The 1,153,433-nt window shown below is 45.4% G+C and overlaps 2 protein-coding genes, 1 non-coding gene and 1 pseudogene across 9 annotated transcripts; 1 reads left to right on the top strand and 3 right to left on the bottom strand.

Annotated features, from left to right (window-relative positions):
• Positions 1–111,123: 111,123 nt before the first annotated feature.
• Positions 111,124–111,679, bottom strand: LOC121149805 (annotated as a pseudogene).
• Positions 111,680–353,703: 242,024 nt separating this feature from the next.
• GRID1 (glutamate ionotropic receptor delta type subunit 1) lies at positions 353,704–1,004,309 on the bottom strand. Its single transcript, XM_040970332.1, has 16 exons — positions 1,004,136–1,004,309; positions 1,001,845–1,002,000; positions 880,429–880,713; positions 816,286–816,491; positions 626,457–626,510; positions 585,610–585,780; positions 573,535–573,696; positions 572,124–572,243; positions 470,360–470,461; positions 468,896–469,093; positions 465,406–465,730; positions 464,112–464,250; positions 398,837–399,032; positions 367,622–367,788; positions 364,772–365,012; positions 353,704–354,415 (listed from the first exon to the last, which is right to left on the bottom strand). The coding sequence occupies exons 1-16, from the start codon at positions 1,004,212–1,004,214 to the stop codon at positions 353,987–353,989; spliced, it is 3,030 nt and encodes a 1,009-aa protein (XP_040826266.1). The 5' UTR covers positions 1,004,215–1,004,309; the 3' UTR covers positions 353,704–353,986.
• Positions 1,004,310–1,019,471: 15,162 nt separating this feature from the next.
• Positions 1,019,472–1,019,621, top strand: LOC121149881. Its single transcript, XR_005882870.1, has one exon. It is a non-coding gene; the product is annotated as a U12 minor spliceosomal RNA (small nuclear RNA).
• A 16,859-nt stretch (positions 1,019,622–1,036,480) lies between these two features.
• Positions 1,036,481–1,115,537, bottom strand: WAPL (WAPL cohesin release factor). 7 transcript variants are annotated; one of them, XM_040970459.1, is made up of 20 exons: positions 1,115,102–1,115,356; positions 1,110,308–1,110,828; positions 1,091,311–1,091,479; positions 1,090,439–1,090,587; positions 1,088,226–1,088,344; positions 1,066,314–1,066,409; positions 1,063,681–1,063,833; positions 1,063,304–1,063,440; positions 1,062,653–1,062,764; positions 1,060,441–1,060,668; positions 1,058,256–1,058,367; positions 1,057,841–1,057,938; positions 1,054,783–1,054,859; positions 1,052,130–1,052,305; positions 1,050,519–1,050,634; positions 1,050,011–1,050,172; positions 1,046,155–1,046,362; positions 1,042,647–1,042,735; positions 1,039,127–1,039,222; positions 1,036,481–1,038,859 (listed from the first exon to the last, which is right to left on the bottom strand). In XM_040970459.1, exons 2-20 carry the CDS (start codon positions 1,110,804–1,110,806, stop codon positions 1,038,794–1,038,796), a joined length of 2,862 nt encoding a protein of 953 aa, XP_040826393.1. In that variant the 5' UTR covers positions 1,110,807–1,110,828; positions 1,115,102–1,115,356; the 3' UTR covers positions 1,036,481–1,038,793. The 7 variants fall into 7 exon arrangements, with proteins under 7 accessions (XP_040826393.1, XP_040826391.1, XP_040826392.1 ...); XM_040970457.1 differs by having other exon boundaries at positions 1,088,226–1,088,326; positions 1,090,439–1,091,479; positions 1,115,102–1,115,537; XM_040970458.1 differs by lacking the exon at positions 1,063,681–1,063,833 and having other exon boundaries at positions 1,090,439–1,091,479; positions 1,115,102–1,115,359.
• Positions 1,115,538–1,153,433: the final 37,896 nt, after the last annotated feature.

Raw genomic sequence — 1,153,433 nt, 5'->3', positions numbered from 1 at the left:
TCACCTGATACCAACCCAAGGTCTCAATGTGGTACATGTGCCAAGCATTCTGCCCAGGTGATTGCGATAGTTCTTTAATGCTGTCCATCTTGCTGACTCATGGATACAGAAACCCTTCCAATGTCCATTGGCTGACACAGTTGACCTCAGAGTCTCCATTTAACCAGATGTTTGCTGTCTTCATTTGGCTTGGTAGTTGTCCAATTTGTTCTGTTCTCCTTCCTCTGCTATGGTACCAGATATCCTCTGCAGGACCCAAAGAGCTGCCATATCCTGTATGTGCACCAAGGCCTGCTGAGGAGGACCACTTCTCATAGGTGGGTTCAAGAACCCAAGTTAGGCTACCTGGGCCCTGACAGTCTCCCAACTCTCAGGGCTCAGGGATCTAGCACCCACCTTGTAGGCAGGCTGAAGGGCACAGGCCAGGGGACCTGGTCCCTGCCAGACCCCCTGCCATTTTCTGCTATTTTCCTAGGTGTGTTATCAGGGAGCTGAACTGGAAATGAAACACCTGGGACTAGAACCGGCACTCCATACTGAGAGGTCAGCAAGGCAAGCAATGATTTAAATTACTGCACCACAATACTGGCTAAATCCATGATATTTTACAAATACCTGCATGTAGGTATATGTCTATATGTGTGGGTCATATATATATGCATACATGGGTATCTGCACACACATAAATGCACGCACATACATACACACATGTACACATGTACATGCATGTACCCACATAACACACGTGCGCACACAATTTTTTTATTCGTTCTGTTTCTCTGGACAAACCTAACTGATGCAGGACCTGAATCTATAGTTTTAAATGAGATAATTCACCTACTTGTATATTTTTCAAAAAAAAAAGCAATAAACATTCAAATTAACAAACAAAACCAATGCTAGAAAACCAATTCAAGCTCATCACCAACTTTATGTCTGTGGTCCCAGCACCCCTGGTTTCTTAAATGCCTTTGTGCCTTGTCACATGCTGAGCTCTCACCTTGGAATATTCTTCATTTTTCTTGCTGATCTTTTCTCAGCTCCTCCAGGTGGTCCAGATGTGAACTTCTCTATGTCTCATAATCTGGAGTTTGTTTTAGTTGGCATCTTCCATATTAAGTGACAACAATTTACATTTACCTTCCTCAAAAGATTTATTGATTTACTTATTAAATATTTATTTTATCTTTGCTTGAGAGGCGAAGCCACAGAGAGGAGAGAGAAGACAAGATCTTCCATCCACTGCTTCGTTCCCCAAATGGTCGCAATGGCTCAGCTGATCTGAAACCAAGAGGCAGGAACTTCTTCCAATTTCCCACGTGGGTACTGAGACCAAAGTTGCTGAGCCATCCTCTATTGCTTTTTCAGGTCATAAACAGAGAGCAGGATAAGAAGAATAGCCAGGACAAGAATCAGTGCCATACGGGTAGCCAGCACCACCACTGGTGGCTTGAAACTTCTCAAAAACTGCAGCTCACAACCCTTACCACTTATAGGTCCTAATCAATCTTTGTGGAATAAAACATCTTGATCCTACAGCCCATGTCTCCTTACTTAAGACTCCCTGTTCTCAGAAGGCATCATCAGTCCCTCAAGAGGAAATCAAAGCCAGTATCCTCTTGCCTGAATCTCTGACATTCCCACACAGGTTCATCCACCGTTCCTTTTGTTTGAGATAGGCAGGAGGCGACAAGAGAGGACTGTGTTGCTTCTTCCTCCATGCTAGTAAGCAGCATGGAGGTTGTCCCACTAAAATCACCCTCATTGTGGGGATGGGGAGGGGTAAACCTTGCAGAAATGGAACCCCCTTCATCAGAGGCTAGGGTTCTCCTTGGGAGAGGTGGTACTCTTTCTGGAATTGAGCTGGTGTGAGGGAAAGAGTGTCAGTCTTGAAGGTCGGCTTATTTGAAGAGAAATAGATGTGTCGAGTGCTGCACTTAATCACACACATAAAGACAGATGACACAATTTAGCATGAGATGTCCTCACCTCTGCTTTGATTTCAGCCTTTACTATAGGATCTTGGGCAATGATTTCACCTCTCCACTTGCAATTTCCTCATCGGTAAATCAGACTGTGTCAACCACTTCTTCACCGCATTGTAGGGAGGCGTCGATGAATTAAAATCTGCCCAAGAGCCCGTCGCCAAAAGTCGTTCAATAAAGTGCTTGTTGAATCGGTGCCCTCCACACCCTCTTTATTACAGGCAATCACAGCTCTCTTCTCCCCCACTCTGTACTGTCAGCTCTGCCAAAACACTCAGACTGTATTAACCTTGCGGTACTGAAGAAAAACAGCAAGCTAATTTGGGACGCTTCCAGGAGCAAAACCATGTATTAAAATTTGAAAATGGTATAAAAACTATATGACCACAATAGCAACTCTATGTTTTGCTTGGGAACTGGAGGTGAACCGCATATTTTTTTCCAAGTTCTCAGCTTTCACTGTTTGCTTCCAGAGAAGACAATTTAAGTGCCGGTTATTAGTGCTGTCAAGTCTCAGAAGTCAAGCAAATCTCGTTCCAGTGACTGACAGCTACAAATTAATTTTGCTTTTTGAAAACAACTAACCAGCCTGATGTTCATGCTGTTGACAAGTCTCATGGTGTGCCCTCTTGGCCCAGTGCAGCACATTCTGCTCACAGGTAGTACAAATTATTGTGTCTTCACGCAGCTTCTGCCTTTATTATTTTCTTTTTTTTAAAGATTTATTTTTATTATTATTTTTTTATTGGAAAGGCGGATATACAGAGAGGAGAGACAGAAAGGATGATCTTCCGTCCGATAATTCACTCCCCAAGTGAGCGCATCGGCCGATGCTGTGCCGATCCAAAGCCAGGAGATACTTACTGGGGCATTTTTGTCTCCCCAAAAAAGTTTCTTTGTGATCTTTCTCGTGAAGCTTCCTCACTTGCCAGGGAAAAGCAATATTTTATTACCATGGGCTAATATTGCCTATTTTCACATTTTATATTTAACGAACTCTTATGACATACTCTGATTTGCAAATGTCTTCTTCAGCTAAAATTGACCCGCCAGTGCCATCCGTATACATTTTACTCCTGTGACTCCTTTCATTTCCACGAGGCATTGCACTACTGATATCAGTATCAGAAAGATGAGTCCATGTCTTTCTCAGGTAAGGAGAGGCATAGATGAACTTGACGTGTAGTGCACTGGGGGAGAAAGAGTAAGCTGTGATTGTAGTTGAGGGATTTGGGAAAGAACTCAGGTGACTGAACTGAAGGAAAAAATTGGAGTTACAGAGAGGATGAGTTGGAACACAGTGTAAGAAGTTTGAGCTCTTTTTAATAGATTATTCCCCATACAAATATATTAATCTGGAGTAAAGGGGTGTTTAATCTAGTGACTAAGATGCACCTGTTCACTTGCTGCTTGTCAGAATGCCTGGGTTCGAGTCTTGAGCTCCCAACTGTTAATCCAGACCCTGGGAGGCAGTGCTAATGACCTAAGTAGTAGGGTTCCTAACACCCGTGTAAAAGGCCAAGATTGAGTCCACAATTTTCAGCTCTGGCCTCAGCTCTGCCCCAACCCTTGTAGTTATTTAGAGAAGTGAGTCTGTTGGACAGGAGATCTTTCTCCATCTGTGTCTCTCTTTGTCTTTCTGTGTAATAATCACAAAGTCGAGCTATAGATTATAACGCAGAAGCAGTTGAGTGGCTGAGAAATCAGTCCCCACTGTTGAAGTTCATTTGACAGTGGGACGTGGAAGGGAGGGTGAGTGCCCAGATTCTGCAGATCCCCCCAACCACTAAACCATGCTTACATTAGCATCTGAGCCCCTAGGAGATGGACCAAAACACCTCAAGGAATTATGTGCATTTAATTTACATCTGGGTCTGAATTCCCCTGCTTGCCTTCCTGTCATTTTGCCATTTCAAAGAATAGCATACCAGGGCTTTTTATTCCAGCCCTGTGGTGGTGCCCTTTTTGAGAGAATAAATCCCAAGCAGTGTTGCCAAGAGCCAGTGACATTTGCCATGTTTGAAAAGGCCTCATTTTGAAGAATGATTATTGATTCTTTTTCACATTTCAGATCACTGCTTTGATGCTGCCTTTTACTGGCCCTGGTGAGCCACCCTCAGCTGTGTTCCTGGCTCCTTGACACAGCAGTTCACCCACAAAGAACACAGCATTCTTCTAAGTGGCTCTCACCCTGAGCCTGTCCCCAGGAGCAGTCACTGCTGCTCTGAATGGTTCATTACACAGAGGAACTCCTTCTAGCCTCACCTGTGTTGCTGAAAACATGCAGATCCATTCACCAGTGAACACAATTGATGATTCCGTGTGAGGGGAGCAGAAGGAGGAAACAGCAATTCAGTAAAATGGCTGTTAGCTTATGGGATTTCTCCTTATGAAATGTGGTTTTGCAAGTTGCAGATGGTAGACTTGGAAGGTGGGGGTAGCCGAAGGGTGTAGGAAGGCAGGAGAAACCGGTGACATCTTGTGATTGCACAAAACTGAAACCTAAGCAATAAATGTTGAAGGGAATTGTGGGGTAAGGTAGCATCCCTGCCGGTTCTAGAATTTTGGTGTCACCTGTGTTAGAAGTGAAACCTCACATCCCATGACTCTGAGTCCTATGGAAGTCCTATGGAAAGACTATAAGGAAGAAATATATGATTGGTTCTGACATAAGTTCCACATATTGGGCCTGGGTTATTTATTCTCTGGCGCTTGTGTCTTTTGCTGTGACATTGCCTTCAGGGCATGGGACGAGAGCATAGAGAGAGTGCTACACATCATTGAGCTTAGACCTCTAGAAAAGAATTTCTATCAAATATTAATTTAAGTCCTTCTTGGAAGGGTAGGACTGGCATTGAAATATATGAGACAATGCACAGTGCATACCATGCACACATGTAAAATATATAGAATTACATATAGTTGAGTACTTAACATTTGGAATGCAAGGTCTAAAATTGTGACTGAAGTAGCTCTGTTGATGAACAGAGCAAGGTGATCAACCTGTTTTTTCTTTTAGACCAACACTTTGGAAGAAAGGTAGATGCTTTTGTTTCAGACCTAAAGACGCAAACTTACACTCTCCAGGACACTGCTGCCCTGCCAGCAGTGGGATCCCTAAGTGGAGAGGTTTTGAGACCAACTGGACGCCAGGTGGTTGGAATGTGTCCACAAAGCATGGACAGTCTTACGCATTGCCTTTCCTGCCTTCTCTGGATATACTCTCTTCAGGCCCTTCATGAAATTGACAACTCTTCAGAGTTTAGTGTCTGCTTTGCAAAAGTTTACATACTCTACTAAGGACTGCCTCCTCCTGGATGAGGTAGCCGGGTAAGACTAAGGCAGAAGAACAAGACTTGCAGTTTAGGTAGCTTTAGTCAAATATAAGGATGTGTGTATTTTTATTGTTTGCAAAGTTGCATCGTTCCATATTTCATATTTAACATTAAAAATAGTTTCACTTTTTCTTTTCCATCAGCCACTATGAAACCTTTACACTGATTCTGCCTCAGTTTTTGGATGCTTCTGAGTGGTGTCAATATCTTCTTGCAACATACTGGTCAGCTCCTTTGTTTTCAGTGTTTTGTGTTGTGAGAGCCAGTTTTCTAGCCCTCTACTCCATTAAGAGTAGACTTTGGTGTGTATCAGACTCCGCATGCAAAAGGAAGAACTAAGGAACTTACAGGCAGGGACTCCAGGGTCCCAAATCTGCTTTACAAGGACATGAAGCTAAGAGATAAGTATTTTAGGAATTCAACAAGAATAAATGTCAAAAACAAGTGAGTATCTCATGTTGTTAATTTGTACTGCTTCAGAAACATCACATTTTGAAAGGGTTCGAGATGAATGCACAGAGAAATCCCTTTGGCAAATAGGCGAGTAAACACTTGCCCATGAAAACTTGTGTTGGGCACAGGGCTGCTGCTTCACAGTGTCCGGGTCTCACCCAGTCAATACTGAGCTTTCTACTTCTTGAGTGACTTCAAGATTCAAGAACCTTCTGAAAAATCTTAGAGGATCCTTTCTTTTATAAAAACTGTATGTGGGCAGGTGTTCAGTCTGGTAGTTAAACTATCAGTTGGGGTGTTCACGTCCCACGTTGGAGCACCTTGGGATTCCATACCTACCTCCAGATCTTAACTCCAGCCTACTGGCAATGCAGACCCTGGAAGGTGATAATGATTGACCCAACGAACTGAGTTCTTGTCACCCATGTGGGAGAGCTGGATTGAGTTCCTGGTTCTTGGCCTCATCTTTTTCTGGCTCATCGTGAGCAGTTGGTATGTGAACCGTCACATGGGAGTCTGTATTAACTGTTCTAATAAAGTAATGCATCTCAGTGCTTTAAGATGGTAGAAAAATATTTCTTGCTCAAGCAACAGCATGATGTGCTTGTTCCTAGTCATCAAATACCTTTCTCCCAGCAATGGTAACAGAACCCTCACTGGTTCTAAATTGTACTTTCACCTTCCCTTGCATTTGCAACCTTCTGGTAGACAATGAACAGTGAGAGAAACAAGCATCTCCTATTCTTAACTGCCTCACATCAAAAGAAATAAGTAGCACTGTGTTCATGTACTGTTTTTTTGTTTGTTTGTTACGGACAGGCAGAGAGATCTCCTATCTGCTGATTCACTCCTCGAATGCCTGCAGTGGCACAGCTGGAAACCAAGAACCAAGGACTTGATCCAGCTATCCCACATTGGTGGGAAGACTACAACTACTTGAACTGTCCCGATTGCCTATCAGGATGTATATGGAGCAAGAAGATGGGGCGAAAACTAGAGCCAGAACTGGAACCCAGGTACTCTGATATGGAAAGTCTAACCCCAGGAGACCACCCTGGGTGCTGTGTATGTTAACACTTGCCTCTCATTTACTTTAGACAAGGGCTGGTCCCACAGCCTCATCTCAACCCAAGGAGTAAAGAATGGGTGGATGTTAAGCTGCCACTGCCAACCACAGAGCAAAGCTGGTGTTTATTCCTTATACTGTGAACTGAAAGTTTGTGCTCTTCTAAAATTGATGCCTTGAAACTAGATCCTTAGGGTGGTAGCATCAGAAGGTAGGATATCTGAGGTTGGGGAGGGAACAAGGTTCTTAGCAAAGAGCTGTGAGAGGTTTATTTGCCTTCCATGTCATTTGCGGACATAGTGAGGATGACCCACCCCCTTGGCTTCAGTGACAGAGCCCTCAACAGAGACACAATCTGTTAGCACCTAGATTTTGGACATTCCAGCCTCTTGAGACATTAGTGACACATTCACAATGATTGAAAACCACCCAATGGATGTTTTGGACATAACAGCCCAGATGGACCCAGACACCTTGCTAGATGATTTCTTGGTGTGAAATTAAATTACATTCTAAAGGGTCCAGTACTCCTCCCTTGATTTCAATGTAATTTTCAACAATGTGTAGACAGAAATGAGAGGCAGCTAAATGATTTTTTGGAACATGGCTTTATTTCACAAGCATAAAGCAGAAGCCACCTCTGAGATGAGTGGTGTATTCTGTGAGTCTGGATATTAGAACAGCCTAGCCGGCTGTAAAGTTTTGGGTAAGCCATGGGTGTGCATGTCTCACACTTAGAGGTGAAGTCAGGGCACTGTCCAGACCAGGATGTGACTAGGATGTTCTCTTTCCATCTCTGTTGGTGACCAACGTTGCTAGGATGATGACTGTGAAAACCTGTCGAGCATCCCTCAGTGAGAGTAGACATCCATTCTTGCAAATGATGTGATTGGGAGATCAGAGATGGGGTCTCCCTGAGAAGCCAACAGCTCTCTTGGGAGCAGCTCTGTGATGCTGCCACTTGATGGACAACTCAGCTCTCGGACTGCTTTCATGAAACAGTCAATGGTCCTAACGTGCCACGTGAAAGTCTGTGACACTCTTGCTTGGCTGAGGGGAAGAGTTAACCTAGCATTGATCTTGACATAGCATCAACTGTGGGTTTTTGAGACTTGTCTATTGCATCTTTTGTGGACATGATCAGATCCAAATTATATAACTGTGTGCATGGCTGTGGACTAAGAGCACTGACAATTATCTATTGAGTGCTTAACAGGTGCCTGGTGTTGTATTAGGTATGAGTCCTTCAAAGGGTTTATAAGAAAATAAAGTTCACTTTGGTGCCAACAAAAATTAAATCCTATGCATCAATTATTCCTAAAATATATTTCCCATAGACTTTTTGACTTCATGGATGTCAGTTTTTTCAATATTCATTCATTTAAAAGGCAAAGTGACAGTAAGAGAGAGCAAGCATGAGAGCAACAGCAAGAGAGAGAGAGAGAATGAGAGAATGCTTCTATCTGCTGATTCCACAAATGGCTGCAGCAGCAAGGTCTGGGCAAGGCTGAAGTCAGGAGCCAAGAACTCCATCCAAGAAACCCATGTGAGTGGTATGGAGTCAAGTACTTGGGCCAATATCCACTACTTAGGCACATTATCAGGGAGCTGAGTTAGAAGCAGAGTTGCTGGGCTGACATGATGACTCAGTGACTAAATCCTTGCCTTGCAGGCACTAGGATCCCATATGGACACCAGTCCGTATTGCAGCTGCTCCACTTCCCAGCCAGCTCCCTTACTGTAGCCTAGGAAAGCAGCAGAAGATGGCCCAAAGCCTTGAAACCCTATACCAACATGGGAGACCCAGAAGAAGCTCCTGGCTTTGCATTGGCTCAGCTCTACTCGTTATGGCCACTTGGGATGTGACCCAGGGGATGGAACATCTTTCTCTCTGTAAATCTGCCTTTCCATTAAAAATGAATAAATTTTAAGAAAAAAAAATACAGTTGCTGACACTCAAGCAGACATCCCAATATGCATTGCAGACATCAAAGGAATGACTTGATCTGATGCACCATAATGCCTACCCCTGGATTTTGATTTTTTGCAATGAAGCAAAAAAAAAATTACTCCATTTTATTTATGAGCACAATGCAATCTAATGCTTATTTCACGATAAGTTTATGTGGAAGTCATATATTATATCCATATTATAGCCTAGAAAATATGGAGGCATAAAGATGATATTTAGCTGGTTCAGTCCGAAAGTCTGAGGACCACCTTTTAGGTGAAAAAACATTGGCATCTCATATCTAGATTCTCAGTTATTCACCCAACTCATAAATATTTATGGAATAGGTATTGGGCTAAATGTTGAAAACAGAGTAGTAAACCAAAAAGACATGTTTTTCCCCTCTGTATAAAAAGGAAATGTTAAGAGACGTGAGTGGAATTCACTTAAAATTACATACACACCTGTTTCGATGCACTTATGATCAGGCCTGTGGTGCTGTGGCCGGATTTAGCAGAAAGCCATAGTGCAATTCAACCAGGACTCCAGAGCAATCTGAAAAGAAGGCTTTGAAGCTGGGACCCAGCGCTGGGTGCACATTAGTCTCCCAGGGAAAGAAAGAAGCAATATTCCAGAGAGGAAGCCATGTGAGTGAGGGGTCCCCAGAGACGACTGCACCCAGCAACGGGAAAGCTCCATATTGCTGGATCACCAAAAGCCAGGCAGAGTAACCAGGTGGAGGCTGGTGAGGCAAGCCAGGCTGGCCCTGGCAGAGCCCCAGAACCTGTGACAGACAGAAGAGTCAAGCGCAGGCTGGGTCCAGCTGCCGCATAGCAACAGGGATCCTTCAAGGCTCAAGGATGCCGAGGGCTGTGGCTTTGCTTGTTTGTTTCAGGATCACTTTAAACATTAGCAATGAGTCCATTAACACAAACAGTGGATTTTCTTTTAACTTGATTTAGCCTCTCTTACAGAACATAAGGGAGAACAAGGTGCCTGGAGTATCCTCCATCATCAGGAAATCAAGTGGATTTTCTAGAATATAGCTCAAAAATAGAATATTCTAGCATATGAAATAGATGGACTTTTTAAAAGCTGTATTTAACTACAAATCAGTGTTACAGAGGGAAAGGAGATACAGAGAGCTTCCATTCTCTGGCCCCTTCCCCAGATGGCCTCAATAGCCAGAGCCGAGCCAAGCTGAAGCCAAGAGTCAAGAGCTCCATTTGGGTCTCCCACATGGTTGGCAGGGGCTTAAGTGTTTGGTCAATGTTTTGCTATTTTTTCCCAGGAGTGTTAACTGGGAGCTGGATCAGCTGGATCCAAGGTGGAACAGTCATACTGGCTTCTATGGGCAGTGACGGTTTAACTTCTTGTACCATGACACTGTTCCCCGATTGTATATTTTAAGAAAGCTTTTTTTTTTTTTTGATTAACGTTTAAAAATAATTTTTCAGGGTGTTAGCAAATTTATTATCCATATTGTTCATTGGAATTATGCTTGCTGACATGAAAGGCAATCTGTAGGTGTATCTCTGGCTGAGAAATACACCATGCCCCGTCTAACAGCATGAGATCACATATGTCTGTGCCATGTCAATATTGTGTAATGCTCAATTCAATAAAGATACTTTTCTTTTCACATAGTTCACATGTCTTTGTAACATTGATATCCAAAAATCTTACCTTCTAATTTTTTTTTACGTAGAACATTAACATTGTCTGCAATCATGCTGAATGTGCAATAGAACATGGGAACGTTTCAGCTGCAGCTGAGTACCCGTCAATCAACTCTTCCTCTGTCTGTCCCACCTCCCTCTCTCCCCAAATCCCATAACCACCATTACATACTTAATTTCTATGTGATCACCTATGCTTTAAATTCCACATGAGTGAGAACATACAATATTTGTTTTTAAGATTTTTTGATTTGAATGACAGAGTTGCAGAGAAAGAAGGACAGAGAAGGATCTTCTATCTGCTGGCCATTTCCCAAATAGCTGCAAACGGCCAAAGCTGAAAAGGGGCGGATCTGAAGCCAGGACCATCTTCCTGATCACCCACATGGGTGCAGGAGCCCAAGGACTTGATCTTTTGCCACTGCTTTCCCAGGCCATCAGCAGGCAACTGGATCAGAAGTGGAATAACTGGGATTCGAACTGGTGACAATAAAGAATGCCAGCTCCAATAGGTAGAGGATTAGCATGCTATGCCACAGCATAAGACCAAAGGATTTTTTTTTTTCTTCAGAAGTTTTAGCGAACAGGACCAGCTGTTTATTGAGTGAGAGCACACTTGGGAAAGGAAGTCCTCAGAAAACGCTCAGAGCAGGCACAAACGACAGGAATGAGTTCAGGAATTTGGTAACCAGCGAACAGATGGATTGGCACACAGCCCATGATTAGAGTAGAGAGTTCACAAAATGAATAGGTCACATCACATAAAAGACGACTCTTATTGTTATTCCACAAAGGAGCAAAGCGAAGCGAGCCATTCAGACTGAATTAGTGTTACTCGTCTTGGAGAAGGACAGCAGATTGCAAAACCATAAGCTGCCGTTTAGTGCTCGTGATCATCTGCGTTGTTCATTGGAATTACGGCTGCTGACATGAAAGGCAATGGTGAGGGCTGTTTAGGCTAAGAAACACACCGCGCTCCATCTCACAGCACGGAATCCCAACGGGCCACTTAATCTGAATGGCGCATGGGTACCTGCACTGTAGTTTCACTTGTGTGATTGCCTTTAATCCTCCCAGAATTACATTAGTTACAAAAGATGAACTTTCTTCATCAAAGAAAAATGGGAGCTCAGAGAGATTCGGGCAACCCCTAAACTTCAGGCGGTAGGCAGTGGTACAGGATTCCAATGATGATCTTGCTCTGCCCTAAACACGGTCGTGTTTCTCTTTAGTCATGGGCGTCTCACCCTCTTCAGATATCTGATCTTTCTCTGACTTTTAAGACAGCCATAACTCTACTGTTTCAGAATCATGCTTTCCCTGCTTGTTCAAGAAAGTTTAAAGTACAAGGTTATAAGACAGGTCCTCACTTGGAATGATGATTTGCAGCATATATAGTACAAGAAAGCATTCGTGTTTACACTCTGCAATGCGTAACTTTATACCAATAAGGTAAAAGCCAAACAAAGCAACAGAAAAGAATGTGAATGAGAGCAAGAGGCAGTAGGAAGAAGTAGAAGCATAAACCTCCAGAAATACATCAAAATAGTCCTCATATAAATCATTAAGAAGGTACAAGTCAAAAATGTCATGTTGCATCATTTCTTGCCTATAAAATTTTTATTTTTTCAAAAAGGATTTATTTATTTTTATTGGAAAGGCAGGTATACAGAGAGGAGGAGAGATAGAGAAGAAAATCTTCTGTCTGCTGTTTCACTCCCCAAGCAGCCACGATGGCCAGTGCTTTGCTGATCTGAAGCCAGGAGCTTCCTCTGGGTCTCCCACGTGGGTGCACGATCCCAAGGCTTTGGGCCATCCTTGACTGCTTTCCCAGGCCACAAGCAGGGGAACTGGATGGGAGGTGAGGCTGCTGGGTTTAGAATCAATGCCCATATGGGTTCCTGGCAAATTCAAGGAGAGGACTTCAGCCACTAGGCTATTGCACCAGGTCCATTGCCTATCAAATTCTTAAAGACCAGGATATTTGGCAATATGAAATGTTAGATTTTTACAGAATATTTAAATTTGATGTGATGCTCCATTTTGCTAACTAGCATGTGAAAGAAACAACAATTAGTTTTCCATTGATGTGAAAGTGGTCCAAGCAATGGTTTCTATTAGCCAAGATGAAGAACTTGGAGACCACAGTACTGGCAAACAAAGAACAGTGCTTCGCAGCTTTACTCCCAAAGAAGAGAACACCCCAAGAAAACTGCTCAATAAACCCAACCATGGAGTACTAGACTCTCTGCCATTGCTTATACCCACAGTGTCATGACACATGTGAAGCGCAGAGCTGGAGTTGAGCTCACAGCTGAAGGACTATATTACTGTGAGAAGCAGGGGATCATAGGGAGGGGAGAAGAAGAAGGGGAGAAAGGAAGGGAAAGGGGGAAGCCCTGTACCTACAAAACAGAAAAATGGAGAATAAGAATCAAAGATGATCACTCCCCTCCAGGATGGCCAGGCTACTTCCCACTTCTTCTTGTATCTCTTCACAAAGCGTTCATACGGGCGTATTGTTGTCAACCACACAACATTTATATAGCAGCAAAAGAGGTCATTAAAAACAAAAAAACTCCACCTGTTCTACTAAGGAGGAGGAGGGGAGAGGAAGCAGAAGCAAAACAAGACATAGCATGCAATAAAGGTGTTAGAAATCCCTGTTGCTTGGGAAAGAGTGCAGGCTCTGTGGGAAGCTATTTGCGATGTAAATCTCCTTTTGCTCTGACTAGCTATGTGGCCACATATAATCTGCATAATGTATAATTTGCATAATCTATATACACAATGTTTTGGAGGTCTATGAAACACTTAGTCTCCTACCTGCCCCCCTCCAAAAAAAAGGAAAGAAAAAGCCTACGTGAATTCCATATAGCCTCTCCTGTTTGTTCAGTATCCATCATTTTTTTTTTTTTTTTGCCAGAGAGGAGTTTAATTGACTTCCTATGGTCTCTGCCTCGCTCCCTGAGATCTGATGGTGGTACTGACACTGAGCCCTTCCAATTGGCTCATGCTGCTGTCACTCAGTGTGTCCATATCCTTTGTTTGCTATCTCTAGAAGCAAGAGGTGAGGGGTGAGAGGAGTTTTACAGCGAGAAAGAGGCCCACGTTTCAAACACTGGCACCCACTATATGCTCTCCTCTCTTTGCCACGTGTTTCGTTCCCTCCTTCATTGTCTTGCCTGATTCTCTAGTTTCTGGAGTTTATATCTGACATCTTGCGTAGCCAGTGGGAAACTCTTCCTTGGATCCACCCCCAAATTCCTGGGGGTGAGGGGCAGCAAGAATCAAACTTCCCACCGTTGGAAGCATGAGCTTCGGTGGGAGCTGTACAGAAATATTACACTATAGTGTCCACTACTCCCACAGAGAGGGTGGCCATGCAAGGAAAGCAGACAGGCAGGTGCCCATCAGGGAGACACTCCAGAGTGCTTCGAAAGGCAGAAAGAGAACATAGGTCACTTCAGAGAATAATGGAGAGTGGTTAGCAGTGACAAGGGCTACAGTGCCATTGATTCTATGAGGGTTGACAGGAGTCAGTAACACTGACATGAGCGGTTTATGTGAGCTAAGAAGAGACCAGAATGACCACATCCAATGACACAAGAATGCCAGTAACTGAAGCAGAAGCATTGTATATGTGAAGATTGGACAAGAAAACCATCGCATTTCTCTTGATCATTGGTCCAAAGTGTCTTGACCTTTTAATTCCTTGCCTCCATGCTGGCAAGAGAATAAGCCATGGGCTGGCATGGCAGGAGGTGAAACTGCATTTCATGTGCCTTTGTGACTCTGGGACTTCTGTATGTTCTTAATATTAAAGTCACATTGTGGTGCAGCAAGTTAAGTAGCTGCCTGTAAACGCCAGTATCCCATTTGAATGCCAATTTCAGCCCTGGATGTTCTCCTTCCAATCTGACTCCTTTCTGATGCCCTTGGAAAAGCCATCAAAGATAGCCCCAGTTTCTTGAGAATAGCTTCACCCCAAATGATCCATAGATTCTTCCACGCCCTTTGCTGTTGGGTAGCATTGTGAAAAACAGTGGAGCGGGCTTGTGGGTGCCCCCGAGGGAACATGTGGCATGGATGGGGAATGTCTGGCTGCTGAGATTATTTGATCTGGTTCTGCCAAGGCTATCATAGGCAGGACTTGAAATTCAATGGATGAATTTACAGCAAGCTAACTCTTTTGAAGTTGATAATGTTGTATGGCCCATGAATGACATGAAGAATATCCAAATGACCCTCAGCAGAAGGATGGGTCCCCAGCCCTGAACCTCACTATTCACAATGTGAACCTTGCAGCTGTCAATTCTTTGGGGTTTCCTTTAGGCTGTGAGCTTACCTATAGGCAGGTGCATAGTGGTGTATTTTTAGGAAGGGATGAATGTACGAAGATGAGATTATTCTACAGGAACTGTTCTTCCTTCTTTGCAACTAAAAGCATTCTTAGGGTCTTTCTCATGGGCAGACCAGACCCATACATATTTTAATGATTTTACAATAGTCCAGTTTATGACTATCAAATAAATAAGTGAAGCAATTTGCTGCACAACATTTCTAATTGGGGCTATTCTAATCAGTGAAGCAGGAAACCTTCTTGCACACAAATTTTAATTCCTATGGTGTAATTGCCTTTACATTTTGATAAATGGACACATTCTTTCTCAAACCTGTCACCAACCCGCGTGTCTTCCAATAGCCTGTTCGAGGACCCATTATTCTAAACCCTCACTGGCACTTCTTGTCATCCTACATTTATTTAGGCTTCCACTCTGACAACCTAACAATGCAACATTTAATCTTTATTTAAAAATGTGTTTGCTTGTCTACTTGTGAAGATAAGCACTCATATATTTATTTGTCATCTTCTAACCTCATCTTGGACGTTTGAACATTCTGTGATTTATCTTTTCTTGCTGTTTTTCCATACTTTGCTTCACTCAAACAATGCATTATACACACACAAGCGTGCACACACGCATATGTATAAACTTGTAAGATTTATTTTTTAAAATTAAAGTTATTTTGTCATATGAAATTGTTAGTTGAATGTAGCCATTTTTTTGCCTTAGTTTTTCATATTTTGCAATTCACTCAAGTGTTTCTTCACTCTTTACATTATGAAGGCATTTGTCTACGTTCTCTTAAAATTTTCATTTCCGTGTGCAGATGTTTAATTCATATGCAGTTTATTTGAAAGCATGCTATTTTTATTTCTTTTGTATAATCACAACATTTAAAACTGTTTACCCTTTGCATATGCTTCTGTGTGTTTCTTAGGTCTCCTCCATGCAAAGACCATGCTTCTGTGTCCTTTAGCAGTTCCCAAATGTTAGGGTACCTTGAAAAGTTTATGGAAAAGGAAATTGAGAAACTGACGCCACTATATCCAGTGATCAGGGTGGTATAAGCCGGCGGGGAGGGAGTCCTCAGAGAGGCACTTAGGGAGTCATCAGGGACAATTTGGTGGCCCCAGTGTGAGCCCCAGTGAGAGCCCAAAGCCATCCCACCACAGGGCTCTCTGGCAGAATCCCTGTAGTCTGTAGCAAGAAGGCCTGCAGTCTTTACCTCATTGGAAAATGTAACCAACAGAAGGGCTGAACACAAGGAGCTGCAGCAACCCTCCTGTAATCTTCTAATTAATGACACAGTAAAACTGTCCTCCACTGCGATCCTGGCTGCTATTTCCTGTGACTTTTTTAAAAGGGATTCTTTTGGACAAACAGCACTGTAGATGCCTCCCCTTTTGTTGTGCTAGGCGTCAAGGTGGCTCGGCTGTATCAGGTACAGGGATCAATACTATTCCGTTAGCTTATTGTCTTCCAGACACTCTCTCCTTCATATTGAGATCAGTTGCTAGTATTCTAATAATTATTCTGTGTTGGAGTAATTGGGTCATGTTCATGAGATTTTCATTTTGAATGAGGACTCACGTTTCTTTTTCTTTTCATTTTTTAAATTCAGATATTCCCCATCGCCAGCCAGGTTACGAGTGTGTCAAGAGAAACACTTTTGATATGAACACTTAACCCTCAGTTCAATAGTTTGTTTTCATTCTTTACTGTTTTTCCTTAAAAAAAAAAAAAAAAAAAGCTTTGAGTGTGCGCCTTTAAGGAGAAGTGCACAGTAAGGACTCTGTCTCCTTAGGTTCTGTGCATTACCTGAGGTTTATCTCCATATTGCTTTCATCTAACATGTTAGATTTTTTTTTTCCAAGCCAGGAGCTGTATTCGCTCCTGCCTGCGTTGACTTCCTATGCTTTTACTCGAAGGCAGTGTTTGACGACTATTAATTTTTTCTTCATATACATTTAAAGTCAGATCTTGATATGTATGTAAAATGGTTCCCAAATGTTTTGTTTCTCAGTTCTTAGGATAAATTTGTTTTAGGGACCAGTGCCATGACTCAGTAGGCTAAGCCTTTGGCTAAAGCACCAGTATCCAATATGGGCAATAGTTCATGTCACAGTTGTTTGATTTCTGATCTAGCTCACTGCTTGTGGCCTAGGAAGCAGCAAAGAGGATGACCCAAGTCCTTGAGTCCCTGCACCCACACGGCAGACCTGAAAGAGGCTCCTTGCTCACAGCTTTGCATCGGGTCGGCTCAAGCTGTTGTAGCCATTTGCGGAGTGACTCAGTGGAGAGAATACCTCTCCCTCACTGTCTCTCATTCCCTGACGGTAACTCTGCTTTTCAAATAAAAAGAAAATAATTCTTAAAAATAAGATAAAAAGAATCTATTTGTTTTTTTTTTTGTTAAAAAAGGAAGCATTTTATCTTTTTCCTACTTTTCTCATAATTATGTGATGTACTGATTTTCTATTTGTTTTCATCAAACGGTCACTTGCTATGGTGTGAATGTGGCTTGCTTGTAGCAAACCTCATGTCAAGGCTCAATTCCTGAATGGGATGATATTGAGTTCATGGGGTCTTGAAGAGAGAAGACAAGGTCTTTGAGAAAGACTAATTTAGGGCTGGTGTGTTGGTTTATTAGGCTAATCCTCTGCCTATAGCACCAGCATCCCATTTGGGCACTGATTTTAATCCTGGTAGTTCCACTTCTGACTCAGCTCCCAGCTGATGGCCTGGAAAAAGCAGCATAGGATGGCTCAAAGCCTTGTATCCCCGCACCAATGTAAGAAGCCTGGAAGAAACTCCTACCTCCTAGCTTCAGACCTGCCTTGCTCTGGTTATCGCAGCTTACTTAAGGAATGAACCAGCAATTGAAAAAATAAAAATATTAATGTAAACTTGAGGTGTTCTAACCCTTGTGATTCTAACCCAGGGCTTATCACAGTGGGTTGTTATTGCAGCTTGTCTTCCATGGTTCACGCACTCACTTCCTCTCTCACCATTTCCAGTGTGGCTTTATTCTCATTTACCAGGTGAGAGAGAGGAACACATTGAGATTTGCACCTATAGTGTGTGGTCTGAGCAAGTGAGAGTGTTTTGTGTGGTTAGAACCAATTCCCCGAATCATTGATATAAAGCAAATAAGCTTATTTAGCTCACAGTTCTGACCCAAAGATCAAGATTAGGCAGCATACCTGATGAGAACCCCATACTGGGTTATTACCTGACAGAGGTCATCTCATGGGCAGGCGCATGTGCAAGAAATTGCATGGTAAGAGAGGAAGCGATAGAGACAGCTACAGAACCCCAGCTCTCACATAGTCACTCACACTGACAAGCACTAAGCCAGAACTACAAACAGTAGAACTTCGCAAAACTGCACGGCTCCTTCTGTACCTAACCATCTCAATGTCTTATCATGGAATTTAGCCTCAGATGAGTTTTATTGAGGAACCCAAAGCAAGAGGTACCATCTCTGCACAGGCTGGTGCAGCCAGGAGCTTTGCCTCTCTGCCAAAGGTCTGCCCTGGCTTCTCTTCATCTTCATTTGGGTGTATGATAGCTAAGATATATCTGCAACAGAACCTGCTTTGTAAAAAGACAGGTCCTTTTGATATTGTAGCTTCCAGGAGGACATGTGTGCTGTGCTGGTCACCACCGGGCCAGGGAAGGCTGCATTTGTTGGTCGCCGATTACCTGCCAGCACAAAGTTGCCTTGGACTCTGCTTCCCAGAAGGCAGCATTGAAACTGGGATTCTTCTGGAGGCCATCAGACACCGACATGCTCAGGCAGTTCTGTAGACTGCACTTTCCCTCCAGCTCTGGGGTCTTGGGTCCAGCTCCTCAACCACCATCATAATCCCATTGATCTCTGTTGACCCTTCACAGTAGACTGCGCTTTATCTCCAGCCTTTGGAGTCTTGGAATTGTTACTTTACTTCAGGCATCATGCTTCCTTAGTTTGGAGTGGTGGTACATGTTCCTCCCAGTTTTATATTTCATGATTCATTATAGTGGACTTATGAAAAGGGTTAGTTGATTGTGGGGCTTTAAACTTGCCGTATGAACCAAAAGCCCTCTGATTCCACATGTAGCCACGGAATCTGTGCCTTGCTTTCTTACCTGGATTCTAATTTGTTTCTGTGTTGTTTGGATGCCTTGAAAATCCTTCTCTCAACAGCCACCTCCCTGTAAATCTCACCCTCTCCCTCCCTGATGTCAATGTATTGCATTTTTATTTCTGCCTGTGATTTGCTTTCATGGAGGCTAAGTCTTCTGTTTTATTGAGAATGAAACTCCTTGTGATCTTTCCTTCTCACACTGCTGTTGACAATTCCCACATTCCCAGAGTTTTGCTACTTTTCACAGTCCTTGTCTCACTTGATGATATTGGTGCTTGGGTGTGGCTGTTGACATTCAGGGTCACTGTTCAATTTGTCACTCATAGTGAGACAACTTTGAAAGAGAAGGAGGGACTCTAGCTTGAAAATTATATCATTTAAACATTTGTCTATTAAGAGGAAAAATTGGGCTCATTCTGTTAGACACTGATAAAACAGTTTTAATATAGAAATACGAGACAGAACTTTCGCAAATCAAACTTGGTGACATACTGAAAAGTTGCCGTGTTATGAAAGATGTGGTTTATCTGGACCCATAATATTTAACATCGGAGTATCAATCAGTACCATCGTGATTGAATGAAAGAAGAAAAACCATGTGACAATGATGACAGATACAGAAAAGATTTAATAACACCATAGTCGCTCTCATGTTAAAAGCATAGTAAATTAGAGTATTTACAAGATATGTACAGTAAAAATTATATTTATCTTTACATTTAAAAATATTTAATTCTATTTGTTTTAAAAGCAGAAAGAGCAGCAAGGGAGGGAGAGAGAATAAGAAATTGTCTATATATCAATTCACTCCCAAGATGGTCACAATGGCTAGGACCTAAAGAGAAATAAGCATTTCCTGGGATCCAGGGGCAACTTGGTACTGTTTGGTGGCCTTCTCGGGAACACAGAGAAACGAGGTCATGGAAGACAAATCAAGTGATCATGGGCACCTCCCGAGACAAGGAGATGGCTGAAGACAAGAGTAAAAGTGTGTGTGATACAATCATAAGCAACCTTTGCCACGGCCAGAGACCCCACAGCTATCTCATGTCAGTGCCTGCTAGCTTTTGATCTCTTTCCTTCCTGGAATAATAAAGAGAATCATTTAATCTTCTGCCTCTGCAAATAGCAAATGTTAGTCTTTGAAAACAATTATTATCATTTTTTAAATTTCAGAGGTAGAAAGAGAGTGCACTTCTGTCTGCTGGTTCATTCCCTAAGTGCATATAATAACTAAGGCTAGACCAGGCTAAGGCTGGGAGCCATGAACTCATTCTGTGTGTCCATTATAGGTGATAGGGACTCAGGTCTTTGATGCATCAACCACTGTCTCCCAAAGTCTACAATGGCAGGAAACTGGAATCAGGAACAAAGCTGGAAGTTGAACTTAGGATCCCTATACGGAGTGTGAAATTCTTCACTGACATCTTAGCTGTTAGGTCAAATGGCTATCCCTATTTGTAAAAATATATATATTGATTTGGGAGACATAGAGAGAGGGAGAGAGAGAGATAATGGGGCAGAGAGAGAGAGAGAATGTTCCCATCCACTGTATCACTTTTCCAAATGCCCACAAGGGTACAGAGACCAGAACTGAGCTGGAATTGAAACTGGGATCCAGGAACTCAGTCAAGACCTCCTGTATAAGGTGCCAGGAACCCAACCACTTTTAGTGTTAATTACTGCCTCCCATAAATCAAATCAGCAGGGAGCTGGAGACAAAAGCTAGAGCCGGGAATTGAATCCAAAAACTCTGAAGTGGAATGCAAGCATTTCAACCTGCAGGCGAACTATTCAGCCCTATGAAGGTTTTTGAAACGTGACATTCTAGCTGGCATTTATGTCTGTGTTTGTGAAGTGAAGAAGCAAGAGACATCGTTGTTCTGTAGAGTGAATCAGTCAGCGGCCTAACCAGTATCAAGTTCTAATGAGAATCAAAAGCTAAGTCTTTCTTTCGGTAGAATATCACAAACTGGGCTTGTGTAATGCACTGATTTATGCACATTCACAGAGAGAAGAAGGAGCGATGGATTTTGCTCGAGACTCCTGGACAGCAGCAGAGAGAATGTGACATTTTCAGTGAGCCTAGACAAAATTTAATAATAAAGCAAGCAAGTGCTGTGAGCAAAGACATGCAGTTTTAAATTGCTTTGTGTTAGAGGCAACAGGGAGAATTGGGAAACAGACAGACAGTGCACTTTGGATGAGCAGAGAGGTGAATTTGGAAAACCGGGCCTGAAGACTCTCTAATAAAAACACTGTGAACCAAGTAGGAAAAGAGGGCGGCGAGGGGCGGCAGGGAGGGAAGCAGAGAATCCTGTCAAATTTCAACGATCAGGGACTTTTAGGAAAAGATTTGTGTTTTAGGAAAGTCATCTTGTCAACACATTGCAGGAAAAGTTGTAGAGGAAGAGTGAGAAGCACAGAGGCAGGCTTGTAGATCACTGGGTGTGCGGCAGAGATGCGGTTCTCAGCTGGAGTTTGGAACTGACAGTGCAGGTGCAGTTGTAAGCTTTGGGGACCAGCAGATAGCCAAGGTGTCACTGTGAGCAATGCTCAGACTGTCTGGTTGAGATCTTCAACTGAATCCTGAGACTACTACACGAAACTGGCTGAAGGAGGAACTTCAGGTCTGTGGGGACAGCAAATGAGCTGATTTTGATGTGGGTGTCCACTCACCTGTTAGCTCTCCGAAGGCCAACAGAGATTTTTATTGACTCCGTAGCTAAAAGTGATAGGGGGAAAACCAGCATTTTCAAGCAAAGTCTTTAGAGACAGGCACAGAGAAGCAGGGAAAACTTTTTCAGTCCGTGACAGGAGAGACTTGAGAAACTAAAAAGAAGTGGCCCTGTAAGGAGATGCAGAAGAGAATGGCATAGGAATCAAGGAAGGACAAAGAAATTCACAAAACAAGGACATCCACCCTTCCAGCCTAGCGTCAAATGTCCAAAACAAACCACATGGGATAACAGAAAGAAGTTCAGTGATGCCTGGCCTCTGGGCTGTGCCATGGTAGCAGGTGGTGGAGGGAGAGAGGAAGAAATCAGGAGACAGGATGCTGTGAGAACGAATGAGAGGCAGCAAACTGACCTCAGCGACTCCGATTTGGCTGCCTAGGCCAGCATTGCACAGGGGAGGGGAAGAGCTGGATGGTTACACAGATGTCAGTTTCCAACGGAGAAGCAAGAAGAATGGGAGACAGCGGAGAGACACCGTGAATCTAAACTAGCAGGTAACAGACGGAGGGTAGAAATAAGTTGGAGGTGCCTTCTGCAGCGTCTGTGGTGATTAAGAGTGGTGCTGATGGGAAACAGCAGCGAACACATTCTTACGAAGTCAGCTTCCTTGTCTTTGTACCCTTCAGCTAACTTTAATTAATTTAGATCTGAAGATAACACTTGACAATTGTGTAAGAAAAATCGGATAGATGAAATGAAATGCAAATAATCAAGCTCTGACTCATCCGGAAGGGAGCCACAACTGCTTTCTCTGACGCTGTGCTATTTTGCTTCTAAAGCATTTCCATGTGTTTTTTTCCCCCCTTTAATGCACAGGTAGTTAACAACTGGCCCATCACAGGGAACTTCAGCCCTGCTTTCCTGCTCTTTGTTGACTGTTCTAGTTTACACTTGGTTGTCTGGTGACGTGTGATGCTGTGGAGGAAAGAGCAGAGGGTTGGAGATCAAACATGGGAGTACCAGTTTGCTTCTTAGAGGCATGACCCTGGTTAAGAATGAACTGCTCAGTGACTCAGTTTCCTCAGCTGTAATGTGTGCCTTGGGGCATAGTACCACCTCACCTTTAAGAAAAATAGTTCTTATTTATTTCACACATGCACATATAGATACACATGCACACATACACACAGAAAGATAGGAGGAGACAGAGAAATCTTCCTGCTGGTTGTCTCCCCAAATGATCACGACATTTGGGACTGGTTATTGGCACTTGCATCGCACGCACACGCGTGTGTGTATGTGTGACTAAGAGAGAAAGAGAGAAGGGAACATTGGTGAAAATTCTTGTTATCTAAAACTATTTCTCCCACTCATTTATTTGTTTTTTTTTGAGATTTATTTATTTTTATCGGAAAGTCAGATATACAGAGAGGAGGAGAGACAGAGAGGAAGATCTTCCATCCGATGGTTCACTCTTCAACCGACCACAATGGCCAGTGTTGCACCAATTCGAAGCCAGGAGCCAGGAATTTCCTCTAGGTCTCCCACGTGGGTGCAGGGTGTCAAGGTTTTGGGCCATCCTCAACTGCCTTCCCAGGTCACAAGTAGGGAGCTGGATGGGAAGCAGAGCTACTGGGATTAGAACCAGCGACCATATGGGATCCCGGTGCATTCAAGGCGAGGATTTAGCTGCTAGGCCACCACACCAGGCCTTCTCCCACTCATGTTAAAAGTCACTTTCTTTTCTCTGTAAGATCTGCCTTTCTAATAAAAAGTCATAGCTTTTAAGAAGGCACTTTCATATCATCTCATTGTTGTTAGATGAGTCAATCATTTTTTGGTCAAATTCAAGATTCAAATTCCAGACCAGGGTAGATCTTTCCTTTGTTAAAGAGTTTCTTTGAGCTTCAAGGGACTTGGGGAGGGACTTTGTCTTCCCATGAAGATCCCTGTGTTGCTGGCAGATTCCTGAGACCTTCACCTTGCCTGGACATGGGGCATCCAGCTACTATGAACCACTCAAGTCATTGGCTAATGTAATCGAAGGCCTATTTTTATATCACAACTCCCTACTGCTAATGCATCTTCACAATGGGTCTTGCTATCCTTTAGAGATTTCTAGCGTTTTTTAGATTTCTAGTATTTAGTTTAAATCTTCTACCCAAAAGATGCTTGTTCTAATAGAAATCCTTTAATTCTTCCTGTTGATCCCAGTGAAGATCTAGGAATCTTAATTCTTGGCTACTTCTGTCTCCTGTGGCACACAGACCTAGGGTTTCCTAGCTGCCACGTGAGAGCAGACACAGAACAAGGTCACCACAGCTGGCTCTCTACTCCTACACTGACTGTTGGGCTGCTCCATGGCACTTCCATGTCACTCTCAGCATTTGTTAGGATGTCTCCTCCCCAGATTCCCAAAAGTGTAACTACAGCTTCCATTTTGATCTCTTCAGAATTTCTGCACTTTTTCTTTTCTTCTTCTAGATTTTAGCCAGAGCCAAGAGGGCAGCTGTCTCCCTTCTTTTTTTTTTTAAAGATTTATTTATTTATTGGAAAGTCAGATATACAGATAGGAGGAGAGACAGAGAGGAAGAGCTTCCATCCGATAATTCACTCCCCAAGTGAGCACAACGGCCGATGCTATGCCAATCCAAAGCCAGGATCCAGGAACTTCTTCTGGGTATCCCACATGGGTGCAGGGTCCCAAAGCTTTGGGCCATCCTCAACTGCTTTCCCAGGCCACAGGCAGGGAGCTGGATGGGAAGTGGAGCTGCTGGGATTAGAACCGGCGCCCATATGGGATCCCAGCACGTTCAAGGCGAGGACCTTAGCTGCTAAGCCATGCTGCTGGGCCCAGCTGTCTCCCTTCCTATCTAATGATACTAATGCTCGTCTAATACTAACCTGTCGTTATGATATCCTTCTTCCTTCTCGTATGGTACATCTGGGTTCCAGCATGACAGTGATGTTATCCCTTAAGCTACTATTTCAATGGCAGAAAGCCATAGGAAACATGTTTTTGGGAAACTGGGCACTGTGTGTGTGTGTGTTTTTTTTTTTAAAGATTTCATTTATTTTTATTGGAAGGGCAGATTTATAGTGAGAAGGGGAGACATCTCCTGGTTCACTCTCCAAGTGGCCACAACAGCCAGAGCTGAACCAATCTGAAGGCAGGAGCCAGGAACCTCTTTCTGGTCTCCCATGTGAATACAGGATCCCAAGGCTTTGGGCCATCTTCTACTGCTTTTCCAAGCCACGAGCAGGGAGCTGGATGCGAAGTGGAGCAGCCAGGACATAAACTGGTGCTATATGGGATTGTGGTACTTCCAAGGAAAGATTAGCCAATTGAGCCATTATGTTTGGTCCTATAGAGTTTTATTTTGAATTTTTAGTCATTATTAAATCAGCATTCCCCAAATCTATTTCTTTGGGAAGCATCTTGCCACACACACATCCATGTTGCATCAGATACAATGGCATCTGTTAGCTCCAAACTCGACTTTCTGCACTGGGTTTTATAGCTTGAGACTGGCCCTTGCACTCAACACACATCCTTTAAAAAGTTTATGGTAGGGACTAGTGCAGCAGCCTATCAGCATACGTCCTAGCCTTACACAAGCTGGGATTGCATATGGGCGCCAGTTCTAATTCTGGCAGCCCCACGTCCTATCCAGCTTTCTGCTTGTAGCCTGGGAAAGCAGTTGAGGACAGCCCACAACTTGGGACCCTGCACCTGTGTAGCAGACCCAAAAGAGGTTCTGGGTTCCTGGCTTCAGCTCAGCTCAGCTCTGGCTGCTGTGGTGCCTTGGGGAGTGAATCAACAGATGGAAGGGCTTCCTTTCTGTCTCTCCTCCTCTCTGTATATCTGACTTTTCAATAAAAATATATCTTTTTACAAAGTTTGCGGTAGATATGTATTATGAAAATACTGCAGCTAGATTTTATTTTTGCAGCTCCCCCCTCACAATCCTTTATCTTTTGATTCCATTTTCCTATGAATCTTGTGACATTTCCTTGTATTTTTGTCTGTACCAGAGGGAGACTCACCAGGAGGACCTGAAACCTGTTTCTTCCTGTTTACTTCCTCTTCCTGAGGGCAATACCCCCAGCAGCATGTTCTCATTGGCCAGAGCAGGTCTTTCTTGAAGCAGCAGCTGGAGATGCTCTGTACTTTCTCCTAGGCTTACAGAGTCAGCTTTCTTCTGTGTCTCTCAGAAGCACCTGCACACACTGTGCTCTTTCTCCTTTGGAGAATCAAAGGGCCCCGGGTCTCTTCCTTTGAGGTCAAACAGCAGCATCAACTGAGCTTCAACTTTACTCGAACATTTCCCCCGAACTTATAAATTTGACTAACCCTAATGTCTTTGTCTCCTCGATCCAGTGTGAGAGCTGCCTCCTCATGTTCTACCTCAAAGACACATCATTAGAAATGTTGTACTTGCATGAGGATATTGCAAGAAGTTCATGGAAAATGAAATTGAAAGCTAGGCTTAGAGATGGTCATTTGATACTTTGCACAGTTAAGACTGTGCATCTGCATCCCCCATATCAGAACAACTACATATAAATTCTCACTTCAGAAACAGCCATGATGGCTCAAGCAACTGGGTTCTTGTCAGTCAGGTCAGACAGATAGATTGAGTTCTCAACTCCAGGACATGACCTTGGCAATTGTACGCATTTGGGGAGTGAAGCAATAGACATAAGCACAGCCCCGCTCTCCCTTCACCACTCTCTGTTAACTCAATAAATACAATTGTAACAAAAGGTAAATTTTTTTTAGTGCAAAAGATTCTTGAACTCCATGCATACCATAGGAGTCTTCCAAAAATACATGGAAAATGTACATAATGAAAGAAATGTATCTAGATAACTTCTCCTGATTGTTCTAAGCCCCACCAGAACCAGCATTGCTACAATGGGATGTTCTAAACCATTTGTTGAAGGGACAGCAACATGCTGATGGATGTGGTGACAGCGGTCCTTCACGGCTGTCTGAACACATTTATGCTTGTGTGTGCTTGCAGTGCACACATGTGCTCACAGGACCACTCTCTAGCCTTGAGAAAAGGATAGAAGTGCACCACTAAAGACCCTCGTATATAGGTGTGAGTTGGGGCAGAGGAGTACATTTTAAGGCCAGAGCAATTTCACACACCCTCTCCACCAAACTTGTTTCTAAAACCTAATATTTGCTGCCAACTCAGTCTATGGTCCATGAACCAAAACCATCAGCATCACTTGGGAGCTTGTTAGAAACACAAATTCAAACCCTAGGCAGTACCTCTGGTCCTTTGTGTTAACTAGAGGTGATTTCATGCACATCGCAATTTGACCAGGACTTCACTGGAAATGATGTAACGCCAGGATGAAACAAGTGCAGAAGCTGTACTCATATACTCTATCCACGTCCATTTCCAGTCCCACTATTTCCAGGTTCCTGTGCCCTCTGACATAACCACCCACTTCTCATAGATTGATTCATTTTTATTTATAAAAAGAAGAAGAGTTGAATAAAGCTCTTTTATCTGCTGGTTAACTCCCTAAAAGTCCACAATGGTTGGAGCTGAGCCGATCCGAAGCCAGAAGCCAAGAGATTCCTCTGGGTCTTCTACATGGTGCAGGGTCCTGAGGCTTCGGGATAGCTCCCATGATCCGTATGATACAGTAGTTCTGCATACGACAAGTGGAAACCAGTGTTTGGGAGTTTGGATTTTTGAGTTCACTGTGTGTGTGTGTGTGTGTGTGTGTGTGCTAGACAAGGTAGGATAACAGGGACAATTGAGCAGCACACACTTGAGAGTTTTCAAAAAGTCCATGGAAAGTAGTAATTACGAAGAAACAGTGCATGGAGTTCAAAACATTTTGCATCCAAGTAAAGTCATCTAACTTCATTTCCATAGGCTTTTTGAACACTGGATGTCATTTTTCAAGTTTTCACTTGATTCAATTAAATACAACATACAGAAGACTGTGTGTGTGTCTACAAAATCATCATGGAAAAACGAATTTACAAGATATGCTTCGACCCAGCATGATGTTCTAGTGGCTAAATCCTCACCTTGCAAATGCTGGGATCCCATATACGGATGCCAGTTTGGGTCCTAGCTGATCCGGTTTTTGTGTAGCTCCCTGATTGTGGCCTACGAAAGAATTAAAGGATGGCCCAAAGCCTTGGGACCCTGTACCCACGTGGGAGACAGCAAGAAGCTCCTGGCTCCTGCCTTTGGATTTGTTCAAGTCTGGCCATTGTGGTCACTTGGCTAGTGAATCAGCAGATGGAGGATCTTTCTGCCTTTCCTTCTCTATAAATCTGCCTTTCCAATAAAAATAAATAAATCTTTCAAAATGTTTACTTTTGTGCAAAAATAGCTAGAATCCATAATGTATAATTTTTGTGAACTTTTGGCAGGTTTGTTTGTGTGTAGATTTCAAAATTTTGTGCAGCAAATAAATTCATTTTTTAGCTCAATTTTCATAAACTTTTTAGAAAAAGAATCTGTTTTATTTTTTATTTGGAAGACAGAATTACAGAGAGAAGGCAAACCAGGGAAGAAGATCTTCAATCCTCTGGTTCATGCCCCAGTTGACTGCCACAGCCACAGTTGAACTGATCCAAAGCCAAAATTCAACAGCTTCTTTCAGGTCTTCTGTGTGGATACAGGGGCCCAACCACTTGAGCAGTCCCTAGCAATAAGCAGGGAGCTGAATCAGAAATGGAGCATCTGGGCCACAAGCTGGTACAAACATGGGACACTGATCTTGAAGGTGGAAGATTAGCCTGTTCCAACCTAGCACTAACCCCTCCATGAACTTTTTGAAGTGTCTTCAAATTCTTTGTGTTTTATGTTTTCATTTTCTTCCAGGGGAAATTAGGTGGTGACAATGAGGTATCATTGCATGTTCAGTTGATGGAGTGACCTACAATAGATGTGGGTGAGGAGATGGATGGATATGCTCTTACTAGCTAGATCTCAGGATCCAGATGGGCATATGGCCATGCAGGTGACTATCACTGAGCCTGACTTCCTGCTGATCTACTGATAGGCTCAAGGTGTCTCCACCAAGGAGACTTAGACATGGGGACCTCAACTGTGGAGGGAAAATAGGATTAGCTTCTGGCTTATTTTAGGGTGAGTGCTGGGACAGGAGGATTACTGCCGATTTGGACCTCTCTTATACTTCAGTGAGGCTGCAGATCTTAGAGCTGAGAACACTTCTGACCTGGGGGTGGAAGGAGTGGCTAACAGCTACTCAGATGCAGAGTGTATCTGGGCTGTTTCTCGAAGCCCCTTCAGAGGAAACAGACTCAAAGAAAAGGAAGAGCAAATTTGGGCTCCTGCCCAGTAGTTCAGGGTCCTCCTATGCATAAATTTGTGGCCTACGAAAAGTCTACATCTCAGCAGAAAAAGTGCATCTTTGACAATAATGGAGAACATAGATTATGTTTTAAAATATCACGGGATTTATGTTTTCAGTAAGACAGAAAGGAACAGGAAATAAAAACAAAAGTCAGAAAAGGAAAGAACCGATGAGGTAAAACAAAATGAAAACCCCAAAGTTCTAAGGTATAATAGAATAAGCTGAATTTTTAAAGTTTTTCGTGAAGCTCTCCCCAAAAGCAATGTGACAGTTAAAATAGGCATGTGGCCAAAAAAGAATAAAACTGATGGTGCAGAAAATTAAATTAATGTTAAAGGAAATGTTTGAGAAATTATTAAAGAACTCAAAGTAAAAGGCCAAAGATGATAGTAAGAAGGCAAAGATTCATTGTGGGGTGAGAGAAAGGGCATGAGGGGGGCAAAGAGAGAAGAAGAGAAAGAGAGAGATAATACGAATAAATTGAAAGAGTAAGCAAAGGAAATCACTTATAAATTGAAGCTGTAGGCATTTCTAGAAAAAATTCCCCCTCTTTACAAAAAAATCAGAATTTGAAGAGAAATTGGTTATAATTAATATCCCAGTCTAAAAGAACTAGATGTAAAAATAAGACAAAGTTGTTTAATGCCTGATATTGGAGATTTTGGAATTAATTATATCCCTACCTCATACAAACTCTATGAATATTCGTGTACATTAAAAAGCAATGCAAGACTATTTAGTCACATGGAAGAAGTATTTACTAAATTTGTGCACACAGGAGAATGTCCTAAACTTAGGGGCCATGAAGGGTCTCTCCATGCAAAAAGGGGACAAATATTACTAATTTCCAGCAGAACAGGGAACCAATCACACTGTGTCCAGCCTTAAGAAGGGGAAGTTCCCTGCTGAAACAATGCTTTAATAAACACTACAACAAGACAGCAAGTATTTTTCCAAGGGAATTTTGTCAACTGCAGAGGAGCGTGAGTACTAAGACACAACTTCGAAGCTTTAGCTGGCTGAGTATATGATAGAGTATATGATGAGATGGATCCTGGACAGACTTACACTTCCAAAGGTCACTTGAGGTCCTGCAGCGAACGCAAGATAAAACTGCAGTACAATCGATCACCTGCTTCTTTTTTTTTCCACAAGGAAGTGACTCACTCAGCCCTTGATGCGTTTATTATCTTGGCATGAAAGTCAAGTGGTTTTGGCACCATGATGCTAATTTCATGAGACCTATTGGGACACAAAATTGCCCAAACTCAAATTATCCTCCCCCTTACAAAGGAAATGAAGGACCACATTGGAAGGGGTATGGAGGTGGACCAGCCTGAAAGAAAAAAGCAGGAAGAGTTAGCTAGCAGATAGATCTGTTGACCATCCTGTTCACTTGAAATGTCCTTCAAATATAGAAGATGAAGAAATGGTCCATGGGTCAAGATGGGTCTTGTTTGTCTTTGCTGGAATAATTTGTATTTCTCTTTGCATTTCTTTTCCCAGTTCTCTCCTTTGTTTCTTGCCTACTTTTGTTCTGTTCTTTTTTGAGTAGAACTCATAGGCCATGGCTTTGGACTGAGGCAGGACCCTTGAGTGCTGTCAGCTTGACTACTTACTGGCTTTGAAACTTTCAAGTGTTTATGAGTCACAGTTTTCTCTCCTGTAAATTAGAGATAAGAATATTTAGCTTTTTGTTTTTCTTTCCTTTTTTTTTGTTTGAGATTGAAATGAGACAAAGCATATAATGTTTCAGTGCTGCTGGTAGGAGCTGAGAAAGTTTTAGCTTCTTTTGCACTCCTGTCTCTACTCTCTGCCAAGCTGAGCAATTTCTGCGGCAGTCCCCAGATAGACAAACCGTAAAACTCTCCTTGACTTGTGAAATGTCCAAGTGACATTTTGGTAGCAAGGAATAAGAACAGGACAAATTCTGTACTGGTCTCAAGCCCCACAAACACCACTAACATCCCCCGATCCTGATCTAAATCCCAACCTCCCACCTCCTCATTCCCAGTTTTCTGTCATGTTTTCATGACACATCCTTGTAGTGGAAGTCATCAGAGTGTGAGGTTCTCAGATTCTAGTGACTTTCAGCAGAGACTGTCAGAGGAAGAGGCTGCATTTATCAGCTCTGCTGTAACTTTGAACCCAGAGATCCACTGGAACGTCTACGAACAGCAACCATTTCTTCCTTCATGACCCTCTAGTCTGTGCTTCCTGCATTTCTTTTAAAGTGGTCTGTGAGTAACTCACCCACCTTCCTGATATCTTTGGGGACAGACTTGCTGCATGTTTAAATGGAATCTCTCAGTTTCCTTTCACAGCAAATACCTCATCCACATCAGTTGAAAGCTGGCTCTGTTGATGCCCATTGGCACAGGGATCAGGGAACCTCAAGGTATCTAAAGGAAGTAAGAGGTTTTCCTCACTACCAACCCACCTGGGACATGGAGTATGGGGGAGGTGGGCAAAGACAAGTCATGAAACAAACAAACAAACAAAAAAATTTCTGTGAGTCATTGGAAACAGTCGAGTACTCTTTCATTAGGTACTTGCTGAGTCCTGCTAAGTTCTGTGAATATAAAAAAAGAAGACACAGTTGTAGAAGGAGGTGTGCTCTCTCTGGGTTGAGAGCTAGTGGTGCAACAATGCAGAGCACTTAGCGTGCATTGCTGTTGCAGGGAAAGTTGAAGGGCATCTTGATGGTACATGGGCAAGGCGTCAGTTGGTCTAGGGTAGGAGGTGGCACAGGAGCTCATGCTGAGTGGCTTTGCTGCATTCACCTGTGTGTTCTGAGCGGTGCATCTGAAACACCACCATCAGGGCTTTCTCTCTGATGTTGATATACCTTCCTAGATGCATTTGGCTTTTTCAAAGTCATGAAAGGTTTTTCATACATTCTCATACATTCTCATATTCAACCAGAGAAAAGCTCCGATTTCAATTATGGTTTCTGAGAAAGTCATATTGGACCAATTTAGGAGAAACGCAAAAGTGGCTTCATAGGGTCATCTATGCCTCACTCCTGTGCTGAAATTATTTACAGAGCACTCAGTGTGTATACAATCTACACATCATTCAAGGAAATGCAACAGGGCGATCAGGAGATGTTGATATCCCAGGAATAGCTCACCTTGCATAGCAGGTCCATCTTATCAAATGACCATAAAAATATATGGTGGGACTCAAAGGGGAGTTGGAGCTGACCCACAGGTTTTGTCTGCCCCACATCCATGCCATTATCCTTTGAGGGTCATTTTTTTTAACTTTTTTGTCTTACCTATGAATTTTCAACAGAACGCTTAAAAAATTAATTCTTCCTGTGCAGCAACACATCTCACAAATGGGTGAAATGTTTTGGAGTTAATTCCCCTATAGGAAGGGCTTTAGTGCCTTCAGCCTTGTCATGGTCAATTACACTTGAATTAAAACTGTGGAATAAAAATCTGCAAAGAGTCGGACCAGTTAATGTGCACAGTTTGGCATTTTGTGCTTCAAAACACTTGCACACAAACACACTACAGTGCACACAATAGTTCCCTTAGTAACCGTTTGAAGACTTTGGAGCCACATTTAGATAGAGAGGAGTTACTTGATCTCCAAGATTGAATGTTAGACAACAAATTTCCATATTGCCATGCAAACTGATACAGGCTGGGAGAAGCCCTCTCTCGTGTTGATGAAGGTTTTATGTTTGTCTCTGGCCCCTCCAATCAGCATCTGGAAGCTGACTTAACGAACAGCCTTCTTAAGTTTGTGATCAGAGGGTGGGTTAAAAAGACTCTGTATATGATTGCTTGTCAACAAGATGGCACTTTCACAAAACCGGAGTTCAAGGAAGAAGTCACTATCATCCCCGGGTAACCCTGCTAAACCTGCGTAGCTGCTCAAAGGTAATTAGCATGCAAATTGAATTCCGAAGAAGAGAACACAAATAATCATGTCACTAAGGACCTATCTACAGTGGCTTTTTTGGTGGCAGAGTTTGACCTGCAATCCTCTCTAACGAGGTGATAATGAGCTGCGAAGGCCCTGAGGAACTGTTGGGCACAATGCTTATAAGGTGAGGTGAGTACCTTTCTACACGCACAGGCAGTCCTGGAACGTGGAAACAAAGTCACCTGCATCAGCTGCCATTCTTTCTTTTAGAGAGAAAATGCTTGACCAGAACCAACACGGGCTGAGACTTCTGAGCTTTGGAAGATACCCGTGATTCTCAGCGAATGAGATGAATGTTAAGGAAAAGGAACAGATCTATAAGCAATAATAAGAATATTCACCTGCCTATAAGATGTCTGACTTCAAATACCAGACCCAAACCCATTCCCCATTCGCTAGGTTAATCCTAAATGTTTGCAAAAGGGAACCAGGAGTTGTCCCACTTCCTAAATGCATCCTCAGGACTCTTGGGGTCCAGTGACTCTGAAACTTTGGTTATTGCATTCAGAAGGTAAATATGTCACAGAAGAGAAGTAAAACTTGTTCTAAAGGTTCATCTTTTCCATAACTGATTTGAATCCTTTCCCTAGAACCACAGAAAAGCAGTAAGACTTGGCCACTTCTATTCAAGCTTGCAGTGAGAACGATGGGTAGGTGCAGACAAGACACAATGGAGGCCAGAATTCAGGAGACCACAGGGAAATGAAGCCAAAAGGAGAGAAGCTGAGTTAACCAGAGAGGACATATACGCTCACAACAGAGGCAAAGAGGAAATGGTTCTAAAGGCAGAATATGTGAGAGAACATCAACTATGTTGTGGAAAATGATGAAGTTAAAAGATAAGTTCATTTGGGTGCAACTTTTCTTTTAAAAAAGCTTTATTTGAAAGTCATAGATAGATGGCAATGGAGTTGGAGAGAGATCTATTCGTTCATTCACTTCTCAAATGCTACCCCAGAACAAAACTGGGGAATGATGAACTAAGCCAAATCTTCCTTGTGGGAGGCAGGAACACAAGAATTTCAGCCATCATCTGCTGCCTGCCAGGGTGTACAGTGAAAAGCAGAGGAGTCAGGACTTGAATCAGGCACTCCAGTTTGAGATGTGGGCATCCCGATCAGTGTCTTAAACACCATGTGCTAAATGCACATAGCCCCAACACTTGAAATCCACACATACAAGGGACTTTCAAGAATATAGACAATTGCGTATTATGAAAAATTCATAACTGTATTTCAAATTTGCTTTGCGCCAAAATTAACTTACCTTTTAAGCCCATCTTTCCATGAACTGCCTGAAGTAGTCTCCTAGGTATTCTTGCAAACCCCTCAAAGCATGGCTGAGGATGTGACATGATCATGGAATAGTCTTGGGGTCCTTGGAGTATGAGAACTTGCAATGAGTAGGAGAGCAGAAAAGAGCTAGTCCAAAAGCCTATCGCAGCTGCTTTTAGCTGGAAGCTGTCCTCAGTGTGGCTTGTTTTGGCCTAGATGTTTTGGGGAAGACGGAATCATTGCTCATATTGACTGGATGTGGCTTGGATGTCTTGGGCTTCCAAGTTCTGTGTTGGAAACCCCATGTTCTGGCTCTTTGATTATGCGCTGTGTCTGCCTCATGGTAGATACAAAAGAGGAATATAGGATAGAGTGAGGACCAATAACCAGGGACAGGGCCTGGTCTATAAGAAGCACATGGAAGCCAACTGTCTAAAGTAGTAGCATTGCACAATATGCATGGATGAAGGGGGTGGTTTGGCCAGGAGAAAGATGGTAAGTGAGGACAGTTTCCCAGTTAAGAGACATGGCCTCTGCCAAGATCATGAGCAACGCTGGCTCATAATCTTCTGGCAAGAGGCCCCAGCTTGCTACAGTTCTGTCCAAGAAAAGGCTACTAAAATAGAAGGAACAAAGAAATGGCTTCGTGTGCTTGAAGAGATATCCACCCTGCTGCGGGAGTCAGAGGGGAGAACAAGTTCATCTTTGAAGGACCCAGTGTCCTCTTCCGCATCAACTCAGGCTCAACTTTCTGAGTTGGAAATGAAAGAGAATATTTGGCAATGCTGGAATTTCACAGAAATCGGAAATCAAGCTGACTTCCAATCCCAGCTAGAAAGCATGGCCAACCTCAGTGTCAACAGAATTGTTCTAAGAAAAAGTTATAGATGGAACCGGGGAGAGGGTGGAGAAAGAGAGTAGAAAGTCCCATTTCCTTTGCATTGAATGACTTGAAACTCTATATATTTACTCAGCTGTGCATAGCAATTACCAAACTGCTAAATGGTCAAGCATTTCCATAAAGTAAAACACAAATACCTGATAGTTATGCTTAAAAGTCTCCCCTTTCAAACCATCGTAATTTAACCCTCAGCGTGGGGATTGCCTGCTGACACCAGGTTTTGACTGACGGAAGGGATCAGCCACTGTATTTTGTTCCCATCAGAATCACATTATCAACCTGTAATTTCTGCATATTGGAAAATAACACTTGATTTCCAAATAATGAGCACTTGAGGTATGGCTTTTCCTCCTGCCACACAGGGCAACTGCCCTTTAGAACCCTCCTTAGAGAGAGAACAGAGGCCAGAACTTCGTTCCTCAGAGAGGATCCTGGGCCTCTGCCATGCTTGCCCAGGAGGGCTTGCCCACCCTCATAGACTCCTGTCTGATCAGGTGCATTTCTGAGAGTCCTTTACAGGATTGAAGCCTTCCCTGAAGAAAGTTCTATTTCTCTTTGTATGTTTCAGAACACAAATGATTGCATATAGGTTATCTTTAGAGGAATCTGATCAAACTCTTCAGAGAAGTTTTACCCCCATGGAGCAATCTCATTCAAGAGCCCATAGCTACTTCTAATCAGTAATGGCATGTGCAGTAGAAATGAAGTCATCTTTGGTGGCCTCCATTCCCTAGCAGCAAGTGCATTCAAGAGAGGTTTGCTACACATACACAATCTATTGGAAAGGAAGGGCACAGACCAAGAAGGGAGGACCAGCACCTACAGCTCTTTGTGGCCAGAGGGACCGCCAGATCACAACACAGGAAGACCAGTGGTTGTGAAGAAGCTGATTCTGTTGCTTGATGCACACCATTTCTCATTGAGGTTGGTATGAGCAACCTCAAACACCATGGGCAGACATGCAGAGTTAAGTTGTATGCAGAGATTTCCACTTTCAACAGGGTAAAGAAAAAGAGGGTTCATTCTGGAAAGATGAGCAGATCTTCCAGCAAACAAGGCTGATCTAATCTCTCTTAATTTCTATGTTTATTTTCATATTTCTTTCTCTCCCTTCCCACTTCTAATTCCCATTGATATCCCTAGAAATACTTGGGAAAGCCTATCTCTCTTCATTTACTTTCTTCGCTCCTGCGTGAGTGAGACCAAGAACCCCGGGGCTGGGACACCCTTGTTGTCTTTGCCTCAAGCTATCTGGCCTGTGATGAGTGCAAAATATTGTGAACTTTCTTTAGGGACCCCCTAGCGGTTCTTTTCTGAAATGCCCTGACAGAGCCTTAATAATCTTAGAGCCTTTGCCAAAAGTGACTGCGTCCCAAGGTGACCTTCTTCCTGCATTTATCATTTACTAAAATCTTCATAATGGATTTTCATAATGGACACTTTTGTTCCTGGAGTGGTGCTGGGTTGAGGATGTCATTCAAGGACCCACCTCGATATTGTTTGGATTTGCTGTCCCTTACTAACAAGATCACATAAAGATTTGATGTGCCTTTTGCCTATGCTATGGAATATGGAAGGAGAGAGTTTACAGTAACTGACAGCAAAGGCTGTGTGTGTCCAGAGGAGGGGCCACAGCATACTGCCTCTGCAGAAGCAAGGTTGCCCGTGGCGATGTGAAGAGACCAGCCCATATACAGATGAACAGATTGAGGCCCAAAGGGATTATTCAACTCATCTACGTCGCTGATTCGTGAGTGATTAAATGCTATTGGGCAATGCAAGGCTGATGGTTTGTTTTTCCTATTGCAGCCTGATGTCCTATCCCCATCTTCCTCTTGAGAAAGCCTGAGGGTTTGTTGAGTTGGCATTTCATGATTTCTTCTGCCCTGTGCTATCTGTAAATTGCACACACACACACACACACACACACAAACCCTCAACTGGCTTTGTCATGTTGACAGCTGGTGCTGCAAAGGTCCCAAGGACCAAAGATCCTGGAAGATGATCTTTTACAACTTGGTCTGGTGTCCTGGGAGATGCCTGAGTGATTGATCCCTCCACTGGGCCTGGGTCAGGGGGCTTGGTTCAGAGTGTGAAGGTGGAGTTCCCTGAGGGGCATGAGGCCAGGAGCGTGCCCTCCCGAGATGTGAGACACCAACCCTGTGCAAAAGGAGCAGTGTAATTAACTGGAACCAGAAGATTAAACTAAAATTGGCACACAACCCACATTTTATAGTAAAGTTTTCTCCTCATCTCCAACAGAGCTTTAAGATTTCTTTGTTTCATCATATTCACCAGGAAAAAAACAATAGAGCTACAGCTTATCCTGGTTCTGTAGCTTATATTAGCCTTTAAAAAAACTGTGCTCACACTCAATAAAATATCAGGTTACTTTAATTAGCTTTTTTATAAAAATGCATTTGCAAGCCTAGTCTGGCATAAAAATCTAATGGAATCAGAGTTTGTAAATGCTCAGTTAAAGATTTAGGTGAATATGATTGTCCCGCCAATGAGTGCCGTGGAAATTCGCTCATGGAAATTAGATTTTTGATGCTGCTTCATTTCCCAGGTGCCACGTTACCATCTCTTCAGCTACATTTTTTCCATTGGCTTATTGCTGCAGATGTAGCTTCCATGTCAAAACATTGGGGGAAAGCAGTATCATATTGCAAACTCCAAGCATCCTTTGCTGCCACTTGGGGAGGGGGCTACAATTATGCACGCTTCAACCACATCACACCTAGGCAGCGTATGGACTGGCTGTCCCCTACCTAAGTCATGGTTGTTTTAGAAACCATGTAGAGCCCAGGCTCCAAAGCTGGCTGTTGCTGGGGAGGATGGGCTGGCAGAGGCAGCTTTGAAATCGTCAGTACGTAATTGCATGTCTGCCAGGTTATCATTATACACTCAGGGCTGCGCAAGATAGCATTAATACACTGACAGTAGACTCCTCAGGGGAGCAGCTGGGTGCAAAGTCAGCCTTGTCTAGGAAAGAATCAATATTCAGTCAGGTTGGGGAACAAAAGCAAATTTCCCCAAATATAATCTCCTTTCTTTTTCTGTGCTTCTGGTGAGCACACTGACAATACCAGCAATGGTACAGGGCAATTTCCTTTCTGGAAATGCATTCAGAAAGGGGCTCTGATATACTCAGCTACTCAGCCATGTCAAGGTGGCATGCTAAAATGGTGAGCGGGAGAGAGAGACTGTCACTTTGGAGTTAAACGAAGAGTCAGTGCCCCTTAGTGGGGTACTGCAGCAGCCCAAGAGTCAGTTTTGGATGTGACGCTGTAAAAGCAGGTGTTCTCCTTAAACCAGTCCTGCAGCAACTCTGCCTGGAGTTTGCTGACAGGAGTAGTAAGACAAAAGAGCAAAGCAGTGACACCAGTAGGATTGCTCTTACAATGGAGTAAGCGTGGAGGGGAAAAAGAATGTGACTTGGGATATTGGCAAGGACAAAGTTGCTTTTATCCTCAGTTAGAAAATTCTAGACTGAAAAGTGAGGTGAAGAGGGCTCAGAATGAAAGGCAGCAGGGCTGCCAGCAAAGCACATGACTTCCAGATAAAACTCAGGGTGCACCCGCTGCTGCAAGAAAAATAATAGATAAGATGGCTAGACTGGGGTTTCCTTGGCCCTCACCAATAGAGCTGTCCTGACCACCAAGATACTTGTAAGGAAGTGCCGTGTAGCGGTCAGGAAGTCATGGGACTCGGTAAGCAAGTGAGGGGGAAGGACCTATTACACCAAGTCGACAGTCCATTGCAGTTAGTTATGGAAAAGCCATGGGTCACACAGCTGGGGCCGTATGATCAGTCTGGCTCTCACTGATTTGCGGACTGGGCATTTATTCATTGTCTGGACAGAGGGAACCTGAGATTCTGGAAGGAGGACTCAGAGGCCTTGTAGATGTCTGCAGCTTTGGCTTCCGGGGAGCACACCAGGAGTTTAAGAACAGGCTGAGGAGCACCATGATGAGGTACTCCACGTGCTGATATTCATCAGGGGTCCTCATTTGTTTTCTAGACATGCAGGATGACATAGCTGCAAAGGGCTGGGATCCTATGACAGCTCTGCAATTTGAGATAGTGAGAATCACGAGCCAGCCACGGTGCCAAGAAGGACCTCGGAGACTGCAGTGCTGTGTGAGGGACACTGGGAAAAGCTCCTGTCCCTAGAGACTGCCAGTCCCCCGCAGTAATCATGGGGATGGAAACAGAGGAAGGAGCCCTAGATAACTGAGCCAAGCCACTGGGACCAATTTGGACTCAAGCCCTCTGGAATAATCCATACCTCATGGAGGATGTGGATGCAAGCCGTCTTCCTTTCTGTCCTTGTGCTGCTTCTTTCCCACTTCCACTGCTCCCCTGCTCTTCTGCTTTCCTTCTTCTGTGGCCGTCTGTATTTAAGAAGCCATGCCCATCTCTTGCTACTATCTGGAGTTATACAGAGAAATAAGATACAGTCTGTGCTGTCCATGGTTGACCCTCTAAAAATGACTGACAAAAATGTAAAAAGAAGGGGGCCCAGCATGATGATTCAGTGGCTAAATCCTTACGTTGCACATGCCAGGATAACATGTGGGTGCCATGTAGCTGTTCACTTCTCATCCAGCCTCCTGCTTAAGGCCTGAGAAAGCAGCAGAGAATAGCCCAAAGCCTTGGAACCCTGTACCTACATGCAAGACCCAGAAGAAGCCCCTAGCTTCAGATTGGCTCAGCTACAGCCGTTGCAGCCACTTGGGAAGTGGACCAGCAGGTGGAAGATATTTCTCTCTGTGTCTCTTCCTCTTTGTAAACCTGCCTTTACAATAAAGGTAAATAATAAATTTTAAATATATATATTAAATAATCTATAATATATTAAATAATATATGTATTTTAAATTATATATGTATATATATACACACACACTTACATATGAACTTATATATAGCATGTTGTATTGCATGCTAAACCTCTACCTGTGATGCTGACATCCCATAGAGGCTCCAGTTTGTGTCCTGGCTGTTCAACTTATTATCCAGTTACATGATTATGGCCTGGGAAAGCAGCAAGGATGGTTCAAGATGGTTCAAATTCTCAGGAACCTGCACCCATGTGGAAGAAGAAGCTCCTGGCTCTGGCTCTTGGCATCTTGGCTTCAGATTGGCTCAGTTCTATTTGTGGCCATTTGGGAAGTGACCCAGCAGATTGAAGACTCCTCTCTCTGTCTCTCTCTTTCTCCCTCTGAGTGTGTGTTTCTCCTGCTCTCTCTCTGTACTTCTGCCTTCCAAATAAAAATAAAGCAAAAATATAAACTATATATATGAAAAACTGAAACACAATACAGAACCATTAGAGAAGATGTCACAGTGTGTTAACGGGCTGAGTCTTCCAGGCAAGCGTGGAGGCGAGTGATGGCAGTGTTAGTGGTGCAAGGGCGACTCCACTCGGAAACAAAGCGAACAGCTGCTGTGATCTGAACGTGTCTCCCAAGAGTTCATGGGTTGGAAGCATATTCCTCATGTCAAAGCTATTTGGCATTGGAGCCTTCGGAAGGTTACCAGAGTGCTGTGAGGTCATGAGTGTGGAGCCCCCGTGATGGCATTAGCAGTTTCCTAAAGGAATACAGACGCTGGCTTGCTCACAAGCTCTATGTCTTCATGGGCTGCCAATCTTCTGCCACGTGATGGCACAGCAAGGAGGTGCCCACCTGGTGCTTGTACCCTGACATTGGACTTCCTCGTCTCAGGGCTGTGCAAAGCAAACCTTCTCTTTCTCTCTCTCTCTCTCTTCTCTCTCTCTCGTTATGTATTTATTTGAAAGGCAGACTTACGGAGAGGCAGAGTGAAAGATGGAGAGGTCTTCCATCCCCAAAAGGCTGCAACAGCCAGAGCTGAGTTTGCTTAAGCCAGATGCTTCTTCCAGCTCTCCCACATGGGTGCAGGATCCCAAGGACTTGGTTATCTTCTGCTGCTTTCCCAAGCACATCAACAGGGAACTGGGTCACAAGTGGAACAGCCAGGACTTGAACCGGCACCCATAAGGGATGTCAGCACTGCAGGTGGTGGCTTTATCAGCTACTCCACAGTGTGGACCCCAAACTTCTATTCTTTATAAAGTACTCAGTCTTAAGTATTTGGCCAAGAAGATATTCTAAGATAGGCCAGAATGGGGTCACTAGCCGTAGGTGTTGGAGCAAAGTGAACGGCGCAGTGAGTGTGAAACCTCATGAACTTGGGACCACCTGACCCAGTGCTGACAGGTTCTAGAGACCCAGCAATCTCTGCGAAGAGTCTGTCTTTCCCTCAGAGCTGTCCTGCAGTGGCACTGGCTCTGCTATACCTGAAAGTTTGTGAGGTGTAAAGTTCTTCACTATTATCTCCATGGTGTCCAGGCAGGTGGGACAAGTGGCTTGAGCCACGAGCATCTTTGCTTTACTCCTGGGACCTGTGTTTGCATGTTGTGGTTTGTCAGCTTTATGTGTTGTATTATTTCTAAAGGGAACCAGACTCAAGAGTTTTTCTGCCCTACTTCTCTTCTTAATAGATACACAAATTAGAACTAATGAGCAGTGTTTGATTAACTATGACTCAGAAATTTGTCATTTGGAGGAGGGATAGACAGGGAAGACTTCTTGGAGGAGGTGACTGTTGGGATCATGGTGTATTATTCCTAATAATATCCTAGGCTGTGAGGATGAGAAATTGCAAGGGGACAGGAAGCAGGTAGGGAAAGAAGAAGAGTGAAATCAGAAGACACAACATTGCTGGAAATCTAGCTACTAATTTTCATATCCAGGATTTGTAAAAAAGAAAAAATTGTTTTGGAGCTAGAAGCTCACTTTGTTTTACTTTGTGAAAAGTCAGAAGAGGGATTTAAGCTTTGCTTTGAGCATAAAGCCTAAAATATTTTTCATATTGCCAGAGACCCATAAGCCTATAAGTCTGAACAGAAAAGCAGCATGCTGTAAGAGGTCAGTGTCTTGGTGCAGTACTCCAAGCCTCCACCTGCAGCACCACATCCCATGTGGCTGTCAGCTTGTGTCCCAGCAGATCCACTTCTGATCCAGCTCCCTACTTACAGCCTAGGAAAGTAGCGGGGGATGTCTGAAGTCCTGAGCCCCTGTAGCCATGCGGAAGATCTGAAAGAAGCTCCTGGTGTCTGGCTTTGGATCAACCCAGCTCTGACTGATTGTGACCATTTGGAGAGTACATTAGCATGTGGAAAATCTCACTCTGTGTCTCTCCTTCTCTCTGTATTTCCGTCTTTCAAATAAAAATAAATCTTTTAAAAAATCTGTTATCTCCAAACAATAACTTTTTAAAAGTCTGGTGTTCATAAAAAATGAATGCACTGTTTCGGGTCTGGGGTCTCTGACACACCAAGTTCTGGTTAGGGTCACTTCTGGTTTTTTTACTCAGAGCAGCAATTGGATCATCTCTGCCTGGAGTCCTGTGACATGAGGGTCCACATGGAGGAGGCAGACGACTCATCAAATGCGAGTCCAGCCTTCAGGAAGCAAATGGGCCTAGCAGGGAGGAGGAGAACAGAAACGGGCTAGACTAACTCCAGGTCTTGGTCTCTAGGACTCCAATATCAAAGATGGAGTTGGAGAGCTGGGTTCATGTCACAGCCTTAAAACCCAACAAGGAAAGTAAAATATCGAATGCAAGGTCGAGTTTGACATAGGGGATCAACTGTCATTACCCTCTTGGCTGTAACCCTCTTTCTTTGCTAAGACTCTGGTAGTCAGTGCCAGATGCCAGTGGCTACTAGTAATATTTACTTCCTTTCTAGTCCTTCTTCTCTTTTCCTAATCTGACCTTTATCTATACAGCAAGAGCCTCTACTTGCTTTTGGCTGAGATTCCATGGGACAACCAATACATGCATCTTAATGTTTCTCCCTCCTATCTTTCCTTGCTCCTTTCCACATTAAATAAACCTACTGCAGCTGCCTACATTCTAAGGACTTAGGCGCATTCAAAATGAATGCAAGGAATTAACATTCAAGGGATTATCTCATTTCAATCCTCAAAATAGCTCCATGAAGTGGATAATAGCACACTACTCCCATTTTACAAGTTTAGAAACATTGAGGCGTATGATCTTGTCCAAGGCCACTCAGCTGGTGAGTGTTGGTGGAAACTGGTCTGTCCACGTTGATCCTGGACCAGGCTGCCTCAGTGGGGCTGTCAATATGTACCAGTGGCTCAGTAGACACCGCAGGATGCCATGTCCTCAGTTGCCCCAGTGGCAGTCGGTGGCTGGATCACCACACACAGAAATAGACTATGATGATGTTGGGAACAGTTCTGAGATGGTAAAGTGTTGCCAGCTAGGGTATAAGCTGACCCAACCTGGTAAGTCTGTGACCTGAGGCCCGAATAGCTGAGTACTGCTTACCTGATGTGGCCATGTGTCCCTTTGAGAGCTGGAATTGTGCCATGAGGTCAAGGCAGGACTCAGATCCAGGGAAGGCACACGAATCACAGCTGCAGAATCATTTCATTCGGTTGGCTACCAGCAAGCGAGTTAGCCTGAAAGCAAATTATGCTTCTGAAAGGGCTGGATGAGTTTACTGTGGGCAGCCCTGGAGTGTAGCAGGTTATTTCTTGTCCCTAATTACTCTGTCCTCAGTTGGGGACAGAAAATAACGTTCGTCCATTACAGTCTGCCCTGGAGTAGAGACCCACTGGGTTATTTCCACTTTTAAAATCCTTGTTTTATTTAAATGAATGTGATTATTGTTTTAAATTTGTAAATGAATATAATTAACAAACAAATTCCAACTTAAGTGCGGGATTACATTTATTTGGTATCTACTCCATTAATGTCTAGTGTTGGAAAAGCATTGTTAATCGTGTGCACACTGTTCATTAACTCAACATGTTTAATTGTTGTTTTCTTAAATAACTAGTAGGCCACATGTAAATGATCTTTCAAGCATTAACACTTTGTTTTGTGAAAGAGTAAATCGCTGAGCAAAGTACCCCTGATACATAAGGTTAAAAAACATGGTCTTGGGCTGCCTTAGATCTTCTGAAGCAAATGAAAAACCTACAGAATGGATCTTCTTCACCTCTTCAACCTAACAGCCCATTCAACCCAGAGAGGCCAATATCCCTACACGTGGAAACAGGACCAAACTCTCCAAAGAGCAGCAGAGCTGCCGTGTAAATCGTGAAACCTGGATTAAGGTTCCAATTTCCCTTGTGGCTGTCAACTTGGCGATTTTTGCTTAATCAAGCTAGGATAGTTTCCTAGTTGAGTCATGACATCGAGCATTGGGAGAATGCTTGGCATCTTCATCCCTGTGCAGGGACTGGGTGCATTTCTTTTTTGTATTTTCACTGGTTATTATCCCATTTTACAAACCCACAGGGGGAATGTTAATTAAACGTCCCAGAGTCACATACCCAGTGTGGTGACCACTACGAACATTGGGGTAAAGTTACCTGTTTCCTAATCCAGTGGGAGTGGCCAGCGGCCTCCTTTGGTGGAGTATCCTAAAACAAAAATGGCCTCCATTCTCTGCTTGTGGAGCATCTGGTTCAGCACCTGTAAGAGACAGAAGATTCGCTCTCCAGCACACCTAGGTCAACCTCAACTGTAATCATGGTAAGCATCCAATGTGCTGAAACAGACGTGTCAGTATTTCCACAAGGCAGGAGGAGTACATGTTTTTTACCTTTTCTTCTTCTTCTTCTTTTTTTGTTTTTTTGGTTGTTTAAGCTAGATGTGCAATGTGGCACTATGGAGAACATACAGATAGGATATGCGTGCGCATGCATGTGTGTCTGTGTGGAGAGAGAGAGAGAGAGAGAGAGAAAGAGATGAACATGTGACTAAGCAAAATTGAATCAGAGCCAGAGATGCATGGAAGGCTTTCCGGAAAGTTCCTGGAAAAATCAATCTTCTTAGAAAACTATGTATGGAAATCAAAGGGTTGTTCGGCAGCAAAACGCAATTACCTTTGTTTCAACTTTTCCATGAACCTTCTGAAGCAACCTTGTACTTAAATTTAGGACCCTAAGTGCAGGATATTTTTCTTTTTCCTTGATACACTCTGGAAAGGAATCAAGTAGTGGTGGTCTACACTGACAAATGACACTTTGTAATAGGGTGTGGGAAATCTCTCCAGCATTCAAGGAGGACCCTGCAGCCTGGTAACCCTGGCCAGTTGGAGAGAGGTGACAATGAGCCTAGCTGGGAGAACTGTCCTTGGGAACAGCAACAGGAAGAAGCTATGTGTGCAGTGGTAGCAGTGAATGAAGCAATACTGAATAGCCCAGTTAAAATACTACACCAATTTAGAACATCGCTGAGTTTGAAAGAGCTGGAGAACTTAGCAAGGAAGTGAGTATGGTGGTAAGTGGATATGCAATATCAGGGGCCATCTGAACTTCAAGGAGGAAGGAAAGAATGGTGGAGCTGTGAGCACCCCAAGGCACTGCTAAAGATGCTGTTTGGAGCACAAGTTCCCTGAAATACCGGCAATGCAATAGTTGCATGTGTGCTTTTAACTATCTAGTTTACATTTTCTGTTCTTGGCAGTCCCTGCTCTTTTTTTGTTTGTTTACTTTTCCAAATTTCTGTCTCATTTGACCACATTTCTGAGGAGGGACATATTAATTTCAGAACTTTCCACTGATGTCTTCCCTCTGAGCCTTGAAGTATCTCTCAGAGTCTCTGCTCCCCCTAGGTTGGAGGCAAGCTGATTTCTCTATCTTGATCTCTCTGCTCTAATTCCCTTTTAACCAAACTCAGAATAAACTCAAGTCACCATAAAAAATGGCTGAGGTGCCATGGCCACCACACAGCTTCAACCAAGCAGGCAGTACATTGTTGGAGGATCCCCAGCACATCTGCATTAGGATGGGCAGAGATGAGGCTTCTTAGTATGTCCCACATACACTCTGGGCAAGGAGTGAGATCTGTTTAGAGCAGCCAGTTAACCCACCTCTCATTACCGAATTCATCTGCATCCCCAGGCCCGGGGAGGAAGGTCAGCAATTAGCCTGTGATTTGATTGATGTGTGAGCTCATCTTGACAAGGCAGAGGCAAGGAACCACCTGTTCATCAGCAGCCTTTTCTTTGGCTCTCATTACAGTCACTGTCTAAATGGAAATTTTCCTTTTGTTTTTCTGTTCTGCTTCTCAGCATTAAACCCTGCTGTGGAACAGTACTTCTCAGACCCCCATGTGTCTCCAAAGCAACTGGGGATGTTGTTAAAATGAGATTTCTTGCACAGGAAATCTGAAGCAGACCCTGGGATTAAGGGGATGCTGTAGTCTAGGTTAAGTGCTGGTGCTGCTGGTCCAGGAAGGACACTGGGAACAAGCAAGGAAGGAGGTAGCACTCAGTCTCAGCTGTGCACTTGAATCATCTCCAAGAATTTTGGTAAGTGCCCATTATCAAGCCTCACCTTAGGCAATCAGCATCAAAACCAGGATGAGACCAAGTACAGTTTTTATATACTAATGGGAAGCTATCGTTCAAAACCACTGGCTTGGATCACGACATTTTCTTCAAATGTAAATACTGGAAGTGTGGTTTCAGCCTCACTTGGATGCTTGTCTCTAGTGCAAATTTTCAGTAAACAGACACAGGCATTGTGGGCGAGGGAATGGAGTGGAATATGATTCAGTAAAAAAAAAAATAGAAAGGATGGACGCATGGCTACATGCTACAATACGAATGTACCTCCAACATTATTACCATGACTAGATGAGGACCTAGTGTACACATATTGATATGCACATTTTGCGCATATTTGCAAATATGCATACATATATGTAAATACTTCATTTTTCCCAAACATATGTACAATTGTTATATATCAAAAAATTTTGAACATCTAAGAAAGTGAAATAATTATCCTGATTTGATTATTACACATTATACTGGAGCATTGCATTGAACCCAACAAAAAGGAGGGGCAGGTGCTGAAGAATACCAGATAAAACTTCTGCCTGCAGTGCCAACTTTTCATGTGGGTTCAAGTCCCAGTTGCTTTACTTGCAATTCAGCTCCCTGCTAATATGCAGGATAGAGCAGGATAGAGAATGTTCTAAGACCTTGTGTGCTTGCACCCACTTGGGAGACTCAGTGGAAGCTCCTGACTGCTGGCTTTGGACCAGCCCAGCTCTGGCTGTTGTGCCTGTTTGGTGGTGGGTGGGGAGGAATGGGGGAAGTAATGGACGAAAGATTTCTTATCTTCTGTCACTCCCTCTCTATAACTCTGCCTCTCAAATAAACACATAAATCAATGCTTTAAAAATGCATAAGACAGATGAAAAGCATACAGGTTAGATATTATGACTTGGTAAATGAAGCAACCAACCTAAAATTGTTGAACTTTATGGCATGGGAAGTAACAATAGGATGTTAACTGCATATACAACTCAGTGAAAAAGCTTGCAAACTCTGCTTTCACACAGCCCTACTAAATCTGGAACAGAATCCAGCAGTGAGTATTTACCAAGCCTTGCAGGTGACCCTGAGCTACACTCCTGTCTGGAAGCTCTTGGTCTGGGTGGGAACATCTCAAGAAGTGTCTGTTACTGTGACAGGAGCATGGTGGGAGTTTTGGAGTAGAACCACAAGAAAATGGTTCTCCGTCATTGTAAAATAAAAACAAAATAACATTTCTGCATTTTACTCCATTGCTGTGGCATAAAATACTTCTGACTGATTTGCAGGAAAACCTGCCATTCTGTATTTCATTCTTCCCTTTTGAAGCTAGGAAAAGGCTGTGTCTTTTCCCAATCTAGTCTGTAAGTGGAAACAGAAACATAGACCTACCAAGCTCACTGTGCTGATAGAATCAGAGATTGAACATGAAAACTCATGGAAGTAAACTCACAATAGTCACCTGTATCACACACATGGAGAAAAACCAGCTTGGGTCCATTTCTCTTGTAAATTGATGTAAGGCAGCCTTTCCTGAGTAGGTCATTCTGGAATTTTCTCTTTTACCAGGACATCTTCTAGCTGCTATATTTAGAGACTTATTATTTTAGCAAAAGCACATTCTTCTGAATCTTTCCTTGCCTCAGGGTCTTACTTAATATTGCTTATTTTCAACGTCATACATATCTGTTAAGTTGGGAAAAGCCTCAGCACAGTGCCCTGGATTCAGTTCCATCCTTTTGTTACTGCAAGAGCACACACTGTGTTTTGCTGAAGAAAATTTCCACCCCTGAGAAGTTTGCTTCCATCCTTACCTTGGATGCAAGAGGTACTCAACCAGTGAGTAGAAGACATGTCACAGAAAGGAACACAAGCATGTCCCCCATGAGCTTGCTGTTACAGTCTGATGTCTGCCTTGCTGAGGCATATGAAGCAATTAGTATCAACCTTCTGTGGGATTTATCTTCAGGTGACATATAGCACTTTCTAGCAATTGAAGCTCAAGTCAAGATGTAATCAACTAATCGTTGGTAATGATTGGTAATTGAGATGTGAATCAAGCTAATTTCCAGACAAACAGCCCCTCCAAAGTTTCTCCTGAATCATAGGCTTGGGTGTGTCTGAAGAACACCTGGACCCAGGGAAGCAGGCATCGCTGTAAGGTGGAGGCAGTGAGACAAGCCAAGTGATGCTAAGTTCTCAGAGGTCTTCTGGTGCCTCTGCCTCTCATCCCCTCCCCAGGACACAAGCACAGACAAAACCTCTTTCTCCTTGCCTGAAGCCTTTCACACCCTTGAAAATCACACGTTTCAATCAGCTTTGTCTTCCAGCTGATCGCTTCATGGACCATGATTCAAATGGAAAAATGCTTCAACCAAGCATGTGACATGACACTCTTCTCCAAGTAATAGTGTCTGTGTCTTGTCCACCAATGAGTGCTACGCAGACAGGACTGTGCATTGCACAACACACTGTGCATTTAACATGTTCTGTTAACAACTAATACTCACGCTGCCTCTGTGGGTCGGCCATTCCAGCATTTACCACGCACCGTGCATTTCAAGTGCCAAAGAGTACATTTGGTGCTCCTCTGCATCATCTTGGTTTGTGTCTATAGAAACAAATTCGCTATACTTGAACTTGACCTGAAGTTTCTAGGTCATTTGAGACAATAGAAGTCCTTAAGCCTTGTAGATCCAGGTAGTGACAAGAGAACAAATCTACGCTCCCCTCTTGCTGTTTTCTGAGGCAGCCCTGATTGTTTGAGCCAAATCCATCTCTGCTGAAACCTCTGAGTCCAGTTCTGCCAGTAAGCTCTTTAAACAGCTTGCTCATCCTGTCTGTAACAGTAAAAATCCCTGGTACAACAAGCGAGGAATTGCTTGAAATTCCAATTAAGGCAAGTCTTACCAAAGCCTTTTCCATTATCTCAGTAAGCTGCTTTCTACATTAAAAGGCTCCTCTTAATTAATTCTTCTTGCTGATCTGTGGACATGCAATGCTTTATTATGACCTGCAAATTCAAAAGCAAGACAATAAAGTGTAGATAAGCAGTGTGTTGAACTTCCACCATCAAACCAGAGCAGGGTCACATTGCCCCGTCATTGGTCATGGCTCTTAATCACTTCAAAAAAGAAGCACAACTCAACAGAGACCTGTTGAAGGTTCAGTTCTTCAGGGTCTTTGATATGAATAATGGCAACTCCAGGGGCTGGCTTGGACACCTGAGGCGGAAAGTGGAAACAGACGATGGATGATTGTCTACTTCCCATAGTTCTTGCCAAACGGTGCATGCACATGGCATGAACTGTGTGGTGAAATGCATGGTGACAACAACTTCTGCATGGTGGCAGGTAGCTAGGCTGTAACATCTGACCTTTAGAAGGCTTTCTGCCAAGGGTCCTCTTGAATACAGCCCATGTGGTTCTTTTCTTTCGTCCTCTGTGCTCTGCCAGTCCTAAAGCCATAGAGACTTGATCTCCCTTTAGTGCACGCTACAGTAGAGACTCTGAGTTGGTGAACTCCCTTCCCAGCTTACCCCAATGCCTTGGATGCCAAGTTAAGTGCTGAGAAAATGAAGTTCTCTGTGCTTGGCACATATTTCTTCCCCTGATTCTCTTCAGACTTGATGTTTACTTCTCTTTCATGAGTGAGATCATCTCAACACAGGCCTGAGTTCATCCCAACCCCCCATCCTTGGGTTGAAAAAAAAAATCCTTCTCTAACTGTGCAATAATCCCTCTCCATCCAGTTCTTGCTTCAGGATTAGATTTGGCTATTTCTCTGCATGGGACTGAAAGTTCCTCTAACTTATTTTCTATGAACAGGGATATAAAGGCAGATCATTTTGGACTTTAAACAAAATAAGATCCTTGAAAACCAGAGGACTGATTGCAGAAGAGCGCCAGTACCATCACGAAATGGACAACGATTCTATTGTAGGAGAAACTGGAGTTTCAAAATAGTCTGATCACAAGTCTAGGTTTTAGCAAGGCTGGGATAAAGCTTGAGTAAACCGACACCACCCACACGTGAATACTGTCATAAAATATTTCCAAAGTATGTCTTTCCTTCTCTTTGACTCGGGGCACCCAGCTGTGAGAGACAGACACTTGCATGCACATTGGAAGGTGGTTAGAGTCCCATTCATTTCTCCAGAATGACAACCTTGGCTGTGATGCAGACAGCATTCCGAAGGCAGTTCTAATTGCTTTCACTGCATGGAATGAAAAGCAGCAACTCTGGCAGATAAAGGTGAACTGGCTTCTCGGGCTGCAAACTGCCTGCCAAGAGCATATTTGATTTGTGGTTTTACATTAGTGAACTTTAGGGTTCCACCACCCCTCTTTCTAAAAAGCCCCTTTGTTTTCTCCATCCCTGCCAATTTATGACTTAAAGTTCAATCACGTGTTTTCTCAAAGAGAACATTATAGTAGCTTCTTTTTCGTCCACTGATCTACCAACTCCATGAGCCATCTATAAAGTACAAAGGTAAGCATGTCAGCTGCTTGAGTAAATCCCAAGCTGATCGCCCATCTCCCCTCTGAGATGAATTCCACATGTCCTTGTCATGGAGCTGTGAAGGGTAAGGCACTGCACTCGGGGCAGGAACTCACTAAGCTGTTCTTCTTCCATTGTCTATCTGCTCCGTAGGCCCATGGCTTGTTCTTGACACCTGTTAGCTTTCCTAGCATCTCTTCTGGCTTCTGCCTCCACATTTTAGAATGTGGTCAGTGGAATCATCTTGCTTTAGGTCAAGCAATGCTCTCAGCACTGACATTGCAACCATTTATGGGAGCACTGGCCTTCACATGGAGCTCAGCTGGACAACGGGGGAGCGCTCCCTGTAAAACAGACATGAAAAGATGAGGACGTAACCAGGCAGAAGGAAGAGCCAGGGTCTTTTCTGAAGGTAAGCCTTACTATATGAGGGAGCTGTGGAGAGAGAGGAATGCGGTCGGCCAGGGGAGGAGCGCATAAGCAGGTAGGCTCATGTCAGGGGTGTGCACTTTACCTCCAGGGAGATAAAATGTAGGGAGAGTGTATAGAAAGTAACATGACCCAAGTTGGGTTTTTGAAGGATTGTGTAGATTGCACTATGAAGAATCACAAGGGGGCATGCATGCAAAAGGGAAAATCTCTGAGATTTCAGAGGGAGGGTGGTAGGAATGCAGACGGCAAGGGATATATTTTCAGTAAAGACAACTGGATTTGCTGATAGAATGGAAGGGTGGTGTTTATAGGTAGAAAGAGAGAAATTAGGAAACAAGGAAGGATGGCCCCACAGGTCCTGACCTGGATAACAGCAAACTGGGATGGTGAGTACTCCTGGAGTAGCAAAGGGGAAGAGGCCAGACACTCAATGCTGTTGGATGATAAGATTTCTTCTTTACCCAATGTCTTCCTCACTATTGCCATCTCTTTAATTTACTCTAGGAGAAAGTTCTTCAATATCTAAAGCTGAAATCTGATTCCTGAATCTTCCCTCTCTCCCCCTGTGCCCCACTGCAACCCCCCAGGTCCCAATTTCAGCTCAGCTAGAGAACAGGTGCACTCATGGGACTGCTATCAGGAGCTACTCAGGCATCATCAGCCTTATGACTCCATTTCTGACCTCTACTCCACTGCATCCCAACCAGGAGACTTCTGCATAAACCAGGTCTCGTATTCACCCCATCAGAAATATTTCAAAGAGTTATTTTTGGTTAAAAGTTATTTAAGAGTCAGAAAGACACAAATAGAAAGAGGAATGACACAGAGATACGCACCCTCCCTCCCAAATGCCTGCAACGGCAAACACAAATCCAGGAGCAGGCTCAGTTAAGGTTTAACATGTGTGGCAGGTGCTCAGCCCCTTGAACCTCACAGACTGGACATTAGCAGGAAGCTGGAATTGGGGGCAGAGTCAGGAACCAAACCCCAGGCATTGGGGAAAAGGCATCCCATTTCGTGCCTTAACTGTCGTGGTAGATGTTCTGCTTCAGAGAGCATATCTTAATAAATTTATCCAGCTTCTGATTTCTAATTGCTTCCATAGGTCATACCCTTAACATTCAGCTGGCAGGGTTATTTTGTGTTGTTCACTTACTTATTCGTTGCAAGAAGGTATTTTTCCCCTCTGATTTCAATGTTGCAGACAGATCCTCTTCCCTTGTTTGTCTTCTCTTTTCTGCTTATTTCTAGAGTTAATTTACCGTGAGTTTCTTCCTACCCAACTTAAATTTTAATGTCATTAATTTTTAAGTTTTCTTTGCAGTTTGTACTTTTAATGTCATCATAGTCGTGTTTTTACAGCCCCCAAATTAGCATATATTTAACATTACTTGATTTTATTCATGATTTTATTTGCCACTTAAATGTATGATACATCAGGCTTTTTTTGTCTAAATCATGGAGTAAGTACCTAAATTATATATTTATGTTGAAAATAAGCAATCCTTTCTACTTTTGATTTGCATTTTTATTATATACATTACCTGTATACATATTTGATTTTTTTTGTTTTTCCTTTATTGCTTGTTGTTTTGTTTTCTTACATCAGTTACTAGCTATTTTATAAATGAATGGTTCTCAAAGCTTTAAAAATCAGCTATTTACTACAGAGTTAACTTAGAAATTTGCATTCGTTTCTTCTCCAGTTTTTTTGTTTGTTTCTCTCATGTGAGTGGCAGGGGCCCAAGTGCTTGGGCCAGCTTCCACTTCTTTCCAAGCAGCAGTCACAGAGAGCTGGAGCAGAGGTACAGCAGCCAGGGTTGGAGCTGGTGTTCAGATGGGATGCTGGCATCACAGGTATCAGCCTAACTACTCGTACCACAGTGCTAGTACCTGGTTCTTGCATTTGGACAGTTGAAGTAGCACTAAACAAGTCAAAGAATGATTTGCTGTGAAAGCTTATTTTTCAGGAATTTCTGGACAGCTTTAATCATATTCCATCATAACTAATGGCCTATTTTGGTAATTTAAGTTTTCCTAAATAATCACAAATACATCAATAGACTGTAATGATGCTAATTAATTAATTCCTACCTGTGCAAATATCCTATTTTACACATATAACATTGGACAGCTTAATCCTCTTAATTTTAATTTTTAGTACTGTCACAGATGAAATCATATTGCCTGGCATGGTGGCTCAATTGACTAATCTCCCACTTGCAAGTACCAGGATCTATATGGGCGCTGGTTCATGTCTCAGCTGCTCTGCTCCCCATCCAGCTGTCTGTTTATGACCTGGGGAAATAGTGGAGGACAGCCCAAAGCCTTGGGACCCTGCATCTGTATGGGAGACTCGGAAGAAGCTCTTGATTCCTGGCTTCGGTCAGCTCGATGGTGGCTGTTGCAGCTATTTGGGGAGTGAACCAAGAAATTAAAGATCTTTCTTTGTCTTTTTTTCTCTCTTGTAAATCTATCCTTCCAATAAAAATAAATAAGTCTTCTTAAGAAAAAAAGAAAAAACCTTAATAAATACCTGAATTTCTTATGAGTATAGCTTTAGGTGAGATAATCTTGAAAATATCTTAAATATTTTAAAAATTGGAATGATCATTTTGGCACTTTTCAGATCAAAATTAAAAGTTAGTAAAGAAATATTTGAAGCTTTTTTGATTAGTTTTTTGAAATTTGCTTTTGTATTGGTTAATCATTTTTAAATTATTAAGTGATAATTTAATAAAGAATATAATTATTTAGTATTTTGTGTTATTATTGAGCATATGATTTGTTTATTTTAATTAACCTACTGTGACTTATGAACTTCTGTTCTTGGAATCAACAAGATTTTTTCTGGTATTAATTATGACCTACCTATGCAAATGTGCCATTGGGACTGTGGAAAGTATATTTTCTATACATGTCTATGTGACATAGGAATATTAATGGAACATGAATGAATGAAGTCCCCCATGTAAAAGGATATTCTGAAAGTGCCTGGAAAAACTGAGTTAAAACATACGTTTATTTTGGTACAAAAGGTTTCAGCATCTGACACTAACTTACTCTTCCAAAAGCTCCTGAAAATTCACGTTATTAAGAAACTTTGCACAGATTAAGAAAAAAATTGTACAAGGATAACTCATCTTTCAATTCGGGCTTTCCTTGAACTTCTTGAAGTGCCCTTCTCACTCTAACAATTTTTGTCTTCTCAATGGACCCAATACTGCAATTTGTATTTCGGACTCTCTATAATTATGCAGTTGTCGGTTTCTCCTTGAGCTTCTCGCAGGGGATTTTGTTTTTCCTTGTATATTGTTCAGTGACTTAGTATTCGGTTCGTGCATGTTGTCTTCACTGCAGATTACTTTTAAAATATAAAGTGCAGTTGGTAGACTTTTATGCTTTTGCCCTTCCATCCTCTTTTGTCTGATATTACTCCCCTTTCAGCATCTTTATTTTTCTGCTGCTGTTCCTCCTCTCTGGTACTTAGTGTTCCAGACATATTTGTTTGCAAATAGCTGATGTTTCCTTTTTCTGTTGCTGTCTGACCTTAAGGGAGACATCACCCTTCCATAAACTGAGTTCTTTGGCGAATGAACATGGGGCATCTCACTTTATCCCTCACAATTTCCTGCTGCATCATTGTTTTCCTTCATGGGTGGTGTTTCTCCAAATGATTGGCAAGTTGCAGCTTTCATTGGTCAGTTAAAAGCTCTGCGGAGGCATTCTACCCAATTGAATGGAAACCCATTTTATCCAGTCTGTGTGAGAGTGCTACAGGTTGAGGGCAATGGGAGCATGATATTGACATCAGTTCTTCCTTGTAGAAGCTCCTTTTTGTTCTGCCATGGTCACTACCAAATGTGCTGTACAATATCCAGAGGTTGAAGGTCTCCAAACTCAACCTCACTGAGTTGAGTTTCCTCTACCCTTTCTATTCTATCTCATGAGCTTACTGATATTGGGTCATGAGTATTTTCAAATTATTGAGAAGAAATTTAAGCCCACCCAAAGCTTGGGGCAGTGGCTAATTGCATTCCATGTTGTAGGGCCTGAGTTCAAGCTTTTTCTCCATCCCAGCTGCCAGGGAATAGTTGACGACCCAGATCTTTGGACCCCTGACACCCATGTGGGAGGCCTGGATTAAGCTCCAGTCTGTGATGTTGATCTAGCCCAGTCATGTCTGTTGGTGGAGACTTGGGAGTAAGTCAGTAAATGGAAGATCTCTGTATCTCTCCCTCTATCTTTTTGGCTTTCAAATGAATAAGGTCAATTGTAAAATTTGAGGGGGAAAAAAAAGGACTGGTGTTGTGGCGCAGCACGTTAAACCACTGCTTGCAATGCCTAGATCCCAAATGAACACCAGATAGAGTTCCAGCTGCTTCACTTCTTCTATTTTTTTTTTTAGATTTATTTACTTTTTTATTGGAAAGGCAGATATACAAAGAGGAGGAGAGACACAGAGAAAAATCTTCTGTCAACTGATTCCCTTCCCAAGTGGCCCCAATAGCTTAGAGCTGCGTCAATCCGAAGCCAGGAGCCAGGAGCTTCTTCTGGATCTCCAGCGGGGGTTCAGGGTCTCAAGATTTCAGGCAGCTGGAATTAGAACCGGTGCCCATAGGGGATCCCAGCGCATGCAAGGTGAGAACTTTAGCCTCTAGGCTACTGAGCTGGGCCCAAGCTGCTTCACTTCTTATATAGCTGTTGAGTCTAGGATGGCCCAAGCACCTGGGGCCCTGCTACATATGTGAGAGACACAGATATAGTTCAGCCCAGCCATTGCAATCATTTGGGAAGTAAACCAGCAAATAGATTTCTTTTTCAGCTCTCCTTCTCTCACTCTCTCCATAGCTTTGCCTTTCAAAATAAGAAGTCTTTCTAAAAATTGGAAAAAAGATGCAATACAAATCTTAATGCCTTTTAGCTAAATTGTTCCACTGATAATACTTCTACATCTGCTGTCCAAAATATGTTACTTAAATCCAATCTAAAGGAAGCATCAAGCAGACCCGAATTGAATGAAATTCTACAAAAATACAATCTTAAAAAAATGCCAATGTAAGGGAACACAATAAAGCACCGTAATCTAGTTTAAGGAAGAGTTAAAGGACCTAGAAATGGGGGTCAAACTAAATATGACTGGAGTACAGCAGTACAAAAGCGGAGGTAGACCAGCTGTTCTGAAGGATCCACCTGGTAAATACTGTAGACTGTGGGGCTATGTGGTCTCTTTGGCAAGGCAGACACTCTAGATTTCTGGGACCATGCAGCCTCTGTGGCAAGAGACATGGGTAGGCAGCCAGTCATGGCTTGGTTTTGTAAGAAAGCTCTTTGTACAAGCACGTGGTGAGTTGTCTATGGTTTATAAACTCCTATCCTAAGCTTCATTGGACCAACTTAAAAAAAATCAGAATGTTCACAGGTTGCATATTCGTTTAAGCATTTCATGCAAGCAAAGGCATATCCTTTGGTGATCATACATTCCCGTGTCCATGCGTGTGTGAGCCTGCACGTGCATACACATACAGAGAGCTGCAGTGGACCCTCCTCAGGAAAGAGATTGACTCCAGGATCCCTACAGATCTCCAACCCTGTGAGTGTCTCTTATGCAAAGTAGAATGGTTTTTGCATCTAACTGCCTGTATGCCTTAAGTCATTATCTAGATTACTTACTATCGTAATAATAATATAATGTAAATACTATATGAATGGTTGACGAAAGATGCTATTTCAGGAATAATAAAAAAGAAAAAGGCAGAAGTTCCAATTTCTTTTTCCTTTGGATATGTTTTTTGTTTGTTTGCTCGTTTTTAAGATTTATTTATTTTTATTGGAAAGGCAGATTTGCAGAAAGAGAAACAAAGATCTTTCATTCATTGGTTCATTCCCCAAATGACTGCAATAGCTGGAGCTGAGCCAATCTATAGCTGGGTGCTAGGAGCTTCTTCAAGGTCTACCATGAGGGTGCAGGAAGGTCCCAAGGCTCTGGGTTATCCTCACTGCTTTCCCAGGCCACAGCCAGGAGTTGGACGGGAAGTGAAGCAGCCGGAACAACAACAGTGCCCGTACTGGATTCTAACACTTACAAGGTGAGGGAGCCATCGTGTCATGCCAGGCCGTCTTTGAATATGCTTGACCAGCAGTTGTGGAACCTGCAGATAGAAGCATGAGTGTGTGGGGAGCAATGCACAGGAATACAGGTAACTGGACTGCCAGATGTCTTTTTAGTATCTTCATCTATTCTGTATCTTTCCTGTGGCTGCTTCAGGCTGCATTCCAGAGACAGAATTTCATTCCATCTGCTTGAAACGGGGACCATTTCTCTCCTTTCTCTTCTGTGACATTTTTGATATTTGTGTAAGAAGCAAAATACATTCTCTGCATCATTCCCTTCAGTTTGTAATTGCCCTGGGATGAACTCCAGGCCGAGCACTAGGACTGCTGCAGAAGCGATTTTCTGACCCATTCAGCCCATCCCATCGGGAGGCAAATGACACCCATGATTCCCTCATCAGTGAAGTTGGCATTGATTACATGGTAAACCTTGGTTCCTCACGGTACAGGAGACTTGGTTTTTTCTTCTTGAGTTATTGTTTCCAAACGGATTGAGTGTTCCTGGTGAAATCTGACATCTTTCTCTGTTTCCAGGAACCACGGTCTCTTGCGTTTCACAGCCTTACAGAACAAAGCCACTGGCATTATATCGATGACCTTCGAGCACAATAGGTCGTAGTGAAATCTCCTTCCAAGAGTCAGCATTTGTTTCTGCCGCATTAAAATTCTTTCAATTATATTTGCACCTAGCTGTGCAACACAGAGGCTTAGTCTCTGAATCATGTGGGCGGGCCCCTTGCAGAGGCCCAGTATGCTTAAGAACATGCTCTTCTATTTAAAGGTTATTATGCAAATACCAAGGTGGTAGCTTTGATTCATGGACCTTTCAGGGCTTCTATGATTTGCATTGCTGTAGTTGGAAGGTTTTATTAAATGCTATCCATTTTAATAACCTATATTTAAAAAAAAAGGTGTGAGTTTTAAGATATTGATGTACCAGCTATACGGCTAATTAAGAATTCAGACAATCAAAAATATTAAGCTTAAGGCTTCAAATGTTGCAAACAATTTTTAAAGCTGAATAAGGTACATTTGGTTATGAATGAAGCCAGCAAATTATTTCTTTTTGCTGAAATGCACACCAGCAGGGGGGCCCTGATCAGAAAGCCTGAATCCCAGGGACTGACATTTTTGTAACTCTCCTTCCATACATACTAAAATAGCTCATCAGATACATGTGAGCAACATGTTAGCAGCTGAATACCCTAGCAGAGAAGTGGACATATGATGGTTTGGTTACTAGCGAAACAAGCAAGCGAATAATGGAACGAAAAGAAGGGGACAGTGTCTTGGATCCATGCATAGTGATGGGATTAGCGGTGCAGGCACATCCTTCGCCAAGAAATAGGCAGCATGACATGCCCACCTCTGAAGGAAAATGTCAGGCACCTTACAAAGCCAGTGGATTAAGAGAATCCTCTAGCTTGACACACTGGAACCAAAATAGGAAATCATTTAGGCTTCCTTCAGCTTGATGGATGGAGCTATGTGGTATATTTTGGTTTTGAAAACAAATATACCTAGAAGAATGAAAGGGAGGCAACTGCTAAAAGGGAGTAACTGAGAAGCCACTGTCCTTCCAATTATCTTCAGAAGAGATAAAGAATTATTGAAGGATGTTTGTTCAGGATGATCAATGGTTTCCTGTCCGTCTCTGGGTACTCAGCCGAAACTTTTTATTTTATACGGTGAGTGGAGAACACCAATTTATCTCTCGTTTCAAACGCCATGCTCCACTGGAGGGGCAAAGAACAGGCACACCTAGGTTGGGCTCTTCCATCACCACATCCCTAGAGAGATTCCATCAATTCAGGGGAGGAAAATGCCCTGTAAGCACCTGCTGCCCATGGACAGTGCTGGAGGCCAGTAATCAGGCTGGTAAAGCTGATTTATTCGGAAATAATTGGGGTGGAATGGTGCTGAGGAAGAGCCAAGAGTGCATGGGTGTGGTGCATGTCCACGTAGGAACTCCATGGGGCAGAGTCATTGCTGAGTGACAGTCCCCCTAGCAGGAGCCCAGAGGGGAACAACACTTAAAGTTGAGTGTCCATAGCCAGCCCAGGCAGAGGGAGGATGAACCTTGCTTCGTTTGGCCCAGTGGAAACTGAGTGCTATTCATCCAAACGGTTCTGCTCTCCTGTCCCCAGAGGGGTCCAACTCCAGTTTGGCCAGCGTTCCCAACTATGGGTCTGGGAAGAGTCAGCAGATGATTCGGGTCAGAATGAATGATGAAAATAGAAAAGAGATTACAGCACTAAGCCTGCTGACTTTAGATTTTTTTCCCCTCCCCAGGGAGCCTGGCCCACCCCACCCATCCCTGTCTGCCCACCCTCCTTAACCATCCATTGCTCAGCAATCTTACAGCCCTGTAAAAGCTGGCCTGGGGAGCTGCAGCCATTTCCCTGTGTATATGATCTGTTGCTAACCTAATTTTCCATCTGAGTTAACAAGACCAAGTGAGGTGAAGCAATTTGACCTTGATTCCCAGTGAGCCTGTAACTGAGTCTACCTTTAGAAGAGAACTCACCTCTCTTCTATCCGGGCCATTCATGACTGCCACTCTGTCCCTGAGCCTTTCAGCCGCACTTAGATGTGGTCTAGATTAATATCCACTTACAAGCCAGATGGATGTCTGCTGGCCCCTCCCAGCTACCAGGCCATGTTCAAGAGTCCTTCACCCCTCCTCAACTAGGCGCCAGCCCTCCTCCCACTAGTCAATCAAGCAATCAATTAACTTTGGCAAGTGAGTACAGGAAAAATTTCAAAACACATGCTTGTCCCCAGTTGTTCCTCTTATCACTGTGGACCATCTGACATCTGAAAAAGAGAAAGAGGGAGCCGTGAGAAAGAGGAATAAGAACATTCAGCAGGGCTTTCTTATTCTTTGCGGGAGATGGATGACTTTCCAGCCTTAGTCTGTTCTTTTTAAAAATGCATTTCTTTCTAAAAAGGAGCAACACTATCTGTAACCTGAGATGTTGAAGTTTTCCCATTACTAACGCAACCGATTTTTAGCACTAACATTCAACTTGGCTCTTCTAATTATGGATGTATTTCCAAAGCTGATCAGAGTATGCTGGGATATATTGGGCTATGGATCTCTGCTTTATTCCAGGAGGACAAATGTCTGCTCTCGCTGGCCAGAAGTGCCTGCTTAGCATCATGACAGTCAAGAGCACTGGCTCAGTGAAGGGCATGGATAACTCAGACAGATTGGGACTCTGCTTCAAAGGATTCCCAAGGCTCAGACAGGCACAGGCATGGCTGCTGCCCAGCCATGACTGAAAGCAGCTGGGGTGTCGTGGAGTGAGAACAGTGAGCATTCTGCAGGGAAGGAGGAAGAAGGGGGAGCCAGAGGCATAGGGAGGACAGAAACCAAAAAGCAGTGCTCCGTGGGGATTTCATTTTCAACTCCAGGTGTGGTAACACTGGCAGGGATGAGGAGTTTGTAGCTTTTTCCACCTGAACTTGGTCTGCATCAACTGATAGGTACTCCATTAGTTCTCAAAGCAGAATCCATTTAGTCTCTAGAAAGTTTGTGGAAAGTGTGTTTTAGAAAAAAAACCTTTTGCATGGATTTCAATAAAGTTTCTCAACTAAAAGAACTTACTATCTAATTCCATTTTCTACAAACTTGTTGTAGTCCATGCTATGGACCCAGCTTCCCACCTATGGGAAATGCCCAACCCAAGTTACTGTGCACAAGCGACAAGGAATGCAGAGCCCTGAGACCAAAGGCATGCATGGAACAGAGTCTTAATCCACGTTTAATGTATAAACAAAATAATGAATGCATGGACACACGATTACACCATTTCCACATTCTGATTTCTGTGGCCACTGTGAGTTGAGACTAAGGGAAGACCCAGAGTGATCATGTGACCCAGACCAATCACCCAAGAGTTGATTGTAGATTTGAACTGTCACCTCTAGGTAGCCAGCACAAACCAATAGAGGAAGACTGGGAGCAGAGATAGCAGCTAACATGGATTCAAAGTGCACTGTATGAATGTTGTTAACATTTGTACCTCCACAAAAACATACACATAAGCTCCACAAAGAAAGTTACAGGAAGCTCCAGAATCTTAGATACCTAGTACAAAGATATCTTCCAGATACAAATCAGAGCCAGGGTTTAAACCCAGACAATTTAATTCAGCATCTAGGTTCCTAGCGTTATGTGATACTGCTTCTCCAAGTGGGATGAGCTCCCAAGAATCCATCGACTGGAACAAGCAGGACATACCCCAGCTGTAACAGCCATGGTCTAAGTTCTAAAGCAGACAGAGGCTTGTCTTGGAGATAACAGGAGCACAGGAACCCCCAGATGATGCTTGAATCACTCTCTGAGTGTAGCATTCCAGTTATTGAAGCAGGAAACTGCTGGCTGAGACTAGATTGAATGGACAAGGATGTGGTTGAGGAAGAGCAATGTGGCAGTGCCTGGACAGAATGGTAGGACTTTGAAAGTGTAAGGAGTCAGAGAACAAAGAAAGAAATGAGGCAGAAAGGCTACTGTCTTTTAATAGCAGACATGCAGTAGGACTTGAGCAAGTCTGTCACCTCTCTAGGATAATCTGCCATCCAGCAGCACGGTGGCAAAATTAATCCAGTTCTCCTTGCAAATGGTCTTGCCTGTTGAAGCACAGCCAGATTTTCCCAGTCCCAGCATGGTCTGAGTGAGAAACTTCCAGACCTCAAGGACTCAAGGGGAATATGATTGCTTCAGTTATAAACCAACACAGTGGGCAAGGTAGTCACCAAAACAAGCCATCTGTCCCAGAGAGGGGCAGACAGGTAGCAGGCAAGTGGTCTTGGCAAGAAGCTGAGCTAGAGTCCGGTATCTGAAGAGACCAGTAGGAGGCTGAGCAGACATCAGGTGTCTTGAGCACTCCCAGTGGGCAGACAAATGGTATCTATTGAATACCAGAGGTACAGGTAGAATTACAGCCGGTAACAGATGACTGTGGTCTACATGGGGTCCAACAGATGACCACTGAGATCAGACATGAGCAGAGGCACTGGCAGAAAGAAGCAAAGCATCACTACAACGCTGTGATGACTGACACTCAGATAACACTTTGGGATTCCACCAAGTGCAGTTTTCCTTTGTTATCCAAGTTCAGGTATTGAATAGTGCTGGACAGGTAGCAATTCTTGCATCAAGAATCGAGGCCCATGGATATTGAGTTCTATGAAACAGATATTCCTGAAATTGGAGGCACTTAGAAGAGTCCTGCCTCCAAGCTAGTTAAAATAGTGCTCTGCAAATAGGCAATATATGATGTTTGCTTATAGGTTCTCGGACCACTAGGCAGTTCAGGTAGGCTTCAGTGTGTGGCTCCATGATCACTACGGCCATCTATAGCTGTAGTTCTCTGGGCGCTTGTCCTTCATATCACCAGAGATCTCACACACCCAAGAATGAGCGGCAATCTGGTGGAAAGTCATTGCACAATGGACTTGGGAGACTTCTGGCAAGACCCCACCCAGCAGTTTCAGATCATAAGACCCATCATTCAGCCCAGCACGGTAGCCTAGCAGCTCAAGTCCTCACCTTGCAGGTGCCAGGATCCCATATGGCTGCTAGTTCTAGTCCTGATATTCCTGCTCCCCATCCAGCTCCCTGCTTGTGGCCTGGAAAAGCAGTCGAGGATGACCCAAAGTTTTGGGACCCTGCACCCGTGTGGAAAACCCAGAAGAGACTCTAGGTTCCTGGCTTCTGATTGGCTCATCTCCAGCCATTGTGGCTGCTTGGGAAGCGAATCAACAGACAGAAGATTCTCCTCTCTGTATATCTGATTGTCCAATAAAAAAAGAAAAAGACCCACCATTCAACACAGAACTCAGAGAAACCCCTGTATACAAGTGTGGGCAACCCAAAGGGGACTTTCTGGTCTTCTCATTTTGCCATTTCCAATAATACAAGGAATCAAACCAGGAACCCTCCCCTGACTCTACCACATATATATCCACATTCTACACCCTTAAGAATTCAACCTTCTTGCCATAATTGTCTCCATTAGACGAACACAGTGAGTGCTTCTCTGGCTCTGCTAAGCCTGTGCCAGGCTTTTCTTTCAGGTTTAAGTAAGCCAGCCCTTCCCCAATGTGTCCACAAGGCCAGCCTTGGCTAGTACTGTGCTCATTCCTCAGCCTCCCTTTCGCCTCTGGAGTTGTAGACAACCGTGGAGAAGGCTGCAGTCCTGTGAGGGACAACAGCACAAAGAAAGTGCTGGATGCAGTGAATCCAGAGTCCTTAGCTAATTGCATGTTTTCACTTGGGTTGACTCCCTCCTGTTTAATCTCTTTGGCTGCTCTTGGTCCCATGACCCACTGTCACTTCTTCACTCTCTTTATTTATCTTTCAGTTCCAAATGGACCACACACCCTCCTCCAACATGGTCTTTGCAATTTGTTTTTCCATCTTCTTTTGGAGATTCCTTTGCATAATTTCCATTTCAGACTGATCACTACTTCCTCAGGAAAGCCTTTTCTAAGCCCTAGTTAGGCAGATGCTCATTCTGAGAGCATCATGAACTGCACTTGGTATGTTTATAATCATATGTTCATCTATGTGGCTGTTTGTTTAGAATTCAATGCCTTCCTGAAGCTATTTTATGCACTCTAGCTCTTAATAAAAAGATATGGTCTTTAGAGTATTTGTTGAATGAAGGAATGAATGAAAGAGTGTTAAATGGGTGACTTTGGTGCGAACATTTACATCTCCAAGCAGAGGCCCTATTTCCATCAATGCAGAAAGGCAGTAATGAGAGCAACCTGCCGGAACTGTTTTGCTGAGAACTCAATATACTCTATAGCTGCCCTTACCTAAAGCCTGTAACACAGGGTGGCACTCCTCATCTTTGAGTTTTCTTGTAGTCTCATTCCCAATGCCCAAGAATGGTGAAGTTTCCCTTCTCCTATCCCAGGCTATCATCTGCAATTCTCCCCGTGGGAGAGGGAACACACACAGTGCTGAGAACATTGAACTCGAAGCCAGATCAATGTGTAGAGTGGTCATGACCACTCTTTATCTCACTTTCCTCACTGGTAAAGTGGGGCTTTTGAAAAATATGTGCCTCATAAAGTTGTCATTGATAATGCATTGAAAAAGATGCTTTTTGAACCATCCTTTGCACAATCTTTAGGAATTCACGTTGTTGTGACTATGTTGGTCTCTGAAACAGTGGCCCAATTAGACACACATGGAAAAGCAATGCATGGAAGCTAATCTCAAGTTTGCCATAGCTTAAATATTCTGGGAGGATTCTCTGTAGCTTAACCAGCCAGACAGCTGACCCTCTGTCTGGGGGCACGGTTTCGCAAAGCCAAGAGAACATTATCACGCTGTTTTGGGTAGAGGATTGCCTTTTGTAAATTGGCTTCTCAGCCTTGTCAATTCAGCAAAATGCATTTCACTGGGACTTGAAAATGCTCTCTTGATCATATTTCCACTTATCCTTTCTGAATGCAGCTCTCTTTGAACAATGTTAAGATTGGCAGTTGCATTTCTCAATTCTCAAAGGACATCCTGGCAGATAAAGGAAAATTCTATCTGCTGTAGTTGGATGTGTATCAGTCAGAAAAGAGTTCATAGGAGACCAGCTTGAGTTCTAGATGGACACGGGAAAAATTGCAAAGGATGAACCAGATAGAAGTGCTAAGAAAAAGCAAAAAGAAACCAACTTGGCCATCAAGCACAGATTTTTTTTTTTTTTTAATAGAGGCAGGGGCCTCTTGCTAGGGACAAGAGAATTAGGAAGCAGCCCAACCTAATTCAGGTGTCCTGGGAAGTTTTTCCAAATAGGACATTTTAAAGAGAAAGCCGGGACTTCATTTAGGGACACAGAGCAACATCATATCCTCAGGCAGAGTATCTGCTGAGTCAGCGTGCAAGTCAGCCAATGCCTATACATCCAACCAGAACAGTAAAAACTGCTGAGAGAAACTGATAAAAATGTAGGGCAGAGAATTGAGGGGCCAAGTAGGTCGCTGAAATATTTCGGAATGACTCCTTTCTGTAGCTCTGCCCCCCGTGTGAATTTAATTTCAGACAATCGCTACAGGTCTGGAATGAGAGTTTGGACAATGAAGGGGCAGTACAGGTTCAGGCTATGGCCTGTGATAGCTTGGTGAGGCCCTATCTTGTTCTGTACAGTGGTAACCTGCTTCGCAAAAAATGCTTGGGTGTGTGACGGCAGCTCTGACACTGTGGTAAGCCAAGACCTCGGTGATTCTTCAGTATCACTTGGGATGGACAAGGAGTGTTTGAGAGTAGCTGAACCCATGTTACAGAATGAATAATTGGCAGTGATGTGCACTTGATTGTGATGCACACAGATGCATGCATGGAGCTGGAAGCACTGTGGAGTCATTAACACTATGTAATTGTGAGAAGAATCAAGATGCTGAAATAGGGTAAGGACACGTTAAAATATTAGCCAGTGTGAAGCAGAGAATACACTCCAGGCAATATGAGAGGACAGAAAGACAATAGAGGGGCACCTGGAGACTGACAGACACAGGAAAGCAGCAGACACAACAGTGTGGTGTTATAGTGACCAATAACCCGGTGGCATTCAGCAGGTAGGGATCTGAACTGTACCAGCAGCTGGAAATCCACCAACAACAGGGTGGGAAGGGATATTCGCTGGAAGCTCAGTAAGTAAACCCAAAGAACTGCCAGTCTTGCTGGTCTATTTGATTTGGCCAAGAGCAGGGACAGAGCAGCAGGTCCCAGACTGGCTGTGTGGAAATGGTGGATTTCACAACCCAGTCTGCTCCTAGAGCTTTTTTTTTTTCTTTTCTTGTATAGGAGGCAAAGGCTATGGCACAGAACTGAGCATGCACTGAAGTAGGAGTGAATTCATTTCTGGCTCAGTGAAATGCAACAACGTAACATCCTACAAGTTGTACCCAATATGTCCAAGCAGCCCTCAGACCTGACAGTCAGTAGATCAAGAATTCTAGTAGTGGCACATTAGCCACGATTATGTACAGTGTGGCAAAGGCTTTTAAGACTGCAGGGACAACAGTGAGCTGTGCATGTGCTGAGCTGGGAGCAAACTCACTGAGTTCATTGCATTGCACTGGCCCCACAGGAAAATAATACTGACTGTGGCATTGTACAGGTCAAAATAGGTCTGTGTGGCCCTCAGATCTAATGGCCAACAGGTTCTGGCAAGATCAGCACCACCAACAACCTAGCTATATAGGACACCTGGTGTCTCTCTAGTCCTGGGAACTGCTCTAACAGGAAGTGGGAGAAAGTTTGTACAGACAATGGTGCAGCCTCAGCACGGTATCACAGGAGTTGGAGAGTGGTGAGCCAGGAGCCGGGGCTATGGAGACCACGGTGGAAACCAAACGTAAGAACCCAGACCTGGAACTCACTGGAGGGAGTAGTACAACTGATTGCAAACAAAGAGCCATGTGCCAACTGCAATAAGTAAAACTGAACTGTAGAACTGTGGGTGACACAGCTTAGAAGCCTGCCCTAAGGAGAAGAACCTGGCAACATAGGAGACAAGTTCGAACTGTAATCCAAAATCTTTTTGTTTAAGATTAATGTTCTCACTTATTTGGAAAGCACACACAGAGAGGTGGAGAGACAGAGAAGGAGATCTTCTATTTGCTGGTTCACTACCCAGATGGCCACAGTATGTGGAGCTGGGAGCCGAGCTAAAGCCAGGAGTCAGGGACTCCATCTAAAATTCTCACAAAGTGGCAGCAATCTAAACACTTGGCCCATCTTCCACTGTTCTTCCACGGTGCCTTAGCAGAGCACTTGATTTAGAGGTCTCCTCACTCGTGCATGAAGCTCTAGCTACTGCTGTGCCCCAACCCACTACGCCACAAATATGTTTTCTGCTTGAATGTATGGAAGCTCCCCTCTCTCGACTCTGAGTTGGTTGTTAGAAGCAGGTTTCACTTCTTTTTTACTATGAACCTCACTTTGGAAGGAGGCACTTTTAGACTGCAGTGGCTTATCACAGCAAGAGACACACATCCAAATGAAAGGCATTTACAAAATTTTCTCTTGTTGATAGTTCTTGATTCTGTTACAGTTCTAGACATGAACTTGGATAATGTAGCCACTTCTTGCACTGCCACAAAGAGACCAAGCCAAAAGTTACTTCAATTTATGTGAATTTTAGGCAAGAACCATCTCGGAAGAGATCCGTATGCTTGAAATGAAGTGTCAGGGATTTTGGAAATTTGGTGTTGCAGTTGGCAGGGGAGTGGATCCCTGGGCCATCCAGGCAATGCGTTCACATGATGGTGAGTAATTACGTTGACAAAAAGGAAAGTGTTAGGGAACAGTGTAATTACCAACAGATGTGCCTGGATAATGGTGACCCATCTTTCGGGAGCTTAGAGACTCCTATTCCCCGGGGGAGGGAGAATCATTTCAATCCCTGATGTCTTAAACATGGCAAAGTTACAGTGACAGAGGATATGACATGCAATGATCTCAGATGGGGTCTACCATAGCAATAAAAACTATTGCTTTACAGCCAGAGAGTGTGATTTAAATAGTCGCCCAAGTATTGGCCCTGTTCTGCTCTGTTCTTTGGATTATCTATTTTCTTGAGGAGTTCTTTAAAACACAGATCAGAATGAGCAATCGCTCAAAACCGGCAGCCTCATATTACCTTTTGACTAAAATCCAGGTTTCTTATCCTACATGATCAAGCCTCAAACCTTGCAAATGTCAGACCTTGTCTTCCTACATATGCCATCTTTCTACTGCTTGCCCTCTGAGAGTTCTTCTGTGTTCTGTGAGCATGTCAAGCTTACTGTACCAGAGGCTTGCATGCATGGCATGTTTGTTCACTCATTTTTCCAGTTTATATTCCATAACTCATAAAAGGCCTTCCTTCACTGTTGCCTTAGATGGAGCCTCCTAGAAAATGGGACCTAAAGGAGAGCTTTGGAAGACATGACTTATTCAAACTGTGAGTTTAGGAAAAAGAAAAAAAACCTATACAGGAGAGGAAGCAAGAAACAGCCGAGATAAATACTGCAAGGATGTGATCTCAGCAGTATCAGACCTTGAACCAATCCATGGGTTGTGGTCGAGTGTAACCCACACATTTCAGGAGTCCTGCCTTGCAGTGAGCTGTATCAGCCCAGCACTGGCTTCCTTGCAGATTCCCCATATCAACCAATGCCTGAGAAGATGGCAGGCTTCGGGCACTGACCCTGGATGTCCATGAACATTGTTTTGTAACTGGAATGAAGGCAGCTTTCTGCTCACCTTTGCAAGCACCTGTTGTAGCATTTCCAGCTGCACAGTCCATCACATAAACCTATCTCAATTCCTTTGTCCCTTTGTTTGCATTTCTTCCAGCTTGGTGTTTTTCTGGCTTAATTGTACTTTGATTTTTTTGTCTCCTTGGATAGAGCTTACAGTCTGCAAAGCAGAGACCTTATCTGCTTTGTTCATGGATACATCTCTAGACTCTAGAACAAATGCTGGTTCAGTGAGCACATGTGGACTGCTGTGCAGAAGCAAAGTGTATCCTTCACTAAGGAGGTATCACTGGAAAGGCTAAGACTGATTTTCTCCTTGCACCATCACCCGCCACCTCAAATCTATTTCCTGTGCCATTTGTCTTTTCCATCAGTGGAAAAATCAGCTGCCATTTGGTTAAAAAACAAGCACACAGACTCTTTTAAACTGTTTTTTTCTAAAACAATGATATCCATCACCAGGGGAGAGAAAAATGGCTCCTGAAATATTTACAGGACAGATTTGGAGAAAGGGAAGAGACAAGCTGTGCCCAGAAGCTTATCTTAACAGCTAATTCACTACAATCTCCCACCCAATGATTTTCCCCAACCAATTTATTGCTACAAGGATTAGACCCCAAGAAGCAAATATTTGGTACAGATGAAGTCGTTTGGCTCTCCCATCCCCAGATCTTTCCAGTGCACCAAGGCGCAGGCTGTTCCCTGTGCTGCTGCTATTGTCTCTTTCTCCCTCCTTGTCTTTGGGGGAAGGCGATTATGGCCAAATAGCAACATGGTACAGGATTAAGAGACTAATGAGATGTACACCTCTACACAATGTCTTCACAAATAATCCATGCACAACCCACTGAACAGTGAGGGATGCCAGCAGGTCTGGCTGCTGCCTTTTGGAGAATCTCAGCTTCTCCAGGGCCTTCTGGCCCTCAGCAGTTTTAACGATTGTCTGAGAGTCGATGGGCCACTTAAATGTGGAGCCAGAGGTAAGAGGAAAAGAAGCTAATCTAGTTTTCAGCAGGGGAGCTGTAAGAAGAGAGTCTTGAGGCCCGGGGCATTCTAATATAAAATAATAATGTGCTATCTGAAGCTCTTACCAATGACGAAGCATTGTGCTAAATGATTTCAAACACGAACTCATAGAATCTTTCAAAAGTGCTGTGAGAAATGCTTGTTGGTGAGATACATGATACCAAAGCTCATACAAAAAGGGGGTCTGGACCCAGCATGGTAGGCTATTGGCTGTCTCATATGAATGCCTGATCTAATCGTGAAGACCCCACTTCCCATCCAGCTCCCTGCATGTGCCCTAGGAAAGCAGTCAAGGATGTACCAAAAGCTTGAGACCCTGAACCCATGTGGGTGACCCGGAAGAGGCTCCGGGCTCCTGGCTTTGGATCGGCTCAATTCCGGCCATTGCAGTCATTTGGGGAGAGAATCAACAAATGGAAGCTCTTCCTTTCTGTCTCTCTTCCTCTCTGTATATTTGACTTTGCAATAAAAATAAATACGTCTTTACCAAAAAAAAAAAAAAAAAGAAAGAAAGAAAAGAAAGAAAGAAAGAATAAGAAAGGGAATCTGGGCTCACTGCAGGTGGATGGGTTACCATTTTTGTTTTTAGTTATTCAGTTTCTGGTTACCATACTTCTAACTGTAATACCTTGGTTGCTTCTGAGACTCGCCTCCCTCAGTTTCAATGCCTGGATTTGTGTGAAGTCAGCTGTATTCCCTAAACTATGTCAGGCCAACGATAGTATTGCACTGCTTTGACCATGGTGTACATTCAAGGATGAGCAGACCTGTGGCTCAAGTGAGACTCAGCAGCAGGATTTTATTACAAATGTTTTATTGCTGCTGGGGTTGTTCAAGTAAGATACATGTAATTGCTTGTGATAAATTTTCCCAGAGCAAAGGGAGATTTTGGTGATGCAAGGCTAACAGGAAGGACAATACAGACATGATACAGAGATACATGGATGTCATTTGAGCACCTGTGTTCCACTGTTGCTTTAATGGGTGCAAACCGTTGGCTTTTCAGGGAGCCCTTACATTATCCGTACTCCTTAAAACAATTCAAAGTGGATTGCTGCCTCCAGCAAGTGGATGAGTCTTATTATAGAATTAAATAAGTAACAGTTAACCCTGGATGTTAGCTGAAGACTTGCTGAACCTTATCCCTGCCCTACCACGTGTGTGCATACAGCCAGAGAGGAGACACATTCCCAAGGCCAAGCAAGGAGAAGGAACTGAGTAATTAATCTATTTTACCTTCTGAACTTTTGGCTATTTGAAACGCAGCTTTCATCTGGCTGACCCACAAAATCATCCTAGAAAAGGAACAATGAGAACCAGTGATATACATTAAAAATTCCAAAAGATTGGGCCCGGTGCGTTAGCATAATTTTAAGGTCCTTGCCTTGAATGCACCGGGATCCCATATGGGTGCTGGATCTAATCCCAGCGGCTCCACTTCCCATGCAGCTCCCTGCTTGTGGCCTGGGAAAGCAGTCAAGGATGGCCCAAAGCCTTGGGACCCTGCATCCACATGGGAGACCTGGAAAGAAGTTTCTGACTCTTGGCTTCAGATCGGCATAGCACCAGCCGTTACAGCCACTTGGGGAGTGAATCATCGGACAGAAAATCTTCCTCTCTGTCTCTCCTCCTCTCTGTATATCTGCCTTTCCAACAAAATAAATAAATCTTTAAAAAAAAAAAAAGCTCCAAAAGATCAGGGCTTGAAATCAGACAGTGTGTGAGTCAAATCTCAGATCTAACATTAAGTATTAAACAGTTCTGTCGAATATCTGAACTTTTGCTCCCTTGGTTTTCTCATCCATAGCTGGTGATGATAAAACTTATCTTAGAGAGCTATTCAGAGAAATAAGGAACAGCATTCTTGTAAAATGCTCAGTCAGGGGAACCACTCCTTAAACAAGCTCCCAGACCCAAGGAGATTGCTGTATATCTCTACCTATGAGAATGAGATCTAATCAACTTGGTGCAAGAACACGGTTAGGTGGTCCAGCGCTGTGGCCTAATGGCTAAATCCTAGCCTTGCAAGCACTGAGATAGATCCCATATGGGCACCAGTTCATGCTTGTGGCCTGGGAAAAACAGTAGAGGATGACCGTGCACCTGCGTGGGAGTCCCAGAATAAGCTCTTGGCTTCTGGCTTCGGAGCAGCTCAGCTCTAGTTGTTGTGGCCACTTGGGCAGTGAATCTCTTGATCTTAGCCAAAAAGGCCGAGAAGCAATTGGGGAGTGAATCAGCAGACAGCTCTTTGTCTCTGCTCTCCATCAATCTGCCTTTCCAATAACAAACAAATAAATCTTGGGGAAAAATAAAAAGGTTGTGGCTAGGAGTTTGCTTTGTTTGCTTGTTTGTTTGTTTTACCTAGTCTATCTTCAAATAGGAATGTCTGATTTGAAGATAACCAAAAACTTTCAAAACTGGGCTTATATGTACTTGGCAGAGACTTAGAAAGGATGAAAGTTTCTGAGCAAAACCGAGCCACCTGATAGAAAAATTTCATCTCAGTCCTTTATCTGCTCACCTCTTTGACACCTTGCTAAGTAACTGATTGCACTGATCTTTCTCTTCCCTCTAAATAAAGGTTGCCTGGATTGATCAATACAAGGGTTTTTTTTTTTTTTTTGACAACCTCTAATCATAACTGGGCCATTCTTCATCTCCTTGGTGACCAACTGTCAGAGAGAAGAATGCAGCCCTTGATTGGGGAACAGGTGCATCCAAGGTCACCTGCATGTATGGAGCCCCTTAGCATCAATGACACGTAGTAACAGAAAATCATAAATAATGATCTGAGAAAAGCCTAGTGAGATTTGTTTTCTGAATAAAGGGATCATACTTTCCTCACCTTACTGCTTTGTGTGGCCCTTCAGGCCATTCGCAAGACCAAGTGCCCCACAGTGAGTCGATGGGCACACCAAAGCCAACACCCTCCACAATCATGACCTCCCAGTTTTCCAGTCTTCCTAAGCCACCCAGTGTCAGGTATTTTGTTGTGTCTGAAGGAAACGGACCAGAACGGATTGTAACTTGAAAAATAAAAAAAGGTACTGACCGAGGGCCACAGTGAAACATTGATGGGAGAAAATGAAGAAAACTGCGGTGGATTTCTGGGACAAGTATGTCGTTTCTCTGAATCAGAGGTGTCGCAGGCCTGCTTAAGGACAGATGGGAGCGATTAAGTGGCGAGGTCAGAGGGCGGAGGCAGGCCGGCAGGAAGGTCAGAGAGTGATGGAATCAGGTGGAGGCCAAAATGCCAAAGAGCCTCCTAGAGAGAAGGAAAACCACTAGAAAATTCTGAGCAGCTTGATAAGATCTATCTATCTATCTGTCTGTCTGAAATCAAGAGTGACAGAGAAAGAGGGAGGTACAGAAATCTATTCGTTCCCTCCCCAAAGGGCTGCAAGAACCAAGCCTGAGTCATGCCTTAACAGCAGGATCAGAAGCTGAGTGCCCAACACTCTAACCAGTGCTCCAGCATAGGACGCCAGTGTGGCACTCGATGCTTTCACTTGTGACACCGCAATGCCAGTACTTGATGAGTTCCTCTGCCGCTGCCATTCTGAGCCTGGCAGTAACATCAGGCAACACACACCAGGTGAGTGATGACGACAGTACAGGTGACCCATGAGGGTGGTTTATACCAGACACGCAGCAATAAAGGACATGAAATGGCCATGTGATGGGCAGCCAATGGTGCGGATTATACTAGGGCTTTCCTGAAAGACTGGGCAAATCACCATCTTAATTCTGGGATGACATGGATATGTCCTCAAGTCAAGGGAGACAGGAATCAGAGACACGGATACAAGTTTGTAGCTCCCCAACACTGAAGGCGAAGCAGGAAGTGAATGAGTCAGGTGACAGAAACGTGGTAGCACTGGTGAGCCTGATGAGGGTGGACATGTCCCTGAGCCTCCTGGGAGCCAGTTGTGCAGTATGATGGGACACAGAACACATCCAGAAGCCCAGCAGGTGAGCAAGGGAGCCAGAAAGCAAAGGCAGCTTTCCAGAAACAAGGCAGAGAGTCTAAGAGAGAACCCAGTCTATGGGCTGCCTGCCCTATGTAGTGTAATAGGTGGTGGTCCTGGAAAACTCAGGTGGGGACAATGTGTAATGGTGATGATGGATGTGTGAGGACAGCCTCATCAAGGCTTCCCTTTTGTGCAAAATCAGGCTGAATACATAAAGTGGCTCCTTCTCTTCCTGGGGATGACACTGATTGAAGATGATCCTTTCAAATTTCACTGTGGAAAATGAGGAACGGCTCCCAGTGAGGGTGATTTTCTGCCTCCCTGACCTCACTCTCTGACAGGGCAGAGGAACAAGTCAGCTCGTGTTCTTCAGGCTGCCTCTTCCCTGCCTGGAAGTGCCATTCACCTGGGGGCGATGGATGCTTCACATTCCCCTTGGGGTCTGCGATTCAACCACAGCCAGGACTCCTTTTGCTAACCTATCCAGATCTTTGCAGAGGTCTGAAAGAGGACCTGGAAAGTGGGTTAATAGGCTTGGAGGCATTAACTCTTTCTTATCCAGCCAGTGCCAACTATTCTTATGTTAAGTAGACTGTCCTCTAAAGCTTTCAGAATTTTCATGAAGTCTGAATCTTGAATGTGATTAAATGTCTGGAGGTCCACCCTGTTTCTGATCCATTATCATGGTGCCCTATAATCACTGCCCCCCCACCCACTGACTTCCATAGAGGTAGGAGTTTTTCAGATAACGGGTTTGATCATCATCTGTTCATTGTATTGAGGCACATCAACTCGGGCATTGCTACGGTTGCACCTGTTGGATGGGGACATTGTTTGCTGTGGTTGTGAAGCAGCAACTTCTAATGGCAGAAGCAGTGGGAACACCCAGGCAGATGACTCCCCTGAGCCAGGAAGCCACCCTCGTGTGGTCCCCAGGGAGAAGTTTCAGGTCACATCACTGAAAGCCTTCCACATAGGGTTGTTGCCATATGGCCTGGCGCAAGGCTGCAAGGATGATGGGAAGGACCCTGTTGGTGGGGAAAGAACTTCTTGATTCTAGGCTTGACCATGGGAAAGATTTTGTATCCAGTCTTTCCCACACAAGGACTCGAGAGGAAGAAAGCACTTCCATGAGAAAATGGGAGCTCAAAGGGCTCACCCAGCCAGAGGGGTGATTCTTGTAGCAGGTGGTACAATGCCTAAGTTCCCTGCAGTATGAGACTTGGGGTGTCTCACTCTGGCGAGACTCCCTGATTCTTTCTATTAGCAGTGACAGAAGTGAAATCACAGTCACCAGACTTACTGAGGTCAGAGAAGCAGCTGGGATTTGCAGCTCTAGTCGACAAAGTGTGCGCTAGGGAGGAAGAGCACTGCAACCTTGCATGCCACCCAACCTTTCCATTCCCTCCCCTAGGAAATGTGTGTAACAACCCACTTCCTCCCAGGTGTCTTAGAATAAAAACAGGCACCATTTTTCTTTTTTCTTTTAAGGTCTATACTTTTTACTTGAAAGGCAGAGAGAGGAAAGGAGGGACAAAGTAAGAGAGCTTCCATCTGCTGGTTCACTCCCTAAATGGCTGCGATGACCAGAGCTGAGTTGAGCTGATTTGAAGCCAGGAACAAGGAGCTTCTTCCTGGTTTCCCACAAGGACTTGAACTATCTTCTGCTGCTTTCCAAGGCCATAAGCAGGGATCTGGAATGGTAATGGAGCAGCTAGGGTGCCAGTCAGTGCCCGTAGGAGATGCTGGCACTGCAGGTAGAGCATTAGCATGCTTTGCCACCGTGCCAGGCTGCAGACACTTTATTTTTTCCTCACAGATGTTATTTACTTATTTGAAAGACAGCGAAACACAGATGGTATATGAGAAATTTTCTGTCTCCTTATTCTCTCCTTGAAATTGGTCACAGCTCCCAGGACTGGGCTACACTGACACCAGTAGCCAAGAAATGCATCCTGGTCTCCAACATGGTTGGCATGAGCCCAGGCACTGAGCCACCTTCTGCTGCATTTCAGGGTACTAACAGGAAGCTAGAGCAGAAGCCAAGCAGCTAGGACTCAAGTCTGCATTCCAGTGTGAGATGCCAGTGTTCCAGACAGTGGCTTAACTACAACACTAGCCCCAATCAGACATCATTTACAAGCATTTAGTATCATATCCTGTGTGGGCTGGGTTAAGTTTCAGTGTTGCGACTTACAGAGTAACTGGTCATGGTCGTGGTAGTCATCCTACGTAGTAACTAGCAGCATATTCTACAGTATCATATTTATTTGGAATTGTTCAAAGTCCCTATCAGAGGGAAGAGAAGGGAAAGAAGAAAATGGCGAGAAAGTAAAGAGTGAGAGGGGCATGTGTGTGTGAGAGGGGGTATTTGAGAAACTTGTGAGAGCCACCTTGACAGATCATGAAGGACTGTGGAAACGCTAAAGGAAGAAAGTGGTTCTAGGATTCATTCCTGCAAGCTCAGGTGCACATTACCCTGACTTTAGGAGAATATTGGGACTGTGTGAGCTGTTTAGATCATAGGCTCTGGCCTCATGTGTAGACTTTTGGTTATGGCCAGAGTGAGTTTGCCATCACAGCAGTGGGTTTGTCATTTCCCCCTTTGCCTCCCTTGTCTCTCGCTCTGTGATTCACTCTCTGTCTGCTCTTTCTCCCTATGAGACAGAAGACCCTCACTAGAGGCCAGCCCAAGGTTCTTACAGCCCTCATCCTCCAGACTTGAGAGCTAAACCATTTCTGCCCGTTACAACATGTCTGGTTGCTTAGCATTCCATTTTTGCAGCACAAGATGATCAACAAGGTTATTCTCTCACTTCAAGTGCTGCCTGCCCTGGGGGTCAACTCAAGCATGGAGTAGGTAGACGTGGTAGAAGGGTTCCTTCAACATTTGGCTTTCATCAAGATTCCACACCACCCCCTGTCTGCCATCCAGCTTCCATTCTGGTGTGTGAAGTAGGGATAACCTGGCTGATGTACCATTGGGTAGATGAACTGCAGATTTTCTGCCTGGATTCCCCTTCCCTCACCATTCCTTCTAGGCAAGCCTTTCTTGCTCCAATGGCTGTAAGATTCATTATTTCTCTTGTGCTTTGTCCTGAAAAAGACCAGGAGAGAAGTCTAATCCTAGGTTATGCTTGCAGCTACTAGTAACTCATTACAACTATTTGGGGTCCTTAGTGATGGTCCTGGGACTATGCTTCTCATTGTTGATGTCATTTTCCAGAGAAATAAAAATAGCTGCTGGCAAATGCATGGCTAAGGAACCTTGTTTTCAATGTCTGTCTGTATATTTATCCCAAAGTCCTTCTCACAAACAGCCTCAGCTTTTTTTGAGGTTTGTGGGAGAACGTGCTGTTTACTTTCCACAATGCAGGCCCATTTAAAATGCCACAGGCTGCGAAAACAGGCCGACTTGCAGAAGCCAAGCTCGTTCTAAATATAAAATAATACTTTTTTATAAGGTGCCTTTGTTGCTCTGCTGAAGGCAGCTCACCTGCTCATTTGTCAAATGTGCCAACGAAATGAAACGGGCAGAGGAGCAAGCAACGCAAGTGTTTGTTTCAATGGGGAAAACAAGGGTCTTTGCCTAACATGATTTCCAGCACTCCCTCTCCGGGACAGCTCCCAGCACACTGTGATCTGAATCATTCTAGGGTGGCTGCTTTGGAAGTGTCATACTTTGAAGCTGATATCAATAGAGGAGGGTTTTTAAGACGTGAAAATGAGCAGTTGTCTGGGGGCCAGGCGTCGAGGTGAACATTTGGATACCCACGTCTTATATCAGTGCCCAGGACTGAGTTTTGTCCCCACTTTTGAACCAATTTCCTGCTAATGCATACCCCAGGATGCAGCAAGCGAGGGTTCCAATGCTTGGGCCCCTGTCCCCCCACATGGGAGACCATAATGGAATTTCTGGCTTTAGCATTTGGCCTGGCTCAGTCATAGCATTTGTGGTCATTTGGGGAGAGGGCCAGCAGATGGAAGCTCTCTTCTTCTTCTTTTTTCCTTCTTCAGTTACTCCTGTCAGGTGCTTTAATTAAAGCAATGAAAAGTTAGTACATCCAGGGACACTCAGGCTGTCACTCACATCTTAGCCTGCCCTCTAACCTCATCATGATCTCAACCTCTGTTTGTGCTGTATTTGTGAGAGACAGCCTCACCCACACTTTTGAAGGATGGGACGGACTCAGGAATTGAAGCAAAAGTGAGTTTTTATTAAGGACCTTGCATGACCAGGTGCCTGATGGGCCAGCACGCCTGGGGTGATTTTCAGCAATTTGTTTATTTCCTAATATTCTGGTCCCTCCCCAATGTCCTCATTGATTGGGTAACTGTGGGTCACAATTTTCCAGGATTAGCTTCAACTGAGATTTTTTTAAAAATTGATTTTTGTTTGTGAGACAGACTTAGAGAAGCAGAGATAGAGAAGAGAGAGCTCTTCTACCCACTGGTTCATTCCCCAAATGACCACAACAGCCAGAGCTAAGCCAATCTGAAGCCAGGGACCAGGATCTTTCTCTGGGTATTTCCAATTATGTGGGTGCAGGGTTCAAAGGTTTTGGGCTGTCCTCTAATGCTTCCCCAGGCCACAAACAGAGAGCTGGATTGGGACATCTGGGACATAAACTGGTACCCACCTGGGATGCTGGTATCAGAGATGGAGGTTTAGCCCACTACGCCATGGCAGCATCCCTGCTTCAGCTGTTTTGGTCACTAAATTCCTGCCTGTCCAGGAACATTCAGGTGTGTGTAATGTAATGTAGCTGTTATGGCAGCTGGCTACTTGTCTGCAAGCTGTCTGAATAGCTCATTTTCTGCTTACTGCTGAACACTGTACTTTAAGATAAACTAAATGTTTAGTGCTCATGGCTTACTTTCAATTTCTCAGTCTCCTGTCCCTCTAAATTTGTGTTGTCGTCATTTTGGCTCACATATTTAGCTTCCCCAAACCATCTCACTCCCCAACCTTGCTGCCCATTGTGAAATCTCAATACAAGTTATACCTTTGTTCAACATTTCTTGACTCCCACAAGCTACCATATATTCTTGCTGTTTCTTCTTGGTCTCATTGACTGTTAACCCTTGTTGCTCAATGCCAACCAGTGGGGGAAATGGCAAGCCTCCAGCTTTAGGTATCCCTAATTTCGAATACTCCCAGCTTATAGAATCCTCAGGATTTCTTGTTGTAAATATGGAGACATTGAAGCACTGCCATGCGCTTCTGGGAATTCAAGCCCACATCCCAGCATGCTGTGCGGCACTTGCTGGAGGAATCAGCTGTGCTGTGGGAGCTCAGATCGGACTTTAGGAGATACTGCTGGACTGGATCTAAATCGACATAAAAGTAGTGACTCTAGTTCCTTCCTCACTGACTTACTCATCCCATATTGGGAGCCAGGAAGTGCAGATGCAGAATTGAGGATGCACCAAGAGCTGCAAGAGGTGGACTGGCCATTAAGGAGCTAGACATCTCTGGAAGCTGTGGATAAGGTGATGATATATAACATTTGGGGAAAATGCTATTATCGGGGGACTTTTGTTCAAACCTGTGTCTTTTGCATGTAGACCCCATCTGTTATCCTTAGTTGTGACTCCTCGTGGGACTCATCAAAAGCTCAGAAGTCTTTTTCCTACAATAATCTAACAGAGTTTCTGAACAGTCTCAGGAAACTCTTCTTTTGCCCTTTTCTTATGAAGCTTCTGAGCCTTTTACTACTTTTCTTCTTGTCTTTCTAAAATGACGGTGTTGGCATCCTCTATATTCTCTCCTGGACTCCTCCTGTCTTACTCTTGGGGTATTCTGGCATGTTCTAAGCTCAGTGCAGGACTGTGCTCTGAACCACACAGAGGTAGGCCTTAACCACCACCTTCCTCTTAGATGTTGACCACAGCCATCATCTGTCTCCTGGTGGCCCTGGAGATCTTGGGCCCAGAGATCTTGGGCCCTGGTCCAGCATGTTAGATACCCCTCTGTCAGATGCCTTTTTGTATTCTTCCTGTGTAGCAACTTGTTAAGAATGCCATCATCGCCATGATGAGAACTATAAACATTTGAATACAATGTATAATATAGGCAGCCTTTTCTCACACAATGACTTCTTTCCTGGAGTTGTGAACCAAGGAGAGAAGCTAGACATTAATCAAATGGTGCCAATGTTGTGTTTTTTCAAGCCATTATTATTATTGTTAATTATTATTAAAGAAAGATAGGAGTCAGCACTTGTGGCATAGCACATAAAGCTGCCAACTGTGTTGCTGGCATCCAATGTGGACACTAGTTCCTATCCCTCCTGTCCCAGTTCCAAAACAGCTTTGCGCTCATCTGCCTTAGAAAAGCAGCAGAGGATGACCAAATGTTTGTGCTTCCTGCTGCCCTGATGGGAGACCTGGATGGAGTTCCTGGCTCCTGGCTGTGGCCTGGACCATCCCTGGCCATTGTGGCTGTCGAGAGTGAATCAGACATAGGCGATCTCTCTATATCTCTCTCCTCCCTCTGTAACTCTTTCAAATAAATACATGCCTTTTTAAAGATTTATTTTTATTGGGAAGGCATATTTTCACAGAGAAGAGAGACAAAATTCTTCCATTTGTTATTTCATTCCCCAAATGGCCACAATGGCCAGAACTAAGCTAATTCCTCTGAGTCTCCCAGGTGGGTACTAGGTCCCAAAGATTTGGGTTATCTTCAATGGCTTTCTCAGGCACAGGCAGTGAGCTGGGGCAGAAATGAAGCAGCTGGAACATGAACCAGCGCCCATATGCAATGCTAGTACTTGCCAGTGAAGGATTATCCAGTTGAGCTATCATGCCAGCCCCATAAATATATACATATTTAAAAAGAAAGATAAGTAAAGAGAGATAGAAACTCATGCAGTCATAGACTGTGTATTCAATGGCAGTCCTGTGATATTACAATGGAGCTGAAAATTTTCTATTGCTTAGCCACCATTGTAGCCCAAGGTGTTCTCCATCTATTTGCATAACAATGATGTAGCTCACTGTAAACAAACTTACAAATTTACAAGCTGTATAAAAATACAGTGCTTAAAATATGTGTTGTACATAAGACATCTCCTGTGCTTTTGTGGCTTTATTATATATTCTATTTCTACTTTGATATGTAAAAAAGCTTGCTGTAAAGCCTTGCACCATGACATGCCAGTTTTCACCCTCGCATCTTGTGTTTCCTGTGTCTCTAGGTGGCATCAAGACCAACACTATCAAGATTCATGCAAGCATACTCCATTATGCTCACTCAATAGCACAACTGGAAAATGATGCATTCCTTACAATGCATTTTCATTCTTACTCATCATGAGACTGATCCACCATCAACTTATTTTATAAAAGAAAAGTTGTTGAGAAAAATATTACGAAAGATGTCATCTCAAAATAAAGAGCAGTGTTTCCAAGATTATCTCACTTATCTGGTTCTATGATGAGTTTACCATGTTTCATTATTTTACCGTAGGCTGGTGTGAGCACTCCATGCATCAATTACTGCCTCTGGATTCCCAGCATGGACCACTCTCTCTTTCCTAGCAGTCTCCTGCCTCCGGCACTATCAATATGCTATTTATCCTGGGGCCATAACACGCATTTAACCAATATTTGTGAATAAATGAATGTAAAGGTAAATATGATTTATAAGGAATAAGCTCTACTGGGTTAAAAATTATCTCCAACAATTCTTTAGCTCAGTGACTATTGATCTGGTGAGAGCAGCTTCATTTTTCAGGAGCACACAGCCAAGGGAAGAGCTGCCTGCCCTTGTGTGACAAAGGATGTGTCTTGCATGATGCACTGTCTTGAGACCTATATAACCGCTGCCCTTCAGCAGCCCCTAAATCCCAGAATCCTGGCTCTGCAAGATCTTGGATGCCCCAACACAACTGTTCAGGACAGCATGACTACACATCAGCACCAAGCTTACCCCTCTGCAGGTTTAGCAGTACCTGTAGTCAGTCTAGGGCCACGCACACCACAGTTCCAAGGTTTCCTTAGTAAATGACTCATCTATAGCCCTCCCTTCTTCAATTGCTAATTGATCAGCCTAACTCCAGTCAGCCCATTTTCTAATGCTTTCTTTCATTTCTTGGTAAAATTCCCTAAAGTTCAACTCTTTGTAGCCTTCCCCAGCTCAGAAATCTTAAATGACTTTGCATTAAGCCCAGAAAAGAAGAGACCCAAATCTTTAGACAAGCATTAAAAGGCCTCTTGTAATCAGACTTTAATCTATCTTTTCATTTGTATTTCTTTACAGTGGTTTGTCTTCAACTCCCCTATGTCCTTTTAAGTACCAACTCAGTCATCAATGTTTGTGTGTTAATTCCTACACCAGCACAAAGTCCTGCAAATACTACCAAAAATGACAACCGTTAAAGACAATAAGTAAGGTAGACAAAGGTAAGTGAAGATTCAAGCGTATCCAATTACTTTTAATTCCCTCAGTACTTAGCATTAGTAGTCACCAGTGGTGGGACCACATAGGCATTAGATAAAGAAAAGATAGACATTAAGAGCACAAATGGAAGGGAAGAAGAAAAGAACAAGAAGCGGAGGAGTAGAGTCTGGCAACATGTCAGGGTCGGCTAAACCTCTACTGCAGTGCCAGCATCCAATGTGGGTACCCGTTTATGTTCCAGCTGCTCCAATTCTGATGAAGCTCTCTGTTTATGACCTGGGAGAACACCCTGCATTCATTTGAGAGAAAAGAAAGAAGTTCTTTCCCCAGGCTTCGGATCAATTCAGTTTGGGCCATTGTACCCACTTGGGGAATAAACCAGCAGATGGAAGATCTTTCTGTGTGTGTTTCCTTCTCTCTGTAACCCTGCCTTTCCAATAAAAATAAAATAAATATTTTTGAAGGTAGGAATGAGCTCACAGGGACTCCAGATTTAAATTATGTGTCTATTTTATCTAGTAAATTTTCTGTTGGATCACAGGGCAATGGAAAAAGTGGCTAATGTGCTTGAGTAACAGTGATTTAGGTTCTGTGACTCACTTGTGTTCATTAGAGGTCAAGAAAAGTAGGAATAGATTCAGAGCCCTTAGCCTCAGCAGAAGACAGATGAACAGAGTAAGTAGGGCCCAGCACAACGGTTCAATTGGCTAAATCCTCACCTTGCATGCAACAGGATCCTATTTGGTCACCACTTCCTGTCCCAGGAGCTCCACTTCTCGTACAGCTTGTGGCCTGGGGAAACAGTCAAGGATGGTCCAAAGCCTTGGGACCCTGCACCCATGTTGGAGACCCAGAACAATTTCCTGGCTTTGAATCAGCTCAGCTCTGACTGTTGCAGCCAGTTTGGGAGTGAATCAGTTGGTGGAGGACCTTTCTCTCTGTCTCTTCTCACTGTCAATGTACCTTTCTAATAAGAAAATTTAAAAATAAATCTGGTGCCAGTCACATGTGAAAGTGCTGGTGGCATCCTCCATCCTCCTGGTCCCCAGGTTCCTCAGCTCTGTGTCCAGCTCGTCCTCTGAGGCCCGCCATCCTAAACAGTGCTGATTCTAGGACCTCATTAGACTTGATCACAGTCCTGTAAACAACAGCTTTCTGTGGACATCTCCCAAGGTCCCCTTCTTGGTCCCCTCTGGTGTGTTCTCAACAGACATCAACTATCTTAACCTGCTTCCAATTCTCCAGAAATCCCAGTATATAACTCTCCTCTGACCACCAAACCTCCCCTACAGAATTTCACATGCCTTCTTCTGGTCCTTGCTCTCACAGCTGGAGACACTCTACTTTCCATTGTGGCGCCCTGCTTCCCCAGTGTTTGTTGTGGCTCTTTCTCCCTGACTGGACTCTAACAAGACATGAGCAGAGCCTATCTTCAACCTCCCTTAGGCAGGCCACAGCTTTACAAGACTGTTCTACTGGGCACATGGCCTGTTTCTTATGTGAAAACGGATGATTCCAAATGGATTCAAGATGAATCAGATGGGGAAATGGTAGAACTTATAGCTCTTCTCTCAGCTCTTTAGAAACAAAGCCACAATGAAAATGCCGAGACACACAAGAGGCAGAGAGAGGGAGATGAGAGCACATGGCTTAGAAGTTTTGTTGGGTTTTTACAGCAAGGAATTGGTGTGGTGGATACATGGAGTCACTTTAGGATTGGATAATTGTAATCACTCCAGGTCTGGACTATGGACTAGAGTGGAGTAGTCCACAGTTGTCTTCAATCTGAATCTAGGATGATTTACAGCAAGGGGAATATTGGTTTGGGATGTGTAAGCTTGCTAACGTGTTGGCTGTTGGGCTTGCATGTCAAAGACCCGCTTCCAGTGGAGTAATTTTCTTACTCTAACCTCACCATGGGAGAGGGAATCTTTCCAGGATCCCAAATGTCTGATCATTACAAAATGATCAATACAAAAATATAGTCATCACAAAACATAGTCAATACAGGAGAGATGGTTGAGAGGTTGAAATCAAGATGTTCAGGCAGCAAAGCTAAGATCTGGGAATTGGCTCCAGGAAATGAAACTAGGCCCTAATCACTATATGTCCCTGTGCCAAGCGTGGAGCTAGCCATGAAACATGCCCAGAATTGTTAGAATCACAGGTGATATTTGTGTGTGCTCATCTCTCCATTTTTTGAAGATGAATCACTGTTGCAGCTGCCCCATTGTTTACTGTGGAGTGTGTCTCTTCAAGTCACAGCTCATTGGGCCAAGAGGAAACATACTGAAGAACCTATTGCAAGGAAAAGTGCCACTAAAGAAAATATCCTACAAGCTCCTGTGATTGTGATTAAATGGCGGAAGCTTGGAACTCAAGCCTAGGACAGACATAATTGTTGGATAGGATTTTTCTGGGTTTTGGCATAGGGAGGAGTGTTATTTGACACATAGGGGAGATGTAAGCATTGTGTGACCACTAAGACAACTACAAACATTGAAAAATTGTGGTGGTGTTTTCTCTTCTTCTCTGGTGGTTATATCTAGTTTCCTGTCTTTGAATGGGACTGGTTTTTTTACCTGCTTCAACCAATAGAATGCGGTAGAGGTGCCCCTGTGTAACTTGCACAAACCTGTCCCTTTAATGCCTCAGAACATTCTCTCTTGGAGCCTGGTTGCTGCTGTGAGAAGGTCAGGCACTCTGGAGAGGCTGAGAGTAAGACAAGCCCTCGCTCAGGCAAACAAAGCTATCAAACCCCCACCAGGTGAATAAAGCATCACTTGTTCAGCCTGGTTGAACATGCACAGGATGGCAGGCCCAGGCAACAAAATGAGGAGTGGAGGCATCCCTGGTTAAGCCCCAGTGAGCTTCAAAATTATGAGAGATAGATGGTAATTGTGCTTTTTAAGCCATTTCGGGACAGGGAGGAGAGTTGTTATATAACAACAGAGAACTCAAATAACAAGAAGACAGCAAGCAATGAAGTGTGTGTGTGTGTGTGTGTGTGATCTGAACTGTAGTCTCAGATTTCCCCTGCTGACTATCCTTGCAGGTGTCTCATGGTCTTTGTCTCTGTCCAAAGAGCTGTCTTCCTCTCCACGTAGGGCACTGACAAACCAGATGTCAAGAAGGACACACTGATTCTTCTGTTTAGACAACTCACATGTGTCCTTTGGGAAACTGGCTTCTCCGCTTTCTTAGGTGAGCAGAGATAAAGAAATGTTCTCAAAGCAAACAAAAAATATGAACAGTTTCTTTGGAGATGCCTGCTTCTGGATAGAGAAGCAACAAGGCTTCAATGAGATCTCGCCACACTGATTTCATTTCGCGTTTATATTGCTGCTGACACATCTTCATATCATAAAAATATATCTCCACATTTTTATAACGAAACTTTTAAATTTCCTTTATATATTGATGCCTCTGAATGAAGAGGTAGCATGGTTTATTTATCTGGTTCTAGCTGCTCTTTTTTCATTTTGCTATTGTATTGCTTTTGGCAAATCTACATATCATAAGAGGATATTTGTATCTGCTTGCCTGAAGCTTGCTAATATCTTTTTGAAGTTGCCTAAAACGTGATTAAGGTTACATAGGCAGTCATCATGATTTTGACTCCAAATTAAAGATCTAAACCTAATTTGCCAGGTGACCTTGAGCTTAACCAGGTAAAGCCACTTAGGTACTGAGATACGTATACACATGGATAGCCACACTTAGTAAAGAAAAATACAAAACAAACAAACAAACAAAAACCTTGGAATTCAGGTAAATAACAAATTGTTTTTTTAAGTGTAAATTTCTCCTATTGGACATACTTACCAAAAACCAAATTTAACTGGATATCTTGTATTTTATCTGAGGATCCTTATCTACTCATGGCTAATATCTCATGTGTACTATTTCATGCAGTTGACACAGCAGTGTGGAAATGTGTCAATGTTGCCATCTGGTTAATGATGAAATGGGTGCCATGATGAAGGACAGAGCTGTGAGTGGGGGCTGAGATCTCTGATCCACAAGTCCTTGGTTCTGAAGCCCAAATCCTGGGAGCTCCACCACATGCTGATCCCTGGGAAACAAGTTGAGTGGGGGTGGAGGGTGACATGCTTGCTATTTTTCTGCTGCTAATGTGCCTTTAGTGTGTCCCCTTGTTGCACGACATTTTAGAGGCCTGTTGATAGCTAATATACTTTATCGAGGACAAATGAAGGTAAGAGAGCAACACGGACCATGTGGAAAACACATAAAATGTGCTTCCTTTTTTAATCTCCGAAGGCTAAATAAATCCTGACACAGTGACTTTACATAGGCCCCTAGGCACTTGGCTCTTGTCATTTACAGATGGTAGCAGATTCTTGGGTATAGGAAATACAGGGATTTTTGTGGCAGCAAAAACACAGTTGCAGTCTCCTTTTTCCATCACTCAGTGTGCAAGTGGCATCAAGTCCATGGTCACGTGGAATAGGTCTCCGATGCGAACTGGCAACAATTGGGCTCCTCTTTGCAGAGTAAGAACAGGTGCTGGATCTGTGCAGCAAGCAATAGGGGCAGAGGAAAACAAAATCAAGTAAGTGCTCTGCAGGCCTGACCTGTGCCACTTGGCAGCCAACAGGAGCCCTGGGAGGTGCACAGAGGAATTTGCAGATAAGGAATGGAATGTATTTCTACTCCCAGGCAGAGGTTTGTCATAGAAGGAACTGACTAGGATTTAGAGCTCTGGTGTTGGCAAACCGACTTCCGTATCTGGAAAAGTTGGTACCTCTTGGCCACACTGTGGGTCTTAGTCCACGTTTGAGCTGTTATAATGAGATGCCATAAACAGAGTGGGATATTAACAACAGGAGGATGCTGCTCACAGTACTGGATACTGGAGAGCCTGAGAACAAGGGACCAGCCAGTGCATTGTCTGCTGAAGGTCTCTTCTACCCACAATGTCTACTCAAGGTGCCAAACCCTTACACTGTGGAAAGCAGAGGTACAATGGGGAAAAATACTGTGTTCTCGCCTGGCAGAAGAACTGAAGTAAACCGTGCCCCAGAGCCCTTGAGGATAGAGCCCTTCTATAGTCCCTGCCTCTTAGCTGCATCACATTAGGATGCAGTTTTGATGCATGGATTTCGGAGCAGGCACCTTCCAATCAGTGCCCTTTCCAAAGACCACACTTCCTTGTACCATTACCTTGGGACTGACAATTCCAATATATGAATTTTGGGAGGGCACAGACATTCAGACCACAGTACTGAAAAATTTCCCAAGCTAGTTTCTAATTTTCCTTCCTTCTCTTCTTGTAGTGAGAACTGAGAATGGAACAGTCAGCATTTATCCTTGAATTTGACCTAAATCATTTTCTAGAAGGATGCTGACACGAAGAGAAACCAACAGTCCAAAGCTGAACTAAGCAAATGATTTACAAAATTGCTCTTGTCCCTGTTGAAACATGTAGCCAAGCTGCTACTGGGAAACAGGATTGAGGAAAGGGTTCTGCTAGGCTCCCAGCTACCCATAGGTGCCTCAGAGGGTGGCTCCCTTCCAAGGGTCCACATCCACATCACTCTAGGGTTATGGCTCCTGAGAAAGGATCAACAGAAGGAAAAGCATAGCAAAGTCACCAAAAGTGTCTCTGTTTAAATATTGATTTCCTCCCCATAATTATGAGAAAGTTCTTCTTTTTCTGGAATCATGAATAAATGCTTTACAAAGCATTTATAAATGTGTGTGTGTGTGTGTGAAGGTAGCAAATAGGTTTCAGTCAGTTTTCAAAGGAATCCACAAGCATGAAACATTCCACTTTACTGCCTACAAGGTTACATATAAAGAAGTATCTGATGTGTTAGCTATAACAGGATGATTTGCTACTCGCAGGTGGATCCATGCATCTTTAGTAGCAACTACATATTGGGTAAAGGTTACACTGGAAGCTAACAGACATTATCTCCTGGAGTCTTCAAGTTCTATGCTATTTTTCCACCCACCAAAAGATTCAATTCCCTGGCTTCAGTGTGAGAGGATGAACCAGTTGGGTCCAGCCAGCCAGAGTTAACCACAGCCAGTTCACCTAGCTAGATCTACCTGATTCCACAGTTGCAATTCCTGTTACCTCCTCTTTCCTTCGCAGTCCATAGAAGACCCCTTCATTTTTTTTTTAGCTATTTTACTGGTGCCCTACTATGTCCTTACCACTTGAATTCTTCTGTAGGGGACCATCTTTTGTATTGGATCCATTTTCCTATCTTTTCCCTATTCTGGATGGAGAATTCATCCATCGCCATCCAGGATAGCTTATGGTGATAAAGTTGGTGGCTGAATTACCTATCTGCTTCCCCTTGGTGCAGTCATGCTGATGTGTGTGACCCCAGATGTCTGATTGTGCCATTGGCAGCTGATTGGATAACTTGCCCTTTTTTCATTGGCTTCCTTTTCTGAGGTCATTTCTCTGTTTCTTTGCCTGTTCTTTTTCAATCTGTCTCTTATCATTGTCTCAATATTGACTTTTAAAAGAACACAAATATGGGTGACTTCATCTACTTGGAAATAGAGACGGAAGGTGTGTGTATGTGTTGCACGGGGGGCAGTGTGTGGTTGTGTGGGTGTGTAGGGTGAGAATCTAATCTAACATAAGAGCCATCACTGCCCAAATACTATTTTTTCATTTGTAAATGTGACAAAAAACATGAAACGCAGCTATCGAATGTATTACCTAGAAGACGGAAGGCTCATAGGAGGTGTTGCATAGCTGCTGAGTTGCTGTAAGAGAGGCAACAGAACACAGACTTTGGAAAATAAAATGAAAATTCTGGTCTGTAACATGCCCGCTCCATGAGTGCAGAGAAATGCTTTCATCTTTGCACTAGATGGAAAGTTATGCCCCACACAGCAGAAGGGAAGACTGGAACAAACAATGCGTGTGAAACAGCTGCAGGCCGGATATTGTAAGCTCCAAGAATAAGCGGGCATCTTTTGGGTCTGTTCCTCCCACTTCTTCAAGGTCACAATCAGAACCTCTGGGCAGGGTGAGGTCCCCAGCTTCCTTAGTCTTTGTCTAGGAGGAATTAAAATCCACTTGCAATTTCTCTGAGTGATTGATAGGCGTTTCATGAAGATTTTATCTGTTGGTGGAGGATGAAAGCCACTCAATGATTAGCTTGGATCCTGTGTTAAAACCCACTGGCCAAGACATTCTCTAATTACCCAAATTCCTGTTGGCCTTTATAGTGTAATTGCTATTCATGGTCCAATTAAGGGGCAATTGCAAGCTGAGGGGAAAATGTGCTTTATTGCTTCAATTTTGAGAGCCGTGCAACTCAGAACCTCCATGACCCTGGCCTACAGAGTTCCACATTGAGTGCTGCCCACACTGCTGCAATGAGGCTTGGGGGACTGCCCTCCACTGCTAGAACTCGAACCAGTCCCCGAAACTGCTCACACTAAGATGACAGAAGGACCCACAAGAAGACCTGCTCTTTCTCTGAAATTGGGCAAGTGCTCTAGACTTTGGAAGAAAATAATGAGATCCATCCAGCACTGAGTCATCTTGACGGTTGTGGCTCTGCAAGAGTGAAAGCCAGGCCTCCCCAGGGGGAAAGGCTGCCTGCAAACACTTTAGAGAAAGCAGACACCATCCAGGCAGCAAGAAACCAGGCCAGTATGGGTTTAAAGCCCTGTTGAACCATTTCCTTAGTCATATGACCTTGAGCAAGACTGTTGACCATACCTGGTGTGCTTATCTAACAAATGGTGCTAACGATAGCTCCCATATTTTAGAATACTTGTAGGGATTGGTGCGGTAGCACAGCACATTAATTATCTACCCTGTAGCACCGGCATCCTGCAAGGGCACTAGTTCATGTCTTGGCTGTTCCACTTCTGATCCAACTCTCTGCTGACATTCTGGTAAAGCATCAGAGGATGGCCCAAGGCCTTGGAACCCTTCACCTATGTGAGAGTCTCAGGAGAAACTCCTGGCTCCCAGCTGCACCTTCAGATCAGCTCAGCTCTGGCCATTGCAGCATTTAGGGAGTGAGTCAACAGATAGAAGACCTTACTATTTCTCCTTCTCTCTGTGAAATCTGCCGCTCAAATAAAAAAATCTTTAAAAACGGATGTATTTTTTATTATTCCATGATACAGTTCTATAAGCTCTGGGATTTTCCTTCTCCTTCTCCCCATGTCTTCTCCCTCCTCCAATACTCCCTCCCCATGCTATTATAATAGTATAGTCCTTAACAATCAGTCATACATTTTTCTTTCTGTTATTTAAGCATATCCTGACATTGTAGGTATGCGTATTGGCAAAAGGTACAGGATCTTATTGTTAAAATACAGTCAATAGTTTCATTGGGAGTCCATCTTTGATTTGGAAGTAGATATGTACACTGCATTGCATCTTCACATCTGTATATGACAGTCTCTTCTATACAGTTACTATTCAATCCTATTAATGAAAAGCCATAAAACAGAATCAACAACAGTGAGAAAAGTAGAAAATTTACAACAGCATGAAGTTAAATAACAAGCTACTGCATGACCAATTTGTCGGTGAAAAAGTGAAGAAGAAAATTATACCTTCTTCAAGTAAATGATGTTATTGTGTGGCCTATGAGCCATTGAGGAAATTAACAAAGAAAGCAAACTTTTTGTTGAATGAATGAAAATAAAAACAAGAATAGCAAACCCCTGAGATACAGCAAAAAGAGTATTGAAAGACAAATTGATACTGTATTTTGCATGAAAGTTGCTTTATATCAGAGAGAACATATAAAATTTATAAAGAGTGTCAGAATCTCAGTGATGCCAAAACAAGCAACCATGTGAAGAAATGGGCAAAGGAAATGAATAGACATTTTTCAAAAGAACAAATTCGAATGGCTAATACACATATGAAAACATGCACATGCATTGAAATGAAAACCACATTAAGTTTCCACTTAACTCCAGTGAACTTGGCCTACATTCAGAATTCCACCAACAATACCTGGATGTGGTGTAAGTGTAGGCTAATAAATGACCATGTAAGTCAGTATGGAGAGTGCTAAGGGAACTGAAAATTGACCTATGACACAACTATCTCACTTCTGAGAATATATTCAAAGGAAATGAAATCCGCATATAAAGAAAGGATCTGTAATGCTGTATTCACAGCAGCACAATCTACAATAGCAAAGACATGAAAAAAATGCCCATCCAAAGAGGAGTAGATACAGAAACTGTGGCACATCTACTCCATGGAATATTCAGCCATTAAAAAGAATGAAATTCTACCATTTGCAATCAAATGATATCAATTAGAGATTCTTTTGCTCAGTAAAATAAGTCAATCCCAAAAGGACAAAAATTGAATATTTTTAAGCAGCTGCAAGGATCATAAGAAATCAAAGATGAAAGGAGAGCAGCACCAGTAGTCTCCCAGTACATGTCATTGCCGTCTTCATCATTATCACTAACGCCTAAAACATCTCTATTACTGCTACTGATCATACTGTTTTGAACAAGTGCATCAGGAAGGAACAGGTCTGTTGACTGGTGCAATACTACCTGGTAGAGCTTATTAAAGGACAAAGCACTATTCAATACGTTGCTCTACTGAGTACTTCTGGGAGCATTTGCTTCTCTAATTTGCACTGTAAATCTCAACCAGGTGCTGTGGTCTACAGGCGCATGATGACAACGAGCCCAGGCGTTGAAGGCAGAGACACCTGCAGGTAAGTATCTGATTCAGCTCGACATGGCCTTATGACTCCTACCTCATCATCTATAACATGACTGCAATAATGCTTCCTTCATAGATTTATGTGATGGACTAAATGAGACAATGTATAAAAACTGCTTACTGGAGTATGTGCACTTAAACATTCAATAAGAGTTAACCTACCATTATTCTTTTTTATTTTCAAAAAGAAATGGGGTCATTCCATTCCACAGAAGCTATTCAGAGCCTCTCTTCTGAAAAATTGCAGAATCCTATGTAGAGGACCAACACCTCTCCAAACTATTCCTTCTGGAAACCCTGCAGGTGCTAATGTATGGACTGAGGGTGGATGCTGGCACCAAAGACCAAATCCCACTGTGCTTTGCATGCAACTCACATTTCTCCACGGACATATGAGGACACTGATGGCGATGTTTTTGGTTTGCCATGAATATACCAATAAAATGTGTCTTAGGAAGATGATTTTCTGGGAGAAGCAGAAAAAAAAAATAAACCTAAGCAGGTTGGGGTTTGGATGAAATCATGCATGTGCCCAAGTAGAGGAAGAAGATAAACCCTGAGCACCCGTTAGGGGTCAGAATACACCCATGGTGAACCAGGAGATATTACTTTGTCAGATAGAAAAATCATTGCTCTAAGGGGCACTGAAGTAGATGCTGTGTCCACAGTCCTGAGGGTGCCCCCAGTTCCCACCTTCAGCAAGAACTCAGGGAGGTAGAACAAGCAGTAATCTCCAAGCACTGCCAAGTTTCAGGACATGGCTGAAGGACTTCCGTTCAACCACCTGCTGAAGAACTCCTCCAGCCTATTCCTCAGGAGGAATATATTTGTCATTCTTTTATCTTTCAGACTAAAATACCCACATCCATAGATCTTAGAGGCGAGAGACAGATGGTTAAGCCACCTTCCTCTTTCATCAGAGAATCCATTAGCTGCCAACTAGAATGGATCGTGTTTCCTCTGAACTTGGTCCCTTGGTTACCAGATTCCACTAGCGTAGCATCATCCATGCACAAACTGGCTCGTTTGTTTCTCCTGCAAATGTTCCCAGAGATGCACAGAGGGGGATGTTCATAGATTTTCCCATTTGTATTGTTTCCCCACGCATAACAGTGATCTGTCAGCTTTCATTTCCTTTAATGATCTTCTGGATGGGAAATATTCCCTTGTGGAGCTTCGTGTCTCATGCAGGCCTGACTTTAGACATCTGACTAGTCTTGAATGGGGATGATCTGAAAAGAACCACTTCCCTCTCTTCTGCAGGCGATCAGGAACTTCTGATACAAAGGGGCAAGGTGTGAGGGAGAAAGCCACTGGGCAGGGAAAAGAATCGGACTTTTGGAGTCAGAGAGACAAAGAGTTTACTTCTAGATCTGCTGCCTTCTAAATGTTTAGCATTGGATGTGTCACGTAAATGCATTATTCCCCAGTCCCCTCCTCTGTAAAATGAAGGTATCATCCATATACACTGGTGGCCATGGTAAGGATTATGTTATAATAATAATAGAGCTCTCCAAAAAGCCTGTGGAGATGCATATTATTAAAACACCTAGTTTGCACTGGTAAAAAAATCTCCTTATTCCATTTTTCAACCAAGTTTTTGAACTAAATACCAGAAGGTCTCTTTCACTCTGACTTCTCCAGAGATGGGCAAATACCATGAAGCACAAACAACCCCAAGGATTAAGGACATGTCTCTTGTGCCTATTTCTCTGCATTTCTCTCTCACTTCTTGATTATGGGTTTTTTTATGGCCAAGAGTTATGGCATGTTTTATTTGAATCTATGGTAATCAGAAATGTGCAAACATTTATGGAACCAATGTAAATGCCAGCTGTGTACAGAGCCTGGATCAAGGTCAATGGCTCCTTGTACAGGAGCCATCCAGCCTACAGTGGATGGAGCCTGCTGGGGAAAGAACACAAGCTGAGTTCCAAAGGAACTGGGCCAGGATAGGTAAGAGACTGACAAGGCTCATCAGGAGCTATGGGTAAAGGTGGGTCAAACATTGAACAGGTCCAGGAATAGGAATGGGAGTGCGTGTGTTTGTATGTGTGTGTGTGTGGCTTTGGCGGGCATCTTGACATAAAGTTCATCACAGCAAATGAGTTTGTCCAAGGTTTATCTTCTCTTTTAGAATGTCAAAGAAATCACAGTATATAGGAAGCTTACCCTATAAACAAGTGTTACAGTTGCTAGACTGAGGTGCAAGACAAGAAGCCTGGCTGGGCCACAGACACACACACACATGCATTCACATACAGACTCACTTACACATGTTCCATTCATTGTTACGATGGGAGGAGCCAGATATCCCCTATCAGCCTTCCGAATCACAGTCCCAGGAGCAGAGGTGGATGGAAATGGGACTACAGGTTTCTCGCTGCTCTCATCTGCAAGGTGCTGTTTGATGCTGCACAGACATCCTCCTGTGGTTGAGTGCTGCTCTTCTAATGTATCAGAGACTCCTTTCTTACTCTATAGGGGTATCCTGGGATGTGGGAGGCAGAGAAAGAGGGTGGAAATTGGAAATGGGAGTGAGGAGCAAGGGGGACAAGAAAGAAGATCCACTATAAGTCACACGGCTTCCACCATGATGCCTTGCCCAACTTTGGGCTAAATAACTCGCAGTTTCCCAAGGGTTTCCAAATCCCGAAGAAGAGGAAGTTCCTGTTCAGTCCTGCCCAGGGAATGCTCCTCTAGGTGGTGCTGGTATACATTATGAGACAGAGCCCCGAGCAGCTTAATCATGGGAGGCAGGATGGCAATCAAGTCATAGCTGCTATCTTTGCTCCCCTTAGATTTGATGGGGATTACTTTTTCTCTAGCTACTGAATCATCCAAGGTAACTGCTTTTCCTCTGATGATGTATGCAGCTTTGTCTAGCAAATCACCTTAAATGAGCAACGCATTAAGGGCATTGTTGGAATGACAGCTCCCCTGAGAGGCTTGCACAGACCTTCTGCAGAGCCCTGGGCAGGTGTAGCTAAGGGCCTATGACTCCTCCTTTGCCAGTCACTCTGGAGCAGGTAGGTGCTGTCATCCAGTTATTGGGTCACATTCTATATGGGGAAATCAAGGGTAATAAAAAAATATCAGTTTTTATTTGAGAAATGTTTTACAGTTTCCTAAGTGCTTTTCATACCTGTCATCTGAGTTGATCCTCAGAACCTGGGTTGATCCCAAATTGTGCATTGGTTTAATATTCCATTTAACCGAATACCCTACTACATGCTTGAGTCTGTTGTCTAATATCCCACAGGAGGTTCCCCAAAACATGACTCAATGATTTTTCTCCCTAGGGACATAGAGTTCCATGAGAAAGGGAGGGAGGCACACATTTGCTTTGTTGCCCTCCATAGGCAGTGGCCAGTGGCCAGCTGCATTCTGCTTAGGTTAATTCTAGACCTCTTGGTCACCTCCAGCCTCATTCTTCTGCTCTGATAACCTCTCCCTGGCTCATATCCACCTGCTTCCTGGCAGCACCTGCAGAAGACAGCAAGACAACTAGCAGGTATTTTCCTTAAAGCACAAAATCAAACATGTTCCATTACTAGTCATGTCTCCTGAAGACAACATCCAAGATCTGACCTGGCCTGTGGCATCTGTTACTGGAACCTCAAGTGTCATCAGCAATGTGACCCAAATACTCTGCGTATCTGACTTGTCCTTGTAGGAATCAGAAAGCCCCTCCCTCCTGGGCCCTGCTCAGGGGCTTGCTTTCCTGACATCATTAAGACTGTAATCATCGCAATAATGATAACAACAGTGAGGATAATAAGGAATGTGACAATGTGCAGAGTTATTTGAGTCATGCATCTATTCAACCACCCATAGCATAAGCACTAAATGTACATAAAATACAAGAGCTACCTTATGGGACAGATCTCAGTTCCAACATCACTTTTTAAGTAGCTCTTCATCACAAGCCTTTCTAAAGCCAGTCCCCTTCCCTCCACCACTGCTCATCACGACTCATCCTATCACTTTACTTTGTCACAGCTCATTTTCTGTACATGTCTGCCTGGGAATGTCCTGTCTGCAGTGGCCCCTGCCATTGACAGAATGCAGGCTATTTGAGAACAATGACAGCATGTCAGATGCGATGGTAATTTCATGTGTCAATTCGACTGGGTTCAGGGATTCTCGGAGAGCTGGTAAAACATTATTATCTGAGTGTGTCTTTCTGTGGGGATGTTTCTGGAAGGCATTGCCCTTTGAATGAGGGTAGGTAAAGAAAACAGGCCTCACTTATGTGGATGGGCTTCATCTTACCTGTCTAGGGCCCAAACTGTACCATAAGAAAGGAGAAAGAACTTTTTCTTTCCTTGAGCTGGGATATTCATTTTCTCCTGATGTTGGACATCTGTTCTCAGTATTTTTTAGGCTTCCCAATTGTGCTGCCAATCTTGTGCAAGGAATATCTATCTATCTATCTATCTATCTATCTATCTATCTATCTATCTATCATTTACCAATTATCAATCACCCATCTATTATTAATCTATCCCCTGTCTGTTCATAATCTATGTGTCTATCTACCATCTACCAATCATCTGTCACATATATATATATTCTAGTCAGCTCTATTTCTCTGGAGAACTGACTCATATGTCATCGTGTGTACTCAGTGACTCCATGTCTACAGTCTGCTTTTGGCCATGATCTTGACCAAAGCAGGGACAATGAAGAATCAAAAACCTCTTACTGGATGTCAATAAGATGTAGATATAAGTTTATTCAGTGTTTCCTGACCCTAAAGCTAGCATTTAATCACCAGGGACATCTAGGTCTGTCTGTAACCACCTTCCACACTTCTATATCTCTAAACTATACACTTATCATAGGAAGGATCTATAACAGTTCATTGTGTGGCAATTACTCTCAGGAAGGCACTGTCATTGTAGTGTAAGTGTGAATGAAAGCAAGTTCCCCTGGCTTAGAGTCACGTCAGGTCAGTGCTGCATAAAGTGAGGCTATCAGATCAGTGCAACAGCAACCTTACGAGTGTGTTATAAATGCAAATTCTCTGCCCATCCAGAAATACTGAGACAAAAAGTCTAGGGGTAGGTTCCAAGCCCTTTGTGTACTGTGATTCTGACACACACTAAGCGTTGAGAATCACAGCTTTAGATCTAGGACTGGCATCACTAAATGGATTTAGCCAAATCCTGGGTAATCTTCAGAATCCCTCCGGCTGTTGTATTAGAATTGGAGCTGCTGCAATAAGGTGCAGTCTTCAAGCCCCTGCTTGCCCTTCCGACTTGGTACACCCATGCAAGCCCTGCCCTATGTGGTGTCTTTCTGATTTCCCACAGGAACATTGGCTGAGTCTGCTAGGAAAATGAAGCTGCTCCTACATCTTCGAGTACTCGTAAATGCCTTACTTTACTTCATTTGGTCTTCTGCCCCTGCTATGTCAGGTTGATATCTAGACTCCCGATGGAAAATCCTCATACTCCTTCCACACCAGGCTCAAGTGGCATTCTTGGGATGAACACTGGTGGTTAACTCGCTTCACAGTTATTTTCCAAGACTGCCTCACCCTGTGTCTAACTATATTCCCAAAATACCAGGACTGACCCTACCATCTCAGCCTGTGGGAAGGATCAGATTTCAGGGTGCAGGTCACTCTTAACCATGCATCTCCAATCTCACTCCCTAGTGGCAAGAGATTCTTTTCCTCCCAAAGCCATCCATTTTACTCTTGAGCAGCTTTGTTAAGATGTCCTCTTAGTACACCACAGCCCATCACTCCATGGGGTTTGTCCACGGCTTCTGCTCCTACAATCCCATTTAGCTTCCCTTCTCTACCCCTAGGAAGGCAATGATGGCTCCCAAGGCACCATTGGTACTCTGGGAATGCTGCAACTAGCACTAACTACTTTGTTCACCAATCATTATGAATTTTAAGTATGCTTAAGGAAATGAAGACTAAAGGCATGATTCACAGTTCTACTATCCAAGCTGAAGCATTTCCAGATTGGGGAAGCAGATCCTGGTGCTAATAAGATATGGGACAGATCTCTGCATATGTGTTGGGGATTGCCTGGAGCAACTCAAAAGCTTAGGTCTGAGCACACAAAAGTTCCTGCTTCAGATCACTTCATTTTATTTTTAGAGAATGCCCTGTGGAGTGACAAGCTTGGAAGGCCAGGGAAAATGTGTGAACCTTCTCGAATTACTGTAGATGGGTTATAAGGGTACAAGACAGAAAGCTGGCAATAGGGAGCAACAGAAAGCAGGAATATGGAACAGAGAGCAGGAATAGCAGGAACAGAAAGCGGAAATAGTGAGGTTGAAGGTTATTTTACTTAGGCTACAACAGCTAGGCCGAGGCCAAGGTCTCTGCTGCAGTTCTTTGCCCACACTTGTGAGTTCCTAGAGGTACCAGCCCGTCTCTTTTGGCTAAACGAAGGTCATTCTCCTCAGGTGATACTGTGGATATGAAACCTTACTGGGCAGTGCTTTAGCCACACCCTGCCCTTGCATTTGGAACTTGTCTCCATTCTGTGTCTTATACTGGACTGTAGTCCCTTGAATAACTCTGAAGCATGAATTCTGAAATGGGCAGACGTATGTTTAAATTTGTCACATAACTCTAGAGCTTTGCGGGAAAACACTGTATCTCCACGAAGTCCAACTTTTCCCAGCTTTAAAATGAGTAGGGACAGGGGAGGCCTGGATTGAGCTCCTGAATTCTGACTTCACCCTCAACCCACAATTTTTGTAGGCATTTATGGTTTAAACAGTGGATGGTAGCTCTTTCCCTCTTTTTCTTTCTCTGTCCCCAAGGTTAAATGAATGAATAAATTTATCTTTTTGAAATATAATAGGCATAGGAATGAAAGTCACAGAGACCACATAAAAAGATGAAAATAAGTAAACCATGTAAGGTGGCAACAAATATTGTTATTAGTGTTAAACAACTTTCCTAGTCTAGTCTCACACCTGTATCGATAGGGTTCTCCATTACTACCTCCAAGATTCACAATGCGCTTAACTTGATTCTCCTCTCACATGATTTAGTTTCACCTTCCTTCTTAAAGAAAATATTTATTAGGAAAGCAAGCTAGAGAGAGAGAGAGAGGAAGAAAGAGAAAGGCAGGAGCGGGGGGAAAACAGAGAAATCTTCCATCTCATGGTTCACTTTAGCAAAATGGCTCCTGGGTTTAGGCCAGCCACATTTGATGGAAGCGTGGAACTCCTTCAGAGTTTTTCATGTGGATGTAATGGCCCCTGTACTTAAGTTATCTTCCACAGTCTTTCAAAGCACATTAGCTGGAAGCTGGGTTGGAAATAGGCAGCTAGAACTCAAATCGCGACTCATATGGGATGTGAGTGCTGCAGGCAAGACTTGAATTTGCTAAGCCATGATAGCAGCTCCTGGTTTTACATTCTTTTTTTTTTTTTTTTAAAGATTTATTTTTTATTATTTTTTGATTGGAAAGGCAGATATACAGAGAGGAGAGACAGAGAGGAAGATCTTCCATCCGATGATTCACTCCCCAAGTGAGCGCAACGGGCCGATACTATGCCGATCCGAAGCCAGGAGCCTCTTCCGGGTCTCCCACGCGGGTGCAGGTTCCCAAAGCTTTGGGCCATCCTCAACTGCTTTCCCGGGCCACAGGCAGGGAGCTGGAAGGGAAGCGGGGCTGCCGGGATTAGAACCGGAGCCCATATGGGATCCCGGGCGTGCTAGGCGAGGACCTTAACCACTTGCGCCACCGCGCCGGGCCCGGTTTTACATTCTTGTATCGTTTTGTATTAGACCAATTCTTGATGGTTGTTCCCAGGTGAAGATTTTATGCCTTTTTAAAGATTTGTTTATTTCTATTGGAAAGACAGATTTACAAAAAGAAAAAACAAAGAAAAAGATCTTTCATCCACTAGTTCACTCCTGAAATGGCTGCAACATTGGGAACTGAGCCCACCCAAAGTCAGACGTGAGGAGCTTATTCTGGGTCTTCCAGTCAGGTTCAGGCTCCCAAGGCTTTGGGACATCCTCTACTGCTTTATCAAGTCTCGGGCATAATGGGAAATGGAGCAACCAGGACATGAACTTGCACTCATATGGGATGCCAATGCTTCTAGAAGAAGGATTAGCCAATTAACCCATCATGCCAGCCCTCTTCTGCCTTCTTTTTATTATTATTTTATTTTGTAATTTTGATATAATTCCATAGGCTCTAGGATTTCCCTTACTCCCTCCCCAAACTCCCTCCTCCCACTGATTTCCCCCATATTGTTACAATAGTATGGTTATTCATAAGTGGTCATTAAGTCCATCATTCTGCTGTCTAAGTGTATCCTGACATTGTACGTCCAGACAAAGCCTGAGTCCAGCGTCCTATTGTGAAGATATATTAAAAGTTTCATTGGGAATCCACTTTGACTTGGAAGTACAGTCATATATAATGCATTGTATCTTCACACCTGGATATGATAGTCTCTAGTACCCAGTACTATACATCCCTTAAAAGAAAAGCCAGGAAACAACATCAACAACAGGAAGAAAGTTTGCCTTCTTTTTAACCCTTGCACCATTGGACTGTGATTGCAATGGCATAATCCAGTGTGGAGAAAGGGTAAGGGCTTAAGGTAGAAAAAAGCCAATGGACAGGGATCTAAAATGCTTTCCTTCTATGGAACAGGCATGCTGTCACATTTGCAGTCGCAAGAGTGAGGCAAGTAGAGAAAGCACTGTGGCACAGCAGAGTAAGGCACCACTTGGGATGCCCACATCCTATATCAGTGGGCAATCAATCTATCCATATATCTGCTTCTCGCTCCATCTCCATATCCATTTCTTTTTCTATCTCCCTGACTCTGCCTTTCAGATAAACAATAATCAATAAATAAACACTAAAGAAAGAATAAGGCTGATGCCACTTTGCAAAAACAAAACAACAACAACAACAACAAAACAGATTCTAATTCTCTTGACATCCCACAACAGCTTTGGGTTTGGCTGGACTATCTGGCTAGGTGGAAGATGAGACATAAGAGGACAAAAGTTACAGCAAAACATTTACAAAAAGTATAGGCTAGACCTTGGGTCCTCTGAAGAAGATTCAAAATAGGGAGAGGGTGGAGGATGCGTTGACATCCCTGTGCTCCGGGTCAGGTAATATGTCCACACAGATGGGGGCTGGTGTTCTAGGGCTGGATAGGAATACAGTCAGCCTTCTCCCACGCTTGCTTTTCTGAATGTTTGTATCTCATTCCCAGAGCAGTGCATGCCTTCATGCTGAAGTCTGGATTCTTGCTGCCTTTTCACGGCTTACCCTGGTCTTTTCATCCTTTCAGGACTACAACAGATTGAGAAACAGATGTCCTTGGAGCTGGGTACTCCATAGATAGATGATTGTGATGGCTCAATCAGGTCAGTGAGATGGCTCCCCCTGAGGACAAGTCCCACTGCTTCCCAGCTGAATATCTGATGATGAGTTCTTACAATCCACAAGCGTGTTTCTTCATTCACAAAACAAGGCAGGACTCCTCCTTATGCTCAGTGAAAAACACCTAATACAGACTATTATGTGATAGGCTTACCAAAAGGCAGGAGACATGGATTATAGTGTTCTGAATGTGGAAACAGAAGCCCAGCTTCTGTTATTGGTAATGGGTATAAATAGCAAAGGTTGGGTTGGAAAAAGTTCATCTAGCATCTCTGAGAATTATAATGATGAAACATCCTAAGATTTATTAGTAATTACCCAGAACACCCTCCTGAGAAAAGGAGCTATGGATACTTCCTAAATTGCAGCTTTGGAAAATAGAGCATGAATAGCAATAACAACAGAGAAGAAATATAAATAATTTTTTAAAAATTCAGAAATGAAACACACAACATGATTGGCAAGCATAATAATTGCATCCTTGTAGATAGGAGAAAGTGATTAACATTCACTTGGAGGTTACTGTGCCATAAATTTTGTGTGGCGCATTCGTACCATTGGAATGGAGTCTTTTGTGGGAAAATGGAGTCTTTTGTGGGCAAATATTTAGAGAGCTCACAATGGATCCACAGGAATGAATGTGGTACCCAGAATGCGGAGAGAAATGGTCATAATTACAGAACTTGCATAGAAAGGTGGCTCGTAAGAAGGCTGCAGAATCAAGGACAGGTTGCAGGAAGACCAAGTGCTAAAAATGTCTAGCACCTGAAGTCAAGATTTTATGTTTGTCTACATCACTACATTTTGTCTTAGTTTAAGTTAGCTTGACCCAAAGTGTTCTTGACTTAAAACTACTACAAAAACAAGCTCTGTTCTATCTTTGGCAGGAAAAAAATTGTTAGGCTCACAATAGATGTCAAAAATTACTATTGCGATGATTGAATGATACGCTTCATGCTTATAAGTAATTATTTGCAATAATTCAGAAACAGAAGTGGAACTCATGTCTTTTGATCTCTAACTCATTGTCCATTTAATTACTTTATATGACCTTCCCTAATAATATAATGAAAGCCTTGTACTTCTAGTATACAAGCAAGTATGTCTCCCTAGCTCTTTTAATTATCTTTCTAATTTTCATTATTTAAAACATTTTACCAGTAACAGATGTGTACTTTTTCATTCAAACAGATCCACCCACCACCCTCCTATTTCATTCTCAGTTTGATAAGCAATCTAATAGACATTCTAGAATTGATGTAAAGTTAATTATCAGGTTGATCATCTTCGACTAGAGCATCCTTTGCTCTTTTGGTTTCTTCATCCTACTCCCAGGATATTGTTTTTGGGGGGAGGAGAGGGAGGAAGGGGAGGTAGAAAGATTTGTCTGCTGATTGACTCCACAAGTGGCTACAATGGCCATAGCTGAGCCAATTCAAACCCAGGAGCTAAGATCATCTTCCAGGTCTCCCATGGGGTGCAGGGTCCCAAGGCTTTGGACCATCCTCTACTGCCTTTCAGACCAGAAATAGAGCGCTGGATAGGAAGTTGAGCAATCAGGATACGAACTAGCGCCCATATGGGATCTTGGCCTGTGCAAGGCAAGGATTTAACCGCTGAGCCAATGAACAAGTAATTACCCAGAATTACTCTGTTTGTTTGTTTGCTTGCTTGTTTGTTTTCAAAAGAAGGAATCTGGGGGTGATTACAAAGCTCGATTCATTTTTCCTCTCTTCACTCAGACATCACAGCCCTCCCTTGTCTTGATGAAATAATTCTTTCATATGTTGTGTCCAGATTTCTACTTGATTATGAAGAAGAGTAAATTCAGTGTTTGTTCAACTTTTGACACCAATTTTGTTTTTAAGCGCCCACCCTTCACATGGATTTAATGGGTAATTTTAATAGCAGAGCTAATTGACTTCTTTTTCTTCTGCTGCATATCTATGAATCAGATTTCACAGTCACTACAACTTAGATCATTCTGTGTCAGAATGCTTTCATGGGGAGGGAGTGCCCTGGGAAGTGACTGATTCCCACTTGAGCATGCAACAAGCAGCTCTGATCAAGCCCTGTGGCACAGACACCTTGGATTTCAGGTATCCATATGGGTTTCAGAGTCGCCTGTTCTTGCTTAGAGAGTAAGTGCAGAAATCAGAAATAATTTCTAAAAGTTTACCAAGGAGAACAGAAATGTTCACTACTGAAATTGCTATAGCTCTCTTGCTGACAATCCAAAGCCATAGCTATAGGCTTATAGAACATTGCTTCTTTAAGTATGCATCTCTTTCTCGCAGGTGCATAATGGGAGGGTACGCTGATCCAGAAACCATTCAGTGTCTACATGAGGACAGAGCCACACATTGTTTCTCTCTGACTGTCCAGCCTCTTGCCTTGCCCTGGTTTAAGCGAAATGCTCGGTTGATCTTCACATTGATTGATTGGCTGCAAAGGACAAAGCACGACATGAATGCCCATATTCTCAAATGCTATCACTTAGTGGTTTCTATCATGTTAAGAGCCACTTTTTAAACAAACCCTGAAATAGAGGAAGAAGGAGGTGTATATGCAGTCAGGGCCAAAGGAAAATGACTTTCATTGCAATCAGTAGTTGGATTCTTTCCGCTGGGAGTTATTGCCCACAAGACCAACAATAGTAAGACTTAATCCAAGGAGACCAAAGGTCAGAGGTCATTTTCTTCTCTGTAAGCAAAAGGGAGCGTTCCAGAACTAACATCCTTACTCACATCCAGCTTCAGGTGGCTTCCACCTCTGCTCCAACAGAGTAGAAACATGAATTGATTACACCCTCAAGCTATAAGACAACATTATGGTGTATTGAACGTATTTGCTGGAGATGGAGCTACGGGAGTCTGTTCATCCAGAAAAATTAAGTGATAAGCTGCAAAGAAAACCTTGTCAAAATTGAAATTTGCAGAACCTTGAAATAGTTCGAAAATGTACCATGACCATGGCAAGTTTTAAAAAGAAGAAAAAGGGTGCGTGAGAGCAAGAAAGCATTGCACCATTTTCAATCTTTTCCCTACCATCCTGGACTCCCTACACTACCAAAAGTTATGTAAACGACACCCTGAACTCCCAGTTCAAGTTGCCAAGTGCCATAAGGACTTTCTCAAATGGCTATATTTGTGTGTTTGAGCCTGTCTGCGGCTTGTCCCAAGACTTACAGGAGGGCTAGCACTGATTTTCCTAACTCAAACGTCCATGGGGTAGAGGTGGCCCTTGGAGGAGCTTTTACTAAAACCTTTATAGGAAATGCATTAACTCACAGTAGCCTACGGCAGGGAGAAAAGACAGAACATGCAGCAGACACCGCAAAAAAATACTAGAAAATAAAAGGCTGGGAAATGAAATATGTAGGCGAAAAAGTGCTTTCAAATGTGTTTGTATACACTGGAGAGTTCAGAACGGCAAGTCCTTTCTCATGAAAGAATGCATGTTCATTAAATAACTGAGAAAACATTCAGCTTTTACCTCTGAGTCCCCCTCAGGCTCCACATAAGCATAAAGTGTAAGCTAAAATGGAGTTGTAAATGTCCTGGTTGGGCCTTGAATAAGGATCCTAGCCCAGAGAAAATCTGCCAAGATCAGGAGGGATGTTTTCCTCCTTACCTCGGCTCCAGGTATATTATGCTTTGTCAAAACACATAGCTGACTACTGAGAGAATGTAACAGAAACAAGTATGCCTGAATACAACATGAAATAGGCTTTATGAAAATGACTCAGAAGAACCATTAACACGTAATACAATCATCAAACAGGAACACAAAGCTGGGTGATAGAAGAATGTCACTTCGATAGTTGCCATAGTAAAAGTACAGAAGCCCTTCTTTATCAGCAAATTGTTTTCAATGTGAGGGGCTTTGACCCTTCGATTAAAAATTGAGCATTGGCAGAATGCAAGAGAAAGCATCCAACTTTGTCTTCTCTACAGTGAATACATTTTAGACCTGAAGACAGAACCATGAAATAATGAGGGGAAAGAAAAAGGTTGAAATAGTAAACAAAAGAGAGCTAGGGTGGCTAGATTATCAAAATTTTGAGGGCCTGGTGCTGCATTTAACAATCTGAATTCTAACTGAGGGTCTGGCGTAGTAACATAGTGGCTAAAGTCCTTGCCTTGCTTGTGCCAGGATCCCATATGAGCAACGGTTCGAATCCCGGCAGCCCCTCTTCCCATCCAGCTTCCTGCTTGTGGCTTGGTAAAGTAGTTGAGGATGGCCCAAAGCCTTGGGACCCTGCACCCATGTGGGAGACCAGGAAGATGCTCTGGGCTTCTAGCTCCTGGCTTTGGATCAGCACAGTTGCAGCCACTTGGGGGAGTGAAACAACAGAAAGAAGATCTTTCTCTCTGTCTCTCTTCCTCTCTCTGTATCTGGCTTTCCAATAAAAAAACAAAATAAAACTTGAAAAACTTTGAAAACTTGTGTTCATCAACAAATAACAAGTAAAAACAAACAAACAAAAAACCTAAAATTTGAGAGAACCCATTCAGAAACTTTATGTTTAAGGTATTTTGGACCAGCATATGCAAAAAAGTAAAACCAAAAAACTGTTTCAATTCACCAACAGAAAGATAAGCAACCCAATTTAAATAAAAATGGGGAACTACTTCAATAGACAATTCTTCAAAAATGATTTACAATTCTTCTCATGCCGGGACATGAAAAGATGTTCAATATCATTGATCATTAAGGAAATGCAAATCAAATTCGCAATATAATACCACTTTACACCCCCCTAACTAGCTATAAATTTCAAAAAAGAAAATGGAAAACAACGAATGTTGGAAGGAATATAGAGAAATTAAAACTCACATAAGAGAGTAGCTTAAAAAACTGTGAAAAAAATAAATTAAAAGATAAAGTTCATCTTGATACAAAAACAGTTTAAAATCTAAGTGTGGTTTTTTTCATAATAAGAATTTTTTCCATGAGCTTCTGGAAGATCCCTCATGTGTTGCTGCTAGGAAGGCTAAATGATGCATTACAGTGAATTTATGAGTTTGTCATTTTCTTGAAAAGTTAAAAGTAGGGTCACCATATTACCTGGCATTTACCCAAACATTTATTTAAATGTTTACTTTTTCCAGTAAAACTTTGTAGGTGAATAGTCACAATAAGCAAAAAATACATGAAACCCAAATGTACACTTGATCTGACATTTTTTAAAAGATGTGATACATACCCACAAGGCATGGTTGTGCAACCAGGATTGCACTGGCAGGTGATAAGGCATAGATGAACTTGGACACATGCTGAGTACATGAAGTTAAACATGAAATTTTATCTATTTCATGTAATCATATGTGCCGATCTTATTTCAGGCTGCTGTAAGAAAATATTCCAGGATCTAGTGCCATGGCTCAATGGCTAAATCTTCAGCTTCCAAGTACTAGGAACCCATTTGGGTGTTCCAACAACTCCGGTTCCCATCCAGCTTCCTACTTGTGGCCTTTGAAAGCGGTAGAGGATGGGCCAAAGCCTTGGGATCCTGCACTCACAAGGGACACCTGAAAGAAGCTCTTGACTGCAGGATTCAAATGGGCTCAGCTTCGGCAACTGTGGCTATTTCGGGAGGGAACCAGCAGATGGACAATCTTTTTCTCTGTCTCTCCTGTCGGTAAATCTGTATTTCCAATAACAATAAATGAGAAATAAAGGAAGGAAGGAAGGAAGGAAGGAAGGAAGGAAGGAAGGAAGGAAGGAAGGAAGGAAGGAACACTTTAAAATAATGGTTTAAACCAAACATGCTTAAATAAATCCCACCAGTTCTGACAAGTCCAAAGTGCAAAATATATGTATACATATATACATACATATATTAGCAGGTCCCTGATTGGCACATGATTGCTTTTTATTGTGCCTTTACAAAGTGAAGACGGGCCAGAGATTGCCATCTCTCCTATCTCTTGGAAGGGCATTAATCCCATTTATGAGGAATTCAGCTCATAGCCAGCCAAAGGCCCCACTTTTTAGTATATTTCCGTCAAACATACTAAAATTCAGAAGTCCCCACCCTGGGTGTTAAGTACTCAACATAAGAAACGTGAGAGATAAGACCATTTAATCCATAACAATGTTAGAGATCCTGAATAAGCTGATTGCCAGGCTTGATGAGTATGGAATTTCACTCTGGTGAGATGAGCATGTTTGGAACTGAATATATTTGGCCATTACACAGCATCATGGACAGAATAAATGCTATCAGATTATTTGCAGTGAAGTGATGATATTTGTGTCAATTAAATTGCACTGCAACTGAAAGCATAAAGTCTCGCTGCCTTTCCCCCAACTCATGGGCTCCAACTCTTCATCAACAATTCTTTCGTGTCTGCAGCCATTTGGATTAAAACATATGGAAAAACAGAAAATATTCTGCATTCGTAATGTAATTGCATCAGCATATGAATATTTATATAAAGCCTATACCGTAAAGTGGCTTCCTTAAGCATATTCACAAATGACTTACTAGGAAAGAAGACTGATTGCATATTCTCTTCAAGTAAAAAGGCACAGGTATTTTTCTAATGTCATTTTTCCCCATGATTCCCCAATATTTGTAAGATCCCATTTGGGTTTCTTCCCATACTCCTTATTATCCAGGCAATGCCTTCCTTGATTTTCATCCAGCATCTGTTTGCCATTGACATGCATCAGCCACATGGCACCTGTGTGGGTACCAATGCATCATGCACTGGGAGTGGCAATCCCTAAGTCAAACTGAAGAAATCTCACTGTTGCCAGGGTTGGATAAAGCCTCACATCCTTTAGGAAGCCTGTCGTGTTCACATCCCATCACCTGAGATAGACTTCCAAGTTCTCTTGTTTCCAGGTCCTTCGTACCCAAAGGGCAATGCCTGAACCAACAGCCTCAGCCCCATGTGAGAGCTTTTTAAATACTCAGGCTCTCAGGACACATTTCAGATCCACTGAATGAGGACCTGCATTTGATCCAGTACCCCTCAGAGCACCAGAGTGTGCATGGCACTGTGGAAGGCACATGGTGCAGACTGTATTCGTTGGTGGGCTCTTTTTCCTCACTTAAGTGTGTGAATCCCTTAGACTGAGAGGTTCCTTGAAGGCAGGCAACCCCACACATATAGTTCTGTCCTTACATCCTTTTTTTTTTTTTTTGACTCTCTTTTTAGAACTAATGGAGGAAAACAGAGATTTTTATACCCACTCCCAGCCTGATCCTTTCTCTAACTTATGAGCAAATTACCTGGAAGACTTCTCAAACTATGCTCTCTGTAGATTTTGCACATCAGGATTTAGACAGCATCATGAAGCCAATAAAACTAACAGAGAAATGAGAAGCAAATGGCAAGAGAAGCCAAGCCTCTCCCAGTCTCCCAGAGCAAAGGATAATTTGACAGATCAACATCCTGTTTGCCAGAACACTTCCATGGCCCATTTCTCATTATGAAAAGTCACTGGATTTCATGGGTTACAACCCAAACATGTTGGTACTCAGTATATTATTCTTTGCTACATGTAATCTTGAGGTTTCCTAATACATAATATGCTTATTGTATGTTTTCAAATACAGTGTTGATTTGGATGAGGCAAAACGAATCGTTGCAAACATTTATATACTAAATCAGGACATATTTACCATTTGCTTGCCATTTTTTATAATGGTAGCTATAGTGAATGATCAGTGCTTAGCTATATCAATTCATTAAATAATCCCAAAGATGCTTAGTGGATGCATTTCTTCTTTTATTAGTTACAATATCTTTATAAATTGAAATGTTGCTTCACCTAGTTTTGGGTGACCTGGTGGCAGGAAAAGTCGTGATAAAATACTCGGTTATTTCACTTTCTTTTCAAGTTGTCAATAATGATTCAGGTATTTTCTTTGTCTTTCAAGCCAGTATTGCATCCTACAGTTTCATACATGTTTCTTGTGTTGAAATTCATTGCTGGAATACGTTTTAGCAATGCTCAAATTTCACCATTTCAGTCACTAAAAAAAATCTTTCTTGGATTGACTTGAAGGTTGGTCAAGCAAAGTCCTGCTATTCTTGGATGAGTTCTAATTTTCTGCTGTAACACTATACCCAGAAGTTATCTGATATATTTTCTTCCTCTGTTTTGAAATAAGCCATGCTGAAGAGCATTCTGCCTCCTTTTAGTGAAAAATGATATTTCAAGACTGCATCTGTGTCCCGTGGAAATTCTTTTCTACTGGTTTATCATATTGGATTATCATATTTTCGAAGAACAAAGCCAGAGCACACACATACTTTAGAAGTTTATGGAAAGATGGAATTAAAAGATAACGTATACTTCCCATCATCTTGAAGAATTTATAGTCTTCAACAGAGCAACAGAGAGCGAGGAAAAAACAGAGGAAACAGAGAGAGAGATTTTTCCATCTATTGGTTCCTTTTCAAAATGGTTATAATAGTTGGCACTGGACCAAGGCGAAGCCAGGAGATTGGAATACCATCTTGATCTCCTCTCAGGCATGGCTGGGTCCAAGTAATGAGCCACGTTCTACTGCTTTCCCAGATGCATTATCAGGGAGCTGAATTGGAAGTGGAACAGCCAGGCTTTGAACTGGGTCTCCAGCAGATGATGCCAGCATTACAAGCAGCAGGCTACTTGGAACACCACAATACTAGCCTGTCCGTGAACTTTTGGAAGCATCTCATAGATACAATTTAACATTCAGTACGCTGGGATACAGGGAAGGATGATAAAACTAGGATAGTGCATAATTATTCATTTGAATCCCAAAATATACAAACTCACTAATAAAAAATTACAACTAAATAGCAATACTATTGCCAATAACATGTTCACCATAAAAGTTTTACCATTTTTGAGACAATCCATGATTCTGAGTATGTCCCATGAAAGTTTGACGTATTAGCATTTTATAGTCAATTATAATATATATTATAGCTCCCTTCTAAATACACTACCAATTAAAAATCACTCAGGTTTATTTCTCCCATATAACTTGAATTCTTTGAGGACCCAATTCTTTTTTTTTTTTAACTGTCTATCATAACTTACTTTTACTGAAAGTTACCTCCCATTCCTAAAGGACATTTTCTGGATTCTGCCATATATTTTAATGTTAAATATTATTTTTCACATGAAGGAGAGTGAAGAGTGTTCCCCACATTGGAAGAGATTATAAAAAGATGACATCCCTTCTCCCCCACCCCCCAAAAGCCCCAAATATCAGGTAGTGACGGAGACAACATGTTCAAAGCCGGGAGGATTCAAGAGCAAGTCGCCAGATGCAACTGAGGGAGCCCAGCTCCATACAGCCTCGGGAGCACAGACCGACCACGCAGCTGGAAGACACCCTGACAGCCCCACTCAGGACACAGACTGCAAACAGCCTCTTTTCCGTATCCAACTCATGAATAAAGATGTTTTCTTCAATCTTTTTCAAAAAACTTCTTGAAAGTTGTTTTATTTACAATGCCAACTTTTAAAAGTTCACTCCAGTCAACTGACAATAAACTAGACAGAAATGGCTTTAGAAGAGAGAAAGCCCAAAATGTCACTTTCTACCAAGAACCCACTGTTGTCTTATTCAGAGCGAAGAAAACAGGCACTTTGGATCATGCTAGAGGAAACTCAGGTTTGTAACCTGCACTCAAACTACACATGCAGTGGGGATGACATCCTGCTAGGACCAATGATTTGCTGCCTCGTTTGTCTACTGTTCGCCTAATAGTAACAATTATAAACAGAGCAGTGCAACTAGTATTTGGAACAATCCTTACAGTGTTACAGTGTCAGGCACAATGTCTCAGTTCTCTTCACAGCACTGGTTCTCTGAGCACCTGGGCTGCTGCTTCTTCAGAGGAGTCATTCTTTATATTGGAGGTCTTGTGGATCTCCTCAGGGGTCTTTCCCTTGATCGTGTTGGCAACGGTCTTGCACTTAAAATCAAGCAACCCTTTGATGTCTAAGTAGTTTGCAGCCAGAATAAGCTCAAAACGTGTTCCTTGGTCAGCTTTCAGAAATTCTTGGTCCCATCTGTTCGCTTTTCTTTGCTCTTATCATCTTCAGGAGGAGAGGGGTCATCCTTGTGGTGGGTGCACCACTGAATGACCTGTTTTAAATACTGCTGCATTCACATTTGGTAGAGAAACTGGGTTGTCATCTCCTTCATCATCCATTCCCAAATCTTCCAACATGGTCTTGATAGTCACAGATTGCTTGGCAATTTCCACATCAACTTCAAAAATCTCACCATCAGAACTCAGTAACTTAACTGAAGGCATGGTGTTCCAAGCTTGTGGACATGGTGGCCCGAGGGGCAGGCGGCATTGGCACACAGAAAGAAAGGTGGAGGACAAGACCACTCTGAGGACCTAACTCTAAAATTAAATTAATAAAACAGAAGATGGTGACGGATGCCTGGCTTCTCATTTTTTTATCCACCTATTCTTATTTCCTCCATCAATCTTAGTTAAATGCACACAATTTTATAGTCTCACTTCCTCTAGATCAATGGTAGCAAAATACACAAATTTTAGACAATGAAAGATTCCAGAAAACTCACCAAACTATGAGATATAAATACTATTCATTACTTTTTGGGGTCTGCATGATGAGAGGGAGAAATGCAGTCTTCATTTCACTTGGTCTCCTCCCGATGGCCATGTGGGTTATGTCAAACATAGAACATTTGACTTTTCATCTTTTTGTCTGTTAATTTTTTTGGCACCAGTTTCTAGAAGAGGAACTGTTGGGTCAAAGGAGAAGTGAATAAGTGAATTTCCTAAAAAATACCATCTAGGCCTACACTGGATTTTAATTAATTTACAGCCTCCTCCCCTCCCCCCTCCCCATGGTACATGAGAATGACTAATCCTCTCCATGGTTTTGACAGTAAGCAATATTGTAAAATATTTTGTTGCTATTGTCAATTTAACAAGTGATAAAAATCATGCCTTATTAAAATGATAATGTTTTTACCTTTTCTTATGAGTGTAAGTGAACGCACAAACAGATCATGAGTCATATGCACTGAATTCACATCTTCTATGACCTTTATGTTCATGTTTTTATGAACTTTTTATTGATATTCTCAGTCCATTAACCTTCAGAGACACTCTGATTTGTTCTCTCTTTTATAAGCCTTTGGTCTATTCCAATTGTTTCCTTTTATGCTTCAAGCCACAAATAAATTTCCAATTTGTCAAATTTCTTTTTTAGTTTCCTTTTTTATTTCATCATCACACAAACACCACATTCCTCTCTCTTTCACTTAACATCTTCAGATTAATAACAAAATTGTTCATAATCCCTGATGGTGGGAGAATTATTAATTGCTATATTAATAATTAATATTATATATTAATATAATTATAATATTATATATTATATTATATTAATATAATAGAATTTATTATATTAATATAATTAAAATATTAATTTATTATATTAATATTAATTATTATTATATTAATTATTATTATATATTAATTATTATATTATTAATTACATTTTCAGCTTTTACTTTTAAGTAATTACGGATTCATAGAAGACTGCCCAATATGTACAAAGCGGTCCTGATTGCCCTTCTCCTAATTTCTCCTAATGATGACATCTCACATAAGTGCAGTACAACAACCAAACAATGCAATCAATGTCAGATTTCTTTAGCAACAACACAATTAAGCAACAGATTTGTTTTAGCCCATTGAAAAGCCCACTCATCAACCCTTTTATTTATTTTTTGGTAAGTTTTATCATTTTTGAAAGTTACAGAGAGAGAAAGAGAATGTCTTCTAGACTCTGGATCACATCCAAACTGCCACAGTGCTGGGGCTGGGCTGAACCAAAGCCAGGAGTCAGCAAAGCCTCTGATAAGGATGCAAAGGCTCAAGTACTCGGGTCATCAGCTGCTGCTTTCTCAGATGCCTTTGTGGGTAACTGGATTGGGAATGGAGCAGCCGGGGCTTGACCTAGTGATGCTTGACCTACCTGATGCTGGTATCACAGGCACTGGTCAACCCACTGTGCCACAACTCTGGCCCCTCTTCTACCAATGCAGAATCATTCCTGGTCTTATGTCACACGCTCTGTCTCTATCTACTAATACTTACTAGCCTATTCTCCATCTCTAAGACACCATTTCAAGATTGTTGTAGTAACAGAATCCCACAGTTTATGACCTTTTCAGATTGTATCTTTTCTTTCAACATATTGCCCTTGAGATCCGTACACAATCTACCCCCTTTCAATTAATGCATACTATTTCACGGTGTGTGTGTGTAGCATGGTTTAACTGTTCACTCTCCAAAAGGCATCTGGATTCTTTCCAATATGTGGTTCTCACAAATAAACTGCTTCTAACTTTGCTTGGCTAGAGAAAGTGAACTCTACGGTATGAGTTTAAGGCTAATGATGCTGGGGACTATGGGATATCACCTGTGATGTCAGCATCCCACATTAGATGAGTGCTAGTTCTAGTCCTGGTTGTTCGGCTTCTAATCAGGCTCTCTACTAATCTGCCTAGGAGGCAACATGTGATAGCCAAATTCTCTGACCCTTTCACCTACATGGGAGACATGGGTGAAATTCCCACCTCTTGGTTTCAGCTTAGTCTCTTAGTACTAGCTTTTGTTGTCATGTGGCAAGAAAACCAGTAGAAGGAAGAGACATTTCTCTCTTCCTTTCAAATAAATAGGTAAAATTTGTTTTTAAAATGATTAAAGGATATTTTCCTTCTAATTCATTTATAATCACATGAGTTCTCAGAAGCAGAGACTTTATGGGAGGGAGGCTTGGAACAAACGAAGGGTTGGAGAAATCTGACATTATTAGCAATGAAGATGCATGAATAGAGTCACAACTGGAGGAAAACAGGCACCTCCACCAGCCGGGGAAAGTCTAGGAAACGGCTTCTGTTTTGGAGCCTCTAAAAGAAATGAAGCCCTGTGCCATCACAGTCCTCCTCCATATTCATTCCAATACTTTTCTGGTTTCTCTGTAATTTCTAGTTTTGGGGATGTTGTATTTTCAACAGGAAGATTTTCAGTTTCAATGTCTTTTTCACTTTGAAGTTTATTCTCGCAGTGTTCAACTGTACAAGGATCATCTGAGGCCAAAATGTCAAAACGAAAATCCATGTGCAGAGTCAGATGGCAACGGTTCCCTTCTTGGATTCACGCATGGCTCAGGGCAAAAATATGGGGGGAATTGCAAATTTCACTCATCAGCAGATCAGGTATCTGGAGAAGGACATGAAGCATAAGTCTAAGTACCTGGACATGTGTAGACAAATAAAAATGAAAAACAAACATATCTTCCTTACCAAAGAAGAAGAAAAATCAGTTTTCAAGAAAAGCAAAACTCTGAGTAAGGTGGAACAGTTCGTAAAATGGATTAACGAGCCAGTGGATGATGACGCATCCCAGGAGTCGTGTTCTCACAACAACGCATGGGACACTTGTAGGAGCACTGATCCAAGGAGCAGGATGTGTCTGTTTAGACAGCAGGTGACCTGCTGGGAGCTAGTAAGGCAGAACCTGAGAAGGGTCAGCCGGCTTCTGCAGCTGTGGAACTTGGAAAAAGTGAAAGTGACAGTTTGGTAGCAACTGTTGCAACAGGCAGGATTGTGTTACTCAAGATAGTATAGATTCCCTCCAGGTAGAAACTGAAGCTGAAACCGAAAAGAAGAAGAAGAAATTAAGCCCTATGGCCATTTCTTGTTATCCCAAGTGACGATTCTGGACCTTTTCCACTAGGGCTACGGGACTTGGTAGCATTTGTGAGTCACTAAAGTTTGTTAGAGCAACAATAGAAAACTGATGGAATTTATTTATAAACTAAACATAAACCTAGTACGTGACCTAGTAATCATTTCCTTGTGTTTTCACAACTCATCATACCTATCAAACATCCATTTGTGTCCATTACTTGAGATATTCAATAATTAATAATAAAAAAAAGAATTGATGATACTGTTCAACTGCAAGCTGATATAAGAATTCCGAGGACATTTGGCAGACACTACGCTGAGCGAGGCTGTTCCATAGGGTAGATACGTTAAAAGCATTTTCAACGTGGTGTTTCCAACTCATGGTGGGTCTATCTGGACTTAGCATCAGAACCCAAAGAGAGTCTGTATTCCAAGTACAAGTCCTTCCTGACATATGTTCATTGCCAGTTGCCTCTCCCATTGCGTAGCTTGTCTTCCCATCCTTTAAACAGGGGCATTTGTAGAACAAATAGTTCATTCTAATGAATAACGGTATTTTCTCTTACGATCACACTTTTGGGGGTTTAAGACATCTTTCCTTTGCTAGGTATCTGAAAGAGTTTCTCTTACATGTTTTTCTTTAGAAGACTTCTGATTTTAGCTTTTCTAAATTTCTGAGCTGTTTCATTTGATTGTATACAGGACATGACTAGGTTAAGATTTCTTTCTTTCTTTCTCCTTTTTTCACAAATGAACGTCCAATCGTCTCACCACCATTTGTTGAAATCATTGTTTCTTTCCAAAAAGATCTGCCAGCAATGCTTGTGTAACTATTCTTGAATCCTTTCAGCTGAGTGCCTACCTTTACCAATACTGTTAAGTATGGTCTTGGTTTCTGCGGCTAAGCAACAGACACTAAAGTCATGTAGATGATGCTTTCTGTTTTCTTCTCTTTGAAAGGATCAATGTAGGGCAGGCATTTGGCCTAGCCATTAAGTCCGCCGCTGGGATGCTCTCAGCCTGATAGGCAATCCTGGGATTGAGTCCCAGTACCTGTCTTGATTACAGCTTTCCACTAATGCACACCATGGGTGGCACCAGGTAATGGCCCCATTGTTGAATCTGGCCAATTATGTGAGAAACCTTGGCTGAATTCCTGACTCCTGATTTTGCTGTAGGTGGCTCCTTGCGCATTTAGACTATTGAGGAGTGAACCAGCAATATGCCAGAGCCTTTCTCTCACTCCCTCTCAAAATTTTAATAAATACAAAAGGAGCAATGAGCTAATTTCAGCCTAATTAGACAGTGAAACACTTCCTGAAACTTCTGTGACTAAAATAGTAAGGTTATGATTGCCAGGCCAATGACACAAGAGAAGCTCAGTAAGTGGAAACAGTTGCACATGGAAATGAAGTACATGATCCAGGAAACATTTTCAAAGTCCAGAGAAAAGCTGAACATTTAAATGAGCAGCTTGGGTACAGCTGGAGACTGATGAGACAGGACTGTTCTTTGCAACAATTATCAGATGGATTCCAATCTTTAAATGAAGTCATTCACTTACCAGAAGAATCCATAGATGAATCTTTCATAATCCGTGCAGGGAGAAATCTTAATCTGTCACTCAAAACCCAGAAGTAGCAAATAAAAAACAAAAATAGATACATTTTTACTATATGTTTTTTTAGATTGTGTGACAAGAAACAAACACTACATGTGCAAATTAAAGGGCACGTTTCAAATGGAAAACAGAGAATCCAACTAATAAGGCAAATTCTACATTTTCTCAACCTAGAGCTTCAAAAATAGAAAAGAAAAAAAAAAAGCTATCAACTTTCCAGAAACAGAGGCTAAAGAAATAAACAAAATTCACAGAGAAAGAAATGCAAATGACTTGTAATCACATGAAAAGATACTCAAGCTTGTTTATACAGTGAGGGAAATGTAAATTAAAATTATAATGAGATATTATTTTTTTCCAACCACCAAAATGGCACAAATAAAAATGCTGGTTGCCCAATATAGCCTGGGATGAATCCATGTGGAGCAGGCACACTGCGGAAGTGCCAGTTGCTAGCAAAGGACACATTCCCTTTGGAGAAGAATTCAGTGACACCTAGGAAGATTCCATAGGCCCATTTACCCTTGGACCCAGCAACTCCACTGCCACAATCTCTCCTGAAGGTCCTCATTACAGTAATTACAAATTCCTCAAAATATCATTTATGTTCATCTTTCCTTTCACATTTTTGTAGCTTGAAGACTTGATTGCGTTACTGAATGGCCAAATAAAAAAAGGTAATATGCTATCATCTTGCAAATTAGCTTTTTAAAGATATTTTAATAGCATCATTTCAGCTTATTTTAAATTCAAAGTAAAATAAATATCACTCCTAATGGTGTGGCTGTAGTAATTCTTAATGTCTTGCCCCCTCAGCAACATACACACATAGAGATTCTGAGATTTCTTAGACTGCATGTGGGAATATTTCATCATAGGGCAAGACAAGGCATGGCTTAGGTTAAATATCAAAGAAAAGCACTGAAGGCATTGGGCTGAGGACTGTGGATACAGCGGAGGTCTTAGGGTGACTGAACGACATTCACACAGCCTCTCTGAAGTGCAAAGAAAAGGAAATATGCCCTTCTGTTAAAGGCAAAAAGTGCATTTTTCGTTTTTATTTTTTAGCAAGGCTCTTACCCAAAATCAATGGACTAAGTTTAAATCTTCCTTTGATTGTGCATTGTCCTAAGCGTTAGTCTGGGACATTATAAAATTAATACCAGAAAAGAGTACGGAGCCTGCCTCTGTCCTATGGAGAGAATCACAACTTGAACTTGTGTTGAGCAACTGAAGCATCTGGGGGTCTAAAATTTGAGGAACTGTTTCTCACGGGGTCATGGCAGCCCCTAAGTGAGTGCCTTCTGGGGTTCTATGCTTTGACAGCTTCATGCATCTTGCCTTAGTACGACCTCTAACATGGGTGCAACAGAGGCAAAAGATTTCTGCAACTCACAGGGCCAGATGGTGACAACAGGAAAATTAATACAGGATCTCTAAATGTCTGCAGTTTTCCACCCCACTGTAATGTCTTCATCCTTGCCAGTTTTCCAAGAAAATTACCTTAAGTGGTCAGCACCTCAGTCTCGATAAGACCCACAGCACCCGTTTGGTCCTGGCAGGTGCAACCAACAGCAGCAAAGCAAGACTTCATCCACGGCAAGACAGTTCCTCTATTCAAGGAGTAGAAAAACATTCATGAAGTGAGTCAAGGAAGCAAAAAGAATTGAATTCATACTAATAACCAAGACACTTTCTGAAAGCACTAATAAAATTATTACAAATAGTGACTTTGCTAGTGTCACATTTCTCTCATTGGTTGAAACACATGGAAAATCTCCCAGCAAGAAAATAGTTTCATCTTTGAATAGTCTTTGTTAGGAATTTAAAAGAAATAGCTCTGCCTTTTTCAAGAATATGCTAAACCTTGAGGGTTTTCAAGCAAATAGATGCAGCAATCATTATTTACCCATGAGAAATGAAAACTCATGCTCGCACGCACAAAAAAATCTGTATATGAATATTTATAAGGTCTTTATTCTTAATCACAAAAACTCTGGAAGTAACTGAAATGCCCTTCAGGGAATGGATGGATAAACAAGTTTTGGCACGTTGATATACTGGAATACTACACAGAAATAAAAAGGAATGAACCAGGGATGTATGGGACCGCTTAGATAATTCTCAAGCACATTATGGGGACCAGATGACAGACCCAAAAGATGATGCTATAGAGAAGCAAAAAGTCAAAGGAAAGATTTACCTGTGACTACAAGGGCTCTCGGGTAAGAGAAAAATTGACTACAAAGAGACTGGGAATATTCTTGTTTATAGAACTGTTTCTTAGCTTGTCCATAATGGTAGTCATGAGGCTGAATATATTTGTCAAAAGTCATAGAAAAAAAAACAAAAAATACCTTTAACTGTAGAGCACATGTTGACAACTTCTTTAGTATAATTGGTTTCTTTTGTAGCTCTGCATATGTCACCGCAGGCATCTAAAAAAGTTACAGTGAGAGGCAGGCATTTGGCACAGTGTTGAAGAAACTGCTTGGAAGTCATACATTCCATCTTGAAGTGTGGGGGTTCCAATCCTGGCTCTACTTGCAATTCCTGGTATTCCGGACTCTTGGAGGCAGCAGTGATGGCTCAAGTACTTGGGTCTCAGCCACTCGTGTGGGAGATCTGGACTGGGTTCCTAGCTCCTGGCTTCAGCTTAGCCCAGTACTGGCTGCTGGGGATATTTGCAGAGGGAAGCAATGGGTGGAATATCTCTGTCTTTTGAAACAAGCAATTAAATAAACATTTTAAAAAATCAAAACTGACCCCGAGAAGAGGTCTGTAAACTTCACTAAACTTTCAAAGGGCCCACGAGAAAAACAAATTAAAAAACTTCTAAAATGGGGCATTGTCCTTGGCTTCGACCTTCAGAGGGGCTGAGCTGTACTCCTGTCAACTCTGCTGAAGTTCAGCTGCTTCTCAGAAATCACAGGAGAGGAATAGGGTGTGCATGTGTGTATGTGTTTGTGCATGTGTATCTGCGTGTATGTCAGATCTGTCTTGCCCCTGACTCAACACTCTTACTCATTCCTTGTGCTTCTGTAGCTGTATATCCCAGCTGCCGCCCTTCTGATTTCTAAGAAGAGGTCTGTGCTCACAGAGCATCTTGTGGGGGTATTCTAAGATAAGTCACACGTTCCGGTTTTTTGACTAGTAATTTAATGCATTTACAGTATCTCAATTGTTCATTGATAGTATGCAGACAAATCTTTCTGTATTTCCTAGTCTTCTGAGTTGTTGCTAGTGAGTTTGAAACACCTGATCTATCATTGCATAAACATGTTATAATGCTGTGCGAGCCTTCTAGTATTTTGCTTTTCAGCATTCACATTAATATTTTATTTGAGACTTTTTCAGAGATAGGCTATGCCATGCTTACTTCCAAGTGAACAGACTCCAATGAAAGCAAATGCAATAGTCTCCATGATCAATTAAATCTCCCCTGTGGCTATTTAATTTTGAATATGTACCCAACTTTCTTCTTTCAGTCCTCACTAGACACTATGGCCGTACAGAATTAAAATGATTTAGCAAACCACCACTGCAAATTTAACAGTGAGCACTTGTATTTTATGTAGTCATTATTTCCATATTGATACTCAGTTCTGTTCATTTATGGGATTCTTAATTACATTTCCAGTCTTTTCAGACAAGAATTAAAGGTAATTCTATGACTCACAGAGTTTTGTGAGCTGGAGAAGTACATTTTTATGCTGTGCAGTGAGGTTGAAAGATTGAGAGAAGGATCCTTTATCCAAACTATCCTAAGATAGAGTCACAACAATGAAGATTTAAACACCGAGAACAGACGTGTGCATCTATAGTAATGTGTTGAACCTGAAATAGGCTAAGGAAGCCAGAATAGGGGGAATTGGGTTGTTAGGAGAAGGAAGTCCAGAGACAATTGGGAATCTAGAGGAGACTGAAGATCTTTCAAACCATACAGAAATCCAGAGGTTTAATGATCTCTGCTGTGGCTGGCTCTGTGCTTATCACCAGCTGAGCACTCCAGCACAAGCTATGCAGATACTTCCCAGGGCGTCTGACAGCTGAATCAGTCTTGCATGCCACACTGGAACAACAACCTCAGGAGATCTGCTCAATTCTCAGAATCTCTGATCCTCAGGAGCTTGACTTCTGTTTGTGTACCTTGTCTAAAATCATGTAATTAATATTAGATGATTTCAGATTCCCTTTATCCCGCTCTAAGGAAACAAGAGCTTAATTAACCATTCTGTTCAGTTTTAGGTGCAGTGACTCTATAGGTCTAAACAAAGCTCTTATTGTTTAATTAACTCAATTTTAGCTCCTCTTTTTTATACCTACAGTCTGTTCTCATTTCTTTCTCCCATATTAGACAACATCCATACATGAATTATAGATGTGTGTTCGCATATGTATATTTCTTTTAAATGAAAAATATGTATCCTTGCAAGATGGGCACTCACCTTGTAAAATATATCCTATTGTTTTCATACATTCCTTTTCATTTTACACTAATAATATGGCATAGTGTATTGCATTTTGCTTCTGACTTTCTCAATTCAGCATTTGATTTTTGGTACCCACTCATTTTGTTGCATTTGGCTTTTTGTTTCCAACTACAGCCCAGCCATCCTTGTTGTGAATTGATCACATTTTATCTAGCTAGCATCTACCTTCCCACATGCAAGGAAGGTCCCTAGAATGACATTGGCATGTCCACTAGTGAATGTTCTCCTGAGAACAGAATCGTGTGTGTGTGTGTGTGTGTGTGTGTGTGTGTGTGTGTGTGTGTGTGTGTGTGGAGAGAGAAAGAGAGAGAGAGAGAGAGGAACTGGTCCTTGCAATTGTAGGGTGAGTGATCCAGCAGAGCCAACGGTGTACTTGCAGGCTAAAGGCAGGCAGGTTCCAGACCCTGGAGGATATTTAAATTATAATTAAAGATTAAAAATCCCTAAATCCTGCTTCAAAGGTCATCAGATGGGGAAAATGCTCTTTTACTCAATGATAGGTCAACCCATTATTCATTCTACTGAAGGATACGTCTGACTGAGTGGGACCTACTGCACTGGGAAGGACCATGTGCAATAGTTAGCCCTTGGATTCAGATGTTAATCTCATCCAAAAACACCCACACAGAAACACCCAGGATAATTTTATCTGGGAAAACAAAATTAAACATCACTCAGTAAAGTTGACACTGGAACAAACTATCTCACAGCATTGAATAGGGACTCTGGATCACAGGGTATGTATGAATATTTAACAAATCATGCACAGCTTCTGAGTGGTATACTCAATTTATTTTGTACTCACAATGAATCAGGGTTCTGAATTCTCACTGTCTGGAAACACTTGACATCCTCTAGCTTACTAACTTTTCCAATACACAACATTTAGGAAGACATCTCATTGTTGTTATATTGTGTGCTTTTCAAATTACTGAGGAGTTTGAGCAGCTTTTCAAACGCCTACTATCTGATTTCCTCTTTTATAATTGGTGTTTTCATAGGTTTCCATCTTTCATGGACCCAAGGTTATTCTCAATTTTCATTTTTTATTTCCTGCATTTTCTTGTTCAGTCTTTTATTGAGGTATATCTTGCTACACTTTTCAAACAATCAACACTAAGCTTTGTTAATATTCATTATCACATTTATGTTTTATCATCAAATTTTGCTCTCCGACGAGCTTTTTTCTCACACTCCTTGGCTTAGTTTACCTTGCGTTTCACTGAAGCACGGCACAGAGCCTGACACATAGGAAATTCACAATGTCAAACTGGTCAAATGACACAACGAGAAAACCTATCATCTTGAGGGGTAGAATTTGTATCTTAAATTGATGGCTTTTTTTTTGCGAAATAATGAGGGTGGAATGACTTCTAGATGTGCAAAGGAGAGAAATAGGACACGCTGAATGATTAAATACATGGTGCTTAACCAGTTTCCCTGCAAAGGTTTGACCATTTCTGTAGACTGCCAACTTGCTCACAGCTATGAGGGGTAAGGTTGGGAGATCTTTATTCCAAACGAATACCAAAGGGAAGCATATAGGGTTTTATAAACATAGTTACAGAGGCTGCTCACAAGTTATGTAATCACCAACAAGGCTGTGAAGGGCTGTGTGTGGAAATCTATCAAATGACCAGCATGTAAAATTTGCATGGCACAAATTATGAGGGTCACCAATCCAGATGATTAGAATTAGAAACAAAATAGCCTAACCTAGTGACATTAACTATTCAAGTCAGCCTGCCTGTGCAGTAAAAATGCCTCCATGAAGTGGATATGAAAAACGAGCCAACAGCTATGACCACAGCTTCTCTCATTGGAGTAACAGCATGGCAGATTAGTGATATATTTATTTAGTGGTCATACTTATTTTAATGATGATTTCTCAACAGCATAAAGCCAAAAAAGTATGTCTCTTTCCAGCAAAATACCGAAAAAGCAGATCAACAAGCCAAAGAATATGAAAGTTGAAATTGTGTTGACTTCTTTGTGTAAAGGCTTCAACAAAAACAATAAACAAACAAATAAGCAAACCTGATACCCTATTTTTAAAAATACACATTAAGAATACCCCAAAGCGAATCATACAGGTTTATCCAGGAAACAAGAATATTACATAATTAATTTCTCAATAGTGGCATTTAGTCTGTTGTTCTCAGTTTTATGGCCTTTGTGATCTTATATATAAGGACAGCATATTTTGTCTAAGCAGATGAAAAATGTCTGGAAAAGCCTCACGTGACTCAAACTTTGTAAGCCTAATAGTTGATCTATACCTTTCAGCACTCAACAGAACACTTGTCACACTAAAAAGCATTTCTGTTTGGCCACTTTGAAACGATAGTCAATCAATTTAACAAATTTGTATGAACAGCTTACTCTGTACTAAAAACAATGCATTCAGCAGGAACTGCTGCTTTGCCAGGGGAAACATCTCCTGTATCATTTTTAAGGCAACAAATTTCTCCAGAAACACTGTGGAAGACATTTCTGGTTCCATGTTTACATTATCCAAACTTGCATTGCTTCAACAACAACAGCAAAAAAGGAGATTTTTTAAAAATGTGATTCATCAAATTCATCACTCTCCAGTACCAGCTGATCACATCAAAGACCTGTCCTTTGCCAGAGTCTCAGCATCCAAGTGGACACTCACACACAGAAGCAGGTGTCAGCCCTGGGAAACCAGCAGTCATGCCTACAGTAAGAACATTAGGCTTGTAAAACTCTAAGCTATGACTTTATTTTTTAAAAGTTTGGAAATCAAGTCATATTTGGGAGCATTTTGACACTTTAATCCAATTACTGCAATGCTGCACCAGTTCTTAAGAATGAATGCATACCTCCCTTCGCTAAATAATGCATTAACAGGGTCTTTTAAAAAATTCATGAGGAAATGCATACAATGAAAAATCGTGCATGCATCTAAGAAAACTGCAGCAAAATAGATCTACCACTTAATTGCAACTTTCCATGGACTTTTTGGAAGTACCTTCATCCAACTTGAAATTTTTTGTTGTTGTTGTTCTAAGTTAATAGAATGGCTTATGCTGTCAAGTCAGAATCTAAAGAGAAAACTGAAATGCAATAAGAGACCCCAAAAAAGCGAATTGCTTCCCTATGATATAGCAGTACAACAAGGAATTACCTCCCAGGTAACACATCATTTGTCATAGCACCAGCTAATGTGAGTGGCCATTTCGGATTCCATAAGCAGAATAAAAATATTGCTAATATCCTGATTCTTCATCTGATGATAATAGGAAGAAAATATTTACCAACATGCCTCTTTCCCCCAACACACACACAACAACTACAGTGAGTGGTGTCAGCCCTGAGTTGTAGGCAATAAATAATTAATTGTGGAAACTGAAATATCCATGACCTTGGGAGCAGATTTTTTGAACTCCCACTGACCACATCTTCAATGAAACCCAGGTTCTGATTGCCTTAGCGTGACTGTGTTCTTCAAACCAGTAAGACTGCATAACATCTATGCAGAAGAAGGCAGAAGAAAAAAAGGTCTTCTGGGATCTCAGATGTGAGACTGCCCAGTGGTATGGCCTAGACCCGACACCACAAGAAACAAAAATGCACTTTGTCAGTAGCGATGCATTTCTTTCAAGTGCTGTGTATTTGGAACTGTGGTGTCTTATTTTTGCAGACCCATAAAGAGAAAATACAAACTCACTTGTCACAGGTGGGAAAGGTCAAACAGACTGAGTAAGACGTTGTCTAATCGAAATAGAACAGGAGCTGTGTCTATAATTTTGTGCTTAGAAAATTCCGGATTCTCCCAGAGGGGAGAGCTGTTAAATTTCACCTTCAAAGAACCACGTAGGACAGGGCATTTTGCATACATGTAGGACAGGCAGACCACAGGGCAGGTGAGATCCCCTGTCCCACATCAGACCACCTTGTGCACAGTCCTGACCCTGGCTGTTGACTCCAACTGCTTACCAACATAGGCTCTTGCAGATAGTGGAAATGGCTCAAGTGACTGAATTCTCGTCATCCTGAGGGAAATGTGGATTTCATTCCCACCTCCTTCCCAGCTTTGGTCTTCTGTCCAGCATTAGCCATTACAAGTATATGGGAGTTGGGACCGGTGCAGTGGCTTACCAGCTAATGTTCTCACCTTGAATGCACTGGGATCCCCTATGGGTGCCGGTTCTAATCCCGGCAGCTCCACTTCCCATCCAGCTCCCTGCTTGTGGGCTGGGAAAGGCCTTGGGACCCTGCACCATGTGGGAGACCTGGAGGAAGTTCCTGGCTCTTGGCTTCAGATTGGTGTGGCACCAGTCGTTGTGGTCACTTGGGGAGTGAATCATTGGACTGAGATCTCCCTCTGTCTCTCCATCTCTCTGTATATCTGGCTTTGCAATAAAAATACATATGTCTTTAAAAAAAACAAGTATATAGGAGTGAACCAGTGGATGGTATATATGTAATGTCTGTATGTGTATGTGTGTGCGTGTGTGTATATATATATAATATGCAACCTATTTTTATATATGTGTATATATGTCCCTCTTTCTATCTCTATCCCTCTTTTTGTTTATATGCCTCTGAAATGGAAAAAAAATAGTCATTTAAAATCAAGAGCAACAAAGGCAAGCCATGCAAAGGGAATGTTACATTGAAATTTTCATCTTTGAAAATGAAGATGTGACACAAGTCAGCACATTTGCATAGCTACTGGAATGTGGAAATGTGGCAGCTAATTGGCCTCTACCACATGATTGTGTGGTCTGTGTTGCATGCCTAACTGTGGATCCTGAAGCTTAAGGATGTCTCAATCTGTATGCAAACTACACGTCCACCCATTAATTCACACTTGATGTCAGTGAAAGAGAGCAGGAGTCGCCACGTCAGAGGCCATCATCACACTGATAAGAAAGTAAAGATGAAAACCATTCCGAGTACAGCATCTGTGGAGCAACTTGACGGTGGTCCTGGAAGACTCTTCTGTTTTGGCCAGCTGCATTTGGTACAAGGAATTCCTTTGCAGAATAGGTTGTCTGAGTAACAAGTAAACAGGGGCCATCTGTTGGCATACTACTGCACAGCTAAGGATTTGTTCAACTGTGAAGTGGAGATGAGCTTGTGTCCAAGACATTTGACCTGTTCTTCCCTCCCAGGGAGCGAGAAGGACAGAGTCAGTGAGTCGTACCCCAGCACGGAAACATGAGCAACTCGCGTGCATTTCTCTTCGGTCTGATGATCCCTTTTGCTCACAATCTTACAGACTCACATTTGTCTCGATTTACAGATGTTTCTAGGAGTTAGCATGATTATCACACAGCTGTCTGAACTAGGGTCCTAAGTAAGAAGTATTTTTTTACCCAAGTGTTAATTCTAAAAATGCATAGATCTTAAGAATCAAAAAAAAATTTATTAAAGTTGAATTTCAAAAGTAGAAGCAGCAGGTGATAGAAACACAGATGATTAAGAACCTAAGTACATGTATTCTGGTACAAAATGCTAGAAGATTTTACCAGATTGTGTCCCAGAATCCAAGGACTCACCAGAATGTGTTTCTCTCTCTCTCTCTCTCTCTCTCTCTCCCTTCCTCTTTTTCTTAGGTGGGGGAATTTACTGGGATACAGTGTACATATCAAGGAATGCATGGATGGAGAAATGAGCTGGAGGCCCTCAGTTCACAGTCTTAACCAACATCCAAATAGCCCTTATACCTTATCCCCATCTCCATTTCTTTCTTTTTTTAAAGCAGGGAAAGCAATGCATATTTTCATTTCCATTGTATGATTCAGTGAAGTGATATTTGCAATTAAATCCTGAATGACATGCCGTACACACAAGTCTTTACACTCTCTTGATATTAACAAACACACCTAAGAAAAAAGCCCGTGGTATCTGTCTTCTTGGACCTGGCTCATTTCACTTCGGATAAAGAACCCATTCTGTTACAAGTGTCAGGATTTCATTCTTTTTATGGCTGAGTAATACTCCCTCATCCAGATACATTTTCTGAAAGAAGTACTGTTACTGTTAACTTCTCTCAGAAAAAAAACACAAAAGACAGGTTATGAAGAGATGGAATACGACATTAAATGCCCATGGGGAGTAGGCCAGCTCTGGAGGACTCAGGAAAACAACCACAAACAAATCCATTGAGCACTGGAAATTTTTTGAAATTTGGGACTTCCTCTCATTTGTTTTGTTTGTTTTATGTTGTCAATACCCTTTAGGCTCTGAGCAATTTCCTCAGTTCCTTTAGATGTTGGATCTGCTTTAATTGATGAAATGGGAACAATGTTTTGTTATTGGCAAATGGAAACAGTACGAAACGCAGCGTGGAAAGGCTCAATGTCACATATTTTCTTCTCTTACAGTTCTTAAAAATATTATCTTTATTATCTAAGCATGTCATTTGTTCTGGGGAGCTAATGTCACTCCTAATGTATTTTTAATTTGAGATTTCACTTGTTCATTTCAATTTCATTGCTTTCTGGAGAAACTTAAATTATTTCTTGTACTCACATTGCATTTAATTTTCTCTTTTCCTTCTGCTAGCTTCCCAAGGTAGAAGTTTAGATGATTGGTTTTAGCTATTCCTTCATTTCTAATATTCGCATTCAATGCTATAAATTCCTTTCTAAGCACTTTTTTTTGAGGAACACCACAGATTTTGACAAGCAGTTTTTCTCTCCCATTTGTTTAGAAATGCATAAATTTTTTTCTCTTGAAAGTTCATCTTTGATCCATGCGTTATTTCTTAGTGTGTAGTTTACTTTCCAACAGCTGTTTTTTTTTTCATGTGTTTCCTGCTATGGTTTCTATTTTAATTTCATTGTGATCTAAAAGCAGACAGATTCTTACAGTTATTTTTAGTGCATTCTAACCTTTTAAATTGTAGGTGCATTTTTTTGGTTCAGATGATTGTCTTGGCGAATGTCCCAAACAAGATTAAGAATTCAGCTACCAGAGGACGCAGCTTACACATATCAATTACATCTGGTCAACCAAAGATGCTATTGATGTTGGTATTTTCTTCACTGATTTTCTGACAGACAACTTTTAAAGGACCAGTTTGTTTGTTTGTTTGTTTGTGTTTAAAGAGAAATCTCTCTTTCTCCTTTCAGTTCTGTTTTGCTCCAGGGATTTTAACTCAATGTGTTATACACATTAAAGACTCAAGACTTCCCAGAGAACCAACCACTCTATCATTATGGCCCTCTTTATCATGCTAACTTCCCTGACTCTGAAGTTGACTAAGTCTGAAAATAACCTGGCGAATGCAACTTTATTTTACTTCGTGACAATATCGTACACTTTTTGTTCACCCATTTACATTTTACCCATATGTGTCTTCATATTTAAATATGGCTTTGTGCAGAAAATATACAATAGGACTGCATTTTTCATCTCATTGTAGAATTCCCTGTCTTTTAGTTGATGCATTTAAAATTCATGTTTAAAGTAATTACTGATATGTGTAGATTAATACTACTGTATTTGTTTCTGTGTTATATTTGCTTGCTATTTTCTCTGTTCCGTTATCTTCTATTTTTCTGCCTTTCACTTTTAATAGAAAAATACTTTGAACTGCTCCCTCCTATTGCTTATATTATTATTGCTATTTAGCTCATTTACAAATGAGCAAAAACAGATAAAAAGATACATAGATACGTATAATTGATAATTGCTGCCTATAACCATATATCTATATCTATTTGTATATATATGATGTATATATATGTATGTGTATATATATATATATACATAGAGAGAGAGAGAGAGAAAACCCCTGAGTACATGATTGTGTACAAGCACTTAAAACTTCCTTGAAGTTGGTAATAAAGGTTAAATTCATTTCGGTACAAAACATGTGAAAAAACTGGTAAAAACTGTTCATTTTCCATGAACCTTGGAAGACACGTTGAATTTTACTCAAAGATTATGTCATTAATATTATTTTGGACCTGGTGTGATAGCATAATAGTTAAAGTCCTCACCTTGAACGTGCTGGGATCCCACATGGGCACCGGTTCTAATCCCCGCAGCCCCACTTCCCATCCAGCTCCCTGCTTGTGGCCTGAATGCAGTCAAGGATGGCCCAAAGCCTTGGGACCCTGCACGCACATGGGAGATTTGGCCAGCTTCAGCCATTGCAGCCACTTGGGGAGTGAATCATCGAACGAAAGATCTACCTCTCTGTTTCTGCTCCTCTCTGTATATCTGCCTTTCCAATAAAAATAAAATATATCTTAAAGAAAGTATTTCGAACAAATTGTCCTTTGTCACATCAATTCAGAATAAAAGCCATTTTAGATCCTTTTCTATATTCACAAGTGATTTCCCTTTCTTTATGTACATCTGGATATTTGCTCTATCCAGCTTTCTTTTTCCATGAAGAACTTCTTTTAATGTGTCTTGCAAGGCAGGTCTAAGTATGTCTCACTTCTGCAGGGCCATATTTCAGGGTATAAAAATCTAGCCCTATGAGTTCTCTCTTTCTCCTATGTTTCCTGACACAGTTACATATTTTACTCAATACTCTTTTTGCGTACATGATTGCCACGAGTTCACACGTAAGTTTTAGATGCTTCTATTATAATTTTTTTTTAGTCTGATCATAATATCTGTGTTTACTTGGCGTTTAATATCCGTGTTTACTTGGCGTTTATAGGGTTTGATGTTCTCTCAGATTCCTGGCTTGGTGATTTGGTGTCTGATGCTTATTGGGGGAAATTCTTACTCCTTATTTCTTAAAACACGTCTTGTGTTTCTTTCCTTCTGTCCCTCTTATTCCGATTGTATGTATGTATGTGACACTTTATGCAGCAGATCCTTGAGTTTCTTTTTCTTCATTTTTTTTTCCTTTTGATTTTCCCCCTTGGGGATTTCTAATAGGATCTTTTCAACCTCAGAGTGCTTTTTTCTTAGTCATATCTGGTTTACAAATCACTTGGTAAAACCCAGTCTTCATTTCTGTCCCCTTGTTTTCCACTTCCAGCATTTCTTTGCGATTCTTGCAGAAACTTTCCATGTCTCTGCTGGCGTTACCTATTTGTAGTTTTACGTGGTCTCCTGCTTGCATTACCACCTCCAGGGGACTGACTAGAGCTACTTTAAGTTCACAGTCTCAGGGTGAACATTTGGCCTACAGGTCAAGATGCTGGAATTAAAAGTTATCAGACCACCTGGGTTTCATTTCAGGCTCTGCCTCTCTAGATTTTGCTGGGAGGCAGTGTTGATGGTTCAAGTGACTGGGTTCCTGTTACCCAGTTGGGAGACCTAGGCTGACTTCCATCTCTCCAGTTTCAGTCTGGTGCATCGGAAGCCCCTGCCAGCATTAGGGGAGTTCACCAGGACATGGGAGCTCTCACTCTCTCTGCCTTTAGAAAAAGTAAATAAAACTTCAGAAATTTCTCAGTATCATCTATATAGTATTTTGCCATATTTGTGTTGAGTACTGATGCCTGTTCTGTGTCTTCAATCTGCATTTTTTAATGATTTATTTTTGCTTAAAAGGCACATTTTTTTACAGAGAAAGAGAGGCCTACACTGTCTCAGTGGCCACTACAGCAACATCTGAATCTGAGCAGATCCCAAGCCAAGAGCCAGGAGCCTCTTCCAGGTCTCCCACATAGGCGCAGGAGCCCAAGGGCTGGAGCCATCCTCTGCTGCTTTCCCAGGCCATTTAGGAGGGAGCTGGATCAGAACCTGGACACGAATCGGCACCCATATGGGGTCCCCGTGCTACAAGCACAGGAATAGCATGCTTTGTCACTGTACCAGCCCTCTCAAACAGTCTTTTTTTTTTTTATAATTGCTTGTGTGTGTGTGTGTGTGTGTGTGTGTGTGTGTGTGTGTGTGTGTGTATGCCTTATAAGTTTTAACTGAGAGCTGGGCATGGTGTTCTGGATAAAAGGAATTGTGGTAAAAGAATGATAGGATTAGAGCTGTGTTTGCCTGAGTCTGTGATCCTAATCCTAACCCTAATTGTTTTAGTGTTTTCCAGGAATCTGGAATTTGAGGGTTTCTTTTTCCACCCCTTGGCCATGCAGCATGCCAAAAGGGATAGCAATTGAACATGCCCTTCTCCATGTAGAAGCCTCAACAAGGCTGCAGCTTAGCTGGGCTCCATGAAAACCGCAGGAGGCTATTTTCTGATCACAGCTTCCCTTCACTGCAGGCATTTTTTAGAAAAAGAGAATGCCTATTTCTCAGAGGTTCTCTTATCCCTAGCTCCCGTCCCCTCACCCCCATGAAGCACGAGGGTGTATTTCTGTGATTCTTAGATCCTGGCGCCAGCTCCTAGAGGCAAAGCTGATGCACGGACGGGACACTCCCTATAACAGAGTTCCTCTTCAGGTTGCAGCTCTAGGGCTTGAGCCTCCAGTAGCTCCTCCATGAGCGCTCCTGCAGGACCTCCTGTCTCTAAGGAATCTAACAGGGACTGTAGATTTTTTTGTTTGTTGTGCCTTTTTTTTTTTTGCCCGTTAGGCCAAGAAGGTCGTCTTCAAGGTTCTTACATACCAGACCAGAAATGGGAAGTAAATAATTGTTGTGCTTCTACCCAGAGCTCTGTTTCTTCAAGAATCCAGGTTTGGCATCGGTTTTGTGTTCCTTGGCAAGCCTCCTTGGAGATTTTTCTGGCCCCTCACAAACAGTTTGCATCTGGAGGGAGCAGCGAATCTGAGCTGTTCAGACAATAAGGCACAGCAAATAGTCCCTGTAAACAACACACTGCTCCCAGGCCTGACCCTCTTCCATCCCAGTCTATTTGCACGTTCTGGATGGCTTATTTGCATGCCCTAGGATCTGTCATTTTATTTAGGTATGTGCTCAAATGTCAGTATCTCCAAGGGGACTGTCTGGCTGATATGATGGTTATAGGGCTCTGTCTGCTTAATCCATTTTCTTTGATAATATAATGTGTGCATATGTGTATTATTGATTGCAGGTTCTTTTTTCGACTTAATCGTGATGCCAATATGATGTGCATTTAACACAAAACTTATTTTGGATTTTGCTCTATGCTTGAGTTACAGAGAGGAATCGTCAAGCTCTCTGGTAAGCCTTGGCAGCAGGGCTGAGCAGAGACCCAGTCAGCCAGAAGCACTGATATTCCAGTGTGTCCTGTTGCTTATGCTGTGGATGAAACGTGCTTCGTCATTGGACAGTTTCCATTAACAATGGGATCTGGGGCTGCCGTCCCCTTGTAAGGTGAGCTGTATCTGTGGGACACTCAATCACCAATCTCCCATATCCAATAATACAACACCTGTATTTGTTTTGGGGGGAAGCATACATCAAGGCCATACTTTTTTTCCCCATATGGTAAAACTGAGATTTACACAAGTTAGGTCCTTAATGGAATCAAGATTCAGACATTCAAGTGTTTCTAACTGAAGCCATTCTAGGGGCAATCTGCATGGTGTGTGGCCCAACAGGAACACACACACATAGTGTTAATATTATATGTGCTTATTCCGCTACATAAATGTCACGCATGGCACATTTATCATGATTCCATAGAACATGGACAGAATATCCATGCATATGCCACATCATGTGTATAATAAACAGATACATATATATCTGTTTATTGTGTGCTCCTCAGTGAAGTGTAAGCTCCATGGAGCAGGGTCTTTATTTTATTAAGCCCCTGATCCCAGCCCTTAGTGGATCACCAGGATCAGTCTTCAAGGGCTCCTCATACTTTTTCTATAATTCTCTTCGGTTCCCAGATGCCCTCCAGAACTCTTCCAGTCCTTTCAGAAAATACTTGTAAAATAAATAAGTGAACCCAGGAATGAATACATTCATGAAACTAAAACAACACTTTGGACCCGGCACAGTAGCCTAATGACTAAATCCTTGCCTTGCATGCGTCGGGATCCCATACGGGCACTGGTTCATGTCCCAGTGCTCCACTTCTCATCCAGCTCCCTGCTTGTGACCTGGGAGAGCAGTGAAGGAAGGCTCAACGCCTTGGAACCCTGAACTCACATGGGAAACCCAGAGGAGGCTCTTGGTTCCTGGCTTCGGATCAGCTCAGCTCTGGCTGTTGCAGCCACTTTGGGAGTGAGCCAGTGGATGAAAGATCTTTCTTTCTGTCTCTCCTCTGCCAATCTTACTTTCTAATAAAATAAGTAAATCTTTTTTTTTTAATTGACACTTTGTGGAATATAGTTGCAAGAATAATTGAGCTGATAGTTGTATGAATATTACGGCTTCAACATGGCAGGGTTGATACAGTGAACTGCTCATCAATTCCCAAATGGTGCAATCAGGTACTGATGACACCAAGGGGCACTGACTCATAACGAGGCCCGGGCTTCATAAGTGAGTAAGTGCATGATGGCAAAGGAAAGGAGAAGGGACTGGTTCTAAGCCCAAATTCACCAAACTTCTCCAGAGATCGTCCAGTTAGTTTCTGTTTTAAATATCGCTAGTGGATCTCCAAAAGCAATATTTAAGATTTTTTCTCCCTAAGAAGAAGCAAAAGGTATATTTATTTTTAGTTATTTTTATCGGAAAGGCAGATTTACAAAGAAAAGGAGAGACAGAAAGATCTTTCAATCATTGCTTCACTCTCCAAGTGGGCACGATGGCCAGAGGTAAGCTGATCTGAAGCCAGGAGCTCCTTCCTAGTCTCCCATGCAGGTGCAGAGTTCCCAGGCTTTGGGCCGTCCTCTACTGCTTTTTCAGGCCATAAGCAGGGAGCTGGATGGGAAATGGAGCAGTTGGGCCATGAACCAGTGTCCATATGGAATCCCAGCACTTGCAAGGCGAGGATTTAGTCCATGGACCATCATACCTGGCTCTGATTAACGTCACTTTCAAAGATCACTTTGATGTATGTGACAGAATGTATGTCTCAAATGCTGCTGTTTGTGATAACTTTAAAGGAAGACTTAACAAGGATTTATAGACAGCAGACTGTGTAATCAGCATTTATTTCTAGCTGACATAAAAAAATGGAACATGTCAAAAAGGGGCTTAAGGTTAATTGTTATTTGGCAAAATGAAAACTCTACTTAATATATCTTTCTTGCCACAAATTGGAATATATTCCTATCAGCAGACTTTCGCCTATTACCTCATCTTTTCACACATCTCAGTTAATGCTTCCAATTCTAATGGGAGAGCCAACATGAATTTGCATGCTGAAAGGGTCACGGAACTTGGGATTTATTTTTAATGTAAAATACTTAAAAATTGTGTAAAACAGAAAACTGAAAGTGAAAAGGGAAGAAGTACCTTAGAAATCAAAGTTATCAGGTGCAACATCTGCAAGCATTCATTTTTTTAAAGATTCATTTACTTACTTGAAAAGCAGAATTAACAGTGAGAGGGTGAGGGAAAGACAGAGAGATCTCCCACTCGCTGATTCACTCCCCGAATGGCTGCAACAGCCGTGGCAGGGCCAAGCCTGAGACAGGAGCTAGAACTCCATCCAGACATCCCAGCTGGGTGACAGGCACTAAGCACATGATCCATCCTGTGCTGCTTTTCCAAAACAGGGAGCTGTAAAGGAGGTGAAGTGCAGGAAAAACAAAGAAATCTTCCATCAGCTGATTCACTACCTAAATGTCCACAACAGCCAGAGCTGATCTGATCTGAAGCCAGGAGCTTCCTCCTGGTCTCCCACATGGGTGCAGGGCCCCAAGGCTTTGGGCTGTCCCCTACTGCTTTGCCAAGCCACAAGTAGAAAGCTAGAAGGGAAGAGGAGTAGCTGGAATATTAACCAGCGCCCATATGGAATCCCGGCACATGTAAGTTAAGGACGTTAGCCACTAAGCTACTGTGCCAGGCCCCTGTGTGGTACATTTTTTGCTTCTTATTTATTGAATTAACTCAAGCAAAAGTTATCACACTTGCACATTTAGTGGTTTATAAAACATCAAAAGCAAATTATATTAAGTGATGATTTAATTGATCTTTATTGCTGAGAATGCAGAATTTATCTTTCTTTTGCACTCTTACTATTGCTACACTGAATATTTTGGAGACAGTTTGCTTATGAATTGAATGTAAGATTCTTATTTCATAATCCAGCCAACAGAATAAGATCCAAGATCAGGGTGATTTTTAAAACCATTTTTTTAAATGTTCACTTTTAAGTGGTTGGCCCACACAACTTCTACCTGCTACATTACTAATACAAATTAGGCCTGCCTGAATCATAAATAAAACAGATTCTTCCCCACACCTTGACTTCACACCTGTCCTCAGCAGGTAAGACTGGGCCGACGCAGGGAAACTTCTTCGCTGTGTAATGGCAAGTTCATTCAGCTTCTCTGCATGTCGAGTCAGAACCAGAGCTGCCACATTGGCTGGAGTCAGATCACACGCAAGCTAAAAGCACGGGGGAAAGAACACAGCAATAGAACAGTCAGGAACCTTGCAATGGAAGCGACTTTTCCCGGAGACAAGAGGTGATGGAGTCCCAGGAGCAGGGAGGGCTGGACCACGTACAGACCCAGTGAAATCTGGCCGCCTCTCCAGCTGCTCTCACACTAAACTTCCTGCTTCGCGAGGTGTCTGAGCGCATTTCTGCTCCTTGCTACAGAAGATCCCTGGCAAAGCATACATCATTGTCAAAAGTGACAGTTTTTAATATCTAACTCTTTCCAAATTCAAGAGTTCCAGAGAAGCCCCAGGCAGTGCATACATAATGACTGCTTAGGAGGTGGCACGAACTACAGAGCCTTCTATTGCTTCAACATATAAACACATACACACATATGCACATATATGGAAGCATAAGGGTATATCCGTATATACAATTACAGTGACTAGACTACAGGCATGCCTTAGTGTTTTCTGAAAATGTCCACATAGCATCCCACGGGAAAATAAATCTATAACTGGACCTTGAAAACTAGTGTGAAATATTGTAGAAGACGCTCAGCACAGATCTGCAACTTGATCTAGAGAAGCTGACATAGAGAAACTTCCTGGGCAGTGGTCAGGCAGGCCAATGCCATGACATTCAACAACAAAGCATTTAATTGTGAATCACCACTAATGGGCCACACAGTAGTATTTCTGCCTCTGACTTAGGCGATCATGGGGAAAGGGGACTTACCTACTGTAACTGCCCCAGCTCAGGATGGGGCAGCCCCTCTCTCAACAATCCACATGGTTAGGATAGATCCTAAGACATGCTCTTTCCACGTTTCTGTCTGATTTATCCAGCTGTCAATTTCCATCAAACCCTGAGAGCAGTAAGTATTCCTGTACATACAGCGCTGAGTTGCCCTGAGCCAGACACGACTTTCTGCGCTAAAGGACTGACACTTCTTCTTCAGCCAGTTTGCTGTTATCCATTCAACTCACGATCTCCCAAATTCCTTAGCTTTTGAAATGGCCAAGTTTGGGGCCTACAACCCGTAAATCACTAAGATGAATAGCTGAAGATCAACGGACTCTTGAAATAGAAATGACGTGGACCCTGTATACTTTTAGGCCAGGCTCCAGATAAAAGGACCAGAGGAAGTAAAGTTTAAGGAGGATAGACAAGAGTCATTCAAATAGCATTCCCTTCTTCAGGCTTCCTCTTTCTATTCCCAGCTCTGCCAACCGCTGGTCAAAACCCTTCCCTCGCTTCCCAGAAGCCGTCAAATGCTGCTCACCTAACCCTGCTTAGATCCTGCCATTCATCTGCCTCTGAATTCAAGGAGAGATTCACATTACTGATTTTTCTTACCATGAAACTTTTATTTTCCGGCTCAAGTAAATTGATGTTCATCTTCAATTCCCCCGTGTAATCTCCCAGGCACACTCGTTCTTGTCGATGTGCTCTAGGAGACATACAGCTAGCTCCACTGTGGGCGAGAAGAGATGTAGTTACCAAAATGAAATATAAAGACCAGGAAATGGAGAATCAGTGCGACATGGCCTCACCTCCTCTCTAATGAGTCAGGCTAGAATTTATCCTCCGAAGTGTCTCCTCGGTTTGATCTCACCTAGGGGCAAGTCTTCGAGGGTGCTGTTGCGACAGAGCAGAATTAATTTTCTATCAATAACATTCTACTTTATTCTATTTATGTATTAATTTCTTCACCCGCTGAACAAACATTTATGGAGTGACCTTTTTGTACTGGGCACTGTGCCCAGTTGCTTAAGGGGAAAGATACTAAGTTAGTAAAATACAGATGCTGTCTCTTTGGGAGAAGGAAAACAGCTACAATGAGCCTGTTCTTTTCAGAGAGGTGGCATGCTGGGTTTGGTGCTTGCAGATGGAATGAGAAGGACCTAGGCAAAGCCAGTGTTTCCACCAGAACAAGGGAGATGGATACCCTTCAATCTTTCAATGTGACAAAACCTAGTGCTGGAGACTGGGTGGGTTTTGGGGGAGCAGCAGGGTGATTATGGGAAGCCAATCGAACCCAAGGAGGCGAGATGCCTGAGCCTTATCACAGAGCACAGCTTGGGACTTGGCAAGGACTTCAGCTTTCTCCACCTGTACGGACAGGAGGCTGTAGGGCACTTCAGCGGAGTTTTTCCTGGGTCAATGTTCATTGTCAGTGGTAAATGTTTAAGGTCAGACCTTGCAGACTCTATGAGGGGGCCCTTGATTCCTGATTTGAAGGTAACAATAAAGATTAGGAGAAATGCTAGTCCCTGCTGGGCTTTTCATGATAAATTTACCCTCTTCTTTCACGTCTACTTATTTGCACCTGGAGTGTGAACTTGGCTTCCTTGACTAGGTAAACATCTTAATGAGTGAATTCTCTTGTTTACTGCCCTCCCTGATGATAAAGCACCCAGTGATGCTTGCCAAGTTCTTTGCCCAGGCATGGCACATTCACCATTAGCTTTGTGATGTGGCCCAGTGATCTATGACTGTCCACACTATGCCCAGCTGTTGGTGTGTGGTTATAACGAATGCAGGCAGTTTGGGGGACATCAGGGAGATGAGAAGATGAGCTGAGTAGCAAAACGTCAGTGGTTTAACAGAGAGCTGATTGGTTCCTACAGTCAGGGTTCCCAGATTGGGCTACATGGGGAACCACACACTCTCTCCAGCCCCACCTGTGTCAGTCCCGGTGACCCACATCTCTCAGCTAATAGCTTTCTTCTGTCTTCAAAGCCCACTGTGCAGTTATCAAATCTCTTCCAAGACCATGGCATTTTCCTTTCTGCCCCTGTTGCCAAAACTCCTGTTGCCTTCCTCTTCTAAGGGTGTTTGTGGTGACACTTGGAAGTTACCCAGATAAACCTGTTTCAGTATTCAACTTAACCAACATAATTAAATTGCAGGAATTGGGACCTGTGCATCTTTGGAACCATCATTCAACCCATGGCAGCATCTTCATTGGGTAGAGTCAAAGCAAAGCCTCACAGAACAGCCAGGCACCCATGGCCCATAATTTTAAGAGACCCTCACCTGCCAGGTCCTGCAAGCAGAGGATCTGCAGAGACTGAGAGCTTCTTCAGACTGTGTGCAGCACGTGCCTAACTCGCCCCTACTTTAGGCTGGGCCCTGGCAGTGGTACCTCCACATGGTGAATCAGTGTTGGAACAAACATGGGAGATTCTGGACAACAGGCCATCCCATGGAGGTCCTGCAGGTTCCAGCTGCTTTTTCATGTCTGTGTCCTGGGATGCAGTGGCTGTGAACATACTGCAGCAGACAGGGAGGCTGGCTTAGATGAGTAGAATGGCTTCCCACAAGTCCAGGAATCATGTCCTATTCTAGTAACACCCTGGAGGACAGTGGGTTTCTCCCAGACAGGGGCAGGCTGGTAGAGGCTTTGTTTTCCTCTGGGAATGTGGTTGGGCCCAAGAGTAGAAGGAGAAGGTCTTAAGAATTTTCCAGCAGGGTTGCCACGAAGGAGTGAAAGAGTAGTCCTCAAAGAAAGTACATGCATTTGGGAATAAAGGATGGGAAACCCATGAGGGCTGTACCAGGAGACTTACTGGGGGCCAGTGCCTTGGAAATGGGAAGAGAATGCAGGCATGGTGCACCTTGCACCCACATCCACAGCACCTGGTCTCGGGGACCCTTTGAACCGTGATGCTCCTTTCCCACTGACAACTGTTGGTGTGTCATGTCTCCTGTGCTTGCTGTTGGTGGTGGGAAATTGGTGATAAAGCACATTCTTCAAACCCCAGGCTTAATTCCTTTTCCTTGTGAAAGACACACCCCCATGTCTTCCTCCACCCTCCAACTTCTCCCCCTCACACACTCTCAGCCAAGAGGACAGTGACTCAGGCTAATTATACAGTAGCAGTAGAGGGGAAAAAAATACATACATTTTTTTTCCCAACAGCAGCTGGGCTTTTCTATTTATTTGCCCGCTATTTATAACTCCCTTAGACTTGGAGGCCTTATCTCTTCTTCCCACCCCACTCCCCCAAATGAATTTCTCTAGGGCGGATCCAGTTTTATCTAAATTGACTGGACAGAAGAGCACAGCCTATATAATCCATACCGTGCCAGATAAGGCTTTCTCCTTGTACTCGATATAAAAATAACCAACAAGCAAAATGAGCATGGATAGGGAAAAATTAATTTACTTCCCCGCCTAATTAGTAGATGCAAGATAAATGTATCTTAGCTTAGCTCCCTAATTATAATAATACTTAGCGGTTATGTGAATCTCTTCATCATCAAAAAAATATCATCCTTTGCTGTTGTAAATAATTAATCTCCAGGCCTGGTGTGAGCCTTCTTCTCTGAGCAGAGGAAGGACTGTGAGGTTGGCGGAAAGCAGAAGATGAGGAGGTCGTTGGGCAAAAGCTGCTCCACATGTCCCACGCACCTGCTTCCAGATCCTGAGGGTTCAGGGAGCATCTTATTTGCAAGGCTCACTCAGGGCTCTGCCAGCGGTAAGGTGAGGGATAACTGCCTGTTGGTCTTAGGAGTTCCAGCACCTGCCAATTATGTTGCTGGAACTCCTACTTCAGCACTGAACAAGACCAGTGCTGGCACAGAGTAGGTGGAATCTGGGGGGCATGTTGGAGCAAATGAGCACCTAAGGGCATCCTCAACCTGTTCATGAGTTTGCTGATCAGTTCTTGATTTGGCATGCAGGGACCCAGCCCTGCCATTTCCTCTTTTCTGCAATGGGAACCAACTCCCAGCATCATCTCAGAGCAACTGACAGGTCCTGATACGAGCTGTGACTCCCTCGCTCATCAGATAGCATTGGATACCGGAATGTTTGAAGCAGGAACAATTTCCGCTTTGGGTAGAGTCAGGCTTGACTTCTGCTTACTCCTTCGAGCAGCCTGTGGTTTCTCCAGCTGGAAGCTCTCAGCTAAAGAGGAATCTGACCTAGGCCAGCACCCTGGCTCCAGACAAAGGGGCAAAACCAGGTTTATTGCTCTGCTGCCCTCTGCGCTTCACACAGTCCTTCTGCTCTTGAGGCCCCCTCCTGCGCACATATTGGAACCACAGTAGTACACAGAAAAGGAGAAAGACCAAGAAGAGCAGGAGGAGGAGGAGCAGGAGCGGGAGTGGGAGGAGAAGAAGAAGAAGAAGGAGGAGGAGAAGAAGAAGAAGCAGAGGAAGAAGAAGACAAGGAGGATGAGCAGGAGGAAGAGAAGGAAGAACAACAGTAACTTAGTGCAGCATCCTTTAACAGATCCTCTACAAAGCTTGTTTATTTTTTTTTTTTTAGAATTACTTATTTTTGTTGGAAAGTCAGATATATACAGAGAAGAAGAAAGGAAGATCTTCCATCTGATGACTCACTCCCCAAGTGGTCACAATGGCCAGAACTGTGCCAATCTGAAGCCGGGAGCCAGGAGCCTCTTCCAGGTCTCCCACATGGGTGCAGGGTCCCAGCATGTGCAAGGCAAGGACTTTAGCCACTAGGCTACTGCACTAGGCCCAACAAAGCTTGTCTAAAGAATTAAAATGTTGAAATCATTGCCTAAAGATTTGGCTTTTGTGACTTTGGGAACACATAATCAAACAATAGAGTATCCACAACTAAGAAATTTTGCTTTATCCTTGTAATTAAGAGTGTGAAGAGAGAACATCCCATGAAATAAGTGCTACTTAAATTGTAGCTCTATTGTGTGTGTATACATATATATATATTTAATTTTTCTCTTCTTTCATAGACGTAAGATACACACATATATATATAGTTTCAATTTAAAAATTGTGCAAGCTTCAAGCTACTAGAAAGGGATAAAAATTATAACTTCTAATTATATAGCTTTGAGGCAATGTAATTATCAACTTTTTTTTTAAAAAAAAAAGCAATGCATCTCTTACTCTTTCATCATTTTCTTAATATTGAGCTTTATACTCAAACACGCAAAAGCCTAATGCTAAAGTTCTACCAGTCATCTCTCTCTAATAGCTCAGTTAAAAATTCATTTCTTCAGGACAGCTTTCAGAAGACACTGGTTGGGACATCTGCATGCCTTGGGGATGCCTGAGTTTTTGTCCTGGCTTTGCTCCAGATTTCAACTTCTTGCCCATGCTCACTGCAGGAGGCTGGGGCAGTGGCTCAGAAAGTTCCTGCCAAGCACTTGAGAAATCTCCACTGAGATTCTAGCTTCTGCCTTTGACCTGGCTCTGGCCTCAGGGGAATGAACCAAGAGATGGCAGTTCTCTCTTTCCTTCCCTTTCTCTCTCTCTCTCTCTTTCTCTCTTTGCCTCCCTCCCTTCCACCTTTTAAGATAAATAAATATTTAGCTGAGGCACTCAAGGATTCTGTCTGGTGCAGCTCTAATTGTCTCACACTGAGCCAGTTCCGAGTCAGCCCAGAGCAGGGCAGATAACAGAACAATATCGCGTCCTCAAGTTGCAGGCCAGTTTCTCTGAGGTCCCAGGCAGTGTGCACTCTGTCCTTGGCTCTAGCATTAAAAGTTAAAGACAAGCACACCCCCGGTTTTTCAGAAAATTAATTCAGCTTTTCACTGACATATGCTATATTGACAAAAGGCCGCAGGCCTTTCTCTTCTCAAACTTTCCAAACAGAAGGTCTCTGTCCAAAATAGAAGATCTTACACTGTTCCCGTAAAAGAAGGATACAAAAGGAATGTCAGAGACACCCAACATTCTTTTTCCAAGTTCAGAGCAAACAAAAAAATATGTCAGCCCAGAGGGGATGCATTTAGAGAGATGGGGGAAGAGAGACACGCAAATTTTATTCTATGTTTAAATCCAGACATATGGGCTGTTCCTATTTTAGGATGACAAATACTGACTCTATATTTTGATGATTAATGATATACGGAGATTAGCTAAGCTACATTTGAAGGTCTCACTGGGCTGTCCCAAGATGAATTGTGTGTAGGAACCACCTGCCTATGCTATGTGCTAGCAGTTAACCTCAACAGGGTCACTGTTACGTAAAAGTGGAGAATTCAAGAGGGTTGACCACGTCATGTTTCTCCTGATGAATGTCCTTTTATGAGATCGACTTGTAACAACTCAGAACAGACCTGGGGAAAAGGCTGCTCAGATCCAGGCTTGGTGGGGCAGTCCTTTGCAGGAACTGGGTTGATGTTTCTCAAGGCTGGTGATGAGAGCGTAATACCCAATACCCAGGTTAGAGAATAATGCTCTATGGGAGCCAAACTCAGGTGTCAATGGATACTGGACCATTTCTATTGGTCAGGCTAATGGGAATCATGCTTGCAAAGACACTCATCTTCAACCTTTCCCATGAATGATGATGGGCTATCCTCAGTGTCTATAGTTCATGATTCATTGTTCGTAGTTCAGTGTCCATAGTCTAACAGTTCACTATTAACACCAGAGTTTATCTTCCAAGATCCCAGCCTGTAGCCTTTTTTTTGTCCCTCAACTTTATCTCTACAACTTGTGTCCCAGCTAAATTTCAGATTATAGGGCTAGGGTAGAAACCTCCACCCAGCAGTTAAGATGTCCATTGGGATGCCTGAATTCCAGGTCAGAATGTTTGGTTTTGCATCCTAACTCTGCTTCCAGTTCCAACTTCCTGCGAAGGCACACCCTAGGAGGCAGAAGGCAGGTGATGGTTTCAGCACTGGAGTCACTGCCACTCGGATGGGAGACATAGTTGCTTTGAGTTGCTGGCTCCCATACAGTTTCGCCCTGGCATGGTACAGATGACTGAAGTCCTTTGGTGATGGACTCGGTTAATTGGAGTTCTCTATCTCTCAAAGACAGGGATTCCTGGCTGGTCTGAAATCCAATCTCATTATTAAATGTGAGAGTCTATTGCATTTATCTTGTTGATAATATATATTTATAAAAGACATACACATGTATATATTATAGATTTTATATCAAAGATGCTAACCTTATGGTTCACATACTTGTCTTTTCTTGAAGTTCTCCCTAACTACTGATGACACATCAGAAGCTTAGACCTGAGAAAGTAATACCTAATGCAGGACTACCCAACCCCCATTGTGCAGGGGCCTGTCTGGGTTTCTGAATTCCCCTGTAGGTAACAATTTCAGCCTGGAGAGGGAAGCAAGGTCCAGGTGACTATCCAAGCTGCCACACCAGCTCAGGATGTCTAATAATGGGTCCACAAAAAGCCACGGTCTGTTTCCATTCCCCCAGCTGTCTGCGCTGCCCTTGCCTAGTTCAGCAGATGCCTGGACTGGAGCTAATCACCCAGGTGTATGGAAACCCAGGCTTTGGCCACAGCCTTGTAATTCTGGATGTAGAGAGCCAGGTCCTGGGCTAGAGGACCTCTAGGGGCTGAGCACTGAGGTGGCTGGCACAGCCATAACCACAGTCACTTCTGTCCTGTATTCTTGGTTTCCCTGGACTCCATCAAGGGAAACAAATGGATGCATCAAGAATCTTCTTTTTCATCCTATCCAAAGTGGCACTTAACCACCCAAAAAAACTGAATTTAAAATATCCCAAGCATCTTCTTGACTCTGACAAGTGGATTATTTTCCTACGTGGTCTCCTAAGTCATCCCACCGAAGCTAAAAATCTAAACCTTTTCACCCAATAGGATTTTGAAAATTCACTACATGAAATCCATACCTTATGGGTTGTGTGTGTGTGCCTGCATATACATTTACTACTATGTAAGAGGTTTTCCCGACATTCCTGGCGTTTATTTCATCAAGAAACATTGGTATATTTTGCCTATCTGAATGAAGTTGTTCTAAGGTCTTTAGTAAGCTTGAGATTATTGATTGTGCTCCTTCATGCAAGGAATTTATTTCAGTGGGTTCTCAAAGTTGCTCACAGAAAACTATATGTAGTGCCTTCCTATTATATTTTTTCAAGATGTCTATGGACTCTATTGTGAAGGTTTTCATCTAATGTGAAAGTTTTAGCTGGATATCATCTTTTACTCATTTATGCCCTTCATGAGTAGTATTTTCAGATAATTGCTATCCTGAATTTCTGTATAATGGGTATATATTCAATTCTAACATTTTTCTTTTATCTTCATTGTATCCTTCCTTCTGCCTTCTTCCCTCTATAATTTTATGTTTTCTTTTGTTGTTATTTTTTGAACCTGTCATTGATACTGTCTCAACCCAGATGTTTCGAAGAAGGGAACTTGCATTATTTTTAACATATTGTTTACCCAATACTATGTCAATTAATTCCATAATGTTGTATATTGATACTGAGGCCTTGTTGGGGCTTTTAACTGACCGGATATTTACTCTGTTAGACCTATCTTCAGACCATAGAAGGTCTCCCCAAGAGGCCACTGAACTTATCTGGACAATAAGACGCTGAACTTTATGCTAGGCATGTGTTTGCAAGCAATGAATCTCAACTGAACTTGAACTATGGTTATGCAACAAGGTGGAGGAATCCACCATGGGGGGAGGGGTATGGGAGGGGTGGGGGGAATCCCCAGCGCCTATAAAACTGTACTACATAATACAATGTAAGCAACAATAAAAAAAAAAGTTCTTGAAATAAAGCCTTCCTTATATTTTACACTCTTAAGGTTATAATCTGTTCTTTAACTATATATTTCAACATGTCATATTTTTAAAAGGGAGGGAAAATTCTTCCTGTGCCTTCTGAGGGTCTCCAGCTGGTCTTAGGAATTAACTCCACACACAAAAATAATTAGCAGGAAAAATGCACACATGTCTGATTTTTTTTTCATTTGCATGCAAATGGAAATATTCTCGAGAAAATGAAGACCCAAGAAAGCAGTTTCAAGCTGAATGTTTTTAGAGTACATTAGATAGAGTTGAAAACCATGAAAATGTGACAAGGAATGAGACTTAGCAAGGATAGTTAGCCATGGGGGGTTGGCTGATAGTATAAAAGTCAGTTTAACAGAATTTGTTTATAAAGATTTTTGTTGAACTTGACTTCGATTCTTGAGATAAAATATGCTTTTTTTCTCTCTCTATTTGGTATCCTTTGGTACATGGAGGGGATTTCAGCTTCTGCTTTCAAAAGCAGAAGGCGAGTCACCGTGATTTTCTTGCATATGTTGTTTTTTTGGTATCTTTAACTCAAAAAAGTTAATATACCAGAGTAACATATTTTAAAGTACTGTGTTCTGATCTCCTTCATTGTCATTCAGTTTATTTTTTATTCTAATTTCCATTTTTCTGCAGCTTCTTTTATACCAGGGCATTAAAAGTGATAATACTAAAAAATAAAGTGATACTACTGATACTACTCATTTTTCAAACATACAGGATGTTACAGTTGTCCCTTGTTACTTGAATTCTACCACAATTCCAGAGAAATATTTTGCATCCCTCTTTCTTGATATTTATACTTGCAGGTTTTTTTTTTCTACTCTGTGTTTAAAATGGCTACTTCCAAAGACATTCCAATTCTCTAAGCCTTGCTGTTATTAAGAGCTTTGAAAATGTCATTCAGAACTTTCCTTTATTTTAAGGACTGATTCATTCTATAAATATATGAGTTCTAGTCCCACCTGCTCAGCTTATGAATTAGCTCTCTGCTGATGTGCCTGAAAAACACCAGGAAAGGCTCAAATGCTTGAGTCCCTGCCATCCACATGGGAGAATCAGTTCAAGTTCTTGGCTCTTGGCTTCAACTTGGTCCAAATTTGGCTGATGGAATGAACCAACAAATAGGTTTCTTTCTCTCTCTCTCTTTCTCTCTCTCTCTCTCCAAATAAACACATCTAGTTGTAACAAAAAGAAAATTTAAAGTTTACATAATTTCCTGGTGACTTAAAACTGCTATTATTATCACATGTTCGTGTTCCCTACAATTTGTTCCTATAAAAATACTTATGTGTGTAAGATGCTAAACTAGATAGTAATGCCAACACCCATTCTTTTAGTTTCTTTGTTTTTTTTTTTCCACTTGTGTGGTGTATCTTTTTGCATTTTCATTCTTATGTTTCTTATGTCTTATACTTTTTTAAACAAAATAAGACCAATAATCTGTCATTAATTGGAATATTTTATTTCCCAGCATCCAATAAAAACTTTTGTGCCTGTAGTTAACCTTTTTTTTTTATTGCATTTGCTTACTATTTCTCTCCCTGTATTTCTTTTCTTTTAGGAATCAGTGTTATTACTGACTGTTTCACTCCTTAGCTTGTTATTAGCTTGTTCCTCAAGAAAATCTGACATGAATTCTTGGCTAATTGAAGTGTGAAGTAAGTCAGCGCTTTTGTCATGTGTTAGGCAGGCAAGGACACTGGAGTGTTACGCGTGTGTTTAATTATCTCCTATCACACTCTCCTCAACTGAGTTCCAGATAGTTTAACCCCTACGAAACACTAGTATAGTATCTACACTTAGCATATACTTAAATGCATATACACAGTCACTGTTTCCATTAGCTTTTTTTTTTTTAAATTTCTTTATACTTCTATTTAATTTAGTGTGGCGCTGCTTGCAATAAAGTCCCTCAGTTTGTGTGTGTGTGGTGTGTGAGTGTGTGTGTGTGAGTGTGTGAGTGTGTGTGTGAGTGTGTGTGAGTGTGTGTGTGTATTTCTGTTTCATAACTGAACACTACTTGTATTAGAAATAGAATCCTACTTTTTAAAAATTTTACCTAAGATATAAAAGTTTATGGAGAGTCCTGTGTTACATTGGTACATGTTTACCTATTGAAATGTCCAATCAGAGTAAATATAGCTTTCTCCTCAAGTACTTCATATTGCTTTAGGGGGAAAGTATTCAAAGACCATTTTCTAGCTTTGTTTTTTTTTTGAGAGAAACACTCAATACATTATCATTAGCTGTAGTCACCCCACTGTGCAAAGAAACATGAAGGATTTCTTTCTCCTATCTAACAATATATATACAGCACATGTTCCTCAACCCCTGCTCATCCCTACCTCTCCAATCCCCCAGGCTCTGATCATCACCGTGGTACAGAAAACCTCGGCAATTTGAAGATTTTAGATTTACATGGATGAGACCATGCAGTGTTTGTCTTTTTGTGTTGACCTTATTCCATTGGACATGACTGTTAATTTTACATATATTGTTGTAAATGACAACATTTCAACATTTGTAGTGGCTGAGCAGTATGCAAGTATGTATTTGTATTCTAGAATGTATATTCATTATCCATTCATCAGGTGGTAGATATTTAGTTATGTCTGTTTCTTGGCTGCTGTGAACAGTGTTGCAATGTTCAAGCTAAGACAGAAATCACTGGGGGTGATTTTGTTCCGTTGTATATATACCCAGCAGTGGGCTACTAAATAATATGATAATCCTCTTTTAAGGTGTCTGAGAAACCTGGTCATTGCTTGTCATAAGGGGATGTACTAATCCGTATGCTGCCGCCACCTCTGCAACAGTGCACAAGTGTCTCTCTGCCCTCCACATCTTCCCCAGAACTTCTTATTTAAATAATCAATCAAACTTGAGTGACCAGACATCTCGTGGTGGTTTTGATTTGCAATTTCCTGATGGTTTGGAAAGTAGAACATTTATCATTTACCTATTAGCCATTCGTGTGTCTTCCTTTAAATAATGTCTGCTTAAAACTACTGCTCAATTCTCAATTGGATTACTTGGTTTTTGATGTTGAATTGTTTGAGTTCGTTATATATTCTGGCTAGTAACTGTTGTCAGATTTATAACTTTTATACATTTTCTCCCATTCTGTCGGCTATCTGTTCATTTGGTTGATTTTTTTCTTTGCTATTCAGAAGCTCTTGATTTTGTTGAAATGCCATTTGTCTATTTTTTTCTTTTGTCCCTGTGCTTTTCAGAGATGATGCAAAATATTCTTCATAATATGCTGTCCTAAAGCATTTTCCTCAAGTTTTCCTCTAGTATGTTCAATGTTTTAGGTCATATATTTGTTGTTTAAAATACATTTTGAATTTAATTTTGCACCTGGTGAGAAATATGGGCCTGATTTTATTCTTACAGATATGGAGACTCAACTTTTCTGGTAGTATTTGTTGAAAAGTCTATTCTTTCTCCAGTTTATATTCTTAGAACTCTTGTAAAGGAGTGGTTGGCTTTGGCATTGCATTTTCATTCCTTGTTTATTATTTTTAATAAATCCATTCATTTACCATAAAGCTTATTAAAAATCTTTTGCTTATAATAAATGATTTTTTAAGAAATATGTGTTTATTTTATTTGATGGGAAGAATTCCAAAATGAGGGATCAAGACAAAATGAAAGAGAGGGAAGGAGAGAGGTTTTCCATTTTCACTCCAGTCCCCAAATGATTGCAACATCCAGGAATTAGCCAGAAAGCAGCCAAGGCCAGGAGTTGCATTCAGGTCTCCTACTGGGGCATCAGAAGCCCACGTAGTTAGGACGGCTTCTTCTGTTTGACCAGGTGCATTAACAGGGAGCTGAATTGAAAGGAGAGTGGCTCAGACCTGAACTTGTACTCATATGGAATGCAAGTTGAACAATCAGCGGCACAGCCAACTTGCCACAACAGCAGCCCGGAAACTTTCCTGTAGCTAAGGCAACCTGACATTGATTTTTAAGAAATACAAAGGGAGATAAAAAAAAATAATAAAACTCCACGCTAGTACTCCAATTTTTCACACGTTTTTGATGTTCCATTTTATACCTTTCTATCTTTTCTGTGTTTGAACCTATTAATCAGTCTTTGGTTTAAGCCTTTTTACTAAAGGTCAAAGTACTGCACATAGTAAGTAAAGCATTCTGAATTGGATTAGTAAGCTGCCGTTATCAGTAAATTTACTCCCCGTGCCATGATTTCTAATACAGGTCTGGAGGTGAGACATTCTGTGAGCTTTCATTCTGGAAACGTGTTTCTTGCTCCTTCCTATGCAAAGCCCAGTTTTCTTGGGCACAGTATTGCAGGCTAGCTTTTTCACTGCAGTACTTTGAAGGTTCCAACCCTCCCTCCTGGACTGTAAGGTTTCTGATCAGAAGCCTGTAATCGGGTGAACTCTCTTTTACCTTTTCCCCTAGAGTTTCTGAAATAATCCGCCATTGACCTTAAAGAGCTTGATTGTAATAGATCCTGGGGTTGTAATATACTTCGGTTGAGGTCAAATCTGACAGGAGACATCGGACCTTTCTGTGCCTGAATAGTGGTATTTTCTACAGACTTGGAAACTTTCTGTTATTATCTCTTTGGATAAGCATTCTATTCTTTAGCATACTCAAATAGCCCGTGAACCATAATAACTTGAATCATTCCTTTGATGCTATCCCAAAGTTTCACATAAGAATTCTTTATTCCTCTTGATTACTTTTTTAGGCTGTTTATTTGCAAATAACCAGTCTTCAATGTCATTGATTCTTCTGCATATCTTATTCTGTTATTGAGGTCTCCTATCCTGATTTAATGCCCTTAACGTTAATTTCAGCCAAAAGATTTGCTTTGTTTGTAAAAAGAGGATTTCATCTCTTGCTACAAAGTCTTTCTGCTATGATATTAAATCACTTTCTGTGCCCTCTTGAAGTTCATCAAGTTTCCCTAAAATAAGTATTTTAAATTCTTCATCTGGCATTTGAAAATGTCAGGTGCTAGGTGGTTGGTTTTTGGTGTTGCAGTTTGCTCATCAGGTGGAGTCACGGTTCCCTGAGATTTCTTCTGGCATGTTGGCATATATTGTCATCTGCATAGTGAAGGCTTGGCTATTTTAAAACATTTTTGTAGTTTTCCCAGTTGGGCTTTATTTGTGGCTATCCTTCCAGAAATTCTAAGCAATGTGTTTATTGTCTTTAAGCCTGTGGGACCTACCCCTCTCTAGCACTAGATGGCATGCTAATACAAAAGTTTACTGGAAGTCCAGCTGCCTATCCACTATTACTGTCCCAGTCTCACAGCTTTCTGAGTTTGGACTTCAATCAGATCGGCAGTTGATGTGCTGATAAAATAAATTGAGAAGCAGACTTTCCCTGTGGCAGGGACTAAGCCCAGACACCCAATCCTGTGGCTGCTAAATGCCACAATGTTAGTTCATATCATACATCCACAGCCAATGGAGACCCGGGTACGTGGGGGGACAGAACCAAACGCTGTCATCGTTTGCTGCTGAGATTGATTCCCTTCCTGGTGCTATTGAAAACAGCCATAAGAGATACCGTCAGGCAGGTGCATCCTATCACCGGAGTGTTGAAGACTCCACCCAACACTGGGGCAGGTCCGGAGGCTCCACTCAGGAACACCTGCCTGAGGATGGTGAAACTGAGTTTTGTATTAGTCCAGAATGGATACCCAAGACCTAGATTGTGATCCCTTGCTGCCTGCCCAAGAGTGCGGGAAGAACGATGAAAGCTGCCTGTGGCTACCCAGCAGGGCATGGAGCTGGTCATGTTTGAACCTCTCCAGGCCGTGTGCAACCTCCAAGGTGTACACCAGGCACAGATGAAGCTGAAGATGACACGCCCAGCACAGGTCTCCACCTGATGTCAAGGCAGGCCTAAAGCCTCCGCCCACAGGCACTGGCTTGGCTTCCAAGGCTCTTGGAGGGGATCTGGTACATGAATAACTATTCAAACTGCTGTCCGTATGACAAAATTCTTGCTCAAGCAACTGTACAGCCACCACCTTACTCCACCTCCTTAAAATTCTAAGTTAACTGTTTTTTTTTTCTATTTTCTGTCAATAACTGGCATTTTGATTCTGAAATATTTTGTTTTCCACTATTTATGCTGAGAAATTATGTTTTAGCCTTGTTGTTGCTCTTTTAAATTAATGTAGCTTTGCCTCTAATTTCTGATGTCTTTTTAAATTTTTTTTAAAGATTCATTCATTTTTATTGGAAAGGCAGCTTTACAGAATGAAGGAGAGATGGATGCATCTTCCATCTTCTGGTTTACTCCCCAAATAGCTGCAAAGACCAGAGCTGAACTGATCCAAAGCCAGGAGCCAGGAGCTTCTTCTGAATCACCCACACAGGTGTAGGGTCCCAAGACCTCAGGCCATCCTTGTGCTTTCCCAGACCACAAGGAGGGAACTGGATGGGAAGTGAAGCAGCCGGGACATGAACTGGAACCCACATGGGATCCAGTTGGGTGCAAAGTGAAGACTTTAACCACCAGGCTATTGTACTAGGCCCCACTTTGAAAATATTTTTTTAATGTATTTTTAAAATATAACTCAACTCAGTCTGGGTCTCTCACATGGGTAACAAAGATTTGAGCCATCATGTGCTGCCTCCCAGAGTGTACAATGGCAGAAGCTGGAATGAGATGAGCCGGGAAGACAGCACTCTAATACGGCAGGTGGGCATCCCAAGCAGTGTGCCCAGTGCTCGCCCCAGTGCAGTCCCTTGAAAGGATGTTAATCTCTGCCTTTGGACTGCAGTTTTACTAGGATGTACCTAGAGATGTAAACACTAGGCTTCTTGCACTTGAGATTCAGCCCCTTAAAGCTGTTGCTCTGCATTACCTGCACAAAGCTTGAAGCAGTTATTCCTTCAAATATTGCTTTCCCACATTTCTCTTTTTCCACTCATTCTTGGAGTCCAATTATACCTATGCTATTTTCATCCATATTTCACATGACCTTTACCCTGTTTGTGTATTTCCCTTCTTTGGGTATCTCCATTCTTCATTGTGAATATTCTCATCTTCTGATGAAATATGTTTTTCACTTATTCTATCTTCACTTATAAAACAATTACTTGATAAACCCACATAAGAATTTTGATTGCTTAAGTTTTAAATTTTTCATTTAAAAGGATGTGCTTGCTCTCTGTGCTAGTAAGAATAAAAACTTGCTCCAGCTACCTTAAAAGACAGGTGGCCAATTTCCGCCACTGTGCTCCTAGAGCTTTACCAAAACGAAGTGAAAACAGACCCACAAGAACCTGTACACCATGTTTACATCGCTGGCGTTAGTAGTTCCCGAAATCTTGAAACAATCAAGATGTCATTTACGAGATGGGTAAAGGAACAATAGCACATCCGTACCATGAAAGAGCAGTCAGTAATAAACAGTGGTGAGAAGGCATGGAGGAAGCTGAAACGTTTCCTTGTAAGCGGATGAAGCTGGTATAAAACGATTATGTGCAATGGGACTCTGACTATGCGACATTCTCAAAAAGAGAACATTAGGTAGTGAAAAGAACAACCGTTCTTGTGTTATTAGGGTGGGCATCGCTGAACAGGGATGAAAGCATAGGAGTTGCCCAGGGCACTGAACATCTGTGTTATACTAAATGGTGCTTATGAACATTATGTGTTTGTCAAAGACACAGACCTACACAAAGTGCAAATTCCAATGTAACTATGGACTTTAGTTAATAAAAATCTGTCAGTAGCTATCCATTACTGTAACACATGTTCCAAACCAAAGCTAAATGTTAACCATTAGGGGCCAAAATGGTGGCCTGGCATGCTAATCCTTTACCTCTGGCTCCAATAGCCCATGTGGATGCTGGTTCTAGTCCTGGCTGCTCCACTTCCAATACAACTTCCTGCTTATGATCTTGGAAAGACATGGAAAAATGACTCAAACCCTTAGACCCCTGAACCCACGTGGGGACCTAGAAGAAGTTCCTGACTCCAGGTTCATAATGACCTAGTTCTGGCCATTGCTGCCATTTGGCAAATTAACTAGCAAACAGAAGATCTCTCTCTCTCTCTCTCTCTCTCTCTCTCTCTCTCTCTCTCTAACTGGGACTTACAAGTAAAATAAATAAAACTTAAATTAAAAATGTTAATCATAGGGCCTAGCGTGGTAGCCTAGTGGCTAAAGTCCTTGCCTTGAACTCTCTGAGATCCCATATGGCTGCTGGTTCTAAGCCCAGTGGCCCCTCTTCCCATCCAGCTCCCAGCTTGTGGCCTGGGACAGCAGTTGAGGACAGCCCAAAGCCTTGGTATCCTGCACCTGCATGGGAGACCTGGCTCCTGGCTTTGGATCAGTGCAGCTCCAGCCGTTGCAGTCACTTGGGTAGTGAATCAGCAGACAAAGGACCTTCCTTTCTGTCTCTCCTCCTATCTGACTTTCCAAGAAAAATAAATAAATATTAAAAATGTTAATCAATGAGAAAATTAAAGGAGAGAAGTAGTTGTCTATGCATAATTTTTTCTCTCTAAGCAAATTTGCTATGGAAAAGTATTTTTGAAAAGCACAAAAGCCTTGAACAGGTACTCCACTAAAGACAATATAGCGATGTTAAGTAAATAGATGAAAACATGTTCATAGATAAATTAGGTGAACATGAAACAAAGCAAGAGGATGCCAATACACACATATAAAAATGTCTTCAGGAAAAAGTGACTGGTAATGGCAAGGGCTACAGGGATGCAGAGCAGCTGCTAGTCTCATACAATGCTGATGAACAGACAAATGCAAAATGCGTCAGCCACACTGAACACAATTGGGCAGTATTTATATAGATAAGCACACACAGTATGTTCTAATGGCTCCACTTATAACTATTAACTCCATGACAATCTCTAAATGTGTTTTTTTTTCCTTTGCCACACCAGTAACATGACTCTTCACAATGTTTTCTTGATTATTCCCCAACAAAATCTAACACTGTAGAGGTCAACTTTGTAGGCTAAACCTCTGCCTGCAGTGCCAAGAACCCATATGAATACCAGCCTATGTCTTGGCTGCTCCCCTTCTGATCTAGTTCCCTGCTGATGGCCTAGGAAGCAGCAAAAGCATGACCCAACTCCTTGGGACCCTGCAGTCACATGGGACAACCAGAAGCTCTTGGCTCCTGGCTCCCAATAGGCTCAGTTCCAGCCATTGCAGTCATCTGGGAGTGAACCAGCAAATGGAAGATCTCTGTGTGTGTGTGTCCCTGTCTTTGTCCCTCAGGCTCTCCTTTCTGCATAACTCTGCATTTAAAGTAAAATAAAATAAATCTTATAAAAAGTAAGTTAAACGCTGCTGGCGTACTGTGTATCTGCTTATGCTCCCATACCTCTGTTTTACATAGTCTTTGTTTCCTAAAACTCACTCTTCCCCTTGGAGTTATTCTTTTCTTTGCAATTTTTCTATAGAGACACAAACTCCTGTGGACACACACAAAAAAATTGTGGAGTTATAGCAGTCCTATTTACAACTCCAAGATAGTCAAAACAAAGCAAGTGTTCTTTATTGAATTAAAAGGAAACTGTGGCATATCCATACAATAGAATATATTCAACAATAAAAATGAACAAGCGCTGGTATCTAGGAATGTATATTGGATTATTCTGGGTGAATTAAATCAGAAACAAAGGGCTGTATCATGAATGCATCTCTTCACCAATCTCAAAAGGATAGAATGGCAGTGATGGAGAATAAACCATGAAGTGACTGCACTTAGAGGTAGGGCTAAAAGTATGTCCAAAGCGGACTAACACAGCTTGGAGTTAAAGTTACTCTGCTTCCTTACTGTGTTGGTGGCTTCAGGAATGCATATATCAAGAAATACACCAAGAAGGACCATTTCATCATGTTACCAAGAAAACATTTCAAAATGAACATAAAATTAAAAAGATCTCACATAAATAAACCTGAGTTAAAGCATTGTTAATATGTCTAATCATGTGCCTCAGATGATGGCCCAGCTGCTAAATCCTCACCCATTTTGCAAGCACCAGTTTCGCATATGGGTGCCAGTTCGTGTTCCTCTGCTACATTTCCGATCCAGCTCCATGCTTATGGTCTGGGAAAGCAGCAGAGGCTGTCTCAAATGCTTTGGGCCCTGTACCCAAATGAGAGACCCAGAAGAAGCTCTTGGCTCCTGGCTTTGGATCAAGCACAGCCTGGCCATTGCAGCATTTGGGGAGTGAACCAAATGGAAAATCTTTAACTTAAGTAGCATAATCCATTCGTCAACAGAGGATGTGAAATCCTCAAATAACCAAAAGCAGTCAGAAAAAAATAGTGAAAAAAAGAGCAAATGGAAAAGATAACATCCAGGGAGTAGATATTACGCCAACCATTTCAGTAATCAAGTTGGTGCTGATAAGGACACACAAATTATTTAAAAATGACTTATCATTTGCTTTGTACATGGCAAGTCATGTACAAGGAAAATCCAAGTATTACTGTCATGAACAAGTCCATTTTAAGTTACATGCACACAAATTAAAAGTTAAAGAATGAAAAATAAAACACACCATGTCAACATAAACTGCAAGATAAAATATCTGTAGGGATTCGAAGAAAACATATTTCAAGCCTAGGGATATTATCAAGGACAAAGATGAACATTAATTACTGACTAAAAGAACCATTAATTCTCTGAGAAGACACGTTAACAGCGAAGATTTGCGTACCTGACAGACATCCAAAAACTGGGAGAACTGAAATGAGAAAACAACCGAGCGGGAAAATTGTGAAGATCTATTTTCCCCACTACTAAAAATAAGAATTTCATAGTTTTGATTATGGCACCATGAGGGTATGAAACAGCAGCATTGCAGCATTCGGAAACGTGAAGTGAAAGTTATGCACAAAGAATATTTGCAACTCTTCTGTAAATCTGAAATGATATAAAATAAATTATAGAAAAAAAAATCAATATAGAACCTAATAACATTCTATCCTGCAAATAAAGAGCCCCTGGGTTGAAGGCCTGTTTTGAATGATCTCCAATAATTCATGAACCTACTGGCTTCAGTTTTTGAAGAATGCAGAAGTTCTTTCCTCGCTCTAAGTTCCCCTGTAGTAACTTCCCAGTTGGGGTAAATCCATTTGTCATCCCTTTTACCCAGCTGAATAGAGTTGGGTTCCTGCAAATGTGAACCATAAGTCTCACCAATTTAAAAATAAAAAGTCAGTCTTGCAATCATTTGTTACATTTTTTTTCCTGGCACTTTGGTGTCTTGCAAAACAGAGAGACTTTTTTCCTCCTAAATCTTCTAATAGCCGTTCTCTTTGTAATCCATCACACACGCAGCCTGTGAGACACAAGTCTCGCTAAAGCAATTTTGTTTTGTCTTACTGCAGGACACTGTACGATTTACGGTTTAAATGGTGTATATATATATATTCACATATTGTCTTGTATGCTTTAATGCATGTGTATGGTTTTTTTTGTTTTACTTATGACTTATCCTAAAGTTAACATTTTGCAACCCCATGCAGACAAACGTAGTGACCTTTTACTGAGTCTCCTACTTTCAAGTCTACCGTGGTGCTTAATTCCAGAGATACATGACTGTACAAGAGAAATCTTCCCAAAGTCTGCAGCAACAAACCTTACTCTCCCAAGAAGGTGCCAGATTGAAGGAACCCATGATCAAATGAGTATGAAAAAATACTCCATTTTCATATTCCTTTCGTGGACAGTTCAAAGCACATTGAGATCCATGAAAAACTAGCAGAAAAAAAAAATCATTAGCAGAGAGATATTTAACTTCTTTTTCTATTATTTGGGCAAAGCCACTTTGGAGAACACGCCAAAGGAACCAAACTGCACAGGTACTCCATAGCACTTGGCAGCCAGTCCAGGTACGGAACAAGATTTATGAGCCTGAGCTACACAGAAGACAGAAAGATGATCACACACATATGCTATGATAGAAGAAGAGAAGAAAGGGGCAGGCATTCGGTGCAGCAGTTAAGATGTTGGCTGATGTGAATCCTGGGAGGCAGCAGGTAACAGCTCACGGAGTTGGGATCCTATCGCTTGAGTGGTTTGGCCTTGCACAGCCCTGGCCACAGGAGGCGTTTGGGAGGATGAATCAGTGGATCAAAGGTTCTCTCTCTCTCTCTCTCTCTCAAAAATAATGAATTATAATAAAAAGGAAGGAGTGTGACAGGAGAGTAGAAGAGAGAAACGAAGAATTTTAAGTAGTCTTAAAGATGACACTGGGCAAACAGAAAGACAAAGGCAGTATTTATGTAGTATTATGTGGTACTTCATACACATGCTTTCCTTTTTCTACTTCTATAGGATCCTATAGTTATTATTACAAGGCTGCCCATAATACTTTAGTATTATTATCAATATATATTTTTTTCTTCTAAGAACTCCAAATGGCAGTAACAATATCGCATCGGTAGTTCTGCCATGGATGGCTAGTAACAGTTTGGTACAGACCTGGCCATCAATCAGTAAGACTTAAATCAATGAAAGTTATCCAAGTGCTTTGTCTAGGATTCGCTCTTATGACAAAGGAGTATAAAGTTTGCTCTGTGGTTTGTTGCTTGCTTGGTTGATTTGGCAGAGAGACACAAAGGGAACTCCCAAGCACTGGTTCACTTCTCAGATGCCAACAACAGCTAGGGCTGGGCTGGGACCAAAGCCAGGCACCAGGGAGCCAATGAGCGTTTCCCACATGGGTGGCAGGAGCAGATACCCTGAGCCAACCAGGCTGCTTCACAAGATTCACATTGTTTTATTGAGTCATCAGCTTCGGGGAAGATAGTGAGAGTTTCTCATTTTGTATCCACTGACAGATTTTTTTGCTTGTATTATCCTGATGTGTTTTGACATCAGATTTGTTTTCTTTATAAATTATATTGATTTTCTCTATTTGTTCCGAGACTTGGATCACTTTCTGTTGTGTCAACATTTTCTGCTCCTAAATATTTACATGGACTTCTTATTACAATCAATGAGATCTGAGCCATCACAGGCATCATTTTTAAATTAATTGTTCTACCTCACTTTTTATAATTTTGAAAATTTGAATGCTTTATAGGAATTACTATGCAAGTTTCAGATTAACTACTACATATCATGTGTTTTATTTTATTATTGAATCAGAATTTCATTTAAAATTACTGTCTATCTCTTTGTATTTTTTTAAGATTTATTTATTTTTATTACAAAGTCAAATATACAGAGAGGATGAGAGACAAAGGAAAATCTTCCATCTAATGATTCACTCCCCAAGAAGCCACAGCGGCTGGAGTTGTAACAGTGCAAAACCAGGAACCAGCCTTTTTCAGGTCTCCCACACCGGTGCAGGGTCCCAAAGCTTTGGGCCATGCTTGAGTGCTTTCCCAGGCCACCAGCAGGGAGCTGGATGGGAAGCAGGGCTTCTGGGACTAGAATCAACACCCATATGGAATCCCATCACATTCAAGGCAAGGACTTTTAGCTGCTAGGCCATGGCACCTGGCCATTCTTTCTTCTTTTTAAAAATATTTATATATTTATTCATTTGTGTAAAAGGTCAGCAGAGAGAAAGAGAGAGAGAGAGAGGGAAAGACACAGAAAGACAGAAAACATGCAGTCAGTGGCTCACTGCTCAAATGCTCCCAACGGGTAGGGTTGTGCCAAGCCAAAGCCAGGAACCTGGGACTCCATCCCAGCTTCCTGCACAGTGGCAGGGATGCAGGCCCTTGGAACATCTTCTGCTGTTTCCCAGATGCATTAGCAGTAAGCTGGATCCAAAGCAGAACAGCCAGGACTGAAACCAATGTGCTCTTATGGGATGCTGACATCCCAAATGGCAGCTTAAGCCACTGCACTGCAGCTTTGGCCCCACAATGGTTCGATGCTAACCCATTTTATTATAAGAAAACACTGAACAAGTTGATCAAAACAGAAAAATAAAGCAAGACTCCTTTCAATAGAAACAAAATTTTGCTGACTATATTTGTTGAATTAGGAAGTCTTTTCCAATAAGTGTTACCTGCACAGAACCAATATTCAACATGAAAGCTAACAATAAAACAACAAAAGGCCTTCCTGCAAATATTAGGAGCCAAAAAAGTGACTGTTGGCATCACTGCTACAGAATATTATACAATAACAACCACCACAACAAATAACAATTATGTTCTTTTCAGAAATTAATTATTTATTTGAAAAGCACAGTGACAAAGAGTGAGAGATAGGAAGAGATTCAGGGAGAAAAATCTTCCATTTGCTGGTTAACGCCCCAAATACCTGTAACAGCCAGGCTGGACCAAGCAGAAGCAAGGAACCAGGACTGCTGTCTGAGCCTCCCACATGAGTGGCAGTGACCCAAGATCCTGGGTCATCATCTGCTGGTCTAGCTGCCTGGCATGTTCTTGGGGAACTATATCAGAAGTGAACACTTGAACGGAGGCTCTGATATGGGATTTTGACACCATAAGCTGTGGCTTAACCTGTGCGCCAAGTCCACTGTAGTAATATTCTTAATAGGATTGTTTCTGCATATTCTCTACTTCCAAATTTTAGTTCTCATATCATACCACATCTACATGCATTGCTTACATGAGAAAATAAATGGCACAATTTGCTCTAAGCCTGGCAATCTTGGCTTCAAACATGAGTTTCATAGAGAACTATTTCTGTAACTTTTGGCCAGAGTGAATAAGCAAAAATACAAATAAAAATAGATAATCCATAAGAATCACAGTCACTAGCAAATAATATTACCAATGACGAGTAAAACCAATAATCAAAGTAGGTCATCAACATTATGTTATTCATGTATAGAACTGGCGAAATATAGCTAAGATAAACACTCGATCCTAGGAACAATAAGCACAACATTTTTCCCTTCACAAGGCAGGTAGCAATGAAGATGAGAAAAGAACAGTTCAGGAAGTAGAAAGGGCAGTATCTGTGGGCAAGCATAAGAACTGTCATTTTTGGTTCTGGATGGGATTTTTAGAACTGTGCATTATTTTGGAAAACAACTCTTCTGCAAGGCAGGTCCCTGTGTATATGACGTTTATAATTGTGAGTGCTAGGAAGTCATCTGTTGTTTTGATAATAGTGGAGAGGATGGTTAAGTTATGGTTGATTGTCTAAATTGTCTGTTGTAGACAATAATTATTTTTTTTACCCTAAAATGATGCAGGAACATTGATATCCATTCATTTTTACAGAAAAAAAAAACCCCACACACAGGTGCAAAATGGAATGAACATTATGATTATAACGAAACTGGCGCCTGAAACCTATCATGACACAGAACGTGAAACAATAAGCAGGGATGCTGTTGGAGCTTGGATGTTCTAAATAGTGGGACAGAACAGCTGCCAATGCCCTGTACAACGGGAATCTGTTTTCCTACCAGTTTCAGCCCATTAATGTGGAAGAGCACTGGCTCCACTGCCAACACTGATGATGCCAGCACTACACAGAGGCAGTGTCTTCTCTTTAAATATCGGGAGGTCCTCAGTCACACCCAGCCATTACCCAGGAGACCAGGAAAACAGTAGGTGACAGAGCATGCTAACGAGAGAGTGCAGCGACAGAAATGTGAGCAACGATGGACAACTGGAGAAACAAGACTTGAAGCACAGGTTTATAGTTCAGAGAAAAAGAAGAGTACCAACACAAGGCCCAAAAGGGAATCACCATTATGAAAAAAAAATAAAATACATGCAGATAGAATTAAGGCTTTGCATCCCTGACTCTGCTTAAGCTCCTTAGTGACAAGAGGCCTGGGACTTACAAGCAAAATCAACAATTTGATATAACTAGAGAAAGTTTTGGAGACTATGTTTCTTTGTGTCCAAGGCTTTCCTGATTGTATGTGTGATCTGAATCACGCTAGCAGGGAAGGATGGTTGACTGTGTGTGTGTTTGTATGTGCAGACACATGCACATTTGCATGTGATTTTTTTTTAAGGAGTAAAACATGAAAAGCCAGCATGGGGGTGGATGAAGATGGAGATTCTGCTTGAGCGTGTAGTGGGCTAGAACTGCAAAGTGCTTACATAGATGCACCTGTGACACCATTTTTAGTTGTAAACTGGTAACATATGGGCATGCTCATGGCAAAAGTTTTTACGTAAACATTCCCACATATTTATCTCCAGTTGTCTGGTGCTTTATATTAAATATTCCACCATGTAGTGACTTATAATAATTTTCTAACAATTTTCAGCTTGATTAGGAGCTAGGAAAGGTTGCCCTTTTCCCTATAAGTATCACCTAACATGACTCCAAGCCTGAAGACTGTAAGGGTGGGTCCTATGGTGTAGTGGGTTAAGCTGCCAGTTGGGACACTTGCATCCTACATTGCATCTTTCTTTAAAATTCAGTATGTACAGTTCAAACATTTGTGAAGTAAAAGGGAAGTTACACATGACAAGAGCATTGGTTAACCCCTGCAGATCATTCTGTCCAATAAGAACAGGGGGCACACACTAGTTACTGCTCTATTACAGGTCTGAAATGGAGATAAATGATGATGCTACTCACTACCCTGGAATTCTTCTCTGCCATCCTATTTTCCAGCCATTCGTCACTTGGTTTTCCCCATGGATTCAGTCACCCCTGATGTATAACAAGTGGCAACATGAGTGGCTGTGTCCTTTCTTGCCACTGCTCTCTTGTGGCTTTGATTCGCATAGTCAGAGACCTGCTTTCACTTTGTGCTACCTGTATTTCTTTCTGTCTATACTGGTGTAATTCTTCTGAAACCTGGTAGCCACTTCAGAAGTTAATTTATCATCAACTACACCAATTAAAGAGCCATATCCGCGCATCTGTTCGAGAACAGCTCCTCTTCATATTACACTTTCTAAGTCGGCTCTTCATATGTGTGTATAGGTATCCCTCTCTCTCAGATTCTCTTCATCTCTCTCGGCTTAGACAGGAACATATGAAAGATATGAGGATCAGGAACATAAAGCTGACTGTCAGGGAGTAACTCTAGTACTACACAGATTTTTTTTTTTCAGGTTTCATTGCGTTTAATCCTTATACTAATCTTATTATATTGACATTGATATCGTCAAACTATTTATCAAACTAACAAAATTTAAGGACTTTGCTTAAGGTCACTAAAGGAATTCATACACAGAGATTATATACATATTTAAAAAAATAGTTTTATATGTGTATATGTGCACTTGTAGAAAATGGATAAAATTACTATACAATTATAACAAATTGATAAAATATTACTGTGATTAGAAAAAACACATATGTCTGGGATACTGTTATGATTGGAAGGCTACAGAGTTAGCAAGTTCCTGCTCAAGGAATGATCTTGCTGTAACTTTGCTTATCACATCACACAAAAATGGCTGACATTGATCCATGCTCTAATTATCAGTGAAGAATCAGAGGTTGTTGCACTGTGTACTTTCCTTGACAAATCCATTCATTCCTCAGGGAAAGAGTTCTTTGTCTTTTCTCAGCCACATTTCAAAAATAAGGGCCGTTCCACTCTTATGTGAATAAATACCATCACCTGCTCTGATTTTACTCTATGGCCATGGGCATTGCAAGGTCCAAGTGCCTATTTTCCAGGGTCACCTTTTAAAGGGAATGTAATATTGCAACTAACTTATTTCACTTTTAACTTGACATAATTAAACACCACCCAAAGGAGCATGAACTATGGAATTAGATCAGGGTTACAGGGTAGAATTCTGTGACCACAGAGAAAGTGCTTAAATTGTATAAACTTGGTATAAAATTTGACAATGTCAATATAAAAAAGTTTAGTGAATGAATTAATTGAAAGAATGAGTGTTTTGTTTGTTTGTTTGCTTGTTTTGTTTTGTTTTTTTTTAAGATCCAGCTACTGCTTTTCACAGAGTTGTTACTCCCTCATAGTTGGCTCCATATGCTCCTCATTTCTTCCGTTTTCTTAGCATATCCTACACAGGTCAACAGGATTGGGTCTTTCACCTGTCGGAGTACCTGGTGACTTAGCATTTGCTTCCACAAGGAAGGCAGCATGCAGGTTGATAGACAATATTATCCAAGAAATGATGTCATGGATAAATGGAGGGGGGTGTGAAGGAGCTCGCACAGGGAAGAATGAGACTGCGTGAAGACTCTGGCTGTTCCCTAGCTTGAATCCTTGCATCCATCACAGATATGAGGAGACTTAACTACCTGGCTTTCATCTTCACACAAAGATAAACCTTGCTTTTGCTAACAAAGTGAAAAGAAAAGACTAGGGTCCAGTAATCCAGTAGTTAAATCTATTCATATGCTAGCATACATTTCATGAGTAAATCACATAATTTACACACTTCTCTGTTTCTACTCTGAGAAGACAGATTGTCATCGTGTCTTTAAATTCACAGGGCCCACAAAGGGTTTTGTTTATAAAAATCAATACGCTCAGAGCTCCTTATTTTTTAAGCTAATCTGTTTCATCTGTCACCTGTGTGCTGGAAAAAAACAAAAAAACAAAAAAAAAACAAAAAAAAACAAAGTCCCTTGTCTTCCAGCAAGAAGCTGGATTTTCTCAATTCTTTGTGGTCTGCTATTAACCGGCTAAAAGCCAAGGTCATCCATATGAAGAACACGGAGAGGGAGGCAGATGTCTCTCATGCTGATGGAGGTCCTTGACAGTAAGTAAGTGGACAAGGACTCTATAGGGTTGTATGACGTGTAATCTGTCACACTGCCCAGTGTGCCTCACCTAGTCTTGCTTTGCTTCAATCATGTGGCATTGCCAGCAGGTGGATGGAGCTTTGATGAAGAACCTGACGCTCACTGCCCCTCCTCTACCAGGACTCCCGTGGTTCAAGGTCTTAGGCCCACGAGGTCAGGTTGGATGGAGTATTAGACTTATTTGCCATAAAGTGTTCAACATCTGCCATGGACTGGTAATAAATGACTTCTCTGTAAATATCATAGTACAACTCAAATAGATTCCCTAATTCAACTACACTGACTTCCATTGTATAAATAAATACCTAAGAGTTCTCTAGGGCTTTTGACTAATTCCATGTTTCACATTTTTAGATAATTATTCCAGGCTATTAACTTAATTCATTTCTTCTGTCTGTTTTTTTTTTTCACAAACCATTGACTTGTCTTGCTCTTTTTATTTTTAATTTAAAAAAATTCTGTTACTATAAAGAGAATAGATTTTATGTATCCCATATGTATAGTTCTAAGAAATTGGACCCACTTCTCTTATTTCTTTTGTCTCAACCAATCTCCTTTCTCCCCTTCCTTCTCTTCATTGTTTCTTACTAAGTGATAATTTTTTTAATTTTTTATTATTATTATTTTTTTATTGGAAAGGCAGATATACAGAGAGGAGAGACAGAGAGGAACATCTTCCGTCTGATGATTCACTCCCTAAGTGAGCACAACGGCCGATGCTATGCCAGTCCGAAGCCAGGAGCCTCTTCCGGGTCTCCCACGCGGGTGCAGGTTCCCAAAGCTTTGGGCCGTCCTCGACTGCTTTCCCAGGCCACAGGTAGGGAGCTGGATGGGAAGCGGGGCTGCCAGGATGGAACCGGCGCCCATATGGGTTCCCAGGCGTGCAAGGCGAGGACCTTAACCACTGCGCCACCGCGCCGGGCCCACTAAGTCATGATTTTAACCCACTCTATATTTACATCCTTGATTTGTCACAGACTTTAACTTAACCAATATAAGAAGACCCCAGTTCTGTGAGATTATAAACAAAAGCTACATTTTTTTAAATTTGTTTGTTTGTTTATTTGAAAAGCAGAGTGTCAGAGAGGGAGAGAGTGTGTCTTTCCATCTGCTGGTTCACTTCCCAAGTCCTCACAAATGTTCTGAAACCATGAGGCAGGAACTGTTTGGTCTCCCACATTGGTAGCAGGGGCCCAGCTTAAGTCATCATCTCCTTGCTTTTCCAGCCAGGTGCATTAGCAGGAAGCTGCATCAGAAGTGGGGGAGCTAAGACCCAAACCTATACCCCAATGTGGGATGTGGCATCCCAACAGTGCCTTATTTCATAGTATCACAATGCCTGCTCCTTTTCTACTTCTATAAATCCAAAGCTCATTTAAAAGTGTGTTCTGTTGCTCATAATTTAAAGCCATCCATTATTCATTGTTTAATGTTGTACTGGGGTTCTCCTCAAAAACAGAATCAATAGGAGATTGGAAATAGATAACGCCAGAAGTGATTTAGAAGTTGTGGCTTAAGTTCAGTGGAAGCTGGAAACTGTCTCTGCCCGCTTCTAGTAAACTAGAGACCCAGGAGCTCCAACCATGCAGTTCAAAGCCCTGGCAATGGGATTCTGGACTGACTCTGAAGCCCCAAGAATACAGCACACTAAGGGCTCCTGCCCTGACCTATGGCTGACATGCAAAAGGAACCATCACAACTGATTTTGATATCTGTTAGCTTTGCTATATGTTTTAAGTAGTGGATGCCATTTTAATGTTTTCACCGGTTCCACAATTCTCGGTAAGTAAGCGTATTTAATGAGTGGATTTTTCCACTTGTATGTTGGTGTTGTTTTCTCATTGGATTTTGCTCTGTATGTTTGGTCGCTATAGACTAGCTGAAAGCAGCTTTTTGTTAAGAGTTCCTTTGCGTGTTCATTCAAAATCAATATTTGTGATGGTCTCATTTGTTTTATTTTATAAGTACAACTTCGTGAAACTCAAAGTAATGCATAGTTATTTCTGCAAATAAATTTATTTCTCACAGATTCACAAAATACTTTGCCAATTCCATTTGTTCCAGTATCTTATTATTCAGTATACATACCCTTGTGCTCCACTTATCTGCTCTGTCACCTCTAAGAGGGGCGCAGTAAACCCTCTTTCTGATTTTGTAGCTTAGTCAAAATGTCTTCCACAGCTAGTCATTTTTCTTTGCATATTTCAAGGTACATTTTTGGGTGCTTAAATATCATCGAATCTAATATTTTCTGGTAGGTTATTATTTTCATCAGTATGAAAAATTGTGTTAAACAAAGTTTTTCATCATGAGTTCTACTTAATCTGACTTCATTTTGATTGCAAGAAAATCTATTTTAATAGCTGACTGCTAGTCATTCATGAGAATGGTTATTAATATATTTTGTTGACAGCTCATATGTTATTGGGTGATTTTTATTTATCCTGAGTCTTATTTATGCGCCCAAATACAATTTGAAAAATTTTGTATCATTGATTATAAATGGTAATTCCTTCTTGAATATTCTGTTTTGTTTCTCTAATGATCAAATGTGTATTTACTTTATTTCCACTTGGAAATAAAGCTTACCTTTAAGAAGTTAACACATGTACTTAAAGTTATGCTAGTCATTTGTGTTGCTGGCTTTTACCCCATGTCTACTGCCTCTTACCAGCCCTTTCAATTCCTTATTCAACAAGATGAAAAGATAATGCTATTTGTTTCTTTTTTTCTACCTGCTATGAAGTGCGACATTGGTGGCATGCAGCTTCAGATCATGCAGGATTTTAGATTGAGGTTCCTTCTGCAGTTAGCTGTTCTGCCTGAGCTCTCTGAGCATACACACTCAGTTGCAGAGGTCACCGGGATGTCGCAAGGGCTTGCTTTGTGGACTTCTGGCATGATCCCACCCAAGGTTCCCAAACCGGACTCCTGCTTGGAGCCAGTTCACTTTGTGGCTTTGTGTACACTTCCCAGAAGGGATGAGTTTTTGGACAGGACCACATGCTCCCTGGTTGTGAGTCCTAACACATCACACAACTTGGGGGCACTGGGACCTGTGCATTTTCACCATCTTCTATTTTTAGGCTTAGAGAATCTCTGCAAAAATTGTGGCAGCTTATTTCTCCTCTTATTTTGGCTTGTGCTGTCATTTTCTGCTATCTAATTTATTCGTTCTATGGCTTTCAAATATCGCATAGTTCACGTTCTACTAGAAATACCGTTTTATTTTTCTAGCAGCTTTCTGTATTTAATGTATCTCTTTTCTTCACTTCTTTATTGAAAGCATGTTGTGCTATTAGTGTCACTGTTTTGGTTTGGTTTAGTGTAGTTGTACACAACGTAAGGGATAAATTTATTTTTGCATGAATGTGTCACATAGAACTACTTATTGTATATTCCAGGTAATGCTTACATATACATTTATTATCTGTTTAATTTATCCATTTTGAAATACTGTCATCAAGTGCTTAAAGTACTTGCTTGCATCCATCTTATACCTGTACAAATGATTCATGCTTCTTTACATGTAACAGCATGCTTTTTCTTCCGTTATACATTCCCATTTGTGTTAAGTCTTTGTCTTAGTGATTCATCTTATTTTCCCTGTATTACATTGCTTGATCTATTTGCTAGATTATGCATTTCAAAAGTTTTCACCAGGCACACTACCTGAAAAACATATGCATTTGCATATGTATTTATGCACAACATTCTGAAAATGAGTGTCACTAGAGAGAATTTTAATTCATTCTTATGTATAATATGGGCTAAAACATTTGGTTTCATTGCTTCTGTCATAATCTTCTTTGGCTTTTCATTAAATTCTGGACTCTTTATTATTACAGTTTGATTTTTGCATTATCCTAATTTTTGCTAGCTCAGATGATTTTCTCTTCAAGTCCCCATTAATTTAAAAATTCTGTGTTTTTACATTACCGCAAATGTTATCCTTTGAACATAAAATGTTAATTTCCCTGTTTTATGTGTTAATGTAATATTAAGCAATAATTACACACTTTTAACATAAAGTTTGCTCAGGCTTTCCTATTTCCAGTGGAAGTGAATGGAGGATTTTAAACCTCAGATTTCTGATCGTTAGACTTGAACCTTCTCCTGAGTAATTTGGAATTTTTAATTCCCAAGCTGGTGCTTAATGTCTCCTGTCTTCATAACTTACGGTTACATTATTTGAGTAAAAACTACCTGCACTATTGCCATTATTTATGCATATCACAAGTATGTATTTATAAATGTGTTTATATAAACGTGTAGATATATGAGTTTCTTTGCTCTTTGTCATGCCATATTTAATATGGTCAGTTTAATTAAGCTGCCATTTGAGAAGAGTAAATCCATATGTCCTTATCATTTTAATTAGATAATTACACTGTATAATATGTCCTGTAATTCCTTGAATGAAAGTAAATCTATCACATATACACATATGCACACCTCCTTGTCTCAGGAGGTGAATGACATCTTCCTGGGCACACGGTTTGAGCAGCTCATGTATTTCCTTCTCTAGTTTTGCATGTTATTGCACAGCATCCCGGTAGTCTGGGAGTGTCTGACTCTTTCCTTGGAAATCTGTTCACTCTGCCTTAAAGAGTGTGGTCATCATTCTTCTTCTGCCCGATGCTGATTCTCTGTTCCATCTGTTCCATTAACCATTTTAATAATTCTGATGATTTCTACGTTAGTTTTTTCCAAACCTCACTTTCTTCTCTCTTTCTTCCCCCTCAAAAAGTTTGTTCCTTTTGGGCAATTGAAGTCAGAATGCCTGACCTTCCAAAGCACAAGTCTAATATGTTTCTCTGCACTTTGCTCTTTAGTTTGTATTCTGAAATTATAAAACTGTCTAATCTGTTTTGAGTGACTAAATAGCCAGTTTAACCAACCACAAAAACTGTAGCTGAGCAAGAGAGAATTCTTCCAAGAAGATGATAAATAAAACAATATGCAAAGAGGTTATGCAGCTCCTTCTCTGGTTTGATTGGTTTGTTTAGGGACCTTCTCAAAGCATCTTCTCTGCCCTGTCAAGTCCCCTCAAGCTCCTGGGTCAGCTCTCTGCACCTGATACTACTCAGGTGAAGCATGGTGCTGTGGTGGGAGAACCATGTGTCTGTGTGCATCTGCATGTCCTTCAACTTATTCAAGCCTCTCAGGGCTTAGATTTGCTACTCCAAATCTGTTGTTCCAAGAACTGAACCCTCCTGGTGGACTATGGACAGAGGTAGGATGTGTAAAATATCTTACTCAGTAGAGAGGAAACAGAATTCCTTTTCATTCAGTAAGAAAGTCATGGAAAATCCAGCTTTGTATCACATAGAATCTCAGTCTCCCTGTACTATTGTGATCAGAGAGATAGTGGGATTGGTGGTCTGAATAGTGCAGGGGTCAGAAAAATGCTTGGCATGCTACCGGAATGACTCAACACTGATGACCAAGAGATGTGCATATACCAGCCCCTAGAAGCTTTGACTGTTTGGGTACACATGGGAGGAAAAATTAAGGTCTCAGATGGGATTTAAGTTGCTAATCAGCTGCCCTTGAGATAACGAAGTTCCACTGCAATGTCCAGACAATTATAGTGATAAATGAGAAAGGAAGACACAGAGAGAGAGAGTCAGGACAGAAATGTGACTGACAACATGAGCAGAAGTCAGAGCTTTTTGTGTGAGAAAGATCTTATCTACTGTTGCTGGCTTTGACACTACTGGACATGGCCAAGAGCCAAGCACTACAGGCAACCTCTACAATGTTAAAAGTCAAAGGAAACAAGTCCTCCCCAAGAGATTCCAGAAACTAGCTTAACATTGAAGAAACTTTGGCTATAGCCTGTGGAGACCAATCCTCAATCCCCTGACCTCACAAATTGTATTTGTGTTGTTTAACTCAGTGAGTTTGTGCATCCGTGTAGTCCTGTTGTATACTTTTCTTTTAGGAAGAAATTTCTCAAACCATACAATATACTGCTTTTCTTGAAAAATCAGTGAGTATAAGTAACATCACAGCAAAGATCTATAGAAGGTAAGAGAAAGCTTGACTCATTGTTGCCCAGCCATATGAAAGCATGAGTTCTGTTCCAACTGGCTTCCATCTACCAATTCTTAACCATACTGGAATGTGCTCCTCCAGGATGGGCATTTAGCTCAATGGGGCAGACTCTGTTTGGCATGTCCATACTAATATGCCTGTGTCCAAATGCTTGCTCTGCTTTCAGTTCCAGCTCCCTGCTAATGCAGAGTGGAAAGCATCAGTTGATGGCTGGGGCACTAGGGTCCTGGTTACCCAAGAGGGAGATGTAGATGAAGTTCCAGGCTCTTGGCACTCATCAGGCCCAGCTCCAGCTATTGCAGCACAAGGAAGATCTCTGTTGCTCCATCCGTGACTGTCTTGCTCTCTCTATTGAAATAAATAACAGTAAATAGTTTTGTATATACTCTAAGCACTGCTCCGTAAGTGGGTTATACAGAATTGAATTCCTAAAATGCCAAGATTTCTATCCAAAGGTGTAAATCTGTTTAGAACAACTGAGTACAGGGATGGAAATTCTGTTAAGATTCTTTTAATTTAAAAAGCATTCAACATGGAAATTCCACAAGAAGCTAAACATGGGAGATAAAAAAAGAAAAATGTGCTACAATTGAAGTTTATTATTGAGAAATTGAAGTCAAGCTTAGTTTTAACTCTGATTTATCATGAAAATGGAAAACAACATTGGAATTTGGGCAAGGGTCTACCAAGGCAGAAGAGGTAGGAGAAGCATTTAGTCCCCGTCCTCTGCCACTGTGAAGTTGCTAACTCCCAGCACATTGAGCATCACACTTTTCATGTTTATCAGAGTATCTAAGCAAGGCACTTGATGTGGAACATTCCCTAATTACAACTGGAAAGGTAAAATAACAGAAACGACTGAAATGTTAGCTCTTACTTTGTGACCCAAGCTCTAGGTAGAGAAACAAACATAAAGAAACATATGGCAGATCTTGGCCATGAGCAGAAAGACAGTGTGAAACTTGTTTCACAGGAAATCACGAGGAGCTGGGCAAGGCAGGGAATGGGAGCTGATGAATGCCAAGGGCCAATGGACAGTAGGGACTGTTGCTGCTTGAAGGTCTCCCTGCCTCTGTGATTCATCAGTCACATTATGTTATGGTGGCACTGGGGAATCCCACAGGGAGGGTTCAAAGGACTAATGAGAATGTGGACCAAACAGAACCAGAAATCTAGAAGAACAAGGCATGAGGACTTACTGGTCATTGACTTTAGCCTTTGAACATGAGGTCATAAACACGCAGCGTCATCTGCTCTCACAGTGAGATCTACTCTTCTTACCACAATCCTATCCCATGTACTCCTCCACCCTCAACCGACACTGTTCAGACCCTGTTTAATGTTTCAATACTGCCAACCCCCTTTGTATCACCAGAGTTTGACCATCATAAATCACATCTTAATTCATTTGTGTGTGCAATCAGTAGAATATAAGATCTCTGAAGGCAGACATCTTGCCTATCTTGGTCACATCTATGCAACCATGTTCGCTGCAGTAACCGACTTAAGTATTTAAATCATATTTGTTGAATGAATGCATGATCAAAGCCCCACCATATGGAATTTACATGGCCAAGAGCTAAGAACAAATCACAAGGTATATACTCAGTCTGGAATACAGGATTTTATTGCAACAACTTAGAAAAATATATTATGAATTTTCTTTAAAATTCAGCAATAAAGTCTGTGAATATAACATTTTCTCTTCACAATAATGTAAACATTCTGCTACAGTCCCTCTTCTCATTTTCCCAATGAATCTCTTTGATGATTCCCACAGATGTTCATGAGTTTCCATGCTTCCTTCTCTGCTTGCTTCTTTGCACTTTGCTGAAATTATGGTGTGGCAACTTGAGCACCATAAGGGGCTCATGCAAATCTCTATTTATCAAGGCACCGAGTAAGCCATGCTATCGAGTATCAAGCAGTCACGTGTCAAATTCAAATCAGAGAGCAAGTTCTTCGGGGGTTGGAAGACTGTGGAGATGGACTGTAGGTAATGCATGTCCCAGGTAACATTAGCAATCATTTCTACACTTTTCAAGTTCAGCTGTGTAGAAAGGCTCTAGTATAACATAATTCAAAAGAGTTCCATCTAACATAGCTTGGGGCAGTATAGTGCTGAGGTCACCATTTTATGGGATTTAGCCACAACACTTGGACCATGGTCAATCTTTAAGTATTGGAGTGTCCAGATCTAAAATTGTATCTTTCCACAAACAGCAGTTCTCAACGGTCCAGAGGTAAAGTCCACTGTGCGCCTAGACACTGTCTGTGCATTAAGGACTACGGAAATAAAGATTAAGAAGGACGAGAAGGACATAAAGAAGGCAATAAGCAAATGAAGGTCTATGGCAAAACACGAAAGTGAAACAAAAAGACACAGAGAATGAAAGGAGAGAGAACAACATAAAATGAATGAATGTAAAACACAAGCCAAGGGAAAGAGATCTTTACAAGAAAGCAATGTAAATGAATGCAGGGGGTGCACCTGTCTGAGGAGCCCCAGCTCACATACTCTGCTGCCAGTTCACGTCCACAGTCGCTTTCTGTCCCTTCTTTTCCATGAATCTAAGGATCATCCTCAGACTCAAGATTTACTTATTAGATAAATCCTGACTGTGAGCTTCCCTAGTGTGAGATGCTAGTGTTGGCAAAACTTGCTGGGGAGCAAGGGGACTTTTGAGGGAAGCCTTAAGGGGGCTTTTCCTATTGATGATACTTTCCCTGGGGTATCGTGAGATACTTGTTGAGTTAGTAATGGGTACATAGGCCATGTTTCTGATGTCTTAAGAGTACATTGCACGGGTCCAGCATGGTGGCCTAGCAGCTAAAATCCTCACCTTGAATGAGCCAGGATCCCATATGGGCACCAGCTTTAATCCCACAGCTCCACTTCCCATCCAGCTCCCAGTTTGTGGCCTGGAAAAGCATTCGAAGACAGCTCAAAGCTTTGGGACCATACATCCACATGGGAGACCTGGAAGAAGTTTCTGGATCCGGGCTTCGGATCGGTGCAACACTGGCCATTGCGGTCACTTGGGGAGTGAATCAATGGATGGAAGATCTTCCTCTCTGTCCCTCCTTCTCTCTATATATCTGACTTTATGACAAAAATAAAATAATCTTAAAAAAAAGAGTACATTGCACATGGACCTGGCAGAGGTAATAGTGTAGGCAGTCATGCTTCTCAGATGGTTCACCCACTTCTTGGTCATTCTCTTTCTTACCACCTTCTTCTCTGCTTATGTCAATTAATTGCTAGTAGCTGATTGCCAAGTACATGGGGGGGCAAGGAATATGCTTTTTGTTTTCCATTATGAATGGACAGATGGTGTGATTTATTATCCAAACTAAGGCATTTCTGTGATAGAGAGAGTGACACTACTGGTGGACTTAGCACATCAAATGTAAACATGACCATTCCAGGAAGGCCAGGACGACAAGGCAATCAGTTTATGGTGGTTCATGCACTCTACACGGGGGAGTGGACCAAGGGTTGGTTACTACCAGATTTAGTACATATCAGCTAACGTCTTTTTCTAGAGACCTTAGAACTGGTAGTAAATAGATCTGCCCTATTTATTGAGGCTATAGCTGTTAAATGCCAATCGGCCCATGACCAGGCTTTCTAGAATGTGTCCTGGAGAGACTGAAGGCCAGGCCCTGGGGATGGAGCAAACCAGTCAGGAGCAGCAAATGACCTGAATGTACGACTGCAAAGTTCCTGAGTGCCACCTCCATGACACCCTGGATGTTCCTTTCTCAGGGATGCCAAGTTGACCTTTAGGAAGAGGAAGAGGTGGTGGAAGATATTAGAAAGACTGACGCTGTATCTCAATGAGGCCAACATTGCATTCATCTACACTCACTCTAATCTAGAGTCTGGACATCAGTAACTTCTCCCAACACTGAACCGCAATGGGCTGAGACCACATGATGCTCCCATTCCTGGGAGGAAGTCATGAACGGAGGAAGAGCAGCAAGATTATCCCCATGCAGTTTGAGTTCCAATTGGGAAGGCAATCACTCGCATTGCTGGTCACCTGGTATTTTTGACACAACTGTAAATGCTTAGCAAATGTTCATGGAAGAGCAGGAGGCATGTGCTACTTTATTTCTAAAAATAAAGATTAAGACAATCATTTTGGAGATCTGTGATCTCAAAAAATCAATGGCTGGAGAAGCACTAATCATTAAGATCTAATAGAATCCAAATGATTAGTCATGAACCATGCCCAGAGAAGTCTGGAAAAACTTCACTTGTACAGCGCCTTTGCATATAGACAGGGACAATGCCTGTACATTTTCCAGCAAAATTTGAAATCGAAGAAATGTGGCTCAAAGCTTGGCATAATTAGACTGTGTTAATAAACACACAGATACATGTAGACACACACCACATCTAACCCTAATTTATTCTGGAACTTTTTAATATTAATGTTAAAATGATCCCTCTATTACCCAAATCAATTCAAAATAGATTAAAAAATACAAGTTAATTGAGAGACATCCTGTTAGACACAGAATGTAGCTTTGTCAAATATGATGCCAAATGCCAAAAAATACCCAAGTAATAAAATTCTAATCTGATTTACAGCAATCAATGTAGGATTACTTGTAAGTTTATCTTGATTGAGTTGCCATCTATTTATCTACAATGATCAAATCATTTGTTTCAAGTTGAAATCACTTTTGACCCAACCATACTTATTCTAGTGATAAATTTGAACTCCCAAATGCCAGTTTGCTCATTACAAAGTAAAATATAAAAACGGAGAGCAATTTTCTTTATTTTTAATATTAAGATTGAATGAGTTAATATAGAGTCCTATAAAATAGTGCCTGAAATAACTAAATGCTAAGTATGTTAACAATCATTACCAGTAGCTGTTATTTTAGTGAGAGTCATAGGAACTAATATGTCTCGTACAATATTCTAATGATTTTACATATATTAATTAATTAATTTAAGTCTTTGAACTGCATAAGCCTCTTTATATAAAAGGGACATTATGGCTAAAACATCTTAATTTTCCTAAAATCTCACAGTCATAAAATGTTGAAACTGCATTCAATTCATGCAATTCTCTTTATGCAAGTTCATGGTTGAACAGCCAGAGCAGAAAAGATTAAGCTTTATTTGTTTTACTCTTCAGCAACTAATGCAATACTAGCCTCTTCAATTAGCAATCTGTAACACTATAAAGCCTATACATATTACACATTTATGTCTGCTTATATAGTTTATAGGCTTAGGTCTTTCTATATAAAACATAATCACAATAAATAACACAATAGCATACATTATAGTTTCAAAAATTATGCAAATAAATATTACATTATGTACATTATAGACCATTTAAGACAAAAAGTGGGAAATGACGTGAAGATGAAATAAACAATGTTTACATTTTTAAATTATTTTCTGTATTTACTTTCCCCAAAGCAAATATCCCACGAATAATAATTTCCATCAGAAAAAATGTGTTCAAACATGCAACACTCTTGTCAATATTATTTTCACTCTGATGATGCAGGGATTCAAAACCACGTTTCTACTTCGGTCTCCTTTGCTCCTTGGTCCTATGCCTGCAGTGTCAGAGAAGCACAGCTTCCCAGAGAATCACGAATCCCTAGGAAGAAGGTCATCACTGGCTGTGCATAATTAACCACAACACAGTTTTTCATCTCAATTATGCAGTGGTATTTGCAGAAATTGGAGTTGTACATTTCCATGATTCCTGAAGTCAATCAGCAGTTCCCACGCACTAATGAGAAGATGTTTCGGTTTGATATTTTAACAAATTGGCTCTACACCCATTGAAATACTATATTTAGAAATGTTCTAAACACATACGAATTCCAATTCCAGGTGGTATGTGTGTGCCCATAGAACTGACAGCTGTTTTTTCATTCATTTAATTAATCTATTAATGGTGCTTTGGGTAAAAAGTGTTAGTAACTACCTTAGAAAAGTCTAACTTCAAGTAACATGCCAGGTCTTACACTAAGAATCTTACAGCAAGGCTCAGCATGGTAGCCTGGTGGCTAACATCCTCGTCTTGACCGCGCCAGGACCCCATATGGATGCCAGTTCTAAATTCAGCATCCCAGCTTCCCATCCAGCTCCCTGCTTGTGGCCTGGGAAGGCAGTAGAGGATGACCCAAAGCCTTCGGACCCTGCAACCGCATGGGAGACCCAGAAGTTCCTGACTCCTGGCTCCATATTGGCACAGTTGCAGCCACTGCAGCCGCTTGCTTGTGGCCTGGGAATGCAGTTGCGAACGGCCAAAGCTTTGGGATCCTGCACCAGTGTGGGAAACCTGGAAGAAGTTCCTGGCTCCTGGCTTCAGATAGACACAGCTCCAGCTGTTGCAGTCACTTGGAGAGTGGATCATCAGACGGAAGATCTTTCTCTCTGTCTCTTCTCTCTGTATATCTGACTTTGCAATAAAAATAAACAATTCTTTTGTAAAAAAAAAATGTTACAGCAATATATTTCTACTTTACTTTCTGTTGTTATTAATTATACAGGTTTTACATATTTCTATACTTTAAATAAGAAATTGTCTTATGAAGATATTTCACAAGAAAAAACGGCAAAAACATTTTCTATTATCCATATATTTGCTCACTTCTAGCTATTTCCATGTTTTACCTAGATGTGATTTTCAACATACATATTTCATGTGTCATTTCCTATAGTACAAATCTGATGATGATAAATTTCTTTCAGCTTCCATATGGCTGAAAAAAGTATTTTACCTTTATTTTGCAAATATCATTAAATATGTATTAGTTTGATGGTTTTGATTTTGATTTGTTTTCAACCGTAAAAGTATTGTTTCACTGTCCATTATGTCTAGGAAGTCTGAAGTATTTTTTTTAATTAATTAATTTATTTTTTTTTGTGAAGTCAGATACAGAGAGAGGAGGAGAGACAGATAGGAAGATTGTCTGCCCGATGGTTCATTCCCCAAGCGGCCCTGACAGCTGGAGCTGCGCCAATCCGAAGCCAGGAGCCAGGAGCTTCTTCCAGGTCTCCCATGTCGGTACAGCATCCCAGGGTTTGGGCCATCCTTAACTGCCTTCCCAGGCCACAAGCAAGAGGCTGCAATGGTTGGAGCTGTGCCAATATGAAGCCAGGAGCCAGGAGCCTCTTCTGGATCTCCCACGTGAGTGCAGGGTCCCAAGGCTTTGGGCCGTCCTTGACTGTTTTCTCAGGCCACAAGCAGCAAGCTCCATCCAGTGGAGCTGCCGGGGCTTAAACTGGCATCCATATGGGATCCTGGCACATTCAAGGCGAGGACTTCAGCCACTAGGCCAAGCACTAACATATTTTTTAATTTGTAATCAGTGTTTTTATGTATTCTCTAGGAAATCTTTGCCTAATGTAAATCATCAATTCTAAATGTAAATGTGAAACTCAAGTCTATAAATCTTCAAAAAACATGTATGAACAAATCTTTAAATTCAGGGTTTTTTTCTTCCTCTCCCCCTTCTGTCCATCCCGCTCTTTGTCCTTTCATGTCACACTGATCAAAACAAGACACAGACAAAGGGGAAATATTAGTGACGCAAACGCCTTTACACAAATGTCCTTAACACAAATGTCTACACAAAAACAAGTTGAAACGCAACTTAAAAAAATAGTCAAAATATTTGAGTAGAAATGTCACTAAAGATAAATGCAGCCAAATAAGCAAGAGAGAAGGTTAACAACATCAGTTACCATTAGGGAAATGCTAACGACGACCGCAGAGAAAGACGGGACCACCAGAAATGCTAAGATTGAAAGGACATAACAGCACTGGCTATTGGCAATGAGGTAGAGTAACCAGTACTGTCAGATGCTGTTAGCTAGAATGCAATTTGGTAATTTCTTAGAAAGTTAAGATGTACTTGCAAAATTACACATGGCAATTATACCGCCAAGTGTTGATGCAGGGTCATGAAAATTTATTTCCACAGAAAAGCCTGAATGCAAAGCTTTATATAGAAGCTTTATTCAAAATTATCCCAAACTGGAAATAACTCGGATTTCTGCTCAACTGGTAGAATAGTAACTCACTTGTGACCTATATATATATTTAAAAAGAAATGGGCTAATGACACATGAACCATAAGAATCACCCTCTAGGCGGTTCTTTCTTGTGAAAGAAATTGAAGACGTAAGAGTATATTTGCACGATTACTTCTCACATACAGTTACTGCAAATGTAAAATAAGGTGATGGAAAGTAGTTCAGGGGTTGACTGAGTCTGGGATGGGGCAGGGTATTGACTGCCAAGAAGCATGACAAAGATGGGAGGACAATGACAATGTTCAATATACTGGCTTTACCAATGAGTACATCCTGTTTTTACTGTGAAAGCTTACTAAATCATACAATTAAAATGGGATATATTTTATTGTTCGGCCAAGATAAAACTTAAAACATGAAACTCAAAAATAAGATAGGCAAATACACAAAACCACATATACACAAAGGTAAGAACCAACCTTGTAATGAAATGCTGAATTCTTAGCACAAACACCATCATCCAATGGGATCCTACAGATTTTCAATTATAACAGCAAACCATGCCTAAGTTTTAGAGTGCTCTGGCGATGATGTGAACTAAGGGAAACTGTTACAGAGTCTCATTTCCCAAGAAATCCAGGAAAGTATACCAAAAACATCCTCACTGCATTTTGAAATCAATAAGATGTAACTCAATTGAAACAGTTACATGTGCTTCCGTTAAACTCAGGAATAAGATAAAAAAAAAAATAATTCTCTTCAACATTATGCTGAGAGTCCTTGTTGATATAACAAAAATAAAGTGAAAGGAAGTATTATTAGAATGTTGCAAATGTGATTATTTAGAGGTAATTTGCATAGCATGAAAGTTGTGATAATCAACAAATTAACACAACCACAGTGGAAGATTCTAAAAGGTGCTGGGCAGAATTTCAACATTTCAACACACATAAATTGAGAGTTTTCTCATATTCTGGAAGTAGCAAGCTGGAAAAAATAAGAGTAACAATATTACTCATGATGCCCTAAAGAAAAATGACAGAAATTATTACTCTTATTGAAATATATCAAAAAAGTATCGCACATGACAGATGCAAAATGCTTCCTGATTGACAGACTTACCATTTCAAAAAAATAAATAAACCTATTTGTTTTTGAATAGTTTTAGATTTATTGAAATGCTACAATCATAAAGAGAATTCCATGCATACTACACCCAGCTTTCCCCATTGTTAATATCTGACATTTGTATAGTACATTGAAAATTAGTGTTCTAAAGCTGTCAGCTTCCTACTTGCTACATGACAAACCATTAAGTCATAATAAAAATTTCAAAAGAATCTTTCTTTGGGAGATCCAATGACTGATCACGAAATGTATTTAGAAGAGAACTGGTGCAAACTACCTGAGAGCAACAAGCGTGGATTATAAAAACATTTCGTAAATTTCAAAAGTACCTACAGGAAAGCATTATAATGACTTACCATTATAGATTTCATATCTGTGAATAACGGTTCAATTTAAAAGAATTCAGAAAACAAGACTCACTAAAATTAATATATTATTAATGCAATTTCTGACACATTTAAGTCTTGGTTATAATTAAAATTAATTAAAAGGCACCAATTTGTTACTCTGAAAAATCTTCTGTCCTATTATTGTATTTCCACTGAAAACTCCGAGAACAAGCAGGGAGCTGGATGGGAAGAGGAGCAGCACCCGTCTGGGATCTGGATCTATCCAAGGCGAGGATTTAGCCACTAGCCTATTGTGCCACGCCCACCAAGAACCGATTCAGACAATGAGTGTCTGTTCCAGCAGTTACGGTGCTCCTGTCCGACATCAGTATCTACATATACTTCCCAGCTCTGTATCCTGCTTTCAGCTTCCATCTATAATTTGGACCCTGGGAGGCAACAGTGATGGCTCAAGCACGGCACCCAAGTAGGAGATACGGACCCTTGCTGGGGTCATTGCACGCAACAAGATCATGGTAATCCTTTCTGCCAATTGACATATTCTTTCTGAATTTCAAGTAAATCTTTGTGATTTTACAAATTTAAAACAATCCAACAGTATGAATTCTATATAAACATAACATATAAATACTATTGATAATCAACAGTATTTAGAACAATTTCCAGAATATATGCTTGCACATTTCAAACTAAGAAATTGTTTTTAGAAATCATTTTAGGGCCCAGTGCAATGGCGCAAGTGGTTAAGGTCCTCGCCTTGCACGCCCGGGATCCCATATGGACACCGGTTCTAATCCCGGCAGCCCCGCTTCCCATCCAGCTCCCTGCCTGTGGCCCGGGAAAGCAGTCAAGGACGGCCCAAGGCTTTTGGACCCTGCACCCATGTGGGAGACCCAGAAGAGGCTCCTGGCTTCGGATCGGCATAGCATCGGCCGTTGTGCTCATTTGGGGAGTGAATCATCGGAAGGAAGATGTTCCTCTCTGTCTCTCCTCTCTGTATATCCGCCTTTCCAATGAAAAAATAATAAAAATAAATCTTTAAAAAAAAAGGAAATCATTTTAGAATCACTTAAAAACTTTACAAATCATTTGAAAAGGCAACTTATCAAAAGATATTCATCAGGAGGATGTAGGCATTGGGTAAATTTTATCAGATTAAATTTTGATGTTATCTAGAGATATTTTTCAAATTACATAATTGCATATAAGCCAAATACCTCACTTAAGATAAAAGAAATATAAATAACTTTGAATCTACTGAAAGATCTAAAATATCTGCCAATTGAAAAGGCAGAATAATAGCAAGAAGAAATTGATGGGCCTTAAAGATACATGCAGGAAATACAGTATAGTGGATGAGAATAATTTAAGATCATGAACCCAGTTGTATAATTTAATTTTTATCTCAAAATCAAATTAAGAATATCTAAGAAATGTGAATGGCAAGCTTTTAGAATTCAGGAAGGAAAATTAGGAGGCATTATCCTCATAGTAATGAAGACAAAATTATATGACATCCCAAAGAGAGGGAAGCTAACAGCAGTGGTGTTACAGCGATAAGCATAACTGCCTTCCAAGAGAGAATACATTTGTGCATTGCAAAGAGCATTGAAGGATTGTGTGAATACAAACATCTAATAACAGGAAATTTTTAAAAACTAAAAAAAAAAAGCTGAGAAAGAAATAGATAGAGAAGGTAGACAAAATCATAAATATGAGGAATGAAAGAGCTATTCAAATTAGTATTAGGATGTAGATAAGTAGGAGATGGAAGATGATGGGGAGATGTATAGCTAAAGATATTAAGAGATTGACGACAGATAAGTAGAGAGATAATAAGTAGGAATTAGGTTGTGTATAGCAAATAGCTTTTGGGGAAAGGGCAGGGGCAAAGGACTCTTGTTCACCACAGATGGGAGGTCAGCTGGTGAGAACGCGGCAGGTGGAAAAACAGAGCACACTCACACCCTGTGCCCACCACAGATGATAGTTTTAGGAGGGAGATTCCTAGGAGATAGCTAAGATGATAGATAGCCATAGATTCTTAAAAGATAGTATATGATAGACAGGTAAATATCACAGTAAAAAAAAAAGTCATCAAGAACAAAATTCCTGAAAGTAGCCAGATAAAGATAATAGGATATGGTTAGGCTAAGGTCAGATACAAGAATTGAGAGGATGACAACAAATTTCTCACTTTCTCTAAAAATCTCAAAAGAATAAGAAAGAAAAAAAAATCCTTTGCAGGAGAATTCCATACCTTTAAAAAATATCCTTCAAAAAAATAGTCTGTTTAAACATGCAGACCTATATCATAAAAATGTTCAAAGAAATCCTTCAGAGAAAAGGTAAATGATATCAGATGAAAATAAAGATTTACATACAAAAGAAGACCAGTAACAGTTGCTACGTAGATAAACACCTCAGAAATACTTCTTGTAGTTTAAGTATTTATAAAGTAACTTACTGGGCCTGGCGCAGTAGCTTAGTGTGAAGTTAAAGTTCTCATACCTTGCATGTGCCGGGATCCCACGTGGTGCCATTTCCTGTTCCGGCTGCTCCGCTTCCCTTCCAGCTCCCTGCTTGTGGCCTGGGAAAGCAGTAGAGAATGCCCAAAAGCTTTGGGACCTTGCACCCTCATGGAGGACCTGGAAAAAGCTCCAGGCTCCTGGCTTGGATCAGCTCAGCTTCAGCCATTGTTACCATTTGGGCAGTGAGCCAGTAAAAGGAAGATCTTTCTGTCTCTCCTTCTCTCTGTAAATCTGATTTTCCCATAAAAATAAATAAATCTTGAAAATGCTAATAGAAAGACTTACTGCCTAATCAAATATTATAACATGGTAGTATGATGCAAATTACATGTGTAGAAACAGATTGAATAAAAAAGGGAAAATAGCAAATGGTCAAAGTATAGAATTGGAAGAATATTGCAATACGATTCTTCAAAGGTTTACTTATTAAAAGGCAGAGTCTCCGAGAATTGGGATGTGAGGAAAGGAGAGTAAGAGAGAAACTTTCTTCTGTTGGTTCACCTCCGTTTCGGCCAGAGCCAGTGACCAGGTACTCACCCAGGCGTCCCATGCAGGTACCAGGGCTCAAGCATTTAGGCCATTTTGCAGCGCCTTCTAGGCCCCTTAGCAGGAAACTGGATGGGAAGTGGCGTGGCCGTGGCATGAGCTGGTGCTCTAACATGAAGAGCTTAACTTACGAAGTCACAGTGCTGGCCCGTCAATTAAAGATTGACAGATAAAGATGTAGGCTATAACAGAGAAGCCAATGAAACATCAAAACAAAGATTTAGAAGTAAGCCAACAAGGAGATAAATAGAAGCATAAATAACATTTCATTTGTCACAAAATAAAGAGAAAGAGGAAACAGAGTAGGAAGAAAACGTCAACAGTCAGATAAAACATTGGAAAATATAAGATACAGGAAGTAAATTTAAACTGAAATATCTCAATAAACACATTTGATATTAATGGCCAAGACCTACCGTTCTCCCTCACAAACAGAAAGCAGGAGTTAACAGATTGAACGGAAAACTTTGATAAAAAAAAAAAATAGGCTGACTAAAAAGAACTTTTTTAAAGTATTTTTTTTAAGATTCTAACTCAAATACATGAAAATAAAGGGAAAAAACATATTTCATGCTAAGTAGAAGAAATAAAAGAAAGCTGGAGTAGCTATACTAATTTTACGTGGATTTCAGAGAAAATAATTTTATCAGGGATAAATACAATTACTTCAACAAGTTTAAGGAGTGAATTCACCAGGAAAAAAAATGTTTAATTCCAAATACCTAAGCAGCTAATAAAGGTTCTTGAAAATATATGAAGCACAAAAGCTAGTTTAAATGTAAAGATGGATAAATTCACAATGATACACAGAAATACCCTTTCAATAATTGATAGAACAGGTGGACCAAAATTACATTGAAATCTGGAAGACTTGGGTAGTCCGAACAACGGCTTGACCTAATGGACATTTGTCTAACAGTGCACCCACAATAGCAAAACATGTGTTTTTTTTCATGTATGTATGGAACACTTACAAAGGCAGAATATAACTCTTGCCTCAATACATGTAAAATGACTGAAGTCTTGCCAGATCCATTCTCGGAGCATGATGAAAATAAATTTGAAAACAATAACAACCTCTCCCTCCCCCCACAAAAAGATTCTCATACGGTTAAAAATCAGAGTCTGATTGCCCTCTAAGCAGTGAATGGGTAGAAACGGAAATCTACTAGCGATCATTCCAAAGTTACTCAGCAGGAAAATTTGACAAGTTAAAATCGTAGTGTATGGGATACTGCAGGAGCTGGCATCACTAGCACAGGTAAACCACTGTGTGCAGTGCTAACACAGCACATGATGCCGCTGTCAGCCCTGAGTGTTCTGCTTCGGATCTGGCTCCGCATTAATGCAACTGGGAAAGTGGTGGAAGATGATCCAAGGGCTTGGGCCCCTGAAGCCACGTGGAAGGTCTGGATGGAGTTTCCTTCACTTAAAGACAGAGCAATAGGAACTGTCAACTATGGTCAGGGAGGAAAAGTATACAGGAGAGACAGATGGAGACACCAGTACACACACACACACACACACACACACACACACACACACCCCTCGGGTAGGAGCACAAAGCTTGGAATAGAAACAGTAAGTTGAAGATACAGTTTTCTAAATGTTTCCAGCTTTAGTGACATCTGATTATTTCATTCCATTTGTAATGTGTAGCTGTGATTACTTCTAAATCTTCTTCCTTCCCTCCAGGACCTACATCCGGAGAAGCAAATAAGCAAGCTCAGACGTACTCTTCTTTCACATTGGGGAATAAGTTTAATGCCACACTGACCCGCATGCAGGGTCTCTTATCCTGGTCTTGCTCTCTCAGCACCATAAAACATGCAAGCCATTCTCTTTCCTGGTTTTTTTTATGCCATTTTACATCTACAAAGGAACCTACTCCACTTGTTTCAGAAAGTTGTGTTACGAGTACTAAATATGTTTCTACTCTATTGGTTTCTGTTAGGCATTATCAAATTTGACAAATGTACTTCTCTGGGGTGATCCAAGCATGGGACGTACGGAAATAAAAAGTTCATTAAGCCTCACACAAGTTAACACACACAACTATGAATACCAGTTATTGTGTTGAAACAAAAAAGAGAGAATCTTACAGGCTTTCAGAGAAAAACAACACATTGCATATAGAGAACACTGATTTTTGAATGACCTCTATATCCTCATAAATAATAAAATTATAGAGTTTACAAAACAGGGAAAACACATGTTCAAATTAATGAGAGAAAAATTGTCTCCCTACCAAGTCCTACACTTTTAAGAGTGAAAAAAAAAGTACATTTTCAAATTAAAAAAAATAGTTAAGACAACCCATTGGCTCAGTCCAAATTCTGTCCGGTACTCCAACTTGGAGGGGGTGGGTGCTCTCAATCTTTAGAGTTCAGGGATGGTGCCAAACATCCACTAAAACAAAGAATCCCAAGGAATTCCAGTCCGAAATATCAGCAGCAGAAACACTCGGTATCACTAAGCCAGAATATTTGTGCTGGTATGGTAGTGGTATGATATTGACAAATTAAGTTATATCACAGCCCTTAATGTCGCACTACATAGATATTCGGCGTCATCCAGTTAAAAACACTTTCTGGTGTGTTCAAAACACAAGTGGCTTCTGTGGAAACCGTTACTGCGCACAGCACACTCTGATAAAGACCACATGTGGTTCCCATAAGCTCTACAACACGTGGATACTGGTTCTCGCCATTCACATTCTGCATTAGCCTAGAAACCATATCTAATGCAGTCACATTAAAATAAAATCTATTCACGTTGGAAGAGAGATGTAAGGCTGTGTTTACTGGCATGCATGAACTCAAATATAGGACATTCTAAGAAATAACTGATTTGCTGAACTAAAAAGACCAATGCTAGCTTTGCATCCCAAATCAACACACAAAAATCAAGGTTAACTCTATATGTAAGCCGTGAAAAAACCTGAGTGTGAAAAAATGAACACAATTTACTCACAACAGCATCTATAAGAGAAAAAGGACAAAAAATTCCTATGCAGACGTACTCTAGCAACCATGAGGAATTGATTCCAAGATTTTCTGAAAACACTAAAATCTCTGGGAGCTGAAATCCCTTCTACAAAATGCATGGGCTTTGAATAAGAGTTTGCTCTTGCATACTTAAAACCACCTCTAGCTCTTGTATCACCTAATACAATGCCAATGCTAGGTAAATAGCTGTTCTGTGTAGTTTAAGGAATAATAACAAGGAAAAGCATCATTGCATGTTCAATAAAGGTACAAAATTGTTTCATCAAATATTTTTGAGGCTTGATTGACTAAATTCATGACTGCAGAATTCACTGATGCAGGAAGATGCAGACATGAAAAATGAGAAACATGACCAAAGGAACATAAGAAAGGTATGATTAAACCTAGCCAGTTAATCCATGTTTATGAATGGAAAGATTCCATATTGTCTATATGCCACTGCACCAAGATTGATTAAAGAACTCAAATAATTGCTTTGCAAATCTAGCAAGTTTCTTTCTTTTTGAAGGAAACACGTTAAGTTCATCATTAAGTCCATATAGAAATGGAAAGAATCTAAATAGACAAAACAGCTTACAAAAGCAGAACATTTTTGTGCATATAATAGATCCTACTACAATATGGTCTAAATTGATACTGAATTTGGAGGCAACCATACAAGTACTCTTTTGTAACAAAGAACTAAAAATAAAAATAAATCCACATAATAATTCTTTGATTCCGTAAATGTTTTCCGAGAGTCTGCTACATGCCAGTTCTCCCAGGTGCTGGAGCTACAGCTGTGCACCAAACAGACTAGGGGATGGCTAGTAAACAAATGAATATCCACTATTCTAGAGTGTAACAGCAATGGAGAAAATATGACAGTGTCAAAGAGACTGGATGTTATTTTGAAATAATCACCTGGGAAAGTTTCTTTTACAGGGAGATATTTGAGCAGACATTGACAAAAGGAGTTGTTCAAACATAAGTACAATAAACATTAAAAAAAAAATTCAGAGGAAGTGCGCATTATAAACATGCATGGCTTTCAAAGAACTTTTTGCACCGCCATCAACTTATCTTCTCATTCCATTTTTCCAAAGATGTCTTGAGGTAGTTTTGTCTGAGTTGTGGGAAGAAGCATCATCTCAGGCCAAGAAAGCAGCGAATAACCCAACAGCAGAGGTGAACGTGGTTGCTGGTGAGTGAAGAATGTGGAAGTTCACCCTGACTTGCAAAGGAAGCAGGAAAGAATGCTAGAAAGTAGATCACAATGTGTACTTTCCAAACTATGACTGAATCATGCCCTGAGAATGGATGTTAGGTGAAATTCAATGTGATCCAGAAACAAGGCTGGCTCTGTCACCTAGATTCAATACTTAAAAGCCAAAACCCAAGTACTGCCATTGTGTTTGGTTTTATAGAAAACACATTACTGATAAAGGAAGTTCAACTTGGTATTTATCATTGGGAATTAAATATCTTCCAGTTATTATCCATAGGAAAGTAAAACTCAAGCCGGGAGTCATTATTTTTAATCCTTTTGGGAGCTCTGATCTGTCACAGAGAAAGAAAGGTGAATTCTACATCCTAATGACATAGAATATTAAAATATCCAAATGGCTTTATTGCTCTGGTCTCAAATTTTTATTTACTTGATAGGGCAGAGAAAGAGAGTCCCACTTTCTGATTCGCTCTACAAATAACCATGCCTGGGCCAGGACTAAAGCCAAGAGCCAGGAACTCAATGCAAGTCTTCTCTGAAAATGGCAGAGACCCAAATCTCAGAGCCATCACTAATGTTTCCCAGAATCTGCAATGGCAGGAAACCGAAGTGTGGAGGAAAAGCTGGGAACTGAATCCATGAACTCCAATATGGGACATAGGTATTTTATCCACTTGGTTTATGCCTAGTTCTATTATTCTCTTTTTAAGTGGTTGAAGTCATTTGGGCAGGCATGCTGCTAATATGCTTAATGATGGAAATGCATGTTTAACTATGTGTGGTTAGGGATTTTATAATTTTGTGAGTGTCACACAGTGTATTTACATGAAAGTTGATGGGATCAACCAGTTACATAATGTAACATCTTGATTTGGTCAGGAGACTTGGTAAACGCAAGATGTATGAGACTGCAGCAAGATTAACAGCACATTTTAGACTGTCTGGGCTCAACTCCCAGTTCTGCTCCTAATTCCAGCTTCCTGTTAATGTGTTAGCTGATGGCTCAAGTGGTTGGGTTTCTGCCACCCACATGGGACAGCAAGTATGAGTTGCAAGCTGTTTCTTTTGGACCCACATACCGAGTTATTGTACACATTTGGAGAATGAAATCAAGGAAAGGATCTCTTCTTTCCTTGCAAATATAATGTTGAAAGTACAATTCAAGGTACACAATTGTGTGTGAACTTCTGTACAGCCAGCAGTGCAGTGAGTTTGTGCATCCTGGCATCTTCACACAAACAATAACATGGGTTATGTATTGTACTACTGTGTTGCAATAGTTAAGACACCATAGAGTACCTTTAGGCTCCGTTATAACCTCATGAAATACTGTTACATCATGTGGGTCTGCAATTGCTTCAGAGAGACTGCAGTCAGTCCAATGCAACTTATCCCAGGTAGTATAACTGGCACAGGGGAGCAGTTTTCTTTGCTTGACTGAATTGACAGAAGGAAAGAGAGAGCTAGATCACCCATCTTCTGGATCATCTCCCAAATGTCTGCAACAGTCAAGGCTCACCTAGGTGCAAGGCAGAAGCCAGGAACTCATGGGTGACAGGAACCTAAGTATTTGGGCCATCACCAAAGTGTGCACTAGCAAGATGTTATAATGGAGAGCAAAGATGGAGCTCCAACCTAGGCGCTTTGGTATGGGAAACTGGCATCTCAACCAACACAATGCCTTTCCTAGGAACAGTTACTTGTGAGCAATCTCTTCAGCCTTCAGATAAGAGTCACAAGAAATTGAGGCCCAGTGTTCAGCAGAGAGGTATCCTACATACCTGTGGCTTGTAACTGTTTCTGTGGGCTTCCTCTGGTATTTAAATTCAAGTGGTTGACAAGAGGAAAGCAAAGTGAAAAGAATGGTGTAAATATAGTCCCACCCCCAGAGGAGCAGATCAGTCCCCTGGCCTCAGGCACTTGACTTCATGGTGAGCCAATCTCATTTGGAGTTTCTGTAACATCAAACATTGCAACCCACCCAGGTTCAACTGTGGAACTGAGAGCCTGACTCTGGAATGCAATGACTTGGTTACGTGACAGCTCCATGGTGTAGTTTTCCAGGGCACTGCCCAACACATTCAATTAATCAAACAAGGTACAAGTGAGGAACCATGCTCAAGGCCAATGTTGACAAAACCTTGGGGAAATCAGAACAACTGCTCATTGTTTCTGGCACAGCAAATTGGTCCAATCTTTCTAAGGAGAAATCTGCTGCTATGTAATAGAACCTCTCAAACTATTCACAGTTTTGACCCAGAAATTGTACTTCCATAATTATGTCTCAAAGAAAACCTCCTGAATAAAATAAAATGTTAGATATTCCAAGAAATACTATTGAAGATAGGCAAAGGACACTGATAAATCATCCAATTACCAAGCAAATGGAGAAGCAAATAAATCAACACAAAAGAATAGCGTGTTGACTTTCAAATGAAAACAAATATTAGAACCCGGCCCACTTTGGAATGCATATAAAAGAAAGCTAAATGAAAACAATGGAACATAAAATGATAAGAACATGGTGTTCCCTGGGACATCAGCCTCTCTCTATGTGTTCATAAATTACCAAATTAAATCATCTTGCACGGATATGGGGGCAGTTAATTTTCTAAAACCACACAAGTACTAGCAGAAGGCACAGGAAGAGTAATTTGCAGCAATTCCTGCAAGACTAAGAGAAGCAGACCCAAAGGGAGAAAAAGGACAAATATGCTTTCATAAATTCACCATGGAGCATAGGGTAAAAGAGGGTGATAAGCGGGCACATGAATGGATAAGGTGTTCACCGGTGGTGACAAGATTGATGACAATGGGGCGTGTGTCACTGAATGGACACAGCGTTGTCTTATGGACTGAATACTGACATGACCCTAAAATTTCATAAATTGAAACTGTATCCCTCTCCACGTGCCAAGGTATTTGAAAGTGAAGCTTTGGAGAGGAAATAAGGTTTACATAAGGTTAACAAACATGGCCCCCGTAATGGAATTTGTGCCCTTTGGAAGAAGACGAAAAGACCAAACCTTTCTCACTCTCTCTACCCTCCTTATGGGCACAGTAAGAAAAGAAGAGAGCTCCTAGGGAAAGGAGAGAGCTCTCTTGGTACCGTTCTCTAGACGCTTCAGTCTCCAGAACTATAAGAAGTGAATTTCCATATTTCAGGGCACCTCATCTATGGGATTGTGTGATAGGATCCAAAGCACTAAAATAGGTTATAACTAGGATAATTAAAAGAAGGCATTTGAAGAGGTAGAAGCAGAGATTTTATGTAGAAATGCCAATACATGTGGATAAACCAAGGGCAGGAAGGAATAGCAGGGTCCAGGAAGACAAAAAGGATCAAAGATGCTGACACCTGTGCCGTGATGGGGTCAGATGGGCACACATCACTTCCAAAACCAGATAGGAATCAAACTACTCTAGAACACCCAAATCAATGTGGGAAAAAATGGGATTTAGATTAAACGAAGCAGACGTCACTAAGTAGATTTCATCAGAGAAGGGAAATTTTCTCAGGTTGAATTGTTAAGGGTCTGTCTTACTACTGTGTTAAGCAGTGAATGAATCCAATGGGCCCAAGCACAGAGAACAATGAGGACTGCACTGTAACATTTGAGCTGTGAGTGGTGGCTTAAATCAGTGCAGTAGCCATGGTGCTCAGGGTAGGAAAGCTTGCTTGTAGTTGGCATCTCTGCGGAACACAGACAGATTCATGGAAACAGAGAAATGCCAAGAAGAATCCCAGAAGTGGGAGGCAGACTTCTTGTTCCCTCACTGCAGGTGCAGGGCATGGGGTCTGGGAGGACATCACTAGCGAAAGAGTTAATGTGATCTCCAAGTGGAATCCACTGGCAGACAAGCTGTACCTAGGGAGTTAGACCGAAAAGGCCTAAGGTGAGAACTGCAAAGCTAGTGGCATCTGAAGTCAGCAGTCCCAGGCCAGAATGGACAGGAGGATCATGGATTGTTCAAACCATGAAGAAAGATTGCACTCGTGAGCTTAGGTCAGGCGCATGTCCTTGCTGTGACTCCACTTTGAGAGCCTCCAAATCTCTACCTCGAGCCCAGAACGCTGCATAAAGACTTGAATAAAGAGACATCAATTCTCCTGGATCTTTACCTGACTGCCCTGCTGGCATCTGATAATCTCCATGCACAGTCAAGAGTGAACATGTTTGATCCCCTTGCCTCCAACAGCTACATCTTAGCAAGCTCCTGAGTTTGTGCGCGGCTGGATTTTTCTTTTGTTTCTAAGAATGTGAGTGTCTCATGATCTCGCTGTTTGAAGCTCAGCCGTGCGGATGTCCTTGTGATGTCTTCTGATCTCAGATCCCATCTGAGAAGTAGTCCTCTCTCTCTTTTTCCCTCTTTCTCTCACTCTCACGCTCGCCCTCCCTCTTCTCCTTGCTCTTGCTCACTGTCTCTCTCATTTCCTATCAGAACCTGTACCTGCTGGTTACCCCCCCCCTGCTGCATTTTTAACAATGGTCTGTGGACTCTTTCCACCCATCACATTCATGTTTGCATTTCCACACTCTGAAAAGTGATTGATTTATGGTAGACATTAGATGTTCAGTGCCTAACTGTCTGAATGAAGGGATGCTGACAAATCTGTTCACTTGCAGGCAAGGGCTCCAGTCAGAGATGAAATGTCATATCTGGAACCTCTCATGTAGTGGGAATTGAACATTCTGGGAATGGAGTTGTGTTAGGATGACTTAGAAGAGGCTCTCATTGAAACAGTTTTGCTTAGAACCCTCATTCTGTGTTTTGCAGATCTCCATCTGCCTGTTGGGAACGTACTCAGAGATCTGAGATCTTCATGGTATGAATGCCCTGAAAAAACTTGGCTCCTCGTTAGGAAACACACCCACTGGGGCCAGGTGGAAGATCCAGAAGTAAGGCAGTCTCCACTCTTACAAGGGAGTCAGCTTATTAGCAACAAGGTATGAGCCACAGCAACATCCCTGCTTTCGCTCCTTATCACCAAAGCTCCTGAGAATCTCCCTGGAAACATAAAGCTGACAAGAATTCTGGGAAATGTAGTTCAGCCTAGCCAAGTTGCCAAAGCCACCACAACCAGCAGTGTCAATGCTTGGATCACGGAAGGAGTTCCAGATGTTCTGAGTCTTGATTTTGTTGGAACTGGATCTGAGTCATCAAAATGATGTTGTCCTTGGGATAGTACCATGAATACATGGTTTGCTCACTCTGTGATCCTCTGTGACTCTCAAAAAGACTCAAATTTTGAGAACCAGCTGGCACCATCTCTATTAAGGTACTTGAGCAACAGAGAAGAAGGATGAAGATCAAGAATGATAGAGACCTTTCTCCAAAATGAGAAATTGAGAGCCTCCTGTTGGCCCTTGCTTGGAGGGTCACCCACTTCTCCAAACACGGTGGTACCCAGGAATAATCTAATAAAAATTCCATCAACTGATGGCAGGTGAGCAGCTGACTAGATAGCTGTCTATCTAAGGATTGAATGGCTGACAATGCCAACACAAATGATGCCTAGCACACAAACAAAATAATTGCTTGAAATTATGCCTATTCTTAGTGTTCCTATTTCTTCCTGGGTATTGTCACAGACAGGACCCCATGTGACAAGCAGGGTCCTTAGCAACATTCTGACAATACTCACAATAATGATTTCCACGGGACTATTCCCTATAGTGTCCTTCACTTAATCAAGTGGCATCGCACAAAAGCACAGTTTAATAAAGTGGCTTATAATAGCCCAGGATGAGGAACCAGAACTGGGACAACACAGTAATATACTGAACCATGAGTTTCAACTTTCTTGATGCTGCATTTTATTCTCCATCCTTCCCCTGGGAAGTCCTCAGCAAAGGGTTATTAGCATCTTTTAAAGTTTTAAAAGCTGAGTTCTTGGAGGATATGGAACATCAATCTGCCTATCACTGGTACAGAAAACACTTCCCTCCAGCCAGTGCCATCCAGGATGCTCCAGGCTGTAGACAGGAAAGCCTGGTGGGTCAAAATATAGGGTAGATGTTGGTAAAGTCAGGTTGGAGGTGATTGAGCCTGCTGGGGACAAATGAAAATCTGAACTCACTCTGAACGATGTAGACCATTGTGCAGTAATGAGCAACCCACCCTTCTGAGATGCTTCACACAGTGAAATCTCCACCTTACATTTTGTGCATACAGGTAAGTATCCTCTCTAAGAACCCTCAGGGATACCAGGCATTCAGAGGCTTGGGATGACAGAGTTACCTACTGGAATATTTGCCCATTACCGTGTCAGAGGAGGAGACCTTGCTGTGCTCACACTGACAATTGAATGCTTCAGCCCAGATGCTGTGCATCCCATCAGCTCCAACGTACACCAATCAGAGCTGTCCATAGAGCCCCAGCCAACCTCAGGTTCAGAGGTGCAACCCACATGTGCTTAGAGAGAGCAGTGACTAACCCTGGACAGCAAAGAGATCAGCCCAGTCGGGAAGTCCCAGGGACCCAGGAGATGGAAGCACCTACTGAGCCCATGTGGCCTCAGCTTCCTCTTGGTACATGGAGCTCCACCTGTTGATTCAGTTTTTCTCCTCATGTTAATCCCCCCCAGGACCACTGAGGCTAAGTAGCTGGCAATATTGAAAAGAATTTATTAAATTGTGATCATATCTACTGTGAGAAGGGACATGGGAGGAAGTTCAAACAGAATGAAAGAAAAAAAATGGGAAAATAATTAGAGAAATTTGGGTTAGGCTGGGAGGCATGAAGGAGGGCATTTCCTGACTCTTAGTGCCTCACCGAAAGATATGAGTTTTAAAAAACTATCACACAACAGCCAGGATATAATAGGCATTTAATCATTGCTTTGTTGTTTCTTTATTCTTTCTGAATTGGCTTTGTTATCCTATGAGTGTATCATCAATAGAAATTATGCCACTTAATTTCCTCAATGACTTTACAAACAGTAATATAAAAACATCCTACATTAGGTGGAAAATCTTTACTGGTATTAGTTCTTGTTCTATGACTCCGCATCTGTAAAGCCACCTTTAAAATTAATCATTGGGGTAGTTAAAGATTTACTGTCATGATGTTTATCACAGCCACAAAGTTGTGTAGCCACTAAGTATCCTCTAACCCAAGTGTGTGCGTTGGTGGGAAGGGATTACACACTTTCAAGAAAACATTGTGCAGGTTTTATGTTGGAAGATTTGGGCTAGTCACAGGAAGCACAGATCTTTGGATTCTTACTGCCTCTATTAAATCCTGTTCTCATTCTCTTCCTGATCTCACTGACCTTTTTTTTTCTGACCCTTCATTGACTTTTCCTTCTCTGGCCATCTGCAGAACTCTTCCTGAATCTCCTCTGATTTTGTCTGCATACTGGCCTCAAAAATCCAGGGCCAACACCAAGTCATCGCACTTCTACATGCTTCACTCTTCACTGTCTCGTTCTCAAACCCTCAGGTCCCAGGCTTCATGTCACATAATTCTACAAGAATCAGCCTGGTCACACCTTAGTGCATGGTCTTGCAGCTTGTTGCCACGCAACATTTGGTTTCAGACTCTAATTGTGTGCCTGTTGGCTGTCTTTCCCTGTCTTTCCAGTGAGTTCAAGAAAGGCAATGGCCCTACTTCCCCTGACCCAGGAAGAGCCTGCAGCTCAGGGACTGCAGAAAACAGGTGCTAACATATACTCTTTGAATGAACAGATCATGAACAAATGCTAAAAACCGGGTTTCTAAACAATCTCATCCCATTTCATTGGAAAAACAAGAAGTGTGGTGTGGGTAAATGTTTGAGTGTTTAAAAAGATTGGAAAGCTTCATGCCAAAATCTTAGCATCATTAATTGATCAGTCAGGTATACCTATGGGTGGGTTTTTTGTTTCCATTTTCCAGAGAGTTTGCTATGCTTATATAAAAGAACTTTGAAAATGTTGTGGAAGATTAAATATAAAAATTAATTAATTAGGAACACAAATCCATGCATTCAGGGAGCATTCCAAAAGCTCAAAGAAAATGTGTACTATGAAAAAAAAATCTATGCACAGATTTCAATTCTTGCACCAAAACAAGTTTGTCCCTCAATCTATTGCGCACAAAATTTTAGTACCCTCATGTAATCGGAATAACAAGAAAATCATAATTTTAAACAAGAAACCAATTTCAAGTGAACACTTCCACTTGTCGGGGACAGCCCAGAAGATCTCTGGAGGTAAACATCCTGGTCCCTGGGAGTTTTGCTTCCAGCAGACATAATGAGCACATCTGAGACCCTGGCCAATCTGTTGATTTTCATTTGTTCAGGAGTGAATCCACTTCCCCATATTTCCTTCAAAGGAGGGTGAAGAGTCCCTAGCTTCCTTCTCTCTCTCTCTCTCTCTCTCTCTCTCTCTCTCTCTCTCTCTCTCTCTCTCTGTTTCTCATTTGGGCTTTCTCTTACCTCTTACAGTAATTGGAAAAAGTTAACCCGGGATCAGAGGACATAAAGAGATAATGCCTTGAGCTTAATTCAACCTGCATTTTAACAAGCTGCCTTCTGGTTTCACAGCATACACCCCACAGAGGCCATTACAGAAGCCTGCTTCCCAGCCTCTCCTCGTTCCTGCTGAGCCTCTCATCTGTGCACCTGCAGGAGCTGTCCTGCCCCAGTTCCTGGGGCAGTCAGGTGGCAGGGTGCTGCCTCTCCCTCCCTGAAGACTGACCTAGAACGCTGAGTTCCAAGGCTGCTTGACACGGAGCTTAGAATGTTGCTCAAGGGCTGGCCTTTAATACACAGCTTGGTATTTCCATTTCCATCCATGGACACTTACCCCACCCTAATTACACCTAGAATCTTTGGAGTTCTCTGCAAACTAGCTCAGGTTATTCACATGCCCATGTGACTTCTCAGAATTACTTCTTTCTGACTTCTTTCTGGAATCTGCCTAACTCCCCGGGCCCTGTCCCCCAACGCTCTTGCCTAAATTAAAATGCATTCCAGCTGTCTTTTCCTGCCTAACACAGGAGTTAGTCCACTGGAAAACTGCCCCTGAGCTGATTGCTGTGTCCTCCCTGTCATATGCCGTGGATGTTTTCAGGAACAGCTAGTCTTCTCACACCACAAAAGCTCTTGCACCAACACTACCCCCTGTGTGGCACAACATGCCTGACAGCACCCACTCTCTTCCCTTCATTTCCAACATCAGGCTAGGTCAGTGCATCTGAAGATGACTTTGGACTTGATGGATGCAACATTCATGTCTACACTCACTGAACACATCTCTCCTGAGTTTGGGATTTACTTCCCTGGTGACAGAGGGTCTCTGTCCAAATCACACACACTCTCCTGGGGAGAGAGATTTGGCTGATACTTTCACTGTTTAGATGTCAGACTCCCACACAACACTGAGTTCCTGAGGGCACACATCTGTCCCCAGACTGTGTATGGGAGCCAGGCTTAGCAGAGCATACCACAACAGGAGAGCAGAAGGGTCCTGTATGCTTGAGAAGCAAAAGGAAGTTTCTAGTCCCTGGGGTGGCTCTCAGGATTATACCTGTCCTGCAGGAAGAGACCCTTGGCTTCACTGTGATTTGGGGGAGGGGGTAATGGGGCCTTTTATCTTCCAGGTTTCTGTGCCTGGGACCATGATGTCTATCTCTGACTGGCATGTCTCCTTCGATGGGTGTGTGTGAAAGATGGAGAGAGGGAGGGAGAGAGAGAGAGAGAGAGAGAGAGAGAGAAATGCCACCTGACCACAGATTCCCAGGTTTCCTGATTAAATCCCGGTTATTGGCTGACTCTACTTCATCCTGTAGCCACCCATGGCCTCTGTCCTCATCATGTTCCACAAGGTCTCCAATGAAAACTGCCTCTCAGATGTCGAATGCAAATGTTTAAGCAGTGACATTGAAAAGGAAATTCTGTTTCCTATATAACAAAATTATTTTTGAGTACTAATCATGACAACAATAATGGCCAGAATTTTTAAAAACATGAAAAGTTTATATCAAATTGGAATTAACTGTAAATTAAGGGACATAAATACAAAATAACCGTACCACTACTTTAAATTTCAAACAGAAATGAAAATAGAAGCAATGCAACCGTTCAGGACAGGAGCTGTGACACCAGGGGACCTTCAGACATCCGTGGGTATTTCCAGAAACACACTTACACACTGGTCTGGAGATCAAAAAGACCCTGTGGTGGGGACCCCTAAAGTCAGGAAAAGGCATCCCAAGGTCAGAGAAAGGAGAAGAAAACTCAGAGAGCAGGTTTAGCAGAACCTTTGTCCAGATACCTGTCTTATGTCCCTTGGTTTAGCATCTGGCTCATCTGCCTGAACTGGACCCTTGGATGCACTGGTTTAAGGTTGCTGTCCTCATGCCTTTGGGTGGAGATTGTAAGATGATGTGCAGCTGAGGTCATTTCATAAGGCATGGAATTTTGTAGAGGAACGGAAAAGCTCAGGGGAAAGAGACAGAGATTCCCCCCGCAGCCTCCAGTACTCATCTTAGCTTCCTTTTTTTGGCAAGTTCTTCTAGACTCCAGATTAGGTCAGAGCTGCTGGCCCAAGGGAGTCCTGAGTGGGGTGAAAGGAACTGGGCAGATAGGAAAAGGCAGCTTGTTCACCAGGTGCTAGTTGCTGGGGAAGGGCTCATGGCTAAGCAGCCATCCACACTCCACCTCCACACTCAACACCTTCCCCAGAACCCAATTTGGAGCTCCCCTCTTATTCTGTTCTTCTGCTTTCCTGGGATGCACTGGGAATCTAGTATTTACAGTCTGGATCATTATGCAGCCCTCCTGGGGCTTTCACTGTTGAGTTCAGCTCATTCTGGCTGGGAATTGCTGGGGAGAGGCAAACACCCTAAAGGGGTGCCCAGACAGCATTCAATTATAGATCAGTAGAAGCCCTCCTGTTGTGTGCACTCCTCCAGATCATCTGTGGGCTAGCTGGGAGCGAGGTGGGCAGATGCAAGAGAGAGGGTAGCAGGCTCAGTGAGTGCGATGTGTCGATCCCACTCTCCATGACCTCTTTGTGAATGTGCAGCAGCCCACAGAGGCGGGGTGGCAGAGAGAGCAGTGATCTCTATGGGGAGAAAGATTCCGTTGCTGACATTGTGTTTAGACCACCTTGGCAAACAGATACTGGTATATTCTTTTTTTTTTTTTTTTGCTTGTTTGTTTGTTTCCTTGTTTGTTTTTGTTTTTAAATTTTGAGTATTGTGTTTAAATTCCTTGCAAAAAAGCCCTGCTGCTATGTACCCACAGAGGACTTTGTCACTGCCCCCTCCATCCTTGGTATACTTGCTGCTGCCCACCCGGGCCTGAAATGCACATCAGCAAACATAGCAAAACCCTGTTCTTAGCTCAGACACATTCTTAGATCAAACAGGTTTACTCTACTAAAGTGTGAACCAATGGGAGAGCTGCAAAGAGACAGGCATCCTAGGGCTGGTGTTATGTTTCAATGGAGTTAAGCCTCACCTGCTTGTCACACCAGCCTTCCGCACATCAGAGTGCCTACTGCTCTGCTTCCAATCCAGCTGCCTGCTAATGCCCCTGGGGAAGCACCAGAAGATGACAAATATGCTTATGTCCCCGCCACCTATGTGGGAGATCAGGCTGGAGTTCCAGGCTGCTGACTTTGGCCTCTGCAATCATTTGGGGACTGAGTCAGAGATGGGACACCTCTTCTCACTCTGTCTTTCCAGTAGATAAAACAAATATTTAAAAGGAAAGAGATAGAGAGAGAGAAGCCCCTTGAGCACCAAGGGTGCGAAGAGCTGCCCTCCCCTCTGGTTCACAGAAATCCTGCAGGGGAACAAAAACAAATTAGAACCAAGAGAGAGGCCTGCTGAGACTGGAGTTCTTGCCGTGACAGCGAGTGTGGCTTCTCAGTTAATACTGTGATTTTCAAACCTTGGAACATGTCCGTCTATTTATTTGTGGATGATTTCACATGACTTTTCCCTATCCAGAAACATCAAGGCTTCTGTTATTGTGGTTCCTTTCCGTTTCTTTCTCCTCTGCAGGGGTGTCTGAGCTTGGCCAAAGAGAAATAAAAGCATTAAAACAAAGCAGTAAAGGAGGTTGAGAGGGCTCTGAGATAAAGAAAGGTGGTCCAGTTTGTAACTCTGATTCTCCCTTTTGCTAACCAGGAGACTATGGGTACTACTCAGCCTTGTGTGCTGTAACAAAAGCCGACCAGGTCCCTAAACACCTGACATTGCCTTTGCTTCATGATGGAAGTACTGCCACCACACCAGCTGGGCTCCTGCTGAGGACTCACTTGTTGACTTGTATTTGGCCAGCCTCCTTCTCCCTCTGAGAGGTTGTGCACAGGTAGTTAAGGGAGATGAAGACAATCCACTTTTCACACAAACACTGTCTAACTTTCCATCTGTGTGACTCCATTTAGCCTGAATTAATTCCCAAGAAAGCCCATCTCTAAATATGGCCTTCCTAGGGCTCAGGACGTTGACACACTTTTGGGGGTGATACAGACATGGAATTGATAACATATCATGGTCATTGTTTCCATCTCTTCTTGCTTCAAAGAAATGGGTAAAACAATACTTGCCTTACTTAAATCACCAAAAGATGAGAAAAAAAAATCATCGAAAGGAACATAGAAATGCTTACAGTCTAACACCCACCAGAGAAATAGTGATGACAGTTTTAGAATATTGAATTTAAAGTACTTTGAGGAATCAAGCTTTAGATTTCTGTATCCAATCACCAGAAGGTAGCCAGGAAGCAAAACTGAGTATGAGAAATTAGGATCAGGAATTTAGACTTTGAAGACAGACAGACTGGACTGAGACACTATCTGCTGGCTCCATACAATTCCCATGACTGAATTTGGCATCAGGAAATTATATTTCTGATCATGATACAGAAGTGAAGTCATTAAGTTACCTCTAGTTGTAGCACATTGGTTGTTCTGATTCATGTAGTGTAGGTGGGACTGTTTCCAGCCTCAGCACTGGAAGTGATCAAATAGACCAAGGTAAAATGCATATGTCCCCTCATCTCCTAAGTGTGATGATTGAATCGCATGTGAACACCGCCTAACTTGACCCAACACGCAATGGTGAAGGCACACTCATTGGTCCTTGTAAGCATCTGGGGCCAGGGGAATTGATCCCAACATCTTCTATGGGGATATCAAATATCCAGATGTTCACATCGTTTATATGAAGTTGCTTAGTATTTGCAACGAAGTTATGCTCGCCTCCCCACATACAATGTGTGCCTGGCTGTAGGTTCCACAACTGGGGATTCAACCAACTGCACATGAAAAAATATTTGGAGACAAGTCCTATCTATGCTGGACATACGCATACTTTCTTTCTTGTTGTTTCTCCCTGAACAATGTAGCATAATAACTTTTTACGTAGCATTTACATTTTATTAGGTATTATAAATAACCCAGAGATGATTTAAAGTATATGGGAAGAGTATCTAGGTCATAGGCAAATCCAATAGGCTTGAGGTTCTGCCCAATTTTAGTGTCTGAAGGGGGTTCCAGGACCGATTCCCGAGGGAGAATGAGGGATGAGGGTACTTTTAAAAAACCTGAAGATGATTTGCAGTACCTAATGCAGCATTAATGCCATGTAAATACTTGGGATGCTGTATTGTTTTGTTAATAGTGACTGGGGAAGGAACTTCATACTTACTTACTGCATGCACTATTTTCCCTCCGAATATTCCCAGTCATCAGCTGATGGAATCGCAGATGTGAAATCTATAGCAACAGGGGCTGTGCTCTCAAAACTATGGTGGCTGCCTCATCACTTTCAGTGAAGAACCTGCAGCACAAAGGAAGTAGAGCTGGGAGGCAACTAGGAATTTCTCCCCAATAACCGCATAAGGAGCTCATGGAATATCCATTCTGAGTCACTGCTTTCCTAGTATTTTCAGTGACACCAACCAACACACTGCTTCCTATCCTTTTTCTTTTTTTTTCTTTTTGCTTTCCAGCATGTTTGAGTTGGACATCTCTTAATTGCAACAGGAAAAGAAACAATGAACTTGGACCCAGGAGTAGGCGGTTCAAAGTGACAGCTCCTCCTATGGAGCCTCCCATGCCACTGGACGGGCCATGGGGAACCCCTTCATTGCTGGCTAGGAGGCTGTCTGTTCAGATCATGCTTTTGTCAGATTCTGTGCCCAAGAGGCTAATGCGTTAAGGCATTCTCGGGAAAAATACAAATAAACAAGACACTAGCCTCTGGCACTCTCAAATCCCTTTAGAGAAGCAACCGAAACAGAAGCTGTTCAAATCAGGTATGAGAACCTTAACCCACAGGAAGCAGAAAACCCTGGTGAAACCTTTGTATTCAAGTTGTTCCATCAGAGAGAATTGGGAGTAGCATGCACTGTGGTTAAATTCTCAGTTCCTAAAAGGACTTGTATACTCCATGCCCAGCAGGCTTCAAGGTCCCTACACCTTCCAAGCAACAGTCATTTGCCAAAGTGGTGCTTGTCTAATACAGCTTTCTCAAATCCCAGCTGTGAACAATATGTGTTCATCATCACTGCTGTAGCCATCCCTGAAAGACAGGTACCCATCCCTATGCGGCCCACTCCGAGCCCACTGAAGATAGTACAGGACAAATGCAGAGAGCTCAGTCTTAGGAATCCAACCAGGAGACCGCTAGAAATGATAGTGTGAAGACCTTCCAGATCTAGTCTGTACCGTGGACATTCCAACTAAATCACACCTAGGCTATCAGAGATATTGAAACAAGTTTACTGTAGCACCTAATAGGAGGAGAAAACTGCAGGGAAAAAAAAAACACAAAAAACCCACATAATTCCACGTCCACTTAAAGTCAAGCACAAAAAAGTATGTATTTTATGTATTTGAAAGGCAGACAAATGTAGAAAGGTAGAGACAGAGAAAAAGAGATCTTTTATCTGTTGGCTCAGACCCCAAATGGCTACAGTGGCCAGGGTCAGACCAGATCCAAACCAGGAGCCAGGAACTCCATCCAGTCCTGCCTCATTGGAGGAGGGGTCCAAATACTTGGGCCAACTTCTACTGAATTTCAAAGCACATTAGCAGAGAATCGGATCAAAAGTGAAGTAGCTGGGACAACAACTGACTTTCTGCTATGGAGTCACAGGCAGAAGTTTAACCTACTGCATCACAACACTGGCCAAAGTCCATCCTTTAAACTGTTTATTCAGGGCTAAATCCTCACCTTGCACGTGCCAGGATTTCATATGTACACTGGTTCATATCCCGGCTGTTCTACTCTCCATGCAGCTCCCTGTTTAAGGCCTGGTAATACAGTAGAGCATGGTCCAAAGTCTTGGGACCCTGCACCCACACAGGAGACCCAGAAGAAGCTCCTAGCTCCTGGCTTCAGACTGGCTCAGCTCCAGCTGTTGTGGTCATTTGGGCAGTGAACCAGCAGATGCAAAATCTTTCTGTCTCTCATTTTCTCTGTAAATCTGCTTTCCAATAAAAATAAATAAATATTTAAGAAAAATGTCTATTTATTTATCCCTTATTTGAGATGAATAGAAAGAGACAGAGACAGCGTTTTGGAGGACTGAACCAGCTTCCCCAAAGCTGCAGAGCAAGCCTGAACTCTGGGTGCTTTCATTGGCTGGGTGCAGTTTGCACAGTGCTGTCCCTGCATCCTTGCAACTGACTTTACTAACCATACTCAGGTACCACTAATCATCTGAAAAGGACATGTCCCTTCCCTCCTAGGCAATGTCCTCTCCAAGGTGACACCCTGTGCTGAGAACTCTGGGTTGAAGCCCACTCAGCTGCTGCATCTGTTGCTGAGTGGGAGTGATCTGAGGGAGGCTCTGTGGTAGAGAAGGGATGTATCCCAACAGAGTCCTTTGGAAGGGGTCGGCAAAAAGAAGCCTTGCAGGCTGAGAATAGCTCCAGAGAAATGAAACAGGGGTCAGAGCATCCTTGGATGCTCCAGGGAAAGCCTTGGGTCCAAGGTGGGCAGGGTCACCAGGAGAAAGCAGACATTCCAGTCCATCCACCCGCCAGAGACCCCTTCCGTTACCATAGAAACAACCCTGGGAAGCTTCAAAGTAGATGGCACCCTCTAACTCCAGTTTAAATGCAAATTTTGCCAGTAATTAAGAGGCAAACCACAGTAAGAACATTACAGGAGATGGATAGTCAGTGGAAAGGTAATAAGTGCCTGCCTTGAAATGGATATAATGAAAAATTTGACAGTTTGTCTCAGCAAGATAATTCCATCTTGAGAAAATCTCAACAGTTTCTATCTTCCCCTTTCGTTTTGAAAATTCTCATTCCAAGTTTTTTTTCCCCCAGCACAAAAAACCCAAAGAACCAGGCTTGCAATGGTTCTAAAGCACTTCCCATTAGCGGGTGTCTCCTCTCTTCCTTGGCGCTCTCACCAAAGCTTTTCATGGGTCTGAGTTCCATCAACATTTCAGCTTCAATTTTCTTGTTGTTGAAGAGTCAATTAGTTTTTGGGGGGGGGCGGGGGGCGGGAGTTTCTTCTGTACATTTCCCTCAAACCTGAATCTTGCAAGAAACATGTATGTGGGCTTCTCAATTAATCAGCCCTGTTCTAAGGATGCCTCCCCGCCACTCCACTCCACCTTGCCTCCACAGGCCTCCAGTACTTTGCCAACTAATTGGAAGTCTTCATCTCAATAATCTTCAATAATCGCAAGCGAATGTGGTGAGGGAGAGGGCCCAATCAGGGCACATTTAGGTTGAGAATTAAAACTTCCATGATGACTTGCATCCCGCCAGCTGCATGGTGGGAATTAGGTCTGAAATGGCAGCAGCCTAGGCCCACTTGAACAAGTCAGCAGCTCCTTAATTAAGGTTTCATTGCTTTTTGACTCCTACGCACCTAATGAGGGGCACTTGAGTGGAAGGGACTGTGATTGCAGGGGGAACAGCTCTTCACAGAGAGACGCCCACCCCCTGCCAATCCACTGCTAGCTCTGCACAGGTGCAACCCTGCCTCCCCTTCAGCCCTTCCCAATGGAGGCCTCGTCTGAATGGGCCTCCTATGATTAAACCCACATTTTCTATTTCATATTTTGAAATTGGGCACTCAAGTCTTAGAGTCCACTTGAAGAAGGCTTGTAGAGGCGAGCAAAACAGCCAAGATGGGAAGAAGAGCTTGTTGTTTAATTCCACCTTAGAAAGCTCATGGCATATCTGCATAATAAAAATTAAGGCTAAGCACTTAGCTTCCAGGTTACAGGTTAAGCTGTGGCTTAACACACACACACACACACACACACACACACACACACACACACACACACACACACACACACACACACACACACACACACCCCAGATGAGCATGTATGAGTTCAGATCGTGGCTGTGCTTCTCTTTCCAGCTTCCTGTTGGTACACACTCTTGTAGGCAGCAAAACACAGATCAAGTCATTGACTTCTTGCTGCCCTCTTGGAAGACTCGGCTTAAGTTCTCCCAAAACCCAGCTATAGATAACGTGGGTATTAGGGAAGGGAGCTATTGAACAAGAGCTCTCTGTCACTTCATCTGCCTCTGTCTCTTTGCCTTTCAAATAAATAAATATTTAAACACTCAAAAACAGAATTGCAAATTAAACATAAGAACCAAAAATTAGAAGGGATGTTAACGTTTATCTAACTCATCGTATGTTAGGTTTAGGCCCAAATATCAGTTCCAAGGTCATAAAGATTATCAAAAGTAGAGTGGTGCATATTCCTGACATCAGATCCTGTGGATCCATAGCATTAAAACTGTAACATGAATGACTGCCACATGGTGACATCAAGTGCAAACAGGGAGCCTCATTGTTGAACTGCTGAATGAGTGAAGGACTTCAGCTGCGTGATTAAGGCTGCTCCAGTCTTCTGTAGACACTTCTCCCTCTATCACTTCAAGTCTACTTTCCTCCACTGGGCAAAATAACAATTATTAAATGAAAGGAGGGAAGGCAAGCATAATGGCAGCTGAGCAATACTGGCGACAAGACACTTGTTTGGGTGGCTCATCAATGCTCATGAAAATACTCCTGCTCACAATACTGCACCTGCTGCCACATGGACCCCCAACTTACCTTCTACTTCACTGTCACCATCTATCAAATGAAGATGTTTTCACTTCACCTGCTGGCTTGTTTGGGGCACCAAGTGAAATACCATAAATAGAAGCTTGAAACTTGCAGAGACTAAGTACTCACTGTGAGGCAGTTCACCTATCTCTCGACCTTGCTATCCTAGAATCACCCCCAAACGTCATTAGAAACCACAGTTTCTGATGGATTGCTACTTGGACTAGGCAAACCCTCTAGTGGCTCCATTTATAAGAGGATTTAAACTTTCAAGACAAAAATTAATTTTCAATTACCTCTATGTGAAGATAAACTAGTGAAAAGGATTCCAGAGAGATGGCAGAATAAGATGAATGACAATGAATCTGCGTCCCTAATGCTTGCTATTGTTACCATTAAATCATGTAATTCAAGGAGTTTCAAACACAATAGCTGCCCAGTAATTACCAGGAATAACAAGAGGCTCCCAGGAACAGGAGGCACAGGACATTGCTTGCTTGCTTGCTTGATTTTTTTACATTTATTACTATTATTTTCTATTACACAGTTTTATAGGTATTCCACCCTTTCCTCCCTTTCCTTTCTCCCCCCACCCTGCGCCACATTGTCCCCTGTATTTCACAGTAATACAGTCCTTCAGCCGTCCTGTTGACTCCAGCGTTCTGCTGTTCACACGTGTCATGACATTGCAGGTATAAGCAATGGTAGCAAGTCTGGTATTTTGTTGTCAAGAATTATTTGACAGTTTTATTGGGGACCTTCTTTCATTTGGGAGCAGAGGTGCACACTTGCAGTTCTTTGTTCGCCAGTACTCTAGTCTCCATTAAACCATTCATTTACGAAAATGTAAGTGTATACTTGTTTAACTATATAGATTTTTGTTTTGTATTTTGCATGAGGGTTGTCTTATATCAGAGAGAACATATGATATTTGTCCTTTGGGGATTGGTTTATTTCAATGAACATGATGCTGTCCAGTTGAGACCACTTTCTTGCTGTCTCTGTGTTCAGCCATGCTTCCTCTCTGGGAACAGTGTCTGGCTACTCACCTGACAGGTGACACAGGAGGTGGAAATTTAAGAGACCATCCCTAGGAAAGGTGTCACCTAGGGTAAGGTGTCAGGAGCACCTGTGAATCAGGCGGAGCCCCTTGGTATGGCCAAACACTAATGACATCTCCAGGGGCACACTCAGAGCCCAAGAAGACTCCATACATTAGAAGCAAAAGGATTCAAACTTTTCTACTTTCTGGTTTTGGGGCCAGAGTGGAAATATTGTCAGTCCTAAAAAAACATAACCTTGCCGTTGACTTCTCTTTTGGAGCTGGCCATACCACCTGGGAATGTGCTTTACAGGTGACTCCCTGACAACCAGGGAAGAATGAAGATGAGCACATTTCACAAAGCACTGAATCCTGCTGCCTATGAACAGAATGTGAAAGAGCAAAACCATGGCACAGCAAGTGAAACCAAGGTTGGGTAAACAAAATGCAACACTGCAGAGAACTGAAGTGATGGCACAGGAGATTAACTTCAGAAAAATGACCCACAGAGAGTCCCTGTTATGCTGAAACACACCTGGTTTGGGTTCCCGAGTGACATGTACAGGTCTTCATTGGAGTCCAGTGCGTGTGTGCACCTCTTTTTGTGGAGATCTTGAGTGTCCAGGGCTTTAAATTTCCAGTGTCTGAGGCCAGTGCTGTGGCATGGTAGGTTAAATTTCCACCTGAAGCACTGGCATCTCCTCTGTGCACTAGTTCGAATACCAGCTGATGCACTTTTGATCCCTGCTTATGACCTGGGAAAGCAGTGGAGGATGACCCAAGTGTTTGGGTTCCTGCACCACCCCCACTGGAGACCTAGAGAAGCTCCATGGTGTTGTCTTCATATCACATAGTTCTAAGCATTGCAAACATTTGGGGAGTGAAGCAACGGATAGAAGACTTCTCTCTGTCTCTCCTTATCTCTCTGTAAATCTGGCTTTCAAATAAAATAAAGAACTAATTTTTTAAAAGACTTATTCTATTTTTATCACAAAGTAGATATACAGAGAGGAGGAGAGACAGACAGGAAGATCTTCTGTCCGATGATTCCCTGCTCAAGTGACCGCAGCAACTGGGGCTGCACCGATCCGAAGCCAGGATCCAGGAATATCTTCCTGGTCTCCAACAAAGGTGTAGGGACCCAAAGATTTAGGAGGTCCTCAACTGCTTTCCCAGGCCACAAGCAGGGAGCTAGATGGGAAGAGAGCTGCCGGGATTACAACTGGCATCCATATGGGATCCTGACGCACTCAAGGTGTGGACTTAAGCCACTAGGCCATTATGCTGGGCCCTAAAGAAATATTTTTAACATAAATAAATCACCAGTTTCTGGTGACACTTTACTGAATTATTTACTGAATGAATGAACAAATTCATTTTTTATTTGAGGTTTATTTACTGAATAAATGAACAAATTTCCAACTAAATAAGTAATCAGTATTTCTGAGTGGGTATCCATCATTACAGACCTAGGAGAAGTCAGTCTTGCAGAACTGAGAAGAAAATATTAAAAGAATCTGAGACAAGAAGCTGAGAGTTACAGAGTGAAATAATACAATATGCCAAGGTATAGAAAGCATGGCGGGGGGAAGAGAGGGAGGAGGGAGTGTTTCAATTTCAAAGATAAAAAAGGAGACTCCTGAAAGCTTTCAAACCAAAAAAGAAAAAAAAGGCTTACATGCCATTTTTCAAAAAGATCCTTTGACTTATGAGAATAAAACCCTAAGTGTTCTTGATTCAAAGGAAGGTGCAAGGGAGCAGCTGATGTTCAAGACCGCTTTTGTTTTGACATGACATGACTTATCCTTGGGGGTGGGGACAGTGGTACTGCCCCACTGGACCATGTCTCCCAAGGTGCTCCAGCCAACATGGACAAGACCAGCTGTTTCTGGCTCTGTGGGAGAGTGTGGGTCGCAGGGCCCCTTGAAAAAGTGATGGAGCTCTGGGGCCCCCACCATGTTACCAACTGTCCTGGGGCGCTCCAGATCCCACAGCCCTGCAGAGAGGAGCTAACAGCACAGAGCACAGGTGTGCAGTGCTCTCTTGGGGAAGATGAGCTGGTGTGAATGATGTCAAAGAATGTAGATTTCAGAGGGTTCCTGTTGTTCCCCCTGGGTGTGGCTCCCTGTGTCTAAGCTGTTTATTCCAACATTATGCGTGGTGCTAAACCCCTAGGTTCCCCCCGGAGTCTGGAATTTTAGCAAATGCTGAGCAGAGGCTATCTGTGCCATTCCTGATTAGAAATCCTGGGTATTGAGTCTCTAATGAGATTTCCTGGGTCACCAACATCTCATACCTGAGACCAGAGCAATAAAGCATGTCTTGTGCGGGTCCAATGGGAGGAGATTCTGGGAGCTTGAGGTTAGTCTCCTCTAAACTTCAAGCTTCTTTCCTTTGCTGATGATGTTGGGCACCCTTTCATGGGAATAAATTTCGGGCACAAGTAGGATGATGCTGAATCCTGTTAGACTGCCTACTGAATTCAACCCAATAGTCTCTACTCTTCATATTCTGTCACCATGCCATATGGACTGTCCTAATCACCTCCATCCAAGCAACTATAACAACCCTTCAGAGTAATTGTCTCCATGAAATTCTACAGGCAGACAAGCTGGAGTGCAACACGGTAAAAGCTGGTGGAACCAGAAACAGGCAACCTCTAGGTCCCAGGACAGCTGTACAGGCATCTTTGGCAAGGAAGAGGTCCAGAGATGATTTTCAAAAGCTTCAGCTACGTGTCAAGCAGGTTCTCAACATTCTTCCTGAGTACCCCAGTTTCCTGCCAGGTTCTTGCCCATTGCTGCAGGGATGACAAAGAACTTTATAGACTCTGTAAAACACACGCTTTTTTTTCCAGCTGTGCCATCTGCTAGTTTTCTTTTTTCTTTCTTTCTTTTTTTTTTTTTTTACAGGCAGTCAGCAGATTCATTGGTTGAGATATCAAAAGAGCCATGTATTAAGCATCTCTTTATGTGTCGGGCAAGGGAGTTTCAAGGTGAGGGTGGAATGAGAAGAGTTTTGAAAACATGCAGAGAAGCACAGGAAAGATTAAGGTTAGGCCTCAAGAAGCTCCATTTGTGCCACCTCACCAAGGCTGGGACCTCTGTGGTGGGCTAGCTTGCTCTTGTTCTGAAAGCAAACCAAATGGCTTCCATGTAATGGGCAACAACATGACACAGTGTGCCTCATGCCTCTAAAAATCAAAAACAAATGATCTGCTGATGCTGTGGCCAATGGGATGAGGATAAGATATCCAACAAGTGCAATCAACTGTCTCTTGCATGTTACCCAGTGAGTCTAGCTAGCTGCTGGCGATATGTGCTTAAGAAGGGGGACTGAAGAGCCATGTTTTTCTTACAAATATAATCCTATAGATTCAAGAGACTGCCTTTTTAATGCCCTGGCTCTGCCACAATATCTGAACTACTTCTGACATGTTCAAAATATTTATCAGGACATATAATAGGAGATACTTAATGAGACTATTTTTCTATAGCTTTCCCAGGAAGACAGTTCTTCCAAAATTGTTCAGTTGATGTCAAGTATTATTGAACCTTTCCCGCATCTGCCAGCACTCCGTTGATTCTTAGTAGGTAGATCCCCAAAGAATGGAGATTCAGGCAAGCTTGCAGTGATCAAGTGGACTAAGCATGGTTTGGCCCCAGGTCCACTGGATTGCAAACCGAAAAAGAATTTCTCAACCTTGGTACCCCTGACTTCGTAAGCCAGATCATTCACTGAGGTGGAGACTGTCATGTGCATTTGTAAGATACATTCCTAATCTTTATTGCCTAGATACCAGTAATATCTCTCTAGTTACATCACAAAAAGAGAAACTTAAAAATCAACAGGTACCCCAGGAAGAGATGGTAAATTCCCTCTCTCCACCTGCTATTTTATGTTGTGAATCTCCACCCCAGAGAGGATGTGCCAGTCACCATTCGGTGCAGGGACCAACAACCTTAATATTAGCATCACCCTAGTGCTTGCAGAATCGTATTGTATATCTTAGTTTTACTGAACTCCATTTTCAAGGTGGCTTATGTGTGTGAAAGAGTTTGAGACGTACTCTTCCACTACGTTTGTATCTTAACATTTGTGGCTATTCTGTACAGATGTTCCTAGACCAATTCACCTTCTGGAAGCAAGATTCCTAACTGTCCACAGATTGAATCCCATTAAAAACAAGATTCTTTTTATTTTTCTTGGCAAAAGATCATTATTTTTTAACCCATCTTTGTTGTCACGAGATTTCCTTGTAAGTCTCCTCCCTGGGATAGAATTAAGAGTAGTCTGGACTTCCACAATTTATCTATCATATCTTCCCCAAGAAAGTGCACTGTGCAAATTACTAGAGATCTGGAGTGCACCACAGACTGTTGTGATGTGGATATCCATGTGTGGTTCTGCAGCCTGCAATGCTCACATGCAACCACGTCAGTTACTGGACAAAGATGCTTGTCTGTTTTTCCTTGCCATAGCCAATGTCTGGTGTGCACACCTTTCTGAGAACACAGCATGGCCTCTTTCTTTCTACGCAGAATCAGTTCTGAAGGAACCCACTACTGTGTGGGAATGGGATCGCAACTTAAAAATCTCTCCGTGGATCTGCTTGGAATGCACATGGGCAAGCCAGTAACCTTAAGGTTAATGACTGTCTGCTCTGCAATGAGAAAAGCTTAGTCCATCAAGGAGGGTATAGGTTTGAAATGCGGGTGATTCTCTTATCCCTGAAACAATTTAAGCATGGTATATTCACTGTGCATTAATGTGAAACTCTCTTTTTAAAAGCTCTTTCTATTTACTTATTTGAAAGAGAGGGAGAGAGAGAGAGTGATGTAGAGGCAGAGGCAAAGAGCAAGCACAGTCCACTCACCAGATGGCTACCAAAGCTGGAGTTACACCAGGACACCAGGAGCTAGAAACTTTTTCCAAGTCTCCCACATGGGTGCAGGGATTCAAGCACTTGGGTCACCTTCCATTGTTTTTCCCTGACCATGATCAGGGAGCTGAATTGTACATGGTGCAACTGGGATTTGAGCCAGTGCCCACATGGGATTCCCAAAATCACTAGTATAGGATTTACCCACTACATCACACATCAACCCCAAGAATGACTTGTTTTGTTTTGTTTCCTTTTGTTTGTTTTTAAAATAAAGCCTAGGACTCCACACAGTGGCTCAGTGGCTAATCCTTACTTTGCAAGTGCCAGCATTCCATATGGGTGCCAATTTGTGCCCCAGATATGTATGTACGTAAATATGTTTGTATGTATGTATGTATGTATTGAACCCATAGGGTGATACAGGAAGACTCTTTCCAAAGTTCACACAGGTATGTGTAATTGGTATAATGGTTAAGATATCCAAGTGCCTGGGTTCAGAGCTCACTAGCTCCACTGCCATCTGGTTCTCTGCTAATATGCACCCTGGGAAGCAAAAATGATGCCCCAAGTGTTTGGGCCCCTGCACCCACATGTGAGACCCAGAAGAATCATCTGGACTCCTGGCTCTGGCCTATCCCATCCCCAGCGGTTGCAAGCATTTGAGGAGTGAGCCCGTGATTGGAAACTCTTTCTTATTTTTCTTTCTTTATCTTTTTTTTTTTTGAAAGTCAAAGTTACACAAAGAGTGGGAGAGACAGAGCAAAACAGAGAGAGATCTTCCATATGCTGATAACCCTCCCCGCCCCCAAAATAGCCACAATGTCCATGGCTGGGCCAGGAGTCAGGAGCTCCTTCCAGGTCTCCCATGTCAATGCAGGGGCCCAGTCACTTGGACCATCTTCCACTGCTTAGCAATGTATGTGTGGAAGTGGAGCAGCCAGATTGGAAATGGTGCCCACAGGGGATGCTGACACTGCAGATAACAGCTTAATCAACTGTGCCACAGCACTGGCCCCAGAAAATTTTATCTGTCACCATCACTGGATCTATTTCCCCTTTCAAGTTAAAAAAAAGGGTATATTCATGAAAAAAGTACATTATAAAAAACTTATGAATTTTCAATTTTTGTACCAAGTCAGTTTATCATGTGATTGTATTTACCAAGTTCTGACATCACAATGTACACACACACACTCAAATATTCTTACATATTTACTTGTATACACTTCCATTATATTTTATTTTATCACCTACAACTCATGAGTATACACACAGGAGACAACTACAGAAACTGGATGAAAACAATGTAATTGATTAGAAAGTTTATGTTTCTGCAAAATTTTTTTAAATCCATGCATAGTTTTCAACATACACATTATCTATTTCTCTCTTTCTCTCTCTCTCTCACACACACACACGCACACACACACATATACAGACATATACACAATTTTCATAAAGTTTTTGAGAATCCTTCACTTGCAGGATTCCAAGTTCCTTTGCACCCAAATAAAACTTACTGTTTAATTTCTTTTCCATGAACTTGCTGATGTGTTCTCCTATTATCATCACCCTTTCCCACAATGTATGTCTCTTCCTGACTTTCCTTCTTTGTTAGTTTTAAGCTTTTGTTTTGTGAAAGGCAGAATGACACAGAAGCGGAATTCCATCTATTGCTTCATGCTCCAAAGGCCCTGACAACCAGGGCTGGGGCATGTCCGTGTCAGGAGTCAGGGACCTGTCCCAGTTTCTCACAGTGGTGACAGGCATTAAAGCTCTTCAGCCACCATTCACTGCTTTCCCTGGTGCATTCGCAGGCAGCTTGGATTGTCAGCAAAGTAGCCAGGTCTGGAACCAAAACTTTGATAGAAGATGCTGGCATCACAGCAAAATCCTCTGCATGACAGTGCCAGCCCTCTCCTATTATTTTCATGCCCATATCCTGTGACAGACTATTGGGACACTAACAAGATTGGTGGGAGAGGGTAAACTTCATTCCTCCCGTACACACGAGCTCGTGTGAGATCTCACTTCAACGTGAGAGCTTTAGGCGGTTTTGAAATGCACCAAGTGGCCGTAAGAAGACCTGTGGCTTTTTGGGTTAAATACAGGCTTTCTGGTTGCAGATCTCTAAAAAAACTTCCCTAAGTGAGAAATCGGTTATTGAGAGGGTGAAGGACTTCATCACAGTGCCTAGAGGAGCTGTGGAGTCAGTGCCTTCTCTTGCTTTGGTGACTGCAACTGCAGGAGCTGAGCTAATCTGAAACCAGGGACCAAGAATGTCCTCCAGGTGTGCCATGTAGATGCAACGTCCCGAGGCTTTGAGCCATCTTTCACTGCTTTTGCAGGCCATACACAAGGAGCTGGATGGGAGGTGGAGCAGTTGGGACATGAACCAATGCCCACTGGATCCCAGTGCTTGAAAGGTGAGGATTAACCAATTGAGCCATTGCACAGGGCCCTGATAAGCACTCCCTAACGAACAAGCAGATGCAGATCCTGTGGGGGCTGGGATACGTGTTCGCCAGGCATTCAAGAAGAAGGAAAAGCCACAGTGTGGGTTCAGGGGAGGACATAGGAAGGATACAAGTCCTGAAGAGGCCTGCACTTGTGCCTCCAAAAAGATGACATTTACAGCTTGGGACTGCGATCCTTTTAACTGACTACCCTGATAAAAGCAAAGGCAGACTTCATGCTCCCTGGGCCAGAGAAAAATGATAAAGGCAGAGTGCTGAGCTGCTGTCAGTAACCCAGCTCTCAGCAGTCCAGCTCTGGGGTCCTCAGATGGCCTACTCCCTCCCTGATGGCAGTCAGCCTCCATCCTTCAACTTTTCCCAGTTTCAGCCCATTCTGCTTGCTGCCCCAGCCATCCCTCCAGGATCTGCCAGTTTTTCACCCACCATCAACTCACCACCCTCCTCCATCCCTCCTTAGGGTGATGCTTCTCACATTTGCCCTTTGCACCAAACTCCCAAAGCCATTATATAGAAACTAAATTTCGTTTTCAGCTCTTGAGCTGAAAAAGTATCACCCATAACTGTGGGCCTAGATCAGGCTGGCTTCCTATTCAGGGGTAGGTTTTCTGAGACTGTCAAGACTCCAATGGACAAGTAGAGATGTGGTTGGAGAGGAAAGGCCTCCGGGTAGAGGAAGCAGCTTGCACAACATCACAGAGCCACACAGAGGGTCGGCGGGAGGGACACTAGAGAGACACAGCATGAAATTCATGGGAAAATAAATAGCAAGCAAGGCAACTGCGATGCGTGATGATGACCTCGTAAGAAAAGTCAGTCTGGGAACAAAGCAAGCTGGAGATGGAATGGACATTTGGGAGTGAAGCAGCTAAATCTGTGATAGAATGCTTATCAATGGCTAAAGAGAAAAAGAACTGAAAAATACCAATGTGAACATTAACCTGATGTACATGAAATTCATCAAAACCAGGAACCTCAACTACAATGCAGTCTCAAGCTTTAAGACTGTTCTGTGGGGGGCTAGTGCTGTTGTGCAGCAAATTAAGCCGCTGCCTACAGGGCTGACATCAACTTTGGGAACTGGTTCAAGTCCAGGTTGCTCCATTTCTGAGCCAGATCCCTGCTAACAGCCTTGGAACACGATGGAGAATTGCCTAAGTGCTTGGGCTTCTGCCACGCATGTAGGAGACGCAGAAGACAATTCCTAGCAACTGCATTATCTTGGTTATGACTGCCATCTGAGAAAGGAACCAGTGGATGGAAGATTCTCTCTCTGTGTGTGTGTGTGTGTGTGTGTGTGTGTGTGTGTGTGTGTGTCTGTGTGTGTGTCCTCTCTCTGTAATGCTACCTTTCCAATAAGTAAGCAAAATCTTCAAAAATAAAATATAATAAATGCTCACATTAGAAATGCTATTCTATGGCAAAGAAAGTCTCTGTGATTTTGTTTCAGGTTATGCACAGTCTGTTTATCTTCTACAGTCTAGAATGCTCTGCTTAGTCCTAGAAGATGCTGTGATTTTGGACAAACTGGCAGAAAAAGGATCCAATTCCTCACGGAACAGTCCTGGACTCTGATGTGCTCTGTGCTATTCTATCAGATCTGGGCAAAGTCCAAGTAAAATCGTTCTTTAACTTGAAAACTGTCATGCCTTGTCTAATGTCAGCTAAGCCCCCTTGTGATGCTGAGGCCGTCTGGCAGGCCTGTCCTGGACTCCATGCATAGCGGTTATGTGTGAAGTGGGGCCAAGTTGTCCAGCTGCATTGGCGATGACCTGCAGGCAGAGCCAGGCTGAATTCTGCTGTCCTGGGGTCCTCATGCCAGGGCCATCATTCTGTCTGCAGGGGTGGGAGAGGGTGGGGGAGAAGCTGGAAAGAAGCATACACAGTTGCAAGGTTGTAAATTTCCTCCCGGCTATTCAATATTCATGTAATTACCCCAGAAAGCACATTTGACATTTCATAAAGACGGTAGAGTATTTAGCATTTGTCTCTCTCTCTCTGCTACCAAAGCATACATAGGGAAAAAAATAATAATAATCCCCAGAGACCCCTGCTGTCTGAAATGGCAACCGTTATTGAATCCATAAATTTGATGGATCAAAGTCTTCCCTCTTCATACCTTCCGAGATTTAGAAATGGAAGTGACACCGAATAAATGAGCTGGCCTGCTGTCCTTCCTCATGGAATGCAGCAATTCCCAGTGCCAGAAAATGCCTGCCTCCTGCCAGCTCTGCCTGTGGCTTCAGTCCTTCATGTTTGGACGCAGTCCCCAAAATGAGCTGCATGAACCCCCAAACCCTGCCTAGACCTTGGGCACAAAGCCCACAGTAGGCAAATGCAGACTGCAGCTTCAAACTCATACCAGCACTGCTGAGCAGGATTTCCATTTTTCATGGACCCTGCAGGCTCTGCAGAAAAACTGTGAGGACCCTAGAGCCTAGCAAGCAAGCCTCCTCACCTTGCGCTGCCACACAGGCTCAGGAAGAACATCTGCAATTCACCAGTCAGCAGATCAGTCCAACAAAAGATACCTGGCACTGGCCATACAGGCCTTCTGGGAGCAGATGTCCAGCTCATGGTTACTCAGTAGAGTCAGAATCTGGCAGCCCCTGTCCCTCTGCCCAAGAGGAAGCAGTGCCTGTCCTCCATGCCTCACCTGAACCCAGGATCCCCTCTGTCACCACCAGGCTCAGGAAGATTACAAGCGCCATGACCACAGCCTAAGAGTTTCACCCTATTGCAAGCATAAAAGTAGTTTTCCAAGCGTAAGACCATCCAGTGGCCTATCAGAGACTTATTTCCAGAACTGTATAATGGGTTGTCTTAGTTTCAGGCATGAATTCTTTACCAGCTAAAATATGTAATATCGATATAGACATATAGGTGTCTAATTATGTGATATGTTTTAGAATAATTTGTGTTCACATATGTGTAATTTTAAGTACAGACAAGGATAATAGAAGTCCATGGAAAATGGAATTAAAGAAGTTTCTGCTGATGTAAAAAAAACTTCCAACTCCATGCATAGTTTTTCATGACGTGCGTTTTGCAGGAAACCCCCTTGTATAGATGCATTTCGAAGTGTTTTGACACCAAAACAAACTTATCTTTTAATTCCATTTCCCTGTATGTCATGTTTTTGTGATTGAATATGAACATTATTGTTACCCATGAATGCACATAAAATCACTGTGTACATAGTTATTTGTGACGGTGTTTGTGCCTGTGTGTATGCAAAGATATAGATGTGTATGTGCATGCCTTCCCAGGATCAAACTTAAATCTGTCCATGACTGTAGACACGTGCAGCAAGCACTGTGTTTTTACTGTGACTATCACAATCTATTTGCACATCAGCTTTGAAAGTCTAGAATTCCTTTCATTAGCCTGGTGCAGAAGGTAGGTATTAGTGAGAGGAAATGACGCATCCAGGAGAGCACAGGCAGCAAAAGCAAAGGTGAGATTAAACTCCTGACTAGACACAGTGTGTCAGTGCTTCTAATGAGTGTGTGCGTGTGTGTGTGTGTGTGTGTTCACATATGCATGTGTGTGTGTACCCAAGGTAAGGGGTATATATGCCTACCACAAGCTTGCACACGCATATGTCACAAGTGCATGTTGAAAAGGGGTCTCCTGCACAGAAACAGAGCATTCTTAGCAACTGCATGCAATCAGGATTCACCTGCATAGCTACACAATCTAAATCATCCTCTAAATGACCCATATTCCTACCCCAAAACTCTTCCCCAAAACTCTTCCTGAACCAAGCAGTGTTCTCCTGAGCTGTCTCTCTGAGACCCCTTGTCCATTCTAAGTCCCGTTTTTGCAGTTGCAGAACCAATACTCCCATGTGTGACTAGCTACTTTGGTGAGGTTACCCCAATTAATTCCAAACATCCTAGACATTCCAGAGGCTCAGAGAGGCAGGGTTAGGCAGATAAGGTGTGCCAAGGAGCAAGCTCTGGTGACAAAGTAAGTCTGTCAGTTATAGCTACTCATAAATAATAGGGATGCCTGCAGCTTGAGCCACTGTTGCAAGACTGCACAAATCGCTTACCATAAACTGGGAACTGCCATGTCTCCTGCCCTAAAGTGGCTGCCAGAAGAAAGCAAGATAAAATAAAAGTGTCTGGCATGAGGCCAGACAGACACAGTGTTCTCAGAGCGATGTCCTCCTTTTGCTTCTAAGACCCTGAAAGCTGCAGCAATGCTGCTCAATGGGTGGGCAGCTATTTTGCTATTCATCTTCTTCCTTTGAAACTGGTACATTTTGTACATGCTAGTCCATTTCCAACTTGCATCTCCCTCTCTGGCCAGGTTTCTGCAGCCACACTGACACCATAAGAACTGCCTTAAGTTAGAGATAAAGAAAGATGCTCTGATGGAAGTTTCTTGACACAGCAGTCAAACTGCAATGGCCAACTAGGAAGATTTACATGTCCAGGGATCTCAGCTGAGCTGAAGAGAATCTCATTGGTCTTTGGGAGTGTTTCAATGATGAGCTCAGCTCGAGCAAGGTTAAGCAGGTTGTGGTGGAGGAAACTGTAAAGGAAGACAAGCCTTTCTCTGGGTAGGTGTTATCTGGCACAGAGTTTCAGCCACTCTTTGGGATTTCACATCTATTGGAGTACCTGGATCCAGATCTTGGTCCTGCTTCCAACTCCAAACTCCTATTAATGCACTCCTTGGGAGGCAGCAGGGGATGGCTCCGATACTTGGGTCTGTGCCAACCATAGGAAAGATCTTGGCGTGCTCTGGGATCCTTGGCTTCAGCCTGGCCGGACCTGGATGTTGTGGTCGTTTGTGGAGTAAACCAACACATGGAAGATCTCCTCTTTCTATCTGTCTCTCTCTCTCTCTTTCAAATTAATTAAATAACATTACATTTGCAATAATCCTATTAGTATAAAAGCCTGCAGCTGGGAGAAACAGAATCAGGGGACTATTGAGCCTTCGGAGAACCAGCAATAGTCCTGACTCTTGACTTCTTATTTATGTATCCATTGTCTCTTGGGCTCCCCTATCCCCTCTCACCTCTGATTATTCTTGGCAACTACTATTCCAACAAAGCCTCCCTTTTTATCATGAAGTTCTAGATTTTCTCTGCTCCTTGTTATGCAATGATGCCACGATTAAGAAAAAAAAAAAAACTCAGCTTCTGATTTCAGTGCAGATACATCAGTCCTGGCATCCCTGTAGTCTGGTCCTGTCTAGCATCTACTCTTAATGAAAAACAGTTCTAGAAAAATTTGAAAGGTCAGCATAGATGTCTAACAGCACTGAGCAGGACACACGGCCACAGAAATTTATTTCATACTTAAGGTTCCAAATTCAAAAGAGCCTCAATATCAGCCAGCTTTGTTTCTTCTGAAGATGCAATACCTTATACCTGTCTTGTAAGAAGATATCAGACATGTCAAAAATCATGTACGAGTGCAACCAAGATTGAGCTAGCATCTATCTCTTTTTAGTTTTCATTTGAGGGATGGAAGGAGACAGGAAAGGAGAGGAGAGGAGAGGAGAGGAGAGGAGAGGAGAGGAGAGGGGAGGAGAGGAGAGGAGAGAAGAGAGGAGAGGAGAGGAGAGGAGAGGAGAGGAGAGGAGAGGAGAGGAGAGGAGAAGAGAGGAGAAGAGAGGAGAAGAGAGGAGAAGAGAGGAGAAGAGAGGAGAAGAGAGGAGAAGAGAGGAGAGGAGAGAGATCTTACTTCTGTTAGGTTACTCCTCAAATGCCTCCAACAGACTAGGGGATAGGCTAGGCTTAAGGCAGATTCTGCAACTTAACCCAAGGCTCTTACATGGGTGGCAGAGACCCAGGTACCTGAGTCACCACTGCTGCCCCCAGAGCGAACCTTAGCAGAAACCTTAGGCGTGGAGCTGGGGCTCTGAATTTGGGCATAGAGAAACATAATGCAGGCATCACCAACAGCATCTCTGCTGCTGTGCCAATTGTCCTGTTCCTTAGCGTCTAAGGCACTGGTTCCAAGTGTGTCATTTGCTCTTCTGCAGTTCACTAATCTTCCCTTCTATGCTGAGCCCACCTATATTGACCTCCATTCCTTCAATGGTGTCCTTAGCCTCATCCCAAGACCCTGCACCTGTGCCTTGAGTTCTGGCAACTGTCACGAATGAAGGCCATTCATCTGTGTGGCCACTCTTCGTGAGCTCCACACGTGAGAGCAACTGCACAGCAATCAACAGAAACCCAGGCCACAGCAGATGGCATCCTCCTCCTACCTCAGGCCTTGGAAAGCTTCCTTCCTCTCCACTGTGACAGGCTGGCTCTCCTGGGGGAGGAAATGTCCCCCCGGCATGGTCCAGCTGCTCCCCTCCTTTATCTCTTGATCTGGTTCCACTCAGCCCTCATCTCCTCCTCGCCAGGCCATACCTGCCTTGTGTCTTCACGCAGGGATATTCAACTGCCCTTGATATACCCTAGGGCCCACTTTGACCAAAGCACGGGCCTCTGATCCTATTTTTAAAAACCCATGAAGGCTTGTTCTTAAACTAGCACCACCTGGTAGCAGTCTATTCCCAATAGCCACAACTTACTTTTTCTTCTCTCTGCACAAATAACTGAAGGACAGAAATCAGTCTGGGGTTGCAAGGGTCGCTGACCAGAACAGAGTAGGCTTGGGTGGTGGCTCTGGTCACAGACTCTTCCTCCTCCTGAAATGCCTGCCTTTTCAACTGTCAAGGTCCCCTATGCCCCCCCCAAATTCCTGGAGTTATGAGGGCTGCTGTCCCAGATTCCTTTATGGCTTTTGATGTTACTACAGGAACAGTCACCCTGAGTTCCACAGGGATGCCTCTGCTGTCACCTCCCCCTTCCCATTCCAGGGCTTTGCATGCCCAGCCAGGATTTTCCTATTCCAGTGACTTTGTCGTTATGGCTGACGGTTCATGATTGCCATCTCAAAATTTGGTAGTTTAAACAGATGCACACAGGGTCAGTAGGCGACACTCATTTAGTACTTGCTGTATACCAGGTATCACTCTAAGGATCACGTTCAGACTTGCCGCAACACTGTGAGGCAGGAGTCTTAAGGCTCATGGATGTTATCAAAACTTACATGGGATGACCCAGGTAGAAAGGGCTGACCCTGAATCAAAGCCTAGGCTGTTTGAAATTATTGCTGGACTCAGAGGAAAATATGGGGGAAGTGGAGGGGAAGGTGACATAGAGGTTCTCCAGGCTCCCAGCTCACTCAGTCAGGCAGTGGGAACGAATGGGAGACTGTGTTGAAAATTATGTTAGAACCAAAACATGCACGCTCAAGTGTATCTGTGACTGTTAGGTACACTAGAGCGAAGCAGCTGCAGTGAGGATTCCTACCTTGTTTTTCAACTGGGGCAGGAGATCTGTGCCATAAATTCTCAGGATCCCATAAGGACAATCATTTTTAAACTCATTGCCATGGAAGATGATACAGGAGAAAGGCAGATGTATACACAGCAGCCATGGCAGGCCTGGTAAATGCTGTAAGCCTTGAAGGCTAGTGTGAGCCTCAAATTTTCATGGGATCTTGCAGGTCACCATGAACACCAAATATGCACCCTCATCCTTGCCCTGGGGCCAAGGAACAGAGCAAGAACCCAGAACCATGCCCGTAGGTCTCTGGCCCTGTTGGGGAGACCAGGTTTTAAAGGAGCTGCCTTCCCCACCATTTCATCTTGTGTTGTCTTTCCTTTGCACAAGACAATGTCAGCTTTTTGGATAAAATCAAAATCCAAAGTACTCAGCAAGAGATTCCGGTACCATAAGCTGATATTGACAGAGTTCAACCAGAAGCATGCATCAGGACAGTTAGTCTGAGCCCAGAGACACAGATAATCAAAGTACCTACTGTAAAAACCAACAGCAATATCCTGAATGCATTTTCTTTCATGACTGTGGGAGGAAAAGACCAGTTTCTTTCATACAGGGAGCACAAAAGGTAGGGGATGGAGCTTTTCCTAAACAGTCACAATTAATAATACTAGTATCTTGCTTTATTCATTAACTATTGCTGCCTAACTAACCACATCAAAGTTCCTAACTTAAAGAACAGCCATGCATTAATTTTCACGTATCCACAGGAAGGTGAGCTGATCCCAGCTGGACTTGCTTGCTTGCGTGGGCAGTTAGTTGGTCCACAGTGACTTCCCCTGAAATAAGTGTGTTCTCTTCTAGGCAGCTTGTCACTTTTAAGCAATTTCGTCCAGGATTATTCTCATGATGACACTTAAGAGTTCAAGAAGAAACGTTGGAAGCATACCAGTTCTCTTGAGCTTGTCACTTCTGTTGCTTTATTTTAGCTAAAACAAGCCACCAGGTAGGTTCCGGCTCCAGAGTCAGGGAGTTAAATATTAAGTCTCAATGAATAGAGCTGCAGGCATGTTGCAATCGGTACATTCAACTATTCGATGGTAATAGCGTAAAAGAGCCAACTAATAGGCATTGAACAGTCATATTACAAACTGGCTATCACCAACACTTGCATGATGAAGAAACTGAAACTTTGAGAAATAACTGACACTCAGAGAGGTTAAACCAAACCCAGAAAGGTACAAATAGAATTGAAGTTTTTCCACAACTTTCATTAGACTCTCAAGCCTCTGCCTTTTCCATTTCCCTAAAAGGTCTTGTTCACACCTTTCAGTATGGACGTGAAAATCAAATGTTGACTTGGGACTTGGGGTGTTCATGAGAGGTGTGTGCCAGGAGGGGAGGTGAGCCATTGCTTAGGAAACAAGCAGTTTTCTGGAAAAAATGGTTTGGACGGCACTAAAAACACAGCTTTGGAGTCAGATGCACTTGTATCTACGAAACTAAAAGCTAATCATCACAAGATGGGAGTAAGAGTTAAGTGAGGAGTCAAGGCACTCTTGCAGCAGCTGGCTCCAGATGCAGGCTCTGCGGTACAGTGGGGGCTACTCCGCCTCTTTGTGTCTTGGTTTGGCCACCTCTAGAATGGGTAAAACAAGTCTTTATCTTGGAGGATTAATGAGTTAGCATCTGCAGAGCATTTAAGATATCTGATGCTTAGTGACAGGTACACAAAAACCAGCATGCGGATCCTCAAGTATCCTAATAGCCGAAGAAGAGGAGGTCAACATGTCATCTGCATGGAGGAGCTGGTGAAAGGACACACGGGGATAGAGTGCCTCATCAACTGCACCTGCAGCATGAGGCATGGAGACACAAAATGGTCAGAGCAGGTGCAGGAGCACACCCAGTGTCAGACCACATCATGGAGCCAGGATTTGCTCTTCTCAGAAGCATCACTGCCATGCTCCCCGGTGGTGCACAGTTCAGAAACCTGTTCATATGTGGTTGTTGAAACTACAGGAGCATGCTAGTCCTCTGTGATGGCCAGAGCTGGCCTGAACCAAACCCAGGAGCCAGGGACTTCTTCCAGGTCTCCCACACAGTTGCAGGGCCCGAAGGCTTTGGGCTGTCCTCAATCACTTTCCCAGGCCTCAAGCAGGGAGTTGTATGGGAAGTGGGGCTGCTGAGATTAGAACCAGTGCCCACACGGGACCCCGGCTGTTTCAAGGTGAGGATTTTAGCTATTAGGCCACTGCATCAGGCCCATGATACACAATTTCAAAGAGAAAATTTACAACTTCCAAGGCCAGGCTACTTTTCCTAGGTCAAGAGAGCTGTGAATCCTTGGAGAGTGGAGCAAGGGCTTTGGTCCACAACACTATTCGGCCAACCTAAGCTAGCAACACATTCCCCATGCGCTCCCCGCTGCTCTCTGAAAGACATCCCCGGAGGATCCTGTCCAAGCCATGTTCATGCCCAGACTCTGGGTTCAGCTGTCCCTTGTCTGCTGGCTTCCCATGGGGCACCCTGTCCTTCCAGACACTTCCTCCAGCTCTTCCTTTCTGGACAATCTGGAATATGCTACTCCCTGCTGCCTGGCATGAGCATACCTTCCTATTTCACAGCTGGAAAGGAAAACCTGAAAACAGAGGACTACGTGCATGACTGTAATATCTGCTCGCCCTGCGGGATGCCGTGGCACGTAACTCACTTCACATTAGCATGAGTAAGTTGACATTTTTAAGGTTAATGACCCAGTAGCTTCTACGGCAGGTGGAGTTTCAAATTAAGCAAGTATGAGCAGGAAGCCTCTGAAGCAACCTCGGTCGTGGCTTTTTGTAACATCTGCAGCAACTAACTCATCCTTTGGCAGCAATACAACCAGCGAGGACCTATGTCCTCTGGCTAGTTTGCACTTTGGAAAAATATCTCCAAGTCCTCAGCAAGTGTCTCCTGGGATTTTGAAAATGATACACATCATGATTCAGCATGTTGCGTGTGCTGGAGGTGAGTCAGGACCTTGCTAGGATTGAAGAATATAAATAAATAAATCGCTGGGGAAGGAACGGACTGCAGGACAACAAAGAGAAGCCATGCTGTTTTAGGAGCGAGCATATTGATGACATTACAAGTAGCCAGTTAGCTTTCTCATTTCTTCCTCTTACTAAGATGGTATGAAATATGAGGTCTCCTCTCCATCTCTTCCCTCCCCCCCAATCTTGATCAACGATGCAGCCACCTAGATATTGAGGACAAACCCCAAACTAAATTATTCCAGACTTACTCTTTGCCTTCCTGGACTTGGGCTTATCTGTTCTTTCTTACAGCAGAGTATTATGATAAATTTTACCTCCCACTATGATTCCCCATTTTTTTCCCTTTTAATAATCACATTTGCAATTTTTAAATGATATCTAACGGGCCTTATACTTTAAAAACTAAGTTGAAACAAGACTGGTCTCTTTGAAGACCTGCACATGAAGGACAGAAAGCTAACATCTGTTGAAAGTGAACTCTAGGGACTTCTGCCCAACAGCCAGCAGGATCTTGGGTCTGGCAGGCACAGTGCCAATGGCTCTAGGTGAAGACCTTGGGCCACAGGGCAGTGAGCTCTGGGGACTTGGTATCGTGGGCCTATAGGGGATCTGGGGGATGGCACAGGTGGGGGCGAATAGGGACATGAGGGTTCATATTCAGGTGAGGAATAACTTCCAAGGGACTTCCATGGACAGGGCCACTGTACAGGCAGGTAAGCAAGGGGGCTAAGACTGACCTATTTGGAGTGAGGAACAGGAGGAGCTTTAAGGGTCAGATTGAAGTACCAAGATACATGGGAGGCCTGAGTTGGTGTAGTTAGCATTGACCATTACCATATACCACTCACAGGCACACACTGTTGCTGGGTAGAGGCTGGGCCATGACACTGGGCAGCACGTGAGTGAATCAGGACTGGGGGCAGATTCTGTGAGGGCAAATGGCTACTCACCCCTGTGGAACAACAATCTCCATTGGCACACATAAAATTTGTGGTTGGGAACAGGCACCTGTTGGATCCTGGCACATACAAGGCAAGGACTTTAGCCACTAGGCTACCACACTGGGGCCCGAGTTTTTTGAAGTATTATAGTTTGTCCTCACCTCCAACCCAACCTGTGTGCATTGATCAGATTAAAAGTTGAATCTTTGTGTGTCCATCCTCACCTTCTCTCTGATAGTATGAAGACATGAATGCATATTCGTGCAAGCATATATATATACATATAATATGTACTTGACATTGCATTGTTGTACAGAAACTGTTTACTCAATGATGCCTTCAGGGTACCTGGCTGGGATGTCCTCACACATGTACCTCATTCTTCCCGTTCATCCTTGGCACTAAAAACAGCAGCAAGAAAGCGCGGAGCCTTAACCGACTCTCCTCTCTCCCGCGAGTATTCATCATCCCTCTGTCAATGGCCTGTATTCTGTATGTCATACAAGCGGGCCTCAGGAAAACCATGAAACCAAAGCATGAAGGAAATCTGGGAGAAAGCAAGGAAGACAAAGAGAAGGGAAAGGAATGAGACAAGGAAGACAAAAAGGGAAAAAGAAGGATGTCAAGTTGAAAAGAAGAAAGGGAAGATGAGAATTTGTTAATGATCCTGCAAGTGAAAAAAAAACTGATTATTTTTTATAACTCCCAAGAAGGTGATGTAAGTCCAAGACCTCCCCCCACACACACACACACAAATTCCATGTTCGTTATGATTTGGGAAGGGGTGGTACCTCTACTGATAGTGAATATTCTCAAATCAGACATGTCTGGAATTAGAAACCTACCTCTTTCTATCACGCACTTGCTTGCCCTGGAAAACTTGTCTAAGGTTGCTGGGCTTATTCTTGCAAGCTGTACAATGGGGCTATCAACAAAGAATAGGGCTACCTGGAGGGCAATGCTGGCTGGTTGTACTTCTTGTCTCATGGGCTGGACTGAGTGCTTGCATCCCTCCTGCCTTCATGAACTATTTTCCCTCATGGCCTAAAGAAAAAAAAAAGCAGCCAGAAGGGCGTAACATGGACTGCCTCTTCCACAGTTAGGTTCGGAAAATGCGAATTGTGAAGTTTCTTGGCTCATCGCCATGTGCTGTGAGCACGGCAGGACATTACACTTTGAATCAACGCCTCAGGATCTAGTTTATGTAAACCAATGTGCCCGACACTTCATTAAGAAAGGATCATTTCTGTTAGTAGGAAGCAACAACAAAACCTAAATATTTTCTGTGGGTACAGAGACCTTTTAGAAGATGGAGAACAAAGAAGTCTACTGGAAGGAAATGCCACAGATGGAGAAGGGCATGGGAAACGACAGAACAGCACAGCGTTCTCAACACCTCTTGAAGGAAGACGAGGCAAGAGCCTGGAGAGCAGATTTCCCCCCTCGGTACCTCCAGCCAAGGGTCTGAAAATCACTTTATGTGTCTGAATTATGCACTGGCCATCTCAAACTAGCAGTTGCCCCTCTAAGTCACCTTCCAGTTCTAACAGGGTCTGCTCAGCCCAGCAGCCCTGGCTCTCCCAACATTCGGGAAGCAGTATCACCACACACTGTCTTTGGCTTCTATGGACTGTCCCAGTTCTTCCTAGACTCATGTCGTGGTCCTTCAATGCCATTACTCACATGTGCTTTGCTCTCCTGGCCTGAATTTTCTTGTGTTCTGGACCTAAGTCTCACAGCATTTTTTTTGCTTTTTGTTTTGTTTTGTTTTTCCACCTCTCTTTTTCAGCATGCTCACTTAATTTTCTCACTGTATTCTTTCTCACCTGTTCTGTCCCCCAGGTATCATTGGGAAACCATGGCAGCTGCTGCCCAGCCTGAGGTAGAAGCAACCCCCACATGAACGGCTGTGAGAAGCATCCATTCATTTTTTCCACATCTGCCAAAAAGCTCCCTCTAACCTATGCTCCATACATTAGCTAGGATGATACCACAGCGATCGTGCTTAGAAATGCAGGCTCAGAGTCAGACTAGTGACCTAGGTATTTGACTTCTGTGGTCCTCTCAATCTGAAAAAAAAAAAAAATAGGGATAATCATTGGACCTGGCTTGCAGCTGTGACTGCTTAACGATGTGGTGTGCAGGGAACCCGCTGGAGTTTTCCCAAGTTCAGGTGTTTCATACATTGTTCCTATGGCTGTCATCATCTTTCTCAGCATCACCACTGCCAACCTCCTATGCACAGAAATAGGCCTATTTCTCCTGGTAAATAGACAGAGACCACCCGTGAAGCTCTTGCTCCAAGTTCCCATCCACAGGAGCCACAGCAATGCTTCCATCCCAGAGACTGACCATTGTGTCAGACACCAACACCACAGCTGCACAGAGATGGTTGACCAACGACTGGCACAGGTTGGCACACGGGACCACTCTGGGGAAGTCAGAAATCCTGTGTCCACTAGTGAAGGTGAAATTGACAAACGGAGGAAGCAAGAAAATGTCAATATTCAAATATGAGACAACCAGATAACTTCCCAAACTTTCCTACCGTGTGCAATGTGATATATACAACTGTGACCCAAGTTACCCTCTCAGAGCTACAACTTGCTCTGCAAACCTTCCTAAGTCTTTCTCTCTAAGACAGATCAAATTCTGGGTAAAATAAGACCCAGGGGAAAGTTTTGAATGCATGGGATCTATCTCTGCATTTGCTGTTTGCTGTAAACACTTGGTTCAACAGAACTGATTTCTGTGTGCTTCCTCTTTGCCCTGGGGACAAAATGCAAACAAGAAAGAGGACAGCTTTGCTCTCATTGTCTTGCCCTTTAGCAAGAAATAAATTAGACATAGACAAAGGTACAAAGAAGTACTAACACTTTGGAGAAGAGAAAGCTCTACAGAAAAATCTATAACTGGTTAGGAAGATGGAGAAGAAAGGAAAGAGACAGAGAATAATATGGGCATTGCTCAACAGGTAGAGTGGGGACAAGCGGCCTTTGAGAAGACGAAAATGCTTGCAACACTAATCTTGTGTGTGAAAGAGAAGGACATACATAGGGCGGTGTGAATGAACAATGGACAAAGGTGATTGCTGCTGGTTCCAAGCAGGAGCTCAAAAAAGGATGGGTAGGGTCAGCATGGTGGCACATTAGGCTAATGGCATGCCTGCAGCACCAGCATCCCATAGGAGTGTTGGTTCTAGTCCCAACTACTCCACTTCTGATCCTGCTCCGTGCTAATGGCCTGGGAAAGAAGCAGAGGAAGGTTCAAGTCCTTGGGCCCCTGCACCCGCCTGGGAGATCTGGAACAAGCTCCTGCTCCCAGCTTCAGAGTAGCTCAGCTCTCTGGGCTACCATTGCAGCCACTTGAGGGCGTGAACCAGCAGATGGAAAATCTCCATCTCTCCCATTCTCTCTGAATTTGAAGCTAAACAAATATCATTGTTTTAAAAAAATAAAATATGGATGTTACTAGGCAAAAATTTACTGGATGCCATCAAGGGTGGCCCAGGGTCAAAGCATTTGCACACAGAGAGAAAAAGGGTTAGATGATAAATCAAACTGAAGCGCTTCCTCCCAAAGGGATACCCTTTGAGCAAGCTGTCAGCGACCGTCCCATGCATTCAGAACTGCTGCCGCCTGGGCTGCGAGGCTCTGCGTGCGTGCGGCTGGCTGGAAGCCAGGAGGCCCTGCCTGGCACTGGAGCACAACGGTCTACTCTGCCCCCTTGTCAGGTCATAAATAAAGGAGTATTGATCTCAGAAGATGGGCGCCGTTGGCTTTGGTGTGAGCAAAATGCCTGAGGACAGACGATTTTACCTGCACAGGGTGACTGAGAATAGAGGAGAGCGGGCCCTCGGTAGGTCAGGGAGCACGCCTAAGAGCTGCGGCTGACAGCGTCTGAAAGTGTCTGTGTGCTCCGGGAAGCTACATGAAAATGACCTGATCTGAACATCTGGGGAGGTCAGAGCCTGAGTCAGGGCACCTGCGAGCCTGTGCTCTTTCTGACTAATTGTCCCCCTGATGGTTCAGTGGATCAGAGAGGAGGTGTCAGGGCCAGGGTGCCCAGGAGCACAGGTTAACAAGGGCGCATTCACATGCTGGTGTCAGAAAAGCAATTAGGAAAGGCCAATGTGCAACCCACCTTCCTGGTGCCTTCCCAGCCTGCCACAAAGGCCTTCTGGTGTCCTGGGGGCTGGGTCACAGGCAGCTCTGAATGCAAGGATGCCTCCAGGAATGCCTGGTCAACCTGCTGGTGGGAAGTGCAGCCACGTGATCGTCTTCTGGGGAAAGGGTTCACAGATGTCATTTTATTTCTAAAATCCCAAGTCATACAGACACCTTGCTTCACAGCCTCATTGTGGGCCCCAGTGATCCATCAGCCAGGAACCACATCTCAGGGGAGGAGTTTGCTAGTAAGGGGACAGGAATGGAAGGGAGGAAAGAACAGCCTGTCCCTGGGCCTAGCACTGTGTCAGCTGCTCTAATGCAGCTGCCTGCATTGAGGGCTGGCTGACGACCAGCACTCTCAGTGGCTGAGTCAGTGGCCCAGGACGGACACAGTCTATACTGGATTTGGACCCAGAAGCATCTGATTTACAAGCTGTATTTTTTTCTTTACCACCTTATTGCAGCAATTTTTTTTCCAATAGAGGAGATGGGGCTCAGAGTAGGAAGGACCACACGAACATATCACGTTCAAAGAGGCCGCACAAAGTGGCTTTGGCGAACTCAGGGACAACTTTGTAAAACCAGCACTGTGACTTCAACTCAGCATCCTCTTCCATCAGGCCAGAATGGTTAATTCTAAGGCTTCCATGAGATGGGCTCTTGGGACACTAGAGAGCTCCCGAGTTCCTTGTTCTTGGGCGACTGAATCTCACAGCCAGGTGAGACTTGAGCTGCCCACTCCTTCAAAGGCAGAAGATGTTGCTAAAGGAAACCGTCACGGCTTGGCTCCCATGCCTTTTACATCCTGTTTCACAGAGGAGAGCACTGGGGTAGGATTGACAGCCTGTCCAATGTTAGACCCTTTTTTGGTGTCTGAATGGAGCCATGCAGAAAATGAGCTCTCACCTTGACCTACACAGTGGGATTGAGGTCTTCCTTTATGTGTACCTTGCCCTCTCAATTTGTTCTCTGGCCCTATGTCAAACCTAGAATTTTTTATCTCCCAGTTAGAGGTTATCCCTGCCGCTATATCAAAGCACTATGGAAGAAACATGGCTTTGAATCAGATTAGACTATACTGAATTGATCTCACCAACACAGAGTAGGTGACCCTGGGCGATTGTCTCAAGTTCTCTGACTCTCAGCTTCTGCTTATGGAAAATGGTGTCAATATAATATCTACTGAAGAGGACAACTGTAAGGATACGGTACCTTGAGTAGAAACAATATGCAGGAGGTGCTCAGCACCTGATATGCATCTCTTACTGTTCTTCAGCATTACCTGCAAGCGCAGCCAAGGCAGCGGGGCCAGCCTGGCAGAGTCAGACACAGTGCACTGCTGGCCCCAGGTGGAATCCTCAGCCCTTGGGCTGGTCACGTGCTTTTCCCTTGCTAGCTGCTCTTTAAGAGAAACCAATTTCACACTTCCAAATAGATCCACACTCCAAATTGTGTTTGCTTTAAAATAATGAATAGTGGCATTATTATACACCTCTGCTCTCCAGGGTGCTCCGTGCTGAACAGATTCCTTTTGCACAAGGAAAGAGTCTCATGGTGGCCAGTAGAGGAGCCAGTGTCCAAGCTGAATGTATGGAAGAAAGGAAGACCCGCCCACATTGTTTCTCATCACGCCTGGTTTTTCCCAGGAGGTTGCCACCAAGGCTTCAGTTCAGATGCCCAGGGAAGCACACAAACGTCACAGCAAGCTCCAGGAGTGCGGGGCACACATGAATGGAGGGGACAGCCAAGTCTTGATGAGCCCTCTGCTTCTCCCTGTCTCTCTGCAAACATATCGGGGTTGTGGCTGCTGTCTCCTTTGGCACAATGCTAAGAGGAAGATGGTCAGGACAGTTCCGAGCCCATAATGGAGCCAGTGATACACAACGAGCACTTAGTTAATGCCTTGATGAGGCGGCAGCCTTTAACAGACATGTTGGACATCAAACTCAAATGTGATAGACACAGACCCACACAGCTAACTAATTAGAAGCACACATATTCTAATTTTAAACATGGCATTATTACTGTTTCGGGTCTCTGCAGCATCTAAAAACATTTGAATGCAATCCATCCACTCTTCCCAGCCAAAGCGCCTGCTGGAAACTTTCTACTCAGGTCTGCTCTGGGAACTGTGGTTTTAGGAAGAAAAGGCAGCAAAGAAGCTTGAAGGGTAGTGGAGGATTGCACTGTGCACAAGGGTCCTGGCAGAAAAGAGCTGACATTCTCAATCCCACACTTCTGGGAGGGACTTAAGGATAGGATGATTTGTGAAGATGTAGACAAGTTTCAGGAAGCGTCAAATCAAGACTGATGCAATATCTAGTTCCCGTCAGTCTCAGCAGGACACACCTTAAGGCTTCCACAGGTGTAATAGACACAGAAGGCCCAGTTGAAAAGATGGTGAGTGCTCAAAGGAGTTGTGGCTCTTGGCAAAGGATGCAACCAGCCTACAATGATAGCCCTGTGAACTGCTTTCTCCTTCTCTCCAGTCTGCTACTGGGTCTCTCCATTAAACAGACTCAAGTCAAAGCTAGCCAGCCAAGGAACCTATAATACAATTCATGCAGTTCAGCTGTCTGGAGCATAGAGCAAGGTCAGGGGAAGCAGAGTCTGAGGGAGAAATTACAAGAGACTAAGCATTTCCCAAAGACTGAAACTGCAATTTGGGAGGAAGGGAACATGAAGATGTGCATTCAATCCCAGATTCCCAGACAGGGAGATAATCAAAACAATGCAAGAAATCCTAAAATACAGATGTGATTCCAAATTTAAGGACTGCAAAGCAAAAAAAAAAAAAATTATTAGGTAACTTCAGCTTTCATTAGCACAGGAGCTTTACTCCCATATCCAATACTGGAGCACAAAGGACAAGCACATCAATGAAAAAGGTAGACAAAGAAATCTCAAAAGAGTTTAAGAAGATGTTAAATATTTCTGAGTATGGAAGGAAAAGGAAAAACCTTCCATGGCAAGAGAGGCAATGCATATAGGATGCAATCTGAACAAAGGCAAACCAGGGGTAATGGAAGTGTATTCAAGGACTGATGAAATGCCAGGAACCGTGCAATGTCCAGTACACTAGGATGCGAAAGTGGCAGGGTTTGTATGTGAAAGCCAGTTGCTGCCAAAGTGAACAGACCTTTGAATAGCAGGTAAAGGACAGGCTTTGTTGTGCCTGTGCAGAACATATTTGAGAAGCACCGTGGCACCAACCTTACAGGTAACTCAGGCAGAGGACAGACTGGAGGATACCAGAAGGCTTGGTGGAGTAGGCTGGGGGAGAGATGAACACAGAAGGGGGACATGACTACAGACGGTTGCCATGGGGGCAGTGGAGACCTGAGAGAGTGTCACCAATGTGCGGGCACATCGTCACATTCATGTGGAACAGAGAGGTGGAGGTGGAAACGAAACTTTGAAATTGTGTCCTTGACTACCTAAGAGATGAGGAGTTTTGAAAAGAAATTTAAAAAAAAAAGGCAAGGAAGTTGGAGTTCATGAAAATTTAAAGATTTATTTTATTTTTATTGGAAAGGCGGATATACAGAGAGGAGAGACAGAGAGGAAGATCTTCCGTCTGATGATTCACTCCCCAAGTGAGCACAACAGCCCACCTTATGCAGGTCTGAAGCCAGGAGCCTCTTGCGGGTCTCCCACGCGGGTGCAGGGTCCCAAAGCCTTGGGCCGTCCTCGACTGCTTTCCCAGGCCACAGGCAGGGAGCTGGAAGGGAAGCGAGGCTGCCGGGATTAGAACCGGTGCCCATATGGGATCCCGGGTGTGCAAGGCGAGAACCTTAACCACTGCGCCACCGCGCCGGGCCCAGTTCATGAAAATTTAAGAAAGTGACACCACTGACCTAATGAAGCTCTATTTGAAGAATGTTCTAAAGATGGTCCCCGAGGTGCAGTGAGGAGCCTCTGGGGAGAAACTGGAGGATTCCAGTTATGAAGAGGATGCAGAACTCCATTTCGGGGTAAGGTACATGGAGGACCAGGGCTCTTTTGAGTTTGGGGTCTGCTCACCTCTCTGGAACTAGTTATCTACTTTGACTTAAGGAATTTGCCAGTTTCTTACAATTCCTGTAATAACACAAACATATGTTTTTGTCATTCCAGAGGTCAGAAGTCTGAAACAGATCTTATGGAGCCAAGGCCAAAGAGTTGGTAGGATTGTTTCCTCTGCAGGCATAGAGATAAATTCATTTCCTAGCCTTCTACAGTGTGAAGATGCCACCAGCAGCCCTGGGCTCATGGCCTCTTCCTTTCATTTTCCCAAGCCAACAGACTGATGCCATCAATTCTGTCACTGCTCATGATGTTCTATCTGCTCCATCCTCTCACCAGGATCTTGTGATTCCATTAGGCCCACCTGGAAATCCCCCAGGACTATCTTCCTGTCTCAAGATCCCTAACTGAGTTTATGTTCTAAGTCCCACTTGCCATATAGAGTAACATGTTCACAGCAAGCTCTGAGAATAGGACATGGACATTTGGGGCTGTCACGATTCTGCCTCTCACAAGGAATGCACTCTGTCTGCCTTGGAATGTCCTAGAAGAATCCCTTCCTTAAAACACAGCTCAGTAGCCCATCCTCAAGTCTCATTCATTGTCTGCATGGGCAAAATTATTCCCTCTTTCTCCCCTGCTCATACACAAGGGGATTCTGTCCTTAGGAGATCATTAGGCTAATTCTTCAGTCACCATGACTCCCCCTTTGAGAGAGAAAGCAAGCAAACTGGTCAAGCAGCAAATCTTCTCTATGTCCAACGACAAAAACTTCTGATTTTTCAGATAAACTGTTTTCTGGCATAAGAAAAACATAAAGGAGAGGGGAAACAGAGAAGAAAACAGGGAGGAGAAAGAAAAGTAGAAAGACAAGTGAAATGATGGTTCAATCCACTTGAGCCAAGGCTGTTCTGCATTCTTTTGGTTCAACTCCCAAACAATGGAGTTAACAGACAGCATAGTCTGTGCTTTGCCTTGCAGCCGGCTGAGACTCAGAGAGTGGTCAGACCCAGGTTGAACTGGAGGGCGTCATGAGCTCTGGCACTGCCAGGCTTTTCCACTTTATTGCCAACAGTTATGCCTAATGACCACTGTGCCACCCAATAAGCGCATCCTTACACTCCCATCACAGCACCTTGATCCCTGTTGTTCTCTCTGCCTAGAATATTCTTCCCCTCCATGCAACCACATCACTCGTCCATGTCTTTAGGCATGTGCTCTAATGCCACCTCTCCAGTGAAGTTTTTGTGACCATATCCTTTGTGTAACAGATGGCTCCCCTGTTCTTAAGCCCCTGTAGTCATGTATTTTCATCATGACACTTGTCCCCAGATGAAATCAATCAGAATTTCTTCCTTCTAGAAAAGTTCAAGAAGTCAGAAACTTGATCTTATTTGTGTACTTAGAATTATCTGGTGCCTTTAAAAATGTGGGATATAGAATAAATGCTTCTATTTAATAGACGTCTATTGAATGAATGAATAGGTGTATGAGAGATATAGTAATAGCACAGGAAACCGTGGAGAGGGTTCAAGGTGAACCCTGAGGTAAAGCTGGCATTAGGACTGATTTTCCAAATCAGATTTGGCAGGAACAGCTCCTTGTCATCAAGACCTTTTCGGCAAGACTAGAAATGAAGCAAACATGTAGGCACATTAAGGACACATGCTCAACATGCACAGCTACTCTGTTCCTGGATGGCCTCCTGCGTTCTCACCCAAAAGGACCCCGACTATCTCAAAAACAGAGACCTGTGGCCAAGGAATTGGTTCTGGAGCCAGGCCAGCTTGGACTTCACAGCCATGTTCTGCCACAAACCAATTTGTGCCAATTCAATTACCCTACCTGACTCGGGTGTTCTTCCTTATATAATTACAATGATAAATTCCAGTTCCAGCATTGCCCTAAATGTGCAAATGAGAGAAGGCATTTAAATCACCAGGTACTTAGAAGGTGTTTAAGAAATCTCAGCTCTTCCCTTCAGTCTCAGCTTCCCTAACTGGCCTGAAACTATTTAGTCTTTTTGTTTTGTTTTGTTTTCAAAATGTGCTAACATGTTTTTATTCTAGTAATTTCTATAAACATCAGGGTTGGATCTAAAGATGGTTGTTGTCTGCTCCAGCTGCCCCAAGGGGACTGCTGTGTCTTAATTGAATCGCATTCCTCCACTGAGCCTGTCCCAGGGGGCTATAGCTGGGGGCCGCCTCAGCCATCTTTGTTCCTCATTCACCTTGGATGACAAGGACAGGCAGCTCTCCAGCACCAGCCCAGTACACAGGGAATAGATGGTGGGAGGTTGACCTGGCTTTGGCTCCTGGTCAGTGAGTCTGCCTGCAGCAAGCATCTTCCCCCAACAGACCAAATGTGTCCCAGTGGGTGGATTCCTCTGGGAACAGGCAGGTCCTTGGGCAGAAGGCTGATCCCATTACCCATCCATCTTCATTACCAAGAGAAAAATTAGAGTCCAGAAGGTCCCACCGGGGGCCCCGGAACCACCTACACTTTCTTTGAAACTCCACTTCCATCAACAGCCCAGGCAACAGATTTTTAGAGAAAAAAAAAAAATTCCTTCCTCAGGAAAACAAAACAAAGCCGATTTTAAGACATCCCCCCCGCCTGATTGTGTGTACCACTTTCTACTGTTGAACTTATTCCCCCAAAGAGGTCGGGCCTGATGTCAGCATCACTCTGACTTGTACAGACACACAGCTGACTCAGACCACAGGACAAGGAGAGGGTGACAACCAGTCACTGATGCTGCAGAGGACCCTGACTGACCCCTTGGGGAGGGTAGAGCAGTGAAGTCACCACTGGGGGCGCCAGCATCCCATTTCAGAGTGCCCGGTTGGCTTCCTGGCCCAGGCTTTCAGAGCCCTGCTCTTTGCAGTCACAGTGACCAACTTGGCATCCTGGTGAACCCTGACCCTGTATCACCCTTGTGAAGACCCTTATATCTCTGTACTGTGCTAACCAGGGAGGGTGGTGAGGGAGGCTCACTTGCATTTCCCTGTTGACTCTTTTTGTTTTGAACTCCTTCTTGTGGTCTTAGTGGGGATAAGACACTGAAGCAGGAGAGAGTGGTTAGCCTAAAGACTAAGACTGCTGCCTCCCACACTGGAATGCTGAGTTCAGTTTCTGTATCTAGCTACTTATTCAAGCTTACTACTTGTACACCGTGGATAGCTCAGGTGACCCACGGGGGAAGACCTGGAGTGCATCTCTGTCTCTTGGCTTCAGTCTTAACCCAGCTTCCACCACTGTGAGCATTTGGAAACTCAACCCACTCCTCGACCTCTCTCTTCTTGTCTCATTCTGCCTCTCAAATAACTAAAAAGCAAATTAAAAAAAAAATAAAAACACTTAAATCTGTTAATTTAATAAATCAATGGCTTTTTCACCTGTTCAGTCTATACCTTCTCTTATTTCCTTTCTAAGAATAAGGGGCAAAATGTAGTGTTTATTTACCACCCACTACACATTTGGTACCTTGCTAAGATATGTAAAGTCCAAACAACGATTAGGAAAATATCGTTATTGTTACTTTGATGATGATGATAACTACTATTTTATAATAATTATTATTTTAAGTGAAGCAACTGAAGCTCCAAAAATAAAGTATTCCAGTGAAGAGATTGCCTGGTAAGGGAATGGGCTGTGTGTAATTCTGCCAGCAACAACTTCCCTCTCCAAGTCGGTCTTCTAAGCATTGCTTCCTTTTTTGGTATTGGAAAATTGACTGTGTCCACACAGGTAAATAAATAAATCACTTAAGTCCATTGTATGAGACAGGAAAGGCTAGTTTACATTACAGTAACAAATGCCAACATCTCAGTAGCTTAACACATACATTAAAAGTTTCACCCCTGAAGTCCACAGCAGGTGCAGAGTTCTCCAGTGCACCCCCACTGCAGCAGCGACACAGGGGATCCAGACAGTCTCCATTTTCTGGTTCAGACAACACAAGAGGGCAAGGATAGGGTATACTGCCCCAGCCCAGGGTGGGGTACACATCACCTTCCTTCACAATTCAATGGTTGGAGCTGGCTATAGCTCCTTGCAATGACAAAGAGGCTGGGAAATGTGGTGTCTGTATAAACTGGAAGAGGAAAGTCTCTGGTGACCAAATCCCCAAATGAGGCAGGTCCATAGCCCAAGGCATACAGAGACATTGAACTTTTCAAAAGAAAATGGATTTATTGGTATCAGCAACCAATGTAGAGTCCGAGGCATCACACTTCATTCTGATTCTCTGTTAAAGGGGCTGGGGAATTTTTATGAACAGCGTGGGAAGAGCTACCGTGGAGAAGCAATCCAGGCAAGTTTTTATCAGAGGATGTGCAATTGAAACATCTATGGGAAACCATGGTCAGGCAAGGCTTGGTTCCCCAATGTCCCTGGTCGGTGGGCTCCTCCCTTCTGAAGGGGCTCTCATGGCTGCTACACAGGCTTCCGTGGGTCTCTTGGCTCTGCAGGTTAGGATTGCAGAGTCTCATTGTTGTCATTGCTCTTGTTGCTTGTTTTTTTCTGTGTGTGCTCAGTATATCTAACTTGCAGTCTCCGTCCTGCATTCCTTTCTGTGCCTGTACGGCTATGCATCAAGCAGCTCTCCCCAGCAAACAGAAACTTGACACACATAATCAGATCCCCTACAGAAACAACACATATGTAATTATCAGGCAAAGAGTGGGGGAAATATAAAACAAGGGATTGATCAATTAGGGGCATCAACAAGAAACCCAGCCAAAGGGCCAGTCTGATATCAAACACAGAGCAAATCATAAAGTAAAATAATAAAATGCACACTCAAACAGCTATCATCAGCTTTAACAACAGATTTACACAGCATGTATGCATGTTCCCACTCCATCACCCTCTCTCGGTGGAATTCTATCTTCACCTTGTGCTAACCATTCTCCATTTTCATATAGACTCTGACATGCGTCTGTGTTTTCTTAAAAATGTGCTTAGATTTTCTGTCCTTGAACTTTATGTAAACCGAATCACGATATACATACTGTTCCTATTTCTTTAGTTCAATATTACATTTTTGAGGTTTACTCACAATGCGGTACGTGATGTTAATCTATTTTCCCTAATGCCAGCATTATACTGCATGAATACACCAATATTTATTTATCCATTCTACTGTTTACACTCATATGATTGTTTGATCTGTTTGCTAACATGAATGGTACTGTTAGGAACAATTGTGCGTGTGTGTATCTTCTCACAAACTTCCTCCAGAGCATTTTGGAGTCTCTGCTGATGGAATGAGTGGCTAAGCTGTAGGTGTTTTCATTTTCTCTTTCACTAGATATTCCATAAATTGAACAGAACAATAGCCAGCCCTGGCAAGGAGGTATAGCAATGGAGATTCTCATCCACTTCCAGCAGGAATATATATCAATAAAAAGAACCTTAACCACCTTGGAAAACAGTATATAAATGAGTGCTGTAGTAAGAAATGGTAGTATTGGGGATAAACGCATAGTGAATAGGCTGTTTCATAAACCTTAGGCAGGGGATGCTGGCAGAAGCAGTAGAATGTTAAGGTGAATCCATGCACAAGGCGAAAAGCTCTCTAGTGAGTACAAACACGTTCCTGATGGAAGAGCCAGTGGTGATGGATGAGGTCACTGTAATTAACCTGCTACTAAGGAGCTGGCAGATTCCCCTGTAGACTGTGGCTGTGTTGGAGGCCCGGCGTTGACGCCTGTCACTGGCAGACAGATGACAGGAAAACACAGTCAAGTTAGAGTTGATCCGGTGAAACTTATGCTGCATCATCCCCGGGCATCCCTTATCCTGACTGCTCTGAGATATGTAAACAAGCACTCTCGTGCCTAGGGAAACGTGTCCGCTGTATCCACAATATTATCATCTTGCCGGCCTGATGGATGGAAGATCCTGAACATTCACCCAAAGGAAAAAACTGCAATGTAATCAGTGCTGGCTTTGAGAGAGCTACATGCGGCATCTCCTTTCCAGAACTTCTAATCACTCATTCTGAAATCTTGCAATTTCAGGTTACTCACCATTAGACATAATCAGTTCCTCCTGTTACAGAAGTAGCGATGACTCAACATTACAGATGTATTAAAATGCCATCAAATTTTCACTAGAAAATGGCGAATTCTGTTATTTGAAATTCACCTTCACAGTATAAAAAGAGAAAACATCTGCAGAAGATGTATAACTTTGTCCCAAAATCCAAGTGGTTTGTGCTGAGTTCTTTTAACATTGATATGCCACGACATCCATACAGCATCTTAAAGCTCACAGACCCTTCAAGTTCCACCCCATTTGCTGTGTGGTAAGTCACAAGTGCTGAATCAGCACCCCAGACCTGCCAGCGAATTTCTTCTGCTCCCTGTTCTTCTTGAAACCAGGAGACGTGGGGAACTACTGGGTTAATGGTTTCAGACACTCAGGTGCTGTGCATGTAGCCTGCATAACCCAAGTGCCCCATACTAGGCGACCAGCATCTCTGCCTATGGATATGAGCAGCAGGCCCTTCGTTTTGGAGAGGGTAACCCAGCAAAGACCTACCTCTTCCATCATGTGTCAGGTCTTTATGTTGGCACTGCACTGGATCTGTTTCCCACTGGTTGGCTCTCATTCCACAATGGCCACGTGAAACTGAAATGCAAGACAAAAGCCTGAGTAAGCTTCGGCAGCAACATCAGAAGTCAGTGATTTTCCTTTTTTTCTTTAAAAAAAAAAAAAGAGAGTAATGCCTGGAGATGATGACTTAATGTGTTCACTGTAAAAATTACCGTTATATAATGAAACGAAGCTTTTCATTTAGATCAAGTGACTCATTTTGTAAATTAACTTTCCTTATGTTCGATTCCAAATTTTCCTATACATATGCAAAGAGTCAAGATAAGTTGCTAATAGTTGTCTTATTAGCGATAGCTGAAAGATATTGCAACTAGTTAAATGAAGTGAGACTTTTATGAGGATTATGAGTTACTTCAAACAGAAAATTATTCAAGTTAATTGCAATAATGGGTCACATTTTCGTCCATTTAAAGAGTCTATACCTAGTGGTTAGAAGTTCATTCTCCTGAAGGTGAGACATTGAGTTTTATCCTGAAAGCAATCTTAAATTCAGTTTAAGAATTCAATTATGAGATTTAAGTTATTATGCAGGAAAAAATAACAATTTTAGGGAGACACAGGCTCCTATTTTTAGAAAAATGAACATTTTTATTGAATTGAAATTGTTTGCAGCACACCTATAATTTCCTAGTTGCTTTTAAATAATCATTGCTTTTCACACAATGGAGATAAAAACTGTAGTGAAAAGATCTGGCATTGACAGCCTAGTGGCAAAACTCCTCACCTTGCAAGTGCCAGGATCCCATATGGGTGCCACTGCATATCCCAGCTACCCCACTTCCCTTCCAGCTGCCTGTTTGTGTCCTGGAAAAGCAGCCAAGGATGGCCCAAAGCTTTGGGAGCCTGCACTCACATGGGAGACCCAGAAGAAGCTTCTGGCTCCTGGCTTCAGATTGGTTCAGCTCAGGCCATTAGAGCCACATGGGGAGTAAACCAGTCGATGGAAGATCTTCCTCTCTGTTTCTCCTTCTCTCTGTAAATCTGACTTTCCAATATAAATAAATAAATCTTAACAAAAAACTGTAGTGAAACATATTTATGTTGGGCCTGGCATTATGGTGTATTGTGTGGTAAAGCTACCAACTGCAATGCCAGTTTTCCACGTGTTTGCCAGATGGAGTGTTAGCTGCTCTACTTCCTATTCAGCTCCCTACTGATGGTGTGGGAAAGGGTACAGAAGATGGCCCAACAGTGGGCCCGAGACCCCTGGGAGACTATTTGGATGAAGCTCCCTGCTGCAGCCTGGCTCAACGCTGACTATTACAGCCTTTTGGGGAGTGAACTGTCTGATGAAGGATCTCCTTTTGTGTCTTTCCATCTCTCTGTGTACTGTAACTTTCAAGTAAGTGGCTAAATCACATAAATGCTTAAACATACACAGAGTAACTGAATGATAGTGTTAGAATGACGAAAAAGTTGGCTTCTAAAATTCAACTTGGCAGCACAGGCTTTCATCAAGCTGTTCGATGTCAATCAAATTTCAGAAACATTTGAGCCTTTTTTGAAGAAGTTCTCTATAAATCAACTTCAATGTCCTACAAGGATATTGAACATTGTTTAAGTAAATCTTCTAAATCTGGCATGATTTTATTCAACTCAACCGTATACCTTTAATCAGAATTCTCCACCAAAGGGATGCAAAATAATCCAGTTTCCAAGAATTTAGCCAACTTAGACGTTTCGAACAAGATATTTAAATTAATCCAGCAAAAACAAAAATGAAAATAAACACACTAACAAGAGCTCCACAGATGCTCAAGGTTTGATTTTTAAATTCTACCATTATTTTTGCAGATATATCAACTTTGAGGAAGGCCTTTTTGATAGGAATCCTATTTTTATTTCAATAAATGAACATGCAGGAACAGAAAAGAACAGAATCTAGGTGACCTCTGGTTTTTCAGCATACACATCTGGTAAAACAGCCAAAATAATTATGAAAACCATTCATTTGATGAGACTTCAGATGTGAAAATATTTTTCAGAAAAAAGGTACACTTGATTGAGGCCAAATAACAGTTCTCTGAAAATGTATAGTCCAAAATAGACATCAATTGTAACACATAAGCAGAATTATGAATATCCTCCATTTAGCAGTATTTTCTCTCAATTTATCAAGAATCTCAGCACTAGCAGAGAGAACAATTTTTCATTTAGAAAAATTACAGTTTACAGAGAAAGACTAATTGGAAGTGTTAATAACTTGAAATTTATTACCCATAAATACAACTTCGGAAACAAGTGACACAATTTTTTAAAATAATGAATAAATCCATGTTAAGAGATGTTCAGAAAAGTACCAGATACTTGGCTATGAAGATAGATGAGTGAGTGTTGAGTATTTCATTTTGATGAATGTTTTTCTTTTTATTTCAGATAATCAATATAAAGTTTGTTTCATTATGCTTTAATGTTCATGAGATGATTTTTTGGTTTTAAGATATTTATAAAATTATTCTTCAATATAACCATTTTGTACACCTGCCAATAAAAGAAATCCAAGTTGTCAATCAATAAATGGATACTTAAAAGTGATGCAATTTTAACTTCCATAATGATATGATCAACCTAGGTGCTACCCTGCTTAGTTGCTGACCTGGGATTGGCAGTGATGGCTGCTGAGGATGAACACTGTGTTATCCCCAGGCCCTCCAAACATACAAATACGCACACAGTATGGAGAAGGATAAGATTTGAGGCTAAGAGACTGGATTCTGGAGCCATGCCAGCTTTGTGGTGTCAGAACTGGCCCTCCCTAGCTGAGTGACCTTACCGCTATTTCCTTGTCTGTAATGTAAATGACAAGAACAGCCCTAGCTTGCCTTAGTGGGCAGTCAGATGGTCAGTACAAGGAAAGAACTTAAAGGAGCGCTTAGGTCACAGTAAGAACAGAACGAGTCCTGACAGTCTCGCTTTTGCAGTCTTAGTAAAATCGTTCCTCCGTGGTGTTGATGAATTGGTTCTAGGACTTGCCATAAACACCACCATCTACAGATGTTCGATGCATTATGTTGTATATGTGTTTAATTCACCCACATCCTCCCACATACTCTATTTTAAAGTGCATTGATTTTCTTTAATGCTTATTGAAAAGCAGACTTAAAGAGAAAGAGATTTGTTGATGGAGAGACAGAAAGAGAAATTCTTCCATTTGTTGTTTTTTTTCCCCAAATGTCCACATGCCCCCCAAAGCCAAGACTGTGCTCAGCAGAAGTCAAAAGCCAGGAATTTTCTTTGGGTCTCCTGGGGGAATGGTGGAGACCCATGTATTTGAGTTGTCCATTGTTGGATTGAAAGCAAATCAGATCCAGGCACTCCAATATAGAATGTGAGCATCCCAAGCTTTATCTGCTGCACCACAATGTCTACCTACTGCAGTATACTTTAAACCATGTCTTGATTGCATATGATCTTAATAAATGTAAAGCAACAGGGCAAAAGGAAACGTCTTACCTGCTTAGTATTGGGTCTTTTTCGTTGTTTGCATATTCTCCACTTATGATTGCTTGAATTCACAAAACCACAGAGGCAAAAACTACAGATAAGGAAGGCCAATTACAACTGCATTATTATGACTTTACTAGAGTTCTCTGTGATCCGTAGCCCCTTTCCACCTTCACCAGTATCGGCACATCCCTTGTTTTGAGCCATTTGTGACCCATCACTGTCTAGCAGTTTGAATTCTACCGACACCTTCCCTTCCCTCTTCCCCAGGCTGTCTTCTCGCTTTGTCTGATTCCTCCCATATTTCAGCATTTGGTGGCAAAACAACCTCTATTCTTGACTTTCTCTATGATTTGCCAAATTTGTGAATAAGTGTGGCAGACGTAGTAAGGGCACTCCTGAACGCAATCTGCCAAAGATTAGATGATCCTGATGAAGCACAGTCTCCTGATAGGATTGTTGAAAACGCAAGGAAAATGGGTGATTTTATATTGTCTCTGATCCCCAAAGCAGAAAACCACATATTTATGGACGGTATCATCTTCAACATGTCCCCCAGGTTACAGTCCAACACTCCCCTCCTTTGGCTTGTAGCCGATGGTTGTAGCAACTACTGAGAGATGGCTCCACGTATGACTGTGCCAAACAAAATCTTTGTTTGGATTTAGAATTCTAGGGAAAGAGAAGCACAAATGGCTTCTAGCCCAGGGATGCATTTGCCAGAAAAGACAAGGTGAATAAAAGGAGCAGGAAAATGGCTGGCCAGAAGTTCTCAACAAATGCTTCCTTTTAGTAACAATGATTGGTAGGGGGGGAAAAAAAAAGACACAATAGGATGACTGTGCCTGATTCTCAAAGTGGAAAGAGACAAGTGTTTTTTGCTAAATTCACATCAAACGTAACAGAATTGCTGATGGCATTATAACATTATACAATAAACCTCTAACACTAGAAAGCAGATTTTGGCCTCCAGCTAGAGAATTGTGGAGAACCCAGTAACAAGTACTTCCTTTCTTTCCACAGATTCCTGCCATGTTTGTTATCTGTATTCACAGCTGTTCACCTTGTGGCTCAGAATTGGTTCCTTCTCTGTTTCTCCTTGTGGCAGATTCCTTCTCCAATCATGTTGGAGAGGATGTTGCTAATTTCTCCTCCGCTTACTTGACTAGATGCTCACGTTCTGTGTCTTCTTCTAATCCCAGACACAAGCCATGTCATTTTGCAGTTCCAAGGTAAGATGCCCCAGATGTTTTTCTCACATGTTAATACATCCAACCCTCCCCAGGACACAAAAGTACATAGTCACTTCTCTCATCACTCTAAATCCTCCAACAGTCACAAGCACCATTACTATGCCCCTTAAAGCTAACTCTTAGAGTTCAATTTGCATTACACTCAACCAATTTCTCTCTAATAATCAGTCCTGGTCCCAGAACCAAGCTTGGAGGAAATATCTCTCTTGTTGATTATTCATTCCATAGTCATTTGTGGAGAATTTGCTTTGTACCACACTTCCTGTTACTAGAAACAAAATGCCTGAATATTATCATTGAGGCTGCTGATGGAGGCAGGTTGTGTGTCACCAGTTGGGCGGGTTAAAACACAGAAATTTGAGTCTGGCAGTGTTAGAGGTCACCGACATAACTTCAAGGTACTAGCACTGTTAGTTTCTGCTTCAAACCCCGAGGAAGAGTCTGCTCTGTGCCTCTCTCCTGGCTTCTGGTGATTGCTGGTCTCTGGCATTTCTTCATTTGTAAATGTATCGCACCAGTCTGCACCTGCCTTATCAGATGCCCTTCTTCCCCACATGTTTCTGTGTGTGTTCAGAAGGTCTGCTTCTACAACATTGGTCACGAGCTTGAGAGCCTGCCTCAATCCAGTACAACCCAACTTAGGTGAACTGATTATATGTGCAAAGATCCCACTTTCCAGTAAGATCAAATTCTGAGATCTGGATAGCTTGAATGAGTAATCAACACAGGGTACTCTTCTAAAAGGAATCATCTGCTAGCAAATAGATAATTAATGATACGCATTATCACTCAGTTTGACATTAGCTTTGAGAAAGATAAGTTAGGATGCTATAGAAACATATAGAAGAAATAACAAACTAGCTTGGAATTAGGGAAAATCACTGAATACTGCTATTTGCTTTAAGATTTATTATTTTTGTTAGAAAAGCAGATTTACGGAGAAGGAGAGACAGAGAGAACGATTTTCCAAACACTGGTTCACTCCCCAAGTGGCTGCAAAGGCCAAAGGCGAACACATCAGAAATCAGGAGTCTCCCTAGGTCTCCCATGTGGAACCAGGTTTCCAAGGACCTGGGTCATCCTCTGCTGCTTTCCCAAGCCAAAAGCAGGGAGAGAATGGGAAGTGGAGTAGCTGAGATGTCAGACTTAGAAGGTACAGAATTAGCCTGTTGAGCCAGAGTGCTGATCACTGAACACTTGATATTCTTATACAAAAAGGGAAACATGAATAGAAATTAGATAAGGCAAAGGCTTCAGATGAAAGCTTTCCAGGAAATATTAACACTAGATATTGGTAACCATGAATCTAAAGTAGCATCAGTTTTTAGAGATGTGTAATATCCTTTAGGGATACAAAGCTTATGCACTACAGGAAAAAAAAATTAAGACAGATCATCATATTTATCTAGATCTTGGAGTCATGAAGGAACAGAAAAAGAACAAGAAGGATACTGGCATGAATACTCTGCAGAAAAAGAGATAAATCTCAAGAAGACATTGATGAATGGGAACATGTAGGAAAGTAAGGAATCACTGCATCAAAAACTGGAAGGAGTCGGATGAGCCATTTAGCTGGCTTGAGGCCTGGAACGCAAAGTTGGTAACATCCGGAAGTTGGAAGTATCTAGGTGTCCAGGCAGGAGGTAAGTGTCTCTATGTGTGACCTTCAGTAAAATCAAGTGTTGACTAGAGCAGAAAACCAGACCAAAAGTCCAAGGCACTTCAATTGTGATGAGTCACCACAGGTGGTAGGCAAAAGTAGAAATTTGTGTAGTACGATGCCAGGAACTTCAATAACTACCGTAATTGCTAACATGTACTCAGTGCTTTTTCGGATGCCTGCAATGTTAAATGTATTAATTTAATCCTCAAATTTTCCCTATGAGAATTTGTGCCATTTTGCCTTATTTACAGCACTAAAGAGATAGGACAAAGAACTGCTGAAGAAGCCAGCGTTTAGCCTACTGACTAATGGGCCCGCATCATCTCATGGTGGAGTGCCAGAGTGAATTCCTGGCTCCTGCTCCTGGCTTCAGCTTCTACTCACTGCTCACTCACCCCGGGAAACCGTGATGGCTCAGGTGACTGGCTTCCAGCTACCCACATGGGAACCCTGGCATGTATCCCAGGCTCTGGACCCAATCCAGCCCTGGCCATCGTGGGCACTTGAAGGGTAAACCAGTGAAAGAGAGCTTCTTCTACCTACCTTTTTATCTCTCCCCTCCCATCTCTTTGTCTAAATAATAATAGCTATAATAATAATCACTGTTTAGGAAGTGATGGAGTTGCATTTGCAGCCAAGCAGTATGACTCTTGGTTGTATAGACTTCAACATTGCCTTAAATGAGGGACGTGGTTAATTTGAGTGTAGAGAAACAATTTGGACAGAGATGGTAAAACAATAAAAGGAGGCTGAAGCTGCTTTTCTACCTTGAAGTTAACATCTGCAAAAGATGACTACCAGAAATCAGCACCAATAGGTTCTATCAAATCTTGATTTTATCAGCTGGATGGATCCACTGAGGATTTTGAAGGTGAGTAAGTGTTGACTTAACAAATAACAGTATCTTCAAGGCTTTAGTGTTAGAACAAGTTCAGCAAAGCTACTGTAAGTTTTAGAGAAAGAAGTACTCCAGAACAGCATGCAGTTCAGAGGTGTGCATTTTACAATAAAATAAAGAATGGCAGGACTATGAAGCATAAAGCTTTGCATAAGGCTGTGTGCCACCTGTATTGAATCATGCCTAGTGAGCCATTACATGTTTGGTGTTGCCACCAGACAAGGCATCAGGTTGTGAAGAGAGACATCACAAGGAACGACCCAGCTAGTACTTGATTTTGACTTTCAGCCATCAGAACATGAGCATCTTTATCATGCTGGCTTCATTATGATTTATTTATATTCATAATAAATATCATCTTAACTTCTCTCTGGACTACAGTTTAAAGGACAGAAAAGGCAAGACTGTATGCTATGCCAACGTGACTTGCTGACTTGCCTGGTTCTTTTTGGTCTGAGGCTGTGGAAAGTTATACGAGGCTTACAAGTAGCAGAGCATAACTTAAATATGAGTAAAGTTGCTAGAGCCAGGGGTCATCATTCAAACCGCCATTTATGAAAATTCAGACCTTGTCCATTAAACAGATGAGCAAAGGCAGGTATTATTGTCTGAAGTCAAAGAAAAAGGGGACTCAAACAAGATACATGACAAACTAGTGGAATTTCAAATACTGAGTACATCCTTGAATAAATGGAGAATGTTTTTTAATGCCACATCCTCCCGAATGGTTTCATGACAACCCTAAGAAACCTAAACTCCCAAAGCTTTTCTGAAGGCAAACACATACATAAGGAAAGTGATTAATCTGGCCTTTAATCTAGAGGTAGACTTTCCACTCTGGCAGGACTAGTTACCTCTGGCTACCATTCAATAGAGGAAAATGACAAGCATGACTAAGAAAGTGAATTTTTGAGATACCAGCTCTTATAAGGCTAGAAGCAGGATGGAAATGGAAGGAGCAAGGTCATCAAGAACCACTATAAGGATCATTAACTAAACTTGAACCAGTATAAGGATCATTAACTAAACTTGCTAATGCCCCCAACAAGTACATGATAGTTCCTATCTCGCCTATGACACCTGCTTTGCACACCGATCCCAGTTCATGAGAAGATACTGAAAAATCCCACTACCTTGAGGGCTTATATTTTTAATTCATGAATATTAGGCCCACTTACTGCATTGCAAGGGATTGTGCAGGTAAAATCCAACCAAATTCTTAGTGACTAAGCTCACCCACACCATACTGTAGCAGGAATCACTTGGGCAAATAGCAACATTGTATTGCCATGCAGCAAGCCTGCTACTGTCTCCACAAAGACTTCCAGATAAATTCCAGCTTCTCTGGCAAAGCCAAAGGATATTTCTGCTGGAGAATCTTTCCCAAAAATCTTTCCTTTCTGTCTGGATCTTCATCCACATTATGCACTGACACTTGGGTTCTTTTGCATATTCTGCACTCTGTTCCCCATACTTGGATGGGTTAAGTTCTTCAAGGAGATTTCCAGACCCACTGTCAACCTGTAATCTGTGAAAAATAATCTAATCTGTTCTGCAGAACTCCAACATACATGACTGTTTTGCCGCTCTCTTGGCAAGAAATGGATTTTTATATGAAGTTGTATGTTACTGAAGAACATACTGCTTACCTTCTTCACATTTCTAACCTCAGTCCTTAGATTGGATATTGAACTGGGACAGCAATTATAAGAAAGATGTTATAAGGCAAGTCACTTAGTCATTCTGTGTCCCATTTTCCTAAGCCAATCACAGGGAGTGAACCTATTCATCTCAATAGTCACTGGTACATGGCCTCCATGTCTTTGTAAAGCATGGAGCATAGCTCTCAGGTACTCAGCGTCTGACACCTGCTCATTGATAGTTCCTTTACTCTAGCTCTCTCACTATCTTTCTCCACTTTATAATTCATTCGTACTTTCTGGCTGATTTTGATTTACATCTTGCATGCTAATTGTTAATTTTAGTAGCTTTCATCTCACTTTCACCCCCTGTCTTACCCATGTCGGCTTTCCTGTGGTGTCTGTCTGAACCAACTCGCCTGACATTATCTAAATTTGCTCTCCAATGTCACTTCCTCAGTACCTGACTGCATTTAAAATGACTATCAAGTATTACCGAGCAATTTATCACCTCCTTTTCTTCATCTGTCCTCATAGCCCTTCTATTTTAATATGATATATGTATTTACATGATTATTTGGACATTGTTGACCTTCAGTTCCCTGGAATGAAACTCGCATCAAGACAGGCTATTCGGGCTGTGTGTCTCACTGCTCCCTCTCCATCATGCAGCTATCTAGAGGCGCCTGACACTTCACAGGTGATCCAAAAATACCTACGAGTGAATTAAATGTACTCATTTGCTCCATGAGCAGGTGTACTTGCGCTTCCTTTGATGAGGCCCTCATAGCACAAACACAGCAACCACTGTGAAATACAGGGGCTGTTAAATGGAACTCTCTCAAGCAAGGGTCCACAAGCGAAAACTCCAGAATACATCAATTACGGTAGAGTTAAAATCTTAATGGAAATGAAGAATTCTGGAAATACAGTATCTCCTAAAAATATAAGGATAGAAATTTAGGACAATCAGAAACAAAAAAAGTTAAAACTCAGCCAGGGAATTTCTTGGCAAAAAAAAAAAAGTGATTTGTCTTGTTAGATGAAGAAATGGGAGAACTGGGCTGAATCCTCATCCAGATGTCAAGGATAAAAGGGAAATAAAAGTAACGTGACTTTTTTTAAAGTAACTGTGAGGTACAAGTAAATCAGTAAATTTACTGACTTAGGTGTTACCTCAATAATGTTCTATGCATCTCAGAAGTACACTTTTAAAGAAAAGTATGAACATGCTCATTTTTTTTCACACTAAGAAACCTTCATTTATGATTTCAACATTAACTTAACTTGAGATTTGCCCAGTTAACAGGATGTGGAGTATGCAAGATCATCGATTACAGCAGCAGCAGTGAAGTAGAGTCATCTCTACAGTTTGCTCATATACCAGGATGACGTGACAACTATATATATATATATATATATATATATACACATATGTGTGTGTAAAATGTGACACAACATATCATGTGTTATATATAACATATTGTATATATACAATATACATAGATATATACAAAAAATCTATGTGTATATATATATAAAATATACATATGTATGTATGAAAGGCACACTGTTAGAACCAAAGGAAGGAAACAGAAATACCCAATTGTGCTGTGTCAGAACACTGTCTTCAATAATAACCAGAAGATCAACAGGGAAATAGACCTTAGTAACGCGATAGGCCCCATGACTTACAGACACAGAGAGAATATGCCAAATATGCACACTCTCCTCAAAATTGCTTGCAGATCTTCCTCCAGGAGAGAACCTGTTACATCATACAGCATTTCCAAACACACTTAAGCAGACTGCAAAATACCAAGTATTTTTTTCTGACCACAATGGAGAGAAGCTACAAATCAACAGCAGACAGATAATGGGAAAATATACATGGAGATTCAACAATGTCCTCTTGGGGGAAAAAAAAAAGTGTGGCGGGAGAAGAAGTTGAAAAGTAAATTAGAAAATACTTTGCAATAAATGAAACAGAACACACCAAATTTTATGAGATGCAGTAAAAGCAGCACTAAGTGGGAAGTTCATAGCAATAAATGCTCATATTGGAAGAGTGGAAATATTTCAAGTAAACAACCTAACTATATCTCATAGAGGTACTAAAAGGAGAAAAATCTAAGTGATGATTAAACTATTCTTGGCCAATCTATTCCAATAAAGGGAAATTCATGGACCAAACATAACCTGCATTGGCTCAGAAGAAGTGGAATTCTGATGATGCCCCCTCAAAATATTCTCTCATCTTCCAAATAGGATCAAGTCTCCACATGGTCTTTGATTGACGATGGTAACACCAATCTAGATTGTACTATATCCATGGAGCACAATTATATTGAGAAAATAATAGACATTCTTTTGGTTTAATAAGTTTTGTGTTTGTTAGACAAAGACAGTGATTCTCAAGTTATCCTGTGTGTTATGCACACTGTGGATTAAATAACAAGCTGAAGGATGCTGATTCGGCTTGGGAGCTAATAGCATCATTCCCCGTTCATTGCAGCACTTTTTCTCTTAGTCTCTTTTGAGCATGTAGATGATTTTCATGTGGAATGAAAAATAGAACCATGGGTAGATTGTGTAAAGGGTAAAATCTGACCTCAGGACTTAATTAAATTGATGGCCCATTCTGTTCCGTGACAAGTATTTTTTCGTATCTGAGTGTTGGACCATATCTGAGAAGTTGACTTGCTAACAATCAGAACAGAGCTGCTGCCAAAGTGGTAAACCTTTGGCTCCTTAAAGGCAATTTCAATTCTGGTTCATCTCAAATTCAGTCTCATCAGTTGAAATACCTTGGGATTTGCAGGAAGGAGCAGCGTGTCCCAGTGCTCACTCTGTCCACTGGAAGAGGTCTTTGATTTCATTTGCCTACAGGAGAGAACACTGTAGTGCACGTTGGCACTCTGGCATTTTCCCCTGGGTCTTAGCATCCAGGATGCTCACAGGACTTGAAGAAACTATGAATCTGCTTCAAAAGTGGAATCAGAATATACCCTCACCTTATCATTTCCTGACATCCAAATCTATTACAGAGCATCGGGCTCCTCACTTTCTCATCACATACATGGAAAACAACACTTGGCTCTGTCCCTTTATCCCCCAACTCGTAAGAGAAACATGGTTCAAGTTTGGTTTCCAGTAACTGGAAGCTCCTCTATGTCAAGGTTAAGGGCACATCCTCTGGAAACACATTAATCATGTGGATACCCGTTGCTCTCGGAATCTTTTCTGTCAGAACTCAAGAAGGGAGGAGGTACCCTAATCTCTGTCCCAATTTCATCAGAAACAATTTTATAGTTTATACTTTCAGATATTCCAGATAAGCTAAGCATGCAATTGTGTTTTATTATTCCTATAGATCAGTTTTGTCTTCGTTGAAGACAAGGGGACAGGGTAAAGCAAGGGAAGATGTAAGACAGAGCGAGTAGAAACAACAGATGGGTTAGAAAAATCTTGTTTATTGGAGGGATTAGTGCTGGCTAGTCCCGCCTCGACCAGCCCTAGAAGGAGGTGTGTGGGTTGGCAACAGAATTAATTGAATTTCACAACTTGCCTTACATTCCTGCTGACACTAAGTGGCTTGTAAAAAGGGCGGCATCACAGGAGGCCAACACAATGGCAAGGCCAAGACTGCCCGCTGCTGTGAATCTTTCTTTATACAACTCCTGGCTCAAAATAGCTGGCCTGTTAGTGCCCCAGCAGAGTCCCAACAGGCAAAGGCGGAAGAAGTGTGCTGTCTCTAAGATACAGGCTGGTCTTGGGCTTCAAGAGGAAACCCTGGAACCAGCAGCCCTCCCTCAGATCCCTAGAGGCATCACCTCTAATGAAGGTGTTCTGAATGCATGAATTCCAAGATTTTTTTTCCAACTAGAACACTGTATGTATCAGCTCTACATTCCCTGGAGAACCAGTCCCCCAGCCTCATTAGTGTGTAGAGTCTGTACACATTTAGGTCTCAGGATGCCTGCTTCATTTTCCACATAGAGAGCAACTGTGGGAACAACACGCCTCTGTCCTGGACAACTTCAGAAGGGCTGGATGACCACCTTCCATGAGTGCATCTTTTTTAATAAGGACATAACAATTGGGAGAATTTAGGAAACTTGACCAATATCTTCAAGTTTGCAAAAGAATTAGAATTTAAACTTAAACACTATGACACCAAAACCACGAGCTATTTTCACATAATTATTCTAACCACATGAACCCTGAACGGCTTCTGTGACTGTGCCATCTCCAATGGCTCGCTCTTTCTCAGCACCTGGCATAAGATCCTCACTAATCACATATTTATTAATGAGTAGTTGCATAAGTGCATGTATGATTTATCAAGCTAAAAATAGACCATTTGCTCAATGAAACAAAGCATTACTGCTAGTCACAATTCATGCGAACAAACTCTGATGTCTTCAAATAATATTTCTAAGAATGCTTCTGCACAGCCTTCATTTATTCATGCATTCAAAAAATGGCATCTACAGAATGCCAGGCACTATGCCAGGGGTTGGTCCAAGAAGAAATACTCTCGTAATACATAGCATAGAATGTCTTGGGGAAGGACAGCCTAAATGAAATGAATATGCAATTACATTACATGTCTGCAGGCTGTGAAGGAGAGTGGCACTGGGGGGCCCACATTGATACCTGAGGAGTCAAAGCATGTGCTTCTCCAGATGTGGTGGTTCCAATGGGACTGGAGGGATGTGCAGGCATTAGCCAAGCGAGACAGGCTGAGTGTAATCATCTGGAATGAAGACAGTACTGGCAGAGGTACCTGGGTGGGAGGCAGCAGGATTCATCACAAGGAGAGAGAGAAGGTTGCAGAAGCTGAGATGAGCAGCTAAAGTGAGCTTTGATATCCATGCCCCACAGAGACAGACAGAGCTTCCAATGTCCAGACCTGCAAACTCCTCACAGGTTCCCTGTCTGGACCTCCTTCAGCACACTTTCCCTGGGGAGCTCCTTTCTGTAAGCCCATTGCTGTGTCCTGGTGTATAGCCCACTCCTGCCATCTTCAAGGATTCTTCATTGTTGTAGCTTTCTCTATGCCCACATTTCCTTAATATTTGTCATACTGCTTGCTTTCCTTTTATAGATAGAGTTCTTTATAAAGTAGTCTTTGTAAGCAATTTCTTCGTTCCTGCAAAAAATTGGTAGGACACACAGATATATGAAGAGAGACTTGCTAGTGTAATTGACTCATGTGAGTGGGACCAGCTGCAAAGCCTCATGACAAGCTACCTTTAGGCTGGAGATCCTCGGACGCCTGTGATCGACCCTGTCCTAGTTCAGTGGCCTCAGAACTAGAGAGATCACGCAAAGAACTTTCGATTTAAGCCAAAACAAAGGCGCACTGTTGTAAGCTCTGTTGTCCACAAACGCCAGTGTCTGATTCCTAAAGCAGAAACTGAGAGTGTCATAGCTCTCAAGGAGAAAGATGAGATTGCCTTCGGTATTTAATCTTTTTGGACCACCATGTAATTGACGTGGTCATCCACATGGAGATGGGAGTTTCTTCCTAATCTGTTCAGACTCATGTGCTAACCTTCTTTAAAAAAGAGATAGAGAAGAGAGAAAGAAGAAAGAAGAAAGAAGAAAGAAGCCCTCAAAGACACACAACACCTTTCTGAGTTTCTACATATCCCTTAATCAGTCAAGTTGACATCATAAATTTAGTCATCACAGTATGATATTTGCCAAAGGATTCTTTTTTAGTTATCTTTTGTCAGATCATAGCGTTTTTCTTCTATTCCCAGTTTGTTAAGATGAACACATGTTAAATTTTATCAATATCTTTGCAGCATTTTCAATGACGGTGTAATTTTTCTTCCTTATTGTGTTAGTGTGATAAATCACATCATTTGACTTTCTAATGTTTAACTCAATCCTGCTACTTGGAATGAACCTAACATGGTTATGAAGCTTCTGTATTTTATGCGTTGTGTGTGAGACTCTGGATATTTCTTCGGAGAGGCAGGACCCAGTGTTTTTCTTTTACTGGAAGAACTTGTAAGGTTGTGATAATGAAGGCATCATTTTGGTACCGCCGATAAGATAGCACCTGGGGTGATCTAATGCGCCAGGAGTGCCCGTTCAAGTGCTGGCTGCTTCACTTCTGATCCAACTCCCTGCTTTTGTTCCTGGGTAAAGCAGCAGAAGATGATTCAAGCACATGGGCCTCTGCCACCCAGTGGGAGATCTGACTGGAGTTATAGACCCAGCCTTTGTGGCCTTTAAGGAATGAATCAGCCAATGAAAGAACTCTTTCTGTGTTTTTTTCCTCTACTTTTCAAATAAATAAATCTTTTTACAATATTATCATGCTAAGGTTATTCTGGACATGCAAAAATACAGTAGTGATATTTATGTTCTGATTTTGAAGACAATTTGTTTTATTCCAAATCTTTTTAAATTTAAGTTTATTTATTTATTTCATTATCCCATGATATAGTTCCATAGGTTCCAGAATCTCCCTTCCCGCATCTCAAAATCTCCACCACCCTGTCAATATCCCCATGTCATTACAATAGTATAGTCCTTCACAATCAGCCATAAGTCCATCATTCTGCTATTTAAGTGTATCCTGACATCGTAGGCATGGACACTGGCAGAGTCCAGGATCCTATTGTCAAGACATATTCATTGGGATTTCATCTTTGATTGGAAGTAGAGATGTACACTGCTTTATATCTTCACATCTATATGTGATAGTCTCTACTACACAATTATTATACTTCCCCTTGAATGAAAAGTCACAGAACAAAATCAACAACAGAGAGAAATCCTAAAAACAAAGCTTTCAACATTCACCACTGTTTTCCCTAAATGCTGTGGAATTTTGCAAAGACATTCCATGTGGGGCCCAGCAGTGTGGCCTAGCAGCTAAAGTCTTTGCCTTGAACGCGCCGAGATCCCATATGGGCACCGGTTCTAATCCCGGCAGCTCCACTTCCCATGTGGTTATGAACTTTCTGTTGTTAACAAGTTTTAGATTGCAGATTCATCTTGCTTAACATTCAGAGGACTCTTCCAATTTAGTTCTTCTACTCATTTCAGTATTTTATCTTCCAGGATATTTCTTTATACTGTCATGGTGTATCATCATATATTCTCATTTCCTCAAGTATCTCTAGCACCTATATTAGTACTTCCCTTCATCTTCAAGTGAATATTTGAGTGACTGTTTTTCTTGCCTGATCCTAATAATTTTATTAGACTCTTCAAGGAACAACTTTTAATGTTTTAATTCCATCCCTGCCTGGCTTCCATTTCACCCATCCTCACTCTTCTACAAATTCCTTCTCCAATTTTTTTTTAGGTTGTTGAATCTATTTTACTTTATCTAACCTTCTTAGATTGATGTTTCACTCCCTATTTTTTCAGCTTTTATTATTTTATGATATTCACAGTTGAGATTATAACATTCCCTTTGATTACATGTTGATTTACCTTCCAAAAGTGTTGGTGCATAATAATTTCATTATCATTCACTCCAAATAATCTCTTATTTTTATTGATGAATCAGATTTACAGAGAGAGGGAGAGACAGAGAGAAAGATCTTCCATCCACTGGTTCACTCTCTAAGAGGTTACAATGGCCGTAGCAGAACCGATCCAAAGCCAAAAGCCAGGAGCTTCTTCTAGGTTTCCCACGTGGGTGCAGGATCCCAAAGCCTTGAACAATCCTCTATTTTTTTCCCAAGCCACAAGCAAGAACCCAGATGGGAAGTGGAGCAGCCAAGACAAAAAACAGTGCACATGTGGGATCTTGGCATGTTAGAGGTGAGGATTTAGCCCCTGAGCCACCACAATGGGCTTACTCCAAATAATTTCTAATTACATTTTATGTTGACGTTACTTTATTAAGTTATTGATTTGAAATGCAAAATTACAGACATAGAAACCATGAGGGAAATGAGTTGTTGGAGTCACAAGTGGCCTCACAGTGCTAGCCCAAATACCTGCTTTAACACATAGCATTTTAGAGCTTCTGACCCTTTGGCAAATTGGGATTTCCTAGTTATTATTTGATAATTGAGTTGTAGCCTCATACAATTTTAACCAATGAGTTCCTCTGTAAAATTTCAATCCTTTGAAATGTGTTGAGATTTTCTTTATGGTCTAGCATATATTGTTGTTGATAAATGTCCCATGTGTGCTTAAAGATTATGACTATTATGTATTTATCAGATGTAATGTTTTCTATGTGATTTCGCTTGTTTCACCAAATATTCTAATCATTACGTTGGAGTCTTTTATATCCTTAGTGATTAATTTCCCCCATGTCTTTCATTAATTATCAGATAAGAATATTAAAACCTCCCAAAAGGTTTTGCATTAGTTTATTTACCCCTTCTTTTAATATTTGCATTTAATCCCAACCTCTGATAAAGGCACTTTTTTCCTAAACTTTCAGTGGCGTGAACAGGGCAAGAAGTCAACAGATATCTCTAAGCGAAGTAATCAGCTAGTGGGTTAGAGCCAATTTAAAACTTTTTTGTTGTTGTAATAGTGGAGATTCTAGAGGAAGCAAAATGGAAAAGGATTTGATATGGTTTGTTCACATTTAAAAGGATTATTCTGGTTTTTGTGAAGAACAGTTCAAAGAAAAGCAAGAATGCATGCGTGAAGGCCTATCTCTTAAAAACTTGATGCCAACTTGACTTAGGTACAAGATCGTGAAAATGAAGACAAACAGGTGTAGAGAATGGCCATAACATTTCTTTGCACAAATGAATATTTATGACGGTTACTGACGTGAGGAAGTGAGAAACAGCTTCTAGTCATGGAAAGCTGTGAGTCCAAACTCTGGAGAAACTTAAGGTATCTACAAGGTGTTCAAGTGCAGAAATTAAGAAGCGGGTCAATTATACCTTGGGTGAACACAAGTTCAAATTTGCCTCAATCAAGTTTAGACAAGTTTTCTTAGTGCTACGATTCATGATGCCTTCTTTCACCTTCATATTATTTTTTTTTTTTTGAGGATTGAGAGTTTGGTCAGGGTTGAGACACACTGAAAGTCTTCTATTTCAGTAACTTAATACAAGTACTGCGAATGGACATGGTTGCTTAGGGAAAGAGCATAGCTAAGTACAGGGCCAATGACAACATTGAGATTGTGGAGTCTAAAGAGGCAACAAATATGTTTAGTTCTGGAGAATACAAGGAAAAGGGACAATTCCTATGTTTTTACGTAAGAATATCAACAGCTGCAAGTTGATAGAGCAGTTCATGTCAATGAACATTAGTAACATATTTGACTCTAAATGCCCCCAATGTCATCTGTCCCAAAACATCACTCCAACATACTACAGAATATCATTTTAAAAAGAGAGATCAGAGCAGAAGGAAAAAGAAGAAAAAATACGTTGAGAACAACCTTCAACCAGGAGAAGGATCTATTTGTTGGGTTAGTGAAACAGTGTGAGGGAAAGTTTGGATAGGCGTAAATTTGAAATTATGTGGATTTCAGACCCTCTTCCTGAGACCCGGGACCTTCACCGCACACACAACAGTGCCATACATGCAATAGAGCCCCTAGGAATGTGAGTTCATGAAGAAAGCAATTTCTTTCCTTGTCTCTTAATTAAGTCTGGATTTTCACGTCCTCTGTGACAAGCAGAGTAATGAAGCCTCCAAAATGCCCACCTTCTAATTCCCCAACTTATGAATATTTACCTTACACGGTCAAAGGAACTCTGCATATGTGATTGATTTTCAGATCTTGAGATGGGATTATCTGGATAAGCCCATGATAATCACAAAGATCTTTATAAGGTAGAGGCAGGGTTGTCAGAGTAGCAACGAGGTGTGCGTATGCTCGTCCATTGCCTTTGAGCCTAGAGAAAGAGATCAAGGGTCATGGAATCATCTAAAAACTGGAAAAGACAAGGAATGAGACTTCAGTGGAGCTCCCAGAAAGAATATAACCTGGTTATGACCGCCGGCCTTCAGAAATACAGAATAAACACATGCTGTTGTAAGTCATTAGTGTGATACTATATTACAACATATTCACGCAGCCAGAATGTAAACTGGTATGCAAATTCTGTGATCACAAATGATTATTCCTGTTTGGAAAGCATCTTCCAAGTGGCCACGCTGCTGGATACTAACTGGGGCTGTGACTGAGTTGACAGCACATACAAACCTAGAGCCTGATCCGAATCACAGCTTCAGGCACTGACAAATCGAGGAGAGAGCCCAAGTCCTCTTGAATTCCTCTCCGTGCTCACTTTCTTTCCAATAGATTTTCATTTAAGGAAGCCATACACATTACACTAAACCAACTAAGTATCACTTTGAAGTGCTTCATTGCTTTTAAGTACTAATGCTTTATAAAACTTAAAAATTTTAAAAGTACACAGAGTGGAGAGACTTCTACTCATTTATTCCATCATTAATCCAATTCCAGATTAATTTATTCACTCATTCTTTCATTGATTTATCAAGCAATTATTAAGCCACTGCTGTAGAGATGGGTGATGTTGCTGACTAGGACAGAGAAGAGTTCTAATTTCAAAGAAGTTTCATTCTAGACAGAGAAGCCAAATAAATAATAAGCTGCAATGTAGTCAGAACCACCTGACTGGGACACAATGCTACAGCTAAAGTGGCGTTAAGGAGCCCCTGGAGCAGGGGCTAACTGAGTTGCTACATTGGATTACATTTGGTCCAAAGCTATCTCCAAACATATTTGGTATAAATATTGCTTCATAGGTAGCAAACTCTAATCTAATTTGATGTGTAATCAGGCTGTAACCTACTTTGTAAGAAGTAGCTGAGTCCCAGATAATCACAAGGGGCTGGCTGTCCAAGCCATGTTCAGAAAGAGAAGCAAGCAATAATAATGTGTCTGCATCTCTTTTCCTTTCCTTTCCTTGTGTTTGGCTTTGTTCTTACTTGCTTGAAAAGCCAGGAAATAGAGACAGAGAGAGATGTTACAACTGTTGATTCATTCCCCAGATGCATATGACAAGGGCTGGGCCAGACCAAAGCCAGGAGCCCAGAATTCCATCCTACCTGGGTAACCAGGACATAAGTGTTTGAGCCATCAAGTCATGTTTTTAAGGGTGTGCATTAGCAGGAATCTGGAATTGGGAATGGAGTCAGAACTTGAATCCATGCTGTGCAATAATAGGTGTTCCACTTCCATTTTCTTTTTTAAATGAATTTTAAATTTTATTTATTGGAAATACAGGGTGACAGAGAAAAGCAGGAGGGCAATAAAAACAGAAAGATTTTCCATGAATTATTTATTCTTCAAATCTCTGTGGCAGCCAGGATTAAACAAGGTGGAAGCCAGGAGCCAGGGTAACAACCTGGATCTCCACTTGAGTCACAGGAACCCAAGTGTTTGAGCTATCACGAGCAGCCTTGCAAGTGCATTAGCAGGAAGTTGGATGAGAATCTGGAGTGGGACTTGATCCCAGGCACATTCATCTGAGACAGAAGCATCCCAAATAGCAACTTAATCCACTATGCCACAATATTCATCCTTTGACTTCCATTTTCTACCGTTTACTCCTTTTGCATAGTTTTTTTTAAAGCTCATGGAAGATGGATTTAAAAGATGCTGCATGTTTCCCCGTGAGCCTCTTGAAGTATCCTCTTCTAACCTGCTCATGTGGTACAGCAGAATAGTCTAAGCCCTTTGCTGCCAGGCTCTAGAATTGAAAGAGAGCCAATTTAAATCTGCAAGACAAGGTTTCCTGTAATATTGTCTTCTAACAAAATGTGTGCCTGAATGTAAGGGAGAATTCAGCCATAGGAAAGACCACTGCAGGCAGAGGGAATAACAAGCACTACAGGGAGCTGTATGATCACATGGATTTAATTTGCTGCATTGTGGATTGCAATGCACCAAGACAGGCATGAATATAAATTATGGCTTTATTGCAAATTGGAAATGTCATTATAAGCAAGTTACTTAGCTGAGACTCAATTTCTTTATCTTGAAAATGGAGTAATTAAACATATTCCATTGAGTCGTGAGAAAGACTAAATTAGATAATATTTGTGGAAGTGCGTTGCATACAGGGCAGAGATCAATGCATTTCAGTTCCCTTTCCTTTCAAAGAGAAAGCATGTAGGAGCCCAGTGCAATAGCCTAGCTGCTGAATCCTCGTCTTGCATGCACCGGGATACCATATGGGTGCCAGTTCGTGTCCTGGCTTCTCCATTATCCATTCCAGCTCCTTGTTTGTGACCTGGGAAAGCAGCTAAGCATGGTCCAAAGCCTTGGGACACTGCACACACATGGGAAACCTCGAAGAAGCTCCTGGCTCCTGGCTTTGGATCAGCTCATTTGCAACCATTGTGACCATTTGGGGAGCGGACCAGCAGATGAAAGGGCTTTGTCTCCTCATTGTAAATCTGATTTTCCAATGAAAATAAATAAAGCTTTAGAGAAAGAAAAGACAAGACTCATGCTGAAGCAGCTCTTTATTTCAAACACCGCCTGAAAGACTCAAAGGAATATAGGGGAATGGAGTCACAGAAGACTCCAGGTTGTTATAGTCTTGTCCAATGCAGATGAAACCGACAGGGTGCTGATGTCAGGTGGTCATTGATCATGGAATGGCTGAGGCCGCATCTCCATTCAAGAAGAAAGAGGACTTTGACAAGAAGAATGTAAAACAGAAAACAGTGGGTTGTGCTGATCAGGTGGTCTGCCTCAGAGGGGGAAAAATGTATAATTTGGACATCATCCAATTCTAACTCATCGGTTGGAGAACAATGTCCTTCCTTTGATTATTTTTCCCAAACCAGCTAATTAGAAATGTCTTTGCCCAGTGAGAATCTGTGATTGACAGCAACATCTCTTAAGCCTACAGCTGTTGAACAGTGTGTTTCCTTGATTCCAACATTTGCACTTACAATGGATGAATTGCCATCCTTCTGAGAGATTATCTTCTGAGCCTCCCTGGGAGGGAAGGCATCAAGCCCTCACTGGTGAGCAGGCTGGGGTTAGGCAGAACAGAACTGGGGCTAATGGCTTAGTTTCTAGAGTTCCCCATGTTGCATACCAAGAACCATTGGGAAGCATGGTCACGAGGCTTGCTGTAGCAAATTGAACAGCCATTCCTAAGAGGAGTGCCCAAGGCAGCCTCCTGGAGGAAGCAGAGAAAGTCAGACCCCGTGGGGGCAAGTGGAACTATCATCCAGCATCTGCTGTGTGCCATCTTCTCTGCTGGGAATGATCAGGGATGCAACATTCAACATGAAAGCCCACCTTCCCTTCAAGCTCAGACTTTTTATCTTGTGGCCACTACACACCTAGCACAATCTGTCTGCCGCTTACCATGACGCATCAAAACGGACTTGCTGCTGAATAGTGTCCACATTGTCTCTTATTAGATCAGTCCCTGACCTTCCAGCCATTTTTTTTTCCTCAAGAAAGAAGAATGCTACAATCTTCCCATGGATTCTCTGCTCTGTGCTGGTTTCCATTTTTAGGTCTTGGTCTTTGAACCTGAGGCATACTGGTCTCCAGAGACTAATTTTGAGTTTCTTCCTTTCTCTCTTCACAAGCTCCTCCTGACCATGGGACCAGCTGCCGACCAAATGCTGAACACTCTTTCTAATAAAAAAATCTTTGTGCTACCTCAGTCCTCTCACCTGTGCATGGGTTATGAACAGATAAAATGAGAATGGGCTTTATTCTCTTGAGAGTTCAGGACATCATAGGGGCAACCTACCTCAGCTGTTCACCTTGTAACCAAAACATCATCACGACAGAGGTGATTACAATGATCCAGAGCAATTTTATCTGAGTTTCCAGCTTATTTCAAAAAACACTTTGATGAATTTATCCTTTGAGTAAACACGAGTCCTGACACCATGATAAGGAAAAGCACAGGTAACTCGTGTGTCATCTGACACCACAGCATCTGCTACCTTGTCAACATCAATGAGAATACTTGTTCTACATTTTGGAGATGTAGTGCCCTTCTTGGAGTGAATTTTAAAAACATAAAAGACAAAGATGCACATAATGATCTTTGACTTTGGTTCAGTTACCACTGATGTTATACCCTTCTGAGTCCTTTTTTTCTACAAATGTTATTCCTAGATCCTAGCCTATTGCCATGGAAAAAAATTCACTTAGATCATGGAATTGTGCTGTCTCTCTCTCTCTCTCTCTCTCTCTCTCTCTCTCTCTCTCCTGTTCTTAGGAGTAGACTTCTCTGAAAATTGTGTCTGACTATGTGAAAGGCTTTTTGGAATTTGGTTGTACATTGCAATGTGGGGATTCCGAAAATATTCCTTAATTAGCTCATTTATTTTTCATTTTATTTGTTATACAAAGAAATGGACAGATGGAAAGAGATCATTCATTGGCTGTTTACTTATCCCGATGCTCGCAATTTCAGCCAGAACATGACTGAACAAAGCCTGGAGCCCATAATTCAATCCAAGTCTCCCACATGGTGGTAGGGCCCAAGCACTTGAGCTGTCAGCTGCCACTTCCTGGAGTGTACAGTAGCAGAACTTGGATTGGAATTGGAACATTCAGGATTTCAAGCACAAGCTCAATATGGAATGTGGGCATTCCAAGCAGTGTCATAACTCTCTACCAAATACACATATCTTGGAAAGGTTTTATCATGGCAATCATACCAAACCATCAACGTATTTTTTTTTAATAAATTTTCTTCTGTTGGGAATTTTTATCAAGAGGAAATGCCACTGACCAAAGTTGTTCTGATTCTGCTTATTAAGAACAACTGTAACTGCAGAAATAGTGTAAGTGTGGTCAACAAGGATACCAAAGACACAAGTACAAAGCTACCCTGTCTGGGGAACAGAGGACAATCATGATGTCAGAGCATCATAGGTCTTCCACCCAACCCAGCAAAGCAAGGCAGTCCAGGTCCTGTATTTCACAGCTCCTAGTCTAAACAAACAGCCCACATGGGGATCATTCCTCTGATGGATTGAATGGGAGTCCTCGCACTGCCAGTCAAGCTTGAAAGCACTGACTAGCACTACTGGCTTACTTAGCTTTGTGAAAGAATGGTCCCTAATATGAACTTCATGAATTGAGCAATATGCCAATGATAGTTATGTGCACAAATTGCACTAAAAGGACCGGCGTGTTAGCCTAGTGGCTAAAGTCCTCGCCTTGCATGCACTGGGATCCCATATGGGTGCCAGTTTTAATCCTTGCTTCCCATCCAGCTCCCTGCTATGGCCTGGGAAAGCAGTTGAAGATGGCCCAAAGCATTGGGACCCTGTACCCATGTGGGAACCCTGGAAGAACTGTGGTGGTATTGAAGGAAGCTAAGCACAGAAATAACCACGTGGATTTAACCTTTGCCAAAGTCGACATGACTGTTCTGTATTCTGAGTATTCACCTTGTCAACAGTATTTCCTATTGCTGGGTCCCTGATCTGCACCTTTCATTGTCTGTGGGAAGCTCAAGTTACCTGGATCCCTTCTATTATACAAGAAACAGTGATTTACCTTCAAAAGAATAGATATTTATTCCATATAGATTTTTGCCTTTCCTATTTGAAACAAATGTGTCTTCCAATACCATCTTTTGCCACGTCTTCTGATCCCTCCACAACATAATTTTTTACCAAGAATTTTTTAACAGAAATATAGGTTTGCCAATGAACTCATACCCATGAACTTCTCTGATTGTATGATACACTTCACCATCTAGAAGCCTCTAGTACAATAGAAAAGTGAAGGCTTAACTACTGAGTACTTAGTTAGGGTGGCAATACCTGTGAGTTAGGGCTGCTGACTGTAGGACATGATATATACTTTGGACCAGCAGCAAACATACATAGCTATTTCCCAGCCTCAGTGCGTAGGCTGACAATCCCCACCTCACAATCCAACCCCAACTCCTTCACATTCTGTATTTATGACCCGAAGTCCTCTGGATTCCCATGTGTTGGTTCCCAAAGGAAAAACATTTGCACAGGTCACTCACTAATAATGCTACTAGACTGGAAGTTGGGTAACCTGGACATTCTCTATTCCTTGGGCCACTGAACTATAAGCAGACAGTAAGGTACTGTTCTAATACTTTGCATCACATACAAAGGAAAGGGAAATTATGACTGGCACAGTCAAGGAACATTGCTAGAGCCCAGGATTTCAGCTGGAGCATCTGTCTCTAAAATACAAGTCAGAGGCAGGCTGCTTAGAATTCAGCCCTTCCCTGATACAGATTCCCGTATCCCACCCAACAGTGTGCTAACTAGACACGGTGTCAGCCAACAGCAAAGAGAAGCTGAAATGGACTAGGCACAGAATTCATACTCTAGGAAATAAGCACCTTTTTAGTCAATGCATCAATAAGTACCCAGCATCAATAAGTACCCAACACTTTCTTCCTTTCTGCTTCCTCCCTTCCCCTCACAGTTTCATTAAGGCATATCAACAGTGCTTATATTTGTATTTCAGCTCAATGGCCAAAAGATTGCACAGAACCACCTCCTTGAGTTAATGATGATCTATCACCTAAAGATATCAGTGCAAGATGGGATGTTTTTGTTTCTTTTATCGCAAACAGTGGCTCTTGGAAAACAGAACTTCAACAATCTAACAGAAAGTAAAATTGGGATATAAAGCACATTTTTTTTCATAAATGTTTTGGAAGTCCCTTCATACAGAAGTTAAAGCAGCCAAGTGAGGGTCGTTGCACAGTACTCCTGGGGTACTGTTCCAGGCTTCAAATCTGGTTGCTTACAGACTTGTTCCTTGGCTTGAGTCCTGAAAGAGAGCAAAGGATAGACAGCAGGGAATGTTTCAAATGCAGGCTATAGATTGAAGAGAAAGAGCCAGGGCTGTAATGTCAATGAAATTGTCAGACAGAATCAGATTACTGACAACTGAGCAATCAGTGAATATGTCAGGGTAGGTAAAAGATTTAGACCCTTGTTACACAACAACTATGACTGACATTCTAAGCAAGATATACAGGACACACCAGAAAGAAACACAGTGCCTGGCATGGTGAGACAAAGATGAATGGGCAATGTGTGTGGTGGCTGTAGAGAGGGTGTCATTGTGGCTGGGCTGGAGAACGAATGGACTTGGGAGTCACGTAGGTCTAGAGTAGAGTTACAGTCGATCACTATAGCGCAGTTGCCTGGCCTAGTTTGAGATATTTGCTTCACATCCTGGGTGCCTGGATTTAAGTCTCAGCTTTGCTCCTGATCCCAGCTTTCTGTTCATGTGCACACTGGGAAGCAGCAGGTGATGGCAGAGTCACTTGGGTCCCTGTCACTCAGAGGGAAGACCTGCATTAGGTTCCCTACTGCTGGCTTCCCTCCTGGCCCAACTCCAGCTGCTGTGGGCATTTGCAGAATGAATCTGTATATGAGAGGTCTCTCTGTCTCGATATCTTTCTCTCTCTCTACTTGTTTCTTTTCAAATCTGTATTTTTTTAAAAAACCCACAAAACAACTGCCCTGTAAGTGCTCACTCACCTGCCTGCATTTCAACTTATCCGTGTTCCTATGAGTTCAAAGTTGTGTGAGTTCAAACAATGTAGTGGATGTGAGGACCCTGTCACTGCTGGCTCCTGAAATGAAAATACACGTGAGAGTCTTCTGGCAGAAGGATGGTAACGAGAGGACTGCCTGCCCCAAGACAAAGGACTCTTCTTCTTCAAACTCAGACACTTAAGAACAAAGGGAGAGTGATGAGCCGCCAGAGGTGAGCGAGAGAACAGAGGAGCACTAACAGACCAGGATCAAACTAGCAAAAACTCACAGACCGAATTTCAGAGGCAGAGTTGGTTTCACTGAAAGACATACTCTAGCCCCAGGATACGCCCCGATAGAGTGCTACCAAAGGGTATCAAATTGACAGAAAACTCCAAATCAAACCCTGAGAATGAAAATAAACAAGGAGATTATTCTGCTGCTGTGGAGATTTCTTCACACCGCTACTGGTAGAAGCGAGCAAAATAGATTAGGGGTAAGACAGACAGACCCAACAAGGAAGTGGGGAGACCAGCACTCGGAATCGGCCAGAAAGGAAGATGAAGCGCGCTGAATGAGCCAGAAGCCAGAAGCATGTGGGTGTAGGGCCTGCCCTGCTCTGTGGCAGAGGCTCCGATCTGTCAGAAGAAACCCTGGACATTGGGGCTCTGTTTGTAGGGAATGTTATCAGCTCTTAAAAATAGGAAAAGCTCCCTGGAGCAAAGACCCAGTCTTCAGGAATGGTCAGGTGGACGGGAGCTGTTTCAGGCTCTTTCTCACATTGACATGACTCAAGTGCACTTTATTCTTGGTACGGAGCCTGCTCCAAAGCATTGGTGGGGTGATGGGAGGCACACTCTTCGTCCTGTAAGAAAAAGTCCTCAGCTCCTGTTCTTTTCCCAGGGTCCATGCTCCTGTAGGCAGGGTTGGGGTGGGGGAGACAAAGAAAACCACTGTCCTCAATGTGAAAACACTTTCATGATGGGAAACATGACAACTGCTCAAATACGTATCAAGAATAGTTGGAAGGGACAGAGCAGCAGCAGATAAGAAGACATGGTATTTCTTTTTGTGACTCGTCAGGCTGCCTCAAGTTGCCCTTGGCAGACTCAGATGGAGAGGCAGTTTTCTTTGTTATGCATTTATTTGTCTTTGCTTTATGATCATCCCTTGCAGGCTAGCATCTTTGGCACAATGTCCAGCCAATTCATAATCAGTTCTCACACTGAGGCTTCAGGCTGCATCCTGTAGGGATGTTGTAAATATGGCCAACAGCCCTGGTGCTATATTAACAGGGGTCCATTCCTGAGTGAGTCTTTTAAATATTACTACAGCTATGGAATGTACAGGTTTTGAGGACTCACAAGCTAGGACAGAGCATCTTTCTCAGCTTTCTTGCCTAGGTGCAGGATCCATGGCCTTTCCCCTGGTTTTGTGCACTATCCTGGCTCAGGGCCCCCCTTCCCTCCTCGATCCCCCTCGCCCAACCCCAGGATCAGGTAGGAGGTATGGGTTCCAAACCCCACACATGTCACACTCCACGCTGCCTTTGCCTGCTTCCAGAGGCAAAACTGAGTAGCCCTATGCTTTCTGCTGCTTTCCACGGAGATCTTTAGTTCTGCTCTGGTCCCTACGAGGTCCCTCCCACTTGTAAGCACAGCCTCTCTGTGGTCATCATTTGTGCTTAGGACAGAGGGAGGTTCACAGCCTGAACCACAGTGTCACTCTGACTAGGCGTCTTTGTCATCTCCTTTTATCTCCACAAAACTGAACAGGCAGGAAAGCCACAATCTAATCACAGACTAGAGTTTTCGGATGAAAACAAAATCAAAGGCAGGTGGTTGTATTGAAAGAAGGAGTTAATACCTGTGTTTTACTGATGAAGAAAGTAGCTCAAAAACTATGCTTCTTGTAAAATTAAAACAGAATTTAATTCCCTACCCGCGGGCATCCAGAGCCCACAGATGATATTGCTTCAGCACTCCGTAAATACTAGAATCCACCCTAGCTGTGCACACCAGGATCTTACCAGTTCTTGAAAACTGAGTTAGGGGAACCATGAAAGGACAGAAGATGGAACAAGTTAATCAACCACCTCAGCTATAGGTTGGCAACAAAATACCAGGCAAATAGAGACGCTATGATGAACAGTGTCAATCAGTGGATTTTTCAATGACCTCATCGTGTTTGGAGAGGCGAGATTGGCAGCAATTCATAACTGGTGAACTATCGAAACCACTTGAGCGAATATCTCAGAGCATGCCCCACATGCGGGGCTTGGGGTGGGTGGGAAACCGGGTGGGGCTTCTCCCTCAATATACCCCTTTACCTCAGATACATGAAGGAAACAATATGGAAATAATAGTCTTACCCACTTTCCTATAGCCCTTGACCCTTTTCACCCAAATTAACTATGTAAAGATTGTCAAAATAAAAAAAGAATTTGAAAAAAATAAAAAAGAAAACCGAGTAGGGGAAGGCAGCTTTATTGATGGTATGAAGCACTATGGACCAAGTTTTGGATATCAGAAGCACCAGCTGTATTTCCCAAATGCCCAGTCCACCAAACATATGCATCCATACCTCCCATTATCAGACAATTGTTGCCAACTATCTTGTCAGTTTCAGTAAATTCACAACCTCTATGGGGTATGCGCTGAGTATCAATCACAGGTCCTGACGTTGTAAAGATGAATCAAATTTTGTCCTATCTTTAAGGAACTCGCCGTCCGATAAAACAAAAGGACAGTTTAACAAAAACATTCACTATTACCCATATGACAAAAATACTGAGACATTAAATAGCCAGGTTATATTGGATGAGAAGATATGTTGAGGAAAAGGAGCTTGTTTCTGAAAGATGGACAGAATTGCAAGAGGTGCAATGGTTTGGAACATCCAGGATAGAGGAATGAACACATATAAAGTGAAGGTATGCGATAGACTATACTGTGAAACATCCATGACATGCAAGTGATTCCATTGGAAAAGTCCTTGTCCTGCCCGGCTATAAACAACTGAGCAGGAGAGGAGAGGAGAAGAAAAAGGCTAGAGAAATAACTGGAGACTCATCTTCCCTTCAGCTGAGCCCCAGATGAAGCAATGGCTCCAGGCACATTAGGAATCCACGAGGCAAAAGTCAGTGACTGCTGTGGCTGCTGCTGTTACATTGCACTCTCTCTGTGGTTGGTCCAGATTTGATGCTGACTGCATCCTCCAAGAGTATTCTCAGAACCGTGGGCATGGGGTGTATGACAAAGAAACGAGAAGTTTCATCTTTATCCTCCCCATCTCTTCAGAGCTTCCAGCAAAAGTCAAGTTTGTCAGGTAGAACCCTGGGAAGAGGTGGCTTGTAAGGAATTCATTTCACACCCCAGAGCTATCAGAACAGAGCGTTTTATTCTGGAGAGGTACCTTACACACAAGCCATCTTACTCTGCCCAACCCAGGGCAAAAGGCATGGGGGAAAGACCTGCAGGAAAGACACTCAGTCGCCGACTCAGCTTGAAGGATATGCCTAGCAGAGAAACGTGTAGGAGGGGCATTGAGGTTGGGTAAGATGAGGTGAATTGAAAGATGCATCTTTAATTTTCTGCTTCTTTTCAGATCCTTCACATTTTTCATCTTCAGAGCCAGCGAATTTTTCAAGGCTTGCTGTAGTTATTTGTAAATGACTCTTTGATATTTTCATCATTTTCCTCTCAATCCAGTTCAACAAGCATTGATTCATTCCTTCCCCAAGTAAAGGAATTATGCTGAGACGTGCAACTCAGAAGAAAATAAGGCACAGGATCCACTCTCATGCAATTCGCAAATAGTGAGAAAAAGCCCATTCAATGCATTGTATTCATAAAATTGTGTATATGAAATAAAAGAATTAAGATGGGGATCCAAAAGGACATAAAAAAGGATACTAATGGGCCGTGTCCAGGTTTCTTAAGAGCGGTGTTTCCCAAACTGGATATTTACAGATAAGTGGAAAGCGTATTTAGTATTAATAGCATTGTTAATAATGATAATTGCCTCAGTAGACACATCATGAAATGTTTATGCTTAATAACACATCATCAATGCACATACAACAACTAACATAATAAAAAACAAGTAATGCTACCATAATTAAGTTAGGAAACTAAGTCAATTTTCTAAATCTTTAACAGATGAAATAGAAAATAATAAATGCTTTTGTGGAAACTGAGTGATGTAATAAATAAAGTTAATGCATCTATGCTATACTCCACAATCTTTTAAAATAGCATGGGGTATTGAAAAGAAAATAAAAAGTGAGGCTGACTTGTAGACACACAGAGACCCTTAATTCAGTGAAAACTGGAATTGTAATGAAACATAAATCAGAGTTAATACTTTATGTGTCTTTTTAAACGTCAATAAAACAAACCCAGTCAATTTAATTAAGGCTGAAAAAAGAGAAAACGCATCAATGTTGGAAATGAGAAAGGAAGTCCCACTATAACTACTCTGGATTCATATTTTTTCTATAAATGTGTTCATGATAGCATAATACTGGATTTTTTGCCTTTGCCTATATCTACAATGCCGTGATACACTTTAATAGCAGAGTGTTAAATGTGTAAATGTCCTGAAAGGACTATTCCATGATAATACGGGAGAGAATGGTGGGTAAGTGGGTGAAATGAGGAGTAAAGGAGAGGGGATAAGAAGAAGAATCCCTATACCTACAAAACTGTATCTCGGAGAATAATAAAAATTTGAAAAGAAAAATAAATAAACACATTCAAGAGAAACCTTGGTCAGTAGTTTTCTTTTTCAATAAATATATTGAAGATACTTCCAAAGGTTATGGAAAATGGAATTAAATGATGTACACTTGGGTGCATAAACTTAGAAAAATATTTTTGCATTAATATAAACTTAACTCCCATTGACTTTCTGAAGCACCCTCTGATGAACAGCAGTATAAAGCATTTGTGCGGATTGGAACGTTTCATAGAATGCTTGACAGAATTCATTGTTGAAGCCACCTGCGTCTGTAATGTCTTTTTGTCTTTGAAATGAGTAGAGTCGGTTTGGTTCTAGATTTTTTTTTTCAGATCTAAAGCTATGACATTTCATTCGAATAATCAGTTCATTTGCAAGAATATGCCAAAAAGTCTATGAGCAAATGGCACTGAAAATAAGTTTCATTTGGTTCCCCCCAAATTGAAACTATCATACAGTTCACTCATGACTTAAAATTTCCATGAACCTTGTGAAGATTCATACATCTGTAAGGAAATGTCTGGTGGTCCATTCTCAACACAGGACAGCAAATTCCTGCTAACTGACTTTCAGGTGTAGCAAAAGCCACTGGGCAAACAAGATGTTTTGGAGTATGCAACACAAGAGGAAATGACAGTACAGAGAAGGAAAGAGGAAGGTAATTCTGTGACTTAGGCAATGTCAGGGAAAACTGTACATTCCACTGCACTCGGCCAATGAGGAACTGAGAGAGGCACCTGTGTTCTAGGGTCTATGTCACTTGCTGTAGCTGCTCAGAGAGTGTCTGCTCACTAGACATCCTATTTATAAGACTGATAATAAAGTCTCACTTTCACTGGACTTTGAGAGTCTATCTCTTGAGCAGTGATGGTATTTCCCACATGTTCTATGTGACTATTCCTATGAATAGGTTTATAGCCACAATTTTGTGATTGCTTTCCGTATTGTTGTCTTCCGGCTTTGTACTTTTAATGCCATCTTCTTATCATTTATCTTTTGGAGAGACATTAACCAGTTGCAGCAAGCAACTCCATTTTTCCTATTCTTAGCAATGTCTCTTTTCTTACAGAGATGACTCTGGAGTTCTTTTAACTTGCCACATATGGACAGACGATTGTACCACTTGATGCTTTCTTCCTCCAACATCACATTTTTCCCTTTTCTCTGCACCTACCTCCCACTGACTACTTAAAACTATACTTGTGGTATAGTAGTGCAGTGGCCTAGCAGCTAAACTCCTCACCTTGCATGTGCAGGGATCCCATATGGGCACTGGTTCTAATCCCGGCAGCCCCACTTCCCATACAGCTCTTTGCTTGTGGCCTGAGAAAATAGTTGAGGACAACCCAAAGTCTTGGAGCCCTGCAAAGTGTCGGAGATCTGGAAGAAGTCCCTGGCTCCTGGGTTTGGATCAGGCCAACACTGGTTGTCATAGCCACTAGGGGAGTGAATCAGTGGATGGAAGATCTTTGCCTCTGTCTCTCCTTCTCCCTGTATATCTGACTTTCCAATAAAAATAAATAAATCTTTAAAAAAACGTATCATTGTTAAGGGGTAGCATAATTGTATGCACACATACCCTTTCTCTAGCATTTCTGCACCATTTATTTTAATTTCTTCTGACATGATAAATCCAACCTTATGATGTTAACTTTGTTTTAAATAGTTGCTATTTGTAAAAATTATGGGCAGATAAATGCAGTCCTTTGTGTGTGATTTCTTCTTCTCAAATTCTATTGCCTTCCTTACTTCCTGTATATCTGAGTTCTTTATGATAATATGTGCTTTGGGTTTCAAAAACATTAATGCATCTTCTATTGCATATTTCCCAGCAACAAATTTTGTCAGTTTTGATTGTCAGTAAGTGTCTTTGTTAAGCCTTTATTTTTGAATGATGTTTTGATTTTATCATGGAATTTTGAATTGGAGGGCCTTAATTATGTTCACCTTTGGTCCCAGCCACACACTGTAACTGTTTTTCACTCAATACTTTTAAGATTTTTGCTTCATTTTTCAGTGGTCTATTATAGGACTAGAAGTATTTCCTTTGAATTTAGACTGCATGAATTTTATTGAGTTTCTTATATCTGTAAGTCAATGTTTTTCATTGAATTCTGTAACTTTTTAGTTAGTATATTTCAAATATTTGTGGGGTTTTTCTTCTGTATCTTTGGTCTATTTTTCTTCTGGAAACCATATTTACACTTATATTAGACTAAATTGTATTGGTCCATGTAGCCCTGAGTCTGCTTGAATGTTTAGATTGCTATTTCATCTCTTCTTCAAATTAGATGAGTTCTTTGGATCTTTGGTGCAATTCAATGCTTCTTTTTATTTTTCTGTCTTCAGTATGCTGATACAATCAATGGCTTTTTCAATTCCTTAACTACCTAATGTTATTTCAATTTAAAAAGCAGAGAGACAGCAAAAGGCACAAAAAGGGAGAGAAAAGAGGGGACTCATCAGCTGGTCCACACCCTAAACACCCACAAAGATCAAAACTGAGCCAGAAACAGAAACTAGATTCTGGGGATGCAATCCCAAGCTCCCTCACGAGTAGGAGTCATCACTGCTGCCTCCCAGGATAGAAGCAAGAAGGAAGCTGAAGTCACAAGTCAGAGCCAGGAATCTGCTTACTTGAATACAAAATGCAGGTGTCAGCAGGGGCACAATGATCCACCGTGCTTCCTGGCATTGGTATCTGGTTCAAGTCTTAGCTACCCCTCTTCCAACCCAGGTCCCCATCAATGGACTGGGCAAACAACGGAGGATGGCCCAAATCCTTGAGACTCTGTACCTATACGGCAGATCTAGAAGAAACTATGGTTCCTAACTCACTCTGCAACTCCAACTTTCAAGTAAAGTAAAGTTAAAAAGAAATGTGTCTTTTTTAAAGATTTATTTTTATTTTACTTGAAATCCAGAGTTACAGGGAGGGAAGAGAGGTAGGAGAAATAGAATAGTATCTTCTGTTTGTTAGTTCACTCCCCCAAGTGGCTGGAGGTGAGCTGGTTCAAAACTGGGAACCAGGAGCTTCTTCTGGATCTCCCACATGGGTGCAGAGGACCCGAATTTGGGCCATCCTCTGTTTTCTCCGGCCATTAGGAAGGAGTTGGACTGGAAGTGAAACAGCCAGGACTAGAATCAACACTCACATGGGAGGCTGGCAACACAGGCAGATTAGCCTGAAATGTCACCATATTCAACACCGAAACCATCTGACTTAACTGGAGTCTCAACTGCTGAGTTTAATGTATATCCCTCATTGGATGTTTTGCCAGTTTCTAGTTCTTTGTGTTGAGTCCTCGTATGTTCATTCATCAAGATGATATTTAATTCTTTAAATTCATTTCTTGACTTCTTAAAACATTTTGATAGAATTGTGTCACAATTTCGTGAGAATTTTTTTGTGCAATACCAGGGCTTTCTTAAAGAGTTTTAAAAAGTTTTTGAAAGAGTTACAGAGAGAGAGAGAGAGAATCTTCCATCTTATAATTCATTCCCCAAATGACCTAAAAGTTTTGGGCTAGACCAGACAAGACTGAAGTCAGGAGCTGCTTCTGGTTCTCCCGTGTGGGTGCAAGTAGCCAAACACATAGGCCATCCTCCACTGCTTTCTCAGGCATGTTAGCAGGGAGTTGGGTCAGAAGTGCAGCAGCTGGCACTCAAACTAGTGCCCGTAGAGGACCCTGGTATCATAGGCAGAGGCTCGACCTGCTATGCCAGCATGCCAGCCCCAGGGTTACCTTGTGGTTAGTTCCTGTTTACATTTTTCCTCCTCCTCCTAACATGAGTCACGTGTTCGCAGTGTCATCTATGTGTTGAATGGTATTGTATTTTATATTGAACATTGCTGAGTTCAATTGCATCATTTTAGCTTCTGTTATCTTCCTGTGAATAGTGCTGTGCCTTTTGTTCCTGTACATGGAGTGCTCTACTGCCTCCTCACCATTTAATTTTTCTGTTATCATGGCACAGAATGAAACTATTTCCTCAGCCTGTGCATCTTGGGAAGACCCAATCTCCTTCATTCTGCCCCTACTCAGAATCTTCCTAGAGTTTGGTTTCAAACTTGATGAAACAGGTCCCAACCAGGTTTTCTGTTAAAGAGTTCAACACTTTGCTGAGAAGGAAGATCTGAAAGTCTCTGCTGGGTGCCCCGGATAGCCCCTGAGCAGTGCTTGAGCTCAGGGGCATTGTTTAAGTCTCACTTTGAGCTTGTCCAGCCTAGTTTTCCATGAAGGATTCAAGGACACTTGAGAAGAAGTCTTTACTCAGCTCCTTCCCCACTAGCGCCTGCCTCTTCAATTCCAGCACCTGTAGTTCCCTCCATCCCTGACATCACCTCCTCTGGCTGCTGATACTGCTCTTGTCCCCCTAGTGGAAGCCGCAGGCTTTGATGGGGTTCACCTGAGGACTTAGCCTCCTTTTCTGGTAACCACTAAACTGTTTTCAGTAGCAGTTGAACCATTTCACGTTCCCATTAGCAGTGAACAAGCTTCCAATTTCCCCATATGCCTTGCCAAGACTTCGTTTCTATTTCTATAACAGCCTTCCTAGTGGGTTTGAAGTGGTAGGTGTCTCACTGTGGTTTTGATTTGTACTTCCTTAATGGTCGGTGATGCTGAGTATCTTTTCATGTGCTTATTGGTGATTGCTATATCTTCTTTAGATAAATGTCTATTCAAGTCCTTTGCTCATTTTTTAATTAAGGTGTTTGGAGTTTTATCGTGAAATTGTAGGAGTTCCTTGCATGTCCTAGCTATTAATCTTTCATAAGCAGTTCCAGCTTGGCACAACTACATTAACATTCTAAATGTGCCAATCATGTCCTTAAAATACCCATTTTAAGAAGATTTTTTTTTCAGAGGCTTCCAACTATACACAGCATGAGGACCTGCCATCACCTGCCAGGGCATGGGTAGGATCCCTCTCTGCTAAGGAACTTTGTGATACTTCTTAGAGTCCTGAAACTTTAAAATTATATTTGCTTATTTTCAATTTATTTGAAAAGCAGGGGAAAAAAAGAATTTTCCATCCACTGATTTTCTCCCCAAATTCCTATAATACCTGGAGCTAGGACAGTCCAAAGCCAGAAGCCTGGTACTCAATCTGCTCCAAACCCCTTCCAATTTCAATAGCAACCAAATGTGGGCTTCACATTTGCCCAGAGCCTAGCAACCAAGTAGAAACCTAGTAAATGTAAGCTATTATCTTCCTTAATAATATTTCTGGGATGAACCTTTATTTTGAGAATAAGAAGAAAGCTTATTAGAAGTGAATATTACCAAAGCAAGATTGTACGCTAGTGGTTAAGACACTGGATGTTATGCAACAAGAGAGAAAGCCTGTGCCTCCCCTTATCCAGAGCAAGTTAAGACGCTGGATGTCATGTTTCCATCCAGCCTTAGAGCGACTAGGCTTGATACTTGGCTCTGGCATCTAACTCCTGCTAATGCAGATCCTGGCGGGCAACGGCGATGGCTCAGTTAGCTGGATCCCTGCCACCCCCATGGGCTCTCCATTGAGTTTCTAGTGGGGAACCTTCTACTGAGTGCCTTTTGGATATTTAAAACATCATTCACAGGCCATACAAAACAGTTAACTTGGAAATGAGCTTGATGCAGGGCTATTGAATTGTGAGGCCTTCCTGTGGTTGCTTCGGTAAGGTGAGTCCAAATGACTCCCTGGGCCTTAGATAGTCCATGGGCTGTACTTTCCCCCATCCCGGCGCTATCCTTGTGCTACTGCTGTGTACATATGAGGAGTTAACTGACAGATGGACGCATCCTCTGTCATCCTCCTTCCTCTCTCTTTTTATCCTTCTCCAACTCTCTTTTTCTCTCGAATTCTCAAATAGAGTTTAAAGGTTTTTTCTGTGTGTGTGTTTGTTTTAGTCGTGAAAACAGGACTGAAGACTGAAGAATCTTAGAATTCAGAACTGGCTACAGTTTTGCCTGCTGCAATCTTCTGCTTCCCACTTGGTTCTAGTTTTCTCATCACGGCTGTACTGTTTCAGGAGCACTGGATCCAAAGAAAACACAGCAGCCATTAGAGCAGAGAAAGGTGAGACCGGGCGTGGAGAGGGCCCTAGCAAGCTCCCTTGTTGACAAAGTTTGAATCTGAGATGAGGTCTTCTGGGTGCTTTCTCTCCTGCCTGTGACCTGGATGCGGCATTGATGCTGGGCCTCTCCTATCCAGAACACCAGGTCCCTACCTAGCACGCTGCCCTCAGTTCTTGGGCTTGGGAGGAAAGACAGGCAAAATGTTGAGGAAACAGGAGAGGGAGGAACGGCAAGCAGAAGTTTTCACAGGCCTCTTCCAATGTGTTACTAATGTTATTACTTTATTGAATTCCCTGCTTATTCTTCTTTGGCAGCAGTTCTTAAAATAACCTAAACCCATGATCCATGAAATGGAGCAAAAATGAAATCAGACGTAATCTGATTTTGCCCTTTTCTATTGTCTTTGAGGCAGTTGGGAACAGCAGAGAGAGAGAGTCCCAGCCAGGGCAAATTAAGTGTGTCTTGTCAGATGTTTCATGTGAAGCTTCAGGACAAGCCTGTGTCCAGAGCAAGCCTTATGGAAGTTTCTGGAAGATATTTAAGCTTACTGTTCCTCTGGATGTTCCACTCTCAGGAGAGCTGTACCTCGGGGTGTGAATTGCCTTTGTTTCTCATTCTTCACCACATGGGCCTTTCACAGCTGAAGACAATCCTTCCCATCAGAGATAAGAGTGCTAAGTAATTAGCTGATGTCTTTGAGTAGCCACTCAATGACAAAATTAGCCTGAATTGTTTAGATAAATTAGGACATGAGCAAAATTTGAGTTTATAATAGTCGTGACAACCAAAAAAAAACAGGGACGTGACTTTGCTTTGGTCAAATGGTTCCAGTCTGTGCTCTGTGTAAGTAAGCTGTGTGAGGTGTGTGTGTGAGGTGTGTGTGTGTGTGTGTGTGTGTGTGTGTGTGTGTGTGTGTGTGTGTGTGAGTTCTTCCACATGTGATGTTAGGGAGATGAACAAAAACAGGACTCAAGCAGCAGAAGATACTCTGTGCTTCTCTTTCACATTGTGTCCTATTCTAGGAAGTTCTGGTCTTAGAACAACCAAAGGGAAGGATGTGCTCGTGTTGGCTCCTAAACTGAGAACTGAACTCAGTTCTGCTTGACCTCGGAATGAGCTCTGCCTCTGAGGACCTGACAATGCCACCTTCTGCTGGCACCCACCAGGCACGGTGTTGGGCAATATGTGAGACATCAATGACAACACGTGCTCTGAGCTGGAAGAAAAGGGGGATTACAGGTAGGATTGGGGTCATAGGCTTCTCTAGGGAGGAACAGACATTGTGGGGAGCAGAGGGCAGGCAATAGGGAAGGAGGCCCACACAAGGAGAGAGGTTGAAACGGAGGACAGAGTGGCACTTGGTCTGGGTTTCAAGCTTTTAGGTTTTATGCTCACTCTGCAAGTTAGAACCTCCTTTCCTTTAAACCTCAGTGGCACAGCGACAGATGCTGCAGAAACATGCTTTTCATTTAATTCCCTCCGTGGCCCCTGATGGAAGGTAGTATGACTCCCATTTTGCAAATAAGGGAACACAGAGGTTTGAAGGTGGTTAAGAAGTGGGTCTACAGTCTACTGCAAAACCTGTGCTTTTTTCCTCAGTTTTTTCTCTTGTGACCTTGCCTCCATCCTGGACGGTCTCTCCTGCTGATTATCTGCTTGCCATAGCACAGCCTGACCTTGGTCTCCCAAGCTGGGGGGCCCCACATTCATCTAGGGTGTCTGTCTGATCTCATCTTGCTCTGAAGTTTCAGCCAAGGCAAGGAGCAAGAACCTATTTACAAGGCATCACTTGCACACAAAAGGGGAAGCTCACCCTTGTACTCCACACTCATCTATAATTTTCTGTCTGCTGCAGTGTGGTCATTGGGAGGCAGAATTTGTCCCTACAGTTCACAGCTGTGTCGGTAACTGTGCGAGCTGGAGTCATTTCTTGAACATCTTTGAGCTTCAGTTTCTTAAGCAGGCAAATGAGAATAATTCGGTTGACTTAATGCAGCCGTATTAAGGAGCAAAGGTGTTTCCACTCCTTTATGGAAAGAAGACAATAACTCTTTGCTCACAATGATCTGTGAATCTGGGTCAGCTTGTTGCCAACATCAAAGGGGCCCCTTTCAAATGGCACATCCCGCTGGCCGAGTTCTCTATGAGGTGCAGACCAATGTATCCGTGTCTGCTGTTCCCTACAGGTGCACTCCTAGTGAGATCTGATGAGCAGGAGCTTATTTGCACTTCACAGTGACCTTTGCACAACTGTCACCCTGTCTGAAGGTTGGTGCTGCTGAAAGCATGCACATTGGTGGAGAGCATACACAGCAGAAATGTTCAGCGTGTCCGGGTGTTTCCCCTGCAAAGAGAAAGTGATGTCCTCAGACACCACTTGGAGTCTGGCATGGGCTCAATCATCAGTGATTCAGCAATGGTCATTTGGAGTCCCCGGCAGATGACCACTTCCACCCACGTTCTGCTTCCAATCTGGGGATACGGAGCATTGCCCAGCATCAGAGGAGGGCACTGTTGTTTTGGAGACAGGCAAGTGAACACCCAGTTCTGGACCCAAGAAGGATTATCCTCTGTATGTTCAGAATGGCTGAATGGAGAGGAGGTACTATTGTATGTGGAAGGAGACTAAGCCAGAAAGGCCACTTCCAGAGGTCTTCTGCTTTGGAGGTGATTACCTGTAGACAGAAGGCTGAGAAGAGCTGGGGCTGGGTGAAGAGCAAGCAGAAAACTCATGCTGGCTACGTTAGCTTGAAGACCAGGAGAGCTATGTGTGCCAAGGCCAGTAGACGGAAGCCATGATGAGACCCTGGCACAGTATAATAGGAGCCGTGTCTAGACTGAGAAAATCACTGCCCCCACTCCTAGCCAGGACAGGGGACAACAGAGTGTGGTGAGGACACCTATGGTCATAGATATGTATGGGAGCTAACCCACCATGTGCTGTCCCATTCAATTTCTTTAAAAAAAAAAAAAAGATTTATTTTTATTATTTTTTTTTATTGGAAAGGCAGATATACAGAGAGGAGAGACAGAGAGGAAGATCTTCCATCCGATGATTCACTCCCCAAGTGAGCGCAACGGCCGATACTATGCCGATCCAAAGCCAGGAGCCTCTTCCGGGTCTCCCACGCGGGTGCAGGGTCCCAAAGCATTGGGCCGTCCTCGACTGCTTTCCCGGGCCACAGGCAGGGAGCTGGATGGGAAGCGGGGCTGCCAGGATAGAACCAGAGCCCATATGGGATCCCGGGCGTGCAAGGTGAGGACCTTAACCGCTTCGCCACCGCGCTGGGCCCCCATTCAATTTCATACTGCTAATGAGAAGACATGTAGAAGATCCACCGTCAAACATTGACCTGGAATCACACATTCTGTAGGCACAGAATGCATATTCATTTTTGAACAGATACACAGGCTTTTTTGTTTTGTTTTGTTTTGTTTGTTTTTCTTGCATGAACTTCAGCCTCTTACAGCTACTAGCCAGGTAACCTCTTATTCTGTGGCCAGAGTCAGAGTTCACCTTGGTGATCTCAGGATTTATGGAGCTCGGGCAAGTCCAATGAACACATAGCCTCAGGCCTGGCTGTGACTGAAGCAAGGCTCAGCTCACACACCAGGTTTACCAGCTCGGTGCTTCAGTATCTTCCTCCCACCACCACCCTGTGACCTGGAGCTCATCTCTCTCACTGTCCCTCCTCCCCTCTCCTCCCTGAGTTGGCAGTCCATCACTAGGTCCACTGTCTCCGTCATGTGTCCTTGTGAATGGCAGAACACAAGCAGTCCAGGGGTCCCCAGTGCTGCACCCTGGCTTATCCCAAGGACAGATGGGATAATAGAGGATGCTGTCAGGGGAGACAAGATGTTGCCTCTTGGACAACTCATAGCAATGTCATATCATGCACAAGTCATGAGAGGTGACTTTGAGTCACAGCGTAATATAACCTGCAGGGTGAGGAGGCACTCACAATGGAATCAGAGGTACTTTTGCTGCAGGTCAACTAAACTGGACATCACAAAGCTGGCACTGTGGCACTGTGGGAAAAGCCCCTGTCTGCAGTATTGGCATCCCACATGGACACTAGTTGGAGTCCCAACTGCTCCACTTCCAACCCAGCTTGCTACTAATGTACCTGGGAAAACAGTGGAGGATGAACCAAGTATGTGGGTACCCACACTCAAATGGGAGACCTGGATGAAGCTCCTGGGTCCTGGATTTAGCCTGGCCCAGACATGTCTATTACAGCCATTTGGGGAGAAAATCAGTATATGAAAGACCCCTATTCTGTCTCCCCCTTCTCCCAAAAAAGCACTACCTCTTAAGTAAATAAATCATTTTTTAAAATGGAACATCAGGCAATATCAAGTGGGTCTCTGCCCCTATATCCTTGTGTATATCTCCAAGAAGCCCACAGAGATGCACAGGGGTGCAACTGAAGGCATGGGGAGTCAGGTTTCCCATATGACAGTCTGTTCCATTGGTTCATTTCCATTCTCCTCCCCAAAGACACACAAACAGTAACCAAAACTACTGTGACCCAAATGTGGAACATACGGTGCAATTAGTAAAAGTGCATTAAGAACCAAATTGGTCCTCCACTGCCACTTTCCCAATAATGAGAGGGAGGAATGACTAGGAAAACAATTGCAAAGCAAATAGCAGGGACACGCTTTAAAGTCCCCCTTGGAGCGAGGCCCAGAGCACGGGCTGTGTCTCAGGATCCCAGGCCACATATTAAAGAGCAGGCCTGTCCTTTCTGGAGAAGAGTTGTTCTGAAAAGCAACTTGGAGCAAAATTCTCAAGCACGTCTGAAATCAACGCTCCCCTAACTTCACCACTAAAGATGTCTTAAAAGGAAGCCACAAGACTTGTATCTGAGATGGTCTTCAACATTGATCACAGTGAAAACTTTAAAAAACAGTAACTAAAAAGGGCAGCACAGTGGGAATAGTTACGGAATAAATGACTGAAATAAATGATTTAAAAATTATGGCACCATCAAAAATGACATTTACAAACAATCTCAACAACACAGAAAGATGTTCCTGATAGAATTTTAAACAAATCAAAGGACATAAATGTAACAGCACAGGGCGAGCTCAACTCTTATGCCCCAGATGATGTCTTCATCTTGCTTTAAAACTCATTGTAAATACATAAAAGTTGTAAATAGTGGTTCTTGTGAGATTTTGAACTTTTGGTGAGCTGAGAAATTATTTTGTCATTTTAAATAACTTGCAAATAACCTGTCCAGGATGTGCCATGCTGTTATAACCCGAGGAGAAGTGTGCACCCTTTGGAATATTCTCCCACAACACGTGGGCTCCTCCTCTGCAGCCAATGCTTTCCTTGCCCCTCAGGGAAAAAAAAAATCCAGATGCACCATGAGGCAGATTCTCTGAAGTTCTCCAGCCCCTGGCCCAGGGATTGCTCTCTGCTCTCAATGTGGCCAGCTCACCTGCTGATTCAAAGCAGTAGCTTGCACAGTTGTCAAAGATAGCAAGATGAGGCAGTGGCCTAAACCCTCTACTCAAAGTGGTCTTTCATCTCAAAATGGACTATGACAAGATGAGGGTTGTAACTCTGAGGGAAGTCCTACCTGATACCTTCCTGCATAAGTGTCACGCCTGGGTCTTCGGCATCAGTACCAGCAAGGAGCTTGCTGTACTGAAAGTTTCTGGACCTCACCCCAGAACTACTGCATGATTGTACATTTCACAAGATTCACAGTGAATCTGTACCCATGAAAACTTAAGAAACATCAGGGCTGGTATTGATGCGCAGCCACCTTTATTATCAGCATCTTGTATGAGTGCCAGTTAGAATATTATTGCTCTGCTCCTAATCCAGCCCCGTGCTAATCTGCCTGGGAAAGCAATACCTGACAGCCCTAGGGCTTGGGCATCTCCTGGCTTTAGCCTGGCTCAGTCCAGAGTGTTGCAGCCAGTTGGGGAGTAAACCAGCAGAATAAAAATCCATTTTTCTCTTCAATCCCTCTTGGTCACTCTTTCTTTCAAATTAACAAATCTTTTAAAGAGCACATTCTCAGAAACACTGCTCAGCAAGAGAAGACAAACATTGAGCTGATAATACAGCACACCTGATCTTGAATACCAGCTCTGTTATCAAATGCTACATCAACTGGGAAGGACAACCGTCATTGTCTGGGGGGGAGAAAACACTCCCAGATTTTAAGCTTTGGCCTCTGAGAAATGGGGACAATATAATCTCACCATCCTAGGATTTGTAGGGATCAAATCAGGACACTAAATCCTTTAGGATCCTTGGTGGAACAGTCAGATGATTTTCATGATGGTGGTGATGAGGCCGCCTGACAGGATCCAATGAGCTAGTGAATACTCAAGGCAGCTGCAGATGCAAGAGATGCTGGCACAGCTGTGAAGTGGCTCTGTCTTGCACATGTGAAGAATTCTTTCCCCATAGTGCCAATTCTGAAATGACAGTTGGGATAAAGAGGGAAAATATAGACTTGTGAGTGGATTTGGGTTCCTTCAGCCCAATTTCATGGTATCGGCCAGGGAGGAGCAGAGAGTGGGGAAAAGTTTCCATTTCTCACTTTCCCTTTCTATTGCTCAAACCCAGAGAGAATGGAAAAGGAGCTCCTTATTAAAAGAGTTGAGGGAAGTTTAGTGGAGCCAGTCTCTCACTTCCCCCAGGCATTGTTCCCAAGCAATCCCTCACCCCTAGGAAATGTCACTGGGGTTAGTCCATTGTTATACTAAACCAACTGAGGTTGTGTATAACCTCACTAAGGAAAGAACTTAATTTAGCTCACAATTCTGCAGTTCAAGGCCATGGTGTCAGCACTGGTTTTGCCCTGGGGAAACACTTGTTTCAGAGGGTGCCACAGTGGTAGGGATGATTATCAGAGGGGGCAACCACATTCCAAGTCAGAAAGTCAGAGAGTCAGACAGATCAGGTTCTGGCATTCAGAACAGTTCATCTTCACAATGACTCACTCCAGGAAACCAGTATCCTTCCATGGAACCTGTTAAGGTTTCTATCGCACCCTACAAGCTAGGCTTCTCACACCTGAGCCCTTTGGGGAAGGCACAATCAAATCGTGGTAGAAGGCTCTTCTGGTACAGCCCCCGGAGAGGTCCCAGTATGGTCTTGTTTAATGCTGCACATGATAGCAGTTCACATCCTGGCAGCCCCACTGTCAACCCAGCTCCCTGCTAATATGCCTGGAAAGCAGCAAAAGATAACTCAAGAACTTCAGTCCCTGCAACCTACATGGGAGACTCAGAATTCCTGATCCTTGGCTTCAGTCTGCCCCAGCCCTGGCATTTGTGACCATTTGGGGAGTGAACCAACAGATGGAAGAAACACCTCCCCACTTTCCCCACTTCTTTTTTCCTTTTTTTTTTTTTTTTGCTTTTCCCTATCTCTGTTCTCTTGTTTCTCTCCCCTTCTCTCTCTCTCTCTTTCATTCTTGCTTTAAAAAACAATCAAACAAACAAAAAACTGCCCAAAACCCTTTCAAGAGACTGAGGGAAGTGAATATATAACTGCAACAAAGCTGATTATGATCATTTTAATTATTTAATGAATCAGAGAGTTGTAAATACATGACTATTGATTTCATGGAGCCCATGGGGTATAGGGAACGGCTGGAGCTATCTAGAGACCAATAGTATTAATTTCAGATAAACTTATAGGATTTCTAGTTAGTGTCAGGTGAAATGTGAAATAAGACTGATTTTACATGATGAATAACTCAGTATTCACCCAGCAGTAATTACTTTGATAGTAAGTGAATATTTACTTAGTTTGAACATATTTTACAACTTTTGGCCTCCCAAAATTAAAATTTGAGTTCAGAGCTGTAGGAAATTCTAGCAACAAACGGTCCCCACTTTCATCTCAAGTTTGGATTGAACACAGGCTGCCTAAGCCTGTCAGCTCTCTGCTTCAGGTGAATCTTAAGTCAGGCTACTAAGGATAAACATGACAGCTAACTATTAGGACTGAAGCTAATTTTGTTTGTGCATATGGAAGGAATATGGGATAAAACACTTGGTAACCTATTAAACCAGATCACAGATTTGTTAACGACCTGGTCTGAGCCTTAAGGTCTCCATTACAAAGGTAGATCTCCTGTTTCTCTAGCTTTGATTGCATTAAACTCTCTATGATTTGGCAAAAGTGGGCAGGAAGGTTGCCTTGAAATACAGGATTGTTAGAATGGCTGCCAGTGTTGCTCTGTAAGCCTATCCCCTTCCCTGTCAAACCAATACAATACAACACTTTCCCATAATGCACTTGCGTCTCATCCAGGAGCAAGAAGAGGAAAACACCATGAAGATCAGGTGGAAGCTAAACTCTACCCACGGTGCCAAGAAACTGCCAGAGAGCCTTACTCAGGCTAAACTCCACCCTGTTTATACATTCAGTGAGAGTACCACCCTCATCTCATAAAAACAGTCCTGTGCCGGTGGGACCATCATTCGCTGTTGACTCTTTGACTGTGTGTACGCATTCTTCTCTAACTCCTGACTCCCCTTCTCCTCCTACACAGCTCCTAGGCCCAGGGATGTCAGTTGCCTCACCCTGTAGGATTATCCACGGTCACATATGAATGCACATGAATCTTCTCTGTCAAATAAACCTGCCCTCAACTAACATACTGTATTTTCGACTCTTTATGACTCTTGAATTCTCATCTCTAAGACATATTAGGATACCTAGGCCCACGCCGTCTTCATCACCTGCCCACTTCTGCCCATGTCTGGAGTGGAAAGTATTAAGAGTAGAAGGATAAGATAGGGGGGAGACAGAAGCAGGCAAGGAGGAGAACAGACCATGAACTCCACAGCTAGCACAGGCTTATTCAGACTCACCTGAGAGGAATCCACTGCTGGGGAGGATGGAAGGAGCATGCTAGAGAGAATGTTCTCACATAGACTAGGGGCTTAGGTGGCATGAGCTACTAGCTGAACTCTTAATAGCAGTGTGGCTTGGGAGGATCTGGACTGATGGCTGAACTGCTGATATGGCTGTGTAGCTGTGTCTTCACCTCTGCTCACAATCCTGCAGAAAGTCACAGGTTTGGGGACCAAACTGAGTCTGACCATCATGGGTGTGTTTTGCCAACTTGAACACATTAGTTTTCTTCTTTGCAATTTAGATTTATTTGCCTGACACATAGGGAGGAAACTGGTCATCCCACAGACTTGGATGAAGGAGCAAACTGGCCTGGTTAGGATCTTAGCAATGAGGGCCTAAAAATCCCTCCTTCTGCCTCCCTGAAATTAGGATCTCTGTGGATGGGATCCCTCCCAGGAACCGTTGAGACTCCTGCTATTTCTGCTCCTTTCCTGCTTCTTTGGCCCAAAAGTCCAATGTTTGGAAGAATTACCGGCAAAACAGTTGGCAGTCAAGATTCCAAAGACAAGAACTTCTTGCCCCTTCTTTGTGTTTCCCAGGTCTCAAGAGCCAGTTTCTTGCTTGAGCTGAATGTGATTTGAATAAAGAGGCTGGATGTCCTGGAGAGAACTGAAGATTCTGGAATTTTTCTTTTCAGTTATATAAAATGAGATTTTTTTTTAGATGGATGTGTAAGTGTCCATTTGTTATTATAATCTCACACTTTATCTTCATTTCTGATTGCTGTTTAATCAGCAATAGCTTGGAACACTTGAGCTTTTAGTTTCTTCCTCTGTTAAGCAAGTAATGATGTGTAAACAAATACTTAAATAAGTGCTACTTCAAGGGACCTTTCCATCCCTTTCTAATGTTAAGAATCTTTTTCTGGTGTAAATGAGTCCACCCTCTAATTTGCCAGTTGGATATTCAGGGACTCCATTTACCTATCCTGTTTACAGCTTAATTACACATGAAGGTTTAAGAATTAGTTTTCTACCGCAATGTAATAAATTACTAGACTTAGCAGTACAAAGCTTGACTTTTTTTTTTATTAGCTCATGCTCAAGTTCCCTAAGGGGAAATGCCCTCCAAGGTGACTCTACTTAAGGTGTCATGGGACAAAATCAAGGTGTGGCCAGTCTAGGTCCTGTTTGGAGGCTCTGGGGAAGAACCAAGTCCAAGTCTCATTCAAGCTGTTGTGGGGAGTCAGATCCTGTGCTTCCATTCATTCCCTGCTGGCTGAGAGCTGGGCATCCCTTTGTGCTGCTGGAAACTGAAACAACCTGCATTCCTTTCAAGGTCTTCTAGGGCTTCAAACCAACAACAGTACAAGGAGACCCTTCTTTACCCAACTGAATTTTTGTTTTCTTTTTTTTCCCTACCACCTGTTGAAAACAAAAAGGTTATTTGAGGGTACTTGTTACAGCATGTGACTATCAAGATGATAACAGCCAGGCAGAAAGCCATCTCATGAACAGGAGAGGCTGCCGGCAGTGTTGTGCCTCAGCCATACACGGTTGAAGCACCATTCCTTCCAAGCCTGCTGTGTACATCCACTTTCCCATGGTGCATCTTGGTCTCTCTCTTCCATCATGCATGAGACATCCATGTTGACATTCACACAGACACAATGTAAAACCTTCCTAGGGATCATCTCATGCACTAAGCCCCACCCAAATTCCACCCCCATCTTGTACATTCAATTAGGATACCACTCTGCCTGATAAAGAGGGTGACAAAACTGGCATGGGCTCAATTCCCCTCATGAGGCTGCTGCCTGCACCCCTGATGTGCACTGTTGCTTCAAACTGTTCCAATAAGTACTGCTCCCATTCTTGTACTTTATCTATATCTCTGCTTTGAATTTATCTTTCACAACCAGGCAGGCGAACTGGTGCAATGAGTCTGGGTTGGTGCTCTGGTGTTGCTACCAGACTGGACAAAACGGCGAGAAGAGAAAAAGCACAATTTTATTTGAGTAGAAGGCAGAGTAGCTTCAAGCAAACAGAGGGGCTGTTCTAGAGATCAAGGTACTCCATGAGGCATTCCAGTCTAAGAGTATTTGCAAGTCTTTAACACACCATCTGCAAGAAGCAAACTTGGTGATTATTCATTAGCTACTGTCTTGGGCTCCCTTGAGAACTTGAAATAAATCTAATTGAGACCATACACAACAGCAATGAAGGGTGAAGAGAGCATGGGACTTTGTAGTAAAGAAAAGATTGGGCTCAGCTTCAAAAACAGCAAGACTAAGCAGGATTATACAGTGGAGGGAGGAGGGGCATGTGAACCAGAACATGATACATTGAGGCAACAGCAGGAGTGGAAGGGACTTTGACCACACCATCCTCTCAGGATCCTGTGAAGACAAGGCAAGGTGACCAGACATCAGCTAGACATGATGAAGAATGAGGAACTTGCTCAGACACCGAGGCTGGTCAGATGTGGAGGGTGTGCTTTTCCATTAAACTGATTTAACAAGTTCTTTGCCAAAACTGGACTTTTTTAAATTTTTATTTTCAATTTTTGAATTATGTGGTACAATTTCATAAACACTGGGATTCCTCCCCCCGCCCAAATTCCACTCCCCGACAGATTACCCCAGTTTGCTACAATGGAATAGTCCTTCATAAGTAACCACAATTCCACCAGTCTGTTATTTAAGTGTACCCCAACATTGCTGATACAGACAATGTCAGACAGTCCAGCGTCCCATTGTCTACATATTTCCAACAGTTTCATTAGCAATCTATTTTTCATCTGGAAGCAGCAGTGAATGTTCATTATACCCCCACGTCTAGATATGGTGGACTCCAGTACTCCATCACTATATAAATTTCCATAATTGAGAGGCCATGAAACAAGGTCCACAATGGGTATGAGTTAGAACAACTGTAACAGCAGCAACAACAACGATGACAACAACAAATTACAGCAATATGAAAAAATGCGCCACTGAGTAGCCAACATTTGGGTGACAAAAACGAAACACCAAAGTCTCTTGGGAAAAATGATGCCACCATGTAATCCATGAGCCAGCAATGAATTCAACGAGAGAAAAGAAAATATTTGGAATAAATAAAACTGAAATAAAAAAACATTGAGACATACGGGATGCAGCCAAAAAAAAAAAAAAACCAGCATGGATCGGATTATTGAAGTTACACTGTCTATGATGGTTTCCTTATTTTAGAGAGAACATACTGTATTTATCCTTTTGATATTAACTCATTTCATGAGCATAATGGTCTCTAGTTGGGACCAGCTAGTTTTAAATAGTACAATTTCATTCTTCTTAATTGCTGAATAATATTCCATGAAGTAGATTTACCACAGTTTCTTTAACTACTCTTCTTTGGTTGAACATCTGGATTGTTTTCATGTCTTTGCTATTGTAAATTGTGCTGCTGCAAATATAGGATGACAGATCCCCTTCTCATGTGCAGATTTCATTTCTACTGAGTATATTCCGAGGAGCAGAATAGCTGGGTCATATGGCAAATTTATTTGTGATTCTCCAAGCACTCTCCATACTGATTTCCACAGTGGTTATACTAGCCTACATTCCCACCAGCAGTGAAGGAGGGTGCCAACAAGTCTGAGTGCCTCCTGTAGTTATTTTGGGTGGAGTTTGTAGTTTTCCTTGATGGAGCTATTTTTTCTGTGCAGTGCTCTAAGATGGAGATGATTTTGTTCCCAACTTAGCTCTTGGGCAGTTCAAGTATCCTCCTTCAGTCTGACAGTGTCTGGTCCCGCTACACTGATATCTGAATACTACTGATTTAGCGCATGCGCAGTTTACCACTGCTCCTCCTGCAATTTACCAGTGATTTTAGCCTGGCCATTGCAGTCAATTGGAGAATAAAGCAACCAAAGGAAGATCTCTCTGTTTCTACCTCTTTCTCTGTAACTCTTCCTCTCAAACAAATTAACAGTTGTAAAAATTGGCAAGATACTAAATTTTGCTATGCCTTAATCTTGAAACAAGTAACCTGAAATAGACTGATTTCTCTATTTTTTGTCTCCCTTTCCCCACTTAGGAGAAAAGTCACTATAAAAGGACAAATTGCTTTTGTTCATTTGTCATCATCTTATATTTATCTACATTTTGTCTTCTTTAATCTATGTTTTGGTTTTCATTCCTATGGTCTTCACATCCTCTTGGTCTGTAAGACCGATCTCTTCAGCTCAGCTCCTGGGATCTTGTACTCTATCTTAAGTGCAGAAAGATTGCCCTGGAGTCTAACAGCGGTGCTAACTAAGTCTCTTACCACTTTGATATGGGTTAGGGAGGTAGCTAGCTTTGTCTCCTAAGAGACTTTCCCTTCCAACCTATCTGTTGCTGTCAATCAAATGACCCTCCAGCAAGCACTTCCTCTCACCTGTGACCACTCCCCTTTCCAGGCTCCTAAGAAACCTGGGAAGCAGGAAGTGCACTCTCTCCCTTCCTCCAGGCAATGCAAATGAAAGGTAAATACCCTTTTTTTTTTTTTAAACATTCTTGCTTCCTTGATTAGGATACAAAGGGCCAAGGGCTACAGCAAAGTGGGTAATGCCATTGTTTCCACACTGATATCATCGTTTTTTCCCCGTATATACAGGATCAGGGGAGAAGCAAAGGAAAAAAGCCCACCCAGCCTCCCACCCATTCCAGGTCCCCCGTGTGAGGTATGCTCCGAGGGTCCTGTTCAAACAGTTTTGATAGTTCAACAGTTCTGAATTGCTGCCAATCTCGCCATTCCAATTGCAGTGAAATCTATTCAAAATCCACTGGCTGACATAGTCTGTTCGTGGTTGGGGTTCTGAGATCAGCAGTTCAGTTGAAGGGATCTCCAAAGAAATGTTGCCTGAGGTGATCCCAGACCTGATTTTTTTTAAAAAAAATTTTGTATTTAATCTTATTGGAAAGGCAGATATACAGAGAGGAGGAGAGACAGAGAGGAAGATCTTCCGTTGGATGGTTCCCAAGCGGCCGCAATGATGGAAGCTGAGCCAATCCAAAGCAGGGATGCCGGGATTAGAACCGGCACCCATATGGGATCCTGGCACGTGCAAGGTGAGGACTTTAACCACTACGCTATCAAGCCAGGCCCCCCAGACCTGATTCTTGTGTGTGCTGCCAAGATAGGGTCTGGCACAGTCTGTCGCCCCAATCAGCTTGACACATGCTGATCGTTTCAATTGCTGGGTCAGTTCTGTTTCCAGCCCTATCTGTCAAGTTAAACTCCAGAACCACTTGGAAAGTGCATAATCTGGGAGTGGGAGTGACCTAGTAGGGAGATAGTGAGCACCTCCCTCTTGGGTTACTACTCTCACTGGAATGGCTAGACAGGGCAGGAATGGCTAGACAGAAAGGCATTCACCAGTATGTATATGGGCTTAACAAGTCTGTCCCACATACTGGCAAGCATGGGATCCAGGGTAGGTGGCAGGTCTGGTTGGGGTAATGGGGAGTCGCCCCAACTAGGCTGCAGCTCCCACTGGTTTGCATGAGGGCCGAGTATGAAGTCAGTAGGATTGGGCTGAACTACAACACCCATCAGTTCACGTGGTAAATACCCTTTTATCCCCCGTCTTTGTCTTCCTGGGCACTCTGTTTCCCCAAGTTTGTCTGTGAATTCCTCATCATGTAAATAAATCTTATCACTTTGTATGATGTATTGATGCCTGTACTTAAAATAAATATTGGGCCCAAACCTAGACTATAACAACTTCATTTTTGTAGACAATCTCTACCAAAAAAAAAAAAGAAGAAGAAGAAAGAAAGAAAAAAGATTGCCTGTGTCTTCTTTTGGCTCCTCAGAACTCTCCAGAACTTTCTGAAGGATAATCCCATTCCCTAGTGAGAAAGACTGGGCAACCCCATGAAAGCGAACAAGCACCACAGCACAGTGAGAAATCAAACAGGCATGGGGATTTCTCAACACTTTTCTGGAGTTAACATCATTGAAAAATGGAACCTTCAGAGGTTGAACTGAACTCAGGTTCTGAAGTAGCTGGCTGAGACTGAGGAAGAATAAACCCCAAGTCAGCACTTCCCAGTGTTACAATGATCTCAGCGAGGTGCCACTCTATGTATACAAGGTCTGTGAAAGTGTCTGAGACTATCACCCCAAAACATGGTGCCCTGGCTTGCTGATTATTTTAAATGATAGGGACCCAGAAGCAAAGCAGATGTTGGAACAGACTTCTTGCATGTCTCTTTCTGTGCTAAATTCTGGACAGCCAAAGAATCTCATTACCTCTGATATCTCCCTTTAGTTTAGCAACAGAACTCATGACCAGAACAAAGAGTGAAGTTCATCGACACATGTGGAAACACTTTTGTCACACTTCATCGTCTTCTACTTGGGTCCCATTCAGGCTCACAACGAGAATCTTGTGCAATCCATTTTCTTGTTCTGTGGTGTGAAGAGATCACTCCAGACAAGTCTAGGATGTATTAGGGAGTTTTTATTAACCAACAGTGGCAATGGCAGTCCCCATTAGAAATTAACAAATGATATCACCATGGCAATCCAGTCTGAATTGAAAGCCTGAGAAGAGCAAATGGTCATTACTATGAAACCTTTCCAGTAAACTGAAGATCTATGTTCCAGCTTCCCCAGCCATATAAATGATCCTGACAGACATCCAGTGAACAACCTGCACACACTTACAAAGCTGCAAACATTCACCTTTTCCTGGCTTATCTGTCCATATTCCATTACTGCTGGGATTTATCTTTCCTAGAACTCTTGAAAATACTCAAATTAGAAATACAAAGCATCTTAGTATTTGTGTCTTTACTGACTCACCCAAGCAGTGGACAGAGGATGAGGAATATAGACATACAGGGCCATGTTCAGGGGCTACCTTATGCACAGAAAGTCAGAGAGCAAGCAGGTACTGGGGAGGCCAAAAGTTGGAGTGCAAGACTGACAGAAGCACACAACCAAGAGAGTGAGCCCTTTCTTATCATGGGGCTTTAGGGGATCTTGAGAGGGGAATGGTTAAACAACAATGCAATACCAAGCCCTCCCAGGCTCCAGGTGATGATTGGTGAGTGTCACAGGTAGGCTGAAAAGACCACATATGTGGGGGAGGAGTGGCTTCCAGGCTCATAACCCTGAACTAGCTGCCTAAGACCACAACAGTCTGTTCAGCTGGCCCAGTGGATTTCTGTCCCAAAATGTTGCATGTGTCTTTGAACCCTCTGGGTTTTCTAAAACTCATCTATTATTCCTCCTCAAAACTGTCTTATTTTCTCCAAACTTCTCTCCTGGAGAGAAGGAATATATATAAGCTTCTGAAATGCAGGGATTTGATAGGACACTACTCCCCCACAGTCATGCCCTAATATTATACATCAATGGGTTAACAGTGAAAACTGGATCCCACTATGGTGTTTGAGATGTGAGCCTACAACTTTAAGTTATTGTGAACATGCATGACATGTTTGCTTCTAAAAGCCAAGTTGGGCAAAGAACACTTAGAATGTCAAGAAAGTATAGACAAAAAAAAAAAATCATGAAAGTATAGACCCATGCTGGTGAGGTTTCAGAAGGAAGAATAATTACATTCAGAAAGGAATGTAATGAGAATTGTACCAACAACCTGGCTGTGTCCCTGTCCAGACACCATGTGGGAGGCTGTCCTCACAGAGTGGATCAGTTGGTTTACTGAACTTTGAAGGCAACAAAATGTTTAAGCTATGGAATGTGTGTTAACTGTCAGCTGGGCCTAACTCAATATGTGATCTGTCTTACACACATGCACACTCCCCCTGACAGCCAAAGCTATGGGGGTTCATGTGTGGACTGTGAACCTCCAAAACCATGAGACAAATAAGCCTCCTTCCTTCACAAGAAGCTTCTCTTTGGTATTTTGTGGCTGTCATAAAAAAGCTGACAAGCATAACTCATGTGGGGGCAGTGAGCAATGACACTGTGACTCCCTCCATGCACATGAGAACTCGTTGATCCGTCCATTTTCAGTTCCTTCCAGTGAATCCTTTTACCATTACTCCTGAGAATCTTCTCTGATGTAAGCTGGCACTGGAGTTCTTTACCCTGTAACTATTCCAGGAATAAGAACTAGAGGCAATAATAGGCAACTTCTTAATTAACAAAAATAATAATAATGATTTATTTGAAGGCCCAAGTTATTAAAGACAGAAAGAGAGAAAGAAGGAGGAAGAGAGAGAGGGTTCTTCCATCCATTGGTTCATTTTCCAAAATGGCTGTACCAGACCAAAGCCAGGAATCTGAATCTGCATTGGGGTCTTTCATGAATGTGAAGTGGCCCAATTACTTGGTCCATCTTCCACTGCTAACCCAGGTACATTAGCAGAGAACTAGGCAAAAAGTAGAACATCCAGATCTTGAATCAGCATCCACATGGCAATGGCTTAACCCATTGCACCACAATGTCAGCCCCAGGGAATTCTTAAAATTTATTGATAGATGTATCTTACTATCTACTTTTAAATGCATGCTACAGTGTGTGGTAATTGTGAGCAGACAAAGCTTCCATAAGAAGGTGAGAAGTCTCCATGTCACCATTCGTCAACACAAGCATTCACTGTTCAAGAAATACTGAGGGCTCACCATATGCCCAGCACCAATGTGGCCACTTGTTGAGTGGAGAGTTTACTTTTCGCATTAGTTGTGGGACCAGAGCTATTTAAGCCGAACTGGTTGAGGTTCATTGGTACACCAATGTGCATTGGTACACTAATGTACCAATGTGTTGGGCCCTGAGATGTGAAAAACTGCACAGTTACAGGTGTTCCCTGTATGTGTGACCCAGCAGGAGCAATGCTCTGCAGGAGATCATGGGACAGAGCCAGGGTTAGGTCATGCGGGGAAGGTGAACACTGAGGTGTCAGCCCTGTTACACACAAGCACGCTATTGCTTTCCTCGAGTTCCAGACTTCACCTGCGCCTACTCTGGGAATGCAGATGCATTTAAGCAGGAAGATTTAACCCAGAGACATCAAGGTTTATCTAGGGGACATAGGAGCGCCATAGCATTTAAAATGCATAACAAAATTCTGTCCTGCATAGGGCTATGAGTCGGATATCGATTTGAGCACAGGGATCTAATGCCTTTCTCTCCATTAATTCCATTAGAGGGATTGATAGGTCATAAAAATAGAGAAAATTGTCATCATCCCTGGGTTGCAATCAAACGTGAAAAATAAACTGGAGGGATTTATTAGTTGCACCTTATTTTCGTTGAGGGGAAAATAAAGAGGCATGCCTGCATCTCAAGAGGGACATCATCAAGGTTGATGAAAGCATAGTCAAAGACAGCATTAGTCCATAAACAAACTTCAGAGAGGGATCTGAAAATATCCTGGCTGCCTGGGATCTGCAGATACCAGGAGAAAAAACAGCAACGGGGGAGCAGTTGTGAAATGCTGTCCTGAGACTAGCCCTGGAGGGAGAAGGGTAACAAAAACCCTTCTCCCTCAAGAAAGGAAGTGGCAGTGCCTCCTGGGGCTGGAGTATGTGTCTGTTCACCACGCTGGAGTGGGCCACGCCTGGGAGGTGGGACCATCCAGAGGCACCTTTCCTGCTCCGTCTTTAGACTGTGGACAGCCAGTACTTAGCAGCTTTCCTGGGGACCTCCAGGCCATGAGCTTAAAGGAAGCAGTCAGGACACCCAGCCTGGGTGTTTCCCTGACCTAGTGAACAGCAGTGATAGCTGTGAGGACCTCTACCCAGCACACCTGACATTGGTCCCATCGCTGTTCCAGGTCACAGATGGGTAAGCTAAGGTGCGTGCATAAATCACTGCCCAGTAGTAATATAGTGAGACATTCAAATGGTCTTGTAAACTTTCAGGGAAAATATATATTAAAGGGAAATCTATGAAGGGATTTTACATCAAAATAAATTCATACTAACTTGCAATAGTGTGTCTGAATGTGTTCTAGGTTGAGGTCCTAGGAAAAGGAAGATAACCCTTTGAAAATGAGCTATCATCCCCTTACAGAGCAGCATGGATTCTGCTCGAATTCAAGCAAGAAACAACACTATTTTATCATGAAAACTGGACAAGCATGGTGCAACCGTTGATTAAGAAAATGGTCCAACGAAATAGGCAATTTACAAATGGATAACTTGGTATAGGAAGGGACAGAGGATATTAAAAATGAAGCCCACAGCAACAGGCTATACACATCAATTTGCAAAGAAGTAATTAAACTTGTTTACATCCTAATTGAAAAAGACAGACAATTAACAGCACAAACAATAACTGGCACCACAGACACCTCAACCAGTTCAGCTTAAATAGCTCGGGTCCCACAATTAAAGCAAAGTAAACTCTCCACTCAACAGGTGGCCATCAGCTGCACACCAGAGCAGAACTTTCAATGGACATTTTAGATAAGTGACATTATGATACTGAAGTGCTTCTTTGAGGAACTGTAACAGGAGATTAAACCTGTGTTTACCAGAAAGAGCAGGCGCAGCCAGAACAGTGGCCGCCAAGGGTGGAAGTGGCCTGTCAAAGCGCAAGGGGGCTGATCCCTTCTCCAATCATCAGTTGATGGACATCTAGGTTGATCCTTTGCTATTGTGAATACAATTCACATGGGAGTCCCAGCATCTCTTTTTGCTTGCTGACTTCTCAATGGAGCTGGGGATTATTACGCTAAGGGAAATAAGACAGATGTAGGAGGACAAATGCCATGTTTCCTCTGATCCACAGACATTAATGCATACACAATTACAAATGTATATAAATTTACATTTATACAGAGGGAGAGAATTAAAAATACATGGGTTGCTCATGCTGTTTCATAGGGTTATAAATATTGTCCTTCATTAATTTCATCTTCTACATATAAGTCATTCTTTCCTTACTTTGTGATCATTATCATGAATCCCCCCTTTTGTGATACGAATATCTCATTTTCATGTGTATGCATATCATATCTACATATAAATGAGCATAGCCAATTACTGAAACTTGAGTTTTACAAAGAAAAAAATTCCGTACCACAGATTGATGTCCTGAAACAAAGCAGCTTTAATAAAGTAAAACCCCCAATGAGTCTTCCTGATAACCCACATGCGGCATAAAAGTCCAAGGGCTGTGTGGTGTCCTCGCACTCACAGGTGATGAAGGGGTCCTTCACACGACATGACAACCATAGGACATCTACATGCATCTGCTGTGGATACAGCCGATTATACGGGTGCAATAACATCTCAGGGGATGCATCTGAATGACAGCAGGATAAAAGAATCACAACTCCTTTATGTCCCACACAAGAACTAGCATAAGATTACTTGTTTCCTTTATTTACGTTCACCAAAATTACATAAACACTTTAAAAATTGTACGTCATTTTTAAGCCTGTATCGGCCAAGAAAGGAGGGGTTGTGATGGCGAAGGCAGTGCTTCATAATTTTTTCTATTCATGTATGTCTAGCTATTAGCCATAAATGAGAATATTAGTCAATTTACTGAAATAAATAGTCATGGATCATAAGGAGTCTTCTTCAACCCTTCCATGACATTGATATAAAACTTTAAATTGTGACTTTTGAAAGTAAAAATGGAAACATGTCAAATCAATTTGGCAATCCATAGCAGTTCTGCACTAACGGAATGTTAACTCCTCTGGAAATAAGACTAAAAAGTAAATATTAAAAACATGAGAATCAGAAAAATATGTGGACCAATCATGGCAGTAGTTTTGGGCAAGCGCTGGGCATTTTGCTTGTTGACTTTCTCAAGAAGAGAAAAGGAGTAACATCTGCTTGTGGTGAGGCTCTTTTGAGAGATTCAGCCAAAGTGTTAGCAGCAAAGTGCTCAGGAAGCCTTCCAAAGGGAGTCTTTTTCCACCGCGATAGTGTTTCTGCCTGTGTCCCTCATTAGACATGGGCAGTTCCATGAGAGTTCCAGCGGAAAATCATCGGTCTTCACCTTAGAGCCCTCACCTGGCTCCTTCTGCCCTCCTTCCGTTTCCTAATCTTGAAAAAGATATTTAAAGGACACCATTTTTTCTTTGGTTAGTAATGTGAAAAAAAAAACACATTAATATGGTTACTTAAAGAACTCTCAGTTCTTTGGAAATGAATTAAATAAGCATGCTTTGCAAAAAATGTCTTGAACTTTCTTTAGCCCATGTTTAAAAAAGCAGGCGCACAGGTATCTTTTGATGTCATTTTTCCACGTATTCTTGCGATGATTCTAAACTTGACAATCTTCTTCCAAATACTAGAGTCTTACAGACTATATTGTGCTGTTTCTTTCAAGAACAATAATGACACAGCCACGACTTGCAGTTGGAGTCAAGAAGAAACTACTGCAGAGAGGTGGTCCTGGATGAAGGCAATGAACCCAGAAATATTGCACATTGGCAAACAGTTTTCAGCACAAGCCACCTAGGAGCTAAAAGCTGCAGCAAGGAGCCTTTCAGAGCCTTTCTATGGCCAAAAGCAAAAGTTTCTGAGAGTTGAGGACCACCATAAATCTTCTTTTCAGGGGAGTTTTATGGCCCCAGGGAAAATGAAAGTCATCTCTTTGGTGAGTTTGTACAAGCAAACCCTTATCTTGTATTAGTTTCCCCATATATTTACCTTCACATAATTTACTGCCTGTAGAAGGCCCAACTCCCTTTCTTTTGTCTAGTCACTCTCCCACAATTTAGTGCCCTTTGTTAAAATGGTATATAACCTTCCAACAATAGCCACATTCCTTTCTCTTCTCTGTGAAAGCTCCCGTTATGCATAACAATATTAACATAAATAAAATCTGTAGACCTTTTTTTCTCTTGTTAATTTGCCTTTTGTCTGTGTTTAGCATTTATTTATTTATTTATTTGTTTGTTTATTTATTTATTGGTGGGGAAGAGAGAAAGAGAGAGAGATAAATCTTTCATCCATGGATTCACTTCCCAAATGGCAGCAACAGTCAGGATTACATCAGGAAACTCCATCTAGGTTCCCAGTGCAGATGGCCGGTACCCAAGCCATCAGGCCATCTTTTACTGCTTCCCCAGCTCCATTCCCAAGCAGTTTTGTTAGAAGCAAAGCAGTTGGGAATCAAAGAGATGCACTAGTATAGGATGCCAGCATCACAGGCAGCAGTTTAACTTAAGAGGGAGCTGATTGTAGGAGGGACAAAGTGGCTGGAAACTTAACCCTCAAATACAATCCAACCTCTTCTGGTTGAATCACTCAAGAAAGGACATCACAGGGGCAGAGATAAGGAACCTAAAGATCACGGCCCTTCATGGATGTGAAGTCTGCGTGAATTGCAGAAGTCTTGAACAGGATTAAGCACTTTCTGATGTCAGCCCTTCAATGGCTCACTGTCTTCTTGGAACTGGGATACCACTCTGTCTAGTCTACATTTCATGTCCAGTTTGCTGCTCCCACCTCATCTCCTTGTCTTTCCCACTGTCCTCTCTGTCCACAGGGTTGGATGGAATCACTGCCCCTCCACTAATGCAGCATGGGCCTACCTGGGCTGGTCCTTTAGACCAGCTGCCTCCTTAAAGATTGATAGGGCACATACCTCCAGTCCATGTAGGTCTCTGCTCCAAAGTCTCAGAACACTCTTTCCCAAACATCCTCCCAAAGGTATCTATCCCCTTATGCTTGCACCCCTCACCCAAATTTAGTCTCCCTATTAGACATCACCTGATACATTTATTGATTCATCTATGGACTGTTTCTTGTAACAATCAGTAGGGTCCTGTCCTCTCATCCCCAAGGCCCAGGTTGACACTGATACAAAATCAAAGGATATAAACCACCCATGCCCCTTCTTTCATCATCTCCCATCCTCTCTCATAATGACAAAAGGTACGGGAATCAGAGTTAATCTTGCATAACTGAAGGAGTCATGGCACCCCATGCCACCTGCACTCACTAACCAGGCAGCAAGCGGGACCTTTCTGTCCATTTTGTTCTCCATTTCCTTACTGCCTGTACCTTCCCTGAGCACTGCATCCATGCTAGAAAGGAGCTGCTCTCCCAAACTGCTATTCTGTCTTTGCATCTCCAGGTTTCCACACCATGCCTCCCTCCCCAACCCCCAGGAAGTGTTTAAGAGTGGCTGTGTGCAATACAGCTAATAGTTGGGATTCTTGAAGCCACCTGATGAGTTTTATGAGCTTTTATGACACTCGATACATAATAAATAATAACATACTCATACTGCCAGATGATTGCTATATGGCTGCCGCTATGATGAACCACTCAGAAGCAAGTAATAACCATGAGCACACAGAAACACAAACAAAGAAACAATCTGTTGTGCTACACCTAAAAATAAATCTAGGCACAGAGAGATTCATCCAAGGTGGAGATAGTTTGTTGACAAAGCTGCAGGGATAATAGGTGTGTTTAGGCATGTCTTCCCCTGCCCAGCTTTACTGTGTGGTGCCATCTGGTTGTTCTGCCAATCTTCCTCATCTCACGGAGGCAGAGGGATTGCACGGGGGCTAAGCAGCAGGCACCCTGTTCCCTTGCCATAGGTGTGACCTGAAGCTGTGATTGGGACACATGATGTCCAGAGGAAGTTGGTTCATTCTGGATGCAGCAGGCAAGCACTCTATTAAAAGTGGACAATAGCGGAGTGGGTGCGACTTCAGCAGGGTCACTTGGGGCAATAATTCCTCTTTTTTACAACTTATGCACTTGTTAGAGGAATTGCAGGGGAGGGGCGATGTTTCAGTTTTTGTTCCAGCAAAAGAATGTGGCTAGGTGTATGAATGCCTTATAAAAAATAAGACATGCAGGGGGAAAAATAAATATATTATGTTAAAAACGAATGGATCTACAGAATTATTCCATATAGAGAGCAACTTTGAAATGACAAAATTATAGCGATGGAGAGCGGATCAGTGGTTGTGAGAAGGTAGGGTCACTGGGTACGTGTGGTTATATAGAGGTAGCATGAAGAAGTTTCTTTGTGGTGACGGGAGAGGTTTATATCTTGGCTGTGGTGGGGCAACACCGATTTATACATATGCAGAAAGTACACACAGCAGCAACAACAAGACAAAATCAGGGCTACAGCTTAGCTAATAGGATTGTAGCACTGCCAATTTCCTGACTGAAAATATACCCCTGGCACATAACATGATTTTGTTGGGAAAAGCTGCGTGTGGCACACACATCAATTTCCTATACAATTTTTGCAACTTTTATGATCTTTAAAAAGTAATGAAAATAAGTTTTTTTTTTAATGCAAAAAGCAGTGCACCGTTGACAGAATGGAGAAGATGCTACTTGGAATGTTGACGTGCTTTAGCAGGGGTCCTGGGTTTGAATCCAAGCTCTGTCAATTCCAGTCTCTTGTTAATACACACTCGGGAGGGAGCACAGGATGGCTCAAGCGGTCCTTGTGACACACCTGGACTGAGTTCCCAGCTCCCAACTTCCGGCTGGCCCAGCCCTGGCTGCGAAAGGGATCTGACGCAGCAGATGGGAGGATCTGCTCTGGATCTCTGCCTGTTTCCTCTCTCATTTTCTCTTAAATTAATACAATAAAAGGATTTTTTAAAAACCCATGTTTATATTTTATCTGGGAGATCATGAATTGGTAGGATATGAAGAAAACTCCTCTGTAAAGTTGTTCCAGGACTCACGGACCTACATTCGGCTGTTCATGCAGGAATCTGATTCTACTGAGCATACAAAAGCTTTAGAGAACCAAACCAGCAAGTTGATCACTGGCCAAGTCCCAGCTTAACCACAAGGTGGCGCGCATGTGGGCCAAATCTGAACCACAGGCTAGAGAGGAATCGAAGCTGGTGGTATAAATACAACCAGCTCACCTGTCTTCAAAAAAGCCCCACAGTACAAAATACAACGCTCGTAACATGCAGGACACAATCTGAAATTACTCACCAAGTGAAAAACCAGGCACCTCTCAACTCGATGAGGAAAAGACAGTACACAGACACAGAGGGCAAGATAATACAGATGTGGAAATGACCTGGAACAATCAGCAACCCAGCTATGGTGCCAACGGACCAGCAAGCAATAGTAACCGCTCTGGAAAAAAGTGACAAAACAAAAAGGCAGCAAATGATGAGCATGTATAAAGAAGAGCTAGACAGAAATTGTAGAACTGGAAAAAAAAATAACTACCAGAATTTAAGATGCATTAGATGAGACAGAGAATGGCAATGAAGAGAAAAATGATGTGGGGAAGACAGAGAGAGCTTCAGAAACCATGTGACCAGGTCCCAGAAGTGCAGGGAACAGAGGAAAGGCATAGTGGATTTGGGACTCCTCTGGTTTTGATTAAAAGCCTTCAAAGATGAAAACAAATGGTTGTAACATTCATCTGATGGTTTCTCTAGTGTAGATTGTGGGAACATGCAAGGGAATTAGAGCATAAACCATCTATGCGATGGCAAGCTTTGTCCTTGATGTGGTAACACTGTTAGAAGTCAATCAAAGTGTGCACGTTGCGATTGTGAGGGTAGTCGCTGACAATCCGCAGAAACTTACGATGTAAACACCTCGAAGGATAAACAAACATAGGACAAACCACACCAGTCACCTGGCAGTAAGAGAGAGGAGAAACCAAAATGGGAGTTCAATGTCAGAAGACACATGATGACAGAGGGTTCACTGCAAAGTGTCAACAACCACGTTACATGCGGCTGGTCCAAACACACGAGGGAAGGAGAGAAAATGCAAAAAGCTCTTCATTTCCAACAACTCACTGCTATGCTGCCTTATACAAATTCCCTTCAAATAGAGCCAGGTAGTCAAATGAAAAGGCATAAACAATCACATTCTTTGCAAACATTAATCCAGAACAACTGAAATGACAACAAAAATTACTAGGGGTTAAGAAAAAAATTGCATGTTGATCAAAGCTCAGTGCACCCAATACACATACACCACACACACACACACACACACACACACACCAGCCAAAATAATTCTATGTGCATATTAGCAACAAAATTTCACTATGGAAAAGCTGACTGAAATTGGAAGAGGAAGAGAAACTCCTACAATTTTATTTGGAGCAATCAACACTTTACTTAGTAATAGAACTAGAAAACAGACCATCAGCAATGGACATGAAAAAAATAGACAAAATTATCCACCTGGATGTAACTGACATAGAATACTATACCCCCAAAAACCCAATACCGAGTCTTTTAAAGTCCACAAAAAAATGTGAACCTACATACTCCATTTCTATACCATAAAACAGACTTTCAAATGTTTAAAACAATTAAATACCACAAAGTACGACACTTCTTAACCCATGAGTCAAAGAGGAAGTTTCAAGGTAAGTTAGAAAAGAATACAACTTAAAATTAAAGTGCAGAGCTGTGGGAGAATTATAGGGTTGCTGACTGCTGGCAGTATTTAGAGTAAATGCCAAGGCAATGAATGCATTTGTTAAGGAAAAAAAAAAAACTTCTCTGTTCCATTATATATGTTCTGAATGTTAAGAAAGAAGAGCCAAATAATCCAAACTTGAGAAAGGAATTAAAATAGAATATAATTGAAAGACAAAACAAAAATAATGAGTACAAGCAGTGATTCAGCAAAAATGACATATTTTATAAACACTGAGAGAGAAAACGCGAATCACCAAGATGCCACACACTATAAATAGATAGTAAACGAAAACTCTACTCAGCTTTAGTACTCAACAACTGATCTAGAATGAAGCAATTCCCCAAAAGCTATTTGCTGTGAAGTCAAACAAGATGGGAAAAAAAAAAACTTAACTGTTCTTGCAAATCATAAAACATGGAATTTTTTAGCTTAGCAAAATAAAAAATAACTCTCTGTTGCTCGATGGGTTGGGACTGAATTAGATCAAATAGTTAAAGGAATGACGTTAGTTATACAAAATGTCTTTCAGATTTGAAAAGAAAAAGAAACACCATTGGCCTCGCGCATTGGTTCAGTGGCTAAAGTCCTTGCCCTTCATGAGCTGGGATTCCATATGGGTGCCGATTTGTGTCCTGGCTGCTCTACTCCCCATCTGGCTTCCTGCTTGCATTCTGGGAAAGCAGTGGAGGATGGCACAAAGCCTTGGGACCCTGCACGTTTGTGGAAGACCCGGAAGAGGCTCTCGGTTCCTGGCTTCAGATAGGATCAGCTCTGGCTGTTACGTCCACTTTGGGAGTGAACCATAGGATGGAAGATCTTTCTGTCTTTCCTTCTATCTATATATCTGGCTTTCCAATAAAAATACATAAATCTTTCAAAAGGGAAAAAAAGAGAAAGAAACATTATCTAAATCATCTTCTAAAGCCCCTACTACTCTGTCAAAATTATAGGACAACAAAAAAAAATGTGAAAACAACAAATCTCTACCCTTTACTAAGAGTTACAACAACCAGCAACAGGACGTTAAATTGCATGGAGAGATAGAGTCTTAATGATCCCGAGAATGCACTACCAGATGGGACATCTCAACAGTTAGTATTTATATATATAAAAAATCAATGTGAAATACCATTGGAGAAAGAATACTTTATAAAGTCAATAGGTGGAGGAAAATAATTTTGCCAAATGCAATGAAAAAAGACCTCTTTACCAATAAGAAAAAAAAAGCCTCCTCAATATCATAGCAGACATCTATAAATGCAATCCACAACTAATGCTATATATAATAGTGCAAGCTTCAATACTTTCTTCTAAAGATTAGAATAAATAAGAACTTTATTCTCAATGCTTCTGTTAAGGTAATACTGAAAGCTTTCAGCCAATGCCATAAGCAAGAAACAGAAATAACTTTTTAAAAAAGATTTATTTGTTATTTTTATTAGAAAGGCAGATATACACAGAAGGAGATTCAGAGAAAAAGATTTTCCATTCGCTGATTCACACCCCAGGTGGTCGCAATGGCCAGAGCTAAGCCGACCCAAAGCCAGAAGCCAGGAGCCTCTTCTGGGTCTCCATGCGTGTACAGGATCCAAAGGATTTGGGGGAATCCTCTGTTGCTATCCCGGGCCACAAGCAGGGAGCTAGATGGGAAGTGAGGCAAATGGGAGATGAACCAGCACCCATATGAGATCCTCATGCATTGAGGGTGAGGATTTAGCCACCAGGCTATCACTCCAGGTCAGACATTATTTTTCAAAAATAGATGAGTTGTAAATAATAAAACTGCCGGTATTCATAAGAAATTCCCCACAATTAAAAAAAACAAAAATGCAATAAACATTAAGGACTTCTAAAAACTAAATATAGCAAGACTATATATACAAGTCAGTGCAGAAAAGTAGGTTGTTTTCTATGTAAAATTATAAATTACAGCAATTATTGCCTGGTACCATAGTGTAGTGGTTAAAGTCCTCACCTTGAATGCGCCAGGATCCCATATGAATGCTGGTTCTAATCCCGGCAGCTCTCTTCCCATCCAGCTCCCTGCTTGTGGCCTGGGAAAGCAGATGAGGACGGCTCAAAGCCTTGGGACCCTGCACCCGCGTGGGAGACCCAGAAGAGCTCCTGGCTCCTGGCTTCAGATTGGCTCAGCTCCAGCTGTTGTGGTCACTTGGGGAGTGAATCATTGAACAGAAGATCTTCCTCTCTGTCTCTCCTCCTCTCTGTATATCTGCCTTTCCAATAAAAATAAATTATAAATTAGAGCAATTATTAACACACATTTACAGTAGTTCCAGTAGAAGACTTTAGCAATAAGTTTATAAGCTAAAAACCACAGCTTTTGCTGATGAAGCAAAATCAGGATACCCAGTTGTTGAACCAATCTTAAACAGTTACAAATCATAGAATTTCACTCATGGCATTCTCTTAAGGCAAAGAGGAGTCCTGGATGGATAGAGGAAGTGCAGATCATTTTAAGGCTTGTTCTGCATGATACTGCTATAATAGTAGATATGTAATCTTTGTATTTGTCAAAATCCCTCACACTATATAATATAGATTGAATCATTTAGGTATTGATCATGACTTATCAATATTGAGTCATTGGCATAGCAAATGTTGACTGTATGCAGAGTTTTTAAGAAAAAGATGATACATGTAAGCATTCTACTTTCTGCTCAATTTTTCTGTAAGCCAATTCTGCTCTCAAACATAGCCTATTATTTCAATTTCAAAAAATCATAGAACTGCATACTTTAACTAAAAAAAAACTTACTGCATTGATAATTTCAAAATCAAAAAAGAAAAATCCACGCACGCAACTACAAGGGAAAATTTATGTGCACTTATGGGTAAGTCGTCATAAAACACATATGCTTAGATCAACCTGCTCTCTATGACATGCTAAAATCAATGTCTGGGGTTGATGTTCTGGGCTCATTAAAACCAGTATTCCCACATCAGGGTGCCCATTGCAGTTCCAGCTGCTCCATTTCTGGTTCAGATCCCTGATAATGCACCTGGGAAGGTAGCGGTGATGGTTCAAGTCCTTGGGCCCCTGCCAATTACAAGAGAGTTCCTGGCTTCAACCTCACCTAGACCAGGCTGCAGTGGCTATTTGGAGAGTGAACCAGTGGGTACAAGATTTATAACTTGTTCTCCATCTGTTTCTGCTTCCTTCTCTGTTACTCTGCCTTCCAAAGAAACAAACTAAACCTTTAGAAAATAACAAAGTAAAATGCTCACTCACCAAGAAGCAACCATTTTTCTTCTTTCTTCACTGGTTATCACTTCATCTCCACAAACTGCATTCCTGCAGAGCTGTTTTTCTTCTCCCATAGCCATCTGGCTGTTGCAGCCCATGATTTTCTCCACTCCCTTCCCTGCCTTGCCCCTTTTTTGCACAGTCATCTGACAGGCATCAACCCCTGAACTCTTCCTGTTGCGCCATCACAGGCAGCACCAAGCAGATGAGCAGGGTGGCCATCATTGCATCCTACCTGCTCCTTTCAGGATTCTTGACCACATAACAGTTTATCTTTCCAGAACAGGGAGCCCATCATACCTCTCCTCTCCTGAAAATCCTGTTTACGGCTCCTCTTGTGTTGAAGCCAACATTCTCTCTCCTTGACAGAGCTGACAGGGTCTCACAACTCGATCTTAGAATTCTCTGACAATATGCAGCACGTCCCATCCACACTCTGTGTTCCCAACAGATATGAGCTAAGGATCCACGTGCAGAGCTTGCGGTTCAGTCCCCTGCCTCTGGCCTTGGAGAAGGGGGACCTGCTTTCCACTGAATGCTCTCGAACTTTCCTTTGAAACTACACTAGCTTCTGTTTATCCCTTGATGCTCAGTTCAGATACAACCTTCTCTGGGCATCTTTGTCAGATACCTGCTGCTTCAACACAGGACTTAATTTCTCTCACAACCCTGGTCATGCTATGTTTAATGGCTGGCTCATCACCTTCACTCACATTAGTGGGCCTTTCTGAGGGCCACTTCAAATGACTTACTGATCTCTTGTTTTTTCGTTGTTTATCCCAGCAGATGAGCAAGAAATGTTTGAAGAAGGAAGTAATAAAATTGCGAAAGAAGGAAGCACACAGGGAAGAAAGGGACACTATTACATTACAAAGCTTTGTATATTTTCCACAGATTACCTGCTCAATTTGCTTATATTCTTAAACTGAACATTTAAAACCCATCTTTTCCTTATCTACCTTTTTTGGAAATTCTTAAAAATTCCCCAGTATCAAATCCATAGGATATTTTGTTATATTTTCTGCTGAGCATGCTAAAATTTACTTTTCACAGTCAAATCTTTAATTGAGTGGAACTGATCTGTTTTAATAGCTGAACAAGGGATCCAATATATCTTTTTTTTTCATATGGGTAGACTATTAGTCTAGAATTATTTGTGGAGTTACTCTTTGCCCCAACTGTTTTGTGATATAAATGCTGTCACATATCAATTTTCTGCTTACTCAACGTGTTTTAACATATAGTCAATCCTGTTCTAAGAACTAGTAGTTTATCGATGATAAAATAATAATTCCTGAGTCTCATTTGGGATTCCCCTAGTGTTTCCCTTATTTAATTTGACACCTCTTTGACTAGCAAACTTACAATGTCATGTTCAATTTGTCATGCTATCAAAGAAGATTCTCTGTGGGCATTTGGCCTGGAAGTTAAGATACCCGCATCCAACATAGAAAGGACCTGGGTTCAAGCCCTGGTTCTGGCTCCTGATGCAAGCTTTCTGCCAATATGGATGGTGTGAAGGCAACATGGATGGTTCAAGTTGGTTTCTGGCCCACGTAGGAGACCTGGATTGACCTGGGTTGTTGTAGTCATTTGAAGAATAAAGCAGCACATAGGAGCTCCCTACCTAATCTCCCATCTCTCCACTAGCTAATTAACTAAGTATGTATTTTTTAAAAGTTCCCCCTCCCTTAATCTTCTTTTAAAAACAAAGATTCCTTGGCTATTTTTTGTCTTTTATTATTCATACATATGAATCAAGCTATGGATTTCTATTAACAAGCCTTTAAGGCATTGGTTACATTCTCTGAAAGGACAGCTTGACTGAAAGTTTCTTGAGAAAGTGTTTTCTTGCAAAAATCATGAGAGAAGGGCCTGGTGGTGTGGCCTAGTGGTTAAAGTCCTCACCTTGAATGCACCAGGATCCCATATGGGCGCCAGTTCTAATCCCGGCAGCTCCACTTCCCCCCCAGCTCCCTGCTTGTGCCCTGGAACAGCAGTCAAGGACAGCCCAAAGCCTTGGGACCCTGCACCTGTGTGGGAGACCCGGAAGAGGTTCCTGGTTCTTGGCTTTGGATTGGCACAGCACCGGCCATTGCGGTCACTTGGGGAGTGAATTAGTGGAAGGAAGATCTTCCTCTCTGTCTCTCCTCCTCTCTGTATATCTGCCTTTTCAATAAAAATAAATAAATCTTAAAAAAAAATTATGAGAGAAGCTACAAGCATGGTAAGGCAGGAGAAGGGCTCCATGAAAGGCAAAGAATTCGTGCAGAGAAGGGAGAAAGCCACAGTCCCTGGCCGCTCTGCAAGGCAGCGAAGCAGAGGACAGGACATCAACATTACCCACCATGCTGTATGAAATTCTTAGAGTATCTAGACATCCAAACCATTTAGATTTTACACATTAGGACTAAAAAGGACCTTGTACTATTTAGCTGAATGGCAAGATTCTGTTATTGTACATCTCTGCATCTATGATGTGATAAAGGCTGATATAAATAAACACACAGTGTTAATCGATAAATGTACACACTCATCTCCAAACACACACTTACCCTTTATAGACATTGACTTGTCAATCCAGAGAAAAGTCTATGAACAGCTGAGCTCTGTAATTGAAGTGGTTTGGGTTGAGCTTTTTCACTGCCTACCGGTGAGTCAGTATTCAGCCACTGTTCAGTTGTATTTTATAGCTGCATTTTTGGGACACTCTAAATTGGAGGCAGGTGAAACCAAATTCATGAAAATCCAGGAAGGGTTGATGGCTTTGATTTCCTCCGCATCCCCCAAGTGTGGACTTATTTTTGATCTTTACTCTTAGGATTTTGCATTACAAAGAAGAATTTCAAACTGCAACTTATTTCTGCTCAATTCCACAGGCACTTTTTTTTTTGTGAAGACTTATTTGATATCCATGCCGTCTCAAGAGCAGTATTTTTCTATGCTAGCCATTTGCAAAGAGAATAAAACTTATGTGTGCAGATCATCCATTTTGTCTTATTTCCTCATCACCCAAAAGCATAGTTACATTCCTGTAACAACCATATTTACCCTGTCACTGTCACCTCTTTTGAAATGTACAAATCAGATTCCAATTTGACTTTTAGAAAGGAAGCCTGGAATCAGGACTTCGAAACAGACGGAGCAAGCAGGCACCGGAAACCCGTATCCCAGTGTGGTTATCTCTTCTGCTACACCTTGAATGTGGTTTGGATCCCCACACTCATGCTGGAGTGTGCTCCCCAGGGACTTAGGTAAAGGAAATCTCGAACCAGGAAACTCAGTCTGTCAGATGAACAGAACAAGGTCTCAAAGGGAACTCAGAGCTGTCTCAGACACGGCATTTGACTTTGAATCCTACTTAGGAAGGGTGGACTGCAGCCCTGAACTGAACCAGAGTCCCAGTGGAAGTGGACTCGAGAGACCCTGTCCTCATGACACTGGGAGGGGAAAAGCCACAAGGCTTGCTAGGGCTTTGTGTGTGCAGCTCTGGCTTCTTAAACTGCAAAGATTGTCACTTTCCTTTCAGCTGCATGCTTCTGGCCTGGGAAAGCAGTAGAGGGGGGATTGGAAGACGCTCCTGATTCCTGGTTTCGGTTCAGCTCCTGTGAGATTGCTTGTGTTACAGTTTTCTGGTTTCTTAGCCTTAGCCTGTGACTAAACTTAACAAAAGATGTGGAAGACCTCTATGACGAAAACTACAAAACATTAAGACAAGAAATAGAAGACTTTAAAAAGTGGAGAAACATACCATGTTCCTGGATGGGCAGATCCAAAGTCAAAATGGTCATTCTACCAAAAGCAATATATACATTCAATGTGATTCCAATCAAAATACCAAGAACATTCGTCACAGAGCTGGAAAAAATGATACAAAGTTTCATCTGGAAACACAAAAAAGTCACAAATAGGCAGAACCATCCTGAAGAATAAGAATCTAGCTGGAGGGATCACCATACGAGACCTTTCGACATAAGATAAGGCAATAGTTATTAGAACAGCCTGGTCCTGGCACAGAAACAGATGAGAAGACCAATGGAGTGGAATAGATACACCAGAAGGGAGCACACACACAGGCATGGCCATCTAATCTTCAACAAGAAAACAGAAAACAATTCAGGGGAAACAGAAGATCTCTTCAGTAAATTCTGTTGGGATAATAAGCCTGTAAAAATAAGAAGGAAGAGGCACCTCTTTCACCATACACAAAGATCAAATCTAAATGGAGAAAAGATCTAAACCTACACGCAGAAACCATCAACATTTTGGAAGCAAAAGTTGGAAATACTCTGCAAGATATAGGAATGGGCACAGATTTCCTAGAAAAATCATCAAAAGCAAAGGAATTCAAGACCAAAATAAACAAATGGGACTACATCAAACTAAGAGGCGTCTGCAGAGCAAAGCAAATGGTCAACAAAGTAAAAAAGCAACCGACAGAATGGGAGATCTTTGCACATTACGTAGGAGACAAGGGGCTAATTTCCAGAATCACAACAAATATACAAAGAACTCCAGAATAACCATAACAACAAAACAAATAAACCACTTAAGAAATGGGCAAGGGAAATGGGCAGACACTTTTCAAAGGAACAAATCCAAATGGCTAGCAAGCATATGAAAAAATGCTCAAGTTCCCTGGCAATAAGGGAAATTCAAATAAAGGCAGCACTGAGATTCCTGTGAACTCCAGTAAGAGTGGTCCGCATACAGAAAACTACCGACACTTGCTGGCAAGATGGTGGGGAGAGAGGTACCCTACTCCACTGCTGGTGGGATTATAGGCTGGTACAACCACTATGGAAGTCAGTATGGGGGAATACTTAGGCATTGAAAATCTACCTACTATGTGACCCAGCAATACAACTCCTAGGAATATATCCAAAAGACTTGTCACGTGAGAAAGCAATGTGCACCTCTATGTTCACTGTAGCACAATCAATAATAGCAAAAACGTGGAAGCAACCTAAATGCCATCAATAGAACTGGATAAAGAAACTGCAGCTCATCTACTCTACGGAATACTATTCAGCTATTTTAAAAAATGAAATACAATTATTTGTAGCTAAATGGGCCAAACTGGAGACAATTATGCTAAGAGAAATGAGCCAATCACAAAAAGTCAGATACCATATGTTTGCTCTAATATAAGATAATATGATGTCAAATCTAAGGATTTTTTTTCCCATGAATTCTGCCTTATTGCACTTCCTGGTTATTTGTACCTTTTGTAATAAGATTTTGTGATGCAATCCATTAATCAATCAATTGTTTGTAGATGATATGAGTTTAAAAGTACAGTTCCAATGGCAACTACGCATGAAAGGTTGAATTGGAAAATAAATTCCTTAATAGTCACTTATTGTAGGATTAGATAGCCATAACCAACAAATAACATAAGACATTCCATTAAAAAGTAGTTGGTTATCAGCGGATTCTTGAGTCAATAAAACCAGGCACAGAAGCAGGTTCGTGTAATTTCACCTGTAAAATTCCAAAAGTTGGCAAGACTCATGGTGACACACATTATGCTTATAGCTGAGGAGAAAGATGAATATTGTCATTGGGAGCAGATATGAGGATGATGGGTTTCTAGTTACATCTCATTTCATGGAAAATGCCGTGATCATACCGAGTGCTCACTTGAAATTACACACGAGACTAGATACTTATCGTCTGTGCACTTCCTGCATGATAGAATCCATTTATAATCAGACGAGTCACAAAACAATTGTTAGAATAGTGTTGCCTATATTACGTGTCTACCCACACACTCATATACACTCACGTTTGTAAAGCAAAGCGTTGAAAAAATAAGAAATCATGCATGACTGTTATTTTTAGAAGAATTACAATAGATTTCCCACAGAATACTTGTTACAAGCACTTGATTTTAAAGCACATTTCACACATTCAAAAACAGACTTCAAAAAGTAAGTCTTAAAACAAAAAAATAAGCCAGTCTTCCCTTCTTAATATTTAGAAAGTTGGACAAAACAATTATTAATGGACTATCAATCAAAAACATGCTGGTTAAGCAAAAAGGAAAAAAAGGAAGAAAGAAATAAGAAGATATTAAACAGTGATATGTGTCACTATGTGATTTTTTTTTCTTAAAAAAAAAAAAGACAAAGTAAACTTTACCCAGGCCCAACATGATGGCTCAGTGGCTAAATCCTCATCTTGCAAGCACCAGGATCCTACAAGAGCGCTGGTTCATTTCTCAGCTGTTCCACTTCTCATCCAGCTTCCTGCTTGTAACATAGGAAAGTGGTTGAGGATGGTCCAAGCTTTGGGACCTGGCAAGTGCATCAAATGTGCCCAGAAGAGACTCCTGGCTCCTGGGTTCAGATCAGCTCAGCTCTAGCTGTTGCATCCACTTAGGGAGCAAATCAATGGATGGAAGATTTTCCTCTCTGTATCCCCTTCTCTCTGTAAATCTGACTTTCTAATAGAAATAAATAAGTCTTTTTTTTTAAAAAAAGGTAATAAATAAGAATTAGGAAAGTATCAGCTCAGAAATCAGCACTATATGTTATCGTTTCCCTTTAGACTCTCCTGGATTCAGTGGGGTGCTAGGGGACAAGGCCAACAAGGCTGAACTTTTGCTCATCCAAGGCAAGATGGAAGAGTAGATGTACATGGAAGTGTCGGGGTTCAATGCCCAGTTCCTGACTAAGGCAGACATCAGTGATGGCTCAATTAACTGGGTTCCTGACACATACATTGGAAGCCTGGATTGAGGTCCTGGTTCCCCCAATGGAAGGTCAAACCAATGATTAGGTATTGAAACATGAAAACAAAAAAAGGAAGGAAGAGGGTGGGTGGGTGTGGAATACAGGTAGGAGGAGCGAGGTTAAGGTGAATACTGAATACTGTTATGCTCCTAAATTTGTGTTTTGAAGTTTGTTTTCTTTATACTATGTGTGTGTGTGTGTGTGTGTGTTTAAAAAAGAAATAATTACTTTTCCTAAGGGACATGTGGGCTTCTGGATCATGGTGGATTCTAAAGTGTCTATCTCCACTGGGCTAAGTGCTTGCCAACTGGTTTCTGACAACCTAGATACCATCCCCTTAAGGACTAACACACTAGCAGACCATGGATATGGTCTTTACATGCTCTACTGTATGGATCCTCATCACTCAATGTACTTTTATTTTTATTTTTTAGCTATTTATTTGAAAGACAGAAGGAGTGAGCAACCATCAGCTGGCCCACTCCTCAAAATGCCTAGAGCAGCCAGAGATGACAGGTCTTCTACATGGATGACAGTGACTGAATACAAGAGGCATCACTACTTCCCCCTGTGCCTACCTGTGCCCACATTAGCATGCAGCTGGAGTTGGGAGCCAGAGCCAGCTATGGAACCCTGACATATGGGACACAGGCATACTGAACAGCGTCTGAACCACTAGGCCAAATGCCCACTGCTTGGTGTGATTTTAGAGGTTTACTTCTTTGAGTCATTTCTCTTTGCCATGAGAGGCAGTCATAGAGGATGACTTACTCACAGAAACAGCTTAGAAACTGCACTGCCTGTTACATGTAAGCAGGTGCTTAGGGACTGTCAGCATCCTTTCTTCTCTGAAGCTCTGAACCATCACTTTTCATCCTTAGGCATTTTGGGCTGAATGGCACCCAGATTCAGGGGCTTTAATGGGTTTCCAAGTGGTTAGGGGCCCTGCAGGTGTGGGCGTGGTAGGTGCCCAAGTGACATCTGGCAGCCACCAGTCTCTCAAAAACCTGTGCAGGATACTAGTTGAGCCAGCATCTCTTGGCGTCACCCCCAAGCCCACTTGAGTCGTCACTGACTTCACAGTGCTGAACGCACATGTGGGTCTAATTGAATAAAGCTTCTTAGAATCAATATGGCTTGACTCCAAATAAGCCAACAATTTAAATAAGCGAAGGGAAATGCCACTGACTGGCCTCTGCTGTTTGCCTCTTAATTGTAAAGCATATTTGGCTGACTCCGAACCAATTTATGCACAGAAACTAAACAATTAAATAGGTCTCGTTACTAAAATCTGAACATCCTTCTATGTTAATAGACAAGGATTTACTCTGAGTAAACAAAGCAGAACATGGGTGCCCATGTACATGCAGTCAAAGGAAAGCCACAACTTTGGCAGCCTAAGACAAGCGCTAGTGTTGGGGATAGAGAGGCCACAGCACCATTTCCAGCCAACAATTATAACACCTGAATGGGTTACCCAGACAAACAATTGATATTATGGTCTGCCAAAAATAGTCACAGATACAGTGTTTCTCATATATTGGCTTCAGTTCCAAACCGTCTCTGTTCCCAAATTCTGCACTTGTACACATTTTTAGCCACCAACACCCTGACATCATAAACTGCTGACCAAAAAAATGAGAGTATCAATATACCCACCCACCCACTCCCAGCCACTGGAAGCCATTCTATACCAGGCTAAATAATTCCTTTGTGCATGTTCACATTTAATTCTCACCACAAGCTTTTGACACGGGAGCTGTTATTATCTCTGCTTTACCGATTAAGCAATTGAGTCCCAAGTTCACACAGCTAATAACTAAAAGAGACAGGACTCGTACACAGGTGTGCCTGACATCAGAGTGTGTATTTTTATCGATAACCCATTACCATTCCTTCTCTACCTTCTGTAAGTTAACCTTTCATTGCCCAACTAAGGTTTCTTCCTTCACCCTCTCTGACAAAGCAGCCTGAGTGTCTTGTGGATCACCACAGCCTCACAGATCTGCCCTTTTCCCTCCAGCCCTTCAGCCTCTCTCAGCTTTTCTCACTCCCAGTGCACCTGGTTGCTACTGTCAATCATCTTAACGACGTGTTTACCAACTCCCTCAACTCCCATGGTCCCTTCGTCTCCTTCTACACAGGCTCTGATGTGGCCAGGCCTACATGAGCGCAATCACCTGCTTTTTCCCTTTGCTGCCCCAGGAATGCAGAGGCTTCTGGATAAAATCCACTACACGTGCTTGAATTCAGCTGCCTTTGGGCTCTCAGGCTCAGAAAGCCTTTATCTTGTTCAGCTGTTCTACTTTTCCTACGCTTCCCTAACAGGGATGATTCTCAGCTCTGTGTGTTTCAGTCTCCGTACCAGGGCCCTGACCTTGTTCTTCACCTCATGGTTGGCGGGCACATGGTTTATGCCACCGGGAAAATTAGGATCCCTAAGCTTGAGCTCCTTCTGCCTCCCTCAGAAAATCGCTTCCCTCCCCTTTTTTCCACCTGTTGCCCAGAGTTCACATATCCTCATCTTTAGCAGGATCATAAATGTCCCTTTGGTGGTGATGTGGATGCTGCCTTTAAGTGTCCACTGTGTCATGTTCATCATCAACCATATCAGGATCTCTTGGATGTTTCCAAATCTCTTTGAATCCTCCTGGAAAACAGTTCCTACTCTACTCCCCATCTTGAAGTTTCTAATGGTGTATATCATGATCTCCCTTAAAAATCAATGATTTTATTATTTGAGACAGAGAGATATCTGTTCTACTAATGCTCTCACCCAAATGCTTGTCACAGCCAGGCCAGATCTGGGGAGCAGAACCCAATATTTAGTCACATTAGCAAGAAGTTAGAATCAGCAACACAGGTAGAATTTCAGCAACTCGAGTACTCTGAAATGGGGTCCACGATGGCAAGCAGCACCCTTTTTTTTTTTAAGGATTTATTTATTTTTATTAGAAAGGCAGATATACAGAGAAGGAAAGACAGAGATAAAGATCTTCTTTCCACTAGTTCACTTCCTAAGTAGCTGCAATGGCCGGAACTGAGCTGACCCGAAGCCTGGAGCCAAGTACTTCCTCCAGGTCTCCCATGTGGGTACTGGGTCCCAAGGCTATGGGCCATCCTCTACTGCTTTCCCAGGCCACAAGCAGGGAGCTGGACAGGAAATGTAGCAGCCGGGACATGAACCAGTGCCTATATGAGATCCCGGCTCATACAAGGTGAGAATTTAGCCACTCAGTTGTAGTGCAGGACCCTGGCAAGCAGCATCTTAATACACCAGTACTCATATCTGCATCCTATTTCCTAAGCTGCCCCCTCCCTTGACTTCTGTAAGGATACACCCTTAATCTTCGGGTAGCTTTTCAGGTCTTCTCTTTGGCTCTCTTCTCTCCCCACCTACTGAGTAGATTTTATCCACATAAGAGTATATGAATTCAAGCTCCAACCACATAAGCCAAGCCATCTCCTTTTCAATCTAATTGCTTTAAAAAATATATTTCCTGCTTTAGGTAGTGTTAGGTTAATCTCCTGAGTCAAATCTCCCAAGGTAGAAACAAAAGAATAATTTTACTCCTCCATCTCATGCATTATTTCTATATATTTGCTGATCGATATGAAGTCCCGCTGACCTGATCTCATTCACTTGTTCATTCCAGAATACTGATTTAAACTTCCTCCATGTGAAGTAAATAATCCCAGTTGTAGCAGTGCACAGCTTCAGGAACAAGATGTATTATTTGAGCCCTGGTGCTACACGTGGGAGATGCCCAAATAAGTAAATAAGGACCTTGTTTGCCCTTATAGCTATTAAAAATTTAATAGAAGATCATGGACCAGAATAAGATAAACACCAAGTAAATGGAAAGTGGCCAGGAAATATCAGGAAAAGGTGATTAAGTCAAGAACTACAGGGTGAGACAAGTTGAATACAGGAAGATAACTGGGCTCACACAGAGAACCCTGCCCTGGAACGGGAGAATCAGAGGGCACAAAGGCTACTGAAAGGCCAGAGTGACTGCAGCAGAAATTGCAGAGATATTGGACAAAATGAGACTGAGAATTCAGGGGCCCGTAGGTCATGTACAGCCTAAACCACAGACGGCAATGGTTTCTATTCTAAGAGCATAGACAAGACAATGAACACCATTAGAGATATTAAGCATGATAGACAGGAAGAGAGAGAAAAGGGGAAAGTAAGAGTCAAATTTGAGTTTTGGAAAAAACATTTTGTGTGCCAAGTGAAGATCAGCTGGATGAGAAGGTGGCAGGGATGCTGAGTCAACTGTGACAGCGTCCATGGTAGGAGCGCGATGAGGATCTCTTGAACGCATGTCAGGGCAGTAGGACTAGGGACAAGATGATAGGATGGTAAATTAGTTAGAAGAGAAAGTCAACAGCTCACAATGATGACTGTGGGAGACAATGAAGAAGAGAGATGTCACATTGGATTCCTGATGGGTTCTTCCTCCTCTTCTTAGCAATGAGCGGGGTGATGCTGCCACTCACAAACCCAGAGAGCAGGTGGAAAGGATTATGTGATGGAGAGGAAACTGAAGGATTGTTTTAGGAGATCTTGATTTTAATTCTGGACATGTTGGTTTGCAAGAACTTTCAGGCTTCCAAGAAGAGATGTTTACGTATTACAAGTCTAAAACTCTGAGGAAAGATGAGGCTGCATAGAAACATGTATGCTGTCTGCATACCAATGATAACCAAAGTCATAGGGTAGGAGAGAAAGTCCACCAATAAAAACTTGAGTGAGCTGAGATATCAAAGCCTGTGGCAACATTCTGAGAACTCCAAGGTTCACCTGTTGAGTAGAAAGAACAAGCTCAGAAAATCAACAGAGGAGCTGTATTGGAGAAGTAGAGACAAAGTCAGGAAAATAGTTTCTTGTGGAAACCCAGGGAAGAGAATTTTTTTTTTTAAGAACCTGAAGTGATCTTCAGAAAGAGTTCAAGAAAGACAGTGAAGGGGCACATTATAGGATGATTAAGTCACTTCTTGAGACACCTGTGTGATACATATGAGTGCCTGGTTCAAGTCTGACTATTTCACTTCTGGTCTAGCTTCTAGCTAATGCACACTCTGAGAGATGGCAGATGATTGGACATGTGCTTGAGCCCCTGTCACTCATATGGAAGACCCAAGTTGAGTTCTGGGTTCCAGACTTTGGCCTTACCCTGTACTGGACACTGTAGATATTGAAAAGGGAGTGAACTAGCAGATGGGAAATCTTTTTTTTTTTTTTTCATCTTAAAAAAAGAAAGGGTCCTAGTAGATACCACTCTTCAGGAGGGTTAACCAGATGTGAAATTATGTGAACCAAAGCCACATTAGAGGGGCTGAGAAATAGATGGAAGATGAATAAATAAAGGCATTTTCATTTAAGAGGTTCAAGGAAAGAGAGAAGACACAACAATAACTCGGAGGAAGTTGTAGATAGGATTTGACTGTACTTAATGGAAGAGCTTGAACACAATTTAAAAAGCCAATAGGAAAATCTAGTTAACAGGATGAAACCACGAATAAGGGAAAGTACATATTATTCATGTGTCTCAGTGCTCCCACAGAAGCAAAAGTTGCTATAATCTATTGTTCAATATGAGCTGTAGCCTTAGCTCCTGGGTGACAAACCTCCTATATTTCAGCAAGAAAAAGAGAAAGAGCGCAGAGAGAGAGACAGAGACAGAGAAAGAGACAGAGAGATTGCAGGCAGATTCAGGTCACCAACAAATTTGTATCTGGGAAGACAAATGATTTCTTACATAGTAGCTTTTATTTTCATCTCTCTTTCACTATAAAGTGAACCTGGGATAAAAACACCTGGAGCAAGGACTTACACTTCTAGAATGAAAGAATAGCTGTGCCTGTTCCTAATCCTTCCTTCACTGATGACCAAGAACACTGCACACTGCATGGAAAAAAGCAGAAGGTAATATCGAGAGCTAGAGAGATGGTAATGGACTGACTGGACCTTGGGCTATGAGAAACAATATGTCAAGTAAGTTCCCCAGGTTTTCTTTTTCTTTCACATAGACTTGGAGCTGAAGAAGCAGGCAATGCCAGTAGGCACACACAAAACAGCTTCAACTCCAATGTACTAGGAAACATGAAGCTTTGCAGGACAGAAACCTGGGTAGTAACTCACACTACCAAAAAAAAAAAAGCAGGGGGGGGGGGGGACAAAGAACCATGGCCTATGTTCACCTGCATCAAACAAAACAAAGAGGTAGGCTCAGACATCCACCTGCGTGATGCTGTAGTGAGACATGTCTCCCAACTAGGGTGCTAACAAGAACTGGATGTGGGGCGCAGAAGATGGAAGACAGCCCTCTCTATTACTACCAGGGCAGTGTCAGAGGAGTCTGACTCTCTCAGCTTCCAACAGTTGTAATGAAGCACTCCCCTCCATCATGGATTCTGTGAGGAGCAAGTATGGGGCTTCAACTTCTAAGTGTAAGCAGAAGTAACAAGGAATTCACCTATCTTGGCTATATGCTGCTGGGTTCCTGGCATCCCATAGTAGAATGTAAGTTTCTATTTTGGCATCCCCACTTCGAACCCAGTTTTTCTCTGTGCTAATGCATCTTGGGAGGCAGAGAATTATGGCTCAAATTCTTGGGCAACTATCACCCATATGAGGGACCAGGTTGGAATTCCAATTTCATAACTCTGGCCTGATGCCCCCTAGTCCTACAGGCATTTGGAAATGAACCAGTGGATAAAATTCTCTCACTCTCTTTCTCTCCCACCCCCACTTCTCTCTCCCTCACCATGTTTTTCAGATAGATGAAAATAAATATTTAGATTCCAATTGAAACTCCTTTATCATAACAAGAGCAAGGGAGGTCTAAATGTACAACATCAGATAATCAATAGATGCCAACACCGAGGTGACATCAATGTTAGAATTAATCTGACAAAGACTTTAAAACATCTGCCATTAAAATCATGGAGACCAACTAAGAAATACATGTAACAAAGGAGATAGATAGAACTCATAATGGAAATACAAGTCTCAGTAAAAAAAAAAAAACAGAAGATATGAATAATAATCAAAAGCAAATTTTAGAATTGAAAAATACAATAACGAGGATAAAAGGCTGGAAACATTGGATGACCTCAAAAGCATGTTGAAGAACACAGAGGAAAGAATCAGATAACTTATTAACAGAACAATTTAAATTAGACATATCTGAAAAATAAAGATGGAAAATCAACTTAAAAATGAAACAGATTCAGGCATTCTGTTACCACAGTCTCATGGAAGAAAAGACAAAAATAGGACTGAAAAAAGTATTCACAGAATAATAGTTTTAGAACTGTTTCTTGTTTTTAAGCTTTATTTAATTTTATTGCAAAGTCAGATATACAGAGAGGAGGAGAGACAGAGAGAAGATCTTCCATCTAATGATTCACTTCCCAAGTGACCACAACGGCCGATGCTGTGCTGATCCGAAGCCAGGACCCAGGAGCTTCTTTCGTCTCTCACGCTCGGGTGCAGGGTCCCAAGGCTTTGGGCCATCATTGTCTGCTTTTCCAGGCCACAAGCGGGGAGCTGCATTGGAAGTGGGGCTGCCGGGATTAGAACAGATGCCCATATGGGATCCTGGCATGTTCAAGGCGAGGCCTTTAGCCACTGGGCACTAGTTTTAGAATTTTTCACACACACACACACACACACACACACACACACACACACACACACACAGAAGCTGAGTGAAACCGAAACGGGATAAGGGTAAAGAAAGCCACCAATAAGAGAGTATATTCTGAAATCAAAGACATAAGAAAGAATCTTGATAACAGGGAGAGGAAAAGGTGTTCCCTACAAATAAACAAGACTTGGAATAACAGCAAATATCAGAAACCATGGAGGCTGATATCGGCACTCTCATGTTTATAGCTGCTTGAGACATAACTGTGAACATGTGGAATCAATGGGGATATCAGTCAACTGATGACTGGACAAAGCCAGTGTGCCATGCACACACAATAAAATACAGCCATTAAGAAGAACCAAGTTCTGACAGTTGCTACAAAATCAGTGGAAATTATGCTAGATACAGAATGCAGACCCAGGTAGACAAGCATCATGATGTCCTCACTGTGGAGGCTAATGTAAAGTGTTGAAGTATATGAATGTCGTATTACTTACTACACGTATAACCATAATTTTTCTGTCCTGGATTATGCTATCTACATGGCAGTCCACCCCTTCTTTCTCATTGTGTAAGCATGGTCATGAATATACATTATTTGATATTAGCATCTCTGTGTTCAAGAAAAATAGTATGTAAATGTATGTATATAAGATCTACACACAAAGTGTCAAGATGTTAAAAAAACTATCAAATCTTAAGACACATTTAAAAGTGCTTTAAAAAGTACAGAATCATACTTTTCATGTGTTGAAAGAAACGTCAGCTCAGAGAACTACATCCATCTAAATTCTTCATCAAGAATAAGTGAAATTAGGCCCCAGCACAGTAGCCTAGCCGTTAAAGTCCTCGTGTTACATATGGGCACTGATTCTAATCCCAGTGGTCCCGCTTCCCATCCAGCTCCCTGCTTGTGGCCTGAGAAAGCAGTCAAGGACAGCCCAAAGCCTTGACACCCTGCACCCGCATGAGAGATCCGGAAGAGGCTCTGGGTTCCTGGCTTCAGATCAATGCAGCTCCAGCTGTTGCAGCTGCTCGGGGAGTCAATGAACAGACGGAAGATCTTTCTCTCTGTCTCTCCTTCTCTCTGTATATCTGACTTTGCAATAAAGGTAGAATAAATTTTTAAAAAATAAGTGAAATGAGAACAGCCTGATAACAGACAGCAGAAAAAATTGTTACTAGCAAATGTGTCCTGAAAGAATTGCTAAAGGAAATTTTATAATCAGAAAGAAAATCCATACAAGGACTCTGAAAAATCAGGAAGTAATAAAAATTAAAACACAAATAAATTAATAAACTTTTCTGAATGAGCCTATTAAAATCTGCTTGATAACTGAAGCAAGAATTAAACATACTTTTACAGGATTCTAAAGATATTTAAAGAAAAGATTTAAGGTAATTATACAAAAACAGAGCGAAATGATAGAAAGAGAAGAAACTCATAATATTTTACTCCAAGTGGTAAAAGCAAAACACTAGCAGAAAAAAATGGTAAGTTATGTATGTATAATGCAGTATCTGGAGCAAACACTACCAAAGCTATGCAAAGAGATACAGCAAAAACCACAACAGAAAAGCGTATTTGGCACCGCGGTTAAGATGCCAGCTGAAACTCACACCCCAGAAAAGGATGCCTGGCGTAGAGGTACATATTTCAAAATGCTCATTCCACTGAGAAGGTGCAACATTTCTGAATGTGTATACTGGTGCACACCAAACAACAGAATTGTAAAATATGTGAAGCAGAACTGCCAAATATGTGAAAAAGAAATAGATCTAGTCAGAGACTTCAACACTCCACACCAACAACCAACAGAAGAACTAAAACACAGATCAGCAAGCATACGCGACTCAGCAGCCTCCTCACTCAACATCTCTCCCGAATGCGCCTAGAATACCTCACCTAGCGGAAAAGATACGCTGTTATCACATGCTGCCCAAGCATCTCAGACTATTAAATAATCCTCAATGGTTAAAATAGTCGAAATCCATGAAGAATACGCTCTGCCACAATGCAATCAAACTGGAAGTCACTAACAGGAATGTAAGAGGAAAAATATCCCAACACTCGGAACAGTGGGAACAGCACAGTTGTAAATAATGCACAGATGAAAGAGAAAGCTGCCAGGGAATGGTAAAAGTCATCAGATTGGGAAGTCAAAATTTGTAACACAGTGCTATATCAGTGCTAAGAAGAAAACGTATAATAATCAATGTGGGGCCCGGCGCCGTGGCGCAAGTGGTTAAAGGTCCTCGCCTTGCACGCCCGGGATCCCATATGGGCGCCGGTTCTAATCCCGGCAGCCCCGCTTCCCTTCCAGCTCCCTGCCTGTGGCCCGGGAAAGCAGTCGAGGACGGCCCAAAGCTTTGGGACCCTGCACCCGCGTGGGAGACCCGGAAGAGGCTCCTGGCTTTGGACCGGCATAGCATTGGCCGTTGCGCTCACTTGGGGAGTGAATCATCGGACGGAAGATCTTCCTCTCTGTATATCCGCCTTTCCAATGAAAAAATAATAAAAATAAATCTTTAAAAAAATAATCAATGTGTACACTAGAAAAAGACACAAAAAGACACAATACTTCAAAACAATAATATATGCCACCCCCCATCACAAGAGTATGATGAGTAAACAGAGCAATCAAAAAAAAAAAAAACCTGGAAAGCAAAAACTTCTAGCACCAGCAATCCTATTCAGTCTTGGGTTTGAATCTAAAACAAAAGATAAGAAAAGGGAATCAAAGGAATACAGATTGGAAAGGAAGAAATGAAACTGCCACTATTTTCATATGCCGTCTACATAGGACGTCTTCATATTTTCTACATAGGACATTCCAGGAAATCTATTTGCCTCCAAAATACTTTCTACACACATTACCCAGGTTTCATAAGGTTGAAGGATACAGAATCAATATCCAAAAGTCAACTGATTTTGTATGCACTATCAATAAAAATCTGGATGTCAAAATTTAAAATAAAGTATTAATTTTTTAAAATGAGAAACTTTAATATATTAAAATGCACCGACTTTTCATTGAATAAACCCAATAACATAAATGAATGATGACATGTACGATGTTCATGATCTGCTAAATATGTCAATTCTCTCCAAACTGAGATACAAGCTTGATGCAATCGCTGTTTGATTTATAAGAAGTTAACAAGAATTTTAGATTATAATGTATAGGAAAAGACAAAATAAGTATAACAACCAAAACAATTTCGAATAGAAAGGTCAATTCATAAGTCTGTGTGGTTCCAAGCTTATTCCACAGCTTAAGCAATGAAAATTGTGCAGTATTGGTGGATGGGTACACAGACAGACTCTAGGGTGGCATACACAGCCAGTCTTCTGTCTGTAGCACCGGCATCCCATGCGGATGTAGGTTCATGTCCTGGCTGCTCCACTTCCCATAAAGCTCCTTGCTTATGACCCGGGAGAGCAGCAGATGATAGCCCAGATATTTGGGACACTACACCCACTTGGGAGACCTAGAGGAAGCTCGTTGCTACGAGTTCTGAATTGGCCCAGTTCTGGCGCTGCAGCCATTTGGGGAGTGAATGCACAGATAAAGCCCCCCATCTTTATCTCTCTCTTTCATCTTTCCTTCTCTCTCTATATAAAATCTGATGTTCAAATAAAAATAAGTTAATCTTAAAAAACAGACTGTGAGAAGGAAATAGGGAACTCAGATATAAGCAAAGATGTTCAACTTCTTATGACCACACCTTGTAGAGGTAGCCCCAAATGAATTACAATCCTAAATGTAAAATTATATAATATCCTGAATACCATGAAAGAGCAAAGAATGAGATAAAATCTTTGATAAAGAGATAAAAAATATAAAATATGTTTACAAACTGCAAATATGAAAAAAGAACTATCTAGAAAATGTAAAGAATTCTCATAGCTAGCTGTGCAGTAAAATAGCAATCCATTTAGAAAACAGACATGTCACAGTTGGCAAATAAGCACATGACAAGATGTTCGGCATCAGCACCAATGAATAAATACAAATACAACGTACAATGGAACATCAGTATACACCTATATAACTGCTGCTAATTAAAAAAAATATTTAAAGCATGCAACTCTAGTAGGGACGTGGAGAAATTGAATCAACACTACACTGCTAACAAGACTATGAAAAGGGACCATTATACTGGAAAACAGACTGGTAGTCTCTTAACACAAAATTAAATAATTAAATTAAATATTAAATTAAAATTTTATCCCTGAAAAATTAATTTCTATGTTTACATGAAATACTTTATGTGTGTATCAGCTTAAGTTTAAATAAGCAAAAAAGCAGAGTCAACCACAAACGGCTTCCACGGGTAAATTGTTAAGTCAATTCTGGAACATTCATCACATCGAATGTGAATACAAAGAATTGACCACAGATACACACAACAACCTGTAGGAATCTCCAGAGAACCATATTGACTGATACAATCCAGTTCCCAAAGGTACCTTCTGCATGTGATTCCACGCAAATGACATTCAGGATATGACACTCTCACGAGATGGAGAACAGACCGGTGGTTTTCAGCAAATGAGGGACAGAGGGATTAGGTACCATTATAAAACAGTGACATCAACAGTCTGTGAGAAAACAAACAATTCTCTCTCTTGGCTATGTCAATGGCAGTTTTCTGGTTCTGGAATTGTCATGTAATTCTGTAAGATGCTGTTATTGGAAGAAACTAACAGGTGCAGAGATTCTCCGCGTGTGTGTGTGTGTGTGTGTGTGTGTGTGTGTGTGTGTTGCTTCTCATACCACCATGTGAATTTTAAGATATAGCAAAATGCATAGGAAAGTTTAACTTTAGAAATATTGAGTGAGGAAGAAGAAGCATGCTCATTAGAAATACAAATATTTTCTAGGGATAGTAAAGCAATATCACAGTAAGTTTCTGGTAGGATTCCTGGTGTTTTTGAGACTGGTAACCATGAATTTATAACACAGCAAACTAATCTATTGTGGTAGCTCTCAACACCTGTGCTATACTGTTTGGGTACAGAGAAAATAGGCGGTGGGGCTTGTTCAGGATACAGGCATAAGAAACAGGTACAAGAGCAACAAGAAACAAAGGCCAATTGTTCTCCAGTCCCCGCCTGTCCTTGTGCTCCCTGCTCTTGCCTTGGCTCGGAATGCGGTCTTCCTAGCATCAGCAAGTTTTCTGCTATGAGCTGCTCCCTCATCAGCCTTGTCGTGGAGTCAGCTTACTCTTCCAATTCCTGGGGCTAGTTAAAAGGACAGTTCTGAAAGTATGCCTCCCTGACCTCTAGAGGAATGAAACCACCTCACATAGTCTGCTTTCTTCAAAATCTGTAGATCTGAACTGTAATCTCATCTAAAAGTGACACTCTGCCAACAATCTCTAGACTGTTTCTTTATCTAGCAAACCAGGACATGAAACTCACTCATTCGAATGAGTGGGAGGTGGATTTCTTATTCTTTTACGTATGCCTAAGAAGCTGGTGTCCTGCACTTAGTGGTGCTTGATCAATGCTGACTGTATGGTATGGAGATTTATTGAAATGATGGAACCCTCTACCGGTGGGACCAAGTGGGAAGTAATTAGCTCACTGAAGGTATCACCCATGGAAGGGATGAACACAGGTGCCAAAGAGTGTGACAGCCACCATGAGAGTGTCATCAGAAAACCGTGACATCCCACACACATTTGGCTCTTTCTGCACATAGCTCCTTCCTTGTCTGCTCCTTTTTCATGCTGTGATGCAACCAAAGTGGCTCTCACCAGACATTTAGCCTCCAAAGAGGCCATGGAAGCCTCCTTGCTTGATGGGCACCTAGCTTCAGTTTGTTACAGCAATAGAGAATAGCTGACAGTCCCTTGGTCCAATGCTTGGATTTTATTTATGTCTGTGGACTGTCCTTACCTTGATGATTACTCCAGGTACTTCTTACACATCTGAAATCTCCCAGACTCACCCCCCCCCAAAAAAAACTATTAATTTACTTGTTTTGAGTTCTGTGGACACATGTAAATATCTCCAAAGGTACATCATTCAAAAAAGGAGTATGAACTACTGTCCTTAACTTAAAGATAGAAATGTCATGTCCCCAGGCCCACAGGCTGGCAGCTGCCATTAACCCAATGGTCATGGCATCAGGCACCTTTTCTACTCGGTCTGAGGATCACATCCCATCTCTTGGACACCCTATGTTCTGCCATGTCTTTGCTCCTAGGTCTGCTGATGTCCCAAGTATACTCTTTCCCAAGTTTTTATGTCCTGGCAGAAGTTCCTCCCACAGCTAAGAATTCCCATCTCTCTATTCATACGTCTCTGTATATTTCTAAAGCCACATGACACAGTGTGTTGACTGCTAGTTTTAGCCTGATCGAATTGTCTGTAAAAACAGGTGCCTATCACCCTCATGTGCCAGACTGACAAACCTCTCTAGAACATTACCCTCTGTGCGACTTTGGACTAGCTCTTGCAAACCCTCACGGTAAGTGCAGCATGCAGCTCCAAAGATTCCCACTGTCTGTTGGCACACACCGCTCTGCTGTGCTACTGTTCTATGCCAGTCTACCGGAGGGCGTTTAAGGCCAGCAGTGGCTTCCCAGTTTCCTAAGACTTTCTCTTATACAGATGGGGCATCGGTGCTGCCTGACTTGGGGTCTGTTTGCATTTCTCACATGGACCAACTGTTTGCTCAGTTCCAGCATCACCCCATGTACCTTGCCACACTGCATGTCTGCCCTCAGTAGCTGGAAACCTGCCAGTCCTTCTAGTCTGGGCCCGGTCCTTCCATTCTGCACTGCTACAGGGGGAGTTGCAGTGCAGCAGTTAAGAACAAAGATGAAAGAGGTCAGAGCGACCTGGGTTACAACACTGGACTCAGCAGGAAACACGAATCCTCCTGGTCTCTGCTATCTGACTTCATGGTGTCGTGTAACCTAAGTGATAAATACAGATGATTTAACACAAGACAACTGTTATTGGTTCAGCCCTCAGTATCTATATCACATTGCCACACCTCCCTCCTAGATAGCTGCATTTTTCTTCGTTTTCCAACCTACATCTGCATAATTTAAAACTTTGTAGATTTCCATGGCCTGTTTGTAATGTAATAGTAATGTAGCCAGAGTTTTGATCATGCCTAGGCAAGCAATAGCCTCTTGTGAGTTATTAAGAGTTAGTTTCAGCACAGCAGTGACTGGAGTTACCTTGGAACACAGATTATGCCCTACCTCTCCATGATCTGTTAGAGAGCTGCCCCCTTTATTTTCCCAGAGGTGACTCTGTATAAAGAATGCAATAGTCTCATCTCTCTAAACAAGACAATGAAAACAATTCTGATTGACAGAGAAACACAGCCTCTGTCATGGCCATCGGTCATCTCATTATTTGGATGGTCAGGACTGCCCTTCTGGGCATTCTATACCAGCTTTCTTTATCTCACAGCTGCTAGAAATACCTGTCTGTAACTTTCAGTGCTTATAATTAGCGGCCCCAGGTCTTCTGTTTCCATTAAGACCAATACTTCTAAGAATAACAGCAAGAAAAGCTGAAAACCATACAAGTATCTGTTTGCAGGTATCTGGGAGCTGTTGAAAGATCCAAGAGTTGAGGGCCATAATCCCATGGAGAACTGTGTGTGGAGACACTTCCATTGGCAGGAGCACGTTGGCATGTAGCAAGCTGAAGCCAGCCAGAAAATGGAACAGAAGCCAAAGAAAGAGCATTATCTGGGCAGAGCTTTCCATATTACCACAGAACCAGGGGAACAAAAGGCAGAGTTTGAGCCAATCAAAACACTCAGATAGTTTCAATGGCTTATATCTAGTTAGGAAAACTGGAAGACCTCCCACCCATTAGTTCGTTCTCCAGATGTCTACCGTGGCCAAAGCTGGACCTGGGAGCCAGGATCTCAATGCAGTCTCCCTTGTGAATGGAAGAAACTCAAAATTCCTTGAGTCTTTACTGCTGCCTCCAAAGGATTGCCTTGGAATCAAGCTGAAGCCAGAAGCCAGAGCCAGGAATCTAAACTAGATACCCTAAGGCAGGATGTGGGACTCTTAACCACAAGTCTGAAAGCTAATGCCCAATTCTCTCTCTTAGAGGACCAAAGTCCTAGAGAAAAGCAGGTCACAGTGAAAGCCACCACACTGTGTGCAGGCCTGGGTCGTTTTCCCATGAGGACAGTATCTGGTGGTGACATCAGACTTTAGGAAGAGTTAGTAAAACGTGATTGATTTTCAATTGTGATTTCTGCAGTTCCTCAGCCTAACAGTGAAGACAGAGACCATCTTCCAAGAGCAATGCAAACTCCAGCCAGATCCTACCCTGAACGACTGAGTTCTGACCCTTCTTCTTCTATTGGCCTGCTGTATGAATCAGTTCTGGGCGAGGAAATCATCCTTATGAGCCTGCAGAATTCCAACTTTCAATAAAATATGATCAGATAGAAAACTAAAAAAAAAAACAAAACAAAACAAAACATCTCATGGCAGCGAGTTCAATGCATAGGAGCTGGTCGATCATCAGTTTGACCTAACATCGATCCAGTAAAATACTGGATAAACCCAAAAACAAACACAGAAAGGAATTTGCTAGACCGGGTGGGGAAATGGGTTCATAGAATAAAACACTGCTCTGCAAAAACTTGTAGACAAACCAGAAGATGAAGAGAGCCACAGTCTCCCCAGAACGAGACACCTACAAACACAGCCAGCAAGAGCATCCCACACTGTGGCTGACCAGTCACCTCAAGCTCACCTTTGGAAAGGCTGCTTGTCACTGACTCTGAGAAGCAGATGGACAGGAGAAGTCCCGTACCCATGTAGGCAATGAATGTGTTCATTCTGATCCAGGCTCTTGGTTCCCACAGAGATAGAAATATCAAACAATGACCCAGCATCACGTGCAACTAGGCGGAGAGTTCATTAAACAGCCAGGAAATAAACACCCATTCACATGAGTGTGGCCCATTACATGAGGGGGCCAGAGTTGATGGTCAGCGAGACAAACAAGGGGAAAAAATGGTGTTTGCCATCGGAAAGGCCCGTTCTAGAGTGTAAGATGAGGAGAGCAGGGGAGGCCCACCCCAGACAAGACTAACTCAAGGGAAAGAGTCCAAGAGGACATTTAGTCCAAGGGCATTCCAAGGTATATTCTGAGGGCCTATAGAGCTGTCTCCCACCTTCCAAGCCATTTGACAATGAAGGAGCTGGTGTCTCCAACTGCATACATAAACAGAGTAAAACGTAAGCATGCACATGCATGCAGAGCTGGCTAGGCCGCCCCACCCGGGGAACTGGGTGTACCAGACTCATAGTTAAAGAGACTGCGTTTAGGTACCAGCACCGGGGCTTAACAAGTTAAACTTCTACTGCAGTGCAGAAACCCCGAACGGATGCCACTGGGGCACTGCTGATCCCGCAGGGTCACATGATCACTACCACATTTTCAAATTGGGTCCTCGTGAACTCCGTAATCCTGGCAATGGGAGGGAAAATAATGCAAAGTACAACAAAGCCTTGTGTTTTCACAAAACCTAAGATACTGGTTTTTCTCTTTTCTACAGCTTAGCTAAAATGGGGAGAAGGGAATTCCCAGCCAGAGCTTCAGCTTTAGGCATCTGGTTAAAATGGGGAATGGCAGGGCTTGGCGCAGTAGCCTAGTGGCTAAAGTCCACCACTTGGGAAGTGAACCAGTGGATGCAAGATCTTTTTCTCTGTCTCTCTTTCTCTCTGTAAATCTTACTTTCCAATAAAAATTAAATAAATCTTTTTTTTTTTTTTTAAACTGGCACCCATATGGGATCCCGGGTGTGCAAGGAGAGGACCTTAACCACTGTGCCACTGCGCCGGGCCCTAATCACTTTTTTTTTTTTTTTTTTTTGGCTTCTGTAATAAGTGCTCAGCTAGCTGCATAGAGAACTAAGCAAAGCCATGACAGGCCTCAGGACAGCCTAGACCTAAGTTTCAGTTTCCTAGAATTGACTGGCCACTTCCTCAAAGTGGGTTGCAACCCACGCTAGACAGAGCCGACCAATCAAAAGAGACCTGAAAAGTCCCCGGTTAACAGGTGGTCTCAGGTAATAAAGATCGACCAATCATAAATTCCACCTGCGTCTGTTTGTAGAATTTGTGACCTCTTCTTGTAGTTTAGTATTATATAACAAAAGCCCTATCTGAACCATGTAACAGGTGTGGACGGGGTCCTTGTCAAGACTCCAGTGCATTGAATGAGACTTGGACCCTAGCTCAAGCTAACAATAAAGTCTCTTTGCTTTTGCACTGTTGCATGTGGAGGTTTTCTGTCCATGGCTGGGAACAAATTCCGGGTCCCAGCAGTTACAGCCATAGAAGTGTTATTTGCAGAGGGAACAGGTGAGCAGGGAGACGAGGGAAAGAGAAAGTACTTCCTGGGAGAAGGCCGGGAGGTGGGGTGCCTTTCGAAAGGAGAAAAGGGAGAGAGACACCAAAGGTTTGAGGAAGGGTCTTGGGATTTTAAGGCTCCCTGACCCTTCCTTGTTGGTCGGGAACCTACACGTAAAAGGTTCCCCATTGGTGGTTTCCTAACCAGTTAGGAAGTGGCTGGGCACTCCTGGTGCCGCCCACCTGAAGGTGTGACCAAGATTTCAGTAAGCTTAGACTGTCTCAGACACTGAGAAAAGCCATGCTTGCAATGCCACACTCCATATAAGAGCCCTGGTCTGAGTCCTATTTTTCTCTGCTTCTTTTTCCTAGTTAATTAATTTGAACAGCAGAGAGAAAGAAAGAGGGAGAGCTCCTTAAATGGCCACAATGGCGAGGCACGGCAAGATCAAAGCCATGGAACTCCCTCTGCGGCTCCTCTGCAGGTGGCAGGGAACCAAGCACTTGGGTCATCTGCTGCTTGCTCACACTCAGCAGGGATTTGAATTAGAAGGAGAGCTTGGTACTGAAACTGGTGCTCACACAGAATGCCAAAGTCACATGTGGCAGCTTAACGTGCAGAGCCACAACGTGAATCCCTGCTGCTCTGCTTCTGATCCAGTTTCCTCTCAGCCCCCTGGAAAACTCAAATGGAGTTCCTGGCTCCTGGCTTTAGCCTTTAGCTGTAATGGGCTTTAGCCTTTAGTTGATGGCTAGCACCGGCTTTACCAGTTAGTTTAATTGACAGCAGATAGCTCAGAAATGGAGTCCCCATACCTTCCCCTTCCTACCTCCTCTCACTCCATTCAGGTTAACTGAAGGTCAGAAACCAGCTTCAGAGGCTCCTTGTGCATGCGCTGTGCCTCCTATTGTACTAGGTTAATTAACTACATGAAATCTTTGGGCTCTGGTGGCTTCACTAAGCTTGCGCAATAAAGACTCCTTCCAAAATCGTAGGTCCAGAGTGATCTCTCTCCGACTCTACAAAGTAGCCTGCTCCACCCCCTGGGCTTTGCAGCCATTTGAAGAGTGAAGCCGTGGATGAACCATCTCTCCTTTGATCTCTTTCTCTCTCCAACCCTCTATTGTCATGCTGCCTTTCAAATAAATAAGTAAATTATTTATAAATATTTATTTTTAAAGTAGATGGCACATGAGAACACAAGGGTTAAAGTAAGCAGAGGGATAGAGTTATTAAGCTAGACTCAACAAGAACTGATAAAAGAAAAATTACAGCGGCAGAAATAAAGAATACTATTGATGAGCTTAGCACACTGGATGTAGCTGATGAAAGTCTCTGAACTTGAAGATGTGGCAGCAGCAGCTGCTGAAAGTGAAAAGCAGAGAGAAAGAGAAAGAAGCTGAGAACGTGGAGAATAATATCCAGGAGCTGTCAGACAACTGCAAAAGGTGTCAGAAACCCAGACAGGGAAGGAGAGAAGAGAGGGTAAACAACAAAACAGGAGAGACACTTAAAACCACTAAAACCTCCCCCAAATAAGTGTGGGACTCCAAACCACACATCCAGGAAGTTCTGGAAGTTCAAATGCAACCACCCCCCCCCCCACCTCCTCACCTCCAAAAGTTCAAGGAAACACAGACATTCAGGAGCAGAGATAAGCAGCACCTCTAGCAGTGGCTCAGAAACCAAGCCAGACAGACAAGGGGTGAATTATTTAAAGTGTTGAGGAAACACACAAACACCCAACTAGAATTCCGTGTGCCACAAAATTACCCTTCAACAGTGAAGAAGTAAGAACTTTCTCAGCAGAAAGAAAAAAAGGGGGGGAGGCTGGTGAGGGGTTTGTTGTCAGTAAATCTGCCTTACAAGACATGTTAAAATAAGTTTTCACAGAGAAAGAAAATGTTGTCAGACCTTGAACTGCACAAAGAAGAATCACGGGAGGTGGAGCAGGCAGGGGGAAAATAAATAAAATAATTTTTCTTGTTCTCCGCTGACCTAGGAAGTAACGGCTGATTAAAAATAATGATAGCAACAATGTTTTCAGTGATTATAATTTGAATAAGTGAAATGAATGACAACAGTGATATCAATGAAAAGCCAGAATTAGGACTACTATGTTATTACAAAGTAGTATCTATGCCCTCTCTATGGAGTCTTATAATTTTATTATCATAAGTGTGCCGGATTTGTGGTAAATATATAAAACAATGATAGGTTGAAATGTATATGGCAGATACAGATAAAAGATACAAGAATCGAGAAGGATAAATAAAGTTTGCACTAATCAAAAGAACAAGGGAGAAGCTAAACTCATTTCAGATCATGTAGATTTCAGAGTAAGTAGACTTAGTAGGGATGAAGAGGTGCATTGTATCATGATTGGATAGATCTGAATTAATGAAGAACATTCCTTAAAATGTGTGTGTGTGTGTGTGTGTGTGTCTGTGTGTGTGTGTGTCTGTGTGTGTGTGTGTGTGTGTGTGTGTGTGTGTGTGTGTGTTGGGGGGAAACTGATAGAACTTCAAGGGGAAATAGATGAACCCACGAGGAATTGTCAGTAAGGGGAAGGTCCTGCAGGTGGCCAATCAGGAAGGACACAGTTAAACAGAGACCTGCTATTGTACAACTTGGTGTCACTGCCATGTACAGATTAGCTCATCTAATCAAATCACACCACACATTTCCCTCAAGTCATATGGGCCGCTCACCAAGCTGGACCACTGCTTGTGGAAACACTTTTAAAAATGGGAACCATACAACATTACATGTTACACCAAAATAAAATTAAACTATAAGTCGGTAACCAAAAGACACCTGGAAAATTCCCCCCAAATATTTGGATTTCTACTTGTATTGCATGAAGGTCACAGAATTTAATTTTTATGATGATAACTTTTGCTTTCTTTGTGTCCTAGTTCATGATCAGTTTTAGGAATGTTTCTATTTATATTTGAAAGGCATATATATAAATATATATTATATATTTATATAATATATATATATAATATTTCCTGACAAGTAAGGGTAAATTCTTATAAATCAGTCTGTTATTCTGCTTAATAAATTACACATATCTATTTATATATCAAAAATATTTGGGGATTAAACAACATACTTGTAAAGAACGTAATTAATGAAGGAATCTCATGAGAAATTTAGAAATATGCTGAACCACATGGAATGAAGATACAACTTTTCAAATTTTGCACATGACTCAAAAGCACTGCTTTGAAAGAAATGTACAGCATTGGAGGATTATCTTAGAAAAAAAAAAGGTCATAAATCAGTCACTGGTGCTTCCACCTCAGGCAACTGGAGAAGAAACAATTCAATCTAAAGCAAATAGAGGAAAATAAATAAGAAAAATTAAAGCAGAAATCAATGTAATCAAACACAAATAATTGCCGCTATCATTGTGCCTCTCCAAGTTGGATTGCCACCCATGAGGCCAACATCCCATATGGGTGCCAGTTCAAGGTCTGGATACTGCAACCCAAGCCAAATCTCCATTGGTTAGCCTAAGAAAGCAGTGGAAGATGGCCCAAGTCCTTGTGCCCCGCAGCCATGTGGGGAGCCTGAATGGTGCTCCAGTCTTCCCACCCAGCCTGGCTGTTCTCGTCATTTGGTTCAGGACCAGCTGATGGAAGATTCTCTTCCTTTCTCGCTCTATTTCTTCTGCTTTTCCTTCTTCTTATTCATGTAAATCTGCCTTTCACATAAATAAGTAAATATTAAAGAACAACAAAAAGAAAATAAAAAAACAGAAATCCGGACACAATATTCAGGAAACAAGAATTTGCTCTTTTTTTTTTTTTAAGATTTATTTTATTTTCATTACAAAGTCAGATATACAGAGAGGAGGAGAGACAGAGAGGAAGATCTTCCATCCGAAGTTTCACTCCCCAAGTGAGTGTAACGGCCAATGCTATGCCGATCCGAAGCTGGGATCCAGGAACGTCTTCCGGGTCTCCCGCATGGGTGCAGGGTCCCAAGGCTTTGGGCCATCCTCGACTGCTTTCCCAGGCCAAGCAGGGAGCTGGATGGGAAGTGGTGCTGCCGGGACTAGAACTGGTGCCCATATGGGATCGCGGGCATTCAAGGTAAGGAGTTTAGCCGCGAGGCCACACCGCCGGGCCCATGAGAATTTGCTCTTTTGAAAGATGAACAGAATCAGTAAACCTCCAGTTAAGCTACTCTGGAAAAGAAGGGAAAAGGCAGAGATGATTGATATCAGAAATTAAGAAGAAAATAAAACTAAAGATCCCATGATACTGAGAGGTAAAATAGAAGGATAAGATGACCAACTCCGTAGCCACACATCAGTTCACCCTAGATTAAATAGATTATATTCTCAAAAGACACAAATTCCTGGCCTCATACAACAAAAACTGAGTGGTTTGAATAGATCTATATCAACCGAAGAACACAAATCAATAATCTTTCAATAAAAAAATAAATGTTCCAGATGGATCCACTGGTAAATCCCCCACAAAGCTGCAAGGGAAAATTACCATAATGCCAGCAGAGAAAAGCAGGGGGAAATGCTTCGGAAGTCATTTCCACATGCCTGCACTATGCTACCACTGCAAACCAGTCATCATCAGAAGATAAAGCAATACGAACATAGATCCAATATCTTCAACAAAACCGTAAGAACATTTTAAAAGATTATTTATTTGGTAGAGTTACAGAGAAGAAAGGAAAGAGCGGAGGATGGAAGGAGAGAGACAAAAAGAGAACTCTTAAATTTGAGAGAAAAAAACCTGAGCGGGTGTTGTGGTATAGTGGGTTAAATTCTGGCTGTTCGTTCTCTGCTATTCATGCGGAATGCCAAGCTGGAGCTTCCGGTTTTCGGTTTTCAGCTTGTCCTCCTTCGGGCTATTGCAGACATTGAAGGAGTGAATCAGTAGACGGAAGATCCTTCTGTCTGTCCCTCCCTCCTGCTGTCCCCTCTCTTTGTGGCACAATGCCTTTCAAAGACATAAATCTTCCGAAAGTGACAATAGCGCTGCTACAATTCTTTTACAGTCTCGGAAACACAAACAAACCACAGCATCGAATCTTGAGAAATAGAAACCTGCGTTCACTAACGATGGCACAGCCGCTGTGGGAGACAGTCTACCCTCCCGGCAGCTCCTGGCAAAGTGAGCACAGACACGCAATCTTGTAATTTTGCTTCTGGGTGTCTACCCAAACGAGCGGAAAGCTTTACACAAACACACACTAAGTCTGCACTTGTTTCAAGCAGCTTTAGTCACCGTTTCTAAAACTTCCACGCACCAGGATGTCCTTCAGAGGATGAACGGATAAATGAACTGCAACTCATCCAGGCAATGAAATATTATTCAGTGCTATAAAGAAATGGGCTATCAAGCTTCAGGGAGATCTTAAATGCAAAGAGGAAGAAGCCAGTTCTAAAATGTATCCTGTAGCATTCCACCTTGGAGGAATTCTGCAAAAAAAGACAAAACCAAGGGGCCCAAGAAGTTCCTTGGTTTCCGGGGGTTTGGAAAACAGATGATTTTGTTTTTGTTTTTGTTTCTGGAATGCAGCTACTCTCCAAAATGTCTTAACCCTGGGAGGCATATACCTTGCTGTGCTTTCGATGTGTCCTTCCAAAATATCCTATGTTGAGACATAATGGCCAACAGGATTTAACTAAGAGAGCCTTGAAGAGGCAACGAGGACAGGAAAGTTCTCTCAGTTGTGGGTAGGTCTGAGGTCCTTTTAAAGAGGGTTTACGCAATGGCTTGAGCTATGACGTTATGGGTGAAGCTGCTACCTGCGTGCTGGCATCCAGTAAAGGCACCTGTTCAAGTCCCTGCTGCTGAGCTTCTGATCCAGCTCCCTGCTAATGTGCCTGGGGAACCAGCAGATGGCGCAAGTGCTTGAACCTCCACACCTACGTGGAGACCTGGAAGAGGCTTCTGTTCCTGGCTTCGGATGGGCTGAGCTCTGGCCATTGTGGCCATTGCTCTGGAGTCAACCAGCGATGGCAGGTCTCTCATTCTCTCTCTTTTTCTATCCCTCTTTCTTTCCTTCCTCTCTCTCCTCCCTCTACCTCTTCTCCCATCCCCCAAACTCTCCCTCTTGCTCTTTCTGTCTTTTGTGACTTTCAATTAAGTAAAAGCTCTTTATATTTTTAAACAGGGTTTATAAAGCATTTGGCACGCCTGCTGCTTTGCCTTCTGACACATTGTCTCTCCCCTCTAGGGATTGTAACGGCATGATGAAACCTTGGAAAGACAGTGTGATGGGATAGCAATGTGGCTCAGTGGATAAGGCCGCTACCTGTGATGCCAGCATCCCATATAGCTGCCAGGTTGTGTCCAATCTGCTTCACTTCTAATCCAGCTGGTTGGAATGACCCTGAGAAAAAGCAAAGGCAGATGTTGCAAGTGCTTGGTCCCCAACCACACACGCAAGAGCTCTTAGCTCCTGATTCAGCCAGGCTCAGTCCTGGCTGTTGCAACCACAGAATCAGCATACGAAAGATTTTTTTCTCTCGCTCTCTTTTCCCCTTCCCCCCTCTCTCTTCCTCTCTCCTTCTCTTTCTGCAGCTCTGATTCTCAAAAATAAATAAATAAATGTATCCTTTAAAAAAAATAAAAGGCAAAAGGTGATGTCATTCTCACCCGACCACTCAACTACAGAATATTCTCTCGCCTTGATTCCTGGACTGCCCAGCTTCTAGAAGTGTGAGGAAATAAATGGCCATTTTTATAAATGAGTCATGAAATGGAAACATTACTGAAGCGTAATGTTTGAATAGTGACATAAACTAAGACACATGTCATTATGGATTTGTGCACCCACAGCATGTGTAACTCTAGGAGAGACACTTCCTGTGAATGACCGACAGGGGGTGATAATGAGGTACCATGGTGTTGGCACCTACAGACCCTGTGTACACACGGGGCAGCAGACATAAGAGAATCTGTGATTTTGTTGTGAATCCAAAAGTGCTTCCAAATGTTTCTTACAGTCTTCTAAGGATGAATATTATGAGGCACGGACATCCAAAATTCTGTAAAAGAAAAAACGTAATCACTTTCAAAATAATAAAAAATGGTCCTACAGGTGATTTGAACATGGCACAAAGAGAAAGATAGGATCAGTGTGTAAAAAAAAAGTCAGCTGAATTAAGTAGATTTTTTTAACAATCGATGGAATGGTTGGAATTTCACCAAATCTGACAAATGACAAAATGGATTCCACAATTCTAAAAACACACGAGCGTGAGAAATTCAAACAAGGTTACAACAACCAAGCAAACTTGTCATGAAGTTGCTGTAAACCAAGGTGAAGAGAAGGCCAACAATCAGCCAGCGAGCAGCAACGCGTGGTCAGTCCAAAGGAAAAGCACTGCAGTCGCAAAGTAACTTCAGCAGAAAGTCTGGACGCCAGGTGCTGGCCGGGAAGGCTTCCACTGGTGAAAGCCCCTTGAGTGGAACAAAGCAGCGTGCACCGCTGAGGGTCCTTCCAGAAGTCCCTGGGAAAACAGAATTAAGAGACCCAGATTATTTGGCTCTTGGATCCAATTTTTTTGTTTGTTTTTAGCAATGTTTAGGTTCTTCCTAGTACATGTTTTTTTGTTTGTTTTTGAGGTTTTATTTATTTTTATTAGGAAGATAGATTGAAAGAAAAAGAAACAGAGGATCTTCCATCTGCTGGTTCACTCCTTAAATGACTACAATGGCGATACCAAGGACAGGAATGTTCCACTTTGCACCCAGCTCCCTGCTTGTGGCCTGGGGGAGCAGTAAACGATACCCCAAGTCCTTGGGCCCCTGTACCCATGTGGGAAAGCCAGGAGAAGCTCTCGCCTCCTGGCTTTGGATCAGCTCAGCTCCAGCCACTGGAGCCATCTGGGGAGTGAGCAATCAGATTGAAACACACTCCTCTCTCCTTTCTCTAAATCTGCCTTTCCAATAAAAATAAATAAATCTTTTTTTAAAACATGAGAAGAGATATAATGAAGTTAAAGTGTTTTAAGCTCCTGGATCTTGTCTGGACATGTTTAAAAATACATATATTGGGCCCAGTGCGATAGCGTAGTGGTTAAAATCCTCACCTTGAACACGCCAGGATCCCATATGGGCGCCGGTTCTAATCCCAGCAGCCCGCTTCCCATCCAGCTCCCTATTTGTGTCCTGGGAAAGCAGTTGAGGATGGCCCAAGACCCTGCACCCGTGTGGTAGCCCCGGAAGAGCTTCTGGCTCCTGGCTTCAGATTGACTCAGCTCCAGCCAATTGCGGCCGCTAGGGAAGTGAACTATCAGACAGAAGATCTTCCTCTCTGTCTCTCCTCCTCTCCATATATCCACCTTTCCAGTAAAAATAAATACATCTTAAAAAAAAAGATAGTTCTAACTCTAGGATACTTCCTCTATGAATTTAGAGACTATACAACAATGTATATAACCAACACACCAAAAAAAAAGGCTATCGAATAACAAATATTATTTTAACCACAAAAAGGAAGACAAAAACATAAGATAGGAGAAACATAAAATATATGTAGATAGATAGATGGATAGATAGATAAAAAGACATTACAGACCCAAACCCAAATATTTTAGTCATTGACCTTGAATGGCATGATTACTTTAAAGACCTTTTTAAAAACCTTTTTAATGCATATACACAGAGAACTTAAATCTGCTTACCAACACCACACCTTAAAAATAAAAGTGCAGGGGCCCGGCGCCATGGCCTAGCGGCTAAAGTCCTCACCTTGAACGTGCCAGTATCCCATATGGGCACCAGTTCTAATCCCGGCAGCTCCACTTCCCATCCAGCTCCCTGCTTGTGGCCTGGGAAAGCAGTCGAGGACGGCCCAAAGCCATGGGACCCTGCACCCGTGTGGGAGACCTGGAAGAAGTTCCTGGCTCCTGGCTTTGGCTCGGCACAGCATTGGCCGTTGTGCTCACTTGGGGAGTGAAACTTCGGACGGAAGATCTTCCCCTCCGTCTCTCCTCCTCTCTGTATATCTGATTTTGTAATAAAAATGAATAAATCTTTTAAAAATAATAAAAAGAATAAAAGCACAGAAAAAATGAACGTAAGGAGTGGAAATCTGTCCCCCAGAGTTACCTGTGAATTCAAGGTAATTTCAATCAACATCTCCAAGGGACTTCTATGGAAACTAGGGTGGTGATTGTAAAATTTGTGTGTAAATGCAAAGAATCAAGGAACATTGCCAGATATCAGAGTGATTACCAAACCTGAGCACCTGGGGCAATGCAGCATTAACATAAGAATAGACAAACAGCTCAACAGAGCTTGATACAAAAACATTACCACCAATATCAATTAATTTATGATGAATTTCACACTGAAACATAATGAGAAAGGGACATTTTTTTCCCCCCATGAATAGTCCCATAATGATCAAATGCCAATTTCTAATATGTACTACAACCTGTATCTCACATTGTACTCAAAAATTCATTGTGGGAAGCCCGCAGATGTCCATGTAAAGGCAAAATCTGCATAGCAACAATAAGGCATCTCCAGGCAGGCACGGGGAAGACAGGGAGCAAGATTTAGTATGGCTCAGATTGGTCATGCTCAGTAAATGCAATTCCCCCTCACAAGGAGGTACATCACACAAACGCAAGAATGGGGAACATTAACACAGAGGATGGCACTGTGTGTAGGAGGAACTGCTGGGCTTCTGCCACATGGCAGGGAAAGCACAGCAGTCAGGCTTACGGCTCTGGAAACCTTTTAGCAGCATCTACAGACAGCTGAGCCCGTGTTCACCTGTGTCCCAGTCATTCCACAGGAAGCAATACATAAATTGACCCAATACATGTCCAGGATGGTTTATTGGGTGCTGTGTGTAATAACCCAACATGTAAGTAGATCCAACATCTACCCACAGCATAAGGCATAAATCGTAGTGTGCCTACAGAACAAAATTCTCTCCAGCAAGAAAACGACCTTTATGTAGGAATATAGATAAATTTCTAAAGCCAATGTTGAATGAAAAAAAACCCAGATGAAAAAATACAGTTGAATCCAATTATATTCCAAAAGTAGATTAATCAATGGCTTCATTCTAACATTGATTTTCCTATTAAGAAATAGAGCTAGCCTGGCCCAGCTTGCCTCTAGACCTGTGTCTCATGAACACTAGTGGGTGCTGTAGTGTACACTGGCCTGCCCTACCTCCAGATCTGGCTCCTACTTGTACCAGTTGGTGCTGTGGCCTATAAGGGGAGACTCCAAGGAGGTGTGATGGCCTGGCCTGGAAAAGATCCTCTAAGGCCCCTCAGATGGCTCACCACCAAGTCCAGCTCTCCTGTGTATCTGTGGGTGCAGAGGCCCATTCTAGCCCGTACCCAGTCCCAGCTGCTGTACTGACTGGTTAGTGCAGTGGCCTGGACAAGCAGACCCTTCAGAACTCACATCAGACCAAGCTCTCTGATCTGGCTTTCACATGTGAGTATATCACCTTGGCTTAGGGATGCCCTTCCGGTTCCCCTCCCCTACCTATCCCCTCCCAGCTCTCTCCATCACCTATGGTTATGATGGCCTGATCTGTCCTTAGTCTGGTGTTCAGGGGTGCACCTTCCACCCAGATTAAGCTCAGCCTGGGCAGAGCAGCTGTGGTGGTAGCAATTAATGGCTAGGAGCCACTAGATGGGCTATGCAAGTGTTTGGGGGTGGGGCACTAATGGCTTTTGGCATCAGCACACAGCCCATCCTTACATCTCATGTTGGCCTTAGGTCAAGATCTCCAATTTCAGAGACCAGAGCCCAGGGGAGAGTGGTCTGGTCTCTGCTGCTTCCCCCAATGCACTAACAGGGAGCTTGATTGGAAGAGAAGAGTCAGAACTCAAATCAATGCTCCAGTATGGGATGCTGGATTGCAGGAAGTGGCATGACATGTGGTGCCACAACACCAACCTCCCCCTTCTGCCTGCCCACCTCCCTGCTCCCCAACGCTGTGTAGCTTTAAGAAATTAGGCCAAACTAAGCAAGCAGGCAGTGTATTGTTTTCAATGGTAAGCAACTTGTGGTTTTTCTGAAGTAGACCTTTGTCTTCGTGGCGATTGTTCTCCTCCTTGTAAAAAGGAAAATGTATCGGTCAGTATCAAAATGATCATGGAAGTTGAGACAACATTGTGTAATATCAGATTGCTTGGGTTTAAGTCTTGGCTCCAGCTTTCTGCTAGTGCAGAAGCTGGGAGGCGGCAGGAATGGCTGAACTGGTTGGGTCTCTGGCCACCCACATGAGAGACCCAAGTTGAGTTCCTGGCTCCTTTCGGGCCTTGGCTCGGTCTAGCACTGGCCGCAGTGGGCATTCCAGATAGTGAACCAGTAGATGGGAGCTCGTTCTTCCATCTGTCTCTTTCTTCCTCTCAAAATACATGTTTAAAAATAGCAACTCATTATCTAAGAAAAATCAAAGAGTGTATTAAGGCTTTTAAATAGGCAGTTACTTGCTGAGATTCAGTTACCTTTAGAACATATTTTAAAATCTATGATCTGATCAGTTTTGACACATGTATGCACTTGCGGAACCTTCATAATCAAGTATACATAACAGGAGCCAACACAGTGGGTCAATTGAGTAATTCTCTATCCTCAAGTGCTGGTATCCCATATGGGTACTGGTTCGTATCTTGGCTGCTCCATTTCTGATCCAGCTTTCTTCTTATGGTCACTGAATGCAGTGGAGGAGGGCCCAAAGCCCTGGGATGCTGTACCTGTGTTGGGAGACCTGGATGAAACTCCTGACTCCTGGCTTTGAATTTGTTCAGCTCCAGACATTGTGGCAGTTTGGGGACTGAATCAGCAGATAGAAGATCTTTCTATCTCTCCTTCTCTCTGTAAATCTATTTTTCTAATAAACATAAATAAATATTTTATAAATATTTTATATGTATACAGTCCTGGCATGACTTCCAATCCCAGCTTCCTACTGAAATATACTGTAAGAGGCCCAAGACCTTGGCCTCACTGACCTCCAAAACAGGAGCCCCAGATAAAGTTGGCAAACCTGCCTGTTGGCTGCCCATGGAGGAAAGAGCACATGCAAAGGCCCGGAGTTGGCTCAGGATCTGTGGCACACCTGAGGACTCGCGTGCATGGGCAGGGGTGGGGGGGGGTCTGAGTGGGAGGGGGAGAGGGAAGCAGAGGCCCCAGATGTCAAAGTAGAGGCTGATGCCTACCCTCCCGGGACAGGACCAGAAATGGGTTTGAAGCACAGCAACACTGGAATTGCACTTATGGGGATGCTGTACCTAAAGACAATCCACGCTGGGAGATAGCAAGGCCACTGTCCCCAGGCTGCTCTTGCTTCCCTAGCCTGGCTCCAGGACGTAAGATAATCTTACCTCACTGGGGATGCTCCAGGGCCATCCTTGGCCATGACTACTTTCAATGACCGCACAGGAAAGACTTTCTCACTTGCATCCATGGAAGTGACAGGTAACTGCCTTCACAAAGATCCTGCTGCCTGCCAATCTACCAATTCCCTCAGGCTGCTGTCTTTCCCCATCCATCAACCATTTGTCCCCCAGTATTTAGATAAGTGGTAAAGTCAGACCCAGCTAAACCTCCCAGAAGGACTGCTCCAAGTCGCAGTGTTCAAAAGAGAAAATATCAGCCTGGAAAGGCCCGTGACATTGGGCATGATCCAGTCAAAATCAAGTGACTGGACGCTGCTGGGGCGTCATCGAGGCCACCTCTGTGACCTCCAACTCTGTCATTTGCCTGTGGCAGCAGTTTGTGTCCTAGTTGCTCCACTTCTCATCTAGTTCCCTCTTTTTTTTTTTTTTTTAAGATTTATTTTATTTTCATTACAAAGTCAGATATACAGAGCGGAGGAGAGACAAGAGAGGAAGATCTTCCGTCTGATGGTTTACACCCCAAGGGAGCACAATGGTTGGAGCTGAGCCAATCCGAAGCCAGAAGCCAGGAACCTCCTCAGGTATCCCACACGGGTGCAGGGTCCCATGGCTTTGGGCCGTCCTCGACTGCTTTCCCAGGACACAGGCAGGGTGCTGGATGGGAAGTGGAGCTGCTGGGATTAGAACCAGCGCCCATATGGGATCCCGGCGCATTCAAGGTGAGGACTTTAGCCACTAGGCCATGGCGCCAGGCCCGTAGCTCCCTCTTTATGGCTTGGGAAAGTAGTGGAGAATGTTTCAAGTCCTGAGACTCTGCACCCACATGGGAGGCCTGAGGGAGGCTCCTTGTTCCTGGCTTCATTTTGGCTCAGCTCTGGCTGTTACGGCTATTTGAAGAGAGTTAACAAGCAGATGGAAGGTCCCTGTCTCTCCTTCTTTCTATAACTCTGCATTTAAAATGAAAACAAAACAAATTTTAAAAGAAAGCTGCATTTGAAGCACAGCAGCTGTATTTCAACTTCACTTGAACAGGCACTCAAACATGGGATGCCAGTGTCGTAAGCAGTAGTTTAACCTACTGTGTGTCATAATGCCAGCACCATGCTGGGAGTGTTCTATGCTTTGTTTTGCTGGGACTAAACAAGAACACTAGAATCGCTGCAGTGAACTGAGCTGTATGCTTATTTTTTCATCTTTTTTTGCATTCATAATATGCATAAATGTGCATATTCATAAGATTGCATTTTTTAAAGATTTATTCATTTTTATTGGAAAGCCAGATATATAGAGAAGAGGAGAGACAGAGGAAGATCTTCCAACCGATGATCCACTCTTCAACTAGCCGCAACGGCTGAAGCTGAGCCAATCTGAAGCCAGGAGCCTCTTCTGGGTCTCCCACGCTGGTGCAGGGTCCCAAGGCTTTGGGCCATCCTTGACTGCCCTTCCAGGCCACAAGCAGGGAGCTGGAAGGGAAGTGGAGCCATTGCGACACAAACCGGCACCCATACAGGATCCCAGTATGTGCAAGGTGAGGAAATTAGTCGCTAGCGTACCGTGCCGGGCCCCAGATTGCATTTTAAAGCTGTAGCCTATAGTTGGACTCTTATTTCCTATCCTGATTGGAGTCTTCACTGATTGAGCGCGTGCTTTGTGCCAATCACAAATGGTGGTACTTGATGCTTTATTCCCAGCTTTCTAAGCTTATCCTTTAAGAAAGATTCTTTTAGTGGATGTCACGGCTGGGTAACAGAGAGGGTAACTGACATACTCAGCATCTCAGAGCTATCAAGTAGCAAAGCCTGACCTCTCTGACCCCAACACTCCCCCTCCAGAGCAGCCCCATGCCTTGGAATTTCTGCGGATCTACTCAGAAGCATGTCCTCACTACCACATCAGGGTTTTACAGGATGCCATCACACTCATCCAGGCAAGAAAAGACAGACAGGTGTTTCCTCCATCAATGTCACACCCTCCACTCTGCTTGACCGCCACCTCTACCCTAGGTTTACAGTCCTCCATGGTTGAGTTCTGATCTGGGGAGGTGGCCTTGCATCTGACAATATGTCAGGTCTATACCTCCTGATCACACAGGACAGTCTGGAGAGGGAAAAACCTGGCTTTATTTATGTTATTGCTCTTGTTGGACCACCTTCAGCAGACCACTTAAATGGCTCCAGGTCTTATTTGCTCCATTTACTAAAAAGAGATTATAACAACATGTCTAGAGGGGAAGAACCAGTTAATTCTCACAACAGGCATACAGTCATGGGAATCCCCTTTCACTTCTGGACCCTGCTTTGTCACATATCTTTATGATTCTCCTGTATGCCCCAAATTAAATGCTCCTTTCCCATTCTCCATCCTTTTAACCCTACCCTGAGCCCTGGGAAAGCTGAACAGTGCGAAAGAGCCCATGAGTTCCCTAGCTCTCTGCTTTTGGACAGGCAGGAAACTAGACAATGGGGAACAGTGAAACTGGTGTGTGTGTTCTCCAGCTTGCTACTTGTGAGGTCACTGTTGGAAGGCATATCTCCAGAGCTGAACTCGGCACGCATCAGGCAGCTGGTACACACTTAGAAGCCGCACCGCTTTCCATCACAGCTGACCCTGAGGATGAGGGTAAGACAGGTGCTCTACAGTAATTGCTCCAGGCTTCTGGGCTATCCTAGACCTTGCTTTACCTGCAGGCATCTTTCCAATGAGTGTCTTTCCCCAAATCCTCAGCTACCATATGCCATTACCTATGGCAGCCACTCTATCATTTTCTCTTGGATGTAACATGTATCTTTTCCATGAGACAAAGTTCTTGTCCATATGATAAGTTGCCCAATGAGTAAGATTCAAGTATTGTGGGCTGTGGAACTAAGGTTGAGAAATTTTAAAAAGCAGATTAGGAATACAAGTCGAAATAATCTTATTGCTAATACCCCTTTCAGCTATAGGTGTGTGAATTTAAATTCCTCATCATGATGCAAGGGAGTTGAAGCCTACCCCAGGACCCAGGAAGCAACTGAAAGCCTGGTGCTTTTCAAAGCATCCAGCCATGCTCCATAGGACTCAGCAGCCCCTCTTCCCATTCGGACAAGCTGGCTCTCTGAACTTGCTTTGTCTCCTCTACATTGCATCAAGAGAACGCCAGAAAACCAACACGGGGCTGAGCAAACTTCTTCCAACCAAGGCATTCCTCCTCAGCTCAGCTGGACTCCTTTCCATTTGCTGCCTGGGAACAATCAGAATTATCGCCTGAGTGGGTCTAGGCAACAGAAGTGAGAGCTGCCAGCAGCAGCAGCTCCCGATGGAAAAGGCAGGAAGCACAAATCCAAGCTCCCTGTTCCGATGATGGAAGTGGAGATGTTGTTTCCCAGGGGGCTGACAGCTGGACCTCCTATACCAGGCAGAATGGAGGGGTCAAAGGGTGAGTGCTGCAGATGAGAGAGCTGGCCATGCTCTAAGCTGAGTAGTTAGCTTAGGAAAGGGCGGGTGTGCAGGATTGAGGACAACCATCAAACGAGTGTCCAAGGTAACACCTTAAGCCTTATGTGTCCTGTTACATATAACAAATAGGCCTTAGGTCACATTACCTTTCATTGTAATTAACTTGTGGGGAAGCAGGTGTCTGATATAGCAGTTAAGATGTTACTTGGAACCTCTGCATCCCATAGCAGAGTATCTGGTATTGAGTCCCTGTTCTGTTTGTAATTCCAGCTTCCTGCTGATGCACAGCCTGGGAGGCAGCAAGTGATGGTTTGAGTCTTGCGGTCCCTGCCAGTCACACGGGAGGTCCAGACTGAGTCCCCAGCTCCTGGCCTCAGCCTAGTCCAGCCCCAGATACTGCAAGAATTTGGGGGAGTGTGGCAATGAATAGGAAATCTCATCTTCTCTTTCTACCTCTCAAATAGTTTAGAAAACTTCTTTCAAAATAATCGGCTTCCATGGAGCAAGGGCAAACACGGACAGCTCCGACCTTTGTGGTCTGTGTCATGTCTGTAGCTGGCTCAACTATCAGAAGAGGGGAGCATATGACCTGCAAAACCCCGTTCTAACAATTAGGGGGTCACAGAGAGAGCTTTTCAGTTTCATTCCCATCACTTTCAATCCAAAATCACACAATTGGAAAATCCAGATCCCAAATGCTAAACTGGGTCTTAACCATTTGATTGGTAATCCAAATTTGTTTGACGATCATCCAGGTGTTCTTCCTGCATGACCTCACCTAAGGCTGCAGGCCTAGGAGAGCAGAGAACACTGATGCAGCCCAGGCCCTGGGCCGAGCCCCCACACACGGTCACTGATGCAGCCCACACATAGTCAGGATTCATCCATCAGTTCTGCATTCTGACTGCCTTGGCCATGTTCAAAGATTGTACCTGTAGCCTCTCGACATTCATACAGTCAGTCACCAGGGTGATGATTTTAAAGGGTAAGACCTTCCGGAAGTGGTTAGGACATGGATGGACTTCATTTCCTCATGAAAGGGAATTCATAGAATAGCCTTGCACCACGTGTCAACAGGAAAATGGGTCCTCAACAGACCCTGATCTTAGAAACTTCCCAGTCTCCAAAAGAGTGCAATGCACTTCTATTGTTGATTAAGCACCTGATCTACCATGGTTTGCTCTAGCAGCCCGGGTGGACTACAACAACAGGTAAGCTCAGTCCCTTGGCTGAGTTTCATGAGCTTGGCATCCCAGTGGCACAATAAGGAGATCCTATAGGGGAAGTGCTGGCATGCCAAAGACACTTGATAACTTGCAGTTGTAATGATCATTATGAATTATAAAATGTTCATCAGAAACACAGAGAGGTCTTACTGTCATTGATACAGGAACAAAGCAAGAAGACCTGTGGGGAAAAAAGAAAAAGAAAAAAAACACATATACTCAAGATGTCACTCCAAAACACAACAGAAGTAAGTTTTTAGCCAAGACTTGCCCAGTTCTATCCCTTTCTCTGCTGCCTTGCCTGGTAACCCTCCTGTAACAGCAGGTCTGTGGCCTCACTATCACCACATCACCCATGTATCCTGTGGTTTTTAGTGGGATTCTTGCAGCAGGGTCCAAGTCGGCAATGCCTGCCCCAAACTTCCCTCCTCTAAGTGCTGTGCTTCCCGTCCCAAGCCACCCACCACATGGGGATGACACTTGCATTCTGGGGGCAAGAGCTACAGGGCTTGCCCGAGTGGCTTACTGTTTTTTAAGAGACTTTTAAGAACATACTGGAAGATAAGGACCCCACTCCTGGTGTAAAATAGACACACAAGCACATACTCAACAACTTGGCAACCATCTTACAAGATTCTCTGTACCTCGGGGGCCTGTGTGGGGGACTTCAGCAGGAGTTGCAGGAAGCATCCTTCTAGATCTTCCCGTGATGGGAACTACTGCAAGAGGAGAGGATGCTCCCTGGGGAGGCCAGGAGACAAAAGGCCCTCAGCAGACCAGCTCATCTTCTGCAGAAACCTGGCAGACCCCGACATCCTGCTGCTGCTACAAGACAGCTTCAGGGAAGCAGGTCCCTGGCTTGGCTTGACTGTGGTTAGGAACAATGGCCCCTGCAGAGATGCACAGGCAGACTCTGACTGAGCAGACAGAATAGGAGGCGGCAGCTGTGGGACCTGGTGGAGCAGCTGGCACTGTGCTTCAGGACAGGAAGGCCAGCCCGTCTGATCGGCATGCTTCCTACCGAGGAAGAGTCTGCTACACCAGCAGGAGGATGCACTACGCAGAAACACAAGGGAGGAGAGACAAAGAGAGAGAGTTCATGCCTTGGTTCATTTTCCAAATAAACCAGAGTTGAGTAGATACACAGCCAGGAGCCTTTTCCAGATCTCTCATGTGGGTGTACAGTCCCAAGACCTTGAGCCATCTTTTGTTGTTTTCCCAGTCCATAAGTAAAGGGCTGGATCAGAAGTGCAGCAACCAGGACTCAAATTGGTGCCCATTTGGGATACTGGTGATGTAGGCAGAGGATTAGCCAATGCAGTCATCATCCTACCCCCAGTCATGGCCATTCTTATTGGAATCCAATTAAAACAATTTGGGGAATGTTGGGTTTCTTTGCACATTCAGAGATCTTGGTGGCAAGCCAAAATTACCTCTCCTTCTCCTCCTCCTTCATCTTCTAAGATTTATCTGGTTTTATTGGAAAGACAGAAGGAGATACAGAGAGGAAGCTCTTCCATCCACTGGCTCACTCTCCAAATGACCACAAAGGCAGGAGCTAAACTGATTCAAAGCCAGAAGCCAAGAGCTTCTTCCGGGTCTCCCATGCATATGCACGGTCCTTAGGTTTTGGGCCATCCTCTACTGCTTTCCCAGGCCAAAATCAGAGAGCTGGATGGGAAAGTGGAGCCTCCAGGGGCAGGAACCAGCACCCATATTGGATCCTGGGTGAGGGGTACAAAGCAAGGATTTAGCAAGTGAGCCATCGTGCTGTGCCCTGGAAAACCAGGATTTCAAGTAAGAGGCTGGGGACAGAGGAATTGGCTCTGCACTCCAGGCTGCCTGATAAGAAAGAGCACTTCTTGCAAGAGGTGCCCCTTCCACGCTGATAGCTGATTGCTGAGTGCTTCTTGGCTGATTAATTCGTTGAGGCTGTGCTCTGGCCTGGAAAGCCCTAACCCAGCCTTTCTCCTCCCTAGGACTCCACTTGCTGACTCTGACATGCAGAACCCCACCCCTGTGCCGCACCCAAGTGCATTGCTGCGTGCTTTTCAACTCTGAGAATACGAGCATGGCATGGCAAAGGTGCCTGTGTGACCTTGGCTGCGTGTACACATGTGTGCAGGTGTCTGTGCTTCTTCTCAATGTGGGGGTGATTATTTGATTTTCTTTGGTCTTGGGCTCTTAGTTACCCCAAGCAACCACATGTTTGTCATCAACTGAGCTCCCCCTGCCTCCCACTGCCTCACTCACTCTAAGTAACCACTGTCTCTCTAATGCCCCTTCTGCCAGATTGAAGATGCCAACCAGCACTCATTCCCTTGGCCAGCATTTTTTCTTACCGCATTGAGAATTCCTATTCTTCCTACATACAGCTGAGCATTAGGTATCAAGGTCAGAAGTGAGAGGATGAAAGCCAGGGAGGGAGATGAGGCACTGAGCATGGTCACCTCCTCTTGTCTTGTAGCTGGCGTGCCTGAGTCACCTGGAATACATGCACTGTTCTCATTAGTAATCTCTGCTGAATACATGCCACCATGCGGAGCAAAAAGCATGACAATAGCTGAAGTTCTCAGCTCAGGAAACTCTTATCTGAATGTTACTTGATATGAAGGGTGAAGAGAACATGAGTCAAACTTAATTTCATTTATTGAAAACGACTAATGGCATGGAATAAAAGCATGTTTGAGATATAAAAAGTGTGGCATTAGGAATAGAAAAGCTCTCCATTTCATCATATCCCTAGCAAAGAAATATTAGTAAAAAAAAAATGTGAGTTTTTATCTAATCCTGTGTTGCTAAAAGCCGAGGGCACAAAACAATGGGCGTATGTGGTAATTTGTGAGCCTGTGCTTATGTGGGTGAAGATTTTCTGCAAATGAAGGCAGAGGAATAGGGCGAAGTAACTCCTAAGCTTTGGGATCAGGAGGTCATGCAGTGAGCCAGACTGTCAGACATCGACTGTCTCAATTATTAAACTCCGCTTATCATCCAATGTAATAATTAGTAAAAAGCACAGGCCACACAAATGAGCAATTCCTCCAGGCCATTGTGGTGGTTTGTGATTAAAAAAATAAACATTGGATATGGGGTGATTTTTGCCTTGGTGTGATAAGGGAGAGGGGGATGCGGACTTTGGGAACTGGGGTGGTTGCTTTAAAACAAACAAAAAAACACAACGCAGTCCTGCAACAGCTTTCACGCAGCTGCCTCTGTCTGCCCCTTGCTCCTGCCCCCAGTTTCAGGGCCTTGCCTGTCCCCCTGTCCCCCACACTTTGGAGCCCATCAACAGTGCAAAGGAAGAAGCACAAGGCCTGGCCCTTCTCTTTTCAGCTCCTAGAAGCTGAGATTTGGTTGTGACGCCCGCCTCTGCAGCTCAGCATGACTTAGCTGAAGGTTCAGGATCCAGCTGTTTCCCATGCACAGGCACAGAAGCCAAAAGGACCTTTGGGACATGCGTGTGCAGGTCAAGAGAAGGACTCCTGACTGGGCAGATGAACGCACTTAGGGGACATTCACCACAGAGAGGCAGCCATAGACCCGAGAGGAGCCATGGAGCTGCCCCTGCAGGATTGAGTCCCTTAGCACAGGGAAGTCACCTGTCTGAGGTTCTAGTGAGTGGAGGCAGATGAGAGAAGTGATATCAGCTGGCATGCTCTAAGGTATTCATTCCACCCATTCACTCTGTCCCTTGCACTTTTCCCTGGTTGATATCAGGGGATCTAATATCCGTTAGATAAGGGTGATGTGTCTCCCACCCCCATGTAGATCCAAGATCTCTTCTTGAGCATGTCTGCTAGTGGGGTAAGACACAGTCCAGGGTCACAACATGCCTACAAACAAGCAGACAACAGGTCTCCAGCCCAGAGAATAAGAGCATAGGGTGCAAAAACACGTTTTATTATTAAACAAATTTATTCCAAATGCTGATTATTATTTGCAGTGTCTGAAGGCACAAAATATACCTAAAATGTATGGAATAGTCTAAACAGTGTTATAAATCTAAAGAACAAAGCATGAAAGAGAAATACATTCTGAGCAGACACAGAAAACTGAATTGAGAAGGTTGTTGTTATTTGTGTGTTTTTTTAATACCCATAGAGAACTTGCTTGAATGTCAATCATTTCCCCCTCATGCCAAAGGTAGGAGGAAATTAAAAAAATAACAAGCACGGTGAAAAATAACACCAGGAGGTGTTAAGGGTTTTAGAAGCAAAATACTTTCCCCTCAAAGAAGCCATTCTGCCATTCTCTCTCTCTCTCTCTCTCTCTCTCTCTCTCTCTCTCTCTCACAAACACACACACACACACACACTCACACTCATATCTACCATCTCCCTCCCTGATGCCCATTCTAAATAAAGCCATCCATGACAACATCCGTATTCGTGGCATATTCCAGAAGACCATTCTTTTGGGGGAGGCAAAACAGACTTGGATGTGAGATAAGGCAGTGAGACCAGAGTTTGATTAAAAAAATAGATTGATTATATAGATATAGCTGTAGATACATATGAAAAATGGACCCTCCAGGACGATCCCCCTGCCCTTTTTCGGGGTGAGGTGCTCACCTGGGCTTAGTCATGTACACCTGCTTCCAGCCCTGCAGAAGCAGCCCTTGGAGCACTGGTATCAGGTTCTTCTCAGCATCCACAGATAAATCACACAATTAGCAACACTTTCCTCCGCAGGGTGCTTTTTGCTAACTGTGTGATCTGGGCATTCCTGTCTGCTCAGTTGAATCACTTGGGACTATAGGAAAGAAATCAATCCTGGGCTAGTTACCGTCCTCGCAAATACATCTCTCGGAGCTCTCAGCTATAGAAGCAGCAATCAATAGGACCTAGTGTTTATCCATCAGCACAGTCCCAGACTTTGGGACTTTGGGACTGTCCCTGCTTACTGCCAGGGACAGAAGTCCTGCCCAGCCCTTGGAGCCAGGTGTGTACTAAGTGTCAAAAAACAAACAAACAAACAAAATCACCTTTCTCTGTAGACTCCTCCAATGTCCTCAATGCTGGTTCTTTCTTGGTTTCTGTAGTTAAGTGGCCAGTGGAGAGGGAATGAGGTGGAGTGGTCAGGCTGTTTCGGCCTCACCAAATGGGGTCTTGCAGTGGGTCCACCAGCTTGCAGACATACCTATGCGTCCCAGAGGAGATGAGGTGCTTTTGGCGGCAGGAGGGCCCTGCCACAGGCTGCTTCATGCTTGAGGATTCCAGGGCTGGAGGAGATGAGGAAAGCCAGGCTTGGGAGCTTGGACTGGGGTCTGGCTCTGTTGGGCAGATGATCTTGAAGGGCTCAGCCCAACGATGGGCCTGGATATCTGACTTCTCCAAGGGACATATGAGGACATGCTGTCCCCCTCTCCCAGGGATCCAGGCTCCTCCCTACTCTGTCTCTCCTCTGTGTTCCTCTGGCCTCCTCATTACCTGGAGTGCTCATCCAACCCTCTGGCCATGGCCCACCTCTCCCAACTCCTTCCAACAGAATCCTATTACCTGAACCCAAGTGTGGCTACTCCCTGAGTGTCTGACCATGCTTTGTTCTCTCACTTGAGGCCACTGGCCCATCCTCCAAAGAAATCATCTTCCTCTACCTGACATCCCATCTTTCCACCATACCTGACCCACAGAATCAAGCATGCTTAGCTCTCTCTCTCCCTCTGCCAGAGGACCATGCAGCAGGCCAAGCCCACCTCTGCTCTGTCTCCCCGATACAATGGGTGGGGGGCTTCCCTCCTTCCCCTATATCCTATCTTTGCTCAAGTCTTCCAAATAGTATGAGAAAGTAAAACTCGAGGCTGGCCAGAGAGGGTAGGACACATGGTCACTGAAGTGCCCAGAAATGACTAGGTTACCCATGCCAGCTGCACCCTGCCCACTGTGACATAGGGTAATATCCCAGCCTATCTGCTAATTGCCCAGCACTGACTTGTGTCCAGCGTACCTTCTCTGATCCCAGGCTAACATGAGAAGCTGGTCTCTATGGCCAAGACCCAACAGGCCAGGATGACAACGTTGGCTCCATGTACATTCTTTATCTATGCCAAGGGGGTGGGTGTAAATGAGGGTAAGGGGCTGCGTGTCACAGCAGGCAGCATCAGGGGCTCTGCCTCCAGCAGGAAGGTCCTTCTTCAATGGTCCCTCCTGCCCTCAGGGCAGGGGAGCTCCTTTGGCACTTCAGAATGATCACAAGGGATTTGCCTTTTTATTCATATAGAACAAAATTTACAAAGTCGTTCATACAGTTTTTGTGTTTTTTTTTTTACTGACTTCGAAAATTGGGAATATTCAAAATACACTTTTACCCCACTCCATTCTGTCATTATTTACATATATATACAAGAAAAATGAAAGAGTCCTTCTGTGTGTGCGTGTGTGTGTATGATGGTCTGTGTGTATTTTCTTGTATTAAAAAGCTCTGCTGGTCGGGTGGGTGGGCGGGCGGGCGGGAGGAGGGCAGGCGGCGTGGTCAGATGGAGGTGCCGTGGGAGGTGTCCAGGGCCTCTGGAAGCACGCCCCCAGGCACAGGCTGGAAGGACATGGGGATGGGGGTCTTCACCGGGCTCTGTCGGAACAGCCCCCCGTTGGGCGATCTGTGTTTGCACTGCATGGAGGGCATGGTGGCCGAGGTGCTCAGCGGCAGCGGCAGGTTGCTGCTGGGTCCTGAGGACAGTGTCCGGCTGGTGCCGTGGCTGCTCTGCTCTGGCAGGAAGGTGCTGACCGAGAGCTGTGTGTTCTGGTACTCCCGGGTCGGCTCCAAGGCTTGGCTGGGAGCCAGGCCCCCCATCTCTAGGGCTGAGAGCTCAATAGACGCTGGCGAGATCTGCTTGTGAGCAATGTCTTCATCCATGAGGCTGTTCATGCGCCGGTGCACCTGCTCTAGATTCACCTCTTTGTCCTAGAGGAAGAAAAGCACAGGCAGGCAGGTGAGGGCAAGACCTCACAGGGAGCTGTGGGCTGGCTTGTTCTAGACCATGGAGGTGTCAGGTCTGTCCGGCCTGGGACAGCAGCACCCAACTAATTCCTCACCTCCTTAGTCAACCCTGTGTGCTCTTGGGTGCAGGGGTTCATTGGGTGGGGAGCCAAAGCTTAGAGCATGATCTAAGTCTCATGGGACAGGCCTTGCCCATGTGGTACCTGCCACCTGCCCTCAGCAAAGAGCTGCAGTTGGACTTACAGCCAACACCTGTGACCAGACATGATGCTTTGAGGAACAAGAATAGACAGGAAGAGAAACAAGAGGTCTCATGGGAATAAAGGGACTGATCCTGGAGCCTGTATAGGTCCTGTGCATTTGCCAGTTCTTTTTTTTTTTTTTTTCAGTATGATCTTCCTGCGCCATCCTGCAGGGCTCACAGGTTGGGGAGGGTTAGTCCAATGACCAATGAACAGCTATAAGCACTGATGAAGAGTTATAAGCACTGTTAGTATCCCAGAAATCTTGCTGTCCCTGTGCAATCTTCCCAGAGGCCAGAGAGGGGAATGTCTTCTGATGGGGGCCTGGGTTTCTGGGGAGGGTGAGAAGATGGGAATGGGTTGGGGATCAGCTGACCCTGGTCTCAAGGAAATTCCCAATCCTGGTGGATGGTGTTGTAGGAAATCATTTTGTTTATGAACGTCTTAATCTATTCAAGAAAGAAAGCATGGCGTGACAGCGATCTGTCCACTTGGATGTCAGCCTACAATGTTAGCAACAGTCAAGGCCACCTTCTCTGCCCTTGGTTTTCCCACACTGAGGTGAAGCACAGGATCAGGTGCCTGGTCAGCAGGGTGGTAATGCCATAGCATCCAGCCAGGTGAGCGGCTGCACTCCTGTTTGCAGGTTTCCTGGGTGCCCAGGTAGTCGTCAAGGTGGTAACTGACAGAATGGTCACCATCTCTCTCACATCAAACTGTGAGCAAAGCCATGTCAGATCTCAGTTGTGTCCACCTTCCAGGAGAATCAGAAATACCGAAACCATCAGCAGCCATGACTACAAAATCAAGAAAAAAAAAGGAATCACACACATCCAAGGGCCACTCTGGTGACATTTTTAAGCTTGTATGGGACTGGTGGGGGGGCATTTCCTGCAGAAGGAGGTGACTCTGAGTGACAGTCATGGATAGGCCAACTACAAAGCCAATCCGGGTAAAGGTTGTAATCAGGTAAGAAGTAGGAGGCCCTGCAAGTCACTCCACATCCAAATATCCCTCAGCATAAGGAAAGGCAGGCTGTTGCTACTCTACGTACTCTTCTGAGTTCATAGATGGTATACAGGGCTTGGCTTCTAGTGGCACACCTGCTGACGCTCCCAGACCTCTTTCCAGAAGAAAAAAACTGAAAGTACCCACAGGGTCATGGAGGAGTCATTCCAAGTTGGAGGAGATCTGAGAGTAAGAGATCTACCCCAGGTATGGAAGAGACTGTGGTATGTGGTTTGTCTGCATGTAGAGGTGTCTGAGCCAGGATGGCCGTGTTGGAAGCCCCACATGAGCAGAGCTGGGTTTGTGCTATGGGCACTTGTGGGTGGCAAGTGTTAGGACTGAAATATCAGGAGAATGCCAAGCATTTCTGCCAAGGTATCATTAACTTCAAAGAGTGTGTGACAGATACTCCTGGGTAACGATGGAGTTACAGCCCAAAAAACTCCTCATAAACTAAAAATCCTGGGTAGTGGAAAAAAAGCACTGAATCCAGCTGACCTATACGGCACAGTCCAGCTCTACCACACATCAACGCTCTAAAGAGCGACACTTGTTTCCCTGGTGATCAAGGTGAACTCTGGTTCGATGTGGCTTTTTACCAGATGCCTGTCGCATTCCCTATCATCCAGCTGAAAACCCCCAAGTCAAACCAAGCTGTCAACTGGGGACTGTTTGCCTATACAACGAGCCAAATTCAATTTTTCTCTTACTGATGTGATACCACAGTTCAGTCAGCTCTGTGCAACTATGCATCTTTCTGCAGGTTTGGTTTTCCTATTGTGTGTTTACCCTAGTGTGTGAAACCATTTTCATAGCACTTTATGAATGTAATGCGAGGCGACGGGGCCTTACAGCCTCTCAGCATCTGAGGTTTGCTTGCTTTCAGGGAATTACTTTCCATGCCTAGTAATGATTTGGCAGGCAATCTGAACATTGAGCTGAGGGGGGTTTGTGGTTCACACCAGGGTAGCAGATCCAAGTCTCCATCCTGAACATGCAGATCAAGAGACAGAAAATGATTGGAGTTGTACCATGATAGCAGCGATGCTTCTCCCAACTTTCGAAACCATGGCCACCCTCTTTGTTCTTGAGCCCCAGCCTCCTGGGTAGCCTTGCCTGTTTGCCCAGCATCAAGCCTGTACTGTCAGCTTTCTCATGGCTGCTATGCGTTCCTGTGGAGCTGATGATGCCATGCAAGGCCCGTTCAACTGCATTGGTCAAAGTCATTCAGTATTGCAGTTCTCTGGGTAAATTTTTATATCCACAGTCTATTCTCTTATTCCAGCAAATGCAGGTGTACCCTAGGGTCTGGGAGTTGGAGAAACTGACACAGGATCTGCTTCTTTTGGGGATTAAGAAGATATCCTTCCATTCTCTTTGCAGCTGGGCCAAGTGTTCTTGTTGTACAACAATGATCTTCTCTCAAGAGTAGCTGATGACCAGATGGCCTTGTGGGGATGCTGAGGAGCATGAGTTTGATCTGTGACATTGTTTCTCCCTAGTTTTCCTAGAGGAATTTTAAGGTTCCCTTTGGGAATGCAAAGAAGGAAAGCTTACAAGTGCCAGAGTCTTCAGAGGAGAACAAGTGGCATGCTCCCAGTTGTGTTCATTCTTTGAATTCAGGGAGTTAGAAGGGAGGGCCTGGCATTTTCCTCTGAGGCATTAGTGCTGGGCCAGGACAGGTGTTTATAGAATGTGCTCCTCCTCCCCTGCCCTCCAGCAAGTTCAACTCTGTTTTGCTTGGGGCTGGGAGAGAAAGGAAATTTCCAACCCTGAAAAGCCCCAGGGAGGCAGGACATTGGGAGTCAAGATGAAAGAGAAAGGAGTGGTGATGACCCCAACACCAGTGCAGGAAATGGAAGAAAAGTTTAGGGGGGAAAGAGAAGCCAACCGAATTATCTGGAGAAGAATGTGAGCCAGAGAGGGTCTCGAGGAAAAAGACTTCCCCACTGGGGCACAAGGACGGAAGCTGAGGAGGGATGGGTTGCATATGTGGTGGGGCCACAAGGGTCAGTCTCACGTTCTAGAAGCTGCTGTGAGCAGGCAATCAGCTAATACCAACACATTTGGAATAAAAACCAGTCACGCAGCGGCCAATTATCTCACAGTCAGTATTACCGAAGAAGCAAAGAGCCTGAATTGTTTCTTAAACCTACATATTTTCCCTTGCCTCCAATTGAGGACAGATGGAACCGTTTCTGGGCCTGCTAAGCCGTGCAGTGCGAATCAACTCCCGGCTGTAGTTACACATTAGCCTTGGCCCTCTACTTGCCAGGACACAGGGAAGATGTCCTCGTCAATTGAATGCATTTTCCAGGTCAACTTCCTGTGCCAAAGTCGTTGTTAAGAAACTTGCCCTTCCCACACCAGTAGGACCCCATTCTGTTCAAATCCTAGATTCCCTATCATTCCAACACCAAAGCAAATCCTGGGATAAAGGGATGTCCTCATAAGTGCCCCAGAGTGGGTGTTTGAGCAAGAAAATGAGTAGAACTCAAAGCAGATGGTTCCCTGCCATCCCTGGACAATGAACGCAGCCCAGAGCAAAGGCGCGGACTGCCAATGGGAGAGGCACCTCTTGTCTGGCAACCCTGGAAGCACTGTCTCATTGCATCCTCTGGGGCTACCTACACCTTTGGTGAAGTCTTGTCAGCTTGCACCTGCTGTGTCTTTGGCCAAACAAAAAAGGGGCAGAAGTAATCAGCCTATTCAAAGAAAGAGCCAAGAGTGATTGGAATAATTATCCTGTAGACAAAACAATGCATTTTATTGGGTTATGCAAATTAAAATAATGAGCTTTTTATTATTTTTTTTTAATAATGTAAACTACACGAGTTTACATCCTCATCAGCCCAAGGTTTCAGGTTCAGCCAGGTGATGATGACAGGTGTGGGGAAGACAAGACTCGCAGACTTCTCGCCATCTTCATTGACTACAGGTAGCTGGTCTAGTCAAACAGCCCCTAATACAACATAAAATTCGCTGACTGCATTTACTCAGGAGTTGGCTGACTTTCAGCTCTGCATTTCTCGCCCCATATTAACTGTGAAGACAGATGCAGCAGCCCGCATTACTGGGGACCCTCTCTCAGGCACTGGCTTGCAGAGAGATAAAGTTCTGTAATGAAGCCGCTGTTCACCAATGTGGAAATAATACAGTGTGTTGGAAAACGGTAATTAACTAAACTATCGTCTATGTAACAGACTGGTACATGAGGGACTCGTTAAAACTGACTTTGTTCAGAGTCCAGCAGCTCCTACTTGAGGTTGGAAAGGAACAAAATTGGGGAAGAGGGACTTGTCACCTGACTAGGAAGGTTACTGGTGACACTTCTCCTGTTAACACTGAGAGTGGCCAGGTGGCAAATGAGAGCCAGCAGCTGGGAGAAAAGCCACACCAATGGGATCATGTTAAAAGTGTTGTCCAAAGATTTGCCTGACCCAAAGGGGCTGGCTAGGGTCTCTTGCCCTACAGTTGGATAAGAGGGAGGGGGCTGAACCTTAAGTGCAGTAGTTTTGGGAGATAAAGGGCAGTTTTTTCAAAGCATTAGGACAGAGCTTTAATCAGCTTGTTTGCAGATTCCCCAGAAGCAAGCAAAGACAGGAGGACTCTGTTACAGGAAATGGTAGCAGGTGAGGGGTAAATGGGAGCTGGGGGGGGTGAGGCATCTCAGTTACAGCTGCACAGCATCAGCCCTCACACCCACCCCGCTCCAAGCCCTTGGACTGCCTCCACAATGTCAGGCTACCGTGCGCCCTCTGTCTTCCCTCGGGAGGTCAGTGTGTGCCAGTGGCTTTTGTTAGGCTGCACAGTCTGATGATGGCCTAAGCAGAGCAGAAGTGACTCCATGATGAGTCTTGCTGACCACCCCCCTGGAATTACTGCTTTTCCCAAGCCAGTGTTCCCCCTTCTGAACACACCCTGTTGATGCTACAGCCACAGTCTTGTCTCCGAATGCAGACACTGGCACTTGCTGCCTTGCCAGTTGCTCCCCTTCCCCATGTGATAAATGTGCAAAACCCCAGTGCTGTATGCCCCAGACAGCCACTTCCTTCATGCTGTCACTCCGCACATGCAAGTAGCCCTGGGTCATCTCCGACAAGGGAAAGGTCTGTTAGAATCTCTCTTGCTAATAAACTCTTAGCCTTGACTAAAAACCTTTCTCTCTTTCTCAAACAAGTCCAAACGCTTTCAGATCTACTAGTTTTTAGCCTGGGTGGGATGTCAGAAGCACCACGTTTTTGGAAGTAAATCTGCCCGGAAAGAAATAGGACCCAAGTAAATGTGTTTCCATGAGGCTCCAGCATGAAACCCCCCATGAGGCAATGCCAGAACTGAGAGCCATTGATCCAGCTACAGTGATTCCACAATTAAACTTGAATAACATTTTCTTTCTAGGAGCCCAGACCGAGTTCATTGCTTCAATAAACATTTGGGGCCTCCTGCTACCCAATGAGCTGATCTTGGAAAACCATTCATCTTAGTCCCGGGCACGCACAGGCTACTCAATACTTCAGTTGTATTCATTACCCCTTAATGAGAGCTAGAGAGAGAGAAAAGAGAATGAAGGGAATGCAGTAGTGGGAACTTGAGGTAGACAATGACTGACAATGTGGGTGCACAGTTAGCAAGGAAGGCAGCTGGTGGCAGTGGTCAGGACAGGCCCTGCAAGTGAGCTGGTTCTGCACAGTGGCCCATGACCAGAAGACCCCCAGGTCAATGGCTGGAGCTCAGAAGCTCGCTCTCCTTTGCTCTCATGCAAAGCTATCTGATCTCAGTAGCGTGGCTGTCAGGCTGGCTTGATATTCACAGAAGACAAGAACTGGAGTTTAGAGAATGCAGATGGCTAGCTAGCGCTGAGGAGCCAGGCCCAAGGCAGGGCTGAGTCATACCCTTATCCTTCCCAAGGCCTTTGCTCCTACAAACACTTGATACCAAGTCTACCAACCTGACCATTCAAGAGGCCTGCCTCTGGGAAACAGCAGGTGTATAGAGTTAGACATATCCTATGCAGCCTAGCTCTGCCTCTACTGCTTTCAAGGCCCATTCCTCTAGGGATAAGGATATCTTCCTCAAATGATGCGGAAGAAAGCATGGAGAAAATGGCCTGGGATGAGATCTGCCTCCCTCATAACCCTCAGAGGCCATCACTAGGGTCTTGTTGCGGTTTGAGGGAATGACGGGGACATGGTATCACTAACCAGCACATCCCTTTCTCAGGCATCTCTCTAAGGCACTCTACACACCTTTCTAGGGTGACTACTCAGCTGACACCGAGTTGGCATACATGTAGAGGCAACCAATGCAGAAAAAAGTCCCTAGGATATGAGTTTCAATGGATAGCAGCACTGTGGGACAGGCACATAGGTGCTGACCCAAGGCCGGCAGAGAGAGAGTCCAGCTGCTACTCTCCCTGCCCTCTGCCACCTAGCCATCCTGGCTTTGGGTGGGGAGAAGAGGGCAGAAGCAACGGCAAGAATTGCAAGCTCCCAGGTTGTGCTGGATGATTCATCCCTCACTCCTTGTGTCATCTCCCATTTGTGCAGTTCTCATCTTTATTTCATGAATATTTCATTCTCTGCGCAATGGCTCCACAGCCCCCATAAATCTCGCGGGTGGCTCTTTACTGCCTCCATGGTGCACTCACCTGCATTGGGAACTACATAATCGTCCGATTTTTAGGGGGGGGGAAAAATACAAGCTCAAATCCACATGAATATTAAGGGGTCGAGTGCCCATGACTACGACTCTTCCCTGAGCAGGTGTCTGAACTCTGAAAACATCCCAGTGTAAGTCATTAAACACGACTTGGGCTCCACCCAAAGACAGGTCTCTGGCTCATAAGAAATACAGTATGAGGCCCCTAAATGAAGCGCTGCAAGAGTAGCCAGACACTTATACCTAATTGCAAATGCTACTCCATAAAACATGAGCAGCCAGGCAGCAGATGAAGCACCAGCCTGACTTTTTGAAGGTTTTAAAGGCATACTCCTAAAGCCCTTTTCCTTGCTCATCCTCCTGATGCCATGAAGTCCAGGTCCTCTGACATGGCAACTCCCTCCTGTCTCCTTCTCCCAGAATTCCATTCTTCATCTTCTCTTTGTTCACCACTCAGCCCCAAACACAACTTCCAATCTCATTGTCACTTGGAGGATTTCTGCTTGTCCTCCCCCAACTTATGTTCTGACCACCCTAAGCCTCAGAAAGTCTTCATAACCCAGTATGGCTACCATCAAGTACTCCCCATGCCCCCAAGCACTTTCATGGCACCTGCAGTTCACTTGAGCACAGCCTTGAGCCACAAGACAGAGAACACCTGGGAGTCCTTTGCCCACCTGCCTGTGACAAGGTGAGCCCCCCCCCCCCAAGAGAAGAGCTTGGTCTCTATAGGGTGCTTATTAAAGGAAGAAGTGGAGGGAAGAAGGGAGGAAGGCAAAATTTCATCTGAAGATCGGTTACTCTCATAAAGCAAGCAAAACCGCTTCTTAGTAACACCTGAAAAGGCGGGGGAGAAAGGTCGCCACTGCATCTCTTGTCCTGTTGCTCTGTTCCTCCCCAAGCAGGCTGGTGACTGAGGCAGGAACCAGCACATTTTATTCTCTTGCATCTGAGACCCTGGGTTTAGGCAGGAAGACAGGATGCTCCACTGGCCAGTCAGCAGATGCTCTAACAGCTGGCTCCTCTCTTCAGTCTGTCTTTTTCCTCAGCCTTCTTATGCATGACTGTCCAGCGTTCTCCCTCTCACTCTCCGGTTGCCTCGTTCTCTCTCCCTCTCTCTGTCTTTGTCCGCCTCTCCTTTTCTCTTTCCTCATCTCACTCCAACAACAGTTGATTCTGAATGATCCAGGATGGTACTGTCACTACAGTAGAGGTTGTGAAGGCAGACAAGGAACCTCCAACCCATAGAAGAGCCTCTCCCTACACCTGCTCCCAGGAGATGTCCTGCAGGGCTGGGCCTGAGTTTGTATCCACCCTTGCTCCCACTCTCCATGTAAGCAAGAAGCTCACCATCCTGCAGTACCCTTCCTGCTCCCCTGACCCAAGTGGGAACCAGGCTGCCAGCCTACAAAAACAAAGCCCAAACACGCATGGGTAGTGGGTACAATGAGTACCAGATGTGGAGGGGAGGAGAGCTTTCTTCTGCCTTCCCTGGTCTAACTGGGGGTAGGTTTGTGGCCTTGCCATTTGCAGATGCTTCTGTGTACAGCGACCTGAGTGGTGGCATCTGACCAAGTGCCCTGGCCACAGAATGGAAGTGCCCACATGACACATTGGCTGGAGAGGTGAGATGTGTGCCAGACCCTTTCAAAAACAAACACAGATCCTAAACAGTCATCACATGCCCTCCTGGCGATCTTCATCCACAATTTTCCAACAGCCAAAGAAACTGTGGATGGGGTTGGTTAGCTGTTGTTTCCTGTGGCTTTTATTCAAATCCTTTCCTTCCTTTTTAAAAATTGTTCTACTTTTATTGGAAAGTCAGATATACAGAGAGGAGGAGAGACAGAGAGGAAGATCATCTGTCTACTGATTCATTCCCCAAATGGCTACAATGGCCAGAGCTAAGCCAATCCAAAGCCAGGAGCGTCTTCTGGGTCTCTTGTGCAGGTATAAGGTCCTAAGGCTTTAAGCCATCTTCGACTGCTTTCCTAGGCCACAATCAGGGAGCTGGATGGGAAGTGGGGCTGCTGGGATACAAACCAGTGCCCTTACGAGATCCCAGCAGTTACAAGATGAGGACTTTAGTCACTAGGCTACCACGCTGAGCCCAATCCCTTCCTTTCTTGTTTCTTGTGGTCCTGGGGTGCTGGGAGAGCCACAGAGGGAGTGGCGAGCCCTGGCCTTCCATTCCCAGTCACAGAGGAACACAGTAGGCAAGAGATGGATGTCCCATCACTTCAGAAGCGCTGAGACAAGCAGGTGAACTCCTACTGTGGGAAGATAGCGCCCCTATTGTTGGATGTGAGGGCAGCATGCAGAGGAGCAGTGTGTGAGAGCACCACTGTCCTGTCCCAGTTCCTCAGGGACTCCCTCAGAGGGATGAATGGTGCCTGTGTTCTCTTCCTCTCCGGCCCGCTCCCCTGCAGCCCACAGACCGTGCAGACCAACAGGGAGCCGCCCCCACTTTCTCTGGCTTGTTTCTTCCCTCCCCCATCCTGTTGTATTTGAAACCACTGTACAAACTGTAGTCTGTCCCTAAGCTTCCAGGAAATAAAAAAACAAAAACAAAGCAGGCAAAAGAAAAAAAAAGTGTGTTCAGTTTGCATGCTGCTAGCTGCTTGTGCTCCCTGAAACTGCGATCTGTGGGCACCAGGGGACTCTGGATGTGCAGCTGGGGAAAAGCCTGTGGATGCACGGGCAAGGCTTGTGCTATGGAGGCCCTGGGTGCTGGTTTAGGCCACACTGGCCACCTGTCTTAGTGGGAGCTATCTCCAGGGGGACCCTGATGAGGGCTCGATTAAAAAAAAATTTTTTTTTAAATTAAAAAATACAAAATGGGGTTGAGAAAGAAAAAAAGAAAAAACATGCTTCACTAGTAGGAAGGTCAAGGTCAAGAATTGGGTTTCTGCAGACATGCCTGTGAAGAAAATACGCCCAGAACCCAGAATCTGGACAGAGCTACAATGTACCCTCTAAGCAGGGGGTGTCCTTGTGGGGTGTTGGGCAAGGCTGGAAACCCTGAAGGGTCGAGGGGGAAAGGGATGATAGGAAGGGTGGGGACCCCTCTTATATCCTTAAGGGAGACTTGCGGGGGAGGGCAGGCACAGGTTCCTGTCTTACCCTACAGGTGGTCTCTCCAGGTCAGGGTGGAGGCGCATGGGCGGGGCAGGACAGGGCAGAGCTCTCTGGTGCTGCCCTGGCTGTGCCTGCTCTAAGGATAAACACGGGACGGGGTTTTTTTTTTGTTTTGTTTTGTTTTTGTTGTTGTTGTTTATCCCTCTTGTTTTAAAGACAAAACAAAGACGCAACTCCCTCCCCCATATATGACACAGCAGTCCCTTGCATGGCCCCAGCTCCGTGGTGACCCTCCAGTTGCACGAAAGGGGTGGGAATGGCCTGGAGTACAGACCTCTTTGGGCGTCTCCTGGTGGCACCGGTTGCTGTTCCACCACAACTCCAGGGCGGCCACGAGGCAGGCGAGGAGCAGGCCAATAGCCAGGATGCAGAAGACACCGGCAAAGCTGTGCAGCTTGAGGGATTTGCCATCAGCCTGGGCGCTGGTGTGGCTGGTGAGGTCACAGCGGCCAGTGTGTGGCCACCACTTTTGCTTGAGGACGTCCAGGTCCCCTGTGTCCTGGAGCTCCAGGATCCTGCAAGATACGACACAGGTGAGCCACAGCCCCGAACCCAAGAGCCTTGATTCGCCCATGGGACCCCTGGCCTGCCCCCACCTATCCTCATCCCACCAAAGGACCATGTGGGGTGGTCACAACAGCTCACTGCTCAACATGTACCCTGTCTACCACCTGGAGGCACAAGGATCTTCTCAGAACATGCAGTGCATTTGGCCACTGCTCTCCTGCACAGGTCCACTTCCCTCACTCCCCTTCTGTCTCACTGCATGTAGCTCAAGTCCAATAGCAAAACACAGATGATCTTTCACAGCGAACCAGGATGAAACTGGTGCATAGGGGAAGGAATTTGGAGCAGTGATAAAGACACAGGCCGGGATCCCTATCTCCTACAGCGGAGTGTCAGGGTTTGGGTCTTGGCTCTGCTCCCAGCTCCAGCTTCCTGCTAATATGCACTCTGGGAAGAAAAGGACTTTAGTAGCTGGATCCCTGACATCCATGTGGGAGACCTGGAGCTGATTCCCAGTTGATGCACGGAAGCGGAGCAGGGGAGGGGGTTGAGTAAGCGAATCAAAGTTCTCTTTCTTTTTCCTATTTCTCTCGGCCTCTCAAAAAAGGAAAAAAAGAAATACAAAAGGAGGCAAACACGGACTATGTATTTAGAATGTTCCTGATGACACAGATGTCAAGCCTGTCCCAGTAGGAGTCCTCAGATCCTTCACCCAGCCATATGTCTGTCCTGAGTGGCTTCTGCCTGGTGCCAGGTATAAAGCTCAGGGTGGTGATACAGAGGTGTAGACATCAGCCTTCAACAACTAGAGCGATGGTGCACAGGCAGAAGCTGGGGAAAATGCAATGGAATGTGGGCCGTGGTATATCTGCAGTTAGCTGAGTTGAGTCTTCATGTTAAACCCTTGAGGGATTGCTATTTTTTCTATTTATTATGGAGGAGGAAACCAAGGCACAGAGAGCTGAAACAGCCTGCCTGAAGCTAACAACATTCATGCTGGCAGGATTGACATTGGATGCACCAGAGGACGAACTGCCCCCAAGGGAGAGTTATGTGTGTCTGTCCCATCATGCTCAAGTCCAGAAGCTGAGACGTGACCCAAGAGGTTGAGGAGAAAAAGGCAGTGGAGTGGGCAGCATCCAGAGCATAAGCTCTTCTTGCAATGGATGGAGATGGGGGTGGGGGCCAGGGAGAGGAGATGGGGAAGGTCCATTGCTCCTGGACTCCTAGTGCCTATTTACTTTTTTGTTGTTGATGTTACAGATGTATTTAGTTTTACTGGAAAGGAGAGAAGGAGCGACAGGAGGGATCTTCCATCTGCTGGTTCACTCGCAAATAGCTGCAGTGGCCAGAGCAGAGCCAGTTTGAAACCAGGAGCCAGGAGCTTCTTCCAGGTCTCCCACACAGGTGCAGGGTCCCAAGGCTTTGGGCCATCCTAAACTGGCTTCCCAGGCCACAAGCAGGGAGTGGGATGGGAAGTGGGGCAGTTCGAACATGAACCAGCGTACATATGGAATTCTGGTGTTCTCAAGGTGAGGATTTATCCATTGAGGCATTCGCCAGGCCCGGCTATTTACTTATACAATAGTGTTTCTTGAATTCATTCTGTAATTCAGGGGACTGAATAGTGAACCTGGGTAGGAGGTAGCCCCAGATTCCAAGTGACTCACATTTCACCATTCAGAAGTCTAGATCCGTGATGGGGCATTCAGCTAACAGCATTTGCATCAATATCTATAGCAGGGGCGGGGCAGGAGCAGGGGTGGGGGCAGGGGCGGGGGCCTGGGCAGGGGCAGCGGCGGGGGTGGGAGCAGGTGCAGGGCCTCACCATGACTGGCAGGAGCTCACTGTCAGCTGCAGGGATGAACAGTCTGTACCCTGTGCTGCAGGCTGGCTCAGACCACCCCGAGGCTGTGCTTAGTCCCTGCGTTTGCACTTACATCTGGTAGTGACAGGGAACAGCAGCCCTGAGTGTCTCTCTGGACTTGTCATAGGCCTGTAGCATGGGGAATAGCCTGGCGCAGTGAAAAGTGCAGGCTTTAGAGGCTTCAGCTGTGTATCACTGGGCAGGGGCCCTGCCCTAGCTCAAGCACAATGTCCTCATCTTTGCAAACCAGACCTCTGATCCTGCTGTCTGAGCAGATACTTTGGTAACTACCCATGTTTTCCCATGAGCAGCAGAACCCAGCCATCAACAGATGTATGCTGCAATGACAAACACATCGAGGTATTAATTGAATAGCAAAAGCTAATTTAGACTCAAACAGCTAGGAGACACTGATAATAATGTCCCTTAGGGTCCAGGGCACTTGTCAGAGGGAACCATGTTGTCCGGCCTCCTTATCCAGCATTCCCCATTCACATCAGTATCCCCTCTAGATGATGTACTTTCTTGAGAAGGTTCGACTGAGACTGTGTTTTCTCATTGTGTCATGAGATCCAGACAGGGCAGCAGGTCCTTGGTGCAGAGCTGGGGCGTAGGGAGATTTGATGAAGAAGCGAGTATGGGTGGACTCTCATCTCCCACGACCAGATGATGCTCCCTGCTCTTGTCCCAGCCACTGGGGGCCCAGAGAGTGGCAGGAGCTGCCCACGCCCCGACCCTGAAGGTCCTTACCTCTGGGAGAAGAGGTCCCTGTAGGGGCTGCCATGCTGCAGGGCAATCCCATAGCCCTTACTGCTGATGCTGTTGCCTATGACGGTCACGGAGCAGTCGTCGTCCGTCAGGGCCGCATACTCCACCACGGCCACATCCCATAGGAAGGCATAGTTGCCCTTCTTTGCCTGAAAGACCAAAATCACAATGAATCAAGTAGGCCTGGCTAGCTGTGTTAACTATGAACAGTGACAATTCAAGGTAGGTGATGCTTTGAGGGACTCATGCATCCTGGAGGGTCCCCGTGCCCGCCAGATGGTGCAAAAACCCAACCCCCATTGCATTTAATTTTGTGGCTTACAAATGGCACCATTGGATGATGCTGCTCTTTTTGGTTGGATTCAAAGCATGTGCAGGCTTCATTTGCAGCATGTTTCTTGATTTTTATTTATAAGAATTATGAATTCTTATTGGAAAGGTAGATTTACAGAGAAAAGGAGAGCAGAGAGAATGTCTTCCATCTGTTGGTTCATGCCCCAAATGGCTGCGATGATTGGAGCTGAGTTGATTTGAAGCCAGGAGCCAGGAGCCTTTTCTGGGTCTCCCACATGGGTGGAGGGTCCCAATGACTTGGCCCATCCTACTCTACTTTCCAAAGCCATAAGCAAGGAGCTGGACTTGGAAGTGGAGCAGTTGGGACATCGAACCAGTTCCCATATGGAATGCTGGTATTTGCAGGTGGAGGATTATCCTGTTATGTCACTGTGTCAGCCCCAGTACTGGCACATTTTATGGAGATGGGGCGGGATGGGCATAGGCGGGAGGAGGAGATGGGAGCAGGAGGTGGGCTCGGCCCTGCAGAAGGCAGAGTCTAACTCCAGAGGACTGAGATTTTCAGATCAGAGGTTCGTGGGGAGCACCATGGCGTGGGACTGAAAAACGTGATGCTTTCCAGAAAACATGGTCCCCCTGGGAGGGAAAGGGAAGACTGGGATAAGCTGTACCCACTTTATATTTCTGGTCACAATGTGACTTAAAAGTCCTGCCTAAGGTGAATGTGGGTAGCTCTGAGTTCGGTGCCTGTGAGCGGACTTACTCACAAGCACAAGTCTAGAATTTTCTATACATGGAAAGATCCTGTGTGTCCATGAATGCACAATGCAACACGTATCCAAGTGTAATATGTGCACATGATACATACCTGCTCCTGTGCCTATGCATAAGTAACATAGCGTGCACATATTATGCACACACATTCATAATCATCTATGTAGGGCACACAAGCACACCAGAGCTGCTTTCCTGTGTTTGTATTTCCTCATGGTGCTCTGGCAGCAGGTCATTCCATCAAGACTCTGCCTGTGGACGTAGCCAAAGTCTCATATGCCACATCCTTCTATGGCAGATGTTCAGTTCTAGCCTGAGCCACAGTCTTGACTTTTCCCAGTATCTGGGCACTCAGAAGGAATGCAAACTGCTTTTCTTTTTAGAAGACGATGCAAAGCAGGCATTGTCAACTGGCAGTCTGGAACCAGGGGATGATGTGCTTACTGCAGTAGAATGCTGTGAGTATGCAGGCAGGTGCCTTAACCCTTTCCCTCCCTCCTCGCATGGCCCACCGGCAGCCGGGAGTCACAGGACGGGCTTGGTAAGGGGCTGCAGCACTACAGACAATAAGCAGGCCGAGTGGGCAACTGAAGGCTTCTCGGCCTCATGGAGAGCAGAGTTCCCTGCCTCCCACCTCTGTGCAGTTGATTCTTCACGTCTATTGAGACTTTCCAAAGAGCTTCTGAAAGGGTAACCAAGACTTTCTGTGTTTCCATGCAAGGTGCAAGATGGCTCACCTTTTTGTCCCCAGAAAATTCATCAGTAGAAGGATTTATGGACAAGGCATGACCTCCCACTACCGGAACGGGCTGCTTCTGGCCATTCACCCTATTCTGATCGGTCACCTTGTACGAAACGACACACACCCTTGCCACTCATTGACTGGTACCTAGGGACCCAGGCAGATATGACACCAAGCCTCATTCCTCCACCAATCCAATTCCACAAGTCCTCAAGGACTTTGACCCAGGTTGCAAAATTACACACATCTCTCTCCTTCCTGTATTGGAAGATAACAGCCTTTGAAAATTTTTTTTTTCATGCCAGAAAACAGATTTTCTCATGAGAAGATATAAATTTCCAACCTCTTAGTAACTGGTTTTCTCAGCAAAATGTTGACTTATGACCTAATATTTGGCTCCAGTCAGACTCGGAAGCATTTCGCATCTATGCTCACAATTCAACATGACAATCAGACATGGTTATTTGTACAATTTCAAAAGGGCATGTCACGTTGAGGGAAGAATTAAGATCAGGTGCATTTCTACCTTTCAAGTGATGTTCCAAGGAGGAAAAAAAAACATGCTGCCTTGGGTCAAGTGGAAGATGACCCCGAGGACAGCCTGGTATGGTGGACACAGTAGGAATGGCCCCAGTCACTTAATTCCACCACCCACAACCAGGCTCTAACTTTGCCATAATACATGCTATGCCTACTTGAGAATGTGCTGGAATTTTATAGCTTGCCTGATATTCCCAGAGTAGGACAAGTTAGAGAGGGAGGTATGATATGTGTTGTATTGGGGACCAAATCAGAAACTGAACCTTCTGCAGGACAGATTACATTCTGACTCTTCCTATGAAATCCTTTCCCATTCCCACCATCCTTTCTTCCCCTCCTCAGCAGCCCAGGGCTTCCTACTCCCCCACAGGGTTCAACATACTACCAGAGCACCTCCTGTGGGAGCCCCAACTCCCATCAATTCCCAGGAGAACTCTCTAGACTTTCAAGTATGTGACATAGCACTTGCATGCGATAGAACGCTTTTAAGGCTTGACCATGTTGCCAGGGACATTTCAAACAAAGCAGGAAGAAGTCAAAACAAACACTCCCCTCTCTTGGGGGCTCCATGCCCTGATCATAACTAGACCCTCCTTCTGCACCTTTGCACAATGATGTGTAGCAACTCCCCCATAGACAGCATATACAAGATGCACTTCTTCCTCATGAGATCAGAAGCAGTCTTTCATACAGTCCCTAGTAACTGTGAATCCACCTTTTTAATCTCATTCACAGGCCTGGATGTTCCATAGGCTGGAACATTACATTTGTCCAGGGTCTGTCTCCTGCAGACAAAAACATCCCCTCTCTCCCTTGCCCAATTGTCTGCAAGCCATTCCCTCTTTTCTTGAGCCTCAGCACTACCCCCTTTCCCCACACTTCCCTCTGGGGCTCAGTTGCTTTCTTCACTCTCTAGTTTCCTTGGGACAACATGTATCTTCCCTCACCCTCCATGCTGTGGGCTTCTTCAAGTCCTTAACAGACACCTCCTATGCTGAGACACACACCCCTCATTTCCTGTTTAGGGAAACTGCCCCTTTCATGGCAGGGGCAGCGGGGGAGGTCTCCAGGGCTCTGGGAAAACATAGCAGAGGCAGAAAGCTGGTCTTCTCTCTAGCAGGTGCCACTAGGTGATGTTTGCAGAGTGAGCAGGGTGGGCCCAGTCCTGGAGTCCCTGAACCCAGTGGCCGATGAAGTATTTAGAGTCACTGTTGTTGCCACTTCCGATTTGTATCAATGTCTTCTTCCGGTGTCTCCCAGAACTATTCTTTCTCTACTTCACAGGTGACTGTGGGACAGCAGGGAGGAGGGTGTCTGCCAAGCACACAGGAGAGGCAAAGGTTGTTCACGAATAGATTGTTGACACCTTTTTCATAATGCTTGCAAGATCAAAAGGGTGCCATTAACACGAAACAAAAACAAACATGACATTGCACCTCTTCAGTGGGTTCAATTACCTCTGCCCCTGGCTGGTCCATTTCTAATGCTAAATGTGTTCTGAATTTCCAGTCACTGTCTCACCATGCCTGGATGCCTTGTCAGGTGGCTGTTGGAAAGTGAGAGGTAGAGAAGCCAGAGACGGACCCATCCTCCGTGTCCCTCGCTCCCTGCAGAGCTCACAAGGACATTCACAGCCAGATCCCCAGCCTTTGGCAATCCCAGAGAGACCTTCAGGTCCAGCTCTAGCATCTTGGGATGGCATCAACTACTCCTCCAAGTACCACAGAAGGGATTAGCAGACTATTCCAGAAAGTAGATACAAAACTTTATATAGCCTAGAAATATCATCTGGTTACATTCATCAAATGAAAATGTTTTGAAACAATAATTAGTGTTGGTGAGGTTATGGGAAAAATATGTGGGATATTTCACAGTATACGGCATTAAGAAATGATACAATGACTCGGGAAACAGTATAGTAACATGCACCGTGAACATTAAAAATTGCCCAAGGGCCATGTTGGCGCCGATTTGCATCTCGGTTGCTCCATTTTCCATCCAGTTCCCTGCTAATGCACCTGGGAAAGCAGTGGTGGATGGCCCAAGTTCTTGGGACCCTGCACTCATGTGGGAGACTCAGAAGAAGGTCCTGGCTCCTGGCCTTTGCCCAGTCCAGCCCTGGGCCTTTGAGGCCATTCGGGGGACAGAATCTGAGATTGAAGACTTCTCTCTTTTTGTCTCTCCCTCTCTTTTTGTTAATCCTGCCTTCCAAATAAAGAAAAAAATATATTTAAAAAAATAACTGCTCAGATTGCTTACCCTGGCAAATCAGAATTTGACCCAAAAAGTAACCTAAATACATCTAAATTTTTTTCACAAATATTTTAAATCTGAAGTTGACTAAAAAGTAAACATGGAACAGTTTAAATATTCAGCATTAGAGTAGTCAATTATGATTCATTTATGTTGATGCCTTGCTCAACAGATAGTCATTGTGAAGACATTACAAAACACTACAGCATGCACGCACACACATACACACACAGGGTCCTTATAAAGTTCATGAGGAAACATATTATTAAAATTGTACACTGAATTTCAACAGTTTGCAAAACAAAAAAAATTAATTCCACTTCCTACAAACTTTTTGAAATATTTTCGTATTTGATTATACGTGTATATATTAGTATTTATTTAATGAAACAGACAAAAGCAACAGGGAGGATATGGATATGCCCGCTACTTTTAGTCATTGGGGCTGTGTTACTACTGAATCGCACATGTGAGAAACAAGACAAGCCCAGAGATGATGGGAGTATTAGCTCACGGACTGGGATAATGATGCTTGCTTTTTCCTAAGATTGATTTTAATGGGAAGGCAGAGCCATACAGAGGGGTGTGGGGAGAAGGGACACACATACACACACAGCCAGGAGGCTGGGATTCCCCCTTGCTTTCCACAAGGGTAACAGGGACCCTAGTAGTTGGGTCATCCTCCACTGCCTGCTGGGTGCATTAGCAGGAAGCTGAATCCACAATAGAGCATCCAGGACTTGCAGTGCTCTGATATGGGATGCCAGAGTCACAAGTGGTGTCTTCATCTACTGCACCACTACTTCTTAGGGCAAGATGATGAAAATGTTTTTCTTTAACCCCCTTCCATTGTTTGTGCCATGACATGCTGCAGAGGCACCAGGTCTGATCAGTACCCCTCTGTGTACCCCTAGGGCCCCTCCAGACTGCTTTGGCCTATCCACAGGCACATGGGCCACACAAGCTCCTATGTTTTCTGAGGTCACTGACGTTCCTGCAGCATCCATGCTCCTGGAAAGTCCCCCTGACACCCTTGGCCTGCTTCATTCACTCTTCTTTTCCTTATAAGAAAAAAAGAGAGCTTCCTCAGTTCAGATGTAAAAATACAGAGATATGAAGGCGTTAGGGAAAGGAAGCAGAGCATTCTTCAATTAGAAAGTAAAGGATAGCTGGGCATTCACCTCCATCGTGCCAGGACGACAGTAGTTACAGGAAGCCCCTCTGGCTTATCTGAGAGCAAGTGCCACAGCAAGCAGAATCCAAATCCATCCCTGAAGCCCACGTCCCCTCCGGTTCGCATGTACATGGATGTGCTGACAATAAGTGAGTAACTGAGACCACAAGCATGGCTGCCTTCAGCACTTGGAATATCCTTCCTAACACATGCCAAGGACCATGGTCACTTTGTTATGCTGGGGATTGATAGGCAACCATGACAATGCCACAAGTGAGCTAGGGCTGTGGATGACTCACCTGCCCTCCGTCACACCACACTGGTAATATGACGGGACTGTCTGGCCTTTCCTTGCTCTACTGCTCCCATTTTCCCTGGAACTCAAACTTTCAAACTCAACTCAAACTTTATCCCGGAGCACAAACTTTCAGAGCCGTTAGTCTTCAAGGCAAGAACCTCATTTTGTTTCTTGTCTCTGTCCTAACTGCTTTGGGAAGGGGCAAGCAGTCACCGTGCTTCTCCAAAGCAGGATGCTGAGACTGTAAACATCAGTCACACATGCCAGCAGAAAGGAGTGAGTGCTGGAGGCAGGAACGCATGTGCAGTGCCAGGTGCAGACACTTGCGGTGTGCCACTGCCTTCCAACACGATGTTGCTTTCCACAATGGGATGAATCTTAAGAGTAGAACATGCACCCCTTTTACACATGAAGAAAAAATAAAAATTATTTGTCTCCAGTAAGACAAGACAAGCAGCAGCCATAGAGCCAGGTCAACCTGAGTTTCAGTTCCAAAGGAGTCTGTACTCTTCCCCTCTGCCTTGCCAGATTCATGAATGGAGAAGGGAAAAATGTCCCATGACCCCTTGTCCTTGCATCCTAGTCCAGAAGGTGTGCAGAGGACAAATCACAGGTTCAGGGCAATGTTTGTTTTCCCCCCACTTTTAAAGAGGTGGCTCACATGACTGCTTAAATTTGCAAGAAGACAGGACATGGAATCTGCTCCATCTCCCAGTGTTGGGAGACCTCCTGAAAACCAGAAGCCCATTTGTGAGCCCTCCCTGTGTCCCCCTGTCTCGAGTGCTCAGCACATCACTGCAGAATTCCACTTTCTGGAGCTTCCTGAGCCTGACTTTCCACAGTTGTGTTCATACAATGGCAAAACATCTCTGCACACAGCCTGAACCCTGGCTGCAGTGATACCTGGATTATGCACTGTGCCAAATCATAAGATGCAACAGTAAAAATCTAGACCATCTGCGGAGAAAAGAACAATTTTGCAGTCTGCTGGTAGGCGTGAGGGCTGGCACAATATCTCTGGCATGGCAATTTGGAGGGGAGAAGTAAACGTTTTTAAAATGTGCGCATACAGCAAATCTGCCTCTCAGGAGTTAGCCTAAAGAATTTATTCAGTTTCTGAAAAGATGACTACACATAGTTGTTTTTTTTTTTTCTGGGCTGATACTGTTTAAAGCTAGTGAGAAGTTGGAAGCAATTTATGTGGCCCATAATCCAGAGTCACATGGATGATAGCACTGGGAGATGGAACATTATATTGCCAGTAACATGGTGCTCTGCACTGAGTGCTAACGAGAATGCTTCTGGAAACTGAAGCATCCTTGACATGAGCCAGCCTGAGCTCAGGGGTGGGGATAGAGGAGGGTGTCTCACAGCCTGGATTTGAATCCCGTCTCTTCTGCTTGTGGCTAGGGAGGGTCAGGCAACTTGTTTAACAGCTGAGTCGCAAATCCTCTGGTATCAGATAGGTCATCCCTCGTAGTGTTCTGATGGAGATTAAACTCCCAAAAAACACAACAGGTGAACGGCCTGACCCAGCATACAGTTAAGCACCGAGTAAATTGTAACCTGCATTGTTCTGTTTAGTACAAAAGAGCCTTTCACAATCAAGTCTTCACATTGTAATGTTATTTTTTTTTTTAAATTACAGGGTAAAATCTCTCTGTTTTTGAAGAATCAAAATCAAGCACCCAGGGCCAAGCACGGGCGCGGCTATGGGATGCTGCTTCTGTGGCTGCCTTCCATGTTCACTGAGACCGGGCTGCCACCTTTGCCCCCTGCAGCTCAGCCTGTGTTTCTTCTGTGATTACAGAGGTCAGAGAGGGTAATTCCAGAGATTCAGCCTCATTGCTGGCACCCAGTGTTGCGGAAAGAGCAAGTGCTAGAGGGTGCAGGCTACCGTGCTTCCCTGGGAAACCTGCTGTCGTTGGGGCTAAGTGCTGCTCCCAAGAGGACAATGCCAGCATGAAATTCCCAGGCAAAACACTGCCTGACACTAGGGGAAGATTTCATAGAAGCTCTGTCTTCTCCTTCTCTCAGTCCCTAGCAGGGTTAGGAAATCAGTCTGTCTCCTGACATGTGATGGAAACATCTTCCCATTCCCCCAACTCTCCACCTGCCAGCCATCCCTCCACTTTTACCAAGTCAGCAGCACACTCAGGTGAGTGTGTGGAGCACACGTGGAGGTGTGCGTGCATAGTGTCTCGGTGTGCCCTTGGGTGAGTGTGTTTATGTGTCCATAGATCTGTGTCTGTACACATGTATGCATAGTGAATGTGTGTATATGTGAATATGTACATATATGAGATTTATGTACATGTACACACATGGATCGGGGAGGGGGATGTGTGGGTATGGGCATAAGCTCATGAATCTGTAATGCATGATGAGGGTGTGTGAGTGCACAGATGTACAGTCAGACACCACATGCATAAATGTGTGTGTAGGTGTGTGTGTGTATGAGAGCATGTACAAATGTGTGTGAAGATTTTTTAAGTGTGTTTAGATATACCAGCATGTGTACATATGAATTGTATGTGTGTATATGTATGCAGCCATGCATGAGACAAAACCGTGTAAGTACATATAGATTTGTGTGTGTGCATGTGTGTGATTGTGAGCACCAGAGTGCCCAGGGAGGCAACAAGGAAGCGCACTCAGGGACCTGGAGAAGCTCTAAGGACATCAGCTGGTCTTGCGGGACAGGAAAAGGTTACCCAAAATGACATGGAAAGGTAAGGGAGACCAATAGTGGGATGCTCAGAGATGTGCACAGAGGCCAGCCCAGGAGGCAAAAGGAAGCCTACTTCTCAAAGACCCAACGACAACAATCTTTTACCTGGGGTCAGGCCCTGGACCACTAAAAAGGACGCAAAACAGAACAAGCACAGCAAATGTGAGCCAGTTGGCAGCTGACTCCATCAGTCTGCCACAATTATCGGCAAAGCCGCATTACTAAAGTGTGCACTGCTACAAATTCAATTGAGCTCCTGGCTTCCAACCTGAGTGAACGGGATGGGGTTGGACAAGCTGATGATAAGCAAGGCCATGTGGGCAAGTGGCATCTTTTGTGTGTGTGGTGGGGGGTGTGGACTTGGAGCAGAGGTGTGAGACCACCTGCAGGTGGGTCATGGTGGCCACAGTGAGACCTTCCATTGCTCATTGCCCGGGCAAGGGAACTGAGAGGAAGAAAATGGCTCAAGCCAACAGCAGTAAGAAAAGCATCCCCGTGCCAGGCCCTTCCTGGTATTTCTGCTTCCTATAAGAGCCTTGTCAATAATGAGGCACACTGCCAGGGGTTGGGGGAATGAAGGTAATCTTGTCTCTCAAGAAAAGCCACCTGAGCTGTTTCTCTTGGTTTTCTCCCTTAGTTTTTACAGAATCTTGCAATTCAGTTTGCAGAGAACACAGCACACTGCATTGGTGAGAGCAAGGGTTTAGATTCAGACTGACTAGGTTTCCTGCAGACATCCTTGGCCAGTCACCTAAGTCCTGTGAGCTGAGTGACCCCACCTGGAGGGACAGGAGTAGCACACCCCGCCTCACACACCTGTCACAGGAGACATGTGTGGCAAAGTCCTGAGGCATGAAAGGGGCTCAGTGCCTCCTCATGATCATGATCATCATCACCAACATCATCTTGGAGTTCAAATGTTTTTTGGATCCTGGTCAACATGCAATTACCTTGGGATAAACAGCACTTGAGATTCACCTTCAATCAGCCTGGCAATTATAAGCACTTAGACTGGGTCACAGTCTTGGCCCATTTACCAACTCATGATCTACTTAATCCCCACAGACAAAAGGGGGAGGAACAGAGCTGGGCCATAAGGCCTTCTCTAGCTTGACATCCTCAAAGCCAAGTGTGTAGAATAATGATTCTCAAAAAGTGTCTCTAGGCTGTGGCTATCAGTCTCACTTAATAATTTATAAGAAATGCACAACTTCAGATCTCATACCAAATGCACAGCAAGGAGACTCTGGGAGTGGTGTCCAATACTCTACATCTTTATAACCTCTCTGAGTGATCCTGATGCTCAATGAGATCCAATGGCATAAACGTCTCTGTGTACTCAATTTTGACAATTCAGAAAGAAAGACAGCACTGTTAAGGCTCCAGGGTCTTGGCTAGGTGCCCTCAGTAGAGGCAAGAAAATTCCCAAGCACAGAGCCCGGGACTATGGAAGAGACACTTTAAAGCAAAGTCCAGCTCAGCATTTTGTTCCTGGAAACTCCTCTACTTGATGCTTTCACATTCAGTCTCATCTTGAAAGGTTCAGGACAAACTTTCACCATGCAAATCCATCTATTATCCACCCAAGGGAGTTGAAGCTTAGAAAGCATCATGCCCAGAGCCACAAAACCAGCTGTTGACAGAGCCGAAATCTCTCCCCGGATGTCTCTCACTGCCAACAGCCTTCCAATCAGCCGATCAAAAGCTCAGCGTTAGTTTCCACAGAGAGTTACATGGAGCTCCCATCAGCAACTGGCCATGTCTCTTGCTTCTCCGGTCACTTCTGCCACTAGATTCTGTCCAGGATTTCTCTATAGCATCTAGCTTCCAATACCTGACCCTCAGAGGTATCTGTTACTCTGGGAAAAGAATCTTATTGAGTGAGTCATGATACCTCCTAGAGAGATAAAGTCTCTCCAATATCCAAGGGACAGGGGGCTGCTTTGGCAACAACAACGAGAAGAAAAGTCCTCACTTGGAAGAATCCACTGCTCCTTGTTCAAAATGTGAACTTGTTCATCATCAGCAAAGAAGCTTCTTGGGAGGGCAAAGGTACCCATTGATTTTCACTGGTTTGTCAACATTTTAAATTATCCAAGGACCATGCAAAACATCAATCTAATCAGAGCTATTGCTTGAGAAAAATTCAGAAGAAAGAGTGAATTGGTTTTCTTGGATACAAAAACACATTTACAAAAGGGACAGACATAGGAGCATCACCTTTGCAGAGAAGTGAAATGACAAAAAGAACACGTGGGCCCAAGGAACGTAGAGGCCAAACATCCATGTCAGCAAATGTCTTCTGGAGCAAGGGACAGTGCAGATAACCCCTAGTGTCCCACATATAAGTGCACACATGCATATACAGGGAAGCATGTAGGCTCCTCAGGTACGCACGTCCTTGGCACTCCCTTAACATCATGTCTAGCATGGGGATGGTTAAGTAGGTATCAAATGATATAAAGAAAAGCTAAATGGGTTGGTATTAGAATCTGGGAGACCTGAGGCCTTGATCACGGTAAGTGGCTGGCTATGTCCTGGGTGACTCTCCAGCCCTGCCCGCCACCCTCCTCAGAGACTCCTCTAGAGATGGGCATTCCCCTCATCAGCAGTCGATGAACCAAGGGCTGGTACCTGGGCTGCAGAAACAGGTCCAAATCTTCATTCACAGTGCCTCTCCATATATCAGACCTCCAGTTGTACTGCCAAGAACATCCTGTGCAGGACAGCTACCGTGCCACCTGCCTGGGACCCATATTGGGCATGTCCTTCAGAGCACTTTCCTTTGTTGCTCTTTCAATCCCTTATTTGCCACCCTTCTCTCTGTCTCTGTGTGTGTGTCTCTCTCTCAAGTCTCTCTCTCCACACACATATACAAACACTTTGAGTTTAGATGATAGGGCCTTGCAGTGAGGCTGCCTGCACCCTACACTATTACTACACTGGTTCTTAATTCCAGCTTCTTGCTCATGTAGACGCTGGGCATTCAGCAGCAATGACTCAAGCAACTGGACTCATGCCACTCCCATGGGAGGCCTGCCCTTTCCCAGAGGTTGTTGCCTACATCTTGGGAGTGGACCAGCAAATGGGAATTCCCTTTTTCTCTTCTCTCTCCTGACAAATAAATAAAATATTAAAAGCATTTAAAATATAGGCCACAGAGCAAATGTGATGGTCCACATGCCAGAGAGTAAAGAGAATTATCATCTCTCTCTTGACACTACCCAGCCAAGCGGAAATCACTCCCCTGCACCCCAACACATCTAAGGTGGTAATGATGACAGGCTAATGATAGTGACATAATGGTGATGATGACAATAATGATGAAGTAATAGAGATAAAGCATAAGATGATGAAAAGAGACATTCAGGGGACACGTTGTTTAACGCTTTTGCATGAGCACTGTAGCAGCCATAGAAATTTATTCGTAAATGCTATTCCTATTATTCTCTTTCTTGTTTCTGGACAAACAATATTATACCAACAAAATGGAAATAAAAATAAGCTACGCAAAAATGTGGCTGATACAACCAATCAAAATGGCTTTTACCAACAATCGCTTTTTGCTTTTAATGTAACCACACACAATCCCGTTCAAAATGCAAAAACTTAAGTTGTAATACCCAAAGCCGTACTATTCAGTGGAACAAATAGGATGGAATCAACCCTCATTTCCAAGAGTTCTGAAGTGGAATGCATCAGACCTGAGTACAAAGAAAATTGCAGGGCAGAGGAAATCTGAGAAATAAAATCAGATTTCAAGGGAGCCCACATCCTCCCCATCTCTCTAATGAGGAGTTTGAAATTAATCAAAGTTAGCATGGTGGCATTGGATATTGTTTTGATTCCAGCGCTTACCCTACTGAATTACAAAAATCGCCAAAGAAAGTAATTGAAGAATTCATAACAAGACTTGCTTGGCAAGGCTCAAAGCTCAAAGCATGGTAATTTAATAAGGGAGTCGCAGAGGGGGTGTGCCATGATCCTGGGACTGCATTTTCCCAAACCAGCCATCATCACACTGAATGAAGTTCTAGGCTGATAGGAAGGGGCCAGCTCTGTCAGCTATGAGGCACCAGCTCCAGGGGCCCGGGGAGGGTCCAGCAATGCCCTTGACCCCTGTGTACTGCTGCTTGCTGCTACCACGGAGTGATGCAGCCATCCTGCTCACTGTGGTTAAGAAAGATGCATGCGACTGTGTTTCCACCACACTTGTGGACACCGTGCTTGATTTTTTGCAGAGATAAGAGGCTTTGAAGGGCCCTGGGCTTTGTCCCTGTGCCCAGACAAAGGAACAAGGGGCAGACTCGACCCAGTGAAAGCCCCTCGAGTGCACAGGGCTGTGATGGAGTAGAACACTGAAGAGGGGTTGAGCACAAAGTGGGGCCATGCTCTGAGAGGTAGAGTGGGGTGAGAAGACTCGGGGTGAGAGCATGCTTCTGCTGAGCCCTAGGAATAAGCAGGGACCAGCCTGACGGAGAAGGAACACAGCAGGGCTTCGCACAGTGAGCCCGGCAGTCCACTAGGGGTAGTTAAAGAGGGCGTCACTCAAGTAGGAGAGGGTCCAGGCTGCATGCCGATGGCCCCTCTCCTCCACGTGTGCAAACACCCCTAGATGACAGCAGGACACCTGGGCAGGAGAAAGTCCCGAGTTCAAATCTTGGGTTCCCAAGGCCATCAGGCAGGCCGCTGCCCTTTGTGGAACTTTAGTTTCTTTGTTAAGGAGCAGGTGCGCTGACACCTGGGACAAACTTTAACCCAATCCCCATTCCACCCTCATCCCACCCCTGCCAGATCCATGCCAGGCCTCTCTAATGGTTAGCAGTAGCAGAATTCAATCAACCTCCTGATGGTGCTAACCCTGGTACAAGGCTCCAGCCGAGGCAAGGAAGATTGGGGGTAAAGGCAAAACCCTCGCATATCTGAAAAGAGACCATCGTCAGATGAGCCTATGTCTGCTCCTAGGGGTGGTTCAAATGCTTCTAAGTCACTATTAGGACAGAAGTGCAGAAGTGCTCACTTTACATGTGAGCTCAGCTCAGTACTACCAAATGAGTTGGAAAGCAAAGTAACAGAGGGATTACAGATCAAGTATCTCACAGAACAAAACACTGCAGAAACACTTATTTGGGGAAACGGGTTGTATATGAGTCACTTCTGAGTACTGCACAACCAGGGAATCCTAACCAAGAAACGTCTGCACTTTTCCCCAAACCCACCTTAATGGAGCTCTGACAAATTATGACGCCTCACACGGACCTTCATACAAAGGGACTGAAAAGAAAATTTTTGTTCCATTCTAGTCTCCGAAATAACAAAGCAAATATTCACACAGACACAAGTACATATACATCTAAAGAGACAGAGAAACCCCAACAAAGGATACCAACGAAGTAGAAAAAGTAACAATTTGTAAAATGACTCCCCCTGCTAGAGACAAATTGTAAAATTTTGACTTGGGGTTGAGGGAATCCACTGAAACCTGAATATGTTTTTTTTTTTTTTCCTCCAGAATAAGAACATATTTCATTCAAAGCCCAACTTTTGGCAATACTTGCACTATTTCATCAAGAGCTTTAAATGTTTACATGTTTTTGTTTTAACTACAAAATCCCATTTTGGAGATTACGTAGGCAGAAATAAACATAGTAACAAAAAAAAACCCCTTAGGAATAAAGATGTTCATTACTACGTTATTTATTTGTGAAAGCTGGAAATAATCCAAAATGATAATCAAGGTAGAAATGTTTACACATCTTGTTTTACATCTATCAGATGAACTATAATTAGTCACTAAATGGTTTTTTATTAAGTTTTGCAATAGTGTTAGAAAAGTGCAGGATTAAAAACATCATCGTTAGATTAAAATGTTGTAGAAATTCAAAAACTCGGACAGAAATTCACGAAAGAATTGAGGCAGCCATCTTCAGATGATGGGGGAAACGTCTCATTGCCTTTCTTCTGCCTATCTTTATTTTTCTGAATGTGGTAAACATTTGTTGGGGCTGGTGTTATGGCATAACCAGCAACGCTGCTGCTTGCAACACCAGCATCCCGTAGGAGCACTGCTTTACGTCCCAGATGCTCCACTTCCCACCTAGCCTCCTACTAATGGCCTGGGAACCCGGCGGTGGCGCAAGTGGTTAAAGTCCTCGCCTTGCACGCCCCGGGATCCCATATGGGCGCCGGTTCTAATCCCGGCAGCCCCGCTTCCCTTCCAGCTCCCTGCCTGTGGCCCGGGAAAGCAGTCGAGGACGGCCCAAAGCTTTGGGACCCTGCACCCGCGTGGGAGACCCGGAAGAGGCTCCTGGCTTCGGATCGGCATAGCATCGGCCCGTTGCGCTCACTTGGGGAGTGAATCATCTGACGGAAGATCTTCCTCTCTGTCTCTCCTCTCTGTATATCTGCCTTTCCAATAAAAAAATAATAAAAATAAATCTTTAATGGCCTGGGAAAAGCAGCAGATGGTGGCCCAAATGTTTTCTGACTTACGGCTTCGACCTGGCTCAGCCCTGGCTGTTGCAGAAGTAAACCAGTAGATGGAAGATCGCACCCTCTTCCTTCTCTCTGTAACCCTTTCAAATAAAATACATATATTAAAAAAAAACCCTGCTTTTTAAGTGACAACCTGTTAATGTTGATCAGTGGCTAGGATAAACTTTCCTCTCTAAACTATGGTTTTAAGTTGAAGTAATGCAAGAAGGTGTGACTAAGTACTTGGAGGTGGGCTGTGCCACAGTGTGAAATTGTGAGCGATGATGTGGGAGTCCCCTCTAACCAAGGCCTCTGGAATTTGGCTCTTCTTAACCCTACCGAATCAATAATCCTTCTTCCCCCAATCCTGAGTAGAAATAAAAGTAGGTGGCATTTGACCATCTTTTCTGCCTCTCTGTGATTGTCACTGCCTTTTGGCCAGTGTTCTCTCACAGTCTCACACTCTCGTCTTGGTTGTAGAACAGGAGCTGAGGCACGGGCACCAGACACTGCGCCTGCGCAGGGGACTGCCCTAAGAAGCACGCCTCCAGCCTCACTTGGCAAACAAAGCCATGCTCTGGGTCCTCCAGAGTCTTCCTTGAATTAAATCAGACCCTTTTGGTGGCTTCTAGAACGTCACACAGACACAAGGGGAGAAAAAAAAAAAGAGCTGGAGCCTGAGACTTCATCCTTTGTGCTGAATGATAATGAAGACACCACAGAGTAACATCCATGGGGACAGAGTTGGGTGCTGTCCAGGGGGTAGAGATGCTGAACAGACCGTCTGGAGTGCAGTGTTGATGTCCCAGGTCTGTGCCCAGTTGGAGCATCTGCCCAGGGTGCACGCTGCAAAGCATGAGATGACGGCTGGGTGAGCCGTTCTGTCTCTGCCACCTTCCTATGAAGTCCTCTATTGAGCTCCTGGCTCCCAGTTCAGCCTGTCCTGGTCCTTGACAATATGGACGTGTGTGTGTGTGTTTAAGATGTACTTGTTTTGGCCCAGCGCTGCAGCCTAGCAGCTGAAAGTCCTTGTCCCACGTGTGCCAGGATCCCATACAGGCACCGGGTTTAATCCCAGCAGCCCCACTTCCCATCCAGCTCCCTGCTTGTGGCCTGGGAAAGCAGTCAAGGACAGCCCAAGGCCTTGGGACCCTGCCCCCGTGTGGGAGACCTGGAAGAGGCTCTGGGCACCTGGCTTCGGAGTGGCTTAGCTCCAGCTCTTACGGCTGTTTGGGGAGTGAATCAACGGACACATCTTCCTCTCTGTCTCTCCTCCTCTCTGTATATCTTAGTTTCAAATAAAAAATAAAATAAATCTTAAAAAAAAGATTTAATTGTTTATTCTAAAGGCAGAATTACACATATACTTACAGAGAGGGGACGAGAGAGAGAGATTAAGGAGAGATCTTCCCTCTGTTGGTAACTACCCATATGATCACAATGGCCAGGGCTTCAGCACATTGAAGCCAGGAGCCTGGGACTTTACCCCACCCGGGTGGCAGGGGCCCAAGTGCTTGGCTCATCAGCTGCTACTTTCCCAGGCGTATTAACAGGAAGCCGGTTCAGAATGGGAAAAATCAGGACTAGATCCAGCACTTGTAAGGAGTGCTGGAATTGCAGATCCAATCGAATCCACCATGCCACAAAGCCAGCACCCAATGTGGACATTTAAAAAGTGAATCAGAGAACAGAAGCTTTGTGTGCTGCAGTTTTTCTCTCCCTGCATCTTAAATACAATAAAGTTTAAAGGAAGTTAAAAATAATGAACATTAAAATAGAATTCAGATAGCTAAAACAGTGCTTAGTACTTTGCTCATGTTAGTAAATTAAAAAATATAAAAGGTAATGATTGAAGTGTTAACATTAAAAAGAAAGAGGAAACAATGACCAGAGGAAGTAAAAGTAACAAAGTATTTACCAAAAATCTTGAAATTAATCAAATGTAAAAGGAAAAACAATACAGTAAATTTTTTTAATGGCAAAACCACTTTCATGGTTTAGAAAATTCAGTACTCAATAAAAATCTCTCCTATATGGTATCCATAATAAACATGTTAGCTATCAACACCTAACATATTTTTAAAAAGAAATTAGCAAGAAAACGCTAAGCTTACATGGAAAGATCTACAGTTTCCCAGGGAATTTGGTAGAGAATGAACCAAGAAGGATGTCACATCACCTAATTTAAGGACGTATTGTAAAACCAAAGTGAGCATGTTTGTATTGGCATAAGAATGAAAACATACATCAATGAAACAGAATACAGAATCAAGGAGTAGAACAACGCAGGCATGAATTGATTTTCAAATAAGGGATCTCATGCATTTTCTGAGTAAATACACATTTTTTGAGCAAATGATGTTAGGCCATTTGTTAATGCGACAATATTGATGATCGATACATTCAGATGACAATATAGTCTTCCCAATTTTGGGATATTAATAGCCCCACTTTCAGGAAAAATTGTATGTATGAATATGTATATAATATCTACATGTAAAATGAATACAAAATGCTATAAATTGTTAAATCTTTGATTTGTAAATGCTTCTGAGAGTACAATAAAAAATGTTACTCAGGACCCGGCATGGCAGCCTAATGGTTAAAGTCCTCACCTTGCATACCTAGGATCACATATGGGCACAGGTTCATATCCAGGCTGTACTGTTTCCTTTCCAGCTTGTGGCCTGGGAAAGTAGTAGAGGATGGCCCAATGCTTTGGGATCCGGCACCCACGTGGGAGACCCAGAAAGGCTCCTAACTTCAGAATGGCTCAGTTCCGGCTGTTGCGGCTACTTAGGGAGCGAACCAGTGGATGGAAGATCTTTCTCTCCTGTGTCTCCTTCACTCTGTAAATCTGACTTTCCAATAAAAATAAATAAATCTTTAAAAAACATCACTCAGTACCCCATAAGTCCATATTGCTAATAAAATATTTGAATGACAAATAAAAATTCAAATAAAACATTTAGATACAAAATAAAACCACACATAAAAAGCAGTAAAAGGAAACTAGTACAACGGGTTATTCAAAACTTCCTAATTTTTATTGACTTTATTCATAAGGCAGAGACAAGGAGAAATGGCTCATCTCCTGGTTCATTCCTCAAATGCTCACAGCAGCCTACATTGAGCCAGGCTGGAGCTGGGAGCAAGGAACTCACACCAGATCTCCCACATGGGTGGCAGGAATCTAAGCTCTTGGCTCATCACTTGCAGTTTGCCAAGACGCTAAAGCAGGAAGCTGGACTGGAAAGCAGAGCCAGGACTCCAGGCCAGGAAGAAACCTCGCCTCTGTGCCAAATGCCTGCTCTGGGCAAGATGCTTCTAGGTGGAACTCAGAAAACACTAGGCATAAAAGGAAAAAAAAAGCAATATATGACATTTTATCTAAATTAAAAATGACACTAGTGAAGACAATCAGTGGTCCAGTTACTAAGTGGGAATGGTATTTGTAATTATAACATTCCATCAAGGACCTGTATCAAACTTATATAAAAAGTTCAGAGCTATCAACAACAAAAAGACAAGAAGAGTTCAATAAAAATAAAAAGTGGACTTGAACACACACTCCATCAAAGAAGATATCTGAGTAGCCAACGGGCAAATGAAAAAGCATGCAACATTTTTACTCACCATTTAACGCTGTAACATATCAGTTCACATTCATTAACACAGACTACAATTTAGCCAGTCAAAATAGACTGGCAATGCTATGCCGGTTGGAACGTTGAGGAATTCATTTACACCAGGAGTATATTATTATTATCGTGTGTAAGGCAGCACGAGCCATCACGAGGGGTGAGATTTTTTTTTTTTTTAACACACAGGCAGTAAACACACATCTACCAGGAATTACACCCTTTGTGTTTAGCAAAGCAAAATGAAAACATATGTCCACACAAGACTTGACTATGGATGCTTACGCTGTTTTATTTATAAGAGCCCTAAATTGGTTAGCAATGAAAACTTAAATCAACTGGAGAATACAGAAACAAACTGAGCTTTAGACAGTAGAATTGGACTCAAACAGAAGAAATGTATAGTACAGTACTGAAATTCACAGCCTCAGACACTTTTTTTTTTTGGTGAAAGAAGCCAAACACTGACATATACAGGAGGATTTTGAAAAGCCCTTAGAAAAATGGGATCGTGAAATATGTGTATTATGGTGCAAAAACTTCTGGAGCCTACGCATAGCTTTTTCATAACATGCCTTGTCCATGAACTTTAGGAACTTTCCTCATAGTCTACAGACCACCATTTATATGAACTACAAGAACAGGTACAAGCTGCTAAAAATCCCTATGTGATTGCCTCTGGGGCTGAAGAGAAGGTTCTAAAAGTGACAAGAAAAAAAAAAAAAGAAGTAAAGATTTATGTCATTTGGTTTGAAAGGCAGAGCTACAGAGAAAGAAATCTTCCATCTGTTCATTCATTCCTTACATGGTTGCAACAAACAGGGCAGGGCCAGGCCAAAAATAAGAGAACGGATCCATCTGAGTTTCCCACTGGGTCCAAGCACTCAGACCATCTTTTATTGCTTTCCCAGCCACATTAAGAGGAAGCCTGATCAGAAGTGGAGCTGCCAAGACTTGAAGCTACATTCCTCTATGGGATGCTGGCATTGCAGGCGGCAGCTTAGCACACTGTGCCACAACATCAGACCCAAGCAGAAACTCCTTAAGGTGATGAAAAGGTACTGCTGCTTTTGAGGAAGATTACAGAATTGCATGATCTTCTGAATTTGTGACACATATTATATGTGCATTTAATTGTATGCAAATTATACCTCATGCAAAGACTAAGTGCTCTGTGTCTCATTTTGTCTTTGCCTGCAGTACAGGAGATGATCCATACTTGTGCTACCATCCCCTTTGCAGGCTTTCAGCTCTGTGCACCAAGAGCCTCATGGTGAACCTAGGCAGGCTTGTTACGAGTCTCATGGGTGGTTCAAGAAGGTGAATTCACTTGCTGAAAGCCACAGATTAAATTAAGCTCCAAGTGGAATTTAAACTCACTTTCCCTAACTTGTAGGCAAAAGCTATTCAAACTACATTTCTTGAATGGATAGGTGAATAAATGAATAAGTAAAGAGAAGGGATCATTCGATTTAACAAAATGAATATTGTACTTTTAAGCAAGCACAAAAGGTATGGAGATGAACAGTCATTTGATGTGAGTGGCTGAGAAGGCAGGGACTTCACAGACTCCCTGGGGTGCACCGACACGCAAGCAGAGGAGACAAGCGCATTTTGTGTGGAACAGGCCTGCAAAGCTGCTGCAGGTCCAGGGCCTGTGATGCTGCTTTCAACAGGACAGAGCTGCCTCGCCATTCTGGGTCCCCTTCTCGGAGGCCACACCTGCATGCTCCCACCACCCTAATCCAACCTTCCTGATCCTGGAATCGAGTGTCTCCAAGGCCATGCAGTTGTGCCATCCCTAAGGGCTCACACACAAGGCCACTGTCTTCAATAGTGCTGGCCCTTCCATGGGACGTGGTATTCCTCCAGCGACCACCCTTCTCTGCCATGGGATGTAATTTTCTGGTGCTCAGCAGCAAGTGTGTGCATGGAGGCTGCCCTTGGTGTGGACCAGAAAGCAAGAGCAGGGAACTGATGCCAGCGGCTGAGGAGTAATGCCCACATCCTGGCTGGTGCCAGGACAAACATTATATCCATGGAAGAAATAAATAAGGTTTGTGGGCTGGTTGTCTCCATGCATTTGCACTCACACTTTATGAATTCAGTGCTGTTTACTGAATGGGAAAACTCACCTTCAGATAAGACTGCCAGCCTCCAAGGCAACTTCCCTCTGAAAAATACAAATCTGCAGCCACATAGTCTGAGTCAGCTACCCGTCTGTTTATTCAAAGAGCTCAACGAACTGTGGGAAATGGCATTTAAACTATTAACAATGTATTCCATCTGACACTGTTATTAGAGATTAGGTCTGATTTATGGTAAGACTTCATCAGTTGGTAGCTCAGATCAGTCCTGGCGTTGCACAGGAATTGAGTCAAGTTGGATGTGACTTGATGGAGTAGATCAAGTCAAAGGGAGGCAGGGAAGAAGCCCACCAGAATCATTAAAGTCTGGGCTCATGTGGCAGGGTTATTAGCATATAAATGTGAACCACTTCCAGCTCAATTCTGCCTCTCCAAGTTTCTCTTGTTGATTTTTTTTATGATAGGGAAATAAAAAATTAATAAAATCACCTACTGAAATAATCTTGGCTATGACACAAGGAAGGAAGAATAAGGTTTTGAGAGATGGGAGCCATGAACACATTTGAGTTCTCTGGTGTCAAAACAGAATGGAAACAAAAGCCCCCAGAAAGAGTCTGTGGGGGAACTGAGGAATACACATGGCAGTGCCAGCCTGTGGGCAGAGACCAGGATGGAAGGAGGTTTGGATGATTGTGCCATAACTTCCCCGTGTCTGTGTGACCTTGGGCAAGTCACCAGGCCTCTCTGAGGCTCAGGTCCCCTTGCGACATTTTGAGAATCATGATTAAGCTGTCTGTTTAGGATGCAAATCACTTGGCACGGTGCCTGGTCCATGGAGACTGCAAGGGCCACCACGGCAAGCGTAAAGCTGGTGCCCCGGCAATGAAGGACAACTACCCTGGCCACCAGAGTTAGACCAGGACTGGAAACAGAGGATAGACACACCTTTTATACTAGGGGTTGGGCACTCTTAATTGGAAATGCCAAATGCTCCCAAACCTGACACGAGATCACGAGTGGAAAATTCCACTCTGTGAAACATGTTTGATGTACAAATTTTAAAATGTTGCACAAAATTATCCTTAGGCTGTACTTATAAAGTATGAATGGAATGAAACATCAGTGAGTTACTTGTTTAGACTTGGGTCTCCGCCCCAGGATATCTCATGATGCATAAGCAAATAGTGCAAAATCTGGGAGGGGCTGAACTCCAAAACAATTCTGGTCCCAGGCAGTTTGGATAAAGGACACACCACCTGTATTTCATGGTGCAGACCTCGTTGACGTATTCCTGCAGGTGGTTTTGGGCTCTGAGCTGATGCAGCATCTGGAGAAACCCTGGAGTGTTCCTCTATTCCCCACCAAGGATCCTCAAACTTCTCTGAGGGATTAGGTCAGATGTATGCCAGATTTTGTAGCTCATATGGTCCGTGTCCTAATACTCAACTCAGAAGTGGCAAGACAGCAGCCACAATGATATGTAAATGAACGAGTGGGGCTGTGCTTCAGCAAAACTTTATTTGCAAAATCAGCAGTGGGCCGGATTTGGACCAAAGCACATGGTTTTCCAGCCCTTGGTTTAGACTTTGAACAACTCTGACAGGTGCATGTGGCTAAAAGCAATGAAGCAGCCTTTCTCTCTCTCTCTCTCTCCCTCCTTCCCTCTTTCTCTTACATATCTACATACAAAGCCCACCCTCCTTGTCTGAGTGACCACTGGCATACAGGACTGAGCCCCCATACGATGAGGCAACCATGGCATCACCTTTTGCTGATTCTGACACTGTAGGAAAAGCCATCACCTCTTCTCGCTAAGCAGCAGTCCATCTATATTACTTCCCTGTCATTAAAAGCTACATACAGCAACTCCAGGGATGATATGCCAGCAGCTTTATAAAGTTACCCTGACACCAAGCTCTGTCACTTCCATAGCAATTAAATCATTGCTCTATAACCCAGCTCTTTCTAGGATCATCAAAGAGTGACTGAAAATTAGAAGTATGGGTGCCTTTCTGTGACTAAAGAAGTTTCCAGAAAAACTCCCTTGGTGACACCTCTTCCATCGCCTTGGTCAGACCTGCCTGCCCTGCATCGATTAGGCTCTGTTTGTGATCTTGAGATGAACTTGGGTCATAACTGCCCAACTTGCAGGACTCTTTGCTGCGTTGTCTGGATTCTAGCCCCATTCCTCACTTCCAGTATGATCATGCAGTCTCCTCTGCTGAGGGGTTAGAGTCCCTAAGGTCAGTGAAGCCACAGTCTGGGGGAGAAAGAGACCCTCTACAACAGCGGAATAGGAGGAATTTCAGAGAAGCCCACCCCAACAAGCATAGACAGAGGATTTGTGATAGAATCTGAACTCTTTCTCTGGTTAAAAAAGAAAAAGCACTGCATTTCATTTTCTGACAATACTATAAACTCACTTATATGGCAATCGTTACAAATCCCTTAACATTTATCTAGTGCAACAAGTCCATTCCCCCCTCTCCCCGCAGAGATTCAAATACAAAAGAAAAACAAACAAATCAACCAAAAACCCTATGACCTTAAAGCCACTTTGGGTTCGAAAATGATGGCGGGTGAAAGTAACACACTCTATGCCCTGGTGGAAAAAAAAGGATTAGACTCTGTATCATGAATCTGCAGATAATAATGAGAAATCATTCCTTTGCTTCCACCACTATTGTTCTCATATATATATATATATATATATATATGTATATATATTATTTACATATATTTTTATTGCATTTCATTTTATAACAATGTTTCATAGGCTCTTATGTTCCCCCAGCCCCTCCCTGTACCCTCCTCCAATAAGGTGGATTATGCCACCTTATTGCAGTATTACAGTTCAAATCTAGTCTTGTTTCTTTCAATGCAAGCATGTGCCAAGCATAGAGTCCAGTATCTTATTGCCCAGCTGAATTCAACAGTTTCTTGGGGACACCAACTCTGGTCTGGAGACATAGCTGGCAGATTATTGTTCTGACCAATTAAATGCCATAACATAACATCAACAACAGTTTCCAACATTATGGGGTTACTATTTTTTTTTATTTTTGACAATCTTTACATAGTTAACTAGGGTAAAAAGGTTCAAGGGCTATAGGAAAGTGGATAAGACTATTATTTCCATATTGTTTCCTTCATGTTTAAAGGGGAATATTAAGGGAGAAGGCCCACCCAATTTCCCACCCCTCCCCAGGTCCCGGATGTAGGGTATGCTCCGAGGATCTTGCTCAAGTGGTTTTGATAGTTCACCAGTTATGAATCGCTGCCAATCTTGCCACTCCAGGCGCTATGAGGTCGCTGAAGAATCCACTGATTGACATAGTCCATCATAGAATCTCCATTTGCCCCATATTTCATTACCAACATATAGCTGAGATGGTTGATTGACCTGTTCTGTCTTCTCTCTTTTCTTGGTTAGGGTTCTGAGTCCAGCATTTCGATTGGAGATATCTCCAAAGAACCTTTGTCTGAGGTGTTCTCAGACCAGACTCTTGTATGTGCTAACAAGTACAGGGTCTGGCACCGTCCATCGCTCCAATCAGCTGGTGGTTGCAATTGCTGGGTTGGTTCTGTTCTCACTCCGACTTCCACTGGAACCAATGGGTGTTGCAGTTCAGCCTGGTTCTGCCCAGCACATACTCGGCCCACGCATAAACAAGTGGGAGCTGCAGCCTAGTTGGAGCAACCCACAATAACCCCCACCAGGCCTGCCCCGTACCCTGGTTTGCCAGTATGTGTAGCAGTAGTCCAGTCTACCCCACACCCCATTCGGCTCTCGTACATGTCAATGGGTATTAAAGCTTTGTTCCCTCTAACCAGTTCCACTATGCAACCCACACAGATGCTGTTGGGTGTCTGTCTAGCCACCCCAGCCCCTTTCCTAGTTTTCGTGTCCTCCCACGGGAGAGGTAACCCAAGATGGAAGAGCCTACTATTTCTCTCCCATACCTCTCCCACTCCCGGATTATGCACTCTCCAGGTAGTTCTGTGTTTTGACTTGACAGAATTAGACCCCAGTGCCAGCTTCTGCCAGCTGATGCTATGGCTAAGCCCAAACAACCGTCACCCACTCTAATTTTGTTTGCACCAGTAGGAATAATCAGCCCAACCTGACTTTTCCCTGATCTGGTCCACATGAGGTGCACAGGTATTGGAGCCCTGCCTAGTCCAGTCTGCCCCTACCCCAGCTCACGCTCTCCAGTGGGAGTAGCTGTCTAGTAAGGGAACCCCCCCTATACTCCCCTGCTGGCTCTGCCCCCTCCCTTCCTGATTCGCACCTGTACTGGTTGGGTGCTGCAGTCACATCTGGCTCAGGCAATCTCACCTTGGCATTCTGTATTGTCCATTGGTTTTGTCGCGACCGAACCTGGCTCGACCCACACTCTGTTCCAGTGCTTGGATTTGCCAGTGGATGATGTGAACAGATTCAGCCTGGTCTTCCCCCCGACCCATGCCAAATGTATGCCAGTGGGTAACTTTCCATGGCCTATTCTGGGCTGTTTCCTATCATGTTTCTTGCACTTTCCTACCGGGTCTGTGTCCTGCCAGAGGAGTTGCCCAGGCTTCTCCATCAGAACCTCTCCCAATGCCAGATTTTGTGCATACCAGGGGGTCCATGAGCCAGCCCTACTAGTTCACCTCCTGTCCTAGCAGGAACAGTGGCTTTTCCTGACTGGCTTTCAACCCAATCTGGTCCTTGTTGGATGTTTCAGCCCAGCCATGGCTCGTCCATACCCACATATGGCTCACACATGGCTCAGTAGGGGTTGAGACCTTGCCTAGTCCATCCCATATCTACCCTGGTCCTCCAGGACACCAGAGGGTGTTGGAGTCTGGCCCGGCTCGGTGCATCCAATTCTAGTCCACACTTGTGCCAAAGGAGACTATAACTGTGTCCCGTTCAGAACGCAGCCCCCATTCCAGTCCACACGCCCCTTGGTGGCAACCTCAACCCAGCTAGGGTTGTTCCCCTTGCTCCCCAACCGGGCCTGTTCCCAGCCGTAGATCAGGTGCATGCCAATGGTTGCTCTGACTGAGCTTGGCTCAGTCCCTCACCTGTCCGACCTCTGCCTTTGACATTGTGACTTAGTGTTCCTGGCTCACGCAGACCAGTGGGTACAACAGCCTAGCTCGGCATGACCTGTGATCCATCCTGGTCTCTAGTTTCTCTTGTGGGCTAAGGTTTGCTCAGTCCAGCCCGGTTCACCCTGCTCCATTACCAATTGACATATTAGCCAGCTGTTGGAGTTACTTTGCCCAGCTTGTCCGACCCCCAGGTCTGGACCACATGTTCACCAGTGGGAGCTATGACTCGCCAAGGGAGTTTCCCAAGTTCCTCCACTTAATCCACTCCCAGCCCCAGTTCTCACACATGCCATTGACTTTTAGGTCAGTGCCCGGCACAGTCTGGCCTTCCATTTGGCCTTGTATGAGCTGGTGAACGTTGTAGCCCAGCCTACCCCACACCCTATTCAGGATGCACATTTGGGTGCTGCTGCCTTGACCAGTCCAGACTGTTGCGGGTTCCTTTACCTGTGATTGATGGCAGGCTCCTTGGTCACACCTAACTTACTCCATCACCACCACAACTTTTGAGCTAACCAGTGGGGCTAGAATTTCCACAAGGTTTGGTCCACACCTTCCTCACAGAATCTACTCCCGGATATGATTCTCGAGTGCTAGTTAATGTGATGGCCCTGCTTAACATGACCCTTCTCCTGCTCCATCATCATGTCAGGTAACAGGATATGATTCTGCTGGACAAGCCCCGAGCCATACCTTTTGCATGGACTGGTGTTTGGCACCACCATTATTCTTTACTTTGTTTGCTTATGAGCAAGACCCTAAATATCATCAGAGCATAGATAATTTCTGTTGGGCCAGGGGCAAGTAGCAGCCTGGGGGGTGAGGTCGGGGGAGGCGGGGGATTCTGTGGGGATTGCTTAGTCACCCTCCAGATAGCTTCACTGGGCTGTGATGTTCTCCCTGGATCACATCAGTGTGGGTACACAGAGCTCAGCTAGCAGGGAGCCACACTGCCCGGCTCAGTCTGGATGCATTTGGAAGAGCTGGCAGGTGCACAGAATGGAACTCATCACAACACTTGCTTGAGAAAATGCATCCATGTGTTCAGGTAGAAAGTCCTCTCTTCACTGTTCCATATTTACTATTTGTTATAGTGACCATTGAAAATAGAGCTCTTGAGGCACTTCATTCGGCACAGAAGTTTAAACACCACATTGGATACCCACATCCCACATTTGGAGTACCTGTCTCAGCTTCCACATCCAGCTTCCTGCTAACGGACATCCTGAGAGTCCAGTAGGCGATGGCCTGGTCCCTGTCACCCCACTGCAAGACCAGGATTGAGTTTCTGGCTCCTGGTTTTGGTTTTGTACAGCCCTGGCTATTGCAATGCGACCAGAATTTGGGAAGTGAACCAGTGGATTGGATGTTACTCTCTTTAGCCTCCTCCCTTCCCCTTCCAAGAAATAAGATAAATAACTGATTTTAAAGAATTAAAAACAAACCAACTTTGGCTAATTCAAATATAGCATTGACTATGACTTATGTGAAAATGGTCAGAAATCAAATGAAGTCACATGTGTCAACCCAGCTAGGAAGAAAACAACAAAGCCAGGAGGCTTTGAATGGCAGATTTTTAAGCCTGATCCTCTGAGTTACTGTGCCAAAAGATGCTACCAGAACTCCAACATTTCACAGACGCTTAGATTCATGTAAAAAACACTAACACAAGAACATCTGCCCAGCAAACTGTTTGCTCAACCTCAGACAAATGCTGCTGCATTCATTAATCACCAGGGCCAAAGTGTGTTGTTGTTTTACAATGTCTGATGTAATCCCCCACAATTTTACCTTAAATAACTTTCCCTGGTCTCAGCCTCTTAGAAAACGCTCTTAGTTCGCTATGCCTTGCACATTTCCATTATAGTTTTCTTCTGTTCCCACTGCAGCGCTCCAGTATTCCCACTGCAGTGTTCTCACAGACCCAAATCAATATCATTGTCTTTGGAGAGTCTCTCTCTCTCTTTGATTTTGTTTCTTATTTAGGTTGACACTTAGGCTGACAATCTGCTGCTCTCCTTCCTGTTGCTCTGCCTCTCCCATCTGTAGCAAGCACAGTGCTAAATCACGTATTTTATCCTGACTTTGGATGTGTGCATGCATCGTTTTGTACATTCTCAAGATGATTTGATGGTGTATGCTATTTTCCATGAGTTGACACATACGTAATTTCTCTTAATGCCTTTTTAGTTAATGCTATTATGCTAGGATTCATCCATACTATTCTACAAAACAATATATATATATATATATATATATATATATATATATATATATATATATATATGTTAATGCCTGTTAATGGTCATTTGGATTGTTTTCAGGGTCTTGGCTCTTTGAGCAAGACTCCCATGGTCTTTCTTTTCTCCAAGGCAGCAAGTGAATGTTGATTTTGGGGTTGACAGACATGAATGGAACTGCTGGGCTATGGGGTCTGTGAATGTTCTATTTGCCAAAGGAAAAACAAACTCCTTTACAAAGTGGTCATACCGAGTGTACTCCCATCAGCAATTAGACACCTGTTACTCTGCATCCTCTCCGCCACCTCTCATTTTGTGCCTGTCTAATTGGTGTAAAATGATGTATTTGTGTTTTTGATTTGTTTTTCACAGATCATTAATGAGTCTGAACATCTCTTCACATAATTACTGCTCATGTACACTGCTTTCTTTGTGAAAGGCTTCCACGAGTCTTCTGCCTATTTCTTCTTATATGGATGTCATTGAGCTTTCCTTATTGATTCATAATAGTTCTCAATATTAACTGAATATTGGATATGTGTATTACAAATATTCACTTGCAGCGTGCGACTTGCTTTTTGATTTCTCCAGAGTGTCCTCTAATGAACAGAAGTTTAATAATGCCCAAAGCACCTCTCTTTTCTTTTACAATCACTGCTTTTTGCAGTATTGTTGCCATGCATCTTCATAATACCCTGTGTGGAGTGGAGTATAGGCTGTCTTGGAGAGGCACAGAATATTATGAGAGGAAACTCAAAGGCTATTGGGCTCTGGCCTTATAGTTGCCAAAGGCTTTAAATCAACTTTGTATTCATTATCTCCAAATGAGGTCACCTATAGCCATAAAGAGTTACTGTTATGGATGAAAGAAGACTGGAAGCTCCATTCTCTGCAGTGCACCAGGAATTAAGTGGTTTTAGTAAGGCTCCTAAGCATGGGAACAGCCTAGTTACACTGCATCCTATCACTTCTGTGAAAGCAGCACTTGACTATGCAAACATTTAAATGTTACCATCTCATGTCTTTCTTCAAAAAACAAGAAAATCTTAATTTAGTGGGAATACAGACAACAGCTGTGAACAGTAACTATATTAAAAATGACCATTTTACCCATATACAGCAAATTATAAAGCAATCACAGGTGATTAAAATTATAGTAGTATAACATTCTTAACTGTTGATTTGCCAAAGGTACAATACTTCATAATTTTATCTGTATAAATATTGATACACACAGACATTTCTTTCTTTTTAATGATTTTTGTTTGCTTATTAAAACTTTAGTTCCTACAAATAAAGGAGAAAATGACATTTGTCTTTCTGGGATGGCTTATTGTACTCAGTATAATGTCTACCAATTGGGTTCATTTTGCTTGTGAAAGGTAGAATTTCATTATTTTTATAGATGAATAATATTTCAGCAATCATGCAGACTTATTTTTAGATATCTGCAGTCTCTAAGGAGACTCCCAAACAGGAAGCTCCTCAGGCTCTCTTAACTCCAAGAGGGACCCAGGCTGGCAGGCTGGTGGACCAAATTTTACATAGTTAATGGGTGATGCAACCATGATCCACCCACATGTAAAGGTTCAGAGCCCAGGCACTTTCTGCTGTGCAGCTGAGCTAAACGGGGATGCGGAAGCCCCCTACCAAGCTAGTGGTTCTGAGAAAGCACATCCTGGTCTTGTTCCCCAGCACACAACAGTCCTACAGCCAGGAACTGTCTCCTTCTCAGTACCAAGGCTCTCTTCTACCCAGTGCCCAGGTGACTCTCTCTCTCTCTCTCTCTCTCTCTCTCTCTCTCTCTCCCTCCCTCCCTCTCTTTCCTGGGGCTCTCCTGGTTAGGGCTGGCAGGTTGTTGGAGATCCCTTCTTTTACCGAAGAACAACTGGATCCTAGTTGCCCAAAAACTCATCACAGATCATACTCACAACCATCCTCTGCCCTCAACAGGAAGACTAGGCAGGTGTGGGAGTGGATGACATAGCAGATAATAGAAGGAGACACTGATGAGGGTGGTAGTGTTGGTCCTAGGGCTGCACCTTTCACTGCACATGGAGTAGCACTATCCAGAAAAACAGGAGCCTTCATTCCCATCATCCCATCTGCACTGACCTTCAAGTGCCTCTATAGCAGCACTTGGAAAATAGATGCCAAACGCTCAGTCTGGAATCAAAGGAGTTGTGAGGTCACAAGATGACTGGGACAATGACCCCCAGTCTCTGCCTTTCAGCTATGGAAGGAGATCCTAGCACTTACTGCAGAAAACATTGGATCAATCATGACATTTACTGCATGCTTTCTCTGGCCTGGCCTTTTCCCACTTGTCCCTCCTCCCTGCCCTGGATTTTCCAAGCAAGAACTATTCCAAGCTTACTGTCCTAACTACCACTTCCAAAACATGCTGCTTCTCCATAGCAGAGCCTTCAGAAACATTCCTGGCCTACCTGGTAGCCCCTTGCCCTCTCATGGACCCCCATCCCAACCTCCAACCCCAGACTGCCACACTATGTGTTCCACCTCTGCTCAATATCCTACCTGCACCCCCCGCACTTCTGCCAAGTGTCCCCATGTAGGGTGGGCTGGTGGCTGTGCCATTATCTCCAGAACCCACGGGAAGGGAGGCCCAAGGCTGTGGTTCAGCCTTCCTGCTTTCACAACACATCCCTGCAATCTCAAGGGACACCTAAAGAGGCAGCATACATGCTGCCAAGAATAATCATCCATGGAAAGGAGGGGTGGGGATGGATTGCTCTGCAGGTGTCCTGGATGTCTAAAGGCTGGCAGCACCAGGAAGATCACACCCATGGTCCTCATCCCCAGTGCACCAAGCACCAGCTCCCACCTACCTTCCTAATGCCTTCTGAAGGACTGGCCACGCAGTTGTCAGCCCCTCCATTCTTGCTGATGGTCCTCCAGAGCTCAGCAAATGTGCTGTCCTGCTCCAGTGGGTTGGTGCCCTTGGCTCGGAAGTACTCATAGACAGCAGAGTCCCGCACAGTGCCGTAGGACATTTCCACTTGTTTGGACAGGTCCTGGAACGTCCTGCAATGCAGATGGGGAGAGGTGTGGGTGCATGCTGTAGCCTGTGTGCTGCAGGAATATAAACAAGCTGCAAGGTCTTCTTGAAGTCCGAGGCCATGGAAGCCTACCCGCCACATTCTTCACACCTGCTACTGGACAGCATGACGCACATCAGTCCCAAGCATGACCACCATATCCTCACTGGATCACAGGTGTGCTTCCTGTGTGTACACACATTCAGTAAGCTTGAGGAGCACCTCAGACAGTTTGAGGCTGAGCTCAAAGGACCAAAGAATGAATAAGACATAAATACCACCCATAAGGAGTTTAGAGTCCAGCTATGGAGACAGATGTGTGGACAGATAATCATGATATAAGGCCGTGTGTGTCTGCGTGACCTACTGTTGAAAACGCTGATTAACACACTTGCATCCCACATGGAAATATTTGCATTCAAGTCCCAGTTCCAGCTCCTGGCTCCAGTTTCCTGCTAATGATAGTAGAATATGATATCTCAAGTAATTAGGTTTCTGCCACCCAGGTGAGAAACCCACATTATGTTACTGGTTCCTGGTGTCAGCTCTGGCCCAACTTTGGCTACAGAACTAGCAGATGAGAGTATTTCTCTCTCTCTCTCTCTCTAAATATATATATATAGATATATATATATCTTTATCTATCTCTCTGCCACTCAAATAAAAACAAAATAAATAAATGCATAAGAACCAGGGCAACATAAGTGACTGAATACCAGCGACTTTCAATCTGAGCATCCACAGAGGTAGGGCAAGAAAGAGAACACAGGCCAAGATGCAAGATGGCAACAGCTGGCCTCTGACACTCAGAGCTTGTGGGGACAGACACTCTGAGAAGATGTGTTACTTCTGCTCCAGCCAATCATGGACTTTGAACTCTTCCCACCAGAAACCGATTTGCTTTTTTAAAAAAAAAATAAAGAAACTGGGTTAAAAAAATTTTTTTTTATTTGTTTAGCTGTTTGAGAGAGAGAGAGATGTTTTACCTGCTGGTCTAGTTTCCAAAGGGCTGCAAAAACTGGTGCTGGGCAAGACAGAAGCCATAATGCTCAAAGTTAACCCAGGTTTTCCGGAGACCTGGGTCCCTGAACCATCACCTACTGATTCCCAGGTGCATTTACATCAAGCTGAAATAGAAGCAATATAACCCAAGCATGAGCTGGGTCTCTGACATTGGATGCTAGTATTTTAAGCTGCAACTTAACTTGTTGTGCTCCAATAGCTACCCCAAGAAACTGGACTTTTGTGAGATATCCTGACTTTTAATTCTTATTCAAAAGGTACTGAGGTACATTTCCGAGGGCCTTGCTTTGCTTTTTTGTTATTTCTTTATTTATTTGGAGAGAAGAGTTAGGTTCCTCTGGCCTGGTGCACACTAGAGGGAAACAGGATGTCAAAGGGGTTCAGTTGCCCAAGAGCAAATACCTGCGATGGGGTGCAGAAGGAGACTTTATTTCTGAGTGGGAAATATAGACACTCCTTGACTTAAATGATTGTGTCCTGGGAAAAGCAGTGAGGCACAGCAGGTTGAGATGCCACTGGAGACACCCTCATCCCATAAAGCAATGTCTGCAACTAAGTCCCATCTCTACTTCCAATCCAGCTTCTTGCTAATCCTGGAAGGTAACAGGTGATGGCTCAAGTTCTTGGGTCCCTTCTGCCCATGGGAAATTTAGATGTAGACTCAGCCCCAGGTGGTACAGGTATTTAGGAAAACTATAAATAAGACTCTCTCTCTCTCTAAGCAAACTTAAACAGATTACATACTGTTAAGTCCATTCTAAATTGAAAATATTGTTTAAGTCAAAAGTCAAAAAAGCATTTAGAACCTAGTGTAGCTTCAACATCTGCAGAACTCCTACATTAGCCTACAGTTCAAAAAAACAACCCAACACAAAGCAATGTTATGGTAGAGTGTTGGAGTTCATGAGTATTTATTTTGAGACAGCACAGTGTACTGTAGAGGGTCAGTGGCTTCCCCTGGTGACTATGGGACTGACTGGGAGCTGTGCTCACAGGGACTGGAAACTCCCTCCTGTCTCTGAGACATCCTCCACAGCATTCTTTCTTTCTTACTAGTGCAGCCCAGAAACAGAGTTGTGTGTTTGCTTCATGGCATTACAGATGAAAGGAAACATAAAACAACAAAACTGAAGAAGAAATCTTTCTAATTATTGTTCATTATTTATATCTAATTGAAGCAAGATGTTCCTTTGCTTGAAGGGCCACAAGGGTTGTAACTCTGTCGTAATTTGCCTGTAATGAAAGGAAAGGGGATTTTTTTTCTCTCTCCCCACAGTTTTATTTATTTTTTATTTTTCTCATGCTAATACAAACAAACATGGGGTTTTGATGAATGGGGAACACCAGGAAGAATTACACAGTTGAGTCTAAATACTGAACTGCTCTGAATGACTGCAAATTCTGAGAGTACTAAATGGATGTACAACTGTTCCACTCCCCTGTTTGAAATGGAGATGTTCTCTCTCACTCTCTCTCCCCCCGCACCTTCGTATTTATTCATGTTGGTGTCTTTGTCCTGAGGCACACAGAGCATCACCTCTGGATGACAAGCTTGTGGCCCAGATGTTAGTGGCTCCAGGCATGGTGCTGTCCCAGTGGAGCTCCTTCTTCCCTCAATCGCCCCAGCCTCCTTGCTCAGACTCCATGCTCTGACCCACTATCTCCCACAAAAGCCATAAATCAGTACATCAGGACCTCTCCCATCACAAATGCCCACCACCCCTTTCTGTAAAGGTCCCTAAGCAACTGATATGCCCATCCCACAGTATGGGGCACTTGCATGTTTTAGGGTGAATAACCCCAAAAAGGGCTCATTTGGGGTGAGTGGAAAGGAGGGCCCAATTATTCATGGATAAAAGCTAATATCTCCCTGGGACACTTTCCTCTTGCTAGAGTGTCCAGAGTTGGAGGGGATACCTGGAAGAAGAATAAAGAGGTGCAAGGCAACCTTCCATCCAAGCAGTCAGGCCTGCAGACTTCAGATGTGGAAGTCAGTGATGAGACCCATCTGAACGAGAGAGACAAGCTTCACTTGAACTGCACTTGAAGCATACACAATGAAGTGCTTGTGTGAAGTCAGCAGCAACTGTTAGAGAGTGTTCAAGTAGTCCTATCACAGAGAGACCGGGGAGGTGTGCCCCTCACAGATGGAAGGGATCGTGAGAAGTTAAGGTACACATGCAACTTGCTAAAGTCATTCAACCAGGTCCAGGATATCTGCAAGGTGGACCACTGCTGCGTGGTAGGAGGAATGAAGAGACAGCATCCTCAAGGGGCTCATGGCAGAGAAGTGTGTGACTGATCAGTCATCAGCCAGCAGTAATTAAACAATGTGAATGGGGTAGAGATGCAGTGCACACAGGAGACCCCAGAAGCACAAAGGAGAAACAGCTGATCCATAGGCCAGAGCTCAGCAAAGGCTTCCTCGAGAGGAAATCCTATAAATCAGATACAGTAGGTAAAGGCAGCCAGATGGAGAACCAAGAATTAGAGCATTCCAGGAAGAGACAGCATGGCCAGAAAAGGGGCTGTGTGTGAACATACATGGCTCATTGAGAACCTGCACAATAGGATAATTGCATTAGCTAAAAAGGCACAAGTTTTAGTTGTCACAGGCTCAGGTGTAGATCCTGCCTCTGAACACATTAGCTGTCCTATGTAGACCAAGAATTCTCAAGGTGTGGTCCTGGGAGTTGCAGGATCAGATCCAACACACTGTGGATGTGTACATTCTTAGGCTCCCTGTCCCCAAAACGACTAGCTTTCTGGGGCTGGCTTTCAGGAGTATGTGTTTTTGCAGCGATGAGTGTGAGTTCCAGGACCATGGACAGAGGCACGTCATTCCTCCTCTGATGTCTTGGTTTTCAGAACTTGTATTTGCCCCACAGAACTTGTATCTGTCCCATAGTTAAAACTAGTGACCACAGCTGCAAATCCAACACACAGTCAGTAGTCAACAGACACTAGTTCTTGAGCTAGATTGCCCATAAACAGTTTAGATGGTTGGATCATTGGTCCCATTGGTTAGCAGTGACATCTGTCAGTCTATTGTCATACCTAAGGGAAGCAGGTGTACGCAGACAGCATATCTAAACCTTGCTACTCCTCTGGCCAGAGCCTGTCTCCCCATCTGCCAATCTGTTTCCCAGTAAAGATCTTGTCATCCATTTTGTTTCCCTTTTCCCACCAAGGTCCACACCAAGTCCTCCCCAACAGCTCCCAACCTGACCTTGTCACCAGCTCACATTGTAGGCACCTAGGGCACATAATCTGATGACCTGGGGAAGTCTTAACCCAAGATGAGCATGGAGAAACCAAAATCCCATGGGCAGGCCACCTGGCTCCTTGCCTCATAGACAATGGTAAGTGCCTCCCTGGGAAATGAGTAAGCACTTGGACAAGAAACTTAAGCCGAGGACACTTTAAAAGCATCACACCAGGTCACCCACGTGGGTCTGGTATGGCTGATGGACTGCTATGGTGCAGGTATGTGCACCTAAAGGTTTGCTTCTGTCTCTGTTTGCAGCTTAATTTTGATCCAATATCTTCTACTCAACTGCCCTATGGAAGCTGATTTGGGGATCACTACAGCTACTTCTCTGTATCTGCTTCCTAGGTGGCTGATGGGGTGGGGGACAGGTTAGTTTACAATGCACAGCTATGAGCACATCAGACCTTCTTGCACAAAGACTATGTAAACATCCTTTGGCTCTGAGAGCAGTTTCATCCCATCATATGTGCACTTGCTGGAAGTGGCATGACATCTCCAGTCATGGCCAAGGACATGCTACCCAGCTCAGCATACCTCCCTTATGCCAGTTCTTCCACAGTGAAGGTGCACACAGAGACAAGTGTCTACACCACCAACGATCTGTATTGCCACTCTATGAAGGGACGCAGGTGGCTACAGAGGACTTGGTCTCACGTTATGTTTTCCTAGCTTTATTTTTCCCAACACCTAAAAAAATGTTAGAAGAAAACAAACAAGCAGTCTTTGCGTGCATGCTGTAAGGAAATAAGCTACAGGTCAGCTGTGGGATATGGCTGGTAGCCCCTGATATATCACAATTTAAAAAAATGCCCTGAAAACTGAGCAAACAGAATAGGGGTCACAGGAAACCAGATGGAAGTAATGGCATAATGGCATCGAGTCACCAAGGATGAGTGTTGCAGCTGTGAAGCTGATCTCTAGGAAACATGTTTCTTGTGTTAGGAGTTGCAAGCAGTGGGATAGTGGAGGACAGGGCTGGGGCCTGAAGACACGATGCTGTCCAGGGCCAGAGGCTGGCCTGGGGATCTGTTTGCAACTCCCCTTGCCCTGGCCCTTTCCACAAGAGCCATGTGCATGGCTGATCCCACATGCAGCTTGAAACAGCTGCCGATTGGTCCTGTGTGGACGACACTCAGGAGCTTACTAGGATGAGGCTCTGCTGTGTACCTAAGCCCCAGTTCCTCTGTCACATCCTCTTCTCTCCAGATCCCTTTTCCATGATCACAGTAGCCCTTCCTAATCCATGGGTTTGCATTCTGTTGTTTTAGTTAGCCATGATCAACCTCAGTGCAAAACAAAGGACAAAAAATGACCTACACATGTAGAAAATTCTAGAAGAAATCTTTTTCTGTAGTTTCACATCATATTGTAAATATAACTTTATTGTAAATAAATGTAAGATATATTGTACTATTATAGAATGCTGAATTTTATGATGAATTATTTTATATGTACTACTATAAAGCAAAAAAAATAAGCTTTATTGTTAGTTATTGATATAAATCTCTTATTGTATTTAATCTATCAATTAATCTTTATCATTAGTATATACGAGGGCACTTCTGAAAATTATTTATAAAAAATATTCTTACACTGGTGCAAAAATCCCTGAACTTCATGCAAATACATGGTCTTCAAAAATTTTATGGAAAATACAAACTAGGAAAACTATGTCTGTATTCTAAAAGATTTTGCATCAAAGTAAATTACCTTTAAATTTCATTTTTCCTTGATTTTTTGAAGTATTCTCACATATATGGTAACCCCCAAAAGTTGTATATTTAGGGGTAAGTATGTTTAGGGTTGAGGTATATCCACTGGGGATCTTGGACCATGACTCCTGTTTTTAAGGGAAGGTGACCTCACTGAACAATTGAAACGAAATCATGCCCAAAATAAACTTGGTGAAAAATGTCAAAGCTTTTGTACACAGTGCGATTTCCCTTTGTATAAAAAGTAACAATCGATAAACATAAATAAATATGAAAACAAAAATAGGACTATGCAGGAAACAGTTGTAGAGCAATCACTTCTTACAAACGTATTTATGTCTAATTTGCATTTTCTATTGCACTGTAAATAACAAAAATATGATCTCCATGATTTTTACAGTCCTGTAGCCCACATACTGGTGGAGTTCTAGGCCTTGGACTCCTTGGTGCTCAATTCTCTCCTCTCTGTCCAGTCCAGAATTCCCTCCTTGCTCAGCCTCTTGGTCAGTCAGAGCACATCTGGAAGAAGGAGGCCTTTCTCTTGGCCCCATAAAAACCAGTGATGGTTGCAAGGCAAACGTGCCCAGACTAGTGCCCTCCTAGCCAACCAGGGTTCGTCTGGACTGAGGACTCCACGCTCCATCTTCCCTCACGCCTGCATCATCTACCTGGACTTCCCCTAGGCCTGGTATCCTGGCCCCAGGGATGACTGCACTGGCTGAACACAAGGTTCTCAAATGTGAGCATGCCTGGTGTGGGGTTTCTGACTTGTGAAGTGAACAGGAATCTGAACTAGGAATTGTGAATATGACCTTGATGAAGTACAGTGACTATGGGCCAGGGTGCCTAGCCAAAGGCCTGGACAATGCAGTAGATCAAGGACCACGCTTTCCAGGTTCAATCAAATTTGGAGGCAAGGAGCCTTCTATCTAGCAGTCTTTGCCTCCTGATGGGGTGCCCTGCCATACTCTAGGGGTGCCAGCCATGCACACCCGCTCTCTCAGACCTTCAGCAATGCTGTGTCATACCCTGCCTACTTTGGGTGACCCAAAGCTGCCCACCCAACAGGGACCAGCTCAGCTGCAGGAGGAGTGGACCAAGGCTAGTTATGGATTAACAGTCACTCCTGTGCTTTGCATGCCATCTCCCTGATCCATTGTGAGCTTGCTCAGGGCATAGACTCTTTGTCCTTCTCTGGATCCCCACCAGCATAAGTATATTCTCCTCAGGAACAATCATGCTGAGTTATTGCTTTCTGGAAGAATCAAGTCTTAAGAAAAACAACTCTGTATTTATATGCCAAGAGGCTGAACGTGGATAGTAAGAAAACCAAGGGTGGAGATAGGTCCAACTTGAGACTCATGACCACAAACTTAAGTGGACCCTGCAAGCTGCCCAGCAACCTTTTCAATGTCCCTGTGCAATTTATTCCCCTCACTCTCCTATATGCCCTTTGGAGAATGATTCTGCTTCTTATTTCTTAGCAAACAGAAGCCATCCATAGGGAACTCTATTATCCTAGAGTCCTCTCTTTCACGAACCCACCAGGCACCTCTTTTCACAATGGGGCTCTGCCCTTGTTCCCACGTGTCTCCTGGGTCTCTGCTTTCTTGCCTTTCATGGCTCTTCCAGTTGTCACCCTCCGCCCATCTACTTCTTTTCATGAACCATTTCCATCCACTTGAAAACACATACATCTTCTCTCTTAACAAAACAAACAAAAAAACACCATCTTTGAGACCACCTCTATCTCCTGCCACCCTTACTCTGCCTTTTTCAGAGTTGTTCACTGTCCCCTTTGGCCCCTTCTCATTTCTCAACACCCTGTTGTCATCAGACCTCCAACACCACCGAAGCAGCTTTAGTCTCAGTCACTGATACTCTCCTAATACAGTTGCCAATTCCCCAGTCCTCATGCTACTTTCTCCTAGAAGCACTTGACAGATCCATCACTTTGTCTTTTTCGAAGTCTTTCTTCCATTTGGCTACTAGGACTTCACTTCCCTGTAGGTATCTCTTTATGCATTGCCTTTTTTAGTTCTTTTTGTTAACTGATATTGCATCTTGGGATGCCTTGGGAATAAGGCAACAGATCTCCTATGACCTCACCAAGTCAACAGGCTGGAGTTACCTCTATAGGCAGACAACTTCCAGGGGACCACCCCAGCTCTGATTGGCCCCAGACCCCTGACAGCTGCGTTTGAGAGGCTATTAGTCCCAGTGAGCGAACATGTTCAAACTGTACTCTACAATTATAAATCTGTAGTCAACCACCAAACTCTTCCTCCATGTATGTCTCCCACCTTGCTCAAACACTGCTCTGTTCTTTGAGATGCTGAGGCCAGAAGTCTTGGCTCCTCAGTTGTACACCTCATCTAGGATTTCTGCAAAGTCAATGTCTTCCACTATCAAGACAGATCTGGGTCTGATCATTTCTTGCCTTTTCGGTGAACCACTCTGCAGCCTCCCTGGGTACTGACACCACCTCTGGAAAGTCTCCTTTATTTTGCCGCACACTCTCCAACCTATTTCCAACAGGGCAGAGTGGTGGTTTTAAAGATTTCAGGCCAGGCCATGCCATTTCATGGCACAAAACCCTCCAATGACTTCCAGGTCTCAGAGGAGCATCCAAATCCTCCTGTGACCTGTGGACTCCCACATGATATGAACCCTAATACTGTGCTCTCATCACCTACCCTTCTCATGTCCCACCTGGGGAATTTTGCAGTTTTGTTTTCTCTGTGGCTTTACATTTCCCCTTTTGGTGTCTTGGGTCTTGAATCAAATGTCATCTTCTCCATGAAACGCCTTTGCTGACAGCCCTTTATCAATTATATGACAAAAATAACCACCTCACAGCATGACCTATACCACTCTTTAATGCCAGTTCCCGCTGGGATGGGACTGAGAGGCTTTTTGGGATGCAAGACTTTGGGTTACAAAATCAGAAAAGCTACATGGGAATAATGGGTCCTCTACCTACAACAATGCCTGCACACATAGGTGCTTTCATAGGTGTGGGTTGTGTGCCTGAAAAATACAGACATGAATGAGCATCCTGGTTACGTACATAACATGCTGCTTGGAATTCAGCCAGAAAAGGGTGATAACCGATATGCTCTCTGGACAAAATGTTTGGGTTGTTCATTTCAGAGAAACAGCCCTGGGACTGGCTGGAAGTGTCTGGATTAAAGAGCTGGGGCTCTGGGCCAAGAGACTCTACCACTGAGCAATATGGATCAGAGCCAGCCCAGGGATGAATCAACAGGGATCCCAGGAATCAAGCCTGCCTCTTTGTGGGACCAGTGTCAGGGTGTTGAACATAATGAAAAATCAGCTTCTATTGGCTGACAGCATTCTCCCCAGGTGCAGCTGCCATCTGCTTCCCTGGTCACTGGGCTCTGTCTCTCCTCTTGAGCCCTGCACCAGCATCTCCAGCCAGCCAGCAGCACCTCTGTGCCTGGACCATGGCTGGCTCCCAGCTCTCAATGCTTGCAAATATTTGCTGCCACAAATCAATACAGAAACAGGATGCGTCATTAACCTTTAAGATAGCAGTACTGGAGCTCTTAATCCATTATGAGGCTGTCGGAGCTGTGGCTGAGATGCTAATCAGAGGTGCAGCTCTCTGAGAGGGGTGAAGGTGCCTTCTCCACTTCCTGGCACAGCTGGCATCCCACTCACCTCTGGAGCAGCTGCTGTGCCATGCCGCTCCTCTCCTTGCTCAGGCTCCTGCCCACACCACCTTCATGGCAGACACATGACAGAACCCCCCCTCTTCCAGCAGTCTCCTGGCAACCACTTGATTGTGCTAAAGCAAAGATATGATAGCACTAACTCCCAGATGCTGCGCTGACTCTTCGTTGGGTCTTGCTTCATTTAACCTTGGCAATAACCCTTTAGAAAGTTAATCACTCCCCCTTCCCCAATTTAAACAGGAAGAAATCAAGCCTTGGTGATCAGGGGATTTATTACAGAAAGGAGCAGAAAGGAAGTCGTGTCCACACAGAGGACGGATGGAGACAAACAGTTGGGCCATGCCTGGTTCCTCTGATTCCCACCTAGCTTCCTCCTAATGTACCTAAGAAAGCAGCAAAAGATGGGCCCTGTCAATCACATGGGAGACCCAGATGAAGTTCCAAGTTCCTGGCTTCAGCCTGGCCCAACCTGGTCACTGTGAGCATATGGTGAGTGACCCAGTAAATGGTACATCTCACTTTGTCAGTCTGTCTTTCAAATAGATCAACAAAAGTCTTAAAAAAAAAACACTCGGATATCTTAGTGCCATCCTATAATGACACTAAGTAATGCAAAGTAAATAAAGGATGATCGATAAATCCATGAACTACTAATACAGCATGCAGAGAGGCTAGAAGTAAGTCAAGTTTTGGGTACTGGAGATGGAACCCATGCCTAGCTTTGGATGAAGCAGTGGGTGCTGTGGGAAGGAAGAGAAGGTTTGTGGGCAAGGTAAGGCTGAGAAAGGGCTTGAGAACAAAGAGAAAAGTGGCATGTAGTGGGCAGGTATAAGATGCTCTGGTCCAAAGTAATTATTTTCAAACCACATAGGTGTGTCAGAAAGTGGAACATTCTAGGAACTACCAATAGTCTGTGAGAAGGAATAGACCTGTTAGAAGTGCAAGGAGAGAGCAGAAATTGCCCATCACACACTTACATAGTTACGGTAGTAGAACTTTTGTAGCAGTGCAGAGCCAATGGGAAAACAACAAACTCTCAGTGTTCCTGGGGAAATTAGAGTCAGAGGACACCTGAGATGAGCCGGTGGGTTCAGGATACATAGTAGGTGGTGGGGAAGACCCCTGCAGGAAACCTGCCACATGCTTTTGGGAATGCAGAGCCAAGGAGCTACATAAGGTCACTTGCTCGCTCTTGCACATGAATGAACATGTGTGCACACATGTCAGCATGTGTGTGTGTGTGTGTGCATGTGTGTGTTTGTGTGCTCATGCTTGTGGGAGCCAAGACAAGATGAGCAGAAAGACAGAGGGGAGGCAGGTATTGCTGGAAGGCTGGAATACTCAGACCAGCAGATGTTGTTTGCTATACACTTTAAAGCAACAGAGCAGCTGTAGGCAACTCAGAGGTGGATTGGAGACCACACAGCAGGCAGATCTGTGTGGCAGAGAAACTCTGCAAAGCAGCTGGTATGGAGCGCATGACACATGGGACATCTGCATGCCAGAGCTTGTTTACAGTTCTCAGCAGTCAGCACTCAACAGTGCAAAGAGAGACACGGCCTTTCCCTTGTGGAAAAGCTGAGGGTGGGGTGGGAATGCTAGCAGACACAAGCCTGTTACTGAATGGTGCAAAAGCAGCTGTAATTAAATATGAAGATTCAGAATGCTGGCTAGATTGCAGAAAATCACTGTAATGAGAATATGGATGGGGGGGGGGAGACATTAGGGAATGTAATTGGGAAGTGAGAAGTACCTGCTATTATTGATGAGTCTTGAGTTCTAGGGTTGGGAAGAAGCCCACTTTATGCTGCTATTCACCTTGGCTCCCCACCTTAAAGATGAAAAGAAGGTAAGCTTTGGAGAGCTCCTTCATTCCAGGGCCAGGCTGGACCAATCAAGCCTTTATAAGCCTGCATCTTCAAGATGCTGCAGAGACCAAGAAACCTTCCCAACCCAGTTCCCATCAGGAGTGATGTCTCTGCAGTAGACAATTAAGCCATGGCTGGTATTCTCTTGGTGTTGCTCTCATGGCACCACTGGCAATGCCAAGTAGAGCCTCCACCCATATGAGCCCTATAAGGTAAATGGACCTGACTATTGATATATGACAGCTGTGGTTGAGCACTGCCACTAAAATCATCCAGAGTCCACCTGTGCCCTGAACACTACTCTCCACATCTGTAATACCACCATGTTGGCAGGATGAATTATGGTCCTGGTTTTGTGTCTTCCGAGGTCCTCACCCATTAACTTCCTAGGATTGAGCCCGCAGGTCAACTCTATTAGTGTGCAACTTGAAACTATCTGATGGCATTGAAGGGGAACCAGATATCTTCAGGCTTGGAACTAGCTCCCTTTTTGTAAGGACCGCACAGCAGCCGTGGAAGGCAGCTATTATGCTTCTAGGGCTCTTAGAGCCCAGCATGAAAGCTAGTTTGCCCTGGCTGCAAGATATGTTAACAGGTGGAAATAAAAGCAATAACAAAGTCCAGGTCAAGTGTTAAATTCTAGTGGGTTCCAGGCTCTGTGCTCCAAGTGCTGACCAAGAAACAGAGATTTTCCTTGTTCTGAGGGTCACCTTTAGGGGGTGCAGGTGCAGGGCAAGGGTTCAGAACTTGGGTGTTAGAGTCAGCCTGTGCTTTGCAGTATTACTGCAGCATGTGTTAGCTCAGTGACCTGCATAGCTGTCAGTGGGCTCACTGACACAACTCAGGCAAAGTTCTGACAATCACATCTGCCCATGGAAAACACACAGGGACTGTGCTCCATTGAGAAGAGCCTTGGTTTTGAGCTTGGATTGTGGTGTAGCAGGTTAAATGGCTGCCTGTGATACTGGCATCCCACATCACAGTTGCCTGTTTGAGTTCCACTTACTCCACTTCCAATCCAGTCTAATGCACCTGAGAAGGTAGCAGATGATGGATCAAGTTCTTGGGCCCACCGCCACCCACATGGGAGACGTGGATGGAGCTCCAGGCTCCTGACTTCAGCCTGGCTCCCAATGTAGCTATTTAGGGAGAAAATTAGGGGACAGAAGGAATCTCTCTCTCTCTCTTTCAATTAAATAAAAGAGGGTCTGACACAGTAGACTAGCAGCTAAAGTCCCATATGGGCCCGGTTCTAATCCTGGCAGCCGGTTTCCCACCCAACTCCCTGCTTGTGGCCTGGGACAGTAGTTGAGGACAGCCCAAAGCCTTGGGACCCTGCACCCGTGTGGGAGACCTGGCTCCTGGCTTCAGATCAGCCAGCTCCAGCCATTGCAGCCTCTTGGGGAGTGAATTCAAGGACAGAAGATCTCCTCTCTATAATCTGACTTTCCAGTAAAAATCAAATAAATCTTTAAAATAAATAAATAAATAAATAGAAGAAATCTTGATGAGAATAAAGAATCTCAGTATCTAAAATAAATGAGAAGATGATACTATATCCATGGTCATTATAGCTGATCAGGTCCAGAGTCCAGAAACAGCTGGTCGGATTAGCCCAGTGTATTTGTTTCAACGGAATTATGTCCAGGTGTATGACTTTGGGGCCTGCATAGGACCAGCAGGTTCCCTGGCCTATATCAACAATTGGCACTCTAAGCCTGGATCTGTACACATACGCGGTGGGAACTATGAGGCAAGAGGGTCCCTCAGGTCTTCCTCTACTGTGGTGTTTCATGAGTCGGGATCTGGGCAGAAACTCAAAGCCTTGTTTAGGATTCTTTCTGCTGACCAAGCAGCACTGTGGGCTCTTTTCTCTGAAAACCAGCATCTCATTTTGCCTTGTCTTTTGGGACTCAGAGCACCACAAGGAACAGACCCTTAACAATTAAAATCCAATTTGTCCAGACGGCAAGAGCTCCAGCCCTGCAGAGTATTGGCAGCCACTTTTCCAGAAGCAAGGGCTCAGGGGTCTCGTCACCAAGTCACACCCAAGGTCATAGCCACACCACACCCAATGGGGCAATGCAAATTTGCCAGGTTTCAGAGACATCAATTGGGATGGCTGTGGGCTTCTCTGACTCAGCAAAAATAATCCTGCCCTGCAAGGTGCTGTGGGCTGCACAAACATAATATGCCACAAACCAATCACAAAGCCAAAGCAAAGCCAATACCTGCCTCGGTGGGCTAACAGGGGTGTGAGGCAAGAAGGCTGATGGTGAATTCCAGGTGGAAGTGGCTGCCAGCCTTCAAGAGAAATAAGATTTCCAAAGCAATCTTCAAAGAACCGCTCTTCACAAATGGTGCTTGTCCCTCTGGACTGCTGTGTCCGCCAGAAGCAGGAGTCTGCCTGGAGGTGCCTTTTATGCCATGTTCATGAGGCATCCGGACCAGGCAGGATGGAAGCTGCCTCCCTCCCAAGCATCCTGGGATTCAGGGCTTGGAGCACCAGGACCCGGCTGCACCTGCATCTTGCTGCCTGGATCCCATGAGCCGCTTGGCCAGGGCTGCATCCTGATCTGAGTGGATGAATGATGTATAAGTCACATCCCTACTGCTTTGACCCATATCTCTCCCCACTCCCTCTTTTGTCTGTTCTGGAGGCTTTCTAGTCAGGTATACCAATGGGGACACTTTCAGCTTTTCTATACAGAGATTTCTGAAAACATCCTTCATGGATCTGGCCAAACAGACTGGAAAATAAACTAACAGGAGCAAGCAGTGGCAGCTGACTTGAAAACAGTGTCGGACAGGAGGAGGAGGTGAGGATGGGACCCTTTAGGGCCACGTGACCCCAATGAAAGAGCCAGTGAGCCAGCAAGTGGGCGGTGGGAAAGGCTCACTTCCCTACCTCTGAGTGCTCCAGTGTTCTTTCCAGATTGTCCCCACCCATCATGGCTCCCAGCTACCAGAAACAGGTGACTTCCTTTTTTTCCTTCTTTTAAACCCAGGAAGAGGATGGGTTCATGGACAGAATTTTTTTTCATGTTGGGGTCTCGTAGGGAAATGAAGCTGCCAAGGACAGTGCTGCACCTTATTTCAGGAGGCACAGCATCCTGCCTCGTGGCTGCCACCATGTGCTCTGGGAGAGGTGCTGTTGAATTCAGATCACTGCGTTGCAAACAGGAACCCATCACGATTCTCCAGGCCATCAGCCACCACCTTCGTTCTTGATGTTGTGTGTCTAATGAAAGTTTTCTTTTTAATGACAATCGTGCTTTCTTTTTCCTTCCCATGTATGAAATGAATACGTCTTCTTAACCATGCCATCAACTCTTCACATTCTATAACATGGGTTGCAGACAATTGTCTCCAAAATCCCATTTGAAGACATGTCCCACTTGTGGGACTTAGCTGCCTCCTTCCTAAATAGAAACACTGGGCTGGGAACTTGGTGGAGTGGCTTGAGTCTCCACTTGGGTTTTGTGCTCACTACTGCATTTCCAATCCAGCTTGCTGCTCCTAATGCACATGTAATGACTCAAGTAGAGTGACTTAGAAGAAATCTGTGCCCCTGGCTTCAGTCTGACCCAGTCCTGGTTATTGTGGCAATTTAAGGAAGGAACCTAGAGATGGGAGATCTCTGTGTATCTCTCTTCTCTCCAATAAAGTGAAAATGAACACATTGTTAAGAGACACACTGGATTCCCATCCTCCAATACCTATGAACATGCCTGCAGAGGGTGTCTAAAACACAGGTAAATGAGGTCATTACGGAGGGCTATTCTCCAGCATCATGAGCATCCTTGAACAAAGCACAAACCCAAAGCACAGACAGAGTGTTGCATGGAAGTGAAGGTAGAGACCAGAGTAATGCATGGATCATCACAGAAGGCCAATGATGGCCAGTAGCCATCAGAAGCCAGACAAAAGCAAGGAACATGCTCTCCCTCAGGGTCACTGGAAGAAATTCACCAACTCCTGGCTCACCGACTTCTAGAAGTATGAGGCAATCATTTTCTGTTGTCCTGGTTGTCAGGCATGCAGTACCTTGTCACAGAGCCTGTACAACCTCCACGTGCTCTGACAATCATAGAGACCTCCCTAATTACAGCATGAATCTCATTACATCGCATACACTCACTCACCTGCTCCTTTCCTTTGTCAACTGCCACTCCAGGGAGGCTCACAGGTGCCTTCACTTTCACCCTTTGATCTTCAGAGCCTGACAGAATGCCGGACACACAGGGACCAACTGATGTTTCATTGTAGGCGAAAGGGAATAAGAAGGGAAGGAAAGAAATAGAAGACAGAGTGACAGAGTAGGAGGAAAGGAAGGGAAAGGAAAGGTAATGCAGAAAGGAAGGGGAAGGGAGGGAAGAGAGGAAGGACACGATAGGATGGAAAGTAAAGGAAGGAAGGAGACTACTGGATTATGGACAACTCTTGCAGTATACTGGTTGTGTTGGTTCTGAGCTGATGTTACAGCAGTACTGTTACCCAAGGCATTCTGAGTCTGAACATGCTCAGGGACCACCTGGTGGGTGAACAACTGAAATCAATGAGCCGTTAACCTGCAAACAGACATCTCCTGGTATGTAAGAGGCACAGTGTGCCCTCCAGTGCTCTAGCATTCCTGACGCTATGTTCCTTGGAGGAACCAATGCCATGTGTCACTCAGTCTTGATGAGCAACAGAGCTGGAATGAGGAGATGTTGAGCAGCCTGGGAAGAAGCTCGTAACGAGCAGTGTCACACGATCACAAGCTCTTTTAGCAACCAGTCTGTGTCAATATACATAAGAGCTTTCAGCAAAAAAGAGTCACGTGGTGAACGCTGACTAAGCGCTAGGTACTGCATAAAATCTTCCAAAGACCAAGACAAAGCAGATACGAATACCTCTGTCCCCCATGAGGAAGTCAAGGAATGCGGGGAAGGTAACTGGAGTGGGACCCTTTAGCAGGTAAAGGTGTGCATGACAGAGGTTCTTCTAAGAGAACTGAGACATGATTTTCATGCTGACCTCACACCTTAGTCTTTGTAGTCAATATGATATGTCTTACAAAACAGAATGAATCCTTGTCTTATGATCTCACATGGCTTGATGAGGCATTTTCTTTTTTTCTTTAAGATTTATTTATTTTTACTGGAAAGGCAGGTTTACAGAGAGAAGAAGAGACAGAGATAATGATCTTCTATCTGCTGATTCACTTCCTAGGCGGATGCCATGGCTGGTGCTGAGCCAATCCAAAGCCAGGAGCCAGGAGCTTCTTCTAGGTCTCCCATGTTCACAAGGCTTTGGGCCATCCTCTACTGCTTTCCCAGGCCACAAGCAGGGAGCTGGATGGGAAGTGGGGAAGCCAGGACATGAACTGGTGCCCACATGAGATCCTGGTGCATGCAAGGTGAGGACTTTAGCCACTAAGCTACCATGCCGGGCTCATGAGTCATTTTCAAAGTCTTAGCTAACCTAGCTGTGCAAGCTGTGAGCTCAGTCTACTTTGTGAGAACCAAGCTTGAAATTATAGCTATGAACACTTTGGAGGTGGTGACAGAGGTGGCATTAGAAGGTGAGATCTCATTTTTCCCCTGAAGGAAATGAAATTCAGGAGAGCACCACAGGAGTCCTCTCAATCTGAGACTTTACTCTGAACTTTTCAGCATCACTATTTCCTTAAGTGGTGCAGCATGCTGGTGTAAAAGCATTTGCTTTGATGTAAACAAGCTTACATTTGAAGCCAGGTTCTACTACACAGCAGTAGTGTGGATCGGTTGTCTACCTCAGTTTCCTCATCCGCAGTCAAAGATCAATAATTAAAATTCCATAAAGATCCAATGGTGTAACTTATGGAAACCGTAAAAGTAGTTCCTAGCTTGTCACTGTACCACTATACTCGCAGTACATACCACGTCACCTTAAGAAATGCATAGAAAATTGAATTAAGAGATAAATTCTTTGCATGCCAAAAGATGTTTGGAAGCCCATGCATATGTGGAGTTGTCAACAAGTTCATGGAAGACACAATACAAAAAACTATATGTGTATTTGAAAAGGTTGCATCAGAATCTCTTTTAATTCCATTTTCAAGGAACATTTTGAAGTATCATTATAGGTGCACACATATACACATGGAATATATACTATATTAGAAAACACAGTGAAGTAATAGTCCTTCCTCAACAAAAGGCATTCACTGCTCATGTCATTTTGATCATTATTACTAGTGCTGCTGGATGAATACTAGGCAATTTGCATGCCAGAACATAACTGACATGTCTCTATTGGGCCAGGGCTCTCTACTTTCCCGTCCACATAAGCAAACCACAAGGTCACCCCAAGTGGTCATCTCTGATGTCCAGGACAACTGTCCATGACACACAGACCAAGAGCCCCCTGGACTGCCACCCCAGGCAACATTTCTATGCCTCCCTTCTCTTCCTCATGACACTACAGGGTTAACACGATAATTAAAGCATGGGATCCTAATTCTTATGATATTAATTAAAGTGAAAGCTGCAGATGGTGTTTAATAACAACTTTGTCCCAGCAGGTTGCAAGGCACTTTACCTAAATCAAACATATCATAAAGTTGGCATGAAAATCACAGAAGCTGGCCCTGCTGCATCTGGCTGGGGATGCATGTTGTTCACCTGGAGTGGAAGCCACAAGCCGTTTCTATTCCTTATGCAGATGTGGCTTGAGACTGCTCCACAACGGGCTTCTACCCCACCTGCTCCAGGAACCAAAAATACAGGCGTATTGATTGCAGAAGATTAATAATGGAGCTCGAGAAGGAAAAATGGTGCAAAACACCTTTTTCGCTCCTTTAGTGATATAAATGCCTGCCACCCCTACAACCTAATTTTGTCATCCAGCACATGGGAGTATATTAATTAAAGTGACACCAAGGACGAGAAAATCTGAGTTCTTGGGGTGATGACAGGAAATACATAAATATGCGTCTTCAGGCTGTCTTGGGAAGGGAGGTGCGTTGCCAGGCAAGATCTGCATAATTCCACCAAGGGCAAGGTACAGAGGGGCCCCTTGGAGCTCTCTCCTTGGAGGTCAAGGCCAACACACACCAAATCCAAAACAATAAAACTGGACAAAACAGCAATTAGCCAATTACCTACCTCTTTGGTCAAGAACTAGACCGTCCCTTTTGTAAGTGTCCCTTGATGGGACTTGGGGAGTAGATGATATTTAATGGGAAATGTATTCTGCACACTGTTTTCAGAATATAGATGCTCCCTGACTTAGGATCTCTCTACTTCATACTGGCATGAAAATGACACCTCCTTGTTAGAAAGTGAACTTTAGATTTTGAATCTGTCTCTTTTCTAGGCTAGCAACATGCAGTCTGATTTCATGATGCTGAGCAGTCGCACTGAGTGCAGACCCTACATAGCCCCCATGGGCACAGGGGAAATGCCCTGGACACTCCACAGTGGCTTCAGGAACTTAGGGACCTTCTGTGCATTTGTGAACCAGGGTATCTGCAGTCTGCATGGGAGGCAAAGGTGTTAAGGCATACCTCTGCCATGGCAGAGAAAAGTACCATTTTATTGTGGTGGAAATTGAAGACAAATGCAGTTTGTTCATGTCTTGGCTTGGAATTAAAAACCAGGTTTGACTAAATCCACCTTCTTATACTGCTCTGATCAAATAGGAGGATTGGAAAAGTGGGATGGAACCAGCAGTGTTTCTCTGGGGGACGGGCCTGTAGGGACTTTCCTCGAGGGTCAGAGCCTCCATCTGCAGACCCTAGCCTGCTGCTTCCAGTAGCAGGTGATATGCTCTTGCGGGGCACCTGTCTCTCTAGCCTACAGAGTCCTTTCCTGGAATGGGGGACCAGGTAACCCCCAGTGAAGAGTTTTTTTTTTAACTGGCTTTAAGGATGAGGGGAGAGTGAACCAATTTTAGAGATGTTCATGTTTGCCTTGCTGTATGTAGGTCAATTTCACTGTAATCAATAAATCAGTCTCAGCAACTAGCTGTGCTACTATGTGTCCTGATTTCAGCTAACACAAGGGATGAGATTTTAGCTCGCTGAGCCATCTTCACAGTCGTTACCTGTTGGCATCTCTACCTCAACATCCAGGGACATCTAGCAGTCACCTGGACCCAACTGGACTGTGCTGTGCTCTCTCCCCTATATACCAGCTCCAGCACCATCCCTTGTTCACTCAGTCCCCAGATCGGGACCAGGCAGCCCTGCCCTCTTCCTTCTGTCTCACGTGTGGCATCCTCTGACCACGTCCTCACCGCACACTTTCTCAGATCTGTCTGCTCCTCCCAGGTCAGGAAAACAGAGGGAACATTCGTGCGGTTGGGATAAAAGAGTGCTAAGCAGAGGCAGAGAGGCACAGGTTCTTGGAGATGGACTGAGCCTCATAGATAGTGGAAGGTTGGGGTTGACCCCCCTTGCCTACTCTTGGTGCTGCCACAGGGATAACATGATCACAACACCAGTTTGCATAAAATTCATAGTTGGCATTCAGGAAATCTGCCTTTAATTCCTGTTGTGCTTCCTGGGAGAACTTTCTCTCTCTCTCTCTCACACACACACTCACACACACACGTCTCGTACTTGTTTGCTTGCTCCCTTAATAAAATGATAGAATGTCATTTGAGAAACAACAGTAGTACAGACCAGGGGAGATAATCGGGGAGGATTGCCTGTGTGTAGAGAACTGCTCTGTGTCTGTGTACAACATCTTAGCCAAGAGCCTATCGATTATTCTCCCTGCTAATGCACCTTGAAAAGCAGCAGAAAGTGGTCCAAGTGCTTCAGTCACTACACCCACATGGAAGACCCAGGTTAAGCTCCTGGTACCTGGTTTTGGTCAGCTCAAATGCAGACACTGCAGCAATTTGGGCAGTGAATGAGCAGATGAGACATCTCTCTCTCTCTCTCTCTCTCTCTCTCTCTCTCTCTCTCGGGTGTATGTGGTGTGTGTATCTGTTACCATCAAAATAAATAAATCTTAATAGCAGCAAAGCACAGCCACATGAACAAAATTCATACTGCCTGAAGGCTCTAGGTCCAAGCTCCCCATTCACCCTTTCTGCCCTGACTTCGGACACATCTACAGCTTCCTCTCGAATCTCCACTGACTCCTAGGACTACCTTAGACAAGTCTAGCAAAACAAAACCAAAAGGGGGAGGCAATCATTTCCCTGGCTAATCTACTCTTGGAATTCCCTTCTGGATCCCATGTCAGCTGAAAGCCACCTTGAATGTTTTGTTCAAAGTACTAAATTTGATTACTAAGACAGAAGATCATTCTATCAAGTTTACTCTTCAACATTCAAGTTTGAAGCCTAAGCAACCAGTGAACACGGACGACCCGGTGAAAGCAGATGGCCCTGCACCATTTGTCTGCTTTCACGGGCTACCTCTTTTGTTTTGTTTTAGCTTCAGGTAAGGAATGCTAAGAAAACTGGATCATAAAAATGGTACTTTGGAGGCCAACAGTGTACTGCAGCAAGGTAGGCTACCACCCACAGTGCCAGCATCCCATTCGTGTTCCAGTTCAAGTTCCAGCTGCACCACGTCCAACCCAGATCTCTGCTAATATGCTTAGAAAGGCAGCGAAAGATGGCTCAGATGCTGGAGCCATTGCCACCCAGGTGGCAGTGTATATAAAGTATACATATACAGGGTATATGCAAAGTATACATGGCTCATGGGTTTGGCCCGACCCATTGCAGGCCATTATGTGCACCTGGGGAGTGAACTAACAAATGGGAAATCTATCTCTCCCTTTCTCTGCAACTCCTGTAAGTGGCATTTTGTTTTCTTTATAAGCGTGATAGAATGTTTTTCCAAATGTGTTTCTTGAATTGTTTTTCTCATCTTTTATCTCTGAGCCGAATATTTTTAACTTTAGAGCAATACACTTGATAAGGTTAGGGCCTGAATTGTGGTGTTTAAGTCATCACCTGTTTCCCCTCAAGGTGTTCATTAGAAGGAGAGCCACAGCCAGGACTCAAACCCAGGCACTCCAGTGTGGAGTCAAACGCCCACGTTTCTATCAACTTTCAGAAGACTTCATGCAAGAATTTCACAGACTTTTGCACCCAAATAAGCTTGTCTTTCAAGTCAATGTTCCATGCAATTAATGAGGCACCTTCATAGTAAGGACTGGAAAGCATTTTAACAAAATGTTTGACATTCTTGAGCCCTGCCTTGCCCATCACAGGGAAAAGACTTGTGAGGAAACGTTGGTATGTAGACAACCCAAGAAGCAGAGGCTCTAGGCCTGGCCCTCAGCGCTGCTCAGCCCTGGCTTCACATGGAAACCAAACTGGTCTCGCTCAGTGGAATTTCATATTAACAAAGATTTACTTAATTTACTTCAAGGGTAGGGTGCCAGGGGAGGGGGGATTCTTCTATCCGATGGTCTGGGGCGGGTCAGGCTGAAGTTCATGAGCCCAGGACTCCAACAGGAGCCCAAGCACTTGGATCACCTCCTGCTGCCTTCCCAGGTACTTTAGTATGCAGCAGCATCAGAAGCAGAACAGCTGGGACTTAGACTAATACTCCATGACAGAATGCCAGTGTCACTGGAACTGCCAATCCAAGTTGGCTCCCACAGTGAGACTTCAGTGGGCTTCTTCACAAACCCGGAGTACAAGGGGTGTTCAAAAAGCTCACAGAAAATATGTATGGGGGCAGGGGAATAGCTAAGCCCTGGAAACTTTGTTTCCTCTCTGTGTTAAGGAGGGCTGCTCTTCAACCAGGGGAGATGTCTCCAAGGAAAGGGCCAGAAACAACATGGGAAATTTAACACAGGACCACAAGGGGAGAGGCACAGCCTCATGGGTGCCTAAGGACACAGTGGGGGTCACTGAGTCCCAGGCTGTTCTCCCCCTCAGCTGATAAGGTCCCCCATCCAGCTAGGCCACTAGAGTCTACAGACTACCACCTCCTGGGAACTGCCCTGTTCTTGCTTCTCTACCTCAGTACTATGCACTTAAGCACTTTATCTGGGCTGCATGCTCTCCGTCTCCTGCCCTCCTTCTGCACGGCCTCCTCCACCCACTCCTACCTGGTTGGCTGCTTCCCCCTTAACCCCAGGACCTCTTCCTCTCTCCAGTTTGCACTGAGCACCTCTACAATGCCCAAACATGGACCTTTCAATCTGAGAATGCCATCTCTCAAGCCTCATCTTCCCAAACCAGTTCATTTTCTAACTGTCCTGTTTTCCTTTCCAGCCCCTAGCATATCCTGTCTTGGGATTTTTCTACATCTTGCTCCATTTTCTATTACTCTTCATAAGGTTTCTAGGATGAAGACTTACTAAGAAAAGAGGTTGAACCGGTAGCAAGTCCAATGATGAGTGACCACATCTGGTACAAAGCAGGAAGTAAGCAGACACATATGGGAGACAGAGGGGAACAAAGAAGTGCCTCGTGGGAAAGATATTAATGACCCCCATTTCTAACTCTAGCAGCTGAATTTCAATATAAATTTTCCCTGGGAAAATCACACTCAACCCATAGCACCTGCCTTGTTTAAAGATCAGAATTTTATGGACAACACTTCCTCATCCATTTTGTGGGGTGATTCCTTCTACCACACTTTAAATTCACTCTTCTTATCTCCTTCCCAAGACTCCTCTTGGGCCTCTGCTATCTCAATCTCTCTCTGCTCTTTCAAGTAAAATAAAAAATCTCTGCATATCATTCTACTTAACTTATAGGTCTGTTCTGCTTTGTTTTACCAAGACTCTGCTTATGTGAAAAAACTGTTTATTCTGCTTTCCTGCCTCTCTCTAACTGTCTTAATTGTTGCACTTATCCCAGTTCAGGTATGACTGCTTTGAGCTTCCTTCTGTCCACTTTTACAATAGGACGTGTCAGCTTGCTCTTCCCTCTGGGCCTCTTCGCTGGCATGTGTGTGCTGTGACTTGCCCATGAGTTACAAAACTGCAGGTCTGTCTGCTTTCTCTCTGAATTCATCAGGAGATGAGCCATGCATCTTTACACAGCTGGTTGCAGACATCTTTCCAAAAGCCTCCTGCAGAGCAGGTTCCCAGGAAATGTGAGCTAAGGAGACATCAAACAGATGCACAGCCTCTTGCATCTCCCACGGCACAGCTCAAAGTTCAGGAATGACAAATGAGGGAAGTCCTATTTTTGAGACCAGTGGATTATAAAACATCTGATGTCATATCCCACATGACATTTTAGGATCTCCCAGGAATCTTCACGTGCATTGTATTGATTGATCAAGACTACAGTCTTATAAAAATCAAGTGCAATTAATTCTCCCATTGGACAGATGAATAAACAGACACTGAGAAGTTAAAGGTGATTGCTGGAGCTAGAATTTTTATGGAATCGCAAGACCAGTCACCACAAGAGAAGTTAAGAGTGAACACTGCAGATTTCTGTAAATGCTATGGAAAACCATCTACAGTAGAGTCAAACAGATTTTCTGCTTCTGACACCCCAAGTGTATACTAATGGGAGGCTCATTAACTGTTGATGCAAATCAAAAGCTGAGACATATCAGGTCCCTTATCCGAGGAGGAGATGTGTGTAAGACAGACCCTGGGCATGACACTGGGATCTGCAGGACATCGCTCTGCCATGTCTGCTGATATGTGCCTCTGGAGCTGATTGAAAACTAGATTTTAGAGCTCATTTTGCTTTCACGTTCAATATAGTATCAATGACTTTACAGCTGTTTCGGGGAGATAAGATACCATCCATCAGGCTCCATGCTGTTCATGTCATTTCATCTTGGGAAAAGTTGAGAGAGAGAAGAGAGAGAGAAATGGGAGGAAGGAAAGACCTGTTGGCAGAGATAGAAAGATGTAGGTCTAGTGGAACCTAATGATAGTGTCGATTTGAGGGCAGCACACACCTCAGAGGTATGACTAGGAGGGACTGATGGGAAACCTGGTGGCCAAGCACTGAGCTCTGCAAAGTCTGGGATGCAAATAACGTCTTCCTCTCCTCCAACCTCCCAACCTGTGCCGGCTTCTTCCAAGTTAAAGGATAATGATGACCTCAGCCTAGAGAAAAATGACACAGGAGGAGATCAGACACAAAGCAGGGACTGGGATAGAGGACTGCTGGGGAAGGTGGCTTGGAGGAGGGGCATTGTCCTGTTGTCTGTAGGACACATGGACTCTAATCCCAGCTATAGACCAGTCCTCAGGTCCCTTAGGGGAGATGTCTGAATAAATGACAAAGCAAGTGAAATCTGTGTGTGTGTGTGTGTGTGTGTGTGTGAGAGAGAGAGAGAGAGAGAGAGAGAGAGAGAGAGAGAGGGAGAATAAAAGCCTTTTCATCCCTTTGCATCTTTATCTCTCCCCAGTAGACGCAGAGCGTAGACACAGTGAGTTCAGTGGCAAACTGCTACAATTGGAAGGGCAGTATCTTTCACTGTTCGGTGAGGTCCCTACTATGAAATCACTATCAAGTCTGGCATGACCTCACCCCTCACAGATAGAACTGGCCAGCTTTGTGTGTTTAAGGGAGGGATACGCATAGTTCTTGACCTACTAGAAAAACCAGAGAGCAGGGCAGGGGGCCCACACTGAGGCATCCTAAGGGGTGCAGTTGGGATTCCAGGGAGTCTGTGAACACTGGAATCTGTCTGTGAAACAGAACTGAGAATGAAGAGCCATAGTCAAGCACTGGTTCCAAACCCTTGGTTGGGTCAAAGGACAGTAGGCAGAGTCTGCATGCCCTTTAAAGTCTGTGCCATGTCATGGCAATCAAACCCAAGGAAGAAATTTCATAGCAGCAAAGACTCCAAGTCCCAGCACATGCAAGGGAAATCAACAAGACCTTCACAGATGTGGTCAATGCCCTGTGTATGCAAGGATATGCATGTCCCTCCTGAAGAACCTGGGAACATCAGCTCTAAACGGCTCAGGGTGTTGCCTTGCACGGAGCCAAGCTGCCTGCCCTAGAAATTATACCCACATCTTCCACAAAGGGCACCCCCAGCCAACAACAGAAAGACATGGGTAAAAGAGGCAGCCCCCGTGCCCTAAGGGCAGCACCACATTTGTGGGGAAGCTTGGCCTCCAGAGCTCTGGTCTTGTGGGATGGTGGGAGCTCATTTTCAGTAAACATTACATTCTTGCTTAATATTTTTCTTCTGCCTTGCTCTGTTTCCCTCATTCTGCTTTGCTGGAAATACCCCTTCTACTCAATAAGCCATCTGTGCAAGATTTCCTGGCTCAGGCTATTCTCCTAGGGCTCCCACCTGGAACTGCAGCTTCCAATGAGCCATTCCTGGCCCTCAGGTTGTGGGTCCCAGAAAGCTGTTAAGGTGCACCACTGGTTCACAAAAAGCCCCCTTTAAATCCCAAAGGTCTAACTGCACAGCTGAAACTACACATCTTCTACAGTTGGCTCTTTGCAAGCCTGCTTTTTGTTGTACCTCCCCCAAGTCCTTGGGAGCCAGATTCTCCAAGGACAATTAACTTCCCTTGCTCATCAGATTCAAGCACAATTAGGTACTGGGTGTGCCATTATTTAATGGCAGGCACAGTTATCAGAGACATCGTTTTTCTGTTTCGAGAAGGAGTAAAATAAATAAGGTCTAGGATAAAACACCTCCACGGGAGGTGTTGTCTGAAGTTGAGCCTAGACAACGATTTGTCAGCTCCTGGGTCCGATGGCACATTTGAAGCTTCCCTGATGACTTTAGACTGTGGGACAGATGTCCTCTGATACACTCAAACTCCGGCACCCTGCCAAGTCTCCTCAGTGCTAAGCCTGAAATTTATTTCTAAATCCAAATATGAAATTCCAAGATATTCATTAGAAAAAGAGATAAAGTGGGACTAGGTTGGGGCTGATATTGTGGTACAGGAGATTAAGACAAGAGCTTACAACAACAGCATCCCATATCAGGGCACTTGTTCAAGACCCAGCTGTTCCACTTCCTGTCTAGCTCCTTGCTAATGGGCATGGGATGGGTCCCTATCATCCATGCCGAAGAGACCAGGACTGAGTTTCAGGCTCCTGACTTCAACCTAGCTTGCCCCCACTCATTGTGGTCATTTGGAGAGTGAAACAAGAAATGGAAAATATCTCTGGCTCTGTTACTTTTCCTTTCAGTCAAATATTTGCGAAATAAACTGGGGCATCACATGAAAAACACAGGCCAAGAATAACGAAGCTTTAACTGAGAGCAGGGTCCCAGTGAGCCAGCTGGAAGCAGGGTGGGAATGTCCTTGCAGCCAGCGTGCTCAGCACAAGGTGACCAGGGATCACTGACAGGAGGCACTGGCATGAGTCATCTTTACGATACCGCTGAAGGAGAGAATGGGAGCCAGAGCTCAGTAGCTTCCTGGATGTATTAGGAACTGGAAGATGAAGAATGGGAGCTTGACCTGGCTGCCAAGATGTTGGTTAAGACACGCACATTCCCTATTGGAGTAACTGGGTTCTCTTCCTGGTTCCAGCTTCACCTTTAGCTTCCTGTTAAGGCAGACCCTGGCAGGTAGCAAGAATGGATGAGTAGCTAGGTCTCTGCTACCCATGTGGGAGGGATTGAACCAATGAATGAGCATTCTGTTTCTGTTTATATGTCTGTTTGGCCTTTCAAAAAAAAAAATCTAAAAAATGAAAAGCATAGAAATTTGAGTTGAGAAAAGGGAAGGAAAAGAGAGATAATAACCTTAATATAAGACCTATCATGTGCTAGATGCACTCACCTAGTTGTATACTCATATAGTTGTATCTGGCTGATGTTTCTCTTAAAGAAGCCAAAGGAAGCAAAGCTAAGAATACACCTACTCACATCAGTCAATTGCCAAAGTCTGTATGATTTCCCCCTCACCAACATTTTATTCTCCATAGTTTTCTAGACTCTTAGTTGGATGGCACCTTCCAGGGAGACAGAAGGTTTCCACCCTGAACCTGAGAGTCCTGGAGATAGGGGTGCTAAGGAGCTGAGCTGTAAATGCAAAGGTGGACACGGAACATCAACAAGCTGCAGAGAACATTCCGGGGAGCAAGAGCTGTGAGAGTGGCAAGGGGGAAAGGAGGACATGGTCTGTTTGCAGACTGCAGAGATCAGAGAGCCGTGAACAGCCAGAGGCACAAACACTCCGAATGCTGAAGGGAAGGATGGTGCTTGAGTCTTCTCAGACACCAAAAATTAACGCCAAACTACAAAAGAAAGAACCTAACCAGACCATGGGCAGACAGGTTGCTACTTCGTCACTTGCCTCATCCTAACACCCCAACTCTGATCTGGACCAAAGAGAAACAAGGTCTGGAATGTACTTCTTGGTGGAGGAGAGGGAATGAAGTCATCCTTTTTCACGGAGATTTCCATGGGAGGTAGAAAATGAAAAACCTACTTTGTGCCAAGAACAGTCACCCTCTCAGGCCAGGTGTTCCAGGAAAAACCCTTGTCTGAAATGTGTGTGCAGAGAAGTACTTACTCCAAGGGAAAAGACATGAAGCACTCGTTTCTTCTACACACACACACACACACACACACACACACACACACACACACACACACACAACACTAATCATGCTTCACTCTGGCCTGTTAGAATACCTAGAAGCAGAAATTAGAACCTTAGACGTCTGAGAAATTAGCAGCTCAGAACTCAATGTCTGCCAATGCAATTGAAGCTTGAGTCCTTCCCCAAATGGAGGCCTATCTAGTAACTCCCCACAGGTGGTTTCTGCCTTTGTTCCTCTTGCTTCCCATCTCCACTTGGGTCTGAACTTTATTTTCATCCTCTTTGACAACCTTTGAGACTCAGCAGCCTCCTTTTTCTCTTGCCTCTGGCTCCTCTCCATATAATTCTTACTGATGTTCATCGGAAAGGCAAAGAGACAGAGAAAACACTTTATCTGCTGGTGCACTCCCCAGACACCCATAACAGTCAGGGCTAGGCTGGATCGAAATCAGTAACCAGGAGCTCTATTTGGGTTTCCCAAGTGGGTGAAAGGGAATCCAAGAACTTGAGCCATCACCTACTGTGTCCCAGGACGTACACAGCAGGAAGCTGAACTGGAAATAGCACTTGGATGTGAGAGTCGGACATTCCAACTGACAACTTTAAATACTGTACCAGAAGCCTGCCCCACCCTCCCAGTCCAACAGTTTGCTCAGATTTACCTCATCCTAAAATGGTCATACTAAAAAAAAAAAATCGCCAATACTCCTCCCACTTTACCCATGCCACCACTGCCTTTGTGAAGCTCCTGGTCATCACCTCTCTCCTTCCCTGCACCACTCCAGTTGCCAGTACCAGCGCAGCCTTCTGGCATCTTCAATTGGGTTTTACACTCCTTCACACTGAAATGATACCCTTGGCAACAAACTTCCTCTCTCTGTGGATCCAGGGGAAGGAGCATCCCTCAGCTGAGTCCCAGACTGCTGCCTAGTGTGGGTTATTAGAGCTAATCTGCACCTGACAGAAGAGAAAACAGGTTGAGTATACAAGTGATTTAATTTGCTATTTAATCCGGAATTCTCTTGAGCTCACAAGCCCCATGACAACAAAACCCTGACACTTTCTTATGGCAATCGTGGTGGCAGTGGTACCTGCTGCTGATGAGGGCAGTTTCAAATTCACTCTCCCTGGGACTCTGCTATCCACTCTGAACTGCACCTGTTTCTTCCTCTACATCTCCCACAAGGGTATCATCTCGTGTTCCCTAGGCCTCCCTATCCACAGACCTTCATCTTTTTTTTTTTTTTGCCATAATCTTCATCTGACTTCTATTCCAGGTTGGTCCAAATGCTCTATCTTTTCAGGAACAATAGTCTCCATTGGGAATCTGTTTATGGACACACATCTTGGCGGGAAACTCCTGAAGTTGCTGATGTTAGCAGTCATGATTCTTCCAGATCCTAGATTAAGAGGTGAAGTCTTTCAGCCGTTTCTCAGTCCAACACAAAAGGGTGTGTAAAGCTTTCCTTTGGAAGTAGGGCTAATTGAATTGAGTGCTAAGGCATCAGTGCTCAGAGGGAGGTATGGCAGCAGAACCTTCCAGTCAGCAATCAGGGAGGCTCTGGTCTGCTGAGCGAACAGGGCAAGCAGGGTATGGAAGTGGACAAGGCAAGACCGTGTCCAGAGGAAATGCCGCACTGCTGGCTAAGGAGAAGGCATAAGAGGTCTGACTCCATAAACAGGGGAGAAAGTATCCATGAATATTATGGAGGCCCATGAACAAACCACCTGTAAGAGGCACACATTCTGGTCTCTAGTCTTTGTGGTGTTGCATGAAGGCCTTGAATGTGATGGGCCAAAGTAAAGGTAGTGGGTTACCTTATGTGGTCATTGAGGGGTCCTGCGGGCCTGAGACCCCACTATCAAGACACCTAGTGGCACTTAGCACCAACCTACTCCTCCTTTTGGTGCCCAGGATGGTGTCATTAACCAATTCTGGGAGACCCAAGAGGACCCAGTCATGCAGAAGTGCAAATACCAGGACAAGTGAGTATGGCCTGGACAGGGTAAAAACAGAGGCAAGGAGACAGAGCAGCAAGCAGATTTAGAAACGCAAGTCCAATCACCTCCTCAATCCTCTTCCTTCCAGGTCTCATTCTCCCTACACACAAATTCTGCCAGCCCTTCTTCTGCATTTCCCTGTACGGGTGCTCCTCCCCTAAAGCTATCCTTATGATATCCTCACTCGTTCCTGTCCCGGGAGCCCACAGCTTCCCTCTCCATCCATTTACTCAGCTTATCCTCCCGAGATATCAAGACAATCACAATCAACTCCTGATTGAAATACTCACGCATGCACCTGCCATTCAGTGTAGAAACCCATCTTTTATTCCAGGCTCCCCATGATCTGGCCCAGCTTCATATCCAAGCTCACGTCTGGGCACAACTCAGAATCGAGCAAGAAAGCAAAGCGGCATCAACTGGGCACTGGGTATTGACTAGCTGTTAATGATCAGTTAGTTTTACTTCTTTGTTATAATTATTAGTGAACCATTATTGATAATGAATTCTCAACAGTTCTAAATGGGTTAACTTCCCTTCTCGCAACTAACAGTCATGATGCTGAAATGAGCATTTGCAACTGTTCCTAGGAAAAAGATAATAAAAAGGAAAGGAGAAGAAATGAAAGGAGATAGGTAACGTTAGGTTGCACAATGTGTGATCATTTCCAAAGCTTTGTCTGGAAGTCTTTATGCATATCCTGAGGCTTCTTTAGAAAAGGCTGGGCAGTGCCAGCCCTGATTTCACTGCCACTTCACCTGGAAGGTGTCCTTCACTATCATTTTCTAAGTCTTATACCTTCTCTGCCATGTTAGCTGCAAATAATCACATCCTCCTTGCTGCCTGTGGCTCACATGAGGAGTGCACCACTCTAAGTCATTCATTGGCATTTGCCATGTGGAACAGTAGACTCATGGGATGAGGATTCTTTCTTTTTTTTTTAATTTAAAGATTTATTTTATTTTTTATTGGAAAGGCAGATATACAGAGAGGAGAGAGAGAGGAAGATCTTCTGTCCAATGACTCACTCCCCAAGTGAGTGCAACGGTCGATGTTATGCCTATGCCGATCTGAAGCCAGGAGCCTCCTCCAGGTCTCCCACGCGGGTGCAGGGTCCCAAAGCCCCGGGCCATCCTCGACTGCTTTCCCAGGCCACAAGCGGGGAGCTGGATGGTAAGAGGGGCCGCCGGGATTAGAACTGGCACCCATATGGGATCCCGGGCGTGCAAGGCGAGGACCTCAACCACTGCGCCACCGCGCCAGGCCCAATGAGGATTCTTTCAAAGAATGATGGCCATCACATACTCTTCCCACTCATACTCAGTACAGTGTATAAGCAGCACAGATGCTCACCTCTAAAGCTGAATGGATGTGGGGCACCCCAGCACACTCACTCAAGAGTCTGGGTGATGTGTTTCTAAACCTTTCAAAGCCTGTGGCCTTCCCTGCAGCAAGACACCTGCGACCTAGACAAAGACCCAGGGAAGAGGCCACACAGAGATTCTAGGAGGTGACAGAATGGGGCCCAGCACCAAGTCTTCTTCAATTTGTCACATAACACTGAGCAAACCTCCTGGTGGCCTAGATACAGTGTTTTCTCTGCCGTGAAATGGGAGTGGTACAGAAGCCTTCTCTCCTAGATGATGGGGAAGGAGACTACGTTGAAGAGGCATTTACCACAGAGTCCAGCACACAGTGAGTGGGTATGCGGTGACTTTGGCCTACGGGTGTTGGAGTGAATGTTCAAAAACAAACTCTCCAAAAATAAATGAGTTCTGTGGGTTGTGCTTATCTGCCAGGGGTTCATAGGTTGAAATGCAATCCCTCTTGTGAAAATTCAGGGAAAGTAAATTCAATCCAGCCATGGTGAGTAGTGGTAAGGCTGTTGGAAAGTGATCAGGCTTAGATAATGTCAACGTAGTGGAATGTCCTACACCCCACCATGATTGAGTTCTGCTAGCTTTAAAATAAGAGGGGGAAAGAGCAGCATACACTTATGTGATGCTTGTCTCTTGGCACTGAGGCTACACATTTCCCAAGATTTTTCCAACAAATGACACTATCAGATAGAGGACCTTGACCTTGGCCCCCTAAACTGTCAGCCAAAATCAACCTCCTTCCTGACAAAGCTGCCCAGCTTTGGGTATTCCATCATGACAGTGCAAAGCAGACTCCTACAGTAACTGAAAAACAAATAAAAGTCTCTAGGTTGCATAGTTTGCTGATTTCTAGCAAGGCAACATTTTCCCCACCCGAGCCAACTTCAAGCTAATGCCATGATGCCTTTGCACTGTTGCCAATGAGCTCCAGTACACCACACACACACACACACACACACACACACACACACACACACACGTCACCTCTTTGTGGCTCTCTCTACTTGCCTATAAACACAGTCAGAATTCTTGACTGGGTGAAAAAGGGACATGAGCTGCTGTGAACTGCAGCTGGGGTGTGGAGATGATGCTGGAACCTCAGAACTGCTCCCAACCTCTGTGTCTGGCCACAGCAATTCTGCCATGGCAGATTCTGAGACCCTGTTCTTGGAGAGCAGCCAAGTCCCTGGACTACAGGTGCCTGCTCATCATGAAAGTCTCCTTCAAATAATCAAGAATACTCGCTTGCTTGCCTTCCTCAGGAGCAATGGCTTGTAGCTAGACAGATTTTCAGCTGTGGTCATTTCTCATTTTCCAAGGATGTGAACGCCACGCCTTCTCCTTCATGATTCAATTCTACTTTGTCCTCTGACTGCCTCAGCCAGTCTGGTGAAGCAAGCTCTTCTTGTAGTCAGTATTTAATATTAAACTCCCATGGTCTACAGGTTGGGTCCATTGAGTTCACTCTCCCGCTCAGTGCCACCCGTACATATATGGTCATTTCAACAAACTGTCCTTCCACATCAGCCTGAAACCTTCCCACCAGGTGAGTTTCACTTTTGGAGAAGATTCAGAGACTACCCATAGGCAGGCAGAAAAGAAAACAGGGAAACAAACGCCATGAGATGGAAGCCAGTGTTACAGAAAGACAGAAAGAGAAAGACCTTCCATCTACTGGTCCATTCCCCCAAATAGATCAAATTCAGGAACCCCATCACTTGAGCCATCTTCCCCTGTTTTCACAGATATAGATGGGGTGAGCCCCAAAACTCTTGGAAGGGCAATGCACCTAACCAGATGGAGAGAAAAGCTCTTAATCATGAGAGATGAACTTCTGATCTGATGAAGAAAATGCAAGTCAGTCTTTACCGCATAATGTTAGAGCTCTCATTCTCAGCAGGGGATGAGACATTGTGAGCTGGGACATGCAGCTATGGACCACAAAGGTTGTGAAATCAATTCTGAGACAAGTGTATTTTCCTCATTAGAAGAAGCATGAGCAATCAAAACTCTCATACAATTCATGGGACTCTCATCTCTCCTGTCTGTTCTGTAGTCGGGCCATGAATCCATTCTGAAAGTTGCACTGAAGACTTCTGGCAAAATCTGACATAAGATGAAGAACAACTGTGCAGTCTTCTAAGTATTAAATGAAATAAATCGAAACCTTGAAAATTTCCTACAGCAGAAATTCTTGCGCTAGATAGTTTCTCTGTAATACTCAAGCAAGTGCTTAAGATCCAAGCAGCTCTTATTCACAATAGATTTGCAGATAAACAGACATTGAAGGCTTTTTTATCCTCCCTGCAAAAAAAGTGCCAATGTGTTTATTAAACCAATTTCTCCTCATTCAACACAGATCATCACATTCTGCGGTCTTCCTGGCAGAAAGGTGGGAGTCATGCGATTAAATCAACAAGATGTGAACATAAATCAAGTAAAGAAATTGTGTAACAAGTTATGGAGCTCATGTCCATGTATTTTTTTCTATCCCATGACAAATTATGGATCTTGAAATATCCCTCTGAAGAGGGGGAGGTGCTTAAGCACCTTATGGAGGACTGTGATCCAAGCCAGAGGGAACTAATGAGGCATTTTGAAATTGTGTCACAACAAGACAGATTAGATGGGCCTGGCAAGGATGAGCATCTGCAATACGATTTATGAAAGTTCCATAACAACATCTGACAACGGTAGTACGATATTGGAGAATTATAGGCCAAATTTACTCATAGGTACAGACATAAAATCCCAAACATAATCTTAAGTCAACTAATGCAACACTATGTCTTCAAAGGATTAATAGTGCCAGTGATATGGTTTCCAAGCTGCTCTTGCAGTAAAAACATCAATGTAATTTGCCATAGATACATATTCAAGTAGAAAAAGTAAATCTCTACTTCCAAATCCAGCTTCCTTCTCTTTAAAAAATATTTATTTATTTTTATTGGAAAGGCAAGTTTATAAAGAGAAGGAAAGATAGAGAGAAAAATCTTCCATCTACCGGTTCACTCCCCAGTTGGCCACAACAGATTGGTCCCTCCAGCTTCCTTCTACCATATATACTCGAAAGCAGCAGAGGATGGTCCAAGTGCATCTGTAAGAAATCTGGATTGGGTTCCCGGCTCCTGGCTGGGCCTTGCCCAGCACAGGCTAAGAGCATTTGGGAAGGAAAAGGCATATGGAAGACCTTTGTCTATAATGTGTAATCTGTCTCTATTTCTGTGTGTATTTTTCAAATAAAATGAAACTAAAAATTTCTGAATAAACAATTTCAGTAAATAAATGCCCTAAGACTATACACAAAATGGACTTTTCTGGTCAGTCATTCCATCCTTGTGTGATTAGGGATTATTACCTCTGAAATTGGTCTACACAGGTCCCAGAGTGGAACAAACATGTAAACAGATGGTGGCTAGTGGGATCCAGATTTCTGACTGTGGGAGAGAAAAGGTGCAAGGGGGAAAGCTAGGGTGGAATGATTCAACTTGAGAAAACAGCATGAAAAAATTTTGGCTTAGTAAAACTACAGATGAGATGAAGAGACAACCATGAACACTTGTGCATACATGGGTTGGCATACATAGAGGTATTCCCCAGCTGCAATTACTGGGAGGGCCTAGAAGCAATAATGCCCCGCTAGCAACCTACACATCTGCAGTCCATGTCTCCAATTCTGGTACTGTTTATTGTAAGCAAAAGGAACCAGGCTTCTTGGAGATACATGTTGTTGGTTCTAAGGTTGAGGTGGGGAAGAGCCAAGACAGGTATAAGTATGTTAGAAGATCAGAAAGCAAAGAACTGCTAAAAAAAAAAAAAAAAAGGAAAGGAAAGGAAAGGAGGAAGGAAGGAAGGAAGAAATGAATGAACAAAAGGAGAGGGAAGGAGAGAAGAGGGAGGGAAGAGAGAAAGAGAGAGAGAGAATAATGTCAAAGGACCCAGGAATTGACCTGTGGGCCATAGATGAAACAATAAGAACAATGAAGTGAGTATGTTAGGATTAGGTTATATTATGGAGAATTAAATATTCATGAGTCTGTATTAATATCAATTAAGACTCAATAAATAAGTGACTTGGGGAGTTGATACACTGCTCCATTACAGAAGACTTCCAAATCATTTCTGTAGATGCTTCCTCCTTCAGGAAGTGGAAATTAATGTCCTCTCAATCCTGAATGTGGTCGGTACCTAATGACTTATTTCCAAAAAGCCGAATATTTTTTCTCCACAAATGTGGAAACGTAAATTCCCATTGGAGAAACCTGCTAGACGTGACCTTGGCCAAGAAAACAGGATTAACATCATCAGCGCCAGGCAACGTGCACAGCACATAAACATGAGTTGACGTGAAGAGAATGGCAGCTCTTTGTGGGCTTCCTTCCCCAAACCCACAAACTCAACCCAATCGGGGGGAAAAAAGACAGAAAAACTTAAACTAAGGGATCATACAAAATAAGATTCAAGATTGCTGAAGTCATGACAATCAAGGACAGTCAGAGAAACTATTAATATCAGAGGAGAATATGAGAAACATTAAGACCAAACATAATATGCTCTCCTGGATGTAATAATTTTAATTAGGCAAAAACAGAGAAATCCAAAGAGACAGTTCTATATCAATGCAGATTTTAGCCAAGAAGAATGCACTGTAGTAATGTTTAAAAAAAAAGATCACACAGAAAAGTAGAAACCTTGCACTATTTGTTCAATTTTTATAAAATATAAATTATTGTTGAATAAAATGTTTACTTAAACAAATCATAGCAGAAAGGTAGACTCCTCAATAAATGCTTCTGTAAAAATTGGTTATCTATATGAGCTAAATGGCAATCTCCACAATAAATTCCAAATGGATAAAAGGCCTATATGTGAAAATCAATACTGGGTAATTTCGAAAATAAATTATGTGACCCGGAGTTAGAGATGATATTTTCAAAGCGCATACACAGGGAACAAGCCCTGGAAGGAATAACCTATCAAGCTGACTACATTAGTGTTAGAATCTTCTCACAATAAAAATGTTCTAAATAAAATAAAATGTAAGCCCCAAAGTGGAAGCAAAATTTGTACACAGATAACATATAAAAGTAAGATATACATAACACCTTTTTTATTAAAGAAAAATATGTATGGGATATGTGAGAAAGAAGCCTAAATAGAAAAAAAAAAAACACTTTAGGGAAAAAGGCTTAGATTCACTTGTAATCAGAAAAATCCAAATGAATACAGCCATTAGGCAGTGTGTGATACCCATCGGATTTCCAAAAATGAAAAGTATGGAACCAATTTTATTCACAACATTGATAAACAACATGTACTCTCAGACCCAGCTCCTGACAAGGTAAATTTGCAGAATCACATTAGAGAGTAATTTGGCAATGTCTAACAAAATTAAACAGTCCCATACTGGTGAGCCAGCAGTTCCAGCTCAAGGTCTGTATGCAAAGAAACACAGCCCTGAGTTCATGAGACATATTCAACAATTCCCACTGTAGGGATGTCCGTGCTGGCCCAGTGACAAAATTCTGAAGATCCCCTAGGTAGTCTGTAGGTAGCTGGCAAGGTACAGTATCAATATAAAGTTAAGGTAAACATCAATATGTGGTATCTAAATAAATGGATTAGACTGACACATATCAAATGCTGATTGTAAATGGCAATATATAGCAGAGTTTTTAAACGCTACTTAGATTATAAAACCTAATATAATATGTAGAGCAAACATTTATAATAAAGGTATGCTACAATGTTTGAAACAATCCTATATTTTATTTTCAGATCATATATATATATATTCTACATATATATTTAAAGACCTATTTATTTTTTGTTAAAAAGCAGATTTTACAGAGAGAAGGCGAGACAGAGAGAAAGATCTTCCACCCACTGGTTCATTCTCCAAATGGCTACAATGGCAGAAATTGAGCCAACTGGAAGCCAGGAGCCAGGAGCATCTTCCAGGTCTCCCACACAGATAAAGGATCCCAAGGCTTTGAGCCATCCTCCGCTGCTTTCCTAGGCCACATGCAGGGAACTAGATGAAAAGTGGAGCTGGGACAGAAACCAGCACCCATAGGGGAATCCCAGCACGTGCAAAGCAGAGGATTAGCCAACTAAGCCACTGAAGCAGGCTAAGTATAAACACAAACTGTTGCACTCTGAATACATATTAGTAAGTGCCTGTAAGTAGGATAGAAACACCTGAAAGCTGGAGGCTGGTGTCATGGCTCAACACGCTAATTTACCACCTTGAAGCACTGGAATCTCATTTGGGCACTGGGTGTAGTCTTGGCTCCTCCACTTCCAATCCAGCTCCCTGTTTTATGACCTGGGAAAACAGTGGAGGATGACTCAATGCCTCAGGCCCCTGCACCTGCATGGGAGACCCAGAAGAAGCTCTTGCCTCCTGGATTTGGATCAGCCCAGCCATTGCAGCCATTTGGGGAATGAACCAGCAGATGGAAGATCTTTCTCGCAGTGTCTCTCCTTTCTCTAAATTTATCTTTCAAATACAAATAAATTATAAATATATCTTTTATAGAGTGCATTAACTTCAGGGTTTTTTTCCCTTGTTTTCTTTTCATTAATTACACTGCATTATGTGACACCGTTTTATAGGCGCTGGGATTCCACCTATCCTTACCCAAACCCTCCCCCCATGGTGGATTCCTCCACCTTGTTGCATTACCACAGTTCAAGTTCAGTTGAGATTCTTTCATTGCAAGCATATACCAAACATAAAGTACAGCATCTTATTGTCTGGTAAGTTCAACTGCTTCTTGGGGAGACCATCTCTGGTCTGATGGTAGAGCCAGCAGAGTATCATCCCGATCAATTAAAAGCCCCAACATAACATCAGCAACAATTTATACCGTTATGGAATGAATTGACATAGTATTGAGTAACCAATATATTTTTAAAAAATGCAAGTTCTTAACCATATCATGACTTCTTCATTGACATTTCAATTTTACTTTATATACAACCGGGTTCTATACACTTTAAAATGGCTATGGATTACTATTCAGCTATCTTGTGTCTATTTTCATTATAGTATTTAACAATTTATAGCGTTGAGGCATAATTTTGTTGAACCTGGCTGTTTTTTGAGTAGTCTAGACTGGCTTATAACTCTAATTAGACATATGTCAACAGTTTAGGTGCAGAACAGTTTTAGGAGGGGTGTGAGAGAAATCTTCAATACCCTAGTGAGGAGTAACTAATCTTTGTGTCCCACCTAGTAAGGTATAACTGAATCCATGCTGACTGTTTCCTGTCTGATTCTAAGCTTTCTTTGTTGTTCTTTGTCTATTTATTCTAGATTTTTTGTTTGTTTGCTGGTTGGTTTCTCTTCAGATCATATAAATATTTTTTTTTTAAAAAGACATGAAACTAGCTGAAAGTTTAATTTGTATTCAACTGTATCTATGATTGCTACTCTTATTTAAGACTTATTTATTTTTTATTGGAAAGGCAGACATACAGAGAACAGGAGACACAGAGAGGAAGATCTTCTTTCTGATGGTTCACTCCCCAAGGGGCAGCAATGGCCGGAGCTGAGGCATTCCAAGCCAGGAGCCAGGAACCTCCTCCAGGTCTCTGATACAGGTGCCGGGTCCCAAAGCTTCACGTTGTCCTCTACTGCTTTTCCAGGCCACAAGAATGGAGCTGGATGGGAAGCGGGGCCACTGGGACTAGAATCGGCAGCAATACGGGATCCTGGAGTGTTCAAGGCAAGGCCCTTAACCACTATGCTATCGCGCTGGGCCCATAGTTGTTATTTTCAAAAATATCTTCATTTGCAAATAAGCATTCAGCTGATTTAGTGTTTACAATGTCTGCCTACCCCATCCTGGGATCATGCAGATGTGCCTAGGATGCAACCTGAATAGCCAATTCCTGGCTTTGGCTCCCAATTTCACCTTCTTTCTAAAGTAAACTCTGGAAGGCACTGGCAATGGCTCAAGTGATTCGGTTCCTGCTACCCCTATGGGCCACCTGATTTGAGTTGACAGTTCCTGGCTCTGTCAATATTATACTTTCTGGCTAGTAAAATAAACGCGGAGAATATGAAATGTCACTCTACCACTCAAACAAATGCAACTTTGGAAAATGATCAACGTGTCATCATCTCCTTGGAAGCATTTTTTGTATCTGGTAAAGAAAGTCTGAGAAAAAAAGGAAAAAGCCAATTGCTCAGACCAGGCAATTCTGCAAATCTGGAGGGTAAGTCAACAGATGGGGCCTCGGTCTCTTTCCCTCGGCTATCGGCTATCTTGCATTTGCATAGCCTGTATACGTAATCTATCAAATACAATGAAAATAAATTTTTAAAACTTAAAAAGCAAATTGGTTAAGTGATATTTGTTGCATTGGAAAATGGGGTATAAGTATTTGCTTTACCAGTGCACATAGAATATACATATATCATTTTTCCCAAGTTTAATTATTTTGTACAAAAACAAGATAACTTCATATTTTGGTAGCGATGGGGAAAACCACTTAGGGAGATGGGAAAATATTTGTGTTTATGTGAAGTTCCTTATTTTCTAGTGTAGAGATTCAAATAGTTGTCAAAGTCCGCTGACACTTTAATTTTTCTTATTTGATTTTCTCACTAAAGAAAGATAACTCAGGAATAAGTAAGTTTGTGACTAAAAACATCTAGCAAAGTTCAACAATGTCTTTAATTTTGCTTAAAGTCATTTCTCCTTAAAGTCAAAATAAATGTACTAATTTTGTGAAAGGGATGTTATGAGTATGATCCAAAAAATTTCTGTATATCCCTCTGTGTGTATGTATTCATAAATCTGCAGATACATACACCTAACTGGATTTTCTCCAAGTGGAAATAGGGATGATTTGGAGAAAGGGAAAAAGTTTTCTTTGGTAATTGATTTTACTCTTCTTTGCATTAGCAGCTTTGGTAAAACATGCAACAAGATCACTATCTTTTTCAAAACATATAAGGCCATTAGAAGGAAGTAGAACATTCTAGAAGCAGTGTTTCTCAAGGAATTTTAAGGAAGAGAGCATCAACTAACTTGGAGAAGTATAAGGAGAATTCTTGGAAGACCAGGTGCCTTCTGGACTGGGTGGGAATATGAAATTCCAAAAGGAAATGGAGGAACTCCTTGGGAAAGAATATTGAGGGAGGTAATCCAACCTGGAAATCATTGATTTGCTGACAGCAAAATGGCTTTACTTAAATATGTAGGGGTACTGTATATTCACAACGTAATTTCAATAGAGGGAATTGGACATTAACACAAGTACCAGAAGAGTTCAGTGAAAGTACTGGGAAAAGGATTGGTGATTGCTTGGAGGTCACGCAGATGTGCCTAGGATGCAACCTGAATAGATTCTCAAAAGGAAAATTAGCTTTCCAGGAAGATGAGATGGGCAAAGCATTCCAGGAAAGACGAGGAAAATGAAGGTTGCAAAAGCACAGAAAGTACGCAATTTGTTGTGACTGAAATGCCAGAAAAATGCAAGGGCCAGAAACCATAAACTGACTTTTTCTTGGGAGTGTAGAAGGGGAGCAGCTAAGAAAGCTTTGGGAAATGATGTGGTAATTGTGGTCTTTTGCTTTAAAACAAACACACTACTGAAATTGTATTGCACTAACAACAAAAGTGTAAAAAATTTGATTTCAAAACACACAAAGACAGAGAAGAAACTGTCCAGCCCTGAGCACCTGCTCCAATTCCACAATGAGAAGATGAAGCTTTGGAGAAATATTCATGATGCTGACTGAATCTCATGGTGGCACACAATTTCCCCTGGGAAATGAGGACAGCCTGGGGTTAAGACAGACTGAGTGACCAGGTGGATGCTCTACAGCTAATGGGCGATGTTTGTAGAGTGACTCAGAGTCAAGCTAATGAGCTCAGGGCAGAACGAGGTGAGTTTAGGGACCTGGCCTGGCCCAGAGCCCAGGGGTTACATCTTCAGCATCTGGTGGTAATTAAAGTCTTCAGAGTAGGTGACATAACTCAGGAAATGCCAAGGAGTGAACAGAGCAGTAAGCTGGATGTGTAACCCTGGAAGTATACCTTCTCCTGTGCTTAACTGACATTCTGTTTGGGGACCTGTCAGGCTTCATTTATCCATTTTGTTCCATCCTTCAGACATCATTTTCAATCTTGAGTCAATCAGTCAACAAAGGAGTTATTAGGCATAGTCATCTCTGGCTACCAAGTTTAAACATTTTTTTGTCAAATACCCACCACTCTCCCAATTGTTAAACAAAGAAGATAAAAGTCACACCATCACTCACAATTATAACTTTGTAAAATGGGAAATGAGATATTTTGCAAGCATTTTTTGTATCTAGTACAGAAATCTTGGGAATAAAATATCCATATGTGAAAAGTTAACAAGAAGGGCAAATAGCAAATGAAATTTAAAAATTTTATGGGGGGGGGGCTGAAAGTGCTGAAATGAAATCCATACAATAGGAAAAAAAAAAAGGAATCTCTAAAGAAAGTTCACATTCCAAAGAAATCAAATAAGGAAGAACAAATAACTTCTGTGTATGTGCTAACAAAAATCTGCTGAAAATATCCTCTAAGGAATTGAGCCAGTGTTGGAACACCCATATCATACATTGGAGAACTTGGGTTTGAGTCCTGGCACTGTCTTCAGATTCCAGCTTCCTGCTAATCACTTGGGGAGGCAACATGGATGGTTCAAGTAATTGGGATTCTTCCACCTGCATATGAAACTTGCATTAACTTTCCAACTCCTAGCTTCAACTCCTGACCAACTGTGGGCATTGGAGAAGGAACCACTAGATGGGAGTTGTCTGTGTATGTCTGTCTTGCTCTCCCAAATTAAAAAAAAAAAAACCCTACAGGAAAATGTTTCTGAAAGGATTTTTCTATTTTATTTATTATTATTTAGATTGGCTTATTGTTAGATTTTATTTGTTGTAGATTGCAGGATGTTGGATCACGTATTGTCTATCTTAACTGATGCAAATGCAATACTGTACTGGTAGGACTGTGACTACTTGGGAGGTGAGAGAAAGCTCAGATTCATGAAAATGATCATCCAAGACTACACATACCTGGCAAGCCCTTTTACTGGCACAAATATAAAGTCTAGCAATTATTTAAAACAATTTTTTTAAAAAAAATTTATTGGAAAGGGAGATTTACAGAAAGAAGAGTCAGAGAGAAAGATTCTCTATCGGTTGGCTCCCTCCGCAAGTGGCTGCAATGGCTGGTGCTTCTTCAGGGTCTCCCATGTGGGTGCAGGGTCCCAAGGCTTTGGACTGTCCTCTATTGCTTTCCCAGGCCACAAGCAGGGAGCTGGATGGGAAGTATAGCCAGTACACAAACTGGTACTTACATGGGATCTCGGTATGTGCAAGACAAGGACTTTAACCACTAGGAAAACTTAGTGATTTTTCTACGGCCTTACTGATTCTACTTTACTCCATTATACATTAACATTACCAACTATTCCTTTAGCAGTCACCTCTTTCTTTTGTAGTTTTTGAAGTCAAGAGCAGAGTTTTAAATCAGTTCTGCCTAATACTACCTACCTCCATATTTCCCTGATGGAAGTTCATTTTGCGACTTGCCTCTCTTTGTGTAGGCTTTCAAGTAAACCTTGTTTTGCTTTGCGACCCTTGTGCACTAGCTCTGGATACACGACCTTGCGATGCCATTTCTCATGAAGACCATTTGTGATTTGACCTTCCCCACTATATTATTTAAAACTTCTTCCCTCTGGAATCATAATCTTGGACCTCAGAATATTCCCTTTCCCGTGGACTAAGCTAACTGTCAACTGTGCCCACTTCACCTTTTACTCTGTGTCTAGCATATTAATATCAATGAGACAGCTGCACCTTCTCCCAAGCCTCCCATTACCTGCATTATCAACAAATTATTTTCTTCTCCTTGTTTAAAAAAAATAGGAACAGCTCCATGTAGCTCCAAACTCTCCATTAATATTCTGGGTGTTTGCCAGACACTTGACACAATCTTCCTGGAAAACAGTCATTGAATACGGAGAACACCCAAGCTTCCTAAAAGGTAAGATGGCTCCACATTTATGGAGTGGCAAAAGCATCAATCACTCAACTCACTCAAATTGCCTTGTTTCCACTTTGGAGCATGCTGGAATAGGGATCCCACTGGACAATGGGTGGTCTTTCTCCGAGTGGCCACAGTGTCCCCCCCACCAGTATCTTAACACCCCACTGGAGAGGCAGAATGTGGTAGCTCATTCTCCACAACAGTTCTTCCCCCCAGTCCAATCAGTAGCCATATTGATATGACTTTCTTCCTACATTCCTTCTCCCAGCTTTCAGAATTAGATTTGTTTCCTGTTGTATTTCTGTCTGTTGACTCTAGGTGACCTATGTCCTTCAGAATCCCTTATTCATTATCCATGCATTTATCTGCCCCTCAGCAGGTCCTAGCCAAGTGCCAAAGCTGTGCGTAGCATGGGGAGCTCCAATGTGGAGGTGTCAGTTTCCACTCTCAAGGAAGTCCTGGTCTATGAAAGAGAGAACTTAGAATCAAACAGTCCTCATGCAGCTTCCTAAGTTCAGTAATAGGAACACAAATAGAACAAGTAAATGAATGGCTAAAATTCAATTGAAGAAGATTCATACGGAAGCAACCACAAAATAATGGAAACAAAATCCTACAAGATAAAGCAAAACAAAACAAAAGAACATCCCAGAAATGCCAAATTCTTGAAGTCCACTCAGTACAGGAGATACAACCCGATACTCACTGTGGCATGGTAGTATGAGACACAGCAAAGCATGCATGTGACAATAAGGGAAAGGCTGGTAAGACTTCAGTCAAGGGCAAAGGCACTATGCCAAACAAGAGCAACCTGAAGCTGAACATCACACACAACCACAGGAGATTTACAAGCAAATTCAACAGAACTCATTTTATACTTCAAATTGTTTCTCTTTACTCATAATGCCTAATGCCATGTAAATATTCATAGCTGTTAATACTGCATTGTTTAGGGAAGAATGAAAAGTCTGCACACGTTCAGTGCGCATGCAGTTACCATGTCTTCAGCATATTCCATCCGATTCAATTCAATTCAATACCTGGTGACAGAATGTGCTGATTAGGAGGGACAAGGGTACATTTATCACAATGCATGGATTACACAGAACAGAGAGCTAGCCTCAAGTAAATGAGGGTATGCCACTGGGAATAATGTGTTATCAGTGGCCCATCCAGTGCATCAAGATGTTAATGATGGGAAATGGGAGAAAGAGATGGGGCTACATGAATGTTCTGCATACTTTCATCTCAATTTTCCTATAAACCTCAAACTGTTTAAAAAAAAAAGGACTCTGTTAACACATTCTAATAAAAAGGAGGTGGGAGAAATGTCAATTTGAGGATTCCCAACAACTCATGTCTCTTTGAGGTTTGCCGTAGAAGGTCATCCTGTTGAAGTAGCCTACACAGTAAGTCATCCCAGAGAAGGACTGTCTTCACACATCCCTAAGAACTCGGCACCTGCTTTGGAGGGCTGTGCATCGTGTCTTTGACATCATTTTGACAAACAGGTGCTGTACTTTATGAGAGATGTGGGCATGCATTCCAGCAGAGGAGTGGCATAACATCATAACATGCTAATTCTTAGCATGTTCTTCGTTGGTTCATAACATTAAGCAGAAAGAAACTCTCCACCCAGGCTATGCTTATGGGTGATTTATCATAGCTATAAAATCCAGATGTTTCTAATTCATGAACCTTGCTGTTCCAGGAGTCCAGACCACATTTCTCACAATTCTAAGAGGTCTAGGAATATAAGAATAAATGAAGTGAAAAGGATGAAGACAAAAATCAAAGGCAAAGAAACACTTCAATTTGGCCTTTGGGAGGCCAAAATTAGCTTGGCAGGATGCTAATGTACAGGCCTCACATGAACAGTTGTCTTCAAGCTAAAAACAAACAGGAAAACCAACCGACCAACCAACCAACCAACACCATCCCATTTCTCAGGCAAAACTATGAGTGGAACATAACCCACCCATACGAGAGGAAACATGGAACATAGCATTCTGGAATATCATTATAGAATTGAGCATAGGTAGTCATGAGTTCTCAGTAGTTGCAGATGTACCTCAGGAACACATAATTCATCACCTCCCAGGGATGTCTGTCCAAACAAGACAGGTTAGACACTAAGAACATGATTCCTAATTTTCTCTGGATGCACGAAGAAGCCATGGCCGACCTCAGGAATTTATTCATCCAACTCTCATATGCATTCACTCTACATGGGTTATCCAACAGTGGGGACACAAACTCGGAGGCTGCATGCCCACACTTCATCATTTAGAGGAATGGATGCATATTAAAAGAGAAGTTAGCGTGTAAATTCACAGTTATATAGTGTGATCAGGGCTGAGAAAGTAGCACTTAGGATTGTAAAACAGAAAAATAAAGAAGGATAATTTTAATGAAAGTGTATCCAGAAAGGGCTAAGAAACCCACCTTCAAGCATCATTCAAGACTGAGTGAGAGTGAGAATGGGCTAGGTTACCAAGAGGTTAGCCAATATGAAGATCACAAAGCTGGTAATTATGTGTGGTGCTCAGAGAGCAGACAGAAGATAGGGAGGCAAGAGTAGCAAAAGACCAGGTGAGAAGAAGGCAGGCAGAGCTGACACCCTGAAACCCAGAAACTCTATGTCAGAGGAAGTCTGGAAACCATAAAGTGCTTCTTTAGCAACTTGCACTTCTTTGTAAAGATTCTTCCTGCTCCTTTAGATCTTAGCATGTATGTAAACATTTGGGGCATAACCATGTGATTTCTACATTTTAGAAATCCATTTGGGGGCCTAGCGCAATAGTCTAGCAGCTAAGATCTTTGCCCTGCACACACAGGGATCCCAAGTAGATGCCAGTTCTTATCCAGTGGCCCTGCTTCCCATCCAGCTATCTGTTTGTGACCTGGTAAAGCAGTTGAGGATGGCCAAAGGCCTTAGGACCCTCAACTATGTGGGAGGCCTGGAGGAGGCTCTGGGCTCCTGGCTTCGGATTGGTTCAGCTCCAGCCATTGCAGCAGCTTGGGGAGTAAATCAATGGATGGAAAATCTTCCTCTCTATATATCTGACTTATTAATGAAAATAAAATAAATCTTTTTTTAAAATTCTATTTGGTGTTTTGACAAGGATTACAGTGATGCCGTTGTCTCATTTAGGCATATTGGTCACCTCAAAAATATTTATGCCAGGGCCAGTGTTGTGGTGAAGTGAGTTGAGCCAGGGTCTGCTATGTCAGCATCCCATGTTGTTGCCCATTAAAGCCCAGGCTACTCCACTCAGGGTCCAACACTCTGCTAAAGCACTTGGAAAAGGAACAAAGGATGGCCCAAGGACTTGGCACCCTGCACCTGCATGGGAGACCTGATAGTAGCTCCTGGCTCTTGGTTTCAGCCTAACCACACCCCTGACTGTTTATGGCAATCTGGGTAATGAATCAGCAAATGAATGATTCTCTCTCTCTCTCTCTCTCTCTCTCTGTATGTGTATCTCAGTGTTTTCCTCTGTCTCTTTCTATTGTTATGACTTTCAAGTAAATAGATATGAGGGCTTAAAAATGTAATTGTATAGTAATCTTTTTCTTGCAACATAAAAAACTATTCAAACTATTCATGAGGTTTCACATTTGTAGAAAGTTGTCAGTATTTTCTACAAAGACCATCTTGTCACTACAAATTACAAGATTCCCCACTTGTTCAAGATGGGATACTTAATTCTTTCATTGCTTGTTGCTCACTCAAGAAGTTCTGGCACATTGCAGTGCCCAATCTTAAGGGAAAAGCAGCAGAAATTCCATGAGATATATTATCAAATTCAGATCTTTTTCCCTTCATATGTTATAAAGGCTTCCTTTAATTTCGTATTGATTTGTTTTTAGTCGTGAATGGGTCCTGAATTTTGCCAGATGTTTTTCTGCATTAATTATGAATCAGGTGACTGCCTGCTTGGTTAATGTGGTAAGTTACAGTGTAATTTCTTAGCAATACAAAATTGTTATAAATATGGGGTATGGCAGCAGAGCAGCCTAATCCTAAGCCTGTGCCACTGGGACCATATATGGACTGCTATGCTTCTAACCAAGCTTCCCACTAATGTGCCTGGGAAATCATAGGAGGATGGCTCAAGTCCTTAGGTCCCTGCAACTGCATGGGAGACACAGAAGAAACACAAAAAACCCAGCTTCATACTGGCCCAGCTCTGGCCATTGCAGCCATTTGCAGAGTGAACCAGTGGACAGAAGATCTCTCTTCTTCTCTATCTCTCCTCCTGTCAATAATTCTGACTCTGAGCAATTCTGACTTCCAACTAAAATCAATCAAGCTTTAAAAAATGTCATGGATACATTTTTCAAAAGTCTGGAAGAATTATGGCTTGAAAAGTATAAAAATGTTGCTGAGAGAAAGCAAAGATCTAAATCAATGGAGAGATATTCAATATTCATGACTGGAAGACACAATACCGTTAAGAGGACAGATCTTCCCGGTTAAGGTATTCAATGCAATCTACATCAAAATCTCAGTTGAAATAAGCTTGTGTCTTGGAGATAAAACTGCATTTGAATACAACATATTGTCCTTTTTATGTATCACTGTACTAAATCTACTAATACTGTGATGGGGACTTTTGCATCCACATTCAAAGCAGATAATGGTCTCTAATTTTCCTCTATGATCTCTTCCTACCTTTGCTGTCAGGCTTATGCTGCTTTTTGGAAATGCATTTAAAAACTCATTTTCCCCTCCTCTACTTTTTGACAGAGCTTTGATTTGTATTATTTCTTTGAATGTTGCACGGGCCCCGTCAGTGAGGCCCAGCTGGGACTAGCATTTTAAAGGTGGTAATGTACTGGCTCACAAGTCTTTAAAGAAATCTCTCCACGGCATCTAAGTTGTTGAATTCATTGGCATGAAGTTGCTCCCAAGTGATTCACTCAGGGCTTCTGAGAGACACAGACACAATGGGCTATGCGTGCAGGTCTGTTCAGAGCTCACAGGATGATCTCAGCTGTTCATTCCAGCAACAGGTCACCATATTCCCACAGTGTGGCCCAGCCCAAGCCTGGAAGCCTCCCACTCAGGGAAGCTGAGGATGTGTTCCAATTTGATGTAGCAAGCGTGAATCGGTGGGATGGGACTGCTGAGTCACTTCTAAAATCCACAACCAGCAGTTGAGATTTGCAGAGTTTAGAGCACAGCCCAGCACTCCAACAGGAGAGGTGAATCCACTCACTGCAGTTAATCTCTTTAGACCCAGAGCACCTGATACTGTTCCCACCCCAAAATACACACCAGGAGGTCAGGTCTCCCACAGCCTCCACAGGACTCACATGCTAATCCCACATGAAAGCACTCCCTCCCCACCAAGTACACACTAAAACAACATGCAAAATAATAACTTTCCCAGGTTTCTGGTGTTCTCTTAATCCAACCAAATTGACACCTTCAGATCAACCATCACAATAATACTGTCCCACTATCACATCAGTGACTAAGGATTCCATTAGGAAATGGCTATACTCCTTCCTGATACCGGGAGTTTCAATTTCCCTCATGAACTCATCTTGCTTACTCTTGCTTGGAACTTACCCTAATTTAAATTGCTAAACTTATCACACAACCAACTTTTAGGTTTATTTAAAATTTCCCTATTGTAATAACACATATCCCATTTTTTTTCTGAAAAATTTTGCTAATTTAAGCTTATTTTAGTTTCTATTTTCTTTAAATGGCAAAACTAGGAACCTTGAATTTCTACAAAAAAATGGTTTTGTTTCTAATACAGACGTTTAAAGCTATGAACTTTGCTATCTCTGCTCCACCCATGCATTTTGATATGTGGTACTCCATGATTGTTTAATGAGGAACGATTTTGTAATTTCTTTTGTGCATTTTATCATTGGTGTTTGGGTTATTTTGAATTATGTTATTTTATTTCACTGTGAGTTTCCTAGATTATGGTGTATTGATCTCTGAGTTAATTTGATTGTACTGATGAAGTTTACTGAAACTCAATCCCATTGCTCAACAAGTGGTTCTTTCTTGAGGAATGCTCTGTGCACACCAGAATAAAACTTGGATTCTTCAATTTTGGAGTGAGATTTTCTATAAAGGTTAACTATGTGATTACTGCTCAGTGTCTTTATTCATATGTTAATTTGTAAAATGGAACTCTCACTTTCAAAGTGACAAAAACGATGTTATAAATAGCCATGAAGTTGAGTCTCTGAAGTATCCCTGCTCAGTTCATGTTTCTCAGCTTACTCACAAATATCTTTGAAGACGTTGACATCAGTGTTACCAAAACTATGTATATTTCTCTTTTTAAAAGATATATTTAGGTGCTGGTGTTGCGTAGTAAAGCTGCCTCCTGCAATAGTGGCATCCCATATGGGTGATGGTTCATGTCCCAGGTGCTCTACTTCTAATCCTGCTCCATCCTCCCTGGGAAAAGCAGTGGAGGTTGACCTTAGTGGTTATGCAACTGACAGCCTGTTTACGATCCAAGTGAGGCTCCTGGCTTCAGCCTGGCCCAGTGGTGGCTGCTGAGATCATCCAACATGAGCCAAAGTATGGAAGATGTCTCTCTCTTTCTGTCCTTCTCTCATGTGTGTGTTTGTGTGTGTATGTGTGTGTGTGTGTGTGTGTGTGTGTGTCCCTATTTATATCTGTAATCGTTGCTTTCAAAAATAAATAAATTTTAAAAACTAAAATATGCACTTCTTAAAAGTTAGACTGTCCGTGATAGAGAGGAAGGGAGGAAGAGGGAAATAGGGAGATTCTCCATCCACTGATTTACTTCCCCCAAGCCTACAGTAGTCAGAATTGAGCCACGTTTAAGCAAGGAGCCAGAAACTCTACCCAGATCTCCCTCATGCATGGTAGCAATCCAGATACTTGGGCCATCATCTGCTGTTTCCCAGGTTTATTAGCAGGAAACAGGTCAGAAACAGAGATGGGACTTGAACCCCAAGGCAAAAGTGGGGTGTAAGTGTTCCAAATGAGAGCAAACCTCAGTGTATCACCATGCCTGCCCCAAATGTAAATATGTTTCTATGTGTCATAAAACTTCCATGTATCAGTATATACCTATATTGCCCTCATGTCTTGAGTGATCATTTTCTTGTATTATCAATAATATCCCATTTTTTGGATGTACCCCAATTTACCCATTTGCCTATTAAAAGACTTCTTTGTTGCTTCCATGTTTTCACAAGTGATTAATAAAGCTGTTATAAACATCCAGGTGCAGATGTGTATGTAAATATGATTTATTAAGTTATTTGGGTAAATACCAGATACTGCTGGGTCATATGGTTAGAGCAAGCTTAGCTTCAAGAGAAACTTCCTAACTGCTTTCCAAAGGGCTGTATTGCCAGCTGTGAATGAGAGTTCCTATTGCTCACCATTTGTGAGCCATTTGCAAAGGAGTGGAGTAAGATTCTATTGTTTTAATCTGCGATTCCCTAACGACTTAAGATGTAGGCCATCTTATACTTCTGCCTGCTTGCCATCTGAAAATCTTCTTTGGTGAGCTTTCTGTCTGGACATTTGCCATTTTCAAATGGTTTTTCTTCTTATTGTTGTTGAGTTTTCAGAGTTTTTGGTGTGTATTTTGGACAATTGTCATTTATCTTATACATGTTTTGCTAAGATTTTCTCCAAGTGAGTGGCTTATTTTCTTATTCCTCTAACAATATCTTTCATAGAACAGTTAAAATGTAATCAAGTCTAACATTTTTTTCCCCAGTTAATAAACCAAACATCAATGAAGTCATACCAGGGTGCTGGCCCGATGGCTCTTTGGCTAATCCTCCATCTGTAAGCATCGGGATTCCATATGGCTGTCAGTTTGTGTCCCAGCTACTCTACTTCCAATCTAACTACCTGCTTGTGGCCTGGGAAAGCAACGGAGGATGTCTCAAAGCTTTGGGACCCTGTACCTGCAAGGGAGACCTGGAAGAATTTCCTGGCATATGAGTTCAGATTGGCTCAACTTTGGCCACTGCAGCCATTTGAAAAGTGAACCAGTGGATGGAAGGTCTTTCTCCCGGTTTCTCCTCTCTGTAAATCCGCTTTTCCAATAAAAATGGATAAATCTTTTTTGTAAAGAAGTCATACTTGAGTCCAAGGTCATCTGGATTTTCAATTTATCACAATATGCTTGCAAATATTACATTTAAATTTTTAAAAAGTTGCAGCAAATTTTGTGTGGATAAAGGTTTATTTCTTCTCTTCAAGATGATTGGATGGAAAACCATCTTGTGTTAAATTAGGCTTCTGATGAATTTTCCCTCTGAAATCATACAGATTTGTGGGTAAAGGCAAAACTCTTATTATAGACTGTCCATTTCCCCTTAGCGCAGTACAAAGATTTATCTGTAAGAAACATTTGCTTCTTTCAATTTGCACATTCGCTATCTACAAATTCAGTGAACAGATAAGCAAATACCTGAAGCTGCCATTTACTTCAACATCCCAATTGTACAATACAGAGATCATCTGAGAGCTAGTGACAGTTCCAACACAGAGTTGACCACTTCCTCATCTGCCCACATTTTACATGCCTACTGCCTTTCTCCAGACCAGCATTCCAAGTCTCAGAATTGTTCCTCTGACTACCAAAGCTACCATTAAGAACAGCAAACAACAGCAGTACTATCCAGCATCTCAGCTACCCTTTCTATGTACCTGGTCTAAGCTGCAGTCATCAATCTCCCCATTGTAACCCTGTGAGACAGACGATATTCCCGCAAATGTACAAATGGGATTGAGTGATCTGCCTGTAACACCACACGGACATTAAGTATAGAGGATTTGTGTACTCACAATTGAGTTCCAGTATCCATGCTTATTATAGCTAAGACCCTGTTGTCTTTCTCAGTCACTGTGCTACTGCCTTCCAACATGAGCTGAATGGGATCCCTCTGAGTGCATGCAGCCAGAATTTTCCTAAACATTTCCTAAACACAGGCATTGATGAAATCATTTGCTGTGGTGTCCAACTGTCTGCCAACTCCACCCTTTGCAAATGACTCAGCCATCAAGGTAACAGGTGAATGCCCATTGAGAATGTAATGGAGATGAAAAGAGACAGTATGCTGAGACATTTTAGTGAACCAGAAGTGAGATGTGTGCTCCCTGAGTAACGTACCTCAAATCTACCCCAAGCGATCAGGTAAGAATCACTTAAGGTAACTGCTATGTATATCTATTCTTCAGGAGATTTTAATGTCTAGGTTTCTATAAACTTGTTAAATACGAGTGTGTATATGGACAGGATAGATTAAAATAAAAATGGCATAGTTTTATATTTGTTTGAAACTTTATAGATTTAAAAATACTTGGTTTGGGCCTGGCACAATAGCCTAGCGGCTGAAGTCCTTGCCTTGCAGGGGCTGGGATCCCACATGGGAGCTGGTTCCAATCGCAGTGGCCCTACTTCCCTTCCAGCTTCCTCCTTGTGGCCTGGGAAAGCCATGTGATCCTGCACCCATGTGGGAGACCAGGATGAAGCTACAGGCTCCTGGCTTTGGATCAGTGCAGAACCAGCCTTTGTGGCCGCTTGGGGAGTGAATCACTGGATGGAAGATCTTCCTCTCTGTCTCTCCTCCTCTCTGTATATCTGACTTTGCAGTAAAAATAAACAAATCTTCAAAAATTTCTTCGCTTGTAGGATATATATTAATAAAAAGAGAAGACAGCTACGGATAATCTATCTTTCTAGATACCTACTCAAACTAACTGGCAATTATTCTAAATTACCAGGCTCACATGACATAAACAAGGGGAAGATGCTATCCACTTATCATATTGAGAAAGGCATTTGGCCCTGCAGTTAAGACTCTGATTGGGACTCCCACATGCCATATTGGAGTGCCTGAGTTCGAGAACTATCTCCTCTTTTATCCTAGTTTCCTGCTAATGTGGGACGCAAAGATGATGGCTCAAGTGATTAAATCTGTTCCACCCATGTGAAGAGTTGAGGTGGATTGTAGGCTCCCCGTTATGGTCTTGCTCAGCCCTGGTCAGAATGGCATTTGGGAGTGAACTAAGATGGCTTGTTTGTCTTTCTGTCTTTCTCTCCTCCCTCTCTCAGTTTGTGTGTCTCAAATAAACACAAATGAATAAATCACGAAAAAACAAAACAAAACAAAACAAAAAAACACCTCTTTGAAAAACTTCTAGGGAGGTTCACAGGAGCAACAATAGAAACCTCCCGAGGCCCCAGCTCTGCAGGGACCCAGCACACCCATTTGGCATTTGTTTCTGCCAAAGAGTAATTTACCAGTAAATAGCAGAACCACAGTAATGCCAGACCAGAGACAAGCAAAAGCTACTTTACAGTCTTCTTTCTCACAGGAGGGCTGATCAAAATGTTAGACACTTCATCACTTGGGCAAAGTGACAGCGATTTTTTTTTTTTTTCTATCAGAGGGGAATTCTGAGGATTTTTTCCTCAGAAAGGAACATTTCCCACTGCCAGTGTGAGCCATGGAATTTACATCATTGACTCTAGCCACACAAAACCGGAATAAGATTCAAGGTGTTGATTCTAGCCTGGTAGACTGCTAGGAGCTGCAAGGAGAACATATGTATCTGTTTATGGAAATAATGTTCCACATCCAAGGCCAAGTAAATGAAATAAGAAACACAACATGGAGGTACAAAGAATGGTTGCAGCTTAAAGGAAGTTACACAGAAATATATCTGTGTGATAAGGCATTAGAGAAATAAGGGGGAGACAGAATGAGGAAGAGGTATGGTTGTGTTCTTAGGATTGTATATTTTAGATTCATATAAATACACTAAAGAGCATGTTTTTGGAAACTGTATTTTCAAGAAATTTGAAGATAGAGTACATTGGTGGAATTGGGTGAAGAACATGCTAAAATGAATGGAAAAGGATAGCCAAGGAGAAGCAGAGAGATCATGAACCCGAGACACAGAAGAGGAGAGACCCATGGCAGAGGGACCCTTGGAGACCCATGAACACATGGAAGCAGCAGAGACAGTGGAACAGTACTGTTGTAAACAGACCAGCAGCGATCAGAGTTTCACTGGTGGTCAGGGGAAAAGGAATTCATCAGGAACTCAGCAGATGAACTCAGCCATAGAATCGGGGATCCCACTGACCTTTTAATCCAGTCTCATGCAGAAGTGGTAGAGCCTTCGTGGAGGTGTGGGTACAGCGTGGATTTCACAGCCCAGATGCCCACCAATGCCACAACAGATACCATTGTAAGTTCTGTGGCAAAGGCTCTGGGGGAAGACAATGGCAAACTACATGTGAGCTAAGCCAACGTAGAACTCACTTATGGTTCAATGCACTGCACATGTTCCATTGAGAAAATAATACCAACTTGGTGTCCATGGGTTCCATCCAAAATAGGCCCAGGTTTCATCCTGTAGGAGAACCCCAGTTTCTCCTGTTGCCCACAGTAGGAACACATCTCACCAACAAAAATATGTGAAGCTGAAACTCAAAGGATGGAAAAGCATATTCCATTCTAACGGGAAAGGAAAATGAGTTAGTGTATACACTCTAGTATCAGATAATACAGGAGTCCACAGGAAACACATTAAAAGAGACCAAGGACAGTACATAATTGATACAAGGGATCCACTCAGCAAGGAGAAATCATGATAATAAATGTTTACATACCAAAAGCCAGGTCATTTGCCTAAATGAAACAAATATTAGTGGATTTTTAGGAAGAAATAGACTCCAATACAGTAATAGTGGGGGACTTTAGTACCCCACTAATCTCATTGCACAGATTTATGAGACAGAAACTCAGCAAGGAAACAAAGAAATGTCATTGATATCTACAGAATCTTTCAAAATGCAGACTATTTTTTCATCAATACATGGAAACTTCTCCTGGATTAATCACATTACAGTCCATAAAACAAGGCTCATCAAATTTTGAAAAAGTGAAATCATAATATGAATCTTCTCAGACCATCATGGAGTGAAACTGGGAATCAACAAGTCAGGATACCCCAGAAAATATTCAGAATCTGTGGAAACTGAACAACATGATGCCAAATGAACAATGGTTTTTAGAAGAAATTGAAGAGGATTTTGTGGGTATTTTTTTTTTGTCCAATCTATTAATCTGTGACATTTGATTGATGAGTTTAAGCCATTTACATTCAGGGTTAGTACGAATAGATGGTAATTTTGTCCTGGCATTTTAGCAATGGGTTATTCATTGTTTGATTTAGTCTTCTGTTGCTATTTTACTGGGATGTTCCTCACATTTGCCTTTGGTTTTGATGGGTGCTATTAATTCTTTCTGTCAAGAGAAATCCTTATGTATCATTTGTGGGGAAGGTCTGGAAAAGTTATATAATCTTAGTTTTTCTTTACTGTGGAAGAATTTTATTTCATTTTTCAAAACAAAGGAGAGCTTTGTTGGGTACGTTATTCTGGGTCAATAAATTTTTCTTTTTAGAATTTGGAACCTGTTGCCCCATTCTCTTCTGGTCTGTAGAGTTTCCTGTCCTCTGTGTGTCAATTGATATTTTTCATGTGCTCATTTAAGGACCTTTTCCTTATGTTTGACTGAAGAGAGCTTGATTATCATGTGTCTTGGTGAAGATTGTTTTTGGTCAAACTTGTTGGCAGTTCAGCGCCTCTCCTGTATTCTGTTGCCTACAGGAGACACATCTCATCAACGAAGATCAGAGAAAACTATATCTCATGAATTCTGATGTTTTTGTTTTTACTTTTATTTCTTCAAAACAGTTTTTCTCACACTAAATTCCTTCATTGATTCTTAGGACATACAGCAGCAGCATTTTCTTCAACAAGGTTCTTGATTTACATTTTTTTTTTCAGCAACACAGTAGTCATTAGCATGTTCTTATTTAACTTCATGGTGTTACAAATTTATATTTTTCTTCCTGTTGTTGATTTCGTCTTGTGGATTTTCATTTAAGGGATTATACAGTAACTGTGTAGTGGAGACTATCATATCCAGATGTGACGATACAATGTAGTATGCATCTCTAATTCCAGATCAAAGATGTACTTTCATTGAAACTGTTGAATGTATCTTGACAATAGGAGGCTGAGCTCGTGCAATTGTCCATGCCCACGATAATGGACTTATCAGTGTTTATGAAGAACTATACTATTGTAATAATATAAGAGAACTCAGTGCAGCGGGCGGGAAGACAGCTCACAAGGGGATAAGGGAAATTCCAGATCCTATGGAACTATATTATAAAATAATAGCAATAATAATAATCAGAGAAAAGAAATTAAAGAGGAAGAAAAAATTGCTTGAAATAAATGAAGGCATCAACACAACACATTAAAACTTGTGTGACACAGTCAAGGCAAGTTAAAAGGCAAGTTCATTTCAATTTATGCCTGTGTAAAAAAAAAAACTAGAAAGGCATTAAGTAAATTGGCTAGCCATATGCCTGATGGAATTATAAAATAACAGCAAAATAATCCCAAGATTAACAGAAAAAAAAAAGAAATAATTAAAATAAGGGACGAAATACACCAAATAGTGACCAAAAGGACAACGCATAAGATCAGTAAATCAGAGAACTGGTTCTTTGAGAAAATCGACAAATTAGATTCCCCAACAGCCCAGCTGATTAAAAAAGTGGGAGAAGATATGAATCAAGAATCAGAAACAAAAAAGGAAACATAGCAATATATACCTCAGAGATACTCAGAAAAATCAGAACTATGACAAGCAACTCTACGCCAGCAAATTGGAAGATCTAGAAGAAATCAATAAATTGCTGGACACATACAATTTACCAAGATTGATTCATGAGGTAATTAAAAATCCAAATAGGCCTATAGACATGAAGGAGATTGAATCAGTAAATAAATCCCTCCCAGCAAAGAAAAGCCCAGAGTCAGATAGCTTCACTGTTGAATTCTACCAAAAGTTTCAAGAACTTACCCCAAACCTCCACAGGTATTCAAAACAATAGAAAGGGAGAAAATCCTTCCAAACTCTTTCTATGAAGCCAATATCACCTTAATACCAAAGCCAGATAGAGATACAACAGAAAAAGAGAAATACAAAACTTAGATTTCTGGTGAACATAGATGCAAAAATACTTAATAAAATACTAGCCAACAGAATCCATCAGACAGATCATTTACCCAAACTAAGCAGGATTTATCCGTGGTATGCAGGGTTGGTTTAACATATGCAAATCAATAAACATGATATACCACATCAACAAAATGAAGAATAAAAGCCATATGATCTTCTCAATAGATACAGAGAAAGTACTTGACAAAATCCAAAATTACTTCTCTGAAAAGCAGAAAGAAAGGATGGAGAAAGAAGAGGAAAATGAGGGGAAAGGCAAGGAAAATTGAAAAACAAAAAATGTAGGCAGAGAGTCCAGCATCCTACTGTCAGGACATATTCAACAGTTTCACTAGGTGTCCATCTTTGATCTGGATGCACAGATGCACTATGTCTCCACATCTGCACATATCAGTCTCTCTTACACATCCTTCCAGAAAAAAAAAATCTACAACGGGAAGAAAAACAGGAAATCTGCATCAGCATGGAGTTAATCAACATGCTACGTAATCACTAATGTGTTGCTAAAGTGATGAAAAAGAACATCAAAAGCCTTCTTGAAGAAAACAGTGCTACTACATGGCCCATGTGGTGCTGAAGACATAAATAATGGAAAGAAAGGTAAAGGGAAAAAAAGTTGTAGCAAAGGTGGGAAAAATTAAGCACAAGGAGGAGGAGCAAAGACAATGGGAGAAGTGAGGAGGAAAGGAAGAATGAGGCAATGACACAGGAGGAGGAAAAGGAGAAAAAAATAAAATAGAGGAAGGAGAAAAAAGACAGCGGGAAGAGGGGCAGGGAGAAAGGGAATCGAAAGAGAATACACGAGTTGAGAGGGAAATAGAGGGAAGGCTAGAGAAGAAAAGGAGGAAGAGGAAAAGGCTTCCCCTAGCATCACATACAGCAGGCTGGCAAGAAGCAAACTGCACAGAGTATTAAGAGGGAAAGTCTGGACACAAGAGAATTCCACTCAATTTACATGTAAACATAATAGAAAATGAGTCTCACAAATTAGACCACTCTTGCTAGATGCACTTTTTAGAAAGCTACTCTAGCTGATCAAAAATGCCTAAAAATAAATAAATGAACCACAGCTCAACCACAGGATGAAGAAACAATCAGGAGTCAGCATTGTGGTTCCATGGGTTGAGCCACTCCTGGCAACAGCTAAGGTATTGATTGAAATACTGACATTCCACAGCACCTGGGCTCCTGTCTTCACTCTCCATTCCAGACTCCTGCTAAGGGAGGCCTGAGGAGGCAGCCAGCAGGTCACAGCCTAAGTGGTTGGATATCTGCCACTCCCATGGAAGACCCAGATTGAGTTCCGACTCCTAGTTTGGGTCTGGCATAACCCTAGTTGTTGTGGGCTTTTGGGGAGTGAGCTAGCAAATAAGAGTTCTGAATGTCTCTTTCTCTTTCTCTTTCAAATAATTAATTACTTATTTTAAATTACGGCAATCAATACAGTGTGGTACTGTCACAAAAAGAGACATGTATGTAGATTGACTGGATTAAATGGTTTTTAAACAAGCATGTAACCATTACCCTGTCACTTAAAACTATTCAAAGATATGACAAGTGAAGAAAATTACAGGCTAATATCCTTGATGAACATATCTGCACAAACCCTTAGTAAACTGAGCAGCCTGTGAAGTGGACTGGTGCAAGGGTATTTTAACACATGCAAATCAGTAAAGGTGATTCATCACACTAACAGAATGAAGGATTAAAAATATATATTCATCTCAACAGACAGAGAAATCATCTGACAAGGTTCCTGACAAAAAGCATCTTACTGGAAGAGCAATAGAGTCATGCACCTTAACACAACAGAGACCCTATACGACAAACTTACACCTCTCCTCATATTAATTGGTGAGAATCTGAAAGAGAAAGATGCCCAATCTCATCACATCTATTCTGCTGCAAGTTCCAGCCAGAGATATTTAATCAACAAGAAGAAACATTAAACACTCAAACTGGCAAGTAAGAAATAAAATAGTCTCTGTTTGCAAATGATTCTGTCTTTTAAACAGAAATGCTGAAGGAAATTACCAAGTAGTGCAACAAATAAGTAAATGCAGTATATTTTCTACTAGCAAATTAGCATGTAAAATCAGGAGTGTTACTCTCCACTAACAGAGAACCGCTAAAAAAGAAATCAATCCCATTTAGAATAGCATAGAAATGAAATTTGCAAGTATAAATTAACCAAGAAATTGAAAGCTCTGTATGCTGAAAAGTAGAAAATGTTGTTCAAAGTAAATGAAGATACAAATAAATTAAAAGGTAGCCTGTATTTATTGATTAGAGGAATGTTGTAATGCTAAAACACCTATGAAAATTCCACTGACAGTTCTCTCAGAAGTAAGAAAAAAAAAATCCTAAAGTTCCAGTGGAATCACAGAACGTTCTGGAATAGCCACTTCTGAGCAAGAACTCTGGCAGCATCATGTTATCTGATCTGAAAATATAAATGAATAAATACTACAAAGTTAGGGTAACTACACAGAAAGATATTGGCATAAAAATACACACAGCAAAGTTGCCGATAGTGCCAAAACCTCTTCAATATATAGAATTGGGTAAGTAATAATCACCTGCAGAGGAATTAAACTAGAATGTTACAACAACCACATACAAAACTCAACTCGCAATGAACTAAAATGTAACATTAACACTTGAAACTGTAAAATTTCCAGCAGAAAATATGGAAGACAAGTTTTAAGTTGTTGGTCTGGGAATTTTTTTTCAGATATTATTCCCAAACTAGGTGATCAAAGCCACAATATGTAAAGAATTTCCATTAAACCGAAATTTTCTACATAAAATTTCCGGAGCGAAGAGAGAATCTATAGAAACAGAGAAAATCTTTAAAAAATAGATATGCCTGATAATGCACTAAAGCACTCAAACAACTCTATAATAAGACAAGGAAGTAACTTACAAATGGCCAAAGGACCTGAACAGACATTTCTCAAGAGACATATAAATGACCAACGGGGACACAGAAAATGCTCAGCATCCACCTGCACTTCCATGTTACTGCAGCTCTATTCCCAGCAGTTAACATATGGAAGCCACATAAATGCTCATCAACAGGTGACTGGATGAGAAAAAACATATACACAGTAGACTACTACCCAAACTTTCAAAAGAACAAAATCCTGACTTTTATAACAAAATGGATGCAGTTGGAGATCACCGTGCTTAATGAAATAAGTCAGACCCCTCCAAAAAATATCAGAGTTTTACATTAGTTTTAGTTATCATAGAAGAGTACAAAAACAATGCATATGAGTGAAATTGACATCTTTGGATTTGATTATTGTTCATAGCCTTGTCTATATTCTGGCAGAACAGCAGCCTTTCCACTTTTTACTTTTTGAATTCTTTATCTAATACAGCTTTTGAGTATTAAGTAAATTAAAAATATGATAAAAAATTTTAAGCAAGAAAAGAAGGAAGGAGGAAGGAAGGGGAAGAAAGAGGAAAGCAGAAAGGAAAGAAGGAAGAAGTACCATTATATTTTTAGAGTTTTATTTCTGAACTACATAAACCTGTTCTCTTTATTTTAATAAAATGTTAACAAAAATACGTAATTGCATGAAAAAGTCAAGAAACGGTTTACAGCACGGACTTCTACAACCCACACAGATATGGACAGGAAGCTCAACTGGTAAACAGTCAAAGAGCATGAAGAGAAAACTCACAGGAAGAAAAAGGCTGCCCAGTGCTGAGATGCCAGGTCCCTGGGAGCAGGGACCTCAGCCACATTGCTCATTCCCATCCTCAAGCATCACTCACACTCCACAGAACCCCTATGGTCCCCCACATGCTAGGATGGACAGGACAGGAGCAGAAGGCACTGCCACTTGTGTCTCTTCTGCCCCTCCCAGGGAGTGTAGGCAAACAGCACATGCTCCCTGAGCTCACAGAGACCAAGGTCAAGGAAAGCGGAATGGTCACTATGGGCAGCAATCAGAAATCATGTACGTTCAGATTCACTGAGCTCCCTTACCGCTCAACGTTTCTCATGAAAAGCACGCACGGGCCTTTCTAGCACTTCCAGTGTCAATTCAATGCTGAATAAAATATTAGGAATGGTAAAAGTCAACCATTATTCCAAAACACAGGACGCCACTCTTCCCCACCCCTCCAGTAGATTTGCAGACAAATCACAAGGTGCTCTGGACCTCCTTAGAAGTCTTCCTATGCAGAGGCAGTCACTGGAGTCCCACAGTGTGAAAGACTTCAGATTCAGCAAAGTTGAACAGTTCAACCCTTAAAAATCCAGCAACCCTGAAAAATCATGTATATTAGGAATGAAGCTAAACTGCAGTATGCTAAGTGAAATAAGCCAAACATGTACAGACAGATACAAGTGTCACATGAGCTCACTCACCTAAGCAACTAAAAAATCTGAAGTCATAAAAACAGAGTGGCTAGTGATTGTCGAGAGATTGAAGCAAATGGTGAGAGTTTTGTCCGAAAAGGGAAGAGTTTGAGTTAAGTAGTTTGAGTACGTTCTGAAGGTCCAATGAACAGCCTAGTGATGATCATTAACAATGCTACACTGTGACCTTGCCATTTTTATTTAAAAGCTAAGATCTTAAATGTTCTCACCACATGCACAAAATGACAGCTATGTGAAGTGGCAGCTATGTTCTTTAGCCTGATTGGGGTAATCATGTCATAATGTATATATGGTGCGCACACACACACACACACACAGTATCCATTGGAGGACTGCATTTCCATAAACGATGCTGGAGAAACTGGACAATCACAGAAAGGAGGAAGGAGAGAGAGAGATTTCAACCTAAACCTGAGCCTCAAAAGTCATGGAAAATTGATTATTTACTGAAACGTAATACTCAAAAGTTTAAGAAGACGTTAAGTGGAAGGCTAAAACACAAGACAATCTGCAGAGTTTCCGGCTAAGCAAAGATTGAACCCCAAAGCCATGCTCCATGAGAAAAATAAATCTGTACATTAAGCTTCAGTTGAAATGTACAACTCTTCTCTGTGTTAAGACTCTATGAAAACGTTGAAAAGGCAAGCGTCAAAGTGGTAGGAAATATCTGCAAACCACCTATCTGACAACGAATATCTAAACTACACAAAGAGCTTTCAAAATCCAACAGTAAAAAAATTCAATCGTCTGATTAGAAAACGAACGACAAAAGCACCTATTTTACTGACAAAGACGTATGAATAGTAACTAAGCACATGAAAAGATTTCCACATCATTAATCGTGAGTGAGATGCAAAATGAAAGCACCATGAGATATCATCCCATATCCATCAGAACGGTCAAATGAAAAACAGCAAAGGCACCAAACACTGGCAAAGATGCAGAGAACATGGATCACTCCCACGCCCCTGGCAGAAACATAAAATGGCAGAGCCACTGTGGAAGGCAGTTTGATGTTTTTTTTAAAAAACAGAACTCAACACACAATTACCATATGACCCAGCAACTGCACTCTTGCATATTTATCGCATGTAAATGAAAACTTATGTTCATGCAAAAATGTGCACCCAAATGTTCATAGCAGCTTTTTTCATAGTTACCAAAAACTGGAAACAACTCATATGTCCATCAATAGGTGACTAATTAAACAAACTGTGGCACACACAGGATATCACGTGTCAACACACGGTCATGGGTTATTGATCTGCAGGGTCACCTGGTCAAACGTCCTAAGGGAGTATGCCGAAGGAGTCAAAGCCATTATGACTCCATTACATAACATGCTTGAAAGCACAGATTTTTATCCATGGAGGACAGTTAGGGATTGCAGGGGTTAGGGATGGAAGGATAGAGGGCAAGAAATGAGAAGGAGGCAAGCATGGTGATTAGAGGACAACAGGATTCTTGTGATAGGTCTGTTGAGTGTACTGTAGAGGTGGCTACTCTCTTAATGAACACAGACACACAGGTAACATGCTTAGAGACACAGAGGACCAAATACATACATACATACACAGAGAACAAAAGTACACACATGAAGAACACATGCACACGCAGACCCAAATACATGCACGTGTATTGTACATGAGTACAAGAGGTGAAGGAAGTCTGAACTAAACCAGTCAGTTCTATCACGGTCAGTATGCTGGTGGGGATACAACATGATACTAACTTTTTTTCAACACGTTCTCACTGAGGGAACCTGGAAGACTTTCGGTATTGTTTCTTAAAACTGCATGTGAATCTACAATTATCTCAATGAAATATCAGCTTAATACAGTCACCAAATAATGTCATACTTGATGTTGAATCCTACTCAAGGAGTATGAACTCCTTCAGATAGCAGGTTGGGAATCCTGAAAGTTGGTTGAGTATGGCTGGTTTGAGCAGAGCTACAAATTCATAATGATAGAGAGTGGGTGGATTACAGAAGTTAGCCATGAGAGGAACCCAGAAAATCATAGTTGGGACTCAAATGAGGGGTTGCATTGAAGTGCGTATGAAGTCCAGTGAGTGTGAGAGAGAGCCACGCTGGGGCCACATTGCCAGCACCCATTTGAGAGTCCGATCATAAATTAAAGGCAGTTCTGAGAGTCATCTGTAAACAATGAACTCACTCTTTTATGCCACCATTTCAATGTTTTGCAAAAAATGAAGACAACAGCTGGATCCTTGATTTCAATGTTTTTCAAAGTCTTCATTTATTTACTTTCAGTTTATTTAAGAGACAGAAGTGTGTGTGCGTGCGTGTGTGTGTGTGTGTGTGTGTGTGTGTGTGTGTGTGTGTGTAAGTAAATGGGTATAGGGATGATGGGTGAGACATCAGGAATCTTCCATGCCCTAGTTTACTCATCCGCTGTAGCAGAGTCTGGGACAGATCAAAGCCAAAAGACTGGAACTCAATCCAGATCTCCCATGTGGGGGGCAAGCCACCCAAAGTTTTTCAGCCATTACCTGGTGCCAGCCAGGGTGCAGATCAGCAGAAAAATGGCTTCATACGTGGAGCCAGGACACAAATTCAGGAACCTCAGTATAGGAGGTACACATCCCAAGGAATAGTCTAACCTCTTTGTCAAATGCCTGGTGTGGTTTCAATAATTTTATAAATGTGTGTGAAATAAATGTTCTATTCTTTATGATAACTGGCATGTTTTAAATCATGTTAAGGTATGTGAAGATTTGAAAAAGCATAAGACTTAGGATTTTAGTGAATTTTAACTAAAGATTGGTAAAATTTTGGCCACTTGTCTGAACAATTTTAAATGTCAGAGGAAATTTCGTCTGTTCATTTTGATGTTTGATTTGTTGACTTTTGTAAGCACCATTTCAAGTTGGAAAACATGAACTGATATATTCACACAGCTGTTCCAGAAACAAAACATAATAGGAATGAAGATCTTCTCCAGGAATAAAGATTTTAATCAACAAATTGTAAATCCGGGATCTGAGTTTGTTTCTGTCCTCAGGTTGTCTCCACGACACCCAACAGCTTGGGGCAGATTTATATCCCATTCAAAGTCACCCAAAGTGGATGGCCACTGAATTAGAAGAAGGAATCAACTTACCTTATGGGATTGTCCATCCTGGACACTGTAAGGAAGGCGGCAAGATTGGCTGTATAGGAGGAACACACGATGAGGGTGAAGAGCCACCAACTCCCCATCACAATGCGCATTGCCATGGAGTTCACGGAGGATTCGCCACCTGCAAGAGGCATACAAGATGAACAAGCTATCAGGGCTGTTGTGGATGGCACAGGGAGCTTCACTCCCTTTCCCAGGCACAGGCCCTACCCTTTGGGATCACAGATGGGACCAGGGTAATGACTGCCCACTGGATATAGAGAATTGTAGCCAAATGTAGCCACAGAATCTACAACCAGCAATCTGGGAATGGGCAGAGGACCACACAATGTGATGTGCAGTTTGTCAGAATGTAGGGGACAGAGTTCTCAATACCAGAAGCTAATAGCGAGAAGGTTCTAACTTGGAGGGCAAGAGCTGCTAGGGTGGCAATCTGATGCAGTGTCCCTTTCTCATTCCATATCCATAGAGTAGATTCATTTTGTAAATACAGAAGTACCGCCTACCCAGAGGGTTCCCTAGTTTCCCTTCAAACCAGAGAAATGAGATGTACCCTATTACTTCTATTAATATTCAGCCCTTGCTAGATGATTTTACCCCCCAGGATTCTGAGAAATTTTCCCCAGGATTCTGAAAAAAAAAAAAAAAACAACCAAAAAACCAAAACAAAACAAACAACACCATGCAGTGAGAAGCTGCCTCTCCCAGGCCAATGATTTCTCCTTGGTCCTTTAGAGGGATAGCAGAAGAAAGTTTCACGCTGCCTGCCTATTCTCCTTACATAACCTCGAAAAGCATTTGCCAGAAAACCAACAGGACCAAAGCTTACACTAGGAATTTGGTAATTTGTCCTTTCCACATCAACTTGCACAATCCAGTACACTCCAGCATAGCAGACTGTGACTGTGTGACAAGAACAACCAGAGGCCTGCTAAGGTGACTGTGATGACTTTTTTCCCCATTAAGACTTAAAGTTTAAGCAAGACTCAGGGTTTCATCTGACAATCTTGTGTGCATACCAATCAAATGTGGGAGGGGAAGACAGCACAAGGCAGAACTCCAAAGTTAATTTTATCTGACAGAGAGAATCACAATATGTAGGTGAGTTCTTGGCTGCCATTTTATTTTGTCTCTATCTGACATCACACAGAGCAATTGGGGGTAGCATGACATTAGTCCTGTTCTAGAGATGAAGTAAAATCTACATTTAATATGATAACACGGCCAACAGGTAAGCGCAGGGTTAATCCAAGGCCAGGAGAAGATGAGGAGGTACCTTGCTGCACAAAGGCTCCATACACAATCCAGATGGCGCTGTGCAGGGTGGCAGAGGCCGTGGGCCGGGACTGGGTTGCACTCTGAGCTCTCACAGCCTGTATCCGATTCAGCACAAAGATGAGCACCCCCACCACGGGGATGGCTGCAGCGATGCAGGCCCACACAGCAAAGTCAAACGGAGCGAAGAGGGAGAAGATGCTTATCTTCTCCTCGGGCTTCTTGATGAGAATCCCCACCGAGTAGTCCATGTAGCGCTTGCTGAAGTCCACAACGCTCTCCCTCTCCGGGGTGATGGTGATGGCGGAGATGGCCAGGTCTGCTCTCTGCAAGGCAAGCCAGTCTATCAATCCACCCTGTGCACTCCCAGTTGTTCCATTCAGAGGAAACAGACTTGAGGGCTGACACCCTGTGACTTGGGGTATTGAAGGACAAGTTCAACACTATACTGCCTGCTGCTGCCTCCTTCTTCCAGACTTCTCTCCCCGGACCCCAAAAGCCCCCTGACACATCCCCTAGATAGCAGAGGCTCGGGGTAGTGGAGAACACCTTCATTTCCCTTTGAGTTATAGTGTTTACTCATTTTCTTGTGATAGCTCCTGATAAACTTTAGATTATGCTTTCTTGCCCTGTGTTTGTTTGCTTCCTCCTACCAAGAAGCCTTATCTGCCTCCCTCTAGGCTTATCCCAATGTTCCCTAAAGAGCAGGGCTATAACATTCTCCATGTGCCCACCATGTTTCCCCAAACACCATCATCCCATAGATCTCACTCTTTTCTAAAAGTGTTCAGAAAGTATACGGTGAGCTATACCTGACATTCATTTTGAGTCATGATTGTAATTTTCCAACAATAAAGGCTCATCTATTTGTATCCCACCATTCCTATCTTGTGGTCTGCAGACACACAAGTTAGTTCTTCCTGTACTCAAGCCACTTGGTGAAGGGTGTCTGTGGACAAGATCAGTTGCCCTAAGATGGCCTTAAAATGACTGCCCAAGAGTGTTGCTTTCAAGAATGAGCTTCATTCTAAAAGCAGATAAGTGCTAATTTCAGGTGGGCCTGGGCTGAAGATGAAGCTGCCAGTTTTGGGGGAGGTTAGGGGCCTCATCACCTACAGGAGTGGAAGGCAGGCAATGTGCTCTAGATTCTTGCTGTAACCTGGTGAGTGCTAAAAGCTGTGGCAATCACCTTGATCGTGGCTCTCTGACCTCCAACTATGAGGCATCAAGCAGTGAGTCTGGTTTGTTTTAGAATGACTTGACCCACATGCTCAAAGTGGCGAAACACACATGAAATGATTTCACAAGATTGAATGTGTGGCTTAGAAGTACACATAAACGGACATCCAACAACAACCACCATCTAGAGCAGAGGAAACAAAATATTGCTTAGGACTTTGTTCGAGTGCTTCTCTTTATTTTCATCTCTGCTTCTTGCCTCTCTTCCTAGAAACCCAACATCCAGAGGTTGCTTTTTGGGTTGGGAAAGCATAAGTTAAGGATAGGTTTGCAGTTGAGGGTGGAGGGAAATTATATCGAGAAGACAGGTACACAAGAAACACAAAAGAAGCAACTTAAGACACAGGTGGAGGGGTTGACCTATACAAGACAGGACAGACGTGCTCTGCCCCAGATGGAAGAGGGCACATGGTACTCTCTTCAAGGGGAAGAACAGACGCCAGCTGATGTACATTTCATAACAAATAGAAGTTAACTTCATGCCAGAAGTCTCAATGTCTTCCCACACATTAAGAGTAGAGTCTTTTTAACCGGGCAAGATAGAGGACCATTAGGAATCTCTAGGAGAAAGGAAACTTTTGAAAAGATCTTGGAGGGATGTGTCAGGGGGTTCCTCAAGGAATAACTGTGGGGACTTGAGCTGCACTGAGGGCCAGCTGAGGTTGGAAAGCACACAGATCAGATCAGATTTGATTTGATTTGATTTCATCAGATCAGATTTGTCATTTCCTTTTCCAGCTGTATACACCAACTTGGGTATCAGAGTTAAGAAGGGGGATAATACCGTCAACTCAGGGCTTGGATACAATAGGAAATCAGGAACATGGATGTATGAGATTTAAAAAAGGAAGAGAGGTTCTGTGTAGTTAGCCACAGAGGACATGTCAGGCACAGGAGGCTGCAGTACCAGGTAGGTATGGAAATATCACAGCAGGATAGATTCAAATGCATGGACTTCCTGGAAAGAGCCAGACTCCAATGATCATTTATTGCATGACTCCATTTGTATGAAATGTCACAACTGCAACTCAACAGAGACAGAAAGTAGATAAAGGGTTGCCTTGGGCTGGGGATGGGAATGACATTAACTATAAAACAGTGTGGGAGCTCTCGGTGGGATGATGGTGGTACTCTCCAACTGGATTATGGCAATAGTTGCACCACTCAATACAGCGACTAACATCATTGCGTTGACATCTAAAGGGGTTAATTTAACACAGTATCTGAATTTTCTCACAATGAAGTTGTTTTTCAAAAAAGATGAAAGGAAATTGGAATGATTCTGTGCCTAGGGATCACCTTCATAAGTTAAAAAAAAATATAGAGAGAGTCTGTGGCTAGGGAGTAAAGATCCCAAACAGGCAGAGGGCAAGATGGTTACTGTGACTAACGTAAGATACTAGCAAGCCACATGAGATGACGCACTGAGAGTCCAGGCTAGTCCGGATGTGTCCAGGTGGGTGAAAGGAGTCCCATTGAACCCAATGCCACAGGCATAAATGCTTATGGGAGAAATAATCCAGAGGTCAAGAGAATACAGAGGCAAGGGTGGGGTACAGGGAACTGGCCTCAACCCAGAGTTCCAGTAAAGACACAGATTCTACAGTAGGGATAAGAAGTGATGATGTGAAACAGGTATGAAGTGCTGGGAATGTTGATGTCACACCACAGACACCCAATGATGCAGACATGCAAACATATATACAATACACACGCACACGCTTCTGCAAATGTGCATGTGCATTAACCCACTTGTGGTTTACAGGCACAAAGAAAATGAGCACTCACAGTACCCCTGGTGGGCACTGGATCCCTGTTTCAGCCCAGACCTGGGAAGGGTGTGCAGAGGTGTTTCTTGGGGGTTGAATTTACAGAGAAGAGTGGAGGGGCTTCCAACAGACAAGAACATTGGTCAGGGATGGAAACACACACAGAGCTTGGGAAAAAGAAGATGAAAAAGCAGAAACAGGTGTAGCAAGTGAGAGTGAGGGGCAGAGGACCTTGGTGTACAGGTGCAATGAGTGGGTATGAGGGGAAGAGGGCCCTGGTGTACAGGTGCAGCAAGATGCTATGAGGGAAAGAAGGTCTCGGTGGACAGGTGCAGCGAGCGGGAGTGAGGCCCAGAGGGTCTTGGTGTACTGTGGACGGTAACCATTCTGTGTAGCCGGACTCAATATACAACAACATAATGGGCCAAGTTTAGAGGTCACCCAAGGGTAGCTAGGGTGCCCAATTTTGTACATAGGACCTACCTTGCTGATAAGCTCCCCGATCATCCCGTTCCAGGAGGTGTTGTGGAGCTGGTGACCATACCTGCCATCAGGGGCCTGGTAAATCTCATACTTGAAGCCCAGTGCCTTGGCCAGTGCATCCAACACATCTATGGAAAACCCTTTGTAGCGTTTAGGCTGTCCAAGGATGTTCTCAGCCACCATCACAAAAGGTTCTTCCTGGAGAACAAGAGAATGAGTCATCTTCAATGGAAAAACAGAGGCATCCACGCTCACATCCAAGGTATTGTCAGACAGTTCAACCTAGGATGTCGTAACTTAGAATTGCTAGTATATAAACCACTTTGACCTGAGGGCTGAACTCCTCTGCCCTTTTCTAAAAGCAGTTTATGGGTGGTCAAGAAATCATGCCCAGGACCATCACCCCAATTAGCAGGTCAACAGGGAGCAATGGAAATTTACCTGGGCTCTATGATATCCCAGGTTCTGCCCAAACCCAGCTCCCAGAATAACAGTCCTTGTTTCCCCACTTCCACTTGTAACATTCAGGCTGAACTAGAACTGCTATAATTCAAGAGAACCCACATCAGATAATAAATGGCAATAAAGATATGAGATATTAAATCAAGGGAAGATCATATTGTATTGTATCCATCAATTTGTACTGGAAAACAGATGCTGATTAACAGACCAAGGACAAAGAGTAGGCTAAGATGAAAACCCATGGTTCCTGAGTTCAACGGAAACTGCCCACACACTCTGTGTTGAGTCACATGTAGAGGAGGTGGCCAATTCTCCAGGAAGCATCTCAGGTCTTCCCATCATTCCCCTTCCTAAAAGAAGGAATTTTGGGTACCAGGGCCTGTATCTCATTTACTTCACATTTTTGGAGAATTGGAATACGAGGCACATTCAGGGACTGCAGAATCACTGGGGCCAAGAGCCTCTGGGCTTGCGGGCACAGAGGGAAACAACTGGACCATACCCCAACTAGCTAATGAGGGGGTGAACCTGAAGTCTCTTAGAAATATAAAAGTGTATAATTCCAGAACAACTAGGATGGAAAAACAAATGGGCTTCATAAGAAATTTTGTGTCATATGGGCCACCCAAGTTGCTGGGTACTGACAGAACACACCCCTCCTGGCATCTTTCTGGGGACTCTGGCTAACCAACTCTATCTCTTGTGGTCTCTCGAAGTCACTCAAGACCCTGCTGCCCTCCAGAATCAATGGATCAACTGAGCGCCCCCTGGAGGTGAATTTGGAGGTCAGTGGTAGATCTGGGTACTCCTCTGGAGTAGGGTGTAAACCTCACATGAAGTCTCAGGGGCCCCATGGCAGAATCTCCAAGTCTTACCCTTTCGTTATTCACACAGCTATGTGAAGGAAAGGCTCAAATTACTCCTCAAGACCTCTGGCTCTCCAAACCCAGCTTAAACAGGGAGCAGCCTGAAGCTCCCGGAATATCCTCCCCGTGATCCTACCAAGACAGTCACCACTTTGAGAGTCAGTCCTTGCAGTCGGCTGCCCATGGGCCTCTCTTGTAGGCTGCCGTTAAGGCCTTTCTCTGAGTCCCACGTTGCCAGCTGTGGAGGAGAAAAGAAAATGGGGGAGTGTGAGGCACACACGTAGAACAGGCACCCATGTACACTTTACAAGGTCCTTCCCTAAAACAGGAGTCAGACACGGAGGTGGGCAGCAGTCCTGGGAGCCTCTCTGAGACTCAGATCCATCCTGCAGCTGTGAAGGAGAACAGAGTTGAGAGACATATCCGCACTCCCACCCTCCACCAACTCATGTAGATCTCCAGCACTGCAGGCGTGCAATCAATTGAGAGGAACTTGCCTCTAGGACAAAGGTTTATGCCCGTCCTATTCTGTGCAGCCATGGGGGGCTCTACCACTGTGTGGCTCCCTCAAAGTATCCTCTTTCTTGACTCACTTCTTTGACTTTCTTAGACCACCAGGGCATTCGATTCAACCATCGCCACTGCCATCACCATGGGCAGGATGCGGCTCAGCAGCAAAGCTGAGTAACAAAAGCCCAAGTATACAGCTTGTCTTGCACCCTGGTGTCTACAGCAGGAAGGGCCAGGAGCTCTCTGCATGTGTTCTCTGTAATGTAAACACCATCTGATAGGCCGGCAGAGGCAGAGAGAGGAACAAATATTCTCTGCCTATGTCAAGCCTTCTGTGTCTCCTAGGTGTGTGCAGTAGCTCAATGCATCTCTGCCAGGCACCCTCAGGTGTTGGAACAGACTCTGCCCTGCCCCAGAAGCAACAAAAGGGACATGGTTGCTCCTGGGACTGTTTCTCATCCCTGTGTCCCCGCAGGGCCTGTGCCAACACTGGCAAGATTATTGGTTAATGACTCTGCTATAAATTGAAGACAGGTTAAAAACAAACAACTAAAATCACAATATTGGCCCCATTCAAACAAACAGAACTTTAGGGCCTGAGCCTGGGAAGTGTTCACACTTTGCAAATGTGTGCCTGATATGCCTTTCCAGAATCCTTGGCTTGGCTATATAGTAGGCTCTCATAGGAGACTTTCCGAGCATCCTGAAGGCTGGGCCCCACCCCCAGAGACTCTGCTCTGATTTTCAGTGATGGAGATATGGTGGTTCCAACACATAGCCGGGATTGTAAGCCAACACTGTAGAGTCAATCAGCGGTTCTTACACTGTGATCTGCACACAAATCACTCAGGGACATTTTATGCACCCACTGATTCTGGGCTTTGAAATTATTTCTGCCAAACAAGCTCCTGAGTGCTGTTGCTGCTCTTAGATCACCATGTCTGTAAAGATTAGACAGCCACAGGCAGTGCATACTCTTTTTCAAAGAAGATCCCCCTGAGGACCCATAGCTAACCCCAGCAACAGTAATACTTCCCTGTGGAGAGGTGGTACTGAGGGGCCCTCAGGGAGCTCCCAACAGCTCCCCATAAGGACACATCTGCCATCCCAGCATCATCCACTAGGAAGAGACAGGGGTTCTGGAAGCTGGCATGTTATACAGTCTTTGGACATGATACCTACTGTGATGGCTCTCTCCTAAAGAATAGGGTGTCTGTATGGCAGCGACAAATGAAGACTTTAGATAAGAGTGTGGCCATGTACTCTGATGAGCCCCTCCTGCCAACATTAATTAATCTGGAAATCATTCCAGAGAAAACAAGTAAAGATTGACCCAGCATTCCAATTAAGGACATGAAAATGTCAATGACACCAGACTTCAGGAACTGGTACAGTGAGAATCTGAAGAAATAGCCTGAAGATCTCAAACTGATTCCTGCAGCTGGATTAAAGTGATGGCCAAAAAAAAAAAAAAGAATGTTTGTTCCTGCATTCTTTGGGTATCCAAACATGGGCTTAGGGGACAGGAATAGTGCATGGTTCACCATGATACAATGGTATGCAATCCTCCACCCCCATCACCGCTAAGTCCAGAGGCTGGAGTATGGTCTGGTTCAGTGTGGTCTGCCACTCTTTCAGGACTAGATGGAGTTCTGAAGCCCTCCTCCCTCCCCTTGACCACCTCCATGACTCATAAGCTACAATGGAGGTAATCTTTTCCTGACACTGGCTTCTGAGTTGAGAGACTGAATATGTTGTCCCACACTGCCACCTGAGTTCCTATCACTGTTGCCAAGTGCTCCCTAATTGCTGACCCTGGCACAAGGAGACAGCCTGTTAGTTCGTTGCTTCTCTGGCTTAGATGTGCACCTAGGAATGGAGCTGTGCCTTCCTTGTCTATTTGAATTGCATCAGATATGAAGAATGGAAATTAGAGGCAGCGATGCACTGCCAGGTGCCATAGCTCACCTCTAGGAAGCTTCCAGTCCCTGCCTGCTTGTAGGAACATTAGCTTGGCCTCAAACCTCCCACACTTTCTGGATCGGTCTCATTAACCAGCTCCCTCTCTCTCAAACTCTCTCTTTCATCCTTCTGAAAGGCTGGTGGTACCTTTACAATAAATAAACTCCAACATCTATGTCCTGCATTAGTGAAAAGTTTCCAATGCATTTCCATTTCCTATAGAGTAAATTCTAACAGTTTTTAAGCCTGGAGCCTAAAGAAAGGTCTTCCTAATCCAGGTCTTCCAGAAGTCTCAGCCTCATTCCAGCCTGCAGTTCCTTTTGCCTGCAACACCAATTTTCTTCCTTGGGGTCTGGTGAACTCTCGTAAATTATGGGTTTATGTATTTGAGACAGAGAGAGCTCATTCATTGACTCACTCTCCAGATGCCCACAAAAGAAAGCTTGGAGCTAGAATCAAAGGAAACAGCTGGGAACACGACCTGAGTCTGCCACTTGGGTTGATAGGGACCCAGGAATTTGACCCATCCCTGCTACCTCTCAGCGTCCACATTGGCAGGACACTGGAGTAAGAAGCCAGGGTCAGGACTCAAGTGTATGTACACCAATGAGGGGATGCAGGTATCCTCACCAATATCCCAGCCATGAGGTCAAATGCCCACCCCTTGATCATTTTTTTAAAATAAGCTTTCTCTTGGATGTCATCTTGAACATATCATTCAATTTGCATGGCTTACACAAAGCTTTGACAGAAGTCATCTCTGGGCCCGAATCTGTGAGCCAGCCCTTGGACCAGGGTCCCTCACTCTTTTCTCTGTACTAAAACCCTCTCTTCACAAGCTGTCTGGGATCTCAAGTGCCAAAGTTCAGATCTGTCTTGTTCATTCCTGTTGTACCATGCATCAAACACTATACCCTCCACTCCAGATTTTGCTTCAAAACAGCTGCAGCTTGGGGGGAGGAGATGAGAAGCTGGAGCTGTGGAAGCAGCAGGTGCTTGCGAGTCTGTTGCAGTTGCTCTCCCACTTTCCTGAATGACCCCAGATGGTAGCCTGGGAAGCACAGCATTAGACACACAGAAGAATACTCACAAATATTTGTTCAGTTTAATTACACTTCACTGAGATTCTAATTTCTTATCTATAAAATGGAAGAATACCCACTTCCCTGTCTACCAAGTTGAAGGACTGGCTGTTCACGGGAGTAAAGAATTTTGAAATATTCTGTTACAAAATAGCTTCATTAAGAATCACTAAGTAAAGAAGCAGATTATAAAACCATGTGTACCGCGCACACATAATGATGTTTAAAAAACCAAAAGCGACAGTAAAAATGGGAAGAGATACGTTAAAACGTGGTACAGCCATGTGTGAATTACATATGGCTTGGTGGAATTAGGAATAACCATCTCTTTTCTATTCTCTTATTTTCAATAGATTTCTCAATTCTTCCATAGGAAGGAAAATAAGCTTTGGATAAAAATAACTAGTAGAGATGGGTGATTAAGCAAAAACACTTATCAAACACACACTTCTATGACTGAGAACCAAATGTCGGGGAGCAAAAGGAGTCCAATAATCTATAAGCACCTGAAGGCCAGTGTCAGAGTCAGAACTCAGGAAACCAGCACTTGAACTCCAAGGGGCTGTGGCCTAGCAGTGACATCCTCTCACATGTAAGACCCAGGCTGGAGAAGGGCTCTATCGGTCAGTTGGCTCAGGAGGCAGAGAAGCAGGCACTGCTGAGGACCAGGTGTGGTAAGACAAGCCATCTTTTGGCTTCAAGAAAGACAGCACCAAACATCTGAGTTAATGCTCAGCTAACCCTGTGCCAGAGCACCATTTAAAACAAAGTGGAACTAGATGGCAGGTGAGGTTGGCAGTGAGGGACAGTTCCAGCAAGCCTGTCTTCATCTTTATCTTTTTGTCTGCAAGTGCTCAGGATTAGGTTGTTTTGGGTTTGGTTTTGTTTTGATTTAATACAAACTTCTTTCTCTGTGGCCTCTGGGCATCCTGTCCTCTGGCAGAGCAAGAAAAAAAAAAAAAAGACTTCAAAACGAAACCCAAATCCTGTCTTTCAAACACATCAAAGTTCAACTGTGTTCCTGGATTCAGGATACTTGGTGCTGGGCAACAGAGTTGATTATTCCCTCACATCTGGATGAAGTTGAGCGCCTCAGGCTATGTGAATCTTCCTGCTTCCAGAAAGCTCTGTGCTCTTGCCTAAATCTTAAGACCAGAGTGGTACACCCACACCAAATCCGTGCACCTGCTCTATCAGGATGGAGGAAAGCATGGTCCAAATGAGGGATTTTTTTTAAGACTTATCTTTATTGAAAGTCAAATATACAGAGAGGAGGAGAGACAGAGAGGAAGATCTTCCATCTGATGATTTACTCCCCAAGTGACCACAAAGACCGGACTGAGCCAATCCGAAGCAAGGAGGCAGGAGCTTCCTTTGGGCCTCCCACGCAGGTGCAGGGTCCCAAGGCTTTGGGCCGTCTTTGACTGCTTTCCCAGGCCACAAGCAGGGAGCAGGATGAGAAGTAGGGCCGCTGGGACATGAACCAGTGCCCATATGGAATCCCGGTGTGTTCAAGGTGAGAACTTTAACCACTAGGCCACCACACTGGGCTCAGGATTTTTTTTTTTAATGAAGCCTTTGCATTCTCACCCATGTAGTAGACACCTCTAGGGGAGACTGCACCCCACCTGTGTCCAGACAGTGCTATTAGGTGCTGCCTGTTTGCAACATCAGAGGAATAAAAACACTGCAGTCAATAAAAGCCAAATGAGGCTAAGAGGTTTGATAAATGGGAAGCCAGGAAAACCTCTTACCCAGAGAAGTCCTGACACTTCGTCACACGGCTCTGGAGCGTTTCATTTGCGTCTGCTCTGACTTCTCCTTACACTTGGCAGACAGAACGCTATTTATGGGATCGATGAATTTATGACCACAGACACCCACTCTTGACAGCTGACCTGTCAAAATCAACGCCTGAAAAACTAATTTCCAGCACTGTTCAACACAACGAGCACTGCCTGCACTTGATAAGACAGCTAAGGCGTTCTTTCATTGCCGGGATCTGCTCTGGCCAGACCAGCAGCGTGGGTACTAGAGCCAGGGGTGACGGCACAATCACCCCTTTGGAAGGAGATGTATGGTTCCTAAATCTGATTATGACAAACAACTGTTCAAGAGATCAGCCAATCGGAGAATAAATTTCATAAATCACTGGGCTCAAGAAAATATATTTTCCCAACTCAAGCAGGGTGTTCTTCACGTTGGCAGTTACAAGGACTTGGGCCTCAGTGGCCTGACCTTAACAAAGGCCAGGCTATTAACCCCAAGTGGGACAGACCACTTATGGAAGATGGAACTTTGAGATCTGTGGCCAAGGGATAGCGGAAGATGACAGGAGAAAACAACACAGCTGCCTTGTAGCCCAGAGGTAAAAGTTCACGGAAAATGTGATAAACAGATTTTCTTTAGGTGGAGAGAGAGGAGAGAGATGGAGAGAAATTTCGCTCTTTAATTCACAAATAAGTTTCCCACGAACTTTTTGAAAGCCTTGTCAATTCCTAGAGAGGAGAGGGAAAGAAAGAAAGGGGAGCGAAAGGTTCCCCAAACTGCTTGTTTAACAACATGCCACCAGGCAATCGATGAATAACGGACGTTTTTGCACTATCACAGCTGAGTGAGGTATGCAGCCTGTCTGAGGAGCACATTGAACATAGCAGGAGACATTTTCGGCACCAAGGGCCAGGCCTCTGAGCCAGTGATGAAGTCCCACATGAGCTGTCTCCTCACAGGCCAGCAGCTTCATCAGCCAAGTGCAGGTGGCCTCTGCCAGGGCACAGACATCAGGAATGACACCCATCAAGCGCATACGTCTTTTATTAAGTTTTGTTCCCTTGTCCATTTTTACTGGGAAACAGGATGGGCTCACTGGACATTTCAGGAGAGAATAGAGTTAGATGGGGATGGGGTGAGGAGGACCTGCTCTAGTCTTGAGTCAGTCTGACGACTTAACATTCAGCCAGCTCTCGTGTCAGTCAATTTCAAGTTCTGAGTTTTGATGACATGTTTAGACCCAAATACAGTATCTCAAAAAGAGAATTCAAGTCTCTGAGAACATTGGCGTAGGTAGTCAGATATCATGAAGTAAAGTCCAATGTGAAAGTTTGGGGAATTTCAGCACACGGGGGCCACTAAGGCAAGGCCTTGAAGGTAGAGAGAGGAGGCGGCAGTGAACACCAAATTGATACATCTGCTATGAAAGGGCAAGAGTCAGTCCATATAAGAGGAGGTGTCCATTCTAGAACGGGACAACTGAACATCTCCATTTCAGCCAAGACCATCTGCATAGGAAATTGAGCATTTGGTCAAAGTTGCACTATCTTCAGTCCCACCAGAACGTGTGCTAAATTTCCAGGGGGCAGAGGTAAGTAAAGAAGCAAAAAAGAGTGAAATGGGTGAAGGAGCTGTCATGCACAAGGTTTCATGAAAAAAAAAAAAAACCTGTTAGCAAGGATGAGAGCAAGAGACTCCTCCATCAATGCCAGTGAGAAGGATGTGAAAACTAAGCAGGGATGTACTGAGCCCTGGGCTCCACATCATTCATGATGGAGCCGACAGACGCCCCTGACTCCAAACCTCCAGTCTCTGAAAGACCAGGACAGAAGAGCTTGGTGGGCTAGCAGGACTGACGAACTCCTGGGTCCCAGCAGCAGAGATTTTCTGTTGAGTTCCCATTGAGGATGGAGGCAGAAAGCAGCAAAAGAGCCACACCATATATACATTTTTAAATTAGATTTGAAGTCATGAGATCACCTCTGCTTTCTAGGAAGATATCAACAAGGTTTCCTCCTCACTGGGCATGGGACAAGTGGTCATTAAGCAAAGTCAACAGGTAGAAAAATGATTCAAAATTTTAACCAAATGTTAAAGGCTGAGTTTGACCCAGAGAGAAAATGTGAACCCCAGAAGTTAAGTCTCTTAGGAATGGTACCACCATTCATTCACGTTTTTCTGACAGGTCTCCACCAAGTTGGAGTAGAAGCATGAAAAACAGAAGACAGCATACTAAAACTTGAGTATCCCACATGTACTTGTCCAGTTGTCTAGGAAGAAAAAACTTACAACTCAATCATATAATGCATATAATTGTTTGAAACAATGACACTTATTTTTTCTCAAGTAAATATACACATGGAACATGAAAAATAAGACATAATGAGTCATTGGGATCATGAAAAATAAGACATTACCACCAAGTTCAAGAAGATTGGCTAAAATGAAAGACAGACATCAACAATTGTGGCTAGGATCTGGAATGCAAAATGTGTAGTCACCCTGGAGCACTGCTGGGCAGCTTCCACCACACATAAACATATACATGGCAGGAAACCCATCAATTCCATTTCTCTCTCTCTCTCTCTCTCTCTCTGTGTGTGTGTGTGTGTGTGGTATTTGCATATCTCATACAAATATGTCCATAAAATGCTCTCCATTTGCATGCTCATAGAAAGATTATTTATAATATACTAAAACGAAAATGTGTCAAAATGTGGATCAGCTGGCAAATGGGCATAAGCGAAGTGTAGTTTACTGATACAACAAAACACTACTCAGCAATAAAACACCCAATCTACTGCCATGTGAAACAGCATGGATAAGATACAAAAGCAGCATGCCAAGTGATTACAGTCAAGCACAAAAGACTGCCTAATTTATGATCTGTTTAGATGGCATTTTTGCAAAGGCAACATTATAGGGACTGGAAGCAAATTAGCAGTTGCTTGGGCAGAGGGACTCTAACACAAAGAGGAAACACGTAGTCTGGAAAGCAATGAAAGTGTCCAAAACCTTGAGTGTCTTGGTGATAGTGTGTCCACGTGTAAGAGCTGATCAAATCTCAACTGGGGGACCTGATGCAATGGCTCAGTGCTAAATCTTTGCCTTGCACATGCCAGGATCCCATGTGAGCAACAGTTCATGTTCAGGCTGTTCTACTTCCCATCCAGATCCCTGCTTGTGGCCTGGAAAGCAGTAAATTATGGCCCAAAACCTTGGGACCCTGCACCCTGGAGGAAGCTCCTGGCTCCTAACTCCTGCTATTGTGCCCTTGGGAGTGACCTAGCAAACAGAAGATCTTTGTCTCTCCTTCTCTCTGTAAGTCTACCTTTCCATAAAAGTAAATAAATCTTTTTTTAAAAATTCAGCTGTGGGAATTTATTGCAGATAATTCATCTAATTAAACCTTAGATATCTATAGTGATGTTAAAGATGGAGCCATTACAAGGAGTGGCACTAATGACTAAAAGGCAAAGATTTCCAAAATAAGATCCCAATTGCTATTACTGACTTGAGGTGACGATATTTTATTGCTAGAGCTAGAAACTATCAAGTAGCCAGAAGGTGATCTATCAGCCTCAAAAAATCAGAACCATCCATGTAGGGGATTCAGAAGAACATACGCTCAGTTTTCCCTGTGTGTAGCTACATAATGTGTCTAGGATAAGTAGCTGTATAACATATCACACACACGTGCGCGCACGCACAGTAGGTTAACTTTTTAAATGCTGATTTGTTTTTGTGAGATGGTGTATGTACATGTCTACATTACAAAGACAGTCCCAGACGGGTGTTTCTGGCATTGGGCAGTGCGATGGGATCACAGGGGCAATTCATCTCTCCTGCAGTACACTCCTGTAATGCTTGAATTATGTCACAGACAGGAAACGTTGCCTTTTAGAATCAGAAGAAAAACAATAAAGCAATTTTCATTTTCAAACTGCATTGTGCTCTAGCTTAGGACCACAATGTAGAGGTTTGTATTTCTCCCTAATTGTTTTAGGTGTATTGATTTTGTCTTTCTGCATAAACCACAAGTTCCAGCAGCGGTGGTCCCTGCTCTGGAGTAAGCCGAGCTGGCATTCTGTTTCTTCTACTCCTGAGCAGGGGGGATTTCTGGCAAAGCACCTGAGCTGGTCCAATTCTCTACTTGGGCTCATACATCCTTTGCAGAAACTTCCATAAGGTATTAATGATGGGTATCAGGCCATTTTTTCTTTTCTCCCCATCTCTATTATGCTAATGCCTTTTAGCTTATACAGTTCTTGTTAGTTTGAATTCACTAGACTCACTGGTGCTATATACACTATCCATCAGTTGAAAGTGTGACAAGATATGTTCTGACAGCTGTAGCTGAGCGTGTTACACTGAAGGAAGTTTCAGGTACTCCCCTGTATATTCTCCCTACATACCTGGCCTTCGCCACTCTAGAACATCCTTGCCTTTCTTTATTCTCTATCTCCTGAGGAGCAATAGGTCCTTCTCACACCTCCAAGGAAGGCTCCCTTCCACGTGCCCCCAGTCTGACTGTAACTCTGGGGGGAATGCTTTTCATCTCATCCTAAAGCACCAACTCTACTCATTCACAGACTGTTTCTGATGGCAAGGCTAACACTGCTTCACTTTGCCTCACTCAACAAAATTTTATTAGCAACAATAATGATCATTCTTTGGGTGCATCTTCATTGTCTGGCTGGAATTTCACGATTGTCTCAAACTCTAGCTAGGGATCTCCTGGCATATTTGATGTTCCCCAAAGGTATTCATTCTCTCACTCAGCATTGATTTTTTTTTTACAATGGTTGAGAGTTCCTGGATTAGATTTTCTCTTCTGCACAATTTTGTGTAGAAAACTTACTCTCAGACTTCTGAATGATTGCAGTGATGTTATTGTAGGCCTACTTCAGAAGCCTTTACCTCTGGACCCTTGGAAAGGAGCATCTCATTTTGGCTCTACCCTGTATCTACCAGACCAGTGTGTGCACTTGAGCAAAATTCCCAGAGGGTGCACAGGTGCAGTAAACTTTTGGGAATACAGGTTGATGGCATAAGCACACAAGCCTCAGCCATTGCAGCTCCCAAACTGTAACCAGACCCAATCCCCCCAGGGACTCTCAACCCTGCAGGTTAAAAAACTAGTCTAACCTATGTCCTCTATTGTCCACTGCCCTAATCTCTGCATTCCTTTCCACTCATCAGGCTCCCAAAGAGGAAGGCCCACAAAGTTTGGAAAGCCTGGGAAAAGTTACATCTCCTTTGCCATTCTCCCATCCCTCTGAAACCCCCAAGCCAACTAATCTTTGTAAGACCTAACCTGATGAACGATCAGGCTGTCTTCCCCTGCTGGCTCCATGTGCATTTATTTCTCTCTTTAATAAATTCATTTTAGCTGTCCCACCTCCTTCTCTGTTCTCTGCTTCTTCCCTAACACAGGCTCCAGGCATCACTATTCCTTGCCTGAGCTGCCTTACCTATCTCTCACATCTTCTATTATTCAATACCGCCAAACAGCCAGCTTTCATTTTTCTTTAAGCAAAAATAATTTTCTTTATCTCCCTTTCTTAAAATCCTCCACTGGTTTCCCATAAAACTTGATGATCTTTTCCAGATCTGTCAGCCCTGCCCATTCACCCTTGGCCCCATGTTGCACGAGGTACACTGTACCTGGAACCCCCAAAGAAGCCAGATTTCACTTTTTTTTTCTCTTACGCCAAGTTCCTTCCTGCTTGGTAGTACTGTGCATGCCATATCTTTCCTGATAAGTTTTATCTCTACCATTCACAGCCCATGTCTGGCTAACTCTCATCTGACAGGCCTTGCCTGATGAGTTTTCATCTTGATCAAACCCTTACAGGTCACTTCTAAGCTTTTGGAACGTTCTCAAACACAGGACTTGACCATTTTCTTTCTAATGTCTAAATAGCTAATCTGTGAAAACCACTCTCCAGCATAAGGTCTGCTTTCCCCAACCATGTATAGGGGACGCAATTGTTGGTACATAGTGTGCTCTTAGCAAACATTTCTCAAATAACAAGGTCAGCACATTTTTCAGAAAATAACAGACAGCAAATATATTAGGCTTCTTAGGCTCTCCGGTCTCTGTGGCCAACTACTGATAGGCACAGATGGGTTCCAATAAGATTCGTGAATCAAACAAATGCCAGGTTGGATTGGTCCCGGAGCTGTAGTTTACTGATCTGTGTTGCACATACCTCAGCCATGGTTGCTTACTTCAGGGAGAATACTCTTCCCTGTACATTGCCTTTCTCACAACATGAGCCTTCTTTAAAGGCTTGTCATTTTAAAACTGTTGAACTATTTGTTTTCCAGGAACTCCTATGTCATGCTTCTGGCCATGAGTGACAGATCCTCCGGCACCCTTAAATTGCCATACCCTTTTCTGTGGCAAGATTACGAGTGGATTTCCCAGACAGCTCCTGGAGCAGACTGCACTTTCTAAAGATGGTCATGATATTCTGCATCCCTTATGCTCTTCTGCCGCGTAAATCCTCCACCCACAATCATGAAGTGAAGTCTGATTCTTCTCTCTCCAAATCTGCTCTGAATCTTATGCTGTGTGTCTTGGAGAGATGTTGTTTTGGAAAGGACCATGCAGCATCTGCCTGGATCCCGGCAGAATGCTCTCTCCAGGACAAGATTTTTTATCCATGGCCCCACCAATATGTGGACCCAAACAGTTCTTCATTGGAGGAGGGAAGGTTGCTTTGTGCATTCTAGGATGTTTAGCAGTAACCACTGCGTCTTCCAGTTGGATGCCAACAGGACCCCTCAGACTCACAAACCAAGGATATCTCCAAACATAGACAGACATCCCTTGGACAACATTATATACCTCCACTAGTCACCACTCACCTGCAGCTATGCTAAATCAGCTCCCAAATCTCTGCACTTGGGAAGACCACATATGGGCATTCTGGGTTAGCTGAACACAGGGGCCCAGCCACTTCTGGCAAAGCATTAGAAAGTGGATGAAGTCCCTTTGGATTTATAAGACTAGGTCAACAGGAGTCAAGTACCACCTAGTGGGTTCCATTCACATCAAAACTGCCAAGCCAAGCCCTGACCATATTTCTTACAAGCAGGTGCAGCCATTTGGCCTAGCAGTTAATAGCAGTTAAGATGAGCTTGAGTCCTGACTATGTCCCGACTTCCAGCAGGTGACATTTACAACTCTCTTTCAAGGTACCTATGTGAAAGAACCAGATTGAGTTCCCAGCTTCCAGCTTCAGCCCTGGACAGTTCTAGCTGTTATGAGAATTGGGGAAATGAACTAGAGGACTCATTATCTCAATTTTTTTAAAACTCATAACAATTTTTGATAAATACAACTCCTAAAACATAAAATTACTAAATCTTGAGAGATTTCTTTATGAAATCAAAGAGTAAAGCAAAGAGAATTTTGAGCTGGAAATGTGGTATTACCATAAGAAAAATGGAATCTATAGAACTGACTTTGGAGCTGAGTACCTGAGGAAGCTAGAAAACCCTTAGGAAGATTTATTGGAGGTCATGAAATTCCAGTAAACTGATTATAAGAGAGTAATGCAAAATACTGAAAGCTGGGAAAAATGGTAGCTTTGTTACAAGTTGGTCAAAACTCTCACCCGGGCCCAGCGTGGTGGCCTAGTGGCTAAAGTCCTCACCTTGAATGTGCTAGAATCTCATATGGTCAACAGTTCTAATCCCGGCAGCTACTTCCCATCCAGCTCCCTGCTTGAGGCCTGGGAAAGCAGCTGAGGACAGCCCAAAGCTTTGGGACCCTGCACCCACGTGGGAGGCCCATAGGAAGTCCTGCCTCCTGGTTTTAGATCGGTGCAGCACTGGCCGTTGCGCTCACTTGGGGAGTGAATCATTGGATGGAAGATCTTTCTGCCTCTCCTCTTCTCTGTGTATCTGACTTTGCAATAAAAGAAAAATCTTAAAAAAAAAAAAAACCTCTCACCTGAAGCAATATGGAAAGTAGAAAATCTACTTAATAAATTGATGAGTTGGCCTAAAGAGGTATTTAGACAGAATCCTGAAGAGTCCACATATCACAACACACGCTCATGCACAGAGATACAAACACACAAGTAGTTCATACATGGACTAAAGAAGGAATTCATTCTTAAGCAGATTACAAAGAGAGTATAAGCTCATGACTTGTGCCTCCAACTCCACTGGACAATGCTGCCTCCGCGCACAATGGGGTGTGCATAAACACTGAGTGATTTTGTAGAGGAAGACAGAAAGCAAAGGAGGGAAAGGAAAAAGGAAGAGTGTTCTTGAGGCTGTTAAACTCAGTGATGATGGCATCTCCTCTAAACCGCAAGTGATGCCAAGAACCGAGAGCCACCCCTCTGGCCAGAATTTGGTTAGCCTCCACTTTTCTTTCATCTTATTTGACACTCTAGGGGCCACAATACTGCACTTGCTGAACCTAGAAACCTCACAAGCATCATCCCACTCCCTCTTCATCCTTGCCTCTCAGCCCCATACTTCAGGGATTTCTCCAACTACACTCAAGGCAAGTGATTTTGTTGTCCTAAACACATAAACGACTCTTGCATGAAGGTGTCAAAGAGCTTAAATCCACCCTAAAGGTGTTTGATATAACCTGGACATGATATTAGGAAATAGCAACCGAGAGAGAGGTAGTTAAAACCATGCACGGTAAGGGGGGTAGTAGAAGCCTATGTCTGTTTCATTGAGTCATCAACACAACGCATAGGTTTCAGTGTATGTCCCTAGATCCATGCATTGAACCTTAATTCCTCAATGCAGCAGTATGAGAAGGTGGGGACTAGTGGGAAGTGCTTAGGTCTTAGGGTTAGAGCTCTCATGTGTGCATTCATGCCTTTCTCCAGTGAGTCCTTGCTCTCCTGGGACTGGATTAGCAAGGGGGGCTGTTACAAAGCAAAGTCATTCCTTCTGATCCTGTTCTATGTATACCTGCTTGCCCTCCTGCTTTCTGCCATGCAGTGAAGCAGCCCAAGGCCTACACAGACCCCATATTCTTGGACTTCTCAGCCCCCTGAATTCATGAAGCCAAATGAATCTACATTCTTTGTAAATCACTCGGTTCAGCATTCTATTACAGCAAAAGATAATAAACTGAGACATATGTAAAAGATGATTCTTCCCATTTTTAATTTTCCCTTTCACAGTTCACAAGCATCAGACAAACAGTAATGTTTTGGGTACCAGCAAGTCGTCTTTAGCTTACGCAGTATAGACATAACTCAGATCTGATGATAGACAAACACAAAAAGCTTGCTATCTACAACAGTAAAAGAAGAAAATGATTAGTACATTACTCAGTAAAATTTAGAGAAGGTTCAGTGAGCTTTAAAAACCATGTGAGTAAAGGGAGACCTAGGTGTGAGGTGCACCTGCTTGTCATGATTGTACTCATCTCAGTAGAGTCATTACAAACAGCTCAGCGTGGTCTCCAAAGGTCCTGGACATGAAGTAAGCAATAAAAACATCTGAAAGTGAACTGGAAGAAACAGTGCAGTGACATGCATCAGAATGTTCGTGTAACTCTATGGATTTAGTACAGGTGTAACAAGCTAAAGTAAAACAAACAACAACAACAAAAAAACAAAAAAAAAACCTGTTATTCATAGTGAGGTTGGCTAAGAAATACCACAGGACCTTGGAAAATTTGACTCTTTACTGTCTTATTGCCATTGCCTAAGAGCTGCAGGGGACTGGCCTTTATACAAATCATTTCCACTAGTTAACCCATGTGTGAAAAAAAGAGAGGGTTGAGAGCCACAAAATAGAACAAAACGTTGACACTGTATTAACAATACAAATGCAATCATTTTCTTGGACAGAATGAGCTTGGACAGACTGTAAATTGAATCCTACCTCAGTTATATGTTAATTATGACCTTCAACAAGTTATTTTTTTAACCTTACGCTTTTTCTTTCCTAGAACAGAAAACATGATAATACTGTTATGAGAACCTTTGGGGTTTGTTTAAAGCAAATTAATTTGTGAGGTCCAGACTTTCCCTGAGTAGGTTCTGGCCTGGCATCTCTACCAAAACAACTGAGAGTCAAAAACCTCCAAAATAAACTTTTTGGATCCTCAGAGTTCTCAAACACATATCACTCTGATCTTTTCATTTCCAAATGTTCTGCTTCTCTGGTACAAACACCATCACCAATTTAGTCGCGGAAACCCAAGACTTTTCCGTCATCCTTGGCTTCACTCCCTACATAGAAGCTATGTGTTAATCGTACTGGGCTTACTTCTGAATTAGATCCTGAAATTGGATGTTTCTATCCCCGTCACCCAAGTCCCAGCACCATTATCATCCAGATCACTGAAATGCCTTTGTAGCTTGCATCCTGATTTCTACTCTGGCCTCATGTGGCTACAGGCAGTTATTACTCATCAAATACCCACATGCTCTCCTGATTTGAGCAAGGTCGGAGCCAGGGTGGGGATGAGTTCTGATTAGTGGGAATGTTGGCAAAGAGGCTCCATGGTTTGGTTCCCAAGACACAGGAGTCTGTGCATGCATTTATTCTACAACCTTGAAGACAACATGTTGATAAGGCAAAACCACAAGATACATGTTGCCTTGGTCCCTGAGTCACTGCATGGAGAAAATGATTCCAAGAGAAACACCTAATCACAACAGGCTAGGTATAACACCAAAATAATAATAATAATAATAATAATAATAATAATAAACAACTCTTTATTATATTCAGACTCTAAAAATAATGTGGTCCAGATTATCCTGACCATAATCCATCCCCCACACTACAGACAGAGTGACAGTTCAGAATATCAATCATTGCATGACACTCCTTCATATCCTTTGACACCCATTTACGGTCAGATACAAATGCCCAACAATGACCTTCAACATTCTATGGGAACAGAACTCTGCCGAGCTGACGACGTTCTCCCACTTTGTCCAAAGTTATCCAAACGGCCACATTCCCCCTCTTTCTATTCCCCAGACATTCCAAAAATATTCACAATGCACACAGCCTTTGTGCATGCTCTCCTGCTAAAAATATTTCTCCCCAGAACTACCCTTACTTGGCGTCTTGCAGTAGTCTAAGTCTGACAGTAGGCATGACGGTACGAAATCCAACTTACACGATTATTTAACTGCAGAAATTTTGCCGCGTTTGCTGTCTACTTCACTCCACTGGAATATAAACTGCAGAAGGACAAAGTTTTCACTCATTTTTACCCACACCCTCCACACTTACTGAAATGCCTCGTATGGAGGAGGGATTCAATAAAAACCGGTGACTACTGCTACTGTTATCACAAAAAGTGAAGAAATGCATACCTAGCTTTACAGCTAATTAAATTCCAGCAGGGGTATTTATGTCTAGACAAGTATGTGTCTGGGATCTAGATCTGGAAAAATCTTAATGTGAGACCAAGTGGAACTTTGTTTCCATCAAAAATTTAGAGACGTACTCCATCAACACAGGAGTCCGGTAAGTTTGTGGAAAAAGTGAAATGGAAATGTAAGTGCTTGTTTTTGTTTGTATGTTTATTTTTATTTTTTTCTTCTATAAGTGCTTCTTTTAGCACACAAAAAGTGTGAAGCCCATACATGGCATGGGGCCTCAAGAAATTCACAAAAAAAACATGTCCTAGGAAAAAAAATTTTGCTTGGATTTCAAAGTTTTTGTACCAAGGGTCAGCAGTAGGGTTAAACCACTACCTGCAATGTTGGCATCCTAAAATCTGAGTCTTTGCTGCTTCACTCTGTTCAGTTCTTTGCTAGTGCGTGTGGGAAAGCAACAGAAAATGCTGCAGGCACTTGCATCCATTCACATTGAAACCTGAGCAGAGTTTCATATTCCTGGTAGCAGCCTGGCCCAGGCCTGACCATTGCCGTCATATGGATATTTTTTAAAAGATTTACTTAGTTTTATTGCAAAGTCAGATATGCAGAGAGGAGGAGAGACAGAGAGGAAGATCTTCTGTCCTATAATTCACTCCTCAAGTGGCTACAATGGCTGGAGCTGAGCTGATCTGAAGCCAGGAGCTTCTTCAGGTCTTCCACATGGGTGCAAGGTCCCAATGCTTTGGGCTGTCCTTGACTGCTTTTCCAGACCACAAGCAGGGAGCTGGATGGGAAGCGGGGCTGCTGGGGCACAAACCAGTGCCCATATGGGATCCCAGGGCATTCAAGGTGAGGAATTTAGCCATAGGTTGCCACGTTGGGAACCTATGAATGTTAAAAAAAAATATTTATTTATTTCAAAAATCAGTTACTGAGACAGAGGGCAGGGGAGATCTATCCGTTCGTTCACTTCCCAGATAGCTATAGCAGCCAGGCTGAACAGATGGGCCATGTTGAAGCCAGAAGCAGGAGCTTAATCCAAGTCTCCCATGTGGGTGTCAGAGGACCAATCACCAGGGCCACATTCTGCAGTTTTTCCCAGGCCATTAGCAGGGAGTTCAATTGAAGCGGAACAACTGGGACATGAACTAGTACCCATATGGAATGCCGGCGTGGCAGGCAGCAGCTTTATCCAGGGGAACACAACAATGGCCCTCCACTATCTTTTTTTTTTTTTTAAAATACTGTACTTAGAGTGACTTACATGTTACTCAAAAAAATACTTATAACTTCTGTGGAGTGCTAAAATACAAAAATTGCTTTGTAAAATGGCACAAATATGCAAACAAAACAAACAATGAAATTTCTAAGAAGAGTCACAAGAGCTTTGTTTTTGTTTCAGTAAGAATTTGGACACCTGGACAGCAGCTCTGATTGACTGAAAGGCAAGATGCCCCGTCTCCATTCTCACGTAGCCACCCCAGCAGAATTCTCGGCAATATAAAACATACCGTAAATCTGCAAGCAAAGGAAACTTAATACAATACTTCCATAAAAGGAAATATTCAGTTATCTAAAAAGCATGAGGCTTTATTTAATCTAAGATCCAAACAAGTGGTGTTGGTGATTAGTAGTGTTAGAGTTTTTCTTGCTCATAAAAATGATTTTTAAGTAGAAGAAAGCTAGTGGTCATACAGTGAAGTAACACAGTCACAATCACAGGGTTAAATGGATGCCCCGTGGTTGGTAACTTGGCATTAGGAACGTTGAATACATATCCCTCCTGACCATGATTTCAACTCCAGGGAACTTCTTTAATGAAGGGTTTGCACACATTAACAGGCACAACTTCTACAGAAAGATGATCATCAGAGACCTAAATATAATGACAAAGGCAAAAAAAAAAAATATCTAAAATCTAATTATATGAGGAACTACAAAGTAATTATCATCCACCCCCTGGATAAAACAATAAGTAGCATAAAAAATAATGACGAGAGGTAATAATCCTTTATCAGTGACGATTATCATTGATATTATCATTATCAGTGCTAATCAGCACGATCATCAGAAAAGGTCAAGGCCCTATAGCTTGCGTCGTGATCATCAGGAGGGAATCTTAACAATCGCTGAAGAATTGTTCAGCTGGTGGAGGCAGCCCGTGTGTGTGCGTGTTGCTGGATTGAGGAGAGGCCACGGGAGAGGCCATGGGAGAGGGGGATTCTTGGAGTTTGCATTCATGTAATCTCAAGAGAGAAGAGAACCAAGACTGTACAAGAACTCAGCAAAATGGAGCAGAAATCCCAGGACAATTCCGAATTCAAAGACACCTCTGAATTGCAAAGACACATCTTCTGGTTGCCTAGGTTACAGGCCCCCCCCCTCTTTGGCAGGGAGATTATAAAGCAGACAAGCAACATGCAAATGAAGGAAGCAGATAGGCGCATACAGCAAAGTTGGCTCTAAGAGCTCTGCCTTGGGGCAGGTCTACAGAAGAGTTTGGAAAGAGTTTGTGCCAAAGACTGAGGTGACATTCTCAAGAAAATCTTCCATTCAAAGTAAGGGAGGATAATTGTTGAAAGCTTGAGAAAAAAAAAAAATCAGATCCATTGTTATTCTCACCAAGATGACAGTCATGACCCGCTCAAGTCCACACGGCTTCAACTGCTTAGTTGGTGCCTTTTGTTACCTGGAACAATAAAACTTGCGACTGAAAGAGAGTTCCAGTTCCTTAAATGACTCTGGACTCAAACAGAGAGAAAGTGAGAATTGAGATAATATTATATACAAATTTAAATATATATATATATACACACACACACACTCTTTCTATGCTTTGTGCATAACTAATTTTACATATGTACACATATATAATCTATATAGAAATATTGGTTTATACAACGCAGCGAGAGAGTGAGAGATGTAGACATTAATAGTGATTTATTTAACTAATGAAATTATTACTGAATTTTCTTGATAGGTCAATGCCTTTTTAAAGCTTTCTAATGAGCCTGAGCTGCTTCTAAAATGTGAACATTAAAATGTAATTTTAAATACAGTCAGGCTGCTCTGCATGCCCAGGGGTACAGACCTGCCATTGCCATGTCAGCACCAGCGGAAGGTCATCATCTGGACCCAGGCTTATGCTGGGCGGCCTCTTCAGAGCAGACCGGACAGAAGCCCACTAGCCTTCTTTGGATAGACTGAATTCACATCCTTTAATGAAGCTTGGAATAGACAGACTGCGCCAAGAGCTGATGAGTCCCTTGAGTGTATCTTTATGATCGTTATAATTGGTACAAGACCAAAGTACACACAATCCCAGCCCTTGGGCCCTTTATGAGTTAGAACTGGTGAAAACCACGTCCCAGGGCTGGCATAGAGATCATACTCTTTAGAGACACACTTCAGCCGAGCCAAGTCCAGATGTCAGGATGTGACCAATCATACATCTGGGGCTCAGAAAGTCACAGGGGTCACTATACACCATTGTCAGTGAATTTCCTGAAAATCCTGTGCAAGCACGTTCAACCTGACAACCATAAATGCACGTTCACTTATGGGTTATATTCTGCTAGAAATGAAGTAAGAATAAACATTAAATTGTGGTGAAGTTGGATGGCAGAGTGGTGAAAGCACTGAAGGTATACAGACCCAATATCTCAAAGAAATCAGCAGTTTACAAATGGATAACTTGTTTTCAGAAGGGACAAAGTGATGTCCAATACCGTTTGTTGTGACAAACCATCCATATCAACGTGAGATGCTCAAGTCCACCTTGCCCATGGTCTCACAGAAGAGGACTGGTGACAACCAAGTGAAACAGCACAAAGCACCACAGAAACCTCAATTCGTGCAGCTCACACAATTCTGTGTGCAAAATTAAAAGTGCAGCCAGTTTTCTGCTCCATAGGTCAGCAGCGGACAAGAACAGAGCTTTCAGAGCAACGGTTTAACCATGAGGATCAGGATCATGAAGCATCTCCTGAGAGAGCTGCAACAGGGTGACACTGAAGACAACGCACAATCAGAGCAGTGGTCCCCGAGAGGTAGACGTGGTCCAACGGGCAAAGGGACCAACTGGTCAAGGGCAAAGGTCACGGCAACAGTTCGGGGAGGTCCCACGCATTCTGCTTGTCGACTTTTTTAAAGGGTCAAAGAATGATTACACCAGCTCATACTGAGACTGTCTTGGAAAAGTTACTCCAGTCTTTAGCAGAAAAATGCATGCAAAAGCTCTACCAGTAAATCCTTCACCACAACACTCCAACTCATTCCTCTCATCAAACAAAGGCAATTTTCCAAGTGTTTTGATGGAAAATCATTAGACCTGCACATTACAGTTCCGATTTCACTCCTTCTGACTTCTTTTTGTTCTCCAATATTAAGAGCTCTTTGCAGAGAACCCATTTTTCTTCAGTTAACAGAGTTAAAAAGACTACACTGGCATGGTTAACGTCTCAGTACCCGCACATTGATAGGCTAAGTGGCTGCAATCATTGCTTACAAAAATGTCTTAAACTTAATGGAACCTCTGTTAGAAAACAATTTCTCTTTTAATCTTTTTTTTTTTCAGATTTGTTTTGTTTATTTAGTTAAAGGGAAGAAAGAGAGAGAGATCTTTCATACAGTGGTTCATGCCCCAGAAGGCTGCAAAAGCCAGATTTGGGCCAGACAGAGTCAGGAACCTAAAACTCCATCCAAACCCATCTTCCCAGGTGCATCATCAGGGATCGGGACTGGAAGCAGAACGTCTAGCATCCCACTGGTGCTCCCATATGGGATTGGCCAGAATCACAAACACTGGTTAAATCCATCCTGGCTGGCCCCCATACTGCAACCTTGTAACTGCATTCACTGCAAAGTGTCTGAAATTTCCTCATCTCCTAAGGCAAGGTCCGCTGTTAAATACTGTCAGTTTGACTTTATATTTTTAATCATTCTGTTGAAGACTTAGAATTTTAAAACTGGCTTTTGGAGTGTCAGAACATATTACTGGTTTTTTTCTTAATCATCTTTTATTTTATTTGAAATGCTGAGAGATGGAGAGAAAGAGCTAGCACTTGAGACTGACATAGGGCTCCCTATCACTGGCTCACTTCCCCCAAAACTTGTAACAACAGAAGCTGGACTGGGTCAGAGCTGGGAGCTGAACACTTAACCCAGGTCTCACACTTGGGTTTTAGGAACCCACTCACTTGAACCATTGTTGCTGTGCCCCCTCCACCCGCAGGATGGTACACATTAGCAGGGAGCCAGAATTAAGAGCAGAGCCAAGACCTGAACCTGAACATGCTGGCCTGGAATCTGGGCATCCCACGTAGAGCCGACTGCCAGGTCAAATGCCCAGTGTTCTTCTCATAGTATTGCTAACATGGAGCTCAAACCCAGCCCTGCAAAAATGTCCATTCAGCTGTCTTCCTGTTGCTGGGCACACTTGCCTTGCCCATATTACCTTAACTGTATCAATTACTGCAAATAATTTTCAGCTACTTTTGTTTCATTGCTCTAGAGGTTCTTTCATTTAAAACTCAGCGTTAGGCGTAAGCCCTTTACCAGACAAATGAGAATGACAATGCATTGCAAATAATTGAAATCAAATAAAAACACAGGCAGCTCTGGCAGACCATCTGTGCTGTGAGATCCCCATGCATGCCCTGGAGTATCCCACATCCCACTCATCAGAGCTACTGAGAGCGCAATCCATGGTACAGCGCCAGTCCTCAGACTATCTCCAACCCTCTGTGAGATAAAGAGAAAAGCAAAAACTACTGGCAATTTGAAAGATAACACTATGTCATCTTGGTTCACTCTCGAGAGGGAGGCTGGTATATATGGGTTTTTTTTTTTCTATTTTCAGTCAATTCATGTTACAGAAACGCGTCTTATTCAACTTTTTGAAAGGGTTGAGGCCAAATGGAAAATACTACTACTACTACTACTACTACTACTAATAATAATAATAATAATAATACCACTCAGCCCTTTGTTATGAAGAGTTGAGAAATACAGTGACACCTGCACACGTGACACCTAGACAGACTGATGTGGACAGGAAAGAAAGCCAGCATGGAGGCCTGCATGCAGATGGAGTGATGTGGACACTCGGGCCATTTGTTACCAACATAGAAACATAGAAAACAGACAGGGACCCAAATGTGCAGCATCCCAGGGTACTTCTCCTGCTGCACAACCTGAAAGCAAGGAGTGTGGAACGCCGGGAACCTCAACTGCAGAACAGCTGTTTACAGACTTCAGCTAGGTGGGGTCATCCTGAAGAATCCTGAGGGCAAAGGAGTAGGACAGAAAGCTTCCTGCCTCATCGGACCAGAGCAGCAGGGAAAACAGGAAGGGAGAATGCTACACCCCCACAGTCGCTCCTCACAGTTGCTGCTCACAGACCTGCATCCTTACAAGGTGATGGGTATTCTGCTGAGATCTCCATGAACCATTGCTCCAGCCTTCAGCTCTGCATGCAGGCAAGCTCAGCAGGTGCCCAGGGCCAAGCACTTCCCCACAAACACGTGGTAAACACTGAATTGTCTTTTCAAGTTGTAGGGGGATAAGACCTATCAAGAGATACTCTAATTCTATCATTCTCCATGTGACCATATTAATGACCTAGTAAAATCTCTCTGTGCATTCAAAATCCACATTCCATTGGTCTGAGACACTACCCAGACCCTCAAGAGAATGGGGGTAGGGAGTCCCTTCCATCGGAAGTGTCATTTTTCCAAATCCAGGCAGTGGAGCACAGTTCATCCTTCCCCTCAATCATCATCGCAGCTGTTAATTTGATTAGCGTGGGTTAAAGCCCGCTGCCTACTGGGAATGGACAGACACAGGTCACAAACATTAATGAAATCCAATCTCCATTCCAGTGAAATGTGTGTTCTGGAAGGGAGATGATACGATCACAGGAGTAATTAAAATAACTGGTTACAAAGGGACAGAGGGTTTGGCAAACGCCCTGGGGAGAGAACAGAAAAAGACTAGTCCTTTGAGTCTAGGAGACTAGGAAAGCTAAGAGTGAGATGGGATGCTGAAGTTAAAGAGCAAATAGAATTTTCCCAGAGAATGACAACATCACACTATTGCTGGTTCAAGGAAGGTATTAAAAGTAATGGTTGGCAAAGAGGGTGCCATGGTCAAAGACTCTACATCCTCCTCCAACCCCTCTATTTTTCACATCCCATTCATTGGGCCAAGAAGGACAGCAGGCACAGTGGGTAGGGGATGGGCTTAGGAGACACATGTTCACTCCAGTCCTGGTTCCTCGCCTTAACAGTACGTGACCTTGAGCAAATAACGTAGCCCCTTTGATGCTACGAGGATTTCTTCACCCGCAAAATAATGAGCCAAATGTCTTCCTTACCTGAAAGACTTGTGGAGAGGCTGCATAGGAAATGACTGACATATTGGAGCTGGTGACTTGAGTTCTATGATTATTACAATTCTTTCCTAGAGAGCTTTTAAACCAGCCAAGTTTGCCAGGCACCCAGGAGCCCTACCTGGTGCCTATGAATCTTTAGTCTGCTTCTCACCAGCTCTTTGACTATCCCTTAGGTAGTGTATTCCTGAGATTTCCTTGATTTCAGGCAAGTAGAGGAGACAACAAGAGAGGTACCTGTGGCTCACTAGCTCTGGTGTGACCTCGGCAGATGTTCCAGTTTGCCTGTGCAGCAGAACCAACTACTCCCAAACCCAGGGCTTCAAACAGCTACTATCTGTTATTGCTGACAGTTCAGAGAGCTAAGGAACTGGCCCTGGTGACCAGTGGCTGGAATCATCTGGGACCTTAGAATGAATTCGGTTTTTACTTCTCTGGATATGGTTTCCATCCTGGACTCTGCAGCGGTCCAGAAAGCAAGGCAGTCTCCTAAGGATGAAGAACTTCCATAATGTCACTTTACCAGGTTCCAGCCAGCAATAAGAAGCAAGAAGACTTAGCACAGCAGGAGCCAGTACTGCTGTGTCATCTCAGGCTCTGCCAGGGCACCTCTGTGGAAATGCTAGAAGGCAAAGTGGGCCTATCCACACACATGGTGGGGCTCTAACACCCAATCCCTTCCAGAGGTCCCCTCGCTTTTAGCTGAGCTGGATGGAAAAGGTCTCTCCTCATAGTCCCTGGTTTCAGTCCTCTCATCTGTAAAATAAGGGGGAGATAGTCTGACCTGGTGGAACCCAGGTGCAAGGACCTGCTGGAAACAGCTCAGAACCTTCCTCACCTGTGCTCTTGCTCCTTCCTGTTCATGCCATCTCTGTTCTTTCTCAGAGTCAATCACACATACACATGGGCATTCAGCTATCTGTCCATTTGTCCTATCCATGGAACTGTTGGTCTCTTCTGTATGGATTATCTCCTAACACACACACACACACACACACACACACATAGTGCCAGTCTCTGTTCCGAACACTGCATAGATATGAACCCCTAGAGCACCTGTGAAGACACTGAGACACTGCCATTCGGTTTTGATTCCCAGTTCAGGGTCCTGGCTGAAGTATCCTGTCAATGCAGACCCTGAAAGATGGGTCTCAAGCAGTAGAGTCCATTTTTACTCATGGGAGAGGTTGAGATTGCGATTCTAGCTCCTGTTTCTGGCTTTGGCCTTGGCCATCCCCAGCTGTCCCAGGATTTGGAGGAAGTGAAGCAGCCAGTACGAGCTATCTCTTTCTCTCTGTGCCAAAGGGAGGAAAGAAGGAAATAAAAGTGCTTTATTTTCAAATATATTTTAATTCTCTAGTCTTTGGAATATCTTAGTAAGATACTCACTGTTAACAACTCCATGTTCTATGAAGCAGGTAGAGGCAGAAAGTAGGTTTCAAGCTTGAGAGTTGGCGACTGCCTTTTCTGACCAACAGGTGCCCACAGCTTCTCAGCTGGCCTGCCAGGGGTCTGGCTTCTGGGATATGCCCTGAACTAACAGCAGAATCTAAGACATGAAAACATACCAAGGCAACTGAGGGGAAACCCGAGGATTCAAGGCTCACCCACCCATCAAACGTTCCTCCACTGTCTTGGGGACAGCTTCCATGTCTCTAAATCGAGATTCCATCACACACTTTACCTGGGGAAACCAGGCCCTCACTTAACAACGCTTCCCTGGTCTGTACCTTTGAAGGGGATAAAAGATTTTCTCCTTGGCCCACCTGACGTCAATTCTGACACAGGTGCAACAGATGCTAGGGCACTTCATGCCCAATCTGCACATGAGTGAGATGAGGGCAGAGAATCGTCCCAACTGCCCATCACGGGGATCAGCATGCCTGTGAAGTAAGACTTAGTGATATTCAATGAGGGAATGAATGGTAAGAGGCTGCTATGTTTGGATGGTCTCACAAATACTCAAAGAATCCCCAGTATCATGACTGAGATTGTTAGAGAAGGGGTGGGAAGGAAACAAGCCAGATTAGCTCAGTGGGATGACAGAGTCTGTTTGGTGGACACTGCAGAGGCAGGTACAGGAGTTGAGGTTGGACCAGGAGCCAAGGAGGGAGACTGGTTGAGCTGAACTCAGTTCAGGTCTAGTTCTACTGTACATTATTCTATGTAAACCTAGGCACATGACTTAGAAGCCTGAGCATTCACTCTCCTATCTGCAAGGTTGTGACAGCAATCTCTACCTGCTAAAAGAGTGTCTAGGACATTCTTGCAGTTTAGTAAACCCTGAAGCATATTCCTACCTTTGGGAAGATTGTAAGGGGGTGTGGAGATCTGGACAGAACAGGGGTGCCAGGGCTCCCCATACACGCCTCACACAGCAGCCCTCCTTGGACACTGAGGATGCCCCGCCCCTGCTGCAGATGCACACTCAGAGCAAGAACAGAACTGTGTACATCTCTGCTCTCACAACACAACTCTTGGTTCATATTCTGCACCTGCCACTTTTTTGGGGGGGGCGGGCAAGTTCCAAGGCCTCTTTTGTACCTTAGTCTCTTTAGCTATTTAGTGACGTTAATAACTATTTTTTGTGATCTTTGTACCATCAAATCATTACAAAACAGTGGCTTCAGATAACACCCAACTCTCAATTTTTTAATTTACTAGAACATGCTCTTGTCATTTGGACAGAGCTTGACAATGGCTGATCACTGTGCCACATGCCATCAACTAGACCTGGCCTTGGGTGCTGGAGAGGCTCTTGCTAATGTGGCTTCACCTGATGGCTGGAGAGTTGGTGGAACTAACAGCTGAGAGCTCAGCAGAGCTCACTGGCTTGGGGCTTCAGTTTCTCTCTACACAACTCCTCTTCTCTGCTTAACACTCAGGATACGCAGACTTTCCACCTGGCAGATGGCTTTGGGGGCAATGTGAAAGCAACTTTGGGGTGTGGCGATTGAGGCACAAACCTGTCATAGAACAGGTCTGTAATATTCACTGATCACATGCCAGATAAGGCTGGAGGAGGCTTTGAGAATGTGTGAGTAGCATGGAGGTATGATTTACTGAACACCAGCTCATCATGGTCCTGTCTTTCCCATAAGGCTGTGAGTGGGACTAAATGTATCCACACATCTCCAACACTGAATCTTTGAGTTTCCTATTGGTGCTGAGGCAGTACGGTGCAGTGATCAAAGCTGGGGTTGGCGGGTGAGTCAACCACCCCAACTCTACCCCCTCGTTACCATTTACTAGGGAGAAATCTACCTAACCCCCATGTGTGCTTCTAACCCCTCATCTGTAAAATACAGAAAATAGTGCTTACCTCTTGAAGTTAGTGTGAGGATGTCATACTTTGGTCTGTAAAGTACTTAGAACCAGGTCTGGTACACAGCAAATGGAATGAAAGTGTAAGAACCCCAGGCCAAGCCAACTCTCATCTCTGAGTCACGGCTGTGGTCAAGTTGCTAGCAGCAACATTTCCCATGAAGCAAGGATGATTGTATACAGACATTGCCCTCCTCCTTCTCATTCTGGCATGCAGGCTGAGGTCACAGAGGGCCTTTTCCTTCTTCTGCTACTCTGCCACTTCCTGAGAGACCCTAGAAAATTTCTGTTGGCTCCTGCAATAGCCTTTGGTCAGCTAGACCCTGCAACCCTAGAGTCTAGCAAAGCAGCCAAAGTGCACCTACTATAGGGGGGAAGCCCTGAAGTCCCATCCTAGCCAGTCTCTCTACCTTCCCATCCTGCTGAGAAGGGTCACACTTGTTGTATTTCTGGTACCCCTCTTTGTGACCGTCCCTTGAGTAATTAATGCATGGAAACAACCCCTCTTTAACCAAACAAAACTATCCTCTTGGGTGGTAAAAGGCGATTTGCACGGTGATAGAAAAATAGCATTTTTTAAAATCCAATCCATAATTAGGTCTTGGAGAAACAAATTAAATGAAGGCAAAATTATGTGTCTTTAGAGCATGAATACTGATCTGCATAATGATGTACATTTAATGGTTTTAATTTCCAAGGGAAACTATTTTTAAAATGAGTTTAGAAAATGTATTTTCCCCTTCGATTCCATGTCTATAAAGTTAAGTCCCCAGGCCTGGTGCTGTATCATCCCAGCCTGTAATCCCAGCTAATTAGTGATGACATTTGAAACCTAATAGAGCCAAAGTGTCTTCCACCACTGAGGGCACCCTGCTATGCCAGGTAAAGAATTAAGGCAAGAGTGAAGGGATGCCGAGGGTAAGGCGTGGAAACTTTGTCTTGCCCCATGTTACTACCTGGTTCTCAGTGCTCAGGCAAGGGAAATGTCACGGGGGGGACAATGATAATAGCAACTGTTGTCATCCTGGATACCACAGTATTGTAACATCCATTTTTGTTATTATCACTTCATTGGGTGGTGATGTTAAAACCACCCTCTCCAACTTAAGTTAGCTCAGCCGCCAATGAGACAAAGTGAGTGTTGGCCCACAGTTAATTTTGACCTATGTCTTTGCCCAATGGAATATGCTTTGGCTTTCTTAAACACTTGACACATGGCAAGTATCCAACTGATTTTAGATATTACTATTAGTAGTAGCATAATTTGAACACCTCAACTCCAAACAAAAACAGTACCTCCCACTTTCCAGGCTGTTTGGAAAATGAGAGGAAAATGCATAAAAAATACACTTAGCCCTTTGCCGGTCACGTGAGTTATTTGCAATTTAGTTCCTCCCTTTGGCTCTTGTGGATTTGCTCCATTCATTTGCTTTCAGGACAATCAGACCAAGTCAACAGCAGTCAATTGAGAGCAATGCACCTGCATCATACATTATGTCTTAAGAAAACATAACAGGGACCAACACAGTATCCTAGTGACTAAAGTCCTTGCCTTGTATGTGTTTGGGAATCCCATATGGGTACTGGTTCATGTCCTAGCCACTCCATTTCCCATCCAGCTCCCTGCTTGTGGCCTGAGAAGGCAGTCAAGGACAGTCCAGAGTCTTGGGACCCTGCACCCACATAGGAGACCCTGAAGAATCTCCTGCCTCCTGGCTTCAGATCATCTCAGCTCTGGTCATTGCGGCCACCTGGGGAGTGAATCAGCAGATGGAAGATCTTTCTCTCTGTCTTTCCTTCTGTTAAATCTGTCTTTCCAATAAAAATTTTAAAAGTCTTAAAAGAGAGAGAGAGAGCACACGTGGCTGGTGCCTCACAGGGATAGCTATGAGATACAGGCCAACAGCCCAGACATAAATACATATTTGCAATATATTCAAAAGATTCTCAAGCATAGGTTTTCCAATCTTTGCTTTTTTTCTTCTATAAGAGCCCCAAGAGGTAGGAGTTAAGCTTGGTGTCCCATGCAAGAGCTGTCCTGCTTGGCTTAGCGTCCAGACTTTGGTAGAGAACCCATGCCATGGAGGGTTACTTCTCATGGGTACTGAACAGTATGGACACCAAGCTCCATCTACACCAGCAAGGTTCTCAGTGGAAAGTATCAGGTAAAAGACATGTCTTTCGGCATATTTTCCCACCAAACACTGTAAGATGCAGCTCCTGCACAAGGGAACACATAATCTAACAGCACTGCTAACCTGAAGCTTTTGAGGGTTTCAGGATTTGGACCCGTGATGAATTCCTGACAACTATTTAGGAAATAAAGACTCTGAACTCAGTTGTGCGAAAAATATGTAAGTTTCCTTAAGTATTCCAGTAAGAATGGGGCAGCTGCCATTTGCCAAGAACCTGCCATCCACTGTTTCAGTTTGTGCTTTCCACGATGCTGATAGCGCTGAGCCCAGTGAAGCTAACCAGTCAGCACCTGGTCACACAGCAAGCAGAGTATCTGCATGTCAAACAATGGTTTCATCTCCATATAAAACCCAAAGAGCAGCTTTGAAGACAGCTGGCTTGGGATTCAGCACAGGCAGCTATGTGCAGAGAGGATAGAGTGATAGCTACCCCTTTCTGTTTTAGATCATCATTTCAAACAAATATTTACTGAGCCCTCTCGGTGCAGGTGATGTGCTGAGGGGTAGGGATCCAATGCAGAGTCATGGGCAAGGTCACTGCTCTCTCAGGGTCCCCAGTGTGCAGAGCTAACAGCCAAACCAATGACTAATTGTCCTATCTTGCTGTGCAAGTAAGTTCAGAACAGCCAACCCAGTGGAGGGTTCATCAGAAGAAGCCTCCTAAAGAAGTAGCAGTGACAATAAATTCTATAGGGTGCTAGCCACTGAGAAGCTGTGAAGGGGGCCAGGAGACCTATGCATTTGACACAGGTCTCCACTAGGTCAGTGGTCAGTAAAACAAGCTCTGGAAATACTGGAGACCACATGTTGCCACCTCAAATGCCCCAAACAGAATTACACTTTCCAAGTCCTGCTGGGCAGCTCATTTGAGTATTCCAAGCTGAATTCTGCAATTCTGAAGAGGTGAGGATACCACAAGAACAAAGAACAAAGAACAAAGAAATGCTTAAGACGCGAAAACATTTTTATCAGCCTTCTTGCAATGTGGTTTGCTTCTCTCCAAGATGCGGAAAACATTGAAAACGTCTTTCTGAAGATCTCAAACATCTGCTGAGTGGGCCAAACGCACCCTGCCCTCTTCCTTTTTGCTCCACCCACAATCTTCATATCCACCAAACCTCATATCAAGTGACGCTCTATTACAACATGTATAATTCCGAGCCACAATCAAGAGCCCGTGCTGGGCCAGTCCCTTCCCCCACTGTCGCTGGGTGCGCACAGCAATGCCCATTTAATGCATGTGCCTGATAATTAAATTTAGCATAATTACTTTTCCAAATGATCACTGACACACTATTGTTCTGAAAGGATTAGTCCTCAGAGCCTACAAAATACAGTCTGGTCTTTGGATCTAAACGAGATTCCAAGGAATGTTATTTAGACTAGCCACAACCCCTAATGCACACTTTAATATATCCCTTTTTTTTCCTGTTACAGTCATTTACTGATAAAATCAAACTGAATGTGGATTCTGCTGGGTTGGGGAGCTCCCTATCCACAGATGCCAGCTGGGCTGTCACGGAAGGTCCACTGTGGAGACTGAATGGGATGCACTCTCTTGATCAGCCAGAGTGCAGCCTGCATCTCAGTCAGCCTCTCTTTTCTGAGCCAGGGACAAAAGCAGTGGATATTGTTCCTCCTCACCCATTGACCACAAAGGTGGTTGGGGTTTTGACTCAGGAGAACCCAGGGCCAAAGGAGTGCAGTGGGGAGACAAAAGAACTTCAGATTTAACGTAAGAATGCTAGACTGTCCTCTAGGACAGGGTAAGCCTTGAGTGCCCACTCTTAAGCCAAGTGAGCAGCCAGGTGCCAGGCAGACATCAGCTTGTTGATGAAGCAAAATCATCTTACAGCAAGTATTTCTAAGCTCTTCTTACTACAAAGACACGCCAAGCAGCCTCAGGGTTAAAACTAAATCCAAAGTTACACACCGTACTTGTGACAAGGCTAGGCTTTGCAACCATAAGCTACAAGAAGGCAAAGCCAGTATCTCTCTGGCAACGGGGAAACCACAGCAAAACAGAGAGTATCTTGGGGGCTGAGGTGCAGGGGGACCACAGGTAGGTAAGGGTTTCCTATGGCCTGAACAAAATGTGTTGCCCTTTGGTATCTCTGGTCAGTGACCCAGAATTGGCGGCCCATGCTGTAACTCTCATCTCCTTTCCTCTGATGACCCACCTTTGCATTTTCTGCATTCTACTCCTCAAAAGAGGGTAATCTGTAGTGATGCACTAGAGGATGCTCAGAGACTATAGTTCCTAGCTGCATTGTCTCTTTTAAATAAGTACAGATATTATGATCATCTTTGCAAGGGTGTGAGAGGTGGGGGACATAGGAGGCTCATTTATACCCTCTCTTGCCTATGGTCCTAGACATACTGAGGTTTGATCCTTCCACCTTGCTACCTTCTAATTTGCATGATAGGACTTATCTCAGAAAACCTTTTCCAAATGCTAAGTAACCCCTCATCCCTGCACCAATTGATCTGATTAAGAAAATCCCAGCGGACCAAATGCTGTGTGAAGACATCACCAATATGTATCTCCCATGTCAGAGCACATTTTAATCTCATTCTCTAGACAGAGGCAGTGCAGGTGGCTTCATGCGGTGAGATGGATATTCCCGCTGTTTTAACCAACAGCCTCTGCATCCGTCAGAATCTTCAGCATGGAGACAGATTTGAATATGTATAACATTTATTAGCTGTAGCATTAGCTCTGACATTTCAATTTAATCAGTGTTACTACAGAAGAGTAAAGCGACTCTCTCATCCTCATGCATAAACAGCATTATCTTTTCATTTCCAAAAGGTACTCTTTCGTGAGCTGAGACACTCAGGGAGTAATTTCATCTCTGTGTGGGGAGGCAAAAGAGGAGAGTCTGGCCGAGCCTCTGTGAGACTGCATCTGAAGATTAAATAATACATAAATTATAGGAGAGGCCACAGAGAAGCAGACCTCTGGGGACTGCTGCATGTCTCAATGTTAGATCTTAATAAAAGTGAAATAGATATGTTGTTCTGCCCAGTGAGAAATCCAGTTTGTTTAGGAAAATGGCTGATGGATTCTGAATCTGTGGGTCTATCCATGGGGAGGTGACAAGAAGTGACAAAGAAGCTGAACCACCTCTTTCTAGGTCAAGAGGCAGTAATCCTGAATAATGAGAGAGCCAGCGTCCTGAGCTCTGTCCTGCAAGGTGCCTGGATGAGCTTCGATGCTTGGTCAGGGTACCTCTGTGCAACCCACCCACTGCACAGTCTCAGAGATAACTACAGGAACTTGGTCTCACTCTGTATGACCACCCCTCAGTGGGACCCTCTGAAAACAGCGAGAGGGAGATGGAGATGAAAGAGGTTTCCCTGCTCCCCTAGGAATCAGCCATCAGGGCTATTGCAGGCAATCCCTGAATCTCACAAAGCAGGATTCAGGCTCTGGGTCCAAGCTGCACTCAGGGGATTTTTCCAGTCCTGAGAAATATCCTTTATTCCTGAGTCCACTTAGACTCAGGAGCCCTGTAGCCTCAAGTTCATGGACTAACTTAGCATCATTGCTCCAATCTTGAAATACAAGCATTTCTGAAGCCATGGTATACTCTATCATCAGCTTACATTTCTCCTTAGTGCAGCATATTAGTCACAGGACAGATCCAAGGAAAAGAGGAGTAGGGCTGGCATTGTGGTTTAATAAATGAAGCCTCTGCTTGGTTCAAGTCTCAGCTGCTCCATTTCCAACAAATTCCTTGGTAATTCTCCTGGGAAGGCAATGGAGATGACCCAAGTCCTCGGGCCCCGACAATCAGGTGGTAGCTACTGGCCTCTGGCTCCTGGCTCCTGGCTCCTGGCTCCTGGCTCCTGGCTCCTGGCTCCTGGCTTTAGCCCAGAGCCAGCCACTACAGCCATTTGGGGAGTGAAACAGCAGATGGGAAATCTCTTTCTCACTCTCTTAATCTCTCTCCCTCTGACTCTGTCTTTCAAATAAATAAAAAAATTAAATCTTGGGGCCCGGCAGAGTAGCCTCATGGTTGAAATCCTTGCGTTGCATGCGCCAGGATCCAATATGGGCACCAGTTTGTATCCTGGCTGCCCCGCTTGTAGCTTGGGAAAGTAGTTGAGAATAGTCCAAAGCCTTGGGACCCTGCACTACATGGGAGACCCAGAAGAAGCTCCTGGCTCCTGGCTTCAGATCAGCTCAACTCCAGCCATTGCCTGCAGCTGGAGAATGAGTCAGAGGTTGGAGAGTCTTCCTCTGTCTCTCCTCCTCTCTGTATATCTGACTTTCCAACAAATAACTAGTAAATCTTTAAAAAAATAAATCTTGTTTTTAAAGAGGAGAAAACTGAAAGCAAAAATCAAAGTCATGTCATTTTAAAATTCTACTCATCTGGAAATAAGAAGGGTGGTCTTACTTGTAGCAAAAATGGCAGCAATGACTTTTTGTGGTCCCAAAGAGGACAAAGTAAGTGGTTCAATGGCTTCTTCAGGACAGCCAGGGTATCTTTATATTGAAGGCTGATTTAGAAGTTAGAATACTCCAAGTGCTGAACAAAGTAACTGACAAACATCCTAATTGTCATCTTCAAGACAACCCCATAACTTAGAATTATTATTATGATCTCAGTTTTTTAATAGATAAAACTGAGACCTGAAGAAGGTGCATAACCAGTCTACCATCATATAGGAAGAAAATAGTTCAACTTGGACCAGGCGTCTGCCTCCAGGTACCCTATATTAAACCTTCTAGGGTCACGGGGAATGATCATGAACTAAGAACTCCAGATGCAGAACTCCATCCAAAGGGCTGATGCCTTGGTGCCTTTCTTTTTCTATGGTCCTGCCAAAAGCGAGGGGATGACCTAGCACTGTGTTTCCATGTGTCCTCTTCAGTTTTGTAAAACTTGTAAGAATTAGCTGCTTCACTGGAAACGATGGAGACCACTGTCTCAGCCAACTTCCCCGTAGTCACACTTCGTCTTGCATCTGCTGCTGTGGGTGCAGCAGTTGAGACATTTTGGAAAGTTGAGTTTTGGCTACATTTCAGTGGGATGCATTTTCATGGTCTAACGTCTCTTCTGTGGGTAGTTAATGTCTTGCTTACTGTCTCCGGATGGGAGTTCAGGAGGTTAATTATTCTGTGTGTTGACTCACCCAACCCATAGGTGAGGGAGTGGAGTGGCTCCACAAGTTTTGCATGTTAAAACTGACATTTGTGATGCCATCAGCTGACACCTGAGAGCTGGTTCAAATTCTGGCTACTCTGCTTCTGATGCAGCTCCCGGTCAACGTGCCTGGGAAAGTAACAGAAGACAACCCAAGGACATGGACTTCTGCACCTACGTAGGAGTCCTGAGGAAGCTCATGTTTCCTGGCTTTGAACCAGCCTAGCTCTAACTCTTGTGGCCATTTGGGCAGTGAATATGTAAACAGACAATCTATTTCACTCTCTATGTCTCACCCCTCTGTAATTCTGTCTTTCAAAATAAACCAATCAATAGATTTTTAAAAATCAACTGGAAAAAAGGAAGTATGTGGTAGTGGAGAAAAACAAGGTTTGAAATCAATAAACCAGCTGTGGAAAAATCTACCGAATCTTCCAACTTGGCATCTGAATGAAGCTTGGGTGAGGCTTCCCCAAATTTCACAATAATCTTACATTTATGACTCATTAACAATGATGAACTAAATTGGACTTTGTGAATAGTTATTAATAACACTTTTAATCACAAGAAAGGAATTTGCCTGTGGAGGAGACAACTGCACTCCAGGCAGCACCATTCACAACATCTAAGAAACGAAAGCAACCTGGTGGCCACCCACTGATGAATGCATAAACAGCAAACTTACACAGAGAGTACTATTTAATCTTTTTTTTTTTTTTTTTAAAAAAAGGATAAAATAGAGCATTTGCGACAACACGGAAAGAGCTGCAGCTGAGTGAAATAAAGCAGGTACAGGAAGATGAGGGTCACATGACGTAAGTCGGAGGTGAGTTGGTCTCTTGAAACAGAATGGAATGGTGGTTACCAGAAATGGGGATGGTAGGAGAGCAGCTGGAGCAAGGGAAAGGATTATCCAATGGGTATTAACTTATGGTCAGACAAAAATAAGAAGCTCTGGTGTCTTATTTCCTAATAGGATGACTACAGGTCAGAAAAATGTATTGCACATTTTTTAATTAAACAAAAAGGGAAGAAATTAAAGCACTTTACACTTAAGAAATATGAATCGTTGGGAAGAAAGTAGTGTTACATCATGTAGACACATATTGGAACATTACATTGTACCCCATAAGTACATACACATTTTTATGTGTCAGCCAAAATTGAAAATATTAACTTCGAGAGGCTTGTCAATCAACCGAAGTGGAGGAAAGATTTAATTATCTTTCTATTCTCCACGTAGAACATCAAGTTCAAATAAAAGAAGATCAAATAATAGGCCAAAATAAGGTAGAGCATCAGGGTATTAGAACCATGTCAAGGCAGTTGCTGTGGATGTAGGTTTGGGAGAGAGAGAGAGAAAGAAAGAGAGAGAGTAGCACAAAAAGCCCTTCTATCAGCTGGCTCACTCCTCCACTGCCTGCCACAGCTGACACTGAACCAGGTCAAAACCATGAACCTGGAGCTCAATCTGTATCTCCCACATGAATGGCAGCCACACAAATACTTGACCCAACACACTTGTACTGGGTGCTAGTGCATACATTAGCAGGACACTGGACTGGAAACAGAGGAGCTGGGAGGAGAACCATGTAACTCTGATATGAGAGGCCAGCATCCCAAGCAGTGCCTTAACCCATGTACTAAAAGCTCACCCATCTCTAATGATGTTTCAAGATCGGGATTTGTTTTCTTATTAAATAAATATTCACTTTCCTGCAGATTTCATGTTCAGCACTTTATGCTCTCTGAAACTGCACATACCTCACTTCTCACAGCAGCTCTTTCCAATGTGCCTGGAGGCCCCCGGCAGGAAAAAAAAAAAAACCTTCTCCTGCACATCCAGTCCAAACATGTGATCGTTGAGCCCCAGCGGGGTCTGCAAGATCCCCAACAGGATCTTTAGAGCTTTTTGTGGTGTTATGCCCAAGAATCAGTTCCTGAGGAAGGCAGCCTTTTCAGATCAGCCATTGCCAAGTTTATAACTAAGAGTTTACTTTCGGCTTTGCCTACTAGAAAATGTATACCTGAGTCTGCCAGCAGTATAGAAACTGCACAAACACAACAATATACACATCCATGGGCCCAACCTGCTTCACACTATCACTCCCCATTACTGATTTGACTGATTTCTTGACCTAAAAGAGCTACTAGCTGTCTTTACTCATGCTTTTTGTTGTTGTTGTTTCGTGAGCTGACAGAAATTTTTCAGTGCAGCAGATTCATTAAAAATGCAAATAAACTTAAAAGCACATCTAATATTCAAAGAGCATGCTTATTTTTATAATGGGAAAATCAACTTTATTACAGAAGGGCATAAATAGATAAACAGGACCCAGAAGTCCTGAGTCACTTTCATTTTGCTGGAGTCTGTGGCTTTGTTATTAACCACTCCATCTGCGAGAGCTGCTGGGGTGTTGCAGGGAGAAGGCAATGGCCAAAAGGAAAAGACGGATTTGGGGAATGGCATGAACATTGCGGGGGTGACTTTTTGCATGCTTAACAGCCAATGAATTCGCTATGGTTTTACATGCTTCCTGTAAATGTGACCCTATCCTATCTATGTTATTTCTGTAGCACCCATTCTGTCCCAGGGCAGATTCATTTGGTAGAAATTAGGAAGAACAAGTTAGCTGTTGAGAGCTCTCTGTTTGCACTGGGCTGTGGTGGGAGCTGTCACTGTGCCGACCACAGGGGCAGAGCAGACACACAGAGCCTTCTGAGGTACCTTGGTGAGAAAAGAAACCTGTTGTGAAAGATAGAACATCACAGAGGCTTGAGAAGCAGGTGACAGCATGAGATGACCTGCTGAGCAAGAAATGTAAGCACCAGTGACCTTGACAAAAAGTTTCATTACTATCAGAAGAAATTCCAGGCACAGATCCATCAGGGCAGAATGAAAGTTGTGAACTATTTTTTCCTTAACCAGATACTAATAAAGTGTGGAAAGTAAGAAGTTCTCAATAACTGGTGTTGGCATAAGTGGATGACTCTATTAAAAAATGCTGAGTGAGATCCATTCCTCCCGCAATGCACAGAACATATCAGGATGAACTCCAGAAGGATGAAAGATGTAGCAGCCCAGTGCAGTAGCCTAGAAGTTAAAGTCCACGCCTTGCACATGCCGGGAGCCCATATGGATGCCAGTTCATAGCCTGGTAGCCCCGCTTCCCATCCAGCTCCATGCTGGTGGCCTGGGAAAGCAGTCGAGGACAGCCCAAAGCTTTGGGACCCTGCACCCATGTGGGAGACTCAAAAGAGGCTCCAGGCTCATGGCTTTGGGTCAGGTCAGTTCTGGCCGTTACTGTCACTTGAGGAGTAAAACATCGGATGGAAGATCTTCCTCTTTGTCTCTCCTCCTCTGTATATCTGACTTTGCAATAAAAATACATCTTTTTTAAAAAAATGATGAAAGATGAAACAATAAGATGCTGGACTCTATGCTAGGTATATGCTTGCAATGAAGGAATCCAAATTGAACTTCAACTGTGATTATGCAGCAAGGTGGAGGAATCCACCATGGGGGTAGGGTTGTGGGAGGGGAGAGGGGAATCCCAGCGCCTATAAAACTGTATCACATAATACAATGTTATTAACAATAAAAAAAATTAAAAGAAACAAATTTTAAAATGAAAAGAGAAAAAAAATAAAATAAAATCTAGAGTCTATAAAAGAATGGTAACAAAGCTCTTTATGCGGTTGTAAAACTAGTAATGTTATAATAACAAAGAAAATAGACTAGCAGCATTGTGAAGGAAATATTGGCAATGCACAATCCAAGGGGTGATATACCCGACATGCAAAACTCCTACAAATCCGCAAGAGTCGGATCAGCAGCCTGACTCCACAGGCAACAGCTAACAGGAAAAACCAAAGGCCCAAACGCATTTGAAAAGATACGCAGCCTCACGGGGGACAAGATAAAAACACAAATCTCTGCGCTAGACTTCTTGTAATTGTTCTGCTAGGATTCTTCAACTATCAGATTGGCAAAAGTCCCAGAGCACGGCAAAGCACTGTGCTGACAAGGTTATCGGGAAGTTAGTATTCAGACACATTTTTCACAGCTATAGAATGACCACTGGTAATGACTGCCAAAGTTATACATGAATATACACACATACTTCTAATCAACAATTCTATTTTTTCAGTGTTTAAAGATATTCCAACTCTCTTGGGAATTGACACAGTGTCACCGGAACTTATTCAATACGTTGTTAATAGTGAAAGACGGGAAGCAGCCCCAAATCCACCTGCAAAAAAAATTGGGCTTCAATCACTCAAATGGAAGTACTGCCCACAGGAACAGACCAAAAGAAAAAAATCCCATAACAATGAACCTGTAAAGAAGGAACCAAGAAGTGAAGAAGTGCATTTTGAACTAATATGAAATTGACTACAAGTATGTTAGTGAGAAGTGAGAGGGGTTAAAAAATATATATTCCTGTTGGTTTATGTGTACCTTAAAGGTAAACATGGAGAACATCCCAGTAAAATGACAACAGAAAACTAAATCAAAGAATGCACAACCCATTGTTAAGATGACAGGACCTAATTAGCATGTATCCATATTAACCCTGAATTTAAATGGCTTAAACTCATCAATCAGACATCATAGTTTAGTGGACCGGATTAAAAAACAAAATCCATCTATCTGTTAGAGACAAATCTCACCAAGAAAGATAGGCAAAAATTGAAAGTGAAAGAAGGGAAAAAGATATTCCAGGCTAATGGAAAGGAGAACAAGAGGGTGCAGCCATTCTTGTATCAGATAGCACAGACTTTGACAGGAAAAACATTAAAAGAGATGAAGAATGGCATCACATAATGATCAACAAAAAGAGATCTCCATAATAAACATATATGCACCAAATGCCAGGGCATCTAGCTATGTGAAACACACATAAATGTATTTAAGGGAAGAAATAAACTCCAATTAAATAATAGTGAGGGACCTTAATAACCCATCAACATCAATGGCCAGATCAATGGGACAGAAACTCAACAAGGATACAACAGAGTTCGCCCAGAGAATACAGCAAATAGACTTAATTGATATCTACAGAACCTTTCACCCTACAGAGAATACACATTTTTCTTCATAAGAACACGGAACATTCTCCAAGACCGATCATGTTGCAGATCATAAAACAAGCCTCAGAAAATTTTTAAAAGTCAAAATTATATCACACATCTTCTCAGACCATCACAGAGTGAAACTGGAGACCAATAGGTCAAAATACTCCAGAAGACATACAAAGACCTGGAGACTGAATGATACGCTACTAAATGAACAAAGAATTATAGAGAAACTCAAAGGGGAAATTTAAAAATTGCTTGAAACAAATGAAGGCATCAACACAACATATCAAAGCTTATGGGACACAATCAAGGCAGTGTTATGAGGGAAGTTCATTTCAATCAATGCTTGTGTGAAAGAATTAGAAATGCACCAAGTAAAATGAGCTAACCACGCATTTGAAGGAGCAAAAAAAAGCAACAGCAAAGCACTCCCAAGATTAACAAGGAAAAAGAAAAAAACAAAATATGGGAAGAAATAAGCCAAATAGAGACAAAAGGAATAATGCACAATATCAATGAATCAAAGAGCTGGTTCTTCGAAAAAATCAACAAAATAGATTCACCATTAGCCCAACTAATAAGAAAGAAAAAAAAGGAAGGAGAAGATACTCATCAATAGCATCAGAGATGAAAAAGGAAATATAACATCACATACCTCTGACATACAGAGATTTATTGGGAAATATTACAAGTGACTAAATGCCAACAAATCAGAAGTTCTAGAAGACATGGATAGATTTCGGACACATTCTATCAAAATTGAATCATGAAGCAATTAGTAATCTAAATAGACCTATAACAAAAGCTGAAATTGAATCCGGAATTAAATCCCTCCCAACCAAGAAAAGCCCTGGAACAGATGTCTTCACTGCAAAATTCTACTAAGTGTTTCAGGAAGAACTTACCACAATCCTCCAGAAGCCTTACTAAACAACAGAAAGGAAGACAATCCTTCCAAACTCTTTCTATAAAGCCAATATCACTTTAATACCAAAACCAGATAGACACAACAGAAAGAGAGAACTACAGACTGATACCCTTTATGAACATAGACGCAAAGATCTTCCATATAATACTAGCCAACAGAATCCAACAGTACATCATGCAGATCATTTTCCCAGCCCAGGTGGGATTTATCTCTGGCATGCAGGGATGGTTAACATTCGCAAATCAATAACACTATCAAAGCAATATACGGAAAACCCAATGCCAGCATTATACTAAATGGGGGAAAGACTGGAATCTTATCCACTAGGAACTGAAACTAGACAAGGATGTCCACTTTCATCAATACTATTCAATATAGTATTGGAAGTCCTTGCCAGAACTATTAGGCAAGAAATGCAAAATAAAGGAATTCAATTTGGAACTGAGGAATTGAAATTATTCCTGTTTGCAGATGACATGATTCTCTTCATATGAGAACCAAAAGATTCAATCAAGAGGCTACTGTGACTCATAAGAAAATTTCGAAGAGTAGCAAGATACAAAATTAATGAACATAAGCCGATGGCACTAGTATACACAAAGAACTCCATGGCTGAGAAAGAAATTGTAAGTACAGTCCCCAGTAATATAGCAGAGGTAATTTTCAAGGTATTCTCAATTCTAAGTTAATTCTCAAATACCTTAGAATTAACTGAACCAAAGATGTGGAAGGCCTCTACAATAAAAATTACAAAATGCTTAAAAAAAGAAAAAGAAATGGAAGAAATAACTAAAAGATGGAGAAATCTATCATATCCCTGGTTCAACATCATCAAAATGTCCGTATTACCAAAAGTAATATACAGATTCAATGCGATCCCAATCAAAATCCCAACAACGTTCTTCTCAGAAATAGAAAGGATGAATAAAGGTTCATATGGAAACACAACAAGTCCATGAATAGCCATGAAAAGTTATCCTCCTGGGCCCAGCGCGGTGGCGCAAGTGGTTAAAGGCCCTCGCCTTGCACGCCCGGGATCCCATATGGGCGCCGGTTCTAATCCCGGCAGCCCCGCTTCCCTTCCAGCTCCCTGCCTGTGGCCTGGGAAAGCAGTCGAGGACGGCCCAAAGCTTTGGGACCCTGCACCCGTGTGAGAGACCCGGAAGAGGCTCCTGGCTTCAGATTGGCATAGTATCGGCCCGTTGCGCTCACTTGGGGAGTGAATCATTGGACGGAAGATCTTCCTCTCTGTCTCTCCTCCTCTCTGTATATCCGCCTTTCCAATGAAAAAATAATAAAAAAAAAATAAATCTTTAAAAGTTATCCTCCTGAATAATAAAAATCAAGCTGGAGGCCTCACAATTCCAGATCTCAAAACATACTAAAGGGCAGTGGACATCAAAACAGTGTGGTACTGTCACCTTACGTAAAAATAAACTCTAAATAAAACGACTTAAATATACACCCAGAAGTCATAAAACTATTAGAGAAAAACATAGGAAGCACTCTCCAAGATACAGGAACTAGGAAAGAGTTCTTAGAAAAGCCACCAAAAGCACAGGCAATCAAAGCCAACTTAAACAAATGGAACTACATCAAGCTGAGAAGTTTCTGTACAGCAAAGGATACGATCAGCAAAGTGAAGAAGCAACAAACAGAATGGGAGAACATCTTTGCACACTACACAAGTGATACTCGGGATTTACAAAGAACTTCAGAAACTCAATGACAGCAAAACAAACAATCTTGTGAGAAAATAGGTGAACAAAATGAACACACATTTTTCGAAAGAACAAATTCAAACGCCTAATAGGCGTACAAAAAAAGGCTCAGGCTCCCTCGCTGAAGGGGAAGTACAAATGAACAGCACAGTGATCTTCCACCTAACTCCAGTGAGATTAGCCTACACACAGAACTCCACTAACAACACCTGCTGGCATGGATGTAGCGAGAAAGGTACCCTCCCTCACTGCTCCTGGGAGTGTAGGCTAATACGATCACTATGGAAGTCAGCATGGAGAGAGCTAAGAGAACTGAAAATTGATTTGCTGGATGACCCAGCTATCCCACTTCTGGGACTATATCCAAAGGAAATGAAGTCTGCATATGAGAAGAAAATCTGCAGTCCTATATTCATTGCAACACATAGCAAAGACATGGAAACAACCCAGATGCCTGTCAAAAGAGAATGGATAAAGAAACCATTGCACATCTACCCCATGGAATAGTAATCAACTATTTATAAGAATGAAATTATATCACTTGCACCCAAATGGTTCCAACTAGAAACCGTTATACTCAATGAAATAAGTCAATCCCAAAAGGACAAATATCATATGTTCTCTCTGATACAAGGCAACCTTCACATATAATACAAGATCAATAGCCCTTTCAATACTGTTTTTGTTACATCTCACGGGGATTGATTTTTTTTTAATTTTAAATTTTTAATTTTTTTAAATTTTTTAAATTTTTCATTCAAAAAAGTTCTTTTTATTAATTTCCTCACTGACTCATACGTCACAGAGTAGCATCATTTGCTTCAAGAAGATTTTTTTTCTCATTTGTTCAGTAACACGTTGGTTTTTCAGTAGCACGTTATTTAACTTCATGTTGTTGCTAATTTTCTATATATTTTTTCTTGTTGCTGATTTTGTTTTATGGTTTTTCATTTAGGTGGATGTACAGAGTGACTGTGTAATAGAGACTATCACATCTGGATGTGAAGATGCAATGCAGTATGCACCTCTACTTCCAAATCAAAGATGCACTTGCATGAAATGGTTAAATGTATCCTGACAATAGGACACTGGACTCTCTGTTATTGTCCACACCTGCAATATCAGAATACACTTAAACAGCAGAATTATGGACTTAAGATTTATTATGAAGGGTTATATTATTATACTGATACAAAGGAAATCAACTATGGGAGAGGGGGAAGAGAAATCCCAGACCCCATGGAACTGTATCATAAAATAGAATAAATAAATTTTAAAAAGTCATATTTGTCAAAGATCAGAAAAATATATCATCATGATATATGCAATCAAATATTTCCTGTTGCGGTACAGCATGGAAAGCTGCAATGACAGCATCTCATAGGAGTGCCGCTTTTTGCCCCGGCTGCTCCACTTCTGATCCAGCTCCCTGATAATGGCATGAGAAAAGCAGAGGAAGATGGTCCAAGAGTTTTGAGCCCCTGTCACTCATGTAGGAGACCCTGATGGAGTTCACGGCTCTAGGCTTCAGCCTGGCCCAGCTGTTTGTTGTAACTATCTGTGGAGTGTGAACCAGCAGATGGGAAATCAGTGTTTCTGCCTTATCCACCACCCTGTAACTCTGATTTTCACATAAATATGTATGTAAACAAGTAAATAAATAGATAAATAAATAAGCAAATAAAATACATGTGTTGTATATATTTCTGTGGGAGGAGCTTGTGTTGTGGCATAACTGGTTAATCTGCTGCCTAGGACGCCCCTACTCTCACATTGGAGCACTAGTTCAAGTTCCAGTTACTCGGTTTGTGATCCATATCCTTGCTAAGAAACCCGGGAAGGTTATGAATGATGGCCCAAGCACTCAGCCCTTTACTAACACAGAATTCCTGGCTACTGTCTCCCACCTTGCTCAGCCCCCATACTTACGCACATTTGAAGAATGAACCATGAAATGAAAGATAGCTCTGTTTCTTCTTCTAAGTCAATAAGCAAATAGATCTTGAAAAATGTGCATTTTCTGTGCGTGGTCTTGTCGCAAACCACACACTGAGGGATGTGGCTATGCTCATGTTTCCAGGTAAATCACCAACACCTGTAGTCTTGCGTGTTGTGAGAGTGGGTGTGTAAGAACTTTGCTATCTTAAAGGAAAGCTACTGAGGTTTTGTAAGCAGTGCTTGATGCTCTAGGCCTAAAAGAATCAGCACTTAACATAGATGATATGAAATGCAAAGTAATCTTCAAAGCAACCCCGTTTTACGAATGACAAAAGTAAAACTTAGATCAATTTCATGATTTCCATAACAAAGAATATGGAATAGACTATGATAAAGGATAGGATATAAAAGCTCACCACACAAACAAGAAATGCTTTCCCTCCCACCATTTAGGAGGACACTAGAAACACACATTGACAAGACAGTATCAGGGTCCTGCCTGGGCCAAATAAGCACCAAAGCAGGAATGGGTGTGCCAGGGGTGGATGGCCGGCGAGAGAGGGCAAGTCAACCACATGGAGACCAGTCCTGAGATGGAGGGCTTCTGCCACATCTGGTAGTCACGCCCGAGGCTGCCATGCCACACACCCTGTTTGAACAAGCAAATAGTGGTCTCTCAATGTCTGAGGGCGATGGGCTTTAGGATGGTACCAGAATTCCAGGGCACTTAGGTCCCTTACAGAAAACGGCACAATATGTACACAGAACAGGTGCAATCCTACATACACTTTAAACCATGTGTAGGTGAATACTGTGCGAATAATTGCTCTATTATACTTCCTGAAACAATGACAAGAAAAAAAGTCTACGCATGGTCACTACCAGTTTATTGAAATCATATATTTTGTTTAACTTCTCTATATTTTAAAATTTTTACGGACATACACTTGTACTTTGCAGAGGGGAAGCCTGCGATATTTTGACACACATATACAGCATCAACTGGTCCAATGGAGCAACTAGTGCCTCCATTTCCTTACCCTCTCCTTGTGTTTGGAGCCCACCTTCTTCAGCTCTTCACACAGTAAATGATATTTTGCGGTAAACTATACCTGTCCCCTCATGCTGTGCGGACACTAAGACCTGTCAATGCTACCTGACTGCATGGTGCCCATCCTTCCCCCAACTCATAAAATTACAAGTAATCAGTGTCAAAGTTCAGATTGACTACTTCTAACAGTTTCCATTCATTTGAAAAGCAGAGAGACATGTAGAGAAAAAAAAACAACTCTTAGCATTGGGCCCTCTGTGTGCAAAAGTTTATCCCCAGCTGAGACCTTGGCCAACAGAAGGAGGAAAGAATGAGCCCTCACCTCAAAGATATTTCTACACACGGCCTATCATCTCAAGAGGCATTCATTTAAACAACCCTCTGGTGTCCTGATGACACACATAAGTCTGCAAATCATACTGTGTAAACTGAAATGGGAAACGGGAAGCAGTGGAGCGAATGCTGTCATGGAAGAGGAAAGGGATTTCTAGATGCCTGCACAGGGAGAACTAGCTCTGGCAGGAGGAGCCCTGCAGGTGCCAGAGAAGCCAGAAGAGTTCAGGCTCAGGAGATGAGAAAAAGAGACTCTGGTGGGATCCACAGGCAAAGAGCAGGGCCATGGGGTGAGGAGGTGATAAGCCTGGGGAGTGGGCATGGGGGTGGTGAGTGACACCTGACAATCTTATTCCAATGCCAGATTCTCAACAACTATGTAATGCTCACCAACCCAACCTAGATGGGTTGTGCCTTTCCTCTTTGCTCTGAGGCCCTTAAGCTACTACACTCTACAAAATGATGCAGTTCCATAACTGACCAAGTTCACTTTCTAGTGCAATGGAGGGATGTCTTCTAAAAATAACTTCAAAGCACTAAGACAAGAAAGCTACCAGTGCTGTGCAGATGGCTTAGATTCTAACTCACATCAGTAGGAAACCAAGAACTGCCAGCAAGTGAAAGGTCTCAGGAAGGTATGAGGAGGATCTCCAAAAAGTGTCTAATCAAAAATAAATAAATAAATCATAAAATCCATGCATAGCTTTAAAAAATCACACCAAAATAACTATAACCTTTGAATCCCATTTTCCATACATCTCTGCATAATTTCTAGAACCTTCCTGGGCTGGCCACGAAATCAGCGGGAAGTATTCCAAGGTGGGGTCCAACTGACATCACCTAGGAGGAAAGTAGCAATCCAGGAATGGCAATCATTAGAGGTGGATGAAGGAGCAATAGCACCTCGGGAGGCTGAGAAGGAGCCAACGAGTTACCCATGGTTACTGGTAAGATATCTGATGCCATGTTCTGGTATATGCTCAGTGCTGCTCATGCAGCAAGCAGCTCTCACAGAAGCCGGATGACAAGGTTCCAGCACCTTCCAGGATAGGAAACGTGCACAGGCAGCCTGGCTCAGGAAGGCTTGGTCTCGGTGTCTAGCATTGCTTGCTCTCTGAATGCCTTCAGACAAGCAAACACATCAAGTGGAAACCAGGCTCAATTTCCATTTCCCTGCTTTGGCTCTGCTGGAAAATTCTAAGACCTCCTTGACACAGTGAACTTACTCCAATTCACTCCGGGCCTTCTCGGTGTCTCCTGTCCTGGTGTCACCCCTGCCATGTGGCTCCCAGTGTCACGGATGCAAACTGATAGATGATTGCAACTCCCAGATGCTTCCTTGTGGACAGAGGCAGAGGGACAAACGGCTTGGCAGAAAGGACAAGCTGGCTGCTCTTCTGTCTGCCCAACCCAACCCAACCCAGGCTTTCTGTTTTAATTACTGTAAGTTAAATCCCAAAAAAAGATTAGACATGGTTCGACAGCACTGCCCTGCTCTACAAGCAGAAATGTGACAAGGTTAATTACATTGTCTAAAGAGGTCCTAGCTGCCCCCTTGCAGGCATGTCCTCCTCTCGGTGTGCCCCGGAGTCAACAGCTGGTAGCATTCCTAATCTCCCACAAGGCTCATTACAAAGCATGCTGAGAAGAGGAGGCAAAAGAAGAGGAAAACCAGGTTTAGAAGCCATGGGCAGCCTCCATACTGATGCCACATCAGGGAGGAGTCCCCTACACGGGGCGGAGCAGTGGGGTGTCTATAGCTGCCTGAGCACATGCAAAGATTCTATGGAAACAAGCCAAGGAGGGAAGGGGTAGGGAGTGCCATGAGAGGACGTGGCTGTGGACATGTTCCTCTGCCATGTCCTTTCCATCTGCACCTGCCAGGGTCAGGCTCCCTCACTGCTCTGGTAGTGCTGGGTAAGACTGGTAATGGAAGAAAAGGAGTCATGCAGTTCTACCTGCTGCTATGCTAGGAGAATGGACAGCTGGGGACCTTTCTGTACCCAAGCCCAGGGAAGCAGAGCAAATCTACCAGGTGGGAGTGGGCTTTGGGGGCCAAGAGCTGAGTGACTTGGGGTTTTCCTTTAATGTCACCTTTTACAGGAGGTAGACAAGGTCTGCCAAGGTCATATACTCATTCTGCCCCAAACCCACCCAGATTGGGAAAAGGGGAACAGGGTGGGTAAGGGTTAAGAGGCTATCCAGGTTGGTTCTCAAAACCAGAGGAGGATTCTGCAGGTGGAGCTGGAAGCATCTTCTTTGGGAACACCTGATGGCCTCAGGTCAGCTCCAAGTGCAGCTGGTCCCCCTTAACATGCTGCCTCCCTGCACACACACAAGACATCATTTCCCGAGCTGACCAGCCTCTTACCACAGCAAGTGCCCAGGCCCTCAGTGTCCAGGCCACAGGCCACTGGACTCATGGCTGTCAAGGGTGTGGTAGTCGGGATGAACTAGAGTCAAGGTCATTGGCAGCTGGGATTTGGGGATATGCCTGGTCTCAAGTGCCAGCTGACCCCTACAGGTCCACACACCAAACTCAGATGGGAGCAAGTCACAGACGTAAGGAGAAAGGACAAGTGAGAGCTGGTGTTCATCTCCAGGTGTGAGTCCTGTTTATTCCAGTGGCTTTTTATGACTTTGAGTGTGTTACTTAAACCTAAATCATCCCCAACAACGAAGTGGAGGTGATAAGACCCTTTGTGAGGGTAGCTGCCAGGACTCAGGGTCTATGTATGCCAAGTGTCTGGCACCCAGCAGTCCTAAAGTGAGATTAGGGAAATGGACAGCATTCCTGAGCCAACTTTCTGCTCTGGGCCCAATGCTACCTCCAGTCCGGCTAAGCCATGGAAGCCTGAATGGATCAGACCTCCTTGTGCTTCTGTTTGTGTGAGATGGACCAGTAGCATTGCCCAATCATGGAGGCTAAGTCACAGCAGTATTGTGGGAATGAAATTCATGATGAGAGTAAAGTGATTGGAAGACTTCCTGGCACACAGTAAGTGCTTAACACAAGCTTGCTGCTGTTACATCTCCTAGCAGATGTAGTACTGTTAAGAGTGACCAGGAGGCTCTGCCTGTGGCCCAGCAGGTGTCAATGTGACAACCACAGGTGAGCTAGGAAGGAGGTTCAGGCAGCAGCATGGCTCGGGGACTCACAAGAGTGAATGATTTTCTGTATCACTGATATTTCCTCCGGGCCCTTCAGGCTCCTGGGCGCTTCATTCTGGGTTTCCTAACAAGAAAGGGAGATGAAAAAGTAACTGCTCATAATTGAAGAGCCACTATTTGAAACTCTGCTCTCAGGTGCACAGCGAAGGCAGTGGGACCCGTTTTTTTTTGTTGTTGTCTTAAATCAATATTAAATCAAGGCTAATTTTCCTTGTGTTAGAGAGAAGCAGACGCTAACTCTTCTGAACTCTTGAATCCTCATATTATTGGGGATGCACATTTTCCTTCAAATATTAAGACACCTCTCTCAGCTCCCACTATACCGCATCAGCACTGTAGGCACTGCCAGAAATTAATCCTTTGTCCTCTGAAATAAATCCATACTGTTATTATCGTAAAGTGGGTTTCCGATGAATGAATCATCCTCACTTTGGTGAAATATGACATGATTGATTTGGGGAGCTGTGATATGGCGGTGTATGGCCCGTTGCAAACACGTAATTCAGATCAGAACATGTGTGGATGGCACTAAGTAGTGGCTCACAGCCAGGTTACTGGGTTACAAACTTCTCAACTAGAAGCCTTGGCTCAGGAAATGACAATTCATTACTCTAAGCCTCTTGAATAAAATCTATATTAATGAACATCTATTGTCTTATTAGCCTTGTATCAGACATATTAATCAAATATTCATATTTTCATGTCTGTTAAATAAATATTGTCTTTGCATACCAGTCAAAATATATGCATATATGTGATATATATGTGAGATTTATTGTGCATTTCGAAAAAAAAAAAAAAACAGCGCAAGATCAAGCAGTTGGTGACTGGTTAGGCCTAGGGTTGAACCCAGGAATGTCTAGTCTTAAGAACCTTGCTTCTAACTACTGGGCTCTGACAAAACCTTACCTACCAGTGGCTTATTTGGGGCCCTGTGAATTCTCAAGAGCTTAACATTGGTTTGACCTATTTTTGTTAGTCTTTTGTCTCAAAATTAATCTTCCTAAAGGCATAAATTAAAAGTTTAATTATAATAAATCCAAATTAATGTCCTCATAAGAATTTCATAGCATTCCTAAATTGAAAAGCTAGCAAGGTCTGGGAGCCACGATAGTTAGCACAAGATGGTAATGACAGCAATAACACTAATTACGACACTAAGCAATTAACCCTCCGGCCGGAGACACACACGCAAGTGGGCGTGCGCACACACAGTGGCATGCTGTTTAGTTTGAATCCACATCCTGACATCATGTGAGTGAAACTGTGACGATCACCATCTTTTACAAGGGCTCCACAGGCTGGACAACACTGCCCACTGATGATCTAAGAACATAACGCCTTCCTCCTCCTGAAGGATGCTTGGCATGTCTACTGGGTCATATTCTAAACCTTATAGACTGGAAACAAAGCCAGCAATAACCACCACTCTCCTGTATACTCCCCTTTCTAGAAACAGAGACAGAATGAAGTGATGCAAAGTCAAGATCAAGAAAATGTTCGAGTGTAATGGTTCATTTTCTCTGTCAATCTCACCAGACAGCTGGTCTGACTTCAGTCTCTCTATACGTGTTAAGATGGCTCTGGGTGAGATCAACATTTAAATCCAGAGGCTGAGTAAAGCAGATGGCCCTTGATGGCAGCATTGGTGGGTCTTGTACAATCAGTGGATGGCCCTCCCCACATAAGAAAGAACTCCTCTTGCCTTCAAGTGGAGTCTCCAAGTTGACTTTCTCCAGCTGTATTATTAAAAATGGTATTATCAGTTCTTTCTGGGCCTGGAACCTGCTAGCATAGGAACAGGGAGGCACGCCCTCAGCCATGCTGTTCCTCAATTCTGCAGGTTCCCACTGGGGCTGGACCATCACTGTCAGCTCCCTGGGGCTCCAGCTTGCCAACTCACCCTACAGATCTTGGAACTTGACCGTGTTCCTAATCACGAGTCACTTCCTTCTCATCTCTGTTTTTAGAGACACCCTTAGATAAAATACAAAAATCTCCTGTAAGGTTAAACTGTTGCTTATAACATCAGCATTCCCTGTGAGGGTACCAGTTGAAGTCCAGCCTGTTCCAGTTCCAATTCTTGCAAATGTTCCTGGGAAGGCAAAAGAGGATGGTTCAAGTACTTGGGTTCTTGACATCTATGTAGGTGCAGTTCCAGCATCCCAGCTTTGGCCTCGCCCAGCCCTGGCCTTTGCAACAGGTATGGAACAAACCATTGGACAGATGATTTTCTTTCTCCAAATCTTTTACTTGTCAAAAGCCTTCTATTGGTTCTATCTCCCTGAAGAACACGAGGGGACATGTACAGACAGCCATATGGCAAGAGTAAAAAGGGTATGTTAAAGGGTGGGCATTTTTAAGAAAACAAAAAGTTGTCACTGTGAACGAAGCAACTGCACTGAGGCCAGAGAAATTGCAAGGGGAGCCAGGAAGTCCAGCTGCATGAATGTCAGGGATGACTCTAGAAAATATCTTGTAGACAAGCCAGGGCATATGTGTGCCTAGACCTTCTTCCAGGAAGGTTTGCAGGCAGCAAAAGAGGGTGTGATGGACATGGAATCAAAAGAATAAAGGTAATAGATCAGGGTGAAAATAAACTGGACCAGAACCTAACTGGAAGTCAGGTGATTTCCCAGGTGATTGAGCAGGCCTTACTTTTGGACTAAGAGTCCTAGGAGTCAGCGTCAGCCAGGAAATGCCACTAGTCACCAAGACACTCCATCTACAGATGGACATTGAACAGGTCCCTCAGGATCACAGCTGGCTGCAGTACTGCGATCAGAACGTGCTTCACCCAGGCTCCATGAGAAAAGACACACAACACAAAGAAAGTGACAACATGCTTTCCATATGCTTTTCCCTATGTGCCCAAGGGTGAGCACTCAAGCCAGCTCCTTAGAGGGTGAGGCACCCTAGTCTTTGGAGGCCATCATCCCCAAGTACGCAGCCCTAGGGTAGGGCATACTCCATACGATCAAGACAGGCCTCTTGCCCTTCGTGGACACCTTGTGGCTGATTTATACAGTCAGAATGCACAACAATAAGCTCAGGCCCAGGCTGGCACTGCCTAGCACACTCCAGAGCATTGCCTAGTGAATAATGATCCCAGGAAACTGAGCCCAAGAAAAGTGACATGTTAAAGAATAGGGTGCTACCAGGAACACACACCACCTGGGCTATGAGCTGAGTAGAAGACTGCGACCAGTAGGGACAACGGTTTACCTTAGAAAATGGCTGGGGGTTTGCACAGGTACCTGGGGCCAGAGTTGAGCACTTCCTTTCATGCAGCAAGGCTACATTCCTTTATTATGAACAATAGATAAAGCTGTTGTCACCAGACTCTAAAGCCAAAGTCACAGGTCCCAGAGAGAAGCAGCCTATGTGAAAGACTGGCTACACCCAGGATACCACCTGCTATGTGAGGGTAGCAATCAGAGGGGACCAGGGCCCTTTGGAAACAAGGGCACATCATATTCCATCTTCATGTAGTTTCCTAGATGGGGATCTGGGATGGAACTGCTAGCCAATGTGTCCAACTTGCAGAACTACCTACCACAGACATCAAAGGAGCAGGGGACATCTCGCAAAGAGAATGACTTTGCATGTTAAAAAGGGTGACATGTGGGCCTTCTCTCAGAATTACTTTGAAGGGTTTATTGTCTGACAGGAATCTTCCAGCTCCTGATGTTTAAAGCACATCAGGTATCTACTAAGAATTGTTTCCTCTTAGTCCAATGACAGGCACCTGTTCACCCATCAGTTTATGTACCTCACAGGCTCTGCCTGTGCAAGCTCACCTGTAAGCCCACACAAAGGCACACCTCCTCTGCACATGCCCCTGTGGGCCTGCCCTTGGGGACACTGCCCAGAGCAAGGGCCGATGACTCCCCCAACCTCGTGGGAACTCAGCGGGGCACCAAGGGGGTCAGTGGTGCATCAAAGAGGGCGGCTAACTGCTCCTATACAGGACATGAGAATCACAGGAGGCTGTGCAGCAAGGTACCATCCCTACGTCCTTGCCTTCCTTGCCTCCTCACCCAGAGGCTTGCTTCTATTGGCAGCCTCCAACATGCACATACACATTCAGATAAGTGGCACTAAAATAAAATGGACTGTAATTATTGTTAGAGATTACAGCAATTACACAGGGGGAAAGGGCCGATTAGATTAGCCCGCCCCACACCCACCCAGGCCCACAGAGTCCCAGCCGATATGAAGGGGATTTACGTAGAAGGTGAGGACCCTGCTGTCAGCGTTGGGGTACACTACGGCCTCCTAGGGCTCAGGCTGCCAAGGGCAGGGGTGTTGGGAGGTACAGGCCACCAAGCTGAAAACAAACCAGTCATTAGCAACCAGGGCCTTTCATTGGCCCGCCTGCTTACTTGGGGCCCAAGCCTCTTTAGGGCCAGGCCCTCCATTCATCACCCAGCTCTGATCAGCCATCTCCTACCATTGCCCCACGGGCCTGGCTGGAGCCATAGAATCCTCCATGGATGCTGTGTTTACAGTGAGCAGGTGGTGCTGGTGCCTGCCGGGATCATGCCCTTGCAGGTCACATGGTGCTGAGATCACAGGCAGAGTGTCCGGGGCATTGTGCCAGACTGTCTGCCTCTGCCAGACAGGCCTGTTCTCTCCTCAGCTCTGGCTCTCTGCCTGGGCCGCTAGCTGAGCCTGCCTGTTGGTGCATGGGCTGGGGCTCCACCCCCATGGGGACTCCTTCATAGGCTGTCCCCTCTTCAAGCATCTGCCCTCCAGGAACTGGAGCCTTAATTGGAATCTGTTGTTCTGTGCTGCCATGATGACACTAGTCATCATCAGCCCTCAGGGGTGCTCCCTCCCCTGGCACCATTTCTTGTAAAGTTCCTTCCTGCATCTGATGCTCACCAAATGTGCTCCCCAGGACTCAGTGCTGGTTACAATCTTCTCTGATCTCCTGTCACCCCTGCAAAAACACTGATCACATTGCAACTATCTGCTGACTCATTGGCCACCCTCTGGAGACTATTAAACTTCATAAAAAAAAAGTGATTTGGCTTTTTAATTACCCTTTAGTGGAGTGTCTGACACACAGTAGACACCCATTAGAAGTTGATGAATGAATGAAAAAAAAATCAGTAATGGTTGACTGCGTAGCAGCTTGCCAGCCTTTCGCTATTTTGATTTATTCTTCCATGGGAGAAGCATTCCTTGGGTGCAGTGGAATGGTCAGGGACAGGGGCTACTTGGTGAACCTGACCAGAGAAGAAGGCAGGGTGAGTCCACAGTACAGGAAATCAGGAAACCAGGGCAGGTGGCAGAGGTGGCTATGGTTGTCTCTGGGGGTGACAAATAAGGTTTGGGAGGCAATTTTTGAAATGCTAGGAACTAGTAGCTCTGGCAGGATTTCTGTCCTCTAATGCAACAGTTACTTACTTCTGGTGTAAGTACTACTGGAGGATTTTTCATTCTGTGTGGCCTCCCTTCCTACCTAGTAGCCATTCCTGCTGGAGCAGAGAACCCAAGACTTAGCCCCAGGACTTACGCACCCTGTTGCCTGTCACAATTGTAGCTAGATTCTTGTCTCTGTTCCTGACAATCTATGAGAAAGGTGGAGGTGCACTTCAGTGCTTTTTTGAGTCTCCCAGTTACTCCTGGGTCCATTTGGTTCCAGGCTCAAAGGTTTTTCTTTGGACACTGCCATGTGGATAAAAAAAGGCAGAAACTCAAGTAGGTGCAAGGGTGGAACCCTGGTGGCACTGCCACAAAGCCCCCAGTAATTGAGCCACCACTCTGTTTCTTGCCCCTGCTGGCTGGAATGCCCAGCAACACCCCAGCCAACCTTGAGCAGGGAGCCATCTGCAGCCACTCTATACAGAGCCCGAGAAAGGTAACCACTGGGAGGAAACCCCTTGGGCCCCTACTTCTCATGGGCTCAATCCTGCGAAATGCAGCCTTTGTATATTTTATGTCCTTCCAACATCCCTGGGATATCAAAGTCAATATCAGATATGTGGGAAGCAGAGGAACTCTGCCCTGGGTCCTTCTATGCCACACACTGTCTATGGTCAGAACTCATGGGAGTGGAGAGGCAAAGTCATTCTCTGACCATCCAGTCCTGTCTCGTTGTCCTTTGTCTTGGACTTTCAACTATGGGTAAGCCTAAGCAATGGCTGGGAGCTCCCTGCATGCAGGTTCTTATCATGGAATCTCAGAGGCTATGAGTGAACAACCTTGGCACATGCAAAGGAGGAACTACTGGCTTGGAGGTAGGGTGTCAAATAAGGGCCTCTTCCTTGCTCCTATCCCAATCCTTAAATATGATCTCCCAAATCCTCATGGGCTCCCTTGGTCCTGCAGAGCTCCTGGTCCAGCATCACCCCCCCACGTGAGGCTAATCCTGAGTGCAGATGATGGAGTCTTGGATGCTGAGTGCCCTGACTGATCCAACACCCACCCAGGACTAAAGAGCATGGTTTGCTTTGAGAAGCAGAGATGGTGAGCTCCCCAACAGCCACTGCTATTTCCCAAGAGCATGAGGCCTCTCCTCTGGACCAGGCACTGGCTCAGCCCCGCAGACCTGAGATCCCCCTTACCCCCAAGCAGAGAGGAATTGTGAAGCCAAGGACACAGCATCATTCATGAGGACACTCCAAGGGTGCTCATCAGCAAGTGCCTTGGCTCTTCCCTCTTGTTCTGCCAGACTCCCCTGCTCTGTACGCAAGTTTCTGCCTCTCCATGTTCAGGATTCCTGAGAAAACTCCACAGCTCACTCTCGTCACACATCCTGCCATCTCCATCTCTGTCCCTACTCAGCATTGCCCGGCCTTTATGCATGACGTCTGGACATGTCCTTTATTGGAGTTCGTCTCCCTGGAGAACAGGGACTCCTATTAAAATAGGAATGTACCGCTCTGCTCACTGTCCCTCCTGCTGCACTTGGTATCATGGCTGGATCAGCAGAGGATCAATGACATTCTATTGGCTGACAATAATTTAATTTGCTAGTGAAGGGCAGATGCTAATTAGCCCAAGACCTAAATCATCCACCAAGGCTTGCTTCAGGCCACAGTCTATGAGATGGCTCTTTCCCTGGGTCCCTGGTTTATTTTTCCCCTTATGTTATGGGGGTGCTTTAAATGGAACCTGTTTCCTTCTTCACTGTGGTTTCTAGGAGATGTAGACTGGCCTTGACCTCCAGTCATTGCCCAGGTCCTTGGCAGACAAATTGTTGGACCTAAAACTGCACCAGCCAGGTGGGTGTTTAACTGCATAGAGCTTCAGGCAGACTGAGGACTTTGCCTGCCAAAGCAAACTGGGCCAGGGACTGAGGGGATAGTTGGGTTGGGGAGGGGGGCACTGGGAGGATGGGGGAGGCAGGATGAGAGTGTATATTTTATATACTTACACTCCCAGCAGCTACATCTTCATCCTTGCCCTCATTTTCAATTTGCCCTGATTTCCCCCATTTCTTGATTATGGTAAGTTGAAAAAAAAAAAAAAAACAGCTTCCAGTGAGACATGAAGTATTTCTGTGAGTTTCACTAATCCTTCCTGGGAATGAGGCCGGGCATAAATAAATAAATATAAATAAATAAGTAAGCTCTGTCATTCCCCGGGGTGCCCCAGTCATTTGGATTTAGGTCATCCACGTGACTATTCATGATCTATTTTTTTTTCCTTGAATTTTAAGTTTTCTCACTGTGTAAGCAGGGGCCATAGCGCTGGCTGGGGCAGAGCCACCTGCCAACACTGGCTCACTTGCGTATTAGGTTAACACTGGCCAGCCAAGAGGACCATGGAGAAATAGAGAAAACATTGATGTGGCTGTGACAGGGTTAGGGTAGGTAGGGGAGGGCACCTGTCAGCATGCCAAGCTGGGAGGGCACCGTGGACCCAGAATACTCATGAACAATCTGAATGGTATCCCTCCCTGGACCTCAGCTTTACGTATAGATAATTGAGGACTGGGGGCACAAAGGGACTTCTGCCACACTTTGGTGCCAGGCAGGTCACATGGGGTTCTTGTGCCAAGATGCTGTCCTCTGAGCTGTGGCTTGGTGAACCACCATCAAAGCAGCAACAGACACTACCAGGCTTTGCAGCACCCAGGAAGCACCTGGGCTGCCTCGAGACCCTCCCTGGGGTGAGATGTTTCCTCAGTTCTCCCCACCCCCTACTCCTGCCATGGGATTTGGGGACCTTGTGATCAGAAGGGCAGAGGTACTGAGCTGCAGCATCAGCCAGCATCAAGTCCAGAGATGAGAAATGTTGCCAAAGGTTCATGGCAGAAGGACCTCACAGAACACACAGCTGCCACTTGTCATTGTAATGCAAGTTCTGTGCATGAGCGACTGGGAGGCTTGTCCAGGTGGGCTGTTCTCTTCTTTATCCACTTTGAACAGCCCCAAGCCCTTGCAGTTCCAGTGCTTATTCTGCCTCTGGATGCTGACATCTGCTTCTCCCTATGCCATTTCCTTTACCACCCCTTTCTCCACTGACACAGCCCCACCTCTGGAAGCTTGTTCTGATTATGGTTAGGGTAATGGTTAGATTAGGTCAAAGGTTAGGTTAGGGTGAGGTTTAGGATGAGGGTGAAAGTTAGGGTTAGGTAAGTACTTCTTGCCACAGCCTGCTGGGGCCACTGCTGGCTGTTCTCCCAGGGACCACCCCCCTTGCCCATCACAGCCTGCAGCCCTCTCCTTGTCCTTGTCATTTCTTAACATCCATCTCCAGGCCTGGCAGGTAGCAGGAACTCAGTAGATGTAGATGGAGCACTAGGGTGATGAAACGAGACGACACACCGTCTGCCAAGCACCAGCAGTCTGCCACTCGGCGATCGTCCTCAGGGGACCTAGCTCTTTCCTCGGGGCCGTTTCAGGCCTTGACAGAGGGAGAGTGGCAAAGAACGAAACAAGGGACTGCATCTCTGAAGTGACTGTGGGAGAGAGAGATGCGGCAGGGCAGGACAAGGCATGCCATCCAGGGGTGGGCAGTCATGAGAGCAGCCACAGGGGCCAGGTGAGGGGAATGGGGTTCAAGCCCCAGCAACATGTGTTTTCATGGGCAGAAAAAAAAACATGACATGCTCAGACAAGTATCTCCCCCTCCTCCAGCCATATCCAGGGGACTCTGTGCTGGGATCGGAGATGCAGGGTAGGAGTGTGGGGTCAGGAGTGGTTGGCAGCTGAGTCCCTGAGGCCCAAGCGGGAGGCCATGAAGCTGGAGCTGGCAGGCAAATGGTTCAGAAGAGAAACCAGCCTAGGTCCAGTAGATCCATGAGCATTCACCAGCTAGTGCTTAACTAATGCTCTGTAACTATACCTGCCTAATCATGGGGTGCAACTTTCCTCAAACCCTCCTCCTGCAAGCTTGTGACCTCTGACTGTTGCAGCTGCTGCCCACCCCCAATGGGCAATCATGTCCCCCACCCAGTGCTACCAGAGCACTGCCTTGATCAGCTAATGGTGGTGGCAGCCATGGCAGCCATGGGAAGAGACAGCTGTAGCTGTCACTTCTGAAATGCAGACAAGGTTGTCCCTATCTCCAATGATGCCACTGCACTCGGGGCCTCCCATAAATCTTGGGCTGGTATTTCTACCAGTGGAGGGAGCCCTGGCAAGGTGCCTTTCAATATTTCTGAAATGAGTTTTTCCCCTTGGCTGTACTTCCTAAGAATTCATCAGACCCTGGGAGCCAGAATCCTCTTTCTTGCTTGGAGTGATTGGTTTCCTGGCAGGGTGCAGGGTACAGGATACTGGGTTTATTACTCAGGATTTCAGCGCATGTTCTGAAAGGTCCCAGAATCTTGGTCTTTCTCCCTGTTCCATGACAGGTTGATCATGTGAAGTAACAGCTGCTGCTTGCCTTGAGCACCCCCAATCCTCAGAACAAGTTCAAAGCCAGGCTTTCTTTATAATAATCGACCTTTTCCCAAGGGGAAGGCAATTTCTTCCCCCTTGGAGTGTCCCTGGCAGGGACATCCAAGAGTTCTTCAGGGAAGCGGGCTCAGGGATCCTTGGTCTGATTAGTAACAATACAACCCACGGACACTGAAAAGATCTCTTATCCACGAGATAAGAAAGGGGTGAGCAAAGCAGCAGCAACACGGGACACACAGGCTTTTGCCCACAAGTGAGGCAATGGGAGACTCCCCTTACGCTGGTTCCCTCATCCCTTGTCCATCCTGCCCACATCCTGGATTTCAGCAGCCTCACCAGGTCCATCTTCCCAACAGTTCTGTGACACAGCCACTGAAGACCCACAGCCTAATCTAGAAGTCAGTGTGGGCACTTTATCATGCATATGTTTATGCAACATGGGGCAAAGACAAGATTCCCACTTGCTGCATTGGGAATCTGGAGCCTGCCGTTCACTTGAGAGCTCCCATCAGTCCATCGGCAAGCACAGAGATGCTCTCCTCAATCAAACTGCACAGGAACCTCCACTTTCCCTCAAATCATCTTCCATGTCTTTCAGCCCAGTTCCTGTTACTTCTTGAAACCCTTATTTCTTCCCTTGAAGACAGGGTTTGTCTCTCATTCAGAACTCAATTCAGAGAAAGCAGCACAGGCCAGGAGCGAGATGGGAGAGAAGGAATCGCAACTTGGTCTCGTGGCCACAGTCATCACATGCAGTTCGCCAGTCTCTTCCGTACTTGGTAGTCCCTCTGTGGCCCCACCAGATGGCAAATCCTGTTAGGCTCATTGATAATAACTCTTACAACAGAGGTCTCCAGAAAGATTATCTACTGCTACCATTGCAAAGAAAGCAAAGCTGCAGGCAGATAACGAAGCGTGAGTTTGTTCAAAGGCATGATTATACTGAGAGTCAATCAACAGTAAAATGGCAAACTCACTGGTATACAGACAATCCCTCTCGGCATTTTTAAAAAGATGTATTTATCTGTATTTGAAAGTCAGATTTTACAGACAGACACAAAGAAAGGTCTTTCATTCACTGCTTTAGTCTCCAATGGCCAGAGTTTAGGTGAGCTGAAGCCAGAAGTCCCCTGTTGGCCCTCAACATGGGTGCAGGGGCCCAAGGACATGGACAATCCTCTGTGCTTTCCCAGACCACAAGCAGAAAGCTGAATCAAAAGTGAAGCAGTTAGGACATGAGCTGCTGCCCTTATGGGATGATGATGCTAACAACCAGAGGATTAGCCTGATATGCAACCACACAGGCCCCAGACAGCCAGCATTTTTTTTTAAGATTTATTTCTATTGGGAAGGCAGATTTACAAAGAGAAGGATTTACAGGGAGAAATATCTTACATCTGCTGGCTCACTCCCCAACTAGCCACAATAGCCAGAGCTGAGCTAATCCAAAGCCAGGAGCCAGGAGCCTCTTTCGGGTCTCCTGTGTGGGTACATACAGGGTCCCAAGGCTTTGCACTATCCTCTACTTCTTTTTTACAGGAAGGAACTGGAGCAGCCAGGGCATGAACTGGCACCCATATGGGATCCCAGCATGTGAAAGGCAAGGATTTAGCCACTGAGCCATCACACGGGGCCCATTCAGCATTTTCTAAAGTGAATTATACACTACACTCCTTCCATCCTACATCCTATGGGGTATGCTAATGGCAAACCCTAAAGTATGTGGACTTCCAGGGAGGGAAAAATGGATGTCACAAATACTCAACACGTTTCCTGACAACAGACTTCTAATACACTGGTGTGTGATGTGAATCATGAAGAGAGAGATGTAACATACAGCGTTTTCCCCATCTTAGTTCTCCCCAGGGCTCTTCCTTCGAGAAGCACCTCCTGGAAGTACCGTTGCTTAGAACACATTTTTGGAGAAACCAAATTAATCTTGCTGTCAGAACAGGTGTTCCAGCGGATTACTTCCACCCAAATGAAGGTTGTAGATTTTCTCCTGCTGAGGTTATTTGGTTAGCCTCTACCCAGCCTGCCATAATGATTTAAGTATCAACTTTGTCACCCATCATTTTAGCTACTTAATGTGATCAGTAACCTAATCATCTAGATGATTTATAACATCATCAGATGAAAACAAGCATAGCTATTTCCATCGCCGAGATGGAGTCTTGGAGCATCACTGCTTACAAAGGAAACATGTGTCAGGCGGCATGAGTTTGCAGGCTCAGACTCACACACACACACCCCAAGTCCGTGAAGAATTTCATAAGCATATTTCTAACCATGTCCTGGAATGACAGCCAATGGCAGCACAATGAAAATATTTGACGAAACGCATCTCCAAGCAGCAGTGCAATTCATACCCAGGGAAGCTTGCCCCATACCCAGCTTCACTGGATTATAAACACTGGGTTCTGAAGCATTGACAAATTGAGCAGTGCTTCAGTTTGCATGTGGTTGATCTCCATCAGTGTTTATAATGAAATCTGCTTCCTCGGGGTGTGGGCATTTGGCTCAGCCAATAAGAAGTGGCTCAGGATACTCGGGTTTCATGTTGAGCCTTGAGGTGAGTGCCGACATCTCTGCTGTTATTCCTGCTTCCTGCTAATGTGCAGTCCAGGAGGCAACAGGTGATGGCTCAGGTACTTGAATCCCAGCCTCTCATGTGGGAGACCCAGACTGAGGTCTAGTCTCCTAGCTCAGCCTCTGCTAGTGCTGTCATTTGGGGAGTGAAGCAATAGATGGAAGATCCCTGTCTCTTTCCAAGTAAATACAAATAACCCAATCAACCAAAATTGGAAATACAAGAAATTTGCTTCTGCAGTGAGCAGTGTTCAGAGGTGCTGTAGGTCGAATGAACACGAGGCCAGCACTGTGGCATAAAGGGCTGAGCCTTGACTAACAAGTACTGACATCCCATATGGGTGCTGGTTTGTGTCCCAGCTGCTCCACGTCTGGTCCTGCTCCCAGCTATGGTCTAGGAAAATAGCAGAGAATAACCCAAGTCTCTGGGACCATGCAACCCATGTGGGAGATCTGGAGGAGGCTCCTGGCTTTGGATAAGCTCAGCTCCAACTGTTGTGGCCATTTGGAGAGTGAACCTGTGTGTGCAAGAACTCTCTCTGTGTCTCTCCGTGTCTCTCCTTCTCTCTGTAACTCTTTCAAATAAAAATAAAATAGGTCTTTAAAAACGGACCTCCTTCTCAAGGGTTCTTGTATTCACTCAATGGTTGGGTTGGCTACATTAAGGGTGGATTATTATAAAGAAAGCCTTGCATGTCCCCCCAGTCACTTGCACTCAGGTATCTTTCTATGCTTTCTCACCTGTCATTCATATCATGTGCTTCTACCCACTATGAAGCTCTCAGCACATTTCAAATAGATGGCGGCACCACCCTCTTGAACTTCTTAGCCTCTGAGACATACAGAAAGACAGACAGAAGCAACATCATTTCCTTGTGAAGCACCCATGACCATACGTTGTGTTGTGGTAATGCACGGCAAGATGTAAGACAAAGAACTCTTAAGGCATTTCTCTCAACCTGCCTTAGATGGGGTTTAAGTAGTGGCCAGTTCCAAGGTTTTCTTTTTAAAGCAGGGCCTGGATGCAGACAATGCTTTCCACTGGGTGATGACAGAGCTGAGTGCTATGAGACACAGCTGGAGCAGAGACGTAGCCTTGCACGTGCCTGTGCTGTGGTCACAAAATGGCACAGCCACTTCCTGCGGGTTAAACCCTCAGGGGGAAGAAATCTGTGGTCATTCTTGCCAGGGATCACCTTGCATTCTCCAAAGAAACAAAACACTCAATTTGGATTAACTACTTACTTCTTTCCTACTTAAATTCCCTTAGGTTAAAGCATCAGAGGCACCATTCTCTCCCAACTTGTCTAAAATATTTCTGAAGACACAGAAATCACAAAATTATGCAAAAATATGACAATGGAGACCAGACCGGAAGTCACCCTGTGGCCAGTATTGGGGGGAATCCCCCTCGAGTAAAAAGCAGGTAGATATGGATTGCAAGATGGGATCATTGGGCAATCAACCCCTTTCTGCAGGAAACAGGACAGTCTTGGCACTCTGAAACATGGCAGGACGGTGCCCCAGCACTACTCACACCTTCTTTGCTTGCCCCTGAGGTTGGAGGCCCAAGGTATAGACCAAATCAACAGTATCCTGCCACTCTCCTACTGTGTGTGACCTGTTCTCAAGGCAGCCCTATAATTGACTGCATCTCCCCCAGATACATCACAGTAAAAGATAGCAAAAAGGTGTTCAAAGTGGGACACTTGGTGTCACACTTAGGACCACTGCTGGGATGCCCACCTCCCATACAAGAGTGCCTGGGTTGGAGACCCCACACTGCTTCCTGCTGTGTGCATCCTGGAAGTCAGCATGTGATGGCTCAAGTGGTTGGGTTCTGTCATCCACGATGGAGACTTGACTAAAGTTTCCATCTCCCAGTATTCACTACAGCCCAGCCCCAGCCATTGCAAACTTTTATTTAGCCAGCAAACAGAAGCATGCGTGCTTTCTCTTGCTCGCTCGCTCTCTCACTCTCTGCTTCTCAAATAAATTTAATCTATTGCTTTTAATTTTTTTTAGAAATCCTACAATATTAATCTTACAGTATCTGTCCTCATCTCAAGGAACTACAGAGCCACAGGATGCCCCCAAGAAGCCGCTCAGTAAAACATTCTGCTCCTGTTTGGTTTGACTGTCTCTTAAATGACACTATTATTTCTCAACTATCAAAAAGTATTTCTGAAGTGTATTTTCAGTTAGTGGTTTAATCCACGCAAAGACAATCATTTCCAGAGGATGACAGGACAGAAGGTGGACGTGCAAGGAGACCAGCAGTCTGTCTCTGTTGCTCAGAAGCGTGGATCCCCAGCACGAAACACAGGGGATGAGAAGGATTTAGAAATCATGTTAACTTCTTATAGCAGGGATTGCAGTGGCCTCCTAAGTAATCCAGAGAAGTGGCTATGGATAGGACAGTATAAAAGGTGGCAAACAGTGTTTGCAAAACATATTCAGAGGACATCTTTTTAAATAGGCTCCATTTATTTCAAAGATAGAATTGTAAAAGAGAAAGAGTTCTCCCATCTGCTGGGTCACTCCCCAAATGGGCCACATCAGTTGGGACTAGGCCAAGCCAAAGCCAGGAACCAGCAGCTTTTTCCAGCTCTCCCGCATGCATTCAGGAGCCCAAAGACTTGGCCCACCCTCTGTTGTTTTCTCAGGTGCATTAGCAGGGAGCTGGATAAGAAGTGGAGCAGCAGTGTCTTGACCTAGAACTCATATGGGATGCTGGCACTGTACATAGCAACTTAACCTGCTATGCCACAATGTCAGTTTCATGGGCAGGTTTATATTTATTCCCATTTATATCTAAGTAGTTGAATTTATTGGGATGAAAATTTCTTAGCTATTCTTTTTCTTTCTTTTCAAAAAAGTTTTTTTTTATTATTTTATTATTTCATGATATAGCTCCGTATTGCAACTATTAGATGGAGCTAAAAAAAGAAGCGGCAAAGATGGAAAGTCACAGGAAAAGACAAAAGACTAGGAAGTTGACGTGGAGGTTAAGCAAGGCAGGACTGCAACAGCACTGAGAGCTTCTAATTCTAGTTGTGAAAGTCCACACTGGATAGAGCTCAGGAAAACTGTCAGTGAAGGCAAACACCCTCCCAGACAGCACAAGGGCCATGGTCATGGCAGCAACGACCAGCACTAAAGTGAAGGGTGTGGAAACAGCAGAGGGTGGGATCAAAGCCAGAGCTGCAGAGAATCCTGGGGAGGGGAGATAAATGCCCAAACCAGGACAACTACACAAACTTTAACAGATGCACAGAAGGTAAACTAAAGAAATTTTAGGAATTAAAAATATTAGTTCTATCACATGCTATAAACAAATCTATCTGCAATAAATTAGATACATTTTCATCTGAAAAAGGAAGGATATATATATACAACAAATCCCTATAAGGCAGAAAAGCGCATCAACTAAAAGCTTATTTGGGGGTGTTACTTTATTGGACACTAGAACAAGGGCTGTCTTGTATGATAACACACGAATTTCATGTGAGACTGAGATTGTGCAAGATAGAAAAGGCTCAGGGATGAATAAAAGTAACCTCTTTGGAACAATTGTGTGAATATACATAATCCACTCATGTAAAATGCTTACCAGAATAAAGAAAAGAAGGTGGGTATATCAAAGTTATTTAAGTCCCCAGTTAATAAGCTTTCACGTGGCCTTTTTGCATCTCTGTTATATGCTTAAAAGAAAAATAGATTATCACGAAACAGGGCTAACTATGTACTTCCGCTTGGAACACAGACACACAATGTGCAGGATGATAACACATGCAGCCCTGGCCCATCCTGACTACACTGGAAAGCAGATGGGGAGAGAGAAGAAAGACAAAGGCAAGAAATCACCCTTAGGTGAGAATCCGAGGCAAAGAGGAGGAGAAAACAAAATACGGATATTGCACAGATAAATTTTCCAAACTGGGAGGAGAAAAAAAAGACATAAATGGTCTTTAGTAGATATTGCCACATGATCTAATACAGGGAAATAAACTATAAATATCGATATTATGGTTATATTTAAGAATATCCAAACGACAAATTCCAACGGTTCCCAGAGAGGAAGAACAAATAACCTCTCAGAAGAAATTGACATCAGACTTCTTAACAGCAACATTAAGTTCAGCACGATGATGGAGCAATATTTTTAAGGCCTTTTAAGCAAAGGAACATTAATATCCAGCCAAACTGCCTTTCAAATGTCATCAAGATCTTTTCAGACACACAAGGCCTCATTAGGTTTGTCTCATAAAGGCTCACTGTAAGAGATACGAGAGCAGGCATTTAGCAGAGTGCTGCTCTGAGACTGCTGCTTGAGACGACCTCAACACCCCAGCTCCGTGCTGCTTTTGAGTTCTTGCTCCACTTCCCATCACAGCTTCCTGCTGACACACAGCCTAGGAGGCAGCAGATGCTAGATCAAGCACACGGGTCCCTCTCACCCACGCAGGAGACCAAGATGGAGTTCGGGTTTCTGGCCTCATCCTGGCTTTGGGGATGAAGGTTACTTCCACTCTCTCTCTCTCTCTCCTTATCTTGGAAGTAGGTGAAAATAATAAACAAAAATTTCAAAAACACAAAAAGGAGAAGATACACCAGGCAATACTAAGAAAAAATGGGTAAACGCTAAATAATATAGATGTTATGGCAGGGAAAGTCACCACGTGGATAAAATGGAGTCATTTCAATGAAAAGGTTTATTGAATCAGTAAAAGCCTAAAAAAATATGTGCAGCTAAAGAATTATCCTCAAAAAGTCAAAAGCAAACATACATAGAATTACAAAGAGAAAAATTTTAAAAATCTAGTTAATCATTAGCCAACAAAGCCAAGCAAATATCAGAGATGTAAACAGCACAACGTAATGAATGCATAGTAAAAGTATTAGATGTTCTTCTCAGTTACACATGGTAACTTCCCCAAACTGCTGAGTATTCCCTAAAGACTGAACTATCTTCTACATCAAATTGAGAGTTAACAACAAAGGGGTACCATTGTGGCATAGCAAGTAGAGCTGTTTCCTAAGATGCCCATGTCCATCTGGACACAGGTTCCAGGCCCAGCTGCCCCACTTGTGATCCAGTTCCCTGCTAATGCACCTTGGGAAGCAGTGGACGATGGCCCAAATGTTAGGGTCTATACTACTGATGTGAGAGATCTCGATGAAGTGTCTGGCACCTGGCTTGGTCCTGACCCAGGGCTAGTCACTGTGGCCGCCTGGAGGGTGAATTAGTAAATGACAAATTCCCTCTCTCTCTCTCTCTCTCCCTCTCTCTCTAGCTTTGTCATTTCCCTCTCTGCTTTTAACTCTTTCAAAGCAAAATCATTTTTAAATATGTTTAAAAAAACTCTAGAACAGATATTTAAGTCAATACAAAATTACATAAACTGTATTAAACCATTTGGAGGAGAAAACCATATGAACATAGAATCAGAGAAAATATTCCAGGATAATCTGTTTATGATGAAAATCATCTTAGGAATTGAAGGAGAATTCTTGATTCTAATAAAAGATAAATAAAAAATACATATAATGAGCACAATCCTAAATAGAGAAACAATAATAAAATGATCAATTTCAAAATCACAAATGTGGAAACATCTTCACTGCTACCAAATTTGCTCAACATTGTGCTAGATGTTCTAGAATATATAACTTGACCATTTAAATGTCCTAAGGAGTATAAAGAAGGAAATTTTAAAAAAATCATTATTTTCAGAATCCATGTTTGCTGTGTATAAAACAAACAAAAATAATCTTGAGAAAATTAGTAGCTATCAGAGATGAAATTTAACAAAATAACTGGATAGGGAAAATACCTTTCAATGTGCCAAAAAAAAATTACATGTAAAGAGCAGTATTTACAATAGTAAGAAAATTGAACAAAATATGTGTAAGACTTGCATGAATAAAATAGAAACAAAAAATAAAATAAAAACAAAAGTCATTAGAGAATGTTTAAGTGAAATGGCCGATAAGCAAGGAAAGAAGGACAAATATGATGTGGTAAGGATATCACTTCTCTTTATACAGGCAGAGAAATGTTAATCAAAAAAAGTAACATTTCACAAGGAACCTGACAGTACAGAGAGCTAAGAATGGCTAATGCATTTCAGAAGAAGAATTGTAGAAGAGATTCAGTGTAACAGACAGCATCATTTACGTGATTTATTTTAAGATATAAATTTAGATAGTTTAATATTAATGCAGTGATAAATCAAGTGGCCAACATAATAGGACAGAGAACTAAGAGACACAGGCACACACATTAAACATTCACACAGAACTCCCACCACACACACACACTGCACGCAAGTACACACGTTTCCCCTCCACCAACACATCCCACACATACAGACATGTCCCACACATGCACACACATGAACAAATTCCACAAACACACACCACCACCACCAAGGAATGTTAAAATCAAATAACAAACCAACTCACAGTAGCTAAGTTATGGAATCAACCCAGCTGCACATCACCTGATGAATGGGTAAAGAAACTGTGGTATAGGTATATCATGGCATACTACTCAGCCTCAAAAATGGAATCTTGGGCCCAGCGCAATAGCCTAGAACTTAGGTCCTTGCCTTGCATGTGCTGGGAGCCCATATGGGCACTGGTCCTAATCCCAGCAACCCTACTTCCTATCCCGCTCTCTGCATGTGGTCTGGGAACACAGTCGAGGATGGCCCAAAGCCTTGGGACCCTGCTCCCACATGGGAGAACCGGAAAAGGCTCTGGTCTCCTGGTCTCAGATCGGCACAGTTCCAACCATCCCGGCCGCTTGAAGAGTGAATCAACAGACTGAAGATCTTTCTCTCTGCTTCTTCTCTTCTCTGTATATCTGATTTTCAAAAAATAAATAAATAAATAAATCTTTTTTTAAAAATGGAACCCTACTTTCTCAAAAAAAAAAAAAAGGATGCAACTGAAAACTATTATGTTTAGAGAAATAAGCCAATATTTTCCCAATTTGTAGTGACTAGTATACAGATTATATAAAAGTAATATATAGAAGCAAAAGTGACATTTAGAGATTTGATTATTCTTTATAACGCTTGTCTATATTCTTAAGGAACACTGATTTTTTCTGTTTTAAAAAACTCAAATTGGTAAGCAAAAATCAGTTCAAATTAGCTAGAAAAAAACGGAATGTTACTTAAATGTGTGAAAACATAAAAATTACTGCAAATTTCTTTGCAATTACTATGCAAGTTACAATGTAATAAACAAAATGGAAAAGAACATTGTTAAATTTGCAGCAAAAATAAAATCCCTCAGGAAGGATGAAGGAATAAAGGACATTCCCAGATAACTAAATTCCCTCAAAAATATTCAAAGATTTTCAGACTAAAGGAAAATAATATCACATAAAATTGTGACTCTAATGGATTTAAAATGGTGGGGCAAATGTACCCATTTGGCAATATCTTTTTCACTTTCAAACAATATGTATGCAAAGAAAATTAAAAACAATAAGCTATGGGTTTGAAACACAGGGAGAAATAAAATTAATGACAATGAGTACAACAATAAAACGAAGACTTACGGCAACTGAAAGTATACTGCAAATTGCTATAAACACACACACAAACAAATCATTACTGTGGATAAAATGGAATGCTAAAACATGATGAAAAAGAAGAGCCAGTGTTGTGGGGGAGTAAAGTCAGCGCTTGGGACGCTGGCATCCCACAGGCACATTGGTTTGCTCCATCTGCTCCACTTCCCATCCATCTTCCTGTTAAGGTGCCAAGGAAAGCACCAGAAGACGGCCTATGTACTTGGGCCCCAGCCACCCATGTGGGAAATCTGGATGGAGTTCTGGCGTCCTGGCTGCAGTCTGACACAGGTCTGGTGTGGTCATCTGGAGAGTGAACTAGCAGATGGAAGAGCTCTTTCTTTATCTCATCCAGTCTCTCTGCCATGCTGCCTTTCAAATAAATAAGTCCTTAAACAAAATATAAATTAAAAAAAAATACCAAGGGGTTGGATCTAAACATAGTTATAAATAACTATGTCAGATTGAATAAAATAAATTCAAACAATGAAGACTTCCAGAATGAAAGTTTTTGAAGTCAATATAGTCAAGTAGGTTTAATGTAAATATATATATATATATACACACATATATATGTATATTTACATATACATTTTTGAGAGGCATCCCAGGAACTGGCATTTTAACAGGCCAAAATATCAGTGTTTTAGGGAAGTCTTGGAAAAGTCTTAGCCAAGCTGGTACTGCTGCAAAAACATCTACTGCAGGACAAATGGATTGCTCAGCCAGGCTGATATTTTGCCAATAAATCTCCATAAATTTGAAAGACCTAAAACCATACAGAGAATTTCTGTGGCCAAAATGAGTTATGAAATTATTGGCAAATGTATTATTTTCAAAAAGGTGCAAATAACACATTTAAATATCATATGTGTAAATAACAAATGAGTAATAACAATTATGATAAAATATTTTAACTAAAAGATAATGTAATAGATCCAAGATGGTGCGATTCAGACAAAACAACATCTAGCAAAAGTATTTATGCATTTATTTATTTTAGGAGGGAATGTGTAATATCACTAGCCCAAATCAGTGGGGATAAGTAAGTTCTTGAAAATGTCAACAGAGTTGATAAAATCCTGTTCAGATTGTGCAAGGGAGGAGGAAAAATGAAAAAATCATAAGCGGAATCAAAGGGCATCATCACAGATTTTGCAACGTAGAATTGATCGTTGGAGGAGTATTACAAGTGACAGACTGACACATTGGAAAAATATAGAATCAGATGATCGGACGTAACAGTAAGAGAAATCAGAATTCCAAACTGGCCCATAACTGTTAAGGGAACTGAATCCACAATTTGAATGCTCTCCATAAACAAAGCTGCATATGTGGCTTAAACTCCAGCAGCTGCCTAAGGATGAAACCATTCAAACATCACACACACAACTTCAGACTACAGGTGTGGTTGTGTTTTGGGTCACAGGCGGTAGCTTGCATTAGCCTCACTCCAAAACCGAAAATGCTACCAGGAAGAAAGGTGACATATGAGCACCCTCATCATGTAAGAAACACAGGACATCATGACCATGTATGTGTTTATCCTAGTAGTAGAAAGCTACTTCATATTTTAAAAAATAAATCAATATAACATTAGCAAAATAATGAAAAGGCAACATGATAATCTCACTTGATGCAAAGAAATTGCTAAGATTAAAAAACTGCTTGTAACAAAATTCTCAGCAAAACTGAACTGCATAAACACTGAATTAACACATCCCTCATTTCCCATTTGAGTGTGTAATTAAAATGGGTTTGCATCCCATTTGTAAATTACATCTCCACAAAGTGCATAAAAATTTGCACTAGAGAACATAAACACATGTTCTGATTTGGGATTCAGCTTAAAAATATCAAATTTAAAAGTAAAGAAAAGTACAGTGCTTATTAGATTAAAACCAGTTCAAAGGCAACTTACAGAGGTGAAGGGAGAACCTGACACAAATTCATAGGAGATCACAGTAGAACTTAACAACCCAAAGCCGTAAGCTCCTAGAAGACTCGGGGATTCTCAATAAGAGAGAGAGAGAGCCAAGCAGGAAAAAAATCAGCAAAGGAAATGAACGTTTTGGAAAACCACATGCTAAATTTACATGTGAGTAGATGCTCAGTTTTCACAAACAAGAAAGTTATGAAAGTCGCAATCAAAATTCGAGGCCATTTTATACTCTCTTGGACATGATATATACTGCTGGAGATGTAATTAATAGAAACACTTGGGGAAGCAGATTGATATCATAAGTTCATTTTCAACCTGATTAAGCACATTACCCAGAAACTCTATTTTTGTATATATTCAAGAGAAGCTCTGGTGTGTGTATACAAATACAAGCTTACAACAGAAATGTTTACAATTGAGAGAAAAAAAAAACTACACCAACAGAAATAGATCAAGTGTCAAAAGAAATACATAAGAATGCTACTGACTCTTAAGCAAAAAAAAAAAAAAAACAGCATGGAATTGTGACAATACACATAATAAATTTTAGTAGCCTAATAATATTGGATATAAAAGGAATTCTCCAAAGGAACCTACAAGTCCCACAGCAGAGGGCCTGGGTTCATTGCTCAGCGTTTGATGTGGACATTAACTTCCTTTTATTAGAGACCTTGGCACGCAGCAGGAACGGCTCAAGTAGCTGTTTCTGTCACCCATGTGGAGACTTGGATCCCAGGTCCTGACATTTGCCCAGACCAACCCCAGCTACTGTTTTGGCATTTGAGGAGTAAATCAGTGCATGTGAGATCTGAGTGTGTGTGTGTGTGTGTGTGTGTGTGTGTGTGTGTGTGTGTGTGTGTGTGTGTCCCTCCCACCTTTCCTCCCTCTCTCTTAAATATTTCTGAAACAATTTTTTTTTAAATTCCCGGGAGAATATTTATAACCAGGATACCCTTATTTGAAAACCAGCTACAAGTGAATAACACCTCAAGGAATGATATAAATAAACATGTTAAAATTCTCTCTCACACACACGCCAAAACAAGAGAACCTCCCATAGTAAACAGCAGACTCTACTAAAAAGTATGAAAGAACAGCATTTGGACCTTAGATGTCAACCGGTGCATGCCTGATTTTGAGACATTCAAGGGAAAAAGTGAGAGGAACTCTTTTCACCCCAGACTTTCTTACCTGGAGTCATGTTTCATTTTTTTTTTTTAATGGAACTCACACATGGGTAAGGAGTGACAGTCTTACCAGGCAAAAAGAACTCAAGAGTTTATGGTGCCAGTCAGAAGAACTTAAAAGAACATTAGCAGAAGAGGGATCTAAAGAGAAAACTTTCAAACTGCCTTTGTAAAAATGATACAGGAGAGGCCGGCATTGGGGCACAGCTGGATAAGCCATGCCTGCATCTGCCTACATCGTACAGGAGAGGGCTGCTCCGCTTCTGGTCCACCTTCTCAGACATCTGGGCAGGCCGCTGGTGACGGCCCAGTAAGTGGGGTCCAACCACCGAATGGGAGACTCAGACTGAGTTCTTGAACCCTGACGGTGGCCAAGCCCTGCCTTGACTGTTACGGACGTGTGGTGAGTGAAACGTAGGCCAGCTGCTCTCTGTCACTGCCCCTCGTTCACATGCGCCCTCCCCCCCACTTCTCAACAATCTGTATTTCAAGCAGATGAAAGTAAATAAATCAATGTTTTTGCTTTGGCTTTTTAAATTATTTTTTTAATCACACTTAACTTTATTTTTAAAGATTTTATTTATTTTTTATTACAAAGTCAGATATACAGAGAGGAGGAGAGACAGAGAAGAAGATCTTCCGTCCGATGTTTCACTCCCCAAGTGAGCGCAACGGCCAGTGCTGTGCCGATCCGGATCCGGGAACCAGGAACTTCTTCCAGGTCTCCCACGCAGGTGCAGGGTCCAAAAGCTTTGGGCCATCCTCGACTGCTTTCCCAGGCCACAAGCAGGGAGCTGGATGGGAAGTGGAGCCGCCGGGATTAGAACCGGCGCCCATATGGGATCCCGGGCGCGTTCAAGGTGAGGTCTTTAGACGCTAAGTCACGCCTTCGGGCCCCACACTTAAGTTTTGAATGACCCTTAATATGTGAATCTAGCTTGCAAAAAGTCTAAATAGATAGCATTGACTGGCTAGGATGGTAGAGAAATCAGCGGATACTTCAGAGCTCACAGAGCAATGGAAACCTATCCAATTTATGCCCAGGCAAAGTACAAATGTCCTTAATACCAAGAACTCCCGAGGGAAACCTCATGAAGGCCGTGTCTTACTGTGAGCATGTCTAAAACTGAAGGAAAGGCAAACGCAGAATTCCCATTATGAATTTTAAGTGGAATCTCAATAGGACACAAATGGTTTGGTAGCAATAGGTTTTTAGTACAATATTTCAAAATAATTAGTAAAAATTAATGAGTCAGGCCTGGCGTGGTGGCCTAGTGGCTGAAGTCCTCACCTTGAATGTGTACGGATCCCATATGGATGCCGGTTCTAATCCCAGCAGCTCTACTTCCCGTCCAGGATGGCCTAAAGCCTTGGGACCTTGCATCCATGTGGGAGACAGAGGAAGTCCCTGGATCCTGGCTTCAGATTGGCACAGCACTGGCCACTGCGGTCACTTGGGCAGTGAATCATTGGATGAAAGATCTTCCTCTCTATCTCTCCTCGCCTCTGTATATCTGACTTTGTGATAAAAATAAAATAAATTGTTTAAAAAACTTTATGAGTCAAAAACCTTATGTCTCCCACAGCACTGAAACAAAAATCACTAGCATACATACAAGAAATAGCTGATAATCAAGAGATAAAAACAGTGCACAAAATTAATACTCACCTATTAGAAAGTGACGCTCTCTGAGCTAACAACAACATTTGAAAACAAACATTGTGTACATCTCATGCCTATATGTTAAAGACAGCAGTGAGAGATAACATGAAGGAAAATCTGAAGTACTAGAGTAAGTAATTTGAACAAACCAATTATTTAATGTGGTCAAGAACCACAGAATAAGCATGTAAAATTAAATGTTAACGAACAAGTAAAGAAGCGGAATACACCCAGCAAATGATAACTCCCAGACACATTTATATCTAGCTCTCAACGGAGCCACGGCGAAAAAAACTACGAGGGAAAAAGCTGAGCATAAAAGGCCTGTGCATCTGTTAACGTATCTAAGAAGAAAGAGAGAAAATGTCAAAACCAATATTAACATAGTGGCTGAGAACGTTCCAAATTGATCCAAACACACTGAAACGTGGGCTCAATACGTTACCAGGCCAGGGGTAATGAAAACTACATCCACCCAGATAGTTCACACACATTCTAGCCAAAATGAACAGGAAAGATCACCACAAAAGCAAACAGAGAAGAGAAACGGCAACAAGACGGATGACCGACATTTCAAAAAAAAAAACATTAACCTGGGCAAGAGAACAATGAAATCATAACTGATCAATGATGAGAAAAATAATTAGGAAATGAAAATTTGTTCTCCGCTGAAGACACTCTTCAAACGAACGAAGCTGGTATACATGATGTGACAATGAAAATGACCAGCAGTGGCTGCACAAACTCTTGTGGACAGCAACGATTTTCTCCCATCCCACTGGTTGTTTCTTCACTCCGTTAATTGTTCCTTTTGCTGTACAGGAGCTTTTTAGTTTGATGTAGTTTCATTTGTTTATTTTGGCTTTGACTGTCTGTGCTTTCAGTGAATTTCCCAAGAAGTCTTTTCCCATTCTTATACGTTGAAGACTGCTTCCTGTATTTTTTTCTAATAGTTTCTTTTGTCTTACTAAATGCTTTATTGACTCAGAGATCACACAGGGTCCTTTGTGGTTTTTTTTTTTTTTCATTTCTTCATCAACATTATTCAGTAGCATATTACTTAATGTTTTGTTTTAACTTAATTCCGGTTGTTGATTTTGTTTCATGACTTCTTATTTAAGGGAATTTATAGTAAGAGCGTAATAGAGACTATCATTTCCAGATGTGAAGATACAATGCAATATACATCTCTACTTTCAAATCAAAGATGGACTCCCAATGACACTGTTGGTTGTATCTTGACAATAGGATGCTGCACTGTCTGTATCCGCAACGTCAGGACACACGTAAATAATAGAATGATGGACTTATAAAGGACTATACTATTGTAATAATATGAAGGAAATCAGTTGGGGGGGATTTGAGGAGAGGGTAGGGGAAATCTGAGAACCTATGGAATTGTACCATAAAATTGGAAATAAAATAAAAAAAACAACATATGACTCCAGCTCTGTTTCTGCCACAGTGGTAAGAGCCGACTACACTCATTCTTCCTGCTTGCTAGAACCAGAATTTCCAGACAAAATGAAGAGAGAACAATTGCGTGAGCACTCCATGCAATAAAGAAATTTAAGGCAGATTTTGGATTTGGAAGAGTCACCATTAACAGGAAGACTAGAGAAGCAATTTCTCTTCCTCCCCCCACCCCGCCATCTCTAACATGTGTGTGCATGTATGTTCATGTATGTGTTTGTATGTGTGTGTCTGTGTACAAGCAGTATCTAAAATGTTCATGGGAGAATGCTTATTACAAAAATACATGCATGGATTTAAAAATGTTTCCACTAAAGTAAGCTTATTTTTAATTACATTTTTTCTATAAAATTTTTAAGTTCATATGTACACTCACCCACCCACCTCCCACTTATACATTCATATGTATAAATATACATACTGTTAGAAGCATCATCTTATTCTCTTTAACTTTCCCCGTAAAGAGACTCTCTTTGGGGATCAGGTTGGTGGTGGTGGCAATAATAAAATCTAAACCTAAAGGTAGCATGTAAATTCATGCACTGCTTTTTTATTCAGTGAACATGAATCTAGAGCAACAGCAATTAGTCAACCTGAAGAGGGGGGAGAGAGGAGGGGTGGCTGAAAAAGAAGGAGCAGAGCTTCTAAAACTTCCTGGACAAAACTGAAAATTTTAATATACATGCTACTGGAGTCCTCGAAGAAGAGAAAAATATTAGGACAATTATTTAAGAAAACTCTCCAAATTTTATAAAAGATATACATTTATAGATTCCAGTCTGTGAACTCTAAGAAGTATCAGCACATTACCGTGCCTACATTTATCACAGTCAAATTGCTGAAAACCAAAGGGAAAGAAAAACCAAGAGCTGCCAGAGGAAAATACCATACAGTATACAGAAGAACTCAGAAGGTAATTATCATGGATTCCACATCACAGAATATGGAAGCAAGAGCAGAGCAAACAACATCTTTAAACCTGCAAAATGCTCGAAGAGAGGAACTGCCAGCCCAGAACTTCAAACCCAGTGAAAATGTCCTGCTATAATGAAGAAATAATAAGGCCTGCTCAGAAGGCAAACCAAGAGAAGCGTATGCTAGCAGGTTTGCACTATAGAAAATGTTAAAACAATTGCTTCCGGCTACAGAAAACAATGCCAGAGAGACACTTGTACCTTCAGGAAGGAAAGAATAAAACAAATAGCAAATATCTGAAGATGACTACCTCCCATCTTAACTACTTTCAAATGTGCGTGCCTGTTGAATTAAAGAGGCTGCTATATTATTTGTTAGGGTTTTCAGTGCATGAAAATACACCTAACAGCTGTACTACAAATAGCATGAGGTAAGAATAGGGAGGTACAGGAGTATGTAGCTATACATACGGTGCAATACTAACTGTAAATGTGCCCTTAAATGCTGCAGCAAAAAACGACATGCCCAAAAGACAAAACATAACATTGCATATAAAAAAATGTTCAAAAAAAACCCTAAAGGAGGAATAAAGGAATCATGGACAACCAAATAAATGCAGAATAAAAAAAAACATGCAGATGTAAACCTAACTCTAGGTATAATTATGTAAGATCAGAATGGGCATTTGGCTTAGCAGTTAAGACATCGCTTAGACTACCTGTATCTCATATCAGGTCGGATTTAAGTCCTGGCCCCAATCCCAGTTGCAGCTTTCTGCTAATGTGCATGATAGGAGGCAGCAGGCAATGGTTCAAAGCCTTGGATCTCTGCCATCTATGCGGGTGACTGCGATGGATATCCCAGCTCCTGGCTTCAGCTAGGTCCACCTTTGGCTGTTGTGGTCATTTGGGGAGTGAACTCATTGTTGGAAATGCTGTCTCTCTCTCTCTCTCTCCCACTGCTCTTTCTCTATACCTCTGTCTTTCATATAAACAAATAAATACACAAATGTTTTCAATACTCCAACTTAAAGGCATACATTTATTCAACAAACACAAAGCAACAACCTGTCATAAGCTTCCTTTGAGAGCCACAGCTCAGACATAAATACCAGACAGACTGAAAGTAAGTGGGTAGATAGTGACACAGCTTACCAAGGTTTGTGGAACACAGACAGAACAGGACTTGCAGGGAAAAGTGCAGAATTTGATAGTTACGTTATAGAAAACATAAAGATATAAAAGAAGTAACCTAAGATTCCACCTCAAATAAGTAAAGCAAGAGTAAGCTCAACTTAAAACAGTACTAGGAGTAATAAAGATAAGAACAGAAATGAAAAAAAGAAGAAAAAACAATGAAATTCAAAGCTATTTCTTTGAAAAGACTGATAAACCTCTAGCAAGACAAACAAATAAATAGAAAGACCAGCATTGTGGCCCAGCATATTACAATGCTAACTTCCACTCGGACATCTCCTATGAGTGAGAGTTGGGAGTCCCAGTTGCTCCACTTCCAATCCAGCTCTCTGCCAACGTGCCTGGGGACACAGTGGAAGATGACCCAAGTATCTGGGTTCCTGTAACCCATATGGGAGACCCAGATGGAGTTCCAGACTCCTGGTTTCCGTCTGTCCCAACCCCAACAGTTGTGGTCATTTGGGGAATGAACAAGCAAATATATGGAAGATTTCTCTCTCTCTCTCTCTCTGTTTTTCTGCCTCTCCCTCTGTATCTCTGATTGTGCGGGAAAAAAAGTTTCAAAAGCAAACTTCAAGCAAAGATGGGCTCACTGCCATGACCAGTTATAAACAGTCCCTTTAAGAAAGCAGAAGGGCGAGGGACATTCATCAGCCCACTTTATGAGGGGAGCATTATCCTAACACCAGAAGCAAGACAGCCTTACGAGAAAACTAGAGGACATAGACCCTCATGGTCTTAGATGTAAAAAATTCAGCTAAATATTATCAAACTTAAGTCATGTGCCAAAGCAATCCTCCAACCACAGATTAATTCCCTAAATGGCTACAACAGCCGGGCTCAGGCTGAGTCCAGCTGAAGCCAGGAGCCTAAACTCCATCCTGGGCTCCCATGTGGGTAGCAGGGTCCCAAGTATCTAGACCATTATGTACTGCTTCCCAGGATATGCATTATTAGTAGGAGACTAATGTGGAAGTGGAGGTGTGACTTGATCTCAGGCACTTATTTACAGGATGCAGTGGGCCCAAACAACAGCTTAACCTGCTGCACTACAATTCCTATCCAATAATTCCATATTTAATGGCAAGAGACTGAACGCTTTAATACTGAATACAAAGACAAAATGCCTTATTTTGTAATTTTTAATCATGATCATATTTAAACTACTAGGTAATGTAATAACACAAGAAAAATAAACAAAGTAAATGCAGACTAGAAAGAAAGAAACTGCTTCTAGTCTCAGATTAACTAACTCTTCATGTCGAAAGCCCTCAAGGATCACAGGAGAAGCTACTGGGATGAACAGGTAAATTTAACAAGGTCGTTGCATATAAAGACAAACTGGATTGTAGACTTAGGAAAAAAACAATTTAGAATTTCTAAAAAAAACATGGGAGAAAAATTGTCCTGGTTTTGTGTTTGTTAGAGAGCTTAGATAAGATACACACACAAGAAAAACACAGTGCACAAATGGTAAAATATGATAATTTGGAATTTAGCAAAATTCAAGTTGTACTCTAAAGGAAACACAGTTAAGAAAGTGAAATGGCAACCACAGGTAGAAAATATGCTTTTAAAACACATATTCAACAAACATGAGGCGTCAAAAATACGTATATAGAGGACACTTACACTTCAAGAATAAGCAAGCCAAATGAGTGTGTCTTAAAAAACGGTCAGGAGTTGAAAACTAAGTTAACAAAAAAGATACACAGATGGCAAATACACATGTAAAAAGATGTTCAACATCCTCAGCCGCCAGGGAAGCTGGAATTAACACAGTAATGGGGCACTACAATCTATCTGAACGTTAAAAAATTTTAAATAATAATAACTTTTAAAAGCAGAATTCCAAATGTTAGACAGGATGTGGAGCAACCATAACACTAATTCACGGCTGGTAGAAATGTAAAATTGTCACTTAGAAGAAGACTTGGACAGTTTCTCAGGAAAATAATTACACACTACCACATGACCTCTTTCACTTTTCCCTCCTCCAGGCATTTATGCAAATGAATGCAAGCTCACTTTCACACAAAAGCCTGAAGGGTTTTGTACAAATGTTGATCCTGAATCAGCAATGTTCAAAGTTAGTAATATGATGGCATCTCAGAAACTGTAGAAAACTGACTTTCAGGATAAATTCTAACATAAAATTTCTTGAAACTCACCCAAAGAATTTTTCCATAATAGGTATTTTTATGTGTGTTCGAGTCTCTGGAAGACACTCTAGGAAAGGATTTCAAACGTCATTTACACCAAAATGAAGCCTCTGTTAAATGATACTTTCTGTGAACTTTAAAACGTGTCCTTGTAATCGAGATGTCCTCTTGCATCCATACAATGGAATTCTATTCAGTAGTGGGAGGAATCAACATTCAATTACATAATGGCCAGGATTAGTCTTAAACGGATTTTGCTAAGTGAAAGGGGACAGATTTCAAAGGCTACTTGTCAGGTAAGTCATGAAAATAAAATTCCAGCCAAATCAAAACCACAGCAACAATAAATGGACCAGCAGTGACTTGGCAGGCATTTGGCAGAGGCAGAGGATCTACATAAGGAAGAATTTAGGATGATGGAAGCATACATTGCCATGTTGATGAATACAAGATGTGATGCATTTGGCAAAGTTCATCACAAAAATTAAACTTGGTTGCATAATTTAAACAAAAAAGATCAAGCCAAAATGTCAGCAGATCCCTGGATGACAATGGATTGTGAAAAAAAAAAATGAATCTGTGTACAAATTGAAAAGCACAGCCTCACTGAAGACTGTAAGGGAAAAGGGAGTTGACCTAAGCAGCTTTGGGAAACAGTGTTTTGCTTGGATACCGGGAAGCTAAATACCAAAAGCAGCACAGTTAAACACTGTTCTTCAATTGGTAAATCTGTTTCTCCCGGGCATGCTGATTAGTAATTCTAATGTCCTATGTATCTACGGGATGGACAAATAAGTATATAATTTATAAATAATGAGCCACGTTACTATCAGAGTAAAGTGACAAAAAAAAAAAAGGAAAGAAGGCTAATGAGCCTTTTGTAATGAATGAACCGGAAATAATGGTTATTAATGCAAATAAATGTGTGTGTTATCTCTATGCTCTCAATTTATTCTGTGTAGATACAGATACACATGCACACATACAGATGACTACAACTAGATAATAAACTGCAGATGGGTAGATGGATGAGACAGGTGAACAAACACAGGTGGATATAGATAACAGGCAGCTGATAGGTCGATATAAGAATAGATGACAAAGAGATAGGAGTGTACATGAGTCGATATACATGCCTAGGTTTTTCCAATGTATCTACTGAGAGGTTTTAGGACCGTGACAACTCAGAAGCAAAGGACACATTCATCAGTCAGATTTTATTGATTTTTTTTGTTTTATATTTGCTTTTAGCCAAGAAACATTTTATCATTTTTTGAAAGATTTGTTTGGGATTTCTTTTCTTTTCTTTTTTTTTTTTTTTTTTTGGAAAGTAAGATACACAGAGAGGAGGATAGGAAGATCACAGTCACAATGGCCAGAACTGCACTGATCCAAAGCCAGTAGCCTGGAGCTTTTCTGGGTCTCCCACCCAGGTGCAGGGTCCCAAGGCTTTGGGTCATCCTCCACTGCTTTCCCATGACACTAGCAGGGAGCTTGACAGTAAGCAAGGCTGCTGGGATTAGAATCAGTGCTCAAATGGGATCCTGGCACGTGCAAGGTAAGGACTTTAGCCATTAGGCTACCATGCCAGGCCTTCAGTCAGATTTCATATTGTTGAATACCATTTCACAATATAATAAACCAGAGACCCTTGGAGTCCCCACTGACTTTGGGTTGAAGGTACAGAAAATGTAAGATGAGACGAGAGCATCTTATTCACTAGGAACTAAACACATCTTCAGAAAGTGGTGCTGGGGAAGATACCTGTGCAAGCAGACAGGAGCAGACTGAAATGTAAGAATTTGAACCAAATAAAGAATAATGATATTTCAGTAGAACCCAAAGAATCATGATCATGACACCATACTGATCCAACACATTAAGACAAATGAATAAATAGGGAGGAGAAGACAAATCTTGCTTGGGTGGGGGGCGATTCTTAATGATGCAAGGGTAAGAGAAAGAGAGATCAGAAAGTACACAACTCAGGGGTGTCCCCCCCCCCAAAATGCACAGCCCCTCTCCAATCAGCAACCTCCAACTAAGGGATGATTACAAAATCTACAAGTCACTACTCTTCAAAGACACTAAGGTCAAAAAGACAAGGAAATCTTTTTTTTTAATTTTTTTATTACTGCATTATGCGACCTCGTTTTATAGGCACTGGGATTCCCCCCACCCCTACCCAAACCCTCTCCCCATGGTGGATTCCTCCACCTTGTTACATTACCACAGTTCAAGTTCAGTTGAGCTTCTTTCATTGCAAGCATATACCAAACATAAAGTACAGCAACTTATTGTCCGATAAGTTCAACTGCTTCTTGGGGAGACCATCTCTGGTCTGATGGTAGAGCCAGCAGAGTATCATCCCGATCAATTAAAAGCCCCAACATAACATCAGCAACAATTTATAACGTTAAGGAATGAATTGACATAGTATTGAGTAACCAATATATTTTTAAAAAATGCAAGTTCTTAACCACATCCTGTGACTTCTTCATTGACATTTCGATTTTAGTTTATATACAACCGGGTTCTATACACTTTAAAATGGCTATAGATTACTATTCAGCTGTCTTGTGTCTATTTTCATTATAGTATTTGGCATTTTATAGCGTTGAAGCATAATTTTGATTAACCTGGCTGTGTTTTGGGTAGTCTAGACTGGCTTATAATTCTAACATGAGATATGTCAAGAGTTTAGGTGCAGAACAGTTTTAGGAGGGGCGTGCAGAGAAATCTTCAATACCCTAGTGAGGAGTAACTAATCTTTGTGTCCCACCTAGTAAAGTATAAGTGAATCCACGCTGACCATTTCCTGAAAAAGACAAGGAAATCTTGAGAAGCTGTAGCAGCCACCATCAAAAAATTCTGCCTGCCTGGTTTCCTGGATTGGATCCCATAGGTATGAAAGAACATTAGTGAGGCTATGAATGAAATCAACATGATCTACAAGTCAGCAGACAGAATATTCCAAGGTTAACCTCTCAGCTTTGATGCAGGTACGGTTATTATATAAGATGTTAACATTAGGGGAAGCTGGACAAAGTGGGTACAAGAATCGTCTACGTTATCTGTGCAACTCTTCTGAAAATATAAACCAATTTTATCATTTGAAAACATTTATAAAACATAGCAGGACACCACTACATGTCAAATATATTGCCCTAAAACTTTTAAATTCATCCATATCAAGTGTAGTCAAGGACATGGAGCAACCAAAATTCTCACACATTGGAGACAGGGGAAGAATTTAAAAAGGAATCATTGGTTTGGAGAACAGCTTGGAAATTTCTTTAAAAATTAAAGATCAGTCTGCCATATGATCCAGCCATTCTCCCTTGCTGGTAGTTATTCAAGAGAAATAAAAATGTGTGTCCACACTGAGACCTTTATACACAAATGCTTGTATAAGCTTTATTAAAACAAGTCACAATCTGGAAAGAATCCAAATGTCCATCAACAAATGAGCAGATCAACAAATTGACTTGTTCCCAAATAATAAAATTCCTCAGCAGTAAAGAGGAAGGCGGTCTGGACAGATACAGCAGGACAAATGGGCCTTAAAGTCTTTATTCTAGAAGGGTGAAAAAAGAGTGCATGGTGTAAGATTCTATTTATAAGAAATCCTAGAGGACATCAAACAAGCTGTTGTGACAGAAAGCAGGTCAGTAGTTGACTGGGAGTGAGATTTAAGATTAGAGAGAAGGAAGGACTGTTGGAAGCACAGGCTGAGTTCGGTGGCATGCCAACATTGGCTATCAGATTGCATATGTAGAGAAGAGGGCACTTCAGAAGGCTAGTGAAAAATAAAAGTTTGTTTGGATGTAACTTTTTTTTAAATCTACATTTTTACAACATGTATTTCTCATGAAAATTTGAGAACCCTTTATTATATGTATGATTACATGTGCATATATATACGCACACATGCATTGTACCTATACATATAAATGCATACACACCCACACACATATGAGCACCCAACTCATTTAATTACACATTGTAACTTTTCACAAATCATTTACTATAATTATCCCTCTATAGTTGCAAGAAGTTAATATTTATACCTGAAATGAATCCATTACGATCATCTTTAAAAAAGATTTATTTATTTATTTGACTTGAAAGATGGAGTTACAGAGACAAAGAGAAAGATCTGTCATCAGCTAGTTCCCTCCCAAATGGCCACAACACCCAAACCTGAACTGATCTAAAGCTGGGAGCTAAGAGCTTCATCTGGGTCTCCCAAGTGGGTACAGGGTCCCAAGCTTCTGTGATATCCTCTATTGCTTTCCCAGGCCACAAGCAGGGAGTGGGATGGCCAAGTAGAGAAGCCAGGACATGAACCGGCACGCACCTATATGGGATCCCAGCAGTTACAAGGTAAGTATTCAGCCACTGATCCATTGTGCTGGATCTAATATGGACACTGGTTCGTGTCCTGGCTGTTCTACTTCCCATCCAGCTTTCTGAGTGTGACCTGGGAAGGCGGTAGAGCAAGTTGCAAAGCCTTGGGACTCTGCACCTATTTGAGAGACCCAGAAGAATTCCTGGCTCCTGGCTTTGGATTAGTTCATCTCCTGCCACTGAGGCCATTTGGGGAGTGAACCAGTGGATGGAAGATCTTTCTGTCTCTCCTACTCTGTGTGTCTGACTTTCCAATTTAAAAAAAAAAAAACAGGTAGTGGCTATATCTTGTCTCTCTGTCTCTCCTTCTCTCTATAAATCTGCCTTTCCAATAAAAACAGACAAGTCTCTAGAAAAACTTATACAAAAATAAGGTGATAAAGGGCGGGAATTAAAAGCGGCTAATGTTGAAATGTTCTAGAATACATTATGAGGGCTTAGAAACAATAATTTGCATAGGACTGTATTGGGTCAAAACTTATATTTCAATCTCTGAGGTATTTGTTAAGACTAGAGTGAAAAACTATATGAATAACAAGTACATTGGTGAGGGTAGAAAACTTTAAGATGGAAATGTAACAAAAATATAATTTAAAAAATAGGAAACAGAGAATTGCAAATCAATCCCTCCCCCCAAATAGCAATCAATCACACAGAAAATATTTTACAAGAAATGCAAAGAAAATTCAATACTGACTTTTCAAATATTAACAAATTGCAGGGTTTAAAATAGATTAATAATGACAGAGAGAAAAAAAACAAATAATCTCATCTTTTAAATATGGTTAAAAAGAGGAGGAAAAAAAAACAGAAAAGATCCAACTGAAAGCATATAAGAAAACAATCAGAAGCTTAAATAATCACTCAGTGCATTGACTATTGCTACATAAAATGCTGACTCCCCTAGCAAAGGTCTAGAAACTTCAGATTTGTAGTGAAATCAACTACAGCAACTCTATGCTGCTTAGGTAAGTCTATTTTTAATATAAAGAAAATATTTTTAAATACAACAGGGCAAATGGCAGATTGCAAATATTACCCATAATAAACCAGATATATCAACTATATTATAAGAACATATTTTAGGCAAAAAAAAAAAAGATTATTCTACGTATAAGAAAAACATCTCATATTGATTAAAAAAAAAAAACACAGTTTGAAAAACATCCAAAAATTCTAAATCCCCATGGCTTCAAAATATAACACCCGAAACTAGCCTCAGATGAAAAGAGAAATTGACAACTCCACAACACAACAGGGGGGCAGTAAGACAAAACACAGTCTGTGTTGAGGGGTACGTGGACTGTTTACGCAAGACGACCGTTGGGTGGTCACAAAATAAGCCACAGTGAGCAGCAGCAAGGAACCAAATCTGTCCCAACGTGTGATGGGAATGATCAGAAAACAAGAAGATGGCCAGAAAAACCTCCCCTCCTATGCTTCACCTGCAGGCAACATGTTTTTCATAAATCCTTGGCTCAAAAATAAATAGGAAAAGAAATCAAATAATGTTTGAGTCACAAAGCACTGCAAGTAAAATATCAAAATATTTGTAGTGTAGCTAAAACAACAGAGGAAAAGAAATCCATAGCTTTAGAGGAAATGAAGAAAGAACAAAAAGTAAATGATCACTCTCCAGATGTCAACAAGCCAGGAAAAGAATTACAGGCCATGGTGGAAGAATTTAGAAAATAAATAAGAAAATCAATAAGTATTTTAAAACATAATCTAAAGTCATAAACTCAAAAATCTGGTTTTGGGAAAACAGACAAAACACAAATAACAAAATCTACTTCTAAAAAGGCATGATTCTGTTGTTCCCAGAGATGACAATTTGGATAAAATTGATAGATTCCTTGGCAAATCACAACAAAACTGACTCACAAAATAATCTCAAACCAAAATTCATGGACTAGCGTGTGTGTGTGTGTGTGTGTGTGTGTGTGTGTGTGTGTGTGTGTTTAAACTTCACTAATAAAGCAAATCCACGTATATGTCCATGCCTGTGTCTATGTGTGTGCAAATATGAATGTACACGTTCAACATGAGTTTACTGTACTAGTGGGTTTTTAAGGATTTTTAATTTACACAGACTCTTCCAGAAACAGAAAGATGAAAGCATTCCTATGGCATTCTCTGAACCACAGGCCTCAAGCGTCTGGACACAGAAACCCGACAAGGGCATCACAGCAGAGGAAAACTGCAACCTCTCCTGGAACATAAATAAATTGTGAACAAGGTGTTAGTAAATCAAATGCTGTGACAGATACCAAGCATAAGAAATTATGGCCAAGCATAATGTGAATATTGAGAAATGGCTTGGCTATCAAAAACCCATCAAGGTGAGGGTTTCTGAATGAGATGATATAGACTCATTTCTCTCTGTTCCTCTTGCTAAATGCAACACAGACCCCAGAAATGATGTGACAGGCTATCGAAAGAGAACTCTGAAATATGGAAAGGAAGAGGGAAACCTACAAAGCAATCCACTGATGGAGAAAGAACATAAGGACAGTTTATTGCGAGATTCTCAATCGACAGAAAAGCACAAGTCAGCCCAGGGAATTTCCAAACCCCAGTAAAGCAACAGAAGATGGCCCAGGTGATTCCCCAACCAGACCAATCCCAGTAGCACCAACTAATTAGGGTAATGAATTAGGAGTTCTGCACCAAACAAAACACCCTCGCTTTGGAAGTTCCTTCCTCCCGCCACCCCAGCATCAGCCTCCTCTGACCCAGCAGAAAGGACCAGGCAGCTGGTGGTACTGGTGAGGGCATCTCACCATCACAACCTCACAACCCAAGCAAGTCACCTTCCCAGCAACACTGCAGCAGCTGAGCAGGAACAAAGGACAGTTCACTCCCCAAAAACACAGCCCATATTGGTGAAACCTCTTCAACCCCTCAAGCCTATGTGACGCCTCCTACTTGGGCAACTGGCACTGGTTTACAGAGCTCCAGTCAAGGAAGCCATCCTATTTCCCATGCAGGCAGGTAGATCTGGCCACAGCTGCCTGCTCTGCAAAGTGCTCCTCATCTTCACCGGTCACATATGTCCTTCCTAAAACCAAGAGTTCCATGTGGCCCAGCCTGGGAAATCCCCATTCTGCAGCTCAGAAGCATCATCAGAGAACAGCGGGAGCCCCAAGCAGCGCCAGGCTAACCGGGCAGATCCAAACCGCACTCCTGAATAGCCCAAGAGTTTACAACTGGATAGTCATAGAAAGCACAGCCTAGAAAGGAAGGCCATACGTATCACTGTGTGCTTAACTCACCACGGCTAAATCGCTACTGGAACAGGGAGGATGTATGCAGAATACAGTCTCCCAATGCAATTACTATACTGTTCAAAAAGTGATTGAAACATCACCTCTCAGACCAAGAGCCAGGAGCAGCACAACTGGACTGAGAGGGGAAAAAAATGGTCCAAAAGATACTGAAGTCCCAAGATGAGTCAGTTGTTTTAATGATGTGATGTGAGTTTAACATAAGTCATCATAACAAAACTCATATTCTCTTGAAACAAATGAAAATGCAGAACATCTTCTGGAAAGAATGAGAAACTATAAAAGAGAGTCAAATGGAGAGTCTGGAACTGAACACATACCATAACAACAACAACAACAAACAAACTGGAAAAGTCCCTAGCTGGAATCAGTGACAGAGTTTAGAAGACAGAAGACAGAATCAGTGGGCCCAGCACGATAGCGTAGCAGTTAATAAGGTCTTTGCCTTGAACGCGCCAGGATCCCATATGGGCGCCGGTTCTAACCCCGGCAGCCCTGCTTCCCATCCAGCTCCCTGCCTGTGGCCCGGGAAAGCAGTCGAGGACGGCCCAAAGCCTTGGGATCCTGCAACCGCGTGGGAGACCTGGAGAAGGCTCCTGGCTCCTGGCTTTGGATTGGCTCAGCTCCAGCCGTTACAGTCGCTTGGGGAGTGAACCATCGGACAGAAGATCCTCCTCTCTGTCTCTCCTCTCTATCTGCCTTTCCAGTAAAAATAAATAAATTTTTAAAAATAAAAAAAGAAGAAGACAGAATCAGTAAGCCGGACAATGGATCAATCTACCCATTGTGGACAAACAAAAAGAGAAGACGAACTGACCAGAAACAGAAAAGAAGTGTCTCAGGAGCTCCAAAACAACAGCCAATGCTCTAACAGCCATTCATTCTACCGGAAGACTGGCAAGCAAAGATGGAGGGGACCTGCAAGGCTTCTCAAATACTTACCATGTTTCGTGAGCTATAAAAATCTGCAGATTCAAGAAGATAGGATCCCTGAACAGGATAAGACCAAAGAAATCCACACTGAGACATATTACCATGCAACTTCTGACGACAGCTAAAGACAAAAAGAGATACTGCAAGCATTCAAGGAGGAACTACCCAAAGGGACACTTATTTAAACAGCAATCATCTCCCGATCTGAAACAAGGGAGACCAGTTAGAAAAAACAAGGTGTTGAAAGAAAAGAACACTCGAACAAAAATTCTCCATCTGGCAAAGCTATGCTTTGGGCATGAAGGGGACATAAAGGCATGCTTGGCTGAAAGAAGACCGGTTATACTGATGGTGAGCGAGCAATCCTTCATGACTGGATTAAGGAGATTCATTGAGCAGAAAGGAAATGAGCACGGAAGGGTTACTGGAGCTCCGGGGACTAGGAAAGAACCACAGAAAGAGGTAAGGATGTAAGTGTAAGGATGTTTTTTCCTTGAGAGCTTTACCAGTCATATTTGATGAACAGAAATGATAACACCATCTGATACTCAAGACACTGAGATTCCAAAGTGGAGAATGGAAAGAGACATCAATGGAAGCAATATTTCCAAACTATAAGTAGTAAAAATGAAAATCTTGATGTCAAGACTGAGATAAGTCATAGGCCAGTGATATTCAAAAGGCTCATGGATAATTATTTAAAAGTTATGAATCGATTTCAAAATTTATTCAAGTCAAAATAAATTTATATTTTATTTCAATTTCCCACAAACATTCTGAAGTACCTTTGTACGTATAGCGTAACTCCCAGAATAATCCCTAAGAAGATTATACAAAGATGTACATGAAGAAAGCAATAAATAAAGAGCAAATCCTTAAAATATGTAGACAACTCACAAGGTGAGACGGAGAAATTAAAAACGGAAGAGACAACACAACGGTCATTTAGCACTTACCTGAATCTCAAAGCAATTGCCATATATTTCAATAATGTAAATACATCAAATAAAATGCAGATATTGGCAAAGTGGATTTGTTTTAATATTGAATTAAATATTGTTTGCAAGAACGTCACTTCATAAGCAATAGCATAAGTAGGTTTAACGGTATTTTAATAGCATTAAGTATGGAAACACACCATATAGACATCATTTTTTTTTTAAAAGGACCACTGGCCATATCATCACCAAGAAGAGAGAACTCACATAACGCTAAAAAGAACAACCCACCAGGTAGTGGCTCTAGTTGAGAAGAGAAATAAATACACAATTCCACAACTACAGCAGGGCATTGAACAACCTCAAGTAATCTGAGAGAACTCACAGCAGACCACAAAGATATTGAAACTTTGAACAAAAGAATCAACCAGTAATATCTGATTGACAAATATTGAACATTCCACCCAGCATGAACAAAACACACATTTTTTTAAAAGTGTTTCTGTTCGCTCATTGGCTGTTGATCATGACAGACAAATTCCAGTTCAAAAAAAAAAAAAAAAACACAGTGGAAGAGGACTAAGATTCAATAATAAAAGACAAGAGGAAAAATCTCAAAACATGGAAATTAATAACACACTTTAAATAATCCATGAGCCAAGCAAGAAGTCTCAAGAGAAAAGCTTTAGAAAACACACAGAACTGAATAAAAATAAATTATTATAACACATTAAAATATGTGAAATACAGTTAAAAGTCTGATAAGAAACTTTATAGCATTTTAAAAGCTTACATTAAAAAGCAGGAAATGTTTCAAACAATGTAAGGCCCTACAAGGAAAAAACAAATGCAAAACATGTAGAAATCTCAAAATAATAATAAATTAGACAGAATAGGAATAGGAATAACACAAGATTGATTTTTCAAAATAGTCATTTAATTGCTAAACTTCCGGCATGAATGACTAAAACAATAAGGAAGAAACAAATTGCCAGTGTCAGAAATGACAAAGGAGTCATTATTATGGATAATGTAACTTTTTAAAAAGTTTATTTTATAAACTTCACAGTTTATCAAATAATTAATTCAAAGCATATTGAGGATTCAAATGCAAAATGTGAGTATAGCAAAAGGGCAGAATATTTGCAATGTGTGAAGAGGCAAAGATTTGACACCGGAGGCATAATCTACAAAATCAAACACTAATAACTCACCTTCACCTAAAATCTAAAATTTTATTTTTATAAGAACCCATGACTGAGAATGATGCCGACTATAGCATCCAATGAAACAGTCACAACCTACACAGCCAATGAAAGACTGGTAGTGAGATATATAAAGAACATTCAAAACTCAGGAGCAAAATGTAAGTAATTCAACTAGGAGAATGGGCACAAGATTTCAACAGATATTTCCCTGAGGAAGAAACCCAGATGGGAAAAGAAGCAAGTGAAAAATGTTCAACATTATTGGTCATCAAAGGCATTTCAAATTAAAAGCATGGTAAGATACATACATGGGTTCAGCATAATGGCTCAAAAACTACATCCTCATCTTACAATGACCAGGATCTCATATGGGTGTGCTGGTCCCGGCTGCTCCACTTCCCATCCAACTCTCTACATATGGTCTGGGAGAGCAGTAGAGAATGGCCCAAAGCCTTGGGACCCTGCACTCACATGGGAGATTAGGAAAAAGCCCCTGCCTTCTGGCTTCAGATCAGCTCAGTTCTGGCTGCTGTGACCATTGCGGGAGTGAGGCAGTGGACTGAAGATCTTTCTGTCTTTCCTTCTGTTTCATCTCTCTGTAAAACTGACCTGCTTTTCCAATAAAAATAAAATTTAATAAAAGATATATATGCATGATAGTTAAAATTAAACAATAGAGATAATACCAAATGCAGCTGAGGATGTGGAGGGGTTCTCTGTGTTGTGTAATCAGAGTATGAGATAATACAACCATTCTCAGAAACTGTTTGCCAGATTACTTTTTATATATTTGGGGGCCTGTAAGATGGCTCAATTGGCTAATTCTTCACCTGCAAGCATCAGCATCCCATATTGGTGCTGGTGCCTGTCCCAGCTTCCCCAATTCCCACCCAGCTCCCTGCTAATAGCCTGGGAAAGCAGCACAGGATGGGCCAAAGTCTCGTATTCCTGAATCCACCCCAGCATGGGAGACTCAGAATAATCGCCAGGCTCCTGGCTATACATGGGCTCAGCCCCAGCCACTGCAGACATTTAGGGAGTAAACCAGCAGATGAAATATTTTTTTCTCTGTTTTTCTACTCTGTAAATTTGCTTCCAATAAAAATAAATAAATCTTTTTTAAAAAAATTATCCGTTTGAGGCTGGTGCAGTGGCATACAGGTCAATCCTCTGCCTGCAGGGCCACAAGCCATATGGGTGCCGGTTTGAGTCCCAGCTGCTCCACTTTCCCATCCAACTCCCTGCTTATGGCCTGGGAAGCCAGCAAGAGGCCCCTGAAGTCACATGAGAGACCTAGAAGAACCTCCTGGCTCCCAGTTTCAGTTTAGTCTAACCCTAGATGTTGCAGCCATTTGGGAAGTCAACCAGCCGACAGAAGATCTCTCTCTTTCCTCTCTGTAACTGTGATTTTCCAAGGAAAGCAAATAAAGCTTTAATTTTATCTGTTTAAAAGGGCAGAGTTCAGAGAGGAACAGAGAAAGAAGAAGGGAGAAAGACATCTTTCCGTCTGCTGGTTTACTTCCCAAATGAACCAGGGCTGGGCCAGGCCAAAGCGAGGAGCCCGGAGCTTCATTTATATTTCCCACATGCATGTCGAGTCCCAAGTATTTGGGCTGTCCTTCACTGATCTCCCAGGTCCATTAGGAGGAATCTGGATAGGAAGTAGAGCAGCTGGGGCATCCTAAATGAGATATCAGCATTGCAGGCTACAGGCAGGGATTTAATCAGCTATACCCCAATGCAGCCTGCCAATTGTTCTTTATAACAGTAAGCACTTACAAGACTCAGCAATTGCACTCTTGGGCATTTTTCCCAGAAAACTTATGCACAAATGTTCATAGAAACTTTATAATAGTCCCAAACTTCAAAGCATCCAGATGTCTTTCAATGGATTAATGTTTGAGAAAACACTGGAACATCCATTGTATAAAATGCCACTCATTAATAAAAGAGGGAAATTATTGATGCATGCAGCAATTTGGATTAATCACTAGAAAATTATGCTGAGTATAAAAAAATCAATCACAGAAGGGTACTACTGTATGATTCAATTTACGTGAGTTTTTTTAAATGACAAAACTAGAGATATAGAGAACAGAACAGACCACTGACTGTCAGGAGGACAGGATGACATGAGGAATGGAAACCATATGAGAGCAACTTGAGGGACAATCATGTGGCATAGTGGGCAATGCCCTACATGTAAGGTCAGCACCTCTTCTGTTTGCCGGTTGGAGTCTGGGCTACCCCACCTCTGACCCAACTCCCAACTAATGCACCTGGCAACGTGGCAGAAGATAGCCCAAATGCTTCGGTCCCTGTGAGAACCCTGGAGACCCAGATGAAACTCCTTTTTCTTGGCTTTGGCTTGGTGCAATCCTGACTGTTGTGGCCACTTAGAGAACTAACTAGTGTTTAAAATCTCCCTCTCTCTCTCTATCTTTCCCTCTTTCTCTCTCTCCCTCCCTCTCTCTCGTTTCTTCCCACACCTTTGTAACTCCTCCTTTCAAATAAATAAAACAAATATTTTTCTTAAAGACTAAGCAATGGGAGGAACCTTTTTAATAGCTATTCTTTGGACCGTGATGGTAGCTACCTCAACTTGCACATGATAAAGCGGAATAGAACTAAACACACACACAGTCATACACCTGAATGACCTGGGGAAATACAGATCTCTATGCAGGCCCAGGGTTGTCATCCCTGTTGTGTTACTGCGCAAAATATTGCTTCCATTGGGGGAAAATGAGTAAAGCACATGCCATATTGCTCTGCATTATTTAATCTGAAGTCATGTGAACTTGTGTTCACCTCAACACGAAAGTGTAATTTTAAAAATAATGTTCTGAAAAGGAAGAAAAATTAAATGGTATCAGCCTTTACAAATATTGGCAATTATAGCAATCAACCGATTATGGCATTCAATTTATACAACATGAGGAATGAACAGAATCAATAAGAGAAAACCCAAATGACATAATCAATCATACATGAAAAAAATAATATAAATATCAGTATCTCGATACATACAAAATAGCCTTTGACTAAATGTTAACACCTATTCTTAAATCATTGGCAAAGTAAGAATTCAAAAGAATTTTCTTAATCTTTTTTGTTTTTATTTACAGATTCTCTTTATTCATTTGAAAGGTAGTATTATGGGCAAAGGTTGGTGGGGAGGAAAAGAAAAGCGAGACCTTAGACTCACTGGTTCACTTTCCAAGCCCCCTCAATAGCTATTCTTGGCTGGGCCAAGCTGAAGCTAAGAATCCTGGAACTCTCTATCTGGGTCCCCACAGAGTTGACAGAACCCCAAGCACTTGGGTTACCGTCCACTGCCTTTCCAGGTGCATTAACAGGGAGCTGGGTCAGAAACACGGCATGTAAGACTTGAACTGTGGCTCCTACGGCACACCAGCACCACAGGAAGTAGCTTAATCCACTGTGCCACAACACTGGCCCCCACTTTTCTAAATCTTAAAAGCGAGTGTTTGATTGGCACAGAAGTCTTGAAATCTGCCGTAACTGTTTATATTACACATTTCAATGCTTGTTGAGGATTCCTCCTATGCACAAATTATGAACCACTCCACTTCCTGCTTCCTTCCTTTTTTAATGATTATTATCATTTTATGATACAGTTCCATAGGTCCTGGGATTTCCCTTACTCCCTTCCCAACTTCCCTTCTTCCCCACTGGGTCCCCCTATATTATTACAATAGTATTGTTCTTCATAAACAGTCATAAGTCCATCATTGCAGGCATGGACAATGGCAGAGTCCAGCAACCTATTGTCAAGATATATTCAACAGTTTCATTGGGAATCCATTTTTGATCTGAAAATAGAGATGCGTACTGCATTGTATCCTCACATCTAGATATGACAGTCTCCATAATACAGTTACCATACATCCCCTTAAATGAAAAGCCACACTTGCTGGGTGTGAGTGTTGCAGCTGCCATAACTATCCAAAAACCAGAAGGTTAAAAAAGGCCGGGTGCCTTTGAAGTGGGTGAGGAATGTCTGAACTGGCTGCCCTTGAAGCTACTAAGCTCTAGCCCTTAGTGCTTAATGCACTTGAGGCCAGGACATTCTGTTAACTTGCAGACAGAAACATTCTAATGATGCAGAAGAATAAATTAAATTTTAAATGAGAGAGGGGAAAAAAAGGGAAAAGAACAAAGACTAAAAAATTTATCACATCAATCAGGAGATACGCCAAAATTAGTGACACAAGATGAAATCTCTTATTCAAGCAGATGAAGCAAAGAAGATGTACTGGATAATTGGTGGTGGGAACTATAGGGTACAAAACATCTAAGCAAGGCCATCATGTCACAGTTCCAGGTTTCAATGAAAGATCAAGCCATAAAAATACCTAGAAGAAAGCATGGATAAATGCTCTGCAATTTAGATACGCTAGAAGCACAAAAATAGGGGAAACATTGCAAATGATTAATCTATGACATTTAAATGTTTCCATGTGAAAATACTGTTTCCAATCCAAAGGCGAGCTGAACCACTTATTGCAATAGAATATTTGACACAACTATTCTGAAATAAAGTTACATGAGCTGACAAGAAAAATTGCATTATCAATTAAGATATACAAAGGATGTAAATTACAATATAATTTAACATGACCAATGACTATATTTTTAGGCATAATCTCACAAGAAATGCAAATTCAATAGCTGTTTTACAATATTGCTACAGGGCCTGGCGCCATGGCCTAGCAGCTGAAGTCCATGCCTTGAACGCACCCAGATCCCGTATGGGCGCTGGTTCTAGTCTTCCTAGCCCTGCTTCATATCCAGACCCCTGCTTATGGCCTGGGAAAGCAGATTGACGGCCCAAAGCCTTGGGACCCTGCACTTATTTGGGAGACCCGGAAGAGCTCCTGGCTCCTGGCTTCAGATCAGCACAGCACTAGAAGTTGTGGTCACTTGGGGAGTGAATCATCGGACAGAAGATACTTCTCTCTGTCTCTCCTCCTCTATATATCTGACTGTGCAATAAAAAAAATAAATCTCTTAAAACTATATTGCTATGAATTAGCAAACATTTCAGATCTCTCAATCAGTTTTTTTTTTTTTGAACACAGGCTGATAACAGACACCTTTGTATATAAATAACAGATGTGAAATTTATTGAGCTGGGGCATTGTGGTCCAGTGGGTTAGGGTGCCATTTACAACATCCCATATCCAATTGTTGGTTCCAGTTCCAGCTGCTCTACTTCTGATCCAGCTTCTTGCACATGGAAAAGCAGCAGAAGATGGCTCAAGTTGGGGTCCCCTGCCACCTATGTGGGAAACCCAGAGAGATTTCCAGGATCCTGGTTTTAGCTTAGCTTTGGGGGCCATTTGGGGAGCAAGCCAGTAAATGTGAAATGCCTCTCTCTTTCCTTCTCTCTCATCATACTACCTTTCAAATCTATAATTGTTTTAAAAATGATAAAAAAACCTTTCTACAATAAGTATCAGGTGCATCAGAAGAATTAAATATTCTTGGTAGATAATTTTACTTATAAAATAAAATAAATATAGCTCTAATTAAAATTTTATATTTTATGGATGTTCATTATGGCACTATTCTATAGCAATACGCCTAACTATTTGTCACATAGGAAGATAACATAAAGGATGGTTCTTTGCAAGCTGAGTAATGTATTTCCATTAAAAACTCATTGCTGTGGAAAATAGTTAAAGAAATGAGAAAACACTCCCAACAGACCCTTAAGTAGGAACGTCAACATACAAATGTGTGTACAATAAATAGCAATTGAATAAATACACTCATCTCTCTGCACGTATGGTGGGGGAAAACATAAAATGCACCAGAAATGCATGCAGAATTTATTTCTTGGTCCAAAGATTATAGCTGACTTTTATATTCTTCTTTTACATTTATCTGTATTTTCCAAACATTCTACCGGAAACGAGCGCACATGGATGAAATGTGCTGTAGAATAAGATACTTCATTGCATCTTTGCTTCATGCTTTCCCTCCCATAATGCAGCTCTGTTTGTTTTGCTTCTCAGCTCTGTCAAAAGCGGTTTTTGCACAAGAGTTCTGAACGGTTGACATTTTACTTGGGGAATACGCTGTGAGAATGTTAATCCGCCAGGAGGCTGAGGTTTATGAGTCTTGCGCAATATACTGTGCAAAGCCAGGGATGGGGGCCTCTCTGGGAGCAACTTAATAGAGACACTGCACACCCCAGGCACTGCCAATCGCCTCAAGCCAGTGGTGAAGCTTCAGTAGCAAAGCCAGCCTACCTAGCACATGGTGCTTTTGCAACTTAGGGCTCACTGCTTAGAACTTCTGAACTCACGAGGATGGGACAATTTGTTAAAGCAGTGCAGCAGGTCTGGAAGAGCATGTAAATGACAACCTGCCAAGGCCAGAGATGACAGGTGGGGTCCTAGAGTGTAGCTACCACTGCATGATAAGCAATTATGACTCGGAGAATTATCAGCAGTCACAAGTCCCTCCCTGGGACATGACATCAAGTTGGGCATTTGATTTCGGTCCAAAGTCAGTTACATGAAGAAATTAAAATTGACATTGAAGATCGGAGAAGCATCTTAACCTAGCAAAGGGAAAGGAAGCTCTCCCCTTGCTTTAGGTAATTGCTGGAATAGGGAGGTTGAACAAGGGCAGGGATGGAATTCAAGTGAGAAGACTGTAGGGTCAATGAGAAGGGACCTTGATGCCCCAACACTGGCTGCCTTGTAGAGTGGTGGGGGAGACTTGCAAAGTGGGCTGAGGAGGGGGGAGGAACAACACAGTCCCAGAACTCAGAAAACACACACACACACACACACACACACACACACACACACAGGAAATTTGCCTTCCAGGCCCAGCATGGGCACAGGCTCCTAGTGTTACATAATTGAGTCTTTTCCATCTCAGGACCTCAGTTTCCCAAAGGAAGCTAGGCAAGAAACCACAGAGATGCTAAGGATGGGGACAATTGTGACAGGAGCCTCAGGGCCTCCTGCCTATTGCACCCCACATGTCTGCTTGCGCAGCTGGTTCTACTATTAATCTACACAGGTAAATCCTGCTTGGCCAGGTTTCAGCAGCGCTACATCATGCCCACCCCAGACTAAATACTTCCTCTGCTTCTCTTGGTGCCACTTCGATTCTCTATGAAAAAGAGGTTTTTCGTGCCACACCAAGGTTGCATTTATCCTAGACACAAAGCAGAAAGCAAACACACAAGCACCCCGGAGGTTCCCGCCCTCCCTCTCCCATCCTCTGATCCCAGGAAGACACACTACCCTTCATTGAGCTGGCAAGTCACGTGACTGCTGCGTGGGAAATCAGAGTCAAGGGGAGTGGAGGCAGTTGGTAATTTTCCCAAGGTTTCACTGAGCCAGGGACCCTGCGTTAGGGGAATAAAATGAATTTCCCATTCTAGTGCCATTTGTGTAGGCAAGGATGGACAGTGAGACATGCTCCAATTCAGGCAAATGATGCTTGGGCAGAAAAACACAACTGTGTTGCTCCTTGGATCATCCCAATAGCAAAACAGCACTGAGAATAACATTTCATCTGGCTGTGGTTTCCTGGATTCCTTAGCTATCGATTCTTATCAGGACACCTGCTACCAGACATGGCAGGGGCCGGGGCTCTGCCCCAGCACTGGGCTAAGAGATCCCAGTTATGCCTATTGGAGCTGCATGTGTGTATCTGGCACTGGATTTCCACACATGATGCAATGAGGAGTTCAGGGTCAAGGCCCTGCAATGCAGACAGCCTGGTTCTAGGCCTGCCTGTGCCTCTCTGCTCTGGTGCTCTGGAGTCCACAGGCCAGAAAGTTGTAGCTCCCATTGCAATTCTGAGAACACAAGTGCCAGAGAGGAAGATATGTGCCCTGGGCATTATAAATGCCAGAGAACTCCACAGGGCATTGGAAGTGACTTTGTTGTATATCTTGTTTATGGTGGCAGATCAAGGCTAGACAAGCTCCAAGGTCAACCCAGACACCATTAGCATAGTGCCTCAAGCTACCCAGCACACTGGCCATGCAGACCTTTAGTTCCGCCATCTAGCACTTCTGAGATAACTGAATTCATATTTACCTGGCACTCTGCAGGGAAGCGCAGTCACCCCTCCCTTACCTCCCACAAATGGGCTGAGTAATCCATGGCTCCTGGTGCCATTTGGTCTAGAACGTCTGGGTGACTCACCCTTGCAGAGTGCCCCTCTAAGGGCATGCAGTCTGAGGAATTATCCATTTGTTTCCCAAGTTAAGATAACTCCTCTTGATGGAAGTCTAAAAGAAAACTCCTTGGCCTTGTATGTGGCTGTGTTGGCATCAGTTCTTTATATTTTTTTTCAATTCGTACACAAGATTTGTGTCAATTTCGTGGGAACCTCTTGACCATGCCTGTCATGTTGGCACCCAGGAGTCTGGGCGCCAGACCCTCTAGCAGCTCTGTCTTGTGGGTGACCTCAGAGGAAGTCACATCAGAGGGTGGCTCCTCGACATCTAATCTCCCCACTGCCTTTTTGTGATCCCAGACCCATCCCTGGCCCTCAAATCTGGCACTCATCCTCAATGACTATCTCTTACAGGAATAGTCTTTATGTCACATCAGTATCTCAGCAGCACCCACACTAGAACCCCAACTCAGCCCTGCCTGCCTTAAAAGCCCGCCCTATGCCTGTGCCCTATGCCTGTGATGCTCTCCAAGCCCCTATCCAGTTCCCTCTTCTTACCTCATCCTGAAACCCCATCTCCTACCTCTAAACCTTGCTTTAAGGCACCCTGGGCCTGAATAACAAACATTAGCTATGGCAAATCCCATTCCTCGCTTACCAGATAACTTCTCCTTCACAGCCTTAAGCTGACAGGCAGACAAGATAACAAGTGGGATATGCAGTTATTAAGGGCAGATTTTAAAATGACAAAAGGATACATTCTGAAATAAAACCCACTTGAAAAATCAGCTTCCCTTGCAACTCAATCACACACGGACCTCCTGCTAGAAGCTCCTCCAAATAGAGATTCCAGCTCCTATTGGCTTCTGGGGTTTTCAAGAGGGTTGCCTTGGCAACAAGAAAGGCCTAGACACCTGAGCCAGGAAGTAGAAACCACAGTGCCTGCCCTTCTCAGGCACCTGGAGTGGGTGGCCCGTTGCCAAAAGGCTTGGGTGTCAGAAATGAGGCAAAGGAGCATCCTGCCTCAGCCAACATCCATAGGGACATTGCAATTAAAGCTGTGCTCAGTAAAGAAGGCTGGGGGTAAGAAAGGACCCAGAGGGAATGGCCTGGTTGTTCATGAACCTTGGAGGGGTGCTCAGAGGTGAAACTGAGGGCCCACATACCAGGCTAACACAAACAGTCACTTAGGCAGGGAGCTACACTCTGCAAGCTGTTTTCACATTTCAGGAACAAATACAGTCCCTCTGATGAAGTTTCAGTTCATGCTAATTTCTTCTTGTGATCACAACCAGCCTCAAGCTTTGGACCTCTCTAAAAGACATTACAGGCCAACCCTGACTCTCCTAATGGTCCAAGCTGCACGTTGGCCCTCCAGGATGTCAGAAAATAGTCATCCCCCACCCCTTCCACCACAATGACCTCATCAACACATCGTTGGATGAGTGTCAGCTGTTGTATGACAGCCTATTGCTGGCCCTCCTAGTGCTTACAGGATCAACCCACCAGTCTATCTTCCAGCACACTACGAGATGGGCATTCCCCACTTCCCCTAACACACACAGGCCCAGCCTTCCAGCTCCTCCACCTGCTGTCAGTGATAAGCCCTGCACACTCCTTCCTGCCTCTGAAGCTTTCACTAGCTTCACACACATCGCCTGCCCCACTTCTCCATGAGCAAATACAATCAAAGTTCCAGAGTGGATTCTCAGTCCCCTACTAACACCTCACCCCTGCCTGCCCATCCACTGCCTCTGGCGAAGGCAGAAGGTCACACTACAAGGTTCTTGCCAGAGGCATCTGCGGCCCCACGTGCCCTGCCCCACGTGTGAGCTTACTTCTTACAAGGACTGGCTTTTATCTCCCAGAACACTGCCTGCCATTAGTGGGAACATCTTCCTCCTCAGGGTATAGAAACCAGTTGACTGGGGAGGGAAGGGGGAAAAAGGAGAGGGATGGTACCTAAGTCTGTGCCGGCACTTGAGCCAATTGGTGAATGCTTTCGTTATTTCCTGTGAACCTGGAATCTCTGTGGACTGTTAACACATGCATGCGCTGTCTCCAGCCCTGACAAGCACGCCAATCTCCTGCATCTAAGCCAGCTGTGTTAGCCAGACGCTGGTACAGCAGCCGCTGTTCCTGCCTGTGCAACACGAACCATCCACCAGGGCTCCCCATCAAAGGGACTAGCACAGCTGAGTCACTTGTTTGGATAATGATTCCACCCCCTTGCTCGCCATGTCAACCTGCCGGTCCTCCAGTCCTATGGAATCCTGGATTCACAGGTCTCCTCCTAACTCAGGGGTTTCCCACCATGAGTTAAAAATGAGTTAAAAGACCACTTCCTAATTATTTGTTTTGTGTTGGGAAAAAAAATGTTCTGAACCAGGCCTCACATCACACTGAAACATTGAGGGTGCCCCTTCCTCATTTGCTCATACACTGGGTTCCAGCACGCAAACCTGCAAGCCTCCTTGTACCTCACTTTGCTGTCATTGTCTTGTCTCACCCTGGGATGTGGAGCATGCTCTGGCTATAACCTCTGTCCCCTGCTTCAGCCGCAGTTCACACTTGCCCACGACTCTGGCCTGAGTTCACCACCCAGGGAATCACACCGCTGCTTCCAGCTTCCAGGGGTCCCTAATGGCCCTGGGAGCAGGACCCAGTGGCTGCTGTACTCAGAGAGTGCATGAGCAATACGCCTTGTTGATTTGCACATTTCTGTGTGCTACCTCCCCAGCACGCCCCATCAACACGAACCTCATCACCAAGAGAGCCTGGCAGAGGGGAGTTCTGTGCCATTTCACACTTGCTGGGTGTAAGGAACAACTGGAACAGAGACCCTGTCATTCTGGATCCGAAGCCACCTTAAATACATGTTTACCCAGCACTACCATTAATGCCCTAAGTCTCGGTCCCCTTAAAGGCCCACTCGTCCTAAGTAAGCTCTGTGCCCTTTAAGATTAAACTGTGCTTTCTACCAATCTGCTGTACTTCATGATCCCAAACCTGATGGCCTAGCTTCACCAATCCCCTGATGCATCTCTCCCTGGTGCCAATCCCTGACTCTGAACTCCCCATACCCACCTCCAGGCTATAAAGGTGCCTCTTCACTTTGTTCTCTATTCTGCTCTTCTCTGTCTCTGCTCTCTCTCTCTCTCTCTGCTTTCCCTCTCCTTTGTTCTCTCTCTCTCAATTTCTCCCTCATGAACTCCTACTCTGTTCCTGTGTTCTCTCTGCCCTGCAGCTGCCCCTCTCACCGAAATAAAGGATCTCTTATGTGGCTCCCTTAATGTATCTGGTGTCTCGGGTTGGTGGAGAAAATAGCTCACACTGGAGACCCAGGAGGCCACAAAGCTGTCGCCATCTTCAATGACACTGCAGTAGGAAGTAGGGGAGGCCAGGAGCCTCTAGCTTACCTTGCGCATGTCTTTGCCAAATGTCTCACTATAGGTCGTGCCCAGGATTTCAAACTGGACGTAGGGATTTGAGCTGTCCTCACGAAACTCCATCACCCCTGTGAGGCCAGTGATATGACCCTACAGGATATAAGGACAGATCATTGAGAGGGAGGCTTGAAGGCCAGGAAACACCATGAAGTGGCCACTGAGACAGATGCTGCTCAGGGTCTAGGAGGGGACAGCTTGTAACAAGGACAAAGTCTTTCCCAATCTTGGCCCATGACACAGGATCAGAATTCTCAAGCCATTTGATTCCAGGGGACAGCCGTAACACACACAGTCATGTCGCTCATGGAGCCCATAAATGTAGTGTCAATGTGCAAGCCAGGAGCCCCAAGAGTGACAGCTTTTGTCCTGATTTTCCTTAAGAGTAAAATTAACTTGCTTCAGGTTACAAGAAGAATGTCACTTGTCAAGACCATGGGAATTAGAACTCAGAGCCCAGAGGTTGGAAGCCTGAGTGTGCAAGGAAAACCCTAGCTCTAGTACTGGCATTGTTGCCAGGACCCTTTGTGCAAGCCCACCTGCCAGCACCAGGCTGGAGTCAATCAGACTCGTGTTACACAGGCTGCAGGAATGGAAGGAAAAACTGTGTCCAAAGTGTGACAATTGTGTCTGATAATGACTGGCTGCCATGGGCACCCAGCCTGGCCTTCATTCCAGTGACTTGGTGGAGCCTGGGGAGCAGCAGACAATGAGGCTGAGTGATCTTGGGCAAGCTCCATCCCTTTTCAAGTCCAGGGTCAGGGTTTCATTCAGCCTCTCTCTTCCTATAGATTCTGTGAGCCTGACCCTTGTAGGGGTTCTGGTTCTGTCATAGGCTGCAGTAGATTCAAATCAGCATCAGAACCTGCTCACTGCTATTAAAACCACATGCAATGGATTGTGATAAGACTCTGAACACGATGGATTTCCTTAAACACTCCTTTGAAGCCTCTAAAACCTAATTTACTCTAACAAGTCTTCCATGGGTGTTTAAATTCAGTACAAATCCAGCCTATAGTTCATGGAGCATTTCACCAGTGCATACTTAGGCACAAGTGCGTGCACACACACACACGCCAAGGTTACATGGCAGGACCTACAGAGACCATCCCATGATCTTGGCAAGTTATTTCCAATCTCTGAAGCTCAAGTTCCTCATTTAAAAAATGGAGATAAGAACAACCCACTCTGTAGACCTTATTGCATTCCGCCTTCCAATGCAACAACAGGAAGAGCAACCAGGACAGAGGTTTGCAAAGATGCCCCCTAAAGCAGCCACAGACAGCTCTGCTTTGGGTCAGCTGCAGGATGGGCAGAGTTGAGGGCATGAGGAGTGACTCTGGTTGCTAATCTCGATCAGGGAAGATTGTCCTCACGCACATACCTTTTTGATTGTATCTAGCATGGACCTCCCTCCATTCCATGGCTTGGTGGACTTCCGTATGCAGTTGAGGCTCGCCATGCTATGCCACTTCCGGTCCTCCAGCTTCCTGTGGAAGGCGTTGGCCAGCATCAGAACACTATCGTACAGGTAGAGGTTGGAGATCTGCAAAGACAGGAGCAACAAAACCCTTTCTACTCATGCATTTCCGGAGCCAGAGGGTGAAACCAGCAGAAAGCTGTATTCACACAGGATGCCGACACCAAGATATGGTCCCCAGTGTTGAGGTATAGTTCCCAGATGTGTGTTCAGCCGTGCAGCCAGGTGCCGGGATATCAGCCAGGCTAAGGTGCAACCCTGCCTCAGGAAGGAGAATGGCAACTGGAGCTGTACAATACAAGGGAGACCAGCAAGATGTGTGACTGAGACAGGAGTAAGAGCAGGAAAACTGCTCCAGGAATAAAAGAGGGACAGGGGGCTCAGTGTAGAAGGTTTAGCAGGATGAAGGACACAGCACATGTGTGAAAATATAAGCAGGTATAGCTAGTTGTGGCAGCATTCACTATTTTTCTTTAAGGCCCAGGCTATAAAAACTTGAGTTTTATGAGTTACGTTGCCACAACTCAACCCTACTGTTGTAACTTGAAAGCAGTCCCAGACAATACACAAACAAGGGAGCATATTGGAGTAAGATGTTATTGACCAAAATAGTCTGTGTGCTGGATTCACCCAATGGCCTCCAGCTGGCCAAATCCTGAGCTAGGGACACCAAAACCAGTTCAAGAGGAAAACTGCTCAACAAACACAGCAAGATCAAGAGGCAGGCAGGGCCAGGACCAGATGGAGCCTTGGGGTGATGCACAGAGGACTAATAACAGTGGTGAAATAAGGTGGCCCTTGTTGGGTCTGTGCCCAGAGAGCTGTCGATCAGACTTGGCCTTGGAGAGACTGCTGTGTCTCAGCACAGTGTTTGGAGAGATCACATTGGTAGGGAGCAAAGCACTCATCAGTGGTGGGCAGTGAAGTGGCTGCTTGCCAGGTCCTCCAGAGGATCTGGGTCTATCTGCTTGATTGTCTGCAGGGAAGCTCGGTCACAGAGGAGCCACAATCTCCAAGCTCCAGAGATGAGGGCTATCGGGAACCATGGTACACAGTGCAGCAGCACAGCATGGGGGCAGGGACTACTCTCCTGGGCACCCAGGGGTGAGTATCATGGGAGAGCCCTGTCTGCAGGAGCATGTAGACCCATACCTGCTTGCTCAGTGGCTCTGGAAGAGCCATTCCAAAGAGGAAGGCATTCTTGTGCCTTCACACAACCGCAGGCCTCCAACAAAGCACTGGAGCAGGAGGGAGGAGGCAAGGGAGAGGTAGTATCCACCCTTGGTCAGGTTCAGACACCTTGCCACCAACTGTTGCACAAACAGCCTCAGCAAAGTGGGTTACAGGGACTGGTCTCTGAACACCTGAGCAGTGAGGAGCCAGCCAAAAATATTTCAGGATAACAAAACTCACCAGGCAGTAACAGGAGACTATGTTAATCTCACAGGATCCCTAGGAAGATCAAACAGGCTCCTTGAGCTACTAGAAGCACTCCTTCTGCCACCACTTCTCTGTCTCAGTGTGCTCCCACCACCCCCCCCCCGGCCGCCCCAAAACCTAACAGCCCCATCTCTGCTACATGTATCTTACAAGCTTCCCCAGAAGTAGAGCCCCAGGCAAGAATCTGGTGGTGGAAACCATCCCCATAGGTGAAGCTGAAATCAAGGCAGGCCAAAAGGAGACACCTGCTATGGCCTGCCCATCCAGCTGCTCATGCCAACTCTCGGGGCTATTTCCACAATGACACATCCTACACACAGCAGACCACTTCTCCCAGAGGTCTCTGTGTGGGCTGCCTGTCGCTGAAGAGCCTTGTCCTCCCTGCCAGCTTCCTCTATTCTTGTTGTGCCCACCATGAGGTCCTCCACACTGCAAGTATGAGAAGTGGGTGGAGAAGGGGGCAGGGACATGTTTAAATGTTAACTATTGTTGACCAAGATATAGAAAGCAGCAAACCAATGCCTAAGCTGACCTGTGCCAGGGGCCTTCAGCACACAGGTGTCACCTGGCAACACAGAGGCAAGGTACTCCCATCTATAGACACTCACCCCCTCAAACCAGTCATTCCCCACCATGACAGAATAGTGTTGCCGGCCCATTGAGAGTGGGAGGGACAGTCTCCACAGTGAGCAGAGATGGCCCAGCTCTCCAGGGCTCAGGAGTCCCCATTGTTCTACATTCGCCTACGCACTCTAAAATATGAGAAGAATGGAGCTGCCAGGAGAACAGAATATGAACCACTTAGAGGTGGCTTGGGTTTTCTTTTCTCCCAACAAATAATGCTGAGAGTCCTTGACAAAGTGAAGATTCCTGTTCTCGAGATCTCACAGACATCTACTCACTGCCATGGCTATTTAGCCAGCCTGGACCCTTTGACCCACTCCCCACCTCCCCTGCACACACTGGAAAGAACTCACAGTACCTTAGCTATAACCAGACAACACCTAATATAATGTGCCTTTTCCCTTGCAGCAACTCCGGTCACAATGAATTAAGGTACTCCACAACTGTATGAATGAAGACAGGAACATGCAGAAGATGTCTCAGAAAGGCCAGAGGAAGCTCTCAGTCTTCCCACAAGCATGTCTGTTGCAAAGGTTGAACGCATTCCAGCTCAGGGAAACAGGCTGGAGCGATGCTCTTTTCCAAGCAGATCAGCCTTTCTGCTGTCCCTGGATCTCCCTGAGCACACCCTCTTCCACGCATGTATTATGCACTGTCAGTTCATGAATGTGTTTACCTCCTCAAATGTCGAGCTCCTTCAGGGCTGATTCTAGAATCCGGCATCAACCAAGAAACACAGCTCATGCTTAAAAGTATGTTTAATGAATGAATGCAAGGAGATACATGTAAGGTAAAAACAATGGATGAATAGGTGCATGGTGGATGGATGGGCAGGTAGATGGACAGATAAATACAAAAATAGGTTGGTGGGTAGATAGATATATGAGTGGATGTTTAGGTTGTAAAATGGATATCTGAGTGGCTGTGTAGATGGATGGATAATTGCAATGATGATAGATACATAGATACACAGATACATAGATAGATAGAGACAGACAGACAGACACGTAGGTGGATGAATGGGTGGATGGAACAGACACACAGGTGGGTGGTCTAATTCCTTGCTAAAGAGGTACACACTGCATTTCATCCAAAGAAATAATAGGTAGTAAACAGACAGCAAGGAAAAATTAGTTATCTCCCACTTTGAGTCCTTTTCTTAAGTAGCATTTTGCTTCTCTTCAAAGCCTACTCAAACTGCCTCCTAGATCCTCCTGGGAGGAGGCTCCACTGACCCTTCACTTTTCTTGGTTGCATGTTACTTCAATATTTCTCCCTACTTTTGGCAGAAGCTAGCACTCCAGAGTTGATATGTGGATCTATCATCTGCCCCCAACCTCAGCATCCTCACTTAGGTGACCTACTTTGTGCAAACGGACTTTAGGGTTCCCTGGTGGGGACATAGCAGGTGGGGATAGTTTTGTGCTTACAATCTGGTTGTCCAGGGAAGAGATCCTGAGGGCAAAAGGTCTAGAGAAGATGTTAGAATGACTGTCTATGCCGGAGGCCACCTCCAGATCTCGGTAAACTTAAAGAGACCACTTCCCTTAGGGAAGGTGGGTGAACACAGTGTCCCAGTTTGGTCACACCGAGCCACCAAGCTAATAGGGGGTGATCTGGGAGGATAGATACTGTGAGCTGCAAGAACACTCAACAACACATTATTTGCCTGAAAGAGCTAACAGGTAAGGGTGGAGCCACAGGCTACAGAAAAGAGAGTGTAGCCCGAAGGAGTCCCTGCCTCCCCCTTTCTGACATCTCACTTAAGTCTCACTACACAACTCATTAGCAAAAGGAAGACAGACAGCACAGATAGTGTTGTAGTTAGACCTTCGGTCTGAGGAGACAGCTGGCTGCTAACACTGCTGTGCAAAGGGAGAAGAGCGAAGTTGCTAAACAGGAGAGATGTCAAAGTGTCCGGGCCAAGGGAAGTGACAGAGGAGAGACTGTTGTAAAGAAAAAGATTCAGAACCAAGCCAAAGTGACCGCAGAGAGTGAAATCAGAGCTAGATGAGAGGCAATGCCACAGGAGGGGCCAAGGCTCTCCTGGAGGCTCACGGGCTCTCTATGCTAAGGTTGGAAACAGCCAGAGAGGGGGTGGACTTGGTCACTTGGTCACTCTAGAGCTACAACCTAGTTTGTAAGTTCAGTTCCCCTCTCACCCATTCATGTTGTCATATGTGCAATAGAGGAAGGTGGCCCAAGAACTTTGCAGCATCGCAACCTGAGCCAGCCTGGATTCCCAGTGCACAGACATAATACATACTCTTTAAATGGGGGAGTCACACCTCAATCCTCACTCACTTGCTGAGCAGTGCTGAGCAAGCCATTTAACACCCTCAGGATCATCCCAGCAAAACCCAATGTGATCATGGCCCAGGGGATGGTACAGGGGAGCAGCCCTGAATTCCCCTCTGTTTAATGCAAATTACAAGCTCTCAGTATACATTCTTTCTTTAGGAGGAAGCAGAGGTAGGACAGCATAAAAAGGGAAAATGCAGGACCTACGTGGCTCCTGGCTTCAGCGTGGGTGAACTGAGGGCTTATCTGAGGATGTCTCTAGTGGCTGGTATGCTGGTATGATCATGGCATGCAGAATGTGAGGCCAATTGGAAAGATGAACTTGGATCTGCCAAGTTCTCATCCTCTCCTCTTTTCAGGAGTACACAGCAGTCATGACTGGGATCTGCAGATTGTGAATTGGAAGACCATGGAGGGATCCATACTGAGCATTAATCTCCATCTGCACCTGAAATCTGCTCACGTGGGCCCTTGAGTATGTGTCCCTGACCCTTCCCAGCCTCAGTACAAAGTCACAGCAGCCATGGGTACCAGGACTGACTGAGTCTGCTTTACAGGGCTGCACAACGTGGGGTGTCACCCATTGAAAGAACAGTAATGGCTTTCCTTGGGATAGCCCATGAAAATATAGATAGCAACAGTGAAAGGTACAGAGGACATGGACCCAGGCTACCAAGAATTAGGTTTCATGGCCCACTGCACTCAAAAGGCTTCCTCAGCCACAGGACACCTGACAGAGATGATGCTGCAATGAGACTACCCAAGCGTACAGTGGGTTGAGCAAGGCAGGCAGCACGCACTTGAACAAGGGTCAACCACTATCCAGCTCATGGGACTCTGCACTTGGCTACCTGTGCAGGCACTAGGGGACGGGGGGAATTCAGTACAAGGGAAAATTCCTTGGCATCTTCTCGAAATGGTCACCTCCCGCTGCCACAGCACTGCTCAGCATCTCCCTGGGGACCTGATAACCACCACCACCACCACCTACCTTGTTCCTAGCGACAGACTTTTCAGCTCACAGTCTTCTTTCTCAGATGCACCTCCCACCAGATCACTGCTCCAAGAGAAGCACCCCGAAGCCCTTCACCCCTTTGAACAGCTCCCCAACACTCCTTGACTCTAACACCTCAGGCACATTGAGCTATGCGATTCTCCACTAGGTCTGTGGACCTCTGCATATGTCCGTCTCACCCATGAGAACATGCTATAAAATGGCCTGACAAGTCCCAATTTTTGAAGCTGTTAAGAATCCGGCTTGGATGCCTGGAGTCTTGTCCTGACTCTGCTTCTACTCCAGCTTCCTGCTAACATACACCCTAGGAGGCAGAAGATGTCGGCACAAAGACCTGAGTCCCTGCCACCCATGTGAGAGACCTGGATTAAATCCTGAGCTCCTTGATTCAGCCTAGTCCAGCTTGGGTCATTTGCAGAGTGAACCAGCAGAAGGAAAATGTATGTGTATTTCTGCGTGTCTCTCTTCCTTTCAAATAAGCAAAAATAAATAAGTAAAACGCTTTTTAAGATTTATTTATTTGCGGGCCCAGCGCGATAGCCTAGCGGTTAAGGTTCTTGCCTTGAACGCGCCCGGGATCCCATATGGGTGCTGGTTCTAATCCCGGCAGCTCCACTTCCCATCCAGCTCCCCGCTTATGGCCTGGGAAAGCAGTCGAGGACAGCCCAAAGCTTTGGGACCCTGCACCTGTGTGGGAGACCTGGAGGATGCTCCTGGTTCCTGGCTTCAGATCGGCGCAGCACCAGCTGTTGCAGTCACTCGGGGAGTGAATCACTGGACGGAAGATCTTCCCTTCTGTTTCTCCTCCTCTCTGTATATCTGCCTTTCCAATAAAAATAAATAAATCTTTTTTTTAAAAAAAAGATTTATTTATTTGCAAGATAGAGCTACATAGAGGGGAGAGACAGAGAGAGACTTTCCAAGTCCCTGGTGCATTCCTCAAATGGCCCCACAATGAGTGGGGCTGGGTCAGGCCAAAGCCAGGAGTCAGGAGCTTCTTTGAGTCTCCCACATGGGTGGAGCACCCACGGAGAACAGAAAATTAACACAGCACATTTGTAAATGCTTGACCATAAAAATTGGCACATAAAAATGACTGAACAAATGGCTGCTGACTAATGAAGGTTGAGTGAAGAGTTCTAAAGCTGTTTTTAGGACACAGAGAAATAAACCGATACACATCAATGTCCCTTCTACAAGAAGGGCAGACAAAAGCTAAGTTGGGGACGGGTCCATGGAGAGTTACCTATCTTCCTTCAGGATCCAAGACTGCAGGTGCATGGGATGGAAGGCTGCAGCCTCACCATCAGTTACTCACCCGGGAGGCAGAGTCTCAGCAAGGAAACAAGAGGAGAGGAAACAGCACTTGCTGGCAGGCATGCAGCTCTCCTGAAACCCAGGAGACACTGCTGGTTGTCTGGACGGAAACCAATCACAGGAGCTGGCTAAGCATCAGCCGTGGGAAACCACAGTCGAGAAATCCCACGATATCTCTAACTACATTTTATGGAGGAGAATACCTGTGTCAGCAGGAGCAGAGGCGACCATAAAGACTGTTAAATTAATCTTCAGAAGAGAATAAGGAGAACTTCAGAGTCAAAACGCAGAGGGAACAGACAGAGGAAGGGGAAAGCAAGCCAGCAGGGTGGAGAAGTGGAACCCTGGGGCAGAGGAGCAGGGCCTAGTCCCCAGAGGCTGTCTGTGCCTGGAATCTTGTCCCATCTTACACCAGCAGGTGTCATGGCAACAGAGTGGCAGAGGCTGGCTCTGCTCAGCCACTGTAGCAAACCACAGGAGTTGACCTTCTCAACAGTTCTGTAGGATGAGGCTGAAGACCAAGGCTAAGGCAGATTCAGTGTGGAGTGACAGCCCCTTTCTTTCCTGGTTCATGAATGGCTCCTTCTTGATGGCTCTTCACATAGCACGACTTTGGCCTCTACAGGCCTGTGGAAGACATTTGCCTCACTCAGGAGGGCTTCACTGGCATGAATGAATCACCAACCCTGCCCCTCAGGACTGTCGCCTTGAGAGCTAGGCTGTGGCTCATGAACCTGGGGAGGAGGACACAGCCTTTAGACCCCAGTAGGTGCCGTGTGCACACAGGGATACAGGATCTTAAGGACACAAGGATGTGCAAAAAACCCAGACACTGAAGTCAGTTACTGAGTCCCCAGAAAGAGAATTAGGACAAGAATTATTAGTTATAGTTATAACTGATGACAGGCTGAACTCTTGGGGTCAGCAATATGCTTCCAAGCCTACGCAGTCATCAACAGGCTGAGACTTCTGTGTGTCCGATCAAACAGGAGAGACCCCCAGAGGATATGAAGGGCACCTGGCTGTGCAGCAAAGTTACCTCATTTCCAATATGCTAGATTAAATCTGGGACCCCAGCAGGCCTTAGCAGGATCCTTACTTTGGGGCACAGGGATTGCGGTGCACCTGCTTTGTGAAGGTAAGAACCATCCTTGGGGAGGGGGAGTACAGGCCAGGGTCAAAGTCATGGGATGGGCTGCATCTCACTTCAATCCACTGTCTTCCCACCACCCAAGCTGGCAATGTGGAAAACATTCTCATTAAGAAAGGCTGTCTTTTCTCAGGGCTTCTGCACTGTCTTTTTTTTTTTTCTCTCTCTCCCTCCATCATTAATCAAGCAAAGTGGCCTCTTGAGGGAGCATATCACAGAGGCAAACAGCAGGGGCTGACCTCTGACCAGACCCTCAGACCGGCTCTGGTCAGCCCCCAAAGTCAGACAAGCAGTAGACACAGGAGCCAGCAGGGAGAACAAGCTGACATCCAGATGCCACAGCTTTAGAAATCTGTCCCCAGGCAAGGTTTCTCTTGCCAAACTGCTGCTGGTCCACCTGTCCTGAGAGAGGGCATCGTGGCCAGGCATCAGGAGGGATAGATGTTGGCAGAGGGCAAAGAGGTTGCGGGGGCCAAACCTGAGCAGCCAGCATACATATTGTGTGTGTGTGGGGGGAACACCTCTGAGCTCCAGCAACTCAAGCAGCCCCCTTAACAGCCAGCACCATCAACAGGTACACCCAAGGAAACCACTTGCACCACAGTCTCTGACAAAAGCTTGCCCCTCTTACTCTTGTCTGGGTCTCAGGGGTTAGGAAAACCACTGAAAGCCAAGACAACTTTTGTATGAGCAAGGAAGCTGCAGCAGCAGCAAGGCATCCCCTGACAGCTTAACAAAAAATGCTGCAGCCTGGGAAAAAAAAAACACAGGAAGTCCTAAAGAAGTCACAATGTGTGGGGCAATGAGTGAACACTGGGGAGGGTAGATTCAGCTAAGCCATTCAGCAGCTGTGAAATGCTTAAGGAGCATTCCACAATAACAACCACGTTAACCCCCACCACGGCTGCACTCAGGCACCAGGCTCCTCAGTGACCAGACAACAAGACAACGCAGCTTACATCATCCCGCCTGCCACGTGGGGGATACAGAGCTCAATGCAAACAGGGTGACAAATGGGAGCATTCTGCCCTGAAGCAGTCGCCTGGGCAAGGCAGTTCCAGTTACAGGGAAGTCACTGATTCTCCTCCAAGCACCGCTGCCTGTGAATTGAAATCATAGCAAAGTCACTAGCTTCCGAGGGCCCAGTTATCACTTTTATAACTCACCGAGTCAGGCAAGCCCTTAATGAACTTGTCAAAAAAAAAAAAAAAAACTAACAATAAACATTCAAGAATGAGAAAGACACAAATAAGACAGCTCTTTGTAGAGAAAAAAAATGTGTCAACAGCAGCTCCGTGTGTTGGCCAATGCCATGCTTTTTGGAGAATCTAGCAGCTACCTATTTGGATGCTTTTCTCTCTGTTAAATAGGAACCCAATTGATCTGCTGCAATAGTGCTTAGTTGGCAGCTAAACATAGAGATACCCAGCCACAGGCCTAACAGAGGAAGATGGAGCTTCTGGGGTCAGCTCCATGGGAGAGATGACAGATGGTCTTGCAGTCACACCCTGTTCCTGCCAGTCTTCACAGAAACATTATCATCTCAGGAGCATCAGGGAAGAGGGATTGAAGATGGACTAGAAAGTTCCATCTCCAGCAGGATTTTCATTAATTTCATCAAGACAAAGTTAATAATCCATGACACAAATGTTGCTTTTTTTTCTTCGAGTTGGTTGTTCTAAACACGTTAGAACCTTCTCTATAAATCTCACAGCTAGAGGCTAGTAGAAATTAGTTTGCCTTCTACGTTGCCATTAAGAAAGAAAGGAGTGGTAATAGTTTCCGGAGGAGACTTGAAGGGAATGGGCTTGTAAATGAAATGAATCTACAAGCTACCCCAAGTCACTGCTGAGCAGGGCTGAGTAAATAAATCCACATTTCTCTCTCACCGCACCCCAACCACCACCAACAACAATGAAGAAGAGGCAACAAATGGAGAAATTTCTTCAATGAAGTGTTTTGTTTACTTAAAGACAGGCTCCTAGAGACCATTAATTGTGCCAAGACCTGCATGATTTCTCTCTTAAGATTTATTTATTGATTTGAAGGCAGGATTACTGGGAGAGGATAGCAGGGGAGGGGAGGGAAAAGAGGGGAAGGAGAAAAAGAGAAGAAAGGGCAGAGCAGAAGATGGGAAGGCAGAGGAAAAGAGAGGAGGAAAAGGGAAAGGGGGAGGGAGAAGAGGAAGGAAGAGGAGAGGAGAGAACCGGGAAGAAGAGAGAACTGGGGAGAACCACCCGGGCATGGTCCCACAGACACTGTCACTATCTTACTTTGCTAAAGGTTGCCCCTGTCACTAACGGATGGAATCTGGTACACAGTGCCTGACCCTGCAATCTAACTTTTTTTGCATCCTCACGGGAGTGACATTTACAGAGGTTCAGGGAGAGGGTCTGTGATGCAGCCCTTGCCGCTATTGTCAAACTCCAGGGAGGAGCAATACAGAACAGGCCAGCAGCTTCCAAAAGTCCAACACTGCATCAAGAGCTTTCTTTCGCTTTGACAAGGACAGGTTATGGGAGAACTATGGGTTAAGCTGTCACCTGTAACACTAGCATCCCATCTCAGAGCACCAGTTCAAGTCCTGACTGCTGTTTCTGATCCAGATCCTTGCGAATGCAACTGGAAATGTATTGGGAGATGGTCAAAGTCCCCGGACCCCTGCCTCCCAGGTAAAAGACCCAGATGGAGTTCCAGGTTTCCGGCTTTGGCCTGGCCCAGCCCCAGCCATTAAGGCCATTGGCAGAAGGAACCAATGTATGGAATATCTATTTTTCTCTTTCTAAGTGATTTTCAAATAAAGACATAAATCTTAAAAAAAAAAAAACAGATTTTTTTTTCCATTCTGACCCATGTGCCCAGGACTCCCAATTTCACCATGCTGCAGAGGCCCCTGGCCAACCTTCCACCAAATTAGAAAAATCCCAGACATACCGATGAGTTAGCTCCCTGCTGCAGTGTATGCCAAGGGTGAACAGGGTCATTCCAACCAAAATCACTGTCTCATGTTTCCCTCTTCCCTCCAGTAAAACACAAAATCATGGAACATATTCAAGATTTGGCAAAAGACAAAGATCTATAGCCCACTAGAGATCCTGGCAGTCCCCCTTGCTAGCTTGCACGGCTCCAGCCAGGGCAACATCAGGCTGTTCTTGGTGAGTGAGGATGGCATTGAGGTAATGGACATGCCATCTCTGCCCTGAAACCCTGCTGCCTATTCTTCATGCCTGGCAGGGTAGAGAAGACAAGGTTAGTTTCAGTGTTCAGTGGCAAGGCGATGGTATGCCAAGTTCCAGGCATGCTGATGGTATGGTTCAAGGCAAGGTGATAGTATACCAAGTTCAAGGGTTCCACAAACCCAAGTAGGAGAAGTGATCTTTTGTCACATGGCTCCCACACAATATCAACCCAAATTTTATTCTGCACAAGAAGAAGTAGCAAAGTGCATTTGGAGACTCTCTGCTCTGCCTCCTTGTTGCCACCATACATCCAGGGAGAAAACCTATTTCCTAAAACAAGCACAACACTCTCCGTCCTATCCCAAGCCCAAAAGACCAGCTAATGCAGACTACAACCAGCCAGAGTATGGAAGAAGAGATAAATTTGTGCCTCTTACCCTGGCAGGAACGGAGCAGGTGCATCAGGCCATGACCCTGAACCCTAGCCCCCATACCTCACTCATCTGGGGATGCAACATTCACTGTTGTGCAGGGAAGCTTCCTAGATGTAGTGCAAGACCATGTCCATATCCATAGCTTCTTACAAGAAAGAGCCTCAACCAAGCTTAAATTGATGGCTTCTCAAAGAACACTGCAGCCCCTAGCCCTGCCAGGTGAAGCCAATTCCACAAATCAGCAGACTAAGACTGGAATGTTCTTCACATCTTTTAAGTACCACATGCACCTGCTGACTCCAGGTGTAACTGCCTGCCAACGCCACTCAGAAGCACTGTCCAGCCCTCCGGTGTTCTTTTCACCAAAGCACAGAGAGGTAATAAATAACGCTGGTGGGCAACAGCATTCAGTGTGTGCCCCACGGTGTGGCTCAGAGTGTGTCCCTTTCAGCAGCTACAGGATGTGGCTTAGATGCTTGCAAGGAATCAAGGGCTCAGAGTGGGAGGCTGCACACTGACCTGGAGCATCTGGAGGTAGCCTTCCTGGGGGTCGCAGAGCAGGGAGGAGATGCGGTGATTCTTCCTCATGCACTTCTGGTTGTCCTTGGCAGAGGGGAAGATCTGCCGGACCACGGTCATCCTGCCGAGGGCGCTGTGAACCAGATCTAGGATCTCGGGGTCACTGATTTCCTGGGGAAGAGAAGTAGGCCATGCTTAGTAGCAGCTCATGGATCCAGGCACACATTATTTCATCGCTACACATTCACAAATCACTCTTAGATCTCTGCAAACAGGATTATCTGACTCTCAGAAAGGCCAGGAAAAGGATGTACAAGGTTTCCACAGGGTCAAGCTTTTAGGAACCCACAGTGTCAGTGTAGGCATTAGGCAAACACGGAAGAGAAGTTTCCCATTGGGAGTTATCTAGCGTCTGTGTACAGAGAAAGCCAGATTCCACCAAGCTAGGTACTCAACACGCAATGTGCTTGCCTAGTGATTTCTGAATAATGCAATTCATGTTATGAACGTGCATCAAAGTTTGGAAACATCTGTTCATTCACTCACACCTGTATTTCACAACCTTTGGCCCATATCTCCTCTGAGATCTGCTCCATTCTGAGAGCTAGATAGGTAAGTCGGTACAGGATTCAGCTCTGATCCCATCCTGGGAGTTTCCATTGTGAGATGATATGAGAGGTGGGTTTGAAAAACTTTGCACAAAAAGGAAATTAAGAGATGCTGTTCTTTGGGAAAAAGAAATTTTGAAATCTACACATAACCTTTTTTTTTCATAACATGTATTTTTTCATGAACGTTTAATAGACTTCTCACATGCACAGATTCCACAGTTTCCTGCATCAAAATAAATGTATCCTCTAAATCTAATTTCCAGGGAAGTACTGAAGTGCCCTAGAACACCAAATATCCCAAAGGTAAAGAAAAGCCATTGTGTTAGCTACTGCACTGGGCTCCTCACATATACCAGCTCATTAGCGCTCACCACCATCTTGGGGATATTACAAGGGAGATCCTGTTATTATCCCATTTCAAATGAGCAGCCTGGAGCGCAAGACCAGTACAGGGAGCAAGCAGCAGGAGCTCATTCCAGGATGAGGCATTCTCAAGGAACTGGCACCCACACTGCACCAGAGGATGGCGATGCGCTTGGTAGCAACTTGCACAAATACATGCATATAGGGAAGGACATCATGGCTAGGTACCCTGCCTTCACAGAAACGTAACAGAGAGAGGGTGAAACACTGATCTGCAGTGACCAGGACAGTGGCAGGACCACTGGTTCTCTGTAGAGCATGTGGAAGGAGGAACTCTCAGAGAGGAGGATGGAGTTGTATGTGGGGCACGCGGGAGTACAGGGGGTCAGTATCCTGCTAAAGACCCACTCAGGGTATACACAGGAGCACTTCAACGGCTGTAGACATAAATGAGCCACAATCAGAACTACTTTTTGTTAACTTCTGGGTTGTTGGCTGGAGAGAAGATTAGAGAGGAATAAAAGTGGAGGAGGAGAGAGCAGGGAAGACAGCCCCCCAGGCTCCAGAGCTGATGCAATACAAGCACTAGAGAAGATGAGGATAAATCATAAACTAAGAGCGCCAGCCGTGGGGGAGAGGGCTAATCAGGCTAAGGAAAGCTCAGGCTCACGGTCTCTTAGAAGTGACTAAATCAGCAGTTGGTTGCAAGTCAAGATCTTTAACTTTAAATTACTCTGTCTTAAAAATAGGCCTTACATCTTTCTCCTAACAGACGACCTATTCTAGCCTTGCGATTCTGTGATGGAGTAAGTAGAGCTAATGAGGTTAGAAATCAGGGTTCTGAAATTATTTAAAGAACACAACATTATTAGGAATAATATGGTAATTAATGTGTGTGTTTGTGTGTGTGTGTGTGTGTGTGTGTGTGTGTGTGTGTGTGTGTGTGTGTAGCGTGGTTAGTAAAAAACCACAGATGCAATTGTGGGAGAAAGTTAAAACATCAAGAACTATGTCCTTCGAGCATGATCAATAGTTCCAAGATGCACAGAACTGCAGAAATCTCCAAAGAATTCAAGTGTGATTACATCCTAGATTCTGGCACTGCGAAAGCTTGTACTTCAGGCAAAGTGTTTGTTCTGCTCATTGGAGGATGATCTTATAGGATTGCAATGCATATAACTAGAAAATGTTCACATCCCAGGGCCATGGATTGAATGAGTCCAGATCACAGTGGCCACCAGCTGTCCTGTGCCCAGGGCCATGTCAGTAGCATGGGACACAGGATGAGAGAAATTACAACTTAACCTAAGAGGAGGCAGGAGTTCAGGGAAGAGCAGTGAACACTCCAGTTAGCTCTCCCTGGCAGAAGGAAGACAAAGATTGGAGAGATCATATCAAGAAAGAACATCAGACCATGATTGTTTGGGACTACGTAGTTCCAGCACATCTCTGTAAAGAAAGGAAAGGGTGTTTCTCCTGCTATCTGCTGTCCTCACATTTCCTTGGTGCCAGAGGCCACCAAAGGCGGGTCATTTTCCTAGATCTTCTATGTCACCTCTCTCATTTCCCTTTCTCAGAGGAAGTGTCAGCAGCACCAAGTCCTCCCCATTTACCTCCAAATGCCCTGGAAATCAGGTTCCCAGAAAATCCCCTAGGGAGCTGACATACAGCATGACCAACACCTTCCCCAACAACCTGCAACAACACCCAGGGTGAGCAGCTGAGTGAGCCAAGGGCGGCTGCAGCACAGAGGGGGCTCAGCCCCTACCCCCAAGCTGCCCTGGTCTACAGACTGCTCCTTTTCCATTCTGTCTGTCCAAGTCTCTGTGAGGACTTGGCAGAGCTCTCTGCCAGCCCATTAGCCACCATATGCCCTCCTCACGATGAGGCTCTGTTGCAACCTTGTAGACCTTCCTGTCTTTCTGGCCTGGGTCTCATCTGCCAGTTCTGGTTCTGAGCACATACACTGCCTGCCAGTGCCTTCCCACACCTACCCATACTTGTCCAGTGTGGTGATATCTGTAGGCAATTATTGTCTAGACACTCACCGAAGCAACTACCCTGTTTCCTTGCCCCAATTCTGAACCCATGGGAACAGTCAGTTAAGCAGCTGCATGCCAAGGCTTACTCTCCTTTGTTGGATGTGTTCACTCCCTGCATGCTGCTTTCAGAGACGACTTGGCAGATCCACTGCCAGTCAGCCTCTATTCAACCAGGAGAGATCCTCATCTCGGGTCTTTCCTCAGGGTACAGACAACTGGTAACCCTAAGCAGTCAGTTTAAACCACCTGTTGGAAGAACAACCCTCTGTCCCAGTTAAACACTTCCTACAGACCGTACTGCTGATGAGCACAAGCAGCCAGACAATGTGTATACACTGCTGTGGGGAGCCACATTAATTAGCAGAGAAAAGCAAGAGAAACAACTCAGACCAGATGTCACTGGAGTGTGCAGGCTCACACGGATAAACCTTTCTTACTTTGCATCTTTTAAGTTTACACTGTGAAATGTATCTTTTGCACAGACATTAGACATGAAGAATAAAGTTATTTCGATGTGCCTCTCACCAAACTAAGAAAAATGCTACCCATCATCTTAGTCGGATGCGTCCTCAACAAATGCTTCCTCTCTACTCACCAGAACTAATCTATGCCATGTTGATTTATGCAGGAAACCCACCCAGCATACAGCTTGGCCATGCGTACTTTGCTCAGCTTCGTGTTTTCTAATCTCTGTGTATTCCTCCAAGAATTGTGTCTTAACATAGTGGTGCCCAAGCTGTGTTGTCTATCAGAATCATCTAGGGAACTTGACAACAAAAGTATATAAGTCCAGTCCCACTGCATTACAATGAGCAGGGATTCTGTGTTTGTAAACTCTCCAGATTATCCCAACACTCAACAGTGCTTTAAAAAAAAAACTTGATTGGGGTCAACATTGTGCAATAGTGAGTAAAGCTGCCACCTGTAATGCAGATACCCATGTGAGCACTGGTGTGTGTCCTAGCTGATCCACTTCGGATCCAGCTCCCTGCTAAAAGCCTGAGAGAAGAGTGAGAGAAGAGTAAGATGGGCCAAGTGCTTGGGTCCCTGCCACCCATGTGGGAGACCTGTAAGAAGCTCCTATCTCCCGGATTCAGCTTGGCTTTCTCCTGACCTTTGTAGCCACTTGGGGAATGAATCTTTGGCCAGAGGATCTTTGTCTCTCCTTTTCTCTTTGTAACTCTGCCTTTCAGAAAAATACATCTTTTAAAAAGCCAATTTAATGCAAAGGTGTTATGATTTATGCTTACAGATAGGTGTAGCTCCAGTATGTTTTTTTGCAAAGTTGTACACAACAAGATTGCATTAGATAGCCAATGCCACAACTGCTTTTATAACCTTTCAAATACTATATTTGATTACTACCTCAGAAACTCTTTAAGGTTGCCTCCACCATCTCTCCTTAGTCAATGTAAATTAAATTCTGTTTAGGTTTTCAGATACCATAGTTGGTGTAAACTTAGATCACAAACCTACAAGAAGTTTAGAAATTTTGAAAAAAAAAAAAGCTTCCTTCAAAGCAGCTCCAAAGTCCACACAGGAAACTGTCTTTGTTTCACTCTTTTGCATACAACATTCATTAATTCATACATAGATGATGTAGATTTCTAGCTTTGTGTGTTGAAATCTCTCATTAGGTTTTACACATATTTGGTCCTTAGACTTAATCTTTCATTTCTTACACTGCGTTTAGCAACAAGAAGGAATAGCCAAGATTTCCACAGTTTGGTTAACACATTTAGGTTTGAAGCTTGCATATTATTGAGATTATTCATATTCACTTTATAGGTGGCCTATATGGATATTATTCTTGACAGCTTCTATTTTTAAATATTTTAAAAATATATTCACTTCTCTGGGTCCTTTCCCTTTGGGGAGTACTATTCAAGCTAGTTATTCTTCCATAAAGACATACTGCTAAATCTATTGTGTGAAATTTAAATTTTTTAGCCCATGACCCTGTTCTTTTTCTGGAACACATACTTATCTCCCAAATTGTTCCCAAGTATCTTAGATATGTGACTGATGAATCCTCAGTTGTCATGCTACAATTTAGATTTGCCTCCTGTAAATGTCTTTTCTATGTTCATAGTCATTAACATTCAAACTACAGCTATGTATCAGGAAAATGAAAATGAAAACAAAAACCACAATGAGATTTCATCTCACCCCAGTCACGATAGCTATCATCCAAAATTTTTTTTAAAAATAATAAAACTAAATAAATGTTGGTGAGGAATGTGGGGGAAAGTATACTGGTTGACTTTTGGTGAGAATGTAAACAAGGACAACCACAATGGAAGACAGTATGGAGATTACTCAGAGACTTAGAAATAGATTTAACACATGACCCAGCCATCCCACTCCTGGTAATTTATCCAAATGAAAAAGAAATCAGCATATCAGCATATGAGAGAGTTTTTGTAATATACATATTTATTGTAGTTCAATTCATAATAGCTAAGATATGGAATCAACGCAATGCCAAACAGCTGTTTACTAAAGAAAATGTATTGCATATACACCATAGAATGCTACTCAGCCACAAAGAAGAATGAAATCCAGGGTTTTTTTTTGCAACAAAATGGATACAAGTAGAACCACGACGCTTAATAAAATATGCAAGTTTCAAAAAAAAAGTTTTCTGTCATATGTGGCCATTAACACAGATCACAAAAATATGTCTAGGACCAAAATGGACACCTTGTGATCTGATCATTGTTTTTAGCTCTTGTTTATATTCCTGCGGAAGTTTGTCCTCTTACCTTTTATTTGTTGAGTATTATGGTTAGTGATGAATCACGCCTGTGAATTCAGAGTGCATCAAAATTATGTCTGCACAAAAACTGGGGAAGAGAGGGGATGGAAGGAGGAGAAAGATGGAAAACAGAAAAGAGAGGGAAGTGTGGAAGTCTCACTGGAACTAAGGAATGCATAAAACCCGTTCTCACTGGAGTTCGGTGGCACCTCAACGTGGTTTTCATTTGTATCTTCCTGATGGTTAGGGATCCCGAACATCTTTTCATATGTATGTTAGCCATTTGAATCTGATTTTTTTTGAAAAATTTCTGTTTCTTTCGTTTACTTATTTTTTTCACAGGGTTGTTTTGTTTGTTTGTTGTTGTTGTTGTTTGTTTATTTTTTCTGTCCTTGGGTTTCTGAAGCTCTTTGTAAATCCTGGATATTAGCCCCCTATCACTTGTGTAATATGCAAAAATTTTCTCCCATTCTGTTGGTTGCTTCTTCACTTTGTTACTTGTTTCCACATATGCTTTTTAGCTTGATGTAGTCCCATTTGTTTATTTTGTCTTTGCCTTTGCTTTTGGTGTGTTTTCTAAGAAGTCCTTCCCCGTTCCTATTTCTTGGGGAGTGTTTCCTATGTTTTCCTTTAATAGTTCGATGGTTTCTGGGTGTAGATTTAAGTCCTTGAATCATTCTGAGCTGATTTTCATATAATGTGACAGGTGCAGGTCTTGCTGCTTAATTCTGCAACCTGCTATCCAGTAGTCCCAACAGCATCTGTTGAATAGATCAGGCTTTCCCCTGGATTGTTCTCAATTTTTTTTTATCAAAGATTAGTTGACTACACATGTGTGGGTTCCTTTCTGGCGTTTCTTTTCTATTCCACTGATCATCTTCTCTGTTATTGTACCAGTACCAGACTGTTTTGATGACCACTGCTCTGTTGTATGTCTTGAGGTCTGGAATTGTGATTCTTACGCTCAGAACTCTATTCACAATACCTGCTGGTGTGGACACGGGGAGAAAGGTACTCTCCCCTTCACTGCTGGTGGGAATGTAGCCTAGTACAACCACTATGGAAATTAGTATGGAGAGTCCTTAGAGAAATGAAAATAAACCTATCATTATGACCCAGCTATACCCAAAAGAAATGAAAACAGCATATGAGAAGGGGATCTGTAATCCTATATTTACAGCAGCACAATCTACAGTAGCAAAAAACAATCCAGATGCCCATGCAAAGAGAAGTGCTTAAAGAAAATGTGGTACATCTATTCCATGGAATATTACTCAGCCATTACAAAGAATGAAATTATACCACATGCAACTAGATGGCCCCAACCAGAGACCATTATGCTCAGTGAAATAAGTCAATCACAAAAGGACAAATACCCTATGTTCTCTGTAAAGTAAGGAAACTATCATGCAAACTAGGCTTTTGTGTTTTCCTTTCATCACCCGTGCACTGGTTATTCAATGGAGCGTTTTTTCAACTCCATGGTGCTATAATTTTTGTTGTTATTGTTGTTGTTGTTGTTTTAATATCATACCTGATGCTGACCTTATTTCATGGCTTCTCAATTAAGAGAATGTATAGTGATTGAGTAATTGAGACTACCAAACCTGATGTAAAGATATATTGCAATATGCATCCCTACTTCCAAATCAAAGATGGACTCCCAGTGAAACTGTTGGACATATCTAGACAAAAGCATGCTGGACTGTCTGACATTGTTTATACAAGAAATTTGGGGGCACACTTAAATAACAGACTGATGGAATTATAACTCCTTATAAAGGAATATACTATTGTAACAATATGTATGCATTGGAGAAATCAATTGAGTGTAGGAAATTGGGGGGGGGGCGAATCCAAGTCTCTACAGAATTGTACCATAAAATTCAAAATTCAAAATAAAAATTCAAAAAAATCTGTTCTCTTTATAGTAATAAGAAATTGGACAAGCAATTTTAAAAAGAGAAATTGGGCTGTTACATGAAAGGCCCAAGAGAAGCATGAGTAACTTCCTTCATTTGGCCAAATCCATATGGTATTCTTGAATCTTCTCTCTACCATTGATGCAGTAAGGTAAATATTTTGCAGATCCTAGCCCATTTTCCTTGTTCTACTAGAATTCTTCCCCCTTGAACTTCTGTTATCATTCCCTTCCTAGAACTTACTAGGTCGTACCCACTTGCTCTGCTTTCTCAAGACAGAATCCCAGCAAGAGACAATGGCAACTTGGATCACTGCAAAATGGATCATCTTTTAAAACAGTCAAAATTTAGAATCTACAGCTCTTGTTCGTAATAAAATGTGAGTAGAATAACAGCAAAATACTGATGAATCTCACTCTGACTTCAATGGAAGAAGCACTTATTTGTGATTGGGTAATAAGAATACTGTAACATCCAAAACAAACAAGAAAAAAGAAAGGTTGGGGTTTCCAGGCAATATGACATTTTCTTACCATCATCAGTAATAATAATAAAAAAAGAGGGAGAAGAAAATGACTCGTTTGTGCCCTGTAGCATCTTAAAGGAAGATGTCTATGAATACAATAAAATGTGAGAAATTGCTCCATGCATGGAATAATAAAAATGCTCCCTGCCTCTAATTCTGTGCTAATACTGCACACTGAAGCTTAGAACATCTGCATTTTTGAGTCAAATATATTATTAGGAAACCTCTACAAGTCTCTACTTCACTGACAAAGGGTTAAGATCAAAGAAAACTAGGAATTATTCTAAAGAAAAGCCAATTCCCACATTCTCCCAGAAGGCACACACTTAATTCATGGATGGAAAGCAAAATTGCTCCTCTTAGAGAGCACGGTTAAAGAGAATGAGTTCTGACTGCTGCTGTTCAGAAGGAAGCGGATGTGCAACTGCAAGCCAACGTCTGTGGTTGGCTTTAGCAGGGCTAGTCGCACTCGTTAATGCAAAGTCCACCAGCGTGTGTGTGTCTTACCCTGGAGACAGCCCACAGGGGCTGTGTCCAGTTTTCAAAGAAGCCTTTCGATCAAAAAAAGAAGAAGAAGAAAGAAAAAAAAAAGGAGGCAAGAGCAGCTGATACAGAGTCTGGACAGCATTTCAAGTGCTTCTTGCTGCTAACTATGAGAAGCATACACATAATGATCAACAGAGCAATTGGGAGTTTAGTATCTATAGGACTCAACTCTTCCTTCACTTACATTTAGGCAATAAAAAAAGGCAAAACAGTAACAATCACACACACACACAAAAGACCCACAGAGGCAATGGAATTTATACCATGGAATACTAGGCAACTCTAAACACAATGATTATATAGTTAAAGTATCACATCATTACCTGTACAGATGTAGATCAGAGTTAGCAAACAGACAAGATGGGTGGGTCTTTGATACAGAGACCAACTAGGTCACCAGTTCTGGACTATCCAGGCTCTGCTTCTGAACCCCATTTCCCTCTAGTGTGCCTGCTGAGAGGTGAGGCTTAAGCATTTGGGTCCCTTCCACCCACAGAAAAGATACAGATAGAGTTACGAGGACCTGGCTTTCATCTGGCCAGCCCTGACTGGTGACAACACCTGGGAAGTCAATCAGCAAACGGAAGCTCTCTCTTTCTTTCTGTCTCCCAAATGTAAAGAAATAAACAAATAAATAAATATCAAAGAACAAAAAAACGAGCGGTCTTATGAAATAAAGCACTTCTGGAGTAGAGATGTGATTGCTGAACAACGACTGAGAGGTGATGGACACAAGATACCTTCAGGACAGCAGCCGTTACCAGGGCAACAGGCAGAGATAAGCTTCCTGACGTCATGGGCTTCCTCTCCCATGCTACGCTAACCTCAGTGTGTCCTTCCCTCCACCATGGTAATGGGGACACGGGAGCAACACTATGCTCAGAACAAAAGGGGTACTTTGTTCACTCCAGAGCCAACCTCTGTGGTCTAATATGTGAGGCAGTTTGGGGAAAGGCTCAGATAAGAGGAGGCTCTCCTGAGATGATTTTGAGCAGGTTCTCTCTTTCATTTGCATAAGATTTATTTATTTGTTCAAAGAATTGCAGAGAAAGGGGGAGAGCTAAAAAGACAGATCCTTCATGTAACAGTTCACTTCCCCCAGCTTGGGGCTCGGCCAAGCTGGAGCCAGGAGCTCCATCCAGGTCTCCCACGGGGGTACCAGATACCCACATGCTTGGGCCATCTTCTAGCAGTATTCCCAGACACATTATCAGGATATTGGATCAAAAGCAGAACAGCTAGAGGCTGCATTCTGTGCTTGGATATTAGATGCCGGGCATGGCAAGTGGTGGCTTAACTGGGTGTGCTGCAGTGCCAGCCTGGTTTGCTCATTTGTGAGAAGACCTGGAAGAGGCAGCATTCTTTCATCTCTGGAGGGTTGAGTCATGCATGGGCGGATTCCACTTGGGCAGGCCCCTGACACTGCAGAGAGCAGGGGTCGTGGGCATGCTACTTAGCCTCTGAGTCACACTCCCCTGAAGTCACATAATCTACCTCTGTGCCTTCTCAAAGGTGAGAGCATAAATTCTCAGACCATTCAAGGCTGTCTGACTCAGCGTCTTCCCTCACTACAATCCAAAGCACCCTGACGGATACTGAGTTGATGGGAACTGGAGTGAAACACCAAGAATTCCGCTGGCGCCTCAGTGGTCAATTTCTTAACATTTCAAGTCTTAACTATGGCACAGTTCGATTGGTGGACATGTGAGTGTTGTATTACTCCCTGCGTCTTTAGCGTTTTTCAGACATATCTTATTAAGGAAGAAACCACTGTGGAGGTCTCACTCCAAGCTGTGTTGAGTAATCAGGAGGAGAAATTTTTATGAGAGGGAATTTTTAAAACAGCAATTAAAATGACATGCACCTCTGTTTTCTTCTAGGTATATATTTGAACAAAACTGATGCACAACTCAGGCACAAATAAGTTTGTGCTTTCTGATCTTTAAGACTTCAGTACAATTGATGAATCTTCTGATATCAGAGAAAATTTTGATTAAACATTTATACAGGTCTCTAATTTTGTATAGGGCTGTGTAATCACATTATTAGTCATTTCCTTTTATTTCTTGGAAGGACCTAGATCTGTGTGATAGCGCCATTACTCCATCTCTAGAGAAATAATAAAGTTTATTTCCCTCCTAAAAACCATGGTATCAGTAATCTGAAGTTAATGAGAGTGGAGAAACTTCACAGACAGCTGGCTTATAGGAGCTGAGAATAGAAAGATCCAAGAGATGGAAGAAGAACTCGCAGGAAGTAGGCAAGTTTTTCAGAGTGTCTTGCATTCGGGTTCTTGCGGGGTGCTCAGGCCACAGTAGGCAAAGACTTTAGAGAGAGCACAAGGTCCTGGGGAGAAAGCAATGGTGCAAGGATGCCATACAAGACTGGGTAAAGGCATGGCAAGAGAAGGCTCCGTCTCACACATTGTCCCCTCAAACTTGTGGATATGTGCAGGCCTCCCCAGGTTACAGAGGATGTGAGGATCCTCTTCCCTCTCACATGGAGGCCATGATCTGACACTGGAGAGGTGGGAACTGGCTAGGAATAACCAATCATACTGCTCCCACTGAATCAGAGTCTGAGCTGTCACTTGGGGAAGGCAAGCCCTGGTCTATGCAGCAACAAGTGCACAGACTTGAGAATAGGATGGATTTGGATCCCACTCCTGTCTTCCTCACTTTCGGGCTGTGTAACAAGCTGCTGAATTCCTCTAAGTGTGTGTGTGGGGGGGGGGGGTTGCCATTAGAATAATAATATTTCCAGGGTGCTCTGACACAATTCAATGGATTGAATTCAGGGAGACAATGGGGGGGAGCATAACTTCACAGTAAGTGCTCCTTGTCCTCATCATTCAACAACTTAAAGCCCCGCCTACATCCTTTGAAGGCAGCACTGACCTTGGATCCTTATTCTGCCTCTCTTGCAGCCCGTGAGAGAGCCCCACAGCAGATCATCCCAACCTGCATTAGCTCTTTGCTGCTCCTCACCTCCAAGAGATTTCAGGAACCCTTGTTCTTTCTGCAGAAGATACCACACCAGGTTTCAATCAACTCGTCATTAAATAAGATGGACCGCTGTTCAAATCGTAGGGCACCATCCTTTCTTTGTGTCAATGACATAGATGGCTTCTGCTCCCAGGAAAGCTCAGTACTCTACCTGACCCTCAGACCCTGGTCTGTCCAGGATACAAGGGATACAACTTTCCCCACGCCATCATGCCCATCACAATCTCCACCCGAAGACCCTGGCAACACAACCTAGAGCAGAGCTCGCACCCTGAGGATCAGCACCTAGCCACGGTCACAGGTGTCTCCCTGGGCTCTCTGCTCAGTTCTGGTCTACCAGGAGGGTCTTCCAAAGAAAGCTTCGTGTTTTCAATGGCTCTTTCACTGCACTGGACTTCCTCATAGGTACCTACAGAAGTGTGTGGAAAACAGTATAAAGAAGCAACGATGCATGGATCTCACTTTTGTTTGCACCAAAAACAAACTTATCTTCCCCATGAACCTTCCGAAGCACTCTTGTATTTCATCACATTTTCTCCTATTCTGTACCATCTCAAGACCACGGAGAATACCCATCTGCCCTTCAATGAGCCAAAAGATTCACATTAGTCCTCAGCATTTCCTAGGGGCAGGGAGCAGCTAGAAAGCTCTAGCAGCTGCTGGGTTATTTGTGAATGGTGGAGATCCTTGGGGACATTCAGAGATGCTATCCACAGCTCTCCCTTCCTGCCTCCTGGGTGTACTTTCTCTCCAATGTTTTTATCTGATTCCTTTGCCTCTGTCTCTCCTCCCTCTGCCTCTGATTTCTTCCCCTCTTTTCCCTTCACCTTCTCTAGCCCTCCTCCTTCCTCCTGCTGGTTAGCAGGTATTCAGCATTTGTTCCTCTAAATCTCACTCATCCCTTCTCATATGGTTTCCCTTTATCCCAATGAACACAGAAACAGACAGCTCAAAGCAATTTTACAAAACTGCCAACTTGGGAATTAAAAGATAAATATAAAAAAATTGCAATCAAATTATTCTGTGAAATGGAGCCCAAAGATGAGTTTATCTGGATGCAAAAAAAAAAAAAATTCTACACATATCTTTTTTCATAACACCCAGTTTTGCACAAACTTGCCAAACTCTCTACATGCAAGTGCAATTCAACAGTATTGCAAGTTAACCTATGCTAAACTCAAGTTGCCCTCAGTTTTTCAGATGAGATTCTCCTGACACATGCTCCAATCTGATTCTGAAATGTACACTTCTGTAACTCTAGGTCTGGGTTTTCAAAGCTCTAAAATAACTGGAGGGACAGGCTAAAAATAGCTTATCCTGGTGTGGGGAGGGCAGGGCAAAGCCAGCATCTCTGCAGCTAAATAATTTGGGGTGGAACAGGAAGTTCGCCAGGGGTCAGGACTCTGCTCAGGCAGGCAGAGAAGACGCGCCCCCACTGCAGCCCCCAACCCCTAGCCCAGTAAACAGGCCTCAAGAGTGCCCCATAAGGAGATTTCATTTGCTCACATCCCCAAATCCAGAAGGATCCTCTGGGTCTTCATAGTTTAGCTCATGATCTGATTTAGCTCAGGATTTTGGAGAACTCCTGGCTCCCTCCACCTTGAACCAGAGGGAAACTAGAAGGTGCAAATTCATCCTCCCAGCTGTGCTGGAGTAGAACCAAACACCCACATCAGCTCAGAGGATGGTCAAGCAGGTGTCTTCTCTTCTGTTACCCCTCACCCCACCCAGCTCACTTCCTAGTGCTGGGAAAAGGAAGGCAAAGAGGGAAGAGCAGAGAATGGAGCAAAGTCCAGACTCCCTCAAACAGAACCCTTGAAAATTTTAATATTTAAAACTATGACCTAAGTAACAATCTCCATAAAGTAAGCCGACACTTTGCATTCTGTTATTAAATTTTTAAAAGCTGGTTGGCCCCTTTTATAATTTGCAGCTTACTCCCCAGGCAGATATTCAAAGAGAAAATAAATATAAAACAGCCAGCTGATCCTTCACAGCACTCATTTGCTTTCTTGTTACAAACCATTTTAATTATTTTGTTTGCAATACCTATTTGTTTGTCTCAGGGGAATATTTAAATCTGCTTCTATTTGTGCACAACTGTCCCTACCACTAGGAAAATGAGACCTTATGTTTCACATTAACACTTCATTTTTTTTAATCCCCAAGGAACTGATTGAAAATCATAAATTTTAATTGCGTTGGTATTTTAAAATCCCGAAAGTTTGCTCCACCCTCCCAAATTTCCAAAGGTGATGAAAACACAAAACTGTGTGACCCAGAGCCATGGCATGGCATGGTTTTAAGGATGAGAGCCTAGGGTTGACTATATCAAAGGGTTGACATCTCAACAACATTCAGTTGTGTAGACTCAAGCATAAGGATCTGGAAATATAAATTCAAAGGATAAGTGAGTATAGCACTTAAGACTGTCAATTAAGACTGTCAATGATAAGCCATGAAGAATTAGTAAAGCTGAACTTAAATGTCACCTTAAGTTTCAAAGACAAAATATAAATGGAGTGATCCCAGGCTTCTACATAGACAGAACTTCCATGGAAAAGCAAAAACAGGAGTAATCCAATGATTTCCATGAGCTAAAGAGTTTACAGCTGTAGGAGGCCAGCAGTTAAAAGTTTGTAAGTCTGAAAGAAAAAAACACTAGAAAGAGAGCTATACAGAAGAATCCCTCTGGAAATCTTTAGAAAGTTCTCATTCAGTCATGACTTCAGCACTGATTAGCGCGTGTGTGTGAGAAAACCCCTTGAGTCCCAGGAAAGAACCATCTAAAAGGAGCAGGTGTATTAAGCCTCAGTAGCGGGTCAAATCAGCAGCCAACCAAGCAGATTTACCTAACAAGGCTTCAAAACAAATCTTGAAATAACAGAAATTCCAGGGTGCGGGGGGGGGGGGGGGGGGGGGGGGGAAAAAAACATTTAAGGGAATAAAGATGAATCAAATATCCAACTACATGAAGTCACAATGTCTGGCATCTAACCAAAAATTACCAGGCATGCAGAGAAGCAGAAAATGAGGAGAAAACTCCATCAGTAGAAGCAGACCCAGAAATAACATAGATGGTAGAATTAGCAGGATAGCACACTGAATCAGATATCATAAATACTATAAATGCAAACCATATGGCCAGGAAGATAAAGGAGAATGTGAATGAGAAAGACGTAGAAGACACAACTTAATTTCTACAACTTCCCGATGTCTTAGATGAAAAAAATACATTGTATGAAAAAAAAAATGGGTAAGATATTATGGAGAGGGAAATCAACGAATTGGATAGTACCACAGTAGAAAAACCACGATAAGGAAAAGACTGGGGGAAAAAAACAACAGATCATTAGTAAAAGCAGAGCAACTTGAAGCATTTTAACATACATGTCATTTAAGTCTACAAAGGAAAGATACATAAAACAATATTTGCACAAACAACGAACAAAATTTTTTGAATTTATGAAAACCACAGGGGATGATCAAAACAAGAAAGAAAATCCAATTACGTTTGAAATTCTCAGCCAGCTAATAATAGAAGAAAACTTACTAAGTTCTGATAAAAGCATCTATAATTAAGCAACATCTCACACCATAATTCATGGAGGAAGGCCAAATGGTTTCCCAAAAAAATCAGGAAAAAGCAATAAAGGTGCTCACTCTTAACTATACTTTTGTTCGTTACTGCACTGAACAATCTAGCCAGTGAAAACAGGAATAAAAGAGAAACAGACTGGCGAGAACATGTATAATTTCTTTATTCATAGATGACATGATAGCCTATGTAGAAAATCCAAGCACACCCACAAAAGAATTACTAGAAGTAATAATTGAGTTTAGCAAGGTTGGGTCAATATAAGATCAATACTTCCAAGTCAATTGTATTTCTATATGCTGGCAACAAATGACTGCAAATTGAAATTACAAATGCAACACCACTGACATGCATGTCAAAAATGCTGCATTTACATGGATGAATGAATCTTAAAAAGACCTATAACTTACTACAAAGCATCATCAAAAATAATTTAAGACTATCTAGACATACCTTGCTTATGGATCAATGGTGATGGGGTTTATTCTCTCCACAACTGTCTCCAGTTTCAACACCATCAAAATTAAAATCATAGTTAGCCATTTCTAGTAACTGCCAAGTTAATCCTAAACTGTATGTGTAAAGGAAGGGACATAATTGGATGAGGCACTGTCCTAAACCTGAGAGTGAATTCCTCTTACATGCACTTTATGTACCTCACTTTCTTCACACTAAGTCCTAACACTGTGAAAATGGGAAATGCATAGAAGTGTACAACGTTTTAAGAAGAGAATATGATGGAGAAGCTAATGGTGGAGACTATAAAGCTACAATGATACAGACAGTGTGGAAAAGACCAAGAAACTTCTCTAAACACTGAAAATAAATTTGCCTTATTTTCCAGTAATCCCACTATTGTATACAAACTCAAAAGACATGAACACACGCTTTCACAGAGGTCTCTGCTCCACCATATTTATAACAGCACTGTTCACAAGAGACAACATATGGAAGCTAGATACATACATAATACATTCATATAGCACATGCACATATATGCACACAATGAAATATTATTCAGCAATACAAAATAATAAAATTCTGTCATTCATATCAAAACAGTTGGACCTGGAGGACATCCTGTTAAGTTAAATGAGTTGAATACAAACAGACCAATATTCATGGTCTCCTTTATATGCGGGACCTAAAATAAAACTTAAAAAAAAAAAAAGAAAGAAAGAATGAGCAAAACAAGAAAAAAAAATGCTTATGTCAGTTTGGCTGCAAATAGTGCTTTGTCAAACTTTGTTTTAAATCCCTGTAAAACAAACTGTGTTTACTACTATAATGATTTTACAACTACTTTGAAATGTACTTAATTAAATTGAACATCTTCCATTTGATCATTGTTTATATCCCTTGCCTATTTTCCTGTTCAGCTATGGTCTTTTTACTTTTTATTTCTAGAACTCCTTATTTAGTGGAGCATTAAACCTTTGACTACAATCTAAATTTTAAAAATGTTATCTCAAAAATAATAAAATAGGGCCTGATGTGATAGATCAGTGGCTAAATCCTTGCCTTGTACACACCAGGATCCCATTTGGGTGCCAATTCGTATTTCAGCTGCTCCACTTCCCATACAGGTCATTTGCTTGTGGCCTGGGAGAGCAGTAGAGGATGGCCCAAAGCCTTGAGACTGTGCAGCAGTATAGGACACATGGAAGAAGCTCTTGGTTCCCAGCTTTGGTTTGGCTCAGATCAGCCATTGTGGGCACTTCAGGAATGAATCAACAGATAGAATATCTTTCTATCTCTCCTTCTGTCTGTAAATTTGCTTTTCTAACAAAAGTAAAATAATTTTTGAAAAAAGTAATAAAATATTGACTTAAAAAAATATATGACTGAAAGGAAGAGTAACATATAGGTCAATGGAATTGAACCGAAGGATCCACAGTACATCCATACACTGAAGGTCAGTTCCTTTTTGGCAAAGAATCCAAAAGATGGGCAGACACTATTTTGAACAATAAATGCTGGAAAAAGCTCAATATCCACCTTCATAAATAAAGTGAAAATTAGCCTTAACCCTAACCTCATGCCACAGACAAAAGTTTACTATAAATACAAACCAGCTGAATAAATATTGAAAATCATTACGTTGGATGATGTAAGCCTGAAAAAAAGAAGGATGCACTCACTGATAGAAAATTCTAGAAAAAGGCTCAGCAACCTACAGTGATAGACAATGGAGCAGAGGTTGCATGGAGAGATGGTGCAGAGAGAGAAACTGACCACTTGAGGTAGAGGAAATTGTTACAGGTAGCACAAATGTCCACAGCTTCCTAAATGTGTTATGTTAAGCGGGCATTTGGCAAAGCTGGACTAGTGCTCAGGTCTCCTGCATCCTGCATCTGAGTGCCTAGTTCGGAGAGCAGATCCTGTTTCCCCTCCAGCTTGCTGTTCAGGTATATCAGATGATAGCCACCCAAGTCCATACTACCCAGATCGAACACTGGACTCCTGACTTCTTTTTGGCCAAGCCCTGGCCACTGTGAGTATCAGGGGAATGAATCAGTGGATGGATGATCTCTCTATCTATCTGTCTTTCAAATAAAATTAAAAATTAGTTAATAACATGTAAATGTAAATGTCAAAGCTCCAAACTGCACCCATATTGTGCTGGGTTAAAAAAAAATGGTCTCTATAAAAACATGAGGATAGGCATTGCGGTTGAGCACTCCACAACATGCCATTCACCCAACACACACCCTAGACCTTCTGTCTTCCATCTCTCGCTTTGAATACTTGCAAGGTACTTTCCTTGGGCCAGTCATTGCACTCCTCACAATCAGTTGGGTCAACCATTAGCAGCTCTTATCAGCCCTATATCTGAAACTCCAGAATCTGAGAACATCTGACAACTGTGCTTGTATCACCCTGGGGCAATCTACCACTTTGTCTAACGAAAAGCCCTAACTTTAGCTTGTTTCTCTATCTGCTTGCCCTTTGTCATGCCAACTCCCATGACAAGGTGGTCCTCCTGAGACATAATTCAAATCATCATCACCTCTCAGCCCTGGAGTATGCTCCCAATGATAGCCAAGGTCTGTGTAGTAGCAGAGGCTACAGAATCTCCTCACGTGCTGTCATCTTATATCCCAGGCTGAGCTCAGTTATTAGATGCCACGCCTATTTCCATCTCCCAGTAATCATCACATGGCTCCCACCTGGGGCTGTTCTTCCCTCCCTCCTAATAAAGATCTATTTACTTATTAGAAAGAATAACAGACAGACACACAGAGATTCTCCATTTATGGATTCACTCCCCATGAGCGAACAACAGCTGGGGCTGAGGCTGAGCTAGACTGAAGCCAGCAGCCAGGAACTCCATCCAGACCTACCATGTGGTGCCAGTGATGGAAGCGTTTGGCATCATCGTCTGCTGTCTGTCCAGGCGCATCAGCAGGGAGCTGGATGGCAAGTGGCACAGCCAGGACTCAAACTGGCTCTGCAATATACAATGTGGGGATCCCAAGCAACTGCTTTAACTCACTTCACCAAAAAGCCCATCATGTGGACTGGTTCTTGTGTTGGTGGCACCCCTGTCTTAGTGCATTTTCTGCTGCTATGACTGAAGTCATAGAGTTCCTGACTCAAAGTCATTCTGAAAGGATGAAAGTTCATTTTGGCTCATGATTGCAGAGGCTAGAAAATCCAAAACATGGCGCCAGCATCTGCTGGCATCTGTGGATGGACTCAAAGCTGGAATTATTCACACAACAGACATCAGTCCCTCTTGAGAATTCAATAACTTCTAAAAGGACCTGCCACTATTTACACGGAGGAATGTTACTACGTGGAGTTTTAGAGTGTGCAAATCACTTCCAAACCCTAAAGACAATTCCTCCCAGGGTGGGAGCAAAGGTACAAAATCCTGGTGGACAATATAATCTGTCTTCCTAAAGCCAATACCTGCAAGAACAAAACCTAATCTTTTTAAAAATAATATTTAATTTATTTATTTGAAAAGCATAGTTATGGGCAGAGAAGGAAAGACAGAGAGGGAAGGTCTTCTATCCGCTGGTTCACTCCCTAAATGGCCTCAATGGCCAGAACTGGGTTGGCCTGAAATTGGGACCCAGGAGCTTCATCCAGATCTCCCTTTTGTATGCTAGGTTGGAAATGGAGCAACAAGGATTCAAACTAGTGCCTGTATGGGATGCCAGTGCCACAGGAGACAGGCTACCTTGATATGCCACCATGCTAGTCTCAGAAACTGTACTTCTATGAAACTTAACCATTTTGTTAAATTCTCAATTTACTATGAGCCATTCAGTTAGAATGATATGAAATTATATGGTGGATGTGCCTGGCCCAAATGCAGACAACCAAGAAAAGTGCCTGGAAATGTCTCCATCCTAACATTCTCACTCACAAGTAGGATACAAAATTACAGTTGTGGGCCAAGGGATATCTCAAACAGAGCTTGGATGAGATTCCTCTCCTATGAGGATGAGGAGCGGTCCTGCTCCTTCACTAAAGGTCACCTTGGAGCTTTCAGTGAAGCTACTGGCAAGTCCCACACAACAGAACCAGGATCCGAAACAAGCTGGGTTCTTGGGTTTCATCATAAAAGCAGCCTTATACCATCTCCCTTTGTCTCTTTGAATCTGCTCACTCATTCTCTTCTATTGGATGAACTATCACGCATGTCATGACTTTTGACTTGATTCTTTACAGAAAATTCCATGTCCCTTTAATGAGGAAGCCAAGTTCCAATTCAGAAATCAAAATTACCTATTTCAATATAATAGTTGTAAGTTTTACTTGACACAGAAAATTTGACTTTTAAAGATACTAGGCATATATACAAGACTGAACTTGTTTAAAAATGATTTTACATGGGCCTAACACCAGTCTTGATGTTAAAACCAAACAGAGACTAAAGTTTCCAGCTTACTTTTACAAACCCAGCCTCCCTTAGACCTTTTCTAAGTCTCCACTTCATCCTCTGTGTTCTATCATCAATAGGCTCTCTCTCATGAGGTTGTAATGCATGAGTCTGTGGGATATAACCCCTGTATCTCTGCCTGCTTGGCCTATGTGGACAGACATAGGCACATAGCACACTGTGTCCCCAGGGGAACCCCTGACTATGATTTTAGCTAACCAAGACCTCAACCTGGCCTGTTCACTGGTCAAACAGGCAAAAGAGGTGGGCTGCATGCCAGTCTCTCTTTTCTGTCCTTGGATGAGCTGTGCTGGGACTTCCTTGATAAGCAGGTACAGTCCACGGTACCTGCCAGTCTATCTGTGACCCACAGCTTACCTGCCAGCCATGAGTGTTGTGCATAACCTATGATATGATTAAAGGGTCTAGAGAGATAGACATGCCTTCTAGCCAATTACAGTGATGTTGTTGGGTGGGAGAACTGTCAGGCAATGTCCCCCTGCCTTCCTTTTTCTTAGTCTGCATAAACATAAACTTGTGCTGTACTACAATAAACGAACATGCTAGACCAGTCTGTTTCCCACGGTTCTTGCAGCAGAACACGGTTGCCTTACCCCTTGGTGGTTTCAGGGCCTGCTGGCAGGAAAATCCCCAAGATGAGTCAGACAAGACTAAGATATCTGCACAAAGGACTTGGGCAGCTAAGTCATAACATCAAAAGTTGACATGTTGACCAACCAATGAATGCTTTAAGTGACTTGGCAAATGAACAAAGAAATACAGACGTAACAATATGGTGATACCTTTTTTATTATTATTTATGAAATTGGTAAATGTAAAAAAATCATCTGTGGTACCCATATTCATAGGCTGGAATGAGACAAGGTTCATGAAAAAGTGATTCAGAGCCTTTGGGAGTCCTCAGACTTTATCACATTTTTACCAACACACGGAGACTTCCACAGATTCAGGCGAAGGTAGATACCTGTACCATCATTCACAATAGCATTAACCAATCTAACTTTCCAAAGGTAGAGATTTACATAAATTGCAATCCCTTCAAATGACAGAAAACTACAAGGCCATTAAATATTATCTCAAATGCAATTTACTGGCAGGATAAAATGCTAACAGTATTCACAGAAAACTGTGGGACACAAAACCGAACATTCCAGTGCAATCTCAATTTTGCAAAATAAGCTGCATAGATAAGGAGGTCTGAAAGGATAATTTGGTGGTGTATTAATTTATATTCCGTTTTACAACTACAGAACAATAGGCAAGAATCAGAGTGAGCTTTCCCTGCGCCTACACATCCCTGCCCCTCCCCCTCTCCCATACCTGCATCCATGCACACCCACACAGCAGAGAGCGAACAACACATTATACTCCATACAGGATGAGCTCCAAAAAAAAAAAGAAAAAGACAGGTGAATCCTCTCTCTTTCTCTGCTTCTGTATCACTCTGCTTTACTTATTTACTTGTTTACTTTTATTATTTACTTATTCAAATGAAATAAATAAATCTTAAATCATGAAATAAAAGATAAATAATGGGGGCCCATGTTGTGGTGCAGCTGGTTAGGTTACTACCGGTCATGCTTACCTCCCATATTGGAATGCCATTTCGAGTTCCGGTTTACACCACTTCCCTTCCAGTTTCCTATTAACATGCCTGGGGAGGCAGCAGATGTGCCCATTAGCCACGAGGAAGACCAGATGGAATTCTTGGTTTCTGGCTTTGGCCTGGCAAAACCCTGGCTACTGCAGCCATATTTGAGGATTGAACCAATGAATGAAACATTTCTTTATTTCTTCTCCTCATTCTCTCTCTCTTTCTCTCTCGCCCTTTTTTTATTCCTGTCTCAATTTTCTTCTTTATGTTTGTTCTTCAAGTAACTAAGAATAAACAGGACATAAACATCTCCTATTTCACTGCTTCACATTTTTACCATTTTCTTCATGGTAAGAACACTTAAAAACTTTAATTTTCAGAATTTTCAAGCATACAATATTAGCTATATTTACCATGTTGTACAAGAGATTTCTTGAACAAGTTCATCCTAACTGGGGGAAATTCTGCATCCTTTGGTCAATCTTCTCCTAGCCCGTAGTAATCAGCATATTATTTTCAAGTACTCTGAAATCAACTTTGTAGACTCTACATACGAATGAAATTATACAGTTTTTGTCTTCCTGTGCCTGGCTTATTTCTCTAAACACAATGCCTTCGAGGTTCAGCCATGTCATTACAAACAAGATTCCCTTATTTTTTCAAGGCAGAATATTGTGAATCTATACCACATTTTTCTTTATCCATTCACCTGTTGATAGTCACTGAGTTTAACCACATATGTCTTGACTATTGTGAATAATGTTACAAAGCACAGTAGTGCAGGTACCTTTTAGAAACACTGATTTGTGAGAGTAGGTATTTGGCCTAGAGAGTAGGGTGTTTGGCCTAGGTATTAAGACACCCAAGTCACACATCGGAGTGCCAGGCTCCATTCCTGCTTTAGGATCCTGACTCCAGCTTAGTGGCTAACACAAATCCTGGGAGGCTGTGTTGGTGGCTCAAAGCGGTGGGTTTCTGCCACCCACATGGAAGACCTGGGTTGATTTGCTGGCTCCAATGATTTACTGGCTCTGACTATCACAGAATTTGAGAAGAGAATCAGTTAATGGAAGGTGTTCTTTCTCCCTCCCTCCCTCCTTTCCTCCCTCCCTTCCTTTCTTCATTTGCCTCCCCCCTCTTTTCCTTTAAATAAAACAGAGCAATAACTTTCATTTCAAAAGTATACTGATTTCTTACCTTTGGTTTTCTATGATTGAACTTAACACAAAGACCAGAGAGAAAATAATTCTGTTACAACTGGGATCAATAACCTTGACACCTCTTTAATTGATAAATCATAATTGTTTAGAAATAATGTCTATAGGGCCAGCACAGCAGCACAATTGGCCAGTTCTCTGCCTACAAGTGCTGGCATTCCATCTGTGGGCTGGTTCTTGTTTCAGATGTGCCAATTCCCAGCCAACTCTTTGCTTATGGCCTGGGAAAGCAGCAGAAGACTTTCCAAAGCTTTGGGATCCTACATCCACATGGGAGACCCAGAAGAGGCTCCTGGATCCTAGCTTCAGATCAGCTTAGCTCTGATCATTTGAGGAATGAGCCAGTGGATAGAAGATCTTTCTCTCTGTCTCTCCTTCTCTGTGTAAATCTGCCTTTTCAATAAAAGTAAATAAATATTTTTAAAATCTCTGTGAATCCACTGTTTCAGGGTAGGGCAGGACACACTGTACAGACTCAGCAACAGGAGTTTCCTTATTTCTGTAGGCAACCAAACTGTTCATTGTTGCAATGCCACACAGGAAACCAAAAGACAAAGGGCAAACAGAGGTTATTCATATACCATTGGCTTTGATCCACTGGTTCTGTAGCTATTTTTTAATGTATGATTATTGGAAAGGCAGATCAGATTTATGGAGAGGAGAGACAGAAAGATCTTCCATCTTCTGGTTCACTCCCTAAAGGGCTGCAACAGCCAGAGCTGAGCTGTTTCAAAGTAAGGAGTCAGGAGGTTATTCCAGGTTCCTCATGCAGGTGCAGGATCCCAGGGCTTTGGGCCATCTTCCCCTGATTTCCCAGGTCACAAGCAGGGGAGCTGGATGGGAAGTGGAGCAGCCAGGACACTAACCGCCCTTAGGGCACCCCAGTGCTTGCAAGAAGAGGAGTCACTGAGTCATTGTGTAGCACCTACTACAGTAAATTCTTGACCAGAAATCCAGGAAGGCATCACGATTGCTGGAAATTTCATCTTGCTTTTGCTCACTGACTGCTAAAAAGCTGCCTTGCTCTCCTTTCTCAGATTCCATAATATTCATTTGGGTATTTCAAGCAACTCTGAAACAGGCTGCCCCTATGCAGGGGGCATACCTTCAAGCAGACACTACTGGCTCTGTGAGCTCCTCCAACACTCCAGAAGATAGCTTGCACAAGGATTGCTGGGGGCTTCTCCTGCCTATTACTGCCTCCAGGTTCCAGGTTTGGAAGTTACTTCTTTGAGGAGCTCTGCCAGGGGTTGGTTGTGATGGCAGCAGCCTTGTGTGTGTGTGTGTGTGTGTGTGTGTGTGTGTGTGTGTGTGTGTGTGTGTATCAAGTGTACTTGCTCCATGTCTCCATGGGGTGCCTAATGACTACCCCGTCTGGCAAAGGAGGTGTAATAACAGGGTAGAAGGCACAGATAATGGAGCCTTTCTGGCACAAGCTGAATCTACCAGAATCCTTTTATGGGGAAGGGCGATGGATAGAAACACAGAAAGGTAGAGACACTAACCTTTATTTTTCTGAGATATTCACTGCACGTGGTAATTAAAGCTATTTTTAAAACTGTCTAAGTGTCAGCCCTCCATTTTTGCAAGCATTCTTCTGTCAAAACTCTGCAAAGTGGCAATACACTTGTTAGGAACAATTGACTCACGTCTAAAAACACAGAGTCTGATCCCACCGTGGTAGTGTACTGTCTGTCTATGGCAGGGGTGGACGTGAGGAGGAGAGGGCCTTGAAAGGTTCCACAACCCTTGGCTGGCTGTGGGTGAGTGATCTCTGGCACAGCTTTGTTGCCTGGGATGAGACAGGCTGCATAAGGCTAGGGTACCCGTCTTTCAAATCATAATGAGTGGCATCAGTGGGCTTCCTAGATACCAACTATGTGCAAGATGAATGAATAAGAACTCGTCCACGGCAGGAAGCCAGAGCATGATGCAAAAAGTGGGTCCAGCAATGGACCACTGTTTACAATACACCAGCATCTCATATTGGCGCTCCCTACTAATGTGCCTGGGAAGGCAGCAGATATCCTTGGGCCCCTGCCATTAATATGGAAGACCCATGTGGTGTTGCAGACTCCTGGCTTCAGCCTGGCCCAGGCCTGGCTACTGTCAGCATTTGAAGAATGACTAGCAGACAGAAGATGTCTCTTTCAGTCTCTCCCTTTTCCTTTCCATCTAGGTACTATGCCTTTCAAATAAATAACTCTTTTTAAAAAAGGGAAGTACGATTGAAGAATCCCAACCCAAATTTTCCAGGATATTGGAAAACAGAATGGCCATTCACAAGTGTTGCAACAGTGCAACATGTACTTGGAGCTGATTTTTCAAGGATGCATGGGAGTTAGAAAGCAGAAGCAGGGAGGACAGAGCTCCCAGAAAGCCCAGAACATGACTGTTAGGTCTGCCATTCACTTTCCCCCAGAGGATGAAGCAAGCTGTGTTCCCAGCCTGTCCACCACAAGAAGAGGATGAGCAGACTCAGAAGCAGTTGCTTAAACTGGTGAGCTTCCTTGATTAAGATTCTGAAGGCTAGCTTTCTTGTTGAATGTTAGTGCTTTGTTGATGGGAAGGTCTGTCTTTGAAGGGTGCTTATTCTCTGCTTGACCCTGCAGTGGGTCATTTCCCCTGCATGCCCACCAATTCAATTTTCACAACTCTTCTAGGAAGATCAGAGGAGGAAAATAAGGCCCAAGGAAGGAGGTAACACTGCTGGCCCAAAGTCACAGGAGAGTTAAGCGTAGGAGCCCAAATCACCTGCAGTGCCTTTCCTCAAAAACTGTTCCCTGAGACAGGAGGGCGCATTTTCCCACTCCCTACTCCACCCATCTGGACAGCTCCACACAGGCTCCCACAAGACTTGCAGGAGGATTACAGAAGGATACTAAAAAGAGCAATGCTCTCATGCGTCTTGATCCATAAATGCCAAGTCCCATAGGTTCCTTCAAAACTACGAAAGGAAAAAGATATATTCTGGTGCACAATGAAAGTACATCCCCAGAACATTAAGGTATATTTGGGAGACATGTATGAGTTCAAGGGTATGCACATCTGCCAAATTCTTTCACCATTTCTGTAAGGCGCTTGAAAATACAGAGCGAAGGGCTAGGCATTTGCCTTAGCAAAAGATGTTCATTAGGACAACACTTTCCATATAAGAGGTCTGAGTTCAATTCCCATCTCTGCTTCTGATTCCACCTGCTTGCTAATGTGCTTTCTTGAAGGCATCGATAATGGCACAGGTAGGTGGATCCCTGCCACCCATACGAGAAAACTGGATTGAGTGCCCAACTCCCAAGTTGGACCCTGAGCAAGTCCTGGTGGATAATTACAGGAACATGAGGAGTAAAACCATGAGTGAGATATTTCTCTCTCTCTTTGCCTTTCTATCTCCCTCTCCCTTGTTCCCATCTTCATTCTAGAATGAAAAAAATAAATAAATTTAAAAATCAAATTGCCAATATGCAGTATAATATAAAGGGAAGGAATCTAATAACAGGTACATTTCACAGTAAGACTTTCCAAGTAAAAACTACATTACTGCTTCCAATGTATGAACATCTAGTCAGAGATTGATGGGCTTGCCCTGCTTTTTCGGCATTCAGCTAGTTCTGGTTACAGGAGGAAAGAGAATGGAGGGACATTGAGGCCCAAGGTACATTGTTCTTCAATTTGCAGTCACTCCGATCTCATTTCAAATCCTGGTCCTGACACTTCCTGGCGCTGACACTGACAAGCCAGGCTGTCCTTCTGAGCCTCGATTCTCCTGTCTGTAGCATGGAATACTCTGAGTCGACGTTCCTGGGTGTTCAATACTCCAACCTTTCCCAGACCTCTCCCTCCAAACCACCATGCCATCCCGGCAGTGGCACCTGGCAGCAGCAAGTTCTAAGACCCCTGGCATGGCTCCTGAACTTGGCTTCAGACACTCCATCTTCCCACTGAGTTCTCTTCCACCTTAGCCTTCTTTAGAGATTTCCTTCCATTGTACAGCTGTCCCTGGGGGGTCAGGCTTTGGGCCTCTTTTAATTTGAGTACTACCATCCCTCAGTGATATCAGAATGTTTCACATTCAATAAGCCCTGCAACAACGTGGCTTCCAGATTCATTCCACCAGCATCATCCTCTGCTGGAATTCTGGATTCCCTCAATCACGTGTCTAGTCAAGAGCTCCACTTGCTGCTTCAAGACACATCTCAAATTAAACACATTCACACACATTCCTAATCCTGACCCTCAAATCTATATCCCTGTATCTTTCTCATCTTAAAAAAGTTCTTCCCCTTCCACGGCCTCAATCCAAAAATAATAAATAAAGCCCTCGAATTATCCTTGAGTTCACTTTCTCTCATAACTCAATAGTAAATCTTACCAGCTGCATCTTCTAATAATACTAGAATGTAACTACCACTTCAGTTCTACCTTGTGATCCAGACTATCATTCTCTCTCCCTCTCCACAACAGCCAGCGAGATGGTTTTCCTACTCCGGTCATACTCTCCTTACCTCATAACCATGGTGAAGGAAGCTTGCAGAGCTCAAGTTTAAAACAGCCAGTTTCATCTAGTCATTCTCTCCCCGAGTGCAGAATAAAAACCACACATGTTACAAGGATGCACAAAGGCTCATACAGTCTACTCTCCAGCAGGCCTTTGCCCTCCCCCATAACTCCTTTTACAATGTCCACACTTACCTCGCGCTGCTCCGAGAGCCTGCCTACCAAACACCCACCAAGACATACTGTACCTGCTCTCTCCTATGCCTGTAATGCTCCCCTGGATTTACACTCAGTTTCTTTGTAGTCTCAAGTTCCTGCTCCAAGTTCACACCATTGTGAAAGATTTCCACAGCCACCTGTACACACTGGATCTCAACGCCTTTCCTTGATTCCTCCTCACAAAGCTTCAGCATTCTACGTTAAAACTGTCAAATCTATCACATCATATATTTAATTACTACCTGCTCATATGTCTCAGAAAAATGCTTCACAAAACCAGAGTATTTGTTAAACCAAACAAGAAGTTAAAGATGAGTTACCTAGTTGGTCAAGAGTGAGGAACATAGATTAATTTATTCTCCTACCAGAAATAACCAAAAAAGATGAGATAACATAAAGGAAACAGTGATCTGTTCAAGCTTCTGCACAACAGATCACAAAAGATAGTGATTCTTTTTTAAAGATTTATTTTATTTTTATTGGAAAGTCAGATACATAGAGAGGAGGAGAGACAGAGAGGAAGATCTTCCATTTGATGGTTCATTCCCCAAGTGACTGAAACAGCTGGAGCTAAACCAATCCAAAGTCAGGAGTCCAGCACTTCTGGATTTCCCACATGGGTGCAGGGTCCAAGGCTTTGGGCTGTCCTCAACTGCTTTCCCAGGCCACCAGCAGGGAGCTGGATGGAAAGTGGGGCTGCTGGGATTTACACCAGCATCCCTATGGGATTCCAGTGCATTCAAGGTTAGGACTTTAGCCAATAGGCTACTGTACTGGTAGTGATTCTGGTACCAATACTGATTCTTGAAGACAGGAAACAAGGGGAGCCTGTGAACTTCCATGTCACAGCACAGGGGGAGGAGAGGACCTATAAGAACTGGGGGACCCTGTGTTTCAAGTATGTGGGTCTGAGCTGCTGAAAGACTGAGACAGAATTCACAGGACAGAGCACCGGAGAAGACACAACCTCACAGGAAATATGTGACCCTTGGGCCCAGCTCAATGGCTCAGTGGCTAACTCCCTGCTTTGTACATGTTGGGGTGCCCTACGGGCACTGATTCTTGTCCAGGCTGCTCCACTTCCCAGCCAGCTCCCTTTTGGCCTGAGAAAGTAGCCAAGAATGGCCCAAAGCCTTGGGACCTTGCATCCACATGGGAGACCTGGAAGAGACTCCAGGCATTAGATCAGCTCAGCTCTGGCCATTGTGGTCACTTGGGGAGTGAACCAGTGGACAGATCTTTCTATGTGTGTCTCCTTCTCTCTATAAATCTGCATTTCCAATAAGAACAAATAAACCTTCAAAACAAATGTGGGCCTTTCCAGAGGATCCTACAGCAGAGTGTAGCCTGGGGCTTGTATCCAAGGAAATCACTGAGGTGGGAGAAATAATATGTACAAGACAATGCTGTCCACAGCACGCGTCCAAGGGAACCACGGAGGCTGGTGAAAGAACCAACCCAAATGATCAGAGGTTTTAGGCTGTGGAGCTCACACAGATCTGGGTAAAGTAGCTCTTCCCATCTCCCTTCCAAACTGAGAAACCTAATACATCACATGCATTAGGCAAAATACTTAGAGATTCTGGCTCCATGGTAGGGAATAATTAGCCCTACTCAGAGTACTACTGAAGAAACACTCAATAAATCAGAAAAGCAAGATCAATTTGTCTCCAAAGAACTGTGTCTTAGAAAAGAAGTTCAAAAAAGTATATACATTAATGTAAAAATAGCAGGTCCCAGACAAAATCCAATTCATAACATTTGGTTTTTAATAAAAAAAAAATCAGACATTCAAAAAATAAAACAGAGGGAGTAAGGAGAATAATCAACTAATCCAAACTGATCTAGAACTCAAAGGGAGATGAGAAGTGGCAAACAATAGTTTTTAAATGATACACGTCCAGAAAATGTAAGTAGAGGGGTGATCATATAGCCTAGTGGAGAAGATGCCCACACTCCACATATAGTAACTGGGTTTGTCTTCTGGATCAAGCTCTTTACCCTAGCATTCTCCTCATGTGCAGCCTGGGAAGCAGTGATGGTGACTGAGTAACTGGCAAGGGAGAGCTGGACAGAGTTCCTGGATCCTTGGATTTGGCTCTGGCATTTGGAGAATGAACCAGCAAGCAGGGACTCTCTCACATACATGTTCCCTCTCTCTCCTTCTCTCTACCCTTCCCCTCTCCTTCTAAAATAAGAAAAAATACATTAAGTGCAAGTACAGAGCCTGAAGATATAAAGAAAAGATTCAGATTTCCAGAGATCCAAACTACAATGTATGATACAGAAAATACTAGGATTACCGGAAGATCAGAAACTTCAAAAAACATAAGTGACCCTGAATACACAGCAACAAAAATTAGGCACAATGAAACAGGAGGAAATTAAAAGTAATCAATGATATACAGGACACATGGCAAAAGTCTAACGTAGGTATAATTAGGATTGTCCTATAAGAGAATGGGGAAACAGACTACAAATTTGAACAAGCAGTAGATGAACTCCACAAGATTCTGCACCCAACAAGAGGATATTTCAAAACTGAATGTGATATCAGGTCACTTTTAGAGACATAAAGACTGAAAAATGTCAAAAACTGAAAGCATTCATCACTGGCAGACTCACACTTAAGAAAGAAGAAAGCGAATCCTTCATGCTTAGGAAGCAATACCAGATAAAATCTGGATGTTCACAGAGAAATAAAGAATGCCTTGAAGTGGTGACACGCAGTAAATATAGGGTTGCTGGTTTATAAAATTCAGCTTGCTTTGAAAGATGATCAGCTGCTTCAACAAATATAATTGCACTGTGGTATGTATTATAGACTACAAATGAACACTCGCATGCATACATATAAATATCTATAGAGAGCTGTGATAACGTAAGACAATGATCACATAAGAGCCAGGAAAGGAGAAGTGCAAGAATATTATCAGAAAACACTTATACTATATATGAAGTGCTATAAAATCACTTAAAAGTAGATCATGCTGAATTAAAGAGGTATATTAAAAAAAAAAACTAAAGCAATTGCTAAATATTTTCAGACTTAAATTAGTCAATATGCCAACAAAACAACTACAATTGAATCATTCAAAATTTCCAATCAATCCAAAAGAGGTTAAAAAGGGAGGAAACCAGATTTTCAAAAAAAGGAGGGGGGAAGCAAATAGAAGCAGAAGACAGCTTTACATCCAATCACACCAATGGGTACACGAAGCTTGAATTATTCATGTGTCTTCATTAAAAGATTGGGATTGTCCTTATAGATAGACCAGCAAGACCAAAGTATGCATGGCTTTCAGGAAATAAATTTAAAGAACCAAGCAAATTTGAAAAGAACTGAAAAGGATGCTAACACAGTTAAAGGAAATCTGAAATGTCTGTACTAATGCCAGGTAAAACACATTTAAGAGAAAAGAAGGTTACCAGAGAGAAACAAAGTCCAATATTTATAAATCCTACAAAAGAACTTCAAGATACATTCAGCAACAACTGATAAAATTTCAACAGATAAACAAACTCACAATTGCAATTGAATATTTTAATACACCTCTTTCAGTAATTGATAGAGCAAGTTGACACAAAACCATTAAGGACATAGAGGACACAAACAGTACTATCAGCTAAAAAGTCAATCATTTCTAGAATGTTCCACACAATAATGGACTGTCCACCCTTTTCAAGAACACAAGAAATATCTACCATGAAGGACAGTGTACCGGATAAATCAGCCGCAACAAATGTAAAAGGATGCAATAATAGTCAAACCATTTTCTGGCCACAGAGGAATTAAATTAAAATCTGTAAGAAAAAGATCCTTGTAAAAAACCTAATATTCTGAAAACTAACACACTTTGAAATGACTCATGGGTCAAAGCAGAAACAAAAATCAATAAGGAAAGTATTTTTGACTAAATAATGGACATACCACATATCAAAACATGTGGGATGCCACTGAGTCACTAAAGGGAGACCAGTAATGGAAACAAAGAAGTGTCTCCCCTCAAGAATATAAGTTTCCCCATCCTCACCCCACCAAGGAAGTGAAGTCAGATGAGAAATCAAAGTAAACAGAAAAAAAAAAGTAGTAAAGAGAAAAAACAGAAGTCAACACAAAGAGAAAAAAATAAATACCAAAAATTAATGACAAAACTGGCATCTTCAAATCAATAATATGGATGTATTTCTTTTCCGATTGGTCAGGGAAAAAAAGACACAAGTTGTGAGTACCAGGAATGGGAGGGAGAGATGGCGTATCTTTCTGTGGCCTCAGTAAGTAGCAAAACAGAAAATTACAAGTTTCACATACATTTGAACTTTGTATATATTTGACTACGTAGATGAAATGGAGTAATTCACTAACAGATACAAATTACCTAAGTTCACTCCATAAGAAACAGTTCTGTGAACATTAAATAAACATAATTTGTAGGGTTTTTTTTTCAAAGATTTATTTATTTATTTTTCTTGGAAAGGCAGATCTACACAGAGGAGGAGACAGACAGGAAGATCTTCTGTCCAATGGTTCACTCCCCAATCAGCCAATAGCTGGAGCTGAGCCGATCAGAAGCCAGAAGCCAGGAGCTTCTTCCAGGTCTCCCACATTGGTGCAGGATCCCAAGGCCTTGGGCCATCCTCGACTACTTTCCCAGGCCACAAGCAGGGAACTAGATGGGAAGAGGGGTTGCCGGGATTAGAACCCCCATCCATATGGGATCCCGGCACGTTCAAGGCAAGGACTTTAGCCACTATGCTATTGCAGTGGGCCTGAATAAATGTATTTTGTAATGAAAACATCACCCCCCCCACACACACACACAGACATATATTCTTGCAGTACCCTTAAAAGGAGAGAACACTTTCTTGACTATTCTGTTTTTGGAGACCAGCATTGATACCAAAGCCACAGAAAGACATCAAAACACTAAGGGAGACTTGGTAGACCTATTGAACATAGTAGGAGAAACCTCTCATCAAAGTAGAAATAAAAAGAGAAATCTCCCAATTTGATAAAGACCACCTATGAACAATATATACTCAATATGATACTTAATAATAAAATACTAGGTGTACCCTTCAAGTACCGGGAATAAGAAAAGGGTATATGCTCTCAGCACTTACGTTCAGTGTGGTCTTGAACATACTAACCAAGAAAAACAAATCAGAAGTATTCAGGTGGAAAGCAAAAGGTAGAACTGTTGAACTCTGAAACATAGTCAATGTGGAAAAGCTCACGCAATCTAAAAACTAAATAAGCCTACAGGTTTAGCAAGTGGTTCAGCCAGTTTCCAAGATACAAAATCATTATATAAAAATCAATTGTATTTCTACACGCTATCCATGAACAATTGGAAGTTGAAAGTTTTGAAAAATACCATTTACAACCACATAAAACACTGAAGGGTAAATCAGAACGATGGAGCAGTCTGTACCTGAAATGCTGAGAATATTGTTGAGAGAAACTAGAGAAGACCTGAACAAACAGAGCCATATGCTTTATGCGTGAGAAGACCCAATATTGTCAACATGTCAACTCTCCCCAAGTCAGACTGCAAATTCAATTCAATTCCCAAATGAAATTCCAGTCAGCATTTTTGTAGAAATTGACAAGCTGATTCAAAAATTCATACGGAAATTCCAACACAGCCAGAGCAACTTAGAAAATGAAAAACACAAGTGGGTAGATAACAAAATCTGCTACCAAATCTTATTATTAAGATACAGGAACTGAGACAATGTGAGATTGGCATTAAGACAGAAAAAAACAAAAACAGATCACTGGGAGAATGGAGAGTTCAAAAGTGTTTTAGCTACTACACTAAAAGCACAATCAATGAAAGAAAAATAAAAATCCAACTTCATTAAAATTCAAAATTATATGTTTTAATAACTTCACTTTCAAGAAAAAAATCTGTATGTATATAATATCTGCATCTGAAGTAAATATGGAAAAATGCTAAAAACTGTTAAATCTAAAAATAAATGTGATTTAAAATAAAACTCTGCTACTCAAAGGACAATTTTAGAATAAAACTAACAAGCTACAAATTGAAAAAAAAATACTTGTGAGGTATACATTGAATAAAGAACTTATACCCTGGAGGTGGGTGTTATGATGCAGTGGATTAAGCCACAGCTCGTGACACCATGATCTCATGCTTGAGTCCCTGCCACCCATGTGGAAGACCCAGATAGAGTTTTAGCTTCTGGCTTCACCCTGGCCCTGCCCTCGTTACGCAGCCATTTGGGTGAATGACTCAGAAGATGGAAGATCTCCCATTCTGCCCCTCCCCTCCTCTCTGCACCAACAATACATTTTTTAAAAATTAAAAGACCTGTATCCTGAATATATAAAGAACTTTCAGAACTCAACAAGAAGAAACCAATTAATCCAACAAGATGGGCAAAACAGTCAAGCAAATACTTCACCAAAGAAGATATGTACACCAAGATGACAAAGAAGCTCATGGGAAGATGTTCAAGACCATTATGTATTAAAGAAGCTACAATTAAGATCACCATGAGGACCATTACACTAAAAATCAAAAGACTTCCCGTATCAGGCACTGGAGAAGACGTGGAACAACCGAGAACCACTTGGCAGTTTCTTAAAGACTTTAGACACAACAGCTACTATATGACCCAGTGATTATAGGTCTTTGTACAGATATCCCCAAGAAAATTAAAGTGTTCTTCTATACAGAGTCACAAATGAATATTCATAGCAGCTTTTTTTGTAATATACAAAAGTCTAGAGCAATCCAAATGTCCATCAGCAGGTGGCTGGTATACCAAACTGTGGAGCATCTGGGCAACTAAACACGCCTCATTAATAACAGGAAGGAACTATTACTATACACTGCACAGAATCTCAACACAGTTACACTGGAGTGAAATAAGCTATAACCTAAAAAGATGGAGACTAGACTGCATGCTATTTGAGTCCATTAACATAAACCCTAGAAGACCGAAGTAAAATACAGTACCAGAAATAGGAGTTTTCCTAGAGGGTGGAAGAGACGGATCAGATTGACAAACAGTACAGGGACTGTTGGGTAAAGGGTTATGACAATTATTTTCATTTTGGCTATGGCTTCCTGATACACATATGTCAAAAAGAACAACTTATGCACTCACTGTATGTCAAACAAATCTTCATAAAATTATTACTTAAAAAATTTTAAATACATCACAGTGATTCCAAAATGGCACCTGACTCCACCAATGTCTGATGAGGGGTCATTTTTGTTCTCCATTCATGGATTCTGAGCAGGGGCTGCAGTGGTGGATAAGGGGAGAGAAACATGTGAACGGAATGCAACAAACTTAACTACTTTTGAGTGATACTGAATTAAATCTGAAGAAGCTAAATGGTTAAGACATAATATTCCAATGGAATTAGGATCTTCAAATGAAGAAGAAAATCTCCTCCCTCCTTTTCTCTGCATCCCAAATATAGGTGTCTGCAAGGTGTGAGATCCACACTCCAATCGTGGTCTTCTCCCTGTTATCCTCAGCAGCAGTAGTGGCCTCCTCACCCCAGGACTGGATATCTGGAGCCCAGTGACATTGTCCTTTAACTCGGAGGACGTTTTGAAGTTAAGACTGGAATCAGTTGAGAATGCAAAGCACATGCATGGAGCAGACTAGGACCACTGTCTTGTCCTTGTCAAGAACCCACATGTGCTAGAGCCCAGGGCCACTTGGAGGAGACACCTGTTTCTCACCTGTTAGTCACTCTCTTGATTCCAGAATTCTGATTTTTTTCTTTTTTTCTGTTTACTAATAAAAGAACCTACAAATCAGCAGGACCCATGTTTCCTGGAGTACAATGTGGGGACATTCACACTGTGGAATCTGACTAGAGTCTCCCCTACCCTTCCCTCTAGCCACTCTAGCTTCCTGACAATGACCAGGTGAATATGTATGTATCACCAAGTCATAGCTGGTGCCTTGTGGAGCATGTAAGACAGGTGCAGTGAATGGGGTGCAACGAAACAAGGGTACTGACAGATGTAGCTCAGAGAGCAGCTCACAGTTTTCTTGCTTTAGTCCATGAGGAATTGAAAAACTTCCTCCACATATGAGATATTAGAGCACCATGATCTAGGTAAGGAAACAAGAGATAGCAGCAAGAAAATTTTAACCCAGTAAGCTCTTCATGTTGGGCACTCTGGGGAGCCTGACAGAAGAGAGCGCCAGGCCCTCCACGACAGGCTGACTAGGGAAATCAGACACACCCAGCACAACAGAGTTGGGGTGAGGAGCACAGGATGGCATGACTGGGGAAACCAACCAGGTCCTCTCAGCAGAGACAGTGCTTAGCAAAAACCCGTAGAGAAGGTAGGTGCTGGACAAGCTGAGATTCTGAAAGGGCATAGCAAATGGAAAAGGAAAGTCACGGCCAAAGCCCAGAGCCAGGAAGAGAAAATAAACATGGGAAACAAGAAGTCGCTGGTCCACTTGCAGGGATGAACCATGAGATGGTGAGTGGACAGGGAAGAATTAAATGAGGTAGTTAAGTAGAGCCGGGCTACTTCCATAAAGGACTGGGTATGCTGTGCAAGGCGTGCTTTCCTGCATTGCCCCATAACTTACATCCCCACACACCCATGTGAGAGCACAGATCGAGTCCCTACCTCCTGGCTTCAGCCTGGCCCAACATGGGCTGTTGCAGGAGACAGCCAGGGATGGGAGATCTCACTCTTGTTTCTCTGCCTGCCTGCCTTTCAAATAAATAATAAAAAGTTTTTAGAAGAGAACGTGGTTTGGGTCTCTGTATCTTGAGCTAAAGGGCAAGGTCATGGACATGGTATACGGGCAGGCTACTGGGAAGGGCTGCTGAGGGCCTGCTCCATATGCCTTCTGCCTCCTCCAGGGCTCCTGCTGGCCCAGTGATCACACACAAGACCTCATTCACCAAGAAAATCCAAGTGCCAAGGCTGTGTGGGGCATCACCACTGCCTCTTAAGTATCTGCAATCATTTCCCCCAAAACATCTTCAAGAATTGATCTAGCAGGGCCCGGCGCAGTGGTTAAGGTCCTCACCTTGCACGCCCAGGATCCCACATGGGCACAGGTTCTAATCCTGGCAGCCCCGCTTCCCATCCAGCTCCCTGCCTGTGGCCCAGGAAAGCAGTCAAGGACGGTCCAAGCTTTGGGACCCTGCACCCGCGTGGGAGACCCGGAAGAGGCTCCTGGCTTCAGATTGGCATAGCATCGGCCGTTGCACGCACTTGGGGAGTGAATCATCAGACGGAAGATCTTCCTCTCTGTATATCTGCCTTTCCAATAAAAATAAAATAAATCTTTAAAAAAAAAAGAATTAATCTAGCAATGAGAGCTGCCTAGAGCAAACACAGGAATTCAACTCCCCATCTCCCCTGATTCTTCCAGAGGAGAGTCTCTATGCATACGGCAGACATGAATTGCCTGCAGAAAGTTCTCTGGGAGGTCAGATGATGAGGCTTCTGACCTCCCAGTAGCAGATCCTCTCGGGCAGGCCATAACATCGTTCCCTGTGTGCAGACTATACTCAGCACTAGGCATATCCCTGTCTCATGGACAGGACTAAAGTTACCAGCATCTTCTTCTATGTATTCCTTTTTAAAAGAAAAGAAAAGAAAAAAAAGAAAGGAAAAAGAAAAGGAAAAAGAAAAGGAAAAAAAAAAGAAAAGAAAAGCCACACAAGAAAAAAAAATTGGAGGAGGCATCTGCTGGTTCACTCCCCAAATCACTGCCACAGCCAGAGTTGAGCTGATCTGAAGCAGCCAAAAATCCAGTAACTTCCTCCAGGTCTCCCACATTGGTGCAGGGGCCCAAGGCTTTGGGCTGTCCTCTACAGCTTTCCCAGGCCACAAGCAGGGAGCTGAAGTAGAGCAGCCTGGACATGAACTGACACCCAAATGGGATGCTAATGCTACAGGCAGAAGCTTGGCCTATTGTACTATGGCACTGGCGCCAACACCAGCACAGGGAGAAAGAGCACTATACCACAACTGGCCAATGGATTTGAGAAGTAACCCAACACATTCAGAGTCAGGTCTGCCTGGTTTTGAACCTGCACCTGCTGGTGAGCCGCTCAGAGCAGCCCTGCCGTGTCTGAAATTTTAGTCTTCATTGCAGCCTTTGTTTCTGAGGCAGTCTGGAAAGTGCACATCAATGTGATTTGCTGAATGTCATGTCCATCGACCTGCCTTCACCCAAACGTTTTAAGCATCTATTGTTTCCACAGGCATTGAGAAGTCAGCCATGCGCCAACTCGGTCTCTCCTGAAGGGACACACAGTCTAGCAGTCAGCTTGACTAATAGTGCATTTTCATTTTGTTTCCCATGAGAGATTTTGAATTCCCCACCTTCTTCTATGGTAAGCGATAATTCAAGTGCCCAATGCAAATAAAGTTAACACCCCAAATGCATCTGCTTGCCCAGGTCCCCAGAGTGGGAGCCAGAAGACCTGTGAAAACTGTTAGGAACTGTTAGGGAGCACAAACTTCACGAGGCTTCCTCCGCATTCAAATATCTCTTCTCCAAATAAAACAGATCTGTACTATGCATCAGCCAGCCTCACCAGTGAGACTGGGCAGGCATATCTGGCAAACCAACACATAAAGAAAGCAAACGGGACTTATGCCCTTGAGTGTTTAGCTGGAATCCAGAAAAACACATTCAGCACATCAAACACAGAAAACTAGGGGACAGAACTTGGAAAGAGATAGGCAAATGAGAGGTGTAGCTAAAGGCCAAAACCACAAAGATGGCAGGGAGGGGTACAGGATTTCCCATAGACCAGTGGGGATCAGTTTCCAGGAGTAGGAAAGACTAGCATGCTATGCAGCAAACACCTGCAGGAGATCCAGGTGGAAGAGGAGCCCCCATCCAATGCCTGTCCTCAACACCATATTGTTTTACCTTTTTTTAAATCCCTAGTCACGGTAAATGACAAAATGGTACCTAGACACAGTTTATCTATGGCTCTCTATTTGGAAGACTTAAAAAGCTTACAGAGCCAGAATGGTGTGCTGCTGCAAAAAGAATAACTGACGTTTCTCTGTGTGTGTCTGTATGTGTATTTAAATTTTGAATATGTGAATGGTAAAGATAGAAAAACAGAAAGAAACACCTCTCATCCATTGGTTTATTCACCCAAGGCTTGAAGCTAGGAGATGAAAATTCCATCTAGGTTTCCCATTTGGGAATCCAATTACATGAGCCACCACCTGCTGTCTTGCAGGATGCACTTGATCAAGGAGCCTGGAAGCTGGAGCAAGAGCTCTATTTAGGTGTCTCCTATGGGTGGCAGGGATTCTACGTACTTGGGCCAATTTCTGCTCACCTAGACACATCAGCAGGGAGGTGGGTTGGAAGCAAACTAGCTAGAACTCAAACTGGCCATGAAATCCGATATGGGATGCTGGCATTACAACCATAGGCTTAACCTACCATGCCCCAATGGTAGTCGGTCCACAAGAGATGTGGCATTTAACTAGTGCGTTAACCACTAGTCCAAATGGCCTTTCTGGGAGGAATGGGAAAGAAGAGGGTTTTGCTTTCCATGGGGCTGTGCTAGAACAGGTGGACAGCACTTCTGAATATGGCTGGTCCTAAAGCTAAGCTGACACATCATTCAGAGAACACCCCCAACCATTCATCAGAGTCTACCCTGAGCAGATAGAGTAGAGGGTTCAAAGCTTCACAAGAAGTCCTACCCTCAGATTACAGACTTCCAAAGATGACCATGAGCCAGCTCCACAGGCCTACCAAGAGCCAGCCCCATAGACTGTCCACGGTTCTGAGGGTTCTGAGGGAAGGAGACGGAGCACATTTCTGAGGACTGGCAAGGGAGCAGTGCGGGCTGCTAGGCCGTCTGGGAGAGTCATCAGAGGAGCAAAGCCTGCACCAGGCACCTGACTTCAGGGCATGCAGAATGCTCCCTTTCTCTGGAACAAAGGAAACACAGCTTTGCAGATCCCTCAGTGAGACCAGCACAGCACAGAGAATCAAAACTTCCAGGCATCAAGGAGGCCTCATACGGGCTCTGCAGAGAGAGAGGCAGCAGCCATGCCCCTACTCCTAATGACCAACAACATCACCTCCTCTGCAGTGCTGGCAAAGGGACAGTAATTATGCAGGTCTATAGCTGGCCTCATGCACCCAAGAGCTACCGGGATGGGAACTCATGTTGGAAAACCACAAGTCTTACGCCTTGCAAGGAGCTACCTGCTCTGTGACACCACTCATGCCATTATCAACAGCAGCCAACCCAAAATGGTTTTGACCGCATTCGCACCAGGCTAATGAAGACACACATACTATAGAAGAACCTGCTACTAATTAACTTCCATCTTCCAAAATGAAGCCATTAGGAACTGATCAGCTAATCCAGGAGCAGCTGAAGGTTGAAGTCCTGATGAAGGCAGGCACCCACTAAGAAATGCATTCCCAAGTCAGCTCTCCGATAACAGCACACAGGGGACAGACAGAGGCAGTTAGAGCAGAGAGGATTCCTTGGGAGAAAGACATGTGGTACAGGCCCCTCCTGAACAGGGGGAGACCAGGGCCTGGGTGGGTGCAGTTAGTGAGAAGCAGACCAGGTCCCCATGACTATATCTGGGGTCAGGCCAGAGGGGTGCCCAGACATGGAACAGATCTTTTCATTCTCCTCTGAATGGGAGCCCTGATCCCCACCCCTTCCTATTGCACATGCACACACTGACCCACACATGCACATTCACAGAAACTCAAATGTACATGCAAGTCACATGTACACATCCACTCATGTATATACTATACTTACAGGTGTATTCACATGCACATGTAACTCACACAATCATATATCTGCACACAACTCACACACATACAAACTCACACGTGGACATTCTCACATGCTCACTAACCCCATAATCACACTTACACATCTTCACACCTGTACACATCCACACAGTCTGCACGCATGCTCCCACATGCCCTGCATATCCTCCCTTCCCCAGCCCTATGCCTGACCTACAACCCTCACGGTTCCTGGGGCCTCTTACCTCATTCACAAAGACCCAGTGGCTGTCCTTCGAAGCCAGGTTGGTCTCCACAGCCTGTAGGGAGAGAGAGAGAATGGACATGAACAGAAGCCAGCCAGAAGCCAGCACATATGCATGATGGTTGCCAAGACAGTGTCATTAAATGCTATTCCTGCAAAATTTTCTCTTCACAAAGCATGCCACCCTGCTTGCCCCTTATCTGGGGCCTGCTCAGGCTGCCTTAGCTACAAGGAGCCTCGTCTGAACACAGATCACTAATAACCCGCTGTGCTTTCTCACTCTGTGCACTAGCCTGGAGCAAGGTCAGAAGCTCCAGGTCCTGCTGGCATGACGGTTTGGAGGCTTAACTGTGCAGCCCTTCCCTAAAGACATCTGCAAATGCTTTCACACAGGGACACTTTGAGATGGATTTAAATCTTGCCCAAGATTGCAGAGCCAGGAAAATATAAGGGGGGATCGATGGAGGCTCACCCAATGATGCCAAAAACCCTGCGATGGCAAGTAGGAGCTACCCTCTATCCCTGAAAACCCAAAGATCTGGGTTCTTGTTAATCACCAAGCAGTGGCCTCACTCCTGGTCGTTCTCTCCTGCGTGGCTTTGTTCTATTTCTGATAGCGACTGAATCACAATAGCGACAGCCATTGGTTTATTTGTTTTCACAAATCTCCTCTCCAGGTTAGGGACACCACGAAGTCAGACACGAAAGCTCTCCAGCCACAGCTGTATCCCAGGAACCTTACGCCACCCCTGCACATGGCAGGTGTTCAGCAAACGGGACTGAATAGATGAACGAACTGGGAAGCCAAAGCAAAGAACACACTGCTGCTTGCTGTGTTTTGTGAACGTGTTTAGGAATGCTTCTGCCCCCCTCCATTGGAAGGCCAACAGACTGGAGGAATTAGAAAGCACTGAGGCTTTTCCAGCACAATCTGTAAGAACACTTATAGTGAGCATGTGCCAAGTGCTGGCTGAGTACCCAGGCCCGCACCAGGCATCTATGAACCTGCGAGAAAGCTGTCACATTGCAGTCTTCTTTGTTTCATTGTTTTGGTTTAGTATTTTTGTAAAAATACAGGAAAAATTTAAGAATTGCTCAAAATCATCAATAATCTTTCCCTCATTTAAATACATGCAAAAATATGGAAAATCCTTTCATATAACCCTCTAGATCCATCCTCTAAAGGTTGTCTGAGGTTCTTGACGGTTTCACAGTCATATCTGCAAGCACTCATCACACAGGTGTAAATCTTTTTTTGAGAGGCAGAGAAAGACAGATTAAACTCCCATCTGCCATTTCACTTCCCCAGTGCCCACAGCGGTCTAAGCTGGGCTGCGGCCAGAACCAGGAGCCTGAACCTCAATCCAGATCTCCATCACTTGAACCATCACTGCTGCCTCTCAGGCCTACATAAGCAGGAAGCTGGAGTCAAGAGCCAAAGCCAGGAACTGAACACAGGGTACTCAGATGTGGGATGCGGATGTCTTAACTACAAGGCTAAGTACTCACTCCCAGACAGGTGCCTTGTTAAAACTAGGCTGCAAAGTATGCACAGGTCACAATTATTTTTTTAAAAAATGATGAACACAGAGATGTTATGCAGTTGACAGCAGGCAACACAGGGCCAAGCAGGATCCTGGGCCATACATAGGATCCTGTGGTGGAACCCTGCCAAGTCAGACAGACAGGTCTGCCAGCAAAGATGACAACACACAGCAATACAGCACACAGACCTGCCCAGTAAGCTTTAAAACCCTGGTTCTTTACCAACAGCTCTCCATAGTACCCCAGAGGTGGGCACACAGGCCTTTGCAGGGGCCCTGGCAAGGCTAAGGGACTCAGATTCTGCTCTGTGGCATGTAAAACCAAGGAAAGCAGGATCAAGAGCCAGGACTACAGGGGACTGCCTCGCTGTCACTGGATCACACTTGTTCCTGGCCTCCATTTGTTCCTTTGGAAGATGCAGGTAACACATGCACCCTGCTCTTAGACCAGTGCATGCCCTGGGTCTCAGGAAGAGGCAAACACAGACAACGGCAGCCATGCCTGTCCCAAACTTTCCCAGGAAGCAGACAGGAAGCTGGCTGTCCCATGATGCCTCATGGATTCCAGACCTGCCCCAGAAATAGGCACTACTACTGTCCATCAACATTTAAATTTTTTCAAAAGCATAATAAATACAGCATTTTGAAAATGTCTAGAGATGTTAAGTTCATTTTGGTGCACAGACTTTCTCTTATTATTTATTTATTTACTTACTTATTTTTATTGGAAAGATAGATTTACACAAAGAAAGACAAGAGACAGATCTTCCACCTGCTGGTTTACTCTCCAGGTGGCTGGACTGGCCATAGTTGAGCTAATCCAAAGCCAGGAGCCAAGAGCCCTTTCCTGGTCTGCCACACGCATGCAGGGTCCCAAGGCTTTGGGCCATCCTCCACTGCTTTCCCAGGCCACAAGCAGAGAGCTAGATAGGAAGCAGGGCTACCAGGATTAGAACCGGGGCCCATATGGGATCCTGGCGCATACAAGGCAAGGACTTTAGCCATTAGGCTATCGTGCTGGGCCTGGCTGTTCCATTTCTGATCCAGCTCTCTGGTTATGGCCTTGGAAGGCAGCAGAGGATGGCTCAAGTGCTTAAGACCCTGCACTCCCGTAGAAGACTCAGGAGGAGTTCCTGGCTCCAGGCTTCAGATCGGATCAGCTGCAGGCTGTGCAGCCATTTGAGGAGTGAACCATTGGAAGATCTCTCGTATCTCTGTCTCTCTCCCCGCCCCTGCAAATATGCCTTTCAAATACAAATAAATAAATTACCAAGGAGCATACTGACGTCCCTGCATGGAGGCTGACCGCAGCAGAGGGGAGCTCTGTTGCCCCAAAGTTCCAACCCTGACTCGAGAATGTGAACCTGCAGGGCAGAGGTCCTCTGCACATCCCCAGTGGGAGGGAGTACTGCAGAGGACCTGCAGAGACTGCCCAGGGAACAGTGGACATGTTGGCTGCCCCAAGGAGTCTTCCCACGTTCTATCAAACTCAGGCACAGAAAAAGCTATCGGCAGAGCGAATCGATCAGACGGGTGGCCAACTTTCCTGTCCTACTTTCCCTCACCAATTAAACATCAGGTAATTTGTTAAGCCTCTTTTCCCCATGCGGAAATAAATAGTGCTTGGCTGAGGCTTTTTCCAGAGGGCGCAGCTCACTCACACGGGGGCTGGGATGAATGGTGAGACATGGAAGCTACTGCACAACTGGCAGAAACGCTGCATGCCTCACCAGCCGATTACTGCCCACTCAGTGGGAAGAGCCCTCCAGACACACAGCCCAGTGGGCAGGAGCCCTCCTAGAAATATCAAGGCCCTTGTTAATGCTGTCCTCCCCTCACCCTTGGCAGGTACAGGAGGGTCCTCCTAACCTCTGTAGAGCCAGTACAGTCAGGAAGATTCCCTGCAGAGCCATGTGGAGGAGTGGGAGACTGCTTCACTTTTTCAGCTGCAATCCCACCCCACCTGTGGGGTATTTATTTGAAAATCAGCAATGCTGGGCCCAGCGTGGTAACCTAGTGGCTAAAGTCCTTGCCTTGCGTGCACTGGGATCCTGTATATGGGCACCATTTCTAATCCTGGTGGCCCCGCTTCCCATCCAGCTCCCTGCTTGTGACTGGGAAAGCAAAGACGGCCCAAGGTCTTGTGACCCTGCACCTGCATGGGAGACCCGGAAGAGGCTCTGGGCTCCTGGCTTCGGATCAGCACAGTTCCAGCTGGTGTAGCCCCTTGGGGAGTGAAGCAAAGAATGGAAGATCTTCCTCTCCATCTGATTTTGCAATAAAAAATAAATTAAATAAATCTTAAGGAAAAAAAACAGCAATTCTAAGGGCACTCTGCCCATGTTTCCCTCAAATCCGGGTAAGAGCTAGGAGTCTGTAGGTTTTCTGCATGTTTTCACTCCTTCCACTTTGCCTGCTGGAACCTGGACTGACACAGTGCCCATGAATGCACAGCGCTACCCAAGGGCCGTGGGTGTCCCAGTGACAACCCCCAGCTGCCTTGTTCCCTGGCGGGGACATCTGCAGAAATGGCAGCCGAAATTACCTCGCTTGGCTTCCTTCTATTCTCTACTCCGTGTCCTCCCTTGCCCCCACCCCCGCTGCCTTTTTTTTCCCCCTCTAAGAATTTCCCTCAAAATACTCCTTAATATACCATTGTCACACACACACCCCTGTCTGGAAGTTGGCTGTGGGAAACCCAACCTGAGACAAATGCCTCCCACCTAGGGTGATGGTGAGAACCCCACGAAGTGACAGCAGAGAAGCTGACTGTAGAGGGCTCCCTCAGTGCCAGGCCCACCCCCATTCCTTCCCATCATGTCCTCTGTCTCCTCTTCACCCAGTGGCTCCCTCGGAATGTGCCCAAGGACATTCTCTCATTACTTTTTAACAGGGTCTGCCACACCACAGTGGCTGTACTAGTTGTCCTGGATGCATAGGCAGATCAGGAGCCTGTTCCTTGGCCAATGTGGTACCAAAGCCCCATTTACCTTTCAGAGCAGCTTAGCACTAGGCCTCCCCTCATCTAGGCCACAGCATCTTCATTCAGCTTCATAGAGCTATAGACAGCTACAGAGAAATGTTGGCCAAACCCAACAAGAAAGAGCAGCTCCTGGGTCCTCTGGCTAGGAAGGTTTACAGAGGAAGGGAGAGTCTCAGGATGGGATCCTTGTCACTCACTTGCCTTCAACAGCTGGGGAGCTGGGTCCCCTGCACTTGGACTTCTGCCCTGGGGTTTAACACCAGGAGGATTGAATATTCCTGAAAATGAAGCAGCAGCAGGTGGTAGAGAGGTCTGAGCCACTGCAGGATGTCCAAACAATCCCTGTGGGAGTCAAGGACTTGGTCTCAATGAGCCCAATGGGACAGCAGGGGTAGCCCAATGCTGTGGAACATCATGAGTTATCCAGCTATGTTGTTCAATATTGCTGTTATGAGGCATCCCAATGGCTTGGCAACCCATCATAGCCCAACTCCCAAGCTCTTGTGTACCTGGGCAAATGCACTGAGAGGCAGTGATGAGGTAGGAACTTTCAGAAGACACAGCTGACTTCTCTTCCAGCCCCTTTGGAATGGAGGCCATAGCAGATGCCGATGCTTGTATAACTTGTCGACAGGAGGGTAGACACAGGCAGCCAAAGATCTTGTGTGTGTTGATATGTGTGAACATACATGCACTAACATCCACAGGTTATCCTCTGGAGAGGAGAGCATGCTGCAAACAGGATTCTGCTACAGGAAGCTAGGGGCAAAAGTCCTCCCCACACCTGGGAAGGCAGAGCAAGGGAGACAATTTGTCCTCTTGTCTACCAGTGGCTGCTCCAGTCTGAACCCCAAGTGCCTTCTCCAAGGCCAACTGGCATCAACAGAGCTGAGGTGTAAGTGACACAAGACAGTCCCCTGGAAGTGGGGACATATTAGGATCCAACTCTGGCTGCCCTAACTTCACAGTTTCCATTTAAAAGCAGACCCAGGCCAGGCTCCAGCTCCTGGTTCCCCAGCAGGCTCTGGACAGAAAGCATTCCCAGTGTGTTGTGGGAATGGCAGGTGCCAGGCAGCTGGCCTAGGCTGTGACTGGGATGGCTGACAACTGGCCCTGGATCACGTACTGGTGATGATAAGCTCTGACATGCAGGAGCCTACACAAATCGAAGAAGATGGGTGGTGCCGATGCGCCATGAGAAGCATCTTCACTCTTGCTCTCAGCCTTGTGTGCAGGACCAAGCAGGAGTCATTTCCAAGAGCATTGAAAGCCTGCTTCTAGCAAACACTTTCATGGTACATGAACACCACATTACCCAACATCCCAGTGCATACACACAGACACACACACACACCTGACTCCCCATGACTTACTGAGCTAGACATCATTTGTATCCCCCCTCTCTCCTTTCATGGTTAGCAAACGCAGAAGTCCATCCAGTCTTAGATCTTGCAGAAGATCCCTGAGTTAGAATTTTGCAACCATCTAGGAAAGGGTCTGTTCCCCTGTGCCTGGGGAACAAAAGGATCTTTCATCTTACTTTCTAAGCAGTGATACTTCCTTTCTCCACATTAACCCTTTCTCAAAAGTTTAGGACCATCACTGCACTTGCGCTCTCACATGCAAGCCTGTTTCCTTTTCTCTTGGCCCCAAGGAATAGTAAATGGAGTGGAAAAAACCTGCACTGGTGGAAGCCTTCCAGCATCATCCAAAGGGTTTATTTTACAGAGTGCAAATGCCATTGCTTATTTACGTATGCCTTCATTGTTGGCCACTTATCCAGGCACCCGCCCCCCTCCCAGCTGGGAGCCCATGATAATGAAAGCTTGTTGACAATTAGCATCTTTTGAAAACCCAAACCCTAAGATGTGGGAACATTCCCTCCACAGAGCTTGGAGCCTGGCACTTTCCCAAGGACAGACACTGAGCTAACTCTAAAGACCTGTCACTGCCTTCCCAGCAACTCCCTATTCAGGAGCCATTCCCTCACCCCTCCAAGGCATGAGCGAGCAGCAACAAACCCCCAACACCACCACCACCACCACACACACACATACACAAGGAACAGGGAGTGACTGGTTTGAAGAGCTTGTTCACAAGGGAATTAGCAAAGCAGCCACCGTGAGGCTCCATATCTCAGAGCCACAAGGAGACCTTGAATTACCTTGTGCCCCCTACCTCTACAGACATAAGGTCAAGAACATGACCCTACTGCTTCTCTGTTTCCTCCAGTCTTATCTCCAGAGCATTGCTGGGCTTTGCCTTCTCTAGAAAACCACCCCAAAGTCTCCCATGGCTCCTACTTCTGGCCCCATCCTTTACTCATACATTCTCTGGGGAACCTCAAGGTCAAGCAGGTTGCTTGTACAGGATCTCCCTCTGAGCTTCCCTGGACAAGGATGAGTTTTTTGTTTCTACGTTTCTCATCGCTGCTGGAGCTTCTGTGAATCCCAGAGCTTCTGCCCTCAGGAGACCAAGGAAACACACAGAGAAAGGCAGCTTCACACAGAGGCAGTGGGAAGAGATAAGGGTGCAGCTGGGATGACCACTCCCAGTTCTAGCCAGGCTGTCTATAGGTGCGACCTTGTGCAGCTTCATAATCCAGTTCTGGTATAAAGGTGGAAGATTTCAGAGGACCCTTTATCTAAGGATGATCTGAGCCTGTTGCCTGGGAGTCAGAGAAAAGGAAGTGTGGCTGCAGGCTGCGGCAATTGCTGCCACTTCCAGGATCTCTCCTCTATCTGTGACCTTATGCTAAGCCTCAAGCACAGTCTCTCCTGCTTGGCTTCTGAACTGCAGGCTACGTGAGGGGAACCACAGGCTCAGAGGATGAGATGCTTTATTTCCAACAAGTCAGTGTGACCAGACTTTCTAGATACAAAGCCTGTGGTCTGTCTGGGATCCCACCAAGACACAGTTCACACTCAGTGCTTTCCAAAGATGTTCACTGACAAGGTATCTGCTGAGCTGTAAGGTGACAATGAGGCCTGAAGATCAAGCGGCAAAGGGGAGCACTGAAGGTAAACGGAATTTTCGCAAAGTATGAGCCTAGCTTCCGGAGCTCCCTGCCAACCCCCTCCTCCAGCCCTCCAGTATCTTGGCTCAGGTGGATTTCCAGGCTCTAAAGGATGTTTGCATGGGGAGGGGATAGAGGATGCAGCAGGGATAACTTCCAGCCCCACACCAGAGCATGTACTCTGGGACGGGCAAAGCCTGCCATGGGCATCACAAAGCTCATCCTGGGAGGTAGCATGAGACAGACAGGGAACCTCAGCAGTTGCCACTTAGATGACTCAACGGGGGACCTAGATGTGCTGAGTATTTATCTAGTGCTGAGTAGGAAGAAGACCAGGGACTCAGTAGAGTGGGACAGAATATAGACATCCTTGGCCCTGCACCATACAGTGTGAAGCCAGGATGGCATGCACACCTGCAGTTCCTGGGTACACTTTATCTTCAGGTAACATTGTGCCAGGTGTGCAAAGTGAGTCCTGCCTATACTAGAAAACAATGCCTTTATTCTACATAACTGAACCAAGACTGAAACAAGTAGCTGTGACACGCCATAACCTCAGGGAGCTGACAGGAACAGGATTGAATTCTGGTATTGTTCTACCAAGACACAACTATTATCTTCCTTTGGGCTCAGAGCTGAACTATCTATCCTGCTTAACAACATCTAAGTTCTGAATTTGTCCAGGTACACAGTGGCATCTTAAAAGATGCAGGGGCCAGTGCCATGGACTGGTAGGCTATGCTTTGTCCGTGGCACTGGCATCTCATATAGGCACTAGTTCTTGTCCAGTCTGCTCCACTTCCAATTCAGCTCCCTGCTTACAGCCTGGCAAAGCAGCAGAAGATGGCTCAAGTGCTTGGTTCAACGCACTGTCAGAGACCTGGGGGGAGACTCCTGACTCCTGGCTTTGAATCAGCTCAGTTCTGGCTGTTGTTTGAAATAAACAACCAGGTCAGTCCATGTCACCTTCCCCTTCTGTAGGCAGGGCAGAAGCAGCGGCCAGAGCCTCAAGGGGATGAAGATTCATTACAGATCATTTGCAGATCCTTCAGATGAAATAGAGACAGGTTCCAGAGCTGTGCAGGAAGCGCAATTTGCTGTAATAAAAAGTGAGGATATGCTACACGTGGACAATTTATGAGAAAACGTTAATACCAGCAGAAAAATGAAATGGAGTCTGCCCACAGGCACGACTGTTTAATAAGATCAATTCAGAGAAGGGCCGTCGGGCGGGGCCATGAGCACAGGCTGACGGATACTTGGATTTTAATCAATGGTCCAGCATTGCCCTGCCACCTGCAGGACACAAAAGCCAAGGAAAGCCATGCATGATTTCATACTTGCAGAGACTCTGGCTGTGTCCTGAGAGGGGTTCCAAGGAGTCAGGCTCTTCTCCCAAGTCCCCGCCTTACAGAGCATCAAGGCAGCCAGGCCCTGGCCCCACAGACGCCGTCATGCAATCCCTTTCTGAGGATAGAGATCCACTGCAGAACAAATCTCCTTTACGCTCATTATCTGGTGTGGGAAGAGCAGCCACAAGCCTCTGCAGCTTGGGCTCTAGGAACAGTCTCACAGCTCAGTCCCCCAGCAGGCAGGGGCTTGGCTGCTCATGCAGGGATTGCTCAGCTCTGGCTTCAAGTGATGCTCAGAATCAAACAAAGTCTACAACTGATTGGAAACACGCTCCTCTCCCTCCTACCTGTAGCCCTGTGTTCATGCCACTGCTTGCATCTGAGTACCAGCTCCAGGAACCCCTGGCATCAAGGAGAGTGGGCTCCCCCGCCCCCCGGTATGGCTGCATCACATCATGCCTCCAGAGACCCAGACCCAAGGCAGGAACATTCACTGGGAGACCCATGGCACTGCTTGGAGTAGCTCAATTAAAGCATCTGGCTTCGAGGTCAGTACCTCGACCCCATCCAATCACGTCAATGTAAACCACTACTGCATAGGACCCAATTCTTTCCCTCAACCACAAACTGTTTTTTTTTTTTTAAAGAAAGAAGCATTTGAATTCTTTTTAAAGCAATAAAGTTGAAAGTAGCAATTCTTTACCAAGCTGATAAGAGCTGTTGGGTATAATTTGTATTCTTTTTTATGAGCCTGATGGAGAATGGAACAGAAAGAAAAATATCTTCCTTTCATTTCTGAAGACAAGAACCGCTTCTTTTTTTTCTTCTTCAGGGTGCTAGGGTAGAGCTCTGAGCCCAGCAACCGCCAGTAAACAACAGCCTGATCTGGGACACAGGTCATCAGGGAGGTGCCCAGGAGGACTGAGGCGGGACAGGGAGCAGCCAGGACATACATAATCAGCTGCTTCCGCCCACAGCTCTGGTGCCTGGCCTGCAGACTGCGCAGGAGACCATGGTGGGGTTATGAGGTCTGGGAACTAGGAGAAGATACAGCCAACTCCACAAACACAGAGCGTAACGGGGCAATCTCTCTCCTTTGGTGTGCGCAATATAAATCATTTTACAACCTCTTCAAGATAGCCTGGCTCCAAGTCCACAGCCCCCCATGCAGAGGATTGCCAGAATTGAGGGTGGCCAGGAGCCCAGCGATAGTCCCAAGCCCCCTGGATTCCCCCAGTCAAGCAATGTGACACTCTGTGCACTCCACCTCTGGAATGACAGAAGCAGAATCAGAAACCAAGTAATATTTTGCTTTGCCCTGTGGGTGGCTCACACCTGCCCTACACACACACACACACACACACACACACACACACACACACACACACACTCACACACACACTCACACACACACACAATTGCAAGCACAAAGCACCTAGAAAGACACTACCTGCTTGCACATAAATCTGTGGAGCTTCTCAGAAGATGACACAGAGAGATACGCAGGTCAGGAAGTGGCTGCATTTGCCAGTTCTTCATCACTATAAGTAAAATTCCCAAGACAAGATCCTTATAGGAAGGAGGGGCTTGTTCTGTCTTATAGTTGGGAAAATCACAGTCCACGACCAGCAGAGCCCCACAGTGCGACTGTCAGATGCCTACGATGGAACAGGCACAGAGAGGGAGGATCCTGTGAAGAGGCAGGTGGCAGGAGCACAGGGGAGCTCAAATTTCCCCATGTCCATGTATCTCTACATGAAGCCAGCATGAAGAATCATGTGCTTCACATCAGTCATCTAATCCAACCCACAACACTTCCCAAAGATCCTGACTTCACACATCACAACCGGCCCAAACCTCCACTCAAACCATCAATGCATTAACTGTGAACATAAGACTTTGCGGTGTAAACATTCCCATGAGTTTGAGAAGCTGAACTCTGTACAAATCATGACAGGGCTGACTCCCATCTTCACATCCTACAAGGACGATTTGGTTAAGTAACTAGATGAAGTAGCCATCAAGGATGAGCAAAATTAGCCATAAAAATTAGTTAACTCACGTATCAAGTAAGGTATAGAATGTATAAATTTGTGTAAAAAAAATCCACTCCCTTTATCAATCAGTATTTTCCTGTCCTTCAGCTAGAGCTTCATTTTCCTCCTTGAGTATGCTAAGTCCACACCACTTGCCCAACCCTGTGCTATGAATCCATGTTCTGTGCAGACACTCAGAATTCCTTATTGCCTGGCCAATGAGACAGGAAATTCAAGAGCAGATCTACACTCACCTGGATCAGGCAGACTGGATATATGGAGAAGCCCAGTGAGTTCTTGCTCACCGTGTTCAGCTTCTCTGTGCTCACTGCCTGTTAAGGTAGATATGGCACTGTCAGGCCTGAACACAAACCACCTAAGCATCTCCACTGCTAGTCTGACTGTGCCTTAAGGTCAGGGGAGAGAAGATCCATAGCAGAAGGCATGGAACTCTAATAGCCATAGGCCTCTGCTAGGCCTGGTCAGCAAGACTTTATTCCATGCAGTGCGACTGACTTCTACCGAATAAACCAAAATTTTAAGATTGTGTTCTAAGGGGGAGGGGTGGAATCTCAGGAGATGCTGCAAAAAGAAAGTTTGAGATACAGAGATGACAGCTACTGGGGTTATAATGGGATTATACCCCCAATCAATTCTTTGTAAAATGGAAACATTTTAAGTTGAAAATCTGATACAGTGTAACTTCTGAACATCCCAAGTGGGACCATAATAATTCAGACACCACCTGTCCTGTATTAATACCCCCATTTTGGAATCACAAAGCACACTAACAAAGAAGTTCTTAGATCACAGACACCTGCTGAACTTGACTCCACTCAATTTTCACCCAACTTACCTCCCAAAAGTATCAAGATTTTTGTTCCAGGTATGCATGGTTATCTCTCAGGACAGTAAGGTCTAGCAGGGACACAGTGGGGTAAACAAAACTCTAGGCATCAGGAGCTCAAGAGAGGATCTTAGGATGGGAAGTGCATGGTCAGATCCACCTACATGGAAATGCATGCTACAGGTTTGGAAGGAACATTGAGGGAATCAGTTTGAGCAATTACAAGTGTCCAGGAAAGTGATGAGGATCAGGTCAGGACAGCAATCGTGTCCTGGGACTGCAGAGGAGGGTGCAGTGCTTAGACGGCAGACAGTGAGGAGACATGGCCTTCAGTTGCGAACTGAGTATGAACAGGAAGGAACCTGATGTGACTCCTAGATGCAGGTGCATGAAGATGGAAGTTGGAGCAGGCTCCACAAGAAAGACAATGCACTCAGATGTAACTTCCTAGGGCAGCCAGAAGCTGGAGAGGTTAGTATTCTTTTAAAAAGAGAGAAAGAGAGATTTATTCGTTTTTATTGGAAAGGCAGATTTACAGCAAGGAGATAGAGAAAGATCTTTCATCTGATGGTTCACTCCTAAAGCAGCCACAACAGTGTGAGCAAAGCCGACCTGAAGCAAGATTCCAGGAGCTTCTTTCAGGTCTCCCACGTGGGTGCAGGGTCCGAAGACTTAGGCCCACCCTCTACTGCTTATTGCTTTCCCAGGCCACAAACAGGGAGTTGGATGGGAAGAGGAGTCCATCAGTGGATAAAAGATTTCTCTTTTTCTGTGCCCCTCCGTGTGTGTGTGTGTGTGTGCTTCGAATGAATAAAAGTGTATGTTTTTCTAAAAAATGGATGAGGCAGCATAAAGGCCCTCACCAGAGAGTGGCCCTTGACAGTGGGTTTCCCAGCCTCCAGAGCTATGAGATAATCCCATTTTATTCATTATAAACTGCAGTCTGTAGCACTCTGTTATAGTCACACAAAACAAAGATGGTGTCTTACCCAGAGTGGTGCCAGAAGTGACCTATTCATGTCCCTTCCTCTAGCCAGCCTCCCATTTCTGCACATCATCTATTAGCATTTGAACAAATTCCTTTTATTTCTTATTAAGTCAGCTTTGCACCATTTTACAAGAACTGGAGTGTAAATAATACTTATTCCAAAATCTGAGTAAACCCAAGGTATCCAAGGTACTACGTGACAATTACAGACAACAGCTTATACATCTGTTTCTCTATCCTAAGTCATAGTTTCTAAATATTTGCAAACAGCAGTAATTTTTAAAAGATCTTCTATTGCCCAATGGCAGTCGTGGTCTCATGACCACTGCTTGCCCTGTTCTCTAGATGCAAACACTGCAAACTCTTACAGCTGTTCCTTTGGTTCCAACTTCCACATCTCCCAGCCACACTCAATCATGTTCATATTGCAACATTTGACTGATGAATGTTGCACATCAGCATTACCTATCATCTTCCTGATAAGTTAAAGAGGACTAAATCTATCCTATACCCTCTCATCCTTTCATTCTCCTTGCAAGATAGTTATAACAACTAAATGCACACCTGTATGCCTGTTGCAGCACTATTCACAACAGCCAGGATGTGTCATCAATATATCAGCATATGCAGATAAATCAACAAAGAAATGGTGCCACATACGCACGATGGAATACTATTGGCAATGAAAAAGAACAGAATCCCACATAGGTGCCAAATCAAGCCCACTTCCTATCCAGCCCCCAACTAAAGGCCTGGAAAAAAACAGTAGAAAATCACCCAAGTGCTTGGACCCTCCCAGCCTGCACTGGAAGACTGGAATGAAGCCGCTGCTGCCTGGCCTTGATGGTCATCTGGGGGAATGAGCCAGGAAATGGAAGATCTCTCCATCTCTGTCTCTCCATAACTGACTTTCAAAATAAATAAATCTTAAAAACAAAGACAGAGAAAGAATAGAATCCTGTTACTTGCAAAGACATGAATAGACCTGGAGATTGTTATATTAAGTGAGATAATTCAGGCACAGAAAGACAAATACTGGGTGCCATCGCTAGTATGTGGGATTTGATCAAGCTCATCTCACGGACATAGAACAGAACAGTGGTGACTAGAGGACTGAGTATTTAGGCCAAACAAAATGATAGGGAGAGATGTTGGCAGAAGGATGTATAATTACAGTTAAATAGCAGGAATGTTGTTTAAAGTTTGTCCAGAATAGGCAAATATAGGGACACAGAAAATGATTGAGTAATTTCCCTGGTATCAAGAGGCGGAAGAAAGAAAGGATAGGGCAGGAGCACATCAGGAATGTTCCATTAAAAGATGATGGATTTTTTAATGTGATGGGATGTTCTAGAATTGACTGGGATGCACAACTCTGGTCATGCATAGAACCACACTTTGAATCACTGAATCCTGATATGTGAATTCTATCTCCATAAAAAGGATTTTGTAATTATGTGTTGGCTCTAATAATTACAATACTATCCTCTTCCAAGCCAAATAGTAGGCTATGATTATATTATTGCCTTGCTTATATAACTTCCACTTTTCTTGCATTAATGATGGCCTTGATTTGTATTTATTTGTGCAACTTCTGCAGCACATTTTCTACTGAGCAGCTACATAAAATAATATAAAATAGCCTTTCTCTTTCCTCTCTGTCCAGTGCTACGGTCCTCTGGATGACCAGGGTATATCCTGACACCATACTGTCCTTTTTGGTCTGCTGGCTAGAATCTCTAAACCTGTTATTACTTGCATTTATCTTTTTGGTGGTTTGCTTTACTTTTATAAAGCCCATTCCATAGCTGCTTCATAAGAAAAGGTGCACGGGGTATAAACTTGTGACTCTTTGCATGCCCTTGTTTTATTTTGCTATGACATTGATTCTGTTTTCACTTTGTGAAGAATTGGTTTGTCTTACTTCTTCCATAGAAATAATGTTCTCCAATGTCTTCAAGAACTGAGGTTACATTTGAGCTCCAAATGCCGTTCTAATTCTTGTTCCTTGCACGTCACCTGCGTGTCCTCCTTTTTCTCCTCATCTTCCTCTTTCCTCTCCTCCCCCCGTATCCCCCTCTGCACACACCTACCTCAGCTCATCCCCTAACATTTACATATGGGTACCCTCACTCTCTGTGGTCCAGAAATGAATGGCTAGTAGAACTCTTCAGTCCAGAAATATCTGTCCTTCAGATTTTACATATATATATATAGAGAGAGAGATCTTTGCTTTTTGTTTTACTGTCCCCAGCTTTTTTTCTGAACACCTCAACTGTATTTTTTTTCTGTTTTGACATTTTTTACCTCTCATTGCTACATGGCAATCTCTGTTCTTTTGCATAATGCCCTAATCACATTTATTTTTTATCCTTTTAAGATGATTAAAATGATCAATAATAGGACCTCTGAAGTCCTCTCCTTTTTCTTCTATAGTTCCTGGATGCCTTTTGTGCATCTGTTCTGTATTCTTTCACACACAAGACATTCCCTCAAACGCAATGATTCCTGATTGCACTTTCATATTAAACTGAGATGTGAAGGCGCTCACTTCAAGGTACAAATATGGCTTGGGAATGGGTTGACTCAGAGGACATTCCTACCCTCAGAAATATCAGCACTTTGAGGTCCTTCCTCTGGGGTTGTCAGTAACTAAAAAGGCCCCTTCGATAACCTGCCTGAAGCATGGACCCTAGCTGCATGCATGCAAGGAGCAGTCAGGAAAGAAGCAGATGGTCCCAGAATCCAACAGCAGATCACTGCTTCATGGGTTTCTGCACCCGCCTCACTTGTTCTCTGAGGTCTCAACGCTGAGGTTCTCAGAGACTTCCTGTTGAACCAGCTCTCTTCCAATCTTTGTCCTTATATCTGCTACATAAGCCACGCTGCCTCCATCCACTTCCTAATTCTTCATCAACAGACTCCAACTTCTCACCCACTACACCCTCCTCTCCTGTGATTCTTGACCTTGTGCATTATAGCACCATAGCACTTTCCTGTCACTTTATAGAAATCTAATGGCAACAGTGGGTAAACAGGGGTTACCAATCAGAATTGTCTCATTCACTAATCATCAATGCCTTGCAAAGTCTATAGGAAGTCAACCCATGGCCTTTTTTGCCTAAGCTACCCAGGCCATGTATCTACTGTTGGTAACTACAAATATTGACTGATGGTCTAAGGCAGCTGCAAGGGGCAGAGCAATATAAGTGTGGCTTGCACTTGGAGTTGACAGAAGGCTGCAAATCAGGGACACAACATTAGGGTCTGGGAAACCAATTCAGGACCCGAAACACAATATACAGATTTTCTCTGCTGACCCAAACTCTGGAATGAGAAAAAGAATAGCTCTCCATCCCTACCATGTTCTCAACAGCCCTGGAGGCTCTAGGGGACCATGTTCCTTTGGAATTCAGCTGCAAGGCAGACATGGCTTTCTAGAGAACTTTTGATCAAACTTGCTCTGGTGCTGTTTATCCATCCTAGAGGATGGAATGTCAGATCTTGTCCTACAGCTTCCTTCTACAGCCCATTTAGCTGAACACAAGTTGAACACCAAGGCGAGGCAAGGGGAGGTGACGCAGTACCAGTCGGAGGCGGATGAGGGCCTGGGATTGATAATAGCCTGTTCAAAGAAGGAGTTCAAACATCCTGACTCGCTTTGATCAACACATCCCTCTAGAAGGATGAATGATTTAAAAATCCACAGAACAGGGGATCCAGGCCCCTTTCACAAAAACATACTGAGGGTTTCCTGGGCACCCTGTCCTCAGCAAAGGCAAATCAAGGAGCCACTGGGAAGCTATAACTGCTATCTCTCCCCTCAACCAATACAGACCGTGCTGGGGGAGTGGGCTGAGGGACCAGCCATGATGTAGTTTGTGCCTAGGGAAGCTATGATGGGAAACTCAACAGTGGAGGGTGAAGAGGAAGAACAGGGTTAAGGCCTCACGGACGAGATGGACTGCAGAGATATGGAGACTTGGAGAGACTTAAAGGAGAACAGCGATCATGCAAGTTTTTGAGAAAGCAGGAGAGCTATTTGGTTCCTTGTCCTTAAAAACGACAGTAGGTCCAAAGACAAATTACTGAGGTCAGGGTCCCTACAATATTCCCCTGAACTAGGTCCTGGAAGAGGACTAAGTTGCAGAATCTAGAACCAGAAACCACAGCAAAGATAAGCAGCTCCACCCAGTTGACAGTCACAGGCATCTGGGGGCAGAGCTGGCGTCTACACCGGCCTTTTCATGTCAAATCTTGACACAACCCAAAGACCCTCACCACCACCACCACACATACAAATACACACACGCACACATGACCATTGCCCACACACCACATTCTGATGGAAAGCACTTAGTTATACTTTTTCCTAATCCCTTTCTGGTAATATACTTGTGTGTCTTACAGAGAGGAAAAGAAAATACACAACAATCCAGGATGAAACAGGACTATACCCTCCCTGGCCAGGGGTACACAGGTAATCAAGAAACCAGTCGGGACTAGATCACCAAAGAATGAGTAATGATCTAAAAATCTCCAGACTGAAACCCTCTCTCATGCCTCCCATTACAGCTTAGTTAATCAGCAGGCAGGCCAGAGAGCCAGGCAGCCCACCTGCTGTGAGAGGACTGGGAGAGAGGGATTGTGCAGCAGGGAGCTTCCATCTCTTCATGAATCCCCTGCTCACAAGGTAGTCCTGGAGACCTTGAACTTAGAGCTGTCTTCACCCAGGAAGCACCCCATATGCACGTCCTGGAGAGCCTGACCTTGCAGGCCTCGCAAACAGCAACAATACCCAACATCGAGTATGAGCTGACCACCTACAGGTCCAGGCTCAGCATCCAGTGAGAGGACTTCCCTAAAGCCTTAGCAGCCAGCCCTTAGGGGGCTAGCATCTTTCCAGTATTACGATCACACCTCTCATGCTAGCTGGGTCATGAGAAGCTCCCAGGTCTGCTAGTAGCAAGATGCTTCAATTGAATTATCTCACAGAGAAAACTGAGGGAAGGCGAGAGAAGGTGGGAGGGCCTCAGAAGGTAAGGTCAGATCTGAGGGTTCATGAATATCCTTCCACAAACATGCTCCAGTGGGCTGGGGCAGGAACTGAGAAGGATATAAGGGATTGCTTACCCACTAGACAGAAGCAGTCTGACCAATCAGCATCATCGCCCCCTCTGTCCGCACACTTGAGAGCTTAGGCACAAAAGCCTTCTGAGCGACCCACAAGTGGTTGTACAATAGGCCCTGCCTGTCTGCCTACCAACCCTAAAAAGCCAAACAAGATCACCAATTAGCTAGAAACTTCTACGCACCCAGCACTGTAATAAATTACGTCAGTTCCAACAGTGTCTTCAGCAATGTCATGAGGTAGGTATTACGGTTAGCGCCAGCTTACAGGTCAGCAAACAGGGGCATGGAGCAATCCTTTCCCTTATCCAAGAACACAGAACTAGAGAATACCACAGTACAAATTTAAACTAAGCAACTAGTGTCAAGTCCCAGATTCTGTCCTCTCTGCATACTACCCTGCCTAGAGCCATGAACTAGTCTTGGCTGTGAGCATGACTAATACACACCAGTGTGGGAGCTAGAAAAACAGAGATCATGCCCACCACGCAGGATCCATCATCTTCAGTGCAGACACGCAAACAGGAATAATGAGGTGGAGCTCTGTGTGTGCGAGTGTTGCCGTGGGGGGAGGGGTATGTGCACACGGCATTATGGGAGCAAACAGTAGGGCACCAACTCAACCCTATGACATCAAGAAAGGTTTCTTGGGACAGACAATGCTTCAAAATTAAATGGAAGCCAGCCAGCAAAGGCAGCTTAAGAAACACCGAATTTTAATTCTTCCAAAGCATTTAAACTCTTGCCTCGTGCCAAGTCAAATCCCTAGGAAACTCAAGTCTGGATGATATCATTGCAGCTTTCCACAGAAAAACTCACACTTGAACTAGAATATCGCATTGTTTATGCCTTTGGCTCTCTGCCAGGGCTGATATAAGACGCAGCCATATGAATCACATTTGCATTGTTTGTAAAACTACAAGCACAGACACTATCCATTATGTTGTGCTATGTCCCTTATCTGGAAACTCATGTGATAAACACCTCCCAAAGCCCAATGCTTAAAAAAATAAGAAGAAGATAGAAACCACCATCCCAATGGACTGCTGTTCTTTTGGTAGGAAGCCCTGAGCACCATGTATGCTGCCACTTGGCACTTGTTCCCTGGTACATCAGAAAACTCAGAGCGGAGGTCAATGCAAAGAGATTGCTTTAGCCTACGGTTTCTAATGTAAGAATCTCTTTGCCCTTGATTTTTTATTTGTGTGTGGGGGAGGAGGGCATGAGCATTGCAACCTTATTTTCATGGATTTTTGGAGATATATGTGTAAGTATGTATATACATGTATATAGTACATATATAGAGATTTTGGTTATATATGCGTACATATACATACACACACTCCATAAATATAGTGTGTGCACTATATATTTATATGTAGTGTGTGTGTGTGTAGGTTTCCACCTATCAATATGGCAGAGGCACAGAGAACTATACAAAAAAACATCTGAGTAGCCTTGCTGAACACTCAGTGCCTATCTTTCTCCCCAGCTCAATAATGTCTACAACTTTCCACATCAAATCTTATTACTTCACCCCTACAAGCAGTGAGCCTAGATCTACAGGCAAAGAAGAAAGATTTGTGGCCCCAAACCAACTGCATCTGCCTCCTCTGCGATGACTAATATTCTTCCCCCAGGACAGCCCAGGACTGCAGGGAAGCTCTAAAGGTACATAACCAGCTTCTTCTGAAACGTGGGGAAAGGAGTTTGTGGCCCGTCTCATCGTGTGTGTGTGTGTGCGCGTGCGCATGCTTGCTTCACTTTGGCATAACTAACGCTTTTTAAAAATTCTCATCCAAAAAACAAAGTTTGTGGAGCAATTAACCTTATGGTTCAGATGCTTGAACTCCATTTGAACTCCATAGCAGAAGCGTCTGGTGAAATTCCGGGTTCTACTTCCTGATGCCAGCTTCCTGCTAACGTGCATCCTGAGAGGCAGCAGGTGATAGTTCCTTGTCACTCACATGAGAGACCCGTTTTGAGTTCCCAGCTCCTGGTTTCAGCCAGGCCCAGTCCCACCTACTGTGGGAATGTATAGAATAAACCAAATGGATGGCATTCTCTCTCTCTCTCTCTCTCTCTTTGCTCCTCCCTCCCTCCTTGCCTCTCAAATAACACATTTGAACGTAGTAATGAAAATAAACAAATGAAGTTGTACACGAGGTGTTTCAAAAAGGATGTCTGATGCAACCAGCACATAGTAGTTGCTGCCTAAGATCCTCTTTGCCCCTTTCCCTGCTAGACTTCGGGGTTCACAAGATGAGGACAGTGTCTGTCTTACTGAATGCTGTGACTCCCTGAGCCTAGCACAATCCCAGCCCTGAGGACACACATGCTAATCAGACTTACAACACAATTCTCAATAAATATTGCTCCAACAACAGATATGAACAGCTGACATAAAAGAGGGTGCTTCAAAAAGTCCATGCAAAATGGAATTAAACAGATAACTTTGGTGCAAAGAACTTGAAATCCCCACTTTTTAATTGTAATAGGAATTTTCCATGAACTCTTTGAAGAATGTTCCCATATGCAGACATTTCAAACTCTTTTGCACACACAAAAAAATTATATATAATGCCATTTTCCACATTTGAAATCCTTCCAGTGCTGTCCTAGTGAACAATAATCCTCACTGCTCAGTGGTTAAGTAGAGCGGGCTCTAAGTTGAGCTTTTTCCTCTGGGTAAAGCAGGTCAGGTCTGGCTTGTCCTCATATGTGTTGGTCCCATGGAAGTTCAGCTTCTTCCTGGGTCAGGTCTTGGTGGCCCTTCCTGGCTTATTTAAAGCCCGTAACACTAACACCCCTCTTGAATTTCTGCCATGGTCTTTCTTCACACACAGCTTTGGGGAGGACCTTGTCCTGTAGGAATATTTCATCCCCCTACACTGTGTGCTCTGAACACAACAGTCTTCTGCCTTCTCAGGCGACTTGTGAACATCTTCATATCTTTTCTCTATCTCACCTGCCTTTTGCCTTCAGACTAGCTTCATTGATGAATGGACAGACCAAAAGCACAAATGAATGTTCCTTGTGCCATACACACATCCTACTAAAGAAACTGCTACACCTGTCTGCCTCCCAATTGTTGTAGAATTGTGCTAGACACAGACATCACCACAGATATCTATTAACTGAAATAGCCACAACTCAGGTGAAACTATTTGAATTGGTTGTGATCACTTCTTTCCAAGTTCATGTCAAGGAAAAACGATCAACGAGTGGAGGTTTGAAATCTTTGTAAGCATTCTAATTCAACCTATGCAAGAGAAGAGCTCAACTCTAGCTTGGGAGTAAAAGCTGACTTGCAATGATTTTATTGAATTATTTTGACATTCAATTAAAAATATTTGGTTAAGAGACACTGAGTTTTAAACTGGCTTTAATAAAATCTCTTCTACCACCAAGTTTAAAAAGCTCATTTTAATTCACATTTGTCTTACAAATCAATAGAGCTTCATTTATAAATTTAAAGATTTATTTATTTATTTATTTATTTATTTACTGGAAAGGCAGATCAAATTTACAGAGAGACAGAGAAAAAAAATCCCCCATTCATTGATTTGCTCCCAAAGTGGCCGCAACAGCTGGAACTGAGTCAATCTGAAGCCAGGAGCCAAGAACTTCCTCTGGGTTTCCCACTTGGGTGCAGGGGGCCAAGGTTTGGGCCATCCTTTACTGCTTTCCCCGACCACAAACAGGAAGCTGGATGATAAGTAGAGCATCCAGGACATGAACTGGTGCCAATATAGGATTACAGCACTTGCAAGGCTAGGATATAAGCACTGAGCCATTGTGCCAGGAACCATCTGTAAATTTAGAAAGAGTTTGAAAGTTCCTAGAACTGGCAATTGCATGACTCTACTAATGTGAACTCAGCCCAGTCCTGGACAGTAGCTTTTGGGAGATTCTTGTCCATTTTATTTAACTACCACTTTAAGCTACACTCTTACTATCAACCAGGTGTTTTTAGGCTGCCAATTTGAATCACCTAGGAATGCAGGAGGCATCAAGCTAAAACAGAAAGAACAGACTCAGGAAGCCAAAACACAGAGCAGTCTGTAGGCATTTGCTACTGGAGCAAAAAGTGGTGCCCTCTGAAACTGGACCCTCTGGGCATTTGAAACCAACACTGGCTTTCAAATCCACCAATGAAGGAACAGATCTCTCTGTATCCAGCAAAACAGTTGTGGTGAAGGTGCCATCTGCCACCCAAGGCCCTCCCCAGCTCCTCAGTCTCATCTGCTGCATAGGACTGGTCCAGTGGTTGACTCTGCCATTGCTCTTGGGGTCTGGCCTTCTAAACTGTGTGTTTTGAGACAGGAGATACTGAATCTCAGTCACTTTCATAAACCCATGTCTAGGCACAGCAGTTCTCAATCACAAATGATGTTTGTTCCTCCCCCACCTAGAAACATCTAAAATGTCAGGAGACATTTTTCGTGGTAGTAAATTCGTGGAGAGGTAAACTAAGAGTGTGTTGTGGTTAGGGATTGTGGAGGCTGATGAACATCCCATAATGCATAGGGAAGTCCCCCAGCACAGATAGTTATCCAACTCAAGCTGGAGAAAACCAGGAATTCCTAACGCTTGAGACAGGATGATGGTAGACATCAGTTGCCAAGTCACTCCCAGTCCATTCCTGTTTGGCACTTCACCACCCAGCTCAGACTCACACAAGCTGTCAGCCTTCAGATTTCCCAGGCCAGATCCGCCAGCTACCTGGGTTCAATGCGACAGCCCTATCACTTAGTATCTTTGTTTAACACTAAGAAAACATGGATGAACAGGTTGAATAAGAATGTTAAGACTGTAAGCTGCTGTGCCCTCTTATGTATACTTCCACAGTAACCTGGTAGATAGATCTGCTGCTGGTCCATTGGCCCAGGGAGGCTGATACATTTTCTGCTGGCTAGCTCCTTGGCCAATGGCCACTACTATGTAACCCTATAGAAGAGCCAGCCTTCGTGGGCTGCTGCTCCTTCTGATCATCTCTGCTACTGTTGCCTGAACGAAGTATGACCCACCTGCCTACAGCACTTGGGGCATTGTTTCAGTTTCCAGTCCCTTGCACCTCAACATCCCGGATGCCCAAGCATGGGTCCAACGATCTTCCAGAAGGCCACTAGCTAAGTGAGTGTTCCTCTAGAAGATCTAAGTGTCTCCATTCCAACGATGATCTCAAGACATGGACTCTATAAGGAAAATACGATTCTCTGGAGCCAGTCCTCCAAGAAAATCCACCAAATTAGACAAGATCTGTTGACATATATCTGGAAATAAGACTAAATCCTGAGAAAGTAAGTACTTTAGCCACATCTACTCCCCTACTTAACCATCAGCACCTGCTCAGATGAAGTCCACCCTTCACTCTTTAAAACAAAAGACTTACTTAACTTTTATGGACAAGGAAGCCACACGGTGAGAGGAGAGAAATGAATCTTTCATTCACTGGTTCACTCCCTAAATGACTGCAATGGTCAGAACTAAACCAATTCGAAGACAGAAGCCAGGGTCCCAAGGACTTGTGCCACTCTCTGCTGCTTTCCCAAGCCATAAGCAGGAAGCTGATCGGAAGTGGAGCAGCTGGGACATTGAATCACTGCCCACATAAGATGCAGGTGCTGCAGGTGGAAGCTTAGCCTACTGAGCCACAGTGTTGGCCCCCAAATCCACCCTTTGCTCTTCTAACTTATTACTACAGCATTCCTTCAGTTCTGTTGTTATCTAGTCCAAAATTACAGTAATGTTGAGAAAAATCATTACTTCTAGTTGAACATATGCTATAATAAAGGCACTTTAAAAAGTTCTCAGGATAGGAAATTATCAGGTAAGTTTATCTGGGTGCAAAAAGATTATTGATGCCCATGCCCTGTTTATTTCTCTCTTTTTAAGATTTTATTTATTTTTATTTCAAAGTCAGATAAACAGAAAGGAAGGACTTCCGTCCGATGATTCACTCCCTATGTGACTGCAACGGCCAGTGCTGCGCCGATCTAAAACCAAGAACCAGGAAGTTTCTCCAGGTCCCCCATGCAGGTGCAGGATCCCAAGGTTTTGGGCCATCCTCCACTGCTTTCCCAAGCCACAAGCAGGGAGCTGGATGGGAAGTAGAGCTGCTGGGATTAGAACTGGCGCCCATATGGGATCCCAGTGCATTCAAGGTGAGGACTTTAGCTGCTAGGCCATTGTGCCAGGCCCGCCCTATTTATTTCTAATACACATTAGCCACAAACTTTCTGAAGACTCCTTCTGTACAAGCATTTCACAACTTTTTTCACCAAAATAAATTTATGCTTTCATTCCATTTTCCATTAAATTTTCTCTTTACAAAAGACTTACTTATTTGAAAGGCAAAAAGATAAGAGAGAATAGGAGCGAGGGGGGGTAGGGAGAAAGAGAGAGAGAGAGAGCGAGAGTGAGAGAGAGAGAGAAAAAGAGAGAGAAAGAAATCTTCCATCCTCTTGTTCACTTCACCAACAGCTGGAACAGCAAGGGCTGTGCTAGCTGAAGCCAGAAGGCCTGGACTCCTCCCAGGTCTCCCGCATGGGTGGCAGGAGCCCCAAATCTTAACTGCTTCCTTCTCAGGTGTGTCATCAGGATGTTGGATTGCAAGCAGAGCAATCAGGATTTGAAACACTCCTATATGGGATATAGACACCCCAAGCCTTGGCATGTGCCATTATGCCACTATGTCACAATGCTGGCCCCTCCAACAAATTTTCTGAAGCGCTCTCACATGCCAGGTAATGTACTCAGAGCAGTACAAGGTGGGACTCCTTTAATTCTCGTGGCTACTATATGCAGTAGCTTCTATCATGATTCCCATTTTATAAATGAAAAAAAAATGAGGTTGAGATACAACCACGAATTTTTTGAAACTATATGGTTTCTATTCATCTGAGAACCAGAGAGACAGAGATCGGTAGTTCTCCCATCTACCTAGTCATTCTCCTAGAAACCTGCAATGGCCAGGGCAAGCCAGGATGCAGCAATTCAAGGCAGGTTTCCCATATGGGTGGCAGAGACCTAAATGCCTGAGACATCTCCTGCTGTGCCATGCAGTGCAGGTTAGCAGGAAGCTGGAATGGTAGTGATGCTGGAACTCAGACCCAGGCATTCGGATACAGGATTTTGGGATTCCAGGGGACATCTTAGCTGCTGTGTCAGGCACCTATCCTTCACAGATAGGATTTGAACTCAGGGATCAGGGACAAACAGATTGAAGATAGACTAAACGCTCTCCGGTTCTAAACAGCTATAGTCTGAGAACCAAACAATTAACCTAATCCCACATAGGAGTTGCCCATCACCACAGATTTGGACCAGCTAGAAACCTATTTTTGCCAAGCTATAGCTGGGCTGTTTCAGGTAGCCACATAATGCTTGACTCCAAAAGCTTTAAAAAAATTAAAACTTGCTAATGCCAGCAATAAAAATCTCTCATATACAACTCAACAAAATCAAACTGAAATGCATTGTGTAAAAGTGAGGTGAATTTCCTCAAAAAAATTAATCAATTTGAACACGGTTGTTCCAATCTGCCAACAGCTGATTATTTTTCAATCAGAACTGAGCCAGTTTTTGCCCCCCTGGAAAATGAGATTTTGCTCATTGGCAGACCTTTGAGGTCAACCAGCCTTAAGCCACTCGATTCGGTCCCAGTTCCACCTGGCACCTGGTCCACAGGCCCTGGCCTCACTACCATTCCACCTGCTGCCTCCAGGGCTCACACATTCCTTGCACCTGAGCCAACAAGCAGCACAAGGTCACGTCAATGTCCTTCTACCTCTCCCTGCCCAAGCCAGTCTTGTTGGGCTCCCTGATGCAGAGACTTTCTTCCTAGTAGTTCATAGAAAAGATACCACCTGGATGAGTACCTCTACTGATGCCAAACACATTGCACACACCGAGTGACTTCAATAGCCCAGATTTATTATCTTGTAGTTCTGTAAGTAGCGAGTGTGAAATGGGCCTCCCTGGGCTAAAATAAGGACAACAGCAAAGGAAATGTTTCTCCCTGGAGGATCTGGGATCTAGTCATTTTCTTGCCCCTTGCAACTCCTAAACCCAACCCACGTTCCTTGATTTGCAGCCCTTCTCAGCTTAGGATTAGCAACTGTTAACTCTCTGTGTAATTTTAATTCTCCTTTGTCATGCAGCTGGGTACAGGGACTGAGGCTTAGGACCTAAACAGCTGTGGGACAGGAGGATGTCATTCTGCCTGTCAGATCCCGTGGGCTGTCCACCCAACAACCAACGGAATCATCGTAATCATTGCTGCACTGATTCAGAATGCCTTCCAGTGGGACAAGCCCCCTGCAGCCTGCATGCGGCTTTCTTTGCCAGGACCTCCTACCAAATTTGTCACCTGCCTCCAAGGAGGCCTTTGAATTGTCCAACCCGAGGGTCTTTCCCCAGGAAGTCTTGCTCGGCCTCAGCTCTTAGAAGCCAAATGCTATGCAGAGGCCTTGAGATGTCGGCACTGTGATGTTTACAGCCCCCCGCAAAGCTACTGGGGTGATAATGCAAATTTTGGGGGTACACACACATAGATGTAGCTTCTGAAAAAGAAGCTGAAAAAGCATTCATCTCAATTAATGTCTGAGTGACTTAGAGCTCAAAATATATATCTCCAGAATGATTTATCTGAATCTCATACAGCCTAGACTTCCCCCAGCTGAAAACCAGTTACTACTCCCACCATAACTCACTGGATTGTTCGTTGTAAATTTAAAGGTGCTCTGGGACAACTCCAGCAGACTGGACTGTTTAAATCTTCTCCTATGTGGAGGTTCTGTTGTGCTTCTGGGGACCCAGACTAAGACACTGTGGGTACAGGGTGACCACACAGCATCATCAGGGTAGGGCATGGCCAAGGGGGACAGAGCCAGTGCCTGGGTGCACAAAGTCATTGGCCAGAACCTCAGGAAAGAGGGAACAATAAAACAGAGGCTCTGAGGGAAGTGGAGGACAAAGTGAGGAGCTTCAGAAATAGCAGTTTCCCAGAAAGGCTTTGAACAAAACAAGAATGACTACCAAGAAGTGGGAAGCCCATGAGAATGTAAGAATTGTCCTGCCTGAGGAAGGTGATGCCAGGCGGGAAGAGGGGAGTGTATTGATTAAAGACCCACACGTGCCAGCTGCCATCCACCCAGCTGTGACATCTGCTCGACTACTCTTCCAACCTTGGGAAGGTTGGCCTTGATAATCAGGAGGAACTATTTTCAAATCCCAGCTGCATTACGTCCTAGCTGGGTGTCCTTGGGCAAGTTAGTTAACCTTTCTGACCCTCATTTTCTCATCTGTATTTAAAACTTACAGAATGTACCTGGCAAAGCATGCACTTTTTTATGAGTAAATGGTATTTCAAAGAACATTTAATGGCATGGCAAAATTCTCATTAACAGCATTACAGGAGGAAAAATTGATGATGATGATGATGAATAATATGTTTAGTTAGTTAATCTTTGATTTTGTAAGAAGAATATAAACACACCTGGAATATACATAACATATATCCACATGAAATAAAATAAATAGAAATATTAGTGATATTTATTTCTACATGATGAGAATCCTGACGATTTAATGTTTAAGTGTACTTTTAATATTTTCCAAATTGCCTACGATGAACATGACATACTTTAAAATATTTTTGTAAATTTGCATTTTTATTGCAAAAGTGATCCATGTTCAGTGTAGGAAATTAAACTTTGTTTCCACTGGGAACAGCTTGTTATGAATCCTTCCAGATGTTTCTCTCTGCCTACCTAAATATACAGGTAGAGGGCATGAATTTCACAGGCTACAAATTCAGGTGGTATTTAACAGCATCTTTAGTTCCCTGTAACTCAGTTCTTCTTCCTACCCAGAGTACCAATCCCACCTAGAGGCACAAGTTTCATAGAAAGTAAGCTCAGGCAAATAAGAATGTTGAGAGTCCAAGAAGGATACCCCTTCCTCACTCAGAAATCGCACCATTAACCTCAGGCTCTTACAAGGTAGCAAAAGCGTATGTAGGTAGAGGATTGTGTCAGAGTCCCTGCTACTTACCACTATCCTTGATAGTTTGAGCCAAGAATGTACCAGTGGACTTCAAAATGTTTGTAGAAAGTAGTGGGAGAAAAAGGTAAGGGTTTTGAAATCTGTGCATAGGTGCTGACACTGTGGCACACTCTGTTAAGCTGCCATCTATGATGCTGACATCCCATACGGGGGTGCTGGTTCAAGTTTTGGCTGCTGCGTTTCCAATCCAGCTTCCTGCTAGTGTGCCGAGGAAGCTAGTGCAAGATGGCCCAATGTTTGGGTCCCTGACGTTCCTGTGTGAGACATGGTTGGAGTTCTAGGATCCTGCATTTGCCCTAATCCACAGAGGCTTCACAGTGGAAACAGGGGTTCCTGATATGTAGATGTGGCTGTTTTGGGGAACAACCCAAAAGATGGAAGCTCTCTCTTTTTCTCTCTCCCTTTCTTTCCTTCTCTCAATGCCTCTCTGCCTTTCAAATAAATAAACAAATCTTATAACATAAATTCACGAATACTTTCATAATATATACTTTTCATGAACTTCTAAATTTTTGTTTAGTTAGTTTATCTGAAAAGCAAGGGACATGCAATTCCCCGCCCCCCATGGGTTCACTCCTCAAATGCCCACAACAGCCATGGCTCCAAAGCCAGGAGCCCTGAATTCAGTCTAGGTCTCCCATGAAGGCAGCAGGGACTCCAGTACTTGGGCTTTCACCCACGGTCTCCCGGGGTGAACATCAGCAGGAAGCTTGACTCCAGAGCTACACCAGGACTCAAACTCAGGCACCTAGGATAAGGCATCCCAAGTGGTGTTTTAACTGCTGCATCAAACACCCACCCGTTCTTTGAACTTTCCTAAGTATTCTACTTAGCCACATCTGCTTATCAGGAACCCCTGTCTCCAACATGAAGCCTCTGTGGTCCAAAGGTCCTTTCGTCCTTTGTTTCTCAAAGCCACCCCTCCCCTCTCATGAGAAGCACATGGAAAACCTGTGGAAGCTCCAGGAGGGGCTTCCCCAGTCTCTCTCTCTAGGACATACCTTGTTTCTGTCTCCAACTGCCAATTGCCACTCATGCTGCTGCAGCCATTTGTCTTAGGATGCTGGTGGTGGCAGCCTCCTCCACAGAGCTCCAGTGGAGCCCATGACTCACATCTTCAGCTCCCCAGCACTGGTCACCCAGAACCTCATGCCCCACCCTGGGAGGGTCTCAGCATGACAACAGTGACCCCACAGGTCAACAGGGACATTTCTCAGTTCAGTGGCTTCTCCCTGCAGCCTGCACGTGGTCTTTGTCTCCCCTGTATGGGTCCAGTTGACTGTGGGGCTCAGAGACCTAGGATTAGGACCTCAGGCAGCGTGCAGTATCCTGTGCCTCAGCCTGGGAGGTTCTGCAAGTTTTCCCCCTCAGACCAGCAGCTCTATCCTGGGGAATGGAAGTCAACTCTGAAATCTCAAAGCTGAACATTGACATTGGTCCTGGAGGCTTAAATGCTGCCTGAAGAGTGTGGGTGGCAGGGAGAGTCAGGCATAGAGAAACACAGAAAAAGGCATCTGTTGATGCTATTAAATTGTGTGTGTGTGTGTGTGTGTGTGTGTGTGTGTGTGTGTGTGTGTGTGTGTGTGGTTTGTTGTGTGAAATAAAGACATCGACAATTTAATAGCAGTATAACTAGAATCATATCATATGGACTTTCTGCTGTTTGTGTACCACCCCCTCACTGAACCATATGTGTTCAAGTCATCAAGACTACAAATTTTTTTTTTGCAAGAATGGAACAGTGTTCTATTTAGTTATCTAATCACTTATTTCAAAAACGGAATTCTTTCAAATTTTTTTGCACCATTTTATGCAGCAATGAACATGCTTAAGCCATGCCTCTGGATCACTTCATCAGCTATTTCCAATGGGTAAATTCTTAGAGGTGCAATTATTGCATCCAATAATATTACCCAAGAGTCCCCCATTACCCAATTATATATGGGAACTTTACAAATGATTAAAACAACATTTCAATTCTGTGGCAAAAATAAAACGCTTTGTTTAATAAGTAAACTCAATGAAGAATGAAGGAGTAAATCAAAGATCATTCATGTATATTCCATTACAGGTTTGTAGGTCACGGCGATTAAAGATTTAGGTGGAAATAACAAAGTGGCTACACTACTGAGAGAATAAGAAAACACAGAAACACAACTATCGCTTCACCTTAGAATAAGGAAGAATTTCTTGAATGACATCATTTTTAGTACAGCAAAAAATAACACAAAACCAAAGGTAAGTGAAAGACTGAAGAAAATATTTGCAATGTGCATGGCAGAGATGGTTAATATCAGTTAATAGAGAGCTCTTTTAGTATTAACAAGGGGGGAAATGGGTAAAGGATCATGATAGCAAAGCAGAGGGAAAGAAATGGAAGAGGCTGAAGCAGAAGAGTATAAGCCACAGCCTACACACCACTGTGAAGGTTGTTGACTCCTGGAGGCCCAGGTGTAGATGGCTTGGTCCTCAGCGTGGTGCTATGGGGAGTTGGTGGCACCTCTGAGAAGTGGCCCTAGCAGGGGTAACCACAGGGCATCCCTGGGGCTGCACTGGGGAGGTGGTTCCTGCAATGGGATTATTACAGAAGCAAGGGTCTGGGTCCCTCTTTCTGTTTCTTGGTTCACCAAGAGATACTTCCTTTTTGTTTTTTTTTTTTTTGTTTTAAAGATTTATTTTATTTTTATTGGAAAGGCAGATATACAGAGAGGAGGAGAGACAGAGAGGAAGATCTTCCGTCCGATGATTCACTCCCCAAGTGAGCGCAACGGCCGATGCTACACCGGTCCGAAGCCAGGAGCCTCTTCTGGGTCTCCCGCACGGGTGCAGGGTCCCAAAGCTGGATGGGAAGTGGAGCTGCCGGGATTAGAACCGGCGCCCATATGGGATCCCGGGCGTGCAAGGCGAGGACCTTAACCACTGCGCCACTGCCCCACCAAGAGATACTTCTACACGCACTTGCCCATCACCAGCCCATGCCCCCTACAAGCCACCAAACCAACAGGATTTCCTGTTATTGGACTTGAAACTCATTTTTCTTAGTAAGGTTATTTCACTGTAATAATGGAAAACTGACCAACAAACCTAGCACATACTTTCTTCTGCCCAGCAGGAGTAAAGGCTGCTCCTCCATCACCAAATCTGAGTTGGCTGTATGATGAGCTGGTGAGAAATAAACAAATGTATAGTGAGCAGAGCAGAGCTTTGGGAAGGAGCATTGGGGCCTACCCTGTCTAGCTGCACCAAGGAATGAGGCCACAGCTGCACTGCCAGCTGCGTCCACTCACCTCGCTGATCAAGTGTCAACCTCCAGAGCCATTAAAGGGCCACTAGGTGACCACAGATCTGGACAGAGCAGAGCCAAAACCAGCTGCATAACTGCCCAGTTGAACAACAGTTCACAAAGCTGATCCACAGAACAGGGAACCTATGCAAACGGCTGTTGCTTTAGGCCACCGAGTTGGGGGAAGAGGAGACTAAAGGATTTAAACAAGACAGTTACCAACCATAAAAAATGTGGTGACACTCACAAACAGCAAATTTAAACAGAACGGCATTTTTAAAAACTCAGCAAACTGCCAAAAAGATGAAGAAAAAAATGTTCATTTCTATTTAGGCCAGGATAGAAAGAAAGAAATATTTTCATTTGTTGCTAACAAGAGTATAAATTGCTAAATGTTTCCTTGTAAAGGAATGTGACACTAACCATTACAGTGGGAAAAAAAAGGGCAGGCATTTGATGCAGTGGTTAAAATCACCATTTAACACACCATACCTCATTTTGGAGTTCTGGAGTTCAAGTCTCATTCCACTTCCAACCCAGCTCTTTGCTGATGCACACTCTGGGAGGTAGCTCAAGTCAACAAGTCCCTGCCAGCCATGTGGGGGACCAAGGCTGAGTTCTACATTGAGCTCCTCACTCCCAGCTTTGGCTCTTTTAGGTATTGGTTGAATCAATCAACAGGTGGAAAATCTCTCTCTCTCTCTTTCTCTCTAATAAAGTATGTTACAAAACCTGAAAATACATACAGTAGACCGCCCTCATCTGCCTTTCACTTTCCATAGTTTTAGTTATACCAAGTCAACTAAAGTCTGAAAATACTAAACGGAAAATTCTATAAGTAAACAAGTCACAAGCTCAGTGCGAGCATGTTGTATTATTATAACAGATTATTAGAGGAGAATACTTCAAAATATTTGTGAAAAAAACTGCTTTAAAAATCTAAGTTTGGGCCCAGCACGGTGGCCTAGTGACTAAAGTCCTCACCTTGAATATGCCTGGGTTTCATAAGGGCGCCGGTTCTAATCCTGGAAGCTCCACTTCCCATCCAGCTCCCTGCTTGTGGCCTGGAAAAGCAGTGGAGGACAGCCCAAAGCCTTGGAACCCTGCACCGACGTAGGAGACCTGGAGGAGGCTCCTGGCTTCAGATCGGTGCACGCCGGCCATTGCAGTCACTTGGGGAGTGAATCATCGGATGAAAGATCTTCCTCTCTGCCTCTCCTCTCTGTATATCTGACTTTGCAATAAAAATTAATACATCTTTAAAAGAAAATTTAAGTTTATTTTGATCCCTAAAGAGTTAAAATCCAAGCATAGTTTTTTTTGTATAGTACATAATGAAATTGAAAACTTCAAATTATTGTCATTAAAATAGCTTTCTGTTTAATTCCATTTGCCATCAACTTTTAAAGTACATTGATATGTAATTTACACAAAGTATTCTACTAATTAATCATTTTTGCTCACTTATTACTTTACCCTATTAAGATTCAACTTAATCTCAAACACGCACATACACAGAACAGGAAAAGGAACAGTAACAGATGTAGGGTTTGGTGTCTAGATCTTGAGCACCCTGAGATCGAGCATATCCTCCATGGAGTAGGGGAAGGGCTTATTGTCCAACCTTTGACCTAAGGATTACTCTGGGGAATTTATCTTAAGGAAGTTAAAATTATATGAAAGGGGGGAGCCCGGCGCAGTGGGGCAGTGGTTAAAGTCCTCGCCCTGTACACGCCAGGATCCCATATGGGTGCCCATCCAGCTCCCTGCTTGTGGCCTGGGAAAGCAGCCAAGACAGCCCAAAACCTAGGGACCCTGCACCTGCGTGGGAGACCTGGAGGAAGTTCCTGACTCCGGATCGGCACAGCACCAGCCATTGCACCCACTTGAGGAATAAACCATCGAACGGAAGATCTTCCTCTCTGTCTCTCCTCCTCTCTGTATATCTGACTTTGCAATAAAAAAATAAATAAATCTTTAACTAATATACATATGAGAGTCATTGTGATGCAGTGGGTTAATCTACCACTTAAGGCAATGCTATTGTATTTCAGAGTGCTGGATCAGGTACCAGCTGCTCTGTTTTAGATCCAACTTCCTACTAATGTGCCTGGGAAAGCAGTGGATGATGCATTTGCTACAACCAGAAAAAAAGATCATCAATGTTTTTGGGTAAATTTAACAAAGGATGTGTAGAATATAAAACATTGATGAAAAATAAAACAAGACTTCTGAAACAAAACAAAATAAGAAAAAGTCCCTCATATCGCCCAAGCATTTTGGTCCTTGCTAGAATTCCTAGCACCTGGCTTCCAACATTGTGGCCATTTATTTATCACAGCACTGCCTATATTGAGTTGAGGTGAGGATAGGAAAGACGAGGGAAAAATTTAATAACCCTAGGGCCAGTGTGCATGCATCTCCACTGGAAAATACTTTAAAAACCGTGGGATATTCTCATTCTGGATCACTATGTAAGTCTTCGAAGGATGAAGCCGAGTAATTTCTACTAATTTGGAAGGATGAAGATAGCATGCATGGGGTTGGGCACCTGGTTGGGAGGTCCCACCCTGGGGTGCATGGTGTGAGTTCTGGCTCCACTTCAATGCCAACTCCTCACTAACTCACATCCTGGGGAGCAACAGGTGATGGTTCAGGCAGCTGATGCCTTACCATCCATGTGGGAGATAGGAATCGAATTCCTAGCAAGCGAGGATGGAACCAGCAGATGGGAGTTCCTTTTGTCTCTCTGTCTCTCAAATAAATAACTATAAATTCCTTCTTGTGTAATCACTTACCAAGTTGCAAACATAATGGATAGAATATGAATCTTTTGTTCAGACATGATGACATGTGGATACATGTTTTAGCAGAACAGTGTCAACATTTTTGTATTTCTGTTTGTTTAGTTTAGTGGCTTATTACAGACATGGAATTCATGTATACCACAGCAGATTATTGAAACAGTTAGTTGTAGCTTTTGAGTTTTTGTGTGTGTGCTATTTTTTAAAGATTGATTTATCTTTATTGGAAAGTCAGATAAACGGAAAGATGAAGAGACAGAGAGGAAGATCCTCTGTCCAATGGCTCACTCCCCAAGTAGCTGCAACAGCCGGTGCTCTGCCAATCCGAAGCCAGGAACCAGGAGCTTCTTCTGGGTCTCCCACACGGGTACAGGGTCTCAAAGTTTTGGCCCGTCCTCCACTGCTTTCTCAGGTCACAAGCAGGGAGCTGGATGGGAAAGCAGGGCTACTGGGATTATAACCAGTGCCCATATGGGATCCCGGTATATGCAAGCCGACCACTTTAGCCGCTAGGCTACCCTGCTGGGCCCAGCTTTTGAGCTTTAAATGCTGAGATCCTAACCTAAACCATTGTTTCTAAGCATTCTACCACATCCAACCACCAATAAAATCCTTGAAACAGGTTCTCCATGATATGAATACTTAGGGACAATAAATTAGGGGCATGAACTACTGTAGATTACAAAACATGCATGACATTATGAATGTGAAAAGATATCTCGAAGTAACAACAAACTATTTTCAATAAATAATATTATATATGATTAATAGCACAAAATATTTTTGCTGGTACCAAAAAACAAATACCTCCATCAGAAAATGAAGATGGAATTCAACAATTTAATTTAAATGCTTTATTTGAAAATAATTACAGGGAGGCCAATGCTGTGGCATTATCAGGCTAATCCTTAGTCCGTGGCACCAGCATCCCCTGTGGCTTGTGTCCTGGCTGCTTCACTTCTTATCCAGCTCCCTGCTAAAGTGCCTGGGAAAGCAGAGAATGGCTAAAGTCCTTGGGCACCAGCACCCACGTGGGAGACCCAGAAAAAACTCTGGCTCCTGGTTTCAGATCGCCTTTGCTCTAGTCATCATGGTTATTTGGACAGTGAATGAGAAGATGGGAAGATCTTTCTGTCCCTGTTTCTTTCTCTGTAAAATCTACCTTTCAAATAAAACTAAATCTTAAAAAAAAAAACAATCTTAGCCATTTGAAATATAGTAATTCAAAGGTCTGCTTCTGGTTCCTATTTCAATTTCTAATTTGAATGAATCTTCGAGCTGTCAGAAGCCTGCACACTCCAAGTGTAAGGAAGCGCTAAGGCCCTCTTCTGCCCTCCCAGGTGCATAAGCAGGGAACTGGATCCAAAGCAAAACAGACAATGCTCTAAGTGCTGGCTTATCCCGCTGTGGTATACCACCAGCCCAGCTAATACATTTCTATCTTCCTAGTTTCATCAGCCCTTTTCCTTCTTTCAAAGTACTGCAAGCCACAGAAATGTCTTGTTTTAAGGAAGACATTTCAAAGCACACTAGAACTCTTCACTCTGGTAGATTCTTAGGCATCCGTTAGAAAATTCTGTTTTCCAGATAATAAGGATTTTTCAAAGCTCACTGCAACTTTTCACTGTGGAAGGATTTTAAATGTGGGCTTAAAAATCCTGTTTCCTGGTGTTATTAAAAGACACAGAGGGAGAGGGGTTTGGAAACAACTAGATCGGAGTGAGGTGTACTGTTTTCAGCAATGATGAACATTCGAAAATACTCCCAAGCATTCATTTTTCAAAGCTCTCACTCAGAGCAGGAGGTTTTTCCAAAATGTAATTACGTTCTCATGCATTGTTAAAACATTCAACATGTTTGATTTCTAAAAAATATATATATATATTTACCAGATAGAGTCTGACTGACATTGCTTGAGCATTCCAAAGAGGAAAAAAAAAAATCAGCAAACCCCAAATCTCTTTTTTCTTTTTTTAATGATAGAAAAAAAAAAAAAAACCCTGTAAGCATCAAGAGCCAATCTTTTAGGCACTTGGCTGTAGGATCCTTGGTAGCGATCTGACTCATACAAAAGATTTCAAAAATTGTCTCCATTTCATTACAAAGTACTCTGTAAGGAGTCTACCACTGAAAGGTCTTGTTTTATGAAAGTAATCAGCTAATGGTATTCCAGGGGAGATTAAATGTGATGTGCTGGGTTCCCTAAGCAGACAAGCTGAAGGCAAGGTCACCACACGAAACACTCCCGGGGCCCACTCCATCTAACCCAGCACCTTCTCACGTGAAATACTCAGAAAGCTCCAGCCCTTTGCTTTGTAGTCATGAGAAGTTCTATAACTTTCCTTTCGCACCCCCAGGGAATTGGTTGTACAAGCCACTTTGGAGATCATGACTTGAAATCATCCATTTGGAAAAATCCTTCCTGTGCCACAATGAGATTAAAAATACTCTGGCAAGGGCCCAGTGCAGTAGCCTTGCGGCTAAGGTCCTTGCCTTGAACGTGTTGGGATCCCATATGGGTGTTGGTTCTAATCCCGGCAGCCCCACTTCCCATCCAGCTTCCAGTTTGTAGCCTGGGAAAGCAGTTAAAGATGGCCCAAAACCTTGGGAACCTGCACCTCTGTGGGAGACCCAGAAGAGGTTCCAGGTTCCTGGCTTCGGATTGGCACAGCTCCTGCCACTGTGGATGCTTGGGGTGGGGGATGAATCAACAGACAAAAGATCTTCCTCTCTTTCTCTCCTCCTCTCTGCGTATCTGCCTTTCCAACAAAAATAAAACAAATCTTAAAAAAAAAAAAATACTCCAGCAAGCAAGGACTGGCAGGAGAGGCCTGAGTAGCAAGAGTGCAACATGGTCTTAGAAACGGGTGCCAACTGTGTTCAGGGAAACTCTGGTGAGGGCAACCTCCACCCCAACATCAGTCTCAGCAGCTCTGAGAAAGCACTCTTCATTGACACTGGACACCCAGGAGGCCAACGAGCCCAGTATTCCAGGTACCCACAAAGACAACAGTGAGGCACCTCACGCCCTGCTGCGGCACCTCAGAGCTGCCTGGGGGCCTGAGATTCATGAACATGGCCAGTCAAGGGTGAGCTAGAGGAGGAGGCGACCACACATTGCAGCCGCTGAAAACAGGAATGAAGGTGACTCAAATACAGCAGAAGCAACCACAGCCAGAGAAGGAACACACACAGTCCAGGAGATGTGGGGACACTGGATCTGAGGGGCTCCCATCATCACCACGCAACCTGCACGCCATTTCCACTGCCAATCAGAGAGGCCCCTCTGGGGTCAGAGACAAGGGTGCATTTCCTGCTGCCACACAGAATAAGGGAGCTCAAGGGGAAGATGAAGTCCAACTGCAAAGGTAGAAAAGTTCTGTTGTTTTCTGAGTTGGTAGCGTTGAGACTGTTCCGTGAGTGTACCTACTTAACCACACAGAGATGTGTAAGGATGCACTCCAGGCTGTGAACAGGAGTTAGTACAACAAGCTAGCAGGGAGAGTCACTGGCTTACTACACACACCAGCACGCTTCTTGTTTGTGATGGCCATTTATAACTTTCCTAACTCAACTAAAATGCAGTTTGGAAATTTGCCCATTGTTTACCAATGAATAGCACCCTAGCTTACTGATAGGCTTAGAAGATCAAGTCATTGTACTGAGAACACAGGAGCTGTCCCCCTGGCTTTCACGGTTTCCCAGCAGAAATGTGACATTATTATCGAATGCTGTGCCACAAGCACCCAGATGCTCGGCCCAACTTCGCACAACTTAGAACAGGAGCTCAACTCTCACGGGGAGAGGAGACTGAAGATAAAGGCAACCCAGGAAGCCTTGTCCTGGAAACCGGAACTCCCTGTGAAGGGGAGAGAATGTCTCTTAAACAGAAAAGAGGAATAGGAAGGATCCAGGGAAGAAGAGGAAAGAAGATGAGGACACTGTGGCTGAGGATAAAGTTGCTGAATTACTTAGTTCTGGTATAAATTTTTCTCTTCTCCAAAGGATTTAACACATAGGCCCTACAGACATACCAGCTTTTTAAAATGCAAACTAAAATCATAGAGATTAAGTAAGATGGTTTTTGCACAGGAAACCTAGTATTTGGGTGAAGAAATTACTTAACCCATTCTTCAATGGTGTTTGCAGTGGCCATTAACCTGGGAATACACGATACAAGGGTATACACTTGCAGGACATGAATAACACAAATTATTCATAGGTTGGCAGCTATGCTTTGGATACAACTACTGTTAAACAATTCTCTCAGTATCAATTTTTAATTACAAAAAAAAAGATGTAGGTGTTTTGTTGACATTCTAAATATCCCTAAGTATGTATAATCTTCTTAAATGTTTAAATAAGAACCTGTGCTTCATGGAAATACATTATCTCTCGATTCTTTGCAAAGATGGTATTTTGTGGTTGTTTCAATTTAAATGTCTTTGCTTATCCAATATGACTTTTTAATCTGGAAAAGGGCTTAAGCCCACACTGAGACACATCCTGGAGAGGGCTGGATAGTTAGACTGGAGCGGAGGGTACTAAGGCAGAGAGCTTCCGCTGCGGGGATGGCAGAGATGCCCCTGCTGGGACAGGCACAAGGGGGCAGGGAGAGACACCAGCCCTTCATTGGTGGCAAGGATTTGTAGCCGGAAACAGATTTCTGAATTTCTACCAAACATAAATAAATACAAAAAAAAAAAAAACAATGTTTGTAAAAAGTTAGAGCAAGTTTGAATTGAAAATTGTTTTCTGTCTTCCAAGGACATGTCTCAGGGGTAACTTCTAGTGACTGTCCTTTCTGGGGACTCTTTCTGGGCACTCTCTTTGCATACATAAGGACATAACTGTCACAAAGGTGGGGTCACCGCATGTGCAGGATTACAGGATTGGCACCTTCTCATCAACAAGCCATGGATCGTGCGCATTTTTCACCTCTTGTGTATATGTAATTTGCTCTTCTGAAAAATGGCACTGTATTCCATTTTATGGATAAATCCTAAATTATTTATCCAATCTCCCATTGATTTTCACCCCTCGGTGTACTCGGGCTTTGCTGTGGCGGACGGACCTGTCACACTGTGCTCTGATGAACATTCTCATTACATCACACCCTCCGGCCTTTGGCCTGGTAACTCCAAACGCCAGCTCTGTGCTTTGGGACAGATGACATAACTCCTCCTAGCTTTCTATTATAGATCATATCAATAAGGCTATTCTGTGAATCAGGAAAGCCTATGGGAACAAATATACTTTCCTAGATATGTGTTTATGTGTGTGTAGATAGGAAAGGAGGAAGACAGAGAAGGGTACAGGGACAGGTGAATGAATAAAAGGGGGTGTAGATGCATGGATGGATGAACAGATAGACAAACATCTCACAAGCAAGAATGTACAGAAGTTATTCCTCACTAACAGGTCACAGGGAGAATTTTATATTAGTGATCAATACACTTAAATGCCTTCTCTTTCCCTTTACAAAATGAGGCGGCAAACAAAACACAGATAGGCTAGGAGCTTTAGATTACCTTAAGGAATCCGCCTGAAAAGTCATCAAACCAGAGCACATACCTGGGAAGACCATGGCTCCAGGCAAAGATGGAGGAAGCCACAGGGGAGATGCCTGTCTTCTGTATCTAAATAGACCTGGCTGGGAAGAGAGGAGCTGCCAGGACGTGGGGGGAAAGAGGCCCTGCCATTTTAATAGCATGCACTAGACAGAGAGGGTAAAACTGGATAGAACCATAGATGTGTTGCAGACCTGGCTAGGGTGACTATAAAAATACCTAGAGAAAAGCAAGAGAGAACTCCACACCCCAACTCTCTGACAAATGACACAGCATTAGATGTGGGAGGCTGTAAGACTATAATAAACAGTCCTGGCAGGGAGCAGCGGGGGAAAAGATCTCCAAAGGCCTTTGAGATAACACAATATTTAGAAGCAGGGGCACAGCCTCACAGTCATATTTGATTCATCCTCTAATGCAATCAGTCCTCAAATTCAGCAAACCTTATGCCCAGTACCACCTTCCTGCCAAATCTCTCCCTACAACCCAAGGCTGATCACCTTCTGTGGCTCACGGAATATCTAATGCCCAACATTCAGAGGCCCTTCTCGGTTGATCCCAGTGGGCTGGTCACACCACCTTGCTCCGCGTTTCCACGTACCTTGTACTCTAACCACTCAAGCATTCCCCTTCTGGAGGGTGACATTGCACCTGCCATCTGGTTTGCAGACTGGGCCTGGCGTACATGTGGTAGGCACCTGGAGCTGGCACTCCTATTCTACCCAAGAAACAGCCCCTGGATGGCTTCTCTGGATCTCAATGGGTGCCACTCCCAGAAGCCCACTCCCTCATCACCCACTGGAGGCTCACATTCTCCTGTCCACCACAACCAGCCCATGCAGAGGAGCATAATCCAGCAAAACTAAACAGCTTTTCTCTAAGAGGCAACTGACGACCACGGGGACAGACCTGACTGCTGTTTTCCTTGGCCAGGGTTGCTGGCTCCCATCCTCCCTGTCATGCACAGAATCAGCTTTCAGACTCCACAAAGGCACAAGCTTTCTGTGTAGCACATGGTGCAGGCGTGTCTGTTGCATGAATAAACAAACATTAGGAGAGAAGCCAACCAGCAGAAAAATCAAAAGATAAGTCGCGCTGGACGGACAGACATGCACAGGAGTGCAGAACACACAAACTGTGCTCACATCTCCCAGTTGTGCATTCTTACTTGTTCTGCTTTGGCTTGCATTTCTGTCACATGCAACCAGAAGACTCCTTATGCATCCTGGAAAGCTGTTCTGTCTCAATTCCCAGGCTGGCTGCTCCATGTCATCCTGTCAGATGCTCCCAGCTCAAGCTGCCTTTTACGCCTCTGGAACTCTCATCACACGTAAGCTCATGCTGCTGGTCTCGTGTCTCAGTTTCTACTTGTTAAAGGCTGTATGTTTATAAAACTGTGCAGGCAGTACACCAGTTAGATGCATTCCCATGACCTGCCTGGAAGAAACAGAATAGGAGACTGTGCCCTGATGGAACTGAATCCCAAGAGTGCCTGGGAGTTACCACATCTCCACCCTATGGCCAACAAGCTGCAGGTGAAAACAAGCTTGCCTCTCGCTTCAAGCAAGGCACACCGTGCAATGCCACGCATCCATGCTGTGACCATCCCTCCCTCCTTAAAGAGTTTCTTGCTCTGCAAACAGTTCCTGGATCTCCCTGCTGGGCTCTGCCTCTGAGGGACACTCCTGAGAGTCACAAACACCCTGGCCCCATGGCAAACCTCTTGGAAAAGATGTTTCCAGGATCAACACGCCGGCTCTGGCAAAGCACAGTCAGTGCCTTCATGGAAATAACATCCTCCACGCAGCAGAAGGGAGGTGGGGTGCACAAATACAGGATGAGAAAGCAATGAGATTCAGCCAGCAAGCAGAAGCAAGTGTCACAGCACACACCTGGAGACCAGCACGGGGAAGCAAGCTTCCAGAACAGGCTATGGCTTCTCATCAGTCCAGAGAACATCAGTAAAGGCCCTTCCTCCCAGCGCTATTGAGAAGACAAGCTAGACATGAAGAATTACAGATGTATAAACTCTTCTGTAACAGATCCTCAATGGTTCTTCGATTCCTCAGCTCCTCTGGGATGAAATGGATAGTCTGATGTCAGTGTAACTGCAGTTTGTGCCTCAAATCTGGTTATTTAGAAAGTTTTGTTTTCCTCCAAAGCTTGGCTGCCTCTCCAAATAAAGCCATCTAGCTAAAGGCACGGAGGTGGGGAGGGAAGAGAAGCATTTAGCCTAAGGGTTGAGACACCCGTTAACATGTCCGCATCCCAGCTCTGCTCCCTATTTCAGCTGATGTGGATTCCCAGGAGCAGCAGGTGAGGGCTCAGTTTGTTGAATCCTTGCAATGCCACATGTGAGACTTGGTTTGAGTTGCTGGTTTCCAGCTTTAACTTAGTTCAATCCAGGATGCTGCAGGTATTTGAGGAGTGAATCATATTCATTCATTCATTCTCTCTCATTCTCTCTCTCTCTCCCTCTCCTGAAGAACCTAGGTGTTTTCTGCTTTTGTGATTTCTGCCTTACTTGCTTGGCCAGGAGCTGTGTGAACTCCAGCCCTGACAGTCTACGTGACACCCAGCAGAACACCTGGCAGGTCACGTAGGCAGAGCACTCCTCAGGAAGGATGCCCCTGGTGTTACATTAGACCCACTGTCCTATAGTCCATCAGTTTGTATTTTTTAAAAGTTTCTTGCTTCAAACCCACCAGTAGAAGCCTGCCAACTTGCTCTTTTTGAAAGCTAACAGTTACACTGACCAATCATGACTGTATAATTGTATGAAATTGTCCTGAAATGTATTAAAAACCCTGTGCTGGTCAACCTCTCTCTTTTTTTCTGCCTTGCTTTCCTGCTGAAGCCTAGGCTGCAGCTGCCCCTCCCCTCCAGCCCTGCTGGGTTGGGGTGGGGTAAGGTGCTGGGAGCCCTAGGTTAATCTGAATAAACTGCCCTTTTTGCGTTAGCACAGACTTCAGACTCCTGATGATTTTCTGGGGGTCGCAAAATTCCAGCACAACACTCCCTCTTTTTCTCAGCAAGAAAAATATTTCCTACTAGACAAAAATGAAAACTGTGAAGGTTCTTCCACAAATTCGTGGCAAGTAGAATTAAAGGATAAGTTTATTTACAAGGCAGAGGGACAGAGAAGAAAAGAGGGAAGCTGGATGAGGAGGGAGCAGAAACAGCTCTCCTGGATATACTTTTTTCCTCCAATGATCTGGGCTATCACCTTGGGAAAACTATCATTTCCATGCTATTTTATGAGAAGAAACTTCCAGACCATGCACAACAACAACAAGAAAGGCTCCCCCACTGGGAGGAATCTCTGAATTTTTCCACAATCAGATCCTCCTGGCTACCCAGTGTTACACCCTGTTGCTACCCCCTCCCTCCCTCCATTCAGCCCCCAAAGGATTAGGTGCTGAACCACTAGAGGAAGGTGCAAGCCTCACTGGCTTGCAACACAAGCACACCCTCTCAGAAGCCCTCACATGCAACATCACGCTGTCTGGTTTTAATATTCATCAGCTTCTTCTCCACCCAGAGCTCCTAATTCTCAGTGTGGGACAATGTTGTCCTATTAAGCATTTTCCCCTAAGCCTCATTACCTCTCTGTGGTAGAAAATCATTGCAGTGCTTTGGCTGTCTTAGCAGGAAAGGAAATTAATTTACAAAAGAGGGCAAAATAATCTCCAAATAACAAATCCTTCCAACTTGGAATCTGGCACTTCACAATCAAGTCAGCTAGGAGGGGAGGCTGCCACTGCTCAATGATTTAGGAGTGGTTAAAACAGACCTGAAATTGGCAAATGCAAAGAGTTGTGGAAGGAAGGAGGGGACAGTGAGAAGTTCTGACCCCAGAAAACCATACCATGAAATCCCATTAATGAAGATAACCATCAGATACCACTGTTAGGCCAGATAAGCAGTGACAGGAGGGCATGCTCGATTAAATACAAAATCTTCAAGTAAGCATGCTGCCATCACTTCTACTTGCAAACCAATGGCTGTCAAATTTGCATCAAACAATGATGCCCAATTATTCTGAACATCCTCTCTTTTTCCCCTGTGCCCTAACTATTTAATGGGCTGAGAATAACTTACAACAATGGGAAATCTTCAGAAATTAAGTCTGAGCAGCCTAACTCATTAGTACAGAAAAATACAAATGGCCTTTGGATCATCACTCCAGGCGAGCCAAGGAACTGTAGGCTTTCTTTGTAATAAAAGAGATTAGCTCAGGAAGTGTAGATAGCTGTCTCAACGTATTTGAGAAAACTGACCCTGAATTGGACAATAGTACTGAATCCTGTGTTGCCTCATTTAAAATGTGGGCCGTCCTTGCACAGTCTCAGGAACCTCAGAAGCTTGCTGAAGTGTGTTAACCACCCCTCCCAGCAAGTGCGAGTCAAGGTAATAAGTTACACTAATAAGTGTTCAAGAAGTGATAGTGCAAACAGGTTGTAATCATGTGAGCCAGAACAAGTCACTTAATCCCTCTGAGCCACTGTTCCCCAAGGCGCTGTAGTGAAACTTAAATGGATTCATGGATCTAACGTGTCAGGCCCACCGCAGACGCGTAAACTTCTATCATCTCCTCCAGCACCTGCTCTGAAATAGGCCTAAAGGAGTGCAGTCTGCAGGTCCAAGTGCATGGAACTCCTGCAACTGTGGGCTGCCAATCCCTTCCCAGCACTGGGAAGAACACAGCCATCCGAGTGGAGGGCAGCCCTGATGCCCCGACGCAGTGACATCCCAGCATTGGATGGTGAGTCGCTGGGGCTTGGGAAGACCCCATCTCCCTGACCCCTGCATCATGCCAGGAAGGTCTTATTCACCCAGGAAGGAGAGAGACAAAGAAGCTTTACCATCCTTTCCCCAGAGTTGAAGGCCACAGGGATCGGTGGTCAGCACCAAGGTGGCAAACCTTTAGCCACTAAGCAAACAGACACAAGCACCAAGAAGCCCCTCCAAGTTTACTCCCAGGCTCCCGGCCCCCAGTGTGACAGGCAATGTCTGGAGACACCAAGAACCAGCAAACAAGGATCTCTGCTGGGGGAAGGTGCTGGGGCAGTCAAACTGGTTACATCAGGGGTAGAAGGCCTGACTGGCCCCTGGCCTTGATCCCATACCTAGGAGAATCTCCACAAGAAGACAGGGAATAGCAGGGTCTGCACCATGTATTAGCACTCCATTAGGAGTTATGCTTGGCTCACAGATATGGGGCAGGCTGAAGGCAGAGGAAGAAGCTTCCAGGCCCCTGGTTTTGCATGACATAAGGAATGAGAAAGTCCTGGCCAGTTATTGACAGGGCCCAGAGGGACAGAATATTCTGTTGACAAAATAGGTAGAGGCACTGGACCTCCCTTTCTGCAAGCCTCATTCAGTTAACCCCAGCTTCCCTGGGCTCTGTACATGCCAGACACACAGCCCCTGCCTACCACAGGCACAGCTGACTCATTCTACATTCTAGGAGTGGGATCATTCCATCTTGTGACTGCCCCACACTGCCCTCCAAGCACCCCAGGAGGCTCCTCCTCCAGCACAGCTGACACAACAGGAGAAGCAGCCGTGGCGTGGCATACGCTAAGACCTCTCCTCACGCTCTGCGCAATGAGAAAACTAAGGTGTGACATGCACAGCAGTTCCTGTGAGCCTCGTGACTGGAGTCATTCTATCAGGATAGCAGCCCCAAGGCCTCCAAGTGAGGGCCATTAGCCCTGTCACTCAGGACAATGTGATGCTCAAGCAATCAGGCAGACTTTATTCTTGCTCGTTTCTTATTTCCAACCTTCACTGTGCTCAGGTTCTGTTATCTAAACATTTGTTTGTCTTGTTTGGATAATTTCCTGAATCACACAATCAGCTCCTGCCTCCAGTGCTGGGCAGGTCTCAGACCCCCACATCCACTGACCATACTTAGTGCCAACTCCCTTCCCCAAAAGCTCCTATTCCAGTAAGATCCTGTTAGCCCACCCCACCCCCAAACATGCTTCCCTGGAAACTCATTATATTGTCAATGCTCCAAGTGCATAAGGGTATTTCCAACTTCAAAGAGATGAGTTACATAAATGCCATGTCTTTAAAGAGCATAATAAGTTCTCAGGATTTCTCATTTCAAATGGGGCCAGGGGAGGATGAAGCACGGCTTTAGAGCTCAGGGGAGCATCTTATCCTGGTTTGGGGCTCAGGTAGGTGGTCCGGTTACTCTAAGCTGACCAAACATCCAGGTGGTGTTACAAAAACAGCCTCATTCCCAGCCCAGCACTCAGCAAATGTTAATCAAAAGAGATCATCCACAGAGCCTAACAGAAAAACACCCTTTTCTCATGGACAACGGGGTAGGGATAGAAGCATCCATTTGAAATAGGTCCAGACATACCACCACTGGGCTTGTTAGTTGCAAGCAACAGAAATGGATTCTAAAATTGGGGAATTACTAGAAGGATTCTGAGAGCTCACAGAACCACTGTAGAAGGCAGAACGAAGCTAGGCTATGAGGCAGCTCCAAGGGGCTTGCAGAACAGGCTACAAAAATAACTGGAGCAGGAGCAGCCTGGCCGGAGGGCCCTGCAACCCCACATCCTTCATGAATGAGTTCCAGCTGGGCCTTTTGGGCCTCAAAATCTTCAAAGTCCCAGCAAGAAAGCACTTGGTCAGCCGGGTTAGGTCTCGGTGCAGTCTCTGACAGTGCTAGGATATTAGGAACTACTTGGTCCCTTTGGCATCTGAAAATAGGAAAATCTGCCCTAGACTGTGTAGAGGGAGGGGGTACACGTGTCTGCCAGGAGAACCAGAGCACATGGTTGGGGAAAGGGAGGAAAGGATGGTTATGTTTCCCAGGGAAAATTAAGCCAGAGAGCCCTATGTTGTGGCATAATGAGACAAGCCAAAGCCTGCGATACACCAGTTTGAATCCTGGCTACCGTGTACCTCACCCTGCTCCCTGGCAATCACCCGGGTAGCAGCAGCAGCAGGAAATGATCCAAGTGGACCCTTGGACCACACTCCTGGCCCAGAGCTGGCTGTTGCTGACATGTGGGAAACAAACAAACCATGGATAGAAGATTCTCTCTCTCTCCTCTACCCCTCCTTTCTCTGTTACTCTTCCTTTCATATAAATAATTTTTTTAAAAAAAAGAGAAAAGAGAAAGAAACGGCATCCCAACAAGGGGTCTCACCCCACCCAGAACAGCCAGGTTCCTGGATGGGATTGGCATGACAAGTTCCCAAGCCTGCTACAAAGCCACTCACTTCCTGCGCCCACCCTAAAGTCACTCATTCTTATCCACCCTATCCTTCCCCAGGGTTTTGGAGAAGGTCATGGGAACAAGGGAGGGTCATGGGAACAAGACTGTCTGTCTGTATCTTCAGGCACACCGAGGTGCACTTGTCACCCCAGAGCAGGCTTTGCTATTTGACTGTCACTTGTAATAGCAAGATGAGATGGAGGCAGGAACCCCTTCCCCCATACCGCCAGGTTGAGTTGCACTGCAATAACAGAATATCTGAAATAACCTCTGATCAAGGCGGGGAAGCCTACTGGGTTGAGGACAGCCAAACCTAATAATGGGCACCAAAGGCCATTGTCATAGACCCCATCCAATGTCCCCTTCCACCAGCTCCTATGGCCTCTGCTGAATCTCAAGGGTGCTCTTGTGAATGCCGTTGCCATCTGAGTTTCACTTCCTGGAATGACTTCAAATTGATAACCATCCCTGCCTTTCAAATTCAGGAATCCTGGGGGCTAGGGATCAAATCACCTCGCCTTGTCTACCAGTCCCCAGCATATACATGTTAACAATCTGACTTATACACTATCTACCTGCTACTCATGGTCCTTCAGTGGCTCTTGATGATTCATTGCATGTCCACTTGACTAGGCCAAGGAGTGTCCAGACACTTGGTTGAGCATTATCTCTGGGTGTGTCCTTGAGAATGTTTCCAGATGAGACCGAATCTCATTCAGTGACATGAGCAGGGTACATTTCACTCCCTGATGTGGGTACATGCAGGTGGGTCTCTTCCAGTCTGCTGAGCCCTGAATGAGACAGAAAGACTGAGTAGGCATGAGCTGGGGTCGCATGGCTAGTTGAGGTGGAACCATGGCCCTTGTGCTCAAATGCAAGTATTGATTCATTTGGACAAGAACTTGCACCACTGGCCGGCCCCCTGGAGTCTTCAGCTTTGAGGTTTGGCAGCCTACTTAGTCAAGTGAGTAACTTCCTTACAACCTTCTGTTGGTTCTTCTTCCCGTTAAAAAAAAAAACCCACAAATACACCACACTGCTCCCTCCTTTAGGAAAACCTGAGCTCCATCAGGATTTGGCAAAAGGAAGAGGAGAGAGACATAGCCCAGTCGTGTGTGTGTGTGTGTGTGTGTGTGTGTGTGGCTGGGGGTTGGGGGGTCGTCAAAGACTTGCCCTAGTGTTTTGTCAGCATCTGACACATGCATCCACCTTAGTACCCACCACTCTATCCATGACATAGCACACTGCAAAACTTCCCGGGGCTCTGCCAAGTTGGTTTCCCAGCCCACACCACTTCACACATTCCGTATCAGCTGTCCAACCAGTCCTTTCTAGAGTTTCAGAGACATGAAATCACACCTTATGGACCTTTTTCCTGTTGTCCTATTTTGGGCCAACAGAATGCTTATTCTTTTGATTCATCCTTGTCAGTATGCATGTGAACCGGCTGTTTTCAGTGTTCAGTATTTCCTATCATTGAATACATCACAATTTGTGTATTCATCATCGATTGGGCATGCACGTTATTGCCAGGATATTCTCTACACCACATCTTTGTGAGGATATGTGCTGTCATTTCTTCTGAATGAATGTAAAGGAGCAGGATGGAGGTCCTGATGGAAGGTCTAAGAACAGAATAGTGATGCCACTGTCTTCTGGTTCCACCCACACAGAGCACTAGAATGACTTCATCCACACAAATTGGTAGAGGGGCATTCGTGCACAGTCCAAGAGCAAGCTGTAATTGCATCAGTGGGTGGCACAGGCCATCCCAGCCAGGCAGGAGTCCTCCTGCTGTTTACAGCCCTAAATGCAGAGTACTTCTCCATACACCCAGTGTTCAGAGTAACATCTACTGCCCTCTCATGCCTACCGGAAATGGAGCACAGCCATCTTACCTCCTGTCAGTGAGTTTGAGCATCTTTCAAGGAAAGCATTTCTCAGTACACTTCCTGGAGAAGCCCCACGCCTGATGTTGATAGCTTGGACAGGGTATGGTTCAGTACTCTTGCACAAATCCTTGCCTTATGCTGTGGAGACTAAGAGCAGAGGTTCCACTGGAGGAACCCTCTTGCATGCACAGGCTGGCAAAACAGCTTCCCCGCAAGGTGCTGTTCTGGATCCAGAAGTGAAGAGCTCCAGGCCAAGTGTCAGTAGTGACTCTGACCTTGGTGGAGTAGTCAGGACCAGTCTAAGCCCAAGCCTGTCTCTTCCTCCTGCTAACAGAGCAGAGTGGTGAAAACACATTCCCAGCATTGCTCTGAGGATAGCATGAGATAATGTATATGGAAGTGCTCTGAAAACACTAAATTGCTCCCCATACGTAAGGCCCTTTTATCATGCAGCATTTGGCTCTTTGCTTTGCACAGCTGCCCCCTCCTCCACTTCTCGGCTTCCCCGTCAGCACCATCGGCTCATTAGCTGTTCTGAAACACGTGTCTGCCAGCCCGGAAGCTATGAACAGACCCACTATCTGCACTCAACATGGATCCTTGCACTGTGAGTGTGGTCAGGTCTTGGGGAAGTAGACAGTATGTGGTCTAAGATCACAGACTCAACGCCCAGGGACCATACCCTAAGACCCTCCCATCCTTCCTCCTTTCATCTGTTCTTTCTACTCTACCCGCCCAGGGCTCTTTTTCAGCATCTCCTCTATCTGCTCCCAGTTGCTGGACTTAGATGAGCCTTCCCTGAAGCCTTCCCTATCAGCTTGTACTTGCTTCCACCCACCCTCAACATGAGAACAAACCCTGATTGACTGAGAGGCACTGCCAAGTGCCCAGCAAATGTCACAACTGCTCAACCTGTACTACCAAACAACACTCACAGATGTTTTAATCACCTGGAGTCATAGTAGCTCTCCCATTGTAGTGGGAAGAAGAATACACAGTGACAAAGGCTGTGTCCAGCACAACCTGGTCCCCAAAGCACACTAAGAGCTCTCTGTGTGGACCCTGAGCTGCTAGAAAAAAAAAAAAAAAAAACAGAAAAACATGCATCCAGGGGACTACCTTTCCTCCAGAGAAGGGGGTGTGTCAAGCATTCAGCAAGGCTGTGACAGGGCAAGTCTATTCAGGAGGCAACGGCCTTGTTCCAGAAGGTGGTACCATCATTTTGCCAAATAACGGAACCCAGGTTCATTATCCACCCACCATAGTCAAATTAAGGACCCTGCAAGCACCTAAAGGAAATTCCAATATAGGCTGAGAGAGGACTCAAACTTCCTCATGACGTCAGCAGCTAAGCAGAATGCTCATGAGTGCATCCTAGCAAAAGTGCACAAAGAAAGGGCCACCCTAAATTTGGAAGCAATCCCTGTGCTCAGCCGGTATTCAGAAGGCCACCTGCTGATGCTCACTGACCCCTGAGCACCAGGACCTTCATCTATGGACCCTTGGTTCTTTAGGATAGGGATCCTGCATGCACTGCTTGGATCTCAGAGGTCCTGAGCTTATAGTGGGATTGAGAAACTAATGCAACTTCTCAGTACCATCCTTGTTAAGTTCTCTTCCCTCCCAATTCCCTATACCATCCTTAGTTCAACACAGAAGCAGTAAGCCCTTGTTCTGGGACAAGCTAGTGACACAAAGATGAATACAATTTTGTTCTATGCTTAAAGCGCTCACAGTTTGCAGGAAAGGTAGGCACCAAAACATATCATTTTAAAAATAATGTGCTAAGTGCTCCACTGGGGATAAAAGGCAGGATTTGTGTAATCCTAGGAAGAGATGTCTCACCCAGCCAGGGGAGCCTGGGGGATTATCTGTGTTGCTGATGTCTGAGCTATTGACTGCTCCTTCTCCGTCCTCTCCCTCTGCTGCAACTGTGTCCTGCATTCTGGTAAACTGGGGTCTAGAGCCCATGCTTCCTTCAAAGGAACAATCCAGCACCAGTGCTATGGCACAGTGCATGAAGCTTCTGTCTCCAGCACCAGCATCCCATAGGGGCACCAGTTTGAGTTCATACTGTTCCACTTCCAGTCCATCTCCATACTAATACTACTGGAAAAGCATTAGAGAATAGCTCAAGCGCTTAAGCCCCTTTAGCCACAGCGGAGACCTGGAGGAAGCTTCTGGCTCTTGAAGCCATTTTGGGAGGGAACTGGTAGATGGAAGAGAGTTGTGTGTGTATGTGCACGTGTATGTATCCTGTCTACATAATTCTGGCTTTCAATTAAATAAATAAATAAACCTTAGAAGAAAACTAAGGCAATGGGACTGGTGTGCTGGCATAGCGGTTAAGGTCCTCGCCTTGAATGCGCCAGGATCCCATATGGGCGCTGGTTCTAATCCCGGCAGCTCCACTTCCCATCTAGCTCCCTGCTTGTGGCCCGGGAAAGCAGTCGAGGATAGCCCAAAGCCATAGGACCCTGCACCCATGTGGGAGACCCAGAAGAAGCTCCTGGATCCTTGCTTCAGATTGGCTCAGCTTCAGCCGTTGCAGCCGCTTGGGGAGTGAATCATTGGACGGAAGATCTTCCTCTCTGTCTCTCCTCCTCTCTGTATATCCACCTTTCCAATAAAAAACAAATAAATCTTTAAAAAAAAAAAAGAAAAAAGAAAACCAAGGCAATAAGTTACATCTTTCAGACACATACATGATACTTCTGACCTTTTTCCCCACATGCAACTGGATCCCATGCCAGATAGATTCCCCCAGTGAATTTTCCCTACAACCCATCCATCATGCCTTCCCTCAGCCGTCATCACAGCCCTATACCCAGGTAGGGTCATGCCCTCTCAGCCAAACCAGGACTGCAGCCCTCTCTTGTAGGGTGTCAGCTCTTTTCTCCTCTTCCCTCCAATGCACCCTGCACAGCTGGTGGGGGGGCTAGTCTTAGTCCCTATTTGCGTTTTTGTCACAACTGAATCCTGGAGGCTGAGAATTTTGTGAAGAAAAGAGGTTTACTTAGTATACAGTTCTGGAGGTTCAAGACCATGGTCCTGGCACCTGCTTGGCTCTGGGGAGGGCCTCACAGCAGCTGGCACCCCAGTGGCAGGAGATCCGGCAGGAGTGGTGAGTGCAGATGGGGGACTCGGGCAGCAGTTCCAGGCTCACTTATGTATAATGCCTCATTCTCACCACAGTGATCGCACGCTCCTAGGAACTAACGCACTCCTGCAACACAGTTGTGAGGCTGCATCTCCCAGACATGACCACCTCCTCAAGCCCTGCCTCCCAACACAGACACCAGCTCAACAGCACCACATTGAAGACCAAATCTCTAGCACAGGGACATTTAGGGGCAAGTCAGACCCAAACTATGGCAGTCACTTCCCCCAACTTCCATCAGAACAAGTCAGATGCCTTCTCCAACACCTGCCAAGGCTCTCCACAGCCTTTCCGAAAAAGAAACCTTCTGAACTCATGACACCAAGCCCCAAAATGCCCATCTTCCTCCCTCCTCACTATAACAAATCTTGTTTCCAAAACAACACCCTCAAACCACAGGGTTATTCAACTGTCTACATACAAAGTCTGGCTACATCTTTCCACAAGGAAGAAGGAACCAGCACACACCCTGAGCCACCACCTCACCCCAGATGTCCTTCTACCTGTGTAATGTCTCATTACTTTTGCATGCACCCTGCCTCTCTCACTTTACACCTTACATATTGTCCATCACTCTGCCGTAGCACCTACCACTGGCTGTGCAGGTCTTTATGAAGATGTCCAATGTAACTGAAAGGGAACTTCTGGAATGACAGGGTGAGTACCTATGTCAGTAAACTCCTTCAAAAAGCAAGGACACAGGCAGACAATTGTCAAAAATAACTTTCTCAGAAGTCCAGAGACTAACCAAAGGCTTCTAACAAACAAAGACCATATGTTACGGGAAAAAGCTGCAGAAATTGTTCTAAGGGGATCAGGATCTGTATTGCTTTGACATCACCTAGTCCCAGCAATGTCTCTCTGACTCTGGAGTGGCCTTAAAGTGCAGCAGCCTCTCACTGCAGGTAGCTGAGACAGTCAGTGACTTTGCAGCTGTGAGAGGTGAAGGTGGGATTCTGGAACTCTTCCAGGAGCTCCAACCCCAGGGCACCGTCACCATCTGATTCGGCTCACTGCTCCCAGGAATTCCTTCCCTCATAAGGTGGTGCCATTATCTGACTTGTTTCCAAGTTAGCTCTGTGGGAAGTGTTCTGTGCACACAGCATTTGTCAAAAACAATCAGCAGCAATTGTTTAGCATCACAGGTGCCTAAGTCTGCAACAATCACTGGGACAAACATCAGCTGGGCCAAAAGTTTCAAGGGAACATGAGGAGAATGAAATGTTTGTGAGAACTGTTGCATTCCTGGTATGGAGACATAAAGAGCTGTGAGGACGGGCTCATTTACGTGTATATGGTCAGGAGAGCAATGACAAAGTGCTGGTGTCTCACCTCTGATAGAGCTCCAACAGCCAGAGTGGTAAGTGCCTGTCTGACCAGGGAAAGCATGCCCCAACACACATAACAGAACCCCTTTGGATAGGTTGAAAACTTTACCTTTTAAAAGGGATATCTGACCAATTATTTGTTGCTTACCAGGAAACTGAGATTTCAACAGGATAGACTGCTGCAATACAAACTTCAGAGACCCAGAGCAGGAAATCACCACACAAACACACAGCAAAACACACAGCAACTCACCCTGGAGAGGGAGGGAACTCTGCTTCCAAAAGTTGATATGTTAAATGATCTAAAATGTCCACCTATCAACAAAATGTATAAGGCATTCAAAGAAGGAAATGTATTTAATAGATACCATCCTGGGGGTAGGAGAGGAGTACACATTGGAATTACTAGACAAAGACTTTACATTATTAGAAACATTTTAAATTAACACCAAAATTTGTACCTAAATAAAGATAACTTAAGAATATTGATAAGGGGCCCAGTGGCATGGCCTAGCGGCTTAAGTCCCCGCCTTGAATGCGCCAGGATCCCATATGGGCGCCGGTTCTAATCCTGGCAGCCCCACTTCCCATCCAGCTTCCTGCTTGTGGCCTGGGAAAGCAGTCGAGGATGGACCAAAGCTTTGGGACCTTGCACCTGTGTGGGATACCCGGAAGAAATTCCTGGATCCTGGCTTTGGATCAGCATAGCATCGGCCGTTGCGCTCACTTGGGGAGTGAATTATTGGATGGAAGATCTTCCTCTCTGTCTCTCCTCCTCTCTGTATATCTGACTTTCCAATAAATAAATAAATCTTTTAAAAAAAAGAATATTGGTAAGTATGTAACACTGCTTTTAAAAAGAACTAAATAAAAATTCTAGACTGAAAGCAGAGTTGCTGAAATTAGTAATACTACAGAAGGACTGGACAGTAGATGTGAACTGTATTAAGAATGAATCAGTGAATTTCAGCATAAATCAATTCAAATCATCAGACTTGAGGAACAGGGAGGAAAAAAAAACCCAGAATCAGTAAAAACAGAAAGAGCCACAGGCACCTGCCATGTGCAAACAAAACCAACATATGTATAATGGGAGTTTCAAAAGAAGAGCAAAGAGGATGGGAAAAGAAACAACATTCCAAAAAATAACAGCTATTAACTTCCTAAATGTGATGAAAAGGATTACCTGGCATGTTTAAGAAGCTCAGTCAATACCAAGAAGGGAAAAATGAAGGAAGCCCATACCTAGACATATTGTAAAACCAAAGCTCATGAAAGCAGCAAGGGGTAAACAACTTCATGAAACAAAAAGTAAGACCATCCCTGGTTCTCATCAGAGATCATGAAGGTCAGAGGAGAGTGAGATGACGCACTCCATGTACTGAAGGAAAAGGAATGTCCTGTGATTCTACACTTACAGTGGCACATTCTACAACAGTGAAGACATAGAAACAACAGAGATGCCCATCAAAGAGGCGTTTATAAACAGACTGTGGCACATCTACTCTATGGAATACTACTCATCCACTAAAAAGAACAACATTCTACTATTTACACAAAAGGGTCCCAGCTAGAGTCCACTATGATCAGTGAAATAAGCCAATCCCAAAAGGACAAATATATTATATTTCCTCTGATATAAGGCAACCTTCATGCAAAATACAAGAGATAGATAGATAGATAGATAGATAGATAGATAGATAGATATAAAAACATTTATATACAGGTATTCCTCTAAAGGAACTATGCAAGAGAGACTAGCACACCAAATCTCTACTCCTGAATCAAAGATGGACTCCCAATGAAACTGTTAAATGTGTCTTGACAAGATGTTGAACTTTCTACCATTGTCCAGCATCCTGGACTATACCTACAATGTCATGATAGATCTAAATAGCAGAACGATGGACTTGTGACTGTTGCTGAAGGACTGTACTATTGTGATAATATGGGGGTAAACAGTAGAGGATGAGGGGACATTAAGAGGATGGAGGGGGAAATGCCTGAGACTATGGAACTGCATCATGAAAAATAAAAATTTTTAAAAAGAAATAAGACTATCAATCAAGAATTCTAAATCTAGCAAAAGCACTCTAAAGAAATGAAGAAGACATTAACATATTCCCAGATCAACAAAAATGGAATCTGCTTTTCATAGATCTTTCTTATAGAAGATATTAAAAGGAAAACTTTGGGCTAAAATGAAAGTACAGTAACCTGAGTCGATGTGAAAATCAAGAAGGCTGATAAAAGTAACAATGTTCTATCTTTTAACTTTATCTTCTATTTAGTAAAAAAACAATGACACAAAACAGTATTTATAAAACTGTGTTGTTGGGCTTTTAAATGCTTAAGTACGCAATTTGTATGAAAAGAATAGTATACAAGAGGAAGGGTAAAATAGCTGTTTTGGGTCAAAGTTTTTGTATGATATTAAAAGTTACTAATTACTATTAATCTGCTACAGATTGTTGTAAATCACTAAGAAAATAACTTTGAAATAGAATTCAAAAGAAACAACAAAGGAATTAAAATGTTACACTAGAAAATACCTATTTAACACAAAATAAGGCAGTAATGGAGGAACAGAGGCACAAAAACATAAGGCATGTGGAAAATAAAAACCCAAATGGAAGAAGCAAATTCTGTTACCACATTAAACATAAATTACACTTAAATGTGAACCATGCTCCAATCAAAAGACCAAGATAGGAAGAATGACTTTCTTAAACAATTCAACCAGCTGCAGTCTACAAACCCACATTTTAGACTGAAAGATAAAACAGGCTGAAATTCAGCAAGTGGAATAATATACATCATTTAATAGTCATGAAAGAGCAACTAGAGGGCCCAGAACGATAGCGTAGTGGTTAAAGTCCTTGCCTTGCAAGCACTGGGATCCAATATGGGCACTAGTTCTAATCCTGGCAGCCCCACTTCCCATCTAGCTCCCTGCTTGTGGCCTGGGAAAGCAGCCAGGATGGCCCAAGACCTTGGGATCCTGCACCTGTATGGGAGACCCAGAAGAGCTCCTGGCTCCTGGCTTTGGATCGGCTCAGCCCCAGCCGTTGTAACCACTTGGGGAGTGAATCATTGGACAGAAGATCTTCCTCTCTGTCTGTCCTCCTCTCTGTATATCTGCCTTTCCAATAAAATAAATAATTCTTTAAGGAAAAAAAAAGAAACAGATTAGCTATACTAGTGTCTAATGAAATGAGATTTAAGATTGAAAAGCATTACTGAAGACAAAACAGGACCTTTTATACTGATTTAAGAGTTCATCAATCAGAAAGATAAAACAATTGCAAACATGCATGCATCCAACAATACTACCCCAAATCACATGGAACAAAGCCTAAAAGAACTGAAAACATGGATAACAACAATGATGGAGGACTACATTTCAAGCATTGATAGACCAAACAGAATGTCAATTATAAAACATACTTGAGCAACACTATAAATCCACAGACCTGACATTCAAAGACAGAGGATATACATGCCTGTCAGACACAGATGGGCTATTCTTCCATATGCTACATCATAAAAGAAGACTCAACAAAATGGAAAGAATAAAATCATACAGGATAGAGTTCCAGGTGGTGGCTAAACGCTCCACCTGCCAGGGCCAGATCCCATAAGGGTGCCGGTTCATGTCCCGGTTGCTCCAACTCCCATCCAACCACCTGTTTATGTCCTGGAAAACAGCAGAGGATGGTCCAAGTCCTTGGGCCCTTGTATCCACATGGGAGTCCTGGAGCTCCTGGCTCCCAACTTCAGGCCAGCCCAGTTCTGGCCATTACAGCCAATCAGTGAGTGAACCAACTAGTGGAAGATCTCTCTCTTTCTCTGTGATTCTCTCTCTCAGTAACTGACTTTCCAAACAAAATAAGTAAATCTTGAAAAAAAAAAATCAGGTGACCTCAGTGAAAGTAACAATCTGTAACAAAAAAAAAATCATAAATATGTAAAAGCTAAGCCAAAAACCCTCGATGACCAATGAGTCAAAAAATAAATCATAAAGGAAGCTTAAAATTGTTTTGAGATGAATGAAAACAAAGCAAAATACACCATAATAAGTGAGATGCAATGAATGCTTAGTTTGGATGCTGCAAACAAATTTATTGAAAGAAATAAAGATTTTAAATCAATAAATCTAATCTTCTCCCCTAAGAAAATAAACAATGGAATCAATATATCAGAAATGCCTCCACCGTCCTGCTTATTGCATTCATAATAACAAACAAATGGTCTACCTCTAGGTGTCCATCAACAGTGAATACCTCTATGTATGAGAATGATTGAAGACCTGTTATTTGCAAAAACATGAATGGGCCTAGAGAACATTGTGTTAAGTGAAATAAGTCAGGCACCGGGAGACCAATTCCACGTGTTCTCCCTCACACATGGAGGTTTCCACGACGTGCAGAATGTAACAAGGGCAACTGCATGCTTGGAAGTATAAGTAAAGGACAAATAGATGGACCCTGGATTAACAGCTATCAAAATTGAGTTAGAAGGAGCACGTTTTCAAGTTCTACAGCACTGTTGGTCATTAGAGTTCACAGACATTTATAATGTATTTTCTAAAGGATTAGCCAAAAGGAGTTTGAAGCCTCCCAGAATTGAGGAAATAATAAATGTTTAAGGAGGGACAAATGCTGATTTGGTCAATACACATTTCATACATGCGTCTAATTTATCTCATTGTCCCTCCTAAATGTATTTAGTCAATACCTGTCAATTTAGAAACATAGTAAAAACAGAAAGAAAAAGAGCAAGCTAATCTAAAACAAGTAGAAAAAAGGAAATAATAAAGGCTAGGGTGAAAATAAATGGAATAGGGGATATTTAAAAACAAGAGAAACGAATAAACATGAAAATCAGGCTCTTTGACGAGACTAAATAAACCAAAATACATGTAGATAATTTCTTAAAGAACCTGAGACCAGAATCAGGAAAGAAGCTGTGTCGTTACTAACCTGGATGATCAAGAAGGGTGGTAAAAACCTTATACTAATAACCACAGGGCAGCAAATGCAACAATTTACAGAAAAAGGACACATTCCAAGAGAGGCTCTAACAATTGAAAGTTGTCTCAAGAAGAAGTAGAATGTTTAGATGGAACTAACAAATAACACAGAAACTGAATTAGCAATTTTAAAACTTCCCACAAGGAATAGGCAAGGCCCAGATGTATCCACTGATGGATTCTTCCAAACATTCAGAATTAATGTCATGCCTGCATAAGCTCTTCCAAAATAACAGGAGAAGATAGAACAGTTTCCAATCATTGTATGAGGCTGGTATTATCCTGATACTAAATATCACACCCTGACAGCACAAGAGAATTACAGACCAACATCCCTTAGGAACAGAGACACAAACGTTTCCAACAAAACACTAGCAAACTAAATCCAGCAACATTTAAAAGGATTATACAGGATGATCAAGGGAGATTTATTCCAGGAACCCAGGATTTGTTCAACATCTGATAACCAACCAACATTAACAAAATAAAGGGCAAAAATCACATGACTACATTTCTTGATACAGAAAGAAGTCATCTGAAAAAAAAAAAATCTAACACCCTTTCATAGTAAACAAAAACATTCAAATTCAAAATAAAATAGTTTCAACCTAACAAAGAGCATCTATGAAATGCCCACAGCTGCCATCACTCTTACTAGAGAAAGATCTTGGTCTGTCCTCTTAGATGAAGCACAAATAGGAATGCTTACTCTCTCGTAATTTCCAATCCACGTTCTATTGCGAGTGAAAAATAAAATCAGTTTGGCAAGAAAGAGAAAGAGAAGACATCCTGAGGAAGGTAGGGAGAGAGGAAAGGAAGGAGGGAGGGAGAGAGAAAGGGAGGGAAGAGACAAGCAAAAGAATGAGCGAGGCGTGAAGTACACCATCTCTCATTGTCAATGATCTGAGCCAATTGTTAAAGAAAATCCTACAGTATAAATGGAAAAGCTATCGATGCTAATAAATATCTTCAGCAAGGTGGACGGATATAAGATCAGTGTACAAAATCCAGTGTATCTATATCCACGAGCACGGACATGAAAACAAAATTAAACGATTCTGTTTACAGTAGGAAAAAAAGGAATTAAAACAGAAGGATAACAAGAACAAAATCTGGGTGAAGACAGGTGAGTACCAGTGAGCCCAGTGAGTACCACTCCCTGGGCGTCATTCAGACCTAAGTGTAAAAGGTTAACTAGCAAGTCTTCAGAGAATACAAAGAAGATGGCTTTATGGCCTTATGGCAGGCTACAATTTCATTAAAGGGACACAAAAATTGTTGACTGCAAAAATAATGCCCACTTACACTTAATTAAAAATTGATAATTGCTTCTCAACAAAAAACGTGAGAGATAAAAACAATGACGACACGATCCTAATACTTAAATCTCCAAGACGCTCGTATACAGAATCTGTATCCTGACACATGTTCCTACAAATCAAAGAGAAAAACGGTCAATAATTCAATTTAGAAAGTACAGCAGAGGTACAGGCAGTGGACCTAGTGGGTAAAACTCCTGCAGCCCACATCAGAGTATCGGAGCTTGTGTCCCGCTCTGTTCCAGTGCACACCACGAGCTACAGAGGGCAGGCGATGGTTCAAGTGGTTAAGTGCCTGCCGCCCAAGAGAGAGACATGGATTGAGCTCCAATTCCCAACTTCAGCCTGGATCCATGCCAGTAACTGTGGGATATGGGAGCTTTCTCTCTGTACCTCCATTCTTCTGCTTCTCAAAAAAAAAAAAAAAAAGAATGGATTGTTATTAAAAATGTGGAAAAAGATCCACACAAGTGAAAAAAATGATTAGAAGTAGAAAAGTGCTTAACAACTTCAGTCAACGAGGAAATGAGACATCACTCCTCTTCATACGCTAAAAGATGGGCAGCAGCAGATGTTATTGAAAATATTGTTGGTGGAAATAAATATTGCAGCAATACTGCGGACATGATGTTCGGGACAATGTTTGATATCATCTTTGAAGCGATGCACGTGCCTACTTTTTCATCTTGCTTCGCCACATAGCTGAGAGAAGCAGACACCAACACACATCAGCCATCTTGAACAAGCACAATAAAAGCAATTTCAGCTACCAATGTCACAAATTAGAAATAACCCAAATGTACAACACCAAGGGAACTGATACATAAATTGTAATATGTTCATGTAATATCACACAATTCAATATGGTGATGAATCAGAACCAACTCGACAGGCACAACACAGGAAAATCCCAAAGGCATTATGCTACATCACAGACAGCAGACACACAGGAGAATATGCCGTGTGATCACATCTGTAGGAAGGTCAGACAAAGCAGATCAAAGTCAGTAGTTACTGTGGAGCGAGAAACAAATGAAAAATGACTTGGGAAGAAGGAAGCACCACAGAACTTTCTGAAACGTTGCTCTGCTCTTCTACCTTGCCCTGGGTGGTAGTCACATATGTGCACATTTATGTAAAAACAAACCAAAATGTACACTTCATGATAAACGTACTTGCTTGAAGGACAGAGAGACAGAAACAGAGAGACAGAGATTTCCCTTCATTGGCTGCCCAAATCACTGTGCAGCCACAACTGGGTCAGGCTAGGAACCAGCAACTCAAATCAGACTGCCCACATGGGTGGCAGGGATCCAAGCATTGCAACCATCACCTGCTCCTTCCCAACAGAAGTTGGAGTTCCAGGTGGCAGCCTCCATGCTATGCCAAATGCCCACACCAAGATGAATTTTTTTAGATACTTTATCAAGCTGCAGTTAAAAAGCTATGTACTCATTTCATCACCAAAGGTAAAATTAAAATACATTAAATAACAGTGAAATAAAATGCTACATTTAACACACACACACACACACACACTCACACTCACACTCACTTCAGGCTTGCTCTTTCCCCGATCCATTTCCTCTGGTCCTCGGGTCTCCCACTACATCTAGACAACAGCACTGGATGACTGTTTTTCTCACCCCACAATTTTGATAACTCATCGTGAACTCCAACTCAGCTAAAGCACACAGGTCTCTTTTTCCCCACGCACAGCTAGAACGCATTATCCTCATTCTGTCCTGTTGAGTATTATTTTAAGTTAGTGTTATTATTACGCGTTACTGAAAAAGCAACAACCCTAATGGAAATCCAAGGCTAATGTTAGGACAGTTTCCCACGGGCTGCCATCCTCCAATCCCTGGCCGTGTACATGTGTAATGTCTGTGGGCTCATAGACATTATTTGTACCACTTATTTATATCATAAATGTTTCCCGTCGTCTTTACCATTCTCATATTTATTCGTTGCAGAATGCTCCACGGTATGGTCACCCTGTTCTTAGTGATTCCCTGTATGGAACGTTTATATTGCTTCCAGTTTTCCAGTATGAAAGCAGTACAGTAAACAGTCCTTACATATCCATGTATTCCTCATTTTGAGTACACTATTAGGATGCATTCTCACAATAATAAAAAAACAAGATTGAGTCAGATATATGAACAAATTAATTATCCTAGTATGTGTTGCAAACTCACTTTTCTAATTGGAATGGCCTCTAGCAGTGTATACAAAGATATCACTTTTATCACAATCTTGGCAACATTATCATAACCTTTAATCACAAAAAAAAAAGATGATTGCAGAGCTGTCCTTTCATCTTGCAATTCTTTGATTATTCCTGAAGATATTCCGTTTTTGCCATTTTTGCTTTTCGGAATCTTGGTGTTCAACATGCAGCCGGGTCTTTTGAGGTGAGCTGAACTTTATTTCTGGCAATGTTACTTTTTTTTCATTTTTAAATCAGAGTTCTAATGTTTGCCTCACTAACTTACAGGAAACAAGGCAGACATTTCCATCTTGTCATATTTATACCAAATACTTTTACTTCATCACTTCTTTCTTTTCTCTCTTTATAAAGTTTAAATTATTATCAACTTGTGTTTACCACTTTTCAACATTCTTGTCACATTATCTAAAAAACCTTATGGTCCATGTTTTACTACTTTTTGTGACTTTTTTCAAACAATTTTAATTTCTTGGGGACAGTCATTTGATAAAGATGCCAGTAACCCGTATTGGAGCTCTAGGCTGAGTCCCAGCTACCGCACTTTCAGCCCAGCTCCCTGCTAAGGCACATGGGAAAGCAGAGGAACAAGACCCAAGCAACTGGGACCTGGGACACACACGGGAGAGCCTGATGGAGTCCCTGGTGCCTGAATTCCTTCTGGGCCAGCCCTCGCTGTTGGAGGTTTTCAGCTAGTGAACCAGCAGACTAAAGATCTCAATCTCTTGATCTCTCTCGCTCTCTCTCCCCATCCTTGTTGTTATTCTGCCTTTCAAATGACAAAAAAAAAAAAAAAGTTTTTTTTAAAAAAGTTTAACTCCTGAAGAGAATTATTATTTACTTACATTCAGGATGAACTGTGAAGCCATTTCTTCCTCCAAAAAAGCTAATAAATTCTGACAACATCATTTGTTATATAATCTTTCCCTTCGCCATGGAATTTGCCTTTATTGTCTCAAATTATATTATGCATTAAGATCTCTTTTGCAGTTTATCTTTTATTACTGTGAGCCTCTGTCGTTTACCGATATCAGTCTAATTTTATTATTACTGAATTAAAAACTCCAAAATCTATTAATACTGGTTCCCTTTCTATTTCCTGCTTTTTGGGTGTTTTCATATACACCAACTTTCCCTTTTCTGGCTTCATTTTCTAGATTCTGATCAAGACTAGACTACAATTATGAGGACAGACATTTATAACAATGTTTAGGCAAAAGACCTCAGCAGGGAGCACAGTCTGATTATACTCTGTGAAACAGGAGGATGGTGATGAACCCAAGAGCACGGGTTTTGAAGGCTAACAGTCTGGGTGTGAATCACCTGTTGCTCTTGCAGGGGGCGGAGGAGCAAGGAGGTCTTGGAGGATAACACTGAAAACCTCCACACCCTGCCATGGCACTCCCAACGTCAATTGCCAGCACAGTCTTTAATTATAGGCAAATGAACCCAAGTGGAAGACTTACCATTTTTCCATGTCAGATCTTGTTCTTGTTGTCTCTGACACGCTGCTCTAAACATTGGAGGTATCTGGCATCCTCATTGAGTAGCAAACAGGTGAATTCCAAGAGCACTGTATGAAGAAGATTCCAGCACAGTGCTGTCTAGGTGAGCCTCTGCAGCACCACTGAGATTGGGCAAGGCTGGCTAATAGACGCTAGAGCCTCCGCACGGCACGCCCAGGCATTCTCTGGACACAAATACATTTCCTCTAGCCTCCTCTCTTCTATTCCTCATTAATATAAACACAGCTATTTTTTCTAATTCAATTATCAGATTTTTGTTTTGTTGGCAAACAAAAACAAAATGAATGGAGATCAAAGTGTGATCGTTTCCTGTCGCAATTCATCTGTCGGCAAGGCTGTGTGTTCAACAGGGCACTTTGATCCAAGTTAATCACTGCTCTTGGCGGTGCTCATCAATACATCACAATGGAAGGATCAAGATGGCGGAATAGGGTAAGGCCACGTTTAGATGGACAGAAAAACACTTAATGAGGATGAAGCAAAGAGAACATATTCCAGGAAACAGGAGAGGACAGAACAACAGCAGAGGGGTACCTGGAGAATGACAGACACAGGACACAATGGTGTGGTGTTGCAGTAACTGATACTCCAGCGGCATTCAGCTAACCGGTGATCTGAACTCCACCTGCAGCCGGAACTCCACCAGCAACCAGGTGCGAAAGGACTTTCACTAGGAGATTGGGAGGTAAACCCAGACAAAGAACTGTCCGTCCTGCTGGTCAGTTTGATTTGACCAGGAGACAGAGCAGTAGATGCCAGATGGGCAGTGCAAGAAGAGGGTGGATTTCACAGCCCACTTAGCCCCCTAGAGCCAAATTGGGCACCATTTTGCTTAAGGAGACAAAGGCAAGGGAAAGGACTGAGCATAAACTGAGCTGGGAGTGAACTCATTTCTGACCCAGTGAACTGCATCAATGTGGCATTCTACAGGTTCCACACAAGACAGGTCTGAGTAGCTCTCAGACCTGATGATCAGCAGATCAAGAACTCTAGTAGTGATACATCAGGCACCATTTTGTACATTGTGGCAAAAGCTTTAGGACTGCAGGAGACAACAGTAAACTGCGCATGTTGCTGAGCTCGCGAGAACTCACTGAGTTCTGTGGATTGCACTGGTCCCACGATACCGACTGTGGCATCGTACAGGTCAAAGTAGGTCCATGTGGCACCGAGACCTAACATCCAACAGGTTTCGGCAAGATCAGCGCCACCAACAACCTAGCTATCTAGGACACCTGGTGTCTTCCTAATCCTGGGACCTGCTCTAACCAGAAGTGGAAGAAAGGTTGTACAGACAACAGTGCAGTCTCAGTATAATATCACAGGAGGTGGAGAGTGGTGAGCCTGAAGTTGGGGCTACAGAGTTCTCTGTGGAAATCTAACATAAGAACCCAGACCTAGAACTCGCTGGAGGGAGTGGCACAATTGGCTGCAAGCAAAGAGTTGCAATAAGTAAAATCGCATTGTAGACACAGCTTAGAAACCTGCCCCAAAGAGAAGATTCTGCTAACCAGAAGCACAATGACCAACAGCAAAAGAAGAGACAAAGGCTGCTTCCTGATGTTGAGTTTGTTTTGTAGCTTTTCATTTAAGAGGATGTATAGTAGCTATGCAACGGGGACTGTCATATCTAGTAACATGTTATTTAACTTTATGGCATTGCAAATTTCTATTTTTCTTTCTATTGTTGATTTTATTATGACTTTTCATTTAAAGGGATGTACAGTAGCTGTGAAATGGAGACTAACATATTCAGATGTGAGGATACAATGTAGTATGCATTTCTACTTCCAGACAAAGATGGACTTACAATGAAACTGTTTACTATATCTTGACAATAGGATTCTGGACTCTCTGCCATTGTCCATGCCTGCAGTGATGGACATATGACTGTGTGTGAAGAACAATACTTTAGTAATGATATAGAGGAACTAGGTGGGGGTGGGGGGGATTGGGGCAGGGATAAGTGAAACACCAGGATCTTGTGGAACTGTATCATAAAATAATAATAAAATATAAAATGTAAAAAAAGAAGCAATATGTCACGATGACTGGCAAGTCCCATGGACACACCATTTGGCTTCACAGCTCCAAGGAGCAGGGATGCCTCCAGGGTGGGCAAACACAGACCCAGTTGCTGCTCACCAATCCCATGCCAGGAGCTCTCCCCAGAGAGCACCTGCTCCTCCTAAGCTCCCACCAACTTGAAGGAAAGCTCCTGATTCTGGCTCCTCCTCGACCCCACCTCAGGGCAAGCCTCTGCCTCCTTGTTTTAGAAAACCTGGTGCACTCATCCGGCCCTTCCATTCCAGGCTGCCATGCAGCAGATACCACCCAGCCGTTCCTTTTCCATGCAGCAGCCTGAGACGCTACAGCGGCTCTGGCCACAGCCTGAGGAGGCTCAACTCCACAGGTGAGCAGAGTCTGTGCCCCTCCTTGCAGCCCCCATGCTCACACTACAGCAAGGCCCCATATGTACCTGTATGGCCTGGGGCTCACAGCTTACATATACCACCCGAGGCTGCTCCTTACCAGACTCGGTACAGTGAGCTGGTCTCCTGTTCTGCTGAGATTAGATCACAGCTGTTCAGTTCACTTTATGAAGTTGTCATGCCATTCCTTCTAAACCAGCTGAACACTCTCCTAAGCTGCTATTAATGCAGGATGCCAACCCATACCTTAGCATGTCCTCGTGGGCCACATGCAGAAGTCTCAACAGGTGCATGGCTGACCTAGCACACTGAAGAAGGCTGTTACAACAAGGTTGGTAAAGACATGCTGAGACAGGGTCATTATAGCAAATTATAGTAACACAGGTGCATTCGGTGGTCCATGTGACAGTGCCCAGGGCAGCTTGTGCCAGAAGGGTTGGCAGGCCCTAGGAACTTACCCAACTCTCTGGAAGCCTAGGTACAGCTAACATTCTAGTGCTCCCCCAGGACATAAGGTTACCCTGGCAGTTCCTGTTCAAGGTACAAAGCCATCAACAAGAAGCCCAACAGTGTGTCCTATTTTTGTCCATGTAGTATCTTCCCACTCACCCAGAAAAAGGTTTCCCAAAGCCACATCCTCTAGGTTATGGTACTGCACCATGCTCAGGCCAGGACTATTCCACTCACATCTGGCTGTCTGCCAGGCCAAGGAACTCAGAACAGCAAGAAGATGTGCCGTTCAAAGTCTAAAAACTGAGTATGTTTACTGAGAAATGTTTTCTCCAGTGGGACTGGATAACGTGCCATGGAAAACACATTTAATCAAGCAAGACAACGTAAATAAAGCATAATAAATGAGAATGGGGATAAGGGGGAATGCAATCATGCAAGCATGAGAATTCGTGGACTTGACCTTTCCCTGGCAGTGAGAGCAGAAAAAGGGAAACACACGGTTATATTGATCACATTGCCAGGCAGGCAGTGGACAGTCCCCCGATTCTGAAAGACACACTCTGAGCCCCATCAGAGACTGTTATTTCAAGAGGGAGGAAGCAAACCTTCATTGAACATCTACTACAGACTAGGGGCCCTGAGCCATGTGGTGTACAAGGCCTGCTGACCCACAAGTTTTAGCCAAGTGAGACAAACACGCTCTAGCGCAAAAGGTGGTTCCACACTGCCCCGCCCCCACCCATCCTCATGCTGGCACAACCTGTGTACCCGAAACAGTCACCCCATTTTCCCCATAAAGAAATTGAGGTTCAGAGTGGATATGTTTGTCACCAAGGTGGACCAGGCCGAAAAATAACAAAACCTCATTCTCTGACTCCATGTGACTTGAGCCACGGAGAGCTTTGAGCTGCCACTTTGGATGGTGGGTCGGGGAGAGGACTGGGATCTGGAACACAATGAAGGTCAAGGTGCACAGCTTTCTGGTGGTCTGAACACTCTCGAGGACAGCACTGAGGATGAGGAAGGCCCTGTCCACCATGCCATGGCCTGGGTGCCCTTGGCATCCTCCACAGAGCCATCCACTCTACGTATGCCCTTGAGTGGGACAAGGATGCTGATTGTGCATGAAGAGGTGAGACCATGTCCCTTGGCTGGTGCTGTCATAACTAAGGACCACTGACACTGACAACAGACATTTCTTCTCTCGCAGTTGAGAAAGCTGCAAATCTGAGGTCACGGTATGGGCAGGGCTGGTTCCTCTCGGGCTGTGCATGGCCATCTTCCTCCATCTGTGCCTGCTCATCACCTTCCCTCTGCATGATCTAATGTCTCCTTGTTTTCAAGATGCCAGTCACATTGGACTAGATCCCATCCTCACGGTTGCCTTTGAACTTGATCCCCACAATGATCCATTTTGAAAGTTACTTCCTGAGATGCTAGTGCTAGCAGAACCTGATCAGGTCTCGCCTTTCTTGGGACACACAATTCAATCCACAACCGAAGCTGCAGTAATCATCTCCAAGGTGAGGGCAGTGAATGCTCAGCACCCGTCCCAAGGTCAGGCAGTCTAACCAGCGGCCCACTCCAAACCACCTGCACCAGCTGGGTTTCATGTGTTCATCATTGTACCGCCCAGACCCAGGCTCCACACAGCAGCCAGAAAGGACTTTTCAATCGAAACACAAATCCGATAATAGCAGTCGCTGCTTAAAAGCCATCGATGGCTTCCCATTAGTCTCAGTGGAGAGAACAAAGCTGCCCCATGCTCATTACCTTCCAAATGCTGTGCTGATTCCTGGAATCCACTCCCCTTCCACCCACCTCTCCTTGGGTCCTACCTAGACCTAATCACAATAAAGTTCCCTTCTCCATTAGGCCTGGATTAGGGGTGTGGTTCCTCTGCACCTGTTTCTTACGCCCCACCTCTGCCCCAGCAGGTGAGCATTAGGTCTGTTTTGACCACCAAGAGGGCCATGAGCTTCCTAGAATAGTGCTGAAGCACTTTTTGCTAAGTGAAGGGCATGTGGACAGTGATACTTAGGATCTATCTTCATAGGTAACTTAATTCTCTTGTGTCTGAACTTAACGTAGGCATGGTATTCCACGGAGAGCTTCACATACAAAGACCATTTCCATTTGCACAGAGCAGTGAGTAGCCCAAGGTCACACAGCCAATGCTGCTTGATTCTTGACTCCCAATTTCTCAATAGCAAAGCTTCCTAGATTCCTGAGCTGGGAATTAATCCTCCTCCTGATGCTCATATCTGGGTGTTACCTGGCAAGCAAACCCCTCTGCTCCTTCCTGCCAGGAAACACAGTACAGAGATCCTAGCTGAGGACAGCTGATGTCCTTGGGACAGGTGCTGGTGAGGGTGGTAAAGAGAACAGAGCAAAGCACCAGCCATCAACCCTGAGCATGATGCAATAAACTGAGAAGCCCTAACACATGGCTCTAGATTCTGTTTCTGCTGCTTCACAAGGACATAAACCTAGAAATATCACATACTTTCCTAAGCTGCCATTTATGAGAAGACAGGGAGCCAGTTTCACAAACAGGACTCATAGGATCATAAAGATATAGATGCTTACCTTGATGCTACCCTTGGTGGACACCCAGGAAATAACCGTTGTAGCCTCTCTTCCTCTAGGGTAAGCCATGACTAGGGCAGCTACCATGAAGAAAAGTCACTGGTGCCCAGTGTCCATTTGTGACCAGGTTGGGTGTAAGAAGGGATATCAGTAGTTCACTGCTGAGTGGAGGCAACCATGAGCACCAGAAACCAAGGACTGAGTCACAGGCTCCATGTCCCAGCTCAGCAACCAACAGGGTGACTGTGGCCCTCTTGCCCAGGCAGATTTAACCCACACACCCTCAAATACACAGCCAGGCACGCAAACTGCAAGGACAAGAATCCCTTGGTGAAGCCTTGCTTCAAACACTGACAGATATAGGCAAAGGGACAGGAATGACAGTCACTTTGGGGAAAAGCCCTGTGGATGACCAGCCTTAATGGAAAGGAATCTGGACGCAGCTGGATGCAAAGATGCCAACTTCACAGGGGCTGCTTTGCCTCCTCTGTTTCTGACCAAAGTCCCACAGCCACCAGGAAACCCAGCAAAGGGCTGTGTGTGGGCCTCCTTCCAACGGAGTCACAGCTCCTCCAGGCTCTACCTTCTGGCTCTCTGGCAAAGTGGGGTCCTGGCCTCAGATGCCTGCATTTGGAAGCTCTGTATACATAGGGCACCTGTCATCCCCTTCCATCTTCCTCTGCACTTCCCCACTCCCACTGCTCTTTTGATCCCCATCCTCATTCGGTTGAGTCCTTCCTGCATTATCTGCATTGTCTACTGTGTGCTAGGTACTATTTCAGGCATGGAAGAAACCTCAGGAGCAGGACATCCCTGTGATTACAGCCAATCCTCCCAGTGTCATGTAGCATATCAGGCCATGATGAGTCCTGCAGTATAAGGCAGGTAATGACCAGATAAGGAAGAGGGTGCCTTGCAAAGGGCAGTTAGGCAGGTCTGATGAGGCACAGTAAGAAAGCAAGCCATCTGGACAATTGGGCAATGAGTGCTGCAGTCAGTGGGGACAACCAGTGCAAAGCCCTGGGGTAGGTGTTTGCCTAGCATGTGGGGGGCCAACAAGGAGCTCCCAGGGAATTTGGGCAACAGAAGTTCAGGTCAGGCCAAAAGAAACTATAGTCATTTCACGAAAGCCTCAGAAGTGATGGAAGCACACACAACACCCACTTCACACACGTCACAGAAACACACCACACATATCACCCACACACACACAGAATACCATACCTATTCCATATATCACACAGAGACCACACACCTCATACAATACACACTACACATACCAGACACATCACATAATCAGACATACACATCCATTCACACACCACTTATACATACTACACACATCTCACACACCATACATCACAACTACCAAACACATCTACCATATACACACATCACACCACCTACACATGTCTCACACATACCATGTACATCAAGACATACAGACCACAAACATCACACACCACTGCCCCTTACATACACCATATGCACCAGACACACAATCACATACACATGTATCACATATACACAGGCACATATCTCACACATGTCACACACACAACTGTGACATGATGCATTATGTCCACTTGTCTGATACAATAACTGTTTCACTCTTTGTATGAATATCAAATCATAACAGTTCAATGTAGAGATAATATTGTTTTAAAATAAAGAAAAGGACTCTGTATTTTTATCCTAAATGAAAATAAAAATGTCTGACATTAGCTTGAGCAAGAGCGATGTGAGTTAAGTGTAGGTTAGCACAACTGCTCTAGGAAAAACTGACTCAAGGTCAAGAGTGAGGCACAGCCACTGCCAGGCTCCTGTGTGGAGGCTGCATGGGTGCCACTGCTGGAGGCTCAGTGTGTATGGGGCACAGGTAGGTGTCCAGGGTGAGCCCAGCTCTTTGAAATTGAGGCCAAGGCTGACATTTCTTTGACCTCACTGTATGATGGGGGAACCAGGAGTTCCTGTAGGAGCATAACAAATGATGAAGACCAACAGCTTCGCACAGCACCTGCTTCATGCCAGGGCCTCAGTAACATGACTGTCCTGGGCCTGGGTTATCACCTGCTGTCCCCATAGCACCTCTTGTCCCTGGAAAAAGCACTCACTCTCTCAGAAGAGATGTTTTTCAGCAAACCCAACCCACAGGCAAATGCAGGAAAACTCTCAAGAATCTCTTAAATCAGACCCTTAAAAGCCATCATAAAAAAAAGACAACCTGGCACTTTTATGGCTCCCTAAAAACGCTTTCGAAACACACGTGGGGGATTTCTCCCGAGGCCCCATATCACAGAACTCATCAGCCAATCCAGGGCCTGGAAACAGCACAGATTTCCAGCAGCCACAGACTCACAGAGAAGGAGCTACCAACGTGGAAGTAGGTGACAGCCATGACAGGGACACAGGTCTCCAGGGAGGGGCAGGTGGCAGTCCCTCCCCCTGGGCCCACTACCTTGCCTGAAACAGGTGCATCCAGAAAACCTCTACCGAAACCCCTGGGAGAGGAAGTAGGTTGGTCCTGCACCTGAAAGTTGGCCCTGGGACTGGATCAAGTCTGACCAAAATACAGGGAGCCTCTTGCTGTGGATACGGAGAATAAGGGAGAGGAAAGCAATAAGCAGCAATGCAAATTCAGCTGCCACCACTAAGGTTTGTGTTCCTGCCCCGTACCAGACCCAGGATGGATCAAACCCTGATCAGTCTCTCAGCTCTGCAGCAACTCCCAAGTTCACAGAGCTGCACGCTCCCAGAAACAGGTCCAGGCAGTTTTCAAAGCTGCCAGATGATACACACAGAGTGCAAAGGATGGCCCTGTCTTACACAAGAGAGAACTAAGGCCCAGAGAAAGGCTGTAAGGACAGACAGAAATGATATTCCCCTACCCTCTCTAAAAGACCACATAGGTGCCTATGTGCTGTTGCACCCGGGGTTGGAAGATGTCACCAAGCGCATGGGCCCTGAGGAGCCAATCAGGCAAGGGTGCCCTCTGGCAATGCTCAGACCATTGACCTGCTCCTCAAGGCCATGCACACTGTTACAGGCTTTCCTTGATTTAGATAGAGAGGCAGGATCAAGACTCACCATCGGGCAATGGGCCTGGGAACTGCTGAGCCAAGAGGACTCATTCCTTTATTTCATATCAGCATCATTCTGGCATGGAGCCACCCTCCACACGTCCGACTTGGATCCTTTCAACACCTGCTCCAACTGCTCTAGACAGCTGGGTGCCAACTCTCTTGTCCACACCCTCCTCCCTCTCTCCATGGACTGTGTAAAGCCTCATCAGCTCTCCCTGGAGCCTCCCTGGCTGTCTCTCTACCCATCTCTATATACACCTGCTACCAGCCACTTCCACAAGCTCCTCACACCTGCCCCATGCACCTAGGTCCCCAGCCTGCAGACCTGAAGCCAGTTAGTATGGAAGAGTCTCATGCAGATTCCTCCTTCCTAGGGTCTTACCACATTCAGCCTAAGGTCAGGAGTCGGCTACAAGCCCAGCCTGGTAGCCGAGAAATCCACTGGCCACCTGGGGCCATGGCAAGAAAGATGCCCAGTTGCTGAGAGGTCATGGGGAGCAGAACCCTCCCCCAGCTGCAGGCAGGAGGGATGCATCTGAATCCAGGACCTGGAACTGAGAACAGAGGTCAGGACACCCATGCCAGGGAACACAAGTATGAATGGGGCTTGGTCCTGGCCAAAGCCCAGCACACACCAGCTCCTGCAAGGAACATCCCAGCCACCTGAGCCTCCAGAGCTTGGTGGGATGCCATCATGAGACATCCTGGCACCAACAGCCAACTCAGGAGCTTGCTGTACCTCGCCAGTAGCCTCCACCCTGGACCCTGCAGTGAGCCATGGAGCAGGCGCACAGGAGTGCCTGCTGGGAATGCCAGTAAAAAGCACTCTGGTCCTTAACACACTGAGTCTATTCAATTAGCCTTGATGAACACTCTCAGGGGTGCTAAGCGCTAGAGGATGCCTCATCATCTGCACAGGGTGTCTCAAGTTGGCACTGCTGACGTTCTAGCCTGAAGAGGGCTGACATCCACACTGCAGGATCTTAGCAACATTCCTTGGATTCACTCTCTAGATGACAGCAGCACCCCTCAGCCCAGTTCCCCTAGCTCCAACAATCAGGAATCTCTCCAAACATTGCCAAATGTGGCCTTAGGCGCAACATCGCTCCCAGGTGAGAGCCACATGGGATGCATGCATCATTCAGTCACCATGAGAGCTGTAGATGTTTCTATCCCAAGCTGTTGCAAGTGAGGAAATGGAGGCAGAGGACCTTCTGCCATAGCCATGGCCACAGAGCAACTAGCAGGACTCAAGTATCAACCCAGGGCTTTATAATTCAACATCTGAGACCTGAGCCCCTAACCCCATTCTCCATGCACAAACTAGTTTCTTCAGTCTGCCCCAACTGGAAGCAAGGGGAAATCCCAGAAATTCAATGGATAAGACAGGTGCCTCAAAGTTGGGGCAGGGGTAGGACTTGGGATATATCAAGTTCACGGGGCTTGGTCCCCCAGCAGAAGCCACTGTGCAGAAGCAACATGGTATATGTGAGGGTGAAGCAAGGATGCCTACCCCATGCCCGAGGAATCACTGGCATGGCAGCCCCTTGCCCATGGTCACCAGTTACAAGTACCTCCTTTCTGTCCATCTTTCTACCTGCAGCGTTGAACCAGTGCCTGGGGGGGGCCTATCTCCAGCTACAGCTGTACCTCCTCCCCTGGTTCAGGCTTACTGGCCCACATCAGCAGGGCAAACAACCACTCGGTACTTAGCTGCCTGTCTCCACCAAGGTCAAGATCACAAGGGTAAAGACACAAGGCCTAGTTTCCTAGGACACATCTGATGCATCCTAAATCTGATGACCTTTCTTGAAACATTCATTGACTCCCCCAAATGCAGAGATGCAGTAAGGACGCCCCTCCACCCTGCCCTGCCCTGCCCTGCTCTGCCCTCGGCTCCCTCACTCAGACTTGGCAGAAATATAAGATGTGGGAGGCTGAATAGTTACCACCATGTCTGTTGCATTCAAGCGGCTCCATGAATCACTCATTTAAGAAAATGCTGAAACACTAAGCCTGCATCAGACTCAAGTTATGCCTGCCTCCCAGGTGAGCTTCATTGGCCGACAGATTGGGCAGATGCTGAGATGTGTGCCACAACCAAGTCCATGATCAGTCACTCACCCCTGTTGGAGGCAGCCCAAATTGAACAGAAGAAAAACCTGAAAGGAACGCACTTGTCTCTGACAGCCTTTGTCTTAAAAAACCATTACTTGCAGGTTAGAAAGCCCAGAGCATTTCCGAAGCAGATGCCCTGAGAGAGCCAAAGCAGTCAGTGCAAAGGAAAGAAGCTGATAATCACACAGGCTGTTGTCTGAGATGTTTGATTTGTCTGTGCATTCTACTGGAGAAATAGCATTAGCCGCAGCAACGGGTCCAGCAGAGAGGCTGGCTGTGAAGAGTGTTGCGTAACAATCAGGTAAGCACGGCAGCATGGAGAAGCTCGGCACCACTGCCAAATCTCCTCTGTGACCTGCTCATCACGCCAAGGTCCAAGCAGCACAGGAAAACCCTGCGTCAGGCTCCCAGAGGGAAGAAGGGGAGCAGGCAGAGGTGCCAGCATCTGGGACCTGCTCTGTGGTCAGCTCAGTCCAATGGCCCACTATATCTAACAAATATGCAGCATCCACAGGTTCAACAAGTGTTTGTCTCGTAGAATTAAGAATCGCTTTTTTTCCCCCCCTTTCGGTAATTCTCCTTGATACCAGAACAACACCCTAACTATATAAAATCACTTTCAATTATTAACACTTTCCCTTTCTATTGAGGGAGGCAGAAAGGATCTACGAGATTGCTTTCACATTCCTCCCCGCTCTTCAGAACCTCCACTCCTTTGCTCCACAGTCAAGAACAGGGAGAGGTCCTGGTTGTCCAGTCACCCGCCAGTGAGACAAAGTATCCTGCCTTAACTCTGGATGGGTCTAATTGCTTATAAGGCAGGCGTACCTGTGAGACTGAAGGGAGGATAGGAAGGAAAGGGGAGCAGGGACGGTTCCAGTTTGGGGCTCAAGCAGCAGGTGGCTGTGGGGCCGTATGAGATAAACGGATTCAAGGAGGAGGCAAGTGAATCCTCTTTGTTATTTCTCAGAACCAAGAAGCCTGTGAAAGACAAAGATTTCATGCCAAGGGTCACCAAGAATGGCTGGTATAAGATAAGCATTTACAGAAGCTGAAATTTATGTACTTATTTGTGCATTTGTTCTATAATGAGGCAGAGAGGAGAGAGAGAGGGAGAGAGAGGGAGAGAGAGAAGGGGAGAGAGAGAGAGAGAGAGAGAGAGAACACAAACCTGAGAGAGCCCATCTGCTGATTCACTCCCCAAATCCCAAATGCCTGCAATGGCAGGACTGAGCCAAGGTGAAGCCAGGAGTCTAAAGCCTAGTTGGGTCTCCTGGTGTGGGGTGGCAGGAACCCAATTAGTTGAGCCATCACAGTCTCCCAGAGTCTTTATTAGCAGGCTGTCCCCAGAGGACCATTGGCTTGAGCTAAGGAAAGAAGGGCAGGAAACGAGAAGGAGTCCAGGGTGTCTGGGACCAGGGCAGCAGGGGCAGAAGGAGAAAAGCAAGGCATATGAGTGGATAGCAGAGGCAGACTGCAAGGGTTCCAGGATGGCAATGACTGAGATAAGCAGGGCAGTAAGTGGGAGCAGCAATGCAGAGGGGAGGCTGCCCGGGTCTGGACTAGGGTCTTTAACTCTGCTTGGGGTGTGACAACTTCCAAGACACAGCTGCCATTGAGTAAGTCATGGCACAAGGGCTGCCTTCCCTCACACACAGCAAACCTTTACAAAACACAGGCACGCACAGCTAAGCAAGGGTCCCAGAGGCAGATGGAGTTGGGGTCACTGGTCCCAGGGCTCTCTAGGGTTCCCCTTTAATCCTCCACAAGTCTATGGAAGAGACTCCACTGTTTACCCTTCATGCCTGAGAACCACACTCCCAAGAAATCAGACAGCCCACACAGGAGCCATCATGAGCCTGGCAGAGGAAGGAGACAAAAATGCCATAAAGTGCTATTCAGATTTCCTTCGCTTATTCCCCATGAGCCTGGGGCTAACTGCTTTATTACATGGATCCTCCTGTTGAATCCTCACAACACAACTAAGTAAAATGGTGTTACAGACCCATCTTACAGACACAGAGCAATGGGACATGCCCAAGGTCCAAGCCAAGGACCCCTTTCCATGCCTGTTGATGTTCGGTGGCTGAGACCACTCTGCAGAGCAGCCCACGACAGAAGTCAACCCCCGAGCCGCACCAGGAAATCACTGCCCGTGCAGTGACCGACTTAAACACAGAACAGGTGCCCCTGCCACAGAGATGGACGCCACAACTTTTAACCTCATTGGACTCTCACCCTGTGGAGCCATCTTCCAGGACAAGCCAGCTAATCGAATATATTCAGGCCAAGAGCTGCAAGCTGCTTTGAATTTTCAAATACATCAAACAACAGGATAGAAAAATGAGCAAACCGGCTCACAAGAGACTTGACCCAATGCCCCTAAATAGCTCTTCCCACTCCAAAAACAGACCCTCCATCTGGGCTTGCAGATGCTGGGCAGTGACCCACAGCCGGTGGACAAGCCTACTGCAGCCGTCAGAGAACCACACGGTACTGGCAGCTGGATACAGACAGAAACAAGGCAGGTGGCTTCCAAAGAAAAGAGCTGAACTGGACCCGGACATGTTTGAGAGTTGAAAATTGCCCAGAAATTCAGCAAATGCCTATCAGTAACTGCAAACCCTGCACCAACATCCTGCTATTACATCACACATAGGGAGCCACAGGCTGGGAGCCACAGAGTCCCAGCTGTAATCACTACAAAACTAGCCAAACCCAAGAGACACAGTCATTCCTCAGCATCCATGGACAATCGGTCCCAGGACCCTCTTGAGCTATAAAGACCCATAGATGCTCAAGAGCCTTACATGAAAGGGCATTGCATTATGCCTGAAACACATCACCCCTTGTACTTTATCTCTAAGTTATTCAGAATACCCAATACAATGTAAACACTGTGCAAATGTTGCTATGGAGTGTGCTTCAGAAAGTTCATTGAAAATAGAATTAATAGACAACTCCATTGTGGTGCAACAAGTTCTAGAAACCCATACCTAGTTTGTCATGATATACACTGACCTTTGGAGGCTGAGGGCAGAGTGTCGGGGGAACTCTTCCTATGTGTGGATTTCAAACAACTCTGCACCAAAATACACATACGTCTGAACCCCATGTTTGCACCATCTTTCTGAAGTACTCACACACTACACTGCTTATGGGATGATGACAAGGCAACAAGCCTGTACCTGTCCAGTACAAATGCAGCCACTGTTAGGTCTAACTAGACCTTGAATCTGACATTGGTTCACTCTGCAGATACACAGCCTGTCCATCCCTGGGGCCCAACTACACCCAGAGTCCCTGAGATGAGCCATCAGCTCAATTCTGGTGACAGCACCAGGTGCATGTGTATACTTACACACATACACTCACCCACTTCACTGCAAACTGTTAGATAACAGCACACAACAGTACAGTGTGACATTGGACTGGGATCATTGCAAGGATCACCTAAGGGAGAGCCATGCTTGGAGCTTTAGCTGCCTAGGCAGGAGTAGACAAGGGGGCTGTGACTGTCATAGAGACAGCCCTCGAGGGAGTGCAATCCCCTACATCAGGGTTCAGTTTAACGGATCTTTGAGCAATAAAAAATCACCTAATCTGTGAGATTTACTAGAAGACAGAGTCTTCACTCCAAATGCCACTGGGCTTGTATTTCTCAATAGCTCCAAGGCTGGCTGGAATGACTGCACATGTGAAAAGATTCAACAGATTTAATTCAGCTTCACGCACTCACGGTGTGTGCTTTGAAAGACATGCACTGTGTTATCTTTTCTTTTCATGTTCAACCTGGGAACTGTATGTTCAGGCTGGTCTTCCAGAAGCCGAACCCTGCATCTGTAGGAAATACTGATGTACTCACAGCAAATCAAAGCTTCCCTTGTGACACTCAGAGCAGCATCATTTGGGAACAAAGCAATTCCAGGTGTTGTTATCACTGGCTAGGTCTTTTAGTGGAACAGTCACCTAGCTGCCATCCTGTGTGTGCCTTCTGGGTCAGACCCTGGGTCCCCAAGGCATCCTGGTGAGGGGAGGAGTCCATGGCCACCTACTGAGCAGGTGCATGCTCTGCTACCCATCTGTAGGCTCTTATTCTGCGGGGACTGCCCCACTTGACTAACTCCATCTTCAGAGCCAACAATGTGTGGAAGCAGGTTAAGCCACCACTTGAAACGCTTGGATCACGTGCCTGCCAGAGGCCAGGTACTCCACTTCTGATCCAGCTCCCTGCTAAGTATGTCTGGAAGTGCAGCAGAAGCTGGTCTGCATCTTTGGGCCATTGCAACCACATGAAAGACCTAGATGGAGTTCCAGTCTCTTCACTTTGGCCTGGACCAATACTAGCTGTTGTAGCAATTTCGGGGGGAGTAAACAAGTGAATGAAAGAACTCTCTTTCTCTTTCTCTCTGTAACTTTACCCTTCAAATAAGTAAATATTAAAAATCAAAGAGCACACACCAAAACTCTGCAGATCAATATTCAGGAATGTATGAATGTCGATGCAAAAATATTTAATATTCCATAGCAGCAAACTGGATGTAGGTGTATATATATATACACACACACAGGATACATATATAAACATGACCATGCCTGGTTTTTCTCAGAAGTACAAGATTAATTCAACAGTTAAAAATCAAGTCATGGGTCCAGCGCCATGTCCTAGTGGCTAAAGTCCTCCCCTTGAATGCGCTGGGATTCTATATGGACACTGGGTCTAATCCCGGCAACCCCGCTTCCCATCCATCTCCCTGCTTGTAGCCTGGGAAAGCAGTCAAGGACGGACCAAAGCCTTGAGACCCTGAAGCCGTGTGGGAGACCTGGAGGAGATTCCTGGCTCCTGGCTCTGGATCGGTACAGCACTGGCCATTGCACTTGCTTGGGAAGTGAATCATCGGATGGAAGATATTTCTCTCTGTTTCTCCTCCTCTCTGTATATATCTGACTTTGCAACAAAAATAAATAAATCTTAAAAAAAAAACCAAGTCATATAAAATACTCTGATAACATTCCAAAAAGAAAGCTCAAATGATGTACAACAGATGTAGAAAAAGCATTCAACAAAAATTTAGCTTCCATATATGATTTTTCAAGAGAACTTCATCAATTTGGTAAGAGCACCCATTTAAAACAAAAAAGAAAGAAAACAACTCTGGCTAACATTATAACCAAGGGTGGAAGACTGAATGATTTCCTGAGGATGGGTAAAGATAAGTCTCATGTACCCACAGTGTTCCTTCTCTACATCTTATTAGAAACTATAGCCAGTGAAATAACACAAGAAAACCAAGCTTGGCAAGAAAGAAATTGGTGTTCAAACTCAGAATCAACAAGATTGCCCACAGAAAAAAAACTTCAATCTACAAAACAATTCATAAAATAAAAATTAAACTTAGTAAGGTTACAGATTCAAGCTCAATCTATAAAACTTACTTGTATTTCTGTATACAAGCCATGTATACTTGGAAAACAGAATTTAAAGATTTAGTATCTTTAGCTCAAAAGAAGCAAAGGAGAAGAAAAAAAAGAAGGAAGAGGAGAAGGAAAAGAAGAAATGTTAGAAAGCTAACATAACCTGCACAAAATTCATACAAGACAGATCAAGGAAATCGAAGACAAAAAATGGAAAGAAAATTGGTATATACAGATTAGACAACTCAATTTTGCAATAATGTTAATTCTAAGTTGGCCTATCAATTTAAGACAATGTAGATGACAATGTCAAGAAAAATTTTTTAAAACACAGATACATTTCTAAAATTAGTGTGGAAAAAGAAAGCAACTAGAGTAGTTCTGACACTTTTGAAAAGGAAGTTGAAGAGACAGGCACTGTGGTGAGGTGGGTTAAGCTGCCACTTATAGCAGCAGCAACCAGCATTGGATTAGTGGTTAAAATCCCAGTTCCTCTGCTCCCAATCCAACTCTCTGCTAATGTGCCTGGGAAAATAGCTGAGAAAAACCACTTGTTTTTCAGCAGGTGAATGGCTAAGTCTGCAAGGCCCTACCCTGCCTGAGATATGGTATAATCAAAAGGTTGGAAGTAGGGTGGCACAGGGGCATACAAGGCTAAGCCTCCTCATGTAGTACCAGCATCCCATATAGATCCAGGTTAAAGTCCTGACTGCTCCACTTCCAATCCAGCCTGCCTGCTTACAGCCTGAGAAAGCAGCAGAGGCTGGCTCAAATTCTTGGGCCCCTGCACCTTTGTGGGAGATCTGGAAGAAGCCCCTGGCTTTGGACTTGCCTAGCTCCAAATGTTGCGGCCACTTGGCAAATGAACCAGAGGATGCAAGACTTCTCTCTCTTTCCTTCTCTCTCTGTTATTCTGTCTTTCCAATAAAAAAATAAATAAATCTTAGAGGAGAAAAAAGACTGCAAGCATACTACCTGTCTCTGCTTATTTGGCTGTCTAACCCTGACACAGCCACCATGATAGAGAAGAGATACCAGGAGTCAGGCATGGATGACAGTGTCACTGTCAAGGAATAATTTGTCAATGGAACAAGACAAGCAAACAAATCTAACACAACAACATGACACAAAGCCCAATAAGCCCTCTCTGTCTGGTTCAGTCAGTTTCCAAGATCGTGAATGAGAGCATTTCTGATGAAAAACTTAACAGTTGAAATGGCACACACACGGGAAGCTGCAGACGGAGCCTGGCAGGAAACTGAAGGGGGCAGAGTGCATGAGGACCTTGCCTAGCTTGACAATCCAAACTCCTCCTCCTCGGCCTGCAGTGCTGCCCGGTGCCTGCTGGCACACTGCACAACCTGGAGATTCTGCACTACACCGGGCCTCAAACCTGCTTGAGTACAGGAAAGATTTCTTCCTCTCTTGAAGATGTATTTACTTATTTGAAAGGCAGAAAGGGAAGGAGAGAGTAAGAGAGATGGAGGGAAGAGATCTGTCTACCAGTTCCCTCTCCAAATGGCTGCAAGGGCTGGGACTGAGTGAGATGAATCCAAGAACAGAAGCTCCATCAACTCTGTCATGTGGATGTTGCTTTCCCGGGTGCAGCAGCAGAGGAACTAGATTAGAAGTGAGCAGCTGGGACATCAAAGGTGCTCATATGGGATGCTGTCACCCAGGTAGTGGTGGAAACCTGCACCAAAATGCTGGCCCTTAGAAAAGATTTTTTTTCTTCAGAATTTATTTATTTTTATTGGAAAGGCAGATCTACAGAGAGAAGGAGAGACAGAGAAAGGTCCTCCATCCCCTGCTTCATTTCCCAAGTGGCTGCATCAACTGGAGTCGAGTTAATCTGAAGCTAAGAGCCAGGAGCTTCTTCCAGGTATCCCACATGGGCACAGGATCCCACAGCCCCAGACCATCCTCAACTGTCTTCCCAGGCCACAAGCAGGGAGCTGGATGAGAAATAGAGCAGCTGGGGGACAGAATGGCACCTATATAGGATCCTGGTGCTTGCAAGGTAAGGATTTCAGCTACTAGGCTATAGCATCAGGCCCAGGAAAGATGTTTTAAAGGAGATAGGCTTGGCAGAGAATATCTGTCACAAATCTAGATTCAGGTCAAATGGCATCAGAGATTTTACCTCATCATTTAGCTTTCAATGATCCAGAATGTTCTCTTAATATCTGTGGGTTATGCCGGAAAAGCAGCTTGACTTCTGAAACTCACCAGCTATATCAAACAGATTCATGTGCTTTGGCCACTGCCAAAGGATCACAAACAGTGTTGAAAACTGTTCTCTCAGGACTCTGGAAGCCTGAAGTCTGAATCCAAGGTGTTGTGGGGACATGCTCATTGTCAGACTTCTAGAGGAAAAGTCCTGCCTTGACTCTTCCAGGACCTGGTAGCCTCAGATATTCCTTGGCTTAAGATAGTTGAACTCCATCCCCATGCTTCCTTCCTCTAGGGCTGTGCCCTCGGCATGTCTGGCTCCCAACCTTCCTCTTCTTTCCAGCAGACACCAGTCTCTCATGAATCAGCGTTATCCTCAGGAACTCCAACTTAATTCAGTTACCCCTGCAGAGAGCCTGATTCCAAATAAGGTCACATGTTAGGTCTTCAGCCCATCTTTTGAGGGGATACAATTCAACTTGAAGCATCACAATTCTATAGGAAGAGGGGGTATAACAGTACGGCTGGCGTTCATGTGGTGAAGGGACTAATGGCACTTGACTCCACAGAAGTTCAATGGCATTGAGGGCTGCTTCTGCTCCTCTAAGAGCCACCTTTTACAATTGCTCACAAAAGCCAGGCCTCCCCGGAACCCGATAGTTTCCTATAATTCAGGCTACAACTCTTCCTAAAGTTGCCCAAACTGGTGCTCACAGATGTAAAATCTAATACTTTTATTTTTTTGCACTTGCCTTCTCCTGTGTTCCAATTTCCCAAGTCTCAGCAAAATCTTTGTTTAACAGCCTGGCCTCTGCACAAAATTACCAGGGTAGTTACTGGCTCTGAGAGAGAAGAAACAAATCTGTCTCTACTTACAACTCCCCAAACCTGCCACATATTCTGCGGGAAGAAGTGGCCATATTTATTGCCATTTGTTGTGGCTTAAAGGGACTGCGTTGAACTGCACATACCCAAAGTAACGGCAGGATTAAACTTTTGGTACACACACACACACACACACACAACAGCGGTGTTTTAAAACCAAGATTGGTGAAGGTCATGGTATCTTCTCTTCATCGGTTTATGTATCCTCTCAGTAAATACACATTAAATGCACGCTCTGCCCATAATGTCCTAGGGATGTGAAGTCATGAATACTCAGTGTTGTGTTGTCCTCTACAAGACCTTGACCTTGTTCTGAGAGCAGGGAATGCTTTGTTGCCCTCCAACTACAAGGAGACCTCTCCCCATGGTCATGAAAACCATGCAAGAGCAGACATTTCCCTCTCTTTCTGCCTCGCCTTCTCCACGCAGTCCAGCATCAGACCACATCAGGGGCACCTGGAGACACCTGACACATTCCTCTAAATCCACAGCCACAGTGTGCCACCCGCCCTCAGCTGGGGAGCAGAAACAGCTGATGGCAGAGAGTCATGTGATCAGTGCCCTCACATGGCCTCCTCCTCAGAGACACGCTCCTGGGAAGCAGGGGGAGCTGGGATTGTGGGGAGGGGGCCCTGGCGCCTCAGCTGTCTGGGAGAACCCGCAAGGCAGCTGCCAGCTGCTCATCCAGATATAGCCCTGCTGTCCTGAGAATATGTCAGCTTCTTATTCAACAAGAAGGAGTATTTTTAATTCTCTGGCACTTGTGCCCCATTTAGAATATTACTGCAGTCACTAATCAGGGAGGCCCAACTGCTCCAGACGCCTAGGAGCTCCTGGAGCTTTTCCAGGCTACCCGGAGTCAGCAGAACACAAGGCAGCCAGCCTGTGGAGCTCTGCGGGGGCAGGGATGGTGGGGGAGCTGACCTTCTTGGAGGAGGCTGCCACTGAGTGCAAGAAATGAAATGCTGGAGCCCAATGCAGCAATCAGTATCTGAGAAGAAGCTATCAACGGGGAGAGTCTTGCTTGTAGCAAGACATCATACTCATCTGACCAGCCAATGGTACTATCCACCATTGTATGAAAAATAAAGAACAGCTAAAGTTAAAGAACTCTTGGACAATGCCCAGTGAACCCGCCAATGGGCCTGCCCTAATGGCAGCCCATGCACGTAAGATGATGCTCATCACAGTATTCCCTGTTAGAGAAAAACGTGGACATCCTCCCGAAGTTAAACAGAGAGAAACAGGAAAGGGAACTCTTCCCACACAGGAGTCTGATCAGTAGCAAATCCTCATGCAATCCGGTAAGGGAAGTATGTTGTTTACTCCCATTGCCCAACTGGAAAACTAAAGAGGGTAACTTGCCAAGGAGCCCTAAGAAGCAAACTGAGGTTCAAATTCAGGCCATCTTGGGCACTCACCTACCCCAAAGTATGCAGAGACCAGCTACATTCACAAAATGGGAACAAAGGTAAAACTCACAGCTCCCACATACAGGGCTTCCTCTAAGACAGAAAAGAGAAAAAGATCCAAGGCATGGGTAAGTGCTGTTGGGAAATGTGCTGGCCAGTCCTATGGATTAGGTAGCAGTGAAATGGCATGGTTTGATTGAACTTGGGCTCTCTAATAACAGCATACAGATTCCTGAACTACCAAAAAACCCAGTAAGACATTGATAAATTACTTCCAGGCTCAGACAAGGGATCCCATGATATAGACAAATTCTGATGAGGGTCACCAGGATGGCCCCGAGACAGACAGCAGACCCCTTGACATCAGATAACCAACACTTTCATACTGGGTAAGAGTAAGTACACAACGATTTATAGGGATGTATAATATTATAGGGCACAGATCACAGTATGACCAGGGAAGAGTTAAATCACAAGGGATTTGCATGACAGCACGCAATAGAACTGCTGAAAGGCACAACCCCATCTGATCCCTAGAGGCCTTAAGTGAACTAGGCACATACATTACTCATGAAGAGAAATGCATAGTATCACGAAGATGCAAATTCTTCAAATAGTGAATTGAACTTGAATGCACTTCTATTTAACAACCCAACACAACTTTCATGCTAAAATTTACACAGAAGACCAAAGAGCAAAGAGTAGCCAGTAAGCATCTGAAAAGAAAGAAGTTCTAAGAAGAAAAGCTTGTCTTATCAGACATCAGCAATTATGATGAAGGGGCCAGTTTTGTGGTACAGCAAGTTAAGCCACCACTTTCAACACCATCATTCCATATCAGAGTACCATTTAGAGTCCTGTCTGCTCTGCTTTCAACACAGCTTCCTTCTAGTGTGCCTGGGAAGGCCAACAGATGATGGTCTGAGAGCTTAGGCTCCTGCCACCCACCCGGGAGACCTGGTGGAGTTCCCAGCTTCAGCCTGGCTCAGCCCTAACCTCAGAGTCCCCTCATGGGGGTTACTACAGGGAAGATCTCTCGTTTTCTGCTCTGTCTGTATCACTCTGCATTTCAAATAAATAAATGTTTTTTTAAGGAAAAAAAATTATTGTAAAGCTACACTAATCAATAAATGGTGGCATCAGTACAGGAATAGCTAAGTTAACCACCAGAATAAAACACACATCCCTGAGGAAAACACTAATGGCTATATGTTAGTTTTCTAGGTGACAGAAGTGCCAAGTATATTCCCAGGGCATATGAGGACTACTCATATGGAATAAAAACAGGATTGTCCACTTGAGGAAAAAATTTTTAATTTTAAAATCCAACTTACTCCAAACATAAAAATCAATTTTAATTGCTTTAAGAATTTAAATGACAGAAACCAACTTCATGATTTTATATAGATGTTTCTGATCAAAAGGGGGGAAAATTCTTAAGCTACAACAAAAAGCCAGGCAAAATAAATGGTAGATGTGGAACGGGGGGTTAGCCTAGTGGTGGACATGGTCACATTTCACAATGGAGTGACAGGGTTCAAAATTCCCACGTGATTCCTGATTCCAGCTTCCTGCTAATGTAGACTGTAGGGACGGTGGTGATGGTTTGAGTGATCAAGTTCCTGTCATCCACCTAGAAGACTTGAATTAAATGCCCAGCTCTTAACTCCTCCCCTGCCATTGTGGGCATCTGGAGAGTTATCCAGAATAGGACCTCACTCTCTCCCCTGCATACATGCATATGTGTAGATGTATGCACACACATATGTGTACCTCTCAAATGATTCATTTTAAGAGATATAAATTATGGATTTAAATAAGTAGATGGATTTGACTACATCCAAATTAGGAGCTCCAATTGTTTCAATGGAAACTTCTGAGGTCATCAAAAGGACAAATAAGAAAATACTTTCTGTAACAGTTAAAACTGACCATGGAGTAATACCAATAATATGGAAGGAACCACTACAAACCATTAGGAAAAAATCTTGGATCCAATGGAAAACTGAGCAAAGCTATAAAGGGTCACTTCATAGACTAGGAGACAGGTATGAACAAGAAAGCTGGAGAAATGTGATGCTTTTGATAAGAAATACAACTCCAGATCACAGCAAAATTCAAATTTGTATACATCCTGTGGAAACAAGCTAAGAAGCTGCCATGTGTTTTCGGAGAATCTGCCACCCTTTGCTAAAAGGAGGATAAATGGACTCAATTGATTTAAAATGTTTGTTGCCCAACATAAACATTCGTGTCTCAATAAATTAACAGTGTCACTCTGGAAGATACTCTTCCCTGTATCTGTTGGGAAGCACACACGAGAATGGCCACAGTAGCACAGTCCACAAAGTCACATCTTGGCCTCAAGTTTAATGCCCATCCACAGGAGAATGGATTAAGGAGACACTGCCATCAACAGCATCCTGTTGTAATATTACCTAACCTCAAAATGCTGTGTCATGAACTCCAGTAATACACAGTCATGATGAGACTGTGTCATGTAACAATTCAATTCTCAATTACCCAAAATAAGCAGAGACTTAGAAAAAAAGAAAGACACCTCTCTCTCCTTGGCTAGACAAATGATGTAACCTCATCCAAGCAGAGGGCAACATTGTTTACTAAAGACAATTTTTTAAACATGAAAACCCTTCTTGAAATTTCTCAAACCAATACCATAAATGAAATCTCTACACCAGCAACCACAGTGAGATAAATTGGGATTTGAATGGCAGAAGATGGAGGCTTAGCTGCAGACACTTTTATTTATGCACGCATTCAGGGAGAGCTAAGGCAGAATTCCACAACCCGGATGATAGAAGTTAATAAGAACATCCAGATATGGAATTTGGGAAGGAAATGGCTTCTCATCAGTCTGTCTGCTGGAACCAATTGCCCGAGATAAAGCTCAGCCACACCACTAAAAATGGATAATCGAGAGTTTATCGAACAACTGAAAAAGTGGTAATAAAAGAGATAATGTGTTACCAAGAAAGAAGGCAATATAGCTGGAACAACAGGAGAAGCTGGCAGGGGATTTTAGATTTCAAAACTGTTCATGTTCTTCCCCTGAGGGAGGCTTACTCTCCTAAGGGAGTTCTGGAGAACCAGGGACAAAGAAACACAACAGTGGTCCCCCCTCACGCATGAGGGATAGATTCCAAGACTTCAGTGAATGCATGAAGTTGCAGATAGTACCGAACTTTGTATGACAGTTTTTCTACGCATGCTTACAGGTGATACATATGTATCTATGACACATAGGCACAGCAAGAGATTAACTACGACAATTAATATAAATCAGAACCACTGAAATGCTACATCATAATAAAATTGCCTGCATCACAATCCCAGGGTTAAGGGACCAATTTTAGGTAAAACACAAGTATCTGCACACAATCTCCCATATTGTGGAAGTTGATCCCATAGTCTGATAGCTACTAAGTGTGTAAGAGTGATAAGCATCAGGCCCGGCGTAATAGCATAGTGATTAAAGTCCTCGCTTTGCACGTGCCAGGATCCCATACGGCCGCCAGTTCTAATCCCGGCAGCCCTGCTTCCCATCCAGTTCCCTACTTGTGCCTGGGAAAGTAGTGGAGGATGGCCCAAAGCTTTGGGACCCTGCATCCACATGAAAGACCCAGAAGAGCTCCTGGCCTCAGACTGACTCAGTTCCAGCCGTTGCGGTCACTTGGGGAGTGAACCATCGGATAGAAGATCTTCCTCTCTATCTTTCCTCCTCTCTGTATATTTGCCTTTCAAATAAAAGTATGTAAATCTTAAAAAAAAAGAGAGTGATAAGCATCCTCACTGTGGCTAGGATGGTTCCACTGCCACTGGCACAGAACAGGATGAATCAAGAGTTCATCACACTACTCAAAACTGTGTGTGAAGCAGAGTTTGCAAATTCTTTATCCACCTTAGTTCTCTGCTTCATATTTTCAGAATGTGGCTGAACTTGGAAAACTTGTACAGATGAAACTGTGGAATGCAAAACTGAAAATCCAATGTTTCATAACCCAACTTAAAACAGAGGTATTTCAGCTGCTTACAATCTCTGCATCAGAACAAGAAGAGGGCAAAAGAACAATCAACTCAAAGAATTAGACTGGCATCATTCACAGATAAATAGGCAAGGCTGCCAGGTAAAAACTCCTGCCTCAACAGTGTGCAAAGATCGTAAACAGATATGCTACTTTTATGTTTCCTTGACTCTAGACAATGACTTAAAATCAAAGATTTAGTTCACCCAGGTCAAAATACCAGGCACCAATAGAATCCAGAACAACAATAACAACAACAACAAAAAAAAGTGTGAGCAACTGGCAAATAGCCATTTCAGGAGAAACTCATCGTACTTCTCTCTTCTTCCTCCAATAAGACATCCTGGACTTCCTCCCTGGATTCCTTGAAATCTCTTACCCAACTGACAGCATTAATATCTACCTTTGTTCTGCCATATACAGACTAAGAATGGTTAAGTTAGATGTCATGATGTAATTACCAAACTAGGCAAATACCCACTGAATGGGAATTCTAGAGTTAGACAGCATGCTGAGCACTGGAAGTAAAGCAGCCCACACACCCCAACATGGTGCCTACCAAATGGAGCCTACTGTTTTGCAAAGCAAAACAACCCTTCATCACATGGTTATAATAGTATGTTTGATTACAAATCAAAGTAAGGTCTATAAAGGGCAGATAGGGCACTGAGGGACCTGATTATGTTGGCAAGAGTGGAAATGGGGATCAACAAGTGACTTTTAAACCGATTTCTGAAGGATGAAAGCAAAGTAGAGTTCGAAAGGGTATGTGGGCAGCAGGAAGAGCAAATAAGGTAGAGAAAACACGTATGTGTGAAGTCAAGTCCTACCTAGAAGGATGAAGAAGGTCATGTCCAAGAAGCTGGGCTTTTACCCTAAATCAGTGGAAATATGAACCTGATTTTGGAGTAGAAGAGGGTACATATGGTAGATGACTTTCACATTTTGCATTTTGAAACAATGTCACTCTGCACTCTCACCACCCATAAAACCCAACTTGCCCTCTATACCTGTAACTAGAGAATGACCCTGGAGTCTCTAAGAGGACCAATTCCAAAGTCAAGGTGGGAAGGAGATCATTTGCTCATGCAAAAATACAAGAGGACTTAGATAAGACACACCAGATACACATGTACAGACAAAGGTCTGAGGGCCACACCAAATTCGGAGAGGGCAGCACATAATTTCAGATTAGAACAGATTCACAAATAGGAAGGCCCTCAAATGTTGAAAAACAAAATCAGGATAATTAGTGCCTAGACTGTAAAGATGAAGAAATACTCATCAATTGCAGTTGAAGCTGGCCCCTGATTTTGACAAGAGAAGGTCAGAAGCCACTGGTGGCATCTAAACATCAGCAGTCTAGTGGGCGTGGGATGGATGGATCTCCATAGCCACAGGTGTTATCAGCATGCCCTCACCCACTAGGAGAACTGGCAGAGGTGAACTGACCAAGGTGCCCACTAGGTCTCACTTAGTTGGTGAGGAGAGGAGAGGAGAGGAACTTCTTAACACAGATAAAAATGCAGGCATGGCCTTCATCAACCCAAGATTAAACCCTCGAGTCCCTTGAAGGACTCTGAACCCTCTAAAGAAAGCTCTCAATGCACCATGCACCACACAATCATCATTTATCCTTGTCTTAGCCTTTCTCGCAGGAACCTTGACCTAAATGCCATGACTGGCATGGGAGAGTCCCTCTGAAATTCATAGGATGAAGCCCCAACCCCAATGTTGAGCACATCTGTGGAAAGTGATTAGATGCTGGGGGCAGAGCCATTTTAGGTGAACTAGAATGGGATCATGTTGATCTTTGCTCCTGGGGCCACACGCAGACTCAGTGGGAAGAGGCCTTGAGCCAGGAAGTATGCTTCACCAGACACCACATCTGTTGGCACTTGATCTTGGACTCACAGCCTCCAGGACCACAGGAAACACATTTGTGTTCTTCATAAGCCACCCATTTTCTACTGTTTTGTTAGGGATACTCATGACTTTGCATGGGGAGGAGAGAAAATACCACGCCCTCTTCAACAGTATTGAATACTAACTAATCCTGATGTTTAGAAACCTGGCCCCAGTCACAGAAATAGCTAATGAAGGTCAAGTGGAAATCAGAGATTTGACCTTGGTCGGTTCCATAGAAGGCCAGTGGGACCTCAGACCTATCTGAGGGTTGTTTTCCCATTTCCTGGGAGTATGTTTGGAGCAGATGTCTCTGACAACACAATGAGCATCTCAATCGACTCTCTGAAAATCAAGTCAGGGCTAATAAGGCAGAAAGGGCAAAATGGAAACAATTTCCCTCCTCTGACCCAAACTACAAAACCAAAGCACTACTGCATCCCCTGGGGAAATCATGGGAATTAGCTCCATCATTAAATATTTAAAATGTGCAAAGCAGAGAAATCCAATCACATCCCTATATAACTTTCTAGATAGGCAGCTGCAAAAGACAATGAGTCCTATACAGTGACCATGGATTATCATAAAATTAATCAAGTGATGACTCCAATTGTAATCTGCTGTTCTTGATACAGTCTCTTCACTGGATTGAATCGATACAAACTCTAGCTACCGGTGCACAGTCATTGATCTGTCAGTATTTTCTCCCTCAATCTGAATAGCAAGAAAACAACTAGAAGCATTCTGCTCCTCTGGGTAAGCAGAGCAATAAAACTCCATAGCCATATCTGAAAGCCATTCTGGCTTTGGGCAGTCCATAGAATCAAACTGTTGATCATCCACTAGGACACCATCCTGGCCCAGGCCCCTGATGACACCATGATGATGTCACGGAAAGTATAAGCTAGCAGGTACAGAGTACATATGTGTATACCTGGTACAAAATAACCTCTATGAAAATTAAGGAACTTGAGAACTCAGTTAAGCTTTTGACAAACCCATGACACTGGGGTTTGTCAAAATATACTGTGTAGAATGAAGACAGAAATGCTGCTCTCCATTAACAAAGAAACCTTACCCAGGTGAGCCTTTCTAGATTTAGAAGCAACAGAAGCTGCATTTGGGTGTGCCATGCCAGCCTACCCACTGGTTGACCGGAAACGTTTTACAATGCCCAGAGAAAAGGTAAGCTTTCTGCCTTGTCCAGGTGACAACAGTTCAGATGCTCGGTTCCTGTAACTTGGGACTCAAAAGGCTGTACTGAGTGAAGCTATACATGGAGCCTATGCAAGGCAGAGAAGCAGGAGATTCTTAGGGATGGGAAGCCAAGTGATGCCCTCCTTTGCAAGTCATCTCTCTTATTTTTGCAAATAAGCTTCCAACTCTAACAGGCTTAAGAGAGGAGGAACAATGGATACCATGCCAGTGTGCAAGTTGATTTGCTTGGTACAAACTGGATACATTCAGATTCACTGAGTGCAAAAAGTTGGGCCTCTGCATCAGCCTTCCACAACCTGGTAGCAGTGGTACACACCTGGTCATCCTTGCTCAGGTCCAAAGGCCTTTGGAAGTGTACTTACCACCTGCATATTCGGGCCACGCATAGCCTCTCTTTCAACACATACAGGACTTCTGTCAGTCGGGGTGTGGGAAACAGATTTCAGGCATGCTGTCAACTTCACTTGCAAACCATGCCAGTCTCATCCAAAATCAGACAGCCTTGGTCAGTGGCCAACTTTTAGGCTAGCCTGTCATATGGCCACTCACCTGAATGGTGATCATTTTATTCAATTCCCTATACCTTCAATGCTTTCAAGTCCTTTAACCAAGCCCCCACAGCAATCCAAGTCCCAACACACATTCAGTCCCCCTCACCTTTCAAACGCCTGTGCCACTTCAAACCTCCACGTGGATGTTTTCTCACCTACCATCCCTTTACTAACGAGACCTTTCTCCCATTTCAGTTTTTAGGCCTTTGCTCTAATGCCAGCTTCCTAATAACACTTACCTTGCTATTGTATTAAAAATTCAATCTCGGGGCCAACTACTATGGCATAGCAAGTTAAGCTGCTGTTTACAGTGCTGGCATCTCATTTGGGTGCCATTTTGGGTCCCAGCTGCTCCACTTATAACCATCTTCCTGCTAATGCACCTGAGAAAAGCAGCAGAGGAAGTCTCAATTGCTTGGGTTTCCTGTACCCATGTGGGAGACCTGAAGGAAACCCCAGGATCCTACTTTCAGGCTGACCCAGCCCTAGGCACTGCTCTGTTCTTGAAATAAATAAAATGAATCTTTAAATAAAATAAAGATATAACTTCTCTAAACATCACACATCTCCTTTCCCTCTGTTTCCCACTTTAGCAATTATCATCTGACAGCATACCATATTCTTACTCATTGTGTCTGCTGCCCGTCTCCTCAACATTTCCTCTGGGCACGGACTCTAACGTTCATTTTCCTGCCTCAGTCTCCAGAAGTATGCCAGTTTCATAACAGCTGTCTAAAGAAAAAGAAATTTCATTGGATAAACATACCTGGATGTGAGTCAACCAAAGGACAGAAGCCATGTGGTTCCCTTTTGAATTCCAATGCCCAACCTCTTGTCCAGTTTGGAGAAAATTCAACTATACTTATACACTTTGTAGAAGAAAGGGTTATTCCTCTTACTGAAGATTCTGCAAGAGATTATATATTTTCTAACACCCCAATCACCACAGTAAAAAAAAGCAGAAATTGGATCACCTTATCCAGTTTCTAAAGTTGATGTAAACGATAGAAAGCTATGTAACATCTAAGAAGTACTGATGCCTATCAGAGCAATCACAGGTCCAATCACAGAGGTCATGGCAAGGTAGGACTCAGCCATGGCCCTCACGTCAATCATAAAGTCACCAAGCGGCTTCACTGTGCTTGCTGTGGCCCAGGATTCCCTGGTTATTTCACATTTCTTTCACCTGATCCTAAAGACATCCCAATGTTTGTGTGAGTTGACAAATATCCTAACAAATCATAATCTTCACTGGCTATGTGAGCAGGAGTAGCTCCCACTGCTTGTAATCCGAACCCAGATGATACAGGAAGTAGGGAAGGATATGGTCAGAAAGCAGGAGCTAGGAGAAGAGATTCCAAAGACACAAAGCACTGCAGAGTGGACATGGAGGTTGGAAGCTGAGGGACTTCCAGAGCCAAGAAAGAAGCCTCCGGCAATCATGTGGACCAGACAGCACTCAGAGTCACCAGCACCAGCAAAGCTCACCAGCATTATGCCTGGATGTAGGCTGATCAAGAAGACAGGACCAGAGACGAGTGAACAGCAGGAATTAAGCCGGGGACTGTGCTAATGGTCATACTGGCTCCTAAGAGCAGTGTTACATATCTCCATTTCTCAGCCCCTGGAGCCTGGAACAGAAAAGGGTCTTGGGAAAAAAATCCAAAGCACAGCAAGCCTTCTTCATGTTTAGGCATAATAGAGTCAGAAACACATGTTGGTTTCTCAACCCTTCTCTAAATTAGATTTGGACTTGTTTTCTAACTTCTGCATTCTTATCTTCCGGGAGTCAAGGGCAATGCCTGGCACATAGTATGTCTCCAGCAATTATTCATAACATTTAAAACAAAATAATGAGCTTAAGTCCTTTCCTTTCACATCCTTCAAACTTTTGTGATACTTCATCTCAGAGGGTTCTGAGGAATGCTTGGCCACATCCCTCAGTCTTTCTCTTTTGAGTCTTTGGCTCCCATTTCCAAACTCTTCTCCTTCTTTTCCACTACAATTCTGTCTCCTCACAATACGGTGAGTATTTGGACAGTCAGAACCACGTAGCTGAGAAACCTGGTCTCCTATTAGCATCCAGAGGATAAAGGTGCCCTGATGAGGGACAGTATCAGTCTAAAGCCCAACACTGGTTCCTTCATCTGTACAACAAACATTTACAGATGCCACTATCCTGATGATCTCATAGATCCAAAAGAAAAGGCCATACACATGTGACCATGGATATCAGAGGGTATAGGAAAAACAGAATTGCTTTTGCTGATTTGCTGCATTTAAATTCTACCTTTGTCACATACTTGCTGCAATAAGATGTCTATTTGGAAAAATGACCCAACTGTCTTCAAGGCATCGTTCCCACATTTATCTGCAGGAATAATAGCCCAAAATCAAATCACTGGCACACGGATAAGTACACAGAGACATTTCCCACTTCTTCCTACTCTTCGCTTTTTCTCTTTGCCTCTGTGGAACCTAGCAAGAGGCTGGGTAAGGAGTAAGCACTCAATTTCAAGCTGTTAGAGAAGGTACAGAGCCCTGAAGGAAACTTTGGTAAGCACCAAAAGTCACCCCAGACCACTGACTAGTACGCATCAGGTTTCCCACTGTCCCCTGTCATTTTTGAAAGAGTTGGGGTGGATGTGCATTTAGCACCCTTCCCTAGAATCCTTGAGCAAGAACATCTGGGCCACAGGCCATTTGGCTAAACTGACCCTGTGGTCACCAGAACATGGTGCATACACAGAAGGCAGCTATACGATCCAAAGAGTCATATTGTCCAGCTGACAACTCCAGTGCCCCTCCAGCCTTGAGGCATTCATATGAATTCAGGTAGAAGACCCGACAACTGAAAAGGATCAAGTAGTCTGGAATAGTTCTGAATGTGAACTTATGCCATGGCCAAGAAGGGAAGAGGTAAAGAGGATATAAGTCCTATCTGGATTTTGCAGTCACTGAGAAATAGGAAGCAGGGCAGGGAGAAGTGGTAGACATTTCCCTCCCCAGTGCTCAGGCCCATGGAAGGGCACTCCCACCTCTGAGCCCAACAATGTACTCCAGACTCAGCCTCATCACAGATGCTCTGCATACCTCCCTACTTGGCAGTCTCAGGTAACTCCTGACCTGCCCACACAAAGCTGCCAGATACTGTGTTTGCCACACAGGTCCAGCCCAAGGAGAATGACAGTGCAACAATGCTCACAACCAGGTAGGAAGGACTGCTCACCACTGTTTCATGCAGAGGGAGTAAGGTAGATTCTGGCCCTGAGACACAGAGACAGACTTTCTGTGAGCACCTTCATGCATGGGACAGAACCAAGCCCTGGCATCAGAAGCCTCCTGTTGAAACACATCGAGATGGTTGGCACAGTCACAACTCCCTGGGTACCCACAAGTGCAGCAGCCTGACTCACTCTAGTTCTCCGGTCTCCCACACCCCTGTAGCAAGAGATAACATAGGCTCACATAAAACCATGGCAATCGCTCCAAGGCAGACAGCATCCCATGCCAACATGTCTGGGAGAACTCTACCGAGCTACATACGCAGCATTCTCATACAGTATGACAACGTTTCTCTCTGCCAACAAGTCCTGTGTTCTTTATTACAGTTCTGAGGACAACAGCAACCAGCTGGCTCGGGGACGTGCACATGATATGATGGCAGGTACCCTCGTCTTCTTCTGGGCCAAGCCTGCTGGGAACACTTCTTCCAGACCTGTGAGCATATGTGTAGACCACCAGCCCCATAGACATGCAACTGGAATCCAGAGCACAGACCTGTCTCCTAACTCTGCCAAAAGTTGAGGTCAGAAGGCTGCTGCATGACTGAATCTCCAGCAGCCTCAGACCCAGGGTTCTAACAAGACGCACATGACATCACCCTTTCCTCCCTCATAATGCAACCTAACATTTATCCACATGTGGGTAACTCCAAGAGAGTGTGCATCCCCAGTTCACAATGGACAACAGACCCCTGAGATGTGGGATGAGTGGGTTACACTCCCCAAACTAGGATGAGATACTAGTCGAGAGGGCTAAGTTGGGATACAGTGGTTCCTATTGAACAAGGAGAGCCTCTGACTAAGGTCCAATCTTCCCAGCCAGAGGGAGAAGAGAGAAGGAGATGGGCAGCTTGGACCAAAGGCCCAGAGGCTAGACAAGACATGGCTTCTATATTCCAGGGGAGTCTGTGGATTTCCGCCCATCTCCCACCTGCAGTGCTATCATTGGCAGCCCTGCCCACAGCTTCTTCCTGGGCCCCACATCTGCCTCCTCCACTCCACCTGCTTTTAGCACAGACCCATGCCCCTCTGGGTGATGAAGTTCCACTGGAGACCATTCTCTTTCATTAAAAGATTCATTTATTTTTATTGGAAAGGCAGATTTACAGAGAAAAGGAAGAGACAGAGGGAAAGATCTTCCATCTGCTGGTTCACTCCCCAAACAATTGCAAGGGGCAGGAATGAACCAATCCAAAGTCAGGAGCTTCTTCCAGGTCTACCTCGTGGGTGCAGGGTCCCAAGCACTTGGGTCATCTTTGACTGCTTTCCTAGACCATAAGCAGAGAGTTGGATTAGAAGTGGAGCACCCAGAACGAAAGTTGGCACCATATAGGATACTGAAGCTTGCAGGTAGACAATTAGCCTAATGATTCTCCATGCTGGCCACTGGACACCACTCTAATAACCATCCTGATTCCTTGGCCTCACGCTCCCACCAGGATAGTCACAGTGGCCTCACTGGGGAAGAGGAGGCAGCAACTATGAGTTCCTGAGAATCTGTGGGCTTCAGGGATCTTGCCCATGATCTCAGCCCCATTTCAAGCAACCCACATCCCATTCAGAAGGAAAAGCAGGTGGATTGTGCATACTCCACTTAGGATAAGGGAAAGGATTTTATATGGGATGCCTATGCCAAGGTCTTATCCGAGTTTCCATATCATCCTCCCAGGAAGGGCCTAGGAGGTAGTTGGTGTTCTCTGTCCAGCACAAATAGGGAGGCAGAGGTCTTGGAGAAAGCATGTGCCTTCCTTCGAACCACAAAGCTAGCATGGCAGCTGTAAAGCAGCAGATCGGGCTTCTGATTCCAAGCTAAGACTTTAGGAGCCAAACACCAGACCAGGGCACATACACCTGCAGTCAAGGGAAGCCTGAATCAAGCACCGTGGTGCCACAGCCAGCCAGCCACTGCCACACAGGAGCCTTGGAAACATCCCCCTAGCTGCCCTAGCATGGGACAAACATGACAGACACCACAGGTCACCTGAAGACAGACTCCATTTGCACTCATATATATAACACACAAGTCTCAGGTACACCCTGAGCGGCAAGTGAGGTGGTACAGTTATACTGAGGAGCTAAGCTAAACTAAGCCCACGTGAGACAACTGGTCTCCTGCAGATGGGGCTCTCTCCCACATCTGTGAAGTACCAGACAGGAGCAAGCAAAGGAACCAGCATGGAGCTGGCTGCCTACATGCCCAGTGACTGACAGGATGGCTCACAGCTGCTGGCAGACTGGCAGGCCTCCAGGCAGGACGGCAGGAGTCAGGGCTGCCCCTCAGCTCCAGCCTGCTTGGCCCCTATCTGCAGCTGTGGGACCCCCAGGTGCCAAGCTGCACTGAGTTTCAGCCTTCTCTGCTTATTTGCTGGGTGACCTTGATAAAGGTACTCGGGCTCTCCAAGGACCTTTCCTGCCTGTTAGATGAGGTCAAGTCAGGGGATGAGCTGCAGGTCAGAGAAAGCAGCAGACAGAAGAAGAATAGAAAGTATTTTGCAATTCATCATCATTAGTTCCATCCCTACTACCTGCAAAATGCTGAGGCGTGAGTCATGTCTCCTGGGCCAGCATCGTGGGGCTCTGTCTGTGAAGTCCCACAAGGACAGCTGGGCCTGCCAGAGTGCCATGTCCTCCTAGCTCCTTGTGGGTATGGTGACAAAAGCCATAGATTACGGAGCCTTTAGTTAACTAAATCATACTGATGGGAGTATAATACACACACACAAGAAAGTGTGCCTGGAGGTAAGCCGAATCCCAGCAGCCCCCAGAACTCGGGCCAGCTGCTCTGCCAGGTGTTTCCAATTCTCCAACATGGCTCACTCAACCTGGACCAACCTGCTTGGGAGGGGGATGAAAGTGTCTGGGAGCCACTTGGCCATGCAAAGAAGCTGTCCAGATCAAAGCTTGGAAGGAATGTGCCTGTAATCGTGGAGTTTGATCACAGGCCTTGATCTCCCAAATGGAAGGCAGTCCAATTAAGAAAAGGCATTTGCTCCCCGTGGCGGTGTCTCTGGGTATCTAGAAGGAGGCTCCCGGTGATCTGCCACCTCCTCGCTGAGCCTGGCCTTGTGCAAGGCTGTACTTTGATCCACTGGTGCCCTCCCCAGTGAGCAGGAATTAATTTAGCAAACTTCTTTCCGCCGGTGAGAGACAGGGATGACAACCACAGACATCTATTTTTAGGTGGGTGGTTTTTTTTTTTTTTTTGGTTGCTTGGGTATTTTTCTTACTTTCCATTTAAAGTTTTGTTTTGCTTTGTTTTTAGGGAGACATGAGGGTCACAGCAAAAACTAGACAAAGAGTAGAGCACTTCCCTCTGGTCTTCCCCCCTCCCCACAGCTGCACAGCCTCCCGGAGCAGCCTACATTGACACACTCTCACCCAAAGTCCAGGGTGGATGTAAGGTAGATGTATGCGTTTAAACCCACTTAAACTTCCCATTCATCCTCAAATAATATTCCTTGAAAACAAAAGGATTTATTCCTGTATTCAAAAGGCAGAGAGACAGAGACAGAGATCTACCATCACTAGCTTATTCCCCAAATGGCCACAATGGCCAGAGCTGAACAAGTCCAAAGCCAGGAGTCAGGAGCTTCCTCCAGGTCACCTACATGGGTGCAGAGGTCAAGAACCCAGCCATCTTCCACTGCTTTCCCAGGCATATTAGTAGGAAGCTGGGTCAGAAGTGGAACAGCCCAGAATCAAACTGCAGCTTTCTCTTCTTCACCATTTCTTTGTAACCCCTCCTACTCACATGACCACTATGCATTCCAAGCGCCCGCAGCCTGAGCCACTGTCTCCCCATCGAACACCTTACCGCTGCTGACCTGTGAATCCAACACAACGTACACAGCCAGCAAGGCCCCAGAACCGAGACGCTATCCTCTGTCTCACCTCGCTCCTACCTCTCCAAGTCAAATTACTTCTTTTTTTTTTTCTAAGATTTATTTATTTTTATTGCAAAGTCAGATACACAAAGAGGAGGAGAGACAAAGAGGAAAATCTTCCATCCATTGATTCACACCCCAAGCGGCCACAACAGCTGGAGCTGAGCCAATCCGATGCCAGGAGCCCAGCACTTCTTCTGGGTCTCCCATTCAGGTGCAGGATCCCAAAGTTTTAGGCCGTCCTCCACTGCTTTCCCAGGCCAAAAGCAGGGAGCTGGATGGAAAGCGGAACTGCTAGTACTAGAACTGGCACCCATATGGGATCCCAGCGCATTCAAGTAGAGGACTTTAGCCTCTAGACTATTGCACCAGGCCCAAGTTCAATAATTTCTTCAGTCAATTCCATTAGCATGACCTGGGAAAGCTCTTTCCCATGGCTGTGCTATATATACTAAGAGCTTCACTTGGATTACAGGAAAAACAAATCAACAAAAAAGGGTACTAAAAGAAAAATTACCACAATCATGTCTATATTCCATGCTAATTTAATGAGCTCACTCATTGTGCTCATTCATTAACTGCTCTTTAGTCCATCTTCTTCAGGGCCTCTTCTTCAAGGCCAGCCTCTTACATTTCCAAGCTGTGAAGACAGAAGATGAGCTGCCAGCTTTCCCTTTGCCAAGACTCCTAGCCTGCATTACATGCTGCTGAAGAGGAGGTGGGTAGGGTCTCCACGCTGACAGCTCTTGAGCCACAAACAGAGCACTGGTTGGAAGAGGGCAGCTGCGATGAGACTGCCCAGGGAGAACTGGACCTGGTAGGCACTGCTCTCTCACTGTCCCACAGCCATGCACTTGCTTCCCCTATGCACCCTCTCCCACTGTCCCATAGTGGTGGGCTGACAAGGATGCACTCCCACCTCTCCAAAGTGACAATGAGGTATGTAAGGCCACCAGCCTTGGGGCCTGGGTCCCCAGGCAGCCATCATGGTGTGCAGGATTGAGAGTGAGGGCCTCCCTGTAGCGCTCATCTGTCACACATCAAATGAGAAAAAAAAAACAATCTATTTTTGTCCCCAGGCAGTAAGCCTACAACTCTGATCGGCCCAAAATATGCCAGGCTAAATTTGCCTGAGAACTGCTCTGGGTGGTCCATGGCACTCCCTAAGAAACAACACCAAGAACCTCCTCCCCTACAATGAGGTGAGGGGTAGAGACTCTGTAAGGTCAGCCGGTCTGAGCCAGCGCAAGGTAATCCAGCCCCCGGAAGTGCGACATTCCTAATTCAGAGCCCCTTGTCTCAGTCCTCTGCAGACCAGATTTCTGCCAGTCCACAGCATAGCTGCCCAGTGGCCTCACCCTGCTGCACAGAGGGCCTCTCTTCCTAGCCCCTGGCCATCTCCTTATCCATCCTTCGCTGCTGGGTCAGGCATGTAAAATTAATCCCTCTTTCCTTTTGGTGCTATGGACAGGCCAACAGGCCTGTGATGGTGTGTTACACATCTACAAAACTCAAGCAAGCCCAGAGTCCTGAAGACAATTAGCTGAAACTAGCATATGCGCAACATCCATATTATTGCATAATTTATATACATTTCACACTGTTTGTGGGGGATAGAAACACCACACTACAAGCGATTTGCATATAGATGGCGAGTTATAGACATATGCTTTTATTTGACGGGTAAAGTCTGAAAATACACATGTACACATATTGCTCTTACGAGTTCTGGAATGCCTTCTTTCAGCCACAACTTGAAGTGCACTGATCCTTTGGCAGGGTGCTAATTTTTAAAATGTATGAGACTGAATTGTCCATTTGAGAACATAACAATACAATTCAATTGCTTGATGAGCTGTGGCTGCCAAGTATGGAGGAAAAGAGGAGGACTGGGGGTCCAAACAGGCTTTACTTAGTAGAGAAGTGAGGAATCAAATTCAATCCTTGTGAAATGATTCCTATTGATAGTCAGGTGAGAGAAAACCGCTTCCTTATGCCAAGTGCCACCATCTACAGCAAAGTGACCCACCTCAGTGGGTGCCACTTGTCATATACTTAACATGTACCTTTCCCCTTTGGAAAACTGGAAGTGAACCCATCGCGAGAAGGCAGCTCAGACCCAGAAGTGCTGCATAAATGACAGTGTCTGGATAGAGGGCTGACAGTAGACTGGTGTTTGAGGTGGCAGGTGCAGCTCTGATGGGAAGATGGACTCAGCATATGCTAGCCAAAGACACAGAATGACAGGATTCTGTCTGTCAGCCTCGCGGGGGGCCTGATCTGCCAGCAGGACTAAGGCCCCCATACTCAGCAAGCAGATGCAAAGATGGTGATGGACCCTGCCTACAGTCTTCTGCACTATGTCTGGTCCATGGTGGCAGTCAGGAAAAAGCTTCACACAGAGACTGCAAACCATCTGAAGACACCATGGCCAACACTCCATAGGGTTCTAACTATGGCCAAACACGCATGACCTAAAATTCACTACTTTCACCATGTTCAAGTAAACAGTTCTGTGGGACTGGATCCTTTCACAGTGCTTTATACCTGTCTCCTCTATCTGGTCCTAGAATAGTTTTCCTAAAAGCAAAACCCATAGCCCACTGGGCAATCACTCCAGTTTTGCTCTCCCCCAGTCCCTGGCCACCACTGATCTTCTGTCTCCTCTGGGCATTATGAAGGAATTATAATCAGGTGGTGTTTGTCTTTTACTGTCTGATTTTATCCACAGCAGCCTACCTTTCATGGCCGCATGTTGTTTCCCTCCATATATATATTGCAAACTGTTAGTCTGCTCTACCACTAATCAGCACTCGGATATGGCCATTGCATGCCTCCAGGATATGGGGGTACTGCCATGAAACCCCGCAGAGCAAAGACCACCCCAGCATCATGAACTTGTTTCTTCACATGATTCCTGGAGGATCTGGGGATGTTCCTCCTGGCCTCCTTCCCAAGTTGACACTTCTTTGAGTACAGCTGGGAACCAATGGCTTCCCAGTCACACAGGCTGCCTTGGTTTTGCCTGCTGCTCTGTGTTCTTTTCTCAGCTCGGGTTTCCTAAGTGATTTACTGACATAAAATCAACCCTCGTGTTATTCTGATAGTCATTACTGAAATGGTTAATCATTAGCCTTGAAGCTATTATCATCTTGAGTTTCTTGTTGGCTGCATACAGAAGAGAGAAGGCAAATAAATACTGGGTGAGTGTTGGGTTTGAACCAGATCCTAAGCTGGCTCCTTCATGGGTGTTATCTGACTTGATCCTCACAATGAACTTGGAAGTGAGTGTGAACAACCCCAATTAGGCAGATGAGAAAAATGCAGACTCCAAGGAGAAGCTTGACTGCAGATCACCCACCAGGCTCCAATGCTGTCTCCTGACTCACAGCCCAATATCTCTTCAATGTCATAATTATGAGCAACTGCAGCCTGCTCCAGTCACATCCCTGGACTTCCACTCCATCATACTGGGTACCACAGCAACTCTGTCAATCAGCAAAGCTTCTGGCTTTAGATGCTGTGCTTAGGGCAATTCTTCCCCCTTCTTTTTAAGGAAGGGTAGAGGATTCTATACACTTGACAAAGCCATGGAATCGTGGTCTGGGGCCAAAGTGCTAGAAGCCACTTGTGTGCCCTGATTTCCCATTTGACCTCAGATAAGCTACTCCACTAAACTGACCCTAACTTTCCTACCAACAGCATGGGACTCTGAGAGTGGGTGTTTGACTTAGAAATTAAGATATCACTTCCGAAGCCAACAACCCATGTCAGAGTCTGAGGTCCATCCCTGGCTCTGTTCCCAGTCCCAGCCTCCTGCTTACGCATGCCTTAGGAGACAGGAGGTAAAGGCTCAAGTACTTGGGTCGCTGCCATCCACATAGGAAACCCAGATTGCGTTCCTGGCTCTGATCCCATGTGTTGTAGGCATTTGGGGTGTGAATCGGTGGATGGTAGATCAATCTCTATCTCCCTCTGTCTCAGTCTCTCTCTTTCAAATAAATTTATTTTTCTGGAAAAGAAAAAACAATGGGAACCTATTGTCTGCTCCGGGATGTTCTAGGAATAACTTTAGATGCTGGAATCTTTAGAAATCTGTGTTCCTATCCCTTAGAAGAACTGGGCTCATACCAGAAGGGGAGAGTGTACGGTATTCAGAATCTAGCACCAAGGCACACTGTGAATGAATGCCTGGGGTCTGGAGCATCCACCTTTGTCCCTGAGAAGTAATGTGGTAGAAGGAATTTAGAAGCTGTGGAAAGGGGGATGCTGCCCACCTGCAAATATATTTTGTGACTATAATAAAGTTAGCATCATCAGAAGCAAAATATCCATTCTTTCCTTATTAAGTCCCAGGTCTTCCTATAGACTCCCAAACTAGAAAATCCAAAGATCAAAGTGTTCCATGGATTTGTAGGGACCCAAGCTGACTTAACTGAGCCCCTGATTTCAGCCCTACAGCAACCCATCAGGGCCATACCCTGACGTCTTTTTTCCCCTCACCACCCCTCAACCCTCTCCCCTAGAACCCTAGTTTCCCATAGCATCTCCTACAATGTCCGCGCATCTCACTCTCATAGCCCTTGAGGCCTCTGAAATGTCTCTCAATCAGAGGAATCTCCCTCTGTATTACTTGTCCCTACACTCTTCTCTTTTACTTTTACTTATCTTTCTCCCTTCTCAGTGTCTGTCACCACCAGATACACATGCTGTCATCAGGTTACTATCTGTCTCAAGTCATGTACGCTCCATGATGAAAGGTAACTGGATCTAGTTCACAGTCATATCTCACTGGATGGCATACAATAGGTGCCCATTAAATATTTGTGGAAGGGAAGAGAACGAAGTTCACAAACATGAAAGCTAAAAGCTGCCCAAATTCACACTGCTAGAAAGCACAGAGACCAGAATGGAAGCCTAGTCTACCCAACTCCCCTCCCCTTCCCAGAGTGGACTGCCGCTCTCTGTGCTACACACTCTGCAGAAATTTAAATCACTGGCCTGAATCAAGCAAAAGAGCTGGAGACAGATACCACTTCCAAGAAAAACGTGAAAAAAAATAAATGTTATGGTAACAAATTGCCCATGATCTAATTATCACCATCAAACATTTATTAAGGGTCCATGAGCACATGGTGCCCTGCTTGGCACACTGCTCAGAGGGAGAGAGGAAACTGGAACAGCAGACAATGGGAAGCCCATTAATATGAGTGATGCTTCAGCCTTCTGCACAGTCCAAGGGGTGGGAGACAGAGAGCAGAGTCTGGAAAAGGCAGGAGCTGAGTGCAGATGAGATGAAAACTGGGCTTCTTTTTCTACAACTCAATCCAATGATTTAACTGCTTTAAGACGGCTCTAAGAAATACCTGGATAGGAAGGCACAGCAACTTCCTATCCACAGCTCCCAGCCTGTTGGGCCATCCCAGCTTTCTCGGTTGGTGGCTGCACATCCATGCCACACAGATCTCCTGGAAAGCAGGAAAGCTAGCTCCCTCCCCCATCGCACCCAAAGAAAGATACTGCAAGGGACTAAGAGACTAGCAACAAGCACCCAACTCCCATGTGAGCCTCAATGATGGCAGTGCTAAGTGCATTAAGGAAACAGAGAGTACCAGGCCACCTCACTTCAACCTCCATTGGAACTGGTGTCTCCCTATTGGAAAATGCAGCTCTGTGCCTGTCTGGGCTTTTTTTTATTTTTTCCAATGGGCAAAGTCTGTAGGGAAGAGTGTTATTCAAATTTACAGCTTCAGAATTTTAAATAAGCTTACACTAAGTAAACTTACCCTTCAGAATAATCAGATGAAAATCCCAAAGCTCCCACAATGGTGTTAATATTTGATTTTTTTTAATGAGGTACTTATAGGTGTGCTAATGCAGCTAATGGCATTGGGTAACAAATGCCACTGCAAAGTTTCTTGGGAAAAGGGAAGACTTTCAAATATGTTTTTATTTATCTGAAAGGTAGACTTACAGAGAGAAAGAGAGAAGAAAAGAGGGAGATCTTCCATCTGCTGGTTCCCTTCTCAGATGCCTGTACCAACTGGAGCTGGGCAAGACTAAGTCCAAGACCTAAGAATTCATCCAGGTCTCCCATGTGGATACAGGAGCCCAAGTACTTGGGTCACCTCCCACTTCTTTCCCAGGCCATTATCAGGGAGCTAGATCTAGAAGAAAGCAGCTGGGACATGCATCAGAAACCATGGGGGATGCCAGGAATTAAAAGTGGTGGCTTTGCCCACTGCACCACAATGCCAGTCCCAGAGCAAAAACCGCAAGGCTAAAATGAGAGCTTTAAATTCCATGTGCGTGTGTCAAATGTGCATATAAAGAATGCAGAATATATAAGAATCTTCAAATAGGGTATGTATTTCACTGAGACGCTGGCACGGGGCAAGTGGAAGAAAGACTGTTATTTCTCACCAGTTTCTGAGGACAACTTTCTGCCAAGCCCTTCACCCACACCATCTCACTGACAGTTAGAGCCCAGGTGAATATCGTTGCTTCTATTCCACTGGTGAGTAAATGAAGGTTCTGGAAAAATCCATGATCATCCACATGTATTTAGTCATAAATGGAAGGACCAGGATTCAAATTCCTGTCTAATTCCAAAGCAAGCATTCTTCCCATGATACCATCCTGCTTTCCAAGAACCAGATAAGGTTTCAGTCCCCACCAGGACCTCCTCCTAGGCTCCTTGTGATCACATTCATCCTTTGATAGCAACTGTAGTTGCCTGTTTTCTCTTTGCTCCCCTTTACGGACTATGAGTTACTTGGAACAAGAGCTTTATCTATCTTTTTCACCACTGTAGCTATCATCATTACTATTCCTGGATGGACAGATGGGGACAGATGGACAGGTGAGTAGGTGGGTAGAAGGCTGGATGCATGGATGATGGATAAGTCGATGGTTGAATACATAGGTGGCTGGGCAGATGGGTGGGTAGACACCTTAAAGGAGCAGTTCTGTGGACTGCATCTTTCAGAAACTAAACTACCTATGATCAACAGCTTTTCCGCAATTACTGAAAAGGCAGGGTCCATAATCGCCTCTCCATGCCGGCCTTTATTTTATCTACTTCATTCTCAAAGGCTGCTCCCCTCCTTCTGAGCTGGCAGTGAAATGTTACCTTTCCCTGGCAAGGGAAGTCCCATGCTAACAAACACCATCCTTATCCACAGCGCCTTCTAATCCCCTCCTTAGTCAGGCTGAATGATTTGTTTCCATGGCATCCTGAAGAATTGAATTTTAAGGGCTGATCAATCGTGTGCTGTCCAAGAAAGGGTCCCCACATGTCTATTTTCAATCTTTAGCCTTGTAACCTCATCAAATGCCCTCTTGACTATGAAGCCTGGATGACAGTGAGCAAGCTGTGCAGGATCCAGCCTGAGGCGGGTACTCGGCTTGGCGCGTGCCTCGAAGTATGACCAGAAACAAGCAGGCTGGTAGCACAGAGCAGGTCTCGGAAGTGCTCCAGGGGCTTCCTCCCAGTGCAAAAGTTTCTGTGCATTCAGCAGATATTTCACTGAGTACAGCTGGGGCATACCCTGAGGTTATGCTCTAGGTACGCCCTGGGGAACAAAGCAGCTACAGTCCAGAGACAGACAGGTAAGCAGCATAAAGTGGATCAAGAAATAGGTTACAATATAATTAGAATATAAACCTATAAATAGTAATAAGCTAGTATTCATAACACAAAATGCTCCCTGTGAAAACAGCAGGTGCTGTGAGAGAATCACATGGAGTTGGGGAAACACAGGAGATGCTGTTGGGGTGGAGATTGTGGCCGAAGCTGAACTTTCCATAGCCCACCACACAGAACCACATGTGCCCACAAAAGGTGAGGGCAGATCACCAAACACACAGAAATCATTGAGGGGCTGTCGGGGTGGGGGAAGAATGAGTCTGGAAGTCCAGCAGCAAAGTCCAGAAAGGCAGAAGTTGGTGGCAGAACTCACACAACAAGACCAAGGTGTGAGTAGCCAGGATGGACCTCGGGCTCTAGTGCTTGGTACAGACAGGTCCCGATGGCTCCAAGTAACAGACCTGGTCTGACGCAATGCTCCCTGTGAGGTCAGGAGGTACAGGGCCAGGAATTCCGACCTGGGGCCACACATAGTTTCCCTGGCCTGGTTGTTGTGTGTTTGCAGCTGGGAAGGGATCCCCCTCAAAGGGCTGACATCAGTAAGCTTCAAGGGTGGTGAACCATGTACTAAATGCAGCACATGGAAAGCGATCCCAGGAAGCACCAGCTGGGGCCTCTTAGAAGCTGGCCTGTGGTACCCTGATGGTCCCTGGTCATCGGTAGCTGTTAACTCCAGCCCTAAATAGTCAATCCCTTGCTGAGATTGAATACTCCCAGGGCCAGTATGTACAGGCCAAGGCGAAGTAGCCCTATCCTGCCTGCCACCCAGCCCCCTGTTGGCTTGGAAATGGAAAGCCTGGATCCCACTCCACACTACCTTCTCAGCACAAGCCCATGTGGGAGTGTCCACCAGCTGACCAACGGGGAGGCCATTAAGTGTCCACTTGTTGGGAGCTGAAAAGACAGGGACTGGACTTCTGGCCACAAGGGGAAAAGCGAGGATCGGCTGGAATGCACACATCTCATTCAGGCAACCCAGACGCTCAGTCCATGGCTCCTGTAGCCTGGAGGGAATGCTCGGTGCCCCCACGCTCTGTAGCTTCCAGTTCAGTGTGGTTAAAACCATGTGGTCTGCACTACAAATCACAATAAGCAATGCCACATTTCATAATTAGCCACAACTTGACAAATGATCTGGTACAACAGCACAGTGTGTTCCCTGAAGCGTGCTTTACTATATTTTTGCTGAGAGAAAATTTGTCACAAATCACAGTTGTAGTCTTCAAAGTGCTTATACAATCAGACTGTATCCTAAAGGGGCCCTTTCAGGACCACTTTCGGGGGTGGAACAAGAGGACTCAAGGCAGTGAGAAATATCCTCAAACCTGCCATGCAAGGCTGAGCACAAAGGGGCTTGCAAAGATTTACTCCTTTTCTTGGAGGAGGAGCAGAAGTGGTCAAAATCAAGATCTGGCCTCTGGGGGGTGCTAACAGCACAATTTGTGACCTGATGTGGTGTGGAATGGCAGGGAATCTGATGATGGGCACTATGCAGTGGAGGCCCCAAAGCTACAAACCAATTGTGTGGCAACCCAATATACAAGGTTACTGGGAGCATGGAGAAGTTATTCCACGCCAGGTCCATGGGTCAGGGCCTCCGGCAGCAACTGGCCACAACATCGTTACTCTTGTCCCCATTGGGCTTTACCTACGGGTGTGGTCAGAAAGGCTCTGCCAGGTACCTAGATGCATCACAGACACTCTGCCCTCCAGAGATGGCCTTTGGGTTTCCTCACAAAGTTTCCCTTTGAGGACTACGCCAGTTGCAGGAAAATATCTCTCTCTCTCTCTCTCATACACACACACACACACACACACACACACACACACACACACACACAACAAATGGCCACCTGCAAGCCAAGCAGAAGACTTCCAAGGAAACCCAACTTGGCTCCTGGCCTCAGCCTGGTACAACTCCAGCTGTTGCAAACATTTGGGAACGAAACCAGTGGATGGAGGATCTCATTCTGTCTGTCTCTCTCTCCCTCTACCTCCCCTCCTCCGTCTGCTCCTCTCTCCCTCTCGTGTGTGTGTGTGTGTGTGTGTGTGTGTGTGTGTGTGTGTGTGTGTGTATTTCTGCCACATTCTGCCTTCCAAATAAAATAAATCTTCAAAAAAAATCTCTGGAACCAAAACCAGAAGTCCCCTCGCTGGACTGGGCTCACATAATACAGACCTTCCTGCCAGCCACGGGGTGGGGTATCCAGGGCAGATGTCAGGCAGCCTCCCCTGGGAGCACATCCTGCAGGATACAGGCAACAACTGTCCTGAAGGCCACTTGCTGAGCCTAAAATGCTGTCCCCATTACTGGTTGGAGAGGACCCAGGGGCACAAGGGAAGGACACAGGTGGGCAGCAGGCAAACAACCCTGTTAAAAAATGGGTGAAGGAAATTAGCAGCTATTTTTCAAAGAAAGAAATTCAAATTTTTCAAATAAAAAATGAAAAAAAAGCTCAGATTACCTAGCTTTAAGGGAAATAAAAACCACCCTGAAGTTCCACCTAACTCCAATGAGAAGAGCCTATATACACAAATCAACAAACAGCACCTGCTAGCGAGGATGTGGAGGAAAAGACAAGCTAATCCATTATTGGTGGGGGGTGTAAACTAGTGCAATCACTATGGAAGTCAGTGTGGAGAGTGTTCAGACAACTGAGAATTGCTCTACCATACAACCCAACCGTCCTACTCCGGGGAATATATCCAAAGGAAATGAACTCTACAGGCAAAAGAGCGACTTGAAACCCTGTATTTATAACACCCCAATTCACAATAGCAAAATCATGAAAGCACCAGATGTCCATCAACAGATGGATGGATAATGACACTGTTTTTCATCTTCTCTATGGAATACGATTCAGCCATTAAAAATAATTAAATCCTATCCTTTGCAACAAGATGCTCGCAAAGAAGATCACCCTGTTTAGTGAAATAAGCCAGACCCAAAAGGACAAATATCATATGTTCTCTAAGACATAAGGCAGCTGTTAGGCAAATCACAAAATAGATACAGGTAATCAAGTATATATACATACTCTCACAGACGAACAGTATAACAGAGACTAGAACACTGGTAAGTAAAGTTCTATTACAATACACGTCTCTACTCCTGAATAATAGACTCCCATTTTGAAACATTTAGATACACCTGCATAGCATGATACTAGACTTCCCACCTTTACCCATAGCCAGTCCATGATGCATCTAAATAGCAGAAAATCAGTCTTGTGACTATTAACTAAGGAACTATATTACTGTGATAATCTTGGGAATAATAGTGATTGAAGCAGGGAGGTGGAGGAGCAGGGGAAGAGAGAATCCCTATACCTAAAAACTGTATTATGGCAAAGAATAAATATATTTTTGAAAAGGATTCAGGAATTCCATCTTAGTTTCCCACATAGGTTCAGGGGTTCCAATAACGTGTGCTATCTTCTGCTGCCTTCTTAGGAACATTAGTGAAAAACTGAAGAGCAAATAGAACAGCTGGGACTCAAACTAGCACTCCTGTATGGGATATCACCATTGCAAGCACTGGTGGCTTAGGGAACCCTTGTTCCCATATAACCTACAGTTGAGTGGATGCCATCTATGTATGGAAAGCAAACACTCATGTGTTATTTGTCAGGTCCTGTTCTCACTGCTCTATTTATATATCTCATTTGATCTGAACAAGATCTGAACAAGAACATGGTAGATACTGTTACTACCTCCACTTTGCACAGTGTGGATACTGAGCCACACTTCAGAAATATGTCCTAGGCTACACTAGGATTAACAACAGCGCTGAGATCCAAATCCTGCCTTGCAGCTACTCTAGTGGCTCGGGGCACAGAGGTCTGTAAGACCTGGCTTACCACATCTACACTTTCTCGGGGACAGCAGTACAAGATGATGTGGGGATCAATAGAGTAATGAGGTAGGGAAATTATCATGACATGTAAAACTGGTACTTTTCTCACGGAGTGAACTGTCTACCTAGAACAGTTGATGGTTGCTTGGGATAACAGATAAACCACTTAAGTCCTGAGTGTTGAAAGGCTCAAAGATCCAGAGGAGGGGCGAGGAAGCCTGTCTGACACAGTAGAAGCATTTTGGGATCCTGATGCTAAGAGGGAGGGAGAAGACACGGAGAGAGAAGAAAAGAAAGAGCAAGATGGCAGGAGAAAGGCCAGGTCTGAAGCAACAAGAGGATCATCTCTGGTGCCTCTATAAAGCAAATCTTAAAGACACTCTACCAACTCCAAGATTCTGATGGATCATGGCTATGATGATAGTTGTGACTGCTGGAGCCAGGAAGAGATAAAATTCCCACTGCGGAAGAGCTGGTAGAGGACACAGGTTGTGTCTTCCGAAAAAAGAGATTTTTTTAAAAAATAACTTTTTAGTGGAGAGGCAGTGAAAAAAGAAAGAGCTTCAGCCCACTAACTTATTTCCCAACGTCCACAACCACCAGAACTGGACCTGACTATAAAGAGGAGCCGAGAACTCAACCATGTGGGTGGCAGGGACCCAACTATTTGGGCCATCACCTGCTGCCTTCTAAGGTTTACATGAGCAGGAAGACAGAATTGGGAACAGAGCCATGTCAGGAAGCCAGTTTCTCTGCAATGGGATGCAGGCATCCCAACTGGAAACTTCAACACTAGGTCAAATGTATCCTGACAAGGGACAACGTTAGAGAAGGAAATGCCATTTGCTCCTCTCTGGATGACTGTCCCCACAGAACTGCTGATTCCCTGTTTGTAGCCTTTTCATATGCCGCACTTACCACACTTCTACACAACAATTTTCCATATTGTTAAAACCCGTATCACAAAGGGACAACAGAGGGTCAAAGAATCACACAGCCTGCAAGCAGTCTGGTAAGGGCTCCACCCAGGTCCACCCCACACCACGGGCCACCTCCTCAATTCCTAGCACCTTCCTAGGCAGGCAGAACCGACAGCTGCAAAACTTCTTAACAGCTGGGTATCATGTTCTCAAAAGCATCAGAACAAATGAGTGCCTTAAAACAAATTAGCTGCTCAGACTCAGAACCAATTAATCTTTGTTAAGCTCATAGAAGTCTCACTCTCCATGATGGAAAATAATATCAGATCTGAGCTCATCATCTTAAAGATAGCTTTCCCGGTAGGAAACCTGCTGGTCTAAGGAAACAGCCTCCTCAGCTCCCTGGGCCCTGAGGGGAGAAGAGAGCCTGGGAACAGACCAAGAAATAACTCGGGAGCAGGAAATCGAGCCCAGCCCTGCTCATGAGGACCTGCAACGGGCGTGCATTATTAAAACATAAGCTGGAAATCACTTATTCTGCATTGGGTGATTAATAGTGTTGGCCCTTTCCTGGGACGTGGCAACAACCCTGAGAAATGATGCAATTACTCCCAGTAAATGGGGACATTATGGGACTTGTTACTCACAGGGTGGTGTGCACAATTTCATGGTTAATTGGGACTTGGGGAGGGGGGAGACCAGTACCACATTATCCACCCTAAGCAGAGTGCCTAACCCTGTCCCTCTTCTTGTCTTCAAACAGGTATAAAGCGCACTGAAAGGATGGAAGGAAACAGAGCTGTTCGGGGTTAATGAAAGCCCAGCGATGATTGCTGGGGTGATGTAGGGGATAACCTTGGATGTGCAGGGTCCAGCCAGCCCTTCCTCCTCGGGGCGGCAGGAGCACTTGCTGACGTGGTTTCCAGAGAGAAAAATGGCTTTTAATCAAGACTAGGAAATGGAATTACATGTGTAATTAGATAGAAACGGCCACAGAAGCCACAAGCTAGGAAGCTCACCGCAATCCTGAGTGTCCATACTTGAAGGCCGGCAAGAACTTAGGTATAAATGATGCTGATACAGGCATTTGGAATTTTCTTCCCTTGCCTGCCTAAGATCTCCCAGGAGAAAAAGAATGGCTGCTCTGTCCACACTAGAAACACCCAACATGGCAGTGCAGCGGCAGCATCCCCTCCATGGGACACCATGCTTTGCCTGGCTGCCCCTCAGCTGGACCTTAGTCTATCCATACCCACAAATGAACACGTATCCATCTGCACCACTGCGAGTGAGGAAGTCAAACCACTTAGAAATTCCGGGATCAAAGGTGACCACTCAGGCTCTGATGTGCACTCGCTTCATCTCAGGTTCACAGGCACATGAGAATCACCTGTGTAATCACCTGGAAACAATGTAGGGCAGAGAGGCAGCCAGGGCCTGGCATCATGAGTCTACTGATAGAATTATTTCCTTCGGGTCCTGCAACATCTTCTAGGGTCCTTCAAGGGAGAACTTAAACCCCTGGAGCCTAACGTTGCAAATGTCAGAGACCCAAGTAGACAGGCAAGAGACCAGAGCACAGAATAGATTCAGCAATAGAACTATTTCAAGAAAGGGGGGACCTAATTCAATGGCCTCAGCTGGAAACTCTGGAAGAACTTCCATTTAATGCTGAAGGTCTCCACAACCCAAGTCTAGGAGGTTTGTCATGAAAACTATAGATCCATGTGGCCTAACCCTGTAGAAGTTTTTCATCTCCAACACATGACACTGAAGACTCACCTTGCTTATGTCATCATCATCATCAATACTATGGGACAATACAGAACATGCTGGAAAGTTTACAAGCACTGGAGCCCTGCAGACCTGGGCTCTCTGGCTGTTTCCTCCATGAGGCCATTTACTTCTCTGAGGAATGAAGTTGCAACTCACTTGGCTCACAGAGTTAGGGGAAGAACTGAAAACAGAATGACCCTCTCTGTGCTGTAGCTTTCAGGTTGAGGGCCTGGCAGAGGTTGCCTTATTCTTGGCAGTTCCTAAAGACAAACCAACTACTATCCCTGTTGACAAACCAACTACTATTCTCTTTTACAGAGAAAAAGTTTGGGTACAGAGAAGTTCAACAAGTTGAGCCAAAAGCTATCAACTGACAAATGGCAGACACGGAAAGTAAAACTGGGGTGCTGACCACAGGTCCTGGCACACCACCCCAACTCCCTCTCCAAGGCTAGATGTGGGAGAAACCAGCCAGGATAGGGTGCAGCAGCCTCCAAAGTCAGAGTCACAACTTCCTCCTGACCCCCCAGCAACTGCTTTTGATTTAGGATCTGGAGAATGCGGGATATCTCTTAACTGTTGCATTGACCCATCTCAAAAATTAGACCCTACCGGATTGGACCCAATATTGTGTGAATGTTGACATGTGTTTCCTTCTTGTAGATAGTATATCCTGATTAAGAAGAATCACCAGTAGAGACAGGGCCACTGTTATGACCCAGGAAAACCCTGGTTCAGCACTGAGATAAGGAACTCAGAAGAATGGGACCTACAGAAAGATGCATGATTTGCCCCTGGACAAAGCAGACACTTCTCATCAGCACTGGGAAAACGTCAGCCACTGCCCAGCATCGGAGTCTGAATGGCATGCATTTCCCAGGACACTGCCTGCTAGTGGGCACAGCTGCACTGTTTGGCTCTGTCTGCTGCTGGGCCTGGATTCCATCCATGTATCTCATTTTCCCAAGGCTTTGAGAGTACAAAAGCTCTTCTGACAACCACATCTGGATCCTGCCTGTGACTTTGACTGAGCCCTTTCCCTCCTGCTTGTCAGTTTCCCTTTAACAGAATGTCCAGGTTGCCCCCTCACATGGAGAGGCAAGACTGGCATCACATTCACACAGTTACAAGCACAAACCTGCCAGGGAGCTCAGCCTCATGCTGTCTGCTCATCCACTTCTGCATGGGACCCAGGCAGTCAGACAGAAACAAGGGATCCCTGTGAACCCAGGGATCATGGTGCAATCCCATCAACTGACTTATGGACAGTGACCAAAGGGACAAGTCACCGACGCCACTGATCTTTAACGACTTAAATCTAGAAAAATGAGGCACAAGGTATCAATCATATCCATCACCAGTAACACAAAATGAAAAATTTAAATATCACCAATTTGCAATCATCCACGGACTCATCCACAAATGTTGGAACAACTAGTACAAGTCTGAAGAGAAACAGGATATTTGTACAGTCCCAAAGCACCTCTCCACAGACTTCCTGTTAATAACAAAGAGAAAATAACTTTGCAATGAAGACGCCTGGCTCATGGCACCTCAGCCAAGTGATCAAAGTCAGCATCGCCAATGACAGCCTGACACTGCAAGCTCTTGATGCCATGCACTTGCAAGGACACGTCTATATGACATGCCGCACCTGCTGAAGATGTATAACACGCCTGGGGATGGGAAAAAATATCAGACAAACTCCACACGCTTGGCCTGTACTCTTTCAATAATGTCAGTGTCATGAAAGATAATGAAAGGCTTTAAAAACTCCTCCAGTTTAAAGGACACTAAACGCTAAACACCAACAACTAAACGAAATGTGTATCCTCGATTGGATTCTGAATAGCGAGTGAAGACGAAAGTATCTGTCAGAATGGACACTATTGGGAAAACTGATAGAATTTTACAGCAAACCTTATACCAGACAATACTGCTGACATCCAAATATATATAAATGTCTACAGTTAAAAATACAAAAATAGGAGGCAGCATTATGGTGTAGTGGGTAAAGTTTGCCTCCCATGTGAGGGTGCCAGTTCATGCCCCACTGCTCTGCTTCCAACCAAGCTTCCTACTAATGCATGCAAAAAGCAGCAGATGATGTCCAAATGCTTGGGCCCCTGCCATCCAAATGGCAAGCCTGGAGTTCCTAGCTCCTGTCTTCACCATATCCCAGGCTGTTTGTTGCAGCCGTATGGGAGTGAACCAGTGTATGGGAGATCTCTCTCTCTCCCACATCTCTCTGTTGCTTTGCTTATCAAGTTAATAAATAATAAAAATTAAAATACACACACATTAAAGTGAAGCATAGAATTTCAAAATTGATAAAATCTATTTGAAGTATTAAAGCATGTGTGAACAGTATACATGCCTATGATATCTAATTAACGAAAGAGCATTATAGATTTCGCATAGCTATTTATTTAATAGTAGATGGGAAAGTATTTTTTAATGTGTAGCTATGAAATTATGTAAGGCTGAACTTAGGTAAGAACTCTGAGAAACACACAAAGAAATGCTGATACACTTTTGGAGGAAGCTCAAAAACTCCATAAAAATTCAGTTAAGACAACATAAAAAGGTCAGTAATTCTCATATATATTGAAGATTTGGTGGAAGGGTAAAAAAGATTCACAAAGACAGCAAGGAAAAATGCCTAGGAAATAAATTACCTACAAATGCACAGATCTATATGAAGAAACTTAAATGCTACCAAAGGAGAGGTGAGGGTAAAGAGACCATTTTTTAGGGCAGGACTTAACATTACAGTGTCTTAGGGGCTCCTCAAAACAATCTGTAAGTTTAAAACAATACCAATGAAATATCAATAGGCTGTGTATTTGGGGTAGGGTGTTGCACTGAACAAGTTGATGTTAAGGTTAAAACTATAAAGAAATCATGGAAAGAGCCTGTGGGCGGGGACTAAATAAATAACACCACGGAGTGTAGGAGCTCATGACCCTACCAAGTACTGAAATGAACATATTATAAAGCTTAAAGCATTAAAACAGTGTGGTACAGACATGTGAAAGACTATAAGACTGGTGAAACAACAGAAATTCTAGAAATAAACTCACACAGGTAGTGATATTTTTAGTGTAACCGTGGTATTTTATCCCAAGGACAGAAAACATTACATTTAGAATAAATGGTACTGATAACTATACACCAAGAAAAATTCTGGATGGAAATATAAAAACACAAAAGAAAGAAAAGAAAGGAAATCCTTTGCAGCATTACAAGATGAATATTTTCCTATGAACTAAACTCAGAAGCCATGAAAGAAATGAGCAATCATTTTATCACACAGAAGTTAAAACTTCCTCGTGAAACATAGGCAAAGTAAAAAAGCAACAACAAACGGAGTCCAACATTTCCAATGCAGGCCAAAGATCAAGGTATGACATCTCTACTTTGAAGAGAACTCTCAAAAATCAAAAGGAAGTGAACGCATAGAAAAGGAAGCAAAATTCCAAAGAAAATGAAATACAAATAGCCACTGAGTATGTGAGCAAAAAGATGCTTCATCTCAATCCAAAAAAAAAAAAATGCAAATTTTAGAATTCTATTCTCCCACTATTTTTAGCCATCAGATTGGTAAAAATCCAGAGTTTGGTAACATTTGCTATTAACAAAAACTATGGAAAAACAGGCACGCTTACACACTGCTGGCAAGAGTACAGATTGGCACAACAGTTCTGGTAGAAAATTCTGCAGTATCCATCTGAATTACAAATACAAAAATCCTTCTACTCTGCAATTCCATTTTTAGGAATTTATCTGATTGATGGACTGGCAAAAAAAAAAAAGCGAAATGACCTCATTACAAGTTTATTCTATGCAGAACTGTTTTTCACTACAAAAGATGATATAGAATTTAGATATTGTCCTTAGGGATATGGATTTATTGTATGGCATGCACATATAGTAAAATACTCTGCCGCTGGAATAAAAAACAGGAAATTCCTCCATGCACCAACAGGGCAATAGCTCTAAGTTGTGCTATGAAGCAAAAATGCAAATCGCAGATAAGGATACACAGACTGCCACCACTTGCACAAAAAAGGGCATACAGTGTGATCTAACACTCATGTCTGGCAGTAATGCTTAAAGAAAATGTGGAAGGACCCTCCCCACCAAATTAGTGATATGCTGATTTGAGAACCTGGGGAGGAGTGAAACACAGTAGTGCTTTAGAAAATGTTTACTTTTGGGCTTGGTGTAGTAGCTTAGAGGCTAAAATCCTCACCTTGAATGCACTGGGATCCCATATAGGTACCAGTTCTAATCCTGGCAGCCTCGCTTCCCATCCAGCTCCCTGCCCGTGGCCTGGGAAAGCAATCAAGGACAGCCCAAAGCCTTGGGACCCTGCACCCGCGTGGGAGACCCAGAAGCTCCTGGCTTTGGACTAGTTCAGCTCCAGCCATTGTGGCCACTTGGGGAGTGAATCAGCGGGTTGAAGATCTTCCTCTCTGTATATCTGACTTTCCAATAAAGAATAAATAACTCTTTTTAAAAAAGAAAATGTTCATTTTTTCACACTGTTGAATTTTGAACTGTGTAAATGCATTATCTAATGAACATAATAAAGAGATTTCTTAAGACATAAATAAATACTAATGGAGCACATCTTAGAGAACACAGAAATAAAACCCTATATCTACAGAGATATAGAAGATAAAGGAAAGGAATGATGGTGGCAAAGAAGAGAACAAAAGTCTTTGGATAAGCATTGTGGCACAGTGGCTTAAGCCACCACCAGGAATGTAGGGATGTAAACCCACATCCCACGTCCCACCTCAGCGTGCTGAACTCCACTCCTGCCTCCCCTGCTTCTTATCCAACTTCACATCTATGCATCTGAGGAGCAGATGATGGCTCAAGGGCTTGGATCCCTGCCGCCCATGTGGGAAACCCACAAGGACTTCTTGGAGCCTGGCTTCAGTATTGCCCAGTCCTGGCTGTTGCAGGCATCTGCGGAGTCAGTGAAGCAAAAATCCTTCTCATTCTCTCTCTCTCTCTCTCATTCTCCGATCTCTCCTATCTCTGATCTCTCTGCTGTCACTCTGCCTTTCAAATACATAAATAGAACTTTGAAAAAGAAATCTCTGGGACTAAAATAAAGTGAAGTGCCAGGTGTCAGTAATTGTTATTGCGAAGAATGTTAACAAAGAAATACAAGATACTTGCAGAAGTTCACAGAATATGTGAAGTTTATTTTGGTGTAAAAATAAAGGTTGAAATCCACGTCGTAGTTTCATAGTATGCATTTTCATGAATTTTTTGCAGGTCCCCCATTGTAGGAATGGATTTAAAAAGAATAATTCTACACCAAAACAAACTCATCTTTCAGTTTTATTTCCAGGAAAATTCTGAAGTCTCCTCATAGGCACATGCCTGAACAAACCATCCATACGTAGCATATAAAACACACACACAGGCCCGGCGTGTGAGCCTAGCAGCTAAAACTCTCATCTTGCACGTGCCAGGATCCCAAATGGGCACCAGTTCTAATCCCAACAGCCCTTCTAATCCCAGCAGCTCTGCTTTCCATCCAGCTCCCCGCTTGTGGCCTGGGAAAGCGGTTGAGGACAGCCCAAAGCCTTAGGACCCTGCACCCACAAGGAGACCTGGAAGAGGCTAAGGGCTCCTGGCTTAGGATCAATGCAGCTCTGGCCATTGCAGTCGCTTGGGGAATGAATGATCAGATGGAAGATCTTCCTCTCTGTCTCTCCTCCTCTCTGTATATCTGCCTTTCCAATAAAAAAATAAACTAAATCTTTTTTTAAAAATTCATATGCATTTGAGCATACGTACACGTTCCATAATTCCAATTATTTCATAGCTGATGCCTGCCCTTCATCCCTAGCAGTCGCAGATCCAGAAAGGAGTTTTAAAGCAAATCATGAAGAATGTGCTCAAAGACTCTGGTACCTGCTTGCACCTGACACCCGAATACCCAAAACTAAAATGACTAATGAAGTAAAGCTCAGCCTCTCCTACGACGGAATGCCAAGTAGGCTGCAGAATACTTAACAACAGCAGAAGATGTTTACTATCTGCTGCAAGGATTTCCTTGCACACGCATCTCCGCAAGGGAGGTTATAGATAACTTTCATTCTTGGTGCACAGTCATATTTTCTAAATTCTACAATGAATATGTATTACTTGTGTAATAAAAAAAAATGAGTGAGCTATTAAAAAGGGGGGCGGGGGGGAAAGTAAAAGCTCAGCTCAGTTGATTAATATCCAGGAATGTCTACTCTAAGGGACATCTACTGTTCGAGTCTCTCAACTGTAATGGTTTCTAAATGCTATCACCACAGAACCCAAAACCTTGGCCCAGGGACTGCTGAAGGCAAGACAGATGGGGGAGGTTGGGGGGTACGTAGCATGCACACCTGGCTCTGTTGGTCTATCTCTATCTCCCTCTCTCTGCCTTGGCCCGTCACTACACGTCTCTGCATTTTGCAAACAACTCTCCTAAGATTTAACTTTAATAAGACAGTCTTCTGAGGAAAACAAATACACACACAGAAATATTATGCCCCAAAGCTCTGACCTTAGACCTAATCCAGGCACAAAGAAACCACTTAACTCTTATTACCCCCAAAATTGCCATCTGAAAACCCAGGGAATGAGTCCCCGGAGCCATCATCCCAGGTAGATGGAAGAGCTTGGTTGAATCCTGCAGAAGGCAGAGTCTAGGAGAGAAGGAACTGAGTGGTTGGGATGCAGAGCACCTGCAAGGCTGGATGAAACTGGCCTGGGCACCCCACCACCCCCCAGCCATCCCCACCCTGCCAGTGGATGCTAGAACGTGATAGGGGCCAGTCATGAGAATGCATGAAGCCACATCTCCCATCTGACACATCAGTGGGGACTCAGACTTGGGCTGGACTTCCTTCAACTCCAAAAGAAGGTCAAGACCAGCATCCAACTGAGCCCCTTCTAGGGAGGCTGATGGCCAGCCTCAGCCTTGGCTTTCCACCCTGTGCCTGTGAAGGAAGGAGAAGGCCACCCAACAAAGACTTGCAGCCTGTATCTTGCTTGTTTTGGCCGCGAAAGCAGTTCACCCCAGGTCGGATTCTGCATAGCTGCCAGTCTCACAACAGCAGCTGTCACTCAGTGTGTCTCTGGGCACTGCGACCCTACAAGCAGGCTTAAGCCTGTGGGACGGCATGGTCCGCAGGGTCCTCGCCCTCCTGTATCTGTGTTCTCCTATGAGGTTTTGCCACTCCCCAATGTGAATCTCCATGTCCTCCTGTGACCTCGCACAGACGCTATGGCACAATGGGGCAGACACCAAAGTCATCAACTTTGAGTCTCCATTCCTTCAGAACTCTGCCACTTCTATGAGAACAAACCTGGGTCGTCTTTTCAGAGAACGTCACTGCATGGTGAGTAGCTGTGCCAGTCAGGAGCTCCTAGACCAGACCACCTCCCTTGACCACAGGGAGGGATGAGCCCGCAAGAGTTCAGGACATGCCAACTTGCCCCAGTTCACCTGCACACCCACAGGATGTAACACACAATCTGGTTTGGTTGTTCTTTTTATCATGAGTTCACTGCCTTTTTAATTTTAAAATTCAACAGCTTTTGAACATTTTGCACATTCACTTCAAATGTAGACATTACATATACACATTCATACACATACCACTGCTTTTCTTAAAGACAGATATTTTTTCAAAAAATGGAGATATTAATATCACAAAGAGAGGATTCATAACAAGGATCAGAACGTAGAGAACAAAAGCTACATTTCCATGTCCATGGTGTAACCCCAGGAAGCAACATTGATATCTACATACCGAACAATATAATTTGGTATGCAGTCACATAATCTTTATACTCACATATTATTTCCACAAATAGGACAAAATGTGGTATCTGTCTTTCTGGTCTAGCTTATCTCACTTAGCAGAACTATCATGGTTTTGTTTTAAATTTCTAAGTTGGGGGAGGTACTTTGCTATAATGCATTATCATGACACAGATGATCACCGTAACTTTCTCAAATTCCAGCCAAGAAATGAGAGGCTTGCCTGTCAATCACTGAATGTCTATATCCTCTCACAGGTAATCTCCCAGGTGTGACCTGTGCGAGGTGATCAGTGTTACAGGGGGTCATCAGGGTGGAGATTTGCACCCTTGCAAGAAGAGACATGAGAAATGATCTCCCTCCACTGCCTGCCGTGGGACAGTCACATAGAGCCAGGAAGACAACCCTCTCCAGACACCATGCTTCCTGGGGCCATGACAGTCGACTCCTAGCCTGCAGTGTGTCAGCAGACTAAGACACGACTTCATGGGCAGAAGGAGGCATGGCATGAATGCTCAGACAGTCCAGTCCTTGGGTGTGTGGCCACAGGGAGCATTTCTCAGTCACACCCACGGGCTCTTTCCTGTGCTGGGGCATCTCAGAATTCCACAGGTTCTAGAATGGAGGGCCCAAGTCCAACCTCCTGGTTACATGCATGATGATGATGCTGAAGATGCGATAACCCCAAAGAATTAACTGACACCAAACGAAGGTCTCTAGTACCCAGGCAAATGAACACCTGTGCGCATCAAACTCATCACTCCTCCAGGCATACATAAGAACAACAAAGACCCGGCCTTCAGGAATTCTCACCTTGTTTCCATTCCCACTGTCCCAAGGTTCCCAATCAGCCCTGGGTCCTAGTCCTACTCTTATTTATCCCCATTCCCAAAGGCTTCCCCACTAACCAGTCTGTCGAGCCATAAGGGGCACCACAACATGGTTAGATGGTAGAGCATGGAAAGGTGGCTGCTACAGCACCTCAGCACTGTCGAGATGCAGCACACTATATCGTAGAGGAGACACAGCCTCAGGTAATCCACGAAGGTCCTCCAAGGTCCCACAGTGGATCTTAGAGTAGATTCTGTTGCTTCCAGAGGTTGTTTGGCTGTGGCCATACAATATGGTGACCTGGCATCCACTGGCAAAGGCTTGCAAGCCACACTGCAATAAAGATCCCTTAAGGTTTGAGACCCCATCTGCCATTCAAAGAGCTTCCTGTTTGATGTCAAGGACTGTTGGAGGGTGCTGCATGCTCCTTGTCTTAAGAGCCGAATCATGGCCCCCAGCTCTAGGCTGCCATGGAGCTCTTATAAAGGTGAACTCCGCCCCCCCCAAATGCAGAGAAAGGGCAGCAGCCTGTGGCTCCCATGAACAAGGCATGCTCCATGGTCCTTGAGGAGCCCCCAGTAAAATGGTGAGGGCTCTAACCCCCTACAGACAGCAAAAGGAACGGCAGCTGCTCTGATCTGGAGACAGAGAAGGTGGGAGGAGCCTTTCAGGGGGAGGTGGTCATAACATTGGGACTGGGCAGTGGATTCTTCTTGGAGCCCTTCCATCAGATATCATCCAGGAATTGTGCAGGACTCAAGTCAGGCTCAACACCCATGAGAACTGTGCCTCCTGTGGCAACATTTCCCACTAGAAGAACCAGGGTCTCCAGCCCCCAGGCTGGCCTTCTCCTCCAACTGCCAACACAATGGCTGGGACCTCATGCTACCTACTGCCACTGAAAACCAGGCTGTGGCTTTCCTTTTTCACAATTGAAGCTACATCCCTAGCTGTAGCCCACAGGTCAACCTTGGCCCACTCCATCAGCCTTCCTGACCTCTCGCCCTCCATCACTGCATTGCTTCAATCCATCAGGCAACATTCCTCAGCATAGGACTTTGGTATTCCATTTCTCTACCTTTAGGCTTCAACCCAAGGGTCGCCACCTCAGGGGACAAAGCAGGTAAAAAAGCAGGGATGTCCACTGCAAGAAGGTCTTGAGCACCACTGTCAGAGAAGAGGTTGGGGCTCCTGCTCCTAGAGGTTCTGAAAGTGAAAGTCAATGAGCAGGTCACTGCTCATGTTGGCAGGAGGAAAAAAAGCCATGAGACTTGAGCAAAAGGAAAGAGCAAGGCTCTACCGAGCCCCTATTACATGCCAGGCATGTTACCACTTATGAAATCCTTACATTCATTCACTGATTCTTTCATCCCATTCACCAATGATCCATGGAGTAACTGCACTCTTTCTCATTTTCCCAAAAATCACCAGCACGATGGTGTATCAGGTTAAGCTGCTGCTGTAATACCACTGGTCATCCTAAATCAGATGCAGCACCAGTTTCAGTCTCAACAGCTTGCTGTCCAGATCCCTGCAAATACACCTGGGACAGGGCCAAGCACAGCTCATGTACTTGGGCTCCTGCCATCACGTGGGAGACCCCATGGAGCTTCTAGCTTCTAGTCTAGCCTGGCCCTGGCCTGGTAGATGCAGCCACCTGGGAAGTGAACCAGCAGTTAGAAAACATCTCTCTGTGTCTCTCCTGTGACCCAACCTGTTGAATAAATAAATATTTTTTTATAGAAAGAATGAGTGAATTTATATTCAACTTCCTGACAAATTCACCTGCTCAAGGGCAGTTCTTTCATTTACATTACTTTAAACAACCCAGTATCATTTGGGAAAAACACATTAGCCTGAAATGACCTCAATCAATGTTACTTTGGATCCTCCTAAGGGGTTGCCTGATGGGCTCGTTAAAATTAGAGGTAAAGATATTTAACCCCCATTTGATAATTATTCCTGGATTTGACCTTAGAATTACAAGCTGGGCATGTTGTTTTAAGTGAGCCTTTCACAGATCACTTTAAGAAGCACTGTTCTAAATAGTGACACTGTGGCGATCATGACTACAAAGGGGCAGAACAAATCGGGAGAAATAGTATGCAAATGAGCTCAGGTGCGTGGGATAAAATCTCCAGCCACAGCATTTATTACAAACCCACAAAGTGCCGGGTCTCAAACACCTATGACGGCAGTGGTGATTCTATGCCCTGGGAAACTGGGTTTGGCGCCATGCACAGTAGCTCCAGCACTGACAGTGAGGTCTGGGAGGGCTGAGGATCAGACTCCATATAATGCAAGCAGGAGGGGGGGGGGGGGAAAGTAAGCATTTTGTCCAAATTAGCATGCTACTTACATATCATGAATGCCATTATGTTTGCATCGCTGAATTAATTGATCAAATGCTACAAAAAGACGTCTGTTTCTTCTACTTCTCTAAGCATTTTAATGTTCAACTTCAAATTGACCATCTCCCCTAAATACAAGATGATTCCACTGGAAAAATACAAAAAAAAAAACCCACTTTCAACAGGACATTGTATTCCAACATGTATGAGAGTCAGTTGCCGGGGACAGAGGATTCTATCCCTGGGACCTGCCAGCCAGAGCTCCCATCAAGGATGTCCCAGCATTGCAGGCAGCGTGATCTCATCCCACTGTTGAGGAATTTGGTTAATGACCACTCAGAGATACAGGCATGAAGGACCACAACGAGGCTGCAGTGCCTCCCTACTCTGAGAGTCATGGCCGTTAACCCTGTAAGGAGTCGCAGATGTCAGACACTCCACTCCATGGGACCCCGACCTCAGTGACCGGCCACCGGCTTCCACTAGTGAAGATGTCCCCTGTGTATGTAATGGCAGGACTCCAGGCTGGTTTTCACTCTATCCCTCCAGGAGAAACAGACACAGCCCAGGCCCCAGGCTACAGCCTCCACCGTTCCTGGGTCCTTTATGGACTTAGTCTGGTCCCTGAACACTGCCAGTTCCCTCACTTCACCACAGGTCAAAATCAGCCATGTGGCACCATTCAAACAAGCTGCAAGGTGAACAGGCTCACCTCTCAGCCTCCAGCAGACCAGGGCACTCCACAGTACAATCCTTCCACGGCTCTTCCACTCTCCCCTGCTGCTCACAAACCATCCTACTGCTGTCCCTGGCTCTGCCTGGTAGCCCCTCCTCTCCCTCCTCCTTCCTGAATGTGGACCCTCAGGGCCACTCTCACTTCCCCGCACCTGCAGCCCTGGCAGAGTCCAAGGCCCTCCAACTTGAAAGCCCTCAGGTATCTCCACCACTTTGTGATCTCAAAAGCTCTCAACAAAACTGAAGGCCAATTACAGGCTGCCTTCTAACCATGGCCGCCACCTCCTTGGGGCTGTGCCACCTGGAAGTAAGATCATCGACTCCGCTGACCTCGTTCCCACTTCAAAAGCAGTCACTTCACATGTGGCATCAGCCTGCGCCATAGCCACCTCACTATCTGGCGAGCCCTCCCCATCTGCCACTTTAACACCTCCTATAGCATGGTCACAGATCCCCCAAGATACTCTCAGTTGCCACCCTCCTCTGCATTAGCGAGCCATCTGTCTTATTCTAGAGGGCTCCTGGTCCCCCTTAAACCCCAGAAGAAGCTCCCATTGGAGAGAACCCTCTACCTCTTCTTGATCCAGCCCACGGCAACCCTGGTACCATCACTGCAAGCCTTAGACTCAACCAAAGCACCTCCTTAGGGGCTCCCGAGCCTCAGGGGCCAGATGTTCACCCTCCCCGCATTGGCACCAGAGACGCCTGATGGGCAGGCAGAACATGCCCAGCTTTGCCACCTGCTGCAGATGAGCTGTCCGACTTCTGACAACTGTGGAGTCCCCAGGATTACTCTGAGGATAGTAACACTTCAGGGCAAGACAAAGTTTTGCTGTGCTTCCTACCTACCTTTGTTGGCCAGGACTATCCAGACTTCCTGCTCACAGAATGGCACTCTGGAGACTCCATGGTACCCACCAGGCACCAACGCCTGGAAGTGCCCAAGGAGTCCTCCCATACACACACCCCACACAAGGAAGATGGGAAGTGCAGGTGGTAACACACAACTCCACTGTTTCAGGGACATTTAGGGATTGTCACTCTTCCGGAGCACTCCCCAGGGTCAAGCTGACCCCATATCACCTCTCCTGAGGTTCCACCATGCTTAGCTTTCATCTTAAATGTTTTATTCATTTTTTATTGGAAAGACAGATGAACTTATGCAGAGAAGAGACAGAAAGATCTTCTGTCCACTGGTTCACTCCCCAAATGGTTGCAACAGCCAGAGCTGAGCCAAACCAAAGTCAAGTGCTAGGAGCTTCTTCCAGGTATTCCACGTGGGTGCAGGGTCCCAAGGCTTTGGACCACCCTTGACTGCTTTCCCAGGCCATACCAGGCAGCTAGATGGGAGGCGGAGCAGCTGGGACATGAACCAGGACCCGTACAGGATCCCAGCACTTGCAAATTGAGTATTCAGCCATTGAACATCATGCCAGGCCCAGCTTCTACATCCTTCCTGTCTGCTTTTAATTTCCTTCCTAGGCTCCCCAGAGATCATCTCCTTAGGCAATCACCTGCAAGGTGTAGTTGAGAAAGTCTGCCTTGCAAAGTGGCACATGCATGCATAGTACCTGGCAGAGTCTGTCTCCAAAATCCAGCCTTCCCATTGGAATATCGGGGTTCACATCTACTGTCAGTCATGCCCTTCCATCCCCCCTTTTAGACCACAGGCTCTTTAAGATGGTGGCTGTAGCTGCACATCTCCATGAGTTCCAGTACCCAGCACCTACAGGGGCACAAGCAGGTACACCTGTGGTTGCAGCATCTGATCATGGCCTCCTGGCTGTGGGTGACCACATGTCCACACTCCAAACAGCCTCTTCTTAGGACCCAAGCCACCCCTCTCACTGCTCTAGGGACAGAGTCACAAGATTCCCTGAATAGTCCCTTGCAAATCAAGGAGGAAGCTAAGGCTGTAGTCAGGTGTGTGTGTGAGTGTGTGTGTGTGTGTGCACGTCCATGCACCTGCGCACTGGAACTGTGGGTCCACATGATGTATATAAAACTCATGAAGTCACACTGGGAAACCCAGAGGTCCTAGAGAAACACTTACCCGTCACAGTTAAATACAAAATTGTTCCTGGTTAACTGAACAAGAACACTAACATGAAGACACCGAGAAGGGGAACTAAGGCAGGAACCCAAGATACAGACCCACAGAGAGTAGAGTCTAAAGGGGCTGCTCTGGGTGCTAACAGCATGGTGCAGCACATTAAGCCTCTGCCTGTGGAGTTGACATCCCATGTGGGTACCAGTTCAAATCCCTGCTGCTCCGCTTCAGATTTAGTTCATTCTAATAGGCTGGGAAATCAGCAGAATACAACCCAAGACCTTGAGTCCCTGCACCCACATGGGAAACCTGAAGAAGTTCCTGGTTCCTAGTTCTGGACTGGCAGGGGCTGTTATAATCATTTGGGTAGTGACCCAGCAAGATTCATTCTCATTCTCTCTCATTCATTCATATTCTCTCTCTCCTTCCCTCCCTCCTCCTTCCTTCCCTGAGCCTGCTCTCTCTCTCTCTCTCTCTCTCTCTCTCTCTCTCTGTAATTCTTTTAACTAAAAAAAATATATATACCTTACAAAACACAGGCTATTTCCAAACTGGGCAAGTGCATAAAGGTGTAATATACACATTACCCCCTAGTACCATACTTACATAGAAATGAGTTAGAAAAGCATCCAGTAGCATGAACCAGATAGGTTCAATAAATTATAAACAGTCCAACAGTTTAGTTGACCACACTGCTGCTTTGCAGTTTCTATTTTGCAACTTGTAAGAAAGAAAATATGAAGCTTTGATTACGTATTGTGATGTGAAAGAAAATCAGATTAAAGCAAAAATATGAATGATCCCATGTATATAAAAGGCAGGATACACATGAAACTGCAAAGTCTAGAACTGTAAGGCAAGGGCCTGTCTTTATAAACAAAGCTTTATTGGAACATACCCACACCACTCTTGTGTGAACTGTGAGCACTGCCAGACTCTCAGAGCAGAGTTCAGTGGTTGCTGCAGACAGCATGTGTACCGCGGACCAGCAGCATCCACTCCTGCCTCTTTCACAGTGAGGTCATCAGCTCCTGGCCCAGAAGAACGGAGCCAAAAGTGTCAACAACACTTATTTCAACACAGTGAAAAGTTGCATCATTTTTAAAATTTGTTTCCATGTGATTGTTTATATATTCCTCTATAGTATTGTATAACCCTCCAAAAAATAATCTGCTTAGAAAAATAATCTATTGCAATTGTATTAAAAGTGATTTATTCATGCTAACGATGCTCTTCCCTGAGGTGCAGCTGAAGAACAGAGCTTGAGAAACAACCTTCTCAACGTACCCAAAGCACATGTGAGTTAAAACCCCTGGTCTGGCCTGTCTGAGTCAGACGCTTTGTTGGTGCAAAATGGCAAGCAGGAAATTCACATGGGAGGGGACGTCTCCTGGACAAGGAAAAAGAAATTCCTCACTGAGAGGGAACACCACAGTAAGCCCACAGCACCCTCTCATGGAAGCTAGCCTGCATGAGCCACATGTCACTAAGGTATGAGGCACCCGGGTGCCAAACCGCTATGATGGGTGCCAAACCACTCCTGCACCCCAGAACCCCAGAAGGACCAAGATGGGCAGGACAAGTCTGCCCCACTGGAGTTCAGACCTGACCTGACTCCTCCTCAAGCTCCAGGCTGCCTCTCCCACCTGCCCTTGGTATCCAGTTAGGAAGACTGTTATCATCCAACCCTGGGTGCTGGTGCCTGTGGCCCCTTCACATGAAACCCCACTGCTCTCATATTCTCTCTCCCTCTGGCAAATTCACATTCATTCTTTGAAAGAAAGGCCACAAACCAAAAGCCTGCTGACCACAGGAAGCCTACAGGTATATTTTCTCAGATCCAAATGGCATTGTAAAAATGAAGCCATTTCATGTTAAAAATAATAATAACCAAGATATCCGGTCTTCCCAGCCAAAGTAGAAGACAAGTGACACCTGCCCTGTACCCCCATGCAGGACGTTCCCCTCCTAGCTTGCCACGGGACCCAACAGAGCTCCCAGCAGCCTCCCTCACTGGCCTGTGTAGATGCCCATCTGGGATTATGGTTCTCAGGGTGTGGTGGCTCAGCATCAACAGTGCAACCTGCAGAAAGGTCCACCCCAAGCCCAGTCTTAGACCTGCTGAACCCCAGTGTTCTGTTGTCCTCTAGTCCTCCGTGCCCCCAACCCATTTCCTCTACCCCAGCCATCCCTTCTGGCCTCAACCCCAGTAACGTTCCATCCTGAATGAGCTCTTGACCAGGCACCACACCACTGTTGCACACACTCCCCACATGCTCTCTACCTTGCCTGCCTGTTTTGAGTTTTTAAAGCCAGAGGTTATCTCTGATTCTTCCTTCCCTCCCCAGGGCCTACCAGAGCCTTAGTCTGCAGAAGCTTGTACAGAATGCCATGGATTCACTTGCTGATTATTTATGTTTCTCTGATTTGTAAGAATCAGAAGTGACCATAAGGCCACCTCAGCTCTCCTCGGGCATGACAAGGGTGGTGAGGACCGACCCTTGCAGCTCCCGGGTGTGCGCGGTGCTGCAGCAGCAGCAAATAAAGTTATCCTTATTCCCAGCCTCTGCTAATCACTCCGGGTTCTTGCAGATGTGCTGGGGCTACAGAACGAAAGGTGCTATTAATGAAACTGTGCAGACCAGGAGGCAGCCTCCTTCCCCTGCAAGCTAATCCCCTACCATTACTTTAAACTCTTCAAGTGCTGGCAAAATCATGTAGGTTGTTTCTCTCCATCTCCCTCCACCCAACACCCCGCCCTGTCAAATACTCAAGTAGCTGACAAGCGTTTTCTAATTGACAGAACACTCTGAAAAGATAGATTAAACAAGCGGGAGGGTGGTATACAACGGGGCGCAATTGCCCACACACAGCAGGAAGCAGGACTGACTGAAACCCAAGAGTCAGGAGAGGAGAGACTCATCTCTCTCTCTCTGTCTCTGTCTCTCTCTCTCTCTCTCTCTCTCTCTCACACACACACACACACACACACACACACACACACACACACACACCCATCCCTGCATCTCCTTCCCACATAAAGGAATTTAGATATGCCCCTCCACATCAAATTCAAGGGGAACCTGAATGGACCTCACACTTCCCAGGAGCTCAGACCCTTGCTGAAGACTGAAATCCTGTACAACCCAAAAAAGTTGTTGCCAATAATTGGCATATGTGTGTACAACTTAGCATTATGGTGTGTATGGCGAGGGGAGAGTTACACTTATCCCTGGATTTGTACCCACTTTCCAAATGAAAAGACTGAGGGGTGCATCCATGCTTACACAGCTTATACTCTGGAGAGTTGGCAGAACAACAGAATTCAAACAAGTTCAGGGTCCAGCAGGTTAAGCCACTATCTGAGAAAGTGGGTGTGTGTTAACCCTGTCTTTCAAATAAATAAATCTTTTTAAGAAGTTTACTTAGGAGCAAAAAAAAACCTGAATCAAGGTATAAAAGCATCTTCAAAAAGATTATATAGGAGAGCACGGAATGGTAGTCTAGTAGCCAAAGTCCTCGCCTTGCATGCTCCCGGATGCCGTATGGGTTCACGTCCCAGCTGCTCCACTTCCCATCCAGCTCCCTGCCTGTGGCCTGGGAAAGCAGTAGAGGATGGCCCAAAGCCTTGGAGCCTTGCAGATGAGTGGGAGACCCAGAAGAATCTCCTGGCCCCTGGCTTCAGATTGGCTCAGTTCCAGTCTTTGCAGCCATTTGGGGAGTGAACCAACAAATGGAAGATCTTTCTGTCTCTCCTTTCTGTAAATGTGACTTTCCAATAAAAATAAATAAATCTTTTTTAAAAAAATAAAGTTTATAGGAAATGTTTATTATAGAAAAACTATTCATGGATTTTCTAAATGTTTTGCACCAAAAATAGCTCACCTGTTAATTCCATTTTTCACATGCTTTTTAAAGTGACCCCTGGAAGTGGTGGAACTAGAGCCAAGCCCAAGCCTGTCTAACCCTGGAGGCTCTTGATGTTCTTTGTCGTATCTGGTCACCTGTGCCTCCGTGTGAAGGCAGAGTAGCAAAGGACTCAGGCAGCAACTGCCCTGAGCCGGGCCACTTGGGAAGGTTGCCCCCAAGTCCCTGAGGTGTGGTCCCACCTGCCTGGTGCCCTTGGAATAGCAGTGCCTCTGGGTGGAATTCACCCATCCATCAGTCCTATAATATCCTACAGAGCTGATGGACTCCCAGTGATGGCCCTGAAGCCCAGACGCACTTGGAGCAGCTAATGAAGCATGCAGGAAGGCACAGCCGCTCTGATGTTTGCAGATTTCCTGCAGTGAGCGAATTCCATTGAGGACAGAGTGTCTGCACAGGGAGCTATCACAGGCACTGATAAGGTATTAATGAACCCCAACCAATACTGATCAGAGACGGCTCCAAGCACACAGGGACTCGGCTCTCCACACACACGTGGGAAGCTGGGTCAGTTAAATTCAGAAGCTTCTCAATTTGCAAGGGACCCTGAGAAGGAAACAGTGTAAGTTTCCCACCCCAGGGTCTCTGAGATGCCAGCAGGTCAGGCCTGTAGCTACCTGCCCTTAGAGTAAGGCCAAGGTGTCCAGCCAGATCTTCCCATCTGGGGACAGCAGAAGCACAACTCATCCCCCAAAACTCAGATATGGTGTTTCTTGCGCTGCACACTCCAACAGTGATGGCATGAACCCCCAAGAACACAGTGCATTCTGCCTCCCCCAGAGATGCCTGGAAGACTACACTCTGCCCTTTTCTGGAACACAAGAGTCTGCCTGCCAGCCAGCCAGCCTTCTTCTAGGTCTCCCACATGGTTGCAGGGGCCCAAACACTTGAGCCATCTTCCACTGCGCTCCCAGTTGCATTGGCAGGGAGCAGAATCAGAAGTGGAGCAGCTGGGACATGAAACAATGCCCATAGGGAATGTATAGACATTGCAGGCAGCTTAACCAGCTATACCACAACATCAGCCCCAAGAGAACATCCATCTTCTGAGCAATGTTCTGCGCCATGGGCTTAGTAAGTGTGGGAAATCATCACCATTCACAAAAACAGAAGCCAAGGCTTTGAGTTGGAAAGGACTCGGCCAAGGTCACAGAGATCTCAAACGGCAAAGGCAGGCCGGGTTGACGTTGAAGTCAAAGTAAGAATGTCTGAGTGATGCCACATGGCTACCTGAGTTTACCATGAACTGGGTGTGGTCAGAGGAAGCCAGAATCAAGCTTAATGAAGATGCAGATGAGAAGATCCACGAGGTGGCAAGAGAGGGAGAAAGCAGACACACTCCACTGACAGATCCCCCTAACACGTGGGGATCCACTCCGGAATGGCCAGGTAGCACCTTCATGCACTTTGCCTGTCTGGTCCCCGGCCATAAGGTAGATCTCAACTTCTCTTTTAGAATGTGTATCTTACTGGGCTGTGGATTGGAACAAAGGCTCCTGCTGTGGGCTCCCAGGGACAGGAGTGAATGGTGTCAGTGGCAGTGGCTTCTGATGCTGTCACACACAATCTAGCTTCATTAAAATGCACTCTGGGAGGCACATCTTAGGGAGGCAACCTGCCTAGGTAGGGTCACCCAAGGACACTGCCGTTCCTGAGAAGGCAGAGCACTGAGTCCCAATCCACAATGTAAACCTGAAAAGAACCCAGCCACAAAACATGTCAGCCCTGGGTGGGTATTAATGAATGTGCAGGGGCACTCTCAGCTGACAGGCAGGTACCCTGAACAGTGGGCACATGCCTTGGTCTCCCAGGTTGGCCACTCTGCATCCACATTCTGCCCTCCCTAGGATCTGTAAGTCCCAACTTCTTTCCTCCCTCCCACAAACACAATCAGAAGATTCAGCTGGGTGTGCAGCCCCTTTGTGGGAGATTTAACATGATGACTTCCTGCAAGGCCTGGGACGAGGATGGGAAGGAGAAAATGTGCATTTAGGGCTCCCTAACAAGAGCTGTGGGCAGGTGAGGGTTTGGCTCACCTGGGCCAGGTTAGCAGTGCATCTGCCCCAGCAGGTGTAAGGATGCCTGCCCAGTAGGCTCAGGCCAGGATGTGAGCAGAATAAAAGCAGATCCCAGCTTTTGGAGGACAGGGTGAAGGGACCTGCTCTGAACCACAGAAGACCCTAAGAGCACCACTGTCAAGAAGAGCCACTTCCCTCCCCGACCACCTGAACAGATAAGGAGCCTCATCAGACCACACTACACTGCATTTTTCATGGGAATAAGGCCTGGAAAGTTGCCAGGCAAGCTGGGCCAGGAAGCTTCCTTCCCTGTTGGCATAGCATGCCACTAGGCCTGCATCAAGGTCTGGTGAAGAGATGGTATCATCCCTGGTGTGGAAAATCCTGAAATTCCCACATGCCAGGCAGAGGTGTGGGGCCACTTGCTCTTGACCATGGAGTAACACTTGGGTTACTCCAGGGTTGCTGATAAAGAGGAAAGAGCCTAAGACTGGAACCACAGCAAACCCACTCCTCTCCCCAGAATCCCTGCACCTGATTCTAACTCCAAGCTGGCACTGGGCAGGTGCATTTCTATACACCCAAAATGGCATCTGGCCCTCAGTCTACCTGTACCATACATGAATATTATGCCTTGATTCATCAGTCTAACTGATTTTACATCTTCAGAAAGAATTGATGAGGAATAAACTTGAAGAGAAAGCCCCATGTACAGCAGCCATGCCCAAGCCCAGCCTGAGCCAAGACTGCTCATTTTGCTAAGAAAGAAGCAGCATTCATTGTCCTAGGGAGTTAGGCAGAGTGCTAATGCCTGACTGTCTTGAGTATGCAGGATGCCAATGCCCTAGACACAAGCAGGTTGGAGGCACCCAAGCTGGGGACCTGACTCTGTCAGCCAGAATAAAAACTGCCTGAGTCTCAGCTCCCGCACTCACAAACCTGGGCCCATGGTGCTCTACCAGTTACAACACAAGCATATGGGGTGTGTCAGCCAGTGCTGCCTCTAGCCATGACCTCCAAAAGCAGCCCTTTCCTTCTGACTCCTTATTCTCGCTTTACCTCATTCCACCAAACTCAAACACCTTCTGTTGGCCTAAACCAAGTCCAACGTCTTTCTTCTCTAGATTGCACAAACCTTCTCAGAGCACCTGCTGTGTTCCAGCTCTGTGTACAGTGTGTTCAAGGAAGTGGTGAGAAAGTGGGGTCAGGCACCTGCCCAAGAGGAGGGCACAGTCTGTGTAGAGAGGCTGTAAATGATTCATAATGCCAATGGATGATGGAAGCTGAGAAACGAGAAGAGAACCCAGACCACAGTGAGGGCAGCCCTCAGCCAGAGCAAGAAATGTGATCAGGAAGGGATTCCTGAAGGAGAAAACGGCATCTGGGCACACGTTAAAGGATGGGAAGAACAAAGGCACCTGGGGGGGGTGGGCAAAGGCCAAGAAAGGAGATGGGATGGGAAGGACAGGATCCTGGGTCATGTGATGTCGCTGGCAGGTGAGGTGAATGGAATGGGATTGATGGAGAAAAGGCAGACGATCTTCACGGGCTCCATGAGGGCTAACAGAGCAGGACACTGTTCAGATGCAACCGGGGACCACAGAAAGATTTCTACAGGGTCCAAGCCAACTTCCCTCAAAAAAGAAAAAAAGTGTAGCAACAAAAATCAGACAAAGATGGAAAGTGCAAAACCAAGATTGATTATTAATCAGGGGCCACAAGCCAAAGGCTAGGGAACTTTCACAATTTGTAACTCATAAGGAGCTAAAACGTGTGGTCAAGGTACGGAGTGGTCATTTTTCAGGCCAGATTTTTTAACTCAGATACTAACAAGTTATTTCCTCATCTTACACAGCGAAATCGACATCTACTTCAGACTTTGAGGTAAAGAAACATAGCCATGTTTTGGGAAATACAGTTATGTTTTAGGTAGCAGAAGTAATTTAAATACAACATTGTGAAAATCAAGAGCGCATTTCAAATTAGTAAGAAAAATAATTACCTATGGAAACCCAAATGGAAAAACATACTATACAAACTCAAACAAGGAAACAAAATTAAAATGTCAGAAGAGTACAAAAAGGTTCACAGTAAGTGGAATTGAAATATAAGGCTATTTTGATGCAAAACAGTTGTGAAATTCATTCATGGGGGACAACATAGTAACCTGGAACTTGGGTCACCTGCATCCCGCATCGAAGGGCCTGGGTTCAAGTCCCACCTCTGCTCCTGATCCAGCTTCCTGCCAACCGACACCCTGGGTGGCAACAGATAAGGACCCATGTGGAAGACCTGGCTCCTGACTTCACCTTGGCCCTCACTCGGTAGTTGTCAGCAATCGGAGAGTGAAACAGTGGATGGAAGATCTCTCGCTCTCTCAAATAAAATTTCAGAAAGGAAAAGAAAATCTTGTATACATTTCTCATTGATACACATTTGCCATGAACTTTTTAAAGACCCCTTGTACACCTTTTATGATAACAAAGTTGATAAGTAAAATTCCACGCATTGCATACAGTGCCGACATCAGGAGCAACGCCTAAAACACAGTGGCTTGGATGTGACTGGCACAGTGACTCACCTCCTTCATGTGTGTACTTGTCAGTGTGTCTTCTTCAGCTTAGAACTGCCTTCTCATGGCCTCAGACCTCAGCCTATACCATGTAGGCACCTGTGCTTCTCACACACACACCCAGAACCTAGCCTGGGAAGGAAGCAGAACCCTCGTGCAGCACCCACTAGGGACAACATGAACTGCACGTGAGATGAGATGCAGCTTAAGTGGATTACATCCTCCGACCAAGGCCAAACCATCATATCTGGAAAAACACAGGGCCAGCTTTCAGGACTTCCCTCAAAATTCCCATCCTGCAGCTTCAGGAGTCTTCAGAAGCAGGAATTAATGGAGAACAACCCACTCCACTCATACTTCTGGTTATGACTCACCAGTACAGGTGGAGCGTCTTTAACGCAAAAATCTGAAGTCCCAAGTGCTCTGGAATGCAACAAAAAAAAAAAAAAAGAAAGAAAGAAAGAAAGAAACTTCCTGACTGCTGACAGTGTACCATGAATGGAAAATTCCACACCTGACTTCATTGGAGGAGTTGCAGTCAAAATGCAGGTACAGCACAGTCTGTGAGATTCCCTTCAGGCTATAGGTATAAGATATATTAGAAAACTAAGTGAATTTCATGTTTAGACTTGGGTTCCATCCCCAGGATAGCTTATTATGTTTATACAAATATTCCAAAATCCACAAACATCCACAAACCAAAATACTCTCGGCCCCAGGCAATGTGGGTAAGATATATTCGACCTATAATGGTTTGGAAGTTCTGTTACCTGTAGGGATTCGCAGGGGGACAGATGAACACCCTTGACATGTCAGTAAGTGAAATACGTGTTGATTAAGATGATTAGCAAGCAAAATGGAGATGGTAAACATCTACACAAACTAAATCACGTGACTATCACCAGAGCAACCCTGAAGGTCAAACTGATTCAGCAGGCACGACCTTCAGGAAGCAGCAAGGAGCCCAGCGTGGATTTCCCTTCACACACTGGAACAGGGAGAAGCAAGACACCACTGTGAGCTGGGACAGCAGGGTCAGCCAGGAGCCACAGCCCTTGTTAGAACATTTGGTTCTTTTTGTTTTTCTTAAGACTTATTTATTATTTATTTATTTATTATTGGAAAGTCAGATATACAGAGAGGAGGAGAGACAGACAGGAAGATCTTCTGTCCGATCATTCACTCCCCAAAGGAGTCACAATGGCCAGAGCTGAGCCGATGCCAGCAGCCAGGAGCCTGGAGCTTCTTCTCATCTCAAATGTGGATGCAGGATCCCAAGGCTTTGGGCCATCCTCGACTGTTTTCCCAGGCCACAAGCAGGGAGCAGGATGGGAAGCAGAGTCACTGGGATACGAACAAGCGCCCATATGGGATCCCGGTATGTGCAAGGTGAGGACTTTGGCCACCAGGCTACTGTGCTGGGCCCAGGGCATTTGGTTCTTAAAAAAAAAAAAAAGAGTCCATATATTTAGTTTTATTTGAAAGAAAGAACCACCTGCTGGTTTGCACCCCAAATGCCCACCCTAGCCATAGACTGAGCCAGGTCAAAGCCAGGAACTCAAGCACCATAGTCATCACCTGCGGCTTCCTTGGGCTGAATTCACAGAAAGGAAACTGGACTGGGCACAGAGGCAGGACTCAGCCCGAGACACTCCAACATGGGGTGTGCTGCACCTGCTGCTCCACAGCTCTCACCCCAACATTTTGTTCCTCGTTGTTCGCTCCTAGTGGACAGTGCGATGCCTAGTGGACAGACACTAGATGCCTAGGGACAGTACGAACGGTGATGTTTTCTTGCCATCTGAAGGAATGGTATAGGAGAAGGACCCTTCCACCCTGCTCTGCTCCAGGAACAACTCAGAATATCTCCAACCCCCTCCCACCGCAGAGCTACAGATCACAATGTTGGCACCCCTCAAATGTCAGCTCCAAGCTGAGCCAGGAATCAATACCAAGGAACTAGACTCCTTTGAATGAGACCCAGGACCCAGACAAAGACAGATGGTGGGTGGAATGAGTTGTGTCTCACCCACTGACCTGGTCAACCAGCACAAGAACCTAGGCTCTGAGAAGATGGATAGCAGTGGTCAAGTACCCTGTCCTCCAGCAGGTGCGCTCAGGACAGAGTCCCACCCTCCACACCCCACATCCACATTAGCAGCAGAGAGGTAGCACGCCTGCCTTTCTGATGGCCAGGAATCAAGTGTGTAGCCAGTCTGTCCATCCTTTCCTCATTCAGCTGGTGTCACCATTCAATCCTGGAAAACCAAGGCTCTTGGGGAAAGCAGCGACATCACAGCACTACCTCCCATCTTCAATTCTTTTTGACCCTCTTAGGAGCACCCTGAGGAAGGGCAGGGGGAGAAGAGAGGCATTAACCAAATCTGACGCCAGCTCCTGGCACAGCCATTGTGCAAGGCTGGGCTCCACTTGACTTTGAGGGGGACCCAAGTGAATGAGTGACAGCTAGAGTACAGACGTGAGAATGACGGCGTGGAGTATGGGGGGCGGGGAGTATAGAATCAATGAGTTTATTGCGGTTGTTGAAGAAAGTAAATGAGTGAACGAGGTACAAAACTGTGTGAATGAGCACATCAGTGTAGGGAGAAAGAATTGAATGAGTAAATAACTGGGTGGTGATGTGGGTGTGTAGTGAATGACTAGTTGCATGAAATGAATAAGCTTCCATTTCAGCGTGGCACTCAGCAAGAGGCACACAAGCCATCCTGGTTCTGGCAAAGGACCCCTCATCCTTTGCCACCCCACCTTGTCACTCTATTTCAGGGACAGCCACTGCACACCCGTACAGGTGCAAGATACGCCCCACACATGGGAGCCCTATCCATCAGCACCCCACAATGTGGCTTTAATTAGAGAGATGATTATTTTACAATGAAGTAATCAGGATGAATCCCAATATGCTACGGCTGATGTCTTCGTAAGAAGGGAATTTGAAGGGGCTGGAGGTCTGGCACAGTGAGTTAAGCCACTGCTATAACATCCCAAGTGGGTGTCGATTCATGTCCCGTCTGTTCAGTTCTAATCCAGATCCCTGCTGATGTGCCTTGAAAAGCGGTGGAAGATGATCCAAGTGCTTGGGCCCCTGCCATTCATGTAAGGAGACCCAGATGGAGTTCCAGGGTCCTGGCCTCTGTCTGGCCAAGCCACAGTGTTGAGGCCATTTGTGAAATGAAGCACCCAAGGATGAAACATTTCTTCCACAAGCTGAGGAAGGACAGAGGCACTAGCAAGCCACCAAGGCTGGAAGAGGAGTGGGGTCAGCCTCAGAAGGAATTGAGCTTGCTGGGAGCTTCACCCTGGACTTCCAGACTCCAGGCTGTGAGGCACTGAGGGCTGTGATGTGTAAGTACCTGTTAGTGGAACCATATCACTGAGGCTAGCAGTGGATTACAAGCTGGGTTATGCACTTCCTGCACCTGTCCCCTTCTGGGCACTCTAAGCATCTACTGTTGCTGATGGACACACAATTCCAGCAAGATGCACAGTTGTGTGGGAGCAAGTTCCCAAGGAGGCTGGGTAGGGGAAGGAGGAGAGACAAGGAAAATGCAGAGAACGCTGTGCTCCTAGACCAAAAAAAAAAAAAAAAATAGGACTCAAGATGAGGTTGGCCAGGGCTGTTGGGCAAACAACAGAGAAATTACAACATGAGGCACACAACAGGGCAGCTGGAAATAATCCTGCTATCACCTTTACCTGGGTCTCTCCATACCCTCACAGCTGCTGGCACCAGACTCTCCCCAGGTAACTAAGCAAGCCAGGGACAGCACTGGGTCAGTTCCTCTAGCTTCTGCCCCGACCCTGGTTCCTCATAAATGCCCAATAAAAGTCCTGAAGCAGACAGAAAAGCAAGGAGGGCTGTCTCCCACTGCACAAAAGGCCCAGCTGTTCTTAACACATTATCAGCCGCTGTAAGGTGTACAAGGCATGACACTGGGCGATACGTGGGTAAATACGTTTAATCGTTATATATTTATTTTAATTGATTCTAATTGGGAAAAATATTCACTGCTAGCATATCCAATGCACAATTTCATGGGCATTATTGCTAAGACTGAGGCCATACGTAAAGAAGGAAATGGCTTAAAGAGCCATGGGAAGTCATTAACAGGTGATGTAGAGATAATAGCGGATATCATAGAAGTTGCTCAGGAATCAGCAACAGCCTCTAATCACCAGAGTTCCCTGGAGAAACTGAATTGACAGGAAGCAGACACAAGTAGAAAGGAGTTCACTTCCAGGCACTTATTCACATGACAAGGGAGCAAAGGGTGGGCTATCCACCTGGAAATTCCGTAAAGAGCAGAGGTGTGAACTCCAGGATGCAGGTCGTCCCCTGCAGGAGCCCCGGTGCTAGAGAGTGGTGGGGGCCAGGCTTTGGCTCCATCCAGGCCTTTGTCTGGTGACACAACCTCATCCACCCTACAGAGGTGCACCTGCTCAAAGTCCAGTGTTGATTTTGTACAAATCACCCTTACAAACACCTCCAGAAGAAGTTCGGGTGACATGGATTCTACCATTGCTTGTTGGGTTAAGAGCTGGTGGCTCCTGGGTAAGAACAAAGACCCACACAGAATGGATCCTTCTAGGCTTCAGACTCATCAACATAACTGCCAGTATGCCATCCATGAGGCCTCCAGCAAGGACCTCGGCTTCTCCACCTAGCCTTCTATGACAAAATCCATCAGCAGGCTTTGTGACTGGTGAAGAGCCACTTCCTGGCTCACAAATGCCCATCTTCTTTCTATAACTTCATCCTGGTAGGAACAAAGCACCCGTCTGGGGTCCTTCAATTAGGGTGCTAAACCCACCCATGAAGGTTTGGCCCTCCTCATCACCTAATCATATCCCAAAGGCCTATCCCCTAACGCCATCAGCTTAGGGTTTAGCCTCCAACATATGGATTTGGACTGGGGGACACAAACATTAAGACCCTAAAAGTTACATTGGCGTCATGCCCCTGACCTTCAGCCTGGCCCCTCCAACTCCTCCTTGAACACTGGCTCCCAGGTCAGAGCTTAGAGTTTCCCATACCATGACCTTTCGCTGGCATCCTTCTCGCTTTGAATCGTTTGCAGGAAAAGCCTCGTTTTTTCACTGCAATTTCAAAACCCTCCCCAATTCAGTCACCACCAGCTTTCCCATGGCAAGCCTTCTGATCCACTAACGCCAGCACTGTGTGATGGGGCAGATTAAGCTGCCACCTGCCACACCTGCAGCCCAAGGGTTCAAGTCTCAGCGGCTCCATTTCTGATCCAGCTCCTGCTAAGATGTGCAAGAAGTGACAGAAGACAGCATAAGTTCTTGGGTCCCTGTCACTCATATGAGAGACCCAGATGGAGTTCTAGACTCCTGGGTTCCACTTGGCCCAACTCTTGCCATTGTGGCCATCTGGGGAATGAACCAGCAGGTGGAAGATCTGTGTGTGTGTGTGTGTGTGTGTGTGTGTGTGTGTGTGTGTGTGTGTGTGTGTGTGTCCCCCTCCCTAACTCTTTCAAATAAATGAAAAATTAATCTTCAATAATAGTAAAATTAATAATTAATAATATCAAAGCAAGCTCCACTGGCAGAATGCCCCCTGCAGTACCCAGCCACTGTGCTCAGGCCCACCTATCCTTCCCCACTCAAGCCAGTCCCCTCCAGACCTCCTGACCTGGGACTCTTCCACTGCCATGAGATCCTCCCACTCCCTGCACACAGAATCAAGCCCTTTGTTTTCTGTGTTTCCACCATCACAGACCTCCATGAGAAAGCATGATGTGTGCTGTGACCATGACTTATGTCATGTGACTTATGTGTACCAAGGGAAGAAGTTTATCCCCACCCTGATATACCCACTGGCTGAGCAGTTGCTACCAACAGACTGGGAGCCCCTTGTGGCTTTCTGAGAACTTAGACATCAGGGTGGGCAGCTGGTGCATGAGCAGATGGAAAACAGACAAGCCAGCTTTGACCTTCAGACCCACATATCTCTACGTGGACATTGGCATGGACACTAAGTGACTCAAGAGACAGTAAGTTACAAGGGCAATGGTTCATTGGGTTTGACCCACAAAGCCCTGATTCCAAAGCTGTTTTTATGGGGAGTTCCTCTGAGGCAGCCCAACCTCCAGGCCAGGCGACATTGATGTTCAGGGGCTCCTCTGGCTGTGTCAGCACCATAACCTTCTCCCCCTCAGCAGGCTAAGCCCTGAGCTCCCACAGCCTGTCTTCAAGGAAATGCACTAAAAAATGACTTTCAGCTGCACAGCTAGAAAAGAGCTGTGACCACACAGCTTATCTTTCCCAAAGGCCAGGAAACAGCCACTGCTCCAAGGATGTGCGGAACAAAGCCCTGGAGCAATTTTAATGGGCAACATAATCGATGCATTCTGGCCTGGGCTCTCAGCCTCCTTCCAGCTGCCTGCTAAAATGCATAGCTAGTCCTTTGCTGCAGATACTCCGAAGTGTAAAATCTAGTAATCAGAAATGTCCCCACGTGAACAGTCATCAGCAGGACCCCTGGGCAAAGATAGGGTGTGGGGGCACGGCACACATGTGCAGCAGCTCCTCTACCTGAACACTTCCCACCACCCCCTCCTCCAACGCTCTGTTTCCCATTCTCTTATGTGACTTGGGCTTGGACCTTCTTCTTCAAAAGCCTTGGTGCTTGTGAAAATCCTGTCTTATGCTTTTGTGTCCCCCCCAGTAAGGAATAAGACACTGGATCCATATGTAAGCAGGCAGGGCTTTCAACACTGTGCCCTTATGATATTCATGAAGTTCCAGGCACAATTCAGTACCAAGGGCTGGTAGGCAACAGGTCGGGTCACATCCAGCCCCTGTCTTTTCTGATGGGTCTGGTGCCTGGCCCCTGGCCTTATAGCTACCTTAGTGGTACCACGGTTGCTTTTGGAGAAGGGAGAAGAATCAGCAAGGCATTCTCACTCATGTAAAGGTGACTGGTCATCTCCCTGGACCAGGCCTTACAGCAGGACCAGGCTAAGGCTCCCCACCACCCCACCACCAAGAAGGGCTCAACATGCACAAGAGAGACCACCAACACAGAACCAGGAAACTGAGCTATTCATCCCATGTACACGACATGAAAGGACTCCTGCTGTGCCAGCACGGGTGTCTCAGCAGCGAGTGTGAGGACAGGACCCCCATCCCTTCTAGGTAGTTCCATCATCAGCTATTCCCCTAGCACCAGCCAAGCCATAGGCCACCATCTGCAATAGCCCTGCGAACTGGTAAGGCTCTCTGAGCACAGTGTGGCAATGGAATTTCTTAAATAGATAGAAGTTGAGTACTGCAGGTGGGGAAGTGAGTAAGAGCTACCTGTGAGTCTCTGGGGCTTTACACTAGTGATAAGTTAATCAGCCATTTGTCTTCAGGTCTCCAGTGGCTCAGCCAAATCGAGGGATGGGGGCACTGGGGTTGGAGGGAATAAGATACCCGTCCAAGCAGAAAGAGAGAGAGAGAAAAGATGCTCAATGAATTATAGAACCTGCTTTTTGCATGATTGTCCAGCCCAGGATGCCAACTCCAGAGCCAATGCCAGGTGCTGTTGGTCCAATCATTCCAAACTCCACCCCGAGTCTCTTCATCCTCTTCTGTAGTGGTAGGAAGCGCCCCACTGTGAAGCTGGTCCTGAGCAAAGGGCACCCAGTAAAAACTGCCCCTGCCACCGCCACCCCTGAACCCAACAGTCACAGAGCAGGTGACCAGTGAAATCGAATCATAGAGTTCAGGGCAGTGAGTGTTGGACATGGGGCAGGAAGAAACTTGGTTAGGAACTGAGATCAGGAAAGAATGAGGATGCTCAAAAAGGAACAGCTTTGTAGAAAGTGACCAAGAATGCCAAAGGTTAAGGGAGGAAGGTGGAACCCAGGAAATAACCACAGGAGCAGCACGGAGGGTGTAGCATTTAAGTCCTCAGAAGCAAGCTCTGTGACAAAGACTCACACACAGGTTCATTTAAGAGGCACAGAGAACATTGGTAGGGACGGAGAAGAGACGCGGGGAAAGGAAGGTAGCAGTGACAGGTGCTAGCAGGGAATCTCTACAGATACCTGCAGCTTCCTCCTGCTTGGGAACAGGGTGCAACATGAGTCTTGGAATTCTGCCACCCAGGGAACAGGGGCTGGGACTCTCTGTGTATGAGTTCCAATGCAACTGCCACTGAAAACTACAGCTTTCAGATACGCTCATTCTTCAGTGTTGCAGCCAGCGCCTAGCATGGAGGCTCCAGAAGGTGCAGACAGAGCCCACTGATGCAAGTAATCGTGATCGAGGGAATCAGATCCTGCCGGTGTCTATGCAGAGGAGTTTCACGAGAGACAGAGAAGACAGAATGTGGGCATGGGCAATGCAAAGAGCGACCACCATGGAGAGTTTTACTTAGAGCACAAAAATGGGACTGGACATGAAGCTGAGTGAAAACAGGGTTTCCAAGGGGCAACCAGTTTGACAGGATACTCAAATGATGCAAGAGCCCCACCCTTGAGGACAAGGAAACCAGGGGCGTGGTTCCCAGGCTCCAAGAAAAGGGGTGCCCAACAGGCATCAGGCCAAAAGGTGAGGCTCAAGGCACCCCCATCCTCAGCCCAGCCCAGGAACAGAAGCTAGTGGCCATGTCAAGGCCTGCTTTCTCCCACCATTCCTGCTCTTGCCATGAATTAGCTCGCAAGGTCTTGACTTTTCATGATCGCCATAACTTGGAAGCAATCCCAGTGTTCTCAGCTATGTGTATGGGATCGATGGTGCCATATCCATATCACAGAGTGTTACTCTGACTGGAAGAAATGAGCTGCTGAGCCAAGACACCAAGGGTCCTTCCATGCCTGGTATTGGGTGAGAGCAGCCAGTTTGAGGAGCCTCCTACTTCTGTGACTGCTGCTCCATGAAGGTCTGGGAAGGGAAACCGCGAAGACCATGGAAAGATGAGTAATCATCAGCGCAGTAGGCAGAACAGATTCAAGTGGGAAACAAACTTTTTTAAAGATTTATTCATTCTTATTGGAAAGGCAGATATACAGAAAGAAAGAGAGACAGAGAGGAAGATCTTTCATCTGATGGTTCACTCCCTAAGCAGCCACAACAGCCAGAGCTGCACCAATCTGAAGCCAGGACCCAGGAGCCTCTTCCAGGTCTCCCATGCGGGTGTAGGGTCCCAAGGCTTTGGTCCGTCTTCAACTGCTTTCTCGGGCCACAGGCAGAGAGCTGGATGGAGAGCGGAGCTGCCAGGATAAGAATCGGCACCAAATGGAATCCTGGCATGTATAAGACAAGGACTAAGCCACTAGGCCACCATGCCAGGCCCAGATTTTTTAAATAACTTATTTGAAAAGGAATGTTGCAGAGAGGAAGGAAAGACAGAGAGATCTTGCATCTACTGGTTCACTCTCCAGATGGCCCCAATGTCTGGAGCCGGGCCACGCCAGAGTCAGGTGTCCAGCCAACAGTTACACTTGAGGCTCCGTGTGCTCAGCAGAGGTCATTGGTGGGGTTGGCCAGGCGACTGGATTTCTGAAACACATGACAACAGGCTTATCTTTCTTCTTCCCATAGCTGTATGCCTGGTGATGTGGTGATAGCCCCAGGGCTTCTCAGAATGGCCTGGAGTCTTGGAGAAGATGTCAGGTTGGCCTGGCTAGGGATGCCGTGATGGGGCAGGAGGACCAGGATGTGTCATACATGCTCCCTCCCATATCATGAAACTCCCCAGGGACCTCGAGTTCCAATAACTCAGGATGTAAGGAAAGGAGCCCCTTTAGAACAACCTATTCATTTGAAAGGCAGAGAGATCTTCCATTCATTGGCTCACCCTCCTCTCCAGTGGGTCCAAGAGCCACAGTTGTCCACATTCCAATTTCCGTGAGCCTGCCTCATACTCACCAAGTCCCTCTACCAAGAGTGCTATTTCTCACCTAAGCAGGGCTGCCCTCTGCTTCTATCCCAGGCATCCGTGCAGACATCATTACCTCCCAGAGGACCTCCTGATCATCAGCTTTCACATTCCCCGTTTCTCTGCTTCCTCCACCCAGGACTCCTCACTCTCCACAATTAATTACTCTACTCAGTGCTCTGTTTACTCCTCTTCCTGTTTGCTGTCTCAACTGCTGCCAGCATATGATTCTACAAGGCAGAGGTAGGCGGTGGATCTTGGCTGTCTTTTTTTGGTCCATCACCCAGTTTGGCACTAGACACATAGGGACCTAAGATATCTGCAGAATGTGTGAACAAATGAACACTACCTGCCAGGCATCCCTGCTCCCATTGTCTCATCGGGTCTAGCAGGAAGTCAATTTGCAATAAGAATGACTGCCTCTGCCTTATGGATCAGAGACTTAAGCCCCAAGGAGTGGCAGTGAGTCTGAGAGCCACAGTTCCCACCGCAAAGCAGTGGCAGGGCTGGGAGCACAGCCACATCATTCTACAGGTCTTGCAGGACGTATAAAGAGACTACAAGTGAGAAAATGAAGTAGGGTATACAGATATGCAGCATAGGAGGGGGACTGTGAATCTCTACCAGTGTGGAGCCAGAGCTAGTTGAAATTTCTGCGGCAGGACCCCAGGAGCAGTTAACATGGGGATGCACAGACAGAAAATTCCCTAATCTGCAGGTTAACAGACTGAGGGAAAGAACCTGCTACACAACAAATTGTGTGATAGGGGACTGTCTCTTGCTGTTGAAATGTAAATGCCTCAAGCTCCCCTGATGCTTACGTGACAACCTCCTTTTAAAGGTCTGATGCTGGCAATGAACTTCAGCTCTCTGACCGTCATGGTAGTCTATGCGTGTCATAATCAGTTTCCATGCACCAAGTCCATCGCTGCAGAACAACAAACAGTGGAGGTGTGTGCAAACATGTGCATGTATGTATGTGCATGAATTGCAGAAGTGTGTTGTTTATTTACTGGTAGCCCCATACCCCTGCCTAACCCCCAGACCACAGCCTCCACCCCACTGGTCCAAAAGCTCTCAAAAGACAAGGAACTCATCTCTTTGCCCATCTTCACACCCAGGACACTCCCAAGACCCTGCGTCTGGGCTACAGTTAATGTTTGCTCAACTGCCTGAAAACCACAGAGCTGCATACACGTGAGATGCCTGCAGTTCATTTGCCTGCATTCATTTCTGTGAATGAGGATGTGGGTTTGCCTAAGCTGGTGCAGGCTGTGTGTATAACTCTGGAGTTGCCTGTGTCTGTTGTACTGCTGGGACTGTTGATGGTGGGGAATCCACATGCATCTCTCTCTTTCTCTCTCTCTCTCTCTGCGTATGTCTGCTGTTTCTCCTCTGGACTAACGCCTGACACAACAGAAGCCAGCTGGCAGCTCTATCTCTGTTCGTTTCACAGGCCACTTCCTGGATGTCCTCTAAACACAACTCATTCACTTGTCCATTAGCAGGGTTCAGGATGACACTCAGATTCACTGTTCCCCACATCCCAGTCCACACAACAGCCCAGCCCGCCTGTCCCACCCACCCCAGGCTCCCCTGGACCATCAGACACCCAAGGATCGGACACACAGGGCTTGCTCAGACAGGAGGCACAGCCACCAGCCCAGGTCCCAGCCCTCACAGAGGCTGTCTCCTGGCGACCCTGTTGGCCTTCCATCCACTCATGCAGGACACATCTTGAGGTCAGTGCGGGAGAAGGAACCACCTGCAGTGCACCCAACACTGGTCCCCTCTGTCCTCACCAACAACTGTGGACTGTTTCAGCCCCCACAATTGCTTCCATGGCTTCATCACCACGGAAGGCACAACCCTGCTTCACGGGTGAATGAAGCACCTTCTCTCCCCAGCAAGGTTGAAATCTTCCCCCAGAGCCAAGCCTAAGGCATCTACAACAACACAGTCCCAAGCCTGAGAGAGGCAGCGACATCTCTTTAATAATTCTCAATGCAAAGACTACCCTGCAAAGGGATTGTTTAATTAAAAGACAACAATGGAATAAAAGGCAAATAAAAAGAAAGCGAGAGCACAGATCACAACTGTTAATTCAGAACTAAATAAATATCCTCCACTTAAGACTCCTTAAATACTTTCTTAGAATCCGAATACACTTGTTTAGCATGCAAATGAATTCTATCATTAAACATGTTTGAAAAAATGAGCAACTGTACTTTGACTAATTCTGTCTCTTCCTGCTTACAGAGCAGCTGACACCATGTAGCAAGAGTGTGGGGATCCCAGCTTTGGGAATGGGGGGCAGGGAGAAACTGGCAGAAGTGGGTGGCACAGGAAAGAATGCTAGCTTGGAGTGTTGGCCAGGACAAGGAGGAACTGGTACTTCCAGGGAGATGAAATCAACATTCCCCCTACTCCTTTCCCTGAGCACAGCTACAACCGCCCGGATGTATATAGAAAGAAGAATATGAATGGTGGAGCGGTGAAGGTAGACCAGTTAGGGTTGCAGGACTTAAGAGATGGCTGTGTTCCAGGTTTTTCTTTTTGCATAAGACTTAGAGCTAAAGACTCAGCAACCTAGAAACGCCAACAGCTATAGAGAGACTTGCTCCTTCAAGCTGATGAGCCACGAAAGAGGTAGCAACCCACATAGAAAACTTTGACATTATAAGCACTCTACTCCAGCAAAAATCATGGGGACAATCACATCCACACACATCACTCACATCCACCAAGCCCAAGCAGGGACCCTGGACTTCCCACCTTCACCAAGTTAAAATGGGGTCCCAGCTCCCATTGCCCAACGTCAGATGAGATGAAGAGACCATTCACATATACTCAGGCTGAGCAGCCAGTCCCTGGTGGTGCCTTTCTGCCCTTCCCAGCTGGACAGGGCTCAATGGTGGCCTGAGCAGGCAGCCAGAACCCCCACATGTCTTCTTCAGGAACAAGGAGCTCCCACATCTGATTTCGAGAGAAATCAAAAGGACAGTCCGCACTCCTCCCTCCCCTAGCTATCAGACACCAATTCTAACCCTTCCTAGAGCAATATCAAAAAAACATAATTAACACAGAAGGTGGATGGAAGATCTGGAGCGTAATGTAATGTCCAAAATTGTCCAGGCTTTAAATGAAAAATCACTATGCAAACCAACAGTCACAGAAAAATCAAATTGAATGAAAGAAAGGCAAGCAAGAAAATGCCAACACTGAGAAGAAGAAATGTTAACAACATTCTGGCAGATTTATTTTAACATTCAGTTATTTGAAAAGCAAAGAGACTGAGAAAGGAAGAGATCTCCCTACTTGTCTCACTCCCCCAAATACCCAAGAGAGCTAGATCAGGACCAGGCTGAGGCCAGCAATCAGGAACCCCTTCCAGTTCTCCCACATGGGCAGCAGAGACTGAACTACTTGGACCACGGTGTGCTGCTTCATTAGCAGGTACATTAGCAGGGAGCTGGCTCAGAAGCAGAGCACCCTAGACTTGACACGTTACAACAAATGAGGTAGAGGTTCCCAGCAGAAACCTTACTTACTATGCCACAATGCCAGCCCTAACCTGACAGACTTCAAACAGCAATCATAAAAATGCTTCAAAAAGTGATTGTAAATAGATGTGAATCACACATACACACACGACTCTCAGCAAAGAAATGCAAGATATACAAAACACTAGCACCAGGATAGAAGCCCCAGGTGTGCTCCCAATTCCAGTTTCCTGCTAGAGATGCTTTCTGGAAGACACCAGATGCAGGTGCAAGGAGCTGGGTCTCTACCACGCATACGGAAGAGAGTTGCTGCATTTGCCTCCAACCTGACCCAGACCCAGCCATTGCAGGCATTGGGAAAATGAGACAGCAAATGGAAATGTCTTACTTTCAAATTTATACCAAAAAAATGAATAAACCTAATTTTAAGTAATAAAATAATAAAGAGCCAAATGGAAACTTAAAAAGAAACAAACAATAGGAACTGGCACAGTGGCATAACAGACTAATCCTTTGCCTGCCAACTCCAGCATCCCATCAGTACCAATCTGTGTCCCAGCTGTTCCACTTCCCCATCCAGTTTCCTGCTTATGGCCTGGGAAAGTAAAACAGGATGGGCCAAGTTCTTAAGCCTATGCATCCACATGGGAGACCTAGAAGACGCTCCCAGATCCTGGTGTTGGATTAACACAGATCAGCCTAATAGAGCCATTTAGGGACTGAACCAGTAGATGGAAGATCTCTGTCTGTCTCAATCTCTGTCTCTCTCTTTCACTAACTCTGACTTCACAAGTAAAATAAATAAATCAGGCCTGATGCAGTAGCCTAGCAACTAAAGTTCTCGCCTTACACACTAGGATCCCATAAGAATGCCAGTTCATGTCCCGGTGGCCCCACTTCCCATCCAGCTCCCTGCTTATGACCTTGGAAAGCAGTCGAGGAAGGCCCAAGGTCATGGGACCCTGCACCTGCCAGTGAGACCCGGAAGAGGCTCCAGGCTCCTGACTTCGGATTGGCTCAGCTCTAGCCTTTGGGACTGCTTAAGGAGTGAATCAATGGACAGAAGAGCTTCCCCTCTGTCTCTCTTCCTCTCTGTATATCTGACTTTGCAATAAAAAAAATTCATCTTTAGTAAATAAATAAATAATCTTTCAATAATCTTTCTTTTAAAAATACAATAACAGAAAATAAGTTAGTGTTTGCAGGCTACAAAGGAAATAAACCAGTGAACTAGAAGATAAAACGATAGAAATTTCCAGATCTAAATGACAGACAGACAAATTAGGTTGAAATTTTTAAATGAACATAGGTTTAGGTATATATATATATATATATATATATATATATGTTTCTATACTCTAATATTTAAAACACCAGAGCCTGGAAACAGAAGAAAATGAGAGTGAGGATTTACAAAAAGAGACTAAAAGCATAATGACTAACAACCAAACTTATCAAAACACATAAACCTACAAATACAAAAAAAATTCCAAAGAAATTTGTCCCATAGTCAAACTTTGAAAACTAAAGACAAGGAAAGAATTCTAGAAACTAACACAAGAGAATCAGCACAGTATTTGCAAGGGAAAACCAATTCGAATGACAACACATTTTTCACCAGAGTCATGGAGGCCATCAAGATTTTTAAAATAAGATTTTTCAAGTGCTGAAAAAAAAAAAAAAGAAACCTGTCACACAGAATCCTATATCTAGTGAAAACACCCTTTAGGAATGATGAGAAAATAGACATTCACACATGAATGAACTCCCCAAGAATTTGTTGTCAGCAGACCTGCACTAAGGAATGACTAAACGAAGTTCTCCGAACAGAAAAGAAATTATTAAAGAAGGCGGCTAGGAGTGTCACAAAGGCAGAAAGAAAATGGTAAACAAAAGTGTGGAAAAATACAATTTGCTTTCCTTTGCTTAAATTTTCCAAGTCTTGATTGTAAGTTGAAGAAAAGAATTACAACACTGAACGTGTGGCCGTAAACCTGTGTACAGTATATGTCAGATAAGTGGATATACATATAATATTTGCAACATCATATAAAATATCTGTATGTTTCATGTAGTGCAAACAAGAATGGTAAAAATAATAATAAAAGGAGGTAAGATATCTGCACTTCACTCGTAACGTCAAAATGCCAATGCCAATAGACTTGCTGTATTTGTGTGCACATGTCTGTGTGAGCATGTGTGTATCTATGCCAAGAGAAACACTCCAAAATACAAAGAGGTACATTTTAAAACCCTATCGGGCCCAGCGCGGTGGTACAGTGGTTAAGGTCCTCGCCTTGCACGCCCGGGATCCCATATGGGTGCCGGTTCTATCCCAGCAGCCCCGCTTCCCTTCCAGCTCCCTGCCTGTGGCCCGGGAAAGCAGTCGAGGATGGCCCAAAGCTTTGGGACCCTGCACCCGCGTGCGAGACCCAGAAATGGCTCCTGGCTTCGGATCAGCATAGTATCGGCCGCTGCGCTCACTTTGGGAGTGAATCATCGGATGGAAGATCTTCCTCTCTGTCTCTCCTCTCTGTATATCCGCCTTTCCAATAAAAAAATAATAAAAATAAATCTTTAAAAAAAAAACCCTATCATTGGGGCCGGTGTCATGGCATAGCAAATGAAGTCATTGCTTGTAATGCCAGCATCACAGTGAGCACCAATTTGAGTGCCAGCTTCTCCACTTCAATCTAGCCCTCTGCTAATGCAGTTGGGAAAATGGTGGAAGACTGCTCAAGTGTTTAGACTCCTGCCACCAACAGGAAAGACCTGGAAGAAGTTCCTGGCTCCTGGCTTCGGGATGGCCCAGCCCTGGCCATTGTGTCCATCTAGGGCGTGAATCAGAGGATAGAAGATTTATCTAACCATCTCTCTGTGTAACTCTAAATTTCAAATTAGCTACATGTATCTTCAAAAAAGCTTATAGTTAAATCAAAATGAAAATTCTGAAAAAGTTCAAATAATCTAAAAACAGGAAAATGGAAACAACAATAAAATCAAACACCAACAAAATGGCAAACTTAAACCTTAATTTAGCAGTGATGACATTAGATATTAATAATCTGAATACAAGAAGTGAATAACTGAGATTGGCATACTTACTTAAAATCATAACCAGCTATGGGCTGCCTACAACAAATTCAGAGTTGGAGTAGGAACTTTGCTCCAAGATAACAATATGAAGACTGAAAGTAAAAGGATTAGAAAAGACTCATCGTGCAAACACTTATCAAGCTCAAGCTGTGATGACTACGTTAATGATGGATAAAGTACACTTCACAGCAATGAAAATTGCCAGAGACAGACTGAACCTTATCTATTAAAGAGTCAATTCAAGCAGACACAGCAACCCTTAACATATGTGCACTAAACAACAGAGCCGCAAGTATGTTAAATCAGACCTGGAAGAAGCTGAAAAGACTAGTTCAGACTAGTTCCAGAACTGAAAGACCAGTTCAACAAGGTCTAGTGGTCTGAGACACGCACACCCAAAGAGTTCCGTGTATAGAGCCCACTTGTCTGTATTTCCACATTAGTCAACCTTGTTTACAGTCAGCCTTGGTGTGAAAATACAAAACAGAAAATTCCACAAATAAACACTTCATATATCTTAAATTGCATGCTGTTATGAATAGTGTAATGAAATCTCACACTGTCCCTCTCTATCCTTCCCCGAGGTCCTTCCCAGCATATCCAAGCAGTATACCCTACCGTCCCATCAGTCACTCAACAGACCTCTCAGTAACCACAGCTACTGCCACAGAATCACAGGGCTTGTGTGCTGCTCATTTTTATTCTACTTTATAATGATCGTAAAGGACAAGAATAGCAATGCTGGCAATTAAGATGCGCAAAAGAGAAGTTCTAATGTACTTCTTTTAAATGAAAAGGAGAAAGTTCTTGATTTCATATGGAAAGAAGAAAAAACATATTTGTGGTTAAGCTTTATAGCGAAAACAATTCTTTCACCCATGAAGCTGTGAAGAAAGAAAAGCAAATGCATGTTGATTTTGCTGGTGCATCAAAGCTGTTAACGTTTGGTCCAATGGTTATAGCAACGCTTTTCCATCTTACGGAAAAGGCACCAAATTTGTGCCTGTAGACATGACAGCAGTACGTTGTACGAGAAAGCACCATTCTAGTTATTATTAGCTTTTCTTGTTCATCTCTTACTGTGCCTGGTTTGTAAGTTGCACTATATATAAATGAAAAAGCACAGAAAGTTCAGTGTTTCCATGGTTTCAGGACTCCATGGGGGGTCTTGGAATGTACTCCCTGAGGATAAGGTTGGGGGTGGGGAACCACTGCGCTAGCAATGGACACATACGGGCACTGAAATGAGAAACATGCCATTTACAATGGAACAAAAATGAAAGAAATATACATGCATAAATCTGAAAAAAAGAAAAGAAAAGCAATCAGGTTTTTATATGCCGAAAACCAGAAAATGCTGATGAGAAACTAAAAGAGATGTGAGTAAATGGAAAGACTGTGTTTACACATTAGAAGAGACAACACAAGAAAATGCATAAATTTTATCCAAATTAATATGTACATCTAAGGTCATTCCTTTCCAAATTTCAGCAAGAGGTTTTCCAGAACCAAATTAATCCAAATTATATCTGGAAAAGTGAAAGAATTATAATAGCCAAGAATTTTGAAGAAAAAATACACTTGGAAGAATTAGCCTACATATTTTATTTTTTCAGAATTTTTAAATTTATATTCAAAAAGCATATTTTACAGAGCAAAAAGGATGAAGACAGAGAAAGTCTCCCCTCCTCTGGTTCACTCCCCAAATGATTGCAACAGCCAGAGATGAACTGATCTGCAGCTAGAGACCAGGAACTTCTCCTGGTCTCCCATGTGGATGCAAGGCACCTGAGGACTTGGGCCAGGGCCATCCTCTGCTGTCTTCCCAGGCCACAAGCAAAGAGCTATATCAGAAGTGGAGCAGCTAGGACACTAACGCGTGCCCAAATGGGATGCTGGTGCCCCAAGGCAAAGGATTAGCCTGCACCTCCATCACACTGACTCACTCATTTTCAAGATTTCTGGAGCCGCAATAATGAAGGCTGTGTGATGCTGATGAAAGCAGAGACATACAGACCCATGGGAAAGAATGGAGAATTCAGAAGCATATTCACATACATAAACTCACCTGGACCTAAACAAAGACACAAAGAAATTCCCTGGAGGAAAACAGCCTTCTTAATAGTGCAGGTGCAACCAGACTTCCAGAGGCCAACACAGAAATGAACCTTGAACTAAATCTCAAACTTTGCTCAAAAAAAAAAAAAAAAAACAAGTCAAAATGAATGGCAGACTTAACTAGAAAACCTAAGTCCAGGAAACTTTTAGAAAAACAAGCTATTTTAGAGATCTAATCCTGGGCAAAGATTTCTCAAACATGACACCAAAAGCATGACCCGTAAAATTAAACACCGATAAAGTAGACTCGCCAAAATGAAAATCTTTTTCCCCATGAAAGGCACGTCAAAAGGATGACAAGACAAACAAACCACAGACAGGGAGAAGACATCTCAAAGCATGTACAGGACATATGCCTGGTGTCGAGGATATAAAGAGCTCTCAAACCCAACAGTACAGCAGCAAACAATCTAGTTAGCAAATGGGAGAAGACAAGAGCTAGGTGCTCAGCATAGCTGATCAGCACAGCAGCAGGTGCTCACCGCCTTAACCACCAGAGGAATGCATATAGGAGGCCAGGATGCAGGATCAGGACACACCTATCAGAAAAACGAGATTGGAACCAGGACAGCATCCAGTGCTCCCGAGGACGGGAGCACAGCAGCTCCCTCACACGTCACTGATGGCACCACCGAATAGGGCAACCGGTCTGCTCAACAATTCGGCAGTTCCTTAACAGAAAAAGCAAGGAGCACAGAAAACTCCTGGGCATTTATCTCAGAGAAATAAAAAGACATGCTTGCACACAGAAACCTTTGCACAGGTGCTTGGAGCAGCGTTACTAGCAGACAAAAGTGAGTGAGCACTACAGGAACAAACTTTACTACACTGTACCCTGGAATATTACTCAACACTGAGAAAGAAGGAACTCTGGACACGTGCAATATCCTAAAGGAATTCCAAAGAGATCACACGGAGTAATGAAAGTCCCACAGGCTTCATCCTGGATACTACGCTTTTTAAAGATGTATTTATTGGAAAGATACAGCAACAGAAGAGAGCTCTTCCATTTGCTGCTTCATTTCCCAAATGCCCTCAACAGCCAGGATTAGCTGAAGCCAGGGGCCTGGAGACTCATTCAGATCTCACTTTTGGGTGGCAGGGGCCCAAACAGTTGAGCCATCTTCCAGACACATTAGCAAGAGCTGAATTAGAAGCAGAGTAGCTGGTTCATGAACCAGCACTAAAGTATGGATAGATGTTCCAAGCAATGACCTCACTTCCTGTACTACAACACCCACCCCTAGAGACAGATATAGACATACAGACAGAGATGATGTATATGCCATAATAGTCTTTAAACTACCAAATTTCACTAACAAAGAACAGATTAGTGGTTGTCAGCTTTTAAGGAGTACCTGGGATGGGAGAAAAATGCTTTGGCTGTGAAAAAGCAATGGGAGAAATCCTTGTTCCACATTCCAGAAGAGACATTCTGCTCTAGTTTGGCAAGATGTCACCACTGGAGAAGCTGGAGAAATAGCACACCAGATCTCGCTGTATTGCTTCTTACAACTGCATGTGAATCGAAAGGGACCTCAAAATGTAAACATTGTAATTAAAGGAAAAAAGTGTAGGGAGAAGAGCCCAACATCTAAGCAAAGCAGCATCCTTGAAGGTGATTTGCAGCAGCCCCAGAGAATACAGAAAAGAGCAACCTGGTCCCTAAACCTCAAGGGACCACCTCCCTGGAGGACAGAATAGACACAGGATTGTCCTTCCAGGAGCCCACTTCTCCAAGGCACCCAACATCATAGGAGACGTGAGACCACAACCAGGATGACAGCAGAAGCACCTCAGCCCCAGGGCCCAGTGCTGGCTTGTGAACACACCAGCAGGACATAGGTTGCAAGGCTGGGACACTCAGGAGATGTCTTCAAGTCCCACCATAGATTCTGAACATGGCAAGCTGAGCAGGCATCAAGCAAACCTCCTCTTCAAGGAACATTCTGGGGGAAGCCTAACGTTGCAAGATATTCTCAAGGAAAATTCCACAATCAGATCAGTTTGGGATCACTTTATTCTACATGGTCTTACAGGTGGTTCTTTATGCAGATAGCAGTAAAGCCCCTGAGAAGTCCCACCATGAGGAAATTGGGCAGACCTTGTTTAAGCTCATGATTCCCAATCTTATTGGCCAGGGGACCCTACTGTCCTGCAAATTCCTCTTGGATGGTGATTAAAAAAAAAAAATTTGGAAAATGATGATCTACTTTTAAACTCCACTGGATTCCAGAGACACAAAAGAAGAGTCATCGGCCCCTGTGTGGATACACGCAGCAGGCAGGGTTGTCCGCCTGGCCCGAGAAGTTCCTTCTGCTGGTGGACAGAGGCTCTGGAGAAGGAAAGTATTGGGAGAGAAAATACCAGCATTGGGATGTTGCACTGGTGACTTCAATGTCCTAGTTGCTGACTTGGAAAGCAGAGCCAAATACATTGTCTGTAGGAGGCATGAGAACTCATGAGCAACTGCATTAATGATAACACCTGGTCTTCATTAACTAGTCATCTTTATCAGCCTAAGGGAAAAGCTTTGGCTCCCATGGTGCAGAGAAGGAAGGAGATACTCAGAGGCCATAAGGAACTCACCCAGAGCTACCACCAGAGCTAGGGCAGCTGAGCTAACCAAGAGGCAATTTTTATTGGAAACACAGATATACAGAGAGGAAGACAGAAAGGAAGATCTTCGTCCATTGACTCATTCCCCAAGTGGCCGCAATGGCCGGAGCTATGCAAATCCAAAGCCAGGAGTCCAGATTCCAGAGCCTTTCGGGTCTCCCACACAGGTGCAGACTCCCAAGGCTTTGGACCGTCCTTGACTGCTTTCCCAGGCCACAAACAGGAAGCTGGATGGGAAGCAGGGCCACCGGGATTAGAACCGGTGCCCATATGGGATCGTGCGGCATGTGCAAGGTGAGGACTTTAGCCACTAGGCTACCAAGCCAGACCCAATGCTTCAGCTTTTAAATACAACAGACGGAAAGCACCTACCACACTGTGAGTATCCAGAGAACATTCTGCCTCTGCTTGCCTCTACCTTACCCACTCCATTAAGAACGCAGTTCCTGTGGGTGGCCAGTTGGCCTTGTAGCTGAATGTCTACATCTCACACGGATTTGATTCCTGGCACCACCCTTCTGCTGAAACCCCCATGCAGGTCACTGATGCCCACTTGAAAAAACATTAGCAAGGATGCTTTAGAAGCTCAGAGCATTTAAGACTAAGCATGTTTGTGTCTGGTTTTCAGGCATCCTATTTAGAGGATTCAAGGGAATTTTAGGCTGTGTCACCATAAGGCAGACAGCAAAGGTCTAAAGTACCTGTACTGTTTTGCCAGGGTCCCACAGCCACCAGTTAGTTATCAGAGCTGGGACCAGGATGTGGGCTCCAATTTCAGGAGGTAAAGCAGCTCTGGCTGAGAGTCCAGGGCCAGTAAGCTCAGCTGCACCCTCTGGGGAATAAAAACAGCAACTTCCTCCTGGGATGAATGAGACAAGGGACCAAGTAAGCTCAGCACAGGGCCTGGCCCAAGTGACAACTCTAGAAATCTGCCATTTCATACACCTGCTGATGCCAGGAGTCCAGAGTCCAGAGCCTTTCGGGTCTCCCACACGGGTGCAGACTCCCAAGGCTTTGGACCGTCCTTGACTGCTTTCCCAGGCCACAAACAGGAAACTGGATGGGAAACAGGGCCACCGGGATTAGGGGCCAGGCATCCTGTTGTGCACTTGGCATAGAGAGAGATGACCCAAGCATTCAGACTGCGAGGGAAGATAGATACCACGGATGGCCAACCACCCTGGCAGATGCCCACTGAAGGAACTCAGAGGGCATATCCCAGACACTCATATGCCCTGCTGTCTCTTTCCTAGGGCAGAATCCAAACCTCACAGTTAAATTCATCTTTCTGAGCTTTTACATTTGAGTACAGCCCAGTTTCACCAGCCCAATGTCATCCATGAGGGGCCACATACCAAAGGGAATGACTCTCATCAATTTCTCCCTGTCCCATCCATCTCCCCTTGGCAGGAGGCGCCCAGGTTTTTTTTTTTTTCCGAGGCTGTGTGACTGTGATTCTCTCTGCCCCAAGAGAAGCCTGGCCACCCATCCTTGGGGACTGATTGCTTCAGAGTCTGCAGAGAGCAACCCTGCCTGGGTCTCCATGTACAGGGACTGCTGGTGGCTACAAGGAGCACAGGGAAGCCCTTCATGTTGGGGATCTGGCAAGGAGTGTTAGAAGTAACTTTGAGCACCAAGGCTCTGCACTCAGATCACATCATCTACTCTGACATCACACTTCACAGGGATGCTGGTGCAGGGAGCAAGGCCAGAGCCTAGAAACCAGCAGAAGGGGATAACATGAGATCTTCTCTGGCTAGATGACTCTAGACAAATGACTTCCTTTCAGGACTCAGCACCTTATCTCTGAAACCAGAATTTGAACAGACCTAGCCTCAAAGGCTTGTAGGCAAAGTACTGCAATCATAGACATAATCATGGCCATGCTTCTCCCAACAACAGCCATGCAGCAGTCAGAGGATCTACCAATTACTAAGTACTTCTAGTGTGTGAGAATGACATTCTAGGCATGCCTCAAACGTCATTTCAATGAATTCCTAGCACAACCCCAGGCAATCACTTAGCCAAATATTTATTGAGAGGTGTTTTTTTTTCCCCCTAGATTCTGGAGATAGAGGAATGAAACAGATAAATGTTGCTCCTCTGGCAAAACACTCTAGTGAAGGAGTCAGAAAATGAACAAGATGAATAAATAAAATGCTTCCTAAGTAATACAGTCATTGAGTGCTGAGAAAGCAAGCCAGCAGAAGGGAGGGTTAGGAAAGGCTTGGCCGGGAGTTGCTGGGGACGGTCAAGATGACGATGACATCAGCTCCTCCCTTTCCATGGGGTCAGCGCAGCTCCCTTGCTGCAATCAACAGGATGTCAACAGATGTGGCATCACAGCACCTGAAATGTGCTTATGAGGAAACTTGTCACTTTGCATTTCTGCTACAAGTGGCTGCAGCTCCTCTAGCCTCAGCCCAGCAACCCTCAGAGGTGTGTGAGCCTTAGAAGCTTGTTAGGCAGCGTTATGTGGCCATCAGGAACTGACAGAGGGACTGCGGCACTAAGACTTTAAAGAAGAGAGACACAGTAGGAGTGGAGGAAGAGACATGCAACCATCTGAGAAGGCTGCTCCATGCAGAGAGGAGAACAGGTGTGTAGAGACGCTTGCAAGAACCAGCCTGGTCATTCCAGGGACAGAATGGAGGTCTGGATGAGCAGAAAGGAAGCTAGAAATGAGATCCAACACAGGGCAAAGGGCTGGATCAAGAAGATTTGATCCAGTGAAAGATGGTTTCCACAAGGCAAGTGTACTCTTGCTTATTATAATTCTGTGAGTTGGACAGGCTTGCAGAGTCATGTAATCAACACACAGACAAGATCCAGAACAGTTTCTTGACTCATAAAGCTTCCCTCAGGGCTTCTTACAGTCAGCTCCCCTCACCCCAAGCCCAAGCAAACACTGGTCCATTTCTTGTACCTATAGTTTGGCCAGTTCTAGAACACAATGTGATTAGAATCATGGGCTCTTAGAATCTGGCCTCATCACTCAGTTTATGCTTCTAAGAATCACCCATTAGCATTGCTGTAATGGTTGTTGACTATTCCTGTGTGTCTATGTGTGTAGTGGATGTGTGCGTGTCCAGGTATGCACACATGTCTTTTCAGTGCTGTATAATATTCCAGCACACGGACATGTTACTCATCGTTGTCCACTCAGTCACCCATGTGTGTCCCTGAACAGAAGACCATGAAGGAGCATGGAGCTGGAGCTGAAAGCCACTTTGCCTCCTGGGGTGACCAGAGGACCCAGCTGAGGCCCTCAGCAGTCTTATAATAGCCTGTGGTAAAGGCCAAGGCCCTATTGTCCACTGAAGCACAGCTCCTTGTCAGGTTGGGTTCACAAAGGCCCACCTAAGCAGACTTCACAGCACCTCCAGTAGAGAACCCTGGCTCCCACGGGCAAGCATCAGGTGCAGAAGCCAGGGCCTGCATGCCTGCCCATGTAGGAGAGCAGCAACCCTGTAGCAGTCTTAGGGAAGGCAACAACTTAGGCAGCACCTTGGTGAATAAGCACGAGCTCCTCTCATTTCACATAATTTCATATTCCACTCAAACACAGCTCTTAAATGTTTGCAATAGAAGGAGCCTTAAGAGAGACAGTACTGGGGCTGGAGTTGTGCAATAGCTGGATTAGGCCACCACCTGCAATGCCATCAAACCATATAAGCACTGGCTCACATTCTGGCTAATCCACTCCCAATCCAGCTCCCCAGTAATATATCTGGGAAAGCAGCAGAGGATGGCCCAAGTGCTTAGATTCCTGTACCCATGTGGGAGATCCAGAAGAAGCTCCTGGATTCAGGCTCAGTCCTGGTCATTGTAGCTAGCTGGCATGTGAAATATAGGTGGAATGTGGAATATTTTCTCTCTCTCTCTCTTGTATTTCTACTACCTCTCTTTCATCTCCTTTCTCTCCTTCTCCCTCTCTCTTGGAGAGAATTCCCTATACTCCAAGGGGGTGGGGGACAGAGGGTTGTGCCACCCTGCACACTGTCCACCTTTCCCTGCCCAACAGAGTAACCATGGAAATATGAGGCCATTACTAAGCACTCAGCACACTGGGAAAGAAATTAGTCACCCAGGGACAGGCACAGTCACCAAACCTAATGGGCAGAAGGTACTTGATCCTCTTGTAAAGTTATTGTCCAGCATTCCAGCACAGAGTTCCTAGTGTGCCTGGGCCCTATGCCAAACTTACCCCTGCTCTGTGAACCTACTCAGGAGTCAAGGTGTCAGCAGGTGCAGAGGTAGCCACACTCTCAAGAGCAGGCCCCATCAGGTCCCTTCACCTGTATTCTCCAACCCATTGGGGGCACATCCAGGATGCCCTCCCAGGTTGCAAGTCCCTTTGAGAACAACCTAGATAGGTTCACACCTGTCTTATTCACTGCATCTCCAGGCCAAGCATCAGCCCCTATATGGCCAGAGACCAGTTCCACACAGCACATCAAGGGCAGCGCTCAGCAAAAGAAAGTTGAAACACTCCCACGTCCTTTGCAGAGGTCCTGGTGGTCTCCTGACACCCAAACCTTCGGGGCAACAGGGCTCTGCTTCTGTCCCTTCAGTTCTGATTATACACTGAGACCCAAGCTTTCACCATGTTCTGCCTGCTGTCTCACTCCCATAACTCTCCTCAGCCTAGGGATGGATGCACTGTGTGGGCTTGTCTGTGAGGCACACTGGAAGGCAGGTACCTGGGACATGAGGTGGATGAAAGGAGGGTGAAAGACACAGCCATCAAAAACCACAACATGGGCCCGGCGTGGTGGCCTAGCAGCTAAAGTCCTCATCTTGCACGTGCCGAGATCCCATATGGGTGCCAGTTCTAATCCCAGCAGCCCCGCTTTCCATCCAGCTCCCTGCCTGTAGCCTGAGAAAGTAGTAGAGGATGGCCCAAAGCCTTGGGCCCTGCACCCGCATGGGAGACCCAGAAGAAATTCCGGACTCCTGGCTTCGGATCGGCATAGCTCCAGCCGTTGTGCTCACTTGGGAAGTGAATCATCAGACAAAAGATCTTTCTGTCTCTCCTCCTCTCTGTATATCTGCCTTTCCAATAAAAATAAATAAATCGTAAACACACACACACACATACACACAAGGCAGCAAGGCCTACAACAGGTGCATGGCTGTGATAATCCATGCCATCAGGAACCTGTGCTTGCTGCTGACATTAAACTACCTGGCAGATCAATCCTACCCACTTTGACTTCATTGCTGATTCACATAACTGCACTCAAGTTTTCATTTTCATATGCTTTAACACATTATCTTTTTCTGTTTCTATAACACAGTGGGTTTTTTGAAAGGCATAGTGGGAGCTGGCATTGTGGCATGGTGGGTAAAGCTGCCTATGACACTGGGATCCCAAATGGATGTCAGTTCAAGTACTGGTCACAATGCCTACCTAGTGAACAGCTGAAGGTAGTGGGTAAGACTGGCATGAGTCATCTAAGCAGGTGATGGACATGTCCCTGCATAGCTGAGTCTGCAAGAGAAGCACAGGTACCACACATTGGCAAGGAATGGCAGGTCACCTGAGAGAGAGGTTGACCTGGGAGCAGCAATGGGCAGGAGATTAAAAGGATGATACAGGTAATCAAGAGGTGCAAGGGGACGGGGAAAGACAGCAGGCCAGTGAGAGAAGATTCTAGAAAGTTCAGCACTCCCATCTGCAAAAGAAAGGTGGCTGGGCTGAGCACTCAGCATGGCAACCAAATCCAGGATGGCACTGGTCTTGAGTTGGCATTCACTAATCATCAGGGTCTCTCCTGACTATCTAACTTACTCCAGAAACGTGCCATCAGCAATAATTCAACATTGCATGTGAAGGTTTTCACTGAGCATTGTCAAGGAAACCGGCAAAATCCGCGGTGTCCAGTAAGAGGAAATGTTATGGGACTATGCAGCGGTGATTCTTCATCTCAATGCGGTCATTAGAATGATCATTATGGAAGCTGTGCAACCACACAGGAAGTATTTACGCCAAACTGCGGGGTACAGAATCACAATGGGAAACCGGGTGCCTCTCAGGAAAAAAAAAAGGCATGTATGTGGTCAGAGAAGGATGTAGGAAGCAAAGCAATGACTGGGTTAAGCGGAAAGCGGACAGAAGCCTTCCTGTTGTGCTCACAGAGTTTTTACAGTCAGAGGAGTAGGTATTCCAAATGGGAAGATGTCACCTGCACCCAAGGCATGGGGCCGGGAGACAGAACATGCACATCGGGGCAAAGATGAGAGATCTGCACCATGTCCAGGTGTGGGAATGTGAAGAACCCTAAGTCCAGCAGTGGGGATAAGAGGCGGGACCTGTGCACAGACGTGGGACTGAAAGGAGACAGTCTGAAGTTAGAACTCTGATCCTGGGTTGTTCAGTTGGGTCAGACCATGATCCTCTCTGGTTGCTGCTCACTCATGAAGCAGAGGAGGATTGAACGGCAGTCAGATGGGGAGCCTCCCTGGGGCCAGGCAAGCTCCAGGCTGAGGTCACTGGAGGAGGTAGCTACGATGGGCTATCTCGGAGGATAAAATGGAAAAAGGAAGTGAACCGATGATGGTGGCGAAAAGGAAAGAAGAGGGGTGAAGTTCCAGGAGAGGTCGTGTCAAGGTCAACAGAGCTGCAAGTGAGGTTCCAGCACAGACTGAACTGGAGCACTGGAGGTGGAGCCCACAGTTAGGTCTGAGGATGGCCTGGTTGCTGTAGAGGACATCCGGTGTCATGCAGAGTGAACACCGCTAGGGCTGCCAACTACCCTCCTCTGGCCTGGTAGGCAGCACCATCCTCCAGTGACTGATACACCTGCCCCAGGGAAGCTGGCCCACCTACACACTGCATCCTAGCATCACAGTGCAGCCCTGTCTCAGCCCAAAGAAAGATTCTGTTTGTGACCAGACACAAACTGTTTGAACGCCAGACACGTGTCCTGCTAACAATCCACAGCCAGGATGACCACAGAAGGCCAAAGGAGTGTGACACACATGCCCTGCTGGGAGCCTAAGTCACACTGCTGCCCCAACCTTGGCCAGGACTCATCAACTTTTTGTGTCTTAATTTCCCTAAATTAAGTGGAAATTAATAAAAATTAAAAATAATACTAACCCGCCTTACAGAATTGAGGCAATTCAATGAGACAAGGCATAAGAAGTGCTCAGGAAGGGGTTGGCCACTGAGGGTTCTCATTCTGACTGCCTTCTCAGAACGCATCCTGCCCGCCAACTGTCCTGTTCTCCCTCGGGACTCGAAACTGCCCTGAAAGCAGATGTTTACCCATGTATACGCCTATCAGCACATACCTGAAAGCACACATACACCATGAATACATGCATGCACACACAAGTGAATGTAGCCTCATCTATGACCACACATACACACATATCCATGTACACACATATGTTGCAAGCACAACTTGTGAGCCTGTAACATGTGCACAAACATGTACAGACACCTGTGACCTCACGTGCACATGAAGCCATGGAAACACACCTGTGCATCCACCTATACAAACATATCTGTGAACCCTCACAGGTGCACCCACATGAATGCACAGATGTACATGAGATTCCAGGGCCTGGCTCCCTTTCCCCAGTCCCTGCCTGGACCAGACTCCTTGAAGTTTTCTGCAGTTTCTTATTTGTCGCACCTGCAGTCAATCTGGCTCCCACTCTCTTTGATTCGTCAAGCCTGTGTTTCACAGGGGAAGCCTTTGATCACTTACAAACTTCAGTCGGCACCTTCTGGAAAAGGCCCACGCATCCAAGGGCCACAGTACCAGTGCGGCTGGCAGCTATCGGGTTTTGATCACTCAGTTTCCCCAACTTGTTTCAGGGCAGTCCTCACCACTGGGGGGCTTTCGTCGGCTACCACCATAACCAGCCCCTCTCTGAGCCCCTTCTGCACCCCTGTGCAACCCCCAGCATGAGTCCCCCCCCGCTGCCAAGCCTGAACCTGTCAGCATTACAGAAATCCAAACATTCCTTCCACGTGGCCTGCATCACCCTCCCCCACACTTAGCTGCTGCCTCTTCTCTAAGCAAACACTCTTCCAGCCGCAGCTATGCATGGAATAGCTTTCCAGGCACGTACTTGCCCTCATGCGCGCCTTGCATCAAGGTGGCTCCCATCCTCTGTAAACCTAAAACAACAGCTCTCTGAATTCCAATGGGGGCAGCTCCTTACCCAGCAGCTAACAGGACCAGGTGCACCAAGAAAAAAGCACATCCCATGTGCAAAGACAAAGCGATACCCGGCAGACGATGCAATGCACCATCTACTGCCCTGCCCGGCAAGGCCAACAAAGCCCTCAGCATGGGATCAGGACCCCCAGCACCAGAGGAATCCTGAACCAGCTGATTCAGGGACAACAATTACATGCAAGGTCAAGGTGGCCAAGCAAGCTGAGGGCTCCCCCAGGACACATGCCAGCTCCCTCCCACATCAGAACTCCACTGACAGACAAGCCACACAGGTGGCCTCCAGAGGGCACTGCCACCAGGTCCTGCTCCTGCACACAGCGGGGACCTCAGGTCACAGGTGCACACACCCCTGGTGTGCATGAGATGCCTGGGAGACACTGGTTTTTGTTTTTGTTTTTTTTTTACGATTTATTTGTTTTTATTGGAAAGGCAGATTTATAAGGAGGACAAAGAGAGATCTTTCATCTGCTGGTTCATTCAACCAAATGGCCACAATAATTGCAGCTGAACCTATCTGAAGCCAGGAGCCAGGGGCTTCTTCCAGGTTTTTCCACACAGTACAGGGGCCCAAGGCTTTGGACCATCCTCCACTGCCTTCCCAGGCCACAAGCAGGGAGCTGAATGGGAAGTGGAGCAGCCGGGACGCAAAACCAGAGCCCATTTAGGATGCCAGCACTGTGGGCAGAGGATTAGCTTGCTATGCCCCCATGCCAGACCTCCACCTAGGAGACTTTTAAGGTGGTTGTGGCCTGGCCTTCCCTCCCCAGCCAGAGCTCCATTTAATTGGTAAAGAGTAGGGTCCAGGTTCCACCTCCCAGCTGATCCTCAACCGCAGGCCAAGGTGAAACCACTGGGTTATGGGAAGCAGGTACTCTGGAGTCAACCAACAGGAATGCCAATCCTACAACTTACCCAGACTCTCTGTGCCACATGAAGGAGACTTGGAAGGGTCCTCCCTCTGGGTAAACAGGAAATGCCCTGGGAGGCATGTCCAGAATTGGAGTAGGAATTCTGGACTTTCAGAATGGCATTCATTATTCACTCAGTCTCCTGGCATCCTAGGTTCGAGTCTCCCCATTCCACCAAGTTGCCCAGGCACAGGGCTGTTCAGAAAGGACAGGTCTTCCTGGTCTGCCTGTGTTGGGCCACCTTATCCAGGCAGGGGTCAGTGGGCTACTTTCAATGTCCCATAGTAAGCACCTACTGGGAAGCAGAGCGCTATCACCTAAAAGAGACACAGGCTCTGCCACCCTGACGTCTGTGCTCACTACTGCTCCTGTCAGGCCACTGCTGGGATGACCATTCCAGGAACAGGTTTGGTGTTCCACGGGCCTTTCTGGGATCCATTCTTCTTCCTCTGCTTCCCCATCTGTGCTCTTCACAGAACCCACCAGATGCAATGAGCAGCCAAACACCAGCTTGCAGATCCCCAGCATCCACGCAGGTCAACGTATAAAGACAGGAGCATCAAACAATGAAGCTTCACACACAAACCCAGTGTTCAGCTCATTCACTCAACTGCCCACTCAATACACAATCCCGAGGCTCTCCTCCGTACCAGCACTGATGGACTCAGCATAAGGAACACAAAAACGCACACACGCCAGTGCATCCATCAGTTATGGCCAAGATGACACTGTGTGAGGAACCACACAAAACCCAGTGGCTACAGCACAAAAACTATCTGCTCTGTGGATTTGTGTGGCTGGCTGAGGCAGCTCTGCTTTTCCTGCATGGCTGCACATCAGTTCTATGACCCTGGTTTGCCCCTTGTATTTCTCACCTTCCCTAGACCAGTGGGATCGCAATGGGGCTTACTTTGCTCCACAAGAAAGCAGAAGGAAGCAGAAACTCAAACAGACCCAGTGGAAATATCCAGCATTTGCTAAGGTCCATGCCCAGAACCACCATGTCCCAGGGTCTTTTCTAGCCTGAAGGGTACATATGCCCTGTCCAGCTCTAAGACTGGCATAGCCCTTATCTCCACAAAGGCACCATCTTTGGGAAAGGAAATGAAAACTTCTAGATGACATTTCATGTTCCTGGCATGTTGTAGACATGTCCTGTCACAGACCGCTAGGATCTTGTGGGTGCTCTGCCCAACCGACAGACAAGGACATGGACAAGTACAGTGCTCAGAGGTCAGGGACCTTGCTGGAGCCCAAAGGTTGGGGTGGTGGTGGAAAAAACCAAGTTGCCACTGAGTGCCTTGGATCAGTCAACATAGGATGGCCCAAGTTGGTCCAGGGAGAGCACCCAAATGGATGCCAAATGGCTGGGGGTTGAGGGAGTGACGCTGTGCTGGAATCTGGGGACTCAACCAGCATGAGCCAACAAGGAGCTCAGGAGCTCATCTGGTTGAGGGATGTCCATCTCTCCTTCTCTCTACTCCAGCAGGACATCTCGTGGGTTGATAGCAGGGAGATACCGGCTCTTTCCAGCCCTGCAGGTGAACATCTGTTTTTCCCAAAGCTGTGAATGTCACATCAAGAATTTCCAACTACCTTCCCCCTTGGTTTTATTTAGCATCAGTGTATTGGAAGCATAATTAGTCAGAGATGAAAACCCGTATTGTTCCCTTCTCCTCAGCAGTGAAACAGCTTTCCAAATGTGCTACCAGAGAGGATCCTCCTCCAAAAGTGACACATAGCGAATGAAGGATGAAAGCAGGAGCAAAACCCAGACACACAGCAGCCATGACGGAGGAGGGGCAGGCCTGGGGATACGGGACACAGTGAAGCCTAAGTTTTCGGTTTTACCTCCTCCAGCTCTCACTCGTCCTGGGCTCCAACCCCATATGGGTCCAACACAAACAAACGTGGTTGGAAATGAAAAATCAGTTCCCACTAATACATTTCTTCCTGACACATGGGGAGTGTGAGGTGCCTCAGGGGTGATGACGAGCTGGCACCCCTGAAACCTATTGCCTCTGAGCCTAGTGACACACACAGATGAGAGCTCAGGCTGAAGGGAAGGTGTAGCTCTGCCCTGGCTGGGCTACCCAGGGCACATGACAATGTTTGTGTTGATACGACACTTGTCTTCTTAAAGGCCCTTGTCATGGCTGCCAGAGGGTTCATCAAATAGGAAAAGGGCCATTTCAGTGCCCCCATGAAACCCTCCAGTAGCTTTCCATCACACTCAATGTAAAACTCCTCCCTCCTAATATGGGCCACAGAGCCTGGGAGGTGTCCACCTGTCCACCATCCTAATCTTGCCATGTCCCCCTAGCACCCACACAAAGCTGGAGCCACACGGGCATTTGTCTCCTCTTCCTCCAACCCACCAGGCTCTGCTCCCACCTTTGGGAGCCTGGACATAGGACATGACAAAAGCAAAGTCATGACCCCACACACCAGGTGTCAGCTTGGAGATTAGCGGGGGCAGGTGTGTAGCACAGTGCTCAAGATGCCACTTGCTGTACCTGCAACCCAACTCAGAGAGCCTGGGTTTGAGTCCTGGCCCTGCTTCTAATCCAGCTTCCTGCTAACGCACACACTAGGAAGTGACAGCAATGGCTTAAGAACTTGAGTCTCTGCTTCCCACGTGGGAGAAGACTTTGATGGTCTTGTTCTGGATCCTTTATGGAACCTTTCACTTTGTGACAATATCTTTTTTTGCATCTTCTCTCAATTCAAATGTGAGTTCCATAGGTGTGGGGACCGCACGTGCCTCGTTCTCTGCCACTTCCCAGCAACATTCAGGTGGCAGAAGGCATGACAGGAGGAATTAATGAAACGCCGATAGTTTTGAGCTCAGCAAAGAGGTAGAGGAACTTTGGTTTAGCAAGAGGATGCAAGGTGCAGGCATCCTCCCTTCAGAAAACCATTCCTGTGCAGCACAGGAATGATGGGTCAAAGTTCTAATGTCTGTGGGAGGGATCACACTGCTGAGCTTCGTGAACACAGCAGAGAGAACCTTGGTGGGTAGTGAGTATTTCATCGCTGGGGGTCACTGCTGGAAACCAAATATGACAGAGAGGAATATCCGCGCAAGTGCCAGAGTCCACGGCACTCACACTGGTGTCCTCTTCAAATCTTGTTGTCCCAACCTGACCACAATGCCCTGAGGAAAGTCAGAGACTGGGCTTCCTGCTCAGGGCACCCTGCACATGGTTTGAGCCAGGGTGCCTCGTACAGCTACAGGTGTGTATTAGACCTGGAGTGCAGTGTAGCATCCTGACACAATTTATGATTCAAGTTAGAGGTCCCAGGCAGAGTCACTGTCACAGGCAGAAGAACTGAGCCCATGTCCTGTGCCTTCCTCCAGGAACACAAGGCTGGGCAGTAGGCAGGAAGGAGGATAGAGGGGCAGCAGGCAGAGAACACCTCAAATGGCTCCAAGACGGTTATTGTAGCCTATCCTCCCCCAGCCCTCCGAGGGGAATGTAACTCACAGCCCATGGTTGGGGAGCCCAGGATTGGGAAGTCAAATCAATGTCCAGCTCCTACAATGGCTTGGGGCAATGGTGGGAACAGATCTCAGATCTGAAGAATGGTATCACATGTACCCCGGCCACCTTCACCCCCATGGTCCAGCAGTTGCCCTCTAACCTCACACTTCTCCAGCTGCAAGCAACCTCAGCTCCTCCTACTTCTCTGTCTCCCAACATCTTTTGAGACAGTGAAGCCCCTCAGATCTCCCTACAGGTAACTCCACTCGGACCACTGTTCTGGCATCTAAGCATCCTTTTATTCAGAGGGAGCTGGCAGAACAACGTTTTCCATGTACTTCTGCCAGTCACGGGCAGGTCCAGCACTATGACATCACAGGCCCTGCAGGTCACAGCTCCATTCTGTGCCTGCAGAGCACCACCTAGTGCAAGTGGAAGAGGTGCTCAGTAGGTATGTGCCAAACGCCCAGAGTCACATCTCAAGCCTTCTCCCTCCTAGCCCACCATGTATTGGTCTATGCATCTTCTCCATGTCCATAGGCTTCCTGGGCTCTTGGTGGGTGGGGAGAACAGTGACAGATGAAAAGAAGAGGGAGAGGAGAGGCAAGAGCATACGTACGCTATGACAGGTGACATATCTCTCACACAGTGTGAGGAGACAGCTTGTGAGAGACAAGAGGAAGACAGAAAGAGAATGAGAGTATCCTAAGAAAAGTGAGTTATTAAAAGGATCCTCTCTTTGACATTCTTCAAAAATTAACAGCGAGTAATTGCTTCTTTAATGTTATTCTGCACAGACGCTGAAATGTGATGCACCACTATTGATATTTAGATTCAAAATGGAGCCAGTGTTGTAGTTCAGCAAGCTAAGCTACTGCTGTGATGCCAGCATTCCATATGAGCACCAGTTCAAGTCCTGGCTTCTCTACTTCCTCTACAGTCACCTGCTGACAGTTGGTGATAAAAGCAGCAGCAATAGCAGACAGCCCAAGTCCTTGGGTCCTTGTCACCCATATGGGATACTGAGATAAGAATTCCAGACTCCTAGTACAAGAACAGAAGCAAGAAGCACCACAAATCAGGCCAGGTTACAACTATCAGCATATGTATGACTCAGGTATGGGAGCGGATCAAGCTGGACCGGTTCATAAAACCCACTGGAAGATCCGAGAACCAGGATGGGTACAGGACAGGTTGGGTCTGGCAGCATCACCAGCCAGTTCACATTAAGGTCAGGACTGGGAGCTGGCTGCTGGGTTGGGCGGCAGCTGGAATGAGCTGGAATGGGGGCAGACCAGGTCTGGCCAGGTTACAGTACCAGCCTGCAAACACCACAGTGAGACAGGCCACACCAGACTGGGCCTCAGAACCTACCAGCTCACACAAGACCAGGACAGAGGGTGGGTCTAGTAGGAGAATAGTAGAGACTCCACTGTTAGGCCACCGCTCATGCTGGCAAGCATGAGAGCTGGAACTAGGGTCAGACCAGACTGACCAGGGCAGACCAGACCAGTCCACTGCACATGCTGGCAGGCACAGCCAGAGCTAGGGGCAGGCCCAGAGGGGGTACTAGGGATCGCTCTGATTGGACTGCAGCTTCCCCTGTGGTACATAAGGGCAGAGCACGTGTTAGGCAGGGCCGGGCTGGGCTGAAGCACCCATTGGTTTGCTAAAAATGGAGGGCAGAACAAGATGATTAACTATCCCAGTGAAGCTTGACAGCAACTTTCTGGGCCAATGGAGACTCGGAGGTGGACTATGACAGCCAATCAACCTCAGAAAGATTTCCTCATCCATGGAACAGTGCTATTAGCAGCATCTCAGAACTATCGAAAACACATGAACAGAGCCTTCAGAAAATGTTCCACAATGGGAACCCTGGGATGACATCGGGAGCAGCTCCCCATCCCCCAGGTAATGTGGCGGTTGGAACTCTGGGTGTGGTTTCTCCTCTTGTAACCCCCTCTCCCCCATATACGGGAAGAAAAAAAAGAAAATGTAAACAACGGTTTCACCCGCTATCCCCTGACCCTTTCCACCCTGATCAATTACATAAACATCATCACTAACAGAATTTTAAAAAAATAATAATAATTCCAGACTTCTGTCTTTGTCTTGGAACAAGCCCAGGATATTGTAGCCATTTGAGAAGCGAATCAGCGAATAGAAGGTCTTTGTCTGGCTCCCTCTCTGTGTAACTCTGCCTTTCAAATAGACAAAGAAATCTTTAAGAAAATTAATGAAACGAGAGATGAGTGAATGAACAAATGAAAGAGAACTTATAATGCACTGTTTCGTTTCCAAAGTCCTGTGAGTGTTAACAAGGACGACAAATGCCTCTAGGCTGAGCACCTGTTTCAAGTGCTTCAGAAGCATAAATGGCCCTGGACTCACAGTGGGGTTACATCCTGAGAAACCCTTTATGAGTTGAGAATAAGATAATTCAAACGTGTTTGATCCACTTAACCTATAGAGCACCATAGCTGGACCACTCAACACCCAGGAGAGTATCCTTTGTTCAAGACCATGGAGCTGATCAGCAGCTGAATTGACTGCCGCTGTCCAGCACTTAAGGAAAGAAGTAACACCACACTCTATCACCCTGGAAAAGACCAACCCTCAGAAGTGGGCATCTGATTTCTACCGAATGGGTATTGCTCTCCCACCACCGCAAGGTCAAATCCTTATCGACTCGAGGTAATCTGCACCAATTCTAATCTCCACTTGGCAGGTTAAAACAGGAAAAAGCAAAGCATTCACCAAACGTCCCATGCAGAGCACCAATATGCCAAGAAGGACTGAGAGTTGGCCACGTCTCCAAGCCAGGACAGCCCAGCCCCAAGCTGCTCCTGTCAGGAGTAGCCTACAGGTTGCTATCATGGAAGGCCACAATGTGTGCAGTGTAAGAGAGACAACCAGCCCAGGAATCCAGAAAATCCACCAAATGCAATTGTCACCTTCTAGAACATAGTCGCTAAGTACTCACAACTGTTTTTTGGCACATAAACACAGCAAAACATGAAAGTTGGATATTGAGAAAAAACTGAGTATGGGAAGTTGAGGATGAGGCACCTCTGCCAGGATGCTGCCCCTACAACCCAGCATGCAAACAGCTGCACAGGAACAATGCTTCCCTCTCCCCTGCACCCCCCAAAAAAGGAGCACTCAGGGAGGAGCCTAGGATGGAGAAACTGCCTTTCCTGTGAAGCTGGAAGGAACAATATTGGGAACTCAGCCAAGTGAAGCGTCTCTAAGAAAAAGGCCAGAGGGCCAAAAAGTGCTGGTGGGAGGAAGATGACCATGCACAGGTGGTAACGTCTCAGGGACACGTCAGATTCATACATCTATTTCTGAAGCCAGGGCGGGCTGAGCACACGCACACGCACACAGGCATGCAGAGGCGCAACCACACACACACACACAGAGGCAACATGGAACAGTGTCTATAGGTTTGACTTGAAGTAGGCTGCATCAAACAGCCATCCTACTTCATGATGAGACAAGCCCTGCAAAGTCTGGGACAGCCAAGGACTGAGACTCAGAAGATGCAGGCAGATCCTTACTCCTCTGGGAGCTCAGCATGCAGCCCAAGCAGACTTTCCCAAGGGAGCAGTGGTGGCCCAAATGGTAACTCAAGATACCTTTCTGGGTCCTCTCCTGTTAGCCTGTCCAGGACCACTATCATCAGCACCACCACCATCACTGCCTTCATCACATCATACCGCCACATCACCACCAACTTCACACTCCATAACAAATGACTTCACACTTCAGAAAGTGAATCAGAATCTCCCATGTTGAAGAAGTCCACAGAATGGATTCTCTACCATAAACGAAGTCAACCATAACACCCCACTCCTTAAGTATGGGCTGCTCGGAGTGGTATCTATTCAGACAGTACACTATGGAAAGAGAGATCAAGACTAACATCATGCAGAAGAAACATGATGAACATGCTGGGGCATAACTGACTCGTGTCGAAAGCCTGTATCTTAGTATGCCATGGTGTTAATTGCACTCTACCTCTGTGGTCTTCCTTCAGCAAACCCAGAATCCCAATATAATAAACCAGCTGGATTTCAGTTGAGGAGAATGATGCAAAATACCTGACTGATTCTTCTCAAAACTATCACGGTCATTAAAACCAAAGAGAAAGTTTTGAGGAACTCTCATAGCCAAGAAATGCCTAAGACAATGTGACAGCTAATGTAATGCAGTACCTGGATAGAGTACTAAAACAACAAAAACAAAATAAAGGACATTCAGTGACAACTAAGAACACAAAAACGAAGGGCAGACTTGAGCTAATGATGTATCGATATTACCTCATTATTTGTGACAAATACACATACGTGGATGAAAGCTGTTAAGAACAAGGAAAGTAAGGTGGGGTAGATGAGAACCCTCCATTCTCTTTGTCATCTTTCTGTCCATTTAAAACTAAGTTAGAGTGTCCTAAGTTCTCAGGAATATATTTCTAAAACATCTCTCAAAAGAGCTCCTCCTCCCCAGGTTCCCTGGTCTTAGCTCAGCGCTGTGCCAATGATAACCCACATACTGGCACCACCCTTCCATACTGGCCTCAGATGCCTCACTCAGTCTGTCTTATTTCCTAGGCACACCTTGAGCTTTTGGGAACCACAGAAGCAATCAGAATACTCACACTACAATAGCTGCCACTATTTTAATGGCTAATCCCAGCTTTTCACATGCACACAAGTCCCCTCCAAGCCTTGCCTCCTCCTCCTCCACATGCCTTCCCTGATGTTATCATATGAAAATGCCTATGGTGCTTTTCCCCATGAACGCTTCCTGTGACCTTCACCTCCAATGCGTTCTCCTGTGCATAGTCGTTCCTGGTTCACTCTTGCCTCTCCCTCAAGGTTCAGCTAAGACACTGCTTCCTCCAGAAAACCCTCTCTCGCCTCAGGATGAGCACGATGGCTTTGAAGGACACCAGCACAGTCCCTGCACTTCTGTCTCCCCTGTTTGGTCACTGGCTGCTTATCCTCCCTGGAGACAAGAATGAGCTCTCATCTAAGTCTCTCCAGTGCCAATCTTCAACAAAGGTTTATTTAATGATGAGTAAATGACTTGGGGGAAAAGGTGCAATGAAAAAGCACGGCCAAGAGGGAGGTGCCCACTATCTCCCTACTAGGCCATTCCAGCTTCTGGATTGTGCACTCTCCAGGTGATTCTGGCATTTAACTTAACATAATTTGCCCCCGGTGCCAGCCTCTGCCATCTGATAATGTGGCAAAGTCCAACCAAGCCTCACCCACTCTAATTTTTGCTTGCACCAGTCTGAACAGTCAGCCCAATCTGACCCTTCCCCAATCTAGCTCACATGAGGACCACAGGTGTTGTAGCCCTGCCTGGTCTGGTCTGCCCCGATCCCAACTCATGCTCTCCAGTGGGTTATCCACTGGAGAGCTCGAAAACCAGGACAGGGGCAAGGGTGGCTAGACAGAAAGGCATCTGCCAGTATGTGTGTGGGCTGGACAGTAGGTTGGTTGGATTGAACTAGGCTTCAATGCCCATTGACAAGTACCAGAGCTAAATGGGATGTGGGACAGACTGAACAAGACTACGGTACATACTGGCATGCATGGGAACTAGGGAAGGGAGCAGACCTGGTGGGAGTTATGAGGAGTCGCCCCCAACTAGGCTGCAGCTCCCACTGGTTTGCGTGAGGACTGAGTATGAAGTGAGTAGGATCGAGCTGGACTACAACACCCATTGGTTCAAGTGGATGACAGGCTGAAAGCAGAACTGATCCAGCAATTGCAACAACCAGCATGGCATAAGTTGATTGGGGTGACGGACTGTGCCAGACCCTGTACTGGCAAATTCACACAAGAATCAGGTTTGGGATCATCTCAGATGAAGTTTCTTTGGAGATCCCTCCAACTGAACTGTTGATTTCAGAACCCCAAACATGAAGAAACTATGTCAGCCAGTGGATTCTGAATAGGTTTTCATCGTGATTGGAATCGCGGAATTGGCAGCAATTCAGAACTGTTGAACTATCAAAACTGCTTGAGCAGGACTCTCGGAACATGCCTCACACTTGGGAACCTAGGATGGGTGGGAGACTGGGTGGGGCTTTTCCCTTTGTTTCTCCCCTGACCCCAGATACAGGGGGGGGGGGGGATGATATTAGTGTGGAAACAATGGTATTACCCACTTTCCAGTAGCCCTTGACCCTTTGTATCCTAATCAACTAAGATCATTTTAAAAATAAATTATGGAAAAATTAAAAAAAAAAAAACAAAAGAAAAAGCACGGCCAAAAGTCCAGGTCTTTTCTTCTTGGGCTTTAAATAACAGACTCTACTCTTCAGATCTCCATTATCCCCACTAGAGTCCTATATAACCACATTCCATTATATGACAATATAATGGGTTGCTAGATTTAATTATAACAAGATAATTAATGTCAAGGTATTGCCAATTTGGACATAAATATTAAATATCACCTTCAACATAACTATTTTCCAACTCTGTGATCACCAGGCTTAGAAATACCAGGTTTTGATGAGAAATGGCTTTGTCACGGGGGAAGTGGTGCCAAGTAGAACATCTGGTTTGCCAGCTGCCACCATCCTCTAAGCACTGTGCCTCCTCACCAGCTTGAGGCTGCACTTCCAGCACACCTGACTCTGGCATAAGCTGCCTCTCATATGTCCTAGGTTGGACAGCCACATCTGGCTCTAGGGATCTGTCCAGATCCCTTGGGAGGTCTCCCTCATGAGCTCCACCTCTTCCCCATAACAAGAAATGAGAGCAACAAGGAGTAAAGCACCTCCAAGAAGCTAAAACTAGGTAAAGGCAGTGCAGGCAAGCTAGGAAGGGGATGCTGAGCTTCCTGTGGCTCAAGAAGATCCCAGGCCTGGGCTTCCACCGATCTACCGCATCCTCTTCTCCAGTCATGTCACAATTCTTGCTTTGGCACTGTTACCAAAGAAATATTGCAATTTCATTCTGTGTCTGAACAACAACAAAAAAAAGATATCACATTACCTTCATTTTCAAACTGTTAGCATTATCAATGGTTATCAAGTGTGAATGCCAAATGCACAACATACTGCTTCTACCGTAGCCCATTCTATCATCTGTGGATCTGGCCAGAACTCTGGGAAAGACAGGCTCAAATGTCCGCTTGGCTTGCTCAGTCAGTCACTGCAGAGTCCTAAGTGGACACATAAGAAAACCCATCTCCCTCAAGCCATCATTCTGAGAGCAAATCTAAACTAGCATATTCAAAGAGACTAAAACAAGATTTCCCAATATTACAGCTAGTCCACAATGTATCTCCCCAGACTCAAACATTTTTTCAAGTCCAAAGTGTTACACCCCAAGTTAATGGGTGATGGATTAAGAATAGAGACTTGATGTAATAATGGTGGTGTATGGAAGGTAGACATGATGGAAAGTCGTGGGTCACTGAGGAATGTGCTCTTGGAAAATTTGGCAGAGTGTATTGCCTGTGTCTCCCTGCTTCCTGGCCCTCCAGAGTATCTTACCTCCAAGTGAGTTCCATTCTCTACCTTCCCCATCAAATGCCAGATGAATGGAGCAACTTGACCTTGGACTGTGAATGTCCATACAGTAAGCTGAAACAAATCTCTCTCCCTTCTAGGAAGTCCCTCTCAGCGATTTTAGTTATAGTGATGCAAAGATAACTGACACACACTCCAGTTTCTTCAAGATCATCACTTCTCCGTGTCCTGGCTGAATTACAAGGCAGACCCAAAACCCCAACCTCCCATCTGAGATCAAACTGTTGACTCAAGGAAGATCCAAGAGAGGTAAGGACTACTTTTTGTTTTCCCAAGCCACTGAGCTTGGGGATTATCATACAATAAATAACAAGAACAAAGACGACAAATCAGAGCCACTGCAGTGAACAATCAGCTCTCAAATTCTTCTTCCAGCAACAAGCCTGATATCAGCTTCCTGTGGTCCTGCTGGGAGGACAGAGCAGACTGCTCAGCCTCCAATGTGCTAGTGTTCCTGCCTCCGACATCTCCCTGACACGTTCACTCACAACCCACAACCACCGAGGCTGGGATCCTCCAGGTCCTGTTGACCTCACACAGCAAGGAACCCCCTTTCCTCCCTCACTCCCATCCTCCTCAAATCCAGAAGTGAAGTAAAAGCATGCTTCAGATTCTAGGACTGAGACCTCTGGATCACCCATGCTTATTAAGACAAAGGGATCCCAAAAGAAAAGTGGTTCTGATGCAAAGCAGACGCTGTATGAATACTGTCAACATTATCATCCATCATCATCACTATTGTTGTTATCATTATCACTACCATCAGCATCACCATTACCATCGTCACCAACATCGCTGTCACCATCATCAACAACATCAATATTATCAGCAGCGTCGTAGTGAACACCACCATCATCATCACCTTCAGCATCACAATCAGTGCCATGGCTTCATTAATACCGGGGACGTTCACCAAGAACTCACTCTCTACCAGGAATTGAGTTCGGCACTTCAAGAGCACTGTCCTACTGAACTCTCACCACATCCCTACATGTGGTCCTGCCAGTATGCCCACCTTACAAATGAGAAAGCGGAAGTTTGGAGCAGTTTTAAGACTTGCCAGTGATCAGCAGCCCAATGGATAGTGCCTGCATTCTTACCCCAAATGGATAACTCTAAGGCTGGGCATGCTCATACTCTCTGTGACTCCTCTCCCCCTAAGTCAGCTCTGGGTTGCTTTAGGAATATTTTGCTGAAGACTTTCAGGTCATAAATGTAAATTACAAGAAGAAACCTGCAGGGTCTCATAGTTTGCATGCAGGAAATGGGAGCAGTAACAGCAGGCAGGCTTTGGATATAGAGTGGCAGGCTCGAGGGTACCCTGGGCCTTGAAGGGAGAAACATAGTCACTCACTAATCACCATCCCAAGGCCAGACACTTCCCCACACTGTCACCTTTCCACTTCACCCCAGCCCTGCTCTCTAACTTACAAGCAATTTCAGGTTTGAAGAGTCTGTGCAGCTGCATAACTTGAAACCCAGCTTTTCCTGTTTCCCTCACCAAGACCACAGCACCCCTTCCCCGGTCTGACCCTGGAAGAGAGGCAGGATCATTTGCTGTGTATTCCCTTAGAGAAATTCATGACTCAGAGAAGAGTTTGCTTCCCATCTGCAGGGACAGGCAACGATACCAGTAAGACATATGTCATCACTGTGAGAGAAACACACAGCCTCTCCCTGGTGCAGGAGCCCAGTCTGGAAATGCTGCCTTCATCTGCAGCCCGTAGTACCTTCCTCCTAACGGCCTGGGCAATGATCAAGTTCAGAGACCAGGCTCCAGGGCAGTAGAGCCAGGGGACACAGACTAAGTAGGAAAGGCTCTAGAAAGCCTGGGAGGCACCAGGCAGTTGCATGAGTAATGAGTCGAGCAGGGCAATGATCCGGCACCACTATCAGACCTGCCCACTCCCTTGTCTCAATTCCATGGATGCCTGGGGGCTCAGAGATGAGGATTGGCATCTACCAGATCACAGCAGAGGGGAGAAGAACCTATTTGAGACCCTGTCCTATACAGCAAACTGAAGGCCAAACCCAAGAAACAGAGGTCATAGCTGCAGCCACAGGGCCATAGCCTGGAACCCACAGTGACACTGAGTGAAGGGGACATAACAGGGAGTAGCACAGGGTGGGAGATGAGATGCAGTACTCCATCACTAACTCCAACTACACCAGCAAGTCTGTTACAGAGGGGTTCAAAGGGTCAGTGTGGAGCATGTGGACAAAAGTACAATATATAAGCAAACTCTGCCCCTATGGGTCACATACCTGCACGTGCACACTCACACTTGCACACACACATATACAATGGCAGTGCAGGTCTATCTACCTGCTGGCCCAAGTGCAAACAGAAGCCCTGGGAACAGAGAGGCCAGCACTGGGCTTGGTAACCTGCCTGATTCTCATCAGCAGACCAAGAAAAGTCCTGTTAAGCAAGGATTTGTTGTTCTCTCCTTGCCTGAATTCCCTGCTGCAGACAAGAGTGAAAATGAACTATGAGGGCAGTTCTCCTTGGCCTGGTGTAAGCAAGGCCCATGGAGCAGACAGGTGCATGCAAATCAGCCACATACAGAGCTCTCTGGATTGACATTGGCTCCTTACAGTTGGCTTCCGGAAGCTGAGTTCACACCAAGAACTTGCTCAGCCATGCCCAGTTTGATTCCCCATGCCACAGACCCACGAGGCAGCCTAAGTGGAGGGATCCCAGGGTAAGGCTGCCAGGCTGGGCAGCTGCCCATCCAGGGCCTTGAGTTCTGCTCAGCAGAGAGGGCAAAGTGCCTCCTCAGGGGAGCCATTGTCAGCTCCACACACAGAGACCCTCTGTGAACTGGTAACCATAAATTACTACCTCCTTAGCAGTCTCCACCCTCACCCCAAAATCACAGAGAACAGCAGACACAATACCTTCAGCCTAGTCCCTTTCCACACCTAGCCCCCACTCATTTAGAAACCTCCTGCAACTTCCCATAAGAGTGAAACCAAGTTCAAAAACCTATAATAGCCTTTCCCAACCTGGGATGCCTCCCCAACATTCCGCCTGCCACCACTCTTACCCTGACTCCCCCTGCATCAGGGACACCCTTGTCCTTGCTGGTCCTCTGAGGTGATGAGCTCATCCCAGCCTCAGAACCTCTACACTTGGTATCATGGCTAATGGAATTTCTGTGCCTTGGGATCTTGTTTAATAGGCCCCACCAAATCCTTCCAGCCTGCCAGTGCCTCCTCGTTTGTGTCACCATCTCTGACCATCCCGCTCAAAGGATGCCTCCTCCTAACCTCTCTCTTCTTACTTGGCTATATTTGTTTCCACAGAAGTTACTGCTATTGGAATTACTGCTGTATTATTCATTTATTTGTGTTCAGAATCGAGCCCACACCTGCACTAGAATCCTGCCACTTTTCAGGGATCTTACCTCAGTCCCTTTGCATCCTTGGGGACTAGAATAGGGCCTAAGCTTTACGAGCTGCATAATTAATATTCAGTCCATTTCAAGCTAGGCAAACTGAGGTCCAGACAGTCAAGACAGTCACCTGCAGTCACCAATGGAACTAAACAGCCCAGAGCAGAAGCTGATGTGACTTGTAGACCAGGGTTCTGGAGGAATAACTGGGTAAGATAGAGAACAGGGCAATGCCTCCAAGGTTTGGCTGATGCACTTGGTGACTCTGGGTGTTCTCTGCATTCTGGGACACAATGAAGGAGAAAGCTTGCAAAGGAGCTATGTATTCAGGAAAACTAAGCCCAGGCAGTAAAATGTTGAGCCCTTCGTACCTGCGTTAGGGACTAGAAGACGAAACTCTGACCTTTGGACATAGCACTGTGGCTTCTACTTTACTGCCAATGGCAAGCCCCTTGTACCCTTCGCCCCAAGACCCCAAACAGGGAAGTAACTTTCCACATTAAAGACCAGACAAGCCAAAGTTCTTCTCACCCCCTCACAACAGAGTCAGTGTGTCCCGAAGCTGAAAGGAAGCAAGATACAAGAGCAATGAACAGAAAGCTTCCTGTCCAGCATGTGGTCTAGGGCGAAAGCAATGCCACAATAACAGAGATAAAAGAGCAAACAAAAGTGCCTGCAATAGCTGAAAGAGATGACTAAGAATTCAGTGTAGACTTGGAGCTACAATGGAGAGTAGGGACAGAAACTTTATGAACAAAGAGGGAGGATCCTATGGCAGACTAGCAAGGTCTTGGAATTGCCTACCAAGGTCAAGGGAAATGTGGACACCTAGTAAATGGGGTAGGTGCCTTGAGGATTTAAGGGGGAAAAGAGGAGTTCTTGGAACCACTGTGCAAAGGATGAGTGGTAACTCTTACTGAGGATGACCTGGGAGAGGAGAAAGGACTCACTTCATTCTCTGCACGTCCCTAAGACACTTCTTCAGTCACCAGACCAGACATTGTCAATTGACACTCTGTAAACCCTGCCACATGAACCATGCCAGGCAGACAAAGCCAATGAGGAGATTTCTTTTTTAAAAAAAACTGGCAATCATTTGCCAAAATTTCAAAAACAATATTAATAGATTTCCCAGAAAAGTCCAGCTTTCTGGCTCCTCTTGAGACACAAGAAGCAAGGACCACATCAGAGCTTCTCGTGGGACTACTGCGAGGCAGGGAGGACGGACTGCTGCCCTCAGGGATGGAAGTGTACACATCAGGTGCCTAGCTGCTATGCTCCTGGCTCTCCCTGCAGCCCACTTGCCTCACACCTTTGTATTACTGCCTAGTTGTTCTGGGCTTTTTGATGTGTTGTACTGAGTTGTCACTTCAAACGGTGGCTGTAGTCATTCTTTTCTCATCCTCTGATTGTCTACAAAAGCCCCCAGTAGAGACGGTGTCCCAGAGGGATTGCTGGAGATGCCAGGATTGCATGAGAAGGAGACACTGGCAGGCACACAGGCCCTTCCCACCTGGTTTCAGCAGCTAGACAGCTGCTGAATGCATGACAGTTTCTAAGGGCAAGTTTTCCCTCCTGGTTTAGCTGGGCATCTCTGCAGAGGCAGAGACCATGTTCTTCTCTCCCAAAGCACTCAGTGCAGTAGGTCCAGAGATGGAGTCCATTCTGTCTTGTGATGGCCCAGAGAAATGTCTTCTCATGTGGAAGTCATTCTGCAGATAGAAGATAGCAACAAGTGTCCTCTCTCCTGTCAACCCTAAGACTGGCCATCCTGAGACACCAGCAGCCATGCCTGCTCGGCTGGGCCAGTGACAGCCCAAACAGGAGCACTCTGAGGGCTTCCAGTCTGCTCCAGAGCAAGACCCACAGGTGAACAGCCAACACTTGAAGTCCAGGAGGCACTAAGACTCATCCTCCATCTCCAGGAACTCGATCAAGTTCTCTTTGGGAAGTACCAGAGAAACACACCAAGCTTCCAGGACAGCTAGGCTGATCAAGGGTAGACAGCACTGCATCCTCTTTTGCAAATTCCCTCCCTACAGACATAGTACAGGTCAAGCCATTTCCAACTCCCCTTTTCTGAGCCCTGACCCTCAGATCCTGACTCTATGGTGGCATCAGCCCTGTACAGGGCCTAATCTCGAGCTTTAGGTCATGTTAATTCCAACTGCAATCCTCTGGAATGGCATTAAGATCCCAGTCCACAGACCTGTCAGTCAACAGGCTCTGCAAGATGGCGCCACAACAGAGGCAGAGCCTGCTTGCTTACGCCGAAGGCACTGACCCTCTCAGTACACTCCTGGCAGCCCCATACTCCTGTGCATGCATGCGTTGACACAAACAGGTGAGCATGGCCCACATAAGCCAGCTGCTGGTCTCCTGGCAGTGAATGCTGTCAGCCCATACCGCAAAGAATGCTGTGCTGACTCCGAATCCTGCAAGATGTTTCACATCTCTCCACACTCATGATATCCAATACATTGGTGGAGACCTGCTAGTGTCCTTCTCCAGCCCAGCTTAGGGGTGTCCGATGCCACGGAAGGCACTAGGAGAGGGCAAAAGGGTCTGCACCCCATAACACCTTCACGTGATACATGCAGAGCAACCTGGTGAGTCAGGTGCCAGTAACTCCATGTGCAGGTGGGGACCTAAGGTCAGATAGACGCCCAGCCAGGCACAGGAGCGGGCTTGCCTGGTGCTTTGCAATGCCTACCTCCTACCCCGAAGCAGCAGGGTCAACTCAAACAGATATTTATTTGAAAGTTGGGGTGGAACTGATCATCCACTGGCTCACTACCCAAATGACCCCAGCAGCCAGGACTAGGCTAGGATGAAGCCAAAAGCCTGGGGGGAAGCTCCCACGTGGGTGGCAGGGGACCAAGCACTTGGACCATCATCAGCTGCTTTCTCAGGCACATTGGCAGATGGGAAGCAGAGCAGCCAGGACTCAAACTGGCACTCAGACATGGGATGCCTGTGTCACAAGAAGAGGCTTAACATTCTGTGTCACAATGCTGGCCCCTTGTCAGATATTCTGAGAGATGTACGGTCTGGTCATCTCAACTCCCGTCTGATCAGCCACCATCTTCCCCAGCCAGACCAGCCAAGTGTGACCCAGGCAGGACTGCTGATTCACGGTAATAACAGATGCTTACTGTTTGGCGACACTGACCTTCAGGGCAGTTTGTCACCCTCCACTAGCCAGCTGCTACAGGGGCCTCTCTCCTCCAAGCTGATGGCTATGTGGGGTACACAGGACAGGTGAATGAGACCATGATCCAGCCAGCAGCAAGCAAGAGCTCAGTTCAGGGGATACCACATGCAGAGGATGACATCATACATGGACTCTGTGGTCCAGAGAGCTTCCCTAAGAGGAATCCATGATGTATAATAACCTCTCCTCACTTCCACCTCTCCAACACCCCCGACAAGGCTGTCAGTCCAGCTTTTTCATCCACAAGCAGGTTGACTCACCAACCCAGGGGAGCCCCGCAAAGGGGACTGCCCCTGGGGACCCCAGTGTTACAAAGGTTAACTGAATCATTTTGGCTGCTGCAGGCGACTTCCCTTTGTAAATGGTTATTTCTGATGCCACCCACCACCCCCCAGCCTTTGGGGCTATCTGCTAATAAGCCACAGAGATTCCCTCAGGGAGGGACTATTTAATGACAGGTGTCCTCACGCCTGCGCTCAAGTCCATGATCTCACTCTGAGTCTGCTCAGACACTGGGTATAAGGCCCTGAGCATCCCTGAGCATGATCAATGGGTTGGCCTAACTCAAGACGGGACGGAAAATGAGGACATGTAGATGCTTTTCCTTGATGATCGCTTCGCCGATCCTTTGGCATAGCCAAAAAATTAGACCTTGAATTGTTTCCAATGCCCCTATTTGGCTCGAGCACTTAGAGTATAGTTAGTCTGTCCCCACGTGGTGAGGGTCTAGGCAAGGTTTGAGTGGGGGTGGAAGTCCAGCGCTCCTTGGTCCATCTCTACCCATCATGCACAGGACATGCACAGGTAACTCGCAGAGGTGTTGCCCCAATTTCTGCCCTTGATTCAGGCAGGTTCCAGAGGGTGGGGATAGCCACAGAGAGCCACACACAGACCATGGGTGCTGGGTTGGCTCTAGCAAGGCGACAACTCTGGGGGTTACCGTGAGGATGGTGCAGGCCCTGTGGGATGCAATGCTGCTGTCACAGAGAGAGGCTGGGGCATCAGAAACCAGCACCCAGTACAGAAGCCATGGCAGCTTCATTAACATGGGAAGAGGCTGGGAAAGGTGAGCTGCACTGTGGGAACAGAGGGAGGTGACAAAAGTTTTGTAGCATCACCAAACACGGACTTTAAGAAGACTGCTCTCTGCTTTCTTCCCTATCCCAAGCCCTGAGTTCTGGCTACCTCCCACCACAGCCACTGAGCTCCAACTCCACTAGAATCAACTCCAGAAAATGTCTACCTCGTGAGCTCATTTCTAAGAATTTCTAAGCGAAAAAAATACTGATTTTTCTGGCTCGAAACACTTTTTGCTAAAATGCTAAGGCTACAAATCTGTAAACAGAGGATATAATTAAATGCAAATGCAAGTCATTATTTAAAATTAATCTTTTATAATTAATTAGTAATTTAAAATACTCTGGTAAATGATACTTAAATAGCACAGAATTATCTTAGCCCTGAGTGATAAAGTCGTCTGCTGGAGATTTACTGTGTCAGAGTGAGAAATATTTGCATGTATCATGTGGGACAATGAACACCGTGCTGATTTTAATTACCTGTGCTATAAAAGTATGAAAGGAAACAGTCTTTTTATTCCAATAGCGGGAGTGTTCACTTACTACCACAAACTCTGACAAACCACTGACTTGAAGGCAGTGTTCTGTTCACAGTGAAACTGGCCCCAGCCACACGCCATGCCTGAGAGGGTCATCTAGGATGGGAGTGTGGGTAGTGACCCCTTCCATCTTCGGTCCATCTAAGTCAAAGGAGACACCCAGTCTAACAGCTGGGTGGGAAGCTCTCCCAACAACAGCCCAGCCATCTTTGTTTATCTACCTGCCATCCTTATTCCAGAAGACATCGCTGGAATCAGTGTCACTGCAAAGGGAAATGCCACCTGCTGCACTTATCTGCTATTTGGTAACTGCCACTTCCTTCCAAGCATCACAACACCTTCCACAAACCATTCTGCCACCAGTATTGTCGGCATCCTAGCTTTCAGGTGGACGAGCAGGGTGTGTGTGTGTGTGTGTGTACCCAGTGGGCTATGATAGTGTAAGGGACTATTTTGTGTAAGTGTATATAGCTATTGGTTGCATCCTTGGATCAGCCTGTGTAAACATGTCCATGCATGTCCATGTGTACACACACACACAAATGCCTATGCCCAGTCTCTCCTCCCTGCCTGAACATCTGCTTACCACCAATACTTCTCACCCCATAAGGTCATCTCTCTGTGCCCAGAGGTCCTCAACTCAGGACTACAGGTGGGTCAGTAATTTCCATCAGCAGGAGCAGCCCAGGCCTGGATATACTGACCCACCCAGGTCCAAGACAGGCTTGAAAGACCAACTCCCTTCTGAGAGCTGACCTAGGACTGACTCAACTGCAAAAAAGACAAGCAAGGCACAGACACTTGATTTAACCAACCAATCAAACCAGCAGCTTTATGTACAGTCCTTCTGAGAAGTGAGAAACATAAACCACCCATTCACTTACTCTCTCTGCTGCACCTTGGACCAGGCCTGCTGCTCTCAGAAGATAAGACGATGACTTCCTAGAAGTCCCTGATCCTGAGCATGGTACATTTTGGCAACTGGGACAGATTGTCCAATATCTGCAGGACACACAGAGATGCAAAATGCCTAGAAACCTAGAATGAGGAGGTTACATTTATTTCTCCATGAGCTATGAGCAACTAGCAAAAATTCTCCATAGTGTAAATAAATGGTTTAAAATAGTTTAACTTTCCTGCTCTTTTATGTTCATTGAAACAAAATAGATGGGCAGGGAGAGGAAGAAACAGAGGTGAAAAAAAAAAAGGAAAGAAGGAGACCTACATACATCCAGAGACAGAGACCCAGGGAAGAGGAAGGAAAGGTGAAAGGACAGCATCCTGGAGCCTCCACAATGCCCACACACAGAACAATGTCAGACCCAGAACAGCGGAGCAAGACTGCTCTACTGGCTAGTGGGAAGGCCCAACAAGACTGCAGCCACTGTGAATGACCACAACCTTCAATGTGTGGCTGATATCAGGGAGGAGGCACCGTCATACACTTGCATTCAGTAGTTGATATCGTTCCAGATCCATAGGAGCCACCCAGTTTGCATTTGTTGGGCAATGACTGGATGAACAGATGATAGACAGATGACAAACATGTGGATGGATGGATGGATGACGGATGATAGATGGATGAATAGATGGATTTGGATAGATGGACAAATGATGCACATGATGGATGGATGGATGGACAAATGGTCAGATGGTGAGCAGATAACACACTGATGAATAAATGGAAGGAGCTGAGAAGAACCCAGACTGTGGTGTGGAGATCTTCCTATTAAACCTGGCCTAGAGAAGAATAAGAACCTAAAGGTATAAAATCTGTAAGCTATTAACCTCTAAATCCCTGAAAAGGACTTCAAGAACAAATCAATCCTAAAGTTCAGGTTCCCCACCCCAACTACAGTGTTGATCCTCCTGACTTCACAGCCTCACCTCTACCGACTGCCTGCCCTGCACAAGCACTGCTGCAACCTGATGACACCCAAGTCCCTGAACATGTTGAGGCGCTCCAGACCTCCGTGGCCAACCCATCCAGACGTCTAGACTAGGACAAGTCTATCCCTATAGACCTAGTCCCAGAGTCTCCTCATTCAGGACATCCTGCTGCACTCAGCCATTATGGCCCCTTGCAAAGCAGGTCAATGGTGTCATGTGCTACTGCCACCAGGCCAAGAACAACCCTTAACAAACAGGCTTACTATCCAGAGAAGCAGTTCCTAATGCATCACCCTTCCATCCAGATGGGTCACAGGCTGCCACATTTGTGTCAAATACCAATGACAGGAAAGCACCAGCCTTAGCAACAGATTCACGTTCTGTAAAACATAAGATTCCAGGAGGCCTACTTTCCTCTCTCCATCCTATTGGGTAAGAGTCATGAGTGAAGAAGGGGGGAGGGGGGAATTTATAGCTGAGAAGGCCACACCTCCCACACTGACAGCAGAACATCTAATCTACCCCACCCCTACCTCCCCAATCAGATGTGACACTGACTAGACATCGACGGCAGTGGGGCTGAGGCCATTACCTCTCCATAACAGCATTCTAAGTTTCAGAAAATTCAGGGCATGGCTGGCAGGGGACTGCCCTTGTGAACATCACCTGTCCTTGTCAGAACAAACGGAAAGTTGGGTCCATCTGCTCCACAAACCCAAAGCATTGCCTCCAGGCAGCGACAAAGGCTCTGTGCAGGGTTAGCACTCCTGAGAGTCTCTTGGGGGACCTGCTGGGCTAGCCAACTGGACAGATTGTGTTCACCTCCAGGGTCCGGGTTCCATAACCCACCATGCTTCACAGAAGCACTAAAATTCCACAAGCGTAAGCATCCAAACCTCTGCCAGACCCTGGCCAGAGGCAGTTGACCCACATTCTCCCTCACGAAACCAGCATGTAATTGTCACAGCGTGGAGACAGGAGTTCTGGGTTGGGCAGAAGCTGGACATGTATCTTGTTCCATCTCTTAGTAGTTACTGGCATGATTAAGCAAGTCATTCAGTGTCAGTCTTTGCTTTCTTCACTGGTAATGTGTGAGGATGAATGAATGCATTCAAAGTACCAGGCCCACAGTGGGCACTCAGAAACAAGTGCTCCCCTCAAGCCCCACCTGGGACCGGAGGCCAAGACTCTGGTATTACAGAAGCTAAAGGCAAAAGCAGGCACAGTTGCCCCCATGCCTGTAGTCCAAATGCCATCTTTGCCCTAACTCTCCTGTCACCACTTCCAGGGCCTTGTCACTCTTGCCTGGCACTCAGAGTGGCCCCTGTGGAAATCCCCAAACACTCAAGAATGCAAGGTTCAGCAAACACAGCATGGGGGCTTGAAAAAGGCAACCTGCCAAAGCTACACAGCAATCCCAACATCACAGGAACTTGAATGATCAACTACATGAAAGTAAGATCTTGAGGCTAGTCTTGGCCTTGTGTTCCATCCTTGCAGGGCCTAGAACAAAAAAGAACTGGATTCATCCAGAAGGGAAACACACCAACATGGACAGAAACAGGAGCAGATGCTTCTAGACAATCTGAGGACCGCATCATCTATCACCACTGCCTTTACTTCCATGCCTTCCTTACACAATAGGAAAATGAGGCTGGGAGGTAAAGCCAACAGCCCAAGGTCACACTGTGAAAGAGGGAGCTGGAATTTGACCCTAAATCTGTTTAACTCCAAAGCCAATACTATTTCCACTCCAAGGCTCTACAGCAGAATGGTGGCTGAGAAAAGAGGATGGGAAGGAAGGAGGCAGGTGGTCCAGCGCCAGAGATACAAGGTAGGGGACATTCCAAGAAACACTGGACGCATGCAAGCTGTTAACCCCAAGCCACCCATTACTGGGCCGGAACTGCTCCAGACAGGAAAACATTCTGGTGCAAATGCCACCAGTCGATAGGCCCATTCAGCCCAGCTGACCACTAGTGTGACCCGGGCCTCATTAGCCATGCACGCCAGGGCTGCCCGCCAATAGCATCCAAATTAAACATTTTGAGTTTTCAGTCCTCAAGCAGTAGACTTCGTGCTGGTTTCCTGATGCATGAGGCAGCATTCTGAGTAATACTTGATTAGAGGGAAAAGGCAGAACAAGCAAGCAAATGACATCAGCTGGAATCGGCAGTGTTCTGCTTTTGTTTTCAAGTCACTTCCAATCAGAGAGAGGACCAGCAAGGTGACTGGGGCTGTACAGAGAAACTGCACAGGGCACCCAACTGCCCTGTGACCTGTTCAGTTCAATCCTGCTCCCAGATGTGCCACTTCCCAAGAGGCCCCATCCAACATCCGCTCCTCACCTCTCTGCCATTAGACCACTAAGGCCAGTGCCCAGTAGCCAGTCCATTTGGGCCTGGATCCTTCTCACTTTTCTCAGATGAATGGATTGGATTTTTTGGCACTAAACCAGCAAGCCCTAACTCCATCAGAAGGTCCAAACCTCTGCTAAAATGTGTTTTTAGAGGAGACACATACTGTTTAGCCCAAGCACCGAAGAAGTAAGCCAGCACAAGGCTCCAATGAGTGATATGCAGAAGGTACCACATCAAGATGCCAACGAATGCCAGGGTAACCACACCCACCCTGCAGAGGCTGCACACTTTGTTCCTAGAGACTAAACCACTGTCAACAAACAAAAGGGAGAAGCAAAGGGAATGCAACAGCCTTAGGGTTGCCTCCAAAATTCTGGCAAGAGGCTTGCAAGCAGGCACCTCACCAGCTTTTCAGAACCCAAGCAGAGCTTCAGCCACCTGTTGCAGGCCAATTGGGAGCCAACATATGCTGTGCACTTTGCTCCACATGGTGGTGTACTATGGGGCTCCACACCACAGATCCTCACATGATCTCCAGCCACATACAAGCTGAGCAGAGCCACCCTCATGGCCCTGGGCCTGAGACTCCTGCAATTGCAGGCTTTGCCACCACCACCACCATCACCACCACGACCTACCTCGTTGATGAAGGAGTGGGCACCCTGTGGACTAAGCAGCAGGATGGCGCGGCGCAGCGTGTCCCGGTAGCGGTTCAGCTCCTCTGTCTTCATGGTAGTGAAGAGGCTGCTGAACACGTGGCTGACATTCTTGTCCACCTTCTGCAAGGACACATCAAGGCCCAGCCGTGAGGCCTGATCCAGGAAGCTCTGGAGCCCACGAATATCTGAGGGAGGAAGAGGAGGAGAAGGAAATAGTGCTGATATAAGACCCTGCAGGCCAGGCAATATTCCCCCACCCAGGCAGACCCTGACCAGCAAAAAAAAAGCTGCAGTCTTTGGGTCTAGGGGTATCTGGCTCTGTCCTCAGATCCCTCCAGTTCCCTGTGCACACCTAGCTGTGGCTTCTTGTGCATCAATGGCAAGCAGAAATCGTTGGCCACGCCAACCAGAGCTGACCCAGGACATCTCATCTCTAGTCCTTCCCTGCCCTCAACCTGTGTTGGAACAGCCTGTGTCATATGCCCCAGTCTGAGGCTCAGATTTTTGCTTTGAGGACCTGGTATCTCTGGATGCAGTATCCTTCCCCTTGCCTGTGCCAGTGGGTAACTCGCACAAGTCCAGTTGAAAGCTCACAGCCTGCTTGGTTCAGGGGTGAGCAGACACCCCAAAGCTGTCCTCTAAACTCCACCCAAGAGACAGACCCTGTTGGAATACACGACCCAGGAAGGTGTTCCCCAGAAGGAGCCTGGAGTCCAGAAGAATCTCTTGCTGGAACTGAGGGTAACAGGTTTTTCTTTGTAACAAGACCAGCATCTCAACAGCAGCCCTACACCATGTGGCTTGCCACAGAGAACAAGCACTTCGCCCAAGCAAGGCCAGTGGAGCTGAGCGTGGGATATCCCTAATGACACCACTCAGGCTTATTGAAAAAAAAAATACTTATTTTTATTGGAAAAACAGATTTACAAAAAGAAGGAGAGACAGAGAAATATTCCATCCACTGGTTCACTCCCCATAGGACCACAGGCACCAGATCTGAGCCAATCCAAAGCCAAGAGTTTCTTCCAGGTTTCCCACATGGGTACAGGGCCCCAAGGACTTGGAACACCATCCCCCACTGTTTTCCCATTATTAACATGGAGCTTGATAAGAAGTGGAGTAGCCAGAACTCTGTCTGGCATCCATTTAGAATGCCAGCACTACAGCGGGCTATACCCACTATGCCACAACACTGGCCCCTAGAGAAAATGTTGAATGTTCTCAACATAAAGTAATACTGAATGAGGTGAGGGACTTGTCCCCCGATTTGATTATTTTACAGTGTATCAAGACAATACAATGTACCCCATTAAAACTTTAGTTATTATGTGTTGGTTCACAAATTAGAAAGAAGGAATTCATTCACTCACAGAGCTGCAGCATCCCATGCAGGCTGGTGGAGACTCTGTGGCTGCTCTGGACCCCCAGGGCACTGCAGGTGGGGCCCATGTGCTGGGGCAGGTGTCAGGTGTTGCATGCTCTTTGTTTAGCTTGTCTGTGTACAGGAAGCCTGGTCCAGGCCCAGGGGCTTGGGGAGGAGGACACTTTTCTGCTCCCTGGCACACTCTTCTGTCTGACTCAGTGGACAGAGATCTTGGGTTCCTCCCAACCAGTATATCTGGGCCATAGCAGTGCCTGTACCAAGAGCCAGGCTGAGGCCATGGCTGGACTGGAGCACAAGTGCTCCAGCTTCAATCTCGGCCACATAGTTATATACTTTTCATATACTTTTCATATACTTCGCCCTCCCCACACACCATCAGGAATTGACTCCCTGGGCCTCCAAGGGGCAGGTGGTTCCCCTAGAAACCAAGTTCCTCAGATCATCACGAAAATGGCAGTAAGCAAGTTACATCCCAGATCTGTAGCTGAGCAGCCAAGGCTCCAAGGAGAAGAATCTGAGAGCCAAAGGAGCATTGGAACCCACGGCAGGTGCCAGCTCCTAGTCCAGGGCTTCCCTTGCTCGGGGGAGCAGAAGTGCAGAGCATGGCTGCCATCACCTCCCCTACCCAGGCCATCATGGCCATGGCCCTCTGCTCTCCTCCCTGCAGCTGCACTTGATTGTCAGTGGTGGGTTGACCTGCCCAGTTCTGGCCATGATAGGCATCTGGGAAGTGAACCATAAGATGGCAGATCTCACTTTGTCTGTCTGTGTCTCTCAGTCTTTCAAATAAAATAAAAGGTTTTTTTTTTAATTTTAAATTAGAAATAAAGGAAAATATCTCTTTAATATTAGTCAACTGATCTGTTGGCCTTGCTATACTCTGATAATAAAACGCATAAGCACACTCACATTTTGTGCAACACTATTCACAACATTCAAGGGCCAGCTTGGTGATATGGTGGGTTAAGGCACCTCCTGCAATGCTGACATCCCATATGGGCGCCAATTCAAGTCCCAGCTGCTCCACTTCCCATCCAGATCCCTAACACACCTGGGAAAGCAGCAGAAGATGGCCTATGTTGCTTGGGCCCATGCCACACATGTGAGAGACCCAGGTGGAATTCCTGTTTCTTGGCTTCAGCCTGTCCCAGCTCAAGCCGTTGAAAGCCATTTGGGTAGTGAAGCAGTGGATGAAAGACATTACTTTGTCTTTCCCTGTCATTGGCCATCTCTTATTTCATGCAAATAAGTAAATCTTTAAAAAAAATAAAAGATACAGAATCAATCTAGGTATCCATCAATGGCGGAACAGATAAAGAAAACGTGGTAGATACATTCAATGCTATGCTCAGCTTTTAAAAAGAAGTAAATTCTGACATGTGCAGTAACACAAATGGACCTTGGAGGACATTAAGTAAAACAGGCCAGACATAGACAAACACTGCAAGAAATACCTGTGTATCAGTTGTGCCTACAAATACAGTGTTTTGTCAAACCTTGTGTTAAACAAATTGATAAGAATTGTAGACTATCATAGTTTTAATGATTTTTGTGACTATTTGTTTGAAAGGGAGACTTACAGGGAATGGGAGGCAGAGAGAGATCTTTCATCTGTTGGATTATCTCTAAATGGCCACAATGGCCAGGACTGGGTCAGACCAAAGCCAGGAGTCTGTAGTGCCCTCTGGGTTTCCCATGTCAGTACAGGGCCCAAGCATTGGAGATGCTCCACTGCTTTCCCAGGCTCATTAAAAAGGCACTGGCTAAGAAGGGAACAAACCAGGCCCAGCATGATGGCCTAATGGCTAAATTCTTCACCTTGCACACGCCAAGATCCAATATGGGCGCCAGTTTGTATCCCGGAAGCCCCACGTCCCTTCCAGATCCCTGCTTGTGCCCCTGGAAAGCAGCCAAGGACAGCCCAAAATCTTAGGACCCTTGTACCCATGTGGGAGACCTGGAAAAAGCTCCTGGCTCCTGGCTTCGGATTGGCTCAGCTCTGGTCATTGTGGCCACTTGAGGAGTAAATCAGCAGATGGAAGATCTTCCACTCTGTATCTCCTCCTCTCATATATCTGACTTTCTAACAAAAATAAATCTTAAAAAAGAAGAAGAAGAATAGAGGCAACCAGGGCTCGAACCAGTGCCCACAGAAATGCTCAATCTGCTGCATCTTTGTGACTGTTTCAAAGTTTACTTCATAGGATGAAGTTGAACATCTTTTCATGTAATTAATGTTTCTAGCCTTTACCTGTTTTGCTACTCAGCTACGGTCTTACTTTTTATTTGTTGAACTCCTTATTTAGTGGACCATTAAGCCACTGACTATAATATAAACACCAAATATTTTATCTCTAAAATATCAAATAAAATAGTTTTAAAAAGAAATAATGACATGGCAGTTATTAGGGGCTGGGAGCTGGGTGGGTTGTAGAGATGTTGATTAAATGCATAAAACTTCAGTTAGAGGGTAAGAATAAGACGAATCATCTACTGTACAAATGTGATTACAGCTGATAACAATGCACTGTGTATTTTAAAATGGCTCGGAGGAGTAGATTTTAAGTGTTCTGAACATACACACGCACACACATGGTCATGACCTCAAAGTCACAATGTCACAGATGTTATTAAATAGTTCGGCTTAAGCCATTCCACAATATACATCTAGTTTAAAATCTGCCATTCATTACAAATGAAACTTTGATGCATTGGGGGAAAAAAAAAGCCAAACACCCTCCTCTGTAATGACTTGGGATGCAGATCTTAGGGAAATGCAGAAGTGGCCACGCCACCCTTCCCCAACCAGGGGTGGGAACACAGAAGGAACTCAGGTGAGGGCTGAAAACCTCTCACTCCCCAAGTGATCCTGCACACGTCTGCCCTTTGCAGACTTGTTCATTTGCCAAGCAGCGCTCAAGGCCTTCTCTGAGGAATCTGGTGAGCCTGGAGAGCAGGGGCAGGGGACAGCTGGTACAGCGGTGGGCGGGAGGCTGCCGGCTCCCCTTCCAGCCTCTCATCAGCACCGGGAACGCCCCCCGGCGAGAGCTCCCACTGGAGCAAATCAGCTCTCTTGTTCCAGAGGCTCATCATGGAGGGAGGTGCTAGTACACAATCCCGGGACACAATAGAGGGCTAAAAGGGTCAGCTCTCTCTTCTGGGATCACAGAGTGGCTGCCGAAGCAGGCCTAGCATCCAAAGCAACTCGCCCTCAGAGAGCCAGCAGCAGCCAGCCAGGCACCTTCTTCTGGAACATGCTTCAGCACCACGCACCAAGGCCACAGGAGGGCAGATCAGAGGGAGGTATGCTTCCGTTTCCGTAGTGTGTTCACACACACACACACACACACACACACACGCACACAGGGATGACAGGGCGGTCCCAATGTAAGCCCTACCCACACCCCCCACCAGGACTCTGGCAATGCAGGACAGCACGGGTTAGAACACTGTCCCACTGCTCACCAGCCTCCATTCTTTTCTGAATAAAAATGCAAAAGTACAACAAAATACAAGGGGAAGAAACATTTTTAAATAATCAGGCTGGAAGATGGAGATTAAAAACAATTTAAAATAAACGTCTACTCCGGCACTTTGGAAAAAACACACCACGCTGCATTAAGTGCTTTGAATTAAGTAAATTACACCAAGTAAGTAATTTGCATAATGATCAAGATTTGCATTTTACACATGTTATGATGAAAATGGGTTTATAAAATAATTCTTCACCAACTTCTGTTCCAATTTGGGTTCCAGTATTTGGATAAAATTCAGCAGTGTGTATCTGCTACTGTCTTCATGTTCAAATATCAGGCTTCTCCGGTACTGTTTTTTTCTTCCCCAATCTGGCAGGTCCCTTATTCCCACTGCAATAAATAGTCCCTTTGATTTGCAAATCCCTTCCGCGGAGTATGTGAGATCACCTTTTCAAAGAATCCATAATACGCTCATGACTAGCCGAATTTTCACAAATAAGGTCTGACGTCCCCATCAATTTTCACTTACGAGGTAGATACCAATGTTAGCAACTCTTCCTCCGTGACTGGTCGGCAAGGATGGTCTTTGAGATCCTGCAGCTTTGGAGGCTGTCTTCTCCAGAGGAGGAATCAGCATGGCATTTCTCAAAAAGTCTCTATGACACGCCCAGGTTCCTGAGGGTTTGTGGGATGAGGCCTCCTCTGAGCACGCCCACTGTAGGCTGCCATTCAGCCATTAATCCCACTGCCCTTCAGTCCTCTGAAGCTTCCCAGGACCCTGCAGGCTTAGGGAGCCAGGGCTCTCCTATCCCCTTGCTGCCGGATGCTCGCACACCTGACTTAATCTCTTCCACACAGCCTGTGAAAGCCCACTGCTCGGATGAGAAAACTGAGGGCCAGAGAGAAGATGAGTGCCTCCACCACCAAGAGACAGAGGAACCACTCACACAATGTGTCGCCGGCAGCAGTTCTGTCTGCTCTCCCAGACTTTCATCTAATGTTAAGATCCCCATGCCAATCAAGGGAAGCAACGAGCGTCTAATCCCAGCAGCCACGTCTGGATTTTCAAACACTCCCAAAGCCAAGGTCTGTGTAGCCAGATGACCTCGCTGTACAGCAACTCTAAAGCAACGTCGGAAAAATCATGACTGCACCCGCTCTGGTCCACACCTGCTTCTCCCCTAGCATTTCCCTATGCTGGAGCCCCGTCCCAGAGGGTATTAGGAATTGGCACTCAATGTGATGGGTCTGGTGTCCTTAGAGAAGATGAAAGCTCGGCATCTTCAACTGTCCACCTCTGAAGAAAAGCCAAACACATATGACCCGGGAAGAGGGATCCTGGGCACTCACCTTGGATTGAGCACCAGAATTGGAGCAGCTCAGGTGTCAGGTACTGTTAGTTAAAGCCACCCTCAGGACACTGCACAGACTGAGCAAGGTATGACCTTGAGTCAGGCACTGTGCTAAACAGTTTGCACCTACTCTCACATTTAATTCTTCACGAATGCAATCAAGTCCCAGCCAAGCTCAGGCAGCCAGTGGAAGGCAGGACAGATGCTCACACCCAGGGCGTCCACCCTAGTGTCATGCCCACATTCTGCAGCAGGTCAGAGGTCCCTGGGATGGGGTGGGAAGCAGGCAGGTGCACACACACAACCATGTACAGAAGCCAAGAGAAAGTACGTGGCTGCCGCACCTCACCCGAGCCAGGCACCTAGAGGATGTCTAGGTTATACCCATTTTACCGGCAAGTCCCTGGCTCAGCACAGAGCTGGGATGCAGGCACACAACGTTCCAGAGACAGGCTGCATGGCACCCTGACCAAGTGCAAGTGCTGGATCCAGATTTGAAGAACGGTGAGCGAATGCAAATGTGACACATGCCATTACCACCTGTTAATTTGCAATCAGTATTAACAACAGACGTTACATGGTGAAATGTGGTGTCTTCATTAGTTCTATAAATCTTCACTCTGAAAAACAGCACATGCTGGGCCCGGCAGCGTGGCCTAGCGGCTAAAGTCCTCACCTTGAACCCGTCGGGATCCCATATGGAAGCCAGTTCTAGTCCCGGCAGCTCCACTTCCCGCCCAGCTCCCTGTTTGTGGCCTGGGAAAGCAGGTGAGGATGGCCCAAAGCCTTGGGACCCTGCACCCGCATGGGAGACCTGGAAGAGGTTCCTCCCCAGCTTCAGATGGGCGCAGCACCAGCCATTGCAGTCACTTGGGGAGTGAACCATTGGACAGAAGATCTTCCTCTCTGCCTCTCCTTCTCTCTATATATCTGACTTTGCAATAAAAATAGATAAATCTTTATTTAAAAAAATAGCACATGCTAAGAGAGAGAGAGAGAAAGAAAGAAAACACAGTAGTCCTGGGCCAACACTGTGGCACAGTTAGTTAAGCTACCATCTACAGTGCTCCCATATGGGCACCGGTTCAAGTCCCACCTGCTCTACTTCCAATCCAGCTCTGCACCTGGGACAGCAATGGAAAATGGTCTCAGTGTCTAGGCCCTTGCCACCAACATGGGAGAACCAGATGGAGTTCTAGACTTCTGACTGCTGCTTGGCCCAGCCCAAGCAATTTTGACCATGTGAGGGGTGAACCAGCAGATGGAAGATCTGTGTGCATGTGTATTTGTGTGTGTCTATGTGTAATCCTGCTTTTCCAATAAACAAATAAATCATACACACACACACACACACACTTGCAATAGTACCACCTGGACTGACTTGGCTGCAACATCAGAACATTGGGCTGGGTGCCACCCCTGCTGATCTGCCAGGGCCCTGCCATGGGGCTGTCACCTCCCCATGCAGCAGGCTCTCCTGAGCTCCCAGCTATATGCTGGGGGCTCTGTATACTCCCTGTACCTAAACCCTCCCTAGGACAGGGCTACTGGACTAGCCCCAACCACCTTCCTCCCTCATGCTTGTCCTAGCCCGTCTCTGGCCCGCAACAAGGCCATTCCCTATGGTGAATGCCAGAGAAATGGATCAGGCACTGGTTCCACTGCCAAGCAGCTCCATACCTCACAGACAGCTGTAAGCACAGAAGGCATGCTAGAAACAGAGGGCCATGCCAGGGAAGGAGCTGCTGCCCCAAGTAGTTCTGAGAGAGGATGGCGCAGCAGAGGGGCCCTGGAGCCCACAGCCCGCAGAGGCATTTGCTGCATGTACAACAGTGGGAGGGAAGCACCCCTAACCCAAGGGACAGCAGGGCCAAAGGTCACAGCAGGGCCAAAGTCCAACACAGCACCACAATTGGTGCTTCGTGGGGAGCAGGTGCAGAGCCTGCTGTGTACCCCTGGGAAGATGGCTCTCCTGTGGCATTTCTGGGTGTCAGTGGTGCAACGATGGCCTACCAGTCACTTGACATTAGGACCTGTGACCCCAAGCACTGCAACCCATGATGAATTAAAAGAAAGGATATCTGGCAGCCAGTTCCAGCTGTGCAGCTGGTGAGCCCTGGAACCCACTCTGGGCCTCAGGGCCCTGCATGGCAGGGCTGTGTCGGGCCTGACACAGGTCCTTTCTTGGCAGGGCCATGGTGCCCAGGTAGAAAGAGAACCTGGCCTCTGAGCCTGACCCATGAAAATGGGCTGGGCCACTCGCTCTGGCATACCCTTAAAAGAATCTGCACCTCAGTTGTTACCTCTGTTAAATGGGCAGAGAGACAGCAGCAGCAAATGGAATCATGGTAGGAAGAACCTGAAGAGGGAGCTCAGGGCACAGGACAGGCCCATGAAAACAGGCCTCCCTCTCCAGTGCCATCCCCACCCCTCAGTCCCCTGCCTTTCTCACCAGCCCTGGCACAGGCGGCTCTGTCTTCACAGCTTTCCACTGACCACATAAGTGTCCTTAACTTAGACATGTCATTTGCATAGTGACTCTTTGATATTTACTCAGCTTTCATTTGTTTCCTTTGGAGCCTGTCTTGGAAGAGGCCATTCCAGGCCAAGCTGTGGCACCCTGGGCCCACAAGGATGCTGCCCTGCACCATCAGCCTCTCCAATTAGTCCTGGCCTCTGCAGGAAGCCCCCACCCTACCCAAACTCAAGGGCATCATGAAGGCTCCCACTGGCCAAGGTCAAATGAGTGCCAGGCTGGGTGGCTTCACCGTTGGTAGAGAGGCAAAACAACAGCAGGGCCAGGCAGAATTCTTTCTTCTCTGGAAGAATGGTGAGCACTAGGAAGGAACAAGAGCAGAAGCCCCCTGCTCGGCACATGCCAGCAAAGGGGCTGGAGGTGGCGATCCCTCAATGTATTGCCTCAGTCTCCCTGTTGCTGCAGAAAGAGCTGCTGGGGTGGGGAGGTGGGGAGGTGGGGAAGGTTGTGTGGCAGAGGCGGAACAAGAAGCACCCCTGGCTGCAGAGAAGGAAAGTGAGCAGGATGCAGAGCAATGGCGGACTAAGTTACACCTGCCAGGGCCAGGGAAAGGAGAGAGGGAACGGAGGACTCAGCCTGGAAGAACCCCATGCTGGATGTGAAGCCAGACAACTGTACTTAGCCTTGCCCCACCCCCCCACACACACACACTTCCACAGGTTCACACGCTCACCTGCTCTCATTCACACACAGTGTGCTCAAGGCCAGCCTGGGCCACCTCTGAGAGCAGACCGTTCAATTGTGAGGAGTTTTGCAAGCCAGTTATTAAACCCAGACACTGTGAATTAAATTATCTCAACCTGTAATTCAATAAATTATATTACAAACAAAGCTGATCAAGATGCTAGTCTCATCACTTCCTACTTCTCTGGCTACATTCTACTGCCATCCATGCCCTTGAGGGAATCATATCTATGGCTTGGATACAAAATGTAAAGTACATGTTCTGTCTTCCCCCAATCCCATATCCAGCAATACCACATCACTCAAAGGTAGCCACAACAATAGGGTTCACATCATAGCAATGGGCAAATGCTACAGATCAGGACTGCGTGCTTTCCTGGGACAATGGCTGTGAAATACTCACGCGTGTCACTGTTCACAAAACACACACACATCCACACCTGTTATGACCACATGAGTCATCCCATCTAGGTGGACTGTTCCCAGAACCCCCCATCAGTTATCAGTGTCCACATATGCTCAAGGCCCTATCTGATGTCTACGTGGGGCTGCATACATCCCCCACTAGAATTCAAATCCTTTCCAGATCACACACAAAGCCTCATGCCACATCATCCCTCTGCAGAGAATCATTTCACTGTATTGTCCGGGGATTCATGGCAAAAAAACAAGTCTGCACATGTCCAGTACAGAGGCAACCATTCTCCCAAATGTTTCTTCCTCCTGCGGCTTGAATCTTCAGCTCTAGAAGCCGTAGACATGGAGGGATAATTGCTGGTCCATGTGTGCACACACATGTTGACACACTCACACCAGCTCTCAATTCACACATGGGCACAATGCATGCACATTCATTCTGACTCACTCACATACACACATCAGCACACCAGCTCACACATGGGCACACATATGCACACCCATGTTAATATGCACACCAGTGAGTACTTAGCTCACACATGGGTATACACACATGCACATACATGCTGACACACTGACACCATCACTCCACTCACACTTGGTCACACACACATGAGCATCCATGCTGACACACTCATGCTGACACACCAGCACACACATGGACACACTTGGATGCAAACCCATGTTAACACATTCATGTACACAGGCACTCAGCTTAAACATACACACATATGCACACTCATGCTGACACACACAGACACTCAGCTCACACGTGGGCACACACATGCACACCCATGCCAGCATACACACAGGTACTCAGCTCACACATGGACACACACTTATGCAAACCCATGCTAACACAGCTTACACATAGGCATACATAAATGCACACCCATGCTGACACACACAGGCACTCAGCTCACATGTGGGCACAATATTCACACCCATGCTCACATACTCACACACCAGTATTCAGCTCACACATGGGCACACACTTAGGCAAGCTCATGCTAGCATACACACAGCAGCATTCAGCTCACACATACACACACGGTTTTACACATGCACTAACATCTTATCTACCCTAACATAGCTCTGTCATCCAAAACCTCATCCACACCCAGGGAAAAGGATTCACTGAAGCCACTCTGAGGTGGAATGAAAGAACAATGCACCTGAGACGTCTCCCCTTTCCCCTCCCCTGACCTCGAGGAGGTGATTCCCTGCTGCCTCCCAGAATGCCTTGGGAGCAGACCTTCAGGGCTTCACTTTGGCCATCTGCCAACAAGATGAAGGATGGCAGAGATCAGTCATCATCAGGCTGGTGGTTAGAGAAGGCCAGGAGCTGGCCAAGCAGAGGAGGATGTGGCCACAGCCCAGACAGCTGGCCATTTCTGGAACACACCCAGGCGGCCAGGGACCTCTGAATCTCTGCGCTGCCCTGCTATGGAAACATACTAAATCCCCAATTACACCCACATCTGTATTAATTAAGAGCCAGGCCCCGTAAGCCACATGGGGCTGTGGGCCCATTCATCACAAGCTGGTTACCTCCTGCAAGAACCTCTTTGGCCAGATTAAAAATGGGTTGCAGGCTGGGGGTTGAGCAGGCAGGATATTCTCCTGGAGTAGAATGTGAACTTTTCCTTCCAAAATACCATCCTTGGGCTGATTCATCACATGCCCACACCCACCCCGGGGCCGCCTTGAGCAAGGGCTGAACCACAGCACAGGGCCATTCATCACTGGCTGCCGGAAGGCCCTGGAAATGCCAGAGCTGCTCTCGGCCATGGAAGGGGACACGGGCAAATGAGCTAATCACATAATCAATGCCTGTGGGGTGGACCACAGTAACCAAACATCACTCCTCCTCCTCTCTTCCCCTCTTCTTCCTCTTTCTCATGGCCATTTCTCTTCCCCCTTTCTTCTCCCTTTTTCTCCTCTTCCTCTCCCACTTCCCCTCCTCCTCCTTTTCCTCTCCTTCTCCTTCACTTCTTTGTCTTTCTCCCCTCTTCTCTTCCTCCTCCTCCATCTGCCCCAAAGGGCAGGTGTCCTTTCTGCCCGCAGCTCAGCACCAGGGTAGTTGGGAAGCAGGTTCTCACTTTGGAAGCTCCTCCCAGACACCCTCCCCACAGCTCTCTCAAACTCCAAAAAGTCTGTGAAGTCTTTAGGGTGGAAAATCTAGGTCTGAAAGTGCTCCAGAAACTCAAGAAATAGGGAACAACCATTACAGAATGTGGAGCACCAAAGCCCACCACCTACAACCCAGACTCCTGAGTTGGTCCACTCACCCAAGTGTGTCTCACACTGCCCATCCCCAGCTCCAAGCACAGAGCCAACATGTAGTATCAGCTCTATCAAGCTGCACAGGGAGGGTTTGAATTCACTAACGAAAGGTGATTCTCCACAAGGACAGATGCTCAGATCCAACCAGAGCCCACCAGGTTGATGTTTAAGTCCACACTGGGGCTGGGCTATGCATACTGATGAGGAAGGGGTAGGCAGAGCTGCCATTGTGAGCTGACCAAGAGCACACACCTCAATCCAGTGCAGCCTCTCCAAGAACGGCAACATACAGGGGGACTGCCTGGTAGTGTGCTGGGTGCTGTGACCCTGAGAGAGAAGTGCTACGATTAACCCCATTCTATAGATGGCAAAACAGAGACTCAGAGAGGCCAATGTCAACGCCGCAGTTCAAGTTCAGATAGGTCTAACTCCCAAGCCCTTGCTCCTAGCCCGCCTACCAGACAGAAGCCTTCCTCGATAGCTCCCGCCACCTTCCAGTAAAACAACACATCAAAAACAACCCTGCCCTCTGACAAGTGTTCTCTTTGAAGCCCAGCATCATGGGTGAGAGCTTTGTGGAAGGCTAGGAAACATCATGCAGTGGTCCTGGGGTGGCAGCATCCTTGCCTGCGGCCAACAATACTGGGCAGCCATGTCATCAGGCCCAGCCAGGCATTGGGGGCTGATGACCTGCCATTCTTCCAGGCAGCCTCTGCCCTGGCCACTAAATGGGCTCTTTCATAGCCCACAGCTGCCTTTCTTCCCAACTTCCCCAGAGCAATTGGAGATGCAGATTCGGGTCTGAGTCAGACTTTTCATGGCGATTATAGTGATTTCCAGTTTAGAAGGAAATGAGCACCCCAGAAAGCATTTAGAATTAATCTTCCCATTCTGCAGCAGCAATAAAACTTTGTTAAGAATGAAATATGAGCAGTACATCAGGAGCCCTGTCACCAGGAGGGGGTACCCAGGGCTGCCAGAGGTGTTAGACAGAAGACCTGCCCCTTCTCATCATCGTCCTCACCCCCTCCCCCCCGCCACCAGCCTTCCACCTATTGCATACATCAGCTCCAAGCAAGAAAGTCAGGTTAGCAGTCCTCAGAACCCTCTCAAGGGAGAGAAAGGTTAGGTCTGCAGAACGGGCTCATGTGTTCCCCAACCCCACAACCCTAAAGGTTTTTGGATCAGTGCAGGATGAAGGCAGAGGGAGGATGGGGAGCAGGTGCCATCAAGAACAAAGATGGACAGGACCACACCTTCCCCTAGACACTGCAGCCACCTGCAATCCCTGTTCTGACCTAGCTTGTGCTCCCACTGGAAGGCAGGAGGCCAAGCATGAATGTCAAGGACAGAGTGGTTGACTAACTTGAACTGCAGTAGTTCCCCCTTATCATGAACGAGAACTGGGGTTTCAGCAGTCGAGATCAGCATGGGATCCCACGAGTGCACATGCTGTTCATGGGGATGCTGTAATCACCAGGCCCCAGCAGCTGTCCAGCCAGCTCCTCTAGGATCTGACCTCCTCTCTCCCCTGGACAATGATGACTCACCCCTGTGGCTTCAACTGACATCCATCACTGACCTACAAGGCCACCCACCACCCAACCCATGTTCTGCAAGGGGCTTCCAGATTCAACATATCCACGTGGACAAAGCCAAGGCCAAACCTGCAATTCTGAATCCACAGTCAGCTCTGCTCCATGAACTGTGATACACTGTGCCTGGGAGAAGCCTGAAAATCTCCCCTCTCTTCTCACCTCAGCTTGATCCACAAGATGCCTGAAGCCCAGCCTGCGTTGGGCATCACCACTGCAGCCTCCCTGGCTCAGCTTCCCCATCACTCCCCAAGACTACTCTAGCAGCTTCCTACCTATCCTCCCTATTTCCACCCTCATCCTACTGCCCCCTGTGCCCCCAGACAGTGCAGACAGCATCACCCAAGCAGTACTGAGTTTTTAAATGAGCTTATTATTTATTTGAAAAATAAACCTTCCATCTGCTGGTTCACTTCCGAATGATCACAACAGCCAGAGCTGGGCCAAGCCAAAGTCAGAGCTTCTATCCAGGTTTCCCACGTGGGTAGCAGGGACCCAAGTGCTTGGGCCATCTTCCCCCTGGTTTCCCAGGCCATCAGAAAGAAGGTGGATTGGAAGTAGAACAGCCAGTTGAAATCATTACACATAAGGGATGCCAGCAACACAGGTGGCAGCTTAACGTGCTGGGCCACAACTCTAGCCCCAGACAGTGGCTTCTCTGGGTAAGAATCACACCAAATCTCCAACATGCTAAAGAACCCACCAATGACTTCACAGCACGCTCAGAATCAAATCTCCAGTCCTGCCCTACCCTGACCAAACCAACTACGTCCTCTCCCACTCTCCACCCCCATCCCCTGGCCACGGGCCTCTTCCGGTTCCCTCCCAAGTTCAATATCACCTGGGGATTTCATATTGCTTGTCCTACCGCTGCACAGCTCCTCCTCAGACTGCTACCTCGCTGTATCCTGCAATGTGCCGTGTCATCAGAGGGACCATCCTGGGCTGTCACATGGCCCCACTCCACCCCTAACCACTCCCTTCCTTCCTAATACACCTCCTAAATGACAATCACTCATCTGTCCTCACATCCTGTCTTCTCCACTCTGTCTTCACTCTGGTGTGACAGGCACACACATGTTGCAAGTTCAGGGAGTCAAGGCCCAAGTTTGCAGCTGAATATTCTGAGTGTGAAACCCGCCTATCTCAACCCTTGTCAGCCACACAACCTTAGGTAAAGCACTTCAAACCTTCTTTCTAATCTCCAATGGGAGAGTAGCCATACCTCCTTTGAGAAGCTGCCACCCATGATTCAATGACACGGCAGGTGAAAGAGACTTACAATGAAACTGACTATCACTAACCACCAGCAGCAGCAATGTGAACGCACCCACATTAAAGTGGGAACCAGAACAAGGTTATGTGAGCAAGGAAAGAGCAAAAAAGCATTCACATACCAGGCCTCCAACACACTCCAGGAACTGGGCTGACCCTGTGAGTACCACCCATCTGGGCTACCAAGAGGAGTCAGACATGGGCACAACTGTGCCAAGCATCCTGCTAAAGGCATGTGCAAATGGTATGAGAACATGGGGAGATGACTTCTGTTCATGGGAGATGTGAGCAAGGGAACACGGAAGTGAGTGTGTAACCTGGTGACCACCTGGCACATCTCTCTTCTTCCAGGATAGCTTCTTCCTCTTGTCTGGGGACTGTCTTCTCACCCTGCTGCAACACATGCCTGCAGGTCTGATGGAGGTGGCCAATCACAACAGTCGAGCCCCTACCAATGCACTGGTGTGTAGCTCATTGGCCCAGGAGACATCATGTGATCCAGGACAGGCCAATCAGAATCAGTCCCTAACTTTTTCAAACTATGTAAGGAAAGGGGTAGCCTTGTAGTGTCAAATCAAAGCTGGCAGTGTAGATCCAAGAGCAGCTCAAACTGCTTTAAGTCTTACAGCCTACAGAAAGCTGGGTGGAAGGAATTAGCCAACATGTAGATGGAAAAGCCATTGGGGAGAAAGCTATAGCTGCATTTGCATCTCTGACTCAAGAGATTTGGCGCTCCGGCTGGGTTTCAGGCACCCATTGCCCAAAAAAAACAGCAACAGCAAAATCCCAGAAGATAGTGTGTGACTGGACGAGTGGTGCCATGTGCAGCAGGTGGAGAGGAGGGGATCAGAAGGCACTTCTAGAACAAACTGAGTAAAGAAGAGTCAGCATCTCAAAGGCCAGGATGACGGCTTCATGCTGGGAACCCCTACAACCAGGGAAAGTCATAATATGGCTGAGCCAGTTCAAGTGAGAAGTAGAGATCCTGCAATAGGATGGGCAACAAAGAACAGACCCAGACTCCAAAGAATGCAGCAGGGAGGCAACAGGGAAGGAAGACAGGTGGACACTCAGTGGGCAAAGTGCACAAGGCCATAAACTGGACACAGAGGGCCCCATGAGCTTCCATACCAGCTCTCTCCAGAGCTATGGAGACAGCAGTGAGGAATCCACAACCCAGAGCATGAGGAACAAGTGAAGGGAAGAAGCAACGCCTTCTGTCTGGGGCCTGTTGACTGCCAGCTGCTGGCCCATGCTCCCATCAGAGTTCTGAAAACTTGTGTCTGAAAGATCAGAGCTATAGATGAAGGCTGTAGACATCTCGGCACAGCAGAAGGGGCCAAAGCCACCCATGTTGACGGGGGGGGGGCACAAAGACAGAGAACGATGATGACTGAGGACAGACACTCACTGACCCCCTCCCCACAAAGCAGAGGAAGGAACACTTGCCAGAGAATGGCGTGACCAAGACAACGGCTGAGTGTCACACGCAGCTTGATGTTGATGAGCCCCAGCCCACATGCATCAACAAGGCTCTTGGAGAACTCAGCAAGATGGCTACAGAGGTAACCCAGATGGGGGCTCCACCTACCACCAGATCTCTCTGGAGAAGCAGAAGCAGGGCAGGTTCATTCAAGGAGCCAACTCACATGCCTGTAGGAACCAGCAGCCTAAGATCCTTCAGGAGGCCGAGAATTCCTGGGCAGGAGCTAAGGGTTGCAATATTCAGGCATTGTTTCTTACCCAGAGAAACCTCCTGCTTCACCTGAAAGTCTCATAATTGACCAGGTAAGGCTCAAGCAAAGCAACCTGGCATGACTTCTTGCACCTACAGCCAACAGATGGCAAAAGTTCACCACATCTAAAAGACTGTTTCCTACCAGCAGCTAGGTTACTGCTTCCGCTGCATGCTGAAGCTAGCCAAGTTGACACCCAAAACCAACACAGCACTTGCCAGGCTCTGGCTTTGGGAAATGTGGGAGCTTAAAGACTCAGAATGAGGCCAGAGGTGTGGGGAAGGGACTGGGGTCCTTCAAAAGTGCCTGTGAGGATAAGGAAATGAAAGAGAAGTAGCTAGGGAGACAGGTCGCTGAATAACAAGAAATCATGAAACTGGTCTGAGAGGCAAGGCCTCAAACAGTACAGAAGAAAACAACTGGGGGTGCCAGGAAGAGGGGTTCACTCACTGTCTGTCACATGGTGGGGACAAGTGCCCTCGTGGCTACCAGCCAATTCAAATAGATGCTGGCCACAGCCACTGTGCAGGACCAGAGCAAACCTGCCCCTAATCCTCACCAGGACACCACAAGGAGGCAGTCGCCCCAATTTTGAGCCCAGAGATGCTGTGCAACCTTCACATGTACCAGTCTCAGGAAGTTGGGCATACAGGAAGAAAGGGGGATGGGGCAGATTGTGGGGACCACATCTCACAGCCTGCTGGGAAACCTGAACATTCTCGCAGAGCTGCCACAAGACCCTCCTCCTCCAGCCCTGGATGTCGCTGGCTCCAGCTGAGCTGGAACAAAGGGCAGTCCACTCAGTCACCTCTGAAATCATCAGCAAGGGTAGGACTATCAGCCCTGAGAACGTGTCTGATTGCCCACACAGTGTGTCCTTCAAGGCAGCAGCTCCCAGCAGGCATGTCCACAACCTGCCACGCTCAGCCTTCTCGCACAGGCAGCTTAGAATTAAAGGCATTCCCTAGGGACATGAGGTCTTCCGCCACTTCTTCAGTCCCCATGAAACAAGGTAGACAAAAGCTCCAGGGAGTGAGGTTGTCCTAGGGATAACCTGGAATTTGCCAGGTTTCCAATACAAATCAATGAAGGTGTCTATCCTTGTCCACTACCATGACTATCCATCATCAGAAGCAGCACTGTCAGCACCTCCCTCGGTTGCAGGGCCTGCTGTGTCCTGACCATACTGAAAGCTGGCTGGGGTCTGACTGAAGCTGCTCCCATAGGCTGGCTGGGGCTCCCCAAGAAGGATGCCCAACACCCAGGAATCACATAAGCCCAAATGAACACTGCTATCCCATAGAATAGCTGCTGTTCCCTGGTCCTCCAAACATGTCCCCCAGGGTACTGTTTCTACATAGGTTTCAATGGTGCCCCATCCCTAAGGTGAAGAATTCTGATTCCTTGACCTGAGTGCCCTGACAGAGAAGAGGGGCCCAGCCTTGGGCCCAGATGGCTCTGAGCTGCAGCCTTAACTCCATTGCCCACAAGCTAAGGTGCTTCTAACTGTTCTGAGCCTCAGTTTCCCCACTGGTAAAACCACTGATTTAAACCGAAATGAAGAGGGGGATCAGCATTGTGACACAGTAAGTTAGGCCATTGTTTGCAGGGCTGGTATCCCACATCAGAGTTCAAGCTCCAACTTCTCTGCCTCAGCTCCAGCTCCCTGCTAATGCACACCCTGGAAGGCAGCAGAAGATGGCCCAGACACTTGGGTCCCCATCACCTACTGGGGACATCCAGATGGAATTCTTAGCTCCTGCTTTAAGCCTGGCCTTGCTCCAGCAGGTACAAGCATTTGGAGAGAGAACCAAGTTGAGATTATGGTAGAGCAAGTCAGCAGACATGGGAGGCAGAGCAGAGGAGTCTGTGTCACAGATGCAGTACAAACCAATAAACAGCTCTTTCCATCAGACAATGGACCCAGAGGGTACAGGCACCAAATGATGCCACACTATCTAATACAACAGTCATGAGTCACAGGTATCCACTGCCCCTTTAACAGGGTTAATCTAGTTGTCAGAAGTGAGAATAAAACAGACATGAAAATGCAAAGATTTAGAAGGAAAAAAAAAGCAGGCATAATATTTCATTAAATTATATTTATTTTATATTAGCACATGTTGAAATGACAACCATGGACTCCATGAAAACATACTAAATTAACTTCACCAGTCCCCTCTTACTCCTAAAATTGCAAATTACATAGGAGGTTCACTTGATACTGCTGTTAGTTACAGCTGGGCCAGAGTCAGGTCTGCCCACAGGATACTGTCTCCCCTGCCCTGCGGCTCTTTGTGGTGGGGAGAGGGGTAGGGTGGAACAGTGGTTAAAGTCAGCCAGGCTCCACCACCAGGCTCCCATCACTTACTGAAAACTTGACAAGTGACTCTGCTTTTGACCTTCATCTGTAAAATGGAGATGATAATGTCCAGTTCATTGGATTCTTATAAGAATTGAATGAATGAATAAGATGGTAACCTTATTAAGCTCACTGGATTCTTATGAGATTAAATGAATGAATGAGTAACAGCGTCAGGGTTACAGGATTCACTGAAAATTAAATTAATCCATACAATATGGGTAGATCAGCATCCAGCATCAGATAAGTCCTGAATTGGCTCTGTCACCACCACTACCACAATTATCATCACCACCACCAATATCATCATCATCCTTATCATAAGTATCACCATCATCATCACCTTTATCATCATTTGTCACCTCCATCATCATCAACAACCTCTTCATCACCACTGTCCCCATCAGATCACTAGCATCATCGTCATCACCAGTGTCATCATCATCACCACCATCATCATCATTACCATCATCACTGTGTGAGCTGAAGCACATTTATTCATTCTATAGCTCTAGGAGATCAACCGCTAACTGGAGCATTAGCCAGGAGGAGTCTGATTTGCACGGCCGGGTCTCCCAAGGGTTAACTCCACAGTACAGCTTGTTTCTCCAAGGTGTAACAGGAAGGGCAATCATGGCCTGATACATTTAGCCCGTGGCTTGACTGCAATTTCCCTCTTTCCTGTCTCCCATTCTTGCACGTCCTGACTGCAATTTCCTTCCTTCTTGCTTCCCCTTTTTGCATGTCCTTGGGGGAGCTTAGGTGTTGTTTAACCATTGGGAAGATCCTGGGAGGGGCCAAGCAAACTATATAAGAGAGTTTGACTTTGAATAAAGACTTCACTTCACAGGAACAAGTCTCTGTGTGTCTTGTGTGTCTTGTCTGTCTCATAACCCTAGTCCCTCCGCTCGACTCGGGGCTCGGGGTACGTGGCAATGCAGGCGTTGCCAACAAATGGAGGTCCCACCGAGATCGAGAAAGAGAGGATACATGACGAAGGGTCGTCCCAGGAGGCTGGCCAGCAGGTAAGTGGGACGTATTGTAAGTCTTTCCTAAACTGGTAGGAAAGGGAGTTTTATTTTGAAATATAGGTAGGTTTAAGATTTATTTTGAAATATAGTTAATGTTTTAGATTTATTTTGAGGCATAGTTAGGTTTTAGATTTATTTTGAAGTAGAGTTAGGTTTTGGTGTTTAATTTATCCTGCGAAAAGGAATATAAAACGGGTTCAGCCTTCTCCCAGGATAAATTGGACACCGAGCTTGAAGAACTTCTACATAAAATGGGGAATGCTGTTGGTCAGAACAGGCTGACCAGAGAGTTAAGCAATTCAAGCAAGGTAGATTCAAAATAAAAGAAAAAAAGAAAAAAAAAGAGTAAGAAAGAAAAAAAAAATGAAAGAAAGACACGTGTTCTGCAACTTAATTTAACAAAAATAATCTGATATAAAGTGGTCCACTGTTGAATTAACCTAAAACATGAGAGGAACCTAAGTACTTGTTTTATAAAATAGCTCCAGGTTAAAGTATGTCAAAGAAGTGTTGGAAATCACAAAGGGTTTAAGAGTTATATGTCTCTGTTCTGATGTGTTTGGTGTTTGTGCATATGTTTAGTCATTATTGTTGGTGTTCTATTATTTTTGTCCGGACAAAAACTAGATTTTGTTTTATTATTCTTTCTCCAGTTCTATCTTTGTCTTGAGTTGTTAAGTTGTTCTTGTTCAGAACTGGGTGCGTGTGTGATTGACTGACAGACAAGATGTGACGGACGATGACCTACCCCCTTTCTTTCTCCTGGTAAATAATTTTAAAGAGGTCTAACAAATTCAACAGGCCCTGGCCACACCAGACTCCCTACCTCCACTGGGGAAAAGTTCCTATGATGTTTTCTTCTATGATATTTGATCTTCAGCTTACAGTGTTGTCTTGGCATTGAGCATACAGTTAAATACTAAAGGTATTTTATTATTTAACTCATTAGGACCTCTAAATTCTTCAGAGTTCTAAACCAAGTCTCATGACTTTGAGCGTTCTAGTAGGATCCCTGGAACTCTCAAAGATTGAGACAAAAATTTGAGTAGTGTAATTGTCATTCAAAATAATTTAGATTATCAGATGTTTCCTAATTATGAAACTGGCCCTGATTGTAAATTATTTGTGTTCTTATTTACAAAGAAATATGAGATTTTGCCTTACAGGAAAACAACAAATTCGTTTAAATTGTACAGTGAAAATGGTTATGAGGTGTATAACTTCTGCATTTTGCCTTTAAGACAATGGAGTTCGAGTCTGATTTCTTGTGAGAAACAACAATGTTGTAACATCTCTTTCAAGTTATTTTCACCTTATTGTTAAGTACTTGAAGTTTTTTGAAGTGTGCATACATAAAAATGCTAGTAAATATCTAAAAACAAAAATATCTCTAATTTTTAAAGCTGTTAAAAAATCAAAGCATTGAACTTTAGTCTCTGTTTAATTGGTAACTTTATCAAATGTCTATACAGGTTCAGTAAGCTCTATTCTTGTTCCAAACTATGAATTTAGTAAAATTCTTAAAAGGTTATGAGAAGAGCTGTGATTTCAGGAGTATTTTCTATTATGTATTTACTTTGAAATATTTGAGTGATCATTTACATGTGATAAAAATTTTTTGATATGTTGCTATTCAAATCAATTTGGATATTTTAAGGCCTCTTGACATATTTAATATGCTTAACTCTTCTGGTTTTGGGACTTCTAAATGGGCCCCTAACAGCCTCAAAGTCAGAAGAATGTTTCAAAGATTGGATCTTTTAGTTCGAAAAGTTAATTATAGGACAGACAACTGATTCAATCTGTTAAAAAAAAAATTGGGGGGCATTGCTAAAATGTAATAGTAAACTATAGGTATGGTTTATTCAGATCATTAAAAGCAGAATGTAATTCTAAACAACTGGTAATTTTAACACACTTAAGAGAATTCACAAGTAACTGTTACAAAAGCAGTTTTGTTTTATAATGTGTTATCTGATATACATGTACATGCTTATGTGGCAAGCTATGTAGTCTATCCTAATTGGCTTATAGATGAAAATATTCATAAATGTGAATTGCTAAGCTAAATCCTTTTGAAAATAATATATGGATACATGATTAAGCTCTTGGAGAGGCATGTCTATTTCTGTTTTCTCAGGACCTACAAAGTTTGTACAACTGAATGGTTCCGAAAGAAAAGCCTCTCAAGTGCCAGGACGCACATCAAACACCTGATGACTTCTGCCTTCTAGCAGGAACCACTAGATGGACTGACCCCCAACTGCTGCTGTTACCCAACTGCTGCTGTTACCCAACTGCACCCCCCACTCACCAGGAAGAAGCTAAGAGCTGATGACTACGCCCCTTTCCCTAAGAACTTTTGGGATCCATTTTTCTGTTTGGAAATGTAAGAGCCAGATGGGATGATAAGTAGTTGGGGTCTCCGGTTCCTGCTAAAATTGTGGTATACATGTAACATTTTAGCTCTGTGAGATTCTTGATTGTTGGTATTTTCAACAATATTTGAACATTGTTAAGATCCAAGTGACCCTCATGTCAAGGAAAGTTATTGTAAATGGCATTAACTGGTAGCATGGATGTTTAAGGAATGGAGCAGTCTTAGCCTTGGGACTGATGGTTGGCAGCCATGATTGCAATACTGTTTACTCTTCTTTGCTGCCTATGCAGGCAACAAGCCCCGGAGCAGGTCATCATTTGACAAACTGTGATGACTTTAGCTGTGGAAAATCCTAGAGCTCAAGTCCGGTTGAGCATGATGTGTATTGGGCAGCCAGAGACGGGTAAGATCTGGCAGAGCTGATGACCAACCTAAGACAGGGACCCCACATGCCCCAGGTGGGGCTCCCCATGACGGGTAAGGCATCAACTGACTGCTGGACAACCTAAGACAGGTGTCCATTAAAAACAAAAAAAGGGGGACATGCACGGCCGGGTCTCCCAAGGGTTAACTCCACAGCACAGCTTGTTTCTCCAAGGTGTAACAGGAAGGGCAATCATGGCCTGATACATTTAGCCCGTGGCTTGACTGCAATTTCCCTCCTTCCTGCCTCCCATTCTTGCACGTCCTGACTGCAATTTCCTTCCTTCCTGCTTCCCCTTTTTGCATGTCCTTGGGGGAGCTTAGGTGTTGCTTAACCATTGGGAAGATCCTGGGAGGGGCCAAGCAAACTATATAAGAGAGTTTGACTTTGAATAAAGACTTCACTTCACAGGAACAAGTCTCTGTGTGTCTTGTGTGTCTTGTCTGTCTCATAACCCTAGTCCCTCCGCTCGACTCGGGGCTCGGGGTACGTGGCAATGCAGGCGTTGCCAACACTGATTTCCATACAGATGGGCCATCGATGGTACATGCTACTCATCTTGTGAAGGCCACAGCTGAGTCCCAAGGTGCCCTGCTGGTGCCCACTGTATGACTGTCCTCCCCTCTGCAGCCAAATCCCCTTCTCCAAAGCAAAGCGAAGATCCCATCTCAGCAGCTAATATTCCCAGCTTGGTCCAGACTGCTGCTGCTCTTCTGGTACCATCTGCCATGCCTTCAGCAGACCAACACTAGCATGGGCACCTTTGGACACACCTTTAGAAACAATGACAATGAGAGCTCCCACTGGCACAGTGACCATGAGACATTTCTTCTGGCATTCAAAAGACAACAGAAGCTCTGGACATTGAGCAGCCAGTGGCCAGTGGCCAGAGGCCCATCTCAATCTCACGGCATTATTCTTATTAACTACTCAAGAACGAAGCTGTTCTCTGGTTAACAAACGATTGCTCACTTGCTCCTCGGAAAAGCTATGCACAGCCCGAGGCCATTCGCCTCATCATTGACACCACCAGTGACAACACACAGGCTGTGCGACATCAAGGTCCCACAGTGTCACAGCCACACAAAGGCCCCCTACCGAAATACACTGCAAGACCTAGGAGTAGGTTCCGACTTTCTAAGAAGGACACCAAAAGCAATAGCAGTTGAGAACAGAATAAACAAATGGGACCTCATCAAACTAAGAAGCTTCTGTACAGCAAGGGAAACAATCAACAAAGTAAAAAAGCAACCCACAGAGTGGGAGAAGATCTTTGCACACGATATAGGCGATAGGGGGCTAATTTCCAGGATATACAAAGAACTTCAAAACAACCAAAAAACCAAAACAAACAAGCCACTCAAGAAATGGGCACGGGAAATGGGCAAACATTTCACAAAGGAACAAGTCCAAATGGCAAACAAACATATGAAAAAATGTTCCAGCTCCCTAGCAATAAGGGAAATCCAAATTAAAACATCGATGAGGTACCACCTAACACCAGTAAGATTGGCCCACATAAACAAGAACACCAACGACGCTTGCTGGCGAGGATGCGGGGAAAAGGGAACCCTACTCCACTGCTGGTGGAGCTGCAAATTGGTACAGCCTTTATGGAAATCAGTCTGGAGAACACTCAAACAACTCGGAATCTGCATGCCATATGACCCAGCAATAGCACTCCTAGGAATATATCCAAAACACCTGATTTACGACAAACCAACATGCATCCCTATGTTCATTGCAGCACAATCAGTAATTGCAAAAACATGGAAGCAACCGAAATGCCCATCAATAGAAGATTGGATAAGAAAGCTTTGGTTCATCTACTCCATGGAATACTACTCAGCTATTAAAAAAAACAAAATGCAGTTCTTTGTGGCTAAATGGGCACAACTGGAAACTATAATGCTAAGGGAAATGAGCGAATCCCAAAAGATTAGATACCACATGTTTGCCTTGATTTAACCTGTAATTTATTGTTTGGTTGTTTGTTATTTTTTGAACCTGTCATTGATGCTGTCTCAACCCAGATGTTTCGAAGAATGGAACTTGCATTATTTTTAACATATTGTTTACCCAATACTATGTCAATTAATTCCATAATGTTGTATATTGATACTGAGGCCTTGTTGGGGCTTTTAACTGACCGGATCTTTACTCTGTTAGACCTATCTTCAGACCATAGAAGGTCTCCCCAGGAGGCCACTGAACTTATCTGGACAATAAGACGCTGAACTTTATGCTAGGCATGTGTTTGCAAGCAATGAATCTCAACTGAACTTGAACTATGGTTAAGCAGCAAGGTGGAGGAATCCACCATGGGGGGAGGGATATGGGGAGGGGTGGGGGGAATCCCCAGCGCCTATAAAACTGTACTACATAATACAGTGTAAGCAACAATAAAAAAAAAAAAAAACAAAGGCCCCCTACCTGTGCCACCTGTACCCAGCAGCCCAGAGAACTCCAACTATGAATTACACCTTGGGATGCAGGAGATGACTTAAGAAAGAAGGGACAGCATGGTGTCGCGAGGGACTGCAAGGGGTTGATATCCTGACACAGTGAGGTGATGGGGAATTCTAAAGCCTGCAAGGGTGGGTAGTCTGAGAAGCGAAGCCTGGACAGGCAGCTATGGGAGAGGAACAGCATTTGGCAAGCCAGGCTATGAGGGTTAAGTTCACCAAGTGTTCCAAGTCCTCAAACAAGAAATACCCTAACAGGAAGATGTACTCAAGGATCACAGGGTACCTTAAGTGGGGACAGATTCCAGGAGTGAGCCGAGTATGCCTGAAAGACTGAGCAGCTTGAGATGGTGTGTGTGGAGGGAGGCAGGGGATCTCATCTCTCATCAGCCAGAAGCCGCCTGTCCCAGTGCTACGAGTGCCTGGCCACACACCCTGGGCACCCTGCAGAAACAGTACTGAGGGGCAGCCATGAACTCATGGCTGCTTTGCTGTGCCAAGAGGCTTGGGACCACATGCCGGCGCTCACAAAGAAAGCAGACCACAAAGACGGAGAGGGGTAAGGGAGTAAGGAAGTGAGGAAAACACCTCTATCCACTTAGAACCCGAGAGGAAAATCAAAAGAAAATTACATCCAGCTTCTTTCTGAGAAAAACAAATCAATAGTGAAGACTGACAAAGTGTGGTTTATGTTGTACACACTTCTGAGGAGCAATGCTCAGCTCACAAGAGGAAAATGCCAGCGATGGCCCCAGAAGAAGTCATGGCTGCCAGCTGAAGCTGGACCTGATCTGGGCTGTGGCCATGACAAGCAGGGAACTGCCCCAGGAGCAAAACCACCCACAAGCCATCATCACTGAGATCCAGGGATCCCCACCCCTCCCAGCCACTCGAGGAAGAGCCACAGTGGTTACAGCTGAACCTGCCGTCCTCTTCTTACCCCAACCACCAAAAGTCAACCAAGCAACTCCTCCTTTCCTGTGTCTGCTGCGGCCAGGTAATAGGCAGACTCTGGACTCAGCAGCACTTGAAAACACGAGGTGTTACCATACCCACTCCTGCAGAAAATAGCTCTTCTGTGTTTGCAGGGTAAGCCTTAGCTTCTGTGGGTAAGGCTTAAACACTGCAAGTCCAGTCTAGAAACAGGGAGCCTCTCAACCATGAGAAGTGACCCAGGCCACTTTTTTAAAGCCTAAAGGCAGAACTGCCATTGTAGCACAGCATATTAAGTTGCTTCCAGTGACACCAGCATCCCATAGGGGTACCAATTCTAGTCCTGAGTGCTCCACTTCTGATCCATCTCCCTACTAATGAGCCTGGGAAAGCAGTGGAGGACGGTCCAAGTGCTTGGGCCTCTGCACCCCCTGGGGAGACCTGAATGGAGTTCTAGAGTCCTAACTTTAGCGTGGACCAGAGGCAGAGCCACTGTGGCCATTTGGGCTGTGAACCAGTAGAGATCTCTCTCTCTTCTTCTCTGACTCTGCCTTTCAAACAAATAAAACAAATCTTTAAATGGGTCAATAAAGAGTAAAGGCATAAAGCTTGTTGGAGTTGGAGCCAACAGGTATGCACTGGTGCATGTAGGGCTTCGCAGCCACAGCGTGCTCCTGACCCACTGCTGGCTCCCTCAGGTGCTGGAACATTGTGGCCGGGGCTGGAGGTGCAGAGAGAAAAACCTCTGCTTAGATGTTGTTGGATGCTTTACCAGAAGATCCTGATGGCAGGAGAGAGCTGAGATGAAGCTCCACCATGTGGCAGGATTTCCCCAGGGACCAGGAGCTGGCAACATGCAGCTGCTCCATAGGGCGAGCCCAGGGGCAACACTGAATTAGCACCTGCCTGTCTGGGTATGAATTCAAGCTCCATCACTCCCCTCTCCTACAAAAGGGTGCCCATTTCACAAAGTGATGGCACAGGGTAAGAAACATGAGTGAGGAAGACATAGGATGCCCAGGAGGGGCAAACAGCTAAACAGGATGTGCACCCACCCAGCACTGTGTGCACTGCCCCTGGCACTGGCTCTGCCAGTGAGAGCAGGGGAAGTAACCACTTGAGAGCCCTTGGTGGCACAAAGGAGGGAGAGGGACAGTAGACACAACACATCTAGCAGGTAAAGTCAGCCCCCACTGCAAAGACAGGTTGTGTAATCACAGTGAGATGCACAGGCCCCAAGCAAGTCAGAGACAGGCTGGGGTCATGCCGAGTTCTGTCATCCACAGCTGGCTGGGCATTTCCTGGCTGCCCCTGGGCTGTGTGGGAGACCAAGAGCTGCTGCTGGGACATGAACTGGCTAAGGGAGCGAAAAGAGGCAAAGGAATGGGGCAAGAAGAGAACCGGCCTGTCCCAAAAGCTGGTGGAGCATCAGTGAGATGCCTGGGGCAGCCAACATGGGAACGAGGAGCCTTGCCACCTTCAAGAAAAAGTACTGTTCCCCTGGGCTGCATTTTTTTTTCAAGGGAACAGCCCCGGGCAGCTTTTCCAAGCCCCAGAGAGCACCTTAGGGGCCATGCCCCCAGCCCCAGCGCTGAGATGAGCCACCGCAAACAGGCTTCTGGGTGAGTAGAAGTTTCCTCCCAACACCAGGTGGGCATAATGGACATTTGACCCACTGCACGGGCTGTGAGCCTGCAGGACTCACAGGGCACTCCAAAACCCAGCGTGGGCTAGGGTCTGTTCTGAGCACAGCACCTGATGGAGACCCTGGGGTGAGATTGGGGTATAGACCTCGAAGAATCCTAGGCAGGCACAGCTGGCATGCAGGGTGACAGAGGAGCTGGCTCCCACGACTGCTTTGGGCCATGGTGTTGTGCATCTTGTTACCAATTGGCCAAGTAAGGTTCCAAGGGACTCATCTGGCCCTTGAAACCCCAGGCAGAGGTAGGGCTGGGGCTAAAGCAGGTTCCCTAGACCCGGGGCCCAAAGCTTTAAAACTCATTTCTACGGAGTACAGGCATGAGCGTGCTGTACTCTGGACTGTTGTATTGCTGGCCAGCAAGGTAGGAGGACACAGAAGAAGAGTCAGGTGGGACCGTGACTCTGAACTTTGCCCCTGCTATTGGTCCTAGGTGGCCCCTGTGGCCCAGGATCACAAGCAAGATCTCTGCACAGAAAGCCTAGTTTACAAGATGACAGTGGGTGACAGGGGTTGGGAGGGGGACTGCGGGGGCTGTCCATCTGTGGTCTCTCACTTAATCTTCTTTCTAGAGAAGCATGATTATTTCAACAGAATGGCTGAGAGGATGAAGCAGGACCCTGGACCCCTGAGCTGGCAGGTGGCTGCAGGCTAAGCTTTGCCCAGAAGCCTCGCAACACAAGTACATCTCAGGAACCGCTGTCGATGAGGTGGATGGGGCAAGGGACAGGGGAGGGCTTCTGGCTCAGGACAGCTGCACCACCTGCTCCTGCTCACGCAGGGTCCCTGGAGCCCTGAGGGAGGACAACGCAGGTTGGTCAAGGCAGCTGCAGGTTCACAGGCGTGCCAGGCTGGGCAGAGTGGGAGGGGCTCTGCAAGCTTGGCGAATAGATTACCTGGTTCAATTATTTTATCTAACAATGACATTTCTACTGTAAAAGTCAGCATAAAAATCAATGCATTTTAAAGGACAAAATCTGGGGGAGGCTCCAGCCCAGTGACCTGGAACAACAGTCCAGGAAGTAGGAGGAAGGAAGCTCAGAACTTGAGAGGAGGAGGGGCGCAGGGGGTGAGCTGGGCAGTGTGCGTGACTCCCAGCATTCCAGGGCCTGGTGGACTCAGCGCCAGCAGACCCCAGAGCACTGACTCTCAGGAGTTCAGCACTGATACTCAGCTCTGAGCCCACAGCTTGGGCCACGGATTCATTCATGCCGGCACAGGACAAACACCTACTTCTGAGTGATACTGCCTTCCAGGCAGCCTGCTTAACCCAGGCAGAAGGGAACAGATCTGTCCTTGCCCTGCTCTGCAGCTCGAAACACAGCCACACAACCAAACAGGAAAACTGCAAGGAAACAAGGGCAAGTCACAGTTGGCGAGGTACATCAGACAGAGCTTCCCCAAGCATTGGTTGCACAGCTGAGACTTGGAGGAAGAGCTTGCAGTGCCCTGGGAGGGAACAGTACTGAAATACCTGGAGCACCTGCAAGGCAAAGGACGCTGTCCTCAACAGGGCACCCAGCACAAATAGCTGGTGTTTAGAGGGTACCAGGCTACATGTACAACAAGTTCTCAAGGGAGCAGACAGCAACAAGGAGCCACACACAGACTCCCACTGCTCTGAGCATGTGATCTAGGCCCACGAACTAACACAGCACCGTGAGGACAGTAAACAAAGAGGGGGAACAGTGCTGGAGGCAGACCCGGAAAAGGTATCAGGACTTTGAAATGCCTCCAGGTTTTCATGAAGGTGAAAAAGGTCTAGCAATACTCAGTGCTCACAGTCATAGAGAAGACAGAGCTTATGCGATACTCACACACACATACAGATTTTAAATAGCTGCCTCTGTGTTATGGCTGCGGCACATAGTTCAAGGGTGTCCCCACCAAGGCTTCCTGTGCTAGATGGCAGGTCCCCAGGATAACGGCACAGAGAAGTGACAGGCCCTTTAAGAGGCAGGGCCTAACAGGGAGCAAGCCAGGAGGGCTCCAGCCTCAGAAAAAATGTTCTCACCAGACTTGTGAGGGTAGGTTGTGATAAAGTAAGGCCTCTTCTACATGGCTGACTCCCTTTGCTGCTCTGCCATGCTGTGATGCAGCCAGATGGCCCACACCAGAGCCTGACTCATCTTGAATTTTCAGGCTTCAGACTATGAGCTACATAATCCCCTTGTTCTTTATTTACACAGTATCCAGTCTCAGAGATTTGGTTATAACAATAAAGCACAAATTTCACGCTCTGGAGAGACCTTCTAACCCCTACTGGAAGAGGCAGAGGGAATCAGGTCAGGAGTGAATCAGCAGGAAAACACCTGGGAGACTGCACAGGCCAGAGGGCATGAGCTGGACTTTATGAGCTCAGCACAGGCCAACAGCTTAGCTGAGGCACACACGCACGCATGCGCGCATACACACACACACACACAGGATTTAGAGCTGGGAGGCATCCAGACATGGCAGAAGGTCTCACAGGGCAGGAGATGTGGCTTCAGTGCAGTGGGCACAGCCACAACCCACAGCCAGTGCAAGAACAATAAGAACTTGGGTCAGACCTGGGGTTTCAATCACAGCCAAGCCAAAAGATGGTGAGTGACCTGGAGATACACTGCTGTGACACAGATGCCAGTCCCTGAAAACCTCAGATGGGAAATGACACAAGCATTGTTGGGCTTTTCAAGCTGTCCCAGAGCCTCAGGGGTGGTGCATGCTGGGAAAAACTAAACAACCTCTTGGGGAGGAAAAAAAGTACATAAAGTCCTTATTTGCAGCATCTGTCAATGACCTGGATGTAAATATTCCCACCCCAGGAAGATCTCAAGCTATTACAGAGACATGACTGAAGAGGAAATTGGGGAACCCACTTTTGTGAGCCACTTCCAGTACACCCCAGGAGCAGGTGCACGCACCCAGCCCACAGGAGTGGTGTGGAATGTGTGCTGCATGTGCCCAGGAGGAAATGATGGTGGAAAGCAATTCTGAGCCCTCAGGGGATGCTAAGAGGGCAGCTGCTGAAACCTGATGAGTATGGCAGGTCAGAGGGGGACGAACTTCCTACAGGTGCTTAAGTCTTTGGCAACCACATCAGCCAGCCCAGCACTGCCAACTCCAGAGGATGCCCCAGTTCTGAGGACCAACACACCACATCTTACAGGAGGAAACTCCCCACCACATCATCCCAGGGACTTGATGCATGGCTCAGGGGCAGCTTCTGAGAATACCTCTTCTTCCAGACACAGTCACTCCATCTCTCCTGGCTGACAGGGCACGGGGATGGAGCTAGCAAACAGAAAGGAGGAGTAGGAAAGAAGCCCCCTCAAGCCATAGGCCCCTGCCTCTCCCCATTCCGAATCAGAATCCTAAAACACAGGTCATTCATAGAAGAGCCATTTCCAGAGCCACCTGTCCCAAGAAGGCCAGTGACAGCAACTCGGCAGCACCTGTGTCATGACTCTGGCTTGGCTCACAGGATTGGGTTTCTCTGCAAGCACCCACTCACCTCTGCAAACACTTAGCCAAAACCCAGCAGGTGCACAGCACAGTCTGGCAGACAATGGTTCTGATCCAGGCTCCACCCTCTGGGCATCCTTGGACACATCCTGCTGTAGCCTTGGCTGACTGCCCTGTAAAATGGAGCAACAGTAGCCCTCCTCGCTCAAGTGTAGTTGGAGACCACAAACAGGCCCTGGAGCCATGCCAGCCTCAGGAGGTGCCCCCCCACCCAGTGCTGGATCCCTAGGGGTAAAGCTGTTATTCAATGCCTGGGTCTATTCCTCACCCTGGCGGCCCTGCTGTCCCCAGGGACAAGAGAAACACAGCAAAGGGAATGCACACACCACGGTTGTGCACAACCTCTCTGCATACACACACACACACACACACACACACACACACACACACACACACACACACACCGACTGCCTCAGACGAACTGCTGACACATGCGGTTGGCCAGAACGGCAGTGTCTCCCAAGATACAGAAGGGAAGCTATTTCAGTCTGTGTGCCAAAAGCTGAATGCTTTCTGACCTGTTGCTTCTGGATTATTTTTGGACAAGGGAGAAACCGGGTGTTGAAAACAGCATGTTTTGTGTTTACTCATGGGATTCCCTCCACACACACATCAACGATTTACTCTGTTCACTTCTACTAATGGCGTGCTCAGGATCTTGCATGCCTGCAGACCACCACCTCAGGTCTTCCTCCAAGGCAGCGGGTTTTCAAACTTCACTCATCCGGAAGTTTTTCACCATTGCCATATCTTGGACCAGTCACTCTCCTGCAGAGAGAGGCAGGAGTCGGGTACCAGAATTTCCTCCAACTCTCCCCCAAGAGACTGCAGTTTGCAGCCACTATGGGATGCAGGCTCTGACCTGGCTAGGACAGTCAACATTTAAACCAAAGGAATTACCTAGGAAGGAGCCTGAGGTGGTGGCGCTACTGCCAGACCTGAGATTCACTGTGCAAGTCTGGAAGCTGAAAGGACAGATGGCCAAGAGCAAGGCCAAGTCTGAGTCCCTTCTTGGGGGGTTCAGCCCATTTACTATCTCTCTTCCAACACTGTAGGCAATTACAGAATTCTTGAAGAGAGGCAAATTAAGAGAGGGGGAATCAATGAGATTAGCTACTCATTAGCTTGATATCTGCTAATGGAGGTGAGAATCTGAAGGCTGAAGTCATTACTGAGACACAGACATCCACATAAATCACTCACAAAGAGAGAGAGGAGGCATGCTGAGGGTGCAAGGAAACACCACACTGCAGACTGCCCAGTCTTGTACCCAAGCTTCGGGAGCGAGCATGTGTCTGAGGATTGAAATGCAGCATGGTACACATACTTGCAGGCTTTTCATTCCAGACCGGTGTGTGGTCATTAAACACTTGAGATGATACTTCCACCTAAACCAGTCATTCGCACAGCTTTCCGGCAGAATACGTGTCAAGCACTGCATAAGCCAGCACTGGGGCAGCACACGTTTCCCGGTGACTTCAGGCTGATGTTTAGAATCCTAATCCCTGTGGTCCTATTCTAACTACTTCACTCACGGCATTCCACTGAAGCCCAAACTCCATGGTGCGAATGGGCTTTTCCTCCCAAACAGCTTAGTGGAGATGTGCTTTACATACACAAAACCTACCTGCTTTGGGTATAGAATTTCCCGATGTGGTATTACATTCGGGTTCTGCAGTGCCCACCTAAGCACAGAGCATCCCTAATCACCTCGACAAGGAACCTGACGTCCATTAGCATTCACACTCCAGAGCCCCTCACCACCATGGCACCCCAGTCCTGGGTACGACTCAGTCTCTCGGTTTCGTTCTCCTGGAATCCTATACAAATGAAAGAGCCACAGGAAATCATCTTTTTTGCCTGACTTCTTTTCACTGAGCATGGTATTCTCAGTGGTCACCCACGTCATTCTCACAGGTGTCTACTGCATCCCTTTCTGTGGTTGAGCCACATTCCGTGGCCTCGGTGTACAACAGGCACCATCTCACTGTTGCTATTGCAAAGTGCAGTGCCTGGCAGGCTGCTCCACGATCCAGTGTAAGCCTCCATAAACCCACCGCCACAAAGTACACCCTCTTAATCCCATGGGATGAATCATTTTCTAGCAAAAAAAAAAAACTAATATGACTACATCATGCACATGCAATTCTGCAGAAGTACCCAGGGATAAAAGCAAGCTGTCCAGGAAACCCAATTGATAGTTTCCTGTTCTCATTAATATTTGCTCATTACTTTTTCATCCATTCTGCCATCTGTTCCTCTCACTGGCCGGCAACTGGCAACAGCCCCTAAGATTCCAGAAAAGTTCAGGCAGAAAATCTAAAGCAAATAACACTGTTCCATGTACAACTGGAGAGAGCTGCCACACTGGGATTATTTTAAAGATGTATTCATTTATTTGAAAGGCAGGATGACAAACAGAAAGAAAAAAACAGAGAGATCCTCCCTCCCCTGAATGGCTACAATGGTGAGGGCTGGGTCAGTCAGAAGCCAGGAGCTTCATCTGAGCCACCTACAAGTGGCAAGAGTCCAAGCATGCGGGCCATCTTGTGCTGCTTTTCCAGGCACATCAGCAGGGAGCTGAAGCAGCTGGGACTCTACTCGGCACTCATACAAGATGCTGGGATCTCAAAGAGTAGCTTACCCCACTATGCCACGATGCCAGCCCCTGTTTCACTTTTTTAATGCAGACATCTCAAACAACAGAAAGTGGGTAATGGGCCCCTACATAGTTCTTACCCAGCTTCACTCCTCCCACCTACATGCCACCCAGAGTCTTAGCTTTCATATGCGAACGTCTCAATGGCCTCTGGAAAACAAGGATTCTTTCAATGCAATATTACTCTCACCACCTAAAGAAATAGTCTCAACATCTTCCATTACCCAGAGTTCAGAATCCCACAGCCCCACACAAATTATTGTAGTTTTCTTTTCAAATCCGCTAAACTCCACACATGCGATTGTTGATGATATGTCACTTAGATCACTTTCTAGTTCCCCAACACAACACATCAGTGTTCCATGGGACCTTGGAGAATCATAACAAATTCTACAGAGTGTGGGCATGAATGTGGCTAGATGGGGGAATGTGCACATGGATGATATAGGTGTGGACTTAGCTACAGGCACAGGTATATGCTCAGATATAGGAGCTGGAGCCACAGGGGTAGATGTAGAAAGAGATGTACATTTAGCTGTAGATGGGTGTAGGTTAATGGGTGTAGTGCAGATGAAAGTATGGGTGTAGGTACAGATGCAAGCATATGTATGGCTTCAGGTGTAAGTGTGGGTGAACGTATGGACAGGGTGTAGCTGTGTGGTCGGGGATGAAGGTTCAAATGGATCATCTTCACACACTGACCTAGGTATTGCCTAGGTATTGCTCTCTCACTTACATCCCAAAGGCCATTTCGTCCCCTTACCTGCCCTCACTCAAGCAGCAAAAAAGTTACAACACACTAAAATATCTCATAGAAGTGCTGACCAAAGTCAGAGAAGGTTGGGAACTTTCTCACTTGCTTTTCACTTTAGAATTTTCAATAGATCTGCTCGGAGGGTGTGTGTGCATGCACACATATGCACAGTTGAACATATGTGCGTATACCCTACCTTACACACATGTACACCTGCATATAAACACACCTGCTTATCACACATGTGTGTGTTGCAGGTATATGTGTGTGCCTGCATACCATGTGGCCTGTATACACAGACATGTGGATGTGCACATGAATTTACACGCATCTCACACACACACGTTGGTACTGAAATGCAGGCTGAGCTAAAGGTAGATGCTGAGTGCTCCAAGCCCAGGAGCAGGTGTAACCATTGCCTGTGGAGCACACCCCCGTTCCTCCTCTTTCCCTGCCTCCTGCCATCTCCACCTTGCTTTCTGGACTCTGCCCTCCCCTTTGAACAGCTGTCACCCCAATGCACCACCTGGAACTGTCAGGATGCTCTTCATCTTGTCCACAAATGAGCATGCTAATGCCTTAGATACATCAGTTCAGGATGGCCTAATCAGAGCCAGAGGTGTCATGGTGCGTAGAGAAGATTCTAGACATTCTATAGGCTCTGGGGCCAGGTAGATCTGGTTCTCATAAGCTGTGTGGTCTCAGACAAGACACTGTCCTTCCGGTGCCTTAGCTTGCTCACCTCACATGTGACATTGAGGGTGAAAGAAGGTAAAGAACATAAAGAATGTGAGGTTCTTGGCACGGGGCTTTCTCCAGAGCTGGTGTTCAAGCACCATTTCCTGAAGATCAGTCCTTCATACTGTGCACCAGGAACATATGCACACACAGAGATACACATTATATGTGCATGTGTGTGCATGCATATACATACACACACCTACGCACGCATGTAAGTGCATTCACATATAAATATGTGCACATACATACACATGCATGCCTATACCTGAAACACATATACCCATGAGCACACACACACAAACACATGTGCACACATATACACACATGCACACAGCTAATGTGCCAGAAGGAATCAACCTCAGACAAAGGCTGTGGCCACGAGGAGCACAAACCCTGCCACCTGGATGACCATGGGAGCTCTGGCCTTCAGCAGCAGAAGCATGGGGATTGCCAGGCCAGGCACCAATGTACGGAAACACTGTAGCCCTGGCGGCAGCCACTGCTGAGCCAGTGGAATGGCCACCATGCAGAGGCTCCACAGAGCATGAGTACACCTCAGGAGGAACACAGCCATTGATTTGGCCCAGGAGCTACCTCCTTGTTTTTTTTTTTTTTTTTCTGTGCAGCTGGTTCAAGACAAGGGTAAGCCCCCAAGTGAAGGCCTCTGAAGTAATGCAGCTTCAGGCTCCAGCATCCACACAGGTGCATTCACTCCCTGACCACTGCTGCTACACGAGGAGGCTGCCTTGAGACCCCCTAACTCCAGGCTTCAGTCCCACTCCCCTTTCCACTGGCTGAGGCCTCCTGACACTCCCAACATACACACACATACATACACACATACACATGTATGTACCCACACATGTACACACAGGCATATAACTCTCTCCAGGGCCCGGGGTCCTGTCTTGGCTGCTCCAAGGACTCTTAGTCCATTCCCCTGTGGCCAGAACCCAACCTGTGTCCTACATTGTAGAACATTCTGCATTTCTTCTGAGCCCAGGTTTCTGTCTGTAAGATGGACACAACAGAGGTGCCCCAACTAATAGCAGACTGGATAAAGGATATCCTTGTTGGATAAATGGATCACGAGTAAATAATCTACTAAAGGGCCTGCCCCATAACACCAATGACTTAAGAGTTCTCTTCCCCACACCAATCTGGTGTAAACCCTGCATGGCAATGCTAAGTGAGCTCTGGCCCCCTCCCCACAAGCACCTGGTCATCTCCCATGCCAGGACCTCCCTTCTGGCTACCCTCACCCCAGTTCCAAAATGGCTTGCTCTACACTTAACCTTGACCTCCCTGTTGGTGGTCTTACCATCCTGGACATCAACTCTGACCACTGCCCTATTGCAGTTCCTCCTTTCTCTCCTCAAGCAAACCAAGGTTAAACCTGTCCCCAGCCTCATGTGCCACCTCTACCCTGTCCTGTCTGCCTCATCCCCAGGGCCACGTCTACACACCCAGCTCCACCCTACATCTGCTCATGGCTTGAGGCCTGGTGGTCATGACAGTTAGACTAGGTGGATGAAGGAGAGCCCTGAGATATCTTCTCTGCTGAGTGGACAAGGCTCCTTCCATCTCTCTCAGTGGGTGACCCTTACATTTGGGAATGCAGATGCCAACTCGTCTCACCTCTCATGATTTCTCTCTTCTCTGTAGCACATTGTCTGCAGGGATACCTCATCAGGACACACACATACTGTCGCCCCTCCCATCTGGAAAGAAATGCCCCCCCCTCCTCTCTCTCTACCACACTCCTTCCTACACCTGCTGTGTGTCTGTCCCTGTTCCAGGGACAGATTTCCAAATGAAGCTGCCTGAACCTGCCATCCCCACTGCCTTTCCCTGTTCTCTCTGGAACTCCCTGGACCCGCCCTCCTCAGCTTCAGGCCCCAACCTGCTGTAGCAGGCCTTCCCAATGACACTCCAGGCACTGGGGGCAGCTGACAGGTGAGTGTGTGCTAAACCCAACGGTCAGCACTCACCCGGCATGTGCTCCCAGTGCTTTAGAGCCATGCCCAGCACAAAGTCAGACTCTGGTTAGCACTGGCAGAATGTATTTATTTGGATTAAGTGGGCAGCCATTCTCAAGGATTTTAATAATTTATTTTGTAAATAATTTATGTATTTATTCATTGATTTATTTGAAAAGGAATGCTACAGAGAAAGAAGGAAATCTTCCATCCATTGCTTCACTCTCCAAATGGCCACAGCAGCCAGTGATGGGCCAGAGTGAAGCCAAGAGCTGGGAACGCCAACAAAATTTCTCACAGGTGTGGTAGGGGCCCAAGATTTTGGGCCATTTTCATCTGCCTTCCCAAGTGCATTAGCAGGAAGCTGGATTGGAAGTGCAGCAGCCAAGACATAAACCAGCACTTACATTAGATGCCAGATATATAAGTGGCAAGTTAACCCACTGGGCTACAACACCCGCCCCAGGACCAGTTAGTATGCCCATTCTTGGACCAGTTTTCTGGGAACAAGATAAACAAAACAGAGTTCACATGTTACAGCTTAGGGCAGAAGGAGGAAGTGAGTAATTTAGGGTGACAAACAAATAACATCACAGTGAAAAAAGCACAATAGTTGTCATTTAGCAAAAATGGCACAGGGAGAGGCTACCTAATATTACCTAAAAGGATAGGCAGGGTACAAGGCAAAGGAGGGTATTCCCCGGCAAAGGCACCACGGCTTGGAAAGGCAGAAGTATTCACAGCGAGCCGTCCATGTGTGTTCTGAGAATCAAAGCAATCCAGACCAAAGGCAAAGGTGAGAGGAGCGGGAAAAGATGAAGATGCAGAAGGGGACAGTGGGAGGGACAGGTGGAAGGATCTTGGAGGCTATGATGCAAAGCTTGAGTGTGACCCCAAAGCAATGGACAGCCACTGAATGTTTTCAGACTGGGGTTCAGTCTCCTGTGCCCCAAATTCCCTCTGCTGACCACAGTGGTGAATCAGACCAAGAAAACACTGATGCAGAAAAGTCTCGACACGTGACACCCTAGTCCAGGGAAAAATTGGTGAGAGATGGAGAATGGGGAAGACTAGAGGAAAGAGGTTATGTTGCAGCAGCCGGGAGCCAGGTGAGGATGTGAGGGACACCAGCTGTTGAGGGAGATGTCAACAATCGTGACGGAAAAGGACGGGGATCTGTGGAGACATGGAGTCCGTGGGACAGCCCCGGGTGTGCACGAGGCAGCTGTCCTCGGATCACATCTGCCACTCCGCCCAGAAGGCAGCCCTCACTGCTCTGGGAAGCCAGCGCTGCACAGGGGCTTCCAAACAAGAAACCCAAGAATGGGGAAGGTTAGGTCTGCTTCCAAGAACTCAGTCACTGGAACCTCAGCCAGAAGGGACACTTGGATCAATCACAGTACGTTGTCTTCTCCCTTCTCCCTCCAACGATGGCTGCTCTCTAAGCCACCCCAGGGGGAAATCCTGCTTTGTTGAGGTGGGGAGGGGGAGAAGGAGAAACCACTACATGTCAGACAGAGAAGGAATGAGACAAACAGAGACAGAGAGAGAAGCTCTGTGTGGCCTGGCAGATAGAGTTCTCAGTCTGTGTGAGAGCTAGAGGGAAAAGGACCTGGTCCCCCCACCATAGGGAAGATGACGCCACACTCCCTCTGGGAGGTGGCAGCTGTGTACAGCCTTCAGGGGACATTGGGTGAGGTGTGAGTTTTCAAATTAGAAATCGGGTCAGCTCCACGAAAATGCCACCTTCAAAGGCAGCTCCCTGGGTGACAAAGTCTTCAAGTGGCACAGTCGATCCAGAAGCCAAGACTCAAAACCACTGTCTCACCAGTGCCCAGTGGCTACCTGGACCTGTGACTACACCTCGCCCGCCAGGGCCTCCCTCTGCAGCCACCACCTCATGGATTTAGAGGTGAGAATCAGGGGTGGCAGAACTAAAAGGTCCCCAGCCAGGGGTCGCTGCAGTGGTCTCTGTGATGCAGGCATTTCATACAGGCAATGGTTCAAGTCCCAGCTGCTCCACTTTTGATCCTGCTCTCTGCCAATGGCCTTGGAAAACAGTGAAATATGGCCCAAGTGCTTGGGCCCCTGCATCCACATGGGAGATCCAGAGGAAGTTCTCACTTGGGACCAACCCAGCTCCTGCATTTGCAGCCATTTCAGGAATGAACCAGCAGATAGAAGTTTCTCCCTCATTAAACTATATATATATATACATATATATAAACAGGGCCCGGCACAGTGGCCTAGCAGCTAAAGCCCTCGCCTTGAACACGCCAAGATCCCATATAGGCGCCAGTTCAACCCTCCCAACCCCCCCCTACCCCGGCAGCTCCACTTCCCATCCAGCTCTCTGCTTGTGCCCTGGGAAAGCAGTTGAGGACGTCCCAATGCTTTGGGACCCTGCACCTGTGTGGGAAACCCTGAAGGAAACTCCTGGTTCCCGGCTTCAGATCAGCGCAGCACTGACCGTTGCGCTCACTTGGGGAGTGAATCATCGAACGGAAGATCTTCCTCTCTATCTCTCCTCCTGTCTGTATATCTGACTTTGTAATGAAAATAAATAAATCTTTAAAAAAAAAAAAAGTTTAGGGCCCGGCGCGGTGGCGCAAGTGGTTAAAGGTCCTCGCCTTGCACGCCCGGGATCCCATATGGGCGCCGGTTCTAATCCCGGCAGCCCCGCTTCCCATCCAGCTCCCTGCCTGTGGCCCGGGAAAGCAGTCGAGGACGGCCCAAGGCTTTGGGAACCTGCACCCGCGTGGGAGACCCGGAAGAGGCTCCTGGCTTCGGATCGGCATAGTATCGGCCCGTTGCGCTCACTTGGGGAGTGAATCATCGGACGGAAGATCTTCCTCTCTGTCTCTCCTCTCTGTATATCCGCCTTTCAATAAAAAAAAATAATAAAAATAAATCTTTAAAAAAAAAAAAGTTTAAAAAAAGAAAATTTTCTCTCTCTTTTACTCCCACTCCCACCCTCCCTCCCTAACTCTGACTTTCCAATAAATAAATCTTTTTTTTTCCTTTTTTTTTTTTTTTATTGTTGCTTACATTGTATTATGTAGTACAGTTTTATAGGCGCTGGGGATTCCCCCCACCCCTCCCATACCCCTCCCCCCATGGTGGATTCCTCCACCTTGTTGCATAACCATAGTTCAAGTTCAGTTGAGATTCATTGCTTGCAAACACATGCCTAGCATAAAGTTCAGTGTCTTATTGTCCAGATAAGTTCAGTGGCCTCTTGGGGAGACCTTCTATGGTCTGAAGATAGGTCTAACAGAGTAAAGATCCGGTCAGTTAAAAGCCCCAACAAGGCCTCAGTATCAATATACAACATTATGGAATTAATTGACATAGTATTGGGTAAACAATATGTTAAAAATAATGCAAGTTCCATTCTTCGAAACATCTGGGTTGAGACAGTATCAATGACAGGTTCAAAAAATAACAAACAACCATACAAAAATTACAGGAAAAAAAAAAAAATGCAGTTCTTTGTGGCTAAATGGGCACAACTGGAAACTATAATGCTAAGGGAAATGAGTGAATCCCAAAAGATTAGATACCACATGTTTGCCTTGATTTAATAAATAAATCTTTAAAAAAAAAAAAACAAGAATCTCCATCCAATTACCTCCAAGCCCGCAGCCCCCAGGGTGTGGCCTCCTTGTGACAATAAACAAACACCTGTACTAGGGCAAAGAAGCCACTGGCTTTCAGAAGCCAGGTAAGATGCATCTACCAGTGACCACAGACTGAACCTAGAGAAGGGAGCACCGGCTTGAAGCCCAGCAAAGATGATCATGAAATACCTTAGGGAAGCAAGAAACCATGGAGGAGAAGGTTCAGGACAGACACCTGTGCACAGGAACACGTGAGCAGGTTGGACCTTCCTTAGGATGCAAATACTTTATAGACATCTAATGAGAAGTATGGGCATCCTCCCAAAAAAAAATATGAAAACAGTCACACATTTCACACCAGTTCAAAAAGCTTTTAAAGGGGCCACTATCATGCTGCAGCAGGTAAAGCCTCTGTCTGTGATCCCAGCATCCCATATGGGTGCCGGTTTGTGTCCCTATTGCTCCATTTCCCATCCAGCTCCTTGCTAATGGCCTGGGAAAGCAGCAGAGGATGGCCCGAGTGCATAGGACCCTACCATCTACCTTGAAGACCTGGAAGAAGCTCCTGGCTTAGACCTGGCCATTGCAGCCATCTGGGAAGTCAGTCAGTGGATAAGAGATTCTCTCCCTCTCTGTAGCTCTGATTTTCAAAATAAATAAGTAAATCTTTACTTAAAAAAAAAAAAAAGAATGAGGAGAAGCAGCAGCTAGCTTTGGGAAGTGTGAGTCCAGGAAATGAAGCTCTGAGGAAGAGGAATCATTCGAATTCTGTGCATTTGGTTGTAAGAAGTCCTCACTGGTACTTGCCCTGTGGGCATCCTTGTTTATTTACCGTCCTTGGCACAAAATCACAAGCTTCATGAGGGAGTTGGGAACCCTGCCTCTCTTATATCTGGGAATGCCCAGAGCTGAGAACTGAGCCTGGCCTGCAGAAAGCACACACTAAACACCCTCTGGGGATGAGAGCATGGATTCCCAGTCCTCAGAAATAGTCAACAGAAGGTAAACAGTAAGAACGGAGTTCTTCGCAAGTTTGACTTGAGACCTGCAGTGGGCCCTGGACTCCATTCCCCATCAGGGTCCACAGAGGCACAGCCCTGGAGCCAAGTGCCTCACGCTCCCCATCTGCCCCCAACAGTGGGAATGTGGGTGAGGCCATAGGTGCACATAGGAAGCAGGCTTCCTGAGCAGCTACTTGACTGGGATGGGAATTGTGCTCCTGGCCCAAAGCGGAGGCAACTGGGGCCCAGGAAAACGTGCAGGCTCCCCAGGGCTTGCCACTAATGAATTTCTTGGTGGAAAGGAACTAACTTCTCCACAGTGAGCTTGGCCAAGGCCGTCCCAGCGCAGCAGCCTGGTGTCTGGGGCATGCTAATTATCATGCTGAGCTCCTGGGACCAGCCTCTCCCTAGCGCTGTTCCAGAAGCGGCATGCTAATCTGTCCCCATCTGATGGCTCCTGGGCGGGCCCGAGACTCGCTAATAAACCTTCATGCAGGCGAGCGACAGAGAAAGAAAATGACAACACAGAGATTAGAAACCGTGATGTCAGGTTCCAAGGGACAGCGATCCACTTAGCTGCTCCGGTGGTGCAATTCAAGGACTATTAGGAAAAATCACTCCAAGGAACTTGGAACACCTGCTGTAAACTACTCCTGGCAGCTCCACCCTCTTTCCCCCAGGCGTGACTGGAGCCAGCCAGCCCCACCCTCTGATATAGTTCCACAGCCAGATGCTTGAATTCACTTATCTAGAAATCATACGAGGTATGCGATTTTTCCAAGGATTTCAGACATGATGGTTTTGCTGGAATGAAGAGAACCCCTGCAGCAGGCACCGTGGTCGTCCAACAGCTTTATTGAAGTGTAACCGACATGCAGTCAACTGCACCCATCTCCATGTAACACTGGAAATGCATTTCGGTGTATCCTTGATCACAGTCAGGATACTAAACGTGTTCATCACCCCCACTCCCCCAAAGTTTTCTTAAATCTCTGGAGTCCCTCCCTCCCACCCCAACCGTCCCCCATGCCAGTCTCCAGGCAACCGCCGGTGCACCGTTGGTCACTATATCTGAGACATTTGTTCTAGCCTCGCAGACTAATGAAATCATACAGAATGTACTCTTCTCTGCTTTCGTACGCTTCACCTAATTATCCTGACCTTTGTCCGCACCGCTGCTTATACCAAGAACAAATTCCATTTTATTGCTGACTAGTATGATGGTGACTCTAAGCCTACCAACACTTTATCTATTGACTCACCTGCTCCCAGGCAGTTCTGCTGTTTCCGGTTTGGGGATGGTGGGAATTAAGCTGTTCTGTTAAGTCTCTGCAAACCCAATTTTCATTTCTCCCAGGTAATTACCTGGGAGTCCAATGGCTGCTATGGATGGTGTGTGATGAACTTCAAAATAAAAAAAAAACTGCTCAGCTGCTTAGCAAAGTGGTGGGAGCCACTTCGTATCATTCCCACCAGCAGGGTGTGAGACAGCCACTTGCTCTGTCATCTCACCGCTGCCTGCTACATTGGTTCCATTTTGATCTCAGCCATTCCAGAGGGTGGCATTTCATTGTGCCTCCCCTGAGCATTTCTCTAATCAGCAATCGACATCTATTCACCCACCTATTTGGCATGCATGGATATCTGCCGTTTCCCATGTGCGGGCTTTTTATTGCTGATTTTTAAAGAGTTCTTAATATTCTGTAGGTGACCCCTTTATCAGATAGGTGATTTGTAAATACTTTTCTTCTGCGGCTTTTTATTACCTTTATGGTATCTTTCAAAGAGCCCAGGTTCTTCATTTTTTAATGAAATCTAGCTTACCCGGTTTTTTCTTTTATGGATTGTGCTTTTGGCATGGTACCGAAGAAAGCCTTGCCTGAACTAAGGTCAGGATGATTTTCTACTGAGTTTGCTCCTAGCAGTTTTATATCTCTAAGTTGCACAATTACATCTATGATGGAGTTTTTAATTTTTATAGAGTACAAGGTGATTGAAGCGTACTTCTGTGAGCAGATATGTAACTGCTCCAGTGCAATCTGTTAGAGGACCATCTCCTCTTTCTCCACCGAACCGCCTTTGCACACCTGTTGGAAAATTAATCCTCCGGGGCCAGCATCACAGTACAGCAGGCTAAACTGCTGACTGCAGGGCTGGTATCCCACATCGGATTGCCAGTTCGAGTCCCAACGGTTTGGCTTTTGTTTCAGCTCCGGCCTAAAGTGCCTAGAAAGCTACAGGAGATGGCCCAAGTACCTGGAATCCTGCAGGGACTCAGTAAGTGGAAAATTCTCTCCCTGTCTCTCGCTCTCTCTGATTACTTTTTCAAATAAATAAATATTTTTAAAAGAAACAAAATCAATCCTCCATGTCAATGGGAGACTATTTCTGGATTGTCTGGTCTGTGCCAATGATGGTTGTCTATGTTTACTCCCCAAAACATCCTGCCTTGATTACTGGTTACTGTAGACTTATCATGCTTCTCAAGTCCCACAGTGTCAGCTCCCCGAGTTTATTCTTTCCTCCAAAGCTGTTGTGCCTATTTTAGGTTACTTACATTTCCATGTAAATTTTAAGATCAGCTTGTCAATTTCCACATGAAGAAAGAAAAACATTCTGGAATTCCTCTTGGGATTGCATTGTCTCTAAAGATTAATTTGAAAAGAATTCATGTTTTAACAGTAATGAGTCTTTCAATCCATAAACACAGTGCACCTTCCCATTTCTATCAGTTTCTCCCAGAAATGTTTGTAGGTTTCAGGGTACAGTCCAGATAACTTTGGCCATACTTATCCATGAACAATTATAAGCTGTATTCTTTTGGTACAGACGAGTTCACCAAAAAAAAAAAAAAATCATGAATGGTTCAGCATTGTGGTACAGCCAGCTAAGGTGCCTCCTGTGGTGCTGGCATTACAGCTCCAGTCTCTGCTGCTCCAATCTGATCCAGCTCCCTCCCTCCTAATGCTCCTGGGAAGGCAGTGGGAAATGCAGCAAATGTTTGGGCCTCTGCCATCCACATGGGAAATCAGGATGGAGCTCCCAGCATCAGTCTACACCACACATGCCATTGTAGCCCTCTGGGAAGCAACCCAACAAATAGATTTTTTTTCTTTTCTTTTTTTCCTCTCCTTTCCTCTCCTTTCCTTTCCTCTTCCAGCTTTGTCTCTCCCTCTCTCTGTCCATCTACCTTCCAAATAAGTGAATTTATTTTACATATAATAAAAAACAGAAAAAAAATGTTTACCTTGGTGCAAAAATCTTTAAAATTCATGCGTTTTGTTCACAATGCATCTTCCATGTACTTTTTAAAAGATTTATTTATTCTTACTGCGAAGTCAGATTTACAGAGAGGAGGAAAAACAGAGAGAAAGATCTTTAATTCGCTGGTTCACTTCCCAAATGGCCACAACGGTTGGAGTTCAGCCAATCCAAAGGCAGGAGACAACAGTTTCCTCCTAGCCTCCCATGCAGATGCAAGGTCCCAAGGCTTTAGGCCATTCTCTACTGCTTTCCCAGGCCACAAGAAGGGAGCTGGAGGGGAAGTAGAGCAGTCGAGACTCAAACAATGTCCACACACTGGATCCTGGTGCACACAAGGTGAGGACTTTAGCTCCTAGGCTACGGCGCCAGGCCCAATTTCCCACAAACTTTTTAAGATCCCCCATACACCGTTTCTAATCTTTTTTTTGCAGACATTTGTATGTGTCTCTGTTTATGGGGGATACCTGTTTAACTGCCTTGTAAAGCTGCAGTCAGTTCTAGTATCAGGAAAACACCAGCTTCATAGAATGAGGGAAGTACTGCCTTCTCTTTATTTTTCTGGAAAAATCTTTACAGAACTGGTAATATTTCTCTCTTAAATATTTGGCAGGATTCTACATAAAGCCATCTGCGTCAGAAATTTTCTTTTTCAGAGGCTTTTAAACTATACATCCAATTTCTTGAACAGCCATGTGATTCTAACAGGCATGTGACAATTCAAATTGTGTAGCTTTCCAGGCACATTCTATAGCAATTTGTGTCTTTCAAGAAATCTGTCCATTGCAGCTTGGTCGTCAAGATCGCTGGCATCAAGTTCTTCGTCAGAGGACAACACTCAGTCCTGATTCAGTAATCCAGGTTCTGGGTTCTCTCACACACTCTCTCTCTTGTGATCATTCTCTTGTAGGTTTATCAATTTGACCTTCACGAAGAACCAGCCTTCAGCTGCATGTTCTCTCCTGGCTTTTCTGTTTCCTATTTCATCATTTCCACTTCGATCTTTACTCTTCTATTCAGTTTATATTCATGGACTCTCTTCTTAGGACGTTGAAATGACTGATTTGAGAACTTTCTGCTTTTCTACAGGGCAATAGAGTGTGAAGTCATGCAGTCCTCCATTCTGACATTCTGGCCTTATCAGGCCCTGATATTGTGTCGCAGCAAGTTAAGCCACTACTCGCAATACGGACATCCCATCTTGGAACACTGATTTTCACCCCAGCTGCCCTACTTCTAATTCAGCTTTCTGCTAATGCATCTGGGAAAGCAGCAGACGATGACCCAAATACTTAGGCCCCTGCCACCCATGTGGGAACCACAGTTGGAATTCCTGGCTCCTGGTTTTGGCATGGTTCAGCCCTGGCTGTTGTTGTCTCTTGGGTAGTGAACCAACAGACGGAAGATCTTTCTCTGTCTCTCCGTCTGTCACTTGGCCTTTCAAATACATAAAATAAATATTTAAAGAAAAAGAAATCTCAGGTTAAATAAACATGTCTGAGCTTCAATTTTCCCATCTGAGAAATGGAGCCGAAAATATCTACTACGCAAGGCCGCCATGATGACTTCATATCAGCTGTTAAATTCTAGGCCCAAGCGATAATACCAATAGTAATTTTGTTCTGTATCTTCCATGACAAGGAGCCACCCTCATCACCTGAGCAACGGCCCATGGCACACCAGGAACTCCCCACAGTCACAGAACACAGAGGGGGATGCGGCCACTGAGGCCAGCAGATCCGATGGGCTCACTGAAAGAGCAGTAGGCTGAGAGGCACATGTTCATTCCCAAGCAGACACACCTGATCCACTGGATCAGCTTCAGAGTATAAACTGAGAAAACCAGGAACCTGGGGAGGATTCCTGTCAATGGATGTCCCAGAGAAGGATCAGGAAAGGGCATCCCAGGTCCTTTTCAGTCCCACCCTATCAACTGACCCTTCAGTAAACCCCTGCATGGTGTGCTTCTCTGCTACTTTCTGGATCTGTGACGTCAGGAAGGTCACTGAGGCTTGATTTCATCATGGACAAAATAGAGTGGCTAGTAACACCAAACAAATGGCACTGAGAGCCCTGCCAAGGTCAGCCCCCTCTTTCCCTTGTGGCAAGGCTGCCTATGGGTGCTTTCAGGCAGTGCGGCACACAGAGACTCTGATCCCCTTCTCTAACGTCAAGACAGGAGGTGGACATCAGCTCAACCTCCAGCAGAGACCCAATGCCCAACAGCTATCCACGACTGCCAGTGATGCCATCTGCCCAAAGACTGTGAAAGCTGAGGAACATACCCAAAGGCCTAGCGCTGTGCCAGACTGGACGTGTGAAAAGTCTAGGGACAGCCAGAGGCCTGGGAGGAACAGGTGAGATTCCAGGCAGCTGTGTGGTGTTGAGAGGTGCAGAGGCCATGTTTGGGGCTGCCCTGATCCAAGGGAAGGTATTTATGCTGCTGGGGCTGACCTGCACACAGAACTGGCCACTGTCTCATTTGCACAGGGCAACTATCTATGGGGTGAATAATTCCAGGAGAAACCCCCACCAGCTTCTACTAAGAAGCTTATGTTTGGCAGCTGCGGCTCAAGGCGCATGAATAGAGACGGCCCCTCTCCCCCACCTTGAGCGATGGAGAGGTCATGAGTCTCAGGGTCCCCCAAAGCCCATCGGTGAGTGACAGCAGAGCTTCTTCCCTGCCTTTCCCATTTTGTGTGGCCCCTGGCAAAGCCCACCCTCAGTCAGCATGGATGAGTGGCACATGGGACAAAGTATACAGTTTGGGCTGTACCACAGCCAGTCGAGCACCAGGTCCTAATGTATGGTGCTTTCCAATTTTCAGGTGCGAACATCTCCACCATGGCAGCTTCCCAGTCACTGAAATGCTGTCTCCACATGTAGAGTTGGGAAGGGATGGCCCAGGCTAGGTCACAGGTCCTTGTGCTCAGGCTGAAGGGCCCCTAAACAGCTGCCGGGGCCATGAAGGCTTGAAGTGCTCATGCAGGCTTTCTGCAAGTGCCACAGAGTGGCAGGGCAGCCATCCCACGGCCATGGCGCGGCTTCAAATCTCCAGGGCTTCTGACCACAGTGGCACAGGTGCCTTGACAGGCCCAACCCTCTCCTGTGGTTTTGCAGGATACTGGAGGCTCCACAGGATCCCCCCACTGCTTGCCCAGGCCAAGCTGGAGACGACTGCAGGGAGAGTTTCACCTTGAGCCGCCCTAGGCCCTCTGAGTGATACCTGGGGCCGACTTAGAAGGAAGCAGGCAAATTTATTGATCTTTCCCAGTGACTGTTAACAAGATTCATAGCTGGCCACAGACGACATTCATCTGCGCCTCTGACTTTAATTGCTGCAGGCACCTGAAAAGAGCAGTGTTGGGGTGTGTGTGTGTAGCTGGATGTGAGTGCATGTGTGTGCGCATGCATTAATGTATGTGACAGCAAGCTCCATGTCAGTAGGCATCTTATTTCTGTCATCTATCACCCATTGGCTCAATCACACAACAAGCACCTATTCAGTCCCATTATGGAGAAAGCCCAGTGTTTAGTGCCAAGAATTCAAAGTCATATCAAGCAGGGTTTCCACCCCAGAGGAGCCACCTGCCCAGAAGGAGAAAAGGCCATCCACGATGACAGCCCAGCAACCTGGTGCAAGAAGCACGGAGGGCTGCAGAGAATAGAGCAGGGACATCGCATTTGGCAGAGGGGCAATGGGCAGCCTGCTAAGACAGGGGACACTCAGTCTTGATGACTGAGGAAGGGGCTGGTGAGGGTAAGAGACCCAGTGAAGGAGGGGTAGGACACAGCCAGGAATGGCAGCAGCCAGTACACACTCAGAGCTGTCCCCTGCTCCCCTCATCCTGTCCTGGGAAGTACTGACAGCCACTCGCACACACACACACACACACACACACACAAAAGCATGCATATATACACACATACATATATACACACACCTACACATGCATGCATGCATTACACATACACATGTGCACATACATACATACATACATGTATACATATATACACGTGTGTATACACACATGAGCACACAGAGATACACCTCTTTCTGGCTCTGACTTTCTAGGAGTCTCTAACCAATGACTGGCAGTGTCAGGAGACCAGGACCCCAGGGAGGGGACAAGCTGGGTAGTTTACTCTCTACCTCAGGTGTCTCTGCTCATGGCTCAGTCTCCTTCGGAGTCCCTGTCACGTCGCCTTGGGTGCAGCCCCTATGGGCAGTCCCAATCCCGACCAGGCAGTCCTGGTTCGTCAAGCACTTTTTCCATTTCTCCCTCAGGCCCTGGGGTCTCCACACCTACCCCTACTTGTTAGTCTGGGCGGCTTCCACTCCTCTGGGCAGCCTCACCTCCCAGCGACACCTGTCAGAGTCCTGCATGTTAATCCCTCTCCTCTGACTTGCCTGGGCCCAGCTGGTACATCCTGCACAGCTACGAAACAGGTCTCAAAGGACAAGGGGGGGAGGACAGGAGAGGGAGAGGAAAGGCAGACCACAGAGGGCCACGAACAGAATCAGGGGATCCCATCTTGATTCCCAAGGGGAGAAAGAGCCCCCAAGGCTGCAAGCAGGGTAGTGAGTTAGAAAAGCAGCTCCAATAACACAGTAAAGAGTGGATGAATGTCTTCCAGGAACCGTAACATCCTATGCACAGCACATGCCAGCCTGGGGCACCTAGCACACACCCACACACCTCTCTTCCAGCACCCTCAGAAAGCAAAGTGGACAAAATGTAGACACTACCCTTGGGGCTAGCATTGTGCAACAGCCTAAGCCGCTGCTTATGATGGCAGCATCCGTACTAGAATTGTGGTTTGAGTCCTGAATACTCTGCTTCCAAACCAGCTCCCTGCTGTTGCCCTTGAGAAAGCAGTTGAAGGTGACCCATGTTCCCAAGCCCCCCTGACACCCATGTGGGGAGCCTGGATGCTGTTGCAGCAGCTCCTGGCTTTAGCCTGGTTCCAATCTCTCCCTCTGTCTCTCTCTGCCGTTCAAGTAAACAAAATTAAATCTTAAAAACCCAAAATTGATTCAGACCCCCTGACAGTGGCTGTAGCCCACCCATCCAGCTCCCAGCAACCCTCTGAGCCACCTGAGAAGTGATATGTGCTGGCACAAAGTAGCTGCATGGGATGCATCTTGCCCCCATCCTTTGGGGGGCTCTAGGCAGCACACATCACTCTGCAGAATCTGTAAGTGAAGCTCCGCCCACCTGCTTGCAGCACCTAGGAGTGGAGAGATGAGGTCCCCACATGCAGAATGACAGCTCATCCAAATATCCCTGCTGGGGTGAGGGGGAAGACAGAGCTAAGGACCCCTCCTCCACAGCGCCTCCTGGGGCTCCTAAGGAACTCCAGATAGCCAGTTCCAGCTCAGACCAGTTTTAACAGTTGCAAAGTTCCAGAAAGTCCTTCAGTGACATGAATACTATTCCTCTTTCCAGCTACCCTCTGACTCACCTCTCCCCCTTGTCAGTCCCTACCCAGGCTCACCTTTCCCCTTGCCAGTCAAGTCCAAAAGCTGCTGCTCCCAAGTCAGTCAGCCATTCTCTAAACTGACAACAGCTTCCAAGCTCCTACCCTGGAGGCCAGTTCCCTGGAGACAAGATGCAGCACAGGGCCACCTCCCTAGCCCAATCCCCACCCCACCACCTGCTCATACACGGAGGGTGCCGCAGGAGACCCAGTTCCTCAAACCGTTTCTCAAAGAGCTGCAGCCAACCCTGGAGGGCCCCCCACCATGTCTCGTCTGGCTTTCTTCTTTTGGATGTCGGCCCGACTTCCTGCCTAATCACACTTTTTTCTCAGCAACACGGCACCAAGAATTTCTCTTCCTCCCAGTCACCAGGAAAGGAGGGGGGGGGGCGGGCAGAGCAGGGACCACAACAGGATCTGTTCCCCTGCTGCCGTCTGCCGGTAGCTGGCATCTCTCGGCCATCTTGCTAGAAGCACAGCATCCCTGAAATGCACTCAACTTTCTGGCAGCCAGTCCTACAGGGCGCTCAGATCTGGGTATACACACACACACACACACACACACACACACACACACACACACTCCAGAGTGTGTACCACAGCCCTGAACCTACAAAGAAGCCAGAAACCAAATCACTCTGGAAGCAGACATCCCCATGTATGGTAGCACAGCTGGTAAGGGAATGGGCAGAATCAAGTGAGCCAGCTCAGGGCTGCTAAAACTCCAAAGCCCCACCCACCCTCAAGACAAATCCCATCACAAACCAGGACGTAGGATGCAGTCCTACCTGTGTGAAAATCAAAGCATATAGAAGCCACAGGTTGGTGCTTTAGGTGGCACACCCAGCTGGGCAGGGAGAGGGAGAGAGAGGGAAGAGAGGGGATCCCTGGGGGGCATTCATCCTTTTCACCTTAATTGTTTTCATTGCTTCCAACAAGAACATTTGCATTTCATGAGAATACAAAATAATTTTGGAGCTAAGCCGCCACCTGCTGTGAAGGCATCCCATATTGGAGCACCAGTGTCAGTCCCGGCTGCTCCACCTCTGATGTAACTCCCTGCTCACATGCCTGGTCAAAAAAGAGGATTCAGGTGCTTCGTCTCCCACCACTGCACCCAAACTGGGAGATCTGGATGGAGCTCCTGCCTCCTGGCTTTGATCTGGTCCAGCCAACGCTATTTTGGCCAGTTGGGAGGATAAACCAGCAAAGGAAAGATCTCTTCCTCCACCCCTATCTCGCTCTGTTATTTAAACTTTCAAATAAGTAAATCTTTTTCAAAAGAGCTGAATAATTGGGAACATAGTCAATGGAAGGAGATAAGGCAGAAAGGTGGAGGGGAGGAAATGGGCTAAGAGGAGGCAGAGTCCCATTTTTGTAGAAGTTGGTGACAGAAGACATCATTAGCCAAGCAGGACGCATCCTGCAGACTGAGATGCAGGAACAGCATCTCAGGCAAAGAGAACAGCACATGCAAAGTTGCAAAGGCAGGTACCAAGAATGCACAGAGAGCAGCCAGGAGCAAATGAGACGGAGACAGGGAGAGGAGGTGACAGCAGCAGGCAGGTGCAGAGGCACACAGCAAGCATAGGGACTGCTACTCTTCTTGGAGAGTGCAAAAGCTCTGGTGGCCATAGGAGACCTCTGGTTTCCCAGGGGAACATCAGAAGGTGCTCCCAACACTCCCCATCTCCCAAAATCTCCAAGGCAAAGCTGTTGAGGAGACCCTGGGCACAGGTCAAGCACAATCCTCCAAGGCTCCCAAATGCTGCTGCCACAGCCCACACCTGGACATGTCAGGCTGGGCAAAGGACAAGGGCCTCCAAACAGTTGTCTTCAGCAGAGATCCTCTGGCAGCAGGCTAAGAGAAAGCATTGTCAGGATGAAACTTTCCCTGACCTGCTGTGCTAAGTGTCAGGCCCTGCCAGCAAACCAGGAAGGGGAAACTGTGGTACTCATCTCAGAGCAAAAGGGCCTTGTGCACCAATGCCTATGCTCATAACCACACCACTGCCACGTTCTGCATGTGCCAGGAGCGGCTGGGCAAGGGCAGGGCACCATCTTGGGAAGTGAACAGTGAGCGAGCTGTCATCCCAACTGGAGAAGGCTCCCAGCTCCTGCCTGCAGTGGCTGCCCACGGGTCTCCCAGCCTCCCACCCAACACAGCGTTCTCTGACGCCCACTGACTCCCTCTATGGGCAGAGAGCTGGCATGGCAGGTCCCTGAAGCCTTGCCATAGTAGAAGCAGCTTCAGGATGGCTCTCCCCTGGCCCAGGTATGTTGTCACTGCCCTGAGGCTCTGGGGCTTCACAGCTAGGGACAAAGTAGGCTAGAGCAACTGATGATTGTCCCTCTTCAGAAAGGAAGACAGGGGCAGACATTTAACCCTGTGATTAAGTAACCAGTTTAGACAACCATGTCCCAGATGGGAGTCAGTTTCTCCCTGTCTGTCTTTGTGTGTGTGTGTGTGTGTGTGTGTGTGTGTGTGTGTGTGTGTGTGTGTGTCTGTGTGTCTGTATGTGTACATTTCCCTGCTTCCCTCTCTCTCTTCCTTTTTCTAAGATTTATGCATTCATTTGAAAGGCAGAGTTACAAAGTTACAGAGACAAAGAGAGAGATCTTCCATCCACTCTTTCCCCCAAATGGTACCGCAACAAAGTTAGAAACAGGTTCAAGCCAGAAGCCAGAATTCTTCCCATGAGGACACAGGGGTCCAAGCACTTGGACCATCCTCCACCGCTTTCCCAGGCCCTTTAGCAGAGATCCATATCAGAAATGGAGCAGCCAGGGGCCCGGCACAATGGCCTAGCAGCTAAAGCCCTCGCCTTGCACATGCCGGGATCCCACATGGGTGCCGCTTCTAATCCCCACAGCTCCACTTCCTATCTAGCTCCCTGCTTGTGGTCTGGGAAAGAATAGCCCAAAGTCTTGGGACTTTGCACCAGTATGGGAGACCTGGAAGAAGTTCCTAGCTCCTGGCTTTGAATCAGTACATCTACAGCTACTGCAGTCACAGAGTAAATCAATGGCCAGAAGAAGATCTTCCTCTCTGTCTTTCCTCCTCTTTGTATATCTGACTTTGCAATAAAAATGAAATAAATCTTTAAAAAAAAAAAAAGAAGAGGAAGACGAAGTGGAGCAGCCAGCACTAGAATCAGCACCTGTTTGGAACTGCAGGCTGCAGCCTAACGTACTAGGCCACAACACTGGCTCCTGACCCTTTTTTCAAGATGCATTTATCTATTTGAAAGGTAGAGTTACAGAGACAAGAAAGAAGAGGGAAAGGGATTGTCCATCTGCTTCATTCTCTGAAAGGCTGGGCCAGGCCAAAAGCCAGCAGCCAAGAACTCCATCCAGGTCTCTCCAGTGGTAGGCAGTGTCATCTTCCACTGCTTTCTCAGGTACAGCAGCCAGGACTCAAACCAGAGCTCATACAGGACACCAACATGGCAGGCTTCAGCTCAACCCTCTGCGTGAGACGCTAGCTGTGCCTCTAACTCTCAAATAAATAATCTTCCTGAAAACCAAGACAGTTCTTTATTGGGCAATGTTATGTACCTTAATTAAGGCGGAAGATACACTGATGGCTATGTTTGTCAAAACCATCAAGACAATGCAAGATAAGGGGTACATTTTATTGCATGCCAATTAAATCTCAATATACAAAGTAAGTTTCTTGTCATTGCTGATCCCCATTAGGAAAAGTTGGGAAGGCAGAAGAACATCCCACAAAGAGGACATAGTCACAATTTTACTAACACCCAGAGCAGGAGACCAGTCCCATTCAGACCTATGGGTCTTTGAAATGTTTAGGGTCCCATGTCATTGGTGTTTGACAACACAGCCCTTACCTGTTCTCTCTCATGTGTGGGGTCAAGGAGAACTGGGGATGGAGGAGGGTCCCACCATGAGCCTACATCTGTCCTGCAAGGACACTCCCAGGGGCACTGCAGGAAAATGGGAAAGATCTGGCCACATTCTTGCTCCCACAGCACCTGCAGGGTCCAGCTGCACCACAGCACACACACAGGAGTGAATCCAAGTTCAGCCCTTCTCTGTGTGGCATCTACTCAAATCCCAAGATGCACTCAGGAATCTAACAGAGAAGGTAAGGGAAACCTCAGAGTTAAAGAACTTGAACCTTCTTGTGAACGCATCAATTAATATACCCCCCCAAACCCCCATGGATGGCTGCTTTGTCATTATAGCAAAGAACAGAAGCCCAAACACTCACCTAGGGAAAGTTAGAGCTGAACTTCTTTGGTAGGTTTCCTAGCAATTATGCTCACTTACTCATTTCGTCTGGGAAAGAAAGTATTTATTACTTCCATTTAAACTAATGCCATAATGACCCGCGGTGTGTTATTAATGAGATAGCTTGCTGTTCCCGTTCAATTCTCTGGCCTGCTCTGCCAGTGGCTGGAAAGGAGACACTGCTGGCAAGAACAGAGATGAAATTGCATTTGTCATCATAATTTTCCTTCCAAGGGGTCTACTCCAAGAAGACTGTGAGGTAAAGGTCCAACTCCTGACAGAGACTGGCTATGGGAAAAAGACTGAACCACACATGGCCACCCACTGAGACCACACCACAGAGCACGGGCCACAAGTCTACAGATTGGACACCTATAGGAGATACCCCCACCAACCGTGCTGTCTCTCTCTCTCTCTCTCTTCCCCCTCCCTCCCTCCCTCCCTCCTTCTCTTTCTCTCTCTCCAAGCACCAAGAATGCAAGCAAGAAAGATATGGTCATTTTCTGGGTTTCAGCAAAGTCAGGATAAGATTCCCCAGCCCCCTTAGGACTCACCAGGCCCCATTTAGGAGACCTGGACTTGACAACAGCGGAGGAGACAGCAACATCTTCCACCAGGCTACCATCAGCATTCCTGAGTAAGAACACTTACAGAGCACTTAGCATATGCCAGGCTTTGAGATAAGCCCTTTATACAAATTAATCATTTAATCCACACACAGGGCACATCACTGCCAGACATCATTTTATCCCAATTTCATAAATGAGAAGGCAGTTGCATAGAACGGTGGAGTGACAGCTACAGAGGCAGGGCTGGGACTCAACCCAACAAGGCTGTTCCAGAGCCCTGTGCCCCAGTGTGCAAAATCCAACAGATAACCTCAGCCAGTGTGAAGAGGCCAACAGCTGAATCTTGCCCCAGCACTCATTGAGTGCTGTGCATTCTCACCACCAACTCTTGTGCCTCCCAGCCACACCCATCACTCACACACACACACACACACACGCACACGCACACACGCACACACACACACAGTTTATGATGATTATTTAGGGGGTGAGGAACCTTCTTTTTCTGCAAAGTGTCATATCTATATATTTACAATACCACTATTTGCAGGCTACACAAAATTGCTAACTTAAAAGTTAGCTTGCTAAATGCACATTTGAATTTCAAGTCTCCCTATGGTTGCCTTGGCAAGACCAAACCAAATGGTCTCTTGGATCTTTTTATTAAAATTGATTCTTATTTACTTGAAAAGTAGAGACAGAGAAAGAGAGATCTTCTACCAGCTGGTTCACTCTCCAAATAGCCAGGCCTAAGTCAGAAACCATAAGCTTCCTCCAGGTCTTCCACATGGGTGCAGGGACCCACACACTTGTGCTATCCTCTGTTGCCTTTCCAGGCCATAAGAGAGAGCTGGAGCAGAAATGGAACAGCTGGAGCTTAAACCAGTGCCCATATAGGATTCCCACATCGCAGGCGGAGGCTTTATCCCATATACCACAGCACCAGCCTCCTCCTGGGTCTTCTATGACCCTATGAGCAGATATTCTCCACCTCTTGTGAAGATCACTACCATGTGCCAGGCCTGATGCTTCATGTCAGGGTTCTGAAAGGACCAGGCTGGCTATAGAGATAAGGACGCTGGAACTTAGGAAAATGCCCAGGAGGCAGTCAAGGTGGGAGCAGCTCATACTCAGATTGTTCACTGACTTGTGTATTTTCTATAGGCGATACAAATCTCAAAAGGTATCAAAAATAAGGAAATGATGCTGTGATATCTCCTCTCTCATCCCAAGCCATTGCTTCCCTGCCTACTTCAGTATTTCCTTACACAGACCTAATGCAAACACTCAGACACCTTCATGAGAGTACTTCAAAAAAGATTATGGAAGCTAATATCAGTGCAAAAAACTGTGAAATCCATGCATAGCTTTTTCACACAAGGTATTTTTCATCAATTTTTTGAAGGCCCCTTGAATGCATGGATTTTAAAATTTTCTGGCATTGAAATAAATTGATTTTTTTAATCCCATTTTCCATGAACTTCATGAAGCTCACATCTGCATAGAACTACACTCTGGCCACCACGATCATTTTGTCACCCAACAACCCCACATTTGCCAACGATTATCAAGGTACTCAAAGACCTGTAGGGCCACGCATCTGGTCTGGTAGTTCAGACATGGGTTAGAACGTCCACATCTCAAATCAGAGAACCCAAACCCCAAGTTAGCTCCCAATCCCAGCTTCCTGCTAATACAGACTCTGAAGTCAATGGGTAATGGCTGAAGTGACTGAGTTCTCCTGGTGGAAGGCATGGATTGAGTTCTGGGAACCTGGCTACAGCTTGATCCAGCCCCAGGCTCAGGTACTGTGGTCATTTGGGGAATGAGTCAGACTGGAACTCTCTCATGCTCTCTATTTCCCCCACCCTTGCCTTCCAAACAACTGCAATTTTTAAAAGAACCACATTCTTCCATTAAAAGTACATTAACCAATTTGCCAAAGACAGATACTTTACGTTGTTGCAAATTCATGCTATTATCAACACTGCCGCAATAAATCTCACACACTGAAAACATTTCCCCAGGGCTTTGCCACAAGGCTGTGAGCAGGGATACCAGAGCTTTGGGAATCAAAACCAGCCACTCCTGCCATCTGCAACCATACAATCCAGAGCAAGGCCCTGCACTCCTCTAAGCCTTTGAAGAGTAGGTTCTAGACAAACCCACCAGATCAAAAGATGCTGTGAGGGATTCGTGAGCCAGCACAGCTGAAGCTCCCCAGTGGCTCCCAGGGGTGGCCTGAGATGCGCAGGCCCCACCTCTGGCATGGACTCTTGGGCCTGATGTTGGTCCTTAGTCAGGTCACAGGTGCTGTCTGTGTTCCAGATTTTTGCCTTTGATAGCCAATGAGTCAGGACAGGAGACAGGAGAGGACAGAGCCTTCCGGGCATGAACACTTGGCTCCTCTGTCTGTCCTCAGAACTATTCCCACCCAACCTTTCTGGACTTACACATCCCTGTTGCAGGGACCTCTCCCTGATCACCTTACCATAGGTTGTGCTGATTAAGCTTTCCACAAGCGCCTTCAAGAATAAGATCAACCCAAGGTCACAGCAGAGTGGAGCAGTACCAGGAGTGGGAGGGATACTGGGCCACAGCTCCAGGGAGAGGTGGATTTACAGCAGGGGGCAGACACAGAGTTACAGGTGCCTGGTCAGGTTCACTTTATCTGGCCTCCTGTGCCCAGAGTGGGAGTCCAGCAGGAAATTACCTCTATGATTTTGGTAGAGAAAGACTTTATCAGTGAGACAAGCAAGAAAGCTCACCATAAAAAAAGACAGAATACATCTTGACAACACAATAAAGACTTCTCTTCATTAAGACCAGCAGCTAACGGAGAGAAGATATCTGTCGTGTTGAGAAAAGGCTCCATTTGAAAGTGGACAACCACATGAGGAAAAAAAAAGACAGCTATGAACAGGCATTTGACTGAAGAAAAAACAGAAGCAGTGATATGAGATGATCAATCACATCTATCATCAAGAAAATGCAAATTCAAATTCAAGTAACAGAGTCTTTTGTGCCAGAGACTTAAAAGTAAAGGCAAAATGAGGAGTTGGTGAAACTGATGGACTTGGCAGAATCTCCTACAGTGCAAACAATGGTGCACAAAGGTGTGATCACTCTGCAGAAACAAACCCACATAAACACCAATGCCAAGAGACAAATAAGAGGGTATTTCTATCAGCAACACCTGCAATTCCAAAAATCCCATAAACAACCAAAATGTCTACTAATAACAACACAGATATATAAGTCAGAACATCCGTGAAAGCACTGAAAATGGTTAGTTCACTCACTCACCTGCATCAAAGAGATGAATCTCAAAAATCCAAGGTTGAGTGAAAAAGGGCAACCACAGACGTATGGAATAATGCTACTCCACATCTATGGGACTCATAGACAGTGTAGATGAACAGCACAAGGTCACTTCAGACAGCTCATGGGAAATGGAATTAAACAGGACATTTAGAGGCCAGCAATGTGGCACATTGGGTTAAGTCACTGCCTCTCATATGGGAGCACCAGTTCAAGTCCCACTACTCCATGCTTCCCATCCAGCAGAAGACAGCTGAGGTAGCTGGATCCCTGTCAACTGTGAAGGATATCCAGATGGAGTTCCTGGTTCCTAGCTCTGGCCCGTTCCAGCCCCAGCTGTGAGGGCATTTGGGGAATGAAACAGCAGATGCAAGATCTTGCTACCCTTCTCTGTGTTACTCTGCCTTACAAATCAATAAATAAGTAACTTTGAAAATAAAAAGTTAACTTTATTTTGGTGCAAAACAATTTCTAAATCCATACATATTTTCTTCATAATCCACAATTGTCATCAACTTTATGAACATGAATTCAAAAACAAAATGATTTGGTACTAAAAGAAACTCACCTTTTAACTCAATTTTTCCTCAAAAAAGTGTTTTAAAGATCTATTTTATTTATTTGAAAGGCAGAATGACATAGAGAGAAAGAGAGATCTTCCACCTTCTGGTTCATTCCCCAAAGCCTGCAATAGCCAAACTTGGGTCAGGACAAAAAAAAAAAAGAGTCCAGAACTGCACTTGTGTCTCTTGCATGTACAACAAGCGCTCAACTGCTTATGCCATCATTCACTCCTCCTCCAGGGAGCTGGATCAGAAGCAGCACACTCTGTAATAAGATGTCAATGTTGCAAGTAGCAGCTTAATTCACTGCACCCAACACCCACCCCTCCACAAACTTTCTGAAATATCCTCCTGTCTATTTTGAGCTTCATACTTGTGTAATAAGACTATCAGAAAAATTAAGGCTTGGCTAGCACACAGTCAGGAGGCCTCTGTCCCTGGGACAGTGGAACTCCATGAGCAGCAGGAAGCACACAAAGTGATGATGGTGAGTTCACAAGCATTCATTTCACTCCTATCCTTTAACTGGAAACATGTATTATAACCACACAGAACTTTGGAGCTTTTAAAAACTATTTTAAAGGCAATACAAATAGACAATGTTCATTCACACCGAGCCCTGGGTTTTCCTGCAATGGAATCCCAGATTCCAACACATCCCAGGCTAGTAAGCTGGCCCAGAGGCCAAGAAAGGATCCTGTACCCAGGAGCTTACTACAGAGGAAACCAGCCTATTGTCCCAGACTTTTAATCCTAGCATTGTGCAACTTTAGTTAAGTTACTCCACCCATCTGTCTCTTCTAAAATAAATGTCTTATAAAATATGTGGTGTACATGGGGACTCTTTGAATATTTGTTAAATGGTTGAGTCACTATTTCTACTATCCCATGCTAACTACAACCCTATCTAAGTGTATTCACTAAAGAGAAACTGTGGCTGCAGAAACCGACACCCCATTCACTCCCTTCCCAAAACACACAGCTGAATAACATCCCAGCATTCAGAGTGGCAAGTCAGAAAGTTCCCTCTTCTGTTCCATCCAAACTTTTGATATTTCAATGTTACAGATTTTCTCTCTCTCAAATGTCAGTTTCTTTTTTATTTTTCCTTGAGCTGTCATAACAAACATACAAGTATTTTCCATGGAATTTTACCAAATGGCACATCTTAACATTTTGTAAACCGCACACACACAAACATCTCTCTTGCTCCTCTGCCAGGTCCTGTCTCAGGGCCCACAGCTCTTCTTGCTGCAATTTCTGACTGTGACCTCTGGTTCCTTACTTGGCGCCCAGTTCTCAGTCTCCACCTGGGAAGGCCATTCCCGGTCTTCTGATGGGCAAAGCAACATGTACCAGGCCTCATGCACAAAGGAGAGACCTTACCTGTGATGCTCAGTGAAGTTAGCAACCAGGCTGGGAAGAAGAGAGGGGACTTGGAGACTTCCAAGTCTCAGTTACAGAAAGAGCACATGGAGAAGTGCCTTGGCGAAGTGTCTGGACCTTCAGGTCAAAATACCCTGTTTGTAAAACTGAGCAATTATCCTACCTCAGAAGACACCCAGGTAGTTTAAATAATACCTTATATTATGTAAAGATATTTGCCGATCAGTACCAAAAAGTAGTTAAATTCCTAAATCACTTCTGCTTGACATTGGGAGGAATAAAACTGGCTTTCTTCAAATCTGTGCCTTAATTGGATTTGGCTGCAAGTGGAGTAGGGCAGGAACCCCAAAGAGTTCCAAAGGTGCCACTGGTCTTGGATGTGCACTCAGTGTGACTCCAACCAGGGCACTCAATCAGGCCCTTGACTGCCAAGTCATGGAGCAAGCAGCCTATACCCTCACTAAGGAATGAAGGTGCCACATCAGTCACACAAGTTGTGCAGCTGGGACAAGCAGCAGCAGTTAGGGTGGTTCAAATTTTACAGATAATGTGCTGGGATTTGTCAGCTCAGGATAGCAAAGTTGAAAGCAGGCAAAGGCAAGCTATCCTTGCACCAGATCCAGCAGGAGATCTCAGGGTTCCCAGAGAGCCTTAAGGCAATGGGTCAGCACCCTGGACAGCACCCTGAAGCCTATAGCCCTGGATTGGAATGGACCACATGACAAGAACAGTGCCATGTTCCTCTCTTGCACCACTGGAGCCTCGGAGGGCAATCACAGCACTTTCTATCCCTGAGCCCACATACAGTCTTGGAGTCTTTCCCAATGGAGCAGCAGCCAAGGTCACCTCCATCTGTTGGCCACAGCTGGCCCACCAGAGGAAAGCCATGGGTCAACCAGAATAAAAGAGGATGACAACAGGAAGTCTGGTGGACACTGATTGCAAACTAAGCACAAGTAGCAAAGGACAGAAAAAAACCAGGTTGATGGGTGGGAGAAGGAAGGAGAATGTAGAATGAAACGTCTGTTTCCAAACCCCTTCCCCACATCAATTCCAAGATCAAAGTTTCCCACTGCCTTGTCTCTTTCCTCATGACTCCTTCCTCTCATGTAAAAACAAATGCTGAAAACTCTACATCTACACCTATGCACTTGTTCACTCACATTGCTATTTCTGCTGTGCCCAGTTGGGCAGTGGGGTCACTGCAGGTAAATTACATGGCTGGGCTCTCCTAGACATTACTGCCCCATGAAAGACCTCATTCAGTGTTTCAGGAGAAGCTGAGTACAGGCTGGGAGAAGCAGAAGAAGGAAGCTGGCTGCCCACTCCAAGGAATTGTCAGAATTCAGGAACAACTCTGCTGGAGGAAAGACTCGCTTCTCAAACTCCATGGGAGTAAAGGGTGCAAAAGGAAGAGAACACAGGGGCAGGATCAGTGCCTTCGGGCATCATTCAGACTGCAAGAATCACAGGGTCTAGACACAATGGGCACACTGGGGAGGGCCAATCACCAGCCCTCTCTGTGGCTGAGGCTCCCAAGCCCTTCTTCCAGAGCCTGTGGAGGACTAGGACCATGAGCCAGAGAAGAGCACTGGCAGTGTCCAGAGCAATCAAGATGGAACAGGTGTGCACACTGCTCCACCACACCCTAGCAATTGCAGTGCCCACAACTCCCACAGGGCCCATGCTTAAGTGTTCTCAGGAGCTGCCCTGTGGGCCTGTGGGCACTGCTCCAAAGTCCCCAACTTGTCCCCAAGGGCTGGCAATGGGTCGGAGGTACGAGAGCCCAGGTCTTGCACAGAGCCTCCATTTTCATCCTAGCACAATGACTGCTTACTTGCCCTCCAGGCTCCTCCTTGGATGGCTTGGAATGGTGTATTTGCTTAGGAGCTGTGGACAGCACTCATGGGCTTAGAGAAGCCGGGTATTTAGGCAAATGCAAACATATGCTGATTTCTTTTCTTAGTTACATTCCTGGCAAAGGAACTATCTCACCAAGGGGTGGGGTAGGGAAAGTGATGTTCAAAGATCCACTGGTTCCTCTCCCAGCCCCAGCATGGTGGAGCAGATGACCCTCATCTGGCTAAGTGGGGGCTCTTGCTATGCAAGATGGGTCCCCAGCATCCCTGGGAGGGAACTGTGCTCTGCCTGACTTGGAGACCCCAGGGGAGGGCAGCCACACCTGCAAGTACCTGGCAATTGGTGAGACAGGGACAAGGCCAGCAGATGGGGTCAGTTGCTGTGTAAGATGTCAGCCTCAGGGAGCCTAGGAGAACGACACCCCAAATCTCTGTGTGATCTGTTACACCTGCACATGACTCTCCAGGATCTCAAAACAAAGCTGCATAAAACACATATGCAGCACGGAAGCCACTCTAAGTCAGCCTCAGAGAGCAGTGTGTAACCTACAGAGCCACTGGGAGAAAACCCAAGCCCGTTTTCTCCAAAGCACACACCATGCTTTCCTAACCAGCAAATTTTCTTTCATCACATGAGAGCTCTTCAGAGGAGCCATATCCAGGCACCATGCCCACCAACCCTTGTTTGACCGAGGCTATTCAGGGCATCCCTCCCTCCTGACCTTTGCCCCATCCACAGACCTTGACATGGGAAGACAGGTAAGGGTGGCTGCAGGTCAGGAACTGAGAAAGGCAGGCTGTCTCTGCAAGGGAGGCCTCTGAGAGAGTTCAGGCTGGTGGCCTCCACAACCACCTGCATGTACCGCCCTTCGGATCCCTGCCAGCAGCTTATTAATATTTTATTGAAAACTCGAAGATGACTCGAACTTCAGCTGTCACGATAAGGCACTGTTGCCAGGCAACCCTCATGCCTGTCTACAGATCCCTGTCTTCAGCCCCTCCCCCACTCACGAAGCTGAGCATTGGGCCCGCTCAGCATGGACCATACCCCCACTAGTTCAGGGCTCAGCTCTTGGGTGAGCCCACACCCGCACCTCAAAAGAGTGCCCACCCCTGCCCCAGCACTACTCACCATACTCACTGTCGTAGAACATGACAAACTTCTGCCAGCGCAGCTCAGTCACAAGCCGGAGCATGACGTCATTGAGACGGACAGGTGGTCTGGAGGCCAACGTGTAGGCTTCGCCGTCAGGGCTGGGGTTCAGGTGGCAGGCAGTGCGGGGCGATCCCCCGGGGTTACGCTGGACAAAGAGGTGAGGGATGTGCATGGCATCGGTGAGCGACTGCAGGGCGTTGGCGGATGCACAGCCGGTGGAAGTAACCAGGGCCAAAATCCCCTGGGTCATGAGGTCACAGGCTGGAAGCAGACAGAGGGAAAGAAAGAGAGAGGGTCAGGCTCAAGCAGATGCTGCAAAGGCCACCACCCTGTGTCCCAAGCCTGAGAAATGCCAACTCTCCCAGGGAAAAAGAGCCCAGCCCAGGCCCAGGCCACCAGCCTCACTGACCAACGTTGGAGACAGCACCAGCTAGACAACTCTGTACCCACTGAACATAAGGGAAAACAAAACCAGAAGAGGCACAGAAACAAAAATCCAGTTCAAACTGCCTCACTCAACACAGCTATTCTGTTGGGCCCCCAGTTGGTTTTGCTGCATCCCAGTAACCAATGAGCTATGATGGCTGGTGGGATGCAAGAGACCACGAATGCAAGCAAGTCAAGGAGACGTTTATCCCCAGATGACACAGGTAGCCAGTAAGATGATAAAGACAGAGCTGGAGAACAAGCTCACTTGTGCATTTCACAGAAATTGTGGGGCCAGACAGCCTAGAATGATGACAGCACAGCAAGATGCTTGGGCTGATGGGTGGGAATGGCTCAAATGGGGGTTGCATGAGGAAGAGTGAATGCCAGCAGTGTTCTCTATGGTAGATGCACCTGGGGGCTCATCCTTGAGAGGCAGCTAGGAACCACATGGGATGTCCCTTCACACTGTTTCAAGCTGCCAGAAGGGCTCTTAGGAAGACATCCCTCCCCACATACCAACTAACCACCGAGGGCTCTCATGGATGTTTAATGTGATGGCAGGATTGTGCACGCAAGCAGCTGTGATGTCACAACAGTGTCACTGGGTGGTGGCCATCATCTGGTGCACACCAGACTCCCAGCAGCAGCAGCCAAGCTCACACTCCCAGGGAGAAGGCAATGGGAGGCTGGGAAGAGGGCAGAAATTCTCCATGCCAAAGGCTGCTGCTGGCTACTTCAGGGGCTCACCCTGTGGTCACCATGAGCATCAGCCACAGGACGCCTCCAATCCCACAGTCATGCCTGAAGACACCCCGCAAAGGCCAGGGCTGAGGGTGGCAGAAGGAGATGTGGGGGCCAGTGGCGCTGTGGTGCTAGGAGTAAAGACACTGTCTGCAATGCCAGAATCCCATTGGAATACCATTCCCAGTCCCAGCTACTCCACTTGTAATCCAGCTTCCTGCTAATGAGCCTGCGAAGGGAGCAGAGGATGGTTGGAGTACTCAGGGCCCTGCCACCCATGTGGGAGACCAGGACGGACTTCCAGGCTCCTGGCTTTTGGCTCACTGGCTATTGTGGCCACTTGGAGATCCACCTCTGTAAAAGGGGAGATGTGGAAGTCTCTTAGGGATCTCACAGCCACCACTGGCCCTTTTCTTCCCAGGTTCACTCGGTATGAAGTCCTCTGGTGGCCCCCAGGACCACTGGCGATAAAGTCAAAGCCCTGTGGGCTATCTACAAGTTCTCTAGGCCTACAACCAGGCTCCCTATCATACCATACTACACCCTCAGATTCCCAGGATCACTTCTTGCTTCACATTCCTGGCCTGGCTAAGACCCCGTGTTAGCAGATTGCTGCACTTGTTCCTTCACAGCCCTGCATGCCACACATGTTAACTGGTCCTTCTGATCTGCCTCTAGTAGCAGGAGGACAAGTGTGGTGCCTGTTCTGTTTGCCATCCTTCCCCAGACACACGGTGCCCATAACCCCAGGAGTTGGTAAAGAACAATATAAACAACGGAGTAGTATGCAGCCTTTAAAAGGAACGAAGTGCTACCACCTGAGTGGCACACCCAGCGGACTGTGGCACACCCTGGGTGGAGCCGGAGGAGGTGATATTGAGTGAAATAAACCTACACAGAAAGACAAACATTGCATGTTCTCACTCCTAACGGGAAGTGACAAAAGGTAAATCTGTGGCAGCAGACAGTGGAATAGTGGTTGCCAGAGGTCAGAAAGAATAGCTAGAAGGGGAGACAGAAGGAGGCTTGGTAACACGGACCAAAATCCAGTTACACAGGAGGAATGAGTTGTATTTGAAAAGAGCTATTTAACTTGTTTGAAGGCACAGTTACACAGAGAGAGGAAAAGAAACAGAAGGAGGCAGAGGAAGGAAGAGCAGGGATCTTCACCTGCTGGTTCACCCCCCAAATGACTGCAATTGCTGGAGCTGGGCCAGACAAAAGCCAAAGCCAGGAGCTTTTTTCAGGTCTCCCACATGAGTGCAGTAGCCCAACAATTTGGATCGTCCTCCGCTGCTCTCCCAGGCAAATTACAAGGGAGCTGGATCAGAAGCGGAGCAGCAGGAACTTGAACCAGGGCCTGTGTGTATTCTAGCATCAGAGGCAGTGGCTTAATCTGTTAAACCCCAGAGCCAGCGCAAAGGGGTGCGTTCTATGGTTCTAAGCACAGTTCACAACAATTTATCACATTCTGAAAAGAATCAGAAGGGAAGGGACTGAAGCTCCTCCCTACAGAGGAATGATCAAAGTTTAAGCAGAGAGAAAGGCTAATTACTCTGATTTGGTCACGACACACTTGTTACCTGTATATTGAATGAGCACAAACTAGACAAAGAAGCTTCTGGCTTGTAGCATTGAATCAGCTCAGTTCTGGCTGTTGCAGCCATCTGGGTAGTGAACCAGAAGACAAAACACCTCCCTCTATTTTTTCTTCTCTCTGTGTACAATATGCCTTTCAAATATGCCCAGACATCATGAGCTTGGAAGTTCCATGCCCGCTTGTAGCAAGTCCTTTCTGGGCATCTATCCACAACACGCAGTCAGCACTGGAATCAGAAAAACCCAGACAACACATAACATACATTCTCTCACCAGGTCAGCAGTTACCAGCGAGCCCCGACTGCTGATGGCATGCACTGTCCTAAAGATGCTCCAATAACATGAGAAAGCACTAGTCACAAAACTGAACACGTAAATAATACAAAACTGCATGTATCTGATATCAATTAAATACAACCCAACATGCACTGAAGAAACACAGAAGGAATTATTGCAGTGGTTTTTTTTTTAAGACTGCCATTTAGAAAGAGTCCCCAGAACCGATTTTCCTCCTTTCTCTACTTTGCCAAAATGGTGTGATTTGAACATATAATTCCTTTAACGGAAGCAAAAAAAAATCTTCCAAGAGCAAGTAAGTAGGAAGCCACACAGGAAAAGCAACCATCGTGTGAGAATTTCCTCGGTGCCAAATTCCCCGTGTGTGTGTGCATATGCCTGAGTCTCAGGACAGCCAGTGGGGTTGGAAGCACTGTGTCCACCCTTTGTATAGCAAGACAGGAGGCCACAAGGACAAGGAGCAGAGAACGACAAACAGGGCTGGGCTGAGACACCACCCGGATTCCCTACACACTGCCACAGACATGGGGGGGAAATTACTTCTAAGGCACCCTCCCACTAGGGGGAAGAGGAAGAATACGAAGATCCCAGAACCACATTCTAGCTTGAGATCCTGCTGTCAAGAGCCATGAACAGGTGGACACATCTTCCTGTTGGTAGCCACAAGCAGGTGAACACATCTCCTTCCTGTGCTTCGGATTATCACACTGTAAATAAGACTCCATACACAGCACAGTTGCGACTTGGAAGGCAGCTACATCTAAGTGCCCACTCTGGGCTGTGCCCAAGGCATCCGTCTCCCACCCTTTCCTAGGACATACCAATCACCCCAACATCTCCATTCAGATCATGTCCCCGCCCCCAAGGCTGACAGCCCCTCTGCGTGGGGGGAGCTGGGCATGACTGACTTGCCACTCAGGCCACCACCTGCAGTGTCAGCCACTGGCACCCAGGCTCTGCAAACGGGGTAATTAGGGCTTGAAGCCTCTATGGGACGCTAATGGAGAGGCCCCTATCCCAGTCAATTTTCAATCCACTGTGAATGGCCTGCTAATTGGGGCACCATTCAAATGCCGGTTATTGGGAGGCTTCTAACATAAAAATAATAAGATCAAAGCCAAATCAGCCCATGACTTAATCAAGGCTGGGTAAGCCAGAACATCACGGGACTCACACCCTGGTTACCAGGGAGAAATGTTGAACTCCAGAGCCTGGCTGGACCACCTGAGTCTTAGCTGGCCATGGGCAAGAGGGGTTGTTCCTTTCCCAGTTCTTTCTTTTATTTTCTTGTTCTAAGATGATGGCATCCACTCAGCCGGGCTGCTGTGTGCAATCCAGAAAAGGCCTTTATATGTGAAGGGCATGCATATAGTTGGGTGCACAGCAGGGAATCAGGAGTTACCACCAGGCCAGCTGCAAAAAAAAAGCATTCCTGCAGCTCTCTGGAGCATGCAAGTTTTTGCGACAATCCTCTTCCTCCAATATCCTCTTGGCCACAGAGCTGATTTCTCTGCTGATTGCAGTGCAGGCTTGATAGACGGCTAAGAGCTCCCTGAGCATCCCTCATCAGCACAGCAATGAGGAAGTGGAGCAGAATTGGAACCAGCAGCAAAAGTGCCCTGACCAGTGCTCTGCAGGGAACCTAGGTCAGCCAATCGCTCAGGATTAGTTCAGGAGAGGCCATGCAGTAGTAACTCTGCCAGCATTCCTAGCCCCAGCCCCAATATCCACAATCACATTCCCACCAGAGCCCGCTGAGACATCAGATCTCACTGATTCTGACTCTGAGTAGGAAGTGACAGGAGCAGTCCCAACTTCTTCATGGGAGAACCACTAGCAACTCACTCTAGGTCAGCTCCCTGATTGCCTGCCTACCACCACACAGCCCAAGAACGTCACTTAGCTCTACAGCCTGTGCTAGGAAGGAGTGGGAAGGTACCAAGCCGCACCTCCCCCAAACAGAATCCTTGCTCAGCAACTTACTCAGGGTCTATAGGTGAACACTGGAGATAAGAGAGGGGCCCCCCCCTCAATGAAATCGCTCTGAGTATTGTCACTGGTCCATGCCCAGCCTCCCATATCTCTATGGAGACTTCCAGAAGATTTCCAGGCCAAACTTAAGGGGAGCAATATCTCCCTTCCCCAGAAGGTTTATGTGAGAAAAGACACAATCCCTGGAGTGTGCACCTGCTCATGATGCTGACTGTGGCTAGGGTCCCTGGATGCGCCATTCCCCCCAGGCACAGCCACATCTGCTCTCTTGAAAAGTTAGACCTGCTCCTCACAAGCCTTTAGCCAGCAACCTGCATGTTAGCTGGCCTCTGAGCGCCCACTTGTTACAGCAGGACAAGGCAACCAAGCCTCTGCTTGGGGAAAAGCAACCAGTTTTAGGTACCCGTGTTCCCAAGAAGCCTGGCAAGGCTCAGTTGATCTCCACAGGCAGCAGGAAGGAGATCATGCTGAGAGGAGATCTGGACTCAACCCTGGCTGCCCATGAAGGAACAATAGCTCCATAGGGGAGCCCAGCACCTCTGCCTGAGCCCACGAACAGGACTCCCAGAGCTGCCCTGGTCTTCAATAGTCTGCTCTGCCATAAGCACCACCCTCCCCAGCTACCCTCGTTATCTGTGCCCTTCCTCTGCTCCTTTCAACCGACACAGTCTTTATGAATATTTGAATTCTAATGGCTAATGCTTTAAATTAAGGTAGCATTTATAAATACTTTATAGACAATGAATAATTGACCAAATTTACTATTGTCATAACTCAGAGTAAATTATTGATCTAGGTAAAATAAATATTTTTCATCTTTTATTAAGATGTCTAAAAGGTAAACAAAGCCATCAAATGGAGAAGTGGGTTGCAGTGCAAGGCCTGGCCCCAGAGCAGTGTACCCTCCTCCACCATCCCATGGGGAGACACATGCCTTCCCAGCACAGAGCACAGTCCTGACAAGCATCCGGGCAGACCCCTGGCTTCAGTAACTCTCTTGTCAGCTCCCCAACTCCCCAACCACCTGCCGGCTCTTCGCTCCTTCACTGCTCCTACCCAATTTCCTCACACATCATCTTTTGGGGGACTCCCTCACTCCCCTCTGTTTCTATATACAACAGATCTAGTGAAATACCAACCTGGACTCCACCTGGGTAAGGTCCACCTGGGGTACTCAACTGAGATGAGCACAGCTGGGACAGGTACACCTAGGGCAGACTCACCTAGGACAGGCTCCCGTGAGGCAGATATACCTGGGATGGAAGACTCACATGGATTAAGTTCACTCAGGGCAGGTCACCCTGGGAAGGGCCTGCCTGCAGCCAGTCTACCTACTCACCACCATCCCCATCCATGGAAGCAAACAGCAAAACACAGCCATACACTTGGCAACCTGCTGAGCCCTGATTCACTGCACCACCCTTCTCAATCACCTGCTCCTCATCCCCCTCAAGCTCTCCAGGATTCTCCCTCAAGGTCAGCTCACAACCTTGCTTCAATTTTCCTGGAGAATCCAGAGGCCATCACAAAGTAACTGGACTTCTTACCCACCTGAGTACACAACGCAAGCTGAAAAAGGAAGCTGCTCCCACAGAGGGCTAGCTGGTCCTGGCCCCTGAGCTCTGGACGCTCCTGCATCCTGCCTCCTGCCTCCTCCCATTCCCAGTTCACCCTTGTATCCTCCCCTCCCTGGAATCATCAATTTCCTTATACATCTGACCCATCCCCTCTGACATGAACCCTGTTGAGGCTTCCACAGTCACTGCATAGTTATGCCCTCTCGACCCCATGGCTGGCACCTAAGACTACAGCTCAGACTTGATGCATCAGCACTGAGTTCCAAATTGATCCCCACTGTTCCTGACCCTCCCCTCTCCTGACACCCACAGCCCAAGTCCTCAAGTTTAAACTCCCAAATACATTTCAAAAGTTGCTGACTTACCCCAAGGTCACAGCCATCAGTGACCTGGGAGTGCTACATGGTAACAAGCACGTGGTACAGCCAGTAAGACATGGCCTGGGACACCCACAACTCATGCTGGAGTACCCAGGGTTCGGGTCCAGGTTCCAGCCTCCTGTTAATGCTAGCAAGCAGCAGGCAATCACCCACGTAGCTGGGTCCTTGTCACCCATGTGGAAGACCCAGACTAAATTTACATTCCTGGCTAGAGCCTGGATCAGCCCTCGCTATTGGGGGCATCTAGGAAGTAAAGCAATGGAAAAGACATATTTCTTTCTTATCAAATAAACAGAAACTTTTTTAAAGGCGCATTAGCTTTCCACTCCCCATAAAATAAAATGCACATGCCTCACAGACTCTCACAGTCATGTGTCATTCACAGCCCAGCCATGTCCTAGGGAGCCAGTCTTTGTACAGTGACAGGCGCCCCAAGCTCTCACCACCTCTGCCACACCTTCCACCCTGCCTATCTGCACGCCATGCTCCTGCCAAGAGCAGCCTGTCTAACCCACCTTCTCCTGCGTGGTCTGTGGGTCCCACCACTTCCTGCAGAGCACCTACATGGCTCTCCCCTTCTCATGGCTTGCCTTCGTTTCCCGTGCCTACTTTATGCTCATTGCCAAAGACTACCCTGTGTCGCTGCCACCTGATGCCCATTCTCTGGCCCATGAGCCCTTGCACAGAAGCACCTGTGCTACCCACCCTCCACTGCACCTGACCCAGAGCCCAGGATGGCAGAGCACAGCTGCAAACCAGCCAGAGCACCTTCAGGATCTGGGGTTTAGTGAGAGCGAGGCACAGCTTTCAGCCTGACCAGGTCCTGAGACTACATTCCATTGACCAGCGGATGAAGCCCTAGCCCACAGCCTGGAGAAGGGGCTCATGCTGCATAAAGCCAGCACAGTGCTCTAAGAACCACCAAAATCTGGAAGGAAGTGAAGGTTTGCCCAGGCCTTCCAGGAGACCTGGGCCTCGACACCCACCAGGCTGGGAGCCCCACTCCCGCTTGGCACCAAGCTCAGCCCAGCGCTGGGGTCCAATGGAACCTGGCCAAAGGGTCCCACAGAATGACAGATTACAGATATACACACACACACACACACACACAGGGACAGGCGGGATGCACAGGACCAACCAGGAGGGCAGGGAAGAGTTGGCAGCTCCGTGGGGGACAGGTCTCTGGGGCCTCGTTCTCTGCCAACTAATGAATACAAACCCATCACTGGTTCCACGGGTTGGAAGGAAGGGAACCCAGAGTGGGACCGTGTGGGCTTATTTATAGCTCTCCAGCTCCTTGTAAATGACATTTATTGCTCTGCCAGCAGAACGTTAGGCTCCTGCGCATGCACAACAGTCACAAGGACGCCTATACCACAAAAGAGAAGTTGGGACAGAGCTAAGTCCTGCCTGCCTCCAGAGAACCTTGAAAGCAGCCAAAGGACAGGGTCCCTGCAACACAGCACTCGGGGGTTCTGAGTCTCAGCCGGCCCACAACTCCAGCCTCACGACTCACTCTTTTCTTATAATTAGATTTCTTGATTTTATTATTTTATGATACAGTCCCATAGGCTCTGGGTTTTTTCTTTCCCCCACAAGTCCCTGCCCCCTCACACACACACATACACAGACACACACACACACACACTGACTTCCCCTACATCATTATAATAGTATAGTCCTTCGTAGATAGTTATAAGTCCATCATTCTGCTACTTAAGTGCATCCTGACACTGTACGTATGGACAATGGTAGAAAGTCCAGTATCCTATTGTCATGATATATTTAACAGTTACATTGGGAGTCATCTAGCATTTACAAAATGCTTCAGAAACTCAATGCCAGCAGAACAAACAACCTTGTGAAGAAATGGGCAAAGGAAATGAACAGACATTATTCAAAAGAACAAATTCAAATGGTTAACAGACATGAAAAAAATGCTCAGGCTCCCTAGCAGAACGGGAAATACAAATGAAAACTACATTGAGGTCCCACCTAACTCCAATGAGATTGACCTACATTCAGAACTCTACACCTGCTGGCCTGGATGTGGAGAGAGAGGTAGCCTCTTTCACTGCTGGTGGGTGTGTAGGTTAGTAAAACCACTGTGGAGGTCAGTATGGGAAGTGCTAAAAGAACTGAAAATTGATCTGCCATATGATCGAGCTATCCCACTTCTGGGACTATATCCAAAGGAAATGAAGTCTGCATGTGATAAAGGGATCTGTAATCTTACATCTACAGCAGTACAATCTACAATAGCAAAGACATGGAAACAACCCAGATACCCATCAAAAGAAGATGGGTAAAGAAACTGTGGTACATCTACTCCATGGAATACCTACTCAGTCATTAAAAAAGAATGAAATTCTACCATTTGCAACCAAATGATCCCAACCAGAGACCACTATGCTCAGTGAAATCAGTCAATCCCCAAAGGTCAAAGATCATATGTCCTCTCTAATATAAGGCAACCTTCATGCGAAATACAAGACCAATAGCACTTTCAATACTGTTTTTGCTGCATCTAAGGAGTTTTGATATTTTTGCTTTTATTTTCATTCATTCAAAAAAGATTTTTTTTCTTATTAACATAGGTCCTTCAGTAGCATCATTTGCTTTCTTTGATGCATCATTATCTTCTTTTTTGTTTATTTTATTTTATTATTACTAATAACATTGTATTATGTGACACAGTTTTATAGGTACTGAGATTCCCCTTTCTTTTTTGTTTCTTCAGCGACACATTGGTCTTTCAGCAGCATGTTACTTAATGTTGTTATTACTTTTTTTTTCCTGTTGATTTTGTTTTATGGCTTTTCATTTGAGTGGATGCATAGTAACTGTGTATTAGAGACTAGCATATCCAGATGTGAAGACACAATGAAGTATGCATTTCTACTTCCAAACCAAAGATGACTCACTTCTGAATGAGCTCAACGGGATCACACAGTACAAGTTAACCCCTTTCCAGGGCAGGGCCTAACCACACCTCCTAAAGACCCTCATTTCCTCCCCGTGAATGCTTGTGTTCTAAGGAGCATCAGTGCCACCTGCTAAATGAGTCACCCCAGGGAACGGACAAGTTGGGTTTGGTAGAGGTGAGGGAAAAACTGCCTCGTCCTAGAGCAGTACCAGCCATGGGCAGCACAAGCAGAAGGAAGGTCCTGGACTTCACAGCCTCCTGGACTTGGTCCTGAACCCAGTCAGACCTGGGCTCACTGCAACTGATTCTTCTCCAGGAGGAGGGACAGCTCCAACGCAAGAAGAGCATGACAAGGACCTTGGGAGAACATAGCGCCGTTCTCGGACTGCAGGCAAAGGGAGAGAGAGAGAAGCAGCAGGATTTGACCACTGCTGATTTCACACTGCTAGAGGCCAGACACACAGGGCTCCAGAGCCATGAAGAACAGAACTGTTTCAGAGAGGGTGGTGATAGGGACTGGGGCAGCACAGGGAGCAGCCCATGGACTCAGCCATTCCTAGAACACAGTCTAAGAGAATGAAGACAGAAACACTCCTGCATGGCCACATCTACAGCAGACTGTAGCCAGAAAGGGATCACCCCAGGATAAGCAAGAAGGTGCTTTCAGCTCTATTTAGGGCAAGACAAAAGAAGGAAACGGGAATGACAGGGCTTCTGGTGGGGGGAGGCAAAGACACAGCCCCCAGTTACTGCAAATGTGCACTAGAAGGAAGCTGCCCCCTTCCCGATTACAACCAGGGCCACACAGCCCAGCCACCCCGACACTGAGCCCTGTGGCCTCGCTGGGACATGGCTGCTGCTGTCCTAGATTGGGTAGGGGAAACAGGAACCAAGACCTAAGCTGAGGGTGTTGCCCAAAATCACAGAGGAGCAGGGCTCCACCCCGAGCTGCCTCCAACCTCAGAGCTCAGGATGCAGCCCAGGAGACAGATAGGCAGGCCCACCTTCAGGGCCCTGTGCCTGCAGGCAGACTGCATACTCTGCTGAGCCGCAGTCCTCCCCAACCCCAATCCTGGAAATGGGCCCCCATCTATCTTTACCACCTAGTGCTTGCTGCCAAGAGTGACTCAAGTCAAACAGGAGTGACTCCTGATGTCAGGACAGGACCTTCTCACAGGGGACCCTGGCTTTTAGAGACCCAGGTGAGCTGAGGAGTGGGTGGAGCTTGTGTCCCACCCCTAGCCCGCTTGTGTGAAAACCAAGACAAACCTCTCAGCAAGAGCAAGGCAGTCGCAGCTCTGCTGAGCAGGAAAGCCCAGGACTCGCCTAGCAGAACAGCAGCATGGCTTGGTCCTGGGGAAGAGGCAAAACAACAGGGCTGTGGGCATCGTGCAGATATCTGCAGGCAACACCTGGGCCCAGGGGACGAGAGTGTTCCCACACTCCCAAGCAGCTCCAGCAGGAAGAGGTCTGGCAGCCCTTCCACCTGGCTGTCCCTGGAGCTAACCTGCTCTCCTAGCAACAGCACAGAAGCGCTGAACACCAGCACCCCAGACCCAAAGCTCCAGCCAGCATGGACAAAACCAGGCCCCCAAGCCTGCTTTCGGCCTTCCTTGTACCTCTGAGCCTCCCAAGCTCAGCACCAGTGATCCCCACTCTCCTCCTGCCCTTACATTTGCCTCCTGAAAGTCAATTCCAGCTACACACCAGGCACAGCCCAGGCCCCAGTGATCCTACCTATCCATCCTGAGGGACTCTACGTCTTTTTCTCCATCCCAGCTCTGGGCTTGCAAATCCATGCATGCACCTGTGTGTGCATGTGCATGAGCACACCTGCATACAGCCGTATGCGTGGAGCTGGTGGGACTCACTCACAGGCTATCACTCCCACTCGCCCCCACTGCAATGCCCTAGCAGAGCTGTCTGCTACAGAGGACAGAGCTCCAGTCTCTCCCGATCCTGGGCTCAGAAACAGATTCCAAGGATGAGTAAGCCAGGAGCCTCACCTCTGAGCTGGCGGCCTGTTCCCCCATCTTTACTGGCTCCATACTCCATGCTCCAGCTCCAAGGTTTCACACTAATCCTGCAAGGCCAGGCCACACTAAGTCTGCTAGGCCAGCAGACTTCTGGGGCAACTTTCAGACTCCCAAAGCATAAAGCTGGGGAAGGGAGGGCCTGAAGGCTAGACTTTCCAACACCTGCACCTGCCTAAGATTCTTACAGTACTGTTCTCCTTCCTCCCACGGAAGCACCTCGTCATCATAGCCCCACCCCACACAAGTGCCTCCTTCTCTCTGAGGGTTCTTCACCAGCAGTTAGGATAACCAAGGCCCTTCCTCTGCTGCCTTCCCTGCCCCCCTTATTTCACACAGGATTGCAACTCATACTGCTTCATGAACTGTGGGTCCCCGTCACCCCCTTGGACTGAGTACTTCTCTGATCCTAACATCCAGAGCCAGCAGGACTTAGCTAATGGCTGTAATTCTGGCCCCAGCCCACCCACTATGACTGGGCAGCCTGAGACGGCAGTGTTCATCTGCAAACCTTAGGCCGAGGTGGTCATCCCATTCGGGCCTGTCCCTGGGACCAGCATGCACAAACACCTCAATCCCTTCCAACTGCCTGGGCAGGGAGGCAGCCTTCTGCCCCACTGCCTGCTGAGGACCAGGACAGAAGCACCTGAATGGTCCACTCACACTCCCACCCTGAGCCACTGGGCTCTGCACAGAGGGGCCCCCAGTCCATCCACTGCCTTTCTCAATTCCATGACTACAGAGCCAATTCCAGATGTGAATCTGGAGCTCTGGGCTGCCAGCTGCACCATGTCCCTCAGCCCATGTGTGTGGCCGTGGCCCCTTCTCAGGGACACCTCCACCTGGGTACCATACCCCATGTGCTCTTCCCTCCCTGCCACTGCCCAGTCCAATTCTCCACTCCCTCCCACCTTCCCACTGCCATCAAGCACCCAACATGCCTTGCAGACAAACCCAGGGAGATGAACAGGGAGGTAGGCTCTTCACTCTCCCCTCTTTGTCCCAGCCCCTCATCACAGGGCACCTAGGATAAGGGTGCAGCTGGGGAGGTGGTGGTGAGGGTGGCTCCACACCTGTCATGAATACATCCAGACCAGCAGTTGCCATCCACACGTAAGGGTCAAAGCTCGTGAGAAGTGATTCAGGGCACTGTGTCCTCTTCTGTCCATCATGCATGGCGGCTCCTCCTGGGATGCAGCCAGAGCTACTCCAGAATCACAACAACCATGAAGTCTACAAGGCCCAACTCTATCATAGGGATGGGGCTCAGGCTGCTCTCTAACCTGGCTGGACTCTGCTGAGGAACCCAAAACCAAACGGGCAAGTGAGGCCCAAGCTGATGGCTGGCAAGGTGGGCATGGCTAGGGCCATCTTTTGTCAGCAGTGCTGTCCCCAGGCAAGGTAGCCAGATGTGCAGCTCTGCAGGTGAGGGTCACATGGGCTGGTTCCCAGCCTGGCATCCACTGCTGCAGTTCTCCCCTTCATTCACTCCAAGTCCTGGGGGCAGGGGTCCTGCTTCCCAATACATCATTATAGTCCCAACACTGCTGCCATCACAGCAACCAGTCTCCAGAACCAACTGCACTTCTTTCAAAGAATGAGTCAGGCAGGGCAAGGGTTGGGGAGGGAACAGCTGCTCCTGCTCAAACACCAACTTCCAAAGGGATACCCCCAGGAGCAAAGGCCTCTTGAAACGGAAAAGAGGACTCTGAAGGAACTGATCTGGCCTCCAAAGCTAGTTTGGCCAGCATGCAAGCCCTGCAGCCTGGGGAAGTGGAAACAAAGCCCTAAGGACACAAGCCATGGGCATTCGGGCCAGGCTCATGCTGAGCCCCAGCTCAGGGAACGCTCCCTCCAGGGACTGGCCCAGGGACATTATCCATCTCAGCAGCTACCACTCCTCACCACCACTCCCTCCCCTAGGTGCTGCAGAGCAGATGGGGAGAGAAACCAGAAATCTCCCGTACCCAGTGGAGACTGGAGGGGATCTTTGCCAGTGATAATGAAAATTTTCACAGTAGCAGATGCTCAGAGAAAATTGAAAAACAATACTCTACAACAACCAAAAAAAAAATTCACCAAAATCAGAGAGGAACTTCAGAGGAGCCTGATTTGTTGGGGCTCGGTCTTCCCATCAGCACCAATGCAGCAACAATAAGACAGACTGGGAGCAACAGCCTCCCCAGCAGGGAAGCAAGCTACCCCCACCCCCTAAGCCTCAATTCATCAATCTCTCCTATGCTGGGGACAGAGGAGTGATGCAGATCTGGCCCAGGCCCTGGCAGATGCCATCTGGAGGGAACTTGCAAGTGGACCAGGATGAGGTTATGTCCAGGAGGTGGGGAGGAGGTCATATGATGAGGGACAGGTGGATGCTCGGGAGGGAATGAGGACAACCCAGGCTGATGGTGCTGTGGGCAGTCCGTGTGGTCTGTGCAAAGGGGCACAGCTGAGGCCAGGTGGCTTTTAGGATGAAGGGGAAGGTGAGGTCTGTAGCGGAAGGTTTGTGAGCACAGCTGAATGGTTTTATTTTCTTTTTTTTAAAAAAAAGATTTATTTATTTTTATTGGAAAGTCAGACATACAAAGAGGAGGAGAGACAGAGAGGAAGATCTTCTGTCTGTTGATTCACTCCCCAAGTGGCCACAATGGCCAGAGCTAAGCTGATCCGAAGCCAAGAGCTTCTTCCAGGTCTCCCATGCAGGTGCAGGGTCCCAAAGCTTTGGGCCATTCTTGGTTGCTTTCCCAGGCCACAAGCAGGGAGCTGGATGCGAAGCAGGGCTGCCAGGATTAGAACCGGTGCCCATATGGGATCCTGTGCAAGATGTTACACCCTAGAAGAGACAGCCTGGCAACCATCCGAGAGCACCAGAGTTCAGGAGATGGGCAGAGCTGTGCCACGTAAATGTGTGAGTCAGAGTGGGCAAAAATGGGCAGCAGGCCCCTCCTTAGACCCCTAACTGGAGGACAACAAGCATCCCCTTCCTCACCACCAGGGACACAGGCAAGCAGGAGACAAGAGTGACAGGTGCACAGAATACCATTGCCACTAGATAGGGGCCCACATGAGACTGGCTCAGCTGGGTCACAGGGTCCCTTCCCACTTGGACAAACATTCCCAATGTACTGGGTGTGATTCTGAAAGGCACAATGAGGTATCCCCAGCTCTGGGCTGGGAGATTCAGAGGAGCCCCAGAATACCATGTCCTGCTCCTTGCAACTTGCTGTCCATTCGGCCATTTTCCTCCAAAGAAGCTTCCTCCTGTAGGATGGTAGGGTTTGGATGTCACAGGAGGGCTTAACTGGCACCCAGCACCAGCCACGCCCCACAGCCAAGGCAGAGCCTCTCTTTCCTCTTCTGCCCAAACACCTTCCCTGGAGAACAGCAAAGGGACAAGGGAGCTGAAGACACAGCCACCAAGACCCATATCAGAGTAGACTCGGGGTAGGTGTTGTGGCACCATTCGGGAGGATTCCAAATTGAAGTGCTGGCTCAAATACCACCTACTCTGCCTCCCATCCAGCTACCTGCCAAAGCTCCAGGGAAAACAGTGGAAGATGGCTCTAGTCCTTGAGCCCTGGCCACCCATGTCGTAGACAAGGAGGAAAGTTCTGGTTCCTGACTTTGGGCCTGGCCAAAATCCAGCCACCGGATGGAAGTTCTTTCATCCCCTTTCCCTCTCCTTCTCCTCTCCCTCCTTCTACTTCTCTCTCCCCACTCTGCCTTACAAAAACCAAATGCATTTTTTAAGGTGTATTTATTTTTATTGGAAAGGCAGATTCATAGACAGAAGGAGAGATGGAAACACCTTCCATCCGCTGATTCAGTCCCTAAGTGGCCACAACAGCTGAGCCGATTCGAAGCCAGGAGGCAAGAGCTTTTTCCAGGTCTTCCATGTGGTTGCAGAGTCCCAAGGCTTTGGACCATCTTCCACTACTTTCCCAGGCCACAGGCAGGAGCTGAATGGGAAACAGAATAGCCAGGACATGAACCAGCACCTTTACGGGATCCTGGCACACACAAGGCAAGGATTTAGCCACTAGGCTATCACACCAGGCCCAAAAGTACATTGTTTTAAAGAAAGAAAGAACAGAGACTGGGAAGAAGCCAGGGCTGGGGCTGAGCCGTGTGAATATACCTGCTACACACGCACACACAGGCAGGTAGCTCTGCACTGAAGAGGAATCCCATAGGTTTGTGTCAGAAGCCACTCTAGCAAGGTTGGTGAGCTGCTTCTGGGCAGGTCTGGAGACCCAGCACAGGGCTCTGGCCTGCCCCACACAGCCTCCCTCTCCACAGGGCCTCCGTTCCCACTAAAGGCAGCCCAGCACCAGCCCCGAGGCAGGTGCACTGCCTCTGCAGCCAGGCTACAGCCCACTCCCCAAGATGTGATGAGGTGGTGCTGTGACAACATACATTAGCCCTCATTACTTAGACATGGAGACACAGAGGGAGTGGACACAGGGAGCAACATGGGCCAAGGGAGGTCCCACTCACTCTGAGCAGACTGTTCTGTACCTGGCAGCTACCTGTTTGTCACATTGGAGCCACTGGATGACTCAGAAGTCAAGATTTGTGTCCCTGTTTTTAAGATGTGAGCGCTGAGTCAGAGAAGCAAAACTCCTTGCCCACGTTCACACAACATGAAGGGAATAAAGCTTCAGATTCAAGTAAATCTGACTCTCCAGCCCCTTCTGTTTCCAGTCTCTCAAGCAGCACAGGTGAGGACCACAGAGAGCAGGTGAGGACCGAGGACCAGCATGTCAGACTGATGTTCCAGGTCACGTGAAAAAGAAAACCACCCATGCTCTCATCTCAGGCGCCTGTTCCCACAGCAGGACTCCAATTCCAGTCCCTGCCCACCGCTCCTGAACTCATGGAGTCCCAAACACTGCCAACATGCACAGATGCATGCATCTTTTAGCTACATCTCTTTAAACTGCATCAGCCTGCATGAATAGAAGGAAGATGCCACTGGCAGTTGGTGATCTGAGTGTCGGTGTCTATCTAGGCACCGCCTTCCCCAGTCTGGCCTTCCCTTCCTCCCAGAGCCTTCCTAGAAAGCTGCCCATGGTCCTACATAACAAACAGGACAAGAAGTGAACCCCAGGGGAGACAAATAGCTTCTATCCTGAGGGCAAACAGAGTGCACTCACACATATACACTGTGTGGCGCACACACACAACACCCAGCACTCGGCTCAGCCTGCAGCTTCTCTGTCATCAGTGAATAGGGTGAGCTGGGGGAGGTCAAACGACATCAAGGTCACTCCAGAGTCCCCAGGGAACAGGTGACCAGGGAATGCTCATTAGAGGGGTGAGTCAGACCAAGGCCAGATACAGGGGCCAGCTTCACACACAGAATTCTACTACTGTGCCCCAAGCTTGCCAACTGGTGCAAAGAAACAGGGGAGAAGAGAGAGGCAGGGCCCTCACTCAGGCCCTCCTACTGGCCAAGGGCTGCCATTTGTGCCAGGGCCCTGCAGATCACACACTAAGACCCTCAGGTCTCATGCACCACCTGCTCCTCTTCTACTGCGAGGTGGCAAGGTCGGCTGTCCAGGACATGCTCAGCACTTTTGCTCTACACAGTTGCCTTCTCTTCAGGTGTTTTTTAAAAGGATGCAACCTCCAGGGAAGTGCTACTCGAGACTGAGAACTGTAGAGTGTGCAGGGGGCTTAAGTACGAAGGGTATTCAGATGAGGGGTACACACTGCTCACTGCAGCTGGCACTCCCCTTGAACAAGCAGCTCTGCAGGGAAGAGGGCTGGTGGCCACAAGTTGATCTGCAAGGCACTGGAGGGCTCCCGCCTCCTGGCTCAGGCCCCATCCTGGGCTTCACTGGTGGCACCAGTACCCTGGGAGGAAGCAAGAGGAGCCCCAAGGTGTGGCCAGGAAGTGCTAGGGACTGGCCCACATACCTTGGGAATCCCTTCCTTGAGTGACAGCGCCCTTTATTCTGGCCAAGCAGTTTTGTCTCAGCACCCACAGAGAGAGAACCTTCAACATGACCCAGAGTCAATGGGCTTCAGCTAACCAACTTGCACGATGCTGTAGTGACGATGCATGTTGGAGGATCAGCTCATTATCACAGCTGGCCCATGCCTAAAGAGGAGGAAGTGGGGCGCTCCAGGGACTGCTCATCAGAGCACTGGAATTTCAAAGGCCCAGTTCTGTCACAACACCCAGCCACAAAGTGAAGAGCTTGCAGGTGGGGCAGCACAAGGCAAGGAAAAGGAGAAGAAGGGGAAAAATAAGATCCCAGAACCACACCCCTAGAAAGAGACCTTATGTGCCCTACAGGGACAGGCAGGGCCTCTGACCAGCCCACCTCTGACCACCACACACACACACACACCATGCACATGTGGGGCACACACTGCACATCACACATCACAGCACATGAAGAGAGCATGCCACCCACACATGCCATACTAGACACACAAGCCCATCATGTATACATTTGCCACATACCACAGACAGTGAATACAATACACATGTACAAACCATATATTGTGCATACCACAAAAAGCACACACAAATATATGCACAAATCTCAAAATGTACACTGCACCGCACATACATATGCAAACAACCACACACTATTCATATAAGCACAAAACACATGTACATGTCATGCACTATATACACTGCATACAACATACACAGAAATACTCATAGGTCTACCATGTGCAATACACACATGCATGCATCACGCATCACACATACCACACACAACACACTCACATCATGTATATGCCTGTCAGCACATGTACTGCACACTAGACACGCACTATGTATATACACATACATACAAATCACTCCTAAGCAAACTCCTGGCAGAGCCACCTCCCTAAGCTGATCCCTTGGAGCACTGGACACAACCTACACCTCCCACACCCAGTGCTTTCCAGAGGATCCAATGTGTTCGCAGCAACAGGAGACACCTGTGGACAGGAGCCAAAAGGCAGGGCCAGCCTCTCTCCTCCAAGCCAGTTGGCTGCCAAGATCCTTTCTGTCCCAGCCCATGGCCAGATGCAGTCCCCGGCTGAGCTCAGCAGCTCACCCTCATAACAGGGCAGCCCTGGCCTAGCCACCTGCTCTGCTCTGGGACTTCATGCCCATAATGTATCTTACACAACACGCAAAGCAAATGGAGGAGGAGGCACCCGGGCTGTGCCACTGCAGCCTCAGAGGCACCCAGCAGCCCCCAAAGAACATGGACATTCAGGACATGCCTCCCCACTCAGTCCCCACACAGTCCCCTATACAGGTGTAGTTTCCCAAAGAGGAGAAGCTGGGGAGCAGCTGAAGTCAACCGAAAGAGACCAGAGGACAATAGCAGCTGGGGCTGCCCCCTCCCCCAGAAGGGACCCTCCTCCAGGGCAAAGAATGTCCGCAAGCCCAGCACTGCAGAGTGGACAAGTCCTAGAATGCCCACAGAACTCCACAGCAGTGGTGACTGCAGCCCTTGCCATCTCATCCTCCCATCCCAGCCTCTCCCCTACGTTCCTCCTCTACCTTAGCTCCTCAAGGATGCCAACTTCCACAGGACCCTCATGAGCTCACCCCAACAGGCCCATCCAATCCTTCCCCAACACCACTAAACTATGAGCTGCTAGAAGACTGAGGCCACACTTCTTTTGTGCCCAGATCTTGGGTCCCAGCATCGTGCCTGGCACACCACAGATGTACAGAAAACACTGAGGGAGGGAAATGGATAATGACCACAGAAGGATGGATGGATGGATGGATTGATGGATGGATGGATGGATGGATAAATTGAAGAAGAAACATGAAAGAAAAAGGGTAGGGAAGGGGAAGAAGAAAAAGAATTGAAGGGAGGGAAAGAGGATGGATGGATGGGGTAGGGTGGTGATAGTGAATGAATGAAGGATGGATGGATAGGTGGGTGAGTATGCAGGGGAATTAAAAGGGGAATCAAGGAAAATAAATGGATGAATGGATGGACGGATGGGAGCTTAGAGAAGAACCACAGATAATCAGCAGCTGACCTTGCTCTGGCCTTGGTTCCCCAAACTCACTCTAGGCCACCAGAGCACAAAGCAAGCACTTAGAAGGATTAAATCATTGATACAATGAGACAATGGGAATCACTAGAGAGTGCTCTGTGTGGCGGGCAGCTGCTACAGCTTCCCAACAGTCAGGCTGCATCCACCCACCAGTCCTGCTGCCAGTAAATTTTACCTGACACTCTGGTCAGGCCCCCCCAGAGCCACGGGTGTCAGGCCCAAAGGACAGATCACTGGGGCATGGGCCTACTCAGCCAGGACCAGCAGCAACACTGCTCTCCCAGGTCCCCAAGGTCCAGTAGGGACAATGGTGACTCAGGAGCTGCAGACAGGAGCAGAGCTTGAAAAACCCAGAAGCCCCAGGAAGTAGATATGTGGCTACCCCTCTGCACTGCCCACTCCCCAGGTTCATGTCTGACAGGGCTGGTGCTCAGAGACAGGTTTCCACTCCTCTTCCATGCCTAAGGAATACTGGAACCTTGGTTATTGGCCAGGCAATGACAGAAAAAAAAACAGGACTCCAGCCTGCCACTTGCCAGGAGCTCCCAAGCAAGAGTGAGTAGTGTGGAGGATGCTGCCACACCCAGTTGGGAGAGACTGCCTCGGGCCAGAGCAGAACTCCATGACTTCAAGAAGTGACTGGGACCACCCTGGCCAGTCCCCCTTCTATGGGAGCAAAAAGGCCACAGGATCACCTGCCGGGGCTTGAGCCCCACCCCGGGCACTATGCTGCCATGATATGCAGCTCAGCATGAGCACCCAGGAGTCAGGTTACCCCAAAATCATGGCCAACCTCTGCCACTGTCCTCCTGCACACCATCCCTTGTGTGAAGTCCTGCCCAGATGCTGCTGCCCTGGCCCCCATGCAAGGCTGTGTTCCTTGCCAGGTGCCACGACACACAGCCAGGTGCCATCCCACATACACAACCCACCTGGGGATCCTGGAGCAGAGCAAGCTCTGCAGGTGCCTGCCAACTGGACTAGTGACTGTCCATGAAGCCCTTCCTGTGAAGCCCAAAGGCTTCTCCCTGCCACCTCTGCGTGACAGCACCAACTGCAGATCAAGGAAAGCTGCAACCCTTCCATTCCACACCTGAGCCCCTCCCTGTTCCCTGACAAGTGTCTCTGCTTTCCCACATGTGGCTTTCTCCATTGGCAAAACTACCCCCTCTCGTTTGCCCCATGAACTCCTGCTCATACTCCAAGACCTCACGCAGCTGTCACCACCTTCAGAAAGTCCCCACGATTTCTCCCAGGTCTCTTCTCTGTGCCAACACAGCTTACCTCCCCTTCCAGGCTGGGAACACCCTTAGGTAGGACCATGTCTGAACCATCTGTTCATTGTCCCACCCAGGGATGACAGGAAGGAGGCCAGGCCTTGAGCATGGCCTATGAAAGACCCCCAGTAACCTCGTGTTCATCCAAGCTGCCATCCCGGGTTCCCTGAAGTTTCCCCAAGGACACAGCCCCTTGGCACTAGGTTCTTTTACAAAAATCCCCAAATTCAACCATGGCTCCAGCAAACCTAAAGCTCCCTGATGATGGTCAAGGGCAGAGGGAAGTGCTGCCTGCCCAGTCAGGCTCCCAGAAGGGTCTGTGATACACATTTTGCAATTGGCAGAAGTCATGCGTATCAGCAAGTTATCCACAATCACAACAGAAGTGGCTGTCTACTGCCGGGCCCTGGCCATGCGCTCCCAGCTCTCAAGAGGCTGTCCTGTGAGCAGGGCAGCACGGATGGGGGTCCCCTGGGGACAGAGGCATCCTGTGGACCCTTTCCTTCTGCAGATGCTCAGAGCACAGTCCCTGTGCCCAGCCATGGCCCTTGTGGCTTCAGACTCAACAGCCCACATTCAGTGGAGTCCCATGCACTGCGCCAAAGCAGTCTGACAGCAATCTCTCGCTCTCCATGTGCCCAGAGAGACCACGTCCCAAGCAGGTGTCCAAGCTGATCCACATGCAAAGCTGTGGATAAAGACTGCAACCCAGGCACCATGGTGTCTCTATTGAATCTTGACCTTTCCACCTATCTCTTGGGAAGAACAATTCTTCCTGCTGGGCCTGTCCAGGGGGAGCAACTGTTACTGACCTGACACATGAGGCAGAAGTAGGGGGGTGCCCTAACTACCTGAGGTCCACCCTGTACCTTCTGTGCCTCCAAATGGTCCCCCCACCCTACACTCTTCCCTAGTCTGTCTCCCTCAAGGATCAGCATGTGCCCACCATTCCCCATGGCCTGCACACATCGTGCCACTCAGCTCTGGTTCTGCAGGAATGAGGGAAGGTGAGAGTGAGTGTTAGCCTCTACCATCTACCTCTGCTCACAACATCTGTGCTCCCTTCCCAGGGCTGCGTGCTCAGTTATCACTGCACTTGGGCTTTAAGGGAGAGATACATGGATGGTGGAGGGGGCCACAGGCATCCTGAATCCCAGCTCCCCCTTCTCTGTCCAAATGTAGCAACTATAGGGCTGGCATCATGGGGTAGCATGCTAAGCCTCCACCTGTGGTGCCGGCAGTCCACTCAGCTCTCAGTTCAAGTCCTAGCTGCTCCACTTCCAATCCAGCTCCTTGCTAATGCATCTGGGAAAACAGCAGAGGATGGCCCAAGTCTTTGAACCCCTGAGCCAACATGGGAGACCCAGAAAAAGCTCCTGACTCCTGGCTTCAGACAAGCCCGGCTCTGGCCACTGCAGCCATTTGGGGAGCGAACTAGTGGAAGCTAGATGCAGTGGGAATAAGAGGAGAGAGTTTAGTAGAGGGAAGGGGAGCAAGAAGCCTGCATGCCATTCCGCTTTTTCAGTTCTTCTGGAAGAATACAGAATACTTGAGCAGGGCTCAGAACCAGGCTTCCATCTCGGGATATTAACAATTTCTATTTTCCACTGTTCGTCTTCCTCGCAGTCCTTTGCAGGGAGAAGTCTATAAACATTTTTTTTTTAAGAAATTGAATTTTGATGAGCTCAGCTAGGGAGTGCTTTGCATCTGAATGGGAGCTGATTAGCCAGCACTTCCCCCAGCTGAGTGGCCCGCCACTGCCTGCCTTCCGGAGAGTTACCAAGTCAAGGCGGCTGCTTGACTGGGGCGCCTCTAATGAAAAAAAAGTCATGCAGCATGTATTATTGATGTTCGACTCTGATAAATACCCCTCATCCAAAATTCTTCACTCACAGAAATCCTTCGGGATAATTTCCCAGGCTAACCAGAGGGAGCGGGGAGGATGGCAGCCAGTCCTGCCCAGGGTGCACAGGAGAAGTCCCCACAGAGGGGACTGTTGTGGCACAGCAGGCTAAGCAGCTACCTGCAACACAGCCGTCATGTATGGTTGCTGGTTCTCATCCTGACTGCCCCAATTCTGATCCAGCTTCCTGCTAATACATCTGGAAAAAGCAGTAAAGGATGGCCCAGGTGCTTGGGCCCCTGTACCCACACTGAAGATCCAAAGACTTGGATGGAGTTCCTGGCTCCTGGTTTCAACCTGGGCCCAGCCCATTTGGGAAGTGAACCAACAGATCAACAGATGGAAGCTCTCTCATTTTCACGCCCTCACACCCCTCCCCACTCCATGAGGGGGGGGGGTATATTTCTCTCCCTTTTTCTGTAACTCTTTCAAATAAATAAATCTTTAAAAAAACTTTTTTAAAGATTTATTTTATTTTATTGGAAAGTGAGATATACAGAGAGGAAGGGAGACAGAGAGGAAGAACTCCCATCTGATGATTCACTCGCCAAGTGACCATGAAGGCTGGAAATAGGCTGATCCAAAGCCAGGAGTCAGGAGCCTCTTCTGGGTCTCCCACGTGGGTGCAGGGTCCCAAAGCTTTGGGCTGTCCTCGACTGCTTTCCCAGGCCACAATCAGGGAGCTGGATGGGAAGTGGAGCTGCCAGGATTAGAACCAGCATCCATATGGGATCCTGGTGCATGCCAGACAAGGACTTTAGCCACTAGGCTACCGCACCAGGCGTGTTCTTAAAAATTTTTTTACACCGCATCAGCCTGGGGTTCTTGGACAAAGCCATCAAGATGGGAACCCTCAGCTGCAGAGGGACCCCAGCTATGACTCGTCATCCAATTCAGCACAACTTCTATCACTGTTACCATTTGAGAGAGACAGAGATCCCATCCACTGGTTCATTCCCCAAGTGCCTGGAATGGCTGCTGCTGGACCAGGCCAAAGCCAGGAGCCAGGAATTCAATGCAGATCTCCCATCTGGGTGGCAGCAACACAGTTACCTGAGCCATCATCACTGCCTCCCAGGCTGCACATCAGCGGAAGCTGGAGTCGGGAGCTGGTCGCAGCCGCTGCGATATGGGACGCTGGTGTCTTACCTGCTCAAACATCTGCCGCGGCACAGTCTCTGGGGAGACGGCACTCAGGCTGATGCCCAGGTCAGAGGCCACGCCCAATGGGGCTTTCTGGGCCATTCAGGGTCACATACAGGCCCCCCACAGAAGCGTGTTACCACCACCACTCCTGTTTCACGTTCTTGGGATGTTCCTTTGGTGAGGGCCTTCAGCATAGCTGCAGAAGCCTTTTGACCCCATAAGGATGGCCCTACTGTCCCCTGTTCCCAAGCAGAGCAGACCCCACTGACCAGACACCACCTCCCTGCTCGGCTCTCTCTCTTCCCATCTGTCTGCCTGCCCTGGCTGCTCCGAGAGATTCCAATTAGAAGCTGCAGGGCCCTCCAGATCCACTCCCTCCCTGGGCTGCTCTGGGAGGCTGGCCCTCAGCGAATCCACACGAGATAGTGGGTTAGCCCTGCAGAGACCTATGAGCAGAGAAACATCTCCAAAGGAATAGGGAGAACGTGAGCCAGCCCTCAGCCTCCTGCCACGCCCACACCCTGCAGGAACACAAACAGCCTCCCTGCCCCAAAACCCAGACCCTGGAACTGGACCCCCCTCGGTGCTCCAATCTGCCGCCCAACCCCAAGCGGGACCACAGGCTCCTTGCGAGCTTCCCCAGGCTGACATCTGCTGGTTGGCAGCATGGACAGAGGGCTCCAGGATTATGCTCTGCCTTGGCTATAAACTGGCAGTTATGAGTCCTTAGCAAGACTTATTTTTTTTAAATGCAGTACATTGAAGTATAAATTATATACTGTGAGATCCACCCATTGTGTACTTTTTAAAGTTTTAGCAAATTTATACACAGGTGTGCCACATCTCCATTATGTAGCTTTTTTTTTTTTTCAAAAGAGATCCATTCCTTGACTTTTCTGTTTGTTTTAAAGATAGAATTACAGGGAAAAAGGGAGAGACAGACAGACGGGTTTCCCATCCACTACTTCATTTCCAAAATGGCCACCACAGCCAGACCTAGCCCAGAAAGAAGCTAGGCACCTGGAACTCCATCCAGGTCTGCCACACGGAAGAAGAGAGCCACCCCCTTAGGACATCATTCACTGCCTTCGCAGCAGCATCAGCAGGGAGCTGCATCAGAAACAGAGCTGCCAAAACTCAAACCAAGTGCTCATATGGGCTACCAGTGTCGCAGGCGGCAGCTTACCACACTGAGCCACAAACAACGCCAGCTCCCATTAGCTAGCTTTCAAGTGCTTCTCCTGGCCCCCAAAAGTTGTCTCACGCCTGTTGGCAGCCAATTCCTGCTTCCACCTCCAGCTGTAGCCAACCATTAATCTTCTTTTTGTCCCTACATAGTTTTGCCTTTCCTGGAAATTGCACATAAAAGAATAACCAACACACGGTCTTTTGTCTGCCTTCTTCTATTTAACATACCAGTCTATGATCCACCCATGCCAAAGTCAGTATCGGTGTTTTGTTCTAAGCAGTAGTCCACTGAATGGATACACCCAGCTTTGTTTATTCATCAGTTGGACAGCATTGGGCTGCAGCCAGTTTAGGGCAGCTCTGTTGCTATGAACACTCACATGCATGGTTTTGTATCCACAAATGTCTCCACTTTTCTTACAAAATGCCTGTGAGTGGAACTGCTGAGTGACATGGCAAAGTAAATCTTTATCTTCATAAGCTACTGTCAAACTGCTTCCCACAGCAGGTATACACCTTGCATTCTCACCGGATGAATTTGAGGGCTCCAGTGGCTCTCCCAGCCTCACAACATTTGCTACCACCTTTTTAATCACAGCCCTCCTAGCACATAGAAAGTGCTATCTGATCGTGTTTGGATTTACAGATTCCTAATGACTAAGGATATTCAGTGTCGTTTTGCAGGTCTGTTTGCCCTCTGTAACCATTTTGGGGTGATGTATCCACTCCAATCTTTTACTCATTTTATACCAAGTAGCTTGTCTTGGTTATTGAGTTGCAAGATGCATTTACATATTCTGGATACAAATCTTGGATCAAATACAGAGGTTTGCAAATATTTTCTCTTGGGCAGTATCTCAACTGCTTCATTACTTCATCTGCAAAGTAGAACTCATGAGACCTAGCCATGGTGGAGACAAGACAATGAGTCTTAAGTATCCAGCACAATGAGTCTCAAGTGTCCAGCGCAAATGGAGCAAATGGAGCACCACCACCACCATCACTGACATCTCCCGCACCGTATCCCCAGAAGCCAGGGTCTGAGCAATCTTTGCCTTCAACTTGAAGGCCAGGACAGGACATGGTGCAAGTGGACCCAGGCAGCCTGGATCATCAGTCATCTGAGTCTCCCAAGCACATTCTCTCCAGGACCCCTCCCCATCAGCAGGACCAGCTTCCTGTATACCCCCAGCAAAGTGCAGGGGCAGTGGGCAGCACTTGGTACAGGAGTACAACCTCAAAAGTGACAACAAGTGTGAACAAGGGGAGGGCAGCAAGATGGTCTGGCACAGGGGATGGTGTGGGCAGATAAAGAGAAGGGAAGGTGCAAAGCTCACCCTGGAACCCCAGAGAAGGGCTGTGCAGCAAACTCAGTGATTCAGTGTGGCCTGAGTCACCAGAGGGGGTGGTCAGTAGTATGATGCCCTGGAAGGCAAGCCATGCTAGAGCCTTAAGACACTGCTCCTGAGATTGCGGCTAGGAGAGAGGCACCCCACCACCAGGGGAAGAAGCAGAGAAGACAGAAAGCTATCCAGGAGACTGGAAGTGGATCCCCACAGGGCTTAGGGACCTGAGAGTTGAAAACTGAAGACAGCCTAATTGAGGGGGTTGTGGGGAATTATGGGCAAAGTCTCCATGCACAAACACGAAAGGCATGGGGGACAGGGAGAATTCCTCCCCAGCTCAGCCCTGATCACCAAGTACCTCAGGGAGCTGGGCTGGAGTCTGACACGTTCACTCCCAGGAGACCACATGGCAGCCTCCTGGTCCAGCCCCACACCTCTGCCTGGAGCACTTGAGCAGGTGACTTGGAACAAGCCAAGACCAAGGTCTTGGAGCCCACTCAGTAACAGGTGTGCCCCACTGGGCCCCCAGGCATTCAACATCAGCTCTGGGAAGCCTCTCTCCACAGGCACATTCTCCTGGCCCCATTTCCGACAATGAGAGCTCGGCAGGTGCCAGGCGCATGACATCCCTGTCCATAGCCCCAGGTACAAGTGGCATGGCCGGGATCTGACAATGACCAATCACCTTGGACACCACCTACTCAGTAGCCCCTCGTGATGCAAGCACAGCACACAGATACCAGCTGTAACCCTGGGGGCTGTTGCTGCTGCTGTCCTGGTGGTGTGCATAGTGGTTTGCAGCCAAGAACCTGGAGCAGGCGGGTCAGCCGTCAGGTAGTCCTCAGTCCAACCGCAGGAATGGGATACCCAACACTGGCAGGCCATGCCCAGTCTTCCCTACTCAGCCTCACAGCCCAAAATCACCCATCTGGCCAGGTCTTAGGTGCCAGCTGCCAACATGTTCCTGAATCCAGACACCACACTGTCAGCTGGGCAACACTAACCACCTTTAACAGAAGAGAAAGTAGAGAGTGAAGGAGACATAGTGATAAGATCAATAATGAAGGAGTGGCATTGTGGTGTAGTGGCTGAAGATGCTGCCTTCATAGGCATCCCATATCAGAACTCTGCTTCAAGTCCCAGCTGCTCCACTTCCCATCCAGCTCCTTCCTAATGCACATGGGAAGGCAGTGGAAGATGGTCCAAGTCCTTGACCCCTGGCATCTACATGGGAAACCAGATGGAGTTCAAGCTCCTAGATCCAACTCAGTCCACCTTCAGCCATTATGGCCATTTGAAGAGTAAACCAGTGGATGGAAGACTCTCTCTTTCTTGCCCCCCCTCTCCTTCATGTTTCAAACAAATTAAATAAATAAATAAATAAATAAATAAATAAATAAATAAATAAATACTGCTGCAATGAAAAGAGTTAGCCCCAAATGAGCAATTGCTTTCTGCCAGGTTTTGAAGAAATAGCACCAATCACATGAACAAAAGCTGCCCTGAGTTGGGGAACTGCTGCGCCAGTTTTCAGAGGAGACATCCAAGGCCTGTAGTTGAAAGGCAACTGCCCAAAGGGCCACAAGCCCTTTGGTGGAAGTCGTACCTGCAAGTCTGACTCTGACCCTCTCTGCTCACTCCCAGCTCCCAGGAGCTGGTGTCTACCAATGGGTACCAGATCAAGCAGAGCATCCCTTTGAGAATGCTTAATCCAGCCTTCCCATTCCTCCCAACCACCCATTTACACAAAAGTGCCACACATGTGCACACACACACATCTCTTCCCCAGCAGGAAGCATAATGCAGATGAGGCCTGACAGTGGCAACATTTTTAAACTAACCCCACTTCCCATCAACATGCAGCAGCAACTTCAGTGACGTCAGCAGCCCCAAGTAAGTGGGGGCAGAGTGAGGAGCCCACTGGGAGTCCCCTGAGCGCCCAGGCAGGTGCCAGGCCAGGACCCTTAGTCTATAGTTAGAAGCTGCAGCCCTGATTTCTCAGACTGCGACAGATTAAGTCAGAGATAATGCACCCGATCTGGGGACCAGATTCAAAGCAGCTTAAAACCCACTCAGACTCCACCATTATGCTAAGCAATGCACCAGCGAGGAGGCTGCTGTCACCTCCTCCATCCCGCGGCAGCAGGAGCTCAGCCAGCCCAGGCCACTGCCAGCCCCAGTGGAAAACAGGAGTGGCAGCAGGGTTTGAGGCCACTCCACCTGCTGCTGGATGACGTGGGCCAGTGGACAACAGGAAGGCAGCCGTGGCAGGCATGAGACTCTCTCCCCACATCATTCCCAAAGACCTGAGCAGAGCTGGCGCTCAAATATCCCCCAGATGTAAAGTAGGGGGTGGGACTAATGAGCTATGTATGTATCTTTCATCCCCAATTAACTGTGGTCTAATGAACATCCCAGCACGGTGCTACCAGAATAGCCTTTGCCACCCAAAGATTGGGCCCTGTACTTGGTAGGTAAATATTTAACCACCCCCAAATGACAGGGAGCACAAGCAGCCCAAAGCAGAGCCTGGATCCCACCCATCTGTCTCGCTGACTTGCTATGCTCATGACCGCCTTCCTCCTCCTGCAGGCAGAGTGGGCAGGAGCCGGAGGCTCTGGGAACCTTGGACTGGCACAAAAGCTGAGGCCTGGGTCCAGCTGCTGTTGCTGCCCAGAAGCTATGCTCTCAGGCTCAATTGTGAGGCGAGGGAACCACAGACTCCCCCTCTTGCTGCTGGCCCCTAGGACAAGCAGGAAGCTGGCACTGTCCCAGTATCTGTTCCTTCCAGAGGGGACAGGCAAGAGGCATCCTCCCCTCAGATGGTCAACCATTTCCACGGGATGCTATTATTATTATTAATGATCACAATTTCTACTACTGCCACTAGCTCTACTGCTTGAGTTGTACCCAGCATGTGAGCTGTATTCCAAGCAGCCCCTCTCTTGGGCTGCCTTTCCAAAACACAGATCTCAACCCAAAGCACTGGTCTCTGATGCTCCCAAGCAAGTGGTGAAAAGGAACTTGAGGGGGTGGGCAGCTCTGGGCAGCCCTCATACACACACTCAGCTGCCTGAGAGACCCAGGAGAAAAGTTGGCAGGAGGAAAGGAGAAAACTGGGTAGCCCCCAGAAGCAGGGGGAACCCTGATGCACTGCAGCCCACTGCAGCCTCAAGGGTGCAGACATCCAGGGCTCACCCTCTTAGCCTGGCCAAAGTTCAAGGATGCACTGAGAGCAAAGGACAGAGCAGGAGCCTAGCACTTCCCAGGACAGGCACAGAAGGGTCAGGACTGCACACTGGCAGGACTATGCTCCCATCTGCTGGGTAACAGGAACTGTGGCATCCTCAGGGGCTTCTCTGGCTTGGGCTGAGAGTCCACCTGGAAGGGGTGGCCACTCTGCCCTCCACTGTCCTTGGGGAACCCCTTTGATCAGGGCCACTCACAGAAAGCCACAGCTCCCTGAGAAGAGCCCACCTGTGCTCCCTGAATGCCCAGCAGGGACCAGATAATGAGGTGTCTGCGACCTGGGAGAACCTCAGGCCAGGACCAGGGGCCAGCTTTCACCAGGACAGCTCCTGAAATGACTCCACAGCTCCAAGTGTCAACTTAGCCACACCCAGAACAGCTCACAGGACACAGGCCTGTGACTCCGGGAGGAGCCTGAAGGTCCACCCAGCACCACAGGCTGAGCCATCCCCGCCCTTCAACACCACATCCCCTACACAGCCCTTGCCGCTACCCCTGGTTCTTCCCCAACTCCCTATCCCACACAGGACCCAGCCTCATCCCCATGCACCCTGTATGAGGTCACTCCCTGTCTCCCTGGCTCCCTCCTGGCCACAGGCAGTAATGTAGCCTGAATGCATCTTCCAGGTCTAGAGCCCTGGCTGAACTCACCTCTCCAAAGCCACACTCCACCCAAAGCTGGCCCCTCCTCGCCCAAGGCTGGCCCCGCCCCACCCAGAGCTAGCCCCTCCACATCCAGGGTTGGCCCCTCCCCACCCAAGGCTGGCCCCGCCCCACCCTCCACATCCAGCTCCCACCCTATCATGGAAACCAGCTTCTCGGATCCCAGGGACAGGCCCCAGAGCCCTGTGGCTCCTGGATCTTAACACAACATGACAGCTCTGTAAAGTGACTGATGTCTGCCTGTGAGCCACCTCTCCAAGTGGGAACAGAAGCTACATCTGTTGGCAGTTCTTTGAGGCCCATACAAGGGTTGTTGGAAAATGTGTTAGGAAGCATCTATGCATGGCTTTCAAAATTCCTTGTGGCCAAATAAGCTGATGCTTATTCCATTTCCCCACACACTTACTGCTCAGTGTTTGGAGGGTGAGGAGGATAGCTAGCACTTCCATCCCCTAGTTCATTCTCCAAAAACCTGCAGTGGCCAGGGTTGGAACCGTGGCAGGAAGAATCTAGGGCCAGTAACTCAATCCAGGTCTCCCAAATGAGCGGCAGAGACCCATGATGCTGGCTGTGCCCAGAGTCGACCTCAGCAGGAAGTTCAGAGCTGGGAATTGAACCCAAGTTCCACAACACAGGACATGGACAGCTTTCTTTTTTAAAAAAGATTTATTTATCTTTATTGGAAAGTCAGATTTACAGAGAGAAGGAAAGGCAGAGAGAAATATCTCCCATCTGCTAGTTCACTCCCCAAGTAACCGCAACGGCCAGAGTTCAGCCAATCTGAAGCCAGGAGCCAGGAGCTACTTCCAGGTCTCCCACATGGGTACAGGGTCCCAAGACTTTGGACTGTCCTTGACTGCTTTCTCAGGCCACAAGCAGGGAGCTAAAAGGGAAATGGAGCAGCTGGGATATGAACCAGTATCCACATGGAATCCCGGCACAAGTAGGGCAAGGACTTTGGCCGCTAGGCTACAGGATACAGACATCTTAAACAGCATCTTCATCACCAGATTAAACACTGAATCTTCAACAGACTTTCTGAAGTACCCTCATGGGTGTTGATAAACACCTGCCAGGTGAATGACTGGATAGAATGACAGGGCAATACCACACAGAAAACGAACAGGAAAACATTCTCAAAGAACAGCCACACTTGAAAGAAAAAAAAAACCCAGCCACTCAAATATAAAACAGTGAGTGATCATAAAAGTCAGCTAACTCTGCATCGCTGCCCACACTCAGATCCAGGCATATGCTTTAACATGTATCTTCATATTTATTTATACATATAAACATGCAATTTGAAAGTCCAAGAAAAGAGACTACCCTCCATCTGCTGCTAGTTCACTCCCCTAATGGTCGCAACATCCAGGATGACACAGACTGAAGCCAGGAGCCAGACACTCTATCCAGGTCTTCCTGAGCCATCCTCCACTGCTTTCCTAGGCGCATGACTAGGGAGCTGGATCAGAAGTAGAGCAGCCAGCTCTTGAGCCTGCACCAGCGCGAGCTGCCAATGTCAACCACAGTGACAACCCGCTGCGCTGTGACCTGGACACACAGAAGCTTCTTCACATATCAAATCTTCATCTCAACTTCTCCTGTTTGTTTGCTTTACGGGCTTTGGAGACTTTTGTTTGAGTTTTCTCTCTAAATATTGATGTCATTTGCTGCACTTCACTACACTATATATTTCACCTCTACATTGTTTACCATATATGAAGTTATAAATTATCTCCAGTTGAAATTTAGGAGCTCTAATTCATCATGGGCATTTTTTTCAAATTTGACTCCAGAAAAATACATGAGCACAATATTAACTTTATGTGTAAACGATGTGCTTCTTCATAACAATGCTGAAACAGATGTCTTTCTTATACAGCTGGATACATTTCTACAAGATAAAACTTCTAAAATCTCAGCTCTTTCGATGACTACATACGTGGTGGTGACCACTGCACTTCCCCAAAGGACTTAGGCTCTACACGGTGGAAGGCTCACAATTACCCACCACAGCAAGAGGCATTTAAATGCCACTTATGAATACAATATGCCTTTTCAAAAATGTTACACTCAAGCAAGTATCATATACTGCCATATACATTTACATTTGTAAAAAACATGGTACCGTTATCCACTTCAATGTGTTAATAGCATTCTTTCACATCTTTCTATGTGTCCCAAATAAATCCCCTTTTCAAAATTTAAACAAAGGTCTTTAAAGAATTTTAAAAATTGTTTTTGCCAGATTTTTATTTTCAACTTTAAGGATTTTGATCTTTTGAGGTCTCTCCTCCATCTGTCCCTCCTTCTTTTTCTCTCTTTCCCTCTCTGCCTCTCTCATAAATTTTAAAGTAAGATAAAATACAAACATGAAAGACAAAGTAGACCCAGCTGCTCTCTGCCTCCTGGCTTGTCACGCAGCCCCTTCCTGCAAAGACATTTCACCATTCCCATCCTCTGGCTGCAGCAGACAGAGCCCCAACCTGTGGGGCTGCCTGATCACAGACTCCAACCTCCAGAACAGTAAGTCTGAAAGAACCCTTTCTTCATAAGTGCCTCATTTCATGCATTTCACAAGAATAACAGAACACTGGATAATGGCCTGGAAGGATGGATGGAGGGAGGGAGGGAGGGAGGGATGGATGGATGGACAGATGGTGAATAGATAGATGGGTAGATGGACATGTGTACAGATATATAGGTGGGCAAATGTGTGGACAGGTGGATGGATGGATGGATGGATGGATGAATGGATGGACGGATGGACGGACAGTAAAGTGGACAGGGAGATGAGTGAATGAGTGACGAATGAATAGACAGGTGGAAAGGTGAATGGATGGATGGATGGATGGATGGATGGATGACAAACTTTCAAACTAATCACTCAAAAGAGACCAAACAAGCTCTATAAATCCAAATTCAGTTGAGTAGTGTCTCCAAAGGTAGCAGGCCAAACTTCCAGAAAGGGATCATGACTGGCAGGCCTGCCCCCTAGGTGTCTCTGAAGTGGAGAGAGCAAGCTGGGAGAGGAAGGTGTGAAAAGGGAAGCTGATCAAGGAGCATGTGAGTAAGCAAGACTAGGCAGAACAGACCCTTGTATATGTCCCCAGGGAGCACCAAGCCATGAGCACAAGAAACAAGAGAGGCCAGAAGTCCACTGTCAAAGGGGCCTGACCCAGCACACATCCACATGGGCCCAATCCCAAGCCTCTGAACATAGTTGTGTTCCTTTACCCCCAGTCTGTCCAGGCAGCTTGAAACGAGGACCCAAGCATGGTCAGCACTAACTCCCAGGGTTCCCTTTCCTTGGCAGTAGGACCTGTGTCCACTGGTTAAGGCTGCAAGACCAGAGACAGGGCCCAGCATTTGGTCTTGCACAAGCCAGCTGGCCCGAAGGTCACATCAACCTGACCCTCCAGTGCTTCCCCTAGGGTGAGTTGGAGCCTCCCCCGGACCATCTTGCTCCTAACCCTTCCTTCATCCTCTCTAGTCATGGCTACCTGATGAATCTACCTGACCTATCTTGCCTTCAGACTGGATGGACAACAGCTGGCACACTCTCTGAGGGTCCTGCCTACTGTCCAGGTTCCTCTACCACCTCCCATGCCACCCCCTTTGTCCTCCACTGGTTCCCACTCACCTTCCCCTTTCTCCCCACCCACATCATGAGCAGGGAGTTACTTCCAAGCCATTCTCCAGGCTGCCCCCTCTGCCTGGAACACCCTTCCCTTGCCCACCACTCCACTGAGCCCACACCTTCTTCAACTGAAGGATCAGCCCAGATGGGCCTCCATGAGAAGCCTCACCACAACATCTGCTTATGTGTCTGTCTCCTTCACAGTAGACTCTGCAACGCCCAGCAACAGGAACAGGGTGTGATTCAGAACAGCCGCATCGATGTTGGATGGGTGCTTATCGGAATTCATGAAACAGTGCAGACATGCAGGCAAGGGCCCAACAGAAAAGCTACATGGAGAAGAAGCAGAGGCAGAACTGGTACAAACAGTGTCTCCAGTGGCCAATTCCCTCAACCATGGACTGGCCGAGGGAATACCTCTCTTGGAGGTATTCAGGGAAACCGTAAGCAGAAGCAGAGGGATGGCTGAAGTGGTCTCAGCATCTCTGCAACACTGCATGAATTCTCCCCTCCTGCTGTCCTTGGGCAACTCCTTTGCCTCCATAGTTACCTTTCCAATATGCAGACTTTTCCTGGAAGAGCATGTTGCATGGAGCAACAAAGCATGTCCATCAGCCAAAAGAAATGGCCTCAATGGGCACAGTGAGCTGGTGTGAATGTGCTGCATCTCAGATCCAAACAACACTGAAAAATCATGCGTGTCTTTACACGCATTGAGACAAAGTTTGCCAAATCATGACCCACATTGGAGCAACCGTCAATCCCCTCTCTGGAAGCTCACAGCCCCTCTTCACCCCACTCCACCCCCGCCACTGCCAGCAGTGAGTCGCCCAAGGTTTGCAAAGTCAGTGCCTCACGCTTTTCCTGAAAAATCTGAGGTTGATACTCTTTGATTTGACTCCCCAGAGTTCAGGCACCAGATCTTGGAGCAGTGAGGGACAGGGAAGCCGGGGCTGGGCACCACTATGTGAATCCATTGGACCCACTGCCTGGCAAGGAGGCACAGAAGCTCCTCTTCCCCACTCCTCCCTCCCCTGACTCTCTTGCCTTAGAACTGGCCTACCAGTTCCTCTGACAAGCACTAGGACCAGACATGGGGCCAGTATGCAATGGGCCTTCACTCACCCAGTGACTTCCTTCACTACCCAAGGGCACCACTGGAAGTCAGGTGGCACAGATGTCTTCTACAGACATATGTCTCCACATCTTAAACCACTCTGCTTGGCCTGGAGCAGCCCAGAGGTGGGTATCTGCTCAGCCTGCTCTAGGTCCACCTGGACAGAGGGCTGGCTTGACTGGTGCTCACATGGCCTAAATGAGGTGCCAGCAGCAGACACCTGCGACAGCACCTGTGTCCTGGGTTTTATCCTGTGCCATCCTCACCACCACTGAGTGAAGATGGTGTGGTTGCCTGCTTCTACACATTAGAAAACAGAGGCTCTCTGATTTTCCCTGATATTGCCCCACTACAAGTGACAGAGCCATGTCCAGAGCCCAGCCCCAGCCGATCCTAGAGCCTGCTGGAATTTTCCCCCGACGGAGGACCACTGTGGTACTGATGAGAACACTGATGCATCCCAGGGAAGCGAGACTTCTCTCTTGCTAAAGACCTGAGCTTGGCCCCAGCAGGACTTTGGTAGAATGCCTAGTCTTGGATGTCTTTCCTTCACTGCACACCTCCCAACCCCATTACATCCCTTCCACCCATCACACTGCTCCATAGCAGATACCTGCCAGTCTCTGTGAACTGCAAGGTGCATGACTAAATGCATGAGCATGAAGCTTGATACCAACTCTACTTTGGTGTGCACAAACTCCTGAAGTCTACAGGAAGTGAGCAAAACACAGCTCCCCGTTAACAAGCTGCAGCCAGTGATTTCCATTTGTCTGCACCACAGCTTCCCAGTATCCATCACCTTTGCAGGCAGCCAATCGCCACAGCCCCACAGCCTGACACCTACTGTGTGTTTGACCAGCGAAAGGGAGATTGTGTTTACATAGCTTGTGCTCGCTGAGATACCATGACAGGCTCCAAGGGCCTCCGGCTGTGCGTGAGATATTGGTGCACAGGCTGAACACCCTCCTCAATGATTTCATGCTGAATTTGCTGAGTCTCCAAGCAAAGTCGCCACAGCAAAGGAGGAGGGCTTCTCCGGGCCTGTGCCACATCCTTCATGCAGAAAATACGTGGCGATAATATTTGTAATATGTTTACCGACAGAACCCCAGGCTCTGCACAGATAACTCTTTTATGACACAAAGTACTTAGCTAAGATGGAAAATGGCATTACCCGTGTTAAATTCAAAATGAGCATTTTGTCCCAGATTGCTAGAAAGCCAGGAAATGTCATTAGCTAGCTGAGGTTACAGTGAAATCCGCAAAGGGTTACTCTTTGGTAATTACATTTACTGTAGCTATAGAAACCAGGGATAGCAGACTCAGGAGGGCTGGCAGTTCCATCTACCCAATACCGTGCCCCCCCACATCACCCCAAAACTGGCTTGTCTGCACGTGATGTCTCCAAAGACAGGCCTCAGTTCTCAGCATCCCAGCCTCAGCAGCCGGCAGGCACCTGGGGAGAACTGGTCTCCCCAGGCACCAGGCTACAGCCCCAGGCCGTGGCTGCTGTGAGTCTTGATTGGAAATGGATGACAAAAGCTAGGGATGAGAACAGTCTTCCGCACGCTTCTGCGCTGAAATGTGTAGTGCATTGGAAGCGAGGCTTCCTGGGGCCCCAATTGTGCGGTAGATGCATTATTTATGGCCAGGCAGCCACTGTGCAAAGAAAACACTTCCCTACCACCACACAGCTCCATGCCCTTAACACTACTTCCTTCCAGCCCAACCCCAGCCCCATCCCTTGAGCCACAGAGCTCCACCTGCTTTCTGGAACTCCAGCTCCTGCATCTTGAGAAAGCAACAAGCCAAGCCTAGAGGTATCAGGAACAGTGGGACTCAGGGGAAGGCAAGTGATCCTGGAAAGCAGCCACAGCCTCAATGGAAAATGGGACTGACCATCCCTTCGCCATTAGCCACTAGCAGGGCCACCCCCTCGCCTCTCCACCGGCAGCCTCACCACTGTTCCTTATCAACTGTGATCCCACAACCTGCACCCTCCCCACTCAACCTGTGTGAGCACCAGCACCCACACACACTTCTCCCACCTGGAGAAGCAAAACCTGTCTTTCCCATTTGGAGGCAACAAGATTCCCCACATCATCTTCCCATCTAGCCCAGTAGTCCTCCGAGTGGGCACCCTAAGCCAGCAGCACCAGTGTGGGGCACCTGGCCCAAGTTTTTTTACAAAGCTCTCAACTGAGTCTCAGGTGTAACCTGGGCTGAAGGCCACACCTCTGGCCAGGTGTGCATCTCCAGGAAGGCAGAAATAGCCAGCAAGCTTCCCCAGCTGATGCCAGCAGAGCCTCCTACAGCTTGCCTCTGGCCACCATCATCTAAGGCCTAGAAGCTCTGTACATGAATGCCCAGAGTCCCAGAGCTGCTGGGAGCAGACTTGGCTAAACCTGCTCCTACTACACTGCCCAAGCTAGGCGGACCCAGGCTGCAGAGGCACCCCAGCTGACAGACAGGTCCTGCCCAGATGCCCTTCCCTGAAAAATCTGTAGAATGCAGAAAACTAGGGCCAAGCAAGATAGCCTAGTGGCTAAAGTCATCACCTTGCAACCACCAGGATCCCGTATGGGCGCTGGTTCATGTCCTGGCTGTTCCATCTCCCTTCCAGTTCCCTGCTTGTGGCATGGGAAAGCAGCCAGGGTTGGCCCAAAGCCTTGGGACCCTGTACCCTCATAGGAGACCTAAAAGAAGCTCCTGGATCCTGGCTTCAGCAATGACTGGTTCCGGCCATTGCAACCACTTGGGAAGCGAACCAGCAGATGGAAGACCTTTCTCTATAAATCTGACTTTCCAACAAAAAATAAATATTTTTTAAAAAGAAGAAAGCAGAAAACCCAAAGAAGATCCAGGCTATGTGAGGGTCCCCCATAGAGACCTGTGCCTCAGCTAAGCTCCCTGGCCGACTGTGTGCACACCTAGCTGGGCTCTGGCCACCCTCCTCCTGCTGCCCTCACAAGCTGTCTCACCGAGGACTCAGGTGAAAGGACTACACTGCACCTATGGCAACATCCCACAGTGTCCCCAATATTGTCTTCATAAGGAAATCCTGGACATCAAAGCTGGTGAGACTGGCTTTGCCCACTCAGCTGTGCTGGGCTGAGTCAGCAGGTGCACAGACAACTTCAACAGCAGAGCCAGGGGGCCTCCCTTCTGCTGTCACAGCCCAGCACACACTCCTCCTTCCCTCAGGTTATCCACACAGCCCAGCTAGTCCTCTCAGCCACAACATAGCCTCATCCATCCTTCCCTTCCCAAGCAGGCACCTGTGCAGCTCTACAGTGGCTCTACTGGCTCTCTTGTGTCTGCAACAATTCCATCTGCATATCAGGACAGCCCTGGGCAGAGGAGCCACTCCACAGCCACCTCCCCAGCTGCTGCCCTTCCTGGGAACTGCCACCTGACAAGACAGGGTACTCTGCTCCCACCTGGAAGAGCCTAGCCAGCTCCTAGGGATACTGAACTTGCAGACACAACATAAATGTCATCACACCCCCAACACTGCAATCAATCTCACCTGCTGAGCAGAGGGTCCCAACAGCATCCCCACTCCCGGGATTGGTGCTCTGGCAAATGTTGCACCCACAGGACTGTTGGGGACACTCATCAGCCTAGAGCATGACACAACATGGAGTTTAGAGATGCAGCTCTCAGTGCAGGCTGACCCAGGTGCTGCCTGGCATGCTTATATCTCTTCACCCTTCCAGAATCATCTCCAGCTGCTCAGCCCTGACCCAACTCCCTGGCTACTTCTCACCTTCAGCTCCTGGGAGGCATTAGCTTGGCCCAGCTTCAAACTAACCATTCTTTCCTGGTTGGGGGCACAGATCCCACTGGACAGCCCTTATCTGCATGCTGCTTTCCTCCTCCCCCTGTCCTCACCCCTGCTACTTCCAGCCCAGGGACAGGACAGCTCCTAGTGGCTATGGCTCCCCAAGTGCTTCCCCCTTCTCTTCATTCAGCTCTGTCCACAGACCCTTCAGAATGTGAAAGCTACCTCCCCTGCAAAGCCAGTATCCTTAGCCTTGGAGGCAGAGGAAGAATGCAAGAAGCGGTTCCCATCACCCTCTCTGAGGCAGGCCAGGTGCTAAGGACAATGAGATGGACACAGAAACGAGAGTCTCCAGGAACAAGGCTGTAGCCTCAGACCTGTGACTCACTTGGGAAAGGACACAGATCACACCTGCCACCAATCATGGGACAGTTGCTGCTGTATCTGGAATCTGTACTGAGCCTCTTGGAGCTCCACAGAGGAACAAGCAGGGGAAATCACAGCCGTAACCTCAGGCAGAGACACAGTACGAAGCTTCTGGAAGGTAGACATGGGCTCAGTCATCATGAAACTTGGTTGTCACCAACAGAAGAGAGGTACCCACCCCTGAGGGGTGAATTCATAGGATGACACCTAGGAGGACAGAGCCCCATGGACAGGCCAGATGCAGACAGAACAATAAGAAGGTGTGCAGCGCGGGGGACCGCTGGGCAGGTGTATAGTGCACACAAGCCCATCATGTAGGAGACAAGATTGAGGGAGCCAGGGAGAGGAGCAAGGAGGGAGCAGGCTGAGGTTGAAGGAGACATGAGAGAAGCATCAGACGCCTAAATGGGATTATCTTCAGAAGATAAAACCCAGGGGGTGATGCCAAGGACTCTGTCCCTCTAACCCAATAAAACAAAAAACCCCTAGCCATGCTCCAGCCAATGAGCCCAACCTCCCACCTCGGGCCTCACAGCACCAACCAGGGCCTGCTTGGGATGAACCCTCCAGCCCCCACAATCCAGCTTTCTACTCCAACAAGGCTACCAAACCTGTCAGCCAAAGGAAAGCGTAACAGAAAAAACTAAAAGATGAGCAAACAGATCAAAGGACTCAAAATCCCTTCGGTCCAATTTAAAAAGAAAAAAGAAAAAAAAGGAATAGAATTTCCTAGGAAGGATCATTCCCCAATTAAACTCAAGAAACACATGAAGATTTACGGTGAGGATGGGGAGAATACTACAAACTATTTTCAAAGATGAAAAATAATGCATTCTATCAATGGAATATAGAGTTCAAAGCAAAACTACAGCCTCTAAGATACTAATGAAACCACTATTAAAACCTACATATAAAAAAAGAACTGATACTATAAAAAAATTTTGTACTAGTAAGACAGGAAAAAATACGCATTTGAGTCCCTTCAAGCAAGGGTAGGCTGCTGTCATAGGCAATCCCGAACTCTCTGTGGCTCCAGCCCTCCCCGGTCATGTTTACTGCAAGACTCAGAGGCAACTCCCACCTCCCGCGGCAGAGCAAACAGTAAACACGTCAAGGAGTGGCTCCTGGAGCTTCCGGGAATCTTACATCACATTCACCCTGTTCACTGGCGCAGACAAGTCACATGGTCAAGAATGACATCATCAAGGCAGTCCTGACCCCTCCCACAGACAGAAACGCATACTGTGAACAGTAAGGCCGTCATCTACACAGATGCAGATGGTAGGAAACAGAGTGAAGGTTCTATTCTAAAGAGATGATTAGTTAGTGTGTTTGAATGGCAGAGCCAAACAGAGAGAGACAGAAAGAGAGATCTTCCACCTGCTAGTTCAGTCGCCAAAATGGCCACAAAGGCCAAGGCTGGGTCAAGCAGATGCCAGCTGCCAGGAACTCCATGTGGGTGTCCCACGTGGGTACAGGTTGACCAAGCACTTGGGCCATCTTTTGCTGTTTTCTCAGGTGCATTAGTAGGAAACTGGATTGAAAATGGAGCAAACAGAAAAATGAACAGGCATCATACAGGATGCCTGTTTCTCGGGCAGAGACTTCTTAATGTGCTATGCCACACTCCAGCCCCTGAAGGCTTCTTTCCAATAGCAAAGAGGACACAGAAGAGAGAAAAAGTGCTGATCACAGCTGACCTCCCCATGAGCATGGCAGAAATTTCTGCCCCTGAATTGGGAGGAGCCACTCACAGCCAGAAGTCACTCCCCTGACTTGTCATCTTTCTCTCTTTCCTTTTTATTTATTTTTCTTTTTTATTTTGAGAGGCAGAGTTGCAGAAGAAGAAAAGACAGAAAGATCTTCCATCTGCTGGTTCACTCCCCAAGTATCCTCAACAGCTGGAGCTGAAACAATCCAAAACCAGCAGCTTCCTCTAGACTCTCCATGTGGGTCAGGGCTCCAAGCATTTGGGCCATCCTTCACTGCCTTCCCAGGCCATAAGCAGGAAGCTGGATCAGAAGTGGAGCAGCCAAGGCATGAACCAGCACCCACAGGGAATGCCGCTGTTGCAGCTGGGACTTAGTTTTCCTTTTTCTTTTTTGAAGATCCTGGTTTTTGTTTTTATCTTTTGAAGGCAGATTTTACAAAGATGAGGAGAGCACAGTAAAAGATCTTCCATCTGCTGGTTCACTCCCTAAATGGCTGCAACAACCAGAGCTGCACCCATCCAAACCAGGAGCCAGGAGCTTCTTCCAGGTCTCCCACACGGACGCAGGGGTGTCAAGGCTTTGGGGCCATCATCTACTGTTTTCCCAGGCCACAAGCAGGGAGTTGGATGGGAAATGGAGCAGCCAGGATATAAACCAGGACCCGTATGTGATGTTGGCACTTGGAGGTGGAGGATTATCCAACTGAGCCATCGTGTCCAGCCCTATGACATTTTTCTTACCTGCTGTCAGCCGCAGTCCAGAAATTTTAGTGCTAGTCTAGGTTCTTGCCGGACAGTATTTATCACAGTATATCGTCGTAATCGTTCCATTTTATGGGCAGTTCTTGGGATTGCTTTCTTCCTGGGCCTAATCTATAAAGTGAGCTTTATCACAGTATGTGTAGCAAACACAAAGCATATGTAGGGGTCAGCACTCTTCATGTTTCTGTGTCCCAGAAGATGAAGGACAGCCACAACTGCATGATGCTAGAATGCCAAAGCCAAGGAGAGGGGACTGTGCTGATGGGGAAAGGAGAACAGCAGTGGCCTCACAAAGTGGGGAGGTAAGGCGGGGCTGATGGCTGGCAGGACCAAAGGACTGCAGCAACCAAAGCCCGGGACAGCTGTCAGAACATGACTTTGTTTCTATTAATGACCTCGGTCTCTCCCCCCACCTCAAGGGAGCGACCTGGGCTGAACCCTTTGTGAATGGTCATCTCTGACAGTCTATGTTGTGTAATGACAAGAGTCTCTTGGTTGTCTTTTCCTCTCCTCTCTCTTCCATCTCCACCCTCCTCTCTCCCATCACTCTGCACCTGCCCATGTGCACTGACAACAGATGAATGGCTGTACCCCTCCCTTGCATGTGTAAACTAGCTGCATGCAAAAAGCTAAACATCTCAGAATTATGACAGAATATTATTAAACTCGGTAAATAAGCATATAATTATACTTGTCCATAATTACATAAATATCACTGTATGCATTGAAACATATAAAATGTCAAGGGGAAAAAAAGCAAGGAATACTTGAACATTGCCCACACAGGCAGGGGGGAGCCTATGGATCTTAAGTCCAAAATGCAGTTAATTACACCCAAGCAGGTGCAGAGTCCAGCCTGGGGCAGCCTCCCTAACAATGTGTGTCTATAGCTGCCTGTGAACGAAGGTGGGGATGTCACGCCTAGCCCGTGTGTCATCCATGCTGAAGGGTCAGGCCAAGCATCACTCCTCCTATCCTACCCCCGTCCCCTGGTCCACCTTAGGCAGAGATCTTGGGCACTGCCCATGTGGCTTCTGGCCACTTTCAAACCAGCTCAACCAAGTGCTGTGCAAGCCTGAAGCTGCCCCTACGGTTGTAACCCCACAGGAGTCCTCACAACCTTGAAGAGTGATGGAACACGGTCCTTACAACCCTGGTTTAGAAATGAGGAAAGCCAACCTCAGAGAAGCCAAGTGACTTTCCAAGAACACTCACAGCCAGGGGCAGCTCTATTGAAAAGCCACATCACCCTGTGACACCTGCAACCTTCTTCCCAGCATGCATGCACACACCCTCTGTACCCCACTCTGCCCTCCTGGGTAGGGCCCCTTCAGCAATCTCTTGACTCCAGTGGGGTCCTCAGGAACTGCTGGCCTCAGGGAGAGCACAGAACACACAGCAGTCAGACACACAGTAGCATGAGACAACACCACAGCAGGGGCCAGGGCAGATGCAAGTGAGCAAGTGGAGGTGAGAGAGAGAACACAGCTTCCAGAAGAAGGCAATGCCCCAATCAGCGCCTTCTGGGGTATTTGCCTGAGAGCGTAATAGCAGCCAAGGTCAGGGAGGCGCCCACAGCCAGAGTCCGTAGTCATCAGCCACAGGCTCCAGTGAACCCCGAATGGCTCTGAGGCTGACAGCACAGACTGCGCCTTCTCTGGCAGGGAGGGAACATTCTATGTGTCTCCTTGGGCTTTTTGGAGCTGAACAGAAACCCTGTTAGGTGACAGACAGAATGCTATCGAGGGAGACTGCTCCTCCAAACATACAGACTCCCAAAGCGCAAAAATGACCTGGGCGGGCTGGGAGTCTACACTGCAGGGTGCCACACAGCCAGCCTGACTGGCCAAGCTGCGTGCACACACAGGCTCCATCCTCACTCTCCGGGAGGGGGTGTCAACGTTATCCTGATTCTGTGGATGAAAGAACTGAGGTTCAGACATGTTACAAGACACGTGAGCTACTAGGGACAAAGCCAAACCGGAACCCACCCCTGTCTGAGCCCAGAGAAGCAGGGCATCCAGCGGGGAAAATGAGCGGAATTCAAAATGGCCACAGGACTATTGGCTCATGGTGGGGATCTGATGTGCAAAGCTTTAATGCTCCATCACCCATCACTCCTCAGAAGCCCGCAAGCTTAGGAAGACAAGGACTGTTTCTGCTCTGCTCACCTGGGGACTCCAGGACCTGGACAATGCCTGAGGTATCAGCTGGCAGATGCCTCATCAATAACTAGGTGATTATGTCCTCACCCCCCCCCCGAGTCTGTTCCCAGACTTCAGCCCAGGAATTTTCCAAGATGTCCTTCTCCAACCACTGCGCTGGATGGATGAGGCACTGCATGGAGCTAGTAAGCAGGAGGAGGTGGATCAGGGTACCAAAGGTTAGACCCTGCTAGTGCAGCAGAACCCAGGGCCATCCAACCTCAGAGGACCCATGCAAGTGCAATCATGCAGCATGCACACATACATCTGTGCAGCCACTAGCCTGCAGGTCCATGCTGCTGCCCAGGAAAACACCCCAGCAGCTCAGGTGACTGCATTTGCTACAGAAAAGTTCCACCCAAGGAAATGGCTACATGCTCATGCCCACTCAGCAGTTTCACAGCTTTTCACAAAATTATTTACTGATCTGCTGCTAATTATTTGAAAGACAGGCAGTCAGGAAGACATGGAGAGGGAGCGAGCTCTTCCATCTACCAGTTCACTCCCCTAAAAGCCTACAACAGACTCTGCCAACACGGACCAGGATAAAGCTAGGAGCCAGTCACTTCACCTGGGTCTCCCATGTGGGTGGCAGGGACCCAGGTCCTCAAGCCATCAGGTTCACCCCCACAGGGAGGTAAATTAAAAGCAGCAGTGGGACACACAAACACAAGCACGGCAGTAAGTGACACACACAGCTCTGGCTGCATCCTAACCGCTGTGGCCAACACCTGTGCCCTTCCGCGACAGCCTCCTACTGTGCCATCTGCACGTGGCAAAGCTGAGGCTCAGAGAGGGGAAACAACGTGTCCAGTGTAACACAGGTAAGAGGTAGCAGTGATGAACTTTGGCCCCAAGACCTGTACTCTTTCCACTGCCTCCTGGGACAGAACAAGAGGAGGAGGAAGGGAAGGAGCAAAAACAGGAAAAGGGAGGGAGAAGAAGAAAAGGAAAGAGGAGGAAATAAAGATGATTGGAGGAGGTGGTGGTGTAGAAAGAAATGGGAGGGAAAAGGAGAAGGAAGAGGGAGAAAGGAGTCGCTGTGGAGCAGAAAGCAGTACCCAGGGGGCTGTCTTTCTGAGTCCTGCTGGGACTGAGTCCAGGCTGCTCAGGGCAGCGGCCCACACACAGTGGATGAGGGCCGCTGAACTGCCTTCATGGTTGGCCCAGGGCAAGCTCAGTTCTCCTATGCAACTTAGATACCTCCTAGCCACCCTGCTGCCAGGTGTGCGCTGACCTCAGGGATCCAGGCGATGTGGGGAAAGGCCTTGCTGCCCGAGGGGCCGGTTCCAGCAGCCCAACATTCTGATGCCTCGCATCCGAGGTCCATGCTGGCCACCATGCCTGCTGGAGAGAAGCGATTTGAGCCATACCCTCTGCTCCGCCCCTGCGCTGTCCAGGGTCCTCCCCTCGTGGTCCGCATCCACTCCCTCTCCTCCACCCGACCCCTCTCACCCACATCCCTATCTCTTTATTAAGACTCAGCCTGAGAGAAAAAAAGCGACACTGTTTGCCTGAAAGTCGCACAGAAGCCCGCGACAGGCAAGCTCAGGCACGAGCAACACTAAGTGCTAAGCACAAGTCTGCACCGCCTCTCCAAGCGTTCTAACGTCAACCCCGAAGGCTCGCTCGCAGAATGCGCCCGGGGGCCGGGCAGGAAGCGCCCCCGCGTGCACGCGCGCCTGCAGGCCCGCCCCGGCCGCCCCCCTCCCGGAAAGAAGCCGAGCGCAATCCCGGGCCGAAGCTGCATTTGTGAGAACCCGGGGCTCGGCGCAGCCGAGAGGGAGTCAATTTATTCCGGAGAAAACATCTTTGTTCGGCGAGGGAAGGGAGCCATTTCCAACAATTTAATGCTCTGTTCGCGGGCGCGGGTGCTGGGGCGGCGCGCGAGGCTCGTTCTTCGAGGCAGAGCGTACATAATGAGGCTTCTCACGGCCGCTGCCCGCTGCCGTGCCAAAACCCGGGACGGTTATTTATCCATTAATCTGACATTACACCCCCTGCATTTTTTTGCTTAAATAACATTTGATGGTTAGAGGGCGTGCCTGGCGCAGAACACCCCCCCCCTCCCCGCGTGCAGACTGGGCGCTAGCACCCGCCTTGGTTGAGAGAGGGAAGAGGCTTGATGATGCCCCGCTGAGAATGGGGAGGGACCAGCCTCTCCCTGCGCCCCATCCTCAAGCCCCTTCCACACCCAGACCTTCCAAAGACTGGCTGTCAGTTGTTTCCTGAGTCACTGGTGACCTTTCTCCCCGCAGGGCAAGCCACCTGCTGCTCTGTCACCTATAGCAGGCTGTGGAGAACAGTGGGAAAACCCCAATCACGGCTCCCCATGGCCTTGATTCTCCACTGTTCCACTTGTGCAGCTGTGTGACCTCTGGCTGTCACGGTCCTACTCTGTGCCTCCTTTCCCTCCCTGTCTGGTGGAGATAACTGGGAAAATGAACTGGGCTGGTATTGGTATAGTGCCTGGCAGAGAGAGAGAGAGAGAGAGCTCACCAGGAGTTGGTTTTTAAAAATTCAAACCCAAGACAGGTGTGTCCCCTGCCCCACTTGCCCAACCACGTCACTCAGACAAGAAAGTGTGAGGTGGGGAGGCGGGGGAGGCGCACGGAAGCTCCCACTGCCTGGCTCCCATTCTACACAAGGACAAGGTAAAAGCAGGCAGAAGGGACATGGCCAGGATCCGCAGCAGAACCGGGAGCAGCTTCAAGGCCAGAACAAGCTCTTTCCTTTCCTTCTGTTCTCCACCATGGAATGTGAGATGCCCATTTACTTCTCTGTCACTGAAGATGTGACCCAAACAGTCCACCTAACGCCAGCCTGGTGCCAACTGCCACAACCCAAATGGCTGAGCACCCTCCTTGCCCATCCCAGAGGCTGCAGCGCCATCCCATACTGTAGCTGAGAGCCTGGCCCTACAAACAGGTGGAATCTATGCCTCTGAGACTTCAACAACAACCTCCCTCCAATGCAAACTCTCTCTCTCTCTCCTCTCTCTCCTCTCTCCCTACCCCCCCCTCCGTATCTGGAAACCCCCTTGCCGATTCACCCTTCATCTCTCAATTCTTTGCTTCACCACTCTGCTTCTCCACAACATCCTCTTGGCCTAGATACTTATTGCAATTGTCCCTGACTGTCCTTCCTTGGCACTTCGTGTCCCCAACTGCACCCTGCCACAGGCTAGGACTAGCCTGGGCCCTGCTGCCCCATCACAGCCCACAAGCCCTGGGTACACACCCCAAGAGCTCTCCACACTCCCCCCCCCCCCACCAGGCCAACCCCTGCACACTTCCCAGAGGCCAGCTGGTCTCCCCTGCAGAATGAGACTTCCCCAATCTTCTCTCGCACAACTTGGATGGCCACGCTTTGCTGCCTGTGGACGCAGGTGGGGAGCGAAGCGTTGAGTCTGTAAGCAGCGAGGAGAGCTGTGTTCCACGCAGGAGCCACTCTGCCCAGGCAGCTGCAGGCCCAGCCCCTGCCTCCTTCAGAGCAACAGAGAGGCAGGCATGCGGGCAGACAGACGCCCAACACAGAGACCGCCCAGCGCTCGTCTGCGCCACTGCCTGGCCACTTAGACTAGGACACCCCCTGCAACCTGCAGCCAAACGCCCTCTCATCACCCAGAGGCCCCCAGAGGTTACACCCAGGGCCCCCAGAAGAGCCCCTAAATCACTGCGCCCCCCACTGAGAGGCCTGGGAACATGCAGACATGACAGGAACTCACTTATGCCATATGTGTTTAAGTACAACAAGTACCACGGACTCCCCGGCCCCATACCAGGGGCAGCTGTGAGGGAGTGGCTTATCCCTACTCAGCAGCCAGCCTGGCCTGGGCCTCCATGCTGCCCAGCCCCCACCCCAGCAGGTGTGAGCTCCCAACACACCCCAGTCTCAGGCACAGCCCAGCTTAAAGACTTGTCCTCACTGACCTCTGCCTCCATCTGCCCCCTGCTGCATTCCTCTTTTCACTTTTGTCCCACTATTGGCCCACCACTGCCCACTTCACCATTGGCACCCCTGACAAAGTGACTGAAGCCCTAGACTACATCAGTGTGAGATCACTTCAGCCCAGCCCAGCCCAGTCCTGCTAACCCATGCCAGGCACTGTGCCAAGACCTTTAAAACCTAAGACCCACTTGAGAATGGTCCTGATGAGGCTTGCCCACGGGCACAGAGTTTCTAAGTGGCCCAGCCAGATTTGAACTGAACCCAGATGCATGTGAATTCCAAACCCAGTTCGCTAGTAAGCCTGGCAACTTGTGCCCTTCCAAGGTAGGAAATCAGCCACCAAGTCCCACTCACTTTGGCAGCCACACAGGAAGAAGGGATGAGAAGCAAGCCTGGCAGGCCATGCCAGCAGCTTCAGGTCAAAGGCCATCCTCCAGGGCCATCCAGGGCAGCAGCGACAGGAAAATCCAGATTAGGCATTCCTAAGGATCCCTTCCCTTCCCACTGAGCCTGTAACCCCAGCTACAACCCCATGACCTGCCCCCAACCCCCACAGTGTACACCCGGTGGAGCATCCATGCACACAGTACCCCAGACTACCTACCCCACCACACAAGCTATCAGGAACACCAGCCCATCACACCTGACCACCAGCTAGACAAGCTGATGCCCACAAGGTCTCCTCAGCCCACCCTCTTTGCAGCAGGACTACTGGGCTAGGGAATGGGATCCCCCACGCCCCACCCTTACCCCTCATTTCCCCAAGGTGGGACTCCACCCAGCCCCCACTGAGCTCCCATCCTCAAAGCAGCAGTGACTAGCGCACAGTGGGTGTCCCTGAGGGCCTAGTACAGTGCCGGCCACACAGGCCACCCCACGAGCACAGGGACCATATCAGCATCAAGATTACAGGCTGCACTTCCGTGCCCCCATCACCCCAATAGCGCCTGCTCCCAGCACACTGCAACAGCAAACATGGGTGGAATAAATGAAAGCCGGAGTGGCTTCACCTCCTGCCCTATGAGACACTGTCATTATTCTAACCCCAGAGAGGAGGGCAGCTAGCCCCAGGCCCAGGGGGCAGGGAGACACACAGCAATTGCCCATGGCACTGTGTTCACACTCAAGTCTGAGCCATCCACACAGAGCCCATTCAGCACAGCAGTGGTAGCAGTGGGGCAGGCTCCGGGGAGGCCCGCCCTCCTCAAGACAAACAGGGACTTGGACTCTGACACCCCACTGCAGCTCCAGGAAGTGCAGGAGGCAGCCCCTGCATCTCCTTGACAACCCACGAGCTTTTGTTCACCAAGAACAGAGCTGATTCATCTTCCCAAGAGGAGGAGCAGGGCCTTCCAGCAGAGCAGCCAGGTCTAAATCGAGTTGCAGCCAACAGCAGCAGCAGTCAGCCTGGGCTGGGAACAGGGTTCTTCCAGGGTTTCCTGGGCAGGCAGTTCCCAACCCAAGCCACACCCACTGGACAGAACTCTGGGACCTTGGCCTTTGGCAGGGAGATGGTCATAGCATCCTGCTCACCATGGAGAAGCCCCAGCTCCATTCACCACCCCTGCCCACCTGCTTGCATAGCTCCCCAGGCCTCCAGCAAGTTCCAGTACCTGTTCTCTGCCCGGAGGCCCTCAGCCTCCTCTGCCTGTCAAACTGCACAGTGCTCTTGGTCCTCATCCTCCCCAGGAATTCTCTGAACAGAGATGAATGCCACAGCCATCTCTGTATCCTCCCAGAGCCATGTGTGTCCCCCACAGCCCTGTGGCACCCCTGTCACACACAGTCTCCCCCATGGGAGGCTCCTGTCCACATCCTTCCACTATATGATGAGCTCCAGAGGCAGGAGACGAGGCCCCTGCTTCATAGAGCAAGTCCCAGTTCAGCACAGAATGCCCCACGTTGGGGGGCACTAGGGCTTTAAAAGTTGTCATTCATGTTAGAATACAGAGCCTCCTCCAGCCGTTGCTACCCACAACTTCTCCATACCCCTAAGTCGGGTCCAGCAAGTGCCCTGTTCTGGGCAAGGAAGTACAAGTGGCTGTGATGGGCACTGGCAGTAACCTATGGCATCCCAGCCAGGGGCTGCCCTCCAGCCTGGTTCCTGGAATGAGGAAAGTCACACAGCCCAGGAAAGCCCTTGGTGAGACAGCAGCCAGTCTGCAGAAGCGTCAAGGTCACTTGTGACAGTCATAGAGGTCAGCCTTCTCAGATCGGTGCAAGCAGGGAGGCAACAGTGCTGCCTGCAGAGGCCACGAACGCCCACAGCTGCCTTCCTGGCCAAACCGGGGCTGTGATAACTACACAGTGAAGTCTGGGAAGGGAACAGGAATGGAGGGTGTCAGGGCATGTCAGAAAGATGGGATTTTGCAAAACGGCAGGACAGACATGGGCTCAACCCAAGCTCAGTCACATCCAGGACCTTGAGCAAGATCTGTACCTCTTTGAACCTCAGCTTCCATAATCTTAAAACAAGTGACCCCAGGTTTGTGCCCCTGAATTCCAGCTCACACCTGCACCCTCCTCACACTGTTCACCCTCTTCCCTGAATAGCTTAAGCAGATCTATTCGGATGTGTGCATCTTCCTGGAACAGCACTTACACTTGCATCCAATGAAACATGTTTCAAATGAAGCTCATTCTTCATAGACTGGAACCACTAAGCGTCCACTCTGTCTGGACAGTCCAATCCCCTGATTAAAGCAACAATGAGGGCTGGTGTTGCAATGCTACAGGTAAAGCCACTAATTGAGATGACAGCAGCCCATACTGGAGCACTGCTTTGAGTCTCAGGTGCTCCACTTTTGATCCAGAGCCTTGCTAACGTATCTACAAAAGCAGCAGAAGATGACCTAAGTACTTGGGCCCCCATACCCATGAGGGAGACCTGAAGAAGCTTCTGGCTCCTGACTTTGGGCTGGCCCAACCCTGGCCATTTGGGAAGTGAATCAGTGAATAAGATCATGCTTTCTCATGAGTGTTCTCTCTCACTCTTTGTATTTGACTTTCTCTCTTTATTTGACTTTCAAAATAAATCTTTACAAAAAATACTTAAAAGGGAGCTGACGCATGGCATAGAAAACTAAGCTTCTGCCTGCATCACCAGCATTCCATATGCTGCCTGTGGCACCAGCATCCTATCAGAATCTCAGTTCAAGTCGGTCCCAGTTGCTCCCTGCTAATGTTTCTGGGTAAGCAGTCCAACTGTTTGGACCTCTGAAGCTGTGTGGGAAACCCAGAAGAAGCTCCAGGTTTCTAACTCAGGACCAGCCCAGCTTTGGCCACTGCACCCATTTGGGAAGTGAACCAGCGGGTGGAAGATCTCTGTCACTGCCTCCATCCCCTTTCTCTCTCTCTCTAAAGGTCTGACTTTCAAGTCAAACAAATAAATCTTCAATATTAATTAAATCATAATTTCTGACCAAGATGGAATAACAGGAATCAGATTTACCCTGGCTTCCAGAACAACCAGAAAAGAGACAAAACAGTGGATTTTAAGATCCTGTGGCAGAGAAGAAACAAGATGTTTCCTGGGAGATGAAAATCAAACTATTCCAAGCTTCCTGGGGGACATGGAAAGAGGAGATGCAGACAAGTCAGAAGATGCCCTAGGCTGTGGCTCTGAAGCTGAATGACCCGGAAGACCAAGGGGAGGACAGCATTGACAAGACAGCCAACCAGGGAAGAAGCAGGTGCAGCGCCCAAAGACGTCTGCTGATGTGTAAGGAAATTACCACCCAGGGATGTGAGGGAATTGTCCCTGGCTTTCACAGAGGGCCAAGGAGTAGTGTGTGTGCCCAACCAAACTGGGAAACCTCAGGTCAGGACCCACCACAGCAGTACCCTGAGTCCTGCCCAACAAACAGGCAGCGAGACCCAGATAAAGCTACTTCCGTGTAAGAGTTAACCACACACTACAACTGAGTTCAGAGCATTTCCAGGAATACTATATATATATATGCTATATATATATCCATCATAGTATCTGGAATCCAATCAAAACTCTTTGAGTGTGTTTAAAAGCAGGAAGTACTCTACTCGTGTGAAGAAAAAAACCAATTGGCCCAATTGGAACCTGAACCAAAACAGATGTCAGAATCGGCAGACAAAGACACAAAAATGCTCATTATAACCACATGCCTTCTGTTCAGAAGTAGAGATGCAACATGTCTCAAAGAAGAGATAAATCAAACCTCTAGAGATGAACATGAAAATGTGTGAGATAAAAAATGAACTGATTTAAATAGATACTGCCAAAGAAAAGATTAGCAAAATTGAAGGGTCGGCACAGGAAAGTATTCAAAATCAAACATATGTATGTCCACACACACATATCCATACATCACACACATACACAGAGACACATACACACACCAAAACCAATCAAAAGATCAGGGAGGTAGAGTCACTGAATTAAAGAACAACTTCATACAAAGAAGAGGACAGGACAGAAAAATATTTAAACAAGTAATACATGAAAAGTTTAAAATTTGAGAGGCAGCATTGTGGCATGGAAGACTAAGCTGCTCCTTGCAATGCCACCTTCCCCTATGAGCAGTAGTACAAGTCCCAGCTGCTCCACATCAGATTCAGCTCCCTGCTAACACACTGGAGAAGGCAGCAGAGGGTGGCCCAAGTTCCTGGGCCCCTGCCACTCACGTAGGAGAACTGACGTGGCTGTAAGTTCCTCATTTGGGCATAGTAAAGCTCTGTGGCCATTTGGGGAATGAACCAGAGGATAGCAGACCAATCTCTCTCTCTCTCTTCCTCCCTCCCCCTCCCTTGCCTCTCAAACAAATACAATAAATAAATCTTTTCTAAAAAGCTTCCAATTTCCAGGGAGAGATGAGGAGGAGAGGGGAAAGCAGAGCCGTGGCATAGCCAACCAATCTTCCGCCTGAGGCTGCCGCCTTCCACGTGGGCACTGTCTACACCTCTTCTTCCCGTGTCCCCCAGGAAGCACAGGAGAGTTTTGATTTTCATCTCCCAGGAAACAGCTTCCATATGCCCAGCATCTTAAAATCCACTGTTTTGTCTCTTTTCTGGTTGTTCTGGGAGCCAGGGTAAATCCATTCCCTGTTACTCCATACGGGCACCAGTTCAAGTCCTGGCTGTACCAGTCCCAATCCAGCTCCCTGCTGCTGTGCAGGGGAAAACAGTGAAATACGGCCCCAGGGCTTGAGCACTTGCACCCAGAAGAAGCTCCTGGCTCCTAGCTTCCGACTGACCCATCTCCAGCTATTTCAGCCATTTGGGCAGTGAGCCAGCAATTGAAGATCTGTCTCTGTAATTCTGCCTTTCAAATAAATAAGTAAATCCTTTAAAGACAAAATTTAAAAAAAGAAAGATAAGACCCTGTGCAGTGGCCTAGTGGCTAAATCCTTGCCTTGCAGACTCCGGGATTCTATATAGGCACCAGTTGGTTTCCTGGCTGCTCCACTTCCCATCCAGTTCCCTACTTGCAGTCTGAGAAAACAGTAGAGGACGGCCCAAAGCCTTGAAACCTGCACCTACATGGGAGATCCAGAGGAAGTTCCTGGTTCCTGGCTTCGGATCAGCTTAGCTCCAGCCATTGCAGTCACTTGGAGAGTGAATCAGCGGATGGAAAAATTTTCTCTTTGTATTCTCCGTCTTTCTGTGTATCTGCCTTTCCAATACGAAAAAGGAGGGAAGGAAAGAATGAAGGAAGGAAGGGAGGGAGGGAAGAAACACCTGCAGGCAAAGAGAATCCTGAAGACACCCCTAAAAAAAAAATTGGAAGTGCCTTGTCATGTCGGCGGTGTCCTCACACTCTGTGGCTTTCCAGCAAATGCTACAACAGAAAATCACAAAACAGGTAGACTGAACAACAGAACCACACTGTCCCGGTACAGGACAGAAGTTTGAAACTGGAGTATCAGCAGAGAGGTGAAGGAAGGAAGGAACTGTGTCACAGGTCCCTCTCTGACTTGGTGGTCTTCACCCTGGGTCTCTCACACTGTCCTCCTTCCACACATTTCCATCTCTCTAGCCAAACTTCCCTCTTTCTAAGGACTCCAGTCATACTGGATTAGATTCCAATCTAATACATTGATCTCAACTCATTTCATCAGCACTGACCGTATTTCCAAACAAGGTTACATTTGGAAGTCATGTCAACATACAGATGTATTTTAGAACACCATTTACTCCATCACACTCAATAAGACTGAACAGTGAGTTGCTCATCATAAACAAAGCAATCCAGAAGGCCAGAGGATGACATATTTTAAGGGTTCAGAAGAATAAAAAAAAAAAAAACACTATAAATTCTAGGGTCCAGCGCAATAGCCTAGTGGCTAAAGTTCTCGCCTTGCATGACCCAGAATCCCATATGGGCACCAGTTCATGTCCCAGAGGCTCCATTTCCCATCCATCTCCCTGCTCGTAGCCTGGGAAAGCAATAGAGGATGGGCCCAAAGCCTTGGGACCCAACACCTGAGTGGGAGATCCAGAAGCTCCTGGCTCCTGGCTTCAGATTGGCTCAGCTCTGGTTGTTGCGCTCACTTGGGGAGTGAAGCAACAGATGGAAGATCTTCCTCTCTGTCTCTCCTCCTCTTGTATACCTGACTTTGTAATAAAAATAAATTATTCTTTAAAAAAAAAAACAAAACTACGAATTATATAGCCAGTGAAGATATCCTTCACAAATGAGAGAAACATGAGGCTCGAGGAAATAAGGACAAAGACTGTGCAACTCCATCTATCTAAGGTACTTGGCTTATCCAAAATCAAAGAGGTGCAAAGGAAAATGGTAGTTGACAGTTGGCTGGAGGTCAAGAGAACAGGGACTTGCTGCTTATCGGGCAGAATGTCTCACCAGAGAAGATGACAGATGCCCTACAGCAATGCGAAAAACCCTAACGCCAACAAGGTGAACCCGCACCAGCCTGGGCCGCGGTGGGGTCCTGATGCCAGACTTGCAGGCTCCAGGACTGTAGAAAGCAAATTTGTTTTATTTGTAAACCACTCCATTTATGCAACTTTTGTTACAGTAGCCCAAATTGACTGACACAGCAAGCCAATAGCATAAATAGAAACATTAGCAAATCAAATCCAAGAAAACAGGAAATGACATGACCAAGCAGACTTACACGCAGGAATGAAAGTTTAATTCAACACTGAAAAAAATCAGTCGGTCATTAGAAACCATGGGCTATGGTTTCAATTAGGTGTGAATGTCCCCTGGAGGCAATACACAGAAATGTAATTCCTATTGTGAGGTGCCAAGAGGGCAGAAACTTTAACCTGACTACGCAGTGTTTAGAGCTTGGGTCCCTTTGGGAAGTGATTAGGACCAGAAAAGGTCATTAAGGAGTCTGCATGACTGAATCCTGCTGGCTTTACAAGAAGAGACACACACGTGTGCATACCCACACATATGCACACACGCACACTCCCTATCCTTTGCCAAGTGACATTCCATGTATCCTTAGGACTCTTCCAGAAGGAAGCCCATCACCAAATGAGGATGAGTCCCTGCACATTGCATTTCCAGAGCCCAGATTCAAACTGGTTTCCTTGGGAAGCAGCCTATCTTGGGTATTTCATCCTAGTAATTAAAAATCTAACACAACATCACTCATCATATGAACAAGCAGCTGCAGTTGTGGGAGGCACGTACGATCAGCTCAATAAACCCCAAAAGGCGTTTGAGAATTACAAAACCCATCCTAATGTCTATAGCCATACCACCTTGAACACACCCAATCTCGTCTAATAAAAATTCATCACAAGTCAAATATAGAAGCCAATTTCTTGATTTGACAAACCATGGTTATTAAAAAAAAAAAAAAGAAAGAAACCTAACCCTAACTAAGTAATGAAAGATTGAACATAGGAAAAAAAAAAAAAAGATTATCATCACTGCTATGTCACATTTTAAAGGAAGGACCAACCATTGCAATTATGTAGGAAAATCAAATGAAAGCCAGCCAGATTAGCAAAAAAAAAAAAAGTAAAACCATATGTATTCAGATGCAGCTTGATCACCGATGAGAAAAAAATAGATGAAATCTACAACAAAAAAAAAGCACAAAAACCAATGAGTTTAGCAATGTTTGGAAGTACAAGGTCAATACTTCTAAAAACTCCATGTACAGTGCAATTCACAACTAAAACAGGAAGTACGTAAGGACAAACCTGACATTTCCACCCTAACTCCTCCTCTCCTCCTGCTCCTGTTCCTGCTACTCCTTCCTCTACCTGTGCATGCCTGGCTCTTCCATTTTAGAAGCAGACTCCAGACAACCTCAGCACCTCATTGGGACCAGAAGGCTGAAAACAGCCACACAGCACCCCGTATAGAGAGAGGCTGACCAGTGAACATGGCATCCCGCATGATGACAATGGAGGAAGGCCCACCTCTCTGCTCTTTGTAAACCCCACCCGCCCATCAACCAGTGACCCACCACTGGAGACCTGGAACAGCGTCATGAAACCACTCCTCTTCCCAAGATCTTACGAAGACTGGCAACACAGAGAGATCTCTCTCTTCCCAAGAACACGGAATGGAAGGCAAGAACATTTCCCTCTAGCACATCCTTGCCATCTCAATCCACTCCACCCTTAAATATGCCATACATGTATCTGTGATCTCCTTAAAATAAAATTTCTAAAGAAATAAGTATAGATGAAATGGGTGCAAGTATAGACTAGTTATAGGTAAATAGGCATATGCATATATAATATATAAATGTACATACATATACAATGTATAATATATGCTGGGCAGATACACAAAAAGATTTAGGTATAATATATAATATGAACATGAGGTAGGTAGACACAAGGATAGGTTTAGGTTAAATATAGGCATAGGAGTAGGTACAGCTAAAGTAAGTACAGGCATGGAAAACATAGGATAGGCATAGCTATGTTAGATGCAGATATGGGCACAGCTGTAAGTATAGTTATAGGCATAGGTTTAGGTACAGATGAGATACACAGATATCTATTTAGATTATATATATACACACATATTCATATTTATATTGGAACTCATTTGGACTAGATGTAAGTACAGATACGCACATGGTATAGGGAAGGGGCACTCACAGATATAAATTTAGATATAAATTTAGATTCGATTCGGTATACGCTAGATGTTGGCACAGGCACCCATTTAGGTGAGTAGATAGGATAGAAGACAGACGTATAGATTAGACACAGATAACAGATGAAGCAGACCCAGAGCTCCCTAAAGTGCAGCCAGGGCACGGAGACCACACGTGAGTGTGAGCTCAACCCGGGGCTGGAGGAGTCCATGGATCCATCCTAAAGACTGAGGAGATGAGAAACACAGGATGTGCCAGCCATCCCGGAGCTGTGGCAGTGGCAGGAACCCTGGCACAAGAAGCTCCACTGCGAAGGAGCTGCAGATGAGACGGACAGGAATTCCAGTTACCACCTTCACTCACCTCACCCCTCAGGAACTGGAGGCTTCTCTGGGTCAAGTCATTGCCTCAGTGGAAGCTGGGTGCCCACCCAAAGCAAAAGATGACCAGGGATGAGCCCCCAGCACAAAAACTGGACCCCTGTACTTTATCACTCAATAAAAAGGAGTGACTGCTACCACTTTAACCAAGTGCCATTATTACAGTAAAGAAAAGAAGTGGAAAAGAAGGGCTGCCTCATGCTGGCATCAGCACCTGGTTCAAAAGCACCATGGGTGCCAGAACCAAAGGAAGAGCTGTACAAAGCTTATCTATCAGGCTGCCCAGTCCTGGCCCATGGCCTGCTGAGCCATCAAAACATGCACAAGAGCCTGCCCTGAGTCAGGTAACTGTACATCCCAGTGGCTTCCCAGCACACAACCTGGCTGCACCTGTCAGTCAGTATCAGCAAGAGTGTTGCTTTCAACCCTGGGTTGAACAGATCTCAATGGTCAACCTCAAATGTGAGTCACGTCCCTTCAGCCCATCCGGGAGTTCCCAAGATTTCCCTGACACCAAGGCTGGACTTGGCTACAGTGGGGGTTGATAAAGGACATACCCACAAGACCCAGAAAATTTCTCCCTTGTCAGTAAGGGTGTCCTTCATCGTCAGCTCCACTGACACAACCCACCAGTGCCCTCAGTGGCTGCCCAGCCCTGCCTTGCTCCTTCACCATAGGATCTCCTGGCTGAGTCACATGATGGCCTGCTTGGGAAAATTCAGCCCATACAGCTGAACATGCACGAGGAGAGGGTCAGGGGACAGAGATTCTCCCTTCTGACCTTAAGACACACACACACACCACAGGTCAGAATCTCATGAACATGTGTACCTGCTCGCCATGCCAGAGATTAGGCCAGCAAACAGCAGGAGACCCCCTCCCCCTGCCTCCAATGAATGCTAAGTCCCTTACCTGGAAGCCCCAGACACAGGGAACTTGCAAGAGCCCCACTGTCTCTGGCTAGGACTTTGTAAGGACAACACAAGCACCTGTCATTTGGACAGTGTGTGTCAAGAGCAGAGGTCCTTTCTGGCAGTGCTCAACTCAAGGCATGAAAGGGGCATGAAAGGGGTGGCTCTGTCGTTCTGGAATGTGGTCAGCATGTAGAAACTTGACCTGCAATGAACTCAGAAATCAACTCAAGGAGGAACTTGAGGAACTCCCAGACTCCCTACTCAATTGCCCATGAGGCTTCCTGGGTGTGTTCCAAGAGAAAAGTACCTTGGCCATACTGAATTCTCCTCAAAGCGGCACCTCCATCTTCCGGTGCTTTCTTCAAACTCCACTGTGACCATGACTCAAGCAGAGCCCACCAACTGCCAGCTAACAAGCACCTGACTACAGGTGACCACTACCCTTCCCAGGGTGTATGTTCACTTCTGTGAGCACAGCTGATGAACTGGGCCATCCTCTTAAATGCAGCCGGCAACCCCTAGAGGTCAGAGGAGGACAGCAGCCCTCACCCTTCACCCCAGCAGTCCACTGCCTCCGTGTTGGTTAGTGCGAGTTGGCCCTCCATGCACTTCACTCACTGTGTATGCTCAGGCTTCTGCAAGATTGCAATACACATGGACCCCACTGCTCCACCCCCACAGCTCTCCTCTCACTGGGCCCAGAAGCCCACCTCAGCCAGAGCTATGGTTTGAGATGCAGACTTAGGTCACCAGGCAGGCCAGGGCTGCCACCACCACACTGCCTGGGAGAAGGGCAGGGAGGCCCCCACACATCTCCAGGTTTCCAGGAAGGACCAGTCAGTGTCTGGGAACACCAGAGCCAGCCAGGAGGAACAGAGAGGAGGGGTCCATGAGATCAGTGTTGGCTGGTAATGTCAGCCTAAGACCACTGCCCAAGCACAAATCACTGGCAGATGGAATACCAGCGAGCTGGACCATCTATAAATGACAAACCCCTTCTGTCCCCTTTGCTGCCTGCAGGGATCAGTGAAGCCCTCCTGTCTCTGCCTCCTCCATGCCAGCTTCCTTCAGATCAAGAATCCTGCCTCACTTCCATGGTCTGACCGAGGAATCCAGGAATCCAGGTGCTCATGGAGGCTATGGCAGACCATAGCAACCTGCAGAGGACACCTGGTACCACAGCAGAGGTCGGAGGAAAGAACAAATCGATCAACAACCCCCAGCCACATGTTGGCAGTGAAAATCTAAGCAAAAGGAGACCCTAAGGTGCGCTATGTCAGCCAGTGCATTCCGGAGAGATTTCATCATGCTGGGAATGGCAAGATTGGCAGCAACTCATAACTGCTGAACTATCAAAAACACTGGAGCAGTGCCCTCGGGGCATGCCCCACATCAGGGACCCTGGACTGTTGGGAGGTTGGGTGGGGCTTCTCCCTTTATCTTTCCCTTCCCCCAGATACAGGAAGAAAAAAAGAGAATGTGGGAACAATGGTCTTACCCACTTTCCTGTAGCCCTTGACCCTTTGAGCCCTAATCAACCATGTACAGATCATCAAAATAAAATAATAAGAAGAAAAATCCTGCCTCTCACTTAATCTTTCTAAAACATGGCTCTGGTCTCAGTTCTCATCCTTTACCGGGCCCCCATGGCTCTTGGGGGATCATCCATTGCTCTGACCAGCCCCTGCATCTATCTTCCCTTTGGAGAGCTTCCTTTTTCTTCTCTCACTTGTACTAGATGGTGGACACCAAAAGCCAGCGAGGCTGGAGCTTCTAGAAGTCATCTCCGTCACACCCTAAGACTGAAGCCAATCAAGGAAAGAGGAGTGAGATGGCCAGAGAGAGCAAGGAAGAGAAATCAAGAGCTCATGCCACTGCTGGATGCAGCCATACCTGAAGCCAGACATGTCCTCAGCACATCCAGCTGATGGCTCTGGGGGTTCATAGTCCAAGACACAGGCTCGCTGTTTCAGCAGCCAATGGTGGCCAAGTCCCAAGGTGGCATAGACCATCATGTGGCACGAGGGAGAAAGCACGTGTCTGTCCATGTTTCCTTACAGAGTCATCAAGATTCCATCATGAAGTCCCACTCTAACAGCCGGAACCAACTGAATCACTTCCTAGATACCCAACTCTAAACAGCAGAACTGGATTGAGCTTCCACCCTCTCAGTATAATTAACTCTAACTCTGGGGACCAAGCCTTTGGGGACACTGAAACAGTATCCAGTAACTCTCCTGCCCCCGCTACCCCTCCTGCCCCTATCCCTCATTCCATGCCCAGACCAGAACTATAGCCATTGCCTCCTTCCATCTTTTGGCCACTGCTAAGAAGTCCCCCATGAAGCCTTCCTAGACCCCCAGTTCTTCCACAGCTTGCTGTCAGCCCCCATTCTCCCTCTGCACCCCTATAGAGATACCCCTGAGTCTCTGGGAGTCATACACGGGGAGGAACAGTGGTCTCGCACCCCTGCCATACCTGAGCCCTAGGAGGAGCCCTGGAGACTGGAGGAGAAGAGCCTAGCCCAGGTATCCCAAAGCCTGCCTCCTCATCCCCATTGAACTCACTGACAAAGCCCAGGGGAACCCATGACTGCCAGCAAAGCCCTGGGGCTCGGGATGGGCACAAAAGAACCATCTGAGCTGATTTCTTGGCTCTGCTGGAACATGGTCATTTACATGTTAAAGACTTGCTTCTTTTATTATTATTCTGTATGTCACATTTCAAGCGAAACCCCCAGAGAAAAAATCCTGCTGTATTCTTCACAAAGCAATCTATGGTCTAGTCTCAGCATCCAGGATCTGGGAGCTGACAGCAGGAGCTGACCTGTGCCCACACCAAGCTGGCCTTGAAGGAGCATGACAGTGGATCACACAGAGAGTGTGAGACACGGCAGGTGGAGGGGGATATATCCAGTAATTACTATTCATTCATCCTGCATGCCACCATCATTTGTTTTCTGTGCTCTGGGTGCTGTTCACACACAGTCAGGAACTCTGTGAGCTTACATTCCAGTAAAATAAAGCACAACTTACAAAATAATAAATAAGGCCTTAAAACTCAATAAAGGGAGCTAGCATTGTGGCACAGTGCATGATGTCACTACTTGATATGCTGGCATCCCATATCAGCTTGCTGGTTCTAGTCCTGGCTGCCCTGCTTCTGATACAGCTTTCTGCTAATGCACCTTGGAAAGCAACAGAGGGTAACCCAAGAGCTTGGGGCTTTGCCACTCATGTGGGAGACCTGGGTGGAATTCCAGGCTCCTGCTTTGACCTAGCGCCACCCTGTTGTTACAGGTATCTGGAGAGTGGATCAAAAGATGTTAATTCATTCTCTCTTTCCCTCTCTCTCTCTCTCTCCCTCTCTCTCTGTCTTCCTTTCCCTCCCTCCCCTCCCCCCACCTCCTTCATCCCCCTTCTCTGTCATTCTGCCTTTTGAATAAAGGAGATTTCTTTCAAAGAAAACCAATGAAGTCAAATGAAATAAAATCTTGACGTCAAAATAAGCATCAAGACACTGCTTGGGACACCAGGATCCCACAGAAGAACTGAGTTGGATTCCCACCTTTGCTCCTGATCCCAGCTTCCTGTCAACTCACACCCCAGGAAGCAGCCGTGATGGCTTAGGCGTCTGAGTCCCTGTGTCCCACATGGGAGACCCAGAAGAAGTTGGGCACTCCTGACTTCGGCCTGGCCTAGTCCCAGCTATTACAGGCATTTAAGAAGTGAAGCATTAAAGCAGAATATGGAACACTCACGCTCTCTTTCTCACTCTGCCTTTCAAATAAACCATCAACAACAACAACAAAAGCCTCTACAAATTAAGCCATCACATGAAACAATTAAGAGTGGATTAGATGATCACTGTGGTTCAAATTACATTGAGAGCTCGGGGCAGGAGGCTTGGAAGCACTGGGGAAGACTAGGAGAGCATCCTGACAGCCAGTGTTGAGCAAAGGACTAACGGGGTGAGGAAGGGCCCACCTGGAGCTCTGGGAAAGAACACACCACTGGGGGCGGGGGGACGGGGGTAGTTCCTGAGAGCGGAGAGCAGGGGCAGCCAGGCCAGGTGGCCACAGTCAGGACTCTGGCTTTGGCCTTTGGTGAGATGCAGACTGTTGGAGTCCTAAGCAGAGGCATGAGGTGACCCAATGTGTCAGCATCATGTTGGTGCCTGACAAGGGCCAGGAATTCAGGTGACAAAAATTATCAGCCGTAGTGACACAGGTAAGACCATCTGTGATCAGAGAGAGTGGGAGGAAATGAAACAGCACACCCTCTCCCTGGGCTACTTCTGACGCTCCTCCCATGGCTGGCAAGCCAAATCCACCAATGCCATCAAACAGCTGCCCAGAACCGGGGACTGGAAATGGACAACATGGCTGCCAACCACAGCCCCACCAGTAATATCATACCACAGTCATTATGACCAACACTCCCACTCCCATCATGCACCTGATACCATCACTTCCTAAAAAGACCAGAAAGATGGACAGCACAAAACTCCTAGAAAACTGCCCACACACCACCCCTCAGGAATACTCTACTTCCCTACTCTAAAAAGCCCAGCTTCAAACATCACTGGACACAGCTCACTCACAAGCATGCCCACACTCTCTCCTGCATATACGCTTTCACTTATACACCATAATCCTCCCACTGTCCATTACTTGTGCTTGGCCCTTGTATTCCTTCCTGAACTGGAGATGAGAGCCTAGACCCACAAGTCAACAACAATGATATTGGTGAGCAGGAGAAGCAAAAACGCTGCCAAAGATGGGAACCCCAAGGCAGACCAGAGAACCCAAAGGGTGCACATGAAGAAGGCCCGGGAACTCCCAGGGCTGAAGGACTGAGCTTGAGGGACACTTGCCTGCTTGAGTCAGCCAAGTGGGGAAGGCAGCTGGACAAGACAGGGGCCAGCAGGGAGTCATCAGTGTACAGGTGCATGATGAGGAGGCTCAATATCATCAAGGAAAGAAGCATCACAGGAGGAAACGAGATGTTCAAGGAATGAGCTGTGGGGCAACCCTGAGAAGATCCCAGCAAGAGAGTGGGAGGAGTCCTGCCAGAGAGAAGAGAAGAAGCCAGACAGGAGGAGAGCTGCAATTAGGCCACTGGACAGGGCCGTGTGAAGGCATCAGGATGCGAAGAGCAGTTCTCATGGAGTCATGACAGGAAATTCCTGACTACAGTGGACTCAGGAGCAAAAAGGAGGCAAAGTCACGGGAGATATCAAACAGACCCCTTTCTCCAAATGCTTCACCAGGAAAGCGGGGAGGGAGCAGTCACTAGAGAGGAACTGGGGCTGGGTGCAGGACTTCTTAAAGGTGAGAGATATTCCACACCACGGAACTGCCCCCAGCAGAGGAGGTGACTCGGATGGAGGAGAGGAGGGAGCGATACCAAGGCTCTGTCCTTGAGCAGGAGGAGTTTTAGGGAGGGGGTATAGGGAGGCAGGGCTCCAGGGGAGGGTCTCTCCCATGGCAAATCAGAGGCAGCTCAGCAGAGTCCCAGTGTCAGCCAGAGCAAGGGAGCAGACAGGCAGAGAAGGAGGAGCATAACAAAGTCTGAAAGTTCTCTGCTGCTGCCATCTCTCCTCCCATTGGAATACAAAGGAAGCAGGGCAGGTGAAGAAAAACAAGGTGGGGACAGGCACAAGGACAACTGAAACAGCAAATGGGTGTTTTAACCAGTGGTGGAGGAAGTCACACTTGAACTTTCTGGTCCACCTGGAACTCCCCTCTAACAATAGTATAGATGCTCAACAAATATTTGAAAGAACAATCAGGAAGGAATTACACCAATCACAGGCAGCCAGTCATACTCACCTGGCACCCAAACCAGAGATCTGGAGAGATCATGGAAGAGCAAGACCCGTACTGATCAAACTCTCCCCTCAAGCTTTTCTCTTGTAGATCCTGTGCCCGCTTCCTGGTTCCTCCTATACTGCCAGAGAAGCTATGGAAGTTGAGAGCAGACAGCTTCCCGGCAAAGCTGACTCCACCAACACTAAGTGCATCCCCCCAGCTGTCATGCTGCAGCCAGTGAGCAGAGCCCACCCCAGGCTCCCAGGACACCAGAGAACCAACATCCTCCATCACCTGTTGGTACATGGAACCAATGGCAAAAGCTGTGGCAAGAAAGAAAACATGGCAGAGGAGAAGCCATCAAGTGCAAAACAGATCATGCTGGGGTCACATGGAACAAGTAAGTCATGGGCTTGGGAAGATGGCCAAGCCATGGGGTCAGTTCTACTTTCCTGCTCAATTCCACAATCACCGTCCTCTTGGTTACACACTCCACAGAAAGTACAATTCTTAAAAATTTAATCACTCTACTACAGGCTGAGTATTCCTCATTCAAAATTGTCAGGATCAGCAGTGTTCTGGATTTTCAATATTTAGAAATTCCCTGCATATACTTCTTTCTGATGAGAAGTAATGGGGAAGAGACCCAAGTCTAAACACAGAATTTCACTGAGTCTCATGTGCGCACCTTCCACACGCAGCCTGGAGGGCAAGGGCATACAACAGCTTTAATGATTTTGTGCATGAAATCCAGCTGCCCGGTGCAGAATTATCCACTAGCGACACCGTGTTGGCACTCAAAATCTTTCGCAATGGGAGAATTGCAGAGTCCAGATTAGGCAAGGCTGGGAACACCACCTGACCCGTACTGTGACGCAGACAGGAATGAACAAGCAGTTCCCATTCAGAGAGGCAACACAGACTGGAACTACTCAAGACTCAACTTGCCTAGAGATGTGGATGACCTATATACTGAGCTTTCCTGGGAGTTGTAAAAGATGACTGAAATAAGCAGAGAAAATAGCTGCTCCCAGATAGAGAGCCTTTCAGTTAATAAAGATACTAACTTTCCCCAAAGTTAATTTTTTATAAGATTTATTTGATTTTTATTGGAAAGGCAGATATACAGAGAGGAGAGACAGAGAGGAAGATCTTCCATCCAATGATTCACTCCCTAAGTGAGCGCAACGGCCGATGCTAAGCCGATCCAAAGCCAGGAGCCTCTTCTGGGTCTCCCGCGCAGGTGCAGGGTCCCAAAACTTTGGGCTGTCCTCGACTGCTTTCCTGGGCCACAGGCAGGGAGCTGGATGGGAAGCGGGGCTGGTGGGATTAGAACCGGTGCCCATATGGTATCCAGGTGTGCAAGGCGAGGACCTTAACCACTGCGCCACCGCGCCAGAACCCCCAAAGTTAATTTATAAATTTAATTCAGTCATATTCCAGATCGCAAATGGAATATTTCAAGAGCTAAAAACAAATGCATTCTAAAATCATTCTGAAAAATAAACACATGAAAATATTAGATACATTTTTACAAGAAAAAAAAAAAAGGCAGTGCAATATAAAAAAAAAAACCACTACAAATAATGATAATTAAAGTACTGGTGAACCAGCCCAAACACAGAAATAGGAATCAGAATAAAAATCCAGAAATAATCCTAACTACACTTAAGAATTAAATGTATTACCAAGCAGACATCAACAAACAATGGGAAAATTAAATGTTAATTAATAAATTATGCCACTAGTTTTGAAGAAGAGTAATTAATTCAGAAACAGTGTACTCCACTCGGGGGGAAAGGTACCCTGAAGAGATTAAAGAGCCAAACAGAGAAGTCCAGTGAATGGGAAAAAAAAAATTAGAAGGAATTATTTATCTATTCTTTGAAGGGCATGCTCACCTCTCGTATTTCCTACTGACAAAAGAAAATATAAAGATAGACTCAACAATATAAAAAATACATAGGCTTCATAGAACAGCAACAACATAGCTACAATAGAGACAATCCAGGAAACCCATTTGCAGCAAGGTGTCTGGTAGAGTGTTGGTAACTTGGTAACTACCATACAGCGCTCACACAGATTGTTAGGGAAAACGCCAAGAGGCAGACAGAGGAACAGGATGAACAGAAATACACCTGCCAGGCAAGCTCCTTAGTAAATACACACAAGGACTCCAAGAGCAAGTCACTCCCCAACTACAAAAATAGCACAAACGCAAAGGATTGTTGCTCCATGTCAAATGCTCAAAAATGATGGCCAAACAGATCTACGTACACACTGATGGAAGCGAGCCCTTGACAAGACGATGTGGCACCCTGCCACACACCACACAAATGCCCTGCACCCAATCCTCTTCTGTCTTCTGAGAAAAGTTTCAGTTAGAAGCTTCAGGCAACTTCCAGGACACCCGACATTACACGATTTATGACACCAAGAAACGGAAAACCATCTCCATCTCTGACAAAAGCGGGTATTTAAATATATGCAACAGCATCAACTTAATAGCCGACGTATGCAGTCATTGAGACGATAATTAGGAAAACTGTAGCAACAGTGAAAAATGCTTACAGGATAATAAAGGCAGCTGTAAACAAAACTGTGGTTGTGCTGTTATTTAAAACATGCCTATGGACCAAGGACTGCGAAGGAATCTAGGACGTGAAAATACGATCACTAGGTCTGGCCTGTTACCTCCAATTAAAGAACGTTTTTTTGTATTACATGCCAACTTGGACAGAGGAGTGTCTGGCTAGGCGGTCAGCCTCCCTGATGCTCATTCCTAGTCTCCCATGCAGGTGGCAGCGACCCAACCATCTGAGCCACCGCTGCCTTTAGGGTGTGCCAATGCAGAGAGCCAGAAGCAGAGCCAGCAATCAAATAAAGACATTCCAGCATGGAACACAGACAGACATTGCAATTACTAGCCCAAACACCCCACCCATAAATTTAGCTTTAATTCCATTTTCTATGAATTTTTAAAAGATGTATTTATTTTTCAGAAAAGTCAGATGTACAGAGAGAAGGAAAGACAAAGAGGAAGTTCTTCCATCCACTTCCCAAGTGGCGGCAACAGCCAGAGCTGAGCTGATCTGAAGCCAGGAGCCCTGAGCTTCTTTCGGGTCTCCCATGCGGGTGCAGGGTCCCAAGCCTTTGAGTCGTCCTCGACTGCTTTCCCGGGCCCCAAGCAGGGAGCTGGATAGGAAGCTGGGCCTCCAGGATTAGAACTGGTGCCCATAAGGGATCCTGGGGCGTGCAAGGCAAGGACTTTTGCCACTAGGCTAGTGCGCCAAGCCCTTTCCATGAACTTTTTTTTAACAGATCTTCTTATTTTTATTGGAAAGGCAGATATACAGAGAGAAGAGATAGAAAGATCTTCTGTCCACTAATTCAGTCCCCAAATAGCCACAACAGTTAGCACTGAGCCAATCCAAAGCCAGGAGCCAGAACTTCCTCCAGGTCTCCCAGGCGGGTGCAGGGTCCCAAGGTTTGGGGCTGTTCTCTACTGATTTCCTAAGCCACACAAGCAGGGAACTGGACAGGAAGTGGAACAGCCAGGACACAAACCGGTGCCCATTTGGGATCCTACCTCATGTAAGTAAGGTGAGGATTTAGCCACTGAGCCACTGTGCCATGTCCTTCTATGAACTTGTTAAAATTCTCCGTGGGGAGCTTCAAGAAGTCACAGCAGCCTAGGAAACACAGGCCCTTTCCCCACAGCCCCACTCAGCTTGCCTGCCCCATGTGGTACCCATAAAGGGAGCGATCGGTTCATTCCATGTGAGCAGTAAGAACTCAGGGACACTTTGCTAACGCAGATTGTGAGAGCTTAGCAGAAAGCTAGCAGGAAATCCAGGACTGGCCACTGCCTCACCAAGCGACCTGCACAAATCAGTGGCCACCAGCCATGCTCCCTGATCCCATGGATACTCCCACGGGCTCAGTGCCACCCCTAGCTGAACAACGAGACAGACTCATGGGCTGAAGATCATCTCCGGGACATTAGAGCGCTGGCATCACTGACCCGCCTCTGCCAGGGCTGCCCTGTCTGTGCCTTGATTCCTGGGATGACTAGCCCACCATGCCAATTCACGTGTAGATGTGATCAGCTAGGATGAGGTCCTGCAGGACTAGCTGAGCCCTAAAGCCAGTGTCGCACAGAGCCCCAGCTAGAGAAGGACGTCCCATGAAGATGCTGCTAGAGCCTCAGGAGTGTGACCCCAATGCTAAAGAATGGTGGAAGCCACCAGAAGCTAGTGAGAGGCAAAGGATTCGTCCCGAAGCAGGAGAATAGGCTTCTGGGGGGTGTAAGCCACTAAGTGTGAGAACTGCATTTGGTGGCTCTAAGAAGCCAAACCAGGAGACCCAGTGGCTCTTTTCCTTAATGAGGCTCCCTGGAGCTCCCACCTTCCCTGACTGCTCCTGGAACCACACAGGTGGTCTCAGCAGGGTCCCACCTGAGTCAGCAGCAGACACTCCAAAATCAAAGCTGCAGAAGAGTTTTGGGCAGGTGGGCCGCAGTCCTCTGGGGCTCTGGGACACATAGCAACACATAGCATCTCCTGGGGCCTGGGGCCTGCACTCCAGGCTCAGGGTTGGATAGTGGGAAGAGCAGCACAGCAGGAGCTCTGGCAGCAGAAGACAGGTTCAAATCGTATCTCCCACCCTCATTTACCCCGGAGAGGGTCTTGGGAAAGCCAGCAGCACTGAGAGGTGCTGTGAGAGTAGGAACTGGCCCACTCCCCTCCACTGCCAGTGGGTTCTGCCTGGATTGAACATATGCATGTTCTCCAAGGTTCAAAGAACAGACCTGTACTGAGAAGCAAAGCAAAGGGCCACCCCCACAAAAGCAGTGAAGACGCAGCTGGACAGCCATTGGGCATTCACCCTTAATCTGCCTCTGGGGACCCTTGGTTGAAAGATGCAAACCCCAAATCCACACGCTCAATCCATCTCACTCTGCCGGCTGAATCCTTTCATTTCCGTTCAATTTCTCCTCCTATTGTGCTAATGGTGTGTGGCTAAGTCACAGCGTAAAGGATATAAAATGACACAGCATTATCCGCCCCTTGAGCCTGCACACATGCACCCTTCCTCACCAGCTGTGCTCAGTAGGGCAACAGGCACCTGCACCCGACTCAACCAGATCTGGAGCCAAACCATGTAGAATCCCCACCTGCCTGAGCCGGAGACCTGGGAGGCAAAGAGTCCACACCCTATCCCCTGGCCCCTGAGCACCATTTATTGAGACCCCGTCACCCCTGGATCTTGCCCCGAGAAAGTTGACAAGGCCCACAGACAATGAGTCCCATGGTCCCTTTCCCTGACCCATTCCTGTACCCTCTGCATGGCCTCAACACTGCTAAGGGGAGTGGTGTAGAGGCTGTTCCCATCAAATTCAGAGAGGATATTTCTGGGGTACTCAGGGTTCTGGACCTGGGGTGCCTCATAAGCCATCATGGCTAAATTCACACCTCCCTCAATGGGCACAGATGCCAGCAGGGTTCACCGTCTCTCTCCTAGGTTGCCCTTACTAGTCCTTTTCCTGCCCTCCCCCGCTCCTGGCCTGGCACTTGTTTCTCTGCTGAAAGCCTCACCTCACCCATACAGCTCCATTCCTTCCAACTTTAGCCCTTCTCACCTTGGCACACATTGGAGACCATGCCAAGGCAGGATTGCAGGGGGATGGGCCCAGCCTTGCAGGGGTATCTTTAATGCAAAACCCAACTTCCCCTGGGACTCATGCACAGGGGCGGAGGCACGTCTGTGGGAGACATATCTGCAGTCAGCAGCAATGGACTCGTCCAGCAAGGTGCCTCCCTGAGTAAAGAGATGGGGAGCGAAAGGAGAACCAGGACAGCCCATCGAGGGTGTGAACAGCCCAGGTGGAAGAAAGTCAGCTGCCTAATCAGCCTGAAAGACTTCCTAACGTGTGCCATGATATGCTGCAATATGAAACACACAGCAGCCCAACCACCCCTTCTTGTACAAGTGTCTTACTTGGCTCACACATTGCCTCCAGAACCAACTTCCTGTTTAAGGGCATCACGAGGGATAGAGGGACCTGTTAAAGGACATCCTGAGGAAGCAACTGGCTCTATCCAGCAGTGGGAACACTCCCCAGGATACTGCCCCCTGGAGGCAGTAAGTCAACCACACAGGAAAAGGGTTCACTTAGGCCTGTTAGAAATAAGAAGCTTGGGCACCATCCCAGACCCTGAATTTAATCTGCCAACCAAGACACCCAGCTGATGGGTGTGCAATGCCAGATAAGATGCATCCAACTAAGGTGTGCAATGATTCAATGCCAGATAAGACACATCCAAGTAAAGAGACTTACAGGAAACAACAGCCAATCAACTGGACATTGGACAGGAGCCCAGCTTGACCCAGCCTTCTGTGACGGACATTGTGGGGACAATCAGAGAAATTTTAAGCTGTGGCAAGTGCTACATTAATTAATTAGAATTAGGCATGATAGGCATGATATGTTAAAAACATATATAAATATTTAAGAGCAAAATGTCACAACGTTTGTAGCTTAATCTTTTTTTAAGATTTATTTGTTGGAAAGGCAGAGTTACAGAGAGAAGGAGAGACAGAGAGATCTTTCCCCAGATGAACGAATCAGCTGGGGCTATGCCAGGCTGAAGCTTCTTCTAGCTCTCCCATGAAGGTGCAGGGAAACATTCGAAATAAAAAGAACCTTTTCCTTCATTAAAGTTTTTCTAAGGAAGGACACCTGGTATACGGCAAAGTTAAGACACCAGTTGAGACTTCCTACATCCCATATTAGAGTGTTCAGGCTTGAGTCCTGGCTCCACTTTGAATTTTAGCTTCCTGCAGGGGTGCACCCTGGGAGACAGTCAGCGATAGCTCAAGTAGATGGGTTCTGCCACTCATGTGGGAGACTGGATTGAGTTCCTGACACCTGCAGGAACTGTAACTACTGCAAGACTTGAGAATAAAGTACCAAATGAGAATCTGTCTCTGTCTCTCTCTCTCTCTCTCTCTCTCTCTCTCTCTCTCTCTCTCTTTCTCTCTCTCTCTCTCTCTCTCTCACTCTCTCTTTCTCCCTCCCTCTCTCCCTCCCTTTTTCCTTTCCTCCCTTTCTCTTTCTCCTATCTATGCTTTTCAAATAGAACAGTTTTTCTAAACAAAATCTGAGATTGGCTGGCTCAGGAAGAACTGAACTCAGGTGATCTGCTCACTGGGCAGGGAGCAGGCTCAGCAGCCAGGCAATGTGGGCAACAAGTGAGCTAAAGAACATGCCTTTCTTGAGCACCTGTTACCGCTGGACACGTGAGAAGCTGATAGCTCCGTTTCCCTCATTTATCTTCACATCACGCCATGAAAGTAGGTCTCACTGGCCCATTTCATTGATAAGGACAGTGAGTCATCTAATGGGGCATTGCCCCATATCACACACAGAGCTCAAGGCTGGCGTGGGGATTTGAGGGATAACCCAAGTCCTCTCCAACTCACCAGGAGCCCACCTGAACAGTCTTCTGAGCACCCAGCTGCTGGCATATTCAGTGCCAAAGCCCAGCCCCAGCTGCTCCTCCTGTTGCTGGCACCTTTCTGGGAATGCCCCCTAAGAGCCACTATTAGGCTCAGCACAACGGCTTAACGGCTAAACCCTCACCTTGCAAGCATCAAGATACCATATAGGTGCCAGTTCATGTCCTGGCTGCTCCACTTCCCATCCAGCTCCCTGCTTGTGGCCTGGGAAGGCAGTAGGGGATGGCCCAAAGCCTTGGGACACTGTACCTGCATAGCAGACCTGGCTCCTGGCTCCAGGATTCGGATTGGCTCAGCTCCAGCCATTGCAGCCACTCAGCAGTGAACCAGTGAATGAAAGATCTGTCTCTCTGTCTCTCTCTTTTTTTTTAAAGGAGCCACTACCAAAGATTAACCCCAGGTTCACCTGACCTCACCACCACTGAGCTTGCAAACACCCAAAACATTTTCTCTAGTCTCAAATCACCACTTCTCAGGACACAGGCCCTTCCCATCCCTTCCCGTGTTCCTTCCCATGCCACTGGAACCCCTGCAGAGGGAAGACGCGACACACAGCGTTCTCAATCCCTCTCCTTGTGCAGGCTGTCCAGGAGTGACCTTCTCCACCCTGGTTCACTCACAGCAGGTGCTGAGAGAGTCCCAAGGGCTCAGTCCCCACCTCCACAACACGCTTCAAACTGCACCCCACTCCTGATTCAGCAGGCGGTCTTCCCTGAGGAACTCAGAAGCCAGGTGTTTAATATGCACCTACCTATTCACATGGAGGGCAGGAGCTAGAAACTTGATTACAATGACAGTGACACCCAGAAGGAGAACTTCTCCCCACTTCTGCCTTTGAACTCAGGCTCCCTGGAAGCCATTCTCAGCTGCCTCTCTGCAAAACCTAGCCTTTGGTGACCCCTATCCCTGCTCCCCTGCTGCCAGCACCCCACAGGGGTTCCCATGTGTTCCTAGATCCCTGATAAGTACACACCTGTTAAACCCTCTAAAATTCCACTTCTGCCTGCCACTCGCACAAGCAGGAGCCACAAGCAGAGACCTACAGGGCCAGAGAAACTGGAGAAAAACAACACACCTAGGGTACAACTCAGCATCTGGCACTGCACCCGGACTTGTGGTGGCTCCATGACTCTCTAGCTACCCCAGGCAGTCACAAGCTACGTGGTCATTTGACAGATGAAAAGATGGAGGCTTCAAGAGCAAGGCAACTCCGAGTGTCTTTGCCAAGGGGGTGTGGAAGCAGAGGCTGGAGGCTCGCTCTTTCAGTCGTCAACACACACTAGCTTGAAGAATATTTGCAACTCCCCAGGGTGGCATGGGCACTGGCTCCATGTCTGAGGGTTCGTTCCATGTGTCAGCTTCACTAACCCATGGTGGCCAGTGTAGCGGCCATGATACAGGTGTGTTTCACATGTGATTCACATTGCAATCGGTAAGCTCTGGGGAAGTCAGATCATTCTAAAATGTAAATGGATCTCCCCTAATCAGAAATGCTTAAGAAAAAAAGGCTGTATCAGGCTCTCACTCATGCTCTCTCTGCGCACACACACACACACACACACACACACACACACACACACACACACACTACACAAATACACCCCACCTCACCATCTCCCTCAGGGTTCCATCACCACTGAGGAGCTCACAGCAAGCTGACAGGCAGGGCAGATGTGTGCTCTGAGGTGTGACCCATAAACCTGCCTTTATTTCTCTGACAGTGACTGGAGGTGACATGGCCAGGCACTGATCCTGGCTTTACGACTGTGTAAAACTCAAATAAGAGCTATCAGAGGACAATAATGTGGTTCTCAGACACCCCTCTCCCGCCTCACCCCTCCTTCTCTCACACCCTAGATCCCCCAAAGGCCACAGTAGAACTTGTGGGGAACAGATGCCTCTTGCCTAGACAGGCTCTTGGGCAGGGAAGAAGTCGGGTACAGGCTATCAGACTCAGTGGGAGGTTTGGGGGTGGTGTCTCAATGAAGTCGGGGTCAGTGATCTGAATTCCACCAGCAGCAGAAACTCCACCAGCAGCCAAGTGGAAATGGGAGTTCACTGGGAACTCAGGAGGTGAACTGAGACAGAGAACTGCCCATCCTGCTGGTCTGTTTGATTAGACCAGGAGCAGAGACAGGGCAGCAGATCCCAAACAGGCACTGTGGGAACAGGGTGGATTTCACAGCCCAAATCCCCCAGTAGAGCCAAATCAGACACTATCTTGGGCAGGGAGGCAAAAGCTATGGAACATGACTGCACATGCACTAAGCTGGAAGTGAACTCATTCCTGGCTCAGTGAATGGCAACAACATGGCACCCTACAGGTTCTACCCAAAATAGGTCTGGGAAGCACCCAGAGTTGACAGCCAGCAGATTAACAATTCCACGAGTAGCACATCAGGTGCCATTTTGCACAGTGTGGCAAAGGCTGTAAGACTGCAGGGACAACAGTGAGTTGTGCATGTGCTAAGCTGGGAGTGAACTCACTGAGCTCAGTGCATTGCACTGGTCCCACGGGAACTACTGACTTTGGCATTGTTCAGATCAAAAATAGGTCCTTGTGGACGTCTGACCTAGTGGCCAACAGGTTTCTGCAAGATTATCACCAACAACAACCTAGCTATTTAGGACTCCTGGTGTCTCCCTAATCCTGGGAACTGCACAAACTGAAAGTGGGAGAAACACTGTACAGACAATGGTGCAGCAACAGTATGGTATCACACAAGGTGGAGAGTGGTGAACCAGGAGCTGGGGCTACAGAGACCATGGCGGAAGTCTAATGTAAGAACCCAGACCTGGAAATCGCTAGGGGGAGTGGCACAAATGATAGCAAACAAAGAGCCATGTACCAACCACCATAAGTAAAACTGAACTGCACACCTGTGGATGACACAGCTTAGAAACCTGCCCCAAGAAGAAAAATCTGATAACCAGAAGTACAATGACCAAGAGCAAAAGAAGAAGCACAGCACAATGAATGTTACTGAAGACTCCTCTGCAAAAGAGCAAAACCCTTTGCCAACCTCAGAGTTAACTGAGGAAGACTTTGAGAAAATGGGGGACACAGAATTCAAAGCACTGGTTACAAATCTTCCTATCAACAAAGAGAAGCATGTAATACAGGAGTTCAAGGAATTTAAGGAATATGTCACACTGGAAATGAATCAAATAAAAGCTGGTATTTCAGAAATTAACAATGCAGTGGAGCAAATTAAAGTGCAGTGGAGAGTCATCAAAATAGAATGAATGAAGTAGAAAAAAAGAACCTCAGCATTGGAAGATATTTCCTATGACCAGGGGAAACAAACAAAACACTGGAAGCAGAGCTGGGTCAAGCTAAAAAAGACCATTCAAGAATTGAAAGGCACTAGTAAAAGGCCAAATATAAGAGTTATGGAAGTCCCAGAAGGTGCAGAAGGAGAAGATGGGTTTAAAAATGTATTCAATAAAATAATAAGGAAAAATACCCCTAATCTAGAGGGAAAAAATGGGAAACAACATCCAAGAGGAGCACAGAACTCCCAACAGGCTTAACCAAAAGTGATCTTCACCACGACACATGATAGTCAAGCTCTCTTCAATTGAACATAAGGAAAAGATCCTTAAATCTGTTCATCAAAAAAAAAAATCAATTGACATATAAAGGAATGCCAGTTAAACTCACAGGAGGCCTCTCACAGGAAACCCTACAGGCCAGAAGAGAATGGAGTGACATATTCCAGATTCTAAAAACAAAAAAAAAAAATGTCAGCCCAGGATAACATACCCAAAAAAGCTTTCCCTGAAACTGTCTTTGAAAATCAAATAAAATTCTTTCCTTGAAACTTTGTCTTTGAAAACGAAATAAAATTCTTTCACAGTAAAGAAAAGCTCAAAGAACATGCCTCTTCCAAACCTGCCCTACAAATGATACTTAAAGATGTTCTCTTGAAACAGATGAGGAATAGCACCTACCAAAACCAAAGGCAAATGTGAAGAACATCCCAGCAAAATAACAACAGAAAATTAAATCAATGAACAACCCATTGCTAAAATGACAGGACCAAATTACCACCCATTCATAAATGGCTTAAACTCATCAAATGTCACAGATTAGTAGACTGGATTTAAAAAAAAAAAAAAAAACATTTCACCAACCAACAAAGATGAGCAGAAGTTATATCTCATGGACTTTGATGTTTTTGTTTTTAGTTTCATTTCTTCAAAACACTTTTTTTCTCATTAAATTATTCAATGACTCATAGATCATACAGTAGCATCATTTTCTTCATGAATGTTCTTGATTTTCTTTTTCATTTCTTCAGCGACACATTAGTCATTCAGCAGCATATTATTTAACTTCATGGTGTTGCTAATTTCTTTTTTTCTTCATGTTGTTGATTTTTTTTTTGTGACTTTTCATTTAAGGGATGTACAGTAACAGTGCAATGGAGACTATCATATTCAGTAGCATGTTATTTAACTTCATGACATTGTAAATTTCTATTTTTCTTCCTGTTTTTTGATTTTGTATTATGGCTTTTCATTTAAGGGGAGGTATAGTAACTGTGTAACAGAGACTATCATATCCAGATGTGAGGATACAATGTAGTATGCATCTCTATTTCCAGATCAAAGATGGATTGCCAATGAAACTGTTAACTGTATCTTGATGATAGGATGCTGGACTCTCTGCCATTGTCCATGCGTGCAATGATGGACACATGACTGTTTATGAAGACCTATTGTATAGTAATAATACAAGGGAACTCAGTAGAGGGGGGAGGGAGGGAACTCGGGGAGTGTATAAGGGAAATCCCAGGGCCCATGGAACTGTATCATGAAATGATAATGATAATTTAAAATTTTCCCAAAAAATGGACTCCTCATGAAACCGTTAACTGTGTTTTAACAATAGGATGCTGGACTCTTCGCCATTGCTCATGCCCGCAGCAATAGACATATGACTGCTTATGAAGAACTATACATTAGTAGTAATATAGGGGAACTCGGGGGATGGGGGGGCTTGGGGAGAGGGTAAGGGAAATACCAGGGCTTGTGAAACTGTGTCATAAAATGATAACATCAACAACAATAAAAGAAGTAAAAAAAAAAAAGGGCAAACAGCTAAGTGTCCACAGTGGATTACTACATAAGGAAAATCACACATAAATAGCACTCAGCCTTTCAAGAAAGAAATCCCGCCATTTGCAAGAACTTAGATTTACTTAAAGAACATTGTGCTCAATGAAGTAAACCAGACAAAGAAATACAGATACCACATAATCCCACTCGTGTGCGAAATCCAAAAGCAGGCAAACTCCAAAACTGAAACAGTGCAAAGGTGCTGGCCAGGGGCTAGGATGGAGGGGGTGGTGAGAGTTCGGCCAAAAGATATCACCTTCCTGAGCTGTGAGATACACAAGTTCCGCAGGCTGAAGGTGCAGCATAGTGACTGTTGTAAATAACATGACAGTGCTTACCTGAACCCTGCTAAGAAGGGAGATGTTAGACGTCCTCCAGGTGACTAGGGGAGATGATGGACACGTCAATTAGCCTTCTTGTGGTAAATATGTCACAAAGTATATCTTAAATATAGTAATGTTTATTTGTAAATTATATGTAATAAAGCTAGAGGAAAGAAGAGCAAACACAAATACCTCCCTCCTTGTGTCCCTTTTAGGTTTGTTGTTGTTGTTGTTTTAAAATTTATTTATTTTTATTGGGAAGGCAGGTATACAGAGAGGAAGCTCTTCCGTCAGCTAATTCACTCCCCAAGTGGCCACAAGAGCCAGAGCTGAGTCGATCCAAAGCCAGGAGCCAGGAGCCAGGAGCTTCTTCCGGGTCTCCCACGTGGGTGCAAGGGCCCAAGGCTTTAGGCCATCCTCCACTGATTTCCCAGACCACAAGCAGAAAGCTGGATGGGAAGCGGGACTACCAGGATTAGAACCAGTGCCCATGTGGGATCCTGGCACATGCAAGGTAAGGACGTTAGCCACTGGGCTATCGCATCAGGCCCACTCCTTCTGTTTTTCCTACTTTATGCAAAAGTGTGGTAAAAAAAAAAAAAAAACACTCCACAACAGCCATGCCTTCCTAATTATTTTAAGTACACAGCATCCAACTCTCTGCCAATTACATGCACCCTATAGCATGGCAGAAGCCTCAAGCCTACTTACCCTTCACAACTGTAGCTTTGTACCCACTGAATCATACCCTCCCCCCAAGTCTCCCCTCCTCCCAGGACCACCCCTCTTCATTCTCACTCTAGGTCACTATTGGATGTGAATTCTACTCCCCGGAGTTTCAAGGGTCTGGTCTATACTCACTTCTTGCCACCGACCCTTCTTGGCTATTCTACGTTAAAGCATTCTTTCTACTCCCATTCTATCTTCAGACACAAGAACTGAGCCCTCCTCCAAGCGGCTAGCTGAGTTCCTCCATCTCCAGACCTGAAATAGGACCAGCCAATTCGGGAATAAAGTCCTGGTCCTTGGACCCAGGCCCAGAGTCACATCCAAGATCTGTGGATATTTCATTCAAATAGGCCATTGCTGTATCAACTGACAAACTGACAGGGAGGTGCCATCTGTGCCTGAACCAGCTGGTGGAATAACACAGCAAACACCCAGCCTTGGGCCAACCTTGGGTCACCATCCACAAGCCAGAGACTTTCCCATGGGGCGGGAAGGCCCAGAATAGAAATCTACTGTTTTGCTGATGGAAGATGGATGGGGTCCAACAGGGAATCTATAAAATACACTTGGCTAGAGGGTTTCTACAGTATAGTTACTTGGCTATTTATATCTGAAAATAGTCCATGTTGGTGGGAGGATGATAAACTAGAGGATTTAGGAGAACCTGTCTTGGACTTGGGATTTACAAAGCCACCGAAGAGATAAGGGGATAGAGTCTTAAACATAGCAAAGTCTGACAAAGTGGAAAAAAAAAAAAAAACCAGGGTCCCTGTGAGACTCGAGCCTAAAGATGCCATTCCAAGTCACCCTGTCCAAGGGCCCCCTCCTCACTCCCATGGTGTCATCATTAACAAAACCATGCAAAGGAAGGTACCAGGCGGCACTCAGTGTTATAAGAACTATCCCCAGTGTCAGGGGGAGGGCAGAGTTTGGAGGGATGGAGTGAAGGACAAAGAAGGACAGCAAGAAGGAAAGGGATCCACTGAGCCTGCATGTCCTGGCATGCACCTGCCATCAGATCTCCCACAGGCACACACCTGATCTTCCACTGGGGTAAGGACCCAGAGGCATTTACTCTGCCTCACCTGCTCTTGGCAGCAGCTCCACCTGGACAGACACCTGGACCAGAAACAGAAGCACGTATTCTCTCGGTGACTCCAAATCAGGATCTAGATTCCTAGCAGTGTGGCCTTTGGCATCCACAGTTCCTGCCACCAAAGACTCCCACTCCTTAAGGGAGGTCCAACCCAGTGGAACGGGATCAGAATCCTTCAGCTGCCTTCCTTCTGAAATGTGTCTGAGCCATTGGTGCTCCAAGGCTGCACCAGGACTTCTCCTCCCGCAGAGCCCCTCACTGGGACAGCCCAGCCTAAGAGGGGGCCTTGGACCTGGAGCTGCCGGGGAAGCCTCAAGCCTGGCGCTCCAACCTGCCTTCAGCCCCACCCCTGCCATCTGCAGGGGCTCAGGAAGAGTCAATTTTTCTCCACCTCTCTATGGCCACCTCCCCTGAACCCACAGCCAGATCTGTCCCAGCTCACCACTTTCTCAGACCAGTAATGGCTGGCCTGAAGCCACCTGTCAAGGGTCTATAGTTCCACCACCCACACACAGCTTGTAAGTTTAACACTACTGTTTCCTAAGCCAGAAACTGATGCACAATGCAGTGCACCCACCCCAGCTCTGACATGACCCACAACAATTTCAGAGCAACCCCAATACCCTCCTGTCACCAGCCCCAACCCAGATCCTGCTACCAAGGCCCACAATCCCTAGTGGCTCCCACTGAGAACAGAAACAGCCCACTGTCCACAAGTGTTTTCCTGCCACACCCTTCTCAGTGGACTGCATTCATGAGGATTCATGACACACTTGGGCATGATACCTCTCCATCCTTGCAGCCCTCTCACCAGAGGGCATCTGCACAGCATCCCCAACCCTGGGTGGGAGTCACAGTCCCATCAACTTCAAGCCTGTGCCTGGGTCCCGGGGCCCAGAGCACCAACCTAAAACGCCCTTGCTGAGGACCCATATCTGAAAGTTGAAGGAGTGAGGGGCAGTGCCATCTTTGGGCCCAGCCTCCAGGCATATTATTCCTCACACATGATTCTGCAGACAGCAGAAATACCAGAAGAGGCTGACCATCCTCAAAGATCAGGCAGGTTTCTCAGCTGCCCCTTCTTGGTCTAGTCCAGGAACTTCAGATACACCCCCTGCCCCATTTGCTGGAGTCTGACATGTCCTCACGTTTATTTGGGGAATTTCCACAAAGCCAGAATCAGAGGCATTTACCACTCGGCCACCCTGGCTAACGGCATGCAGCAGTATGCCCGATAATAGCCTGTTATCTCAGAGCTCAAATCTTGCCAGCCCAGACAGCAGAGGGTACAGGAAGGTGAGCATGATAGATTCCCAACCAATCCATCCTGAAAAGTCTCACGGGTCAGGATGGAGGAGCAGCGAGGAGTACACGGGCAAGAGGAAACAGGGAGGGCCGCAGAGCCTAGCAGCAGGAAGCGAGGCAGGTGGGCCAGACCCAGCGCCTTGCCTCAGCCAGGGAACTAAGACAGCACAGCTGGAGCCCCAGTGCAGTCCTCAGGAGGAGCCTGACAGGACGCAGTCCCTCTGTACCAACAAGGGTTCAGAGAGGCTAAGAAACACCCCCAAAATTACACAGCCCATGGCAGATGCAGAAATCCATGCAGTCTCCACTGGTCTCATGGGGCTTCCAGCAGGCAGAGGAGGCCCACTGAGGCACCAGGTGCACATCACCTACAGATTTGCTCCCCTAGAGCTCCACTGTATCCGGGCTGTGGCTCCACAATGAAACTGATCTCCAGCCAAGCCTAAGGGGCCACTGGCTCCCCACAAGCTTTCCACCCCAGACAGACAAGGATAACACCTACAATGTCCAAAGCACAAGTCTAACCCAAATACCCCAACAGGTCCTAAGGACTCCCACAGCAAAGAGATGCACCATGACCTCTGTCTTTCCCTGTGCCTCTACCTTTAGCTCCAGCCATCCCATCCACCTGTGGGGAGCCATGCAGTTGGGTCGGATGGCATGGGTGTGTGATGAGCACCGCTCCTCAGTTAGCAAAGCTGCGAGGAATTTCTAGCTGCAAGGCAAGGCCCAGCAGAATGTCTCTGGTCACCTCATGGCTGCCTCACCCCATTGTCTGGACACTCAATCACCTCTCTGATTTTTCACAGAATTCTTCTGAGGGTGTTGTTGTTTTTCTGCTAATGTGAAGTGATTCCTGTAACTGGTATGACACCTCAAATTGATCAATCATGTTACGATAAAAACACCTTTACTAATGTAAGGCTTGACAAACAGTTAAAAGTATACAATAGTACAATTGAGCCCACAATGTTTCCAACATCTTATTATGTGCCCACTTTTGTCCTGAAGTTTGCCCTAATATAAGTAATGCTTTTCTTAAGAAATGGCTTGATAATATCTTGGAACATATGGCAATCATGGAGGTACAAAGAGTTTGTTTACCATGCACCTTGAACTGTTACAACACATAATATGACGCATTTTAGTTTCTCATCACAGAAAGCAAAAGTATATGGGGCATCTCCTAAAGGGAAACAAATGTGAACCCCCCCAAAATGGCTTAAAATCTCAATCTTATATTGGCACTTATATTTAGGCAAAGAAAACAGTTTATATAGATAAAAGGAAGTTTCTTGTAAAAAGCCCTCTGTAGATTGGCTGAGCTGCCTTGATCCCTTTCACTGCCCTTTAACAAAAGAAAAAACAATTGAATCAGCACTAGGTGAAGGTGATGGTAATTAATGCATGATTTGATTATAAGATTTAGCAAAGAATCTATGTTATATGCTTTTGTAAAATCCTTTCATTTATGATCTTTTAATTCTGTACTCTTGATATTTCAAGCAATATTAGTTACTTTGTATTTAGTAAAAATTGATTTTAAATATAAGTAAACCACTTGTCACTATGTAACCACATGCGCTGTCAACTGTGGAGTTCCTGGCTTCAGCCAGGTCACTGCAGGTTTCAATGAGTAATGGTTTGTTGGAAATATTTTCCTTAGGATTGTTTTTTGTATTCTCTTAACCATGAAGTAAAAAAGAAACAATTGGATATTGTGCAAAAGCTTGTGATGATTTGTGTATAAATAAAGAAGGCAACTTTTCTGAGTTGTCCATTATGAGCATCATGTCATAGTGGTCCGTGTCTTATCTCTCCTTCCTATCATCTCACCAATCCACGCATCCTTTGCAAGCTCTCAGTCAGCTGGAGCTGGTCTCTGGCATCCACCCAAACCAAGCTGCCAGGGGCAAGGACCATGGTACAGCAGATAAAGACATCACCTTCAGCACCAACATCTCATATGGATATTGGTTCAATTCCCAGCTGCCCCACTTCTGATCTAGTTCCCTGCTAATGTGCCTGGGAAAGCAGCAGAACATGGCCCACATGCTCGACTTCCTGCCACCTGCACAGGCTGCCTCTTTCCCTACTGGAGCCAATGACAAAAGTACACAGTCACTGCCTTCCAAGGAGCATGCTCATCTTCCACCAGTCAGCAGCTGCTCCTCCAAAAAGGATCCATCCTCATTCACCACTGGTGGTGAATTAGAGATCTTGGTGGTGATTTAGAGGTCTTGGTCTTGCCTCCAAGTAACCATGGAGGGGATCCATCTGGGATCCTCAGCCCCCAGGCACAGTAGAATGGGAAGAGGCAATAGCAATTATAAGAATGTGGCGGAGCAATCTCCTTCTTTGCTCCACTATGGAATCCATCTATGGGAGATCATCCCTGGATCTCTACCTGCTTAGCCCATATGGAAGGCCGTAGGCCCATAGCACACTGTGTCTTAGGGGAACCCTTGACAGGAATCTTGGCTAATCAAGACCCCAACCTGGCCTGTTCACTGGACATACAGCGAGAGCCATGGACTGTACCCTAATCTCTCTTCTCTGTCCTTGGAGGAGCTGTGCTAGGACTTCCCTGATAAACAACTCTAGGAAGTTAAATGTTACACTCATTTCATCTTTCAGCCACATGTGATGAATTTTTCCCAAGCCACAACTTCCTGCCCTGCATGCAAAGGGCGACCTATGATTTGAATGGAGGGTCCAGAGAGATAGACATGCCTACCAGCCAGCCACAATGGTACTGGATGGCAGCACTGTCAGGATCACCCTTCTGCCTGCCCACTTTCCTACTCTATATGATCTTTAAGCTCTTCCAGATAAATGGACATCTCTCACCAGTTTGTCTCCCATGGTTCTGCAGGGTGAAGCGCACCATTGCCTCACCCCTGGGTAGTCTTGGAGCCTACTGGACAGGAAACCTCCGAGATCCACTTTTTTGGAAAGTTCCATCAATTACCTCTCCCACAGTTCATGAAACAGTTGCAAAGCAGAGACTTATAACAGGACAAGGCCAGGCTTGCTGCCCTGGGCTAAGGGGGAAGCCAAGAGGGCAGCACACAGCACTGGCCAGGGCTCAGGGGTAGGAAGAAGAGTCCAGGCAGGGAGTAGATCCTGGGACAAGTATTGCAGCTGCTGCTTGCAACACCAAGAGCATCGGTTTGAGTCCCGACTGCTCCACCTCTGACCCAGCTCCCTACTAATGTACCTGGGAAGGCAACAGAAGATGGAGCAAGTGTTGGGGCCCCTGCAGTAATATGGGAAACTCACATGGAGTTCCTGGCTCCTGACATGGGCCTGACCCAGCACCAGCTGTTAGGGCCATTTGGGAAGTACATTAGCAGATGGAAGTTCTCGTGTTCTCTCTCTCTCTCCTTCTCTCTCTCTCCCCCTCCCTCTCAAATAAATTAATAAAGACGAGTCCTGTGCAGGCACCAGGTTGGGGCAGGGCATCAGCAGGACAGCATCAGAGGCTGTGGTTCACTCCCTTGCCATTCCTAACCATCACTGTGACACTCCACAGCCACTGTGACCCAACACCCGCCTTGGGCCAGGCACCATGCCCGGCTCCCTCCACCCTCTCCCAGGCCATGTGCTCAACAATGCTGAGATGTTGACAGATGAGGATAGAGAGGTTCCCAGAAGCTCTGCAAGTTGCCCGAGTCATTCAACCCCTAGTTTGCAGGACCCAAATTGGAAGCCAGTCTTTCAATGACCCTATCACACTATCTCTCATGCACATGAGCTTCAGCATAGGTGCTGCAACACAGAACAGGGCAGGAAGAGTCCTCTCCCTCAGAGGCTGGGGAGCAGGTAGAAATCTGGGCAAAGACGTACCACTCTTCCTGTCTAACCCCAAACCCACAGACTGGCATCCCAGTGTCTGACACTGATGGACAAGCCGGGCCTGCCAGTGCTTATTGTTTCTGTAAACTCAATGATATTACAACAAAACCCCTGTAATTCTTACAAACAATTTTCCCCCTTTGCAATCTCATAAATTAATTCCCTTCTTGCGAGCTGACTGACTTCCTGCTAATCTAGCCACTAACCCATCGCCATCCATAAACTAAATGATGCGTAAACACGCCTCCATCTAAGCCTAATGCACTAAAATTACTTTTCAGGTCTCCCTGCTTTATCTTTCTTTGCTGTGGACAGCTCCGACCCAGCTCCCTCCTTCCTTCCTCCCTGTCATGAAGGACTTCTGGCTGCTCAGTCCTGAAACTCCACTTCTGTTCCCTTGGGCTACCTCTGACTGGGGTCCTGGGTCTGCACCCTCAGGGGCCAACTGTCCTAGCCTGGAACTTACACTACTGGACAAGCCCTGCAAGATCAGACATGGGACAGGTAGCAGGGGTTGTCCAAGCCATGATGTCAGAACCTCTAGATGAGAACTGGGGTGACCTGGAACTGGCTCAGATCCCATGAGACTTCTGTGTACAATGGCCATCAGTCTCCTCTACCCTATCAAGGCAGAGGTTCCAGCCTGAGGGATATCAGAGAATCCCTCACCTTTCTAGAGATGGGCAAGGAAGCTCGGGTATTCTGGAAACCTGGGGTATTGTGGCAGGGGGTTGCCCTTGGAAGGAAAGGTGCAGTGAGCTGTAGGAAGCACCCATGTCCAGCAAGAAAGACCCTTGAAGAGAGTAAGCCGTTTGTGGAGCTGTCGGTGGTGCTTAAAGATAACAGACCTCTCTCCCAACACAAGTGTACCTGCTGCCTTGTCTCTCCACGTTGCGTCCCAGTGCAAGAGTACCAAGCAGGCCACGTGGGTACAGGACCCCACTGCGTGGCCCTTGTGTTTATTCCTCCCATGGGGTGCTGTCGCCGATACCCTCTTCCTGCCTGAAACCGCAGGACCCTCTGTCCAGTCTGTTGTTGTTGGTACTTATTGCTCCCTGAGAGCCACCACTGGCATCAGATCCCACTGTGATCTCCACAGCTCGCCCAGGCCTCCAGGCTCTGCCTCTGTCCCACAACATGACCTTGGATCAGTCACCTTCAGCCTGCCCATTGGTGGGGGCCAACCCTCCTTGGCTGTCACGAGGAAGACGTGGCCACGTACACAGAGCTCTTAACACACTTAGCACCACCCTTGCACTTAGCACATCGCCCAGTAGGGGATCCACAGAGTGAAGCCCATGCTGACCCCAGATGCCTGTGTCCTGGAGGCACCCCAGCATGGTTTTCTCACCTCGCTAACCAGGCCAGCACATTCTGACCCCCAAACCACCACACCTGCCAGGCAAATGTGGCTGAGGCACAGACAGAGAACACAGTAACCCTCAGGGCAAGGACACAGTCGGCCGATCTGCCTGGCTCAAGGAGGGGTTGTGGCTGCTTTCTCTAATGAGCCTGAGGCCGGGTAACCCTTCCTTAGAAGCACCCAGCTGCTGAATCACACAAGGAACTGGATTTCTGCACATCTGCCTACAGCTTAGCCTGATCACTCATCTGATCTGCTCCCTACCACACAGAGTAGCTTTCCACCCCCACAGACCCACGCACCCCACAGATCCAGTCATTCATTCCCCCATCCATTCAGATACCTGCGTATTTTCTTATTGTTATCCATCTACTTCTCCTTCTAATCCACACCCATACATCCATCTACTCCCAACCACACTCCATCAATCCAGTCATCCAACCAGCCATCCCCACTTTCTAATCCTATCCCACTTCAATCCCCATCAATCCTTCCTCCCACTGACTGCCCACCCACCCAGTCAGCCAAAAACTCAGCCAAGTGTTCACCCAGCCATCCATCCATACAACTTACTGACTGCTATCTATCAACCACATCCACCCATCCATCTATCCATCTACATATGCACCCATCTGTCACTTCTCCACCTACCCACATGCCCACCCAACCTCCATTCCCCTGCTCTTTTCAGAAAACTGAGTCAGAGCCAGAGCATACCATGAGATATGAATGAACCAGAGAGGCCCTGCCCACTCTTGAAACCCCTCCCCCAATCAACCAACACCCCCTCAACCTCAGGTGCTATGCTCCTGAAAGCCCTCCTTAATGCCCCAGGCAGATTCTGAGCTACCAGCAAGTTTGGCCACCAAGACATTCTCGCTCTCCTCCCTCTGTGCTCACTCCCAGAGCCAGCTCTGCCAGCTCCTATGTGTGAGAGATTCTGCAGCCCTGATGTGCAATTAACTTAAGTCAGAAGTCAGCACTCCCGAGGATGCCATGAGCTGCAGCGGTCCCATAGGACAGGGATAGCCAGGCCAAGGCACTCCTCACATGTCTGGGGATCAGCTAGAAGAACATCTCCCCAGTGCTGGACCCAGATGTCTCTCCAAGTTGCCTCAGCACAATCAGGATGGCACAGGCAAAGCCTCCAGGCTTGCAAGGGCAGGACCCAGCAGAAGACGGGCACACAGCATGGCAATGGAGTCAATACCAGTCACAGCAAAGAGTACCCAGCCTGAAATAACCTAGCGAGCCTGGAGTCCATTGGCTCTCAAACTCCAGCTTTGCATCCTTCCAAGGCCACTTCCAGAGGGTACTGCTTTCAGATCTGTAAACCCCAGATAAGACACCAATCTTGGCTTCGGGTAGTTTTCCATGAGGCAGGGGCAGGCTGGAGTTCAGAGCACCTTATTCCAAGTCTTGAGTCTGCAGGAGAATCACAGGGTCACCCTGGGTAAAATGGATATCCCCAGGTCCTTCCACAGGAGACCGGCTGGGACTGGCAAGGCACTGTATGGCGGTTCCAATCCAGAGGGCTGCAGGATTACTTGTTAAAGAAGAACACACACCCTAACACCTTAAGAGAGAACTTCCTGGCACCCCAGCCCCACTTTCCTAGGGGTGTCAGATCTGCCCTCACCCCATCAGCCCTCCTACATGCTGGCCTGGGTCCTGGAGCTCAGTCCAAGTCAACATGGCTTGCTTCTTGTCCTGCCCTCCTCCTCATACACAGATTCTAGGCTCACTCTTGGGACCAGGCTGTCCTTCTAGGCCTAGCAACTAGCCCATCCACCAGTCTCCCACTCTGAAAAAGACTGACTCTGTCTGGGTCCCAGAAAGCACCAGGGAGGGTGATCTGTGGCCCCTGGGATCTCCTGGGGATATTAGGAATGACCAGGGGAGAAAAAGGTCACAACCAATTGAATTGACAGTGTTTTGCAGTGGCCCAACATCACCGCTCACTTTCCAACAACCAGTTCTCCATGCTACTTGCTCTTGTGCCTCGCACTGTCACACCTTGTCACTGCTCAGAAAGTAACGAGAGGCAGGCAAGCCACATACTCTCTGCTAGCTGCTGCTGACCTGCTGAGGGTCCCCATCTCAGTTCAACCATGGCAGCAGGATGCCAAAGAACTGCCCTTCCCCCATTGTGTCCTTGGCTCATGTAGCCCAGAGGGTCATGCTGGTTTCTCCAAATGGAAAGAAAAGGCCCAAGTGCTTGGGGCACCTCATCCCACCACTGGCCTCAGTTTCAATAGTAAGAAAAAGTCTAGGCTGCCCTTGCCTCTCCCTTCACCCCCATACCCAAAATAAGGGACTAACGTTGTGTCACATGTTAAGCTGCTCTACTTCCCATCCTGCTCCCTGCTAATGGCCTGGTAAAGCAGAGGATGGCCCAAGCGTTTGGGACCCTGCACACACATGGGAGACCCAGAGGAAGCCCCTAGTTCTTGGTTTTAGACTGGTCCATCCCTAGCTGTTGCAGCCATTTATGGAAGTGAACCAGCAGATGGGAGATATATTTGTCTCTCCCTCCCTCCCTTCTTCTTTGTGTTACAGTGCTTTTCTAATAAGTAAAATAAAGCTTTTAAATTTTTTTAAATGCTGCAGTAGAGATTTTTAACATCCTCAACACAAAAGGATCAGCTGGTCTGCCTGAGTCTTCCTGCAATGAGCACACAGGACATCACAAAGCACCTTCCAATATTTGCCCATTAAAAATAAATTCATGAAACTTGGTCATAGGAACAGTTCCTCAGGGGTCCCACGAGATGTCCCGGTGTCTGCAGAAATCAGCAAGAAGGACAAAGGGTGGCAAAGACCCTGCTGGCAGCTTCCAGTTGATTCGCCCAGTACGGTAACTGGGACAGCATCAGCACTGTCCCCTCCCTACCTCGTGTTCAGCCAAACTCACCCTAGGGTGGGATGGTGCCGCAGGTACACAGAGAACAGTGGGTGCTCCAGCTCCCTCAGTGACGGCAGCAGCATGACACTTTCCAGTCCTGCTCCCTTGCTATCACCACCCCACCACTCAGACATCTTTCAAGGCCTCACTGCCCACCCAGGCCCAATGGCCTAACAGGACAACACACCTGCCAGAGGCAGCAGCAATAGCATGGGCAGAGAGCAAGACTCGATTTATAGATTCCTGTAAACCAGGTTTATGAGCAAACTTTGAGACCAGGCCTGCTGGGAAGGAAATTCCATTTCATTTGGCTCTGACTCTGCAATGAATCATTGAGCTAGGGATGATGGCAGAATCTCCGGGAAGAACCCCCTGCACAGGGGAGACGAGAGATGCCCGAGGCACCAGCTCCCTCCTGCACGATGCCTGTGGATTCCAGAACATGGTGGGAGCAGGGGGTGGCGAGTGGGCATTTAAAACTCATGGACAAAGCCGCAGGATGCCAAGCTCACAGGACTCCATCAGCAACAGAAAGACAAACATTTTAAGATTTCACCTACCTGAAGGACCTGAAACTAACTGTCCCATTCAAGAACAAGGTGGATGAGAAATAATGCTGGTGGGTGCAGCCACAAAGAAAATGGACTGGAGGGGAGCTATGGTTGAAAGGGAAAACAATTCTGGGAACATAAAAAAGTTCTGGAGACGAATGATGATACCAGCTGCACAGATGTAAGGGGACAAAATTCTTTTTTTAAAAAAATTTTGAATTTTGAATTATATAGTACAATTTCGTATAGATTGGGATATCCCCCAACAAAATCCTACCCACCAAACAGATTATCCCATTTTACTATATTAGTGTAGTCCTTCATAAGGAATCATAACTGCATCAGTCTCTTACTTAAGTATACCCCGACATTGTTGGTACAGACAATGTGACAGTCCAGCACCCCATTGTCTACACATGTCCAACAGTTTCATTGGGAATCCATCCTTCATCTCGAAGCAAGGATGCATCTTGTATTATACCCCCACATCTAGATATGATAGACCCCAGTACTCTATCACTAAATATTTCCATAATTGAGAAGCCATGAAACAATGCCAACAACTGGTATGAGTTAGAACAACAGCCACAACATCAACAACAAATCACAGCACCACGAAAACAACGCACCACTGAGTAATTAACACATGGGTAACTAAAAGTCTCTTGGGAAAAATGATGTCACCATGTAATCCATGAGACAGCAATGAATTCAACAAGAGAAAAGAAAAGTATTTGGAATAAATAAAACTGAAATAAAAAACATCAAAACACATGGGATATAGTCAAAAAAGCAAGCAAACAAAAAACAAAAACAGTATGGACCAGATTATTTAAGTTACTCTTTCCATGCTGATTTTCTTATATTAGAGAGAACATATGGTATTTGTTCTTTTGTGATTGACTCATTTCACTGAGCATAATGGTTTCTAGTTGGGACCACCTAGTTGTAAATAATAAAATTTCATTCTTCTTAATAGCTGAATAATATTCCATGGAGTAGAATTACCACAGTTTCTTTAACCACTCTTCTTTGGACAAACATCTGGATTGCTCCCATGTCTTTACTATTGTAGATTGTGCTGCTGCAAATATAGGATTACAGATCCCCTTCTCACATGCAGATTTCACTCCTTTTGGGTATATTCCTAGGAGTGGGATAGCTGGGTCATACGGCAGATTTATTTGGAATTCTCCAAGCACTCTTCATATTGATTTCCATAGTGGTTGTACTAGCCTACACTCCCACCAGCAGTGAAGGAGGGTGCCTTTCTCCCCACATCCATGCCAGCAGGTGTTGTTAGTTGAGTTCTGAGTGTAGGCCAGTCTCACTGGAGTTAGGTGGTACCTCAATGTGGTTTTCATTTGTATCTCTCTTATAGCTAGGGAGCCTGAGCATCTTTTCATATGTCTTTTAGCCATCTGAATCTGTTCTTTTGAAAAATGTTCACTTCCTTTGCCCATTTTCTTACAGGGTGTTTTTTTTTTTTTTCTCTGTCCCTGGGTTTCTGAAGCTCTTTGTAAATCCTGGATATTAGTCTTAAGGGGACAAAATTCTACTGCACCCTAAAAAGAGCCAAAATGTGGCCGCTTCTGTAGCAGCAATGAATTAAGCCACAGCTTCCCATGTCAGGTAACTCGCTGAAGTCCAGGCTGCTCTGCTTCTGATCCAGCTCTCTGCTCAGGCATCAGGAAAGCAGCAAAGGATGGCTCAAAGGCTTGGGCTCCTGCCTCCTATGTGGGAGATCCAGATGAATTTCCTGGCTCCTAGCATCAGCCTGACCTCTCCCCCTTCCTCCCATCTCTCTCTCTCTTTATGTCTGTCTGTCTGTCCCTTTCTCTCTCTTTCTCAACTTCTCTTGGGAAAAAAAAAGAGGTAGGTATGTCAGCTAAGGTGCAACCATCACAGGAAGTCATATCCAGTCATTCAGGGATTTGAGGGGAATTTATTTACACAGGAAAGACTTCCACCATGTGATGATATGCAATTGTATGCCACATTCCAGGGCTTTGGTGGACAGAAGTTCCACCCTAAGGAGTCAACATACATCGGGCCAAAAGAGTGGCCTGAGGACATGGTTGGCCTCTTCTTCCCAACACCGAATCTTTTTTTTTTAAGATTTATTCTTTTATTTTTATTGGAAAGGCAAATTTACAGAGGGAAGGAGAGACAGAAAGATCTTCTGTCCTCTGGTTCACTCCCCACGTGAGCGCAACGGTCGATGCTATGCCGATCCGAAGCCAGGAGCCTCTTCCGGGTCTTCCGCGCGGGTGCAGGGTCCCATAGCTTTGGGCCATCCTCAACTGCTTTCCCAGGCAACAGGCAGGGAGCTGGATGGGAAGCGGGGCTGCCGGGATTAGAACCGGTGCCCATATGGGATCCCGGGCGTGCAAAGCGAGGACCTTAACCACTGCGCCACTGCGCCACTGCGCCACTGCGCCACTGCACCAACGCGCCAGGGCCCCCCCAACACCAAGTCTTAAACATGGCATACAAGCCAAAGAATGTTTTCAACTTCACAAGAGTGCTGGAAAACAACAGTGGAGTTGTCCATAGAACAAAAACCACGATGGGTTCTTGAAAGCCAGCAAGCAGCTGGGAACACACTGGCCAAGGCACCACTGCCCCAAGCACACCCCAGGGAAGGGCTGCCCTGAAGAGGGCCACTCCAAGCCAGGACGCCAAGGACACGGAGGTCACAGAGGCAACCCCAGGTTCAAGGTGAGAGTGGCTACTGTTGGGGCCATGACACCAAGCACCACAACGTACATATGATTTGCAGGCAGGAGGAGCAAGAACCAGAACACTGGGGCACCCCCTTTGCAAAGTGCCTCCCCAACACACACACACATACCCAAAAACACTCGAGTCAGCTCCAATCTACACAGCAGCCTGGAATTCCTCCCTTACTCCCAAGCCATACTGGGAATGATCCAGTGCCACACACCAGCCAACAATGACTTTCAATCGCAAAGATGAACAAGAAACCCAGAACTAGTCCCTAGTTGAGAAAATCTCGTGGAGAGAAGCACCTGCCGAACATGTCAAACAGCAGTAACATCCGGGAAAGAAAAGGAAAGTAGAGGACAGAGAGGATGGAAGCAATGACCACAAACGAAGGGAATCCAAAAACAGACCAGGGGAGAGAGAACACAGGAAATCTGCCAGTGTGACTGCAGAAAGGCAGAACCCAGTACGGGCAAAGCCAGATCACCAGGACACAGATGGAGACACGCAAAGGTAACATCTCAGAATACAACAGAAAGCAGGAAAAATAGGCATGGGCTTGTGCAGAGTCAAGCAGCCTCACTCTCCCAGCTGCAGGGACCTCCCTCCACACCCATCACTTGAGGAGCAGCACGAATGTTACAGGATTAGTGAGTCACTGGGCACGAATGTGTGCTCCACACGACTGAGCTGACACTGCTAGTGAGAGCAGCGCAGGCAAGTCATGGAAATGGCATCTTGAGAGCGTGGAAGGGGTGGGCATCTGGCCCCCACTTGGGACACCCATACCATATCCAAATCCCAGCCCCACTCTCCACATCATATTCCTGCTCATGTGCACCCTAAGAGGAAGCAAGTGACGGCTGAAAGACTTAGGTCCCTGTCACTCATGGCAAAGACAGACTGCAGTCCCAGCTCCTGGTTCAGCCCTGACTGCTACAGGCACGTAGGGAGTGAAACATCAGACAATCTCTCCCTCTCTCTCTTGCACTGTCTCTCTCTGTCTTTTAAATAAGCAATAAACAAATAAGATTTTACCTTTTAGAAACGGCTTAGGAGAGAAATGGTACAAGTCTTGATTTCTCTACTCACTGAGAAGGAAACAGTGAGGAGAGAATACAGAAAGTTCACAGCTCTGATATGCTCCAGCAACCAAAAAAAGGGAAGCCAAAGGGAAGACAAGCAGATGATTGCTTGCCAGGTCTGGGGATGGGGACTGGGGAGTTCTTGGGAACAAGGTTTGTCCTTGAGGACTAGATGGTGTGGCGGGCTGTGCATTGGGCTGTATGGGCTGCCCCTGTGACATGACTACAATCATGCTGTCAGCATTTTACCTTGACAAAGCAAAAACACACCAAGGAACAGGATGCAGGGGTGAAAATTAAAACTTAGGGGGGTTAGAACTCTGTGTTGGCTCCTCATAAGTATTAAGATTTGGAACTAAAATCCCAGTTGGTTCCATCTTAGCATCAGATGTCGTAGAGTTGAGGTAAACAGAAGGTCTAGATTGGTTCAAAGATACCATACCGACACTAAATATAGGAGACGGTCTATAAGAGCTTAAATGTGTCTTTAAAATAGGATCACTGGAAAATAAAACAAAAAAGCATTATTTTTGCAACTTTAACAGCTGGCTCACCACTGGGAGCTGGGCATGCGGACATTCTGTCAATCACAATGGCAGGAAGGGTCTTCTGTAACTCAGGATGCAGGGCCAAGGTGCCAAGCATCCCATGGCATGTCCCCCAAGGACAGCAGTACTGTGTTGAGAACACTGCTCTAAAGAGAAAAACGGAGACAAGAAAGACAGCAAAAGGCAGGAAAGAGAAAAACCAGCACAAGAAAGAGCAATAACTGGAAGACATTTTAAAAAATTCCAAGCATATGAGTAACCTCAATAAATGTAAAGAGGTTAAATTCTCCCCATAAAATCCTCCATAAACAGATGATGTTATTTCTTACTGTGACATAACTTTCTACAAAAGGCTCAAAGATAACCTCCCCCAAGAGGCTAAAAGCAGCAGCAGGAGAAATTCAGCACCATGCGAAAGGCAACCCAGCAAAAAGAGGTGTTTACGACAAACCAGAACACAAGTGGGAAGCACTCTGACAGAGAGCAACTCCCCACTACAAAGACACAACTTGTAGCACAGATATCAGAGTCGTGACACTGTAAGCACTTCGCAGGCACTCTGCAAAGTGATGGTGAAATAACAAGTTCTAGTTTAAGGTTCTGCATCTATTAACTCATTTCATCCTTACACAATGCTACAAAGTAGACACTATACAATGCCCCTTTTCCACAGAGTGAAATGGATCCTCTACTTCTTTCTCAATGTCATGCATTCCGTGGGAGACAGGATCACGACTAGCATCTGCACCCTCCAGCTCCACCTCTCCTGCTTCACATAGGCCAGCACACCCAACTACTCGCGGTGGAAATCTCAACACAAATCTGAAATTCATGGTAGGTTAACCAAGTTCAATACACTAAGACTATCAGTTAGCAAAAGAATTCCCCTTTCTGGTCTGTCTACTAGGAACACTTACACATTCTGTTTTTTTTTTTTTCCAACTGCTTGCTTAAGAGAATCTGAGAACAGAAATTCCAAACCATCAACAAACAAACTTGAAACAGGGTGCCTGTTAGATTTACCCAACATAGTGGTCTTGGCAAAACCCTAAGGATATCTTGGCAAACTGGAGACCAAAACCAACTTCCGTCCTTGATAAAGGGCAGTTCCTAGAAACCCACAGCAAGCCTCATACTCCACTGTGGAACGCTGGGACTGCCCACCACTGTCAACGTCCAGCATTCTCCTAGACAAAGTGATAACACCTGAAAACAAAATGAGAATAAGCACTGGGAAGAGACGAAACCGTCATCATTTGCAGGAAATGTGAGTATCTACCTGTGACCTCCAAGAGAATCAGCTAATAAACCATTCCAACTCAGAGGGGAGTTCAGCAAAACTCCCAGATATAAAATCAATACGTAAAATCAATAGCTTTCATGTGTGCCAACACTCCCAATTAGAAAATGTGATCAAATAAAAAAAAAGCGCATTCATATTACAAACAAAAATCTATAACAGCCCTAGGGAGAACCTAATCAGAAATGGGCAAGACCTACACAAAGAAAAATGCAAAACTTTACTGAAAGCACCACAAAGTCCCCTGGCTGATATCTGCCAATACTGTGACGATGACAGCATCTGCCCTATTAACCAAGGTATTCAGCACCCAGAAACAGACTTGGCTTTGCATTGACGATCAGGAGGAGACACGTAGCTCATGATTCTTCTAACAGTTGCATCTGTTAGGGCCAGTGCCATAGCATATTAGCCTAAGTCTCTGCCTGCAGCATCAGCATCCCAACTCACATCCCAACTGCTCCACTTCCCATCCAGCTCCCTACCTACTTGTGGTCTGAGAATGCAGTAGAGGATGGTTCAAGGTCTTCGGACTCTGTAACCACTTGGGAGACCTGGAGCTCCTAGCTCTGGATCAACTCAGCTCTGGATCAATTCAGCTCTGGCTGTTGCAGCCATTGGGAAGTGAACCAACACATGGAAGATATCTCCTTTCTTTGACTGCCTCTCAAACTGGAATAAAATGAATCTTTTTTTTTCCAAATAAACTGCAAGTATTTTCCAAACATTTCCTTACTTAATTAAATGCTTGAAAACTTTAATAAAGCCAAAGAAAGGGCAAAGGGCATAAGAATGAAGAAAGCTTGGCCCCTGGAATAGAATAATGGAGCACTATTGCACTGGACCACCACAGCCAGGCTCCAGGACACAAGAGCTGAGGGTCCCATGCACACACAGAACATGACAGGTATGGGCCATGCTCTGCTGAGGGTGTGATCCCCAGTGCAGCAGTGGAACCAACGATGGAACTTTAATGTAAGAGATGGGGCTCAGCAAAGGTCACTGGGCCCACCGCACTCAGACAAGACTCAGGGAATGCCTGAGTTTAAGCTCTTACAGGAGTGAGCCCAACTCCTGAATCTCTCTGGCTTCCACCCTGAAGCTGTGACGTCTTCCTCCCACATACACTCCTACTAGGGTGCCCTTTGCTCTCCAGAACTCTATGCTACAGAAACCTCCTTCCTCTATAAACTGAGCCTGTCTTGGGTGTTTTATTATAATAACGAAACAAAACGGACCAGAATAATACATGTTAATGGCTTTGGCTGTGAGTACATCATGGGTTAAACAGGAAGCAAGAGAGAAGTTAGCCAGAAAATTGGGCCCCCCCAGCAAGTACAAATTTAAAATAAAAACTTGACTTCCAAGTCCCCCTAATTTATCCTGAGAAAATTGACACTTGTATGATGTATGTTTGCACATACACTATTGTTTAAGGCTGTTATTTTGAATTAGATGTGGAGGTAAGAAAGCCTAAAATAAAAACCCAGTGTTTACAGGGGCCTGGGGCCTCACTGTCATCCCTGCTGTAACCAGTTATTATTCCAGGAGTGCTGCCATCAGAACGGTGAGCTGCACTCTGCCCACTGATGGAGATCTCACCCTGGGATGATCACCTTAAAAATACATACACCCAAGCAGCCATACACTGCAGCACATCCACATGGGAGCAACGTACTTACCATCAACAAGTCACTCATGGACAATTAGAAATTTCTCTTTTGAAAATTCCATCCTGTGAGCCCAGTGTGATGGCTCAGTAGCTAAACCCTTGCCTTGCACACACTGGGATCCCATATGGGTGCCAGTTCGTGTCCTGGCTGCTCCACTTCCCTTCCAGCTCCCTGACTGTGGCCTAGGAAAATAGTCAAGGATGGCCCAAAGCCTTGGGACCTTGCACCCACATGGGAGACCTGGAAGAGTCTCCTGGCTCCTGACTTCGGATTGGCTCAGCTCCAGCCATTGCAGCCACTTGAGGAGTGAACCAGAGGACAGAAGATCTTTCTCTCTGTCTCTCCTTCTCTCTGTAAATTTGCCTTTCCAATAAAAATTAATAAACCTTAAAAAAGAAGAAACTTCCAACCCCAGAGAGCAAGCTTTGGTGCCGTGGTTAGGTCACCATCTGAGGCAAGCACATCCCACATCCAAGCCCTTGGCTCAAGTCCCCATTCCTCATTTCTGACCCAGCTTCCAGCGAGGGCACACCCTGAAAGGCAGATGCTGGCTCCTGGCTTCTGCCTGGTCCAGCCCTGGCCTGTTGCAGGCATTTGGGAATGAACCAGCAGATGGAAGATCTCTCTCTCTCTCTCTTTCTCTCTGTCTCTGTCTCTCTCTCTTTCACCTTTTAAAAGAAAATTCAAATTTTTATTTTTTTTTTATTTTGTATGGTGTTTATGACATAAACATCCATCTCTGTGAGGACATATTCCTGGCAATGTTCATTCAATGCTGTATCTTCACGGGGCAGAATTCCATTGTTAGCTGTGTTTCTAATGAACTCCTTGGACAAATAAACTGAGCAAGCTAATTTTTTATCAACAATTCATATCTGCCAGAATAATACATGTTAAGGAGGCAGAAGAAAAGACTCAGTCATTAAAATAATAATGAAGCTCCTCCTCTTAAGCATTAGGTTTCATGTTTAGCCCGTGTAGCAGGTTAAGCCATAACCTACAGTGCTGCGCAGTATCCCACATGAGAGATGGTTCTAGTCCTAACTGCTGCACTTCCAATCCAGCTCCCTGCTAATGCGCCTGGGAAATCAGCAGATGGCCCATGTACTCAGGCCCCTGCACCCACGTGGGAGACCCAAAGGAAGCTCCTGGCTCCTGGCTTCAACCTGGCCCAGGCTCAGGTGATATGGCCATGTGGAGAGTGAAACAACAGGGGAAGATGTCTCTCTCACTCCCTTTCTCTCCCCCACCTCCCTCTCTCTGTGCAACACCGACTTTCACATAAACACAACTTTAAAATAATTAGGCTGACAAAAATTAACAGGCTGAGAAAATCAAGCACTGGCCGACACGTGGGCAAAGTGGGTACTCCCCTGCCACAGTCAGGTAGGAGAGCAGGTGGCCTCATCTTTTTGAGAGCAATTTAGTTAAAGCTATTTACAATTCAAATGCATCTGCTGTGCAGCCAGGCAACTACGCATCTTGGAGTCAACCTAGATAAACACCCAGGGTTTATACGAGAAATTTTGCCACAATCTGGTGTGTAATCGTGGAAAATCAGAGAAAGCACCTACGTATCTATTAACAGAGGAATCTGATACATAATCCATAACAGAGAAACCTGCATGGAGATTCTCCTGGAAGCGTCTTAGCAGAAAGCAGCACAGCAAGCTCACCGAGACACATGGGCGAGAGAAAACAGGCAAGGTGCAGTGGAAGATGCACAGTCAGCATTATTTACACATTCAAAACACACAGACACAAGGCCGCGCTCGGCATCACAGATCTGGAAGCGGAAAGAGCAACCTGATTGCTTTTCACAATGTCGTAAGCCTTTTAGGATGACTGTGTGTTGGTATCATGCTGCTGTAACATCTGAGAGAATAAAGGTACTGGGGTGGCAGGTGGACACCCAAACCCAGTGCGTGCTGGGAGCGTGTTCTGAAGGAGGAGTCTGTAAAGAGGACTGCCCCGGGTTGAGACCCGTGGGTCTCCACGTGGCTGCATTCCCAACAGCATTTATCTTGCCTGAAACTGAAAGTGCTTCCAGTGCTTTGCAATGTGTCCTGATTGTTCTGCATGGCCTTTGACTTGATTTTATACTCAGAAAACCAAGGGAGCACTTTCTTATAAGTAGATGCCTCCCTCTCTCCCCCACTGCCCCTCCCCTGGGGAAGGATCTAGTACAATACACTCACCTTTTCTGGAATTTATTCTGTGCTCAGGACGGAGCCCTAGAGCTCTACCTGCCACCTGCATTAAGAGACACTTGGAAGCCTGGACTGCTGGGCCCCGGGGACACCTTGCACAAGGCCCCTCCACATCCCTCCAGTAGGTGATGCCCGGCCCAGCTCTCACCCCAGCTCCCATCTCTCTGTGCTTCCCAGTACTTGACAAGAGGATGAGTACAGGGTCTGAGAGTCAAGGGAGAGTGGAGCCTTCTCCTCCCTGGAACAGGGAGCTGCAGGCCACCCCTCTGACTCCTCAGAAACCAAACTACGCAGTGTCCGCCCCACATACCTGTACTGGCTAGCTCCGTGATAGAAGCCAGAGGTCCCAGCTGCGCAGCTTCAGAGGCAATAGCCCCTGGGAGTTGGGGTAGGGGGGTCTCTGTTCACCCAAACCCTCTACACTGTGAACAATTCAGGATTTCATCCCTCATGTCCCAGAGACCAAGTTTGCCGGGGGAAATCAGAAGGAGCCTCCTGCAAGGCAAATGGGCCCTTCCCTACCACCACCCAGCACTGCCATGGAGTTCAGGATCTCCTCCTGGGCTGACACTGGAAGCCCTGGCCAACAGCAGGCAGCTACAGTGGGCTCGCAGCTCCTCCAGGGGCAGCCAGGTCTCCTCCTCCCAGTGCCCCCTGCGCTACGTCCAAATGCAGAACTCCCACCCCACTCGGGGGAGGGGCACAGGCCATGGCCCTCACTCAGCCTTCACACAGTGCTTGTCCCAGCTGCACAAACAGGCTGCCACTGGGGCCCCCACAGAAGCCTGAATAGGATACGCCCCTGGTGCAAGGCCACACACTAGGAAGAAGAGATGCTAGACATCAGGCTTGCTGTGGCTTTTGGCAAAGTCCCGATGAGGACAGATGTCGGGGAGAAGTGATGTCTCCCAGGCAGGCATTAGCCAGGGAGGTAGAGAGCGACGTGTCCAGTGGGCCTGCTGCTGTACTCCATGCACCTGCAAGGCCCCCAAGCCAAGGGCAACCTGGAAGACAGGATGGTGGCCCCTGCACCTGCCCACTCTGGAGCAAAGAAGGAAGAAAGGAGGGACCCAGGAGGGACAGTAGCCTGTGAGTGCAGTGGAAGGGCCGACAGCACAGTACAGTACACACGGGAGGACTGTGGGAATGTTGCTGGCCTGGCCTGCAGGATGTGCTACAAACCCCACCCGGCCTCCAGCTCTCACCTCGCTGCGAAGGACTCAGAGCACCACGACAGCTCCCAGCTCCCTCGGGGCTCCCACACTCGTCACCCCTGGAGGTAGAGGGGCAAGGAGCACACATCTCACCAGAGCCACCCAACAGAGTACCCCATTCTTGAAAGCCCCAGCCCTCCCAGGTGGACCTCTGCACGCTGAGCCCAAAGTAGCTGCCTGGACAATCAGGTGCTACGGGCAGGAACAGCGGGGAGTTCAGTCGTCATAACACTGCCCCTACCCTGCAAGTGCCCACAGCCTGGCTAAAAGCTGCAGGGCTGGGCATTCTCACCAGCACCTCAAGCCAAGGAGAGCTGAAGGGATCAGAGACCCTCACTGCCCCCAGGAGCCAAAATGAGTTTGTAACACACAGCCACCTGCCAACATCAGAACACATTGGGACCAGACCACCCATGCTATAGACGAACTCCAGGGCAGGTGGCTTCCCCAAAATTACACAGCTGGCCAGAGGCACGGTGGGGCACACAGCCCATAGTTCCTGGCCTGCCCATCCATGCAGACACAGCCCCTGCCCCAGCCCTCTAGAACCAAGGCCCAGACTTCCTGCTGGAGGAGTGGGGAGCAGCCCCAGGAAGGAGAAGGATGGGTAAGAATGGGCCCCTGGAGAGGTGATCACACTGTGGACAGAGGCCAGGGCCATCTGTCCCCAGGGCACTCATCCTGGCTGACAGGAACCATCACTGTGCCCAGGCCACACTCGAACCCCAAGTCCGAGCACCATGTGTGGTGTGATAGACTGGGGCCTCTCCCCCAATCCCATTCCCTCCCAGGGGTCTTCCCAGGAGCTGTCCCAGGTCCTTGTCCCTCCCGGCCCTCCCCAAGGTGTGTGTCCCAAAGCAGTCTCAGAACGTCTCCCAAACCCCAGCTCCCGCCCACAGCTGGCTCCCAGAGGACTGACAGGCTGGGTGCCCCTCCTTTGCCCTCTGCTCCCTGACAGGTGTCTCACATAGCAGTAGGCATAGCAGGCGCCAGAACCATATTGCTCTCATGTCTTCCCCTCCTCCAGGTTGGCCTCCAGATGTCCAAGCCCAGATTTGACCTTCACCCAGACCCCCCCACCTACACCCTGCATGTACCTGCCCCTGCCTGCACACAGCCCTCCTCCCACTTCCAGTCCCCTGTCCCCAGGATAACATCTCCCTAAAAAAAAAAAAAACTCCAGCCCCTGTGAGACCCACTCCACTCCTCCAATCTCCAGCCCCATCTCTTCCCAGACCCTCCATGGCCTGGGCTCCAGAAAATAGTGTCTACCAGTACTCTTCCCATTCCCATCTCTTGTTCCAACACAATCTCCCATTGCTATCTCCTAGCCTTCATTTTGGGCAACCTGCTCAACTCCTATCCACACTGCAAAACCCCAGCTGCAGTGTCCTCCAGGAGGCCTTTGCTAAGGACACAGCTTCCCCCCCTAGCTCAAGTTGAGTCCATAACAACAACCCCAGGAACTCATCTCTGCCACACCCACCCACCCCTGCGCCAGACCAGGAGCACTCTGAGAGGAGTAGCATTGGACCCACTCTGGAATGTCTCCTGCAGTGAACACAGAGCCTGCTCCACCGCTAGCACTTGGCAAATGTTTGCTGAAAACATAGCTGAGTGTAGAAACAAAACAAACCCTAGCACGGGACGCCAGCCACTGCCTGCTCTTCCTTCCTGTTTGGCTCAACCCTCCCAAGAAAAGCCCCTCAGCTCCTGCATCACCCAGGGCCTTGAGAGGAGGAGGGCTGCCTCCCAGCCCCTGGGTACCCTCCGGCCCCTCCAGCCCCTCCATCTGCTTCACTAATGAGGAGAACAACGCGTGCTGCTTTGTTGGGGAATAGACGCACCTTCCACCGCTTTGAAGAGCACAGCACCTGCTCACACATCAATTAAAATTATAATGAGGTGGCGAGAGTATATAATTAAAATAACACGTTCCATCTCCCTCATTTACTGCTGCTGGCTGGCTGGCAGGCTGGCTGGAGTGAACCGGTTCTCCACAGCAGGGTGCAGGTGTCCCCCGTGCACACCAGGCTTCCCTTCCAGACATTCCTTCTGACATGGGAAGGCAGATCCCCAAGGCAGCCCTGACCCACTGCAGTGCAAAAGCTTTAGATGGTGATGCACAAACTCCCTTCTGGTCACGGTGTACGTCCCACGGGGCAGGAGCTTTCTCAGGCCTCTCTGCGTTGTACACGGGCCACTAACCTCCTTGAGCAACTATTCCTACTGCATGCGGAGCATTGCAAAACTCCCACTCGGGGACCAGCGCTGTGACATAGCAGGTACAGTGTTGCCGCCCATGACACCAACATCCCTGATGGGCTCCAGTTGGTATCCCAGCTGTTCCATTTCCCATTGAGCTCCCTGCTGATGCACTTAGGAAAAGTAGCAGAAGATGGCCCAAGTGGTAGGGCACCTGCCACCTACGTGGGAGGCCTGGAAGAAGTTCCTGGCTTTAACTTAGCTCAGCCATGGCTATTGCAGTCATTTAGTGGAAGAACCAGCAGATGGAAGAACTCTCCTCTCTGTGTCTCTGTGTCCCTCTCTCTGTGTGTCACTCTGCCTTTTAAAGCAATCAAATCCTTAAAGCAAAAATAAAACCTCCTATTGATCCTTCAAAACCCAATTCTGATGTCCTTTTTCATTGGGTGCTAGGGATACGAAGGGAAAATCGCAGCTCCTACTTTACAGGACAGTGCTGGACAAGACGATCCCACATTCCAGAGAAGGAACCTGCAGCTCCCAGACTACGCCCCATGCCTGGGAGGCTGTGGATGTGGCTGGAGCTACAGAGCCCACCAGGACCTCAGCCCTCCTCCAGAACACAGACCCCTTCAACTGCTGCTTGCTCCTGCCCACCAGCTATGCAGCAGGTGAGTCCAACTGGGAAGAACATGGATGTGGCTTAGCAAGAGCCATTTGTAACTGGATGCTACCTGGCTGAGATCCTGCCCAACCCACAGCCAAGCCCAGCACCCAGCAAATCCTGCTGCAATATGCCCCAGGCCTGAGTCTAGCAAATCCTGGGAAAAATCACTCCTCACCTTTAAAAATAATAACTTCCTTTCATTGGAAAGGCATTTTACAGAGAGAAGGAGAAACAGAAAGCTCTTCCATCCACTGATTTATTTCCCAAATGGCTATAACAGCTAAAGCTGAGCCAATCCAAAATCAGGAGCTAGGAGTTTCTTCTAGGTCTCTCCCATGAGAGTACAGGGTCCCAATGCTTTGGGCCATCCACCACTGTTTTCCCAGACTACAGGCAGGGAACTGAATGGGAAGTGGAGCAGCTGGGACACAAACCAGCATCCATATGGGATGTCTGCACTTGGAGGTGGAGGATTAGCCGATTGAGTCTTTACACCAACCCCCTCCTCACTTTCAAAATGAAACACCTCGTTCACATTCACAGCTGAAACCATTCAAACCTGAGCATGTTGGTCACCATCAGCTCCACTGAGGCACTCTCCAGCCAGTCAGTGGCCCTAGGTCTGCTTCCGGATGCCACATCTGGGACAGACCCACAGCTGCCCGGCACAGTGCGAGTCACTGCACCTGTGCTGCCTTGGCACTTTCAAGATCGGTTCTGCAGAGCAGTGATGACCCAGGATGTCAACAGGAGCTAAGCCAAAGAATGTTCCACTGAGTTCATATTCTGCTGCGAAGCTGAGCTCACAGAAGGTCATGAGCCTCCTTACTGTAGGGCTTCTCAGAGATGCATCCACTTGGGCTGCATGGATCCAGGCCACAGACCAGTCTCCCCCCATCCCCCCTTTATGCAGGCACCAGGATCTGTTCAGAACATGCTGTCACTTTTCTTTCCTTCATCACCAGCCCTGGCAAGTAGTTTCAGCAATCCCCATCTGAGAAATGAGCAGACATACTTACCACATCCCTCCCGGGTCCCAAAGCACCCAATACAGAGACAGGGGACGGGGAAGGGGATACATGGTAAACCCTGGACAAGCATCCCGGAGCCACAATGAAGAGAGGCTAAGCCAACGGCCCACGCATGCCAGAGAACACAAGAGCATTCTGGAACCTTCTGCCTCTAAACCCGTCCCACTCCCTGTGGCCACGTCTCCAAGGGACAAGGTATACAGGTACCTGACCTGGTCCTGGCCTATGAAAATGCTCAGGTCATCTCCCGCTCCTGCAACTATGCACGCAGGGCCTCACCAATGAGGGAAGAGGTGGAAATCATGTGATCATCACACCTGCTGATGATGGCACGGAGCCAGCAGCGACGGTTGCCCTTGGGAATCCACTGTCAGTCACAGACTACCTCAGGGTACCCTCCTAGGTGGCTGGTCCTTGGACTTTCCGGGTTCAGGCTATGCCTAAGATGGGCCATGTTCACATGCAGTAATACCATCGAGGCATGCAATGGCAGGTGCAAACACAAAAGTTGATCTCCTCTCTCTCTCTCCTGGCCAAGCTGTGGACCTGCTGGAAGCACAGTGACATCCAGGACACAGACAAGCTAGGAGCAGGCCCCAGGAGCACCACTGCTCCTCCAGCAGTGGCACAGCAGGCACTGCTGGCCAGTTCAGGGTTTTTCCAACTACACAGCTGAGCAAGAAATCTGGGATGGTGTCCACAACCAGGCCACTTTCATGGAGACAGTTATGGCTGCCTGGCACCCACACTAGCCCCACACCTCCCCAGATCCCACAATCCATTCCCTGGGTACCAAAAACCCCATGGAGGCCTGGCCCAGCCCACTGCAGGCCAGCTTTCACAGCAGGTACTAAAGTGCGATGATTAGGTGACAAACCTCATTTGCCAGGAGGCAACATGCGGAGTCATAACCAGGCCTGGCTCCATGGGAACACAGCTATAAATTCTTTCTGACAGTTGTATTATTTCATGTGAGCGGCGCCCACTCATCCTTACACATTTCTAGAAAGATCCTGACACACAGCCCCTGCTGACTGCCCTGGCACACCATCTGACTGAATGATGGACCCACAAACTGACTGGTCACCAGAAAAAGCATGTCAGAAATGCAGCCTGTCCCTACAAGCCACTCCAACTTGCAGGTGGGAAGCATAGACCAGAGGCCGCCTCTGCCCATGGCTACACTGGCCCCGGCTGGAGGCGAGAGGTCCTGCCCCTTGACCTGTGCCTCCAAAGACTTCTGTGGTCATACCTGTCTAGGGGATACCACCTGGTATGATGCAGGAAGCTTCCTCCCACACCAGGGTCCAGCTATAATCACTGTGATTATATTCCCCTTCTGCACCGAAAAGGAGAGAGGTGTGGCCCTGAAATAGAGGAACCTGCTATCTGGAGGGATGGCCCATCCACACTGCCAAGCAAGGGCCAGAAACTGCCCAGGAGGAATGGCTCCTAGTGTGGTTGTGGCAGATGCAAACAGAACGACCTGCAGTGTACTGACTCACTTCAATTATTCTTTCAACTACCTGTTATTTCCCTTTGGGAACTTTCTTCCCATTGCACCTGATCTGGAGAAGTGAGGCAGTGACTTAGGGTGGGAGGTTGCTAATAAGATCACTTCCTGGTAATGCTGATAAGTGTTCTTGGATAAGCACATGACCTATAGTAGGCCAATCAGAAGATGCCCCCTCCAATCCCTAACAGCACTGATTCAATCTCGGATAGACATATGACTCAGACTGAGCCAATCAGGATACCCCTGTACCTGATAATAATGCTAATTCAAGCAAGGGGCATGATGCTGAGCCAATTAGCTCCTCTTCTGAAGGGGACTAAGACAGCATGGTCTCTTTCCTCTCCCTGTTTGTTAAACAGTAAGAATAACTGATATATGGAGGGGGATGGGGGGTGGGGAATGAAGGCAAGGGTAAATCCATAGCCTGCAAATAAGGTGCCCTAAGTCTCTCTGTGGCAAGGGGCCCTAGCTGATGCTCCGTCAGGAAGCCTGCTGGTCCTCCCAGGGTGAGGGCTCATGCAGCATCCTCCCAGTGGGGCTAAGGGGCACAGGCACCACCATCACGCGCACCCCAACACCCCACCCTACAGAATCCAAAAGGAGGAGGTGAAGCTACGGGGCTGACCGGGGATGGGATCTTGCTCCCGGGGGAGGCTAGACCAGCCCCCAAGACAGACGGCAGAGGACAGATTTGAGAGACGTCAGCCAGACCCAGTTCAGCTTTGGGGAGCCCTCAGGAGTCAGTACTGCCTCTGTGTGCCAGCAGCCCAACCCCTCAGCCCAGTGCACGGGAGAGGGCTTGCACAGGGACCAGAGGTGGAGTGTTCTCCGTAGCAAGCACACACTCTCTAAAGACAAGAAATAGGGCATCCCTCGCTGTGCAGCTCCGAGATCAGGCTGGGAATGAATGACAGGACAACACAGAACCTTCTACGGCAGCCTTCTCTCTGCTGACCGCATGGTGCACCTGCCCTGCTCTTAACATCTCACCACGGAGACGGAGATGTTCACGCTTCCACACAGGAATCCAGGTCAGGGCTCCCAAGACCCCATTTCCCCTTCTCCTAACATAACAGACCCGCCCAGTGCGCCACTTCAGCCTAATCTTCTGGAATTCTCTATCTAAAATCAATCACTTAACCGAAATTTGTATCTACAGTATAGGGAACAAAGGAGGATTTCAAAGGCCATTAACTCCCAGAGATCGTATGTTACTGGGAGATTATGGGCTGTGTAATTAAAACAATTTAAATCTGATTATAAAACAAAAAAAGACGGTGGGCTTGCCTGCCTGCCACCGCCTCACTAATGGGAAGAAAACCAGAATCTGATTTTTTTTGTAAATTACTGTAAAATTATGAATTAGAACAAGCACGCCACTCTGCTCCACCGTGCCCCGCTAGTAGGACAGGAGAAAAGAAGCTCCCGTTTGTGGGAGGATGCCTTGGCCGGTTAGACGGGACCCCATGGGGATGGTCCCCACAGGGACAGAGGACACCAGCCCCAGCAACCCACCTCTCCATCCAGAACCGAGGCCACAGATTGGCCAAACCTGGCTGCTTCTTAGCACCTCCCAGGAACGCCTCCAAGGATTCTGCTGCCTGGGCTCGCTCACGGCCAGGCTTGTGACATCTGGCTGTCTGGGTGCAGCCCAAGGATCTGAGGCTGGTCCAAATTCCTGAGGTCCATGTCCATGGTGCCTACAGATGCCTGGCACAGTGGCTGGCCAAGTAAGATGTGCGGGCAGGGACTGACTAGATATCTGATCTGTGTGTATGCCCTTTCTTCAGACCATCAATCTTCCAAGTGCATGTGAACATTCCCATTTTACAGATGAGAAAACAGAGGCTTGGAAGTGGGCATGGAATCCTGCAGACACTGAGAGGGAAAAGGGATAGAGCCCAGCTACAGCACTGTCCAGTGTCAAAAGCCACTCAGGGACTTCTCAGTACCCAATGCCATCGCTGGCTGAGGACCTCCAGTGCCCCCAACAGTGAGCCAGAAGCTGGGAGAGGTACGGGACAAATCCAAGAGTGCCATCCACGGCTCGGGCAGACCAGAACACCAGCCCCACCTAGGCCAACCTCTTTCCGGGCCATAGCACAGCAGTGGAATACAGCTTCCCAAGCAGACAGGGGTCCCTGGGTGCTGCAGCTGCCACCTTGAATTCCGTAAGGTTAAAATAGTGAATCGGCCAGAATCTGCATCTTGAACACCTGTTGTGGCCCATGCCACATCCCTCTTGGTTCAGCTCCTATCCCAGTGAAGGCAAGCCCACTTGAGAGACCCCTCCCCTCTGCTCACCAGGCCCTACTGCTGGCCTCAGCAGAGAACCTGGTAGAGCTGCTGGGGAGGGAGCCCTCTGAGCTGGTGGATGCCATCACTTGTCTATGCCCAGATGGGTGATCCGAGGAGAATGACACCGGTGAGACCCATGAGGGTCGCACAGCTTTCCCAAGTCCAGCAAATCATAACTGGTTCCTAAGCCTTGAGCTCTGACCCTAGCTCCGGGCTCCCAGTTCATGGTCCCAGGCTGCAGGTGCCTGGTCACAAGTTGAGTCTTATGGAGGCTTCCAGATCCTCCCAGCAGGCCTGAGAATGGTAGCCTGGATCCCCCCTGCTCATGGAAACCACCAACTTATGTGTGGTGTAGGTAGGGACTGGCCACAGCTGTGGAGGGACCAGCAGCCCTTCAAGAAGGGGCCTGCTCCATGCCTTTGATGCCCATAGCCAAGTCTAGAGCAGAGCAGGCTGGGGGCTGGGGACTGACTGTCCTCAGAAGCATCCCCTTCCTCGTGGGCCCCTTGTCTCACAGTGCCAAGTCTAACTCCAAGTACAGCCCTGGGGCCCCCCATAGGGTCCCCTGAGTCTGCACCTCCACGGGGCTCAGTCCCCAGCACCCTGGCCCCTTCTGCTAGGAGAAGCCCCAGGTCCCTGCAGACCTTGTCAAGGGCTTGCCTCTCATCCTCCAGCAACTCCAGATAACTCATAGTCACACACTCCCTCCTGCTTCAGGCACCTGAGCCTGGGCCCAACCCATTGCAGCACCCAAAGCACTGACCTGGTAAGTGCCCAACCTCCTTTCCACTCTTCACCTGCCCAACCTCCATTCCACTCTAGGTTACTTCTTCCAGGAAGCCTCCCCTGGTTGCTTCCAAGCCCAGGTAGGTTAAACTTTGCCTCTGTGCTCCCACAACCCCCTTCCTCCCATTGTAGACCACGTCATGCTTTGCCTGCTTTTCTGTTCCTGTCACATCCACAGTGAGCAGAATGACCAGCCAGGAGGGCCAGGTCCTCACCCACTACTAGATGTGGCCTCCGGGCAATCCCAGAAAGTGGTCCCTGCCAGGCTAGACACCGTTCTCACAGCCCTGGCCACCTCCAGTCCCAGACAGCTACCCCCAACCCCACACCACCACTTGCCTTCTGCAGCTGAAGTTCATCATTGCAGTGTAATTAAGTCCAGCACACCAGAACGGATTAAGTGAGGACTAAGAGGGTGGCCAGAGAATTGCTGTGGCCTCACAGGCCTGCCCAAGCCTGGGACTGCAAGGCAGCTAGGTGGGACCTGGGCACAAGGGCAGCTCTCATAGCCAAGCAGTCAATGTGATCTCTTAATAGGATCAGGCAGAACCTAAGTGGAGGATCTCTTAATGCCTCGTTCAGAACAGGGCAATGCTGCCTGGGAGGTGGCAGAACCCAGGCCCTTGCCACTAAGGCAGCCCAGCAGCCAGGGACCACAACAGCCCAGGCAGGATGACCTCTAGGCAGAAGAGCACATAGAGGCTACCCAGGCGCGGCTGAGCCCAGGTGCCCAGCTACCAGCCCTCATCCCTTCACCATCACTATGGGAATCCACAGATATGCCCAGCTCAAGGGAGTAGCAACTCTTGACTAAAACACATGCTGGGAGCAGCAAGGACCCCTACCCTAGCTGGAGAAGACTGTGACCAGGTACGGATATGGGTCACACAGGCCCATGGCATGAGGTCCAGATACTGCCCCTCCTGTCCAACAGGCCTGTCAGTCAGTCAGTCAGTCAGTCTCTCTCTCTCTCTCTCTCTCAAACATACACACACACACACACGGGCAGGGCCCCAGCCCTGCAACAGTCCAGCAGGAGGGGCCCTTACTGCCACCCAGGAGCCATATGTGCCCAGGCAGCACCAGGCACTGGCTGACTCGCACACCCTGTGGGAGGGCAGTATAGGCCAGGTGGCTCCACATCGGCAGCGACTCTCAGGAACAGGGCAGGGAAGGGAAGGGGCATTGGCGAGAACATAGGACCCCGTCCCCATCCACCGCCATAGCCCTGAGCACCTGAAGCTCAGCCACCTAGGTCTGGGTGCCCACGTGCCTAGGCCAGGCCTGCAGGCCAGCACAGGTACACTCCCTAACTGCCAGCCCCTCCACCAGACTCCCCAAGCCCTTCACCAACACTCCAGGCTTCACATCAGCACTGAGTCTCCTAGGGCCCACTGGAAGGGGATGTTCAGTCGCAGGAGGTGGCCCCAGGCTTCCTGGGCCAATTAGCCCTAATGTGACCTGCCACACATGCCGAGGACAGAAGAGACCAATGCCTCAAGGAGGGCCACACTGTGGCTCCACGGGGGCCAGTTCCTCTCTTAGTGCAGGGGCTAGGAAGCCTTCCAGACCTGGCCAATCAGGCCATTGTGTTTCCCCTGCCCCAGGGCTGGTTCCTCGGGAGCTGGTCTGTCCCCATGTCAAGGCAATGAGCAGCAATGTCGGGACCCTTGTGAGATTCTTGATGGTTCCCCACTTTCCTGGAGAGCGGCTGGAGCTGACCTCACCTACAACAGCCAGAAGAAAGGGGTTCTGAAATGGGAGGCCCCTAGGTGAAGGCAGAAACAGGCAGTATGTGTTTGAAGGCAGTGCCCCTGGATCCAGCCAGACCTGAAGCTCACAACCTCTGGTGTCCTCCATTCCACAGTCCAATATCCTGCAGTTGGCTATCCCCATGCTGCTTAGACCAGTGTGCAGGTTTCTAACTGCCCCGGTTCTTACTGCAGCAGCTGTGGGCTCACAGCAGGATTCCCTGCATTAACACCAGGAGATAGGACTGGTACATGGCCTGCCTTAGCATCCCAACACACGGGTGGCCATCAACTATCTCCAAGGTGATAACGGGCAGGAGGAGACAGCTCAATCATCTTCCCTTGATCCCCAAGGTGCTCCCAGCACTCACACCCACCCCTCCAAGGCGGTTCCTGTAAACCCTAGACCTACCGTTCACAGGGGGCCTTGGCGTACCTGCAGCTCAGTACCCTGAAAATGTGGTTGTAACTCCAAGTGCACACAGGCTGCAGGTGCAGACAGCCCCTCACAAATGCTCACCATCACCGAGTCCCAGGGCCTGGACCCCACCCATCACACCACACCTGCCAGCCAGGAGCACCCCACAGCACCCACCAGGCCCCATCAGTGGGTGCTGAGTCCCACCCCTGACTGGCCTTGCTGTCCTCCCTTTAATCATGTTAATTTCCTTGGCAGGAGCTAAGCAACCTGACACAGCTGTGCTCACACAGGCTTCCCCTGATGAGGTTTTGATCATGAACAACAACAGGGCTTCAAAGCGCTCGCTCCTGCTTCCCCAGAGGCCCATGTGGTGGTGGCAGCAGCAGCTATGGCAGGCTGGATCAGGCATACAGGCCTTGGTGGGAGCTAGGAGTGGTGCCCTGTCCAACCCACTAAGCTGCCAGGCCCGCTGGCCCCACACCTGTACTTGCCAGCCCCGCCTGCCCTGAGACCAGGACCCTAGCCCCATCCCGCACGCAAGCAGGCTGAGGCTCCCAAGCCTACCAGGCCAACAGAGACCTGGATTCAGGCACACAGGCTGAAAGTAACAGCCCCTGCAGCCCAGGGCAGCTTCCAGCACCCCATACCACCCAGAAACCCACACACACACCACCACTGCAGGCAGGCAGGCATGAGGGAAGGGCTCCACAACAGGTCTACTCCAGTCAGATGATATGGCACTGTTTCCACTGCACTCCCAACCCCCTTTCTTCAAGTCCAGAAGTGGACCAATAGGAAGGGCCAGCACCCCAGGCCACGTGCCACACCCCCTAAGTGACCTTGGACATGAAGGAAGCATCATAAGCAGCAGCTCACAGGCTGAACAGAGCAGTCTGTCCATCCAGGGACTCTTACAGAGCACCTGGAATAGGTGACACAGCATGGGACTGCATCAGGCACAGAACCGCAGCTGCAGGTGCAACATGTGGCCCTGTGGATGCTGTTCAGGGCCTTGTGTCATTGCACAGAATGAGCTGTGGAGTTAGACCAAGGGACTGGGGTATGGGCCCAGCCTGCTGAGCCTAGAGCTAAGGGATCTAGGACCACAACCTTCCCATTTTTCAGGGCAGAAAGTCAAGGTTCCACAAAGCCCTCATGGCACCTGTGTGCTAAGAGGAAAATGACAAAACAGAAGGTATCCAGAAGAGAACCTGGTGAGAAACAGCCAGGCTCGTGGGTGTGCCACCTGGAGGGGTTCTGAGGAGCATGACCAGCAACTGCCCAGCCTGAAAGGCACTGGAGGACAGAGCAGCACGGCTGGCAGCTGCAGCCAGGGCAGCAGGAGGACCCCGTATACTCGCAGCCCCACAGCCCTGACACCCAGACACTTAGGCCAGGGGGCAGGGCTGCCCCACACTCCCTCAGGAAGTCCCTGTCCCAGCCAGCACAGCCACCACACTAAATGCCATCCACCAGGTGCCTTGAACAACCGACAATATTTTCTCAATGGAAAGTCCTGGAGGCTCAGAGTCCAAGGTCAAGTTGAGGCAGCTGCTTCCCAGGCTCCCAGGTAGCCACACAGTCCCTGCAGCCTCACCAGGCAAAGAAAAAACAAGCTTTCTTGTGTCTCTTCTTTATGTCCTGGGGGTTCTACGTTCAAGACCTTATCCAAACCCAAAAACCTCTGCAGCCCCCATCTCCAAGTGCCACCATCCTGGCACTTGAATGGCAGGACTATAACCTATGAGGTGCAGGAAAACCAATACTCAGTCCACAAGACCCCCAGACCTACCCTTAGCCTGGCCTTGACATTATAGCCACCACCTCAGCTCCAGACATCAGAACTTGGTGCCACTGCTGACCTGCGTAGCCATGATGCTGAGCCAGCCACTCCTGGCAAGAGGCAGGCAGTCTCTGTCCCCAGCATGGCTCTGAGATGCCACAAGGGACACCAGAATGAAGAGCCTGGGTGCCATCCGTATGCACTGGGTGGTCTCAAGGGAATTCCCCACCATGGTCTGGGACCAACGATGTCCCCCAGGAAGGAGACAGAAATGATGCTGAGTGTGCACCATGACAAAGCTGTCCGTGAGCTGGGTACCAGCACGTGCTCAGAGAGGCTAAGCATCTCCTTCCCCACAGCCCATGGGATCCTGGAGTTGCCTCTGAGCACATCAAGGTAACAGGAACATGCAGCAGCGAGGCCGGCCTCCTCTGAGCACTGGGACCCCACCTCGTGGGAACCTGCAAAGCCTCCTGTGTGTGCAGGAATACCCAGGCAGGCACACACACACAGGGCAGCAGGTTCTGCCTACACCCCATGGAATTTCCCAGGGCTGGACCTATCGATCCCAGGCGACCTCCCTCCATAGCGCTGCCCACCACCACACCCTCCCGTGCAGGTGCCCATCCTCCAAGGAAAAACAGCCAGAGACGCTTGGCTCGACGCTGTGGGCAACACATGGTTCCACCTTTGTTCTCAAAAGCCTCTCCCAGGTACACAGGAGGAGCCCTGCTCAAGAATGAGCCCCCCATCAGGCGACCCAGGCCAGAAGAAGCCCACTCTCAGACCTCTAGGCCCAAGTTGACAAGCCACAGGACTTGAGGACAGCTCACTAAGCTATTCGAGCTGCCAGAGCCCTGTAGGAGAGATGACTGAGAGCAGGCGCCATGGCAGTCTCCCAGAGAAGAGAGGCTGAGGTTTCCCAGGACTAAAGAAAAGCAGTATTTAGACAGAGGCAGCAGCCACAGCCCTCAAGCTCAGAACCTCTTGAGAAAAGACATTATTGAGACCGAGTTCAGGGTGGATCACAGAGCTGTGGACAAGAACCAGGGCCCAGACCTGGGCAGCTACACCCATGAGGGAGACCTGGATGAAAGTCCTGGCTCCTGGCTTCCAACTCAGCCCAGCCCCAGTCATTGCTGTCATTTGGGGGGTGAATCAGTAGATAGTTCACCCTCTTGTTCACTCTCTCTCTTTCAAATAAACAAATAACTCGTAAAAAGTAGTCCAGCTGCTTCACAAACGTACTCCCCACACAGTTAACATCTTTTCCAGGGAGAACCCTTAACATCCACTTTAAGCATCCTTCAAGGACACCTTATATCTTCATCAACCACAGTCCCACCCTGTACGACCAATGTCCAGAACTTACTGCATACATCTGGCCATCATTTCCTATGCCTTTGGCCAACATCTCCCCAGGGCCTTTCCACAGTCCCTGCCCTGGCCAACCCACCTAGAGAGGGACTACCCAAGAGGAGGCCATGAGAACTGGGCTAGTCCAGGCCCTGGCTTACAGCGCATGAGAGGAGAGCTTAGGGAGAGAACGCTCCAAGGCAGGGATCGGATGAACAGCCATGGGTGTGGCTCTATCAGGAGCCCCTGCCTACAGTGGCCTTCTTCTTTCCCATTCTTGGATGCAGCTGTTTGAGTGAGTCACTAAGGAAATGGGAGGGTCATTTTGACACCAGCAGAAAGTTGGCAGCTGTGACATTCGACAAATACTTTCAAGCCTCCCAGCTCCAAGCACACAGCAGGACTGTGCTTCCTGGGCCCTCCTCGACCGGCTGGGGCCATACCCCAACTCCTTTGGGGTAGCAGGTCACAAGCAGAGGGGATATGGGCAGGATCCAGGCTCAGCCCTCATCGCCAGCTCCTCCTTCTCTGGCACAGCAATCAGAAACCGACATTATCTGACCAACAGAAAGCTCGGGGAAAACAGAGCTTCTGGCCAGGAGTCTTGGACCACACAGCTTCAACAGAGGCTGCAGATGCTGAGCTGATCTGAGCAGGCCTCCAAGGGGAAACTTAGAGAAATAGCTCAGACTTGCTCCTACAGATGGCAGGTGGCCAAAGTCCCTATGTCGGGGGAACAGAAGTGTCTCGCCAGACTCGTGGCTTCCTTACACACCTGGCAGGGGTACCATCTGTTCCCTGCCACTTGACTCCCAAACTGTGGACAGGGCCATGACAACACAACAGGAAAACCCAACAGAGTCCAACATCTGAAGACACGGGTGGGCAGGAGTTGCCTGTCCAATGATAAGGTGCAGGTGCCCGTGTGTACCTGGGTATGCTCACATGCATGCCTGCAATCAAGTGTACTCACATGTGTGTGTGAACAGGAGGGACCCCAAAATGAAAGAGAACCCTGAAGGTGGGATGGAAGTGACAGCCTCCAGCCTGCACGGGCTCAGAGGGCACATCTGGTCTCTAATCCATAGCCATCCAGGCCTGCAGCCAACTGCAACTTGGAAACATCGCGAGCAACAACCACTGAGAGCCCAGCAAGAGAAATGCTCTGCAGGGCCCAGGAGCACAAACCAAAACCTCAGCAAACATTCTAGGTGGACACAGGGCAGAGGGAAGGGGTATGGAGAAGGGGTGGTGAGATTCTGAGGAAGAGCTTGCCCAGGTGCTGGAAGGCCCTGGTCCAAGTGGCAGCACAATGCCCAAGGTGTGCTACCCGCAGTAGCTTCCTCTGGCATCGTTCACCTAGAGCTTCCAGGTACAAGGAATGAAGCAGATGTGCAATAGTGAGAGAGTACAGGAAGTATGTACAGGCTGGTCGGCTCATTTGTGCATGCCAGCCTAGGCAGAGAGGACCAGCCCCGAGAGTCCCACGTCCTGATTACCAGGTCCCGTGAGCATGCTGGCCTCCACAGCAATGGAAGATTAAGGTTGCCCATCAGGACCCTTACAATGGGTAGAACATTCTCCAGCACCCAGGCAGGCCCAACACAACCATGGGGGGCTCTTGGGGGAGGGTAAAAGAAGGAAAAGGGGGTGAGAGAAGCAAGTTCAGAGTTTGAAGGGTCCATGCCATCCCCTGACTGGCTGGGAAACTGAAAGCAGGGGCCAAGGGCTGAGGGATCCAGAAGTTTCTGAGAGCTGTGGGAGGCAAGGAAACCTCCAGCAGGTGCCTACTCAGCCAACACCTTGCCTTGAACCCCATGAGATGCATGTTGTGCTTCTGAGCTGCAAAACTGTTGCACACCCTGAATGTGCTGTTTTAACCACCTTGGCAGGAGACATAAGCCAAGACAATGACAATGATGGCAGCAGCCTACAGGTGTCCTTACCACACAACACGAACATCACACACTCAAAGAGACTCCAGTAGTGACCCAGTCAGGCCGCCAACATGGTTGCAAGGTGGAGCCTGAGTGGGACAGGAGACCAAGGAAAGGGTCCAAGAACATCACCAAGTAAGGAGGGAGGTTCTCCGGCAGAAGATGTTAATACTTGCATGGTGAGCATGGGGTAGGGTGAACACCTAAGAGATGACCAATGGACACACCTGACTGAGACCTTCAGGGGGACACCTACCAGGCCTCAGTTTTCATTTCAGGACATGGCTTCAGAGTTTCACACTGCGGACAATGGTACTTGGCAGTTCTCACCTTGCCTTCCTAAAACATACATCCCTTTCTTCTGCCTCTCCCCTAACTGGTAATCCTAGCACATGGTGATAGCACATCCAGCAACTCCCATCTTTCCTTCCCAGTCAAAGGTAATACTGTGAAAAAGAAGACTCATGTTGTTTGCTCAGTCCTCCTCCACATTTGTAGAATCTTCTGCCTAGGGCATGGCACAATGGCTCAGTGGCTAAAATCCTCACCTTGCATGCACCTGGATCCCATAGGGTGCCAGTTCCTGTCCCAGCTGCTCTACTTCCCTTCCAGCTCCCTGCCTGTGACCTGGGAAAGCAGTCAAGGATGACCCAAGGCCGTGGGACCCTGCACCCACGTGGGAGACCTGGAAGAAGCTCCTGGCTCCGGATTGGCTCAGCTCTGGCCACTGCAGTCACTTTGGGGAGTAAAGGAGTGAATCATTGGACAGAAGATCTTCCTCTCTGTTTCTCCTCCTCTCTATACATATCTGACTTTCCAACAAAAATAAATAAATCTTTTTTAAAAAGATGTGATTTTTGAATGCAACAACTTAGTATCTCTTCTTGGCTAGAAAACACAAATTTTGGGATATGGCTAACAGTGGACTTCACCAGCTAAATGTAGGATACAACTTTTTAGAATATGAATGGCTTTTCTGTGCTACTCTGGGAGGGCTTGAAAAAGTTCATGAAAATGGAATTAGAAGATCAAGTTTATTTTGGTGCCTAGAAAGGAAGGGAGGCCAGGAATATCAACACGTTCTTGGAATTTATGTACTACATGGAACCTGTTCGCTTTGCATTAACACATTAACACCAAAAAAAAAAATGTAAAACCTTTTCTTAAGTTCATGCAGAGATTTTTTTTATAACATTCTTTTTCCATTAGTTTTCTTAAGTATTCCTGAAGGTGCTAACAGCAAATTCCCATCAGATGCATATCCTATTTAATGTGTTTCAAGGAACAAGTCTGGGGGCACGGCAGATTTGAATCCTGGCTGCTCCACTTCTGATCCAGCTTCCTGCTGATGCCACCTAGACAGGAGTACCTGGGCCCCTGCTACCCAAATGAGAAACCAGGATGGAGTTCCTGGTGCCTGGCTTCGGTCCAGTCTCGGCCATAGCAGCCTCTCAAGGAATGAATCAGCGACAGAAGACATCTCCACCTCCCCATCTCTCTCTGACACACTGCCTTTCAAACACATAAATATTTTTAAATGACTTATTCTTTCACATAAACCGACCAATTGTCCTATAGTCTCAGGTTTTATAAGGAGCTCACGTATCTGCCTAGAGAAATTATCCTAGATGCCACCTAGCCAAAGAAGGTTTGGATTCTTCAGTATTACTCAATTCGGCACACCTCAGCATAAAGGATTCCATTTTTTTTTTTTTTAAGGGCTGCCTTTTTTTTGAGCACTGAAAAATACACACGGCTGCTAAGAGTCATGTTTACAAGTAGTTCCTAGTGGTTTCAGAAAAAGTCAACGACATGCTAAGTGAAGAAAAGCAGGAACCCCAGCTGAACAGACAGAGAGCACCCAGCATTTGTCAACCACAAAGGGAGGAAGAAAAATGACTTGGCAGGAAGCAACAAGCGGGAATTCAGAATTGCTTCTCAAAGTTTCCAGAATCTCCATTCCATACAATAAGCATACACTAACCCTGTGGGGGTTTTGCAACATTTAAGTTACACATGTTCATCATAGCAATGTACTTCTTTTACAGTTGGAGGTAGGGAAGTACAAAGTCAAAAACGAAGAGGTCAGATGAGGTGGCAAGTGGCAATGGAGAATCCATCCCAGGGAATTCCTCAGCTTGAGAAATGAGGATGCAGCCCAGCGTAGTAGCCTAGTGGCTAAAGTCCTTGCCTTACATGACCCAGAATCCCATATGGGCACCAGTTCATGTCCCAGCTGCTCCACTTCCCATCCAGCTCCCTGGAAAGCAGGAGAGGATGGCCCAAAGCCTTAGAACCCTGCACCCATGTGGGAAACCCAGAAAGAGCTCCTGGCTTCAGATCAGCTCAGCTCTGGCTGTTGCAGCCACTTGGGGAATGAAGCAACAGACGGGAGATCTTTCTCTCTGTCTCTCCTTCTCTGTAAATTTGCCTTTCCAACACAAATAAATAAATATTTTTTAGAAGAAGGAACATTAAAAATAAACGAGGATATAGCTGGAAGCACCAAGAGCCTTCTGAGCCGCTGAGCTGGCCTCAGAGCTGGGCCCAGGAACAGGGAGAGGCTCAGGATTTGGGGCACCCACCGCAGGCATCGCAATCATCCCATGAGGCAGAAACTATGTGACCACTCCTTTATCACAGATCTGGAAAAGGAACCTTGGCCAGACTCCCCCAGTCTCCCCACCGCACAGTGAGTGGGACAAGCACACGATCTTAGCTGGAGCTCTCTAGAGTCCATCCATCAAGCACTCCCATCCAAGACCCACGGGGAGGTCCCGGAGGGCAGGGGTGGTGGGCTGCGGCGGAGACTAGACCACAATCTGCCTTCACACTCCAGGCCTGGCCTCCCCGCTGCTCCACTGTGTCCACCATCTCCCAAGTCCCACTGTAATGAACGCACAGGTCCAGGAGATGGGCAGAGGTCAAAGCTGCCAGATGGACACATGTGCCGCAGAGCACAGCAAAGGAAGGACACACACAGAGCTGAGCACCTGCTCACACAGCCCCAAGCAAGGCCGAAGCAATTGTTCAGCTCTGCTCTGCCCTTCCTGGAAGCCCTCCTGGGGCTGGCTGCTGTCTTTCCTGACCGGCACCCAAGGGCTACACAAGGTCACAAGCCAACATTGTGAGTTTTTTACCCCCAGGCTGGCTGCCCAATAGACACATGCCCCAGAAAGTGGCCACGCAGCTGCACCTGGCCAGCGTCTCTCAACATAGACCCGGCCGTGACTCCACGTTTTCAGCTGTGAGGACACTTTTACCATCAACACTGTCAGACACAGTGACCGCACAAAGAGAAAAACTGATACACACACACACACAAAAACCACAAGATCCTGACCAGAAAAGACCCCTTGGATGAGGAGGGAGAGGCAGGGACTCCTGTCTGCAGGACAAAGCCATGTTGGGGATTCTGAAGTTGCAATAGCCCACAGCTCTATTTGCTTTGGCTGCTGTCATTGCTCCATCAGTTTGCAACATCTAGAATCAGATTTTATATGGAAGCAAAAGCCCAGGCCTGGGGTTCCTCTTTCACACACAAACCGGCTCATCCTCACTCCCAAACTGCAAAGTCGCCAAAGCTGGGTGACCCAGGAGGACCCCAACACCCCAGCTGCCCAGGGAACAGGCTACTCCGTCCAAAAACGTATGCCACTTGCCTGTAATAGTAACCCCTTGGTCCATAAAGAACTGCCTGTCACATGGGTTTCATCCAGAGACACACGAATGTCCACTGGGGTACTCAACGCTGCAGGCAAACACGGGCAATATGTACCAACACAGGTGTGTTGCCCAGACGGGCATTGCAGGTACATAAGCTCCTGGATGTGTCCAGACCGTGTGGTCAGCTCCCAGTCATACAAAGAACAAATGTCCTCAGGCACAAGCCACGTGGAAGCAGAGGCAAGGGAACCGGAAAGGCTGCGGACACTGTAGTCTGTGTCCCCTCTGAGGTCCCCCCAACCCCGGTCCAAGAAAACGGTCCCCTCCTGCCTGGCTGCACTCCAGACCCCAGACCTGCAAGGACACCAGGCACAGGCAAGCTATGAGGAGAGCACCCAAGGAAAGATGTGCAGAGATGGGGGTGTTTTAGAGACTGCTGCTGGGACAAGACAGACACCCAGGAAGTCCAGGAGTCAGTTCCTCCTGGCCATGCACACCTCAACACACAGCAGCCCTGGGCCACGCTGAGGGCAGACAGCAACTGCATGAGCCGCACCCCTCTAGCTGCCAGCAAAAACACTGATTCCAAGTTTGTTGCAAAAGCACCTCCAGGCACACTTGACCTGCAGGTCCCAGGCGGCGGGAAAGGAGCAGGGGGGAGGGGGGATGGTGTCCCTAACTCACTTTCTCCACAACCAAGAGAACGGAAGGCCTGCGCACGGGTACCAGCCCTGAGCCACTGAATCCAGGTGGGCCTTCTCTTGTGGGTCCCTGCAGCCCAAGACGTACAAACCGGCACTCTGCCTTGCACTTCTAGGCCCAGCCTGTGAGAGAAGGAAGCACTAGGCCCCAGCCCTCAGCCAGCCCCCTCTCCTCCAAAGAAACCCTGCCTCCTTTAGCCACGCCCCTCTATCCTCAGCACCCCAGGGCGCCCTTCTCCGAGTCAACCCTGAGGGTGTGCAAAAGAAGACACAGGGCACAGAAAAGCGACATGTCAGACACGGACAGAGCTTTAGGTCCTGACCAGGAAGCCCAGACGTGAGGGAGGAAGCTGGGTCAAGCCTCCTCCCTTGGACCTGTAACCCCCGACCTCTGCCGCCTGCCTTTCCCGGCCTTCCTCACTCACCAGCGGCTGCAGACCAGGGCGACCCAGACACCGGCTAGGATTTCCCCCCCGCGCAGGCAGCAGGACCTGGCCCAGCTCTGCTCCTTTCCTGAGCAAACAGCGCCCACCTCCGGCCCAGGCGGTGGCGCCTCCGCCCGCAGCGTGGGCAGCACGCGCGCGCGACAGAGAAGCCGGCAGCTCCAAACCTGGAGGAGGAACGCAGCGGAGACACGCCGGGCCCAGGCAACTGCGGAGCCCCCGGGGCCGCGGAACCGCACCGGTGGAGTTGCACTCCGGTAAGAGGGCAGACAGCCCGGCTCGGGCTGTGTGGCGCCCGTCGGCTCCAGTCGAGAAAGACGCTGCCGGCGCAAGGAGAGCACGGCGGCGGCGGCGGGCGCACGCGGCACAGGTACCCCGGCGCAGACACGCCCACCCGCAGACACCCCCTCCCCACCTCCCCACTCCCCAGCCAACAAAGACGGCCGTACGCCACACACGCCTGCGCGGCTCGCGCTGCGCGCACAAGCGCGCCTCCCCAGCCAGAAATAAGTCCCCTACGACCCAGAAAGGAGCCAAGCGCTCGAGTCTTCTCCGCTGCGACCCCACGGCATGCAGCAATCCGGGCAACGCCACTGCATTGCCTGGCCGAGGAGGGCGTGCCACCGCAGGTGGCACCGCAGCCCCGCGGTGTGCAAAAAAGGCTCGGCAGAGCCCAGCCGAGTAGGTCGCCACCACTGCGCTGCCTCCAGGCCCAGTGAGCCCCCGGGCAAGGCGGCCACTCACCTTCCTGCACGGCCTGGAACGGGTTGTTGGCCTCAATGACCTTGATGGAATAGGTGATCTTCTCACTCTGCAGGATGTCATCGTTGAGGCTCAGGTCGGATACCGCCAGCTGGAACACTCGGTCGTCCTTGGCCGCGTTCTCCTCGAAGATGGCACCTGGTGGAGACGATGGGTCAAGACCGAGCCTGCACAGGGACCTTACCCACCCACCCAGCACACACAACTCCCCCTGGTACCCTGGGCTGGGATGGCCCGCAGTACTGCTGGTTGCCAGGTGACAAGTGTGGGCTCGGCCAGCTTCAATTCAGACAGAAAGTGTTCCCCTCCCCTCCAGGGTACACGTGCATCCCCATGCCACATGCTGCCACCAGGTCACATGTGTCAAGGAATCCAGGCCCCAACAGGGCCCTTCACAACGGACTGAGCCAAGCCGAGGTGGCCTCGGACAGCAGCACATAAATGCCCTGACTTGGCCCCAATCAGTCCCCAGCAGCCTGAGGAGGGGGAGAGGAAACAGAGGAATGGGGACTCCCTTCTGCCATGCGTGCCCCTGCTGCTAGTGGAGCTGAACCAAGCAGGTCTGCCCTCGGCTTTCCTGCGCCAACCGGGCTTGTTTAGGCCTAGGGCCTGAGCTGGGCGCACACTGCTGCCGACCTGGTGCCCTGGGCTGGGCCCCCTGGCTCTCCTCCCTCCCCCAACCCCGCGCTTCCCCTTCCTGTGTGTGCCCTGGGACAGGAGGGGGAAATAGCTGTCTCCTACACCCCTCCCATGGGCACCTAGCGCTGCTTGAAGGTCCCAGAAGGAGCTGCTCTTGAGGGGCCTTGTAGAACCGCGGGCAGCTCCTCCAGGACGCCCTCGAGCCGGCTTTCTGCGCGCACTACCAGGCTTCGGCAGACCCTGCGTTTGCAGCTGGCAGCCTAACCCTGCAGCCCTGGCACTCCGGCCGGATCTCATCCACCCACACCCCAGACCCCCGCCTCGCCTTGCCAGAAAGAACCCTAGGGTGGCCGAGGTCTCAGGATGGGGCCTGCTGAATCCCATAGCTGAGGGCCCGAGGGGCCAGGGGAAGACCGAGGGCTCGGCTCCACTACTCGGTTCCTCGCCACTCCAGGAACCGCAGTGCTGACAGCGAGACCCGCGCCCGCTTTAGAGCGAGAAGCACTTTTGGCCGCGGACCCCTGCGTGGGAAGAGGCAGCGGGGACTCACAGCTCTCCTAGTGGGAACCCAACCTCTCACCACCCCACTCTACCCACCCGCCCGCGCGTCCCATCACCTCCGCCCTCACACCTCCCAACCCCCAGTTTCTCGGGGTTTGCCAGTCTTTTCCAACTTCCGGGACAGTGACTGCGGAAGAGCGCCCCAGAGCGCTCAACCCCGGCCCAACTTGCTGGGATAACTCCAGCCTACTCCTCCCTCCAGACGCCCCTTCCTCCCAGTGCGCTCCTCTTCTTCCAGATTCTCTCCCGCCCGCCATCTATCCATCCATCTCCTCCGGTCCAGCGCTCCCCACAACCCGCGCTGCACACTCCCCTTCCATTGGCTCCCACCACAGAGACTGCCTGCCGGACCCCCAGATTGGGACCACGCAAAACTCTGAGACGGCCCAAGATTGGGCTGCAGCCGCCACAACCAGATACACACGCACACCCACACACACACGCACCAAGAGCTACAGACACATGCCGGGAACAGGCAGACGCTGTGTCCACTCTAACAGGCTGACAGTCCGCGGTGCTCGCGCCAACACGCGCTCCGATGGCCCCTGAACACCCCCAAGGCCCTCTGCTCAGATACACCGACACAGTGCCAGGTGCACACACGGCGACACACGCGGACAACACCCACCCACTTTCACACGGCTGGGGTCCGGCCTCTCTATTTCGCCCTGCCAACTTGGCGAGCGCCGGGACCCTACCCAACCCTCCGGCCCAGCTGCTCCCAGCTGCGCGCCAGGGCCCACCGGAGCCCACCGTCCACCACCCCGGCTGGTGGAGGGCGCGGGTCTCGACGCGCGTCCGTCCCCGCGTTCCCTGCAGCCGCGGCCCTAAGTGTCGGCAGAGGCCGCGGGGCCCCGCGCGCAGAGCGGAACCCCGGGGAGCCGCGAGAAGCCCGCGGGAGCGCGGCGCGGCCCGCGCACAGCTCTTTCGCGGGGCGGCGCGGCCATTCGGGGAACACCGCCTGCCGAGCCCCTCTATCCAGGGAACCGCCAAGTTTGGACGCCGGGCACCCCCTCCCCGCGCGCCGCTGCCCACCCCCGCCCAGCCTCGGCCCCGTCGCCAGCTGCGCTCACCGATGTGGATGATGGAGTCGGCCCGCACCGACACGCACTGGCATATCCAAGGGAGAAGCCACAGCGTCAGCGCTTCCATGTCCCCCGGGCGCGCGGCTCATCCGCCCGGGGCCCGGGGCGAGGCCGAGGGGCAGCGCGGAGCGGGGGAGGCGCCGGTCCCGGTGCAGTCCCGGGCCGCTCGCTCCCCGGGAGAGCCGAGCCCGCCCGGGCGTCTTCCCCCGCGCGCCCGCCCCTGCGCCCTGCGCCCGCCCCAGCCCAGCCCAGCCCAGTCCAGCGCAAATCGGGCTCCCGCTCCGGCTCCGGCGGCGGTTGCGGTGGCGCTGGCAGCCCGAGCCCAGGCCGGCGCGGCGGGGGCGGCCCGCGGCGGGGGCGGCGGCGCTTCCCGTGGCTCCGGGGGCGGCGGCGGCGGCGGCGGCTCCGGGATCGCGGTGTGTCTGAGCCCCGGCGAGGAGCGAACTGCGGAGGACGCCCCCTCCCCTCCCCCTCCCCCTCGGCTCCACTCCCCCTCCTCCCCGCCCTCCTCCCTCCCTCCCCTCCGCCCTCCTCGCCACCACGTGACTGCGGAGCCTCAGCCTCGCTGCGCCGCGCTCGCCCGCTCGCGGCTCGCGGGGGGCGCCGGGTGCTCCGCGCTCCCGGCCCGGGGGGACTCTCGGAGGCCGGCAGTGCGCGGCGAGGACTGGCCCGGTGCTGCTGCGCGCAGAGCCGTGGCGGCCCGGATCAACCGGGAGGCTAGAGGAAGCCGGAGGGACGCCCCCACCATACACGCGCGCGCGCACACACACACACACACAAACTCACTGCCCTGGCACCGGCCGACCTCTGCCGCCGAGGGTCTCCGGTTCGTGCCCGGGACCCGATTAAACAGACCCCCTCGGAGCAGGACCTGGGGATTCCAGAGCAAAGGCGGGGGCGTGGCGCCGAGCCCAACACCGGAATGCCAACGGAGCTGAGGGGGTCGGCGGCGGCGTCTGAACGGAGGGAGCCCCGGGAAGTGGGCTCGAACCCGGTCAGGTGGCGCTCAGCCCTCGGCGAAGGCCCATCCCCCGCGCCGCGAGGCGATGCGCTCAGCCCGGAGCCGGGTGGGAGGCTCGGACTCTGAAGCCCAATTCATGACCGGAAACCAGCGCAGCCGTGACCGCGGCGCCTGGACGTGAGGAGCCTTCCAAGCGGCCGGCGGGCACAGACTCCGACCCTGCGTGCGCCACGGTAGCCCGGGCGGAGAGCTGCCAGCGGGGCTGCCTCCGGTGCCGGGCACGTGCCTCCGATCACCAAACAACGCTCCACCGCCGTTGTGGGATCGAACCTGGCGGGCTAGATGCACAGTCCCGGTTGAACCGGACTACTCGTGACAACATTGGAGATCTCCAGGACACAGCGGAGCCGGCACTGGACCCGGGATCCATGCAAACTAGGACCGGTGCGTCTGGCAAGAGCCTGATGCCAAAAGTTGCCTGAAGCGCCCGCTCTTCTCATCTTAGCCCTGCGGTGCGCCAGGGATGTGGAGCGGCCCTGGCCCCAGCGCAGTGAGCAGGGCAGACCCTGAAGGAGGCATGGAGAGATGAGGAGGAACTCGCGACGTGTCCACAGGAGATTCCTGGGCTCTGACCCAGCCTGGGAGGGAGCTCCAGTGCTGACTTCCTGGAGGAGGCGACAGTTGTAAAGTGTGAGTGGAGGTTACCAAGTAGGAGAGAGCGAATCTTGCAGGTGTTAAACTCTGGTGAGTGTGTGTAATTGCGCGCGCGCGCGCGCGCGCGTGTGTGTGTGTGTGTGTGTGTGTGTGTGTGTGTGTGTGTGAGTACCAAGCTGCCCACCGCAAAGGAGTCAATGACAAGTTTACTTTGGAAAGATGGGGGAAGGGACTTTGAGGACAGGAACAGCAGAAGCCTGGGGAGCCCTGAGGTGGTGACAGATGGCAGGGACAACCTGGGGGACCGGAGAAGTTAGGCTGTGGAAATACCAAGAAATACCCGTGGGCAGATGCAGTGAGGTCCAGGATGAAGGGCCACAGTCCCCAGAGGCTGCAGTGAGGGACTGACCAGGACAGGTCCCCTCTGCAAGAAACCTGCCTGCTGGGACTTGAACGGTAAAACCGGCCCACCCCAGCCATCCTTACTGTTCCATGCCTCCAACTCATTCCTATGAAATTCCACCATGCCCTCCCTGGGGAGGGGGATGGGAAATGAGAGATGGGATCTGATGACCTCCAGTGAACTGTCTCCACTGGGAAGGATGGTGGCTGTGGTCACCCGGCAGAGGCTCAGATCTGACGCTGAGAGCCACAGGATTAGAGACACCAGAGCATCTGCTCAGGAGGGTCCTTGCAGTGTGTCTGCAGAGTAGCGGTGACACACCCAGTTAGAAGCCACTCACCATGTAGATTCCCCTTGCTGGAAGCAGCAGGGTTACCAGGCAAGCCTCGGACCCCGCTCCAAATACTGAGAGTACAACCCCCTCGCAACATAGCATGCATATGACACGAGCATGTGCAATGTGCTGCATACACATAAACACTGTGCACATATGTGCACACATACATGACAGATACATACATATGTGCACATGCCCTTATGGGACAATGTCTGATCACCATGGCTTGGATGGCTTGGGATCTGAGAATAGTGGCTCAAGGTGGAGTCCCCCGTCCCTGCTGGGCCACCAGCACGGCCTGTCCTAAGTGCTGCTTCCCTTCCAGCCCTCAGAGTATAAGGTCCCCTGCCACCCTCAGATACTCATGCCCCCCATCGGAACCGACTTGTGGACTCTGGACCCACACCTTGTCTGGACATCTCGGACACTCTATGTAACCGAGACAGCCCAGAAGCCGTGGGAGAACTATGAAGGGCTACTTCCAGGTAGGACTTTTTTTTGTAAGATTTATCTGTTAGTCTGAAAGGTAGAGTAACAGAGAGAAGGAGAGACCAAGGCAAAAAGAGAACGACCTTCCATCTGCTAGTTCACTCTCCCAAATGGCCGCAATGGCAAGGACTGTACCAGGTTGAAGCCTGGAGCAAAGAGCTTCTTCTGGGTCTCCCATGTAGGTGCAGGGACCCAAAAGCCTTGGCCCAGCCTCCACTTCTTTCCTCCTCCACATTAGCAAGGAGCTGGATCAGAAGTGGAGCAGGTAGGACACAAACGAGCACCCACATGGGGTGCCAGTGTCTCAGGCAGAAGTTTAACCTACTGTACTACAACTGCAGCCCCTGGGTGGGACACTTGGGGGTGCCAGGCTGCAGGAGCATTACAAAGGGCTGGTCAGATTCACTGAGCCTTTGTTGCTTTTGGTCCTGGGCCAGGCCAGCCTCTTTGAACCTCTGGAGCTGATAACTCACCCCCAACCTGGAGAGGGCAAAAACTCCTTCCCCCAAACCAGGACCCCAAAGCCAGAAGAAGTCAACTGCACTAACTGAACAGTCTTCCTTGACTGCAGACACCTGAAGGGAAAGACAAACTGGCAATCATGATACATGCCCATTTCACAGACAGAAAAGTAAAGTCAGAGAGGCATGAACAATCCAAGGCATGAATGGACCCTTGTTTGCTCTTCACTGCACAAACGTAGGTTCCAAGCAATGAAAACTGAGTTGATAAAGTTTTTCCTGCCCACAGTTTAACCCACGTAGGAGATGGCTGTTTGCTCCCAGAATCTTGAGTTCTGTGGGTTCCTGTGTATTTAGCACGCAGCCCTGTACACCCTATCTTGGCATCTTACCCCTGATTCACGGGCAGTTCTATAGGGGAAAACAGAGGAAGGGTGCAGAAAGAGGCACCGGGCCCCTCATGCGTGTCCCCTGCAATGCCAGGCTCATCACAGAGGCCCTGAGCAAAGTGCCAGGACAGACACCTTACTCAACTTGCACCGGCTTGCTGGAGTGGACAGCTCACCCTTCTCCCGGCTTTGCTGGTCACCACAGCCAACCACAGGGGCTGGGGCAGGGCTGGTCCTGGGGGCACTCCCCGTGCCCTGCAGAATGGCCCCTGCATGGACACCCCAGCCCTGACATACACCTCTTGGAGACCCCACTGGTGATTCCAGCTCCTTTTCCTCCTTCCCTCCCTCACTTAGGGGCTCCATGACAGCTTGGCCCAGACCCTGCCTGGAAGCTACTGCTTGTAGAGAGAGAACCAGGGCCCTGGGGGCCTCTCTGCCCATGTTGGCATGAAAGATCAGCTCTTCTGTGTCCACAGGAAGGAGGCAAATCAGAGGGAACCCAGGGAGAGGTCAGACCCACCCAAGGGATCCAGGGAACCCATCACTACTAGAACCAGAGCCCAGAACATCCCGTTAGCCAACAGAGGTTTCCTTCCTGGTATTCATGGCTGACCACACCTGCTCCTGCCACGGCTCCTCCTTACATGTCAGTTACGCCTTCTGGCTAGCTGCTCCTTTCTCCCCGTGACTGCTTCTTCCATCTCTGCGTGCTTTATCTGCTCTTCTGTTACAGTCCCAGATTTCCTAGTTCACTTTTACTCTTGGTCATCTCTAGTGAGTTTTTCTTTCAGATTTCCGAGCTCTGCATGACTTTTGCATGACTTCCTCCTTTACTCAAGCTACCCACTGATTCAACCCCTGGCTCTCCTGGGGCCGTGGTGGCCCTTCAGCCTGGACCGCACTGCATCTGCATTTGGCATTTCCACAGCCCAGCTTCTCTTGTCCCCCAGGTTGTCCCTGCCACCTGTCACCACCTCAGGGCTCTCCAGGCTTCTGCTGGTCCTGTCCCCAGAGTCCCCTCCATCCATGCACCTGCTCACCTGAGACTCCAGGGTTGGACTCCATGGTGTGAACCTACCCACCCCTTGGCACCTTCCAGTGCAGATGCCTGCGACTGGCAACCCAGGAGGAGGACCCAGCCTGCTGGAGCTCCATCCTGTGGGAGGAAGAAGATAGCCCATGTGCGGTCCTGGGCATAGGAGCACATGCTCCTTGCAGGACACAGGCCTCACTCTCTCCATTACACTGCCAGAAGGCTGGGCTCCAGATGAGGTGGTTCTGTCTGCTTAGAACCAATGAATTAAGGGCCAGCATTGTGGTGCAGCAAACTAAGACACTGCCTGCAAAGCCAGGATCCCATATGAGCCCGGTTCAAGTCCTGGCTGGCTGCTCCATTTCCCATCCAGCTCCCTGCTAACGCTCCTGGGAAAGCAGCAGAAAATAACCCAAGTGTTTGGGCCCCTGCCATCCAAATAGGAGACATGGAGGGAACTCCTGGCTCCAGCCTGTGCCAATGCCATTTGGTGAGTGAACTAGCATATGGAAAATCTCTGCCTCTCTTCCTCTCTTTGTCTTTTAAATCAAAATAAATATATCTTTGAGAAAGAACATTCACAACCACAAGCTGGAACCCCAACGCTCTGTTCCCCAGACCCAGGATCTCCAGGCAGGGACCAAAAGAGCTTGGTTGGTCTGCAGCCCCCATCACAAGGACAGCTGAGAGACTGCTTTGGTCCTTGCATCCCAGCAAGCTCCCTCCCTTCCCTGGAGTGCCGGGAGGTCAGCTAAAGCAAACGGCCTTTGTATAAAGATGCCACCAAATGCCTAGGGAAGGCAAAGCTCCTGGCAGGGGCCTGGAAGGGCTGTGGCTGTGAGCCCAGGCATCCTGGGCCCATCGAGGCCTTCCTCCTCCTGAAGCGCACTCTCCAGGGGGGCAGCACCCCACAGCCCAGGTCTCCTGGGGCTCAGCTCCCCACCTTTGTAGTCCCTCACCTTACACACGGGGGAATGGGGAGAGGGCTGTGCTGCTGAACAGGGCCAGAGGCAAAGCCAGGCCCCTAGTGGCTACTGACGAGCTCCTCCGCCTTCTGGCCTCAGAATCTGCAGAGTTTGTCGTCTTTCTCCATCTCAGACCCTGAGCCCCACGGCATTCCCCAGCCCGTGTCCTCAAGAGCATGACACCTGCCTGCTTCAGTCAAGTTTGCAGGTGCTAAGACACCATGACACCCATACCTCCCCAGGTGACCAAGCGTCAGGGACCTGCGTGCCTGTCCCCACGGTAGAGCTCAGGTCCTCACCCCCAGCTCCCACATAAGACCAGCTGCAGCCCAAACCTGAGCCAGAACTCAGAGTGTGAGAGAGACCTCTGCCCCTCCCTGGGCTGCTGAGGCTCCTGCTGGCCCCTGCTGTAACAGCTCCCGGGGCTCCACATAGGCTGAGCTCAGACCCTGAGCCAGTTGAGAACAGCACTAGGGAAGGTATACAGGGAGTACAGGAGAAGGCAGGGGGTGGGGGGCAACAAGAAGGGAAGGAGGAGTCAGAAGAAAAGGTGCCAGGATGTGGCTCGTAGGCCACGTTGGAGACAGGCAGCTGAGGGTGTGCCAGCTACGGAGTCTTCAGCAGGCATCCAGAGTCGCTGAGCCACAATAGGGAGAGGAAATATAGGCCCTTGACCCTTAGGCCACCAGAGAGCTCCTGGAAGACTGCCCCACCCTGGCTCTGCACAGCATGCCGTGTTCCGTTCTATGAAACTGCAGGTGTGCGCACCTTGAGTCCTGGGGCTCACCTCATCCGTTCCAGGGGCTCCCTGTTTGGTGCAACCCTAGGCACCTGAGACCCACCCCTCCCACAGGCCCCCTCATGCCATCCTAAGTCAGGTGTAGCTCCCCCACCCCACCCCCAGGAAGCTTGCTTGCACACCCCACCAATAGCTGCTTCCCACGTCATGCCTCAGGCAGATCTGAGCACAGTACTCTAGGACAGGCCAGTCTCCAGGAGCAAATTCTCCAGTCTGCACACTCCCCGCTCGCCCTTTGAAGACATGAAAGCATGTCTGGGTGTCATGGTGCCTTCAGCACCTGCAGACCTCACTGAGGCAGGCAGTGTCCTGCTCCTGGAGATACAGGCTGAGCTTCTCCAGGGACCCTTCCAGCGGGGCGGAAGACAACTCTGACCTGGATCCACCACGGATGAGCTGGGCAGGCTGGGCCAGGGCCCCTGCCATCCAGAGAAGTAGGGAAGAAAGGAAGGAAGGAAGGAAGGAAGGAAGGAAGGAAGGAAGGAAGGAGTCCAGGGCTCGGATGTGAGGTAATTACAGAAGGGAATGAAGGGAGCAAAATCCCCAGATAAAAAAGAAAACTTCATGGGCCTAAAGCCAGGTCTATGTGACACGACACTATCTATACCTCTCCATGGGGACTGGCAGTTCAGGGAGCAGAAGACGAAGGCTCGCAGAAGGAGGTCCTTGTGTATGCTGCCCAGAGCCCCTGGAGGTATCCCCAGGGTCAGGAGTCAAGGGAGGTGGAGGAAGAGGTGGTGGCCCTCCGAGAGCCAGCACAGAGCCCGGCAGGGCTCAGGGAGGCACGGGCACCAACCTGCTACCCACACATCACCTGCTCACTTGTTTGCCACCTGCCATGGTGAAAAGATTCTGACCTTCTCCTGCAGCATCACGGCTGAGGCTGATGTCTGAGACACTGGCATCCCACGTGGGCACCGGTTCGTTCTCCAGCTCCCTGCTAATGCACATGGGGGAAGCAGAGGGGCATACCATGAGGCCTGGCTGAAGCTCTGGGCTCCTGGCTTCTGCCCGCCCCAGCCCTGACTGCTGCGGTCATTCAGGGAGTGAACCAGCAGATGGAGGCTCACTCTCCCCGCTCTCCACAACTTCTTGAAATAAATATTTAAAATAAATTACAAATATATTAAAATATATTAAAAATAAACCTTTAACATTTTTAATCTTCTCCAATTGTTTGTCCCCTCCCCACCCCCAGATACAGGAAGGAAAAAAGAAAATATCAAACCAATGGTCTCACCCACTCTCCAGTCGTCCTTCACACCCTAATCAAATATATAAAAATTACCAAAAATAAAAATTATGCAATTAAAAAAAACTCTCCAAATGAGATCATCGGGGCTCAGAGTGGTAAAATCCCTGGACAGTTCATGAGCATAGCACAAATAGCACTCCTCCCCTCCAAAAAATGTTGTCACATCTTGACCCCTGCAACTTGGATGTCGCTTTCTTATGGAGAAAAACAGGTGCCTGATTCAGGTTCACTCAGTTGTGCTTGAGGACACTGCCCTCTATCGACTGGGTGGGCCCATTACAAGCATCCCTCCCTGCAAGGAGCACAACCCTGCTGGACAGTAAGCTCCAGGTGGCCAGCCCTTGAGAACCCCGGCCTGCTGTTTAAAGCTACAGTCCTGCTCATTTCACATAGTGACCGTTATAAGTGCACACAGAGGTGCGTCCAGGTGGCCTGGGCATGGCGGGGGTGGTGGGCAAACTACAGCAGCATCTCCAGGCTGCACACATCTCTCAGATGCCAGCAACGGGCAGGAGCAGGGGCAAGCCCCGAGGCCACAGCAGCTTCATCAGGGAGCCAGTGGGAGAGGCCGGTGCAACAGGTGTGTGTGTGGGGGGAGGGACGCCCCGCTACAGCAGGCTCCGTTCTGCTTTCCCTCCCCACACACCAACCCTGCCCAAGCCAAGCTTGTAAAACACAAGCTACCCTTTGTTTTCTTGAACACAGATGCTTATTTCAATATCCAGTTTGGTTTAGAAAAAGCCAGAGAATGAGTGGGGGGGACAAATTAGGATACACCCTCCCACCACACACATGTTGTCCCCCTGGGGCTTCAGGTGCCCAGCGAGCCTGCTGGCTGAAATACTCTGCTCCTTCTTCTGTCTCCTCCTTTCCCCACAAGGAGGCACCTTCAGTCAGGCGGGTGGGGGCAACACCCAGGCCAGATGCTGCCACACTTGTCCTCAAAGAGCCAGGTACTGGGCCTGGTGCAATGGCTCAGTAACTAAAACCTCGCCTAGCCAGCACTGGCTTCCCATATGGGTGCCGGTTCTAATCCCAGCTGCTCCACTTCCCATCCAGCTCCCAGCCTGTGGCTTGGGAAAGCAGTCAAGCAAAATCTTGGGACCCTGCACTTGCATAGGAGACCCCAGAAGAGGCTCCTGGCTCCTGGCTTCAGATCAGCTCAGCACCAGCCAATTTGGCCACTTGGAGAGTAGATCAGTGGATGCCAGATCTTTCTGTCCCTCTCTCTGTTTAATCAGCTTTTCCAATAAAAATAAATAAATCTTAAAAAAAAAAAAAAAAAAAAAAACGGCCAGGCACAAATGGGACCTATGGCCATCACTTCTGGGCAAAAGATCCAGGTGCGGGGTCCTCCGCCCTGGTCTGCGAGCAGGCTGTGGTCAAGTTCTTGGTGACGGGTCACACAACGCAAGCCTTCTCTGTCAGCACCAGCCAGAAGCCACGCCAAGGACTCTGGGGCGCTTCCCTTCCTGTCTCTGTGCCATCCGGAGACCACAGTCTGGCCCCTGGAGTCCAGTTATCCCCCCCTTCTGCAGGGCCCGTCCTTTCCTGCAGTGACTCAGACCGTACTTCTCTTGAACTCGCTTCTCTTTCCAAAATGCAGCACGACCCCCTGGCAGCCTTACAAGGCAACGCAGACACTGAGTCGATGAATTCCTTAGTCAAGGACATTGTCATGTGGGCGCTTCCCCTTGCTAGCAGCTTCCTTTTGTTTGTTTCCTGAAAACGTGATTTTCTTTAAAAGGATTGATGACTGCTGCAGCCCGTGCTTTAACCAATTCCCTGGCTGTTGGATTTCCCCCCCAAAATGTTCCCCCCGTTTCAGACGAGGCTGCTGTACAAACACTTAGACGTGCATTCTCTGCTCTTGTACTTACTTGCTTAAGACAAAGGAAATAGGAATCGGGTCCCCTCCCCGGGGAGCAAGCCCTGACCTCAGCCCACACCCGTGCGCCCCTTCCTCTCTGCGCCCCGCCTGGGCCCAGTTCTGAGACACCCCAGCACCCCAATCTCAAGCTGCTGCACCCGTTTCCCAGTTGGGGCGTGACGCACGGAGTCAAAGGCCTCCGGGTTGCTCCAAGGTGGGCACACGGGCCGGGCAGAGCCGGTCTCCCAGTTCCTCAGAGTAGGGACAGCGCGGAGCGAAGCGGCGAGGGCGCAGCCGGGCCAGGCGCGCTCCCGGGGACAGCCGCGGTGCGATGCTTCCACCTGCCGACGGCCTGGGGAGCCGGCGGAGCTCGCGCGCTGTGTTCTGCACACCAGGCGCTGGTGCCGCCTCATGCCCTCCGCCTCCAGACCCCACCAGGGCAGCACCCTGCCTCGGCCCATTTCCTATTGCCAGGCCGAGTCATCTACATAAAGAATCGGAGTCTCTGCGTCCTGCCAGCCTGAGGAGTGAAGACACTGCACTTCGCCATTCGCCGAACCCCGAACGGAGCTCAGCAGCCGCTGCCGCCCCAGCTGCCTGCTCATGCGCACCCAAGCCGGCCGCACATGAGGGCTCAAGGGCTGTGGTGCTGTGGTACCCGCCGTCCACCTAGGAGGCCCCGCTGGAGCCCCGAGGGCTCCTGGCGTTGGTTGGCATTCTGGTCACTGCTGGCATTTGGCGAGTAACAAGCCAGTGGAATATACGTCCCTCTGTTTCTCTCAAACACACACACACTTTCATTCTGCCTTTCAAATCAGCTTTTTTTTTAATATACCATCTTTTAAGTTTAGAAGGCTCACTCTCCGGTACCGTCCTTCACTGCTGGAGTGTAGACTGGTACAACCACCATGGAAGTCAGTATGTGGAGTGCTTAGAGAACGGAAAAACAAACCTGCTGTGGGACCCAGCGATCCACTGCTGGGGATATATCCAAAGGAAGTGAAGTCTGCGTATGAGACAGGGATCTGCAATCCTACAGTTACAGCAGCACAGTCTACAATAGCAAAGACATGGAAACACCCCAAATACCCATCAAAAGAGTGGATAAAGAATCTGTGGTACGTCTACTCCATGGAATACTACTCAGCCATGAACAAGAATGGAATTCCACCATTTGCAACCAAATGCTCCCAACTGGAGACCATTACGCTCGGTGAAATAAGACAATCCCAACAGGACAAATATTATATGTGCTCTCTGATATAAGGCAACCTTCATGTAAAATACAGGATCAATAGCCATTTCAATGCTGTTTTTGCTACAACTCAGTGGTTTGGATATTTTGGGTTTAATCTTCATTTCTCAAAACAGTTTCTTTACTCTTATTAAATTATTCACTGACTCATAGATCATGCAGTAGCATCATGTTCTCCAAGAAGGTTTTTTGTTTTCTTTTTCATTTCTTCATTGACACGCTAGTCATTCAGTGGCATGTAATTTCATTTCATGGCTTTGTAATTTTTTTTATTATTATGTTAGATGATGTTTACATAGTCAATCAGAGTGGGGATCTGATCATTGCTTCCAAACTTTGTGTTTCTTCTTCACATTTATGGGGAGGAGGGGGAGATAAGAGGGTTGGCCATACCCAGCCTACCAACCATCCCAGGACCCGAGGATGAGAAAGGCCACACATATCAACCCGGAGTCACAATGTGACTCATGCTGCTAGGGTTCTGCCCAGGGGGGTGCGACGGTCCCAAAATGCTGTCGGGCACTGTAACTTTTTCAGTTTTCTTCCTGTTGCTGATTTTGTTTCATGGTTTTTCATTTAAGAGAATATATAGTAACTGTATAATAGAGACTAGCATATCCAGATCTGTAAGTACAGTGCAGCATGCATCTCTACCTCCAAATGAAAGATGGACTCCTACTGAAGGCTTGCCCCCCAAAAACCAGACCGAGGACCCCGAATCGCAGACTTTCTCAGCAGACTGAGAATGCTGCGGGAAGCAAACTTCCTGCCGGACCGCCTTGCTGGCAAAGCTGCCTGGGGAGGTGTGAGGCGTCCTCACCATCTTCCTCTTTTTTTAGTGATTGTGGTCTAAACGTGTCTGAGTACAAAGCTCTGTTAGATTCCTTCTCTGGTTAGATCTGTTTGTTCACCATATTGGTTCCTGTAACTCATGTTTACTTATCCTGAGACCTGGGATTGTTCCCCAAGTCCCTTGTGTCTATCATGGTCTATCATTACAGCAGCTTGTACGCTATTGTTTAACTAGTAACTTGTATCTGCCTGCTTGCCCTGCAAAAAATAATGGTGATAAGTTGTTCGGTATAACTCAATAAAGTCTGCATTGCTTCACTTGCCCCTGCATGCCCTGTGTCCCGATTCTTCTTGGCACAGTTGTCACACCTTGAGTCCTGGTCCCCGCTACAGGGACCCCAGAGAGACTCCCAGTGAAACTGTTAAATATGTCTTGACAGCAGGATGCTGTATCTGCAATGACAGGATACACGTAAACGGCAGAATGGCAGACTTATGGCTGCTTATGAAGGACTATCCTATTTTAATAATATAGGGGAAGTCAGTGGGGTGGAGGGAATTCGCGGAGAACTTAAGGGAAATCCCAGAGCCTAGGAATTGTCTCATGAAATAAAGTTGTTTTTTTTTTTTTTAAATCACTTTCTGGGCCTGGCAAGGTAGCCTACTAGCTAAAGTCCTCAGCTTGCATGTACCAGGATCCCATATAGGCGCTGGTTCATGTCCTGGCTGTTCCACTTCCCATCCAACTCCCTGATTGTGGCCTGGGAAAGCAGTTGAGGACAGTCCAAAGCCTTACAACCCTGCCACCACATGGAAGACCCAGAAGAAGCTCCTGGTTCCTGGTTTCAGATCAGATCAGCTCCAGCCATTGCGGCCACTTGGAGAATGAACCAAAGGACAGAAGATCTTCCTCTCTATGTCTCCTTCTCTATGTAAATCTGCCTTTCCAATAAAAATAAACAAATCCTTAAAAAAAAAAACAAAGAAAAGAAATAGAGGGTCTTCATTTGCTTCACTCCACTCAAACACCTGCACCAGCCAGCCTGGGTAAGGTAAAGCCAGGAGCCCAGAATTCCATGCAGGTCTCCCAGGTTAGAGCAGGGCAGAAACCCAACTACCCCAATCACCACCTGCTGCTTCCCAGGGTGCATGTCGGCAGGAAGCTGATGGGGAGTTGCTTAGTGGAATTTCAGTTTGGGAAAAAGGGACACTTGGAGATGGAGGATGGTGATGGTGGCAATATTGAATTGTACACTAACATCTAGCCAGGAGAGGCCAATGTCATAGCACAGCAGGTTGAGCCACTGCGTGCAACACTGGCACCCCAGGTCCTCTGCTTCCAATCCTGCTCCCTGCTGATGCACCTGGGAAAGCAGCAGAAGATGGCCCAAGTGCATTGGTCCCCACCAGCCATGTGAGAGACCCAGATGGAGTTCCAGGCACCTGGCTTGGGCCATTTGGGGAGTGAACCAGAGGATGAAAGATTCTCTCCCTCTCTCTGTGTCTCTGCCCTCTTATTGAGGATAAGCTTAAGGCTGTTCGGATCAGCAAAATCTCAGAGAATTCGTTTAGAAGCAAATGGTCACTAAAGAAGATGCTATAGTGGATATTTCAGGCAGAAGGAAAGTGACCCCAGATGATACAGCCTGTGTACGATAGTAAGTTCTGGGGACTAGAAGTAGATTTAAGGGGAGCTCAGCATGGTAGCCTAGTGGCTAAAGTCCTTGTCTCGCATATGCAGGAATCACATCACATGTGGGCACCAGTTCTAATCCCGGCAGCCCCGCTTCCCATCCAGCTCCCTGCTTGTGGCCTGGGAAAGCAGTCAAGGATGACCCAAAGCCTTGGGACCCTGGACCTGTGTGGGAGACCTGGAAGAGGCTCCTGGTTCCTGGCTTCAGATCGGCTCAGCTCTGGCCTTTGGATGGAAGATCTTCCTTTCTGTCTCTCCTCCATTCTGTCTATCTGACTTTTGAATAAAAACAAATAAATCTTTAAAAAAAGGAATCAGAACTGAAATAGGAGACGGCATATGCGTCATCCAGAAATAGGCTGCAGTCTTGACCAACTGTAGACATTGCTAAATGTAAGCGTATGTATCTTAATTTTTGAGAGAAATACACACACATACACCAAGAGGGAAAACTGTGTGATAAAATTCACTTAAGCTGACCAAAAAAATACAGTTCAAAAATAGCAAAGAAACACAGAACAGATCATGCAAGATGAAATACGGAAAGCTGAAAAGGCAGAAGTACTGAGAGAGAGAGAAAGAGAGAGATCCTCCAGCCACTGCATGCCCCGAAATGACGACAATGGTCAGGTAGGGGCCAGGCCAAAGCCAGGAGCCAGGAGCTCCTCCCAGGCTTGCACGCGTGGCTGCAGAAGCCCAAGCACTTACATTGTCTTCCATTGCCTTCCCAGGTGCGTTAGTAAGGAGCTGGATCAAGGCAGCCTGGACTCAAACCTGGACTCTGGTACATGATGCTGGTGTCGCAAGGGGCAGCTTAACCCACTGTGCAACAACACCAACCCCTAATAACAATAACTCAAATGCATCAATAAATGCATACATTAGGCATGGGAGAAATAAGTGCCTAGGGACAAATAGCAACAAAGTGAATATTCTTAAAATTTCAACTAGATGTCATTTACAGAAGTCACATCTATAGAACACAAACAGAAAGGCAGATTGGTAAGTAAACGGAATAAGCACTTTCAATGTGTGACTGCTAACCAAAAAAATAGTGTTTCTAGGCTGATAGCAGACAAGATAGATTTTAAAACACACACACACACACAAAATTATTATTAAAGATGAAGACGATTATTCCATGGTGATAAAAGGTTCAATTTGCCAAGGAATATAACAATTTCAAATCTATATGGATTTAGCATAACTCAAAAAGCCCCAAATTATAGATTTAAGAAAAAGAACAGACAAATCTAGAATCACAGTGGGAGAACTTGACTCAGGTCTCTCAGCGCTGACAGAAAAAGCAGTCACGAGAGACACAATGCATCCTGCACCACTAACCACCTGGGCTAATGAGCTCTGCACTACACGGCCCCGAGCAGTGGCACAGTACATTAAGCCTTCGCCTCTGGCCCATTTGGGCACCAGTTCGAGTCCCAGCTGCTCCACTCCCCAACCAACTCCCTGTCCACATGCATGGAAAAACAGCGAAAGATGGCCCAAGTCCTTGGCTCCCTGCACCCGCATTGGAGAGTGGGAGGAAGTCCTGGCTCCTGGCTTCCAACTGGCCCTGTTCCAGCTGTTGGGGCCACTGGAGACGGGGGAGGGGGAGGGGGGGCAGGTGGTTAGCTTGCAGAAGATCTCTTTAACTCTGTCTCTCCTCTCTCTCTAAATGTGCTTTTCACTACCTTTCAAATAAAAAACAAATAAATCTTTAAAAAAATAAAGCTGTCTTGGAGAGCGAATCACACTTCCTCCAGCACACATGAGCACGTGGATAACGGCCCTGCACAGTGGAAATATTCCCAGAGGTGACTTCTCCTGGAAATGTGTGTCCCCAAGCGAGACTCAGCAATCTCCCTGTGTTTGAAACTTGGGAAGCGCGACCACCCAGTTCACGGAACGGAATCAGCAAGAGAAACCAGGAACATATTTAAAGCAGGAGATCAAAACTTACGCTCCATGCCTTAAACTTTCAAGTAAGGAAAATGGCGATTCGGGGTGATGCCAGAATCCTCACTGCTAATGTGAAATGAATTTTTGAGCAGGTAAAAGTAGTCCCTGGAGTGACCCGCCTACTTTGTGGAATGCGTGGGAGCTGCATTCTGCCCCCAAAATCCAGGCTGTAGATCAGCTCAGCTCTGGCCATTGCAGCCTCATGGGGAGAGAATCAGCAGACACAAGATGCTTGTCTATGTCTTTCTCTCTGTACATCTACCTTTCCAATACAAATAAGTAAATCAAGAAGGAAGGAGAAAGAAGGAAGGAGGGAAGGAAGGAAGGAAGGAAGGGAGGGAGGGAGGGAGGGAGGGAGGGAGGGAGGGAGGAAGGAAGGAAGGAAGGAAGGAAGGGAGGAAGGAGGGAAGTTCCTGGGCTAGGCTTTTGGCCTCACAGTTGATAGCAGGCTGGGACACTCAGGCCACGCCACGTCTGCACCGAGTCCCCACCCTATCTTCCCTCCTACTAACTGAGGAAGAAAGCCCTTCCTTCCCAATGGAATCCCAGACTCCAGGCCAGGTAAAATCAAGATTGCCATACAACGACAAGGCTAGAAAGCTTTAAATGAGACAGATTGCCCCAAGAGAATGCCAGGGTACCTCAAAGCTCGTGAAGGAATTCAGAGGAAGTATACATGGGTGCAAGAAAGAGGAAGCATGAAATCCTTGCATAGTTTTTGCAGAACATGCATTTTCCACAAACTTGAAGGTTGCCTCACCTCCATAAGCTCGGCAAAAGTCCTCGCCTCGCATGTGCCACGATGCCGTATGAACGCCTGTTCATATCCCGGCTGCCCCACTTCCCATCCAGCTCCCTGCTTGTGGCCTGGGAAAGCAGTCGAGGACGCCCCCAGAGCCTTGGGACCCTGCACCCACGTGTGAGACCTGGAAGAGGCTCTGGGCTCTTGGCTTCGGATCAGTGCAGCTCCAGCCATTGTGGTTACTTGGGGAGTGAAATCAACGGATGGAAGATCTTCCTCTCTGTCTCTCCTCTGTATATCTGACTTTCCAATAAAAATAAATAGTAAATTTTTTGTTTTAAATAAGGAAAGTCATCAACAGAGCGAAAATGAAGCCATGATGGGGAGGAGCTGGCTCACGTAGCAGACTCATGGACAACAGACCAAGATGCTGCTACTGCTTCAAGCAGCTCCGTTTTGCAGTGGTTTGTCAGTAACTGGAATAACCACCCAGCAGAGAAATGAACGAAAGCTGTGCAGGGGCACATTTCAAAAGAAAAAAAAAAAATCCTGGAGCTGGTGCCATGGGGTAGCAGGCTAAGCTTCTGCCTGTGGCATCGGGATCTCGTATCAGCTCCAGTTTGTGTCCCACCTGCTCTACTTCCCATCCAGCTCCCTGATTCTGGCCTGGGAAGGTAGTCGAGGATGGCTCAGGTCCCTGGGGTCCCTGTACCCGCGTGGGAGACCCGGAAGAAGCGCCTGGCTCCAGGCTTTGGACTGGTTCATCTCAGATCTGGCTGCTGCGGCCACTTGGGGAGCGAAGCAGTGGAGAGAATGCTGGTAGCACAGGCAGGAGCTTAAACCACGTTTTCTGAAATATTTTTAGGAAAGCCAGCCTGGTGATCACAGAAAGATTCTGATTAAATAGGAGCACTGGAAATAGTTTGGGAAATTACTAACATCCTTCATTTCCGGCCTGGGGGATGGTTACCTGCTGCATTAAAATGAGGCAGAGGGGACGTGGAAATATGGAATTACAAAGTACAGTTCTTTGGTGCTAACAGTTTTGAAGTGCATGATTACAAAATTTCTTTTGCATGAAAAGGAACTTTCTAAAGCTACTTTCTAAAAGGGATTGTTTTTTAAGGCAGATTCTAGAGAGAAGAACAGACAGAGAAAGAAAGAGAGATCTTCCATCTGTTGGTTAGGAACTGGGCAGATCCAAAGCCAGGAGCTTCTTCTGGGTCTCCCACGTGGGTGCAGGGTCCCAAGGATTTGGACCGTCCTCCATTGCTTTCCAGGCCACAGGCAGGGAGCTGGATGGGAAGTGGAGCTGCCAGGACTGGAGCCATTGTCCATATAAGATGCTGGCATCACAGTCAGAGGTTTAGTTTACTATGCCACAAGGCCACCCCCAACCCCCACGTGTGCCCCCCAACACTTTTAATCTCATTTCCCCCCAATTTTTGAAGCTCTCTCGTTTGTGCTTCATGTGTTTTTCTGGTTAACACACGGTAGCTCACAAGTACCAGCTAAGCCGAGGAGTAAAGCCACAGTCTGTCCCTCCAGCATACCCTATCGGCATCAGTTCAAGTCCCAGCTGGTTCCAGGGTGTGAGCCCCTGCCGCTACCAACGTGGGAGGCCCAGATGAAACTCCTGCCTCTTGGCTTCAGCTTGGCCCAGCCCCAGCCAAGTGATCGCTTTCTTTCTCTGCCTTTCAGATAAATAAAATAAATCTTAATGTAAAATGGAGAGGGGATCTTGAAAGTGACTCCCTCCCCCACTGCCTCCTGCTCCTCTCAGGACCCTCCCCTCCCCCATGGAAATGCTGGTTAGCCTTGAGGGTCTCTTCCCTCCCATCATATCCCGCACTCCAGCAGCAGCCCTGCCTCCTTCAGCAGAAACTGGGAACCTAGCCCCTCCCACGCCCTCCACGGGCTGCCTCACAGGTCCAGCTGTGGTCACCTCTCCCCACAGCTCGACCCAGATTCCGCCCAAAGCCTTCCTTCCCCTCCCCTTCAACCTCACTCTGCCCCCTACTTGCGGGAAGGTCGGGGGAGAGGCAAATGGATGCAGAAATGTAAAGATAGCCCCGCCTGGTGGTTCACCTCCAGCAGGGCGCGGGGCAGAAGCCAGGAGCCAAGAATTCAATCCAGATCTCCCAGATGGATGGATGGCTGCAAAGTCACCACCTGCTGCTTCCCAGGGCTCAGTAACCCGGAGCCAGCAGCGGAACCAGGCCCGGCAGGCAGGTGCCAGGAGAGGGAAGCGGACGCCCTAGCAGCTCGGCCAACCTACATATCCTCCCCAAGCCGACCTAGAAGCCGGAGAAGAGACCTCAGCCGCGCACCCGCAGCCGCCGCTGGCAGGAAAGCGCCCTAAAGGTCAGGCAAGATGCACAGCTTCCAGGTCAAGCCACAAGGGTGAGGATTTGCACCCAGGCCCCTCCGATCTCTGACCTTGCCCGTCCCCGGGGCGAGGCCTTCCGTCAGGGGCAGTGGCGAGGGCAATGCTGGGAAGCCCACCCCACGCTCCCACCATCCGCGGAAGAGGGTGGGGGAGGCCTGGCCAAGGGAACTGGATAGAGGCCTGGGCGTGGAGAAGGCAGCTGAAAGCTGGTGGATACTAGTCTAGGCGAAGAGTCGCGCCTGAGGGGTGTTTGAAGGGTGGGGAGTGAGGGGTGGGGGGTTGGTAAACTCCCTGCAAGAAACCCAGGGCAAGTAGGACTGCTGGGAGGAGGAGGAAAAGGAACTGGGCTTTTCCCAAAGTGCCACAGATTTTCCATTGTGTGCACGCTGAGGACATCAGAGGTGAGACAAAGGGCCCATGTGGATCTCCAAGGCGCTGGCGACTGGGCAGGTGCTTCTTGCAGGGGCTATTCCTGCGGCACCCTGTGCCCAAGCCCACGGAGCCTGTCCTGCCCACCGTGGGCCCTATGGAGTCAGCAGGCTGTTTGTGATCCCAGATCCATCTTCTGCCACCTGCCTGGCCTTTTGGGCAAGTTTCTGTGCCTCAGTTTGCCAGTCTGTAAAATGGGAAGACTAATCTCTCCATCATGGGATCATGATGAGGTACCTGAGACAGTGGTGGGCACACCATTCAGGACGTTCTCTTTGGTTAGGAAAAATGACAAGCCTGTGGGGACAGCAGCCCCGCTGGGACAGACCCAGCTGCCACCCAAGGAAGTCGAACCCGCTCACAGGTTGTTTTTAAGGACACTTTTGTTTCTTCCCACCAGATGGCGCTGTCTCACTAGCAGCTGGCGCTCAGTCGACGGTGAAGGAGGGAAGCTGGGCTTCCCCGCCTGGGCATCAGCATTTCACAGAGCTTCCCCAAGTCCTGTGTTCACCCTGTCAACAGCCTTTGAGAGCTGTTGGTGTCAGAGGTCAGGTCCAGAGGAGAAGGGCCCTGGCATGGGCTGCCAAGGAGGTTCCAGAAATAGCACTCCCCCCCCAAGAGGCTGGCGGTGGCCAGGGAAATGGGAGCAGGGTAGGAGGGGAGTGTCCCACCCATGATGGGTGACCTAGCAGCCAAGCCCTTTCAGTGGTGGCGCCTGGCCAGGTCCCCTGTAGCAGCAAGTGAGGGTGCATGGGGTAGGAGGGGTAGAAATGGGAATGGAAGGAGAGGAAGTGGCAGAGGGCATAGCAGCAGGTGCCCTGAGGGCGAGGCCGTCCCTGAGCCCTAGGAGGAGGTGAGTGGGACAGTCCGGGGGGACGCTCAGGGGAGACCAGCTTGTCCTCCAGGGGACAGGATGGCCATGCAAGGGTCTGGCATTTGAAGAGCAATGCCTGACGGGATGGAGCCCTCAGAAGTGACAAGGAGAGTGCCAATGCAGTTGTCACCAGCATCAGGCTTGTTGGCTGATGGGAAAAGAGAAACTGAAGAGGGGGTGGACCCAGGCGGAGGTCTCGAAACCCCAGACTCAGAGAAACAAGAGAAAAGAGGGGCTGTAGGGTCTGGTGCAGTAGCTTAGTGGCTAATGTCCTCGCCTTGCAAGCACTGGGATCCCCTGTGGGTGCCAGTTCTAATCCTGGCAGCCCCACTTCCCATCTAGGTCCTTGCTTGTAGCTTGGGAAAGCAGCTGAGGATGGCCCAAAGCCTTGGGACCCTGCACCCGTGTGGGAGACCTGGAAGAGCTCCTGGCTTTGGATTAGTCCAGCTCCAGCCATTGCAGCTGCTTGGGGAATAAATCAACGGACAGAAGATCTTCTTCTCCGTCTCTCCTTCTCTCTGTATATCTGCCTTTGCAATAAAAATAAATAAATCTAAAAAAAAAAAAATAGAAAGAAAAGAGGGGCTGCAAAGGGCAGAGTGGGGACCAGTGAGAAAGCCTACATCTAGGGTCACATCGTCACTGAGCTGCCCCCCGGCCTGAGTCCAACCAGCGCTCCAGGCCCTGCCAGGCCCAGCCAGCACGTGTCTTCCTGGGAGTCAGCTCTGCATGTCCCAGAGGAGCCGGGTGCTCCTTTCCTACCTGCCCCTGAGGTCCCGTCACGTCTGTGATCCATCCCTGTGGAACCTGCTCCCTGAATCACCCTGGAGAGCCAGTGCCTGTCCGGAGCCCCGCTCAGGCATGGAGGGATGCACAGGCAGGTGGACGGGTGGACCAACGGACAGAATGAAGGAATGAGCAATGCTTTAAAAGTGACGTGTGAGGAGCAGGCTCCCTGGCGTAGCACAAAAAGCCTCCGCCTGTGGCGCCGACATCTCATATAGACACTGGTTCACATCCCAGTCGCTCTACTTCTGATGTAGCTCCCTGCTGATGGCCTAGAACAGCAAGAGAGAATGGCCCAAATGCTTGGGCCCCTGGACTCACGTGAGAGACCTGGAAGAAGCCCGGTACTTGATTTTAACCTGGGCCAGCACCAGCCTGCCATCTGGGGAGTGAGCCAAGGAATGGAAAATCTCGGCCACTCTCAGTCACTCACTGCCACTCTCAACTCTTTCAAATAAATCAATCTTAAAAAAAAGATGCTGCCCTGCAGTGTGGCGACTGTGGGGGGTGCCCCTGCCGGGGTGGACCCAATGCTGGGGACTCACACCAAAGACACTGCCGCGAGGCAGTGAACGAGTCCTCGGCCTCCCCCAGGACCCAAGAGAGCTCTTCCCTCAGAGTAAGTCCACCATGAGGGTACTTGGGAACTGGGTTAAAATTCCTAGCTCCGCCCTGCCGCTAAGATCTGGCGGCTAGGTGAGTTTGGGAGGAGTTTGCTACGAAGGCGTAGCGTCATGGGTCCAGGAAGCAAGCGAGTGCACCTGCTGGGCCTGAGCCAGAGGCCCTCATGCCTCCTCTGGGGCTGTCCCCAAGGCTGGCAGGACAGGAGGTGATTTGCAGAGAGCCAGGGAGGTGTGACACCTGTCTTTCCTGGGACGACCTGGTATGTGCACCTGCTGTTCTCACCTTGCCCCAGGCACAGCCCCTCTCTACAGATTCTCCCACAGCGTTGCTATGGGTGCACGGCGACGGGCATTGTGGTTAAGTCCATCTAACTGGCTGGCCCATGCTTGGGTACATGGATATATCTCCATCAACGATACATGTGATGGTTTTGGTGTTCCTCTCGCTTGCTGTAAAGGATCATCCTGAACCTGACATGCTGCGCTTGCTCTTCGTTGCCCCATTTTTGCTGTTCTAGGTGATGGGGCAGTTCCGTAGCTCACTGGTCCACGCCCTTCCCTCGATTCTTTCCACTTTTCTGGAATGATCGACCAGGCCCTAGGGAACATCTCAGCACAGGTGCCTTTGTGAAGGTGTGAACGGGCTTCTCGCGCATGCAGGCACCCACACGCTCACTATCCCGAAGTAGCAGCATCCAGGCAGGCTGCCCCATAGTCGTCCCCACAGCTGCCCGACTCGTTCTAACAAGCCAAGAAGGTACTCGGCCAAGCTTCTGGGTGTGTGGAGGTATAGATCGCGTTATGCATTTGTTTTGCATTTTTAAAGATCATTTAGAGGACAGAGAAACAGGGTGAGAGAGAGAGAGAGAGAGATGTCCCGTGTGTGCTGGTTCTCACCCCGAGTGGCTGCAGCAGCTGGCGCTGGGCCAAGCCAAAACTGGCAATTCCATCCTGGTCTCCCCTGTGGGTGCAGGCAGCCAAGTCCCTGAGCCAGCACCTGCTGTCTCCCAGGGTGCACCTCAACAGGGAGCGGGAGTGAACCGCCACTATTGAGCTACATCGTGGTACTGTAATAGCAGAGCTGCTATGAGGGTACCCTGATATGGGGGGGGCGGTGTACAGTGTCCTAACCACTAGGCTACATGCTCACCCTCCACTTGTTTTTAGAGTCGTTTTTCTCAGTTGCTTTACCCAGTGAGCGAGAGTGTGGCTCAGTTACCCGTTTCTCCCAGCCCTTCCGCTCTTCTACTCTGCCCTCCGTCCCGTCTCATGTGGCTGTGTTCCTGTGTTGTCGTGACCCCTGAGTGGAGGCTTAGGCTGAAGGTGCCTGTGGCTGTCTCTGTGTGTTGGCTTCCACGGGGGTTCACGCGTGGGCTCCTCCTCCCATTCCACAGAGCGTCCACTGCTCTCGGATGTTCTTTGAGTTCATGGTCACACGCGCCTCTGCTTTGCACTCCCAGCTCTGCGACGGCAAGGGCTTGGACTGAGCATCGAGACACGAAGACCCAGACAGCCTCACTGCGAATCACTCCGACACAGGCTCTCCTGTCATGCAGAGTCCTGGTAGAGCTTCCAACCCACGCCATCACTGTCCCAAGAACCCAAAGCAGCATGTGGGACTTCACACCTGCATCCCTCAGCCTCTACGTTTCCAGGAAGCCACATGGAGCAAAACCAGAGGGAGACATTCCCCTACATGCGGGAGACTGGGGCGGGCCTGCAAATAGGTCGTTCTCTTTAAGTCAAGAAAGAAATTACACTCCATCCTGGCTGACCCTCAGATTAGAGACTAGTGGAACTGATCCCCCTTATTAAAGATTTATTTATTTTTATTGCAAAGTCAGACATACAGAGAGGAGAAGAGAAAAAAAGGAAGATCTTCTGTCTGATGATTTACTCCCCAAGAGTCCACAATAACCAGAGCTAAGCCAATCCGAAGCCAGGAACCAGGAGCTTCTTCTAGGTCTCCCACATGGGTGCAGGGTTGCAAGGCTTTGGGCCATCCTCCACTGTTTTGCCCAGACCACAAGCAGGGACCTGGATGGGATGCAGGACCAGTGGGTTTAGAACTGGTGTCCAAGTTGTCGTCTACGGCCATACCACCCTGAACGCGCCTGATCTTGGAAGCTAAGCAGGGTCGGGCTGGTTAGTACTTGGATGGGAGAACTGGTGTCCATATGGGATCCTGGCACATGCAAGGCGAGGATTTTAACTGCTGGGCTACCTCACCAGGCCCAAACCAACTCCTTGTAACCAGACCCCACCCCTGGGGCTCCACCAAATTCTCCCTGGAGTCCCCAGAGTCCCCAGTTAGGCCGGGCCCTCATGGTCCCAAGCACCTGCACACACACACACACACACACACACACACACACACACACACACGAGCTGTGTGCATTGTCCCTTGTAAAGGAGTTGTTCACTTTGGTACCACATAAGATTATAAGCACTTACGTCACTGTCACATCATGTGACCAGGGAAAAAGCAGATGCCATTAAGGTAGCATTGTGTTCATTTGAGGTGAATCACAGATGCTGAGTGATTCGTGACCCTCCAGGCAAGGGCCCTTGCTCTGTGACACAGGCAGCCCCACTGGGTGTTCCGGTTCGTGTCCTGGCTGCTCCACTTCTGATTCAGCTCCCTGCTTGTGCACATGGGAAAGCAGCAGAGCACGGCCCAAGTACCTGGACCCCTGCAGCCACATGGGAGACCCACATGGATTCTTCTGCTTGGTCCAGTTCTGGCTGTTGCGGTCACTTAGGGAAATGAACATGCAAGTGGAACATATTTCTCTCTCTCCCCTCCACCTCCCCTTTCTCCATCACTCTGCCTTTCACATACATCAATAAATCTTTAAAAAACAAAAACAAAACCTTTGATCTGGTGTTGTGCTGATGTAGGTAAAACCACAACCTGTAACACAGGTATCCTACGTGGGTGCTGCTTCATGTCTCGGCCGCCCCATCTCCCATCCAGCCCCCTGCTCGTGAGCTAGGAAAAGCAGCTGAAGAAGGCTCCAGTGCTTGACTCTGTGCCACCTACATGAACGAAACTCCTGGCACTTAACTTCAGCCCGTCTCACCCCTGACCATGGAGCGTGAAACAGCCGATGAAAGATTCTCTCTCTCCTTCTCTCACTCTGATTTCCAATAAGCAACTAAACCTTTAAAGAACCAAGCACTCTCAGACAAGACCCCGTCGACGCCCCTACATCTTCACTCTGCCTTGAACAATGAAGAATGAACTTGATTGTCCTTGCTGAACTTTCCAAAGACCTGGAACACCAGAACTGAAACATGAGTTCTTCTGGAATCATCTGGTAATGGAAGGCTGTGCCGGGCTCCCTGTAGGAGCTGAGCCGTTCTCAGCAATTCCTAGGACTTCATCCATCACAACATGCTCCTAGGACTAGGACTGGGGGATGAGTGGAGGATGACCGTGTGGTCACCGGGATGTAACAGGTGCCTAAGTAAGTGGCTAACTTTCCTCCCTTTGGTTCCTCTTGTATGCAATTCCACTGTGGAACTCTTTATTTTTTTTAAAGATTCATTTATTTTTATTGGAACGGCAGATATCCATAGAGAGAAGAAGAGACAGAAAGATCTTCTGTCCTCTGGTTTACTCCCCAAATGGCCGCAACGGCCAGAGCTGAGCCAATCCGAAGCTGGGAGCCCGGAGCTTCTCCTGGGTCTCCCAACGCGGGTGCAGGGTCCCAAAGCTTTGGGCCGTCCTCGACTGCTTTCCCAGGCCACAGGCAGGGAGCTGAATGGGAAGCGGGGCCACCAGGATTAGAACCGGCGCCCAAATGGGATCCTGGCATGTTCAAGGCGAGGACTTTAAACCACTAAGCTAATGTGTTACTCTTAAAGGCATAAAAATAGATACAGTAGCTCATATTAATGTGCCTGCACTATTTCAGTCTACATGTGGTAAGATCATTCATGCCTAGCGCTACAGAAACTGCTCAGGGACCCGATGGTGAGACACAGGATGTGGTCTCCACCGGGCTTAGCTTATAGACAGCTGTGTTCTGCACGGGCTGGCTATTTTTATGGAGCTCAAGCTTAACCATTCGCCCGGTCTAATGGCATGCAAACCACGACAGGTGGGAGTAACCTGGGTGCCGAGCAAGGTCAAGACTCGGTCCTACCAGCCCATTTTCCATGGTCTGCTTTGTTGCTGCCGGCCCCCAGCATGCTCATCATTTACTAATTCAGGTTGTCCACCGGCGACTGTTGAGGAGATCACATGGGCGATCATGCAAGAATTCACCCACCCACGCCCCGCCTCAAGAGCCATCCATGGCCGGCCTGCGGTTCCCGCCTGGGACCAGGCGCAGCCACCACTCAGTTGACTTTCCTAACTTCCATTCTGTCTGCACCAGAGGCACAGGTGGACAGACCTATACAGATACCACAATTTTCTTTTAAAGACTTATTTATTTGTTTGCAAGGCAAAGTTAAAGACAAGGAGGAGACACAGAGAGAAAAAGCTTTCATTCACTGGTTCGCTCCCCACCTGGCTGCAGTGACCGTGGGCTGGGCATTGGCTAAGCCAGGAGCCAGAGATACCTCTGAGTCTCCCATGTGCATGTAGGGGTTCAAGCCCGCGGACCATCCTCTGCTGCTTTCCCAGTCCCTGAGCAGAGAGCAGGGTAAGTGGGGCAGCTGGGACTCTAACTGGTACCCACATGGGAGCAGCTTTACCTGTTACACCACAATGCCGGTCCCTGAGGGAATCTTAACTATAAAATAAAGTTGGCCCCAGCACGGTAGCCTACTGGTTAAATCCTCCCCTTGCATGTGGCGGGATCCCATGTGGGCGCCCGTTTGTATCCTGGCTGCTCCATTTCCCATCCAGCTCCCTGCTTGTGGCCTCGGAAAGCAGTGAAGGACAGGCCAAAGCTTTGTAATCCCACAACCAGGCAGGAGACCCAGAAGAAGTTCTGGCTCCTGGCTTCAGATCATCTCAGCTCTGGCCATTGCAACCATTTCGAGAGTGAAACAGTGGACAGAAGATCTCTCTGCCTCTCCTTCTCTCTTTATATCTGTCTTTCCAATGAAAAAATTTTTTAAAGTAAATCTACTTTTAAAAAGATTTATTTTATTTTTTATGAGACCATCAGATACACAGAGAGGAAGAGCCTCCGTCTGATGGTTCATCACTCCCCAAGTGACCACAGCGGCCGGAGCTGAGCCAATCCGAGGTCAGGAGCCTGGAGCTTTTTCCAGGCTTCCCACATGGGTGCAGGGTCCCAAGGCTTTCGGTCATTCTCAACTGCTTTCCCAGGCCGCAAGCAGGGAGCTGGATGGGAAGCAGGGCTACTGGGATTAGAACCAGCACCCATATGGGATCTTGGCATGTGTGAGGACTCCAGCCACTGGGACACTGTGCCAGGCCCAAATTTTTCTTTCTCTTTCTTTTTTTCTGGATTTAAAATTAAAGCAAAGTTGTGGAGTCAGGGTGGTGGCACAACAAGCTAACCTTTTACCTGCTGGCGCTGGCATCCCAAATGGACACCAGTTTGAGTCCTGGCTGCTCCACTTCTCTACTTCCTGTCTAGGTCCCTGCTTACAGACTGTGCAAGCAGCGGACAGTGTTTCCAACGCTTGGACCCTGCATCCACGTGGGAAACCTGGAAGAAGCTCCTGGCTCCCAGCTTTGAATCGGCTCAGCTCTGACCCTTGTGGCAGTTAGGGGGAGTGAACAAGCAGACGGAAGACCTTTCTCTCCACCTCTCCTCTTGTAAGAATCTGCTTTTCAAGTAAATAAATAAAACTTTTTTTCAAAGATAAATAAATTAAAAACCAAAGTTGTGAGAACTCTGATGTATTAGAAACAAAGAAGAGTGAAAGATTTCTACCAGTGGGACCGGTGCGGTGGCCTAGCGGCCAAAGTCCTCGCCTTGAACGTGCCGGGATCCCATATGGGCGCTGGTTCTAATCCTGGCATCCCCGCTTCTTCTCCTTTTAGGAAAAAAAAATTAATTATTCATTTACTTGAAAGATGTGTTGAGGGGCTAGGGTAGAGGCATAGTAGGTTCATTCTCTACCTACTAGCCTTTTCATGTGGGCACTGATTCAGATTCTGAATTATGCCCTTCAGATAATTCAAATTCTGACTGCTCTACTTCCAATCCCACTCCCTGCTTTTGGCCTAGGAAACAGCTGAGGATGACCCAAGGCCTTGGGCCCCTGCATCACGTGGGCGATCCGGAAGAAGTTTCTGGCTCCTGGCTTCGGACCAGACCAGCTCTGGCTGTCACAACCATTAGGGGATTGAGCCAGCAAATAGCCGATCTCTCTCTCTCTCTCCCCCTCGAAGACCTCTCTCTGCTTCTCTCTCAAACTCTGACTTTCAAGTAATAATAAATAAATGTCGAACAAAGCCAAAAGAAAAGGCATATTGTGAGGCATAATGAAAGGAGCAAAAGAAAGAGACAGACAGAGGAAAGATTTTCCATCTTCCATCTGACTCACTGCCTCAAATGCCTCCAACGGCTGGGGTAGGCCAGAACTCCAGCCTGGCCCCATTCTTTCCCAGTGAAACAGACAAAAATATTCAAAGATAAACAGGAACAACAAAAAAAAAAACAAAACAGGACAGAGAATGTCAAATAAGACTGGACAGGTTCTGTTGATCTCCCACAGGGCGGCAGGGCTTTGTTCATTATTAGGAAACTGTGGGAGGAATTTATCTTGCAAGCGAGGCTTCTTTTTTTTTTTTTAATCAACATTAAAATCTGTTCCGCAACCTGATTCAGTATTTTCAGATTCTGTCGCTTGGACTCTGATCACGTGACACTCCTGTCTGTGCGGACACTTGTGGACGTGCGATAAATGTCAGACAATCTGGGGGTTTTGGCCATCGGTTCTGACCGCCTCTGAAAGCATGCTTCGCGGAGTTCGCTCGGTTACTGTGCTGCTCTTGTAATCTCCCTGACTTGTTGGTGAAGCCTGTTTTGTGGTCTGCTTCATCAAAATGTTTCATTGCCTCTGTTGTTTTTCCTCCCTTCAACAAACTCCAAGAAGCTCGTGGGTCCACAAACCTGCACCAGCAGCTGCTCCCACCTCCCTTGTTTAAGCCAGGTGTGAAGATGAGCAGTGGGGCCCGTGCCTTGAGGGAGGTCCCACCACCAGTACCAGGCCAGAAGGAAACTCTGAGAATTTTGTTCCTCTTTTTTTAATTTTCTAAAAAGTTTGTGCAAAGCTATTGTTACCAGACTATTGCGGTAGCCTTGTGGCTAAAAGTCCTCGCCTTGCACATACCAAATCCCATATGGGCACCAGTTCATATCCCAGTGGTCCTGCTTCCCATCCAGCTCCCTGCTTGTATCCTGGGAAAGCAGTTGAGGATGGCTCCACGCCTTGGGACCCTGCACTTGCATGGGAGACCTGGAAGAAGCTCCTGGCTCCTGACCTCAGATCAGCACAGCATTGGCTATTGAGGCCACCTGGGGAGTGAATCATTGGAAAAAAGATCTTTCTGTCTGTCTCTCCTCCTCTCTGTATATCTGCCTTTCCAACAAGAATACATAAATCGTTAAAAAAAAAAAAAGTTACTGAAGCTATTGCTACCATTTTCTTAACCCTTTGAAACCAGGGACTGGCACTGTGGTACAATGGGTTAAGTGGCTGCCACAGCACCACAAAGTCCCAGATGTTCCACTTCCCCTCCAGCCCCCGGCAAAGCAGTGGAGGATGGTCCGAGTTTTCGGGCCCCTGCACCCATGTGGGAGTCCTGGATGGAATTCCACGCGCCTGACTCCATTGTAATCATTTGGAAAGTGAAGTAGTGGGTGGAAGATCTCTCTTTCTCTGTCACTCTGCTTTTCTTTTCTTCTCTTTTTAAATGTTTTTAATTTTCTTTTTAATACTGTTTATGTAATTGAGGAGGATGCATGCCCATGTGGGCCTCTGATTTGTGGGGCAAGATACGGAGGAAGGTGCGGGGGGCAAACACTGTGTGTGTGTGTCTGCAGGGAGCAGGAGGATAGGGCCACTGCTTGCTGTGAAAACTGCCTCAGCACCCAGGGGTGCAGGATTGTCATTTGATGACGCTTTAGAGACCCTGATGTGGGAAGCGTCCTGAAGGTGTCTCCTCAGTGGTTTTGGTAGTTCCGAGACACTGTCAGTTTCATTTCACCAGCGTTGAGAAAATCTTTCCAAGGACTATTGGCTGGCTAAGACCACCTGAGTGCATCCCCAGGTCCAGGAACATGCCACAAAAATTGTCCAACCTGCTCTGCTTTCCATCCTTCGACGAGGCACTCAGCGTCCTCTGCTGGCCTAGAAGAGCTGGCTGTCACATCCTCTGTGTGCATCAGAACATGCTGTCCTCTGCACAGGCATCAGCAACCGAGGCAGCCCAGTCCTGACGCTTACATGCACTCCAAGGTCAAACCATACTTCCCATGATTTTCTGTGTGGCTGGAGTCTGAGTCCAGTGGTCCAGCTGGGGAGTTCCCTGAGAAACCTCACCTGGGATGCCCTCAGACCTAACTTTTGAATATGGCAGCTAGTGCAGGGTCAGGTTCAGTCTGTCTCCTGCACCAGCCAATGCACACAGCTCTCTGCTCAACTCTGTCTCAGCCTTGTATCTTGCACAAACTGAGGTGCTGGGTCCCAGTCCAGCCAGCTCACCACAGACCCATCTTCACACATACCAGTAGGTCCCATGGCCTAGTTGGTGTGACCCCCAGCAAACCCTATCTTGCCCCAAGCCCTGGTTTTTGTATGTGCCAGCCTCTGCTGTGTCCTAGCCTGGCCCAGCCCACATCCCATCTGGTTCTTGTGCACACCCTTGGCTGCTGTGGCTTAACTCAGGCTGACCTACCTCCAGACCCAGCCCTCATGTAAGCTGACAGGTGCTGCTGGCTTGTCCAACCTGACCCACCCCCAGTTCTCTCGCTCACCAGTGATCGGTAGAGCTGAGCAGGGGAGTACCCACAATCCCCTTGCCAGGTATGGCCCCTGCCTTGGATCTTGCACCTGTCAGGGGGTACTACAGCCCAGTCTGAGATGGCCCATCCACAGTCCCAGTTCTTGCTGGCAGGTATTGCAGCCTAGCCCAGCCGGGCTCAGCCCACACTGTCCTGGGTCTCATGCATGCTGGTGGGTGATGTGGCCTGGCCCAGCCTGACCTGTTCTCAGACCCAGCCCATAAAATGCTCCCCCAAAGGAGCTGTGGCCTAGTAAGGAGGGGGGAAGTCTCCCAAGTGCCCCTACTAAGCTTGCTCCCAGCCTCAGAGCTCTGTAATCCCTCTAACAGTTCTATGAGGCAAACGTTCATTCTTCCTTATTGCTGAGTGGGAGTCTGCTGTACAGGAATGCCTATTTTATCCAGTCACTTGCTGATGGATATTCAAATTCTATTCCAAAACACCGACTAATTTCTCCTCACACCCCGAGTTTTTGGCAATTAACCTCAAGCAGTAATGACAAGGAAGCGCTAGAAGTCCACGTTGGCAGGCTTTGGATGGACACACGGTCCCCGTCTTGGGTAAATGCCTAAGCTTGGGGGAAGTATGTGCTTATGATAGCAGGAGGTTGTTTTCCAAAGAGCTTGTTCCGTTCTGCATTCCTCATCAACTCCGCTTCACAGTTCCAGCAACTTTACCCCCTTGCCAATGCTTGTTTTCATTCACCTTTTTTTTTTTTAAGATTCATTCATTTTTATTGCAAAGTCAGATTTAAAGGCAGAGGCATCTTCCATCTGCTGGTTCATTCCCCCAACAGGCTGTTCATGTTGAGCCAGGAGCTTCTTCCCGGCCTCCCACATGGGGGCAGGTATTCAAGGCCTAGGGCCAACCCGATGCTTTCCCAGGTCAGAGAACAGGATCCAAAGTGCAGCAGCCGGCACATGAATTGGCGACCACAATGGATGTCGAGTCCTGTTTAGGTTCATTATTGCATTCTGTGCTCTTCTGCCTTTAGTTCAACAAGTATTTTCCTGTACTTCATTTTCACTCCTGTAACAAACCCAGCTTTCTGCTGGGGGTCCTGATGCACATCTATCATGACCCATGTAGCATGCACTATATTAAAAGTGCTCATCTGACAGCACAGTGATGCACACCCTCTGGGATAGATCTTGGATAGCCGACTGGCTGTTCCAGTACTGTGCAGATGTTTGCTTTTGGCCCCCCTTTGCCACCATATGATGTTGGCGCCTTCAAACTGCACCCATGTGTAAGCCAGATTAGGGAGGAGAGGTCTGTGCCAAACACTCAAAAGCTCAACGTCTTTCTCCAGAGACAATCTACATGAAGGTACGGACCCCCACGTCTCGGATCAGGAGGTGCTTATCTGACAGTGCACTGTGCAAGCCTCTTTTGATCCTTTCTTCTAATATAAAGAAAAAAAATATGAAACACGTGTTTGAAGCATTTTCATCATCACTGGAGTTGGTTCAGTTTCCCCCTGCGATGTCAGTCATTAGTAAGGCCTGTGCTAGAACACCAGGCTGAGATTTGCTGCTGAACTGGCCAGAGCCCGCTCCCCCAGCAGGCTAAAGGGCTGGCATCCAGTTGTCTGTTCAACGCCGTGCAGGACCCTGCCTTTCCAGCAGAGGGCACAGAGTCAGCCGGCAGCAGGCCCTCAGGACACTCCGGCTGCATGCACACTGACCCTAAACAACCAGGAAGCAGACGTCGACCCCGTTTTCCAGCTCGAGAAATGGGTTAAGTTTCAAGAATCTTGCCAAAGTCCATCAAGCAGGATCAGAGCTGGGATTCAACTTGAGTGTGATTTAGGTTAAGCCTGCATCCTTCAGCCAATTGTGCAAGTGGGGAGAGGAGATGGAACTTCCAAGAGATCCTTCAATCTAGTTTTGTGGTTAAAAGCTGTAAGGAGAGGTTGAGGAATCTGAAAATGAAGGAAGTCCTGACAGAACTGAGAAGAAAACGGAAAAAGTTCTTTAAAAGCAGTTATCAAACCTGTAAAGCAAACAAGCCTTGGGCCATCCAGTGGGGCTGCCAAAGAAAACTGCCAGAGCTGGGTCATTCCACCCCAGGAAACCGCCAGGCAGAGGCCTCGGGCCAGGGCAGTGCTGGAAGCAGGTGATCCACCGCTTCATCCAAGTACTCATGGATACAGTGTCTGCCTGGTGGCCGCTTAAGGGCTGGCTCTAGCCAAAACTGGTTAAGAGATTTATGTTAAAGACAACATGTGTATTGAAAGTAGCAATTTTATTCGAGTTAAAAGTATTTACAAAAACCCAAAGACATACTTCATGAAACTGGTACAAACTATTTTTTTTCCTGCCGTTGGCTTTTGCTCCAAAGATCACAGCTGAGAAATACTGTATAAAATAAAAATAGGATTGGATTCAGAAAAGTACTCTACTGTTCTAATTTCCAACTGGTAGTATTTACAGAAATATTTACAGTGGAAAAAAAGGTTACTTTAAAACTTTAGTTAATTTGCAAGTCAGCCTCAAGTACCCTAAAACGCAGAGTTCTCTGAGGGTTAAAAACACACAATGCACTGTGCAGGGGAGGAGAACCCCGCCCCACCCCCACCCAACCTGCATCTCTATCAGTGCTTGACAATTAGTTATTATTTTAAAAAACAAAACAAAACAAAAAACTGTTAAACACTGAGGTAAATCAATTCTCAAATGATTACCAGTGTAACAGAGAAACACACCTGGCCCTGACTGGTCTCATCTCAATGTATTAGAATCCTCCCTACCTCTGCCACAATTCAGTTTGACCAAAAATTGCTCCTTTTCCTGTATCCATTAATTAATAAATATCAACATACTATAAAATAATCAAACAAAACCTACCCACCTAAGTTAACTCTATGGAGATCATTCCAGATCTCCTTATCCAAAAGTTTGCTCAGCTAGCTCTTACTCTTAGGGCAATACAGTCTCCATCTTTGCAAGTTACACTGGTACACTATGCTCTTAAAAGCTTAAAAAGCAACAGGGAAGGGTTGGGGCGGGCTGAAGAAAACAATTTGCCTGCAATCAGTTACTTCCTTATAGATTTCCCAACAATCTGCATTATCAAAAATAGGAAGACAATAGAAGGCAGCCACTGTATTAAAAAACATTACAGCTGGCACTGATACAAGAGCCCCGATTTGTCACTTTATACAAGGAAATAACTAAAGTCTAAAAGGGTAAAGTTAGACTTTTAGCTATTTTCCTCAATACACACCAAACTCAACAATTTATGGCTTCAAGTTTTACAAATCCAATGAAGAAACAGGATGTAAGCTATGTGAAAGGTATAATGAGAGAGAGTACTCATGAGCTAGACCCCTGGAAAGCCTGTATCAGGCCCAGCTGATTAAAAAGAAGAAAAGTCATAACCAGTGGTCTGAGAATAATTAATACAGGACAAACTTGCAAGATCATAAAATTAAATCTATAAAATGTGATTTCTGTTCTCCAAACCAGTTTCCCAAACAACTGTTCTATGAAAAAGACTCTGAATAATAAAGACAAAAAAAATGACAACAAAAGGATCTTCTCTAAACCAGCAATTTAAGGCTTTGCGCTTACAAATTGATCCTGTCACTCGGTAACAAGAACATTCATGTCATCTGGAAACGTGAATTCCCCATTGGTGTTTTAGCTTCCTTGTATTTATTTATTGAACTGAACATTACAAAATATATCTAGAGACCCTCCCTCAAAACGTTAATCATGTTTTGGGAGCCTCCCTAGTGTAAGTGTAAACTACCCTGGGCTTGTCTAGTTTGCTCAATGCTTTACAGGGCACATGATTTTATATAATATCCCCTCAAACAGTTACTTGTTTTCTTGTTATCTATAGCTATGACACATATGTCATGATATCGAATATGGTCATGATCTCAAAAAGTGAAAAATAGCTCAACAACCCAAACCTAATCAAGAATAAAAAAATATACTATTAATCCCTTGTGTCTTTGGATTCCATCTAATTTTAAATACAGACAGTAGTTCAGGGAACAACAACCAAAAAAAAATTCACAAAATTATTAAAAGCTTTATTTACGATTGGAATCATTCAACAAAAAAGCAAAAGCAAATGAGCCTGAAAAAGGAACTGAGCTGTTGTCCAGAATGTCCTCAGAACATTCGATACCTCAGTTGCTAAGCTGCCTTTGCACCTGGCTGGCATGACAACAGTGGCTCAACGTACACAGCAGTTGCACTAACAGCAGCACAAATTTTCCCCTAAACACTTGCCAGAAGAAAGCAAGAAAGTAAGGGAAGGGCATAAACTCTGCCAAAGTGAAGTGTATTTAAATACTGCGTGGAATTGTTAACAGCCAGAACCTTTTCCCTCATTTTTGATAGCTGCAGACTGATGTAGTAACTGTCAGTTAGCAGATGCAGAATGCCTGACGAAGAGATGGTTTGAAAACTCCAAACACGAATGGTACTGATGATGTTCTTGGTGCGTCTCCAAGGACTTCTCATGACTGTTGTTTGTCTAAGGACAGCTCCAGCATGACCAAGCTCCCGAAGCAAGGGTAAAGCAGCTAGCAGTGCTCCAAATATTCGATCACCCTGGAGATAGATTTCTGACCTGTTGTTCCAACAGCACACTGAAAGAGGAGGGAAGGAAGTCACAGTTAACATCAGTGTTGGAAGTGTTAAGCTGGAGATGGGTTAGTCCTCAAATTCACTAAACTGAACAGTGTAAATCAGAGCACACACAGATCAAACTGTGGCTTTGACAATGCAGCACAGAGCTGTATTATACAGCAGTTATCCTACAGACACCAAACCACTCGCTGTGGCACAGTGTCTGAAATCTTCTATGGGCTGTACTTAAAATAAAAAGCCCTCCAGCTGCTATGAGAGTTACTTGCCGTAAGGTTCATGAAGCTCAGGAACTTTTTGAGCATCTCTGTCATTATGGAGAAGTCCCCTTCTGGCAGATATTCCCGCACGGTGGTCACGTTGATCTGAGGAGAGACCCAGGACACTTGGCTCAGCTGGCAGACATGAGATGGCATCTTGTGTGGCAGTGTGGGCTTGGCACACTCCTGGCTGCAAGCGCCCACAAGCTCTGTAAGCATTCTGGTCCACGAAGCTCGGCATGAGCTCCGTAAGATGCCCACCTCACTCTCAGGGGGAAAAAGCCAGTTAAGGCTCCAAAGACTGCATTTACCTTTCCTTGACGATTGATCTATTATCTGAAAGGCAGAGTTATGTGTTCACATCTATGAGCAGGGCAGGCCTGCAACAACAGACCGCACTGCTGGGGAGCAGGAAGAGGTGTACAGAATGTACTCAGGCGCTTGTGGAGTCAGAGAACATCTCATGATCCACAGCTGAACTCAACTGATTATGTGAAACAGGAATGAACCAGGAGACCGTCCCTAAGGTGATCTACCATCATCTATGACAAAGATTATCGGGAACAGCCAAGATAGAAGACTGAAGTGTTTCCCTTCATTATTAGCAAGAAGCAGATAAAATATACACACAATCTTTTCTAAGGAAAACATTAATCTGTTAAAAGCACCATCTCTTCATTACAGTAAAAACTGCCTGACAGCCTCAGGAAGAATAAAAGGAAGCACTGTGAGACATACCTAAAGCAAGAGGTCAAACAAACAAAAAACAAGCTTCTCACGTGATTTTTGTCCATTTTTACCAACTGTGCCATTCTTTCTAAAAAATTCCTCCACAGGATACTTAATTACAAAGAAGCAACATTCATTCAAGTATCACACAATGACACTGTGGTCATATACAACTGTGTGCTTGTAAGATTACAACAAACTGAAAACCCCCTCTCTCCATCTGGCGCAGCTGCCAGTAGTAAAAAAAAGGTGATTACATGCAGTGTGTGACCCCGTCATCACACATCACTATGTTACTGTTTGTCTTTTAATATGTACTTTTTTTTAAAAAAAGATTTACTTATTTTGGGGGCTGCTGTGATAGTTCAATGCCTAATCCTCCACCTACAGGTGCCGGTACCCCATATGGCTGCGCCACTTCTGATGTAGCTTCCCTGCTTACAGCCTGGGAAAGCTGTAGAGGACGTCCCAAAACCCTGAGATTCTGTACCCACGTAGGAAACCCAGAGGAAGCTCTCAGCTCCTGGCTTTAGACAGACTCAGCTCCAGTCATGGGGGCCCTTTGGGGAGTGAATCAGCAGATGGAGTATCTTTTTCTCTATAGATCTGCCCTTCCAATAATGATAAATAAGTTTTTTAAAAAGAGATTTATTTTTATTTGAAAGAGAGAGAGAAGAAACAGGGAGATCATCCCTCTCTGGTTCACTCCCCATGGGACCCCAATGGCAGAAGCTGGGCCCATCGGAAGCCAGGAACTCCATCTGGGTCTCCCATGTGTGTCTAACGACTGACCTGCACCCATTTAAGTCCACATGAGTTCACCCCAAGGCTGTCTGAAAAACGCCCAAACGCATTTCTTAGGAAACATCTGGCAAGTAACACATGACTGTCATACAAGTAAAATGTCAGAAAAACAGCTAAACAAAATACTGCTGAATCTACCATGCACAAAAAAGTCCTCACTATTCCAAAGCAGATCTGTTCTGAGCGACACATTACAGAACGCAACATAGAGAGGACAAGGAATAGTACTGTGCTTCATGGCATGCAGCAGGTATAGAAAGAAAAGGCACGACACAGCAAGCCCTGTTTGGGAAAAAAAACTATCCTAGGAGCATGTTAGCAGGACTGAGAGAGGTCTGGTGCAGATGCAGCGTGTACAATTCCAGGCACAGAGGGAGTCACAAGGGCAGGTAGAAACAGCAGGAGACGAGAGTCACATGCCCAGACAGTGAGCGCCAATGCGTGCATGCTTGTGCAACACGCTGCCCTCCCACAGCAGGTGCTACTTTCCAGTCCCACGCAGACACTCTGGACGAGCCCATTTTCCTTACATCTGGGGTGAGCCGGCCAGCCAGCTTTCTGGTTAATCATAAGGATCTCCAAAATGAAAAATACAGCTGGGGCTCAATGAATTCACAAAATAGTCCGCAACTTAACCATATGACTTTTTTAGACACAAGAGAGACAGATACAAACAGGAATAGGAATAAACGTGGAAAAGATGGCTCAGATAACCAATCCTTTCTTCCCTTCCATCACACATAACAAATGTTTCTCATTTCCTCTTGAAATCAGTCGCTAAACTGAATAGGTTGTAGCAGAAGAGGACAAAGTTGACATAGGGCCTCCACAACAGCCACTGGGAGAAGGCTGGTTTACAGTACCTTTAAGTTGACTAAAACTACGAAAGGGACAGAAAGGACTGAATAAAACTTACATAGGACTCAGACCACTGGAAGTGGGCAGCAGGAGGCCTATAACCCAGAGAATGTGATGGCAAATACAGGTGGCAGGCAGAGCCTGTAAGGGACAGAGGGCAGGCCTGAGTCCCTCCTCGAGTGAAGCCATCACTGTTCACAATACTTCTCCGCAACCCTGCAAGCCACGGAGGGCTCAGCTTCCCACTGAAGCACCCCACCCTACTACACAGCACACCTCGGCTCACTCCTGCCACCTCAATGTCCTGCTCCCAGAGGAAGATTCCTGAGAAACACCCCCCAGCAGCACACTTGCAAGGGAATGCCACAGTGCCTCAGACACAGCTCACGTCACCTCACTTGCTCATCCGTGCTCTTCCCACAGCAGCGGGCTCCCAGTGGCCAGAAACGGCTACTCCTTTGCTGACTCAGCCTGATTACTCAGACACTCCCAGCTCTCCCGAGTCCGCAGTGACCTAAACCCACGGTCATCTTGTTTCTCTACCCAGTGTGTGCTCACACAAAAGCATGTGACCCGGTGTAGGTCAAGATGAGCAGGAATCTACTTGGGGAAAACTGGGGATGCCTGCCAATGGGGAAACAGGAGCAGAGGCACCTACCAGTGCCAGACTCTGTTGCATTAGACGAGAGCCCTGTCCACCATCAGCTGGGACCCATGGAAAAAGCTAGTACAAAACAGCAAGATGGGCAAAGGACTGTAGTTCAGAAACAGAGCAGGTCTGAAAGCTGAAGGTCTCACAGAGACACTCAGGACCGAGATAAGACAGTCATATTGCTGGAGGCACCTGAGTCCTGGTTCTGCACTGTCACCACTTCCGCTCCAACCAAAGGTATCTAAATACATTGATTCACCAATCAGGACAAATCATCAGATCATACACACACGTACCTTGCCTAGTGTGTTAAAGAAAAAAAAAAATACTTGAACTTCAAGAAAAATACTGGAAATGTTAGACTTTCATTTCTTTTCTAGCCATTTTATTCCATGGGGAAGAAACAACTCTAAAATCAGCCAAAAGCTATCAATGAAACGAAGCTGCCACACTGCAGTGAAGACAACCATGCCATCATTTACTTACTGGACTCTCCTGGCAGAGACAGCCGAGGAGCAGTGCTGTGTAGGAGGCCACGATGCAATCCTCCATGTGTTTGCCAGCATGCTGAAGGGCTGAGGGCATTAAAAGAAAGAGTTTTAACAGCACAGTAACACAAAGCTCACACAACCAAGTATTCTGTTCTCTTTTTTTCAAAACTACTAAACAATTGGTGCCAGGACAATAGGATTGCGTAAAATTAACAAAAATTGACTCAACATGGGTTAGGGACCCAGGTGTCATGCCAAAACCACAAAATTGATAGCTAAAGCTTTCATGCTGCAAGAGATGCTGGGGACTTGGGGGAGGGAGACAGAAACAGACACTGACATTTTTCCATCTGCTGGTTCACTCCCCTGATGGCTGCACTGGCTAGGGTTGGACCAAGCTGCAAGCTGAAATCAGGAGATTCGTCAGGGTCTACCATATGGTAGCAGGGCCCAAGAACTTGGGCCATTATTCTGCTTTTCACAGGATCGAAGTGAAGCAGCCAGGACACAACCCAGCATCTACAGAGGATGCTAGCATCACAAGCAGTAGCTTTCATTCCTATATGCCTCAATGTCAGCCCCAACACAAAGAATTCTTTCAACAGAAAGAAACATTTAAAAACTGGACAACGCATTTGAACAGACATTTCTTCCAATAATATATGTGGAAGGACAAGACACACAGACGCCCCACAATGATCAGAGAATTAAACCGTAGCGTGATACTACTTCCCATCCACCAACGTGACCACAAGCACATTTTCCAGACAGTTTATGAAGATATGGAGAAACTATCACTTATACATGGCTGACGCCAATGTAGCAATGTAGAATGGCTAACAGATACACTGGAGAAAAAAAACTGAGGCATTTTCTTAAAACATTAAACATAGAATTAATATTTACCCAGCAATTCTATACCTATATATCCATGAGAAATGAAAAGATATATTTCTACAGCTATTCAATGCATTATTCAAAATAGCCAAAAAATATAAATCAATCCAAATGCCCATCAATGGACAACTGGGCAAACAAAATGTGGCACTGGGGATACAATGGGCTACTGGGCTATGTAAACAAGCAACACTAAGAGTTACTAACACACAATGCAGACCATAAAAATACATTCCTGGACATAACACGGTAGCCTAGTGGTTAAAGTCCTCGCCTTGTATGTGCTAGGATCCCATAGGGGCACGAGCTTGTGTCCCAACTGCTCCACTTCCCATCGAACTCCCTGCTGTGGCCTGGGAAAGCACTCAAGGATGGCCCAAAGCCTTGGGACCCTGCACCTGTGTGGGAGACCTCGGGAAAAGCTCCTGGCTCCAGACTTTTGATTGGCTCAGCTCTAGCTGTTGCAGTCACTTGGGGAGTGAGCCAGTGGATGGAAGACCTTTCTCACGTAAATCTGACTTTTCAACAAAAATAAAGTGTTGGGGTCCGTGCAGTGGATGTGGGGGGACGCAAAGGTGTGAAGAGTATTGTTCCATTGCAGGCAGGGCCGCAAGGAATTTCCCGCTGTATGGCAGGGCCTGGTGGATGTCTCTACAACCACCTGAATGCAGCTCCACCTTTCTTTGCATGGATACTGGACCACCCCGCAGAACAACTCTAATCCATTCAGGCATTGTTTGCTACTGTAGAGTTGTCTTTTTTACTCAATGTGAGCTTGGAGGTTAATGTCAATAATAACATCTTGCAAAAGGGCCTTCTATTATTCCTACTGTCTTGGCTGTCCCCGTTGATCTTATGCTAATCAAGGGACCTACATTTAGGCTTTCATTCTTTCCTTGATCTTTAGGTTCTCCTTTTCTTTGTGATACAAGATTAAGTTGTAGAATAAGAATTGTAGTAGGAACTTCTACTGTTTTTAGGTAAAACAAATGGCAGAATAATCCTTAGAAACACCCACTTGACCATGATGTAAAAAATCCGAGCCAGAGTTTGACTGTTTCTGTATAAATAAAGCGGACAGCTTTCCCGCATTGTCCATTATGATCATGAAATCATAGTGCTCCATTTATTTCCTCTTTACGCCTCAACCACACACCTTTCCCTGAGTTCCGAACTCAGCTGGAGCTGGACTCTGGCAGTAAAAAAATCTTTAAACAGAACTTCAGTCACAAACAACCACAGATTGTACAGTTTCTTTTAAATTAAACACCCCAAATAAGCAAATCCAGAAAACAGAAAGTGGATAGCTGTTAAGGCTGATGGAAATGTCTGGAATTAGGTAATGGTAACAGTTGTACAACTTTGTGAATATACTGAAAACTACTGAATTATTCACTTAAAAAAAATTTATTTCAATGTATAATATAAATTACATCTCGAACTCAGAGAAGAGGAAGATACACAGCAGATACAGAGAGAGATCTTGCATCCCATTGCTCACTCCCCAGATATCCTCAACAGGCAGAACAGGGGTCAGGTTTAAGCCAGGAGCTGGGACTGGGTCTCCTACACGCTTTGTAGAAGCACTTGCCATCGTTACCTGCTGCCTCTAGGGTACACTAGCAGAAGAAGCTGAACAAGAATAGGAAGAACCAAGAATAGGAGCAACCAAGACTCAATCCCAGGCAATCCAAAATGGGATTTAGGTGTCTTACTCAGTGTGCCACAAGACCGTTCTGAAGATATTTTTATAAAAGACTGTTAACCAAGCAAAAATATTGTGCTAAAGGAAACATAAAAACTTAGTAAAGCTGAAAAGTTACCATTAACCCATAACAATTTCTTATACTTGCAAGCCCTACAGCATTAAATATGGGAAGGAATGGGCATCAGAAGAGTTTCAGAATCAAACACTGATGAGCTTGCTTCCTTGCCAAGAGAAGTGAGACAGTATTTAAATCTCACAATTTTAAGGAAGCACAAATATAGACCAAGCACTGCAATTCCCAATAGTAGCAGATACTCCAGGATGGCCAATGTGGCATGCTGAGTTGAGCTGCCGTCTGCAATTACAGCATCTCTTATGGTTGCTGATTTGAGTCCCGCTGGATCACTTCAGACTGGGACTGCGGGCCCTGGCACTTGGGTGAGGAGACCTGGATGGAGTTCCAAGCTATGGCCATTTGGGGAGAGACTCAGCAGATGGAAGATTTATTGCTGTGCACTTGCCTTTCAAGTAAATAAATCATTTTACTTAAAAACAAAAAAAAATTACTCAATAATATTTTAATCATATATTACAAATGTATCTCCAGTACATCTGTACCCAGTACTTACCCTTTGAAAACTATTACTGTAACTTGCGGTGCAAGATCTATTTGAAGTGAAGTCGAAAAAATAATCTCAAACTTTCAAAACTAGAAAAACCATGCTGTTTAGCTGCTTTTCTCCACAAAGGTGAATAAAGGACGGAAGGCCCAGAAAGAGAAACAGCTTATCCTGACCCCACTTCTTCACTATTGGAGAGGCCCTCAAGTAAGAGCTACATTATGACAATGCTTTGAGTCCAAAAATGAAACCATTGTTGTCTATATGAGTAAGCATACCTTTATTGAGGTCAAGTTCTTCATCCTCCTCCTCCTTCTTTTGCTTCTCTTCTGTGCCATCGGTCTTCTCAGTTGACACCCACTGGATTTCGCCACTGGTCTCTTGCCACTCTCCACTCTTATCATGCTGAGTAGTGGGGGCATCTTTAATTAACTCATCTGTTTTACTCTCAGCCAACTGGGCTGCTCGTTCTCGCTCAAGGAATAGCTGGTTAAAAAAAAAAATGTTAATCATTAAAAAACAGTACCAGCCAGTAAGAAAACCACAAATGAGATTCTGATGGTAACATTATCACTAAGAAAGTGGTATGCTACAAAAGATAGAGTATAAGGAGCAAAAGTGATTGTCCTTCTTCGTGCTGAAAGCCAAAGCAAAATTACAAATGCTGCTGGTATTCACTCAAATAGTCTACTAATAATGTAAACGCTACTGGCAAGAATCAAAGCTTTAGTACTTTTCCTTAATTTGAGGAATAATGAGTGAGTTCAAGCAAAAAACTTAAACTTGAAAATACTGAAAAGAAAGTAAAAAAACTTAGGCAAATTGGATGGAGAGACTATATGGAAGAAGACGGGATGCTGGGTAACAAGAGGTGGAGGGCAACACGACCTCCTAAAGGCACTAACAGAGTTGGCAGAAAAAAGCAAAAAGTATCAGGAAGAAATGGACCTCTACTACCAACATTAGTATTTTATTGACACTATTACATAGGAAAAACAAGTCCTCTATTTCTTGTGCCCTTTTCTGCAGTCAGAAGGAAACACATGAAACTCCTTGTTCCTAAGTATTTTCTCTATGCTACTATGATGCTGAACATACAAGGGATTTATATACTGACTGCCATGAACTGGAAAAAGCTCCCAACTAAAGAGAAGCACTAGAAAACCAAAGGCCAAATTTCAGACTCGTGAGTATAGAGAAGAGTGGTATGTAAACTTGAAAGAACTGTGTGGAAGAATCTTGAGAAAATTAAGAGTAATTCCCCACAGTGGTTCTAGAGTATCCAACAGCGCATGAGATCCTGCCAGGGAGTGAGGACCTGGACCGACACATACACACAGCTTCTTTTCAGCTCTCTTGAGTACACAGTGCAGCTTTGGAGAACTGCCAATCTTTATGTGAGGTTGTTGGTCTAATGGCTAATATTCATTAGCTTTCATTTCTAATTTAGTAACTACTGATATAACTCAGATAATCTTGCCTTGGAATTCTCAAATTATTTTCAAAATTTTAAAGAGGTCTTGAGATGCAATCTATGAACAGAGAGTAACAGCCTGACAGTTACAATTTAAGGAAACACAATCAAGCTACCATGACCACTCCCTGAAGACAAAATGTCAAGTATGGCTGATTTAAAAAATGCTAACTTCAGAATTAACAAGAATTATGAAACAAGTATTCACTACTGTTTCAAGAGACATACACAATTTTTAATAGTTTTAATGGAAGTCTGAACTGAGGAGAGGACATATGTGTTTGGTGATGACTGAACACCAAATAACATTCACATACACATAAACGCATGTACATATCCTGATATAATTATTCCTAAGGTAATTAGCTGCTCTACACATACGTTGTAAAGCAAGGCCTGAAATTTGGGTACTAAGGTTAATCTTCACAGAATTTATCACTCAAAAGGTACAATAATCCAATAACAAGAATTTCAGGCCAGTAACAAGGACAAATCCTAACAAAGAGAAAGCTAGCGCACAGGGTGATAGCCAGAACAACAAGCAGCTTCTATATCAGGGAGTACAACGGGAAACCAGCTAGGTAGCCCAAACACTCCCAGGTCAGGCAGATAGCACAGGATAATCTGAGGCTGTCCCTGAAACCAACTGTGGCCTCTGTAAATAAATCCCTACAGCGTGAACAGAGCAGATCAATTATCCATTTCTCTTTTGGGGGAAAAGGCAGATACACAGAAAGGAAGAGAAATAGAAAGTCCCTTCGTTTCACTGGTACACTCCCTCAAGTTGCTGAAACAACTGGAACTGGGTCAATCCGAAGCCAGGAACCAGGAGTGTCCTCAGGTCTCCTTCATAGGTGCAGGGTCCCAAGGCTTTGGGCCTTTTTCCACTGCTTTTCCAGGCCACAAGCAGGGAGCTGCAAGGGATGTGGAGCAGCCAGGTCACGAACTAGTACCCATATGGGATCCCAGCAGATGCTAGGCGAGGATTTAGCCAGTAGGGCACAGTGCTGGATCTATCAATTATCCATTTCTTCAAGTCAAGAACAAATTCTTAAGACCATTTGTGGCTACTTTTCATTCTATTTTAGGTATAATGTGAACATGTCAACTTTCAAAAGACAAAGACCAGAACCCTTGGGATAAAAAACCTATTAGAACTATACAAAGGAAAAGCAATAAGCTACTGACACATGCAATAATCTGGATAAACCTCAAGGGCATACACTTAATGAAAAAAGTTAAGCCCAAACTACATACTGTAGGAGTCAAAAATTCACAGCTATGGAGATGGAGAACAGATCTGTGACAGTTGTGAGACAAGAAGGGTGGAGGTGGAGGGCTGGGCAGCAGGGAGCATAGGAGAATCCTTCCACAGTGTTATTCCTGTATGTAGCTTACCCAACACTTAGTTCATGAATCTATTCATGGGGTAATACAACCAGAAGACATACACTGCACACACAAACACCCACTACACACACTTTGTAGGTTCAAGTGGTAAAACTGAAGTATTCTGTATAGTTAATGTACCAGTCTTTTTCCCGTTTTGTTGCTGAAACAGTTATGTGAGACACATAACTGGGCAAAGAGATGAAGCTGGGCAAAGTATACACTGGCGTCTTTGATCTGTTTTTATAACTTCCTGTGAGTCTACCTTGAGCTCAAAATATAAGGCTTTTTAAAGTAACAAATAAGAAATGCTTCTTTCAAGAGTACTGACAAATTCCACAAACAAAAAATATACAACATATTATTTTAGAGTATTTTCAGCGTTAAAGGAATTCTTAAATGGCATTTGAAGGCCAATAAGTCTATTATCATGAATGATTAATATATTGTGTTATTGTTTACCATCACTGTTATTTTAAGTAACACAGATCTTTTTCCAGTGGTTTTATATTTTAAGACATTGAAGAGCAAAATTTCAAAAACAAACAGACAAAAATCCTGGAAACAAAGTTTGAATCCTAACAAAAAGCCCACAGACTACTTTTCTGTTTTCTGTTTTTCAACACTGAATCACAAACATCACGGACAAGAACAGGACAGGACAATGGAAAAATGCAACCTTAAATAATTCAAAGAAATGCTCTCACCACAACCTTTCCCATGCTCGGCTATTTCTCAGACGAGCTAAGGATCAAGTCAGCGTCTTCTGTGGTCCACAGGCCTACCAAGGCCCTGACGGAGACCAGGCCAGTAAGTAAATGCTCTACACTATCAACTGGTAAGGCAGAGCTGAAATGTAGTTCTACTTTTGTTACCAACACTGCTCAAAATCACTGAAAAAGTGTGTTTCACCTTTGCCCTTTGCTAAGGATGCTTAAGGAGGGATTATGACAACTTAAAAAGGCTGGAGGAGATTCCTGGCTCCTGGATTCAGACTGACTCAGCACCGGCCATTACAAACATTCAGGGAGTGAGCCAATGGATAGGAGATCTTCCTATCTGTGTCTTTTCATCTCTGTACATCTTTCAATTAAAATAAATCAATCTTTAAAAAGAAAAGAAAATAAAGGTTCATTCTACAAACTGAAAAATAAAGAACTGATCAGGTGCAAAAGATATTCTCTATCCTAACTAGCAAAACATGTTTTAGGAGTTCTAAATAAGAAAATAGAGCAATGCATCAGGGACTAGGAGAGACGACTAATTGTTACCTGAACTAAAGCCTGAACAGCATGAACTTGTCCAGCTATCCTCAAACCATCACCTTCTCCAGCGCAGAGGGAGGAGTCGAAGGAACAGGCTGTTTCCATGTTGACCAGGCAGTGGCGATTCCGAGCACTATACTCCACTAGATTGATCAGCAGACCTAAGCCCTAAAAAAAAAATGTTTAAGAAAAAAAAATGCTTTTTATCACAGATGAAAACTTAAAGCAACATATCACACATACTTTTAATCAGCAACTAAAAATCCTATCAGTGCTCTCCCACTTGCAAGACACTTAAAAACCATTACGGAAGATACCAGTCTTCCCAAAGAATGATATCCTGAAACTTTCCAACCAGCACCTTCAGTTACCACATTCTTGAACAGCCACAGGCATGTGCATAAGGAAGTCATCAAAACAATCAGCATAAATTACACCAACTCCTTCTTAAAAGGCCAACGCTTCACCTCAGAACTAGATGGAGATGCTGCTCCCACAGGGCGTTTGGACTCACCAGCACTCGGATATCGAACCTCTGCTCCTGAGGTAGGTACTTGGGAACCTGAAGCACACAGTTCATGGCTGTGCCGATAAGGCCATCCTGCTCTCCTGTTTTGGTGCTGCCCCACTCTGAAGTGACAAATGAAAACAGGAAAATTTTCACTGGTTCTTCCTAAGGATGCCAACAATCTATTTATTAAAATGGGTACTGAATTATATAGCTATTCCTTCATTAAAATATATTTTTGATATTTCTGTGCCAAAGTACTACCTGGTTCTAAAATGATCAGCACTGTAAGCTGCCAAGATTAATTTAATTCATGATGACACTTAAGCATCACCACATCAAGAAAAGAACATGCTCTTACTTGTCATACATGCAAACACATAAAAAAGTTGAAATGATTATTTTACACCAAAATATTAATTGTACTTTTCTAACATTTTTAAAAGATCCGATTTGTTTTTTTAATTTAAATTTTACTTTTAATATTGTTTACAGAGTTGAGAAGAATGTACATCCACATGAGCCTCTGATTAGGGTGGGGAGTGTAAGACATAGAGGAATGTGAGTGGGACTTTATTTTGAAAAGTCAGATTTAGAGAGGCTAGAGAGGCAAAAAGAGATCTTCCATCCACTGGTTCACATCCAGATGGCAACAATGCTAGGGGTGGAGCAGGCTGAAGTAAGCAGCCAAGAGTTTCATTCACCAAGTTCTCCCACATGGGTGACGGAGGACCATGTATTTGGACAATCCTCTGCTGCTTTTCGCAGGCTATTATCACCGAACTGGATCAGAAGCAGAGCAGTGGGGATATCAATCAATGGCTGCATATGTTACAGGTGGCAGCCACAGTCCCAGTCCCCACCTATGTTTATTTTTTTTGTACTGTACATTTTACAATTACTCTGAATTCTTCATTTAATTTTTTAAAAAATTTATATGACAGGCTCAGCACAGTAGCCTAGAGGCTAAAGTCCTTGCCTTGCACATGCCAGGATCCCATATGGGCACCAGTTCGTGCTCTGGGTGCCTCACTTCCCACTCCCCATCCAGCTTCCTGCTTGTGGCCTAGAAAGGCAGTAGAGGATGGCCCGAAGTTTTGGGACTCTGCACTTTGTTGGGAGACCTGGGAGAGGCTTGAGGCTTCAGGATCCTGGTCTCAACTCAGCTCAATCTGGTCACTTGAATGAATCAGCGAACGGAAGATCTTTCCATCTCTCTTTAAATCTGACTTCCGAATAAAAATTTAAAAATTAAAACAAAATTTACATGAGCGCCAGAGTTACAGTTCAGATAGTCAATGTCAGAGAAAGACGGGTTCATTTGCATGCTCACATCCTTAATGCCTTGGCCTACAGCTAGAGCCAGGCCAAAGCCAACAGTCAGGAGTTGTATCCAGGCCTCCAACGGAGCAGGCAGGACCTGACAACTCATGCCATTGCCACTGCCTCCAATGAGCACCAGGAGGAAGTTTTATGGGGATGGGGCGGCGACACAAACCCAGCACTCCACAGGGGAAGTGGGTGTCCCAAGCAGGAGCTCCCGGCTATACCCCTCCACCAACTTTCTGAAAGCACTCTCATATAACAGTGACAAAATATGAACACTGCATCACACACCATTATCATTGGTCAAGTTGAGCAACACCCCGATGATGGCCCTCATGCAGTCTTCCACGGCTTTGCCCACGTGGTTTGTCACATTCTGGTGAGGCAGAGGCTTGTTGTCACCTATGCAGATGCTGTTCTCAGCGCGGTTATACTGCTGGATCAGCTCTTCACAATGCTGCAATGCTCTTGAGAAACAGTGAAACTTACACTATTACAACAGACAACAAAAGTCATACCAACAGACTAACTTGACTTCTACTAACTTTTCCTCTTCTAAAAGTTGAAACGTGCTAACTTTTCAATAATGTATCAAATACATCATTCTTTAGGTTTTAAATTTCATGAAAAAATCTATTTACAAGACTTCCCACAACCTAAGTTTACATCTATACTGCCAATACCTGCCACTGCAAGCTATTTCCTGGAGTTGCCCCTGATTTTACCCATCTCTCCAGCACATCCAGACCATGATGATTCCCCAAACAGAATAATCCTTTACCAAGAAACTTTACACACTTCTAAAACTCATTCATGTATTTTTCATTTAGTTCTCAGCAGATAGAAAAATGCCGTACATCTCAGTATTACATAATAAAAAAATGGGTGCAAGATATGTACTTGACTAATTCATTTATAACTTGAAATCTTTTAAGGTGCTGTTTCCCAAGAGCCGTGTAACAGCATGAACTGAATTCACGCATTCTCAACATACCATGCTTATATTGTCAAACCCACTCACTTCTTTAAGTGCGCCACAAATTAAGTGAGCTGATTTAGTCAACTGACTCTCCAAATAGTAAACACTATACAAAACCCTTATCAGTCCCCTAGTGCATCTATTTCTAACTACTCTCTAAAGCACTGGGAAATTCCTAAGGTTTCCAGCATCTTGGAATCCATTGATTAGGAAGTATTCTTTATAACTTATTCTTTCCCGATGTTTGAGCTGCTGGGCATACGGGTAACTTGACTGTATAGCAACACTGAACTAAACTGTGGTTTTTGAGGGGATGTTAACATTGACCACACAATCTCTCAGTATGCAATCTGTGTATATCACAATTCTACTGAAAAACCATAAAAATGGCAGGAGTGGTCTTTCACAAACATGTTAACTCTGGTCTCTAACTAAAGTCACTTCTAAGAAATCTGACCTTCACTTCCTAATGCAGCGAAAGAGCTGAAACCTGTCATATTAAAGATCTCCATTTATAAGACATCTGTTATGGGTTACAAAATATCTGTACAGAGATATTATAATTAAAAGGAAGTAGAGATAAGCAAAAAATCAGACATTTTTATTGATAAGAATATTCTTTGGTAAGGGAGATTAAAACTAGAATGCGTATGTTGAGGTTAATGTGACAAATTTTAGAAATGAAACACAAAAAGGTGAAAAGGAAACTACAAATTAAAAAACATTTTAAGAAAAAAAAAATTTTTTAATCACTGGCAACTTCGGAGACTAATCGAAATTTGAAAATGAATCATGCAAATTGTATTTTGAGTTTATACGGTATAAAAATAGTATTGTATATTTTCGAAAAAAAAATTCCCCTTCCTTTAGATTATAAGCAAAAGTTTTTATGAATAAAATATGACATCTGGATTATTTCAAAATTAGGTAAGAGGAAAGAGATGTCGCTAAAGATAGAAATGACTGGCTATAACTGAGAATTATTTAGCCTGAATAACATGTTCATTAATGTAAACACAGTGTTTTCTCTACTTTATCTATGACATTCTTCGAAATGATTCAAAGGAGAAATGACAAAAGCTAGACTCGAACTGCAACAGGCAGTTAAGTCCTACTGCATTTGATAAGGAAACTGGACATATATGCAAAGGCAGTAAGAATCAGAGATTTGAAATTATCGATTTTTTTTTTTTTTTTTGGTCAAAACAGGGATCTGGAGAAAGTTAAGTCCAAGTGGTTCTGTGCAGGAGAGCCTACAGGTCAGAGAAGTAGGACAGAGGCATTAAGAACTAGGACAGAGACATTGGGGAGGAGGTTGCTGCAATGAGACAGAACTAGGCCTGGAGACACCAAGCACCATGGTAACAGCCCTGGCCTAATTGTGATGAAGGGTGGGTGGAGGAGCCTAAAGAAGGAGAGAGGCTGCATATGTAGATCTGAAAACAGGTACAAATGAGGGGCAGAGAAAGAGGGCTCCAACAGTTCACGTACAACACATAAAAGGACTAACCCTGAGTTTTTCCTGTTGTAGACTTTAGACTAATTCAGCTCATTGGTATATACTGCACATCATACATGAGACATTTTAAAATACTCTAAGTTTGTACATATTATTCAATACACACCTTAAAAAAATCTCTAACACATTAACACACATACATACATAAAAATACTTGTTTTATCCTAACAACACTAGTTGGAAGACACAAAAATGTTAATATGACAACATGATGCTATCAAAAGAGGGATGGGGGCATGGAAGCAGTGATTGACTTATCCAAGGAAACAAAGCTGAAGTTCCAAAGCTGGAGCCCACACCAACACCTACAGTCCCAGAATCTATTCTTTTTGATCTGTAATATACTCCAAACCACAGACCATTTTATGAAGACAGTATTACAATCTCATTTCCTTTATGCTTAATCCAAGTGTTTGAAATACACATCATATTTTAGAAACACTTACTTAGCTGATGAAATAATGAGTTGTGAATCTTTATATGCTATCAAATAGCTCTGATTCTCTGGATTATGCACCGTTACCTAAAAGGGAAGAATACAAAAATGCTTGTGGCAATCTGTAGCTTCTACAAAAGGCTTAGAAACAGCCCTTGTCATTTAATACACTAACTTTACACCCCACAAGTTTCAGGCTTAAAGTAAGTTAAACCTTTACTGGAAAATTAAAGAGTCATTGTTATAATTGCTCATCTAGATTTATCTTTACATTCACTGTTCAGAGTTATTAAGCACTTAGCATCAGAGTTCTCTAATCTATATATAACTTTTGATTCACACATAGGTTCATTTAAAAAAGTTCCTTACAAAGAAATCTCTACTATCTGATATATCTGAAAACAACCATTTCCATTTCATATATGCTAGAAGCTTACAATTAACACAAGAGGATTTCTTCCACAGATGTTAAGTACATAGTGAATTCTACCTAGTCAACAACTGTGCATCCTGAAATCCTTCTACTCTAAACTGAATTAGGTTAAGTCGTTTGGGGCCAGCATTCTCAGGTAGTGGGTAAAACCTCTGCTTGCAACCCAGGCATCCCATAAAAGTACCAGTTTCAGTTTTGGCTGTTGCACTTCTGATCCAGGTCACTGCTAATGTACATGGGAAAGCAATGGAGGATGGTCCAAGTGCTTTGACCCATGCATCCACGTGTGAGACCCGGAAGATGCTCTGGACTCCTGGTTTTAGTCTGGTTCGGTCCTAGCAATCACAGCCATTTGGGGAGTCAACAGAGATGGAAGATTCTAAGTCTCTCTAACTCTCGGCTGCCACGGCCAGAGCTGAGCCTATCCAAAGCCAGTAGCCCAAAGCCTCCTCCAGGTCTCCCATGCGGGTGCAGGGTCCCAAGGCTTTGGGCCATCCTCAACTGCTTTCCCAGGCCACAAGCAGGGAGCTAGATGGGAAGCAGGGCCACTAGGATTAGAATCAGTACCCATTTGGGATCCTGGCACATGTAAGGCAAGGATTTTAGCCACTAGCCTACCATGCCAAACCCAGAATAAATCTTATATTAAAAAAATCATTAGCCAAGCAGCCCCCATCAGCATGAGCTGGAATTGATGTGGGCTGGGCCCAGCAATGCTACAGCACCCACTGGCAAATGCCAAGGTAAAGCAAAGCCAAGCCAGACTGAACTTCAATGCACAACCCACACACATGAGACCTGAGGGGTAGAGGGGGTCAACCCAGTAGGAGGGCTGTGTGGGTCTCCTCTGCTGGACCACTACTCCCACTGGAGAGCATGAGAGTTGGGATTGGGGCTAAATCAGGACGGGTAGGGTTACAACACCTGGTGGCCTGTATGTGAGCTGGATCAGGGCTCTATCAAGCTTTGTATATGCTTTGCACATGCATAAGCCAGAGTGGGTAAGGGTGGGTTGGGCTTTGCTGCAGCATCAGCTGGTAGATGCTGGCATGAGGGGCATGTTCTGTCAAGTTAAACTGCAGAATCAGCTGGAGAGGGCATGCACTGTGAGTGGGATGGCCCAGTAGGGAAACAGTGGGCACCTCCCTCTTGGGTTGCCACTCCCACTGGTGAGCATGAGAAACAGGACAGGGGGGCAGGGGTGGCAAGACAGAGTGGCACCCGCCAGCACGTGTGTGGTTTGTTTAGTCGGGCTGGTTGGGTTGCACTAGGCTTCACTGCCCACTGACATGTGTGAGAGCTGAATGGGATGTGGGACAGACTGGACAAGTCTGCTGTACATACTGGCAAATACAGTAACCAGGGTAGGGGGCAAGCCTGGTAGGGGTTACTGCGAGTCTCTTTCACCACAGACTAGGCTGCAGCTCCCACTGGTTTGTGTGAGGGCCAAATGTTGGTGGGCAGGATGGGGCTGGACTGCAACACCCATTGGTTTGCATAGAAAACAAGACTGGAGACAAGTGACCCAGCAATTCCAACTACCAGTGTATATGTAGGTTGATCTGGGTAACGGACTGTGTCAGACCCTGTATTGGTATGCACACAAGGAACCAGGTCTGGGATCACCTCACATGAGGTTTCTTTGGCAATTTCTCCCCAACTGAACTTCTGGACTCAGAACTCCAACCATGGAGAGAATTGCAGGTTCCATGGTCTGACCGTGGAGTGCATGTGTTAAGAGCTAGGCCTCCTCAGTGTCTTAGATGGAGTAGTGGACAGCATATCCAGTTGCACATGGAAGACAAGGCAGTACACTGGAGTCCGCAGACACCTGGTAGCATAACAGAGGATGAAGGATAGAACAAATTGATCAACTACCACAATTAAGCGTTGGTAGTGAATATCTGGAAAAATGGGGACTCTAAGGTAGATTATGTCAGCCAGTGGATTCTAGAGATTTCATCATGACTGGAGTGGTGGGACTGACAGCAACTCAAAACTGTTGTACTATCAAAACCACTTGAGCAGTGTTCTCAGAGCATGCCCCACATCGGGGACCCTGGGGTGGTGTTGGGAGTTTTTCCCCAGATAGGAGAAGGAAAAAAGAAAATGTGGAAACAATGGTCTCACCCACTTTCCTCTAGCCCTCAACCATTCACATCCTAATCAACTATGTAAAAATCATCAAAAAACAAAATTTAAAAACAAAAAAGTCATTAGCCAAAGAACAAAATACACCTATTTCAAGTTCAACAACGTCATTTTCCCAAATTCTATGAAAAGCTGTACCTAGAAATAATGACTCAGACACTCAAGAAAAATGTTCGTTCATTGGAAATTAAAGCAAAATTCTAACTACATTTAACTACTGTTTTCTGCAAACAAGTTAATGTATTTAAGTAGAATTCCACATTAAGAACAATAAAAAGTTGAGTACATATAAACACAACTGACATGAAAGGTTTGACATGCACCAAGAAGAAATTCCATGTGGAATTTGTTCATTAACAATCGGCTGCTCCAAGAAAGCAAGAACAGTTTCAGTCTGAAAGGAGGTGGTATATCAAACATCTGGCAGTCCTGACACACATGATCACAATTAAATAGTTTTCTTAAAACAGTTGTCCATACTTACACTTTCTAAAACTCGCAAACATCTCTCTGCTCCCCATAATGACGCTACCAGTTTCTCTTCATCCTCATCACTACTTAGATGATCCACACATTCTTTTACTAGATGGGAAAAAAAACAGACATAAGGTGGTGTTTCTTATTACTTCAATACTTACCCCCTTAGCTGACATTATTATTAAGCAAGTCTGTGCACACACTACAAATACACTGGGATTGCTTTTTATTTATCATAGGTTTTATACTACAGGAATCTGTTATATATAATACCCTATATATAACTCTCTCATTTCCATAATCCAAGTGTTAATGGGCACTTCTTGGAAAGAAATTTGCAGTATGCCTTCAAAGCAGACATTTTTCAAAGTGATATATTTTTAAAGTATATATGTACATGCAAAAGACACTGTGCATCATACCTTTATCAACAATATGATCCAGACCACCCAAAAGCCGGAGTTCTTCTTTAAACCAGTCTCCTGCTCGTTTAGAAGTAAGAGACAGTAATGTCTCCATAGCTAAATGCCCAGTCTAAAAAATGAGAAGCACCAGTAATGAATATTAGCAATTTCTCAGCAAAAATGTAAATTATTTTTCCTTACAAAAATTGCATCGGACCAGTACACAGCTTTTTAAAACCAGACAGTGAGGGAAAACAGCTAAATTTTATCAGAAAACCTATGTTCAAACAATGTTTTTTAACCACGAGGCTGTTTTCAGAAAGGAAACTATGTAGTCCCTCCCCACACTTTTCCCGGCAATATATTTACCGATGCTGTTATTTTTATAGAATAAAAGCCCAAGCATGGGATTAAGTGAAAGCACACATGTATCTTAACTGCAAATCAATCTATTGTTTAATAAATCCACAAGGAGGAAGGAAGTACTGTTCTTCAGAACAAAGTATAAGAGTACCAATTGCCTTGAATCAACAAAAGCACGTTACCATTTCATCTAACAGCAACTTATTGTTTTGGCATATACACATGTTTTTCTGACAGTAAATTTCAGCATTCTTTCACTCCCCATACTGCTTCTATAGGAGTCCCTGGTTCATTTTTGTATTTTCTTGCATGCTGCTTGTTTTTTTCTTATTGCTCTATGCATTTTCATTATCTATTCTAATACAAATCTTTTGTTCATTTTAGTGTTGCAGAAAGAACTGTTTTAAACTTCATGGTTGGCAACTTGGATACTCATTACTGAACACCATGACAAAATACTTCAGGACCACCAGTAGAGGGCACACAACAGAGTCATTACTTCTTTGCTTTGTTTTGGGTTGGCTTCAAGTCTTCCTTTTGTAAAAAGCACAGAAGCCATTGCCCCTAAAAAGGGCAATTTGATTTCCTGCTGTCATAGCATAACAAAAGAAATGCTTGAACTCAAGAGTTCAGGAGTGAAAACACTGGGTTTTCTTCTGCCTTCAAAAGATGCAAATTTAAACTCTAGCCTATATATGTTATATCTGGAACTAGATTATCAGATCATTTAGAAATTCAAACAAAATACATATTATAAAAAAAAATAAAACTCTTGGTACTACAGATCAGAAAAGCTCCAGAATATTTTTACGTCTTTAAAAAAAAAGTGTCTAAAGTGACAGAGCTAGAATCCAGTTATTTCCTACAAAGCAAGAAATTGAATGAACCTGCTCCTCTCAGAGCAGCTGTGAAACTGAGAATTTGTGAGGGGAACAGTAATATGATGTTTTAATAATAACAAAAGTTTTATATGTTTTTGTTTCTTCTACTGACATGAAAATGATTGATATTCAGTCTAAATTCAATATATTACAAGCCAGTAATTTAAAAGTGTATCACTCATAATTTTACATAAAAACTGAAATAATCCTGAGTTTCAAAGTATATCCAAGTCACTGCAATTGTCAGCTCTCAATTACTTGCATTTCATCTGAAAAAAAAAGTATACTTGATTTTAAATTCTCTCTCCATGGCATATCTGTAGCACTACCATATGCCTGCATCCCAAGCCAGAGTGGCTGGCTTTCTCCAGAGTTCATTCAGTTTCTTGTACAAAACAGAAGCAGCCCTTGAGCATACCAATGGTTGGGTCTTGCCACCAGGATCAGGAAACTTACATGAGGCAAAATGCAATAGAAAATTTGTATCTCTTTAATGCCTACCTCCTGCCACTGTGCAAAAAAACAAAACAAAACAAAAAAAACTCCTAGAATACAGAGAAGCTGATGAAGCTGTTTCAGACAAGGATTAAAATCACACTGAGAGACATTTTACAAGAAACTACCAAGGGAGGCTCTACGGCATGACAGGTAAAGCTACTACCCGAGACCCTATATCCCGTGTGGGCACCAGTTCAAGCCCTGTCTGCTGCAACAGTGGAGGATGGTTCAAGTGCCTAGGCTCCTACACCCACGTGGCCGACCTCAAGAAACTCTTGGCCCATCTCCAGGCATTGTGGCCACTCGAGGAACGAAGCAGCAAATGCTAAGAGCTCTCTCCATTTTTCCTTTTCTCCCTACAATTCTGACTTCTTAAAATCAATAAATCTTAAAATTTGCCATACTGTAAACCAAGGCTAAGAGGGGTTAGGGGTTCATATTTTAAAATGGAAGTCACTCACCGTTATATTTTCTAGATCAAGATGCTTGTTGTGTACAGTTTCACAGAGTCTTCGGATTTTTTCTTTGATTTTGTTCATGTCTTTTTCATTCAATAACTTAGCTGACGAAGCATCTTGTTCCAGTTCCAGAAGTCGAATCATTAGGTCTAGGCTAGCTCTATCAAGATCCATGTTCAAACGATCCCTACTCAGTATGTACATGAGGGCAGCTGTACAGAGGGACAGATTCTTCAACAGACCCCACCCCCCAAAAAAAGTTAAGGTAAGCAATTACTACAATTTCAGAAAATAAGGCCACTATTGACATACGCTGACAAGCGAAGATACCTAACACCCACGTTACTGATCATGTTTGAAACCTTATTTTTTATTCAGCAACCTCCTTAAAATATTTTAGAGAAAAATGCCTAGTAAATAAAGCACTGCTACTTAAAGTTTCCCTTTCTACAAATACGCCCCATGAGGACCCTGAAACTTGAAGAACTAAGCTGAATTACACATTTCTTTGGCCATTAAGTACTAAATAAAGAATTCATAAAACACTATTTTTAAAAAGATATACTACAAAATATCTTACCCTTTATAACAAATAGATAGACTCAAATGTCAGTTTAAACTCAATAATGTGTTTTAAAATCCACATCAAGAACTTAACACTTTTTTCACTGCAAAATATACACAGTTGAATCTGCATCCGTATATAGAACTGAAGATGCTGAAATATTCTGATTAATTTATTTAAAATAAACCACTAATTTCACAAGTTTTTAAAAGACAAAAATATGCTCTCAAACTGCTAAGATAACATAATTATCATTTTAGACCAGGCACTACAAACTTAAGCCCAAACGTGGCACATTTTAATATATTAATATAATCAGTCCTCTGTATCCACACTTTCAGTTCAGTTGATTCAAGCAAATATAAATCAAAACATACTAGAGGAAAAAAAAAAGAAAAATCTGTACAGAACATGTTCATGCAGACTTTGTTTTCCTTATCCTTACTCCTGAAATAACACAGACTCACACAGCATTCATAGTATAATAGGCAGTGTAAGTAAGATGGTGATGACTTAAAATCTAAGGGAGTAGTACGCAGGTTACAAGCAAATACTGTGCCATTTTACAAAAGGGACAATTATATAAGAGAAAGGTCTTATGTTCAGGATATTGGTCTGTAATTCTACTGGTCTTCATGTATGGAACATTCAGAAACACAAATAATTACATAACAACTTAAACGTTACGCCTGTCAAAGCAGAGAAACTTCAGAACAGGGTTACTGACTCAATGTTTAATACAGCAAATTGTTTTTCAAAAGCAATTTTAAAGGCCACAACAGGACTACTGCTTTCAAAAATCATATAGTGGCATCTTAGTCCACTCTTAACTGCCCTACCAAACAACTCATTTTAAACTCTCATCTCTTTTCCTTCATGATGTATCTGATAAAACTTAGGGATGGAATTACACTCACTAAGGGCCAAATGTACTACTTCTAGTTTCAGAAGACTCATTAATTCTGTGTCACCTAGTATATATTTGGGACATCATTTCCTTGTACAAAAATATAATAAGGCCATCTCAAAATACACTCTTGAAATGATTAGCAATGTAGATTACTTTCTTCTAACCTTAGAAGATGTTAAACTTTACTTTTATTATGAATATTTTATTAAGAGAAAACACTGCAGGAAATGAGAATGAATTTTTTCTTTAGAAGGAAGAAAGGTATCATGCTTTTAGAGTTGTATCTAATAACTGCATGCAACCCACTGCATTTGTGTTGATATCACACTAACATTAAGTACTGATTAAAAAAAAAACTAAAAACCATTTTAATTGAAGCAATATTTCAAAACTATTCTTTTTGTTATTGATATCAAATATGAAGTGTTTTCTCAGTCCTTTCTAATTCAAGGAAACCATGCTTATAAACGTCCAGGACAGTACATTACTTACGGTTACCTACATAAAATTTTAATAGTATAAGTGTACAAATCATAGGAAATGTTCTCATGAGAAAATAATCAAGCGATTTATTAAGCACAAAATTATGGCATTAAGTGCCATAGAGTCAGCAAATAAAATGAGCTTGATGTGAAATTAAGACAGAATTTCTTATGAATATTTGAGGAAATTATTTATTGACAGCCAAATAAACTAGAATTTTTCAGTAATGCTTCTCGATCCCGAGAACTTAAAAATACCTGATGGTGCTGAGAATCATCCAAGGTTTTAAAGACCATTGCTACCATTCCATGTGCTCGCAAGTGCATTCGAAAACTGGGCATGGCACATTTAGTAGCCAAGCTAATAACACTAGAAGAAAGAAAGACTCTGTTAGGAGAACTGAACTTAGCTAGTATACTAGACTGCAATTTGCAGAGTAACAAAACAAGCAAATGCAGGGAGTGCCGGGACCAAACAATTGCCCATATACATCATAATAAAACATGACAAACCAAATTATGAAAAATGTGCTAATATCAAGTATGCGATTGTGAATTTATCCATTTCAGTATGTAAAAGATGACACAAATCAGAACATGTTTAACTTATTCTAATTTATCCTTTGATGTATGAAATTTTAAGACGTAAAAGAACTGAAACGATACTTTAGCACACTGATTCTTTCCAACACCTCAGTGCTGCTAAAAAACAAAACCCAGGACCACACAGCTTTCCCTTCGTCACATACAACCAAGTACTTCTGAAGAAGCTGATACTTTTTAACATCATTAGCTACACACTACATCCATGACAACAAAACATGTCCAGCTTCTTCTTCTTTAACCAATATCCCAGATATTTGGGAAAACCCTGAGATACAGCATCAGTATAATTATAAAACACCTTACCTAAGGCAACGTGTGTTTAGAGGCTGAGTGCTCTTTAAGCCACTTAACAAGTACTCAATGTCATCAGTGAACTCCTGATTTTCACCAAATTCCACCACATCATTGAAGTGCTTCACGTGCTGAACAACAGTATATAACTGCCAAGAAAAAAATAAGCCCAGCTCGTTTTAAACTATAAACTAGCATATATAAGGCCATGGTTCAATGTACTTTACAGAAAATACAAACCAGTTAGATGGAACCAAAAATACATTCTTAAAACACTGCTAGTGGTAGGACAAGGTAAAATTGTGGTTCAAAGCTAAATATCAATGCACTGATATTTAAGACATTTAAAGGCTAAACGTTAACATACAAAACTCCACATGGCTGCTTACTTCTTTGTCTTCTTTTCTGCATTTCAGTGCAGTAACTATATCTTGGTAGGGCTGGGTAGGTATTGTCACAGTTTTTATCACTTTGAGTGGTGGTGCAGGAGCCTTAAAAACTCCATCATCTTTTTGATTTGGTTCCTTTGAAGACAGCCTCACCTATTAATAAAGGTATTCAATTAGTTGTTCTAGATAAATATAAGTAACATCTTGTCTATCTGGAAAATTTAGTGTTTTTTTTTTTTAAGTAGATTTTTAAAGGGGGGAGGAGGGAGGCCCATACAAGATCATAAAAGCTACTTTAAATTCCATGCACTAGTAGGTAAGACTTATATTTTACACACAAAAGAACCACTCAAGAATTCCTTCTGGTCTTTTTAAACTTATATTTCACATAGTTTATTTGTCTCAAAGACCACTGAAGGAATGAAAAACCACAACTGCATGCATAAATAGCACTGACAGACACTAGGGAGGGGACAGAAAAACTATTAATAGATGAACTAAAGCACTGTAAAAGCAAAGGAATCTGAGGTAGTTAAAGAGAGAAATACAAAACTCTAACAACGGTGCACATGAACATGGCATAAAATCACTACTCTGTATAACAATGATCTTACACTATTAAAAGGGATTAACAAAACTAACAAGAGAAAGGGAAACTGGTAAACTCTAATTCAGATGTCCCTCCATACCTACTTTTTGCTATTATAAAGCCCTAATTCCTACGGCAGCTTCAGATGACAGCTTTACTGTTAAGCCAAAAGTTTTTGTGTATGATAGTAACAACTCCTTGTAAACAAATAACTTGGTAACAATCTCTTTATAAAGGCGTTTTGGCTTTTAAAGTACTATTGGAGAGGTGGGTATTCTGCACAGGGAGTAAATTGTGTGGAATGTCTGCATGCTGTGTCAATACGCCTGGTCCCAGCTACTCCACTCCTGATCTAGCTGCCTACCAAATGATGTGCACTCAGGGAGGTAACAGACAATGGCTCAAGCACTTGGAAGCCGGTAGCCCTGTGGGAGACCATTCTGAGTTCAGATCTCTCCCGAGTTCAGCCTGGCTCACATCCAGCTGTTTAAGAAAACTAGGAACTGAACTGGCAGATGGAGAGCTCTTCTGAAGCTGTCTCCTGATTTTTCAAATAAACATGAAGGAATAAAAGACTCAAGATTGTCTATTACGGCCCAGCCCAATAATTCAACTGGCTAATCCTTTCCTTTAAAGCACCAGGATCCCATAGGGGTTACAATTCGTGTCCCGGCTGCTCCACTTCCCATCCAGCTCCCTGCTTATAGTCTAGGAAAGCAGTGGTGGATGGCTCAAGCCTTGAAGCCCTACACCCCTGTCGGAGACCCAGAGAGGCTCCCGGCTCCCACTTTCAGATCGGCTCAGCTCCTGCTGTTGCAGCCACTTGGGTTGTGAAACAGCAGAGGGAAGATCTTTCTGTCATTGATTCTCTGTAAAAACATGCCTTTGCAATAAAAATAAATAAATCTTTTAAAAAGTTTCATTTAAAAAAAAAAGAACTTAAGTAAAAGTAATACGGGGGACTGACATGACAGCCTTGTGGCTGAAGTCCTTGCCTTGCATATGCCAGGACCCCAGGTAGGAGCCAGTTCATGTCCCATTTTCCTTCCGGCTCAGTACTTGTGCCCTGGAAAAGCAGTAGAAGATGGCCAAAAGCCTTGGGAACCTGCACCAGCGCAGGAGACTCCAAGGAGGCTCCTGGCATGAGGACTGCTCAGCTCCTGCTGTTGCAGCCACTTGGGGAGTGAACCAGTGGATGGAGGATCTTTCTGTCTCTCCTCCTCTCTAAAAATCTGATTTTCCAGGTCCAGCGGCATGGCCTAGCGGCTAAAGTCCTCGCCTTGAACAGGCTGGGATCCCATATGGGCGCCAGTTCTAATCCTGGCAGCTCCACTTCCCATCCAGCTACTTTCTTGTGGCCTGGGAAAGCAGTCGAACACGGCCCAAAGCTTTGGGACCCTGCACCCGTGCGTGCGGGAGACCCGGAAGAGGTTCCTGGTTCCCGGATTTGGATTAGCTCAGCACCAGCCATTGCGCTCACTTGGGGAGTCAGTCATCGGACGGAAGATCTTCCTCTCTGTCTTTCCTCCTCTCGGTATATCTGACTGTGTAATGAAAACAAAATAAATCTTAAAAAAAAAAAAAAAAGAAAAGAAAATCTGATTTTCCAATAAAAATAAGAGAATAGAAAAAAAGCAAAAAGTACTATTGGGATGCAGGAAGAGGTTTTCATTAAACACTGAAACCCCTTTGAGATTTAGAATATAACTTACAACACAGCATTTATTGGTTAATACAAACTTCAAATCAGGAATAACTTGGATCTTAAACCCCAAACAGTACAAATTCTTTGAAATGAGGACCATGAGTAAAACAAAGAGAACTGTACTACTTGAGTTCATTTATACCTTAGCAGCACTACAATTTCTGCTCTCCCATCACTAATCCTCATTCTTCCAATAAAGTAATCTAAACTCACTAAACTTCAATCAAGACCAAAATAAACTATTAAGTGAAAAACTAACAAATTATGAAACAAGATAGTAATTGCTTAGTAGCTCCCAACTTCCTGAAGGACACAAAATGCTAGGTGTAGTTCACTTACTGTGACACTCTGAGGTTTTACTACTGGTGGCCCAGGTAGTTCTTCTGAGTCTGGATGGTTCCAATGTCTAGCATTATACACAGCTTTTGTAGGTGACTAGAGAAAAAAGAAAAGTATCAAATATTTGCATCTTTGCTATCTTCACTTCAACTAAAAAGCATACAGTAGCTTGAACCCATGAACATACAACCCAGTCAAAGGCAACAACTAGCTCAATTGGCTAATCTTCCCTTTGCAAGCACCAGGATCCCATATGGGCATATTTGTGTCCTTGCTGCTTCGTTTCCCATCCAGCTTCCTGGTTGTGGCCTGGGAAAGCAGCAAACACCGGCTCAAAACCTTGGGACCTTGCATCCATGTAGGAGACCAGATGCTCCTCCTTGCTCTGGGTTTTAGATCAGCTCAACTCCAACCATTGTGGGAATGTGCAGAGTGAACCAGCGGACAAAAGATCTTTCTGTCCCTGTAAATTTTACATATTTCAATCTTAGGTTTAAAAAAAAAAAAGTAAAGCTAACCCCTAGCCAGAATTATACCATTCAATAACCACTATATTCAACTCAACAGGTCCTCTGGCAAAATGTTACTCTTCTACTCCACTCTCAGTCCCAACATCTTTCAACAGTAGGACGCAGGCATAATCCACAATGCCTGTTCAAGTTCACTTACTGCAAAAGCTTTGAAGACAAAAATTTGCAGTTAATTTATAGATTTTATAAAGTAATAATGGCATACTTAGCAAATGCTGCAACACAGTGGATCCTAAAGGAATACCACCTAGTAACACACATGTAATAATACACATTTTAGAGTAAAACAGGTAAATTTCCATAGTAGGATGTAAATGACATCATGTTAGTTCAAGTTGCTGTGCAACTCACATAACTCATGGAAAACACCTCTTAATTTTACCTTTAGAATTTTAAACAGTGACTGTGAACCTGTAGAAACCAGTCTAGAGACTGGCATTGTGGCACTAAAGGTTAAGTCACTGCCTGCGCATGCTAGCACTGGCATGCTGCATTAGAGAGCAGCTGGAGACCTGGCTGCTGCACTCTCCATCTTTCTCTCTGCCAACACATGAGAAGACGGCAAAAACTGATTCAAGTGCTTGGGCCCTGCCATCCTTGTTGAGACATAAAGATGGAATTCCGGGCTCCCGCCTTTGGCATGTTTCAAACCTCTCTGCTGAGGCCACTTACCAGGGGGTTGGGGGACTGGGGTGTGAACCAGTGGACTGCAGATGTCTCTGCCACTTTGTTTTTCAAATAAAATACAAAAAGAAAAACTGAGAAGTGAGATGGCTCAACAGGCTAACCTTCTGCCTTGCAGCACTGGCATGCAACATGAGCACCAGTGTGTGTCGAGGCTACTCCGCTTTCCATTTAGCTCCCTTCCCGAGTTCTTGGACCCTTGCATCCTTGTGGGAGACAAGCTCTTGCCTTAAGTTATAGTGGCCATATGAGGAGTGAACCAGAAGACGGAAGATCATGTCTCCTTTTCTATCTCCGCAAAAATCTGCCTTCTAAAAAAATTTTTTTAATCAATCTGGTTCTCTATTTTCTCTTTATATAGCTCATGTTAGAGGGGAACATAGAAAATAGAGAACCAGATCATCCCTTTTTTTTTTTACAAAAAGTTATTTTTTTTTAATTTTTTTAAAAGATTTATTTTTATAATTTTTTATTGGAAAGGCAGATATACAGAGAGGAGAGACAGAGAGGAAGATCTTCCGCCCGATGATTCACTCCCCACGTGAGCGCAACGGCCGATGCTATGCCGATCCGAAGCCAGGAGCCTCTTCCGGGTCTCCCACGCGGGTGCAGGGTCCCAAAGCTTTGGGCCGTCCTCGACTGCTTTCCCAGGCCACAGGCAGGGAGCTGGAAGGGAAGCGGGGCTGCTGGGATTAGAACCGGCGCCCATATGGGATCCCGGGCGTGCAAGGCGAGGACTTAACCACTTGCGCCACTGCACCGGGCCCTACAAAAAGTTATTTTTATTGGAAAGGCAGATATACAGAGAGGAGGAGAGACAGAGAGGAAGATCTTTCATCCAATGATTCACTTCCCAAGCAGCCGCAATGGCCAGTGCTGAGCCAATCCAAAGCCAGGACCAGGAGATTCTTCTAAGTCTCCCCTGCAGGTGCAGGGTCCCAAAGCTTTGGGCTGTCCTCGACTGCTTTCCCAGGCCACAGGCAGGGAACTAGATGTAAAGCAGGGCTGCCAGGACTAAAACCGGCGCCCATATGGAATCTTGGGACATGCAATCCAAAGACTTTAGCACTAGGCTACCGCGCTGGGTCCCACAACTCTTAGTTTTTACATTATTCTAAAATGATACAATTCCACTCATTTTTAAGTTAATTTTTTACTTTAAACCTAACAACACTAGCCTGTCACACATTAAATTTCACTCTAAGAAAATTACAGGTCTGGGCCTAGCACAGCAGCCAAGTGGCTAAAGACATCACCTTGCAAGAGTCAGAATCCAACATGTGTCACAGTTTGCATACCAGCTGCTCCACATCCCTTCCAGCTCCCTGCTTGTGGCCTGGGAAAGCCCAAAGTCTTGGGACCCTGCACCCACATGGGAGAACCTGAACAAGCTCCTGGCTCCTGGCTCCTGGCTCCTGGCTTTGGATCAGCTCAGCTCCAGCCATTACAGCTACTTAGGGAGTAAGCCAGTGGGTAGATGATCTTTCTCTGTCTCTCCTTCTCTCTGCAAAATCTGACTTGCCAGTAAAAACACATAAATCTTAAAAAAAAAAAAAAAAAGGTACAGGTCAATATTCTAAATAGCAAGCAACTTTGCATGGAAAATCACAATTACTCTTAGTATTCAGCAATCTACCCAAGCTTTAACTGGTTCACTCCAATGGAAAAAGGCTGGTCTTTAATCCTGTTAATTGTATTTAGGTTTAAAAAGTAAATATGGAACATATTAACCAAATTAACTTTTTCATTGTTAACTTGTGGATTTTCTTTACCCTGCAACCAACTGAGAACATTTAAGTATGAAACTCCGAAGGATGGTCTTCAACATTCTAAGCATTTAGAACCACTGTGGTATATTTCAATACTAGGAATCTTTTTTTTTTTTAAGTACACTTTTTCTTTCTTCCCCCCCCCCCCTTAATTGGAAAGGTGGATTTACAGAGAGTAGGAGAGACAGAGGAAGATCTTCCGTCCGAAGGTTCACTCCGCAAGTGAGCTCAATGGCCGGTGCTGAGCCAATCTGAAGCCAGGAGCCTCTTCCGGGTCTCCCACGCAGGTGCAGAGTCCCAAGGCTTTGGGCCGTCCTCGACTGCCTTCTCAGGCCACAGGCAGGGAGCTGGATAGGAAGTGGGGCAGCTTGCAAGGTGAGGACCTTAACCACTATGCTATCACGCTGGGCCCAAACTAGGAATCTTAAACATGCTTTCTTTTTTTTAGTACTCCCTGGGCATGACAAACAACACAACTTCAAATGCAATAGGCCATTTAGGGAAAAAATATACATATAAACCAGCGACACATCTATAGGTAATACCGCTTCTATGATAACAACTATTCTTTACAAATATTATGCCAGACTGTGATTAACATACTGGCTTTTTGAACAACAATTATAATCTAGAATTCCTCCCTGAAAAGCTAAAATAAATGATAATATTATGTTATCCTGACTGAGCTACTTCCTAAAAAGGAAAAAAATTAATCATAAATGCATAAATATTTATGTTAGTCACTTTTTTAAGATCATGATTTAAAAAAATATTTACTTTTGGGCCTGGCACAACAATCTAGCAGATAAATTCTTCACCTTTCACACCCCAGGATCCCATATATGGATGCCATTTCGTGTCCCGCTGGTCCTGCTTCCCATCCAACTCCCTGCTCATGACCTGGGAAACCAGCAGAGGATGGGCCAAAGTCTTGGGATCCTGTACCAGTGCGGGAGACCCAGAAGAAGCTCCTGGCTTCTGGCTTCTGGCTTCAGATTGGCTCAGCTCCAGTTGTTGTAGCCACTTGGGGAATGAACTAGCAGCTGGAAGATCTCTCTCGATCTCTCTCTCTCTCCCCCTTCCTCTCTATATTCTGGGTCTCCCACACGGTTGCTGGGTCCCAAAGCTTGGGCCATCTTCCTCTGCTTTCTCAGGTCATGAGCAAGCAGGGAGCTGGATCAGAAGTGGAGCAGCCAGTACTTGAACCAGTGCTCCTACAGAATGCTGGCATTCAGGCAACAGCTTAACCTGCTTTACTACAGTGCTAGCACCAGCAATGACATTACATTGCTTAGGTAATTTCAATAATCTGGGCCTGGAGCAATGGTCCAATTGGCTCCCTCTTCACGAGCTGGGATCTCATATGAGAATCCGATGCTAGCAGGTTCTTAAGCCACAGTGCAAGCCACAGATGATTCTGTTAACTAGATCAAATGTATTTGTGGGTTAATGAGTTTGCTCTAGGGGTCAGCATTGTAGGTAGTCACTGCCTATACACTGGCATCATGCATGGATGCCAGGTTCATAGCCAGCTGTTCAGCTTCTGTTCCAGCTCCATGCTGTTGGGCTGGGAGAAGCAGTGGGAGCTGGCTTAAGTGTTCCAGCCCTTGTGATCCACATGGGAGACCTGGAAGAAGCTCCTGGCCCTTGGCTTTGAATTGTCCCAGCCCACTGCTACCGAATTGGGAGTAAACCAACATATGAAAGATCTCTTTCTGTGTAACTCATTCAAATAAAATTGAAAAATCTTAAAAAATTTTTAAGACTATGTTCTAAATATCAAAACTAGTAAGCTGATTAGAATTCATTCAGCCTTATTCATATACAAGGATATCATTAAAATACAACTATATTCTCATCCCTATTTCAATTAGCATGCAACGCAAATAAAAGCAGTCTGAGAAAGTGCATAACCTATAACTGTGTGTCTGTGTATACTACTTTAGTGGCAATTCAGGGTGAAGGAGAGCAACAGGAAAAAAAAAAAAAAGAAGCAGCACCAGCAGCTTTCATCCCAGGGTGAGGGACCAAAACAAAACCAGAACAATGAACACCCATTGTGGCCCGGCAAGTTAAGCAATCTGGCGTGATTTGCTCACACCCTCTATCCGAGTGCCTGGGATCATGCCCCCCAACCTGCTGTCCAGCTTCCTGCTACTGCACCCCTCAGTAGCACATTAATACTCACGCTGTTGGGGTCTTATCCCCACACAAACCACCCAAATATTTTCTGCTTCCTGGTCTTAGCCTGACACAGCCCCAGATGTTGCAGATACTTCGGGACTGAACCAGTGGTTAGAAGATCTCTTTCTCTCAATTGCTCTGGCTTTCAAACAAAAATAAACAAATATATTTTTTAAAAGTTAAAGAATTTCTATAAAACATGAGTGGTAAAAATAAGAAAAAAGTCACAAGGAAGAGAGATATATACAGATTAGGTTTTTTTGTTTGTTTGTTTTTGCTATTTAACTTTTTAAAAGTAGCCATGTAACCCCAATGTACCTAAAACTACAGTGGGGGAAAAATATCCCAAATGTTACATGTCAAGAATATTAAACACTGAGGGAAAAGAGAAATCCCTAAACTAAAACCACCAGTGACTGCACTAATTAGACACTGCAACAACTAACATAGAAGACTGCAGAAAATCAATCAGTCCACATCTAAACAGTACAATAAAGGAATCTCCGCTTGATTTAATTAATTTCTGCGAGTTGTGGTGCTGGTGGTGGTCTTTTGCAGAAACTTGTACCTACAAAGGAGCAAAACACTTAAAAAATAAGAATTAACTACCTTTCATGAAAATATTGCAAGCTCCTAGAATACACACACAGTTCTTTGTGACTGTAATTCAAAGCACTTCTCTATTCTACATGAATTACAAAGCTTGAGTGAACATGTTACTATTGCTTATTGAGAACAAGTCACAGGCAGGAAGCTTGTGGGTATGGGCTGATACTGGAGACGGTGGCTTCAACATTATTTTCTAGAACAGATACATGAGTCTACATGTGTGCGTGACTGAATACCTGGATGGATATGCATATTCTTGCATGTTTCCTATCTATGTCCGCTGAGAGGGCCAAGAAGCAATGAGCATACCTATTACCCAGACCTTGGCTTCCAATACTATTTCTTCCTTACTAGGACTGGGTGCTCCTCAGAGGATGGGCCTGATTCCGTGGCTCGGCTGAGCAGGTACAAGGCGAGCCTAGATTATCATGTTATATCAGAAAGTAAGGTCGTGCAAACAGAGTGATTGGGGGTATGGCACGAGGACAAAATAACCATCTAGGTAGGAGAGGCTCCATTAACCAATTTAGGACAAACTTAGCTGCAAAATAATTGAATGCCATAATAGATTATAAACTGCGAGAAAATGATTTACTGAAGTCAAATTCCTAGCAATAGAGAGTAATGTGTTGGTTGTGGTGAGTGCTAGGGCACAACAAATTGGGAAGCTGCTTGGGACACCTGGATCCCATTCTGGACTTCCGGCTCTGGTACTGGCTAATCCCACATTTCCAGTAAAGCTTCCTGATAAAGGAACGACTGGAGTACCTGGGTTCCTGCCACCCACATGGGAGCAGAGGAAGCTCTTAGAGCCTGGCTTTATTTAGCCTGGCCCAGCCTTAGCTGTTGTGGGCATATAGGAAGTGGACAGAAGATCTTTCTCACTCAGCTGCCTATATATATATTCATATAAGGAAGAGAAGAGCAAGGAGAGGGATTTTGGTCAAACAGATACACTCGGTTCTGGAAATCTAACTTACAGAATAGCAGTTATGGTTCATTATATCCTACATATTTAAAAATGCTTTTAAAAAGTAGATTTTAGGTACCCTGACTACACATAAACACAAAAAATGTAGATATCTCAATTAGCTTAACAGTGGTGATCATCTCACCACGTACATACATCATCAAAATATATTAACTACCTAAAATGTATACTACTTTTATCTGTATGAGTCAACATGCCGGAGTTGAGGATCAGAATAGATTCCACATCACTAAAGGAAAAATAAACAAATGAAAAGAACATCAAGCTCAGGTTAATAGTAAAATGCTAAGGGAATATGGAGGAAGTAAAAAGGCTTAAAATCATCATTTCAGAGGTAGTTATTCAGTGTAGTAATTAAGTCACCACTTGGGATTCCTGGATTACCCTGGTTTAAGCCCAACTTCAGCAAAGGCACACCCCAGAAGGCAGCAGCCAATGGGTCAAATACCTGGATCCCTGCCACCCATACACGCAAGACCTAGACGAGTTCTAGGTGCCCTGGTTTTGTCCTGGTCCAGCCCTGCACATTGTGGGCTTATGAGGTGGGACAGAAAATCTCTTTCAAAGAAAATGTGCATAAATTACTAAAAAAATTTAAAACAGGGGCCGGCATTGTGACATATCAGCTAGGTGCCACCACTTGAGATGCCAGCAACCCACATGTGCACCATTTCTAGTCCTGATGTCTCCAGTCCCTAATAATGTGCCTGGGAAAGCAGTGAAGGAAGGCCCAAGAACTTGGAACCCTGCGTGAAAAATCCTGGTTGCTAACTGCTCCAGCTCCTGTCATTGCAGCCATTTGGGGAGTGAACCACTGGATGGAAAACCTAATTGTGCCTTTTAAATAAATTAATTAATCTCTTTTTAAAGAACTTAGTCCTCAAGCACCGCTTCCAAAAAACAACTATATAGTGCTAACAGCCGAGACATCGTCCCGTATGTGACACTCTGAATTGCAACCAATGCAATGGATTAAAACCTAGGTAATACTGCAGCCCAGAATATACACTCTGTATCCAATCACAAGGAAACATCAGATTAAAGCAAGGGATTGTTACTGTTATAAAAGACAAAGGCTGGGGCCCGGCCAGCTGTGGTATCCTAGTAGCTAAATTCTTTGCCTTGCATGCCCTGGAATCCCATGTGGGCTTCAGTTCTAATCCCGGCAGTACCAGTTCCCATCCAGCTCCCTGCTTGTGGCCTGGGAAAGCAGTAGAGGACAGACCAAAGCCTTGGGACCCTGCACCCACGTGGGAATCCCAGAAGCTTCTGGCTCCTGGCTCAGTTCTGGCTGTTGTGGCTGCTTAGGGAGTGAATCAGTGGATGGAAGACCTTATTCTCTGTCTCTCCTCCTCTGTGTATCTGGCTTTCCAATAAAAATAAAAATAAATACTTTAAAAAAAAAAAAAAAGACAAAACTGCTCCAGATTACAGAGGACTAACGCAGCTGTAACAGGTAGTATCAACCTCAAATCCTAGGACAAAGGAAATTATTGTGTCAACTGACAAAATTGGAACAAAACAATCAATTAAGTAAAAATACATTGAAAGTGTTATATTTACTGAAGTTGATAAGATGAATATTAAGTGATTAGGATATATATTTGTATTCAGTGATAAGAGGCAATAATATGTAAAGTTAACCTTGAATACTCAGAAGATGGGTGCATGTTTGTAAGCAACATCCCCCCCAAGCACGCACAGAACATACAAAAACTTAATGTTAATACACGTAGAAAGAAGTGTCTATTCTTTATATCCCGTATGGGTGTGCATCCCTTTCAACTACATAAACAACACTACAAAGAAAATCAAAATTACATAATTGATAGAATAAAAATCAGAAAATTCAGAGTAATAAAATATAACCTTAATATAGATAAATCTGAACAAAATGAAAATAAAGGTATTCTAAAATTAAATACTGCTATTTAGTCCACTAGCAACCAATTTAAATTTAATGGCAATATTTCCTTGGCTGAAATACCATAAGGGATGACAACAGAACCAATACTTGATCTAAGTTCATATCAGTTTTCTGTATTTAACGACCCTGCCTAAAAAGCCAAGGAGTCACAACTTTCTCTCTTTCAGCTGCTCAGAAGCACAAAGATTTACTTGGGAACCCTATCAAGACAACAAGGCTTGAATTTCAGCTTCATCTCATTGTAGCCCTTAATTTTGAGATACACGGTACAGTATGTTTATTTAACTGGGATCCAAGTCATTTCTGTATGTATAGCTTCTTAAATACTTTACATCAAGCAGCATATAAACAACAGAACAATAAACACCAATAAATGTAACTATTCAAATCAATACAAATTGCAAATTAAGTCAAAAGGCTAAATGCTTAAAAGAAGCTGACTTCCTCAATTCAATAGATATCACCTATCACCATACATATACATTATCTATTGCAGTACATATTATTTCTTTTAGTACAGGAAATACAGTACTATGTAGTATAGGAAATAATACATTTATTACAACATTGTATAACAACACATTTGACTCTAAGCCCTTTAAAAGCCAAGGTAAAGCAACAAGAGTCAAACTCATCCTTCTAAGCAAAGCTAAAAAACTGCACAAATTCCATAGAATGAATGTCAGACAGAAGGCAGTACACTACAACGTGAAAACACACATCAATTAAGGTAAGCCCTACCCTTGGCAAAGTTTCCAGGTAATGCCATATGGAAAGAAAATTCTGATCCTAGCTCAGATGGAGGTGGGAGTTCAGGGAGACAAAAGTGCCCAGGATTGTAGTGCAGCATGTTAAGCCATGACTTGGGACAGGGGCATCTCAAACAGGAGCACTGTTCAGGTCCTCACTCTCCACTTCCCATCCAGCTTCCTGCTAATCACACTGGGAAAACAGCAGCAGATGGTTCAAGAATTTTGGCTCCTGTTACTCAAGTGGAGGACAAGGATGGAGTTCCAGGCTCCTGGCTTCCGCTTGGCATACCCTAACTGCTGAGGCCATTTGGGAAGTGAACTAGCAGATGGAAGAGCTCTCTCTCTGCCCCTCACCTCCCGTCCTCCTTTGCTCCTCTCTTCTCTGTTGTCTTGCCCCATGTTTCTTCTGGTATGCAGTACCTTTTTGCATTTTCAGTGAAAAAAACTCTTTAGATTTACAGATTTTACCTGTTGATTTTAGCATGATTTTAGGAATTTTTTTTTTAAGATTTATTTATTTTACTGGAAAGGCAGATGTACAGAGAGAAGAGACAGAGAAGATCTTCCATCTGATGATTCACTCCCCAAGCGACCGCCAACAGCTAATGCTGCGCCAATCCGAAGCCAGGGGCCAGGAGCTCTTCCGGGTTTCACACGTGGGTGCAGGGTCCCAAGCTTTGGGCTGTCCTCAACTGCTTTCTGAGGCCAGAAGCAAGCAACTGGATGGGAAGCGGAGCTACCAGGATTAGAATCAGCGCCCATATGGGATCCTGGCGTGGTCAAGGTGAGGACCTTAACCATTACACTACTGTGCCAGGGCGAGGATGGTTTTATTTTTTTAAAGACACATTTGTTTACTTTTTATTATTATTTTTAAAGATTTGTTTTTATTGGAAAGGAGAGAGAAGTAGTGACAGAGAGGATGATCTTCTACCCAAAGGTTCACTCCCCAAGTGGCCGCAACATCGGGAGCTAAGCCAATCTGAAGCCAGGAGCTTCTTCTGGGTCTCCCACACATGTGCAGGGTCCCAAAGTTTTGGGCCGTCCTCAACTGCTTTCTCAGGCAATAGGCAGGGAGCAGGATGGGAAGTGGGACTGCCAGGATTAGAACCAGTGCCCATATGGGATCCTGGCATGTTCAAGGTGAGAACTTTAACCACTACGCTATTGTGCCAGGACCAGGATTCTTTTATTTATTTATTTTTTGTCAGATTTTATCAACAGAATGAATGATAGGAATCTAGATTACATTCAGGTTTTTCATTTGCAAGCTCAATTACCAGGATGGTTTTAGAATGTTGTAATTGCTAAGAATCGTAACTGGAATCTCCAAACAGTAGAGACAGGAAAACTACGTAAGCAATACTGTCTGAAATGGGTTATCAATTTTTCAAACCCAAGAAAACAAACATGTTGAGATACTTCAAAATTCACAGAAAGCGCTATCTAGAAATCACTTCCACTTTGTAGAGACCAGAAAAAACATGGTCAAAAAAATATATAGTCATCATCCTCAAAAAGTTCCCGGCACTCTAAATATAAATATTACTACTAATTGTCATGTAAGAATATTTCCTATGTAAAATTTTTGGGATCAGAATGTCTGACTTTGGATAACTTAGTATTTAATATTAATGTAATAGGGACTAGCATTGTGATGTCAGATAAAGCTGCCGCCTGCCAATGCCAGCATACGGCACAACCATCTGCTTGCCTGTGCAGGGACTTTGTATTCAGCTAACTGGGGCCCGAAGTGTTCTAGCTATCTGAATCCTAGATGGTCTCTAAATATGTTACAAAATGGAAAAGCAATGAAACTCCAAACTCTGTAAACAGTCTGCCTCTCCGCTCCCCACCCCCAAGCTACTGTCAAAGATATGCCATTTTAGAGGCCCTTGATTAATCTAAGTTGACATTTTTTTACTTCATTTTCTGATAAGTTACCATGAAATAGTTTAAACTTTCAAACTTAAAGAAATGAAAACCATTCACAAACTTTTAACTCTTATTAAAAAAACCCTTCCACAATATTTAAAAACAGCTACTATAATGGGAAAAAATATTTTTCCGTCTTTTTGATTTACTACTTATACAGATTATTGACTTTTAAATTAAATACTCGCTATACAACAGGAACAACAATGCTCTAACTCAGAGAAAACCTGAATACTAAGACTGTTCAAAATTCCAATGAAGGAAGACAGCCTTCCTAAGATACCCTTCTTATGCAGCAGCCAGCAGAGTCATGCCCTATTTACTAAATAAAAACAATCATGAAGAAAGTCAACAGTCTTTCTGCACCCAGGCTCGGACAGAATCTGCTTAGTTTCAGCAGATTTGAATCCCTAAGCTCGGAACAGTGAATGAACAGCAGTGGCTTTTCACCTCTTCACCACAGTCGCTCACCATCACCACCACACCCATGGCCCAGCCTCCACTAATATCCTGAGTGTTGGGTCTCTGGAAAGAGTGTATCTCATAATACCATCTGGATGACTGAATCCCAATGGTCAGTGGATCTCCGTATACAGAACAAAAGCATCCCTGAGTCAAACCATCTAACAGGGAAACAAGCTGCTGCATGAGAGCAGGCTGTAGTTGCTAACGGAAGATACTGTGTGGAAGGAACATTTGTTCTTGGGTGAGAAGTGGGAGTACTTGCCCTTTAAAGATTCCAACTGTAAGATGTGCTTGCGCTTATTCTGTACATGAACTCATTTTATGAAACAAAAATGAGCTTATAAATAAAGCTACATTCAACCTTAAAACTGCAGCTTTATGCAATTACAACATTCTAATAATCTGCATATGTAGCCATGACTTATACTGATTAAAAGAAAAATTAAGTCCAGAATGTTCCTTGTGGAAATTAGACAAAAGAGTGCCAGACAGGCTTAGTAATAAATCATAAGTAAGAAAAGCAAAAGATATCAACATTTGAGAACTGCCACTGAACTGATGCTAGTTTCATCAATGACCTAGTAGCTGTCTTAGCAGCAAACCAAGACCAAGACAGCCAGTACTACAGGTAAAACAGAGCGTTCACTCACGACAGGCTGAAGGGAAAAGCAGAAATCAAACTGTGAGCAGGACACACAGCAGGAATCATCTTAAGCATCTCAGAACATAAACAACAGGTGAAAGTAACAGGACACACAGAAACCGGAACATGTGTAAACATGCATAAACCCTTTGCCTATGTGAAAGGGCCATGCACACTCAGGTGTGCACAAACACAATACAGAATTCTCAGTCATTCTGTGTATTTCAAAGTCCACAATGGCAATTCCAAATGTGCCCCAACCACATTTCTGTAGCCAGAAGTTGAAATTAAAATGCCATTTCATTAACATTAGCAAATGATCAATATAACCTTACCTAGAAGGAAAAAAAATGTACTTAAACCAAGTAAGTTTCTGCCTAATCCCTCAAATTTTATCTTCCCACAAGTGACAGTTCTCCTGAGTCATTACGCCAGCAAACTCCAGTTTTCTTCACCTTTTTCATTTTTCTGCCGCACATGTTCTCCGAGGAAGGTCCTTAATCCTGATTAAAATAACCTTTTTCTAGACTGGTGAGAGACAAGAGGAATTCTCACAGACAACAAACTCGAGTTAGTGCTCTCCAGCACGAGACAGTGACCACATCAGTGGGACTAAGGTGACAGGATGACCCACAAGGTCAAAATGTAGGTCACTAGCAAATAAACATGTTGGAGGTAGTGAAAACTATATTTCTCTCTGTTGGCAAAGAGAAGTAAAACATGGACACTTAGAGGGCTAGAACATGGTATGAGCCATAGCCATAATCAGTGCAAACTCTGGTTTTTAGCACAGAGAAGCAGAAGGGAGAAAGGTATTCTCTGCTAGAAGAGATGTGTCTGTTCGAGAATATGTCACATTACAACGTGTTTCCTAGCTCTGTGAATTCAACGAGGGCCTTGAAGAGCTCAGAAGAAAGAATTACATTTAGTGACCAATCTTTACTTCTAAATGCCTTCACAGAACATAAACAGGAATCCTAAACAGCTGATAGTCAGAACAGAAAGGCATAGGGCAAACATGGAACATCTTAGGAATATCAGTAAGTGAAGAATTCCAAAACAATGTGAAAAACCCCACTCTGAATAAACATCTACCAATCGTATGCAAGAAAATCTGAGTATCAAAATAATAGAACTATCAGCTAAGTGTGTAACAAGAAACCAACATTGTGGTATGGCATATTAAGCCACCACTTTGCAGACCACAAGTACCTTGCTTCCAACCCAGCTCACTGCTAACATACTGGGGAAAGCAGCAGAACATGGCCCAAGTGAGGGGTTCCTGCCAACAGGGGATGGGGTGCCTGGAACCTGCTTCAGTCCCAGTTGAGCAAAGCTAGGAACCAAAGCTATGGATGGAGGTTCTCTACTTTCCAAGTAACTGTTAATACACACGGAAATGCTGCACCTGATAAGACCAACTACTCCACAGTAACAGAAGGAGTGCTGTACTGGGAAGTCACATCTGCTCATCAGAACTGTAACAGATCAACTCAGGCACAAGGCACTGTCAACATAATGAGTTCAGCCCTGCTGAGGAGCCCAAGAGGAGCCATCTTTACTGTGATCATTTCACCTAACACGGAGTACCACCTAAAAGGATGGAGAGAGAACACCTCAGTGCCTCTGTTATTCTCCACCAGAAATAAGTGATGAGCATGATCATAAGCAATTCCAGAAAAAAGTTGAGGGACATCCTAACTAATTAACCCTTCAAGTGTCAAAATCGGGCCCAGGGCAATAGCCTGGTGGCTCAAGTCCTCGCGTAGCATGCGCCGAGATCCTATACAGGCATGAGTTTTAATCCCGGCAGCCCCACTTTCCTTCCAGCTCCCTGCTTGTGGCCTGAGAAAACATTCGAGGAGGGCCCAAAGCCTTGGAACCTGCACCCACATAGGAGACACAGAAGAGGCTCCAGGCTCCTGGTTTCAGACTGGCCCAGCTCCAGCTGCTGAAGCCGCTTACGGAGTGAATCATCACACGCAAGATCTTCCTGTCTCTCCTCCTTCCTGTATATTTGACCATCCGATTAAAAAAAAAAATCTTGGGGCCCGGCAGCGTGGCCTAGCAGCTAAAGTCCTCGCCTTGCACGCACCGGGATCCCATAAGGGCACCGGTTCTAATCCCGACAGCCCCACTTCTGATCCAGCTCCCTGCTTGTGGCCTGGGAAAGCAGTCGAGGACGGCCCAAAGCCTTGGGACCCTGCACCCATGTGGGAAATCCAGATGAACTCCTGGCTCCCAGCTTTGGATCGACACAGCCCCAGATTTTGCGCTCACCTGGAGAGTGAATCATCAGACAGAAGATCTTCCTCTCTGTCTCTCCTCCTCTCTGTATATCTGATTTTGCAATAAAAATAAATCTTTTTAAAAACGTTAAAAATCTTTTTTAAAAGTCAAAATCATCAGAAGATCAGGAAATAAACATTGCTACAGATGGAAAAGTGGTGCACACTCATAACAATTAGACACACGGTTCAGAGTTGGGACCACTGACTCTTCAAAAGATGTGCTTTATTTGGTTTTATTATAAAAGATATCACTGGGGCAATTTTGGAAATCAGACGGGGATATCTGGATTAGATTGTATTAATATACTGCTGCTACATTCCTGGTTTTGACAGCCATTCCTGGCTATCTAGGAGGCAAACTGGCATGAGCATGAACTTGCCCTCTGAATTTACTTCCTAGTCACCTACTTGACTCCCAGAGACACGGCCGTGTCTGGGGGTGTGACTGGCATTCCAGCATTCCAGGATGAATGCCTGGGAGGCTCTATCACAACCTCCAACGGTCAGAACCATCCCGTATCGGTAACTGCTCAGTCCAATATGCCAAGAGTGCTCACACTAAGAAATGGAGAAAGATGAAAAGTCCTGCCGCTCACTACAAACCATGAACTACCTCTTCACCTCTTCACCTCCTAGACATGGGGCACTGTGCCTTTATATCAACAAAGATCAGAAAAACCATGGAGAAAATGCAGACAGTCTTAGCGGCTCATCAGCCACTTGAGGGTGCTGCTATTTGGAAAGACTGGAACGACTGGTGAGGATTCCTCCTACACATAGCTGTCCTGTTTTATTCTCCCTGAACAGACAGGAATAACCCATGTAAAAACCCCTTGGAGGGGCCAGCGCTGTGGGGATGCAACGTGTTACTGCAGCACAGCATCCTATATGGCACCAGCTCATGTCCTGCTCTTACCAATTTCTGCCACCCACTTGAGAGATACAAAAGCAGCTCCTGGCTCCCAGCTTTGGCTAGACCTGGTACAGCCACTGTGGCCATCTGGGGAATAAGCCAGGGGATGGACTATCTCAGACTCTCCCACTCTGAACTCTGTATCTCAAGTACCTAAATCAAAAGAAAGGAAGAGAAAGAAAGAAAGAAGGAAAGGGAAAGGGAAGGAAAGGAAAGAGAGCGAGCCCTAGAAAACTGAGCTTTCCACAAATCCCAATTTTTCATTTACTTAAAGCAAACCACTTCAGGCAACACAATGCTAGGACTATTATGTTAAGACAAGGCTTTACACTTTGCACACATTACATCTTTCAAATGAGGTCAGTTCCATAACCCTTTAGATTTATAAACTGGCAATAATTTTCTTCTGATACTACCAGAGTGTATCCACCAACAAGAAATAGGTCGGCTGTCGTCTGAGCTTCTGTGACCTGGTTTGTTACAGGCCGGATAAATTCTTCAAAATCAGGTCAAGCACAGATACACTACCACTGCCTTTCTAAACTACATTAGCAGCAACGAAATGACCGTAACATGGAGTTTAAAACAAAATCTAAAACTTTAACACAAATAGATACAAATGAACCCAACTAAATTTGGAACACAGGTGGAGCTGGTGTGATGGCTCAATGACTGAATCCTTACCATGCACCCACTGGGATGCTTGTATGGGCACCGGTTTGTATCCAGGCCACTCCACTTCCTGTCAAGCTGCCTGCTTATGGGCAGGAGAGGACGGCCCAAAACCTTGGGACCCTACACCCATACGGGAGACCTGGGAGAAGCTCCAGGCTCCTGGCTTCAGACTGCCTCAGCTCTAGTTGCTGCAGACATTTGGGGAGTAAACCAGCAAACAGAAGATCTCTTTCTCTCTGTCTCTTTCCTTTAGTTAATGTGCCTTTCCAACAAAAATAAGTAAATCTTTTTTTAAAAATTCCCCTAAAAACTCCTGTTAGTTATGTTGATAAATTATTTTTGCTTATTAAGTGTTATTACAATAGATTTTTACTTTCAAAATACTAAAACTGTTTTGTTTGGCCAGCACGAAGCCTATAAACCTATGCCTTGTACCTTTTAATTTGACCCCTATCATCGTTCAGTATTTCTCATGTTTTCGGAACAATTGAAATGACCTACACTCATCTTGTACTCCACAGATGGAGACAGAGAAAAGCGAGTGGTTCCATCTCCCATTCACTTCTTAATTACCCACAATATCCAAGATTAGACAGAATGAAGCTGAAACCTCAATTTAGGTCTCTCATGTGGGTGATAGGGACCCAGAAACCATCATCTACTGCTCCTAGGATCCACTACGACAAGACATCAAAACTGGGAGTTAAATGGGAACCAAACTCAGGCACTTCAATACAGGATACAGGCATCACAGCTGGCGCAAGTACTAGACTGCCTCAAGATGGTATTTTCAAAGACACATACATTGAGAGATGGTACTTTCAATAAGGGAATTAACACAGGCAAACTTCCACAGCTACTTTTTTTTTTTTTAAGATTCATTTATTTTTATCGGAAAGGAAGACTTACAGAGACGGAGACACACAAAGATCTTCATTCCGTTGGTTCACTCCCCAAGTGGTCACAACAGTCACAGTTGAGCTAATCCAAAGCCAGGAGCCAGGACTTATTCGGGTCTCTCAAGCGGATGCAGAGTACCAAGGAGTTGGGCATCCTCTACTATTTTCCCAGACCACAGGAAGGGAAGTGGAGCATCCGGCATACAAACTGGCACTCATATGTGATCCTGATACACTCAAGGCAAGAACTTTCACCACTAGGCTACCATGCCAGGCCCGAGAGTTATCTTTTTTACAAAGTGGTTATTTTCATTTACCTCAAACATAGCACCAGAGAGTGCTCTTTCAACCACTGACACACTCCCTAAATGCCCACAACAGCCAGGTTGAAAATAAGCAGGAAACAGGAACCAGTAATTCCAATTCTGCGGATAGCAGAGTCCCAAGTACTTGGATTATATAATTTGTTGACCTGCCAGGCACATGTGCAGGAACCTGGATTAGAAGTACAGTAGCTGGGAACCTGGCATGGTAGCCTAGTAGCTAAAGTATTCACTTTGCACCACGTGCCAGATCCCATATGGGTGCATGTTCTTTTTTTTTTTATAAAGATTTATTTATTTATTGGAAAGTCAGATATACAGAGAGGAGGAGAGACAGAGAGGAAGATCTTCCGTCCAATGAGTCACTCCCCAAGTGAGCGCAACGGCCGATGCTATGCCGATCCCAAGCTAGGATCCAGGAACTTCTTCTGGGTATCTCACACAGGTGCAGGGTCCCAAAGCTTTGGGTCGTCCTCGACTGCTTTCCCAGGCCACAAGCAGGGAGCTGAATAGGAAGTGGAGCTGCAGGGATTAGAACCGGCGCCCATATGGGATCCCAGAGCGTGCAAGGCGAGGAGGACTTTAGCTGCTAGGCCATGCCATTGGGCCCGGGCGCATGTTCTAATCCCAGCAACCCCAGTTCCCATCCAGCTCCCTGCCTTGTGGCCTGGGAAGGCATCTTGGAATGGTGTAAAGCCTTGAGACCCTGCTATTGGCATGGGAAACCCAGAAGAGCTCAGGGCTCCTGGCCTCAGATTGGCTCAGCTCCAGCCACTGCAGCCACTTGGGGAGTGAATCATCAGATAGAAGATCTTCCTCTCTCCATATCTGACTTTCTAATCCAAAAAAAAAAAAAAAAAAAAAATCTGAAGAAAAAAAAAAAAAAAGGAGTAACTGGGACTAGCACCAACAGCAATAGGGGAAATGGGTGCCCCACTCAAAGACCCAATCTGCAGTGCCACAACACCTGTAGGCATTATTAAATCTTGACCAATAAATATGCTAAAACTCTGTGGGATAAAACCAATATGCATAAAATACTTCTGCTATTTACAAAGTATAAGGGAAAAACAAACTCCATTAAGCTGCAACCTAAGTTATTCACTTTCTTTTGGAATATTCTCTGCTTTAAAGATTGACAAACTATTCTTACTCAGAAGTTGGTATTTCACACCAATTTCTCAAAAGCCACGTGAGGGTAGTAGAGTGGTTCAGAGGGCCAGGTGACTGCTTGAGGGTCAGCATCCAATGTGTAAGACAGCACTGCAAGTCCCACCCACCCACTCCACTCCTACTCTACCTACCTGCTACAGCGGATGATAGCCCAAGTGTTTGGATTCCTGTCTCCCACATGAGAGGAATTAGATGAAGTTCCTAGCTCTTGGCTTGAGCCTGCAGCAGTCCAGCATGTGGGGATGAATCCAATGTAACTCTGCCTTTCAAGTCAGTAAATATTGCAAAGAAAAAAAAAAAAGCAAACTTGTACTTGCCAATTACTTTCCTTAAGTATTTAGTGTTTAAAAGTGTCAGCAAGAAAAATTCAAACTGTTCAATAAAATATTGGAGAACATCATCTACCACTGTGAATTTACCTGCTTCCCAATAATTTAAACATTTCTGGTGAAAATTATTACGTCATTTTTTTACATTGTATAATAAAATTGGCTACTATCTGATAATATCTGCATAACTCATTATAACGAGTATTTCCCAATTATGAACATACGATGGTACAAAGGATGCAGAGATAAAAGATTTGTTTAAGATTACAGAAAGGGGCCCAGCGTGAGAGCCTAGTAGCTAAATGCCCGCCTTACATGTTCTGAGATCCTGCATGGGCACCAGTTCATATCCTGGCTGCTCGTCTTCCCATCCAGCTCCCTGCTTGTGGCCTGGAAAGCAGTCGAGGACAGTGCAAGGTCTTGGGACCCTGCATCCATACAGAAGACCCAAAAGAAGCTACTGGCCCTTAGCTCCAGATCAGCTCTCAGCTCTGGCCATTGCAGCCACTTGGAGAATGTATCAGCAGACGGAAGATCTTTCTCTCCATATTGGCTACTCTGTGTATCTGCCTTTCCAATAAAAAAAATGAACTCCTTAAAAAGTGTAACTTAAAAAAGATTATATAAGGAACAGTTTTCAATGTTGCAATATGAAAAGTTGACAGGCATAGCTTTCCATTCAAACATAAAATTAATCTTTCAGAAATTTCAACATTGCAGTCCTGGTGTAATACCATGATTACTCAGAAATACCAGAAATAAGGGCTACTTAAAACACAACTACACACCAACATGAGATTGGATCTTCTTCACACATTTCTATCAGTAAGGCATAGTAAAACAAACTCAATGCAGAAAATATGAGGATTCAACTGCCTCTTACGAAATCGTATTTAAAGAGAAATAACAACACCACTTTTGTTCCTACTAAAAAATTTTTCATGTTCATTTTTGGGGGCCTGGAATGATGGCTTAGCAGCTAAATCCCTGCCTTGTACATGCCGGGATCCCATAAGGGCGCCAGTTCATGTCCGGCTGCTCTACTTTCCATTTAGCTCCCTGCTTGTGGCCTGGGAAAGCAGCAGAGAACTGCCCAAAGCCTTGGGACCCTGCACCTGTTTCGGAAACTCGGAAGAGGCTCTGGGCTCCTGGCTTCGGATTGGCTCAGTTCTGACTGTTGCAGCCACCTGGCAAGTGAACAATGGTCAGAAGATCTTTCTGTCTCTCCTTCTCTCTGTAAATCTGCCTTTCAAATAAAAATAAATCTTAAAAAGTTTCAGGGAACATACAGCTCAAATTCTAATAAAAAATAATAATAAAGTTTATTTGTATCTACTTGAAGGCAAAGTGACAGAGACATTGATTCCATCTGCTGGCTCATTCCTCAAATGCCCACAGTCAGGCCTGGGCCAGGCTGAAGACAAGAGCCTGAAGCTCCATCCAGGTCCACCTCCTGGGGCAGCCATCAGCTCCCTCTAGGGATGTCTCAGCAGGAAGCTGGATCCTGAGAGGAACAGGCAACTCAAACTGATGGCACTCTTGATATGCATGCAAGCCTCTCAAGGAGAGGATTCAGCCTTCCCCAACAACACTTACACAACCAACAGTTCTTGCAATCCTAAAAAAATCTTTAACAGTATTATCTGGCTTTGAAAGCAAAAAAAGGAAAAAAAAAAAACCTGATAAAACACTGCTCTGGAAACTAATATTCCATGAATGGTTTTATGCCGATTAAAAGACTCACCAAAGCACCTACAAGTGCAAAATTTCAGCACGATTACTTTGAAAATACTTCTGATGAGCTTTTAATTGGGGGGGGGGGAGGACCATAAAAACTGACACTCTGGGCCCAGTGTGGCAGCCTAGTGGGTAAAGTCATTGCCTTGATTGCGTTGGGATCCCATATGGGAGCCTGTTTATGCCCCAGTTGCTCCAATTCCCTTCCAGCTCCCTGCTCGTGACCCGGGAAAGCAGCAAGCGATGGCCCAAAGCTTTGAGATCCTGCACCTGTGTGGGAGACCCCTGAGAGACTCCCGGCTTCAGATATGCTCAGCTGTGACTGTTCAGCCTCTTGGGGAGTGAACCAGCAGACAGAAGATCTTTCTCTCTGCTTCTCCTTCTCTCGGTATATATGCCTTTCTAACAAAAATACATCTTAAAAAACGACAACAGCAACAATTGATCCATCTTTTAAAGATGTTTGCTATTTTGCAACTTTCACATAAAAATCTTTAAAGGACTTGCACACCTCCCCCCACCACCCCAGAAGAGGCATCTGAAATCTGTATACAAAAGTGCTATTCACAATAGTTAAGAAATGAAAACAATCTAGATGTCCATGAATTGAAAATGCAGAGGGCAAGTTTTTGGCACAGCAGGTTAGGTGACCCCTGCTGCACATAGCTTATACCTCATCCCAGCGCCTGGATTTAACCCCCAGCCTTCAAGCACAGCGACCTGCTGAAGCACACCCTTAGACACAGCAGATGACGGCTCTCTAAGCCCTTCCCATCCAATTTGGAAAAAAGACAGTAAGTTCCCAGAACTTGCAGAAATTTTCCAATAAAATCAATTTTTTAAAAAGTGTTTTAAAAGCTAAGGCAAAGAGAAAGGATTCTGGATGTTTACACTATAGAGAATAATGTTCGAGAAGACAGATATTTACTTTGATTTGATCATTTTACTTAGTAAATAAAAACCACTGTAGAGTGCCCTATAAATACTGTTATTTTTATGCTAGTTTTTAAAAAGCAAGCTCAAATGACTTAGTCCCATCAGTAACACATAAACAATGAAAACTGCTGTCAGCACTTTACTCACCCGTTTGGGACCACTAAAAATTTTTCTGGTATTTTCCTTTGATTTATCTCCTTGTTTATTTATGGGTTTCTTCACACTTTCAGGCACGCCAGGCAAGTCCTCTGTAAAATCCAAGTTTTCTGAAATGGTAACCAAAACTAGCTAGCTTTCTAATATTTTAAATTATCTACCAGTCAACCTATAGAGTTGTCTTTTTTTGTTTTTTACTTATTGTGGGAAGAAAGAGTAAACAAAGTAAAAGTAGCATAAAACACAGAAAATAATCTCATCATTACTCTGCTCAACCCTGTTCTTAAGAGAAAACCAGAAACCTGGTTAGTTGTCTGTTCTCTATTTTTACTTCGTGTAAATGGTAAAATACCATCTTTTCCAAAACTATTGTCCCACATCACAGCTCATGCAGCTGTTGGGTATCTGTCAATGCTGACGTGGGTATGATCTCATTTATACAAACAAGATAAAGTGCGATCTACCTTTAACATTTTTCTAAACTCTAAATCCAGAGTCATGCTGGACCTCAAACAATGGCTGTTTGCATTTACAAAGAAGGGTATATTTTAAAAAGAAGATTAAAAATAGTCATCCTGGGCACTGGTTCTAATCCCAGCAGCCCTGCTTCCCATCCAATTCTCTGCCTGTGGCCTGGGAAAGCAGTGAAGGACGGCCTTAGGACCCTACACCCTCGCGGGAGACCTGAAAGAGGCTCTGGGCTCCAGACTGGCCAAACTCCAGCTGTTGTAACCACTTGGGGAGTGAAACAGCAGACAGAAGATCTTCCTCTTTCTCTCCTCCTCTCTGTATATCTGACTTTGCAATAAAATCTTAAAAAATAAACCTTAAAAAAAAGCCCTCCTTGGCAAAAAATTTAAAGTTACCTAACACAACCTAATTCAACGATCTATGCCTCTTTGATAAAATAAGAGATAACATTATTTTACAAACAGTTATTTAAAAAATAAGGACTTTCCTCTAGCTTAACTCTGCAAAATGATTACTGTCTCACATATCATGTGACAAGTCTAACTTCAACTTTGGATGCCAAATTAGAGCCCAATTTTGGTCTCTTATTTTCAAATGTTATTCACTCTAATTTCAAGGTTCTAAATGGCAATCTAATTTAAAAGTTTGGAAATATCTGCCACAGGGATAGCACAAGAGCTAAGTAAATTGCAGCAGGACGAGAACCTCCGTGCAGGAGAGCACTGCCCTCCTGAGAGGACTGCCACAAAGGGTGTCCTGTCCAGCCAAACCCTGAGGGACGAGGAAGGCACTGCTAACTGCCCTTTGGCACAAGGGATTCAAGGCAACTCCTGATAAACTCTGCTAATATCCTTGTTTTTTTCTGCTTCTGTTAAGTTAAAAACATTTTTTAGAACAGGGAATACTAGTGGCCCAGGAGCCACTTGTAACAATTAGAGCACATAAAGGAAAATGGGAAGTCATCTCAAGAACGAGATGCCCAACAGGAGATCTGTGGATGCTGTAATGATGCTAGCACCCGTGGTGACACTTCTGTGGGCCAGCACACACAAGCCACTCAGCAAACCAGTCCTGAAGGCGTGTATTTGCCCCACACTGGAAAGTCAGTCCGTCCACAGAACCTCTGCCAGGTAACGATGACTTACTGACAGCAGACTTGACCTTTGGCTTGTCTTTGACAGTGGAAACTTGAACTTGAGAGCCTCCAGTCATTGCTGGGCCTATTATCTTAACAAAGTTTCACTGTTTAAAGTAATAAAATACATGTGGTACTTTTCTAGTTTACTAAACCACCTGAAGAGCATTTGAGAAAACACTGGATATTTCCTAGCTTAGAGCCCATCACAAAAATGTTTTTATTAAATTCAATTTTCTAGTTATTTCTTTCAACCTTTTCTTGTATCACCACTACATTTGGATTTTCAAAGTCAAAACATCAAGATGTATGATATTCCTACCTAAAACACAAGTTTTTAAAATCAGCAAGCACTAACTCAATTTAAACACAAATATGTAAAACTGCCAATCTACCAAACTGGTCCCTAACAACTTCAGGCCTGGTCACTAACATTTGAAATTGACCTTTGGAAAAGCAGATCCGGATACTGTGGTTCTGAATCAAGTGCAAATAAAATTAACTACGACAAATTAAAACTGTGGATCTTCTAAAAACTAAACTCTTAAATCTGAAAATAAACTTACTTATAGTTTTGGATTTTTCTTTACATTCTTACCTGCATTGTTAGCACTAGACTGACTGTCCTGGGAATTATCATTGCTTTCTGGGGGAGGCTGCAAGGAAGGTGATGGAGCTGTTTTAGTTCTTTTTTTGCTTGTCTTTCTTTCCATCTGATAGTCTTCATCTTCATCATCTTCACTTTCGCTGAGTTCATCAAAACCAAAATATTTGATTTTATAATTAGAACTTCCAGAACCGCCTTCATCACCTCCTGTCTCATCATGATCTTCAAAACCAAAAAACTCAAGTTTAACATCCTTTTTGGATTTAGTATTACTAGGTCTAAATCTAGTGGTGGTCTTGGAAGTTGCAATATCAGCCTTTTTTCTGAGTCGGCCAGCTTCTCCCAAATCCGCAGGAGTGGATGCGGTGAACTCATCCATGCTGCGTTCCATAGTATCCTGTATGGTAACATTACAGACTGACAAGCAAGACGGATGTAAAACAGTATAATCTCTAGTCCGTCCAACAGTCCCTCTAAAACTGGTCCCACTACTTACACCGCCTTTCTTTGCCTGATTCAGGCCATCTTTATTTGATTCACTATTTGCTTTGGCTAAGGCCTGACTGGTGCCGTCCATTAGCTTATCAAAATTGGATACTCCTTGCGTGGATTTTGCTTTATTGGCCCTACAGTACGTCCTGCAGTTGCTTGGCCTAAGAACACTTTGTACAATATCTTCCTCAATGGCTTCATTAGGATTTTCCAATTCATTTTTTAAATCCTCACCCTTCTCCAAAAGGGGATCACTATCCAAACTTAAAACACCATCTTCTGAGCTGACATCTTCGACATCGTTATCCCATTCATACAAACCAGTTCTCACAGCTCCCTTGACGGCACAAGTTTCTACTGGAGATCCGGACCTTTTCCCAAACTGGGAGTTCCAGGTATCATTTGTTTCCTTGATTTCCTCAGTTTTGTATGCAGGCGCCAGGGTGGTTTCAGAATTAAGTTTCTTAGTATTGTCTTCTGCATTTCTGTGAAAATGGTGGCTATTTCTCTCCTGCTCCTCACTAAAGCTGTCCATTTTCTCTGTAAGAATGAAGAATACAGTCAAAGGATGAAAGCGTAAATGTCATCAACACCAAACAAGAAAACTGGCTAATTAGTGCCTCAGAGCCATGCAAAATCACCTGCATACTTTAAATTACTGTTTACAGATCTGACCTTTCCATTCCTGCCGTTTCAGTACACAGCTCCGACTTACCTTTCCCTAGGCAAGCAAGTCCCTTAAAATTATCTTCCCAGACTCAAGACATTTTAGCAGTGCTAAGCAACTGCATCAATTCAAAATGACTATAAATGACTGCCAAACCTTCTCAGGGTACTAATAGCTTTTTAAATTAAGATTCATAAATTTCATTTTTAAAATTTTCTTTTAAAAATTTTCATTGGAAAGGCAGATTTACAGAGCGGAGGAAAGAAAGAGATCTTCCGTCGCTGGTTAACTCCCCAACTGGCCAAAACGGTTGGGGCTGAGTCTATCTGAACCAAGGAGCCAGGAGCTACTTAGGCATCTTGCACATCTGCAGTAGGTCCCAAGGTTTAGGGCTATCCCACTGCTTTCCCAGGCCACAAACAAGGAGCTGGATAAGAACTGAACAACAGGGACACCAACAAGTACCCAGACAGAATGTCAGAGCTCACAGGACGAAGATTAGCTAGCTGAACCATCGGGTTGGACCAGATTATTAAACTTTAAATTACATACAGAACCTAAACCAGTTTAACACAACTAATAAATCTTCATCTGGCTTAGGACTGCCCTCAAACTATGTCAATTTGGACTAGAAACCTGTCCATTGGATAAAATTTTTCTGGGTATTTCTATTCTCCCCCTCTGATCCATAAATTCCATATAAAAACCTGAAAGAACTTTCACAGTGGTTTTGGTGAGGCTACAATAGTCATTTATGCAAATCAGTAGGAGTAAATCTTAACCTGCCCTTCACTTTATGCTTCGTATTGCTGTTGCCTTAAATTTCTATCATTTGAAACAGTCTTTTAAACTTTCCAAATGAGAAATGCAACTGTGATTCAAACTGGTACTGTAATGAGTTCACTGGTCTGTACTGGGGGGGAAAAAAAAAATATATATATATATATATATTTACTCTAAGAAACAGTAAAACACCTTTAAAAAAGAAAAGCCATTATATGGCCATTTATACAGGATGGCACTGTGGCACAATAAGCCACAGTCTGCAGAGCTGGTATCTCACATGAACAATGAGTACTAGCTGCCCTACTTCTGATCCAGCTGCTGGTTTGCCAGGGAGGCGAGTGGAGGATGCCCTGGTTTCTTGGGTCCCTGCCTGGGAAATCCAAATGGAGTTCGAGGGTCCTGCCTTCAATTTGGCTCAACCTCAGTCCTTGTGTCCACGTGGGGGATGAGTCCATCTCTTTCTGCAATTCTACCTTTCCAGACAAATAAAACTTAAAAACAGAAAGCAAGAGCCTCATACGATGACTCAATTGGCTAATCCTCCCCAAGCGCCAGAATCCCATATGAGCACTGGTTCATGTCCTGGCTACTCCACTTTCCACCCAACTCCCCACTTGTGGGCTGGGAAAGCAGTAGAGGATGGCCAAGGCCTTGGGACTCTGCAACCATGAGTGAAATTCAAAAGAAGCTTCTGGCTCATGACTTCAGAACAGCTCAGCTTTGGCCATCATGGCCACCTGGAGAGTAAAGCAGCAGATGGAAAATCTTTCTATCTCTCCTCTCTGTAGATCTGCTTCTCCAACAAGAATAAATATAAAAAAACAAAAACAGAAAAAAAATATTTAAAATATCAGCAAACCATCAAATCTAAATGTACTTGGTGCTTTAAAAGGAGTCATTGCATAACATAAATTAATAATTTAAACATAAATTAACTGGCTAAGATTTATAATTACTTTCAAGAAAGCATATAATTGGGAGCCCGGCGGTGTGGCCTAGCAGCTAAAGTCCTCGCCTTGAACGCGCTGGCATCCCATATGGGCGCCAGTTCTAATCCTGGCAGCTCCACTTCCCATCCAGCTCCTTTCTTGTGGCCTGGAAAAGCAGTCGAAGACGGCCCAAAGCTTTGGGACCCTGCATCTGTGTGAGATACCCAGAAGAAGTTCCTGGATCCTGGCTTTGGATCAGCATAGAATCGGCCGTTGCACTTACTTGGGGAGTGAATCATTGGACGGAAGATCTTCCTCTCTGTATATCTGATTTTCCAATAAATAAATAAATCTTAAATAAATAAATAAATAAATAAATATAGCTACCAGGGTACCTCAGATATTTAAAAAAAAAAAAAGAAAGAAAGAAAGAAAGAAAGAATGCATATAATTGGCACAATGGCAAGCATCACCATTCCATAAGCGCTCTGGTTCATGTCCTGGTCCCTCCAGTTGCCACCCAGTTCCCTGATTATAGCTTGAGAAAGCAATGGAGGATGGCTTAAGTCTTTGGGATCCTGACCCCACATGGCAGACCCTAAGGGAGGTTCCTGGTTCCAGACCAGCTGAGCTCTGAACACTGTGGGGATTAGGTTAATGAACCAGCAGATGGAAAACCATTCTGTGTATCCCCTTCTCTCTGTACCTGCCTTTCCAATAAATAAGTAAATAAATAAACAAAGACATCTAATTTATGAACAAGAAAAGTCTGTTTTATTCTTTGATATTTCCCAAGTAAAGCTAAGCAACCAGTTTTCATAATTTCAAAGGACCAATCACTAATCATAACACACAAGGAAGCTAAAAATTAAAAGCTAAGTGTAGGACCCGGCGCAGTGGCGCAGTGGTTAAGGTCCTTGCCTTGCACACCCGGGATCCCATACGGGTGCCAGTTCTATCCCGGCAGCCCTGCTTTCCATCCAGCTCTCTGCCTGTGGCCCGGGAAAGCAGTCGAGGACAGCCCAAAGCTTTGGGACCCTGCACCCGTGTGGGAGACCCGGAGGAGTCTCCTGGCTTCGGATCGGCATAGTATCGGCCCGTTGCGCTCACGTGGGGAGTGAATCATCGGACGGAAGATCTTCCTCTCTGTCTATCTGCCTTTCCAATAAAAAAATAATAAAAATAAATCTTTAAAAAAAAAAAAAAACTAAGTGTAAAATCTGACATCAAGCGAAGGAGTGCTACTAATATTTGTCACAAGGATAAGCAGCACTGGAGCTCAGCCAAGACCTGTAACTTCAGGAGTTCTCCAGAGTTTCAATTTCCTTGTAGTCCAGCAGAGACTCACTAAGCAAATTTATCTCACATAGCTACTAAATGAACACCTTTGGGGACATCCAGCGAACGCCTGGTATACTTAGCCATATGCGGGTCTCAGAGAAGTCACTAAAATGTTTAAATTACATCATTTTTATATTTCTGAAGTATTCTATTATCTTCGTGTCACAAAATTTATTTAATCATTAGCTGTATAAACAAACATGCTTAGGACTACAGAAGAGTTTTTTAAATATAAACATTATTACAGGGCCAACTGTGGTAGCCTAGCAGCTAAAGTCCTCCCCTTGCACAAACCGGAATTCTATACAGATGCCAGTTCTAATCCCGGCAATACCACATCCCATCCAGCTCCCTGCTGGTAGCCTGGGAAAGCAGTAGAAAATGGCTCAAAGCCTTGGGATCCTGGCTCCTGGCTTCGGATTGGCTCAGCTATAACCATTGCAGCTACTTGGGGAGTGAATCAGTGGATAAAACATCTTCCTCTCTCTATCCTCCTCTCTGTATATCTGACTTTCCAATGAAAATATATAAATCTTAAAAAAAAAGTGAGCCATCACCTCCTGGGTGCATCAGCAGAAAGGCAGACCAGAAATGGAGAAGCTAGAACTCAAACTAGGACCACAATACAGTATGTCAGCATCATAAATAAAGTCTTAATCAACTGGAATGCTGGAAATCTGCCTTCATAAGAAAATAAACTTTAAAAAGAGAAATATCCTATGCCCACTGGTTTACCCAAGTGGCCGCAAAGGCTGGAGCTGAGCCAATCCAAGCCAGAAACCAGAAGACAGGAACCTCTGGTCTGCCACATGGGTGCTGGGTCCTAAGGTTGGGCAATCCTCCACTGCTTTCCCAGGCCACAAGCAGAGAGCTGATGGAAAGTGGAGGTGCTGGGATATGAACCAGTGCCCACATAGGATCCCAGCACATGCAAGACAAGGATTTAAGCACTAGGCCATCATGCTGGGCCCTTGGAAGAGTCTTCATTTTATAGAGAAACAGATAATTTCCTCAAAAATAAAACAACAAATAGTATCAAAACTTGTAATCTGAGTATATATGAATTTTGTAGGAATGGAGTACAAAAATAAGGTTATTTAAGGATTCCCTAGGAAAGAAAATTCTTTGTAATACTTAGAATTTCAGCGGTTCCATAAAACCTGTCAGTGTTTTTAACAGTATTCGGATATTCAAGAACATTATTATAGTGCAAAAAAGTTTTCAAATACTCTAAAATTTTCAATTCTTTCTAGCTGGTTTAAAAGATAAGAGAAAGAACAAAATGTACATAGGAAATCAGTGAACAGTGAACATAGTATTTGAAAATCTGTACAAAAAAGAATTGTTCAATAAAGGAAACTGGAAAATTTGAGTAAAATTAAGTTGCTTCAGTGATTCAAATATTTAAATAACTTTAAATGAACGAAAGATTAAACCACTTATATATTATAAAATAAAAGGGGATTTTTTTTAAAAGATTTATTTATTTTTATTGGAAAGTCTGATACACAGAGAAGGAAAGACAGAGAAAGATCTTCCATCTGCTGTTTCATTCCCCAAGTGGCCACAATGGCTGGTGCAGCGCTGATCTGAAGCCAGGAGCCAGGAGCTTTCTCCGGGTCTCCCACACGGGTCCAGGGTCCCAAGGCTTTGGGCTGTCCTTGACTGCATTCCCAGGCCACCAGCAGGGAGCTGGATGGGAAGCTTTGCCGCCAGGATTGGAACTGGTACCCATATGAGATCCTGGTGCATGTAAGGCGAGGACTTAAGTCTCTAGGCTACCACACCAGGCCCAAAAGGGAATTTTTTTTTTAAGCTCAATGCAGTAAGCCATCCCAAAGAATAAGTATCACTTTTTCTCTGATATAAAGCAACTTTCACGCAAAATACAACATAAATAGACATGTAAGTAACTAAATATGTACATATATTCCAAGAGAACAACTGTATAATGGAGACTAGCATACCCACAAGTGAAGCTACACTGCAGCATGTGGGTGCAGCTGGTACCATATGAGTGCCAGTTCGAGTCCCATCCGCTGCACCTGTGATCTAGCTCCCTGCTTACAGGGAAAGCAGCAGGATGGCTCACTTGGACCCCTGCACTGACATGGGAGACCTAGGGGGAAGCTCCTGGCTCCTGTACCGATAGGCCCAGCTCTGGTTGTTGCATTTAGGGAGTGAATCAGCAGATGGAAGACCTCTCTCTGCTTCTCCTTCTCTTGGACTCTTCCTTTCAAATAAAGGTGAATAAATCTTAACAAAAAAAAAAAAAAAGGAAAGAGTCTGCTTATATAACATCTTTAAAAATGTGCAACTCAGGCCCGGCGCGGTGGCGCAAGTGGTTAAGGTCCTCGCCTTGCACGCCCGGGATCCCATATGGGCGCTGGTTCTAATCCCAGCAGCCCCGCTTCCCTTCCAGCTCCCTGCCTGTGGCCTGGGAAAGCAGTCGAGGATGGCCCAAAGCTTTGGGAACCTGCACCCGCGTGGGAGACCCGGAAGAGTCTCCTGGCTTCGGACCGGCATAGCATCGACCCGTTGCGCTCACTTGGGGAGTAAAACATCGGATGGAAGATCTTCCTCTCTGTCTCTCCTCTCTGTATATCTGCCTTTCCAATGAAAAAATAATAAAAATAAATCTTTAAAAAAAAAAAAATAATGTGCAACTCAACATATTAATTCCAAAAAGTATACTTTACTGAGACAAGTCCTTTCTCAAGACACATAACAAAATTCACATTCATACACACAAAACTTAAGCATAGGAAAAAAAAAAAAGGTGAAAACAGGGACAAGTGTTATGGCACAGTGGACTATGCCCCTGTGTGACACACCTGCCCTGGGATCAGAGCGCTGGTTCCAGTCTGGGCTGTTCCGCTGTTCTGATTCAGTTTCCTGCTGCTGCTCTCAGAACACAGATACCAGTCCAAGTACTGTATACTTGGACTCCTGTCACCCACATCTGAAGACCTGGATGGAGGTCTGGGTCTTTGGCCTGACCTAGCCCTGTGTTACTAGTGGCTTTTGGTGAGTGAATGAATCAGCAGATGGACCTCTCTTTCTTTTTCTTTCATATAAACAAAACTAAAAAAGAAGTGAAAAATAGTAACAGCATTATTTTTAAAAGAGCTGATTTTCTTGATTTAAAAGTTTTTAATCAAATTCCTGTGAACTGAAGACCTAAACATGAGAGAACAGTAGAAATGTTAGAGGTCCAGTGCGGTGGAGCAGAGTGGTGGTGCTGGTATCTCATAAAGTGCTTCAAGTTCTGGGTGCCGTGTTTCCAACCAGCTTCCTGGGAACAGCCCTGGCCGCCAAGTACACTCCTTTTAAAGGTTTCACACTGGGGAGAATGGGATGTGTGCCAAGCATGACAGGCTAAGCCTCTACCTGCAGTACCAATACCCCATACAGATGAATCTGGTTGCTCCATTTTTTCATCTAGTTTCCTGCTTATGTCCTGGAAAAGCAGCAGAGGCTGACCCAAATCCTTGTGCCCCTGCACCCCATGAGAGGCTCCCAACAGGTTCAACTCTGGCTATTGTGAGCATTTATGAAGTGAACCAGCAGGCAGAAGATCTCTCTCTTTCTCTAACTTGGCCTCCCAAATAAAAAACGAATCTTAGAAAACTTTTGCCATGGGGCTGCACTGTAGTGCCACAAATGGAGATATACCTAGTTCCAGTCCTGGCTGCTCCGTTTCTGATCTACCTCCCAGCTCATGCACCTTTGAAGGCAGTGCAGGATGGCCAAAGTGCTTGGGTCCTCGTACCTGTATGGGAGATCTGGAGGAGGCTCCTGGCTGCTGGTTTAAGCAAAAGACCTGACCCTGTCTTTAAAATAAATATTTTTTAAAAGATTTATTTGTTCTTATTGGAAAGGCAGATATACAGAGGAGAGACAGAGAAAAAGATCTTCCATCCATGGCTGCAATAGCCAGAGCCGATCCAAAGCCAGGAGCCTCTTCCAGTTCTCCCACATGGGTGCAGGGTTCAAGGCCTAGGGCCGTGCTCAACAGTTTTCCCTGGCCACAAGCAGGGAGCTGGATGGGAAGCGGAGCAGCTGGGATACGAACTGGCACATGCAAGTTGAACATTTAGCCTATCATACCAATGTGATATTTAGGCTATCACACCGGGCCCAACAGCAAACATCGTTAACTGGTTGGTCCTTCCTTACACTTGTTCTCCCTCTCACTCTGCTCTGACCTTGGCCCAGGAAGAGCCGAACAGGACAAAGGAGTTACCTTCCCATTATTCCTCCAGGGTAGCATCCCCCCTGGTTTCCCGACATTGCTCCCACAGCTTTGTAAACAGTAATCCTATGAATAAGCCCTGCCCCAACACCAGATTTGGGCATAGCATGTTTTCAGCTGAGACCTGAACTGACAAAGATACAAACTTTAAAAATATATGAGCAGCGGGCCCGGCGCCGTGGCCTAGCAGCTAAAGTCCTTGCCTTGAACACGCCAGGATCCCACATGGGCGCCGGTTCTAATCCTCACAGCTCCACTTCCCATCCAGTTCCCTGCCTGTGGCCTGGGAGAGCAGTCAGGGACGGCCCAAAGCTTTGGGACCCTGAACCCGTGTGTGCGGGAGAACCGGAAGAAGTTCCTGGATCCTGGCTTTGGATTGGCATAGCATTGGCCGTTGCGCTCACTTGGGAAGTGAATCATTGGACAGAAGATCTTTGTCTCTCCTCCTCTTTGTGGATCAGACTTTCCAATAAAAATAAATAAAATCTTTAAAATATATACATACATATATATGAGCAGAAAATTTATTAAGAAGGGAGAGCAAATTCAGACAGACAAAAAGCCTGAGAGAATACGTGAGCAAAGGTTGGCAACCACCGCTCCAGGAAAACTTGCCATTTAAGCCACCAAGACCCTCGTCTGTTTCTTCAGCTCAGGATCCGAAATGTAAACACGGCTCATCAGCTACCTCTGTACTCCATCCACACTCATACCGTGTCTGCACTTCCTGCCCATCTGCCCATCCAACGGCACACTGCCACCACAGGAGAGACCAGGGCATCCCATCTGCCACCTCCTTGCCCTGCTGCCACCTGACCTTTCAGTTTGGATTCTACAAAACCGTCACTCCTCCATCTTACTATAAAAGTCCTCTGTGAAGGCTTACGCCATCTAGCTACTTTCTAATCTTCCTGATACCTTCTATTCTCCAACTACTTAATACAGGATGCATTTATTTAGTGCTTTTACACTAGGTTTAAACTCCACCCCTCCATTCTAGTTTTGCTATTATCCTGAATTCCCTCCAAATTCCAACTCGAGCCTCCCAAGTTATTTTTTTTTCTTTAATATTTATTTTTTATCTACTATTTGAAAGGCAGACTTAAGATGAGGGACAGAAAAAGGTATGGTCTGGTTTACTCCTCAAATGGCTGCAACGGTCAGGGCTGAACCAGCTGAAGCGAGGAGTCCAGAGCTGCTTTCAGCTCCCCATCGGTGCAGGACCCAAGCACTCAGGCCAGCCTCCAGTGTTTGCCCAGGTGCATTAGCAGGCAGCTGGATCAGAAGCAGAGCAGCAAAGCCTGGCTTGACAGCTTAATGGCTAAACTGTCACTTGAAAGTACCAGGATCCGAAGGTGCCAGTTCATACCCTGGCTGCTCCACCTCTCTTCCAGCTCCCCACTTGAGGCCTGGGAAGGCAGCTGGGAATGGTGTAAAGCCTTGGAACCCTGCAAAAACCTCCCTACTCCCATGGAAGACCCAGAAGAAGCTTCTGTGTGCTGGATTCAGATCAGCTCAGCTCCAGCTGTACTAGCCACTTGATGATTGAACCAGTAGATGGAAGATCTTTCTCTCTGTTTCTCTTTCTCTCTGTAAATCTGACATTCCAATCAAAATAAATTTTTTTAAAAAACAAAAATAAAAAGAATCATCCCATCTTCCCCAGTCTCACTAATTATCACATACATTGCTACCCAAAAAGCATCTGAGCTTTCTCATATTTTTGAGAGACAGTCAGACAGGTAGACAGACACAAAGCTCCCATCCACTGTTCTTTACCCCCCAAATACCTACATAAGCCAAGGCCGGGCCCTGAATCCAGGCACTCAAACCACATCTCCTGTGTTGAATGACTGGAACCCATCTACCTGAGCTATCACCACTGCCCCCAAGTGTGGATTAAGAAGAAAATGGAATTGGAAATGGAGCCAGGATTCAAATTCAGGCACTACAACACAGGAGGTATACATCCTACCAGCAGTGTAAACCACTGCACCGGGTGCTGGCCCCAAGGAACTTCAACAACTGATTCAACTTGCCTGCTCCAGCACTACATTTTGCACTTTGATTCATAACAGGACGTTCCGCATATTATCCCTCTATTCTCTCTGTCCTATCAGTTCTACCTGGGTGCTAAACATTCAAATTCCACAGTCCTTCAATTTCTTACTCTCCAGGCAATATGCTAAATTCCCTTTCTTCTTCATCTCTTCGGATCACATGTTATCTGACAAAATACCAATCCAAAATAACTCTAATTATCCTATACATGCTGCATTCTATGCAGGGGGCCTACTAAAGGAAGGAGAAACACACACAATGGCTACCGAATCTCTAATACAGCTCATTCTCCTGTTTTAGGTAGCATTTATTAAACCCTTTCCCACTCTCCTTAATTGTCCCCAAGTTACTGTGCTCTTCTCTCTCCCTTTCAGAAATAACCAGTCACTTACTTACAAAAATAGAACTATAGGCTCAGCACAATGGCTCAACTGGTTAGTCCTTCCCCTGCAAGTACCAGGATCCCATCTAGAGGCCAGTTTACGTCCTGGCTGCTATACTTCCCTTCCAGCTCCCTGCTTATGGCCTGGGAAAGCAGTGGAGGACGGCCCAAAACCTTGAGACCTTGTAACCCTGTAGGAGACCCTGAAGAAATTCCTGGCTCCTGGTTTCAGATCAACTCAGCTCCAGCCAACGAGGCTATTTGGGGAATAAACCTAGTGGAGAAAGATCTTTGTCTCTTCTCTTTGCCTTTCCAATAAAAACAAATAATCTTTTTTAAATTTTTAAAGAACTACAAACCAATCAAAGCCTTCACCTCTTGCCATCTCTCCTTCCACTAAGCTCATCTTTTCCCCATCATTCCTCCTGTATGGTAAACACAGAATCCCTTCTCCCAAGGCCTCTCCCCACATATTAGCACCCATTTCTCAAAGCTCTCCTGTGCATTAAAACCTTCCAGACAGCCCAGCGTGGTAGGCCAATAGGTAAACTTACTGCCTAGCACATGCGCCAGGATCCCAAATGGGTGCCGGTTCATGTCCCAGCTGTTCCATCTCCCATCCAGCTCCCTGCTTATGGCCTGGGTAAACAGTATAGGACCACCCAAGGCCTTGATACCATGCACCCACACAGGAGACTTGGAAGAAGCGCTAGCTCCTGGTTTCAGATCAGCTCAGCTCCGGTCATTGCGGCTACTTGGGAAGAGAACCAACAGACAGAAGATCTTCCTGTCTCTCCTCTCTGTAAATCTGAATTTCCAATAACAATGAATAAATCTTTTAAAAAATAAAACCCTTCCAAAGGAGCCAGTGCTGTAGTGTAGCAAGTGAAGCTGCCACTTGTTAGGAGATATTTCATATGGCAACCAGATGGAAAGCTGGTCATGTCCCAGCTCTCTGCCTACAGACTGGGAAAAGCAGAGATGGTCCAAGTGTGTGGATCCCTGCCACTCACAGGGGAGACCTGGATGGAGCACCTGCTTTTGGCCTGGACTGGTACTGCCCACTGTTACCATTTGAGGAATGAACCAGCAAATGGAGGATCTCAGTCTTTTCCTGTTTGTGTCTCTTGTCTTTCAAATAAATAAATAAATCCGGATTTAAAAAGCAGTAAGGGGTCACTAGATTTTTTTTGTTAATTCCAGAACCGTTCATACCCCTCTAGCTGCCTTTCTTGTCACCTCTGAAGATCTTGACTAATGGCACAGACACGAGTATCCCACTCCGTCACGCCCTTGATGACTCAGATCTAAGCTGCAAAGGCGAAGCCCCCTTGTCCTCACTTCAGCTGACTTTGCCGCAGCTCTCAGACTCAGGGGGCCCTTGCACAGACGCTTCACTGCTGGCTGCTGAAGCACGCCACTGGCTTCCTTTCCCTTCAGCAGCTCGAGCTGCTGCGACTTCATTTCCTTTTCCAGCTTCTTGTTTTTCTGGCTATTCAATACTAGAAATTCTTCACAGCTCAGTTTTAACACTGCTTTCCTTTCACACTGACCTTAATGACTTTAACTGATTTTGTATTTTCAAGTGATATCTATATTCTGAATTTCAGGTTTCTCATCTCAAACCAAGACTTTTCATCCAACTTCACCCCCAAGACCTGGCAGTTAAGTAGTGTAATTTCAGATATCTCAAGTGCAACTGAAAGCATTAACTTTCCCTTACACTGCCCTCTGTCTCAATAACTCGACCATCTGCTCACTTGCTCCTGTCCCATACCTGGGACTCACTGCCTTCTTCATCTGCAAGCCATCAAGCCCTGCAGTTCTGTCTTTGTGCATCAACAGGTCTCAGGTTAAATGTCACTCCTGCCTACACACCTCCACCCGCAGAGGCTGCAAATAAACTTACTATGCACTCCCATGGCACCCCACAGTTTTCATACTTTTCAGTCCATTTGTTATCCTGGATTCTGTCTTCCCCAGTGGAACATGAAAAAGCCAAGAACCAGGCCAAGCCCTGACATGGCGGTTAAGACAACACTTAAAACACCCACATTCCAGATCCTTGTGAATTCCAGCATCAAGATAAAACTGATGTTACAGTAACAGCATATTGTTTTACATTTTGACTTTCAATAAACCAATGAATTAAGTTCACACTTATCAGAAGACAAAAGCACCATACTAAAAGACAACTCTAGATGTTTCAGAGATCTAAAAAATTCACTCAAGTCGTTTGAATTCTGAACTATGCTTTATATGACAGAAATGAAGTCTGCTGGGGCCTGGCATAGTGGCATAGATGGCCTAGAGGCTAAAGGCCTTCCCTTGAATACCCGGGATCCCATATGGGCGCCAGTTCTAATCCCAGCAGCCCCACTTCCCATCCAGCTCGCTGCCTGTGGCCTGGGAAAGCAGTGGAGGACAGCCCAAATGCTTGGGACTCTGCACCCACATGGGAGACCCGGATGAGCTCCTGGCTCCTGGCTCTGGATTGGCTCAGCTCAAGCCATTGCAGCCACTTGGGGAGTGAACCATTGGATGGAAGATCTTCCTCTGTCTCTCCTTCTCTCTGTATATCTGACTTTCCAATAAAAACAAATAAATCTTAAAAAAAAGTCTGCTTTACATGTGATTAAATATAAATATATAAAAGGCTTAGCACAAAGAACTTAAAAAATCAAAGTTCTTTTATGTACTTCCCTTAAAAAATTGATTTTAGGTATGACTTAAATGTATTTCTTGTATGAAATACATTTAAGAAATACATTTAACATCTAAAGGCATCTGGATACTGTATTTTCAGGATTTTAGGATTTTAAAAATAGTCCAATAATCACTTGTGCTTTATCCAATGTATAAATGACAATCTCATCTAAGGTCTCAAGTCTTGGCTTACTTTACATTTTCAGGAACAATTTAATTCCCTTTCTAAAAATCACTTTCAGTTTGAAATCAGAAGTTCAATTTCCTAACACTGCATTACTATACCTTAAACAAATATTTAGTACAGCTTTAAGCAAATAAGAAAAAATTTACTGGCTAAAAACCCAGTCATACAAATTAAGAGCCTATGCCATAGTTATCTCACTACTTGGCAGGACATGCAAACTGAATCCCAGCTGGCTGGCAAGGAAAATGTGCCAAGCAGAAATACAAGTCTTTGCACACTTTATTCTAGAGTCCAGATGAACAAAGATAGAAAATAGAAGTGGCCTCACATAACAGCAAAGAGAAGCTTCTGTTAAACCTCTAATGGGCACAGCCTAGGACTCCAAACTTTAAATACCTGACATCTCAGAAGGTTAAACTGCAGCTCCTGCTATCTGTAAGTGGCACAACTGGCTGACAACTCACTGCTTTTAACAGCAACTGGAAACAGTTTACTGCTTTTAAAATTAAGCATTCAATACAAAAGTATATGCAGATAAAATTAGAAATCCTTCATCTGCTTTAAAATACTCCAGTGGGTAAAAGCTGGAGAGGTGTGGGTAGGCACTGTGGGTTCACTCACCCCCTGGGGTGCCTGAATCCGTATCTGACTACCTGAGATGGAGTCCTACCCGATTCCAATCCAGCTTGCAGCTTGACGAGCCTGCAGCAGATGATGGCCCAAGGATCTGTGTTTTTGCCACCTACGTGGGAGACCCATACAGTTCCTAGTTCTGGAACTGGACCAGCCCTGGCTGTTGGGCATTTCAGGAGTTAAAGAGGTTGGAAACCCTATAATTCCTCCTTTCAAAGAAGTAAAACTTGCACAAATTACAAAAAAAAAAATTAGTGGCTGGCATTAGAGAGCATCAGGTTAAGCTGCCTCTTATAATGAGGGCATTCGACATCTCAGTGCAGGTTGCCGTCCCAGTTGTTCCAGTTCCAATCCAGTCCCGTGCTAATGTCCTTAGGAAAGCAGTGGAGGATGGCTCAAATGCTTACTTAGGTCCCTGGATCCACACGAGACGAAACTCCTGGCTTCAGCCTGGCCCAGCTTTGGCCATTGTAGGTGTTTGGGGAATGAATCGCAGATGGGAGATCGACCAACCCATCTCACAGCCAACTCTGCCTTCCAAATGGATACATTGGTTGATTCATCTTTCCTGGAATTGGCGATGTTACCTTAGCACCTGCTCATTCAATCATTCTACTTTGAAATCTGAGGTACTCTGGAGAAAAAATGTTTAAGACTCTGGAAATTTTTAAACCGATAAATAAAGTAAATAAAACATTACTTCCTCAAATAAATAAAAGATAAGTAGTTTATAGTGCTTACCATAAACTGACAACTATTCAAGCTGGACAACTAAATACACAAGATTCCTGTATTATTCTATTTTTACATGTCATGTGTCAAAATTTCATAATAAAATGTTTCTTGTACATTACAGGGTAGAACATTCTAGCAACTCAAGCCCTCTGAACAGTTTTTATTTCCAGCTCATAAGCTTGCTTCTGATTCCGTAAACCATTAAGCATTTGTTTATGAAATAGCAATTATTGGGCCCGGCACGATGGCATAGTAGTTAAGATCCTCGCCTTGAACGCGTCGGGATCCCATATGGGTGCTGGTTCTAATCCTGGTAGCTCCACTTCCCATCCAGCTCCCCACTTGTAGTGTGGGAAAGGAGTCAAGGATGGCCCAAGGCCTTGGGACCCTGCACCCACGTGGGAGACCTGGAGGAGGTTTCTGGCTTCTGGCTTCAGATAGGTGAAGAACTGTCCATTGCGTTCACTCGGGGAGTGAATCATCAGACGGAGGATCTTCCTCTGTCTCTCCTCCTCTCTGTACATCTGCCTTTCCAATAAAAATACATAAATCTTAAAAAAGAAAATAGCAATTATTGTATGCTTCATCATGATCCCATCCTGAGTCTCTTCTTCAAATTCGTCAAAAAATTTCAAAGCACTGCCCTGATAAACTACTTCAGAAAGTTTAACAGTGTCCAAAACAATTACATATTCCTCCAGAGAGATGGACTCAAAAAAAAAAAACCATATTAGGCCCAGTGCAGTGGCGTTGCAATTAAAGTTCTCGTTTTCCATCACATGCTAAGATACCATACGGGTGCCAGTTCTAATCCTGGTGGCCCCACTTCCCATCCAGCCCAAAGCCCAAACCTTGGGACCTGGCATCCATGTGGGAGACCCAGAAGCTGTGGATCCAGATAAGCTCAGGTCTTGCCATTGCAGCCACTTACAAAGTGAATCATTGGACGGAAGATCTTCCTCTCTGTCTCTCCTCCTCTCTGTATATCTGACTTTCCAATGCAAATAAAATAAATCTTAAAAAAAAAAAGTATAATAATACCATGTATAATTATGAGCTTGGATAAGTTCTTATGGCTGATGCAATGTAAATTATGCTGCAAAAAATGGTAGTACTGTCCAGCAACGTTCCACTGGAAGGATGCTAATGCAACTTAATCTGGGCACTTTGAACAAGCTGCTGATAAAACTGCCAAAAGGTTCTTAAATGAAATGCCTAAATATAGCCAGCTAGATTTCTTAGACTCAAATAAGTATGTAAGTATTTTTATCCAAAGAAAGAATCCAAAACTTTCAGGATTCTCACAAGGGTCCCTAGAATGAAAAAAAAGTTAAGAATACTTGAGATTGAGATCTCTTTTATTAAAGACTTAGGTTTCAGATTCTAAAATTACAAGGTTTTCAGAGTGAGAAGTAACGACAATCTGACACGTAAGGGGAAAGCGGTTGGCACCATGGCAGAGGAGCTCAAGCCTCCACCTGCGGTGCCTGACGTGTGATGTAAGGTCAAGTCCCAGCTGCCACTTCTGATCCAGCTCCCTGCTAATGTGCCTACAAAAGCAGCAGGAGACAGTCAAAGTCCTTGGGCCCCCAAAATCCACATGGGAGGCCAGGAGGAAGCTCCAGCTCCTGGCTTCGGAAGGGCCCAGCATCAGCCACTGCAGCCATTTGGGGAGTGTCACAACAGAAGGAAAATCTGTCTCTCCTTTCTGTAAATCTGCCTCTCAAACAAAATAAATCATAAATATAAAAAAACAGGTAGCCTAGTGGCTAAGGCCTTGCCTTGCCCGCACCAGGATCCCATATGGGCGCCAGTTCATGCCACAGGAGCTCCACTTCCCATCCAGCTCCCGGCTTGTGGCCCGGGAAAGCAGTCGAGGACGGCCCAAGGCCTTGGGACCCTGCACCCACATGGGAAACACAGAAAAGGCTCCAGACTCTTGACTTCAGATTGGCTTAGCTCTGGCCGTTGCAGCCATGTGGTGGGGAGTAAACCAGCGGATAGAGGATCTTTCTCTTTTTCTCTCTCTGTATCTAACTTCCCAATAAAATGAGTAAATCTTTTTTAAAAATCTTAAATTTAAAAAGCAAAGAAAGACTCCCAAAGTTTAAAAGGAGCCAAAAAAATGGAAGGCTTTGGCAAAAGCATTCTCACGATATATCCAACTTGCACATACCCAAAGTTAGAAACAGTTGATACCTAACCTGCACACACTAGCAATAAGGTGAGACTATATCATTGGCACTATTATGAAAAGTCAAAGCACGCCTTCAGACCCTGTTTCTCATCCCACAGGGGACATGCCAGGGGTGCTATAACTTAGTTACCAAAGGAAAGGAGGAAAAAGGTTCAGAGTACCACAGCATTCCCTTCCTACTAGGAAGGAAAACAGCAAGACGCTCCTGAACATCTGGGTATCTGTGTTTCAGTGTCCATTTTAATGGAGTCTGAATCCACAGTCCACCGAATCAGCATCAGAACTACAATCAAGCCGGATTAGGAAACGCTACCTCATTCCATAGAAAACTACACCTTCATTCCCATCAGTCGGCTTCCCACACAGCGTGGACATACTGCATGCAAAGCTATACCATCAGCAAAGCAACATAAGCAACCACTGCCTATGAGCATTTCAACTGCTACATTCCTGTTCCCTCACTGTATGAATGAATACTCTACACACGACCATCTGCCAATGACATCCACTCTCCCAAAGCCAACATGCTCAAGGAAGCCTGGGTCAGTGTCCTGTGACCACATGCACCACATGCCCAACCTCATCCTTTTCCTCCAGCTTACACACCTTGCAAGGTAGCCTATCCTGGGCCAGCAAGAGATGGCAATAAGAGCTCTGAACAACTCAACTAGAACAGCATTCTTAGAGCCTAGCACAGTGGTTCCATAAACAGTAGCTACTCAGTAACACAAATATTCAATTTCTTTTTAAAAATAAATTTCATGGGCCCGGCGCGGTGGCACAAGTGGTTAAGGTCCTCGCCTTGCACGCCCGGGATCCCATATAGGCTCCGGTTCTATCCCGGCAGCCCCGCTTCCCTTCCAGCTCCCTGCCTGTGGCCTGGGAAAGCAGTCGAGGATGGCCCAAAGCTTTGGGACCCTGCACCCACGTGGGAGACCCGGAAGAGGCTCCTGGCTTCGGATCGGCATAGCATCGGCCGTTGCGCTCACTTGGGGAGTGAATCATTGGACGGAAGATCTTCCTCTCTGTCTCTCCTCCTCTCTGTATATCTGACTTTCCAATAAAAATAAATAAATCTTTAACAAAATAATAAAAATAAAAATAAATTTCATTTTGAAACAAAAATTCCACTTCAACCTTGCAGAGTTACTAACTTCTTTCAAGTCATCTAAAAATGGGAGAATGAAGCTAAAATGTACTGCAGCTCAAGTTCTTCATTATAACACATTTTAGGAGCTGACCCAGAAGCAGTTTTTATGCTCTGATTTGACTTGAACTTGAGAACAATGCTTCAGGAGAAGTGTGGATAAGACTGCAAGGACAGCCAAGTTAGCGCTTGCTCAGAGGACCAGGCGAATGGCAGTAACAGCTGGCTCATCCTCTTAAGGGTGAGGAAGCAGAAAATGCTCAGCATTCTTAGTAAAACTATGAAAAGCACAGTTGCTTGCACACTTTGATGCGCCCCATACTAAGCCCCAAAGGATGTTCTAGGGGATTCAACTCAAAAGCTGTCTAGACCCATGTTCTGCCACCAAATGCCCCAAGTGAAGAAATCAGGTCCTTCTCCCTCCACTATGGACTGCTGATAGGCTGCTGGCACTGCTTCATTCTCCCACCCATCTGCGGGGACTCCTGCAATGCTAGCTCTTCAGTCTGTTAACTACACCTTTACCACTTACTGCAATCCCAAAGCCATTCAGAGGAACTAAGAGGGCAGCCAGAGACGGCCTTAGATGCTGCCCAGGACTCCACAACTGCAGTGCCAAAGTTTCTCATTCCCGCTCCAGCCTCAGTGCCAGCTTCCCAGCTCCAGAACCTGGATCCCTGCACCCATATGGCAGACCCAGATGGAGCCCCCAACACCCAGCTTCAGCTTGGCGCAGCCCTTGGTCATGGTGGGCACTGAGACAATGGACAAGGGGTGGCAGTGCTCTCTCAAAAAACGTTTAAAAGTGAATGAGAATGTAACACATACTACTTTAGGAGAAAATACTAGATAATGTTTACTAATTAGCATCTTAAAAGCACAACCAGTTTTGTACCTGATACTAACACTAGTCACTGCTGGTCCCTACACTCTCCTCAATTTGCAATAAAGTTCAATTCTTACTCTTTGTGATCTAGTTAGAGAAAGGCTAGTACTCCTCACTAATGCTCACCGTATCAACCACCACCCAAATCCTCCACGGTAACAGAAGATGCAGTGCAATCCTGGCACAACAAGGAAGACATTTCCTACAGAATGGAAGCTAACGATTTAGAAATGACTGCTTCCAAAACATATTCCTGAGTGACAGTCTAGAAACAATAGCATCCAACTGGTTTAACTTTTAACTTTCTTGACAACTCCTAAACCTCTTCCAAAACTATCAGCAGTCCCTGTTAGTCACAAATGCAGAAACAAAACCTAAGTTACATGGTATTTTAGAATATAGATCGCTTAAATAAATGGCTTACATGAGGCTCTCCTAAAGAAAATTGAAACTTACCTGAAGTCATTAATTTAGCACAGCTGCTTTTGCTTGCATCATCTCCCAGGGTTCCACTTGCGTTCTTCTCTTTCCCCAGCAGAGAGTCTTCCAAAGGCAAGCATCTGACCAACCCGACGCTGTCTTCATCCAGTGGGTGACTCATTTTGCTATTAGCTTCAAGTACAGAAGTGACTTCTTCCAGAGGAGCAGCTTCACTGGACTCTGAGTGAGAGGAACCCTTACCCTGCGCTAAATTCTTGGAAGAAACCGGGAGAGACTCATCATCGCTATCAAATCCAAAAGGGTCTCCAGTATTTTCTTCTTCTACTTTGGGTCTCTTCGGCATCTCTTGGATATCTGGTTTACAATTGGGCCTCTTCTGCCCTAATTTAGCCATAAATGTGGTCTCTCCCCACTTTGTGCTAAGGGTGGTCCGTTTGTTGGAAAAGACTTCGTCAAACTTTGAACTGCCATTTCCTCCTTTCCTACTGTATGTTTTCCCAAATCTGGATGTCATTTTGACACCTGTTTCATATTCTCTGGAAAAAAAATCAATATACGTTTATTTACTCTGAGTGTTTATTTAGTGCCCAACACTGCATGTAAGAACGTAGGCATTGTCTGCACACAACTTTTTAACATTCACCACATAAGCCTTCAAAAATAGTTAATACAGGGCCAGCGTTGTTAGAACAGTGGGTAAAGCTGCTGGTCCTCCAGGTCCCAAACAGCTCCCTGTTAATGACCTGGAGAAAGCAGCAGACGACGGTCCACAAGCGTGGGTCCAGGCCACGCAGGTAGCAGACGTGGATCAAGTTCCTGACTCTGGCCGGGCCCTGCCCTGGCCTTTTCAATCATCTGGGGAGTGAAGAGCAAGAGGAACATTTGTCTCTTATTCTGTTAACTCTGAATGTCAAAATAAATAAACCTTTAATAAATGAAGCTAAAAGCAGCTAATATGAAAAAGGGATATAAAGACTCATTTTTTTACTTTGTGTGCTGCCATCATTGTGTGCTGGTTTACACTAGCCACACACAAGCTACTGCCAGAGTAACAAAAATTGGTGACTAACCAACTTACAACACAGCATACACAAAACCAACTTATACTGAAACATTTTTGCAGTTTCAAATGAATTAACTTACTATTCACATAAACATCACTTTTAGCTTAAAAATAATCTGAGCAGGGTAATTACCCCTAATATAAAATCTTAGGCAAAAATGTTAATTTCCTTTCAAGTTCTCAGAAATGTCAAATAGTTACCTAAATTTAGTTCTTTGAAATTCCACAGCACTTATTCTATGAAAAAAAAAAAAGATCAACATGGTATGATTTTTTTTTCCATGTTATTACAACCTGCAACTTTTAATCCACCCAGAGAGATGATGGTCCTTGGTCTAATGCAATTTGGACTTAGACGGACCTCTCCCAGAGCACAAGAAACCACCCCTATTCCGTCCCTCTTGCCCCTACAGTGCTGTGCTCATTTTCGGAATTACATTTTCTGCAGCTAGTGAACTCTAATATACCAGTTCCAAGGATTATCAAAGGAATACAAGCATATAACCTTTATATTCCTCTTCCACTGATAAACAACAAATCAACCCATCTGATTTATCTATCTAATAAAAACAGATACTACAGGGGTCCCGTGTGATGGCTCCACTGGCTCATCTTTCCCCTTGCACATGCCCAGGATCCCAAATGGACCGCAGTTCCTGTGCCGGCTGCTCCATTTCCCTTCCAGCTCCCTGCTATGGCCTGGGAAAGCAATGGAGGATGGCCAAATGCCTCAGGACCCTGCAGGCACATGACAGACCCAAAGAAACTCCTGGCTTCAGCTCAGCTCAGCTCAGGCCACTGTGGCTTACTGGGGAGTGAACCAGTGGATGGAAGATGTTTCTCTGTCTCTACTTCTCTCTGTGGATATGACTTCCCAATAAAAATAAAATGAAACTTTTTTAAAAAAAAATGCTTAGGGGCTTTAATTTTTTCATTACTTTGAAATAATAAAAACAGTGGTTGTGCTGTCTGACCTGTAACTTTGAATACATTTTGAATACAATTCTAATAACTTGAAAACATTATTTAGGTAGGGACAGAGCTCCCATCTGCTGGCTGACTCCCCAGATGCCCGAAGACAAGGCAGGAATAGGGAGCCCAATCCATGCCTCCCACATGGGTGACATAGCACAACAGCACGCTCAAAGTATGCGCAAGAGCAGCAAGCTACAATCCCAGCAGAGTCCAAGTTCAACAAAAATCTCCATAACCTCTAGGTTAATACCCATCGCTGAAACACAATTTTAACATGTTCCCTTCATTAACTTCAACACAACTAGGGTAGGTTTTCAGTCAAACAGTTAAGACTTCAGTTAAGACACCCATAATCCACGCTGTCAAGTATCTGGATGCAAAATCCAGACTGGGCGCCCAACTCAGCTTCCTAATGCACATTCCAGGGAGCAACAGGTGACAGCTCAAGGAACCGGGTTCCTGCCAGGCAGGTGGGAGACCTGGACTGAATTCCCAGTTCCAAGCAGCTTCTGGCCAGCCTAGACCTTGGTCCAGACCCAGCCATTGTAGCGGGATGTCACCTAGCCTTCCTAATAAATCTTAAAAAAAAGTCTGGGGCTGGCACTTTAAAGAAACTTTCGGTGCCAGAATGCTAGTGGAACACATCCCAAATTCCAGTGCCGGATGGGGATGGAGTCCTGGCCATCCACCTTCCTTGTAATGTGCCTGGAAAAACTGCAGAGGAAGGTCTGAGCTTAGGGTCCTGCTGCCCAAGTGGGAGACCTGAATGGAGCTGCTGACTCCAGCCTGGCCGAGTCTGGGCTGTTGCAACCATTTGGGGAGTGACCCACCAGATGGAAGATCTCACCCTTCCCTCTGTTTCTGAAATAAAGAGGGGGGAAATCCTTTTAAAAACCAAAGGGGGGCCCCCGGTGTGGTGGCTTAGCAGCTAAAGTCCTCACCTTGAACGGGTTGGGATCCCATATGGTCACTGGTTCTAATCCCCGTGGCCCTGCTTCCCTTCCAGCTCCCTGCTTGTGCCCGGGAAAGCAGTGAGGACGGCCCAAGGCCTTGGGACCTTGCACCCACGTGGGAGACCCGGAAGTGGCTCCTGGCTCCTGGCTTTGGATCAGCTTAGCTTCAGCTGTTGCTATCACTTCAGGAGTGAACCATCGGAAGGAAGATCTTCCTCTCTGTCTCTCCTCCTATGTATATCTGACTTTGCAATAAAAATAAATCTTAAAAAAAAACAAAAACAAAAACCCAAAGGTTAAAAAATCATGAATCACTGTGCAACTTCGTTTTATATACAGTCAGTAGAGGATCACACCATGCTTGGTGAGAAGCCAATTATAATTGGTCAAGTAACAAGACATCATCACACGCATCTGTGCTCAAAGCTTTCCCCAAGGAGAGCCACTTCCCACTTTCACTGCAGATGGAACGCTAACATCTCTGTTTCCAAGCAGAACCTCAACACAAGGAAGGACCCTGAGCAGCTAGCTACCAAAGACAAAATGAAGACATCTCTCCTCGAGCCTTCAGGAAGGCAAAGCAGAGGTCCGCAGACCCAAGTTCACATCCACGCCAACAAAGCATGCACAGAAGTGGTAATCAGTAAAAAATGCTGATTCAAGGCCAAACTGAAATGCTAGACTTGAGCTCCGGTAAGCCAACATCAGAAAAATTCATCCTGGAACCAGCAAAGCCTTGGCTGCTTAAGAGTCTGAGGAATAACTGAAATAAACAGTTAACTACCTGAAGAATGATAAGAAACTTAGGGCAGTTTTTTTTCCCTAGGTTTTTTTTTTTTTTAAGAAGTGGGGTCTTCTACAAACACCTTCTGAAATGCTGATGATTTTGGTGTTTCCAAACTGAAAGGACAAGAAGTGGGAGGAAAAAAATGCGGTTGAAGGGTTACTATCTACCAAATCCAACACAAGAATACATTCGAGTTCATTATATAATAGTCTTGCTTCCCATAATGTCTTTTTTTGAAAAGTCAGGAAGGACAGCCGTGGCAGTCTCTCTCCAAGCAAGGCGTATGGGCAGACCCCAAAATTGCAATAGGCACTGCCTTAGCATTATGTCAACCAACCCGGCGGGTGCTGCTAATCGCCTTCCAACTTCCAAAGACTTAAGACTCGTCGGCCGCTGGGGTTTTGGCCTCTCTGTCCCAAGGGCGGGTCCCATTCGGAGGGACCCAAGTCCACCCGAGACCTGCGAGGTCCGGAGGGGCTGCCGCTGGGGGGGGGAGGTGTTGGACACGCGCACCTGCGGGCCGGCGGCGGCCGGTGCACCGGGGAGGCCATGGGGGATGGCGGCCAGCCGGCCGGCTCCCGCAACTTCGCTCCCCGCCCCCACCGCCAGGGCTTCCGACGACGCCCCCAAATCCCCGGGACAACTTCGGGGTGCGGCGCCACGGGCCGGGCGGGGTCGGACCGACGGACAACCACCCCCCCCAACACACACACACACACACCCCTGCACCCCGTCGTCGTCTTTGCCGCCGCCGCCGCCAAGGACCGGAGGTTGCAATCAACACACTTTGACCGGCCTCGGAGAGGGAAGTCTAACCGACAGGCGGAAAAGAACTCAAAAAAAAAAAAAAAAGATAAGAGAGAAAATCTAAAAAAAAAAAAAAAAAAAGGAGTTCTCCGGTCGTCGTCCCCCCTCTCCCGCCTCCTTCGTCCAACTTGGCCAGGAGCCTCCCCGCCACCTCCGCCCGGCCGCCCCCCCAACCCTGCCCGGCTCCGCTCCGGGCCTAGGCAGCCGCCCGAGACCTCACTTACCCTCGGAGCCTCGGCGGGTGCTTTGGCCTCGGGCCGCCTCCGCCTCTCTCGCTCCCAGGAGACAGACAGGAGCCCGGGGCCGGCCGGGGGGCCGCCGAGAGGTTCCCCACCCCCGGGGCCACCGACTCCGCTGTCGGTAAATAGGAAGCCCGGCCGAGAAGGAGGAGCGGGGGAGGAGCGGCGGCCCCGCAACTTCCCTCCCCGCCTCGAGCCGCTCTGCCGGCCGGGGCCCGGGGCCTACGCGCCTTCCCTGGCCGCCGCCGCCGCCGCCGGAGCCGGAGCCGCTACGTGCCCCCGCTGGGCCGCCGCCTCCTGCGCCGCCGCTTCCGCCGGTGAATGGTCAGCGCTGGAGTTTGAACAGGGCCCTCAACCATCTCAACGCCATTTGCGCTCCGGCCCCCACCTCCTGCCTCCAACAGCCGCTCGCTCCGTCACTCCGCTTCCCACAGGCCCCGCGCGGCCGCCCGACCCCCGCGGCCAATCGCGCGGCCGCTTACTCAAGCCGCCGCGCAGGCGCCGCGCCCCGCATGCTCCGGCGCCCGCCATTGGCCCGGCGCGGGGCCCGACGGGAGTTGGAGTCCCGGGTCCGTGAGGTCACCGTACCGGGAGCCCCGCGCAGGAGTGGGCGGCGGGCGGCTGCGGCGGCAGCGGCGGCAGGGGCGGCAGGGTCTGCGCGCCCGGACCGGGGAGGGAGCTCCGGCTCCCCGGCCCTTCTCCGGGATGCAGCAGCAGGTGCGACCCGGGGCAGGGCCGAGGGGCGCAGTGCAGACAGCTGTGTCAATCGTTTCCCCTCCAGGGACCCGCCGGTGTCTGGGGACTGGTGGGTCGTGCAGCTGCTCCGGGTCTGCTGCCGCCGCCTGGGAGAAGGGGAAGGCGGGGAGATAAAGTCGCCTTGGACCCACAGGTAACTATGGCGGGGAGCGGGAGGCTCAGGGCACCGCGCATCTCACCGCCGCCGGGTCTCCAGGAGTGTCAGGCCGGCGTCCCCACTCCATCCCCGTGTCCGCTCCTGGCCCTCCCTGCCCGTCCTCCTCCGGTGAACAGTGACCAACACCTCCGCCTCACACCCAGCGTATTGGATGTGGCATTAAAGAATTCTCGTTCACCTTGTCGATCGCCACCACGGTAATGTGGATGACGTGCAGTGTGTGAATCGACCTGATGTCTGCGTTTCACTTGAGAATGAGCTTCTAAAAATGGCGCGTAGGAGGAGGCGGAATGACACCCCGGTGTATCTAAAATTTTCCATAATAAAAAAAGATTTAGAGAAATGGACTGCTGCGTTGCCTCTGGGGAGGACGGGGAAGTGACGGATGAGAGGCGGAAGCAGTATTTGTAGTTCTCTGTGCACCCTTCTATGCTATTTGAGGTGCTCCCAGCCAGTGCATTTCCTGAATTGAAACTAGAAAAGTGTTGTCATTTTTGTAACGGGAAAGCGGAGCACCATTCCTGACAGGCACAGCCCCCTGTGTTTGGCAGGAGGCTGATGGAAATCCACCTTGGAAATCACAACAGGATTAATTGCCTTCGCCCCTTTTATGTAACCTGAGAGTGTAGGATTTGGGCGAGGGAGACGGTGGGGGAGCAATGGAACCAGGGCAGAGCTGTTGTCCCGGGCAAGTTTGTAAACGTCAACCGAAGGTGACTCCTCCGACGCCCCGGCAAGGGGACCACGCGCAGGAAGACAGTGGTTTGAGGGGGAGTTCCAGATGCTCTCCTGCCCCGCTCTCCTTTCCAGCACCCTGGCTGTGAAGCTGCAGCCACTCCCTTCCCCCCAAGCTGTTTCACTGGGGAACTCTACCTTGCCCTCTGTCTCAGCTTTGCGCTGAGCAACTGCGACTCCAGGCTGATTAGCTGGCAGCATCCCAAAGGAACTGAGCCCGCACGTCTCATGGTACTTTTCGCAAATTGCTGGCTTGCTTTGAACGCACCCAAAAGTCATCAAGCGCCCTCCAGTATAACAGAAAGACTCCAAATTGAGGGAAAATAGTCGAGAGACCCTACAAGAGGAAATCAAGGTGAAATAAAATGTCATTCAAGTGTTCTTACTTGCGCGTGACAGGTTGTTTAATTTCTGGGGCTGACTTGAACAGTTTGCCAAGTACACGCCTCAGAATATTCTTGCCGTCTTGGGATGGACACTGGAAGACACAGGTGTGTGTCTTGCCACTGTGGGTGGTAGCTGCATGACTGCAGGAGAGGCGGGGTCAGTGGTTTTCTTCCTTCAAAACAGGAGCAGCTTAAGCTCTTACTTGATCATTTTGTTGGAAGGTTGCTGGCTGCACCTTACTGTAATTATTTAGATGACATGGTGGTGGGTGCAAATTAAAGTCATTACCTTCAGAGGTGAGAGGTAAGATCAAAAGCCAATAGAGGAGGAGATCATGGCAGGATCTTCCTGTGGGAGGCAGCTGTGAACCCTCCACCTGGAAGAATTCCTTATGCCCGCCCTGACCGGCTGGCACCGCCAGACACCCAATAGGTTCAGGAACTCTCCCTGAAGCGAAAGGGTTAATTATTTAAAGGGACAGTCTCTGGAGCCAGTTTGAGGATGATTTTGTACTTGCTGCAATTGAGATAAGGCCCAACTCTTGCTGTTGCAGCTACTTGGGGAGTTCACCAGCACACAGATCTTTCTCTAAGTAAATCTGCCTTTCCAAGCAAAATAAATAAATCTTGAAAAAAATGCCAAATTCTTGCTGCCCAGAATCACACTCACAATGTCCCCTCTCCAGCTCCTCTGAGTCAGAATCTTCTTTTTTTTTTTTGAAGATTTATTTATTTTTATTACAAAGTCAGATATACAGAGAGGAAGATCTTCTGTTCGATAATTCACTCCCCAAGTGAGCACAACGGCCAGTGCTGCGCCAGTCAGGAGCCAGGAGCCAGGGACCTCCTCCAGGGCTCCCACATGGGTGCAGGATCCCAAGGCTTTGGCCCATTGGGCACTTTCCCAGGCCACAAGCAGGGAGCTGGAAGGGAAGCAGAGCTTAGTGGGATTAGAACCGGTGCCCATATGGGATCCTGGTGCGTTCAAGGCAAGAACCTTAACCACTAGGCCACCGCGCCAGGTCCATGAGTCAGAGCCTGTACTCTAAGGGTCCTTCTGGGGAACTGGTTCCAGGAGCCCAGACGTACAGATACTTTACTCCCCGTAAGGAATAGCAAACAGTGTATTTGTCTATCACCTGTGCACATCATCCCATAGAGGAAATGTTATATGACTAGCTGCATTGTTTAAGGAATAGGAACAAGGGAAAAACATCTTTGTTCGGTATAGTCACAAACTCTTTTTTTCTTTTAAAAGACTTATTTACTTTTATTCGGAAAGTCAGATTTTTACAGACAGGAGAGATAGAGAGGAAGATCTTCCATCTGCTGTTCACTCCCCAAGTGACCACAATGACTGGAGCGAGAACTTTGGCCACTACACCAGGCACTACTCATAAACTTATAAAGATGTGTATTGCGGGCCTGGCGCGATGGCGCAGTGGTTAAGGACCTTGCACACCTGGGATCCCATATGGGCACCGGTTCTAATCCCGGCAGACCCGCTTCCCATCCAGCTCCCTGCCTGTGGCCCGGGAAATCAGCCGAGGACGCGCCCAAAGCCTTGGGACCCTGCACCCATGTGGGAGACCCGGATGAGGCTCCTGGCTTTGGATCAGCATAGCATCGGCCGTTGTGCTCACTTGTGGGGTGAGTCATCGGATGGAAGATCTTCCTCTCTGTCTCTCCTCTCTGTATATCCGCCTTTCCAATAAAAATAAAATAAATCTTTTTTAAAAATGTGTATTGATTTAGTTGAAAGGCTGAAGATAAGAGATGGAGAAGTCTTGGGCCCAGCAGCGTGGCCAAGCGGCTAAAGTCCTCGCCTTGAACACGCCAGGATCCCATATGGGCGCCGGTTCTAATCCTGGCAGCTCCACTTCCCATCCAGCTCTCTGCTTGTAGCCTGGGAAAGCAGTGAAGGACGGCCCAAAGCTTTGGGACCCTGAACCCGTGTGGGAGACCTGGAGGAAGTTCCTGGATCCTGCCTTTGGATTGGCATAGCATTGGCCGTTACGCTTGCTTGGGGAATGAAGCATCAGACAGAAGATCTTCCTCTCTGTCTCTCCTCCTCTCTGTATATCTGACTTTCCAATAAATAAATAAATATTTTAAAAATAATAAAAAGTATACTTAAAAAAAGAGAGAGATGGAGAAGTCTATCAGCCTCTGGTTCACTCTCCCAGGTGGCTAGTGCAACAGCCAGGTTTGGGCCAAGCTAAAACTAGGAACTCCAGCCCTGTGTGGGTAGCTGGGACACTTGAGCCATCCTCTGCCGCCTTTTGGTGCAAACAGGAAGCTGGATTAGAAGAGGAAGAGCTAGGACTTAAACAAGCATTCCCGTGTGGGATACAGGTATCCCCAAATGTTTCTGGTGCAGGGTGAGTTGAAATCCTTAAATGTGGTTCCCCACTGAGGCCACTGCTATAGTGTAGCAATTACAGCCAACAGCAGCACCCGTGTAGGCACCAATTCAGGTTCTAGCTGCTCCACTTCTGATCCAGCTCCCTGCTAATACACCTGAGGAAAGCCGCAGACGTTGGCATGAGCTCTTGGGCCCCTGCTACCCACGAAGGAGACCTAGATGAAGCTCCTGACCCAAGTCATGGCTGTTGGCAGCCCCCTAGGATGTGATCCAGTTGATAGAAGAGCCCTCTTTCCATGTGTCTCTCCCTGTCTGTGACTCTGCCTTTCACTTAAAACACATCAATCTTTAAGTAACAGATTCTGGTGTGTCTGGGGCTCACACTCCTGTCTCAGCGAGCTGTATCACTTCCTTAACCTTTAGTTCCACAGAGGACAACCAGTATCCCAAAGGCACCCTTTCTCTTGCTATGATCCCATCTCACAGCACCAGGAAGATACATGTAGGGTATTTATTGTCTTTTTTTGGTTTTGTTTTTGTCTTTTTTTTTTTTTTAAGATTTATTTTCATTGGAAAGGCAGATACAAGAGAGAAGAGGAGACAGAAAGATCTTCCATCTGCTGGCTCACTCCCCAAGTGGCTGCAACGGCCCGAGCTGAGCTGACCAGAAACCAGGAGTCAGGAGCCTCCTCTGGATCTCCCACGTGGGTGCAGGGTCCCAAGACTTTGGTCTGTCCTCTGCTGCATTCCCAGTTCACAAACATTGCACTGGACCCCGCTTTTGTTTTCTTAGTTCCTCAAACTCGGGTTTCACCTCCTCACTACTGTCTGATTTGTTTCTCTCCCTCTAAATATCATATTTAAGCGGAAATGAAAAGCAAGGATCTGAGCCAAGTCTTGAGCCCTTTGAAGCTGCAAGCTTCCCTCCTGAGCGCCATGTTGGGGAGGACAGAACCCCCACTAACTGGAGCTCCACGGGAGTAGACTGGAGCTTGCTCTGGACCAAGACCGGAAATTCCTGCCAAGAAAACTGTGAGAAGGCACCTGTTCTACCCTTGCTGGAAGTCAAAATGCACTGGGCCAGCAGCAGTTTCTTCTTGTCGCCGGATAAGGAGTAACATTGGAAGTCACACACTTGCGTGTTACAGTGCTTGCGGTGCTGCGTTCTACAAGGCATGGCCAGTCCCACTCCGTCTCTCCGCCCATCCCAACCCCTTGCGGCCCCTGCCTCTCTAAGGGCCTTGGTATTTCTGATTCCCTCTGCCTGGAACTGACTTGACCCAAAGCCCAGCCTCCTCCCAGGCTACACTCAGATGCAACTTTTCAGTGAACATCCCCTGACTCCCGATTCTCCCCAGCCCCTGCTTTATTTTCGCCAAAGGCATTGATGTCCTGCTCCAACCCTTGACACAACTTGCATGTTAATCTTAACATGCTGCTTTCCCTGTGAGCCCCAGTCTCTTGATCTCATTTCCACCTTTCCCTTAAGAGCTGGGAGAACTTCTGGCTCATAGCAGGCGCTCAGCAAAGCTCCAACTGTCCATGAGATTATGTGTTAAGATTGACTTTGAAACTAAACATTTATTTTTTAAATTGTATGTGGCTTGACCAGCTGAGTTACACGGAAAGGAGAGACAGAAAGAGGGATCCTCTCTCCACTGGTTCACTCTCCAAATGGCCACAACAGTGGTGATTGAGCTAGTTTGAAGACAAACTTTTCCCATATCTCCCACATGGGGAGCACTTGATTTTACCCACTGCTATGCCACAGCACTGCTCCCCTCTCCCTTCCCACAAGTGGTTCTTGTAACCCTGAGTCTCCATTAATGGTTGATGAAGCTTTCCCAGTTGGGAGGAGGGAGAGTGCTTTCTGGCACTGGTGTTCCTTTCTGAGAAAAATTTCCCTACCCTAATCCCAATTACCTTGTTTTCAGGATAATTGGAATACGGGCCTGTGGAAATGGTGATACTCTCAGAGGAACAAATTGCCCTCTAACTAACACCAAGATAAGTAGGGGGAATTCCCTGGGGGGTGTGTTGCCTAACTAGGGTCTGTCCCCAGTGAGCTTGAAGCCACCAGGCTTCCTACCCCTGGGTCTACTCCCCAGGGTCCTCACTCTGTCGCTCCCCCTGACTGGGATGGCACCAGGGGTTTCCCATCAGTAAGACTAAAATGCAGAATGCTTATCATGGCAGAAGGCTCCAATCTGCCCCTGGGTGGGTGGGCCTGCCTCTGGGACCTTTACGCTCAGCGTACTTACCTGCCACCATCTCCCAAGCAAAACTGTGACTGACTCCAAACTCCTGCAGGCTGTGGCTCACACGGCCGCCCCTCGATTGGCTTTTGTCTGGTCCTGCTGCTCTGCCCAACGTGCCCACAACGGTGCCTTGCACACAGAAGCTGTCATTGTGTTCAAATACCTGCATTATACTAAATTGTGTCTAACTCTTGTGTTGTTAGTAACTTTTTGGTTTGTTTGGCTTATCAATAATAGTAGCAAAAGATGCATTGAACCTCCTACCCTAAGAGGAATTTTATCACTTTTTTCCTGTGGCTCTATTTTTGTTTTTAGGTTTTTGAGGCAATTTTATTGGACATGGAAAGTTTACCATTGTTGTGGCCTCCTGATAGGATTAAAAACTGTTTTTGAAAAAAAGATTTATGTTGGACTCGGCACAGTGGCCTAGCAGCTAAAGTCCTCGCCTTAAACGCGCAAGATCCCATACAGAGGCCGGTTCTAATCCCGGCAGCCCTGCTTCCCATCCAGCTCCCTGCTTGTGGCCTGGGAAAGCAGTCAAGGACGGCCCAAAGCCTTGGGATCCTGCACCCACATGGGAGACCCAGAAGAGCTCCTAGCTCTAGGCTTCAGATTGACTCACCTCTGGCCATTGCAGACGCTTGGGGAGCGAATCATCAGACGGAAGATCTTCTCTGTATATCTGACTTTGCAGTAAAAATAAATAAATCTTTAAACAAAAAATATTTATTTACTTACGTGTGTATGTGTTTGAAAGCATTAAACAGAAGGAGAGAAGAGACAGATCTTCCATCTACTGATTCACTCCCCAGATGGCTGCAATGCTGGGGCTGGGCCAGGCTGAAGTCATCTGGGTCTTCCACACAGGTGCAGGGTCCCAAGGCCTCTACTGCTTTCCCAGGCCACAAGCTGCATGGGAAGTGCAGCAGCCAGGATGTGAACCAGCACCCAAATGGGATCCTTGTGGATGCAAGGTGAAGAGTTAGCCACTAGGCTACTACACTGGGCCCTATCGATCATTTTTTTAAAAAAAATGTAATATGGGAAAGTAATTACAAAAGTCACCTGAAGTCTCCTTCCCACCCCGTAACCACACCTTCTGCAGCTCCTCCCAAAACCTTGTCATTTCCTTGGCCTGAAGAAAGTGGCAGAAGTGGTGGAGTTCTGTGCCTGATTCTCAGGAAAGCTTGACGGTTTCCAAGGGCTTCTTTTGGATTCCTGCCTCCGCCAACAGGGCAGGCCTGGACTAGCTGGCTGGGAACGAGAAGCCACGTGGAGAAGGGCTGAGGTCATCCCAGACCAGTTGACAGGCAGCAAGCCCCACGTTGTAGCCACGGCCGGGATCAGATAGCTCCCTGTCTAATCTGCAACTACCCAGAAGGGCACTCTTGAGCTCACCTGGGGCACAAACAGTGCCCCCACCCACCCACCCCACACATACCTCTAGACTCCTCAAGAGTAATAACTCATTACATTAAGCCTCTGAATATTAAGATTTTTTAAATTTTTATTCTTATTTTTTATTGGAAAAGCAGCTATTCAGAGAGAAGCAGAGACAAAGATTTTCCATTCACTGGCTTACTACCCTAGTCACCACAACAGCCAGAGCTGAGCTAATCCAAATACAGAAGCCAGAAGCTTCTTCCTGGCCTCTCATCCGGACATAGGGTTCCAAGGCTTTGAGCCATTCTCTACTGCTTTCCCAGGCCACAAGCAGTAGAGGATGGGAAGTGGAGAGCAGCCAGGATATGAACAGGTGCCTGTATGGGATTCCGGGCATGCAAGGCAAGAATTTAATCACTGGGCTATCTCGCTGGGCCTGACTCTGAATTTTTTAAGATTTTTTTTTTATTGGGGAGCAAGATAAACTGAGAGAAGAGACAGAGAATAAGATCTTGAATCCACTGATTCACTCCCCAAGTGGCCACAACAGCCAGAGCTAAGCCGATCCAAAGCCAGGAGTTTCTTTGGGGTCTCCCACGTGGGTCCAGAGTCCCAAGGCTTTCTCGTCTGCCTCCCAGACCACAAGCAGTTAGCTGGTTGAGAAGCGGGGCCACTGGGACATTTACTGGCGCCCATATGGGATCCTGGTACATGCAAGGCAAGGACTTTAGCCACTAGGCTACTGTGCTGCCGACTCTTAATTTTTTTTGACTCTCTCTTAAAAATTAAGAGATAGAGAAACACAAAGGCAAAGGGAAAGTATCCATTCTCTGGTTCCCTTCCAAACAGGACTTGGGCTAAAGCCACAGCTGGGACCCAAAAATGTGATCTGAATTTTCCATGTGGGTAATAAGAACCCAAATATAGGAGCTGTCACCACTGCCTCCCAGTGCCCAGGAACAGGAAGCTGAAGTCAGGCGCCTGAGTGGGATACAGGCTTAACTGGCAGCCCGATTCGCAGCACAAGCCCCAGGATTTCAGAGTGCTGGGTTACTCAGCATAACATGACAGTAAATCATTGATACCAATGGTGATGTTTCCCCTTGGATAAGGCTTGCTGGTTCAGGGCTCAGCCCCCCAGGGACCTACCTCCCTGGCTCAGTCTCTGGCATGGTACTTGATACTTGTTATATTTGCTTACAAAACACTCGGCATGCCCACTAAAGTATTTGCTTACCTGTCTCCTGTCCTAGAATGTCAACTATGTGAGAGCAGAGACCTTACTGGTCCAGGTTCGCGCTGTCTGCTCAGCACCCAGCAGGGCAGCCAGCCTGTGTGTGGCCAGTGCAACTGAGACTACTGAGGACCGACCATAAAGTACACACATTCCAAAGGCTTAATACAAAGGTAAAGTGTCTTCATTTTCATCTCAATTAAGCATTGAAAGCATCCTGGGTTTTGCTCTATTGTGTTAAATAAAATGTGTTTAAAATCAATTCACTATTTCTCATGCGTCTGTACGCAACTCCAAGTGACATTTACAATTATGGCTTGCATTGTACTGCGTTGGTGGCATTGGGACAGAAGCTCAAGTAAATATTTGCTGCAGGAAAATATAAAATGTGAGCTCAAGGGAGCTGGCATTATTGCTGGCGAATTATGCCACCATTTGGCACGCGCACATCATCCTGTAAGGGAGTGCCGGCCGTCCAGTCCTACAGTCACTTCTGATCCACTGGGATCTTGAGGTGATGACCCAGGCCCTCAAGTCCCTGCCACCGCATGGGAGAGACCTGGAGGGAGTTCCTGGCTCCCGGCTTTGGCCTGGCTTGGCCCCAGCTGCTGCAGGCATTTCAAAAATGAACTCACCAATGGACAATCCCTGTCCCTGAGCTCTCAGCCTTTCAAATAAATAAAAATGTAAAGAGAAAAAAAAAGAAATGAGATCCAAATATGTGTGTATGTGTGTATAGGCACACAAATTTTTGGTCATTTTTATGCCTGTAAGTGAAAAAGATTTGAAGAAGGAATGGAAAGTGGAACTTAAAAGGCAAGTTAGTTTGGTGCAAAAAAAAAAATGGAGATTGTAAATAATGGATCATTATCTTAGAAATACTGAGATAACCTCAAGACAGACACAGTGGAAGCAGAGCAGGGCTGTTGGATGTTCAGGAGGATGTGCTCAGGCTGAACTCACATCCTGGGCAAGAAGCAGGGGCATCCCAGCATTCGGGCCGAGTTTCCTGACTTCCTGCCCACTAGGACAACAGGAGCCTCCCTGGTGCCACCTGCTCTGAAAGCCAGTCTGCCTCTGCTGGCTGCTGTCCCAAGCTGGGATCCCAGGGCCATACTATTAGTTATACTCAACCCAGGCCTGACTCAGTGTGAGTGGCATTCCAATCTCCACCATCACGCAGAAGAGCACAGGGGAGCAAGTGTCTGGTCTGGGCTGGGGAGAAGGCTGTACCAGGGACTGAGCCCTACCTATGCCAGCCATGGTGCAAATGTCCCTGCATGGTCACTTCTGTCCCTGCATCTCATCTCCTCAAGGATTATCACTGCACTGATGGGACACTAAGGTCACCCAGGGAGCTGGATGGGAAGTGGAGCAGCCTGGACACAAACCAGTGCCTATACAGGATTCTGTCCCTTGTAAGGGCAGGATTAGCCAATTGAGCCCAATTGAGCCGAGGCATTGGGCCCACAGCTCAGATTTCAAAGTAGGTTCCTCCTCCAGAGGCCACAGAACAAAGAGGACATAAATATCACATGTGGAGGAATCTTCCCCCCATCCTCCTGTTGTCCCCACCAAATGGGCAATGCTTGCTTGGAGGAGTGACAGTGTGGATGAGGGCCACAAGGGAAGACCCCAGGTTCAAGGGTGAATGAGGTACAGCCCTGGCCTGGGAGGAAGCCATGTGCTTCTATCTGTGGACCTGGAAGAGTTAGGGAGCAGACAAATGCCTTTGGGCCAAGGCCTCGTGGGTTGTCCATTGCACCCAGGTGCATTGTGGGGACTCAAGAGGTAGTGCCTCTCCCTTGACTCTCAGCTAGCCCCCAGGAGATCCACAGCTGGCCCTGGGGCACAGAAAGCCAAGGAAGAACCAGGACTTTTAGGAATGGCCTGTGAGTATCCCAAGAATGGACTCCAGCCTGGGGCGGGTGCAAGCGCTCCTGGGTGTCCCTCCCGAGCTTTGTCTGGGCAGCTCTACCAAGAAAGGGCGTCTCCTGGGGAGATGGGGAAGAAAAAAAATCTGTCCTGTGTGAGTGCTGGCTGCCCTGGGTCTTCCCGGCTTGGAGGTGGGGGGTGGGAGGAGAGGGGGAAGCCTTTGGTAAACCAGGCCGAGTCTGCCCAGGGACTGGGATATTTAATGGATTAGGGAGGGCTTAAGGCAGAGACTGGAAACAGGGGGCCTCTTGCCCCCGTCACCCCCACCTCGTTCTCACGTTAACGTGGCAGTTCCAGAGCTCGTCAGCGCCCTCAGAGCCTTCTAAGGGTCCAGCTCGGTTTTTCCCTTGCCTGCAACTCGCGCGTGAAGAGCAGGTGACTTTGGTCCCCGAGTGAACTGGCAGTATTCGTGTCCGCGCTCCCGGACCTGGGACATAAGCCGAACCCCTTTGACAAACACTTTCACGCACCTATTCCAATGTGGACTACTCAAGGCTGTGTCTCAGGCGCTGGACGAGACTGAGAGGCTGAGCGATCGGGCCCCGCCAGGACCTGGGCAGCGCTGGCGCCCGGCAGGACTGCCGCACCGCCCCCGCTCCGCCCTCCACCTGTGACCTGGATTCGGCGGTGCGGGGGCGGGAGGCGGCGAGGGTGTCCGGGGACTGGTGCCAGTAGTCAGGGCTCTTGCTGCCCCGGACGATTTCTTAAACTCCTAATATGGGGCACGAAAAGAAGGCTAAAGCGACAGCTAGAAACTGGGCGGCAATGAACCCACATCTGTCCTCGGACACTTGTCTTTCCACTTGAAACCGCACAAGGCCTGCCCGACTCCCACCCGAGCCCAGGGCGTTTTGTTCTTTAATCCTGTAGGGCGAGGAGGCGGTTCTGGGCGGAGAGGGGAGCTCCAAAGTATTAACATTTCAAAAGAAAGAGTTCTGGGGGGTGGGGCTTGGGGTGCAGGGCTGCTGCTCCCCCGAGGGGGCTCCGCTTTACGCTTGTGTAAGACCCAAGGCGCCGCTGGAGGATTGCCTTTGTAGTGCCGGTGACCTAGCAGGCACCTCCAGGCGGTCCGGCGGCTCCAGCAGGGCCGTCCAGATCCCTGCTCCCGGCCGGGATCCGGCAGGGCGCAGGTGCAGGGCGGCGGGGGCGAATGCGCCCTGTGATCAGCCGCCGGGGGCGCGCCCGCCCGCCCTCGCTTCTTCTTTTTCCCCTCCTCCCTCCCTCTTTTGGGCTCTGATCTCCTTATCAGAGACTCGGCTTTCGCCTCCCAAGGGACGTAGCAGCGCCGGGCGCAGTGCCAGCCCCAACACGGCGGACACCCCGCACCTCGGAGCCACCCGGCTGGCTGTGATAGCCCCGAAGCGGCAGTCGGGAACGGCCCCGAGCGCCCACCCCGCCAAACTTGCTGTACCGCGCACCCACGCCCCAGGCCAGCGACCCCGAAAGCCCTCTGGTGCGGTGTGCTAGTTGCAGTTATAATTAGCCGAGAGTAACCTCGCTCTCCTTGGAGACGCGTCCCTCCCGGAAGTGTCCCGGGGTCCCGAAAAAACCTAATTGACCTGACTGGATTTATTGGCTGTTGGGGTGGGGGTGTCTCGCGGCGTACGTCCCTTCTCCCGAAGCACGGAGATTGTCCTGCAGGGCCCCAGATAGGGTGCACAAAAAAAATTGAAGATAGGCACGATGAGGCCTGCTTTCTCCTCCCTCCATAGATTGTAGGAGGCATTAGTGAGTTAGGGGAGGCTCCCGCTGATAAGCTATAAAGTGGGATCCCAGGTTCCCTGGAATAGGAGATAAGGTGCCTTTCCAGGCCGCCTGGGTTTTATCTCCGGCTACCCAGAAGCCTGCGAGCCCTGGTGGAGCTCAGCACCCGAGAAAGGGTGGGGCCGCCTTCACTCTCCAGGCACTGAAAAGGGGCCTGCTGTTCAGCCTGTACCCAGTTTCCGGCTCCAGGCCAGGGTTGGATGATCCTGCTCTGAACCTCACATGCCTGAATCTTTTTGCTCCCAGCGATCTGTTAGGTAGCCAGAGAGACATTAGATCCTGCGTAGAAGACCGCACAGGGCAGAAGAGGTGTCTGTGCTCTGGGACTGGAGATTGGCACTGATAACAGCCCAGCAGGTGCTCTGCTGAAGCGCTGCCCTCCCCCCACTTCCCACCCCACCCCCAGTCGCTTTGCTAGGTGGGGCGGGGACCCCTTTCCCCTGCACCAGGAAGCATGTTAGGCACACTCAGGGCTGTGCAGATCAAGTCTTGGGAGAATTGGGGGGGAATTCTACACCCAGGAGGTCCACCACTCAGCAATATCCAAGGAGAGGAACGGGGAAGAGAAACAGGGAACCCATATTCTCATAGCCATAAAAACTCCAGGGGTGGTAGAGGTGGTGATGGGCAGTAGCATGGTAAGCTAACCCTCCCCCTGCAGTACTGGCATCCCATATAGGCACCAGGTTCATATGCTAGCTGCTCCACTTCTGATCCAATTATCTGCTTATGGCCTGAGGAATCAGTACAGGATGGCCCAAGTCCTTGGGAACCTGTACCCACATTGGGAGTCAGAAAAGAAGCTTCTGACTCCTGGCTTTGGACCGGCCCACTTCTGGCTGTTATGATCACTTGGAGAGCGAACCAGCGGATGGAAAATCTGTTTCTCCCTCTCTTTCTCTCTCTGTAACTCTGTTGCTCAAGTAAAATAAATACAATCTTTTTTTTAAAAGATTTATTATTATTATTATTATTATTTTTTATTGGAAAGGCAGATATACAGAGAGGAGAGACAGAGAGGAAGATCTTCCATCCAATGATTCACTCCCCAAGTGAGCGCAACGGGCCGATGCTATGCCAATCCGAAGCCAGGAGCCTCTTCCGGGTCTTCCACGTGGGTGCAGGGTCCCAAAGCTTTGGGCCGTCCTCAACTGCTTTCCCGGGCCACAGGCAGGGAGCTGGATGGGAAGCGGGGCTGCTGGGATTAGAACTGGAGCCCATATGGGATCCCGGGCGTGCAAGGCGAGGACCTTTAACCACTTGCGCCACCGCGCCGGGCCCAAAATAAATAAAATCTTAAAAAAAAAAAAATAAAATAAGGGACTTGTGCTGCAGCCTAGTAGCTAAAGTCTTCACATTGCATACACTGGGATGCCATATGGGCACTGGTTCTAATCCCAATTGCTCCACCTCCCTTCCAGCTCCCTGCTTCTGGCCTGGGAAGGCAGTCGAGAATGGCCCAAAGCCTTGGGATCCTGCACCAGTGTGGGAGACCTGGAAGAGGCTCTTGGCTCCTGACTTTGGATCAGCTCAGCTCTGGCTGTTGTATCCACTTGGGGAGTGAATCAGCAGATGGAATATCTTTCTGTCTCTTTCTGTAAATCTGACTTTGCAATAAATCTTAAAATAAAATAAACCTCTCCAGTCTGAACACAGGCTGGGCCTCTTGTTCATCCCTGGGATGCCCACCTAGTCTTTGACTTATTTTTTATTATTATTAATTATCTTTATTTTTGATGATTTTTATATAGTTGATTAGGGTGATTAGGGTCAAGGGCTACAGGAAGATGGGTGACATCACCATTTTCACATTCTCTTTTTTTCCTTCCTATATCTGGATGAAGAAGGGAGTCAAGGAGAGAAACCACACTCAGCCTCTCAAACGTCCTTGCACCCTGGGATGGAGGACAGCCACCTGACACCATCCCAAGTCCCAGATGTGGGCATGTTCTCAGAGTTCTGCTCATGAGGTTTCCATAGTTCAACAGTTCTGAGTTACTGCCAATCTCGCCACTCCAAACTTGATGAAATCTCTCCAGATTCCACTGACTGACATATTCCACCTTAGAGTCTCCGTTTGCCCAGTTATTCACTGCCAACACGTGGCTGGGGTAGTTGACTGATTTATTCTATCCTTCATCCTCTGTAATGGTACCAGGTGTCCCTGCAGACTCCAATGTACTGTCATATCCTCCAGGTACACCTGGATATGCTGTCCACTGCTCCGTCTAAGCCACTGAGAAGGCCCAGCTCTGACACAGGCACTCCATGGTCAGACCATGGAACCTGCAATTCTCTTCACGGTTGGGGTTTTAAGAGGTCAGCAGTTCAGGTGGAGGGATCCCAAAGAAACTTTATCTGAGATGATCCTAGACCTGATTCTTGTGTGTGCATGCCAGCACAGGGTCCGGCATAGTCCCTGTTCAGTTTATGCACATGCTGGTAGTTGCAATTGCTGTCTCTAGACCTGTCTTCCACACAAACCAATGGATGTTGCAGTCCTGCCTGATCCTGCCGACCACACTTTCAGCCTTCACATACACTTGTGGAAGCTGCAGCCTAGTTGGAGCAACCCGCAATAAGCCCCAAGAGGCCCGCCCCCTACCCTGGCTTCTGTGCTTGCCAGTATGTACAGCAGACTGATCCAGTCTGTCCCACATCCCATTCAGCTCTCATACACATCAATGGGCATTGAAGCCTAGTGCAACCCAACCAGCCTCACTATCCTGACCACACACCTGCTGACATGTGTCATTCTTTATCTAGCCACACCTGTCCAGTCCTGGTTTTCATGCTCAGCAGTAGGAGTGGCAACCCAGAAGGGAGGTGCCCACTGTTTCCCTACTGGGTCATTCCCACTCCCAGAACATGCACTCTCCAGGTGATTCTGCAGTTTAACTTGACAGAATTTGCTCCCCGTGCCATTATCTGCCAGCTGATGCTGCAGCAAAGGCCAACCACCTACACTTACTCTGACTTATGCATGAACCAGTAGGAATAGTCAACCCAGCCTGGCTTTCCCCGGATCCAACCCACTTGAGGCCCACAGGTGTTGTAGCCCTGTCTGGTCTGGTCTGTCCCCATCTCAACTCACACTCTTCAATGGGAGTGATGGTCCAGCAAGGAAGGCCCTCCACAGCCCCCACACTGGCTTCACTCCCTCCTCCCCCCCCTCCTCCCCCCCAGGTCTTATGTGTGCTGATTGGGTGCTGCAGCCCAATCTGGCATGGACTACCTCACTTTGGCATTTGACAATAGGTGCTATAGCCTTGCTGGGCCCAGCCCACCCCCAATTCCAATTTACACTGGTGAGGGCTACAGCCCAGCCCTACCCAGCCAGCCCCCAGTCCTGGCCCTCTTGAGCAAGCCATACTCCATTTTAGTACTCAGATTCACCAGCGGGTGATGTGAACTGGCCCATCCTGGCTTGCCTCTGACCTATGCCAAATATATGCCAGTGGGTACTGTTCCCTGGCCTGGTCTGGGCTGCTCCCTATCATGGTTCTTATACTAATCTGCAGGGACTGTGTCCCAACATTGGAATTGCCCAAGCTCCTCCATCTGAACCTCTCCAAATGCCAGATCTCACACACATTGGTGGGTCCAGGGCCAGCCTTTTTTACTCCACCTCCTCTCCTAGCTGGAACAGTGGCCTTTCCTGAGACTGGCCTTCACCCATTCTGGTTTTTACTGTTGGGTGTAACAGCCCAGCCAAGCCTGGTCCACACCCAGACAGCTCACACATGGCTCAGCAGGGGCAGAGACCTAGCCTAACCCATCCTAAACCTACCATGGTCCTCACGAGCACCAGTGGGTGCTGGAGTCTAGACCAATCCAGCATACCCCAGACCCAGCCCACACTTGGGCAAGGGATATTGCAGCCATGCCCAGACTACCAGACTAGACAACAGCCCCCACTCTGGCCTTCACACTCACCAGTGGGAACCACAACCCAGCCATGGATAGCATCCCCTTTGCTCCCCAACTGGGCCTATTCCCAACAATAGATCTTGCATGTGCCATTGGTTGCTGTGATCCAGCTTGGCATAGTCCCTCCCCTGTCTTGGCCTTTGCCTTTAGATGTGTAACATGGCCTGACACGGCCTGTCCCCAGTCCCAACTCTCGCTAGCAGATGCTGGAACCTGGCCCTGCGCAGTCTGCTCCCAGCCCTGGCTCATGCAAACTGGAAGGTGTGACAGCCTAGCCCAGCATGACCTGCACTCCAGCTTGGTTTCTGCACTTCCCGGTGAGCTAAGGTTTACTCAGCTCTGCCAGGCCCATCCCTTTCCAAAACCAACCCACACATTAGCCGACAGTTGGAGCTACCTTACTCGGCCTGCGTGGTTCCCAGGCTTGGACCACATGCTCACCAGCAGCAGCTATGACCCACTAGGGGAGTTTCCCACTTTTCCTCAATCGGCCCATTCCCAGACCCGGATCTTACACATGCCAGCGAGTGTTAGGCCCTTGACCAGCATAGCCTGCTCCTTCATTTTGGCCTAGTATTAGCTGGTGAATGTTGCAGACTGGCCTACCCCACACCCTGTTTTACATTGTTCATGTGGGTGCTGCAGCCTGGACCTGCCCAGACTATTCTCAGTCCCTGTACCTGTGAGTGTTGGCAGGTTCATGGTCACACTTTGCTCAGCTTATCACACCCCAACTCTTGAGCTAACCAGAAGGACTTGCATTTCCACAGGATTTGGTCTACAAATGCCCCCACAGAATCTACCCCTGGACCTGGTTCTCTCATGTGCTGGCCTGATGTAACATTGAGTCAGGTACTAGGATCAGACATTCAGTCAGGTGCTAGGATCTAGTCCTGCTAGACAGGTCCCCAGCCCTAGCTTTCGCGTGCACTGATGTGAGGTGGTCAGCAATGTTCCATGCTAATAAGCCCAACTCTGGAGTCCCATATGAGCTGGTGCATCAGTCTGACCATACAGATCTTCCAGTCTCTCCCCTCCAAACTACCAGGTCTCAATCCCCTTGCTTACCTGCAAGTACAGTGACCCTATTGTTGAGCATCCCTCAGGATTCATTCCTCATCTGCACATACCTTGGCCTTATCCATGGATGTCCCTAGGCAGTAATTTCAGACCCCCAAGATCCCAGAGCTCCCTGCAGGGTGGCCCATGTGCAAAGCCCGGCTCCGTTGTCACCCTGGCTGCCCACAAGCCCAGGATTCGCCCACTCCTTGGCTGCAGTGGACGGGGAGCTAGGATCCCCAGCAGGAAGCCTGGCCCAGCACGAGTGCTCCAAGCCACAGCCGCATGACTGAGAGTGGTCTTTGATTTCTTTCTCTCACCAAGACAAGAACATCCAAGTTGATGTCTTCACTGACAAAACTGGCCTGCTTGCTGTTCCCTGGCATGTGCCAGGGCTCTCCAGCTCCAGTGTCTCTGCCAGTTGAGAGCTTGCCTTCAAGAATGCCCCCTTTTGCTGCTTTGTTCTCCCCACCCACAACCCTCCCTGCCCTGCAGCCAAAGGGCATCACCTCCTGGCCTCCCAAGCAATTTGTTCATCTCCCCTGGCTTTAGAGCTGGCCACTGAGCTGCCTGCATGTTCCTTGGGTTTGCGCCAGTGCACTCTTCTAAGGCCAGGTTTTTACTTCCCTCTTCTGTTTTCCTCTCCACACCCATCGGTCCGGCTGACTCTGAGAGCGGATGGCCTTGCTTGGCCGACCCTGTGGTGTGACAGCACAGCTGTGATGACTTCACAGGATAATCCTCCAAATGTTGTGCTTCCTCAGTGCCCACTGAGCCAGAGTGGGACCCTCGTGAAAGAAGGCCACCACCCAGACAGGGTCAGGGGAACAACCCCTAACCCTACCCCAAAGGGACCACCGTGAAAGGGATTCCAGACTTAGCCAGGTACATTCTGGGGTGATTGACTCCAGATTTTTTGTTTTATTCTTTAAGATATATTTATTTTTTTTTACCTGTGCTATGGCCTAGTGGCTAAATCCTGCCTTGAAAGTGTTGGGATCCTATATGGGTGCTAATTCGTGTCCTGGCTATTCTACTTCCCATCCAGTTCCCTGCTTGTGTCCTGGGAAGGCAGCAGAGGACGACCCAAAGCCTTGGGATCCTGCATCTGCATGGGAGACCCAGAAGTTCCTGACTCCTGGCTTTAGATTAGCTCAGCTCTGGTCATTGCAGCCATTTGGGAGTGAACCAGTGAAAGGAAGATCTTTCTTTGTTTCTCCTCTTCGTACATCTACCTTTTCAATATAAATAAATAAATCTTTCTTAAAAGATCTAAATAAATAAAGATTTTTAAAAGATTTTTTTACTTGGAAAGTCAGATTTACAGGGAGAAGAAGAGGTGAAGATCTGCCATCCGCAGGCTCACTCCCCAAGGGGCCGAAACAGCCAAAGCTGAGCTGATCAGAAACCAGGAGCCAAGAGTCTCTTCCAAGTCTCCCACACAAGTGCAGAGTCCCAAGGCTTTGGGTCATCTTCCATGCTTTCCTAGGCCATAAGCAGGGAGGTGGATTGTAAGTGCAGTAGCTGGAACACAAACCAGTGTCCAATTGGGATCCCAGTGCTTGCCAGGGGAATATTAGCCAGTAGAGCCATCATGTTGGGCCCAGGTCCCAGCATCTCAGCCGACATTTTCATCATTAGGCAGATGCCTACCCCTGGGTCCATGTTTTAGTATAACCAAACACAAACATTTCTTGTTAGCATTTTTAAATTTAATCAATTCAAAAGGCAGAGTGAGTGAGTGAGGGTAACTTGGTATCTGTCAGTCCACTCCTCAAACTGCATTCCGTTGCCTGCCATCTCCATCCTGGTCTCCCACATGAATGTCAGGAGCCCAGGCATTTGGGCCAGCTTCTACTGCCTTTCCAGACACACTGGCAGCGGGCTGGATCAGAAGTGGAACGGTAGCCAGGATTTGGACCTGTGTCCTGATATGGGGTGCTGGCATCACAGGCAGCGGTCTAACTTAGCCCCAGATAAAGGAGCTATAGCCCCCAGGAGGAAGGGCTGGCCAGATAATATTCAAGCTAAACCCCAGAGTATCCTGAGGTGACAGAAAAGATGGTCACAGACACATGCCTCGAAGAGACAGAAGCCAGCTGAAGAAAGAGCTCCTCATGGCCCAACCTGGAACCATTTGAGCAGTCAAACAAATAAAGTAGCACTGGATTATAAGCCAGGGTATAAAATAAACATCCACAAGTCCCTACTGATAGAAATGACTAAAAACAAAACAAAACAAGCAGGACCCGGCACAATGGCCTAGTGGCTAAAGTCCTCGCCTTCAACGCTCCAGGATCCCATATGGGCGACAGTTCTAATCCCGCAGCTCCACTTCCCATCCAACTCCCTGCTTGTGGCCTGGGAGAGCAGTCGAGGACGGCCCAAAGCCTTGGGACCCTGCACCCATGTAGGAGACCTGGAGGAGGTTCCTGGCTCCTGGCTCCGGATTGGCACAACACCGGCTGTTGCGCTCACTTGGGGAGCGAATCATCGGACGGAAGAGCTTCCTCTCTACCTTTCCTCCTCTCTGTATATCTGACTTTGTACTAAAAATAAATAAATCTTAAAAAAAAAAAAGAAGGGCCTGGCGCGGTGGCGCAAGTGGTTAAGGTTCTCGCCTTGCACCCCCGGGATCCCATATGGGCTCCAGTTCTAATCCCAGCAGCCCCGCTTCCTTTCCAGCTCCCTGCCTGTGGCCTGGGAAAGCAGTTGAGGACGGCCCAAAGCTTTGGGACCCTGCACCCGCGTGGGAGACCCGGAAGAGGCTCCTGGCTTCGGATCGGCATAGTATCGACCGTTGCGCTCACTTGGGGAGTGAATCATCGGACGGAAGATCTTCCTCTCTGTCTCTCCTCTCTGTACATCTGCCTTTCCAATAAAAAAATAGTAAAAATAAATCTTAAAAAAAAAAGAATGAAAAATGAGAAGGAAAAGATACCCCCTGTAGAAGAATCCTAAATAATTCATGTGGACACTTGACCCTCTGGTGGAGGAGGGGACCCTGGCTGACTCCCCAGGAGTGGAAGGAAGGTACAGTGGAGAAACCCAACACCATCTCAGCCAGGTGGCCAGGCTCAGAGCGTGCACCTCAGTGAGATAGGAGGAAAAGGACAGTTTACCCATGGTCCTGCTCAGGTCCCTAATCTCCCAACCATGAGGAAAACACAACCTAGATTACAACAGGGGGACATGGCACAAAACACCTGCTCTTAAAATGATCCCATTGCCATGGCCATCCAAGCAAGCGGTCACAGCTGAGACCTCCAAGGAGATGTGACAGTAAAATGCAGTGGATCCCTGGGAGCGATCCTGTGACTAGTTGAAAGGTATCAGGTAAAAGTTAAGGAAATCTGGATGAGGGCAGGCACTGTGGTATAACAGGTTAAGCCTCATCTTGCAATGCCGGCATCCCACACAGACACCAGTTCATGTTCATGTGCTGGCTGCTCTACTTCCGATTCAGCTCCCTGCTTAGGCAGCTAGGAAGGCAGCGAAGGACGGCCCAAGTCCTCGAGTCCCTGAACGCATGTGGAAGATACAGAAGAAGCTCTAGGCTGCCTTTGAACTAACCCAGGTTCAGCCGTTCATTGGGTCATCTGCGGAATGAAACAACATGTTTCTTTCTATGTCTGTGTCTCTTCCTCTCTCTTTCTGTAACTCTGCCTTCAAAAAAAACACAGATGTTTACCAAATAAATAACTAAATAAAAACAATTTTTTTAATGGGTAAACTATGGATTTTAGTTAACGGTAATATATTGACATTGGCGCACTCATTGTAACCTTTGTATCGTATTAATGGTAATAGTGTATCAATAGGCCACATCCATATTAACATATAGTATTTACATAATACATTGATATTAAGATAGACTATTACTTTTTTAAAGATGTGTTTATTTTTATTATAAAGTCAGACATACAGAGAGAAGGAGAGACAGAGAGGAAGACATTCTTTCAGTCTGCAATGGCCAGAGCTGAGTCATTCTGAAGCCAGGAATCCAGAGCCTCTTCCACGTCTCCCATGCTGGTGCAGGGTCCCAAGGCTTTGGGCCGTTCTCTACTGCTCTCTCAGGACACAAGCAGGGAGCTGGATGGGAAGTGGGGCCGTGGGGATTAGAACTGGCACCCGTATGGGATCCCGGCGTGTGCATGGCGAGGACTTTATCCACTAGGCTGCCATGCAACGCCTGAATATTACCTTTAATAAGAAACTGGATTGCAAGGCACATAGAAAATCTCTGTACTTCCCTAATAATAACTTCTAATTTCAAAACCATTAGTTAAAAAAAATTGTTTATTTGAAAAGTAGAGTGGCAAAGACAAACAGAAAGAGATCTTCTGTCTATTGATTTGTTCCCAAATGACCACAATGGCCATGGCTGGGCCAGGCTGAAAGGGGAGCCAGGAGCTTCGCTGGGCTCCTGCATGCGGATGGTAAGAGTTCAAACACTTGGGCCATCTTCCCCCGCGTTCCCAGGTGCATTAGCATGGAGCTGGATCGGAAATGGAGCAGCCAGGACTCAACCAGTGTCCATACGGGGTGCCAGTGCCACAGGCTCAGCCCGCTAGAGCATGCTGTCCCTAGAATCTTTATTTGTTAATATTTATTTATTTTCATCTACTTGGGTACAGAGCAACAGAGAGAGAAAGAAAGAGATCTTCCATTCACTGATTCACTCCTGAGTGCCCACAACAGCCGAGGCCTGGCCAGGCTGGAGCCAGGAGCCCAGAACTGCATCTGTGTCTCCCGTGTGGTTGGTGGGGATCCACGTACTCCAGGATTCACATGAGCAGGGAGCTGGGTCAGAGGCACAGGATGCAAGACTCTGAGCCTCCTGATATGGGATGTGCTATCCATGGTCTGACCCTTCGGTGCCACCACAGCTGCCCCAGAAACAAAATTTTAAAAAAGATTTATTTATTTTTATTGGAAAGACAGATGTACAGAGAGGAGGAGAGACAGAGAGGAAGATCTTCTGTCCGATGATTCACTCCCCAAGTGAGTGTAATGGCTGGTGCTGTGCCAATCTGAATCTAGGAACCAGGAATTTCATTCCAGGTCTCCCACACGAGTGCAGGATCCCAAGGCTTTGGGCCGTCCTCGACTGCTTTCCCAGGCCACAGTCAGGGAGCTGGATGGGAAGCAGAGCTGCCGGGATTAGAACTGGTACCCATATGGGATCCCAGCATGTTCAAGGTGAGGACCTTAACTGCTACGCTATTGTGCTGCGCCATAGAAACATATTTTTAAATTAAGACCTCACACATTGCTTTCTGGATAGAATGCTATTGAGCATATCACAGATTACAGTGTGGTGTCAATGCCACTTTTATGTGTCCTGGGACACCAAAGAGTCCATGTGATCCAGTGTATTGCTGTGGCCTGGAACCAAGCCCGTGTTGCCTCTCTGAGGCATACCCGCAATGAGGGCACCACAGCAACTTTAGGAAGGACGGATGTGGGCACAGGCTCTGGGCGGGACCAGGAAACCAGTCCCTCTCCCAAGCACATGGTGCCCCAGGCGTTGGCTGCAAACCCCAGCTCCAGCAGACTTCTCCTGGGCAGGTGTGCCCAGCAGGACGGGCTTTAAATGCTGACAGACCTGTTTCCAAGGCCGGTTGTGCCACCTTCTTACACTTGAACTTGGCTGAATTACTCCCTATCTTTTCAGGGGTTACATCAGTGAAGGTCCAGGCAGAAAGCCGATGACACACTTGATTAGGTAATCTGAAGAGAGATGAATAAAGGCGTATTTACAGCGGCGAGGAGAAGGTTTAGAGTAACTGCCAGGAATGGCACGGGGTGCAAGAGCAATGGGGCTGTCACCTTCCCGAGGGCCTGGAGGGACCAGGGAGGGGAGTGCTTTCCAGAACCTGGAGACAGAAGGCCGTGTCAGGACCCTCCGGTGTGCGAATGAGGTCTTGGAGGCTCTGTAGGGGAAACTGAGGCACATGCCCTCTCCTCCTCCTCCCTGAACCCTTCAGGCCCTAGGGGGCAGCCAGAGGCGGATAGTGGCTGCTATCACGGCTCAGCCACAGGTGAAGCAAACAGAAGAGTGGGAGATTGAGCAACCACTGCCTGGCCCAGAGAGGAGAGCAGCCCGGATTCCTTCCAACACCAGATCTCCGGTCCACTGATTCACTCCCCAGGTGAGCGCAACGGCCGGTGTTGTGCCAATCCGAAGCCAGGAGCCAGGAACTTCCTCCAAGTCTCCCACACGGGTGCAGGGTCCCAAGGCTTTGGGCCGTCCTCGACTGCTTTCCCAGGCCACAAGCAGGGAGCTGGATGGGAAGTGGGGCTGCTGGGATTAGAACTGACGAACATATAGGATCCCAGAGCATTCAAGGCAAAGATGTTACCCACCAGGCCACTGCGCCAGGCCCCTTTTAAACATTTTTATGTGTTTATTTAAAAAAGCAAAATGCTGGGCCTGGCGCGGTGGCGCAAGTGGTTAAGGTCCTCGCCTTGCACGCCTGGGATCCCATATGGGCGCCGGTTCTAATCCCGGCAGCCCCGCTTCCCTTCCAGCTCCCTGCCTGTGGCCTGGGAAAGCAGTCGAGGACAGCCCAAAGCTTTGGGACCCTGCACCCACGTGGGAGACCCAAGAAGAGGCTCCTGGCTTCGGATCGGCATAGTATCGGCCCGTTGCGGCTCACTTGGGGAGTGAATCATCGGACGGAAGATCTTCCTCTCTACCTTTCCTCCTCTCTGTACATCTGCCTTTCCAATGAAAAAATAATAAAAATTTTAAAAAATATTTTTAAAAAAAGCAAAATGCTTAATTATTTATTTATTTGAAAGGCAAAATAAAGTATTCATTCCTTTTCTTTCATTGGAAAGAGAGATCTTTCATCTGCTGGTTCACTCCCTCAATCCAGGTCTCCTACATGGGTGCAGGGACCCAGATACTCAGGCATCCGCGGCTGCCTGCCAAGGTGTGCGTTAGCAGGGAACAGGACTCGAACCCAGGCACCCTGTAGGAGATGCAAGTGTCCCAAGCAATTCCTTAAGGATTAGACCAAACAGCACCCCTACATGACACTTAAAAATATTCATTGATTTTGAAAGAGTTATCGGGGTTGGGGGGAGGGTGAAAGAGAGACAGAACTTCCATCTGCTGGTTTGTTCCCCAGGGGGTTGGAATGGCCAGGGCTGAGCCTGGCCAAGGCCAGGGAGCCAGGAGCTTCATCCAGGTTTCTCACCTGAGTACCAGGGGTCCCAGGACTCAGCCCATCATCTGCTGCTTTCCCCAGAGATTTCAGCAGGAAGCTGGATCAGCAGCGGAGCAACCAGTGTGAACTGCAGCCCCATATGGGATGCCGGCGTCACAGCCAGCAGGATCACCCACTATACCACAACGCCAGTTCCCTCAGATAACACATTTAGAGCCCATCTTTGAGAATATGGGAAAAACACAAGATGAGTGTTCCCTAGGCTCTTGTAACACAAAATATGAAACACCTGAGGGTCTCTTCCCACACAGTAAGTAAGCCATCCATCCTGCAGCCCCCGGCCCTCCTCGACTCAGCTCCCAGGCAGGTTCAGTGCTAAGGACTCCCCCTCTTTCCACCTTCAGGAGCCAGGTACAAGGCCAGACCGTCAGAATTTCTGGTCGGTGGGCTGTTGACTGGGCTTCCCACCATCCTCACCTTGACCTTGAAGTCCATCGATTTGCTGAGCTGACAGGTCTCAGGGAACTCCATAGGCCACTGGCAGAACTCCAGACGGAAAGAGGTGTCAGGAGGGGCTGTGGAGTTTGCACCCCCCAGGGCCCCCACGTGTTCAGCTATGTGGAAGCTGTCCAAAGCCCACCCTTTGGGGCTTTTATGGATGCTTTATTACATTGACATCAGCAATGAAATCATCAGCCGCTGTTGGCCAGAGGCTGGGGGTGGGGCTGAAGGCCTTCCCCTCCTGCTGCGCCCAGCTCCTTCCTGTGGCAGGCCCCCTCCTGAGGCTGGCTTGGGCTGCCAGCCGCGCATCAGCTCTCCAGCATGAACGTACTGCATACCTTAAAGAGGGCAAGAACGTAGGGAGGTGTATGCCAGGCCGGGGTGGGAGTGCGCAAAGACCAAGCATGTGCTTTGCAACATCACGCTGCCTCAGCCAATCACCAGCCAGGGCTCCCTGGGGATTCAGAATCACAGGAGGTGCCTTGCCTGACAAAACAGAGAACTGATGCTTGTTGGCACCCATCAGCTGACCTCGGCGAACTGTCCACTTCACTTTTATTCCTTCCCTTTTTTTAAAAAAAAAAAAAGATTTATTTATTTTTATTGCAAAGCCAGATACACCGAGAGGAGGAGAGACAGAGAGGAAGATTTTCCGTCCGATGATTCACTCCCCCAAGTGACCGCAATGGCCGGTGTTGTGCTGATCCAAAGCCAGGAGCCAAACTTCCTTCAGGTCTCCCATGCACAGGTGCAGGGTCCCAAAGCCTTGGGCCGTCCTCGACTGCTTTCCCAGGATAAAAGCAGGGAGCTGGATGGGAAGTGGAGCTGCAGGGATTAGAATCAGCGCCCATATGGGATCCTGGTGCTTTCAAGGCGAGGACTTAAGCCACTGCGCCAGGCCCATTCCTTCCCTTTTTTATTTTTAAGATTTATTTACTTTATTGGAAAGGCAGATGTACAGATAGGAGGAGAGACAGAAAGAAAGATCTTCCATCTGCTAGTTCACTCCCCAAGCAGCCGCAACAGCCAGAGCTGCGCCATGGATCCGAAGCCAGGAACCAGGATCCCCTTCCAGATCTCCCACACAGGCGCAGCGTCCTAAGGCTTTGGGCCGTCCTCCACTGCCTTCTTAGGCCACAAGCAGGGAGTTGGATGGGAAGTGGAGCCACCAGGATTAGAACTGGCGCCCATATGGGATCCTGGAGAGTTGTGCAAGGCAAGGACTTCAGCCACTAGGCTACCATGCCAGACCTCCTTCCCTTTTCTTAGTGGAAATGCAATCTAAGGATGAGTCTGGTGTTTTTTGGAAGGAAACAGGGAGCTGGTGTTGTAGAAGCCGGGCAGATGAAGCCATCATCCCCATCATCCGCTAGAGGAGCTTGCCATTTCAGAGCAACAGTTCAAGTTCAGGCCAGTTTCCTGCCAGATTAGCCGCATTCGCCTGGGAAAATCACAGAAGATGCCCAAGTGCTTGGACTCCTGCACCTGCGTGGGAAGCCAAGATGGAGTTTTTGGCTTCTGGCTTCACTCTGGCCCAGACTTGACTGCTGTGTCACACTTGTTTCAAATAAGTAAACAAACATTTTTATCAATTGTTAACTTTTTAAAATAGACTTTTTATTTATTTGAAAGGTAAAGTTAGAGAGTTCCTCCACCCACGGGTTCATTTCCCCAAAGAGCTGCAATGACCAGAGCTGCACCACACCGAGGCTAGGAGCCACGAGTTTCTTCTAGGTCTCCCATTTGGGTGGGTGCAGAGGCTCAAGCACTTGGGCTATCCTCTGCTTTCTCAGGCATACTACAGGGAATTGGGGGCCCAGCGCAGTAGCCTAGCGGCTAAATCCTTCCCTTGCATGCACCGGGATCCCATATGGGCTCCAGTTCTAACCCTGACAGTTCCTGTTCCCAACCAGCTTCCTGTTTGTGGCCTGGCAAAGCAGTCGAGGACAACCCAAAGCCTTGGGACCCTGCACTCGCTTGGGAGACCTGGGAGGGGCTCCAGGCTTCTGGCTTCGGATATGCACAGCTCTGGCCGTTTCAGCCACTTGGGGAGTGAATCATCGGACCGAACTTCCTCTCTGTATATCTGCCTTTCAAAAAAAAAAAAAAATTAATAAATGTTTAAAAAAAGCTGGGGAGGGTTAAGGCCCAGCATCACAGCCTAGTAGTTAAATGCTCAACTTGCGTGTGCTAGGATCCCATATTGGTGCTGGTTTGTGTCCAGGCAGCCCCGCTTCCCATCCAGTTCCCTACTCACAGCCTGGGAAAGCAGTAGAGGACGGCCCAAAGCCTTGGGTCCCTGTACCCACGTAGGCTTCTGGTTTTGGATCAGCTCAGCTCTGGCTGTTGCGGTCACTTGCGGAGTGAATCAGTGGACAGAAGATCTTCCTCTCTTTCCTTCTCTCTGTAAATCTGACTTTCCAATTTGAAAAAATGAATCTTTAAAAAAATGTGAATAAATAGGCTTAATTATTTGAAAGGCAGAAGGAAAGGAGTGCAGGCGTGTATGCACAGGTGAGAGTGAAAGTCTTGTATCCGTTGGTTTACTCACCGAATCACTGCAACAGCCAGTGTTAGGCTGGGCCAGAATCTGAACACAGAATCCCATCCTCACCTCCCATGTGGACCACATGGGCCCAAGCTCTTGAACCTTCATCAGCTGCTTTCCAGAACATAAGCAGGGAGCTGGATTAGAAGCAGGGCTGCCTGGTCTTGAACTTGGTTCTGGGGTGCCGAAAGTGCAAGCAGTGGCTTAATGTGCTGTTCCTCAAACACTGGCCCCAAAGTTGGTCTTTAAGCTTATTTTGCAAAGTTGTTATTGTGGGTTTCCAGGGTGTGAGCTGGTTAGGGCTCTGGACCCTGCTCAGAGGGGTCGGCTACTATCCCCCAGCTCCTCCACAATAGGCTTCTTCCCCTTAGCAGCTGCTTGGATTGTGTTAAATGAAAAAGCTCAAATAAGGACAAACTGCCTTAATTTGGACTCTGGAAACAAAAGCATTTATTTTTGCTTTGTTTTAAGACTTTATTTTAGTTGTATTGGGAAAGACAGAAGGAGATGCATAAGAAAGATCTTCCATCCGCTGGTTCTCTCTCCAAGTGACACAATGGCTGGAGCTGAGCCAATCCTAAGCTAGGAGCCAGGAGCTTCTTCTGGGTCTCCCACAGGGGTGCAGGGTCTCAAGGCTCTGGGCTGTCCTCCACTGCTTTCCCAGCCACCAGCAGGGAAGGAGCTGGATGGGAAGCGTGGCCGCTGGGATCAGAACTAGCGCCCATATGGGATCCCGGCATATTCATGGTGAGGACCTTAACCATTATGCTATTGCGCCGGGCCTGAAAGCAAGCATTTTTTTTTTTTAAAGATTTATTTTATTTTTATTGGAAAGGCGGATATACAGAGAGGAGAGACAGAGAGGAAGATCTTCCGTCCAATGATTCACTCCCCATGCGGCCGCAACGGCTGGAGCTGAGCCAATCCGAAGCCAGGAGCCTCTTCCGGGTCTCCCACGCGGGTGCAGGTTCCCAAAGCCTTGGGCCGTCCTCGACTGCTTTCCTAGGCCACAGGCAGGGAGCTGGATGGGACGCGTGGCCGCCGGGGTTAGAACCGGCGCCCATATTGGATCCCAGGCGTGCAAGGGGAGGACCTTATCCACTGCGCCATCGCGCCGGGCCCAAGCATTTTTTTTTTTAAAAAAAGATTTAATTTATTTCTATCAGAATGTCAGATATACAGAAAGGCGGAGAGACAGAGAGATCTTGCATCTGCTGCTTCACTCCCCAAATTGCCACAACAGCTGGAACTGAGCCAATCCGAAGCCAGGAGCCAGAGCTTCTTCTGGGTCTCCCAGGTGGGTACAGGGTGTATATATGTGTTTATGTGTGTGTACGTGTATCAGGTGTATGTGTTTATGTATGTATCGGTATGAGTGTATGTACATATATGTGTGTACGTGTGTGTGTGCTGTCAGTGCTCTCACATGAGGAGAGTGTGACTTGCTAGCCTCCAGGTGAAGCGGGAAGCGGTGTGCAGCTGGAAGCTGAGCCTGGCCCGGCCTGCTCCACTGCTCCCCGCCGCAGGTGCAGGGCCACGAGGCTGCCAGGCAGTGAGCTGTGTTCCTGGACACAGGGCAGAGGAGCTCCAGGCCTCCCCCAACTTGAACCTGACCAGGAATCAGCCAACTCCAGCTTGTGCTGGCAATGCTGCTGGCTGCTCGTGTACAAAGGCAGTGTTGGGGAAGCCTGGCTGCACCCCGCTTCTCTTTAAGGCATGGCCTGTGTCTGCCTACTTGCCACCTCGGCGGAGCAGAGCAGAAAGCTGGCAAAGGCGGCAGTGTTTACTGTGCCGGCCTTTAGGGAGCGCCTTGGCCAGAGCCTGCTCTGGGGTAGTGGAGTCGTCAGGAAAGCTACACGTTTAACTCTGCTCTCTGTGTCAGACCTGAACTTGGCTTCAAGGACCCGACTGGGGTGTGATCGCTGCCCTCAGACCAGTTTCTAAAATATATGTTATTTGGGGGGGGGGGGGCCGAAATCTTGGACCCACTGGTTTACTTCCTCAGTGGTTGTATAAAAGTGGGCTCTGGGCCAGGCCAAGGGCAGGAGCCAAGACCACCGCTTGGATCTCCCCCGTGGGTGGCAGGGACCCAGGTGCTCGGCTCTCGCTGCTGCCCCCTGGGGAACGTCAGCAAGGAGCCGGATTTGAACTGTGGTTATGCAGCAAGGTAGAGGAATCCACCATGGGGGGAGGGTTGTGGGAGGGGCGTGGGAAATCCCAGTGCCTATAAAACTGTATCACATAATACAATGTTATTAACAATAATAAAAAAAAAGAAGCAAAGGTGGGAGTGAAACAGCGTGATGTGCCCCAAGCAGCAGCTCAGCCTCCCACACCCTCATGCCCACACCCTAACCAGCCTACTCTGAGTGGGATTTCTGTACTTCTCTTCCATCTGCCTAGACAAGGGCACTTAAAAAAAAGAAAGATTTTAAAATTTTTATTGCAAAGTCAGATATACAGAGAGGAGAAGAGACGGAGAGGAAGATCTTCTGTCTGATGATTCGTGCCCCAAATGGCTGCAATGACCTGAGCTGAGCCGATCCAAAGCCAGGAGCCTGGCGACTCATTCGGGTCTCTCACATGGGTGCAGGAACCCAAGACCTTGAGCCGTCCTCGGCTGCTTTTCCAGGCCACAAGTAGGGAGCTGGATGGGAAGAGGGGCGGCTGGGGTTAGAACTGGCGCCTGTATGGGATCCCGGTGCATACAAGGTAAGGACTTAAGCCACTAGGCTGCAAGACCAGGCCCTAGACACTTTAAACAGTTAGTGGACATTGAGATTAGAAGATAAGTTGGGAACATTTTGTGCCTTATGCCCTGCGTATCAGAGCGCCTGGGATTAAGTCTTGCCTCCACTTCCGATGCAGAGGCTTTCTCATGTCCCTGGGAAACAGCCAATGGGCCAGGTATGTGGTCTGCTGCCCATGTGGAAGACACCTGTGGAGTCCCTGGGTCCTGTCTTCCGCCTGGCCCAGCCCTCTGGCTGTAGGTGTTTGGAAAGTGAGCTGATAAATGGAGTCTCTCTCTCTCTCTGTCACTTGTTTTTCAAATAAATAAATAAACCTTAAAAAGAGGTGGGGGTGGGGGAAGCAGTTTACTTTGGTGCAAAAATCTTGAAAACCAGGGTGAGTGCTGTGACATAGTGGGTTAAAGCTTGCAGGGATAACATCCCCATATGGGCCTGGTTCAAGTCCCAGATGTTCCAGTTCCCATTGTGCTCCCAGCTAATGTGCCTGGGAAAGCAACAGAAGACAGCTAAGGGCCTGGCGTAGTGGCCTAGCGGCTAAAATCCTCACTTGAATGTGTCCTGATCCCATATGATTCTAATCCCAGCAGCCCCACTTCCCATCCAGCTCCCTGCTCGTGGCCTGGGAAAGTAGTTGAGGACGGCCCAAAGCCTTGGGACCCTGTGCCCATGTGGGAGACCCAGAAGAAGCTCCTGGTTCCTGGCTTTGGATCAGCTCAGCTCTGGTTGTTGCGGCCGTTTGGGGCATGAATCATCAGACAGAAGATCTTCCTCTCTGCCTCTCCTCTTTGTATATCTGACTGTGAAATAAAAATAAATAAATCTTTAAAAAAAAAAGCAAGAAACAGAGTTGAAAAAACAGTTCTTGAAATCTATATATGGGAGGGATCATTAACAATTTCATGAAAATGAATATTGTGAAAAGAAACCTGCACAAATTTCAAAATATTTTGTACCAGATAAACTCACCTTTCAATTTGAGTTTTCCAACAGCTCTGGCAAGTGCTGTATTTATGCACACGAAGGACCCGTTCTACAGACACAGTCGCTGAGTCCTGGGAGCTGTGTCCAGGTGGAGCCTGCCGAAGGCTCGGGAAGAGGCGGAGAGCAGACTCCATGCCCTTCCCAGGCGAGATGGGATTCCCAGAACTGTCTAGACAAAGGGATCTTTCCCCTATGCCCTTGCTCAGTGCTTTACTGGGGTCTGAAGAGCATCCTGGTGGCCACTCTGAAGCCACCGGGGCAGGCACCAGACGGAGATCTGCATGGGGCTCTCAGCTCCCTGGGGGCTGCCCTCCTGGCACTCTGAACACCCTGGGGCACACCACACCCCCAAGCCCTCCAGCCCCATGTGGAGCGCCCTGGTTGGTCTCTTTATCACTGGCATCTGGACATCTGGGTCCTCAGTGGTACCTGGAGGACTCCTACATCAGGGCTGGAAGGCCTGCATACTTGTGAAGCTCACGAGTATTCAGGCTTATTATTATTAATTTTTGATGATGTTTACATGGTTGAGAAGGGTGCCTATTCAGGTGGACCACTGATTAGGGTGGGAAGGCTGGAGAAATAGCAGAATGTGGGTGAGACTGCTGTTTCTGATTTCAGCTTTCTTCTTCCTATATCTGAAGGAATTGGGGAGAGAAGGGGAGAAACCTCGCCTAGTATTCTAACCGCATCAATACCCGATGATGGGGATGGCCAGCCAGTGTTACCCCAGGGTCCCCAGGGTGGAGTATGATCTGAGGATTCTGCTCCAGTGCTTTTGATAGTTCTGAAATGCTGTTGATTTTGATGCTCCAAGGATGAGGAAATCCTTCCAGAGTCCATTGGCTGACACAGTCCATCTTAGAGTCTCTGTTCGCCCAGACAGTTGCTGTCAGTGCTTGGCTGGGAGAGTTGTCCAACTTGTTCCGCCCTCCCTCCTCTGCTATGGTACCAGATGTCCTCTGCAGGTCCCAGGCCTGGACCCTTACCTGGGTCTAGTTGCAAATACTGTAGCAACTCAGTTGCTAACCAAGTGACTATTCTGTAGGCTCCAAGGAAGCCACTGACTGTTTCTTGTGCCTCTTCCTAGATTCAGCTCAAAGTCAGCTTAAAAGTCACTACAGACTCCAAGTGCATCGACCCCCTTTCCCATCCCCACGTTTCTGACACCGTAACACGCCCTACCTTTTGCATTTCCTCCGGTACTGCAGTGCCACCCAGTGGCTGTTCATCTGTACTGCTCAGAGGAATGTTTTGCTTTTTATTTACTTGTGACAAGTAAGGGATACAATGGGAAGAAATAGTTTTTCAAACTGCCCCTTCCTGGGGAAAACAATATATCTTTTAAAGATTTATTTTTTATTGGAAAGTTATATATACAGAAAGAAGAGACAGATAGGAAGATCTTCTGTCTGATGATTCATGCCCCAAGCAACTGCAACAGCCAGAGCTGAACTGATCCAAAGCCAGGAGCCTAGAGCTTCTTCTGGGTCTCCCGCACGGGTGCAGGGTCCCAAGGCTTTGGGCCGTCCTTGACTGCTTTCCCGGGCCACAGGCAGGGAGCTGGAAGGGAAGTGGGGCTACCGGTGCCCACATGGGATCCCAGGCATGCAAGGCGAGGACCTTATCCACTGCGCCATCGCGCTGGGCCCAGGGGCTTTTTTTTTTTTTTTTAATTGCAAAGTCAGATATACAGAAAGGAGGAGAGACAGAGAGGAAGATCTTCCTTCTGCTGATTCACTCCCCAAATGACTGCAATGGCCAGACCTGAGCTGATTCGAAGCCAGGAGCTTCCTCCAAGTCTCCCACATGGGCGCAGGATCCCAAGGTTTTGGGCCATTCTTGCCATCCTTGACTGCTTTCCCAGGCCACAAGCAGGGAGCTGGATGAGAAGTGGAGCAGCCGGGATTAGAACTGGCGCTGATATGGTTTCCCAGTCTGTACAAGGTGAGGATTTTGGCTGCTATGATACTGCGCCGTGCCCTCAAAAACATTTTTAAGAAACCTTTTAAAAAGAGCCTGGTGCAATAGCCTAGTGTCTAAATCCATGCTTGCATGTGCCGGGATTCCATATGGGAGCTGGTTCATGTCCCATCCAGCTTCCAGCTTTTGGCCTGGGAAAGCAGTGGAGGATGGCTCAAACCCTTGGGCTCCTGCACCCATGTGAGAGACCCAGAAGCTGCTACTGGCTTCTGGCTTCAGATCAGCTGAGCTCTGAGCATTGTGGCCACTTGGAGCGTGAATCAGCAGATGGGAGATCTTTCTATTTTCTTCGCTCTGTATTTCTGCCTTTCTAATAAAAAGAATTAGATAAATAAATAAATAAATCTATAAAATCTTTACAGTATATTCTTTGGGGCCCAGCACAATGTTTCAATTGGCTAATCCTCTTCCTGCAAGCACCAGGATCCTATATGGATGCTGATTTGTGTCCTGGTTGCTCTACTTTCCCATCCACCATTCTGCTTATTGCCTGGGAAAGCAGTAGAAGATAACCCAAGGCCTTGGGAGGTCTCAAGGAAGCTCCTGGCTCCTGGCTTCAGATCGACTCAGCTCTGACCATTGCAGCCATTTGGGGAGTGAACCTGTGAATGGAAGCCCTTTCTGATTCTTCTTGTCTCTGTAAACCTGCTTTGCAATTAAAAAATAAGTAAATCTTGGGCCCGGCGCGGTGGCGCAAGTGGTTAAAGGTCCTCGCCTTGCACCCCCGGGATCCCATATGGGCGCCGGTTCTAATCCCAGCAGCCCCGCTTCCCTTCCAGCTCCCTGCTTGTGGCCTGGGAAAGCAGTCGAGGATGGCCCAAAGCTTTGGGAACCTGTACCCGCGTGGGAGACCCAGAAGAGGCTCCTGGCTTCGGATCGGCATAGTATCGGCCCGTTGCGCTCACTTGGGGAGTGAATCATCGGACGGAAGATCTTCCTCTCTGTCTCTCCTCTCTGTATATCCGCCTTTCCAATGAAAAAATAATAAAAATAAATCTTTAAAAAAAATAAGTAAATCTTAAGTGAGTGACTCTTTGTCCTTCAACTTCACTTTTAAGAAGATCTATGTATTTATTTAAAAAACAAAGTACAGAAAGAGACAGGATCTTCAGTATACTGCTACTTTCTGCGTGAGCCAATGGTGCCTCTTGTTATACTGCTACTTTCTGAAAAGGGCTTCAACAGCCAGGACTGGGCCAGGCCAGAAGCCAGCAGCTCCATCTGGGGTCCCCACATGGGTGACAGGGACTCAGGGGCTTGGACCATCTTCTGCTGGATTGGGAGTAGAACAGTCAGGACCCAAACTAGTACCCCATATGGGATGCTGGTGCCACAGGCAGTGGCTTTACCTGATAAGTCACATGTCGGCCCCTAACTGGTGTCTGAAGTGCTAGATCAAACACCTGTTTGCTGTTCTTGCTGTCAGGGCAGCCCCAGTAGACCGTAAGTTACCAGATGCAATTTAGATGCTGTGGTCCACACTGCTTACACTCAGGGCTTACAGTCAATGATTAATTTTCTGGCCTCCCTCTTGCTTAATGGGTTCATTCCAAGTGTCCACAGGGAATTTGTTTCCAGACTCCCTGAGGATCCCCAAACCCATGACAGTCTGTCGTCATATATCACGGGGGGTCTTTCATCTCTCTGCGTTTTCCTCTTTTTTTATTCCTCCAGATACAAGAAATGTGTCATGTAACCCTTTATCCTGATCTGTTGGGACCACACCTGCAAATGTCAGGCTTTCTTTGCTTTTCTCACCTTCAGCGAACAGCGTTTGTGGCGCCTGACACCTCTTGGGGTCACACTAGCTTCGCGCCTCCTCTGAGTGCCCCAGTGGGTCTGCTTTCCCACCCACGCTAAGTGTGCCATCTGACAACTTGTGTCTCGAGACGCCCATGAGCTAAGCAGTGACTCGGGTTTCTCAGGGTGTTGGCCCCAGTACTTAAGGGTGGAGCTTTTTCTGGAAACCTGTTGGATGATGCCACGGGACGCAAAATGGGGGGAGGGAATCAAGGCTGGGAGCCTCTGCATCACACAAAGACTTCAGAAGTAAAATTGTGCCAGAGAGTAGAATGGAAAACACTTCCATGTTTGTATGAAATCATCCTATTTGTGTGATATATGGAGTAAATTGAGAAATCAGTGCCATGGATCCACGTAGTTTGTTTCCGTTTTCTCTCTCTCTCTTTTTAAAAGATTTATTTATTTTTATTGGAGAGGCAGATGTACAGAGAGGAGGAACTACAGAGAGAAAGATCTTCCATCTGCTGGTTCACTCCCTCAGTGACCGTAATGGCTGGACCTGAGCCTACCCGAAGCCAAAAGCCAGGAGCCTCTTCCAAGTCTCCCACGTGGGCCCAGGCTTCCAAGGCCTTGGGCCATTGTCTGTGCTTTCCCAGGCCACAAGTAGGGAACTGAACGGGAAGTGGAGCAGCTGGGATCAGAACTGGCGCTCGTATGGGATCCCAGTGCGTGCAAAGCAAGGACCTTAGCCACTAGGCTACCCTGCCAGGCCTGTTTCTTTGTTTCTTTTGGAAAGATTTGTTTATTTTTATTGGAGAGGCAGATGTACAGAGAGAGAGAGACACACAGAGCTTTCCATCTGCTGGTTCACTCTGCAAATGGTCAGAATGGCTGGAGCTGAGTCCATCCTCATGGGTCTCAAGGCTTTGAGCTATCCTCTGCTGCCCTTCCAAGCCCATTATCATGGAGCTGGATCAGAAAACAGAATAGCCAGGACTCGAACTGGCAAACTGATGCCAGTTCGCCATAATTAGCTTGCTATGCCACGGCACTAGCCCCAATCCATTTCTTATTTGTGTTGTATGTCTGTTGGAGGTTCCTGGAGCACCTTTCATCTTTGATTTCCTCTTACAGTTAGTAATGAACACCAATAGACTCCAAAACAGAAAGTTCCTGAGAGTGACAAATTGGCCACTGCATGCCACATCACCTACTCACAGGGGACTTGCCAGAGATGGCATGTGGTTTGTCCCCTACAGTTCATGTGTTAGAGAAAGTTAATCAAAGTCATTTGTTAATACTCTCTGGAGGAGGGGAAGCTGTGAGGTTGAGAATTTGTGATGGCGGCTCCCATGGCCCGGTGAGAAGAGGAGGTGGATTGTCAGCTAGTGCTGATGCTCTGTCTGGCTGTGAATGCCTCCTCCACCAAGCTACAACACAGGAAGACAGCTTCATCCCGTGTCTCCGGGACCAACCTCTATCTCTGTCAGCTACTCAGGTGGTAAGATCGTTTGCTTCCTGGGGCTGGTGCCGTGGTATTGTAGCTTCAACCTCTGACTGTGGTGCTGGCATCTCTCTCTCTGTAAATCTGTCTTCCAAATAAAAACAAATGAAGAAAACATTAAGTTTGTGTCCTCTTTGTATCTCACAGTGGAGACTGTGATTCAATATGGATGTCAGGGAGGGCAGACAAAACTAGGGCAGACTGCTGGGCAGGGGTTTAGAGGATGGGGTGTTGTGAACGGTGGCTAACAGGCTAATCCGTAACTTGTAAGTGCCAGCATTCCATATAGACACTAGTTCATGTCCCGGCTGTTTTGCTTCTTACCCAGCACCCTGCTTATGGCTTAGGGAAGCAGCAGAGGAGGGCCCAAAGTCTTGGGACATTACACACGCATGGGAGACCAGGATTAAGCTCCTGACTCCTGGCTTTGGATGGTTTCTGCTCCAGATATTCTTGCTATTTAATGAGTGAAGCAGTAGATGGAAAAGCTCCGTCTCTCCTTCTCTTTATAACTCTGCCTTTCAAATAAAATAAAATACATCTTAAAAAAATAAAAGAAACATATCTTTGTCATGTCACATGATTCATGTTTTGGCATAAGCTGGCACATGCTGTTCAACACAGGGGGTGATGCCCAGAAATGGTGTATGTCTCAACAGAAATTTGGCTTCTATGACCATTGGTTTAGGGTCAAGCGATAGGGACAAGGAAGCTGATTCTGGAACCTGCTTTACATGGGTACATGTGCTAAGCCATTGCCTACAGTAACTGGGGCGGTAGATGGGCGGCCTAGTACATTTCAGCCCTAGGAGTAAGAAAACCAAGTCTTAGCAGCAGGTATTGGCTAAGCTTGGCTGAATGTGAGAACTACAAGCCCTAGGAAAGTACCAGGTCACTGTGTGTGCATAAATGGAAGGGAATGGAGAGAGAGTATGGAATATGCAGGTGGAAGGTGGCAATATGACTATACTCATAAGTGTAAAATTAAAATAATATAACTACACCAAAAGTTATAAGCTCGAGGAAAATGTTTAAACAAAGTAGGCAATGAGAGCTGGGACTTTGGGCAAGGATTCCATCAAAAGTATCCCTGTCACACCCGTCACTAGTGGCTCACAGCAGACTCCTTATGTTTGATTGAAAAGAGCTTGGTTATCTTGTTTCGTG

The sequence above is a fragment of the Ochotona curzoniae genome, unplaced genomic scaffold, assembly GCF_017591425.1.
Source record: "Ochotona curzoniae isolate NIBS_2020 unplaced genomic scaffold, NIBS_Ocur_1.0 scaffold_4763, whole genome shotgun sequence".
In the NCBI taxonomy this organism is placed as follows: Eukaryota; Metazoa; Chordata; class Mammalia; order Lagomorpha; family Ochotonidae; genus Ochotona; species Ochotona curzoniae.
Note: the sequence above shows the minus strand (reverse complement) of the source record. Positions and strands in the feature narration are given on the sequence as shown.

Bases quoted from the DNA above. Each gene is read 5' to 3' on its own strand.
- GRID1 (XM_040970332.1), bottom strand. From the start codon at position 1,004,214: ATGGAAGCGCTGACGCTGTGGCTTCTCCCTTGGATATGCCAGTGCGTG. The intron at 1,002,001-1,004,135 runs GTGAGCGCAGCT...CGTCTCCACCAG, and splicing joins CGACTCCATCATCCACATCG to GTGCCATCTTCGAGGAGAAC. The intron at 470,462-572,123 runs GTAAGCTAGAGG...TCTCCTCCACAG, and splicing joins TTGGCAAAGACATGCGCAAG to CTGGCAACGTGGGACTCAGA.
- WAPL (XM_040970457.1), bottom strand. From the start codon at position 1,110,806: ATGACATCCAGATTTGGGAAAACATACAGTAGGAAAGGAGGAAATGGC. The intron at 1,088,327-1,090,438 runs GTAAGAATGTAA...TGGATTTTACAG, and splicing joins GTCTAGTGCTAACAATGCAG to AGGACTTGCCTGGCGTGCCT. The intron at 1,058,368-1,060,440 runs GTGAGTGACTTC...CTCATTTTTTAG, and splicing joins TTGATCTAGAAAATATAACG to ACTGGGCATTTAGCTATGGA.